A 1,153,433-nucleotide genomic window follows, 5' to 3' on the forward strand; every position below is an offset into this window, starting at 1 on the left:
CATGGAGCAAAGGTGGCAGGACAGTTACATTCTTGAGTTGTTTGCTGTATTTATTTTCATTGTCATAATTTATTTATAATTTAATCATCTTTTAAGGTCACAAACTTGGAGTTATTTTTGCTTATTTCCTCACATCATTTTCAAATTGTGTATATTCTACCTTTTAGTGTCATCAAAATCTATGCCTTCCTTACTTCTCCCCTGATTACCAGACTGATATAAGCCTTAAATTAGAGTATCTCAGAAGCTATTAATCTAAGGCCTATAAACTTATTTTTAAAAAAAAACTTTTGTAACTGTATCTCAATATAATAAATTTATTTTGCCCTATTTTATTTTATGCATGTTAAAGCACTTTTCTGAGAAGATATATAATATACACTAAGCTGCCAGAGGGTTCCATGACACACAAAAGTTAAAGAATGCTACCACTCTCCCTAATTCACTTCATCCTGAAAAAAGGCTGCCACGATACTCTTAAAGCACCATTTTTATCATATTATTTCCCTAATGAAGAAACCAAGAATCCTGCTGTATTAAACCCAGGCTTTTCAACCTAATATGCCCAACTATCCCTTTTATTATCATGATTTAACTAGATGCTTGTCCACTTTGAGCAAGGTATTCTGCTTGCCATTTTGTCCTACAATGATGTGCAAATTTTTGCCTCTTTGCCTTTGTACAGATTATTCTGCCTAATATTCCAATAATATGCTCTGTCCAACTTTTGTTGCAAAAATAAGTTAATTCCTGATTGATCCAACCCAATTCTATTTGCTTTTTAAATGTTCTTTCAATAACTTGTGTATTTGACTTAAATCACTGACAAATTTCTTAAATTTGTCAATCAATTTTATTGTTCCCTCCCCCCCCCCCCTTTCTTGCTCTTTTTAAATGTCTTTTTGAATTAAAAAAAAAAGAACTCTGTTATAAGCACTAGCTCTCTATGAGAAGGGAAAAGAGGGATACACAGAAAAAATCTAGGCAAGGTAAAAACAAAAAATGTAAATAAAAATCTATTTAATTTTTTAAATCACTGTGTAATACTTGCTTTATCATGTTAATTATTCTTATATCCTCTAGATCTTCATGTTTTATCTCCTAAATCTCTCAAACCACATTATGAGTTGCTCAAGGACAATTTCCTCCTCTTTTTTATATCATCCCAAATCACTTGGTTCAGTACTTTCCACTAGATAAGTATTCATTTAATGCTTGTTAACTAATCAACATATTTATTGAATCTTCCAGGGTCCTGTGGTTCTTCCAGGTTCTAGAGAAATTTTGAATGTACAGATGACGTCCAGCAATCTACTTTAAACAGAATTATTCAGGTACATAATTTCATAGCTGACATTTACAAGTGAATTATCTTTTTGTATTATTCACCTTGTTTAGATAGACTTTTTTCCCAAGTGTCTAAAATTTTCTCAGACTGAGTCTAAAATGCCACCACATATTCGAAACACAATGAATACTCAAGTTCTAAGTCTCATAAAGGAAATATATCTTTCCATTTCTAATAACAGCTATTCTGATTACAGCATTTATTATTCTATTGAACTACCAAAAAAGCATAATCCTTCATTCCAATCAATATAGTAAATCACAGATGTTGAAGGCACTTTAGTTTTTAGTGATATATAAAGTTATCTTTAAAATCTTTCTTCAATTTCAAGAAAGTTCTTGATCTATTGTATCATGGATCCTTTTGATATTCTCATGAAATCTATGGCCCTCTTCTGAGAATAATGGTTTCAAATGCATATACACAGGATTACAAAGAAAACCAATTATGTTTAAAAACAGTTCTCAAAATATGATAAAAATAAATCTTTATGGGTTAGACGTTAGAAATCTCTGACAAAAAGAGGAAATCTTTAGTTCACTGAAATATTATATTATGGTAGTTCTTGGGATACTTGTGACAGTTTAAACATTGTCTCTGCCCTTAAAGAGACAGCAACCTTATAGGTGGACATTTTAGATGCCAAATATGTATGTATTTAACAGAAAAAAAAAATCACAAAATTGTCCAATTACAAAATGTCAAATTAGAATAAAATATTATATGATTAAGTTAAAAGATGTGATCTCCAGACTTTTTAGTGAAAACTTTATTTCCAAATTGTATAATTTAAGAATGTCATTTGTTTAATTTTACCAATAAAAAGTTTATTGTACAAAATGAATCCCCCTAATTATGTAAAAAAGCCAACAGAAAATTATGTTTAAAGCTGAATTAATTTTAAAGCCAACAGAAAATTATGTTTAAAGCTGATTGATTGAATTTTTAATTGCTTAAAGCTGAAGACAAATGAGCAAGCATATATACTAAAAACAAACAAACAAACAAACAAAATTTGCTGAAATAGATAAAAATGGAGAAAGGGGAAAAGTCCTGGTCAGGAAGGCACAATCTAAAATAAAAAGATCACTGAGCTAGGAATAGATTGAATGAACTTCTGACTTGAGCTTCAAGTTTTTCAGATAATGTGAACCCTGTATTACACCCAATATATTCTAAGGATCAAATGAAGGATTTGAGAACACTTTGCAAATTATAAATCAAATAAAATCAGAGATTGTTCTGTAGGTCTTCATAATGAATTATCATTTTCACAGAATCTCAAAGTTGGGATTTCAGAAGCCACTTGGGCCTGCTGCTGCTGCTACTACAAACATGAGTCATCCAGGAGCTGCCAAAATTTGTTGAGTCTACCTCCATAATATATCTCACATTTATCCCCTTTTCTCCAATCATACAATCACTTATCTGGTTCAGGCTCTCATTAGCTCTTGCCTGAACTGTTAAAATAACTTTCTAATTGGTCTTTCTGCCTTTCTTTCTATTGAGAGATGCCAAATTGGTATTCCTAAAGCACAGCTCTGACTACATCATTCCCTGCTCAAAGAGCTACAGTGAATTCCTCTTGACTTTAAGATAAATTATAAATTACTCTGCTTGGCTTTAAAAATACTTCACAGTCTGTCTTCAGTCTACATTTCCAGGCTTATTACACATTATACTCCTTCATGCACTGTATATTCCAACCAATTTAGACTACTTGGTCTTTGTCATCCAGGATATATTATCCCCACTTCCTTCCACATCTTTGCATAGGGGAAGAGGGACATTGACAGGAATTGAGAAAATTAGATTATATTCCTACTAGATCCTGTGAGTACTTACATTTATTTGTGTAGGGATGAAGGAAAGAGACTCTACTACTTGATTCTTTCTTGTTATTTACATTGATTTCATGTTTTAATTAAATATTGCAAAATGTACTCAGGCTACATTATCACAAGATTATTGAGCAGGGGAAAAAAAAAGAATACTGAATCTTGTTTTGCTCAGAAATCTATGCTCCCTGTTTTTTGTTTTTTTGGTTTGGGACAACACATTTTTAGAGGGATATTTGACAAAATGGAATATATTCAGAGAAGAGTGATTAGGTGACATTATAGGAAACTTAGCCTAAATTAGAGAATACAGTATTGGGAAGTTTTGGCCAGACAGCAATTCACATGGAAAAAAAAAAAAGTCATTTTAACAGATGGCAAACTTGCTCTGAGTCAATACTATAAACATGGCAGGATTAGAGTTAATGCTCTCTTAGGGTTCATGAAGAGAAACATATTAGAACAAGGTTTCTTATAATCTTGCTTTTCCTCTGACCAAGTCAGGGTTCATTTGTCCAGTTCTGAGTGTTTCACTTTGGGAAGGACACTGATGACCTGAAGTATATTCAGAAAAGGACACTGAGATGATTGGACATCATGGAGACACATGGATCAAAGTGACTGATGATATTTAGCTCTGGAAAGAGAAGTGTTAGAAGTGGGTAAGGGGACAGAAGAACCAGAATAATAAGCTCTGAGTATCTGAATACCTGTAATGTGGAAGAGGAATTAGGCTTGTTTGGTTTGGCACTAGAAGACAGAGTAGAAGCAATGATCCAGAGAGGCAGCTTTGGCTTGGTATTAAATAAAAACTTGTAAACAATTAGAGTTTTTCCAAAAATGAAAGGAAGTGGGGGAGGGGGAGCTTTCTCTACTCAACATTTTTGAGCAAAGTGTGCATGATCACTTAACAATGGTGTAGTTAAAAACAAATCTTATTTAAGTGCAAGTTGCACTAAATGGTCCCAAAAAACCATTCCACTTCTGAGATTCTGTGAAATAAAATACTAGCCAATAGTATATTTCTGGATTTTTTTTTTCCCTTTCCTTATTGTATATCTCTCCTGGATACTTAGTTATTTGGACAGATTCAGATGAATACCCCCTACAACATTTGGAAATAGTTTGGACTTTCTGGAGCTTATATAGATCTCTCTCCTCCCCCCTCCCCCCCCCCCCCCCCCCCCCCACTCCCCTTCTTAGCCAGGAAAGAGATGAAATGTAAATAACTTATTTTAGATAGGGTTAGGCCAGCCAGAAGGAAGTTTTTTTTAACTGTTCTGGAAAAGAGCAAGAGCCATGGCACCTTTTTCACCCTTCCCTTCACCACCCTCCCAACCCCCAAAAGGCTGGGCTCTGTTACTGAACCTTCAGTCCTCTATAAATACTTCACAGGTGGGTGAACTGAATTGTTTTGTCTCAGAATGCCTAAGAAGCTATGGAAAGTTTTGTTTCATTTTGTTTTCCCTCTAACCTTTCCACTTCCTGTGGTTTCTGGTTATTGGGTATCATATGATTTATTCTCTTGTATTTCCTTAATTTGCGTTTTATCCTGATTTGTAGTTTCTCCTTACAGAAAATATGCTCTTGTTCATGAAAGGTGTTTACCATCTGTTTGCTGCTTTTGTCCCCGAATCAGCCTGGACCCAGGCCTGAGGACTCTCCAACTTCTATCTTTGTCCCATGGCTCCTTCTGTGCTGTTATCAGATAAGACTCACTTTAAGTTTCAGCTTCCTATTAAGCACTGGGTTGTACTTTCTCCTTCTTTAAGCTACTGTCTCACCTCTTGTCAAAAAATTGGACATTGCAAAAGGATTCTTATCAGTCCAATTATCTACCTCTCTCAAAGAACTTCTTTTTTAGTCACTGATAATTTGCCTGAACCTTTTGCTCAATCATTAGCATTTTCACTAATGCTATCCCAGCTCATTGATTATGACAATAGGGCAATCTGGGTACTCTACTCTCCATTGCAGCTTTCAGATTTGGGCCAGCATCTCTCAGTAACCTTTCTCTTTTAAGATTCATTCAGTTCACATTTTTCACCAAATCATGATTCTGAGAGCCGTTACCTATTGTTTCCCAAAATATTCTCCTTCATTTCCCAATGAGTTTGATCCTAGTTAATGATATTTCTCTCCTTTCCAGTTCCTGCTTATAATTCCAGCCTAGGTGCTGATATTCCCTCAAACATACTAAATTTCCCAGTTCCTCCTTTCCCATGACTTGCTCCTTCACTCAACCTCAGCTACCCATAGATGTCTTGTAGTGTCACCTCTGAAAGAATTCAGCTTCAGACACAAAAAGTGTTGTTTGCTTCTACACAAGAAAAGTCATTTTAATGAGATTTATGGACTCAGAAGGCAGGCCCAGCTCCCTGATGGAGTCCAAAAACAAGCAAAGCCAGACAAGGATTTTTATAGAATAAATGGTGCTGATTACATCACAAGATAGGTAAGTTCTGAGGTTATAGGAGGAGTGTACTAACATGGGCAGGTCTTAAAGCCTTGATAGAACTGTGCATATAGTTACCTAGAATGCAAACAGAAAAGCCCACTTGAGGGAGGGGGGCAGGGATTAACATATCATTAGTCTGATTTATCCCAAGTTCACCCAAAGAACTTTTATTCTTTGCAAAGAAAGAGAGTGGGCAGGCACTCTATGGGAGAAAGATTAATTAGTTTTTGGTTTAATGTTGTAGCCTATATCCTGTTGGTGTTTCTTTTTTTTATTGGTTGATTTCTATGGCCTGTTTAGATTTGATGGATGATGAAATTATAGACCATGTAGACCTGTACCTGCACTTGTCAGCTAGTGACTGAGAATTTTTGTGGGGTTTGGACAAGAGAGAGAGCAGATCTAAACTGAGAGCAACAATTAGAATTCCCATCAATAGGAATAGCTATATCCTTGATCTAGCCTTCACCCACAAATATACTTTCATGACCATGAATGCTGAAATTCCTTTATCTGACAATTATATTTTATCATTCCATCTCTTTCTGTTTTACCACTTCAAACCCATTCTTTGACCTTACAATCCCTTCACTCCTCAGTTTTTTTTTAACCTGACTTTGACCCTAACACTAGCTATATTGACTTCCCTGTCTCAATAATTTCATGAATTATTTCAACTTTACACTGCCCTCTACTTTCAATCCCCCTGTTTCTTTATCCACTTGCCAATCTTGCTCTGATAAGCCCTTACCTTATTTATAGATTTATAACCTGCAGGAATAAAAAAAAAATAAGGGAAAGGACATTCTTATGCAAAAATACTTATAGCAGTTCATCAAAATGAATAAAAAGAAACAAATAGAGTTCCTATTGGACATTATCTAACTAGATTACATATGAATGTAATGAAATATTTTTGTGCCATAAAATTGATGAAATAGATATTTTCAGTGGGAAATGGAAAGATCTTTATGAACAATGCTGAATGAAGTGAGCAGAACTAGGAGGACAATTTATTTGGACTCCCACAATTTGCTGCCTTTGGTCCTATTTTTGTGGGGCTGAATCGAGAAAAAAATCACAAACATGTCGATTGAGTCCAATACATATTTCTTATTATATAATCTCAATTGGGTCCTCCCTGTAGCAAGGCAATTATTTTATAATTCCCTAATAAACTTGTTATTCTACTCACCACAGCAGCTCTTCCAAATGATTTTCATGCCTTCTCAAAAATCACATGTTTCTCTTTTTCCCAACCTCTCAGCTGAGAAAGAACATTGCTTCATATTTAATGGAAAAAACCTATAAACTCAAAAAACAGTACCACAAAAACCAATATATATCTACACAGTCCAGCAAAACAAATTCCTACATTAGCCATGTCTGAAAAAATATATGTCTCCTTCTGCATTTTAAGTTCATTATTGTCAGATCACTCACATGTTTTATCTTCTTTTGGATTCATGGTTTACCATTGTGTTGTTCAGAATGCTGGTCTTTCAAAGTTATTTTTCTCTTAATGTTGCCTTCATTGTATAAATTGTCCTCCTAGTTCTGCTCACTTCATTCAGCATTGTTCATAAAGATCTTTCCATTTCCCACTGAAAATATCTATTTCATCAATTTTATGGCACAAAAATATTTCATTACATTCATATGTAATCTAGTTAGATAATGTCCAATAGGAACTCTATTTGTTTCTTTTTATTCATTTTGATGAACTGCTATAAGTATTTTTGCATAAGAATGTCCTTTCCCTTATTTTTTTTTTATTCCTGCAGGTTATAAATCTAGTAGTGCTATATCTGGGTGAAAGAATTTGGACAGTTTGGTAACTTTCTTCTCATAGTTCCAAGTTGCTTTCCAGAATGGTTGGACCAATAAATTCATAGCTTAGATGCATTGGTGTGCCTGTTTTTCCACAGTCTATTTATCATTTTCTCTTTTTTGTCATCTTTGCCATTCTGATAGTTATGAAGTGGAATCTTCTAGCTGTTTTCATGTGTATTTCTTTATTAATGATTTAAAAGACCTTTTTTCAGATGACTGTTTAAAGCTTGAATTTTTGCCTTTCAAAATTGCCTGTTCATATTTTTTGACCAGTTATCTATTAGAAAGTGGTTTAGTCTAACATTTTGAATCAATTCTTTTTATCTTTTATATCTTATAAATGAAAACTTTATCAAATATATTTTTGTAAAACTTTTTTTCCAATTGTTTTCCTTCTAATTTTTATTAGATTATTTCACTCCCAGAAACAACTTTTAAATTTTGTATAAATAGAACTTTCCTTTTTATCTTTTGTGATCCTCATTATCACTTATCTTACTATTCCCCTCTTCATAGAAGCAGTTTTATTATATATCTTCTAATAGATTTATAATTTGACTTTTTATATCTAAGTCATATGACTATTTGGAATTTTTCTTGATAATACAGTGTGAGATGTTGTGTATATCTAATTTCTGTCATATTACCATCCAGTATTTCTAATAGTTTTTGTCAAATGGTATGCTTTTATTTAATAACAGGGGTCTTTAGGTGTAATGCCGGAGAAACTGAGGCAGGAGAGAGATTAGAGAGTTTTCAATAGTTTATTAATTGGAGAGTATAATTGACTGGACAAGACTCTCATCTCAAATTATCCAGTCAGATAGAGATAAAGATATACTGGGACCAAGGAAACCATGTTGGTCCCAGGGCTGTCATCTCAAAGAATCCAGCAATTAATAGGAGCTGCCCAATTCCTTAAATACCCTTTAGAAACAAAGAACCAAGAGGATGGGGGTGGGGGAGGGACCATAAATTCTAAAAGCCCAAAGACAGGATGTCTGAATACCCAGAGATAAAGATGTCAGTGAGGTATCTTGCAATATTTTAGAGGGATATTGTAAATTCTTTAGGACAGGGAAGGGTCAGGAGTTCTGCTCTCTTGTTTATCTTGCTATCAATTTATAATCTTAGAGTAAATGGTTCCCAATCTTAATGGACCAGAGTGGGTTTTTACGACTAAGGGGATTTGACAGAACAGTTAAGGAAATTGAGACAAAGGAAACTAGTTCAGGGAAACCAAGTCAGAACAGTTAAAGAGAACTATGGCATAACATAGGTATATCAACTTCTGTGCTATTATTTATTTATTTCTATATGTTAGTTACCTAATCTATTCCACTAATAAGCTTTTCTTTTTAAAAATAAGTACAAAATTATTCTGATTACTATTTTGTAGTACAGTACTGATATTTTGTAGTACAGTATTTGATACTATTTCTTCTTTCCCCCTGTCCTCCCCCATTGTTTCCCTTGAGTTTCTGGAACTTTTGTTCCTTTAAATTAGTTCTATCACCATAAAATATTCTTTTGGAAGTTTGGCACAGCATGGAATAATTTAACCATGTACAATTAATATTTCTACTATTATATAGGTTAACTTATTTCTATAAAGAGCTTTTTATAGCTAGATTCATATATTCTTTGGTAATAGCATAGAAAATATATTCCCAAGCATTTTATGGCTTCTGTAGTTATTTTTGAAGGGAATTTCTTTTTCTACCTATTCTTCCTGAATTTGGGTGATTATATTTAGGAATTTTAATAATTTGTGTGGACCTAGCTTATGTCTTGAAACTGTATTAATATTTTTAATTATTTCAATTAATAATTTAGTTGACACTAGGATTCTGTAACTATTTGTTTAATCATTTTTTTAGTCGTGTTCAACTCTTCATATCATTTGCAAAACTCTGACTTCTAAAGCTCTTCAAAGCTTGACTTTCTACCTTTCCCATCTTCTTATACTTTACACTGGTTATTCTTTCTAGGAGTTATTTTATCTTCTGACTTCATGCATTTTCACTGCCTATGCTCCATGTTTGGAATGTTCTCTCTGTCTCTGTCTCTTTCTCTATGCATCTCACTTTCCTTCCTTCCCTCCCTCTCCCTCTCTTTCTCTTCTTCCGACCCTTCCCCTCCCCCCCCCCCCCCCCCCCCCCCCTCCGCCCCCCGTCCCCCCCCCCCCCCTCCGCTTTTGGCCTTTCCTGGCTAACTAAATCTCAGCTAAAATCCTACCTTTTGTAATATGCCTTCCCTAACTCCTTTTAATGCTAATGCTTTCCCCCAAAATTATTTACCTTCTATATATCTTATATGTGTGCATATATTTGTGTACATGTTGTTTCTCTTACTGGAATGTGAACTCCATAAGGTGTAAACTATTTTTTACTTCTTTTGTATTCACAGATTTTATCATGTACTAAGCATTTAATATATACTTAGCACTTAAATGCTTGTTCCCTGGAGTAGGTTAATGGGAGATTTTAGCAGTTATCTGAAATTCAGATAAATTATAAAATGACATTAAGATTCCAATCTGGTAAGAAATCCCTAAAGTGGGTGTTCAGGACCCATGTAGTTTTATTAAATAATTCAAATAAAACCTCCAAAAGGCAGACTTCAAAGTGGATTTGATATTTCTTTGCTCTTCTCCTCTAAATTAATAAATTTATTGTTGAAATATGATGTTGTAGATTAAATCCTCAATCCCCATTTCAGAAAAGGAAAGGAGGGAAAAGAGAAAATTTGTAATCTGGCTCCTTAGGCAAGAGCTCCACTCTCAGGGGAAAGGAGGGGCTTTACCTGAAGGGAAAGTCATGTCCTTGTGGGCAAAGATAGGAATGATAGGGAAGATTGAGTTCAGTCTCTTTTCCAGAAAGGAGTTAGGGGTAGACACTTAGCCACTTCACTCATCACAGCAACATCTACTGGTTACATTTCAATATCTTACATTTATATAAGATTTTGTGTTTCTAAAACATTTGATACATTATTTCATATAATTCTTATTATAATCCTATATGTTTAGCAGTTTTATTATTCCCACTTTGCAAAAGAAATTAAATAAATTTTCCAGTGTCACATATCTAATGTCAGGACAAGGACTAGAACCCAGGATTTTTTAATCCATATCTATAGAGTGTCCTCATTACATACTTTTAAGTTTAATTTGCATTAGGAATAATTTCTTCCTTATTTTCTTAAGTCTAGGAAAATCAACAAAAGAAAAATATTAAGCTTTGATTTATAACTTTTACAGATTTTCAAGATATAAATATTCACACTTTAAATTAATAATAATTTCTCATGAATCAGTTTGAGCTGGTTGTTAGTATGTCAAATCAAGTCAAATTAAGTCACTAGTCAAGTCAACAAACATTTCTGAAGAATTTTCTAAGTATCAGGCTCTGGGCTTAGCACTGGATAGAAAAAATATAAGTAGAATGAAAGGCAGACAGATCTCTCTTGGCCTAAATTTCCTTATCAGTAATATGAAGAAATTAGACTAAACGGTCTCTGATTTTAGATCCATGATCTTAAGATTCTGAGAATCTATGTTGGAACCCCAGTTCCGATATCAAGTTGCCACCATGCACAAATATACCACCTACAAGTTCAAGGGTTTGGAAGTCCTATTATCTATCCACTGTCTATTGACTTTCCATCTTTCCTTCTATATTTCCTCACCAAAACCTATTCTTTGTTCACAGCAAATGCTCACTCTCTCAATGTTCTTCCAAGCCATCTTCCTTAGTCATTCCTAGCTATTCTCTCCTGTTTTCTCCATTTCTAACTGAATGTCCAGTAGACATCTTAAGCTCAACATATCAAAATTGAGCTCATTATCTTTCCCCTTAGGTTTTCCCTTTCTCTTAACTTCCCTATAACTTTAGAAGGCAACAAAATCCTCTTAATACCTCAGGTTTTCAACCCAGCTTTCATTCTTGACTCTTCACTAACTCTTATCCTCATTACCATACTATTGCCAAGGCTTATAGATTTCCTGTTTTCACATCTCTTGAATATGTCTCCTGCTCTCCACCCTATTATAGGACCTTTAACTTCATATCCAGACTACTACAATAGTATCCTGATGAGTCTGTCTGTTGCTAAAGAGATTTTCCTAAAATGAAAGTCTAATAATGTCATGGGACCTCCCGCTCAATCAACTCCAGTGAATTCCTTATCACCTTCAGGACCACATACAAAAATTCTTTATTGGTCATTCAAAGCATAACTTCCACCTCCCCACTTTTTCCTCTCTTCTTACATCTTACTCCCTACCATGTTCAATCTTTTGAATCCCATGAATAAAACACTTTATTTCTAAATTGTCACCATTTCCCTGTCTAGAGTGCTCTCCCTGTTCATCTCCACTTACTAGTATCCTTAATTTCCCTTAAAGCTCAATCAAAATCCTATCTTTTACAGACAGCCTTTCCCAACCCCTTCTAATTTTAGTGTTTTCCTTCTTTTAATCATTTCCTATCCCCCCCATATAGCTTGTTTGTACATGCATATTTGCTTGTTTCTTTTTTCCATTAGATTGTGAGCTTCTTCTGGGTAGGAACTGTTTTTTGCCTCTTTTTGCATCTCTAGCACTTATCACAGCTCCTGGTACATTGTAGACACAATAAATATTTATTGACTAATGACTGATTGAATATATGGCTTTGGCCAAGAGATAAGATTTCTGGGTTTTTATTTCCTCCTCTAATAAAAGGAATTTGGATTAGAATTTTGAAGTCTATTTTGATTCTAAATTCATAGTCTTCTCCAAACTTTCTCCCTCATTTTATATTCAGTAAACAGGGACTGAAAGGAAAGAAACTAAGCATTTTTCAAGAGGGACAAAGGCCACTCTTCCCATAATGCTATGGCTAAGTTACATGCACAAAGGGGAGCAAAGATGAGCTTTTGTGGAGTAGAGGATCCTCAAGAGGATGGACAAGTGTTTTGTAGTTTATGATAGCTGTCAGGATATGGAACTGTCTAAGCAAAGTGAGCATGTTACTGGTCAAGCAACAAAGAGTTTCTGAGCTAATGCATGAACTATGGAAGTCACAATTTTCTTTTTTTTTTATTATAGCTTTTTATTTACAAGACATATGCATAGGTAATTTTTCAGCATTGACAATTGCAAAACCTTTTGTTCCAACTTTTCCCCTCCTTCCCTCCACCCCTTCCCCAAGATGGCAGGTAGACCAACACATGTTAAATATATTAAAGTATATGTTAAATACAATATATGTATATATGTCCATACAGTTATTTTGCTGTACAAAAAGAATCGAAGTCACAATTTTCTATCAGTATTATATGGAGTGCATAGTTGTAGGATTAGCTGCTGATTGGCTAACCTAATAGTCTAGTTACTTGGTTGCCAAAACCATTAACGAGCATATTCTCCAGAGGAAAAAAGGGAGAAGGTAGATGCAGGCATGGACTTTAATGAGTTCCCAAACTCTTTTCATGCTATTGGGACTTTTTTCTACTGGTGTTATGAGATTATCTTCATGAAGAGAGGGACTGCCCCTTGGGGAAAAAATGGCACTATTCCCTTGGTAATTATGCTTTGTTGTGCTGTATAGACTTTGTAATAAATTTGCACTATGTGTAACTGGGCATTGGGAAGGCACTTATCATTTAAAAGAAGGAACTGCTATCTCCACAACTATTTGGAGACTAAAAATGAACCAAATGTAGATTTTCTGAACCTAAGCATGATATGGAGTCAAAAGCAAAGCTGTTTATACTTTTATTATACAAATTCCAGGGACCTTTTGGGGACCCTCTTTTTCTTTTGATCTTTTCATCAGCTCCCATTAGGAGAAGTGGGTTGTCAAAAACAATTTAATTAAGAAAAGGTTTGGGCAGGAAAATATGTTTTTAAAAAAAGCAATTTAATGAAAATATAAACTCCCTTATAATAATAAAAAAAAGATTTAGAAAATTGGTCAATAAGAAATAATTTAAAAATACTTGTAATCCTTGAAAACCTTAACCAAAAAATATGTCTGGTGTTACAGGAGCCACCTGTTAGTGGCTGCTGGAGATCTCATTCGGACCAGCAGAATAGATCCCTTCATGTGAGAATAATACAAGGAGACTGAGAGGCAGTTGCATTCTCTGACCTCTCTCCTCTTCCCTCTTGCCTCCAATTTCACCTTTTTTTGTTTTCCCTTTTTGTTCTGATTCTTATTTCACAACATGACTAATGTGGAAATATGTCTAACATGATTGAACATGTATAACCTATATGAGATTGCTTGCTGTCTTGGAGAAAAGGGTAGGGAGGGATGGAGGGAGAAAAATTTGGAACTCAAAATTTTATAAAAATGAATATTGAAAACTATCTTTACATGTAATTGAAAAATAAAGGAGGGGGGGGAAGTGGAGGGAGGAAGAAAAATAGTTTCTAGAATTGGAGATCTTTTGTTTATAGTTGAATGGGCCATGTGAAACAAATGCCAGCAGGACAAGATAGTTAGCTCTCATTATACAAAAGGAGCAGAGACATAATAGCATTGTCTAAATCACACAGAATGTCACAGGATCAGAAATGTAGACTGGTTTATTGTTTTAAATCCATTATCCTTTTTAGGTGGGTATGGGAAAAAGTAGCTGAGAGTAAGGTTTAGCTGATGTAGAAGCTTAACATTGATGAAGATGAGTTAAAAAAACAAACCCAATTTTTTCCATGCAAAAAAGCCTATTTTAAATACCTTTTAACTATGATTTTGCAAAACTGAGTCAGCCCACATTCTGATCAGTCTTCAATTCTTGTTGTTTAGAAGTTTTTAAGGCATTTCTGACTCTACCTGACCCCATTTGAGTTTTTTTTTGACAAAGATACTGGAGGTGTTCACCATTTCCTTCTCTAGCTCATTTTCTAGATGAAGAAACTGAGGCAAATAGGGTTAAATGACTTGCTCAGGATCACACAGCTAGAGTCTGAGGCCAGATTTAAACTCAGGAAGATAGATCTTCCTGACTCCAGATCTGGCACTGTATCTACTCTACCACCTAAATGCTCTTAGTCACTTTTCTAAAAAGTATTTTTCATACTCATCAATTCCCTATAATGACAACAATATTGCATCTTGTAGTAGTGAGCCTTAGCATATGAAACCTTGGGATGATGGTATATTTCCCAGTTTAATTAGAAAGTTAACTTGGTACCTGTTTTATTTCATTTATTCTTCAGCCAATCCTAATGATTTTGTTCTAAAATCTGAATTTGGGCTTGTAAAAATGGTATGGCTGGATTAAATTCTAGATCAATAGACTCCAAATTTTATCATTTTAACAGTATACATCTCAACAGTAAAAAAAAAATCCATATTTTTATAACAAAGAATTATTTAATTTTAATTTTTAGTTTTCAACTTTCACTTTTATAAAAATCTGAGTTCCAATTTTGTTCTCCTTTCTTCCCCAAGATAGAAAGCAATCTGATATAGGTTATATATGTACAATCATGTTAAACATATATACACATTAGTCATGTTGTAAGAGAAAAATCAGAACAAGGGAAAAACTAAGTGAAACAAAAAGTGAAATAGCAGAGCTCTTTCTCTGGATATAATTGTCTTAGATCATCATATTGTTGAGAAAAGATAAATCTACCAAAGTTCATAGTTGTTTTAGAGCATTGTATTGTTGAGAAAAACTAAATCTACCAAAGTTAATAATTACCACACTTAAAAGTGAAACATTTCTTTGGAAAGTTCCCCATGACAAAGTGAAATCAGCAGAGCTAGGACAACAGTATGTGCGATGTAAATGGAAAGAATAAGAACTATCTCCCCCAAATAAAAAATTTAATATTGCAGTATTACAAAAGAATGAGTTTGGCTCCAAAGAAGAGATATGAGAAGATACCCTCCACTCTTCTCTTTGCAGAGTTCAAGGATGCATGGGTAAATACCAGTGTATAGAAGTTTTTATTTTTTCCTAATATAATGATCAGTTTTCCTGATTTTCTTCTTTTTGTTTCTTCTTTTTCTTTCTAAAAACACTTTTTGTCCCCAGTTGATAAACGATTAAGGGATATGAACAGGGAACTTTCAGAAAAAAAAACAAAAGCTATCTATAGTCATATGAAAAAAGTGCTCTAAATCACTATTGATTAGAGAAATGCAAATTAAAATAACTCTGAGGTCCTATCTCAGATCTATCAGATTGGCAAAGATGACATAAAAGGAAAATGATAAATGTTGATGAGGATGCAGGAAGATTGGAAAACTGATGCATTGATGGAATTGTGAACTAATCTAACCATTCGGGAGAACATTTTGGAACTTTGCTCAAAGAACTATAAAACTGTGCATATTTTTTGACCCAACAATAAGATCTGCATCTCAAAGAGATCAGGTAAGGGAAAAGGACACACAAATATATAAATGATTATAGCAGCATTTTTTGTGGTGGCAAAAAATTGGAAATTGAAGGAACACCCATTAATTGGGAGAATGGCTAAATAAATTGTGGTACATGGATGTAACGGAATACTATTGTATAAGAAATGATGAGCAAACAAATTTCAGAAAAACCTGGAAAGACTTACATGAACTGATGCTGAGTGAAGTGAACAAAACCAACAGAACATTGTACCTAGAAACTCACTGTGCAATGATGAATTTTGTTAGGCTTAGCTCTTCTCAGCAATACAATGATCTAAGACAATTGCAAAAGGCTCATTTTGGAAAATTTTATCTACATCCAGAGGCACCCTGTTCCTTTAAGGACCGAAGATCAATCTGGCTAGGCTGAGATTTAAAGGCTTCACTTAAGGAGAATGAATCCGAGAGTATTAGTGTGTTTTTATTGCTTTCCAGAGGAAACATCAAGCTGCCTGAGTGTTGGGTGAATGTTGAGATTACTGCCTGAGGCTTTCTCTCCTAAATTTCCTGACCTGATAACTGTGGAGGTGGAAGGGTCTTACTTTATAGTCTTTTTGACTTTGAAGTATATCTTTATTAATGCTTAATTAGTAAAATTGGTTTTAATTGGATTTTATAGTCTAGAAGTACTTATTGTATTTTTAAGCCTACAACATGAATGGTTGGCTAAACTCACAATGTTTTGGTATGATTTTTTTTTTTAACACTAATAAAGTTGGGTAATTGCAAAAAAAAGAAAAAAAATAGGATTAAACACTAATCCAACAAATCCTTAGAGCAATAACTATTGAAATTATCATCTAATGGAGAAATTTAGAATATTTATCACTTACAAAATTTCACAAACTGGTAGAGTTTATAGATGATTTGTTTTTGTCAAGTCTTATGAATAAATCCTAGGTTTTAGATGTGGGAATTGCCCTTTGCCTATCTTCTGTGGAATAAAATGGAAGTTCTACATATTTCATATTTGTTCTCATAAAGATGAACTCACTCTACATCCGGTTCCTTGATTAGAGACTTCAAGGGAAGGGTTTACATTTTTCAGAAAGATAGGTATTGTGGACTAGATTTATGTTCTTTTCCCATGAGCCCACATTGCTTATGACCAATCTATTTTCAGTGTGATTGACTTTTACCTTTGGGTGGAACCCCATCTGAATAATGTCTGGCCTTAGCTATGGATCTTCATCCACTACCAGGGGTCCTCACACTTTTTAAATAGGGGGCCAGTTCACTGTCCCTCAGACTGTTGGAGGGCCAGACTATAGTAAAAACAAAAACTTTGTTTTGTGGGCCTTTAAATAAAGAAACTTCATAGCCCTGGGTGAGGGGGATAATCGTCCTCAGCTGCCACATCTGGCCCAAGGGCCGCAGTTAGAAGACCCCTGCAACTAGACCATAGTATGGGCCTTACCTGGTCAGTTAGTGAAATTTGAGAGAGAGACTGGGGAGGGAGCTGTTCCAGAAAATAGGATTAATAATACTTATAGGTACTTTGTACTTCATGGAAGGAGGCCTGATGCTCACCTTCATGTTAGATGGGTGGAGGATAATGATATTCTCTTCTGTAAGGAACTTTGGTCTTGGCTTTCAAAACTTGGGGCAGAAAAAAAAATTTGATAGCCAATAGGAGTGTTAGTAAAATTGTAATTAAGTTAATTAAGTATCCAGGACCAGGATAATAAGAGTTCCTGCCTGACCAAAATTTAGGACATTCTTAAAAGACTGCTCTTTTGGGCCATTCCTCCATCTCATTTGGTTAGTCCTCCCTTCTCCTTTCACATTTGCTCATTCTGCTGCTCTACCTAGTTGTTTGGAGCCAGGCAAGTTTTTATACAGATCTATGAGGGATATATATATATATATATATATATATATATATATATATATATATACATATATTTATATGTATATATGTGTGTGATATGTATATATGCTTATTTATGCCTACACACACACACACACATACACACACACACGTTTAAAGACTTTAGGTCCCAAAGGCTCAGATTGTCTTAATAATACAAAGGAATATTAGAGCCTAATATATGCTTGAGTTGCTGTGGCTTGCAAAGGGAGAGTTGCAAGGTATATAAGAGATTGCTAGATACTGGCAAGCAGACATTGATTATATCAAGGGACTTTTGATTGCTTCATGGATATCCAGGTGCTATTAGAGATTTTTGGGGATAAATCACAAAAGAAAGGAGTACCTTGCTCAAGTGGAGGAGGGTCAAAGATCTCATTTGGGTTTCTTTCTTTTTTTTTTTTTTAACACTAATAAAGTTAGGTAGTGCAAAAAAGAAAAAAAAAAGAAAATTAAACAGTGATTTGATAAATAATCAAAAGAAGTATATGATAAGTTTTGGTCTACCAGTGTCTACAACAGAGTTTAGGTAGCTTTTGTGCTATTTATCATAGATAGGACTAATTAGAAATCTTTGGAATTTCCTGAGCCATTGCATATAGTTAATATTAAACACCACTGGGTGTTTAATGGGATGGAAGTATGGGATGGAAGTGGTGTCAAGAATATTTCTTCTCTAGTAATAAGGATGAAAAAAGTATAGTACTTCATTAATAAAACTCTCTTTATGTTAACCCTCAGGGGATTGTATCTATCATATGATAGTAGATTATTGGGAGCTGAATAAAGTTATTCTGCCAAACTTGTCCATTCCTCATCTTGTCAGTGTTGGAACCAGAGAGTTCAGGCATCAATGAATAGTATGGGTTATTGCTCTCAATATTTTTTCTTCTCCATTCCAGTAACTAAGACCAGTCAGGAGCATTTTACTTTTTCTTGGAAAGTTTAAGTACTTTCATCCTATTTCCCCAGGCTATTTCAATCAACAAACAAACATTTATTAGGGAATACTGGGTGCCAGGTCTTGTGCTAAATGCTGGGAATACAAGGAAATACAAAAACATAGCCTCTGTCCCTAAGGAACTAATGGGGGAAACACAACACAAAAATTGTATATTGTGAATAGAAGGAGTGTGTGTGTGTGTGTGTGTGTGTGTGTGTGTGTGTGTGTGTGTAAAAGAGGTGAATTTTAAGCTGAATCTTGAAGGGAATTTAGGAGGCACATAGGAGACTACGAATTCTAAGCATTGGGAAAAAATCAGAATCAACAGATGAAGTATCCTGTGGCAGAAACGGCAAGAAAACTAGTATCAGGAGATGTAGGTATTTGGAAGGTGGTAAAATATAAAATGACTTGAAAAGGAAGACAAGGCCAGGTTGTCAAAAACTTTAAAAAGCCAAATAGAGGATTTAAATTTGATTCTAGAACTTAGAGGGAGCTAATTCATGAATGGAATTTACTAAATAGAGAAGTAAACATGGTTAGATTTTAGGAGGATTGCTTTGGTAGCTGAGAGGAAAATGGATTGGAATGGGGAGACTTCAGACCATTTAACGAAAATAACAGATTATTGAAATAGTCCAGATATGAGGGGATAGAGAGTCATACCAAGTTAGTGGTTGTAGTGGAGAAAAGGGGATATAATCAAAAGATGTAAAAGTAGGATTCACAAGACTTAGGCAAAAGATTGGACACGGATTGTGAGAGAGAAAGAGAAAGAGAGAGAGTGAAGGGGAGAGAGAAAGACAGAGATTGAGAAGTCAAGGAGAACACCAAGGAAATCTATAAACCAGTGTGATTGAAAGAATGGTGGTTCCTTCCATGGTAACAGGGAACTTTAGAAAAGGGGAAAGCTTAGGGGAGAGATAATGAACTTAGTTTTGAAATATGAGATATGGGATATTCATTTAGAGATATCAAATTTTTCTTGTTCAGTCGTTTTTCAATTGCATCTTTCTCTTCATGATCTCATTTGGGCTTTTCTTGGAAAACATACTAGAGCTGTTTGCCATTTCCCTCTCTAATTCATTTTACAGATAAGGAAATGGTATCAAGTGATTTGCCCAGGTAGTAGATACTTACTAGATGTGTAAATATCTGAGACCATATTTAACTCAGGAAGATGTCTTCCTGACTCTAGGCCTGGCACTTAATCTACTTTACCTGTTAGCTGCCCCAGAGTATCAGATAAGCAGTTGGAAAACACTAGACTGGAGGTCAGGAGAACGATTATATCTGGGATAAATAGATCTGAGAATTATTAATTAGTATTTATGTAGTACTTTAAGGCTTGCAAAGCATTTAGCAAATATTTTATCCTTACAACAATCTTAGAAAGTGGGTGTGGGGATGATAGATGAGGTAATCTGCTAGAGAAGATAGAATGCAAAGGAATCATTTGTACATGAAGAGGGGTTTACCTTGTTAAGAACAAGGATCAATTGTTAATGTAACCAAGAACGGGGTAAAGGAGGAGAGAGTGGTGAAAGGTTTCTGGGTCATATAAAATGAGGAGGAGAGGAAAAGACAGAACTCTGGATGAAAGGCCTTAATTTTTTAAACCTCACCTGAGAGAGTGGGAAAGGGGGAGCTATGGGAGGTTTGAGAAAGGATAAAAAGTTTGGTAGTAACCATTGTGATTTGGAGATGTGCCTTATTGCAGTGAGGGCCTAGTTGAAATTAAGAAACATGGATTTGTAATGGATTCAGGTAGACCAATGTCATGATTTTCTCCAGCTTCTGCTCAGAAGCATATGAATAAAAGAACATTCAGAAAATGTTTGTAGTAATCCAAGGCTGGGATTTGGCAGGGTAGAAGAAACAATAGAAAAGGGCTACAGATCCAAGAGTAGAGCATAATATAGAGTGCAACTAATTCATAAAAGATTGACAAAGGGGAGGGAGGAGAATATATATCCAATGCAGTGACCATCCTCAAGACCCTTACAGAACATCTCCTTTTTCAATATGCTCTCTTTTACCCCATACTAATGTCTCTGGGGAATAATGAAGAGTAGAGGGATTGGAGATTATTCTGAGAATGAAGAAGTGTTAGGAGATCATAAGGCAGAGAGAAGGATGGAATGACAAAAAGATTATGATAAGATCAAGAAATTTCAGAGTTCATGAACATGTGAGCAGCAGATTTTTAGGTGAAGGCAAAATCCAAAGTTTGATGATCTTTCTGGGTAGTTGAGGTGAAATGTAAAAGTAGGTTAATAGAATTTAATATACTGAAGAACTGGTAAGTGTGGATGTTTGAGAGAGTAGAATATATGATTATAGTCCCCTAAGATGAGGGCAGAATTTTTTTTTGAAGAGAATCTATGAGCCAAGTATTGAATTTAATGAACAAGGAACGAAAATGATTGGGAATCAGTAAGTAATAGCTACTGGAATCTTTATTGGGTGATAAATATAGAGTGAATGAATATGAAAGGAGAAGAGATTACTGAGTCATGATAGAAGGGAAGAGTCCCTAAGTAGCAGTGGAGAGCTAGTAGTTATCAGATCCCTTTATCATGATCAATGAGTCAGTGACCCATTAGTAAAAGTGCAACCAATATTGGTAAGAGTGGCTGGGGGAACTGCACCACAAGTAGGAAGTCAAGTCTCAGAGAGAAGCAGAAGACTGAAGGAGTAGAAAAATAAAAGATTTAAGATGAAAGCAAATTTGTAAAGTAAGGATCAGGCATTCCAGAGGACAAACTGAGAGGGGCAGATAGATTTGGAATGGGACGTTTTGGGATTAGGGTTAAAGGGGATGAAGTCAAAGGAGCAAGTTTTGTGGGGGTATGGGGAGTGGAGAATGGGGTTTGTATGATGAAGCCAGATGTTTAGAGTCACTTAAAGGTGAATTGAACTCTCATTTTCCTCAGTTGCAAAGGATCTTCTGAGGGAGCAGAAATCTTCATGCCTAAACAATCCTGCACAGATGACTGAATAAGAAAATGCTGGAAGGCGTTAACCTGGATTGTATTTAAAAGTGGTTCATCCTCATCAGATAAGTCCTCCTAAAGCACAAAACCAAGACACTACTGGAGTGAAGTGCTTTCACTGTTCCTGAGACATAGCTTTTGGGAGCTAGGATATCTAACCCCAGATAATTAGGAATATAATAACAAAGCTGTTGTTTTTAAAGTCCATTCTAATGCTCTATGTATGATACCAGATGCTCAAGGAGAATGTGGAAGATGGAAAACCCAGTAAAAAAATAGACCCAGCCAGAATAAAATGGATACCTTGAGCAGAAGCATTAGCATGGGGGAATATTTTGAAAAAGGATGTGTTTTATGAGGGCCTTGAGAGTGGCTGTTGCAGTAGTAAACTTAAGTGGAACTGTAATCCTGTATTTTGCATGGATGCCAAATGCATTGAGAGCAAAGCTCTTGTCCTATAATGGAAAAAGAGTGCCAAAATAATAAATAAAGGGCTATTGAGAAACCTGAGGGATCATTTCATACCAATTTTTAAATGGTAAATGTCCACAAGTTTGACACCTATTCTCTCAAAGATGGGAGTCCTTTAGGAGGTCACCCTATAATCTGCATGGCTGGTTAATAAGGGACTTAAAAATCTGGACAGATAAGATTTTTATTTATACTGATTCTTGCACAATGACTTGGATTAATGGTCTGAGGCTTCCAGAGAGTAAAATTGGAAAATTAAGGTCTCTCTACTTTGGGGTCAGACTAATAGAAGGATTTTGCTGATGCCTTTCACTGCCTACTCAGCAAGAAGTATGTGGGCCATATTTGTGTCCCTCAGAGTAATCATAATTCTGCTGAACTGAAAAACCAAGCTTATGCTATCAGTAAAGGGCCAAATAGTTGGGAGTATTCTATTATTGAGGAATGATTCTAGACAAAATATCAGTGTTTAGAGAGAGGTCCATTAGAAAGGCAGATTTTTACATTGTTTGAAGTCTTTCCTCCAGGTCCAACCTTGTGACAAGTAGTGATTTTCCCAGAAGACAGGGACTTTTTAGCAGACAAAAACAAGAGAAAGTATGGTCTGCAATATCTGCCTTGAATTTTTTCCCTCTTTATCTGCATCTCCTGGTTTCCCTGGCTTTCTGCAAGTCCTAGCTAAAACCCTATCTTCTACAAGGTTTTTCCTAATCCCCCTTAATGCTCATGGCCACCTTCTAAGATCATCTCCAATGTATCCTCAATATATCTTGTTTGTATTTAGATGTTTGTATGTTATCCTCTTCATTAGAATATGAGCTCCTTTAGAGCAAGAATTGTTTTTTATCTTTTTTTTTTTTTAATCCCTAGTTTTTAGCACAGTGCCTAGGACATAGTAAGCATTTAAGAAATGCTTGTTGAACTGTGCATACCCTTTGATCCAGCAGTGTTACTACTGGGATTATATCCCAAAGAGATTATAAAGAAGGGAAAGGGACCTGTATGTGCACGAATGTTTGTGGCAGCCCTTTTTTGTAGTGGCTAGAAACTGGAAACTGAATGGATGTCCATCAGTTGGAGAATGGCTGAATAAATTGTGGTATATGAATATTATGGAATATTACTGTTCTGTAAGAAATGACCAACAGGATGATTTCAGAAAGGCCTGGAGGGACTTACACGAACTGATGCTGAGTGAAATGAGCAGGACCAGGAGATCATTATATACTTCAACAACAATACTATATGATGACCAGTTCTGATGGACCAGGCCATCCTCAGCAACGAGATCAACCAAATCATTTCCAATTGGAGCAGTAATGAACTGAACTAGCTATACCCAGAAAAAGAACTCTGGGAGATGACTAAAAACCATTACATTGAATTCCCAATCCCTATATTTATGCACACCTGCATTTTTGATTTCCTTCACAAGCTAATTGTACAATATTTCAGAGTCTGATTCTTTTTGTACAGCAAAATAACGTTTTGGTCATGTATACTTATTGTGTATCTAATTTATATTTTAATGTACTTAACATCTACTGGTCATCCTGCCATCTGGGGGAGGGGGTGAGGGGTAAGAGGTGAAAAAATGGAACAAGAGGTTTGGCAATTGTTAATGCTGTAAAGTTACCCATGCATATATCCTGTAAATAAAAGGCTATTAAATAAATAAATTAATTAAAAAAAAAAAAAAAAAAAAGAAATGCTTGTTGACTAAAGTGGTAATGGTTTCCAAATAGGAGACAGAATTTGGCAAGGATGTGTCTGGAGCCAGATTTATTTCTGGAACATAAGCAAAGGCCCAGAGGTGAAGTCAAAGTCTGAAGGCAGGTGACTTGGCTTATGGTCACAGAACTCCCTGAAAAATCTCATGAGTGAAGAGAAAAAAGTTGGAAAACTTTCTCTGAGATGTCTTCTATTTGAATTCTCCTTTATATTTCAGGTCTCTGTTCCTGAAAGAAGTCACATTTCCTGAAGGCATTTATATTCATTGTTATTTTGACAATGTCCATAAACATTTATTAAGTACTTACTATGTATTAGCCACTATGCTGCGAGAGGATTGAAATAAGCCATAGAGCTCCAAGATATGATGATGGCTGATGTGAGAGACAGAAGTCGGAGATCTATTTTAAGAAAACCCTTGGTTTATTTGATGATTTTTCTATCCCCTGATGGTTTGGGTAGCTCCTTCCTAGATACATTTCTGAGGAACAAGAGATGAAATTATTAATAGGAACCTGATTTTTTAACACTGTGAGGGAAATAGAAATATATTTTTATAATCATGAGGAGTGGGAAGTTGCTTGGAGAAAAGAGGGATCCTTTGGCTAATTTGGTAGTAATTTTGAGTCCTTTGAAAAAAGTGAAGATTAATTTCTTCATATAGCCTCCATGGAAGAAAGAAAAAGCTACCCTGTAGAAATCTCTTGATAAACCAACATCTGAAAGCATCCTCTTGATGGGGCTCCAAGACAGGAAGAAATTTTATTTAGTGAGCTGGGTAATGCTTAATGGGTAGCAGGATGGGGTGAGTTCTAGTGCTGTCTTTGGGCCTGATGGAAGTTGTATGCAAGAGACTGTAAATATTTTAGCTATTTTTAAGTCAGATGATTCAAGCCTATGGTAGAGTTTGGTGATGGTGCTGTAGGTATCATCATTTATTTGTTGGAACAAAATTTTCTGCTTCTGTTCCTAGCCATCATGAATGTTTTATTTAAAAGAGTTATGAATTATTCTTGGTATCACACTTCTACCTTTTAAAAAAGACTGTTTATGTTGTTTCATACCTTTATTTGTATTTAGGTTTTTTCTAATTATCAGGGTGGCTTTAATATTGTTTTAGCAGTATAAGGTCCTTTAGAAATTTTTTGGGATATTGCCACAAAAGATTGGATTGTAGCAGAATTTATATTGATTTTATGTGAACAGTGTGTGGAGGGCACTGGAGAGAAGACAAACCAGGCTAATAGGGCTGCACATTTCTGAGGGCAGGGATGTGTTTGAGCATCCACTGGGTTATAATTGTCAGAACCCCTTCTCCTTCCTTTCCTTTTCATCCTTGACCCCTCACTTCTCTTCTCCTTTTTCCTTAATGGCTCAACCCGTGCTTTATAAATCTGGTAATTGCTATAGCATCATATAGGTTGGCCTGATCTTTCAAGAGGGAGATGGGCAGTCCTGTTAAGATAATACAAAGGTCTGACATAAGGAGATTGGTGATCAGGGAATATTGCTGAATTTTTCTGCTTTTGGAGAATAGTAAGGTGACTGGTTGCCATGGCAACTACTTTCAAGGGAATGGCAAACTGACTGGTTGGCATAGTAACTAATTTTTTTTAAGCTACTTTCAGGGGAATGTCAAACTGAATAGTTGTCATAGCAACTGCTGACCCCTTGGCATCTGCAGGGATGCTTTCTTTGATCTGAGTCTCCTGACCTGGTGATTGTAGAGGTGGAGGGAAGTAATTTTATATTCTTTTAATTTGGAAGAGTATCATTGTGATGCTTAAATAAAGCATTAAGTTGACAAAATAAATATAAAGTTGATTTTAAATGTATTTTACAATCCAAAAATGCCTATTGCTTCTTAAACCTTGAGCCTGAATGCCAAGCAAACCACAATAACCTCACAGGTCTTTGCTTTGCATCTTTCCTCTATAATTTCCCCTACTTTCTTTCCTCATAAAATTCATCCTAATGAGGTGGGAAGACCTCAGATTTGGCATCAGAAGACCTGTGCTGAAATTCTGACTCTGCTATTTTAGTACACTTCTATTTAAGCAAATCAATCCCTCTCTGTATTCTGATTTCCTTTTGTATGTAAGAGAGGATCAGAATAGGTGATCTCCAAAGACTCTCCTAGATTTTTTTTCCCTAATTTTTTCTTGGAGTTTATTAATTATTCAAAGTATTTTCAACTTTACAGTCATTTTTTAAGAGAGAAAATTCTGAATTCCATTCAATATTGGAATAAAAGTTTAAAATCTAACCTCCATTGCATGTACTTTATTCTGCTTTGTAAATTCCAAATGAAAGGATGATGTTTCCTTGACAAGGATGCTAGACTTTGGAACCATAAAAATGTAAGCGAAATATGTGTAATATAACTTACTGAACTTGTGTCTAGTGAGGAAATTATCTGATTTGCATTTTCCCTGAGTTTGGCCATAAAACTAGATTAACTGGCTTTACCTCATCCAATCCATTTCTTTTTTTGCAAGTTGAGTGGCTTCTGGAAGCAAATATTAACTCATTCTGACATGACATATATTGCTCTTTTGAAGCTTTCCCAGGAGAAGGTCCTAGGGGCAATGTTATCAGTGTTTACAATAATGTTTTATGTGACCTCATGCTTTTCTAGAATGAAAATTAGAAAGATGAAATTAAAAAAAAAATATTCTCGTAGTCTAGTAGCTGGTTGTTATGGTTTTCTTTTTCCTACAATTCTGTTTATCTCATGTCATAATTTATTTTTCCCCCCTTTCTTAAGTGCTTGCTCTTTTCATTATTTTTTTTCTCTCTTTTCCCTACTGGCTTTCATATCTCAACTTCAAAGTTCTTATTTCTTGCAGCATTTTGTTTTTTCAGAGTGCTGATCCTTTATGACATTGTGCCAAAATCACTACCTTTGTGGAAGACTCTTGTTAACTTTTGTTGTTGTTGTTATTGTTTAATGTTGATTAAACATAGTTTCTTCTAAAGAAAGGACTGGCAATTAAAAGAAAAAGTTTCTGCATTTAGAAGAGTGGGTTTTTTTTTGGTAGTGGTGGAGACAAGCATTTTGGTTAGGTGATTTGCCCAGAGTAAAACAACTAGTATGTGTCAATTATCTGAGGCAGATTTGAACTCATCTCTGCCTGACTTTTTTTTTTTTTTTTTTTTTAACACAGTAAGTATTCCATCAATACTAGATAAATGAATAAATGTAATTTTAGTAATGATAAGATTTTGTAGTTGTAGAAGTTGCTGGATGTTAATATGATGATGATCAAATGGACCCAGTTTTCTGATTTAACTGCCTACCAGATGGCTGCCTATTAGATCATAAATAAATTTAACAATTGAGAAAATTTTCAATTGGATAGTGGGGAAGCTCTCATGGACACTCTTTTATCTTATTACCTTCTTTCTAAAACCTCTGGAGAAGTTATAGCATAGCAGAATTGATGCGGTTTGAGTGGTCTCAATTCCTGGTGGTCTAGAGGTTAGTGGCAATAAGAGAGTTGTTAAGAATCCCCTTTAAATTGGCTGCAGGTTTTAGGAATGAAAGAATTCACTCATTCCCGAATTATTAGTTGCACAATGAAAGTTTATTGTTAGATAGAAATCAGTTTACCAAGAGACTGACTTCTATAGTGTCAGATCTATTGGAAAATGGAGTTTTGCACTGAGAGAATGCAGTTCTCAATGGCAGAAGGGTCCTGATACCTGAGTGAGCTATCTGGGTCCATCTGCAAAAGACCTTCATTGAAGAAAGCTATTATATTGGGTCTTAGTCGGGGCTGGAACAGCTCAAGCAGGTCAGACCCAGTAGGGGCTGGGACAGCCAAGCAGGTCAGAACCAGTGGGGGCTGGTGGTGGAGTCCCAAGTTGGCTCATCTAACAAAGCTGGGTTTCAGCTTGAGCTGGAATTTGAATAGAATTGAATGAGTTTCTTTAATTCAGTAGTGTTGGAATTCTTTTTCTAAGGACTGAATAGATAACAGAATGAAACTGTCTTGTTTCTCTTTGGCGGGGTCCCTCACTGAGGCAGAGTTAAAGATTTTCTCCTTCAAGGAGTTTTAGAGTTTCGGGGTCCCTTCTTCATTATGACTTTGGGTTTGAAATCAGAAGTCTTACCTCTAGCATTTATTGTATGATCACTGGCAACCTTTCTAAGCCTCAATTTTCTTATTTGTAAATTAGAAACCTTGGATATCCAGGGATTAAAAGGGATTAAATGCTATTTAATAGTAAACAATACTGCTATAAAAGTTCAATTCAATTCCTAAGACCTTAGGACTTTGTAAAGGACTGAAACTCTTAGAAGGTGTGCTTGAATCAGACAACAGAGCACTTAAGGCAAATTACCTATTGGACAATGATTCTATTAGCATATGTTTGGAAAAATGGCCTTTCTCACTGTTCTGTGCTGGTTGGATGTTTGGTGTATACAGATAATTGTAGGAAGGATTAGGGGGTGGAGTGAGAGAGAACTGCACTTGGCCACAGGACAAGGAGGAGAAAAGTGTGGAGATTCTGGACTCTAGAATCAAGGAGGGATCATTGGCAAAACTCCTGGCAGTTTTGTCCATCTCCTTCACTTCTTCCCTTAAAGACCAAGGACTTTTGCTTATCCTGACTCTGGCTGATCCTGAAGTCTCCAGGGAGCTAGCTTGGACTTTATAGGACTTAGAGATGGAAAGTACCTTACAGGTCATGCAGTCCAATTTAAATCTTCTAACTTCAGATTCTAGGGTTTTTCTGTGACACCATACTACTGTTCTGTTACCCTTCCTACAATATTAGCTATATATTTCTTACACTGACAAGAAAGTAGCAAATAAAACTTTGTTATTCAGAACTGTAACATTTGTTTCACAGAATGTGTTCTAACCATATCAACAAAGCATGGTTTTTACAGGTTAACTATAAATCCTTCTTTAAAATTCAGTTCACCTTGAAGAATTTTAGCTAAATAATTGTGTGTAACCTGAAGAACATTAAATTAAAGAAACATCATATTGATGCTTCAATCATAATATTTGACTATTCTGAGTTTTCTTTGAATACAAAAGGGAAATTGTGAAGACATTTTTTCTGCTGCTGTATCTTGTGAACTGCTCTATGGACAATGACAACAGAGGATAAGACTTGATTTAGAAACTTGAAGCAAAACTTTTTTTCTAGAAATACATGGAAGAAAGCATACAATGCTTATGATTTTAGCCTTTCATCATTTATCAGAGGTCTTAGCTGGCTGAAAACATATCAGCCACATGACTTGTGCAACCTCTCCAAGAGGAAGAAGTTGGATAATGTGTAAGGGTAGTGCATTTGGAAGATACTATAGTACTTACATGGACATTGTATAACTAGAAGCAACTCTTCTAATTAACTTTGGAAGCATTAAAAAAGGCCTGTAAGTTTAGCTATTTCCTCTTCTGCTTCATTTATGTCTAAGGTAATAGTGACTTTTGCTCAAACTATCTGGTGAAAAACCATGAGGTAAGGGGGATAAACTTAAGACTTTCTTTCCAACAGTCCTAGAGCCTTAACATTTCTGTTTGTCTTTTTTATGATCTATGTGACTGTATATAATAATTAGGAATGAGTGATCTTTTTGACCTAGGTCAGTAGAAGCTCAGATAAGTATTCAAATAGCACACTATATCTGGACATGAACTTGGTGGGATCAATCTATGTAGGAATTTAGCTAGGTTCTGAGTTTATTCCACTGGATAATAAAGTGGTGTAGGTTAGAGTATTCCCCAGAGATTTTAGGGGAAATGTTTATGTTTGTTTTTGCTGTGTTTGAAGCAAATATCCCTTTATAAAAATTCTAATTGGTGTTAAGTGGTGAAATGGAGGTGATAGTTTCTGGTCTTTAACTGTAGGGTAGGGTGTGGGAAGATAGTTGATGGGGATTTCCTTCTTCAAGGAGGTCTATTATACTGAAAGAGAAATTTATCCAAATGTAGCTTTGAGAGAGTGAACAAAAGCAAAACATCTTAAACTATGGGCTGCAACCCCATAAGGGGTTACATAACTGAATGTGGGGGTCATGAAAAATTAGAAAACAGTAAAAGGTATCAAATATTGTGCCAAGCTTTAATTCTTTATGTAAAAAACCATCTCATTATTATACAAATTTGCTTTCACTTTTAATAAATGATAAAATTGTATGTGTACTAAAGAACTGTTTTAAAATAAATTTCTTTATGATTATCAGTAAATATTTAATTTATATATCAATTTTATATAATTATATACCCTGGGTTATATAAAAATGTCTCAGGTAAAAGGGGGTTGATAATAGAAAAAGTTTAAGAAGCCCTGAACTAAAGCATATAGCAGTTGTACTTGTTTAAATGAATTTTTTGAAGCATGTAAAGAAATAAATTTATAATAATGCTTAGAATATGTTATCTTTTGAGCACCAGTATTTTCATATAGTTATTCTGTTTACTATCAAACTCACAATTTCTCTTGGTGACAACTTTCTTAAAAATTTACATAAAGGGATTGGTTTGATTGGCAGTAATGTTTTTCTTCAAAATGTTTTGCTTTCCAAGAATATTCAGTCTTGTTGGCTTCTGCTTTTGCTCTAATTGGTAACATGGCAGATTCTGTGATGCAGTCTTCAAAACATACTGTTTGAATATTTCTCCCTTGCTTTGTTCACACATATTCAGCATTCATTCCACAGCATAGCCGGGAAAACAGGCAGAATGCAAACTGATCCAGTAGTAAAGATAATTCACTCCAAAGAATGACAACATACAAAAAAAAAAAAAAAAAAAAAAAAAGAAGTTTCACTTACACAGCATGTCCCCTTCCTCTCTTTATCTCTACCCATTTTTGATAATTTTGGAAGCCCAAAGTAGATCTTGATATGATTTACCATTCTTGGTCTTATAATACTTAGAACAAAGGAGAATTGTACTCTAAAACTAAAAGAATAGTAACATGTCCTGCCCACTTCTCTTTTAAAAATGAACTATTGTTTCCACTGAATGAAAACAGCTCCCCCTCTTAGACCATCTCCATAGTTGTTTTATGTTGTTAAAATAGATAAGCATTGAGTGGAAGGGAAAGAGCTAATGATAACATTCACAGAAGGGTATGCAAAGCTTGAGCACACACTGTACATGGCTATGGTGGTTAAATAATTTTTTGGCAGCCCTGAAATAATATCTAATTACATTCCTCATTGACTGTATCTGATTGAGTCAATATATCAAATATTTCAGCAACTTTGCTATAAAACCCATTAGCCTAGCATTTTATTTTTCAAAAAAAAATTATTCAATTATGACAGTTATTTCCACATATAACACATGGAAGCACTGGGTAAGTCAACCAAATTAACTAGTGTACCATGGTTATAATAATTCATCAGAAAGAGAGTGCAATATCTGAGTTTCCTATAGGGTGGGGGTCACCCTTCAGCTACCAGCCTATTATTCATTTCTGTTTCTTATGCAGTATATATAGTACAGTCTTCCTAAAGCCAGCATCCCTATTGGTCAACAAAGGATAATCAATCTGCAAATGAGTAGGATGCTTCCTTTTACTATGCAGTTCAAACCCAAGCTTCCCTGAATTTATAGGTTTCTAGGGCAGTATTCCTAAGGTGCTACTGGTGGTGTGTGTGTGTGTGTCACCCTTCTAGCTTATCTAAATCTAAGGGATGAGTGATTAACCATTTGAAATGTGGGAAGATGGGTTGAATCCCATCTTCCTTATAATATCCAATTGTGGGAACTTATCCTCCTAGACTCCTCCATTTTACCCTCTTTTATAGCTCTGCAAACTTCCAACCTTCTCCTCCCTTCTTTGATGGTTGTTAATCACTCAGGGAAATTATAATCAAATTACTGCCCAGACACATGCAACAGCCACTGCACAGGCCCACTGGGAAAATCCTCAGCATATCCACCACCAAGCCTGTAGATAACCTCTTGTCTACATCAGCTCAGTCACCTCTAGGTGTAAAAAAGGGACAGTGATTACTTACGACTTTGGTTCCACTCCTCATTCCCCCTACCTCTCTTTCCCCTAGCTTTTTCCTCTCTGCTTTTCATTTTCAGTAGAGCAAAGTGAGTTTCTTATTTATTTATTTATTTTCATAGTTTTTTTTTTTTTATTAAAACTTTTTATTTTCAAAATATATGCATGGATAATTTTTCAACATTGACCTGCAAAACCTTGTGTTCCAAATTCCCCCTTCCCCTGACCCCTCCCCTAGATGGCAGACGATATATATTAAACATGTTAAAATAGATATTAAATCATAGATATAGATATAGATAGATAGGTGGATATTTATACAATTATCTTGCTGCACAAGAAAAATCAGATCAAAAAGGAAAATGCAAAAAAAAAAATGCAAACAAACACCAAGAAGAGTGAAAATGCTATGTTGTGATCCACACTCAATTCCTATAGTCCTATCTCTCAGTGTAGATGGTTCTTTTCATCACAAGACTATTGGAACTAGCCTGGATCATCTCATTGTTGAAGAAAGCCACATCCATCAGAACTGATCATTGTATAATCTTGTTGTTGTTGTGAACAATCTCCTGGTTCTACTCATTTCATTAGCTTCAATTCATGTAAGTCTCTCCAGACCTCTCTGAAATCATCCTGCTGATCATTTCTTATAGAACAATAATATTCTGTAACATTCATGTGCCATAACTTATTCAGCCATTCTACAACTGATGGGCATCCACTCAGTTTCCAATTTCTTGCCACTACAAAAAGGATTCCCAAAACATTTTTGTACATGTGGGTCTCTTTCCCTCCTTTATAATCTCTTTAGGATATAAACCCAGTAGAAACACTGCTGGGTCAAAGGGTACACAAATTTTGATAGCCCTTTGGATATAGTTCCAAATTGCTGTCCAAAATAGTTGGATCACTTCACAACTCCACCAACAATATATTAGTGTCTCAGTTTTCTCACATCCCCTCCAACATTTGTCATTATCTTTTCCTGTCATTTTAGCCGATCTCAGAGGTTTGTCATGGTGTCTTAAAGTTGTCTTAATTGAGCAAAGTGAATTTCATAAAGTAAGCCTGCATTAATGTGATTTGAGCTGGAATAAGAATGACTAGCATTCAAATCCAGCCTCAGACATTTACTGGCTCATTTAATCTCATTCTACTTCAGTTTCCTTAACTGTGGAATTGGGATAATAATAGTATCCCTGGTGTTGGAGAATAAGTAAAGTATATAAAGCACTTTGTAAACTTTAAAATGCCATATGAATACTAGCTATTATTATTATTAATTTTCTTCACACATGACACTATATCTCTCATTTCATTGCTTCAGAACAGGCCTGGGATGCTCCCTTCCTTTATTCCATTTCATATAATCTTTTTTTTTTTTTTGTAAAGACTGAGTTCAAGTACCACCTTTTTCATGAAGCCTTTTCTAATCCCCTCAAATTCTAGGACTCCCCTTCAATACCACTTTGTAGTTAGCTACTTTGCATTTAATAGAAATTTGAAGCACAGTATGTTTCATTGATTGTGCTTCTTGTACTTTTTAAGAATGAAAATTATTGCCTATCCCCAGTTATTCCCATGTTTCTTATAAAACTTTGAGAGGGGATCATATAATTGACATTTAGAGTCTATAGGCAATAGAAAAGTTGACTATAGAGCCATATTTTTCCTTACCTGAAGCTATTCATAAGGAGTTAATTTTAGGTAATAATTTAGTTTTTATTTTAAAATATTGAGGTTATTTCCCTCCCCCCCCAATTCTAACCTTGGCATCTATTATTTTTACCAATATTTACCTAAACTTATTTATGTATTAAATCCTAACTTGTCCTTGTTCACACAACCCATTACTTTCCCTAAAACTATCGCTATAATTAGCTCTTGCAATGTCCCTTAAATAATATATGATTTTCATTTTTGTCCTAAATTTTATCATAATTCTGTCACCTTATTTTTTGTCTTTATTAATTACAATCTTATCTTATTCTAAATTAATGTGTATTTAATATATAAAAAACAATAAAATATAGAGGTAGATGTGGCTTAGTTAGGGATGATATCAAGCATTGTAATAAAGAAGTACTAATATTATTAAAATAGTTAAAGTAGAAATGAAGAAATAAAAGAACTTTGAGGTTTATAGAAAGTCAAAACACTTAAAAATTAAGGAGAAAAGATTATTAGTTGGACAATATCCTAAAGAAAATAATCAAAAGGGTGACAATAGAATAAAAATTTTACTTTTATAACAAAAGTTCAAGACAACAGATCTTCACTAAATTCAAAGAATAAGACAGTACTTCAGGTGAAATTAGTAAAGGTGCTCAGCAGAAAAGAAATATAGAGAAGTGAACAAATCACTAACTAAAAGTAAGAGTAAAACTAGAGGAACCAGCTAATCACCAGAATAACCAGATATCACCACCAGGACACTAAATGAAACATTCTCACATACCATGGCCATTGAAATCCTCAACTAAATGTTCTATTACCTGATGGCATGATAAAATCTTAAAGTTATGAAGTCCATCAGGGTGCTGGAAACTTCTGAGGTTCAGGTAAAGAACTTTTTCTAGGAGTAGAAAAGACATTTAGACTGGATTGAGTAATCTTGGACTACAGGAATAGTTCTATTGCTGTCAATGATGTTATTATATCTTTAGGAAATAGATATTTTGTTTTCCAGTTGCCCAGAGTAGGCAAAATTGAAAAATATCAAATAGAATATTGACATCTGGCCTAGGAAGACTAATGAGAAGATAACCATAGTCAGGGCTTTGGGACACTGAAAATCAGCCAGACAACACTGATGGGGCAGGACTAGATTAGAGGGAGCAAAAATCTCTGTTCCCCCTCCCCAACACACACACACACAAGCTATATATGTATTTATGTATATATGTATATACACATACATACCATATGTACATGTAAACATAAAATGCATGAACATATTTCATGTCCGCAGAAATACTTATATATCCTTACATACATATATAAATATGTGCATATTATCTAGATTTGTATCATATGTGTGCATGCATACATATTATGTATGGAGAGAAAGAGACAGATACAGAGAGAGAAAATTAGGATGAATGAATATAAATAAGTGTTATTTTTCCTTTTTTTTTTAAGCAGGACATAAATGATTTTCTCTTCAGAAATAAATGCTAGTTTATTCTATATAAACTGTTCCATAAATTATTTTGTTGTTTTTATATAATATACAGGCATTGTTTATATGTATATATGTACTACTGTTTTATTATTACTATGTATTTTATATATACATATGAAGAAAATTAGGACATAATTATGCAACTATTATGCCTCTAAGATTGTATATTTAAAATATTCAGGAAAAATGCAAGTGATCTTCCCAGACTTTTCTCCTTTTCCTTATTTTTGCTAATTCCTCCATCTTCTCTGCAGTGATGTAGACAGAAGGATGCTTGCATTAAGAAGATGACTATGGAAGGAGGAATTCTACAAAAGAAAGGAACAAGAGCTTCTGGAGGACAGCAAGAATTGTCCTATAGAATGAGACTTCTGAGAAAAAATAGGAGAATCAATGACAGTGGATATGAGGCTATTATATAGTAAGTAGGCTGAAACTGAAAGTTGCGAAGGCAAAAGAGCTTCATATAGTTGATAGGAACTGCAGGAGTTGTGCATCCACAGCTGGACAAGAGGTTCTGTTATCATAGGGGCTGCAAAACAGCAGACACCAGTGGAAACTGTCAGCCCTAAGGGCGTGCCTGACCCCAGAGGAAAAAAAGCAGACCCGTAGATGGGGGAAAAGAGCTTGTTTCTAACTCAAAAGCTATATAATAGTGTACTCCTGCTACTATTTGAATTAACCACTATTGTGGGGCTGGAGAATCATAATAGGGAGATTGGAGATCATTCTCTTTCCCTGTCCCTCTTCCTGCCCCGTTCCTTCCTTCCTCTCCCTTTCTCTCTTTCCCTCCCTGTTTCTCCCTCCCTCCCTTTCTCTCTCCCCCTTTCTCTCCTTCCCTCCTTTCCCCCTCTCTTTCTCGCCTGCCCTTCTCCCCCTCTTTCTTTCCCTCTCTCCCTTCCTCCATCCCTCTTTCTTCTCTCTCCCTCCATCCATCCCTCTCTCCCTCCTTCCCTCCCTCTAACTCTCCCCCTTCCTCTCCTTCTGCCTCCCTCCCTCTTCTTCTCTTTCCCCCCTCTCCCTCCCTCTCCCTCTGCTTCCCTCCTTCTCCCTTTCCCTCCCTCCCTCTCCCTCTGTTTCCCTCCTTCCCTCTCCCTCTCCCTCCTTTTCCTCCTTCTAAGGTCTTCCACTATATCCTGGGTCACTGGTCCTGACTTTTGCCTTGCTACTGTACTTTGAGGACACTGGAAGAAAAAGTAAGGCTGACAACGTAGTGCAATTATATCTCACTTAAGTCAAGACATTAGCTCATGATGTCATTAATCCTTTTTAAAAACTGAAGATGAACATCACATACATACAAACACATATGGTGTATAAAAAGTTGGAAAGACATAATTTCTTGATAATTAATCATTTTATTAATCATGATTAGCAAATAATTAATAAAATGAAGGTCTCTTGTAAACCAAAGGCCTCTTATGGAGGCCTCTTGATGCTTATATACCCTTGGAAAAGTATTTCTTGACAGGCATCAATCAAATCTGATTAATTAACAATTAATGAGAAAATGAATATTATAATAAGAGTGGGTTTATTATAATTTAAGGACTGGGGATATGACTGATCACTTAGACTTGGACAAAGAGACTTATCACTACCTAAGTTATTGCTTCCTAGGTGAGGGGCTCTATCTTGACTTTGACTTGTCTGACCAAATGCAGTGAACTGGAATTCACCTAGATTACAATTTCTTTACCTTTTGATCAGATCTTTTCCAGTTGAATGGGGTCTGAACAAGACTAAGGAGACTTAAACCCAATCTCATTATCAGCTCTGTTCTTTATAAGCTGATTTGACCTAGTAGAGAATGAGGAAATAGGAAGGGAAAAAATCCTGAATCTCCCTAATATTAATAACTGGTTATTTAATAATGATTTCTCTCACACACATGCTCCATTGTAAAAAGAATAGGATTCTAGTTTCCTTTTGGTTTATTATAGTCTTGAATCTTTCTAAAATCAGTTTTAATCAAGGTTGATCTTAGTATGCTTTGGTTGCTTGAAGAAAGAAAATGAACATCTCTGGGGAGAGCTAAAAAGATGAGACATATTCTGTGTTATCTGGGGGGAAACATTAATTGAAGGCAGGGGGCAAAGAGCAAATTCATTGAGAAGTCTCTAAGATTTGATCTTAGAACTATGTGAATCCTTATCAATTTTGTGCTACTGGTTAGACAAATTTATATAAGCTGTGGGAGTCAGTAATAGTTCATTTTGAGTTTAATTTATGTTTTCTGCCTTACTTATTTCCCCCTCTAAGCAGACAAAATATGTAACTACAAGAGATAATTAAATATAGAATTTATTTTTACTTGTACACCCTTTGTCCTGTGTTGTAAAATAATAGCTTTCGGTCTTCAGATCATTGGCAATATAAGTAAACTTTGTCATAATTTCTCATAACTATTTTCTTGAACAAAGATTAGATTGTAATTGTACATTAAAGCCTTTATAAGTAATTTTTCCTAAGAATATAAAATTACCTCTAAAATATCTTTCGACCCAGTCAGTTTCTTATCAGATTCAATAGATTGCTACCATTAAGGTTGTCTTAATCTTTGTGTCAAGAATTTGCTCTCCTTAAATTTTTTAATCAAAAAACTAGGTTGGAGTCTAATTGATTGGGCTTAGCTCCTCATATAGCTATTACCTACTAAAAAAGTAAATTTCTTTTTTTTTTGGTGAGTGTAAAGATTGGATTCTTAGCATACTTCCTCTTCTCATAGGAAATTTGAAAGATTAAGTATAAGCATAATATAGAATGTTTTCATTTTTTAAACTCATATAATAGGGAAAAGTCTTAGAAACATAAGACGGTATTTTAAATAAATAGCCTTTTATTCCAACATCTTTGTTCTTTAAGATAAATGGAACTTATTTTGATGGCATACTTCTGTAATTATATGGTTTCACAACTTAGAGGAAATCTGTCTTTGAAACATTATTATTTTCTGGTGAAGGTCTTCGTGCAAGTAAGTTGTGTAGGACAACTGAGCATTAGATGATTTTGACATCCATTTCTGACAAAGATCTTTATAATAACTGACATTTTTATAGCACTTTAAGCTTTGAAAAGTTCTTTTCTCACAACAATTCTGTGAGATAAGGAGTAAAAATAAGGATTATTATCTTTACAACTGTTCAATGTAATATTCTAAGTCCTATTTTCATCTTAGATATGCCTTTGTAATAACTCTCTTATTTTATTCCTTCTCTCCTTTATTATTATAACCACTCTGCTGCTAAGTCTTTCTGTTTTAGATTTCTTTCCACTCCAATCCATCTTCCATTCTGAAAATCAAATTGATTTTCCTTAAACATAGGTCTGACAATATCTCTACTATTCAATAAACTCTAGTAGGTCATTGTCACCTTTTGCATAAAACATAGCAGTCTCTGTGTAGCATTCAAAGTCTTTCATAATCTGGTTCCTTCCTAACTTTCCAGTTTTTGTACATCTTACTCTCTCTATTCTTATAGTCATCCCTCAGCCATCACAGCTTTTGACTATTTGAGGGTTGGCCATTGATAATTAAATGCAAATTTTTGGAGATTTGTGGCAAACTGCAGAAAATCAAAAATTTTGTGCATGGTAAGAAGAAAAAAATGCATAAATACTGTATATTATTGATCTATTTTTATCATTTATTACTATAAGTATATATATATATATATATCAATTTATTATAAACAGTTAAATTTGGTTAAAAGATTCAGTGAGATAAAGAGCTATCGATTACAGAATCTCTTTGAGAAAGCTTCTCTTTGTCTCTACCAAGCACATTAAGTCGCATGATTTTCTCCTGTATTGATCTTTGTATTTGTGTTTTTTGTAGAAGGAGTTGCTGTAGCTACATCTGCAACCACGAAGACTGCATAGTATATGAGAGACACTAAACTCACATAGAAACTACAACTTTTTTATGGACACAGTGTGTTGTTTTATATGTTTTTTGGGTCAAATAAATATGGTCAGAATTACTAAAATTAATTTTGGAGTGTTTTATGTTTCACATTTGTGGGCTCTTGTTTCCCTAAATCCCTTGCAAACACTGAAGAACCACTACACTCTATAATCCAATGATATTGGTCTTTTTACTGATTCTTGAAACTGACACTCCATTTTCTAACTTCAACTTTGAGAGTTTTCAATGACTTTTCCCTCATTTATGGAATGTTCTTTCTTTCTCATCCCCATCCTCCCACCCCCACTTTATTTCTGATTCTTAGCTCCAATAGATTCCTTCATTCCTTCCTTTTTTTTCCTGTTGGATTCTTAGTACACTGCTTTCTCATAGGAAATTTGAATAATTAAATGCAAACCTATTATAGAATATTTTCTTCTTTCAATTTAATAGTGGGATATTCTGAAAAGATAAGAGTAACCAGAAAAACTGATAAAAACTATCTTTTAAATATGGTTGCCTTTTATTCTGGCATTCTTTGTGCTTTGAGATAATTGGAACATAATTTGTGGAGTCCTATCTTCTGCAAGAAGCTTCTATCTTCCTTAATCTTAACACCTCCTTTTGAGAATACTCCCAATTTATCTTATTTATACAGTTTTTTTTTTCAGGGGAAGGGGGGCGTTGTTTTCTACTCCGAGTTCCTTAAGAGTAGGGACTAGGTTTTTTTGAGGGGGTGGGTGGGTGAGGGGTATTGAATTTTCTTTGTATCCCTAGGACTTGGCATAGTGTCTGGTAAATAGGTGTTTAATAAATTCTAGCTTCTTGACTGACAGATGAAACTGAAAGGAGGAAATTTTTCATGTGATTATAGACTTAGATATATATAATGAGATAAGGAAACTTAGCTCCTACTTGCTTAAACTACTTGCTTAAGGTCATATAGATAGGAAATGACAGAAGCAGAATTTAGATTCAGGTAAAAACTTTTTACTGTCCTTTTCCTAACTTGCAGTCTCATACATTTAAGTGCCCAATACACTTTCATAAGAATGGTTACTTTCCATGTGTTACCAGGTAGATAGAGGAAATATTCCCTTTTGAAATAATTAAATTAGTGAATAAAATTAATACTTCCATTACATACTGGATAGTAAAGGGAAAACTTGACAGAACTTTATCCTGTATAAGATGACGTTATAGCTTTGACTTAACAAAACATGTCAATTTACCATTCTAAGGAAAATTTATGCCCTAAAAGACTGAAACTAAGAATACTTGACTGGGCTTGACAAGACAAGGTGAGAGCAGGAAAAAAAACAAAAAAAAAACCTTTGTATTTGCAGACATTGGAGCGTCATTCAGAAGAGATCAGGAGGACAGCATAGTAACTATCACTAAGAGACTGGTGGAGACTGTGTCCTAAAACCATCAAGACCTTAGCACCATCCAGTAGCAGGGACATTGTCACGACTAATGAACTGCAACCCAATGAGAGCCTCCTGATATCACTGATGAAACAACATTGTGGATTTAAATTGTCCTTCCATATGGACGCCTCTTGTATCACCGCCATATTTGCTTTCCTTGCTGTCGGTGCATATATTTGTGAGAGGAGAATGCCCTTAGTTTATGGAGAATGGGAAATGTTCCGTTTTCTTCTCACAATACTATTTCATTACACATCTTTGTTTTGAAGTAATTCTGTTCTTCGACTGACTTGAAGAAAAATTAAACATAGAGTAATCATTTTGAGTGAATGTGGACATGCAAAGTACCTTGTAACTGAGGTAGCTATTTTGGGTACTGTGAAGGTACCCAAAGGGCGATGCTATGTAATAAAATACTAAAGGAATTTATTTTTCTTGATAGAGTATGGATGATATCTTTTTCAAGATTCTGCAGTCATATTAAATTTAGTTATAATAATGATATGTAATAAGAATGATTGGCACAAGACTTGATGGTAACAAAATACTTTCAGATTCATTATCAGACTTGATACTCATAACAACTTATGAAACCTGTTGTGCATGTCCTGTTATTTTTATTTTTCAAAGGAGGAGATTAAACCTAGTGGAAATCAAATTATTTTCCCATGTTAGTATAGCTAGCTAAATAGTAGGGTCAGGATTTGTATCAAAGTTCTTTGACTTTGAATTCAATGCTCTTTCTATTATGCTACATTATCTCTGAAAAAATCAAAGTCAAAGAGTGTGTTGAATCTAGGCATCACATGAACATTAAAAAAAATAATTTGTTGGGATGTTTTGTCTTTGTGATAGTTTTCATTTAAAGGCATCTCAAATTTCAAACACATTGCAAAATATATTTTACATAATAAATTACCTTATTTCTTATTTTTTGTTATTATTGTATCTTTAATAAGGAAAAAAAAACTATGCAGTGAGTCATATATAAATAAATAAATGTGACTTATATTTTTAATTTTATCATATATGAAGTGGTTAAAAGCAGTGAAATTGGAGCCGGAAAACTTGAATTTGATAATTGATTCTGATGTTAAATTTGTGAAGTTGGGCAAGCAACTTAGTACCTTCAGGCTTCAATTTCCTCATTTATAAAATATATGAGTTGACCTAGGTGATTTTTATAATTTCTTCCAGATCTAAATCCTATGATCTCATATTTTTTCCTACCACTCTCACAGATTATGAAGCAAATACTTTTTTAAAATCACAAATGGGAATTATTATAAGTTATTGATATTGCTTCTTGAAGAGAGGCAATATTGTGCAATAGAAAGAGTACTAATCCAAGACATTATCTGTAGAATAAGAGGGTCCAGAATAAGTTGTGGGAAAATTTAGCCATATGACTTCAGGCAAGTCACTTCTCTCTAGGCCTCTTTCCTTCTTTGTAAAATGGAGATAGTATTATTTGTTTTGCCTATTTAAAGGAATTGCTGTGCTAATGATGATGATGATGATGATGATAGTGATGGTGATAGCCATATTAGCTAACAATTGTATAACAATTCAAGGTTTATAAAACATTTAGCAAATATTATCTAAGTTTATCTTCATAATAATACTGGGAAGTAGGAAATATTATTATCCTTATTTTACAGTTAAGGACACTGAGGCAGACAGATTAAATGAATTTCCCAGGGTCACACAGCAAATAAATATCTCAGGTTGGATTTGAAGTCAAGGCTTTTTAGCTCCAAGCATATTCAATATACAACTTAAATCATCTGGGATAATGTATATAAGAGGATTTATCCTTTTTCCCTTTGTCCAGCTGCTATTGAGGAGTGGGGGAGAAGAGGGTTGTTGTTGCCATTCATACTGGAAGAGGACCATCAGGAAGATGATTCCATGACATACAAATCAAAATGATTTAAGTGAAGGGGGCTGTGCAAAGTCACCAGCTTCACTTTCTCCTCTGGAATCATCTGAATCCAGTGGAAAGAGAAGAAACTAACCTTTCCTTTGAATTTGGATTTTCTTAGAACTTATGGAGGTTTGGGGAAGAAACCATAGACTTTTGCCGAGTGTACTTGCCCTCTTGGAAGAGAAAGTGTTGGCAAAAGAAGAAATGGCATTAACAACAAGGTTTCCTTCCTCTGTATTGATATTAAAAGTACTGATGACTTTTCTTATCAGAGAGAAGTATCCAGAAGTGGGATAGGATGCCTCAGGATATAATGAGTTTCCTGATCATCAGCAGTATTGGAACAAAAGCTACATAGTCACTTTGTAGATTCTGTTGTGGTAAGAATTCTTATTTAGTCAAGAGTTGGATTCTAAGGCTTTTGAGGTCCTTTTCAATTCTGCAGATCTGTGGTCTGGCTTATTTTCCTTCCTTTTTGTAAACCAGTGACATACATGTATAATTCTAGCCTTCTTCCCATCTCTTTTTAAGTCCTTTCGCTGTCTTCCCATACTCAGCAAACTCTTTCACCTTGAAACATCTGAGCAGTCTGTCTGGTCACTTGAGAAACTAGGCTGGTGATATTGTGGGCATACTAATTTTATCTATCATAGATTGTTAAGCGTAATGGTAATGCTGCAAGCCATATAGTGTAGCAATACATTATATTGACTAAGTAAAGCCCTATTATAGAAAATTATTGGGATTAAAAAAAAAATTCTTCAGGTTGGAAGTCTGGGTAAGATGCTGAAGTGAAAATAAAGAAAATCATATGAAGAAAATTGTTGTACTTTTCATGTATCAATTTAGAGTCAGAAGACCTAGATTTGAATCCTGACTCTGCCTTATAAATATTTTTATGATGTTGGTAAAGTCCTATCAGCTGGAGATGGTAGATAGCTTCCTGTTATTGAGAGATTGAGCTGATGGATCTCTTGATTTCAAAAATTATGGGGTACAATGGACTAAACTAATACTGTTTATTTATGCTAAGTTCAACATTAATTTGATGAGCCCCAGAAATGGGGGCAAAGGGAAGCACAGATTGTTGAAGGAGGAGACAAACTAGTTCAGGTAAGCAACAAAGCCTGTCAAACATCCCCATTAATCAGAGTGAGATTAGGTCCTTAAATAGACCCTGAACTTCCAGCTTGAGTGAGATAGTATAACTGAGTCTGACTAAAATGGAAAAAAAAAAAGCCAGTTTGCTTTGTGATTCTCAATTTCTCCTTGTAAAATAAAGGAACAGGGCTGGGTGGTTTTTAAGGTCCAGTGCCTAGCACATAGTAGGTACTCCATGAAATCTAGTTGACAGAGTGACCTTCCAACTCTAAATCTAATGATTTGATGAATACTGGCTATCATTAGGAATACTGGTCCGGAGAGAAAGGATACAATATGGTATAGTATTAAGTCAGCTGGAGAGGAAGTCATAGGATCAGATTTAGAGAGAGAAGAGACTTCAGAAATTTGTTTTAACTTCCTCATTTTACAAAGGAATCCAAGATCTAAAGATCTGGTTTGTTACATCAGTTCTTCTAGTTGTGTGACCTTTCATGACCCATCACCTTTTTTATTTTTTTGTATCCTAATTTCCTTAATAATAAAATGAAATGTTTGAACCAGATGGACTAGCCTTGATATCCTGTAATCTTATCCTTCCTAGAGGGTATGATAGAAATAAATAGAATTTTGCATAGAGAATTTGAGGTTACAAGCTTTTCGAGGGCAGAAGATAATTCAGACTAATTTGGTTTGTACACTGCCTAACCTTGTGCCATATCTATTGTTATTGATTAATCGTATTTGACTGTGGGTTTTTTTTTAAGCAAAGATACTGGATTGGTTTACCATTTCCTTCTCCACTCCATTTTACCAATGAGGAAACTGAGGGAAACAGGATTAAATGAGTTACCCAGAGTCACACAACAAGTGTCTGAAGCTATCTTCCTGACTCCAGACCTGGCATACGATCCCACTTAGCTGTCTTGTACAGAGTTTTAAGAAAATCAGAATCTCACACTGCATACCAACATACACTTCAAATACAGACATACTTGTTTTGCTATACTTTGTTCTATTGCTTTTTGAAGATAACACATTTTTACAAATTGAAAGTTTATGATAATCCTGAATTGAGCAAGTCTATTGGTGTCATTTTTTCAACAGCGTGTGCTCACATAATATCTGTGTCACATTTTGACAATATTTGTAATATTTCAAACTTTTTCATCATTATTAAATCTATCATGGTGATCTGTAATCAGTGATCTTTGATGTTACTACTGAAATTATTTTAGGGCACCGGGATGCACCCATATAAGGTGGTGAACTTAATAAAACATATTTGTATTCTGATTGCTCCACTAATCTAGTGTTCCTGTCTCTCTCCTTTTCCTTGGGCTTCTGTATTCTCCAAGAAACAATATTGAAATTAGATTAATTGATAACCAGACAATCACCTATAAATGTTCAAGTGCAAAGAAGATTCAATTGATCATGCAAACTTTATTATTGTCTTACTTTAAGAAGTTACCATAGCCAACCCAACCTTCAGCAATCACCACCTCGATCAGTCAGTAGAAATTAATATTGAGCAAGGCTGGCCACTAGCAAAAACATTATGACTTGTTAAAGGCCCAAGTGGTAGTTAGCATTTTTTTTTAGCAGTTGAATATTTTTTAATTAAGGCATGTACATTAAAAAAAATAATACTATTGCATACTTAATAGACTACAGTTAAGGGTAAATATAACTTTTACATGCATTAGATAACCAAAAAAGTTGTATGACTTGGTTTATTACAGAATTCACTTTATTGTGGTGGTCTGGAATAGAATCCATAATATGCCCAAGGTATTTCTACACAGATGACTTAAAACATCAAAGGTGATATAAGCAAATTAGAGAAATAAGGAAGAAATTACCTTTCAGAACTATGATAAGGACCAAACAAGATGGGAATTGGGTGGTAGAAAGATCAGAGAAGATAAAATGATCAATTTTATTATAAAAATTTAAAATGCTTGTGCCAACATATCAAATGAAGTTAAAATTAAGAAAGGAAACAAGTAATTGGGAAAAATCTTTCCAACAAGTTTCTTTAAAAAGTCTCTGATGCCTTTGCCTTAGAGTAATTGCCAGAATTGGGAGGAGGACTGTTTATATAAATAAGTTTTTCCTTTCAGAATGCCCGTCTGTTCTTAGCTAGACTGTTCTCTGGCCTGTCTTCTGACAAGGGAAAATAATAACACAAAAAGGACAGAAAAATAAAGGCAGACCCTACCATTGACCTTTTTAATAGGCTTAGTACAAAAAAGTAGCTGAGACAAACAAGAGACAACTAATCAATTCAGCCCTGATAGTTGAGGTATATATCAAATGCTCAAAGGCTTACTATAAGGACTTAAGATTCATCAGGGAATCTCTCTATCAATATTTTACATAAGAATGATACAATCTGTCAATAACAACAACAAAAAGCAAAAATGGGAATAAAACTAAACTCTTATGTGGAGAAATAAAATATCTACCTGTCCTAACTAGGAAAAGTCTCTGAAAACAAACAAAAAACCAGAAGAGTTTTGAGAAGAGGAATGAATGACCTTAAAGTGATGGAACAATAAAAGGGGCACAGGAAAAAAATGAATCCTATATAAAATTAGGGCTTTATTTATAAAATATTATTTATTCATACAAGCATTAATTAATAAATTCATAATTAATACACAATAAATTATAAACATTATATTTACAGTATTTATAATGAATATATTATGATCAAAAGCCTTCTCACATTATAAATAATAAATTTATTAAATTAAATCTGCATAATTTATTGAGTTTATTGTATATTTTATTACATATGTTTTATTTTATTTATTATCATTTGTTTATTAAAAACAAATTGCTTTAATTCAATTGCTCCTTAGGGATGTGAAAACTGGAGAAATGTTTTGAGCTTTATAATAGTTACCAGCTTCTGTACTAAAGTGTCTGGACTATGAATTCTGAAAGAATAAATAATGTGGGGTAAGACGTGTGTAATATGGAAAGAACACTGAACTTAAAGACAGAAATATGGCCAGGATTGCAGTACTAACTTTGTTAATTACTACTTATGATTTTGGGCAAAGCACTAGGTCTCAGAATATGTTGCTCAATAGCTTGAGATATTGATCTTGAAAATTTCTTCTCTAATCTATAGAGCAAAACATGTTTGCTTAAGAAGGTACCACATCCAATGTACTACAACTTCATTTGACTGACTTCCTGAACCAGTTAAAATTCCCCACAGTCTGAGGACACTCATCCTTTGCTCACTGGTCCACCTTGGAATAAAAAGGATCTTGCTCCTTGTGCTAATCTATAAAACCCAACTCTTGTCTCAGGTTGGATTTTTGATTTGGGCACAAGCATTTTTTTTCTTTTCTTTTTTTTTCTTTTTTTCAAACTACTACCCTCCCTCCCTGAATGCTTACCTGGTAAGACTTAGGTGGATGGGGAGAAACACATTTTACCTTCCCATTCTACTCCACCCTTTGCTTCCAAACCCTCAAGTATTTTCAGTGTGTTCTTCCAATCTGAATTCCTACTGAAATTAATTTCCTTTTGTGTGCATTGGGAATAATAAAGTCCTACCAGGCTGCTATGAGAAGCAAAAGTGATAAAATATAGGAAAGAAACTGTAGAGTGTTATAGTTATTATTATTGAAACAATTTTTTTCTAATATTAAATTACATTGTTTGTATAATGACACACAGGTCTTTTGGCCAATCATTATTTGCATTATAAAATGCTATGAAAGCAGCAGTATCTTAAAGTAGTGGTCATTTACTCAATGAGTCAACTTGAATTTTAAGAGGCTACTATGTTAAGCAATTGTCTGAAGATGTGTTTTTCTTGAAATTATGTTTTTTCTTTATGCAGTTTTTACATTTAAATTAAATGTCTTACTAATGTTATTAATGACCTTTTACATTGCAGTCACTTTTCAAAAATACTCTCATATAACCCTCCCTTAAAACAAAAAAAACTTGAAATTCCAATTGTGACAAGTTATACCCATAATTTAAGAGCCCCAAAGTACAGGCTAAACCAAGCAGAAAGCATCATGTGTGAATCCTCTTCACCCAAGCAATAAGAAGAAACATGATTTTTTCATCTAGCTTTTCACTCAGTAATAGAAGGTGCTTGAAGCAGCTGCCAGAAAACACAAGAGACATAGATATTAATTGTAACTTTGCTGTAGACAAAAGGAGTAGGTTTTCTGAATGTGTGAGATTTGACTATTCAAATCCAATTAACATTAGGAGAATCATGTTGCTAATCCCTCATGCACTATGAAAGAAATGTGCCCCCGGATGTCACTATTTCATGGCAGATGTAGAGAAATGATCATCCACTTGTCAGTTAAAAAAAAAAAGAAAGAAAGAAAGAAAGAAAGAAACTAAACAAAGCCAGACTGCAAAGGAAAAGACAATTAATAGATTGCTGCATCAAATGCTTGGTACACATCCAAGGTTCATGCCATTGAAAATTTTCTGCTCTACTAATTTTCTTCATTGTTTTCCTCACTAATGACCAATAACGTTCACGATGGATCTCTGTGCTGAAAATTATTTATGTGGGCATTTTCACTCGAAAGGCAATCTCTCTGTGTTTTGTCATGAAGGCACTTAATGATGAAGCCCCTCATGGCATATTCTTTGCTGTGCAATATCTGAGAAGAAGCAATCACTGAACTGTGTTATGTAATATTGCCCCAGGGATATTATGTGGATTTCAATTTGCTTCAAGGGTTAAGGTGAAACTTAATCCAAGCCCTAGCAAAGAAGTTTTATTAAATTTGATTAAAAGGTTTGGTTGATAATCTGAGTTGTGATTTTATAGTTTAGTACTGTCTACATTTCATATGGAGGGTAAGAAAAACTATAGAAATGTGGGACTCGTGGCAAATAGCACTGTGTGCCAGCCCCACTGGTAATATTTTATATAACCAAATTTAGTGAAAGTGAATTTGAAGGGCAGTCTTGAAGCTGACTAAAAGCCAATATGCAACCCCAGGGACTTATTTAGGAGAAAACTAGGCAGATCACTGTTGCCAGGCAGCCATCTCCAGACCTTCAGGGAGCTTAATGGTACAGCTGGTAAGAATACTAGACTGTAAGTCAGGAAATCTGAGTTCAAATTCTACTTCAGAAATTGACCATGGGACAAGTCACTTAATGTTTCTCAGCCTTAATTTCCTTACTTGTAAAATGGGGATGATAAAAGCATCTCTCTCCTAGAGTTATTATGGATGATGAAATGAGATAACACATGTAAAGTGCTTTGCAGATTGATTTTATTTAACATATGTGTGCATGAATTCTTTGCTCTGAATTCTAGAATTTGTCCTTGTCTAAAAATAGCTCTAAAACGTTTTTTTCTCCCTTTTAACTACAGCTCTCTCACCCCTCTTAACATAAACTATGAGTGGACCTAAAAGGAATCCATTAAATTATTCTTTAGTGATAAACCAATGTTCTAACTAACATGAACTGTGCATAACTTAATTCCAGGATACTAACACAGGAGGGTCATATTTTATTCTCACAGCAACAGGCATATCTGGACAAACTTTTATCAGTTGGTAGCTACATGTGATATTGCTACCTCAAGGCTAAAATTAGTTTTCTCCTTGAATTTCTTCATCCTGGTTATTAGCAGGCCATTTCCTCTTTCATTTTAAAATCCTTAAGAGGAAGATCTGTGTCATTTCTCTTTTTATATCTTTAGTGCCAACCACAGTGTTTGGCTTAGATCCTTGGTGGACTTTTCTGGGGAGAATAAAATGAAATAATGGACAGCTTTTGATATTTCTGCCTTCTCTGACACTCTCTGAAACATTCTTCGTTTGCTATTTAGTCTTCTCACAGAAAGTCCAGTGACCTTTGACTAACATTCTGAGTCACACATAGTTGTATGACTTAGCTTATTGTGTGAATTAATTGAATCAGATCCAGTTTCATCCAAATACTTTTTTTGTTGTTGTTCAATTGTGTCATTTTTGTCCAGGTCTTCATGACCCCATTTGGAGTTTTTTTGGCAAAGATAGTGGTTTGCCATTTCCTTCTCCAGCTCATTTTCCAGATAAGGAAACTGAAGCAAATAGGGTTAAATGTCTAGGGTCATGCAGCTAGTACGTGTTTGAGGCCAGAATTGAACTCATGAAGATGAACCTTCCTGATTCCAAGTCCAATATTCTATGGAATGAGCCACTTAGCTGCCTTATCCAAATACTTAGGTGAGTCTATTTGCTGGGTAGAAATGGATTGAGTATAAGGTCATTTTGGAATATTGATCATTTAGTTAAATAGGGAAGGATAACTGAAGTGCTGCAGTATGAGACTGAGAAAAAAGGAAAGTATGAAGAGCCTTGGAGAAAGGGGAAACAAGAGGATCAGGAAGAGATAGGAAGAGATAAAATTGAGAACACATTGATTTAAGAACAGTGAGGAGATCAAATAGCCTTAATTACACTAGTCTCTTTTGGGAGACTCCCATCATACGACTGCTAAACCATTAATTTCTGTTAACCATAGATTTGCACTGTCTGAGGAACTCAGATTGACAAGATCCAGATTTTTATTTTTTATCTATTTCTCAACATTTACCCCTGCATACCCGTGTTCTAAATTCCCTTCCTTCCCTTTAACCTTCCCCTTCCCCTAGACAACAAGCAATCTAACATAGGTTAAACATGTGCAATTCTTCTAAACATATTTCCATGTTTATCATGCTGCACAAGAATAATCAGATCTAAAAGGAGAAAAAAATAAAAAAGAAAAATCCCAAGTAAAAAACAAATACTATTTTGCCATGCATATTCAGTCCCCACAGTCCTCTCTGTGGGCATAGATGACTCCATCAAATCTATTGGAATTAGCCTGAATTACCTCATTGCTGAAAAAAGCCAAGTCCATCACAGGTGACCATCACATAATCTTGTTGTTGCTGTATACAATGTTCTCTTGATTCTACTCTCTTCACCTAGCATCAATTCATGTAAGTCTCCCCAGGCCTTTCTGAAATCATCCTCCTGATCATTTCTTATAGAAAAATAATATTCCATAACACTCATGTACTATTTGTTCAGCCATTCTCCAACTGATGGGTATCCACTCAGTTTCCAGTTTCTTGCCACTACAAAAAGGGCTGCCACAAACATTTTTGTACATGTGGGTTCCTTTCCCTTTCTTATGGATACAAGCCCAATAAAGCCACTGGTTGGTCAAAGAGAATGCACTGTTTGATAGCCCTTTGGGCATAGTTCCAAATTGCTCTCCAGAATGTTAAGATTCAGATTCTTAGATTTTTTATTGCATGGCCTTCCACAGAGAAATCTTGAAAGCTCTCTATTTCCTCCTATAAGAAGTATTTGTTGAGTTGTTCTACTCTTTGTAAACCTATTTGCATTTTTCTTGGCAGAGATAACTGCTGTTTCCCTTTCCAGTTCATTTTACTGATGAGGAACTCGAGGCAAGCATGGTTAAGCAAATTTCTCAGGATCACATGGCTTGTAAATGTCTGAGACTTGAATGAACTCAGATATTCTTGACTTCAGGCCTGGCACTGTCTTTTCTGAGCCACCTAGTTGCCCAATTTGCTTAAGCTGTTTAAGAAATCTCAGAATCTTAGCAAGTATAATAGAGCTAGAAGTGGAAATAACTTCAGAGGATTTTTAATTATAGTTCCTCCCTCAATCCCCACTTTATAAATAAGAAAACTGAGTGCCAGGAAAATATTTTTCAAGGTCACACAGGTAATAAGCATTAAAAGTGGGATTTGAATCTATATCCCAATGATATGGACAATAAATTTTCCTCTGAGAGGATCCTCAGTGCTCAACTCTTGAATCTTGTTCTCAGGGATACATTTTCAGTATCTCTAGCATCTCAAAATACTCATTCTAGTCTCTGATCTATGCTCAGAAAAGAAAATGGAAGACAGAATTTCTTAATAAAAAAAAAGAAAAAAAAAGAATGTGAGCTACTAGGAGGCAGAGGTTAGCTTTTACCTCTTTCTGTATCTCCACCACTTAGCACAGTGTTTGTCATATTTTTATTATTATTATTGCTTTTTATTTACAAGATATAGGCATGGGTAATTTTTTCAGCATTGACAATTGCAAAACCTTTTGTTCCAATTTTTCCCCTCCTTCCCCCAACCCCTCCCCCAGATGGCAGGTTGAACAATACATGTTAAATATGTTAAAGTATAAGTTAAATACAATATATGTATACATGTCCAAACAGTTATTTTGCTGTACAAAAAGAATCAGATTTTGAAATAGTGTACAATTAACCTGTGAAGGAAATCAAAAATGCAGGTGGACAAAAATAGAGGGATTAGGAATTCTATGTAGTGGTTCATAGTCATCCCCCAGAATTCTTTCGCTGGGAATAGCTGGTTCAGTTCATTACTGCTCTATTGGAACTAATTTGGTTCATCTCATTGTTGAAGAGGACCATGTCCATCAGAATTGATCATCATATAGTATTGTTGTGGAAGTGTATAATAATCTTCTGGTCCTGCTCATTTCACTCAGCATCAGTTCATGTAAGTCTCTCCAGACCTTTCTGAACCCATCCTGCTGGTCATTTCTTATAGAACAATGATATTCCATAATATTCATATACCACAATTTATTCGGCCATTCTCCATTTGCTAGGCGTCCACTCAGTTTTCAGTTTCTGGCCAAATATGTTTTGTCATATAATAGATGTTTAATACGTGTTTATTGACTAATTGATTTTTGGTATTTTCCCCTTCCTGAAATAGCTTTTAAATTATCTCTCAGTGTTTTCTTTCTTTTAAAAAAATTATTTATTTTTAATATGCATTGCTTTATGAATCATGTTGGGAGAGAAAAATCAGAGTAAAGGGAAAAAGCATGGGAGGGAAAAAAACAGAAAAACGTGAACATAGCATGTGTTTGTTCTTTTTCTGGATGCAGATGACATTTTCTGTCCAAAGTCTATTGGGATTGCTTTGGATCACTGAACCACTGAGAAGAACCAAGTTTTTCATAGTTGGTCATCATGCATTCTTTATTTTTTCCCAATGTATTTATTTTTTTTAAAAACATTGTTAGTGTTAGGAGAGAAAAATCAGAGTAAAAGGGAAAAGCCAAGGGAGAAAAAAAAACAATAAAAAAAGGAAGTGAACATAGCATGTGTTGATTTATATTCAATTCTCCATAGTTCTTTTTCTGGATGCAGATGGCATTTTCTGTTCAAAGAATATTGATTGCCTTAGATCACTGAACCATTAGAAGAACCAAGTCTTTCATAGTTGATCATCACACATTCTTGCTATTACTGTATACAATATATTCCTGGTTCTGCTTGTTTCACTCAGTATCAGTTCCTATAAATCTTTCCAGGCCTTTCTAAAATCAGCTTGTTCGTCATTCTTTATATAGCAATGACATTCCTTTATCTTCATGTACCACAACTTATTCAGGCATTCCCTGATGGACACCCATTCATTTTCCAATTCTTTGCTACCACAAAAGAGCTACAATTATTTTTGTACATGTAGATCATTTTCCCTCCTTTATGATTTCCTCTGGATACAGACTTAGTAACGGTATTTCTGGATCAAAAGGTATGCACAATTTTATAGTCCTTTGAGCATAGTTCCAAGTTGCTCTCCAGAATGGTTGGGTCATTTCACAACTCCACCAAACAATTATTAGTGTCCCACTTTTCCAACATCCCCTCCAACATTTAACATGATCTTTTCCTGCCATCTTAGCCAATCTGAGAGGTGTGAAGTGGTACTTCAGAGTTATTTTAACCTCTCAGTGTTTTCAAGATTGTGTTAGCTTGATAATGGATTTTCTCCCTGTGGACTTGATGTGGTTCAGTTATTTTTCTAGTCTACTTTATCATATAAGAGTCATTGAAGATACCAGCTTCTATTCTTGATGATAAAAGCAGGCATGAGAGTAGTACATGGCCCTCAGCCAACATCCAAAGAATCGTGGCAGCTTAAATTCCACACATCAATTCCAACTCTTCCATTTTCATTTCTTTCCATCTCTTCCAGCATGTTCCCAAAGACAGTGATGTCATTTAGCTATACCAGCACTTACAGGTAGTTTATACCTCCAACTATTTCTCCAAAAGTCTTTGCAAGGTGAAATGCAGCAAACCACCAATAATGCAGTTTTGGTTTCACTTCATGAATAGGACACAGGAAGTGCCTGAGGAGAAATTCACAAAATGGTCAACATCATCATCATCATCATCATCAGCAGCAGCAGCAGCAGCAGCAGCAGCAGCCGCCGCCTTTATATAGTACCTACAAGTATTTCAAAATATTTGATCTTGGTAAAGTCACTTAACCCCATTTTGCCTTGGCTTTCTCAACTGTAAAATGGAAATAATACTACCCACCTCTCAGAATTGTTTTGAAGATCAAATGAGATAACCTTTATAAAGTTAGTGAGACCAAAACCATTTTACTATTGGGTTGCTGCCTCAATCTTTTCTCTAGAATTGGGCAACCTTCAAAGTCAAATTTCTTCACAATATTCTTGTAGATTTAATTTTCACTTAGGAAGTCTTAAGAGTATATCCTTTTAAGAGGTTGAAAAGTCATCCAACAATGTTCACTATTATTATTATTTTTTCTTTTTTTTTATTATAGCTTCTTATTGACAGAACATATGCATGGGTAATTTTTCAACATCGTCCCTTGCACTCATTTATGTTCCAACTTTTCCCTTCCCTTCCCTCCTTTCACCTCCTCCCCTAGATGGCAGGCAGTCTCATACATTTTAAACATGTTAAAGTATATCTTAAATACAATATATATGTGTACAGTGGATCACTGTATTTTGAAGAGCAAAATAACTTGGGGTGTTATAAAAAGAAACAGTTTCTTCAAATTTGATCTTAATTATAATTTAAAAAAATGGATATTCAATAAAAGGCCATAAAAAACTAATAATACCAACAATAAATGTAGACACACCCAAAGTCTTAGTTTCTAGAATCTTAAGAGAAAAATTAAATCAATTAGAAGACATAACAGGTAATGAAGTAAGGAAACAGTATTTCCCTTTCAGATTTGTATAAAACAAACAAAAAGATAAACAAAATATAAAATAAAGAATTGAACAAACTTGTAAACACAAGAGTAAAAAGACATATTGTTTAAATGGGACTACTAAATAATATGCATTTTTTCAGTGGCACACAAAGCTTTTACCAAAATGAATGTTCACTATTATTACTGACTTTATTTTACTGTAAACTTTTGCTTAGACTACAAAAATGGTCAAAGCACTCAAATCTGAAACTTATCTTATTTATGGTATTCTTCCAATATCTTGAATAAACTGGAATGAGTTCTAATGAGAGCTGAAATTCCATTTATTCCTGTTGTTCCTGGACACATCAGAGCTATGGCATCCAATGACTTGTTTACATTGGTGATTTCTTCTGGAGATTCCAAAGTCACATGAATATATGAGTAGTTTTATAGATATTTTCACCATAGCTGTAATAGAATGTGGCTTTGACTTTGACTCTGTCCTTGCAGTGATATTTGTGAGTTAGGACAATTTGGACTCCATTTTTTTGTTACATTACCTTTCTAGATAGAATATTTTCCCCCACTGTGGTCCACCTATTATCAGAATTTCTAAGGGCTTCAGCCATGGCAACTGTATCAGCAATGTGATATTTTTTTTTTTTGCCTTGTATTCAAGACATCCATAAATTAAAAGGAGCCCTGGGAGTAGAAGAGCTGTCTTTTCTTGGTGCCTTTGTGTTCACATTTCATCTTGCCTAACAATGTCCATCAAATTTACAAAATATGATGGAGACTCTTTCATGTCAGTGTTAACCAGACACTATTTTAATTCCAGGTTATGTCATTATGCAATCCAGCTTTACCTTCTGCCTCTAGTTTTCTAGCTCCTCTTAGTAGTAATCTCTTTAATCAGTCATTCATATGAATTTCAAATTTAGTGGGTTTTTCTCTTTTGTACTGAATTCACATTTGTACTGTTTTCACAAAAGCATCATGTGCTTACCCAGAGTCCACTGACAAATTTTTTTTTCTTTTTAGTTTTTATAAGCAGGTTTGCTAATTGAGTTGAGGCTGAGTGTCATTCAGACATTATATAAGTTGTAAGCTGATCTTATGAATCATTCCATCAACATACTCATGTTTTCTAACTTACATGTCCACATTGTTTGTCCAAATATCATATGTTTTTTGTCTCAGAGAAACATCGTACTTTCCTAGAAAAAGTCTTCATTTTAGGCTTACTATGCCCTACTTCAATGATAACTACTAATATGTCCCTCTTTTCTAGATATAAATTTCTTTTTTTTTTGGCAGAGGAAATATAAAATCAGTCTTATTTATAGAGGAAATGTGTGATTCAGAAGGAAAGAATCTTGCCTCAGTATTCTTTATGGATTAATTTCCTAGAGCAGACCTAATTTGGCATCTCAACTGATCTGTTGCAAATTTTTACAGAATTTCTCCACTTCAGATGGTGGATTAAAAACCAATTTCCAGGTATTGTTCCCAATTTGCATTTTGTCAGGTATTTTTAGGTGTTCAAATGAGCCTGGTGAGCCACAGAGCACATCTTTAATGTATTCTTCAGTCCTCATTTTATCATAAACTATTTTCCAACCCTGTCCAACATTTTTGAAATAATCTTATTATACTCAGGGTTTATTTCAAGTATTAGAATTCCTCTATGAAATCAATGCCTAGAAAATGAAAATATATTTCATATTCAACATGCATATTTTCATAATATTGTTTCATAATGACAGTACTTGATGTATGACATATGCATTCATTCTCATAGTATAAGCACAGGTATATTGAAGTCAGCTTGAAACATTTTGTGAGGAACAATTGTTGCATTTTCAGAAAGTGATGGGGAAAAATTTAATGATGTAGATTAAATTTAAAAGTATGGCATACATATTTTTTTCTGGTGAGTCAATTGTTATATATACCCCTATCAGGATATTACAAAGCCATGATTAAATAGGTGACACACAGCAAAAACAATAAAACAACCATACGAATTTGTCTCAATGCTAATTAATAATTGCAAATTATTAGCAATTGTTAGAAATATCAGTTATAAGAAAATTATCATTAAGGCAAAATAGCCAATGTAAACAATAATGGATTAAATTTGCATATATATACCAATGAGAAAAAAATCCAAAAAACATTTACAAAATTGGAATTAAAAAAGACAATTCAATTCAATAGTGACGAACTTCCTCAAAAAATAACTGATATTAGACTAGTTTCAATCCTAAGATGAAACTGTACTAACTTAAGATATAAAAAAAAATTCAAAAAAAATTCAATTCTCATAAGGGATAGCAATAACATAAATTCTTTTTCATTGTTTCAGCTTCTATATACTCCTATATGTTTTTTTTAGATAGTGTGGTACAAGTTCCCCCAAATATAAGTTTTTTTGGGGTTGAATTCCAAAAATGGATATTGCAGAATTTAAAAGTTATTTCCTAACCCTAAGTTAGTTATAACGATTTGAAGTCTCAGAATTAGCATCAAACATAGTGAATTAAAAAAAAAAGAGTTTTAGCTTGGGAGTATTTCTCTGGTATTTTCTAGATCTTTCTGATTATTGATATATTTGGTTATTTACAAAATAAGCAACTAGATTGCCCTTGATCTGGGAGACTTGCTAGACAGTATATGTTAGTACAGTGAATTCTTCTAGTCTCTTAGTTACAGAATTGCTTTCTGAAGCCATTTTTGGTATTGGAAGATATCAGAAGGTTTTCATTCTTTACTCACTCTATGCCTGCATACTAAGGTACATGAAACTCTACTTCTCCTGGATGCCTGTGTCTTCCTGGAAATTTCATCATCCTGTTTATCTAAAAACCTTTCCTTTAAAAAAAAAAAAAAAACTTTTCCTTACTCAGCTTCTCAAACTTTCCTTCTACTGTTGGTGATAAGACTGGGTTGAAAGTACTGGGGGCTATTCTGTGAGGAAAAAGGAGGGCACATTAGGAATCCTGACCCTGCCTGCCTTAGGAAGAGGGAAATAATTCCTTAAGTCTTTGATCTTTCAGCTGTCAGTATAGTTCATAATGAGGGTGAGATGGTCCAGATAGGGCATTTAAAGTACATCAATGCAGGGAAAAGAGACAACCCCTTAGATTTTGCTGATGGTCTAAGAACTCTTCTCTCCTTGAAAGCTTTGCTGTCCCAAAGTGCTAGAACTTTCCCAAAGGTGACTGAGCATAGAGCTGAAGTGCACATGGTGGGAATAACAGGTATTTTCTCCCTGTTCAATGGCTTGTCCCAAGTCATGACAACTGAAGCTGTGCAAGAAGGGTTAGTGCTTCAATCCTCAAAGGAGGTCAAATTTCTGGAATCATGACATGTAGGCTATAGTGCCTAAATTTAATCTAAGATCCTTTATAGCTCTAATACATGTGTATTTGTGAAATCTGTACTCCATCTGATGCTTTCTTAGATCAGTCTCAATCTTAACAACATGTTGAATGAACTGTGATCTTGGGCAATCACTTCACCTTCTTTTTCTGTAAGATGAAGGAGTCATACTGGGTTAAAAAAAAAAAAGATTTTCATGAAACTTTTTAGTTTAATTTGCATTCTCTCTATCATTTTCTTGCCTAGAAATAAAAAAAAACAACAAAACCAGCACTAATTTATAGCATCTGCCAATTCCCAAAGTGTAACTTAATTTAATTTAATGTTCAGCTTTTGCTTGATCCACAAGCAAAAACTCCTTCTTTTAATCTCTCTTTTAGTTCGCCACCACAAGTTATTTATTTATTTTTTGGAGCATAATAGTTACCACTACATTCCCACATTCAGTGATCAGGCTTCTTGGATGCAGATATGAAGAAACAACTAATTTTATCACATAGCTAACAAAAATAATTGCTACCAAATAGCCTATGGCCTCTTCTCTTTCTGTCCCTCCCTCCCTCCTTCCTTTCCTCCCTATTTCTCTCTCTCTCTCCCTCCCTCCTCCCTTCTTTCCTCTCTATTTCTCTCTCTCTCCCTCCTTTTTCCCTCTTTCTCTCTCTCCCTTTCTCCCTCTCTCTCCCTCCCTCCATCCCTCTCTTCTCTCACTCTTGCTCTCTCGCTCTCTCTCACTTTGTCTCTATTTCACTCTATCTCTCTGAATTTCTGTCTCTTAGTCTCTGTCTCTCTCTGAATCTCTATTTCTCTCTCTCTGTAACAGCCTCTCTATCTGTGGGCTTATCATATCCCAGGGTCTCTATCTGTCCCTTTCCCTTATCCATCATAGCTGAAGGTAAATTTTATGCTATTTTGCCATAGTGATAGTTACCCCAGTTAAAAAAAAAAGTCTGTTATGGCTATGACTCTTTCTTTCATAGACTAGCTTCCTGTATTCTAGGGACTACTCAGACATTATGTTACTGACTTGGCAAGATTGGTGTCAGTTGCAATTCCCGTTATCTTATGGGATGTTATTAGTTCTGTTCTTTTGCATTTCTTGGCCTTTTAAAATAGTTATTAATAAAATAGATGCACTTAGAAACTAAACCCATTTTATTTCATTAAATCTAAAAATAATGACATATCTATGACTCATCCTTATTCTTGTGTATATGTGTTTTTCCATTTAGTACTTATGGCTAGTTTCTGTGCTCTTGGCCACAGAGGAAGACTTAAGTTGGCTGGAATGTTAAAACACTTTAATTTGGTGCCAGAGACCACTTCTGGTTTGCTTTATGACCTTCTATCATTCCATCAATTTTTCCTTGCCAGAGTCACAAAATAAAAATGTTAAGAAATGTGTTCTCCAAAATGGTTGGATCAGTTGAAAAAAAAAGCAAACCAAAACAATCAAAGCATATTGAAGGCAAAAATTAAAGTTTCAATACATTTTAATAGTATCTTCCCTCATTTGCTATTTGGCCACATTCAAATGCCTAAATTCTTATTACCTTTCCCTTGATTATCACAACATTAATACATTGCTGGTCTCTCTGATTCCTGCTTTTGTCCTGCCTTTCCATTTATAGCAATTATGCTTGCTTTCCAGTCTTCTTCCTAAAACACTTCTTGCAGGATAGCCTGACATAAGTAGGAAGTATAGAATTGCTAATCTGCTAACTAAATGTGTAGAACTCAGTTTCTTCATCTGCAAAGTAAGAGAGTTTGCCTAGTCAAATTATAATCTGGGGATCCCTCAGATTGCCCAAGATCCTTTCAAAAAGGGCTGCAAAGTCAAAACTATTTTTAAAAAATTACAATATTTTAATTTTTATATAATGAATATTGTTAGATATAATCCACATAAAAAAGAAAGATCATGGAAGAGAATCCTCAATAATTTTTAGGAGTGTGAAGGAGTTCTGAAACTAAAAAGTTTGAGAACCCCTAGATTAGAAAATATACAATATACTCTTCAGGTCTAAAATTTTAATTACCTTTCCAATGAAGAGACATATTACTTCTGTTGTATATCTTTATAAGGATCTGCAAAAATCCCCTCTTCCTCCCCTCCCATTTTCTATAAGAGCAAAGACAAATATCTTAATTCAGGGTTGTTCATCTTCTAGTCCCACATTTTATAGAGCTTAATTTATAGAGCTAATAATAGAGCTCCCTAATGTGAATTGTCAGGATAAACTACCTTTTGTTCTCTTCACATGAAAGGCCATTCTTACCTTTATATATATATATATATATATATATATATTCCTCTTTTTATTTCTTGTACATGTAGGTCCATGTCTTTTTATCCCTTTTTCTTTTCCTCTTTCTCTCCAAATCCTACTTAGCCTTCAGGAACATAGACAAGCCCAACTACCATCCTGAAGCTTTCCTAGAGAAAGCTTGCACTGATCAGTATATACTGATTTTCCCTCCTTTCTCTGAACTCCTTTTACATTTCTAGTTTGTATTTCATTTTATTTCCTTGTTCTTTAATGATTTCCTGTTTGCAAGTCTTTACTTCCTACTAAATTATAAACTTTATAATGTCATGGCCTTTTCACTTTATTTCTCCACAGAGCCAAGCACAATGTTTGATGCACAGGAGGTGATCTATAAATTCTTTTTGATTAAGTTAACACCACGAAGACAAACATATTAGAAAAGAATTACTTGGATGACACTAGGCAATGCTTACTTATTTATGAATCTGGATCCATCATTCATCAAAACAATTGTTTGAAGTCAATATGTGCCATCATAAAGGGGATGCTGTTGTGTTTTTTGCCATTTCCTTGCTTTGTTATTGGTTGCTAATGGTTTCATTTTAAATCATGATTTAAATGAAAGACTGGAGATCAAAACTTTGTCCTTTAGATCAAGTTTCTATCCATCTATACCTATAATATAGGACATTAATCACAATAAGTGTGGAGAATTGTTAAAAGTGGCATCTTATTTTAATAGTTACTTTATTTTCTTGTATACTCATATGAGCGTGCACATATCTTTATCTATTTTACATGCATTTTAATATAATATTGTGAAAAACTCATACCATATTGTTTCTAGTTATTGCTATTAATTTGTTGGAGAATTCTCAGTATACCCCAATTAAATAGATGAATCAAAGTTTGTTCATGATCACAATATAATAAAATATATTCAACAAAGACACTTAAATAATTAAAAATTAGAGATGAAATTGTTCAACTCTAAAGAATTAGTGGATCAAAAACAAATTATAAAAACAATAGAAACTAAAACATTAATTGGAATTATAAATTCAATGATTATACTATAGAAAACAAATCATTAGCATTATAATATGTCACTGATAAAATTCAGGAGAAAGAGCTAGAAAGAGAAATTTCATTCAGAATAACTACAGGAGCCATTAAATATTTGGGAATATATCTAATAAGATTTGCCAAGGAATTTTTTGAACTTAACTGCAAAATATTATACAATGTACCAAGATAAATTCTAAATGGATACATGACTTGGATGGGAGAAGGTAATTTTAATATACCTCAGACATTTTGCTTCTTTGGTTTCAGACCACCAAAATAAAGCAACTATCACAATAAAGCAAGTCACATGAATTGTTTGGTTACCCAGTGCATATAAAACTTATGTTTATATTACACGATATTCTGTTGTGTGCAATAGTCTAAAAAATGTACATACTTAATTAAAAATACTTTATTCCTAAAAATTTGGGATTCAATGATTACTATTTTTTGTTGATGAAGGGTCTTATCTGAACTGAATAGTTCATTTTTCCTAGTTATATGTAAAACAATTGTTAGCATTTATTGTTAAAATTCTGAGTTTCAGATTCTTTCCCGTTCTCCTTTTTCTCCCTCTTCTCCCGCCATGTCCCAATGAGAAGGCACACATGAAGTTATACAAAACATTTTCATAAAAATTGAGGAGGGTTTTACCTAGATATTGTCGATTCCTGACTGATCAGGTAGTTGTTACTGAAGGTTGAAGTGACTGCAGCAATTTCTTAAATAACTCAACAATGAAGTTTGCCTCATCAACTGACTCTTTCTTTTACTCAAACACTTAGTGGCCAAAGCAGGATAATTCTTAATTTCAATATTATTGTATCTCAGGGAATAGGGAGACCTGAGGAGAGGTAGAAAGAAGGGAATAGGTTGGTTAGTAGAGCAATCAGAAAACACACAACATTTAGAAATTAGGTTCACCATCTTATTTGAGTGGAGTTTGTGGTACATCAAAGATCACTGATCACAGATCAGTATAACAGACATAATAATGAAAAAGTTTGAAAAATTGTGAAAATAGAGACATTATGTGAGCATATGCTCTTAGAAAAATCAGACCAATAGACTTGCTCTGGGCAGGGCACCAGAAATCTTCAAATTGTAAAAAAAATTCAATACCTGCAAAGTTCAATTAAAAATAACAGATGGCTGTAGATAAATGGTCCAATGGTATGAACTGACAGTTTTCAAAAGAAGAAATCCAAATCATAAGAACTTTATTAAAAATACTTTAAGTTACTAATAGTTTGAGAAATGCAAATTAAAACAACTCTGAGGTTCTATCAACTTTTAAGCAATAGATGTACAAAGATGATTAAAAATAAAATGACCAATGCTGAAAGGCTATGAGGTAACACTAGGGCACTGTTAATGGAACTGTGAAATGGTACATCTATAGTTATCCCTTTCCCCATCATGGTTTTGATATATCACAGGTTGGCATAAGAAATGAAATGGGGGGTTTGTGAAAGTTTCTAGTTATATTCAAAGGCCAGCAGACAACACAACAAAAGTTTAGAAATTCAGAAATGCATAAAATACATATGGAATATTGTGTAATATTAACACATTTTATCTTTTAATACCATAATAATTCAAATTTCTTCTCTGGTATAAAAAGTAAAAATTTTAAAAAAATTTATGTGCATTTTCCAGATTGTGGGGAAGCTACAACAACCCTGTGATGTAAAAGGATAATTATACTCTGCAATTTGAGCTATGCCCCAAAAGTATCACTGCTGTACTTCTAAGCCTGTATCTTACAAGATGTAGAAAAAAAGATGAAAGTTCCCATGTGTAGGAAAATATGTATAGCAGTTCTTTTCATATTTTAGGCCCAACCTAGAAACAAAGGGGATATCCATTAGTTGGAGAATGGCTAAATAAAAGTATATAAATATCATCAGAAATAACAAAATTAACAATTTCACAGGAAATTGGGAAGACCTCTATGAAAAATGAAATTAGACTTACTAGAATAATTTTTTTAGAGAGTATCTTCATCTCAGGTCTTCTTCTTCTTCTTTTGTAAGTATACATGTCCTAACAGTTATTTTGCTGTACAAAAAGAATAGGACTTTGAAATAGTGTTCTATTAGCCTGTGAAGGAAATCAAAAATGCAGGCAGACAAAAATATAGGGATTGGGAATTCTATGTAATGGTTCATAGTCATTTCCCAGAGTTTTTTGCTGGGTGTAACTGGTTCAATTCATTACTGTTCTATTGGAACTGATTTGGTTCATCTCTTTGCTGGAGGTGGCAATGTCCATCAGAATTGATCATCATATAGTATTGTTGTTGAAGTATAAAATGATCTCCTGGTCCTGCTCGTTTCACTCAGCATCAGTTCGTGTAAGTCTCTCCAGGACTTTCTGAAATCATCCTGCTGGTCATTTCTTACCAAACAATAATATTCCATAATATTCATATACCACAATTTATTCAGCCATTCTCCAATTGATGGGCATCCACTCAATTTCCAGTTTCTGGCCCCTACAAAGAGACCTGCCACAAACATTCTTGCACATACAGGTCCCTTTCCCTTCTTTAAGATTTCTTTGGGATATAAGCCCAGTAGTAACACTGCTGGATCAAAGGGCATGGACAGTTTGATAACTTTTTGAGCATAGTTCCAAATTGCTCTCCTGAATGGCTGGATGTATTCACAATTCCACCAACAATGTATTAGTGTCCCTGTTTTCCCATATCCCCTCCAACATTCTGCATTATCTTTCCCTATCATCCTCTTACTAGAATAATTTATAAAATGATAGTAATTTAAAGAAAAGCAACTCTGAAAGACTTCAAAATTTTGATAAATGCAAAAATAAAGCATGAAGTCAGAGGACTGAAGATGAAACATGCTATCTGTCTCTTGCCAAAAGGTAATAGATTTAAAATGCAGAATGACACAATGTTGAAAGTGGCTAAAGTGTGAATTAGTTTTACCAAATTATGCATATTTGTTATGTGGGAATAATATAATTTAATTTAAAAAATGTTTATTTGGAGGAGGGGGAAGTGAAAGGACAGATAATAAATATATGCAAAAATAAATTTCATTTTTAAAACAATAAAAAAAACTTTTAAAGTTTTACTAAAGTTGCATATAAAAGTTATATGTGGGATCATCAGATTACATCTTTGGAAAGAAGACTATATATAACCTGGGAGCACTTTTTTTTTAACTCAAAGGGAGGTCTTTTTGCAGATATTTGGTGCCTTTTTTATTGTATTTTTTGCTACATTCTTTTATATACTCAGTGTCAAATTGTGTAAAAAAAATAAATCAAGTTACCCTACATGATCTTCTGTGAAAAGTTCATTTTCCATTTCTTTTAGTGGTTTTTGCTTATTGTAAATAATAATTATATAAAGATACATTTATCTGTAGCTATAACAAGACTATGAGTTTTTATTTTTATTTTAAGGTACAAATCATTAGTAATTATTTAATATATTACATAGGCTAAATGAGAATATATAAATAAAGTTATCCATTAGGATTGAACTTTCCCCAAAAAACATATATGAATAGTCAGATATTTCTGCATCTGCTTCTTTTAAATAATGCATAGATTGGCGAAAAAGTATTAATTTCATATTTTTCTTTGGAAGATTCTGTTTGAAATGTAATATTAGCATTGAATTCATCTAGCAGAGGACAGCAACAGAAAAGATATGAAATATTTTCATAGCCTTAAAAGATGATCATTTAAGATTTATTGAAGAATTATTCATGCTTATTTAAATTATAGGGGGGAATATCTCTTCCTTACCTTCTTTGCATTAAAGCCCATGTTAGAAGAGGATAAATTGTAGGAGAATTTACAAGCAGCTTGCAATACTGATGAGAATTTTTTGGTTTTAAAGACTAAGTATATTCAGGAGACCACTAGGCTATTTGTCAAAGTGTAAATCATTCAGATGAAATTTTTTGGTTTGTTCAGAGTTAGAATTTTGAAAAAAAAAGTTGTTTTACCTGCACATATAGGGATTGACTTGCAATAGTCAATTTTTTTATTTTTACAACCTGATCAATAAATCAATGAATAGACATTTATTCAGTATTTACTTAATGTTCTGGATGCTGTGTTAGATGCTGAGGTTACAAAGACAAAAAATTAAATAGCTCTTGTTCTCACGGAATTTATGTTTTACTGGAGGTATAAATTATCAACTCTTCCTATATTATATGTGCATGCATATATATATATATATATATATATATATATATATACACACACACACACACACACACACACACACAGTAATCATTAAATATATACTATTGCTATAGCTATATAGCAAATGGACTGTGACATATAATATATGTATATCATAACATATAGGAAACAATATATATCATACTATAAACATATATTAAATATATATAATAATACCAATAGTTAACATTTCTGTAGTATACTATATGCCAGACACTGTGTTAGGCACTTTACAATTGTTATCTTATCTGATCCTCTTAACAACTCTAGGAGGTAGGTACTATTATTATTGCTATTTTACAGATAAACACACCTGAGGCAAGCAGAGGTTAAGTAATTTACTTGGGTTCATACAGCTAAGAGTCTGGAACAAGATTTGATCTCAAATCTTTTTGACTCTAGGTAAGGGACTATGTCCACTATGCCTCTAGTTATCATATACATACATATAAAATGTGATATATCTATAAAGCATATTATTTATATTATATATGCAGATCTAGATATATATGTAAGATATATTATATATGCATATAATATAGAGTATACTAATCATATATAACATATATTAAACATATATGTATTTGAAGTATATAATATATCTAAAGTATATATAAATGAAATGTAAGTTAGTTTCAGAGAATATTGGAATTAAGGAAACTTTTCCAGCTCTGGGCCAGGGATGTATCAGGAAAGATCTAAGTTAGGAACCAATATTTGAGCTGCTTTCTGAAGAAAACTAGGGAATTTTCTGGTTAAATATGTGCATATGGTTAAACATTTTCATATTTGTCAAATTGTGCAAGAAAAATCAGATTAAAGGGAAAAATTCATGTGAAAGAAAACAAACATACGAACCAAAAAGGTGAAAATACTATGCTTTGATCAACATTTAGTCTTCATAGTTCTCTCTCTGGATTTGGATGGCATTCTCTATTGGAATTATTTTGAATCACTACATTGCTGAGAAGAGTCAAGTCCATCACAGTTGATTATCACATAATTTTATTGTTACTATATTCAGTATTCTCTTAGTTCTGGGGAGTTAAGGATGCTAAAAGGCAGAAATGAGGAGGGAGAGTGCATTTTAGATATGAGGGACAGCCAAAGATCTAGGATAAATGATGTCATGAATAAGAAACAACAAGAAGGAAGATTTGACCTTATTCCTAACAAGGTGAGTGTTCTAAATTAAATATGTGCATACAAAATCAATATGTCTATATATCCATCAAATATCATATCAATAGATGCATCAGATGCATCTTGCATCTGACTGTTAGTGCCAAGAAAGGACTCACAAACTATTTGCTTCAAAGCTCTGATTTTATGTGTGAACGCTTACTCTACGAATCCAGAACTGTGACTTACATCATACAATTAATCAACAAATAATTATTAAACACCTATTATGAGACAAGAAGTGTGATGAGTGTTGAGGATAGAAAGATTTCCTTTAAAGCCCTTAAATTCTAGCAAGGAAAACATTATGTACATACATAAATGTAGTAGGGACTGTACTAGGTAAGTTATTTATCCTCTTCTTGCCTCAGTGTCTTCATCTGTAAAATAATAATAATAACGGATTATTATGAAGATCTAATGAGATAATATCTGTAAAGTGCTTAATACAGTGCCTGGCACATAATACACACTCTATGGAGCATGTGTGGGAATAATTCTTTAGGGGCCATTGCAAGGAGCATTCCATAGAGTTTCCTTGAAAACTTCTATGGACTGCAGGGACATCTGCATCTCAATGTTGAAAGGATCTGGTGCTATGAGATGATGATCTTTTGTCCACTAAACATGAAGTCAGTAACTCAGCAGAACTAGAGAAGGGAGTTATCTTGACTTCTTCATGTCTCTCTTGCTTCAAAACAAATTCAAAGATTCTACTCAGCCCTGGCTTTCTCAACAGAAATATTTGGAAGTCCTTTATTTCATTTCCCCTGTAGATTATATAATAGTTTTTCAGGACAAATTAGCCTTTTTTTTGACCTTTTGAGATGTAATTTTCCAAGCTTTCTTTTTCTTTGAAATAGATGCATATTTATCTCATGCAATATAGTTGTAGTTCCTTCGTACTTGATTTCTTTCTTTCTAGCTGCTAGGATTATTTTTTTCCTTCAACCTAGAAAGTCTGGATTTGGCTATGGTATTTTGGCATGTAAACATTTTGCTGTTTCAGAAGACAATTATTTACTTCTTTTTATTTTCTTTACCTTGGATTAAAGCAAGACCAAATAACTGAAGATGGATATGGCATAATGATGAAGATGTTCATGAACATGAACATGGCATAATGCTGTAGAAATAGAGTTAGAGTGTTAAAATTCAAAATAAATTAAGACAGATAAGGAAAGAGAAAGGCCACAAAAGTGTTTTTGTTTGTTTGCTTATAATTCTGAAGTTATATTGGGGGAAAGATCAAAGAGAACATTGCTCTTGGCTAATAATTGATGATTACTGGAAAAAAAGCCAGAGCTGCTCAAATTTTACTTGTTTTTTTGTTTTGTTTTGTTTTGTTTTCTTTCCCAAGAATCACTTTGGAAAATGAAAGACTATGGAATATAAAAAAAAACAAAAATGACTAACAGGAACTTTAGAGAAAAGCAACTAGTGAAGTAGCCAAGACTTAACATTTGTTTCCATAGAGGTAAAAATCACATTACCTTGAAATGGGACATTCCAGATACTAGATCAAGTATCTATAAATCCATTTCACTTGTATGACAGCTGTTTTGTGTAGGTTGGGAGAGTAAATTCTAACTACATTTATATATTTTCTTATTTTCTTTTCCTTTAGTATACAAGATCACTGAGGGTAGGACTTCTGTTTGTCCCTGCCTGGTAAATATTAAATATTTTTTTAAAGAAAGTATGTTCATTGACTTTATCCCTGTTTCTCCAACATGTAACCCTGAGCCTAGGGAATGGCAAAAAAGGGTTTTTTTGATTGATTGATAAAATGAAAGTTTCAGGCTTTGCTAAAAAATGAGTTTTCATTTGATGAAATTTTATAATCATATGTACATGAATTTTGTGATATGTATTTTGACAACAAAGAGATATTTCTACTTACTTCCCAGTCTCAGCTTTATTGTGAATACCTAATTTTGAAAGTGACTAAAAGAATCATCGTATTGTGGATTTCTCCATAAAAGCACAAAGGACAGAACAGGTAGCAAGCAAAGAATATTATGTGAAGTCATTTTCTACTTTGTGTAATTTATATAGGTAAGAGAAGGAATTAATATATAGATATTTTCTTTTGGAGTGCTGACTGATGGTGAAAAGATACTGAGAGGGTGGTCATTAACCTAGAAGCCAGTCTTTCAAAAAATCAAAATCTAATTCAATTGGTTTTAAATCTGGCCCTGAAGACAAGACAAACAAATTTATTACCAACATATGGACTTGCCAATGTATACCAATCATATTTACCAATGTAATAGCAAGGAGAATTTCTGCCATAAAGCACTTGCACATCATGTCATGACAAGCATTTTTTTTTATTTTAAAAATTTTATGTGTCTATTTTCCAATTTATTTTAGACATCCCTTGTATTTACGAATCTGTTTTGATTTACATAGCATCTAATACCACTGAAGACTCTGTGTTGCAACTACTGATTGACATTAGGAAGCTTTTGCCCCTTAATGATGGTAGGAGAGAAGCAAAGTCAGGCCTAATTATTTTGAAATGGTTCAGATTGATTCTTAGGACAATTTCAAATTGATATTAAGATATAGGTGAATGTCTTTAATGATCTATGGTACAATTAATGTGAGAAGTAGTATCTCTATGGACAATGAAAGATGTCACAGTGGAAGAGTTAGTAGAAATTTTTCATTAAGGATTTCAGAAGGGAATGTTCCCCAAGGGAACTTCTAAATTAGATGGGCCTAAAGTAAACAATCATTTGATCTAAATTTTTAAAAAAAGATGATCATAATAATGCATGGGAAATAATGAGAATTCATTGCAAATACAAAGTTTATAATTTCATACTTTCATATGTTTCAAGTTAAATAAAAAGTGTACTTTCCAGTCCAGTCTTTTGTTATTTTCTTTTTTTTAAGGCATAAAAATTTTAAAATGAGGCATGCTGACTTTAGCTAATGACAGAGCTAAAGTAGGCCTTTGCCAGCACTGTTCCTCATGTTTCCAATTTTCCCCCCATAACAGCATTTGGTCTTTCTATGGAGTTAATTTTTTTTCTTTATGAGAGCTCTTTTGATGCTTTCACTCAACAAATGGATAAACCTCAAGCATCCTGACTTCTAATTTCAATTGATTAATAGAGGCTTTTAGGGTTTTGAAAGTCAGTCAAGTACTGTCATGTTGGTGAAGAGTTATATAAGCAGTTATTTTTATTCACTTGGAGACTAAAATATCAGTGTTGGATGATGGTGGCACTAATGGAAATGACATTGTGATGATGGGGAGCTGGTGAAAAGAGAGTGAAAATATCTGTGTGTTTGGATATATGTGCGCTGTGTATATGTGTGTTCTGTGATCATACACAGAATTAAATGGATGATGCAAAGTGATGAAGCTGTTCTGGAAATAGAGTCTTTATATCACTGATGCAATTTCCTTCCCTATTTCACAAAAGTGAAAAAATGGAGATGGTTATAGTCTTTTAAGAGTGTTATAGCAAGGCTACTCACAAAACTTCCATGAGAAGGAAGGTTTGTGAGGGTTTTATTACTTCTCCCTCTTGCACACTTGAAGCCAAACTGCTTTTTTTCTCTTTGTCTATCTTTCTCTGTCTCTTTCATACCCATACCCACCCATATCCACATAACCACCAACCCACACATAACTAACTGCTTTTTATTTTTGCTATGTTGTATATATTTGTGTTAATTAATTTTATGTTGCAATAGATCACTTATATATAAAGATTCACACACATACGCAAACATACACAGGAAAACAACCTTGCTTAGAGAATTTTGATTCCATTATGTAAATGAGGGAACTGAGGCAGACGGTTGTTAAGTGATTTAGCCACTAGTCACACAGCTAGTAAATATCTGTAGGATTTGAAGCCAGGTCCTTCTGACCACAAGACCAGCACTCTTATCTACCACACCATCTAGCTTCCATAAGCGTGTTATCTCCCCTCTTTGTAAGTAGGGATTGTTTCATTCATTACATTTTTATTTAATTGCTTATCACAATGCTTGGTACATACTTGGTATTGATTTATATTTGTTGATTATTGATAAAAATGAGTGAGAAATCTATCAGAAATTCATTGATCAAATCAATAAACAGGCATTTATTAAACACATATTATATGTTTACTGTTGGGTACTATGGAGGACAAGAGAAATAGCTTTTATCCACAAAATACTCATCTTCTTGGTAAGGAGATGACCTATATAACCATGAAATAGTTAATGAAAAAGATAGTATGTTTATATTTGTGTATATGTGTACATATGTATATCTATTTAGCTGTTAATTTTCCTAACCATACATATACACATACCTATATATACTAACATATATATAATGGAGGCATGGCTAATGGAGTTCATCCTTACAGCATTCTCTGCCTACTGCTAGCTCATGTGGAATCTGGGGAGCTTGCTTCTGAAAAGGCATTTTGATAAAATAAAGTCTGGACTTCTTGATTTAGAGCATATGCAGACATTCTGGAATTAACTGTGGTCTTCTAAACCATGTGAAGAATCCAATTGTTGATTGATTACTGAACTGCTGTGTGCAAAAGGTAATCACCCCAAGATTAATCTCTTTTCTGTCTGGTTTCATTTGAGGAGTGAGATAGTATGTAATTCTTTAGTTGGGGAGAGACCTTGAGTCCTTTCCATTTAGGGATAACATATGGCTTATAGATATAGGACTCTTTTCTTCATCTTTTTGTGTTTATTCTTTCCTATTTTAGGTAAAAGAATATTGGAGATGATTAAGACCTTGTCACTTTCAAAAGGACAAACAGGGAGCACCAATAGTTGAAGAGCTGGAATCTATGGGATTGGATGGAAATAAGATGGAAAGAAGCAGTCTTGATTTGGTTTACCTAGTATACAACAAAGGCAACCAAAAGGGAGCTATATCGACTGCATATGATGAGATCCAAAGTGAATTTGTCAGTCTCTAAATTGTACTACATGACAGGTTCATTTTTATTGCTTCAATGTTCCTAATCAATGCAATATGTCTACAATCCATTTCTCCCTTACCCCTTAGGTAAGCCCCAATTTTTATTCTTCATTGACTATGATATTCCATGACTAATAGCATGGTGTCCCATATGAGGAACATTGCTGTAAGGGACTCCATTCATTCAACAAGCATTTGTTAAGTGATTATTACATGCAAAGCACTATCCTAAGTGCATGAGAAATGTGACGACAAACATGAAGCAGTCTCTGATCTTAAGGAGCTTAATCAAAGAGATGTATAACAGCAACAAAAATGAACCTGTCACGTAGTAAAGGTTAGAGATTGACAACATGTATGTTACATAGACTTAACTAGACTCTCACTGTTACTAGGTAATGTTTCTCTACCTCTATTCACTCACTCCTTATAAAGGTTCTTCCAAATCTTTTCAGCCTTCCTTAAGCCTCCCATGACTTCCCCTCTCCCCACCCTCTTAGCCAAGAACCTTGTCTCATATTTCAATAAAAAATTTAAAAACTTCCTCTTTTCCCTTCCTCCTCATCTCACATAATTCAGATATTTTCTGCCACTACTTCCTCCCCTACCTTTCTTTCACACGAAGAAGTAGCTCTTCTCATTGCCAAGGCAAGATCCTCTAACTAAACAAATGATCCCATTCCATTTTGTCTTCTGCACCAGATTGTCCCTTCTATCATCTCTCTCATTTATCTTTAATCTCTTGCTGTTTACTAGCTGAATTACAGTTGCCTATAAACATGTCTATATCTCCTCTACACTCAAAACTCCAATTGATCCTTCCTATTACCTGTTGTCTTTTCTTTTTTGTGGCTAAATGCTGTGAAAAAGTCTCTCACTAGGTGTCTCCACTTCCTATTCTCTTATTTTCTCTACATTCTGGTTTCTTATCTCATCGTTCAACTGAAACTATTCTATTCAAAGTTGCCAATGATCTTTTAAAAAATAATTTATTTTAATTTAAAATATTTATTCTTTTATTTTATTAATTAATTCAAATTTATTTGTTTAAAGTATTTATTTAAAAATGTTAAAATAGTATTTTATTTTCCCAAATACATGCAAACACAGTGATTAATATTTACCCTTGCAAAATCTTGTGTTCTCAATTTTTCTCTTTTTCTCCTCTTACTCCTCCTGTGCAAGAAAGCAAGCAATTTAATATAAGTTAAACATATGCAATTCTTCTAAATGTATTTCCATATTCATCATGTTGTGCAAGAAAAATCAGATCAAAAAGGGAAAAAAAGCACAAGAAAGATAAAAAAAACCAAGCAAGCAAACAACAACAACAAAAAGTGAACATACTATGCCTCAATATACATTCAGTCTCCAAAGCTCGCTCTCTGGATGTGAATGGCATATTTTTCTTAATACTTTCTTGTTAGTTTTTGTGACAATTAATATCTCTTAGTTCTCCTTCTATCTGGTTGTCTCTTCTCAGGTTCCATTGCTGCATCTTCACCCAGATCATGTTTATTAACCATGTGTCTTCTCCTTTTATACTGTTTAACCTGATTATCCCATTTACTCCCTTGAGTTCAATTATCACCTCTATGTTTATGATTTTCAAATTTACTTTCTGCTTTCTATTTTTGCTGACTTCCAGTCTCATATTTCCAACTGCCTTTCAGATATCTTGAATTGCACGCTCCTTAGTCATCTTAAACTCAACATGTCCCAAACTGAACTCATTATTTTTCCTTCACTGCAATTTTTCTTTTTTCAGAATTTCCCTATTACTATCTAGTATACTACCTTTCTTCCAGTTACCTATGCTCACAACCTAACTGTCATCCTCAACATTTTGCTCTCTCTCATCAACCATATGAAGCTATTGCCAAGTTCTGTCAGTGCTGTTGTTACTGTATGAACAGTTCTCCTGATTATGCTCACTTTAATGTGGATCATTTTATACAGAGTATCTAGACAGTGCTATAGTTCATATAGTGCTGGTCCTGTCAACACTGTTGTTATTGTATAAACAGTTCTGATTATGTTCACTTTAATGTATATTGGTTTATACAGGGTATCTAGGTGGTACCATAGTACATATAAGTGCTGGGCCTAGAGTCAGGAAGTCTCTAGTTCAAATCTAGCCTCAGCCACTTATTATCTGAGTGAGCTTGGGCAAGTCACTTAACCCTTTTCCCCTCAGTTTTCTCATCAGTAAGAAGAGCTGGAGAAGGAAAAAGGAAACTACTATAGTATCTTTGCTAAGAAAAGCCCAAATGTGGTTATAAAGTCAGATCTGAAAACGACTGAATAACAAAAGTTTATACAAGTCCTCTGAAGTTTCTAAGTGTGTTATTTTAGTAATTTCTTTCAGGGCAATAATATTCCATTATATGTATAACCACATTTTTTTCAGCCATTGACAATTGGTGCGAAATGATTTCCTAATTCTTCTATTACTATTATTTTACCTAATCAGCCTTACAATGTGTACATATACAACTTACAACTATATAATTTTTCTGACTCCTTTCTTTCTCCGTATTTCTAATATGTTCCTTGGTCACAGATGGGACTTTATTTTACACCTACATTAGTTGGTCTCTTTGGTTCAAGTCTTTCCCCACTCTCTAGACCACTACCCACTCAGAGTCAAATTAATTTTCTTAAAGCTTAAGTCTAAATATGCCTTCCTCCATCCAGTAAGCTTTAGTGGCTCCCTATTACCTCCAGGATGAAATATAAAATTTTATTATTGGTGTTCGAAGCCCTTCATATCCTGGCCCCTTCTTTCCTTTCCTTACCATCCCAGGCTTCTTACATTTTTCTTTTCCCCCATTTCCCATCCCTGCATTGTGTGAAACAGTGACCCTAACATTCTTGCTCTTCTTCTCTAGGGTATTCATCTTTTTACTCTCTGTTTTGTCACTGATTGTCCCTGTGCCTGAAATTCTTTCCCTCCTCATCACTTCCTCTTGGCCTACTTGACTTATTTTAAATAATATTCCAAATCCTACCTTTTGCAATAAATTTATTCCAACTTCCATTGATACTAGTGCCTTCCTCTGAGAGCAGCATATGTTTTATCTGTACATAGTTGTTGGCATGTTCTCTCCTCAGTTAGATAGTTGACTCTTTTGTCTTTGTAACTCTGTGCTCAGCACAGTGCCTGGTACAAAATAGGTACCTAATAAATTCTTGTTGACTGACTGATTGACATATGTAATTCACTGATTTCCACACAAAATTTTAAATAATCTAGAGTAAAGGTTTTTAATCTGAGGACCATGAGCTTGTTTCTTTTTTAAAAAATATTTTGATGATGGTATTTGAATATAATTAGGATCTTTTGTAATCTTACATATTTTGTTTTACACATGTTAAAAACATCATTCTGAAAAGGGGTCCACAGACTACCAGAAAGGTCTGTGATAGAAAAAAAGATTAAAAACTTGATGTAGAGGAAGATTCTTAGTCCAATGAATGGAGGCCATGTGCCTTATTTATGACAGGACATGAAAATGGAATGTGAGCTGCATTATTGGAAGGAATATCCCCATCAATGAGATCAAGGATTCATTAAATTATTAAAGGATATATAATGAATACTGAAAGAATAAAATTCTCATATATATATATATATATATATATATAATATGATGGAAAATATATATATATATATAAATGATAGAATAATATGAAAGAAAAGTGGGAGAAGCTAAGTGGTTCAGAGGATAGAGTACTGACTTTGGAGTCAGGAGGACCTGAGTTCAATCTAGCTCAGACATTCACTATTTGTGTGACCCTGGGTAAATCCTTAACTCTGTTTGTTTTTAAAAAAATAAAGTTAATCATTCATAAAGTGAATATTGAAAGAATTAACTTATTATACAGTAAACAAAAAGAGCTGCCAATAAGAGCTAGAGCAAGAAAGAAATTCTGAAAGTGAATTTTAAAATTTGATATCATAGCAAGAAAATAGAAATGTGACTGCCATTAAGCATATACATTAATTCTGTTATAAATAAATCATACATATATTGTTGTGAATGAAATAAGTATCATGATAAGAAGCATATAAATATAGACCATTTTATCGTGTGCCAGAAGCCATAGTTAGAAATAGCAAACATTAAACTCAACAAACTCTGTTCATGTTAAATCTGGTGAATCATGGGGGCTTAGACAAGGATATTAAGAAAGGACATCATGAACTTGATGTTTCTGCTGCCATTACAGGAGAAGGTAGCACTAATTTATATCTGCAGACATTTCATATACATCATCTCATTTAGTTCTTGAAACCCCTTCATGAGGTAGATAGTACAAGCAGTATTACTATCATTTTGCTGAAAAGGAAAATGAGGTTCAGAGAGATTAAATGACTTGTTTTAGGTCAAATAGCTAGTAAGTGATATAGTTTGAACCTCATGGTTATCCTTAATCTAATGTTCTTTCTATTTGACATACTGTTTAATAATTATATTTCAAAAAAAGATCAGGGAATAGAGGAAAGGAAAAATAGTTGTGATTTCCTTAGTATATGTAATTTCTGAGTGAACATACTCCCTCTACCAATGCAAGTTGGCACTTTTGTTGGATCTTAGAGGATGAGAGAGCTATCTAGATTAGTAAAAGGTTGAATTGCCTGTCCAAGATCACATGACAGTATGTGTCAGAGTAAAGTCTGGGGACCCAAGTTTTCCTGGCTAATATATATTTTTTAAAAAGATTAAGTTGGAAGGATGGAGCTAAGATGGTGAAGAGAAGACACATCTTTATCTAGGCTCTCCTTGATGTCCCTCAGATCAATACCAGATCAAACCTCTGAACTGGTTTTGGAGTGACAGAACCCACAAATATTTGGAGAGTAATAAATTTCTAGCAGAAGATATTTTGGAAGAACTTCAGAAAAAATCTGTATTAATTGGGCATGGAGAAAGGTGATGGAGCACAGGCATAGTGCACAGACCTAGGGCCATGTGGGCCCCATGTGCCAGGGAATATAACAGGAGGAATCTACAGCAGTATTGGATAATCTGTCTTGGTTGTAAGCCAGTAGATAAACAGACAAGTGGCAAGACATTCAACACAAATATAAAAGGCAAATAGTGAGCCCATGAATTCCAGAATGACATGGTACCTGGCCATGCCCACCCAGCACCAGAAGTAATTCAGCACCAACTCAGCTCAGTCACTGTTGCTTGTAGAAGAAGCTTGGACAATCTCCCCTTTGCCCAAAAAGCAGACCTCAATCTTTTAAAAAAAATTAGCAAAAAATGTCAAAATAACGCTGACCATAGATGGTTTTTAATGGAGAAAAAGAATAGATCTCAAACCCCGAGGACACTAAAAGCAGATCATCTCCAGATGAAGCTCCAAAGGATGATATGAGTTGGTCCTCATCTCACAAGCCTCTCTTGGAAGAATTCAAAAAGGATCTTAAAAGAGTTAGAAGAAAAATGGAGAAAGAAAATAAGAACTTTTCAAGAGAGTTTGGAAAAGGAAACACAAATTAACTGAAGAAAACTCCTTAAAAATATATTTACTGCAATAGAAAAAGAAAATAACTCCTTACAATTTAGACTTGATGAAATGGAAAAAAGCATATAACTCCTTATAAAATAGATTTGACAAAATGGAAAAAGAAAACAACTCCTTGAAAATAGAATTTATGAAATGGAAAAAATCCATTGAACAAAGCAACTCATTTAAAAATTCAATTGGCCAAATACAAAAGGAGCTTAAAAAAGTAACTTAAGAAAATAATTAATTAAAAATTAGAATTGAATAAATGAAAATGAATGACTCAATGAGACATCAAGAATCAGTCAAACAAAACCAAAAAAAAAAAAAAAAAAGAAAAGAAAAGAAAAAAGAAAAAATAGAGGAAAATATAAAATACATCATTGGAAAAACAACTGACCTGGAAAATAGAGCTAGAAGAAACAATCTAAGGATTATTGGACTTCCTGAAAACCATGACGAAAAGAGGTTAGACATCATCTTTCAGGAAATCATCAAGGAAAATTGCCCTGATATACTAGAATCAGAAGGTAAAATAGCAATGGAAAGAATTCACTGATCACTTCCTGAAAGAGACCCCAAAATATAGACTCCAAGGAATATCGTGGCTAATTCAGAATTATTGGATCAAGGAAAAAAATGTTGCAAGCAGCCAAAAAAATACAATTCAAAAATATCTAGGAGCCACAATCAGGATTAACCAGGATTTAGCATCTTCCACCTTAAAGGATCAAAGGACTTGGAATCTGATATTCCAAAAGTCAAAGAAACTTGGATTGCAGCCAAGAATCAACTGTCAAGCAAAATTGAGCATTACTCTTCAGGGAAGAAGATGTACATTCAATGATTCAGGTGAATTTCATTTATTTCTGATGAAAAGATCTGAGCTGAACAAAAAAGTTGATCCCCAAATATAGAACTCAGGAGAAGTATAAAAAAGTAAAAAGGAAAGAATTCTTGAGAATTATATCTCTATGATAGTATACTTGGAGAGTGCAGGTATAATTTGATTTTATTGTAATAATATAAAAAAGAAATTAGAGGAGGAAAGAGGAAAGATATTCTGGAAAAAGAGGAATATGAAAGTAAAATGAGGGAAATTACATTTCACGCAGAGGCAAAGAAGACCTATTATAATTGAGGGAAAGAAAGGAGGGGGAATGAACACTGTGTGAATCTTACTCTCAGCAGATTGGCTCAGAGAGAATATTGAACATATTTGGCTTCACAGAGAAAGTTGTCTCACCCTAAAAGGAAGTGAGAAGGGAAAACAAAAGGGAAAGGGGGAGCCTAATAGAAGAGAAAACAGAAGTAGTAGAGGAAAGGTATAAGAAAGGGGGAGGAGTTCTAAAGGGGGAGGGCTACTTGAGGCAAGTGGTGCTCAAAAGTAAAATACTGGGAGGAGGAAAAGGGGAAAAGTAAGAGAAAAGTATAATTTGAAGTAAATAAGATGGCAGGAAAACAGAAATAGTCATTTTAACTGTGAATGTGAATGGGATGAACTCTCCCACAAAATGGAAGCAGATAGCAGACCAATTAAAATCCAAATCCTACAATATATTGTTTATAAGAAACACATTTAAAGAAGAGTGATGTATACAGAATAAAGGTAAATGGCTGGAGCAAAATCTAGTATGCTTCAGGTGAAGTAAAAACAAGGAGGGGTAGAGATCCTGATCTCAGATCAAGCAAAACCAAAAAATAGATCTAATTAAAAGAGATATGGAAGGAAATCATATCTTGCTAAAGGGTACCATAGATAATGAAGTAATATCAATACTAAACATATATGCACCAACTGGTATAGCATCCAAATTCCTAGAGAAGTTAAGATTGCTGCAAGAAGAAATAGACAGCAAAACTATACTAGTGAGGGATCTCAAACTCGCTCTCTCAGAACTGGATAAATTGAACCACAAAATAAATAAGAAGGAAGTTAAGGAGGTAAATAGAATTTTAGAAAAGTTAGGTTTGATACATCTTTGGAGAAAATTGAATGGAGATACAAAAGGTTATCCTTTTTTTCTCAGTGGTTCATGGAACCTATAAAAAAAAAACTAACCATATATTAGGGCATTAAAAACCTCAGAAACAATTGCAGAAAGGCAGAAATAGTAAATGCATCTTTTCCAGATCATGATGCAGTGGGAATCACATGTTATAAAGAGCCAGGGAAAAATAGACCAAAAATTAATTGGAAACTAAATAATTTGATACTAAAGAATGAGCAGGTGAAACAAGAAATCATAGACACAATCAATAATTTCATCCAATAGAATGACAATGAGACAATATACCAAAATTTATGTGATAAAGCCAAAGCAGTTCTGAGGGGAAATTTTATAGCTCTAGATCCTTACTTGCATAAAATAGAGAAAGAAAAGATCAATGAATGGGGCATGCAACTAAAACATCTAGAAAAAAGAACAACCCCCCCACCCCCCAAGTAAATACCAAATTTGAAATTCTGAAAATAAAAAAAATACTATTGAACTAATAAACAAAACTAAGAACTGGTTTTATGAAAAAAAAAACAAAATAGATAAACCTTTAATTAATTTGATGAGAAAAAGCAAAGACAAAAATAAAAATGTAGTATCAAAAGTGAAAAAGATGACCTTTCCACCAATGAAGAGGAAATTGGAGCAATAATTAAGGAACTATTTTGTCCAATTGTATTTTTATTGTCCAATTTTAATAAATATGATAATCTAAGTGAAATGAATGGATATTTACAAAAATATAGATTTCTCAGATTAACAGAGGAGGAAACAAATTACTTAAATAGAACCATTTTAGAAAAAGAAATTGAACAAGCTATTAATCAACTTCCTAAGAAAAAATTTTGAGGGCCAGATGGATTTACATGTGAATTCTACCAGATGTTTAAAGAACAATCAATTACAATAATATGCAAACTTTGTGGAAAAATAGGGAAAGAATGAATCCTACCAAATTCTTTTTATGACACAGACATGGTGCTGATACCTAAACCAAGTAGGGTGAAAACAGAGAAAGAAAATTATAGACAAATTTCCCTAATGAATATTGATGTAAAAATCTTAAATAAAATATTAGCAAAGAGACTACAGCAAGTTATTCCCAGGATAATACCATAAGCAAGTAGGATTTATACTAGGAATGCAGGGTTGGTTCAGTATTAGGAATACCATTAGCACAATTGACTATATCAAAACCCAAACTAACAAAAATCATATGCTTATCTCAATAGATAAAGAAAATGCATTTGACAAAATCCAACACCCATTACTATTAAAAACACTAGAAAGTAAAGGAATAAATGGAGTTTTCCTTAACATGATCAATAGCATCTATTTAAAACCATCAGCAAGCATCAGATATAATGGGGATAAACTAGAAACATTCCCAATAAGATCAGGTTGCCCACTATCACTATTACTATTTAATATTGTATAATAAATGTTAGTGTTGGCAATATGGAAGAAAAAAAATTAAAGGAATTAGAGTAGGTGAGTAGGAAAACAAGTTATCACTCTTTGTAGATGATATGATGGTATACTTAAACAATCCCAGAAAATTGACTAAGAAACTATTAGAAACAATTCACAACTTTAGCAAAGTTGCAGGATACATAACAAGTCCACATAATTCATCAGCTTTTTTTATATTACCAAAAAAGTCTAGCAGTAAGAGAAACAAAGAGAAATTCCATTTAAAATAACTTTAGGTAATATAAAGTATTTGGGAATCTACCTGCCAAGGCAAAGTCAAGAACTATATGAACATAATTACAAAACACTTTCCACACAAATAAAGTCAGAGCTAATATCTTAGAAAAATACCAACTGCTCATGGGTAGGGTGAGCAAATATAATAAAAATGAAAATACTACCTAAATTAATCTACTTATTCAGTGCCATACCAATCTAACTCCCCAAAAATGACTTCACAGAACTAGAAAAAATAATAACAAAATTCATCTGGAAGAACAAAAAGTTAAGAATTTCAAGGGAATTAGTGAAACAAATTGCAAATATAGGTGGCCTGCCTCTACCAGATCTAAAACTATATTATAAAGCAGTTGTCAAAACCATTTGGTACTGGCTAAGAAATACAGTAGACCTTCAGTGGAATAAGTTAGGTTCACTGGACAAAATAGTCAATGACTATGGTTATCTGGTGTTTGACAAACCCAAAGACCTCAGCTTTGGGGATAAGAACTCATTATTTGAAAAAACTCCTGGGAAAATTGGAAACTAGTATGACAGAAACTAGGCACTGACTCACACCTAACACCGTATACCAAAATAAGGTTGAAATGTATTCATAATTTAGACATAGAGTGCTATTAGAAGCAAATTAAAAGAATACAGGACAGTTTTCCTCTCAGATCTGTGGAGAAGGAAGGAATTTGTGACCAAAGAAGTACTGGAGATCATTATTGATCACAAAATAGATAATTTTGATTATATTAAGGTTAAAAAGATTTTGTACAAACAAAACTAATGCAGACAAGGTTAGAAGGGGAGGAATAAACTGGGAAAACATTTTTAAATTCAAAGATTCTGATAAAGGCCTCATTTCTAAAATATATAGAGAATTGATTCAAATTTATAAGAATTCAAACCATTCTCCAAATGATAAATGGTCAAAGGATATGAACAGTTGATTTTCAGATGAAGAAATTGAAACCATTTCTAGTTATATGAAAAGGTGCTCTAAATCATTATTGATCAGTGTGAAGATCGCGTATTTTAAAATCAGCCAGAGTCAGGAATTCAGGTTAGGGGAAAATCGTCAGTCTTTATTCTCAGTGAAGAAAGATCAGAGGTGGAAGGGAATCAGCGATAGCAGTGTGTACAGCTGAGTCAAGAAGCTATCTAGACCAGCAGCCACACGACCAGCAGGTAGGAGTATGGAACCCAGGCCCAATCTCTACTAGCTTCTCTTCCTGTCTCTCTGCCTCCACCCACCAAAATCGTCATTTCCTATACAACACATCAGGACTTGCAGGGAGAGTGGGCAGGACCATTCTTTATCCAATCATGTATATTAATAAAGTATAGCCCAATTACTATTTAGCCTCACATACTTGGGACCTCAGTGCATCAACTCAAACCTCAGCCCATTACAGATCAGAGAAATGCAAATTAAGACACCACTGAGGTAGCATTACACACATCTCAGATCGGCTAAGATGACAGGAAAAGATAATGACAAATATTAGAGGGGTTGTGGGCAAATTGGGACACTAATAGTAGTAGTAGTGGTAGAGTTGTGAACTGACTCAACCATTCTGGAGAGCAATTTCAAACTATGCCTAAAGGGCTATCAGAACTTTCTATACTCTTTGATCCAGAAGTGTTTCTACTGTGCTTATATCCTAAAGAGATAAAAAAGAGAAAGAGACCAACATGTGCAAAAATGTTTGTGGCAGCCCTTTTTGTAGTGGCAAGAAACTGGAAACTGAATGAATGCCCATTAGTCGGAAAATGGCTGAACAAGTTATGGTATTTGAATGTTATGGAATATTATTATTCTATAAGAAATGATCAGCAGGATGATTTCAGACAGGCCTGGAAAGGCTTACATGAACCGATGCTAAGTGAAATGAGCAGAACCAGGCGATGATTATATATGGCAACAGCAAGATTGCACAATGATCAATTCTGATGGACATGACTCTCATCAACAATGAGGTGATTGAGACCAGTCCCAATGGTTTTGTAATAAGAAAGCCATTTGCTCCCTTAGAGAAGACAGTGGGAATTGAATATGGGCCACAACATAGTAATTTCACTCTTTTTGTTGTTTGCTTGCATTTTGTTTTCTTTCTCATTTTTTTCCTTTTTGATCTGATTTTTCTTATACAGCATATCTGTGGAATTATGTATAGAGGAATTGCACATGTTTAACATATATTGGTTCATTGGGGTGGTAGTGGGCAGAAGGGAGAGAAAAATTAGAACACAGTGTTTTTTAAGGGTGAATGTCGAAAATTATCCATGTATATATTTTGAAAACAAAAAGCTTTAATTAAATACAAAAATTAAGTTACTGCTTAAGGGATTCTGACAATCTATGATTCTAGAATCACCTGTATGTCACAGTGTCCTGAACATAGCTTTGAGAGAAATGATCATTAAGTAACTAGTTGTTAATATTGGGAAGAAACAAGATTTATCCCTCTCTGAAATCTTATTCTCTACTACAAAGCTTCTTAAACTGTGGGTCATAACCCCATATGGGGTTGCATAATTGAATATACAATTTTATTATTTATTATCAGTAAATGTTTTATATTTGCACAACTATTTTATATATCTATATATCCATGGTTCTGTAAAAATTTCTCAGGTGAAAAGAGATTGTTAGTGGAAAAAATGTAAGTAGCCCTATTCTACAAGGTCAAACCAACATCTGAAGGATATTGATGATAATAATATTGAATTGGCTTTCTCCTCAATCTTGTTCAGACATCATCTATGTGATAAAGCTCATTGTGTTCTACTTAGGTTTGGGTGTAGTTAAATTCTTTGATTAAATTGCGGAAGCTTGAGGATGATTTAGAAGTAAATGATATGATGAAAGTCATGTTCTCTCAATTCCTCATTAGAATAAGTCTATCTCTCATTATAATATTGATTCTCTCTCATTATTTGTTAACCAGAGTCAATTGCCACTCACAGGAACACCCAGTTTCCAAGGGCTTTCAAAGGCATATAAGCATTGAGTGGGCTCCATGAAGAGTCTTTGGCATTTGACAGTGTCAGTTTTATTAATTTCTGTTAGCATGATAATAACATGATTAATTATAAAATGATTAATTACCCCAAAATTGCCTGTTGAACTTTTTGAATGTCACAGCCAAAAAAAAAAAAAAAAAAAAAAAAAGGAAAAAAGTGAAAAGAGATTCTGAGAACTGTCTCAGAGCCATGGATTGTATGGAAGAATACTTGGTACACCTGTGCCTTAGAACCCCTCCAGAATCTGCATTTAGAGAAATGAAATTTGATCTTTGTAGGAAATGCCCCAAAGGATCATGTATTCTCTATGCTATACTAAATCCACTTGGAGTAATTCTAAGAACATGTGATTTATTTTTGATTTGTGTATGGTTTTCTTCAAATGGAATTCCAATTCACTGCAGATACCATAGGTAACAATGTATCTGAATATTGAAGCCTTTATTTCACCCCAGATAAAATGTTGCAAAAACATATAGGAACCATAAATGAAAATAAATACACACACATGCATATGGCACTGAACATGGCACTGAACTAGTCCATACATTCCCTTTGGAAGGGCACTGAATTAGAGGTTGACATTATGTTCTAATTAATTATGCCCTTCTACAATTCCTCTCAGATTCACTATATTGCTTTGGGGTTTGAATTTCCCTTAGAAAGCTGACACACTCTACGACTTCTCAACAGTGATGTTAAAACAAAGAAAAGAGTTGTAAGCTTACTATAAGACATTTGCTATGAGCAACTTACTATCTTTACTTTCCAAACAGTATGCTGCTGAGGAAGGATCTTTCTCTAAGAGACAATAATGCATAGGAAATCTTCCCCCTCCAGAGTACCAAATCTCTGAACTTTGATACTTGGGGACTCTTGAATTTGGTGTTAACATTGAGGAAATCCCCAGTATTTTTATTTCCCAGAAAAAGTTCCCTTTTCTGACTAGAAATAGAGATTCTGTGATTATGCTGCCCAAAGTAATTCAAAATACTCCTCTTCCACAGAAAAGTTTGTGGTTCATGAACCTTATTCATAAAGTATTCTCTTAGGCCAAGTAAATGTGCATGTCAGATCATGTGCTTTTGCACAGGTCAGTTTCGTAGTCACCACATTTTCTTTATCTAGATATATCCTCTCATGTAATTTCTACTTTCAGACTGTAAGCACATGCAATATCCCAGGTAGTAATTTTTTTAGTTCTGGAGGCAGAGTCTGAATAGACATAGACTTCATTCCTCTCAGAACCAAAGTTCTATCTTCTGACTATGAGAAGGTAAAGAAGTCTAAAAGCGATTATATAGATCTACTAGCTTATTTTTAAAGGAAGTTTTTATATCATAATCCTTAAATATTAATATTTAAAATGTTATCCTAGTAAAAGAAAAGCAATATAAATGCATTAATTCAGAGTCAAATATTGCATCCTCATAAAATTAGATATAAAATGTCAAACTATTTGGTAATTCAGATTTTTTTAGTCAGTAATAAACAACACATACATGATTGTATTGTAGACATTGTCCTTCTAAATTTGTGCCGCTGTTAATGTTAACAGCTTATTCAAGATCAGCTAATCTAAAAAAAGGATCAATGTTGAAATTTCTTTATAAGTTTATTCTAACATGTTCATTACATTAATAAAAGTCTGGTAAAGTAATTAAAAACATTGCACTATTTTAAAAAAATCAGATTGGAAATGATTGCTTCTTCTAAGAGGTGTCAAATAACAAAATATAATTCTGAACATATTTTCTCAGATTCCTTATCTCTGGGCCATTCTTGGTTACATGTTCAGATATTGAAAACTATAATAAAATTGTAGGTATCCAAGACAAATTTCAATGGCATTTAGGGAAGCTAACTGGTTTAGGTGGTTAAAATCTTGGGCAGAATAAAACAATGGGTAGACCATGAGAATAACTGAAGAGAGAGAGGTCTCCAGGGCTAAAGAGCCAAAATATTGCCAACATTTGGAAACCACTTTTCTTTGGAGCCATGATTTGGTTGGTGTAAGTTTTTGCACACAAACCACAGCTCATCTGTGTCATAGCAGATTGCCTCCCAGAGCTTGCCACAGTATAGTAATTATCAGCTTTCAATAGTTAGCCTGATAAACTTTGCTAGACTGGTCCTCAGATGATAAACACAATCTCTTGCCAGGTCCATACTAGAAGCCTAGTTTGACCTGAGTTGGTTATCACTTCACATTTTAAAACTTTTAAAATAAGATTTTATTGATATTTTCTGTTTCTTACCTTACCATAGTATACTTCCCCAGGTCACTCTCTTAAAATCATCCCATATGGCAAACTATTTTTTAGAGAAAAAAAAATTCAGCACAACTGATACATTGAATAAAGTCTGAAAACACTAGTAATATTTAAGCACATGTTCACTAAAGGGTACATTGGGGTGTCTTTGCCTTTTTCTTCATTTGAGTTTCACTTGATTTGATAATTTTGTTTCATTTGCTTTTGACTTAATGTATCATTCTTTTAATTTGAATTATTCTAGTTATTGTGTATATATTTTTTTGTTTTGCTAACTTCATTCTGCATCAATTCATATATGTGTTTTCATGTTTCTTTGGATTCTTTACATATATCATTTCTTACTGCACAGTAATATTTATGTATCAAATTTGTTTATCCATTCTTCACTTGATGAGTATTTACACAATTGTTTTCAATTCTTAGCTACCATAAAGTAAAGAAGTCTCTGGGCCAAAGGCTATGGACATTTTATTCTATCTGCATATTTCTAAATTGCTTTCTAAAATGGTCATACCACTTCACAATTCTACTAACAATGTACTAGTGTTCTTATCTTTCCACAACCCTTCCAACTTTGCCTTTTTGTCATATACATTAATTTTCATGGTATGCAATGAACTGTCAGGATTTTTAAAATTTGCATTTCTCCCATTATTAGTGATTTGGAGCATTTTTTTTATATGGTTATGAATGCTCTTGAGTTCTTTTGTAGACTGTTCATATCCTATGACCACTTATCTATTGAAAAATAGCTATTAATCTTAAATATATATGCATATATATGTATACATATATAAAATTCCAAATCTTAGATACCAAATCCCATCAGAGAAATCTAATATGAAGATTCCCTATCCCCTGTTTGATCACTTCCTCTCTTATCTTAGATGCATTAATGTGTTTGTGTAGTTTTTTTCAGTTTCAAATAACCAAAAGTATCTATTTTATCTTGTGTAATTGCCTCTATCTCTTGTTTAGTTAAAAATATATCTTTTATCCACAGCTATGGGAAATATATGATCTGCTTTTCTTCTAATTTTTAATAATATGACCTTTAATATCAATCTCATGAATCCTTTTATATTGTATTATGAAATATGGTGTAATTTGTTGGGTCTTAGTCTAATTTCTCCCAGACTGTTTTCTAGATTTCCTATCAGCTTTTAATCAAATACAGAGTTTTTTCCCCATGGTAACTTACATTTTCATTTTATAACAATAAATACTAGGTTTTTGAGTTCTATTGTTTCTATCTAGTCTGTTAATAATTTCAACTAGTTTTTTAGTTGATTTTCTAGGATACTCTAAGTATATCATCATATTTAATGCAAAAAGTAATGATTTTGTTTCCTCATTGCCTATTCAAATTCCTTCCATGTCTTTTTCTTGTTTTATTGCTATAGCTAGCATTTCTAGAGCACTATTGAATAATAGTGGTGATTAATGGCATCCTTTTTTTTTTTTTTTTTTTTTAAATCCTGGGTCATTCTAGATTACGGAAACAGTTGAAGTTGCTTTATCTTTGTTGCATAATATCTGTTTTTTGCAAGGTTTGAGAGGATGTGAGGATGGGATAAAATGTCTATTCTGCCACCATATTGCTCATGTCTGTCAGCTCATTTTATAGACCACAACGACAGATGATGCTTTGCCATAAGTCTGTTTTCCTGAGTTCCAGCCAGCTAGTCACTTTGCAGAAAGCCTCAAATAACAAGAATCAACCAGGAGTTCTATGTTTTCTCTGTGAGGTGCAAGTGAATTTGTTCAAATTTTTCATGGGGAGATGACACAGAATCACCCTAACAAAAAAAAAATTATGTTCTATAATCTCATCAGTTTAATTGAGTGACTTATCATATAGATAAGGGATTCCCCTGGCCAACTCTTCTTACATTAATATTTGATATATAATCTATTTTTCTTTATTTAACATGCAAATTCTGAACAGGATTAACATTCTGATCTCCTAGTTAGCAACAAATCTGATACAAAAAAATCTTAAAGAAATATTTATAGAGAGAAACATGACAGCTCAGAAATGATATTTGGTAAGTCTAACACTTAACGAAGAGACAGAAGAACTAAGAATCAGGCATAGAAATGTGCTACATTTAATAATAAACATAATAACTAATAATTTAACACATGTACCAGGCACATTATAACTATTAGCTCATTTAATTCTGACAACAGTTCTGGGAGGAAATTGCTATTATTATCTCTATTTTACAAACGAGGAAAGTGAGGCAGAGCTTAAATGACTTGCACAGGGTCACATAACTGGTAAATGTTTAAGGTAATATTTGAACTGTGTCTTCTTCATTCCAGGTCAAGTGACATAGCCATAACACATATTGATACTGATTATTGTCTCTAAAAGAGGTCAATTTATATTCAAATTTATGATACATTTTGAAAGTTTTCTATAAATATGAACAAAACACGTAATTCTATCATTTGGAAGTACAAATTCAAGTTAAACAGAAACTTACACGAGAACATCATTTCCAAATGATATAAATAATTCATTCATCCATTCATTCATTCAGCAAACTATTTTTAAACCTTACTCTCTTCTAGACTCCAGATTAGACATAGATAAGGCATTAATTATATTTAATGACTGTGGTAAAAAGATAATTTGGTAGACAAAGTATTTTCATTATAATAAAGATTGTTGATTGATTGTCACTCAAAGGGAAAGTGACATAGTCTTCATTGATTTAGGCTTGCTTTATGCAAAGCAGAAACATTGTCGGGGAAGCTTCATGGCAAGGAGCAGTAGAAGACTGAGACTAGGTAAAGGACTCTACAAACTGAGTATTTGTTAGTTCCATAAAGAAGAGTCATGTAGAGAGTAGCATTTAGATAAAAGGATAATCTATTATACTTTAAATAAGTATTTCATTGGATCATTGATGTAGAAGATATAGTAGAATGCTGAACTGCCTAATGACCAAGAAATCTGATCCATTTTATTTTCTTAAAAAAATCTATTATTAAAATTTCATTAATAGTTATATTATTTAAGAAAGAAGCTCTTAGCATATGTAAATAGTGCAGATATTAAATTTGGAAGTCAAATTTGTTTTTAAATTACAATTTGACTAAGTTTTTACAAGGTTGATGAATATATATTAGTTATCTTTGTATTCACCCCAATGTCTAGAATAGTATTTTCTACTTAGTGAGTTAAATAAATATTTATTGAGGGAATAAGTGAATCATGAATTAATGTCTTGGTAAAGATTTTGTTAATCTGAAGGTCAATATTTTATGATTGAATTATAACTAAATGAAAATGTGCTTGTTCCTCTGAATTATTTAAAACACATGTGGTTGTAACACTTTATTATAATTTTTTATTGTGGTGGGGGAAGGCGCTTTAAAATAAAAGTCATAATTCAAGAACATTGGAGAAATCACCAGCTCTCATATTTGAATAAAAAGTTATTTTAAAAAAGTGAAAAAGAAGAGCATGAGAATGGGTCAGAGACAATCACTTACTAATCCATTCATCTATACTTCACTCATAGCTTTGAACTTTAAAATAATAAAAATGTTCATGCCATTCTTTGATTTGTGTAGGAAAGAGATGAGAGAAAAACAAAACAAAACATAACAAAATCCTTCAGTGTTCTGGTCTTAAATAACTATTCCTAAACTACTATTTAATTAAAACTTTTGTAGTTGCTTTTCTCTAATTTGTGAAATGTAGGGGTGGTCTGTTGTTATTCACTTGTTTCAGTCATGTTAGACTCTTTCTGACCCCCTCTTTTTTATCAAAAATATTGCATTTCCTTCTCCAGATCATTTTACAGATGAGGAAATTAAGGTAAATAGGATCAAGTGAAGTGTTTGAGGCCACATTAGAACTCCAGAGTCAGTGCCCTATCCACTGTACCACTTAGCTGCCCAAGGGTGTAATTGAATATAATTCATTGTATTATAAGGATTAAAAAATGAATGCATATTGGAGCACTTTATAATAAATATTGATTATACATTTTATTCATTCTTACATATAACAGGCCAAAATACAATCAATGATTCTTATTGCTGACTTGAGAAAGAAGAGTGTTGCTGTTGTTGTTGTTTTTCCTTTGTTCTCAAAGAGGACCATGACATCAGGGAGTTGATGTCATGATGGACAACTAAATTGTATTTAAGTGAGGAAGGCCTATGCAAGGTCACCTATCTCACTTTCCCCTCCAGAGCCATCTGGATTCAGGGGGAAGATATAAATCAAGATGACTAGAGATGGCCCTGAGTATAATGGGTATAGCTTTTTAAGCTAAGGTCTTTATCATGTCTCACTTTGACTCAGGTAATGCCCATTCAATGATTAAGGCTAGGTAAAAAAGGAGGAAGCCACTGGATAAAGTAGTGACCTCTCAGAGTCAAAAGTGATGAGTTCCAGTCCTTCCTCTGACATTTACCAGCTGGGACTCTCATTATTATGTGTAAGACATACTAAGAGGGCTCTGGCTCTCATGGGGCTTATGGTCTAATACAAGTAATAAGATATACATAAATAATTATGATGCAAAATAGAATGTTTAACAGTGCAACACGAGAGAAACAAAGGGAAACTTTGTCTTTAATTAAAGATGGAGATTGCTTCTGGTCAGGAATGACCAAAGGATCTAGTCCAAACAGATTTTTTTTCCATTACTCTCATCACAATTAATTTATTTTTGGATTGTTGTTACCAGAATGGGTTTTAAATTCTGCCAATTTCACTAATTCTTTGGGGGAAACATGCTTTTGATTCTATTTCAATTTAGCATTATCAGAAGCATTCTAGGAGTTACCTAGATCAGATTGTAAATGCAGTAAAAGCAAAGAAAGAATTGAACTGAGAAAGGAAATAATCATTGATGAACAATGGCTTTTAGAAACACCATGTTGGGGCTTTTTTCATACTGAGCTCAGCTACAAACCATACACATACATCAACTCCAATCTGAAGGGACTTGATTATATCTTAAAACTCTGTAGAAATAAATATCTTGCAATCCAATAAAATCTGATCCAGGAGGTCAGGTTACAAAATAAGCACCATCTGAAATGCTAGCATTGGTCATGTAGCTCATTGATCCAGTACCAATCAAAGACTGAACTGCTGAATAAGGTTCAAAAAGACAGAGTAAAAGCTTGCACTCCAGATCTTGCTTCATAACAACCATAAAGTTAAAAGTGGACGTGAAGAAAATAGGATTGAAAGTTACAGGATAGTAAGGAAAAGTTGAAGTATGTGGACAATGTGAAAGAAAATCAAAGAATGAAGTAATGAGAAAATCTAAAGCTGTGAATCAGACATTAAATCAGGATAACTGGTGGAGGAGACTATGAATCAAAATGGAAGAAAAAGGAGATACAAGTGATTCAGGAAGCAAGAGGCAAAATTCATGTGACAGAAGTGTTAAATTTCAAAAGAAGAGATTCATGCAGAAAAGTGTTTCTAGTTTTTATAGCTATAAAGCAGTAAAATCACCAAATGAGTTATAGAGTAATTACTCTTTCAAAGGAGTCACAAAGAAGAAAGTTACATTTAGAATTCTGCAAGTAGGAGGTATTGGACCTTTGTCCCTAGACCAGAGTACAATTCAACATTGGCAACTTTTTGACTTCAGTCATTCCCAGGGTTAGCCTAGGTTTAGGAAACACTTAGGAAGTATTTCTTAAAATGAATCAAATTGGGAATTTGTGGGCACACTAGACTATTATGGTCTAGAAAACTGAGAGACTTTTTAGGCCTAGTCTTTCACAGTTCAATGACTTGCTTATGCCCTAAACATGACTCCTTCTTCTACATACCACTGTTTTCTCTTCTCTCCTGCTCTGGAATCTTTCATGTATGGAAACTTGCTAGAAATTTTCAGGTGGTAAACTAAAAGATCTACCTAAGAAGGATCTCTCCTTTCTCATAAAACATTTTGATCCTTGAGCTGCCTTTATTTCATATGGAGAAAAGGACCCAGAAGTCTCAGACAGAGCTTGGCAAGTGACAAGTAAAGTTCTGGTAGAAGCTCTCAAAAGAGCACATTGATTGTTTCTCTCTGCTGTCACTTGGAGACCATTGTGCTTAAGGTTCCTTGATGACATTCCTGGTTGTTCTCCTCCCTCCCCCTGCCTCCCGTCTTTGGAGGGTGTCAGCTCTCAGCCCAATATGTGAAAAACAGAAATGCCCTAGTTTGGAGGTGCTAGTATTAGGTCCCATTGGGGCAGTGGAGTTTCCTAGTTTGGAAACCTGATCTCTCACTTTGGAATGTGTATACTTCCTAATAATACATGGACATATCCTTACCTCCTTTGAGTATCTCCAGTTAAGCTATGGGATCTTAACTTAAATGGATTAAGAAAAAGGGATTATTGGTTTTTATCATTGGATTCTTATTTTGTTAAGTGCCTTTAGTTCCATCAACAAGCACATCAGAGAAATCTTGTGGAAGGGCATAGTTATCCTTTCTGAAGATGTGGAAAACATCAAAAAATAGTACAGATGTTTGCAAAACTCTAGCTTCCCTTATTTCTTACAAATCCATTTTTCATCAATTTATCTAAAACTTTCCTAAACATCTTAATATTTTAAATCTGTACCATTGTTTAGGGTAATGAATAAGCTTTCTATCTATATAAAATATGTATATGTCATAAGTATGCATATATATCATATGTGTATTCCATATGTCAACTTTACTGAATTAATTTACTAATCATCTACTACATTACAGGCATTGTACTAAGCATGGGGGATAAAAAGGAAAGCAAAACATGTCTCTGCTCTCAAGGAGATCACAGTCTAATATGTAAACAATTATAAAATCAGATATTTCTAATGCACTTCTCAAACCTTAAAATGCTATGTCTATGCTAATATTATTTTAAAATGTTATATTCGAGATAAACTGGGAGTAATTTCAGAGAGAAGGAGTTAAGATTAAGGAAATTTGGGAATGGCTTCTTGCAGAAAGTAGGACTTTAGCTAAAACTGAAATCACATCTTTCAAGTTTTTAGTGGTCTTCCCTTATTCTGCTATGCTAGGATTTGTGGAGCAAGTCTAAGGTTTGTGTTCATTCTAATCCTGAGTGTAATCGAAAAGTTATTTGTTGGTCAGTATTTGAATAGTCAGGAATGCAGTCGGGCGGGAGGAAGATAAGCCTACCACAACACCCCTTTTCTCCACTCTATCAGCTGAGGAATTCTCATATTTCACTGAAAAAAATTAAGACAGTTTACTGAGATTTCCTTCTTCTCTTCATCTCAAATGTCTCCTTCCCATTATCCCTCTTTTTTTTCTATCTTACACTGAGGCCAATCTTCTCCTTGCAAAGGCAAACTTCTTTACATGTTCCCTTCATTCAAACCCATCCAATCTTCTTCAGCAGATTGCTTTTTCCCCTCATCCTCCCCTTTATTATAATCTAGAAAAACATTTTCATACACAAACATTTCTCATACAAAGAAATCCAAAAAAGAGACTGGTCTATGCAACTTCAAATATTTGACACATACCTTGCTTTTAAAAACTATTAAATCTGATGTGATTGTTTCATAACTGCCCATAAGCTGCCCAGTTTGTCTGTGTTCCATTCTGTTCTTTCCTCTGTGTTATTTAAATTTTTAATTGATGCTCTTTTGTTTGCTTCCCCCCATCAATGCCACTATTGTGCACTTCCCCATCATTCCCCGCCCCCCCCCCCCCCCCCCCCTATTTGTAACAACAAAGAATAGTCGAGGAAAACAAATTTGTGTTATATTGATCCAGGCTGAAAATGAATACCGAATTCTGCATTTATAGGTCATCATTTATCCATCAAGAGTAAAAGTATTTTTTCATTATTAAATATTCCCTGATAGCCAGTCATCTTCTTGTCCCCTCTCCCTATCCCCTCAATTCTGGAATCATGATCAAATCAATTCTGCTATTATTTATATAAGAGGTCTACTGCCCCATGACGTCATGCACCAGTCTGTTAACTTTCCAGGTTAATGTGGCCCTACATAGCCAGTATTTCCCTAAGAGTGTTGTCTCTCTCTAGAACCAGAATAAAAACCATGACCCATACTCAATATCATAAATTTAGAAACCAGTGAATACTGAGTTAGTTAGCCACTAAGGGAGCCCTGTTTGCATCCACAAGAAACAAAAGAACAAAACTTGTATAGGTTTTTATTAAGGCATGAGGTAGATTGGGTATTTTGTACCTTAGGATTTGATATTTTGGGGAATTAGTGGGACAGGAATAGGGAATGTAGTGTTTTGTGACTGGATAGGCTTATTGTTGGCCTAGTAATAGGAAAGCTCTTTTTCAGGTTAGTTATTTCCTGTAACCCTACTGTAATGTATCAGTAAGGAAGGCTGTAGATAGAGTCGGAGTTGCAATTTAAACCAGTCCAGGATCAACAACTTTTCTCTGCTATCACAACATTTATACATGCTTATAGCATATGTTTTCAGAAAGGGCTGAGGAATTGTTGATAATGTGATGGCTGCCTGACAATTACAGGAAAAATGCTAGGAGTAGAACAAGTCTCTTGTACTGACCAAGATCTTTGACACTGTCAGTCATGAGGGCTTGTGGAAAATTGTGGCAAAATTTGGTTGCCCAGAGAAGTTCATCAACATTGCATACCAGTTTCATGATAGTATGCTTGCATGGGTTCTGGATAATCAATCATGTGTGCTTTCCCAGTCACTAGTGCAGTGAAGTAGGGATGTATGCTTGTTCCCATAATGTTTTTAGCATAACATTTTCAAAAATGTTGTCAGACATCTTTAATGAGGAAAAAAAATGGCAGCAAAGTCAGCTACCACACACTAAATTATTTTACTTGCAAAGGCTACAACCCAGAACTAAATGAAGGGAGAACTGGTACATCACTTTTTGTTCCAAGATCATCGTATACACAATGGAACCTCTGAGGTTGGGATGCAACAGAATATGGATCCATTCTTAGCTGCTTGTGTTAATTTTAGCTTGACATTTAGTAACAAGAACACAGAAGTTCCCACCAGCTAGCATTGCACTTTTCAAACATGGAGCCACTGATTATAGCAAATGGCAAGACTTTGAATGTTGTGGATACATGTTCATTTATGAATAATCATTGTAGTTTATGAAGGGTTTCAAATGCACATGTACCTGACTTTATAGAGGATAAAATAATGGTTCTTATTTCATTACAATACCTTTCATATAATTGGAGGCATTTTTGGACTTTTTTTATGCAATATAAATTCCAAAATTGATATGTCATTGGCCCCTTGTTATTTCAGGTTTCATATAAAACCTGGATATAATGATATCCAGGATAAATGAAACACTTCTAGGTCACTGGGATAATTAAAAGGAAGTTTACTTAGCCCTAACACACTATGGAGATACAATATCACTTATTTCAAGTTGAATGAGTTCCCCTCATCACCTTATGAAATATGTCTGGTCAGAGGGCAGGGAAAAGTTTATATGGTCTTTAGGAATCTACCATGCTTGAAGGGCACCAATACTACATAGGTGAAAACTTTTATGACCACAGGTGACTAGGAAGCCACTTCAAACAGCCAGAAGTCACCAGCCCAGCTAACCATTCACTTTAGAAATATTGTTTTGGCAGTTGATTGGAAGATGGACTGGAAAGGAAAAGAGATATGTGTCAGGCAGGCCAACCAGTAGATTATTGCAATAGTCCCAAGGTGAAGTGATAAGGGCCTGCACCAATGTGGTTGCATGGCAGAGTAGAGAAAGGGGCATACACTAGAGTTGTTATGAAAGAGGAAACAATTATACTTAGCATATTGAATATGGGAGGTGAGGGAGAGTGGGAGAATGAAAGAGAGTGAGGTATTGAGAATGACTCCCAGGTTGTGAAGTTTGGAGAACCTGGCATATAGTAGGACCCTTGACAGTAATAGGGAAATTTAAAAATGACATAGGGGTTTTGGAAAAGATAATGAGTTCAGTTTTAGACATGCTGAGTTTAAAATATCTACTAGCTATCTAATTTGAGATTTCTAGTAAGTAGATGGAAATGTGATATTGGAGTTAGACTAGGATGCATAAATAGATTTGAGAATTATCATCATAGAGATGATATTTGAATCCATAAGAGCTGACTAGAACCCCAATCCAGATAATATAAAGAGAGAAAGGAGGGGGCCCTAAGATAGAATCTTGGGAAATATTCACATTTAGGGACCATGGCATACTGGATGAAAATTTAGCTACGGAGACATCAGGTAGATGGAGAACTAAAGAGGAATTATAAGATATTTACAAACCTAAAATAAGGTTGCTGTTTGGTTTAGCAGAATATATTAAAAATCTGAAGAACAATCAGATTGGAACATTATGCCTGGCTTGAGATTGGAGGTATTTTAAACAGAGGTAATGATTATAGCCTTAGTTATGCATAAAGAGGTTTGAGCCTGATCTTACAAGAGCTATGGTAATAATAATATAATTATATTTGGTGTTATTTAACTGTTAGATTTAGAGTCATATGTTGTTGTTTGTTGTTTAATCATTTTAGTCACATTTGACTCTGTCACCCCCATTTGGGGTTTTCTTGGCAAAGATACTGGAGGGGGTTGTTATTTCCTTCTCCATATCATTTTACAGAGGAGAAGACTGAGGCAAATAGGGATAAGTGGTGTTCCTAGGATCACACATCTACTAAGTATCTAAGACTGGATTTGAATTAAAAACCAGTCATCTTCCTGACTCCAAGTCCAACACTTCATCCACTGTATCACTTAGAAAGAGCACCAGAGATAGCAAAGAAGTTAAAGGATCAGGATTCAAATGTTAGTTCTGCTACTTACTACCTTTGTGATCTTTGGTAAGTCACCATGGGACAGAAATTCCAATCTGGAAAAAAAGTCACTGAGACTTTGAGCTTGATCAATCAATTTATTAGTGAATCTGGAGGTCCCTAATTAATTGATTCTAAGATCTTTCTCATGTTCAAGGATGTCCCACTGCTTGAGGGTGGCCAGTATTTTAACAGATTGAGAGCACATTAAAAATAGAATGAGTTTGTCCAATTTCATGATTGGTTAACACCAGAAACAGGGAAAATTATGACTGAGGGGCATGTCCATCTATTATAACCACTTTTTCAACAGGCTTTTCATAGGCTATTACCTCCAATTATCTCAGCTGGAGTGTTCCAAAAATTATAAAATTTTTGGAACAAACTGGCACTTTCACAAATGATAAAACCCTAGTCTTTGTCTAGCTGTTATCTTATAGTGCAAGGAAATTGTGCTTTTAAAGCAAAGATTCTTAGGGAGGGGATGGCTGTGATTCATAGGGATGGGTGTGGGCATTACATCAGCAAATGAACCTTATTACAGAGTGTATAGGTGTGAAGTAATTACACTTTTATTACATTTATAACCAACAATATGAATCTCTGATAAATTTAAGTAATATAATCATCAGTACATGATGGATTAATCATGTCTTATCCTAACAACATTAACATACATAAACTTATTTTATTTTGCTTATTTCACTAATACAATAATTGATACACATTAAGTCACAATGAACTGAGTTAATGATGATTAATTTGAATGGAGGTATCAAAATTATTGTCTCATTTTAAATTGTCTGGGTCACAGCTTTCTCATCTATAAAAGGAAGGGTAATGTTGCTGGACTTTTATATTGCAAATGAGGACTTGAAGGCACAGCAAGGTGATGCAGTGGATAGAGCACCAGTCCTGAAGTCTTGAGGACCTAAGTTCAAATCTAGTATCAGACACTTAACACTTCCTAGCTGTGTGAGCCCGGACAAATCACTTAACCCCAATTGCCTCAGTAAAAAAACAACAAATAAGGACTTGATTTATTGTTTTGATTGTCTGGATAGCAAGACTATCTCCTACTTGTAGCACAGAGGTATCCTTGTATGACTCAAAGGGAAGCAGAATAGATATTTTTAACCTTTCTTTTTTTCTTTCCAGTGACATTATTTTTTTTTAAACCAAGCAATTTATATGTGTAGTCAAACGAAATAAATGCCTTGCACATTTGTTTACAAGGGTTTTGTTGTTCAATTAACAGGCCTTTATTTTCTCTTCTATCTTTCCTACACAATTAAAAGAAAAACTTTTAAATTGTGTTAGTTTGGAGGGGAAGTGGGAGAGAAAATAAATGCTTGATTAAAAAACCCCAAACCCCCAAGCACACGCACACACATGCATCCATACCTCAATCTGAACACTTTCTAGGATTAGAAATTTGAGATAGATGGTGACCACAAGTTTCCCCCATTTCTTGGTGCTTAATCTCACTCTTCCTTTCCCGCTTCTTTTCCCGGTCAGTCCGGGCTCTCTACTTCCCAGGGAGTTGCTTAAGCAACAGCCAATCAGAGGCATTTAGGAACATTGTCTTCATCTTCTCTTACTTCTGGGAGGTAGAGGCTCAGGGTCAACTCCCTGATAACCCCCCCCCCCCAGCGAGCATGCGCAGGAACGTGTGCGCTGACCAGGTCAGTTGCTAAGCGACAGTCCCCACGCTAGACCCCCGCCCCCAGAGGAGACTTTGACACAGGGGACTTCTTTTCTTTTTTCGCTTCCCTCTCCTGTTCTCCAGACCTCGGAGTCTGTCTGCTGTTCCCTCTACTCCTTTGAGTCATGGAGAAAACAGCGCTCTCGTTGCGGTTTTGCCCATCGCAGGTGCTCTTTGCCAATGTGCAGGTCGGGACGACCTATAGCACCGAAATCAAGGTGCAGAATGTCGGCCGCAGCAACAAGAAGATCCGCTTCTTAGGGCCCCAGGACCCGCAGGTGATGAGGGCCCGGCCGGGGGAGGACAGAATGGTTCACCGGGAATGGACCCCGGAGGCTGAAGGCAGCCGCTTCGAAGACATTCTGTCCGCCACTATCCCCCCCTCCACCACCTTTCCTTTCCTTTCCTCTCCCTTCCCTCTTTCCCCCCACCTCCCGAACTGCCTTTGCCCCTCCCCCCCCCCCCCCCCCCCCGGGGGACGGGCTCTGCTGGGGAGGGGTCCAATCCTGAACCTTCCATCTTCTCCAGTCAGTCCATATTTATTACTCTCTTTATTATGTGCCAGATGACGGGATACATTCTCTGCTCTTAGGAGAATACCCTCTCAGTGAGGAGGCAACATATATGAATGAATAAAGTATTTTTGAAGTACTTTCTATGTGCAGAGCACTGCGCTAAGTGTTGGGAATGAAGAATCAAAAACAGGTCTTAGCACTCAATGAACTCACATTTTAATGAGGGGTCAGGGAAGAAACTACTCGTGGAAGCTTTCAGTCTGCAAACGACTATATTCATACAACATAAATAGAAGATAATTTTAGAGGAAAAGGGGCTAACATTAAGGGGAAAGCTTTTTTTTTTTTTTTTTTAATAGAAGATGGGACTTTTAATTGAGTCTTGAAGGAAGCCAGGGAAGCCAGGAAGCAAAGTCGAGGAGGAGGAGAATTTGAGGTCTGAAGATGAAAATGCAGCAGTCAGAAAGGGACTGACCTATGTGAGAAACACCAAGTAGACCTGGAGAGGCAGGAAAGGATTATTTTGTGAAGGGCTTAAAAATCCAAGTAGAGGTTTTTATATTTTGGGAGTCCCTGGATGCGGATGCCAATACTGAGCAGGGGAGTGATGTAGTCAGATTATGGGCTTTAGGAAAATCACATTGGCAGCTGAATGGAAGATGGACTAGAGTGGGCAAAGAACTGTGGCAGGAAGACCAACCAGTGGACTATTGAAATTACCCAGGCCTGTGCTGATGCGGGCCTGCACTGTGTATTCACTGTGTTAACAGAAAGAAGTAGAGGTATAGAAGTTATGAAGGGGCACTCTTTGCCCTCATGCCAACCCTGCAATGATTTTTGTTTGTTTTTGTCAGAAGAGGGAGAAAGATTAGGGGAGATGCTGCTAGAACTTCCCAGAATGCACCTGGCAGGATGCTTTCCCACCATCTTTTATGGAGAGTCAGGGAGAGTCTCCCGAGTTGTTGCCAGAACAATCCTTGTATTGTTAATATTTCATGGGTGTTTGTGTTTGTATATCTCATATTAGACCCTAAGATGCCAGGTACTCCAAAGTTAATAAGAAATTTTCTATACTGTGTCCTGAGATCTGTGTATTTTGTATATTCATTCTATAAGGGAAGTCAAGAAGGGAACAGGCATTTATTTAACTCTAGTGTTAGTCACTCTGCTAATCACTTTACAAATATTATCTTGCAATAATCTAAATATATATTTTAGGTAGCCCATCACAGTAAATAGAATGCTGGACTTGAAGTCAAGATCAGTACCAAATTCCCACATGGGATATTAAGCTGTGAGTCTTTAGGCAAATTACTTATCATATCTGAGCCTTAGGCAACTCTATAAAGACTATTCTGCTAAATTTCTTTGGTAGGTAGGTCCCAGCAGAATATTATTATTATTCAGTAATTTTAATTGGGTATCTGTTTCCAATTTAGAATGGCTGTAAGATTTCATGCATTTATTCTTAATGGGATGTATACACAGAGGGAAGGCAGCAAATAACTTTGTTGACTGTTTTTCTCAACTCACTTATCTTAAATTATCACATCTTGCCATTTTTAATTTTGCACCATCATAATGTTACTTTTTCAGTACTTACACAGCTAATACTATTTCATGTCATCACCACCTCAATCCTAGACTACTGCAGTGGCCTGCTTAATGGTCATCTTGTCTTAATTTTCCTATTAGAATCCTTTTTTTTTTTTTTTTATCATGCAGCAAAGTAATTTTCCTTAAATATAAATGTGGCTGTCAGTCCCCTTCCTAAACTCCCATAGTTTCCCATCATCTTTGGAACAAATATGAACTTCTTTTATTTTAATTTTTATGTTTAAAATCCTTTCAGAGCTTAGTCTCAATTTATCTGGCCAGCCTTATTATGCATTACTCACCTTCCCACATCACATGAACCATCTAAACTGTCCTTGATGTTCCTTAGGGCTGTACTCCATCTCTATATCCTTGCCTTTTCACTGACTTTTGGCCATGCCTGGAATATATTTTCACTTCACCTCCACCTCCATTTTCTACACAAAGCAAATGTCATTCCTTCAATTACCTTTACTTAACCACCTTGTATTTATTTTGCAATTATTCTCTATATAATTATATAAGACCATATTATTTCTCCTGATAGAATAAACTCCTTTATAGCAAGGTCCATTTCTTTCTTTTTCTTTTTGTCTTTATATCTTCAGCACATAGTAGAATTCCTGACATTTTGCTCTTAATAAATATTTTTGTTTGATTGATAATAATTAGTTCCCTGGCTGACTTTTGGTCAAGGAAACAATAGAAACATTGTTGTATTTTTGGGAGATTAGTAAATTAATTTTTTGATATCCTGGTAAGGTTGAAAAGGCTTCTTTTAAATTCATTTCCATATCAGGTGATGGATTTATAAAGCCATGATATTTTTTCAGAGGAATTTATAATCTATTTGGGAAAGGAGAATTATACAGTAACTGATAAAAAAGAAGCATGAGAAAGGTACAAAAAAGAGATGTAAGTTTTATCTATGATAAATATGAGGACGAAGGGATTACTATAATATTAAGGATGAAGAAAGTTTCCTGGAGGGTGTGGCATCTGAACGGACCTTGAATGAAGCATGGGACTTTAACAGATAGAATAGGGACTGTCAGAGCCCATTCCAACTATGGCACTAGCATGAGCAAAGGTATAGAAACATTGGAGGATAGAGTAAGACAGAGTAATCCATTTGGTTAGCATTAGTAGAATGTCTTCAAGGTTATTAATCATTTATTTAACTTAAAAGTTTTTGAAAGAATATTATTTTTATTGATATATTATTTTTGCAATATTATTTCTCAGTATATTTTTGCCCATTCTTCTCTATCCATTGAGTCATTCCTTATAACCAAAGTTAGAAGAAAAAGAGGGGGAAAAAAGCATTTAGGCAAAATCAATCAATACATTAATTCTGTACCACTAGTTCCCAACTTCTGCCAAGAGAGAAGGGAGGTACAATTTTCAATTCTTGTGTGACCAAGCTTAGTTATTACAATTATGTAGTTTTCAGGTTTATTTTTTCTTATTTATATTACACAACCAATGCATTCTTAATTGTCATATCCAATGGCCTTTTCTCAGTTTTCCTTTTTGAATTCTCTATAGCATAAGATTGTTGACAATAAGTCATCCAACAAACACTTATTAAATGCCTATTGTATGCCAGACTCTGTGATAGGCACTAGAGATAGAAAAGATAAAAGAGAGGCAGTCACTGTCCTCAAAGAGCTTATAGTCTATTGGAGGAAAACATCTATCTCTATTTCTATTTCTATCCACCATCTATCTATCTATTTATCAGCATATTCAAAAAGAATACAAAGTACATTTTTCTTTAGAGCAAGCATTACCAGCTGAGGTTGGATGAGGTTGGAAACAGAATATGCATAGACATCATGCAAAATGTGACATCTGAATACAATTTTGAGTGACATAAGAGATTCTGAGAAGTAGAAGTAAGATTGCATAAGGATGGCCAGTGCAAAAGTTGGGATTTAGGTTGTGATAAATAACATGTAAGTCTGTTTGGCTATAAAGTGTGTAAAGGGAGGTGATATATAATGAGTTTGAAATGTAGATTGGGACAAGGTTGTGAAGGGCTTTAAAAGATAAACAGAAGAGTTTACAGTAGATACTAAAGCAACATGGATCCAGTGGTGTTTATTGATGGAGAGGAATGACATGATCCCAACTGCCCTTTAGGAAAATCACTTTGCAGATATTATCTTATCCTCATAATAACTCTGGGAAGTACATTATATTATTGTCCCATTTATACTTATGAAAAAACTGAGCCAGACAATGGTTAAATGAGTTGAACATAAGCTAGTAATAACTTTCTGAGTGTGGCTTTGGACTTAGGTTCCTTGTTCTTGATACAATACTTTATCAACTTCAATATCCAGTTGCCTTGCAGTATATGTGTAGTGAGTTAACTTTCATATTTCAGAGTCAATACTTTTATTCCTTTAATTAAGAAAGCATTTGATTTGTACTTGACTTGTAAAATAGGTGATCAGGATGAGGCTTTAGTCCACAAATGGTAATGGGTCATATGTGTTAGATTACTAACTGGATGAATATGGTTATTTTAGTTCAAGTTTTTATGGTCCTCCTTATTTGAAGAGAAAACAAAAAAGACCATTCAACAGATTTGTTATCTTTGCTTGAGAAACATTTTGGAGAAGACTTCCAAATTTAAGTGTACCAAATGTAAATATCCAAATCTACCATCAGCTCTACAATATATTTTACCAAGTAAAGAACTACAAGCAATGAAACCAACACCAACATGAAATTCAGATGAAGAAGATAAACTTAATGATTCAGTTGCCAAGGATCAGGTCCAGCCTAATGGGAGAGCAGCAAGATGGTGAACCCTCATTTCAATGAACTTTTTTCTTCCTCTGATTCAAGAAGATATTAATATCTTCTTATTTTAAAGTTTTAATTTATCTATTATTTTGCAAGAGGGTGCCCACATTTTCAAAATATGAAGCTTCGCTTGAAAAGCCTTAAATATGAAAAGTTTTCTTAGAATACCTGTGGTAATATCAAAGTGACTGTGCTTTTTCTAGGATTACTACTTGGATATCATATTCCAATATCTTATTTGTAAATGGAATAATAGGAAAGAGAACTCACTTACAAAGGAATAACTCATTTTAATATTGAAAATTGTAGAAACTGGTTCTAAAAAAATGCATACCAATATTGCACATTAAATTTGATTAAATAAAATTTTTGTCAAAGCTATAGATTGAAATGGTATAGTTTTCTTCTGAAAAGACAACTTTCTAAGAATCAGCAAGGTTAAAAGCAAAGAGATAATATTAATGTGTCCTCAAATAAGGAAAGGGGTAAAAGACCAATATTATGAAGGACAATTGAATGAAACTGAAGGAACTCTATGGAAATCATTTTTTAAATTGATCAAAAACTTCTTTTAGGTAACTACAAAGCAAAAAATTACCAAGATCTTTAGAGCCTTAAGTTATGACATATAATATGCCATGCATGATCCAATCCTTGAATTACATTTGGACTTGTTCTTGGAAAGCCTTGGAAATTACTTGCTGTCAGTGATGAGCATGAAGGATGCTTACATCAGTAAATCACCATAATTGATGTTTTTTCACTTGATTTTTTAGTCAATTGCTTGACTTAAAAAATAGTCTGCAGAAGAAAATGATTTACAAAAGTCTGCCTATTCCTTTTTCACATTTTAATCAAGATTATTCTTAATATATGTTGAAGTCATTCTCATAAATATTTTTAGCATTTAGTAAATAATAAAAAAAACAAAAACAAAATGTTTCCACATTGAAAAAATAATACAAGTATACTGACATCTTAACTAGTATTGGATGCTGTGGAGGTATGTTCCATAGCTTAAATAAAATGGAAAATGATCAATAGCTACATTTTAATTGAGTTAATAAGCACTATTTTGCTTTAAATATATGAAATTGTGAATTTTCTGAAAATTTTCTGAATGATAGACAAAATTGGGAGTCATAGTGGAAATGAGGGGGAAAAAAGACTGTAAGATTCACCTACTTTATGGATGTGAAGGGGAAAAAACCCAACCTTTTGTAGTTGTCCAATGTTATTAATATCAAGACTGAAACAAAACAAAAAGATACATTTTTTGCCAACGGTATTTGCTACAGTTATGGAGAGTTTACAACATAGAGGCCAAATGAATGAAAGAGGCAGTCGCTACTGTGATGATTTGCACCAAATTTTGGAGGATTGTAAAACTTATTATAAGACTACCAACCATAAAAAGTCACCCGACTATCTGTGGAGGAAAAAATTCAGTGGTTCAAAAGTGCTTATTGATCATGCTGAGTTTGGATGAACAGTCTGTAGATTGGCCCATCAGTACACTTTTTTTCCCCTTGGAAATCTATTTCAGATGGAAGAGGGCTTGGGTCAATAATTGAATAGGAGGAGGAGAGTAGGTTGGATTGCAGCAAAGGAAATTACACAATACTTTTAAAGATAATAAGCTTCTCCCTGAAACTTTCAAAGGCTCATCCTTTTAACATTAATATTATCTGTGAAGATGATATGGCTGGGAACTATGAACATCACAAAATCACTCAAAGAAAAATGGAAAGACACTTGTTAGGTGTAAAGCCGCAGCATAATTTGAACAATGAATTTCACTTGGTGCAGTGTAAAATCCATCTGCAAAGAGAGGTATATGACTGGAAAGGCAATCCTTTCTACCTTCTTAATTAACTCATTTCACTCACCACAATGCTTCTTTCAAAACTTTTCACTCCTCCTCAAACTTTCCATGGCTGCCTCTCTCTCACCTTCTTAACTAAGAATCTTGTCTATTTTACTGAAGAAATTGAGGCCGTTTGCTGAGAGCTCCATTTTCTCCTCTTCTCTCCACAGTGGGCACAAATGCTTATTATACCCAAATTATGATGAACATAGAAAGACAGGGTCCCTCTTGGCAAGGGACTTCTAGAGAAATTCGTCGATGTTTTCAGTGTGGAAAAGTTGGAGATTTGAGAGCTCATTGTAGATATGGAGATAGAATGAGAAGACAGGGTGAGAGAATAAAAACCAAAACCTCATGCCCAAAATATAACCGAGGCTTTCACTGGGCCTCTGAATGTAGATTGACTCAGGGAAATGAGAGAAGAGGCCCAGCTTTAGGGCCCCAGGTGGGGCAAGATGGCCGCCGAGGTTACACCCAGAGAGTCTTTGATATTTGATAGTGAGATATGATCACTCAGCCAAAAGGCAATTGGATGGAAGAAGGAGATTACACAATCAATCAGTCAAAGGGCAATCAGAGGGGAAAAGGGGATTTCAATTAGGAAAAATAGAGTTGTATGCAGTAGAGACTACTGGTGTCCTTTTTCTTTGCCAAAGCAAATCCCTTCCTTTGAAGAAGTAGTCCCATTCCATCTTGTCCTCTCTAGAAGATCAATTCCTCTGTCACCCTCACTTTCTCACCTTTAATCTCCTCCCATTTACTAGCTCCTTTTCTACTATCTACAAACAAGCCCATGTCTCATCCATCTTCAAAAATCCTTCATTTGACCTCTCTTGAGTCCTTTGGAAAAAGTCATTTGGTGATCCAAATCATCCAGTCCAGCTTCTACCCTAGGCATGTCTTCCATGTTCCCACCAGTACAATTGCTGACCAATTGCTATTAATAAGCAGATAGGTATAGGAGTCCTAAAAATGGCAGCAACCTTCAGACCACTATTCCTGTTTCCCAGCTGTCCTTCATAATCATCGTTCAGAGAATCAACTCCTGTGGAGAGGAGGTAGCCATCTTTATCAACTGCCCATCAATGGCTTGCTAACCACAGGCTTCTAGCTGAAGCAGCAAGGTAACTTGAAGGAGAGACAGTAGGTAGCATGTGTCAGGCAAGTGAAGGTATCAGTAGACCTTGATCATTATCTCTCCTTATACCCTGAGAGATATAACTTAGGACTCTGATCCCTAAAGCCTTGGGAATAGCTTGTGCACTCAGACATGATCCAGGAAAGCAATCTTTATGGAGATGCAGCTTGGAAATTGCTCTTGCAGATGCTACAGCCACAACTACTGAAGATGTAGAGGTGAAATTTTTTGCCACTGAAGTCCTTAGCACCATCAAATAGCTCAACATCAGAAACTGATTTAATTTTCTTAATGGAAATGAAATTAAAGAAAAAAAAAAAGGTTTGCCACTGTACTCTAAGGATGATACTTTCCCCACCTTTTTTACAACTGATTCCATATGTGTTATCTCCTCCATTAAAAGGTGTGCTTCTTAAGACTGGGACTATCATTTTTATTTGTATCTTTAGTGCTTAGCACAATAATTTGTACAGATAAACACTGAAAAGATGCTTTAGTCATTCATTTAAAAAACAGTTCACTGACACTACATCAAGAATTATTGGCAGTCATATAATAGCAAAAAATCAGTATGAAGTCTTTTATTTATAATATTTGTTAAATTTTTGATTTCCCAATTTTCTCCCTCTTCTTCCCTATGCATTGAGAAGGCAAGTGATATGATATCAGTTATACATGGGAGTCATCTAAAACCTAATTCTATATTAGTCATGTTGCAAATTAAAAATACACCAGAGAACATAAAGTGAAAAAACTTATGCTTCCACCTGAATTCAGAATTTGTCAGTTCTCTCTTTGGAGCTGGACAGTATTTTTTTAAATCATGGAATTGTCTTGGATCTTTGTCTTGATTACAGTATCTATGTAAGATGAAATCTTCTAATACTTTGAATGGAGTCCCTATGGAGAATTGGAATAATGTAGCAAGAATCATATAAGATGAAAAGGCATGTGATCTTCACTGTTAGAAGGAGTACTTATAGATAAGATTATGGATACTTCATTTAAGAATTGAAGTTTGGGGCACCTACTCCTTTTTCTAAAGAACCTCAGTTTCCTTATCTTCAAAAATGGCTCCTCTCAACTCTAAGTTTTGTGACTATCTTATCATGTTGCATCTTTGCTCAAAAACATATGTATTCTCTTATTGATAAAGTATCAGAACCAAACTGGACTTTCTGGCTTTTAGATTTGATCTTGTCCTATTCTATATATTTGGCCATATTTCCTATTACACATGCCTTCTCCTCAAGTCAAATAAATCTGTTCCTGGAACATTACTCACTTATTCTAGCTTCCATGTTCTTATTCATCCAGTTCTCCCCATCTAGAATTCTTTTTCCATCACACCCATATCCTATTCTCCTATTTCAATTCTTACCTTAGGTGGCACTAGCTGCAAATAGGTGATACTGTGCTGGAACTAGAGTAGGGAGGACCTGACAGCAAATTCAGGTCCAGCATTCTTTTCACTGTAGCACCATTAATTGCCTTTAACCTCTGTGTCAGTTTATTTTTAAAGTGTGAATAATAATACTTGTAGTATTGATCTTGTAAGATAGTTACTAGGATCAAATATAGTAATGTTTACTAAGCATATCCTTGATGATTATATTGGGAAAGGCCAAGGAAGCTAATAATTATAGGCTACATCTTTATCATTTGACTGAAAGACATAGAGTATACAAGATTCCACTGTGATTATTGTTTGTTGTTATGGTACAGCATTTGATAAAGTAAAAAGCAGGAAAAAGCTCAATTAAAAGATTTTTCCCCCAACAAAATATCTCCAATGCACACATCAAAATCATTTGAGATTCTTTAAAAGACAGACAAATGTCAATAGTATGTAGTATAAATACACAATAGAAATAATTTTATTCAATGCCTCTTTGATCATAAATTCAATTAAACAACCATTTATTGAGCACCTAATATATGCTAGGTACTCTACTAGAGACAAAAAAATCTGAAAATGTCCCTTTCTTCAAGTAACTTCTATTCTACTGCAGGAAAACAAAAATATACATACAGTGATATATTTAAAGTACATATGGAATAAACATGAAGTAAGGAAAAGGGAAGAAGAGTAACAACAGGAGAGCAGGAAAGACTTCATATTGAAGGTGGCTCTTGACTTGATCTTCGAAGGAAATTAGGAATTCTGAGAAAGGCAAGCAGGTGTAGTTTTCCAAGTTTGGGGAAAAAACTGTAAAAGCACAGAGATGTAAGATGATATGTTAAATATGGTGAAGCACAAACAGGTCAGCTTGTCTGGCCTGCAGAGTGTGTGGATAAGTCTGATAAACAGTAGGTAAGGCATCATAAAATAGGGAGATATATGCTTCATTATTGTGCTGGAGGAAATCCAGTAAAGAGCACAAATTGAAGCGAATGGACAGGTCTTCTTCAACATATCATAATCCACAAACAGGAAGAAGAAGAAGAAGCCCCAAATACTTATTGCATGAAAGATATTGGTAATCAATCAAAAACATTTTTTGTCTGATCATTCACATAAGAAAGTTGGCAAAAAATCTCCAATCTCCTGTTATTACATGCATTTGTCTGGACTATCTAAAGATCTTGTATGTCTGGGGAAAAAATAAACAATGAGAAGGCAGCAGAGTTTAACAGGAGAAAGAGTAGGTTAGTTGCTTTCAGTAAGTTGCAAAGTTCTTTTAATAACATCAAGCTTCTCCAATGTATAAAGCCATCTCATTTAAAAAAATATTTATTTTTAATACACATTGCTTTATGAATTATGTTGGGAGAGAAAAATGAGAGAAACAGGGAAAACCATGGGAGAGATAAAAAAAAAAAAAACAAAAAGAAAAACCAAGTTTTTCATAGTTGATCATTTTAAATTCTTTCTGTTATTTGTACAATGTATTCCTGATTCTGCTTCTTTTGCTCAGCATCAATTTGTGTAAATCTTTCCAGGCCTTTTTAAAACCAGCTTGTTCATCATTTCTTAACGAACAATTATAATCCATTATCTTCACATACCACAACTTGTTCGACCATTCCCCAGTTAATGGGCATCTGTTATTTTCCAATTCTTTGCTACCACAAAAGAACCACTACATTTTTTGCACACATAGGTCCTTTTCTCTGTTTTATAATTTCCTTGAGCTACAGATCCAGTAACGACACTGCTGGGTCAAAGGGTTTGCACAGTTTGATAGTTCTTTGAGCATAGTTCCAGATTGCTCTCCAGAATGGTCGGATCATTTCACAATACCACCAACAATGCATCAGTGTCTCAGTTATCCCACATCTCCTCTAACATTTATCATTATCTTTTCCTGTCATCTTAGACGATCTGAGAAGTGTTAGGTAGTAGTTCAGAGTTGTTTTAAGCCATCTCATTTAAATAGCAACTTGTTTGTGGTGTTGCTCTTGGCAATGAGACATGGAAAATTGCAATATCTGAAGAATTCAAAATGAATATTACATAGAGGACAATGGAGAGGTACATGATGGGTGTGAGCAGGCTGAAACATGTGGCAAATGAGATACTTTAAAGATCACTCATCCATGCTTATCCTATGCAACTTATCCATGTCTTCCCAAAGGTATGTCACAGGCATCCATTCAATATATTAGATTACTTCTTTGATTTCTCCTGATGTAGTGTACTTTCTAGAGCCCCCCAAGTTGGGGTGCCAAAATATACCATCCAGAATCTTGGGACCAGACTGAGTTCTTGGTCTTAGTGGAGGAGTGAAGAAGGCAGGAAACCCACAAGGATGGTGGAAATGTGGAGTCCATTTATTCCATGTTCTTTCACCCTAATATACCTTAATACACATATCACCAAAGCAATACTGTGCATGTGCTAACTATATATATATACATGTGGTCATGGTCAGGCAGGACCACATAAACAACTCGCTATTGTATGTAGATTGCCATCTGGTATCACTCTTTGTCACTTGGTATCACTCTGCTTCAGTTATAACACAGGTTGTCACTGCCTCCTGACTTCTCAGGAAAGCCAAGAGCCCTTAGGGGAGATGAGGAGCCAAACCAGACATTGTTAGCAGGTTCCCTCTGGGCTGAAGGGTCTTATTTTTCACCCACAGTTCCCCCACTATCTTAGGCCCTCTACATCCTGAATATCAGTGCAACATTCAGTCTTCCCTTACTGTACCCTCTATACATTTTTGTCTCCATATGGAAGTGTTTCTGGTCAGCATTGGTGTGATTGGAACGACCATCAGCTATTCACTAAATTTTGAAAAATACTGACTCCTCATGTTCCCTAAGATGACTGGAGAGTTGTATCAATGGCTTGTACCTTCCTTCCTTGGACCAATTGAATCTAAGGAACAATTTTTCTGGTGTGTGTGTGTGTGTGTGTGTGTCTGTGTCTGTGTGTCTGTGTCTGTGTGTCTGTGTGGTGTGTATCCTAGCATTCACAAAAGGAACAGTGATAGATACTGGTTTTAGGAGATCTAAAAGTCCTTAAAGTCTTCTACAGCAATGATGTCAAATGCTGGGTGCCTACACACTATATATTGATTTAGGAAACCACAAACATTGCTATTCTAGAAGATGCTCTACCACTGAAATGGCTTATAGAGCTATAATGAGACTACCCTAATATCAGTGATATGAGAAGTCTGAAATAGGCAGCTGTGGAAGAAGAAAAATAAAACTAAAATACAAAAGAAAAAACAATAACTTTCCAACAACAAGAAATATACTGTAATAGTTTCCTGAAGAAGTTATGGAAGAAAGGGAAGACCAGAATCCCAAATTATACTTCTCCTTTTCAAAAACACCAAGTTTTAGATCTTAATGATCTATGATCCCAAATATTTTCATTTCATAATGAGTCTACTCATGTAAAAGATCAGTAAGTGGACATGGTGGACATAGCATCAATGATGACACTTCTGGAATAGTACCTGATTTTCATCTTGGTTCAGGGTTGTTTACAATCAGCTAGCCAAAAGGTCATTATGTTTTACTGAGGCTTGTGCTTTACCCCCATTCCCTCAGTATTCTTTGGCACAGCAGCCACATCTGTTCTCTGGGAGAACCATCAAAGGCACAGACATCCTGTGAGAATGAGGAGTTGGAAGATGGATACCAAATCTCTGTACTTTTAGAGGTCTCCAGTGAGGGACTGCCCCTTTGTTTTATGAGGTGGGATGGACTTTTCCCCCTTCTTCATTTGAAATTTTGGATTACTTCCAAGTCCAATTAAATATATTTACCCTACTTATATAGAAATGAATAAGTTTATTTCTTCCATCTCATTAGAGAGAATATTGTCTATTGGTCCCTCAAGTCCTTTCAAGGAAAATTGTTTCCAATCCTACCATAGCAAAGGACACTTGAATTATTTACCAAAGATATATGCAACTATCTGAGGGGGCAGGAAATCTTGACGCCTGGATAACCGTGCCTTGGATGGAAGGACCAGAGAGTTCTAGGTGGCAAAAATTCATTGGAAATATAGCTTCTTAGAGATGGGGCATAAGACATGGTATTTGAAGGAATGATGATAACAATATTGTTTGCAAGGGTAAACTGCTTTTCTCTGAGATGGAAGAAGCGGGTCAATTTACCAGTTGGAAGAAGGTGTGAGAAACACAAAGGCTAGCTGGGCAATCTGATTTGCATGAGGAGCTTGTCTGGGCAGAAATAGCCTCCTCAATCCTTAGTGACGGGGATAACAAAGTCTCTTACTTTGTAACAATATGGCATTACAATCCCTTATATCCAGATTGGCAAAAGACTCACTCTTTAATCTCTGCGTTCTTGTAACAGTATCTGGTTGTTTATTTCATTATAGAGGCTCATGTGCCCTACAAATAACAAATGACTATATGCAGTGGGACACATTAGTAAAATCCCTCCACTGGTCCTATTCTCCAAAGGGAAGAGTCTTCAGTTGTCTAGTCCTGTTCTCTCCATGCCCCACACCATTTGGCTGAATCCACAGTCACCACTCAGAAGTAATTACAGATAAAAATATTACCTGACTCATATCTCATGCACAATAGCTTGCTATATGGCTGTTAGCTTTTTCCATTGTGAGAGACCTTTTGCCTGAGGATAGCCCTTGTTTATGAAGGGCTTTAACATCTGAGGGAGTGAAATCTTGAATGTAGCATTGTCTTTGTTACATTCCTTAGCTGCTGCCTTTGTCCTCTCCTTTTTGTTAGTAGTAAGCATTTATTAAGTCAGATATTGTGTTAAGTACAGGGGATATAAAAAAAAAAGAGGCAAAAAGACAGTTCATGCCCTAATCTAATGGAGACCAGGTTACCTAGTTACAAAGATAACAAGTGTAATAAACATTTGCTTATCATATACCAGTCACTGTGCTCATTAGTGGCTGGAGAAATGAAGAAAAGCAAAAATAAGTCTTTTCCCCCTCCCTCAAGAGGCTTACATTCTGATAGAGAAGATACTGTAATGCTGGAGAAACTGAGCAAGCTAGAGATTAGAGAACAATTTAATAATTTATTTAATGGGAGATATTTTCTGGGACCAAATGGATCTATGGTTTGGAACCAGGGCTGAATGAGACTATTGTCTCAAAGAATCCAGCCCTGAATGTAGGATACAAGATTCTTTTATAAGGTAACGTTGATACTACTGGGCTTATATCACAAAGAGATTATAAAGAAGGGAAAGGGACCTGTATGTGCACGAATGTTTGTGGCAGCCCTTTTTGTAGTGGCTAGAAACTGGAAACTGAATGGATGTCCATCAGTTGGAGAATGGCTGAATAAATTGTGGTATATGAATATTATGGAATATTACTGTTCTGTAAGAAATGACCAACAGGATGATTTCAGAAAGGCCTGGAGAGACTTACACGAACTGATGCTGAGTGAAATGAGCAGGACCAGGAGATCATTATATACTTCAACAACAATACTATATGATGACCAGTTCTGATGGACCAGGCCATCCTCAGCAACGAGATCAACCAAATCATTTCTAATGGAGCAGTAATGAACTGAACTAGCTATGCCCAGAAAAAGAACTCTGGGAGATGACTAAAAACCATTACATTGAATTCCCAATCCCTATATTTATGCCCACCTGCATTTTTGATTTCCTTCACAAGCTAATTGTACAATATTTCAGAGTCTGATTCTTTTTGTACAGCAAAATAACGTTTTGGTCATGTATACTTATTGTGTATCTAATTTATATTTTAATGTATTTAACATCTACTGGTCATCCTGCCATCTAGGGGAGGGGGGGGGGTAAGAGGTGAAAAATTGGAACAAGAGGTTTGGCAATTATTAATGCTGTAAAGTTACCCATGCATATAACCTGCAAATAAAAGGCTATTAAATAAAAAAAAATAAATAAATAAAATAAAAAAAAATAAGGTAGCATTGAACAATGACATAATAGGGGAGGGATCTGGATGGAGATGGCCTACTGGGGGGAGGCACCTAGGATGACACAATGGGAGGCACTGGAGAGGCGATATTATAATGATGTCTAAAATGTATAAAGACCTTTATCCCATTAAACTTAAGAGGGAATAAGTATAGTCTAGGGTCTAAGATATAAGCCCTTTATCCTTTCAAACATTAAGAGGGAATGGTTATAATCTGAGGCAGAGTATTTGAATAGGACAATTAGGGAAACTAGAGAAATTAAAAGGGAACTGTAGCACAATAATACCATGCAAACAAGTATGAAAGTAAAAGATATATACAAGGTAAATTGGAGAACATCTTAGACTATCATTGAGAGGGGGGGCTGAGAAAAACTTCTTGTAGAGAGTGGGATTTTAGTTGAAATTCAAAAAAGTCAAGAGAGAAATGAGGAAAGATAATATTCTAGGCTAATGGACTGTAGCCAGTGAGAATACACAGAATTGGAAGATAGAATTTCTTGTGAGGAGAGAAAAAAGAAGGGTCAATATAATAAGCTCAGAGTGTGTGAAGTGGAATAAAGTCCCAGTTCTGACACGTGGGCCTATGAAGAACTGGCTTCTGAGGAATGCTGTTTTTCCAGTTTACTTATGGCTTTGCTTTCTATAAAGAGATAATCAAAACTGAACTTCAGAAGCTGTTAATTCAGGAGCCTAGAGATACCCTGAGGCATAGAGAAAGGAAAGAGGAATATATATATGAGGAACAGAGACTAGTTTGGCTGAATCTAAAGGCTTGGAATAATAATGTGCAATGATCTTAGAAAAATTAGGTTTGGGAGTATTGTATAGAACTATAAAAGCTAAATAGAGGCATTTATTTGTTATCCCATAAGAAATGGGAAATATCTTTCATATCTCCTACTACTTGATTTTGTTTGGTATTAACTACAATGGAAAGATAGAATAAAGGTTTTCATTTGGCTCTACCCATAATAGCATAGATATTTCTAAGAGGTAACTGTTTCTAAGAGTTTGTGATGCTCCTTCATTTGGTAGTTTGATCTCCAAAACTCCATATAAAAACTGGAGTGCCTTATAGACACTTAGGGGGTCTTGTAATATGATAGTAGTTTGGTTTTCATTGTCTAGGAGCTCTTTATATCTAAGTACATTGGGGACATGAGGGATATCTTAGGCTATTGTGAAGCTAATAGGTCCTTATTACCCTGGTGCTAGATGTCATGGTATAGTTTTATTGACACTCTGATAGATTATTAATCAATTGTTTCTTATCAACCCTATATTTTAGGAGCCACACTCAAAGCTCCATTCAGGAGAGATCATTTTCATTTTTTTTCCCATCTAGATATTCTATAACTAAGTAACCCTCCTTTTAATAATTGTTAGATTTACTATGAGTACTTCATTATGTTCAGGTTTTGAGTTTAAATTAGCAGGCTCACCTACATCAGGATTAATGTTCAATTCTCAGAGGACTGGGACATGAATTCTGGAGGTCTAGTTTTCAGCAGTCTAAATCTGTAATGGAGGGTATTAATCCAAACAGGGAAATGAAAGATAGCTGTAACAGGCAGATGATTAGATGGCTTGGTTGGAAAATAGTGTAACTGGGTGTGCTTTAGCACATCTGACACTATTTTTTCAGGATGATACCACTATTAAATTTATTTTTTTCCCTTTTACTTGCCCTTGCAAGGGTATATCTTTATATCTGTCTATCTCTCTTTTTATATCTATCTATCTTTAAAATCAAAATTGGCTGATGAGGTTCCTGTGCAATCACATTACTCTTTTCAAATAACTCCTATTTTTCTATACTCACTGGAATTTTTCCCCTTCATGTATTTAAGATTTCATTCTTGTGATTCATCCCTCCCTCCTGGACTGAGTTCCCTTGTGGAATTAATTTTAATCCTTGGGATCCTTTCTATTCTTTCCTTGTACTCTTTGGAATCTTCAATCCCTAAAGCTAGGATGCATGTCAAATTATGCCCAGCTTTCAGCTCCTTTATCACAAATTTAATAAGAGAATGGATATTTACTCCTGCAGAAGTCCTAATCAACCTCTGTTAATATCCACTGAGATAATTAATTCATTGGTGCCCATTATATAATACATTCCATGCCACCAGAAGGGCCTTTACCATAAGGTGTCATGGTGCCATATTTGGCTACCCAACCAATCACTCTATTCTCTGCATATATATTATCCTTCTTTGCTACTTCTATAATGTGCTATAAATATTACCGCCTTATGTTAAAATGTTATGAGCTATGGCTAATTCTGGTTAATTTCATAGTTCAAGTTTGAGCCTGGAAGGAGACACTTATAGACACTGAATAGGTAACAAAAGAAGGTGTACTTAGCCATAAAATAAAACAAATATTCAGTAAGGATACATTATGGTTCAGGTAGGAATGGTTGTTCTTTCCTATAGGATTGATTTTCAACATACATTAATTAAGATGCAGGTGAGACATTCTATAGGTATGAGGGCACACTTTCCTTCAGAATCCATGCTCCCACTTCCTGAGGAACTTAATTCAGGATCTTTGGAAATCTTTCTCTACGGCCCAGCACAATTGAATGGTAACTGAGTGAGGGTAAATTATTTCTTTTGGGCCACTATATCTATAGGCTCTCTCCTATATACTACATTCTACTTCACATTTCATCCAGCTATTCATCTAGACTGTCTTGCTATCTGCCTGCTATCACACATGTACCTTCTTACTTCTGTCCACCCTTTAGGTCAAGTACTGTGTCTGTCTTGATTGATGCATACATTGATCCATACATTTCTTATTTAGCTTAGGAAACTTCAGTCAGTATTGAATCCTGACAGTTTAGAGAGAAAAAAATTTCCTTCTCTTTCTTCATTGCTTTCTTATACTTTGCTAGCTACTTATAACCCCTTCCCTCTGTCTCCACTTTCAACTTTCTATTCACAGATAATGAAGTGCTTAAGTACAAAGCAATTAGGACCTATCATTTTTTTCTATTCTGAAAATTAAAAACTAAGCAAATACTAAAAGTAACCTTAACAAACAGAAAAACTGGATAATTTACTGGAGAAAATGATGATTAAAAAAAGGAAACAAAATTTCACTATTTGCCTAAATTCTGGGGATGGATGGGTGAGTGACCAGAGTTCAGCACCATTAGACTTGTAGCTTGCTTCCTACTTAGACATCCCAGCTAAATGAACACAAGTAGATTCACTTGTGGCTCCCTCAATGTCTATTTTACATGAGCATCTGGATTTACCATTACTTGGTGGCTCTGGGATTTCTGACTCCCAGTCAAATCACTTCTTTGGCCCCTTCCCCCCAATTCTGTGTCCACATGCACACTTCTGTCTTATAATAACCTGGTCTTGCAAAGGGTTATTATTGGAGATTTTCTTGTGCTTACAAATATTTTTCTTTAATGTTTTGATCCATATTTGTGAGCTGAGGCTTACAAGGGAAGTTACCTGTATTCCACAAAAAGGAAAATTTTCAAAGTCATATTGGAGGAAATAGGAGGATACAAAAAAGGATGGAGTTGCTGCCTAGAGAAAATGTTACAATGATTCTTGACAACAGAGTGAAGACAAAGCCAGTCCATTTTTGTTTGATTAACATTTTTTCTACCAAAGAGAAGGGTCTTTACAATTGAAATGATAAGTAAGGAGAACATAAGAGTATACCTAATGGTCCTTGAGAAATTCAAGCCATCTAACCCAGAAGAATGGTGTACTTACTTTGGTAGTGAAAAAACAGAAAGATAACATCTCAAAATTAAGGTAAATGCTATTTGAAAAGAGAGGTACCACAGGAACATGGATAATCAAATATCTTGAGAGAAGAAACTGATTTTGAATTTAATTAGATAAATGCTGAAGTTCTTTCAAACTCTAAATTCTTTAAATCTGTGAAATGCTTTGCTCAACATATATGTTCTGGCCCCACTCTCAGGGCTTTTCCCTCTCTAAATATTCATAGGTATCTTGAAAAGTTTGAGAGTCTCCTTCCCTAGACTCAAATTGGACTTCCCTTTCCCCAGTTGTGTTCTATACATTTTAGGGGATCAGTAACTAGCATCCCAATTTCACTTAATGACTTGGATAAGTGGATTTTTTTTTATTCAATAGTTGTGACAGTCTTAGCATAATTAACATTTGATGATAAGAATGAAAGCCTTGGGGCATCTCTTCTTTAAGGAATGGTGACCAGGAAAGTCACTTTAACATGTAAATGATTTCTTCTAAATTAGACATTTGGGGGGTGGGGAGAGGGGAGATGATACTTGTCCAATATCCCCTGTCTGAGGAAGGAATAGGCTAGTTTTATCATCCAAGAATCTTGCTCTCCTTTAAGTAGGCTTCAAAGCCTATTTTAGAAGGGAATGCTACTGATACTCATGACTCTGAACTCATTCAGTACCTCTCCTTTTTATCTCATACTACTGACACTGAGGCTTCATTAGCAAACCCAAGGACAGAACACAGGTTTACATCAAAACCCATCCTTTGATCCTGTTCTCCCTCTTTCCAGTGCTGTAAAAACTCAACATTTGGCTGAGGAAGTTTCCTTGGGCTCTAATAATTACAACTTGGCCCATAGGAAAAGCCTATAAGGTGTTGGAAGCACCTGGAATCATCAACATTTCAAAACCACAATCTGAAAGCACCAACATTTCAAAAATCTGAACAGATGGAACCAGAAGGCTCTGAACTGCTGGTGCTCTGCCAGAGAACCAAGGAACAGGAGTCCAACATGTCTCTAGGCTGTATGTAGACAGCTGTATAGAACTTGACCAAATCTGAGGGAAGAGCACAATACCCAACTGGTGCCAGTTCTGAATCCTCAAAAATCATTTGGGGCAGAGATCTATTGAACCATGAATTTCTCACTTTGGGAAGATACTGAGATTCTTTGAAATGCAGAGGGAACTTTGGGAACCATAAAAGGGAGGGAATCAGGAAAGGAGTTCCAAGAAAAATAAGAGAGGGAAGAAAGACTGAAAGTACCCAAGATTTTTTGGGAAAAAAATCTCAAAGACCTTGAACACAAACAAATACATCAACAGGAAAAACAGTAACAACAGAAAGAAATATTTCCTTATGTAGTAAATGAATTCAGGCATCTATGAATAAGTATTACAAAATGAAGGAAAATAATCAAATATTTGATGAAATCGAGGATCCTGTAGAATTTGAGAACAGAGAATCATAAGCCATTTTTGAGTAATTTAACAGAGAAATGAGAATTATGAGAGCATAATGATGAGGTCCTGAATGATGTGTTGGACAGAGATTAATTAAAGAATTGATCCTTGAGGCAAACAATGAGAAGGCAGTGACTACATAATTGTGAGATATACTGAGGAACTAGCTTTTCTATGCTCCCCCAACTCTTTTATATTTACCATTCTTAGTGTCTATTATATCCCTTCATTTTGTTGGCAACCTATTCCCCTAAATAAATCTACCTTTTGCCATAGAGAATGGTCGTTGTGAATTCTTCACATGACTGAACTTCATTTTTGTTGCCTTCCATCATCTGGTGTCTACATCATTCACATCAATAATATATGTCTTGCACAGCAAACGTAATGGACAACAGAGAAATTTTGAAGGTAGAATCAATAGGACCTGACAACAGATTAGATACAGAAAATGAAAGTCAGGAGCCAAGGATAATGCCTGGTTTGTAAGCCTGGAGGAATGGGAGGATGGTGATGCCCTTGACAGTAATGGATAAATTTGGGAAGAAGGAGTAAAAGGGGTCTTTGGTACTAAGTTTAGTTTTGTAGATGTTGAGTTTGAAATGTCTATTGGAAATTTAGTTTGAGATGTCTGATTGGCAGTAAGGGATGGGAGAATGGAGATCAACAGAAAGGTTAGGAGTGGATAAGGTGATTTGAAAATCATCACCATGAAGACTGTAAATGAATCCATAGGAACTAATGATATTACTAAGTGAAATAAAATAAGAAAAAAGATAATGAGCCTAGACAGACATCTATGGGACATTCATGGTTAATGGGAATGTCCTAGATGAAGATTTGGTAAAGGAAATTGAGGAGGAGGGATTAGATAGATAGATAGATAGATAGAGGGACCAGGAGAGAATGAAGTCTCGAAAACTTAGACAAAAGAATATCAAGGGGAAGAAAATGATCAATAATATCAAAGGTTGCAGAGAGATCAAGAAAGTTGATAATTGAGAAAAAGCCATTGGATTTAGCAATTAAAGAGATCAATGGTGACTTTGGAGAAAGTGATTTTGGTTGTATGATAAGGTTGGAACCCTGATTCTATAAAAAAGAGAGTAAGAGGAGAGGAAGGGGAGGGGCTTATCTCAGATGGACTTCTCAGTGAGTTTAGTCACAAAAGGTCGAAGAGATATGAGAGTGGGGATGGAAAGATCAAGTGAAGATTTTTGAGCATGAGATAAACATTAGCATATTTATAAGTTGTAGGGAAACAACTTGTAAACAGGGAGAAATTGAAGGTAAGTGAGAATGGGGATGAGAGAAAGGGTAATCTGCTAGAGGAGACAGGATGGGATGGGTGCATTTGACCAGGTAGAGGGGTTTGCTTCATCAAGGAGAAAGGGCTATTTTCTGTATCAAGAAAGGTCAAGGAAGATATAATAACAGCAGACATCTGAGTGATAGGAATTGAGAAGAAAAAAGAGGGGATGAATGGCCTTATTTTTTTCCAGTAAAATATGAATCAAGTTTCTCAGCTGATATAGTGGAGAAGGGTGGGATGATCATGGGAGATTCGAGGAGAGATTAGGAAAAATCCACTGTGGTAACTGGAACAGTGATTTCATTTGGGAGACATGCAGCAGTGAGAGTCCACTTGAGGTTTTGTAATATTAATTTGTAGTGGATCTGATTAGAATGATTGTGTAATTTTTGATAGTAGATGGTGGGAGTGATCCAAGGCTCAGACCTGGAAATGTACAACTTGCAGGGAGTAGGAAGAACTCAAAAGAAGAAGGCAGTGTAGAGTTGAACTGGTTTGCCATGAGTCAAGATGCTCTAGAAACTCTGAAAATTTGCTTTTTCCAAATCTTTGGATTCCATTTCCTCACCCCCTCCATTACTGTTTACTATCTTTTATTTGTTTTTTTCATTATTATAAAGTTTTTCTTTTATATCAATTTTGCATTCTTCACATAAATTCTGCAGTTTAGGCAAAATGCTATCATACTTGTTTATTGGTAGAGTACAGGGAAGATAAATGGAAACACCAATAGCTCTTTACTTTAAGTAGAATTTTATCTGCTGGGGATGTTTCCTTTTCAGACTGGAGGTTAGATGCCACTCTTGTAGTTTGAAAGGCTGTTTTTATTAATAATTCATACATTTGTATAGACCTTCAAAATTTTATAATTTTAAACTAAATTTTCAGCTTTCTTTTTGTTTTTGTCTCTGGACTAAAGTGAATTAGGTAAGTTACCTATGACCTAAGTACCATCTCAGTCCCACTTAAAGAAAAAGCAGGGGTTGGTGGGAGAGACAGTGGTCTGAAAGGATTTATCCACTGTTGCTCTTAGGGTGGTGAATGTATTCCTTAATCCACTGTTTCTGATACTGCCACCTGTTGGCATCATAGAAACAAACTTAAACAATAGAAAACATTTTTAAGATTGAGCAACACTTTAGAGTGTATTTTTCTTCTTTCCTGTGTTAGAGTTTTAAAATGCTTTCGGGTAGAATTGTCAATTTTCTTAAGTATTCAGTGGTTTACCTGTACTCTGTGGGCACTCAAAATACTCAGTTACTGATTGAGTTTGTCAGATTCAATTATGTTTTGTGCATGTCCAAAAACCTAAGATTGGAAAGATGGGGACAGAATCAAGCTGTCTTTAGGCCAGCAGGAAAGGGAATGATACTTGATCCAATAAACCTGCTTAGGCAGAAATATGCACAAAAATTCAAAAGAGCTAAAATTACAGAATATTTTTGTAAATTATTTTAGTAAGGAATTTAGTTATGATTTGTTATAATATAATTTGAATTATCTGTTTTTTTAAATTGCAGTTCAAGTTGAACATGAACACTGACAAAATAGCAATTGCTTCTGGACTTCATGTGACAGCTACTGTGACATATCAGCCTGTTAAAGCGGAAGACAGTTTTGACAAAATATATGTTTTAGTAGGAAAAAAACAAATAGAAATTCCACTGATTGGGTATGTTATTTATATATCTTAATGCTGATATTTTCATAATTCTCCAAAGAAAAATGCAGTCTCTAATTTCTTTTACTTTTTATTTAAAACTTACTTTGACTTCATTTTCACTATAGCTTAACTAAAGGGACACACTTTTAGAACATTTTGTTGATCTTTCTGATTGATGTGTTAGAATATTTTTGCTAATTTAAAAAAAATGGTCTTTTTTGTTTCTATATTAAGTTTCAATAAAATATGTTCTTTTATCTTGCTCAGTGGAGTACTCATTAAAAATAATCTATTATTTAGAATGTATCTTTGTAGTTCAGTTAATATTTTATTTAATTTGAAAAGCAGTATAATGGATCTGCTTAACTGTTTTGTAAATAATGGAGAAGGTACATTGAATTTTAGAAGAGTATTGAATTTTTTGAGGCTACATGAAATGCATGGATACCTAAGTGGAGTGGAGAACTGAGTGACAGTCTTGGAACTATTATTTGATATTTGCCTCTGTAGTTACAATTTCATTTCAAAGAAGAAAATTAGATCTTAAATTTATTATTGAAGCGAGGTTGTCATGCTTTTTGGAGCAACTTTCTTTTTCTTTTTTTTTTCTTTTTCTTTTTCTTTCTTTCTTTCTTTTTTTTTTTAAATAACTTTTTATTGACAGAACCCATGCCAGGGTAATTTTTTACAACATTATCCCTTGCACTCACTTCTGTTCCGATTTTTCCCCTCCCTCCCTCTATCCCCTCCCCCAGATGACAAGCAGTCCTATACATGTTAAAGAGGTTAAGTATATCTTAGATACAATATATGTGTGCAGAACCAAACAGTTCTCTTGTTGCTCAGGGAGAATTGGATTCAGAAGGTATACATAACCTGGGAGGAAAAACAAAAATGCAAGCAGTTTACATTCATTTCCTAGTGTTCTTTCTTTGGGTGTAGCCGTTTTTGTTGGAGCAACCTTCTTATTTTATTAACTAAAAATAACTTTCCAATACCTTATCATGGCATATCCTTGATTCCTGAAGACAATGCAAGTAAAGTCCAAGCTCTGCCAAGTTCCAGTGGGTTTTCCACTAGGTGCTTTATTCTTTGATTGTGATTATTTCAACTCTCAGAACAGAATACGTTGGAAATGCCCATTGATCATCCATGCTTCTACAGTAAGATTGGTGGAGTAAAGAAAAATGAGGTTCCAACAATCAGTTTTTAGACTTTCTATGTATATTTGGTATTCTAAGGATGTGATTCTTACCATTGGTCAACAAAGTGATGATATACTGGAGGAATTGAATCTTACTAACATTTAAATTCATTCTATCAGTGAAACCTGAGACATAAGGAAATTGAAGATAAATGAAAGGATCATTCATAGGTTCTCCTTGGTGGGGGGGGAGGGGGAGGAAACGGAATTGGCTGAGTTGGTTTTATATTTGTGGCCCTCAAGTTCTAATTACAAGTCTCATCACTCTTTGTGTTACCTGAGGCAAGTCATGAGCTGATTTCTAGTGAAATGGATGGAATAGATGGCCTCTGAAGTACTTTACAGCTCTAGATCTTTGATCCTATGGTCTTACGCCTAAAGGTAAAATGAAAGGTAATTTCATAGGAAATTTGATTATCTTACACTAAATAAGTCAAAAAAAGTCCCTAAGATAATTGCAGTTTATCTGCTCCAGTTGATTGCAGAAGATAGCTAAGTGGGGAAATGTTACAAAGAACTTTACAAGCTTCTCTAAAATATGTCAGCATGTATGTTGATTCTTGGTCGACTCAATGTTAAGATGGACAGGGGGGAAGATACTGAAAAGGCATGATAAGATAATATCATATAAAAATTGAGCACTTCTTAGCAGGCTGGAAGTAATTGGTTTTTTGAATGGGAATAGTTTATAAATTATTTGTTAGAATGTAGTCTAATCCCTGACAGAACTAAAGGAAAAATCTATCATCAAGTTAAAAAAAAAGGATAAAATGAGAGGATGCTGAGTGTAATTCTAATATGACTTATTCATATGAGGCATTTTTACCCCCCCCCCCAATGAATAATGGATAAAGGAAAAAATATACTGATTAGTAGTGATTTTGTGTTAGAGTAATCTTATTTGCCAAATGTTATGATGGAGGATTATGAATGATTATGAGTAACATCACTTGGTGAAGTGGTGAATAGTATGGTTTACCAAAAAAAAAAAAAAAAAAAAAAACTTGAATAGAGTGCCAGTGAAAACAGATCACCCTTGGAATATTTGTAAATGAAACTTCAGTAAAGAATTCAGCTTTGTGTGTTTGAATGATTATTATATCACAGTATATATACACAATATAATACCCAATAAGTAGTAAGTATTAAGTACCAATTATATGATAGGAACAATGCTGTGCATTAGGTTTACAAAGACAAAATTAAATAATCTGCTTTGAGGGAAATATCATGAAAATCTATTATGGAAGATAACATGAACACATTAATATATGCACAAAGTACACAAAATAAACTAGTTATTTTTATAATCTATGCAAAGGTATGGAGATGAAGATAAAATACTGGGTGTGAAGAACATCATAAAGGTCATGTTGGCTGGACCATAAATGGCCTGAAAAAGAGTTATCAATCAGAAAATATTTAATAAGGGCCTATCACATGCTTTCATTGTACTAGATGCTATAGAAACAGGCCCAGAGAATCATTCATCTTATAATTTTAAGGAGCTTACATTTTAGTGAATAAATTGAAGTCTAGAAAGGTAAATTGGAGTCATTTTGTGAAGGGTTTGCAGGGCCAAATAGAGAAGAAATTGTTTGATCCTAGAAGTTCATTCCATATGAAGATCGGTTGAAATAAATGGTATTGTGAAATAACAGCAGAAGCATAATTGGTATGTTCTTCTGTTTGAAGGGTGGAAGAGAGGGATTCAACTTGTTCTGACAAATTCCAAAAAGTAGAACTAAACAATGGAAACAAGAGGGAAATTTAAGTTTAATACAACCCCCCCCCCCCTTTCTAATAATCAGCTGTTAATACGTTGTGTTTCCCCTCTGTGGAAGTTTTTGGTTAAAGGTTGGAAATGTTTCCATGGGAAATCCTTTTGGGGAAGAGGTGTACAGTGGTGGTCGCTGCAGTCCCAATTCTCAAATTTCTGTAATACTGTAATGTGATACGAATTCATTGATCAGGGAAGTGATGTCACTAGACTTTTTCATTAGGAATTCACTTTGGCAGTTGTGTGGATAGACTGAAGGGGCAAAGACTTGAGGAAGAGAGACAATGAGGAGCCTATTGTAATAGCGCAGGTGAAAGAAGATGAGGGGCTGATCTAGGTTAATGACCATGTGAGTAGAGAGAAGGAAATGGATGTTAAGAGTTACCTGGAGATGGAACAGGTAATTGGCAATTGATTGGAAATGGGGGTTGAAGGAGAGTGAGTAGTCAGTGATGATACTTAAGGGTCATGAAGCAGAATAGCTGGAAGGGTGATGGTTTTGGTCTTCGAAAGAAATACAGAAACATTTGATTTAGTAAGCAGAAAAGGACTTTTTAAAGCTCTTCTCTGAAAGCATTTCCTTATATTACATGTTAAGTTCACAAAAGATTACTTGAAAGGTGTTAACAAAGAGAAAGCATTGTACAATAGTTTTCTATCATCAATTGAGACATAAATCAACATGCTCACTAATAATGTTTACCATTTTCATAGAAGATGTCAGGTGGAGTCTGAAGTTTCTTTCTTTCTTTCTTTCTCTTACTTTTTTCTTTTCCTCCTCTTTTCTTCTTCATTTTATTTTTCTTGAAGGATTACTGTCTGGTAATTTTGGGGGAAACTACAATGGGAAAATGCCACTTCTTAATGTTCCCTGGTTTCTCTCTGACAAAAACCATCTTATTAATACCAATATTTTCTAAATTTGTATGTATGGCATGATCTCTACAGCTGGACAGTGATTTGCATGCACAGTTGAATAGTTGGAAGAGATTGGACTGGATTGTCTTTGGGAAATAGCAGAGTTCCTTTAATGACCTCGTTTCCCATGGAAACAGTGTTTCTCTTTCAAATATTAATATTCTACCTGTATTCTACATGACAGTGTGAAACAAAGAATATCTGAGAATTATAAAGAAATTTCACACAGAGAACATTGGAGAGGCATAATATAGTAAGTGCTTACAGGCTGCAAACTATAATTTATGAAAAAGTGAAAGAAGAGCAAAATATTGTTGTTGTTCATCTTGCAATCTCAAAGAGAACAATGACACAATGGAGAGATGTCTTGACCTGCATGTGAATTGGATTTAAGTGAGGCAGAACTATGCAGAGACATCATCCTCAATCTGTCCTCCAGAATCATTGGAGTCTAATGGAAGATAAAAGTCAGGATGACTGGCAGTGTCCTAGAACTAAAATATACCAGCAAGGCAATACATGATAGGAAGAAAAGATGGGCAGGGGAGGGTGAGGGATGACAAGTGGACAGCTAGAGTGCTTTACTTTCACTCTTGAAATTTTATGAAACAAAGGTCCCTAGCACATTAGGTGAAGACCATATGGCAAACTTAAGGAAAGACAAAAATTACACAGGATGAATGGATTGCTTTCTGCCTTGTTGGAAGAAACTCCCAAACTGATGAAATTACAGATCCATTTATTTGGATATTTGATTATTCTCCTGGTGTTGCTGTATGAATCCAAATCATGTAACGCTCCAATCGTTCAGGAAGAAAAATACAAGTGACCCAAAAAACAATGGAGAGATTGATGATGAGCATAAATAGGCACATTACTAGTAATGACATATAAAAGAAGCTATATTAAAGGTATTATCTAAGAAATATATGGTTAGGAAAGGAAATGGATTAGCCATATAGCAAAATAAAAGTAAAAATAACTTCCAAGTAGTAAACACTTAGTAAATATTTGTTAAATCAAATATGGATCCAGCCTGGATACACAATGGCATGGAATTTAGTTGCCTTCCTTTTGAAGTCAAAAGAACTACAGTGATATATTTCTTAGAGGAAAATCCTTTTAACATTTTTGGCCCACTCTTCATATAGAGAAGAAATCTGAATTCAGTATTTTCTTTTATAGGATGTTTATAGTATTTATAGTATATACAATGCTATAGTATAGATTATGCATTTCTGAGTTTCTAAACTTTTTGTGTGTCATTTTCTGGTCTTTACATGTCATTTGTGCCTTCCATAAAACTTCCCCCCAAACCTCCATTTAATTTTTTATGCCAACCCATGATATATTGAAACAGTAAGGTGAATCAGAAGCTGAGTCCAGGGATCTTAGATTAGGAACCACAGAATCTGAAAAAAATCTACAAAACTGGAGGATGCAATAATTTGACTATTAGTATTGAACTCTAAGACTGGGTTCACAGAAGCATTCTATGCCCAGAGAGACTGGTGTTTGTGTTCTGGGCACAAATGTTGTCTGGTACAGAGATTCAGAGAGAACAACTAGTCCAGATTCCACTTGAGTTTCCCTTTACACTTGTGTTGAAGATCCAGAGGCACAGAAGTTTGAAACAATAGTCTAAAACATGGATGAAGCTTATTTAATTGAAAACTTCAAGGAAGAGTTGACCTGTTTTGTGTTCATGGACTCGAGTAACCTTGAGCTGTGTCCATAGCTTTTGCCACTTCTGCCTGCTCAGGAGGTGGGGAGAAGGTGAAGTCTCTCTGCAAGAGACCCTTCCACCTGAGAGATGTAGAGCTCAACCATCACCTAGAGAAGCTGGCCAGCATAGGTAGGACCCAGAGACTCCATTTTCTGCAGTCACCAGAGGAAAAAGTCATATGTGAGAAACACCAGGAGGAGAAAAATCTTTTTTGTGAAAAGGGACAAATCCTTCCTCTGTGTATTTTGTTTTCAATCCCAGGAGTACATCAGGTATACAATGCACACTCTTAAAGAAGCTGCAGAAGATTCTCAGGTCAAGCTCCAAAAGACTTTGGATCTTCTTTGGGAAAAAAAAAAAAAGCAGTAATAGCTCAGAACATAATGACAGAAGAGAGAGAAAAAAAGGAGACTTGGAAGGAAAGGATCCAAGTTTGGAGAGAGAATATGGCAGCTGAATATAGAGCATTCCTTGAATTGATGAAGAAAGAGACAAAGCTTCATTTTCACATAATGGATAAGCTGGAAAGTGGCAGCCTGAAGATTGTAAGAGAAAGTGAGACCAGACTGTCCCAACAACTTCACAGCTTGAGAGGGTTGATCATGGATACTGGGCAATATAGCTAAAAGACCAATAGCCAGCTTCTAAAGGTGGCAGGAGCACACTGACCAGATGTGAATCACTCTTGGATCATCGTCCAGATGCTGTCACCACTTCAGGGATAATGTTTTAAAAAACTATAAGGTGAGAAATGCTGAAAAACTTCAAAGTGACCCTGACCCTGGATTTGCCCCCAAACTCTCCATTTCTCACCCTGTCTGATGATCAGAGGACTGTCATACATGGGAGCAAACAGTGGAATATGTGCTTTTCCATCAAGCAATATAAAAGTTATTTCATTTTGAGGGCTCAAGTCTTCACAGTTGGTATTCACTACTGGGAGGTTGAAGTAGGAGATTCCAGGCAATGGGCAGTTGGTGTATGCAAGAAATCAATCAGTAGAAATGAAAGTCACTTTTTTCTATTTTGAGGAGGAGTATTAGAATAGAGAATGAATATGCTATCATGACTACTCCCCTCTCCCCATTTTGAACCTCTAGTTCTTCTCCTTCTCTGTAGGGTTGGAATTTTGCTAGACTATAATCATGCTTTGGAGAAATGTTTCATCATTTCCCTTGTTTCCTCTTCTCTGGACCATTTAATCCTCTTTTTTCTCCTTTTCTTCCAACGGGGAATAGAATGAGATTCTGATGACTATTATTAGATCTTGACATATTTCTAATTTTAAGGCATTGTGATATTTATGTGTGAAGAAGATATAACTCCAAAACAAACATATGTCTGATCAGCTCTCAGTACTATTTATAAAGTATCATCTCAAAGCATTTCTGTTGGGTGATTGGTAGGGAAACTTTAGATTTCTATTATTTGGCACTAATACTGATTTTTTTTTTAAATGTAGCCTTGTCAGAAAGATAGCTATGCTGTCAAATAAACATTCATTAAGTTTATCTAGACCTATCATTTAATAGATTCTTTACTTTTACAAAACTACATATTTCTTTTTAATTTTTTTATTTAAGAAAAAACAAAATAGAAAAACAACATAGAAAAATGAAAAAAAATTATCATGTGCCAAGAAGAACATCAGGAAGGTTTCAAAATATGTAAAATTTCCATTTCAAGTAAGCATATGTAATAACAGAGGACATTATATTCATTTCTTTTTATCTTTTTTGCTTCTTTGTATGTTATTCTTTTGTTTTCTACTGTGTTTTTCCCTTTTCATCCCTCCCACATCTCCTTCCAGCAGACTACAGTTCAACATGGATATATTTATGTACCCATAAATATCTATCTTTCTTTCTTTCTTTCTATATATGCACACTTAGATAAATACCCACATATATACATATAGCTATATCTAAGCACATATACTCAAGACACACACACACACACACACACACACACACACACACATATATATACATACACATTTACCCATATGTAAACATGTATCTGAAACAATATTAATATAGGTTTCTCTCTTGATTGAATTTTAAGTTTGACTTTGAGATCAATGATTATTAGCCTTACTTTTTGCTAGTAAATTCTACTTCTTATCATTGCTACTGTGTTTGTGTATATCTATTATTTTCTATCCCTGCTAACTCTTCTGCTTTAGTTCTACTCCTTAACTTGCTATCTTAACTTACATTGTTATTACTAATCTCCCCCCACCCATGGATCTCTCCCTTATCTCCTCCTATCCTTTCTTTCTTTCTTTATCCCATTCCCATTAATCTACATGTTTTATTCTATTCCCATTAATGTATGCATCCTTCCATACCCCACCTTATACTATTCCTCCCCCCTCTTATTTCTTTATGGATTTTGGAGAGTGTTGTACCCTTGTTGGTATATATAGGTATTGTTCCCTATTTAACCTATTCCTGAAGTGAGTAGGTTTTTAGCTTTCCTCTTCCATCTAATGCCTCTGTATCAGTTCTTCTCCTGCATCTCATTCACATAGTATAATTACTATTTTTACCTTTTCCTAGTCAGATTTGCTTTTAAGAGTCATACCATACTCAGCTTTCTTTTGGACTATCCAAATACTGCTGTCAGTCTTAGACATAATGGTTTTCATTTCTCTATCTAAGACATAAACAGTTTGTCCTAATTGAGTCCCTTGAAATTAGTCTTTGATGTTGGCTCTTTTATGTTAAATTGTTTATTGAGTTCAGGTTTAAGAAAACATTCTGAAAATCTGATTGTTCATTAAAGTCCTTTTTTCATTCAACGTTATATTTAATTTTGCTGGACATATATTTTTATCCACAGGTCTAGTTCTTTTGATTGTTGATATATAATATTCTAAGACATGCCATCTTTTATCATAATTGCTGATAAATCCTGTACAATTCTCATTGTAGATCCAGCATATTTAATTGATTTTTTTTTCTTCTTTGTTTCTTGTAAAGTTTTCTCTTTGAGCTGGGGTTTTTCAAAATTTAGCTATAACATTCCTATGTGTTTTCCTTGTAGTTTCTTTTTGAGGTTGTAATCAATGGATTGTTTTTCTTATATTTCACATTTTCTTCTATTTTAAAATTCTTTATATTTTGTTTTGTTATCTCTTGGTCTCTTCTAGCTTCACTGGCTTCCTGTTGCCTAATTTTAAGTTTCAAAGAATCATTTTCTTCTTTAAGAATCTAGATTTCCTTGATCAACTTTTTAAAACAAACAATCTTGTTTCTCTTGGATTTTTTTTTTTTTTTTAGTTTTTCCTCAATCTTTCTCATTTAATTTTTGAAGTTTTTTTGAGTTTTTTTGGAAACATAGCCATTTTATATTACTTTGGGGTAGGAGAGCTTTTTTTTTTCTTCTTTTTTGTTTCAGTGTCTTCCTCTGAAGAGGAACTGTGGTCTTCCCTATTCCCGTAGTAACTTTCTAAGTTTGGTTCTTTCTCCTTTATATGTATGGTATATATACTCTTTGCTGCTCTTTTTAAAATGAGAACTTATTAGTGTAAGGATCTTTAGTCCTGGGGTGGGAGTGGGATGGTACCTCTGTCTTCACTTCAGCTCTCCCCTCTGACTTGGAACCCAACTTCTCCAGCAATGATCTGGTTACCTTCAACAAAGATGCATGTCCATTACTTTGAATGTCATTAAATATTGAAAGTTTAAGAGTAGAAAAGAAAAGTAATGGGTAAGTTGCAATAGGAAAGAGATAACTGCATATTCTTATAAAGATTTGTGCTTTTTAATTGATCCACATTTCAAAGTTACAAGTAAAAAAAAAAAACTATTCTTTTTTCTGGGTTGGTGAGGGTTAGGAACAAGGTAGAAGAATGCAAACACTGAAAGAGGCTTATTCTGGATAGTAGAAACAGTTAACATATTGCAACCTCCCCTAATCACCCCACTCACTCACCCCCATCCCCACCCCCAGAAAAAGGATCAGAAAAAATGTTCAGCCCTCTTCTCTCTCCATCTTCTCATATACTGAATGAGTTTCCATGAGTTTAATTGTTATCTCTATACACATAACTACTAGATTTATGTATCCATATAATCTAGATTTAGCTCTAGGTTCACATCAATAAGGCTGCAAATTTTGTATTATCCTCAACTTCTTATTCTTACCCCACATATGCAGATAGTTGCTAAATCATGTTTTTTCTGCCTCCACAAGATGTATCACCTCTCTACCCTTCTCTCCTCCTACATAGATACAACTTTATTTCTGGGGCTTATCACATTTCATCTGGACTCTTGCATTCAGTGTATCCTTCTAAGTTATCTCTCTGCTTCAAGTTATCCACTTCAATCTATATTTAGATACATTCTTGTTTATGTGATTTTTTTTTTTAATCAGAGATCTGACCACATTGTCTCCCCACCTTCACCCCCTCCCAATAATTTCTACAACTCATTTTACCACTAGGAATAAATATAAACTCCTCTGTTTATCACTTGAAGCAAAATATCTTCCCAGCTTTATTCCACAGTATTCCCCTTTGACAGGCTTTATGGTCCAATTGAATTTGTCTTCTTACTATTCCTCATAGAGGACACTTCATTAACCATACACATACTTTTGCAGTGGCTTGTTTTTTTAACGTAGAATACATATTCACCTGGTCTCTTCTTGGAATTCTAATTTCTTTCAAAAGTCTATCTGAGTACTCCCTAAACATTAAATCATTCCTAATCTTAATAGCTAGTAGTCATCTCTCATTTCTCCATTACCTTATTATCTATCTTTAACTTGCATCTGCCCATGTAGATATATTCAATAACATATATAGATACACATACACATATACACATGAATATACACATATATTATGTGTATATATATATACACATATGTGTACATGTATTTGTACATATACATATAAAATGTATGTGCATATAAACATGTTAAACATACACAAGAATGAATATACACACTATATATATATGTGTGTATATTCATTCTTGTGTATGTGTATATATATATGTGTGTGTGTGTGTGTGTGTGTGTGTGTATATATATATATATATATATATATATGCACATTCTTGTATCCTTCAATAGAATTTAAGTTCCTTGGGGGCAAGAATGATTTTACTTTTTTTTGTATTCAGTGCCTTTGCATAGTACCTGAAAACAAAGTAAGTACTTAAAAATATTTGTTAATAGATTGATGGCTTATAGATAATAATAATAATAATAGCTAACATTTATATAGCACTTATATGCAAGACATTATGTTAAACACTTTGCAATTATTATTATATTTGATTCTTACAATTCTGAGAAATAGGTATTATCTCCATTTGACAGATGAGAAAACTGAAGCAAACAGACTTGTCCAATGTCACACAATAAGTAAGTGTCTGAAGCTGTGTTTGAACTCCAGTCTTTTTGACACTCTTATTGTTCCACCTGGCTGCTTCAGAATATTTCTTGATTTTTTTCTCATTTGCTTTATGTAATGTGCAGTGTGGTGGTTCTGGTAAATGTTTATCAACTGACTCTGAGAACACAAGACACCCTTTTAAGTTTAATCTGCACTTAACTTTTTATTTATTTTTGGTTTTTTACCATCACTTTATTAACTCTAAAAAATCAATAAACGATCAATCAAACTCTGATCTGTGGTATTTTTCTTACACTGAAGCAATTAGAGGGGGCTTCAGCACAGTCTTGGATGAGACTATATGATAAGTATGATTTAAAAAAATCTACCAGGACTTTTACTGCATTTTCTAATGTTATTTTGGCCAACTTTATATTTATTTCAGTGATGTAAACATTTTTAAAGACCTTTTCAGCATGCTTCTTTTAGAATTGCCTTCAGGATAAGTTTTTGAGTTCCCCAGGGGAGAAAAGCTGATGGACTGCTATATCTTTACATCTCATACTTTATTTAATTCAATAAATATTTGCTAACTACTTGCTACAATCCAGACATTAACTTAATAATCTATATTCTTCATCACATTCAATACCAAATTACTTTTGGTTAATTCTAACCAGTACTGAGGATATCAAAAGATATATACTGTAGGTTTTTAAAATATGACATAAAAATGTAAGAACCTTGTGGAAAAGGCTTGATTTTATTATTGATTTTGAGCCTTCAACATTTAACATAGAATTTACAAAGTAGTAGGTACTTAAATGCTTATTGAGCTGTTATTCTTTTCAAATTTCATTTGACTACATATTTGCATATATAGCCTTCCATGTACAGTATATAGAATATATAATATGGTTATAATCTTCTAAAATATCTAGTTTGAAGGAAAAATACATATTTGTATATGGAACTTTTGTATTTCATAAAACAAAAATATCTAATTTAATTATCATTCCAACTCTTTAATTTGAAATTGCTGTCATTAATGTTCTTGCAAGGAAATGAACATTTTTTTTTCATAATTATAACTTTTTATTGACAGAACCCATGCCTGGGTAATTTTTTACATTATCCCTTGCACTCACTTCTGTTCCAATTTTTCCCTTCCCTCCTTCCACCCCCCTCCTCCAGATGGCAAGCAGTCCTATATATGTTAAATATGTCACAGTATATCCTAGATACAATATATATGTGTAGAATGGAACAGTTCACTTGTTGCACAGGGAGAATTGGATTCAGAAGGTAAAAATAACCCGGGAAGAAAACAAAAAAACAGTTTACATTCATTTCCCAGTGTTCTTTCTTTGGGTGTAGCTGCTTCTGTCCATCCTTGATAATTGAAACTGAGTTATCTTCTCTTTGTGAAAAATCCACTTCCATAGAATACATCTTCTGTATCATTGTTGAAGTGTATAATGATCTCCTATTCTGCCATTTCATTAGATCGTTCATGTAAATCTCTCAAGCCTCTCTTATTCATCCTCCTGGTATTTCTTTAAGAACAATAATATTCTTTTTTTTTTTTTTAAATTAATTTATTTATTTAATAGCCTTTTATTTACAGGTTATATGCATGGGTAACTTTATAGCATTAACAATTGCCAAACCTTTTGTTCCAATTTTTCACCTCTTACCCCCCACCCCCTCCCCCAGATGGCAGGATGACTAGAACAATAATATTCCATAACATTCATATACCACAATTTGCCCAACCCATTCTACAATTGATGGGCATCCATTCATTCAGTTTTAGCCATACAAATTGGCTAAAAATTTTGGCACATGGTCCTTTCCTTTTTAAGATTCTTTGAGATATAAGCCCTTATAACACTGTGGATCAAAGGTACACAATTTATAATTTGACATAGTTCCAAATCGCTCTCCAGAATGACTAGATATATTCACAATTCCACCAACAATGTATCAGTGTCCCAGTTTTTCCACATCACCTCCAATATTCACTATTATCTTTCCGTGTCATTCTAGCCAATCTGACAGGTGTGTAGTGGTATCTCAGAGTTGTCTTAATTTGCATTTCTCTGATTAATAATGACTTGTCATCTTTTCATATGGCTAGAAATAGTTTCAATTTCTTTGAGAATTGTCTGTTCATATCCTTTGAGAAATGAACATAATTTTAAGTAGTAATGGTCTACTTTTTTTTTCCTCCTGTAGGTTGATTCCATCTTGTAATTTGGAAATTGAGTCAAACGTTAATTTTGGCACACTCATTGCTAATAGTAAAGAAATTTGTAAGTCAATTAACATTATTAACCATGGGACAATTCCAGGTAAATATTTGCTGTCATGCAAAATTATTTTAATACTTTGAAAGTGAATGTTATTTGAAATTCCAATATGTGTTAGATTAATAGATTTTCTGATTCATCTTAAAAAAGGTCCTTAGCTTCTCAGATGACACATACTTGAGAGTCATTAAGTACTCGTTCTATAATAGCTTAATGGACCTGTTGCATTAAGACCCAGATTAAAATATATTGTGAGGAAATCTTGTATACAGATATTCTGCTTCCAGAAACTTTAACTTGAAATTTTGTATGGATGAAGCCTCTATAGGTGTTTTTACTACTGGGTTATGGCTAATAATAGCAATAAACTTATTGTAAAAATTTATTACAGCTAGATATAATTTATTTTTTATGGCTGAATTTAATGTAATTTTAATTGCTGATTCATGAATCTCTAGAGAAGAGATGACTGGGGTCTCTTGTAGCAACCTTCAAATATCTATATTATAGTTTTAGACTCTCCATTAAGTTGGAAAACAAAAATAGTACTCCCTTTGCTTTTTTTGCATTTTGTAGGTGGCTCATCAATTGTAAATAATACTGCATTAATGATAGTAATTTCTATTCAGTTATAAAGCATGTTGAGGTTCATAAAGCACTTTCCTCATACTGATCCTGTGAAGTAGATAACATATTTTTGTCTCCGTTTTATAGATGGGAAACTGGGTTTCAGGCAAGTTAAGTGATATACTGTAGGTCAGTGGTATTAAAGTCAGATGAAAACAGACCACTATAGCCTTGCATAAGGATTCCTGAGGGCAGCATATTGACTAAGAAAGCTTCCTATTGACATGAATTATGTGCTAATATATATATATATATATATATATATATATATCACATCCATGAACATAAATGTATATACACACATTGCCACATGTGTGTATGTATATGTATATCTATGTGCATATATGTATGTATATTTTTATTGGAGAAGAAAATGGCAAACCACTTCAGTATCTTTGCTAAGAAAACCCTAAATGGGCTCTTAGAGTTAGATGTGGCAAATGATAACAACAACAAATTATATATATATATATATATATATATATATATATATATATATATATATGTTGTTAGGTATTTCCTGATCAGATTTTAATCTGACTCCAGATGCACTCAGAAATGTTAAGAGATGTGTGTTGGACACAGCTGCTCTAGATCACATGACTAATATCTACAGGCAAATCTTGAACTCTAGTGATGTACATATTTGTATATTAACATTTTAAAAAAATTTAAGCAATGCAAATGTGTCCAAAAGAACACAAATATGAGAGCACCCTCTTTGTCTCTGACTTTCAGTAATGAGCATTAACATAATTTTTTTTAATCATTCATTTTGTTTTGATATTGCAGATGACTTTTCAAAAAACATTTCAACGTGCCGCAATACATTTTATCCCCCAAAAGTAGTTAAGCAAAACTACTTTAATAATGATTTGGAACATACTTTTATTTTGTAATTGTCATTTAAAAAAAAAATTCTAAAAGCAAAAAGCCCAACTCTGATCTAGAGCATAAATATAGAGGCTCTCTCACTGATTGGTATGGAGGCTTTGACCTCTGTACCATTTCTGACCAGGGCCAGTTTGTTCCTCCATAGACTGTTTAGTGCCTCACCTTGATTCTGGAGGCTTGTCAAATTAATTGGCGTAACCCATTGCAGCTCAAAACTCCTGAGTTCAAAAGAGCCACTAGCCTGAGGCCCCTCTGAAGCAGAGATTATAAATGAGTGTATATCATCATTTATTTAAAAGGAAAAAATAGGTTTAACTTTAATAATTGAGTATGAAACTATTATATTTCACTTGAGTTTTGTTGACGGTTACTATTTGTCTTTACATTTATTATTATTGCTTGAATATTGTTTCAGTTGTTTACTATTTCTCTTCAGGTTTTGCCAGGTTTCCCTGAGTGTTTATATATTTATCATTCTTTACAGTATAATAAGTCTCTGAATTCATAAAACATCTAGAATTCTCCAAAGGGCTTCATGAGGTTGATTGAAATAAGGGAGCACAAAGTTCCCCCTTCATCCTTCTATCTTTCAATAAGAACCTTTGCTGGATCTAAGGGACAAGGTTCATTTTTCTGTTATAATTTAGAATTTTACAACCTCTTATCCATATAAAATGGCTCCAAAACCTGAACGCAGACATTTCAGAATAGATGTAGATTTACTTAAAAGTCAGAGAAAAATAAATTCAGGAGAGGCAGCCCCAAACCGAGGATCAGGCTTTTCTCAGGAGGACACAGAATGAATCTGTCATGTATCCACTGAGACATAGCTAGTAAGAGTGGGAAATACGGCTTTACCCCTTCCTCAGGGGGAAGCAGCTCAAATAGCCTCATAAGCCAAAATGGAAGTGACCCAAAGAGAAGAGAAGGAATTATTTTTTTTAAGTCTTTTGGCAACTTGGACTCAGTAGCTGATGAGGGGGTAACTTTTTCATTTTAAAGCACAAAAATTCTTTAACTATGAGTTATATACGTAGTCAGACTCAGGAATGACTATTTTGTACATGCTCTGTTCAACCCTTATTACAGACATATATATTATTCTAATTTACTATTAATATCAATTTTTTTGTTCTATAAATTAAGAAATAAAATCAGGCTCTAGTTTGTTGTTTATATTGTTTTTCCTTTCTTAGTCATGAAAAAGCAGTACATGTAAGCTTCTTATAATACTCACTTTTATGTCTACAGTAATTGGACTACTAACTGTTGTACTTGAAATTCAGAAGAATATGGGAAATTGTAATTTTTGTTTGCTTATGTCTTATTAAATCTTATTTTGTGATTTTAGAAATAATGTTGAAAGAGTAAAGTTTAAGGAGCAACATATGCATGGTTTGCCTTAGCGATTATTCTAAAGATGATAATGCAAACCTTTTTTTACTTTTCCAATATTTTATTCAATAAGGATAAACTCAGGACTTCACCACCCTAAATTAGAAACAATATCCTATGATTCAGCCACCATTAAGTTTAATGATAAAATTATTTTATGATCATAAACAAGATTTCTATTAATGTATCTAAATATTTTTCACTGTTATATTGCTAATGCATATTTATGGCACTGTACTTAGGAAATGAATATATATATATATATATTTCCATTATATATATATTAAGTATATATATATATATATATATATATATATATATATATATATATATATGTTTTTTGCTGAGGCAATTGGGATTAAGTGACTTGCCCAGGGTCACACAGCTAGGAAGTGTTAAGTGTCTGAGATCAGATTTGAACTCAGATTCTCCTGACTTCAGGGCTGGTGCTCTATCCACTATGCCAACTAGCTTCCCCAAGATGAATATCTTTACTGAATTTGATTTTTCACATTCTTTTCCTTATAAAGCACTTTGATTATAATTTTATGTCATAGGTAATAACAAGTATTATTAGCCTCATTTTCCAAATGAGGAAACTTAGACTCAGATCAAGGGACTTTTTTGAAGTTGGTTATTTGAACTGAATTTTCCAAATGAGATCTGGACCTAAAATCTGTTTTTGGTATATTTGCATAATACTTGCATTTATCTATGTGAAAGAATTAGGCAATTATGCAGTTAACTACCTTTATACATATACAAATATACATACATATATGTATGTATATAAGATTGAATGGTATGACTTTGATCTTATTTACTTTACATCCATGCTTCTTCTTATTCTTCTCCTTTAAACTTTTGAGCATGACATAACGTCACTGAATTTCTTTTATTTATTTATGACTATTGAAGACTTTTCAAAATGATTTTATGGAATGAGATTCAACTGAGTTCACATAACTTCTCTTTTCTGGAAACTCATTCTGGAAACTCAAAAATACTTTATTCTTTACAAAAAATAGGTATACATAATTTTACTCTATTTTGTATAGAGTATGTAAATTTATATGCTTACTCTACTTCAGATTTAGAAAAAAAAAGTGAGGAAATACTATTGAGAAAGATTTTATTTCAGTTATTTAGATAGGTGATTGAGTTTTCCAAATTTAGAAAAGTTTGTTTCTAAGTTTATTTCTGGAATTTGTTATTATCTTGTTCCTCTTGGAGCTCCTTTAGAACATGCTTATTGTATATAGCTTTGTTGTATTTTCTAGTATGATTTTAGATTAGTTATTTTAAAATAACTGTAACTTTAAGAGAAATGATAAAATGATATCAAACAATTTAAAATAGGTCCTGGACACTAAAAGAAAACTATTTTATTGCATATGCATTATAGGAATATATATATATACAAACATATGTTTGATGCAGAGATATAATTTCATCAATACAAAGAACTCTCAATATAGAAAAGTTTCTCCATGAATGTAGATTTGAAATAAAAGTTGAATTGACTAACTCAAAAATAGTATGTAACAGATAGTACTTGGACTGGTTCTAAGATTTCACCTTATCAATTAATTAAATAAGTATATACTCATACATATTAAACACAATATGTTTAATAATCTTATATTCTATATGATTTGTTTTCTAAGAAATTGATCTGCAACAAATAAAAGTTAGGATAGTTAGAATTTGAAGAAAATATATAGATTGGGGGAAAATTTATATTAAACATCTAATAAAAGCCTGACATCTAAAATATATAAGTAACTGAAACGAATCTGTAAAATTGTGAGATACTTTCCCCTAGAAAAGTGGTCAAAGGACATGATAGTTTTTGAAAGAAAAAGTTCAAAATGTCAACTGCCATCTAGAAAAAAGCTTAAAACCACTATCAACAGAGAAACGCAAATATCTATTACATTATCAGAGCTGCTAAAAATTGAAAGAAAAATCAGTGGTAAAAGAACTGCAAGAAGACAAACACACTAATTTATCATGGATGGATTGAGAACTGGTCCAACTATTCTAGAAAACAATTTGGAAATATGCAAAAAGAATGACCAAATAAATTCTTTATGTTCCTTGGCACAGATATCTCTTTTTTGAGTTTATTTTCCCATGGAGGTTAATGACAAGAAGAAAAGATCCATATGCACAAAAGTATTTATAGCAGTATTATTTATGATAACAAATAAACTAATCATAAATGATGTATTCATTTGGGAAGTGTTTGAGCAAATTGTGGTATGTGAATGTAATGGAAAATACTGTGCTCTAACGAATGATAAATGTGAAAATTCTGAGGAACATGGGAAAATATGTGAATTGTTGCAGGCAGTTTTATGTTTTTGCAGGCAGTATTTTATGTTTTTCTTTATATCTCCAGTATCTGGTTTATAGTAAAGGCTTAATAAGTGTTTGCTGATTGATTGATTAAAATGGTATAGTTTTGTATTTTTTTCAAAAGAGCCAAAAGAACATATATTCATGAATTATCATAGCAGTATAAATAAGGACACTAGTGCTTGAATAATTTACTTGAATAAAATTCAAGTAAAACATAACGATGTTAGTAATAGTCTATGTGAATTAAAGTACATGTTCTTCTTTTCTCTTACTAATTAGTAGACTACAAAACTGGAAAGAGCTTTTAGTTGTAAATATATTATTAGGTAGTTTTGCCTACATTTTCTTTGGGAATATACTTTATGGTATATCTATTTGGATTTTTTGTTATTAGAATAAAGCTATTGTGCTTCAAACAAAATTCACTAATAAAAACAACAACAAATTGCCCTATAAGCAAATATAGAAAATATTGTAAAGCACAGTAAGCTTGACACAAATTTTCATAAACCAAAGTTAAATTGCTAGGTTGCCTAATATCATTTTATTAATTCAAAGGGAATTTTCTATATCTCAGACATAGCAGAATAAATGCTACTTTAGATTACTGATGATGTTTTTCTGTGAATATCTTTGTAGATTCCAGCAACTACATTTCTGTAACACTACTCCTGGTTGGGCTATAATGATGTTGGATATTTTTGAACTTTTATGCCAGTGATAAGATTGCTAAATGATGGAGAAATTTGATGACAGTAATGATATCATTCTCTGCTTTTTCTACTTGCTATGTTCAACAAATCTATATTAGTGTTTTCAGAAATCAACTTACAGTAACTTTCTATGGTCTGCTGACTTTTCTCTTTCCTGTCTGGCAGCTTCTTCATACTTATCTTTTCTGAATCTTCAATTATATCACACCCACTAAACATGAGGTATCTCTTAAGGCTCTACCCAGAACCCTCTTCTTTTTCTTTTCCTTTTACTTTCTCACTTACTAATCCCATTAGTTCTTATAGGCTTATTTGTCATCTATATTGATTCCAGAATTCTATTACCAGCTTGCTATCTCCTGAACTCTTGTTCTGCTTTAACAATTGCCTTTTGGACATCTGAAACTGGATTTTTCTTAGGCTTCTCAAATTCGATACAATGCAAAAAGATATAATTATCTCTCCTCTTTTGTACATATTGAGAGCACTCTTATTCTCCCAGTGACTTTGCCTTGCAACCTCATTATTATACTCATCTGCTAACTGTCAGCTGCTTCACATATACATTATATTGTCCAGTTTTATAATTTCTATCTCTATGACATCTCTTGCCTCTGTTCCCTTCCCTTCTGAAGCAGCAACTCTAGTATAGGTCACCATCGCTCCCTGCCTAGATAATTACAGTAGCCTCCTAATTGGTTTCCCTATCTGATGTCTCTTCCCATTCCAATCTACCATCCGCCCAAAAGCCAAAATGATGAAACATAAATCGATCATGTCACTCCTCTCTATATTTCAGTAGTATCCTGTAAACTTCAAGATCACAAATAAAATTCCCTGCTTGATATTTAAATTTCTTCATAGCCTGGCTCCTTTCTATCTTTCCAGCCACCTTATATTATTCTTTCCTACATACTCTACTATCTAATCATACTGGCTCATTTGCTCTTCCTTACATGTGACATTCTACTTCCATGCTTCAGTACTGACTGTCCATCATTCTTGAAATGTTCCTTCTATTCACTTATATCTCTTATAGTCGTTGGCGTCCTTCAAGGTTCAGTTTAGCTGCTCTTTTCTGCTAGTCTCTTTACCCTTTCCTTCTGTTAAATATCTTCTCCAAGATCATCTTCTATTTACGCTTTACATCTCTTGTCTATATTTGTTTACATGTTGTTTTTCTCAATTGAACATAAGCTTTTTGAGGGCAATATTCTTTATTCCAGTAATAACAAATAACTAATATTTTAATTTAATAAATTTAATAATAATTAAAATAATTTAATTTAATAATATATCAGTAATAATAAAATAATAAAAATATTCTTTATTCCAGTAATACTTTAGAATTAATGCTTAGAAAAGTGTCAGGATATACCATATGTTTTATTTACTGATGGAAATTTGTTCCCACATTTAAATATCTGGCTTTATGTTTCCCCTCAGGTTCATTTGACATAGATTATCAAGGGAAGTTACCTATCACTATAAAACCAAATAGTGGAATTGTGGAACCTAAATCAACAAAAAATATTAAAATTTATATATGTATAGATGAGCCTGGAACTGTTAATGAGTTTGCAAAGTGAGTATATTGTAATTTCATTAATTATAAAAAAGCCTTGCTATCATGCTTTACTCCATTATCTTAGGCTATATATCTATATTTGCCTCTTTTGGTCATTCTTCTACCCTACCTGGTCTTTTGGAAGCATTCAAGTGCAGTGAGAATTAAGAGATTTTATTCACAGCAGGTTTCCCAAAGTGGCTCAGACTGTTTTTGACTACAGTGGGACTGAAATCTGTAATCCTGAGTTACTGTGGTTCAGTGGGGTAAAGGAAGGGAAAGTATCACCAGATATATAAGGGGCAGGTTGATAGGTGGCTCAAGGTGTAGAGTACTACCTTAGAGTCAAGAAGACCTTAGTTCTCATTCTAGTTGAGACATTTTTTGTGTGACTGGGCAAGCCATTGAACCCCTTTCACCTGTTTTCCCACCTGGAAAATAAGGACTAATAATACCTGGCTGCTAGGTGGCGCCATAGTGCATACTGTGCTAGGTGTGCAATTAAAAAAAAAAAAATACAAATATAACCCCAGATACTTACTAGCTGTGTGACTCAATCTGCCTCAGTTTCCTCATCTGTAAAATGAGCTGAAGAAGGAAATGGCAAACCAGTCCAGTATATTTGCTAAGAAAATGGGGTCGAAAGTCACCCATGATTGAAAATAATTGAACAATAACAATGATAAACTACCTCACAGGGTTGTTATGAGAATTAAATGAAAAAGAACTTATAAAGAGTTTTGTAAACATATAAGTATTCTTATAGTTATGGTTATTACATAAGAGACCTCTCAATGGATTCATTAGGTGCCCCAGTTTCCACTGAGGATTTTCCAGGGAAGACCCCTGAGTTTAGAAGCATGCTTACTCAGGGGAGGTGGATGGAAGATCCCTGTTTGTATCTCAGGCTGAAGTATCTTGCTACTTGATTTTCTCTTATAATTGCTCTCTGTGACTGATAAAGACTGATGTCTGGAAATTTAGAGTAGATTATTGGGAACTAAAAATTTTTATGCTCATTGCAGAGGACTATTCCTAACCTTGTCAATATAGTAGATTAGGGAAACTAGACCCAGGTTATTGATTTTCTCATTGTCATTTCCTTTTTTTTAATGTATCTGAGATTAAGCAGCAAGAGTTTGTTTTAATTGAATAGGAATTCATAAGAATTTCACTGTCATTCCTCAGGATTACTTGAATCCTCCAAATTATCTTTATTTGGTGAGCAGAAGTCTGAAAGAAGCCCACTTTCTGAGGACACTGATATCATTCCACCAGTATATAAATGATGTAATATTGACTAAGTCAGAAAAGACTGTGGTAGCAGAGGCTAGTTTAAAGTAACTAATATAAATGATGGTTCATATTATGGATAAGGGATGGGAAATCAACTGAAAGCAAATTCAGCATTCAGCCATTCAGTTAAGTTTTGGGGAACACACTAGATGGAGAAAACCTAGTTAATTCCAAATGTGGTCTGTAATAATCTACTGAAATCATCCCATATTAAAAAGTACACAATTCTTAATCAATTTTGAATAAAGTATTATTCCACTCCATTTTTATGTTTACCCCAGCAATTGGCAATCCTTACTTATCCTTTCAGACCAATAAGAATGGCTCTAATACCTTTAGAATACCATTTCCCATGCGCTGAAAATTTTGTGCCTCCGAGATCTAGGAAGCCAAAGCAAAAATTCAAGCTCTATATCCAAGTACAACTTCACTGCTCCCTTAAAGTGAAACCAATTTACAGGTGCCACTCCTAAAAATACTTCTTTTATTATACTTTGTACTAAGTGGTAGCAAAATTAGAATCCAGACATAGAAAGTTTGAAACATTTTCTCCTAAGTGATTGAGCATAAGCTTTGTAAGAAGAGTAATGATATTGAATGAAGCCAAATGATGGGAATAAAGTTCAGGGCAGTGAGAAAGGAAAATGAAGAGGTTTGGTTGAGTTTGATGGCACACATGTCAAATTCCTGCTACTAGTAAAAGTGTAAGCTTCTGAATGGCTTGCGCTTGCAAGAGTTCTGAAGTTCAATAGGGTTAAAGTCTTTTGGGAATCGGAATTAATATGGTAAGCCATCAAAACTGGTATGGGTATTGGGACATGGCAACAGCTGCTTAAGGTGGGAACTAACCATCAAAAACAGAACAACACAAACATTTTGTATTGATCAGCACTGGAGTGGGGCTTGGCTTTTGCTTTGGTATAGAATTTTTCCCCCTATGAAGAAATGGATAAAGTTGGAATTCAGTAGTTTATTAAGCAATATTTGTTTCATTACTTTCTAATTAATATCATATGCCTATCATATGCCATATTTTTAGTCTGATATTTGGTAGCCAAATAAAGTGTATTTTGGTGCTTCCACTTATAAAAATTAATAAAATCTGTTTTTTATTTATTTTTACTAGAGTGAGTTTGCAGGGTGGCAAAGAAACAATTTTAACTATTGAAGCGTCTGTTGTTGAACAAATTATTGAACTGTTAGATATAAGTGGAGAAAAAAGCTTGAAATGTATACAATTTGGAACTGTCTTCTTTGGAACATCAAAGATTGAACATGCAATTCTGTATAATAATAGTCCTGAACATATGAGTTGGGTAGCAGTGATGGAACATGAAACAGTTGGAGAAGAATTGGTAAGTTAGCTGAATAGCTAAAATAAGTTTTAATATGGTTTAAAGTATTTATTAGTCTTTAGCAAAATTAGGACAAATCATTTAATTTTTGAAATACTTAAGTTGCTTTTGCTAATTTAGTTTATTTCACTATCATTATCTCCTGGGAGTAATCTTTAGAGAAGCAGTACTTTAAACAAAATAATGATGATATAAATGTAGCTCCCCCACCTCTATTCTTCCTTTTCTTCGTGGACCTTTATTTTGTACTTGCAAGTTGGGATCCCTTGAGGGAAAGACTACCAAGTTCAAGGTACACTAAAGACTAATTTTAGGGTATGTGTACACATAAACAACATGTGATATGTGCAAGAAAGTGAGCAATTGTAGTTCATAAACCATAGCCTTTTGGCAATTCTTGTGGACCAGTTCTCCTAAAACTATTGTTTATAAGTCCCCATTTACTTTCAAAGCAAAGGCTATTCTTGAAATGGCATAATAAAAATCATAACCACAAACTATCCTCTCAATAAAACTTAGGCTCCTCTTCTATAAATATAGCCTTGATCATTATCACATAATTAATAAAAGGGTAAAGATGAAGGGATGACAAGTGGCCAAGGTAGCTCATATCTCCAATACTACTACAATAGTAGTAGTAGTAGTAGTGCATAATAAGGATATTTTCTCTTCTTTGATAACCTTAGTTTGTTCCCCTTGTGAATAGAGTTTCTGATGCTGTGTAACTCTCCTGGGTTCTGTGGACTTATTTCTTTCTACAATTCAGCTACACACTGCAGCAGTATTCGCTTTTTACCTGCCTTCCTCTTTGTACCTGATTTTCCTCATAGAAATTGGCTTGCTTTTTAAAAGCAGATATGAATGGCTATTCACCTTTTAATTATATCAGATTTGTTTAAAGAACTCTTTGCTTTCTAAGGGATTAATAAAGTATAAATACTTCTTCATTATAAAGAATAAATGCTTCTATAAATGCTTGCTTCCTTTAAAACCATGAAATCTTAGTGTTGTTATCTGTCCTGTAATTAAATTAATGTAAATTAATTCAGTAATTTTATCAAGTGAACTGGAGGGAGCTCAACTGATTTAGGATCTCTTACTCAATCTCCACCCCCCCCCCCACTAGAATAATTTGAGAGTATGTACATATATGTATTTGAGAGTATGTATGTATATATATATATATATATATATTTGAGCATATGTATATATATGTGTGTGTATATTTATCTATCTTCTGTACATGTATATGTAATTGCATATATACTGAGGAACAAAAGTTAAACAATTCTAGCTTTTCCTAGACTGCAGATTTTAGCAATTGTTATTCTCATCTATTTTTTTGCAGGAAGATATATTCTTTTAATTTTATAATATGCCTACTTTTTGACCCCAATATTTATAATTTATATTTATCATTTATAACATCATTTATAAATATTTAAAGAAAAGAATCAATCTATTAATTTTCTTATACACTGTAGAGCTATAGTAGTGACTCTGTGATATATCATGGAAACTTTTACATTTTTTTAAACTGTTTTTATATTTCAGGGTACCAATCTTGAGCAAAGAATAGATGGCACTTTACATGATTTACTCTACATAAGTAAAATAAGAAACATAGATGTTACCACTTTTATTGCCTGTATTCCCAACGAAGGAATTTTATTACCTTATGAAAAGGCAGTAATTACATTTTGCTTTAGTCCAGAGTAAGTATGTAAGATACCTTTGTAATAGAAATAATGTTAATTGTATTAGAAAAGTTGTTAGTAATACATTCATCAAATTAATTTTAATATTTTGCCATAACAATACTAGTAAAAAGGCAAAGAAAGAATATCTTTATTGACATTTGTTATGCACTTATAATTTTAAATTTAACATTTCTTAGATTATATTCATTGAAAGTGAAATTCTATTTATAACTATGTCCAAAATTATGTTACATAGATTTAGATTAATTGTTTTGATTTTGTTTCCAGCTGCTATTAAGTCAGAGTAAAAGTTGGTCCCCTATCGGATGATGTTGATGAACTAATAAGTATCCCAGTTAGTAGGATGAAATTGTACATTTGGAATATTGGGTATGGATAAAAGGATCTAGCCCCACATTCTAGATTCTGAGCTGGGTCAGATGATGAGAAGCAAAGTAAACTATCATAATTTTCCCCCCATCCTCAACCTCACCTTTATAGAGCCAACTACTGGATTCTCTTTGACCGAGAACTCTACAGATAAAAGCTACCTGAAAGGTAGATTTATGCATAAAATATACATTCCTTAATTTTATATATAAAAATTTTTCCACAATGTGGCTCCAATTTACCTTTTCAGTGATATTGCCCAATACTTCATAAGTTTTAGCTGGTCTACTGGTCTACTAGCTATTTTCCAGACGACATTCCTTATCTTGCCACTATGCATTTCTACAAACCATTCTTTATATCTGGAATGAATTCTTTCCTTGTCTTTGCCTTTTAAAATTTATATCTTCTTCCAAAGCCCAAATTAGAAGTGTTTTTTTTTTCCTCTTGTGAAATGTTGTCTCATGCTTTAATAGTTAATGCTCTTTTCCTCCTCTACAGAACTTTGTCTGATCTCTCCTTTCCACCTTTACTTCCCACCTTGTTATACATCCCCATATGTGTTGTATTTCCCATCACTGCTATCACCATGAAGCTTTGTTTTTGCCTTTTTATTCCTGTGCCTTATTATAGTGTCTTGAACATTACATGTTTATTTTGGTTATTTCAAGTGAAGTATTTGGTTGGTGCTTTTTCACATGCTGGTTACAGTAAGGGAGAGTTAAAAAAATTTCTTTGTATTAATTTAATTTGTTCATTTAGGAAAGCATGCTAACGTAGACAATGCTATGTTGTCTAATTATAAGTCCCTACCTTAATTTTTTGAAGAGTGACTTGCAAAAGTTTTCTGTTACCTTGAACACTTCTAGAACCTCTGAGCAAAAGTTTTCTTGGTCATATAACCGAAATGCCTTTTTAAAACCTTAGCAGATGTTCTTCAGCAAACAACCTTCTAGTTTCAATGTAATGAAAATCATAATTTTCTTCAAAGAATATTACAAACTTCTATATGTTGTACAATATCATATAATCTTCTAAATTATTACACATTTATAGAATCACCAGGACAAATACTCACAAATGAATGAACTTCTTTATGTTCTTTTCATCACAGTATATTGGCTGAGTTTAAGAATGTATATATGTCAGTATAACTATTCCATGGATAAGCCTACTGAAAGATGTTGCTAAAAATGCTTTTTGATTTTTAAATTTTGTTTAACTTTTCAAAATTTGTCCCAGCATTTTTATTTTTTATTACATTTTGAATTCCAAGCTGTTTTCTTCCCTCCCTCCCAATTCTGTATTAGAGAATGTATTTGACATAGATATTTGTGTCCACGCATATAATAAATGCATCCATATATCATTTCTTTCTTTGGAAGTAGATAGCATTTTCCTTCATAGGTACTTTGTAGATTATTTGAGTATTTATATTATTCAGAATATCTTAGCCATTCACAGTTACTTTGAAGAATATTGTGTTACTATACAAAAGGTTCTCTTGGTTCTGCCTGTTTCACTCTTCATTATTTCATGGAATTATTTCCATGTTTTTCTAAAATCAACCTGTACATCATTTCTTCTTTCCATCATAATCATATACAACAACTTATTCAGCCATTCCCCATTGATGGACATTCCCTCAGTTTCTAATTTTTTTCTACTATAAAGAGAACTATAAATATTTTAGAATCTTTAGATTCTTTTCCTTTTTCTCTGTTCATCTTGAGAAACAGGTTAAAGGTTTTTATAACTCTTAAGGATTAATTCCACTTTGCTTTCCAAAATGGTTAGATTAGCTCATAGTCCCATTAATAGTATGTTAAATAAGTGTCCCCACATTTGTCTTCTAACATAGTGTACTCCAACATTTGTCATTTTCTCCTATCATTTTAGCCAATCTAATAGGTATGAGATGTTATCTTAAGGATGTTTTATTTTCCATTGCTCCGATCAATGATTTAGAATATTTTTTTCATATGGTTATATATATTTGTTACATTATAAATTTATCATATAATTATAACATACTATAAATATAATTATTATATAAATTTTGCATTATATAATGTAGAAACCTATGATATATCCTAATATATAATATAAATATAATAGAGTGCTTTGATTTCTTTTTCCAAAAACTGTTTATGTCCTTTGATCATTTATTATTTGGAATTATAGACTCATATTTTTTATAAATTTAACAAATTTCTCTCTATATTGTGATATGCCTTTAAAAATTGTCTATAATCCCCTTCCCCATTTTCTGCTCTCATTCCAATCTAGATTACATTGGTTTTATTTGTACAGAGTTTTAATGTAATCAATATTATCTAATTTACATCTCACATTGCACTCTCTCTTTTATAGATTCATAAATTATTTCCCTATATATAAATCTGATAGATAATTATGTTTCATGCTCTTATCCCAGAGTTTTAACTAAGAAATACTAAAGTTAGAGTTTGGGATGAAATAACTACAAATTGATATAAATTTTCTCTGTATTGTAATTGAAACATAATTCTATCAATTTTCATAGACTGTATGATAATGGTAAGAAGTATGCTGATTTGTCCCACAGACAAGACTATGCTCTGTTTTTGAGATTTGAGGCAATACAAAGTAAAGATTCTTTTCTGAAAGTCAAAGAAGAAAAAATTACTGAAAGTAAGTGTAAAAGACAAATACCAGGTATATATAATAGTTGAAAAGATAAAAATCTGCAAACATAGAAAAATACAATAAATTTTTAAGTATTCAATACTAAAATATTTACAGAACTGCTCAAAACAAAGTGCATCTTGTATGAAGAAAAAATTAATTTTAGATTATTTTTTATATTCTTTGATGGGGGAAATTTAATTCTTGATGGTAGATTACCAAGTTAATGATATACTACACAAAAATAGTGATTAAGGATTAGGAAACTTGGCTTATAATAATAATAGTATTAACTTACATTTCTATAGTGTTCTAAGGTATATAAAAAGCCTTCTGCACATCAGTTTGGGTAAGTATTTTGGGTATTATCATTCCTATTTTCGAATGAGGAAATTGAGACAAAGAAAGGAAGAGTGATGTGCTCAGAGAATCACAAATTGTAAATTCGTCTTTTAGTAGCTTTAAGTATGAGTGTGAGTGTAAGAGTGTGTGTGTGTGTGTGTGTGTGTGTGTGTGTGAAGTCCGGAATTCTTTCCAGCAAGTCACACAGATTCTTTTTCTGTTCTAGTTTTCCATTATGAATTGCCAATCTATTCTGACATTATTTGATTGTCAAGATAGTCTATATATACACATAGTAAGAGTTGCCAAGACAGAAATAAGAGCAGTTAGAAAAGAGATATGAACAATAAGGCTTTAGTGGGAAAACTCATCCTATAAATTACATTATGGGAGCCTGCACTTAAAGTGTTGTTATGATAGTAAAATGTGAGTAGCAATTGGAGCTAGTTGAAGTGGAAATACAGCCAAGCAAAAAAAGTTTGGAAGATACTGCCAGTCTGGACAAAGAGTAAAGTCTAGGAAGGTCATGGTAAGCAGATAGGTACTATACATCTGGGCCCAGGAGATGGGGATAAGGGAGGAAGGATGTAGATTCTAGAAGGATAAAATCAATGAGACTAGCAAAAGTGAATCCTGACTTGAAGGCAGAGACAGCTATTTTCCATTTTGTCTAGGGCCTCTTGAGTATGGTTGGCTTTGGGTTCACAAATGATTGTAGTAAAAAGAAAGAATGTAGTAGAAAGAAAGAAAGTCATGTCAATCTGGTCTGTCACTGGAAAAAAGACAGAAATACTAGTCTTATCTCATAGTGAGTTTCACTTAGGGGAACAATACCTAATCATACCAGGCCTGGAAGTTTTGTATCTTCTCCAATGGCATCAGCCAAGAAATGGGGAGTCTCTTATAGGTGCCATATGTGTTTCCCTCCACACAAACTTCCAAACTATATGTGTAACCATTCCAGTGATATATTGGTGCTTCACAGAATCTTATGTTAATTTAGTAAATTAGGCTTTGAATGTCATCTGAATTCACAAGATATTTTAAATGCTCAGAAGTTTTATTGTCTTTTACAGGTCAGCACAAAGTGGAGTTAGCAATCACAGGCTCAGGACTACCTGTCTTATTAAGTTTTGATCCAGGAAAAGTTCTTAAATTCGAACCTTGTTTTATGGGTCAACGTTCAGAGATTTTGTGCAGTATACAAAATCATTCCAAGATACTTCCTATAGAATTCAGCTTCCACAAGGCAGCTCATTTTAAAATTACTCCAGAAAGAGGCAAAATACCTGAAGAAAGTAATCAGGTAATGAAATTGACCTTTCCTTTCAAATTGATTTTTAAAACATATATAGGTACGAAAAATTCTGCTCATCATTTAAAAATGTAATTGTTTTCCCTCATTTATTATTTTGCTCTCTCATAATCTTAGATATAAAACTACTTTTTCCATGTTACTCCTCATTCACTGAAATTTTTGCAGCACTACACTCAAGGCACTCTGCTAGTCACAAAAAGAAATACAAAGATGAATAGTATAGTAGATGACTTTCAAGTAGGAGTGTGTTGGAACCAGCTTGAAAACTTGGGACTGAAATGTTCAGTGCGAGCATTTACATCTTAGAAATCATCAGTAAAGGCTAACAATTCAGGCATTGACTTTCTATATTTAAGAAAGTAATGGAGAAAATATCAATAGTTCTTAAAAGTTTATAGAGGGTACATTTGTGGGAAATGAAAGGCATGAGCCAGTTGTTAAATCTTTACCAGTATACCATTGCCTTTAGTTATTTACAATGTAGTTGGTAAGATAACAAATATACAATATTAAAAGAAAACACAATAAAAATGTAAGTATTGGTTCAAGACATTAAAATGGACTAGTGATCATTAGATCTTAGATATAGTGATGGAAGAGGTCCAACCCTTTCATTGTACAACCCAGGGAGTTTTGTGATACACAACTTACTACACAAGTAATAAGCATTAGAAATAGTATTTACCTCGGATTCTTTTAATACAAAGGCAGTATTCTTGCCAGTGAAAATTTTAAGAATTTCCCTTTCTTTGGATGTTGACACACTTTTCAAAAAGTAGAAGGGATTGATATCTGTAAACTATAGGCTGGTATTTTTTATTTTGATTCCTTGCAAGAAATATTGGGAGAGAAATGTAAAGGGAGAATTAAAAAGATCAAGGACAGTGTAAAGATGAGAAACTGTAACAGAGAGGAAATAGTCTGTTTCACTTATAAATTCAAAACTGTCAAACTCCAAATCTCCTACCTCCTTGAGGTAGAGAGAGAAGAGGAAAAAGCATGAGAGGACAGAATAGAAGAAAATGATGCAATTATCAATGAACTATGAATATGAATATGATGAATTCACTCATAAAATATGAGAATGAATTAGAAAACTGAATCCAATAATATCATTTACAAGAAAAACACTTGAAACAAAGATTTATAAGGCATTAAAATGAGTTTTCTGTTTATTAAAATGAGTTTCACACTGGAAACTCAAAGATTCACAACGAATTTATTTGTAAAAATATCATTAACTATTCTAATATTAAATTATTTGTTTTTAGTAATAATCACTCTTCTCATCTTTCTGTGATAGAAATATAGTATCAATATTTAAATAAGAGGGAAACAAAGCAAAAAATATATAAAATAATAGATCAGTATTCCCAATGAAGCAAAAATTTTTACCAAAATATTGACAAGTTAAGCTAAAACTACATTTTAGCAAGATTATATATTATGATCAGGTTGGGTTTATTCCAAGAAATAAAAGTGTTTAATATAAGAAAGGATATAAATATAATAAATCATCTTAATAACATAAATAATAAAAACCATATGATTATATCAATAGATCGTATAAGATTTCTGACAACAACTAACTCATTTCTATCAAAACTCCAGAAATTCTAAAAATAGTGGGATATTTCTTTCTTAGAATAAACACTATCTGAATCTGAGAACAAATTTGTAATAGAGGTCTTTACATTAAGGTCCTAGGTAAATTAGAACGACATCACTAATACTATTTAACATAAAATTAGAATTCTTGCTATAGTAATAAGACAAGAAAATGAAATTGACAAAATAAGCATTGAAGAGGGGAAAACAAACTTTCTAAATTATGTGCTAGGATATTTAAGAGGACCCAGATAATCTGCTAAAAATTAATTGAAATAATAACTTCAGTACAGTTGTAAAATATAAAATATGTCCACCTAAATCATCAGCATTTCTATTTGTAACTAATAAAATTCATCAGGAAGAGTTAGTAAAAGAAATTCCTTTTAAAATAATAACATAAATTATTTAATATTTAGGTGTATATCTACCATTATTCATTCAAGAACTTTATGACCATAAGTATAAAAGGCTATTTGCAGAAAGACCTAAATATTTGGAGAAAAAGTAATTGCTCACAGGTAATGGAGCAAGTAAAATAAAAATGACAATACTTCCTAAATTAATTTGCTTAATCTGCAAATCAAATTCCCAAAAAGGTATTTTATAGATAAAACAAAATTTACATGGAAGACCAACAGATCAGGAATCTTAAAAGGTTAATAATGAAAAAAAGTGGGAAGAAAATCTAGAATCAAATCTTAAAGTATACTACAAAATAGTGATTGTGTAATAATGTACTACAAAACAGTAAATGATTTGGATCTGTTTAAAATTGGATTGGTTGTGCCTCTCTTGTTTTTCCCCACCTTATAAACAACCTAAGTTGTAGTTTTGTGTCTTTATCATGGAACTTTGTAGTGTAAAGTAAGCTTTCCTGGAAATGTTTCCAAATGTACAAAAATTAATTTCAGAGTAAAGGAGATCATGGGATCAAAACATGTCTTTATTCCAAGATTATCAGTACAGCCTTCTATTTTTTTAAAAAAAGGCACAAAATCCTAACCTTTTTTGAAATATGAAGCCAATAAGATAGGTTTTGTTTGTGTATAAAATTAGCATTTAAATTTATCTCTTATATATTTAAATATTCATTTGTCAAGCTTTTAAAACCTTTTCCCCAATTGCTGTGGTTTAAGTTATAATTGTGCTACATGATACTGACTAATATTTAAAAAAAAAAAGAAACACCAGGGATTTTTTTTTTTGAATGTAAAGAATTGGTGCCATTAACTGTCCATGATCAGAAGGGTCTTCCCCCTTGTCTACACACTGTGTATTCTGTTTGAAATTTAAATCCTAAATCCTAATAACATGTTATATTCAGGGCAGCTAGTTGGTGCAGTGCATAGAGCACAGCCCTGAAGTCAAGAGAACCTGAGTTCAAATCTGACCTCAGACACTTTTGTATGAAGAAAACATAATATAATATTCACTTCACTAATTGCTTTAATCAAGACCAAATATTTGTTTGAGAAAAAACAGCTGAATTTTTTTTACTGACATTTATAATGTTGGTGTTAATGTTTTCCAATTAAAATTAATTACATTAAAATGGATTGGTTGATTAGTAGAACAGTTAGATTCACAATATACAGAAAATAACAAAGTAAGGCAGTGTTTGATAAACACAATCTAGTTATTGGTATAAGGACTCAAATCTTGACAAGCACTCTAAAATGGTCCATCGAAAATTAAATTTTGACCAAGAATTCTTACCAAATTAAAGCCCCAAATGGTTATATTACTTACAAATAAAAGATCACATGTAAACATCTTATAGAGTTATGAAGAAATTACATTTCAGGCTTAAAAGTAAAGCAGTAATATAGTTCATATCTATATAAAACAAACCAGGTGAAAAATCTTTGCAATAACTTTCTCTAATAAAAACCTCATTTTCAACAATATAAGGAACTGATTCAAATTTATAGCAAAAAGAGACTTTCCACAATAGATAGTCAAATGATATGAGCAGAAAGTTTTTTAAAGAAGAAGTCATGATATTAGTAATTTTACAAAAAAGTTCTAGATTGCTAATAATTAGGATACAAATTATAGTAATTTTGAAGTTTCACCTCAAAACCTGTCTGACTGGTAACAACAAAAGAGGAAAATGACAAATGTTCGAGGGACTGTAGGAAAACAGGTATATTAATGTATTATTGGTGTAGCTATCAATTTAATTCAGCTATTCTGGAAAGTGATTTGAAACAAAGTTCAAGAAGTTATCAAAAAGTGTATCCTTTAACCTAGTAATATTCCTATTAAGCCTATTTCAAAGAAGTTTAACAAAAGAGGAAAACATTCTATATGTTGTATTTAACATATACTTTAACATATTTAACATGTATGGGACTACTTGCCATCTAGGGGTGGGGATGGAGGGAAGGAGGGGAAAAGTTGGAACAGAAGTTTTTGCAAGGGTCTGTGTTGAAAAATTACCCATGTGTATGTTTTGTATATAAAAAGCTATAATAAAAATATATTAAAAAAGATTCTATGTGTACAAAAATAGCTCTCCTTATGATAGTTAAAAGTAGGGAATTAAAAAAACTGGCTGAACAAATTATGGTCTATGAATGCAATACATTATTATTTATTTTGCTGAGGTATTTGGGGTTGTGATTTGCCTAGGGTCACACAGCCAGGAAGCATTAAATGTCTGAGGTCAGATTTGAACTCAGGTTCTCTTGACTTCAGGGCTGTGCTCTATGCACTGCACCAACTAGCTGCCCTGAATATAACATGTTATTAGGAAATGATGAAATGGACAATTTCATAGGAAGTTGAAGAGATTTATTTGAGCTGATGCAGAATGAAATGAACAGAACTAAGAGAATAATTTATAAAATCATAATAACATTAAAGAGTAAAACAACTCTGAAAGCCCTTCAACCTCTTATAATATCATGATGAACAACTATAAATACAAAAGAATGAAGATGGAATAAAGCAGGTGATAAAATGAAAATGTAGAAAGTGACATACTTTTTGGATATGGTTAATATGAGAATTTGTTTTGCTGGATTAAATAGCTATGTATTGCTGTAATCATTCATTAACTTATTTATTTTAATAGGGAAAGGATAGTGAGAAAGAGAAGCTGATTTTTAGAATAATTTTAAAAAGAATGATATACAAATCTTGTTTTCTTTTAAGGATAGTGAGAAAGAGAAGCTGATTTTTAGAATAATTTTAAAAAGAATGATATACAAATCTTGTTTTCTTTTATGGTAGGGATACTAAGTTGATGAATAGTGTAAATGTACTTTACCTACCTTTTTTTCAAAGCAGTTGATATAATCTTCATGCTATTTTAGTGGGAAAGATTTCATCTAGAAGTTAGCACAGTTAGATGTACTTGGAATTAGTTGAATGATGATTCAAATAGACAAACTGATGGCTTAATGTCAATTTGAGAGAATGTTTTTTAGTGAAATGCCTTAAGAGACACAATGTTGGTAAATATTTCTATTGATAACTTAATATTTAGGCCCAAATGTCATGAAAAAAGAGAGAGAGAGAGAGAGAGAGAGAGAGAGAGAGAGAGAGAGAGAGAGAGAAAGCAGAAAACTAGGAGGGATAATTAATTTACTAGATGATAAGAGTTATGATGCAAAAAGGTCTTGATTGGCTAGAACACTGAGTCAAACCTAGTAATGAAATTCAATAGCGTCAAATGTCTTATACTTGGGTTCAAAAACCTGACTTCACAAGTACCAAGTGGGAAAAGACATAGCTAGATAAAAGTGTGTCTGCAAATGTTTTTGTTGGGGAATGTGAGTCAAAATGTAACATAGTAGCCAAGAATGCTACTGCAATTATAGGATGCATTAAGGGGAACAGTTTCCAGGTGTAGGGAGCTGGTCATGTATGAGAGCATCACTGAAGGAAACATTCATTTTGAAGAGATTTTTGATCCATAGATCCAAATCTACATTAACACTTATATTTGCCAAATTCGAAACAAAAGTTAAATATTTCCGCTGACCTTTTCTGTTCTTGTTGAGGACATCACAGAGATTTGCAATCTTGGATAGAATCACCATCTGTGATTCTTTTTTTCACGCAGTCAGTTCCTAAATCTTGTTGATTACATGATGTCTATAATCACTTTCCCTATCTGTTTCCTATTCTCCATTCACATGTCCAGCATCCTAGTTCAACCTCTTCCTTCTAACCTCTTGTCTGGACTATTGAATAGCTTTCTAATTGGTCTCCCTGCTATCAGCTTTCACTTCTTCTGTCCTTTTTATAAAGCTGCCAATGCTCCACTCTAGCATTGAAATCCTATCACGATTAGGCTATCCTTCCAGACTTTTTCCCTTCATGTATTGTCCATTTCTGACAAGTTAGCCTGTTTACTGAACTTATCATTCCATTATCTATCTCTGTGCTTCCATAAATACTATTCCTTATGTCTGGAATGCATACTTTCCTCACCTCATTCTTTTAGACTCCTTAGCTTGCTTCAACACTGTGCTGAAGTCCTATGTCCTACAGGAAGACTTTGCTACTCTTCCTAATTTGTGGATGATTTTTCTTCCAATTATTGTAGATTCATCTATTTATATATTGCACCCTGACACACAATGAAAACCCTTTGAGGATAGAAATTGTTTTTTTTTTTAATTTTATATTTGTAACCCCAAGATATATCAGAATGCCATATACATTGTAAATGCAAAATGTTTGACTAATCATATTGGGTCTATTATTTCTTGAAGATCATCTATAGAGTTTTTAAAAGTGTCTATAAGGCAAGGAATCAAGAGTATGTGTATTTTTCTGTAAGAAAAGTTACCACATTGCCACATTGAAACAATCTTTCTTCACATTTCACAGGAAAAGCCTCTTTTTTGTTGTCTTTTTATTTTTAAATATATGCTTCACTATCTTTTCTTTCAGAATGTGCTCTTTTCATTTGTGCCCCATCAACTAGGCATATTTAAAGTAAAGCAACTAATGGATATACTTGGTTTCGTGGCAGAAGATGATTTACTATCAGTGAAAGTGAAACCTTTTTACCAAGTAGAGTTAAATTTTACTAGTATCTGCAAACCTACAACTAAGAAAATTGAGATGAAAATCATTCCAGGTATGCTACTGAGAAAGCTTATGAAATATTTTAGCAATAATTTAATAATTTTTAAACATATGTAAATTAAATTCATTTTTTGCATATGCAAATACATTTATAAAACAGATTCAAATAAATAGACATACATAAGAGATTTCTTTTTGGGGGGAGAAACATTTTGGTGCAGATGAACTCCTTTTAATATTGCTATATTTTTTTTAACTATTGATTTTTCCAGTTGTTGGGAAATGTGAAGTAGTTAGGAGTTAGAAGGAGAATTGGGGAAGGGGTCAAGTATTATGTGGCTTAAGTCTTAGGGTTAAGAGTCTAAGAGGTTTCTTTTTTTCTTTGTGACAGAAAATATAGTTAACATTTTCTATGATTCTTAGGGCTGAGACTGAGTTAGCCTTTGTGAATGAGAAGCAATCGTAACTAATAGTTCAGAGAAGGAAGGGAAGATTCAATGTAAATAAGGCATTACTGAGCATTTATAAAACTATAAAAGCATTTTTTTCTTTAAATTCCTTGACAAGTGGGGCCTGTGAACCCATTTTAAGATTTATGAAAGGAAGGTCTTTTAATCATGAAATTAAATCATAAGTGATTTCTAAAATTTTTGAAGGATTTATCTTAAATTTGATTTTAATAAATTAATAAATATCAGTGGAAAACTACAATGGTGCATTTAAAATAGAAAGCTATTGGTCTTAATTTTTTAAATGTCCTTTTAAGGTCTAACACCTCTGATTACTAATGTCACTGGACAGTATGTTGTGGATGAAACAGGAGAGTACAAAAACTTTGCACCAGTAGCAATGCTGAAATCAAACTTAACATCCATCCATGATCAAGGAGTAAGTGAGCACTTGAAGAAAGATGCACTGATTGCCTTTCCTAATGACCGAAGTGCTAGCCTCAGGTCCGGAGATCCTCGAGAGGAATTCAGGTATTATGTTGATGACATTTAAGCATATAAAAAAAATAACAAATTTCAGTCATTTTAATGCAATTTGAATTAAGTACAGTCATAAAGTAGAATTTTCATTTTAAAATAAAATTAAGGGACAGTTAGGTGGCGCAGTGGATAGGGCACCAGCCCTGAAGTCAGAGGGACCTGAGTTCAAATGTGATCTCAGACACTTACCTCGTCCTAACTGAGTGACTCTGGGCATGTCACTTAACCCCAATTGCCTTAGCCAAAAAAAAAAAAATGTTTTTGGATGTGAATTTTAGGAAAACATATCGATTTAGAATATGACATCGTTATACAGACAATTCTTGCTTTACAAAAATTTGCAATACATAGATTTGACTTTTCTAAAGAATTTTGAAACAGATCCACATTCCAATTCCAATTTAAAAATTGTGCAGGATTTCAGATGTACAAGAAGCTGGAGAGGCTGCTAGTACAGATACTGAAGCAGGAAAAAAGTTCCTAGAGTTCCTGCAAAAATAAATAGATGAAGGTCCCTAAATAGTGGAGCAAATATTTAATATCCTATTTTACCAAAAAATGCCATTTTGAACCCAAGAAAAAACTTACTGGTATAAAGCTTTGAAAAATAGAATTATTCTTTTGCTCAAAAGAATGCATCTGGGACTTGCAAAAAAGGAATCAGCAGGAGAACATTACATTACCTGAGCATTATTTCATTACCCTTAAGGTATAGATAACTCTTATCATATTAAAGGAATGGCTTAGCTGCAGCTTCATTCCTAAGAAGTTTTCTAATGATAATTACACTCCTTTCAAAATTGTATTTCTTTTGCATAATAGCAAAAGTTAGCCTTCCAGCTGGATGATTTTAATAAAAATGTAAAAGTAGTCCACCTTCCCATTACCTAAAAATATCTAAAGTTGTAGGGTGTCTTCAGGGAAAACTAGTATCTCTGGGATGAGGGTGCCAGAACCTTTACAGAGCTGCCTTCCACCTTTGGTGTCTACCTAATCCATCTCTCACCTGTGGCTCCAAGAAGCTGTAGTAGTGTCCACACACTGGATAAACTGTTTTGGCAGTTGGGTAATCCAAGGTAAGGGTAATTAAGGGGTTACCTATAGTGATTAAAAGGGGTATCTACCCCAAGTATGTAAAGACTTCCCTGGTGGAATGGACTGATGAAAACAATTTGTTCCAATAGCAATGAAGACAGACAAAGCAAAGTGTTATGGAGCACTTTGAGCTTGGTTTGACAATGCAGATAACAAAGTCATCCATAGCATTTCTTTATTACCATTATCTTACCACTGGACAGTGGTGGCTTTGGAAGAGAGAGCAAAGTTATCAATTTCATGCAACTCTGTCTCACTTAAATCCACTTAATTCATGTATCAAAAGACATCACCATACGATCTTACCATTTGTACCTATCTCAAAGCCCTGTGGCCATAGATGAGTAAGGAAGAATCAGGTGCCGATATACTGAGAGCCATAATCACAATCTGCATATGGGTAGTTCAGGCCATATGGTTGTCTTCTACTCTGAGCAGCAGTGGGATTTAGTAGTCCCTTGAGTATCTGAACCACCTCTTAAGGATAGCATTGCTCACCTCCATGTATAAGGAAGGAACTAAAAAGGTGCCCCCCAAATTGTCTGCTTACCTAATTGGCCTCATGGATACACCTTTGCTGCAAACATTGATATTTAATAGATTATGTGATTATAAGGAGAAGAACAAACAATATGTGAGAGAGACTAAGACAATGTGTGGTCTAGACTGATCATAGACTTAAACATTCCAATCTGAATATTCACATTCAACAAAAGTAGAGGCTCCATTGAAAAAAGACTACTAGAAGAATTAATGTCAACACATTAGAGTCTTTCTCTGAGGGGAAACTTTTGCCAACTTGCAGGGTTAGTTGAGCAGTAATGGAGCAGAAAAGGAGTGGGAAGCTTTCAGAAATTTGGTGTATAGTACTGTACTTGCTCATCCAAATTGGAAAACTTACAAACATTAAGGCTGATTTGATGAAAATGATGGGGAAATTCAGAAGCTGCTAAATGAAAAACGAGAACTCCATAGGGTTTACCAATAGAATAGTTCATCTATTTTGAAGAAGATAACATTTAATCCTATCAAAAGTAAAGTACACTTGAAATTAGAGAGAAGCAGGATTCTTGGCTTAGTAAAAAGGCAGATGAAATTCAGTTTTATGCTGATAGTAACAATCAAAACCATTTTTTATACTGTACTAAAAATTATTTATGGGCCAAAGACCTGTGGTGTTTCTTAGCTACTCAGTGCTGATAGTGCCATACTAATTAGTGATAAGGACATGATCCTAGAGAGATGAGCTGAACACTTCCATAATGTTCTTAACAGACCATCATCAATCAATGCTGAAATTATTGACCTCAGAGTTTAAAGCTATTGACCTCAAAGTTGAAAGCTATTATGCCAAGTTGAAATCAGTCACTCCCTGCCTAATGTTCCAACTAAAGAAAAGATTTAAATGCCATTAGGTTACTTTTGTGTGATAAAGAACCCAAGAAGATCTAAAAAATTGCTTCCATTTGAATTATTTTAGGAAGATTCTGAAGATTACCTGGCAGGATAAGATACCAACACTGAGGTCCTTTTTTGAACTAAGGTGCAAGTATTCCAACTCTACTGCAGAGAGCACAACTCCAGTGGGCTGGCCACAGTGTTCAACTGCCAAATGCATGCTTGCCAAAAAAAAAATTATTTTATGGAGAACTCACACAAAGCCAGCATTAAAAAAAGTGTCAGAAAAAGCAGAACAAAAAACTCTTAAGGACTCTCTTAAGAACTTTAGAATTGAGACATGGGAGACACTGGCACAGGATTGCCAAGCATGTTGTGCCCTCATCAGAGAATGTGTTCTGTTGTATGAGCAAAACAAAACTGAATCAGTTCCTAAGAAATGTGAGATAAGCAAAATTAGAGAAGCCCCCTCAAATGTTCATAGAGGCTATTTGTGTCCGACTCTTGTCAGAGCACTCTGAACTTGTGTTGTCTGATTAGCCAGTCAGATACACTCGAACATAATGATGTCATTCTGGTCATCTTTAAGAACTAAGGATAACAATCTTGAATTAGAGAATGAATGAGAATTTCAAGAGGTATTTTTCACCCACTGTATTTGCCCAGGAAACTTCAGCTTTGGATGCAGATAAAAACTTGAAATGGAGACATTTTTGGAAGTTCCACAAAGTTGATCATGCTTTCCATGATATTGCTAAGTCAAGGGAAGGTATTAAAAATATGTATGAAGAGAGTTTGAGGATGAAGTGGAAAAGCACCCCAAATGGGATCGTGAGAAACATAATCTTGAATCTTTGTAGTTAGAAGTTTATTACTAATTCTTCACGCCCTAATGCAAATGGCATTTTTATACCCCTAGATGTATTGTCCTAAAAAAACCTAAGATCTTGACAACTTGAAAAACATAAAGAAATACTGTCTTATTGTGGTCTGGGAATGACACCCTTAGAGTGATAACCTTTGCCTCTTGTCTAGAATAGAAATTTCTTTTATTATGACATATGTATCAAGAAACATTTTTGATGATTCTCTCTTTTTTCTATAAATATGTGGTCCTGAGACCACTCATTACTGACCCCTCCCATCCTGGTGTTGGGAGATCAGTCCTGGCCAGTAATAAAAGCTCTTAAAATTCATTATTTTGGCTGCCCTGTGTTTTCTCTTGTCTGGGTACTTCAAGGGTTTGCAGAGGATTTTTTCCTGATTTTGTGGATTTGGCAAACATGAAACCATTGAAAAAACAAGTAACAAGACAGTAAAATTAGCACAAGAATGAGAGCTAGAAGTAGACAAGAATCATGTGGAAAAGTTGATTATCATAAAGACGAACTGTCAAATGAGGTTCAGTTTGAGTTGTAGATTGTAGAAGAAAGGGAAGTTTTGGAAGCTGACATTGAACCAAAAAGATTCATAACATATTAATAGTTGGCAGAAGCATTTCATTATTTGAGTGAATTTTTTTCTTACACTGAAAAGATGGATCCAAATACTTAAAGATTTTTAAAAGTTCAAAGACTAGTTGAGGATAATATTAATTCTTACTATCAGATAAAGGAATAAAAGAGAGACACTGTCCAAACATTTCTTGATAAAAAAAATGTTGTACAGCCATCCACCAGTGTGATAAAGACAAGGTATAGTGAGTGTAGAAGGGCAACACATCATATATACTTATTAAATTTATTGTATATACTGTGCTTACTTTATCATCAACTTTGCCTTTCATTTCATTATTCTGTTTATTATCATGGTACAGTATTTAATATGTTTGTATTTTAGTACATTTTATGATATATAAAGGTTTTATTTTGTCTATGCCTTTGTTATATAGGGTAAGTAATGTTGGGTGGATAGGAGTGAATTCACATTATGTAAAAAATTGCTTTAAGGTGAAGTCTATAGAATAGTGTACTTACACAAAGTGAGAACTGCCTCTCCTTACAAAGTGCCAATAATAACTCATAGAGCATATAAAAATTTATAAAACTTTTGCTTAACAATGAACCCTATGAGATGGGTAGGATTTTCCAAAAGTTTTTCTGCAGAGGAGGTTTCTGGCAAGATGGAAGAATAGGTTGGTACTGGAGTAGGAACAGATTTCCCCCCTACAGAAGAGATTTGTGCCTCAGGAGGAACATAGACTAGGGAAAAATCAAGAAGACTTGGGGCAGAAACAGGGATTTTTCAGGTACAACCCAAGAAGATCTAAAAAAAAAGACCCAGGGCCTGGGATTAAACCTTGTGAAGTATAACATCTCTAGCTAGGCTAGTTCCACTGAAGCACCAAGTGGGGAGCTGGGTGTGTTTGGAGCCTCAGCAGGAACTACAGAATCTTTCACCTCTGGGACAGATGGAGTGTAAACTCGGGGTCTGAGTCCTGGAAGATTGATTGAACCTTAGCTGACTAAGAACAGGCCTCCCTGTGCTGCTGAGCCTAGGCCCTGGGTGAGAAGGAATTAGCCCATTGGGTGGGTGTAGAAGCAGTGGGGCAAGGATGCTGCTGATTGCAGGCCACTTGCAGGGGTGAGGAACTCTTGGATTGAGGTTCCAGTTCAGATGGTAGAGTTGAAGTGAAGTTTGAGGCACTATCCCTCCATCCCATGATTGGAGGTACTTACACTAATATTTATTTCTTATTTTTTAAAAAAATGCTTACACGAATACTTCCCATTTAAAAAAAATGAACAGGAAAAGAATAAAGAACCCAATAGATAGAAATTTACTATGGGAATAGGGAAGACTGGAGTTCATCTTCATCTTCATAGGAGGATACTGAACTAAAAAAAGTTTCTATCTCAAAGAGTAACTTGAAATGGCTCCTTGCCTAGAAAGAATTTATAGAACTACTCAAAAAAGAATTTAAAAATCAAATAAAAGGCATTAAGGAAAAACTAAAAAAAATCCAAGAAAAATAAGATTATGAAAAGAAAGTTAGCCAACTATAAAAGGAAAAAACTTTCAAATATGAGACCAAGAAATAACAAAACAGATTATAAAGAATGAAAAAATAGAACAGAACGTGAAACATTTTATAAGAAAAACAACAGATATGAAGAACAGATCAAAAAGAGAAAATATAATAATAATTGTCCTGTTTGAAAGTTGTGAAAGATAAATTATTGACCCAATAATGCAAGAAATAATCTAAGAAAATTGTTTTGGAATGATAGAACATGAGGGAAAAGTAGCAATAGAAAAAAAAATCTACCAATCACCACTTCAACAAGATCCTTTATGAAAAACTCATAGGAATATTATTGCCAAATTTTGGAAGTCCCAGATCAAAGAGAAGATTTTGCAAAAATAAGAAAAAAAATCAACTACACTGGAGCTTCATTAGAATTGTACAGGAGTTAGCAGTAGCCACAATAAAAGACTACAGATCCTGAAATCATATTTACTGACAATTAAAAAACTAGGCTTATAGCCAAAAATATCATATCCAGCAAAATTATAATATTGAATAAGAAAAAAATGTACATTCAATGAACTTGCAGATTTTCAGAATTTCCTATCCATCAAATCTTAACAGTAGAAAATTTAACAATAAGAGGCAGTATCAAAGATCAATTTCAAGGAACTCAACATGAACAAATTGTTTATGTTTTATGTTTTTTTAACATGGGAAATATATACTATATGTTTAAGATTGACATCAACAATAGGATGGCTCAAAAGAAAGATTGGGCCAGAGTAAAGGTAAAAATAGTAATTATGTAATGCAAATGAGGTGCAGAGGAGGAATAGACACAGAGGCATTAGGGAGGAGGGCTCATAGTTCTAAAAACTTACATCAGGAACGGGTTGAATAGGCAACACTATATATATAGTACCCTCCAAAATGTGTAAATAAATAAGGGGGAAGGGATGGGCAAATGGGGAAGCTAAGGGTGAGGGAAGACAACAAAGGAGTGATCCATGGGTGAGGGGAGGTTAAGTGATAACAAGGAAAGTTATGGAACAGAATTAAAGCAAAGAGTCAACAGGGATAAGAAAGATATGTATGTGTGTAGGTGGGAGGGGCGGTATGTGTGTGTATGTTTGTGTGTGTGTGTGTATGTATATATCTTCATATGTACACATAAATATATCCTTTCTTAACTTTAAGCCTGCTTGTGAGGGGTGGTAGGGATGAAAGGTGGAAAAAAAAGTAAAGAGAACAAAAGAACAATCTACAAGGAAATAAAGAAATGATGAACACTCATGAATATAATTTCTTCTACTAATATATATATTTTCCTGAATGATAATTTGTTGTTAACTATTTTGAATCCTTCCTGATGGTCTGTTGAAAACATGACAATGTTCTTTTTTGTATTGTTTTATTTAAACTGTTTTCTGTTTTTTTCTTATTCTATTTTTTAATAAAAAAAGATAAAAAATATAATTTATTTAAAAAAATTTTGGTGTAGTTTTAAGCTATTAGATAAATTATAACCTAACAGACATATAAATAACAAGAACAAAAATATGTATAATCAGTAGATGGAGAAAAAAAGTTTTGACAAAATTAAACACCTATTTCTATTATAAACACCTTAAAATATAGAATTAAATGGACCTTTTAAAAAAATGTTGTAGGTAGAACCTACTTAACGCCAAGAACTAGAATTTTAAATAATGGAGATAAACTAGATTTATGTCTAATAAAATTAAGATGAAAGCAAATGTGTCTTTTACATAATGCTAGAAATGCAAGCTTTATAAAAGGGCAAGAAAGGAAATCTAATAATAAGCATTGTCAAGATAGAAATAAAGTTATTGCTTTTGTAGATAATATAATTTACTTACAGAATGATCAAGCAAATTGAATTCCAAAGTCCATTAGCATGGGACTCATTCCTCACTGGCAGAAATCAATTCCCTGTGTGTGACAATGGAGGTGTCGACAAAAGTGGGAGAGAGAAGAGCCTTTTAGTCTCTTAAGGTCTTTTGTATCTCAGTTCTCTAATCACTTCAGCTGCTTCTTGTTTTCAGTTCTGAGAGAATAGGTACATGTTGTCAATCTTCAAGTTTCTGAAGGAAAACATTTTGGGAAAAAGTCAACATAAGAGGAAGCACCAATCTCCATTATGTCCTTCTTCCTAACTTGCTGCACTAGAATCTTTAGGGAATTTCCCCTTGGGTGGCATCTGAGATTTTCTCAATTAAGCTTTACCTCACTCCCAGTGGGAATGTTTCTTCCCTTTATATTGTCTGGTATATATTTTTCTTTGTATACTTTCTTTGATATCTGTTTGTCTGTGAAATTAGACAGATGTGTTTATTTGCTAACTGATATGTATGTTCGTTGTAGAACTGATATTTGAATGGAAAAGATCAAGCTTTGGATATGAAACCTGATTACTGATGAAACAGTGATCAGAAATTAAGTTGAACCTGAAAATTATACCCCCAGATTATTAATATTTTAGGTAAAAGATAAATGTAATTCTAATCTAGTACTCCTTCTTTCTGAGGACATTAGGATGGTAAAATGTTTTGATCCCAATTTGCTGCTTCCCATCTTGGCAGGAGTTAAAATCTCCTTTAGAGAACAGTAGAGAAAAAGAAGGCTAGAGATATTTATCCTATTTTCCTTTAATTCACAGAATAACACCTCATTTTATATGTAGGAGATAGCCTTCCTTTATACCAGTAAGTTAAGTAAAATTTGTAAAAACAATTCTCATATAACTTGCAAGATATAAAAATATATGTAAACAAATGTATTTCTGATTATTAATAACAACATATGGTAGGCATAGATTGAAAAGAAATAATATTTGAAATAATTACAGAATGTACATAATATTTTAGATCTAGTTACCACAACACGTAGACACTAAACAAATACTACAAGAAAATACTCTTTATAGAAATAGTTATACTCAAAGACTTATTAATTGCTCATGAATAGGCTAAGCCGATATAACTATTAAAATAGTAGTCTTAGTGCTGGAAAAAGATAGATAATAACGAAATTCATATGAGGTGACAAAAGGTCAAGATTTTCAAGGGAAACAATTTTTTAAAAATGAGAAGGAAGCAAGTTTCATAGTAACAACTCAAACTGTTCTGTAATTATCTGAATGATCTGATACTGGCTAAAAAATAGGTCAACCAATAGAACAGAGTAGTTTACACAGTAAACAGACCATGTTAACTTATTTTTGTACTGTCTAATAAACCTAGAGACCTCAGTTACTTTTTTTAAGGGCTCAATGTTTTGTCAAAATCTAGGAAAACTAGAAACTAATCTTAAAGAAATTAGATTTAGACCATCATGTCACATCATATATCCTTTTAAGGTTCAAATATATAACATGATCCTCATCTATTTTCCCTGCCCACAAGAAGCTTACAATCTAATCAGGGAAGAAAATGCATAAAACATACAATATAAAAAATGAAAAAGGGGACTGGAATTCCAGGGGTTACTTAGATTATGGCTCCCTTGATTTGTAGATTTCTTTTTTTTTTTTTTTTTTAATTTAATAGCCTTTTATTTACATTTTTAAAAATGTAATAGCCTTTTATTTACAGGTTATATGCATGGGTAACTTTACAGCATTAACAATTGCCAAACCTCTTGTTCCAATTTTTCACCTCTTACCCCCACCCCTCCCTAGATGGCAGGATGACCAGTAGATGTTAAATACATTAAAATATAAATTAGATACACAATAAGTATACATGACCAAAACGTTATTTTGCTGTATAAAAAGAATCAGACTTTGAAATATTGTACAATTAGCTTGTGAAGGAAATCAAAAATGGAAGTGGGCATAAATATAGGGATTGGGAATTCAATGTAATGGTTTTTAGTAATCTCTCAGAGTTCTTTCTCTGGGTGTAGCTGGTTCAGTTCATTACTGCTCCATTAGAAATGATTTGGTTGATCTCGTTGCTGAGGATGGCCTGGTCCATCAGAACTGGTCATCATATAGTATTGTTGTTGAAGTATATAATGATCTCCTGGTCCTGCTCATTTCACTCAGCATCAGTTCGTGTAAGTCTCTCCAGGCCTTTCTGAAATCATCCTGTTGGTCATTTCTTACAGAACAGTAATATTCCATAATATTCATATACCACAATTTATTCAGCCATTCTCCAACTGATGGACATCCATTCAGTTTCCAGTTTCTAGCCACTACAAAAAGGGCTGCCACAAACATTCATGCACATACAGGTCCCTTTCCCTTCTTTATAATCTCTTTGGGATATAATCCCAGTAGTAACACTGCTGGATCAAAGGGTATGCACAATTTGATAACTTTTTGAGCATAGTTCCAAACTACTCTCCAAAATGGTTGGATTCGTTCACAACTCCACCAACAATGCATCAATGTCCCAGTTTTCCCACATCCCCTCCAACAATCATCATTATTTTTTCCTGTCATCTTAGCCAATCTGACAGGTGTGTAGTGGTATCTCAGAGTTGTCTTAATTTGCATTTCTCTGATTAATAATGACTTGGAGCGTCTTTTCATATGACTAGAAATAGTTTCAATTTCTTCATCTGAGAATTGTATGTTCATATCCTTTGACCATTTTTCGATTTGTAGATTTCATACAGAACAGAGCTATAGATGGAAAGTGCAGTCTTTATACAGTTTTTCATTGTTAAGAACTTCATAAATCTTTGAGAAATTAAAGAAAACACATCTTTCATAAATGTCTAATTGAGTTCATCTCTTGGTTAAGACAATTTTTTAACTTTTGTGAATAAATTAAGATTTAATTAAATTCCCTTTAAATTCCTACCGGCAGGTCTAAATCCAAGTAATTTGATTGCTTTATCATGGTTTTGTGTAGGGAAGATATAATGTAGCAATGTCTCATCATTTTCTCCAGTAAACACTGATATATTTTAGAACTAGTTTCAGATTTCATGACATCGTCTGAGACAAAATTCATTGATGCCATTTTTATATTTTTAGGACCATTTTCACAAAAGTTCCAAGATACAATTATGTGGATCCTGAATATGCATATACTGAAGAGGAACAAATGCAAATACAAGAAAATAAAGACTACTATTATAATTTCACCTTAAAATTGGCAAAGCAGAGAATGCAGAAGAAGTCAGAAAGGTAAAATAATAGAAGAAAAACTGTTACTTAAAGATTCAGAAATTCTTACTTCTTATTTCTTCTCCCTCATTAATTTCAATTCATATTTAAAATATTTAGTATAACAGAAGAATTCTATTACTTCTTTAGTATACATTTTTTAAAATTAGTAATTATTTCCAAATAAATATATTTGAAATTATATTTTCTAATATTTTTGGCATTTATTTTTTAATAGGGCATTTAAACTTGCAGATAATAAGATAGATATTGGCATGAAACCAGGAGGAAAACTGAAATCCCCTCGCCTCTCAATTGCACAATTATTTGAAGAGATGAACCAACCGGTAAAATTGCCTTTAAAGGAAAATTCTCTGCTAACTACTCAAAATTTGACAGCAAAAGAAGCAGAATCCACTGTAAGTTTTAAGGAATGTAAATTTAGTATGAATTTATAAGTATACTTAAATCACTGAAAGCTAATATTAAAAAAAAAAAAACTAATTTTGATGTAAGAAACCATTTGTCATTTCTCATAGGCTCTCACTGTAGTTTGTCACACCCCATCCACGCCGCAAGCAAAAGAAGATTGCAACTTAATCTTGTCACCAAAGCAACTTCATCAAGTAGTAATTGGTAAGATTTGACAAAATAGCATCATGCTTCTGATAGACAATATTGTGATACCCATCATTTAAACATGTAGTATTTAATTTTAATTCTGTTACAATTGCACTTGGATATAAATTTAGCAAGAACTTTGGTTACTGCTAATGATTATGAATCTCATTAAGTTTAAACTCAATTTGCCTTAATTTTTAGCTGAACTAATAAAGCATATCCCAAGAGTCATCTTGGTAGAAAAATTTCAAAATACATCTATTTCAAAAGGCTACTGGACCTTTTAAAATTTTATTGTTATTGATATCTTTTATTTTACATTGGCTTAATTTCTCTCTTTTATTCAACAAACTATCCATTGTGATAGAGTTTAAAAGGAAAGAGAAAAAAGCAATTCAGTAAAACCAACAAAGATATCAATCAAGCCTGATAATATCTACAGTAATTCTCCCTTCTGTAAAAAAGGAAGAGAAATACATCATTGTTTCAACTCCCAGTCATTATAATTATGTACTATTCAATATGTTCTTTCCCTCTTTTAAAAAAGTTATTAATAAAAGTTAATAATTAATAATTAATTATAATAATAATTATGTCATCATTTATTTAGCCATTTCTCAATGAATGGCCATCATTTTTGCTTTCAGTTGTTTGTTACCAAAAATATATTGTTGGCCTTTCTTAATGATGAATATGGCTAAATTAATGAATTATAAAATAATCTTTGTTACTTGAAGAAGTGTAAAACCAATGCTATGAATTTTCAAATGTTAATTAGATTCCTACTGATAATATAGTATCTTTAAGGTGGTGCTTAATCTTATAAGGCCTGCAGCATTCTGGTCCTTTTCATTTTGTGATGTTATAAATGATGTTGAATTGATCAATGGACAGGAATATTTTATCCTTCAATATCCAACTTAATCAACTCTTCAGATGTAATTTCTTCTTTTTTGAAATTCTATGAAATGATATTATTACATTTTCACATTTTACTTTGAACTGTAGCTATTCATATATGCCTTTTATTTCTCCTATTAGATTGTAAACACCATTAATGTGGATCAATGTCTTTGTAGTCTGAGAATACACAGCACAAAAAGTGTTCAACAAATTTTCTTAAGTGAATGAAATTTTCAATACTATGTAAAAATGCGTCATTAATATTGTTATTATAACAATATGGACAAGGTCACTCATTCATTTCCTCATTTATTTGTTCAGAAATATTTATTGGCACTTATGTGTTTATGTATGATAAATTATTCTAGAAGCCATGTGGGTTGTGTCCCTGGCCTCTAGGAGCTGTTGTCCTCTATATTGGAAGAGGACCAAAATGACATCATTATATAAGAGTTGAATTACAGCGTGTCCAACTGTGGCTGATCTGACCAATATGAGCTTGGAATGCTCAGCCACAGGTAAGACACAAATAGTCCCTATAAACATTTGGGGTGGCTTCTCTAATTTTGCACATCTTATATTTCTTTTGGGTTATTCAATTCTGCTTTGCTCATAGAGCACAACATTTTATTTGATAAGGATGTGACATGCTGGGCTGTCCTGTATCAGTGTTTCTCATGTCTCAATTTTAAAGTTCTTAAGAGACCTTGAGAGTGTGCTTCTTTCACTTTTTCTGACACCTTGTGAATACTTGCCTTATGTGAGTTCTCCATAAAATAATTTTTTGGCAAGCTTACATTTGGCATTTGAACAATGTGGCTAGTCCAGTGGAGTTGTGCTCTTTGCAGTAGAGTTGGAATGCTTGGCACTTTAGCTCAAAAAAATGACCTTAGTGGCTAGGATCTTATCTTGCCAGGTGATCTTCAGAACCTTCCTAAAACAATTTAAATGGAAACAATTCAGTTTCCTGGCGTGGTGCTGATAGACTGTCCAGTTTCACAGGCATACAACGATGAGGAAACCACAACAGTTCTGTACACCTTCAGTTTGGAAGACAGTCCAATACCTTTCCTCCCACATTTCCTTTGAAACCTCCCCAAAACTGAGCTAGCTCTAGCAATGTGTGTGTCAATCTCCTTATCAGTGTGGACATCTCTGGAAAGTATACTGCCAAGGTAAGAGAACTTATGTACGCCATTCAAAACTTCACCATTTACTGTAAATGATGGTTCCACATATGTCTGATGTGGTGCTGGCTGATGGAGGATTTGTGTTTTCTTGGGTTTAATTGTTAGACCAAAATTAGCATAAAAAGCAGAGAATTGATCCATACTTTATTGCATCTCAGCTTTGGAGGCTGCAATGAATGCATAATCATGTGCTCCCTCCCTTTAGTTTTGACTTGTAGCTTTTTCAAGTTGAAGAATTTACCATCAATATGGTAGCTGACTTTGATTCTGTTTGTCCTCATATTGTCCTCATAGTAGAAGTTTGACAACATGTCTGAAAACATCATGCTACAAATAAGAAGCATGGGATCAAGTATACAGCTTTGTTTACTTTATTTATAACTGGGAAAGCTTGAGAACATTGTCCATTGTCCAGAATCCGGGCAAGCATGCCCATCATGAAATTGATGTGCCATACTAATGAACTTCTCTGGGCAACTACATTTTGATGTAATTTTCCGTAAGTCCTCACAACTTATAGTATCAAAAGTCTTGGTCAGATCTACAAAGTTATATACAAATGTCTGTTCCTAGAACATCAGATCAACTGTTCTTAGGCCCCTTCTAAAGCCACACAAGCTCTCAGGTAGATGATCTTTTTCTAGGTGTAAGGTCAGCCTAGTAAGAACAACTCTGGCCAGAATTTTGTGAACCATGACTACAAAAGACACACACACACATACACACAAACACACACCATGATTGTTATAGGACAATCTATTTTCTTTACTTTTATAAAGTTGGAAAATAGAGGCATACTTGTACTCCTGGAAAATTTCAGTCAGCTTTTGTATGAGTAATGGACTCCTCACCTTGTAAATCTCAGCTACCACAGAATTAGCACCTGGTGCTTTATCACATGAAATTAGCCTAATGCATTTAAAATTACTCTTCTTCAATTGTTATTTCAGCTAGAGTGACTGATTTCAACTTACGGCAAACACTCAATAACTTCAGTATTGATTGATGAGAGTCTGTTGAGAATACTATGGAAGGGTTCAGCCCATCTGTCTGGGGTCAGGTCCTTATCACTAATCACCATCAGAAATGAGTAGTTGAGAAGTGCCATAGGTCTTTGGTCCATAAATAGTCTTTAGTGTATCATAAAAATGCATTGGATTGTTGCTATCAATATAAAACTGAATTGCATCTGCCTTCTTACTGAGCCAAGAAGCCTCAATCTCTTTAAGTTTCAACTATACTTTTGATGGAATTGAACAGTATCTTCTTAGAGATGGATAATTCATCCATCTCTACCTATAGAATTCTCATTTTTCATTTAGCAGCTTCTCAATTTCCCCATTATTTTTATCAAGCTAGTCCTGATGTTTGTGAGTGTTGTTCTGATCCAGATGAGCAAATGCAATACTGTACACCAAATCTCTGAAAGCTGTCCACTCCTTTTCTGTTCCATTATTGACAACTATGTGTTGGCTTAACTCACCTTCTGAGTTAGCAACAGTTTTCTCTCAGAGAAGCACTCTAATGGGTTGACATTAATTTTTCTAGTAGTCTTTTTGCATTGGGGCCTCTACTTTTGTTGAATGTGAATATTCAGCTTGAAGAGGATAAGTCTATGATCAGTCCAGCACCCTGCACCATACATGGTTTTGGTCACTCATACTGTCTGTCTCTTCTTCTGACAATCATATAGTATATTAAATGCCAGTGTTTGCTGCATGTGTGCATCCACCAAGTTTTATTGCATTTAGATAAATGGAATACAGTATTGGTGGTAAAGTCATGAGATGTACAAGTCAATAATAATTGACCCTTATTGTTACTGTTTCCAATTCCATTCCTCCCAAGGAGTCCCTGCCATGTCTGGTAGTCCGGACCTATTCCTAGCATTAAAGTCACCCAGAATTATAAGTTTACCTTCTTTTGGCATATTCATGTTTAAGGGTCTCCAGGTCTTCATAAAATTTTTCTTTGATGTCATCAGGGTTCTTCCATGGTAAGAGCAAAGACATCTGATAAGGGCAGTATGATGTTTTCCTGCAAATGGCAATCACATTGTCATGAGTCTGTTATTTACATCTTTTGTAAGGCGTATGACCTTGTTTACTAGATTAGTTTTGATTACAAAATCTACATGAGCTTCATGGTACTCCCTTTCACTGTGACCACTCCAGAAAACCATTTCCAACTTCTACTTCATTTGCCAGTCTTTTTTCACTCAGGGCTGCTATTTGGATGTGATACCTGTTGAGTTCTCTTGCAACAAAAGCATTTCTTCTTTAATATCTACAAGATTTTGTGTTGCCTATAAGTGTGTATGTATTTCATCTACCAATCAATGATTAGAGGAATCAGCTTTTCAGAAGCTTTTATACATTTTTTAGTTTTTTGAAATCTCTGTCACCTGTGGTAATCAGGCCAAGGTTGGGTAAACAGACAATTTTTGGGCACCTTCCTCATATATGAAGGTGAGCAGAGCAATCCTTAAAAAGCTGCTGAGACAATCAGGGAGCTGCCAAATCCCACTGCTACTTCCAGTGAACAGATAACCCTATAGCCTGGGCTGCCTGTGTGCAGGGTTGTGACTACTACAGTTGCTAGTATATCTGCACCTGCTGCTTTGTGATTTAAATGCCTGTCATCAAAGGACTTTAAGATAAGTTGAAATGATCAAATGGTATAGTAATGTCTTTTGATTTGTACATAAATTGGATTTAAGTGAGATAAAGTTGCATGAAGTTGTCATTCTCTCTTTTCCAAATCCATCCCTGTCCAGTGTCAAGACAGATGTGATGATTCAAGATGCAGTGGATGACCTTGATATCTTCAATGTCTGCCCAAGCTCTAAGCACTCTACAAAAACTTTATCTGCCTTCATGGCCATTGTAACAAATTGTTCTCATTCATCCATTCCACCAAGATATGTCTTTACATGCCTAGAGTACACACCTTTGTGATTCACCGTAGGATTTACGATTGGGAGGAGACTATTAGGATTCTTAAGGAAAGGTAAACTGACAGGTCAAAAAGAGAGCATATTGAATCTTGTGTGTAGATCAGCAGCAGAGTTGATCCTGTAAATGTGTAATGCCCTTCCAGCCTAAATAAGATTAGAAATCCAGCTCCAAAAAAAGAATGACTATAGTATGTTGGACATAATGAATGTAGAAATTCCATGTTAATCAAATTCTAACTAGACATCTGTATTATGTAAAACTTGGAAATAATTTGTCATTAGACTTCAAATGAAATCACAGAGTGAGAGGATGATAGATTTAGAGTTTAGAGGAAAAGATAAAGAGGTATTTGGGGCATACTATTTAAAATCTGTGGAACATCCACTTCAAAATGTCCAAAAAAGTAGTTGGAGGTATGAGATTAGAGGTCAGCAAAGATTTTAGGATTGGGTAAATTATTCCAAGAATGATGGTCATAGAGATGATTGAATCTATGGGAATGAACCCAATCTTATGGAACAACATAGATTATGCAAGGATATAGTAAAAACTGTATAAAATATCACTCATTTTAATAAAAAAAAAAAAACAAAGAGATTAGCTTTTTAAATAAAATGTTTACTAACTGAATGTTCTTTTCTCTCTGTATACTATTTCACTTGATCTTATCAGCTCTCATAGATTCAATTATCGTCATTATACTGTTGATTTGTACATCTTCTCATTCAGCCAAATCTCTCTGCTGACCTTTAAAATTATAAAAAATCTTAGTATTTCCTGAATACCTATCTTTTCTTTGCTCTTTCTCTCCCTAGTCTTTTGCAAAGGGCAAGCAAGTTTTGGAAGAGAAATGAATGCTTTCACTAACACTCATCAGCAAAGAGAAAAAAAAAAGCTTCCATTCTCCAGCCTCTCCTCTTTTGTCTTTTTCTATACCCAAAACATTTTTTATAACAAATATATAGTTAAGTAAAATAAATTCCCACATTAGCCACATCCAAAATGTGTTACATTTTACATATTGAACCCATTATTTAATAATTGAACTAAATATGTATTCCTAGCATAAATATAACTTTGTCATTGTATATAATCTTATTAATACATTTATATGGCTTCTCTTTTTTAATAATAATAATTTCCTTGATTTGACTTTACCTGGGCTAAGTACAAGATCATGTGTATAACATAGAAAACTTTTTGTAGGATTTTTTACTTAACTGTTTTTCAAACTAATTAATATTTTGGAAACAATTTTTTGAATGTTTTCTCATGTTTTGCTTGTATATTTATGGTCCAACATAGTTATTTTGTTGGAAATTGATTTCTGGTTTCTTTAATTTCTTTTTTTAAATTTGGGTTACTTGGTACTAATTTCTAATTCTGTTAATTGAAGCAATTTATAGTTTTGCTAATATTCTATTTCATTTAAGCTATTAGTTTTATTGGTACATAATCTGGCAAAATGGCTTTTAGTAATTTCATTTATTTCTTCATTTATTAACTAATTTCACTTTTAAATCATTGATACTATTAACTATTTTCTCTTTAAAATCAAATTATTAATTCAATATTTTGCTTTTAATTTTGCTAATCTTGGTTTTTAAATTTTTATTTTGATATTTAAGTTTTTAAATTTGGTGTTTGGGTATTTTAGTTATTTTTAGTTACAAACTAAATTGATTTTTTTCTCTCTTTTATTAGTGAAAGTGTTAATATCCAAAGACTGCTTGGGTTGTATCCCCAAAGTTTAAGTATTTTGTTTAATTATTTTCATAATTTTTAGTAGTAATTTAGTAAGATTATATATTAATCTGATAATTTGCTAATTGATTCACCAATTCTTCTGGATTATTTTTTTGTTATCTCTGTTTAGTCATTTTAGTTGTGTCAAACTCTTTGAGACCCCTTTTGAGGTTTTCTTGGTAAAGATTTTGGGATGTTTTGCTAAATTCTTCTCCCACTCATGTTATAGATGAAAAAATGAGGCAAGATTAAGTGATTTAGCCAAGGTCATACAGTCTCTAATTAATTTAAATTCTTCTGCTAATGACCCTTTAGATTAAACAGATTTTTAAATTATTTTGTTCAAAAGAGATTATGTTTAATTTTTTCCTTCTATTTTTGTAAATTATTTAAATTTATCAATCAATAAACAATTCTTAAGCACCTACTATATTTCAGGTACTGTACAAAGTATTGGAGATAAAATGAGAAGCAGAAGACAGTTTCTTCCCTTACCCAATCTAATGAAGAAGGCAATAGACCCAAAAAATGTACAAAGAAGATATTCACAGGATAAATTGGAGATAGATAACAGAAATAAGACACTAGAATTAAGAGGGATTAGGAGAGGTATCGTGTAGAAGATGAGATTTTAGTTGGTCCTTGAAGGAATTCAGAAAAAGCAAAGCCAAAGAAGTAAAAAATTCCAGGCATATGAAATGGTTGAGTGATGGCGGGAAGGGATATTCAATGAAAATTTCTAGATTTGGGAAATTAAGTTCCTCATTTGAGGGAAGCTAAGTATCCCTATATTACAAAGTTCATGGTAAAAGGGAGTAAACAAAGAAGTTGTGTAATGCTTTAATATCAAAAGATCTTATATTTGATCCTGGAGGTGATAGAGAGCCACAGGGTTTTACTGGTTTTGCATAGTAGTGGTATACGGTCAGAACTTGTCTTTAGGAAGCTCACTTTGACAGTTGAGTGGAGGATGAACAGAAGTTGGCAAAGACTTGGAGAATAAAGATAAACCAGCAAGCTATTGTAATATGTCCAGATAGAAAATGATGATGTCTCAGATCAGGTTTATTGCAGTGTAAGGAGAGAAAGGGATTTATATGAAAGATGCAATTAGGGTAGGATTGGTAGGCCTTAGCAACTGATTGAATATGAAGGGTATGAGGGAGTGATACCTCATTTTTGCTCATGTGCGTCCCTTTCCCTTCTTTAAGATCTCTTTGTAGTATAAACCCAGTAGAAACATGCTGGATCAAAGAATATGCAGATTTTGATAGTTCTAAATTGCTCTCTAGAATGACTGCATCAGTTCACAACTCCAACAACAATGTATTAATGTCCCAGTTTTCCCACATCCCCTCCAACATTGTCATTACCTTTTGCTGTCATCTTACCCACTCTGAGAGGTGTGTAGTGGTACCTCACAGTTGTCTTAATTTACATTTCTCTGATCTGTAGTGATTTAGAGCACCATTTTGCATGACTAGAAATGGTTTCGATTGCTTCATCTGAAAATTGTTTGTTCATATCCTTTGACCATTTATCAATTGGAAAATGGCTTGAATTTTCATAAATTTAAGTCAATTCTCTATATATTTTAGAAATGAAGCCTTTATTAGAACCTTGTTTATTGTTTCTTCTTCTAATCTTGTCTGCATTGGTTTTATTTGTTCAAAACCTTTTTAACTTAATATAACTAAAATTATCTATTTTGTGTTCAATAATGAACTCCAATTCTTCTTTGGCCACAAATTACTTTCTTTGCCACAGGTCTGAGAGGCTAATTATTCTTTGTTTTCCTAATTTATACTTAGAGTATTACTCTATATATCCAAATCATGAACCCATTTCAGTCTTATCTTGGTATAGGGTATTAGGTCTGGATCAATGCCTAGTTTCTGTCATACTAGTTTCCTATTTTCCCAGAAGTTTTTTGTCAGTGAGTTCTTATCCCAAAAGCTGGTATCTTTGGGTTTGTCAAACCACTATATTAGCATAGTTATTGACTATTTTGTCCTGTTAACTTAACCCATTTCAGTGATCAAATACTCTATTTCTTAGGAAGTATCACATGGTTTTGATGACTACTGCTTTATAATATGGTTTTATATAAATTTATATACATATATATATTTATATAATATAGTTTTAGGACCTAACTAGGGCATCGTCATTAACATTTTCTCATTAATTCCCTTGAAATTCTTGACCAAAAAAGAAAATCTTTGCCATGAGGAAGTTTGGGTAAGGCAACCCAAAAAAGGAAATTGAAAAATACAGAGATAGTGTGGAACATAATGAAGAAGTACCAAGGGTTGTAGTTGGGTAGAAACTGAAGAGGGCCAGGATAAAGAGATTTCTGTGGCTATGATCTAGATGAAGTTCCAGCAAAGGAGAATGGGAAAGAGCAGAGATATGTAGGAAAAAATAGGAAAGAGAAGCACCATGAAAATCTAGAGAAGAAGGTTATCAAGGTAAAAAGTGTGATCAACAAAAACTGTAGAGAGGTTTTAAAAAAGATAAGGAGTGGAAAAGATTAGCTCAATAAGGCAACTGAGAGATCATTAGTTATTTTGGAGAGCATATTTTCAGTTGAATGATAAGATCAGAAGTCAGATTGCTGAAAGCAGAGTGACAAGAAAGGAAGATACGTATTATGGAATACTTTCTTAAGGAATTAAGTTACAAAAGGGAAAAGGTTTGTGAGATGATAGTGGGGATGGCTAAACAAGTGAGGGTATTTGTTTTGTTTTGTTTTGTTTTGAGGATGGGGAAATATAGGTATTTTTTTGGGAGGAGTTAATATAGCATATAGCTAACAGAAAAGGAAAGATTGAAAGTGAAAATGGGGTTGATAAAGAGGAGAATGGGCAATCTAATGGAGAAGAAGAGTCACTCATTATAAGAGATGGAGTGGTGAAATGTAACAGAATCATCTGAGCTGAAGAGGAATGGAGAAGAGGAAGATCTTGGCAAATGGTTTAAAATTTTTTTTTTCAGTGAAATATGGGGCAATGTTCTCAGTAAAGAGGATGGCAGGAGGGGAAGCAATGAGAGGTTTGAAGAGGTGTGACAAGGTCTGGAAGAATTACTGGTTTAAGAATATTGGATATAGTGAACTAATTAGGAAAATATAAAAGACTAGTTTTGCTATGGTGAATATTTAGATAATGTAATATAAATTTGTAGTGGACTCAGTCAGTGTGGCATCATGATTTTCTCCATCTTTGTACAATAGCACATGAGTAAAAGTGAAGGTGATATGGATAGTGGGATTGATCTAGGGAAAGATCTGCAATATAATAAGAGGGCAAGGAATGCATCAATAATCAGTTTATTCACATATATGCATGCATACATACACCATGTATACTATTTTCTCTTCCCATTCGGTAGTTATCAGAGATCTAAAATAACTAATTTTCTAAAATTCTATCCAGATCTTTCTTTGTTAAAATGTTTGTCTATTTCTAAAAGAGGTACACTGAAGTTTCCTCATTTTAATTTTACTATATATATTATAATTTACGCTATGATATATTACATACTATTCATGATATAATTTCTTCCAACAAATTGTTTAACTTTTTCCTTAAATATTTAGATGCCATACCAATTAAAACATACAAGTATTGATTCATTATTGTTGGACCTTTTTAGCATAATGTAACTTCCCTTTTTATCTTTTAAAATCAAGTTTATTTTTGTTCTTGCCTTGTCTAAGATCAAGAATGATAATTTTGTTCTTTTGCATTCATTTGTATCCAATATATTTTGCTTCAGTCCCTTATTTTAACTTTGTGTTAATTTATTGTTTAATTTATTTCAATTGCATTTCTTGTGGGGAAAATGAATACGCATTTATATAGTATCTGTTCTGTGTCATGCACTGTGCTAAGCATTTTAAACAACTTATTTGATCCTCACAACAATCTTGATGGGTAGTGAACTGATTCGGCCATCCTGGAAAGTAATTTGGAACTATGGCCAAAAAATTATCAAAATCTGCATACCCTTTGATTCAGCAGTACAACTCCTGGTTCTAAATCCCAAAAAAGTCATAAAAGAGGGAAAACAACCCACATTTTAAAAAATGTTTATACTAGTTCTTTTTGTGTTGGCAAAGAATTGCCCATCAATTAGGAAATGACTGAATAAGTTATGGTATATGACAGCTATGGAATATGATTGTTCTATAAAAATTATTAACAATCTGATTTTAGAAAGGCCTAGGAATATTTTCCTGAATTGATGCAGAGTGAAGCAAGCAAAACCAAGAATACATTGTACATAGCAATAGTAGGATAGTGCAATGATCAACTATGATAGACTTGGTTCTTAGCAGTTCATTGATCTGAGGCAATCCCAATAAATTTTGGATGAAAAAAGTCATCTGCATCCAGAGAGAGAACTATGGAGACTGAATATAGATCAACATATACTATTTTCACTGTTTTTTTTCTTACCGTTTTTCCTTTTGTTCTGATTTTTCTCTCTTAACATGATTCACATGGAAATATATAAAAAAATGAATGTATTTGTATTACAAAAATGTTTTTACATGTAATTGGGGAAATAATAATAATAATATAATAATAATATCTAAAAACAATAATATTGCTTTTTTAAAAAAACAAGTCAGGATTTTTCTGCTGCTCTCCATCTAGGAAAGGGAGAATTTCTGCACATTGTACTTTGTTGAAATTCTTTATTCTTATACAAGGATTATCTGAACTGTTTCCCAATTCATCATTCAATAAGTAGTCTGAAGGCTAGGTGATGAATCTGGTAGTATAGTCTTATCAAAATATTACTTCTTTTCTTTCCTCCCTCAGTTCTTCTCCAAATATTATTTTTTATACTTTTCTGTAGTTTATGGATTTTCTAATAGGCTTCCTAATAAGCAATTCTACTCTTAACATTTAAAAATTTGTCTTTGGAACATAGGATTTCATGGTCAAATTCTTTTTTTAAAAATCTTAAATGAATTCAGATTTACCATGAGTTACTTAACTTATTACCCATAAACTACACATTTGTGAATAAAAATTGGAAACCATAAATTTTTATTACCTCTTTTTGTATACATACTATTTCTTGGGCTTTAACAATTCTTTTCACTTTATTCTTTTTCCTTTGTTGCTGTGATTGATATCTAGCTTGGTGGTAATTTAAAAATTCAATATCTTCCTATAAGTTTACCCATGACTTTGAGGAATCCAACCAACTCATGGGAGGACCTGGAATGGATAGGTGTGGATACATTAGGTTCATTATGGTTAGAGGAAGCAATATTATTTATGAAATTATAGGTTCAATTGAGTAATAATGATTATAACAATATTGGTGGCTTACATTTCTATCTAAATGTTTTAAAATTTGCAAAATGTTTTTACTTAAATTATCTCATTGGATACAACTACCCTGTGGAAGAGTCCTTAAGTAGGTATACTATGTCAAACAATAGGAATATACAGATAAAACAGATATTTTTGTAACTGAGGTATTCGAACATAGTTCTTAACAATCACACTCAATTATCTAATTTCTGTACTGGTTCATTGTGTCTTAGAATGTCACTGGGAGCTCTTTATAGATGATTCATCTATTGTAGGTTGATGTCCCTTTTGGAGTGTCTTACCTAGGTTTTTTTTCCCTAGATTTCAGTTATATTCAAGTCATGATTAGCCACAATGAACAAATATGTTAGAACATAATTAGTGCTTCTTCTTGAAACCCTAAATAAACACTTGCTCTCTCTGAAAACTCTGCAGAAATATGACTTTTAGCCTCCTCTTGCCTCTTCCCCTTTTTTCCTATCATGGTTAATCAGGTTTCACCTACTGTATCTTGTCTTATTCACACCTGTTTCATTATCTCTGCCTAGAGGTTTTTATTAGTTAACATACTGTTTCTAATTTTAGTTATTGCATATACTTGAAATGTATACAACTGAATTTTTTAAAAAAGGTATCCCATAATGAAAACTTTCTGCTAATTCAAAGAGAATTGCCCCTAGCTAATATTAATGTAGTTTAAAAAAACATATGTAAATCATATATAAATGATATAAAAACTACATATAAATAGGGTTGTGCAGTAAGGTAGTAACTAAAAACTTCTAAAATAGATTGAATGTTTTTTATTAAATTCACTAAATTCAACCAACATTTTAGATGTTGATAAAATAAAGCACTTTATTTTTAGAGTGTAAATAAGAGTTAAGTTAATATATATAACTGCTTTAATAAAACTGATCCAAGAATAGAGTTAATAACTCCCTTCTAGGAAACTTGTATTATATAGAAACTTTAGTGCATATGGTATAGTAAAAGCACTTTTTAGAGATCCACTTTTTCAGAGGTAATCTTTCCAGCAGCCAAAAAAGAGGTGTCTATATAATAATGCACAAATATTTTACTTAATGGAGAACCCCTTTGTGACTTTACTCAATAACTGATTTATATGTTACACATAAAGGAAAAATAAATCCTTTGTTATGTGGTTTTCTAATACAAAAAAGATCAAAGGAATAGCTATTGTCAGATATAGACATGCTGACAGTGCCAAGAAATAATAGTCAAAAGTGAAGAATAGAAGAGAAAAATGATTAAAAACATGTAAGAAAACAGGCAAAACTATATTGGGTTACATAGCTCCTGATAAGTAGGAATCACTATATTGTAACACATTTTGTGAAGGTTTTTGATTCTGAAATTTTACTCATTATTGACATTCTGTTTTTTGGACAGAAAATAAAGAAAAAAAAAAGACTCATAAAGCACCTACTCTGACATAAGGACAAAAGGATATAAGATGAATAAGGATATCTTGTTTTCTAGGGAATTATAATCTTCCAACAATTCCAATCAATTGGTCAAGCAACAATAGACATATTATAATATATAGTAATATATATATATATACTATATATGTATATAAGGATACTATATATATGTATATAAGGATCACTATATTTTCAATTGAAAATTTGATGTCCATAATGATACTGTGTACTCATTAAGAACAGATTAATTTTGATTTATTTTACCTCTGTAGACAGGAGAATGTATAATCTATTTTAGAAATAGTGAAAATGAAAATAAAATTTTAGTGCTTAAAGGTGTAGACCGGGTTGTGCTGGAGGTAGTTTTAATGGCTCACATGAGCAGATTGTTACATTTTCAGTACAATTATTTATGCCTCAAAATTTGCTACAAGGGTTTACTTTATCATTCTGTTTAATGTCTAGATTTAAGAAAATGATGGAGAAAATATTATTAATGCAAATTAAACTTACATGTGTCCTCCATTTGTATTGTTTCTCCTGGAGAATCATATTAAACAATTATCAATATTGTATTGGGTATAAGCTATAGTTATCTGGAAAACTGATGTAATCATCCACAAATATTTATTATGGATGTATCATGATGTGCAGTAGAAGGGGCACTGAAATTGGAATAAGAAAACCTGAATTTGAATTCCAGCTCTCATATCCTACCTTAAGCAAGTTGCTTAAATTTTCCAGGCTTCAATTTCCTCATCTGTAAAACAATGGATTTGTATGTGATGGTCTAGAAGGTTAATCGGTTCTATTTGATTAAATGCTTATTAGGGGTGAGATACTATACTAGATACTAGGAATATAAAGATAACAATTAAACAGCCCTCAAGTAGCTTACATGAAATGTGAGATAGAGCATTCCATCAGGGAAATGTATTTGAGAATTTTTCATTGGAAATGCTGAATCAGTGAAATAATAGTAGATAAATGTTATAGAAAATGATTTTTCCTGTAGCATAGGCAATACTTGGTAAATTGACAAGCAATCTGTTTAATACTATAAATTAATAATAGATCAGTGACAGGTGTTTCCTCATTGAGAGCTTCTAAATAGTGATAAACTGACCCAAAAAAGGTGACATTCTAAATATTGATAGTACAAATGGATGTTCATTAAATATATCCCTCCTACAATCTGTATAACTACTCTTTGTTAATACCAAATTGCTTATATTGTTCATATTTAGTTGTTTATATATCTTTCATGAGAACCATCATGGCATTATTGTTTATTCTTCATTCTTGAAGAGGTCCAATGGCATCAGAAGGGATGATGTCTTGACTTGCAAGTGATTTGGATTTAAGTGAGGCAGAGTTATTCAAAATAATTCGCTTCACTCTCTCCTCCAGAGTCATCTGAATCTAGTGGCAAGGCATTTATCAAAGTGACTGATGATGACTATGGATCCAATTGGAAAGTTTGGCTTTTTAAAGTTAAGGTCTCAATTGGAATGCCTAATCAATTAATTTTTGGATAGGAAAGGGTAACTCTGGAGCTAAGATCTAGGTTCAAGTCTCTTTTCTGGCAAATCATTTCACCTTTTAGTGTCCAGAATTACTCTCTAAGCCTATTAAGTTATGATCAGCAGTAGTGGAATTTCTGCAAAGGGAATAATGAATCTAGGAATAATTGCCAGATCTTTACAATTCTTGTTGCATTATTTATTTAATTATTACATATAAACAATTAGTATTTAATTATAAAGTTATTTTAGTTATATTTATAAAAAGATGTTGCATTTAATATTTCTATTATGACAATTATTTTTAGTTTTTTGAAACTAAAGTAATAAAAATATAGACTCAAAATGAAAAACAACAGCCAAATGATAAGATTTTTCTGTATTTACTTTTAAGCAATTAAAAAGAATGACATTTTATCATTTCCCCCATTTTTTCAGGTCCATCTGTCCTTGACTTTGGTGAAATTTGTGTGAATCACATATGTACTAAACAAGTACATATTGTCAATAATCTGCTTCTTCATGTTTTGGTGCGGTTAGAAATTGATCATAAAGAACTAAAGAATACCTATCCATTGTCTTTTGTGATTCCACCTTCATCAAATACAAACATTTTAATAGCATTTGAGAAGACTACCCTGGGGACATTTTGCAAGTAAAAATGCCTTTTGGTTTATTTATTTGGTCAAATACTTTTGATTCTAAAATTAGGAGGTTTTAATTTTATCTGTATTTATCTTTCATCTATCAATATAGCTATCTAGCTATCCTCTTTGTGGATGTCTATATATATATGTTTTCTTGATTCTTTTGTATACTATTTCTTTTTTTTTTTAAAATCTTAACTTTCAATTCCAAATTCTCTTTTTTTTCTTTATCCTTTCCCTATCCATTGAGAAAGAAGGATATATGATAACCATCTTTTTGGTATAGTATTTGCACTTTTAGTGCAAATATTTTTCTTTCATGAGTAACTCTAGGATATTGCCTATTAAATAATTTTTTTGTAGATCTCGGTTTTATATACCTTGATTTGTATACTTGAATCTCAGTAATAAAATAATATATATATATTTGAAAAATGTTTTTTATATATTATAGGTCTTTCAGTTTCACAATTAACAACATCCCTAGCGGAAATATACTTGTGAAAGCAGTAGTGATGCCTGTGGCTCTTGAGTTATCAACTAAAGAGCTGGTTGTAAAACCTACTCAAGGCTTCTTGATAAAAACAGCATATAGAGGGACAATCAGATTGTATAATCGCCGAAACTGTGAAGCTAAATTTAAATGGCTACCATTGATTCAAAATAATGGGATTGCATTTTCGATACGTCCAGCTAAAGGTACAGTGTGTTTTATTTTTATTTGTTTGAAGGCTCATAATATTACAGTATATGACTGTATTGCTAATCATCAGTTTATTCTTTGATTTAGAACTGATGTTATAATGTTTCCATCTCAAAGTTAGGGTCTTTTTTTTCTAGTTTTCATTATGCTTGTTATAAGTGATACTGATTTGGTAGAATTTCCCTGAACAGAATTATGATCATAGTGTGAATTTGTCATTGAATATTAAGAAATATCTCCTTTTCTTAAACCAATTAAATTTAGAGAATTTTATAATCTTTGATACACTGTGTACCTTTCTTATGTACTTAAGTATTTAATGCATATTTAAGTATTTTTCAAAGTGCTTAAGTATTTATTGAGTACTTAAGTACATTTTATTTATTATTTCATACAAAACACCCCAAGAAAGATGAAAAGAAAAATAAATAATTGTATCTGTCCTCAAGTTTAAAATATAGTAGAACTTATAATCTTCCAGTCTTCTCCCTACCTCTAGATTCTCTGATTTCCTATTGGAAGCAGTCTCTGTATTTGATTGCATCTATGGTACAAACTTTGGTAATGAATCTCTGAGAGTGACCAATCATTTGCTAATCTAAGTTTTATAGGAGGAATCTCAATTAGGACAGATAATAGTTAAAATTTGCTTTTTATTCCCTTCCTCAGTGTTCTGCTAATTGGTATTCTTTATATCATCCTTAATGAGCTTGATTTTGATTCCAGGCAAAATTCTAGGACACATTATTAAAGAAGCATTTTGTTAGCACTTAGGAAGGAGAGTAATACTCATTAAAATCAGTATATACATCTCTCACACATAAAAGGTTATACTAGATAAATATCATTTCTTCTCTTGTAAGGATTGCTAAGTTAGTGTAGAAAGGGAGTATCATAGACATTGTATCTAGATATCAGCAAAGCACTTGACAGAGTCTCTTAACAATATCTTTGTGAACAAGGTGGGACATGGTCATATTATAGTTAGGTGTATTTGTAACCTGTTGACTAGAAATAGATGGTAGTAACCCCTCGTGTTAAAATAGAGGGAGATTTCTAGTTGTGCCTTAGTTATCATTCCTTGACCCTGTATTTATTTTTTTCCCTTTTGATTACATCTGTAACTTTATTGGCATGGGTAATTATTGATTGGCTAGTTCTGTCTATTCATTCAGATTGGCCATAATCACTTATTCTTAGAAAGATGCCTAGGGCCACTGAAAAATTAAGGACTTGCCAAGGATCTCAGACTAAGTATGAGTCAGAAATGAGATTTTAGCCTGGCTCTTTCTGAGTCCAAGAGCAACTCTCTACCTACTATAAGATGTTATTTTTTGATAATTAACATTCCCCCACTCCAACATTTTGATAAAAGTATAAGTAGGATGCTATGGAGTATAATATGTGAGGCAAAGACCCTTAACTTCTGCCATGAGAGCTACTGAGCCCTTTTGAGGACTGCTCTCCACCTTTGGTGCCCACCTGCTATCCAACTCTTACTTGTGCCTCCAAGAAACTATAGCATGCTAAGCAATCACACTCCATTAAAACTGTTTGGCTAAACTAAGTTGAAGGTAACCAAAGGACCTCAAATCCATAAATGACTATCCCAAGCATGTGAAGACTTTCTTATCAGAATAAGTGATATAAACAATTTATTCCAGTGAGCCATGAAGGTGGTGGAAACAGTCACTGTGGAAAACTTAGAACCTGGTTAGACATCAACATCACCAAGTTTATCCTCTTCATTTCAAGCCATTGACAGTTATCATGACTTGCCACTGGACTTTGAGGACTCTGGAAAAGAGAACAAGACCAGTGTCTTCACAAAACTCTGCCTCACTTAAATGCAATTTATGTGTGAAGCAAAAGACATCACCCTTACCATTTTTCCATTTTTCCCTTCCTTACCTTGAAGTACTGTGATGAAGGCAAAATGTGTTTAACAACAGGTGTTGTTACATAAAAAGCTAAATTCACAGGCAGCCCTTTGGATATCTCTGCAGTTTCCTTTAAGGATTGCAGAAGGGGATAGGAAAGGGATTTTAAAAATTGTCTGCTTCCTCTAACCGACCCTGACCTGCTTATTACAGTAGCTAGTGAACATACACACACACACATACACACACACACACACACACACACACACACACACACCACACTAACAAAACTTTTGTAAGGATAATTCTACTCACTATTAGTATATAGAATATGTCTATGCTTATGGATAATGCAAAACCCAGTAAACCTGAAAGACAAATAGCTTTCATAGGGAGTGTACTTTCACTACAAAGTATCACATCTAAATAACAGCCCTGAGTAAAACAAAAGTAGTAAATAAGGACCAGCATAACAAAACTGAAGCTGGACATTTTTTTTTTTTTGAAATAACTTCAGTGATGGGGCTATGAAGCTGCTGTAGGTTTTGCAATCAAATCTTATTTATTCAGCAAGTTTATAGTTCTCCTCCCCCAAACAGGCTCATGGTAGAAAAACTTGCAGGAAGTGCCATGCCACTGTCATCATTGAACACATTCCCACCATGATGAACCCTACTGAGGACAAGACAAATTTTATAAAGATCTGGAGACCCTCATCATCAACAAAAGACAAGCTCATAATTCTGGGTGACTTTAATGTCAGAGGAAGCACAGACCAACAGACATGGCAAGGAATAATTAGGAGGAATGGAATCAGAAACAATAGCATCTGAAGTCTTGTACAACTCATGACCTCATCACCAACACTGTCTTCTATTTCCTTAAAAGCAGTAAAGCTTAATGGATGCACTGTCTAGCAAACATTGACATTTCTTTATAAGGAGAAGAGACAGACAAAATTTAAGAGTGATGAAGTCCGTGTGTGGTATAGCTAGATGTACTGATCATAGACATATTCTCTCTGAGCTAAATATTTACATTCCACAAAGTAGCAACTCTGGGGTAAGCTGACTAATAGAAAACTTACTATCAATAGATTATAATGTTATTCCATGCACAAAGAGTTTGTTGATAACTTGGAAAGAAAGCTGACTCAACAAATGATTGCTAACAGTTCAGCCAAAAAAAAAAAAAGTGGTCATCTTTTAGAGATTGGTTGCACAACACTGCAGTCACTTGTCAGCTTAGAACACTTGCAGACATCAGGATGGATTTGTTGAAAATTATTGGGAAATTCAGAAGTTACTAAATGAAAAATAAAAATTCCACAGACTTTACCAGCAGGACAGTTTGTTAGTCTCTAAGGAGGCAGCATTTAACTTCCTCAAAAGTAAAATACAAGTGAAATTTTAAAGACATGAAGTATTCTTGGCTCAGAAAAAAGACAGATGAAATTTAGTTTTCTGCTGGTAGTAACAGTCCAAAATATTTTTAAGATGAAGGGTGTTGATGGGCCAAAGACATATGGTACATCAAAACTACTTATTATTGATTGATGGAGTTGCATTGATTAGTGATTTGATTAGTGATAAGGACATGATCTTGGAGAGACTTCTATAATGTTCTCAACAGAAATTTTAAATGCCATTTAGCTCCTCCCATATGGCAAAGTGCCTGGTGCTGATGATTTTCAGCTGAGATTGACAAGGCAAGGGATCTACTACTCATATAAAAATTGCCTGAAATGTTTCGGGTTATTGGGTAAGAAGGAATTATCCCCCTAAGTTTTCAAGAATGCCTTTGTTGTCCATCTTTATAAAAGAAAAGGAAATAGGTTGTCATGTGACCATCAGAGGGGGTTCTCTCTTTTAGTCAATACTAGCAAGATTCTTGCCAAAGTCCTTCTCAGTTGACCAATCCTTCACTTGGAATATAGTCATCTACCTGAGAGCCATTATAGCTTCAGAAAAGGCCAATGAATGGTAAATATGATGTTTGCTGCTGACAACTCCAAGAGAAATGCCAGGAATACAACAATAGTCTGTACACAATGTTCATTGATCTCACTAAGCCTTTTGATACTTTCAGTTGTGAGGGCTTGTGGAAGATCATAGGAAAATCTGGTTGCCTGGAGTAGTTAAGCAGCAATGAATGCCAGTTTCATGATGGCATGGTTGCATGAGTTCTAGATATTGGACAATGCTCTTCTACTTATCCAATAATAATAGGAATGAAGTAAGGCTGTGTGTTTGCTGCTGTGATTTTTAGTGATGTTGTCAGATGCCTTTAACAAGGACAAAAACAATATATTGATCAACCACTGTCCTGATGGTAAATTATTTAATTTGAAAAGGCTACAAGTCAAGATTAAAATGAAGGGAGAGTTGGTGCATGACTTTTTTGTTCCAGGCAATTGTTAACTTAGTGTAAACTCTGTGACTGAGATGGAGTGAAGTACAGATCAACTCTCTGCTGCTTGTGCTTGTGACAATATCAAGAAAACAGTTTTTCTACCAAGCCAGCATTGCATCATCCATATATGGAACTATTGATTACAGCAAATGGAGAAATTTTGAATGCTGTGGATAAGTTCACTTATCTCAGAAGTATATTTTCTAAGGATTCTAGGTAAGATTGTTGGGCTCATTACAAGAGCTAGCTCAGTGTTTGGGAAGATCCCAAGTAAAGTTTTGGAGATGAGAGGTATTAGACTGCCTATCAAACTGAAGATCTACAGAGGTATTGTGCTGACCTCATTCTTTTATACCAGTGAAACCTGGATAGTCTACCATTGCTATGCTAGGAAACAGAATTGTTTCCATATGAATTGTCTTAGGAAGACCACCTGCAATATAAGGCACTGAAGACTTGAGCTAAAACTGCCTTGCAATCAAATCCTATTGTAGAGAATGCAACACAGATGGACTGGCCACATTTTTTTGAATGGCAAATGTATATTTGTCTGAAAAGACTATTTTATAAAGAATTTACACATGGCAACCACTCACATAGAGGTCAGAATTGATACAAGGACAACTCTCAAGGTCTCTCTGAAGAACTTCGGAATCAATTTAGAGATTTGTAAGACATAGACCACCTAGTATGGTGTGCTCCCTCAAAGAAGTTGGTCTGTTCTATGAGTAAAGCAGAATTGCAGCTGCACAAATGAAACATGAGGTGCACAAATTTAAAGACATCTCCACTGCAAATGTTCATATGGACTGTATGTACCCAACTTGTTGTAGAGCATTCTGAGTTCATGTTGGTCTGATCAGCCACAGTTGGACACACTGTATATTGACCTGACATAGTGATCATTCTGGTCCTCTTTGATTACAAAGGACAACTATAGGCGATATAGTAGATTTTTCCTACTTTGGAAGTCCTGTGAATTGAAAATAATATAAAAAAAACAAAAGTTGTGGCTGATGGCTAATTATTTTTCATACTGTACTTAATACAGGTATTGTAAAAGGATACTCAGCATTGGATTGTGAAGTCACCTGGCAACCAAGTTACAGTTCTCCAGACAGAGGCCAATTTGACCTTCAAGTGTATAATGGAAACACTGTGAGGCTAGATTGTACAGTAAAGGTAATGCCTTTTCATTGATGTATCTATATTTTTATGTAGGTTGTAGTAAGGGCTTGTTATAGTAGATTTGTTACTCATTGATTCACATTCCTATGTTGTCTATACTGTCATTTTCAGCACAATTCAGTCATGTCATATAGTGATTTCCTATTACCTCCAGGAGAAAATAAAAAATGCTGTTTATCATTTAAATTATCCCATCTCATCCTATTTTTCCAGTCTTCTTAAACCTAATTCCCAATTACATACTCTTCAATTTAATAACTCTATAGTAAACCTGGCCATTGTCTCTATCTCTCACACCTGAAATAATCTCCCACCTCCAGGATACCTACTGAATTTCCCAGATTCTTATAAGTCTCAACTAAAATTTTATCCTTTACTGAGAAGTCTTTTTTAAACTTTTAATTCTCATGCCTTCCTTTTGTTAATTATTTCCTATTTATCTTGCATATGGCTTTTGCTTTTCTATATTTGTTTCTGTGTTGCCTCTCTCATTAAATTTTAAGGTCCTCCTTGAGCCCAAGGACTGTTTTTTGCCTTTTTTGTACCCTCAGAACTTAGCACAGTGCCTGCACATAGGAGATACTTAATAAATGTTCAATGATTGATTAATCAATTCACAACTACTTACACCATGCATTGCTTTTTATTTAGTCTTCTTTTGGAGAGGAATTTCATTAAAGGTTCTTGAGAGGAACAAAAGTAGGGAAAGTACCCGGTGGATTTGGTCTCAGAAGAGTGGGACTCCAAATCATCCCCATCCCACTTGGCCTACTTTAAGCTCAAGCTGTATCCAAGTTCCTTTGTTGTGAATTTCTACTCTTTTTCTCTGATGTTGGAGACTTGTAAAATACACCTAAATAATGCTTTGTGGGTGCCTATATTTTTCTAGTAAATACCTCCCAGCTTTAATCACATCTATCCTCTCCTTCTAGATATGTTGTTACATAATTGATTATCCCCCAACTGCAATTAATACCATAGGCCACCTATACAAGTCAGCAATATATTAAACAGACATGTTAATTTTGAGAAATTGGTTTCTTTATAAAAAAGTGTTTAAAACATAAAAACCAGTTGATGAAAAATAAAGTTAAACAACCTCCCCAGAAACCAAACAGATTCTTGAAGAGAAGATTAGGATATAATTCAGTGCTCTCCCAAACAGTGAAGGAATGAACATGTTGGAACATTTGGATACTACTAATTTTATATTTAGCAATAAGTATGTATGGCTATAGTCACATCACTTATCAGCTGTTCCATAGTTAACTCACAATATTTTCATCCAGTCACTCATTTTCTTGCTGCCATGAGTAGCAGGTGGCCTGTCTGAAGTCTCATTAAACACCTCTTTTTCTTTCTCCATGTCCTTAAGAATGGCGAAATGCTAAATAAGTTCTTTTAAATGCAACAGATAAGCACTGAACAGTGGTCTCCAGAATCCTGCTGCATGCATATACACAAGCACACATAATATGGATTGATAATGAAAATATATCTGTCTATACCAAACACTCCAGTGCTTCTTCATGACATATAGGTGATGTCAATGACATACAAGTTCTGGCAGAGTCTATAAAGCTGGAATTATTTTGAATATTAACTCTGTGAGGGAATGTATGTCTGTCAGCTAAGGATTAGCCTAGTCTTGCAGAGAAATAATGTGGAGGGAGCTCTTAATTTAAGTTTTGGAGAACTGGGTACTAATACCATTTCTCCTGCTCTAGTATCTATTTATGCATTGGAAATCTTTAATTCACTTAACTTTTCTTCCAGAAAAAATTTTTCTTATAAATTTGGTAATCTTCAACAGACATTAACATTGTATATATGAAAGATATATACTTTCTGCATGTGCAAACCAAACAGAATTTCTCATGTTCTATTTTTAAAAAGTATATATAAAAATACAGCATGGTAGTACCATACTGGATTCTTCTTGTCTCTTCTCCTTTAGAACTTCCTTCTCTTCTCTTTTGAATATTAAAAAAATTAGTTGATATTTTCTTTTTCTTTTTTCTTTCTGTTCATAACTTTTCTTTCTCTCTATAACTAATCACTGTTCATTTTGCCTTGATGTTTTCCTTCTCTTGGTAAGCTTCCCCCTTGTAATAAATAAGTTAGTCAGTTCCCTCCCCCAATTTGTATTATATTATTCATTTTTGAAAATGAAAAAAATTGGTCTAGAACTATTCCATTATTTCCTTATTTATATTTAAATATATTAATTATATAATATAATTATAATGTATATATTTATATGATATAATATGAATCTAATATAATATGAATTTAATTATCATATCCATGGAAATAATTCTCAGATCTGTTTATTTAGCCCCAACCTCTCCTAGTCTCTAGTCTGACATGTCTGTCTACTGAACTGTATGTCCATAACATATGAAACTCCAACATATAAAAAACTAAATTCATTATCTTTTCTCCAACTCTCCTTTCTTCCTGAGTTTCCTATTATTTTCTGCGACATCATCATCTTTGCAGTTACCCAGACTTGTAACATAGTCATCATTCTTGACTCCCCATTCTCTTCCCCCTGCTTATGTACAATCTATTGCTTAGTTCTGACTCTTCTATCTTCACAACATCTTTCTTGCACTACTCCATTTCTCCCAAGACACAGCCACCACCTATGTCCAGGCTCTCATTAACTCATGCCTAATTACTTCAAAAGTTTTCTGACTGGTCTTCCTGCCTCAAATCTCCCTGTGTTACAGTCTATCCTCTAGTGCGAATTTAATGCATCAGTCTGAATATGTCATACTCTCAATTTTCCCCTCCCTACTTAATAAACTCTAGTGATTCCCTATTGCTTCCAGAATCAAATATAATATTTTTTATTTGTCTTTTAAGGAATTTCATAAGCTTGCGTCTTCTTATTCTAGTCTTCTCATGCCTTATTTTCCTCCTAATATTCAATAATCCCTCCCTTGATTGACTTTCACCTCCCTATGATTCCTTCAATAAGATACTCTGTCTCCAGACTTTATGTTCTTTCATTGACTATTCCTGACATCTGAAAATTTTCCTTCTCATCTCTTCCTGGCTTCTTTGCCTTCCTTCAAGTCTCTGTTAAAATCCCACTTTCTTCAAGACTTTCTTAGGTTTCTTTTTATTTCTCTCACTGAGATTATTTCCAATTTTGATTTAAGAGAAATTTCACCTTTTACTAAAGATCTTCATGTTATATGTGTTAGTCTATCAAAAGCAGGATTATATTATCCACTGAAAACTTTATAAAGTGTCCTGAAATAATGGAACGTAATAATTCAGTATTTGATAAATCTGAAAACATTAATTAGTTCTTAGTTAATTCCCTAGTATTTAAGTGATTAAAGGACAAGAACAAACAGTTCAAATAATTCTCAAAAGAATTACAAACTACTAATGACAGATATGAACAAATACTTCACATCATTGGTAATAAGAAAAATACAAATCCAAACAACCTTGGGGTTTGCCACATATCCAGAAAATTGATAAAAATAACACAAAGATGAGAATAATACATGTTAGAGAGATTGTGAAAAGTTGTTGGTAGAAGTATGAATTAGTACAATGAACTTGGAATTATGTAAATAAAATTGATAAAATGTCTATATCTTTTGACTCAGAATTTCTATTTCAGACATGTATCCCATGGAGGAAATTGGTAAAAAGAAAGTTCCCATATGTACCAATTATAGCAGCACTTTAGTGATAGCAAAGAATTGGAAATAAAGTAGATGTTCATCTTTTGAAGGATGACTTAGTAAACTGTAATATGTGAATATAATAAAATATGACTGCTGTAAAAATGATGAATTTTGTGAATACAGAGAGTTATGGACAGTTATGGATAGAACTGATTCAAAGTGAAGTAAACAGTAGCAAGAAAACTGGGTGCATAGTAGCAATAAAAATGTAAATGGAAAAAAACAACAATAACAAATTTAATGTTTCAGACTTGCAAAGAACACAAAGAAGCCAGGACAAGATATCTTCATCAACTCTTTCTTTCTTGATGTTTTTGTAGAAGTGAGGGATTCACATTCCCTGGCCTGCATAAATATTGTTTTTGCTGATATTTTTCTCTTTTCCCTCTTTTTTAAATTAAAAAATCATTTTATGATATTAAATATAACATTGTAAATATATATACTTAGCTTTTAACCAAAATATAACAAAATTCATTTTATTCCAAAAAAGAATGGTGATTTATTGCCACAATTCTCTCTCCATTCTTCCCCCAAAGTGAAGAATTTGCTCAAGGGGTGCCATCTTGATCTTAAGAGGAGAACATTGATTGCTCCAAGATTAAAATCTTGTTGTGTTGATATGTATTTATAGGGACTTGTAGTGCCACTATATATAATTAATCATGTTACAATTTCTTTCTAATTATATTCTAAACTTTTCTAAACATAAATTCAAATTAAACTGAAGAGGCATTGTAGTACAGTGAAAAGAACTTTGAATATGGAGTTAGGAAAGATCTGGATTCAGATCTTATTGCTTTGCTATACTCAGCTACATTATACTGGAATATTCACTTAAATTCTTCAAACATATTTCTTTTTCTGCACAATAGAGATAAAAACCTACTTCACAGTTAACTTTTTTTTTTTTTTTGGCTGAGATAATTGGGGTTAAGTGACTTGCCCAGGGTCACACAGCTAGAACATGTTAAGTGTCTGAGACCAGATTCGAACTTAGGTCCTCCTGACTTCAGGGCTGGTGCTCTATCCACTGCACCACCTAGCTGCCCCCCCCACAGTAAACTTTTAAGGACCAAATAAAAGTAAAGCATTGTGCAAACATCAAAGTGTCATATAGACCTTAGCTTTGTAGGTAAGTGTTATTAAATAAGATAATTCCACTTAAAAATTAGTGGAAATAAAACATCAGACCCAAGAGGTAGCATCGTATATAAAGAATGCTGGTTGTGGTTAGAGAACCTGGGTTTGAATTCTCTGGTTTTCTCTCTTGCTATCTTCATGATTTTGGGCAAGTCATTTAACATTTCTGGGTCTTAGAATCCTCATCTTAATGTATTTTATGTGAAATAGAATATTTTTAAGTTAGAACATGGAAGGAACTCTAGAAGTCTTCTTGTCTAAACCACTTGTCTTATATATAACACCTTAAGAAGTTAAAGAGCTTTGTTTAAAGTCACATAGTTCATAAATGTTAGAGTCAGGCTTTAAACATGGATCTTTTGATTACAAATGTTGTACAATTTTACTTGTGTCATACTACTCTCCAACATGCTTGGTTTCAATATTTGTTTTCAAAATCATAACTTTGCTTTAATATATATCTATTAATATATAATGATGATTTTGGGGGGAAAGCCTGACTAATATTGATATTGTATTGATTAAGAGTAACTTACATGCTTTCTTCCTCTTCCCTTATATTATTATTAGCTTGGTCCTGCCAAAGTTATGCTATTGGCTCATCATGTACTTTTTGAGAATTGCCCTCAAGGTTTAACAACATCAAAAAAAACAGTTCTTCAAAATATTGGTCATTATCATGCTTACTTTAGGGTAAGTGATCCTACTAAGCTTAATAATCTTGCTTCAAGGTAGAATTATTAGTCTAAATTTTGCTTTAGGTTTAAGGTGTATTAAAGTTAATTTAAAAAGTTTACATGAGTTCTATGAAGTTTATGCCTAGCAAGTTTTAATTTATTCTCACATTTCCAAAGTCCCCTAGTGACCTTCAGAAGCCATGTGGTCCAACTGGTGCCAAAATAAGAATTCTTCTCAATAATTACCTAACGAATTGTAGCCTTCTGTTTTTTGCCTTTATATATTAAGTGAGGGGGAACCAATGATATCCTTGGGTCAAATCATATCAGTACTTGACAGTTGATGGTTAGGTTTTTGTTTACACCTTGGAAATAAGTAAATTCTATGAATTTAATCTTAGTTTATTGTTTTGTTGATTGCCTAGACTTTAAAAAGGGATGGAGAAAGTTTTAATAATGAAGTTTAAACTTAAAAGTGCATTATGTGAACATCTTCTCTCTCTCCCTAGTCCTTTCTAAACATTTAGTAGCATACCGATGGGGAAAAACCATTATCTTCCAAAATAGTCCATCTCAAACTTGGATAACTCTAATTGTTAGGAGGGGTTTTCCTGATAACAAGATTACCTTTATACCTTTATAATTTGGACCCACTTTCTCTTTGTTCCAACAAGTCTCATCATTCTTCCAGGTGACTTGTAAAATACTTGTATCTCCTCCATTCTCATAAGTTTATACTTCTCTAGGCAAATATTCTCAAATTGACATCTCATATGGCATGAACTTAAGACCATCTTTATTCTAGGTACCCTCTTTCTCTCCTCTGGGTGTCACCCAAAACCAAATTTTATATTCTAGATATAGTCTGAACAGAAGTACAGAGAAATAATCAAATTCCAAGTCTTTAGGCACCATGAATTTCTTTCTTTTCTCTCTCCCTTCCTTCCTTCCTTCCTTCCTTCCTTCCTTCCTTCCTTCCTTCCTTCCTTCCTTCCTTCCTTCCTTCCTTCCTTCCTTCCTTCCTTTTTTCCTTCGTTCCTTCCTTCTTTCCTTCCTTTGCTGAGTCAATTGGGGTTAAGTGACTTGCCCAGGGTCACATAATAGGAAGTGTTAAGTGTCTGAGGTCATATTTGAATTCAGGTCCTCCTGACTTTTTGGGCTGGTGCTCTATCCACTGCACTACATGAATTTCTTAATATGGCTCAAAATTACATTAGTTTTCTTGGCTGGCCAGGTAACAACAACTTTTAGTCCACTAAAACTCCCATAGCTTTTTTTCATGACAAATTGCAAGCTAGCCGTATTTCCTATATCTTCTGCTTGTGAAAGTTCTGAAAACAAAGATAAGACTTTCTAGTTATCCATAATTCATATCTTACTTGGTATGGGCCAGTATTCTGACATTTCAAGAACTTTTTGGATCCTGACTCACAAATCTAGTGTATTAGTTATCCACTTAACTTTATGTAATTTGCAAATTTGATAGTCCTGACAGCTAATCAGCAGAGTTCCAAATGAACTTCTTTGGGGCATTCCATAAGAGACCTTTATCCAAGCTGTTCATGAAACTTTTAATGACTATTCTTTGGGTCTAGTCAACCAGTGCTAAATTCATTAAACTTAACTATCATCTAAACCACATCTTTCTCACAGATAGAGAAGAGAGACTGTGCCAAATGATTTGTCAAAATCTAGGACAACTATCTTTGCCATTCTCTTTGTCTATCATATGAATAAGCTTTTTTTTTTTTTTTTTTTTTTTTTTAAGTGTCCTTGCTGAAGCTAAGCAGCAGGCTTTTTATAAATGCCACTGCTTTCACTAGTTTTTTCAACATCTCTCCATTTAATAATTTCATTGAGAAATTTTGCTCATGACCTGATATCTCACAGGCTCCATTTTCTTTATTTAGAAGATCAGAACATTCATCCTTTCCTAGTCCTGCGGCATCTTGCTGGTTCTTCACAATCTTTTGAAAATCAGTGAGAATAAAAAATTCTTTCTGCCATTTTTTTAGTTCCATAGAGCATGAACTGGGATTGATGATTTGAATTTACCAAGAACAAGCTGGTGCTGTCTTGCTATCTTCTTACTTGTCTTGAATCTCAACTTTGAAATAGCCACTTTATTTTGTCTTTTTCTAGTGAAACACCTGAATTGTTATGCAGATGGAGATAAGAGGCACTTCTCCCTGACCACACAAGTGTCACACTCTTCATTAGCAAGCAGGCAATATAAAGGATTGAACTCTGAGCTTGGAATCAGGAACACCTGAATTCAAATTTGACCTTTTTTGTCAGTTGGATGACTTTGAGTCTCTTCTCTTTGCCTCCATTTCTTCAACTGTAAAATGGGGATAATAATAGCACTCAACTCTCAGAGTTGTTGGGAGAATAAAATGAAATTACAAATATAAAGTAGTTAGCACAGGTATTTGACACATGGTAAACAATAAAAGTTAGTTACTGTTATCGTACTCAAAAAAAAAAAAAAAAAGCAAAATAAGAATCCTATAGCACTATCTTTTCTCCAAGATCAGGCATTATCTTCCCCTTTAATCCTAGCCTTAATTTAATTTGGAGTCTTAGCACTCCTGATTGTAATCTTACAAAATGATGCTTTGATATTCACCTTCTGTTAGTTCTGCTTGTTTCCATCTTTTATGCATATCTTAAAAATCTAGGTAGTTTGCTTCTATGGGAAGCTTGTGCATCCATCTACTCTGGTCCCTTTAACTCCTCCCCACCATCATTCCCCTCCACTCATTGGACTTTTCTCTTTGGACATTTAGAATTTTATTTGGGGCTTACCATTTCTTTTGAGATGACTGCCCATAGAATTTATAATATCACAAGATCCTACATACTTATGTTCCTTGGAATCTCCCCACACCCACCCCACTGTCAAATTTAGTGCCTTTTTTTCACATCTAAATAGATATTCCAGGCTCAAGGCACATTTGGGGTCCACTTTTTTCAAAACCTTAGCCCATGAATCCTAGCAGATAGGCTTGTTACTATATCAAAGGAATGTCACACTTGTTCAAAAAGTAAAAGACATTTAACTAAACAGAAGAGCAAATAAGTGACAAGGAATGTGTCTCCTCATACATGGTGTGGTACATTTCTCCCATCAATTCTCTGGTTCCTGATATCAAAGGGAGCACACATAGTAAAAAAAAAAAATGTAGAAGAAATAAGTTTGGCAAGATAACATATGAGGCCAAGAAATGCATAGCCAGAACAAAATTGTGCAAAAGAAAATGTTGCTTGATATTTGCTGAGGTCCTGCCCCAGAATAACTGAGGTCATCAGCTGCTCAGGTAAAGCTGCTATCTACTGTTGTCTCTTCTGGTTCTATAAACAAGTGGCAGCTTTCCCAGAATATAATCTCAAGGGTTATTTTAATCTTTTGAAACACAAATGCATCAGGCTAGATAGTAGAAAATCTCTGATTTAAATTAAATCTGTTTTTGTTTTGTTTTGTTTGTTTGTTTTGAGAACATTTGTTCTCAAATGTTTCCTAAGCTGCCTCTCCTGAAATCAGTAGACTTTTTGACTTAGGGTGCAGCTATGCTTCCAACTGTTTTGTATTCCCATTTGTGGTTCATATAAATAACTGTAAATTCAATTCAGTTCAGCAAATATTTATTAATTGCCTATTTTGTATGATATACTGATCTATACGCAAGATAAAAGGGCAAAAATGAAATAATCTCTATCTTTGAGAAGCTTAAGTTTGGGGCAGGAGGAGGGTTTAACATGTTCATCAGCAAATACAAAATACACACAAAGTAATACAAATTCATTTCATTTGGAAGAGAAATCTGGGAACATAGTGGGGAGATGTCAGGAAAGGTTTCATGTAAATAATGAGGAATACTTTGATAGAGACAAGTGGTTCTCTGAGGTAGAGATAGCAAATTCCAGGTGTGAAAGATCTCTTATGGAAATATCTAGCTTCTCTTGGTAAGTTCAAATCACCATGTTCAGTTCACATTCTATGGAATTAAAGAAATGACAGAAGAATCTTTAATTCTCATTTATCTTCAAAATATTGTGGGGAATTGGAGAGATGCCACAGGACTAGGAAAGGATAAATGTTCTGATCTTCTAAATAAAGAAAGAGAATAGAGTCTGTGAAATGGAGTTAGGTGATAGAATGTTTTAGATGGGGAACTGCAAAGTAGGACAATTTGACCAGAATATAGAATGTATATAGTGAATTTCTAAAAATTGTGAAAAAGTAGGCTGATGCTGTTTTGAATATGACTTTGCTTGGAAAGATTTACATGAATTGATGCTGAATGAAGTGAGCAGAACTAAGATAACTTGTACATAGTAACAAGAAGATTATATGATGGACTTGGCTCTGTTCAACAAGGAAGTGATTCAAGATTCAAGATCCAAAAGACTTGGAATGGAAAATACTATCTACATCTAGAGAGGAAACTATGGAGATTCAAGATGGATAAAATCATAGTATTTTCCCCTTTTTGTTGTTTGTGTGCTTGTTTTTTTCCCTTTTCTAATGTATTTTCCCTTTTGATTTGATTTTTATTGTACAGCATGATGAATATGGAAATGTTTAGAAGAATTGCACATGTTTAAAAATAAACTACTATTTAGAAAAAGAAAATGACTTTAGAAGCAATGATAATGATTTTGTATTTTGTCCTCAAAGCAAAGAGAAACTTTGAAGAGTTCTGAGTTGATCAGATCTGTGATTTTGTAAAATGAGTTCTGCAGCTGGATAGAAGGTAGATTGGATAGGAAAGAGACCTACAGGCAGGGAGACCAATTAAAAGACTATTGCTATAATGCAGTCAGGTGAGGAATGATGAGATTCATCTAGGGTATATGCCAGAAGAACTATTTATATATATAACAGAAGTAGTGAAGGTAGAATTAAGGAAATTTGAGGATAAGATTTAAGGGGGGAAATGGAAGAGGAAAGAGTCAAGGATTTCAGAGTTGTCAATCTTAGTATTGTACTGTCTGTTTTCCACTTCTCTCAAAAAATATTAGAAGGGACCTGAGTGGAAGTCATGATATTTGTCCTACTTTTACATTAACTACATTTTTACTTTTCCCTGATCAGCTATCTCATTCCCCTCAACATATGTTCCAAACATTCTCATCTCTTTTTAAGCTACCTATACTACTATTTCTACTCCTTTCTTTCTGAGTTGAGCATATTAAACTATCACAAGACTTCTTCCCCCAACATGCCAGCCCACCTCCCAATCTGATTCAACAAGGCTTTTTCTTTCTTAATTGTTGTGGTTCCAGAACCCTTCATGTCCCTAAAAATTTACATCCATAATCATCTACCCTTTTTTGAGACATTGAACTCCAAGTTCCTCTTTTCCCTACGTGGGAGAGAAATAAAGGGAGATAAAGAAAGGAATTCTAGGACTGAGTTAGAAAGTCAGACAATTGACTTTCTTCTTATTTCAACCAGTAGGAAACAGCTGAATGCTTGGCTGGTCAAAGTCCCTTCCTTATCTCTATGTTGTTCTCCAGTTGAAAAACTGACTTAGAATAAATATAATTTTAAAAACATATTAAACTAGGGATTGTTGCTTTGATCTTATTCAAAATTATTTTGCTGTAAACTTTATTGATATTCTTTAATCCTTACATAAGCTTTTCTTTACAATCACATTCTTTGGTCAACAAAAGGAAAAAATGCAGAGGGGGAAATGTCATAATAATCTTCTCCTCCATTTGTTACAGTTAGGTGTAGGATAAAATAAATTTGTGAGTAGGGAAAATACATAAAAAATGCACTTAGTATATGCTTGTTGATTGATAATGACTAAAAATGTAGTGTTTTACTGATGCTTTTTATAATAAATGAAAAAAACCTTTCTTTTGTTTTTCCATTAAATGACTGTCAAAATAATTGTAAAGAGATAAGTATATACCTAAAATTTCTGTGTTTGATCAGTGTCTTGTGAATAATATTCAAAATTTAAATCCTCTGTAGAAATTTCTGCCCTCAATTTGAAGAATGACACTTATATATGTCAGTAAGATATTTTAAAAAATTTCTATTCTTCAGTTTCTCTCCCAAGTTTTGTTAATTTCTCCTTAAACTATTCTGCACAAAATGGATTCTTGGAGAGTAAAATAAGTTATTCAAGTTATTTATTTTCAGAAATTCTAATCCAATTTCTTCCTTAAGTCCAGTATTCTTTCCATCAACTTTCTGCAAAAATAAATTTCAAATTGATAATCTCTTCTTGTCATCTGTCATATAATGATAATGTACTAGAGACCTATTCCTTATTATTCTAGTAAAATCTGAATATCCCTTTCCAAATGAATGTATTGTGTTTTCTTTTGAATTAAAAAAGTACAACTGTTGATGTTTCTTGACCAGCGATTCCTTTATCAGAACTGAAATTCAGATTTTGCAGTTTGCCAGTGATGGTTTGTCATGTTAAGTCATCTTGGATTTTCTATTCCAGCAAGTTTGAAATAGTTTGAAAAACTTTCCTAACAGTGATTTGAATGGATGAGTTAACATTTCCACAAATTTATATTTTCAGATTTGTGACCAAGAGCTTCTACCTTTCATTAAGGTCACTCCATCTCATGGCATAATACCTGTAGGGGGTTTAACTTCACTCAATATTGCCTGTACACCATATTTTTCAGAGAGATTTGATACAAAAGCAAAGGTATGGGATTTTTTATTTGTGGCATTTAAATAATATTACATTAATATATATATATTATATATACAGAATTCTGTATATTATATAGAGAGAATAATAGAAGCTATTTTTAATTACTATTTTTCTGAATTATTTGGAGATTTTGATTTCAGTATATGTGGTACTTGTATGCTGAGAGTTTAGAGGAGAGCAGCTTTTAGAAGTGTAACAAGAATAACATTAAATAGTGTTGACTGGTAATCTCTTCAAATTGTGGAATTTAGCCATAGAAACAACAAGTGATGCTCAATGGGCATCATAATTAAGTGTTATTTATCATAGCTCTTTGCTGGCTATGATCAAAGTTGATAGCTTTGTAACCTTGACTTAGAGAAATCAGGGAGGGGGAGAGATTGTCAAGAAGGAAGGGACAAATGGAGAGGGAGTGTTGAAGGTTCCCTAGAGAAGAATAAAGGCTTCCTTCAGCCTGGAAGAATCAGCAGAATTCTGATTCTAGATTTTTAATGTAACCTTTTTTTGAGGTTCTGGTGCAGTTGAGAAATTTCTATTCTATCTGAAAATTTTTCTCATGAAAGAAATCACTACTGGTTCATTTCTTATCAAGAACAAAAACTTTTTTTTTTTTTTTTGGTTTCCCTTGAAATGTTCCAGGATCTTCATCAACTGCTGATGTCTTTTAGTGGTATTATAGAGGTGTCATAGAAAAATTATTTAAATTAATCAGTCAACAAGCACTTATTAAGTGCTTACTATGTTCCAGGAACTGTACTGAGTTTTGAGGTTAGAAAGAAAGACAAAATTTGGATGTAAGAGACCTTTCTTCTGTGAAGTCCCTAATTCTTTTGTGTTAATTCTAAATAGTTTAATGACTGATTAAATTAAAGGCAAAATCTGTATATTAGACATTAATGTCTAATATATTTTATAGCTTACATGAAATATTCTATTACCTTATGTTCTGGAAATTATATAAATGAAATTACCTTGAATTAAAAAAAATCTCAGTGAACATTAAACAGATTAATAAGACATTCTAACATGACAGATTCTGATTTTATTACATAGTGAAATGTTATAGTATATTGCTAACCTTTAACATGTAATCAGCAATAGAATTTCAAAAAGTTAAAGCAGTATATTGATTATCTATAGGAAAAAAAACCCTGACTTAATTATATCCTTTATCTTTCCATAATAATTAATTATGTATATTAAATTAGAAATCATTTGAATCCAAATAATAAAAAATATCAAATAACTAGTATTTTCCTCATATATTGTGTTCTTTCTAAGACACATGACAAACAAGCTGCTAGCAGTTTCATTGGAATAATTCACTTACAATGCATATTACCAGATTAATTCAAAACTTGCTAACTTGATGCTTTTAACAGAATTATGTAATAATAAGTTTTACCCATTGTGTTCTTCACAACAACTTCATGAATCAGGTAGTAAAAGTATAAAAATTCCCATTTTGGAAAGTTAGAATAACTTCCTTGCCCATGGCTATGTAGCTAATGTTTTGTAAAGCTAGTGAACCATGCTCAGACCCAATTCTTAAGACTCTGTCAAAGTTTTTTCTATATGCCATGTTGCCTTTCAGTCTCATCAAACAAAGATTAAATTTACCTTCAGAGTTCAATTGTATTTTAAAAACTGAAAAACTTTATATGGTATTATTGTGTGGTAATTCGTCTGATCAGGTGACATTTAAAAGGCTGAGAGACAAATTCTGAGTAATTTAACCATTTTAAAAAATAAGGCTACTATGTTATTAATAAAAGAGTGGCACACTCAAACACTACAAAACCCTAATGGTAATAGGGTACAGTTTATATTTCCTTGGAAGAATGGGAGTTCCTGAGAAGGGCAATCAATTCTGATTGGTTAACAATTAATGGAAATATTGTAATGAGAGGTGAGTTATATTCCAGTAAGGGTCTTGGAGTATACAACATTAATTGTGCAAATCTTGCTTAAAGAAACTTTATTAATTTTCATATCATCTGACTGACAAAAGGGAGAATCCACATTTTCCCAGACTTATCAGTGTAAACACAATGAACAGAAGTCCACTCATTAGTCTAAACTTAGAATTTCTTTTCCTAGACAAAATTTTTGAGAAAAATTTCCCACACTGGTTGATTTCTTGGTGAGGAATTAGAAAAGGAAAAAAATAATTATTAATATAAGAGAGAAACAATTATTTTCTCTCAACCAGAAGAATATTTAGTCACAGCATCCAACTTTTTAACAATTTTAGATAAACTGGATTTCTTTTTTGCATATAAAATCGATTATGTTGAATGAATGAAGAAACTTTCATATTGGGTCCCTATCCACAGATCTGTATCTGTATTCCTAGCCCCAAACTTTAACTCTTCTGATTGAGAGTATTATTGAAAAAGAGTATTTGATAAAATGATTAGATTAGACTAGATATATTCTGAAGTTGCTTTCAGTTCTAGATCTATGATCTTTTGATAATTCAGGAAATGTTTTTGGTTTAGGAAGGACTGCTTTTACTTTTCTTTACCAGCATTTAGCATACTTCAAAATATTAAATGCTTATTGACTTCTTTAGACTTGACATGAAACACTTTTAAGAAATCATTATTATATTGATTTTTCTTTCAGTGGGAAGAAAACTAATAAATTGAGTATTTTATTTGGTTTAATTTTGAAGAATATGTTGAATAATTTTTAAGGTTAAATTTATTATGGAAGCATAATCTAATGGATAGAGAAGTTCCTTAATTGTAATTTTAAGTCCTTAGATATTTTAATTTTGGATAGTGTCAGTGTGACTATTGGAAAATTACATTCTGATAATATTTCATTTTTCTTTAAAATTAGGTAATGATACGCCAGGGAAAAGAATTGGAGCTTAGGATTGGTGGCTCTATAGATATTGCTGATGTAATCATTAATCTGGTGAGTTATGAACATTGTTGGTGTATTCATTTTCTCAGAGTATTTTTCATTGGTCTTTTTTTAATCATCAATTTCATTTCTTTTACCTCATATTTCAGTTCCATAACAAAATATCAGTGATCATATTAAGATACTGCTGTTGGTTATGTTAATACACTGGGTAAGCGTGACGGAAAAGCACTCTTGCCTAACTTTTGTACCTAAGGCCATCAGAAAACTATATCAGTGACCCAAACCTTAGTCTCCTGAATCATTCAATTCAATCCTAAACACGGTTTCAGTTCCTTAAACTATGCTAGCCTATATGGCAGATATTGATTCTTCTGTATCTCATTCTTTGGTGACTAGGTTTTCAAGGCTTCTAAAAGACTTTTTACCACTTTAGCCTTAGGGACATTACTGTACAGCCCTTAATATTGGAAACATGACTGTGGTATGCACTACAAAAACCAAAAAGCAGAAAGATAGTAAAAAGAAAACTAGCAATATAGCATTCTGAAGGTTGGACAGAAGAACAATGAATGAAGGAGAATGAACAAAATTAGGCTTTGCCTCCCCACTCTAAAAGTATTGAGCCTTAAATTATAATATAATATGGTCCAAGTGGAAGATGATGTTGAATCTTTTTAGTGCATAGATAGTATTCTAGTGTAAAGTATTGAAAATGAATAGGAACAGCACTGGTAATATCATGGCCAACAGCATAGATGATGACGCTTTTGGCACAGACATTACTCCTCTTCATCTTTTTCACTGTTCATGCCAGTGTTCACCCAGTTAAGTTTTATTCCATTTGCAGATATATCCCACATATTCCGTTTTCTCTTCCCCTGCTTGCTTCCTTCTTCATCACTGGGCTCCCTCCCACCCACCATCCCTCTCCTTTGCTGGCATCAATTGTTGATTCTTTATGACAGATCTGTGTCCCTTCTCCCACCATTCTGTGATTTAAAAAAACAAAACAAAACTGCTCCCTTTGTGCCAGAGTCCCAGGACACACACACACACACACACACACACACATATACCCATACACACTCACTCTCTCTCTCTCTCTCTCTCTCTCTCTCTCTCTCTCTCACACACACACACACACACACACTCTCTCTCTCTCTCTCTCCCTCTCTCTCTCTCCATCTCTCTCTCTCTCTCACCCTCTCTCCTCCCTTTCTCCCTCTCTCCTCCCTTTCTCCCTCTCTCCCTCTCTGTCTCTCTCCCTCCCTCCCTCTCTCCCTCTCTCTCTTTCTCCCTCTCTGTCTCTCTCCTCTTTTTGTCTCTTCCTCTCCTTTTTCTCTCTCTTTCTCTCTCCTCTCTCTCCTCTCTCGTGCTGAACATTGTCCCCTTAAGCTGGCTAAAATTATGCCATGAGAATTTCCATTGGTAGAGTCCGAGGGAGATATTTCTGCCAGAATCAAGCACTAACTACTCTATGTTGAATTGAATGCTGCTGTAGCATTGTTACTGCAAGGGTCTGAGTTCTGTCACTTATACCAAGACTGAGTGATGGCACAGCTAGGACCTCAGTGGCTCACCCCTATGTGTGGGCTAAATTTTGCTTCCTCATACTAGATTAAATCCTTTTATGAATACTCTTTTCCCCCTATGCTGGTCTATTCTAGGGGTGAGGGGTAGAAGGCTTCTTACTTCTCATTGGAAGTCACAGAAGAGAATTAGAGATCTCAGGGGTGAGAAGAAATCCTCTCTCTTCTTTTAAACTGATGCTCTCCCTCCTTCACTCTAGTTTGGTGAATTGGCTGAGAGATTTATTTATATCTCAAATTCTAGAAAGGTCTTTGGACTCCTGGAGATCAGAACTACTCATTGTCCTGTCAAGTATCTTGTCTAATGCCTTGATAAAAGAGTCACAGAAAAATCCATATGACCCAGAGTATTTGCTCTTCAATTAGGAAGACCCGAATTCAAATCCAGCCTCAGACACTCACTAGTTAGCTATGTGACTCCAGGAAAGATACTTCTCTGTTTCCTCATATGTAAAATAGAGATAATCGTACCTACTTCTCAGGGTTGTCATGAGGATTAAATGAGATAGTAATTGTAAATGTTTCTCACAGTACCTGGCAAATAGTAAATGTTATAAAACTGTTAGCTATTATTATCATTAAGTGACATATAAAAAGCCTCAAGCAATTCCTTTAGTGTAATTCTTAAGGAATTTCTCAATTCTAGTCTTTAGGGAGATCTTAGCCTAATATAGTGAGTGATCCTGGAAATCACTGTCATCTTCAAGTATAAAAATTATGTAAATTTAGCAAACATTTATCATCTTTAGTATATTATCTTTTATGGATATTAAAGATACTGGACTCATTCACATTTATCCTTAGTTGCTGAGTGCCTCTACAGTTTACATTCTAAGTATTCATGTGATAGGAAGGGAATGCTTTACAGAATGTGATCAGCACCTCAAGAAGCTCAGGGCCCATCTAGGCTCATCTTCCTCTGCATTGTCATTTCTCACTTGAAAGAAATCATTCTGATCCAATATTGCCGGGCATGCCAAATGTTATAGGCAAGACCTGCTATAGGATAATTTGACATATAAGTTTTAGAATTTAATGAGATATCTGAAGATCATCTAATAGTTAACACACACACACACACACACACACACACACACACACACACACGTTTACTTAACTAGATCATAGAAAGGATATTGAGTAAGAATAAACTATTCATTTGAGTGCCATTTTCCTGACTTTATGTTGGTCATGTTGACTAACCACAGCCTGAGGGAGACCCATCCTCCCATGACTTTTGTACTTAGGCCACCAGGAAACTATATGAATGATTCAAGCCTTAGTTTCTTGAGCCAATTAAATGCTAATTTAATTTAGTTTCAGTTCCTAAAACTAAAATTTAATTTAATTTCAATTCCTAAAACTAGTTCATCCTATGTGGCAGATGTGGGATATTGGAGACTACTATTGCTTTGTAGACTTTGATTTATTTGAAGACTGATGAAACCATCAATCATATTTGTTCTACTCCTCTCCCCAAAAACATAAAGCCTTCTTGGTTTGGTTTGCTTTTTTTCAGGGTGGAAGTAGGCAATATTCTATCAAAAAATCAGAAGTGGGTGATAGTTTTCAATTTTGTATTTTTTTATTAAAATCTTTGGTTATGTATATATTTACTTTAATACATGCCATTTCCTAAGGGTTCTTCACAAGGACATCACAAGTCCATAGGACTTTGACCACTCTACAAAGCTGTCCATGATCAGTTAGTTGCATAGTTATTGCGTGTGTGTATAGAATATATATGATATGAATGATATATATATTGTGTGTGTGTATATATTATATATACACACACACTATATATATATCATTCATATTCAGACTGTAATTTATATGTGTTTCTATAATTTTTCATGATTGTCATTACCTGTTGAGTGAAAGAATATCCCAGATGTTTGAACAATCTTTTCTGTCACAGTCTGCTTTGACCCTTAATTCCTCCCCATTTGGCACCATAAATCCAAGGTCTTATCATTTCTTCCAGAGCTTATTGTAGTAGCTTTCTAAGTAGTCTATCTTTCTCCATTCTTTATTCCTACAATATTCTTTGTGAACTGCTGATGGTTTATGTTCCTATTTCTGCTTTCATTATGTTACTCTTTCCTAAATGTACTCATTATCCTAAAATGGATGTAGGGTAGGGTAGTTGTACCTTAGTCATATTCTTTTAAAATTTGCTTTGTAATAAGTTATATTAATGAAAAAATGATGTCATGTTACAATTTGTTTCTTTAAAATGAGTAGATTGGAATTTATAATAATGCACTCTTTCCTTAAGTGTATTCTAACATGAACCCTCTTTTTTGGCACAGTTACACTTTTGAACATATAATATTGAAATGTTTGAAAATATAATTTTAAGTTTGTGTGAGTTGTTAACTTTGCTTCTGTATTTCCTACTTTTGGTTTTAATTTTTTTTTTTTTAAATTACAGAGTCTTTTAAATTTCCATGGTGTTTATGTTGGATCTACAAAGGTTATTACATTTTTACTAAATAACAAAAGTACAACACGTGCCCGAGTGGAATTTGACTTATCAAACTATCAAGAATTTACATTGGATTTTAAAAACCAAGAAGGTATTTCTTTCCACTAGAATGATTATGTAAAAAAAAAAATGGAAACTTTTGAAAAAATTTTACTCATAAATTTAAATATTATTGTAATAACTTTCTTAATGACTTTAGAATAACATTTCTAGTCCCATATTAGTGACTTTTCTTGAATAATAGTTATTTTGACTTTTCAGAATTAATTGACCATTTATTATGTGCAATGCATTATACTACGTACTGTGGGGTTCACAACGTTTAAAAAGACATGGTCCTAAACCCTTTTGATTATGATATACAATCTATGAAATTGTGCATTAGTCTTAAGTATCAAGGCAACTTTATGATATACAATCTATGAAATTGTGCATTAGTCTTAAGTATCAAGGCAACTTTGAAAGTAAATATTTGATTGTTAAATTGCAGGGTACAGATGGCAGAATCAAGATAGAAAAAAATCATAACAGTGATTAAGTTGAATCTGAAAAAGTAATATTCAGAAGGGGAAAATAAAACATTTTAAACTTAGCTTGAACAATAAACCTTGGAAATACAGAATGAAGGAAGTTTAATGAGACCAGTAGTTTGTCTGAACAAGATCTGGGATTTTTAGTGGATTGAAAACTCAATATCTAAGTCAAAAGTGTGATGTGGCAGCCAAGAAAAAGCTAATGGTGGCCTCAGTCTCCTTGGAGATCTTCTAACAGAAGCTGGATGACTATTTCACATTTGTGATATAGTGGGAGATCCTTATGTATATGTATTGGACTAAATGGTCTCTGATATTTTTTCTAACTCTAAAATTATGTGATTCTGTATATCATAGGATTACATGTATTTGTTAAACTTATCTGTTGAAGACAAATTAATTGCAGAGGTCAGTTAGTATATATACTAAGGGAAAAAAATTGCAATGACTCATTATATCACCATTCCTTACAACAATGATCAAGTATGACATGACTCTAACTGAGGTGATTTTGAGAAAATTATATTTTTCCAAAAGCTCATTTAAAAAGGATATATTTTATACCTGGGTATTTTATTCCATCAGATGTATTGAGTGTTAATAAACATCTCTTTGTATTCACTTATATAATGCCTCATATATATAGCCAAGTATAACACCTTTCTCTCTCTTCCTTCCTCCTTCCTTTCCTCCCTCTGTCCCTCCTCTTTCTTTTTTCTTTCTTTCTTTCTTTCTTTCTTTCTTTCTTTCTTTCTTTCTTTCTTTCTTTCTTTCTTTCTTTCTTTCTTCCTTCCTTCCTTCCTTCCTTCCTTCCTTTCTTCCTTTCTTTCTTTCTTTTCCCTCTCTATCTCTATTGTCTCTAACTCCCTTTCTCTTTCTCTGTTTTTTGTCTGTGTCTCCCATCTACTTCTTCCCAGACCTGGGATCTCATTGGTTTAGGAAACTTTTTTTCTGATAGTCAGAGTTTTAGAGAATTTCCAGGAAAAATAAATAAATGATTTGGCCAACATCAGTCAGCCAGTCAGTATACATCAGAAGTGGTTTTTAATTCCAGGTCTCCTCATTCTGAGGTCCACTCTATCTATTACTTTATATTGCCTCATAAAATATGTTGCACATTTATTCTGTGTTTCCTAAATTGAATTGATTTTAATGTTTTATTTCGTTTTTATCTGTTCCTTTCATATATCTTTATATGTTCCTTTCATATATCTTTAATGTGAAAAAGAGAATTAATTATCTGTTCCTTTCAATAATCATGCTTAATTCTCTTTTTCACATTATTTAACCCAATATTATGCAGATAATTGCTTACATTTGGTAGAAACGCAATAAATATTTTCTTTATTACATGATATCAAGGGTTATTGGAAAGGGTTACTGGAATAAAGTGAATTAAAAAGGGAGTAGCTATGGAAGTGTCACGTTTAGGAAGTTTTCAGTTTTGAGATACTATCATTTCCTTTCAGATTCCTGGAGAGAGGCAGTTGGTAGTATAATTCCAGATAACAAAAAATGCTTCAATAGTTACTTTTGAATGTTTTCTTAAAGATTACAGAATTTTACTCTTAGGTGGAAACTTACCAGCCACTGACTCCAGTCCCCATATTCAAAAAGTAATCATTTCTGTACCTGACAAGTGGAATCTACCCTCTGATTGAAAATTTCTGAGATGAACGCTTCTGTTTCTCAAGAAAGCCTGACTTTCATATATATGAAAAAAAAAATATATATATATGAAATATAATTATTAAGAAGATTTCCCTGCATATCAAACTATCTGCATATATCTGCATATCAGACTTAAAGTTGACTCTTTTCAGCTCCACCTGGTGTTCCTGGTTCTGCCCTCAAGGGCTTTTAAAGATAAGATAGACTTATCTCTAATAAGTCTATTCACTTTTCCAGATAACAAGCCTTTCAAAGTCTTGGCTAATTATAATCACCCCCTGAGATTCTTTTCACAAGGTTAACTAACTTTAAATCTTTCAATTAATTCTTCTATGGCATGAATATAAAGACTTCACAGTCCTGATCACTTTCCTCTGGATACTTTCTGGTTAATAAATTTCCTTAGACTATGGGACTCAGAAGTGAATCCAATTTTCTAGAGGTGGACTCACTATGGTGAAACACATAGAAACTAACCTTCTTATTCCTGGAATCTTTGCTTCTTTTGGGGCTGTTAGGCAGCATAGTGGATGGAGTACTAGAAAGATTCATTTTCCTGAGTTCAAATGTAGCATTAGACACTAGCTGGGTGACCCTGGGCAAGTCATTTAACTCTGTTTGCCTCACTTTTCCCATCTTTAAAACGAGCTTGAGATGGAAATATCAAACTCTTGCTCTCCATTGCCTCTTTTATGTTTTTCTCTCTCTATCACTCAGAACCTTTTCCTCCTTTAAGATTCATACTATCTATATCTACCACTCAATCAAAATTCTGGTAGTTGTTATTTGAAGACTTCCTGGGCCCTACTCTTCTTTTTTTCAATAGTTCAATACTTGGCTCACAATTTTTTTCTTCTTTTTAAACTCTGCCCTTGTAGTACGTATTTCAACATATGTATTGACTCTTACTCAAATATCCTAACCATTCAATTTCCCAATCTGCTCATTTCCCATAACTTACTTTTTCACTTCAATTCAGCTGCTAACAAAGATGATCACATTCTGTTTTCATCACCCATGAATGCCTCAAATGTTAAAAAATTCCAAAACTTTCTTATCTGACCAAAATCTATTGTTTTTCCACCTCTTTTTCTGCCTTCTCTAACCAAAACCTACTTTTTGTCCATACTATGATGTTCAATCCTCTAATCTTTCAATTCTCTTTAAAGCCATCACTAGATACTCTCTCCTCTTTTACCCATCTTGATTCTTTGATAAACCAATTCAGTTCTACATGTCCTCTTCTTGTTCATCCCTAGCTCCCTCATAATATGTTCATTTGTGCCTTGAGTTACCTTATATACATGTGCTGCTGAAAGAAAGTGGAGAAAATTGCGCAACTGTTTTGACTTGGTGCACTACAAATTTATGTTATACAATGTTAAGTTGTATTAGAGTTGTTTAAGTTGCATAAGATTCCTTTGTAGCTCCTAAGCCTATATTTCCCTTGTCTTTGTCAATTCATTCTCCAGTTCTTCACAGCAGCATTTCGAATTTTTTTTTTTCATCTCTTCTCAGTCTTTCCATGGTTTCCTTACTCCAAACCTATCGGTTTGAGAACTCTGCCTAAAAACATGGATTGTTTATTATGAGCACCTTTTCTTCTTTCTTCATCACCTCATATCACTCATATGTCTTCTGCTATTATCTCCATCTTTACCCTTATCTCACCAAAAGAGGGACCCTTTATTTTCTTACCAATGCATAGCCCTGTATCTGCAAAAGTTTTCACATTCTCTTGGTTACTTCCAACAAATTGTACCCTCTGTAATCTGCACTCTTATTTATTCTCAGTAATTCCCTAACTGCAGACTCTTTCCTTAGTTTATAAACATGCACATCTCCCTCATCCTCAAAAACCCCTTGCTTGATTTTTCCATCCTGGCTAACTAACTACCATCCTCTATTTCTTCCTCCACTTGTGGCTAAATTCCTTGAACAAGTAATTTACAATAGAAACATCTACTTTCTCATTTTAACTCTCTACTATGAGGCTTCCAACTTCATCATTCTACCAAAAATTCTCCAAAGTTACTAATGATCTTCTAATTTCCAAGACCAATAGTCTTTTTTCAATTTTTATTCTTCTTGTCTTCTCTGCAGCCATTGACACTATCAATCATTATTTCTTCCCTGATACTCTCTTTCTCTAGGTTTTTGGGACGCTATTATTTCTCCTATTTTTTCCTTCTTAGTCTTCTTTGCTGGATCTTCATTCAGATTAAGTCCGTTAAGCACAGGGTATTCCACAGGTTCTTTCCTAGGCCCTCTTTTGCACTCCTTTTATACTACTTCACTTGGTGATCTCATTATAACATGCAAAACTGAACTCATCTTTTCTCCTAATCCTACTCCCAATTTTCCTCTTCTATAACTGAGGGCACCACCATTTTCCAAGTCTCCCAGGCTTGTAATCTAGATTTAATCTTGAACTTCTAACAATTTCTCACCCCTGACATATATTTTAATTTCGAGACCTATTGATTTCACCTTTACAATACCTCTCAAAGACACCCCTTTTTTCTCCTCTGATAGACAGTCATCATTCTAGTGCAGGACCTCATTACCTCATATTTTGCTATTATTATAATAATAGCTTGCTGAATAATCTGCCTGACTCAAATCTTTCTCCACTTCAATCTAGTCTCCATTCAATCATCAAAGTAATTTCCCTAAAGCACAGTTCTCACCATCTCAACCCCTTAAAATCCAGTGGTTCCCTCTAACTTCTATTATCTAATACAAAATCTTCTTTGGTGTTTAAAATTCTTCACAATTTACTTTTTCTATTACTTCCCACAACATATTCTTTGCCTTTTAATACTAACCGCCTTACTGCTCTGTGACAAGATGCTCCATGTCTTGAGTCTGGTCATTTTCTCTGGGTGTCTCCCATTCTTAAAATGCTTTCCCTCTCCATCTTTATCTCTTGGTTTCCCTAGCTCTGTTTAATCACAACTAACACCCATTTCTATGAGAAGTCTTTCTCATTCATTTTTGATTCTAATGCCTTTCCTTTCAATTATTTCTATTGATTCTCTATATAAATTCCATATATTTGTTTGCATATTGTCTCCTCATTGAGATTTTCATCTCATTAAGGGGCTGTCTTTTGCCTTTTTTTTTTTTTTTTTTTTGTATCCCCAGTGCTTAATACAGTGACTAGCAAATAGTGTATACTCTGTATGTGCTTATTAATCAACTTTTGGTATCTCCCCTTCCTTAGATATATTATAAAACAATCTCTTAGTGATTTCAAGATTTTGATCCTTTGATCATAGATTTCTCCTCATGGATTTGTTCTGGTCCAATTGCTCTTCTATTTTATTTTGTGAAATAATATATCAGGATTCAAATATCACTTGTTTGTACATATTTGCTTGCTTATTGTCTCCTCCATTACGTTTGAGCTGACTGAAGATAGGGAGTTTACCCCTCCCCCCCTTTTTTTTTAAATCTTCAGTGATTAACATAGTGCTTAATAAATGCTTGTTGATTAATTTACTGACATTCATCCTTCTCTTGGCTTTCTTGTATAGTTAATTTATAATTTCAATCACTTGTTTTTTAAATTTTTTTTATTTTTTGGGGGAAGATTTTTTTATGACTCCTCTTTTTCTTTATCTGCTAAACAGTACCTTTCATATAACAGATTTTTAAAATCAAAATCACTTTCAAAGAGCTTTCCTCAATTAATTATGGAAAAACAGACAGATTTCCTGGCACCATGCAGTCTGAAATTAGAACTCCTACAGCTGTTACCCAGATCTCTTCCTCAATTATATATTTATTCTTGTGATCTATCCTTTTATGCATTTAATTTCCATGTGTTTACAATTTGTTTATCTAGTGGCTTCTTTTTGTTTGCTTATATTTTATTGACACATTTTATCACATTTGGATGTATTAATGTAATCTTTTATTTTTTAAATTCCTTGAGGTTGCATAATGTATTTGTATGGCACACATGTACAGTAATGTAACATTACAAGATAATTGCTTTTAGTTATGCAATGAGGTTTCTAAAATTGCGGATTTAAGTTACCCCTCCTTTTATCTTTGATAAATGCATTTTTTATAATTCTGAACAGTCTTTAAAGATCCCATGTTTCCTCATTCATATGCTGTGGAATTAGAAGAAAACTCATCGATGGAATGTGGACTAGCATTTTCTCCCAAAGAAGTAAGTTTTTCCTTAATCTAAGTCAATTCTAAATTATTCATAACATATTTGTTTGTGTTCCAAATCAGCTGGTAATCCAAAAACTCATTTGTATTTTGATTATATTTTGTATTTTTATTGAGTATGGGCATGTTCAGCACACTGAGAATTCCCTTAAAGCAAAATAGTAAAATCCTGCTGCAGAAATCTCATCCAGGAATTGTTATGAAGTTTTCCTTTAGTAATCTTACATCCATTATTCAAATATTTCTCATGTTGGATGAAAGCACAATCCGTTTGAAATATTTTTAGTACATCAGTAGACTCACAATTTCACACATGTGTATTTTTTCCCAACAGTACAGATTGCAACTCATTTTATGCCTTTTCATCTTAGGCAATTTTTATCCATGTGTTCTCATGAATTCTTAAAAATATAATTAAACTTTATTATTCTAAATAAAAAGCTTTTTAAAAAATTCTTATCTTCTTTCTCTGCTTTCTACCGTGGGAAGAAAAAACACCACCACACCTATCTAAAAAATAAACATAGTAAAGTTAAACAAATCAGTATATTAACTATTTATTTATAAAAATATGTGATTTATTTTGTATCTTGAGATCATCACTTCTCAATAGGGAAACTTCAATGTTAGTCATCTGGTGCTCTGGTTGTTCATTGCATTGATCAGAGTTTTTAAATCTTTCAAAGTTATTTGTCATTTAACAAATTCACAAGATTGTCATATAAATTGTTTCCTGAGACTGCTCACTTCACTTTGCATTAGTTCATGAACATGTTCCATTGTTTCTCTGGAACTGTTTCATTTATTAATTCTTTTAGCACAATAGTATTCCATTAGATTCTTATGCCATTCCCAATGGACACTTCCTTAATTTCTAGTTGGCAATAAATACTTTTGTTTACTCTTTCTATAATTTCTTTGTCATATAGCCCTAGTAGTGGTATTACTAGATCCAAGGGTATAAAACATAGTTTCAAATTGCTTTACAGATTTTTCATCTCAGCATCCTCTCAAATATTTGAAATTTTTTCTTTCTTTTTTTAAACAACTTTGCTAATCTGATGGACATAAAGTAGAATTTTAGAGTTATTTTAATGTTTTAACTTTTGAGAATAATTTATGAAATAAAGGAATTAATTGTTCTTTAAAAGTTGATAGAATTGTCCTGAGAGGACTAGGACTAGGAGTTCCCCTTCTCCTAATTTATTTATTTATTTTTCTGAGATTGGTTTATTTAATTATCCCTCTATTTAGTTGTCTGCCAATTTAGATAGGTTATATTTTTAGGTGGTATTCATCTGTTTATTTTGTGTTCTAAGTTTTGTTGGTATATACTTATATATAATAAATTCTGATTATTCTTTTTATTTCTTGTGATTTCATCTTGTTTATTTGTTTTTTCCTTTTTTCCTTCTAAACTAAAAGTTTACTAATTTCTTTAGTCTTTTTTTACAAAAAGAATCAGCTTTTAGTTTTTTCTTCATTTCCATTTTTTTTTGTTTTTGGCTTTCCTATTTTTCCTCTAATTTTGAATGACTTCTTTTTTGTACTATCTTAGGTTTGTTTATATGTTGGCTTTCAAATTTTTATATGCATATTCAGTTTATTAATTCTCTCTTTTTTCTATTTTATTACTGTATTTTGGTAGGGATATAATTTCCCCCTACCATGAACAGCTTTAGCTGCATTCTAGAAATTTGAGAATGTTTCATCATTATAATTGCTTTCACTTAATTATTAATTATTTCTGTGATTATCATTTTTTTAATTTTTTTTTATTTAATAGCCTTTTATTTACAGGATATATACATGGGTAACTTTACAGCATTAGCAATTGCCAAACCTCTTGTTCCAATTTTTCACCTCTTACCCCCCCACCCCTTCCCCTAGATGGCAGGATGACCAGTAGATGTTAAATATATTAAAATATAAATTAGATACACAATAAGTATACCTGACCAAAACGTTATTTTGCTGTACAAAAAGAATCAGACTCTGAAATATTGTACAATTAGCTTGTGAAGGAAATGTGATTATCATTTTAAAACTATCATTCTCTCCTTCTGTTTACTTTAGAACCTCATTCTCTTTTTCATGATTCCCCCTCCATAATTATCTAGTCTCTTTTCTTTGCATTTCTCATGGTATTAAAATGTTTAAGATACCCATTCTGGGTTTTTCCCTCTGTGCACTATCTGTAACTGCTTTGCTGAGTTTCTCCTTAAGTTCTCCTTTTCTATTATGTTTCACTCTTAGAAAAAAATTAATAACTACAGAATATAGAAAAGAGCTCATCTATGGCAAAACTATTTCTCCACCATGTCCCTATCATGTAACTCTCTTCTCCAGGCCTTTACAAGCTCCAACATTTTCCCTCTCCTGATAAAAGCAGATAAGACATATGATTTCTTCTAGCATCAGACCCCACAGGCAACACCTCGAACAAGGTCTCCTTCTCTCTTGACAGGACATTTCTTATTATTTTGTTAAGATAAGTCACAGAAACATCAATAAATGTCATCTTCTCCCACTATCAAATTAAAGCTTTACTCTTGTCCTCTCCCTGCTTAAGTATCTTCCTTCACCTCTTCATCTGAAGATTCCCTTTTTCTTGAGACCATTGAAGTGACTTCCTGATTGCTACCCTTTGAGTTGACCAAGACACCTCACACTCTCTTTATCCTTCTTCTCTCCAGCCTCCTATTTTATAATCTAGTTCTATAAAACATTGAGGGGTGCAGTGCCATGAGGCATTTCTTAGAGCCATGAGAATATCAGACCCTTTTCTCTACCTTCTTATCTATATGCTTTTCACCGTCACACCTATTTCTTTGGGAATTTTTTTTTAGAAAGAAGCCCCTTTATGGTCTTTATTGTTGCTATTACTGTCCTTATCTTTTGCATTTTCACCCCTTTATATGGCTGTTTTTATTATTATTATTATTTATTATAGCTTTGTATTTACAAGTATATGCATGGGTAATTTTACAGCATTGACAAATGCCAAATCTTTTGTTCCAATTTTTCCCCTCTTTCCCCCTATCCTCTCCCCCAGATGGCAGGTTGACCAATACATGTTAAATATGTTAAAGTATAAATTAAATACAATATAAGTAACTGTTAGGACATGTTATTTTGCTGTACAAAAAGAATTGGACTTTGAAATAGTGTACTATTAGCCTGTGAAGGAAATCAAAAATGCAGGCAGACAAAGATATAGGAATTGGGAATTCTATGTAATGGTTCATAGTCATCTTCCAGAGGTCTTTTGCTGGGGGTAGCTGGTTCAATTCATTACTGCTCTATTGGAACTGATTTGGTTCATCTCATTGCTGGAGATGGCCATGTTATATGGCTATTTTCAAGAGGCAAAATAATCTCTTCAGGTTTGAGTTTCTTCCTCAGAATGTTTCAATTTCTTCTCTATGATTGAATATTCAGATCTTTTAATTTACGATTAAGCTCATATTTATTAGTAACATTGGACTGTATCTTGAACTTCATTGCTCTTTGCAGCATATTATTCTAGTCCCTTTGTTATTTTCTGGTAAATACGCAATAGTATGATGTTTGAATTTCTTTTCCTTTATATTTGAAGGTCTCTCTCCTTGATGTTTGCATAATTTATTGTTTCCCAATGGAAACTGCTAAATGTAGTCATTATGTCTTTGTGTTTGTAACCTTGGATTTTTTTTTTTCCTGGGGGTAATCTTATGGATTTCCATGATAGACACTTTTTTCCTATGTTCAGAAGTTCCGGGTGACTTTCCCCCCTATTATTCTTGCCTTATGACATTTCTTATTTGATTTATTGTCTTCTTCTGGAAGACTTATAATCTTTAAATTATCTCTACATGTTCTTTGAAATCAATATGTTTTATTTATATGAAAAACATTTTCTTTTACAATTACTGCTTTCTGCTTTTCTTTCAGTTTAATCTTCACTTTTACACATTTACATTTTCAAAAATTTGTTGTTTCATTTGTTTCTTAGGTAAGATTTGCACTTACAGATTCAAGTTTTTCTAGTCTGACAATTATCGCTGCTGTGCATTTCACAAATTCTGCTCTTACAATTTTCACTTCTCTTTTTGGAACAGTATGCTGTGGTTCCACACTGTCCTTAAAACCCAGAGGGAACTCTTCCTCATCTGTTGCTAAATTGCTTTTATTTATTCTGCAGTATTTATTCATTTACTAGATCTGGAGACTATATTTCCATTTCTCTTCCTGTGTGACTTAGATGCTTTATGCTTAAGGTCTGTAGGTTTTCTTCCTCTTAAAATCTTCTCCTCTGTTTTTCCTTATTGTTTGCTTTCTGAATACTTTCCCTCTGATAGTAGTTTTCTTGGATTTCAAAGTGTTGCAGCATCCTCTTATGCTGGGAAATTCACACCTCATCAGTCTTATGTTTCTGCCCTAAATTACTTTCGAAGGAAAGAACTGTTGTAAGCTGTGTGCTGAGCTCTTGTTCCCAGTTGCATCATTAAGCTCAGGCTTAGTGGAATGCCACACAACTCCTCACAAATGATGCCCTGCCCCATCCTCTCTGTTCCACACTCTGGACTAGTGGCACTAGCATGCTGCTGCAACGTGGGTTGAACAAAGCTTTACTGTTTGGAGTTTAGATCTCCATCTTATTAGGATTGGGTGGTGATGTATATGTCAGAATGTAGAATTTATGTCTATTCCAAAACCAGAAACATGCTAAGCCCTTTTTCTACTGTTCTTCTTGTTTCTTTGTGACAAATCATTGCTACTAATAAACTTCAGCCTACTTATATCTCTTATGTATCCATGAAGACATAGCTTCTTGGGCCACAATTCTGATTCTTCATGGACCATGATGTTCCACTATACACAGTAATATGAACTGTTTCTTGGTTCCTGGAGTATATGGGTGTTTTGTGTAAGGAAACAATTTGAGATGATTGAAGGTACTACAAGGTTTCTCAAATCATGGTGTAGTGGAATGATCACTGTTGCTGTTATTTGAGAATCCCGTTTGAATAAACCTAACCTTATCACTTTCTCCTTGTGTAACCAAGGCAAATCACTTAACATTGCTTATTGTCAGTCTCCTCATTTGTAAAATGAGGTTATTGGACTGAATAAAGTCTGAAGTCTAAATTTATGAACCTGTGACCTTTCTACTACAGCAGACATAGCTTGTAGATATTACAGGCTTAGATCCCGACCACCAATTTAAATTAAATATTGCAATAAAGTGAGTTTCATGAATGTTTGGTTTTCCCAATGTATATAAAATTGTTTATATTATGCTATAATCTATAAGTGTACCAATAATATTATGTCTAAAATGTATATACCTTTAATTTAAAAATACTTTTTTTTTTTTTTTTTTTTTGCTAAAAAATGCTAACCATTATGTGAATCTTCAACAAGATATGATCTTTTTTTTCTTTTCTGATCTACTCAAGTCCATCTGATATAGAAGATTTCTCTTTTGGCAATTTTATTTATAACTTGCTCATTGTTTTTTTTTTTTTTTTTTTTTTTTTTTTGAGATTGGGCTATTAGATTTCTCTCATGATTTGTTAGTTCAGATATTTTATGTTTTTGGAGCAATTCATCTAGTTCCTTTGAATGCTCATTTTGTTGGCTCAGAGTTATATACAACTATTTTTGATAATTCTTTTTATTTTATTGCCTGATGATTGTGACTTGACTTTGTTCATTTTTTTAATCAGCCAACTTACTTTTTATTGACTATTTTCTAACTTTTTTCAGTTTTAAAGAATTAGCTTTCAGTTTTATTTGCAATTTCAGTTTTTTATTTTCATGATTCTCTAATTTACCTCAATTTTTAAGAGTTCTTTTGCACTTATTTTACACTTGCCAATTCATTCATTCATTTATTTTCCCAATTTTTTATAATTAATGTACAATTCATTAATTTTTCCCTTTCCAATTTTGTTCATATAAATTTTAGGCAAAAATTTTTCTATAGATTTGTTTAACTATGTTTCTTAAATTTTTGTATGTTTTCTCATTGTTATCATTATTTTAATGTTGTTATTTTCATTATTTATTATTTACCCCACTAATTTTCATTACTCAGTTTTCATTTAGATTTATTTTATTTCCTTTTTTACCTTTTTACATTGTAAACTAGTATTATAGTGTATGCCTTAGCACTTGATCACTTTTATAAAGATACTATTATATGATGGGATGTGTTTGTATTCTTTAATATTCCCATTAAGAAGTTAGCACAGATCAGATAGATCAATATTTTCTTTCTTTTGAATCTTACTGTATTTATATATTTTAAATACTGGATCATTACATTATAGTGTTTTTTGTTTGTTTGTTTGTTTTTGCTATGATATCTTTCCTTCCTTCAACTACTTTTATTTCAAAAAAATTTTCATAATTTTTTTTCACTGTCTAGGTTGCCTTAAACATGTTTGTCTTTATTTATATAATTAATTTTGTATTGTTGCATTATTTGAAATCATCATTTAGTCAAGCCTATATTTGTAATATGATAAATGCACCATTATTATAAAAATTTTGGTAGTATAGGCTGAATTGTTTTCTCTTTCTTTAAATCTTTTTACACATGCTTGCATGGTCAGAGAGCTTTAGCCACATTGTGGTGACTTTGTATGCTTATATTCTGACACAATGACCCATGTGTGGTTGGATTACTTGGTTTGATCAGTGATGTGATTGTTGCAATTTAAATCCAATTATTGTCTTTGCAACATTTTTCAACAGTTGGGCTAAACAAACTTCAAAAACCAGTTTTCCAAAATAGTTTTAGTCACCTATAGTTTCTTATTTGATTCCTGAAGATATGGAAGTGATTAAGTGCAAAGATTTTGAGACCTATAAATAAGTATTGATTTAAATTTATAATCTCTTTCTGAATTACCTCTCAAAAAAAAAATCTTATACCATCTTTAGACACTTTAAATCCAGGTTGATTTTTTTTCTCAGAAACAATTTTTACAAGTCATTCTTTTTCAGAATAAGCTTGTTTCATTCATATTAAAAGTTTATTGAACAAATTAATTATTTTTCAGTTATTTTCTTCAATTTATTTGCTCTATCTTCACAAGCATTGGTCTCTTTTTTAGTAATTTTAACATTCAACACTTAATAATTCAACTAAATTTTTTTTAAAGCGATCAAGCTAACCAATCCCTCCAGTAAAATTTTCTTTACTGTCTACTTCATTTCTAATTTTTTTTTTTACTGACTTAAATTAGAAGCTTTCATTGCATAGTTTCATGTTTTCATTGCTCAGGGGAATACATTTTTTATTTCAGTCTCTGATTCAAATCAACACACCTAACAGATATTCCATTTCTATCACTGTAACACTTCTATTCTTTTTTTATTTTTATTTTTTTAATTTTTTTTAATTTAATAGCCTTTTATTTACAGGTTATATGTATGGGTAACTTAACTTTACAGCATTAACAATTGCCAAACCTCTTGTTCCAATTTTTCACTTCTTACCCCTCCCCCCCTCCCCCAGATGGCAGGATGACCAGTAGATGTTAAATATATTAAAATATAAATTAGATACACAATAAGTATACATGACCAAACCATTATTTTGCTGTACAAAAAGAATCATACTCTGAAATATTGTACAATTAGCTTGTGAAGGAAATCAAAAATGCAGGTGGGCATAAATATAGGGATTGGGAATTCAATGTAATGGTTTTTAGTCATCTCCCAGAGTTCTTTCTCTGGGCGTAGCTGGTTCAGTTCATTACTGCTCCATTGGAAATGATTTGAACACCTCTATTCTTTGTAGTTGTTTGCAAACCACAAATATCTGAAACAAATTTTCCATTTAAAAATTTTGCATTTTTATAATATTTTATAATGTAGATTCAGACATTCTCACTTTTGATCTTACTTTGGAGTTAATATAATCATATTAATGCCATGACTCAGGTTTACTACAAAGAAATAGAATAATTATAAAAAGCAAAATTTATTTTTAAATGATCTAATTTATACCTAAAAATAAACCTTGACTTATATGTTGAAAACATCATTATCATTATATCTAATTATATCCAATTACAGTGAGTCTTGTAATTATATTAGCAGAAATGCTAATGTAAGAAAAAACCTGTTTTGTTTTTTCTGTTGACAGTGTTTACATTAAAAGTATTCTTACTTTTGTCCATTTTGTTAAGACTTTAAAAATAAAGGTATGATAACTGTTGATAATATGAATGAAGGAACATATCACATTTACATGTGATAATAGGTAAGTATACACAGATCATATAGCAGCATGTTCAAACCTGAATTTCGACTTTTATGAAATAGAAATTGATATCATTTTAAAATTCATACTAAATCACATTTCATATTATTGAAATCTACATTAAATGTGACCTAGCTTTAATAACATCTACCTCACATAATTATTGTAAGGATTATATCAAATTAGATGATACTTATATAAACAGTTACACACTGTGTATATATATATATATATATATATATACACACATATAATATATGTATACATATAGCATACATACACGTATAGTTATATATGTGTTGATGAGTGTGAGTATAAACTCAATATTTAATCTGCAGTGCTTTGTGAACCTTAAAGACTACATGAATATGAGCTATCGATATTAGTATTTTGATTATATTAAATTAATCTTTCATCTATCTTTGAATTTTTAAACTTGCTTTCTTTCATTTTCCCTTTTCTGAGAATCTGCTCTTTTGAAGACTAGCTTTTGATCTTAATTCTCTTCTCTTTGATTTGATTTCTTCTTTAAGAACTCTAATTTCTCTAATTTATTTGATACTGAATTCTTTGCTTTTCTGATTTTGGTGACTCTTTTAGATACTCTATTGCATAGTTTATCGTAGCATCACTTATTTTATTTTTGCCTCAATTTGCTTTTGAGCTTGGCATCAAAACTCATTTTATATTGATAAGAAGTGCTTATATCTTTTTAGTTGTTAATTCCTTTCTTCTCAGTCAGCTTTTGTCCATCTTCATCACTTTGCTAATTTCTACCTCTTTGTATTCCTATTATGTAATATCCTACATACAATAAATACTTAACAATTTTTAATAATACAACATAAATTATATGGAAATATTTATTCATTTATGACTCTCAATCCCCTTTCTCCTTATTTGTTTCCTTGAAGAATGAAGTGCTTTGGCCTTCTGGATAATTTTGTAAAGTTGCTTATTGTCACTCTTTATGGTTTTAATTACTTATCTGAAACTAATCAATGTAATTGTTTTTCATTAACATCATTCTTCTCTCAATATCTATTTCCAGGTAAGCTAGCTTGCTTATATTATTTCTACTTTCTCCTTATTCTAAAGTCCTATTTGCAAAATTGCTTTGCCTAGAAAAACAAAAGCTTTTTACAATTATCCCTGGCTCTCATGCTGACCTTTTACCTTGGAATGTCTTGCCCAAAACAACTGTTCTCACAGAAAAACATGGGAGAAGGTGGCTTATTATATTAGTACTTTCTATTAACATTATTATTTCATTAACATTTCATTAACATTAACATTTTTTCTTTTAAATATTTTTTTATTTGATCCTGTTCATATTTTAAATAAGGTATCTTTGATATGTGATTAATGTCTCAATTGTACATGGGGAAAAAATTAAGAGAATATAGCTCAGAGAATTATTTGATATAATTAATAGATATAAACCTGAAACTAAGTTATAAGATCCTAAGAGTAGCTAAGGAGTGTTATATAGTCAGGATCTTGGTTGGCTCTTACTATATATATCTTTTTTTTTTTTCACTTAAAGATTGTAAATTTTATTTTCCTTTTTTTTTTTTTTAAGCAAGATTATTTATTGAGAACATCTTGTCAGGTATGGGAATGGCCAGGTTAGATTCACTGAAGATCATTATAATTAATTTTGTTCTTATTGCAAATTACTCCATATTCTTTCAATGCAACTATCTTTTTTATTTTGTGTTTTTTTTCATATCCTTAATTTTCACCTACTTTCTTCTAAAAATTATCCTTTCTTTGCCATTCCTACTTCATTTTGTTTGATGCCACTCACATAATAATCTTGGTTGGAAGGAACCTAACAGGTTATTTACTCTGATTCAGATCTGCATATATATCATCTGTATGTCCTACTCAGTGAGGATCATCTGGTCTTTGAGACCAGATTCCTTAAGCCTAAGGAATGTGAAACTGATAAAAAGGACAGAACAAACAGAAAGTATAAAAACTAACTACTATCAGTTTCACATTCCTTAGGCTTCCATTTTAATTTATAGTTTATTCTGTAATAATTTAAAAAAATCAAGGTAGACTGAGGCACGAAGTTTGAGCATGATCAATTTATTTGTAAAGTGTGAATTTACCAATAAATAGAACTTCAACTTCGTTAGCAAAACTAGGACTCTGAATGAGAGGAACAGGTCTTTTTTATTGTTTTGGAGAGAATAGAAAATAAGAAGAGTAGCATAGATGGAAGAAAATATGATTAGATAGAAAATGGGAATGAGTGCTAGCAACAACTCCTCTTTCCCTCCTGTGACTAAGAGTTGTTCTTTGTTTGAATCCAGTTGCACCTACAAGAACAGAGACAGGAAATCAGATTTCTTTGGAAAACAAACCCAATATCCCTGAAAGACAGCTTTATTAGTGGAACAATAATAGACTGGATCTCTGTCCACCTGCGTTTTAAAAGAGTAAAAGATTCCCTTGATGCAAGAATAGAACAGTAATTAAGAGAAGAACTGGATCTTTAATTTTAACGTATTACCTACCAATCAGTTAAATTTCTGAATTAAATTCAGAGACAAAGAATCATGATTTTGATAGTCATAAGATAAAATCAATTAATTGTAAATAGGATCAGTTTTAAAAAGACACAAAATCAATCTGATTATTTCAACTTCTGTAGTACTTTGACTTTATCCTAGGAAATAAATTATCATTCCTAATCTTGATCCTTTTAGAATTTCTTAGCACTTGTATTCCTTTTACTTTGTTATTATGTTATAATATGAGTGAAAAAGTACTAATATAGAAAAGGCAAGTGTCCTTCTTTGCTTCTTTCTTAACCCCTCATTGTCATTGCTAATGTGTTTATGTGACTTAGCTGTAACTCAAAAATGAGAAGACCTGACTATCAAACATCAGGGTTGAATCCATTTATAAGATGAAATAATTTTAACATTAAAAAACATTAAGCTATCCATCTTTAACTTAATGCTTTTTAATGTTAAAAATCCATCTTTAATTAAAACCTCTTAATCCCACTTATTTAATTTAAATTAAAGGCCTTTAATTTTTTGGTGGGGAAGGATCTATATTTTATTTATCTGAAACTTTGAGATTACCTGAGGATGGGAAGGTTTCTGATCAGCTACTGCCTGCCTACTTGATACTTTTAAGTCGTGTGGAAAGATTTTGTTTAATTTTTTTGTTTAATAATTTGTTTAATAATTTTTGCTGAAAATATTCCTGCTATGGGAAAGAGGACATGGAGGAGGTAGCATTGATTGGATCCTGGAAACAGCTTGTTGTGGACCTCTGATTTATTTGATTTATTTATGAAAGAAAATGTATTAAAACAATCAAAATCTGTCCATCAAGAAATACTTTAAATAGTATTAGAAAGTTAAAGGTATTCATGCCAGAGATTAATTTGTCACACGCTATATTAATTTAATCACAGATAATATATGTATATATATTTTTGTCCCTTAGGTGGCAGCATATGACTTCAGTCTTCCAATTAGTGTTAATTTTACTGAGGCAACAACACTCTCCTACATTTGTTCTACATCATATTCTTTTGACACTCAACTCTCGGCTTCTTTAATCCCGTTAACAGCCCCTTTGATACCACCATGTAATGTCAAAGCAATTGGTAGGTAAAATGAATCTTTGGAACAAAGATTTTGGATAAAAACAAAATTTCAAATGTATAGAAAGTTTTGGGATGCAATAAATTTGTATTTCAGACTTTGGAAGGAACAGAAGCTAGGTTATATGAGGTTTTTTGTTTTTTTTTTAAATATGGCACAGTCATATATTATAATTCATAGCAATGTCATAGAAATCATTAGTGCAGACAGAACAGAGGGTGCTCAGGTAATCACATCAGGTAAGTGTACTTAATTGCATTATTATTATTATTTTTTTACCTTAACTGCAGTTGCTTGTTTTCATGTTTTAAAATAAACAGTAAAGAGATATTGGTTTTATATATATCGAAAGGTTCTGTCATGCATTAAAATCAGTCAATACAAATTTATCTGCTATGTATAAAGCATTGTGCTAACCACTGGGGATACAAAGAAAGGTAAAACATAGTGCCTGCTCTCAAGCATCTTACAGCTTTATAGGGCAAATGACAAACTGTACAGGATGGAAATAACTTAAGAGGAAGGCACTAGAGTTAAGGGTGATTGGGAAAGGTTTCTTTTTGGAGGTGAGAGTTTAGTTGGAATTTGGAAGGAAACTAAGGATTTGGGCATAGATCACATCTTTTGACCATTTATCAATTGGGGCATTGCTCTTATTTTTTTTTTTTTAATAAATTTCACTCATTTTCCTCTATGTTTGATAAATGAGGGCTTATGAGAAATTTGCTTTAAAATTCTTTTTATAATTACTATTGCTAACTGTATTTCCCCCCATTTATTCTATTTTCTTTCTTCCTTCATCCTGTTGTTCCTCAAAAGAACAACTTTTGTTTTTTGCTTTTGACCACACCCTCCCTCAATATGCCCTCTTGTTTATAATTCTCCCCCTTCTCTTATCCCATTCCCTGCCTATTTTCCTTCAGGGTAAGATAGATTTCTATATCCATATTGAGTGTGTATGTTATTTCCTCTTTGAGCCAATTCTGATGAAAGTAATGTTTATTCATTCACTTTTCCTCCCCATCTTCATCTCCTATAATAGCTTTTTCTTGATTCTTTTTTTTTTTTTTTTTTTTTTTGGCAGATAATTTACACCATTTCACTTCTCCACTTCCTTTTTTCCCAGGACATTCCTCTCTCAACCCTTATTTTCATAATTTTTATTTTAGATGTTATTCCTTCATATTCAACTAATTATCTAGATAAACTCTTTCAAATTGCCACAATAATGAAAAAGTTCTAATGAGTTACTGGTGTTATTTTCCCATGTAGGAATGTAAACAGATAAATCTTAATAAGAACCTTATGATATCCATTTCCTGATTGCCTCCTTATGCTTCTCCAAAGTTCTGTATCTGGTATTTTCATGACTAATGCTTGAAAGTTCTCCATTTCGCTAAATGTCCACTTTTTCTCCTGTAGGTTTATATTCAGTTTTGCTGGGTAGGTCATTCTTGGTTGTAATCCTATCTCCATTGCTCTCCTAAATATCATATTGCAAGCCCTCCAGTCCTTTTATGCTGATAAATCTTGTGCTGTTCTGAGTATGGCTTCACTATACTTGAATTGTTTCTTTCTGGAAATTTTCTTCTTGACCTGAAAATTCCACAGTTTGGCTACAATATTCCTGGGAGTTTTCATTTTGCTCTCTCTTTCAAGAGGTGATTGCTGGGTTCTTTCAATTTCTATTTTACACTCTGGTTCTGGAATATCAGGACAGTTTTCCTTGATAATTTTTTTAAAAGTGATGTTCAGGCTCTTTTTATTGTGACTTCCAGGTAGACCAATAATTTTTAAATTATCACTTCTTAAATTATCACTATTCCCAGGTAAGTTGTTTTTCCAATGAGATATTTTACATTTCTTCCTATATATTTTTTGGTTTTGCTTTATTTTATCTTGATTTATCATAAAGTCTTCCATTTGCTCAATTCTAATTCTTAAAGAATTATTCTCCTCAATGAATTTTTGTGCTTCCTTTCCCCTTTGGCTAACTTTGCTTTTTAAAGCATTCTTTTCATTAGCTTTTTGTATTTCTTTTTGCACCACTCTGAATTCTTTTCCTAATTTTTCCTCTCTCTTATTTGATTTTCAAAATCCCTTTTGAAGTCTTCTATAGCCTGAGAACAATTCTTATTTTTCTTGCAAGCTTTGGATATAGGAATTTTGATTTTTTTATTCTTCTTCTCAGCATGTTTTGATCTTCCTAGTCACCAGAGTAACTTTCTATCTTCTATTTTTGTTGTTGTTGTTGTCAGCATAATTCCCCAGTCTGTTACTCGGCTTTTAACTCTTTGTTAAAGGAAGGTTCTGTCTCCAGGGTGGAAAGTGCATTGTCCCAAGCTTCAGGGGTTTTATGTGGATATTTTCAGAGATTCTTCTTAAGGACCTGATCACAAGCCCTCCTTTCTGTCCTGGAACTGTTAGGGGTGACCCTGCCCCACTCGTAGCTGTAAAATCTAATGTGCTAATACAACAGAGTCCTGTTCTGCTAATGACTGGGCCAGGGATTATGTGCTGGACTCTCACCCTCATTCCACAGATCCTTCCCATTGGGCTTCCAAATCCTCTCTGATGTCTGTAGGCTGGGAGGTCTATAAACTGCCAAAACTGGTGCTGATCCAGAAGTTAGTTCCTAGACCTAATCCTAATTTATTAGTTGCATATGGCCTGCACCAGGACTGCACTTGGGCTCATGACATAGATCTTTTCTTTTGACCTTCTAAGTTGCTTTTGGCTGGAAATGTTCTACTTTTTTTTTTTTTTTTGGGGGAGGGTGTTCTGATGCTCTAAAATTAGAGTCACTATTTAAAAGAATTTGAAGGAGAGGTTGGACGAATTCCTTCCTTTACTCTTTAATTTTAACTCTGCTTTCAGCTATTTCTTCTTCTATGTCTTTTGTATCAGACCACTTTTCTTTACTCATGCAGATCCGTCTTATTTCAAGCCCTTATCTCCTCTTATTTGGACCATTTCAAAAGCATCCTAATTGGTGTCCCTGTCTCAAGTCTCTTTTCTCTGCAATCTATCCTCCATGAGGCTGTTTTCTGATTTTCTGATTATGTCACTCCCCTACTTAATAAACTCCAGTGATTTTCTATTACCTTTAAGATCAAATACAGACAAATCTGTTTAGAATATTAAACTCTTTACTGCCAGACTCTAACTTATTTTCCCAAGTCATCATAACATTATTACCCTTTTTATATTTTCTGCCTAGCTAGCCTCTTTGCTATTTATTCATCACACATCACGCTCCAATTTTGCTTTTACATAGATGTTCTTTATTTGCTTGGAATGCCTGCCATCATCACCTCTGCAATTTCAAATTTCTAGTTTTCCTCAAAGCCAAACTCAAGTGCTTCCTCATACATGTGGCCTTTCTTGTGTCACCATTTGTGAATGCCTTTCTCTGCCTCTAAAATACTGACAAACTATAAGCTCACTGGGGTCAGCAATGGTTCCATTTCTATCTTTGTATCCCCAGCTACAGGAGAATGGATTAGTCCTAAGTCAGGCACCTAGTATAGTGCCTGACACAGGGCAGGCACTTAATACAATCATGTTGATAAATTGATCACTGTTATGGTGATTATTAGTAGTGAGAAGGAAGCCTAGAGAAAACTTAGAGACTATATAGAAGTAAAATATTCTGGCTATATATTAAATATGTTTGTAAATTATGTAAATATGTTATATAACATGTAAATATGTGACATAAATAGGGTATATATTAAATAAGCTTGAATTGCATTTTTTTCAAATTGAATAACACTTTGAAAACAATTATGAATTATAATGATGTTTTTCTTTTTTTAGCACTGCAACCACCATTGCAGTTATCCAAAACAGAATTTTACTTTGAAGTTCCTTTAAATAATAAACCATTGGATTCTAGTGATGAAAACCAAAATAAGCAGGTAGATATATACAATTAACTCATTTTTAATAGTGTTTATGACTTTTAATTTATTGTGTGAGTTTTAAAATAGTAAATTATAAAAGTTATCTCCTTTGAGGAATTTTAACAAGTTTGTAATGTACACATTAAATGGAGAAATATATTAGTGTTACTCTCTATATCTATTTTAATATGTAAAGAAAAAAAAGTGAACATAAAAGTATTCTAAACATTGTACACAGTAACTAGATAATTTGATGATCATCTCTGATGGGCTTGGCTCTTTTCAACAATGAGATGATTCAGGTCAATTCTATTTTTTTATATATTTTTTATTTTTAAATAGCCTTTTATTTACAGGTTATATGTATGGGTAACTTTACAGCATTGACAATTGCCAAACCTCTTGTTCCAAATTTTCCCCTCCTTCCTCCTCCCCCCTCCCCCAAATGGCAGGATGACCAGTAGATGTTAAATATATTAAAATATAAATTAGATACACAATAAGTATACATGACCAAACAGTTATTTTGCCGTACATAAAGAATAGGACTCTGAAATATTGTACAATTAGCCTGTGAAGGAAATCAAAAATGCAGGTGGGCAAAAATATAGGGATTGGGAATTCAATGTAAGGGTTCTTAGTCATTTCCCAGAGTTCTTTTGCGTAGCTGGTTCAGTTCATTACTGCTCCATTGGAAATGATTTGGTTGATCTCATTGCTGAGGATGGCCAGGTCCATCAGAACTGGTCATCATATAGTATTGTTGTTGAAGTATATAATGATCTCTTGGCCCTGCTCGTTTCACTCAGCATCAGTTCATGTAAGTCTCTCCAGGCCTTTCTGAAATCCTCCTGTTGGTCATTTCTTACAGAACAATAATATTCCATAATTTTCATATACCACAATTTATTCAGCCATTCTCCAACTGATGGGCATCCACTCAGTTTCCAGTTTCTGGCCACTACAAAGAGGGCTGCCACAAACATTCTTGCACATACAAGTCTGTTTCCCTTCTTTATGATTTCTTTGGGATATAAGCCCAGTAGAAACACTGCTGGATCAAAGGGTATGTACAGTTTGATAACTTTTTGACCATAGTTCCAAATTGCTCTCCAGAATGGTTGGATGTATTCACAGTTCCACTAACAATGTATTAGTGTCAAGGTCAATTTTAATAGATGTGATGGAAAGAGTCATCTGCATCTAGAGAGAGGACTATGGGGAATGAATGTGGATCACAACATGGTGTTTTTATCTTTTTCATTGTTTGCTTGATCACTTTTTTTTCTTTCTCATTTTTTATTGATGATTTGATTTTTCTTGGACAGCATGATAAATGTGGAAATATGTTTACAAGAATTGCACATTTTTAATCTTTATTGGATTGCTTGCTTGGGGTGAGAGGGTGGGGAAAAAGGAGGGAGAAAAATTTGGAACACAAAGTTTTGCAAGGGTGAATGTTGAAAACTATCTTTGCATATATTTTGAAAATAAAAGGCTATTATTAAAATATTCTAAATACTTAATGAGATATTGGCAGTACTATGAGAACTGGCAGATCAGAGATCTGGAGCCAGAGGAGACCTCAGAGGCCATTAGTTAACCCCCTCATTTTATATTTGAGGAATCTCAATTCTAGGGAACCTAAATGATTTGCTTGAGGTTGCGTGGGCATTAAACATCAGAGACATGATTTGGACGCAGATATTCTCAGTTCAGAGTCAATGTTTTTCCCATGGTATCATTCTAGTATATAATTACACTTATTGACTAGGTTCTGTTGGCTTATTTGTTTTTTGAGAAGCATGGCAAAGGGCTGCTTTGAAGCCAGAAAGGTTTGGATTCATATCCAGTTTCTTGACATACACCAGCTATCTGAGAGAAGTATTTCATTTTGTAGCCCTACTCTATTCAAATCACTATTAATCAATTTTGTAGAATTATATCAAGCTTCTATATATAAAGCCCCAGAGCTGTGAGCTATAGAGCCTAAGTTTACTTGCTTAGCTGTAGGTAGTTAACTAAAGACTCTACACTCTTGTTTGCCTTATGATGCTGACCAAGCTCAGTTTCACAGAGGCAGCAACTAAATGGTCCCTCAAAATGTTTCTGAATACACAAAAAGTGTATTCAATCACTTTTCCAATGGGAACAGATGACCATCTTATGACTTCTTAGATCACTGCCTATGACAGCTTTTATCATTTCCTCCTGCCCAAATTAAGAAGAAACCTGTCCATCTCATATGGAGATATTTCTATTTCTTGCTCCACACAAATTGTAACCCTAGTGACATACTGCTTATTTTAGCTTATGCATCACATGTCAATCAATGGAATTATTCTGTATTTGGAATAGTTGTTCTAGAATGACTGGATATCTAGTCCTATAAGATCCTGGAAGGAGGAGACGTCTCACATCATGAGGAAGATTTGAGGTCTCCTTCATTGGAGGGGACCATGGACTTTTTTGTAAAGTGCATTGATTCAGACCTCTGCCTCTGTCTCTCTTATTGTAGGTGGGATAATTTCAGTCACCACATATCTGATGCTGGATAAGTCACTGTACTTCTCAGGGTTATAGGAAGTTCTAGTAATCTAAATTGCAGAGAAGATCCTGACCTGTACTGTTAGGGGAAATCCCTCACTGGAGGCTCCCTGAACTCATGAAATCACAAGTTTAATTCTTAGCCTGTTTTTGTAAATGTCATAGACATATATTAAAATTATTATGGACAGCTAGGTGGCTCAGTGCAAAGGTTGAAGTCAGCAAAATTCATCTTCTGAATTCAACTCTGGCCTCAAATATTTACTGTTGTGTTATCCTGGGCAAGTCACCTAACCATGTTTGTCTCAGTTTCCTTATCTGTAAAATGAGCTGGAGAAGGAAATGGCAAGCCACTTTAATATCATTTGCCAAGAAAATCCCAAATCAAATTATAAAGAATTGGATAAGACTGAAAAACCACTCAACAAGAACAACAAAAAACATTATTATACACTAGACAATTATGTCAGATTTTAAAAATATCATAGGAAGCATAAAGCAGGTAGTGAGGTCATTTCCTTTGTTAATTTTTTAGAAGAGGTTTTGGGTGAAGTTTAGCAGTTGTGACACCTTTATTCTCTCATCTTGATTTAACTCCTCAGGACATAAATCTTGAATAGACACTTTAGTTTTTGATGAACTTGGATCCTGCATTAAATATTAGGATAGTGGATTGGCTGACTTTGGAGAAATGTTTGATGACTTCTAGGTATTTTTTAAAAAATTTATTAAAAAACATGGTTTGTGATGAGCATTGTTCAAGAGATTAAAACAATTGTGAGATTACATATTCTTTTAAATATCAAAGATAAAGGGTATTTTGGGGTAACACTTGCAATGTTTTTTCTTTCTTAAAACCCAGACAATAAATAAATCTATATACTTCAGGAAAGAATAATATATGGGAGAGAAGAGCTGAGATAATTTAATATAGAGCAAAATATGTTAAACGTTTTAAATTATACAGAACTTCAAAACTGAGATGTCATCTCTACATCTGAACTTGGTCAAATGTATACTCTATTGCTGAATTCAGTATTTGAAAAATACACCTTCACTCTACTTCCAAGTTTAAATTGGTGTCATTGGAAGAAAGTCTTGTTTTAGTTATATTGATGGACCTAATCCATCCAATCCAGAGTAACTAGATCACAAAGATGGAAAATATCCCTTCTTTCCATTTGTGATATATGTTCAATTGTGTTTGTCCAAATGTGTAACCAGTCATTTCAGGTCTTTTTGCAAGGGTAAATTAACATATAATAATTGTAGGAATAAGAACTATGACTCTTTCAATTCAGACTTTCCTCAAGCATGAGTGAGGAGTCTAATTCTGGCATCACTTTAACCATAATATTTTCTTCACAGAAAAAGAGTCAGAGGAATATTTCCAAATTGCTAAATGGTTATATCAATTTACAGTCCTTCCAATAATTTATAATTTGTTTTTCCCCCACAACCACTTTAATACTTGTCATTTTCCTTTTTAAAAATCAGTTTTGAAATTCTGATGGATATAAAACAGAACCTCAGAGAAACTTTAATTTACCTCTCTTTATTGGCAATTTAAACATTTTTTTTTCATTTGGTTGTTGATAGTTTGGGCGTCTTCCTTTGAAAACTATCTATTCATATCCTTTGATTATTTTTCATTTGGAGAAATCATTCATACATTTGTATCAGTTTCTTATAAAATGGCGATGAGACCCTATGAGAGAAACTTGCTTCAAAGAGTTTTCCCATTTAATCTGCTTCCCTTTTGATTTTAGCTGAATTTCTTTTGTTTGTTTAAATCTTTAACTTTATGTCATCAAAAGGGTCCAGTTTACGTTCTGAGATCATTTCTATCCATTGTTTGGCTGTAAACTGTTTTCCTTTAGATTGATCTGAAAGGCAATTTCTTCCTTATTCCTCAAATTTGTTTATGATGTTGCTTTATGGCTTCACTGGCAGGGTACTGATACTTTTTTTCAGCAATGAGCAATTTGCGATCTTTGAGAGCATAGTTAAGTTTCCTAAAGTCAATCAATCCAACCTCTTCTTTCTTCTCAATTTTGAGCTCAACTCAAATTGATGCCTATTCAAAATTTACACATTTTTGGACTAACTTGAGCTGACTATTCAGCTACATAATGCAATATATAATAGTCATTTTTCATCTGCTTTTCTAGTGCAGGTGGTTAGACCAATATGTTTCCCGATGCTATGGAGAGCTCTGGGGAAATTTTGTAGTGTTTCAGGATTTGTTACAATTAATATGGCCTCATCTATAAAAAAAGAGCTTTTGAACAGCCTTATTATCATTAACAAACTTTCTTTTGTTTGAATTCTGTGTAGAACATCTTCCCTGATAACGAAAACATATTAGCTGAGCAGCTGCCTCCCTGCTTGATACCTTACTTAATGTCAATACTTACCAGATTATTGAAGTTAGTTATCTTCATAGTTGCATCTGTTATAGAATTTTGTATAATTTTTATCTTTGCTTGGTATATATCTTCCCTGAGGAGAATTTTTAAGCCAGTATTTTGTTCTATGCAGTCAAATACTCTGTGTGTAGGTGTGTATGTGTGTGTGTGTGTGTGTGTGTATTCATTAAAGTCATATGACTATTTTATTCCCCAGACTTTTAATTTTGTTATGTGATCATAAAGATTTGGTCAAATTTTGAAAATAATCTTGGAAAGCTTGTTAGTTGTCTTATAGTTTCACTAAAATACTCTTGATGAATGCATAGGTATCTTTGTATTTATTTTATATAGATGAAACTTATTTTATTAAATGTTTCTCAATAAAGTTTTAATCTGGTGCTGATATCTGATATACACTTGGAAGTTTTGTAGGGCCCATTAGTGACAGCTCTTTAGCTTAAAGAACCAGCCCCATTTACATAAAACAGAGACTTTTCTTATGACATAAATGTAATTTAGATAGAAAATTGAAGAGCCCAAATTTCTTAAAATTTCCCTATTTACAGAGGTACAGCAAAGGACAATAAATGGGAAAGAGCAGGTTGCAGAAGAATGTCTAGTTTGGCTATCATTAAAATATTAGTTAGAGTACTCTCCCTGCCTAAGAGAAGAATAGCTTGATTTGCCTCGATAATAACTTCATCCTTCAAAAGATGTAAGGAAACACTGAAATAAAGACTATGTATTTCATAAGAATGAATTTTGTAAACTTTATAAACTTTTATTTTTATAATTGTAAACTTACAAATTATAAATCTCTAGGGAGAATAATTTTTCACTTCTTTCTCTTATTCTTCATGTACATGCAACTATATAACTTCCAATCTGGAGGATTAAAAAAAAATATACAGAAAACTGAGAATTACTATAACAATTGTTTATCTTCTTTTTAATATATTTTCTTTAATTATTTATGCTGTTACAGGTTCTTACCCTGACTAGCATCTCAAAACACGAGGTAACCTGGATTTTGGATATTGGTCATTCAGGCAAAAGAGTAAAAGATGGCACTTTTTCATTCAGTGAACTTTCTGGTTCCCTTGTACCAGGTGAAACAGCTAGCATTTTCATTAACTTCTGTTCAAGTAAGTATTTCTTCCTTTGTTGGCATTTCTTTAGCATTGTACAGTATTTTATCTTTCTCAGAGCTTAGATATGCAATGTGGGAAGGAAGAAAGTGGTGAATTTGGATCAGAGAGTCTAGGTTTGAATTTGGTATCTATAACTTACTATTTATCTAACTTTGGTGGAATCATTTAACTGGTGGGGGGCCTTTGGTTATATTAAACTATGTGGTTTCTTTATCTATAAAGGGAAGTCTTTGGATTTGATAACATCTGGGCTCCTTTTCAGCTATATAGCTATGACCCTACTTTTTATAATAAAAGAACCTCCATTTTAAATGAAGTTAATAGAAAAATACATTGTAGATAGTTTTTATTATTATTTATAACATTTATTAGAGGCTGACTATGAGCTAGGAACTGTGCTAAACATTGAAAAGACAAATAAAAGCAAGCAAGATGTTCTCTATCCTCAAGAAGTTTACATTCAAGAGAATATAATATGTAAAAGAGAACAGGAGAATAGTGGGGAAGGAGGGAAAGAAGCAATGGGTGGCAATTATTTAGTGAGTTAAACTAGTTCTATAGTTGAGAATCAGTGAGATGAAGAATTGCTGAAGCCCTTCCTACAACCTTTGGTATAGGGAAGTAGCCACCAATGAGAGGAAGGGCTGAGGACTAAAGTTTCTCAGGGTGGAAGTTAAGAAAAAGGAAGAAAATTCTGAAAAGTAAATTTGAACCAAATAAAGATAATCAACAATAAGGATAATAGTTGATTAATTAATGAATACAGTACAGACTTAACATTGTTTTATTAATTCCCAAATATGTAAAGTTTGTTTTAGAATTTTAGAAGAAATCACCCAAATGGTTTTGGTAATTCTGTTTATTGCATTCAATCTCTATATATTCAAGTGTTTTATTATTTGTGTTACTATGTTTTTCTACATGAATGGACATGAGCCATGGTTGTTATAATACTATATATAATTTACTTTTTTTCAGATTATTTGGAATATCTTCGAAAATGTTTTATTTTTCTAATATATAGTTTCCTGCCTCAGACTAGTCTGCTTGAAAATATCTAGATTTGACTAGCTTATTCACATATAGGACTTAAGAAAGTGGCTATTTAATATCTCATTATCCTCTCAAAACCAGTAATATTCACTTAAGAGAATAGTATTTACCCATTTATTGCATTATTTTCTTTGTGATAACCATATACTTTAGTAATAAAGTTGAAATTCTGATTGCATTCTTTAAAGTTCTTCAGTCTTGAAAAAGTTCACTTACAACAATATTGATTATTCTCATCAATTCAATTGATCACATTTTTATTATAGGTTAGTTCTATGTAAGCTATAGAATTAGATACAAGAAAATATTTCAAATTGTCCTGGGTCTTATCATGGATTTGAATTACTGAATTTCAGGACTGTTTATTAGGGAGATTCTGATACAATAGAATATTTTTTTAATATTCATCCAATCATGTTTTTTGTATCAGTAAACATATTAATAATTGCTGAAGATTTACTTTTGAATTCTCTTTTCAAGGATATTCTTCCCTCTTTTTTTTTTTTTCTTCTGACCAGTCAATTGTTGTTCTACTACAGGATTAATCCACCTACTTAGCCCTCCTTTTCCTCAGTGTCCTAGACAATTTTCTTCTTTAAAATTTAATTTTTCAGAACAATAAAAATTATTTTTTTCTATCATCCTGTCCTCCTTAATAAAAAATGAAGCTCTGTTAGAAATGTTACAAATATGCATAATCAAATGAAACAAATTACTGCATTGATTCTATCCAAAATACTGAGCTATTAAAATTTAAAATAGAACTAAGAATTTCAGATATCCTCTGTTTCAATTTATATTTTAAGACTTTTTTGGGGGCAGCCTGTATATAGCTATGTATATTATATGCTGTGAGACTTGTCAGGAAATATATAGCATTTTTAATTATGAGAATCATTGTTCAGAACTTTTAATTCTTTTCAAAGTTGTTGGCCTCTGCAATGTTTTTATATTATAAATCATTTTCCTGGTTTTGATTAATTTAGTCTGCAACAATTCATAAATATCTTCCATGCTTCTCCCCCCACCCTGAAGTCATTGTCTTAATAATTTTTTACATAAGAATGGTATTCCATATGCCATCTAGGGGAGGGTATGGGGGAAAGTAGTAAAATTGGAACACAAAGTTTTGAAAGGGCTAATGTTAAAGAATTGACCACACATATGTTTTGAAAAAGAAAAAGCTTTAATAAAAAAGAATGGTATTCCATTATATTTCTCTACTGTAATTTGTTTAGCCATTCCACAATATATAGACAACCCCTCAATTTCAAATTCTTTGCTCTTCAAAAAGAGTAATTAAAAATTTTTTTGGTAAATATGGGTCCTTTTTTTTTTTTTGATGGCTTTGGAACATAGTGGTATTTCCAGGTCAACATTTGCACAGTATAATAACTTTTGGGTCACTGTTTCAAAATGCTTTCCAAAATAAATGTTAGACCAATTCACAACTCACCAACAATTTATTAATATGCCTTGGTTTCCCACACAATTTATTGAACATCTCTTATTTTCTTTTTTATTTATTTTTTGACTTACAATCTGATGAATGTGAGGTGGAATCATTGAGTTGCTTTTTTGCATTCCTCTAATTATTATTGAGTTGGAAAGTTTTAAATTTAAATATTGCTCTAGAAAGAATTACTCTTTCTTTGAAAACTGTTTATTCATACACATTTCCATCAGGTACTTATAGGTTTTGGAAATGAAACCTTTTTTCACAAAAATATGTTGCTAAGATTTTCCCCATTTATTTCCCTTCTAATTTTAGCTGCTTTGGTATTATTTGTGCAGAAACCTTTCAAATTTTATGTAAACAAAATAGTCTATTTTGTCTTATATGATTTAGTGTCTCTTTTGGTTAGGACCTGTTCTCTCATTAACAGTTATAAAAGCAATTTTAATACACATTTTATTTGATAATGGGATTGCTCTTTTTGTCTGTTATGTACCCACTTGGAATTTATCTTGGTAAATAGTAGAAGATATTGATGATGGAATAAACATCCCAGAGAGTGTTGAAGGAATAAGTAGTTTTGTAGACATTGAGGGGGATGGGATTATGAAATCATAGTTGGGGGTGTCTAATAGAATTTATATATTGATAAATTGGGGTTCAGAATCATTGAGATGACCATATTATAAAGGGATGGGATTACACTAACCATAGACCCATGAGTCTAGGCAGAATATCTTTTGTTTGAGAGAAGAGAATTGAGGGAGGAAGGTGATTATATTATGTAAGGTCTCCCCTCGAGATTTAGCCTCTTGGCAAATGAGGATGTCATTTCTATGGAGCCCAAGAAACCCGTCTCACTGAAATTAGAGATGGAAATTATTGAGAATGATTTTTGGAGCACTGGAGGCCTTGGAATGAAATTGAAATTCAGACCCTGGATCAATGCTGGACTCTGGCTTCTGAGGAGTTCCTGGAGAGAAGATAAGGGATGCTGGGGTGAGATTATAACCTGCCCCCACCACTCTGCAGGATTTGCAGGCTTCCCTGGCAGTTACTCCTAGGTGAGAACAATCCCTCTATCAAGGCAGGTCATTACCTTCGTTATAATTTGTGTTATCAGAGAATTCTTGAGAAAACTTGCCCAGAGTCAGATAGTTTGTGTCAGAGGCGGACATTAATTTAAGGGGCTCCTAGCTTCAAGTTTAATTGTGTATACTATATTGTTAGGGTCAAAAGACAAAGGTCAAGCCAGTGTAAACAAGAAGTAAACAAGCGAGAAATGCTTGAGATCCCCAGAAGTAATTTCTGTGAGCAGAGACCCCCTAGTGGGTAGGAACTCTGGTCAAATTGAGATAGCTTCATTAATGGGAGTATCTCCTTCTTTGATTGGCTGTGCATGGGACCTCATAGAACCTACTTAATTTAAGCTCCTTGTAGGAGGAAGTCCGTCTGTGGGAGTAGTTGTGAGGTTGGAGGCAGGAGGTGAACCCGGGGTCTCTCAGAGACCTGGTGCCCACATGGAAGTCAACAAGAGGTCTGGGCAGAATGTGAACAAGGAAATAAAACACTTTAAGTTTGCACGCGGCTGCTCTTGAGCACACTACCAGTTTAAAACTACAGTTTGTGAAACTATAGCCAGAGACCTCTGAAGACTTCAGAATGAGGTAATCTGGGTAAAGTTGGTTTCTACACTGCAAAAGTCAGTGGCCAGAGGATTCTCTGAAGCCCTGGGAATTAGGAGAGCCTGGCAATGTAAAGAAATGCAGAATAGTACTAGGGTGTTGGCAAATGAAGTGACTGCCCAGAGTCAAGCATTTTTTTTACACTATATTATACAGTTTATCTGCCTCTACACATATAGAATCAACTATAAAACAATATAATATATAATGAGTACATTAAAAAAATACAAAGTATTGTAAGAGGTCTGGGATAAGGGGAGACTTTGTGTTCAGGGTCACATAGCTTCTTTTCTGACCTTTTGATTTAAGATTGGTATTCACTACTTCCTATAGTATTTATATCCAAGTAACGTTGTTAATAAAATGTATTTTTAGAAGGAATTTTCTTATTTCCTCATTTACATTTGTTAAAATCTTAACCACAATCAAATTATATCTTCTTTAGTGCAAATGATCAATAAGTTTAAAGGGCATCATTTCAGTAACATAACAACAACAAAAAAAGCAAACACACTATTCAAGCAACTTTGCTTTTACTTTTGAAACCCTATTATTTTCTTTTGTTTCTCTCGGGTACTTTAAGATCTCTCAGCTTCAAAAGTTTCACATTCACATGAGGCTGTATTTTTCAACTTCCTATACTGGTCCCAGATAGCCCATTCAATTGACTATTAAGTAACTGTGCATTTGTATTGTTATTAGAGCCCACTGCTGTAAAATTCAATTAATTAATTCTTTCTTGTTTCCTTAGCAGCTTTAAAAACTGTACACTTATTCTAACCATTTAACAACAACAACAACAAAAGAACTCGGTTTCTTCTCTTCTGGGTCCTTGAATGATGTGCTTGTCTTTCCTTACCTCTCTTCTCAGATTTATATTAACATTCTATCTTCACTGTGTATGAGAAGTAGCAGTCCTGAACATATTCCTTGGGCAAATGACTTCATCTTTGCACCTTCCCTCAGGTTCTGTATCTATAAAGAGAAATTAATAGCACTTCATTACCTATGAAGTCCCTAAAAGGTCATTACCTTTTATCAGCTCCTTGGGAAAAAATACCACATGAAGCCAATTACAGATAGAACTTTGGTCATAATCCCAGCACATTCTTCTCATCAATTTGATAGCCTTTTCCTTTTCCAGAGAAGAAAATCTCAATGCTTCTTTTATGCCAGAGTAAAGTTCTGGATAAAAGAAACAGAGAGATTTCTGAAGAGATGAAGTAATAAATCCTGTAATAGAAGAGAAAGATGGACCTCCGAGAAAGTCAGAGTTAAAATCATACCTGGGTGGCAAGATCAGGGTCCATACCCAATAGGTCTACTTGGCTTTGTTGGTAAAATTATGTGCTGGGTCCATAAAGGGTTTTTCCTGGTACCCAGTTTCATTTGTCTTAGATTACTCTTTCCTATCTCTTTCATTCTAAGAGCAGCAAACTTAACTGTGTTTTCCCCACCTCCCTTTTGCCTATTGTTCAGTATCTCATTTTTGTGATACCATATGAAGTTTTCTTGGCAAAGATACCAGCATTGTTTACCATTTCTTTCTTTAGTGGATCAAGGCAAAAAGAGATTTACTCAGTTTCATATAAGTAATGAGTGTCTGATGCTGCATTTAAATGCAAGTCTTTCTGACTCAGGCTTATTCTTCTGTCCACTGAACCACCTAACTGCCTGTATATTATTGCTTTTTTAAAAGGAGAAAAAAAAGAAATTAAATGATATAATTTCCATATTTTTTTATTTATATTCAGTTACATTAATTTAATCCTAGAAATTTATGATCTGGTTAAAGTGTTATTTCAGGTCTAAGCACCCCTTTTTTTAATAAAGGGAGAGAATAACTAGCTGGCTAATACATCATAATAATTACTGACATTTTCTAGTTACTTCAAAACTCACAAAATACAGTACAGTTATTTTATTTACTCTTTTTTTCTGTGGTGTGTGTGTGTGTGTGTGTGTGTGTGTGCAGCAAAGTGATATAGTCTATGGAGATCAACTTTGCTGGCAGAAATTTTTTTGTTCTGTCATGTCTTGACTTTCTGTGACCCCGTTTTGAGACAATGGCATGTTTAGTCTTTTTTTTCCCCCAATTCATTTTATAGATGAGGTAATTGAGAAAAAAAGGGATAAGTGACTTGTCTTTCTGAGGCTAGATTTGAACCCAGGAAAATTGAAACAAAACAAAAGAAAACAAAATATTATCTTGGGCCAGCAGAACATAAGGGAGGATTCAAAATATGTTAACAATAAATTTCTATTTCAAGAAAGTATATATAATATAGAAAAGATTATATATGATTGTTTTTTTGTCTTTGCTTCCTTGTAGGTTATTCTTTTGTTTTCTGCAGTACACTTTTTACTTTATTCTTTTTTTCCTTTCATCCCCTCCACCTCTCCCAAGCAAATTTACAGGTGAGAACAGATATATATATATATATATATATATATATATATATTCATTCACATATATTTATATATATACTCTCATACATATATACAAACATTTACACCCAACCCACACATATATCTAAACACACACATACATACGCCTATTTGCATACACACACACACACACATATATATACATACACACATTCATTTTTACATATATATAGATATCCATCTAAAAAATGGTTGACATGGTTGACATATAATGTAGATTTCTTTCTTGATTGAATTTTTGTTTGACTTTTTCTGAGATCAATGATTACTAATCCTCTTTTTTTTCCCTAATAAAGCCTACTCATGGTGCTTGTTACAGTGTTTGTGTTTATCTCTTACTTCATATCCTTGGTAACCCCTTCTATTTTAATTTTATTCCATAACTTGCCTTTCTATTACTTAATCTCCCTCCCTTACACGTGAATTCCTCTTTTATTTTCTCCCCATATATCCCATTCCCATTATGCTCTATATATTTTATCCCACACCTCTTAATCGAAATACTCTTCTGCATCCCACTTTATTCATTACCCCTTTTTCACTAATCTGTAGAACTTGTCCTACTACCATGAATCAATACATCCGGCTATATTCCACTTTGTCCTAGTCTTTCTGGCTTATTTCTTTATAGATTTTGGAGGGTGCTATACCCTTCATGGTATATATGTATTGTTCCCTATTTAACTCATTCACGAAGTGAGTAGGTTTTTACAACTACCATTCTCCTCTCTCTAATGCCTATGTCAAAATTCTTCCTCTGTACCTCATTTTGTATTATATAATTATTATTTTTACCTTTTCCTAAACAGGCTTTTTAGAGTCAGATCATACTCAGCTCTGCTCCAATCTTTCTTATGAGCTACTCAGTTACTGATGTCAATCAGTATATGTCAATCAATATCAGTATATAATAAGCATATGATATACATTTCTGTGGAAAAAACAATTTGTTTTGTTGAGTCTTTGGAAATTAATCTTTGATGTTTGTTCTCATATGTTAAATTTTCTACTGAGTTCAGATTTGGTTGAGACAAAGTCCTGAAAATCTGCAAGTTAGTTGGAGTCCATTTTTTTCCCATTTAAAATTATGTTTAGTTTTGCTGGATACGATATATTTGATTGCAGGCCTAGTTATTTAAATTTTAGATATATATTATTCTAGGACCTATGATCTATTATAGCTGTTGATAAATCTTGTACAAATGTAATTGTAACTCCAGCATATTTGAATTGTTTCTTATTTGTTTGTTTCTTTTAGGATTTTCTCTTTGATCTGGGGGATTTGAAATTGAGTAATAATATTCCTATGTGTTTTATGTGTAGGATCTTTTTGAGCTTGTGATTGATGGAGTTTTTTTTTTTTTTTTCTATTTATACTTTCCCCTCATGTTCTATCAGTCCAGGACAGTTTTTTGGGGGGACCGTTTCTTGCTTTATTGTGTCAAACTTCTTCTTCTTCTCCTTCTACTACTACTGCTACTGCTACTGCTACTGCTACTGCTACTGTTACTGCTACTGCTTCTGCTTCTGCTTCTGCTTCTATTATTCTGCTTCTGCCTTCTTTATTCTCTTTTTTTTTTTGGTCACAGCTTTTGGGTAGTTTGGATATTATCATATTTTCTCTTCTTGATCTGTTCTCTAGATCTGTTATTTTTCTTTTAAAATGTTTCACATTCTGTTCTATTTTTTTCATTCTCATTTTTTTTTTTTTGTTATTTCTTGGTCTCTTATAGATTCACTGACTTCACCTTGCCCAATTCTAATTTTCAAAGAACTATTTTCTTCTTTAAGATACATATATATGCAAGTTTTTTTTTCTCAATCTATCTCATTTGATTTTTGAAGTCTTTTTTTGAATTTATAAATTGGGGGGGGGCAGGTAGCCATATAACATTACTATTTGGGGTTAGGAGAGGTTTATTCCCACTCCAGTGAACTCCTCTGAAATGAATCCTGGTATTTCCAATTCCCATAGTAAGTTTCTATGTTGGGTTCTTTTCTTTTGTCTGCTCATTTATTTTTTTTATGAGATGTATTAGTGTATGCACCTCTAATCCTGGGTGTTAAGTATAGTGCCTCTGGCTTCACTTCAGCTCTCCCCTCTGACTTGGAATACCAAGCCACTCATTCTATTCTCCTGCAAGTGCCCACAGCCAGCAATGTTCTCTCTCAACTGTTTCTGCAATCACCAGGTGTGCTGGGTCCTTGTTGCCCAGGGCCACATCTCTGTAGCATATCTCTGGTGTTCCTAATCAGCAGATGTTTTCTCATTCTTCCCAGACTCAGACCCTGTCCTGGAGGTGAAAGTTCCTGTGGTTCTGGCTGAGACTCCAGAGGAATCCAGCTCTGGGTTGGCTACCTTTAGGGAGCTAGCCTGGAAATGTTTATACTACAAACTGGTTAAATCTCAATCCTGGGGTTGGTTTTTGAATCTTCTCAGGTTGCTTGAGGGGGGAAAAACATTAATTCAATTTTTCTCAGAAATTCTGGCTCAGTATAGTCCCCAAAAAGCAACTATATCATCCCCTCAGGGTTCTAGAAGTATCACTAAGGTGTTAAGATGATTTTTTTCTAAGGCTATTGGCTCAAGACCTCATTCAATTGCATTCTTCCATATCCATTACCAGTGTGGGTTGATATCTCTTAAATATCAGTAATGCCAGGAATTAGCAGCATTCTATCAATTAACTAGTTTCCCCTTTAATATACCAATTAGCCAATTAACATCAAGTAACAATGGATTACTTTCACAAAGGAATGTATATTGAGAAGTTATAATGGGAATGAATTTTAAAAAAAAAAAATCTCTCCTCAACCAGGTCACAATTTTCCTATCCTTGCCCTCTGAAGAGAGTAGGGGCACTTAAAGTAGTTGCTACTGCTACATTTACCCCACAATTAGTTCTGAGTGCCATATAGCTCATTTACCTAATGGATGGAGTTATTCCCTTGCTTCTACATAAGATTTTATTGTTGGGACGCCCAACTCATGGACTGGGTCAAGCAGATTCTCAGGGCTTTCTCCTTCCCAGGTTTGGCCTTGAGATATCTGGTAGTTTTTCTGACCTGTCACAATCTTAGAAGGTCCTGTAACAAAGGAAAGATGAGATAATAAAATCTTGTCTCAGATATAGCCATGCTCCCACAGGCTTATTGGGCAGGGCTGAGAGGAAGACATCAAACTTCCATCCTCTAACTTTTCTAAATTCAAAATCATCTTTATACCTAATGTCCAGAAAAATAGAAAAGAAAATGAATTTCTGCTTTGGAATCTTATATGCACCCTAGGTTCTGGCAAGGCCACCAACTACAAGACCTTTTCTTCCCCAAGGATAAGAAATAATCATAGAATATATCAAAATACTGTGAAGTAGGGAGCCATGGGATGAAGTCCTTTATTGTGTATCATCACAGATTACCAGAATAAGGTTGACAAATATGTATTCTCCTAGAAGTGGGCTCTTATTTGCCAGTCCCTGTATTACACTTAACTTCTTTGATCCCCATTAGAAAAATTGCTATCCTCAAAATTACTATAGGTGCATTAAAAACATTTTTCTTTCAGTTCTAAATTCTCTTTTCTGCAGACTCTTCCACACTCATTAAGAAGGCAAGAAACATGATACCCTTTGTACATGTCACACAAAATATTTCACATTAGCCATGTTGAGAATAAAAACAAGAAACATGAAGTAATGTATCCTTTGGAATTGTTGTGGATCATTTTGGATCATTTAAGTGATCCGAGTAGCTAAGTCTTTCACAGTAGATCATTGTTACAATATCATTGTTACAATATTGCTGTTACTGTGTACAATGTGCTACTAATTCTGTTCTCTTAATTTTTCATCAGCTTTTTATGAGTACACAGCAATAGTAATCACAATCATATATGACACTATGTTCAGCCAATCCCCCTACTGCTTATTATATCCTCAGGTTCTAATTTTTTCCTGCTACAAAAACAGATAATATAAATATTTTTGTACTTTTACCTCTTTGAGGTACAGATGTAGTTAGCACTATTACTGGGTCAAGCACTATTAGTGGAGAAGAAAATGGCAAAACATTCTATTGTCTTTGCCTGGAAAACCCCAAACCAAGGGTTGAATGTGACTGGAAAACGACTAAACAAACATGTTTTAGACATTGTGCCAGATGTTTGGCATAAAAAGAAAAAAATAAACTTACACTTGACATTAAGGCACTTATATTATATGGAGGGGAGGGAAACAGAATGTTCCAACAGAAAAAGGGCTGGATTTAAAATTAAAGAGCCTTGGTTAGAGTTCTACCTTTGATGTTTGATGACCTTGAGATGTACCTCTCTGGGCTAAATATAAGGTAATGTGATAAGAGGTTGGGAGAGTGACTCTGTGTAAGGGGTGGCACTTTCATTAAATCTTGGATGACAATAAGGATTCCAAGAGGTAGAGGTGAAAACCCAAGAGAAAAAGCTTTTGTAAAGGCACATTGAAGATGAAATGTAGAGTATTAGGACCATCTATTACGCTATTTTAGCTGGAAAATAGAAAGTGTGAAATGGATTAATACATAATGTGTGTAATGTTGCCCCCCCCCCCCATTACACTCTGATGCTGTTCTAGTGGATTACAAGAGAACTTTGAGACCTGGCTTCCAGCCAGGTATGACTTATCCACTCAGAAGCTATTGAGGCAGAATAGCTGATATGAGATGCCACAAATGGTAGAAGAAGAGGCAGTTCACAGTTGTAATGTTGCTACAGGTAAAAATGTACAACTATTCCCTATTCTTAAATAATTGCTGCAGGGGCTATGACTAGCCAGGCATGTACCAAGTCCCCAGACACCTTTTGTGTCTTTTGTGTCTTTTCTTCCTTTAACATCAACCTTATGAACAGTGAAAAGTCTGGAGAGAATATAGGGATGACAGCTGGCATCTTCCCTTTCACTAGTGCATGAGGAGCAAGAGGAAAATAATGCATAAGCAACAGCAGATTCTGAGAGAGGTATCAGAGAGAGAGAGAAAGACCACTGGGGGAAAAAATGATCTTGGCTATTTGCTCACCTTTGTCCATCCAGAGGAAAATATCAAATCCACAATTAATGGTATTATAGAACTATTTACTTTTTGATAAGCTCTAACCGTTAGCCTAGCATTAACTATATTAGAGGTTGTAAGTTAAAAATAATTAATTTTATTCTAATTATTCTCTAATGCAATGATTTCAAGTAGGGATAAATTCATCTGTACTATACCTGATGTAAGTTTATACTTTGAGAACCTTTTACTTTCACCTCTTTTGAGTGAGCTCTAAACTAGAGCCCAAAATAAGAAGAGTAGCTGGAGTCAGGATGTTATGAGACAACAAATGTAAGAGTGAGATGCTTAATTACTGACAAGTCAGTTCTCTTCATAGCTGAATGAGACAAATTAAAATCATTAGGTAAAAGATAGGAAATAACACACCAACCCTGGAATCTTGGCTAAATTGTTTCCACTATAATCCTAAATCCTAGAGAAAAGTGAAATTTTATCCAGATTGTAGAATCATTAAATGCCATGCTGAGAAATTTATAGTTTATCCTAGAAGCATTATGGAACTATTGAACGTTTGTGAGGAGAGATTTGAAATTGGTAGATTTGTGCTTTATTATTGGTTATATGTCAGAAAGGTAGAAGAAGGAAAAGAGACTTAGAGACTGAATGGAGATTATTTAGGAGAGTGGAATAGCCCAGGTAGTTGATTGAGAGCCTGACCTAAAAGATTATCAGAGTTATGAGAAAGAAGGGAAATAGAGAGGAGAAATGTGGAGGTAAAATGGAGAGGACTTGGTAGCTCATGGTATTTGGAGGCTGGGAAAAGAGTGATGTTTCAAATATGAGTAGCTGGAAGAATGATAATGTCTTTGACAGAAAATTAGGGAATTTGGGGATAATTCCTTGATGTGATCCCAGGTCAATTTGCTAAATAAGTATTTTGAATATGTTCTCTTCATTCAGTTTGAGCACTATATAGTCAAATAGTTTATAGCAGAATTTGATTTTCTGAAGCTTCTCAAAAACAGTGATACCCTTTAGGTTTGAGGATGCTCCAAGTATTCAAAGTGTTTGTTTGCTTTTGCAGCATATTTACTTCAGTTGTGAATAGATGTTCTTTACCTTGTTGAGTAATTGCTTATGTGAAATCATTTAGTCCCAAACTATAAAATTTATAACTTTGTGAACATTATTTGTTATCAAAGTGTCAAGAACAAGATTTGGTTGAAAACATTCCAAGTCATTCTTTCTTTTTATTATGCAGCTTGCAACCTCAGCCATAACTTTCTCATGCTGCTGAATCTATATCTGGAGAGTTCTTGCATCCATGAGTGTCAGGCAGTTATATTTTTAGGAGAGAGTTTAATGGAACAATATATTTATGTTTCTTTGTATCTTTGGGGGAGGTAGTTTGCTCAAAGTATTTTAGTGGAAGTGTTGTGTCATGTCTTTTTAGAGAATCTCTTAAATTCATTTGCATCCCCCCAAAATGACTACATTCATACAGAAGCTTGTATGAGTTGATTTTTTATCTGATTGGATTGAGGTTAAGAAGTCCAGGAATCCTTTTTACTTCCTTGATTCCTTTTAGGTTTATCTTTTAGACAGGTATAGTTGGACACCAAACAATTTTTCATTTTGTCTGAATGAATGATTACACTTCTAATTTAGATATTTGCAGTTTAAATAGAATGTATTTGGCTTCTGTAGAGAAATGTAGGAAGGATATGGAATTTCATATCTGTAATTTGTTTTTGTCAGTATGGGTAACTTCCTCCAATCATGCAGATTAATCTATGTGCCTAGTTATAAAACTGATAAATGTGAGAGACAGAAAGCCCTTCATTCTATCCAATATATTACACTATTTCTATTTGGTTTCAATAACTTGGTGAAATTCTCTTAGGGATAAACTCCTCATTGCTTAGATTTTAATAGAAAGGCACACTAAGTGACCAAATGAAATAGCTTGTAGTCAGGGAGTGAAACAGTATGTATCGAAGGGATATTCAGAAACAGATGTCAGCTAGTAGTATTATCAGCAGTGAGTGTAATTTTCTATTAGACTCTGGACTAGCAGTAGAGTACTAAAATTTTGGGAATAGAAGGAGCGAACATGGCAGATGCCTACAAAAAATTGACAATATGTTCTTGCAGTCAGAACCACTAAGAGACACTGAATGAGTTAAAGTTCTTCCTCTCTCTTTTTCACAGAGGTTTTTAGACCATCTGAAGGAGCTGGCTGGGAAATATTGATGTATACAGTTGTTCTTCCTTCTCCTCATCACAGTATTCCTCTTCCTTCTCTCTCCCTCTCCATCCCCATTAAGGACATTTCCCATAGATTTGAGGAATGTAGGCAAATCTATGATCCTGGGCTTGAGAATTTATTATTGCTACAAAATTAAATTCTCCCTAACTAACCTTGTCCGAGGTATTAAGAGGTTGAGATACACTTGAAATCAGGTCAAGCAATATATGAATTTCCTGTCCTTGATAAAAAAGCCAGGAGTAAATTAGTTAATTCCTAATAATCAAAATTCAAAAGAAAAGCAGTACTTAAGTCATATAGTATATTTTTCATTTAGACCTTTTGTAGCAATTCACCAACCAATAATGTTAAGTGCTGTTTTCCCTAAAACCAGTATGATGGCCACATGAAAGTAAGTTTGCAAATTTTGCTATGTTGTTTATATTTGGCATTAAAGAACATATTTTTAAAAATGTTATGGGAAAAGTTGACAGTTATAATCAAAAGAAAAAAGTTAAGATTATTCATCAGTGTGACTTTTCTTTCCACTGATGCAGCTCACAATCTTGTGAAGTTTGTGAATTGCTATGGCCCCCAAAATTCATTACTTGGTAAGAAACCACCTGGTGATGAACTTCTGCATTTGAATAAGGTTGGATGAGAGATTCCATTGGATGACAGATATATGGTCTAAGGCTAGGCCCATACTCAAGATCTTTTTAGCCTGCTAAGACTCGATCAGAGTTTGCACTCAATTGGGAGAACCCTTATGAACCCAAAGTTATTTGCTAGCCATGTTGAGGCATTAGAATAGAACTTTGGTGGAACATTTACAATGATGCACAAATTACTTGGGATAAGCTATAATATAGGTATAATTTCATTTTATGACATCAATGGTCATATATTAGTACTTCTACAGACATAAGAATATCTAATGTCAATCAGATGAAATTAAATTGAAGTGGTTTTTCCTACCTTTAAATTAGCAATCTGTTAGTTTACTGACTGGATCTTGTGCCATATACATATATTTCTTTACTATTTTAAAATGGAATTTAAAATTTTGAGGTTTTAAAGAATAGATATTACTCTGAAGAGAAAAATTTTAGCTTATTGAGTACACTTCAATGACTATTAGAGATGTTATACCAGGTGTTGTTGTAGGGAATTGAAACCAATCTTTTAAAAAAATTATTCATGTACGCAATGTATTTTTACAAATACGCAATCTATTTTTACAAAAGCACCAAGAAAAGTACATTGAAAATGAAAAATAGTGCTAAGAGCTGATTAACAGTTCTGTAAAATACATTAATTATGAGAAAAAAACCTAAGCTCTTCAAAGGGATATAACAGTAGGAGATGCTGTTATTGATTCCTCTACGATGTAGTATAAGCATCATGAATTTAGAAGAACTTAAAAAAAAGATTAAAAAAAAATTGATCTGTGCTATAATCACAACTACGTTTAGGACGTTGAATGGGCATAAAACAATTAATATTCTGTCCTATATGATTGATGTGTTGAGCATTTTTATTGAACTGATTTTTATTCCTTGTAGCTTTCTGGAGTAGGAATGGAAGTAGGAATTTTTAAATTGTGTTAATTTTGATGCATCCTTAATAGTCAATAAATGTCTATCTTAATACTTCTTAATATCATTATTCCAACTTGGGCCTTTTTCAGATATTTGTTGGAGTTTGTGTAGGAGAACTGGGCTCCAACCACCATTCATGTAGCCATCTTAAGCAAAATTGTGAGATGAATTGTACTGTTCACAGTTTTCATCTGGTAGTAGTGTGGGGAAAAGGTCAGAGACTCTGGGGGTGGCTCTTAAATGTTCTTCTGGTTTGGTTGAGGACTGGGTAGATGATAATATGGTGGGAGCAGTAAAAAAATAAAAAGGTTGTGGCTGAGACTTTGGTCAGCCCAAATCTCTTCTCTAGGTTGGATGGGAGCAGGGAAGCAGAACAGCCTTCAAGCCTGCTGTTAGTTCCTCCCAGCTAAAGGAGAGGGAGAAGAGGGCTCACACAGGATAAGGATGGTCAGCCACCCTCCTCCTCCAGTCTAGATGGGAGGCAATAGAAGAAGGTGCTAAGCCATCACTAGCCTGATCATAATGTTCTCTAAGATGAAGACTGGGGAGCAGGAAGATTACCATATATCAGGCATTGTGCTAGGAAATAAAGAATTAAACAACAACAATTAAAAAAAAAAAAAACTTTGCCAAAAAGGAGCTTATATTCTTGTCATGGGGACAATATGTATATGGAAAAGTGTATGTAAAATAAACATGAAATATTGGAAGAGGAAGGAACCAGCAGTTTTGGGGTTGGGGTGGAAAGGGTAGGCATTTCAGCAAAGGTCTCATGGAAAAGAAATTACATTCATGAAGAGGAAGAGGTCAAAAAGTACATTCCAGTCATGGAGATGAGGAACAACTAGGTCAGTCTACTACTACAAGGTGTACAAAGTAATAGTTCTGAAATTGCAAATCTAAGTCATTGAAAGGATACTGGTGACCTTGACTGAAATAAAAAATTTCACAGAAGGTAGATTTTGATAGGGGGATGGGTTAGGACATAATAAACTCTATTTTAGATAGGTTGAGATGCTTGTGCAACATATAATTTGAAACATCTCATTAGTATATGATTTCAAGAGAAAGACCAGGGTTAGTTATATAGATCTTGGAATTATTTGCATGGAGATGACAATTAAACTCAAGGGAGTAGATGAGATAATTGATCAAATATAAAGCAGGAGTCAGGAAATCATAGTTTCATGGGAAGCAAATCTGCCTGCCACCTATTTTTGTACAACAAACAAGCTAAAAATGATTTTTATATTTTAAAATATAATACAATGTATAATTATAATAAATAAAATTGTATTATATTAAAAAATGTAAAAACCATGGCTTAGCTGGGGACTATACAAAGACAAGAAGTAATGAGTTTTGTTTTAGCAGGAAACAGTTTGCCAAACTTTAGTATAGAAAGATAAAAAAGGCCTAGACTTGCAAACTTTTAAAAAGTTTTTAACTTTTAACTAAAGCTTTAAAAAAAGCTTTTAACAGAGCTCCTACAGTTAAAATGCATGAAAAATAATTATGAATCTTTTAACCAATGCATTAGTTTACCCAACTTTGTAACATCTGAAAATTTGATAATCATGCAGAATACATGTCTTGTTTTAGAATTTAATAATCTCTTTTACAAAAATTAAGCTATATTACATTTCATCATTTTGACGTTGATTTAAGAAGAGATTGAATTGATCTAAAGGCAGTATTTACTAAAACTTACAAATTTTTATATTTGGGATATTATATATAAATTTACAAATTTATTTTTTATAGATTATTTTCTCTCCACAATTTTAAGGTGATATATACTGATTTTTTCCAGTTGTTAGGCCTCTTTTTTCAGAATAACATGAACATTTCCCCCCAACTAAAATGAAAAAAAAAAAATTTCAAAAAACAAATCCTAAAATCTAAATATTCTGGCTCCTCTATATACTAAAGATGTTCTCCCAGAGGATTAGGAGGTAGAGAAAAGAAGATCCCGCCCCCCCCCCCCAAAAAAAAAAGGAGAAAGAGAGAGAGAGAGTTAAATAGAATAAACCGGAAGAGAAATAGTACTTAGGTGTATTAAATGTATGAGTTTTAAGAAATAAGGACCATTTGGAAGTGAAAGTTTTGCAAAAGGATCAAAATTGCTCTAAGTAGTTGCTTATGAAGCAATCTTCCACTTCTTATTACTCCACTACTCAAGAAGCTATGGGCAATATGGGTTACAGACTGATCAACCCTTAGTACCTTCTATTTCCTGCCTACCATCCAGATTAGAAGAAAAAGGCATGTTTGTTCAGTTGTGTCAAAATCTTCATGATCCTTTTTGGGATTTTCTTGACAAATTTACTGGAATGGTTTTCCTTTTCCTTCTCCGGCTCATTTTTAAAGTGAAGAGCTGAGACAAACAGGATTAAGTCACTTTCCCACAATCACAGTTAAGTAAGTGTCTGAGACTAAGATCCAGATAGACTTCCTCTTCTCCCCTGCTTTTTTTCATTATTCTTATTACATACACTATCTACCTAGTCCCTGCTAGGTCAAAGGAATAATTAAGAGCCTCCCAGAGTCATTGGCCTTTCTCACCTCCTCACTACACTGTGGAAATAGTGAACAATATTCACCTCACAATTCTGTTGAAGATGGTAGAAGGTGGTAGAACCCATGTCTCCTACAGAAAATTTAATAAATATCTAAAAAAGGCTCAAAATGGAACAATGATGTTACGTAGTAGGATTAAGATGTTCTTATTGATTGATTAGTATGGACAAACTGGAAGAATAGGGTCAAAATTAACATGACAAAATTTCTTTAACTTTTTAAAAAATTATGTATTTTTTTTTGTTTTTACATTGCTTGTCATTTCCCCCCCCCCCCCAAAAAAAATCCCTCCTCCATCCCTACCTTTGAGAATCATAAAGAATAAAAATTGGTACAGTAAAAATGTTTAACATATCAACCACATTAGATGGTATATGCATTGTTCCCTACCTAGCTAGAGTTAACCTCTTCTGCAAAGAAAATACAGAGATGAGATTTTACCTTTCTTTGCTAAGGACAAGCTGAATCATCATAGTTATATAGTTCTTAGTTTCATTTAAAATTTATCATTGTTCTTTCTGTATATATTATTGTATAGATTGCTTTCCAGAGTTCACTACAGTTATTAGCAAAATGAGAGTTCCAGAATGCTTATTGAGACTGTATATTATGGCACAAATCTTCATATGCAGCTTCAGATTATGAAAACATAAATATTCCTTGTTGACTGCAGTTCAGTACCTACAGGGCCTGAGTCTCTGAAGAATTTTAAAGAGAAATCACAAAATTGTCAATGAAGTTAGACCAATTTCATTTTATATTTTTGGGGACTATATTAATATGGAGTACTCCCAGTGAGGAAATTTCTCCTGTCATTGAAGAGGGGCAATTGTCATACAACTTATATACTTAGAGAGTTATCTGGAAATACAGAGAAAATGAAGGGGAGGGTGGGCAGTAGAGAGACAAGTTAACTTGGAAGAGAATGTAAATAAATGAAGAAAAAAGAATCATGAAGTGATTGTACCTGATTTTAACGTGTTGTCTTTAGAATCTTATAGTCCATATCTACATGAATATTTGAGAAATCAATTCTATATTATTTTTCATTTGCAGAGTGCTGATACTGGTTATTCTTTACAGCTTCCGTTTTGAAACAGTATTAGTGTTGTTATCTTTATTTTTCAAGTGAAATGATTTGAGGCACAGGACCCAGAGCCAGATTAAAAAATACAAGTACAGATCAGAACTTAGAATTTATAGACTGTCCAAACTTTCTATATATTCCTTCTATATATATGCAATCTCTAGCATCATAAAATATTATTTAGCTTGATATTGTTCTGTTTTCTTTATGTTGGCATTGAATGAACATATTGACTCCTTGAGAGAAATTATAGACTGCAGACTTATGCTTGATAAATGGATTTCCTCCCTTCCTCTCTTCCTTCCTCCCCTCTTCCCTTCCTTTCTTTTCTCTTTCTTTCCCTCCTACCCTCCTTCCCTTTCTTCTTCCTTCTTTCCTTCCTTCCTTCCTTCTTCCCTTCCTTCCTCCTTCCTTCCTTCCTTCCTTCCTTCCTTCCTTCCTTCCTTCCTTCCTTCCTTTCTTCTTTTCTTCTCTTTCTCCCTCCCTATTATTAGAATATTAGTGAGATGATGGGTTCATCTGGGAAATTACTGGGTTCCTCAGTCATATTGTTTTCCATGTATATGTACATCATATAAAAAACAGCCAATAAGTGTTAGGATTTTAATGTCTGTATGGAAGATTTAAAGTCTCACCAAAGTGTACAAAGTCTAGTTAAGGGCTGAAACAAATGATATAGAGAAAACAAAAGGGTGAGTAGTTACCTGCTCATGCATTCATCGTTCTGTATTTTTAGTACATATAGATTCATGCAAGAATCATAGTATTAGGTCAGACCTTGCTCAGCAATTCAGCATTCAGACTTAGGATTTGAGTACAATAAGGCGCTTGTGAACCATAAAATACAATGAAAATTCCTTATTTAGAATGACGTTAAAAAAATGTAATTCCTAAAGTTGAGGGTGGTGGAGAATGAAACAAATAGCTATGTAAGCGCATGTGAAACACCATTTCCTCCTGCCTCTGTATTCATATCAGTAGTCATTGGGAAGTCTGCCAAATCCCCAGATTCCCTATAATTTATGCTTTTTATATTTCATGTATCAAAGAAGCCAAATGGCCTTCCTGCCCCCTTAAGTGACCTGCACGGCCTTAGTAAAAATGGTCCCATTTTTACTGTATTTGAGTTTGGAGTACCTCCTGACCACCTCTTTTAATGGATAGAGAATGGAACAATAAAGTTATCTAAATTAATCTTTATTCTAGGAGAAGTGGTGAGAGCTAACTACCTCTAAATCAGTACATTAGTTTTCAGTATTAAATGGAATATTTTCTGTTATTGTCTAGTTAATTGTATAATTTAAAATATGCTTTACTCTACAAAAAATTCTAGTGCTTTGTTGCATATCATTTTATGATTTTTCAATAATGTGTCTTTTACGTGTGGCAAAAATTTTATTTTTTTTTTTAGGGATATATATATTTTTTTATTTAATAGCCTTTTATTTACAGGATATATGCATGGGTAACTTTACAGCATTAACAATTGTGGCAAAAATTTTAAACGAATTCTAAAGGAATGTTGTAAAAAAAGCTTAAAGCTCCCATGAATTTTTGCATAAATGTATAGATTAGGAAAAAAAAAAGAAAAGCTGTTAATACTCTCCTGATAATTCTTGTGGTGACAGAGTATTACAAAATGCCACTTTATTCATTTAAATTTAAAGGCAAACAAGTTTATCCACATTTATTGTAACTTTGACTCCTCCAATAATGTCTGCCAACATTTTTATTAAACTTCTTAATGTGATTGAGGTTAAATTAACTACTGGAGGAAAATGTTCTATTAAAATAATTTAGAAATTAATAGTTTGAGATAATGGAAAGACTACTGAACATTGATCAGAATATTGGATTTGATTCCTAGTCCTATCACTTACAACTAATGTGACTTGGAAAAAGTGAATTAACTCTCTGACCCTCAGTTTCTTCATTGGTGAAAACGTGTGAATGACACTTGACTATTGTGAAGATCAAATGAGAGAAAGAAAAGTACTTGTTAAACCATGAAGTATCAAATAAATGTGAGGTATATTGAGCCTCTAGAGCCTACAACTTGTCTAGTTTTAGTATCTCCCTGTGAAGACCGCGTATTTTAAAATCAGTCGGAGTCATCAATTCAGGTTAGGGGAAAATCGTCAGTCTTTATTCTCAGTGAAGAAGGATCGGAGGTGGAAGAAAATCGGCGATAGCAATGTGTGTAGCTGAGTCAAGAAGCTAGCTCGACCAGCAGCCACACGACCAGCAGCTAGGAGTATCGAACCCAGGCCCAATCTCCCCCAGCTTCTCTTCCTGTCTCTCTCTGCTTCCACCCACCAAAATCATCATTTCCTATACAACACATCAGGACTTGCATGGAGAATGGGCGGGGGCCATTCTTTATCCAATCATGTATATTAATAGAGTATAGCCCAATTACTGTTTAGCCTCACGTACTTGGGACCTCAGTGCATCAACTCAAACCTCAGCCCATTACATCTCCCCCAACTCTTTTCAAAAGATAGAATAAGAAAAAGGAACATGAAAGAGACATCCTCTGAATTGAGTCTCTTGAAGACTTTTAATAGGATGAAGTAAGAGAATCAGTGTGATGTAGGTATGAGGGACAGGTCATGAATTCATTAAAGAGTAGAGAATGAAATGTTGACCTCTACCTGGAGTGTGCACCGAGAATAGTATAAAATAAGATGGGAAAATAATCATACTCTAGAGGACCTTATGTGTAAGGCTAAAGAGTATGTTTTTTATTGCATATATATTTAGATCTCTAAATACTTTTTATTAGAAGCTGTACATGATCATATCTCCATGTTAGGAAGGTTATTGTGTGGAATGTGGATTGAAGAAGAAAGACTAGAGATTGTGAGATCAGTTTTCAGATCATTACAATAGTACAGGTGAAGAAAAATTATAATAACAGTTATATAGTTTTCAAAGTGCCGTATATGTATTGGAACTTCCCATAAAGTAACCACAATGTGATTAGAGCTGAAGAGATGAGATACCAGGGAGTTCTTGCTTTACTAGCATCCATCCTAATCCTCCTAATCATCCCCCTACTCCATACTGCTAACCAATGAAGCATGATATTCCTCCCAATCTCCCAAACCCTATTCTGAATCCTCACCGCCAATCTAATCACACTTACCTGAATCTGCAGCCAACCTGTGGAGGAGCCATTCATTATTATCGGCCAATTAGCCTCTATGCTCTACTATCGAGGTAGAGCGTACAACTTTGGAAGAGAAAAGCTAGGTTAGAGTCAAAGCTGACTTGAAGGTTTTAAAATTGGTTGACTGGGAGGATGGTGCTTTCAATAGAAATAGAAGATTTTGTAGGACAGATGAATTTTGCAGGCATAATAATATAGATAACAGACATCAGTTGATTTAGTTCACTAGCATACCAGACACTGCACTAAATGTGGAGGATACGAAGAAGGCAAAACACAGTCCTTGATCTTGGGGATTATGCAGTCCAATGGGGGAGACAGGTTGACAGATTGTTGATGTTACCACCTGAATTTCTGACAGCAGTTTAGAGTTTGAGAGTAGATGCAGGAATAACACTTGTATAGATCATATCAGTTTTATTTCTGTGCCAGATCATAAAAGGAAGGTCCCTCAGGACACAGCACCAATATATGTACTCTTTCTGGATATAATAGAAAGAAGGGGGAACTTTCTAGTTATTTTTTATCAAAACCATATTTTATTGATCTTCTGGGATGCCTTCTTTGTCCTGGTTTTTGGCCTTGATGGCATCATTGCACTCAATCTCAAACATGAAGATCTGAACTGTCTGGGTCTTTTACAAAGATCCACCTCTCTACCATGCCCTGCCTACTACTTGACTGTGTCAGTGATTTAAAAAAAAAAGATATGCCATTCAGTCAATAAATATTTATTAAGAGCCCATTAGGCCAAGTTAAGTGCTAAGCACTTTACAAATATTATTCCATTTGATTTTCACAACAATCATTTGAGGTGAGTGCTATTCTCATCTCTATTTTACAATTGAGGAAACTGAGGCAAACATTGTATAATATGCCCAGGGTCACATAGCTAATAAGTGTATGAGGCAGGATTTGAACTCAAATGTTCCTGATTCTTTAACCTATGTTCTATCCACTGCACTACTGCACCACCTATGTGGAAAGGAAGAAATTGAAGCTCATTTATAGATTTTGGGATCTTTCGAGTAGAAATGATATTTGAAATCTTGGCCAAGAAATTGTAGAGTGAATAAAGAAGAGAGCTAAAGATAGAGTCTTGGGATCCAGTATGGATCCCATAAGTTTTGGGAATTCCTCATTTCCTGAGATTTTCTGTTCTTGTTTTAGGTAATTATGACAGGGAATAGGGACCTGCCATTTCATAGTCACGAAGTTCTTCAGGGTGAGAGAATCCCTGCAATTTTATACTCTGTCTGCTACTCATGGTCTTAGTTTCCCCTTTCTTGTTTCTCTGCCATTTCCTTTAATACTTTCTTCTTGGTAGCCTTTCTGGCAAGAGCTGCTGGCAAACAGCAGGGCCATCCTATCCTCCTTCTGTCAAACTTGCAACAGATTTACTCCAACTCTGGTGCTTTACGCATCAGATCTACTTCTTTATTTCCCTTAGAATTCTCTGAGTTCCTAGTCAATAAGCTGAAGGTTTAACCTTTCCCTTAAATATACTCCTGCCTTATTTACAACTGTCTCACTAGAACTAAAATTTGTGTCATGATCAGTTGTTTTAAGTCTTATACTCTGTGTTTCTTTTCTGCCTCTGCAGTTTCCTTGATAGCTCTGGTATTAGATAGTACCATCTGTGACCTATTGATACATTTGCTCTTCTCCAGTTCTCCTTGTCGGTTGGGGATTTTCCTTTTTTTGAAAACGTAAGACAAACAAACAAGGGTCATAATAACATGTGCCATAATTACATACATACCTACATTATTTTGAAATTAAAAAAAAAAAAAAAGGCTAGGGCTTTCACCTGTAAAATTGCCCTGAGTAACAAAGTCAGTGTGTTTAAGGAGTGGGATGTGAAAAATCAATGGGATTGGTTATTGTGACTTCAAAGCAGACAGGCAGGCTCTGTAGTTTCTTTGCCATGCTGCCTCTCTTGTGTAATCATAGCTATAGAAATATGGCCTGAGTTTCCATTTTATACTAGACAATAGCAAAACAAATAGCAGAACTTTTAATTAGGATATAATCACAAAGTAAATATCTCATTACATGAAAGATTTGTGATTTTTGTCCACATGAGGAAATTCTGGCATGAGATATCTCTCCATCAATACATATCACAATTTATCTATGTTAAATACTAGGGAGCTGCATTTTCTCATAAAGGCTAAGTGATATTTTTATAAAGTAGTATAATCTGTCTGGGTTGCAACTCTGGTTGAAGATGTAATAATATTCATCCTATAACTCATATTTGGTATAGAATCTTTGTAACTCATTACACAGAACTACATGCATCTATAAGACAAAAGAACTTTCCATTTTCCCCCATCTTCCAGGATTGTCAAAACCTTTTTCAACCAGCTCTCTGTGAAGAATCTAGAAATTCCCTAGTATTTGGGTTAGACTGAGCAATTCCTTTTAATTCTAGCAATCAGAGCAAGGCAAATTACTTTGCCGCTTCAATAAGCATTTCATTCTCAATGAAATAACAGATCAAATACCTATCCATAAAGGGAACTGTTATGAATATTTTGTTACAGATGATACCTTTCTTTCTGCCATTGACTTCATTGGGGTATATGCGTGGTAGTGAGACTGCGTTGACAAAATTATGAACTATTTAGAGACTTTTCTGTATAATTCCAAATTGTTTCATAGAATGGTTAGACCAATTCCCAATTCCATCAACAATGTATTAATTATATATTAATGCATTAATTATTTTCTCTTAACCCTCTAATATTTAATATTAGAGGTAGTTAGTAAATAGAACACTTAACCTCAAATCAAGAAGACCTGACAGCAAATCCCACTTCAGATATTTACTAGCAGTGTGACCTTGATCAAGTAAATTAGCATCTATATGCTTCAGTTTCCTCAAGTGTAAATGAAGATAGTAATAGTACCTATATCCCATGGTTTCCATGATCAAATGAAATCATATTTGTAAACCATTTACCACAATACCTGGTGCATTATAGGTATTTAATAATTTTCCCTATATTTATTTTTGATTATTTTTCAATGTCATTCAGGTTATTAAGGATCCAATTATGTGGCAAACAATATACTAGGTACTATGAATAGAAATACAAAGAATGAAAAAGTCTCTCCTCACAAAGAGTTTTGTTTTAACAGGGGAGACAGCAGGGATATATATTTACAAAGAGAGAGATTTTGAGGTGTAGGTGAAGAGAAAATGAAAGTTTTGCCGATAGCCAATACAAAGACAGGAAGGCTGGAGTTGTAGTGTCATGTGTGAGGAACAGAAAAAAAAAAAGACAAATTTGACTGGATAAAAGAGTGAGTCAGGGGAAATAATGTACACTGGGGTTGGAAAAATGAGCTAGACAGAAGAGATTGTAGAGGCAAGAGGAAACCAATAGATTTGACTGAAGAGAGATGAACAGTGTTAAATAAAGAAAATCTCTTTGATGTTAGTGTGTAGAATGTACTGAAGAGAGACTTGATTCAGAGAAATAAATTAGGTCATCATGATTGTTTAAGTGAGAAGTGATGAGATACCTCAAATAACATGTGAGCTATGTGAAAATGGAGAAAGAGTCAGATATGAGATATATGGAAAAGTAAAAATGGCAAAATTTGACAACTTGTTGGATATGCAGTATTAGGGAAAATGAAATATGGTAAGATGAAGGCTCTCCTCTCTGTAATAGGGATTCATTTTTGACTAAAAGGCTACAAATTTGTCTCTGGTACTTGATTGGCCCCTGCCTTGATTGACAAAACTTTCTGATTTAAGGGCATATAGAGTTCCGTTCTTGTGGAGTAAAGTACTCTCTGATTTGGTGGGCATTTGAAGACTTTATCTGTCATAATATCCTCCTCATTGAGTAAACCAATTTCCATATGATTGCAAGGTAGAAAGGAGGTCATATCTCGAGAAATGGGTTATTACTTATTAGATATCCTTTATGTATTAGGGTAAAATTAACTTTAAAAAAAAAAATGTTGGTTTTAACCATTTAGTGACTCATAAGTGCCTCATTTACTCTCAATATCTAATCCAAGCTAACAGAGTGCTGGTATTAGGCTTGCATCTTTAATAAGGAGCCAAAAACAATGCTTAGATAAAGAATCCAGCAGATGGGAGTAATAGTTGAACCTTGAATAGCAATACTGACATTTAAAAGAGGTCTGAATTTGGGGATAAAGATACCAACTTCTAGGGGCAGCTAAGTGGCTCAGTGGATAGAGCATCAGCCCTGAAGTCAAGAGGACCTCATTTCAAATCTGATCTCAGACACTTAACACTTCCTAGCTGTGTGACCCGTGGCCAAGTCACTTAACCCCAATTGCCTCAGGAAAAAAAAATACCAACTTCTGCCTTGGACATGTTTGAAAAGTCTCCTTGACATCTGGTTTGAAATGTCTAAAAGGTAATTTGTGGTGAAGGATGAAAGTTCAGAGGAAATTTGAGCTAGAAGTTATTGAATCCAATATAGAAATTTGTGGAATAGTTACATTTGAGGGAAATGAAATGGATAACAAATCAGCAAAGAAGACAGAAAAGAACTGGTTCAACATACATGTTGCAAATAGTAGGTAGCAAATAGTTCACAAAAACATGGAGAAAAAAACTATGGTCGGTGGAATAGTAAGAGTTTTTAATTATGGAAATGGAACATTTGTCTGTAAGGTCTTTGATTATATTGTTATGTATGGCAAAGAATAGGATATAGGATTTAAGAAGACTGAAGAATTGGAAGTTTAAGGACTTGGAAGGAGCATTTAACATGAATATTGAAGTCCCCTGGCATAAATTGGGAAAGAGAAGATGATGAGACAGCTGCTAAACTCTTTGAGAGAGGAGGGAGAATGCCTTAGGTATGATTTATAATAGCTTTCATAACTTATATTTGGGTGGAAATTTTTGATTCAGTCCATTTCAGAGGAGAAAGATTTGCTGAATGGTGAAGAGATTCTGGATAGTTAGTTGAGAAAACCCTGATAGGGTAGCTGGGAAGGGCATTGATGGGATCACTTTAGTCTTAAATGAGCCTTTTGTTCTTAAGTAGGTCTTTTGTTTAAATGAACTTTCCATTACAGTCTCATCCCAGGTAGACCCACCTTTACTTATCCAATTAGAAAAACAAGTTATAATGTCAGCCTTCAGAGCTGATAGTTCAAGGCTCAACTCCACTAGTAAATTGCATTTGAATAGGTTTTCCTATTTTCCAGGCCAAAAGCTTTATAACTGACTCCATCACCTTAACATAACTATAAAAGATCTGTTCATGGTGTAAATCTTTGCTAACTCCTTTTTAGGACTAGCCCATCATGGAGTGATCCCATCTTATGGTGGCTTTCTTATTGATATAGCTAACTTTTAGGGTGTTAAATCCATTTTTGTATTAACCTGCCAATCAATGGTGTAATCCCCTTTCCCTGCTTACCCCTTTTGGGATTAATCTGATAAACTTCTTTCTGGATTTAGCCCACTATTCAAAGGTGTACTCCTACCTCATGACCTCTTGGTATCTTCCCTTTAATGACTTCTTCCTGGTTAATTGTGAGTTCCACTAAGGAACTTGTCTTTCCCTAGTTAATTGTTAAAATCCCTTTCCTTGTTAACTCCTCTGTGCTATTCACATAATAAAACAGCAAAACCTTTGTAACCTGTGATGGATGACTGACTTGATTTCTTCAGTTCAATTGAACTGTAACTGAACCTTATTATACTATTTTCATGTAATATAATATATTATAATATAACATAACATGATATAATATAATATGATATAATGTAGTATAGTATAATATAATATAGTATAGTATAATAAATATAATATAATATAATACTCTCCCAAAACCATTCCTGGTGCTTATTTTATTTCAGTGGTGTTTAAATTACAGGGTAAAGTCAGACTCTCTCCAACCAGGCCACCTAATAATGGAATGTAACCTTAGTACAAGGTGATACCTTAAAACTATATTAGGAATACAAACTGGTGTTACAAATTGTCTCAAAAGAATTTGTAGGCTTACATATTCTCTAAATCAAGAGGCAAAGATTTTATGACACTATTGATAGTGGCCTAAATCCATAAGGATTTTTAACAAAAAGGTTTTAGGAATTAATAAGGGAAAAAGCAAAAGTTCCCTAACAATAACTAAGAGGAAGATGTCATTAAAGGGAAGATGAGATGGAATTAAGCCATTGACTGGTGAGCTAACTACAAAATAGTGTTAGCATGCCCCCAAAAGTTAGTTATAAAAAGGAGAAAGACACCAGGAGGCCGACATATACCAGTGAGTAGTGGGCTACATTATAAGAGAATTTAGAGACTTTGTGAGGTACAGTTAAGTTCTTTTATAAGGGAAATATAACCTCCAGTATTTGACATCAAAATTTGGTTTTTGATTGGATATAGTTACCAGAAACCTCCACCTGAAGTAGCAGTGTAATAAAGTCCACTTAAACTATTCAAAATTGAAAAGGTCCACTTATAATTCTATCAGTGTTTTCTCTGCCAAACACCATGGCTATCCAGAACCTCATCAATGGTAGTAAAATTGAGTGTACAAAAGGGAAGCAAAAGTATTCTAACTTTTCCTCCAGGATCAATATGTCAGGTACATGGTTGAAACACAGCTGGGATAGCAGGCCCAGGGATGTGACATCTTGGGGATGGAAGTGGGAGCCAGGTATTAGTTAAGATTAGTTTTTTGAAAGAATGTGAGAGAAAAAAAAATTCCTAATGTATTGTGAAGTGAAATCTCAGTGTTATTTTCCATTAAAGTGTTTTTTTTTTTTTTTTAATCTGGTCACGGTACATTTTAATTTATTCTAAAAACTATTCCTCTGTTGACCACTTTGATCTCAATAAATGAAAAGCAAAAGTTATTTGCTGAGAGGGATAGGTTGGGGGTGGAGTGGTTTTAGGGATTTGTGGAGATAAACATTGGGAATGGCTGCTGGGGGATTGGGTTAATTTTGTCTTTCCTATCTCCTCTCATCTTCCAACATATTTCAGTTCAAATTCTTTATTTTTAAATAAAACTAAATTTCTATTGATTCTTCTATGTGCATTTTTTCTAGCTCTTGATTAAAGTGTTTCTATGCAAAAATGTATTTCTGACTTCTTTTCAAAAGCATATCTACTCTTTTCTTTAAATAAGAACTGATAGTTTAAGGCTTAACTCTACAGTAAATTGTATTTGAATAGTGTAATGTCCTAACTAGCTTTCTGGAGGATCTCTGTACCAGCCCAAGTCCTTGATCTTAGAAGAGGAGTGAAAAGGAGGGACTCACCTGGTTGGTCAAACATGAAGTCTGTTTATTCCAAATTCTCTCAGCCTTATATATTCTAATATCCTTATATAACTATAGTACACTACACATGTGCTAACCATATACTGAGCATACAGGACCACATGCACAACTTGCTTTTGTGTGTAAATGTCTCTTTGCCACTTGGTATCACTCTGCTTTAATTATAACACAGGTTGTCATCACCCCCTGACTTCTCAGCAAAGCTGAGAGCCTTTAAGGGGAAATGAGGAGCTAAACTAGACACTGTCAGCAAGGTTCCTTTTACTGGACTAAAGGGTCTTATACCTCATCCAGGGTTCCCCACTATCTATGGCTCTCTACAAAATAGTATTGAGGTTCAAAAGAAGACTCCAAGAGGGTGGGATCACAAACCAATACCTAAAAAGAATTTTCAGGCGTCAACCCATCTCTAAGTTAAGGAGCAAAGTTTATTGTAATAGTAACACCAATTGAAGCAGGCTAAATTCCAAAATTATTTAGTAGAACCAGGAGAAAAAAGATGAATTTATAGGACAAAATTAGAGACCAAAGCTTCATGTTATTTATTTACTAATTTTATGGTTTACAGGTAGGTTTGAGGGATGGTCTATTCACTATTGTCTCAGGAACTTGGTTATCACTGATCAGTCGATTTTCTACAGTCAGCAGTGTTTATAGGACTATCCTAAAGCCAGAAGATTTTGTAATCATTGGCAGATTATTAGAACAATAGCATTCTAAAGTCAGGGGACTTCAGGATTACTGCTATATTTCCTCTAGAAGCTGTATCCTATCAAATAGATTATTTATTTGCCAGGTCAAAATCATTATGATCAACTCCATTGTTACAACTCAACATAACTATATAAATTACATATTCATCTTTATATTTGCCTAACCTGCTTAGCATATTCATTTGTAAGCTCCTTCAAGATTTTTGATTCAAGTGTTTCAGTGCTTCAGGTTGCAAGATAGTTAAGTTTTCTTATCCTTTGTGATAACTGTGTCCTTCTGTAAATCCTACACAGAGAATTAACGATTTTATGACCTTTGATTAGGTATCTTACCATTTTGTGCATGAAACACTCATTCTGAATAGCTGCTACACTCACATTATTTGCCATCTCTTTTTTCTAGATCATATTTTTATTATTCAATATATTTTATTTCTTGCCTTTAAATTTCTGCAGATTACCATATACCATGATCCTCTTCTTTCCCTCCCCTGACCCCCAGTTTTGCTTTTTAGAGATAGTTATATTCAATGATTTATAGGTATGGAGCTTTATTTTAGAAGAAATTATTTGTGTGTGTGTGTGTGTGTGTGTGTGTGTGTGTGTGTGTGTAAGAGCAATTTAATTACACCAATGTGGACTTTCCAAATCCCAACAATATGTGCCATATTATTGTTCAATTATTCAGTTGTCTCAGACTCTTTCTGATCCTATGGATCACAACAATCCAATGCTATTCATGGGGTTCTCTTGGCAAAGGTACTGAAGTGGCATGCCATTTCCTTCTTCTGTATGTGCTGTATTATAGATAACGGCAAATGTCTAATATTATTATTGATCCTAAAGGTGTTTAAAACCACTCTGATACTTCATTTTAGTAAAAATAAGAAGGTAAGAAACGAGATTAAAAAGTAGCAAGGTAGAACAGTGGTTAGAGGACTGGATTTTTTATGAGAAAGACTTGAATTTATATTTTATAATCAGACATTCACTAGCTATATGTCAGTGGTTAAGTCACTTGATTTCTATGTGCCTTGTTATCCTCATCTTGACTTAATATTCTCATCAGTGAAATGGGAGTAATAATATCATATACATCTCAGGGTTGTTGTGAGAGTATATGAAATATCAGAAAATGCTTTCCAGACTTTAAGACATCATATAAATGTTACTATTATTGTGATTATTAGAAATGACTGGGTTTCTTTTAGACTATTGCTATGGAGTGTACACCTTGGCAAGACCCACCAAAGTGATCAAGTTTCAAATATGAGCCTCATAGTGACTAATTTTATCTTATTAGAGAGAGACATCATTTGTTATATTTGATATTTTATTTTCCCACAATTACAATTAAAAATAATTTTTAACATTTTCTTTAAAATTGAATTCAAAATTCTCAGCCTCTCCCCTCATTGACAAGGCAGGTAATTTGATATAGATCATACCTATATAAAGTCATGCAATACATATTTTCATAATAGTCATATTATTTAAAAATAGACCAAAATAAATAAGCTAAGAAAAATAAAGCTAAAGAAGTATGCTTCAATTTGTATTAAGACTCCTTCAATTCTTTCTCTAGGGATAAGAATATCCCTCTCTCATCACCCCTTCAGAGTTATCTTGCATCATTGTTTTGCTAAGAATAGCTAAGTCCTTCACAAATGATTATCTTACAATATTGCTGTTACTGTATACAGTGCTTTCCTGCTTCTTCTCATTTTACTTTGTATCAGTTCACATGCATCTTTTGAGATTTTTCTGAGGACCTCTAGCTCATAATTTCTTATAGCACAATAGTATTGCATCACAGTCATATACCACAATTTATTTAGCCATTCCCCAGTTGATGGGCATCCCTTCAATTTCTAGTTCTTTGCCAGCAGAAGAGAATTGTTATAAATATTTTTGTACATATAGATCAATTTCCTTTTTGTTTTTATTAAATCTCTTTTGGGACAAGATTTAATAGTGACATTGGTAGGTCAAAGGATATGCATAATTTTCTAGACATTTGATCATAGCTCCAAATTGCTTTACATAATGGTTGATTCAGTTCACAATTTCACCAATAATGCATTGTGTCCTAATTTTCCCACTTCTCCTCTAACATTTGTTATTTTCCTTTTCTGTTTTTATTAGTCAATTTAATAAGTGTGAGAGATAGTGCCTAAGAATTGTTTTAATTTACATTTCTCCAATCAAGAGTGATTTAGAGCATTTTAAATATGATTATAGAAAGCTTTGATTACTTCATCTGAAAACTATTTTTTTCATCATTTTTCACTTGGGGAATAGCTCATGTTTACAAATTTGACTCATTTCTCTTTGTCTTTCTGTCTGTCTAACACACACACACACACACACACACACACACACACACACAGCCTTTATCAGAGAAACTTGCTTCAAAATTTTTTTCATTCTTATGCTTCTAATTGCATTTCCCTCCATCCTATTTTTCCCTGTTTATTCTATTTTTTCTCTCTTTTCATCCTTTCCCTCCTCAAAAGTGTTTGCGTCTGACTCCCACCTCCCCCAATCTGTTCTCCCTTCTATGAGCACTCCTTTCTCTCATCCTCTTTTCCTCTTACTTTTCTGTAGGGTAAGAGATTTCTACACCCAATTGAATGTGTATGTTACTATTTTTTTAAGCCAATTCTCAAATTTATTTTAGGGCATTATTTAAAAGTGTTCGGAAGGATTTGGAGGAGAATTCAGCTGAGTTCTTGTATTTTCTTTACCATCTTGGCTCTACTCCAACTAATTTTAGTCAGAGCAAATCATTAAGATAGGTTAAACATGGTGATCTACAATACTCCTGACCACTGCCTGAACTAGATTAAAAAGTAAAAGGGAAATATTTAATAAAACAAATAAAAATACAACAAAACACATATAATATTAACATATGGATTACTACATCAATACATGGCCATCAAGATCCTTATATAAGGTTTAGTTTCCTTCTCCCACTACCTCTTCTTCACACTCTCAGTTTCTTATTTCCACACACGATTGAACTAAGAATTCCAAAGAACTGCCATTTGTTTTAATGAACAGAGTATCCATATGGAATGAATCACAGATATTTGATTCCATTTATTAAATCAAAATACATTTATTAATTGCCTACTACATACCTAGAATTCTATCAACTTCTGAGACTACAAAGATTAATATTTTTAAAACAAATAGCTTGCACTTATTTGTTGTATATCATTTTAAATTTATTTTTCCCCTCCAAATTTTTCATCAGTGTGTTCTGGGACATACACTGCTGAAGTTCCTCTTCATCTGAAGAATGATCCTGTCTGCTACCGAATGTTAACTCTAACAGGAACTGTAAGATCACCTAAGTTAACTTTTGACCCTCCATTTGTGTTTTTGACTCCTGTACCCTTGGGTGTAAAAACTGGGCTAGATATCAACATTATTCCTCAAAACTATTTCAGGTAAATATTTACTTAATATAAGTTTGCTATATAGGCTCCCTTCTAGTTCTGTTCTATTGATATATGTTTTAGAATAGATCATTTCTACAGTAAGGAAGAACAATTAGGAAATTCATTAATTGTGCTTTTGTATGGAAAATACAAATATAAATGAAATTGCCAAAAGTTGGTACACACAATCTAGTATAGTATGTTGAATGGAAATACTAAATATTCTTGAATTTCAAATATAAAATCCAAGCTTTGTTAAATTCAAACATGCATAAAAAACAAATGGCTTTAGATACTAGGTAGTTCTAATCAGTTCTGGGAAAAGTTCAATCAATTTAGTAAACATCTATTAGTTATTGGAGGCACAGATAAGAAAAAGATAACCTCTTTCATTTCAAGAATGTAATTCATAAAAGTTAAAAATTAGTTTTAGTTATATCATTCCAAGTCAGAATAACTAAGCTTCTGGAAAACAAACAGTACGTACAGTACGGTAAGCTATAGTTTTAAGAGTGCAGCTCCATGGAGTACCTTGAACCTCTGGTAGTCATCTCCCAAGCAGCCCAGTGTATGAGTCTGAAGTTGGGGATAGGGTGGGTTGGTGGCCCACAGAGTGCAACAAGGTAACTTAACAGCAAAGTCAGCAAAGATTCACTGTGGTATTAAGAACTATCTGAAACAAAAGTACAAAAAAGCATGGGGAAAAGACGCTCAATATATGATATAAATCTGGTATGAGATAAGTAATTTTTTCTTATACACAAAAGAAATACTAAGCATAAAAGATTCACAAGCATGCATTAACAGAGCAGGGTTCAGCAACTTGACTTTTAATTATGGTTACAGTCTTTTGGAAGGTTAGTAAATTAAACTTAATCAGAACATAAAGCATTGTGAAGGACTGCTAATTAGGGATTTTATATTTGCTTTGTGGTGCCTAAAGCACCCTGGTATATGTTTGCTGATAAAAGTGTCAAAAGTGGGCCAATCCTTTTATCTTTAATCATTTTCCCTGCTGCTTAAGCTTTCCCTAAAGTCATTCTGTCTATTGTTTGAGCAATTGTAACTAGCCACTTCCCTTATTAGACCCAGGACCTCCTGACTACTTACACCTACAAAACCTTCCCCAAACTTGCACCTTGAGAACTATATTCAGGGGGCAACTAGGTAGTACAGTGGATAAAGCACTAGCCCTGAAGTCAGGAGGACCTGAGTTCAAATGCGACCACCCATTTACTTCTTAAACTAGTTCAGGCAGTAGTCAGGAGTATTGTGGATCATCATGTTTAACCGATCTTAATGATTTGCTCTAAAACTGAAGCAGTGGGTAACCTAAGGGAAATAAAGGATTCAGCATATACCAGGCAAGTCAAATCAAAACCATCACCACTATAATTATCATCTCCCTTCAGATACTGAGGAAAATAGTACTCTGAAGGCTTTGAAAGAGCAATGCTTCCACCCCAATTGCTGACATCCATCATCCCAGGAAGTATTCCATGAAATAAAGCTTTGCAACTGCTCCTGCAGGTGCTTCAGTCACATTTGTTGAAGACTGAAAAAAGAAAATTCTTATCAGTAAAGTCCCTGCCACTGTCAAATGGTTCAACATCATAAAGTGATAGGGTTTTCTTAATGGAAATGACATTAAAGAAGAGGATTGCCATCTCTGCTTTGCTGCTGTATCCTAAGGATAATTAGACTTTTCCATCTCACTTGCAGCAGAAACCTTCTATATTGTCTCCTCCAATGGAATGTGACTTGCTTGAGAGCATAAACTTCTTACTTTTTTTTATAACTCCAAAACCTAGCACAATGCTTTGCATTTAGTAAGTGCTTAGTAAATGCTTTATTTATTTGTTATAATACTGTTACATGATTACATGATTTCACAAGGCTATAATCTCTGTATTATATTTCAACAGAACAAAAATATTCTCTTAATGGTGGTAATAAAAAGGTAGAAGCCTTTTCTAAAATAATTAGTGCATGAACTAGATTTTTTTTTACTCATTATGTTGATTTTCAAGTAGAAAAATATTTTTGAAATTTGTTATATCCATGGCTTATATATTTTAAAAATGACTGAGAGTACATAGAGAAGGTAAGTAATCTATAGGAAACCAGGATTTGTGATTTTTAAAAAAATCCTTATTTGCAAGGGCTAGTTAAAAATTTTCTCAAGATTAATTAGCATCAGCATAGAAAATGTTACAAAGTTTCAATGATTAACTTTTTATAAAGAATTAAAAAAAAAAAAAGTTCAGGGCAGGCAAGCTAATCCAGTTTCCTCATTAGGGGAAAAGGAAATAGCTTGGTCAGGAGAGTTAAATCATCATCACTACCTTTTTCCCTGAGATCCATGTTAACTGATTTGAAAAGCCTTGGTTATATCAGTCTTCTGCTCTTCTCTCAAGCCCCTCCTCATAGTAGTGCTTCTAACCAGGGCCCCATAGCCATTCGTAAGAGAGGAAATCACTGTGGAGGAACTTACCTTCCTCATCACCACCACACTACTGACTGTTGACCATCACCAACTGGGAAGTGAGTCCAAAAGCGTTTCCACATTTAGTAAGTTCTGCTTTTATCCAGTCCTCACATACCATCATCCTGGAAAGCAGTTGCATGCTTCTGTGGATTTAGTAGCCTGAATAATCTAGACAAGAAAAGTCATGCTATTAAAGACCAAATTTGGAATTATAAGTTAGTTCAACATCAGAAACTGATACTTATTGGTTTTTATTGCTTAAACAAGCTTTATGCCATATTTCTATTAATTTGGGTTAATCATATGACCTCGTTAGTTGGCTCAAGATTTACCAACTTAAACTTATTATGATTCAGTCAAACTTTTATTCATAGCTTAATATTAGTCAAGTTTTATCAGTGAAAATGATATATAACATGATATATTACTATCTTCTTTAGTAAGAATCATGGAACTGTTACATCTGAATTACTGCTGAATTCTATATGATATTCTTGAGAGAAGGAATTATTTTAATTTTCTGATGGTGTCTGAAGCACTAAGCACAGTGCTTAATAGTCTGTACTTAATAAATATTTCCTCTCTTTCTCCCTCCCTCCCTATTTTCCTTCCTCCCTCCCTCCCTCACCTTCCTTCTTCTCTTCCTCCCTCCTTTCCTGCTTCCCTTCCTCCCTCCCTCACCTTTCTTCCTCCCTCACCTTTCTTCCTCCCTCAACTTTCTACCTCCTTCCCTCACCTCCTTCCTTCCCTCCCTCCCTCCTTCCTTTTCTCCCTTCTTCCTTTCCTCTTTCCCTTCCCTCCTTCCTCCCTTCCTCCTTCCTTTCCTTCCTTCTTCCCTCCCTCCCTCCTTCCCTCTTCCCTCCCTGCCTCTCTGCCTCCCTCCCTCCCTTCCTTTCTTCCTTCCTCCCTTCCTTCCATTTATTCACAGTTATCATACAAGCAATGTAGGTAGCACAAAGTAAGGGTTTTACAAATCAAAGTTTTGTTCATTGTCCCAAATAAAATATTTTTTAAAATTTTGGTTAATTTTATGATTATAATTATGCTAATCTCAAAATTCTTTGTAATAGACAGAGAAGTTTTAGTTAGTCCAAGTAGTTTTAGAATGATGACATTGCTTATTTATAGTAGGTTGTTATAAACTTACTATAATATATAAATAAATAAATTACTTTTTTTGGTAAATATTTTGTTTATAGGCATTGCTGATGCTGATGTGATGGTACAAAAAATATTGGTAAATGTACTGAGAATCTAATATTTAATTCTTTTGAACTAACAGTTATGATTCATTTGAAAACAGGAAATCAGAAGTGTATGCCAGAGTTCCAACAATTAAGCTTTATGATGGTGATATGATAGATGTCCTTTCTGTGGATTTTCCAAATGGCAAAGTAATTGAAAACTCACCAGATGGAACAAACACAAGACTAATTTTTCACATCAGTTTTAAATCAATGAAGCCAGTGTCTTTTTCAGCTGATGTGCTATTTTTGGATGATGAAAATAACTGGTAAGGTGTTTTATAGATTATTTTGGCACTTCTGCATTCTTTAAAGGGATAGAATAATCATTAATTCATGTTTTAAAGTAGTTTAAAAAATTCCTAACAATATAGTATTTAATATTATAAATTAAAGTCTAAAATGTAACTTTGTTTTTAGGATCAATATTTTGTTGTATTTCTTGCTAATTATTTTCAAAATTATTAATAGATTATAAAAGAAATCATGAATCTTTTGTTATAGAAAATTCTATTACAAAAAGAAAACGAAAACCTATTAATTTGTAATTTTTTTACCTTGTATTTTATGTATTTGTTGAATTTCTTCCTTCAATGAATCACTCAATCAATAAGCATTTCTAAAGTATCTGTCACATATCAAACATTTGTTATTTTATCTAATTAGCATTATATGTTAATATTAGTCAACATGTTATGACAGTTTAAAAAGTTGATGTGATATTTTAGACTACCTTAAGTAAAGCCTAGTCAAAGAGTTGGAAGTTCCTAGTTCCATACGTTATTCTGGTCAGATCACATCTGGAGCATTTTGTTCAGTTCTGGGTACCACCCTTTAGGCAGGGTATAAGTTACAAGTTGAGCATCCATGGAAGAACAACCAGGAAGGGGGAGAACTTCAAGTTCATGCCATATGAAGATTAGTTTAAGGAAGCAGGTCTGCTTAGCTTGGAGATAGGCATGATAATTGTCTTCAAGCATTTAAAAAACTGTCATTTAGAAGGATTGAATTTATTTTGCTTTGCCTCAGAGGAAAGGACTAGAAATAGTAGAATTTGCTGAAAGTTAGATTTTCACTAAAACTAAAGAAAAAATATAAAAGTCCATTGTGGTGTTTCTCACTGGTGGTTTTTGGGTGAAGGCTCATTGTAGAGGGGATTGATTCTCAGTTAAGGTATGATTTGGATTAGGATTTCTTCTGAAATTCTTTTCAATTCACATTGAAAAACTTATACTGCTTATAAAGCTTTTTGCTGGGCACTGGGTAGGGATACAAGGATACGTTGAGACTCTAATTGTAAATCTATGTTTCTTCTCTGGTTCATATTTGTTCTGGACAAGGAAGGTATTGAGAAGGTCATTAATATTTTCATTTTAAAATCCTTGCCCTGAATAATGGAAAGTGTGCTCTAGCTCTAGAAAGTCTTCAAATTCTGTTTGGTTACATGTTAAATGAGTCATTTCATAGATCTTGTGAAACCACAAAAAAAGGTTCAAATAGTCTGAAGACTAATCTTTTTGTGATTAGGCATAATTTGATGGTATCTTGATTTTGTAGGAACCATGAATTAAACAGCAGCTAGGCAGTCCTGTTAAATTAATAAACAAACACAAGATGCAAATTTTGAGAGGTCTCACAGAACTGGAAAGTAGGTGACTGGAAATTAATTGGAAAAAGGAACTATGGAACAGGAAAGGGAAGGATATCTATTAAATATCTTCTATATACCTGACACTCTGATAAACGGTTAATAAATAATTTCTCATTTGATTCTCATAATCATGAGTAAAAATTAAAGGAACCAATGTTACTTAATGTGAGAAATATACATTAAGATCAACAGAGTTGGTTTAATTACCTTGTACCTGAATTATTGCAATAGATTTCTGATTGGTCTCCTTTCCTCAACTCTCTCTGATGCCAGTCTATTCTCCACCAAAATGTCAAATTGATGATCTGAATATATCAATTACATCCAGTGGCTCCCTATTATCTCCAGGACCAAAAACAAAATCTATTTTCAAAGCCAGTCATAATGTGGCCTTATCCCACATTTCCAATCATCTTATACCTTATTTCCTACTATGTACTCTTTGATTCATTTACACTGGACAATGATCTTCTTACTGTTCCTTGAAATAGATACTGTATATATCTTTATGTAAGCATATATACATATATATATATATCAGTATGGATACTGATTAGGATATATACACACATATACATATATATATATATATATATATATATATATATCTAAACACACATACATAAATATATCTCTATTTAATTAGAGCCTTGTTGGGGGAGGGAGGAAGTGGGAAAATAAAGTAAAAAGTATTTAGCAGAGAATAAAAGAAGACCTACTATAGGGAAGCAAAGATGTACAGATCTGAACACAATGTCTAGTATTTGTTTTATAGATTTTCTTGAAATGGAAATTTATTGCTTTCTATTTTAAATCTTCTCTAAGTATTCTGCTGTGCACATGGTAAGGTTTTTTTTCCCTTCAATATTGGATTTAGTTTTTAATTAATTTTAATGAATTGATTTTTTGTCTTTTAACTTTCTTTATTTCAATTTAATTAATTGATGGTAGGAGTGAAAAGAAATAGATATTACACCTCTGACTCCTTGCATTTTCGTTAGCTGTCTTTCACGCTCAGAACTGTTAGCCTCCTCAACTCTTCCTCCAAGCTTTCTTAACTTCTTTTCAGTCTCATCAAACCTATCACTAAACACCTATCTGTGTTTTACTAAAAGCTTTTCATACCGTCCATAATGAGTGTGTACTTCTTATTGATTATTTCCAATGAATCCTATATATGCATTATATATATTTCCTATAGATATGTTTCTAAAATATAAATATCCTACACAAATATGAATAAATAAGATATGTGTATATGTGTATGTATGTATATAAATATATATGTGTGTGTATTTGCATGTATACACAAACACAAACCTTGTTCATTGACTTTTTTGCATATTGTCTCTACTATTAGGTGGAGAGCAGGAACTATTTTTTGAGAGGGAGGTGTTTTTTTTTAGTATTCTAGAATTTAGTACAGTATTGGCTCATAGTAAGTGCTTAATAAATGCTTACTGACTGACTATTGAATTGACTCACTTCAGTCTATGTGTTCCATGAATGGAGTAGCAAGGTTCTTGCCCAACCCATGATTACCTATAACATGTCTATCTGCTCTGAAAACAGAAATATCTGTAAACAAGTGAAAATGGGTGATTATTTAAATTTCTTTTTGGTCCTGTTCTTAAAACACCTGGACAAAATGCTGTATATTTTTTAATAGTTACTAGTTTTTAGCATACTAGTGATTGCTTATGATAATAGTTGTATCACAATTTTTTATATAAAAGTTATGTAAAAAAGAATTTTAAATGATCTTTTGGCTATTCAAAAATAATTGAATATTTTAGTAATTTAAAATATAAATAATTAACATATCTTGTACCTCAATAAATATTTAAATACATATTCATGAAATTTTTCTTCCTCAAAAGGATTTTAAAAAATCCATTGGTTCTGATATCTGAATTTCAGATGGTATAATACTACATTTTAATAACTTTTCTATATAATGAAGAAGTTAGGTTATCAAATCTTGTAAGGGAATAAAAATTTTTACTGCTTAATAAACCTTGCTGTGCTTTATCTCATTAAAATAGAGGAGGCATAATTACTTATTAAAATAAGAACTGATGATTTTAAAAATGGTTTGATAAAAATAAATATGCAATAAAGAAACATCAAAGACTGACCTAGACATTAACTCATTATTGTGGATATCTATGTTTACTGACAATGCATTTAAGACTTAGTTGACTAAGTTTGAGTTCTATTTTTGCGTTTGTTAAATATGACTTATTAAAATAAATGGATATTAATGAAAGCACAAGAAACTTTGTATATTCTAGAAAAGACATAAGGGAATAATTCAAATATGTATCTTATGCTATCTGAATTCTTAATGAGAGGCAGAGTCTGGGATAGAGAACTGGCCTTGAAGACAAGAAGACTTGGTCCAAGTCTCAACATCATGGCTATAAACTCTCAGCCATTCATTTTAGAGTTTTAGTTATTGTTGAATGATGCTATATCTTCACTAGTAGAGAATTCCTCATGGAGTATTTCCTATTCTTACAAAATCATGAGTCTGATAAGCTAAGGCAAATAGGGTTAAGAGACTTGCCCAGGGTTACATAGTGTTTGAAGCTGGATTTGATCTCAGGAAAATGAGTCTTCCTACTTCTAAGCCCAGTGCTCCATCTACTGCTCCATCCAGCTGCCCAACTTTCAATATTCTCAGTAAAAATTTTGTGTTTTGGAAATGATGCTATATCTTCACTAGTAGAGAATTCCTCATGGAGTATTTCCTATTCTTACAAAATCATGAGTCTGATAAGCTAAGGCAAATAGGGTTAAGAGACTTGCCCAGGGTTACATAGTGTTTGAAGCTGGATTTGATCTCAGGAAAATGAGTCTTCCTACTTCTAAGCCCAGTGCTCCATCTACTGCTCCATCCAGCTGCCCAACTTTCAATATTCTCAGTAAAAATTTTGTGTTTTGGAAATGATGCTATATCTTCACTAGTAGAGAATTCCTCATGGAGTATTTCCTATTCTTACAAAATCATGAGTCTGATAAAAATAAATGCAATTACTTAATTCCTTTGTATGATTATTTCTTCAACTATAAAAATTATAAATTAAATTAATATATACTTTTTATATGCTTAACTAGAAAGTTAGGATTATTTAGAAATAGGGAAAAATTAGATGTGATTTCATAGATAACTAAAAAGTTTTTAATTTCTTTCAGTGACATAATGCAGCTAGATTGCTATAACAAATTAAGAAGCATTTGTTGTATAATGCTGGAGACACTGAGACAAGACAGAGATTAGAGGGTTTTTAATATTTTAATAATGGAGAGTTTGTACTGGCAATCATATTAGCCAGCCGGCTGGATGGGACTCTTGTCTCAAAGCATCCAACCATGAGCAAGGGATTCCAGAGCCTCTTCTATGGCTCCAGCTATCAGGGAAACAAAGGCAAGGGGAGAGGGAGCAGAATATTTGGTGGATGGAAGTTCCAGCAAAGGACCATAAATTCAGTTTTGACAGGTTGGGAGAAAGGAAGGAAGGATCATAAATTCTGTTAAGTTGGGAGTGAAGAAGCTAGGAGACAGGATGTTTGAGCCAGAAAGATGCCCAAACATTTGAGATAAGCTATCTGGAGTTTTATGACTCTTTGGAATGCTAGAGTGTCCAGAGCAATTATTTCAGTCCTAATGGCCAGGAATGGCCAGGCTTGCTAACAGGGAGACTGAGGCAGAATAATTCAGGGAAACTGAGACATGAAAACTAAGGCATAACAGTGTTCTGTGGATGGTGTAGGAATCCACTGGGTCTTTTTCTTTCTTTGGGAACTTTATCTAGTTATTGCTCCAATTCAACTGTTGAGCACCATGGAATAATGAGTATAGTCACCTTAGAGAAAGAAGTAATTCTTAGAATAAGTTTAGTGTGACCGCTTCATTTTGTAGAATAGGAAACAGAAGCCTAGTAGTGACTTACTGAAGGTGAGACAACTAGCTAAATGACAGAGTAGTGAACAATCCCTGGATCTCTTGATTCTAGTTCAGTGCTTCTGGTACATGATTTGATGGTAGTATTAGAGTAGTATCTTGAAACCTAATAATATTTCATAACTGTGCTGTGAATCTTTGATTCCAAGAAGTGGAAAATCTAGAATTTGTCTCTTTATTACACTCCTATTTCCTAATATGAAGCTCCTTAGAGAGAAAGAAATAACAATTAAGATATAAGTACCATTTCCAGGAGGCCCATTTCTATGTTTCTTAAGCAAGGAATTGTTCTGATTTCTCTTTCCTGGAAAAATAGAAGGTAATGGTAAGTTATATGTATTCTGTAAAGAAAATAATTATTGAGTGTGGCATTTTTCACAAAGTCACAGAATTATAGCATCAATTTGCTGAATTTTTATGTGTCACAAAGGAGGATATGTAATTTAGTATAACTGCAATTAAATAGTAATTTAGAAGACAATCAATAAAGGAAAAACTTGCTCTCTTTTCATTTCTCTCTCTTTTGTCACTCAGTATTAGTGACAATTGTGGTTTTGTGCCCTGAAAATAATCTAATTCGATGTGTTTGCCCTGGAATATTGAATGTTCTTTAGAATTTAACACTGACATTAAGCTTTGGAAAATCTGAAAATCAAAAACTATTAGTTTAGGTGATAAGATCTGTGTATATTTATTGACTCACAATCCAATAGGAAAAGATAGTCAGCTTCATATCAGAAAGGATGATAGATTTGGAAATATGGCATGTGGGATTGAATTTTGTTCCTGCTACTAATTGCCTGTAAGTGTGACCAATTTGCTTTTCACTTTTTGGGCCTCATTTTCCTTATCTATAAAATGAAAGGTTTTTACTAGTTGGTCTTTAATTTGCTTTATCTTTACATCTATTATCACCCATTTTCTAAGGTTCCTTCTACAATATAGCACATTTATTTTTTATATTGGTTAAACTTAAACTCAGAAGTTTAGGTAAAAATCCTTAGAAATCATTGCTTCTAATTGCCTGATTTTATCAATAAGCAAACTTATGTCCCCAGAATTTAAATGAATTGATCTAAGTCATAGCTATTATAAGAGTGAAAACTTGCACTTATATCTTAGGATTCCAAAGTCAGCATTTTATTCCACTATACTAAAACTTTTCTGTTCTATTCAAAACCCGAGGGAGGAAAGAGTGAAGGTCAGCAGAGAGGGAGAACATTGACTTTGGTTGTTTTAGTAGGCTCCTTGTCAGAGTCATTACTAAGAACTTTTCTTACTAGGATAAATACCACAATCCACACCAACAACCCCCAAACTACATGAAGCCCATCTTAAATTGAGGAAAAGGCCCTAGGAAATAATCTGCATTTGGTCATGTAGGCTGGGCTGAAAAGGAGCTTAAGACCAATATCTGAGAGCTTCTTATTATTAACTAGTGACAAAGCATATTTTCTCTCTATACTGGTGAATGATTGTAAATGCTGTCAGCATTCTCTTAAATTCTATGTTCTGAGGCAAAGTTACTATTGCACCACTCTAGTTGCAACTTTGCCATCTGTATGACCATAACCTTGGTTTGGGTATATTAGAAGGTGGAACAGATCAAACATTCTGATATTGAGCTTTGAACTTCAGATTATACACTACAAATTTCCAACTTTAAAATCAGGGAAGTCATATATTTTTAAAATTTTAAACTTTACCATACTTCTATTCATTTGTGGTTTAGTCTTATGAGAAAATTTTATTCAGTTGAGGAAATTGAGAGAAAATCTTGTTGCATTGTTTGAATCTAACTCTATGTGGCTGGGAAGCTGGACTACTTCTACCTGATGCTTAGATACTCTTAATCAAGAATTTAGTTTATGGTGACCAGAAACTCAGTCAGATCCAAAGACTGATGGAAGAAGTTTTCTCACAATTGTACATCTCTATATCATACCTGAAAACTACCTCTATACTGATCAAGGATTCATTATTTCTATGTTCCTTTGTTCATAGACATTTGGGAGAGTTGGACACCTCCTTTTTTGATTTCAGGGAATTGTGTCTTATTCACTCTCCTCCCAGCTTAGAAAGTCTCTAATTTTTACTCCAATTAGAAATTAAATTATCTAATATTATTTTTTCTTTTTAATTAATTAACCTATTTGATTATTTTTAACATATAACAATTTGTGTTTGGGGCCCAGGCCTAAGATGAAGGAATCTGAAACTGGTTTGTTGGACAAATGGCATGCATTTAGTAATAAATCAATATTCTTGAAAGATTACATCCTTGTTTTCTTAAGTCTTTTCATCTTCTATTTGCCACAGTTTAAACTGCTAGTACATTTAATTGGAAATGTTCAAGAAATATTTTGTCATATGGGCCTGAAGCCCGGAAGAGATGGACACTTGATATAGAGATAAGGGAGTTATCTATATACAGCAGTTCTAACTTTATGTAAATGGATCTTTTGGTAGCCCTGTTGATAAGTGAATGAAAGGAGAACAAGTAAACTCCCTATAAAGTCCCCTTCATTTGCTACGCAGTATCTTCTTAATTTGTTTTTGTTATTTTTATTGGTGTATTTAAGTGTTATTTTCTCATACTCATTTATCATAATCAAATATGACTTGGCATTTCTTAAAGAAGACTGAACATTTTAAAAATTATAATTATTCCAATTATGGAAAGGGTCTTATGGTAAAGGAAAATAGTTTACTGATCTTAGAAGGAGAACAAAAAATTGGATAATTGCTGAAAATATTTAACTTTTTACATTTTAACTAAACTTAACATTGAATTTTCTATTCACTAGATTACATTTATTATATTCATTGAACTATTTTATTTACTATCCCTAATTTTATATCTCTTAAATATTTAATGACATTTAGCCCTGCCAAGTTTTATTTGAAGTTTGAACATTTTACTTGTTCCAAAAGAAAATGAGAGAAAAAAGAAAAACATTTCAAAACTTTAGTAAGCTTATTTAAATTATTTTTCTAATAGTAAAATTTTATTTAATAATTGTGTCTTAAAATTATCAGGGATACTTTGAAGTCTTAATTTTTATTACAGAGATTGCATTGACTTCTTATTGGTAGATTTTTAAGAGAGCTGGAGGTTTTTCTCTTTCCTTTTAATAGATATTTAAATAATAATTATTGTATAAAATCAAACATAATGATACATGTGTATATATATATATAGCAGAAATATATTTATGTTTAAAAAATCTAGAGAAATGTGAATAATAGGCATATGCTTCTTACGTGTTTAATTCATATTGTTCAAACTAGGTTTAGAATAAATTGAGATATCTAACAGAAATCATGGTTAGAAGATATCTTGAGATATCAGTGATTCTATCTAAGTTAAAGCATAACCACTTAAAGACCATATAGGAAAAATGGATACCCATGAAATTTTTAAATATACTATGTATAGAAGACTATGTTGCACAATTTTAGTAATTTATCCCATTTTATCACACCTTCCAATGCAATAAATATTTACTGTTTACTACATAAAAGGTACTTTACTTAGCACTGAAGATACAAAGTCAAAATGAAGAATTGACCCTAACCTCAAAGGGCTTACATTTTACTGGGGTAATATAACTTAGAAATAGGTTATAGTCTGAAGGATAAGGAGAGAGTATTCATAGTTGGGAGAATCAGGCAGGCTTGTCACAGGAAATAGCATATGAACTGAGATTTGAAGAAAACTAGAATTCTAAGAAACACAGGTGATTAAGAGGATGCATTTTGGGTTAGGAGATGACTCTTTCCAAAAGTATAAAAGTAAGAGACTGAGTGCTGAAATAAGGGAGCTACTAGTAGTATGTTTGAAGGGAGTTATGTGGATAAACCTGAAGAAGTTTTTCTTTTTTAATTTTTTAAATAAAATAAAATTTTAAAATCTTTGCAAAAAAAAGTTCACAGCAGAGAACAAAAGAATAACTATAAGGAAGCAAAGAAAACATGGACACTAATGAATATGATTTCTTCTACTATTATGTGTTCTTTCTTGAACTGGTAATTTATTTTTATGCATTTTGAATCCTCCCTGATATTCTGCTGGGCATTTGACAATGTTCTGCTTTGTTTTGTTTTCCTTTTTCTGTTGTTCTTTTTATATTCTTTTTTTTAAATAAAATAATTATTTTTTTTTTAAAAAAAAGAAGTAGACAGAAAATTGATCATGAAGAGTTTTTAATGCCAAACAGAGGAGTTTGTATTTTATTCTCAAGGCAACAGGGAGCCACTGAAGCTTCTTAAGTAGGAGAACGATATCATTAGACTTGTTTTGGGAAAAATGTTTTAGTCACCAAGCAGGGGATAGATTGGAAACGAGAAGAGATTACAAGCCAAAGTTTGATGCAGAGGCTGCTGCAATAATCTAGGTGAGAAATGGTAAATGTCTATATTCGGCTGTGTTAGTGAAGAAAAAGGATTGGAAATAAGTGTTGGAAGGTAGAATTAATGAGATTTCACAATTGATATTAGTTATCAGTAAAGGAAAATGAGAAGTCAAATAGAACACCAAGGCAGAAAATGCAGATGCCTAGAACAGCAGTGTTTTTGACAGAAAAGGGAAAGTTCAGAAGAGGGATGGATCTGAAGATAAAAATAATCAGTTCTATTTTGATCATGGTGGATTGGGTAGGGAGATACTTAAGGCAGGGAAATCCACTAGCAGATTTTTGCAATAATCCAAATCTGAGGGGATAAAGGCTAATGTCAAATGGCATCATTGCCAGAGGTGAAAAGGGGGTATATCAAGAGATATTATGAAGTTGGGAATAGATTAGATATAGGGAATGAGAAATAGTGACAAAGGACAACTCCTAGGATGCTAGCATGAAGGATTATAAAGATAACATTGTTCTTTATAGCAATTGGGAAAATAGGAAAGGGAGAGTTTCAGGGGGAAATGAATTATGTTTTAAATATTTTGAGTTTAAAATTCTACTGGATGTCCAGTTTGCTATGTATGAAAGGCAATTAGAGATTTGAGATTGGAGGTTAGTAAAGAGATTGGTATAGGAAAGATAGATTTGAGAATCGTCCACATAGAAATGGCAATTAAATCCATAGAAGCTGATACCACCAAATGAAGTAATATAAAGGGAGAGAAGATGGCAAAATAGGAAAAAAAAAAAAGATCCTGGCTATAAAGTCAAATGTAATACCAAATAGAAGAAACAATTTAATGAAAATGACTTTGCTTTTTAAAAAATGTCTTTATGTCATCACAGTTGGAGTTTTTAAATTTTGGTTATCAGCAGGCTGTGAATGTTGATTCACATAATATATTTAATGGCTATTGCCTCTTTCTAAAGTTCTTGGAAATAAGAATTAAAGACATATGTGTGTAAACAGTCAGAACAGTTAATGGTTCAAATAGCTAACAAATTAATTTTGACTGAATTTTATTAAGTGTTGTTAGTAAGGCTGTTATTGGCTACTCATACCATCTACTGGGATGCTTATCACATTGGCTAGGATCTTACTGAATGCTGTGCCTATCACAAAAACTAACTATGAGTATGTAAGGAATTTTAGTTTTACATGGGGGATAATAGGAGAGGAATAATCCATTTATCAAGGCCAAACAACAAAAATCTATGTTCTAAAAGAAGTTTGGATTTTGCTTGTTTATTGGCACCGAAGAAGTCGCTGAAGTCTCTCAGTAGTTTTGATCAAAAGTGATCAGATCAATGCAAGTAAACAGTAAAGGTGGAAGGATCTATTAGGAAACTGCTACAGTCTTATGGGTAGATAGTAACAAGGGTCTCTATTACTACTATTGTTGTTGCTGCTGCTACTATTCACACTATTACTAGTACTTCTTTTACTATTACTTGACATTTATATGCTTTAAATACATTTTCTTACTGGACTTTTACAACAATTCTGTGAGGTAAAAGCTATTATTATTCTTATTTAAGAATGAAGAAAACAGATGCCTAAAGCATAAAGTGAACATGGAACTGGAAAAATGTCAGTATGAGCATGTTTGCATGCTGATGAGGTGAAATGAATGAGTGGGTAATGTAAATTAAATTGATCAAGAAATTGGGAAGTGGGGGTATTCAATATATGCTGATGTTGCCTATTACGAGGGCAGGAATTGGAGATGAAGGAAAATCTGCGAACCAGATGGTAAGCTCTGAGGAAGGAAGAAGGGTTTCCTGAGTTTGGGTAGATAAAAGAGTTACTAAAATCTTGATTGGATGATAAATTTGGATTGAATGAATCTCAAAGGAAGATAGGTTATTAAATGGTAGTAGAGAGTCTGGAAGTGTCAATGAAGGACAAAGTGTATTCTGACTGCCATTATTACTAGTGAAATAGTCAAACATTCTTTTTCTACTTGTACTTAATTGTGGAATTATTCTAATCTTTGGGGTTTAGTTATTGAGATTCGCTTAATTTGTTTATTGTATGCTGAGTTTTCTTCCATTTATTCCTATCTCTGAATCCAGTTCTTGAATTGGGAGTTTAGGTCAGTGCTAGACCTCTTACAATCTTGAATGGGGCTGTTATGTGTTGTCCCTAATACAGTCTGAACATATTTGATATTGTTTACTTCAATTCTGAATGGGGTAACTGGTTCCTATTTCCATTTCTATTCCCTGTCCTCTTTTGCAAATTCTACTGGGACAAGGGCACTGGACTGGTATCTGGAATTAAGGTTCAAACTTTCCTTCAGTCTCTGACTTTGGTCTCTACCTTCTAGTGTACTAGTTTAGTCAATTGGCCCTTTTTAAAATCTCCATTTGATGTGAAATGAAAAAAAAAATAAATACAGTCTGGACTGGACCTATTTCTAACCTGTTAGATGGTTGGAGCAGAACAAAGCAGGCCAGAGACAGGGAATCAAAAAATCAAATAGCAGTTTAATTTCAGAGTGAAGGACCTGCTTATGAGCAAAGTCTACCTTCCTGAGAAGGAGGGCTTATTTGCTTATGGCAAGAATAGAGTTTTTAAGCATGAAAACCATCAAAAGCTGGACCATGACACAAGCATTCTTAGGTCTTAAATAAACAGTTCCTATGGCAGTCCCATACATGCAAGCACTTTTGGGACAATACAGGCATCTTTCAGTCCTGTCAGAACAGTTTACAAGTTATTGGAAATGTTTGAACCTTGTGACCATTCATCAGAGTTAGCTTGGTGAGAATAGGAGTGTAGCACCTAGCTTGGTTCACTTAGGTAGTGTTAACATGGCAGGAAATATGATTGATCACTTATTTAACGCTATAGCATGTTGTCTGTAGCTCCAGCTTTCAGGTCAGGATCCCCAGGTAAATAGAAGCTCCAGCAAATCTAAATAGTTAATATAATATTTATATGATATGAAAATCATAAATCCCAATTCTGGAATTTTGCTATGGATGAGATCATCCAGAGGGTAATTCCAAGGATTGTTGTTATGCTGCACTCAGGCCACAGCTTGTTTGTTGGGCTTTAGCTTTGGGAAAACAAATCAAAATTTTCACAGTTGGGTGGGGTCTGAACAAAATTGAAGAGAATGTTTAATCTCTTTACCAACCCTGTTCTTTAGATGTTGATTTGATGCATAGAGAATGAGGAAATAGGAAGGGAAAAAATCTTGAATCTCTCCAATAGTAAATGATTATTAATATAAGAGAGAAATAATCACTTCTCTTACCAGATTGTATCTTTACCCCTCTCCCTCCTCCCTCCCCATTATAGCATGGACAAGACAAAGTTGAGATACCATCAACTTTAGATTCTTTTAATGATGATCACACAAATTTTAGGTCATCCTAGGGGGTGTTTGACATCCCTAAGACTTTTGTCTGTTTTTTGGTGGATTACTGATAGATACTGATGGATAGAGGATTTAACTGTTGCTAATCTTTGATTTTGTTTTATTATTTCTACATTTTAAAATCTAATTATAAAGATAAGTAGATTGGGTTAATATCTTTCCCTTTGTTGTCTTTTCCTGTAGTTCTAACTTCATCTCTATTCTCTAATTCCCTTTTCATTTATACATCAAACAATGCATGAATAAGCATTTCTTAAGCACTTATTATAGCTGAGATACTTTGAAAAAAAATTGGTTGCTGAGGGACACAAAGATAAAATGATATTGTCCTTTTTACCAAGGAATTTATCAGGGGAAAAAATGTGCATACAAATAAAAAATTAAAAAAATATTTTAAAGAATATTCCTTTTAAATTCCCCCCTTTTTCAGACTTTCAGTAGCCCCTTTGAGTGGGTATTGACAAAATATAAAGGATGCTATTTAAATGGTTAATTTACAAAAGAAAAGATCAGGAAGTACTTGAAAATTGGTGAAGACAGTAAACAGAAGAAAGTTTGACTTTATGACTTTTTTTCTAGATATTCACAGAGGAATAGACTGAAGGTTAACTTCAATGAGCCAAGAGCCAAAACAGAGAAAGAAAATTACAGACTAATCTCCCTAATGAATATTGATGCAATAATTTTAAATAAAATATTAGCAAAGAGATTACAGCAACTTATCAGCAGGATAAACTATGACCAAATAGGATTTATAACTAGGAATGCAGAGCTAGTTCAATATCAGGAAAACTATTACCATAATCAAGCATATGAATAACAAAACCAAAAGAAATCATAAGATAATCTCAAAAGATGCAGACAAAACTTTTGATAAAATGTAGCACCTGTTCCTATTTAAAAAACATTAGAAAGCAAAGGGATAAAGGGAGCATTCCTTAAAATAAGAAGCAGTATCTATCTAAAACCTACAGCAAGCATTATTTGTAATGGAAAGAAGCTGTATGCATTCTCAAGATCGGGTGAAACAAAGGATACCCATTATCACCACTATTAATCAACATCTTACTAGAAATGGTGGCTTTAGCAATAAGAAAAGAAAAAAAAACTAATTAGAATAGGCACTGAGGAAATCACTCTTTGCAGATGAGATGATGATATATTTAGAGAACCCTAGAAAATCATCCAAAAGCCTTCTGAAAACAATACATAGCTTTAACAAAGTTGCAGGATATAAAATAGACTTACACAAATTATCAACATTTCTCTATATTACTGACAAAATCCATCAGCAAAAGATAGAAAAATTACATTTAAAATTACTGTAGACAAAATAAAATACTTGGAGGGGGGGAGTCTACCTGCCAAGACAAATCCAAAAACTATATTAACACAATTACAGAACATCTCCCACAAAAAAAATCAGATCTAAACAGCTAATATACTGCCTAAATTGATCTACTTTTTCAGCGCCATATCAATCAAACTGCCAAAACATTGTTTTAATAATAAAAAATAATAACAAAATTCATCTGGAAGAGCAAAAGGTCAAGAATATTAAGAGAATTGCTGAAGAAAATATCCAAAGGATAGTGGCTTAGAGTACCAAACTTAAAACTTTATTATAAAGCAGGAATAATCGAAACCATTTGTTACTAGCTAAGAAATAGAGTTGTGGATCAGTGGAATAAATTAGATACACATGACACACTAATCAAAACCTATAGTAATCTAGTGTTTGATAAACCCCCAAACTCCAGGTTCTGGAATAAGAACTCACTATTTGGCAAAAATTGCTAGGAAAACTGGAAAATAATATGTCAGAAATTCAGCATAAACATACATCTCACACCCCATATCAAAATAAAATCAAAATGGTTATACAATTTGGGCATAAAGAATAATACTATAAACAAATTAGGAAAACAAATTTACCTATCAGATCTTTGGAGAGGGGAGGAATTTATGACCAAAGAAAAACTAAAGAACAATATGAAAGGCAAAAAAGACATTAGATTACATTAAATTGAAAGTTTTTGCACAAACCCAACAGAAACAAGATTAAAAGGGAAGATCAAATCTGGAAAAAAATCTTTATGGTCAGTGTTTCTGATAAAGATCTCATTTCTAAAATATATGAAGAACCATGTCAAACTTATAAGAACACAAGTCATTCCCCAATTGATAAATGGTCAAAGGAATGAATAGACAATTTTCAGATGATGAAATTAAAGCCATATATAGTTGTATGGAAAAAAATGCTCTAAATCACTATTGATTAGAAAAATGTAAATTAAGACAACTCTGAGGTATCACCTTACATATCTCAGATTGGCTAAGATGACAGGAAAAGATAATGATAAATGTTGGAAGGGTGTGGGAAAACTATGACACTAATGCATTGCTGGTGGGTGTGTGAAATGATACAACCATACTGGAGAACAATTTGGAACTATGTTCAAAGAGCTATAAAACTTTGTCCCATTAATGCCAATGTTTGCATTTCAAGGAAATTATAAAGGAGGGAAAAGGACCCACATGTGTAAAAATGTAGCAGCTTTTTTTGTGGTTGCAAAGAATTGAAAAATGAGTGGATGTCTATCAATTGGGGTATGGCTTAACAAGTTGTGGTACATGAAGGTAATGGAATATTATTATTCTATTAAAAAAGATGAATAAGCTGATTATAGAAAGGCCTAGAAAGATCTACATGAAGTAAGCAGAACTAGGAATACACTGTACACAATAACAGCAAGAATGTGCAATGATCTACTATGAAAAGCTTGGTTCTTCTCAGTGACTCAGTGATCCAAAATAATCCCAATAGACTTTGGACAGAAAATGCTATCTGCATTCAGAAAAAAACCCAAAAAACTGAGGAGACTGAATATAAATCAACACAGGCTATATTCAGTTCTACTTTTTTCTCTCTCATGGTTTTCTATTTTGTTCTGATTTTTTCTGTCCCAACATGATTCATAAAGCAATGTGTATTAAAAATAAACAATACAATAATTAAAAAAAGAAACACCAATGAGGCAATCTATATGAGAAGGCAGCTGGGGAATTGAGATGAGTCAGTAAAAGCAGTGAAGTTCTACATCATGGACTGGTATACTGTTCAGAATATGACTGGCTTCAGAGTTTCGAACCTTGTTGATCCTAGTGATTGGATGCCAACTTCTTCCTCATCTGAATAGTAATATTCAAGACCAAGAACTTTGTTCAGCTTTTTGTTGGAGATGATGATGACTAGATGCAAGTAGTGGAGCAGAATTCAGTGGAGATGTATCTATTAAGGTCTAGGCGAACAACAGTGAATAGAAACTGTGTGGCTAAGGTTATATAGAGATGTGTGATCACATTAGTGTCCCTGAAGCCGTGCAATATGAGAGGTTTAAGTTGTTCTTCCTTATGCTGCCCACATGTTATTTTTATTTATTTGGCCACTCTTTCCACTGATATTGTTTATTTTTAGAAGTATATGCTTCATATTTAGGAAGAAAACAATGCAGTGATATCTTTTTATATGCCAATTTAGTAAATACCTTTGTTTTGAGTAAATTTTATCATCTGGATAACTGGAGAAAAGGAAAACACTGTAAGGGGCTCATGGGTTATAGTTTTGGTGGTATAGAATCATAAATTTGGGTGTGAAAACCTCTCTAGGTGATCCAATTTATGAGTGTGAGGAGGATACTTAAAGTAGTGCTACATGTGCATTTTGGGGGGACAAGAGGCAATTATAATTAGGGGGATCTGGATGGCCTTCACAACAGAAGTAGCATTTTATGAGCTTTAAATGGAGAGATTCGGTGGCTTAGTGGATAGAGTACTTGTGCTGGTGTTCAGAAGACCTAAATTCAAATCAAATCTCAGGCACTAACTGGCTAGCTATGTGTCCCTGGCCAACTTACTTAATCTCTATTTGCCTTAATCTACTAGTGAAGGAAATGGTAAACCGCTCCTATAACTCTGTCAAGAAAACCTCATGGCCACTATTGGCCAAGATCATGTTATATATCTGTTTGTATATCTATCTAATCTATCTATGTGTGTATGTATATATATATATATAAACATAAATATATATATATATTTTGATATATATATGTGAATATGTGTGTATATGTATGTACATGTATCTAGAGTAGCTATGTGGCACAATAAATAAGAGTACCAGTTTGGGTATGATCACAGGGTCATGAAGAGTCAGACATAACTGAAAGACTAAGTAACAGCAAATATTCTCAGAGAAATGTGGAAGAAATTCATGTCAGATGTGGAAACAACCTGTGTAAACCCAGAGAAGCAGCAAGTGAGATCATGTGGAAGGAAAAGCAAATGGACCAATTTGACTTAACTATATACTTTGTGAAGGAAAGTACCAAATAATATGCCTGACAGAGTAGCTCGGGGTCAGATTGGGGCCAAAGAACTTTTAATATCAATGTTAGAAGTTGTATGTGTTCTTAGAATCGACAAAGAGATATCTTGTTTTTTTAAGTAGGGGAGTAATTTGGTCAGCCCTGGACTTTAGAAATATTTACTATAATCTTGGTAATTGTATATCAAATGGATTGCAATGAATAGAGATTAGACATACACATATATAACATACATGTGTATAGAGAGATATACATATACACACAGAAACATAATTCTGTTTCTAACTTTATAATTGTTTATTATCTGTACCATAATCTGAGTGATTGTGAATTTCTTTTTTTTGGTTTTTTATTAAACCTTTTTATTTTTAAAACATATGGCTAGGTAACTTTCAACATTCACCTTGCAAAACATTGTGTTCCCTATATTTTTCTCTTCTTTCCCCCCATCCCCTTCCCTAAGAAGCAAGTATCTTATCTTAACATGTGCAATTCTTCTATACATTATGAATTTCTTTTAGGAAATTCCGTACTGTTATGAGACTTGATACAAATGATATAATGCCACCCATAAAAAAAGAAACAGTCCAGATGATTAATGTTTCTTCCAACATTAAATCCAACGGTCTCTCTTGCATTCCTTGGAATTATTTTTCAATGGTTAGCTGCAGTCTTATTTGAGCTTTTGAAATAGCTCAGATTATACAATGAAAGAAGAGAAACAAATAAAAAAGAAAAGCAGGAGCTTAGCATAAGGAAAAAAAGAATAGATTTGAACTCAACCAAAGAACTTTTTGGTAGAAATAGACAGAATGAAATAGACTTCTTTGGGAAACAAAAGACCTATTACTGGAAGTATTCAAGCAAAGCATCATTTAGAGATGCTGGAGAAAGCGAGATGAGCTCACTTTGGAATCTCTTCTGAATTTAAATTTCCCATGTCGGGGCAGCTAGGTGGCATGGGGGCAGCTAGATGATGCAGTGGATAAAACACCAGCCCTGAAGTCAGGAGGACTTGAATTCAAATCTATCCTGGCCTTAGACACTTCCTGTCTGTGTGACCCTGAGCAAGTCACTTTGCCTCAGCAGCAAACAAATAAATAAATTTCTCATGTTCTTATGAGTACATGAGATATATGAAATTCATATTTGTGATACATATAAAACATAATTTTTAAAACTAAAATTTAAATCTAATTTCTGTTGTCTTAAATTTTAAGAATAAAAAATTGGATTTTGAATATTTTATGTGGTATTATAATTGCATATATATCTTTTGAAAATTTGGTCATAATTCATGCCTTGATCTCTATAAAATATATTTATATACTGCTGCAAAGAAAAGTAGAAAAATGTTATAAAACTGACTCCAATGGATAAAGTGTTGCAATTTTCTTTTGCATTTAGGTTTGCAGTGCAGGTTACTGCAGTAGCAGAAAATTGCCTTCTTACTGTTTATCCATATTTGGCATATCACTCTGATGATCAAAAAGTTATATTGAAGGAAGGTGAGTATACTAAAGTTATACTTTTTAATCTACTAATATTTAAGAGATATAAATTATGCTAAAAATAAAAGAGAAATTCACATCTTAGCATTTTTCTATTTGAGTCCTCTTGATGGATTTGTGTAATGTAAACAATATATACAAAAAAAAAAGAGAAAATGGAATTATAGCCAAGTCTACTCCTTCCTTTAGAAGTCATCAATAATTGTAATAATCAATGATATTTATATAAAGTCTTAAAATTTACAAAGTACATTACATATATTATCTCATTAGATCGTCACACTTATTGAGGTAAGTATTTTGGGTATTGTTGGCTCTTCCATGATGCATATGATCTTTTTCAGATGCCTCAACCTTTTTAAGTCTCAGTTTCTCTATCTGTAAAATAAAGCTTGGACTAGTTGATTTCTAAAATTTCTTTCCACTCTTAAGTCTATGATTCTTATTGAACAGATGAGGAAACTGCAACAGATTAAATAACTTGCTCATGGTTACATAACTAGTAAGTGTGAGAGAGAAGATTTGAACCACAGGTCTTTCGGTTTAATATTCTATCCACTATCCTATATTACCTCTCAGAGAAGTCTTATTTATTTCAGGGTAGCTATGTCTGTGGTGAATGAAATGAAAAATGAATCTAGCAAATAAAAAATGGAATCTCAGAAAGGTAAAATGACTTGTCCAGGATGATATAATGAGACTTAAGTGTTTAAGGGAGGATTTGAACAAAGATTTTCTTCTTTGAAGTTAAGTGATCTATCCATAATGCCACCTAGCTGCCAGCCCTTGATTAAATCATGGAGTAGGATATTTGTCTGTTTCCTTTCCTATATTCTGTTTCCTTTCTTGTGATATTACCTTTCAATTTAATTCAATTTAGTTCAAGGCAACATAGTGTAGTATAGCTAAAATTGTAATCAGTTGATTTTTCCTCAACTTACTTTCCTAATTTTTATAATTAAGATTTTATCAATTTTTTTTTCCATAAGATTTCTCAGTATGCTGGGTTGGGAGATTTTTATTTAATAAAAAACAAAAACAAAACAACTATGCAAAAAAAGTATGAAAAGAAAATCAGAACCCTATCTTGAAGAAATTTACTTTCTAATAGAAGGGATATGATATACATGCACATAATTAAAATGAAAGATTGAATGTAATCAATGAAAAAGATTTTCAAGCAAAGTGTTATTAGAAATTCGAAGAAGGAGAGATCATTTTTAGCCAAGAAGGGTCATAGAATCAATCAATTGATTAATTTATTTTACTAATTGGCATATAAGTGTGTTCCTGAAAAAAAGGAGGAAATTCAGGTTGAAATGGATACACAATAGACTGAAAAAGAGGAAAACTATGAGAGTTTAGTGTTATGGAAACTGAGAAAAAAGAGAATCAAGAAAAAAAAAGTGATCATTAGTGCCCAGTGTGGTAAAGAAGTGAAGAAATAATAAAATAATATAATAGAAAAAAGACCATTGGATTTGGTGATAAAGAGGACAATATGAAACTTCATGAAAGTCACATCAGTAATAAGTTAGTGTATAACAAGATTCTCCAGTTCTCCAAGAAAATTTATGGATAATTGAGCAATTTTTAAATATCACCTACTTAGTTGGTAGAAAAGTATGTTTAGTGAGTAACTTTTTATATTATAATTTGTCTTAGCTTATAGTAACCCCAAAGAGTTAGTAAGTATTGGATTTTAAACTTATTTTAAGATGATGTTAATTATGTTCATTCTCTTGTTATATTATTGTTATTTCTGTTTTATTTAGTATTTACATTAAATGCCACATCAAATATAATTGAATAAAATTAACAAATATTTTTAAAATATTCATATAATATTGTACTTGATGCCTTAATATTTAAGATAAACTTTAAAATATTTCCCTGAACAGAAAAAATGTGATAAAATATATAAAATAAAACTCAATGTGAGTGCTAAGTAGAGATGAAAGCACTGAAAAGCCATATTTAATTCATATAAGAAATATTTCTTATTTTTATTTATTCAGGACACTAAATAAGAGTTGATGAAAAATCCAGTTTTAAGCTTTTTTTTTTAAAGCATAGTATTAAAAAGTTAAAAGTGATTCAATAACAATAATCATTTTTTCTTGTATAAATAAGTTGTTTTTAGTTATTATGTGAGAGCAGTATATGATCACCAACAGAATAAAATTGATATATATATATATATATATATTAATCCATAAAAGAAAAACAATGAATGATTTATTGTTACATAAGAGTTACATAGACATTCTTAATACTTATTCCAGAACATTTATCTGACTCGATGCTGTGTAATTTATTTTTCATAGAGGAAGAAGGACATTCTCCTTCAAACAAGGGAATGCTGAATCCCACTTCTCTTCCAAGAATACCATCTCCCATCCGTAGCCCCAAAACCTGTACTGATTCTGAATTACACCCTGAAGATTCCCTTTTCAGTATGTTATACAAAATGCTTACTTCTATAACCAAATCTATATAGCACTTAATTTGTAAATTCATTTTTTTTATGGTACAGCTCACAATATACTTTGAAAAAAAATTATAGTCAATTCTCTATTACTCTCAGATGGACTATATGTTCTTTGGATTATCTCTATTGACTAGAGTCAGGCCTGATTATGACTCAATGTGTGCATATTGTGTGTATGTGTGGGCATGTATATATGTAGTTTTATACATATATATAATTTTCAAATAATAAGCATGTTTGAAATATCTAAAATGCATCATTTGCTATTATCTATAATTTCTGCTATTCTTCTTGAGTGTGGTCAATTAAGTATTGACAATAATTCTTTCTTTGAATTGAGCCAAGTGAAATTAAGTTCAGTATGTTTTGTACAGGCAGACATTTTCAAATATAACATTTAATATTTTACCCTATTTGAAATGATTTCTTATAAAACCATTGCCTTATTATTTTAGTTAAAATAGAAGTGTTTGTGTATTTGAAAAGATTCCTGCTAGCATTAATTTCTTTCTTTCTTTTTTTTTTTTTTTATTTAATAGCCTTTTATTTACAGGATATATGCATGGGTAACTTTACAGCATTAACAATTGCCAAACCTCTTATTCCAATTTTTCACCTCTTACCCCCCCACCCCCTCCCCTAGATGGCAGGATGACCAGTAGATGTTAAATATATTAAAATATAAATTAGATACACAATAAGTATACATGACCAAAACGTTATTTTAGCATTAATTTCTAATTAATGTTTTATCCTGATAGGAATTTTATAAAGAATTTAGTTGACTTATATTTTCAAAAAAGTGAGAAATGTTCTTTGGTGAAAATGTTTTCACATCACATATTTCCTAAGGATAAAATGTTGTTTTTTTAGTCACAATTCATGTGCTTCTACATCACTTTTTCTCAAAACTTTAAAAAATATTTTGTTTGTTTTCCAGATTGTGTTAATTGGTTCAAAATTTCTATTGAATGAGCTGAAAATAATTTATAGTTAAATGTGGACAATACAATATTTACTTTTCCATAAATGAGCCAAATTTTGTTAAATAGTGTAATTTAATAGTATTGGCAACAATTAATAATTTCTATTCTTTGAGTATTAAGTAATGCCATTAATAGACAATTTTGTCTATTTGAGAAGACAGGGCTTTGCTAACTTTTGATATGTTTCATAAATATGCTATGTTTGTTGAAGGAAACAAAAAAATCTTTAACAAGAAATTGTGAATTTTTAGGTATTGATATGGTATGTAAAAAATTACCACTCAAAGGAGGTGAAAAACCAGAGACAGAAGAAAAGGAATATGCAGGTGTGAAACAGGGACAACATTTTTATCCTGATGAAGACAAAAAGGAATATGCATTTTTTGAGAAAGTTGTTACTGCAGTTGAGATGTGGTTTAGTCTCTTTGGTTGGTCTCACGGACCCAATCCCATTTCTATTCCAGACAGTATAAGAAGGTGAGAATAATTATGATTATGCAGTTACCAAATTGAACTAACATAATGAACTATATATATTTAAAATACATTTAAAGCAAAAAATTATTTAAATACTATAGAATAATATATAATATATATATTATATATATATAAATTATATATAAATATATAAAAAATAATAATACATACTATAGAATAAGTGAATAAATTATAAGGTAGTTAGGTTAATAAAATTATATATACAAATATACATTTATACTTAGCATGAATTCAACTGTTGGTTAGCATTCATAAACACTTATATTTTCCATGATATTATTCCCTTAACAGCTGTGTGACCTTTTTCCAACTCACTAAACTGCTCTGAATTCCCATTTATTAAAAAATCAATTTCAATTAATGATATTTAAATTATTTTTCGAATCTAACAGCCTGTGATTGAGACCTAGTAAAGGTTAGCTTTATTCACCTCTTTGGTGATATAAGAAACATGAGAAATGGCATGCTTTCCCCAAATATATTTCCTATATATCTGTTCTTGCTGTCTAAAATTCCACCATTACAGATTTACTTCTTTGAGCTGATATTGCTGGTTCTAGAAATCTTTAGATTTAAAGATCTACACTTAAGATGATTTCTTCAGTAACTTGATAATCTTTGAGAATTGCATGGCCAAAAATTTCATTTTCTTTTGGCCAGTGTTGTCAAACTCAAATACAAACAGAAGTTACTAAAGTATACATAAGGATCCCTGTAGGCACATAACAATTTAGAAAACCACATATTATCTACATTTTATTGTGCTTTTCATTTTGTTAAATATTTTCCAATTATATTTTGATCTGGGTTGGGCTTCATGAAGCTTACAACTTCAGGTTGAATATTTTTGCCCTGGCAAAATTGAAAGTGAGTCTTTTTGAACTTATCCCAGACACTAACCATTCAGTCCACCAACAGTTTCACACTCAAATGCTGTCTACCTTGACAGAAAATAATAAGAGTTTATGCTTTTGAAAACCCAGTGTTATCTTCATATCACAGTGAAGCATCAGAGTATTGCCTTTAGTGGAGATTATCTCTACATTTTTTTAAAATGAAAATACTTCCAGGAGATAGCTCACACATAAAAATTATTATTAATCATTAAATTAATTCATCAATTATTTCTCAAGGGAGCCTGCTTCCCTTTTTTTGTTTGTTTTGTTTTGGCAAAAGGTAGGTTTGTTTATGAGAAGAGGTTACAGACAAAATAAAGAAATGCAATAGATACCAGGAATGGTAAATATGAAATAGATTTGGGAAGATCATATAACAATTAACAATGGCAAGAACAAGTCTCCTAGTGGAACTCACATTTAACCAGGAGGAAGTCTTTTTCACTTTTAAGCAGTTCTAATGGAACTCATAATTAACTAGAAGAAAAACTTTTTCAATTTTAAGTAATTCTAATTGTTTGGAAAATTTTTCTTAAGTCATCTTAGCCAAGAGTAGTAGTGAAACTGAGGTGTGAGCTGAGTTAGCACTATGTGTATAATGCTAAAGTGGATTTTACTTTTATCTGACTCTTAGTGACCCTATTTGGGATTTTCTTAGCAAAGATATTAGAGTGATTTGCCATTTCCTTTTTTAGCTCATCGTCCAGATGAACTGAGCCAAATAGGATTAAGTGGCTTGTCCAAGATTACAAAACTAGTTAGTGTCTGAGGTTGGATTTGAATTCAGGAAGCTGACTTCAGGCCTAGCACTCTATTGTGCTAGTGCCACTTGGCTTCTCCACAAAGAAGCTTCAAAGTGAGCTAATTGGATGACATTCAAGGCTGTATTCTGGACTCTTGTGACATGTTTCAGAACTTGAGACTTAGCACTTTGAGGCCCAATCTACTTTTCTCCAGAGCACATAGTTCTGTCTTCTGTTGCCATTTAAAGCAAGTCTATTATCTGTTCCACTTGATAGCCCTTCAAATAATATCCATTATCTTCACTCTTAACTTGTTTCCACTCTAAACATTCCAAGTTCTTTAATTATTTGTTGTGTGTCATAATCTTGAAGTTTTTCATCTTCCTGGTCATGCCTTATTGAAAACTTTATGGATTATCTATGGTTTTCACAAAATGTATCATCTAAAAAGTAACACAATACTCCTAAAAAGGGCTAAGTACATCAGAACTGGTACTTTCTTAGTCCTAGATACAATGCCTTTCTTTCTTTCTTTTTTTTTTTTAATTATAACTTTTTATTGACAGAACCCATGCCAGGGTAATTTTTTACAACATTTTCCCTTGCACTCACTTCTGTTCTGATTTTTCCCCTCTCTCCCTCCACCCCCTCCCCTAGATGGCAAGCAGTCCTATATATGTTAAATATGTCGCAGTATATCCTAGATACAGTATATGTGTGCAGAACCAAACAATTCTCTTGTTGCACAGGGAGAATTGGATTCAGAAGGTAAAAATAATCCGGGAAGAAAAACAAAAAGGCAAACAGTTTACATTCCTTTCCCAGTGTTCTTTCTTTGGGAGTAGCTGCTTCTGTCCATCAATTGAAACTGAATTAGGTCTCTTTGTCAAGGAAATCCACTTCCATCAGAATAGATCTTCATACAGTATCGTTGTTGAAGTATATAATGATCTCCTGGTTCTGCTCATTTCATTTAGCATCAGTTCATGTAAGTCTCTCCAGGCCTTTCTGAAATCATCCTGCTGGTCATTTTTTAGAGAACAATAATATTCCATAACATTCATATACCACAATTTACCCAACCATTCTCCAATTGATGGGCATCCATTCATTTTCCAGTTTCTAGCCGCTACAAACAGGGCTACCACAAACATTTTGGCACATACAGGTTCCTTTCCCTTCTTTAGTATCTCTTTGGGATATAAGCCCAGTAGTAGCACTTCTGAGTCAAAGGGTATGCACAGTTTGATAACTTTTTGGGCATAATTCCAGATTGCTCTCCAGAATGGTTGGATTCGTTCACAACTCCACCAACAATGCATCAATGTCTCAGTTTTCCCGCATCCCCTCCAACATTCATCATTATTTTTTCCTGTCATTTTAGCCAATCTGACAGGTGTGTAGTGGTATCTTAGAGTTGTCTTAATTTGCATTTCTCTGATTAATAATGATTTGGAACACTTTTTCATATGACTAGAAATAGTTTTAATTTCATCATCTGAAAATTGTCTGTTCATATCCTTTGACCATTTATCAATTGAGGAATGGCTTGATTTCTTATAAATTAGAGTCAATTCTCTATATATTTTGGAAATGGACCTTTATCAGAAGCTTTAACTGTGAAGATGTTTTCCCAGTTTGTTGCTTCCCTTCTAATCTTGTTTGCATTAGTTTTATTTGTACAAAGGCTTTTTAATTTGATGTAATCAAAATTTTCTATTTTGTGATCAGTAATGGTCTCTAGTTCATCTTTCACAAATTTCTTCCTCCTCCACAAGTCTGAGAGATAAACTATCCTATGTTCCTCTAATTTATTTATCATCTCGTTCTTTATGCCTAAATCATGGACCCATTTTGATCTTATCTTGGTATACGGTGTTAAGTGTCCAATGCCTTTCTTAATAAAACCAACACTCCTATTAGTCTACTCAATTCATATTTGTCTCAAAGCCCCCTAGAGCCCTGTGGAACCCCTGTGTTTGACTCACGAAGGGAGAACCTTTCATGTTCCCTGTCTAGTGCTTTTATTTCAGTGTCCCTCCTGCCTTATCATTTAATGCTTACTTCTTATTTTTTTTTCCTCCAGCTAACTTACATTTTTTTTTGGTAATTCTTTTGTTTTTGACTAAAATTCACCTTTTGATGGCTTTTTTCTGCACTTGTCTTTGAAGTTATGAACAAGTCAGCTTTTGGAACTTTCCCCAGGTCTAGGTCAACCTGACAGTAATCTTCACAACTTTAACATTTGATAATGGTATATATATATATAATAAAATATTTCAAAGATATAGAAAGATAATTTAATACAAATTATTGCTGATCATAACCAAGCTGTGTTGTTTGATTTTTATGATGTTATATTTCAGTTATATTTGAAAGCATTCATTTGCAAAGAACAGATTTGGTCTCTTGCAAAGACTAGATTTAGTCTATGAGTGAAGAGGACCTGAATTCAAGTCATACCTTTGACACATAATAGTGGTGTGACCCAGAACAATTCACAAGCTCTCAGGGTTGCAGGCATCTTTTATAGATGACAAATGGCAGATTAGTTGCTTCATTGATAGAGTGGTTTCTTTCACAAAGAATTCAGCACAGGCATAAATAAATACACATAGAAATTAATGATTTCATTTGTTAAATTTGCTAAAGTAAATATAGCTAATGGTCAGGATGTTTTTTTAGGACAATATTTAGTTTTTAATTTAAAACTAAAATGCACTGTTTTTCTTAGGGATGTATCTAAAGGAACATTATCCCTATCACCTGCAACAAACAAACCAAACAATTCAAATGGTGACTTTGACAGATATAATAAAACCATATATGACATGTTATTCTACTTGAGTGGACAGATGCTACCTGGAGTTTCAACAACTCAGACATTACCTATTGATGATACTGAGAGAGTTATCCACCTCCATTGGCTACATTCTACGCTTCTCACCTTCCTCAAGTAAGACTCTATAGATGATGCCTTAGAATCAGTAAGTAGATGATGATTAGGAATTTTTGTTTCTTTTAATAAGGGTGTTCTATGGTATTATATTTTCTTCTTATTACCATGTAATTATTTAACAGCCAGTATACACACACACACACACACACACACACATATATATATATACATGTTTAAATATGGTATGGAATAATTTATGGAAATTAAGAAATGCATGTTCTTGGCTCAAGGTACTAAATATCTTTAAGATAGATAAGGCACATTGAACAAAAATGAATTTACTTTCAATCTATGCTCTCTAAATGATATTGCTAATTCAATCTATGTACATGGATTGTGAACAATTATAAAGATTATTAATATTAATACATGAAATGAGAGGACGTTTTATGCACAGATAGAAAACTTAATTTATTACTATATTGCTATGTTGTCTGTTTTCCTGAGATAGGTTAAATAGCAAGTATAGAAAGCTAGGAAAAATGATGACTAAGAAGAGTATAGAATAAAATGTTGAAAATTTAGAGACTTTGAATGCTTTGATAGCTTCCCTTTTTTTTTTCTCTGTTTTAAACATTTTTTTTTACCCCTCAGCTAGAGTGCAAACATAGAAAATAAAGTTTTCTCAATTGAAAAACAAGCCTAAAACTGGTGGTATGTATTGTCTTGGATATCATTCACTGACAAGGGACAGATGTCTTCAGATGGTAACATTGCAAAAATTACAGTATGCAAATGCCCACTGTAGAAATCTCCACAGCATATTTCTGTGATTATTTGAAAGAAAGAAAATCAAAGTGAGATCATCTCTACATCTGCTATGATATTTATCATTAAAAAATGATTTTCTTTTAAAAACAATAATAACTTATTTACAGAAGCCTTTTGGCTTAAAAAACACATTCTTCACATCAACCCCATGATGTTGATTGTCTCAAATATTATCTCTATTTTCAAATGAGGAACGTGAGGTTCAGCAAGATCAAGTTACTTTATCTATAGTCAATTGAGAACTTCTAGCTTTAAGTTCACTTTTTGTCATATGGTGACAACAAAATCAATTATAAGTCACAAGATACCAATTTGATTTACTTTTTTTTCTATGAAAAATGTTCATATGAGCTCTATTGACCTGAATATAGATTGCATTTTCTTGAATTTCCTCTATATCTGATTTGTATAAAAGCTGAGAGTACCTTTCATTGGTTTGATTTTTCAGTGCATTTTTTCATAGTTTTACATTCTAAGGGCATGCATGTCTTACTACATTCATGAATAGACAATATTTGCCCCCAGTATGGGTAACTTAAACAATATAATATGATGATCATTTCTTGGAATAACAATGAAGTTGTTATTATCTATCCTTTATTCATAGGTAAATCATGTTTGTGGGATGAAATTCCTCAAAAGAATTTCTTTGGCTATCTCTTCTACATACAGTTCAAGTTAAGGGTCAATCAAAGCTCTTAGGAAGTATTTTTTATCATGTATTTTTATTCAGATTTAAGCAGTGGTCATGGAGGATTCAATGTCAAAATTTTAAAATTATTAATATCTTTTGCTTTTTATATCATCTTAAATTTCTAGTCGATCCTTCACTTATGCCCTCCTCAGTGAATCGTTCCTGGTTAAAAAAATTAAAGGGAAAATAAAATCAATTCAATAAAACATAAATAGATCAAGTGAATCTGACAATATATACAATATCATATACCCGTAGCCCATCACCTCTGTAAAAAAGAGAATTTACATTTCCACAGTCTTTCTGGAGTGAAATTATATAAAATTTTAATAGAGATGGCATAGCATAATCTGAGATCTATGCTATCTTGGATTGAAGCATAAATATATTATTCTTATACTTTGTAGATAAATATGTAGTTGTAATCACTGAGTCAAAGACTCTAGTAACACATAAATGCTGATTGATTTAAGAATTTAAGCTGAGAAAAGAGCATCATGAAAGTTCTCTGGTCAGTAAAATAAAATCCAAAAGCATATTAATAGAGGTAGGTATAGAGCAAGACTCTTGCAGTCTTCAGTTCATTATCTTCATTTTCTACCTGGCTGCATTACTTTGATCTTCTTCATAAATAACTTCAGTATCCTGAAAAATCATATCAGCACTAGTTCTCACTAGTTCTCAGTAATCTTTTCCTTGGAACTCCTCTGATTAGAAGGCAGAGCACAGAGCTAGGACTATATACGGAGCCAACTATTTGTCTCTTCATTTCTTATCTTTTTGTGCTGCTTTTGGATTTTTTATTATGCTTCCACATAGAAATTTCCTTTCTTCATCAAGACCTCTTTTTCAGTTTCCCTTTGTGTGTTTTTACTGTTGTATTTACTGATTGAATTGTAAGCTTGAGGGTACAAATTTTATTATTTTTTGTATTTATATCCCCAGTATTAAGCATAGTGGTCTGTACATAGTGAGGTACTTTATAAATGTTCATTCACATTTATGACTGAAAGACTAATCATAGCAAAGGATTCTTTACCAGTGTGCAAAGTTTCTTCAATAAATGGTATATCCTGTAAATAAAAGGCTATTAAATAAAAAAAAAAAAAGGAAATTACCAAATGCTACCAAAAAAAAAAAAAAAGAACCAAAAAAAAATAAATGGTATTAATCTTGAATAGTAAGTAGTTGGTATTTTAATGCCTTTTGATATTTTAAGATGAAGAACAGATTTTTCATTGAAGTTAAGATGAAAATCTTACTATACTAATAAAACTAGTAAATAAACATTACTCTCTATATGTTTGAATTATTATTTCCCTGTATCCAGAAGAAGAGACTACATAGGCATTTACCTTTTTTTCAGATTGTAATTGCTCGAGAGTAGGAAGTATTTGTTTTAGAGAGTTATGATCATGGATTTTGGATTTCCCTTTTCCTTCTCCAACTCAGCACCACAACATAAATGCTTATTGGATTAGGTTAGACTGTAGTTTTGGAAAATATCCTTATGTTGGCAAAATCCTTTGTCATACTTTTCTGTTGGTAGATAAAGTCTATGTAGCCACACCTAGTCAGCAAAAGTTAACAGAAACCATTAGGTTTAGAAAAAAAATTTGAAACAAGATATCTCTGATATGCTACTTAGTAAAACTCAAAAGAACTCCGTGGAGCTAGAATGATAAGGTTTATTTTTGACTCCTATAAATATTCCTGGTTTTCATGTAAGTCAACTTGAGGAAGGCCTAGATGTAGAGCAAGTGGTGTTAGAGAGAGCTCAGCTCTAGTTCTTTTGTTCTAAATATGTGCCTTGATTTTCTTTTTTCCCCTGCTGGTAACTTAACTGTTCTATATAACAGGATTAAGTGATAGAAGCATTTAAAAGAGGAGGAATGATTCTGGTGTCCCCTTGTAAATACCTAGTCCTCAGCAAACCTCCTTGGGAACCTGCTGACCATTTTCTTTTGTTGGATTATTTTAATGATATAAATAATGAGTTCTTCCCTCCTGGTAATGATAAAAAGAAATGCCTTTGTGAAGGTTTCATATGAATTTCATTCATAGATTCAATGTCTCTGTTGAAATCTTGTGTGTTGGGGTGAGTATATAAAGATAAATGAGGGATAATCTCTGTGTAAATAAAATTTATAATTTGGGAGAGGAGATAAGATATATATCTCTGTCTTTCTCTGCCTCTCTTTCTGACTCTGTCTTTCTCTTTCTCTGTCTCTGTCTCTTTGCTTTTTCTCATTATGCTCTCCTCCCCCCTTCCTTTTCCTCCTCTTCTTCCTCCTCCTCCTCCTCCTTTCTGTCTCCCTCTCCCCCTCTTCTTTCCTCTCTCTCCCTCTCTCCCTCTTCTTCTCTCCCTCCCTCTTTCCATCCCTTCTCTCTCTCTCTCTCTCTCTCTCTCTCTCTCTCTCTCACACACACACACACACACACACACACACACACATACACCCACCCACCATTGTCCATGGGTTCAACTAATCTCTACATAATTACTGAATGTAAAGAGCCAGGATCAATATTTTTACTGAGTGATAGTCCCACATCACCAACTACGTATTGGACATATCAAACACGATGCTAAAACACAACATATACAAAACAGAACTCATTATATTTTACCTAAAACTATACAACTCAGGTGACATCCTCAACTCTCAACCCAAATATCCAATTAATTCCCAAATCTTGCCATTTCTTTCTCCATAAAATCTTACAAATGTTCTCTCACAGTACTCAGCCACCACCCTATTTCAGGCCCTAATTACCTCTAGTTTGGCCTGTTTAACTTAACATCTTGAAATTGCCAATATGGTTAATAAAATTGGTTCATTAATCCAGGATGTGTTTAATGCTTTATCCCGGAAATTAAAAGCTTAGATTTTAAAAATGACCGTGTTGATTAGTTATTCTCACTGTGAAAATTGACACACTGAAAAGTAAAATGAATCTTTTTTGGTAAAAGCTAAAAAATATAATTGTTTTGAGAAAATTAAAGGAAGATTATTCTGTCTTTTTTGGTATCCAGGACTCAAGACTCTTCCCACCCCATTTCATCTTCCTGCCAGTTGTCACAGTGATTTCCCTAAAGTGTAGATTTTATCTTTATCCCCGATTCTCGCTAAACAGTCTCCAATGGATAACTCTAAGATCTAATATAAGCTGCCATATTTCAACATCAAATTTCTTCACAACTCAAATCTTTTATGCCTTTCTAGTTGTATTATTCACTATTCCTTTTCTTCCACTGTCTGAACACTATTTTTCTATTTGCTGTTCTGCATGCAAGATGGTCTACATCTCTTAGTCTTCATTCTTAGTGTCCCACATCCTTGTAATGTATTACATGTATTAAAATCTCATTTCCTTTAAAACTTGGTTCAAGTCCTTTCAACTGCTATTACAACCTCTATAAATATCTGAATTTGCACTATTTTTTTTTTTTTTTTTTTTGTTCTTCTTAGTATACATATTGTCTTTCTCATTAATACATAAGCTCCTAGAAGGCAGGGACTGTGTTCCCTTCCATAGAACCCAGTGCCTTGAATCTAAAAGGCTCTTAAATATTTGTTGATCAGTTGATTAGCTAATCTTGAAGACTTCATACTGAGTTCAATAACTTTGGGAATAACATTTACAAGAAAACTCTTGGAAAATTATCTTTTCTGATTACTAAAGCAAAATGCCAAGACTTAATTACATCTTGTACTCACAGTCATTTTTGAGTATTGTTGCAAATATTGTGGCAGGCAGAGATAACTTGCTGGTGATTCTTTGAATACAGTGCAACTTTGGGACTTTAGTATTTTGCTAATAAAATGATCAAGATCATATGATACCAAATGACAGAAACTATTAGGACAAGACGGAAACTTCTTTCTTATGGCATTTGGAAGTCAGACTCACTCAAAATAGCTTTATTTTGAATTTGAACTCCATGAAAAAGTTTTGTATGTTGATCAGTAGTTGGCATACCAGAGTGATCTACAAATATTGGGGAACATGAATTTCCTCTGGTCTTTTGACTCTCTGTAAGAGTTATCTTATAGACAGTGTTATTAGAAACTGTTAACTAGAAACTTGTTACAAGAAATTGTTCATTTAATTTCTTTGACATGAAGCAATGTTTTCCAACTGGTCAGTGAATTATTTTCAGATTTTATAAACATAAAAATTAGTTTAACTAAGAGAACCTTAAGTAGCCAGCTGCATCTAAAGAGCAATCTTAAAATATGGTATTAAAATGTCTAATAAAGATTTTTGGAGCTATCACATAAGCCTGCAACGTAACAAGCAATGGCTTTACCAGCCTATTGATCCCTTTTGCAAGTTATACTCAGTGATGCTTAATGGTGCTATAGTGCTTTTGAAGTTTGCTTAATTATTTCAGAGCTTATATGAAGTAGGGGTAACAAAAAATTCTATTATGTTACATATGAGGCCCATAAATAGTTTAGAATATATTTTAATAGTGCCATCTATTTTATTTCAAGACATAAATAAAGTTTAATTCAGATGAGCCACATGCTATTTAATGAATGACATAAAGCTTTTCAATTTACCCCAAAGTAGTCTTTTAAAATACAGAGCTGTTCCTTTTCTATGAAGACAGCGTATTTTAAAATCAGCCGGAGTCAGGAATTCAGGTTAGGGGAAAATCGTCAGTCTTTATTCTCAGTGAAGAAAGATCGGAGGTGGAGGAGAATGGGCAATAGCAATATGTGTAGCTGAGTCAAGAAGCTAGCTAGACCAGCAGCCACACGACCAGCAACTAGGAGTAAACCAGGCCCAATCTCTCCCAGCTTCTCTTCCTGTCTCTCTCTCTCTGCCTCCACCCACCAAAATCGTCATTTCCTATACAACACATCAGGACTTGCACGGAGAGTGGTCAGGGACCATTCTTTATCCAATCATGTATATTAATAGGGTATAGTCCAATTACTATTTAGCCTCACGTACTTGGGACCTCAGTGCATCAACTCAAACCTCAGCCCATTACACTTTTCCAAGGTGAGGGTCATTTGTAATTGTTTACTGTAATCTTTGAGAATGGAGTTTACAGTCTCCAAAGTCATCCAGATTTTTATAGGATTCTATTCCTATACTGCAAGAAAGGGCTTGTGCTTGTTTATAAGTAACAGTTGATGGATAAAGTAGATGTTAAGAAAGAAAATAATATTTTATTACTGCAAGGTCCACTTTAGGCAAACATATCCTTAAAACCACTGCAGCACAAAACTGCTTGTTTTAAGGTCCTTAAAAAAGCACAAAATTCTGACAAGAAGCCACATGGAACTCTCTAGATTGTACCATAATGCCCCTGGGAAAACATCCATAAGAATATATGATTTTCACAGAAGATGCTTCCTTTAGTCATCTCACAAAGTATATTTTGAATAAGGGACTCATTCTATTAGGATTTGTCAACTATTACCAAACTATGAATTCTCTCTTGAATAAAATTGTTATATAATATTAAATAACCAGTGATTTGAAATTTTTATCTGAGTTACTTGCATTATTACAAATCTTTTAGTTATTCTTAGTTTCAAATAGTAAGCAGTCTAGAAATTATTATTTCTAACTAAAAGGATTAAGAAGCTCAAGTCCTACTAGATAAAAGGAAAAGTTGACTTTTTTTTTATGAAACTTTAATTCATTCTCAATAATCTGAAGAATCTTTATTTAGAAAGTAGGAACTTGTGTGCTTTTGATAGTTAATAGGACATCTTAGCTGTGCTGCTTTAGAAATATGCATAGTTAAGTGAACTCTGTGTGTATGTGTGTGTGTGTGTGTGTGTGTGTGTGTGTGCATGCATATGCATGCATGGATATGTGTGTTGTGCAGATGCATGTGCACCAGTGTGAATTGTGAACATATACATGCATATGTGAGAATGCATGTGTGCAAATGCTCCACACATAAAAAAAGGAACAAAGAAAGTAAATTTCAAGATTGCATCATTAATTTGCTTGGTACTTTCCTTTGTTGTGTTACCATTATCACATTATTGTTGGCAGTGATCCCAGTGATTTTGACATTGGTTTGGATGATTTCTGTTCTGATGTTTTATGACTTGAGACTATGGGTATGGAAGAGCAGTTTCTGGAATAAAGGCAGGCTGCCCAGATTTATTTGTTCGTTTTAGCAGCAAATATAGGTCTCTTAGGAAATACTGACTATGATGAAAGTCCTTAACATCTTGAAATTGCCAATATGGTTAATAAAATTGGTTCACTAATCTGGGATATATTCACATTTTGATCCTGGAGATGGAAAATTAGATTATAAAAATGACCATTCTGATTACTTGTTCTTACTGTTAAATTTGAGACACTGGAAAGTAAAATGAATATTTATGTAAAAGAAAAAAAACAACATAATTTTGAAGGGAATAAGAGTTTTCAAATGTGGAATCAGATGCTATCACTATATATATATATAAATAAAATATAAATTTTAAATGACCTTCAGATACATATATATGTATCTGAAGGTCATTTAAAATTTTATTATTTATATAGAACTATTAATGTTTACCTTGATTCTTGTGTATATAAAATTGTGAGAAATTAATTCATATAGAAAAACAAGACTGTAAAATCATAGTAAAATCAATTATGGATGTCAACTGACATTAATTTTATAAGCTATTGATCTGCTATAAAACTAAATATTGCCTTATTTGTCCAGTAAATTCAATTCTGAAAAAACAAATAGCTCAGCCTATAGTATCATAGAATACAGATAGAAAGGATTAATGCAAAAGAATTAAATCACATTAAATAAACTTTTCCCTCATACTGCCTGAATTTTAAAATAATTATGAATATTTTAAATGCACACATACATGACATGATATGTGGCATATACAAGATACATATATATTATGATAATCACATGTAATACATAGCATTTTGTATATTGACATATAGGTACATGTATAGGTATTTTTATACATATATACATATAGATAGTACAAAAATATATATTTGATTGTTATAATGTCTTACATTTTATATGTAATGGTACATATGTATTTCAAAATATTAATATCTCATTTTTATACTGAATAAATTATATAATATAATATAATATTCACATGTAGAGCCAAAGCAAATTTCTCAGACTACATGGGTTTTTTGTAATCTAATGCTTTGAGAGATTATATGCCAGTCTATGAGAGGCAACTTGGGATAATGAATGACTTTGGAGTCAAGACTTGGGTTCAAGTTTCAATTCTGTTACTAGGTATGGGAGCTCCAAGCAAATTATTTAATCTAACCATAAGCAGTTTTCCTAAGCATATGGATTGTAGCATAACTGATGGTTTGAAATAGTTAAAAAAGAATTTCTGATAAAATGACATTTTGACAAAAAAGAAAAGAAATATTGTTAATGTCATCTTAGCCAGTATTTGTTAAGATATTACTGAAAGGTGCTGGAATGTAGGTGACTCTCAGGCTAACTTTAGAATTAGGATGACTAAATTAGGATGAATAAATTCAATTTCTGTCACTGACACATAGTAGCTATGTGGTCATATCTTAAGGCTCCACGTGATAAACAATTGATCTGAATTGGAGAAATGCAGTTTTTCCTACCAGAAATTCCCCATTACAATCATAAAGCATAAAGATGAAATAGAACTGAAAGGAAACTTGGAGACCTTTAGTTTCATTCTCTTATTTTATGGCTAAGGAAACAGAATGACATATTCAAGGTCAAATTGGTATTTATATAGAGCTTTAAGATTGGCAAAGTGCTTCACAAATATTATTATCTCATTTTATCCTCCAGTTTTTCTCTAGCTTGATAACATTTCTCATATTACCCAAAATCTCCCAGAGATGTCTGACAATAGTTTCATCACTCACATTTACAGTTTTTTTTTTTAGTATCCCAGAATATAGTTTGTCATAGTATGGATTGAACTTACTGAGGACATGTAGGTATTTTATTATCTCTCTCTGTGTTTCTCTCTCTCTCTCTCTCTCTCTCTCTCTCTCTCTCTCTCTCTGTTTATGTCTGTCTCTCTGTGTATCTCTCTCTGTCTCTGTCTCTCTTGTGTCTTTCTCTCTCTCTGTGTCTCTTTTTTTTAAACCACATTCATTATTTCCCTTCATGAAGGGACCTTTTGTTGAGCAGTGTCCTCTATTAATATATGTGATACAGTCTTTGCCCCATATGAGTCTAGTGAATTGATTGTGGGGGGGGCATGGAAATATAATGTGAAATTGTGATAGATAATTAATTGAACCCCTATTTAATTCAATCAGTATTAATCGTTTTGATAGGAATCCATTGGGGTGGTGATTATAATTTCTGAGTGGAGACCTCAGAATTATGAATTGCAGATTGTAAGTTCACTAGTTTAATCATAAGAAACTAACTAGAAGATCTCTACCCTTGTTTTTACTTGTGATGGTGACTATGCCCAACATAATAGAAATGACTGTATTTCATGGAAAGTCCCCCAGCTATTTTTGTTGCCCTTTTGTCACCCCTTTATTCCACAGCATGAGGAGATAACCATGAGTTAATGAGTGACTCTGGTTGCTGCCTGCTTTTCAACCAGACCATTTGGCCCCATGTAGATGCTTTGGCATGTGTTTTATTAGCCCAGCTCATAGGTGACTTCATCATCTTCCTGATAGGTCAAGAGAATTCTGTCAAATCTCCTCATTAGCCTGTTTGTCAATCAATAGGATTCTGTATTTTATGTAGAATCTCCTGAAGGGTCAAGGGCAAGAGAATTCTTTTCAAGTTGACTTCAAGATACTTGAATATGGCCATTCAATGAATTATGACTCCATCTGCAATAGTTCACATCTCTCCTATGTTTTTTAATCAATAATTTGGATAAATAAACTTTCTGATAATACAAAAAATGGTGAATGGCAGCAAAATCATATCAAATGAGTCCAGTTGCAAGAATGGAGGTTCAGTGGAAAGAATCTGGATTTGGAGTTTGAAGATCTGACTCTTAAAAATTGGATTATTTTGGCCAAGGTCCAGAATTTTTTTGGGGTTTTAATTTCCTCAATTTATAAAATGAAGAGATTTTACTTGATGGCCTCTTAGGTCCCTTTAAACTATACATTTAATCTCCCTACCTCATTCCGTTCTCTGCTCCACTCTTAAGTTGATCTTCCCAAAGCCCAAGTCTCTCTATTTTAAATTAAATTTAATTATTAATTGTGTTAAATGTTAAATCAAAATTTTAATTAGTTAATTAAAATATTATCTCTAGGGTCTTTATTTTGCCTTTTCTGTTTTCTTACACCTATGTCCCTATATTTGCATTGAGATTTAGTCACTGGCTTCCTTACTTTTCCTTGAATATGACATTCTATTTCCTGCCTCCAATTTTCTTCTCTGGCTGGCCCCATTCCTTGAGCTCTTTTTACCTCATCCAGCTCTCTTTCCCAGGTTCTCTGGCTTCTTTTCAGTTTCTTGGCTAAAATCCCATCTTCTGCAACAGGCCTTGATCAATTATTTTTAATGCTGAGACATTTTCTCTATTGATTATTTTTATTTTTTCCTGAACATATAATACTGTTTTTAAGTAGTAGTTTGCATGTTGTCTCCCCTACTAGACTGTAAGCTTTTGAATGTAGAGGCTTTTTTTTGGCCTTTCTTTGTACCCCAGCACAGGACACACAGTAGGCACTTAATAAATGCTTGTTGACATGACTTTACTTGTGATCTATGATCCTTTGACTTTTATGTGATTTATTTGGAGAAGAAAAGATTTAGAGGGTTACATGATCATCTGTTTTCAAATGCATAAAAGGGTATTATATAGAAGAGGGAATAGATTTGTTTGTCATGATAACAGAGTCAAAGATTAGAAACAGGTTAAAATTGCTAAGAAGCATGTTTGTGGTTCATGAGAAGAAATAAAAATTCTAACATTGTGAAATGCTGTAAAGTAGAATTAATGGAATGAGGTATCCAGTTATATTTTTTAGAGGTCTTTAAGCCAAGCTTAAAGATGTTTTACAGGGGATTCTTCTTCATGTATAGGATAGATTAAGTGATATCTGATGCTCCCTTCTACATCTTAAGAATTTTGGATTCTTTTAGTATATAGTTTTCCTGGACCTGGTAACTTCCCAAGCCTTTCTAGAGCAGTAAATTTTTGTTATGATCTCCCTATTATCTTGGGTTTCAATTCCCTATTACCCATTTCACTCCCTTTTTCCAATCCAAAGATGATTATTCTTGGTAGGGAATACAAAAGTGAACTCTATCATCAGCTTTTTTTCACCAGTTATTATTATCACATTTACCTCAACTGTGGTTCCACCTTTTTCCAAATTTTCTTTTCCCTTGTATAGTCCAAGAGAAAGCAAAACAGAACATTGCCCACAACACTCAACATAAAACAAAAAAGCCAAAACACTTATCAGTCCTCTGAAGCTTGTTTTTATATTCAACTTTTTCCCATCATCCAAATGTATTCAGCTTTCATAACCTAACTCTTTCATTTTCTCAATCTAATTTTGTTCTCCTTGTGCATTTAATCCCCTTTTCTTCCTCTTTAGAATATATTCTTCTATTATCAGAATTAATGGAATACCATTAATCTTTCTCTGATACTTTAGGAATATTCTTTCCCTAAATCTAGGGTGCATGTTAGACTTTCCTGGCATTTTTTCTTCTCAGTTAATCATTTCACTTCAAGGCTTCCCATCAAGTTTCTAACAGTAATCGAGAGAATCAGGTGCAGAATAATAGTTTTTCTTATCGCCTTCTTCACATTTTGAATGATGAAATTGTCATTAAGGGAGGATAGTGATAGGAATTATATCTGTGATTTATTAATATAATGAATTCCCTGTATGAAGAAACTTCCTCTGCTGATTCAGACTAGTTGCCTTTTCTGCAATGCAAGGTGTTAGAGAATTGTCCAAAGCACCAAGAGGGTGTATTTAGAAGCAGGAACAGCATTGTGGGAGGGAGATGCTACCACTCACAGCTCCTTTGCTTATTCCTTATTGGTAGCAGTTGGTCAACACCTATTGCTGGTGGCAATGAAGAAGGTAGACCTCTTTTCCATAGTAATTTCTTCTCTTAATGATGGCTGTAGTGGCTAGGCTAGAATCAGATTGTTGGCCTAAGAGATAACATCATTTTAAAGGTTCTTGGGTTCAGGATCCTAGGCTGTTTACATCACGGCCTGAAAGGAGATGGTGGTCAAGGTAAGTGGTTTGACTCACCTGGTGCATGATGCTACCTGTTTGTCACGTAGAATGCCCCCTTACTACTTGGAAATAACTGGATAATTGAAATCCCACATAATCATTTCATCATATTTCCAAGACCAACATATAATCTGTTTCCTATGTGCCTCAACTATTTCCTCCTTTTGTCCAGGTGATCCATTGAACTTTAACCAATAAACAATATTCTTATATTTTCTCTCTTGATTTTTTTACCCCAATGCTCTCAACTTGTAGTTTCTTAATTTCTGGACATTAATATAGCATAGTGCTCTAACTTTATTTTGTTATTGCTGAATAAAATATATATATAGTCTTTCAGCCCCATATTCCATTCAAAGATCCCATTCTAGCAAAGTAAAACATCTTCTTATGTTAAGATCTCCAATATCTTTGATCTGATTTTATAGTATTTTAACTATTTCTTGCTTTTTTCTCATAGTTAATAATGACAGCAGTTATTAAATATTAGATGAGAAGAGAATAACAATGGGATAATTGATTAATTAAATCCAAAACTGATTAACTAAATTAACTAAACAATTATAAGGATGATGATGGCAGTAGTAAAAACTGTCATTTAAACAGCAGTTTTACATTTAAACATTTCCTATGAAGCAATTCTTGTTTTAGATACTTTAAAAAATATGATCCATACAACAGCTCTGGGTGGTATGTATCAGGTATCTTATTATTCTCATTTACTTATGGCTAAAAACAACCAAATGCCTTCTCTAGAGTGACATGGCTCTTGTAGTAGGATTTGAACTCAGATCTTCCTGATTCCAAAGCTATTTCTTTAGCTATGATGGGATACTACCTTAATAGATACTTATAGATTTATTGATAAAAAATATTTAAATTAAAAAGCTTTGTATAGTTTTTACTTGGAGATGGATTTTTATTATTTTATAATTAATTTGATTAAAATTTATATTAATATATTTAAATGTTAAATATTCTAATGTAATTATTTGTTTTTAATTAAAAAGTTATGTGTTTGACCAAAATGCTGTTACATTTTTGTTTTTTAAGAACTCAAGGAGCATGCCTTCCCTATATACTTCCTGAGTTTCTACTTGAACCAGAAGATTACAAGAAATGGATTAAAATAAAAGTAAGGGGAAAATGGTGTTTGGGAAAAGTTTACAGAACAGTGGGCTATTTTCATTTGTTTGATCTATATCTGGCCACTGGATCTCCAGATGGCTCTGGAAGGGAAAGTGAGGCAGGTGACTGTGAATAGCCTTCCCTCACTTAAATCCGATTCATTTGCATGTCATAGCATCCCCTCCCTCTTGTCATGGTCCTCTACGAGAATGAAGGACAAACCACAATGGCAATAGTTGTTATTCATTTGAAGATTTCATAACCAACTTGCTAGTAATCTTTTAAAAAACATTTACAATGTTCTTTTTTCATTTAATGTGAAATGGAATTGATGATGGCATTCTGTTTCAGCTTTTAACTGAAATGTTTTATATACTATGTCTATGCAGAAATCAATTTGTTTTATGAGTCAGGACCTGTGTGTGTAGATTGTGTATGTGTATATATATACACATATATATATACATATGTATGTGTGCATCTACATGAGCATACACCAGTTAGAGAGGAAAAATTTTATTTTTATATTGATTTGGTTTGTAACTAATTTCAAAGTGTTTGTCCACTTACAATATATCCAGTTTAAGGGATCAAATATCTGGAGGAAAAAAGATATGCAAGTCAAAATGGAATTTCTTAAGTCCTTCTCAGTCTAGCTCAGGCTTCCCTTTATAGACTGTTCACATATTTCCCTTTATGCATTCTGTTCCAGCCAAATAGCATGCTGTTCCTGGTTCATGACATTCCATTTACACATCTCCCCAGACTGTTCCCAGTAGTTAGAATTTACTCCTTCCATATAGAATATCTAGTTCCCTTCAAAGCTCAGCTCAAGTGCTACCTCCTACATGGTAGTCTTCCTGATCTCCTAACAAACTGTCACGGTATCAAGTATTCCCCTTAACATCTATATGACCTTAGGCAAGCCTCTCAATTCTCTGAGGGTTAGAGTCTTTAGTTTTCTCATATGTAAAATGAAGTATTGAAAATGATGACATTCCATTTCTCTATTATGATATATATCTTAAAATTGAAGATATAGATATAACCGTCTACAACACGATTAAGCATATTTTAAAATTTTTATTTTTGCAAGGCAATTGAGGCTAAGTGACTTGCCTAGGATAACACAACTAATAAGGGCTAAGATTTTGAGGCTGGCTTTGAATTCAAGTCCTCCTGACTCCAGGACTGATGTTATTCACTGTATCATCTAGTTGCCCCTTTATTAAACATTTTAAATATTATCTGTAAAATTTTATTTTTCAAAGGCTGTAACTGAAGATGAATTTGACAATACCCCAAAACCTGTGAAATATAATTTGATCATTGAGGACTCTAAGTTTGAAACTTTGAGTAAACGTGTTTGGACAGATGTGTTACTTCAGACATACAAGGTACAATTCATACACTGTTAATTATTATTGTCATTATTATTGTTATTATTATTATTGGTAGAGTCCCTGAAACTTTGCTATTATAATGTCATATTATAGGTTAGACTCTTATTATGAAAAAATCCTTGCAAATGTGTTTTAGAGCAATACCAAACTATACCTGTACATGGTACAATATACCCTCTCCAATCCCTTCTAATTTGTAGTCTGTGTCCTTAGACTTCTGATTGTAAAATTCTTCCTCCAAATATATCTCTCTCCTCCATCTCACTTCAGTAATTTTCCCCAGCCTAATATATATTCCATAATCCAAGTTTGTTTTTTCTCATCTTTCCTTTTACCATCATCTTTACTTTATTTCATATCAGTATAATTCAATTCATCCCAGCTAGATTTTAGAGGTGAACAATATGATTGAAGTCATCCATACTGAAGCTGGTTTAAATTCAAGCTGGTTTAAATGCTGGTTGTTTATACAAGTAAATTTCTGATAAAATTTTAGGCAGAAAAAAGGAAATATTCTTGGGCAGGTAGACTTTTTTTAAACCACAGCAGTATACCCAGTCTACCTAAAAGACTTACTCTGGAAGGAAAAATGATCAAATACAAAGTTGAAGGGATTTTAGAGTATATGTTTTTTTTTTCTTTCTTTCTTATCTCCCAGGCTGGGTCAGCTAGGTTAAGCAGTGGTTAGAATACTGGACTTGGAATCAGGAAGACCTGAGTTCAAATATGACTTTAGATATTATCTGTGGGATATTGGGGAAGTCACTCAACCCTCTTTACCATTTTGTAAATTTTCTCATTTGTAAAATGAAGTGGATAAGAAAAAGGCAAAGTAGAACCTTTGCTAAGAAAGCTTCAAATGGGGTCATGAAGAGTCAGACATGATTTAAGTGACTGAATAAAAACAACAAATCACAATTTAAAAAGTATACAGTTTACTTAAAATATTTCTTTTAAAAAATGAGCATCATTTTTAGGGGGTTGGGTTAAATGACTTGCCCAGAATCACACAACTAGTAAGTGACAAGTATCTGAGGCCATTTACTTTCCCCCAAAATAAACATCTTTTATTCAAGATGAGCTGGATTTGTAGTATTCATAAATTGGTGTTACAGAGGATCACAAAATAGTGAGGTTCTAACAATTTCTGGCATAATATTTACAACTCTTTAGACATGACTTCTGTGAAAATTTTATTTCCTAAATTAACTTAAAACTATAAATGTACTGATAACTCTTTTTATCCACTGTGCTAAAAACAACTGTCATTATGTATTCATCTCTTTTTATTAGATTGTCATATAATAAAGAACCCCAGCAAAAAAAAGTAATCTATTATATTTTTGCTGCTTACATAAGACTTAAAAGATAGAATGAAACTGTAGTTATCCAGAAAATGTAAGAGATGGTCTTTCTGGGTTATTAAATTGTCAATAGATTTGAACTTTTATAATGTTAAATACTATTTTTAAAAAGTAGCTATTTTTAGATTGATATCTTTCTAAAGTATTTTTAAATAAAAATTTGGAGTACTGGATAGAATACTGGTCATGAGTCAAAAAGACCTGAGTTCAAATTTTGCCATAGATACTTAGTAGCTATGTGACCCTGAATAAGTCACTTAATTTGTTTGTCTTAATTTCCTCAACTGTAAAATGGGGACAATCAGAACACCTATTCCTGGAGTTCTTGTGAGAATCAAATGAGATAATGTTTATTATTTTTTTCTTTAAAAGCATTTTATTTTTCTGAATATACATAAAAATAGTTTCCAACAGTCATTTTTGTAGAATTTTGTGTTCAAAATTTTTTCTTCTTCCCTCCTTTACCTTCCCCCTCCCTAAGATAGCAAACAATTTGATATAGGTTAAATATGTATAATCCTTTTAAATATATATACATATTTGTCATATTGTCATATTATATAAGAAATATAAGACCAAAAAGGGAAAAAAACACAAGAAAGAAAATGCAAACAAACAAAAGGTAAAAATACTATTCTTTGATCCATAATTCATAATGTCTCCATAATTCTCTCTCTGGATACAGATGGCACTTTCTATCCCAAGTCTATTGGAATTGTCTCAAATTACCGTACTGCTAAGAAAAACTAAGTCCATCACAGTTGATCTGATGGCGCATAGTTTTGTTATTACTGTGCACATTGTTCTCTGGTTCTGCTTACTTTACTCAGCATTAATTATTGTAAGTCTTCCCACGTTTTTCTGAAATCAGCCTGCTCATGAGATTATGTTTATAAAGCATATAATATGACACTTGATATATAGTAGCCATAAACTAAAAGCTAGTTATTATTGTTATAATTATTGTTATTAATTAAACTTATATTTGATCATAACCATCAGTTTTCCTGTGTCTTAATAAAATTATGTCTATAGGCTGTACCCCATATAAAATTTCATTATTTCTTTATTCCTTATTCCTATTAATTCCTTAACTTTATAAAAGTTGCCATACATATTCAAAATGTCCTTCCTCCTCCTATTCACCTGTTGGAATCCCTAATTTCTTTTTAGGCTGAACTCAAGTGCTGCTTTCTTAAAGAAGCCAATTCTGATTTTTTGAATTGCTAGTGTACCACTCCTGAAATAATTGTATATATTCCATACTCATCTGTTAATATCTTATATCTCCTAGTGTAATATAAGAGCTTGTGTTTTTGTATTTGTATCACTTATACTTAGGATAATTCCTGACACACAATTAATTTCTTGATAAATGATCACTGATTATAACCATTAAATTGTAAATTCCTCATTAGATTTTAAGTTCCTTAAGGTCAGGGACTGTCTTTTTGCTTCCTTTGATATTCCCAGTGCTTAGTACAGTACCTGGAATATAGTAAGCACTTAATAAATGTTTACTAATTGATTGCTAGTATTCAGGTACTGCGGTAAAAGATCTCAAGTCCAAATCATTTCAGATTTTTACATCTGCTTTTTATAGTTTTATTACTGCCTTTCTTAATGGAAGTTTGGTTTTGTTTTCTGATTTCTTTTATAATGCCTGACATTACAGCTAGTAATCCTTTTTTCCTCTTCTAGTTTATTGTTTCTATTTTTGTTATGGCTTAAGAATCAGTCATTTTGAGGGAAAATATGAATAAATAAGTTCTATGTGATAATTTAATCTATGAGTAACATGCATTAATTTTTGCACAGACCTAAGAATATTTGTTTGCTTTTCATGCTCCATACATCCCATATTCCAGACAAGTGAGGATTCCATTTATCTAAGGAATGTCAATATATGCCTATTTATTCTTTATCAAATCCTAGTGGAATAAAATAGCTTCATGTACTATTTATTCCATTTTCTTCAACTCAGTTGAAGTGATTAACAGCAGTGGATTTGGAGTCAGGAAGACCTGAATTCAAATCTTCCCTAGCTATATGACTCTGGATAAATCACTTAACCTCCCTCAGAGTCAATTTTATCATATATAAAATGGAAATAATCATAACACTTAGATTATAGGTAAGAAAACTAACTGTTATTTTGAGGATCAAAGGAGACTGAGAATGATTAGATAGGGAAGGAGAATCACAACATTATAAATGCTCAGTCTTTTCTATTCACACATTACCATATCACCCCTTCTCCTATCTATATTATAATATAGTATCATTCTCAGTCTCCTTTGCTATTTCATCATACATGTGATGACTGTGTATTTTAAAATCAGCTGGAGTCAGGAATTCAGGTAAAGGGAAAATCTTCAATCTTTATTCTCAGTAGAGGTGAAGAAGGATCAGAGTGAAGGGGGATCAGAGTTGAAGGGGGATTAGCAATGTGAGCAGCTGAAACAGGAATAAGAAGCCAGCCAGACCAGAAGCCAGCCAGCAGTCTCTCCCGGACTCTCTTCCTCCCCTCTGCCTCCACCCACCAGAATCGTCATTTCCTGTACAACACATCAGGATTTGCACAAAGATTGGACAGGGGCCATTTATTCTCCAAGCATATATATTAATAGAGTATGGTCCAATTACTATTTAGCCTCACGTGCTTGGGACCTCAGTGCATCAACTCGAGCTTCAGCCTATTACATATACAGATTTTGCTCCCTTCGTAATTATGGGTATTTCCCAAGGCTCTGTTCCATTTTGCCTACTCTTTATCTTTATATTCCCTTAATCAGTGATCTCACCGGCTCACATGGACTTAGTTATCAACTCTGTCAGATGACTTCAATATGTATATGTGGGTGTGTATATACACACACACATGTATATGGCTAGTGAGTGTCTAAGGCAACATTTGAATATATCTTCATGATTCTAATTGCAGTGTTCTACCACTCTTCCACCTAGCTATAAATGTGGGTCAGTATCTTCCCTGACCTTCAATCCTGCTGTGAAGACCGTGTATTTTTAAATCAGCAGGAGTCAGGAATTCAGGTTAGGGGAAAACCGTCAGTCTTTATTCTCAGTGAAGAAGGATCGGAGGTGGAAGAGAATCGGCGATAGCAATGTGTGCAGCTGAGTCAAGAAGCTAGCTAGACCAGCAGCCACACAACCAGCAGCTCGGAGTCTCGAACCCAGGCTCAATCTCTCCCAGCTTCTCTTCTTGTCTCTCTCTCTGCCTCCACCCACCAAAATCGTCATTTCCTCTACAACACATCAGGACTTGCACAGAGAGTGGGCAGGGACCATTCTTTATCCAATCATGTATATTAATAGAGTATAGCCCAATTACTATCTAGCCTCATGTACTTGGGACCTCAGTGCATTAACTCAAACCTCAGCCCATTACATCTCCCGCTTTCTTTATTTTAGAACACAGGTGGTCATGCCATCCCTGACTCCTCAGGGAGGTCAGAGCCCCAAGGAGAGGTGATCACAGCCTTCCTAACTTCTCAGAGAAGGAGGTGAAAGCACCGAAAAGGAGGTGATCACAGCCTCCTGACTTCTCAGAAAAGGCGTGAAAGCACTAAAAGGAGATGATCACGCCCTACCTGACATCTCAGGAAGGGAGATGAAAAGCACCAAAGGGAAATGGGGGTTGCTAGCGGGTTTCTGGGCTGAAGGGTCTTATTATGCACAAACCCATCAGCATGGGAGGTATTACACAAGCACATAGCAATAACGCAGAGGCTATTAGGTATGACTCTCCCCACAGTCAGTGCAGGCTCGATGTAGTGTAACAAACATGAATTGTACACGCAAGTAGCGGAATAGCAAACAATATAAATCAACATGGTGTTGGAAAAGATCACCAGAAGTCCTGGAAGGAGGGTATGTAAACAACAGTCACACATACACCTTATTCAGCAGCCAAAAGATAGTCCAAAACCAATCTATTGTCCATTGCTTCACATGTCAGGGAATCCTGAGTTTTTGAAGTCCTGCAAAAGTCTTTTTATGTGTTAGGGAATCTAATGATTCCAGCAGATTTTGAAGTGTTGTAACAGTCTTATCATTTCTCAGAGAATCCAATGATTCCTGAGAGTATTCGAGTCCTCTGTCTGAGAATCCAATGATTCCTGAGGGTTTTGAAGTCCAACAATCTTTGATGTCTATGAGTCAAATGCCATAACTGCCACGCTCTTTCAATGGTGAGCACAATCAGCAACAGAACCACTCGATATTTCTTGGGTCTTCTCTTTTGTTTCAAGGGTCTGCTCCGTCTCTCTGTGATGGACAAGGCGAATATGGCTCCTTGGCACCCATCTGATTCCTTCTCCACCTGTAGAGATACAAGCAAACCCTCTCCCCAAAGCAGTTAGCCTATCTGGTCCTTTCCATTCACCACTTTCTGGGTCTCTCCACATCACCTGGCGATTATCTAAAGATAGTGGAGCTGCTCGCAATGGACACTGACCTTCCGGTGGGTTATAAAACCTGTCTGCCGGAGCCAGTGCATCTTTGTCAAAAATCAAGAAGTTAATAGTGTAAAGAGCTAGATTTAGAAGTTCTCTAGGGTTACCTGTGGCTCCCCTTTCTTTTGTTTTTGGAGGAGCGTCTTAATATCTCTGTTTCTCCTCTCCACTATTGCCTGTCCTTGAGGATTAAAAGGTATGCCCGTGGTGTGTAAAATCTTATACTGTGCACAAAAGTGTGCAAAATGTTTTGAAGTATAAGCAGGACCATTGTCTGTTTTTATTGCTTGTGGCACACCCATAATGGCAAATGCTTGTGTGAGGAATTCAGTGACCACTTGGGCTGTCTCTTTTGCTGCTGGTATTGCAAAAGTGAATCCCGAAAAGGTGTCTACCGCAACATGGATGAAAGACAGACGACCAAAAGATTTATAATGGGTCACATCCATTTGCCAGATTTCATTGGGTCTCAAACCACGAGGGTTCTTCCCTGGAGGCAGTGTAGGAGCGTGGAAAGGAAGGCAAACTGTACAGGCTTTTACTATGCTCCTAGCTTCCTCTCTTGTTATTCCAAATTGTAAACGTAAAGCTCGAGCAGCCTGATGATATTTAGAATGAGATGCCTGAGCTTCTTGGAACAAAGGGGTATTGACCAACATAGTTAGAAGGCTATCTGCCTTTGAATTGCCATCAAATATGGGACCTTGGAGTCCACTATGAGAATGGACATGTAATATATAGATCTTACCTGGATGCTTTCTCACTTGCTCTTGAAGTTTCTTAAAGAGCTGATATATATTAGAGGCTGCAAATTTTATTTGGGCTGTGGCAATTCTTTGTACCACACCTACTGAATAGGCTGAATCAGATATTATATTTATGTCTCCTGGATAATAAGTAAGGGCTAGAATGATCGCGTACAATTCATTCTGCTGAGTGGACTGAAAAGGAGTTCAGACTACATCCTGCATCACTTTTTGCTTCTTGGATATTTTAAACTGGATGTCCTGAAGATATCTCAAAATGAAATTATCCAAAAGATAACTAATTTTCCCTTTCCCCAAACCTATTCCTCTTTTATTCATTCCTGTTTCTGAGAAATGCACCATTATTTTTCCAGTTTCCCTGGTTTGAAACTGTAATTATCATTAACTGCTGACTCTCACCCCACATACCCAAACAATTGTCAGATCTTGTTATACTTCACACACAAAATCTCTTGCGTTTGTGTCCTTTTTACTCACATGGCTCCCTTCTCAGTTCAACATTTCCTGTCAAAACTAGTCTAACTGCCTCTTAATTGATCTCTCTGCTTCAATTCTTTCCCGATTTCAGTCCAAACTCCATGCTGTTGTTAAAGTGGTTTTCCTTAAACATAGCTATAACCCTTCCACTCTCTTCTTCAATCAATTCCACTGGTTCCTTATTACCTCTAGAATCAAATATAAGCTCCTTGGTTTAGATTTTAAAACCCTTGACAATCTAGTGCCAATTTATCTTTTCAGGTTTATCGTACATTATTTTTCTTCTTACACTCTCTAATCTGAACAAACTGGCTTCCCTTACACATGACATCTTAATTCCTTTCTTTGTAACTTGGCACTGACTATCCCAAGTGCCTGAAATCCATTCTGTCTCATTTCTGTCTCATGTAATCCCTGTCTTCCTCAACGCTCCAAACAAATATTACTTCCACTAAAATCCTTTTCTTATCCCCTCAACTGCAAATACCCTGCCTCTTAAATTACTTTTTATTTGTGTATATTTATAGATGTCCTTGTTTTCTCCCCTTGTATATGAATAGAGAATATTTTATGCTTTGTGCATATGACCCCAATACCCAACTGTGTCTAGAATATAGTGATTGATTGATTGTTTTTTTGATTGAATGCTACTTCCAGGCAGCCTCCTTTTGAAGAAATTGTAGAATACTTTGCATGAATGGGAACCTTTTGAAGAAATTGTAGAATACTTTGCATGAATGGGAAAAGGAAAAAATAAATTTAAAGAACTGGTCATGATGGGACAGAGCCCAAATGGCAGAGAAAAGGAAGAGACTCACGTAAACTACTCCAAATTCCTGTCTAATCAACTCAACATAAATTCTAGAATGGCAAACTCATTAAGGATGAGGCAAACAATTTTTCAGTCTAAGACAGCTTAGAAGGTAGGCGGTAAAGGTGTATCACATTGGGGTAAGAGTAGAGTCCAGCATAATCACAACCACAGTCATAGGAGACCAGCAGTAGATGTTGGGAGACAATTGAATTGGAGCCAGTGGTGACTGCTTCCAGAACTCTTATTCCAAGAGTCCCAGTCCCAGATTGCAGTCCTGAATCACAGTCTCAGGAAGAGAAGTACTAGCATATCAGAGCTTTGAGACACATGGGAGCTAAGACCCTGGCTACAGATTCAGGACAGAAAAAAAGTGCTTTTAGTCAATGAAAGGCTAGAGACAGGCCAGGAGAATAGAAAACATGTCTTTTAGATCTTAGCACTTTTGAAGAACAAAGAATATTGGTCTCCCAAACTAGTTGTGAAATCAATTGCACATGAAACTTGGAATGATACTCTCTCCAACTCAGAAGAAGAATATAATTTAATATAAAGTTAAAAAGCAAAAAAAAAAAAATAGGCTGTGAAAATGAGCAAACACAATAATCCTGATCCTAGAAAGTTACCATGGTAGGAGAAGTTGGGTGGTACAGTGGATAGAGCACCAGCCCTGGAGTAGGGAGAACCTGAGTTCAAATTTGGCTTTACACACTTATTATCTTTGTGACCCTGGGCAAGTCATTTAACTCTGATTGCCTCCATCAAAAAAAAAAAAAAAAAAAAAAAAAAAGAAAGAAAAAAAAAAGAAAAGAAAGAAAAGGAAACAACAAAAAAGTTATTATAGTGATAGGGAGGATCAAAACACAAATTCAGAAAAAGAGAACAGAGTCAAAATTGCTATATTAAAAGTTTCAAAATAAGATGTGAATTAGTCTCAGACCCAAAAATAATTATTGGAAGAACTCAAAAAGAAATTTAAAAATCAAATAAGTTTGGTTGAGGAAAAATTAGAAAAGAAATGAGAATGATATGAGAAAATTGTGAAGCAAAAGGCAACTTGGTAAAGGAGGCAAAAAAAAAATACTGAAGAAAATAACACCTTAAGGAACAGAAAGGGGAACAAAAATCCAGGGAAGAGAAAAATGCCTTACAAAAGCAGAATTGGCCAAATGATTTTTCAAAAGATGGAAAAATTCACTGAAGAAAAGAACTCCTTAAAAATATAATTGACCAAATGAAAAAGAAGGTTCTAAAGCTCAATAAAGAAAACAGTTCTTTAAAAATTAGAATTGGGTAAGTGGAAACTAATGACTCCATGAGATATAAGGAAAAAATAAAACAAAAAGAAAAGAATAAAAAATAGAAAACAATGTGAAATATCTCAATGGAAAAATAACTGACCTGGAAAATAGACCTAGGAGAGATAATTTAAAAATTATTGGACTAACTGAAATGCTTGATAAAAATAGAAATTTGATGTTATGTTTCAAAATTTTATCAAGGAAAACTGCTGTAATATTCTAGAATTAGAGGACAAATAACCTACTAAAGAGATTTCAAAATAAAAATATTAAAGTCCTATTAATCTAGAGCTTCTAGGTCAAGGAAAATATATTGCAAGAAGCCAAAAACAACAACAACAAAAACAATTCAAATATTGTGGAACCATAGTTAAGATAACACAAGATTTAACAGCTTCTGCATTAAAGGATTGGAGGGTAAATATGATATTCTAGAAGATATACCAATAATTGTTCAACAAAATTAAGTATAATCCTTCAGGGGCAAAATGGAAATTCAATGAAATAGAGGACGTTCAAGCATTCCTGATTAAAAAGCTAGAGCTGAATAGAAAATTAATCTTTCAAAAAAATCAAATGAAGGTGGCTTAGCTGTACCAGATCTAAAATTATATTATAGAACAGCAGTTACCAAAACCATTTGGTATTGGCTAAGGAATAGATTAGTTGATCAGTGGAATAGATTAGGTTCAAGGGACAAAACAGTCAACAACTATAGCAACCTAGTCTTTGACAAACCCAAAGACCCCAGCTTTTGGGATAAGAACTTACTGTTTGGTAAAAATTGCTGGGAAAATTGGAAACTAATATAGCAGAAACTAGGCATTGATCCACACTTAACACCGTACACCAAGATAAGGTCAAAATGGGTTCATGACCTAGACATAAAGAATGAAATTATTAATAAATTAGAGGAACACAGGATAGTTTACCTCTCAGACCTGTGGAAGGGGAAGGACTTTATGACCAAAGAAGACCTAGAGATCATTACTGATCACAAAATAGAAAATTTCGACTATACCAAACTGAAAAGTTTTTATACAAACAAAATTAATGCAGAAAAGATTAGAAGGGAAGCAATAAACTGGGAAAATATTTTTACAGTCAAAGGTTCTGATAAAGGCCTCATTTCCAAAATATATAGAGAATTAACTCTAATTTATAAAAAATCAAGCCATTCTCCAATTGAAAAATGGTCAAAGGATTTGAACAGACAATTCTCAGAGGAAGAAATTGAAACTATTTCTAGTCATATGAAAAGATGCTCCAAGTCATTATTAATCAGAGCAATGCAAATTAAGACAACTCTGAGATACCACTATACACCTGTCAGATTGGCTAAGATGACAGGAAAAAATAATGATGAGTGTTGGAGGGGATGCGGGAAAACTGGGACATTGATGCATTGTTGGTGGAGTTGTGAACGAATCCAACCATCATGGAGAGCAATTTGGAACTATGCTCAAAAAGTTATCAAACTGTGCATACCCTTTGATCCAGCAGTGTTACTACTGCGCTTATATCCCAAAGAGATCATAAAGAAGGGAAAGGGATCTGTATGTGCATGAATGTTTGTGGCAGCCCTCTTTGTAGTGGCTGGAAACTGGAAACTGAGTGGATGCCCATCAGTTGGAGAATGGCTGAATAAATTGTGGTATATGAATATTATGGAATATTATTGTTCTATAAGAAATGACCAACAGGATGATTTCAGAAAGACCTGGAGAGACTTACATGAACTGATGCTGAGTGAAATGAGCAGGACCAGGAGATCATTATATACTTCAACAACAATATTATATGATGACCAGTTCTGATGGACCTGGCCATCCTCAGCAACGAGATCAACCAAATCATTTCCAATGGAGCAGTAATGAACTGAACTAGCTACGCCCAGAGAAAGAACTCTGGGTGATGACTAAAAACCATTACATTGAATTCCCAATCCCTATATTTATGCCCACCTGCATTTTTGATTTCCTTCACAAGCTAATTGTACAATATTTCAGAGTCTGATTCTTTTTGTACAGCAAAATAACAGTTTGGTCATGTATACTTATTGTGTATCTAATTTATATTTTAATATATTTAACATCTACTGGTCATCCTGCCATCTGGGAGGGGTGGGGGTAAGAGGTGAAAAATTGGAACAAGAGGTTTGGCAATTGTTAATGCTGTAAAGTTACTCATACATATAACCTGTAAATAAAAGGCTATTAAATAAAAAAAAAAGAAAATTAATCTTTCAAATACCAAACTAGAGTGAAACATAAAAAGTTAACATGAAAAAGAAATCATAAGAAATTCAATATGTTCCTATATGGGAAGAGGACAGTTGTAACACCTAAAAATTTATATATTATTAGGACAGTTAGAGGGACAAAGACAGAACATAGGCCCAAAATGAATATGATGGGATGATATGAAAATAAAATTAAAGAGCAAGAAAGAGGAATGCATTAGGAGAAGGGGAAAGGGAGAGGTAGAATCGGGTAAATTTTCTCATATGAAAAAGAAGTTTGAAACAGCTTTTAGGGTGGAGGAGAAAATGGGGTGATGGGCAAGAGCCATTCTTATTGGAATTGGCTTTAAGAAAGAATAACCTACTCACTCAGGTATGGGAAATCTGTCTTAAACAGCAAACTAGCAGGAGAAAGAAAGGGCAGAATAAGGAAGATAGAAGTCAGATACAAAACACTTGAGAATGGACAGCATAAAAAGAGAAAGAGAAAGTAGGATTAATAGTGGAAAAATAGGATGGAGGGAAATAGCAATTACAAGTATAAAAATATATTGTGGTAAGTTTCTTTTTTCAAGGCCTCATTTTTCAAATATATAGAACAGTGAGTTAGATATTTTAAAAATATGAACCATTCCTCAGTTGATAAATGGTCAAAGAAAATAAACTAGAAGTGTTCAGATTAAAGTAATTAAAGCTATGTACAATTATATGAGAAGTGCACTGAATGACTATTAACTAGAGAAATGCAAATTAAAACACTTTAAGGTACTACCCCCATAGCCACTAGAGTGGCTAATGTAACAGAAAAAAATTACAAATGCTGAAGAGAGTGTGGGAAAATTGAGATACTAATGCACTGATGATGGAATTAGTAATTGATTCAACCATTCTAAAATGCAGTTTGGAACTATGGCCAAAGGTGTATAAACACATACATACCCTTTTACTAAGCAATATCCCTATTATGTCTATATTCCAAAAATATAAAAACCAAAGGGAAAAGTTCCTCTATGCACAAAAATATTTATAGCGGCTATTTTTGTGGTGGAAAAGATTTGGAAATGTAAGACAATGCCTATTATCTGAGGAATGGTTGAAAAAAAGTTGTATGTGATTGTGCTGTAAGGATTGATGAGCAAGATGATCTCAGTCAAACCTGAATGACTTAAATGCACTGATGTAAAATAAAGTGAACAGATCTAGGAGAACAGTATACATGCTAATAGCAATATTATGTGATGTTCAACTATGCTAGATTTAGCTATTCTCAGCAATACAATGATCCAAGACAATTCTGAAGAACTTATAATGAAAATGTTATTCATCTTCAGAGAAAGATGTGGTAGAGGGAGAGAATTTGCCACTAAAATTTAAACAAATTAATGTTAAGATTTCTTATATGTAACTGGGGAAAATATCAAATAAGTAAAAAAAAAAAAAACTGTGGATAGAAAATGTGATGTTTCCAGATAAAATGGTATATTCTATTTCCTTCTTCTTTGCCAGGCTAATATGTAAAGTAAAACTTTCTGTTGCTGTATAATTAAACATATCTGTCTCTGTTATCCTGTAAGCCATAACAGTATATTGGATATGATAGATGGACATTAGGACTGGAACATTTGTTTGTAGGATTTTGGGAAATGTCCTGCTGTAATTTAGGGACAATGCCATTGGCATTTTTCTGTCCTACTATTATAATAATCTTATCAATAAAAGAGTATGAAATTATTTTGGTATAACTTATTCTTGAGGAACCTTTCATAGTACTGATCACTTTTTAATAGAAATGTTCACAATACCATCTCTTTAAAAATTCATTTTAGAATTGTTTTCCCTCTTACCTTCTGACACTATCAATCACCATTCACATTTCACCACATGATTTATCTACTCCTATTCCTAGATGAAGATATACCTAGAGAAATTTATAGAACTAACCCATTTGACGCTCTGCAGATTTATGGTGCACAATCTCAGCTGAGCCCTTGCTACTGCTTAATAATGCTACTCTACTTTTATTGATTCTTTTTCTATAATTGCCCATGGGAACTCTAACAAATCTTTTTTTTCCTTTCCCCAAATTTTACCTCTTTCATACTTAAGATGTTTTACCTTTTTAAAATAAAGATTACTTAAGTGAGCTCCTTAAGTTCTCTTCTTTTCCTCCATATTTTTCTCCATTATTACTCACTTTCTCTTCCTCTATCAGTCAAAAACTGTTTATTCAAAAAAAGGTGTTTATTCGCCTACAGTATGTCAAGCACTGTACTGTGAAGACTTTATATCTTATCAGGGGAGATTACATATGTGAATAAAAATGAAGTGTCTATTCACTCTCTCAGCTGTTGACTTGATAATTTCCTGAGAAAACAGAGGCCACTATGAGAAATGATCTTTCTGAAGTCAGCTGTACACAACTCCCCAACTTAGCCATTGGGAGAAAAAGACAAAGGCATGAAGGGTTGTTTTTATCTGGAACATCAAAATGATGTTAACTAATTCTGCAAAAATAAGTCCTCTGAGAGTTTACCAAACCAATGGAACTCTATTGAAGGAAAAGCTAAAGATTTTCTTATTGTCCGTTATGGTTCCTAAAATTTTAACCTTCATCCCAAGCCTCATACATCCTGCCTCCTCTGTTAGTCTGATGAGATCTGATAGAGGAAGACCTAGCTCTTTAAGAATGATATTTTGCTTGATTTACCAACAACTTCATGCATTATGAGAAGGACATCTGCATCTGGATGTTAGTGGTCATTTATAGTAACAATCATATACATTGTGAATTTTTGGTGGAACTGAGTCCTGGCAAGTGCATGTAGCATGAGCATGAGCAATATATCTGGAATGTGAGAGAGCCTTGGGTGACTGGGTGGATTGTATCTTCATTTATATTTATTTCATGGCTGTGGCCCTGGCTTGGTCAGGTATCTGCAGATAATAAGAATGGATGATCCATCATTCTCCCTTTTTGTGTAAGGATCAAGGAAGGAACTTAAATGATACTAATTTCCACATATGGTTGTAAAATATTTTAATCCCCATCAGAGACATTATGGATCTTCTGCTGAACTGAATAATCAAGCTGATGGCCTAAAATAGAATTTGATAAATTGGGTTATTACTGATATGGACATAGGACCTGTGATACTATGTTGAGGTGAGAAAGGGAACACACGATTCCCCCAATTAAGGAAAAAGAAGCTATTTTGGTCCAATGTTGCTATTTGATAGAACACCCAGCTCTGAAAGAACAGTCTAGAATTATTCCATGTTTTCCTGACCTGCTTTGTAACTGAATGTGGGGATTGTGATTATAATTTATTGATAGTTTATTATTATTATTGATTATTGTTTAAAATAAATGTTTATTTTATATATCTGTATAGCTGGGGTCATAATTCATTGGGTAAAAAGGGATTGTGAGTGGAAAAATTTTAAAAAGCTTTGCTCAAGCTATGCATGATACCCCTACTGAATGCCTTTTTATGTTGTCTTCCCCTAGTACAGTTCTTGGTACATATAGAATGCTGGATCTCTCAATCTCTTTCTCTCTCTCTCCCTCTTTCAATCATCTATCCATAGATAATTGGGATTATTGAATATTGAAATGGCTCTTGAATCAGTCTGTGGCTTATCTCTGTATATGTATAAATATGTATGAATGCAAAAATTTATCTTTATCTTTCTCTCTATATAATATTAATGTAATTCTATATGAAATGTAAGTTCCTTGAGGTTCTATTTTTGTTTTTCAAAACCCAATATCTAGCTTTGTACCTGATCATTTGACCACTAATAAGGGAGTTGGGAGCAATAACAACTATTGGAATCAGTTGAGTCACTTTGTGAAAATTTGGGAGATTAGAATAAAGAAGGCAGAGAGACCCAATAATTGGTCTAGTTAGAGATTCCCTACATCAGTAAAATTTAGGTCTTGTATCCTTTAAAATTGGGTAGAGGCAGAGGACATACAGGATGGTGAAGGACCTTGATATCATTTTATGTGAAGCTTGGTTACTTAGCCTGGAAAAGAAAAGGCTTGTGTAGGTGTGGCATGAAAGCTGACTTTAAATATGTGAATAACCACTAAATAGAAGAATAGTTATAATTAGTCAACATGGCCCTCGGTATTTAAAAGTAAAACCAATAGTTGGGAAGTTGTACCAACAAACATTTAGGCTTGATGAAAGATAAATCTTTTAAAACTAGACATTTCCAAGAATAGAATAGGCTGCCTCAGGAAGTGTTGGGTTCTCCCTCATTACAGATCTTCTACTAAAGAGTAAATGACTACTTGCTAACTATGCTGTGAGAGAAAGTTTGTTTACATTTTATTTGCAGCAGATCCCCCTAATTCTGAGCATCTATAGTGCTGTGACTGTGCTGGTTGCAAGTTTTTGGAACCTGGCCATTATTTTCTGCATTGTACCAGTGGTGACTCACCTGCTTTCATTGTTAGGATTCTAACGCGTGGTGTTCTCTTCTTTTATATAATATATGATGGTTCTCTCTGGGAGCAGGTTTCTTGGGGAAGTTTTCTGGAGGTAGCCTTAGTTTCAGTTCAATGTAATAATCACTTCAAATACAGCCAGCTGATAAAATCCAAACGTTTATTTTCTCCTTCCAAGTCTTTCTTACCTTGGGCCTGGAAAGCTTTCTTAGAGGCCTATCTCTCAGTGGAGAAGTGAAGGAGGAGAACCTGCCACCACGGTGGTGTGAGATGGGATGAATAAATCTGGTTCCGCCTCCACGAGTGGGCTTCTTCTGAACTCACTCACTTCACTAATTCAGCTCCTTTTTATGCTCTTTTAGAGGTGTGAATTCAAAGGTTGACTCCTCCTCTGAGAGAGTGGGATTGTGGGTTTCTGACTTGTGAATCTCATACTGAATACTGACTTGTGAATCTCACAAAAGTGTGAACTCCAATGAGTACTTAAATACATTAGTGAGCTAGAGAATTTGCTAAGTACCAGGCTAAATTAGGCAACTGACTTATCACTTTGTAAGGATTCTAACACCAACCCTTCTCTACTTTGCTATAATATGAGAATCCAGTCATCTATTAACTGTGGATATCTGACTTAAGTTCCTTTTAAGACTAAAGTTGAAATCTTAACATTGCTTTCTAATTCGCCTATTAAGTCCTTAAGAATGAATAAGCAAAATGGAATGGATAATATTTGAAACTCTTGTATTCCATTATTAATAAAGAATAAAGAATAAATGGATTTATAATGATATCCCCCATACATAGATATCTGGAAACCCTCCCCCTTCCTCAAAAGTTTTATGGGAAAAAGGAAAAAAATGAGTAAATGAATGAGAATGAATGGCAATGCATTTATTAACTTCTTTACTGTTGTGCTAAGCACTTGGAAAACAAATACAAAAGTAAAGACAGTCATTATCCTCAAAGAGTTTTGATTCTAATGAGGCTTAGTGCCCTGGGAAAGTAGTGGAAAGAGAGGGACACTTAAGTCTGGAAAGTTATAGGGATGGGAAGTAGGAGGAAAGTAGAGAAAAATGGTTTCTGTACCACTAAAAGAAATTCCATAGCATCTTAAAATTCATGCATTTTATTTGCAAGAAGCTCTCTCATAGAATCTATTTTTATTTTCCAGACATAGTTTTTGGTCCAAACTCAGTCATTGACTTATTATTCCTAAATTTTAAGCCATCAAATTAGGCAATTCCTTGTCTTAATTCTTCCTAGCCCTTAGTTATTGAAATGACATTGCCTCAGATAGAAGCCTAGGAAATACTTTAATTTTGAAAGGCCAAGGTCACCTACTTCATTCTGGACCAACAGCAGTCATCTTGACTTATGTCTTGCTCAGTAGAATTTGGTAATTCTGGAAGAAAAAGTAAAGCTGAAGACTTTGCACAGCTCTGATTCACTTAAATCCAATTCATGTGCAAGTCAAGACATCACCCTTGGCATGCCATTTGTCCTCTGAGAATAAAGAAGGAACAATAGGTATAGCAGATTAAAAGCTTCACTCTAGAAGAGCAGGTATGCTAGAGCAGTAGTGGGGAAAGATACCTTACCATTAAGAGATTTTTAAAAATTAGGCTTGATAGTTTGAACTGTTCAGAAGTGAAATATATCTCAGGAGGTAGTGGATTTCTTCTCATTGGGGTATTTGAATAAAGGCTAAATGATTTTTTGGGGGCACATTATAGAGAATATTTTAATTCTTTTTTTAAGATATATGTTGAACTAGGTATCTATAGTCCTCCAATTCTGCTCCTGAAAGTCAAAGAACTATGGAGTTTTATTTAAAATGTCTATTCTTTATTTAATCTCTTCTAATCTTTAATACTTTTTGTTTAGAGATAAAATAGAAAGTCCCTATCTTTGGTTCTGTCTTTACAATCAACTAATGTTTTTTCTCTTGACATTAGAAACTGACATAATACTCTTATTTATGAAGTCAGAAAATTTTGCCCTAAGTCAACATTATGTAATTTCCTGACTCTACCTTTGATATAAAATGCAATTTCCCTGTAGACTAAAATTATCTTTGGATTTCTGATGTTCTTGTCAAATACAAAATTTATAGTGTGAGTTCTCCTTCCCTGGAGATCACAATATTGAATATATTGTATCATGCTTTAGAAAGGAGATGAACTAGATGGCTCTAAGATCACTTCCAACTATTAGATTATATGACAGTGAGTCCATCAAACCCTTCCACTTGTCTTCAGAAAAGATTCATTTCCTCACCTCATGAATTAATAAACATCATAGTTGCTCAGGTTCTCTTCAGATATTTTTCTTTGCCATCTTGTCACCATGTCCAGATTTTCTGAAAATGATCTTTTTTCTCTTATCATTTCAGGTGCTTATTCTTTCTCGGATAGTACCATTGAGTAGCAGTAGCATTCCTGTCATAAACATTCAGAATTCTGCAAAGAATAACCCAGATTTTTCTTATAGTAATATATACTCTAAACCTGAAAGGACTGTTCTTAGTTGGATGAATACAAATTATGAGAATACTAGACATAAGATATGGAAAACCTGTGATAAAGGTGAGTTGATTTTATATATATACATATATATATGATATATGTATGCATATGCATACATACATGAGTCTATGTATATATATATATACATAAATTTGTATATATATATATTCACATATTTCATTTAACCATTCCATAAAGATTCTTATTTATCTTTATATATTGCTAAACATCATATTCTCTAGATTTTCTTCAAATATTGATTTGTCACCTTATCCTATACATACATACATATATATTTAACCAATTACTTATGTAGCAGAGGGCATCAACTGCATAGAAACTCAGACAACTTCTAACTCTAATCATGTCTGTTCAGGGAAACAGGTAAAATTATTTTTGAGCTGTGACTCTAACAAACTAGCTGTATGATTTTTACAAGTCATCCTCTCATCTTCAGTTTTCTCATCTATTAAATGGAGATCATGACAGTTTGTCTTGATTATCTTACTGGGTAAGTGTGAAAATTGAATGAAATCACATATATGTAAGTCCTTTGCAAATTGATGCTCTTTGTAAATATAAGATAATATTATTTAAAGTTACAATTTATTTTATTTGGGACATCATAAACAGATTCTGCAAGTGCATTTAATTATAAACATTGTTCTTTTCTAAATTTGTATTTTTTATATTCTACAAAGTATACAGAGGCAAATTTAGGAATTAATCAGAAAATAGTATAGTACGTAATACTATACTGTTGTGCCTGTAGTTAGCATTATTTAATTCGAAAGGCTAAAAGCCAATACTAAAATGGAGGGAGAATTGGAGGATGACTTTTTGTTCATAGATGATTGTGTTTTGAATAATGCCACTAAAGCTGAGATACAGCAAGGTATGAATTTCTTTTCATCTGCTTGTGCTAATTTTGGCCTAATATTCAGTACCAAGAAAACAGGCTCTATGTTAGCCAGCACCACAGCATCCATACATGAAATCATAGGTTACAGCAAATGGAGAAATTTTCAGTGCTTTGCACAAGTTCATTTATACTGTAAACAGATAATGGGGTTGATTGACTCAAGCACTGCCAGAACTAGCCCAGTGTTTGAAAGGCTCTGAAGAGAGCGGGGGAGAGAGGAGATATTAGACTGCCTACCAAATTAAAGATCTACAAAACCATTTGTGCTGACCTCATTGTTTTATGCCCATGAAACCTGGACAATCTATCAGCATCATGCAAAGAAATTGAATTGTTTCCATTTTAATTGTCTTAGGAAGATTCTGAAGGTCACCTGGCAGGATAAGGTATTAGCCACTGAAGTCCTTTCTAGAGCTAAACTGCCAAGCTTCAAATTCTCCTGAAGAGAGTGCAACATTTGCCTTAAAAAAACCTATTTTACAGAGAATTCTCACAAGGCAAATTGTTCACACAGAAGTTAGAAGAAATGATTGAAGGACACTCAAATTCTCTAAAGGACTTGGAATTGATTATGTGACATGGGAGACAATGGCAAAGAACTATTCAGCATGATGTACCCATATAAAAAAATGTGTGCTCTGTGAATGAAGCAGAATTTCAGTAACTCAAAAGAAATGTGAATTGCACAAATTTAAACATCTCCACTTCAAATATAAATGTGAATTATTTTTGCCCAACAGTGGTAGAGCCTCCTGAGCTCATTAAAACCAGAGTAAGAAATACTATAACCTTGATTCCAATGTAGTGATGCCATTTTGGTTCTTTTAGAGAATGGAGAATAACAGCCTTTGAGCATAACTCAGTAATATCTGATGAATTTTGGGGTGCTTTTATTAAATACATCATACTGAGGCAAACAATTACTTTGTTTACCACCACAAAGGCCAATTTAATACCTGACTAGTCCTATATACATGTGCCTGCCATGTAAAGACATAATTGAATTCAACAGAATTCAAACTTATTTTGTTCAACAGTTACTTTCCTTATAAATAGTGCTTTGGGCAAAGTTATATTACTTTGGAATTTCATTGGATTTAATAATGTTTCCCCTCTTCTGAACAGAGATAATTAATTAATTAAAATGAATAATTTATTACCTATCTATTATTTTATCATTTTCCCACCTCTTCATTTTTTCTCTTTCCCAAAGATAAAAACGGGTAGATAAAGGAACTATTAATAATGTTGGGGTTAAAGCACTAGGGTCAGTTCTGTTTGTGTGAATAACTTGAGTTTTACTTTCCCTTTTTTACTTTCTCTTTTGGCTTAATTCTTTCTCTGTGAGACTTTTTGGAGTTCTAAATGGAAGATTCAAGGGAGAGTGATGGTGGCAGATATAGGAAATATAATTTCAAAAGCATATATAGCTGATTGATACTGAACACACAAGTAATACAAAGGGTTGCAGAAGTTAAAGGGACAATTTTGATTACATAAAATTGAAAATATTTTGCAAAAACAAAATCAGGATAGTTGAAATGAAAAAGAAAGCAATTGGAGGGAACTCCCCCCCAAAACAAACCCCAATAACTTTGTAGCTAATTTTTCTGATAAAATTCTTATATGCAATGAATTCTTATGAAAAATTAATTAAAATATAGAAGAATGACGGTCCTTCCCTGAAAGAATTATATCAAAGGAGATGAACTGGCAGTTTTCAAAGAAAGAAATCCAAGCTATCAATAAGAATTTTGAAGCATGCTCTAAATCACTAATAATAAGAGAAATTACATATTATACAACTCTAGGGTTGTCCTTCATAAATATCAGATTGTCAAAGAATAACAAAAAAGCAACTGAAGCATTTAAATGAAGTATCTCTAAGGTCTTATCCAGCTCTGAAATTCATGATTCCATTTTGATTTCTTCTATTTCACAATATAAAAAAACTATGTTATATTTTCAGAGACTTAGATAATTTTTTTTCCATTTAAGACAAAGTACTTTATTTCTCTCTCTGCCCCTTACCACCCTCAATCCTTACTAAACTGATTTTCACACTAAGCAAATAAAGCCCTGGTCACCCAAGTTTTCCATGTGACTCTTGGACTCTTCACTAATTCCCAGGTTAAATGTGCTATTTCTGTCACCATCTATTCAAATATAAAATTCTAAGTGCTTATTCTGATAACTTTTGACATTAGATTAAATCAAATAACATTTGAATTTAGAGCAAAAAAGACATGTAATTAAAGCTTAACAGAATGGTAAATGAGATGGAATTAAACTTGATAGCAAACATGTTTTTTAGCACTCATGCCACATGACTGTAAACTGCTTTACTTGTTTTCTTTCTTCTCAGTCTGAATTCCAAAATCCAGGGAATATTATCATTTTCTCTTATTCTTGCAACCTGGGAAGTGCTGTTCACTTCTCGGGCACTCAAATACAAGCTGTATCCCTACCATGTCTCTTCAATTATTTCCCTCAAGCTCCCTGTGATTATTGTCTTCCTACATCTCATATTCCCCAAGAGATTCCCATCCTGTTTTTCAATTTTATTTACTAGAGGTTTGCTTATCCAATCATGCCATGTTATAAAGCTTATGTGTAGTTTTCTGGGAGCTATAAATCTCAGAGAATTTCAATGAGTGAAACTCTCCCAGCTTAAAGCATTGTGAGAACATGCAGTCCACAAACACAATTTATACAAGACTATTGAAGAAAATGCAGAAAACAGAACATATATGTGTAACCATTAGTACCCTAAAGTATGTAAAAAAATCTCAAGAATCTCTTAAAGTACTGACCACCAGTAACCCTAATTTCATTTGGGGACCCCAAATCTAAACCTCATCAACATCAAAATTATCTTATATCCATACCCCCTCTGTATGTGTACCTCTTCTCACTATTCTAATAAAAGAGAGTGTTCTCAAGAGTTAGAAGTATCATCTCTCCCATATAAGTAGTTTAGCTTTTAAATAACATTTTTTTCTCATCTTGTTTTTATCTTTTTTATGGTCCCTTTGGAGTCTTATATTTGAAAATCAAATTTTCTACTCTAATCTTTTCATCAGAAATGATTATGCTCAATTTTGCTGGGTAGTTAAATCTTGATTGTAATCCAAGATCCTTTGCCTTCCAGAATGTTATATTCTATATTTAAATCCTGGGTAATCCTGACTCTGGCTTCTTGATGTTTGGATTTGTTCTTTCTGACAGTTTGCATTACTTTCTCATTGAACTTGTAATTTTGAAATTTAGCTACAATATTTCTTAGAGTTTTCCTTATGCAATCTCTTTCAGGAGGTGATTAATGGATTCTTTCAATGACCATTTTGCCTTCTGATTCTAGGATATCAGGGTGGTTTCATAATTTCTTGAAAGATGCTGTCCAAGTTCTTCTTTCAATCATGGCTTTTGGGTAGTCCAATAATTCTTAAATTATCTCTCCTGGATTTATTTTCCAGATTGGTTAGTTTTCCAATGAGTTTTTTTATATGTTCTTCTATTTTTTTCATTCTGGCTGACTGATTCTCATGTCAGATAGAGTTATTAGATTCCATTTTATGAATTCTAGTTTTTATATGATTTTCCTCAGTTAGCTTTTGTACCTACTTTTCCATTTGGCTCTTGTTTTCTTAGTGAATTTTTTTTCCTGCATTTAGCCAATTATATTGTTTAAGAAATCACTTTTTTTTGTCCTTCCTTTTCCAAACAATTAACTCTTTGTTCTATCTTTCTTACTTGGCTTTTAAAATCTTTTATGATTCAAGAAGGCTCTTTGAGCTTGAGACTATCATATCTCCCTCTGAAGTTTTCCCTAGAGGTATTTTGTTTTCTTCTTAGTTGGTGTTTCCTGTCACAATAGGAGCTTTTTATAGTCAAGATTATTTTTTGTTTTTTGTTCTTTCCTTTTCCTATTCCTTTCCTTTCTTTCTCTTTCCCTTTCCTCGCTCTCTTTTTTTCTTTTTCTATTTCATGGCACTTACATTTGAGCTCTGTTCCTGGGGCACAGGGGCTCTGTCCCAAGTTTTTTGGGCTGTTTGAACTTTAGCTTTGAGAACTGGGGCTTCTTGTGTTTGGAGACTTATTCGCAGCAGGAAGTAGCCTGACCTAATTCCATATATTGTTGCCTAGTTTCCAATGATGGCAATTTCCTTTTTGTACTGGAACTGCAGATTCACCCATTGCTCTGCTGTACTACTATCCTTTTGAGGAAGGATAGAGGGGATTTGATGTGACATGTGTGGTGGCTAAGATCTTCTGCTGGCTTGCCCTCCAGACACTATCTAGAGTGGGTTGAGCTCCCCTTCCACCCAAATGAGACTGACCTTTCCTGAAATCCTTCCAAGCTATATTGAGCTGGAGAATTGTTTCATTCCATCTCTTTGAAGGTTCTGTTATTCCAGAATATGTTTAGAGTCTTGGTTTCATGTTGTTTCTGAGAAAGACTGGGAAGGTTTCAAGCAACTTCCTGGCATCTCTCTATTATCTTGGTCTAGTATTTATTGTTTAAAATTTTTGAGTTCAAATTTTCTCCTTTTCTCTATTCCTCCCCTTTCCTAAAATGGTAATCAATTTGATATGTTATATATGTGAAATCATGTAAAACATTTCCATATTGGTCTTGTTATGAAAAAAAAAACAACAGACAAAAACACAAAAAAGTAAAAATATTGTGCTTCAGTCTGCATTCGTTCTCCATCAGTTCTACTTCTGGATCTGATTAGCATTATGAGTCTTTGGAATTGTCCTAAATCATTATATTGCTAAGGTGAGCTAAGTCATTAAGGAATGATTAACCCACAGTATAGTTGTATACAATATCCTCTGATTCATTTTCCATCAGTTCACATAAGCTTTTTCAGAACTTTCTGAAATCTGCCTGTTCATCATTTCATAACACATTAGTATCCTATTACATTCATGTATCACAACTTGTTCAGTAATGCCCTAGTTAATGGGCATGGCTTTAGTGTCCAATTCTTTGCCACCAAAAAAAGAGCTGGCATAAATATTTTTGTACATGTAAATCCTCTTTGGTGATCTCTTTGTGATAAAGACCTAATAATAGAATTGTTTGGTCAAAGGATATGAATAGTTTTACAGCTCTTTGATCATAGTTCCAAATTGTCCTCCTGAGTGTATGGATAAGTTCACAACTCCATCAGCAGTGAATTATTGTTGCAATTTTCCAACATCCTTTCCACCATTTATCTTTTTTATTATATTAAAGAATCTGATAGGTGTGAGGTGGTATCTCTGAGTTGTTTTAATTTACATTCTTAATACTTGTTTTTCTTTTAAATTTTATTTTTGATTTATGGAATAAAACAAGCATTTTTATAACAGTACAATAAAAATAGATGATTGTATATGAAACTGCATATCTACTATGTACAACTTGTTATTCCTTTCAGATATACAATAAAATTATCATGTAAATTCCTTACCCCCCTTTTTTCTTCTTTCTCCCCACTTGTGCATCCCCTCCCCCAAGAGATGGTTACCATTAGTCACAAATTGGTACACACACACAAAGACATAAATATACATACATATATACATATATATGTATATAATTATTTTAATACATATTTCAATTTATTAATTATTTTCTGGATGCAGATAGTCTTTTCTTCATATGTCTTTTATAGTTAAATTTGGTATTTATAATAAACAAAACAGTACATTATTTAAAATAATTCTTAATATTGCTGTTGTTTACAATGTTGTCTTGGTTCTATTCATTTCACTCTTAATTATTTCTTACAAGTCTTTCCATGATTTTCTAAAATAATTTAGTTCATCATTTTTTATAGCACAGTAATATTTCATCACACTCATGTACCTTAACTTGTACAGCAATTCCCAATTGACATCCTTGCAGTTTCCACTTCTTTGCCATCACAAAGAGAGCTGAAATCAACATTTAGAACATACAGTTCTTTCCTTTTTCTCTAATCATCTTTTGAAATAAATTAAGAGGAAGTATTGGTGGGTCAAAGGACATAGATGTTTTAATAACTTTTTGAGCATAATTACAGATTGCTCTCCAAAATAATTGGATCATTTCACAATTTCATCAACAATAAATTAGTGTTGCATTTTCCCACATCCTCTCCAACATTTGTCACTTTCTCCTTCTATCATTTTAGCCAATCTGGTAGATAACAAGATGATATCTCGAGTTTATTTTAATCTGCATTTCTCCAATAAATAAGGTAGTAGCATTTTTATGTCTACAAATTGTTTTGATTTATTCAATGGAAAACTGTCTCTTCATATCCTTTGACCATTTATCAATTGGAGAATGAATTGCATGTTTATAGATTTGACAAAATTCTTTATATATTTTAGATATTAAGCCTTTATTTGATATACCATCTATAAAATCCCCACCCCCACCTTTTTCGCTTTCCTTATTATCTTGGCTATATCATGGCAAACACTTTTTAATTTAATGTAGTTAAAATTGTCTATTCTACACAAATTTGCTCTGTCTCTTTTTATTCATAAATTGTTCATCTATTTGTAATTCTGAGTAGTTATATGTCCTATGTTGTAATTTTCTTGTAAAATCTCTATATCTAGATCATCTATTTATTTTGACATTATCTTGGTAAATGGTGTGAAATATTGGTCTCTGCCCAGTTTCTGCAATACTGCTTTCCAGTTTTCCTTTTTTTTTTACCTAATGTTATTCTAATATAATTCTGTTTCTTTCAAATGTTATTCTAATATAATTCAACATCATACTGGAAATCCTAGCAGTAGCAATAATAGGGGGGAAAAATGGAAAAACTCAGAGTAGGGAATAAGGCAACAAAATTATCTCTTTTGGAAGATGATATGATATTCTTGGGAAATCTCAAAGACTTAACTGAAAAGTTAGTTAAAATGATATTTTTAGCAAAGTAGCCGGATATAAAGTAAATATAAATACATTGTTAGCATTTTTATATGTCACAAACAAACCTCTGCAAGAAGAGAAAGTAAAAACAAAAGTACTCCATTAAAAATACTTTCTCTAGACAGTATAAACTACTTGGGAGTACATCTGTGAAAACAAACCCCAAACCAGGAACTATATAAATAAAATTAAAATACTATTTTTAATAAATAAATTAAGATTTAAATTATTGGAAGGATAATAATCCTGTTTTCAATTGCCATAACTCCCATGCTCTTTCAGTGGTGGGCACTATCTTCTCCTTCATTTCAAGGGTCTGCTCTGTCTCTCTCCAAGGGACAAGGCGAATACAGCTCGTTAGTACCCATCTGATTCCTTCTCCATCTGCAGAGATACAAGCGAACCCTGTTCCCCAAGCAGTTAACCTATCTGGTTCCTTCCATTCACCACTTTCTGGATCTCTCCATATCACCTGGTTATTATCTAAAGATAGTGGACCTGCTCACACTGGATATTGCCCTTCCAGTGGGTTATAAAACCTGTTTGCTGGAGCCAGTCCATCTTTATCAAAAATCAAGAAGTTAATTGTATAAAGAGCTAAATTTAGAAGTTCTCTAGGGTTACCTGTGGCTTCCCCTTTCTTTTGTTTTTGGAGGAGTGTCTTGATGTCCCTGTTTCTTCTCTCTACTATTGCCTGTCCTTGAGGATTAAAGGGTATGCTAGTGGTATGTAAAATCTGATACTATGCACAAAAATGTGCAAAATGTTTAGAAGTAAATGCGGGTCTATTATCTGTTTTTATTCCTTATAACACACCCATAATTGCAAATGCTTGTATAAGGAATTCAGTGACCACTCAGGCTGTCTCTTTTGCTGCTGGTATTGCAAAAGTAAATCCTGAAAAGGTGTCTACTACAATATGGATAAAAGACAGACAACCAAAAGATTTATAATGGGTCGCATCCATTTGCCAAAGTTCATTGGATCTCAAATCACGAGGGTTCTTCCCTGGAGAGTGTAGAAGCATGAAAAGGAAGGCAAGCTGTACAGCCTTTACTATGCTCCTAGCTTCCTCTTTTGTTATCGCAAATTGCAAACGTAAAGCTCGAGCAGCTTGATGATATTTAGAATGAGATTCTTGGGCTTCTTCAAATAAAGAAGTATTGGCTAACATGGTTAGAAAGCTATCTGCCTTTGAATTTCCATCAAAAATAGGACCTGGAAGTCCACTATGAGAGTGGACATGCAAGATATAAATCTTACTTGGATGCTTTCTCACTTGTTCTTGAAGTTCCTTAAAAAGCTGATATATATTGGAAGTTACAAATTTTATTTGGGCTGTGGGTGTGGGCAGTACCACAGCTACTGAATAGGCTGAATCAAATATTATATTTATATCTCCTGGGTATTAAGTAAGAGCTAGAATGATTGCATACAATTCATTCTGTTGAGTGGACTGAAAAGGAGTTCTTACTACTCTCTTTATAGTTAAGTCACAAGAGTATACAGCACAAATATTATGTTTGGATGCATCTGTAAAGATAGTTGGTCATTTAAGAGGAACTTTAGAAATCTTTTCTTCAAGAATCTATCGCCAATTATGTAATAGTCTGGTTATCTTTAATGGAGACCCGTGTGTAAAATTTGGAGCTGTGGCCAATAAAATTTGCTATTCTGGGATGGTTTCACAACATACATTAATTTGTACATTAGGATAAAAGGTGTATATCTTGTTAGGTCTTATCCCAGATAATTGTATTTCTTGCTTAATGACCTTTAGTAAAATTCTAGCCACAAGCACTGGGTAAGGAGTAAGGCTTTGGTCTGGTTGTGCTGGGAGGTTTACCCACTCAATTGTACTGTCTCCTTGATGAAGGACTGCTGAGGGTGCCTCTTTTGTAGCAAAAACTGATATTTCCAAGGGTTTCTGAGTGACTCTTTCCACCACATTGGGTAAAGCCAGTTCAACTTCTCTCAAAGCCTCTTGAGCTTTTATAAGCTGGCATGGTGAATTTAAAACACTGTCTCCCCTTAAAATGTCATATAATGGTTGCAATTGATAGGTAGTCAAGCCTAACACTGGACACATCCATTGGATATCTCCTATCAATTTATGAAAGTCATTTGAGGTGTTTAACTTCTCTGTTCTTAAGAAAAGTTTTTGTACAGTAAGCATCTTAGGGTATACATCATATCCTAAATATTTAAAAGGAACATGTCTTTGAATTTTTTCTGGAGCTATATGCAATTTGTAGTTCCTTAGTGTTTCTATGGTCTTTTGTAGACATGCTTCTAACATCTGCTCCTCAGGTGCACATCCCAAGATATCATTCATGTAATGTAATAACATTACTTTTGGAAATGCTTTTCTTACTGGAGTAAGAGCAGCAGCAACAAACATTTGACACATAGTAGGGCTATTTTTCCTTCCCTGTGGCAAAACTATCCGTTCATATCTTTTATAAGGCTCAGCTAAGTTAACGCTGGGCACTGAAAAAGGCAACTCTTTTCATATCCCCCTTATCTATAGACATAGAATAGAAACAATCCTTAATGTCTATAACCCAAAGAGGCCTTCTCTAGTCAATTGTGTAGGAGAAGGAAGTCCAGCCTGAAGAGTTCCCATAGATTCCATCTGTTCACTTTTCTTAAATCAGTCAACATTCTCCATTTTCCAGATTTCTTACTTACAACAAATATAGGCAAAATCCAAGGACTTAGAGAAGGTTGTAAATTTCTTGGGTGAAGTTGCTCCTGTACTATTATCTAATAAGGCCTGAATTTCATCATTAGCTATGGGCCACTGTTCTATCCACACTGTTCTTTTCATCAATTTTCCATTGAATAGGAACAGGTAAGACTGTTGGCAGGCCTTCAACAGCAGCCCTGTCTAAAAAGCCGAAGCACTCATTTGTAATCCTAACTGTTGTAAACTGTCTCTTCCCCACAGAGTGATGGGGATTTTTTTTAACAATAAAGGAGTAAAAACTCCTGTTTCACCTTCAGATGTCCATCTCAAAGGGATAGCACTAACTTCAGCTGTCATTGATCCTCCTACACCAGACATGTAGGTATCTCTCTTAATCTTTGGCCAGTGACTGGGCCAGCTTGCATCTCTAATAGTTATATGATCTGTACCTGTGTCTCTAATGATAGGTCATTTATGTAGATAGTGAACTTAGGTCGGTCAGCTATCACAGCTGCTGTCCAGAATATTCCTGGATTCTGCTGCTTGGAGTCAGAATCTGGGCAACTGTCACAATTGTTTATTAGGACTCTGTATCAGTAAATCTGATGCTACAACTTCTCCTAATTGATAAGTCACACATTGTCTACTTGTATTAGTGACTGGGATATTATCTACACATTCCCCAGTTTCCCACATCAGTGTATGGATGAACATTGTTTTTTAAGCACTCTCAGGAGGTGAAATGGTCAAGTCTACTGTGTGTGGGGGCAAGGGATCCATAAAATGAACAGATTTCACCTCTCCAGGAAATATCTCAGTAATCCCAGCTGCATACAACTCTATTCTCCCTAATTGTAATCCCTTTTCCCATCAGGTTGCTTCCTGGCTGATTGGTCATGTCTGAGTACTAAACTTCTAAAGACTCTCTGAGTGTAGCATTTGATGCCATCATGTCCCCAGTGTTTTTTGCCTGGGGCCCTGGAGCTGGGCTCCACATCCCATTTCCCTGAATCAATCCATATTCTGATATCCAATAGAACCCTCTGTTGCATTTTGGAATGAGGCTTTGGGTCTTGTTCTCCCATCCTGTTTTCTCACTCTGTCTTTATACCAACATTGATCTTTCAAATGCCCTACTTTACCACACTGAAAACATTAGAGAAGGTTGTAAATTTCCTTGGCGAAGTTGCTCCTGTACTATATCTAATAAGGCCTAAAAAGAGTCTCTCTAGAAGTCCCTTGCCAAAAGGGACCCTGTCTTCCCATGTTCAGATCTTGGCAAGCCTGCATCATAGCCTGGTTATAAAAGGTATTTGTGCCCACTGTAGCACAATGTCTTATGATCTTCTCTAAAGGAGCATCCTTGTGTAGTCCTAGTAAATTCTTCTACAAACCTCATTAGCATTTTCTCTCGCAAGTGGTCTTATCATAATTTCTGTTTCTGCATTTTCAGCAATAGTTCATATGACAGCTGTTTGAAAACATCCCACAAAATCAGCAAAGGGCTCATTTGGACCTTGCTCTATTTTCGTGAAGGCTTCCCCTCTATCTTGTCTTCCTGAGAGGGTGCCCCATGCTTTGATAGCAGGAGAAGCAATTTTGCTCATATGCTGAAGCATCTGCATAAGTACCTATACTTGTTAGTTGGTCACAGGTGATTGGTATATTAATTCCAGTTTGCCTATTTCATTGGGCTTGTATTCTGCAGTTCACTATATTCAGAAAGCCACACCAAGTTTTGTCCAGGTTCTAAGCATGTCCTTGCTATAGATTTCCAGTCACTAGGGGTTAAAATTCTGTAAGCCAAATTCTCTAATAACATCTTAACATCTTAAGATGATGTGCCATACCCATAAAGAATGCAAGCCTTTTTCAAATCTTTGATAATTTCTAGATTAAAAGGAGTGTATTTTCTCCTTTCTTGACTTGAAGAGTTAAGCTGTTCAGTCACAGGAGAAGTTTCTGTTCTCAAATCAGCTGTATTTCTGCCCTTCCTCTTTGGCTTTAAATAGTACTTTTTGCACTATTTGGATGGGTGGAGGTTTCTGAGGGGGGGTTGATGCTGGTGGTATCACTGCCCTTCCCACTTTTCCTCCTCCCTCCACCGAGGAAGGTAAAATTGATGGGGGAGGGTCAAGAGCCTGCTTGAGTATAGGTGGAAATGAAGCTGGGCTGTGAGAGCGAGAATCACCATGCCCTTTAAGTTTACTCAACTCCCCATGCCTTTCAGCGATTTTTTTCATTACTCTTTCCTTTTCTTCCTCTTTCTCCTTATGCTTCCTTGTCTGGCTGTTCTCCTTAAAACTTTTCTTTTTCTTAGAACTTGTGGGATTCTTTGTATATATATATATATATATATATATAATGTATACAATTGGTGAAAGATTTTGCATTTATTATATATAAACAATGTATCCATATCTGTATTTGTATTTATTTGTTTTATGATATATATATATATATATATATATAATGTTTCCTTAGAAATTGAATCGGCACCATTATCATTGTAATATTTACTTAGTTGCTCTCCTACTTTCAATTATCTGCATCTATTTCTTCTTCCTTGAAGAACCAAGGGGACATGCGTTTTAATGTTTCCAAGAGTCCTCCAATGTGCTCCCAAGTTACAAGCAAACCTTGCCTCTTTTATTAACCTAACTATGCTGTCTATAGAGCTCCCTCAGGGTGGGAGTGGGGGTGGGGGAGGCTATTTTCCTAGTAGATGCCCCATTTCAGCCCTTGACCAAGTTTCCTGCTTGTCTATTTTAATACTCGCCCTATTTCCTGGTAACTGGGACTTCACTGAAATTACAATCAAGCTTTGTGCAGTCTTTAGTCCACGTTGGGATGCCAAATATAATGTCTGGGCTAGCTCCCTGGAGGGCCTCAGGATCAGTCAAAGTCAGGATCAATCAAAGTCCTTGGTCTTTAGGGGGAGAAGTAAAGGAGGCAGACAAGCTGCCACGTGGTTTGCCAAAGACGTATCCTGGATTATGGAGTCCAGAGTCTCCAGCCTCTCTCTTCCTCTTCCTGAAGCCAAGTGACCCTGACCTCTCTCCCTCTACCCTCAAATCCTTGCCTATGATTACCTCACCACTAAACATTCAGCAAGCACCAATCACGAGGAGAGCCATCACATCACCATATCATCTAAATATATGCTTATAGAGCCATTATCTCACATTGAATACATAATTAGCTTTAAGTGCTCTGCTGTCTGATTCAAGTGTACCTTTTTAGAGTTCCGGTTCTCTATACCCCCTCACCTCTTTCTATCTTGATTATTAAATTCTTCCATGGACTGGGTCTAATTCATATTTCATTTTGAGCTTTTTAGATGGAGGAATTTTAACTTTGTTTGTTTTGAGTTTATGTTTTGATTTTCCCTTTCTATAATTAGGATGTTTTTGTGATATTTGTTCACTTTTCACACTATTTCTTGACTTTTTATTCTATACTGAAATGGGTCTCTGTGGTAGGAGTGGGCACTGTCCTAAACTTTAGGTTCTTTTTGAAGTTGTTTTGAAAGATAATTCTGGGATAGTTTTAGCTTCTTTCAAGGTGGTGTAATCTAGGGAGAACTGTGTTTACTACTCTCCTAGCCTGTGCTCTGGTTTGTGATGAACACAAACACTCTTTTCTGCCCTGGAACCGTGAGTAGGGTCCCACCTCTTCTGTGGCCACAAATTTAGGATGCTAATGATCATTCTTGCCCTGAGACACAGAACTGCAAACCAGATTAAAATGTGGGAAATGCACTAGATCTTTCAATCTCCTTTTGAGCAGTTGTCTGACTCCTTTACTATCTGTGAACCAAAAATTCAGGAAACCACTGCTGCCACCATTCAGTTGTTACTAAATCCTACTCCTGCTGGTTTGCTGGCGCATGGCTGCAATGGACACTGTTCCACTCTCACCTGAGTCTTTCCTGCTAAGTTGTCTTGATCTTAAAATTGTTTTACCTTGTCCTTTTGTGAGCTTTGCCACTCAAGAATTTGTTTTGATGTTTATTTAAAGTTGTCTGGAAGGTGTTTGGGGAGAGCTCAGTCAAGTCTCTGCCTTAACTCTACCATCTGAGTTCCACCCCTGCCCCGCATGCCATTTTTTAAACTGTATTAACAATTCTATTCCCATGTTTCACTAGGCTAACTTCAAGAGTTCTGCTTTTTAAAGAACCACCAGAATGTGGCTGAGCCTTAGCTAGCTGCTATTTAGTTTCATCAAGAATTTCTACAAATATTATATATATATATTTTTTAATTTAATAGCCTTTTATTTACAGGTTATATGCATGGGTAACTTTACAGCATTAACAATTGCCAAACCTATTTCTACAAATATTATAAAAGGCTAACAAATCAAAGCTCTATGCTCTTTGTTGAAGATCTCAATACTTTGTCCTCAGCTCCTTACTTTATTTTTGTAATTATATTGGCAGAAGAGATCTATTTAATCATGGATGGGCTTCCCTTCTATCCCCCAACCTTTTCCCCCTCTTCCATATATATAAATATATACAAAGGAATTTCAAAATTGATAGGATACTAACAACTGCAAAGAGGAAGGAAATGGGAAAAGCCTCACATAAGGAGGGTCCATCTAGATGTACTTGGAAGGAAGTGAAGCACCCTCTGAAACAAAGAGAAGAAAATAGTGTTTTGTTTTGTTTTTCCTCGGATGTCTAGATATGTACATATATGTATTATATGCTTATTGTTGTTTCCACATAGTTTTGATATTTAGCTAGATTCTCTCCTGGAGTGCTTTTGTTCTGTTATTTCTGTTTTCTTAAGAAACTGGAACCTCCTTGAGAAGTATATTTTCCCTACTTACTTTTTGTGATCACAGTAGTTTTTTAGTACAGAATATATACTTAATAAAGACTTGATTATATATGAACTTTGTATATTTATTTCTTCAGTCTCCAGTAATATAATGTTTATGCTACTGGATTTTCTTGGGTCTGTTATACTTGACAAGAACTTTAGTAGTTGTCACAAAGACCTTTACATTTATAAAAAAAAAAAAATAAAAGGGCTGGTTTTATTTAACATGAGTTAAACCCATAGGCAATGGGTACCTAATTATCTCTTTCATAATCTCATAAATTTTGTTTGAAAAGATAAAAAGCTAAATTATATCTCTGAAGTGTCTAAAATTCTTTTGAGAGATCTCTAGAGAAAACCTTTTTTAAAAAAGTTGTATTTAACCCCACCCCAGTTCCATGTCAAGACAAGTTTTTATCATTCATTTTCTCAAGATTTGGGATTCTAAATTATTCCCTTTTCTCCCTTTTTCCTAAAATGGTAGGCAGTTTAATGTAGGTTATAGAAACAGATTAAAAGGAAAAAAAATGAAAAAAATTAAGTGAAAAAAAGAATGCTTCAATCTGCATTTAAAGTTGATCAGTTTTTCATGTGGATGTGGATAGCATTTTCCTTCATGAGTCCTTTTTACTTCTTGGATCATTGAGTCATTCATAGTGATTGCCACAATGCTGCTAATACTGTGTATAATGTTTTCGTCCTGCTCATTTCACTTTGCATCACTTTATGCAAGTCTTTCCAGGTTTTTCTGAAATCTGCCTGCTCATCATTTCTTATCGTACCACAGCATTCCATTACATTCATCTATCACAATGTGTTTAGCTGTTCCCCAATTGATGAGCATCTCCTCAACTTCAATATTTTACCACCATGAAAAGGCATGCTATCAATATTTTTGCCCATGTAGGTCCTTTTTTCCCCTTTTATATGATCTCTTTGGGATACGTATAGTAGTGGTAATGCTAGATTACAGGCTATATAGTTCCAACTTGCTTTCCAGAGTTGTTGGATCAGTTCACAACTCCACCAACAGTGCATTAGTGTCCCACTTTTCCCACATCCTAGAGAAAACTAGTAGCATGTGGTCCTGATTATAGCATATCTTTTGATGTGATGTGGCCTTGTTAAGTCAAGAATTGCTGAAATTGAATAAATAAATGGCAAATGAAGAAACTTTAGAAATTTATTTTTTTAAATCAAACTCTTCTAATTGTTATTTGATTTGGGAAGAATATTTGACACTCACAGTAGCAATCTTCTTTTTGTTCATACTTATGGTAGAGAATGTCATCCTATATTTTACATGGTTTACAAAATTTTGTGGGCAAATTAAAGGCCACTCATCTAGAAGTAAAGTTTTAATTTTTGGTAGATTCAAGATGGTTTTACAGTTCAATCACTCAGAATATATTGCATAATAATAGTAAGATATTATATTTGGCTGCCAATGCAGAGTAGTAGTCAATGACTTCAGTGAGTTATTTGACAAAGTCTATTATAATAATCTTTTAGATAGGATGGCAGTCTACTGCTTAATGATCATTATGGTAGTGACAACTGCTATTTTTTTTTGCAGGCTGATATGATCATTTAAGAGGGTAAACAGGCCATTTTGTTTCCTTGCTACTTGAGGGGGAAATCTGGAGTACTTGGCTTTAGAGTGTTCATCTTGCTTGTCATTTTCTGCTTTCTGGGGAATACTTTCTGGCTATGCTGATTATCCAAGAGAAGTTGAGTGTCACTTAAAACCATATATCCTATTAATTGATTCTTTTAATCGTTGATTTAGGAAAGTGGTTTTTAATTGCATTTTTATCTTTGAGAGTTCATTGTATTTTTTAATCCTTTGAGCCTGCATTAGGCCAAACATGAAATAATTTTGTAGTTAAGTGGGTTTATAACTGGTTGAACAAACATACTCAAGCAATGTTGAATAATAAAAAGGTATGAGGATTCTCTCTTTTTGGTGTTGGTCCTATTTAACTGACATTTATGTTAATATCTTGGATGAAGGTACAGAAGGCATATCTATGACTCTGAACATTACACAATAAAGTGATAAGGTCAAAGACAATAAAACAAAACAAGGCAAAATAAAAACATCTACAGTCTAGAATGGTGGGCTGAAACCTATAGAATTGCATTTAGTAGGGACAAATAAGACTGGTGTTTAGATGCAAAAAAATAAATTTCTCAAGTTTTCAATGTTTTAATTGTAATTCATTTGAAAAAAGAGCTAAAAATTTCAGTTAAATACAATTATTTTAAGCTAAAAATATGGTTTATTTCCTAAAACAGTTGTTACAAATTTATGCCATCATGAGAAGTCAAATTCTCATCAAAATAAAAAAATTTTTAGACTATTCATACAATATTGTTTTCAATTTAGAGGTCTATACTTTAAAAGAGACATTGGTAAACTAGAAAGCATCCAGAGGAAAATAACCCAGGATGTTGAAGAGACAAGATACTGTATAATTTAGAAGCAGTTGAAGAAACTGGGGCATATTTAGCCTAGAAAAAAGAAAACTTAGAGGAAATACCAAAGCTATTAACAATTATATGAAGAATTGTCAAATGGTAGACAGCAGTGATGTGGCAGAGTGGATAGAGTGGTAGGCCTTGAGTCAGGAAGACTCATCTTTCTGAATTCAAATCTAGCCTCTAGACACTTATTAGTTGTGTGACTGAGCAAGTCACTTAACTCTATTTGCTTCAGTTTCCACATCTGTAAAATGAACTGGAAAAGGAAATGGCAAGCTGCTCTAATATGTCTGCCATGCAAACCACAAATAAGATCACAAAAGACCTTTAGCTATAACTGAAAAATAACTGAACTACAAATGGTAGAAGAATTAGAATTATTCTTTGTAACAGAGGATAAAACTGGAACCAATGGATATTGTATTTATTTGATAGTATTATTTATCTTCTCATTTCCTTTAACTCATCAATTTGTATTTATAATTGAAGTAATTGATCTTAATAATAATAGCTTTTTATTTTTAAAATACATGTAGATAGTTTTTCACATTCACACTTGCAAAATCTTGTGTTCCAAATTTTTCTCCTGCTCTCCCCACCTCCCTTCTTCCTTAGAATGTAAGTAATCCAATATAGTTTAAACATGTGCAATTCTTCAAAACATATTTCTACATTTATCATGCTGCACAAGAAAAATCAGATCAAATGGGGAGAAAGTGAAAAAAAAAAACAACACAAATGAACAAGCAAACCACAAGAATAAAAAAAGGTGAAAATACTATGCTGTGGTCCACATTCCGTCCCCATAGTCCTCTCTCTGAATGTAGATGACTCATGACTCTCTCCATCATTATTATGGATCATTATCCATAATAATTATTATATGATCTTATTGTTGCTGTATACAATATTCTCTTGGATCTTCTCATTTCACTTAACATCAGTTCATGTAAATTTCTCTAGGCTTTTCTGAAATCATCTTTCTGATAGTTTCTTATATTATTTTAATATATTATATAATTTATGTCTTTGTTGTTGTTCAAGTATAGTATTATACCTTATTCTCTGCTCCTACCTGTTTTATGACCTGAAAGTCTCAAGTCTTATTGGTTAGCTCTCTTGACAGCAGTTATTTCAGGCTTTCAATTACTAGCAAGATTTCTACTTTTTTCTTGCTGTTGTTTGTATTTGTAGTTTTTGTATGGAGAAATTTTGTAATGTTTTAGCTTGACTTTTCAGTCATATTCCAGGGTTCTCAGTGGTCTGATTTTTCTGAATAAATTGTTTAGCTATTAATATTTTCCTTAAACTCCTATAAGGCCTGCATAATAGCATCTTTGACAACCTCCTGCTCTTCTGCAAACATTAGCTTCACTCCAATTCTTAGTATAAATATTGTTCCTCCATTTCCTGAATCGTTTCTATGAGTAAACTAAAATAAGATAGTCCCAATTAGTAAGAATAATGAACTCCTTGAAATAGCCACATATATTCAAATTTGTACTATTTGAAATCATAATTATGTGAAATATGGTATGTGACATAAGATAATTGGCTTTCACCCAATAGAAATACATAATGTGAATTCAAATAATGTGGCCACTTTTAGAGAATCCCTTCTTATTGGCAGTAATTAAGACTCAATTCAAATAGAGTAGAAGAACTCTCTATTTGGAGGGACCTCTCTGCAAAGATCCCAGAAGCCTCTAAATGGTCTCTTGGTTATCAACAAATATAATCTTATCCACAATTTAAAATATAAGACTCCTGCCTTTCTCCCTTTCACTGTTTTATTTTATCAAGTCATATTTAAATCTGGCACTGACTTAAGAGACCATCTATACTCCACCTAGGTGTCAACTTCCTGATATAGTGGATAGAGTATCAAGCATGCTGTCAGGAAGAGTTATCTTCCTGACTTTGAATCCAGTCTCAGATATTTATTTTAGGTGTAATTCTGGGCAAGACATCTAACCATAATTGCCTAAGTTTCCTCATCTGTAAAAAATGAGCTGGAGAAGGAAATGGCAAAACCATTTCAGTTAATAGTTAAACAATATTGATCCGCAAGGCAATATAAGAGAAAATAAAACTAAGGAAATTTTTTTCAGGTCTCTGAAGTGATTTTGGATAGATACAATTGGGCAGAATATTTCTCTCCATTTCTTTCCTCAAGCAAGTTCTTTTCTAATTGGATCGACAAGGAAAGAAAGGAAACAGATGCTCACCTTTGTAGTCAGTTCCTAAGTGTCATCCTCAATTTGCTATTCAAGTTCTTCCATTGGCTGTGTTTCCTCCCCTATGTGGATTCCAGTAACTAGATATTTTCCCCATTCACTCTGAAGTTCCTTCTATCCAATCTCTCTTGGGTTGGGAAAATTGGTCTTTCAAGTATTGAAGTGGAGAAAATTTAAGAAATCTTGGTCTAAACTATGTACCCAAAGAATATTGTGATCCTGTTTGTCTTTTATATAGTTAATATTTATTTTAATTCTCAAACCATTTTTTATACAGAATCCTTATGACATAAACATTCCAAATAGGTATGGCAGACTTTATTCAACATTTACTTACAAGGCATCCATTATGCTATTTTCTGTGTACAGAATTTTTTATAACATTACATATATTTGCCTAGTTACAGGTGAGCATACCATTTTCACCTTGTGTTTTCTTTATACAGATATTCAATTGAATTTTGTACATTTATTATATCAAAACAGGTTTAGAATAAATGAAGATTTAAAAAATCTTGCTGTTTACCTACATCAGATATAACTGGTAGACTTCATATCATTTGGGTCATTAGATTAAACATTAAACTAGATTAAAATTCTATGTCACTGGCCCTGCAATTATTTCAACAATTACAATATACTCTCTAATGCCAATTCTCCAAGTAGCCTTTTAAAGGTGAAAAAGAAAGGAAAAGAAAATGAACATGCTAATTATGTGTTATAAGAAACTGTATAATCCCTTCACAAAAACATTTATTTAGAGGTAAGTAATCCTTTAAACTAGAATAACCAAGGAGACTTGGTTTACCTCAGGCTTCCTCAACAAATAGAGATTATCTAGTTTACAAATCCCTTAGAATGTCTCCAGTTCATTAATTAATTAGCTTCTTCTAAGAAGCTAAGTAAAGGCTCAGGAGGTCAAATATTTCTACTAGAAGAGCAAATCTTTTATTTTTTCCCCCAGAATCCTAATGATTAACAAACCTTTGAAATTGGGTCTGGAATTATCTGAGATGTCCTCAGTTTTCCATTACACTCAATGATGAAGGGACAGTGGATAGAGGACTGACACTGAAACCACTTATCTTCTTGAGTTCAAATCCAGCCTCAGATACTTATTAGCTATGTGACCTGGGCAAGTTACAACCTTGTTTACCTCAGTTTACTGATATGTAAAATGAGATGTAGAAGGAAATGGTAAAATCACTCAATTATCTTTGCCAAGGGAACTCAAGGAGGGGTCATGAAGAGTTACAATTGAAAAATGACTAAACGACAATGTTATATAATGAATGCTATTCCAGGTACAAAAGATTACAAATATAACTGATACCATTTTTTTAACCAATTTTGTGTTCTAATGAGGGGTTACAACATATGGCACAAACTATTAAATTATGAAATAGGCAGGGACAAGTATATAAGAGAAGTACAAAAATCAAAGTAAAATTAAGGAAGGAAAGGATCCATAGAGAATGTCACATTTGATCTGAGTTATGAAGGGTGGAGAGGTAGAATTTAAGCAAGTAAAGAGAGCATTCCAAGTATAAATAGGAGTAGAAATGTAAATAAGGGAGAATCTTGGAGAAGTACAAACCAAGTAATATAGCTCATCAAAAACAAAGAGTGTATTAAAAAAATGATATGCTATGTACCTTATAATACAAGAGCAGTGATAGGTTGTTGAAGGACTTGAATGGAAGGTTAAGAAATTTGGATTTTATTCAGTGGACAGTGCTTGGGTATGGAGGAGGTATAAACTGTGTATAGTATTAGTTAGTGGGTGATTAAAAGAAATAAAGAAGTCCAAATAGAGATTCAAGACTTTCAAAGGTTATGTCCAGAAATTCACAGAAACAAGCAATCTGGTTTACTAGGGATAGAGCATGATCAGAGGAGAAAATAGTTCAAAGGAAAGGCAAGGAGAAAGGGGAAATTATGAACAGAAAAAAAATTGTGAAGAAAATATCATGTCAGGGGGAGCATATGGTAACAGAAAGTGACTTATATAAAGAATCAGCCCATTATGATATCTTTTGGGGTAATATGTAAACTATGGTACTAACCTTAGCTGAAATTGACTCATAGTTGGAATGCCTCTATGCCTGCTTAAATTCTGCCTATCAATCCTTCATGGCTCAGATTAAATGTGACATTTCCTACCTTAAGTCTACCCTGATGTTTGTGTTTCTCTTATACATTTATTCTGGCTTGTTTTGTAACATAATAATTTGTGCATGTATTTTAACTCCATTAGAGGTGTCATAGAAAAACATGGCAAAATTTAAACTATACATGAGAAAAATTAATCAGGCAGCAGAGTAAAGTAAAGAGGAGGACAGAAAATGCAAGCAAGGAAATAAGTGGAGTAGTAAGTGGCCACTTATGATTTGAGTGATGCCCAGGAAAATCATTAGCAAAACCAAAAACAAGCCAACAGCCTTGAAAATTAAAACAAAAATACAAAAATAACCATATTGCATTAGTCAGGCATGGCTTTTATAATTCTATCATTAGAGAAGGAGAAGGGAAGGGGATTTATATTTATATAGCATTTACTCTCTGCCAGTCATTGGGCTAAGAAAGGACTTTCTCATTTGATCCTCAAAACAACCTTGTGTGACATTTAAAATATTTAAAAGGAATGATTTCCGGATAGTTAAGCATTTTGTTAATAAAGATGATATGTTATGAATAGAGGAGATCATTGGTATTTTCAAATGCCAAAGATAATTATGATGAGTAGCTCAAGGTTTATATGTCCTTAGAAAAATGGGTGTTTCACTATGCCCAAAAAGTTATCTAACTGTGCATACCCTTTGATCCAGCAGTGTTTCTACTGGGCTTATATCCCAAAGAAATACTAAAGAAGGGAAAGGGGCCTGTATGTGCCAAAATGTTTGTGGCAGCTCTGTTTGTAGTGGCTAGAAGCTGGAATATGAATGGATGCCCATCAATTGGAGAATGGTTGAGTAAATTGTGGTATATGAATGTTATGGAATATTATTGATCTGTAAGAAATGACCCAGCAGGATGGATACAGAGAGGATTGGCGAGACTTACATGAACTGATGCTAAAGGAAATGAGCAGAACCAGGAGATCATTATATACTTCAACAACAATACTGTATGAGGATGTATTCTGATGGAAGTGGATTTCTTCGACAAAGAGAAGATCTAACTCAGTTTCAAGTGATCAAGGATGGACAGAAGTAGCTACACCCAAAGAAAGAACACTGGGAAATGAATGTAAACTGCTTGCATTTTTGTTTTTCTTCCCAGATTATTTATACCTTCTGAATCCAATTCTCTCTGTGCAACAAGAGAACTGTTCAGTTCTACACACATATATTGTATCTAGGATATACTGTAACCTCTTTAATATGTATAGGACTGCTTGCATCTGGGAGAGGGGGTGGAGGGAGGGAGGGGAAAAGTCGGAACAGAAATGAGTGCAAGGGATAATGTTGTAAAAAATTACCCTGGCATATGTTCTGTCAATAAAAAGTTATTAAACAATAAAAAAAGAAAAAAGAAAAGAAAAATGGGTGTTCCAGAGGGAGTCAATCAATTTTTATTGGTTAACAAGTAGTGAAAGAGAAGAAGGGGTTGGATCTTTTCTAATCTTCATTTATGTCTAAATTGTCCAGCCTTGGACAATCCATTCAAAAAATTTAAACTTCACCCAAACCTGTGTAAAAAAGACTGGGTGAGGTCTGACCACTATAGAGAAGAAAGTTAATTCAACCTTTAGAGCTTTTGAAATGGAGACTTTACAAAAAGTAGGAAGTATGAATCTCCCCAATTCATTGGTTAGTAATAATAATTTCTCTCACTTTCCATGTTGATGTGTTATTAACCTATTTTACATTTGAGGTTCATTCCTTTTAATTTAGTTATCAATTAATTATCAATGGAGAAAACAAGATTGCTTTGTCACTTCCCATTTGGAAATGGGACATAGGGTAAATCAATTACAGAAGGAAAAGAATGGCAGGCATTAGTATAAGGTAGAAAAAAATTATCTCTGAAAAAGAAAATGGTAGAAGAACAAGAAAAATTCATGGTTTTGTTTAAGGCTGCAGCTGAACTACACCATCTGTATTATTTCTTTAAAAGCCAGAAACCCAAACAGTAGATTATAAATCATTCTTCTGGTAATAGCAGATGATGGGGAGGGCAATAGAGTGGTAATAGAGATCCATTCCTGGAAGTAAGTGTAATGGAAATGAGTTTGGCAGTTGGATGTCCAAAGCTCATATCGATGAGGTGTGAGAATGTGGCAAGATCTGAGAAAGCCTAGGGCTACTGGGCCTTGGGACAACCACTGCTGCTCAGTTTGTGATCAGTAAGCTGTAGAACTCAGCGCTATAAGCCCTACCATTCTTCAGCTGTACCTCTAAACCATAATATTAGCTATTAGCATATTAGCCTAATCTTTGTTTCTCTTTCCTATAAATCTTGATTCTGAAAACTCCTTCAAATGACATCACAATTATTTCCCTAATTCTGACTCTTTGCTAAATTCTCTTGGAACTTTAGCTTTCTGTCAAGCAGGATAATTTCTGCTTATTTCTGAATCTTTGCTAAATTCCTTTGAAAATTAGCTCGCTGTTAAGCATCTAATACATTTTTAACTTAACTTGGTGACAGTGTGTGTGAACTTTTTTGCCCAACCCATGACATAGACCAGGGGAACCTAATCTTGTTGGGGTATCTTTCTCCTCAACAATATCATGATCTTTCCCCTCCATCCTCCCTGCTACCTTTCCTATTATTGTAGAGGAAACACCAACCTCCCAGTCTTTCAAGCTCACAATTTAGGAGTCATTCTGGATTTCCTACTTTTGTATCCCATCCTCCATCTAATCTTATTGTCAGGATGTGTCTGACTCTTGCAGCATCTCTCATAACTCCCTCTTTGATATTGTCACCACTCCAGGCAGGCCTTTAGCACCTCATACTTGATTATTGCAATTGCAATTGTTGGTGGGCCTGCCTGTCTCAAGTCTCTGGCCATTCCAGTATAGCCTCTATCCAATCAGTAAAGTGATTTTCCTAAAACACAGGTCCAATCATGCCACAATTTCTCCTTACCCTTGACTTCTTACTCAATAAATTCTGGTGATTTTCCATTGCCTCCAGGAGCAAATGCAAAATGCTCTGTTTGGCGTTCACATCCCTTTAAAACCTAAAGAACTTTTATCTTTCCAGTCTTTATGTCTTACTACCTCCATATGCACTAGTTTCCTGGCTGTTCCACAAACAAGATACTGCATCTCTCAGCTTCAGATATTCATTCTGGCTGTCTCCATGCTTGGGACAGTCTCCCTTCTCCACTCTGACTACTGATTTCACTGGTTTTCTTTAAGTTCCAACTAAAATTCTTCCTATTATAGGAAGTTCTCCCCAACCCTTAGTCCTATAGAGTTTGCATGAGCACAGAAAGATAATTTAAGAAATAAATATGAAGTAAACAATGTTTCATCACTTGGGAGGATCCTAGATCTCAGATTCATCCTTGAGAGATACTAAAATATGAAACCATTCACCAGGATGTTCAGGAGAGAGGGCTTGATAGAGAAAGTTGAGAATTTTTTTGTTATATTAGGCTTCAATTGTTAATAAGATAAGCGCATCAAAATGATTATATACAGTAGATTTTGTAGAAGACACCTAATGGAAATCTTAAGTGCCCAAGAAGATGAAATCATCACCACCCAGAAAGCATTGAAATTATTTTTAAAAAGACATTTAAGAGCTTACCTGAAATTAGAAAGGCTTTCTTAGATGATGAGTATAAAGATGAGACAGAAAGGATGGAAATGCCCTTTGGGTTTGGGCATGAGGATGACCTTGGTAATTTTAACAAAAAGTGATACATTTTTTGAAATCTCAAATTGGCAGGTGTGTTCTGCTCATAGATTTGCTTGTAGTAAAATTCATGACATATTTGTATTTTAACAAAAAGTGATACATTTTTTGAAATCTCAAATTGGCAGATGTGTTCTGCTCATATATTTGCTTGTAGTAAAATTCGTGACATATTTGTAAGGGAAGTAGTAAATCTCAATAAAGAGGAGCTCTGAGCTCTTTTTCATTCTTTTTTATCATCATCTTTATGCTCATCCACAAAATACTTTATAAAACTTATTCTATTTTGTACTGTACTTGTTATAAAATTTATTCTGTTTTGTACTGCGCTAGAAAATGACATTACTAATTCATTCTCTTAAGAATTTTCAGAGAAAATTATGGAAAAGTGAGATTCTTTAGCATCTAGGACAATATGAGATAAAGAACACAGACATAGCCAAAATCCTATCTACTGTACATCTCAATCAATTGTAATAACGAATTAAAATATTATAATACTTTCCATTAATTTTTATGATTTTAAAATTTTGCATGGGTGGAGAAGAGAATAGAATTTGATTATCTATAGCCAGCACATTATGATCGTAATTAGATTTATCTTGCATAGAGTGTTGAATGATGATGTATCTTATTAAAATTAAAAATATTTAAAATATGCTGAACTAATTAATTAAGGTATAAATTCATGTAAAATTGATGATGCAATTCCACCTAAGAATATGCATATGTTAATGTAAGATCTAAGGAGCATATTTTAAAATATTATATATTATCCATTTCATCTATAGAACTGTATATCCAGCTATAAAAAGTGGTTGTTGGTTATTTTAGCTAAATTGCAGGTTCATGTTTAGAAGACATGAAAGGATAAAGAATTTTCTTTTTAATAGACTTTTCAAACAATTTACATCACTTTGGTTTAAAAGTAGATGTTACTATAAACTGAAGACCTTAAAATAGTTTTATTGAAGATACTTTTTTTTTCTTTTAAAATTTTTAAAAATTCATTCGGATTTAATTTGAAAAAAAAAAAAACCCAAAACAAAGAAAGAACATTTCCATGTATATAGAACAGCATAGAGGCATCAATATAAAACAATAAATTTCCCATCTCATACTGTTTCCTTTTTAAAAACTATGTAATAAACACTACACATTGTTTTCAAAGCTACCCTGCTTTTCTGTGCTTCCTTCTAGGTTTCTTTTGTTATTTTTTTTTCTTTTTCTTTCCTCACTCTATCCTAGAAGAGCTTATAATTTTATCTATCCATCTTATCTATCTACACACATATATACACATATACACACATATGTATGTATATATACATAGACAAATATATATTTATATCTATATGAAAAAGTTTACCATATATACTTTTATTTATCAGTTTTTTCTCTGGTGATTAATAGTATCTTCCTTGATAGGTCCTTTGTAGTTGTTTGAATATTTATAATAATAAGATGAATTAGTCTTTAAGATACTTCTTAATATAAAGGTTTGAACATACTGAGTTTTTGAATATTAACTTGATAATCATGTTATTTATCACCTTGTAATTTATGGATTTTGTTCATTTCAATATCTAATCATATTATCTGAAGTACAGAAATACATATTAATGTATATGAAACAATATTTTTAAAAAGCCAAATGATTCATTCATTTCCAAAGTAGAATACAAATAAATAAAAATAATAGTGCTAACTCGACACATAATAACAAACTACAGAGTCATCAGAAGGAAATTAATTTAGTCAAAAAGAGCTTTCTGGAGAAATTAAATTTTAATTCAAATTTTGAACAAAAGAAGACCAAAAAAGAAAGGTTAAGTGGGAGAAAAAACTTGTTTTAAAGATAGCAAGGAAAGATAAAACAAGCAAAGAATTCAAGTCAATAAAAATTGTTATTTGGTGAGATTAGATTTCTAAGCAGAATAGTAAATTCTTATTTTTAAAAATAATAACTTCTTATTTTAAAAATACATGAAAAGATAGTTTTCAACATTCATTTTGCAAAACCTTATGTTCCAAATTTTTCTCCCTTCCCCTACCCTCTGTCCCAGACTGCAAGTAATCTAATGTAGGTTAAGCATGTGTAAGAATGGTAAAATCTTAAGAGAGAGTACTAAGGATACAGATTAGGTAGTATTTAATCCACTTCCCCTAAATATATCTAATAATATGTGACCTAAATGATTTATATCTAAATGATCAATAGTAATTACATAGTATTTGTCTTCTTATGGATGAGTTACATACTTTCTGGTTTTGTAGTATTGTTCATGCTACTATTTCACAAGCATAAATTAATGCTATCATTGGCCAATATCAGGAGCAAAAACAAACCAGATGTTCATTTACCATTTGATTTCAAGCATTTGAGAATGCTACAGATATATAAGTTCTATAATAAGGATGAATTACTTAACAGATATGTCTCCTAATTTTGACATAACAGTAAATAATTGCATTTCATTATAATGAGAAAAATTATTTAGTATTGAGCATCATCATGAATCAGATGAGAACATGTAAATGATTAAATTTTAATTTTAAAATATCTTAGAAATTCAAAGTAAATATAAATTCATGTGGTAATTTTTCTATATGATGATTAACATGAATAACTAGTTAATATAATTTGCCTGGTAATATAGCATACAGCTATACTTATTTTGTAAAAATAACTCACTAAACTTCACCTCCTTTACATTTTAATATTTACAATAATTAGACTTCATGCTTGGAAATTCAAGTTCTAATTAAATTTGTGCTTCTGTTGTTACATGTACTCAATACATGTTAGAAATGTATAATAACCTTATGTGTTGATTGCTATGTAAGGTATAAAAATAATGAAATTAAATAGAAGACTCAGAACTTCACTTAGATGTATTAATGTATATGTATTTGAGTGGACCTCTAATTTCATAAGTTAGGGAGCTGTTAGCATAAACTTTCCCCTATCATTGCAGATTGTTATCATGGAAACTTATGTTAGTTTAATGTATTAGAGTCGAGAATTGAATTTAATTCTTCCTGATTTTGAGGCTGTGTTTCCATTAGGCCAAGCTGCTAAATATATATAACATATCCATCTACCAATACATATATACACATAAGCATCCACAGATATATTTATGAACATGTGAAATATTATGTACATAACCCCAAGTATACATAATTTTATGACTAAATTTGCATAATATATCCCCATATAGAACTTACATGCATATATCTCTAGCTTAATATTTTCATACATTCAGGTGGAAATAGAGTCTGAGTTTATATATTTTGTAGTGTTTTATATACCACTGAATACATAATAGGTGGTCATTATACATTTACAATAGATTATTGTTTCATATATTAAAAAAATCACAATGGAAAATGGCTAGAAAGGCTATTAAAAATCCATTCAGTTCATTTCAAGAAGATAGGAAAGAAGCATCAAATTGTATTCACAAAAGAACAACACATTTAACAAGAACCCTTTAAAGGAAAAACAAGTTGTTTAGTGAGATTAGGTTCCTAAGTAGAGTAGTTTATTGATCATTTACTAAATGCTGAGGAGATCAAAGATAAAATAAGATATGCTTCTTGCTTCCAAAGACTTCATACTCTAATAGAGGGAAGTAAGACATCTATATAAAAATAATCTTGAGTTTAATGCAAAAATCATGAGACACAATGACCTTTGAAAGTTTCCAATTGAATTTCCCTTTTCAATAAAGCCAAACAACTTTGTTGATTTTTTTTTCTTTTTTTTCAACTAGGTCTTCCTCCCCTTGAGAAATGGATAGTAAATTTTGATAAAGATCTTTTGGATGGCCTCGTTTTAGCAGCACAGTTGGCTGCTTACTGTCCATTTTTGGTAAGCCTTGTTTCTTTAAGAACTTGTACAATGTATTTTAAAGCATGGGTGTATTTCATTAATTATGATTTTTATTTGAAGGGGTAGTTCTTAATAAGTTAGAAACAAAATACAATTCAATTTAAGAAGTCGTAACTCTACTATTAAATTTTTATACTTTTTGAGAGCCAGCCTCATGTCTTTTTTCCCCCCACTGAGTATAAGGTTTCACAGACAATAAATACTTAATTACTAACTGTAGAATGAATAAATGTGCCTTAAATTGTAATTTTTAAAATTAATTTTTTTAAATCCAATGGTGAGATTGGCTCAAAATGTTAGAAAAAGAAACTCAAGAGCAGCCCAATTCATTTCAGACTTTATGAAAAATAACAAATAGAAATTCCAGGCAACAAAAATGACTACTTAGATAATATCAAAAATTAAAACTAGATCAGATAAAGAATGAGTGAAGCAGAATGCTAAAGTAATTAAAGAAAACTAGACAAAACACACTGCAGAGCAACTGAATTATCTCAAATACCAGAAACAACAAAAATGGGAAAAAAGCAAAATTAAAAATTGGAATGAGACACTGTTCAGGGAATATCAGAGATTCTCTACTAGCTAAATAATACATTCAAATAAATAGTACTTTGAAATCACAAAAACAAATAAAGAGAAAAAATGGAAAAAAGTAAAAAAAAAAAAAGAGCAATCATATAAGAAAACCAAATGAGATTTTAAAAAGAAATAAAATGAAATAATTAAGAAAATAACCAATATTGAAAAAATGCAATGGAAATCTTAAAAATTCATTGAATCACCCCACATCAGGCTCATTACACTTGGAAACAGAGGTCTTTTTTTTTTTTTAATACACACACACACACACACACACACACACACAGAGTACAACTGGACTAAATAAAAGTGCCTTTGTAGAAAACATTCTGGTCACTGACCCTGGAACCTAGACTGGCTTTTGAGAATTATTAACATATTAACATTTTCTAAAATCACTAAAATAAGTATGTTTAGCCTTGTTGAGCCCACAGAAGGAACGAACACTTGACCAATATACTATTCCTTAAATTCAGGTAACCAAGTTGCTGTTTCAACTAAGTTTTTTTCTAATAAACCCTATGATTAGGCTACTGTCTTAAAAAGACTATTTTTTTAGCAGCCTTACTATTTGTAACTAACTTGGCTTACAGCCAGAATAATGGTATGTAAGCTTTCTTCCCCCAATGCTAATTGTCAATTATTGGCTCATACTATTTGGCCTGCTTGCTTTGAACACATACAACTTTGACTTAAAGAGAATATTGTGTGAGTCTTCTCACTCCAAGTCTAAATCAAATTCTTTCCCACAGCATACTGAATTATTTAAACTTTTGGAAAACAGACAAATTTAGGTGTAAACCTACATAATAAATCTCGATATCATAATCTCAGGATAACTGACAGACAATTTAGGAAAAAACAAAAATATGAATACTATATTTTAGAAAATAATCAAATAAATTTACTAGAAATCTGATAAAAATAACCAAGTAGTGAAATATAAGTAGAAAGAATTCATAGGATCCTAGTAAGTTTTATAGTAAATCTTAATATTAGTACAGAGTTTTCTTTGGAATCAGAATAATAATCTAGTTTCAAGTCTTATTTCTGACCTATTTTAGCTTTGATTAAAGCGATTTTTTTTAGATCATGAAGTATCAAAACAATTGCCTGACTACATTGGTATGTGTAAGTCATTAAGTCCTGGGGTATGAGAACATGTCATGGAGTCAAAAGACAAGTTACCAGTGAGAGTGAGGGATTTCATTTAACACTGGCTGAGACATCTTTCTTTACTTCCTCCTTCATTACTGTCTTGGATGAAGAAATTGTCCTTTTCCTTGCCAAGATCAACCCCTCTGTGCACTAAACATGACATTCTTCCTCATCTTCTCTATTAGATTAAATTCTCTCTAGATTATCAGTGTCATTAAATTAACTCAAAAGGGGCTATCAGAGATTAATTTCATTCAGTAAAGCTTTATGAAGTACTTTTTGTATAGCCATTCTACGAAATGCCAAAAGGATTGATGAACTCTTTGGTAGAAATGTTCTTTTAAAATTTATTTATTTTTAATGAACATTGCTTTATAAATAATTTTGGAAGAGAAAAATCATAACAAAAGGGAAAAACTATGGTAGAGAAAAAAGCAAAAAAAAAAAAAAAAGTGAACATAGCATGTGTTGATTTACATTCAATCTCCATAGTTCTTTTTCTGGAAGCAGATGACATTATCTGTCCAAAGTCTATTGGGATTGTTTTGAATCACTAAACTACTGAGAAGAAGCAAGTCTTTCATAATTGATAATCACACATTTTTTGCTTTTATTGTGTATAATGTATTCCTGGTTCTGCTTGTATTTGCTCAGCATCAGTTTGTGTAAATCTTTTCAGGCTCTTCTAAAATCAGCCTGTTCATAATTTTTTATTGAGTATTAATATTCCATTACTTTCATATACCACATGAATGTTCTTTTAAACAATACAGATACCAGGATATTTATATATGCTCATCCTTAGAGATTTCTGTCTATAAATTCTTCATGAGGAGATCATTCTGTATGCTTCTAGTCTTTTTTTTTCTTCTTGATAATTGCAAAGACGAGGGAGCAAAAACATTGTACATTGGTTATAGCTTCCACTAGATATATTGCCAATACATTTTTTTGTTGTTATCATATGTTCCTTTGATGACTTTTTAAAAATATTATTTTCCTTTCTAATCTGTAGTTTGTAATTATTCCTATTCACTATGTGTTTCATTAGGTTATAAGTAAAAATATCATTCTTTTTATTTTACATATAGCCCCAACATTCAATGTGTTCAATGAGATAATATAGGATATAATATACTAAAAAGTTTTGAGAGTTACAAAATGTTAATCTTAAATATCTATTTAGTAATCAAAATGTGTAAAGGAAAATACCTTACAATAATATTTTTCTTTTTAATACTTATTAATAATTCTAATAATTCATCATCTCCAAATCTATACATGATAATTTCAGGGCTAAACAATATCTTAATAAGTTAGATCTATTAGATATGTCTATATATCTATATATAACTAAATGGTAAAAGCCATTCACTTATAGGTCTGGAACAAAGACAAGTGATCTGTATGCTTGATGGGACTCATTTAAAAGAAAGAAACAATGCAAAGACTTTTTTGATTTTCCTTAATGATAAGTTTATCCTTCAGTAGGTAGCAGAACTAATTATCCATTCTGTATTTGATTGTCACCAACAGGGAGGAACTAGTTATTGAGGTAGAAATGATGAAACTCTTGTAGGGGAAAGGACTACCCTTTTAGAATTTGTTATGGAGGAAGAGAGGTTAGTTAAGAATAATTTGATATGTAACTTCAGATTTTATAAGAGAAAATTTCAAAGTATTCTGAGGAAACATAGGAAAGATTCCATGATCTACACTTCAGAGATCTGGAGAATAAAATTCTAAAAATACAAAGAGAACCAAATCTGACAACATGGCTAGAGGAAACTGTCAAAAGAGACTGACATGAACAAGGAATTCACCCACCAACTTCATATTTAAAAATAAAACAAAACAAACATACAGAATGATGGAAGCAAGGTCAGCTAATTAAGAATGTGTTTAACATTGTTATGCAGTCAGAATAGTGTGATATAGTTCAAAACATGCTGAGATAGATGGGGAAAGCTATGGAGAATCACAAAAGGAAAGGACTTCTGAAGATGAAGATAATAGAGGAGAGAACATATGTAGATACTTTATTATTTTCTTTTTTCTGCAAAGGAGAATAATTTTTGGAATAGAAAGGACAAAACATATAACTAAGAATGACCTAGATAAATAAGATGATTATAAGAGAGCCCTTAGTTTTTCTTAATGTGTTTGAATTAGCAGGTACCATTGAATTATATCTTTGCATCTTGAAAAACTGCCAGCTATGCTTGCTGATCTTGAAAGATCACAGAAAATGAGAGGGATAAGGTCAAATGTTATCATGGTTTTGGAAAAAGAGAAAATAAAATTTCCCAACAATCGATCAATGAACTTATCTTGAGTTCCTGGATAAATTCATAATTTATTATCAGAGAGAAGTTAGACTTGTATATTTGAGAAGAGCTATAGAAATACTTCACTTAGAATTTAATAATATAGTTAATAATCTTTTTAAATTCATCATATTGACAAGTTAGAAATGTTGTCTCAGTTATAGTAAAGTTAGAATGATTTGGAATTGGTTAAATGATTGAACCCAAACGTAATCATTGTTGATGTCATCTCATGTTTTCCTTGAAATGGGTCAAGTACTTCTGCATGGCTCCTGCTTTTATCAAATTTATCAATAATTTTTAGAAGTCAGAGATAGCTTAGTTATGAAATTTGCAGATGGAACAAAGTCAAGAGCAATAGTTAACATGTTGGTCGCCAGTTAGAATCCAAAAAGATTTTGGCAGATTAGAACAATGGGTTTATTCAATGAAAATTAAATTTAATGAGGGCAAGTTCTTAAACATTCACTCATAAATCACTTTCAGAAGTACAAAATAAGTGAGACATACAAATAACAGTAGTCTGAAAAGGATCAGAGTTTTAGTAGACTAAATATGAATTAACAGTATGATTTGGCAATCATAAATACTAGTGTAATCTTAGAGTGTGTTCAGGGAGATTTAAGAAAGGCATAGTATTCAGGATTAAATAGATCATCACTGAAACCTCATTAAACACCACTCTGATTCTTATGAAGATCAAATGAGATAATATTTATAAAACACTTAGCATAGTGCCTGGAATATAGTAGGTACTATGTAAATGTTGGTTATTAATTACTATTATTACTATAACCATAATTGCTATAATACTACTACTCTGCTACTAACTACTGCTGTTGCTTCTGCTGCTGCTACAAGTACTACTGCTACAGTTTCTGAAATATTATTGATCACCACACTTTAGGAAAAGCTGCAAATGGTGCCTCAAATTTTTACCCTTAGATGAAATGTTGAATTGCAGTTTTCTTCTGGAATATTATATTCATGTGTAAACACCCTGGTTTAAGAGACACTAATAAGCTAGAAACTCTTCAAAGGAGATCATAGAGGATGGTGAATGGCCTTGCATCTATGTTATTTAACTTGCAATTAAAGGAACTAGGATTGCTTACTCTGAAGAAGAAAAAACTCAAAGAGGACATGACAACTGTAGTGAAGTATTTTAAGGGATGCCACATAGAAGAAGAATTAGATTTATTCTCTTTGTCCATAAAGGGAAAATCCAGGAATAATGGGTAGAGAATGAAAAAGGATCAATTTAGAATTGATATCAGAAAAAAAAAATAAATGAAAAACCAAACAAATTTCTTAACATATAGGTTCTGAAAGTGGAATGGGATTTCTTGAGAGGCAGTGAGTTTTCCTTCCTTGTTCCACTGTCTTTTTGTGTATTCTGATGCTCTAGAATTTGTTTAGAGTCATTATTAATACCTGGGCACAAGAGATATAAAACCTTTGCCAAGCAATAAACTCCATGAAAATTCATTTTGACTATGTAGAAGGTAATGACTCAATAAGACTTTGAGAAATATTAAAATAAAGTAAAAAAAATTAACAAATATAAGAAAATGTAAAGTATTTCATGGCAAAAATAAATGACCTGGAACACAGACTGATGAGAAAAAAACTTAAGAATCATTGGACTATCATGACCAAAAAAAAAGTCTAGACATCATATTTTAAGAACTCTTAAAAGAAAACTGCCCAGATTTCTTAAAACCAGAGGCAGGTAGAAAGAGAAAGCATGGATTGGCTATCTCCTAAAATAAATCTCCAAATGAAAACTCCTAGGAACATGATAGACACAATCTACAGCTTCTAGGTCAAAGAAAAAAAATACTGCAAACAGTCAGAAATAAAGAATTCAAGACTGAGAAATCACGTTAAATTCACCAGTATAAAGGAAGAGAACATGAAATGTATTCCAAAAGGCAAAGGATGTGTGTTTACAGCCACAAACAACTTACCTGGAAAAATTGGGCATAATATTACAGGGGAAAAAATGAACTTTTAAAGAAATAGACTTTTTATCAGGAATGTTTAGACCTCTAAAGCAATAGAGAAACTTTGGAGTACAGGAGGGAAAAGAAATTTAAAAAGGCAAACAAATAAATAATGATAAAACTAAATAAGGATAACTTGCTTACATTCATATATAAGAGAATGATACATGTGTCTTCTCTGAACTCTTATCATCAACTGGGTGGATGGAAGTTTAGTTACATCAGGCTTGGGAATAGTTCTGTTATATTTTGGTGATATTAAGAAAAGAATGAAAAAAGAGGGGAAGAAGAATATCCTGAGGCAGGTTAAGAAAAAGGAAATTAAGGAAAACATATTTCATATAATAAGTGTGTAAAGTTAACATCTGTATAAACAGGAGTAGGGTTTCAGAGGTAGTGTTTAACACTTGAATCTCACTCTCATTTGAACTGATCAAAATAAGGAAGAAAGAAGGACACACGGACAGAAAATTGGGGGCAGAAATATATTTAACTCAGCAGAGAAACAAGAGGAAAAAGCAGAGAAGAGGAGAGCAAATTAAAGGGATAATTAGTCCAAAGCAAAACAGACTCTAAGGATGAACAAAAATATGTTTGCTTTTTTTGAGGATGCAAAGAATAGGTATTTGAGGGGAATGATTATAAATTGGGGAATGGATGAATACATTATGGTATATAAATGTAATGGAATCCTAGTATGCTAAACTGTTTTCAGTGAAATCACTAATGACAATCCCTGATAATTAATAATGAAAGCTGCTATCTCCTGATAGAGAAATGAAAGACTCATCATACAGAATGAGACAATTTTTTTACACAATCAGTGTGGAAATTTGTTTTGATTGTAAAGGGTTTTCTTTTTCTTATGTCCTTATTATAGGGGCTGGGGAATTTGTGTTAGAGTAGAAAAGTGAGAAGATGGATCTTGACTGATTAAAACAGATTCTTTTTTAAAAAAGAAAAAAAAGATATCAAAAATACAGAAATTACACCTCAAAAAATTTCAAATTTTGATGTGTAATTTCTGTATTTTTGATATCTTATAGATTTTTTGAATATTTATTCAAAGTTTTATATATATAGACAAATCCATAGTTTGAATGAATATATTAATGAGATGTAGAAAGTTATTAAGTGGACTCTGCCTTAAAATTTTAGATAAGGAAAAAAGCAACAGGAAAAAGGGAAACTAAATTAGAAGAAAGATTAATGCAACTGAAAAGAAATAAGAATTGAAGTATAAATTTAAAAGATAGTTTTTTTAAATAAAAGACTCAGTTTTGATACCTAATTATCTAATCCAATTGAAAAAAAAGAAGAGAACAAACTTAAAGTCCCTAAACTAGAAATAAAATAGAGTAAGAGAAAAAGAAAATAAGAAAATAGTGAGATCATTATATTTCACTCTGTCTCAATTGATTTGAGAATCTAAAAGAAATGATGAAAACTATCAAAGTAATGTACATATTGCTAATAAATCACCATTCTGAGAACATAAATAGATTGACCCTAGAAGAAGAAATTACACAGGCTATTAGAGAATTATACTATAAAAATATTCCTGAGTCTGGAAGAATTCACTAGAAAATTTTAAAGAAGAATTCTTAGATGAATTTTTCATCTGTTTAAAAATATAATACCTGTCATGATGGAAACAACATTTTGATTCTTAAATCCACCAAATAAATTGGTACATCATTATAATAAATGATTTTGGGGACCTTACCTGTGATGCCATTGTTACAGGAAATTTCCAAATGAGGAAACTCAGTCTTTCCATACAGAGCATCACCTGCTATTCAATTTATGGCCTAAAAATTTACCTGAGGGTACTAAGAAGTTACCTGGTTTACTCATTATGTACTTACCGTGGTCCTTCAACCTAAAATTTTTAGTCTAAGTCTGAATGTCTGTCAGTTAATGAATCTTGACATAGAAATCCTGTGTTAAAAACTTCCAAGTTAAAAGAAGGAATAAACATACTGCAAATAGTCAGAAATAAAAAAAATTCAAGACTGAGAAATCACATTAAAGTCACCAATATAAAGGAAGAGAACATGAAATTTCATATTCCAAAAGGCAAAGGATATGTGTTTACAACCACAAATAACTTACCTGGCAAAACTGGGCATAATATTACAGGGGGAAAATGAACCTTTAAAGAAATAGATTTCTAAAAAGTCCTGATAAAAAGTCCAAAGCTGTAGAGAAACTTTGGCGTACAGGAGGGAAGAGAAATTTAAAAAGACAAACATAAATAAATAATGATAACAGACTAAATAAGGATAAGCTTGCTTACATTCACATATAAGGAAAGGATATATGTGTCTTCTCTGAACACTTATATCAACTGAGTGAATGGAAGTTTAGTTAGATTAGGCTTGGGAATAGTTCTGTTATATTTTGATGATATTAAGAAAAGAATGAAAAAAACATTGGAAGCATTTATATTTAAAATAGGTATTAGGCAAATGTCCATTATTGTAACTGTAACTTCTATTTAAAACATTTTAGTAATCTTAGTAATAATAATAAAGCATGTAAAACACAAATGAACAAGAAGTTGGCGGTGAAGAATTTAAAATGTGACTGAAAAAGCTCAGTGTAGAAATTTTTTTCAACAAAATATATAATGAAAGTAATAAAGAAACTAAATAAAGAGGTTGAATATACTTGAAAATCACCTAGATGCCTATAGACCATCAACAAAAATCAAGAAACAAATTTACAGCAATAAAATGAATGACATATTTGATCATTAGCTTATCAAGACATGAGATCTATAAAAACAAATTCAAAATTATACAGAAAATAAAAGATGTGAACAAGTCTGCTCATAATTAAGTTGGGCAAACCTAGTCAACATGTCATTATTTCTCAAACTAACTTAAAAGATTTAATGAAATAAGAATTGAGATCAAATGAGACATTTGTAAAGTGCTTGGCACAATATTAAATGCTAATTCTTTTTGCCTCCCTTCTCAATTAAAATATCAATAATATTTCATAACAAAATATCAACAAGCATTCTGAAAAAGGAAACTGGTATGAACATATCTCAAAATGTACTATAAAATATACTTCTAAAGTCTCTCTGGAATAGAGAAAGATCAGTGGGACAAAAGAGATAATCTTTCAATGGAATCCACTGTATATAAACATTTAGTTTTTGATTAACTTTTATCTAAAAATCCTGGAGAATGAATATGTTATTCATTGAAATTTTCTCAGAAAACAGAATGATTGTGTGGGGAGAAATTATTTTTGAGATATACCTTATCCTATGTATATGAAAAACTAACTGGATTTGTGATATAATTTTTTTAACCACCAAAAAAACCAGAAGAGGAAATTGAATCACAATGACAGAATCTTGGTGTTGGAAGGGATTTAAAAGGTCATCTTGTTCAAACTGTATATAAATAAAATTCCTTTATATAGGATAGTGAATAAGTTTTAAAATTGCTTTCAGCTGAAGGTATTCAATGATGGGGAACCTAACATTTTGCTCCTACATTTTGAATGTTTATTTTTTCATTGGTTTTATAAAGTAATATTAAGGTGTTTTGTTATTAAATTCATAACAAATTTCAAAAAGCAAATGTTTTTATTATGTGTCTTCTTTCCTCACTTTAACATTTTGATACAGTACATGACACTTTCATCATTTGCCTTTTTTTCCAGGTGATACTTCACTATATCAACAAGAAAAATGGTAAAGCAATACTTTTCTTCCTCCAGTTTAAGTGTTAGGTCTTTGTCTTTTACAGATACCAACACATTTTGTAGACATGTATACCTGTCCACAAGGTCCTGAACAGCACTTTCACAATTGTTTGATTGTTGTGAATGCTCTACGGGAAGTCGATTTAAATATAGATATACAGGTAAATGATTTTATATTATGTGTGCCATAGACCATTTATGAACTTTTCTGTTGCTTTCCTCCTTTGCAATATTCTTTAGGTCATAATTTTTCAAACATGATTTTCTGCAGCATATTGTTACCATGAAGAAACTGAAATATGACTTCATAGTAGGCTATTGCAATATATTAATATGTAGTTTCATGTACACCCAACTGTGTATAATAAGACACTAATTCTGTTGAGAGACTCATGGATCATATACTACCTGAATAACATTTCAGTGTTTTATTAGCATTAATAAAATGTTATTTTAGAGTTCTAAGAATGCATTAAGGGAGAAGAGTTATATATATATATATATATATGTATATATATAAAATATATAATATATGACTATAATATGTATTTTATTATATTCTTATAATTTGATATACAAATCATAATAATTTTGCAATTATATAATTTATATTTTTATAATGTAAAATATGAATCTCAGATTCCTCATTTTGATACTCAAATAAATAGACATGTAAAGATTGCAATAATGATGCCATATTTTAATTTACTTGGGCTTCCAACTTGGAATTTCATTTGGCCTTTCAATATTGTCTTGAACATCAGTGAACAAAATATTCTGATTCTGCAGTGCTCTCTGTTGTATATAAGCACTTGGTTAGATAATTAGAGAAATGAAAAAGCATAAGACATTCACCTTGTCCTTGAGGACATTTAGCCTACACAACAATAAAGTAATAGAAATTCCCTCTCTATGATCAATGGTAGGTAGTTATCCAGATTTTTCTTTAATTCTTCTAATGACAGGGAATCCACTAGCTTACAAAGCCCAGTTTAATATTAGATAGGCCTAGTGCTTAGAAAGTTCTTTTCTAAAATTAAAATTAAAGGACAGAATTTTTGTGAGAGAATTAGTAAGTGGAATTAGCTTGCTAAGTAGGGGTTCATTATAAAATGTGAAACAAGTATGAAAAATCAGAGAAGTGTAAGACTTACATGAATAGAAGCAAAGCTAGGTAAGCAGAACAATGAAAACAACATATATGATGAATGTAATGACATAAATGCAAACAATAATAACAAATCTGAATATTGCGTAATTATAATTTCTAAAGCTCCCCTCTGTGGCCTAGTAGATAAGAGTCAGGTAGACCTGAATTCAAATCTGGCCTCAGATATTTACTAGCTGTCTCATCTTAATCTTCTTGTTTGCTTTGACATGAAATGAAATGGGGAAGGAAATAGCAAAGCACTTCAGTATCTCTAGTAAGAAAACACTTATTTACTTTCTTTGCAAAAGTGAGGGACTATGGAAGTGAAACATTGCAAATACTATTCTATTCAGTTGATAATTTGATTCGTTTTCCTTAAGTACTTTTTTGTCACTTTTTGATTTTTTTTTTGTTATAATATCTGGCTCTTTGGGAGAGAGATATTGGGAAATAAGGATGATGTTAAAAAAAACACACTTAAAAAAAGATAATATACCCAATGAATGGCATTTTAATATAATCTATTAAAATGTGATTTGGGGTTCAGCCATGCAGCTTACTGCCCTTGTGTCCATAATCAAGTCAATTAATCTCTGTAGGCTTTAATTTTCTTATTAGTTAGATAATAAGGTTGGACTAAACAATCTTGCATGTCCTTTTCAAGTCTACCGTGACTCTTAAATTGTAGCTAGTCAGATATAAACAGAGATAGATGTAGTCACTTTTACTAATATAACTATGTGATATTTATGATCGTGATACAGTTTCAGAATTTAAGAGAAAATTACAGGCTTTTTGGGAGAATATTGGCTAACAGGTATTTAAGGGATAATTATCTTTATGCTACATGTCCCAGGGAATCCTCTTGTGTCAGCTCCAAGTAGAAGCTACTTGGAAACAGAAGTTAGTTTCTATGAATCACAACTAATGTGGGTTAAAAATGGGACTAAAACTTCTTTAAAAAGGGTATGTACCCTCTGATGCTGTCTCCCTAAGATGAGTTTTATTCCTTACACAGAAAGGAAGCTGAGAGAATGGATTCTGTTCCCCCTAAAAGGACTGGTCCTATAAGAAACAAGTTTTTTTTTCCCCATCCTCAGCCTGAATTCTTCAGCAAAATTATTATATTGATAAATATATATGACTAGATGCAAATTCGCTCTTTCTTTCTCTTTCTCTCATAAACAATAAAAATATAGATAAAAATATTTTCTCTTTCTGGACGCAGAGAGATGGACAGATAGATTCTAATCAATAATATATATATTTGTAACCATATTTTTACTAAGAAACTATATATTTGCATATATATACACAGAAAGATACTGAGCAATAAAATAGATATATCTAAATACTAAGATATTATATAGAAAGATACTAACTAATAAAAAAAGAGACATTTACCAATAAAAAGGTTTTCTGAAGAATTCCCTTTTGGGGGTGATAAATTGATAAGAACAAATTCAATGTCATGTAGGATTATTTCTTTAAGAGGATAGGGAATCCTTTTAACTTCCTTCATGCTTAAAGGTTATAAAAACTCACCCTATAGAGAGTTGCCATCAGAGATTTGGTGGAACTCTTATTGCTCTGAACTAGCATTACTAATTGCTATTGAGACTGTGGAAGCAAAGGGAAGTAATGTTTTATGAGTCAGTATATTTTTTAATTATTGGGATTGTATCCTTTTTAGTCAAAGTTAAGTTGTTTTTATTGCATTTTATATTCCTTGAGTATCTCATTGTATTTTAACCACAAGCTTAAATCACTGGACTTGTTCCAGAATGAGGGAAAATAATGGCTTATTGGTTTAGTAAAGAAAATATTGCTGGTAAAATGTGCTTTTTAATAGGACTGAGTCTTCTGAAGCAGAGAAAGAGCTACTGTCACTAAGGCTACAAGTTGACAATGGACTTTGTTCTGTGGCAATCATTTGCTCACTATGAAGCCACTTAAATCTCCTAAGTCTCTCTATAATTTTCCCTGAAGAGCAAATTTTAAGAATATAGATTTTTTTTGTAGGTATTCCATCTTTTCTTTCACTGATGCTTAAGCTTATCATTCCTCACCACATCTGATTTTCACATTCCTTTATTCCAAGATCCATGGGAAGAAAAAAAAATAATGATGTATAACGTTTTTGTAAGCATAGAATAAAAAAACCCGCATTCTATAGTAAATAGGACTTTCCTCAGGGAATATCTGCTCTGTCCCCTTTGTACTAATTGGAAGTGGGATGTAGAAACTGGGAATCATTTTCTCTAGTCTTATTTCCTCACTAATTCAAATCCTAAATATTTACTCTTCCTTGTTTGCACTTTCTAGAATTAAGTATCTAGCACTGAGGCTACCATTGTTGAGGTCACAGTGACAGACTCCCTTTCCTAATCCCTGTGTTTGCTATCATGATTTTCTCTGGGTTCATTGTTATGGGGTAGCCTGTTTCCTCAACAGGAAAACTAAATTAAAGTGCCTCCACTCCCTTACATTCCTGAAGAACCACTATATCCCAAGCTTTGGTCTGAGGAATAATTCCTAGTGGAACAGTGGGAAAGAAGGGAAAATGAAATTATCTAGTGTACAAATATGAATAGTACCTAAAGCAGTTTTATGCCCACTTCTAAAAAGTGATATAATCAATAAAGGTCAGCTTGGAATCAAGAAGACATGAGTTCAAATCTAACCTCCAATCTTAGCTATATGATCCTGGGCAAGTCACATAACCCTGCTTAGCTCAGTTTCTTCATGTGTTAATAGTTAATGAAGGAAATGGCAAAACATTCCAGTATCTTTTCCAAGGAAAATCCAAATAGGGTAACAAAGAGAGTAGATATGATTGAAACAACTGAACAACAATCAATACATAATTATAGAATAATTACAATTAAATTGGAGGCTATCTTGCAAATCTTGCTAGGACATTTGCAAAGTTATTTTACATTTTACTTCGATTTAAAACAACTCCAAATATGTTCTTTTGTGTGTGTGATGGTTTCACTCTCTCCTATGGATGGTTTTCTTTTCTGGGCATTCTGTGACTTTTTCTGCTGTGGCTGCTGTTGCTGCAGCTACTCCAGTAGTTGATCTCTGGTTGTTTGGATGATCAGGAAGGGAGAGAATGCCTTCTGACTGGAGGTGGAGGAGAAAGAGCAATATTTTCTCTTCATAAACCAAAGAATCATCATTACATCAAGAAATGGAAAGGAGAGGTCTGGAGGTGGTGGCTGTCTCTTTACTGTATCCAAGGAATTCTGACTCATCAGGCAATTAAAAGTGTCTGAGGGCAGATAGGAAGCAATCAGAGAATATCCAATCTATTCTGAAGTGAGGGAAAAGAATTCTTCTGTCATGTATCCCCTAGGAGATACTACATACAGATTGTCTAATTTTTAACAGTTCTTCAAATATTTGAAAGTGAATATATGTGTGTGTGTGTGTGTGTGTGTCAATACACACACACATATGTTTAGAGACTTTATGATTTTAGCTCTCATTCTCTAGAACTCTAGTCAGTGCTGCTTTTAAAATGTAGGGCCCCAAGAGAGCCTTATGTCCCAGATGTGTTCCAACTAGTGCCAAGTACAATGGAGCAATTATCTCTTCTGTTTTGGAGGAATGTTTCTGGTAATGCCAGCTCCAGACTGCATAAGAGTTTTATTTTGTTTTTGGCACTGTTGATTCCCTACTGAGCTTGTGTCACTTAAATCTTCTTAAGTCTCCCTATAATCCTCACTAGAAAACAGGAATTTTTAAAAGTGTAGATTTTTATAGGCTATTTCTGCTTCTCTTTCCAAGATACTCACACTGATTTTTACATTCCTTTATTCCCTATCTCTGCTTTTGGGGTAAAGCAGCAAACATTAAAAGTTTAAAAAAAAGGAACATTTTTGTAAGTATCTAATCACTGATTACTGCTGTGCAGGTAGGTGGTACAGTGGATAGAGTGCCAGGCCTCAAGCCTTTATAAGTTCAAAACCAGCCTAACTTGCTAGCTGTGACGAATGTTTGTGGCAGCCCTTTTTGTAGTGGCTAAAAACTGGAAACTGAATGGATGTCCATCAGTTGGAGAATGGCTGAATAAATTGTGGTATATAAATATTACGGAATATTACTGTTCTGTAAGAAATGACCAACAGGATAATTTCAGAAAGGCCTGGAAAGACTTACACGAACTGATGCTGAATGAAATGAGCAGGACCAGGAGATCATTATATACTTCAACAACAATACTATATGATGACCAGTTCTGATGGACCAGGCCATCCTCAGCAACGAGATCAACCAAATCATTTCCAATGGAGCAGTAATGAACTAAACCAGCTATGCCCAGAAAAAGAACTCTGGGAGATGACTAAAAACCATTACATTGAATTCCCAATCCCTATATTTATGCCCACCTGCATTTTTGATTTCCTTCACAAGCTAATTGTACAATATTTCAGAGTCTGATTCTTTTTGTACAGCAAAATAACGTTTTGGTCATGTATACTTATTGTGTATTTAATTTATATTTTAATATATTTAACATCTACTGGTCATCCTGCCATCTAGGGGAGGGGGTAGGGGGGTAAGAGGTGAAAAATTGGAACAAGAGGTTTGGCAATTGTTAATGCTGTAAAGTTACCCATGCATATATCCTGTAAATAAAAGGCTATTAAATAAAAAAAAAAATAAAATTTTGAAACCTCTAAAAAAAAAAAAGAAATGGTAAAAAAAAAAAAAAAAAACTTGCTAGCTGTGTGACTCTGGGCAAGTTACCTAATCCTGTTTGCCTCAGTTTCCTCAGCTGTAAAATTACTGGAGAAAGAAATGGCAAAACAGCCCATTATCTTTGCAAAGAAAACCTCAAATGGTCATGAAGAATTGGGCTTGACCAAAAAGACTGAATAATTGACTGCTTTGTCCAGACTGGTGATTTCACTGGAGTAGGAAATTCTAGGGAAGGAAAGTATGGTTACCAATGATTATACATGGTCATTCTATAATTAATTGTCTAGAGAGTTGCCTGAGACACTAAGGGTTTAATGGCTTCCCAACGTTCCCACAGTCAATAGGTCTCAACAGTATTCCCACTGTTGCATAAAGATTTTCCTCTCTGTGTGAGAGGAAGAGAATATACATTATTATATAACTCAGACATGGGGCTAAGCACTTTCCAAATGTTATCTTTATCTTTATGACAACTTTGTGAGGTAAGCACAGTTATTTTCTCTATTTTATAATTGGAAAAACTTAGAAAATCACAAGTTAAGTGATTTGTTCAGGTTAACAGAGTTAAGGGTCTCAAGTCAAATTTGACATCAGATTTTCTGATTCCAGACCCAAAGTTCTATCTGCTCTAACACCTATACGCCTTTTTAGAGCAGTTCCCTATCCACTGTACCTATCTGCCTAACAATGACTTTACATATTATTATGCACCTTCACCTACCTTAGTATCAGGCTAATTTATACATTTTTTTCCCTTTGAAACTAGGCCACTGACATTTGTGATCCAAATCCAGTCCTGATGCTTATGTTTTGTGTCTATCTGTATGAAAACTTGCCACCATACTTACCTATGAAGATTGTTAAATTTCCCTGTTCTCTGCATGCCTCTGTTGTCAGACAGGTACGTATGGCTCTTGTTAGAAACAAAACCTATTGATCTTTGGATCTAAAGAGTTCCCTGAGGTCTAAAATTGTGTCAAGTATTTAAATGGCAGAGGGATGCTGAAGTTGCATGCCTATTTGCACATGGTGTGTAACTGATATCTTAGATCCAGGTGAAAAGAGGAGGTGTCACATCCCTGCTTAATCTGGAAATGAGCATATCACAAGTTATAGGTATTCATATTATGAAGGTAATTTCTTAAGTTCGTTCACTAATTGGTTGAATTATGGTATTGATGGTATTTGTAAGTGTGGTAGGGGAAAAGAGAATCAAACTTTATTTTTAAAGTAGTTTTGATGTTCATGAAATTCATTTATTTAAAAAAAAATTGATTTACTAAATACAGAGAAAGATCCAAGATTTTCTGAGTCTGCCAGGCAATTTATTCACCAATGAGTTTGTTTTAATACTAGTATAGAAAAGCAAATGTTATAAGAATGATGACTTGCCTGGCTGGTCTTTGTAGGTAGATTATTTTTGGAAAGAATAATCAGAATAAGTTTCTTGGGGGAGGTTGTTTTTGAATAATGCTAAGATTCTAGCACTTGGGTAAACTAGCAGTTTATTATAATGGGAAAAATTGATAGAGAAGGAAAAAATAGATTGTTCCCAGGTATTCAATTATTATCTTTAAGCAGATAATTCTCACATCTCTTTATCTAATACTAAGCTCTCTCCTGAATGCCAATCTTTCATAACCAATTGATGTTTACGCATTTCACATGGGATGTTTCAGACACACATAGGTTGTGTAGTGATTAGAGTGTTAAACCTGGTCAGGAAGATTCATCTTCCTTGATTCACATCTAGCCTCAGACACTTAGCAATTGTGTCACTCTGCGCAAGTCACTTTACCCAGTTTACCTTATCTTTAAAATGAGTGGGAAAAGGAAATGGTAAATCACTCTTATAAAAGAGTGTCTTTGCCAACAAAACCCTAAATGGGGTCATACATGACAGAAAAGGACTGAATAATAACAAACAGTTATCTCAAACTCTCATCATGTCCAAAATCAGAACTTGTTATATTTCTCTTTAAATCCTACCTTCTTCCCACCTTTTTTATTTTGTAAAGAGTACCATGATCCTTTCAGTGACTTAGGCTTCCCACATAATTGTTGCTTTTGACTTTTCATTCAAATTAAACTCATATCCAATTTACTTCCAAATCATGTTGTTTCTTACTTCTCAACATGTCTTATTTATGCCTTCTACTCTTCCCTTATACAGCCAGCATTCTGTTGTTCATGCTTAAAATATTGCAATAACCTGCATGATCTTTCCTTTTCAAGACCCTCCCCGTTCCAGTACATACTCCACCCGGCTGCCAAAGTGATCTTCCTAAAGTCCATATCTAACCTTGCCATCAATATTCAATAAACTCTTTTTTTTCTTCAGTTTTGCTTTTATCTTAATTCATAACCTAGTCCTTTCCTGTCTTTCCAATCTTTTTATACCATACTAACCATTCTCCACTCCAATACATAGTCTGTGATACAGGGACATTTGTCTTTTTGCTGTTCCTTGAACACTTGGGTAAACTAGCAGTTTATTATAATGGGAAAAATTGATAGATATCCTATTTCCCTACCCAATACCTTATCACTAGGTGCTCAGAATACTGGAATGATTTTTCTCCTTAATCTCTACATAACCTCTAGTTTCCTTTCCCAGCTTAAATGATCCTAGTTTAAATGCTCCTTTTATATTTCCCGTTCAGCTTTTGACTTCCCTCTGTGATTTCCCCCCATTTATATTGTATAACTCTTATATATTCATTGTTGTTTTTGTATTATTTATCCTATTAGAATGGAATGTCCTTGAGGCAGGATCATATTTTTGCCTTTCTTTTCCCCAAGTTCATCACACTATTCAAAGTCACATAATAACTTAGAAAATGCTTATTGAATACTTATTCCTATTGAATTACATTTTATTAGATTGAACTCAGTGATATAGCTTGATACTATATTTTGGAACCTCGCTTTATTATCCAGTGCATTTCAAACAGTTTGTGTCATATTCATCTGTGATAATCATGCTATCTTGTGTTTTTATTTAATCCATTGATAATAATATTAAAAACAGCAAGAATAACAACAATAAAACATAGAGCCTGGTACAGAATCCTCAGGCACTTGATTGGAGATCTACAAAGTTGATATTTAACCATTATTGACCATTTTTCCCTTTTTTTTTATTTGATAAAAAATTTAAAAAATAAGAAAAATGGAAAAGGAAAACAAAACAAAACAAAATTGAACAGAACAGAACAGAACATTGTCATGTACCCCAGCAGAACATTAGGGAAAATTCAAAATATATAACAATAAATTACTGGTTCAAGAAAAATATATAATAGTAGAAAAAAGTATATCATGAGTGACCATCTTTTCTTCCTTATATGAAGGTTCTTTTTGAAGTAGTGATCTGTGGATTTTTTTTTTTTTGTATTTCTATTTTCCCCCTCATGGTCTATATAGGACACATTTTTTTGGAGTTATTTCTTGCATTATTTTGTCAAGGTCCTTTTATTTGGTCACAGTTTTCAGGTCGTCCAATTTTTCTTATAGTTTCTCTTCTTGATCGGTTCTCTAGATCTTTATTTTTCTTATAAGATTTTTCACATTCTGTTCTATTTTTTCATTCTTTATATTCTGCTTTGTTATTTCTTGGACTCTTATAGTTTCACTGACTTCCCCCTTGATCAATTCCAATTTTCAAAGTTATTTTCATCTTTAAGACTCTGTATCTCCTTTTCCAATTGGTTAACTTTTTTTTTCATAATCTTGGTTTTTCTTGGGTGGTTTTTATTTGAATTGATTTTTAAAAAATTTTTCCTCAATGTCTCTCATTCTATTTTTAACTTCTTTTTTGAGTTCTTCTATAAATTATTTCTGGGCAGAGAGTCATTCAACATTACTCTTAGGGGTAGAAGAATGTTTTTTACTTCAATGTCCTCTGAAAATGAATCCCGGGTCAGACATTATTAAGTGCATAAAGCTGGATTTCAATCTATAAAAATTTTCCTAATTCCTAAGCTCAATACTCTACTTTCTGCAAGTGACATCAGTGTAATAACTGTTTATTTTCTTGTATATTCACTAATCTTTTCCCAAGAATTGAAATGAAATTAATCATCTTTCTTTCTTTTTGAAAACCAAATCATTTACCATTCTCCAGTCTTTTATATTATCTCTCCATTTCTCTGTGTTTACCTAACCTTAATCACTGAATAAGCATTGTCTCAGTCAAACTGATTTCTTTTAAAGACCTTAGCTTAAAAAGACCAAGGTCTCCCACTGTATTAAAGATCATCTTCAGTCATCTTAATCTGGGTCTGATTACTGGACCCAGATAGTTCTGTGAAGCTGGTGACACTGCATGGCTCTTTCTCACTTAAAGACAATTAAGGCAAATGTTATAATGTTACCTTCTTAATATCAAGGTTATCTTCAAGAATGAAGGACAAACAACAACAAAACTATTTCTCTATCAGCTTTCAAATAGCATTGATAGTAATATAGCAATATTCACCAGTTCTTTCAGCTGTTCAGGATGTTGTTCATTTGATATGACAACTTTATTTTATCAATCAGCCAACAAATATTAAGCACTAAGGCTATAAAACAAGACAAAATACCACTAAGAAGATCATGTTCAAATGAGAGAACATTTCAGCAATCAAGTGTATATGAATATACAATGTAAATGGGAGATAATTTAAAGGGATAGTTTTAAAAGTAGGGAGTGAGTTGGTGTATGAGAGGTAGTACTAAAAAGTTCTCTTGTAGAAAGTAGGATTTAAGTTGAATCTTAAAAATAGCCAAGAGATAGATATGAGGAGGGGAATTCTAGACATGGGGTGGGGGGGGAAATCAAAATTGCAGGGCAGGAAAATGGAGTATCTTTATGAGAAATAAATGTGAAAGAAAAGATATAGAGGATGAAATCTGAATGGTGTAATGAGAAAGAAAAGAAAGGGAAGCTGATGCTAAATAGTTTTACTTTTTTCCATAAAGTCTGAGGTGAATTCCTCAGCTGAGAAAGTAAGAGTTAGTTTGAGGAAAGATGAGTCGATTCTGATAAAGTTAGGTCAGAAACTCTTATCTTCCTAATTCTCTTGGGTATTAACTCCCCACTTAGCCATTTTATTTATATATATTTCTGTCCTATTATTTCCATTCTAACAAGTATTCTCTATTTAGCAATCAATAAATATTCATTAAGTGCTTACTCTTTGTTCTTCACTGTGTTAAGCACCATCTAGACTTATGTCTTGCCACTGGGCTCAGAATACTTTGTGGGAGAGAAGGAAGCTGAAGATTTTGCACAGTTCTGCTTCACTTAAATCCAATTCATTTTCAAGTTGACATCTTTCTGATATCCTTGCTTCTTTTCTAGAACAAAGGAGAACAACAACCAGATTTGCAAAATAGCCTCCTAATTTAATTGTAATCTTTCTACAGTTATGTATTGATTGGAGGCCATGGAGCTGCCACATGACGAGCAGTCTCTATCTTATGAGAAGGCAGCTGCTTTGTTTGTCTTCTGGATTGCCTAAGCTGACAGCTGAGGAATGAGTCCATCCTGTCTGATGGAGAAGAGCAGAAATGATGTAGTCTGAGAACGGAGTAGTGTAGACTAGAAACCAGTGACATTATAAACTTATTAAAGCATAATGGTGATCAGGAATAAGGCAATAGGAGTAAATAAGGCAGTGACCAATAGGCCTTGAGCCTGATGAGGAACATCAGTCTGAAGAAAACTTTTCTCCATTCCCTAACTCTGGCTCTCCAGAAAGAAACCTATTTTCCATTTCAAATCCTCTTCTTTCTCTATCCTTTTCTGATTCAAAGGGGGAATATCTGGGTGGAGGGGAGAAAAGCCAGTTTTATCTCCAGGAGTATCTTACAACTAGTAAGCTGCTATTCTAAAGGAAAATGTTAGAATATGATGCTCTTAAGGGCAAGAGATAAAGGTTTATAATAAAGAAAAACTTATCTGGTAAAAATGAATATAATCCTACAGAGGAAAGAATAGATCTTTTTTTTTTTTTTTTTTTTTTTTTTTTTTTTTTTTTAAAGGGACTTTAAACATTTCCTGATGAAATGTCCAGAAAGGAGTAGACACTTTGGAATGGAAATGTAAGAGACAAGAGAAGTATAGAAAGGTACAGGCTTCTCATAAATTCAAAGGGATTATGTAAGAAATAGCTACTTACATGATTAATAGGGGGAGATGGAATAAGTGTGCTCTCAGGACTTTAATGCCTTCAAAGGTCAAAAGAGAAAATTAGCAAAGAGAATAAAAGTTAATTACCTTAGAACTAGGAGACTATACTCTGGAGGAAATGAGAATGAAACAGAACTCACAATATTACATCATAGGAATACATGAGATAATATACAAATAAGGAAGAAGGGATGGGGGATCAGGTGTTCCATGAAACTCATTTTCATCTGATTTCATCTTATCTTCAGTCCCAGGAAACTTTCCTTTGGGAAATCTCATTATGCTGCAAAGTTGAGTTAAACTTGGTATTCATACCTTATGAGGTCCAGAATTTCCAATTAAGGTGAGGGAAACAAGGAGTATATTTTCCCTATATCCCACCAGCTGCACTGCTTGTGAATTTTTTTGGACTTCTTTATCATACCATCCCTCCCACCCCCACCTTTCCTGTTTGTGCATTGTCTTCTCTTCTTCCATTAGATTGTAAAGTTCTTGAGATCAAGGATTTTTTTTTCCTTTTTCTTTGTATCCCTAGCACCTTGTACATTTATTGGCATATAATCCTATTTAAATAATGTTTATTGACTGATTTGGGGAAAGGAAGATTACAGATATTCATATATAATTCATATGTAGAAGTGATTTAATTTTTAACAGATATTAATAGGGGCCAAAAGATGGAAATGAGTATGGAATAGCATGTTACTTGGTCCCAGGAATTTAAGAGGAAAGGCAGAATAGAGAAAAGAAGAGTCATAAGTAAAATAAACTATAACAATGGAAGAGTTGGGGGAACTTGTGGAAGACATTAAAAGGAAAGAAGAAAAAGGAAAAAAAACTGATCTGGGATTGGTTAAGAGAAAGAGAAGAACAGTAGATGGAAACAGATTGCTTCACTTACTGATCATATGGCATTCAAATTACTTCTCTTTTACTACCTTATTTTTATTTCTAAATGGAGGACAAAGTACAAAGTATGAGAGAACAGATTATAGGAAAAATATAATTAAGACATAACCATGAATATGAATGGGAGAAACTTACCCATAAAATAGAAGAAGATAGCAAAATATGTTTTAGAAAGCAAAATTCAAGAATATGTAATTTATAAGTAACAGACTTGGAACATAAAGTTTTACACAGCATTAAAATGAGGGGCTGGAGTGGAATTTTTTATTCCTAATATGCATGTTAAATCATAATAAAGCAACAGTAAATATAACCAGGATAAAAAAAAGATAAACAGGGAAAGTATATTATGCTTCAAGAAACCACAGCTAAAGATTCAATGCATACATTTAAAATGATAGAATCTAAATATTTAAAGAAACATTAAATGAATTTCAGAGAAAAATAGCAAAACTATCAAAGTAGATGGAATATATCAATGTATCTCATTCAGACAGATAAATCTAGCAAAAACAGATAAACAAGAAAGAATTTAAGGACCTCAATAGAACTTTAGACAAATTAGAGATAAGAAATGCTTGGCAGTTACTAAATGAGAATAGAAATGAGTTTATATATTTCTTATCCTTAGCACCTGTGTAAAAAGCCGACTATGTTAGGGAACAAAAATAACTAAAATATGAAGGAGAAATACATTGTTGATTATAATGCAATAGTTATATGTAGTAAAAGACTTTAGAAGAACTAAAAATCAGACTAAATAACATTGTTAAAAGACTGGTAAGTCAAAGAACAAATTATAAAAATGATGGAAAATTTCATCAAAGAAAATATCAACATTCAGTTGAAACAAATTTTGTTGAAAAAGTTTTTAACATCATCCAAAATTCATTTTTGCTACAAAAGCATAGAGAGAGGTAACTGGACTTTTCCTTAATATAGCAAGTTGTACTTCTCTAAAATCAAAGCAAAAATTATATTAAAAAAGAGGATTATCCAATAAGATTAGATTTAAAACATGGGTGGCAATCATCATTTTTACTATTTAACATAGTGCTAAGAATGCAAGCTATAGTAATGATAATGCAAAATAAATTGAAAAGAGAGGCAAAGAGGAAATAAAACTGTCCCATTTTGCAGATGATATGATTCTTTATTTGGAAAAACACAAAAAATTAGCTGAACCAATTTGTATCAGCAAAATGTAGCACATAAATATATTCGCATAAAACATAAACATTTCTAATTTTAACCAACAAAACCCTTCAGAAAAAGACAAAGACATATTTCATTCAACATAACGAGAGAATGTATAAAGTACCAACTAAGACTAATACCTCACAAGAACTATAAGAATGTTCCTACAAACATTTACAGAAATAAAGACAGAACTAAATAATTGGAGAGCTATTGATGCTTGTGGAGTTTATATTTGTAGTATGGGAGTTCTCATTTGTTCTGTATAAAGGATAGTATGTTTCTGGTCTATAATTTTAACCCCTTGGTTGTGTCTTTCCTAGGTATCTTCTAGGTGCTAACTTTTTGCAGTATTCAATGGTACATACCCACTTTCCACTTTTCACAAAAATGTTTGTGATTTATGGGTGGCATTGACCTAATCTTGAAATGCTATCACAAATCCTTCCTTTTCTATAAGCAAATTTGCATTATTCAGCCATTTTGTTGGATGCATCTTTATTGACATAATTTTGGTTAAAGCTGAGTGAGTGCTATCAATGTATGTAAGGTATTTTGATTACACTGTTATGCTGCAAAGGGATCAATGAGAATACAGACTCTATTTCAGTAGCAGAAGCAACAACAGAGAAAATAAACAGCATTAGTGATGACACCTCATTAGGCATTGGAAGTGACTGTGGATCAAGGAGAAAAAAATGGTGAATTATATATTAGGCACATATGGTTTGAAGAGCAAATTATAACTGACCTCATAATTACCTTTTTGGTCTGATCATCTGGGATCCATCATATCCTGTTTTGTTTTTTGATTTTTTGATAACATAAACTTGCATAATATTGACTCATAGGTGACCTCTTTGCTGAAAAAAATTCAATAAGGGAGAAATAAACAGAAAGAAAAATTTTGCTATGTAGAGTCGAGTTGATTTTTTTTAACTAGACTTAGATGATTAAGGTTATAAGAAAAGAGTTTATGTGAAAAGCAATCAAGGCTAAACATGTTATTCAAGTCCTTGAATGTGACATGCTGGTTAGTGGGATTCTTTATTATAATTTAACAGGCTGAAAGATTTTCTATCACTATTTTATAAAATGGTGATTAATTCCAACCTAATTTTAAATACCCACTCTTGGCTTTCTGAAAGTGTAAAAGTGCACTCATATAAAACATAAATATATTATCTTAAAAAATTCTAGCTTATTAAAATGTTTGAAGTAAGTTGTCATTTTATTACAAAGCAACATAATTTTACAATAGGCAAGAGAGCAACAGACAAAAGTTCATCTAACTCCTTTCTCCTTTCAAAATAATAAAATTTTGTGTTTCATCACTTTAGTCAGCTTAGATTTAATTGGGTTAGAACTCCCTCATCTAAAGCAGATTATAACATATCTATGCCTTCTTGTGCCATGTACTTCTCCAAAGAAAAATGGAAGAAAGTCTCTAGTTCTTTTTAAAATTTTGTGGATGCTAAAACAGGTTGTCCATGTGACTTTATTTTCCTTTTTCTTCCCAATCTCTTGAAAACTGATTTCTAAATCAATTGAAATTGTTCTCTTCAAGGTTATGAATGATTTCTTCACTGTTAAAATTATTATCCTTATTTCAGGATAAGAATAATATTCTTTTTGATGTTTCTTTTTTGAAATCATCAATTATCCTCTCCTAAACTTTCTCATTTCCCTTGGATTCCTTCTAAGTATCACTCTTTCTCAGTCTGACAACTACATGTAGGAGTCCATTAGTGCTGCATCTGGAGGCTTCTGTCTCCATAATGTCTCCCCTGTGATCTTATAACTCTCAAATGTTCTATTTTTTATTTTTTTTCAGATTACCTCAAATTCCATCTAGCCTTGATCACCATCCTGAATCTTAGTCTGGTATTATCAGTAGATAATCAAATTATTTTTAACTCAAATGTACTTTATCTCTCATACTCAACATATCTAAATATAATACTACATGTGATATAATAATAAAATAATTTAGTCAACATATATATGTACACACATGTGTTTCTACATGTGCATATGTGTGCACACACACACATATAGCACTCAGTAAGTGTCAGGCACTATGATGTGTACTTGACAAATTATCTCACAATAATGTTGAAACACTGGTACTTTTATTGGCCTTATTTTATGGTTGAAAAAACTGGAATAAATAGCAATTAAGTAGAAATTAAGTTCACACAGACAGTAAGGTCGTATTTGAACTCAGGTTCTTCTGATTTTAGACTTATCCTCAAAGCACCATGCCATTTAGAGCCTCCTTATCCATGTTCCAAATTTTTATTTTTATTAATGGTACTATAATCTTTTTATTTGTCCAGATGAATTCCAGATAATTACTTCTACCTTTATAATATTTCTTACATCTATGATTCTTTCTCTTCACTCATATAGCCTTTATCTTAGTGTAAGGTACGGAGAATCTTTGTGCTATAATTGGGTTAATTCCTTTTACTGGGAATTCTGGGATTTCTAGTCACATGAAGAAAAAGAAACTACTGCAACACTTAAAGAGGGGCAAGGGGCTTTGGATCTAGGAATTTTGAAACAAGAAATCTATGATGGTACAGAGGTAGGAGAAGCAGTTCTTTGAAAAGAGAGATGATGGACCCCAAAACAGTGTGAAAATCTTTATTCCCTGAGTTCAGTTTAAAAGAATTTATAACTATGACTTAAAAAAAAACCTCTTTTTGTCTTATACCCATTCCATAAAATAGCAAAAAATGTGATTTGCACAGACTAAGAGCCATTTTGCTCTTTGCCTAGAAGGTAAACTCCTTGTTATAACCAGGCTAGGTTATGTTTACTTAGTGTTGATGTTCTACAGTCATTTTTCAGTCATGTTCAACTCTTTGTGACACTTTGGGTTTTCTTGACAAAAATACTGGAGTGGCTTGTCATTCCCTTCTCCAGCCCATTTTACAGATGACAAAAATGAGGCAAAAACAAAAGATTTAATGACTTGCCCAGTATCACATATATGTGATACTGTATGCTTTTGAGGCCAGATTTTAATTCAGGAATATGAGTCTTCCAGACTTCAGAATATGCTATATGCACTATGGCACCATCTAGGTTGGAATCCTCTTGCAAAACTTCATCCTCCAATTTGAAGAGGAAGGAAGAGGTAGAGTTAGGGACCAAAATAAAGGTTATAACTCTGGCCACATAAGGTGAGGAGAAATATTTGGCCTAGGAAGAATTTCAAACAAAAGAGCAAACGTTTCAGCTGACTTTATATTCAATAGCAGCACCTGATGGTGATACTATTCTAAACAAGAAGTGATATAGATTGCAGGGCTTCTTAAATTTTTTTCCATTTGTTACCCATTTTTGCCTGAGAAATTTTTATGTGATCCTGAGTACATAGCTACATAGAATAGGTATACTAATGAAACATTTACTGAAAATAAATCATGAAAACATTTATTTAAAAATTTACTATTTATTAAAGATGAAAGCAAATTTTCATGCTAAGAAGATGGATGCTTGTTTATTTTTACATAACGAATTAAATATTGGTGGAGTATTTGATACTGCAGGAGTTAGAGAATTAGGGAGTCTTTTACTGTTGCCAAATTTTTTGTGACCTCCATAATCAGTTATGTAATCCTATATGAGGTTGTAAAAACAGTTTAAGAAGCCAGGACTTAGACTATAATTTGGTTTTCCTGTTTCCAGTCCCTTTGTTCTTCAATCTGTCTTCCCAAAGGCTGCCACATTGATATTCCTCAAATACCAATTGACCACTTTGGTTTCCCTGCTCAGAAATTCAAGGATTTCCTGTTGCCTTTGGGATAAAAGTATAAATTCTCAGACTGATACTTAAAGTCCTATTCAATCTTCCCACTGACATTTCCAATATTATTTCCTATTACTTTTCTTCACATAGTCTACATCCAGCAATACTAGCATGCAATTATTTTTCCTTTCTGAAGGTATTGCATCTTTTCTGATTCTGTGCTTAGAGGTTTTAATGACCATTTTCTCTTTTAAAACTGAATGCCAGAAAAACCTTAAAAGATGTGAAGGTCTCTTTTTTCTTCTTTTCCTCTCTCACCTGTTCTGACCAGTCCCTGATAATATTAAGTATAATCATCACCAGTGAAGAGAGTCTCATACAACTGGCCCTTTGAGCCAAATACTACACATTTAACCATTTAAAATTAAGTATCTTTTTTTCTAAGAGAAGTCTATTTCAAACACATAGAAAAGCCACAGAACAAACATTTCTCCCCATCTCTTTACCACCTCAAGGTGGTATTCTTTATAGGAGAATAGATTCAAAACTTAGCTTACTTTATATATATATATATATATATGTATGTGTGTGTGTGTGTGTATCTATCTATCTATATATATCTATATATACATTATTGGTCCACCAAATCCAAGCCAAATGAATCCTTATTTGAGAATATGTTAGTCTGGATTAAGGAAGACATTCTTGAGGATCATTCCTTGTTCTACTTGGCATCAAGTACTCCAGAGCACTGGGAAGCAAAATTCCTTACAGATATCTTGAAACAATTGCTAGATTGTTCCATTCAGTCATTAGATTGTGAGATCCTTATTAGGTTGTGAATTCTTGGGAACAAGGACTTTTTGTAATTTTTTACACTCCTTTTTTGTATCCTTAAATTTTAATACAGTAAATGGTGCATGTCAGAACTTAATAAATACATATTGACTGAGTAACTTGCTGACTACAACTAATAAGTTTGAAGAAACTCTGTTCCCTTTATTTAAAATCAAAAAGAACAAATGAAAAGGCTGTATGATGACTTCTCAGAAAGAAGATACTAAAATGTCTTTCCTTATAGCATAATCTTTTATCAGATATTATGAGCAAAAAATTACTAAATGAAGTGAAAAGAGATATATCTGTTATCTGCAATTTTAATGGTCATATGGATAACATAAGCTCAAGCACAGATAATTAGAAAATCGCCACTGAATAACTCTTTCCACATTTCCATGTAGACAACTAATCTAGAATATGGCCACCCACTCAGAATACATCTTATTGTATTTACATTTATTTAATGCCCATATCCCCATCTTCTCAATAATAATAGTATGAGATACTTTAACAAAATCATATCAATAACATTTCCATCATATGTTGTTGTTCAGTTATTTTAGTCATATTCTACTCTGTGCCTCCATTTGGGGTTTTCTTGGTAAAGATAGTGAAGTGGCTTGCCATTTTCTTCTCCAGCTCATTTTAAAAAATGAGGAAACTAAAGCAAAAAGGTTACACAGCTAGTAAGTATAAATATAAATATAAATTAATGAACTCTTTTTCCTTTCTGTTATGATCTCACACATCTCAGGCCAATATCCTGTCCATTCTTCTATTTTTTTCCTCCCAATAAATAGTGTTTATTTATTGTCCTTAGTTTCTTATCTTCTAAAAGAAGCCTTTCCCAAACTCTCTTAAATCTAGTACTTTCCCTCTCTTTACTGTTTATCCAGTATATAGCTTGTTTGTGCTAATTTCTTTCTATATTGTATCCTCCCAACCTCCATGGCACTATAATTTCCTTGAAGGGAGGGAATTTTTTGGTTTATTTGTTTTTATTGTTTCTCCTTAGCACAGTGCCTGGTATGTTCAGTTGTGTCCACTCTACATGACTCTATGGGCTTTTGTCTATTAGATTTTCTTGGCAAAGACACTGGAGTGGTTTGCCATTTCCTTCTCCAGTATGCTTTATATATTTTACAGAGGAGAAACTGAGGCATGTAGGAGTTAAATGATCTGCCCAGGTTCACACAGCTAGTAAGTGTCTGAGGTTAGATTTGACCTCAGTTCTTTCTTATTCCAAACTGGTGTTCTATCCACTGCACCATCTAGCTGCTTGGTACTTAATAAATAAATATTTATTGATTGACTAATTCAATGTCTTGAATTCATATTCTGTAAAGAAGGTAATACCTTTTTATTGTTGCTTTCAGGTCGACAAATAATTGCCTCAGTATTCATGAACAAAAAATTACCAAATTTAATTAATTACCAAAAAAAATTTACTTTTATTTTTCTTCTCTCTTTTAGATCCCTATTGGATTTCTCATTTTCTATGAATTTTTTATATCATTTTTTTGGAGAATGAGAAGTTTTTTCCTCTTCATAGTCCCTGTTTCTCTATTCTTCTGAAAAGGTCTTTGAACTATGTAAAAACTAATTATACAGCTGTCTTTTCCCTTCCCTTTCTTCTCTGGGTTAAAATTTTTACTCTCTATCATTCTGATGAGTCAAGTCTCCTTTTCTTTCTTTCAGATATAATTTTCACTCCATTAAACATTGTAGACTAGATTCAGTAAGCTCTTCATTATTATTGAAGTTTTTATTCTTATTACCTTTTACTTCTTGTGAATAATTATATTTCAAACCTAAACTGCAGGTAAAAATACAATTAATTATTTTGCATTTTAATAATTTGACAACTCATTCAGATTATTTTCTTTGTTTCAACAACTCCACAGCTATCCATCCACCATCAATCCACCTTAGTTATTTAGTTATTGGTATAATCTTTCTATTTATCTTTTATTAATCTTGCCTTGTCTTTCCAAGTTTTACTTATTTCAGGTATACTCTGTAATTTTTCTTGATTTTTCTTTAATTTTTTATATCCTTAATTTTCCTTTTCCTGCTTTTTCAACCCAGAACTAGAAACAAAATTAGCATCCAGGCCTGGAGATTATTTGCTTTTAAATATTCTTCAATATCTCTCAGATTTTCCTCAATCCAAATTTTGCCAAATTTCTCTCCCTGAAGTCAACCTTTGAACTGCATTATTTTTACAAAACTTATCACTGACAAGATTGCCTTGTCCTTATTGAGATAAAGACTTTTCCTTTTTCTTCTCTCCCAGGAGCTTCAACTGTCAAGATAACAGTTGATGACAATTTGGTAATTTAGATTCTTAGTTATTTGGGTGCACTGAGATACTATTACATGGCTTGTTAAAGATCATACCATCAAGTTGTGTTAGAAAAAGCAGGATATGAACCCAGTGCTTTCCTAAGCTTGAGATCAGCTTTACTTACTATGACATTTTTGCATTTTTGTATAGTAGATATTTAAATACTCGTTGAATTTTTGAATTGAGTGACCAGTAGTTCCTTTTTTCAAATTTTTAAACAAACTACAATGGCTTTCTATTGCTTCCAGAAACAAATACACAATTCTCTGCATGGCCTTCAAAGCCCTTCATAGTTTAGCCTCCTCCTGCTTATTCCCTGCTACCTTGTTTCCTTGATCAAGTAAAACTAGCTTACTGCCTGTTTTACAGAACAAAACATTTCATGTCTTGGCTCTGGGCATTTTTCTCTAATTGTTCATCATCTTTACTTATAAGGCTATTCCTCCTTCACTCCAACTATTTATCTTCCTGGCTTCCTTTAAGAAGAAAGAAATGGGAATCTTTGAAAATTCTTAAGAAAGGAAATGATATGGACAAATTTGAGTTTTATTAAAAAAATCAGTTGTTTTGAGTTGATAAGATCACTGTGGGAGAGAATTCATTTTTCACTTGAAGACTACATTTGCTAAATTTCTTTAAAACTTTTAGCTTGAGGGAAAAAAAGTATTCCAGGAGTTCGAAAATATGGATGCTAATTGAGTTTTGTTGTTAGCACTTTGGACAAGTCATTGTTCAGGTTTTTTTTTTTTTTCTACTATAGGTCTAGTTCTATAATTCTTTCATTTTATTTTGGAATTCAGATCAAGAGTCTGAATTGGAGTTCAAAGACATGAGTTTGAATTTCAGCTCTATTATTTACTATTTAATCTCTTTGTATTTCAATTTTCTCATCTACTAAATGAGAGAATGAGACTGATAAGGTTAGTGGCACACAGGTTCTTCATGAAAGAATTTCATGAAATCCCAAATATTAATAGGCAAAAATGAAAGTTTATTATTGGATAGGAAACCAGTTTTGCTAAGAGACTGACTTCTTTAATAGCAAAGTCCTATTAGGGAAATGGAGTCTGACACTGAGAGGAGAATGCCTTCTCAGAGGGCAGGATCATAGAAGCAGAACAACCTGCTTTGGACCTTCTGCAAGGTCTATTTAGGGAAATGGAGGCTGACACTGAGAAGAGAATGTCTTCTCAGTGGGCAGGATCCTAGCAAGCTGCTTTGCACCTTCTGCAAAGACTAAGTTCAGAAACTGCCCTTTAAAAGGAGTCTTGAGGCTTCAGGTTGAAAAGGAAGCCAAGGTTTCTAGGCCTAGATGCTTATCAGTATCCATCCCAGATCTCCGTTTAGAATTAAAACACTTCAAAGGGGTGCTTTTTGACTAGGATTTCTAATTGAATCAAAGGGTCTGGTATCCCTGAAAAATAACTTATCTAGGGAGAGACTCCAAAAGGGATCATAGATCAAAAGGGAACATAATTTCTGAGTAATAATCTTAAAAGGAAGTTTCAGTAAAGGGAACACAGTTTCAGAAAAGGGAAGACAATTTTCCTCCCCCCTTCGACTACATTATCTATCTCTAAAGTTTTCAAATCCATATTTGATGATGTTATTATTTTATGTTCATGACTTACCTGAATATTTTTAATATAGCTTAATAATTGCAATGTATTTTCTTCTTTAATAGATTCTTCTAAAAAATCCAAGTCATGAACAGTTATTATATAATGCTAAAATTATAGGTTGGGATGCAGTGGATTTTTCATTACAGGAAGAATATAGACATCATATAATAACTATTGCTTCAAGGTAAGGGACTTTTTCTTTGGCTTTAATAAAAACTAATACTAGAGTTTTAATATGGAACATATGTATGTATTTAAAATTTGATTTGTTTTTGGAGATACATATTATCATGCTTTAATTTAAACATTAATTTTTCAGAGTACACATATGTAATGTTTTTAAAGGCTAGTTTGCCAAAACAAATATATCTTCCTTTTATGTAATTAATTTTACATATGTATAATCATCATTAATGTTAGGAAACAAGAATTTGTTAAAAAAAAAAAACACAACTATTATGTTCCAGGTATCATGCTAAGCCCTTTACAAATATTATCTCATTTTACTCCCACAATAAATATGGGAAAACTCCCATTTCATAGTTAAGGAAATTGAGACCGACAAAGGTTATATGCATTTTCTAAACTCACATAGCTAGTAAGCATATGAGGCTAGATTTGACCTCAGGTTTTTCTGACAGAAGGTCTAACTATCTATGTATTGTACCTCTATTTGCCTTCATTTGATTTATTTGTTTTTGTCAAATTCTTTGTATTTCATACCTCTGACTATATAGCTTTATCAGTTTTATGTGGTAAAAACACCAATAAGTATACTGCCTCAAGTGGTTAGAAAGGCATTTTTTAAAACTTTGAGAGTCTTAAATGGTATTTCTCTGTGGCCCCATTGAGAACAAAAAATTCTCATTTGATCAGAAATTTGGGAACAATAATATTAAATATACTTACATACCAGCATAATTTTCTAATTTCACAATGTGAATGAATATTTATTCAAGTAAGAAATTCATTGTCAGTCATGGTTTTTTAATACACACTAATACAAATAGTTTTTTCCTTTACAAAGAGAAAATATTTTTGTTCACTTGTTTTAATTTGTGCCTGAATCTTTGTAACCCCATTTGGGGTTTTATTGGTAGAAGAACTAGAATAGTTTTCCATTTCCTTCTCCAAATCATTTTACAGATGAGAAAACTGAAACAAACAGGAATTATGATTTGCTTAGGGTAGGGCAATGCAAATAGAATTTGAGCCCAGATTTGAAAGGAGAAAGATGAGTCTTCTTGACTCCAAGTCTGGCATTCTATTCACTGAACAACTTAGTTGCCCCAAGAACACCTGACAATGATGAATTTTCAAATTTGACCTTATGGTATCTAAAATTGAACCTTCAATTATATTACTCTTGGGATCTCCTTCAGAAGGGGATCATTGGATTTTTTCAATTTCTATTTTACCTTCTGGTTCTAGAATATCAGCACAGTTTTTCTTAATTTCTTGAAAGATTTTTTTTTTTCAAGGTTCTTTTTTTCTATCATAATTTTCAGGTAGACCTGTAATTTTTAAACGATTTCTCCTGGATTTTTTTTCAGGTTAGTTGTTTTTCCAATAGATATTTCACATTGTTTTCTATTTTTTTTTATTTTGTGGTTTTGTTTTATTTGTTTATTGATTTCTCATAAAGTCGTTGGCTCCCATTTGCTCAATTCTAATTTTCAAGGAATTATTTTCTTCAGTGAGCTTTTGTAACTCCTTGCCCATCTGGCTAATTTTGCTTTTTAAGGAATTCTTTTCTTTATTAGCTTTTTCTATTTCCTTTTTTACTATTCCATTCTCTTCCTAATTTTTCCTCTATCTTTTTTACTTGATTTTCAAAATCCCTTCTGAACTCTTCCATGGCTTGAGACAAATTCTTACTTTTCTTGGAGGCTTTAATTATAGGATCTTTGATTTTTATTATCCTTTTCTGAGTGTCTGTTTTGATCTTATCACCAGATTAACTTTCTGTGGTCAGAATCTTTTTCTGTTGTCTCCTCATTTTCTCAGCCATTACTCAGCTTTTAACTCTTTGTTAAACTAGGGTTCTGCTTCCAAGGTGGAAAGTTCATTGTCCCAAGCTTCAGGCGTTTTATGTGGATGTTTTCAGAGATCCTTCTTAAGGACCTGATCACAAGCCTTCCTTTCTGCCCTGTTAGGAGTATCCCCGCTCTTCTATGGCTGTAAGTTCTAGTGTGCTAAAGCAGCAGAGTCCTTCCTCAGGGTTAGTAAAGAGATTTCTTGTGAGCTGAGGCCTCCAGAAGTCTCATTTCCATTCCTGGTTATTCAAGGCCCTCTCTCCTTAGTTGAGACAAATTTTTCCTGCTGACCTTTCAGGTTGCTTTTGGTACCTTTGGTCTGAGAGGTCTGAAAACCCCCAGTGATGCTGGTGATTCAGGGACTGAAGGCCCCTTCCTGCTTTGCTGGTGTGGGGACTGGCTCTGGGGCTGAGGTTAGGGCTGTGCTGGACTCCCATTCTGGTGCCATAGAATTTTTCTGCTAACATTCTAAGATGTATTTGGCTAAACAATGGCTCTACTCTGTTTTTTTTTTTTTTTTTCTGGGTTCCAATGCTTTGTGAAATTTGTTTAGAGTCATTATTAAAAGTAATTTAGATGGGTTTGGTCGAGAGTTGGCCTTTATTCCACTATCTTGGCTCTATCTCCCTTATCTTACTCTATTAATCGAGATTATGTTCTCTATATTTGGAATCAGTTAATTTCATAAATAATATTATAAAAAATTTGTAGGATGAGCCACCCTTTTGTAAAATCACAGCCTGTGAACTACTTTTCTCTTCCTTATTTCCTTTATACCAGAGAAATCAGAGAACCCTTCACTTCAAAGCAATGACATCCAATATAGATAGCAATTAAAATATTTCCATACCTATGTGGGCACACTATTGCTCACCTTACCAACTTCAACTTAACCATGTTACCTAAGGAAGAGAGAACATGTAAGAATGGACATATAAGAAATAGACAGCTAGTGAAAATCACTGACCAAGGCTGGAGGAACAGGATAAACATCACTCATTTATTTTGTCTCTCCCTATTTTCACATAGTGCTGTTATTTTAGAACCTTATCCTAACATTATATGAGCAATTTGTGATGTAGATAATTGTGATACTTCAGTAACTAAATCTTCTTGAATGAATTTCAAGGAGCGATTTCTTTTTAATGATTTTTTTCTCTATAATAGTGAAGTTCTAGTACATTTGATAAGCTATGTTATCTTCAGATAGTGTTGTGTCAGAAAACAAAATGTCAAATGAAGATGGTAGAAAACAATGTATTTTTAGTTGGTGAAAATATATTTAAATGTGAATATCATAACATACAGAAGTGTAAAAGCAGTTAAAGAAAGCATTAGATGTGGAGTTGAAAAATGTGGTTTTTGATTCCTGGCATCAGTACTTGAAAGCTATGTTATCTGGGGAAATTATTCCCCTATCATGAATGAAGGTGCTTAAAAATGCTTGTAATCTATACCTATTTAGTCCTGTTAATTTTAGGTAAATTGGCTCATCTTACATGAGTCAATTCAACTTTCTGGGCTTGAGATCCTTTATATAGGAAATGGGGAGTTGGATGACATTATCTGTAAGGTTCGTGATAATACTCAGTCCTTTGAAAACATTTTTAATATGTTTGAATGAGAACATTCAAATTGTGCTTTCTTAAGAAGCAGAAAATTCGAAATGTTTTCTCTAAAATGTTTTCTCTAAAAGTATAATTCTAGTTTCCATATAATCAGGTAATTACCTTTTAAATATTAAAGATGTAAAAAATCAGCTGTGATTTTATAAGTCTAATGATAATCAATTATTGATTGGGAATAAGAGAACTTTAGTTTTTTCTTTTATTAACTTTATGAAGCATCTGAGAAAATTTCATTCTGAAAATCCCAATGATCTGTAAAAAACGTCTTATGGTTAAAAAAAAAAAGCTTGTGGGAAGATGTGGTTAGATTTATGTGTGATAGTCCAAAACTGTGCAGGCAATAGAAAAGAAGCAAGATTCACATATTTATCCCTATATGTATGTATAAGACATGAAAAATGTCAGAAAAAATATCAATAAGAATTCACAGTTACATAGTGCTTATGCTTTACTACTTGTCTTCTTTGAATTATTTTCTATGAATTTTGCTTTATCTGATTGTACCATATTTATCTCTTATTTGTTACTAAGCTATAAACTTTTATATTATTTAATGACTCAATGTCTCTAGTACTTTGCATAGTGTTATAGTACACATAATTCAATGGTAAAAATATAATCAGTACCAAATAAATATTCATTGATTTTTTTATCCTAAATTTCTTCTTCTTTTTTTTAATCTTGTAAACCAGAGATAAAGTTTATATTAATGTGCTATTTACTAGTCGCTTTTTACATCCTGCTGAAGCTATACTGATGTTAATTTCCAAAACTAAAAATGGCAGCAAAGGTACTACAATTACTTTTGCTCTAAAGGCTGAAGTTACTAATTTTAAAGCTATGGTAAGTAACTTTTGTGCATGTTGTTGATTAAGATTATTTAATGTAAGATTGTATTTATATCTTTATTATCTCTCATAAACATAGAAAGTAAAAATTTGTTTCCTCTTCTGTTATATAGTAAATTATAAATTATATATAATATATATGTGTATATATATATAATATGGATATTATGTACTTATAGCTATGTATAAGATTCCTTCTATTATAATCTCTTATCTTTGTTCTTCTAACTGTTCATTCCTATGCTGTTCTCCCTCCCTATAGGAATGAGTTTCCAAAGATATAATGTGAGACAAGGAAAATAGATCCATTATAGCAACTTTTCCTTTGTGGATAACTTTTAAAAATTTTTATTTATTTATGTATTTGATGTAACACAGAACAATAATATCAATTCTACATATTAAGAAATTATAGTAGAAATAGTTTATTATTGCTATTATCATAGGCATTAATTTTACCCATTTTAACAATAAAATGTCTTGAAAAGAAAATGGGGAAAATATAAGTAAATATTGCACTTTTAAATTATTTCACATATGTTTTGATAGCTTTTTTATGGTTGCCTAGGTCAAATTTTATAATTCAACATATTATTTTTGGTTTTATTTATAACTATGATTTTTATATACACTTTGCTCCAGGAAATTATAACCTGCAAAACACCATGTTATGAATGGAAAAAAATTTTTGTGAAAGTTAAAAATCCTTTTCAAACAGATGGAGAATTCAGGTAAATGATGTTTGTATTTTGGCATTACTAACATCAAAGAGTTCTTGGATCTCAATGCTTTACAAAATTAAACAATTTTATTTGACTATTTAAAATGACTAAACTTGAGGTTAAATATAAAGGTGTTTTCATTTTAAATTTATAAAAAAATTTATATGTAATAATCTGTGAATTATTATAGTAAATAAATATAAATAAACTTTACTTGGAATTCATAGCACTATATTACATCTTTGATCAAATGGAGTTTATAAAACCTTTTTTCCCTTCATTTGATCCAGCATACTCCCAAAAAGAAACAAAGCCATGCTAATTATTTGAGTTTTTCTCCCTAAATCTTCATCTCACTAGTTATATTACAAAATTGAAATATTATGCAAATCATAAAGTAGACTTTTGCCGCAGGCTTACATTACTCTCAATTACTGTATGCCCCACTTTCACTGTATATTTATTTCTCTTGAGACAAGGATAATTTAGGGGAATTAAAGATGAAAGAATAGAATCTAACTGGATTGAATATGACTTTTTAGGACATTTAAAAAAGGAAAAATTATTTCTTTAATATTTTCTCTCTTTAATATTTAAAAAATGGTATCATCTGGGAAAGCAGTGTTAAATATTTGAGAATGAATGAATACTTCACCTTGAATCTAATTTTTTTTTATGTAATCCATATTCCCTTAGATTTAGAAATATTCTTTATAAAAATATATGAAATGAAAACATGCTTGTTATTTTAATATTTGATAGCTTCCCTTTCTATCTTCTCTTATATGCTAATCCTTTGTCAGTTTCAAGACAGTCACATAAGTAAAATTACCAGATATATTAATAATTCCTGATAACTTTAAAAAAATTTATACCTGCAGTAAAAATATTGCCTCAAAATTTTTGCTTCCAATTCTCATGGTGCAGAAGAATTATTATACTGTTCAAGCTATGTAATCAAGTGTAGAAACCAAAGAACACTGAAAAAATGGATGAAATAGGCAGATCTATAAACAGCTAGAGAAAACAAATTATTTCAGACAGCCCAAATGGCTAGCTGTAGTTCTTAGAAAGAAAGAAAACAGAATGAATAATGTAAAGTCTTACTTTCCCTTGTGTGATGTCTCACAGGGAGCCTTTAAGTAAGTTACTGGAGGGAATTACATTTTTGTGCATTTTTAAAATCCTGAGAATGTTTTTATTGTGCTTATGATTCTTGAATAGAAAAATTTTAAAGTTAAGAGAATGTATAGAGATTTAAAAACTGATTAATGGTATTTACATTTAGACTGGTTATAATTTGAATTTAAGGGAAGCTAGGTAACACAATGTATAGAGTGCCAAGCCTGGAGTCAGGAAGACTCATCTTGCTGAGTTCAAATCCAATCTTAGACAATTACTGTGTGATCTTGGACAAGCCACTTAATCCTGTTTGCCTCAGTTTCCTTATCTATAAAATGAGATAGTGAAGGAAATGGCAACTCATTGCAGTATCTTTGCCAAGAAAATCTCAAAGGGGGTCATGAAGAGTCAGACATAACTGAAAAAAAATGTCAAACATAAACGATTTGAAGTTAATATTATAAAATCGGTTAAACTATTTTAAATTTTTTACTTACACATATAAATGGACACGAGTTATTACTACGAACAATACTAGTTTAATTGTACTTTTAAATGTGAAAGAATGGTACTTGTGTAGACCTGAAGAAATCACAGATCTGGATAATAAAACAAAGATAAATCTGAAATATCTATCTCACAATGTTGTTTCAAATTTTAAAGTGCTTTGTAAATGAGTTGTTATTTTTAGAAATATGTAATAGTAATGTTGACAGGGGAATGTCAAAATTCCTTGTACATAGTAGGCATTTAATAACTGTTGATTGATAGGCATTTGATGTGGGGGTGGTTATTAGGGAGCTTGTTTCCTGGCAATGTGTATAAATTAAGTTTGTATAGCATGTTTAGACATGTATAATTTGTTCTGGTTGTTTGATAATCACATGAATGGAAACAACTTCTGTTCTTAGATGCATTTTTGGAATATGAATTGGGATAATCTTCTAAAAGTTTTAGTTAGCTTCAGCCTCTTTTCTCTTGGTGGTTTTTGCTCTTGATTTTATTCCTTCGCTTATAGCATCCAGTTAAGAAATAATATTGAGGTGTTACATTTCCTATCTGGGAGGCAAACTAAGACCTTCTAAAGTTGCTTATTTTGGATATGCAGACTAGAAGCAGTTATGTACTATGTGCCAGGCATTGCTAAGTACAATTCTATTATACTTCTATTATATATTTCTAAAAGTAGTTAACATTTGCATGGAACTTTAAAATTTTCAACAACCTTATGAGATACATGGTTCAGATTTGTCTTTATTTTATTGTCTAGCCCTATATAAGGAACTCTCAGTGTGGAAAAAAAAATACTTGAACAATTGTTTCTTATATTAATTTATTGTATTAGATAGTTGCTATAGTGTTTTGTTCATGGTTATATAGCAGTTGGTGAACAGGATATAGAGTCCTGGACTCCTAACATAGCTTTTTCTAATATGCTTTTCTGAGACAATCTCATATAAAAGGAGATAAGTTATTAACAGACTGAATTCTAGAACTCAGATCTTGTCTACCAAATATATTATTCTTTTCATTAGATGATACTTGTCTAAGTCAGCAAAAAAAAAAATAACAATCAATTTAGGTGTATAATTTTATTATTTTTTTCTTATACAAGTGCTCTTCTTCTTGCTTGTTCCTTTTATATTCTGTGCATTTCATGAAATAATGCATAAATTATAGACTGTTAAAATGTTAAGAATCAGAAAGAATTGTCAAAGTCTCTTAATCTAACTTTTACTGAAAATATCTTGTCTCATATTCACCACATTTCTGAGGTTGTTGATGATATTGAACATTTAGTCTCAGTTTCTTGTTCTAGGAACAGTGCAGTGTTAGGAAATATTTTGGGAAGCAATAAATTTCACTTCAATGAATTCTAATTTGTTTAACAAAAAAGGTTCTTTCTAATATTGAGCTCAAATCTGCCTTCTTATAGCATACACATACATTGTTCCTAGTTCTTTCCTCAGTGAAAAAGCACAAGTCAAAGGACTTTTCATTTCCATATGAATTAGATTTATAGATTTGGAACAGGAAGGAATCAAGTTTATCTCCTACATTTTATCTATTAGATCTTTTCCTGTAGTTCTTTAATGCTTTATTTAATTCTTTTCAGGGTTTTATCATGTTTTTCTCTCCTCTTCTTCCTTCTCTGCCTATTGTCCCTCATGTTCTTTTTATTATTCTTCATCCTGTCATGACCATTAATTAGATCCATAATTATATCTTCTTCTATACTCCTTTGTTGGTTATTTCATCAGCATATGTGGGTTCAATTTAGATAATTCTTGTCTCTATCTAGCCAGCTCTGGTTTCTTTCCTAAGATATAGTCACATATGTCCAACTGCCCCATGGATATTTCAAACTGAATAGCCAGTGACATCTCAAACTAAATATGTTCATAAGACTATTTACTATCATTTCATTCAAACCCTCCTGTCTTCTAAACATCGTTATTTCTATTGAAGGAATCACTATCCTTCCAATAAAAGGCTTGCAACCTCAGTGTCATACTTAATTCTACTTCCTGGCTCATTCTGTATATCTAGACTCTTGTTAAATCTTTTCATTTCTACCTCTATAATATCTTAACATGTCTCTTATAGAGGTTTATTTCTATCTTAAACAGCATGTTTTCTCCAATCATACAAATGAAACTTTAGTTCAAGCTCTTATCAACTCTCCTAAAAGTTGACTTCTTATTGGTTATTTCAAAATTTTCTTCACTTCAGGATCAAATACTTGTTGATTGATTGAGTCATCTCAAGTTTTTAATCCATGATTCTGACCCCTTATGATTTAGTCAATATTTACAAACTGACATGTCATGAATGCTATGAAAAGTATACAGATTTTTTGTCAGCATACCCTAGGGGATCTCTTTTTAAAAATTTTGATAAGTATTTTATTTTTTCCAAATACATGCAAAGATAGTTTTAACATTCACCTTTGCAAACCTTGTGTTCCAATTTTTTCTCCCTCTTTTGCTCTTCCCCCTTTCCAAGATGGCAAACAATCTGATATAGATTAAACATGTGCAATTCTAAACATATTTACATATTTGTCATGCTGCACAAGAAAAATCAGATCTAAAAGGGGAAATGAAAAAGAAAAAACAGTAAGTAAACAAACAACAAAAAGGAAAATACTATCTCTGATTCACATTCTCTCTCCATATTTCTCTCTCTGAATGTGGATGGCATTTTCTACCCCAAATCTATTGGAATTGCCTTGAGTCACCTCATTTCTGAAAAGAGTCAATTCCATCACAATTGATAATCACATAATCTTGTTGCGGTGTTTCTGAAATCGACCTGCTCATAATTTCGCATAAAAAAATAATATTCCATAGCATTCATATATCATAACTTATTCAGTCATTCCCCAATTGATGGGCATACACTCAATTTCCAGTTCCTTGCTACAAAAAGTGCTGTTATATTTTTCCACATGTGGGTCCTTTTCCTTCTTTTATGATCTCTTTGGGATATATACAGACCTAGTGATTGCACTGCTGGATCAAATGGTGTGCACAATTTTATAGCCCTTCCGACATAGTTCCAAATTGCTCTTCAGAATAGCTAGATCATTTCACAACTCTACCAAAAATTTGTTAGTATCCCATTCAATATTTATCATTATCTTTTCCTATCATCTTAGCCAATCTGAGAGGTGTGAAGTTGAAATCAGATCTATTGACTCTGATTCCAACATGCTTTGTCTGGCACACTTATACCTCCTTCTTCTTCCTCTCCCTCTTGTACTGTAATAACCACTACTGGTTGAAATATTTCTCCCCTTTGTATAAATGTCATTGAAAATAAGATAATTGGTTGAGTTCCAATAACAAATAAAGACCAAAATATTATGGTTTTCTCTTTCTTTGAATAAGAAACATAATGAGCAAATTTTCATTTTGCAAGGATAAGTTTCAAGGGGAAACAGAAATACACTTTGATACTGTCTTTTCATTTCACATTGTAAGTAGAAGAACAGAAAGATATTTTTCAAACTTTCTTGAGGAGAAATTATTTTATGATTGTAATTATTTTTGATATATTAACTAAATGAAATATTGTTATTTATCTGTACTTTTGATAATTTCAAATTTCTAAGACATCTTTACATGTAGTATATTTTATTTTAATGTTCTTGCTGCATTTATTTCAGTGTTAATTTGGTGGAATCCTCAACTTTTGTGTATCAGACAGCACGATTAAATGCATTAAAAAAAGCAGAGAAGGATGAACATGCTCGGTAAATATTTTTGTTTTGTAATTTGTATGTTGAATAAAAAAAGGTTATTGTATATGTAATTTAGATTTTAGCAAATTTTTCCCCAATTTTATAAGTTTAATATTTATTTATTTTCTTATTTATCATTATAGCTCACTAACATTCTGCCTCCACAGATTTTGAATTTTCATTGAAGGACTTTTCCTGTTTAATGTTTAATGTATCCCTCTCACTGCCAGCTCACTTTCTGCCCTCCTATTCTTCAAATACTTTTTATCTTTAATATTCATGATTAAAGCAAACCTTTATTTGCTGCTGCTTCTAAATTATGATGTACAGCTCTTTTCTTCATCCTTGTCTATATTTCTACTTCTTCTTTCATGTCTCTTATCCTTTTGTAAATAATCCATTTAATTTCTTTCTTTTAAATTCTTTTTACCTATATTCTCATAAATTGACCCTGATTTTGCACTGATGACCTGATCTTCCTGATAATATTCTCCAAACATGGATGTAATTTTCCCTTATTCCCTCTAACTCATTGGAATGGAAGGAGGAATTAGCATTAGATTGTGAGCTCCTTGAGGTCAGAATTGTCTTTTCTGTTTTTTTGTATCCTTAGTTCTCAGCAAAGTAGCTGATATGTAGTGGGCACTAAAAAATATTTATTGACTAAATGAGACTACTGCTAATATCAAAATGCCATTTAAAAATATTCTAATTCACGGACATGTTATCTCCCTTAATATAATTAATATAAGTGCCTTGAAAGCAGAATTTATTTCATTTTCTTTGTAATGCTAACATTTAACAGAGTGCCTAGTTTATAGAAACTTATCAAAAACTCGTTGATAGGTTGATCTCATGCTTTTTTAACTCAAAAAAAGACATTAATTTAGGAGGAATACTGGCATGACTTTTTGGATTAAAAAAAAACTCTCTTGAGAGGGTTGAAGTATTAAAAATGAAATTTATGCTTTTTTGTTTTTGTTATGGAATCATTTTGGTCATATCTGATTCTATGTGACCCCATTTGAGGTTTTCTTGCCAAAAATACTGGAGTGGAATTTATGCTAAGGCTTTAAAATAAACCTACTTTAGAAGTACAAACTGGAGAGACGTGGCTATTTAGCAGACCATATGAAAAGGATTTATGGATTGTAAGCTCAATATGAATCAACAATGCCATATGACATTAAAAAATACACCAAAATCTATGACTGCTTTAAAATAAGCATAATATACCAAGATCAAGGAGGTGATATTCCTACTGTAATTTGTCCTGGTCTATTATGATGTTCACATGTTAGAAGGACACTGATACTTGAAGGCGTCCAGAAATTAGTCTAGATCTAAAAGGGCTAGATTTCATGTCACCTTCAGAATGATTGATGGTTGTAGCAATGTTTAGCCAAGAGAAGATCTAGGTAAGTAGACCCACTAATATCTTAAAGGGAGATCAGGAAACTTGACACATTTAGATCTTTTTTCCCTTTTTTTCCTAAAAGGTTCGCTTGAAGTCTATTCTCTCAAAGGGTCATGAGTTTGGTGACGAATGAGTCTTTCTATTGCTCAGCTAAACTAGATAACTACCAGTTTATCAGCTCAGAACATATGAGGAAAAGATATTGTGAGGGTGCTTATAGAGAAAAAAAGGTTTATAACAGTTTTTTGGAAGGAGGATAGAGAAAGTAGAATGCATAAAGAATCTATTGTTGAAACTTGTTAATATTCAGAATATTTATTTTTTTTTTACTGTTTATACTTCCTCTTTCTAGATTCGGATATTGTATAGAGTAATTAAATAAGAGATTTAGAACTAGAGTCATTGTCAATCTAGGCAATACTGACTCTGAAATTTTACAACAAAGAATTGGATGATAGAAGTTTTGGGGAGTGATTTTTTAGCTCTTACTAAATTGCTTCAGTTCTAGAATTTTGACTTACTTTATTCTTCAGCAATCAATATGGTCTCTGAACCAATACAGACATTTGCGTTCCTAGATACTATATGAAAATTAAAATCTCCAGACATTTTCTTTTCTCTTAAGACTAATGATATAAAATTAACCTTTTAAAATTGTTTTTTAGATATCAAATATGACAAATATAAAATTTAGGTGAATATTATAACTTTCATTTCTTTATAAATAACTTCAATCTCTCGGAACTGCCCTCTTTTCTTAACACTGTGCTTTCAATAAAGCAAATTACTTTGTCTACCTAATTAGATTGTATCTAAGCAGAGCTATATAATTTTTCTTTTTGGTTGTTAAAAATAATTAATATTTTAAAATTTGGTGGGCATTTATATCTAGACACAATATTTATAAAATATTATATATTTATATATATCTAAGTCTAGAAAAATTAGAAGGATTTATTATTTTTGATAATATAATGATAATTTAAGTGGAAAAAAACCTTATTAAATATGTAGCTTTTGTATGGATCACTTACAATTTTTTTCTCAGATTTGTATGGATTTTAAGTGTATTTTAAAATGCAATACTATATATTTATATACAAGTATATATTTATATTTATTTATAACATATTTATGTTTCTTTTACTTCAAATGTAGGAGGCAGTATTACTTTTGTTGGTTGAGATAATAAAGAATTCAAATTTTCTGTGTATGTTTAATTATCAATTTTCTCTGATAGTGAAGCTTCAGGAAAGAAAACATAACTGAAATACACAGATAATCCTTACACCTCAATTAGTCAATTCTAGGAGTCTCTATCATTTAAAAAGGGGGGAGAGCAGAAGAGAGACTTATATACAACTAAAAGTCCTGCTCTTTTATTACACCAGCATTTTGAATGGGTTTCATTTGTTGTCTTAATATTTGAACCATCTTTATCTTCCCGTATTTAGTATATTCTTCCAGATCACCACCTATTTTCTTACTACTTTTATTCCAAACTATTCTCGACAAAAGGATGTCTCTGCTGCTACATCTCCACTTATTCTCATCCTTATTCATTCATTTCTTCTTTTATTCACCTCCCTGCTGGTTTCATCATATTCTTTCCACAAAGAAATTCTACTACATTCTTTCCCACTAATTTCACTCCTTTTTTCACTAAAATATGTTTTTACTCTGAATTCTCTATACCTCTTGTGAATGTTTATGACCAGCTCCTTAGGACCTTGAATCAATGTAATTTTATTATACTGTCACTACCATTCAATAATGTCTCCTTTGAAAGTTGTGCACTGTGGTTACACAGATCTTTCCAAGTTCTTGTCCCCTGTCATCTACTTATTACGAGTCATTCTCCCAACAAGAAGAAAATCATTCCAGAGGGAAAGTATGATGTAGTAGAAAGAACGGTGAATTTAATATCAGAGGTTCCAAGTTCTTATCCTTATTATGCTATTTACTACTTGGATAATTGGAGAATCTTTGATGTTCCTTCCAGAACTAAATCCTACAAATCATAACTTTGGAGTCTGATTCATAATTTTCTTCTCCATCCTTACCCCAATCATTATCCTCAGAAACTTCAGTATTCACATTTGGCCAATCTTTTCCAAATCTAATGCTAATAATTTATTAAAATCTTCAGGGCTTATGATGTTCACTTTAATGCAGTCATCCTTTAAGTGATCACAGCCTAGACCTCACTATTACTCAAATTTATATCATGATCCAAATCCTAAACTCTAAAATTGAACTTCTCTGGTGGCAATTTCATGTCATTTTCTATCCTTTATTTCATTTTCCAGTCTGTCAACCCTATTCTTATCTGATTTCCTTTTCTAGTCAGACCAGGTTCCATTCAATTACTCAAGCTCCTCCATTCTTGAATCTATTGCCCTGCCCCTTCCCCTTTGATTTTTTGTAATTTTTTATCCTGCTAATTCTCAGATCTTGTTAACTCTTATTGCCTTCCTCTGCCATTCCTAAATCTGTACCACTGCTTTGGAAACCATCAAATAATGCTTAATGGGTCCTCTTAAAATTTACCTTCTTTAAGCAAATCTGGGACATCATTGCTGAACAAAACTCTTTTTATTCATCTTTTTGACTCCTTATCACACCCCTCACAACAACTTTTACAGACCATTTTATTATTCAAGATCCTAAGTACTTTTTTATTCTTGAAATTCACATCATAACTGACATCTCAGTTCTTTTTGTTTTGCAGTTCTTGTGTCTTAAGGATTGTGGCTGCCAATTTATCCCTCCTTGGGGCATTTAGCTTTTATGCAATTTGCTGATATGTACCCCATAGTTTCTCATTAAATACATTCTGTGAAAACTGTTTTCAAAAACTGGAAGTAGTTATTTTCCCCACCTCCTTGCCTCTCACTCTGTCCCTAGCCCTGTCCCTCACTCCCTACACATCTAGTATATTTGGACTTAGATATTTATCATGCTGGAGACTGACAGTTTCAGTATTTCAGCAAGAACCATTATCTTCTAACTCCCTAATTCCTTTTTATCTCCCTTCAGCTTTATGAATATTTCTTTCACAAATTAATATCAACCAAACAAAAGTACATTATTTGGAAGAAGGAGTTAGCTATAAATCAATAACAAGGTGTGTTGCTGTTGCTAAAATGTCTCAATTCTTGACTTCTCCTAATGGCTAGTTGGTGAAGCCTGACTTCATGGATCTGAATGTATTTTCAAGATGTTTCAGTTCATATCTTCAAAGATTTTTGACTACCTTAATAAAGACCTGCCTCTGGGCTTAGTGGGGCACTTGCGATAACACTGTATTTCTTCAAAAATTATCAGTTCTTTGGAAAGCTAGTTTGAAATGCAGATTGATTCAAAATAATAAGTGAATTGAAAAAAAATCAAAAGATTTCTATTCTAAAGATGCCTTTTGTAGTATTTTTCATCCATAAAATGAAGGGCATATTTTAAAGGGATTCTGAGACAGATTCTGAGATAGATGATATATATTGGGTCATTGTTAATTAGAATTTCTAATTGTGTTTCTGTTAGTATATTTGATTTCATAAAATGCCATTTGATGGAAAACTTACTCACTAACCAGTAGTTAAATCAGAAATGAATGTGATTCATTTGAGTTATGTAAGTTCATCTCAATAATGTTACTTAAATCATTCCACAAGTATTAATTAAGTATATGCCAAGAAATGCAATATGCCTGGCTATATAAAGGAGCAGCACAAACATATCAAATGCTATTTCAATTAATTCATTTGCAATAATATATCAATATGAGCATGACAGTTTAAAAAATTTGGTTAGGTGATATAGTTCCTTAGTGAATTTATTTATTTTTCCTACTCAGCTGTGTATCTGACTCAATTTGCACTGAAAATGACCAAGGAAACCTCTTAAATACATGTAAGTACATTTTTTTTTTGGATCTGTGACATACATAGCACTTTCTAAAAATGTTAGTACTCTTGGGAAAAATATGGGAGGAAAAGCTTTGAAAGTTTAGAAAGAATTCATTTTAAATGTCCTTAGGCATCTTAAAATGACAAAACTTTAGAGTTAGTCAGCACCTCTGAAGCCACATAGGAAGGGAATCACACTATACCACTAGTGACAAATGCATTCCACATTATCTCTGAGGGCAGTCTACTATACTTTGGAATGGTTCAGATTGTTAGAAAGTTTTTTTTTCTTGATATGAAGTCTAAATTTTCTTCTTTACAACTTCTATCTATCACTTTTGATTCTGTCCTCTGATTTCAAACAGAACAAATTTAATTCCTTGTGCAGATGCAGGCCTTCAAATATTTGAAGACACTGGTTGAGAAAAATATGATTTTAGGGCTGGTAGTCTATAGACAATACTTAAATTAAAAGAGCAGCAGAATTCAATGTCATAATTAAAATGCACAATATGCCATCATATCTTCTTTTATACTCACCTAAGTTCAATGAATCTCCTGTATTTTGATGTTTTCTCCCATGATACAGCTCACAACCATCTACATCCTCTCCTTTATGACTCTTGCCTACGTCCTCATATGAGTTCACCATAAGGTATTCAACAAATGTGCTAGAGATATTTATTTCTTGATATATCTGGGAATAAATATGAAACATTTGGGCTATTCCCCTGTCATGTGATCAGTCCATTTTCTCTTTTTATCTCACATCTCTCTAGTAACTTCTTTACTTTTTTTCTTTAAAATTCCTTACTAGTCATATATCATAGCTTGCTTATACCTACCATGTGGTTTTCTATTACTCCATATGTGATATTTTCTATTCTTCTATAACCTTATATTCTTTATCTTGCAGCCATACAGAAAAACTGATAGAATATCAATATTAAAAAGAAGGGCCATAGTTTCTGTGAGATACTTGGAGTTATTTGAGGAGCTTCCCAATTTTCTGAAAGTGAGGCAGCTAGTTCTATTCCTAGGATTAATTGTGGTTTTAACTTATTGTGCATTAGAACTGTGTGTCCCAGACATGGGTATTGATTGAGAAGTTCTATTAGTTGTCTGTTGACCTCTGCATTATTATCTGGATGAAAGAAATTCTTCACCCACTTGGTGAAGATAAACTCTTTTGAACGTTTACAGATTGGAAAGACCACTGGCTCCAGAGTCAGAGATCTTTTGTCTCAATTTAACTCTGAGCATACTACTTGCATGACTTTGAGCCAGTCACTTAATTTCTCAAGACTTCAGTTTCCCCATTTTTAAAATATTCTAGGGAGCTTGTTTTTTCATTCAGAAAATGAAGGGCATATTTTAAAGGGATTCTGAGACACTCCTACTTGTATGTCTATGATCCTATGATTCACAAACAGAAATCTTTGGAAGACTTCACTGTCTGGAGAGAATTTTTCATCAACTATTACTCTATATTCCATTTCCTCTATCATGTAGATATACATCTTTGGACATCTGCTTGTTTTTTGCCCTGCCTAAAGTTTGTAATCAAAGAGTCATTAAAATTATTTCTGTTGTTATTTTTTTCAAGAAATTTTGAACAAGTGTATTTGTAGGGAATATCTTGGAAGAAAGATGCTTTACTCCATGAATCAGATGTTTTTCTTTTATGGTTTCTCTGAAATGAGCCCTTTCCTCCATTCCTATGAAACAGTAATTATATTAAGATATAATTAATTCAGTTCTTCCCCAAATGATAGGCAAATGACAGTATATAATGATTTTATTGATAGTACTTTTAATGACCAGACCCAAAGACTTGCCATTAATGGTCTAGTGTCAGTTTGGATAGAGTTCTCTGGTGAAATTTCTTAGTAACTCAACCTTAACTCTCTTGGATACTTTTTTCAGATTTAGGTGATGAAATAGATAGTAAAAGACATCATGCAGCACTTTGAAAAACTTAAAATACTACACAAATGCTAAATACCAGCATTTATTTATCAGATTTATTGTTTTCAGTTCATAAGAAGTAATTTGCAGATTTCAATAAAAACAATAAGTACTATGGTAGATGACAGAATTAGGATCTAAAAAGATCCTGAAGGGCTATAGAAATAGAATCAAATTAATTTAAAAAAATAATGATATAGTCGTTCAGTTGAATTTCTCTTTTTTATATTTACCTGAACAAGTATAGAATGGAAGAGGTATGACTAGATGATAGTTCATGTGAAAAATACTTGAGTTTTAATAAACTCCAAGATCAATACGAGTCAATAGTAGCTACACAAGATATATTATGCTATATATTTTGGGAAATATGGAGCATCCACAAATCCTAGTCTTATTTTGGAGTAAATTAATGGAGAATATTACTTTGGACTAATACATGGAATGAGAGAGGTTTTGCTGTACTACTTCCTAGTCAGAGTATATCTTAAGTGTTATTTTTTGGCTCTACATCTTAGGATGGTAAATGCAAACCAAAGCCTGTCCAAAGAAGGAGCACCAGGATGGTGAAGTGCCTAAAATCTATGTATAAATAATATTCATTTAAGGGACTAGAAATGCTTAGTCTGGAAAAGAGACTTAGTGGTATATGATCATTGTTTTCAAATATTTGAAGGACCATTGAGTGGAGTAGAGATTTGAATTATTCCATTTAGACCCAGAAAGACAAAAATAGGAAAACTAGTTTTGGTTCTTTTTAAAAATGAACTATTTAACACACACGTTTGGTTCCCTGTAAGGGAGAGCTGTCTAATAAATAGCGCTAAATGAGTATCTGGTGGTGAAGTTGATTTTCCTTCTTTCTTTCTTTTTATTTATTTAATTTCTTTCTTTCATTTTATTTACTTTATTTGGACCTAAATTAATTTTTTTTGTTTTAAATGAATGTTTGTCACCATCATTGTGAAAAAATGAATTTTCATACAGAAGTTTTTATTTTAAAGCTAAGTTCAATTGTACTTACATGATCACATATAATGATAAATAATATGGTAGTCTGATACTTTGAATTTTGGAGTATCCAAGAAAACCTTTAATACCAGTTGAGATAAAATACTTATCTATATAATTCTGTATGTATATATATATATATATAGACATATATATACACACACATATATATGTATGTATAAATATATGTGCTTTTATATATGCATGCATATGTAAAATCTCCAGATAGATCTTTGTTTATATATTTTATTTTGATACCTCAGCCAGTTTTTAGCCATACAACTTCTTTTCATAATAGGAGTCATGGGCACAGGAGAAGGGAATAAGAAATTGTATAGTTCTTGTTATGTCCCATGCACTATAATAAGCACTTTACAACTATTATTTTATTTGTACAGTAGCCTTGCAAAGTAGGTTCTGTTATTTGTCCCCTGTTACATTTGAGGAAACTGAGGCAAATAATAATTAAATGATTTTTTTCAATGTCACAGAACTACTAAGTGTCTTTGGCAGTATTTGACCTCAGATTTTTCTAACTCAAGGTCTAACTCTCTATTCAGTACTTTTGTATAGCTAGCAGTACAGCAGAGTTTGGTTCAAATACTACCTTTGATGTACTTTGTTCTTGTAAGGAGTCTTTTTGCCTTAGTTTCCTCTTTTGTAAAAAAAAGGGGTTAACACATTGAGTTTTTGGCTAATGGAGTAATCATTAGAGATAATACTTCTCACTTTCTATTTTTGTATTTGACTATAATTAAAAGAAGGAAGTATGTTTTTTTTTTAACCATTATAATTTGAAGCGATGAAATTACATGAATCCATGTTATTTGATCTGTTTTCTTACTCTCTACTGCTATCTTCATTTTTATTCTTGGAGGCATTCCATTTGTGACAAGTATCAAGTATTAAAAAATTTCGAAATATTATATATAAAAAACCAACAACACTCTTTTAAATCTTGTTTTGGCAGCAATTAGATGCACCTTTATGAAAGAGTTCTTCTGTCAGGTGCAGTCTATCTATTTAGAAGCTAAAGAGAGTTCAAGTCTAAATCTTCATTTTCTTCCATTTGATCTCAGTAAGCGATATTGTGTTATCATATTCAACAATCATAAGGTAAGAACATAATTGACATTTTCATTTTCATTCCCCCACCCCCGACATCTTTTCCTAAACAGCTTATGGACCCAGTTGTGAAAACCAGTAAAAAACTGGATCTTTTCCTGAGTTCCTCATAGTCTTCAATTTTGAACTTCCTTAAATGTATTTTATTATAAAAGTCAGTCAATCAATCAATAAATATTTGTTAAATGCTTACCGTGTGCTAGGCACAATGCTAAGGACCAGGGACTACAAAAAAGAAATATAGCCATGTCTCTCAAGGAGCTTTCATTCTGATGGGAGAGAATACCATACCCAAGGCAGAAAAAAAGGTTAGGAAGGAGGAAGAAAAGACAAAGTGCCATACAAAGAAATGAATTTGGGTTAGTGAGAAATAGAGAGATGGCAGGTAGGTGATGTAGTGCATAGAGTACCAGGAAGTTCCAACTTCAGTTTTACTAAACATTTATTAACTACATGACCCAGGGTAACCCACTTAATCTGTTTACCTCAGTTTCCTTAATTGTAGAATGGGAACAATAATGGCACCTACTTTATAGAGTTGTGAGCATCAAATGAGAAAATAATTGTAAGCAACTTGGTATAGTACTTGTCATGTTATAAATTATGTTATGATGTTGGTAACTCTTTTTAAATGGTGATTTTCTGTTCATTTATCCAATGCTTTTAGAACACAGGAGCCTGAATAAAGTAATTGAGCTAAATCCCTAATATAATGATAGGAAAGTTTGCTTGGTTAAAATAATTTAACCTATTATAGGTCATATATAATTTAGTTTTACTGCAGTAAGAATCATCAGTAAAAAACAGAAAAGAGTAAGAAGTTATTTCTTTTCTCCTATAGTACTCTAATCAGAGGCCAGAGGGTAAGAGGGTTTGGAAGCTACCATGATGAGGTGTAATTCTCAAGTCAGATGCAATCTCATAAGGTAATGAGGTTCCTGATGATGAGACTTCCAGGGTGCATGCTGGAATTTAGTCCAATGCAATTGAAACCATCAGAAATGAAGAAGTTGAGATTGCTTTAACAATTATTAATCATTTCTTGTGCAGTATGATAATTGTGGAAGTGTGTGTGTGGAAGAATTGCACATGTTTGACATATATTGGATTGCTTGCTATCTAAGAGAGGAGGTTGGGAGGAAGGAGGGAGAAAAAAAAAATTGGAACACAAGGTTTGCAGGAGTGAATGATGAAAACTATGCATGTGTTTTGAAAATAAAAAGTTTTATTTTTAAAAAAGAAAATATTATTAATAGATTAATAATAATAACAATAATAAATTAATGCTGTTTGCTGCAGCACAAAACTATCACCTGTATAAGTTGTCTCTCTCCAGTACTGAAATGTATAGGAATCAAAAATTAGAGGCAATCAGCAATACAACAACTCCTTATCTCAATTGCAGTTAAAAAATCTGATGGCAGAGTAACTATTATACATAAGACTTTGTGGTAGGGGATACAATAATGAAAACAAAGCAGCTATTGCACTCAAGGAGCTCCCATTCTTTTGGGAAGAGGTCAAAATGTACCTGGATTAAGCAATATAAAGAGGGAGAAAACAATAACAATTGTGCAGCTAGGAATTACAATGAATAGAGTACCATGTTTGGAGTGAGAAAAACCTGGGTTCAAATATGACCTCAGATGAAGAGTAGCAAGTCATTTGACCTCTACCTCGGTTTCCTTAGCTGTAAAATTGGAACAGTCATAGTATTTGTTAGAAGGATCACAGAGTTGTTAGAAGAATCAAATAAGATAATATTTGAAAAGTGCTTAGCACACAGTTTATGATACATAGTAGGTGCTGTATAAATAATAGCTATTATTATTATTATTTGAGCTTCATGCAAGAGGTACCATCCTCACTCAATCTTGGATGAAGATAACAATTGAGAATAGGAACACAAGTAGTATCTTTGAAATCCAAACAATGGGTTCTTGTTTCCTTGTTCCTAAGAATCCTGTTTGCTCCAACTTCTACTTTCTCCACTATGTCCTACTACTTTATCCATTTTTATTTTTTTTCTTTAACTCTCCTCAATGTCTTATAGTATAGATTCATCTTTACTGAGTTTTTCATTAGTATAATCTCAGTCACTCCTGGAGAATGATCAGAGTTGTGTACATGAGAAGTTATTCATTTAATAAATCCTTAATAGCAAACATCCCTGAATCCTTTTACTTTCTAAGTTCTCAAATTTCATGGGATTCTTTGTGTATTATGCATTCATCCTTTAGCCACTTGTAATACACATTTCAGTTACTGAATACTGAATACACTTCAGTTAACATTTCATAGATCTATGAACTCTTAGGATAGGAAGGCATTAAATTGTCATTACCCCATTTTCCTCATAAAAAACCTACCCATTCCCATATTACTTTCGAATCATTCTTTCTAGAGAAATGTATACATCTTTTTGCTTTTCTGCAGTTTTTTTTCTATAGCATCAAAAAATAAAAATAAGCACTTCCTAATAAGTTGTGATTATTTTTTCCAATTTCTATATAATGTAATTCCCAAAAGATGATAGTTAAGACTTGTATCTTTTTCTTCTCTTAGTATCTTGCTGCTGTTGAAATGCATTGGTTTATATAACTGATTAATCTGTGTGAAGTTATTCTTTTGAATAATATCTCTTCCATCAACATGGTACGTGATTGTCCTACAGAACTTATATTATCCAGAAGATAAATGGCTCAATTCTCAAACTTTTGAAAAAAATTATACATTTATCAGATGCTTTTAGAGCATAGTAGCCTGAATAAAGTAATTGACTGAGGTAAATGCCTAACATATTGATAGGAAAGTTTGCTTCCTTAAAATAATTTAACCCATTGTAAATCATATGCGATTTAGTTTTATTGCAATAAGAATCACCAATGAGAAGCAGAGTGAGAAGTTATTTATGTATAATATGTATACATTATATATGTGTGTATGTGGTTATTTGTACATATAGATTTATATATTTATGGGAAATATTTCTCCAAAATGTTAAACTTAATTTGTTCATTGCTATTTTTTCTCTCCTTCAGGAAAGTCAGTGATTTGACTGTTTTTAATGAATAGTTTGAGTGGTATGAAAAACAGTTCTTAAATAATTGTGTATCAGTTAATGGTTTCATTTAATTTTACCTTTGTTTTTATATACTGTATTTCTTTTTGCATTATTATCTTGGATCAAGTCTAACTCAGACTCAGAATCTGCATGTAATGAGATGTATAAGGATTATAGAATGCAATGAAGATGATTTTGTTGATTTAAAAGAATAAAAAATAGAATTCATAAAGTTAGAAAGATAGTATTTCTTTGGGAAAAAAAAGTTCTGCTTATTTTGATGAGGTCTTCAATGTTTGGTATGGTTAGGAGAAGAACTGATAAAAAATTAATCCCTGAGAAGTTAGGGAGAATTTTAGCTCCATGGTCCCACCTTCTGGGGAGCTCATCCAGTCAGAAATTCAAGTTATGTCAAACTCTTAAAGCCCATCTTCTGTAGAGGGCTTGAGCAGTCTCACCTTGTCATGCCCTGTCAGAAATCCCCGTCATGTCCTTAGGTTAAAATTTCCCTATAAAATCTACTTATGGACCATCCCGCAATTACAGCCTTCCTTGGAGTCAGACCATCATGGCACTCTGCCTTGTGGTTCTTTCTCCTTCCCCTTCCTCCATAACAATTGGTATCTCTCCTAACCTTATTATACTTCTCACCCCCATAACTCTCCTAGGTAATTGTTAGTTCAGCTGAGGAACTTGTCTTTCATATGCTCTCCCACTCTTTTTCATATTTACCATTCCTGGTGTCTATTGTATCCCTTCATTTTTTTCTGTAATCTCTTCCCTGAACAAATCTATCTTTTGCCAAAAAGAATGGCCATTGTGAATTCTTCACGTGTCTAAACCCCAACTTTTGGCACCTGCTATCATCTGGTGTCTACATCACCTGCAAAATTTTGATGTAGAACCCATATAAATCAATTTCACTTTCACATGTTTCAAGGAAACCAGGATCTCTATATCAGAAACGCATTCCTGCAGGATAAGAAAAAATTTACTATATCCTTTGATACCAAGGAAGCCAAAGGATTCTGTCTCCTTAAACGGAAACTATCTCAGCCTGCATAAAACAAGTGCTAATCCTACTACAATTATATGTAAACTTAGAAAACTAAGTAAGCTATATTTTCTTTGATTTTTAAATTAAAAAAAATGATTTGCATTTACACAGAAAATCAATTTTGTATTATGAAACAGAGTAATGAGTTGTCTGAGTATATAATTATATCAACTAATCAAAATTTAATTGCATTTACTTTAATATTTCATATGTATAAACATGATTTTTATTTCATACAGTGTTGTTGTTTGCAAAAACATTAAAAAATCTAATCAACAATTTAAAAAATTACTTATAAATCATATCCCTCTAATAAAAAAAGAATATTGCTAAGAGTAAATTATAATTATGTATATAGGAAATGAATGTATTAATCTAAGCATTAAATTATGTTGCTAACCTTACTGAAAAAATACAATTATATACTCAAGTAAATATCAAGTATGCAAGCCCACTTAGTTTGTCTGAATTTATTGAAATCTGGGCTAGCTGCACTGCTGTTAAGTATTACCTGCTGAGAACAGTAAAATAACTAATCTTCATTTGCTATTTTCCCCTGGGTTTTCAATTAATACTGTTGTCTTAAGTAAGCTTTAAGTTCCATATTTTCTTTCAAAATTAAAATGAAATAAATGCAAAAACTTTGCCAAAAAAGATAAAAGTATTAGTGAAACACTAGACCATATTCAAATCTTGAAATGAATCTGGACTTTCATTGATTGATCTCTAGGCTGCACTCCAGACTTCATCTATCATGCCCCAGAAACTTGTTCATCCTGGAAACTCACTCCAGCCCTGAAAAACCAAAACCCAGAAATTCTGTCAGCTGCTGTGGTCTCCTCTTCTGATTGGATAACTCCTAAAACCTGTTTAAGTTGGGCCCTCTCCAAGCAACTGTCTTCACCTTGTTCTGGTGCCGGCTACCTTTGTCATCTCCTTATCACCTTCTGAAGCCTCATCAACTTTCTTTTATGTATTGTCCTCCTCTGTTAGAATATAAGTTCCTTGCGGGGAGAGAGTGTTTTTCTGCTTGTATGTGTTTTTCCAGAATTTAATACATGGACTCCTACATAGTGAGCACTAAGATGCTTTGTCCACTGACTGGATCTTACCTCCAGTGATGCAGATCATACATATTTGGGCCATTCTCTCCCGTCATTGTGATTCTTCTTCATGTCTTCCATAAGAACATTTTGGGGTTTCTTTCAGAACGTGACCAGTAGTTTCTTCCTATTTTTTCCTTTTGCTTTCTAATTTCATAACCCTCTTGCTCTAAGATTTTTTAAAGTTTTTTTTTTATGATTTCATAAAATGTAATAACTTGGCTTTTTTTGTCATTGTTTGCAGGCAATCAAATGATTCTTTAATTTTTTTCTCCTTACTATGTTTTCCAGGCCATTTGTTTTCCACATGGGATACTTAATATTTTTCTATTTTTTGAATTAGAATATTTGTTATTTTATGAGTTCACTAAATCCTGCCTGGACTATTTTAATTTTCAAAAGACTGCATGTTCAGGGCTCACTCTTGTGTCCCAAGCCAGAATGTTACAGACCTCAGAGCTCTAGAGATGTAGTATCCCAAGTAAAGCACCATTGAGAACTGTGGCAATATGCTGGGTGTTAATGTTACTCACCAGCTGCTATTATTCCCTGAGGCTTCCATAGTTCCTGCTCTGGTCCTTTCTCAGGCAAGTGAGTCCTCTTCTCTTTCTGTCTCTGAACAGAAAAACCTTCAAGTTGCAGATGTCCCATTCACATTGTTCTAGGAGACTTATCTTGTGTTCACATTGCCTTTGCTAGGAGAGGTTTCCTTTGCAATTACCTGGTTGAACTTTTGTGCATTTCTGGAAAGGGAGAAATCACTTGCTGTAGTTTTTCATTGAAATTCGTGATTGCAATTTGGTCTTGTGGGAATTTCAGAGCTTTTTTGGAGTAGTTATCTTGGCAGGAATAAATCTTTAGAGGGAAAGTTTATCTTTATTTCTAAGGGAAATTCAGGCCCACTAAAGCAACTCAAAAGAGATCAGCTTCTTCTATTTTTTTTTTTCAATTCTGGAACTTGCCAATTTTTACTGTCTCCTCTCTTTGTCTCTTTCTCTCTCATGGTCCCACCTTGTCATGCCCTGTCAGAAATCTCCATCATATCCTTAGGTTAAAATTTCTCTATAAAAGCTACTTATGGACCATCCTGCAATTACAGCCTTCCTTGGAGTCAGTCCATCATGGCCCTCCGCCTTATGGTTCTTTCTCCTTCCCCTTCCTCCATAACAATTGGTATCTCTCCTAACCCTATTATACTTCTCACCCCCACTACTCCATATAGCTAACTCTATATGGAGTTATAAATTGATGGACAAATTCTAAAGATTGGCCATTCAAATATATTACATAAGCTAAGAAGGGAATGTGTGTGTATGTATGTGTGTCTGTGTGTGTGTATTCCACCACTTGGGTTTTTCTCATGTGATTTATTAGGCCATCCTTTTCTGAGTTGTTGCAGATCTCGTCTGGAAGCCTACAATATTCTGGGGTTTGATGCAACTAACAAATATCATCATCAAACATGAACATCTGGATCATCAGTGGAAAGGACATTATTCTATTATTAAAGGACCTAAATCCAAACCTGATCTATGATGTTTTATATATGACCTTAGAAAAGTCACCTAACTTACCTGGATGTCTCAGTTGTCTCACCTGTAAAATGCCCTTCATGGTCTCTGATGCCTTTTCCAACTCTATATTTTTGCTTATATGATTTACTTTTTCTAAAGCAAATTGGGCTTTTTGATGCATATTCTTTGCTTACCATAGTGAGCACTGACTTATCAAAACAAAGGATTAAAGACAAGTACCAAAGGTCCCTTAGTATGTGATCCACTTTCTTGTGCAACAATAGTAGAAGAGTGGTAAAAAACAGTTTCCAAAAATCAAAGTTTTTAAAGTGTCCATAGACTTTAATTTAGCTGGTAGAATTCTAACTGTGAGATTCTTGTCTTATAACAAATGATTCTATATAATGCTAGAGGAACTGAATTGAACCTATTTTGGCATTTTCACTACAAATAAAACTCTTAAGAAGGAAATTGCAAGTAAATGAAAGGATGACTCACAGGTTCTCCTAGGAGAGGCAAATAAAGGAATTGGCAGAGATGATTTTATCATGTGCCTAAAGCCAAGAAGAAACAGCATTTCATGGAACATTTAGTCTTCTCATCTTACTATGTTCATGGTAAATATTTGCAAAATAGAACATTAAAATTGTTGCAGCATAAACACCAACACCTGGTACAAAGGATAAAGATAGAGAAAAAGTTTATGAAGAACTTGAAAACATTCCAAATTAAGGCCACACACATTTTGATGAAAATCAATGATTTCAATATAAAAGTAGGAATAAGTGAAAATGGCAAAAAATACATTTGAAAACACAGATCAAGAAAAAGGAATGAGAGGGCCAAGACTCTGACTACATAGAAGCTCACATATCATGAATGCTTTCCAAGAAAAAAGAATCGCTAGAACTTTGTCTAAATAATAGACATGGTGAACATTGAATAACACTACAAAAATGAAATGATAACAGGAAACAACTTTTTACTGATGTAGAAGAAATTTCTGAATCCACTATTTGTGGATATTCAGATATTCACTTGTTGGCATAAAGATAAAAATTAGTACCAACCTGTAAGAAAGTATGAAAATGAGAAAAAATATTTGCTGTTCAATTGAATCAATTCTATGCTGATGTAGTCAAACAACTGATCAAAGTGAAGAAATGGATTATTAATGGAATAAGAATAGTAATTTAATTCAGAATTTCTATAACCAAAAAACCTCTAAAATTGTAAGTTTTTTTTTTCCATAGTTAGTAAGCCTAACTTACTTGTCAAGGAAAGTGAAAGAGAAGGGGAAATGATTCATAATGGAAAATTATCAGAGTATCACCTTATAAAACAAAGAAGCAGTGAATATAGCTAGCTTACAGGATAGTTTCATGATATAATCAACTTAATATTTCAATGTCATGTAAGGATGAAACTTAGAAATGTAATAAAGAAATGAAAAATAGAAAAGATCTGCAAAAATTTTTGTCACACTCTTTTCATCATTGAGGCCAACAACACCTTGGTAAAGATACTGAAGTGGTTCACCAATGAGAGGAATAAGTGACTTGCCCAGGATCATACAGCTAGTAAGTGTGTGAGGCTGAATTTGAACTCAGATCTTCCTAACTTTAAACTTGACATTCTAGCCATTGCTTCACTGACCTGGCCTAGGATAGAAAAAAGATAATACTAAAGGAATAAAGAAAAAAAGAGAAAATTGCTAAACAGAAGCATCAAACAACAATAAATTTTTTAATTCAAAAGTCTAAAAAAAGAGGAAAAAAATTAAATATCTTATTTGAGAACCAAATGACCTGGAAAACAGATTAAGGTGAAAAAGAATCATTGGATTACCTGTTTATTATAAAGCAGCGGTCATCAAAACCCATTTGGTACTGGCTAAGAAATAGAGTAGTTGATTAGTGGAATAGATTAGGTTCATAAGACAAAATAATCAATGACTATAGGAATCTATTGTTTGACAAACCCAAAGACCCTACTTTTGGGGTAACTCATTATTTGATAAAAATTTCTGGGAAAATTGGAGTTTGTGCCATAAACTTGGCATTGACCCATACTTAACACCTTACGAGATAATACCTAACAAGATAAATGAAATGGGTTCATAATTTAGACATAGTGATATTATAAGCAAATTAGAAGAACAAAAGAAAGTTTACCTCTCAAATCTGTGGTGAGGCAAGGCATTTATGGCCAAAGAAGAAGTGAACTTCATTATTGAACACAAAATAAATAATTTTGGTTATATTAAATTAAAAAGTTTTTGTGCAAACAAAACTAATGCAGACAATATTAGAAGGGAAGCAATAAACTAGGAAAATATTTTTACATTCAAAAGTTCTGATAAATGCCTCATTTCTAAAATATAGAGAGAAGTGACTCACATCTATAAGAATTCAAGCCATTCTCCAATCGATAAATGGTCAAAGGATATGAAAAGAACAGACAATTTCAGATGAATAAATTTAAACCATTTCTAGTCATATGAAAAGGTGCTCTAAATCACTATTGATCAGAGAATTGTAAATTAAGACAACTCTGAGGTACTATTACACACCTCTCAGATTAGCTGAGATGACAGGAAAAGATAATGACAAATGTTGGAGGGGATGTGGGACAACTGGGACATATACCTTGTTGGTAGAATTGTGAACTGATCCAACCATTCTGGAGAGCAATTTGGAACTATGCCGGAAGGGCTATCAAAATGTGCATACACTTTGACCCAGCAGTGTTTCTACTGGGCTTATATCCTAAAGAGATCTTAAAGGAGGGAAAGGGACCCACATGTACAAAAATGTTTTTGGCAGTCCTTTTGTAGTAGCAAGAAAATGGAAACTGAGTCGATATGCCCCTCAGTTGGAGAATGGTTGAATAAATTATGGTATATGAATGTTATGGAATATTATTGTTCTACAAGAAATTATCAGCAGGATGATTTCAGAGAGGTTTGGAGTGATTTACATGAACTGATGCTAAGCGAAATGAGCAAAACTAGAAGATCATTGTATAAGTCAACAGCAAGACCATATGATGATCACTTCAGATAGATGTGGCTCTCTTCAACAGTGAGATGATTCAGATTCACAACATAGCATTTTCACTCTTTTTGTTGTTGTTGTTTGCATTTTTCTTTTTTTCCTTTTTTATCTGATTTTTCTTGTGCAGAATGATAATTGTATAAATATGTATGCATATATTGGATTTAACATATATTTTACCATATTTAACATATATTGGATCATTTGCAATCTAAGATAGGGGGTGGGAGGAAGGGGGAAAATTGGAACACAAGGTTTTGCAAAGGTCAGTATTGAAAAATTATCCATGCATATGTTTTGAAAATAAAAAGCTATAATTAAAAAAAAAGCCCTTCAAGGTAGAATTCACAGGTATATCATCTCCATTTTACAGATGAGAAAATCGAAATATAAAAATGTTAAATGAATTGCCCAGGATCACATAGCTAGTAAGCTCCAAAGGCAGGATTTGTTGCCAGTTCTGATGAACTTTGTGATTTTATTCATCCATTTGTCCCTTATTTCTACCTCTTAAAGTATGAGCTTTGTCTTTTTATGCAGTAGGCATCCAGGTCAATTGAATTGAACTGGATAAGAAATAAATGCAATCCTTCCTTAGATTATATAGCAGGCATTAAGTATACCAATCAAGGAATTAAATTGTTAACAAGTTTATTTTATTAGGCTCTAGACATCTCACACAATACCAGTATCTACATTCCATTTGAATTAAGACCAGAAAAAATCCTCAGAAAGGCCTTCTGAAGATAGATGAAGACAATAATACATTAACAAAATATATCACATAGAGAGTATAAATTTTTCCATCCTTAATGAGAAACAACTACAAATAAGCAAAATTAATGCAAAATTTTAAAGCATAAACTAGCTGAAAGTAATTAGGGACAAGTTGTTTATTGGTAAAAGGAATAGGATAATTACAAGAAAGAACTGAGTATTTGTATGGGATGGAGATCAAAATAATAGCATTCATGGCCAGAGATTTTCCTTGGGATATTCCCATCAAATATTGTTATTCATATCATTTGTAAAATGAGGCGTTAGAATAAATGTCCTTAAGATCTTTCCCTAGTGTAACATTGTGTAAGTCTATAAATTTAATTAAAAATATCTTTATAATAAAGAGTTCAGCAAGGAGTAGAGATGAATTGAAGTTATTTTTAAAACTTTTAAATACTACAAGAATATGTGATTTTATTGATGTGTATGCTCTCTTCTTAAGGACATTACACTCTCTCTGGGACTCTGTAGGCAGTCTTCAAGATTTCTGGGGCCAAAAATTTCCCAGGGGCAATTTTTTAAGCCTTGTTTTCAGATAAGAGAGAGTTTTTCTTAGATCATATAAATTTTTGTCAAGTCAAATTTATTTAGATAAGACCTGAGACAACTTGTGTCTTCTTTCAAGAATTTAGACCTATGTTACATCATGTTGAGGCACTGAAAGATAATTTTTTTTACAATTTAAATGAAAAAATCCATGCTCTTCTAAATTCCTACTTTATTGGTTCATTTTGGCATTGACTTTGAGTAAAGAGTAAAGAATTTTGGCATTGACTTTGAGTAAAGAGTAAAGAAAGACTTTGAGTAAAGAGTCCAATATTATTATATTTTTTTATTTAAGAAATAACCCAAGTAGCACCCTTTCTGTATTATGCCCTTAACTTGCACTTGCACTCATAGATTTCATTCCCCAAGGGCAACTCTTTCTTAAGGGTATTGGTATAATTCTTCAGGTACAAACTCCTAAAACTATGCCTCATAAATCCCCACTGTGCATTTTCCATTATAATCAACCAGTAGTCTTAATTAGCACTTATCAAGGACATTTACTCAAATAGCATAGTAAAAAAAAGTTATGAAATATTTTCTACATAAATTTGGTATGTACTTTTTAAATAAATGCAATATCCATGAGAAAAGTTGACATTTATGAGTAGACAAAATCTTAATTTCTCTGTCTATAAGTATAACATTATTATTAGAAACTTTTAAAATTTTAGATTATTTTCCTAGTAAAAGCTAGACTTCCTATACTTTAAAGATTTCTTTTAATTGTAGTTCATGATTTATATTCTATCTAAAGAAAATTTCCAAAGGGTAATGTGGGGCATTTATTAATTCAACAAATACTTATTAAGTGTCTATGAACTAACCACGATGAACTATTCTGAATATTAGGACACAGCCTCATGAATCCTGCCTCTATGAAGTTGATAATCTATTAAGGAAAATATGACACAACATTAATATTACATAATTAAATAATTAAAATAAATATAATTACATAATTAAAATATGCAATATAAAGAACATTAAGGCATGTACAAAGTTCAAAGAAGGTAAAATTGTTTCTGATTAATCCTAATCCAGGATTTAGGAGTGGCATTATATCAGAAATGACACTCGAGCTAGATTTTGAAAAACAATTAGAATTTACATAGGAAGGGGTATTCCAAATATAAAAACAGGGAAATTCTGGGTATAAGGCACAGTCCTGAATATTTTAATTACAATTATTCCTTCCACATTATGGCAGCCCCAGAATCTGCAAAATCCATCTAAAATTTTGATTCTCCCTTTGTAGCTAAGAAAAGTCTAATTTTTAAATTTTTCTTTTAAGGGGTATTTGAGGTACTTTATTGTAAAATTTTGATTAAGCATTTGATCATTAATTATCTGTAGATCAATGTTAAGTAAAAATAATGTATGAAAAAGAATTATTTTTTCTGCTGATCTTTATGTTTCATCTGTGGCTTCCACAAAATTCCCCCTAAATTCCCATTTATTTTTTTAAATTGAACTAAATATAAAATAAGAAGAAACAGAATAGAAAAAGAAAGCAGAAAAGGAAAATAAAACAAAACATTGTTATGTGTCCATCAGAACATTCAGGGAGAATTCAAAATATATAACAATAAATTTCCATTTCAAGAAAGCATATGTAATAATAGAAAAAATTATATTTATGAATGTCCATTTTTCTTTGCTTCCTTGTAGATTATTTTTGTGTTCTTTGCTGTTCACTTTTTACTTTATTCTTTTTTCCTCCCTTTCATCCTCCCTCTTCCTCCAAGTAGGTTAAATACACATATATATTAGAAACATACATACACATATAATTATATATATATTATACATAATTTATATAAATTCACAGCTAGCTACACACCCTCATATCCATATATACATATACACACCTACCTATATTCATACCCACAAATACATATGCATTTACTCATATGTAAACATACATCTAAAACAATATTAATATGACTGACATATAATGTAGATTTCTTTCTTGATTGATAGAATCTTTTAAGTTTGACTTTGTCTAAATCTTTTTTCTATTAAATTCTACTCCTGATCTTTATTGTGTAGTGTTTGTATATATCTCTTATTTGCTTATTGCTAACTCTTCTACTTTAATTATGCTTGTTTTCTTGCTTATTATTAACCTCTCTCCCCCCCACCAATGGATCCCTCCTTTTTCTCCCCCAAACCTTTCCTTCCCTCTTTATCTCATTCCCATTAATTTACACATCTTATCCCAGTCCTGTTAATCTAAACACCCTTCTGGAACCCACCTTATCCTAAGCCATCCTTCCCCCTTTTATCTCTTTCCTATTGTTTGGGACAAAAAGATCTGTCCAATATGACTACTCCAGAGATCACTCATAGAAAGCAGAATTATTTATTAGAGTCTCGAGAAGTGGACCCCATCCTGGTCTGTGAGCCAAATTTCACAGCAGGATAGGGCTAGAACTTTGAAAATGCTTACAGCTTTTATACATTTCAGGCAAAGAACTTCCAAAATCCCACCTTCTATATGTTGTGATTGGTCACATAAGTCTATATTTCCCTATTTGGTCAGTGGAATGTAGTAGACAAGGTGATGTACATCTTCTTTGGATAATGGAATGTAGTCCTGGTCTTATCTAAAGTCATGTGACTCTGGAGAAGCTGAAACTGAGGCTTACAGGCTTGATCTATACTTTAGTTAACAGTCTCTGATCAATATGTGCTTAATCTGTAAATTCTTCACCTTTTCCCAAACAATCCCCACTGTTATTCATATATATATATATATATATATATATTTTTTTTTTTTTTCCCCCCCCTCATGAAGAACTTAAATTGTGGTCAAATTCATTCGATTAACATCTCTACACATTGCTTGTTAATCTCCTCATCTGGATCATCCCCTGTTACTGCCTCCCATCTCTCTGTAAAATCATCATTTTAATAGCATCCCCTGTATGTAAGATTCTTGACAGTGATCTTTGAACTATTCTTCTTACCAATGTAATTATACAGAGTAAGCATAGTGCCAACAGAATAATACCACTGAATACAATAAGTCTATACCATAAGAGCTGTTTCCACCATCTACCATCAAACCAAGACCATCAGCTATTTGTGAAGGGAGATTTCCAAATTTGTACAGGCACATGAACTATCGTGCGAATGCCCTTAGTAATTTCTTTTACTACTTGTCCTTTATCATCAATTCGCATACAAGTGGACAGGTTTTGTTTCTCACAGATCCCTTCTTCCTCTGCTAACAGATAATTTAAAACTAACCCATGTTATAAAACCACATCTCTTGTCTGGGTGGCTTGATAGACTAATAGATTAAGGGCCTGAGCAGTTTGATTAGTTGTTACCTTTAAGACTACTTGCAGTTGAATTAATCTGACCCATCATCACAAACAATATTTAACTTGCTCCATCTGTTTCTGTGCTAATCACAGTCTATAATATCTACCCTTTCTGGTTGATGAGTAAAAGTCCATTTACATTTACTCTCTCCCATCTATGGCCCGGTACCTGTTTGATTTAGGCAATGCCCCAATAAGGTACCCCAGATCAATACCACTATCAAGATTTTACATGCACAGTACATCAGTTCCTTTTCAATGTTTGTCTCAGCTTGTTCTCTGGATTCATTTTGGAAGTCCACACCCTTGGAGCATCCACTGGTCCTTTAATTCTGGTATGCTGAATCCACCCTCTTTCCTGTGTAGCACTGCTATATTTGATGTCAAGAGGATCTGGAACGGTCCTTCCCAGGTTGGGGTCAGCTTGTCCTCCTTCCACGTCTGAACCAAGACCCAGTCTCCAAGCTAGAAAATATGCATCGTGAATCCTAAGGGAGGATTCTGAGCAATAAGCCCTTTTAGTTGTAAAGTTTTCAGATGTTGCAGTAAGGACATGACATGTTTCCTTAAAAAAATCCTTGGTCTCAAATATTAGATCCAAGGAAGAATTTTGAATCCTTTTTGGATAAAGGTGACCATACAATAATTCATAAGGTGATAATCCCACATCCCTTTGGGGTTTTGGTCTAATTCTTAATAAGGCAAGGGGAAGGCACTTGGTCCAGGGCAATTGTGTCTCCAACACCAATTTAGTCAGTTGCTGTTTAATTTCTTTATTCATCCTTTCCACTTTACCTGATGAGGGTGGACACCATGGGTTGTGTAAGTCCCATGATATTTCTAGAGCTTAGGCCACAGATAGGAGGGTTTTAGCTGTGAAATGAATGCCTTGGTCCGAATCTATCTGCTCCACCAACCCATACCCTGGAATGCTATGCTCAAGGAGTACTTTTACAACTGCTAAGGCAGTTGCCCAGGCAAGGAGGAAGGCCTCCACCCATGAGGTCAGATGGTCCACTACAACCAACAGGTATTTGAGATGCTCCACTAATGGCAGTTCGGTAAAGTCCACCTGAATGCTTTGGAAAGGCCTGATACTAGGGATCCTTTCTGGACTTGTCATTGGGCTGCCCTATTCGTCCTCTGACAAACAGGACACCCGCTGACTAGTTACTTGCTATTGTGTACAAGCCGGTGCCACAAACTTAGCATCACATCACACAGGTCTTGGACACTTCAATGACTGCCCTGATGTAAATGTTGGAGTATATATCTCATACCTGCTGTGGTCAGTATCTCTCTGCTGTCAGGGAGGAACCAGTGCCCCTCTTTATCCTCCTGAGCAACAAGGCTTTGGATTTCCTACTTCTCTTCTGGGGTAATGCAAGATGGAGGCATTTGAGGCAGAAATGCAGGAATTAGCACCATCATTTCTTTGATACTTACAGATTCCTCTTCTCCAGCCCATTTTGCCTCCTCATCCACAAAGCAGTTTCCCCTTATCTCAAATGAATCTCCTCTTTGGTGCCCCTGCACATGAATGACTGCAATGTTCTTAGGTAACAAGATTAATCAAAATTTTAGTGACCAATGTCCTGTGTACTAATTCCTTACCTTTACTGTTTCCATTCTTTCGCTCAAGTAATTTACAGGATCTAATTTCTTTTTTCCCTTCACTTATACAATGACTTAAATATTTTACCTCACATTTCACAAATTGCAATTTGTCTTAAGAAATTCTCAGTCCCTGTGCTCCTAAATTAACAAACTGATAGTGACTTGGACAAGGTCACTCTGTTTTTTCCCTGCCACAAGAGCATCATCCACATATTGTAAGACTTTTAATAGTAAGGATAAATTTCTTACTAAATGTTCACATAATTCTTACATACCCAAGTAGATTTTCCATAAATTGAATATAATACCAATCATTTTGCTTTTAAAATATCCAATACACAGAAAAATCCCAAACTACATTTTGTCCATAACAAAAACATTTTCAAAAAGATGAAGGCAAAAACTATTATCCTTGGAGTCCCTTTCAGATAATTGGCATCAATACAACTAATTAAAATTTCCTATTTTCACATATAAGAATCTGAAAAGTTCTTTAAAACATCAATTAAATTTTTTTGAAATAACCCTTTCAAACTATAGATTGCATTTATGATTGCATTCCTTAAACAAGAAAACCGTTATGTTTCAAAGAATCAAATATTCAGTCAATTAACACCTTATAGGAGCAGCCTGTCCCTTTAAAAGATTAGACTGCTTTCTTCAGCAGTTAGGCTGCAGCACGACAAAGACCCCTTTCCACTGCTGCCCTTCCCCCCAACTCAATTTCCTACACAGGAATCCTTCTCAAGATTTAGGCAATCAGTTTATTTCCTTTCTTTTTCCAACTGATTCCTTCTTGAGATCATTCAAGCTCTCAATTTCCTCCTACAAATCAATCCTTCATAAGTCTCCTGCATTCTCTTCTCTAGTTCCCTTCAAAACTTTTCACAATATAGTGAATGGCTAGAAAAACTCCATAAAGCATAACTTACAATATTAACAAATTACCCAATATGTTTCAGAAGGTAGCATACTGAATCAAACTAAATATAGCTGTTTTTAAAAGTTTTTTTTTTCCTTTCTTCTGCCAGATTTCTTCTCACATCAATTAGCATCTTATCTTCAGAGCTTTTTATTGCTCAGGCCAGGCTAAGCTTGAATTTTATTGCTTTTTCCCTCTCCTCTCTAACTAAAGCAGGCTAATTTTTTTTCCATTCTTAAAATAGTTTTTCTTCTTTTTCCTTTTTTGTAATAATGGTATCAATATTCAAAAAATTACACATACACATATCTTTCAGGCTTGCAGTGCTAGCCATCAGGACTCTATTTCGTCTCGGGTCGTTGTCTGAGAGGGAGGGAGGCTGCACACGCAGAGCCAGAGACCATGGAGAACACTGCTCTGTGGGCACTTGCCCCTGTACAGGATGCACAGCCATCTCCTCCAAAGACCCCATCCTGGATGAGCTCCCAACTGTTTGGGACAATTTGGGACCAAATTGACTACTACAGAGGTCACTCATAAAAAGCAGAATTATTTATTAGAATCTTGAGAAGTGGACCCTATCCTGATCTTTGAGCCAAATTTCACAGCAGAATAGGGCCAGAGCCTTGAAAATGCTTACAGCTTTTGTACATTTCAGACAAAAAACCCTCCAAATCCTACCCTCTATATGTTGTGATTGGTCACATAAGTCTGTATTTCCCTATTTGGTCAGTGGAAAGTAGTAGACAAGGTGATGCACAGCTTCTTCAGCTATGTATATATTTTTAATCCCTTCTTTGGACAATGGAATATAGTCCAGGCCTTATCTAAAAGCACATGACTCCAAAGAAGCCGCTATTGAGGTCTATAGGCTTGATCTACTTTAGCTAACAGTCTCATCAATTTTTTTTTTTCTTCTTTTTTTTATTTTATAGCTTTTTATTTACAGGTTATATGCATGGGTAACTTTACAGCATTAACAATTGCCAAGCCTCTTGTTCCAATTTTTCATCTCTTACCCCCCACTCCCTCCCCCAGATGGCAGGATGACCAGTAGATGTTAAATATATTAAAATATAAATTAGATACACAATAAGTATACATGACCAAACCATTATTTTGCTGTACAAAAAGAATCAGACTCTGAATTATTGTACAATTAGCTTGTGAAGGAAATCAAAAATGCAGGTGGGCATAAATATAGGGATTGGGAATTCAATGTAATGGTTTTTAGTCATCTCCCAGAGTTCTTTCTCTGGGCGTAGCTTGTTCAGTTCATTACTGCTCCATTGGAAATGATTTGGTTGATCTCATTGCTGAGGATGGCCAGGTCCATCTCTGATCAATATGTGCTAAATCTGTAAGTTCTTCACTTTTTTCCACACAAATATTAATCTATACAACTTGTGCCACTACTATAACTCTATAAACCCTCTATACCACACCTTATCCTTTATCCCTTGTCTATTAATCTATACATCTTGATACACTGCCATAAATCTACATACCCTTCCAAACCCCATTTTATTTTATTCCCTCTTTCTTTATTTTCTTTATAGATTTTAGAGAGTGCTATATTCTTCATGGTTTAAATGTAGTTTTCCCTGTTTAACCTATTCCTTATGTTAGTAGGTTTTCAGAACTATGAGCCCTCCTCCCAACTCTATTGCCTCTGTGTTGATTCTTCCTCTGTACCTCATTTGTATACTATAATTACTACTTTTACTTTTTTTCCTAGACAATGTTGCTTTTTAGAATCAAATCATTCTCAACTCTGCCCAAATTTTTCTTTTGAGCTACCCAATTAGGATGTCAATCTGAAACATATGGTATATATTTCCAGATAAAAATATAAATATTTTGTCCGTGCTATATTTCTTGAAATTAGTTTTCGATATTGGTTCTCATATGTTCAATTTTCTATTAAGTTTGAGTGTGGTTGAGACAGAGTCCTTAAAATTTGCAAGTTTGTTAAATGTCAATTTTTTTCATTCAATATTGTGGATAATTTTTCTGAATATAATACTTTTGGCCATAGGCCTAGTTCTTTTGATTTCCAATATATGGTATTCTAGTACCTGTGTTCTTTTATTATGGCTGCTAAAAATCCTATATAATTCTAATTGTAACTCCAGCACATTTGATTTTTTTTCCTTGCAAAAATGTCTCTTTGATCTGAGTTGTTTTGAAATTTTGCAATAATATTCCTGTGTGTTTTCCACAAAGGATTTCTTTGAGATGATTATCAGTGGATTTTTTTTCTATTTCTACTTTCCCCTCTTGGTCTATTACTTCAGAACAATTTTTCTTTGATTATTTCTTGCACTATATAGTGTAAACATTCTTTTTTTTTTTTTTTGGTCACAATTTTCAGGTAGGGCAATTCTTATATTTTCTCTTTTTGATCTGTTGTCCAGATCTATTGTTTTTCTTATGTTTCACATTCTGTTCATTTTGTCTTTCATTTTTTATAATTTTTTTTGTTATTTCTTGGTCTCTTATATAGCTTACCCTTGCTCAATTCTAATTTTCAAAAAGTTATTTTCATCTTTAAGACGCTTTATATTCTTTTCTAATTGGTTAATTTTTTTTCATAATCTTGTTCTTTTTTCTTCTTCTACTTCTTTTTTTTTAACTTCTTTCTTCTATTTATTTTTAGTTTTTCATCAATCTCTCTTACTTGATTTAAAAAAAAATTTTAAAGTTCTTCTGTAAATTTTTTCTGGGCAAATGAAAATTTAACGTTACTTTTCAGGGAAGAAGAGACTTTTTTTTTTTTACTACTCTCATCTTCCCTATTCTCATAATAAGTTTTTATGATTGAGTTTCTTCTTTGCCTGCTCATTTTTTAAAAATGAGAACTATTATTAGTGTAAGCACCTTTAATCCTGGGTTGAGGGTGATGATACCTCTAGCTTCATTTCAGCTCTGCCTTTTGAGCTGGAATTCCAATCCAAAAGCTTCACTCTCCTGCAATTACTGCCAGCAGTTTCCCCTGCCTGGATGCTTCTGCAACTCTAGGTATGCTGATTCTTTCTTGCTTAGGGAGGGCTTCCTCAGCAGTACGGCTGGACCTGATTTTTCCTCAGCTTTCTGACCCAAACCCTTAATTCTTTATGCTGTCCAAGAGGTGAAAGTCCCTGCTGAGTCTTGCTGAGGCTCCTGTCAGAACCCAACTCGCCTCAGAGTTCCTGCTTGCTGTTTCTGTGGAGTAAGCCTGGAGGTACTGGCATTTCACACTAGTTTATCTCCATCTTAGAGTCTTTATTCAGGTCTTCTCAAATTGTCCCAGAAGGACCCCTTGTTCTGGACCAAGTCTGCCTTGTTTTTCACCAGTCTTTGTTCATCATGAGGTGCAAATTTGTTCTATTTGTGGGAGAAATCTGGAGAGCTGGCATTTTTTTAATCTACTCTGTCATCTAGAATAGTCCATCTCCCATTTAATTTCTTATACTGGCCCACAATATGTTGAAACCATGATGGAGATAATTGTGATGTGGAAGAGATAACTGTATTTCACTATTATGTATGTATGCTGTTTTTAAGTTACTAACAATAGAATATGTTGAGATGTAACAAGTTAGGTGTGTTTTACAAATTGTAAGGAAATAATTCAATGGGATTTTAATTACTACATTTTCACAGTTATTTATAGAGAAAATGAAAAGTTAGTAATAGGAAGAAAATATTTTGGCAAGTAGTTTTATAGGTACTTTTATACTATATTGATTGGTTTCTTGTATTGTTATGAATTTTCAGAGAATAGAAAATTGACAGTCTTTCCCTGACATTTATATTTTTGTGATAGGGAATTATATGAATTCTCATTTGATGATTATAAAGACTATTATTTATAGAAATCATTTAACTTAAAGTTAAATGAAATTAAAGCATTATTGCTGTCAAATTAAATATAGTTACTGATTTTTATACAGGAAAATGTTAAATCTTTATGGCTCATTAAAACCATTGCTATTTTTTGTAATTATTATTTTAGTTTTATAGCTTATTAACATCTAGATTTTTTTATTATTTTGAATTTATCATAAAATAATTCTTTTTTCATTTGGAAAAGTCTGGGCTGATTAATATAAAATGAATCTTGGTTTGATTTTTTTAATGTAGCAGCTGTTGAATTCTATAACAATATAGATTTGAATAAAGTATTTTCACAGACAATAACACTTCCACATTTAAAATAACTTTTTATTATGAGTTATAAACAAGAGAGCACGAAAATAACAAAAATTGATTGATAGAAAATACACCTTTTGGAAGAAACCAAGCAAATCAAAAAAAAAATTACCCTTAAAATATTTAGACTGGGAGTACTCTGGGAGTAGCAGAAGGTTGAATTTTAGTCTAATTTGTCCAATCTGAAGGATTGTCTAAGCATCCTCTCAAAGTTGGAGAAAGGGTCCTTGTTGGAGCTGAGCATCCTATGAACCTAGGATTCACTGCCAGGGTGTATGAAATGTAATTGTGTCAGTAGTGTATAGTTCTTTTGACTTGTTTTAAACTACCTTTTCTATTGAAACTTAAAAAGTTAACATTCAGATATGCCTGTGTTTCAGATTGGAGAATTTGTGTACATCGTAGAAGGGACAAGCATTGTTCCTTTGCCTTCCAGATTCCTCCCAATAAATAATCCAAGTATTTTGAATTACAACCACTCTACAGATGAAGGTAGGGTAATTACACTAAAATATTTTTACAAGGCTAGTGATTGGGGACAAGATGAATATGCATTGTGTTATCATATACAATATCACTTTAAATCAAGCCTTTATTGTGTGGACTTGTTTTAGGAGGTATAATTTGACCTATAATATACAGAATCCAGATAATAATTATAGTTTTCATAACAAAAATGGAAATTTATAGGATATATTTTAGCTTATAGAGGGTTTTCATTACAAACTCAATTTGTTCTTCACAATCCCAGGAGTTAGGCAAATTATCATCATCATCATCATCATCATCATCATCATCATCAACATAAGCAAAGTGAGAGGAGCAATATTCTCAAGTTCATAGGGCAAGTGAGGAGCAAAACTTAATTTACCCCCTCTTTTCTAGGTCCAAATTCTATTCCCCATAAGCTATAGTTATAATGCAATTGAATTGCATAAATAAAGTACTGCTGAGAGTGAACTTCATAAAAACTTAATAGATTCTATATTCCTAAATTAAAAGTTCATCAAAAATGAAGTTTTTTTGCAGAATAGCATAGAAAAGAAATACTACATGCATTGTACATGAATTAGCTTCAGAACCATTTAAATTTTTTAAAAATAAATTTGAGGCTCTTATTGATAAATTATTTAGAACTTTTATAAGGATTGTTAGTATGGTCTCAATCAGTTTCCTTCAAGCTTTTTTGCACCCCCAACACCCTAATTTTTACCCAGATTGGGATAAAAAGGAAACAGACTCCAGAATATTTGATACTATAATTTTGTATTCCCTGAACACAGAATTGACAGTTATTCCTATAACACAGAATTAGCTAAAATTTCACTTTTTAAAAAAAAAACAATTTTTTCTTTAGTACATATGCAAATCTCTTTTCTTGACTGCTCATCCAGTGGGTAGGTTGGTTCAAAGATCTATTCTGAGACAATTAGAATATTTAGATGATTGCTTATCATTTTTGACTCCTTGGAATATTTCTATTAATAAGATGTTAAAATCAATTACAAAGTAAATTATAATTCATATGTATATTCTTTTTGTATCTTTATCCTGTTTTCTTTTTCTCTGTATATAATGAGTACAGTCTCTAAATTTTGATATTACTGAATATTACATTACAACTAAATGAAAAGGAACATTTTCTTTTTTGTTAATTTTTTTAGTCTTGAAATAATATATAGTAAATATTTTGCATGAATGCTTATTTGAAAAAGAAATCTTAAACTTTACAATGATTTAAATGAAAAATGATAAAGTACAAATTAAGTGATACATTATATGTTCCTATATCTAACTCACAATTAATAAAACCAATAACATTTCAAAAGTAATGACTATTTTATTGTTGTTGTTGTTGTTTATTTTAGATTTAGGCAAAGATGATCCAATTCTACATTTGAAATGTGATCTTGATAATATCCTGGAATTGGAACTTAAGGTGCCACTGGTTAATGAAGCTAGGTCAAAGGCCCTAGATTTTTCAGCCCATCAGCAGATGTCTTCTCTTGAGTATGAACGGAGGCAAATCACAGGAACTCTCCATAGTAGTAGTGTACGAGCTGCAATTGCACTCTTAGGACTAACACGACTTGAGGTAGGAGTTGAAAATTTACTATGACTGTTTTTTTTTTTTGTATGCAGATAGCTTGCTTATTAACCATATTTTTTCAAACTTTTTTTGAAAAAAAAATACTAGATATTGGCAACTGTAAAAAAGAAATGCATTTCTTTTTTTCCCTAGAAAGCAGCCTTATCATTATATTTTAAAAATAAGTTCAGTTAAGCTAATGATAAAATTTGAAAAAAATTAAAAGCATTTGTCATTTAGAGATGATAATAAATTGGTGTTTATAGACTTTAACATTATATTAAAATTTTAATTTAATGACATCTTTTAGCTTTATTATTTGAGGTTTTTTTTTCTTCCACCAATGTCCTCTTTCAATTATAGGCATGGACTATAGATAACTGTCCCATGCTCTATTTTATAATTAGCATTGATTATAACAACTAAACAGGTAATCCTAAACTCTTCAAAAAGTATCCCTATGGAATGTAAGATCTGTATAGGTTTACTAAGTTGGGAAGATATTGAATATGGGCCTAGTGATGGGTTTTATCAGTTGTACTATGACTCACCCAGGTTAGTTTGGAAAGATTCAGCAAAAGAATGAACTATTTTATTACATTAACTTCTTAAATTATTTATGAAAGTAAGTTCTGTTTTGGTAGAGGAAATATCCACAATGATGAAATCACAATTCCTTGAAATATTAAAACATTCTTTTTTTTAATGCAATGAATATTGTTGTCTATGTATTGTTTTACTTGTCAAAATTACAAAATTGATATAAATTAAAAGCATGTCTCCAAAAAAAACAGTGAAGTTTTAGTGACCTGTTTTGTGCCTCTAATTTATCTTCTTCAGTTAGTTTTAGAGTATCTTAAGTTATAAATGAGGAAATCTGAAAAACAGTTTATGTAATAATAATAGAGCTAAGCAGTTTATATTAAGCTTAATGCTATTTGCAGAGTAAATACCAGTATCAAACATTTATATATATATATATATAGAATAGTATAAAAAGCAATTTTATAAAAATTTAAATTTAAAATAAGAATTAGACATAAAATTGATACCAGCAATATCACTAAAAGAAAACTTTAGTTTAAATAAAATAATAAATACCAAATAAATTATAGGCATAAAGAAAGAAGTGGAGAAACTGGGTTTGACTAGTACATGGAGAAAATTGATTGGAAAAAATAGAAAGAGAATCTTATGTCAGAAAGGGACCTGAGAGGTCATTTAGGTACTTGAACAGAAATCTCATCTACAACCTTCCTGACAAGTGATCATCCAGAATTTATTTGAAGAACTATAGTGAAGAGAAATTGCCTGTGAGGCAGCTTCTGGGTAATTCTAATGACTAAGATATTTTTACCTCACCATTTAAATTTGCCTCCTGACAACTTCCTCTCATTGCTCTTATTCCTGTCCTCTGGAGCAAAGCAGAACATTTTTTGTGATTGTAGATGTATACTTGGGATATCTTGAGCAGGAGATATCTACTCCCACAAGATCTGACTTACTTTACTGACATGATTAAGTTCTAATAAAAGAAGATCCCTCTCTAAAATTTCTTTGTATCACCAGTCTTTTTCCTCTTTCCTTGAGGCCTCAGAGAAAGCAATATTCTTGTTAGTGGTTAAGCAGAATAAATTTTTGCCTTGATCTCATACCTCCCAAGCTCTTTGGAACTATGGTCAATGGGAGTAAATCTTCCATGTAAATCTTCAGTTGTTCCCTTTCTGCTTTTTTACTTCCTATAAACAAACTCAGATTTCCTAAAAATGTTTTACTCTTTAACCTTGTTCAGGTACCATCCAATCTATGCCCTCCCTTCTATTCCCAAACCTCTTGAAAAAGTTGCCTTTTACTTAGTGCTTTCACTTTCTTCTTAGTTACTGTGTGCTTCTTAAAAAGTAACAATTGAATTGATAAAAAAAGCTGTGTTTTCAAAAAGACCAATAAATAATTAAAATAGCAAATTTAATTTTCAAAAGGAGAGAGGAAAATCAAATTACCAAATTTAGGAATATATGCAACAACAAATAAAGATAAATACAATGATCAATAACTATTATCTATTAGCTGTGTCATGAAATCTGAACATAAGAAATAATTGAATAATTATAGAAACATAAAATAGCTAGACCAATAAAACAGGAAATAAATAACCTACAGAAAACAATCTCCAAAGTGGAAATTAAACAATTCCCTAATGAAAAAATTCCCAAGATCTGACACATACAGAATATACATGGCTGGTTTACTTGCTTAGATTATATTGAAGGATGACCAGAAAAAAAGTTAGGAGACTTTTGGTCAAAAATCCTTTAGGATCTCTAGCCCTTATTTTCCACCCCCCATCCTTTGAACCTTTAAAAGATATTTCACACAAAGCATGCTACAAATAATTTTTTTGGATTTTTGTCTGGAAACCTTTTCACATCAATAAAAGGTACCTTCCAACTATAAGAATGCCTTTATGAGTTTGTCACATTCCAAACAGCTCTCCCACAACCTGTTATTTCACCAGTTTCCATTGAATGCTGAGATCAGAATCAAGATTACAAAAGACTTAGAAGATAGTGAGAAGAGGAAAATTCAAACATCAACTACAATAAGCTTTGTCAAGAAATTCAAGAAATATTCAAAAATCTATCTTAAGTAATAAAACATTAAAAAGTAATGACAGAACATTATATGTAATGACAACAACCTTAAAAATAAAACAAAAACTATTAAGTTATGAAAAAAATCCAAAAGGTAATATGAAAGGAAACACAATTTTTTTGGTTATTGTTAAAGTTGATAGACATTTTAAAAATTAAGGGATCATGGTTTATGCATAATTTTCATTGTGCTTTAAAATAACTTTGATGGTTGCTAGGTTTAGAAAATATTAAGAATGGAGGGATGTGTGTATAAAGTTCAATGAACCTGTTGTCTTTGATGAGAAAGGAGTAAATTGCTAGATTATGCCAGAGAAGTTGACTTATTTTTCTAAATTGTATGTTATTTAAAATTTTCTCTAACAAAATATTGAAATTGTATTTAAATTGTTAGTGTTAATCACAAAACAAAAAAATAGCCTTGCATTGAAAATTTATACACACACACACACACACACACACATACACATAAATACAGTTTTAAAGATATGTGATCTTAAAGAACAATTTCTTCATTTTATACCTGTGGAAACCTTGACCAAAAGAGTTAAATAAATTTCCTGGGGAAATAGTTGGTAAAAATCAAAATGGGATTTGAATGTATTTCTTCTTGGTTTCATATTTGGCACTTGATCCCCTCTAGCAATGTCAAACTCAAATAGAAGCATATTCCTATGTGCTACATATTGACTTTAGATATCATAAATTAACATTATCTATCTTATATTTGTACTTGGCTTTTATTTATTTTGCTAAACATTTCTCAATTTTTAAAAAATATGGCTTAATTTTTAAGACTGCTTGAAGTCTGGGGTCTGAGTTTAACCTCTTTGTCTTAGATCTTATTGCTGGAATAAATATGAAATCCAACATTTAGGATCTAGCCATCATTTGTACACTACAAGTTGGAGAAGACCTATAATTGATGAGAGAAAGACCTGCTTAGGGGGATGGAAGAGGGGGAGGAAGGAATTGTTATTTGTATAATATTTCAAAATGTTTTTGGTGACTAGTTGATGACATGTTTTTTTCTTAATGTTTATGATTATATGAAATCATATTTTTCTTTGTCAACAATTTTAGATATCACTTAGAACTGTAAGTTATTTCCATAGAAATGATCAAAGAAAATCTCTTAGTGAATAGAAAATTAAAGGTTTTCTTGAAATCTCAGTAATACAAACAAAAATTTTATCCTTTTCATTTTAGAAGCAAATGCAGCAATATTTTTTCTATTTATGTTGTTTAATTATAGACTGATATGTTATTTCATACTACAAAGTTGAAATCTATGATATATACTACAGAATTAAGTCTTCCAGAACATTTTGATATCCCAGAGATTATCTACATTCCTTCTATTCCAGAAAGCAGACTTAAGACAGTCAATATGGAAGATAACGAAACACTACAACAAACAGGTAGGAAAACAGCAAATATTTCTCATGTCCACTTTTTATATATTCTTTATAAGGGTTATAATGATCTGCTGTCTCCAGTACATTACTGAATGCTGCTTGTTATAAAAGAAGGAAGTAAATGACCCATCATTTTCATATCAGTTTTTTATTATTATTATATTTTTCTGAAATATGTAAGATTTCAGTCTCTAAAGAACTGAAAATTTATTACATGGAGTTCAGTGGGCATGATACAGCATACAACCAATGAAAATCTTTGAAGTATAGAAGTAAGTGATATCAGAGAAATGCATTATAAAAAAAAGAAAGATGGGCTGGTCATGTGGCAAAATTGAAGAATAAGTGTTCAGCTTGTGTTCTACTTCTATTTTTGCAATATCTAGAAAAAAATGAGGAAGGCTTCTAGTGCATTGTATTTGTTCCCTGTAGTGAGTTCATAGGAGAACAGGAAAAAAAGTAGAACCAGATAGATAGGCAAGGAAAGTTTTGTAACTTTCCAGATTGGAGAGAATATCTGATTGATGAAGTCATAGAACTAGTTGAACATTTGATATATTCCCCGCCATCCTAGGATCCATCTCCAGTCATCCTTATCTAAAATGTGGCCACTGAACCCAGATGGTTCCAAAGGAGAAAGTGAGGCAGGTGACCTTGCATAGCCCTCTCTCAGTTCAGTCCAAATCACTTGCATATCATGGCATTAGCTCCCTGATGTGATGGTCCTCTATGAGAGTAGAGTATAGTATAATGGTTGCAACTGTATTTTATTCAGTTAAGAGTAAGAAACATGTAGTTGTTTAATGGAGGATTATTCAATTTTAGCTTTTAGATTTATTATAGGAGTTCCTGCATAATAAATAGACCAGAATAACATTGATTTATAGCTTGAAGTATAACCTTGTTTGATATTGTGATCTAAGATACTGAATGTAATAAATGATATTGGTTTAAAAGATTGCTTAACTAATAATACTAAATTAATTAAAATTTCACATTATTTTACTTCAAAATTATGTAATAACTCTGACATAGAAGAAGTTTTGCTGTGGAAATATTTCATGAAATATATAGCTAACTGACTGCAATGTAGAATATGTGAAGAAAAGTAATACAAAATTAGTTTTGAAAGGTCAACAGGAGCTTTTATCAGAAATACTGATTATAAAATTCCTGTCTCTTTCCCCTGCCCCTCCAGTTTTCTGTTTCCTTTCTAATATTGGCTGCACTGGTTTTCTTTCTGCCAAACCTTTTAAAGATAATGTAATCAAAGTTATCCATTTGGCATTGCATAATATTTTCTAGTTCTTCTTTGGCCACAAATTCCTCCTTTCTCCAAAGCTCTGAGAGGGTAATGTATCCCTTATAGCATTACCCTTTATATTTAAATCATGTACCCATTTTGACCTTATCTTGATAAAGGTGTGAGATGTTGTTAGATGCTAAATTTCTGCAATACTATTTTCTAGTTTTCTCAACAATTTTTGTGTAATCGTAAGTTTTTATTTCAGAAGCTCTAGCCTTTCAATTTATCAAACAGTCGATTATTATAGGTATTAACTATTGTGTCTTGAGTACCTTAACCTATTTCACTGGTCCATCATTTTATTTTATTAGTCAATGCTAAATGGTTTTGATGACTGTCACTTTATAATATAGTTTTAGGTCGGGTATGGCTAGGATACCTTCCTTTACATTCCCACCCCCCACCCCATGAATTCCTTGATATTCTTGACTTTTTGTTCTTCCAGGATGTATTTTATTATTATTTTTTCTAGCTCAATAAAACAATGCTTTGGAAGTTTGATTGGTATGGCACTAAATAAGTAGACTAATTTGGGTAGTACTGTCATTTTTATTATATTAGTTCTGCCTACCCCCAAGCAATTGATATTTTTCCATTTTTTAGTTCTGACTTTACTTGTGTGAAGAGTTCTGTAATTGTGTTCATATTGTTCTTGGCTTTGTCTTCACATGTAGACTTCCAAATATTCTGTACTGACCAAGATTATTTTAAATGAAATTTCCCTATCTCTTGCTGCCAGACTTTGTAAATAATATATAGAAGAACTGATGATTTATGTGGGTTTATTTTATATCCTGGTGAAGGATGGTTTTTAGGGGTGACTAAATTCAAAATTAGATTTGTTAGATTTCAGATGTTAATAAAAAATTCAGAAGATGGAGCCAAAGATTGCAGAGTAAAGGCAGGGACTCATCTGAGTGGTCTCCTACACCCCTCCAAACTCCTTTAAATAATAACTCTAAACAAATTTTCCAGCCAAAGAGAACTTAGGAGGTCAATAGGAAAGGTCTGTTGCATGGAGGTGAGGGTGTGGGGAGTGTCCAAAGCAGTCATGGCTCTAGCCCCAGACACCAGCAAAGCAGGAGTAGCCTTAGGGCCTCTGAATCTGCAACAGCATGGATGGTTTCCAGAGCTCTCAGCCCAAGCACATAAAAGACAATTTGGAAGGTTGGCAGAAAAGGTTTGTCTCACCCAGGATGAGAGGGCTTTGGAAAACCATCATCAATGGCAACAGTGGCAATGTCAGCAAAGGTAGAGACAGCAACTGCAGTGGTAGCTTCCAAAGCCCTTAGCTAGTAAGAGGTCAAACTGGTTAGGAAGAAGTCTTTTTACTAGCATCAAGGAAGGACTCTGTTGCTTTAGCATGCTAGGACTTGTAGCCACAATGGAGGGTATAGCTCCTCAGAGTTTCCTATAGTGACCACAAGAGTGCTTGGGGTCACTCAAATACCTATCTCCTTGGAAAATTGAAAACTCACAGTCCCTAGAAGGATCTCCGAAACTACTGCAGAAAGTGCCTGAAACTTGGGGCATTACACCTTCCACATTGGAAACACAGTCCTACTTTAATAAAAAGTTAGAAGCTAAGTGATGGGCTGGGGAAATGAGCAAACAGCAAACAAAACAAAACAAAACAAAAAAAAACTTCTGACCATAAAAAGTTACTTTGATGATGGAAGATCAAAACACATACTCAGAAGAAAACGATCCAAAGCCTCTAAGAAAAATAAGAATTAGTCTCAGATCATAGAGGAGCTCAAAAGGGATTTTGAAAGAGAGGTAGTGGAAAAATGGGAAAAGAAATGAAAGTAATGGAAAAAGAAGTACAAAAATCCAAAGAGGAGAAGAATGTCTTAAAAAGCAAAATCTGTGAAATTAAAAAACGGAATTACAAAAGTTCACTGAGGAAATTTAGAATTAAAAATTAGAATTGAGCAAATGGAAGCTTAATGTATGAGAAATCAATATATGATAAAGCAAAACCAAAAAAAAAAAAAAGAAAGAAAGAAAAGATAGAAAAAGTAAAATAACTGATTGGAAAAAGGACTGATCTTCCTGGATTTGTTCTTCAGTATCATCATAACCCATAGTTTTTCCCTCTCTTCCTGGCTTATAGAAGCCATCACAAATCTTCTGACTTCACTTCCTACCTTTCATGTAATCAACCATTACAATGAAGTGGTTTCCTTTATTTTTAGATTCCACATGAATCCATTGTGGATTTGACTTTCCATTGTTTTTACTCTTTTAATTCAAATTTGGATGATCCCCATTTTTTTATGTTACCTTTGGGCACTACTAGACTGACTTTTTATTCTTTTCAAAAACAAAAGATCAACAACAACAACAACAACATTATAAGGTAGAATTTTGTGAAAAATGGTCCAAATCCTTGAAAATTATAGTTATAAAATGTCTCATGTTTATGTCCTCAGTTTTTGAACAAATATTTTCTAGTAATGGAGTGAGGCCAAGTAAGGTCATTTTCTCTTGTGTGGCTTCCAGGCTATCAATTTGTGAAAAAGTGATGTAAGGAGAGGATTAATACAGTCAATAATTATGATAATCAAATTATAATTATAATTATAAATAATTATAATTATTAAATGTAGCCTTTGATATAATTTTTAAAAGTCATTATTGCAAATAATATCAATTTCCCCTAGCTGAAATAAGGTTGTTTTTTACTTATCTACCAGAAGAAGTACCCAGTATAACACAAATAAACCAGAGTTATGCTGCTGAATGTTTTAAAAACTGACTCTTAGGAAAAAAATATTGGAAACAAACTTTTAAATTTAATTTGCACTATTAACATTTTCTTAGTTATTTACTTTATCTGGAATAGAGCTGTCAACCACACAACATTCTCAAGTGCTATGGGAACCAGATTAAACTGAGAAATATTACTGGGAAATATTAAATAGTTGAGAAATAAATTGAGAAATATTTAACAAAATTTAAAAAAAATATAATAATATATAGATAACATATTTTAAATCTAAATCCTTTTATACAGATTACTGGCTCCCTTTTTCTATTTCAGTTTGATGTCATTAGTTTAGAAAAATCAATAAAACAAAAACTGGTTCCAGTACATGAAATAAACAAAAACCCAACAATATAGGAATGTACTTCTCTCCTTTTTTTTTTTTTTTTTTTTTAAATGTAACTTATCTGTAGAGGCTTTGGTTTGAAGAAGGGGACTATAGATGTTATTGCCACTGTCCATGAAGCCATAGTGCTGCTTTCTGTTTCTAGGATTTTGTTCTTATCCTGCTTTTATTTCTCTAATAAGATCCTCAAAATTCTCATACTATTCAAAGAGAAACCCCACCCTTCAGTCTTGATTATTAATTTCCTTTCCTCCCAAGGTGCAAAGAAATTCAACTCCTAATGACTTTGCAATTATTATATCTCTCCCCAGCTTTAGGAATTTTGTAGTCTCTTGCCTAATCAACCTGTGACCTGTACTTACAAAGCATAGTACCAAATGTTCACTAGTACTAATAGAGCATAAAGATTATTAAGTAATATTCCAAGAGTTCATCACAGAGTACCATGTACAACAAATAGAACAAAAGACATATTTCAAGACAGAACATTTCTTGATTTATTGGGCTTGTTGTTTGATTGATTGTTGTCTTTCATTCTTGAAAAGGAAAACAAAAGTCACCACTATGTTAAAGTCAGGGTATAGTTTGTCTAATTGTGGTTGATCAGACTTATATGAGCTTGGAAGACTCTATCAAAGGTCTGGTTTAAATAGTCCACAGGAACATTTGGAGTGGAGGTGCCCCTAAATTTATTCTATTTCACTTTTCTACTGCAATTTTGTTTTGTTTATAGAGCACAGCGCTTTTATTATTTTGGACATGCCATACTGGATGGGCCTCTGCCAGTGTCCCATGTCTCACAATCATTTCCAGAGTTCTTTAGAGAGACCTTGAGAGTCTTCTTCTTGAACACCTTGAGAGTGTTCTTCTATCACATCTTCTAGCCTACATGTGGACACTTGCTTTGTGTGAGTTTTCTATAAAACAGACTTTTAGGTTAAATGTATTTTTCCATTTAAACAGCATGACCAATCCATTGGAGCTATACTCTTTTCATTAGAGTTTGACTGCTTGGAAGTCCAGCTGAAGAGAGGGCTTCAGTGTCCTGTAACTTATCTTACCAGGTAATCAGAATCTTCCTAAGACAATTCAAATGGAAACAATTCAATTTTTTGTGGGCCTTTGAGTTTCAAAGGCCTACAACAATGAAGTCATCTCAATGTCTCTTTAGAACTTCATTTTGATAGGTACTCTGATACCTCTCTGCTCTCCAACACTTTCCTTCTTCAGTTTCTCAAATACTGACCTAGCTCTGATAATGCATATTTCGGCCTCATGATCTAGGTGTACATCTAGGTGTACTGCCAATATAAGTGGACTTATCAACTACATTCAGAATTTCTCCATTGGCTGTAACTGAAGTTCCACATATGAATGGTATGGTGCTAATGGGTGGAGAATTTCTGATTTCTTGGTGTTAATTGTTAAGCCAAAATTAACCCAAGCAGCAGAGATATAATCTACACTTAGTTGCATCTCAGTTCAGAGTCTGTATTGAGTGCACAATTTTGGAACAAATAGTTACATACCAACTCTCCCTTCATTTTGGTCCTGTCTTGTACCTTTTTAAGTTACATAATTTGTTTTCCATATAAAAGTTGACTTTGGTGCCATTTTTTGTCCTCATTGAAAGTACCCAACTAAAAAGCATGCAAGTAAGCAAACAGTCATGTTCAACACCATTGGTGACTAGGGGAAAGCACAAGAGAATTGCCCATTATCTGGAACCTGAGCAAGAATGCCATTATGAAACTGACATACAACTTGATGAACTTTTATGGGCAACAATAATTTTCCACACATCCTCAGCACAAATAGTAGCCAAGGCCTTGATTAGATTGACAAATGCTATGTAGAAATCTCTATTCTGCTCCTGTCATTTCTCCAGGAGTTATCAAGCAGCAAAAACCATATCAATTGTTCCTCAGCCCTTCTGAAAGCACACTAGTTATTGGATAGATGACCATCCTCTAAGTGATAGATCAGCCTAAGGAGGAATCTGGCAAGAATCTTGACAACAATGGATAAGAGAGACATTTTCACAGGAAAACTTATTTCCCTTTCCTTTGTAAGGATGGACAATGGAAACATCCTTGAATTCCTGGGGAATAACCTCCTCTTGCTATACAATCTGGAAAATTTCAGTTATTTTTTGTATGAAAAGTAGATTCTCTTTCCTATAAATTTCAGCTGGAATAAAATTAGCACCAGCTTTTTCATTTCTCATAAGAAAGAAACACAGTGAAATGAATGTAAACTGCTTGCATTTTTGTTCTTCTTCCCGGGTTATTTATACCTTCTAAATCCAATTCTCCATGAGCAACAAGAGAACTGTTCAGTTCTGCACACATATATTGTATCTAAGATCTACTGTAACCTATTTAACATGTATAGGACTGCTTGCCATCTGGGAGAAGGGATGGAGGGAGGGAAGGGAAAAATCAGAACAGAAGTGAATGCAAGGGATAATGTTGTAAAAAATTACCCTGGCATGGGTTCTGTCAATAAAAAGTTATTAAAAAAAAAAAAGAAAGAAAGAAACCTAGTAGCATTCAAAACTTCCTTCAGTCGGAAATTCAGCTGGAGAGGAATGCAGAGGAATAGGAATGCCTATTGCATTGGGCTTGTATCCTACATAGTTCACTATGCTCTCAAAGCAACAACGAGTTTTGTCCAGATTCTAAACATGTCCTTGCTATAGATTTCCAGTCACTAGGGGTTAAAATTTCATAAGCCAAATTCTCTAATACTATCTTAACAGAAGATGATGTAGCTCCATAAAAAGTGCAACCCTTTTTCAGGTCTTTGATTTTTTCTAGATCAAAAGGAGTATATGTTCTCTTGGCTTGCCCTGAAGAATCAAATTCTTCAATCACAGGGTATGCATTTATCAAATCAGATATATCCTGTCCTTTTTTAGCTTTAACTAGTACCTTTTGTAATCTTGTCATAGCCTGCTTCATAGGTGGTGCTGATTGTGTCACTGCCCTTCCCCCTCCTCCTTCTCCCTCCATCCATGAAGGGTTAATTGAGGAGAGTAGGTCAGGGGTTGGGGTATGCCCTAATGATTCCTGCTGTGAAACACCACACTCCTTAATTTCACCAGAATTGTATTTAACTCCATTCTTGTATAATTCTTCATCTTTTTTACCTAGTTTGTCAGTATCCCCCCCCCCATTTCTTCTTTTTTCTTATTCTAATACTTATATAATTGTATTAAAGTCAATTGTATTAAGTTATATGTTTAAAGTGTTTCTTTAGGAATTGAATCGGTACCATTATCATTGTAATATTCACTTAGTTGCTCTCCTACTAATTTCCATTCATTTGTATCTAATTCTTTTTCCTTAGAGAACTAAAGAGATGTGTATTGTAACAGTTCTAAAAGTTCAAGGATCTGCTCCCAAGTTACAATGAAACCTTGGCTTTTAATGAGTTTAACTATGCTTTTGACACATTTTGGAAAAGGCTCCTTTCTAACTATTTGTCCCATTTCAGCTGAAACACTAGTTTGCCCTTTATAAAGTTTCCTTCTTATCTGTTTTTGTACTTAACCCTAATTTCTGGGTCACAGATATAAGTTCATAGTCCCACATTCAGAAGCTAAAATGTAATGTTCTTTGTTAGTTTTCAGGAGGTCTTAGGGCTGCCTTCTTTTCAGTTGAGTAATCACCACAAGAATAGCCAGATGTTAAAGTCCACATACTTTATTATCTCCTTTACAATCTAGTTTCCTGGCCTGGGGTCCAGTTAACTTTTTTAAAGGACTTCCAGAGTCTTGGTTTCAGTGGAGAAGTACAGGAGGCCAGGCCAGTCAACACAAGGTTGATGAAGATGAAATGAATCTGTCTCTCCTTGGCTCCAAGAGCTTGAGCTCCCACCTCCAGTCGTCTTGTCTTCTTTGGCTCTCACTCTGACTGAGTTTGTCTGAGCTTATATGCTCTCTTATTATTATCATCACCATCATTATTATTATTATTATTATCATTAACATTATCATAGGTGTGAATCTTATAAAACTATATTAAGTACTAAGTACATGTTAGAGCTGAACTAGAGAACTATTAAACACCATGCTAAACTAGATAACCATTGTCTTATCAATTCCACTGTAATAGAAAAGTGAGTACCCAGTATTTGGGGAGAGGAAACCTTAAGGTTTTGCAGAGGAAATTGAATTGGTAATATGATGGCAGAGAAAGAAATTCTCTGAATTTTCCCTTGACATAAGTAGTGTCATTTTAGAATATTCCCTATTCCAGCTGTTTCTAAACCTTATGTTTAACTTCCCTTTCTCCAGTTATTTTACAAAGACAAGCAAGGACCCTATCTTAGAATTCTGAGGCCAAAAATAAACCAGCATATTAGACTATTATTTTTATTAATCAAGAATAAAATCCAAGTTCCATGAACTTTTTTCATATTTAACTTTAACAAGATATGTTTTTGCTAAGTGGTGTTAAAGCATTCCTGAAATTTGTTATCTATTCGAATTGCAAGTCTTGTTTATTACTTCCACAATTAGCTTATTGTTTTAATTAAATGTTGGCTTCATATAATAATTCTGATTCTCTCAGAGATATTATTACTAAAGAGTAATAACAAAACATGACTTTTCTTCCATTTCTAGTAGTAAATCTGAGATTAAATTTATAGATTTTTTAAGTAGTTGTAGGGAAAAGTCTCCTCTAACATTTATTTTTCTTCTAAGTTATGCTCCCTAGCTATATGTTTACCATACACCTTTTTTCTCTGTTAGGTTACAGTTTTTAGATTTTTATAAAGAAAATAATGATTAGAATCTAAAAAGAAACATTTCATATTTGCCATTTGAAACCTTTTCAAAAGCCAGTAATATTGGTTACAAAAATTTATTTTCTATAATTCCTTTGAATTGTTATTATCAATGTTTTTATAGATGAGATATTGAGGAATGAAAGACAGTACACCCCAAGGAAATCTTTATTTGAGGGGACATGGTCTTGAAAACATTGAGAGATTTTTTAAAAATTACTTATTTTATTCTGAACTTTTGTAGACAGTTTCTTAAATAAAGGCCTCATATCTCAAATACGTAAAGAAATGTGATAAATCTCTAAAAATATGAATCATTCCCCAAATGATAAATGGTCCTAGAGATACATATGCATTACATTTTGCTAGACATATGATATATACATCGTATACATTATACATTGTTCCATGAGTTTAATATGTATGTTATGCAATATATTACATTACATATATAATTATATAAATTATATTACATATGTTATACATTAAAACATATTAAATGTGTGTCTGTGTGTATATATATCCCCACACTATATGGGAATCTTGACAAGTGGCCACTTTATTTTAGAATGTTCTACAAAGGAGACAAAATCCAAAAACTGTGTTATGTGCCACATCAATTTTAAGAAGAAAAATTTGGTCCCTAAAGGACCAATACATTAAATTCCTATATGTTATATTGTGATATAGTATTTAATGTTTATATTATATCACATATACATATATATAATATGTACAATATATGTGAACATTATATTGTATGTCACTATATAAAGTATTCTATTAGTATGTAATATTATTACACATTATTATTGTATTATTAGTAATATATGCATATGTACATATACAAACACATTTTCTCCTGAATTGCTTTATAACTTAAATAGATCTCTTTCTTTTTTATTTTGCATAATAATTTCTGCTTGTATCTTTAAAATTTTACTCTAGAAAGCTTCTCATCTCCATTAGGCCAAACTTTTCTATAGAATCTTGAGGCATAGAAATTTCTCATCATTTTTCATATCCTTTGAAATCTTTCTTCTCAAAATTGATGGCATATATAAGCAACTCTGCTTGGGTTTTTTCTCTCTATAACACATTATAAGATAAAGTAGCTACTTCTCAAGATTTCTATAATTTTTGTTTTAGTTTCCAACTCCATCTTGTTTTTCAGAATGAGGGTCAGAGTAGCAACTAACTCTTTGCCAATCTCTCTTCCTTTTAAAGAATAAAGTTCCCTTTATGGAAAAGAATTCATTTATGAACTCGTTTGCTTTCAGCAGAGATCTGGCAAAAGTATAGATTGTTGTTGAAGTCTTTCATCACTCCTATAGCTTGCCTCCAATTCAAATTGTGATTTGTTTCCTGAATTCATGTCATTTCTCCTTTTCTGTAGGTGGTCTACTAAATCATGACTCACTTTCCTTTTATTGACCCCTGGATTTTCTCATGTGATAATATTATATAACATTCATATAGCACTTTGAAGTTTGCAAAGCACACAAGTATATATACAACACATATATACATATATGTGCATATAATTAAATTTAATGACTCTCAGAGATAATGTGCTTCTATTATCATTTTTCTGGAGGAGATAACTGGGGTAGAAAAAGGTTAAATGTCTTATTCACAGTGACAGAAAGTAAGTGTGAAATAGGATTTTGTCTTCATTTGCTGTAGTCCACCACTCTATTCATTATCCTATGCTGTTTTTATCTTTATCTTTTCAATATATGCCTTCTATTTCACCTTCGCTTTTATGTATTCCGTTATTTTTCAATAAAGTATACATTTTAGAACCATATTCCATTTGTAGATTTGTTTCTCCAAATGTAATCCATTTTAATTTGTTATTTGTTATTGAAATTTAAGGTTTTGGATTTTATTTCTAAAAATAAACCACTTCATCTTGGTTGTTGACTTTTGTGAGTTATTGCTCTAAGTTTTTTTAATTAACAAGAATTGTTTTCTTTCTATTCTTCTTTAATCCTCCCTGTTTCTCCCATAATTTTAACAAATAAATAAGCAATAACACATACCACCCCAATCCTTCTAACAAATAAGCAATAAAAAAATTTCAAATTGGTTGCGTCCAAAAATGTATCTTCTTCTGCATCATGATTCTATCACTTTGCTGTTAGGAAATAAATAATATGCTTAATAATTCATCACAGGAACTGGGGTTGATTAGAATATTTGCCTTTTAAAGTTATTTTGTCTCTACAGTGTTGATCTTGTATAGATTTGCCACTTCCAAACTATTGTCTTTATTCATGTCTTCACAAACTACTCTGAAAAAATTCCTTTTATCATTTCTTGGCAGAATAATATCTTCTTACATTGATGTTTCTCAATTTGTTCAGTGATTCCCTAATTGACTCCCTTTCTTTCCACCTTGATAGTTGCTAATAACTTTACACTAATGGTTTTTTTCCTCTTTTTTGATCACTTTTATGTGTGAGACTATTAGCAATATTATTGATCAAAGGGAATACACATAGTTTAATGACTTTAGAGAATAGCTTGAAATTATTTTTTTCCCCACAATGGCTATACCAATTCATAGTTCCATAGTTTATTACTTTTTTTTCAAGCACTGTCTCTTTCTATAGCAGCTACTTTGGTAGATATATGTGAACAGTTTTCTTTCTCCCTCTATGTTTTTAGTTTCACATTTTCTTGTCCAGATTCTCAATATATCTTCTGAATACATGTTCTATGAATTTTTGTAAATATACTGCATCTACAGTCATAAGAGTACTGATAAGGTTAACTTAAAATCTCTTAGTTTCTTGCATCCATTAATAAACATACTTAGTGCTTAGTTTTTTTTTTTTTTAAATACTGCTTTATTAGCTATCATTACAAGCAGAGCCAGCTTTTCTACTAATTCTAAAGTTTTGTGTTTTTTTTTTAAAACTGGGACATTAGAATGTTTGGGGTAGATGGTCTATGGGAAGTTTCCCTCCCATTAAAGGGACCTGTGAACTGAGGAAGTTGATGCTTTATGCATTTTAGCTAGTTAATCAGCAGGAGATGAGTATTTTAGGAATACAGAAAGCATTGTAACACAAGAATTATGTAGAACATCATGCTGTTGTTTTTGCTAAAGCTTTACGCTTACATGAACATTTGAATCCTTAACTGCTAAATACCTTTTAATTCTCTCTATGGTTTTGAGGAAACTAATAATTACTGTTGAGTTCACTATCCTTTCTCTCTATCCTAAATAGTTTTCATTCTATTTTACATTTTAAATCTATTTATGCAAAAAAGAGGTTTTTTTCCCTCCTAGATTCCTAAATGAATTCCCAATTCTGATTAAACAATTACATCCCATGATTGAGTCTAATGAGGCAAACTGCCCCAATTCCTCTCAGAATGAAAGTAATCAATGAACAGATGATGAAGAGTGTCTGAAGACTTTAATGCCAAGAGAAATATTTATTCTAAAATTAGATTCTCACTTGAGTCAGATGGAATAAAAATAACAACCTTCTGATTGCTTGTGGGAGTATAGCTTGGCATCTTTTCAGACATCTAGATAATCTCAGGACTTTGAAAAGAAGCAAGATGGTTCCCAGAAATATTTACAAATCATATTCACATGACTCTGACCAGTTTTCAACAGAACTCTAGTTTCCTTTAGTTGTCTAATGTTCTTCCCTACTGTATCATTTCCCTCCTCCATTTCCTTTCTTTAAGATTACTAATACATAACAAAACTCACTCCTATACCCTCCTTCTTATTTGACTTACAGATAGCATTGCAATTTTTAGAGAATGCTTATATAATCCAACTGTTTGCCCATTGGAAAACAAATTCTTTATACTTATAAAGTCTTTTGTGATTGCTTACTTATATTTACCTTTTTATGTTCCTCTTTATCTTTATATACTTTTCTCAAGAATGCTTGAAAATCTATTTCATTAAAGGTTCATTTTCACATATGTCAGAATATACTCAGTTATTCTTGGTAAAGGGTCTATATCTTTTGTTTTCTGAAATACCATGGTTCATGTTCTCTGTTCCTGTATCATCATAACTGCTAAATCTTAAATGATATTAACTGAAGTTCTTTGCTACTTGAACTCTTTCTGGCAAGTTGAAGCATACCTATAAATACACATACCCACATATCCACATACACACATATACATGTGTGTACAATACATATATACGAGAATTTACACATGTCATATGCATATGCATATGAATGTATACACACGTGTATATATGTATGATATGTATATGCACATACATATGTTGGTGAATCTGTCAATTGGTCCAAAAATTCTGTAGAACAGTTTGGAAGTATATCAAAATATGGTAAAAATTTCCACACTTTTAACCTAGAGATCCCTCTGTTAAAAACACACACACACATGTATGCTCATATGTATATGCGTGTACAAATGGATATAGGGAGAAATAGCAAGGACAGAAAAAATTCCCATATACAGTAAAATAGCACTACATAACACTTCTTTGTTGGCCAAAACTTGGAAAGAAAATAGCCATTGTTTTGGGAAATTTTAAAACAAATTTTGGTACATGCAAATAATGACATTTCTGTGCTGTAAGAAATGATGAATATGAAAAAAAATTAGAGAACAATGAGATAACATATGAAGTGATACAAAGTGTAATAAACAGATCCAGGAAAATAATGTACAAAGTGATGTTTTTAGTCACTTTTCATTTGTGTCCACCTCTTCATGACCTATTTTGGATTTTCTTGACTAAGATATTGAAGTGGTTTATTGTTTTATTTTCTAGCTCATTTTACAGATGAGAAAATTGGGACAGAATTACGTGATTTGACAAGAGTCACACAGCTAGTAAGTGCCTAAGGCTGGACTTGAACTCAGGAAGAAGAGTCTTTTTATCTTTAGGCTGGGCACCCTAACCATTGTGCTACTTAGTTGCCCAATAATTACAACAATGTAAATGGAAAGAAGTACATGCTTCTTATTTATTTCACCTCAAACAAGTCACTTTTTCTTGAGTTTCAGTTACTATTATTTATGAAATCAAAGCCTTTTATTAGATTACTTCTGAAATTCCTTTAATTCTGATCCAAGAATCTGTTATATTAATAATAATAATGAAAACCAACTGAATAATAGAATGACTAACATAATATTAAATGCTGAAAAGACACGAGAAAAGATATTTTTCTTTACAAAGATAAAATAAAAATAAAATAAAATAAAAACTGTGGATTTGGAGTATTATATATATTTTCACATTTCATTCACGTTTCTTTCAAACTTCACTGCTCTTTTCTTTTGTTAGAAGGAAGTGACTTACTGTTTGTGGACTGGAATACATGTAGAAATGAGAATGATATAAGAAATAAAAACTTTAGAAAATTTTGCAAATGACTCAAACTATGGGATTGCAAATAGTATGTTGGATGATAGTTTCTCATTAAAACATCTTGAGAAAATGAAAGAGAATGAGCTTAATATGAAAAAAAATGAATTTTAGGACACATAAAGATAAATGTTATACTCTATTTTAGGAAATACACTTTACAACCACAAAATGATGGGGTAGTAATACATTGCTTCTGAAAATATTTCATGTTTTTGATGGGTTTTGTATCCATTGGTTATATGCATTCTACTGGGAGGTTGAGACTTAAATATGAAATTAACTAAATTTTCATTATGTAACTAAATTTAAAAAAATAACTAAATTTTTCATTGTGACTGAGAAATCAAGTCAATAAGTACTAAGCACAAACTATGTTCTGGGTACTGTGTTAAATGCTGCCAAAAGAAAAGAAGACAAAAGAGAATCCATATTCTTTTTTTTTAAATTTTTATTTAATAGCCTGTTATTTACAGGTTATATGTATGGGTAACTTTACAGCATTGACATTTGCCAAACCTCTTTTTCCAGTTTTTCCCCTCCTTCCCACAGCCCCTCCCCCAGATGGCAGGATGACCAGTAGATGTTAAATATATTAAAATATAAATTAGATACACAATAAGTATACATGACCAAACCTTTATTTTGCTGTACAAAAAGAATTGGATTCTGAAATATTGTACAATTAGCCTGTGAAGGAAATCAAAAATGTAGGTGGGCAAAAATATAAGGATTGGGAATTCAATGTAATGGTTTTTAGTCATCTCCCAGAGTTCTTTCGCTGGGCACAGCTGGTTCAGTTCATTACTGCTCCATTGGAACTGATTTGGTTGATCTCATTACTGAGGATGGCCAGGTCCATCAGAATAGATCATCATATAGTATTGTTGTTGAAGTATATAATGATCTCTTGGCCTTGCTCGTTTTACTCAGCATCAGTTCGTGTAAGTCTCTCCAGGCCTTTCTGAAATCATCCTGTTGGTCATTTCTTACAGAACAATAATATTCCATAATGAGAATACATATTCTTATATGAGAGAAGCAACATGAGGGAAAAAACACTGGATACAGATGGCATAAATGAAAGATAATCTCAGAGGGAAGGCCTTATGTCTAAAAGGGATCCTGGAAAGTTTTCTTGGAAAAAATGGGATTTTAGCTAAGGCTAAGGAAGTCAGGGAATGTAAGAGATGGAAATGAGATGGAAAGAATTTCAGGCTGAAGGGATAGCTAATAAAAATGGAGAATTGGAAAATGGAATATTTTGTGTGAGGACAGCAAGCAATCCAGTGTCATTCTATGCAGAAGGAAGTAGGTAAGTTTTTTAAATGATTTTTTTTAAATGAGAAGTTATTTAAAAGACAATTTGGTTCTCTGCTTCTGGTCAAGTATGTCATATTTCTAATATTTTTAATACGATAAAAATGGTCAAGTTAGAAAAATTCTATTATATAAAAGATTAATTTCCTAGTAGACTATATCTTGTCTTTAATCTCATTTCTCCAATCCCATTCTCTTTTAAATATCTTCTAGTGGAACTCACCTTCATTTTTAAAATGAAAGCTAATGAAATTGGGGATAACTAAGGGCTGCAGTAGTGAGAGAGTACCAGGCTTGGAGTGAGGAAGACTTATCTCCCTGAGTTCAATCTGGCCTCAGATACCTCCTAAGTGTGTTAGCCCAGTTGAGTCACTTAACCCTGTTCACCTCTACTTATCTGTTATGTGAACTGGAGAAGGAAATAGCAAACGACGGTGACTCTGCCAAGAAAACTCCATTAAGTTTTGTACAGAAGTGAAAAATGACTGACAATAACAATGAAAAATTGTATTCAGCATATAATTTTAATTTAAAGCCAACTGTCTTGGAATATAAGAAATTTTCATATCAAGAGATGGTTGTCATTTCATTCATCTATGCTTTAAGACTTTAAGGCATGGAATATTCTATTCTCTTGGATGATGAAAAGACAGTAGGCAATGGAAAGCATGGGGTGTGTGTGAGTAGGCTGTAATACATTACAAATATGGAACTATTAAGTTGAATTGGAATAAAAGATATCATTATGAACTAGGCATGCAATCAAAAAAACAGTATCAGCAATTTGTATTGTGATGGCTTATGATAAATTATGTGCTCCACATTTATCATTGCAATGTCAAAAAAAAATAAACTAAAGTCTTAAATACATCAGTTATACCTCCTATTGTGAAATTACAGGAGAACTTGGAAAGAATAGCATAAAATTGTCAGACACGGGCAAGTTCTAATCTGTACCATTGAAAAGAAAGTCCATGTTGATAGGATAATAAATTAATTTGAGTGAGTATTGAGTATCTGCAAATATCAATAAATATCTATTTTATAAAAATTTCAGCTATTGAACATGGTGTTCTAGATTGATTTTTTCTAAAAAAAAAAATGATTTGTTCTTAAGAAGTGCAAATGATGTTTCACATTTCTCTGGTTTCAAGTGTTAGAACTATTGAATGAAGTTTGTATTTACTTTCTTTCTTTGTGGTACTGTTTAGGAACTACACAAAAAGCTAAATTAGTATCAAAGGAAGTCATGTACTGTATTTTTGGTCACTTTAGTTTTGATGATAATAATGCTGATGTTTATATCACATTTTCATTATTTCACACTGCTTTCCTGGGATCAACTCATTATAGGTGCATACTGTTTTGTATAATTTGTGGAGAAAGTTAGAAATAGATTTGTAGTATTGCCTGTATTTTACTTCCATTTATCTTATTACTTCCTGAGATCAAATTAAGACAAGCAACAAGACCTCCTATCGAAAAGAAATTCATTCATCTTTCCATCTGTCTATTTATCTATCTACCTACCTATTTTCCTTGTGAGATTGTAAATTAATTCATGCAACTCTCTGATAGAATTTTGGGCTCAGGTTTTTAATGGCACAGATATCTCTCTCATAGCAATTTCAAAGGGAGTTCTATTACACTTATCTATTACATTCATTCTATTACACTATTATGAATGTTTTTTTTTCAATTTTTAATCAGCTTTTCCAGGTCATTAGACATACATAATGATATTATTTCTATTTGTCAAGAATTTTCAAAACCCCGCAGCAACAGAATTATAAGGAAGAGGTAAAGTAATTGTCCTTGTCTGCCTAAGCCAAGACACTAAAAGTCTTATGTGAGAACAACCTGAAAAATTAGCATCAGATGAAGTTAATCTGCATCTTCAACTCTCTCATAATCCCTTCCCCAATCCACTTTGTTAGGGTTCCACAAAGGAATCCACAGGCTGATGCCTTAGGACTCAATCAGCCATTTTTTGTTGTTGTAGCCGAAGTATCTGTCAGCAACCCTGTTCCAATATTCACTTCATAATTTTGTAGCAACAAGTAGTAGATCAACTTTATCACTCTTCCTCTTCCCCATTCCCATTCCCATTCTTTAGAAAGTAGAGATCAAAGAAAGAGGCATATTATAACTAGAACATTACATGATATATGCTACAGAAGAGGTCAGGCAAAGAACTAAAAAACCAGGGAAATGGGGGAATGGCTCTAATATACGTTGGGGCTGTGCTAAATGTGGACAAAAGTGGATTGTCATTCAGTTGAAATCAGCTGTTTCCTTCACAAAAGTCATTTAGGATATAAACTAAGGGGATCAAAAAGAAATTCCCCTATGAAAAGAGACTGAGATTACTCTGTGGTCCTGTCTTGGATCCTGCCATGATAGGATAGGATTTAAAAAGTGATCTTTAGGAACATTTTAAGTAAACACTATTATTCATCAAAGCTCTTAGAAGATAAAAAAGTTAAAATGTTGAGCACATGAGTGAAATGAGCAGGACCAGGAGATCATTATATACTTCAACAACAATAGTATATGATGACCAGTTCTCATGGACCAGGCCATCCTCAGCAATGAGATCAACCAAATCATTTCCAATGGAGCAGTAATGAACTGAACCAGCTACGCCCAGAGAAAGAACTCTGGGAGATGACTAAAAACCATTACATTGAATTCCCAATCCCTATATTTATGCACATCTGCATTTTTGATTTCCTTCACAAGCTAATTGTACAATATTTCAGAGTCTGATTCTTTTTGTACAGCAAAATAACGTTTTGGTCATGTATACTTATTGTGTATCTAATTTATATTTTAATGTATTTAACATCTACTGGTCATCCTGATCTAGGGGAGGGGGTGGGGGGGTAAGAGGTGAAAAATTGGAACAAGAGGTTTGGCAATTGTTAATGCTGTAAAGTTACCCATGCATATATCCTGTAAATAAAAGGCTATTAAATAAAATAAAATAAAAAAAATAAAAAAAAATGTTGAGCACATACAGAAACATCAATAGAAAAGATACAAAAGCAGAAGTGGAGATGGTGTCCAGTAAACCTAAATTAGTGTAAACATCTATGAATAAATACTTCATGTCAAGAAAACTGAATCAATATATAAAGAAACAGAGAACCCTATAAGTTTCAAAGAGACCATGAATACAGCAGGAGGTTTCAAATGATTTAAAAGAAAATAAGAATTATGAAAGAACTTATGGCTTGCCCAGAAGAAAAAAAATAGTAGAACAGAAAAACCTAAATTAATGACGGTGAGTATCTCCAAAGAAAAAAAATTAAGAAAAACTTATTTGGAATAAAATTATATAGAAATAAAGAATAATCTAGAAGAAAAGATTCAAAAGCAACAATATTAAAATAACTTATTTCTTGAAAAAGAACAAAACATTGATTTTTTAAAATAAGATATATAGAGACAACTTAAGAATCATGGTTCCCCTCAGAACCCAAGAATCTGGTTCTTCCTCAGAAGAAAATCAAATCAAACAAAATTGCTAAAATAAACAAAAAAATCCCTTAACAGCATGAAGAAAGAAACCTGGCCAGGATATCTGAACACTGAAAACATAGATCTTCAGCAAACACTTTTGCTATTATGCAAGCTCCAAGTCCAAGAATAATTAAATTGATCAATTCCATTGCTAAGAAACTCTTCAAGTGACCAAAAGAAACGTTGAAATTAAAAAAAAAAAAAGCTTTCATAATACATGATTATTTTGTACCACTAGGAAATGTAGAATGGAATACAATAATGGGTTCCAAAGAGCAAAGGAGTTCAATGTGAACACCAGTGACATACTCTTCAAACCTGCACTTAATCATCAATGAAAAGAGATGGACATTTAGTTAAAGAATAAAAACCTAAAGTAAAACCAAAGAGTAAAGACTCAGCAAAAAACTAAAGCATTCCAAATATAACAACAAAATAAAAGTGAGCTGATTATTTAACTTGTAAATAGGTAATAGAAACAAAGGAAAGTAAATATAGCAATAAAGAAAAATAAACAAATAGAGCAACCAAAGAAACACAACTAATAAAATTATTTCAGTAAAAAGGCAAAAAATTGGAGAAAAGAGAATAACATGTAATTAACAAAAACAAGAAAACCACCAACAAGGTAACAGTAGAGGACCTGAGAATGAAGTGGTAAACCACTTCATTATCTTTGCCAATAAACTCTCATAATGATGTTCATGAGTTAATGAAGAGTCAGAAGTAACTCAGTAATTGAACAACAACAACACACAATCAAGGAACCATTAGGAGATTAATTTTTTTCTACAAGTATAAAAAGAAATAAAGATAGAGTTTGATCTGGAAAATGAGTGGATGCCCATAAATTGGAGAATGGCTGAATAAATTGTGGCAAATGAATATCATGAAATATTATTGTTTTGTAAGAAATGATCAGCAGGATGGTTTCAGAAAGGCCTGGAGAAACTTACATGAACTGATACTGAGTGAAAAGAGCAGGACCAAGAGATCATTATATACTTCAACAACAATACTATATGATGATCGATTCTGATGGACGCGGCCATCTTCAGCAATGAGATGAACCAAACCAGTTTCATTTGTTCAATAATGAACAGAACCAGTTACATCCAGTGAAAGAACTCTGGGAATCGAGTGTGAACCACTACATAGTATTTCTAATCCTTCTGTTTTTGTCCGTTTGCATTTTTTATTACATTCACAGATTAATTGTACATTATTTCAAAGCCCAATACTTCTTGTGCAGCAAAATAACTGTATGGACATGTATACATATATTGTATTTAACATATATTTTAATGTATTTAGCATGGATTGGTCTATCTGCCATCTGGGGGAAGGGGGTGGGGGGAAGGTGGGGAAAATTGGAACAAAATATTTTGCAATTTTCAATGCTGAAAAATTACCTATGCATATATCTTGTAAATAAAAAGCTATAATAATGAAAAAGATACGAGTTTGATTACAAGAGATGTAGAAAAATTTCCCCAAATCCTGCTTACAGAAAATCAATGTGTTTTGCAGGACAAATCTACATATTGGGAGAGTTCATTAAAGGGGAAAGAGGAGGAAGAAGGTAGAGGATATTGTATAATGCATTCTAATTATGACAATCAACAACTGGCAAGGGAAATAATTCTTATAGTCTCTAAGGAAGAGGGCCTATAGAGAAATAAACAAGATGGTAAGAGGAGGAAACAAAGACGAAAATCGAAATTTAGTAGTATGAGAATGAACACTCCTATGGGAAGAAATATTGGGAAATGGAAAGTTCACAATGCACACAATCTGCAATAATTTGGTTCTTAGAGAAACCACTACCCCTAAGAATGTGTTGTACCGCCCACCCTGAACAATATTTTGGCTCAAAAAAGGGACTCTCAGAGCTCTTGGGGAAACTGACATTGAAAGGATTAAAGGATATGCATCCAGAAAGATTTTATTGGAAATAGGAAAGGAAATTATCTTGGGGAGGGGAGAGAGTAGAAATAAACTACATAAGCAGGGACACAGGAACATTTTTACCATGGAGAAATATTTCTGTCCTGTATATCTCCTGCCAAAAGTGACATTTCACAGATTAAAGTATAATGGGGAAAAGGGAAAGGAGGCAAGATCTTGAAGACAATTTGTTTAGAAGAAGGATTCAAAATAGGTACTCCAGAAACTTTAATTTTATGGGAAAGTTATAGTCTGAAGGAGTTTAATAAATGAGGATCCATGAATCAAAAAAAAAAAAAAAAAAAAACCAAAGTGTAGAATGGATAGAAATAATAAAATAAATGAAGGGATTCATTTTTTAATTTTTTTAAATAAAAAAAAACTGAAAATGAAGAATACATATATATATGAAAATAAAAAGGGACAAAATTTGTCAAATATTAGTTTTATGCAAAAAAGTGGGAATAATACTATCCAATTTGTTAACTATACTATGAGACAAAGAAAATATTAAAATGCAAAGATAGGGGCCATGAAAGAAATAAGCATTTGTGTAGTCTTAAGTGCCAGACACTATGAGAAGCACTTTCACAAATATTGTCTCATTTAATCTTCGCAATAACCCAGTGAGGTAATTAGTATCTTCAGTTTTTTAGGGTTGAAGAAAGTGAAACAGTTTGAGTAGCTTGCTGTGGTCACATGAATAGTAAGTATCTGATGGTGAATTTAAATTCAGGTCTTACAGTGTAATGTTCAGACTAGTTTTCTGGAGAATCTCTGGACGAGCCTTGGTTTTAGGTGGAGAAATGATAAAGGCAGGAGAGCCACCACAAAGATGGTCAAGGATGGAGTCTGTAGTCTTGGTCTGAGATTAAGCTCGAGCACACACTGTCCTCTCTAGTCCTCTCAGCTCTTAAATAACTTAGTACAATTACATTACTATAGCACATGAGCATGTGCCAACTCTAGAACCATTACATCACCATATTACACTAAGTATATGCTAATTAGAGAACCATTATCTCATCAATCACACTGAGTAAATACCCTGCTGTAAATATCCTTCCTTCAAGTAGAATATAGGCAGTCATACCCTCCTTGACTTCTCAGGAAAAGGTGTAAACACCAAGGGAAATGGGAAGCCAAATTGTTAGTAAGTTTCCTCTAGGATAAAGGGTCTTATACTTTACCCAGAGTTCCCCCACTATCTGTGGCCCACTACAAAACAGAAACAAATAAACAAATCCTATCTTTCAAATATTATAGCATATAAAAGAAAAACTAAATTACAAAAAGATGTGGACAGCCATACAATAACAGTAGAGACTTTACTGGACTCTTAAATTTATATAAAAGAAACATAAATAAGAGGGCAATATAGAATTCAACACTAAAGAACCTAGAGATAAAAAATGGCATCTTCCAAATGTCACTATTAAGGAATATGCATAATTCCAAGCAACACATAAAAGTTTTACAAAAATCATATGTGTATGTATATATGTATGTATGGACTAAACAATTTTCAAGAGAAGAATTGTAAACTGTTAGCCAAATGAAGAGAAATACAAATCAATATAATCCTGAAGTTTCAATGTATACCCTGAAACAATGGCAAAGATAAAGAGTCATGATTAGGGAAAGTATTTTGAGAGGACAGACACACTAGAACATAATGAACTGATGAATCAGTACAACCATTTTGGAAAACAATTGTAATAATGCAAAATGTGAGTAAAATGTATAAATTCTTTGACCTAGAGGTTAAAAGAAGCCTTATACACCAAGGAAACCACTGATAAGGAGAAAGTTGTCATATACATCACAATATTAATAGCAGCATCTTTTTATGAGAGCAAAAAATTGAAAGTAAAGAAGATACCCATCAAATGGGGAATGGTAAAGCAAATTGTGGTACATGAATGTAATGAAATATTGTGTTACAAGCAATTACAAATGTCATGAATACAGAGAAGTATGGATAGATCTACATGAACTGATGTTGAATATATATATATATATATATATATATATATATATACAATGATTAAAACAATGGCTAATACAATAATGACTAAAATAATATACGCAATGACTAAAATAAATGAATAACCAAAAACTAATCCAAAGTGAATGTTGTAAAATGACAAAAACAGGTATAGTGTTGAAGAAGGGGTATGAAAAGATGTGTCAGTTCATTCCTTTTCAGAAGTGTTAGGTCTCCATATGTTAACATATATATATTAACCATTTATATGTATATATGCCAACTAATAAATATTTTTCTAAATATACATGTGTGTATCATTACCACTGTGTGCATGTTCAGGTATTATCATTGTTATATTAGAAACTAGAAACGGTGACATGCAATCAAAAGGGAAGACCAGTTAGCCAATTCAAGATTTTTTTCACTATCATAAAACTAATGATTTGGTTCAAATGGGGATTTTTATATTTATTGTAAATGTTTAGCAAAGTGTTTAAATTTTAAAAGAATATAAAGTTTGAGGACTCCCATTTTGTACCAAATTCATGTGGTACATCATTTTTTTCATGTGCTATATGTCTTGATAAATTATTTTTCTATGTTGCATATTTTTACAATTTGTATATTTTAAAGTATGTTTTGATTTTTATATTTTTATAAATTTGATTTATTCTCTCTCTTTTTTGATAGACCATGCTTTACTTCCTTTAAGATTTGTTCCTATCACTCCCGGACGATATCCTTGTTTTATTTTGCTGAAATCATCACAAGATATTCGATTGTTTTCCATTGAGTGTGTAGTGAATTCTGACAGTCCAGAGGCCAGATTTCAACTTGAAACCCCAGCATTTGAACCACTGACTCAGGACATTCCAATAGTAAGTTTAACTTTGGTCTTAAAGTTAGTATTTATTAATTAGATTATTTTTGTAAATTAAAGGTCATGTTTAAAAAAAAAGCAACTTGAATTTCCTCCTGACATTAGTGTATTTTCAACTACTTATGTGCAAATGCCATTCCCAATTGTCATTTATTCCAAGTTAATACCCCATAATCACAAGGATTCATTTTTGGGCCTAGGACAAATGGCTTCTAATGTGCCTTCAGTTAGCTTCTGTTAAGTAATCACTTTTGCTAACTGCTTAAATTTAGTTGTTTCTATTCTAACTGAAAGTGTTGTTCCTAGTCATGGTATATAATGTATACAATTGTCCCATGGGATTTATGTTCTTATCTTCATCTGGTTTTCTTATAATCTAAAATATTACTGGTTATTTGTTTGGATTAAAGAACTATAGATGTCTAATAGAATATAAACATTATATTATTACCAACATATTATCCACAAATTAATTCACCTGGTTATTTGTCTAGTAATTTAAAAAGTTGTTGAGGGAAGGAGATACAGTCTATTAAATTCTAAATATATGAAACACATGAGGAAACAATGATTAGTATAATTGCCTAGGGTAGAAGGGCATATAGTTTAGAAACCAAAGGTAGCTTGAAGTCACTAAGTAGGAAGGTGAGACCCTAACACAGAAATGGATGAATGTGATCACTAAAAGTGTGACGAAGAGCTGCTAAATAGTAAAAGGAATCGATTTGAAAGGATTTTAAGTAGCTTTAGCAGAGAGAGAAAGAAAAAGAGACAGATAGAAAGACAGAGAAACACACAGAGAGAAACCTTTACAATAAATCTTTGAGCTAATTCTGATGAGTTAGTTTCACTCCTCCTCACCTCCTAACTCTTCCAATCTGTAAAACTGTAATGTAAAATGTAAGATGTAATCTGTAAATGCTCTTTCTTGAATGTTTTATGTGAGACAATTTATACCATTCTATCTCTCCCTTCACAGTACATTTTTCTCTCTCACCACTTATTTTTTTAGATATCTTCCCCCCATAATAAAACTCATACCTGGGCACTCTGTCTACTCCTCCTCCTAATTGCCTAGTAATGAGAAAGTTCTTATGATTTATAAGTATTATCTTCCCATGTAGGAATCTAAAGATCCCTTATAACTGAACCCCTTTTTAAATCCCTTATAATTATCCTTTTCTTTCTACTATTTTATGCTTCTCTTGAGTTTTGTATTTGAAAGTCAACTTTTCTAATCAGCTCTAAGACCTTGCATTGAAAATGCTTAAAAGCTTTCTTTTTCATTGAATATCCATTTTCCTCTTAAAGGATTATACTCAGGTGAGTCTTGATTGCAATCCTACCTTCTTTGCCTTCTGAAATATCATATTTCAAGCCCTCAGTTCTTTGATGTAGAAGCTGCTAAATCTTGGCTATCCTAACTATGGCTCCACAATGCTTTAATTGTTTCTATTTGTCTGCTTCTATTTTTTTTTCTCCTTGATTTGGGATCTCTGGCTATCATATTCCTGGAAGTTTTCATTATGATATCTCTTTTAGGAAGTAATCAGTGTATTCTTTCAATTTCTACTTCACTTTTTGGTTCTAGAATGTCAGGGCAGATTTCTTTGGTAATTTCTTGAAAGATGGTATCTAGGCTCTTCTTGTTTTAATCATGATTTAGGGTAGTTCAATAATTTTAAAATGATTTTTCCTGGTTTTATTTTCAAGTCATTTTTTTTCTATTGAGATATTTCATACTGTCTTCTAATTTTTCATTCTTTTGATTATGTTTTATTTTTACTCAGTTTCTCATAGTCACTAGCTTCCATTTGCTCAATTCTGCTTTTTAAGGAGTTTTTTTCTTCAGTTAATTTTTGCTCCTGTTTTTTTAATTTGTCCAATTTTGTTTTTTAATTCATTCTTCTCATTTGTTTTTGTGCTTCTTTTATCATTTAGCTTCATCTGTTTTTTAAGGTATTATATTCTTTAATTTGTGTGTGTGTGTCTCCTTCACTAAGCTGTTGACTTGTTTTTCAAGATTTTCTTCTCTCTCATTTCTCTTCCCAATTTTTCCTCTATCTCCCTTACTTGATTTTCAAAATCTCCTTTGAATGAGACCAATTCATACTTTTCTTGGAGACTTTGGATGTAGGAACTTTGACTTTGGTATCATCTTCTGAAGTTTGTGTTTTGATCTTCCTAGTTACCATAATAACTTTCTATGGTCAAATTTTGACTTTTGATTCTTTGTTGAACTAGACTCTGCTTCCAAGGTAGAGAGAGCCTGAATTAAACTTCAGGTGGACTGTGCATCTGTTTTCAAAGATTCTTCTAGGAACCTGTGAGTTTTCATTTCTTCCAAAGTAGTATAACCCAAGGAGAAGTTTGTTTACTATTCTCTGGGTCTTTGTTCTGGTCTCTGAGGAATCACAAGTATTCTTTCATGTTCTGAAGCTGTGACCAGGGTCCCTGCAGTTGCAAGTTCCATTGTGCTAGTGCTCCTCATCCTGGTATTGCTATTCAGGAGTGTAACTGGATCTGAGAATGGGCAAAGCAACAAATCCCTGCTCTTAGAGTTTAGCAAAGAGATCCTTGTAATCTCCTTCTTCAATCCTTTTGCAGTCTTTGAGCAGAGAACTCTGGAGGAATGCTGCTGCTGATGATTATTCAGTGGTTCCCAGTTTGTTTTTGGTTTGTTGAGGACTGGTTTGGCCTGTGTTGAACTGCACACCACTCTCACCCAGGTGCAACAGACATTTCCTAGGAAATTATTTCTTTCCACCTTTTTGTGTGTTCTGGTGCTCCAATTGTTTTATGGCATTATTTAAGTTGTTTGGAGGGTTTTAGAGGAAAGCTCAAGCTAGTTGCTACCTTTTCTCTGTCATCTCCACAATTCATAAGATATTTTTTAATAAGGTCTTGAATTACAAGGCTATAATACCTTTGAGTTATAAAAACAAACTGTCTTCAGTTTAGTTAATTCAATACTAGAAAACAATTCTTCATCCTTGGTAGTTTGAACCCCAAATTTTTTCTCTACCACAAATAGAATATAGATACTTTAGAAATATAAATGATCATTTTAAGTAAATTCAGTTTTATTAACTAATTGTAGCTTTCTTGTTTACCTAACAATTTCTTTGGAAATACGAGACATAGTAATATCACTGAATTACTTTTTTGTTCCCAGACATGAAAAGGTAGCCTCAAAACAGGAGTAATTAATTATTTAGTTGTTTTTTTTCTCTGACCAACTTCTCTGCTATTCCCTAAGAAGTATGATGTTGACTTCCAAAAAATAAAAATAAAAAACTCTTTTGATCTTGATTTCTGTGAGTTTTCCTCTGCTTGGCATGAATGTCCTTATTTCTGTCATATACTGCAGGTGTACATTTGTTTTTGGTGGAGGGCAATTTAGACTGTTTCATTTAATAAAATGAGGCACCTAGGATTCTATCTTCTGTATTACCTAGCTATAAATGGAAGGTTATCTTCATTTTCTATTCAACAAGCACCCTAAAATTAGATGCTTTCTCTTTTTGTAATGTTGCTTTGTCTTCAAAGGTGCTTTAATATTCATTTTAGCCTAATTTGACTCCCTATGAAAATTCAAGAGGAGATTCACACTTAAGATTTCTATGAGCTTTATAAGTACCTTGGAGTCTAATGGATGCTAATGGATGCCTGATCAATCATATATTTATTCTTACTTGATATTTTTCTTAAACAGTTTCATAAGCCTTCATTTTTAAATCAAGTGAAAAAATAATTTGAAATGGTTTTTAAAGATCAAAAGCATTTTAAAATGTGTAAGTTAATGAATTATTTGGAACCTAATCTTAATGAGATAGTAGATGCTGTGTTATAATAACTGTTAAATTTTGGGTTAGGGAGTTGGAGGAGGAGAAAAGACTCAAGAAAAATTTGAATCTCAGAATTATAAAGGACCTTTAACGTCATCTAGCTTAACCATCTTCAAGAAGCACAAACTCCCTGTGCATTTTCCTTTCTGACAAGTGTTTGTAAAATATACGCTTGAATTCTTTCAGTGATAGAGAATATTTTGTCTCATGAAGCAGTATACATAATTTTTTCTATAACTCTTATTCTAAGGAAGTTCTTCATGTCCAATACAAATATATTTCTTTGTATCTTCTATCCTTGGGTCCTAGTGCTCCTGTTTCTCAATTCAGTTAGAATTAATCTACACACACACACACATACACACACACACACACACACACAATTTTCATCCAAACCAATGATTTGTACAGCTGCACATGTGTAGCTTCCTAAAAGTAGAATAGAAACTCTTCATTCAACCTCCTTATTTTAAAATAAAGTGGGACTCACAAAATTTAAGTTTCTTGCTTTAGGTTGTAGGGACCAGAAGGAAACTTCCTTCAATAATGCAGGTTATGAACTGTCTGTTCTGCGACTTAATTTTCATATCCCTTTTCTTCTAGAATTTTTATCTTGGTGAATCATCTGGATTATTGAGAAGCTAAGCTGCTTGATAAGGATCATTTAGACCCTATATGTTATGGATGATACTGTAACCTAACTTGTCCTGACTCCCATATACAACTAGACTTACTACCTATCTCTTTAGCTACCCTAATTTTTTCCTATATGCTCAGCATTCTTAGTTTCTTTCATTACCCCTCATATGATACACTTTGCAGAACTTTTACCACCTTGGTCACTCTCTTCTGGAAATTCTCAGATTTTGCAATAACTATTTTTAAATATAGCACACAGAATTAGGAACATAAGAGACAGAAGGAGGGAGTGTGTTCTATTCAGGGGCTATGGTCATTGCAAAAATATAGATGAATGAGATAGAGTGTGTGAATAAGGGGCAATAAGAAGACTACTTAACTAGACAAAAGAATGCATGGAAAGGATTAATGTGTAATAAGGTTGTAAAGATGGGGTAAAAAGAGGTGGAAAAAAAGTTTTAAATCCAAATATAGTGGTTTATATTTAAGTATTAGATAACCACTGGAATTTCTGTGGGATATAGGAAGGGTGATGACTTTTCTCTTTATTTGTGGGAGATGATCTATTCATATCTTCACTTTATGAAAATTAGTTTGGCTGTCAGAAAATTTACTGGAATAGGACAAGACTTGAGGGAGGCAGAAACTTGATATAGACAGAGATTTATCATTGAGACTGAACGACAAGTAAACCTTTACTCATACACCTTTGTTAAGAGACTACTACTCTGTTTTCCTGTTGGTATCTATAATGGAAATCAAATTTAAATCTCACTTCATAGTTTTATTACATATTTAATATTTATATTTTAATAAAACAGTTTTTTTTGTTTTATTGTTTTAGAATAATCAAACAAAGTCTGAATGGAAATGTATAGTGACCATAGAAGGAGACTGGTTTTATGGACCTCCTGTTTTACATGTGAAATCAGGAGAAACTGCTTTATATCCACTTACATTCAAACCTATTCTGGAATGTGAGGTGACGGTAAGAGTCTATGGCATTTTTCTTCTTCATGATTTACATGCAATATTTACACTTTTTAAAAAGCAATGGTAGGGAAATGTTTTTAGCTTCTAAAAAGTTAAGAATTCTATAAATTTTACTATTTTTATATGGCTTCCACAGTTTTTCCTTACCAAATTTTAAATAGATATTTTAGTTTGGGGAATAAATAGTCCCATAGAACATTGTGTCAATGAACTGTCTCCTCAGGATTTTTTAAAATAACAATTGTAGCAAAGAAAGTTCATTTCTTGTTTTTCCTCTTCATTAAGGCGAGTTAGTGACTCAGAAAGCATTTTCTTGGAAGGCATATTTCTTTACTCTGGAGGTAAACAAGCATATAATCAATATGTATGAAGATGCCTGTACTAACTCTATAATTTAGAAAAATTAAAGAGCAAAAAGAAAGATTTCTACCAGAAGTTTATCTTCATTAATTCAGTAGAAACTTTTACACTTGAACTGGGAAAGTCAATTGATAGCACCCCCTTGAAAGCTCATTTCACTAACTGGACTCAAGATTAATAGGATAGATAAGATTTTTGGCAGTCAAGTAAGACTTCTTTAGAACTGAAACTCCACTTCTTTTCTTGTTACAGGGCACACTTAAACTACGGAATGAAACAGATGGTATTGAGCTAGTGTTTGAACTAAAAGGAATTGGAAAAAAACCTCTGCCCCTGGATCATGCTGTGATAGATTGTCGAGTGGGAAAAATGACCAAGAGGCCTATAATTGTACCCAATTATACAAAAGATATGCTGACATATAGGGTAAATGCTTTTGAAAAGTTGAATGAATTTTGTTCAGTTGCAAAAATGTTCACAATGTGAAATACTTAAAAATTTCTGTTTAATTAGTTATATGGACAAATGCAATATAACATTTGCAATATTTTAATTCTACTGCATAGAATTGTTAAGAATAGTGGCTATTTTACAATTAATATCTTTGTTATAAGAATTATTTTCATAAGATTATACTTCTTAATGCTCTAATAATTTACTATTATAATACATATTTGCATTCTTAGTGTTTTTGAGATTCTCTTTACATGATAGTATCTTTCCATCTCACTGTTTACCGTCTCCTTTTCTGTTTTGCCTTCAATCTTTCTCATTAAGGTCTTGTTCAGTGAGTCCTCTTTTCTCATTCTGTGGCCAACTATTTAAGCTTCAGCTAAAGTATTTGACCTTCCAGTGAATTTCCTGAATTAATTTCTTTAAGTATTGGCTGATTTGATCTTTTTTTGCTCTTCAAGGTACTTTCAAAAGTCTTCTCCAGATCTACAATTTGGCAACATCAGTTCTGCAGTGCTCATTACAACTAGAAAAACCATAGTTTTGACTATATGGACATTTATCAGCAAGGTTGCTTCTTTGTTTTCTACTGTGCTATCAAAATATACTTTAACTTTCGTTTAACTTATATGCAGAGTACATCATGTGAAATGCCAAACTGAATCTGGCATTTCACATGATGTACTCTGCATATAAGTTAAGTAAGATTACAATATACAGCTTTGTTATACTCCTTTTCCAGTCTTAAGTCAATCAGTTGTTTCATGTTTCATTCTAATTGTTGTTTATGGAGCAGCTAGTTGGTGCAATGGTCATAGAATCAGAAGTTCAAATTTAGCCTCAGAGACTTGACACTTGCTAGCTGTATGACCCTTACAAGTCACTTAACTCCAATAGCCACATAGATACACATACACACAAATCAATCAACCAATCAATCAATCAAATAAAAGACTCAAACCAACCAAAGAAAAACAATTGTTGCTTCTTGACCTGCATACAGGTTTCTCAGGAAACAAGTATTAGTCTGAGAAAATGATGCATATAAAAGAACTTGATGTGTTGTTCATTTATAACAAATATAATCTCCTTATCCCTGTACTAATTGGAAGCAAAAGGATTTGAGTTTTCTTCTTCACAGCTAAATTTTTTCATTATTTCAATGTGTGCTATTGTTTGATTGTAAAAATTTTATACTGAAATATGAATGAGTGTGCCAAATGTCTTTATACTGTTTGAAGAAATGTATAAGTTTGCTAGACTTTGAGCTAGGAAGAACCTCAAAGTAAATGTTACATGGAAGGAAAATTTATTTTTAATTAAATAGTTTAGCTTCTAAAGGTAGCAGAATTAAAGCATCACAGAGGACATGTAATTCACATTTATCCAGGCAGTAGTCCACTTTACAATATAATCAACAAATATTCATCCGATTTTTACTTGAAGATCTTTAGTAATGAGGGAATCCCATTCCACTTTTGTCAAGCTAGAATTCTTAGGAATTTTTTTTCTTATATCAAAACAAAATCTGTTTCCTTGTGACATTGATCCCTTATGCCTAGTTCGTTTATGTGAAGCTAAGTTGACCAACTCAGAATCCTCTTCTTCAAGACCTCCCTTTAAGTGTTTTAATATATAACTAGTTATTTTTCTTCTGAAATCTTCTCTTCACTAGGCTAAATATGTCCATTTCTTTGAGATGAGCATGATAAGGCATGATATTAAAACCTTCAGTATTCTGGTCACTTGTGTGTGTTCTTCTGCTTATTGTTATCCTCCTTAGGATGAAGTTCCCAACCATGCCCCAAAGGCTAACAAAATGTGCATACCCTTTGACCCAGCAGTATTTCCATTGAGCTTATGTCCCAAAGAGATTTTAAAGAAGGGAAAGGGACCCACATGTGCAAAAAAGTTTGTGGCAGTCCTTTCTGTAGTGGCAAGAAACTGGAAACTGAGTGGATGCTCATCAATTGGAGAATGGCTGAATAAATTATGGCATATGAATGTTATGGAATATTATTATTCTATAACAAAAGCTCAGCAGGATGATTTCAGAGAGATTTAGCGATACTTACAGGAACTAATGCTAAATGAAGTGAGTAGAATGAAGAGAACATTATACACAGCAACAGCAAGGTTATGTGATACTCAATTCTGATGGAAATGGCTCTTTTCAACAGTGGGGTGATTCAGGCCAGTTCCAATGGTCTTGTGTTGGAGAGAGCCATCTGCATCCACAGAGAGGACTGTAGGGACTGAGTCTGGATCACAGCATAGTATTTTCACCTTTTTTGTTGTTTTTTTCTTGCTTTTTGTTTTCTTTCTCATTGTGGAAACGTACAGAAGAAATGCACATGTTTAACATATATTGGATTACTTGCTGTTTATGAGAGGTGGAGGGGGGAAGAGAGTGAGAAAAAAATTTTGAAATACAAGATTTTGTAAGGGTGAATGTTGAAGACTATCTACGCATGTGTTTTGAAAATTAAAAAAAATGATGAAGTTCCAAGAACTTGATACTGTACTATAGATGTGGTCAAAGTAGGATTGAGTATAGTGATGCTAAAAGTTTTAATTTTTTATTATAACAATCTTAATGTAGTTTAAGATCATATTAACTTTTCTAGATCTTATATCAAGCTATCCATTTATACCAAGCTTTATAGTTTATTAACACTTTCAAATATTTTTTTCCAGACAAAATCATCTCTAATTCTTCCTCCCTATTTTGACTTTGCAAAATTTATTTTTAACATTTATATATGACATTTCATATTTATCCCAATTAAATTTCATCTTCATATGTGAGAACCAGCTGTCTATTCTATCAACAATATCTTTTTGGTGTCTGAACTAATTATTCAGCCTATTAGCAGTCACTCCAAAATTCATGCCTTTTCCAAATTTGATAGGCATGATACCTATGCCTTTGTCCAAAACACTGTTAAAAATGTTAAACAAAACAGAGCTAAGCCCTGTCCCTGGGGCATTCCACCAGTGATCTTTTTCTAAAATAACATTGAACCATTAATGACCAGTCTTCAGGTCATCCTATTCATCCAGTGCCATCTCTTTGTAACTGTACTTTTGCCCAACCCATTTCTCATTATTTTGCCTATAAGAATAGCAGGGAAACTTTGTTAAATGCTTCACAAAAACTTAGATTACTCTTATCTACAGCATATTCCTGTTTAATAATTGTCAAAAGACATTTGGTTGTTCTGTCATGGACTTTTGATGAAGTCATGCTAATTCATTTTCATCATATTTCCATTTCAAAATCATCACTAAGGATACCGTTAACAATATACAAATATTTAAAAGGTTTTTATATGCTATTATATATGAATGTATAAATATTATGGGTAACACAGTACAAGATCTCTCTATCTGTACTGACCTGGATAAATACTATCTTTAAGTACGAACTAAGGACTTTCTTCTTTGAGTTACATATAAGCTAAATGATTTGCCCAGGGCTACATGGCTGGTAAATATCAAAGGTAAGACTTGAATCAAAATCTTGCTTATTCAACTGGTACTCTCAACACTAGAATATGCTGTTTTTGTTTTGTTTCATGGCTATGCATTGTAGAACACCACTGGTCTCTAAAAAAATTGAAATTAAGAATCAAAAGGAAATAGAGAAAAATGAAATGATTGTGAGTGGGTAATGTCATATCACAAAGAAGGAATTTTGAAGGAGAAACAGCAAGGATTGTATCAAAAAATGTATGAGCACAAAAGAAAAGAAGATAGAATTGTCATAACATGAGAACAGGAGATAACCAAGATAGAAAACTTTTTTTTCCCTACTTGTATCTTCATTATAAAAATGAAAACTAGGCAATTAGAATTTTGAGTGGAATTTTCTGCAGTTAACTTTTGGAAGAACATAAACAAGTATTAGGCAGTCCAGTGCATAGAGTGCTGGGCCTAAAGTCAGGAAGATCATTTTCCTGAGTTCAAATGTGGCTTGAAACACTTATTATGTGTCTCTGGGCAAATCATTTAACCCCATTTGCCTCAATTTTCTTATCTGTAAAATGACCTGGAGAAGGAAATGGCAAACCACTTCAGTATCTCTGCCAAGAAAACCCTAAATAAGATCACAGAGAATTGAAGAGGACTGAAAATCGTTGAAAAACAACAAACAAGTACGAATACAGAATGGGAAGGGATGATTGGGTTGGGATCTAGTTCAATGAAAGGCATATTTACATCAATGAATTCAGAAACTCATTTGAACATTTACATATATATATATATATATATATATATATATATATATTTCAGTCTCCATTTTTGAGTCATTTTAAATTATATTCCTTATTGATTACATTTATTATTATTTGTAAATGATGTGTCTTTTTGCATTTATTTGTCTTATATAATGAAGGTTTTTCTAGCAAAGGTGCTACACAGTGCTGAAACAGGTGTATATATTGACATTAGCATTCATTATTCCCAAAATTTTATCATTTCTTTACATTTAGTCATGAGGAAAAAGGGGTTTTATGGAAGCTTTTTAACTGGGAGTTTCCCATAGAACTGAAATCACAGGTCCATCCATATTTAATAATATAATTTCCCCATGGTACTTTATAACAATATAATTTTTCTGTATCTCGCCTAACTATATCTATTTTGCTTTTCCTTTGCCTGAGATCATGCTCACCACTCCTGATTTTTAACATGATAGTGTAAGGAACATTTATATAGCACTTTGTCAAATGTCTTATATGTTAATTCATTTTATTTTCATTTTCATATCAACCTTGTGAGGTAGGGGCTATTATTATTCTAATGAGGATAATAGATTGAATTGAGGTATAGAGAGATTAAGTGATTTGACCAGGGTCATACAGCTTTTAAGTGTCTGAGGCAAGATTTGAACTCAGATTTTTCTGTCTTCCAGTTCCATGTTCTGTTCATCGAGTCACAGTTTGGAATAATGCTGAGACATAATGTTTTAGTCTAATCTGTCATTTTAACTCTGCATACATATTTATGCCTTAAATGTATTTATTATGAATAACAGTTTGTTGAATTTAGCTTCCTAATTTATTCTACTATTCTCCCTAGTTTTATCGATGAGATCTTCACAGTCTCATTTACAGTTATTTAAAACTTTTTTATTCTGAATTTAATAGGTATAAATAGAGAATGCTTTCCCAAAGTACAACAGAAAAGGTTATATGTAAAATTGAGTCTTTATTACTTACAGCTTCTTTAAAAAAAGCATATGATATATTCAACATGTTACTTTCAAAGCTTTCCTGTTTATCTATTTCCATCTTAACTTCCTTCTGTTTTCTTTGAATTTTTTTTAAAAAAAGTTTTGTTCATACTTTATTTCTTCTTTATATTGTGATTACAAGTAACATCTTAGGCTTGGTGTGGTCCACTTTGAAAGCTGACCAATGAATATTTTATTAATAGAATTCCTAACCAAGGTAACTGCATTGTTTGTGTCAGTGTATAAATATATAGATGATGCTTGTCAAGATGGGTCATGATAAAAAGATTTGTCCCTTCTGATCATTACAAACAAGTTAACTCGGCATATTCACCACAAGCATCTGCTTAGTAGAATTTTGCTTTCAAGTTGGTTATCTATTCATGTGGTTGAAATATTCATGGTAATTCCAAATTCAAGAAGGATCCATTCATATTGAGTTGTTCTATGAAAGTTATACATATACATATCTTTCTGCCTTATGTTGCCATCCATTCCTCCTATAGAAATAATTTTTTGATTGTTTTGTATGACTGGATAGAATTATGCCTGCTAATTCTTTGGGGGACTGTAGTTTGGGCAGAATCACTGTTGTTGGGAGATCTTGAAAACTCAATCCTGAGTCTCAAACCTTCAAATTCATTGTACTCATTACAAAAGCTATGGAGTTGGTTGAGAGTAGAACTATGCTGTCTTAAAATTTTCTAGTATAAATTCATGAGAATTTATCTTGTGTTAGAATATATTCTTATCTTTTACATTCAGAAATAATCACTTTACACTTCATATATAACCCCTTTCTTTTTAGCTTTGATGTTAAAGAATAATTTTTAAAAGTAACTATTTGGCCATTTTCCTTGGTAAAATCATTTGTAGCATAGAATTTCATAGTTATTTATGTTTTGTTGTTTTGGAGGCATATTTTCAGAAATCTTTTAGAAGTATAGGTGAAAATAAATTTTAATATGGAATTATGCTGATCATTAAGAAAAAATTTTAATACATATCAAAATAAGTTTTTAACTTTTTTATTTAATATTAATTAATCATTATACTTTTATCTCTAAATTAAAGAAAGGCTCACATTTCAGTTCATAGAAAAATGCATTTTTAATGAAAGGTTTCTAAGAGGAATTATATTAATTATATTAATATAATGAAATGCAGGGCAAGTGAAAGTTATTAATGATAAAATGAACCTGGCAAAACACAATAATTGTTAATCATATTCATGCCATTTAAAATTGGATAGTTTTATCTTTCAGGTAAAATTTAGCATAAATTCTCTTTTTACATAAAATATATTAATATAGTAAATTAATGAAATATGACTTCCTTAAAATTTTAACAAAATAGCTTCTATATCCTACATTTTTCTAAGATTCTTTTTGTCTTAGTTGTTCAAACAGATACTTTTAGATAGACAAAAATATATCTAATCTTAGTATTACTTACTCCTGGAGATATAATTATTTGGAAAAGAGCTATTTCATTAAATAGCATATATGTATATGTATTTCATTTTCCAGTTATGATCATAATATATCATCTTATAAACATATTTATCTTAGAGTTTAAATTATAAATCTATGTTTATATATATATATATATATGAAATGTATTGGTAAAATTTCTGAATTACAAAGAGAAAAAACAGGTATGGAGTATCTTTGGAAAATGTTGAGGTTTCCTAGGATCAAATCTCTCCTTACCAAACCAAATTATACATATTAAAAACTCCCAGATGAAAAAAACTAAGCACTAATGAAAAAAGACTAAATCAAAGGAAATAATAATAAAAAAATCACTATCATGTCATTTTCAGATGGGTCCCCCTTTTATCTGTAACAATCTATTAATAGTCAATATGTTTCTAAGTTATTCTCTTTGTCATTCTCCCAGCAGTCATTACTTTCAGGAAAGGTGAAGACCTTATTGGTCTTAGGGTTCTCATTCACAAACTGGGTCACCTAGCTGCCTCTTTTTCTCTGTCTCTGCTTCTGTTCCTTCTCTCTCCCTCCCTCTCCCTTTCTCTCCCTCCCTCTCCCTCTCTCTCCCTCCCTCTCCTTCTCTCTCCTTTTCTCTCTCTCTCTCCTCTCTCTCTCTCTCTCTCTCTCTCTCTCTCTCTCTCTCTCTCTCTCTCTCTCTCTCTTTCTCTCTCTGTCTCTTTCTGTGTCTCTGTCTCTCTTTCTGTGTCTCTGTCTCTCTTTGTCTCTCTGTCTCTCTCTCTGTCTCTTTCGTGTCTCTGTGTCTCTGTCTCTCTCTGTCTCTTTCTGTGTGTCTGTCTGTCTTTCTCTCCTTGTCTGTCTCTGTTTTTCTTTCTCTTTATCTCTTTCTTCATATATGACAACATACACATACATTCAGTTTCAAATGAAACTGAATACTCCAATATTATCAATAATTTCTTAAACTACTAAATTTCATAGCCTTTTCATAGTTCTTACATAGTTTGAATTCCTTCAACTTTATAGATTGTTGATTCCTCACACTAATCTATCAATCTGTTCTATCTACACAAACATATATGTGTGGTATATGTATGTAAATATATATATATAAATATATACATATATACAAATATCTTTGAGAGTCTTTACACACATATTTAATATGAGGTCCATTCTGAAGTTAGCATCAATATGTCTTGACCACAGATTAGACAGTGGGGTATGTGAAAAAGATGGAGGCAAAGATGACCACAAGTTTCTTCAACAGAAAAAAAAGAAACTTTGAAGGAGGTATAGATTTAGGTGTGAAAATAAAGAATTCTGTTTAGATATTTAGAATTTGAAATGTCTCTTAACGTCCAAAATGAGACACTCAGCAGGCAGTGTGAATGTAGCTCAGGAGAAAGATTAGGGCTAGATATATTCATATGGGAGTCATTTGTATAGAAGTGAACACATGGGAATAGATGAGATTTGCAATGGAGAAGGAATGCATAAAGAGAAAAGAGCACAGAATAGATCCCTGAGGGATAGTCATAAAAAGCACAAAAAAGATCAAGAAAGAGCAGTCAAGCAAGCAGGAAGAAAATGAGCAGAGAACAGGTGTGTGTGTGTGTGTGTGTGTGTGTGTGTGTGAACAGTATAAAAATTTGTGAAGACCTCAAGCTCCTTGAGAACTATAAAAAGGCCATGAGATTTAGTAATTAAGAAATTATTGGCAATCTTGGAGGAGTCAATGCCATTTAAATGGTGAAATCAAAAATAATATTGCAAGAAGGTGAGAAGTCAAAAAATAATGAGGAAGTAGAGGCAGTTATTCGAGATTATCATTTCTAGAGAAGAGATTTAGATAGCAAGTGGGATAGCAAATAAAGCAGAAAAAAAGGTTTCTCATTCAATTATGAAGGTCAGGTTGAATGTAGAAAACATAAATTTGTAATGGACCCACTTGGCTTAATATTTTAAATTTCTTTGATAATGTTAAGTACTTTGGAAGTATTAGTCAATAAAGAGGATAATGGCAGTGGAGAAAATATGCAGGGTGTAAAATCAATAGGTGTTAGGGACAATGGAAACCAGGTTGGAGAATATTGTTATTAAAATGGCCAAGTTTGGAATAAAAGAGAAGTAAAGAAGTGAAGAAGGCCAGGACAGAGGCAATGAAATGGACCAGGAGAACAAGAGGGTATTTGAAAATGGAGATTATGACCAGGATGAATAATATAATTAGGAGACATAAAATAGGAAGAGAAATGGATATAGATTAGGATCAGAGAGGAGAATATATGATTTCAAAGTCACGAAGGTGACACAGTTATGAATAATGATCAGTTTTAAAGTATTGCCATATTGATGATTGACTGAAGTAAACCTGATGAATCCAAAGCAACCTCAGGTTGGAGAAACTCTGTATCGCATCTACTTAGCTTGTGAGCATTAAATTAGCTTTTTATTTTTACCACTCAGAGCTTCAACAAAAAACATTTAACCAAATAGTTTAACAAATAAAGTGATGAGAAATTTCCACAATATGTATATGTTACCACAATAGCACTGGGAAGAGGACAAACAGAGAACATTTAACACTAGTGACAATGTTGGGAGGAACATGTAGGCTGATGGGATCTAGTGTCTCTAGCACCTGATACAATGCCCAGAACATAGTTGATTTATTATTTAACTGATAGATAAAGGAATATATACTCGGAAGCTGTGTACCCAGCACACATATTGAAAATGACTGGAACAATTAAAATCTTCACACTACAAGGCTGTTGATATCTTCTAGAAATGTCATTCTCTTTTTTCCTGAATTTGTGGCAACTTAGTTGTCTGCTAGACACACCATTTTTGCTTAATACATCAACTGTGCTGGTCATCTCATTTCTGTTGAGGTTAAATTGTTTCTATTGTATTTCTGCACTAGTCTTTTTATACTATTACCAGTTTCTTGTATATATTTCTAGATTCATCTATTGTTCATTTTCACTCCTGTCTCACTCTGTATTAGGCACTGTGCTGAGGTACAAGGAACTGCCCCAAGGCTAAAATTAAATTGATTATTTAATTATATACTTGATCCTGAATCTGATCTCTGGTTCATTGCTCCAGGTTGCTAGCTAGCTGATGGGTAAAAAAAAATTTTTTTAAACATATTTTGTTTAGTCTCTTGTAGGGTCCCTTTGGCCTCAGTTTAGGAGTTTAGGCTGAGGTTACAAAAATTGCTATGCTCCTACAATAATGCTCTCTGGTTTTATAAACTTACAAAACAACACAAGGGCAAAGCTAAACAAAGCAGGCAAGTTCATCATCCTTCACATTTGTGCCCATTTTCTTGCCTCACAAATATCTCTCAGTAGGATTTTTAAAATTACCAACTGTTGTGCAATGTTCTGAACAAATAACTGCTACCTACCTAAATTTTTTGTTGCTGTTTGAAACAGTTTGAAACAGAAATTTCCTAATTGTTTTAGGACAAGGCTATAACACCAAAGGGCACTAATCCCAAAGGGACAGTGCTTTCTAAGACAATAAAGTTCCAGGAGTTCAAATAGTTACACACTACATAAGATAAATTCAGGGAGATCAGCTAAGGCAGATAAGAGAAGACAGGCTTCATATGTTCAAAAGGAAAGAGGTCAAATTCAGGAAGGTGACAACTAAACAATGTCTAAACTTAGGACAGAAACTATTTGCTTTGACCTATTTTAAAAGGGGTAGATGAACTCTTACAATCTTGGTCATCCAATGCTACAGCCTGGGATACAATGGTTCAATATAATCATGAATTTTTTCTGTAAAGGTAATGGGTTGGGGAGGCAGGGGCAGATAATACAAGTGAAAGGTACCACAGAGAGAGCAGAGTTACCAAGTTTAAGTGAGGCATTTCCTGTAATTCAGTCTAATTTTGGAAGAGTAATTCTTGTTTTTTTTCTACTTCTTATTGAGATCAGTTTTGAGAATCAATCAATTTTTAAAATTTTCACTCATCAATTTAAAAACATATTAATGACCTATACTCTTAACTTTCCTACATATTCTGCATTACCAAATAGGAAAAATAAGTGCTTTAAAAAATTAATCAAATGCCATTGTCAAGACAAGAAACAAAACAAAATAAAAACAAGTTAATTTTAACAATACAGATATAAGAAAACATGTATTAGTGTCAGGAAAGCAAATTCTTCAAATCTTTCTACTCCTTTAAATTATATATATATGCAACAAATCAAAATAATAAAAAGGCAATATGAACTTAGCATTGAGTATTTACTTACTTTTCAATTATTTTTCATTGGCCTCATGTGTCAGAGATGAAAGGAAGTAAAAGATATGTTAATGAGAGTAAAACATGCTTATTTTGATGAAAAAATATTAAAATGTGATAATGGAAAAATAATAAAACTGCAGAATCTTAACTTATAAGTATTTATGCTATTATCTTTTAATGAAATTGAAAGTATTGTAGAGAAGAATCAGTATTTTTCTTACTTTCAATAATAAACAGGTTTGTTTTACATTTTGGAATGAAGAATACATTCAGTGAGTTGATTTGTCATACATTATCTCTAAAGCAAAATTGGACAAGTAGTTGATAGAAAGATGATAAGATTAGTTGAAGGTTCTTCACAAAAGCCAGGGTTTTTTTTTTTTTTCATGATCTTAATAATTGCATCAGTACAATTAACCACTTCTGTAATTGCCATTCTATAAATTCAGCACTTTGTCTAGTTGGTAATGGTAATGATTATCTGTCACAGACTCAGATCTGATGCCTCATTAACTAACTACTCTTCTTTAATACTGTAATAATTATTTCTGATTCACCCCCCCCCCCAAAAAAAAAATCTTCAGTCAAGGAGTTTTCTGGAATGCTGTGTGATCTTTTAAAAATGGCAAGAGAAAATTTAGCTCAAAAATATCTCTGTCCTTTTTGTCTCATGGTTTTCTGTAGTTTAGTTGTGCTAGGAATTGTGATTTATTAAATAATGAATGTAAATGAATAGTGAATAAAATGTATAGCCTTTCTGAAAAAATTTCCCCATTTATTAGGGCAACATTGAAGCACCAATCAGTAAATATCTATCAAGAAAAAAATTAATATAGTTATTAGAAAATGACTAGAGTCATAAAATATTCATTCCACTAGATTGTATTGTATTAGATAATGTCAGTGCCTATGTCGTATTTCTGTTAAAAGAAAACATAATTTAGTCTCAATTGGACAGGTTTTACTAAAATTCAGTGGAAATTAATAATTCCTTTTAAGTTGTATTCTTTTTTCCCCAGGTGGTGATATGTTTGTGAAATAAAAGAAAGCAGTAAACCATATCTTATTGCTCTAATCAGAATCAAATTTGCTTAATACGAAAAAAAAAACCCTACCATATAAGGCATATGCATGTATGTGTATTTGTCTATCAAATGTTTTCTATTTGAGAGAATAAAAAATCAAAATTATAAAAACTACTTCTAATATATCTAGCCTAACTTACACCTATAAAGAATCTCTTCTACTAGATTTTGCATAAATACTCTTCTGCTTTGTGTCTTCCATTCAAGGATATTAGTGCAATTAAACAGAGCAAGTTCAATTTTGCATGACAACTTTTGAAATACTTGAAGACTACTATTTTACCCTACCTGCAATGCCACATTTTCTTCCTACTAAAAGTTCTTGGTTCCTCTGATCTTTATATGGCATGTAATCTGCTCACAAGTGAGGTTTTGGATACTCCTCAACTTATCAATGCCTTTCTTAAAATGTAGGATTCAGAACTGAAATTGATAATACATATACTTGTAATTCTTTTCCTATGCCTTCCCTTTACTCAGTGTTTTGTTGTTTGTGTCCCTCCATAAGGGTCTAGGGGCTTCTCCACTAAGATCCAAGGTCCTGTTCCCTTCTACAGCAAATAAATTGACTTACCATAATTATCTGAATTGGTAATTATGATTCCATTAAGAACATTAAAGAATAGAACTGAAAGGTAGACAACAGACAAAAATTGGAAAATATTTGCAAAGTATTATAAGCATTTTCATTCCCAAGGAAATATACTGCTCTTGAACTATAATATTACAGCCCTAAATGTGATGATTAAAGAATTGGTAAGAGTAGTGAAGAAAATAATGATAAGAAAAGCAGCTATATTTGGCCAACATACATAAAGTTTGTGCAGGAGGTGACATGATTTTAAGGCACTGAGTCATTAATTTTCAAGATATTAAAATGAGAAAGTGATACTAAATATACCTATTTTAATATTTCCCTCCCCCTAAAAGAGAACTAGAAGAACATCAATAACTACATACTAATATACTTACTATCTTATTGTTATAAAAATTTTATGATGATAATAACATATATAAAGGGAATCCTTTATTAGTCCATTAGATAGGAAAAGATAGGCTTTCACAAGTAATTTTCCATAGCTGACCACATCTTTGTCATCATTCAATTGAAAATATCTTTTGGTACTATGTAGATTTCAAGTTTAATATTTTTTCATTTAAATAAAAATAACATGCAACAGTTTAAAATATATTCTTTACAGTTGTCATTCAGTTATTTAATAACAAACATGAACAACTCTGCAACTTATAAAATAATGTTTATTTTTTTATGAATTTGAAATAGTGGGATTATATTTTAACTATAAAAAAGCAAGTGTTCCAATACACCAAAGCAGTATTTCATCCATACTTCAAAATTTTTTAAAAGATTTATTACAAGATATTGTAGCAGAAAGCTTTCTGATCTTTATTATTACAAACTGTATAGAACAATGGCAATATACTCACCCCAATTATTCACAGTTTTCATAGAAAATATCTAGTGTAGAATCAGTTTTTAAAATTATTTCTCATAATACTGACATTTTCCTAAGACTTCTGTTTATGGGTGACATTTTTATTACATCAAGCCTGAAATATCAACAATACTCCTAAATAAGATACACAAAGTCTCAAAAATGTTTTAACTAATTATACAAACAGGAAAAAAGATGGATAAAGAATACCTTTAATATATAATTCATCCATCAGTATAGGCACAGATGCATATAGAGATATTTACATATATATGCACATTTAGAGCACAGCATGTGCATATAAACACACATGTATATGCACATACATGTATTCTATACATTGTGCATATGTCTATAAATTATGCACACATTTGTATGCTGTAGGAATGTACACATACCTCCATGTGTAATATATATACATATATATATATATATATATGCATGCATAGTTAACATATCTCAAAGGATTTTGGGCATTTAGAGCATTTACATAGAGTGTCATAAAAGTCTTTGGTTATTTAAAACAAGATTTTTGGAACACACTGTATAAATTATTTCTCAATCGTAAAGTGCTGCACACACACACCAGGTATTCTTATTATGACATGTTGATGTCTGCTGAAACATTTTGACTTCCTAGTTCTTCATTTTTCTTAACTCCTCTTAGCTTCAAATTCTTTCTAGTTCCATGCTATCAATGGAGATGGTCGAAATATTCAGTATGATATTTTCAGAAGCTAAAATTGCGCTAGTTTCATTATCCTGATCATAACCTCTTATATTTTCATCATTTCTTCTATCACACTCTTTATAAAACCTATTCTTCATCCCTTTTTTGGTTTAACTTCTGATGCATCTATAACTTTCTGTTCCCCATATCCATGGGCATTTGCTTTCCTCCCTCCATACCTTTTGGCTATATGGTTGACTAGTGCTACTATGAACTATCCTTGATATTTCATTTTTTAATACTTTATCACCTTTTATATCTTGACAAATCTCAATCCTAGATTATCTCTAAATGATTTCTCCTCTCCTGTTCATGTGTTCCACAATGTTGCTATAGATGTTATATAATCTTATTTGGCTTAATCTATCTTTATGATATTCTTTTATTTTGTGAATTACTTTCTTTCTCTCACACTTCCTATGGCAATGATTTTAAACATCGTCTCTTTCCTGCCTGCCTCTTCACATTTCCTTTAAACATTCTTTTTCAGGTTCCTGAAAAATCTAATCTCTTCATTTATTGAGAAAGTGATGCAATTTGTTGAGTATTCCTTATTTAACCTTTCTCCCCCACTCCCCCAACCTCATACCCCTTCTATATCTTCCCCTGCCTATTATCCTCTCCTTTTCTCTAATCTTTGAGAGGAATTGATCGTTCCCACCAAGGCCAAGTCATCTACTTATGTCCTTTATCCAGGGTTGTGCTGGTAAATGTTGAACAACTAGTTCTCAAAAAAAAAATTAAGCACAATTTTGAATTTTATTTATATTAGCATTTTCTTCAACATTTTAAAAAATCTGAATAATCAACAAAACAATAAATTTAGCCTGACTTTGTATCATTTTACAATTTCCAAGGTATTAAGGCTCATGATGAAAATTTAATCAATTCTTAAAAACAATATAAACTATCTCTAGCATACACTCACTATTTTCAGTCTATCCCTTCCTATCTTACCCTGGAAATTGTCCTATCAATTGTTGTTTCTAATTTCTCATCTTTCTTGGTTCTATTTACTTGATTATTTCCTATAATCTGCAAACATGCACAGGTGTCTCTTATCACTTGAAAACAAAACAACAAAATGCTTCACTTGATCCTGCCAACTCTTTAAGCTATCAACCTTTCACATTCAAACTTATGGTGGAGGGAGGAGAAGACTGAATTTGTTACTTTTTTTTTTTTTAACCACCTGCTCACTTATCAGAACTATACATCCTAGTTTCTAATACCACCATTCAAATTGGAACTCCTTTCCTCCAAATTATCAATAATCTTCTAATTGGTAAATATCCTTGCTTGTAGTCAAATCCAATATTACTTGTTCTCTATATAGTTTTTGATATTTTTCAATCACTTCTCTTTTGTCTTGGTTCCCACAACACTGCTCACTCGTGGTTCTCCTGATATTAGACGTTTTAGAGAAAACCTTAGGCCTGGAGTCAGAGCCAGGATTTCAAATCCTACCTGATACTTGAAAGTATCCATGTTACTCTGGGCAACTCATTTTAACCTCCATTTGTCTCAGTTTCCTCATGTATAAAATGGGAATAAGAACACCTACTCTCAGGAATGTTATAAGGATCAAATGATAATATTTATGAACCACTTAAAAACAATGCTTGGTATGTAGTAGATATTATATAAATGTTTATTATTATAATTAAAACAAGAATAGTTTAGAGATTGTTCCCATTTATATATGTATATATATATATATATATATATATATATATATATACACACTTGAGAACATTTTATGGAATAATGTAATAGAACATATGAAAGGACTTTCATTCCTTTAATTGAGCAGGAACTTAACTCCTTCATTTCTAGTAAGTTTATAAGTATTTTCTAAACTAAAGAAGTTTAAAAACTATTGGACTGAAGAAGTGGGATTAAATAGGCACATGATGATGGATAAAGATTCTTTAATGATTTCCTGAAACTTGATTCCAGAAACTAATAGTCAAAAAAGACTAGATAATATTACTTATTGGAATAAACTTGAAAAATGGTTTTCATTCAAAACTCTTTAATGATTAGGGAATTTTTCAACTTTGAATACTTTTGAACCTATAATCTTCTTACACTTAAAAAATTTACTTTAAAATGATGAGTGATTCTCATTATGTCATTATTATTTTTTTCCTTTTTTTTAATTTAATAGCCTTTTATTTACAGTTTATATGCATGGGTAACTTTACAGCATTAACAACTGCCAAACATCTTGTTCCAATTTTTTACCTCTTACCCCCCCACCCCCTCCCCCAGATGGCAGGATGACCAGTAGATGTTAAATATATTAAAATATAAATTAGATACACAATAAGTATACATGACCAAACCGTTATTTTGCTGTACAAAAAGAATCAGACTCTGAAATATTGTACATTTAGCTTGTGAAGGAAATCAAAAATGCAGGTAGGCATAAATATAGGGATTGGGAATTCAATGTAATAGTTTTTAGTCATCACCCAGAGTTCTTTCTCTGGGCGTAGCTGGTTCAGTTCATTACTGCTCCATTGGAAATGATTTGGTTGATCTCGTTGCTGAGGATGGCCAGGTCCATCAGAACTGGTCATCATATTGTATTGTTGTTGAAGTATATAATGATCTCCTGGTCCTGCTCATTTCACTCAGTATCAGTTCGTGTAAGTCTCTCCAGGCCTTTCTGAAATCATCCTGCTGGTCATTTCTCACAGAACAATAATGTTCCATAATATTCATATACCACAATTTATTCAGCCATCTCCAACTGATGGGCATCCACTCCGTTTCCAATTTCTGGCCACTACAAAAATGGCTGCCACAAACATTCATGCACATACAGGTCCCTTTCCCTTCTTTATGATCTCTTTGGGATATAAGCCCAGTAGTAATATTGCTGGATCAAAGGGTATGCACAGTTTGATAACTTTTTGAGCATAGTTCCAAACTACTCTCCAGAATGGTTGGATTCGTTCATAACTCTACCAACAGTCATTATGTCATTATGTCTAACCTGAGTTAAGCTAGAGAAGGGAAATTATATTTATCTAGTTGGAGAGCATAGGTTTTTTTTTTTTTTTTAGGGACTTAAAATAATTAGGTAACACATTTTTCACTTTCTTGTAGGCAAAATAGTATTAAATAAGGGGCATTTAAAACTCCTCTGTAAATATTTCATAGCACTTGTATTATTCTAAAGAATTTCCAAGAGAGATTTAACTTTTTAGTTTTACAGTATGGAGTACGTCCCCTATGATTCATGAAAAACCATTCATTTTAGTTGCCAGATTCTTTATAGTCATATGAAATAACATGGCAGTTGATGTAATTATGTCTTATAATGGAGAAGAGAAAGAATTTGGAAAAGCAACAGTGAAGCATTAAGATATTAATATATGTTATACTTGTTGGCCTAGCTATGGCACTTTAAAGTAATTATGGAATATCCGGATTCATAATAGAAATTCAATTAATCCCAGAGTTTTCTAGTCAATATTCCAATTGGATGGAGATAATTATTTGTTTTCTATTAACTAAAGTATCATTCTTCATTGTGGTATATTAAGCTATTTCTGGGGTAATAGAGGAAGATATTTGCCTGCAAACAATATATGAGACAGAAATTCCACATGTCAAGAAAAATTGGAAATACTAGTAAAATCTTGCTTGGATATATACAGTCCCCTACAGGTAAAGTTGAAGAATTATCTTGACTGAGTCCATGGTGCTAACCCTGTCAATCCTTGTGTAAAGTTCTGAAATGCAAAGTAAGGGAAATTAAATGTAGTATTCCGTGGCATGGCATTTTAACAAGTCACAGGGACCACACTGGTAGGTTTAATTGGAAGAAACTCACATGTAAACAGCATCAAAGAATCCAAAATATACCCATATACATTAGCAGAAAACAAGGATATAATTGATATCCCTTTCCTTGGTGCAGACAGATCTTTACCTCAAGGGCTTATCTCCACTGGGTCTAAAGGCCAATTCATGAACTGACTTTCCTTACATTTATGCCTCAATATGTTTATACCTTAAGTCTGAGCCCATTCCAAGGATCTCAGAGGTTAGGATATACTCTAATTTGGAAGATAGTTTGTAATTTCTGTCTTTGCAGTAGGGGAATATTACTTTAAAAAACTAATTAAATCTATCTGGCTAATTGATAACCTATGTATATTATACCAAATGGAGGCTCCTGAGCAATAGTGTTAATCAGTAGCCAACACTTCAATGTGTCCATCATTTGGAGTCTTAGAGGAGTACTTCATGACATATATTTTTCCCTTTGAGGAATCCCTGTGAACATCATTTCAAGGAGTTTCACTTGCAAACAGCCTACTTGAATATGCTTATGAGACCCAATTGCTAAATTTTCAGTGTGAGCATTTACATTTTGAAAATTGGGAAAAGCTAAAAATCAGGGTTCATTTTGTTGTTTCATTAATTGGCTAGACCAAATCTTTTTAAACTGTAGGTTGTAACCCTATGCAGTGCCTCCATAACATCTGGAGGTCGAGAAATTATGATTTATTATCAGGGAGTGTTTGATTTATATATTTATTTTATAAAGCTATTTATCTGGGATCACATAATTTCTTGGGTAAAAAAGAAGAAAAGTTTAAGAGGAAGGCGTGTAAGAAGCTCTCTTCTAGACCTAAGAAAGTGATGATGAAAATGTTAATTGTTTCTCATAAGATTCAGTTTCTATTGTTAAGAACTACAGTGGTCCCTCCTACTAATTCTGATTGCTGAAGGTATCTCTAATTGCTCTTTTGACTTCAAAGATCATGAAGTCATAACCTGGATCTATTTCATCTCTGGCTACCCCTTTTTTTAAGATCAAGAAAGGATAATCACAAAAAAATTAGGAACCACGAACTCAGAGACCCATAGCATCCAAGTGGAGAGATTCTGCTTTTTCTTTCACCCAGCACTTCATAGTTATTTATTCATAAGCCATAAAGAAAGGTACAAGCATAGGATTTATATTAATTATGATATTCTGACTATCCATTGACAGGCAGATTTCAATTTCAGATTTCAGATTCTGACTCTGCAGTCTAAATCCTCAAATGGGTCAAAAATATTTCTAAAAATGAGAACTTTTAATTAAAGCTTAGTTCTCACATAGTTTTCTGTTAGCGAGGGGAAAAAAAAGAAAAGTTATACTCAACTCACTGAAAATATTAAAGACAGAACTAATAAGTTCTCTCTCTCTTTCTCTTTCCCTCCCTTTCTCCCTTATAAATATGTGTTCCTATTCATTCCTAAATTTTTGATTAATATCATTTAAATATTTATTATAGAGCTTCATATATTTCACTCATTACTTTGCTCTTTAATATTATAATGTTTTTCAACATTTTGAAATAACAGATTATGACTTTTAAAAAGGCTCTTCAGATTTTTAAAACAATTATTCATTTTGAAGGAGTTTTCCAACTTTTAGATAAGGATTATATGAGAACTAATTATATATTAAAGGATAATGATAATCAGAATCAATGGCAAATGTAAATAATTATTTAAAATAACCACAAATGAAGTTTGTTATCTACAAATGAAAAACAACAACTAAGTTTTGTGAAAGTCAAATCAAAGAAGTTATTCTTTTTTTTTTTAAACCATTCATTTCCTTTAGATAGGAACTTGTTATTGGTGACAGCTTAACCACTGAATGTTACATGACATCCTTACTTGACAAGAACTTTCATAATTAAAAGAGTGACTGGCTGTCACTGAAAACTATTTTCTTTTCACTTCTATTTTTCTAGTTATTTCTCAAGGATTTTCTGAGCATCAGGGTAATTTTATGACTTGACCTTAGGAACAAAAGAATTGTGGATTTAAGAGGAGGTTCATGGAAGTTGGAAAGGCATATAGAAAGGAGTTTGCTTTTCATCAGCCTCATAAAGAATCAGTGGGATGCACTGTGTGGGGTGCATACTTCTTGCAGCCTGAAGCAAGTTAAAAGATAGATGGAATTCATTTACCCTGATTTCACTAGCAATGAGAGTTAGGCATCATTAGTTTAGAGGGGTGAGCCAGGATATATCCAAAGCTGCATGAAATTCTGTCTCCCTTCTCTCCCCTTTTCTCATTTGTGTGTATGTGTGTGGTGTTGTTACTCAGGTAGTTCTCTGGGTTTCTCTTAATAAAAAAAGGTGAAAAAGTATTAATTAGCCCCAATGCATATTGTTCCTGGTGACCCTTGTTTTGTTTCTTTTTAACAAAGCAATTTTTCTTAAAACAATAGTGAAAATAACACTTTCCAGACAAAGGAGAGTGCTAATGAACACAATCAACATAGATTTCATTCCCCTGGGCCCTGAGTTACAGGATTTTTATTCTCTGAGTTTTTCACATTTGCACAAAATCTGAAAATATAAAGAGGAGGGAATACCCTCAATACTCTAGAATAGATATTCTTTATCCTAGGTCTGTGATTTTTTTCATTATTTTTATAATCATTTTCATATAATTGACTTCCTTTGTAATCCTAGACATTTGATTTTATGTATTTAAAACATTATACTGAGTCAGAACCATAGATTTTACTAGGCTGCTAAAAGGACCCATAATAACAAAAAGATTAAGAGCCTTTACTCTAGGACAAAGCTGGTTGTCATCCTCCAGCCATCCATCCATTCACCACCTCTGCAGTGGTGAGATAGGTCCAACCTAGCTGACATCCAAATGCTTATAGGCTTTCAAACTTGGGACATTACTTTTGTACAACCTGCCTGCAGGTTAACATTATCTCTTCTTTTCCTGTATGTTTTGTCCTAGGCTATGTCTTAAGATGATACCAAAAAGTTCTTACTTTAAATCACTGTAGAGAAGAGTTTTAGCCCGTTACTGTTTAAATATTTTTTGATGTAGATCGATTATTTTTATATTTAAACAATGTAATAGAAATTAACATAATATTGATCATTATAGAGCAGTTGCAGATACCTAAGACAGGAACAATATACTGTGAATATGGGAGAAAGGGACACTTGTGATAACATTGATTGTATTTTGTTAAGTTTTGTTCAAGACTATAGCCTAAACTTGTTCAAATTTTCTTAAACCTGGTTCCTTTAAATTCTGTTTGTTTTTTTTTTTCCTAAGGCAAAATTTAGTTTTAAGAACTTAAATTCATGATATTTCTTCAATCTAACTAAAAGGTACAGTAGTCAATCCTATGGTCAAGCAGATTTTAAAAGTCCTGCCACTAGTATTTTCTACTGTCTCATACTGGAATGAATTCAAGTGTTGATATGCCATTCAGAACCATGATGGAAATTTTACTCTCAGATATGTGAAGCAGTATATAATTCAAATATCAACATAGGATTATAAATAAGAAAGAAACCTTTAGTGGATTGCATCTTATACAGTCAATTCCACTGTTCATAACCATTGTAAGAGATCAAATTATTGATTTTATGACAGCTAGTTGGAGAAATCTAAATGACAAACTTTTAAGTTTAATTTGCATTATTAACATTTTCTCTGTTCTTTTTTTAGTTTGATTTCAAACTCAAATAAAGACAGGACCATGAAATTATACATAAGGCCACACATTGACTTAGAAAATCACACATTAACATTAACATTTTGCTCTATTGTATTTTATTATTTACCAGTTATATTTCTATGATTTTTGTTGCCTGCCTCCTTGAGTTAACTGCCAATGTGCATGTCTGAACTCTAAAGATAATTAACAAATTAAATCAAGCTCTGATTTGTAGCATTTATCAAGAGCCAGTTGAAGCCAGTTCTAGCACATCCTGTGTCCTGGCTATCTCTCTGTAAAAGCTTTAACATTTTCTTTAGAAGAAAGGAGAATTAGATGTTAGTGATATTCAGAGTAGTGGAATTAAAGGTAACAGTCACAACCTAACAGATCAGCATCAGAAATGGAACATTTTTAATCACACACATGCTAGAGAAACAGAGACTTATTTTCAAATTTAGTTGAAATTGTAGCTGAGCAATACAAGGTACCATATAGAAAAGAGAGTATCTCAACAAAATCCATGGAGGCAAAAGAACTAGGAAGCAGTAAGACCCACAGCTATTATGTAGAAGAGTAAATCTGGAAAATGTTGCTCCCTGGTATTTTGAATTAGTTATATTGTGCAGAAGCAATTTGATGGTAATGACCCAATTTGATGGTAGTTGTTTCTCTTCTTGGGGATAAGATAGGGCTCAAACCCACTGTGGCACTACAATAGAGTGGTAATACCATCTCTGAGTGAGATAGGGACCCATGGAATCAAACATTTTAAGTGTCTTTACCATCTGATATAAGTCAGAGCTTCATAAATGGTTATTGATTGATTGTCCTCCTGGTTGTAGGTCATAAAATTTTCTTTTCTTTATAGCTTCAATTGATTGAAAGGGAATAGAAAACAGAAGAGATCAAGAAAAAAGAAAAATGCAAAATTTTTCAGGTCTTGAAGACTGGTTTTAGACCAACACAATCTATAGAGCCAGGTTATTTTTGAGAAAGCTTTGAAATTAAACTCATTTAGTTGAACTATAACTAACATGAACATATTTTCATCCCCACTCAGTTTCAGGGCTATATTATATCCTACTGTTAATCATTCTCTTTGTGCCTTCTTCATAATATTTCATTAATTTTTAATCTTCACATAGCATAGGTACCTCCAGGGCCACTACTCTTAGGATACCATCTTTGTCACCACCCCTCTTCTGAGGCTTTCCCCTACTTCAAACCTTTCAGAGGTACAACTAACACTTCTTAGGTATGGGACATCTCCTACTCTGACAGCATTCATTGTCAGACTGTCCCTGAAGCCCCTACTACTACTGCCCTTTTCTTAAAGGATCACTTTGATGATTCATCAAGAGCTCAATGCTGCAGTAATGAACTATAAGTTACACATGGTTAAAATAAACTAACTTTGATATTGAAAATGAAACGTTAAAACAATATTTTCTGGCTGAAATTACTGATTTGTCGTTGGTTCAAAGACAGTTCATTCCTTATATAACCTTATTACTTTGTAAGTACTATATGTTTTTTCTAATAATTGCTAAGTTTAAGATTAATATTGATTTTTAAATGCTTCAACTATTTTGAAAATCTGTTTAGACAAATCATACACAGTTTGATAAATGTTACCTTTCTTTCAAGCATGACTGATCTTCAAATTCAGAGCAATATTAAAAAAAAAAGTCTTCTGTAAAAAAAAAAAAAGTCTTCCTTTTTATACCATTTTATTTGCTTTTCTTCATTCTGTATGCAATATTTTGTTGGTGGAAAGAACATTGGACTTGGAGTTAGACTGACCTAGTTTTGAGTCCCATTTTTTTATACCAGCTGAGTGACCATAACAAGACACACCCTAGCTGAGATTGTTTCCTTTCCTATAAAATAGAGATTAAGATAACTCTCTGTAGCATCTGCCTCACAGGTCTGTTGTGAAATCAAGGGAATTATTTTATGTAAACTATCTGTAAACTTAAAAGTGACATTTAACAAGAGACTATCTCCAGTTTGAGGAATCATTTAAATTAAATTTGCTTTTAAAGTTTAAGTTTTTAATGACTTGATAATAAAGTTAAATGTTTGTAATTCTTGTTTATGATTTGTTTTTCCCTAGGTAACATCAGATCTTTCAATGGTTTGGGGAAATCCAAGGATTACTATAGAACCTGATAATATGATTTCTTATGTTCTACATATATGTCCATGGAAGCGAGGCACATTTAAAGGTATCAAAACTTTGTTGAAATTAGTGAACTCCAGGGAGAAATTAAGGGTTGAGGTAGAATAATATCTTCTATGTGTAGATCTTCATATTTTTTTATTTGATTCTGGCAACAATTTCATGGTATAGACAAGACAGATGTATAGCTTGATTATGTTTAAGATTGAGTTGATGAGTTTGGTTCTTAGATTCTTTCAACTCTATGGTCCTATAATTTTTTGTCCCACTAGCATGACATTTTTCTATTATATAGGTGAGGAAATTGGAATTAAAAACCCTATTTACAGAGTATAACTCTCAAGTAGTACAGCCAAGTTTCACATGCAAAAAGTATTCTTTAATTCTCATTAAGATGTTTTTTTCATAGTGGAAAAATATTCAAAATGTATGATTCTTCTCAAAATACATTTTCAATCACGAAACTAATCCAACTATTTATTTGGAAGAAATCTGAAGGAAAATTATATTGTCTATGATAATTTAAAGTGAGATAAGGATTTACGGGGGAGGGGGGAATCCCCTTTTTCCTCTAAAATTTTCATGCTGATAGGAAATCACATGCCATCTTTTCTACTTTTTTGTGGCTAAGTTCCTTGGGAAGGCATGGATATCATATTCACTACCTCTTTTGCACTCTCTCCTTTTGACTCTCTACAACCTGGTTTCTGACTTAGTATTCAACTAAAACTGCTATCTCCACATTTATCAGTGATATCTTAATTGTCAAATCTAATGGCCTTTTCCTAATCTTCCTTCTTGAACTCTCTGAAGCCTTATCTGTAACATGCTCTCATAGTGGTTACTATTACCAGTCTCTCCTGATTCCTAGACCCTCAGTGTCAACTAATTCTACCAGTTCGCCTCCTCTGAGGCCTTCAGAAGTCTCTGGCCACGATTTCTTGAATCGTAGTTTAATAACCTATAGCACACTCAAGAACAGCCAGCCACGTGCAAACTTAAAGCCTTTATTATACCTACTCACATAATGCCCTGACTTGTTAACTCCCTAGTGAACACCTGGTCTGGAGACCCACGTGTTCACTATCAACCTCCTTACCGCTCTTGGCTATCCATCCACTTGGCTCAGCTACCCCAGGAGCGACTTGCTGCCCACAGTGGGCTTATAAAGGGTCTGTGAGGTCTCACACACAGCCCATCAGAGAGAGAGCTTTCTCCCATTAAGAAGCTATCTCGATATGGACAGGATCCTACCCAAGGGGCAGTCCTATACCCACAGAGATTACTTCCAGACCACTCAAATCTCCTGTTGCACTGCGGCCACCCATTTAAAGGACCCTTACATATTACCATCAATAAATAACTGTCTTATCCTTGATAATTTCTTCTGCTTTTTTTTTTTTATTTATTTTTTATTTTTTTTTTATTTTTGGGTCTTTTTTTCCTTGGACACTATTCACTTCTGGGTTTTTTTTTTGCTTATCTAATTACTCTTTCTCAATCTTCTTGTGAGTAAACCACAGAACTCTGTCTTGTCCTCTCTTCCCTCTGTACTATTTCCCTGGGTGATTTCATCAATTTCAATGGATTCAAATGCCCTCTCTCCCTCGCTCCCTTCTTCTCTCCTCTCCCTGTCTCTCTGTCTCTCTCTGTCTTTCTCTTCTCTCTCTCTTTTCTTTCTCTCTTAAGGGTATCACCATCTTCCCAGTCTCCCAGGCTCACAACATAGGTATTTTCTTTCACTCTACTAATTTTCAGATGCCCCATATCCAGCCTGTCACCAAGACATGTCCATTGCACTTTTGTAATAGATCTAGAATAGGTCCCCTTCTTGCCTGTGATAGTTCCCATTGTGTCTCCTTTCCTCATTTCTACTCTATGTTAATGGACCAAAGCTTCTTAAATTGTGGGTCACTATCCCTTATGGGATTGTGTAACTGAATGTAGGGGTCAAAAAAAATTTGGCAACAGTAAAAGGTGTCAAATATTTGAACAAAATTTAATTCTCTATATAAAAATAGACAAGCACATCTATTTTATTGGTATGCAAATTTGCTTTCATCTTTAGTAAAGGGTAAAATTATATGTATACCAAAGAATTGTTTAAAAATAAATTTATTTATGACCTATTATTAGTACAAGTTTGATTTATATAACTCTTTTATATACCTATATACTCAGGTGTCATGTAAAAATGTCTCAGGTAAGAAGGGGTTATGAGTTTTAAAAGTTTCAGAAGCCCTACTATAGATAACTAGTTGGTCTGACTGTCAGAAGTCTCTCCCCAGTTCAGTCCATCCTCTCATTGTTTAGCCACCAAAGTAAATTTTTTAAAATGCAGGCCTGATCATGTCACTTCTCTGTTCTATAGCTTTGATTCCTTATTGTTTCCAAGTCAAATACAATATCCTTTTTTTTTGGCATTTAGAGATATTTATAATTTGTCTTTTCCCCTACTGCAAACGTTTTTAGTCTTCTTCCACCTTAAATTCTCCCATATACCCTTTAATCAATGACAATGAATGCTGTCACTTACACAAGATACTACATCTCCTGAATTACAGGCATTTTCACTGACTGTCCCTCAAGCCTGGAATAATTTATCTTTTCATTTCTAGCTCCTGGCTTTCCTGGTTTGTTCAAGGTCAAATCCTATATTTTATAGCAAGTTTTTCCCAATCTCCCTTACATTTAAAGCTTTCTCTCTATTGATTATTTATCTTGTATTTAAACTTTTTGTTTGTGTAGTGTCTCCTCCATCAGACTGTGGGTTCCTCACGGTCAATATTTATCTTTTGCTTCTCTTTTTATCTCCAGAACTTAGCACAGTGTTAGGCACACAGCAGGCACTTAAATGTTTATTTACTGTCCAGTGCTATTTAAAAACATGTAGAATCATGCATATGCATTCTTCAAGATTATATACGTTGGGCTTTTGGGGGGATGATTTGTTTAAGACTTTACCTCTCATTTTAGTCTCAAATCAAATTTTGGCCTAGCAAATTGCAGGCAATTGAAAAATATTGAAACTCTATCAACTTAAAACTTAAAATATAGACCCTGATCTTATAATTGCAATTTTAGTTTAATGTATAAATAATGTATGAGTCTTTCTACTGATATCTCTCAAAGATGGAGCAGAAATAGAGTGTGTTAATAACAGCATACTTTAAAACATGAAGGCTTAACTGCTTTTTTAATAACTTTAAAGTGACCTGTCTAGTTTGGATAAAAATTGAAATGTCAAAGCCTAATTTTACTGTCAAATGTTGTCATATTAGCAATATACTAAACAAATTGTGTAAAATCAGCAAGGTGTATTCTTTATTTTTAACTCACTAGTATTTTGCTTTTTTAATTACATGTAGAGAGAGTTTTCAACATTCATTTTTGTAAGATTTTGAGTTCCATTTTTTTTTCTTTTTTCCTCCCATACCTCTCTCTCATTACCAAGACAGCAAGCAATCTGATATAGGTTATAATGTACAATCATTTTAAACATTTCCATATTAGCAATTTTGTGAAAGAAAAATCAGAATTAGGAAAAACTACGAGAAAGAAAAATCAAACAAAAGAGGTGAAAATATTATGCTTTGACATCTATTTAGTCTCCATAATTGTCTCTCTAAATGCAAATGAGATTTTCCATATTAAGTCTATTGGAATTGTCTTGGATCAACATATTGATGAAAAAAGCCAAGTATATCATAGTTGATCATCATATAATATTGCTGTTATTGTGCACAGTATTCTCCTGGTTCTGCTTACTTCACTCATTCTACTTATCAGTTTACTTATCATTTCTTATAGATGTTCACTCCTTAACATTTTTGAAAAACTTTTTCCTGATGGTTCTAGATAGATGCGACTTATCATTTTATTCCTATGTTCTTCATTGTTTTTAATTAGGAATGAATGTTATATTTTGTGAATGCTTTCCTGTACCTATTCAATAATCGTATGATTTCTATTAGTTGTGTTTTGAAATGCTCAATTATACTAAAAGTTTTCCAGATATTAAAGCAGTCCTTACTTCCTGGAATAAATCCCACTTGATCCTAGTATATTATTCTGATGATAAATTGTTGTAATCTCTTTGCCAATATTTTATTTAAGATTTAGCAAGATGAATTCTTAAAATATCAGTAAATATGTTATGCAATAATCATTTAAATTCTCATTTTCCTTTGTATAATGTTTTATGTTGTTTATAGAATTAATTTTGGGGAGAATTTGGCTACACAGAGCCCAGAAGCTAAGCTCTTCTTTGGTAGCTGTAATTATGGAATTTATTTTAATCTCAATAATTGGCAATACAAAATGTAATTTAATTTTTAAAAAAAGTTTAAAATATGAATATATATTAAATGAATTGCCATTAATATAGCATTAACTTTAGAAATATAGCAGACTAATTAATGTAAGGAGTAAGGTAAATGATATAATTTGCTTAATTGGTACAGTAGTTTGCTAAAGTACAGCCTCCAAAGGTTCATAGCAACTAATCAACTATACTCTATATCCTTTTACATTTTTTATTTATCTATTCATGAATATTTACCTATTCATCCATCTTATTTTTTTTAATAATAGTCAACAAATGTGTCATACTCTTCATTTTTTATTTTCATATTTTCTAAATTTTTGTATAATCTTTGTTTTTATCCATCTAAAATATAGTCAGTATAACATTTTTATTGATATAACACATTTTACTTAGTAACTTTCCAATTATAGGCTTATTTTCAAGATTTTTTAGTTATATTTAATACTGCTGAAATACTTGCAAACAAATAATTTTTTTCTCAATGAATTAAAGTGTATTACAATTCTATAATTATTGGGCCAAAAGTTTGGTAATTTTTGTATTTCCATATTAATCACCAAAAAATTCACTCAATTCACAATTCTACTACCATCTGTTTCTGCACAATCCCTTCATTACTGAATTCTGGAACTTTGATTCATTTTTGACACTTTGATGAATTTTAAATGTTACTTTAACTTTGTTTTCATTTTCAGGCTAAATGTTATCCTTAAATCTACAATCAGTTCCTAACTCCTATCATTTCTACTTTTGTAGTTTTCTCATGTTTTCTTTCTTATCTTCTCAGACACTGCCACCACTCTGGTATAAACCCTTATTATCTATCATCTGGACTTGTATAATAGCCTGTTCACTGGTCTTTTTTACCTCAAGTTATCTTCCTCAAGCATTCTGTTCTTAACTTAGCTATCAAATAGATGTACAATCAAATAGATTCAGAAGATTCTAGCAACTCATTATTACCCACAAGATTAAATACAGAGTACTTCAAAAGTCCACTAATATCTTAGAGAGAACTTGTAAAAGAAGCACAAAACTCTTATAGTTTAAATGTATTAGAGTATAAAACTATACTAAAACTTTTGGGACATCCAGTATAAAATTCTCTGTCTAGCTTTTTAAAACCCTTCATAACTTGAACATTTCCTATATTACTAGTCTTCTTAATACTTTACTATATGTCTTTTCACTGGTTGTTGCTCATGCTTTCCTCTTCTTTTCTATCTTTTCCTGGCTTTCTTCAAGTCTCAATTAAAATTCCACCTTTAACAAGAAATCTTTTCCAAAACACTTTAATTGCTATACCTCCCCTCTGACATTGCCTATAATTTATTCTGTATATGTCTTATTTGTATATAGTTTCTTAGCTGTTGTTGCCTCAATTATGTTTTGAGATTATTGAAAGCAAGGATTGTATTTTGCCTTTGTATCTCCAGGATTTAGCATAACACCTGGTAAGCAATAAATACTAATAAATGCTAGCTAATTAGCTGGCTAATACTGATTTTCAAGTAATTACAATCTGTCCTTAATTAATTATCTAATCTTTTATTCATTTATTCATTCGAATTTGCATTCATTTATTATTTTACTCCAATTCATTCTTTTATTCAGAGTTCTCCTATAAATGTTTTAATTATTTTCTTATAACTTTTAGATAATTTTAAAAAAGGATGTTTTCAACTTCCACCAACAGCAATTATGTGAACAAAATACAAGAAAACAATGTAATTAAAAGAATAACAAAAGCCCAAACATTAGGAAAAAATACAATAAAAAAGATAATTATTTGTACATACTTATTTAGATTGTTAATTTCAATCAGTTATTCAACAAGTACTTATTTTATCTCAGCTTGTGGATATACTGACAAAGTGAAAAGGTTCCTGACCTCGCTGTGCTTACTGTTCACCACACACAGACACAAAACAGAAGGGAAATAAAGAGTGATAGTGGGGAAGTGAGGTGAGAGGGGGAATTGATTGGAACTAAAAGCCTAGAATATCAAAAGAAGTTTAACATAATTGTTGGTATATGGAAGGAACTCAGTAGGCTAAGAGGTGGAAATGAGGAGGAGATACATAATAGGACTGAAAGAAAGCCATTTAAAGAGACAGAGACAAGAGATTAAATGTCTTTTATTGTGCAAGAAGATTCATTTGCAAAAATTTAAGTATATTATATCTATTAATTCTATCTCCCTCATAATTTTTATTATTTATTATAATTAGAATATAAGCTTTAACATAATTCCAAAAAATAAATCACGTAGTATAATTATTTTCATCTGCAATAAGGAAATCAAGAATCCAATAAGATACAAATTGCATGAAAATAGAAATGCTGTAAGGCAAAATCTAAAATCCTTTCAATAATCTCATAAATTTAGTATATCCTTTATTCTCTAATAAACTTTACCAAATTATTATTACTTCCAGATCATCAGGAAGGAAAAAGTCAATAAGGGAATATCTATTCTGTATGCTTTCATGCTGTATAATTTATAATCACAATAAACTGAATTTAAACATATTTATAACAAATTGAAAAATAAAGGTGAGGGTATAGCACTTATTAAATTTTTATAATTAAGTTTTTAAAGTTTTACATTTTGATATGAGAACAAACTGAATTTATCTGTGTAAAGTTCAAGGCAAACTATTAATCACTTGAAATTTTAAAGCTTGCTCTATTTGCTACTAAGTAGCTCATTAATTCTCTGATATTAATGAGATTTTTTTTTCATGAGTTGTACTTTATTTTATGGGATAATGTATTTCATTGATTTATTCCTGTTAAGATACTAGAATTTCAAAGCTTCATAGCATACTTAGTTTAATATCTTTTTTCAAGATAATATGTAATCTATACATTTTGTTTTATTTTAAATAATTTTGAAACTCATCTACAATAGCTATTTTTACTGGAGAATGCAGAGAGTTAAGGAAGAGCAAGAAGGTGATAAAGAAAACTCACCCAAATGAACCCCAAAATATTACAATAAAAAAAGGAAACCCACGCGGCAAATCATTACATTAACTCTTTACAAATTATAAAAGCATACTTTTCTCAATTATAGTAATATATCAGCCACCTTGTTTTTTAAATTATGCTAAAAATGATCAATGACTTCCTTCTCTAGAGAGAGAGGAAATTGCATAAATTTACAGACTCCATTTAACTAACAGATGAGATTTAAAAATCTAAAACTACTTTTCTAAATATTTTAAATGACCAAAAGTTCTATTAAGTATAACATAGTTTTTACCTTTTTTTGTTGGTAGTTTTTTCAACTCTTGAAAGAGAAAATTACCAACAAATATTACTGATAATCAAGATTTTTAAAAAAGTTTAAGACTGATATAAAGAAATGAACTAATGTTTTGGCTAAACTAAAGCACTGAAACTTCTCTTTTACTTGTCATAAAGACACTGGTTCTAATTAATAAAACAGTCTTTCATGTTATTTCACTCACTTTTCAATTCTTTGAAATTTGACACCTTAGTTTATTATTCAAATGAAATTGCTTTCACCAAAATTGGAAATACTCTTTTGAATCTTTTTTATATTATGCATTCAATTTTATGTTATGTATTTATGCTTATGCATATATTTATATGCATTATAGAGACAAATTATTTACATTTATTATCTCTCTATTTTCACTTTTGTAAAAGTTACATATTTTGTTCTAAATCAAAACTTCTTAAACTGTGGGTCATGATCCTGTATGGAGTCATATAACTGAATGTGGGGGTCATGAAATTATGATTTATTAATAGTAATGTTTGATTTATATACCTATTTTATATATCTATATACTTGAGGTTGCATAAAAATTTCTCAGGTGAAAAGGGGTTCCAAGTAGAAAAAATGTAAAAGGGCCTGTTCTAAATTATCCAGTTCCATTTGGTTTGTTTCTTTTGTAGAGGTGATCAGTAGGGGTGAAAAACATTATTCTATGTATTACTTTCATTTTTGACATGTGTTTCTTAGAGCAACAGATTTTGTAGTTTTATATTCTTATCCAAACTTTCACTCTCTTTTATTTTATTGGCATGTTTTTTCTGTCCACATGGATTCATGAATTATGAGTAATAGGATAATCCTATTTTTAGTATTATTTTAGTTTACTGATAAGGATTTTTATAATTCTCTTTTTCTCTTGTAAGGCAATCTCTTTAGCTCCTACTATGTGCCAGGCACTATGCTCTGAAAGTACAAAGAAAGGTAAAATCTATGCTCTCCAGGAGCTTATTTTTTCCTTACAATTATTTTGACTTAATTCATTTTAATAAAAGCTTATTTCTACAGGTTCCTTTCTTCTCCTTTCCTTTCCTTTCCATTTGTCACCTCTTTCCCTAGTTCTGGGTTTTTACATAAATGATTGGTTCCATTTGCTTTTTCCATTTTTCTAAATAAAAATTAAAAATTCTTCTCTCTCCTCCCCTCTAACTTATTTTCTTTATTAGGATTTTTCTTTTCCTCTATATTTTAAAAATTATATATTTTTTCAAGTAACAAGTATAATTTGTTTCTATCCCTTCCTTGGAATATATACTTACATATATATATATATATATATATATATATATATATATAGTCAAACAAAACAAATTCCAATTTTGATCATATTCACATTTATTTATTTCATCACCTCTCACTCGAGAGAGCATTCTTTTCTATCAGTCCTCTGAAATCAAGGTTAATCATTATATTGATTAGAGTTCTGAAGTCTCAAAATTGATTTTGAGATATTGTTGTTATACATTAAATTGTTTTCGTTGTTTTGTCACTTCATTCAATTTCTACAAATATTCCTTGTTTTTTTTCTGAAATTCTTCATTTCTTACCATACAATATCATTGCATTACATTCCTGTACCATATATGTGTTTAATCATTCCCCACCTCCTTAATTTCCAGTTTTTCACCATCACATCACAATAGTTGTACTCTAAATGTTTTTGTGTATGTGGGTCTTTTTCTTCTTTCTTTGATTTCTTTTGGAACATGGGATTAGTGGTGGTATTATTTGGTATAAGGGCATTCCCAATTAAATAATATTTAGGGCATAGTTACTAATTATTTATTACAATTGCCATACAAACTCATAGATCTACCATTGGTTGATTAATGAGCCTGTTTTCCCACAATTTCTATAACATTTAGCATTTCTCTCTCTCTCTTTTTTTAAGTTTTCCAAGTTGATGGTTATAAGATATAATGTCTGAGTTCCTTCACTTTTTAATTATTAGGCAGTAGAAACATTTTTCCATAGCTATTTTATTTTTATTTAAAGTTTTGAGTTCCAAATTCTCTCATTCCTTCTGCTCTTTGTTCCCTTTTCTCTGAGATGATAAGCAATGAGAATATAAGTTATACATGTACAATTATGCAAAACATTTCCCTATTAGATATACAAGAAGACTTTAGAGAAAGAATAAAAAATGAAAGTTTAAAAAATAGCATGCTTCAGTCTGTATTTAGTTGATATCACTTCTTTCTCTGGAGGCAGATAGTATATGTCATTATTAGTCCTTTCAAATCGTCTTGGATCATTGTACCACTGAGAATAGCTGAGAATAATTCTTCATTAAACAATATTGGTATTACTGTGTGCAATATTTTCCTGGTTCAGTTCACCTCACTATGTATCAGTTCATGTAAGTCTTTCCAGGTTTTTCTGAAATCCTCCTGCTTATTTCTTATAGCACAAAAATTACAATTACATTCATTACAATCATATACAAGATCTTGTTTAGTCATTTCCAAATTGTCAGGCATCCCTTTGATTTCCAATTCTTAGCTACCACAAAAACGTTGCTATAAAGATATATGTGTATATATAGAAATATATATTTACAATTAAGTACTTTCCCCTTTTTTGTAATGTCTTTGGAATATAGACCTAACAGTGGTACTGCTGGATCAAAGGGTATGCATAGTTTTATAGTCCTTTGGGTATCGGTCCAAATTGCTCTCCTGAAAAGATTTGATCAGTTCACATCACCACCAACAATATATTAATATTCGAGTTTTTCCACATCTCTTCCAATGTCCAACATTCCCTTTTTCTTTGACCATTTTGATAGGGTAAGATGGTATCCCAGAGTTATTTTAATTTGCACTTCTCTGGTATTTTTCCCAGAAGTTTTTTGTCAAATAAGTTTTTGTTCCAAAAGCTTGCGTCATTTGCTTTATCATATATACTAAATTGTTATGGTAATTTACTATAATGTAATTTGTACTCAATCTATTCTACTGATCCACCACTATGTTAGTTAGTCAGTCAGTACTAGGTTTTTCTAAGAATTATAGCTTTGTAATACCATTTGAGATCTGGTATGCCTAGACTACCTGCTTTTGCATTTTTTTTTCATTGATTCCCTTGATAATTTTGAGCTTTTTTTTTTCCAGATGAATTTTGTAACTATTTTTTTTCTAGCTGTATAACTTTTTTTTTCATAATTTGATTGGTATAATACTGAAGAAATAGATTAATTTAGGTAGAATTCTCATATTAATATGTTGGTCTGGCCTACCCATGAACAATAAATATTTTTCCAATTATTTCAATCTGACTTTATTTGTGTGAAAAGCATTTTGTAATTATGTATTAATAGTTCCTGGGTTTGTCTTTGTAAGTAGTCATGAAAGTATATTATTTATATTATTTATAGTTATTTTAAGTGAAATGCTGCTGGACTTTGCTGGTAATATATAATAATGCTGATGATTTATGTGGGTTTATTTTGGAAATTTTGCTAAATTTGTCAGTAATTAAAGTAATTTTTAATGGGTTCCCTAGGATTTTCTAAGTATAATATCATATCATCTACAAAAAGGATGATTTTATTTCCTCATTGCCTATTGTAATACCTTCAATTTATTTTTCTTCTCTTTTGTTAAAGTTAATATTTGTACAATATTTAATAATAGAAGAGACAATGGACATCTTTGATTCATCCCTGATTGTACTGGGAAGCCTTCCAATTTATCTCTATTACAATATTTGCTTATGATTTTAGATAAATATTACTTACCGTTTTAAGCTAAGTTCCATTTATTCTTTTGTTCTCCAATATTAATAAAATTGGATGCTATATTTTATCAAAAGTTTTTCCTGCATCTATTGAGATAACCATATAATTTCTGTTAGTTTTGTTATAGTCAATTATGCTGATAGTTTTCCTAATATTAAAACAGCCCTGCACTCCAGGTATGATTTCATCATATTGTTACATTTTGATGTTATCTTTTTGCTAGTATTTTATTTAAAATTTTTGTAACATATTCAATGGGGAAATAAGCTTATGATTTTCTTTCTCTGTTATGACTTTTCCTGATTGGATATTAGCATGATATTTGGGTCATAAAGAACTCCTTTTTTATCTAGTTTTTTAAAATAGTATGTATATATACATATATATATATATATATATATATATATATATATATATATATATTATACACACATACATAAAATATTAGGATTAATTGTTCTTTAAATGTTTGGTATAATTTACTTGTGAATCCCTTTGGCCCTGGGGATTTTTTCTTGGAAAATTTACTGATAGTTTGTTCAATTTCTTTTTCTAAGATCAGATAATTTTAAGTATTTTATTTCACAGTTTAACATTATTCAATTTCTTATATTTTCTTTCTTGTTTCTTTTTCTTTCCTTTTCTTTCTTTCTTTCTTTCTTTCCTTTTTTTTCTTTTCTTTCTTTTTTTTTTTTTTGTTTCCCTTGAATTTTGTATTTAGAGGTCATTAGAAAAAAAATTCAGCCCTGGTCTTTTAATTAGAAATTCTTGAAAGTTCTCTGTTTTATTAAATGTCTATATTCCCCCTGACATATTATATTTACTTGTCCTGGATAGGTGATTCTTGATTATAATCCTAATTCTTTTGCCTTCTGGTATATCATATTCCAAATTCTCTGGGTCTTTAATGTGGATGTTGCTAAATCTGTTATATTCCTGAGTGCAGCATCATGGTATTTGAATTGTTTCTTTTTGACTGCCTGCAATACTTTCTCCTTGATTCATGGGCTCTGAAGTTTGACTATGATATTCCTGAGAGTTTTCATTTTGGGATCTCTTTCAGGCAATGAAAAGTGAATTCTTTCCATTTCTATTTTGCTCTCTGATCTAATATGTCAAGGAATTTTCTCTGATTTCTTTAAAGATGTCCAGATTTGTTATTATTATTTTTTATCATAGCTTTCAGGTCTTCAAATAATTCTTGTATTATCTGCCCTGAATCAGTTGTTTTTCCAATGAGAAATTTCACATTATTTCTTGCTTCTGGTCTACTATGGTAACAGAGTCTTTCGGGTGGCTGGCCCTAGAAGAGGGATGCTACTGCTAGTCTTCCCCAGTGGTAGGTATCTGCTTTTGTGTTTCTATGGAAGTAAGATCTCTCTGCTGGCAGGCCTCAGGGATGGGGTCTTGCTGTTTATATGACCACACTCCATAATTTCAACAATAGGAAGAGAACTTTCCTAAATAAATAGCCAAATCAAGTAACAAAGATCTAATTATGCTGCTGAGAGCAAGCTACATTCTAAGAGAAATTAGCAAGGAAAGGGTTTTTAGCAATTAATAAGGGGGAAAAACAAATTCCCTAATGGAACTCACAAGTAACCAGAAGGAAGATGCCATGAAGAATATAATATAGTGGGCTAACCCTAAAAAAGGAGTTTAGCTATTATAAGGAGTACCCCATTGACTGGCAGGATAAATTCATAGAGAAGCTAGTAAAGTTTTATTCCTTATTGAATATGATGCATGAAATAAAATAACTCAACAGGTGGTAGGTCAACCTATTTACAACTCTGCCCAGTCATAGAATAAACATGACACTATAATTACTGTTTCTATGGGTTATTCATGGACATTATTATATTATTCTTTTTACATTAAATCTTAAGAATGTATTATTCTATCTAAATAGATGTAAAGCATGTGCAAGCCTTACAAATAAGAGGCACCTATTTATATAACAGTATGGTGGATACTGTGAAAAGAATGTTGAATTTTTGGGGTCAAATCCTACCTCTGACATTAGCTAAGGGCAAAAGGAAGTAATAAACTCTGAGTGGGAGCACATATTTTATAGTGGAAAAATATAACCTTTTAGGTTTGACACAACTTGGCTTTTTGATTAAATAGACTAAAGGTAGACTTTCCAAAGACCTTCATCTAGGGTGGGTTTATAATCAGAACAAAAGTCCTACTTAAGAACAAAAGGGTCACTTAAAACCAAGATGATCCTATCAATGCTCAAACCTGCTTATTATAATCCTATCAGTGCTTAGGCTTTGCTAAGCCTATCTGAATAAGCAGAACTTCATCACTATTACTTCCTGACTAGTTTTATTGGTAATAGACAGAAATTTGGGTGATTGATATGGATTTATATTATGACTTACAGCTTTGAGAAAGTTTAGTTTCAATTATTTTTATTTGATTCAAAGTATTTCTAAATAAATCATTTTGAAATCTTCAAAAAAGGATAACACTGTGCTTATGACATCAATTTATTTTTTCTTATTGTGCTAACATTTTAAGCAGTGTTTCAAAAATAATATTGGTAATAATTCTCATCTTTGGTTTCTCTCAGATCTTTTTGGAAAGTACTTCAGATTTTCTGCATTACAAATAATTTGGGCTCTTGGTTTTAAATTTTAAAAAAAGGTCCATTTATTTCTAATTTTTGTAGTAATATTAGCAGATTTTGATGTTTCATGTCAAAATATTTTTATATTGATTTTCTTCCTGCTGAAATCTGAGAATTTCCCCAAATCCTGAGAGCTCCCCAAAGCACAAATAAGTGGATTATCTTTTGTCTGGTAAGGGGAAATCCTAAGTGTTAGCTAGGAATTTTCATTATCTACCATTATCTCATAAGACTGTTACTTTGTTGAACTTTTTGCTTTCTTAACTTGGGTAAATGGCTATAATTGTTCAATCTCTGGCATATAATTCATATATGCACACAAATACACATATGCACGCATATATACACGTGTGTATTAGATATATAATATACGTATGTACATATATATGTGTGTGTGTGTGTATATATACATATATATATTTTTTAGATTCAATGGGATTTGAGGAAATATCTGGTCCTCTATCTTTCTGGAAGCTAGGTAGGAATATGTGGAGGGATAGAATTGCTCCTTTTTGTTATTTTGTCCTTTCAATCCTGTCTGGCTATCTGTTCATCTATTTGATACAAAGATACTGGAATAGTTTGCCATTTTCTTCTCCATTTTATTATACAGATGAGGAAATAGAGGCAAACAGTGTTAAGGGATTTACCGAGTGTCACACAGCTAATAAATATTTGAGAAGCAATTTGAACTCGCTTATTCCTGACTCCAGAGACAGCGCTCTATTTAATGTACCACCTAACTTCCCCAAGAAACAGAGTTCCAGACATTAATCTAGCCTCAAGACACTAGTTGTGTAACCCTGAGAAAGTCATTTAAATTTTTTTTTTTACCTCAGTTTTCTTATTTGTTAAATTTGGGTAATAAAAATAGCAGCACATTTCTTCTCCTTCCCAAGAGTTTTGTGAGAATAAAATTAAATAATATTTGTTAAGTGCTTTGCAAAACTTAAAACTCTATATAAATGCTAGCTATCACGTTGGCCATGTATCCTTGAAAACCAATATTCTCTTAATTATAATATTTAATTGACTTTTTTTTTTTTTGTCTTCACCATTCTTAATGTATTATGCATTAGACATTGAAGAGTATCTCCTCTAAGATACTCCATTGTCTCTGAAATTTAGTTGACTTAACTCTTATGTGTTTTTTATCCTACTTGTCTAATTATTCCTTCTTAGTTCTTAGGGCTGATTCATGATCCATATCATGCATCTGGGTATTGTCACAGGATCTATTCAAGGCCCCTTTAATTTCACTTTATTCTCTTCATGATCCCATCAACTCCAGTAGATTAAATGATCATCTTATTAGCTGATAATTCTTATTTCTTTATATTCTCTAATCACTTTCTTTGAACCTAATACCTACATCACAAACTTTTCATACTGGATATCATTGACATTTTTCAAACTGAATGGATTCACCATCATATTTCCCCCTAAACTGACATTCTTTTTCACATTTCTTTATTTTGGACAAAGAACTATCATTTTTCTTGTTTCTCAGGTTTAGACTCTTGATCATATTCTGAATTTATTTCTCTTCCTTCTCCCTCAGTTGCCACAGCTTGCCAATTTCTACCTCCAAAGCTTTTCATATAGCTACCAGCTTTGTGGAGGTCCTCATAACCTGTACTATAAATTATTGAAATGGCCTCGTTTCAGTATATCTTGTACATTGTTGCTGAAATGATTTTCCTTGAGTACAAATGTGGTTGTTGTCAGCTCCTCATTCCCCTACTTATTAAACTACAGTGGCTCCCCATTTCCTCTAGGGTCAAATATAAAGTCCTGTTTTTTAAAAACCTTCAAACTCTTGTCCCATCTTATCCTTCCAGTTCCTCCCTATAACACTCTCTGATTCAGAAACAAACAAACAAACAAAATTGGCCTTTTAATTTTTTACCCACTAAAGTCCATTTGCTGTGTTTGTGCCTTCACTAAGGTTATTGTCATGATAGAAATTAAGCTAAACTAAGGCAATAAAGCTGTGAGCATTTTCTCTTTATTAGCAAGCCTAGTATCACCAATAAATGGGTTAATAGATCCTCAGTAACCAAGGATTCCTTAGGGATGATAGAATCTTTAATAATGATTTAATATGATGTTCCTTTTTCTGATTGGCTAAATAGTTCAATAAGCAGGTGGGTTAAGTATCATCTCAGCAACTGTCCATTACATGATAAGGAGATTTGATCAGTTCTCAGTTGTTGTTTGTCCTTCAAGGTATTGCCATGACTTGTAAGTAAATTGGAGTTAAGTGAGGTGAGCCTGTGCAAAGTCATCAGCCTCCATTTCTCTCTGGAGCCATCTGGGGAAGGGCTTAATCTGGAGGCACAGGGAGTTGCTATAGCAATATAGATTGATGAACAGAGCGTGGGTTATGATGAAGTTAAAAGGAGGGTGGTAGACCTCTTAAGAATAGAATTGTGATCCAAGTGACTGAGGTTACTAGCATATACTGCAGTGGTAAGGGATTTAGACTCAGACAGGGAAGGAAAATCTTAACTCTATGCTGGCTTGATTAAGTCTTAACAAATAGAATTAAAAATCAGTCTTCAATTTCACCCTGTCCCTCATACTGGGATTGTTTTCCTTGCTTTTCCTCATAGAATCCCTTTTCCCTTTCAAGATATAGCTAAACTATAAACTACAGCTACTTGAAGTATTTCCTGGTACCCATAATCCTCAGACTTCTAAGGCTCTCCTTCTCAAACGACTTTATCATTGTCTAGATTATATTTATACTTTATATTTTTTATTCTGTATATATTAGTTTAGATGCTTGTGGTCTTTCCTGTTAGACTATAAATTCCTTTGAGAATAGGGCCTATTTGCTCCAATGAATTTATATTCTTAGTACCTATCACATTAATAAATACATATTTGATTGGCTGGGTAATAAGGAACAAAAAAAATGTCAACAATAGGTATTGTTACAATTTCTTAATATTCATATGGTAACTGGCTTTGTGTCATTTGAAGAGGCTAAAATTATAAGACTAAGTCATTATCTTTTCAAATCTAGAGTTATTTTGCCTTTTGTGATGTGCTTCTAAAATTCTGAATTCTCCTATCCTATTGTTTGAGATAAGAATTGCCTTTTCAAATATTAGCACAAGCTCTGATTATTTTAATATTAATACTGCACACTTTCCATTTCAAAGTTATAGCTTAATCATTTTCATTCATAGCATATAATTATTATAGAATTATGGTTTTAAGTGTTTTTATTTCTTGCATTCAATATTTTTCTATGGAACATATATGATTTTATATTACTATAGGAAAAACTTTTCCATACATTTCTTTCAAATATATTTGACACATCACACTAAATATATTTTCAATATGCATAATATCAAGTATATAATATGTATCTACATACTCACACAAATATATTTTTATTCAGATACATAGAGATAGATATTTCTCTTTCAGGGATAACATGCTTTAACACCAACAGAAAAAAGTTAGGAAATCATTGCCACCAAAATGATTTTTCTGAAGTCCATGTTTATTCACCATTCTCCCCTTTATCTTCACCCTGTTAAAAATCTTAATAATAATCTTCAATCAATTTCAGTGAATCTCTATTGCTTCTAGGATCAGATATAAAACATAGTTTGACTAATAAAGTCCTTAATAGCCTAGTCACAGCGCTTACACTTTGTTCTTCTGTTCTTTTCACAAAGGCATCTCTGAAGGAAAGGAAATTTCTTTTCTTTTTTTTTTTTCATTGTTCTTGAACATTTTCTATACTGACTTCTATCTCCTAATTTCTCTGAATTCCTTCAAATTTCAAGTAATATTCTTTGTTGTTTTGAGTTGATTCATGCCCAACTCTTAGTAACCCCAATTATAGTTTTCTTGGCAAAATATTGGAATGGTTTCTATTTATTTCTTAAGCTCATTTTGCATAGGGGATACTCAGGCAGATAGGATTAAATGACTTACTCAGGATCACACAACTAATAATTCAAATACAGTCTAAGGCTGGATTTGAAAGCCTAAAAATTTACCTGGCTTCAGACCTGGCACTCTATTTACTACACCACCATTTAATATTCTACCTTTTATAAAGAAACCTTTTCCTTATCCACCTTTCCACTTGTGAAGACTGCTTTCTTTCTGACATTGCCTTCTCTGTACCCTCTATCAATTTTATTTGTACATAGTTATTTGCATTTTTTTCGGTCTATTAGAATGGGAGATCTTTCAGTACAGTTATCATTTGTGCCTTTTTTTAAATTTTCAGGGCTTAGCACAAGAACTTGATAGGATTGTTTTTAACCCTTGCCTTATACCCTACACTGTGGGGAACTTTGTCCAGTCATAAAGGCTTTTTAGGGGGGTAGGGGCACAAAAGTGACAGTCCTGCACCTGTTTTTCTCTTTTTTTGTGTTTAACTGACTTTCTAAGAACTAATGCAGCTGGTGATACCTGGCCACCTGGCCCAGAAATTTGTATAAATGAGACCCTTTCTCTAGCTTGCTGCTGATCCCTTAAGGACTAAGCCTGCCTTACAATAAAATTCAATAAAATCTGCCTTGACTGAGAATCGACTTGCTCCCTGAAATTCTTTTCTGGAGAGCCCCACTGATCCTGACTGATTCTTATCAGCCTATCACAAAAGGAAAGCTTAATAAATGCTTTTTTGATTGAGTAGGTAGAGAACTGAAGTGAAGCCAGAGTCACTATCCTCCCACCCCAGGATTAAAGGAGATTATACTAATAGTTCTCATTTAAAAAAAAAAAATGAACAGGCAAAGAAGAAAGAAACCAATCATATTTATTTTGGGAATAGAGAAGATTGGGATTCATCTTTAGAGAGGGACACTGAAATTAAAACAAAACAAACAAAAAAATGTCTATTATGAAGAGTTACATTAAATGGCTCTCTGCCCAGAGAGAATGTATAGAAGAACTCAAAAAAGACTTCAAATCAATTGAGAGAGACTGAGAAGAAACTTTGTTAAAAAAGAGCCATCCAAGAACAAAAAGAAGAATATGAAAAAATAATAAACCAATTTAATTGACTGGTTATCAGACAGAGAACTGAGATTTTCTTTTGCTTCTCTGCTAGAGTCTTGGGGAAAGGATGCTAAAAAAAAGTATTAATTATATTGAGAAAGAAGAAAATGCAAGGCTACCCTTTCTCTACTACCATTGATAGAATATGCAAATATAGATAATTTTGTCTCATTTTTTTTGTTTGGACTATACTAATTTTTTCAACTTTTGTTTTATTGCAATAGCTAGCATTTTGTACTATGTCATATACCTTAACATCTTAATGCTGTAGGCATCTTTACTTTTTACCAATTCAATTGTAAAGACTTTTAGTGTCCCCTTCAGAATTGCTGATGGTTCTTGGTTATAGTATATAAATTGTTTATCACAATCTATAAAGAAGAGGCTCACTTATGATCTATGATTGTTAGTGTTGTTAAGAAACAAGTGTTATAATTTGTCAGGCTTTTTCTGTTATGAAAATTTCTGTTGATGTCTATTGATAGGAAATAAAATAGTAAATCAAGAAGTATGCTCAGGGTCAAGAACTGAATTCAAGTAATTTCCTTTATTATATACTAGCTATGTGACCCTGAATAAATCACTTATATTCTGGTTCTGAAGGTATGGTTGAGACAGTTTCTTATCAGAAATTCTTTACATTAATGAGATCACAAGTCCATTCAAAATCAAAACACAATGGAAACCACAAAAACAAATTTGCTATTCTAATTTTATGATTTTTATTAACAATATAATTTATTTTGTTTGCTTGGTTCACAGTGTTAAATTTCCCCTTCTTTTTTGTATAAATGCTAATAATTTTGATATGGATAATTTGGGTTGATAATTTTGTTGTGGCCTATGTGTTAATATTTGTTTTTTGTCAAAATGTATTAGTGATGTTAAAAAATGCCATCCAATGTAAGTTAAACATGCAATTCTAAGCATATTTATATATCTATCATGTTGTTCAAGAAAAATCAGATCAAAAGGGGGAAAACATGAGTTTATACAGGAGTTTATACACGAAAGTTGCAGCTTTGACATATGTTAGCAATATTCCTTTATTTTTTTAGAGTTTCTATAGTGGTACTTTGTAGGAAAGCAGTATGTTATGTTACTTCCACATCTAGTTCTTTAATTTAACTATGTTTAAGCATTATAATCTGATAAAGGGGAAAACAGGGTAATAGGAGTATTGTACAGAATCTGAGGCTTACTCTTTTATATCTAGGAGTTTGTTTTTTATGAGTTTGATTTACCTTTCCTATTATGACCTGTGTGGATAGAATGGAGTTAGGAAGAATTGTCTTTATGAATTTAAATGCAGCCTGAGATATTTATTAATTGTCTGGTTCTGAGCAAGTAACCTAATTTTGTTCTCCTCAATTTCCTTATCTGTAAAATGAACTGGAGAAAGATATGGAAAACTACTCCATTATCTTTCCCAAGAAAACCCCAATTGGGGTTATGAGGAGTGAGACACTACTAAAAAAAAGAATAAACAATAAATATTCTGCCCCATTCAATAGAAAACAAAATAAATCCTGGAATTTAGCAGAATTATGTGCAATACCTTCCTTCAATTGTTAATTCATTTTAAACCTGGGGAATTTTAATACTCTGAGAGTCAGTGGTTCTCACTTGTGTGGCTTTTGGTTTGTTGTAGATGCAGTTAAGAGTATAATAACAATTGAAGCCAGATTCAAGTTGCTGTAAGCATTTGGATAATAAAGCAACAGATGATATTGTAAAATATATAAATAGAAGTGCACTTGGAAGGAGAGTTAATGAAAGTGCAGAACTTTTTCTTCAAAATTTTTTCATTCCTGAGTGGGGATATCTGATAGCAAAAGTGTCTTTTATTCAAGAGGGCATCTGCCTTTCTTCTATTATCTCCTTTTTTTCTGCCACATCTCTATCCTATCTTCTCCTTTTCATTTTCCTATTTGCTTTTTTGGGCTGTAAATTCTCTATACCCCTTACTCTCCACTTCCAGACCCTTAGAAACTCTGCCTAGTTCTGAAAGAGCTTAATTTTTTTTTTTTGGGGGGGAGGAAAATTCCTCAAGACATGACCAAGTCTGACCAAGTCTGACCAAGCAATTGACTGTGATTATACAATTCCTGTTCATGCTCATTTATGATAAATTTAATCAAGAAGAATTTGGTCCTGCCCTTGATAGAGTACTGTGCTTGGAATCAGGAAGTCCCAAGTTTAAATTTGGTCCCTAACACTTATTAGCTTGTTATGGGCCAGAACTTAAAACAAAGTGCTAAGTCAGTGGAATTGATATATACAATGGTTATTTAGCATGGTGCTTAATAGTTCTGTAGTTTAGTACATGTACTTAGTACTTACTATAGTTCTAAAAGATTCACATCTTTGATAAGAGAGCATATATAAGCTAGGAGCCTCAGCCAGGATTCAGTCAGGGAGATTCAGAAGCCAGAGAAGGCAGGCAGGAGCTCAAGCTTTTGGAACTAAGGCCAGACTGAAAGACTCTCCAGAAAGTTGCCCAGCCCCAGGAAGGAGATAATAAAGGATCTGGACTATAAGAAAGCTAACTGGGCTGCAGGAAAGGAGACAAGACTCTGAAAGAGACAATAAAGGATTTGGACTTTAACCCCTGGCTCCACTTGTGGTGATTACTGAACTGAAAGGAAGGATGCTTCCAGAGACCCCAAGAAAACCCCAACAAGACAATATTACATTTTAGAGAAGCATATTACACTAGCTATGTGACCATGAACTTGTCACTTCACTCTGTTTTCCTCAAATCCTCATCTACAAAATAACCTGGAGAAGAAAATGGAAGTTTATTTGCTAAGAAAACCCCAAGATGAAGTTGAGAATTGGATATAACTGAACAATATTTTTATTTAAATTTTTCTTTTAAGTGGTCTAGGATAGTCAGAGGAGCTCCTTACTTACATAAGTATATGGGAAATAAAATAAAAGGATTATTTTTTGAGGCAATAATCGATAGGTAGTCAGTTTCTGACTCAGGAAAACCTGGGCTCATGTTCAGGCTCTGATATAATGACTTGTGTTATATCAGACAAGCCTCATACCAAAGGTCAAATCTCCCATTTTATATCTAATCTAAGCTATTGCAAACATGCTTTTATTTCCAGTCATTCTGATCTATATCTTGCTGTTGGACCCAGATGATTCCAGAGGGGAAATTGAGGCAGGTGACCTTGCCCAGCCCTTCCTCACCTAAACCCAATTCACCTACATGTCATAGTATTGTCTCCCTGATGTAACAGTCCTCTTCAGAACTCAGGACAAACAATAAGTTTAAGTGGTAGAGGAGAAGTCAACTTGAATTGGTATAGAGGAAACCTTTCAAAAGAACTTCCTCTACTGACAAAATGATACTCTTCATCCCTAATTTATTTGTTATAACATTTTTTATTCAAAGCATTTTTAATATCCTTAAGTTATTAAATATTTAAATAAATTAGTGGGAATTCTGATTCTGTTTCTGGTAAAAATAAGAGTTTCACTCTTGACAGTTGAGAGATATAATATATATGATATTTAGCCCTTCAGTTTGTTTCTTACTTTGGATATGATTGTGAGCAGAAGTAAGAATCCTAATTAACAGAGATAAGTTGTTAGAATTAAAATTTTGTGAGTGAATATGTATACATATATACATGTATATATGTATATATGTGTGTGTGTGTGTGTGTGTGTGTGTGTGTATATCATTGAAGAAGGCCAGGAGATAAGAATACATTCCAGGTCTTAAATCTTAATCGTAACTTAGCTCACCAACATCTCTTTTCTTAATAGCAGAAAATGCTTGATAATACTAAAAATTGGGATTCTAGTGAGTGAAACAAAATGCAAACACTACTCAAAAGACTAAAGATAAACTTTGAACTTAGGACAAGAAAGAATGTCCACAAGGAGACTAAAAGCATTTGGAGAAGGGTACCTGAGATAATGGTATAATAAATTTTACATTGATGTGTATCTCAATTATTTACTTTTCTAAGTAATCAAGATTCAGGGGTTAAGGGGTTTAATCATTTACATCATAGTAGATTTTGTTAGGTTATAAGAGTTTTAATAGAGTGTATTTTGTATCAAACCTATAAGCATTTAAGGTATATATATTTGTGATCCTGATCAATAAAATTGAAGAGTTCTAACTGAATTTTTTCTCCTGGCCTCCTGATTATCACACTCTTCATCTCACTACAGGAGCTGGACTACAACATATCATAATTACAAGGATATGCTTCACCAAAGATATCTTTTTTTTCCTTCCAAAACAAATTAATTTGGAAGTTTTAGTTCTTGTGGAAAACAACTGACTCATTTTCACTGGGTTGTACTGATTTTTTTTTTTCTGATCTTAGTCTGAAAAGGATTTTCTATCCAAATCCTATTTTGTTTTGGTTAGTAGGAATTATTCCTTCAACCCTCCCTTTCAGATTCTTCATATATACTATGATATTTCCTCTGCTCACCTATTCCTAGCTCTTCACTCTTCCCAATGAATATTTTTTTGTTTCACTTTTATTACTGTTTTTGAGATATTTCAATCGTGTGATATAATTGTATATTAAGCTTTCCCCTTTCCCCTTGATAAGCTTCTTGTATCTACTGAATATGTATAAATTCCAATTTGAAAACCCCTGTTTCAAACCAAAATATTTCTCCATCATATTGTGGGTTTTGTCGTGTCTTTCCATCTATTTAATCTCTTCACTAGATTGAGGTTCTTCCATCTTGCTATTTCTTCTAAATTGGTTCTAAAAATACTGGAGTTACTCATTTTCTTATCCCTCAATGCAGTGACCCTTCAGAGAAAGGAAGGGAAATAGCAGCCACATATAGTTCTCATTTATCAGCGTGGATCAGAGGAGGCAGGAATTTTGTATGTTAGTAATTTAAGGGTCCCTTTCTCTTTGGTATAACCAAGATAGTGTGGAAGCTGTCAGTCAACCTAGGACTTTTCCCCAAAGGAAGGACTTAGAATTGGCGATCTAGAAAGGATCTTATTTTGTTTGTTTCCCTCATGGCATTCCCATGCTCTAATTTCTTTTTCATTCTTCTCATATTTCTTGGTATTTTAATTCATTTGGCACGGTTTATTATTATTCTTGAGATTCAGTTTGGAGTCTTTCAAAACTTAACTCAAGTTGAATTATGTTAAAGCTTTTAGGAGGTTCATTTCTCTCTCTCTCTCTTTCACACACTCAGCCATATATACACAAGATCATTCTTTGAGCCATGTGCTTCACATGAATCTCTAAAGATTGTTCTTATAGGTCTTTTGGATGCCCATTGTCATGTGGATAGATTTGAATGGAAGAAGAACTGGAGACAATTTCAAAGATGGTAGCAACTTCTAGTGCTTCCTGAGACATATTTTGAAAAGATTCAAGAAATACTTTATTTTTTTTGTTTCAGTAACTCAGCTTTTCGTACATGTTTGTTTACTTGTTGAAAAGCATTGTTCATTCAGTGAAGCACAGCTATGAATTATAAAAAAAAAGTACATTCTGAAAATTTTGCAATTCAGAAGTTAGTACATTGAGAAGACATATATTATGACACTGACAGTTGGGAAATCTCATCTTAGCTATTGCAAACATGCTTTTATTCAGCTTTACTAAAGTCCTGATATCAGAGAACTGCTTTAATGTCTAAATAAAATGTTTTAATGTGTATACAATAAAATTGTTCTTATGTTACATTATATTGTTCCTATATTAAAACAAGAAAAAAAAATAGGCTTTATACTTAACATTATGCCACTGCCACAAATTATAGAACTTTCTAGTAAGATATGTATTCTGAGTTGCTGTCTTTAGAATGGCAAACGGCCTAAAATTTGATTTCTGATATTATACAGGATGAAAAGTGCTGTTTGTCATATGAAATTTCAGGCACTGAGGAAAATGAGTGTCCTTGTACTTTGCATTTTTATTTGAACTTTTCCCATGTATTTGCAATAGCAAAATTGCATTTCATATGCTTTTCAGCTTGCAATGTTATTGTTATTGTATTGCAAAGGCACAAATTCAAAAATCAAATAATACATTTTTCAATGTTTTCTTAACATATCTCTTTGAGAGCATTTCAGGGACTAAATTTATATAACTTAATTGATTTTTAACATTAAGCTTTATTATAATGCAAGACTCAACAACCATAAATAACACTTTTTTTGGAGGGGTAGGTCAGAACTATTTTGTCACATATAAAGTCACCTAAAATAACCATATTCCATTGTGATTTTTTAATGAAATGACTTCCAAATATTATTTTTCTAAAATATTTCAAAACTCAAATTGATTTTTACAGAGAATATATTCATTTTATAATGATAATTTGATAAAATATATTATGCTCTTAATTGTAAATCTAATCTTTCTACCCATTCATTGAATGAATAGTTAAGTGCCTACTGTGTGTCTTCACCAAAGCTAGTCATTCTACTTATACTTTTGATCCAATCTCTTCCCTTCTCTTCTGAAAAATTATCCACACAATCATCTCTTTCTGTCTCTCTCTGTCTGTCTGTTTCTCTCTCTCTTTCTAGATAGATAGATAGATAGAGTTTCAAAGCTCTTCTTAAAAGAATAAAGAACTTACTAGTGGGAGGAAATTCAGTGCTTAGCACTGGGCTGTGAAAATATAACAAGTTAATTTATAGATTCAGTCTTGTACCTGTCAAAACCAAAAATTAATGTGGAATAATTAAAGATCTAGAATGTAAGGAAAATAATGAGTAAAAATTTGGAATGAATAAAAATTTGAAATACAATTATATTTACTGACCTCAAAGTATTTTGTATAGTAATAATCATCAAAATCATTTGATACTATTTAAAAATAAAATGTATACTAATGGGACAGATTAGACAAATAGAATTCAAAAGGTGAACTCCATAAGCCTGAAAAATATATTATCTAGAAAAAATATTTTATAAAATTATTTCTTGATAACTTCTGGGAAAATTAAGAAAATTTGGAAGAAAATAGATTAAGACTAACATTTTGCACCATATTTCATAATGAATTGAATATGTATATATGTGATCCAAACATTGAACATCGTATCATAAAATTGTAAGAAAGTAGATTATATATATATTTCAAAGTTAGAAGTTAAGAAGAATTCTTAAACAAGGGATAAAGGTAATCACAAAAAACAAAGTGAATGAATTTACATGACCCTGAGAAGCTGAACAAAATATAACTTGGATATGAAAGGAAATTGTAGAGTGGGAGAAAAAATTATTTTTGTTAATGTCAAGAAAGAAAAGTAATGAAACAAAATATATTGAACTAAAAACCATTCCTCACTGAATAACTGACTAAAGGATATGTTTTTTAAATGGTTCTGAAAAAAATGTGAGCTATTAACAATAATGTGAAAGAAGCTCCCAATGTAATAAGATCATTGCAAATCAAAATATCACCTGATAAAACCTTATTTGTTACATAAACAAAATGCATTATTGATGAAGTTGTGAATAGATACAATTTTTCTGGAAAGCAACTTCAAATTAGCTAAAGAAAATCACAACATCCATACCTTTTTGATCAGAGATTCTGCTTCTAGCATATGTTCTAAGGAGATCAGTGACAAAAAAAATGCCTTCATATATACAAAATTATTTATAGCAACTCTTTGTGGTAACAGCATTAGAACCATACCTACCAAATGCAGAGTAGCTAGACAAAGTATAGCAAATTAAAGTAATATAACTTTTTCGAAAGACCTGATAAACATGATTGATACTGAGAATCATGGAAGTACTTCTATATACTGATACAAAGCAGAGTAAACAAATAAGAAAAATGATATGCACAATGACTAAGATTATGTAAAAGGAAACAGCAACAACAAACAATAGAAACTAAGTACTTCTCTGAAGTCAGAGGATTGAAAATCAAAGACTGCTTCATATTGAGGGGCTGCTCATCATCTGGGAATTGACAGAACAAGCTGTGGCATATTCTTATGGTGGAATATTATTATGTTATAAGAAATGACAAGCAGAGTGATTTCAGAAAAACCTGGGGAGAATTACATAAACTGATGCAGGACACCAGGAGAACATTGAACACAGTAACAGCAATATTGTATGATGAAGAACTGTATGTAACTTAGCTGTTCTCAACCATGCAATGGCCCAAGACAATTTCAAAGGATTTATGATAAAACATTTTATCTAACTCCAGAGGAAAAGAAAGCTGATATTTGCTGAATATAGATTGAAATGTGCAATTTCTTTCTCTCTCTCTGTGTCTGTCTCTTTTTCTCTCTGTCTCTCTCTGACTGTCTCTCTGATTGCTTACTGTCTCAGGGAGGGGGGAGGAAAGCAACTCAAACCTCTAAAAACAATGTTAAAAATTGTAATAACATGTAGTTGGGAAAAAACATATTGTTAAAAAAATAAAAGCAGTGAAAAGAAAGCTAAATGAAGAGTAATAAATGTAGCACAGTTTTGCTTAGAAATGGCTCTGGAACCATCTAAAAGCAACTAAAGAAGAAGTAATCAACATAATTTTCTAAAGAGTAAAAGGCACCAGGTCAATTACATTAATTTTGCAATATTTTTATTAACTACCTACAAAGAAGAGAAGTATTAGTAATGTGCAGTATTTTTTTGAAGAAGGCTTGAGACCCCATCTCACTGATAAAAAAGGAAATTAATGACTTAATGGGAATATAGCTAATTTGAAGGTGACATTCAAGATAGTTATCAAAGGTTTACAAGCAACTTGGAATGTCAGAATAAATGGCATCTCATAGAAAATCAATTTTCAGCGACTTTTTGTCTTTTCAATGTCTATGCTGATTACCTTTAATAGAAAGGAGATAAAAAGATGATAATGATGTAAAGAATCACAGAATTTTCAAATTAGAAGCGATTTTAGCAACTACTTAGTTTAACCTTGAAAGTAAGCATCAACATAGTATATACGACAATATGACAATGAGGCCTTCACTTAAAGACCCCCAATGCAGTCAGGGGGATGCTTGGTCTTAAGGCAGTCTGTTGTTTATCTCCAGTCACTTGTATTTTTGTCCAGAGAGAAAGTTAAGATTTACCTCTTTGCAGCTTCTGTTCATTGCTGCCAATTCTGCTCCAGGTTAAATGGAACAAAACTAATCCTTCTTCCACATGACAGAGCTTAAAGATGGTATAAATATATTTTAATTCTTTTTAGACGTGTTTTCTGATGAATTTTGACAGGGTAAAGATCCGAATTAGTCTTTTATAGAATTTTATAGAATGTTTGTGGCAGCACTTTTTGTTGTGGCAAAAAACTGGAAACTGAGTGGATGCCCATCAATTGGAGAATGACTGAATAAGTTATGGTATATGAATGTTATGGAATAGTATTGCTCTATAAAAAACGGTCAGTAGGATGACGTCAGAAATGCCTAGAGACATTTACACAAACTGATGCTAAGTGAAAGAGTAGAAGCAAGAGAAAATTGTACACAGTAACAAGATTATGTGATGATTCAGTGTGATAGATTTGATCCATGATTCAGGCCAATTTCAATAGATTTGTGATGGAGAGAACTATCTGTATCTAGAGAGAAGACTGAATGTGAATCAAAAAATAGTATTTTCACCATTTTTGTTGTTGTTTGCTTACATTTTTTTCTTTCTCATTTTTCCTCTTTTATTTGATTTTTCTTGTGCAGTCTGTTAAATATGGAAATATGTATAGAAGCACTGTACATGTTTAATATTTATTGGATTACTTGCAGTCTAGTGGAGGTGGAAAAGGGAAGGCCCAGAGAAAAAGTTGGAACGCAAGGTTTTGCAAGGGTGAATGTTGAACCTATCTTTACATATATTTAAAAATTATAAAAACTATTATTAAAGAGACATAATTAATTTGTTTCAACCCATTAATTTAATACTTAAGTGTAACTTTCTATTTGAAGTATGTTTCTTTTAAAGAATATATTGTTGAATTATGATTTCTAATTCATTCTGCTACCTGTTTTTGTTTTATGAGTAAGTTCATTCCATTTACATTCACAGTTATGATTACTAATTATTACTAAGCTCTATCCTATTTTCTTTTATTTATCTTTCTCTCTCTTTTTACCCTGCTCCTCCTAAAAAGTTCATTTTGCTCCTGACCACTGCTTTCCTTAATCTGTCTCCCTTTTAAAAAAAATCACCTTTTCCTTTTACTTATATTCTTCCATTTCTACTGTTCTGTTGGGTAAATTAGATATTCTTCATCCTTTGAATTAATTTAGATGAGAGTGAGTGTTGTATTCATGTGGGCTTTGGGCCAGCCTTCACTCCCATGTTACAGATCTCTTTTTTCAATCTCCTTAGTTGTCTTGGTTAAACGAATGTCTTATCTTGAACTTTTGTTGGCTCTGCCACTCCAGATTTCAATTTCAGACATTTTTAAAAAGTTATTTGGTGCGCAATATTGAGAGAGCTTGACCAAGTACTTTTTCTATTCTGGATCTTGGCTCCACTCACAGAAACCCCCAATTCTAATTTTTAATTATTTTCTTCAGTGAACTTTCATGCTTCTTTTCCCATTTGGCCAATTCTGCTTTTTAAGAAGTTCTTTCCTTCAGTGAATTTTCTGTGTCTTTTTTCTCATTACACCAATTCTATTTTAAAGGTTTTGTTTTCTTCAGTAATTTTTTTGGTGCCTCCTTTACTAAACTGCTAAATCTCTTTTTCACAGTTGGTTCATTTGTTTGTTTTTTGCTTATTTCTTTTCCTATTTTTTCCCCTTACCACTCATTTCTTTTTGAAACTCTTCCAGAAATTTTTGTTGGACTTATTCTTAATTACCATTTGTCTTTTATGCTTTACTTGTAGTTATTTTTACATTGTTGTCTTCTGTGTTTGTGTCTTGGTCCTGTCACTGTGGAGTCTTTATATGGTAAAATTATTTTTTTCCTGTTTAATTATTTCCTCACCCTTATTTCTTGACTTTGAACTTTATGTTAAAATTGAGCTCAGCTCACTTGGAGGTGAGGATACACTTTAGCAAGTGTTGGCCTTTTTTGTGTGTGTTGATGTTTTCAGAGTTAGTTCAGATTAGATGTAAAATCTTTGGTAATACCAAAGAGGTATGATGTGGGGAGAGGTATAGTAACTGCTTTCTTGCTCTGTGTTCTGGTCTTTACTAAAAAAGGTTTCCTGCTCCCTGGTAACTGCAAGTGTTAGTTCTGCTCTTAGCCCTGTAACTATGACCAGGTCCCATGCTTTCCTGCAGTTGTAAGTGGGGATACTTTTCTTCACCTTGGAATGTGGACCAGGGTTCCTTCTCCCTTGTATCCACCACAAGTGCTCCTCTCCACCCCGATTATTGTGATCCAGAATTATATATCAGCAATGCAATTGGGTCCTGTTCTTAATGTCACCTCAGGATCCCCTGTAATTTCTTTCTGATCAGTTGTTCAACCCCACTGCTATCTCTAGACTGAGAATTCCTGAAGCTGCTTTTGCTATTACTAGCAGAGCTGCCTCCAAGGTCCACAGCTTGCACTCTTGCTGCTAAGCTCTAGGTCAGTCCTCATTTCTGTGTCAGAGACCACTCCTGCCAAACTCCTAAATTGTCTTGGGCTGGACAGATGTCTTGCTTTGATCTTTGTTGGCCTTGTTACTAAAGAATTCAATTTGAGGAATTATTTTTAAGATGTTGGAGGAAAATGTTAGGAAAATTTGACTGGGATGTTGACTCTACTTCTTCATTCTGGCACCCTTTGCTATTGTCCTTTTTCAAAGAAAATTGATGCCAAAAAATTGCACATCTAACCATTTTACTCCCTGTCTCATTCGATACTAGTGGCTTTCTATTTATTATACAATGAAATATAAACTGCTTCATTTTTAAAGCTTTTTACAATCTGTCCCAACCTTTTTTCCATTATTATTGGATATTAATTGTCTTCAGATCTACTTTGATGGCCATCCAAAATGTTCTTCTCTCTGTTACATACAACATTTCATCTTCCATCTCTATGCTTTTATATTAGACATCCCATGTCATTAGAATGGGCTCCAATCTCATAGAATCCCTCTCTTACTTTCAGATGCAGTAGAAATAATATATTCTGTACAAGTCTTTCTTTATCCTTATAATAATTACTAGCTTCCTTCTTCTCAAACTACTTTGTATTTGGTTACTTTGTAATTATATATTTTATATGACTTCTTAATTTTTATTTATATTTCATATTTTTTTCATAATATTTATGTCCCCTCCCTTTTTTGAATTGCAAGTAGGGATTGTTTATTCATTGAAAATATTGTTTCATTCTTTGTATTTGTATACCTAGTGCTGAGCATGGTACCAGGTACACAGTAGGCACTTAATAAATCTTGATTAATTTATTGATTGATTTGAGATTGAATTGCAGACAAGTGCAGAGAGTTAGAACTGGTTTTTAAAATAAAAGAAATTGCCTTTCTAATGGATAAAGGAAGAATGTCTAGAGTAGCTTTGTGAGACACTTTGGGGTAATTCCATTTTATAAACTCCTCTCCTTTGGACATTAAATTATTTTATGTAAATACTTCAGTAAACATGACAGAACAGTCCATCTATAGTATTTACAGGCAGACCAGACCACTACAAGGTCTTTATTCAAGCAATTGGGCTTGGCTTGGAGACAAGGAATATAAATCATATAAAAAGCAAATGCCAGAATCCTTCAGTGGCTGCCCAGTCTTATTGAAACCACAACTTGTGTGATTAACTCCAGTGAAATCCCAGAAGTATACTGAGAGAATCAAGGGAAACTATATTAGCTAGTTGCTGAAAGACTTCCATGAACACCTCTATTTCCTGAGTCCCTTCACTTTATCTTATCTTGAATTTAATACCATGTGGAAGTGAAAGTGCTTTGTTCACCTTATTATTTCAGTATCCCCAAGTAACCTCAGTCCATAGGATCTAAGTCACTTTCTGCTTTGACTTTATAGATTGCTCCTTTTCTTATTTGATATTTGTTTGCCTATAACTAAACTATTTTTGTTTCCCATACCAGAATTAGGAAATAAAACTGTTGTAACTAGGTTTTAAAAAATAATTCTTATTTGCAATTTGTTCCACTTCTCAGTTCAGTGCTGAAGCCATAACTGGTTGAGAGGCATATTTCAACTATTCTTTTACACCCTCTTACTTTGATACTCCAATGCATAGGGCATTGGTCAGCTGGACCTCTGCAACACACACACATACACACACACACACACATACACACACCACAAAAGATATATGATATAGTATCAAACTATAAAATAATGCCATGATATTTCATGTATATATATATCTATATCTATATATCTATATATCTACATATTATATAGATATATATATACACACACATACAAGTACATATACATAATTATGATGTTACTGTCTCCACAAACACATACACACACACACACACACACACACACACACACATATATATATATATATATATATATATACACACATATACATGCAGCAGGGAAATCCTATGGAATTTGTAAACATGTAAGAGAAATTCTACATGCTGTGTATACTTATTGTGCATCTAATTTATACTTTAATATATTTAACATCTACTGGTCATCCAGCAATCTGGGGGAGGGAGTGGGGGCAAGGAGGAGAAAAATTGGAACAAGAGGTTTGGCAATTGTCAATGCTGTAAAGTTACCCATACATATAACCTGTAAATAAAAGGCTATTTAAAAAAAAAAATTTACATGCTGGCCCACTGAAACTTAAATTTAGGAATGGTTGAAATAATTTGATTAGAGAAATGGGCATGATTTTTTAATTACTGCTAAGACAAGTCTCTGAGCAATAAACTGCTTTTAAGACCTTAAGCCTGATTAATGGAATGAAAGCCAAACACAGACAAATATAGGACTTCTTCCACAGCATATTGTTCTTTATTTTTAAAATTTTGGTTGTATTTTATTTTTTCAACTACATATAAAGATAATTCTCAATATTCATCCCTTTAAGGGGTCTACTATAAGCAAATTAGGAGAACAACAATGGAGTCTTTCTCTCAGATCTGTGGAAAAGGAAGGAATTTATAGCCAAGGAAGAATTAGAAAACATTATAAAATAAAAAAATAAAATACAAAATTTTTATATAAACAAAGCCAATGCATCCAAGATTAGAAGAAAAGCAGAAAACTGGGGGAAAAAATTATACCCAAGGGCTCCAATAAAGGCCTCATTTTAAAAATATATAATTGGCTCAAATTTATATGTATGCAAGCCATAGTCCAATTGAAAATGATCAAAGGCTATGAATAGACAATTTTCAGATGAAGAAATTAAAGCCATTTCTTATTATATGAAAAATGCTCTCAACTCTGATGTACCATTTACACATTTTAGAGCAGTTAAGATGAAAGGAAAAGATAGTGATAAATGTTGAAGGGGATGTGGGAAAACTGAGACACTAATACATTGTTGGTGGAATTGTAAAGTGATCCAAAAATTTTGTAAACTTTTGTAAAATTTTGTAACTATGCCCAAAGGGCTTTCAAAACTGCGCATACCCTTTGATCTAGCAGTGTCTCTATTGGGTCTATTTCTCAAAGAGATCATAAAAAGGGAAAAGGACCCACATGTGGCAATCCTTTTTGTAGTGGCAAGGAACTGAAAACTGAATAGATGCCCATCAGTTGAAGAATGGTTGAATAAGTTATGGTATTTGAATGTAAAGGAATATTATTGTTCTATGAGAAATGTTCAACTTGATGATTTCAGAGACATGCATAAACTGATGCTAAGTGAAGTGAGTAGAACCAAGAGGACATTGTTCACAGCAAAAACAAGATTATGTGATGAACCATTATGATGGACTTTGCTTTTTTTCAACAAGGAGGTAATTCAGGGCACTTCTCATAGACATGATGGAGATAGCCATCTATGTCCAGAAAAAGGGCTATGGGACCAAATGTGGATCAAAACATAGCATTTCCACTTTTTTTCTTTGTCTACTTTTTTTCTCTTTCTTCTTGTTTCCCCTTTTGATCTGATTTTTCTTGTGCACCATGATAAATTTGGAAATATGTTTAATAGAATTGCACATGTTTCACTTATATTTGATTACTTGCTGTCTAGGCATGGGGATGGGGGAAAAAGAGGGAGAAAAATTTGGAACACAAGATTTTGCAAGAATGAATGTTGAAGCCTAATTTTACATGCATTTTGAAATTAAAATCCTATTATTAAATTTTTTAAAAAATTCATCCTTTTAAGATTTTTAGTTTCATTTTTTCCTCCTTTCCTTCCTCCTCAAGGCAGTAGGCAATTTGATATTGATTATACATGTACAGTCACTTCAAATATATTTCAATAATAGTCATGTTGTAAAAAATCAAAACAAAAGAGAAAAACCATGAGAAAAAAAGCAAACAAAAATAATGTGGAAATAGTATGGCTTGATCTGTATTCAGTCTCCATAATTTTCTCTCTGAATGCAGATGGCATTTTTCATCCCAAGTCTATGGAAATTGTCTTAGATTAATGTAATGCTGAGAAGAACTAAGTCTGTCCTAATTATTCATGACATAATTATGCTCTTTCTGTGTACAATGTTCTTCTGATTCTGCTCACTTCATTCAATCAGTTCATTTAAGTCTAGGCTTTACTGAAATCAGCCTACTATTCTTTTTTTTTTTTTTTTTTTTTTTTTTTTTTTTTTTTGCTGAGGCAATTGGGGTTAAGTGACTTGACCAGGGTCACACAGCTAGGAAATGTCTGAGGCCGGAACTCAGGTCCTCCCTACTTCAGAGTTGGTGAACTATCCACTGTGCCAGCTAGCTGCCCATCATTTTTTAAACAGAATAATAATATTCATTACATTCCTATACCATAACTTATTTAACCATTCCCCAACTGAGAGTTATCCTTTCATTTTCCAATTCCTTGCCCACAAAAAGAGCTGCTACAAACACTTTTTCATGTGTCAGTCCTTTCCTTTTATAATCACTTTGGGATACAGACCTAGTAGTGACTTGCTGGATCAAAGGCTTTGCACAATTGTATGGCCCTTTGGCACAGCTCCAAATCACAGCACATTTTTCATCAAGAAATACTATAATCCTGATTACATAGTCTCTTGCAGTCCTGAGCAAATGCGTCTGTTGTTATTAATATATTATTTAGGTACTTTTGATCCCCATCAAAGGACTTGGAGTTTATCAGTAATAACTTTGTAAATTTGTGATTGCTTATGCTCCCCAGATTAGCAGGTGGAGAAAGCAGTTAACATTTTTTTTAACCTATCTGGTACAAATCTTACACTTGTTATATAACAAATTGTTATATAACAACTCTGCTGAATATAAAGCCCTTTGCTATCTCTCCTCCATCAGCCTGCCTGTATGAATGTCTCTTTCCTCTTTTCTTTCACACTCTTTTCTTTGGCATACAAATATCCTATTGAGAAGCCTCCCTCTATCCATCAATATCATTAACAATTTTTGTTCTGCAAATTAAAGGGTTAGAGTTGTAGGGGATTCTGGGTGACTAACTTAGGATCACATAACTAGTATGCATTTAGAGTTGGGATATGAAGCCAGGATTTCTTGGACTCCATGGTCAGCTCTTGTTCCCTTATACCATGCCACTTTTCTATTACTCTTTCTGCTTCAAGAAAGTTTATATTATAGGCATTTATACATGCAAGTGAATTACTACCCTTTATGTAAAGCATTTCCTAATTTTATCAAATATTAGGGATTTTTCTTGCCTCAAGTTATGTTGCATTTATTTATAGTGTTTTGTGTTGCTTGGCCCTAGTAGAATTTCAACTTATTGAGGCTTTTTAGAAGTCTTTTTTATTTATCCCTAGTGCCTGCTTTCCTTCCTTCCTTCCTTCCTTCCTTCCTTCCTTCCTTCCTTCCTTCCTTCCTTCCTTCCTTCCTTCCTTCTTTCCTTCCTCCTTCCCTCCCTCACTTTTCTCCCTTCCTCTCTCTCTTTCTCTTTCTTTGTCTTTGTCTTTCCTTTTTTCTTTCTTTCAAGAATGAAAGAGAATCAACAACAATTGTACATAGAAAGTATGTAATAAATGTTTATTGAGTTAAATTGAATGCTATTCTTATGCTTTGCCCTGACTTTTAATTTCAAAAAGTTGATGTCTCAAAATTCTACTGAAGTTTTGTTCTTTAATATATTCGGTTCATTCATTCCTTTTTTTCTTCCTTTCTCCTTTTCTCTCTCCATGTCTCAAATCCAAATCACTGTGACTTTCATTGATTGGCCAACAATAGGTCCTAAAGAAAATCCTAGAGAAAGCACCAGTTAATCATTTTTGGTCCCTGATTAACTCAAAATAAATGTAAATAGAAGCTTCTGTTTTGATCAGAAACCCTTTAGGGTATTCCCTCTCAGGTTGATTTTTCTTTTTTAAGTAGATAGAAGAGGCCAGTTTTTGTCTAGATTCTTTCCTAGCTTTAATCACTGAATGGGTTTTGCTTCAGCGAAACCAATCTCTTGGAGACCTTCCCTTAGAAAAGCCAAGATGTCTCACTGTATCCAGAGTACACCTCCATTCCAATTGTCCTGTTCTATATTTGGCCACTTGACCAAAGATGGCTCTGGAAGAGTGAGTGAGGTGGGTGACTTTGTACAGCTCTTCTTCACTGAAATCAAATTCATTTGCATGTCATGGTGTCACCTCCCTGATATATGATCCTTTTTAAGAATGAAGGACAATCAACAATTGTGCATAGAAAGTATCTAAGAAATGTTTGTTGAGTTGTATTGAATGCTATTCTTATGCTTTACCCTGACATTTAATGTCAACAAAGTTGATGTCTCAAAGGTCTATTGGAGTTTTTATTCTTTACTATCTTCAATTCATTCAAAACTCATTTGATATTTGCAGTGTTACTAGATTTGTTTCAAATTACATTAGTTAAATTTCATAAATTTTGAATATACCAAATGTTTTTTCCAAAGGTGAGCATGGGTAATTTAGCTTATTTACTTTTTATATTTCATTTGTAACTCACATACTAAAAACTAGTTTTGACAAATTGGTTGTAGTATTATGCCAATAGGTCATGTTCAAAATGTTCACTGGTGCTTCGAGAATATTTAAACTGTTTTCTATACTTTTAGATATAATTCTCCCTTTCCACCTTGTGAATTAATTTCTTTGGTAACTCCAAGCAAGAGTGAAATGAGAGTGGAAAACTTAGAACTCCATGTCCAATATTAGAAAGAAAAGAAAAAAAAAGGGCAATCTTTTTGTCATTCAGTTGTTTTTATTCATGTATGACTCTTTATGACCCCATTTGGGGATTGTTTTGTCAAAGATAGTGGAATGTTTGCCATTTCCTTCTTCAACTATTTTACAAATGAGTAAACTGAAGTAAATAGGACAAACTAACTTGTCCACCTATATAGTAAGTGTCCTAGGACAGGTTTCAACTTGGAAAGATGATGCATCTTTACTCCAGGCTTAAAATTCTATCCATTGCACCATTTTGGTGCCAGCAAACTAACTGACTTGAATTATTTTACATCTAGAAAGCTTTGCCTTTTGGATACTCTGTTCTTACTTTTTAGTGACCTGCCATTTTGAATAGAAAATAAATACTACTTATTTGGTGGAAATTCCATTCAAAATTGAATGTTTTGAGTTTATTTTCATGATTATTTCAAAATTCGAATTAATCACTTTCTTTGAGATAGCTGATCACTGCTAGCAGTCATTTTCTACTGCCCCTTGGTATTCTCAAATAATCTGTGTGACAATATCTGGTGGTGGAGAGTGCTAGATTTGGAAATCAGATACAGCTGGATTTGAATTCTCACTAACACATTTCCTAGCTGTTTACCCTTAGACACATCCCTTTAACTTTTTTGAGCCTCACTTCCCAGAAACCTTCTCCCAAACAGCAACAATAATAAAATTTGCCTCAGAGGGTTGTTGTTGTGAAGGTCAAATGAGACAATATATATGCATCACTCTGCAAGCTTTAAAGTACACTATAAATGTCAGCTAGATATTACTGTTCTTAATATTACTCTCATTTCTCTCATTTTATATTCAGTAGAATACATACAGAAATGATAGGGGAAAGTCACTATTGTAATTTTGTTCTTTTAATGTTTGGTGGTTTAGTGTGAAGGTGGATAAAATGATTGCTCTTTTAGTTTAATAAAAAAGTATGCAAAGTTGAACTCTAAACTCACTGAAAACATCTTCAATTGATTTCCAATCGCAGAAGGATGACAGGAATAATGTACTTTATTCTGTCCCTACATAGTTTAGATTTCTTTTATTATACCCTTTAATTTGAAGAGCTTTATATTCTATAGACATTGGAGGTTATTAGTATTTGGTATTGTTGGCAGATATTTAAAGCATTATTCATAAATCTTTATGAGTGAATGATCTGTCTATGTGATGGAGTTATTATAGTTTTGTCTGTGATAATGTTTCAGTTTGAGTCTAGTTTATTTCTTGAATTCTTAAGAACATTTTGAAGTTTTTATTTGTAGTATGAGGATTTGTTACCTGTTATTTTATGAAAAGTAACAAAATTCTCATATATAATCTATTCAGTTGATTTTATCTTCCTAATAATTTGGTAGATACTAACTTTATGTATGTGTGTATGTGTGTGTGTGTGTGTGTGTGTGTGTGATCTGCAGTTATTATTACACAATCTTTCTCTCTTTGAAAAATGTACATTGGTCAATAATTTCAAGCTTATTAGGGATAGCATTTCTATAATTTATGCTTTAAGTGATGTGGTTTTGATTTACTGTTTTAAATCCTTGCATTTCTGTAAAGAAATCCTCATGACTCACTTGTTATATTGTTAAATTTGTTCTTGTCATGAATAGTTTTTTCCAATATAGACAATAAGTCCTTTAGCATTTATACAGTTATTGAATCCAACATGTCAATAGAAACAAATATGGATAATTTAGAAGAAGATAAGCTGGTCATGTAGCACAGACTTGTGAATGAATACCTATTACTGGGGAAGCTAAAGCCATTGGATGTCTTGAAATCTCAAGTTCTGAATTACAGTGGATTGTGCTGAAAGGTTGCCTGCATTGTTAGAAATTAATATAGTGAACGCTTGATAGTGGAGATGCACCAGATTAGCTGAGGGACAAATCATCCCAGGGCAAACACAAAATATGACACAGGTTCTAGTTGTAGCATCAAATTCATTAGGGGCCATTGAATTTCCAGCCGTGGAGAGGTAGGTAGGGAACTCAGTCTTTGGAAAAAAAAAAAAAGCATTTGGGGGCAGAGTCAAGATAGCAGAGTAAAGGCAGGAACTTGCCCAACCTCTCCCTAAGATTGATCCAAATTCCTTTAAATAATGCCTTTAAACAAAATTTAGACCAAGAGTCCTCAAACTTTTTAAATAGGGGGCTAGTTCACTTTCCCTCAGACTGTTGGAGGGCTGGACTATAATAAAAACAAAAACTTTGTTTTGTGGGCCTTTAAATAAAGAAACTTCATAGCCTTGAGTGAGGGGGATAAACGTCCTCAGCTGCCGTATCTGGCCTGCGGGCCGTAGTTTGAGGACCCCTGAATTTTAGACCATCAGTACACACCCAAAAAAGGAGTAGAACAGCAGGAGGCAATTTAGAAACTCAGCAGAAAAGGTCTGTGAAACTTCAGAGTCCTGGCAGAGTATGTCAGGACAGTCCCACCCCCAGCCTGGTCTGAGCCAGACCTCAGATGCACTGGTAGTACTGGTGGCTTTCAGACCTCTCAGCTCAGAGACACCAATGAGGATTTGGAAGGTCAGCCAAAAAAAAGGTCTGTGGAGCTAGAGTGGATCCCAGTGCATGACCCTAAGGTGCAATCCCAGCTCAGGTGGGCTCCAACCCCAACTCAGACTCCAGCATCAGTGAAGGGGGACTTCTGGATTGGCAGCAGTGCTGGCAGCTTCTGGACTCTCACCCTGGGGACGCCAGGGAGGATTCAGAAGGTCAATGGAGAGGGTCTGTGGCAGAGGTGGGAGTCTGGACTGCAGCCCTGCTCAGTAGACTAGATCTGAGAGTTAACGTAGAGCAAGGACATATCTAACAGCTCCAGGGCAGAAAAAAAAGTGCTTGTGATCAGATTCCTAGAAGAATTTCTGAAAACAAGCTGGAGCTTGGGACAATGTATCCACCCTGGAAACAGAGCCCTACCTTAGCAAACAGTTAATAGCTGAGTAACAGGCTAGGAAAATGAACAGAAAACAAAAAGTTTCTGACCATTAAAAGTTATTATGGTGAAAAGGAGGATCAAAATACATACTCAGAAGATAACAAAATTGAACGTCCTACATCTAAAGCCTCCAAGAAAAATAAGAATTAGTCTCAGACCGTGGAAGAACTCAAAAGGGACTTTGAAAATCAAGTAAGAGAGATAGAGAAAAAATTAGGGAAAGAATTGAGAGAGATGCAAAAGGAAATACAAAAAACTAATGAGAAGAATGCCTTAAAAAAGCAAAATTGGCCAGTAGGGAAAGAAGGTACAAATCCTCACTGAGGACAATAATTCCTTAAAAATAGAATTGAGCAAATGGAAGCTAATGACTTTATGAGCTAATGACCTCTTGAAAGAGATACTGAAATAAAAACTCCCAGGAATATTATAGCCAAATTCCTGAACTCCTAGGTCAAGGAGAAAATACTGCAAGCATCCAGAAACAATTCAAGTATAGTAGAGCCACAGTCAGGATAACACATGATTTAGCAGCTCTTACATTAAAGGACTGGAGGGCTTGGAATATGATACTCCGGAGAGATATGGAACTAGGATTGCAATCAAGAATCACCTATCCATCAAAACTGAATATAATCCTTTAGAGAAAAAATTGGTCATTCAGTGAAATAGAGGATTTGGAAGCAATTTGTGATAAAAAGACCAGAGCTGAATAGAAAATTTGACTTTGAGAAGCTTAAGGAGATAATGAGGAAAGTGATATAAAGGACTTAATAAAGTTTATCTGTTTACATTCCTACATAAGAGGAAGATACTTGTAATTCATTAGAATCTTCTCATTATTATGGCAGTTAAAAGTTTATATAGTCAGAGAGCATGGGTATGAGTCGAATAAAAAGGGGTAATATCTTTTTTAAAAATGATAAAATTAAGGGGTAAGAGGAAAGTACTGAGAGAAAGGAAAAAGGAGAAGTGGAATAGTGCAATTATCTGCCATAAAAAAGAGGCCAGAAAAAGCTTTTTACGATGGAGGGGAAGAAAGGGAGAAGAAGGTGAGTGAGTGAACTTTAATTTCATCAGGATTGGCTCAAATAGGAAATACTATGCATACTTAATAGAGGAATAGAAATATATCTTACCCTGCAGGAAAATAGAAAGGAAATAGGATGTGGGAAGGGAGAGAGGGTGATAAAAGAGAAGGCATATTGAGGTAGGGAGTGATCAGTAGCAAAACACTTTTCAGGAGAGACAGGGTAAAAGGACTGAGAGAATAAATGGAGGAAAATGCACTTAGCAATAGTAATTGTAAAAATAAATTTTTGAAGCAAGTTATTCTGATGGAATATTATACTTCTCTGGAAAATGATGAGGAGGATGCTCTCAGGAAAAAAAAAAAAACCTAGAAAATTCTCTGTGGACAAAGTGAAATATTACTGTATATAATATAGCAATGTTCTGGGATGTCTAGCTGTAAATGTTTTTGTTATTCTCAGTATTACAATCATCCATACCTACTCTGAAGAACTTAATGATGAAATGTTCTATTGATTCTGCTTATTTCACTCAGCATCAGTTTATGTAAATCTTTCTAGGCTTTTCTAAAATCAGTCTGCTCATCATTTCTTATGGAAAAATATTATTCTGTTATATTTATATGCCATAACTCAAGAAGTCATTCATCCATTCAGTTTCCAGTTCCATGCCACTACACAAAATACTGCCACAAAGATTTGGTTTGTGGGTCCTTTTCCCTCTTTTATAATCTTTTTGGGATACAGACCCGGTAGTGTCATTGCATGCCCATTTTTCTTTACAATGTTTTCAGATGTCAATTTTTTTTTCATTCCTTTTTCAATTACCCATTTTATTCTTAAGTAGAATTTCTAGAATTGTTATTAAGTAAAGATTTTAATGACCTCAATCTCTTTGATTCTATTCTTAACAATTAATAAATTCTCAATTTCAATTCTTATTCCATCTGATCTAGTTTTTGAATAGAGATTACTTCTTCAATCTGGTCTTCACTGGTCTGTAGTACTTTTTTGTTTGTTTTGCAACTGAAAGTATCATTAGCAAAAAAACCAATATGAAGCCTTTGCCTCTAACTGACAAGATGAATTTTCAGTTTTGGTATGATAATCCTGGAAAAAAAAGTGAAGTTTTCATACCTTTATTACATTTCATGTACTTTCTGGCCCACTGTAGAACTGAGTGCCATTTACAATTCTGATTGTTCTACTGTATTTTTTTTTTTAGAAAAAATGTTTATTGTCTTTTGTGTCAAGTTGATCATGACAGCTGTTTCTAAGTAGCATCAGACTGAGCTCTATGTCATGCAATATATATATATATATCTTATTCTTAGTAGTAATTGTGCTACACTGATAGGCTTCTGAACCAATCAATAGTTTTTCCAAAGTCAATTTGCCAATGTATCATAGATGATGCTAGACCACAGCTACTATATTATTAGTCTTAGGACACTCATGATATTCATCTATCATTTCCCCATTTTGCTATTGTCCTCACTGTGTCATAGCTTGGATTATTAGTTGGGTTTTGATGAAAGTAACTGGTAAAATGGCATTTTTGACATGAAAAAAGTTAATAATTTGTGGAGCTATATTATTAGGACACTAATATTTCTTCCTAACCTATTCTCATGATATTTTCTCTTTCAGAATTATTTACCTTCTGTGAATGAAATTTTCTACTCCAGTAAAAAGCACCAAACACTCAAAATCCTCCTAATTCAAGACATTCCCATTTTACCTACAATCACATTTTTTTTTAACTCAGCATGTCTTTACTGTCATATAGATTTCCAGAAATAATTTGAAAAACAGTTTCCTTGGATATACAGATTTTTTTTTTCATTCTTATATGCCAGCCCTAAAATTCTCTTCTTGAATTTATCAACTGAAGATACAGAAAAAAAAATTATACAGTCAAATTCCAAAATCAGTCCTGATTGTAGCCTTTCAGTTTGTGTTAATGAAATATTGAGTGTGACCAAAGTCAATTAGAAGTTTTATAGAGCTTATTACAAGATAAGTTAATTTAACAACATGGCTTTAGGCATATAGTCCTTAAAATAGTTTTGTTCAAAGTACTATTTTAGTGCTTAGGATGCTATCAACACAAGTTATGGAGATAGCTTAATTTATCTTTCCCTTCATATGTGCTGGCTGAAAAATAAATGTAGGCGATAGGTTAAAGCACTTTTATTTAAAACATATATACCACAAAAACATTGACTTTTTGTCACTCAATGAATTTTTGTAACTCAATGAATTTTTGTATCATAAGATTTACATAGAGATAATTTTGTATATTTACAAATTGTCAGAGAAAATTCATGACTACAAATATTAACCTGTGGTGGTAAAACAGCATAAGTTTAAAAAAATTAGATTTTTTTTGAAAAATCAATATAAATGCATGAAAAATCACTTTAGGAAAAAAAAAAGATTTATCATACATGGCCAGGCAATCTTTTAAATCCTAATTCATCTGTAGCCTTTATTCTTTTTCCTTAATTATTTCAACTGAATTGTTTAAAAAATATATCTATTTAAATAAGGAATTTGAAGTTATTTTCTTCAATTTATTCCTCCAAAAAACTCTTCAGTTTTGTGATCAGTTTTTAATTGATTGGTTGATACTTGGAATTCAGGTTCTGCTTCAAATTTATTTTGATCTAAGGCAACATTAATAATCTGGCAAGCCCTTTTATAAAACTAGTACCCTATTTAATCTAACATCTGGTACTTATCTGTTTTAGGTGCAGTTTCATTTGTGGCTGAAGACACAAAACCAACTGATCCAGCAGAGCTAAATAAGGAACAGTCCTTTCAGAAGTGGTTATTAGAGGCAGCAGAAAGTCTGGGTATGGCCAATGCTGATATCTTTGTTACTATAGATTATTTTATCATCAGTTTACCTTAAGAATCAGGATTTATTCACATTAAATAGAATACTTATTTTTTTATCTGACAATTTATTTCTCCCTGAATAATGCATATCAAATATTTTCAAAAAGAATTTTGTTTAATTCTCTCAAGATTCATTTTTGTATGGTTTAATTTCTTTTTTTACTTCCATATTGTCATTAAACAATCAATACTTTGTAATAATTCACACTAAAGTTAACCTAATTTCAAGCATATAATAAAACATTAAACATATTTTTCTGTTTTTATTGATATAGTGAATGGTGGAAAATAAAATATTAATCAGTATTATTTATTTAAAGAAAGATGCAGGTATTATTAAAACTTAAAAGATATTATAGACTTTTTTCCCCGTATGCCAACAATGCTAAGTTCAATACTCCATGACTGATTGATTTAGTTGAATGTTGCTAAATTCCTTTCCTATTCTTCCTAGATCTTCCCATTGCTACAAAATTCAGGTTATTTTTTGATTGGCTAATAATGTGATCTCTCTTTCAAAGTATTGAAGTGATCTCCCCTGCTTCCTTTCCTAGAATACATTCCTAGTATTCACAAGAATATGGACTCAAAGCTGAATACACAAACACACATAATATATATGCATATAATCAGTGTATATATACATATATATGTGTGTGTGTGTATGTATATATAGCTCCTTTTCCATTGATAGCTGACTAGAATAATTTAAATTTGATATGGCTTTTTTTTGGGGGGGGGGCAAGAACCTATTTAAAAACACAAAGACAGAAGAATTGTTGTGTATGAAAGATGAATTCTTTTTGAGAAATTGTAATAATCCATTTGGCTGGTCAGTAGTATTCATGAAGGGAAATAATGTTTAATAAGGCAGGAAATGGAGGTTGGGACCAGGATATGAGTGTTTCAAATGCCACATGGAGTGTTTTGTATTTTACCAAAGAGGTAATAATTGTAAACCTTCTTGAATCGTATTTGCAGTGTGGCTCCTTTTTCTGTGTGTGTGTTTCTTTCTTATTTTTTTAATTAAAGCTTTTTATTTTGAAAATATATACATGGATGATTTTTGACATTTACTCCTACAAAACCCTGTGTTCTAATTTTTTCCCTCCCTCCCTTCCACCCCAAGTTGGTAAGTGATACAATACATGTTAAACATGTGTAGTTCCTCTATACATATTTCCACAAATATCATGCTGCACAAGAAAAATTAAATCAAAAAGGAAAAAAATGAGAAAGAAAACAAAATAAAAACAAACCACAACAATAAGAGTAAAAATGCTATGTTGTGATCCACACAGAATTCCCACAGTCCTCACTCTGGATGCAGATGTCTCTCTTCATCAGAATACATTTGGAACTGGTCTGAATCATTTTAGTCTTGATGAGAGCCACATCCTTCAGAATTGATCATCATATAATCTTGCTGTTGCCATGTATAATGATTTCCTGGTTCTGATCATTTCACTTAACATCAGTTCATGTAGGTCTCTCCAGGTCTCTCTGATGCCATCCTGCTGATCATTTCTTATAGAATAATAATAATCTATAACATTCATATACCATAACTTGTTCAGCCATTCTCCAACTGATGGGCATCCACTCAATTTCCAGTTTCTTGTCACTACAAAAAGGGCTGCCACAAACAATTTTGCACATGTGGGTCCCTTTCCTTCCTTTAAGATCTCTTTGGGAAACATGTCCAGTAGAAGCACTACTGGGTCAAAGGGTATGCACATTTTGATAGTACTTTGGGCATAGTTCCAAATAGATCTCCAGAATGGTTGGATCAGTTCACAACTCTATCAACAGTGTATTGTGCCCCAGTTTTCCCACATCTCCTCCAACATTCATCATTAACTTTTTTTGTTTTAGCCAATCTGAGAGGTATGTAGTGGTAACTCAGAGTTGTCTTAATTTGCATTTCTCTGATCAATAATGATTTAGAGCACTTTTTCATATGACTAGATATGTTTTTAATTTCTTCATCTGAAAATTGCTTGTTCAAATCCTTTGACCATTTATCAATTGGAGAATGGCTTAAATTCTTATAAATTTGAGTTGATACTCTATATATTTAGAAATGAGACCTTTATCAAAACCTTTCCTTCTAATTTTGTCTGCACTGGTTTTGTTTTTGCAAAACCATTTAAACTTAATATAATCAAAATTATTCATTTTGCCTTCAATAATATACTTAAATTCTTCTTTGGCCACAAATTCCTTACTTCTCCACAGATCTGAAAGGTGAACTATCTTTTGTTCTTCTATTTCTTATAACGTCACTCTTTATGTCTAAATCATGAATCCATTTCTCTCTTATCTTGGTATAGGGTGTTAGGTGTGGGTCAATACTTAGTTTCTTCCATACTATTTTTCAATTTTCCCAGCAGTTTTTGGTCAAATGGTGAGTTCTTATCCCAAAAGCTAGGGTTTGGGTTTGTCAAACTCTAGATTACTATAGTTATTTACTATTTTGTCCTGTGAACTTAACTTATTCCACTGATCAACAACTCTGTTTCTTAGCTAGTACTAAATGATTTTGACAACCACTGCTTTATAATATAGTTTTAGCTCTGCTACAGCTAGGCCATCTTCATTTGCATTTTTTCTATTAATTCCCTTGTAGTTCTTGACCTTTTGTTCTTCCAGATGAATTTTGTTACTATTTCTTCTAGCTCTGTAAAGTAATTTCTTGGATGGCACTAGTAGATTAATTTAGGTAGTATTGTCATTTTTATTATATTAGCTCAGTCTATTCATGAGTACTTTTCCAAGAGATTAGATCTGACTTTATTTGTGTGGAAAGTGTTTTGTAATTGTGTTCATATAGTTCTTGACTTTGCTTTTGCAGATAGACTCCCAAATATTTTATATCATCGGCAGTTATTTTAAATGGAATTTCTATTTGTATCTCTTGCTGCTGGATTTTGTTGATAATATATAAAAATGCTAATGATTTATGTGGATTTATTCTTTATCTGCAACTTTGTTAAAGTCATGAATTGTTTCTAGTAATTTTTTAATTGATTCTCTAGGGTTCTCTAAGTGTAACATCATATTATTTGCAAAGAGTGATAATTTGGTTTCCTCTTTTGCTATTCTAATTCCTTTAATGTCTTTTTCTTCTCTTATTATGGCTGTTATTTTAAATTTAGCAAGGTCATTGCCAAGTAGGAGCTTGGAGCTTGCCCAGAGGAATAGATTAGAGTTATGAAGGCATTTGAAATTGTAATGTGAGTAATGCTTAAGAAACTAGGAATGTTTAGCCTGGAGAAAATATTTAAGTTTATAATTCTCTACCATCACACACAAAAGATTTAGGTAACTAGGATTAAATCCCTACAGTTTGAATCAATTTCAGGGGTCATCTAATCCAATCCTATTTTTTAAGGGAAAGGGAAAACTTAAGGCTCAGGAACTTGAAAGGTTCCTGTTAACGGTGACACATAGTAAGTGAACATCAGATGTGGGATTTGAACTCAGACTCTAACTCTAGTAGGAGTCCTCTTTCCACTATGCCATATTGTTTACAAAAAGATAATATTAGGGCCAATGAGTGTAAATTTCAAAGGACTCTGATTTTAGTTAAATATAAAGAATACATATTTAAAAGAAGAATTATGTTAAAATTGTGTGTGTGTGTGTGTGTGTGTGTGTGTGTATTTTATTGTAGTTATTTCCTTGCCTCTAAATGTATCAAAATAAGGGAGGATGGCCCCTAATTGATTATGCCACATAAGTGATCTAGTCATCAAACAGAATAGTAGACTTCATATTCTTCAATGTTCCTTCCAGTTCTAGGATCTTATGATTTTTATGAGCCTCTTTTCATATTTCTTTAAGAAATTTCTTTGAAGACTAACTTTTATAGAAAACTTTTCAAGTTCTACTAGTTTAAAGAACTCATTGGCATACAATACATGGTTTTCTTTTGTGTGGCTATACTCATTTTTATAGGAAAACCTTTTTCTTTCAGTGATGTTAGGATTTAAGGGATAAGGTACATAGTAATCATGATATTAGAAAAGGAAGAAAAATGCATCAATGAGTTTAAAAAACAACTAAGAGATGAAAGAACTTCAGTGGGGATCATGTATCTGCCAGATAGCATTGGAATTGTTATGTTAAATTTGATATATTTTTTCTCCACCCTCAAAAAGTAACACACTGAATAATACATAATAATTTGTAAACAGGCTTCTTTTCCTGTTCTTTATACAAGGAAATGTTAAATTTCTCAGGTTCATATTCCTAAAAATAATTTATTTTAAAACATAATTTGAATAAAGGATAAAAGTACATCAATTCCACATGTAAAACTGTTATGTGCTATGTTTTTTGCCCAACAGTCAGTTTCTCTCAGATAAGGCTTCTCATTTTTTTTTCTCCCTTCATTGATCTGAAGAGAGATTGTAATTGTCTATATTATCACTTGAAACTAGGAATCAGAAGAGTCTGATCTCTTTTCTCTCTTGTTAACCACCAACTTTACTCGCCCCTCATGAATGTTAATTACTAAATAGTAATCAATCTTTAACAATAAGGAGAGAGTCCCAGAAAATTTGCTCTTTGAACAAAGAACTGCATTCAGATGACAAAATGATGAAGGTTTTAGTTAAAACATAAAGAAAGATTGAAAAATTGCTAAAGTTTTTAGAATCCAACAAAAGCAATCTAGTAGAGAAAATACAGAATAATTTCTTTGTAGTCATCTTTTATTTGTATGAACTATTTTTTATATTGTGTTTGTGTACATAGCAATACAGTAGGACTATTATAAGATTGGATAAAAGAACTACTTATATATTATTTGATTTTCCCTTTTCTTGATTACAATAATTTTATGAATATAGTAGGTACTCAATAAGTTATTGATAATTAAGGAGGAAAGTAGCATTTTTATGTGTACTTTCTAAGCAAACCATTTTACTGAGTGTTAGATTCAAGAATTGATGAAATATAAATAAAGCTCTCAAGAAACTTGCAGTCTAATGGTAAGAGAAGACATAAACACAAATATTTATAAGATTCTACATGTAAACAAGTATTCTAGGAAAAATGTTATGAGAAATCCACAATGCCAAACAATGCTGAGAATTCAAAGAATCTAAGTAAAGATCTTTAAATTTACCAATTGCAAGGTCACTGGATATCTTAGAAGATATGAATTTCAGTACAGTGGTAGAGGGGAGAAGACAGTTTTCTTGATTTGATAAAATAAATGTCAAGAGGAATTAGAGACAATAGACAACTTTTTTTTGGTAAGAGTATGCATTGTTATGTTGAACACATGCATGACTATCTATCTAATCCACAACTGTAAAAAAAGGACTGCCTTTGGTGTCTACTGTTCAATCTTTTCTTTTAATATATATTTATGCCTTCCAATCCCTTTGTTCTTTACCTATCTAATTAAAACCATTTTTGCTCACTTATTTGCTTTTTCATCCAGTCATCTGTGGATTTCTGCTTTGGGTTCTGTATCTATAGTTTATCTATATCTGGTTTGAATCTGTTCCATGGTTCCTAGTCAAGGAATGTTTCAAGACTAATCAAAACTGAACCCTTATTTTTAGAATCTGTATAGTATTCCATGTCTGTAATTATTATCTTACTTCAGAAAATCACAGTGATAACAGTTGTGATGTTATGTCAATGATACACAAGCACAGCTTCTGCATGGTTGCAAGAGTCTGACATTAGACATTTTGTCAGATTCTACTAAAACTTTTTTCTTATCTGTGATTTAACCTTATACATTCTAGTTAACTAATCCAAAGCTTTGGCTTTAAAGCACTGCAAAAGTCAAGAAAGAGTAAATAGTGTTTTTTCACAGTTCCATCTTTACTACTCTTTGAACCTTACCAGCATAAATCCTTTCATGCAAAGTCAGCTCACTTTTTTGCAACTTCTATGTGACTCACAAAGTTTGATTTAAATAAAATGGACCATCCTAATTATGCTCATTGAAACCTTTAGTTATATGAATTTAGTGATGTCAGCACATTTCTTTCACCATTTCATGAGAGCTTCTCTACATTCTTCTTCAGTTGATAGTGTGAACATCCCTGCTTAATCTATGAGCTTGATAACTTTCAATTTAAATTGTTTTTACTAAAAAAAAGTTCTGGTTCTCATTGTTTTTGAGCTCCAACCATTTCAGCTTAAGCCTTCTTAGAATTTCACCCTTTTGCCTCATCAGTCTGTTACTCAAATAATGTCATTTCCATGATGTTTTAAGTGTCTCCTCTAAACAAAACATTGCATTAGGTGTTAATGATTCAAAAATAGATACAATATAGATGCTTCTTTCAAAGTACTTAAATGTTAATGGCAGGAGAAAATATGAATAGAAATAATTATGAAAAAAGTGCAAAGGAGAGTTCCAGGAAAAGTGTTAAGAGGGAGAGATGACTTTCAGCTAGAAGGATGCAGGGGAAAGGTTTTATAGATAATTTGAGCTTAAAAGAAAGGGAGAATTTTTTTGTTGTTTTCCCCAGTAGAAAGTAACCTTTTTTAGGGTAGGAAATACTTTTTGTTTGGATTCAAATATGGTCTCTCATATTTATTAGCTCTCTTACCTTGGAATTAATCTCTACTTGTCTCAGTTTGTTCAGTTGTAAAATGGGGATAATAATAGCTGCTATCTTTCAGATTGTGAGGGTCAAATAAGATAAGATTTTATAAAGCATTTAGCACACTGCCTGACACATAGTAAGTATGATGTAAGTGTATATTGTTTCATATTCTCTTCCCTTTCTTCTATTCTACAAATGAATATTCTTCATATGACCACAAATAGAGGTGATGATGAAGATTGAGAATGTGGACTGATATTCTGTTATGGGCACTAATCTTTTTCTTATCAATTTTCAGTCATTCCAAGAGAGCCATTTGAGAAAATTAATTTGACTTAGTAAACTCAGTAGATAATGAATAAAATAAAATTGAAAAAGTAAACTAAGTGGTACAGAGTTTCTATATGTGGGATACATGTAATGAGTTTCAAATTCCCCAAGGAGGTTGTTGGGTCATGAAGGACTTTAAAAAAATAAATATATGACCTAAATATATAGATATATAGTAAGGAGCCACTGGTATTTATTGAATGTGGAAAGGGAGTGAAATGTGAAGATCATTGACAAGGAGTATGGATTGCAAACTGAAGAGAGGAAGTAGGAATTCTTTCTATTTTTATCTTTGTATCCCCAGGGCTCCTCACAACATTGGCCACACAATAATCACTTAAATGCTTCTTGGTTTGATTGCTATCGATGGTGTTTACTTCTCAGCAAAATGAGGTACTTTGGGGGAGAAGAGTAGCATAGGTGTTTTTGAGAAAGGAGGTTTAGAATACCTCCCAGGGAGAAGGTAATAGAGTAAATCAAGGAAGAATAAAACTTTTACCCACGTGTTAGGTGAGACCTAGTTTCTATTTTTTTAACAATAGCTTTTTATTTTCCAAAATACATGCAAAGATAGTTTTTAACATTTATTCTTGCAAAACCTTGTGTTCTCATTTTTCTCCCCTCTCTCCTCTTTTCCCTTCCCCTAGACAGCAAGTAATTTAAATTGACTAAACGTGTAATTCTTCTAAACATATCTCCACATTTATCATGCTATACAAGAAAAATCAAATCAAAAAAGAGAAAAAAAAGAATAAAAAAGGTGAAAATACTATGCTGTGATCCACATTCAGTCCACATAGATCACTCTTTGGATGAAAATAGCTTTCTCCATCACAAGTCTGATGAAACTGCCCTGAATCACATCATTGCTACAAAGAGCTAAGACCATCACAGTTGATCATCCCATAATCTTGTGGTTCCTGTGTGCATTGTTGTCTTGGTTCTACTCACTTCACTTGACATCAGTTCATGTAACTCTCTCCAGGCCTCCATGAAATCATCCTGCTGATTGTTTCTTAAAGAATAATACAATATATTCCATTATATTCATATACCATAACTTATTCAGCCGGTTTCCAACCTTTGCACATCCACTTAGCCCCAAAAAGGGCTGCTACAAATATTTTTGCACATGTGGGTCCCTTTCCCTTTTCATTTTCTATTAGATAGAATCAATTATAGAACAAGATGAGATGATTACATGACTTTCTTCAATATCATTCATCAACATGTAGATAGAAAAAGAGAAAGTTTGGTTAAGTCAGAACTGGAATTTTAAGACAAACCTGATAAGAAGACAAAAATCAAAGTATTCAAGGGTATCATATAATGTTTAGTTGAATTGATTAAGTGCAGAATCAAGATTCTGAATGAAAGGAAGTGAAACCAATATAGAATGGAGTTATGAAATATGAGAATAAGAATGAGTGATGGAACTGGAGGTTGTAGGAAAGATAAAAAGTGAATTGAAGTAGCATGAAATAAAGGATAAGGGGAGGAAGATAAGAAGTTGCAATTGCATTAGGGAATTTCTGAGTTCTAGATCAGGTAGATAGAACAGTTTTGTATGATGATTATATGAAGGTTGTGATAATCTCTATGTATGACTGAGACTAGAGATAAGAGGTTGTAGAAATTGATGCAGTAGGATAAAGATGTTTAGTGGAACCATCAACATGCATCCTTAAGTTCCCAATAAAAAGGGTCTTGAATTGCTTGAGAAAAGAGGGAGAATGATCTAAATGCTGGCAAATTCATGCAGCATATATGTGGAATAAATGATAGAGATAAAGGAGTTAACCCCAAAAGAAAAGCTGCTGAGTGATAGTGAAAAAAGTACAATCTAAAAGTAAAAGAGAGGAGAAAGAATATGTGTTCCTGGAGAGGGTGGTAAAAAATGAAATGTCTTTTTTGGGGGGGGAAACCATGTTGCTGTTATCCCAGGGTAGAAGATTATAAAGTGAAGAGATTGAGGATAAAGGGCAATTTACCCAGAGTGAGAATTTGAGAGGAAATGGGAGGGCAGAGGAGGAAAGGCCCTGTAAAAGGTCATGGTTAAAGCAGACAGAAGTTAAATGTGAAGAGGACTTGGGCTGGGAGGAGGGGGAGGGGGAGAGAAGGTTTTCTTCCTGAAAGACACTGACTTCAAATTATAAGAGTCCAAGATGGGAAAATAACAGTTTTGCCCTTTGGTTCCAAGCATAATAGATTTCTCTTCATATGGCAGCACTTCATATAATTCAAGACAGCTATCATGTCCTCTTTTAGTACTGTAGTTCCATCAACTAAGTAAAAAAATGGAATGATTTCAGGATCTCTCCAGATTGGAGGTAGATTTTATATGTCATCCAGCTTGTCAGTGCCCTTTATAAAATATGACAACTAGAAATGAACATAATTATCCATAAATTGTCTAACCAGGGCAGATTGCAGAAGACTAACACTTTTCTATTCTTGACACTATGCTTCTCTTAAAGCATTCTAAGATTGCATGAGCTTTTTTGGCTTCAGTGTCACATAATTAAATGATGCTGAACTTGACCAATAAAAATTTTTAGGAAAAAGGTATACTGGACCAAAGTCAAGATTTCTGGAAGAAAGCTAGCTGATTGTTAAATTTTCAGTGTGATCATTTACACATCAGAGGCTTGGTTTATTGTTTTGTTTATTGTCTAATTTTAAGAAAATTATGGGGAAGATGTTAATAATGTATCTTAAAATGAAAAGTCTGTCGCATATATTTTTCCTGGAGAAACTGCTGTTAAACACTGGCCATCACACCCCCATTTTCAGACCTTTTTATCTCAAACTCTTCTCACCACACCTTGTCAAGTCTCCATCCTGTACTTGTGAAGTTGTTCAGTTGAACCTAAGTATAAAACTTTATATTTATCTCTATTGCATAAATTAGCTTTAATTTGGCTAATTGGCACTTCATATTTTTTTTTTTACAGGTTATATGCATGGATAACTTTACAGCGTTAACAATTGCCAAACCTCTTGTTCCAATTTTTCACCTCTTACCCCCTACCCCCTCCCCTAGATGGCAGGATGACCAGTAGATGTTAAATACATTAAAATATAAATTAGATACACAATAAGTATACATGACCAAAACATTATTTTGTTGTATAAAAAGAATCAGACTCTGAAATATTGTACAATTAGCTTGTGAAGGAAATAAAAAATGCAGGTGGGCATAAATATAGGGATTGGGAATTCAATGTAATGGTTTTTAGTCATCTCCCAAAGCTCTTTCTCTGGGCATAGTTGGTTCAGTTCATTACTGCTCCATTGGAAATGATTTGGTTGATCTCGTTGCTGAGGATGGCCAGGTCCATCAGAACTGGTCATCATATAGTATTGTTGTTGAAGTATATAATGATCTCCTGGTCCTGCTCATTTCACTCAGCATCAGTTCGTGTAAGTCTCTCCAGGCCTTTCTGAAATCATCTTGTTGGTCATTTCTTACAGAACAGTAATATTCCATAATATTCATATACCACAATTTATTCAGCCATTCTCCAACTGATGGACATCCATTCAGTTTCCAGTTTCTAGCCACTACAAAATGGGCTGCCACAAACATTCGGCACTTCATATTGTTAAAAAATCTTTTTGAATATTCCATTGTCTAATACTTCAGCTTTTCATTCTTCTTTGTTTAAATTGTAAATCTGATAGGTATGCCTTTATTAACTTGCTGGAAAATGTTAGCACCAAACTAAGCACAAATCTCTTGGACAAGTTTGTTACAAGTTTGAAAATGTATTCATAAATGCCTACTTAGCATTCAATTTTAAATTTACCTAGAACTCTCATCGAGCATGAATGATTGCCAAATATTTTAGAAATCTGGGCAAATAATATTATACCATTTCACTGATTGTCTACTAGACTAGCAACATTTTTCAAAGAAGAAATGTGGTTTAATTTGAAATTGTATTCTCCTTATAAAGACAAATTAGCCTTTTTTAGTCACTTCTTCCTTTTCTAGATGTATTCCAGTCATTCCTTCAAAAATGCACCCTACTATTTTATTAAGAATTGAATTCACGCTCATTAGCCTATAATTTGTAGTTTTTTATAGCTTTTTTGAAAATTGATACATTTTTCAATTAACATATATACTTCTATTTTTTACAATTTTTCAGCCATCTCTAATGGTGTATCAGCTGTGACATATACCTAATATCTCAACACCTTTGGATGATGTTTGTTTGAACTTGGTAATTTAAAATAATTTTTAAAGTAAAGAGTCACATTATCCAGTTGATAAATGGTCAAAGGATATGAACAGAAAATTTTCAGATGAAGAAATTGAAACTATTTGTAGTCACATGAAAAGGTGTTCCCAATCCCTACTGATCAGAGAAATGCAAATTAAGATAACTCTAAGATACCACTACACACCTATTAGATTGGCTAAGAAGACAGGAAATCATAACGACCAATGTTGGAGGGGATGTGGGAAGACTGGGACACTGATACATTGTTGGTGGAACTGTGAATGGATCCAATCATTCTGAGAAGCAATTTGGAACTATGATCAAAAAGTTATCAAATTGTGCAGCAGTGTTTCTACTGGGATTATATCCCAAAGAGATCTCAAAGGAGGGAAAGAGACTCATGTGTGTAAAAATGTTTGTGGCAGCCCTCTTTATAGTGGCAAGAAACTGGAAAATGAGTGGATGGTATTCAGTTAGAGAATGGCTGAAGAAATTATGGTATATGAATATTAAGGAATACTATTGTTTTGTAAGAAACAACCAGCAGGATGATTTCAGAGAAGCCTAGAGAGACTTACATGAACTGATGCTAAGAGAAATGAGTAGTAGCAGGAGATCATTATGCATGGCAACAACAAGACAAAGATCAATTTTGATGAACATGACTCTCTCCAACAATGAGAAGATTCAAACCAGTTCCATGAAGAGAACCATGGGAACAGACTGTGGAACACAACATAGCATTCTCATTCTCTCTATTGTTATTTGCTTGCATTTTGTTTTCTTTTTCAGTTTTTCTTTTCCTTCCTTCTTGATCTGATTTTTCTTGTGCAGCAGTATAACTGTATAAATATACATATTTTGGATTTAACATGTATTTCAACATATTTAACATGTATTGGACTACTTGCCAGCTAAGGGAGGGGGTGGGGAAAGGAGGGGAAAACTTGGAACAAAAGGATTTGCAAAAGTCAGTATTGAAAAATTACCCATGCATATGCTTTGTATAAAGCTCAATAATCTTGAATCATCATTTTTCTTGTCAGGAGCTTCAAAACTAATGAATCTTTGTTTTCTTTATCCCTGGTGTTCAAAGTTGCCAAATAAAAGAAGCAAATTAGGTTGGGTAGTTCTTCCTTCTCATAGTTGTTTGTTCTCTTCATTCTGGCACCCTGGGTGATGGTACTTATAGTCCTTGCCCTACTTTTATTCTCATCTTTCCGTAGACATAGGCTGATATACTCCTTTTCATTTGCCTTAACATTTATTGCCAGTTTTAACATATCCTGAGCTTTATTGCTTCTGACAGTATTTTTTATATTATGTGTGCCACCTCTGGCCATCTTCCACTATCTGCCCTTGCTTTCATCTTCTATACATCTTAAAAATTATGGTTTCTAATGAGTTCTTCACATATATATGTGTATGTATATCTGTGTGTGTATGAACTTTAAATGTCCACATATCTTCTGAATCTTGCTCACTCAATCTTCTGATTCTTCGGTCAGAAACCTATTTACTTTCTTATGGTTTATATTTGCAAGAATGTATATAAGCAGCAATAAATTGATTGATTTCATAGTTTTATTCTTTAAAGTTTCTTATTATTATCCTTAGGATTTAAAACAGTGGAAATGTTGAAAATGTTCAAATGAGTAAAGGTGGGGAGTTGAGGGAGTTTGTAACAGATAGCCTCAATATTTTAGAAAAAAAAAAAAAAGCATCAGTAGTCTCCCAAGAATGAAGGGGGAGGAGATTAGGTTTGTAGGTTGAGAAGGTAAGAGAAACTATGGATTTTAATAGTTAATAAATAATTGCCACATAATAGTGAAAATTAGTTGAGCTTAGGCAGCATAAGTTTTTCCTAGATAGCTCAGCAGGCTTTCTTTAAAAAATGGTAATATATATTAATGACAATTTCTAAATTTTTGCTTTAGTGATAACTTTAATGTAAATCATACATTTTCATTAATAAAACATTTATTATATATTTCACACTATGGAAAACCTTTGGCTTAGATATATTGTCATCATTTCAAATTCAACAAACCTAAATTGAATTGATAAGCATGCTTCAACTATTTACATCTTGATGTTTGTCAATAAAATAATTTTACTTCCAGTCAATGTGGTATGTAGTGTTTAGACCCTCATTGTTTTATCTTTATATGGTACCAGTCATTAATATTATTAACTTTTCTTTTAAAATTTTTCCTACCTTTTTCTCTAGTCTCCCTGTTCCCACCTTATTCCATGCTTCTATCATATCATGAAAGTGTTCTTGCAGCTGCCTTCCATAACTCTAAGAACTTTTCCCCTTAAATTCAAGTTGTATATTATTATATATTATATATAACATATATATAAATAATATAAATAATTTTTCTGCATACACTCAACACTAGCCAGGTGGTAAAGTGGGCCTGGAGATTGGAAGACCCGAATTCAAATTTGGGCTGTCATATTTCCTGAGTTAAAATTCTGAGCTCAGACACTTATTAGCTGTATGATCCTAGCTTTGTGAACAAGTTACTTAGCCTTGTTTGCTTTAGTTTCCTTATCTATAAAATGACCTGGGAAGGAAATGGCAAATCATTCTACTATCATTACTACAAAACTCTAAATAGAGTTGAACAAAGAGTTGAACGTCATGGAAAGCAATTGAACAACAGCAACACTAATTACCACATGGTCCTAGATAGCTTGCATTTATTCTCTTAAGAATGCTTATTCATATGTTTTGACCATTCATCCGTTAGAATATGTCTCTTCTTATAAATTTAAGACCATGTCTTATATATCTTAAAAGTGAGATTTCTCTCAAAGAAATATGAAGCAAATATTCTGCTTTCAAACACAATTTTCTCTTTTCTACCTAATTTTAGCTGCATTGATTTTGTTTATGCATAAATGTTTTGATTCATATAATCAAAATTGTTTAATTCATCTTCAAAAAAATTTTATATCCCATGTTTAGTCATGAACTATAAGCCAAACCCATAGATCTGATAAGTATTTTTTTCCTTGGGCCTCAAATGTTTATGTGATCTTTTATATCTAGGTCATATATCCATCTGGAGATTTTCTTGCTATGTGTGATGACGTGTTCTTCTAAAACTAATTTTGCTTTCTGCTAATCCCAACAGTTTTTGCCAGAGGACAAAGTCTTTCCCCAGTAGCTGGCTTCTTTGGGTTTATTTGAAAATTATGTTTATTTATTTCTCTATTTGTATCAAATCTGTTCTACTGGCCAACTTCTTTTTTAGCCAGTACTAAATCATTTTGATAGTGCTATATAAATAGTTTGAAATCTAGTACTGGCAGATCCCCTTATTCCTTTCCACTTTTTTTTTTTAAATCATTTCTCTGGAGATTATTGGTTTTTAGTTCCTGATGTAATGATTTTTTGAGACAGCAACTTGGTCATATTTCTGGTAAAATTGGGTGACTTTTCTAGTCTTTTGAAAGATTAGATTAGCAGAGTTTCCAGATGAGAGATCTATGACTTCTTAAAGCTTAATTCCTTCCTTAGTACTTCTAGTTGGAGTTTATCTTTCCAGGTCAGAGGAGAATGGATCTTCCCTTCATTTGAAATCTTTTATCTCCAAATTCTTAAGGCAACAAAAATTTGGGAATTGATAAGGTAATTTTCAAAACAGGGTCTCTGTCTTTGGTTTTTATCCATCTTGTATTTTACAACCTTGCTATTTTTTATCCTTTTTTCCTTTAAATCTTCCCTAGCTATATTCTTACTATGTCCACTGCCCTACTTCATTTTTGATTCATATATGGGAATTAGGATTTAGTGTATATTAGAGTATAATTTGAAACTGAACTTACTATTCTATTACAGATGTGTCTGACTTAAGAAAACCATCTGTATGAACTGAGACTGAGAGATTTTAAGTGAATTGCCCAGTTGTACAATAATAACATTTCTGAGGCAGGATTTGAATTTCCTGAATCATAGGCTAGTGCTCTCTTCCATATTCTATCAACTATGACACTTAGCTGCCTCCGTAATTTTAATCTGATTTTTTCTTTCCATTCTTCTTTCACCATTACTCCTGAAAGTTTTCATCTCATCTTATATCATCTGTAGGATGGGTGTTAAGATCGTGTATTTTAAGATCAGCACGAGACAGGAATTCAGGTTAGGGGAAAATCGTCAGTCTTTATTCTCAGTGAAGAAGGATCGGAGGTGGAAGAGAATCGGCGATAGCAATGTGTGCAGCTGAGTCAAGAAGCTAGCTCGACCAGCAGCCACACAACCAGCAGCTTGGAGTCTCGAACCCAGCCCAATCTCTCCCCACTTGTCTTCCTCCCTCTCTCTCTGCCTCCACCCACCAAAATCGTCATTTCCTATATAACACATCAGGACTTGCAAGGAGAGTGGGCAGGGACCATTCTTAATCCAATCATGTATATTAATAAGAGTATAGCCCAATTACTATCTAGCCTCATGTACTTGGGACCTCAGTGCATCAGCTCAAACCTCAGCCCATTACAGATGGGCATGAAAATTGAATTATTGAAACCGAATCTTTGTAACATGAAAAGGGCCTTTTTATACCTTGGTAACAGCAGCTATCACAGGGTAGCCATCACAAAGTTTTGGAACTACTGCTGAGGCCTGATTGACCCGAGTACTCAGTCAGTGAAAAACAGTATAAATGCACTACATCTAGGTGACCATAGGTCAGTGAAACCAGGTTGTACATCCCATTTAACTGTCTAACCATTTAACTGCATTAATATTGTTTATGGGGTTTCCTTGGTTTAGAGACTGGAGTGGTTTGCTTCTCCATTGGATTAAGACAATAATGTTAAGTGACTTGCCTGGGATCACACAATTAGTAATTATCTGAGGTTGGATTTGAATTCAAGTCTTCCTGACTCTAGGTCTAGCACTCCATCTACTGAGTTATCTACCTGCCTCCATTTTTTGTGTTTGTTTGTCTATATTCCCATATATTCATTGGCATCTTCCATTACTCTATAGGTAGTTACTAGACAGTTATGCAAGAGCAGTCATGTTCAAAGATATTTTTATGTGGAACAAAAACAAAATCAGGAAATAAAACCAGATTAAAAAATTTTAAAGTCATATAAAATTATCTCTTAACAAATTAGCCTACATGTTAGGCATCAAAAAGGCTATTGTCCAGTCTGTTTTGCTTAGTTTTTGGTTTCAGAACACATATGAAAAGATTTCTGCAGGGACATGATAATCTGACTTTCTCCTTCTACTCTCACCCTAAGACGTTATGCTCCTGGCAGCTAGATGGCACGGTGGATAGAATACCAGTCCTGAAACAAGGCCAACCTGAGTTCAAATCTGACCTCAGACCATCGACACTTAATAGCTGTGTGACCTTAGGCAAGTCATTTAACCCCAATTGCCTCTCATACATACATTAAAAAAATTATGCTCTCTGATTTTGTTTCAGTCTCCCTTAGGCAGGCCATTAGCCTCTCAACTCTATCTCAAACTGTTTTAAAACACAGGGAGCTGATGAAAGTCCATCTGTGTTCCCCAGATCAAAGATTATGGTAGTGTCAGTCACAATTGTGCAGATGACAAGGATTCTCAGAGAGATGTCTGCAGAGCAGTCAATTCATACCCTTGTGAATATGCTGTATATTGTTTCATAAGGGACACATATATTAGTTATATGCTGAGTATATATGAAATTATTTTCCTCTTTGTTTTTTCCATCCCTGGCAAATCAGCAGGATTTGATCTACCAAGACTTTCCCTTGGCTAGATGTTGCTTGATATTAACATCTTCCCTTCCCTCTTCCACCTTCTTGTTAAAAACATTCTGGATTCTGTGTCCAGTGCCAGGATTAACCCTAGTGATGATTTCAGCTATTTTCATGTAATTTTCTGTGTTTAACCTATGTAAAATTAATCAACTTTTTTGCATTTAAAATAAGGAATGCATTCTAAAATGTGCTGTTTCTAATATTTTATTACACATACATGTTATGAATATATATCAGTCTACTTATATTTTTATAATTTCTGTAGGATATAGTTTTTAGAATGCACTTTATTTTATGTGGTTATGTAATAGTTAAAGTTCATTTGTAGAAAAATACTGATTTATTAAGTAATAAGTAGAAGTGACCAATTTCTTTGAATGTTCACTGAGTGTTTATTCCTTGCCAATCAAAATCTCATCATTCTATAAAGACAAACCAATGGAAATAAGTTACAATTCATCCTTATTTCTAGTCAGAATGGATATAGAGTGAGCAGTGAGGTTCTATATTCAGTTTTATAAATCCCTTATGAGTTCTGTGAACATTCTATACTATATTTGGGAAAAAAAATGTTACTCTATATCAGTAGTGTCATACTTAAATAAAAATGAATCCCTGTTTGACTTAGAAAACCACAAATTTGCATCATCTCTGTTGTATCTTTATTTTATTATACATGTATATCACAAATTTGATACCTCTGGTTACCAGCCGTTCTCAAGTCTTTTGGTTTCAAGGACTCTTTTATTCACTTAAAAATTACTGAAGACTCATCTGGAAGAAATTTTGTTTTTGGAAGTTATATTTATATTTATTATATTAAAAATAAAATGGCTTATTATTATTTTCCTCTTTTTTTACTGTAGCAATCTTATTTATGAATCATGTTGGGGGAGAAAAATCAGAGCAGAAGGGAAAAATAATGGGAAAGATAAAAGAAAAAAAAAAAGAAAAAAGAAATGAACATAGCATTTGTTGATTTACATTCATTCTCTTTAGATCTTTTTCTGGATGCAGATGGCATTTTCTGTCCAAAGTCTATTGGGATTTCTTTGAAACACTGAATCACTGAGAAGAACCAAATTTTTCATGATTGATTCATCATACATTCTTGCTGTTGTTGTGTATAATGTATTCTTGGTTCTGCTTGTTTCACTTAGCAAGTGTTCATGTAAATATTTCCAGGCCTTTCTATAATCAGCTTGTTTATCGTTTTTATACAACAATAATATTCCATTACCTTCATTTATTACAGCCTGTCCAGCCATTCCCCAATTGATGGGCATCCAATTCTTTCTACCACAAAAAGAGCTACTATAAACATTTTCACACATGTGAGTGTATTTCCCTCCTTTTTGGCTCCCTTGGGAATCAGATCCAATAACAGCACTACTGGTCATTTAATAGCCATTTGGACATAGTTTCAGATTATTCTCCATAATGGTTGGATTATTTCACAACTCCACCAACAATGTATTAATATCCTAGTTTTTTCACAACCTCTCCAACTTTGGTCATTATCTTTTTCTGTCATTTTAACCAATCTGAGAGGTGTGAGGTGGTATCTCATACTTGTTTTAATTTGCATTTCTCTAATCAGTCGTGATTTAGAGCATTTTTTCATTTGACTACAGAAGGCTTTAATTTTGTCATCTGAAAATTGTTTGTTCATATCCTTTGGCCATTTATCAATTGGGGGATGACTTTTAATTAGATCTATTTTTACTTTTGCTTTATCTGAGATCAGAATCACAACCTCTGTGTTTTTTTTTACTTCAGCTGAAGCATAATGATTTCTGTTCCAGCCTCTTACCTTTACTCTGTAAGTGTCTCTCTGTATCAAATGAGTTTTTTGTAAACAACATATTGTAGAATTATGTTTTTTAATCCACTCAGCTATTTGCTTCCATTTGAGGGGAAAGTTCATCCTATTCACATTCACAGTTATGATTACCAGCTCTGGATTTCCCTCCATCCTATTTTTAACCCTATATATATGTTTGCTCTCTCTTTCCACCCTGTCCTTGTTAAAGTGTTTTTTTACTCATTCCACTCACTACTTTATCTCCTATCACCCCTCCCCCTTTTCTTAGTAGTGTTTTTAATCCACTTCACAGGCTACCTTATGTTCTATCAATCCTTCCCTCCTTCTCTTATCTTTTCCCCTAGTGTTTCTGCCCTCCCTTCTATCCATTCTCTCCTTTTTGTTCTTGTTTCTCCTCCTAATTCTTTGTAAGATTAGATAAATTTCTATACCCAACTGAATGATTAAGTTATTCCCTCTTACAGCCAAAACTGATGAGTTCAACCTTCAGACAATGTTCATCCCCCTGCCTTTTTCCCCTTGATTGTAAAAGATCTTTTGACCTTCTTGCTGTGAACTGACTGTCCCATTATACCTCCCCTTTTCTTTTATTTTTTTATAGACCTTTTTCTATCCATTAATGTCTTTTTCTTTGATGTCATCACATCAAAGTCCATTCACAACCACACCCTCAGTCCATGTGATAACTCCCTTTGTCTGCCCTAGTGACAAATACAGTTCTCAAAATTTACAGATATTGTTTTCCTGTATATAGTTTAATCTTTAAATATATTTTCCCACTGTTTACCCTTCTATGATTCTCCTGAGTCCGATGTTTATTGATTTAATTTTCTATTTAGTTCTAGTTTTATCACTAGAAATGATTGAAAATCTATTACTTCATTGAAGCTCCATCTCTTGTCCTGAAAGATAATACTGAATCTCCTTGGGTAGTTAATTCTTCCTTGTAACTCCAGGTCCTTTGCATTCTGGAATATGGTATTCCAGGTCCTCCTTTTCCTTATTGTAGAAGCTGCCAGATACTGGGTAATTCTGACTGCTGCTCCTTGGTATTTGAATTGCTTTTGTCTGGCAGTTTGCAGTATTTTTAATTTGAGATTATAGTTTTGGAATGTCCCTTTTTCCCTTGTAGGATCTCTTTCCAGAGGTGAATGACTCTTTCATGGAGTATTTCTCCTTCTGTTTCTAGAATATTGGGACAGTTTTCCTTAAGAATCTCTTGTAGAATGCTATCTAGGCTCTTTTTTTTCCCATCATGACCTTTAAGCGGGCCAATCCTTTTTAAATTTCTCGTCTTTATCTATTTTCCAGGTCAGCTATTTTGCCAATGAAATATTTCACATTTTCTTCTATATTTTCATTATTTTTAGTTTATTTGACTGATTCTTTCTCTCTCACAAAGTCATTATGCACCATTTACCCTGTTCCAGTTTTTAACGTGTGCTTTTCTTCAGTTATCTTTTGTATCTCTTTTTACATTTGATTTATTCTATTGCTTAAGGAGCAGTTTCTTCCCTTCCTTTTCCAGACTGTTGACTCTCTCTTGCGTACCTCTCATTTTCTTTCTCATCTTTTCTTCTATTTTTTTTTTTCCTATTTCTTCTTCTTCTTTGCTTTTTGAAGTCTCTGGGTTTGAAACCAATTTACCTCACTCCTTGAGATTTCTTCTGTGAACATCCTGTCCTTCTCTGAGTTTGTTTTGGTCTTCCCTGTCCCTATAATAGTTTTCTATAAGTCAAGGTTCTTTTCTGTTTCTACTCATTTTCTTTCTTTTGGTGTTTCCTCTTTTTTTTACTTTTACGGTACAGCTCTGCTACTGGAGTATAGAGAGTGCTGTTGCAAGCGTCCTGTGCAGCTCTGAGCTTTGAGCACAGCATCCCCTTGTGTTTTCAGGGGGTAGTCTTGTCTGTTCAGTTCAGAAAACAGACTGATTTCCCAGAGTTTGCCTTCTAAGCTGGTCCTAGAGGCTTCCTCTCTGATTTGCTTTTCATCTGAGCCAGGACTGAGAATCTTAGGTGCTGATGTGCTGATTAAGTCTCTTTTGCCAGCTTTCCCAGAGTCTGTCTGACATGGGCTGAACAGGCTTTTTTACCCCAGGGAGATTGACCTTTCTTGAGGTTTTTTAGTTATTTTTGAGCTACAGAATAGTTTCATTCCATCAGATTCTGTTCAAAGGCTTGGTTTCATGTGATTTTTGAGGGAACCTGGGAAAGCTTGAGTAGCTTCCTGATTTTATTCTGCCATCTTGGCTCTACCCTCAGAACTCCTGAATGCCTTATTATTATGAAAATAGTTTTTAACTTATGGACTCCCTGAACAGGTCTCAGAAATCTCCATGGGCTCCCCACCACACTTTGAGAACTGCTGCTTTTTTAAGACTTTGTTACCATTAATTAAATTTTTCCTTTATAAATTTTATAAAGTGAAGTAACAGAGAGAATAATGAACTGGTCTTCAAGTTAGGAAGACCTTTTTTCAAATCTTACCTCTAACATAATGGCTATGTGACCAAGACTGTTCTCCTTAGGCAATGCTCTGAAAATGTTTCAGAATGGTTACTGATATACATTATTAGAGGGAGGGTCTTTATTGGGGGAATTCCTTTCACAGGTGAAATCATAATCCAGCCAAAAAAATTGAAAACACTGAAGCTGTAAAAAGTCTCAAAGGACATCAAAGCCAAAGCTTCTTAATTTGTGGGTCATGACCCCATATAGGATACTAAACTAAATATGTGGTTTGTGAAAATTTGGCAACAGCAAAGAATATCAAATATTACACCAAGAATTAATTAATTAATTCTTTATGTAAAAATAAATAAGCACATCCAACTCATTTGTATACAAATTTACTTTCATCTTGAATAAATGGCAAGATTTTGTGCATACCAAAGAATTGTTATAAAATAAATTTCTTTATGATTTATTAATCAGTAAATGCTTGATTTATATATTTATTTTATATGCCTATATACCCAGTGCCACATAAAAAATTTTCAGGTAAAAAGGGGTTGTGAGTGGAAAAAAGTTTAAGAAGTCCTGAATTATAATCTAACTCTCTTATTTTGTAAATCAGAAACTGAGTTTGAAGTAGATTAGAGATCGCCCTGCATTCATGCAGAATATGAAGTACAGATATTTTCCCCAGATCACATTGCCTCCTGATTTTTAAGATGTGTAGAAGGTATGTACATTACTAAGAGCATCAATATGACTAGAAGAGATACAACAAAGTCGCTGGCCTCTTTGGTCAAAGAGAAAAATTATGGGAAAATCATTCTTGTTTTTTTGTCTTCCTTCAAATATCACAGTGAAAGTCTTTATGACAGATGGAATGCTTTCTCTTCATTCTCCATATATTGAAGGGAAAGCATTCTGTCTGATATAGTGAGGTTAAGTGATTGACTAAAGCAATTAGCACAGTGCTTAGGACATAGTAAGCATTTAATAAATGCTTAACTGAGTAAAGAATAGATAGGTTAATAAGAACTAAAATCTAAATGTACTTGTTTTCAGTCAATATTGCATCCTCTAACCTGTAGTTTTGTTGATATCTGAGCTTCCAAAGTGAAAAAAAAAAGAAACATCAAACTTCATCCTTGCCCTAGAAAACATTATTGTGTCAAACTACCAATGAAGAAGTTCTCTTGACATTACAATCTAATTAGTATGACTTGCCCTCTGATAAAGCAATTAGAAGTGCTCCATTGTTTTGATGTTTAGCTTGCATATTAAAAAATTTGTGGCACAGTTTTCTTGTTCTTGACAGGGCAATGACATTGAAGCCTTATTGCTTCCTGCTGCAATGAGATTTGTTATTTCATTAATGCAGTTGAACATCCATTCAGAGAATTAAGGTTTCATCTAAGGAACACAAGAGGAATTATAGATTTGAGTGATGTGTACATTTTAAAGATGATTATAATGTAAATTACAAATAAGATGCATATTTATAATGACATTTTGATAGAATAAAGAAAAAGATAAAGCCTTCCAAGGGACAAAAAGATGCACAGTGTCAGGTAAAAGCTGAATATATCTTGATATATTATATTCCATCTTATTTTTGCTATGTGAAATTATTACAATTAAATCCAACCTCATACTCAGAAGCTAATATGTAGTCATTAAACATTTTATGTTGAACGAGTTATAAGAAATAGTATGATGAAGGTGGCTTAGCTGTACCAGATCTAAAATTATATTATAGAGCAGCAGTTACCAAAACTATTTGGTATTGGCTAAGGAATAGATTAGTTGATCAGTGGAATAGATTAGGTTCAAGGGATAAAACAGTCAACAAATATAGCAACCTAGTCTTTGACAAACCCAAAGATCCCAGCTTTTGGGATAAGAACTTACTGTTTGATAAAAATTGCTGGGAAAATTGGAAACTAATATGGCAGAAACTAGGCATTGATCCATACTTAACGCCGTACACCAAGATAAGGTCAAAATGGGTTCATGACCTAGGCATAAAGAATGAAATTATTAATAAATTAGAGGAACATAGGATAGTTTACCTCTCAGACCTGTGGAAGGGGAAGGTCTTTATGACCAAAGCAGAACTAGAGATCATTACTGATCACAAAATAGAAAATTTCGATTATACCAAACTGAAAAGTTTTTGTACAAACAAAACTAATGCAGACAAGATTAGAAGGGAAGCAATAAACTGGGAAAATATTTTTACAGTCAAAGGTTCTGATAAAGGCCTCATTTCCAAAATATATAGAGAATTAACTCTAATTTATAAAAAATCAAGCCATTCTCCAATTGAAAAATGGTCAAAGGATATGAACAGACAATTCTCAGATGAAGAAATTGAAACTATTTCTAGTCATATGAAAAGATGCTCCAAGTCATTATTAATCAGAGAAATGCAAATTAAGACAACTCTAAGATACCACTACACACCTGTCAGATTGGCTAAGATGACAGGAAAAAATAATGATGATTGTTGGAGGGGATGTGGGAAAACTGGGACATTGATTCATTGTTGGTGGAGTTGTGAACGAATCCAACCATTTTGGAGAGTAGTTTGGAACTATGCTCAAAAAGTTATCAAACTGTGCATACCCTTTGATCCAGCAGTGTTACTACTGGGATTATATCCCAAAGAGATTATAAAGAAGGGAGAGGGACCTGTATGTGCACGAATGTTTGTGGCAGCCCTTTTTGTAGTGGCTAAAAACTGGAAACTGAAAGGATGTCCATCAGTTGTAGAATGGCTGAATAAATTGTGGTATATAAATATTATGGAATATTACTGTTCTGTAAGAAATGACCAACAGGATGATTTCAGAAAGGCCTGGAGAGACTTACACGAACTGATGCTGAGTGAAATGAGCAGGACCAGGAGATCATTATATACTTCAACAACAATACTATATGATGACCAGTTCTGATGGACCAGGCCATCCTCAGCAACGAGATCAACCAAATCATTTCTAATGGAGCAGTAATGAACTGAACCAGCTATGCCCAGAAAAAGAACTCTGGGAGATGACTAAAAACCATTACATTGAATTCCCAATCCCTATATTTATGCCCACCTGCATTTTTGATTTCCTTCACAAGCTAATTCTACAATATTTCAGAGTCTGATTCTTTTTGTACAGCAAAATAACGTTTTGGTCATGTATACTTATTGTGTATCTAATTTATATTTTAATATATTTAACATCTACTGGTCATCCTGCCATCTAGGGGAGGGGGTGGGGGGGATAAGAGGTGAAAAATTGGAACAAGAGGTTTGGCAATTGTTAATGCTGTAAAGTTACCCATGCATATATCCTGTAAATAAAAGGCTATTAAATAAAAAAAAAAGAAAAAAAAAAGAAAAATAGCTACTTCTTGCCAATTCTGCCATTTAAATTTCTCTTAGATATATTCTCTCCTGTTTCTGCTGCCACCACTTTAGTAGTGACTGTTGCTACTTCCTGTCTAGACAAGTATAATAATTTCTTATTTTACTTCTAATATCTTTCTAATTCACATAGTTCCTACTACCTCCATTCTATTTGTCCTTATGCATAGAGCTGATCCCTCATTGAAGTCCTAGTTCAAAGTCAGATCAGTGGGTGGTGTGTGTGTGTGTGTGTGTGTGTGTGTGAGGCAATTGGCAGAGGCTGGTTGAGCCTGGCTTTTTATGTTTATCCTCAAAACTCAAAGTCTAATAAGTTTGATTAAAATGAAAAACATTTGAGCAAAGACTCAGTGAGGAACTATGTCTATATCCCATACCCCACGTAAAGTATTGGATTTTTTGGCTGGAGAAAATATTGAAGATTAATAATTTTTGAAGACCATTGACTAAATAATAGATAAATTGCAAATTGTATTGTTGAATAGAGTCCCTGTATTTATGATATCACAGATTCTTTAAGTGTTGAAATAAAATTCTCCACTTCCTTCCTGTTGTTTACAAAATGCAATTCAAACTTGTTAGCTTGGCATTTAAGACCTTCTACTATTAGCACCTTTTATGTGAGGTTTATGTGAGATTATCAATACCTTTTCCAGGTTGTTTCTTAATTTTTGATGTCCACCTGATTCATCCATCACCTGTGTTTCCAAAATGTAGCATGTACATTGGCCATACCCCAGTAAAATCTTGGCAAAAGAGAATCTTGTACATAGTAACAACAAGATTATGTGATGACCAACTGTAATGTTGTAATTGCAACAATGAGATGATTGAAACCAATTACAATAGCCTTGTGATGGAAAGGACCATACACATCCAGAGAGAGAGTTGTGAAGACTGGATGTAGATCAAAACATAATATTTTCATCTATTTTTTTTTTTTGTTTGCTTGCTCCTTTTTTTTCCTTTCTCGTGTTTTTTCCCCCTTTTGATATGATTTTCTTTTGCTTAGGGTAATGAATATAGAAATATATTTAGATGAATTGCACACATTTAATCTATGTCAGTTTGCTGTTTTGAGGAAGGAACAAGGGGTAGAGAAAAATCTGTAACACAAGGTTTTGCAAAGGTCAGTTTTTTAAAACTATCTTTGCATGTATTTGGAAAAACAAAATACCATCATTAAAAAAAAATATCTTGGCACAAAGGCTAAACCAGGTTGAGAATAACTGACAGGTCTCAAGTGCATCAATGACTGGGAGTGGTGGTGTCTACTCCAAATATTTAAAGACTTTTTCCTGACAGTAGGTCGATGAAAACAATTTGTTCCAACAGACATAAAGACCTGATAAAACCAGTGCTATGGTGTACTTAGGGTTTAGCCAGGTGTTGAAGATATTAAGATCATTCACTGTATCTTGGGTCATCACCAGATATCTTGATTCCTGTCCTGCCATACATTGATGGCTCATGAAGAGATAGTGAAGCTGATGATTTTTTGCAATTCTGTCTCACTGAAATTCAATTCATGTACAAGTTAAGGCATTACCCATGAAGTCATTGGTCCTCTTTGAAAATGAATGACAAATAATCTTTACAGCCTTAATCTTTCTCTTTAATTATTTTATTCTCTAGTAAAATTCATTTTTTCCATAGTCATCTCCCATTTTGTTGCTTTTTTAACCTTTGCTCAAACTATCCTCTATGCCTACTGAAATTTTTGAAGTTCAATTTACTTGCCACCTTCCATCAGGCATTTCCTGCACTTCCCACCTACTCTTTCTCTTTCCTTCTCTACTTTTCCAAAGTAGATAATAATCTCCCTCCTCTCTCTTGGGTGAATTTCACATAGCATTCTGTAACTCTCTTATGCGTATATTGCGTGTTATTTTCATGTAAATGTCTTTAAATTCCTGGAGAACAGGAGGTAATGCTTTACTATGCTTTTTAAATACTCTAGAGACTGGAACAAAACCTTAAGAAGACTTATAATTAGTCAATGTTTTTTGAATTACTCTTGTTCTGTATCATTCTGGGGCTTGGGGACATAAGGAAAATTTCTATTTATATCTGATCATAATTTTGTTTGGATGAAGGATTTTCAACTTACATAGAATTTTGAAATTGATATAATTGACTGGAGAGTGAATATAACAGTATGCTTATATAAGCCTAGTAGTTTATAATTCACAATCTGTTTTCTTTTTGTCAGACGGTGAAAGTATTATTAATATGATCTAAAAGAAGAAAAAACTGAAATATCATGAAGCTAAGTTAATTACTCAGTCAAATATAACACAGAAAATCTAAAATTCTTTCTATTACAAACAGTATACTACAGGAATCAATAATGGGTGTTTCTTCCCACACCTACACCCCTGTTCTCTAATCTATGCAGCTTGTACACAAAAGATTTTACTTCTGTGCATGGGACATGTGTGTGTGTGTGTGTGTGTGTGTGTGTGTGTGTAAGATGGTATTTAATTTGAATTTGAAGAAACCCAGGGAAACTAAATTCTTAGAGATAAAGTGATTGAATATCCCCAAGAATGATGGGCAATTAGTGCAAAAATAGGGAAAATTTGATGTTGAGTTCTTTTCAAAGAACAGTAAAATATATTAGAATGATGGGATCATAGATCATATTGAGGGGGGTAAAGTATAAGAAGCCAGGAAAAGTACTAATAGTACAGGTGATGAAGAGTTTTAAATGGCAAAGAACATTATATTAGATACTAGAGATAATAGGAAATTTTTGGAATTTATTAAATATATTCAGAAACTTTGTTAAATATGTGTTGTGTATGTATGCATATGATACATATATGTAAACACATGCACCCAGTGTAGATATTTGTATATACATATCAAATGTGTATTTATGAGTATATGTATATATATAGAAGGCATATACTTTGCATAAATGTATATATTATAGAGAAACTCATCTTTTATACACAGAAATAAAATCATATGAATGGAAACTGCACATATAAGAGAATAGGAAAAAGAAGCTTACATTATCTTATTATATGTGATTTTCAATTATCTGGTATCAGAGGCTATCTTACAGGACATCTAGTGCAATCTCCTCATCTTACAGATGAGCATACTGAATCCTAGAATGTTTAAATGTCTGACTTACTGTCACAGAGACAATAAGCAAAAAGTATAATTTGAATTCTGATCCTCTAATTTCCAAGCCAGTTCTCTGTACATTTTATTATGCTTTCTTGAACATTTAAAGCCTAGCCATTCATGGATATCTGATTGAAAAATGAACTTATGGAAAGTGAAATTTCCTACTTCTGATTATTCCCAGAATCACTTCATTAGTTTCATGTTAGTGGCATATGTGTTGTATCATACCTTTTTTGATGAATAAGGTCCTACATTTTTGGGAAAAAATTAAAAGAATATTCTTTTCTTTTCTATTAAGGATCTCATAGCTACTTATTTATTTATAAGAATGGGACTTTGATATCTTAGCCAAAGGAGTTCAACTGCTAAGACTCATTCTTTTTGAAAGATATACCATGAAAATTCTTATCAATAAGTTGGTTTTCTACAGTAGTATTCAAGTGATTTTTAATATAACTATAGTTAAATGATCTATGAAATTTTTAATCAGATGAGATAACATGTCCTGGTCCATAAAGCATTTATTTAAGGATATCTTTCTGGCTTGGTGTACTATAGTACATTTGGCATAATGATTGCTTCATTCTTCTTTTTATTGATATATATAAATATATATATGTATCTTTTTTTTCCTCTCTCTCCATATATATGTATGTGTGTGTGCAGATATTTAGAGATACACTTTAATACATTTTTTTCAGAAAGTTTGATGTATAGCTATTGAAAGGATATGATTTCTTTTGAACTGCCAAGCTCTTACAAACTCTGAACGCTTACATGAATGGTTATTCTTTGATTCCTTTTTATAGTGTATTTATTGACATGCATCAGAATTATTTATACTTGCTGCCCTATAACTGAAACTTTATTTACAGTAGATCTTATTTTATCTTCCTGAGATAGGTATTTTCTTTCCTGGCTGCCTGCAAAAATTTTGATGTCAATAGAATACCCCTCTGCTGTTGTCTGACAGATGTCTTAAATTAGAAACCTATTTTGTACTTCTTTCAACCTCTCCTAACCTCACTGTACTAATTATATATTTTTGTCTTAATGTCACTTTCCTCCAATGTCTTCTGTCTTCACTAGCTATTGATTGAGCTTTATTTCTAGCAGACTTTCTGACCTGCCTTTCAGCAAGAATGCAGGACAGGGGAAGTTTAGTAGTATGTGCAAAATGTATTTACCATGTTAGCGTTAGTGCCAATGTCAAATAGTACCATGCATGCACAAACTGAAAGTTTATATCCCAACTACAGAAGGTGGTAAAGGATATTAGAAATAATTACTCAGATGATCATGTAAAATACAAAGTTCCTTTAAAAAGTTAAAGTAGAGCTTCACAGGGAAAAGAAAGAAAAACTTTTTTTTTTTAAATAAGAACTATTGTTTGGTATTTTTAAAATATATGGAAAATAATTTTCAACACTCACCTTTGAAAAACCTTTTGTTCCAAAATTTTTCTCCCTTCTTTCCCCCACCTTTCTCCTAGACAGCAAATAATTTAATATATTTTAAACCTGAAATTCTTCTCTTTATAATTCCACAATTATCATGCTGTACAAGAAAAATCAGATCAAAAAGAAAAAAAATGAGAAAGAAAACAAAAAGCAAGCAAACAACAAAAAAAGGTGAAAATTCTATTCTGTGATCCACATTCAGTCCCCACAGTACTCTTGCTGAATGCAAATAGCTCTATCACAAGTCTATTGGAATTGGCCTAAATTACCTCAAAAAAAGACCTAACTCTATCAGAACTGATCATCAATCACATAATCTTTCTGTTGCTGTGTACAAGGTTCTCTTGGTTCTACTCACTTCATTTAGCATCAGTTTATGCAAGTCTCTTCAGATCTTTCTGAAATCAACCTGTTGATCATTTTTTATAGAACAATAATATTCGATTAAATTTATATACCATAACTTATTCAGCCATTCTCCAACTCATGAATTCACTCAGTTTCCAGTTTCTTGCCACTACAAAAAAGGGCTGCCACAAACATAAAAGCATTTGGTGTAGGATTCCTTCATTCCCCTTTTTTATTTTTGATATTAGCAATTTGATTTTCTTCTTTCCTTTTTGTAATCATATTAACTAAGATTTATGTATTTTGTTGGCTTTTTCATAAAGCCAACTCCTAGTTTTGTTCAATAGTTTTCTTACTTTTAATTTTAGTAATTTCCTCTTTTATTTTCAGAATTTCAAATTTGGTATTTAATTGAGGTTTTTAAAATTATTCTTTTTTAGTTGCAAGCCCAATTCATTGGTCTTCTCTTTTTTATTCAAGTAAACATCTAGAGATATAAAAATTCTCCTAAGAACTGCTTTGGCTGTATCCCATAGATTTTGGTACCTTGTCTCATTATTTTCATTCTCTTGGATGAAATTATCAGTTGTCTCTATGATTTGTTGTTTCACCAGCTCATTCTTTAGGATTAGATTATTTAGTTTCCAAGAAATTTTGCCTTATTTTTCCCTGGCCCCTTATACATGTAATTTTTATTGTATCATGATATGAAAAAAAATTACTATTTCTACCCTTCTGCATTTGATGTTGAGGTTTTAGAAATAAAAACTCTTAAAGATGCAAAGGAGAATTTTTATAAGTGTTAAATAGAAAAATTTGATATAGACAAAGAAAGGTTAAAGAACCAGTAGACTTATGGGTAAAAATATCCATTACATCAATGGTGACTGTAGTTGGAATCTTTGAAGAGTTTACAGACCATTATGGTACTCTAGGGAGACTGATGGGGATCCATAGATGTAATTAGAAAAGGGACAATTCAGTTCTGTTCAGAAGAAGGATAGACAGATAGTGTGGTTGGAAACTCACTGGTAAAAATTATTAGCATAATATGATAACTCAAAATGAACAGGAGAAAGATGACTCCTTGTGGTGTACACCCAAACCATGATAGAAATTCTCTCAAGAGTTTTCAAACAGGGATAATTTCAGAAAGGAAGGAAGGAAGGAAGGAAGGAAGGAAGGAAGGAAGGAAGGAAGGAAGGAAGAAAGAAAGAAAAAAAGAAAGAAAGAAAGAGAAAGAAAGAAAAAAGAAAGAGAAAGAAAGAAAGAAAAAAGAAAGAAAGATAAAAAGAAAGAAAGAAAGATAGAAAGAAAGAAAGAAAGAAAAAGAAATAAGGAAGGAAGGAAAGAAAAGAAAGATAATCAATAAACATTTATGAAGCACCTATCATCTAGCAGGCACTGTGTTAAATACTGGAGATGCAAAAAGAGGCAAAATATTGTTTCTGACTTCAAGGAACTCATAATCTGATAGGGAAGACAATATGCAAATAAAAGTATACAAATAGTCTGAATACAAAATGAATTAACAGAGGGAAAGCCCTAGATTTTTTTTTGCAGAGTAATTTATTAATTTATTATCATGTGTCTAGTTCATAGAAAATTCAAGAGATCAATGTCACTGGGTTAAGAGTATATGATAGGAGGTAATATATATACGATATCTGGAAAGATAGGAGGGATTAAGTTATAAAGGACTTTGAATATCAAACAGAGTATTTTGTATTTGATTCTGAAAGTCCTAGGCAATCACTGGACTATTATTGAAGAGAAATCATGCTACATAATATAACTAAAGAGGACATCTAGAACTAAAATGCATTATCAATTACTTATAGTACAAGCATGAGAGATGGTAAGTAGACAAACAATGCTCTATTGGCATGCTCATGATGTCAGAAAAAAGTTGAGTTGTCCTACACATTACAAATGAGAAAGAATTTGATGACATTCTCTTTACCCTCCTATTTGCAGATGATTTTGGGCTAATGGCATTGACTCAGAAAACACTACAAAAATAGTTCAGTGAAATTGATTTTTATTTGATAAAGCCTAAGTATTCATAATCTATAGAGAAAACATTTGACAGAATTACCAAATATTATTAAAATGAAGCTCATTGATTTAATACATCATTAATAAATCTTTAACAGGGCTTATATTGGGACTAAGATCTGCACTAAAAATTGAATAGAAAGAAAAGAAAGAGATTTAGCTAGGTTATATTTGAGACATTATCCATTGTTTTCAATTAACCTCAACTGCTCCCTAATACAAATACTTCATAATTTTAATTCCATTGTTCTCCCAGGATGCTACCTAACTGCCAACCATGAAATGCCATGATATTGGAAAAATTCAAATTGTAAATGACCTAAGAAGTAGTGGAAGGACAAATGTTAGAGACAAGGGCTAGAGAATATTACCAACAATGACTTAGTTGGGAAAGTGTTATGAAAGTCATTATCTCAAGGACATGTATGATATGAAAAAGAAAATGGTAATCAAGAATTTAGATTAAAGGAGTATTGCATAGGAAGCCCAAATAGTACATAGACAGAGCTGATAGAAAAAAAAATGACAGAAAACATAAGACAAAGCATCTTGAAATAATTTATGATTGAGATTGTTCTTAGTTTTTTAAGCAGCAAGTTATTTTAATTTTTGTCTCAACAGAAAAAATGTTGAGAAATAGCTTTCTTTTTCCTTTTACAAAAGAAAAGGAAACCATTTTTAATGATAACCCCAAGTTTCCTTTAATAAATAGATTACTTGTTGTTATATTTGTGCTTTTGGAATATCATCCTCTGTTTATTTTTGTCATTGATTTTATCCATTCATACCAGATTTATGAAAAACTAAAATGCAATGATCACAACTTACCTTTATGAGTTCTGATTGCCATAGTCAACACATGTAAAATCTCTCAAATTGTTTTCTTAAGCCTATTTTCTTTTGCAGTCACTAAAAAAAAAAAAAAAAAAAAAAAAAAAAAAAAAAAAAAAAAAAAAAAAAAAAAAAAAAAAAAAACAAAACACATAGGATATCCTTTTTAAATGAAGACTTTTGTCTTCAAGTACACTTTTAAAAAATTGCAGGGGTTTGTATTAATTCAATATATTTCAGCTCTTGAAACTAGCTTCATATGATCACAGCATTTTGAACTGGAAGGTCATCAAGTTCAAGCCCCATCATGTAAAAGATGAGAGTTCCAAGGAATAGAGACATTACTTAAGTTCACACAACTAATAAGCAGCAACTCATGAAGAAGTGCCAACCTTGTGATTCTATTTGTCCTGTATTAGTTAGCTGGAATATCAGTGAAATAGGAATCTATGTAAAGGGCCTGAAGATAAATATATCAATGGCATTTTACTAAATTCATTCTACAATTTAGGCAGGTGCATAGGTGTTGCCAATCATGCCATTTTCTTTGGTCTCCTAGTGGTTTTGCTCCTATTTAGTATTCTGTAATAAAGTTTGATGAATTATAATGTACTTGTGTAAATACATTTTAAAAATTATTTAAAACTAAATTACATATGATTGAATTTGTGTCTACTACAATTCACACTAAATTGGAAAACTTAAGCAATAACATAGGGATTCAAAATTTTAGCCATATTATCCTGTAATTTTTATTACTGATTATTATGCACTTTATATGTTGACACTTGTTGCATCTGATATATATCCCTTAAAATGGATTGATCAAATTCATTTTAACTTAACAGCAGAAAAACAGTATTGTAACTGAGCATATTTATATAATTACAATGAGTTTGATAAAGTGGTTTTGCTAACTTTGGAAATATTTGATTATCAACATATCTTTTTTGTAAATGTTTTGATCGTTTTTCCCTTTCTTTTTAAATTTCCTTATAGAGTGAAATGAATATTTATATTACTTGATTCAACAAATGTTTATAATGCTTTGACAGTCAAAATACCACGTGAAAATGCTTAAATCTCATCTCCAAAATTCATACTGATATGAGTTTCTTTATAAGAAATCTTAGAAATTATTATGAAACTAAGAAAATGTGACATTAAGAAGATAACCTAATTCTCTGGATTGAAGGAATGAATTTCTCTCTCTTGTTCAATCAGTCAATCAACACATTTATTCAGCACTTACTATGTGAGAGACACTATACTAGACGGTGAGTGTCTCTTCATGGATTATTCAATTGTGTTTTCTTGGGGTTTGATAGGAAAAAAAACAAAAACAAAACTAGCAGAGAATTAATGGAGAAAAAAGTACTAGATTTGGAGTTGGAAGATTTGAGGTCAGATCACATTTCTTCCAGTTACCATCTACCTGGTTCTAAACAAGATTTTTTCTTCCTTCCTTCCTTCCTTCCTTCCTTCCTTCCTTCCTTCCTTCCTTCCTTCCTTCCTTCCTTCCTTCCTTCCTTCTTTCTTTCAATTCATCAATAGTTATTCTTAATTTCTTCTGAAAAAATGACATCTTCAAGAAGGCAAATGCTCTTAATGCTCTGTTAGTTTTTATCACACAGAGAAACAGTGTTGTCTCACAATTTCAGGTCTATAGCATATTTAACAGAATATTCTCTTACCAGCAATGATCCCAAACAAGATATTGCTATTCTCTCTTAAAATTACTCTTATTATTAAGTTATTAATTAAGTTACTCCTGAAATTTTGAATATTTACATATTACCATATTTCTGCATTACAGGATCAATTGGAGATTTATGGAGAACTGCTTCTTGCAACTCTACTTCCATTTTCCTTTCCTTTTTGATTCTTTTTACTACCAGGTCATTATTCTAAAATAAAGTGTCAAGATGAAAACAATTTAATTAAACAAAAAAAAATAAACATATTCATAGGATCCTATGAAAATCTAGTGCCTACTGCCAAAGTCTTAAAAGACCATAGTTTCCCTCTCCCTCTCAATATCCTTTCCTTACTATCCTACTATTTTTGTGACTAACCTTTCACTGTACTAATGTTATTATTATTATTTAATCATAAAGGGTAGTTCTACTGTGGTAGAGAAGAGCAAGAAACTTTTGTTTTCCAGCTTTAAAAATTTGTCTAACATAGTTATTTGATTTCCTCCTCTGATTAAAAAAATAAAGTAATGCTTTTTACTTTAATGTAACATCAGTTTTCGAATAATATCCCTCCTTGTCTCCTCAACACAGAAATATATCCCTTGTAACAATGATTTTGAAAGAAATAATGGTGGTTATGGGAAGCAAATCAGTCAAAAAAATGTTGATAACATCTCTTCCACATCATAATCCTCATTGCATTTTCAATGTCACGGGTTTGCATAAGAAATTAAATGGGAATATGTGAGAGTTTTGCAGAAGCTGCAGATGATGGGCAAAGGAAATAGACCATACAAAAATTAAGAAACTCTGAAATGCATAAACTATATGCATATTATTGTATAATATCAACACATTTTGTCTTTTAATATCAAAAATATATACAAGTTCTTTTCTCTGGTATAGAAGATGGGCCACAAATTTGACACAGATTTTTTTTCCAGATTGTGGGGGCTGGCTGTTGCATCCCTATCCTAGCTTATGTAGAAGGGTTAATTACATGTGATATTTCACTTCCATAGTTCCTTTCTTCACCTCCTTCAATGGAAAGGGGCATATTCTTTAAACTTATCTACAGATTCAAAAATGGTCATAAGTAAGTAGCAATCAATTTTATTTTATTCTTTCCACTTAAATTGTTTCATTTCATTATGTTATTTCTCTTGTTCTGATTATTCTGCATCAGTTCAGTTTACCTTTTCTATGTGTTTGAATTCTTCGTTAATTTTATTTCTTATAATGCAATGACATTCAATTTCATTTACATATTACAATTTATTTATCTATACTTCAACCAACAGTTCTTTGCCAGGATGAAAAATGAACATTTCATTTTGTTATATATTAAATCATTTACATGAGTTTTTCAAAGAAAGATAAAACTCTGTGTTGGTGTTTTTTGTTTTTTTCTTTTTTTTTTTTTTTGGTCTTTGGGAATGTCCTACTCACTGCATTTCAATTTCTTAAATGTTAACTTTGTCTAAATCATGTGTATCTATCAACTTTAATTTTTTTTTCAATTTTAATTTTTAAAAACATAGGTATACACATTTCAAAGTGCTTTTCACTATGCTACTTGTGGTCTTTTCTGAGAAAGTGTTTCTTATGGATTTATCTTATTTTATTTTATGTCTATTTTTGGATCTTATCACATTATCATTAGAATTTGAAGGTACAAGCCAAGAATTATCTTTGTGGTAAATAAAACTACTTGATACTAAAGGGTTATTCTTTGAAATTAGATAATAAAATAGGTCTCTTTCCCTTCAGTTTTGAAATCTTATTATTATTTGACTCATCATGCTTTGCTTTCAAAATAACTGTTTCTATGAGTATTGTGGATGGCAAACTTTGCTTAGACAGAATATAATAATCAAACAACATCATCTTGTAATATGATGACCTGCATTTTCATTGAGAAAAGTTTCAGTTTTCAGAGTAAGACTTTATTTTAAGATTTATTTCCATGAATAAGAAGCACAGAGAAGAGAATTTTTTTTCTTAGTTTCTTTGTGTCATCATGACTATACATCTCCTTCGCACTTAAGCTCTTTTCTCTCTCTACTTCTCTATTGCTATTGATAATATTAATATCTTCCCAGTCATTGAGACTTGAAACCTGGATGCTGTCTTTGGTTGCATTTCTTCTCCCACAAATAATCAGTTACTAAGTTTAGTTAATTGTATCTTGGCAATATGTTGTTTCTGTATCTTCTTTCCCAGGCATACAGTGGTGGGTAATTTGGTTCAGATCTGGTTCTCTGTCTAGAATGCATTCAAATTGTTCCCTTCCTCTTGAATTTATTTTTCACTTTGATACAAAAATTAACCATACTAATTTATAACTTTAAGTAGATTACTTTTCTGCTTAAAAAAATTCATTAGATCCCCATTGCTCAGAAAGACAAAATTACTAATTCCTAAGCCTGATGTTTGAGGACTGAAAACCTAGCCCCCTTTTCATTGTTAAATTTCATTCACTGTATTTTCCAAGAAATTGGAATTCTAGCTATTCTCAGACTTTGTACTTCTCTTTTCTTCTTCTGTGTATTAGCATAGGTTAATACCTTATACCTGAAACTTATTTCATACTCCACTCCATTTCAGTTTGTTGAAATGCTTCTCTTCTTTTGAGGTTGAATTTAGTTGCCATCTTCTTCATAAAAATGTCCATTTTTCTCTTCTAGATCAAAGTGATATAAATATATATATATATATATATATATATATATATATATATATCTTATTGTCACAGTGTGACAAGAAGTTCACATGTTCTAGGTATGTCAAATCAATCAATAAAACCCATAGAACACATGAGGAAATAAAATTGGGGGTATAATCCTCAAAAACTGTGTTAGTGACTCATACAAAAAGATAGGAATCTAATTGAAAAAAGATAGCACAGTCATATACATTAAATAATTAAGAAATATATAAATACTACAATAAATAGTGGCTACCTTCTGGTTCCTAGCCCTAAACCCCTGGCTACATTAGCAAGTTGAACAGACCTCAACTCCCACTGAAGTTAGATACCATAATAGAAGGAAGTAGGGATATAGGTGGTATGGACTAGCTCTTCCTTGATCACAACTCCTACTAGACTAGAATATACAATAAAATATAAAATTTTACCTTGACAAAGACCCAGTTTGCTTATGAGCCCCTTGTAAGTTATTGTGAAGTGGTTCTGTTTTTGCATTCTTGCTATGTCTCAGAGAAGTCTGGCAGAAATCAACTTGAAATTTGAACTGTTTTCAGAATTTTTTCTAGTTGTGTTTGAACAAATTTACACATTATAGCTGTGCTGATTTTATTTATTATATGCACCTATTACTGTCCCTATTAAATTGTAAACTCCCCCAAAACAAGGACTAGATTATTTTTCTCATGCTACTAAGTGCTTTAGTAAATTTTTAATTTGTTAAATTAGGAAAAGATAATAAAATTAGATGCTTTAAAAACATGAATAATTGAATTCAACAAATATTTGTTAATAATCTCTCTTGGGAAATACATATTCTAAGTATTATGAGCTATAAATAAATGAATAGGGAGAGAAAATACATGCCCTCTAGGATCTCACTATCTAGAAATGAAAACTAAGATATGAACATAATTGATTATGATATAAATTAAAATATGATAAAATTAATTGGAAAAATATAAATAAAGTACAATACAATCAGAGGATAACCCTAGAAATTAGAATTAGGAGGATATGCTTCATGAAAGAAATAACAACTAGGCCTAATATTTCCTGATATAAATTTTTCTAGTAAGGTTATTTATTAAGTATTACTTCCACAGATCCCAACTCTGATACCTCATTGTGTTGAGATGATTATGTGTTATTAAAGATGATGCTCATTGAATATAATTTCTGGCAGATTCTGCCAGGATGAATATAGTCCTAGCAAAAGAATAAGTACATTCTGAGTAATGACTTACATAAGTATGAAAGGATTCTTCACCAATACAGTAGAACTACAAAAATGCTTAATCCCTATCCCTTTTCCTCTTATGATTCTGTAGTGACAATGCGTAAAGATGGAAAATGGTTGCCAATAATTGTATTATTCTTTTTAATGGTATTTTTTCTAATTACATATAAAGAAAATATTTCACATTTGTTTTTATAGGATTTTGAGTTCTCAATTTTTCTCCTTCCCTCCTCCCCTCCCCTGTCCCTCATATAGTAATCAATTTGATATAGATTATATATGTGAATTGTATTGCTCTCAAGCTTTCTAAAAGTTTTAATTTGGCTGTGTATATGCTATAAATTGAGATACTTGTCTATTGACCAATTAATGGAAGTACAAGTGGAGGAATAAGAAAAAATCTACCAAATACCCACACCATAACTTCAACAGACAAAAAAAGGGGTACGAATCTTAACTAGAAAAATAGTCCAAAGGTTCTCCTTGGACTAGCAAATGAAATTGGAAAAATTGGTTTTATTATGTAACCAAAGGAAGCAAGAAACATAATTTCAAGAGCCATTAAGTCATTATGTGCTACATTATATATGATAAATAATAAGAAAAAGATCATCACAAAGATACTTGCAGTTGATTCATCAACATATGTTGCAGAGAATGAAGAGGAATAGAAAAACTACAAAAAATTAAACATGATGCTTATAAAGTATAAGTTCTGGCAGATTCTACCAGAATGAGTACAATCCTAGCAAAAGAATAGTCTACTTTGAAGGTTAACAGCCTATTAAAGTATAGATGGATTCATCATCAATACACTAGAGCTATAAATATACCCTCTAGATTAAAGCATATGTGATGACCGCGTATTTTAAAATCAGTCGGAGTCAGGAATTCAGGTTAGGGGAAAATCGTCAGTCTTTATTCTAAGTGAAGAAAGATCGGAGGTGGAAGAGAATGGGCAATAGCAATGTGTGCAGCTGAGTCAAGAAGCTAGCTAGACCAGAAACCACATGACCAGCAGCTACCAGCACAGAACCCAGGCCCAATCTCTCCCAGCTTCTCTTCCTGTCTGCCTCTACCCACCAAAATCATCATTTCCTATACAACTCATCAGGACTTGCACAGAGAGTGGGCGGGGCCATTCTTTATCCAAGCATGTATATTAATAGAGTATAGTCCAATTACTATTTCGCCTCACGTGCTTGGGACCTCAGTGCACCAACTCAATCCTCAGCCCATTACAAGCATATACTATAATAGTGGTTAATTTCAATTCTGTGCTGAGAACAGGTGAGGATGGTGAGAAAAATGCATGTGAATGGGATTTAAGTGAGATAGACGTACACGAAATTGTCATCCTCACTCTGTCTTCCAGAGTCATTGAAGTACAGTGGCAGGACAAAAAGTGATTGGTGATGGCTCAGGTGATCCTCTGGATCATTTTGGTATCTTTGATGTTTAATTAAGCTCAAAGTTTTCCACAACGTGTTTCATCTGTTTTCATGGCTGTTGGAACAAATTGTTTTCATCTACCCATTCTGCCTTTTACACGCTTGTGTAGATAACCCTTTAATTCATAGATTGTTTTAAGGCCTAGTGGTTCTGTGAAGCTCATTTATCATGTCTGTTGAGATGGTTTTACTGGGGTTAATTACTACTACATATTGTACAAATTCTTGGAGTCACAGGTGAGAGCTGGGTGATAGATGGGGCATTAAAGATAAATGAGCAGCTCAATAAAAAGGTGACAAAAATGAATGAAAGGAACTAATATTTGTAGACTGAATAAAGGTCTACAACCTATATTTTATATATATAGGCTATATAAAAAGGTTTTAGACCTATTTAGATAAAACTTTCTTCAAGAAAAAAGTCAGAAGACCCCAAATAGCAAAGCAAAAAATGAAATCATTTGTATTTTAAAGACAAGAGATTCATCAGTCAAGGTGGGAGCCATGACTGATTAGTTGTCTATATAGTCAGATCATTAAATTTTTAGTGAAAATATACAAATTAATATAATAGCTTTAAAAGAATAACATTGAGAAACAAGCAATTAAATCAACCTGGATGTGAACTTTTAAATTATTGATGAAAAATAGGAAAAGAGAATCATAGATATGGACTACTATAATTTCATACAGTAGTTTAGTCTATGTGAATCAATAGGTGAAACAAGGAAAATGGAAAAACCCCAAAAGCTCTTGAGTCAGCAAACACTTGACTTATTGACAATATCAGTTTAGAGGAAACATTCACTGGCAAAATCTTAACAGAGAAGGATAATGAAAAATTATGAGCCTTAAAGGCTCATAGAACAGCAAAAAAAAAATAGTGGAAGAAAAATTATTTTAAAGAAACTAGATAAGAAACCCAGATGAGCAAAGTCATCCCAAAGGAATTTAAGGCTGAAAGTAGAAGAACAGCAAATGTGGAAAAAAATGCGTAAAAGATTCAACAAATATTTTTTAAACAAACTTGACCATCAAATACAGTAACTCCATTATAATTTTCTCCAGCCATATAAGTGCATATATATATGAAAGGGAATGAAGAGGAGAAACATGGGAAAAGTGACTGAATTTGATGAAGTATGCATGACACTAGTGTGAGGGTATTGAACCCTTATTAAATTAACAAATTATCGGAAGTAGAAGAAGATAGTATTGGGAAAAAACACAAAAATGAAAAAAAAAACTTGTCTACTTACAATTTAATTTTTTAAGTAACAAAGATAACATCAACAACTACAAATCCACATTTTTAACATTTTGGTGAATATTTTATTTTTGGCTTCCTCAAATTATTCCATTTATTATTACCACTTTTGTTTGTTCAATATTTATCATATATATGTATAATTTCATGTAATAACCATTTAGATATGCATAAGGGCATAATTAAAGAAGGCATTAGTGAAACAGACAGGTTTTGCAAAAGCAATTCCACAGCACACCATGTCTTTACTATGACATAGTTGGGTTTAAGAGGGAGACGATGCATTGTACTTATTGTTTGTTGATCTAAAAAGGCTTTTGGTTTGTAACTATTTCATCTTTTCTTATACCATGAAAATGCTGCTTTCAAGGTTCTAGTTTATCTTTCATCTATACTTTAAAAAATTAAGATTCCTTTAAAGATATAGCAATGGAATTAATCCTGTTCAACAATGATCATATAATTAATATAAGAGGAGGTAGAAAACAAACATTAAAAATATCATATGAATGTAATAAATAAAGTATGAAAGACAAAAAGGTAATCATTGCAAATGCTGTCATAAAATGGCTAATTTGCCAATGTCTTCTTTTCGGATTAATTACATTATAATAATAGATATTATCTATGAAATATATTTATCTTCCAAAACACAACTTTGTGAGATAGGTGCTATTATTAATCTCCATTTTATAAAAGAGGAACCAGAGGCAGAAAAAGGTTAAGAGACTTGCCAAGTGCCAAACAGATAGAACATATCTGAGTCAGAATTTGAACTCAGGTCTTCTTGGCTCCACATCTAACATTCTCTATCTATTGCATGAGCCACATAGTAATTCGCCATTATTTTGACAATGTTAAACTCATAAATGGCTTTTAAAATTGATGTCTAGACATTCTTAGTCATTGAACAGAAGAGATTCTAGACAAAATGTGGATTAATTTGCTTTTCAGTAGCTTCCATGCAAGGGTGTGCTGGTAAATGTTTTTAACAATCTGTACTTTGAAAAAAAAAAAAGCATGCAGAACACACTTTTGAGTTTAATATTTTATCAACATTTTATGCATCATTTTCTTAAGTCTAGAGAATAAAAGAAAAAAATCATGTGTAGATTTATAGTTAGCCAATTTCTGTAATTGTTCACACTGAAAATTTAACCTTTGACCTGGTAGATAGGAATTGACTGTAATACACTCCTGTACACTTTTCAATAATACTCCATGTCTCTCCACAAGTTTCTTGTCCTAGACTTGCCATCTACCAAAATACTCTATGAATTAGATATTTCCTTTTTTTGCCACAGTTCCATCAAAACTTATTTATACAATTTGACTTTATCTTGAAAGTAGTTTATGATTGCTAACTAAAAGAATAACACAGAAATATTTTATTGATGGCAATAAGAAGAGAAGAGAGAAAAAAAGAATTTTTATATTAGAGATATTGAGAAGCCATACTAGGGAAATTTATTTAAAAATGTTTTGTTTTTATTTTTCAGATAACAAAGGAAGTGTTTCACATGTAAAAGTTTGGTTTTTCCTAGAAATTAATAGCTTCCCAGCACCACCTGTAGATACTGTTGAAGTAACTTGTGCCACTTTGGTAAGTCCTCTTAAAATATTCCAAAGAATGTTTTGCTGTCTAATATGGTGGGTGAAAGGTGAAATGACTGAGGAAATGAAGATTCAAACTTCAAATCATATCAAATTATTAAGCAATGCATAGGAATTGCCCAACAAATCAGGTCCAGGATTGGGTTTGGCAGTGGACCCCAAATGGAAGGGGACACATATTTTTAAATATTAAAAACAAATAATCAAACAAGACCAGTTGTTACAAGTGCATCTTGCTAGTGGCTGCTGGGGATCTAACTCTGACCTGCAGAATAGATCCCTTCATGTCAGAGGATGATAATGGTACAAGGAGACTGAAAGACAGTTGCATTCTCTGACTTCTCTCCTCTTCCCTCTTGCCTATGATTTATTTCATTCCCAATTCACAAGCAACATCTGCATCAGTAAAGGCTGATTTGCAACTCCTTCATGTGTGTTATGATTCACAGCTGTGGGGGCTTTCCAGAGAATGATCTTCACCTTCACACTTAGGCTTATTCCTTAATAACCAATTAAAAGTAAGCAATCAGAATACAAAACTGAGTAATCTGATTTCTCATTGGAGAAAAGAATAAAATTTTTTCAATTTGGCAAGGGGAGAGTGAACAGGGCAATTCCCTGAAATCACAAAAAAGAAGTATTGCACGCCTTTCAAGTATCTGTTAAGAAAACAGTAACTGATTGTTATTATAACACAGATAAAACAAAGGTTGTTTGAGATGCACAATTATAAGAAAACTCCTTGCACCAATATTTGGATCTTACTAGTTTTCTGGTCAGCATGATTTAAGTCTTCATTTAAGTCTCTAAGCAACAGGTTAGAAATGCTTCCCAGCTCTGCAAGACTTGATTCAAAGGAATAAAATCGATTCACAATTCCCATGATTCAATAAAGTTTTCTCAAAAGTCAGAAATTTATCTAGATACAATTTGAATAGAAAGGGAACCAAGCTGACTTTAGAAATGGGTCACAAGATGACGTCAGCAGCATTCATTTAATTTCTACTACCACTTGCTCTCTTAATTCCTCATGTCCCTCAATAAATAAATGAATTTTTTCTTATATATACTCTATTTGCTACCGTTAGGGAAAAAAATGGACATGCCTAAGTGATCATTTTGGTGAAGCTGTGAAAATCCTCTTTTTAAATCCAGTAACATAAACCTCAATTGCTAATACAAAAACCTATTAGCTATGTAATATCTTGTACTATTTAGCATTCTTTGGGTATGCGTTTTGAATTTAATCTTCTGAAGTGAACATGACCTTAACTTAAATCCTTGTCCTCATATAATTCCTATCAAAAATGAATATATAACAATAAGTTCTTTAGTCACATTTCAATATGAATTCAACCTAGTTCCTAGCTACATTAACCTTAGCAAATTGGAGGAAATTGTATTTGGAACAATCTGCATAAATGTAGGAATGAGTAACTACCATGATTAATAGGATTAAACATACATGGATAATTACAACATTACTAAATCTTTTTCTGGGATTATTGAGTAGAGGAAAAGGTTCATTTTCTCAGTTCTTAAAAGAATTCAAGGAAACATGTTTTACTTGTTTAGAGAATATTTTAATTTTGACTTTCCTCTTTTAATGTACCTACTTTATTTTTAAATCCTCATATAGAAGCATAATATTATATAGAACAGAGCATCTAAAAAAATAATCCTGATGTTACTTGATGTAGGTTTTTTCTGTCTTCCATTTTGTCCTCTTATGGAATTTTGTATATTTTAATAGTTTGATAGTCCTTGTTTTCCTAAAGGATTCAAAATAAATAATATATATTTTGTCAAGAAGTGCTGTCATTTCTATTTGTAAATAAAGTAAAAAATATCTTTCACCTCCATGCCTTTTTACACAACAATCTCCTAAGGCTAGAATGGATTTCTCCATATCTCTATTTTTCTTCATATCTTCTTTAAGGTTCAACTCAGGAACTTTTTCCTCTATAAAACTCTGTCTGATCCCTCATGAGAAATGATCCCTCCCTCTTTGAGTCTCTTGAAACATGCTTTTTTATTTCCTTATAAACTTTGCTTATGTATTTAATTATTCTCTTATAACTTTGTGCACATTTTTCATCCTTCTAATACACTTTCTTTACAATATCATGTAGACAGGTTTTAGATTTTAGAGGTTAGAAAACTGAGGCTCAAAGAAATGTATAATGCTGTAACTAGCGTTATACATATAGTAAAATTGATTTCAAATATTGGAACCATGCTTTGAATCCAGATCACTTGATGTTAATAGCATCACTCTTTGTAAGATAGCACTGCCTTCCTAAATTGTAATTATGCTTAATATACTTTTTTAAATCTTCAAATTCACCATATCATATATTGAGTACATGTTTATTGATGTAACCTGAAAAAAAAGATCCTAGGAATAGTCTCCCTGAAAAAAAAAAAAAAAAAAAAAAAAAAAAGATAGTATAATATTTGAATGAATAAAGATACAATGAATAAAGTGCTAGATTTTGAAGGAGGAAGACTCATCTTCCTGAATTCAAATTTGGCCTTAAACACCTACTAGATTACTCTGGACAAGGTACTTAATCCTCTTTTTCAGTTTCCTCATATATGTAAAATAAGGTGGAAAAAGGAAGTGGAAAACCACTCCAAAATTTCCAGAGAAAACTCTAGAGGATCATGAAAAGATGCATGTAACTCAACAATTCTCTCCAGCAATGGGTATTTTTGAATATTATTTTAAACTGGAATTTGTTTTGTGTTGTTTATTTATGATTGTCTTATTATTATGCACTTTCAACTCTCATTTAGTGAAGATTACTGTTACTGAAATAAAACATAATGAGGTAGAAAGGTTCCTGGATTTGGAATTAGAAGATCTGCCAGTCTTGAAATCTGTCAGTTTTGAAACTGACATTTAGTAGCTATGTGACTTAAATAAATTACTTAATCTTTGTAAGCTCCAATTTCTTCATCATTGGCACAAAAATGCTTGTACTAAATACCTCATAGAGTTGCTGTAAGGAGTTTTATAAATCTTTGAAAGCTATTGAAATGTTATGTTAATGAGGGAAGCCTCATTCTGGTGACCCAGTTAAATATTTGGCTTTATATTTGCTCTGCTTACTTCTTTAGACCAAAAGCTGGGTTGTGTGATGTTTTAAAATTGTTTCTTATATATACTGTGTTGAGCTTTCTTTACTTTCTTTTTTGTTGAAAGTCATACTAACACTTTAGAACAATTGCTACATAGTAGTAGCTTAACACTGCTAGTTGAATGGAATTGAAAAGCAAATATACTACTCAAGATATTGTATGATAAAACATTTTTCAGTAACAATTGCTTTGATAATCTGCTGACTTTTATTACAAAAATCAGATATTTATGATTTATGACAGAATTGCAAATAATCTTTTAGGAGTTCATTTATTGACTCATGGGTTATAATTTTATGAGAAATTTGCTTTTTTCTTCCATATTTGCTATGGTAGTGGGAAAAAGTAAGTTTAGATATCCTAGTAATTTTATGCTCTTGGTTATTCTTTCCATGAAAAATATGCCAGTTGGTGATAATAGAGAGGCTGATGATGGGGTTCTGAGCTTCTAGCTTCCCTGAAAATTTTCCTTATCATGAGAAGATCTGAATTCTACTTTTCCTTCTACCACTAATTAGTTGTTTAAATTATGGCAAGTCATTTAACTTCTTTGCATTTTAATTACTTGCCTGAAATCATGGGGGGAATTCTATATTTTATTCTTTGTATTATTTAATTATTTTTTTTGTATTACACATGTATCTGTTTTGAAGACTACAGTTTGTGTTTTAGAATGGACAGAAAAGAGTACCACACCTACCTATTGCCTCTGATAAATCTACTTAAAAAAATATTTGAATCAGATAGGTGATTAATACCAGAACTTACTTTTTGTCCTGTCTTAAAGTCACCTGCATTAAAAACAAGAGGGAATCTTGGGAAGGGGAACTCTGGGGAGGGGAATTCTTGTTAAGTAGATATTTGGAACTGAGTGTTGTTCTTTTTTTATAGAGGTTTAGATGTTGGAAACAGAAGATATAATCTAAGTCTGTGGGTATTTTGTTTGACTATAAACTCCTGTGGATTTAGGTAGAGTTGCTTTGTCAGAACTGATATTCTCCTCCTAAAATAGAGGTTCTAGTCTTTTACTGACATGTGCAATGTATAACCTGGAATAGACGATGTCCAAAACCGATAGCAGAGAGTGGTCAGCAGAGACAAGGTATTCACTATACTGTGAACCACCATCCACTCTACAAGATCATCTGAGACAAGGGACTTAACACTCCATTTGAGCAATCATGCCCAGCAGAAAGTAGAAGTTAATGTTAGATCTGTAAAGATCAGCAAGGAACAACACATCCAGGAAAGATACTATATCTAATAGGAAGCAAGCCCAAGTGAGAACAGTGTAATTGCATCACCAGATGACCCTGATAGAGACATCAGTGATGGAGTCATTAGTTGCTCTGGCTCCACATATTCCTGATGTACACCTCACTCTCTTTATTGTAACAATTATTACAAGCTATTTCCTTAAAAAAGACTTTAAGCTAGTAAGATCTCCCTCAGCTACTTGTGAGCAACAAATGTTAGCTATCTTTATTTCTTACAGTGGTGCCTTCTAGCAGGAGACACAGTGATTTTTAAAAAAAATTTAATTGAACTGGAAAAATCTTTTCCTTCCTCTTCTTCCTCCCCCTTTTTGTCTTCCTCTTCCTCCTCCTCCTCCTTTTTTTTTCTTTCTTCCCTTCCTCCTCCTCCTCCTTTTTAAAGAAGGGATTAGTTACAGATTAATATCTAGTTTCTGATGGGCAAAATCACCACTCTACCTTGATAAGAGACAAGAAAGAACTGTAAAATTTCTGAATTAAATAAGAAAAAAAGTTCTCTTTTGGTTTCTTGTAGAAGTAAAACTATGAACAATACTCATTCTATTTTAATTTTGACATGTTTTAAATGTACTATGCCATTCAAATGTACTAAAGATGAAATAAATCTTTTTGGCATTTATCATGTATTTGAAAAGTGAGATTAAAGATTTAGGAGGGATGCAGATAATTTTAATAACAATGGGACAAAAACACTGATTTTAGGAATCTTAATTTAAGATTATCTGATTTTTTTTCAACATGATTTAAATTTCAAACTACTATATAAAGGAAAAAAATAAAATAACAAGTAGAAGTATGGTAGAGGAGTCAGAAGGCAAATGAAACAAAAGATTGAAACATAAAATAAAAATCAGGAGTAGAATTTATCATGTTAGAAAAAAAAGCAGGGGTAGTATCATAATCTCAGACATAGTTAAAGCTAAAATAGAATTTGATTAAAAGAGAAAAATAGGAAACTATACCCTATCTGTCTTAGAACTCAAGCTTGATTCTAGATCTTCCAAGCTTTAAAGACATCTTTTTGGCAATATGCTATGCAGCTTTTAGAAAGTGATTAAACTGTGAATTTCCTGTGCCCCAGAGATTCTATTACAACACATAAGCCTTAATAAAGTCAATGAAAAGAGAGAAATAAGCACCAAAAATCTTTGTAGTATCAGTGTTGATGATCACAAAGAAGTTAAACAAAATATATATCCATCAATTGGGAAAGAGCTAAATAAACAATCCATGGTAGATAAATATAATGGAATATAACTACCCCATAAAAAGAATGAATAAGAAAAAGTGAGAGCATGAAGAAAAGTGTTGGAAATGATTCAAAGTGAAATAAGATTAAACAGAAATACAATATCCAGAACAATGTAGATAGAAAGAATAATAACAATGAAAAATAAAACTGAATGATATATGGTTATAATATTCAAGCATGGCAGGGAGGGGGGGAAGGGACGGGAAGAGAGTTCTTTGTAAAACTGGGGGACAATGGCTTTCAAACTTTGCATATAGTATCAGAGTTAGTTAATCTGTTGACAATGTTGAAATGATTTTTTCCCTTTTCCTCTTTATTCTTTGTTAGGATGAGTGACTTCCTAGAAAATGAGGGAAGTAAAAAATATATTTGGAAATAAAGAGCCCAGCTTTTGGGATAAGAATTCACTATTTGACAAAAACTGCTGGGAAAATTGGAAACTAGTATGGCAGAAACTAGGCATTGACTCACACCTAACACCATATACCAAGATAAGGTTGAAATGGGTTCATGATCTAGACATAAAGAATGATATTATAAACAAATTAGAAGAACAGAGGATAGTTTACCTCTCAGATCTGTGGAGGAGGAAGGAATTTGTGACCAAAGAAGAACTAGAGACCATTATTGATCACAAAATAGATAATTTTGATTATATTAAGTTAAAAAGTTTTTGTACAAACAAAACTAATGCAGAAAAGATTAGAAGGGAAGCAATAAACGGGGAAAACATTTTTACATTCAAAGGCTCTGATAAAAACCTCATTTCTAAAATATATAGAGAATTGATTCAAATTTATAGTAGTTCAAGCCATTCTCCAATTGATAAATGGTCAAAAGAAATGAACAGACAATTTTCAGATGAAGAAATTGAAACTATATGTAGTCATATGAAAAGATGCTCCAAATCACTATTGATCAGAGAAATGCAAATAAAGACAACTCTGAGATACCACTATGCATCTCTCAGATTGGCTAAAATGACAGGAAACGATAATGACCAGTGTTGGAGGAAATTGGGACACTGATACATTGTTGGTGGAACTGTGAATGGATCCAACCATTCTGGAGAGCAATTCAGAACTATGCTCAAAAAATTATCAAATTGTGCATACCCTTTGATCCAGCAGTGTTTCTACTGGGCTTATATCCCAAAGAGACCTTAAAGGAGGGAAAGGGACCTGTATGTACACGAATGTTTGTGGCAGCCCTTTTTGTAGTGGCAAGAAATTGGAAACCCAGTGGATGCCCATCAGTTGGAGAATGGCTGAATAAATTATGGTATATGAATGTCATGGGATATTATTATTCTATAAGAAATGACCAGCAGGATGATTTCAGAAAGGCCTGGAGAAACTTACATGAACTGATGCTGAGTAAAACAAGCAGGACCCAGGAGATCATTATATACTTCAACAACAATACTATATGATGATCAATTCTGATGGACGTGGGTCTCTTCCACAATTAGATGATTCAACCAGTACCACTTGTACAGTGATGAAGAGAGCCATCCACACATAGAGAGAAGACCATGGGAACTGAGTGTGGACCACAGCATAGCATTCTTACTTTCTCTGTTGTTGTTTGCTTGCATTTTGTTTTCTTTCTCAGTTTTTTTCTTTCTCCTTGATCTGATTTTTCTTGTGCAGCAAGATAATTATATAAATGTGTATGCATATATTGGATTTAACATATATTTTAACATATCTAACATGTATTGGACTACTTGTCCCTAGGGGAGGGGATGATGGGGAAGGAGGGGAACAAAAGGTTTTGCAAGAGTCAGTGTTGAAAAATTTCCCATGCATATGCTTTGTAAATAAAAAGACTTAATTAAAAAAATAAAGGGGACATAAAAATAAAAAGTATGAATAACAATTATATAAAAATTTCATGGTCATCCAGTTATGGTTATGATAGGTTGATGATTATTTTTTTCTATTTTTCCTATGATGTTTTATATTCTGATTATACCCTTCTTCTAATATTAACATAATTAACATGATCTTTTTCATCTTGGATTTTTTTTCCCTGAGACTGATAACTTGATATCTTCTGGAAGATTTTATATTTTTAGCTACTCTTTCTTATATGGAAATTCCCCTTTCATTTCTCTTTCTGCCCCAAAACACTGCATGTGAAGGAGAAATTGGAAAACCGTCTTCATACTGTTTCTGCCACCATTACTCACCAAAGTTTCTTGTGATTATTCTTTTTCTCAGTAATCCATAAGAGTTGTGCTATTATATCTCTTAAGTGTTTTGTCATACTCCCAGATCTATTCTCTGCCTTCAAAGTCATATATAGAATAATGTCTTCTGAGGTATTTTCATTTTCCATTTCATCAATCTCATTTTATCATGACCAATATTTTTATTCTATCTTGGATAATCCATAAGAATGTTCACATTTTTTATTCACAATCACCTATGACTTTACTATGTCCAGAAACTTTTGGAGTTCCTTTCTCTTATCATGACCTTCTATTCTTCTGTTATATCTTTTATGCTCACTTCTAAACTAACCTCCTTTTCATCTTCACTATGAACGCCACAACCTTCAGCCTTTCTCAACTCAACACATATTTAATAAATGCATTCTGTATCTGAGACACTATGTTAGATGTTTATGATATATTAAGATAAAAATATAATGTGCCTGCTCAAATTCTGCCTACATTCTATTGGATAATAATAGCATATATGCAAGTGAATAAATAAAAAAGTACGTGAAAAGTAATATAAAATTCAATAAAATGCATGCTAATTAACCAAGAGCAATATGGAAGGCCTTGTGTAGAAAGTAGCATTAGAGTAATTTGAGGGAAACTATAATGTAAGATGGGAGTCTGGGAGGAGGAAAGGAATTAGTACAATTCATTCTAGACTTGGAAAACCACTTGTGCAAAAGGCATGCATGTGGGAAACAGTATGTGATTTACAGGGAGCTGTTAGCAGCTCAATTTGACCAGAAGAAAAGCATTTAGGAGATTCATTTGGCATAAGACACTTTGTCTTTTATATTGTGTTTTATCTGAAATGTGAAAGAATTGGTTGACTAATGCATGATGAAATTTTTGTGCACGATAATTTATGCTAAGAACTTAGTATATCTATCTAGTTAATATATTTATTTATCTATATTCTATACACCTACCTCTCTTTATATGTAGATATTATATATAATTTTATTTGAGCCTAGAACTCTGGGTCTTAGTTCTTATAATTGACTTCTGTTTCTGAGCAGACCTACAAGTATAAGTTGGGAAATGAACATAAGGGATAGTCAATAAGAGAGAGAATAACTGAGTTCCTCTCAAGGACGACGAAATCTTTTTGATCAGGAAAATTTAATAAATTGATTATGATTAAGAAAGTCTTGTCTACACTTGCTTTTGATGATGATGACTAAACCAATATGTGTGGATATATAGGAAACTTCTGGTAAATAGTAAAATATAGAGTCATTTCTGTCAGCTAGGGCTTAGCAATATGCCAATCCTCATAACAGGAACAGTCGATTTCTTTTATTCTTTTCACATTAATCTTTTATTCTAGGAGCTTGAAATATTTGCACTTTATAAAGCTATTGTTTGCCCATATAGTATTTGGATCTCTTTTGAAGTAAATAATAAAAAATACTAGATTCTCAAAGTTGAAAATAAATTCTACTTTATAATATTGGGACAATTTTACTCAATAAAAGTGCTTTTCTTTCTATAAATTTCATAATTTTGTCATTGTCTTTAGAGTCAGATGCTTAAGGCATGTCATCTTGTATCAAAGTTATTGATATTCTGGTTACCTTTTAATATTAATCTTAAGAAAATTAATGAAGATCTTAATAGAAAAATAGATTACAACACTTATCTTTGCTTTTTCAACAAATCTAAACAATATTTATGTGATTTCTTTTATTTGATTCATTGGTAGGCAATTGCCTAAAGTGCATTACATGGGAAACAAAAATAAACTTTCATTATTTTGTAAGATTAAAAAAAATTTAATCATATGCATGTTTTTATATGACATTGATGAAATTCTTATCTCATACAATTGTTTGAACATATATATAAATTTAGATAATTTAATCATTTGAAATTTATTGTAATTCAGAGTATAAAATATTTATCTAAGTAAAATTTTGCCAAATTACTTTCCAGTGTGTTTGGCTATTGCCACCAAATAGGGAACTCCTTAGTCAGTAATCTGTGTTTTGGGGTTTATCAGAAACTGGATTACTAGAGATTTATTATGAAATATTGTTTCTAAATTTATTTCTACAAATCTACATTTATATTTTCATCAAATAGCTTGGCAATCATTCCTTTGTAAGTGTAGTTTAAGACATGGTGGCACCAATTCCTAACTTTCTGACTTTTTCTGTTGTATTAATTGATCTTATTCTCCCACATTAAATTTGACATTTTATTTGGTAAAACACTATAAAATATTCCTCTGATAATTTTATAAGTATAATGCTAATCTTCAGAATATTTAGAATAATATGATATTTAAAATTATATTACCATGACCCAGAAATGAATACTGAACATCTAAAGTAAGAATCTTAGCATCATGGATTTACAGTTCTAAAGAAATATAAAAACCTTCCACCTTATCTTTATTTTATAGTTGAGCAAACTGAGGCCAAGTCAGATGAATTAAGTAGTAGGGCTAAGACTTATATCTTAGTCCCCAGCTACAAAATTAGTATTCTTTCCATTGTAACAACAAGATAGAACCTTAGATTGATGAATCTTTTATTTTAATTCTGTAAAAATATATTGCATTTATAGATGGGTTAATATTTTTATAGTTTAATGCACTTGGCTGTTTTAGTAAATGGAATTTCTCTTCTAATCTCTTCTCCTGGCTTTAGATAGTAATGATTAGAAGACCTGATAATTTGTGTGTGGATTTTTTTTAGTATCCTGCTATTTTACTGAAGCTATTGTTTTTTAAATTGAATTTATATATATATATATATATATAATCATATTATCTGAAGTAAAAATAGTGTAACATCCTCTTTGCCTGTGTTTATTTCTTAAATTTCTTTTTTTATTTTTGGTCTTATTGCTAAGAACTAGCATTTCCATCACTGTCTCTTTATTGTTAATAAATAATGCTAGTTCTTGGTTTAAGTTATCTATCCTTTATAGGACCACATAATTCTTTTTGAAGAACCAGATTGTAGAAGGATATTCTTATGGTCCTTTTTATCTTTTTACTTATCAAGTAGAATAATTTACATTTGGTATACTTGTTATAATTGATTTCCTCTGAAGGAAAAACAGATGATATGCAGATTGATGCTCATGCATGTAATAGTGCAACCTTGGATGCTGGAACTGATAGATTTCTTAAAGATTTCTTAGCTATAATAAATTGAACTAATTGGTTGATCCTACAAAGTTTGGCATTACTATGGTGAGTTTAGGAGTTGGGGCAAATAGAAACAGGTTTGAAAGTTTTGAGTTGGTTGAGATCATGAATGGCTTCTATGCTTTGAGTTTGGGTGACATAGAGATAAAGAAAGAAAAGCAAGACAGCAACAAGGTAAAAAGAGGATGAAGGGCGGAAGTAAAAAAGAAAAAAAGAAAAGGAAGTAAGGAAGGTAGGAAGTGAGGAAGGAAGGTAGGAAAGAAGAATGGAATGAAGGAAGGAAAGAAAAAATGAAGGAAGGAAGGAAGAGAAGGAAAGAAGAAAGGAAAGAACGAAAGAAATGAAAGAAAGGAGAAAAGAAGGAAAGAAATCAAAGAGGGAGGGAGGAAGGGAAAATGAAAGGGAAAAAAGGAGAAAATGAACAAGGGAAAAAGGAAAGAAGGGAGGAAGGAAGGGAGGAAGAAAGAAAGGAAGGAATAAAGGAAAGGAAGGAAGGAAAGGAGGGAGGAATGAATATAAATGAGGAATGAAAGAAAACAAGAAGGGAAAATAGAAATATAAACATTGCATATTCCTTTCAATTGATATAGAATTGAATTGTGTATGTTGCTCTCTTCATGTTCGCAACTACTACCTTGTGGTATCCTACCTCCCTGTCCTGTCTATTATGTAGATAAAAGTCTCATTAGGAGTCAATAAATAATTATTTTCTTGTCTTTCCCTACTCTCACTGATTTGAGCAATCAGTAATTAATAGACTTTTTGCAAATGCTCTTGCATATTCAGTACTTTCAGCCAATGGATATTTTTGAGTTTATGGGGAAGAAATTCCCAACTCATTTACTCATTCACCTCCTGTAGGACTCCTGTTTTCTGATTCTAACTTGTTGCTTTTGTCAGGTCATGCATAGATGTTCTCGTAAATAAATGCTAATGATTTTCTATCAAGTCCTCTACAGAATACTATGTTTGTTGCAAACCAAAAGGACAAGTAAATTATCTTGGTTGTTGACTAACAGACAATCAATTGATTATCTGAAATGAGAATTTTTCCTGGTTGTTGTTGTTGTTTATCTATTATTCTCAAAGTGGACCATGACACCAGGGAGATAACAACATGACATGCAAGTGAATTGGATTTGAGGAAGAGTTGTGCAAAGTTATCTGTCTCATTTTCCCCTCCAGAGCCATCTGGGTCCAGTGTCAAGATATAGATCAGGACAAATGGAGATGGACCTGGGTGATTTAGGCTTTCTGATAATATTTATAGGAACCATTTGAATACTGGTTTTATTTTAAGAGAAAAAGGAAACTTTAATTTTAATTATTGCAAAAAAGAAGATATAGTCATGATGCAATTGGTTACTTGTCTTCCTTCCTTAGGAAGAATATTGGCAAATGTAGAATTTCAATATATCTCCCCAATGCCACAAGTCCCATATCCTTTCCTTTTCTACTGTCAGGAAACAATACCTTTTATTTCCTTTTCCTACTACTCAAACATAAATATGTTCTTTATGAATTATATTGACTCATAGGTGGGTCTCATAGTAAGATTGATATTAGTTGGATTGGCAGTGGCAAGGTGCCTGAGGAAAAGAAGAAACAAATTTGTCATATATATATGTGTGTGTGTGTATTCTAATGCTGTTTGTGTATATATAATGTTCACTTTTATTTTTTGTACTACATTATATAGTATAGACAGAAAAAGTGGACACCGAATTGGAAAATTGAAAACATGAAAAGAGAAAAGTGGAATGAACTCTAAATTTATAAAGGACTAATTTTTATAACACATCCTACTAATGTTTTTTATGCTCTATTCCACTATCAGGGAATAAAATAACCTCTAAAAATTAAAGGATAGCATTATAGAATAGTTTTAACTCAAGCCTGTCCAGTGATTTAGAACATAGTATTAAAACACAATGAAGTACTTGTGGGACAGAAAAGATAATAAAAATAAAATTGCTTACAATAAGATTAAAAGAATATAATCAGTTAAAATACAGATAAGATATTTACAGACATCTCTATAAAATAAGTTTTGGTTATTTTATTGGTATGGCACCAAAGAAGTAGATTTAGTAGAATTATCCTTTTTACTATATTAGCTTCGGCTGAGCAATTGATATTTTTCCAATTGTTTAGATATGACTTTATTTGTGTAAAAAAGTGTTTTCTAATTTTCTTTATATAATTCCTGGGTTTCTCTTGGCAGGTAGATTCCCAAATATTTTATATAGTTTACAGTTATTTAAATGGAATTTCTCTTTCTATCTCTTGATGCTGGGCATGGTTGAAAATATATATATATAAATGCCAATGATTTATGTGGATTTATATTACTCTAGACCCTTTTTTATAGTTTTCTAAATGATTTTGGGGAAAGGAGAACTGGGATGTGAAATATTTTTCTACAATGTATAGAACTTTCCAACAAATTAAAAAGTCCTCAAAGTCAAGGAGGCTATATGCAAACAATGAAAATAAGGAAGGGCTAAAGATTATATTTCTTTAAAAATTGTCTTATTACCAAGTAAATATTTTTATGACTATGTATAAGAAAATGCAGAAAATAAGAATTTTTCCCTTTGTAGAGTGATACTCCTTCAACATCAATACGGTTTAAGATGGGATACCCAATGGTAATAATAATGATTATGATGGTAAAGGTACTGTTGTGAATTCATTCCAACAATCGGCAAGACAAGCTACCACTAATGGATGTGGAAAAACCAGCAAATTTTAGGGTAGCATTAGGATAGGATAGGATTCTTGAATCTCTTTATATTAATATGGACTCTCAGAGCAAAACCAGTGGTATAGGGGAGCCCATAGGGAAGAATTCTTCCATAGAGGATATGGATGCCTACGTGATAGAATTCTTCCATAGAAATTCAACAACATTTTCTTTAAGAGTTTTTATAGTGGTTACTCTGATAGTGGATTTAGCTGGTAATGAAATGTCTTGAATAAATTTTACCTATGATAAGGACATAATCTTGCCCTGCATTGGGACAGCAAACCAGAAAAATCAATTTGCCAGTCAGAGGGAAGTTGAGAATCATGTGGGATCATATTACACTGTTTTTTTTAAAGGTAGACTCTGATTGGTACAATTAACATCAATGAACAGAATTAACTGCCTTATCCCTAAAAAAAAGAGAACATATGGTCTATTCTGAACCTACTGAATCATAGTGTCATTGATTCTATGATAAGACTGATGATGGACCAACCCATTCCTCAATATTGTAAGCAAAGAAACCTGATTATTTAGTGCATCAGAATGTGCATTATCATTTTTGATGGACTCTAATAAACCTCAACAATATGTCTTCAATAATGGCATTTGCAAAATTCTTCTATTAGTCTTTATCTCAAAGGAAGAAATTTTAAGAAAAAAATTGATTAACTCTCTTATCTTCAATCTCTCACCTTTTAGCCACAGTCAGATTATCAACTAAGAATAAATACAGATTAAGATGTTATTGGCCTTGTCCTTCTAAGCTCTCTTATATGGCAGTTATATGGCTGTTAGGCCACTGGGAGAATTTACCAAGACCTCCATTACTCAGGCTATCCACCATTATTTGTTTAACATCCATTGGATCTAATTCATATTTCTGTCTCCCACTGGGAAGAGTTCTCAGGACACTAGCATTTCTCAAGAGCCAGATCCTCAAAGGTAGGAGCCATTGGACTAGCAGAGAAAGTGAAACATTGGGATTTTAACTGGAAGTTTCAGACTCTAGCAAAGTCACAACTTGGTCAAAAAGAACTTTGGCAAGCATAATCTTTAATACTACATTTTCTTTAAAAATAGCAGTCCCTTCTCTTTTTTAAAAGTTTTTTTTTTTTATTTTTAAAACATATGCATAGATAATTTTCAACATTCACGCTTATAAAACCTTATGTTCCAATTTTTTTTCCCTCCCTTTTCCCCACTCCCTCCCCTAGATGGCAAGTAATCATTATACATATTCTATACATATTTCCACAATTATCATGCTTCAAAAGAAAAATTGGATCAAAAAGGAAAAAAGATGAGAAAGAAAACAAAATGCAAGTAAACAATAACAAGACAGGGAAAATACAATGTTGTATCTATACTCAGTTCCCAGTCTTCTCTCTAGGTGCTGATGACTCCATAACAAGACCATTGGAACTGGCTTGAATCACCTTGCTATAGAAAAGAGCCATGTCCTTCAGAATTGACGATCATGGAATCTTGTTGTTGCTCTGTTCTTTTGGTTCTACTCACTTTACTTAGTATCACTTCATGTAAGTCTCTCCAAGTCTTTCCAATATCACCCTGCCTATCATTTCTTATAGAACGATAATATCCCATAACATTCATATACCATAACTTATTCAGGAATTCTCCAACTGATGGGCATCCACTCAGTTTCCAGTTCCTTGCCAACACAAAAAGGTCTGCTACAAACATTTTTGCACCTGTGAGTCCCTTTCCCTCCTTTAAGATCTCAGGATATACCCAGTAGAAACATTACTGGATCAAAGAGTATGCAAATTTGATAGCCCTTTGTGTGCATAGTATCATATTGCTCTCTAGAATGGTTGGATCATTTTACAACTCCACCAAAAATGTATCAGTGTCCCAGTTTTCCCATGTCCCCTCCAACATTCATCATTATCTTTTCCAGTCATCTTAGCCAATCTGAGCAACGTGAGGGTCTAACTCAGAGTTGTCTTAATTTGCATTTCTCTGACCAATAGTGTTTTAGAGCATTTTTTCATATGACAAAAATGTTTTTAATTTCTTCATCTGAAAATTGTCTGTCTATATCCTTTGAATAACATTCTCTTCTGATCTATCTATCTTGCTAAAGGGATTATTTTATATCAACATAATAGACAACTTTGAATGAAGATTGATAATATGAATTTGCATTATCAGTTGTATAGCAATTAGTCCTAAAACCAAGTAAAAGGCCACTAACTCCTTTAATGTTTAGTTTAATCTTGTAGTGCCTGATAAAGGTTCCAGTAAATGTTATCTTTATAAAGAACTTGTCAAACATGTAGAATTATAAAGCCATTTCACATCTTCCAAAGTGATACTTATGGTGCCCATCAGAAAGAAGAAAACATGATGGTGAGTTGGCAACAGTATGAATTGGATGGGAGGCAGTGTAGTGCATCAATATACTCAGATGGGGAATGTAGGATTTCTAGAATTCAGTGAATTCAATAAGTATCAGAGATTCGTTTTTAGATTGTAGTGAGTAACTATTCTTAGATTATTACAGGTTACATACCCAATCATCTGGATTCTCTTCTTTTAATCTATGTGTATTAATAAAAACTGAATTGCACAGGCTGTATTCTAAATTTTAGGATTACTCATCTACCCTTTTCATTTCATTAAAAAAAAAATCACCATCCAATCTAAGACTTCTGCCTCATAGCCATCAGATTTTGAAGGAAAGCCATGGGTTATCCAAATCAATCAAGGATTATATTCTAAAATAAATTCCTAATTAAAAATAACCAAGAATATCTTAGCTAAAATTCAAAGCTTTCATACTGAAGAAAAATTCTTCATACAGCCAAACAGAAAGAGTTTAAACAAGAAGCACAGTGTCATACAGTACAATTGCTATAAAGAAGAATAAACCTTAGAATGTGAGATAAAAGCTTACAATCAAGAATAATTTGCCCTGCAAATCTGAATGTAATTGGGAATTTATTTTAGAAGTGACAATTGGGTTCTTTCTTATTTCATTTTGTTCTGTTCATAATAGGGATAAGAAGCTTTATTTTATGATTTCTTGAAATATGGCATCTAGAATTTTCTGTTTAGTCAGTGCTCTCCTGAATTTCAATAATGTTTTAAATTATTTCTCATCAACCTAAATAGGTTATCAATGTTGTTGTCTATGTTAATTGTTATCTATAGTAGATATGCTCTTGGTACATGAACTTTCTCTTGATAATTTGCATTATTTGCTCATTGATCTGGAAATATTGGAGCTTAGAAAACACAATTCAGAGATAGTTCAATTCAAGATAGTCTTCCCTAACAATATCCTGTGAATTCTATTGATTTGAATTTTGCCCTCTTGTTCCCTGGACAATTGTCCAGACAATTGTCTTTTATGATTTCTGAACTATGGTTTTTAGGCTTTCTTCTCTCAATCAATCTCTCTCTCTCTCTCTCTCTCTCTCTCTCCCCCCCCCCCCCCTCTCTCTTTTTTTTTCCTCTCTCTCTCTCTCTCTCTCTCTCTCTCTCTCTCTGTGTCTGTATAAGTGGGTGTATTTTTCTGGAAGATTATTAATATTTCATATTGTGTTTGAACTCCATTTGCTAGTTGTCTTTTTATTATGAAATCATAAGGATCTTTTAACTAGCACTTGAGAGCTGCAAGTGACTGATGGAGCCATCAAGGTAAATTTTTTTTTAAATTTTAAAAATAAACTGAGGCCGATGAAAGTAAAGTGACTTGTCCAAGATCATATATATGTTTATATATACATATATATGTATTAAGACTTTAAGATGTATAGACCTCTCTCTTTAAAAATTTTGCTATAATTTTTGATATATTATTACATTTTTTGTGTTCTGACTTCTTTTCTTTTTTTGTGAGTATCAGCTACTTAAAAAAATAAAGTTTTTTTTCCCTTTTGATTTTAAACCAATATTTTTTCTTTCAGCATTTTCATCAAAACTTTTATTTCAATTGTCCTATGCCTTAAATTTTTCTGTGTTTTCCAGTTATTCCCTCATGTCCTTTCTATTTGTTTTCTAAGCTTCTCATTCTAGTTACTTCAAATTTTTTTCTTTTGGAGATTTTTAGTCAGTTTTTCATATTTCTTTGTTGATTTAGAAATTTTTTTTGCTCTTTTGTGTGATCTCTGTTGCTTTCTCTGGAATTATTTTCTTGTGATTCCTTTTCTTTACTTTTTAAAAGCTTTTGTTTTATTTGGTGCAATTTATACTATTATGAAGTGAGAAAAAAAGATTCTGCTTAGACCCAGACTTGTCAACAATCTTACCAGAATTCCTTAACCTTCTTATTTTTGTATAAACAATTTCTACATAAAGCAAAGCTTGGTTTCTTGTTATAAGAAGAAAACATTGAGATATGACATAACAAATAAATTACATGCTGATTTTTAAGGTATTCATAAATAAAAAAACCCACTCAATTTTGTGAAGAGAATTAAATTTTATCTCCAAAAGCCCAAATTGTTTTTTTCCCTTCTTATTATCAAATTCATTCTCTAGAAGAGTAAAGATATAGAATTTATTAAAGAAAAATATATGACTATTTTTGTACAGGAGCCACTTGACAAGGATTTAGAGAAATCAATTAACTTTTTTGCAGCTAATAATGGTTGAGTGGAGCAATAATGTTTTATATACTACCACTGGGAACTGTATGTTAAACTGGTGGGCAAGAGGAACTCTTCTGAATGATTTTGAAAAACTTTGCAAATATTGCTTTAAACTAATGACAAATTGAAAAGCCTCACTTTCCCACAGTGATAGGAACCTACCTTCCCCCAAAGACTAAGGGTACTTTTTGTACAACAAGGGACATTTTAAAGTGATGGAGTTATACTGAAATAAAGCTACAGGGGTCTTTTGAAAGAATACCTTGCAGCTTGACTTAAGAGATATCATTGAGAATTAGCTTGATTAAAAACTAGTAACTGGAATATGATAATAGATGGCTATATCCTAATCAAAAGAAAAATCAAAGGCAAAAATGAAATAGTATTACATATTAAGATAATATGCTGATATGAGGAAATCTAGGAACCCAAGCATGGTAGCACAAGATAACATTCAATGAAGAAGGAATAGCAGCACAATTGAAAGTACTTTTTAATATTGTAGTATATTCAATAACAGCTAGACAGAAAAAAAAGGCATATGTGAAGAATTTGGGAAGTACCACAAGGCTGGCAAAGAGGAACTATGTAGTACAGATGGGAGACCTCAATTATCTAGAGGGTACATAACTGTACTGTACATAACAGGGCTATCAACAATTTCTTGACTTACTTTATTCATAATTTCTTCTTTCAAAAGATGGAAGAATTCACAAAAATAATTTCTGTTCTGAATCTTATTCTCACAGCAAGTTGGTGGTTGTGTAAGAAATAATTGGAACCTTAGGAAAAAATAATTTTACCTTCCTAAAGTTTGTGATTGAAAAGAGGAAAATTGTCTGACAGGTAGCCTAGAATTTTGAAATTGATATTTCAAAGAGTCTAGAGAGAAGATTCCATTGACTAATATTCTAGAGAGGTAAGTCTTCCCAAGAGAGTTTGGAAACTTATTGGAAATTTATTTCATTGGGTTAACTATAGCAAAAATCTCAAACTAGATTGTTAAAAATGATCCAAAGAAAATGGTCCAGAGATGATGAATGTGTATGTAGCTCAATCATAAAAATAAAAATAATACCAGGAATACTAAAGGTTGTAATGAACTCATATAATTGCAATGATTGTGAGGAATGCAAAAGACAAAATGGGGATTAGGAAAAAATGCTAAGTAAGAGAAGAATTTTAAATTAAAGTTAGGACCACTGCTTGGGATAAAAGAGATGATTACAATTGATCACAAAGGGAAAGTGGTGTTATTCACCTCTAATTTTATTTCTGTTTTCTTTGGCAAGATAACTGAAGAATAAAAGGGATTAATGTTAATCAAGATAAGTGCGGGATGAGAAAAAATCACTTACCTTTTCACAAATTCAAATCACTCAACTTATATGAAATTTATCCTCAGATATAGAAAGCTTTGGGGGATGAAAGTCACGTTGCTCTAGTGGAAAGATCACTTGCTTGGGAGGTTAGGAGGTAGAGAAAATGGGTTCAAATTGTGCCTCTGATGTTTACTACCTACCTATAAGACTCTGGGCAAGTCTTAAACTTGTAGGGCTTTCTCTATAAAAGGAGGATATGAATAGATGATCTTAAAACCCCATTTCCAATTCTAGATATCTGATTTTAATAGATTACTTAGGTGAAGAATTTAAAGAGTTACCTCAGTATTACACCAAGAGACTAGAATCTGACAACCTAAGGTCATTTAGCTTAACTTTGATTAATGAGAAAATTCTTGAAGGGATTATTAATGTAATGATTAGAGAATTTGTAGAAAAGGAAGTAATAAATTCAAAGAGCAATCATATCTTCATCAAGAAGCATATTTTTTAGAATAACCTAATTTCCTTTTTTTGACTAGTTTACTAAGCTGTTATATTAGGGAAATATTGTAGATATTATTTACCTCTATTTTAGTGATAAAGTATGTCACATTCTTCTAATGAAAAAAATGGACAAATGGAGTCTTCAGATTTTTTAAATCACATACTTATCAATAAAAAGTATATGCCATAAATATATGTATATTTATTTATATATTACATGCATGTTTCCCCAGACTAATAATTATAAACATAATAAAATATGTGCAAAAATTAAAAGTTAAAAATGATTAAATTTTAAATGACTTATTAGTAGTACATAAACATTTTTGTTCTTAAATGTGATCATAATTATTATTTACTCAGAACAAGAGGATTGAATATATTTAATTATTTTTGAAAACCTTGATTTAATACAGAGATACAAAAGAATGGTTTTAATTCATTTTATTCTGATAATTCATTTTAATGGCTTCCACAGATGAAAAAGATACATAATAAAGGTATGTGCATCCACAAGGAAAAAGAATCATAATACTTGCTTTTAACACCATCCACCAATGCTCAAATGTGTTTTTTTTAAATTTAAATTCAGTTTATAAAATTGTATCTTTCCTGTTGTCCATCAATTTGTTCTCACAAGAGTATTGTATTTTTTTTTGTTAAAAATCTACTAAAACTCTTGCTTCATAAGTTTTAAAAATATTTTTCTAAATTATTTTTCCAAGTTATTATTTTTTAAATTTGTAGATTGAGTTTTTATATGTAATACATATTTCATTTTTAATAACTTACAATCAAGATAGTGATTATCCAAGAGAGAAGGATGATATAAGATCAAATGTTGCAGAGGTCAAGAAGGAAAAAGATTTGAGTAACTACCATCAAATTAGGAGGTCATTTATGATTCTGAAGAAAGCACTTTCAGTTATGTTAAGAGTCAAGGACATCAAGGAAGATGATAACCTGGAAGACTAGAAAAATGATGATATACTTATTGAAATTTGGAAAGTTTGGAAGAAGGGTTAATGTGGTGGAGAAAGATAATGTAATGAGATCTGTTTATGCATTCTCTTACTTGTTCCCACCACAAAGAAAAGATGGAATTATGATGGGGAGGAAAGTTTACTTTCTTTCTATTACATGACCTATTTGCTGAAGGGTACATGAATAGTTGCTATAAGGTAATTTGGGAGGGATAAAGCATATGGAGAAAACAGAGTGGGAAATTTTGCCTGCCTAGCTGTAGATATCTAGGTCTTAATTAGGTTCTGATTTTCTAGAGAACTTCAATTCAGGGTGTAAACATGTTAAGCCTGATGGGATGAAGAAGGAAGGTTCCCAAGAAATGGAGGGCATGTAAATGGGGTATATTGAACTATAATAGATAAAGGATGTTTGTATCACTTCACCAACTGTCTATTAGATATTTCAAAGTGGGAATCTCAGAGATTTCCCCAAATCAGTGTGTTGAAAGATCCTTACCTTTTCCTCCATGACCCATTCCTCTTCTGACTTTTCTTATTTCTAGCTAAAGCACCACCATTTTTTTGGTCTTCTAGATAAATAACTAGAGCCTTTAACACAGTTGCTTAATTTCCTTCATGCCACATAGAAATTAGTTGCCAAATCTTTTTAGTTTTACTTCTACAACATGTCTTGCATCTGAACCCATTGCTATTCACAGTTACCAGCTTGGTTCAGTTACTCATCTCTCACCTAGATTATTGCATCAACTTCCTAACTGATCTCCCTACTTTATGTATTTATTCACTCTAGTCCATCCTCCAATCTTCTATACTATAGTTGAAATGATTTTCATTTAAAAATATGTATGTGTATGTGTGTGTGTGTATATTTTTCTGATGGTGTAGCACTCTAGAATAAAATGTGAATGCCTCTTTATATTTTAAATGCCTTTATATTTTAAATGCCTAAATTCAACTTATCAATTCAACCACAATGCCCATTGCCCACCCTTTTACATTCAGTAATCCAAACAAACTGCCTTTGAAATTATTATTATTAATAATATTTTATTAGTATTTATTATTATTATATCCTTTACTCCTGGAATTCCACTTTCTATTTCCTTGTCTTATTATGGACTTGCCTCTATCTTGTATATACTCCTTCTTCACTTTTCTTTAACTCAGAAAATTCTTTCAGGATGAATCTTAAACTCCAACTTCTACATGAAGCCTTTCTTGATTCCTCCTAAATACTGTAGCTCTCCTTCACGAACTGCCCAACTACTTTTATTTATTTGCATTTATTATTTTTGTATTTATCTTCTTGTACTTATCTATGTATTTGTTTCCTGTTAGAAATTTGTATTTTTATCCCCAGCTCCTAGCATTTGGAATAAAATAAATAGTTAATAAATACTTGTTGACTTGATTGGTTGATTAGTGTGGCTATGTTGAAGATAATCTCATGATTGGTTATGTGGGTGGGATACAATGCATCTCACCAATTATGTATTGTTGATAAACCTGTGACTCCTAGCCTATAGAGATAATAGTATAATTAGGAAGATTAGAACTAATTGAAACTACATTTATTCAAGTACATTACACTCAAAAAGTAGAGGTTAATGACTTAATGTCAGCTTGATAAAAAAATCTCCTTTGAAATTTCTTGGCACTCTGTGCTCCATGCTATCCTAAATATTATTATTAGAGGCGTAGATAAAGATATAGATAATATGTTCATTAAATTTGTAGATGACACAAAGAAACGAAAGTCAGAATCAATATCAAAAACAAAATCCTAAACAAAGTAGAGGATTCTTCTAAGTAAAGAGCAAGACAGAAACATCATTAGATAGTGGGAAAAAATGTAGAATTCAAATCTGTACTGATAAATTTCCTTCAAAAGTGAACTTAGACTACTGGGTCTGTATCCCAAAGAAATTATAAAGGAGGGAAAAGGACCCACATGTGCAAAAATATTTGTAGCAGCTCTTTTTGTAGTAGCAAAGATTGGAAAATGAGTAGGTTGTCATCAATTAGGGAATGACATTCTGAATAAGTTGGGATGTATTAAGGTAATGGAATATTATTATTTTAGTAAAAAAAAAATAGACAAGGGGACAGCTAGGTGGCTCAGTAGGTAGAACACCAGCCCTGAATTTAGGAAGACCTGAGTTCAAATATGACCTCAGACACTTCTAGCTGTGTGATCCTGAACAAGTCACTTAACCTCAATTGCCTCAGGAAAAAAAAAAGAAAAAAAATAATAATAGACAAGCTGATTTTAGAAAGACCTGGAAAGATTTGCATGAACTGATGCTGAAAAAAAACAAGAAGAACCAGGAAAACGTACACAGGAACAACAAAACAGCAAGATTGTGCAGTGATAAACTATGAAAAACTTGGTCCTTCTCAATGATTCAGTGATGCAAGGCAATCCCAATAAGCTTTGAAAGAAAATGCTATCTCAAACCAGAAAGAGAATTATGGAGATTGAATGTAAATCAACATATGCTATGTTCACCTCTCTTTTTTTTTTTTCTTCTCCTGTGGTTTTTCCCTTTTGTTCTGATTTTTCTCTCACAACATGATTTATAAAAAAAAATGTATATTTAAAAAGTTAACATACATGTATAACCAGAAAGAAAAAAAGTGACCTTTTAAATCTTTTAAAGCTTTATTTATTAAATGAGGGTGGAGAAGTATGACTTGATAACATCTAAGGTCCATTTTAGCTCTAAATTCAAGAATCTTATCAGATGAATCTTACATATGGTCTCAAAAAGTGTAGCATGGGGAAGTTATAGATCGAAGAAACTTTGTGTAAGAAAGATATGGGCTTGATCCAAATAATTGTTAGCAATGTGATATGCCAGTTAGGAAGAAAAAAAAAAACACAAACAAATGACTTTGATCTGAGACTTCATTTAGAAAAGCATAGAAAGTTCCCACTAATAATGTAGTAATACTTCTGGTTCATTTTGTTCAATTCTGGGAGCTTCAACTTAGGAAGAATATATTGAAAGGAGTGTAACTGTAATGTGAAGGCCTTCCCCCAAGGTAATATGTTGTTGTTTTCCAGTTGTGTCTGATTATTCATGGGATTTTTTTTTAGCATTTATTAGCTAAATATTAAGTAGAAAATAAAATAAAATAACCCTTGTCCTCACAGAATTCATAGCAGAAGACATATGCAAGTATTGAAACTGTATCTTGTGATGGTCTCCCCTGAATATCTTCCCTGCTTAGTTAATATAGTAAGTAAAATTTCAAGGAACTAGTATAATGAAGTAATATTAGAAAGTAAGATTGTAAAGGGGAGCCTAGAGGTCTAGTTGCATGACCCAAATTAAGTCACTTAAACCCAATTGCCTCCCTCCTTTCCCCAAATCTCCCAAAACAGTTTATATTACCTTATAATCACATTTTTACATATATTTACATCTATCTCCATCCATCCATCCATCCATCCATCCATCTATCCATCCATCCATTCATCCATTCATCCATCTAGCCATCTAGCCATCTGTCTGTCTGTCTGTATATCATGATGTATTTATGGATACATATCTTTATATCTATATATATATATATATATATATATATATATAGGTTAAGAAGTTCATGGTCATTCTAATAATACAAAATCTATGTGCTTGTGAATAGATTTTAAGTTGAAAAGATACCATATAAATTATTTTGAATTACTTCTGCATGTCAGGAATATAGTATATTTATTACTTTAATATCACTTCAGCTGGTGGCACATTGCTCTTCTCTAATAGAAAGTTTTTGTGTTGGCTTCTTGTAAGTGCCTTTAAAATTTTCTTTTTCCCCTTATTTCTCTCTAGGTCTTATGTAGTAAGTGAAAATAGTATGGTTTGATTTATTTTCAGTCTCCATATTTTTTTCTTTAAATGCCAAGTCTATTGGAATTGTCTTGGATCACTGTTGAAAAGAAATGTCTGTCATAGTAAATCATCACACAGTTTTGGCACTGTGTATAGTGTTTTCTTGGTTCTGCTCACTTCACTCAGCATTCGTTCATTTAAGTCTTTCTAAGCTTAAACATTTTTTTTTAAGAAGTACAGGTTTTATATTACAACTGCATTTTGTATTTTTCTTACTTTCTTCTTATATTACATATATTTGTACAAGTGTATGCTTGTTTATATGTTATGGTATATATGATATGTTATATATTATATGTTTATGGAATGATTAATTTTTGAAATTGTTAATTGTGGTCTTAGCTAATATATGAATTAGTTGTTACTGACTTCTTTGTTCCTTAATTTATGAGATTGTTCACATGTGACTATTATTCTTCCTTAATTTATGGAGCAGTTTAAGTGATTTCTAGGTTTCCATTAGCAAACTTGTTTCCTACTATTGTTACCTTATACTAGTTTTAAACTTGCCATTTTCTTAGCTCATTTTACATATGAAGAAACTTAAGCAAAAGGCTTAAGTGATTTGTCTAGTATCACACACCTAGTAAATGTCTGAGACCAGATTTGGATTCATTAAAATGAGTTTTCCTGAGTTCAGGACCTTTTATGGCTTTAAGTGGCTAGAAAGTTTAGGGAATTAGGGAAACAAGGGTCGATCAGATGCCACTGCAACTTTGTCTCCTTTTAAGGAAAGCCAATGCTTGTTAGAGAAAAGAAAAAGGAGGTATATGGGCCTACCTCAAATAAGTTATGTCAGAGAAATGTTAGTCAAATATTCTTGTCACATAGGACCCCTTAGTAGCTGGGTCCTAAGGTCCTAGAGGACCTCCAACCATTTATATGCTTAGAGGGATTTAGCTTGATTGTCATCTTACTATGAGTAGTATTGAGGGGAAAAGTGAGGAAAGGGAAAAAAAAATATAACTTCTTTTCCCTCCTCAGGAGAATACTGAAGCAAAAACAGAAGGAAAAACGAAAAGAACAATAAAAACCATAGATTCTAAGTTTTTCCTCTCTTATTCAAGAGGACAAAGTATCAATTTTCAATCATCCAATCTATGTATTGGCTTATGTCAAATCTTTGTAGTTCATGATGAGTCTTCTAATATAGTATGCTGAAGAATGAACTGGGAACTAGGAACTAAGAACTAGGAACATCAGAGCCACAGCAGAGATGTGATACTTTCAGTCCAGTAATTGATTTCTAATCCTTTAAAAAAATCAGTAGTTTTATTTTTCCAAATACATGTAAACATAGTTTTCAACATTCATTTTAGTAAGATTTAATGTTTCAAATTTTTTTCCTCTCCTTTCCCTTATCTTCTCCCTCCCCAAGATAGCAAGTTATCTTATATTGGTTAAATATGTGCAATTCTTTTAAATATGTTCCTATATTTACCATGTTGTATAAGAAATATCAGACCAAAATAGAAAAAAAAAACACAAGAACGAAAAAAAGAAACAAACAAAAAGGTGAAAATATTATGCTTCAGTCCACATTCCAGTTTCTCTCTCTGGATGTGTATAGCGTTTTCCATCCCAAGCCTTAAATCACCACATTGTTGAGAAAAATCAAGTCTATCAGAAGCTGATTTACATAATCTTGCTGCTATTGTAAACAATGTTCTCTTGCTTCTACTCATTCCCCTCAAACTCAGTTCATGTCAGTCTTTCCAGGCTTTTCTGAAATCAGCCTGCTCATCATTTTTATAGAATAATAATATTTCATTAGATTCATATTCCATAACTTTTTCATCCATTCCCCAATTGATGGGCATCTAAGTCAATTTCCAGTTCCTTGCCCTTATAAAAAGTGCTGCTACAAACATTTTTGCACATTTTTCCTCTTATGATTTCTTTGGGATACAGACCCAGTGGTGAGATTTTTGGATCAAAGTGCATGAAGTTTTATATGCCTTTAGGCATAGTTCCAAGTTGCTTTACAGAATGCTTAGATCATTTCACAACTCCATCAACAATGCATTAGTGTTTCCAGTTTTCCCAGTCTCCTCCATAATTAACATTATCTTTTCCTCTCATTCTAGCCAGTCTGAGAGATATGAAGTGTTACCTCAGAGTTATCTTAATTTGTATTTTTCAAAATTAATATTTATTTAAAGAATTTTTTCATATGACTATAAATGATTTTAAATTCTTCATCTGAAAATTGGCTGTTCATATTTTTTGATCATTTGTCAATTGGGGAATAACTTTCATTCTTATAAATTTGACTTAGTTCTCTATATATTTTAGAAATGAGGACTTTATTAGAAACACGCTGTAAATTCTGCATACCTCCCTTCCCTCCTCCCCCCCCCCCCCCCACAAGTTTTCTGCTTCCCTTCTAATCTTGGCTGAATTGGTTTTGTTTGTGGAAAATCTTTTTAATTTAATGTAATCAGAATTGTCCAATTTGCATTTCATAATGTTCCCCAGTTCTTCTTTGGTAATAAATTCCTCCCTTCTCCTCAGATCTGAGTGATAGACTATCCCTTGTCTTTCTAATTTGCTCATAGTATCGCACTTTATATTTAAATCATGAACCCATTTTAACTTTATCTTGTTATAAGTGTGAGGTATTGGTCATTGCCTAGTTTCTGCCATACTGTTTTTCAGTTGTCCCAGCAATTTTTGTCAAATAGTGTGTTCTTATTCCAGAAGCTAGAGTTTTTTTGTTTTTCAAACAGTAGATTACTCTAGTCATTGACTATTGTGTCTTGTGAATCTAATATATTCCACTATTTCACTACTCTATTTCTTAGGCAGTACCAGATTATTATTATTTTTTTTATTTAATAGCCTTTTATTTACAGGTTATATGTATGGGTAACTTTACAGCATTAACAATTGCCAAACCTCTTGTTCCAATTTTTCACCTCTTACTCCCCACCCCCTCCCCCAGATGGCAGGATGACCAGTAGATGTTAAATATATTAAAATATAAATTAGATACACAATTAGTATATATGACCAAACTGTTATTTTGCTGTACAAAAAGTATCAGACTCTGAAATATTGTACAATTAGCTTGTGAAGGAAATAAAAAATGCAGGTGGGAATAAATATAGGGATTGGGAATTCAATGTAATGGTTTTTAGTCATCTTCCAGAGTTCTTTCTCTGGCCGTAGCTGGTTCAGTTCATTACTGCTCCATTGGAAATGATTTGGTTGATCTCGTTGCTGAGGATGGCCAGGTCCATCAGAACTGGTCATCATATAGTATTGTTGTTGAAGTATATAATGATCTCCTGGTCCTGCTCATTTCACTCAGCATCAGTTCGTGTAAGTCTCTCCAGGCCTTTCTGAAATCATCCTGTTGGTCATTTCTTATAGAACAATAATATTCCATAATATTCATATATAATAATTTATTCAGCCATTCTCCAACTGATGGGCATCCATTCAGTTTCCAGTTTTTAGCCACTACAAAAAGGGCTGCCACAAACATTCATGCACATACAGGTCCCTTTCCCTTCTTTATGATCTCTTTGGGATATAAGCCCAGTAGTAACACTGCTGGATCAAAGGGTATGCACAGTTTGATAACTTTTTGAGCATAGTTCCAAACTGCTCTCCAGAATGGTTGGATTCGTTCACAATTCCACCAACAATGCATCAATGTCCCAGTTTTCCCGCATCCCTTCCAACAATCATCATGATTTTTTCCTGTCATCTTAGCCAATCTGACAGGTGTGTAGTGGTATTTTAGAGTTGTCTTAATTTGCATTTCTCTGATTAATAATGACTTAGAGCATCTTTTCATATGACTAGAAATAGTTTCAATTTCTTCATCTGAGAATCGTCTGTTCATATGCTTTGACCATTTTTCAATTGGAGAATGGCTTGATTTTTTATAAATTAGAGTGAATTCTCTATATATTTTGGAAATGAGACCTTTATCAGAACCTTTGACTGTAAAAATATTTTCCCAGTTTATTGCTTCCCTTCTAATCTTGTCTGCATTAGTTTTGTTTGTACAAAAACTTTTCAGTTTGGTATAATCGAAATTTTCTATTTTGTGATCAGTAATGATCTCTAGTTCTGCTTTGGTCATAAAGACCTTCCCCTTCCACAGGTCTGAGAGAAACTATCCTGTGTTCCTCTAATTTATTAATAATTTCATTCTTTATGCCTAGGTCATGAACCCATTTTGACCTTATCTTGGTGTATGGTGTTAAGTGTGGATCAATGCCTAGTTTCTGCCATATTAGTTTTCAATTTTCCCAGCAGTTTTTGTCAAACAGCAAGTTCTTATCCCAAAAGCTGGGGTCTCTGGGTTTGTCAAAGACTAGGTTGCTATAGTTGTTGACTGTTTTGTCCCTTGAACCTAACCTATTCCATTGATCAACTAATCTATTCCTTAGCCAATACCAAATGGTTTTGGTAACTGCTGCTCTATAGTATAATTTTGGATCTGGTACAGCTAAGCCACAGTACCAGATTATTTTGATGACTGCCACTTTATAATACAGTTTTAGATCTGATATAGTTAGACTACCTTCATTTGCATTTTTCATCAAATCGTTAGAAATTGTTTGCCTTTTGTTCTTTCAGGTGAATTTTTTTCTAGTTTTTATAAAGTAATTGGTATGGAACTGAATAAGTAAATTAATTTAGAACTGTCATTTTTATTAGTTTGGCCTACCCATGAGCACTGCATATTCTTCCAATTTTTTAGATATAAGTTCATTTGTGTGAAAAATGTTTTATAATTGTGTTCATATAGTTCCTGGGTTTGTCTTGGCAGGTAGATTCCCAAATATCTTATATTATCTATAGTTATTTTGTATGGAATTTCTTTTCCTATCTCTTGATGCTGAGCTTTGTTGATTACATATATAAATGCCAATGTTTTATATTGGTTTATTTTATATCCTGCAACTTTCCTAAGGTTAATTTTTTAAAAATGATTTTAAAGTTAATTCTCTAGGATTCTCCAAATATAGCATATATGATCTGCAAAGAATGATAATTTTGTTTTCTCATTTACTACTATAAGTCCTTCAATTTCTTTTTCTTTTCTTATTGGTTTAGTTAACATTTCTAGTGCACTATTGAATAATAGTGGTGATAATTGGCAACTTTGTTTCACTCCTGATCTTATTGGGAATACTTTTAGATTAACCCCATTACATGTAATTCTTGTTGATGGTTTTAGATAGATGCTATTTATCATTTTAAGGAAAAGTCCATTTATTCCTATGCTTTTCATAGTGTTTTCATCAAGAATGGGTGTTGTATATTGTCAAATACTTTTTCTGCATCTATTGAGATTCTATTGATTTATATTCCTAATGTAAAATTCTGCCACTAAACAGGAGCAACACCAAGAGTATCAAGGTTATAGCCCAAACATTTCTGTTATGGTGATCTTTTCATGTGTCATGGTCAATTGTAGTAAAGATATTTAGTAGCCATAAAATACTGTTATACGGATTATTTTAGATTTTAGGCTGATAATCAGGTTTTCTGTATACTACTACGTAGTTTTTCCTGACCCATATGCCCAAAACTAAACTTCACCCTTAACAATGGGTAATGGAGGATATTTATTTTCTTAGAAACTTCTACGGAAAGGCTATCTTTTTCTTTAAAAGGTATTCTCCTTCATCTCTATCCATTTGCCCAGAATTGCCACAGTGTCAGCAAAGAGGTCTCCTTTTTTACCCCAAGTAAATTAATATCTGCCTTCAATATATAATAACAGTTTTGCTCCTCCATGTAGTCACACAGCTTTATTGACTTTTTGCTTCTCAAGGCTTTTTTGGGAAGAAGTTATACAAAATATCCCCAAAGAAAAGAAGTCTGTCATTTGAGAGGCACATGAACTATTTCCCTATGGCTTATTGAGCCATAGGGATCAATGATCAGCTAAGACACTGAGATCAAGATAACTTTGTACTGAAAAAGGAATAAAGATGATCCAGAAAGGGTCAGATGGAAATTTGTCCAAAAGCAGTATAATTTTTATTAGATAAATCTTCCTGAAGATTGTACTATAGAAGCTAATTATCTGCATAATAATACAGTTGTTGATTAGTAGGGGCATATTTATTGTTCTAAGGGGGGAGACATACTAAAAATAATATATATGTGTATATAAACACATTCATATACACACATGTGTCTATATACGTGTGTTTTTTGTCAAAAGAATGATTGTAATAGCCTTTTAATTTGTCACCCTTCTTCAAGTCTTTCCCCTTTCCAAAAAATCTTTCATAAAACTACCAAAGTGATATTTCCCAGACAAGGCTCTGACAATGTCATGACTAATTAATAAATGATAAATTCCAGTGTCTCCCTATTTGAGATGAAATTAAAAACTCCTCTGCTTTGGCAGTTAAAAATAATTAGAATACCTACCTTTCTAGGCCACTTAAACATCATTACTTGTTACATACTTTGGTCCAGCCAAAGTGGACAATTAACATTCAATTTCCCATCTCTCTGTTTTTGGACGGCTTCCCTCTTTGCAAGAAAGGTACCACATCATCAGAATCCCTACTACTCTTCAATGTTTAGTTCAGATATAATTTCTATAATGAAATTTTTCTTCAACTATACTCCTCCTTTTCCCTTACTCCTACCCCAAACTGCTAATGTCTTTTTTTTCCCTTTCTTCTTTTCTTTTTTCTTTTTTTTTTTTTTTTTTTTACTGAGGTAATTGGGGTTAAAGTGACTTGCCCAGGGTCACCCAGCCAGGAAGTGTTGTGTCTGAGACCAAATTTGAACTCAGGTCCTTTTGACTTCAGGGCTGCTGCTCTATCCACTAAACCAACTAGCTGCCCCCTGCTAATGTCTTCTTCAGAATTTGTTGCTGTCTCTTTGTATCCTCATTTCAGATTTTTTTGGTAGATACTAGAATTGTTTGCCATTTCCTTTTCCATTTGTATCTGCTATGCCACCTAACTGCTCTTCTGTACAATGTATCTTGTATTCATTTTGTTATTTCTCTCTCTCTCTCTCTCTCTCTCTCTCATTTACATGCCATGAATATGTTGGAAAAACCAGTAAATTTATTTCAAAAATAATTTCAAATACATAGCAGTAATTCACTATTTAAACACTATATTGAGTTTTTTGTTCAAAATAACAGACTCATCTCAAAAATTTGTAGAGAGCTGCTTTAATCTGGAACAACCTTTAAAAGTTTTGGTTACTTTTTTTTCCAAAGTAGCTAGGTGAATTGATTCTGAAAAATTGGCTTAGAAATCTCATTAGAAACAAGTTCTCTCACAAGTATTCCAATGCTCCCTGTTTTGGCTCAAGATAAAGGTAATTGAAAAAATAAACTTCTGATGATAATTTGGCTACTTTTCTCCTATTTCCACTTGGAACCTAAAGAACAGACAGAAAGGAAAATGAAAAATAAGAAGAAATGAAAACTTGAGAAAAAACTTCTCAGAATAATTTGACTTTTGTTTCATATGGGGTTTTAGAAGGTATTTCATGTTTAATGGCTTTTCAATTATTGGTCAAATTAATGTTATAATGCATAATTACTGGAGCATTTTGTTATTAACAAAATATTTTCAACTGCATTGGAGAGTACAGTGGTTCATAGATGAAAAGAGACATTGAGGTCATCTCTATGAATTCTCTCATTTTACAGGTAAAAACACTGTTAATCTCAGGTTGGCCAAGTAACTTGGCCAAAGTTGCTGAGTAATAAAAATCACAAGTCAATTTCAATCTGGCTTCTCTGACTCCAAAATCACTGCTTTTTCCAGTGTACCATCATGACATATGATCCATGATAATCCTATGTGATAGGGCAGGTGTTATTTACTTTTTGCAGAGAAGGAAACATACTCATTGAAGTCAAGTAATTTTCTAATCATCACACAGTAAATACCAGAACATGACTGAAATCCATCTTTTATGTTAGTATTATTCATGGATTTTTTTTCTTTTGTCTATCTACCAGATTATAACCAGTGAAGGGGAGAACTATGATTTGTTCAGTTTTGTATTTTGGACCCACTTATGACAGTACCTTGGTAATATGTGGTGATACTTAGTAGTGTCCAATAAATATATTTGAAAAGTGAGTTGAATTATTAATCAAATATGTATATAGGAATCCATGTTACATATAAAGTACTGGAAGGTTACAAATATTCATAAGACTTATATGGCTTTCTAGAATATTGTGGCCAGGTCGTAATATAATGGCCTGAAAAGAAAAAAAAAATTAAAATTTTAATGTGAGCATTTACACTTTGGAAATTGGAAAATGCTGCAAAACAGGATTTGATTTGTCTTACTAGTTGTCTAGATGTAAAATGATGGAGCAAATGTTAATAAAGTGAATTAATATTAAAAGTATGTTTTATATACATAAAGCTAGTTGCAAAACAGCATACTCTTGGAATAAGGAAATTGCTCAGGGTCACAAGGTCCAGGCTAAATTGCTCTGGATTCAGAACTCCTCTTATGTTCTATCCATTGCCCCACCTACCTGTCTATATATCCCTATATCTATGTCTACATTATATGTCAATATCTATCTATCTATCTATATACATATAAATATCTATATCTTTATCTAGGCATTTACATGTACAAGTATATACATATACATAATAAACACACACAGATATATATATATATATATATATATATATATATATATATACATATAAATATGCACATATTAAAAAGTTGATGTGTCACTTTAGAACTAGCCTAAACCATTTCGGAGTGCCTCATTCATTCTTATAAGGCTTGCTTTAGTTTTAGAAACATTTTTAGTGAAAGCAATCCATAAAGGCAAATTATTTTAGTGAAGATATAGCCCACACTGATTAACTTGAAGATCCTTGAAGTAAAAGTATAATTGGGACGGGGATTATACTGTGACAAAAAGAACCATTTGTACAAATAATGGAAAAATAACCAAAACATAGATGATGTGATGCACTTGTGATGAACTTGAGAGTGATGGACGTGGAGTCAGAAACACATGATTTCGCATCCCACCTCTGGCTATGGGACTACAGGAAAATTCTTTATCCTCTTGAGTCTCATGCAACTTTCTAAGACAATAGCTTGGTCATTAAACATCAGGAATTGATGAGAAATTTTAGGGAAAATGTAAAATATAGAAACATAGTATAAAACATAAGAAATTCATTAGCAAAAGTTTCTTAGTATTTTCATGAAGAAAATGTGGTGGTATATTTAACATGTATAAGACTGCTTACCATCTAGGGGTGGGAGTAGAGAGAGAAGAGAAAAATCAGAACAGAAGTGAGTGCAAGGGATAATGTTGTAAAAAATTACCCAGGGATATGTTCTGTCAATAAAAAGTTATAATAATAATAATAAAGAAAATGTGGTGTTAGTGCATTCCAGCATATTTTGTTTTCACTTTTCTTCTATGGACAGAAAGAAATGTCTCCTATTCACTATAGTCAGGAGCTGCACGTGTTCTATTTTTTCTTAACATTTTAAAAATATCAATATATTTTAGGTTTGAAGAATGAGTATTCTATTTACTTTTTTTATCTGCTTAGGCAGATATTTATCACAATGGATAGAACACTGGCTGCAGAGTTTTTGATCAAAATTAATGTTCAAATTTAGCCTTAGATACTAGCTATATGTTTCTCAGCAAATCACTTAATTTTTTTCTGCGTCAAATTTCTCATCTGTAAAATAGCGATAATAATAGCATTTACTCCCTAGGGTTGTTGTGAGGATCAAAAATTATTATTATTATGCCATGTTGCTTATGATTCAGTGATTTTGGAGAAAAGAAGGAGAATGGAAAAGAGAAGGAGGAGAAGAAGAGACAGAGATAGATAGAATTATTTATACATCTATTTTGCATTCTCTGAATACTGTGAATAATCTTTGAAAATTTCTCCAATTTTTATTTTAGATCATGAATTATATAATTTTGATTTGAGAAATCATATTAGTTTCTCTAAGTCCATTCTCTGAAAGTAGAACATAGAAATGTAATCCTGAATACATTCTTCTTTAGATAAGTTAAAGAAAAAGTTGTACAACTTTCAGAGTAATGCAATCAGTCATCTTATCCAAAACAGCTCATGTAAAGATGAAGAGTGGTTTCTGAAATTACTATCTCCAGTCAGCCTTATTTTCCTTGATCTTCAATAAAACATCAGTCACAGCAGTTTTAAACACATTATTGACCTTTCCATACCATTGCAGTAAATCTTTACAAACCATCCTAAAGAGAGAGAGTGTACTTCTAACCTGAGAAACATTGGCCAAATATTTCAGAGAATTCACAGCAATTCCAATGATTATCAACCATCAACTGAGAAAGATTTATTTATCATAAAATGGAATACAGACAATGGAATACCTTTCAAAGAAAGATGATTAATGGTTGTGGCAGATAGATTTTGCCTTGTAAAATGCCTTAGATTAGCATTCACTGAAATAAATTTACTTCAAAAAATGCTATAGATAATTAAGAGAGGAGATTTGGAACTCAGTTATCTATATTAAGTAGTTTGCAACTACCTTACTTATTAAAAATAAGAAACTTCTCAAAGAAAAATGAAATTTTTATATTTGCAATGGTATATGCTCACTGATCTATTGCCCAAAGTAATTTTCTAAAATTAATACAATATGGGGATGTATCTTTAAAGGCATAATCTTAACAATAGATTATAATAAAAGGAAAGATTTTTGTTGTTCCTATATTTTGTTATTTCCATGATATATTTAAGAAATAACCAAATTTAAATAGACTATTTTTCTTGTCCTGGGAGAAAAGCAATGTGAGCTAGTAATCAGAGATTTAACATGCATAGTTATAATAATAGCTTCTAGTAAATTGACTACAGTGTGAAAATCTTAAATGACTTAAATTCAATCATGTAATATTCCATATTTTTTACGTTGTACTAGTGAGATTCAAAATGATATAGTAGATAGAAAAATGGCTTTCAATTATTTTTTTTTTGAGGCAATAGGGATTAAGTGACTTGCCCAGGTTTACATAGCTAAAAAACTGTTAAGTGTCTAAGGGCAGATTTGAACTCAAGTCCTCTTTACTTTAGGGCCAGTACTTTATCCACCTATTTTTTTTAAGAGTAAAGATAAAAGTGGGTTTTGAGTCTTAATTTGATGCATATTGGGTGTGTGATGCTGGGCAAATCACTTAATTTCTCAATGCATCCTAACCTATAATTACAACTATTAAGTTTCAGAAAAATTGCCATCTAGATTGGTAGAATGTTTTCACTCTGAGTCTCTTTCTATACTAATGAAATAATAAGTCTGTCATCCAAAATAAAGAAGTAATGCTAGTAATCTTTTTTGGTAACATATAATGAAGCTTATTAAAAGATTCTTTAGAAACTAATATGTTTATTTTTAATGATTACTGAAAAGTATTTTTCCCCAATTACATGTAAAGAATTCATTATATGCACAGTAGAACTAAGGGTATAAAAGAGAGAGTAAATGAGACTTCTATATGGCAAATTGGTGGGAAGAAGCTTTAGGACAACTGGGCAATTGATCATAAGCTGTTATGAGAATAAGAAAGAAAAAGTTATATTTGTGGAAGCCATATAATAATAGCATATAACAATGTCCTAGTTACCCACAAAATGAATTGGGTTCAATTTGTGTACCAGTCTTTTCTTCTGATACACCACATACATCATATGCCCAATAAAAGTGAGCTAGGTTTTTACATGAAAAGAAATTCAAAATTTTTCAGCATCCCCAAGCTAAGACTACAGGAATGGATGAGGAAGATCGTGGTGAAACTTAGCAGATGGAATTTGCTTTCACTGTCACAATTCTACCAGATTTATTCTCATTTATTTATAACAAATGCACAATATTTGGTGAAGGGTCTGATGAGGGGACAGAAATCAGTCAAACAGTAAATATTTGTTAATTACTTAGTATATGTCAGAAAAATTGCTAAATTTTTGTATTAAACATTGTTGCTACAAAAAGAACAAAAGACAGTCTCAGCCCTCACAGAGCTTACAGCTTAATGTGGGGGACACCAAACAAAAAATATATACAAAGAAGAATAAATTTATGCAGGATAAGTCCTAAATAATTAACTGAAGAAATCACCAGAATTAGGAGTTGAGTAAAGCTTATTGTAGAAAAAGCCAGAGGATCTGTTGAAATTGTAAGATATACTTAACTATTTAATATTGTATTAGAAATGTTATTTTTCTAGGAGAGGAGGAGAAAAAAAGCTTAAAAGAATTAGAGTAGGTAATGAGGAAACCAAATGATCACTGTTTGCAGATGATATGTTGATGATATACTTAGAGAATTCTAGAGAATCAACTAAAAATTACTAGAAACAATTCACAACTTTAGCAAAGCTGCATGATACAAAATAAATCCACAGAAATCATCAGCATTTTTATATATTACTAACAAAGTCCAACAGCAAGAGATACAAAGAGAAATTCCACTTAAAATAATTGTTGATAATATAAAATATTTGGGAGTCTACCTGCCAAGGCAAAGTCAGGAACTATATGAACACAACTACAAAACACTTTCCACACAAATAAAGTCACTTCTAATCAATTGGAAAAATATCAAGTGCTCATGGATAGGCCAAGAAAATGTAATAAAAATTACAATGCTACCTAAATTAATCTACTTATTCAGTGTTATACCAATCAAATTCCCAAGAAATTATTTTATAGATCTAGAAAAAATGATAACGAAGCTCATCTGGAAGAACAAAAGGTCAAGAATTTCAAGGGAATTAATGAAAAAAAAATGCCCATGAAGTGCCCTGGTATGCCAGACCTATGAGTATAGTATAAAGCAGCAATTATTACAACCATCTGTACTGGCTAAGAAATAGAATAGTCAATCAGTAGAATAGGTTAGGTTCACAGGACAAAATGGTCAATAACTATAGCAGCAATCTAGTTCTTTGACAAACCCCCAAATCCCAGCTTTTGAAATAAAAACTCACTATTTGAGAAAACCTGCTGGGAAGATTGGAAAGTAGTACAGCAGAAACTAGGCATTGACTCACACCTTACACCCTATACTAAGAGAGAAATGGGTTCATGATTTAGGCATAAAAAGTGATATTATAAGCAAATTAGAAAAACAAAGGATAGTTTACTTCTCATATCTGTGAAGAAAGGAATTTGTGGCCAAAGAAGAACTGGAGTTCATTATTGAATTTGATTTGATTGAATTGAACTGAATTGAATTGAATTTGATTATATTAAGTTAAAAAGTTTTGTATAAACCAAACTAAAGGCTTCATTTCTAAAACATTTAGAGAATTGACTCAAATCTATAATAATTCAAGCCATTCTCCAATAGATAAATGGTCAAAGGATATGAACAATTTTCAGATGAAGAAATTAAAACCATTTCTAGTCATATGAAAAAGTGCTCTAAATTACTATCAGAGAAATGCAAATTAAGAAAACTGAGATATCATTACACACATCTCAGATTGGCTAAAATGACAGGAAAAGACAATGCTGAATGTTGGAGGGGATGTGGGAAAACTGGGACATTGATACATTGTTGATGGAATTATGAATGGATCCAACCATTCTGGAGAGCAATTTGGAACTATACCCAAAGGGCTATCAAAATGTGCATACCCCAAAGTGTATCCAGCAGTGTTTCTACTGGACTTATATTCCAAAGAGATCTTAAAGGAGGAAAAGGGACCCACATGTGCAAAAATGTTTGTGGCAGTCCTTTTTGTAGTGGCAAGAAACTGAAAACTGAGTGGTTGCTCATCAGCTGGAGAATGGCTGAATAAGTTATGGTATATGAATGTTATGGAATATTATTGTTCTGTAATAAATGACCAACAGAATGATTTCAGACAGGCCTGAAGAGACTTATGTGAACTTATGCTAAATGAAATGAGCAGAGCTAAGGGATCATTGTACATGGCAAAAAGATTATATGATGATCAATTCTGATAGATTTAGCTCTTTTCAATAATGAGATGATCCAGGCCTTGGTGGTCTAGTGATAAAGAAGCTATCCACACTGAGAGAGAGGACTGTGGGAACTGAGTGTGGATCATAATATAGCATTTTCACTCTTTTTGTTATTGTTTGCTTGCATTTTATTTACTTTTTCATTTTTTTTCTTGTGCAGCAAGATAATTTTACAAATATATATGCATATATTGGATTTTACATATATTTTATCATGTTTAACATATGTTGGATTACTAGTCATATAGAGGAGGAGGTGGGGGGGATTGGAACACAAAGTTTTGCAGGGGTTAATGTTGAAAAATAAAAATAGTCCATGCATATGTTTTGAAAATAAAAAGCTTTAATATAGTAAGAACAATATAAAAATAAAAAAATAAGGTATAAGATATAAAACTAAACTCCAGTGAATTTTTTCAAACCGAATTTATATTGCTATTTGATATATTTATGATTGGTACAGTTATAAAGCATGCTGGATGCCCTCAGATATAAAGAAATTCAAATTAGAGGGGATAGTGGGCCACCCATGGACAATCTGTAGTTATGAGCAGACAAATCAAATCCTTCTTGGGACTTATATAATACACACACACACACACACACACACACACACACACACATATGTAGTGATCAAAAGGTTGACTGTGCCACAGAATGTGACCTTGTTAAATCTTTTAAAAAACATAAACAAATTATAGTTATGTATATTTACTGAGTATGAGCTGTGTCTTTGCCACTTGCTCTAAATCATATAATTAAGCCACATAGTTATCTAATTGTAAATCCTGGATGGCAAACTTTTTTCCTTAATATGATATATTATTATGTATGTAATCTACTGTATTTGTCCAATTTACTCTAATTATTAAGCAATTTATCAAAAAAAATACTTCTTAAGATGGACATACAGAATCTATTGTGTGATTTACTGTGTTGTACAAAGTATATAATGACAATATAGAATGTCTTTGCAGTGAATCTCTCACCTCTTCTCTTAGTCATCTATATGTAGTTTGATTTTAGAACTGTGGTAAAGACCCTGAAAAGTAAAAATATTCCCTTTACTTGTCAGTCCTTTGTATCTAAAATTCCTACCATGTTCTTCTCTTTTGGAATTCTTCATCATGTACTCTCATTCAAATTTTAATACATTTCCTTGCTCAGGTGACCTTTCACTAGCCATTAAAATATTTGTTCCCCAAGAATTATTTATTAGTTCTTTGGGAACTGCCGCTTGATAAGCTAATGTGCAGAGCGGAGCAAAGATGTTGATGAGAGGACTAGAAGTCATGTCATGAAAGACCTTTGAAAGAATTATAGACATTGAGCAAAGGAAAGAGAAAATTTAGCTGTTTTCAAGTATTAAAAAGGTTACAAAAAAAAGAGACATTTTAGACTTCATTCTGTTCACAGAAACATGATTTGTGGCAGCTAGAATGCTGGACCTGCCATGCTTTGTTCAAATTCCACCTTTACTACTTACCCATAGGCAGATCTGTATGAACTTGTTTTCTTACATGTAACATGGTTCTGATTGTACATACAATAAATAGCCTATATGATTGCTGTGAAGTTTAAATGAAATGATTGATGTATAGTGCTTTTCAAAATCTATAACATTCTAAGCATGCACAGATACATATAAATATTTCTCTCTTCATATATGTGTGTATACATGTACATAGGTATATATGTATATGTACACATATGTGTGTGTATATTTTGCTTGCTATTATTTCTGGAGTTAAGAATCAGGAGGAAGAAGTGAAAGCTGGGTGTAAGCTGATGACTTCAGTGCTCCCCAAAGAAAATTTCTTGGCAAATAGAAATTTTTGACAGTAAGACTTTGGATGTCATTTTGCTGAACTTCAAGTTTAATCAAATTTACTTGTCAGAGTATTATAGCAAGGATTTCTTTTAAGTGGGACTTGATTAGTTGGATCCCTTCCAAGGCATAGATCCAAAGTGTGTTCCACCCCCAAAAATTCTGATTCTATAATCCACATCTGAAATAAAGGCTTTGAAGGGTGGGAGAAGTCTAAAGTTAGATGCTGAGACACAGAGAACATAGTCTTGGTCAAGATCCGATATTGGGTAACCCTGGCATGAGGATGTAGACAGAAAGTTTGGAAGGGAAATAGGGAGAATTTGATAAAATAAGCTGGGCAGACCCAAAACCATATTATGCTGATTTTACAATTTTCTTTACTCTTTTGGCAATTTGAGGTTTCATGGTTTGGGGCCCTGTTATAAATACAGGAAATGGGTAAAAGCAACAAGACTATTTTGTATATAAAGTTACATAACAGCACAGTAAAAAAAAAACATTTTTACTTAAATGTTTATTTTTTTGTAGGCCTCTGTTACTAAAAAATAAATAATTGTCTTGCCATAGTTGATAAACTATAATAATAAATATGTTGTATAATGTATATATTTGAGAAAAAAATAAGCTCCAGAATACAAGAAGTGCAATCAATGGTTAAATCAAGTTTAAAAAAAAAAAGAACTCTTCTAAAAAGAAAAAAAAAAACACAACTGTGTTGTAGGAGTATTTTTATGATTTGTTTCTCAAAAAGTAATTACCCTTTGTTGATATTGAAAGATGTTTATTTTTTAAAAAACTTTAGGACACAATTGGAATTGAAATATCTCTTACTAATCCTAAAGACAGAGAGCTCCACTTAGATGTGATTTTAACAGATGCTTCCCTCAGTGGACAGTCCACGCTTGTTCTGGAACCAAATGAAAACATAACCTATACTGTCAAATATTCCCCAATGATTGTAGGATGTACAGATCAAAGGTATGTTTTGGAAAAGCTAAGGAATTCCATATATTTGCTGGCTTCTTTGATCCTAGCTATTACTTTGCATGATTTAATCTTTAAGAACATTCTCTTTTATCTTGTAGAATTTTTTTAATTGACAGAATTTCTTAATGTGCCATTTTAATGTTGCATGTGCTTCCTTCAATGCAAAACATTTTATGTCTTAGGTAATTTGTAGTTTTCATATGCATATCCCCATGTCATTAAGTATGTGATCAGAACCTACTTAAGTGAAAAAATGCACTAAGTAAAAAATTATTTCACCCATTGTAGGTGAAAACAAGTTTTGCTTCCATTTATGGAAAACAAATTCACTTTGTTTATTTACTAGAAATTCTGGACAGAGAATCTGTATAGCAGATTATCACTGTATGCAGACAGGCATCTCATCTGTGGTATACAGTATATAGCACAATAACCATTTAATAAAAAGCTTTTTTAATTGTCATTTAGTCTTAAAATTGCCTGGGGTTATGAGAGTTTATGTGACCTGCCAGAGACACACAAAGGGAATGGGTTACAAGTAGGATTTTAATTAAGTATTCATCATTCCAGTCAATGAAAGTACCAACCTTAATTTAAAAAGCAATTTCAAAATTCTTTATATTAATTCTCTAAGACCAAAATCCTCTGCAGTATCATTGTATGCTAGGGCATATTGATACTTTTGCCAAAATTATTATTTTTATTTAATAATAATATTTTAATGCAAAATATGATATTTATAATTAGAAGCATGAAATTAAGGCTATGATTTGCAATGGATATGCAATTATATTAAATATAATTTATTTATACATGTTATATTTTCTAGTTTCTAGTTTTTTTTTCCAATTTGGAAATATAGCAAAAAAATATAAGCCACTTTACCTGTGATATTCCATTTGGATTTATAAAATGGCTAATACTAGTTCTAAAATAGATGGTTACTGATGGTTTTATATATATATGTAAATTAATTGATAATTCTATTTCAAAATTTTAATCTAAACTACTGAAAAGGTTCATTCTTAAGTGTCATTAACATTGAGATTCAATATATTTGAAATTATATTTCAGGTTAAATGTTGATAATTATTTGATTTGTTTTTCTTGCCTAATAGTAATGATCACTGTAATCTTACTGATAAAATTTTAAATATTTTTCTTTCCAGTGTTGTTTTCCAGCCCCAAATAGGTATAGAGTTCTGGTATTTACTGAAATTAACTGCTCAAAGGCCAAGACCAACTACAATGCCAGAAACACGCTGTGATCTTGGAAAGTAAGTTGGGTGACAATAGGCTAATTATTTTCTGCTATTAATAAATATATTGCTATAATGTGTTTATGTATTTTACATGAGGGATAATTATTGTTTCAATTTGCTTTTAGTCGAGTATGTAATTTTTTAGGAACTACTAAAGAAAAAATGGATAATTTATTATTTGCTATATGGAGCCACTGGGGACAGACAATAAACTTTTGGTCATTTCATCCCTCTCAGCATTTTGTAATATTTATGGAGTAATTCATGCTGCTGTTTTACAAAATTTTTCTTATTTATATACTAATCATTCAACTAATGAAGGAAGTGAGAATTATTCCACTGGGGACTTTGATACAGCCTTTAATTTCCACATGCATTTGTTAGTTAACTCATCTAGAATATTCTCTTTTCTCAACTCCCTTGATTTTTATTTTTGTTGGCAATATTGTTCTCCTAAACTTTTGATTATTCTTACCATTTGAACAGAGACAGTGTGTTATAGGAACAAGATCCCTGGATTTGAATTCATGAAGACCTGGATTAAAAGTTCACATCATTTATAGGCTGATATTTAATCTCTTTGAGCCTTAGTTTCTTAAACTGTAAAGTTAGGGAGATGAACTCTTAATTTTTTTAGCTTTTAATCTACAATCCTATGAACTCAAGGTTACCTCTGTGCCATGATGAGACATCAGAGTCATAGTTTAATTTGGTTATGATAATTAGTATAAAGATTGAATTCTGGTGAGACAGGTAATGTTGAAGTGGCAGCAACACTGAAAAAAAAGATTTATTATAAACAATAAAATTAAAGATAAAACAATCTATGTGTTGGTAAATTTAATAACAATTTGTTATCAATTTGGTATCAATTTAATAACATTAAATCTTATATTTAAATATTTATAGAAAAATATTGAATGAAGGCAAATGTTAACCAACTCACAACTCTCTTTTTGAAAAGAAAAAAACACTTTAGTGAAATGCATGATATTTTTTCTATGATAAAAACATAATGCAACTTTGATGTAATATTCCATAAAAACATAAAATAGTTATTATGTTTAGGGTCACATCAGTTCTTCCAATGTTATACATTCATTTGTCTTCAGCTGAGATTCCTCATTACAAAGAATAATTTAGAACCTAAGGTGAAAGACAATTTAGATAACTTATATGTTATACTTATATTCATTTTGCATTTTGTTTGTGGTATCATTTTGATTAATTAAGAAATCTTTATATTATGCTGGCACTTAGATTAGGAAGCGGGTTCAGATGTAGTAGCTTCAGAAACTTACTAGCTATGTGACCTTGGGCAAGTGTCTTAACCTTAATGGATTGCTTCATTTTCCTCATCCGTAAAGTGGGCATAATAATAGCACTGACCTGCCAGAATTTTTGTGAGGATCAAATAAGATAATAAATAAATATATAAAATAAATAAGATAATAAATATAAAGTGCTCAACACAGTGACTGGTACATAGGAGAAATTATATGTATTTATTATTATAATTATTATTTAGATGAATATATTTTTTAAATTTTGAAATTTTTTTTAGTTTTTTTTTTTGTTTAGACTAAACCTTAATATTTTTATTACCAATTTTTTGACGAATTGGCTTATCAAATGTCAAAATGTATTGAAAAAGTTTAAATTCTTTTGGAAAATATGATGTAATTATTTGAAAATGCAGTGATATGTTATTTTGTACAGTTCATCCATGCCATATTGAGGGCCAGTAGAAGATCTAAACGTTATAAGATAGAATACCTCACTTCTCATTCTGTAATTTACAAAGGAGATATAAATTTTTTTCTGATTTTTGATAATTTTAATAATAAATTTTCATAGGTGACTCTGTCTGCAATTCATACCCACCAGGTCTCTTTAACACAAGGGCTTCTGATTTTTAAAGTAACTGTTATTGTTGGGTAGCAGCCTTTAAATCTGAAGGTAGTTGCTCTGTGGCTGGTTGCTACCACTCTGGCATTTACTGCTATTTCTATCTAGTTGGCTTTAATGTACTATTAGTTGTGTCAGGAGGACTTCTGATGCATCTGGTGTATGTACCTTCTGATCTCATACACTTGCCTGAACACTTTCTTCTCAGAATACTGCTGGAAAAAAAAAAATTCACACAAAAGAAAACAGAAAATTCTTGTATTGACAGAGACACAGCAGCCATACAGGAAATAGGTTAGAAACTCATAGCAGTTCTTTGGACACTTTGTTACATTGTTGTTTCTTTCATTTTACCAGTGAAGGCATTGTGAGCTCAATAGCTCCCCTTGGCAGCCAGTTAGAAAACTTTTCTATATCACACAGATACAAACAACCTCTCAGTTACAGATAGATAGAAAATGGGCTTCTAATGAATCACAGACTGAAACGGTATCTGTCAGGAAATATTTGTGCATGTACTGTATAATCCTTTAGGAAGTGAGTTCAGATATGAGCATCTTTTAAGGACTGAGCTCTGAGAGACAATTCTCCCTTTGTACTTCCTTTGAGTAATTGTCAGTAGCTTATGGGTATAATCAAGATTTCTGCAGCTCCGGGTAATTTATTCTTATACTAAAATATTTATTAAGTTTTCAACAATCTCTGAAACCTTGTTGAAAACATTACAATTAAAGGTGTTAGGAACACATTTTTAAGGGAGATATGATTCAGAGATCTATTCTTATTTAAACGAATAATGAATGATAGAGCATTTTATTCTCTGCCAGGCACTATGCTAAGTACTTCTATTGATTTTTAAGTACTTGAACACATTTTACTTTTTGCTTTTTTCTCCCTTTCTGAACTTCAGAAAGCATCCTCAGTTATTGATTAAATAACTACTAAATATAAGGCATCATGCTAAGCAATAAGGGAGAAACCAAGATGAAATCAAACCCAAAAAGTCACAGAGCTTACGGATTAGTAGAGGAATTTGGCAAAGACCTAAGATGAAAAGATAAAGTGGTCTTAGATAATTGTAGGCCTTGCACTTGAGCACTAGTTTTGCTAATTAGTTGGTGGTGAGTAATGAGTGACTCACTGTCTCTTATATCCCCTTTAAGTCTTTGTTTCCTCATGTTAAATGGATATAATAATACTTTTACTATTTATCTCACAGTGATATTGTGACAGATGTGTTTTATAATCCTTCAAGTTCCATGTTATTTTTAGTGGTTTTTCTTACAAAACAACACATGGGAATAACACCACTGCTGATACTGACCTAGCTTTTATAAAATGGACTCTGCAGGCACTTTCCAGCCAGGCAATCCTTGTGGAGTTGGAGATGCCAACTGATGAACAACTGCTACTGATGGACATATAAGCTCTACAGATCTTAGGGCTTAAAATGCAGTCTTTCTGTCCGCAGAGCCTATTCCTTTCTATGGCCTATACCATGTTGTTTAGTCATTCAGTCATGTCTAAATTCTTCTATACTCCACTCTCTCAAATTCTGTCCAACTTCATGTTTGTTATTTCCATAACATTATCTATCCATTTTATCCTCTGACATTCTTCTCTTTATTCACTTTCAATCTTTCCCAACACCAGAGTCTTTTCTAATGAGTCCCATCTTCCCATTATGTGGCCAAAGTATTTAAGCTTCAGCTTCAGTATTTGACTTTCCAGTGAATCGACTGAAATAATATCTTTAAGTATTGAGTGATTTCATCTCCTTGCTATCTAAGGGACTCTCAAAGATACTCTCCAGCCCCACAAATTGAAAACATTGATTCTGCAAGCACTCAGATTTCCTTATAATCCAACTCTCACAGCCAAACATTCAAAAGAGGAAGATAAACCGGAGTGAATGCAGAATTCCAGAGAATAGCAAAGAGAGATAAGGTTTTCTTAAATGAACTAAACTGTGCAGCCTCTCTAAGTTGAAATGTTAATGAATAAATTTCCTGGAAGCAGTAAGTGATTTTAAAGGCAGAACAGGCAAGATCTAAACCAGAGATTCATAAGAAAGATCCAAGAAGGACCTTATGCAAAGTTAGTCCAGATTTTCAATCTGAGAGACATTAATATAAGGAGACAGTTGAGAAGTCATATTAGACAGAAGGCATTAATATTATTTGTTGCCCTTAAGGCATGGCCAGGTGGAGATAGTTTATAAAATAGTTTTATTTTCACAAAACACAAAATACCTGCCATATGTTGGGTTCAAGGGAATTCTTCCTTATGAATTCTCTCATAGATATAGGTTTCTGAATAAAGTCTCTTTTGCGCTGTACCCCAAATTCTGAGATTTGGAATTTTTCCACAACAATCCTCAATGTCTATGGAATTTATGTGAGTGGTAGATAAAATAATACATGTACTTCATTAGTGTAATATAGAGGAAATTTAAACATGCTAATTTATTAATAAGAAAATAATTTTATTTTAATGTAAAATAAGGCAAATGTACAAAATTTCAGAAATTAATTCTTTGGGACTGATCAATTTTAAAACCTCAGATATTTTGTTTTGTCATCTTTCATATATATAAGAATATAGTTGGGAGATTATAGTTGGGAACTTGCCCAGAATTATCTCTACCTTGTTTATCTTATTCCATACTTCCATAAACCTTATTATTTAGCTCAAGATTATATACTTTAATTATGCAGTTGCAGAAATTCTATTAAAGATGTGTATGGGTAGGCATAGATAAAAGGCCAATGGGATTTCTGAATCCTTAAAGAAAACCCATATTGGAAGCAAATTTTGATCTTTATCGGCATTCTTGTATAGTCCTTGTTTATACTGATCAAATATATCAATTGTACAGCTCCTTTTCAATGACATTAATGCTTTATTGGTTTTGATCATTGTTTTACTTTGGACAATATTTGCCTTTGGATTATTTAATAGGTATGTCCTATTGAGCCTAAATCATCCTTGATACTAATTTATTCCCTGTTGACTCTTAGAACAAAATAACTAATGATCATAATTCCCAACAAACATTTACCTATTGTTAATATACCTTGTTGAATGAGCAATAAGTTAACTTTTATATATCTTAAGATATATATACTGATGTAACATAACATATAATAGTCTATGTAATATTATATATGTGCATATCATCATAATGCATATGTGTATATTATATGTGCAATCTCATTCAGTCTCTACAATGAACCTTTGAGATGTGGTGTTATTACCCCCACTTTATAGATAAGAAAACTGAGGTTGAAATACATTTAGTGATTTGCCCAGGGTGACAAAGAAACTAAATGCTTATGATAGTATTTGAATTCAGGTCTACTAAGTCCGACTCAAATATTCACTATGCCATTTATCTTCTCAATGCCCAATAAATCAAGTCTGATCCTGAATGAAGAGAATTTTCAACAGTTCATGTATATTTTATTATATTGTTTTTGCTCATTTTTATTGTCTACACTAGAATTGAATGGGATACATTTAATGTTGCCCTTAGTTAAAAATATTTTTAAGAAAATTTTTGTAATTAGTTGAATAAATTTTTAAAAATCTATTCCTGTGTCTAAATGAAAAAATTATGTTTTCTTCATTAATCACCCTAGGAAGAATTTTATTCTTTATAAAAGTTATGCTTGAAAAGATTTTACAATGCTACTTTAAATAGTCTAGGAGCTATAGTAAATATTTTATTGTCACTGTTTAAAATATCAAGACCAAGATAAAATGATAGCAGTATTTAACAAAAGATCAAAAGATAAAACAATTACCCATAATTAAATTTTAATTTTGTCCATTAAATGGACAAGATATCTTAAAAATAGCAATTATACAATATCTCTGATATAAAATCTCTTAACCTGCACTTCTCTCTTCATTTTGTACTGTGATTTATTATGAAATTGGTACTTAAGGGAAACTTATATTAGACAATGCTTTAAATTTCCTTCCAGTTCCTTGGTTTTTTGGCAGTCATTTAAAGACTACATTTTTCTTTCCCTTTTTTTTTTCCATTTCTGATTTTCCTCTACACTTTACACTTTTCTGCAAAAATGTAAGTTTTAAAAGTTATGAACTTTAATCTTAAAGATACCTTTTTGTTTCTTTAATTCACTTAACTATGAAGCTCTTTAAAATTCTTAGGAAAAATATTTTTTATTTTCATAAGTTGACATTTATGAAGCAGGTCTCATTTCAAAATTACAAAAACCTTCAGAAAAAACCTCTCTCAATTAAAATTTCATATATATAGTTATATAGATAGCCTTTATAAACTATTTCAATATAGAAATCACTTAAACTAGAAAGTAACTCAGATCACTTCATTTTCCATTAAAGAGTCAACCAGAATATCAGATCACTCTATTGATTACATGCACTGCTCTGCAGGAAATAACATACTCCATTTTATAATATGGAGAATCTAATAAGTATATATATTTTATAAATATCTATATGACGATCTCTATAAAGACACATAACTATGGATACAGATATAGATAGAGACATATGTTATTTGTGTATATTTCCTCGAACATCTCTTATATTGGATGTTTCTATCTATTTATCTATGTATCATATCTATCATATCTATCAACTTGTCTGTTTATCTAATAGATATATTAGTCCATATGTCTATATACCCACACATATATTATATATATATGTATGTATATACATATGTATATGTGTGTATGTTAATATATACAGATAGCCATAGATATATTTATATCTATAATTATACAGACAGATATGTGTATGTCTTAAAATGATTTTGCTAACATCATAGGGAAAACATTATAGTTGGCCAATGCATGAAAAGGAATAGATTTAATTGCAGATTTCTTCTTAGTGATAGTATGCTAGTTTCTAATGATCACATTCCTTTATGCTTCTTTAACTGTCCTATTTAATACTGCAGTCTGAAATTTTAATGGCAATGGATTTCAAACTTAAGTCTATATTTTAGATTATTATTTCTCTTTTTTATGTAAATTCAAAGCAAGGTAAAAATCGATACTACTTCCAATTTTGGCTATTACTTTTCCTTTTATGATCCCTCTAAAATTCATAAAATAATTCAATAATTGCATTTGTAAGTTTTTTTTTGACACTTACATTATTTTTTTTTTTCTATTTAATTCCAAAAAAATTTAAATGATTACTATGTGTAAGAAAATATGGAAGGTGATGAATATACAAGGACAAATCTTTCTGTTCTGGAACTGTGAGGAAGTTCCTGGATTACACTGTGGGTGTAAGGTCTAATTTGTTAAAGCAACGAAGTCCTTCCTTGGTGCTATTCCTGTAGTATGAAGCCTCCAGAATCTCTGCAGTCCACCCACACCCCCCAATGCCCACTCCAGATTTGCTGATTTCCCATGGCTCTCTCTAGTTGAGACAAGATTTTCCTGTTGACCTTCCAAATCATCTTTGATGTCTCTGGACTCAGAGGTCTGGAAATCATAGTACTACTGCAGATTCAGAGCTCCCAAGGCCTGTTTCTACTTCATTGGTCCCTGTTTGGACTGGGATTGGAGTGAACTAGGGATCTCCTCTGGGACTGCATCCTAGACTCCCACCTTGTGTCACAGTCCTTTCCTTCTGACCTTCTAAGTTGTATTTGGCTGGAATATTGTTCCACTCTATCTTTATGTGTATTATGACACTACAAGATTTGTTTAAAGTCATATCTAAAGAAATTTCGAGAAATTTGATGGTGAAATCAGAGTCCTTGCCTTTACCCCTCCATCTTGTCTCTGCCTCCCACTCTTATGTTTTTTCTTTGGATAGTCTTCATGTTAAGAATATTCTCTCTTTTTATCTTTGTCTCCTGGCTTCTGACTTCCTTCTGCCTTCTGGTTTCTATTATGATTTAACTCAAATTCTCCCTTCAGCAAGAGAGCTTGTTCAGTCTCTCCCTATTGCCTTTCTCCTGAAATGATGTATTTATACTGTATGTAATTTGTATGCATATAATTGTTTACATGTAATATCCAGTCAAATAAAATGTGAGCTACTTTAGAACAAAATGCTTGTTCTAAAGTACTTTTCTCTGCCTATTTTTGTATCCCCAGTGCATAGCACATTGTTTCACACATATTAAATTCTTAATAAAAATTTGTTAGCTAGCAGAATGAATGCTAGCATAAGAAAAGTACAAATGACATAATTAATATATATTTCAAACTTTAGAATGAGATGGACAGAATAGTGGGAGCATGGTAAATATCAAGTAGACAAATAATAGAGTCTCTGACAAAAGTGATGGAATCATACCAGCTTGAGACTGTAGAGATATATAAAGAATATTTTGCTGATTTTTAAATTTCTTGGAGATCCCCAGAAAACAGAGAAAAATATAAAAATCTGTAAATTTTCTGTGCATAATTGATCTAAAACTTTAGAGTTAGATTGATTCGTGGTGAAAAAGAAACTGGCCAAGCCTTCCTTAGACTGTAGATTCAAATGATTTTACTTATTGTTTCCTTCTACTTTGTTCAAAGGACCCCTTCTATTCTTGAAAGATATTAAGGGAAAGGTATTCCAAAAAGGAAAACTGAGGGGAATATCTGAGAAAAAGTAATTCTGTCTACACAAAGAGAGGGACCATCCAACAGATGGCAGCTAGTTTTTAATTTTTTTTTTCATTTTTAACATATTATTTCAATTCCCCTATACTTTATCACATATTCTGAATGAAACTATAGATGCAAGAAAAGTTAATAAGTATTCAGTTGAGATGGTAGGTTATTTTCTTCAAAAGCAAATATAAACCATAAAAATCTACCACAGTTGCTAATAGAGTTAACACTCCAAAACATGAAGTGATTAACCTGTCTCAATCTGAAATTTAAAACCTGATTATATTAAAAGGGATCTCTCTATTTTGATTTCATGGATGTACATCAAAGTTTTGAGAGTTTAATAAATTTAGTTTGGAAAAATCCTGTTTGATATATATTCTTTCTAAAAAATTTGCATTAATTAGTCAAATACTGAATCTTAACTTCTTTTTCATAAGAAAAACATGACTTCTTTAAAAATTAAATTATTGTTCCATGCTTATCCTTGGACAGATATCCATAGCTTTTACTTATTTATTTCCTTTTAAAATAAAGATATGAGTATCAGATATAGCTCATGTTTAATTTCATTGTAATATAATGTTTTTGGAAAAAAGAAAGCAGCACATCAGTGGCAAGATAAAGTGAAATACTAGGGCTCTATATTGGATGACTAATCAGTTATACTCAAATATTAAACAACTGCAACCCCACAGATTCATTTAAATTGTGGATCAAATTTTGTTTTTAAAATCTGATCATTTTCTTTCATTACAATCTATAGTACTAGAGTTTTGTGTTACCCAGTTTGTCTTATAATTTTTTTTCTGTGATCCTAATACATATTCAAAAGTGAACTAATGACTTCTTATGCCAAATGCACTGAGTAGATTCTCATTTGTAAGACTAATAGAGGAGAGTGATTCTTATGGTAATTGAGTTAATTCATTTTATAGATTTTCATTTAATAATTTTCTTTGAACATTTGAGTAAAATGTAGGCAGCTTTGGTGACATAATTAGGTTGTGATTTATTATCTGTTGCATAACCTATTTTCTAAAAACAGTTTTTTACAATCTTATTTATTTTAATATATAATATTATGAATTCATTTAGTTTTTTTTAATCTAGTTTTCCAGAAAGAGGCATTAAGATTATATTTACAATTTTGTCTGATTAGATGTTCATTTTCCTCATACTGTCAATTTTTCTGTTTGGAAGGTCACAGAATTCTAATTTAAAAATCATAGTATATATATTGCACAGAGTGAATATTTTCTAAGTTCTAATGGATGCTATAATCATCTTGAAATAAAATTTTTTTCTTGTTATATTTTTTTGAGAAAAGGGAGGGATTATGGAGATAAATATGAGTAGAAAAGAGTGCCCACATAAATGGACAGCATTCTTAAGCATTTTCATTTCACTGCTCAAGGTTATAAAATGATAAAGAAGAATTATGACTTGGAAACTATATGTCAAAAAGATTTAGGAGAAGCAATTAATTATAATATCTTGATTATACTTTTTATGGAAAATAAATACATGTGGCATTATTTGTCACTTAATTATCATTCATTTCTGGTCCTATTAATTTTCTAGATGAAAGGTCTTAAAAATTCATGACCTGTATACCTATACATATATAATACAATTCATACACTACTTATATTCTGTAACTTATTATATTTGACTTCATCAATCAGTTAATTAATGAGCATTGATTAAATCTATAATATATGCCATTGGGAATATAAATAAAAAGAATTAAATAATCTGTTTTCTAAATGAATTTACATTCTATCATAGAACATATCATTGAATGTATGTAAGTATTAATAGATACATTGAAAAGGATACAACCTAAGTAGAAAGAACACTAGCAAATGAGGAATCAGGAAACATAGGATTTCATAAAATCAGAATAATCTATTCATTTACCTAATATTATTCTTGCTTTTCAAATTGAGAAAAAAAAATCATAGAACTTACTGAATATTATTTTATCTGGTATAATAGTTTTAAATCCTATTAGTTATGCATTTGCATTTCTTGCAGGAAAGTCCCTCAGATTATCCCTTTAGTTAATTCTACAAGTGAAACTCTGGAATTGACAATTACAAACAGTAATCCTACAAATTTTTTATTGGAGTCAAACAAAAAAACAACTGTAAGTATATTTGAAAAACAATAAAAGCTATCTTTGTTATAGTTTCTAGCAAAATGCATAGGATGCAGAGAATATATTTCTTAATATATTAGGACCAAATTTGTGACACCAAATTTGCTTCAGCTGGGATAAAAGACATCCAGAAAAACAAAACAAATGTTAGTAGAAAATGGAAATGTGGTGGGGAAAATATGATCCTGGGAATCAGAAAATCTTGATTCTTATCCCTTTTTTACTGCTAAATTGCAATTTGAATCTTCACTATCCTAAAGTGAAAAAGAAGTGACTGCAGTAGTCCACAAGGTTACTCCCAATTTTAAAGTAATAAGATTTTAAATAAGATTAATTCTAGATAAAATGATCATAGAGATAGAGCTAGAAGGCACTCTAGAGATTGGCATAAATCCTAACTATACAGATGAGGAAACTGGGGCCAAGGGAGGTTAAATGATTTATTTGTCCTTAGGCACAGAAATAGTGATTGAAGCATAATTTGAACACATTACTTAGATTCCAAACCCAGTGATCTTCTTGCTGTCTTATACTGCTCCTCACAGGGATATTGTGGCAAGGGCAGAATATTTCTTTTAAAAAGTACATTAGGTGAAAATTTAGTTTTCCATTAAGTATCTACTTTGGTTGCAAGTTGCTACTCTATGAGAGGTATACAAAAATGAAAGATACTACAAGTTCCTATCTTTATGATATTAAAAATTTTGTTGGAAGAACAGTGGGGTAAAAAGTCTGAGGAGGGTGGATGTCATTTCTAGATGGGAGAAGTGACAAAGGTCAGGGAAAATTTCATGAAGCACGAAGCATCTGAATTACAGCAAGAGAAAGATTCTAACAAGCAAAGATGTGAGAAAGTAAATTCAATGCAGAGGGCTTAGAAGCAGCATATGTGTAAATCAGACTCATAATTTTTAGAAGTATCACTTCAGTAACTTCTTTAATATTTGTTGTGAAAGCTGAGCAAAACTCTAACACATTATGTTAGTACTTGTGCCTGAGAATTGCTTCTGATGTGAAGAATCTGGCAAAATTTTGAGGACCTTTGAGACATTTATTTTCCTTGAAATATTGATATCAAGGTATTTCCTCATAGGTGACACAGTTCATCTTACAAATACTCAGGTTCAACAATATCAAAATATAGACTAAGTTTATTTACATTTTGTAACTTCTTATAACAAAGAAAGTGCATCTGAAAAAAGTTGCTTTACCTGCAGAGGACAATCTCAATAACTTCCACCCCACCCCTGCCAGTCACCAGTATATTTTATCATGACCTGATTGGAATTTCAACAAAAAGAGTGGAGGTTAAAGTTTATTCTCCAAAATCATTGCCCCTTTCTATAGCCTCTTTATTTGAATGACACTTCTCTTTCCCTAGTAACAATCATAAGCACTCTTCACTGCCCTCCATTTATCTATCTTTTAAGTCAACTCCTGTCACTACTTTGTATCTTTGACTCCTGTAGCTGAGCGGTCAGCACCCTGATTCCTTATAGTTCTACCTCCCCATGTTTTGTTTTCTGGAACTGCTGTATATTCTTTTATAGCTTCCCCGCTTGGACCTTCTTCTAGAGAAATGTCAGACATCATGTTTTCCCAGGAACATTCTACCTTTTTCTGTATTTTCACAGCTGACTGTATCTCTTTACTCCACCACTGAAGTGCCTGTTCACTGTTATCCGTCTGTTCTTCAATGTAGTTAATCCAAGTAGAGAGACTACTCTGGAGCTCAGAAATCAGTGTGTCCCCATAACACTTTCTAACCCTAAAATCTTACAGGGTGCTTTAGTACTATGAGAACACACTTTTCTCCTATGACTTGTGTGATTCTTCCTTTTCTACCTGGTTTAGGAGGTCTGGTCCAATTACCTCTCCCCACTCCTTACTCCCTAGCACCCTGAATGGTATACTTTCTTATGATGATAGCCCCTCTTATTGATTTTTAAAATTAGTAAGGATACCTTTTCCCAGCTCCATTATATCGATTTTCTGGATTTCTCCAAGTTACCTAGACCAGGCTATTCAAACCATACTGGAACTGATTGTAGTACAATCTTCAAAAGGAAGAGGGATAGATATATAACCTGTTGCTTTGAGATTGTAACCTAAAGAAAAAGGAGCTTATTTAGTCCTTAGTCTATTGTGAGAACATATCTTTTATTCTTGGAATTTTGTTTTTCAATTTTGAATTCACTGTGATTACAACATAGAATGATGTTGTGGCAAGGAACAAGATTAAAAGTAATATTCTTTTTATAAAGGTTTAAGTCAGTTTATGACACCTAACTTAGCTTCTTTTTTATACAATCCATAATACCCTGTTGTTATTTTCTGGGAAATAAACATGCTATGACTATCACATTATTTATTGTAGTATGCTTTATCAATCTTAGCAGACTATACATACTGAGAGTGGAAAACAGGAGTAGTTGAAAACATTAATCACATAAACATCAACACCAGCATCAACACTATCAATACATGAAATGTGTTGACTCTCACACACACACATACACACACATACACACACACACACACGCACACACACACAAGCACACAAAAAAGAATGCCTTAAACCAAAATATTGATTTGTTTCTTTTTCTTTTTCTGTATTTTCACAGTTGACTGTAGCTCCTCACTCCACCGTTGAAGTGCCTGTTCAGTTTTATCCCTCTGCCCTTGGAAGAGGTAAACAGCAAGCTTCAATCATCTTCCATTGTACACAGGTATGACCCAATTACCATCATTTCAAAGTAATAATGGAATGTTAATATGTGATAAATGTTTCAGGTCATGGGATTATTTTTATACTGGATTTCAGAGTCTAAAACCAGAGACTCTGAATGCAAACAGATAGATCAGATTGTTGATGGTCATTTTTTTTTTCTATCCTCAATTTTACTGTTTAACTTGTCATCTAAAATTACAATGATAAATTGGTCAACATATCATCATGACTGCTTTAATCCATCATCTGTCCACCATTTCATCAGTATACTATTCTAGTATGTCTGGCATCTGGAGACACTGAAACAATTTTTCTAACCACTGGACAATTGAAATAATATTTTACATTAGCTGAGGTTATCTTTGGTCTTAAATTATTCATGCTTTGGTTTTTTTTTTTTTTTGGGGGGGGGTCTGGTTTAACTTCCCTAAGTTTTGAAAGGGTGAAAAATAGATGGAAATGTATCACCCTTATTTTGATCTACTTGAAATAAATCAATAAAACTATATGATACTATTTATTAAAATCAAATAGCAGAAGTAATATTATGACTTGGGTGAATGCCATAAAATCTTTGCATAGGTAAGTCATGATAGTAATGTTTTATTTTTAGAAATGTCATTTACTTTTTCTTCCTTTTTAATCTTGTCAACATTCATAATGGTCTGCCACTTTTACAATGATAAGAGTAGAATATTAAGAGAATTAAATTAGTTCTCAAAAATAGTATAGGTAAAAATGAGTACATAATTTAGACATAAAGGCTGATACTATAAGTATATTAGAAAAGCAAGGAATAGTTTACCTGGCAGATCTATGAAGAAGAGAAATATTCATGACTAACAGGAAATAGCATAAAATGTAAAATAGGTAATTTTGATTATGTTAAATTAAAAAGCTCTTGCACCAACAAAACCAATTGCAACCATGATCAGAAGGAAAACAGAATGTGGGAAGCAATTATTTACAGCAAGTATTTCTGGTAAAGATCATAGAGAAAGAACTGAGTTAAATTTATAAGAATACAAGCCATTCCTCAATTGATAAATGGTTAAAGGTTATACATTTTCAGATGAAGAAATCATAGCTATCTATAGTATTCTAAATCTCTTTTGATTGGAGAAATACAAATTAAAAGAACTCTGAACTGCCACCTTGTCAGACTGGTTAATATGACAAAAAGGAAAATGATAAAGTGGGAAAATTGAGACATTAATACATTGTTAATGGAGATATAAAGTGTTCCAAACATTCTGTAGAGCTTTGGAACTATGCCCAAAGGGAAACTAAACTGTGAATACCCTTGGATCCAACAATACCACTACTAGGTCTGTATTCTAAAGAAATCATAGAAGAGAAAAAAGAACCCACATGTGCAAAAATATTTCTAGCAGCCTATTTCTCGGTGCAAAATGTAAGAGACTGAGGGGATGCTCATCACTTGTGGCATGGCTAAACGAATTGTGGTATATGATTATAATGAAGTATTATTGAGCAATAAGAAATGATGAACAGTCAGATTTTAGAGAAGTCTGAAAAATAATTTTTATGAATTGATGCAAAGTAAAATGAGCAGAACTGGGCAAATATTGTACATGATGTCAGCAAAACTGTGTGATGATCAACAATGAATGGTTCAGTTCTTCTCAATAGCACAATAATGCAAGACAAGCGCAAAGGACCATGATGGGAAATGCTATCCACATCCAGATAAAGAACTGATGGACTTTGAACATAGATCAAAGTCTACTTCTTTACTTACTTCATTTGTGTGTTTTTTTCTTTTGTTCTATTTCTTCTTTCATAATTATAATTAATAATATGAAAATCTGTTTTACCTAATTTTTCATATGTAATCTATATGAGATTGCCTACCATTTTAGGAAGAGGGAAAGTGAGAGAAGGCAGGAAAAAAATTGGAATTCAAAAATCTTATAAAAATGAATGCTAAAAATTACATTGACTTATAATTGGGAAAAATAAAATACTATAAAACAACAATAATAATAAAGTTATAGGATCACAGATTTAGAGAGTGGAAGGGCCTTTAAGAGGTCATCCATTCCAATCATTTTTTTTTTTTTTTTTTACAAATGGGGTAATTTCAATCTAGAAAATTGAAGAGATCATGCCAGTTGATTACAGCAGAACTGGCAGTGTTGCAAATGGAACACAGGTCTTTTGACTGAGTCCTTTTTTGTGCTCTGTCATCTTTCCAAAGGTTTTAACTATTTTCCAATACCCTGGATTCGTGGCTTTCGTCATGTGACCCTTCTGGAAGAAAATGTATCCACAATTCAGCCTTGCGTGCTCCTCTTTTATGGCATTTATCATATCCTCCTATGTATTAGTCATCTTGAGCTAGGGACATTCTTTAAGTTCTCCTACTGTGGTCTCAATAATCATTCAAAAGCAGAAATTTGTCACATGAATAGGAAAAAAAATAAGCCCAAAGATAAAGTGAGTCTATTTTCTTTTAACACAAAAATGCATTTGAGAAGACCAATTTTTCAAGATATATTTAGAAACATCTTACTTTATCTTTTTATTGAGAATTATATTGCATCTCTGATTAAATTGATCTGTATTCAAGGTTTGTTCAAGAAGACAGCACACCTATTATTTAGCTTATCTTTTTATTGAGAATTATACTTGCATTTCTGATCAAAATGATCTGTATTCAAGGATTGTTCAAGAAGACAATACACCTATTATATACTTTGAACTTAATGCTCACAGAGGATGAGTCTATAAATTAAAAGTTAAATTCCTCATCAAATACAAAAGTAATAAAGCAAGTAAATAATTCTCTTAAACCTTTCATAGACCAAATGATCCCTGAAACTTGATTTCTGTCATCCTGAACCTCTGCTTTCAAATAATGGTGAATCTTCAGGGTTTTGTGTGCAACTCTATTTTGATCAATAACTCATCTTTTCAGTTGTTTTGTTTAGAGGCCCTCAACCTTTTCAGTATATTACTCTAACCTTTGTGATTTTTATTTGCCCTTTTCATTCTTGAATAATTTCACTTTTCCCATTTGATTCAATTCCTTCAATTGCTATCCTCTGCAAACTGATGTCAGGTCACTAAAAGATACTAATTGTGTGACCATTTCAAAATAGTTTCTTTGTTATGAATATATATATATATATATATATATATGTATACATATATATATATATATATAAAACTAAGATGGATTTTTTTAAAGAGATGTTCAGAGTTTGTTCTTGATTTGACTTTTTGAAACAACTTGTAACTTAGCCCCCAAAAAAACCAAAAGCCAAAATACAAAACAAAAGAAAGCAAAACCCCACAAACCTGCATTAATTTTTTCTCTGTATTTCACTAATTAAATGATTCTGAATTATAAACCATCTCATTGCTGGGTAGCTGACTAATCTAAAATCAACTAATAGCAATGATAGTTGCTTAAGCTTTAACTATTCCTGATTCCTCTTTGCTGAATTGAGAAAAATTAGTATGGGTTATTATTTGCTTCATTTGTTTCTGGTTTGTATTTTGGGATAACTCTATACAGTGAATAGCCAACTTTAGGTTATAGTCACTTGACTATAATTTTTGAATCCAAAATTAATTTTGTTGTATCATAACTAAAGTGGCAGTTTAGTTATATGTTCAGGTAGTAAACAGGGTAGAATAGAGGAATTCTTAATGCAATAGAATTTTAATGTAGTGAGATGAGATTAGAAGAAATGCATAATAAAAGGGAAATTTTAGTGATCTTTTCCATTAGAATATATCAACTATCATGTGCTAACTTGGGGTTTTCTGAATATTAAGTTTTTTTTCTTAAGCATGGTCATTCTTTACCTCAATTTCTCTTGATTTGCTTGACTTCCCTCATCAAAAGGTCAGTAGATCAAAAATGAAGGAATATTTAAAATCAGTGAGGTTCTTAAAACCCAGAATGAGTCAGTGATCATTGCAATCTGTGTCTAATCCCAATGGCCCCTATATCTCTGCTCAGTGTGCGAACAAATTTGTTCTCTCTTACCTCTAGCCTATTTCATTTTTTACAAGCATTCTAATTAAAACTTTAAAGATTCCAATGCAGTTCCTGGAGAAGCATTAAGATGAGGCAGAGTAAAGCTTTTTATTTACTTTATACATAAAATAGTTATCTGTATATAAATACTTAGTTTCCTTCTTTAATTTTCTCCTATGTGTTCAAGTTCTTAATGCAATCAAATAAAAGAACATCTGTTTTAGTGGATACTTTTGACACATTTTAATATTTTTAATGTAGTGGTACTTAAGAATTTGTGATAGCTAAAGTTTCATTGAACTTTTCAATTTGATTTAATTTAGAAATGTTGAACTGTCCCATCATGGATTATTTGGTAAAACAGGAAACATACATACAAGTAAATATGAGAAATTAAAGATATTCCTATATTATGTTGGGGTCATCTAATGAACATTTTCTATCCCTGATGACTTTAGAAATGACTATCTCAAAGACTGAAAAATCTACTTTTCCTTGATATTCAGGCTTATCAAAATGTAGGTAGTTTGAAAATTAAAACACAAAACTGAAAATTCAGAAAGATATATTCATGATTGTAAAAATGTCATCTGCTTGTGTTTCTTTGTTGGCTTATATTTTGGGGGATAAATAAAGGGATAAAGATCCCCTTATTGATTAATTGATTGACTTAGTCAATCAGTTATTTAATTATGCATTTTATATGGGGCAGCATTTGGTTCTCTGTGTATTGAGTACAGCATAATACCTAGACTGATTCATGGTTCTTCTTTTTTTTTGTTTTTTTCCTGAGGCAATTGGGATTAAGTGACTTGTCCAGGGTTACACAGCTAGAAAGTGTTAAGTGTTTGAGGATAGATTTGAACTCAGATCCTCCGGATTTCAGAGATTCGTGGTTCTTTAGGAAAGAGTTAGGCCAAAATAATTCACACATCAAAATGAATCAGAATAAACAAAGAGTGTTTTGAAAATCAGTGACACAATTAAAATCTGGATCTTTCCATGTCCACACTGAATCAATCCCAATACCATTAATGTTATGACCATTATAATTATACAAAGAAAATTCATTGCAATGCAATGTGAGAAGTAATTTCACACCTAACTATTGATTATTCCTCTTTTTTATAAGGTAAAAGCATTTATTGTCATCTTATTCTCTGCTAATAAAATCCTCATCCCATTTGGCATCAGGTTCTAAGTTTTGGAAACTACATGCAGAGTTTATGACTCGGTTTGTTACATGAGTTAATTAAAAAAGCCTTGAGCAGAAGTATAAGGTTTTCCATTAGAGTTTCTCTTTTATGTTGCCATAAATAGCCTTATGTGCTTTAAAATGAACTAGACGTTTGAATATTGGTAATTAGCCCCTTTTCCTCCTCAGTGGAAAAATTTGATTTTTTTAGTGAAGTACAGTAATGTCTAGAAAAAAGACAGGGCAATTGAATAGACATATAATGTATACCAAACTATAAAAGCATCTCAATTGCAAAAATAGGAATATTTTGTGAATATATTATGTGAAGAAGTGATTTATTAGTCTAAATATACCAGACTTGTCTTTTTTTTTTTTTTTTTTTTTAATAGCTTGAAGAATGGATATTTCATCTGTCTGGAATAGGTCTCATTCCTCTACCCTTGGCACCAGTGACCATATGTACGTGTATTGGTCGGCATTTGTCTGTAATTATACCTTTCAGGAACCCCACTACTGAACATGTTCTTGTCACTATCCTTTTGAGAGGTGAGTTATTAGATTTCCCCTCCCCATTTTCTTGTCATACCAATAATAATAAAATTAAATTAGTTTATTGTTTTTTGTTTAGTGGCTTAGTTGTGTCTGACTCCTTGTGAAACTATTTGGAATTTTCTTCACAAAGACACTGGAATGGTTTTCCATTTCTTCCTCTAGCTCATTTTACAAATGAGAAAACTGAAGCAAATGGGGTTACTTGCCCAGAATCTGAGGCTGGATTTGAGCTCAGCTCCTCCTAACTCCATGGCCAGCATTCTATTCATTGTGCCACCTACCTGTCTAGTTCATAAATGCTCAAGTAGCTTATGAAAAGTATTTTGGAGATAGAAAGATCTTAGAGGTCATTTATTCTAACTTTCTGATTTTTGGAGATGAGGAACTGAAGCTATGGAAGGTTAATTGAATTGCCCAAGATAATACTAATAGTTAATATTAGAATAAAGATTAGAACTCAGATCTCCCTAGTATCTGTTTGTTTTTTTACTCATCAAGTTGCAATTTTTGATAATATGAATATCTGAATCTCTATTTTCAGAAATCTTTAAATGAACTCTCAAATCTATAGCACAAGTCTCCAGGGCAGAAACTCAGGTTCCAAGCAAAGTATGAAGCCTGGATCTTGCTTCTTCCCTTTGGGGACAAAGAGAGTAAATCTGAATCTTTTCCATTTGACAATTCTTTAAATGCTTTAACAAAGCTATTGTATCTTCTCTTACACTTAAACCTTTAAACAACCTTCATAAGATATAGACTCTAGGTTTTTACCTTTGCTGCCTGTTTTCATCTAGGCACTCTACAGTTTGTTAATGACTTTTTAAAACTATGAAACTTGCAATTGAATACACCAGATGAGATCTGATGAGGACAGAGTATATGTAATAGGACTATCACCTTCTTGTTCCTTAAATTATGTTTTTTTCAACTCAGCCCTATATGTCATTAGGTTTTTTTGGTTACCACACCACTCTGCTAACCCATATTATGATTGTAGATCAATAAAATCACAGTCTTCTTAAGATATACAGTTGCCTTCCTAAACTGTGCTAATGAATTTGCTTTATTTTCTGAAATAAAAATTGAAATTTAACTATATTAAGTTCCATCTCATTAGGTTTTAGGCTTATGCTCAAGTTTTTAAAAATATTTATTTATTTAAAAGTAAATAAAAATAAGAAAAAATAAAGTAGAAAAAGAAAATAAGAAAAGGACAATTAAAAAAAAAAAAGAAAAAAACAAGACAAAATATTGAAATGTGCCCTGCAGTACATCAAGGAGGATTCAAAATATGTAACAATAATTTTCCATTTCAAGAAAGCACATATAATAATAGAAAAGATTATATTCATGACTGTCCATCTTTTAATTTCTTCCCTTGTATGTTATTCTTTTGTTCTTTTGTGTTCATTTTATACTTTATACTTTTTTTTCCCTTTTCATCTCCCACAACTCCCCCAAGCAGGCTACAGTTAAGCACAGGTATGTGTGTGTATGTGTGTGTTTGTGTGTGTGTGTGTAATATGCACATATATATATATATATATACCATAAATGTATATATAAACTATAAATATATACATTATATATAATACAGACACACATATATTTGTACCCACACCACCCATCCACACATGCATATATCTACATGCATACATACCCACATATATTAAGTTTTTACCCATATGTAAACATGCAGCTAAAGCAATTTTAATACAGTATTAATTAATAATATAATAATATAAATAATAATATAATAAAGCAGTAATAATATAATAATAGAGTAATAATAACAATGATATGTAATATAGCTTTCTCTCTTGATTGAATCTGTAAATTTGACTTTGTCTGAGATCAAGTAGTACTAGTCCTATATTTTTTCTAATAAATTCTGTTCCTGATCCTTGTTATAGTGTTTGTTTATATTTCTTATTTCCTATCCCTGATAACTCTTCTACTTTAATTATACTCCTTAAGTTGATTGCTATTACTTAACTTCTCCCCACCATAGATCTCACCCTTATTTTCTCCTCCTCAATCTTTCTTCCTCCCTAATGCTCAAGTTTTCCTGACTCTTCCAACAAGTGTTAGATATTTCTACCAGCTTTCTGTCATCTACAATATAATGAATGTCATCTATTCCTTTAACCACAACTATTGTGAAAAATTCACAAGGCCAAGTGGTCTGTTGGATATCTGCAGCCTCATTAATAGTGACATGTTAATAATTACTATTTGAATATGTTTACTCCACCAGCTCTTATTCTAAATTTATTATTTTTTTACCTCTTCATATTCTCTACAACATCATACCTTTCCATACTCTCTATAAGATAAGCATTTGTCTAATGCTTTACTAAAATCAAGGTAAATTATGTCTATAGATTTCTAAAAGGAAATAAGTGAGTCATGATTTATTCTTGATAAACCTGGGCTAATTATTTGTAATTCTTCTCTTTCTAAAGGTTTACTAGTTATCCCTTTAAATGATATTGTTCTCTAAGCCAGGCATTACTAAGACCAGTACAATCAATGATTTATGTCTGGGCCTTGAATAATATAAGAAACTTGATTATATAATATTTTACCAAAAGAAATTTACTTAACTACAGCATAGAAAGGATGTTCATCAAAGATAAGACATTAGTATGGTTTGTACATATTTCATTTCCTCACCATATTTGGAATATTTTCTAGAGAAGTAGATTAATACTTCATTGGGGAAAAGTCCAAATCTCAGAAGAATCAGTTGCTTATGTGCTGGGACTTTTTGACTTAGGACAATCGTCTTCAAAATGGAGCTCCCAAGCTCCTTGGGTGTTAGAGGAGAGGGCCTTTCATTACTTAATGGAGTTCATAATAAACAAATTGAAATTTAGGAAGGAATGTTTCATGTCATTCTCCTTGTTTTCCTTCTCTTGGCTACCCAATTCAGTGATTTAGACTTTAGATAAAAATGAAATGAAAGTTGTAAAACCTATGCTATTATAAGAGGAAGTTCATATAGCCATCGAAAGGCTTTTTAACAAGGATACAATTCTGGTTCATCTGGACATAACTCCTTTCATTTCAGTTAAAGGATACATCTAGTCAGGTGTGTTGACTTGCATAGCAGCAGGAATTTATCAATGGAGAGAACTGACTACAGTTATGTTGGGATTTTTATGCTTTAGCAAGAAGTAAAACACATCAATACCTGGACCATTAGTCTCTTGGCCCAATTAAATCTGAAAAGTTGTTTCATTGACTTTTTTGGGAAAAAAAAAAAAAAAAAAAAGCAAGCCAGTGAACAAACAAAATATCTCCTGAAAAAACTCTGTCAGAGATTTTTTAGTTTTAATTGATATTGCTAATACCATAAATCACTTAATAGAATTTTTTCCAGAAACCAGAGTAAATTTCTCTTGCTTATTCTTTGCAGTCTCTTCTCTTTCTCTCTCTTTCTCTCTCTGTCTCTCTGTCTCTCAAAATAGGACATTTGCTTGTCTCTCACTTTGTTAATTTGTTAAAATTCCCATTTTCCATGATCATTTAGATATTATTGACAGTGTTTCAACAATCATTTTTGCTAATTATTTCAGTACCCAAGATTTTAGTTATGTATAATCTGATGTATTATCTGATTAATCGAGGGCAACTAGGTACTCTTTTACTATTTGTTTAGAATCAGCTGGAATCAGAATTAGCAAAAGTCCTTGATCTTTATTTTTTGTGGATGTGAGTGGAATGAAGATAAGAAGTGAGAGGAATGACAACAGGAATCTGGCCAGGAGTGACTCTGGCTTTTCTGGCTCCACCCTCTAAATTCTCCACCCAATCTCCTATACAAATGAATCAAACCTGCATAGAGTAGTGGATAGGGCCATTCTTTCTCCAAGCATAGAGTATTGTCCAATTGGTAATTAGCCTTAAGTGCTCGGATTTTAACATCAACTCAGTTTCAGCCCATTACAACTATTCATTAATTATTTTTCGTACTAATTCCCTCTTACTCACTTTGTTTTGTTATTTCCAGTGCAAAAAGTCATTCTCCTAAGCATGTGAAATAGAAACAAATAACAACTGAATATATAGATATACTTCTCACTATTACAATATTCATTTCCATATATCTCCAATAAATGTTCTCTTCCTTCTTTGATCTTCCTTTCTTTTCTAATAAAGCATAAAAATAAGTTCTCCCAAAGCTTATTCTGATGCCTCATCTTGTTTTGAGAATGACCGTAGGTTCTCCAAGGCTTTGTCATTCTGTATGCTCTGTTATATTTTACTATTCTGGAAAGACTTTAAGTATGGTTCTGGTGGCAGATTAAGTCTGTTTTCTGAGGTTAATATAGCTAAATATGGAGAAGTTCATCACTATCAGGCAGGCCACTAGAGGCAAGCATTTTCCCCTCCGCCATTGAAATCTGTGATACATAAAAAATTACTAAAACTTCTCAGTTCCCTTTCACTTTCTCAGTGGCAGTCAGAGAGAAGTGGCAAATTGGGTTGTGGGTGATAGGTATCATAAAATTTTTTAAATCATGAATAGGAAAGCCTAAATAGATTGTGAAGGAAATTCCAAATTAATTATATTTCAAATATATAAGAGTATTTGAAGAGGATAGCTTTAAAAAAATGTTGTCCTTATTTTCCCTTGCTAGTTTTAGATCACTTTGGAGTATATTTTAAGGATCTTTCCATGCTTTTATTTTGTGTTAATTGATCTTGCCTTCTTAGTTGATTTACCTTCTGTTATATTTATTTTAAATTCTGAGTTGTTGAGTTTCCTATGCATCCACATTTATCTTTTTATAGCAGTACATTTTTTACTCCTCATTAGAATTGTTTTTCACAGATTCAGTTCACATCTTGAATATTGTGTTGAGCTCTGGGTGTCACAGTTCAAAATAGACATTGATAATTTAGAGAAAATACTCAGGAGAATAGTTGGGATTATTAGAATGGCTCAATATCATGTATTTTTAGAAACTGAGGTTGCTTAGCCTTGAGAAAATTAGTTGTGTGTGTGTGTGTGTGTGTGTGTGTGTGTGTATGTGAGTGAGTGTATAATAGCAATTGTCTAATAATTAAAAGGCTGGATTGTAGAAGATGAATAATTAATCATAATTGATAGAATTTATCAAGAAGCAGTTTGAGCTTCAATTTAAGAAAAATATTTCTTAGCAATTATAGCTATTCCAAAGTACATTGGGGAGTTTTTAGAGGGAGTGGGGTCTCTTCCCTTTGAGTATTTAAAGATAAAACATGTGTTTTGGAGAGGAGACAGGTCTAGATTGGATTATGGATGGTCCTTTTGATTTTGACCTTTTGTGCAATTAGGAAGAACAGTGATTGTTAATTGTTTGTATGTTATCTCTCTCATAATTCTGTGAGAAATTGTCTTTTGCCTTTCATTGTATTCCCAGTGCTTGTCATAATGTCTTGTACTGTGATAAAAAGCTGCAATAAAGAGAAACTGAGGCATAAGATTTTAGGTATGACTAACTTCTTAGAAAGTTTAGCGGTTGTCATTTAAAAAGTAGAAAAAGCTTAATAGCTTTTCAATAGTCATAGATGAATTTGAGGTTGGGGCAGCTTTTTATGCAGTTGGTTATCGAATATCAATGATGCAAACAGACTGTTTTATAGCAGAAGTGAAGGGTTGAGTTACAGTTTGCAAACTCATTCTGACTTGCAAGAGGAGTTTCTAGACTCTATAGCAATGAAGAAAATGCAGAGTAGAACAAAAACTTCTGGAAAATTCTGTGCCAGTTACCACTTAACATCAGGACCTAGTGATATTTCCTGACCAGATTGCCTCATCTTCTACTCATCTTCCTTTTCTACCTCATGATATGGGGCCAGATTGTAATCCTTGAATTTAGGGAATCTTAAACTCTTACAATCTCTACTATTGGGGTCTATTCAAATAATGTCAAAATACGATCAAATTTAAATCTATCAGTATTGATTCTATTGATTAACTACAATTCTTAATCATTAATCAGTCAATAATCAATAAATATCACAATAGAAAATAAATGCTTGATAAATGTTTCTTGCCAGACTGGTAATACTTTAAAAAGACAACAATGAAGCTTTTTGGTTTCCTGATCATCATACTTTTTACAGCTACAGAGTGTGGTGTTATTGTGATAATTGGTCATCTGAGTAGAGTGTGTCAAAAGCCAGAAATTTATAACCTACTCATCTTTGAAACTATTTTCAAAGTCAAATATTTTTTGGTCTTTAGGGTGTCTAGCATAGTGCCTGATGCATTTTTTTAGGCATCACAAAAAATCCCTTTGAAAATAAGTGCCTACTCTAAAAATCATTTGAATTAGAATCAATAGGATAAGGAAAAGTTTTCTTATCTTTATAACATTCTTTTTTCAAAAGCAAAAAATATAAATGTAGATACTGTAAGCCTATGAAAAATAATGGGTTAGGGTCTTTCAACCACCAAAAACTGTAAATTTTTACTAGAGATTGCAGAAAATGAAGTTTTCTGCATATAATTCATTATAACAAAATAATAATCCCGGCAATATGGATTTTTCTGAACATAGGAACAATGAAATAATCCATAAAATGCAGCATATAAAATAAAATTGATAACATGCAAAACATTTTCTCAGTGGTAATTCTCTATAATTGAACTTTTTGCACTAACATCTCAATTAAAAACAACCATTGATTTCAGACAATATCTACTTTATCATATAACACATGAAATCCATTTTATTATAAATACTGTCTATTTTATTATAAATAAAATTCTTAAAACTAAAACATTTAAAAACTGAATCTTACTCTGCATTCTATCAGATGGCAGTGTGAGGTCATTGCATTAATACTATATTGCTGTAACCTCTGTATTTTGACTGCCCTCTTGGAACCAAGGGAGATGTTGCCAGGACTTCAGTCGCTGCTCTCAGAAAATGTCAAGAATAACTAGGTCTCAACATCACTTCCAATACTCTGTCAGTCAAAATTAGATGGTGTTGGAGATGATAAAGGATACAACAGCTTGAAATAATCTATCAGTGATGTCTGATTCTTGCACCAATTGAGATCCTTAGAAATCTTAGAGCATGGGAGCACAGCAGAGACAAATTGATGTTTAACTCTGAGACTTTGATTATTGATGGAATTGGCAGTTTTGATATTTCGAGCCAGCTGGTTGACTCTCTTCAAGGTGGAACATTGTGAGGAGCACAATTATTTTTTTTTTCCTCTACTAGCCTTAGCATGAAGTATGGCTGTGAACTCAAAAGTGAAAATGAAATCACTAATGAAATCAACTATATGCTGTTTGTTAATCATGGAATCACATAAACAGAACTTTATGACCTTTTAGATATGATAATCTTTGAAAGGAAAGATTTCAGGACTTTGTTACAAAAGAGCTTTCTAAGATCTCTAAGGTATCTTTCAGATATACATTTAATTAATTTCTGGTTTTTAAGTAATTTCTTGGGTCATTAGGGAGCAGAGATTTTGGTAGTGAAAAGGGGCAATGACTATTTGTAAATCTAGGGATATCATGATATAATGAAACTAGGTTTGGCTGTTGAAAAGAAATGAAGGAGATGTGGAATTTGTTGTTTCTCTTCTCCTTGATATCTAATTCTTCTTGATTGTGACTCAGAATTAGATCCTTTGGAAAGGAAAATTTTTGAGTATTGAAGAAGTAGTGTGGAGGTTGTGGAGTGTTCCTGAAAGGAAATAATGGGAAAGAAGAAGCTCATCACTCTTTTTACATTCCTTGCCTGCCTCAATAAAAAGCCTGGTTTCCAGGCTTTAGTCTTTTTTAAGTGCTTGTTAATTGAAAGGTCCAAAGTACTATTCTGCTCCCACTTATAATCATAGCTCAACAAGAAGAATCTAGACTTATACTTTTTTATATCCTTGCATCAGTAGTCATTTACTTATGATAATCTGGTTTTATTTTTTTGAATATTATTTTTCTTTTGTCATTTTTGAGACTCCACCTGGACCTTGGAGCCCTCATAAAAATCAAACTCAGTAAATAACTTTATTTTATTAGACAGTAACAAAGCACTAATTCTTAAGAAAAAAATGAGTTTTTGCTCTCTAAAAATTGCCTTATATCACAAATTAGTTTATTACCTTCAGTATAGCTGTTATTATTTTTATTATGACATCATTTAAGAAGAAACAAAATATAATAATATAGATTACCTTTGGAAGAGTTACTTGGAATTTACTTCACTATTGTGACTTATGCCAAATTAGCCTCAACTGTTCTGAAGATTTATTAAGATTAGCCATTAACAGAGTGACTTAGAAATTTAGTATTCTTATATTTTTTAACATGTTTCATGGCCTAAGATATTTAACAAATGCCTATCTTAAGGACAGATTTTTGCTAACTCAATAAATAAAGGCATAAACCATAATACATACCAGTAGTGCCTGTTTTGTTTTTTTGTTTTTTTTGTCATAATGATGGCAGACATTTAATTTATGGGCTATGAGGCATGAATTTTTGTTTAGCCACCCTAACATATAAATAATTTGGGAGAGGAAGAGGGGACAAAAATAAAATTAAGGCCCAAGGTGACTTGTTATTTAAAAAATGTTCAGATTAATCTGTTGCTAAGCTTTTAACAAAGAAAGAAATAAATCAAGATGAAACTAATGTAGATATGCATATATTCTACTAACATAGGTCAATACCTTTTTTATCTTCGAGTCTAAGAAAGTTGCCTAGAGCACCAAAAAATTAGATGGAACTTTCTCAGATTCATACGTCAGGGGTGGCCAGATCTTTCAAATATCTAGTTATAGCCATGGCTCAAACTCATCCTGTAAAATATTCCCTACACAAAGGGAATTAATTAGGTAAACTCCAAACAACTAAACAACAAAACTAAGACACACAGAGATGAAGTGATTTGTCCAGAGTCCCTTAGCTAGTGTCAAAGGAATGATTTGAATTTTCTGACTCCACATTCAAGATAAGTTAAAGGAGAAAATTTAAATAATAACTTTTTGAAATAACGTTAGGAATTTGCTTCTTATCTCAAACCAAATATGTTTTTGTTGGAACTGGCAACCTCAATACCCACATTCAGGGAAAACTTGTATCTAGTTATAGCTGAGTTTTATTTTGAAGATTTCTTTGGAGTAAAACTACAGATTGGGGACATGATCACAAAGAGACATTTGGTATCAGTACTTGAGATTAGGAGTGGTCTTTCTTTTCACAGAGTGTTAGGGGCAGGTTAAGGAGAGAATGATGTGGGCCATGAGTAATACCTATACATAAATTTCTGAAAAGGCTTTAATGCTAATTCTTCTTCTCTAGTATCTTTCAACTGCAGATTGAAATGCTCCTTGAATATACTGTCTAATTGTCTGCCTGACCTTGAGAAGTAAATAGATAGAATGCACATCATTACCATTTCTCTCTCTTTTATGACATAAATATGATTTAGAAGAAATCACACCGGATTTCAGATCAATCCAATTTAATAAGCATTTATTAAGTAGATAGTCTGCTTTATTCAGAGGAAAATGGAAGCTATAAAATCATCCTAGGGGGAGCATAGATTCTAAAGAGAGATGACATTTATATAAATAACAAGACTTAATGTGTTAAGTGTTTGTAACACCATTATTCCTCCTGTTTCCTTTGATCATAGTCCCAACATTTTTTTTGACTCTTTCCTCTCCCTTGTATCAGATTAAGAGAATAACAACAATAACAACAGAAAGGAAGATAAATAGAATGGGAAAGCATGTGATTTTAAAATTAATCAGAGGAGAGTACTCATGTTGGTGAAATCATAGTTCTGTTTGAATAAATCTAATATGAAAAAAAATTCTCTATAGATATCCTCTAATTTATTCGGTCCATCAGATCCATTAGACCAGAAATAATGAACAGACAATAAAAAAGGTAACCAATATATTCAATACAGTCTTTCAATGCATATTTAAGTCTGTTTTGGCTAACGTATATTCTTCTTTAGGTCACCAGGCTATAATTATTTATGCTATCCCAGTAGCAGAGCCTGATTTTGACAGGTGAGCTTCATTTCTATCATGGAGTTGCTGTTTAATATTTTCTTTGGCTCATTTGCCACTTGCCCCCAACACTCAGATTTGAAAGCTATGGGAAATTCCTTGGTTATCTAGCTTTTAAAATATTCATTTGACTCATTTATTAGCAAACCATGTATCTTAATGGCATTGGAACATTTAATAAAAATATTCATGAGACAAAGGAAAAGGAAAGTCACTTAATGAAATCACAATCATCATTCCTGGTGAGTAGAGTCACATTTTTTTCCCACCATTCTAATATTCATCTCAATTCCCTCCAAACAGTTATAAAATGCATTGAAAAAATGCTTGAAAATTTCTCTTTGAAGGTGAAGAAGGAAGTTGAAAAAAATTAGTAAAGTCAAGCATTAGCATTTTTTCTTGAATCACCAGCCATTTTCATTTGGCAGTTATTTTCATTTGGCACTTGTTCTATTTCTTGCCAATAGGGAAGCTTCATCACCATCCTGATTATCTCCACAAATTTTATCCAACTTCCTGCTCCTCCAGAGATTCCATTCTTCACTTCTTACTTCATTTCCCTTCATCTTCAAATGTTCTTTCTTGGTGCTTATCTGCCATTAATCTTCAGCCCACAATTTCTGAGAAATATAATTTACTACTAGTTCTATGTTCTGTAGTCCATTGGCAAGATCTGCCCTAGTTCTTGTCCCCATAAAGAGCTTGGATAATGACCCTTCCCCTCTACCCCATCAAAAAAAAAAAAAAAAAAAAAAAAAAAAGAAAGAGAGAGAGAGAGAGAAAGAGAAAGAGAGAGAGAGAGAGAGATAAGAAAGTTTTCTGAAGTTTTCTATTATTCTTATATTGTGACTAAAACAAAATCTTTTTTTTTTGGTTTATGTCTCAAATCCTTAGCACAGTGCTTTCCACATATAGTAGTCCAATAGATCATGGGTTCATTGATATAATTAATTCTTCCAAAGATAGAGATCTCAGATCCAACATGGCAGCTTACCTTGTTTGATCCCACAATTCCAAACAGGGGTTTTATCCAACATTCTGTTGGTGGGGATACTCCTCATGTGTGTGTATATGTATATGTTTGTGTGTATGGGTATATACATATACATGTAGGTATAACCATTTCATGAATACTAACAGAACATATAGGCTTCCTATACATTTTCATCACTATTGTCAAATAATGCGTCCATCTTTTTTTTTTAATCATACATTTCTCTTTTGACATCATTTAAATTGTTTCTCCTTTGAAATTCCTAATTTGCATGTTTTCAACCTATTCACATCTACCATGCATCTATCCATTATCCTTTGATCCTGGACTTCATTCTTCAGAAACTTTGGTATTTCATGTCTTGAAGATATACAAAATCACTACTAGAATGTTGCTGTAATTTTTTAAAATTATTCTTTGTTTAAAAAGAAATTTAGAGTCACTAAAGTAATTTCCCCAAAATCATCTGCTTCCTTTTTCTTGCTCAATTCTGAGCCATTTTCCCTGGACATTTGCAGTGAATTTTAATTTTAATTTTCTTATGTCATTGTTGACCATGCCAATGAAAAAAAATACCATACTGTATTTTATTTTTATGAGTCAAAAATAATTTTTATTAATCTAGTATTCAAGCACTTATTTCAGATTTAAAGAGAGAAATTTCCAGACTGGCAGAGTTTAGCACCTCAAGCCTAAAATTCTTCTTCTTGCCATTTCCTCAGGCATATTTCTCTTCCCAAGACTATTTTCTGTAACATTTATAGAACTGTTGAAAAATAAAAAGTCTTTTTGGAAAGAAATTGAATTTGTGGTTAATATTCCAGAAGAGAGGTAACTATCAAGTAATTCATTTCCACTTAACTCTAGATTTTTTTGTTAACTAATACTTTCAAGAAATGAAACCATCTCCCCAGGCATCAATATTATAATACTCTCTAAATGGGAAGAGGGAAACAAAGGAGGAAAAAGGTAAAGGAGGGACTTTCCTGGGTGGGCCCCAGTCCAGTTCCTTTATGGATGAACAAGTCAATAATCTTTATGTGACAAGAAGTATTTATTGTCCTAAATTTTTTTTTCTAAACTTAACCTATTTTACTTAAACTAAAAGCATTCTTTTGTAAATTCACTTGGATTCTAGAAAAAGATGTAAAAAGAATTTTTAACATATAGAAACATTTATTTGTTAATATTTCTAAAGAAGTTCAAATAGAAGTTTTTAATATGTGCCAAAACCAGATTTTAGGAACTTGTAAAGTACTCGGTGTATGTGATATAATTTTTACAGAAATGGACTTTAGCTATAAGTACACCATTGTTTTCAGTCTTCTTTCCAGGAGGAGAAGGGGAAAATCTTGTCAACTCAAAACTGGAATATTTTATCTGGCATGGCACTGTGTATCAATGTTGTTTTTGCCTGTCCTAAAAGAATTATATGGACTAGCAGAAGCTGGTAGAACATTGCCTACATCTCCTGTAGAGAATATCATGCAGGGCACAACTACAGCAGAGTCATTTAAATAAACTATTGCATATTCTTCAATGGAATAGTTTATCAAAGTAGAGGTTTTAGTGAATCTGCTTGTTATATGTATCTGCTTGTTAAATCAAAAACATTCATCTGTAGAATTTTATGTGAGAGAATTTTGCATTGATGGATAAAATTAGAATTCCTTCATATACAAAATTTCATTTATTCCATTAGTTCATGCAGTCATTCGAATTATGTGGACTTCTCTCTTTGTATTAAATATTTATACTAATTGGAAATACTTTGGAAAAACTTCAATTATTTAAATCAATAGTAATATATTATAAATTAATTCCCTCAAAGGGTATATTGGTAGAAAAGTAATCCAAATATTTTAAACATTTTTATGTTTATTGGAAAAGTAAAGAGATCACTGAATGTGCAAAGAATATCTTTTTTAAAAAAAAATAACGAAATGACCTTTTGTGCATATCTATCTAACCCTTGTTTTACAGAACAAATCGTAATGTTTACTGACAGAAACTTATGCATTTAGCCACAGAGACTTTAAAAGTACAAAAAATTCCTCCTGAATCATAACCTTTTTTCCTTTAAACTAATTTTTTTTAATAGCTATTATATGTCACCTTGATTTGGTCAGTTAGATAATTATGTAGAATACTTAACAATGTAAAGCTTCTTAAACCAACAAATAATTCTAGTCTTCTTATATTTTTTTATTCTATATAATTTATATACATATAAAATTCTATGTAATTTTTTTAGCTTCTGCTACAATTCTGTTATTAAATTTTATATAGTACTCATTATAAAAGTTTCTATAAGACCTTTATAGTGTGCAAAGACATATTTTTGTTTTAAAGATGATTAATAAACCATTTTTTTATTTGCATATTGTGGATCCACCCTGCTGATTAGCTTAGGGCCTGAGAAAAATAACCAAGGACTGAATAAGTAAGGTTGCAAACTTTATTTCACATCATATGAATAAAAGAAAAGAAATGAAAGTATATAACACTGGAAATATGCTTAATCAACAAAAATTCACTAACCACTAAATAACTATTATGTGCAAGATGCTGAATTAAGTGTTAAATCATAATAACCTCTCCATTGAAAAATCTTATCCTTCCACATCACTTTCCTTAATTCCACTGAGGGCAGCGATAGTCTCCTAGATTTTCAACCTTATAATTATTCTCATTTCTTCATTCTTATCTCTCCATGTACAATCAACTCAATTAAATTTCATTCAAGATGAATTTATTAAGTGCCTATTATATATGACACTGGGGAATATTAAGGATATAAATATGTCAGAGTGCCTCAAAGCCCCCCAGAGGCTTGGAGCTTCTGTCATCTACATATAATAGTGTAAAGAAAAAAAGAAATCAGTTAGTCAGGTAGAAGAAACTTGTACTTTGCTCTTTGGTATCTTGCTTGTGTCTTTTCACTGCCTATTCGTCAATAGTAGAGAAGACAAAAGTCAGGGTTTTCAAACTAGTATCTTTAGTGCTTAAGAAGCATTTAGTAGCCACTTAAATATTTATTGACTGATTCCCAAGGTTGCTTGTTGGGCAAATGGTCATTAATTGGATTATAGTCTGGCAATTAGAAATTAAATCTCAGAGGTACATGGAATGCTAATCATTCTGTGACAAATTAACCCAAACTCCTGATCCAGGAAGAGAAATTCTGAGAAAGATCTAAAACTGTAGATATTAACTATTTGGGAAGACCCTGCTTTTTGTTCTAAATTCTCAATAACCGGGATTGACAAACTCATGTTTGGAAGATGAGAAGCTTCAACAGGCAAGAGGGAAAAGAGGAACAAGACCTGAGAAGCTGAGGGAAATTCTTTGGTTGTAGAGAAGGATTCTTGCTTTTTTTTTTTTTTTTTAAGACCATGTGTAATTTGAACAGAAAGGGATATGACAACACTCATGCTTTCCTTTAGAAAGAGACAGTCAAAGATTTCAAATGAACCATAAGTGGAAGCCATGTCATCTGAGTAACCAAAAAAAGTCCAGTCAGTGTTTAGAGGCTATATGACTAAGAAAATGACCATTGGCAAAAACAGGTAAGTTTAAAGATACAGGCTTTGAGAGAAAATAATGAGTGAATGTAATGAATTTTAAATGTTAGTAGAAAATCCCTAGAAGAATTCTGAGATGATGGTGGAGTAGGTCAGAAAATTCAAGATCTCCACATTTCCCCATAAAAAACCAAAATTGTACCTTAGGGAAAACATAGACCAGTGAAAAACAAATAAGTCTTGGGGCAGAATAGATGTCCTCTTGAACAGAGATTTAAACAGTTGTAAAGTGTAAACATCTCTAGGCAACCTGCACAGAAATCATAAGGAGTGAGCCCAGGAGCTAGTTGAGTTCAGAGATTGCCTCAGCCTGAACCATGGGTACTTTCATCTCCTAGATGGCACAGGCAATAAGGGGTGTGAGTCTGGGAAAATGAGGGAACCTCTGCTGATATGGAATGCTAGGTCCAGCTGTGCTGCTTAAGACTCAGCCCTGGGTAAGAAGGAATTAGCACACACAGTTGAGTACAGAAGCAGTAGGGCAGGGAAGCTACTGACTCCCAGCATTTGAAGGAAGATGCAGTTCTTGGTTTGGGGTTTCAGGCTAGAGGGGAGAACTAAAATAAATCAAAAGGCCCACCAAAGACTAGCATTAGAAGTGGTTATAGTAATAATTTCTCATTTTAAAAATGAACAAGGAAAGAAGAAAGAACCTAACCCTAGAAACTTACTATGGGAATAGGAAAGAATGGCTTTCATCTTTGGAGGAAGACATTGAAGTAAAAATAAATAAATAAATAAAAACACTCTTCTGTCCCAAAGGGTAACTTTAAATGACTAGTTGCCTAGAAAAAAACTTATGGAAGGACTCAAAAAAGGCTTTAAAAATCAAATGAGAGAGACCGAAGAAAAACTCAAATGAAATGAGAACCATCCAAGAAAAAAAGATTATGAAAAGAAAGTCAACCAACTAGAAAAGGAGATCCACAGTCTTAAAAGAAGAAAATGACTCCTTAAAATTAGAATTAGACAAGAGGAAACCAGTGAAGCAATAAGAGTCCAACAAATAATAAAAAAAAATATATAAAGAATGAAAAAATAGAAAAGAATGTTGTCATAAGAATGACAACAAATCTGGAGAACAGATCAAGAAGAGAAAACATAATAATCTACCAGCCTGAAAGCTGTGACCAAAAAAAGAACCTTGACACAAAAATACTAGAAATAATCCAAGAAAATTTTCCTGAAATGATAGAACAATAGAGTAGAAATATAAAAAAAAATATACCATTTACCATCTCAAAAAGATCCTACAAGGAAAACACCTAGGAACATTATTGCTAAACTCTCACATCAAAGAAAAAAACTGTAGAAACAACAACAACAAAAAAAAACAATTAAAACATGGGGAAGATGAAAAGGGGAAAAAAAAAGAATAAAGTAAAAAGTACACATGAGAGAACAAAAGAAAACCTACAAGGAAGTAAGGATGGACAGAGATGAATATAATGTCTTCTATTATTATATATACTTTCTTGAAGTGGAAATTTATTGTTACATATTTTTGATCTTCCTTGATATTCTGCTGGTTAATGGAAATGTTTTTTTACCCTCTTTCTGTCTTTTTCTATTTTTTTATTATTTTGTATTTAAGTTTTTAGTAACTAAATTTTAAAAAAATAATTTAAAAAATTAGTCAAGATGGTATGCATTTGGAGATGAAGGCCTGGAGTTGAAGGATGAAATTAAGGCTAGAAGGAGCAATTAGAAGCTATAGGGGTGATATTGGAAGGTTTGCACCAGGGTGTGCTCAATATAATTCCTACAATGAAATGCTCAGTGAAAGTCCACTAAGTAGGCTAAGACTATAATAGTGACGGGTGTGTTTGGGAAAGGGGTGGCAAGTCACTGGGGAAGACACAGTTGTATGGCAGACTTAAAAAAACCCACAGTGGCTAGCTTGATCTTTATTTTCAGACTGTTACTTCTTTTGACTCAATTATCTCAGGCCTTTGAGAATAGTCAGGGAATATGATCCATGTTTCATGATATACAGCCTATCTCAACTTCCTACCCAAGATTATTGAAGAATAGGAAGCAGGTATCATTTTACATTCAAAGTATTATTTTAGAACCAAGTATAATGAAACATTTCACTCCTACAATACCTTAAACCTGTGGTATGAGTTGTTATTTTTCTTTTAGGGAATCTCTTTGTTTTTAGTTCAAAGGAGTATTATTCTATACTTGTTTTTTCAAAGAAATTATACATTCCTGAGTATGGATCCTAATAGTTTGTGCCTATTTATGGTTTACATGAAGGAACTATCTTATCAGATTTGTAAGGGCTCAGGCTGATGAGATGTGGGACCAGTTAGGTCTTGTCTGAGAATATAGTTTTGATTTTCCCTATCTCTATAGATAACATTTGATGAAGATTGTAGTAAAGTATGTTTCTGTTATGTAGAGTGGTGAGATGGAAGATTGGGTCATCAAGGAAGAAAGAATATAGATAGAAGAAAATAGGGCTAAAGATAGGATTATGAGATTTGCTCACATTTATGGAACATAAAAAAATCTTGAGATAATGTCACATTTAGGAACATCATATGAATGTCCCTCAGAATTAGAAGGAGAATCAGGAAAAGGTAGTCACTGAATCCAAAGAAGGATAAAGTATGAAGGAGGATCATTAGTGTCAAATGCTTTAGAGATATCAAAGCTAATGCAAATGATAAGAACTTTGAAAAGATCTTTGTGTATGGCAATAATTTATTGCTCATAACTTTGGAGAAATTTCCTTAGAGTTAGAGATGTGAACTTAAACCTGAAGGAGGAGAGAATAAGTGGTGCTGATGTGGAAGAAACAAGTAGACTATGCTTTGTAAAAGTTTTACAGTAAATGAAACTCCTCAGAAAGTGTAATAAAAAGCTGACAAACATTTTGTATCCTGACAGCTTTGGAAATTACCAGTGAAATAGACCTGTTTTTCTTTGTCATTTTCCTTTTTTTCAGAACATTAAGTAACAACTTAGAATTTGAAGACATGCTTCATTCAACTAAGGCAGATGTTTATTATTTCAGAGGAGGAAGGGATAGAGGCGGGAGGATGATGCAGTGAAAATCACTGCTGTAGTATTTTCTGTAGAATCATATTTAACTGTAAGTCTCTGACAGTTTGTGGGTTTGCTTAGTTAAAGGTGGAACGGGAATCATCCATTAAGCTTCAACAAGAAAAGGAAGGGATGCTTAATTCTTGTCATCTCCACCTCAAACCCTGGAAAATGGGTGTTGCCAGAATTCTATATCTTTTCTCCTTTTTTCATAAGTTAAGTTCTAATTGCTACCCCCGGCTCCATTTTCTGTGGAAAATAATGGAGAAGGCAACATGATCAGAATAGTAGTAAGTCCTGTCCAGCATGCCCAAGTACTTTATAAGCCCACAGTTTTAGGCTAGAAGAAAGAAAGAGGACTGGAATCACATGATCTGAACTTCCTCTGCTATTGGAAAAATTATAAAATAATTAACTTTTCTTTCATATACCTAATAAGCCCTAACTAGGGATAGAAGGAGCAAACTGCTTTGACTCTGAAATTCAAACAAAGAAACTCTGTCTTCTCTATTTCTTTCTTTCTCTCTCTACAATTTACCTAGCTTCTTTTATAACTTTGTATTCATAAATAATGAAACATGTCAAAAAAGTCATAATAAATCATATATTTATTATATATTCATCCAAAGTAAACTGGGAAAGGTGCTTCTGGTTAGGGTCTATATAATCTTGTGCTTTGCAGTTTGCACCTATCACTCCTTTACTGAAGGAAGACTCCTTTCCTATTAGGAGTTGCCCTTTTTTAGTGAGATTGTAATAAATCCTTTTTGCTTTTCTACCTTGAGAGTCCCTGATTTTAATTTGAATTGGAGTCATAGCTGTTTCATATAGTTTTGGGAGCTCATCTGGGACATTTCCTGTTCATGGGGTTTTCTCCCATATTAAATCCTGGTGCAGATACTCTCCAGAAAGTTCTCCAATGGTCCCTGGACTTACTATGGGAACTCTCTCTCCAATCAGGTAAATTTCTGAAGAGAGACACTCAGAGAAAGCAAAAATGGAAGTGGGCTAGTGAAAATAGAGGATTAATTCGGCTCAGGAAATAAACCAGCTGAGAAAAATTTGAAATCAGTTAGGTAAATTGTGCATGATACAGGTAGGACAAGAAATTGATGAGGAAAAGAAAGACTCCATACAAGAACTTTTCCTTTGACAAGAAGTGATAAACCACCTGGGTGATTGAGATTAGGTTTGGGAAAATTCTGTAAAAGGCTCCCATTTCCCTTTGATATTGGAAAGCATTAAGTGGTCTGAGTGTGTAAAGGTGCACCCATTTTCCTTTGGTAAGACTGGATGAGTCCTCCATCAAAGAAGATAAGATACTGTGAACCTTGGGAAAGGAATAATATAAGCTAATTGGTTCTAAAAACCTATTGTCCCAGGAAAGATAGCCCTTTAGGAAGAATTGGGATGAAGTATCAAAATGTATAAATTAAATATTATAGTTTTGTTTGGGGAGGTGCTGCCAAGGGCTGGGCGTACATTCAAAGGAGCCATTAATATCCAGCTTCTGAGCTCCTAATGCTTTAGCTCCAGAACTCCCCTCCTTCCTTCCACCCCAAGATGGGGCTGAGAATGAGAGTTTGATTGATTTAGAAAAGCTGTGTGTGTGTGTGTATGTGTGTGTGTCTGTATTTTGTCTTCTGTATTTCAGTTAGCCTAATTTCAAAGGAAAAGATCTGGCTATTAAAACAACTTGTTTTGTATGTAATTGGATTTATGCAAATAGTTTTTAGCTATAGAGAAAGGACTAGTTCTGAGTTAGGGAAAGTTTTAACTGCCATATCAAAAAGAAAAAAAAAACCTGACATATTTCTGTGGACCTAGAACTGGCCAATTTGGATCTCTAGAAATAGTCAAAATTATAAAACTGCAAAAACATGTTAGCACATTCTAGGCTTTTTGAGTTTTAAGATGCTTAGTACTATCTCTTAGATAACTTGAGTTAATCTATTGTATTTTTAAGTAGGCCTAATTTACTGAGGGCCTGAATCTGAGGTTGATAGAAAAACTGCAAAAGGAAAAAAAAGTCCTCTGGGATTTTTCATGCTTCTCTTCCTTGAAGAGGCTTGTGGAATCTGTCCTAGCTAGACTGATGTCCCTCTCTGGCCTAGATTCTTATGATATTTGCGCTGGTGCCCCAACATCTTTGACCTGGTGGGCATGGAGGATGGGCTACTCACTGGCTCACAAATATGCAGCTTGAAACTTGGGTCCTTTCTCTGACTTTCTCCTCCAGGTCCTAAAGTCCACTAATCTCTTAAAGTCTTGTAGATGGACTTGAATTTGGGGTTATGTGTGTTTAAACTGGAATTATGATTCTGAGATTATATGAGGTAATTTCTATTAACTAATTCATGCTAAAATTGTGAACTTGTTTATTCTTCTATATGATTTTAGAAATATGTTGTGATGCCAGAGAAACTGAGCAAGATAGAGATTAGAGAGTATTTAATAATTTATTAAATGGAGAAATATACTGGGATTAAATTGGATCCATGGTTTGGTTCCAGGGCTGAATGAGACTATCATCTCCAAGAATCCAGCAAACAATGTGAATTCTCAATGACATATATACACGTGGCTCAGATGCAGAGGGTAGATTGAGGTAGGGGGCAGAGTCAGAGTGCTGAGAGCAGGAAAGGGACTCTGACAGGACTGGGTGAACCTCTGGAGAGAGGGATGACATAATCAGGGGGAGGTACTCAAAACAAAGTTTTTGTTTTTACTATAGTCCAGCTCTCCAACAGTCTGAGGGACAGTGAACTGATCCCCTATTTAAAAAGTTTGAGGACCCCTGTGACTTACACCTTAGGCTATAATCATTCCCTCATAATGTTTGATGGGATAAAGGTCTTTATCCATTTTAGACATCCTTAGAATATCAAGAGCCTTTCCAGTACCTCCCATTATACCATCCTAGTTGCCTCCCTCCATTAGGTCATCCCCATCCAGGTACATTCCCCATTATGTCATTGTTCTTGTTACCCTATAAAAGAATCTTGTATCTGACATTCATGGCTGGATTCTTTGAGACGATAGTCTCATTCAGCCTGGGACCAAACCATTTGCTCCCAATACATCTCTCCTTTTGTTGTACCATAGTTCCCTTTTGATGTCCTGACCTAGTTTCCCTAGTTGTCCTATTTAGTTAATCAGGTTATAACCTTTCCCTCTTAATATTTGATGAGATAAAGGTCTACCTCAGTTGCTCTGCCCCAAAACTCCAGGATATAATCATTCCTTATTAAATGGTTGATGAGATAAAGGTTTTATATTTTTAGGTTATAATTATTCCTTCTTAATGTTTGACTGGATAAAAGTTTATCCATTTTAGATGTCATTAGAATATCAGAACCTCTCTAGTACCTCCCTCCATTGTGTCATCCTAGGTGCCTCCCCCCCCATTAGGTTATCCCCATCCAGGTACCACCCCCATTATGTTATTCTTGTTATCCTATAAAAGAGTCTCGCTGTCTAATGCTCAAGGCTGGATTCTTTTGAGATGATAATCTTGTCCAGTCCTGGGACCAAGATCCATTTGGTCCCAGTATATCTCTCCATTTAATAAACTGTTAAATTGTTCTCTAATCTCTGTCTTGCTCAGTTTCTCCAGCATTACACATTAAATAAATTATTAAATTGTTCTCTAATCTCTATCTTGCTCAATTTCTCTGGCATTACATTCTGAACCTTAAGGTTTGTTTTGCTTTCTTCCTTTAATAAAAAAGAAACAAGAAAATTTGGTGTATAGGCATATGTGTAATTCAAAACAAATTGTATCTGAAAAATGTGTAATATGTGTAAAGATATTGAGAAGGTTCCCTCCAGAGAGAGGGAACCTGGCTCCAAAATATTCAAGTTAGGTTTTAATGAAATGACACCAGAGGGGAAACTGAGATATAGTGGACCATTTGATAGGATGGGCTCAGTTTTCACCTGAACTCTGCCGCTTTAGGAAGAGTTATTGAAATAACATTGGAACAAACTGTATGTAAGTATGGATTGGTAGAGACTATTGATTCTGATACAGGAACATATTTTACTTCTAAAGTTTTTTAGGAAATAAGGAAGAAGGATTGCAAATTGAATGCTAATCCTATACATTTGGTCATCTGGCCTCATCAGGAAATAAATCACGTTCTTTGGAAACAGATTATCAAATTGATGTTAGAGACTACATTGCCATAGATCAAATGTTTGCCTATTGCTTTGTTAAAAAATTAGAACTGTCCCCAGAAGTGATCTGTGATTTTCCCCATGTGTGGTTCAGAAATGGTGAGGGGTCACCATTTAATAAAAAAAGCTAGAGAGATCTCTAGAAGCAAAGCAAAGTTTATTATACATTCTCCCAAGAAGGGCGTCCCACCCGTCCAAGCAGAGGATCAAAGGGAGGAAGCACCTTCTGGGGCAGGGTTAACACTTTAATCCCTAATGCAAATACCTCCTCCCATCACTGACCCTCATCCTCATTGAGAGTCTCACATTGTAAACAGGGGAACTACCCAAGAAATTGAACTTGACCAATAAGTCATAGTTGCCCATATTTGATTGAAATAGGGAGAAAATGATGTCATGGGAGGATAGTAGGAAAGGGAATTAGGTATGCCCTTGGATCAATGCTCAGTCTTTCAGGCCTACTCAGACTCTGAAGTAGATGAAGCCTTACTCGATTTTTACAACTGTCTTGAAAGATCTCACCTCATCTTCTTCCCCCATATGATATTGCTATATTTTTATTTGGGAGGAGAAAGGGAAAAATTCTTTTTTGAAATAAAGGATAAGTTTTTAAGGAATTATATACTGGCAGTGTCCTCATTCCTTTTAGCTCTTAGGAAGCAAGGATTCCTAGCCCAAAAAAACATCTTTGAAATTTGCCATTCCAGGGGAGTGGGTGCTTACTAAGTCTTGGAAGAAGTAGAGTGGGAAGGACTTTACTTTACAGATGACTGAGACTACAGTCTGGAGGCTGAGAATACCAGGGTTAAAGGACCTGTGGAGGCACCTTAAAATTGGTCTTTTAAGGAAAATTTATAACCTCTAAAATTGCCTTTGCAATTAGGAATGTTTTGGTGGGAGGGTAGATTAACTGTGCTTAGAAGAATTTTAACAATGTTGGCACTGTACTTGCTGTTCATATTTCCAGAAAAGTTTACAGAGACTCTTAGATTAGAGGAAGATAAATTGACATCTTTTAGGATGAAGAATTATTATTGTTAATTCTGATAGGGTTCTTTAATATTAGATTAGGACAGTATATTCTATATTCTATGCCAGTTTTAATTGTTATATTGAGACATTTTAAAACAGTTCCCATTGTTTAGGGAGATTCTGAGAACAATGGTCTATGTCTTTGCCCCTTTTAACATGGTTAATACCTAAACATGTTTCGATATAGATTGGTTATTGAGCATCTTAAAGTAAAATGATTTGTGTAATGTTGAATTTAAAACCCATTTGCTCAGATATGAAGAAAAGCTGTGAATTTTCTAGGATAAATCTTTTACTGTTATCAATGTAAGATTATAGTTAATACTTATTTATGATATGTGATCCTTTAGAACTAAATTCATCTGAAGTTTTAAGTAGTGAAACTTGTTATTTGAGATAAAATCCCTTGAGAGTGTAGCAGATATTATTTGGAGTTTTGAATTCAGATATTATTGTCTGATGGATCATCAAGCCAGTAATCTACCATCTGAAAATAATATGTCACAAGTTACTCAGAGGAATGGGATCCTGAATTATTACAGGTTGACAGTAATATCTGGGCAAGAGTTGGGAGAACAACCTTGACTTCCGCTTAAGGTGAGCTCCTTCTGACTTAGTTTTCCGATGGTGTTCCTTTGAATAAAAACCCACCTGATTATTCCTAAGTCTGGTTATACTTAATGTGTACCATTAGCTAAGAATGCTTTATTACATCATATATGTGCTCTTAGACTGAGGCCTGAAGGACCATTTTTGATGCTATTTTAATCAGGCCCCTGCTTTTTCCTCTTATAGCAAATTTCTTTAATCAGGGCAAGTAGTCAGGAGAAGCCATGAGCACAGTTTCAAGTATAAGATCTTGCAGTTTCCTATCAGAAAATATGTGGTCATTATATCCTAAATAAATAGGTAAGTGAGTATTTAACCTAGTCATCTATTTGTTGCTAGATGCATGTCTGTTTGTTTGTTTGTTTTTTTTTTTTAGCATTTTTGTTGTTGCTGACTTTCCTAATAGGCATCTTTATTTGTGAAGTTATCTATTCTAATTACTGGGGACACAAATGGTTGGAGTGATAGATGTCCCCAGATGGAAGTTGGAGGTACAGTTCCCCAATTTGCATGCTGAGTAGGCTCATTAGACTCCAGGCTATGGTTGAAATAATTCCTAACCAGACACCAAAGGCACTGGATTTGTTAGCAGACCAGACCACTGAGACTAGAGAAGCAGTACTCCAGCACAGATTGGTATTAGACTACTTGTTGGTTGAAGAATGTAGAGTTTGTGGGAAATTAAATTTTTGCTGCATGAAAATTTATGATAATGGACAGGTTGTGAAAGATAAGGTAAAGTAAGAGATATTTAATGGGTAAAGAGTTTGTTATTTATTAGTATTCTTTTGTTTGTGGGATAGATTACACCCCTCTCCCCCCCCAGATAAGGGGAGAATAGTTGGAGTGGGGTTAGGGGATTCTGACTATGGTCTGTATAATCTTGTGTTTTGTACCTTGTACTTTTTACTCCTTTTCTGAAGACACCTTGTCTCTTAGGAGTTGCCCTTATATTGGAGCCTAATAAATTTTGTTTTTCTACTTGAGAATCTCTGATTTTAATTTGGGTTGGGATGATAGCTGTCCCACACACCTTTAAAAGGGCAGGGCTAAAAGTGGAATCCTCTGAACAGGAGGACTGAATCACTAGACAATAATATTCCATAACATTCATATACCATAACTTATTTAGCCATTCTCCAACTGATGGGCATCCACTCAGTTTCCAATTTCTTGCCACTACAAAAAGGGCTGCCACAAACATTTTTGCATATATGGATTCTTTTCCCTCCGTTAAGATCTCTTTGGGATATAATCCCAGTAGTAGCACTGCTGGATCAAAGGGTATGCACAGTTTGATAACTTTTTGAGCATAGTTCCAAACTACTCTCCAGAATGGTTGTTTCCGTTCACAGTTCTATCAACAATGTATCAGTGTCCCAGTTTTCCCACATCCCCTCCAACCTTTGTCATTATCTTTTCCTGTCATCTTAGCCAATCAGTGATGTAGTGGTATTTTAGAGTTGTCTTAATTTTCATTTCTCTGATCAAAAGTAATTTGGAGCATCTTTTCATATGACTACAAATAGTTTCAATTTCTTCATCTGAAAATTGTTCATTTTTTTTTTTTGAACATTTATCAATGGCTTGAACTATTATAAATTTGAGTCAATTCTCTATATATTTTAGAAATGAGGCCTTTATCAGAACCTTTGAATTACATAATATTTTTAATGGTTTTTAAAAGTTTTTAAACAAACCTGCTATTTAATGAGTATAGGAAATCCCAGTGAGGAACTCCTTTTGCTAAAGGTCCTCTACTTTGTAGCTTAAAAAGTTCACTTAAAGAGCTTAAAGGGCAGCAGAGAGGTCAAAATGGCTTGCTCAAGATCAAACTGCCAAAAGATATTAGAGGAAGAACTTGAAACCTGATATCCTTGACTTGGAAGTCAAATCGTCTTAAAAGCATTTCTTCTGACACTACTCATCATACATACTATCTCTCAAGGCATTTAATAAGTTTCTTTGCTGGAAACTCAATAAAATTAGATCTTTGGCAGCAAAAAGTGGCATTAAGGGAGACCCTGAATGACAATAAAGAATCTGGAAGAGCACTGATAGGATTACCTTGGCCCTAAGTGGTCATTTTGATCTCAAGTAAGCCTTGTTGAATACTGTACATTGACAAAATCATTATGATCTCAGTAAACTGTATCCAATTAGAAAGTCAAGTCATCAAGTCAATCTCCCCATCCCACTCCCTCAACCCTCTTCCAAGTTATATTTCCTCTATAGAAGAACCTAACTGAACCTCACTAGTTTTCTAAGTCCTTTTTGGCATTAGTCTGCCTACTAAGTGTCATACTGACTAATATCTATTAACAACCCAACTTCTTTTTAGGAGTTTAGTTTAGCTGCCAGTCAATGGCATAATCTTACACTTGCAAAGCCTTAAGGGTGTCTTTTAGGCTCCTTGTTAATTGCTAAAATCCTTTTCCTTGCTGAAAACCTTCATGGATTTAGCCTGCTCTTAGGAGCATAATAAAATCTTTGTCCCTTGATTTGAGGAAGTTTTAAGTCTACAGATTCTTTTGAGATGTCCATAACATTGGCCAATAATCCCAACATAATTTTAGGGCATCACCCCTGTACCTCAGTACCTTTATCATTAAAGAAAATAGAGGAGTTTGAGCATTCTTTATATGGATGGATATTTAATCTGACCATTTTCTTGGCTGAATTTTATAGCCAATGAGTTCTGTGTAAGGGCTTTTTGTATGTTTATTTGATTTTCCTTTTATAACAGCTAACATATTTAAAAAATAAACTACATTCTTTAATTTTGGTGGAGATTTTTAACTCTACCTAATCATGTCAATTCAGGTGAACAAACATCAAATAATTTTGTCTTTTCCATTAAACAATCATTTACTAATAATGGATAGTGGTATACAAATTACCTAAGTATTACTTGAGCAGAATAATAGAAAACAGTCCCAAATAAACCAGAAAATAGGAAATAGGAAAAGGAAAAATAAACTAGAGGTTTCTCTTCCATTAACCATATCTGCTTAGAATATTTTAAGAAATCATAAAAGGCTTTTTATGTTTATATTTTCTTGAGCCAAAGGGGAAATTTTTTAAAAAAGGGGGTTCTATAAGGTTCCTCAACTGCAAGAAGCCTCAAGTTCATTACACTAGAAATATTATGCCAAACTCCAAGGAAAGTTGGCAAAAATAAGCATAATATAAATGCTTCAAAGGTTATCATATAAGTCAATTCAATATTTAATTTAATTATAACAATTAAGTCAGAGAGGTTTAAAAATTTCTAAGGAGATTTGGTTAGAGGTAAGTAATTGATTAAGCCAGAGGGGTTAAAAGTTTCTAAGGAGATTTTTTTCTTTTCTCAACAAATAAAGATAGGCAGTTCCTCAGATATCTCTGGGCCATTAAACAATTGGTCAGTTTTTTTTTTTTCTTCTTTTCTTTCTAAGCAGTTGAACAAGGGCCAAAAGAGATTACCTCATGTATTTATTCTGAGAAGTCCTCAGTTTCCCCATTTCACTCAGTACCAACATGAAGTTCAGTCAACTAATCAACACATATTTATTAATCACCAGAAATATTCCAGGTGCTATTCTATGCCTTGGTGATACAAAAGTATAAATGGAACAGAATTTGGCCTCAAAGAGCTTACAGTCTTTTAGGAGAAACAACATAGGTATATACAAAATAAACTACAAGGTCTTTGGGGCACTAGTGGGAATTAAGAAAAGCTTCAAAAAGATAATGCTTAAATTAAGTCTTGAAATAACCTAAGTATTCTAAGAGGCAGAGGTGAGAAGGGACACAATGTTAGATCTGTGAGAAAATGCTAAGATACAAAACTGAGGGGGAAAGGGAAGGTAATGAGTTGTTATTAAGGTTCTACTATGTGCTAGGTACCATGCTAAGTGCTTTATAACATCAACTTCATTTGATTTGCACAACAACCCCGTTATTTGACACTATTTGACATTGACATTGATCCCCATTTAACAGATGGTGAATGGATCACACAGCCAGTAAATAAATACCTTGGATTGAGTTTGAATTTAGGATTTCTTGACTCCAGATCCAGTGCTCCATCTACTATGTTATCTTGTTGGGAACTGTAGTGCTTTAGATGAGGAATAGTTTTAAAGTCTTTTTGCACTATAGATTAAATGAAAAGAAATAATATTCAATTATGAAGGAAAGTTAAAATGGGTCAGCTTGTGACCCTTTTTAAATGCCAAAGAATTTTGTTTCTTGAAGTAATTAAAAGACATTGGAGATTATTGAGTAAGATGTGACATAGTTCGTATTCCTGTAACATCTATAGTACTGGCTTGAAATGTATATAGAATACAAATAATGATTAGAAGAAAAAATGTATATTATATTATTTTGTCAACTGAATTAGCTTCTCAGCAATATAAGTTTTGAATTTGTAAAACTTGATCATGGAGAATAGAATTTATTTTCTAACTCGGTTAGTGTAGATGGCTTATAATAAGTCTCACAGTGGGATAATTGAGTTATGCATTCATATCTATTTGAAAAAGAAAAAAGCTTGCTGTGACTTGATTCTCTGTTGAAATTTGAACCACTATTCATATTCTGTTTGATTTGGTTTAAAAATAAAAATGTCATTTTCTTCTAGATTCAATGTTTTGTTTCCAAATGATCTAATAACAGCTACCTTCCAGTTTGATATTAAGTGTGGATGATGAATGATACAATGAATAAATGAAAAAACTCACATTTATTATGTTCTTTCTATGTGTCTGGCCCTGTCCTAGGCACAGTGGATACAAATGCAAAAAATAAGCAGTCCCTGCCCTTATGGAATATATATTCTAATAGAGCAGGGGTCCTCAAACTACAGCCTGTGGGCCAAATGCGGCAGCTGAGGACGATTATTCCCCCTCACCCAGGGCTATGAAGTTTCTGTATTTAAAGGCCCACAAAACAAAGTTTTTGTTTTTACTATAGTCTGGCCTTCCAACAGTCCGAGGGACAGTGAACTGGCCCCCTATTTAAAAAGTTTGAGAACCCCTGAAATAGGGGAAGGCAGCACATAGGTAGACAATAGTAGACAATAAAAGGTTGAAGGCAAGAGAGGGTTTCTGGAGTTTAGACATATTTTATTTAGACATGTTTCATTCTGATGAAGGCATGATATTCTAGTAGCCAAGGATTGTATGTTTGAACACATCTGCATTTTAGTTAAGTGAATTCAAATTAAATATTAGTTCTATTGTTATTGGCTTTGTAGAAGAAAATGATATGTTAATTTAGCTAGGCTTTTTTTTTAATCTTATATATAATAATAAGTCATTATTATACCACTTGTTTTTGAGGAAATGTTTTATGGAAGAATCTAATTAATTACACAAGTTTTTCAGAACATAGAACAAGTAGGATTAGTGTTAAGTCTATATAGATATGACTTATTTTTCTCCTGTCCTCTTGATCCTGGTGATTTGTTCCCATAGCCACTCTTGCCTTGCTCATTACTATATTCAGTCCTTCAGTTCTGAGTATTATTTCAGTTTGATTTTCTATCTTATGATCAAGTGTAGGTTTCTACACTAAGTTCACAGGAGTATTTGATTTCTGAGAGAAATAAGATTTCCAAGAACTCTGTTCTAAAGCAAGACTTTGGAAGGAATGGAACCTTTATGTTAAAACACACACACATACACACACACACACACACACACACATACACATACAAACACACACACATATACACACACACTACAATTCACATAACCTTGATTAAATTGTAAAATTTTAATAATGTGGAAGGTGAATGCTCATAAAGCAATATCTAAATTTATAGATAGTGATCTCTGCTAAATGCATCGTTATGATATGGAAGTGAGATGTAAAGCAAGTAATAATAATATGTCAAGAACCCATAACTTCATTAGTGTGCATATTTTCTCTATTAACATAGAGATTTGTATTAGTGAAAAAATTTATGAATTTCTGTGTCAGAAAAAAAATATCACCACTAGATGGCTAAACTTAACATCATAGATTTGGAAAGAACCACAAGGGACATCTAATCCAACCTATTCATTTTATAGATGAAGTAACTAAGACCCAGGAAGATTAAGGAAATGACCAAAGTCATTTGAAATCAAATATTAAATATGAGATTTGAGTAGAGGCTGACTGACTAGAGTTACTGCTTTGCCCTATAACAGAGATGGAGAAACACTAATCATTTCTAAATGAACTCCAGTTAATATGAGAAGAATCAGAACAATAATACCATAAATACAGTTTTTAATAGCTTGAGGATGGAAATTACCTGGTTGTGTTGCGATATCTTATGTACTTTTTAAATGTCATTTTTCTTTTGTTTGTTTGTTTCACAGTGAAAACAAAGCTATTGGATTTCTTTTCTCTTTCCTCCTCCCTTTATATATGCTTGCTGATCTATATCCATATTAGGAACTCTTAAACTGGGAATTTTCTATATGAACAAAACCAAAGAAAAGTAAATTGGACAGAAGATAATAAACTCATTATAATATTTTCTATATTCAAACTTTTTTTTTGTCAATACATGAGACTCTTCCTATTACTAACAGAGATGATTGTCTCAACCTCCACTTAAGGTATATAAACATTTAATGTATGTTTCAACAAAGGGTTTATAGTATTTTAAAAAATTTCTATATCTGTATATCACTAAACTGACTACTCTAAGCCTAGCATTATTTTTTCTCATTGAAATAGATTTATTAGAAAATTTGTGTAGATCTATTTGTTTTCTGTTGTCAGATAGCACAGTCATTTCTGCCCTTGGGATTAATATATTTCAAGAAAATAAAAGATTTCAGGAACTACTGAAATTGGTGAAATTGGTGGCTATATCTGTTCTCCAGAGACTAATAATAATGAGATCTTTTATTTCACTCATCACTCATCACTCATCACTCACATAATTTTACTACTTGTTATAATTCAGAAAGTAAGTACATCTCTTAATTCTGATTCATAGAATTGGATAACCACACAATTGAATTATAAAATATGTCCCAGACTTTGCTTTTCCCTTTTTCCCTAACCCCAATCTCAGAGTAGTAAAGTTTAGCTTTATTCGCCTTTCATAATTTTTTTTCACTTTTTAAGTTTATATTATTTCTGAATCCATTTTCCCTTTTCCTTTATCAAAATTGTACTCTTTCTATAGTTCCTTTACTCCATACTCCTGTATTCGCCCTTTTTTCCAAGGGTCATAAAAGACAACTCCCAGAATGGAGAATAGAAAGGAAAGAAAGGAGGAAGGAAGGAAAGAAGGAAAAGAGGAAAGTAGGAAAGGAGGAAGGCAAAGAAAGATGACAAGTGAAGAAGAAGACAGAAAGAGAAAGAGAGAGAGGAAAGGATGAGACAGACTGAAAAGAGAAAGAGAGAGAGAGTAAGTTTAGTGATATACAGAAATAAATTTTTAAATACACTGTAAGACTTTTGATGGGACTAAAATTATTGTTTTCCTATATCTCTGGTGTTGAAGCATATATTTAATATTTATACTACTAAGTGGAGGTTGAAACAATCATCTGGGTTAGTAATAGGGAGAGTCTGATGCACTAACAAAAAAAAAAAAGAGCTTGAATTTACAAAATATTATAATGAGTTTATTAGCTTCTGTCTAATTTACTTTTCTTTGTATAGCATCTTTGGTTTTGTTCATGTAGAAAACTCCTAGCTTAGAAGTTCCTTTTGTGGATATAGACCAGCAAGAATATATAAAATTATATAAATATAAAAAGGGATAAATATAAAATTACTAAATTATTTTAAGTAAGATTTTTATTGGATCCAAAAATAAGGTTTGATGTATTCAGAGTATATTATACACATGTAAAGGATATGAATTTTATAAATAGCAATTAAAATATTATCATTTATGAATTATAATGTAGTTTAATGATTACCGTGACTGTAGAAATGTCACATTTTCTTTATTTTAACCCTAAACTAATGTTAGGTCATCATTTAAATTGAAGAAGAAAGAATGTATGGTTTGGATCCAATGCACAAAAAAAAATTATGATATTATACTTTTAGCACTTTATAAAAATGAACAAGCTTTTTAAGAACTGTCATTAAAACTAAAAAAAAAAAAATATTAAATGTCTAAGGCCAGATTTAAGCTCAGGTCTTCCTGACTTCAGGGCTGGTGCTCTAGCTACTGTACCACCTAGCTACCCTGCTGAAGATACTTTCAAGAGAGGTACATTGAATATATTTTTGACTGGACTCATGAAGTTATCCTATTATCCTGGAAACTAATTTGGAATGATTGAAGAAAATAACAACTAAGCTATTTATTTCCTTTGAATGAATGATCTTACCATAAAAATCTATAATATTGCAAAATAACAGTATTTGTAATAGCAGATACCTAGATACAAACTTTCCCATACTTTTGAAAATGACTAAACTCACTGTACTATAATAATGCAATTAAATATTATTATACAGTAAAAAATTTATGATTATCAATCAACTAGCATTTATTATTTACTATATGAAAATCACATTGTTAAACAGTAGAGATACAAAGAAATGTCTTATCTGTACTTTTTAAAACATGAATCCTATTCTTTAATGAGCTCACATTCCAATGGCAAAGACAACATGCAAGTAATTATCTATACATAAGTATGTCCATGTAGATGAATCATATAAAATGTGAAAAATTCAGATAGGCATTATAATACTGAAATTAATTGATATAAGGTACAATTAAGTAGATTAGAAAAAAAGGAAACCAAAAAAATTACATAGTGATTCTGAGAAAGAGATAATGAAACATTTTCTTTATAATGAAGAGGCAAATGTATATACAGATTGAGTTACCGTATAAGTATTTTATTTTGTCTTAACTGCCTTTTTGGGGCAGGTTTTGATTTTTGAGGAAGTGAGAAAGGGATAAATCACTGACAAAAACCCAAAGTCATAACAGTCAAAATTTTATGAAATGAAAAAAAGCAAAAAAGTTGTCATCGTGTAATACTCATTTTGTTATGTTTTTTGTCTTTCAGTGTCTATTTCCTTAAAATTAGGCAGTTGAAAAGATTATTTATCATTGAATACATTTTAAACTTTAAAAAGAACTTAATTCATATTTTTAATGAAGATTGTTTTCTCCTTGTTTTCATTTTTAAAAATTAAACAATCATATAGTAAGTAGGTTTTTTTCCAGTTTTTAATAATGAATATTTCTTGAAATTTTATTTTTGAGAAGATTCTGTTTTTTTGCCTCTATGGAGACAGAGAAAAATTTGTCAGCATCTTAGTTATCTGCTTTATTTTTCTGGTCTGTGAATTAGATCAGGTTAGGGATGGGTTGGGGGAATGAGGTGAGGAGAAAATGCATAGTCCTCTTCAAAGGACTCTAGAATTCCTTATTGCAAGGATAAACTTTATTTACTATGCTTTACTAATTATGTCTACACTTCTATGTGGATCTCCAAACACTATATAAATATGGTAAGGAACTAATTGTTACACATAGGGCAGTACTGCAAAAACAGAACACTTTATAAATCCATGTCTACTTTGTGCCTAGATAGCATGCATTTCCCAGTGCCATGGAAACAATAAAACTTGAAATTCAGTGTAGTGTATAATGGTGAATTTTAAGTCAGAGAGCCTGATTTCAACCCCTTACTTACTGACTGTGATATTTTAGGACAAGAGACTAAGTTTTCCTAGACCTCATTTCCTTCATCTATTAAAAACAAAAACAAAGAAACAAATCAAAAAACTGTACTCATTTCTGTAGCTCCTTCCAGTTCTGAATCTAGGATCTTTGAGTTTACTTTTCAAAGTATTTTTCCATTTCTCAATTTTCCTCCCTCCTGATTGATTTGTCCTTGGAAGTTCTTATACTAGTTGTGTCTATCCTCTCTCCCCAAAAGAAAAGGAATGTGATATTGTAAAATAAACTAATACTAATCTAATAGTCATTTAAAGAACAATTTTTTTTACACCTCAGTTCTTTTAAAGAACTTCACTAAGTGGAATGAAGCAATTGAAAAGTTAATTCTTTTTTATTTATTTATTTATTTTTATTTAATAGCCTTTTATTTACAGGTTATATGTATGGGTAACTTTACAGTATTAACAATTGCCAAACTTCTTGTTCCAGTTTTTCACCTCTTACCCTGCCCCCCACCCCTTCCCCCAGATGGCAGGATGATCAGTAGATGTTAAATATATTAAAATATAAATTAGATACACAATAAGTATACATGACCAAACCGTTATTTTGCTGTACAAAAAGAATCAGACTCTGAAATATTGTACAATTAGCTTGTGAAGGAAATAAAAAATGCAGGTGGGCATAAATATAGGGATTGGGAATTCAATGTAATGGTTTCAAAAGTTAATTCTTTTGGATTCCAAATAACTCGGCAATTAAAGCAAAAGATTAAAATGATTGTGAACACATTAAAAAACCTTTTTTGAGGCTCAAGCAAAATAATGTAGGTGAACATCTGTGTGTGAATGTTTGTGAGTTTGTGTGCATGCTTATGTTGGTGGATTTTAAATAAATTTTAAAGCTCTTTATGTCAGTGATTATGATTACTACTCTTATGGTGAGTCCATTTACTTGTCAGAAATACAGAGACTTAGGTAGGCAGTAAATAGTTCAAGATTGCCTGGTATTTGGCATATCAGCTTTTGTAATTCCTTTGAATTTGGTCTAGATCTCAGCTGTTTTATCTCAAGGAATATAGGAATATAAGCAGAATATAAGTTTTTTGAAAACAAAAACTCTCTTCACCCATTTCTCTCTATGTCCTTAGGCGTGTCACAATACTTAGCACATTGCACATTTCTTTTAACTAGACCTATTATTTCACTGCCTGATTGGCTTCTGCTTTGTACTCCATAGTTTTAAATAATGCATGGGCCACTTAAAAACTAATTTATTTAAGGTCACATATCTAATATACCTCTGATATGGGATAAGAACCAGGTTTAGACTTTAAAGCACTTTCTATATGCTATACTACTGAATTGATTTGAGTTGAGATTGAGAAGTTAGCTCTAGCATAGTTTGAGGAAATTGGATAAAAGATTGAAACTTTCAGAGCCAGCTCAAGATTTCTGAATATTTTAGTTAGCTTTGAGTAGTACAATATTTCAACAAATTTTCTTTTATCATGGCTATGACAATTCCCTTAAGGAGTATGGGTCAAAACCTATCTCACTTTATGTTGTTACTGGTCATGTTCTCATATAAATCATCAACAGTGCATGAGTAGTATTTTCTGTAGGTCTTTTAAGATCCTGTGGGTACCAATGTAGTTCGTGTGTTTAACTCTGGATGTTGTTTATGACTGTCACAAAGTAACTCCTCCAAATTTATATTCAACTCTGACATAGCCTGGAATTATTCTCTTTTCTTTTATTTTTCTCTAAATCCAAATCCAATCAGTTATCTCACCTATGTTCAAACAAACCACTGCCTACAGATGTAGATATTAGTGGCTTTTTTTTAAGTAAAATAAAACACCAGGAATTTCATATAATATTCATATGAATCAGTATGTCAGGATTACAGAGAAAATTTCTCCAACTTTGGAGGGACTTTTAAATGTAAATTATACTGAATTAGATTGATTTGTAAACATCTGGGATATTCATTGCTACAATGTAATTACTAAAACAAAATAAAAATAACAACCCCCAGTTTGGATAAGATTATCAGCATCACTTCTGAGATCCAGAAACAAAGTTTTGTGTTTTTAATTTCCTATGTTGGAATAAATTTGTAATAACCTTATCCATAAAGGTTTTCTGAAAATTTTATAAAATATCTTCAGTGCTGAAGAAATAAATATATTAAGCATACTGTGATCTTTGCAAACTGCCAATCAGGGTAAGAATATTTTAAATAAGAAATTTACATAATCAATCAAGGCCATTATAAAATTGGAGGAACAGTAAGAAGCTTCCTTCAGGCTAAGCAACATCACAAAGCTTTATTGAAGTTAACTTCTTTGATCGCAGTATCTCCACAGATTGGAATTTTCTTGGAGAGATGTTATATTTTTGTTCTTATTCTTTTATTAAAAAAAAGTAGGAAGAGAAAAATTAGATAACCTATGTTGCAACTAGATCGTTCCATTCTGAATTCCACCAAAATATATCTAAACATGGGTTTGTCTTCAAGGATCTGTGATTTTCTAAATCTGGATATTCTTTCCATCAGTGCTATTCCATCTCCTTTACACCTTGTTAGATGATATTCATAATTGCTTAACATTTTCTTTACTCAGTTTGTTACTTGGTGAGCACTATCTTTTAGTGAAGAGCTTTAATCAACTTTAAGTTATTCTTTAGAAGAAAGACTCATTATGCAAAGCTTTTATCAGATTGGTAGGGTGAGCATAGCTTTTTAGATTTTAAAATCATTTCCCTACTGTGATGACAGATTAGAATAGGAACTTCATTTAGTGAATGTGTCATTCTTTGAAGAATATCTTGAATTGAATATGTATGCATGTATACATACATTCACACACACACACACACACACACATATATATAGCATAATATGTACATATTACATAGATATATCAATATACGAAGGTGTGTTTCACAGTGGACAGAACATCAGCTCTGTTGTCAGGAAGACCTGAGTTCAAATTCAGCTTCAGACTCTAGCTTTGTGGCCCTGGGCAAACCACTTAACTCAAGAAAATGGCAAACAATTCTAGGAACTTTGCCAAGAAAACTTAAAATGGGTCATGAAGAATCAGAAATGACTAAAGCAACTGAACAACACCAATATATCTATATTATATATGTTGTTATATTTCAATAGGAATAAATGAAGAATCAGATTGATACCTAACAGATTTAAAATGTCTAAAGTGGCTTGATGTGTTAATACCTATAAAGATTGTGTGCTTTCTGAAACTAGGAATTGAAGATTCTATTTCCTTTGAATCTTCTCTTACCACTTAGTATATTAATTAATTCATAGTAAGCTTCCAGTAAATGTTAATTGCCCAAATGAAATGATAGCTTTTCTTTCCTTCCTCCTTCCTTCCCTCTCTTCTTCCTTCCTTCCCTCCTCCCTCTTTCTTTTCCTCCTTCCTCCCTTGCTCCTTCCTTTCTTCTTTCCTTTCTACCTTCCTTCCTTCTTTTTATGAGAAATATGCTTTATCTCTCCTTTTCTTTTATTTCTCCCTCCTTCCCTCCATTCCCTCTCTCCCTTCCTTCCTCCTTCTGTCCCTTCCTCCCTCCCTCCCTCTCTTCCCTCTCTCTCCTTCTCTCCCTTCCTCCCTCCCTCTCTTTCTCCTTCTTTCCCTTCCTCCCTCCCTCCTTCCTTCTCTTCCCTCCTTCCTTCCTTTCTCTCCTTCCCTTCCTTCTTCTCTCCCTTTATTTCCTCCTTTCCTCCACTTCCTCCCTCCCTCCTTCCCTCCCTTCCTTCCTTCCTTCCTTCCTTCCTTCCTTCCTTCCTTCCTTCCGTGATTTCCTGGATCTGGATATTCTATTCACTAGTGCTAATCCATCTCTTCTACACTTTGTTAGATGATGTTCATAATGGCTTAACATTTTTTCTTAATATTTCTTTCTTTTTCTCTCTCTCTTTCCTTCTTTCTCTCTTTCTGTCTTTTTCTCTCTTCCTTCCTTCCTTTTTCTTTCTTTCTCTTTTTTCTCTCTTCCCTTCCCTTCTTTCATACGTGCCATCTTTCATTTTTCTTACTTTTTTGTGATCTAATAGTCTGAAATACCTGATTTGGGATTTATTAGCATATACTATTGCTTTCTCGTTGCTTTTATACACGAGTACTTTTTTTTATTTTCTTTTGGTTTTAAGTGTAAGGTTATGGCAACATAATTGTTTATTTTTCTCATCTGAAATCTAAGGGGATTGAGACATTTGTTATATCCTACAGAATAACACATCTCTTGTTAAATATATAAGTAATTATGAATGTGGCATCTGGATTGGAGTTAGAATATTGTGGCGTTATCTATCTTTAGATGGGCTTTTAAAAATATTGTAAGCTCTTTAACACGTGAAAATTCTTTGAAAATTGTATTATATTTCATTTCAAAAGATATTATTAAAATAGCATTTATACATTTTCTTCATTGTAAAAGGTTTTTGATCACTTTTAAATCTCCAATAAATTTTTTCTTTTTAATGGTGACATTCAAGTGTGCACTAATTTTTTTTCTTTCTTCTTTACTTCTTTCTTTCTTTTTTTAAATTAGATGAATTCAGCAACCCTAAACTTGTTATCTCTACTATGGATAGCACTGGGGCTAAAAACACTGGTTTTAGTTTTACTCTTAAGCAAACACAAGGTATGTGACTTTCTGTTTATATTCTGATACTATAAAGTCATTTATTTCATAAATTAGGATATACAAAATGTATAAAATAAATTAGGAAATATAAAATGTCTTTGCTAAGTATATGATAAATGCAAAGATTAATGTTGAAAAATTTGACCTATAAAACAAATTTCTCCAAAGGGAAAGAAAAGCACAGAAGTTTTGACTCTTGTTTATTACATTAGTAACACTGCATTTTCTATAGCAATGAAGAGTGACATTTGGGATTTTTGAAATATTAAGTATAGGGATGCTGCCATAGAAGTTTATACATAAGGAAGGCTAAAGTGGGTGGAAAGATTTGGAAAAAAGCAGTTAGCTTCATTCTAAAAAGCAATTTTAATTATTAAGACAGTTATACATTAAATTGTTTTTGTTAGATTCCATATGCAGGAACTGGATATTACCAGATAATAATATCACATTAGAATTAAAATAGAATTTTGAGTCATAAAAGCTATTTAATTTTTAATTAAAAAATTCAAGATTTCATACAATTAGAGTTTATTTAAATCAGCTAATAGCAAATATTTATTAAGAGTGAATTTGCAAGCCAATAAAATTGGGGGAAAAGATATAAATAGATTTGTTTTGACATACACATGTATGTGTGTTCGTGTATACATATATATCCACTGTTTTTTTTTTTTTTTACTTAATACCTTAAATAGTGAGTTAATTCAAAGTTTTTGTTTTCAGTAGACAGAAAGATCATTTAGTGAGTTTTTTTAAACTACATGCATATTTTAATTTACATACATAAACTTATCACTGTTTTAATACCAGAAATTTAAAAATTTTCTTTAAATTCGAGCAAATTTCATTTAAGATAGTTTCTGTACAAATGTCATAGAAGTACTTGAATTTTATTAAAGGAGGTAATATATTTTTTATTGTAATTTTCAAAATTAGATTTTTAATTTAAATAGAAATAATCATATTTTTCATTTATAGGCAAAACCAAATAAGGCTATTTTTGTCATTCAGATTTTAATAGTATTGAAATATACATTTTAAGGCATTATGATAATTATGATTTACATTTTTGCCTTCTTATGTTGCTTATTTATATGTTGCCAAGTTGTGTCCTATTGATTTCTTTAATTTCTACTGTATCTAAGGGATAAAAAAGTTTTCATTTCATCATTTCAGGGGTATTGTGCAGTTTAGCATGCATTGCTGGCAGAAATATTAAAGCTGCAAAGGAGCTATTGTTTCCATTCTTACATTTGTATGGCACTGCAACATGAGAGTTAATATTCTTTCCCAACTTATCTGATGAAATATTGAGGCCTACAATAATGCTCTTACTTCTTTTATGAGACATGCTATGGATAGCATGGATAGATGGATAGAATATTAATCTCAAGTTTAGAAAGACTAAGATTTAAGTCCTGCTTCTGACATATTTTGATCTCAAACTAGTCATTTAAATTCTCATTTCTCTGGGAAACAATCTAAGGTATAAATTTCAGAGGAGATGCTGTAGAATATTGGTAGAAACAATTTCCTGAATTCCTGGAATTCCCTATTCCAAAGAAATTAAATATTCAAGGTCTATCTGAAAAAATAAATGATAGAGAAATTTTGTTCCCCATATTTAAGTTGCTGCTAGATTTGTTGTTCAACATTTATTGGACATTATTAGAATATCCATCAGTAATGTTTCAACTTGAGTCTTACCTATTTTTAACTAAACAAACTTTGTTTTAAGGTTTTTTCTGAGTTAAAGGAAGTGCCCTGACATGCTAAACTAGACTGTTTTGGAAAAGACTCAATATTGGTGCCTTTTAAACATTGCAGAATGGTACAACTGTGTAAAAGTCTATGCAATTGCAGTCAGCAAAAAAGTAATCACAGTAGGTGAGTCTTCTGGATCAAAGGCATGTTGGAGGTTGTTAAATTTTCTTTATGAAAAATACCTCAGAAATCTCTAAACACTATAAAACAGGACTTGATTTATTCTTTCATTGATTGTCTATACTCATGTGGAAAATGTTGATGGTAAAATAAAATATTGTAGTGAATTGTGCTTGTTGTTAAACATTTACCAGCATGCCCCTCCCATATTTGTTTTGAATATAAAAATCATATACGATAGCAGCATTTTTGCTATCAAGATCAGATAAATTAGTCTTTTTTTGGAGTGACACTTGAAGCAAATCTAACTTCTTTGTATCTTCCTAATACTCTAATGTTTCACACTGTAATAAAACAATTATTCACATGAATTGGGAAAAAAAGTTAGCACATATACTGTTCATGACACTAAGTTCTTTCCAAAGCAGCTTGGACAAAACCTAAGCTCAGAGAACCTTGCTTTGAATTCCTGCTTTGCTACTTTGTATGAGACTTTGAGCAACCCAAATAATGTCACTAGGCCTCATCAAATGAAAGATTTGGCCTAAAGAAATTTGAGGATAAAGACTGTTTTTACTTCTGTCTGTAATTTTGGCTTTTAGCACAGTGCTAGACATATTAGGTGCTTAATAAATGCCTACTTACTAAATGATTGATCTTCAAAGTTTTGAATCCTAGAATTTTATAAATTCAGATTTCTTTCCATTTATTTTTTACAACACTATTGAATATGAATAAGAAGAAAACATCCCCTACTTATATACCAGCTGTCAAAATTTGTTGTTTTTGAAAAATTTCCATTTTAAGACACCAATCATTCCTTCCTTTTTTTTTTTTTTTAAGGGAAAAAATACTTCTACTTCCTTTAAAAGTCCTAAAGATTGTTAAATAGTTAATATTGCTTCAAAGTAATTCAATAGATATTTGTTTAGCACTTGCTAGGGTGTTGAAATATTCATGCATCTATTTCATAGATGTTTTGGTATATTGCCTTTTAGATTTTGCATAAATGTCATGACAAATTGTTTTCAACTCACTGGAGAATGTTGTCAGTCAAAATATTGATTAATTGCTTGCTGGTGCACTGGAATAGTGGCTTCAAAGATCAGAGGAATGAAAGGGTTATGTGTAAAAGGTATTACTATGGTAAAATTGACAAGCCTTGGCAAAAAATTTGATATAGGGAGTAAGAGATAAGTGAGGAGTTAAGGATGACACTTAGATTGTGACCTTGAAGCTGAGAAGATGAGCTGCTTTAATCAATAATATGAAAGCTTTAAAATATGGAACAATTTACAAATTTGGGTGCTATCTTTGTTGTTTTCATATCCCTTTGCTAGAAAGGCAAAAAATTTCCTTTAATTCCCCCTAAATTCCCTTAATTCTAGGAAGCATAAAACCTGAGAAGATACCTTTGATTAGTTTTGTTAATTAATAGAAAAAGGCCTGCTTCTGACATCACTTATCAATAAGGACCCACTTTTCAGGGGTTTGCAAAGAATGAATTATGGTTCTCTGCTGCAGTGCATAGTAGAAAGACTTGGTTTTTTTCCCCCTTTTTCCTCATGTCTTAACCTTCAGTTCTTTAGTTTATTCCTTCTGACAAAGTCCTCTTCCATATTGTTCCTTGCATCTTAAAATATCGTTTTTATGGATCAATCTTGTTCCTGGTTAAATATAGGCAGCAATTATATTTGGGATAATGGCCAATTTTCAATATAGCTTATTTAGATTTTTTTTGTCCTAAGTTGTTGGTCCACTATATGTTCTATTGTTTCATTGTGATTCATTTGTTGTTTTCTTGGCAAAGATATTTTAGTAGTCTCCTATCTTGTTCTTCAGTTTATTTATACAGATCAGAAAACTGAGGAAAACAGAGTTAATTACTTGCTTTGTATCTAAGGCTGGATTTGAATTCAGGTCTTTTTGACTCTAGGATTCCTTCTCCATCTTTTGTGAAATCTAGTTAGGCTTGATCAATAAGTGTAGGCTTTGTAAAGATAAACCTTCTGTAATTTCTGGTGTTGATGATCTAGTCCTGAATTGTCATTATAATCATTGCAGTGTTTGTGTGTATGTGTTTGTATTTATGTTTGTGTTTTTGTATATATATTTACATACTTTTACACTTACATATATATATATATATATATATATATATATATATATATGTAAGATACATATCTTTCTATTGCTCTTTCAGGATGATGAGAGTTGTGTTTCTATTATTATTGATTTTTTTTTTTTTTGTTAGAATACTTTCCAAAGCTATTATGGTCCATTCTATAGTTGCAGTGAGCATATTAAAATTAAGATTGTATAAGTAGTAGTTGCTTGAAACAAGTTGCTCTAATTTATCTTTGATTTCAGAATGCCATTGAGTTTGTTACAAAAATTATCTTTAGCATTTCATTTGTACTAAACCTCATGACTACTCTTTTTTTTCTGATTGGAGTGAGAAAATCATGAATTACAAAATTTCCACTTAAGGAGGGGGTTCAGAACAGATATGTCATTTTCCATGTGGCTACACTACTTTGGGACTTTGCTGACTTTTCTACCATGCACATCATATAGCTCCCCCCACCCCTCTTTCAGCTTTCTTAAACTTGTCTTACACTATTGGATTGTAATCTCCTTGAGGGTAGGAACTAAAAATACTAAAGTATTTTTGGATATCATTGTTATCTTTCAATTTAATTTGACCTCCAGATTCAAACTCAAATGTCTCTATTTTCCTTTACCTATAATAAAAGAATTACATTTATTAAGTCCAAATAATATTTTGATATAATTAAAGAAAAATTTCATTAGAATTATCTATATATATGTGTGTGTGTGTGTGTGTGTGTGTGTGTATGTGTGTGTGTAAATAATATGTATTTATGTACATATACAGGGGGTTCCAAAGGCCTTACTGCAATTTTAAAGTCTTAAAGCTAGGATAATATTTATATGCTACTACTCCTATAAATTACTTTTATTTAGGAAATATGATAACTGATTAAGCTGAGCAGAACCATCATATACTTAAACTATCTCAATGGAAAAAAAAGCCACATTGTATATCAATTGTGCTTGGCATTGTCATGTTGACAATAGCTTTTTAAAGAGAGAACAACTTTTTATCTGTACATAAATACTCAAGTATTTTCACTATATGTGAATTATTTTTATATATTTGCAACATGTGAACAAGTCATAAGTATAGGATTGATCTACAGGTTTTTTGATAATCACTAAAGAGGTTTCAGATATTCCAGTGTTTTTGAGAGATTTGCTTAATAATGATCAAATCGCTAATAGTTTACTCTTTTTAAACCTAGAAATTTTGGGTTCAGCATTTTTGTAACTTGAACAATATCTTGATTACTTATAAACATCTATAAATTATTTGTGCATGTATATGTGTGTGTATTACAAGCAAGCTGTGAATAATTTATATAAATACATAAACACTTTATTGTACTCTATTTGGGTAATTACTGAAGATCTTAGATTTTAGTAATATATTGTACTTTCTATTAAGGATGTGATCTGACATAAAAATGAAAGGAAGCTGATAAGTGCCTTGGAGTATCTCTGTGAAGAATTAGAATCAATAATTATGGGATTTCCCTAGTTCTATAATTTTCTAGTTTTTAAATGAAGCTACTAGAAGTAATTTTTTTATTTATCTTGATTAATGCCATTTTTCTGGGAGATTATCCATAAAATATTTATAAGGGGCAAAAAATAAAATTTATGAGAAGTAGATCAACACAACCTTGTAAAAAATTCCCTATTCTTGTGTCTCTTCCTTAATCCTTTCTTCCTCTCCATTTTTACTTTTTCCTTGCCACAAATGTGAATGACATACATAAAAGCTTCATCTGGGCATTCCTGTGCTCTGGAAATATCTGTATTCTCCTAGAGTAGACACATAATGTGTTGTATGATATCCATATTATCTCTGATAACATGAGGGTACCAGTGGAATAACCTGCCTTTTCATGTCAAATAACCTTCCCCACAAAGTAAACTTTAATCTACTTGACCAATAACTATGAGAGATGTCAAAAATTACTAAATTCTTTTTCAACATATTCAGGAATTGAAAATATCTACTATGAAACTATTATATATGAGACTACAACTTTGGAAACTCCAGTTAAAAACAATTATAAAACGTTCAATTTGCCATGATTATACTTTTCGTTAATATTTGCTATACTTAAATTTTTATGGATAGCAGATGTGGATTCAGGAATTAGATTAAAATGAATTTATGGAATGATCTGTGGGTAAGTTATTCTATTTTTTTTCCCTGAGATAATTGGGGTTAAGTGACTTGGCTAGGATCACACAGCTAGGAAGTGTAAGGTGTCTGAGACAGATTTAAACTCAGGTTCTTCTGACTTTAAAGCTGGTGTTCTATCCACTGCACCATCTAGGACTCCCCAAAATTTTTTGTTTGTATAGGTTAAATCAATTGATATGTACTATATTTGAAATCAAAACAAATAAATTTGTTTTTATTTAGTCATTCATTAAAAATAATTAGTAAACCCATTATAAGCTAAGATAAAAATATTTATGAAGTTATTATGTTTAAAAAAACAGAGTAAGTGGAATGATTTTTCCTATTTTTGCAAAGTATTTTTAATTCTGGCTTAATAAAAACAGCTAGTGTTTCCTATCTGCTTCTACTACGTATGTGTTGGGACATGTTGTTTTGATTAAACCATATAAAGAAAGTATAATCTTGTATAAATATTAAATTGGAAAACAGAGAAGCATTTAATATTTAAAGGATGTCAGAGCATTATTATAAAAATAGTTTTTACCTTGTGCTTCCTTTGAAAGAATCTTGAGCAGAACCTATGGATTAGTCAAGCTCTCTTTGTACTTTTGTAGTTACTATGGGTTTACTGTGAAAGACTAGTAGAAAATACTCTTTGCTGAAATCCAGTGTTGCTAAGTGAATTCAAGGGAAAAATAGCAGTTTTGATTTTTTTTCTTTTCAACTCAAAGTTACAGGTAGTTGGTGGCAGAGATAGGATTTGAGTTAAAGTCTCACTCTAACACTAACATTCTATTGTACTTTCTTTTTGCCAAAAAAATAACAAAAACTATTATTTTACATTATTTAAAGGGATAATTCTATATCCTATTGATGCCTTAATGGATAATATTAGGTAGAATATGCCTGCTTTCTTAAACAAAACCAGTTAACTGTCACTCTTGTCTAGGAAGTGTTATCCTATGTGCCAGGCTCTTCCAATTATAAATTATAAGAAGTGATGCTCTAATACCAACACTTCAATAGTTCAAGTTTCATACTGAGATGAAATGAAGCAATTTTGAGTCACTGATCATTTAACATCAAGAGATTTAGTTTGCCCGAATACAGAAACGATATGCAATAATTATATTGTAGCATTTAGCTTTTCTGGATACATCTGTTCCTATTCTTCATATAAAAATGTATCTGGTCAATAAGGCAGAGTAAGGTTATACTCCTCTGTCAAGTTCAAGGGACCCAGAGTCTACTGGATTAGAACTTTTTAATGCTCTCAGATAATTAGGAAGTTTCAAATGGAAAAGTGTGACCAATTAGGTCCTGGTGGTAGCTTTTTTTTCCTCTTAGTTCAAAACTTTCCTAGTTGTGAGTGGAAAAAAAGAAACTGGATCGAGAAAATGTTGATTCTATGATACACATGTTATACAAATTTCTAAAGAAATCTTGTTTATGCTCAAAGCTGCTCTAAAAGACCCCCCCCCCAAAAAAAAAAAATCAATCAGTCAACAAGCATTTATTTTACATGTTCTATTTGAAGGATACAATATAAAACAAAACAACACAAACAAACAAACAAAAAAAAAACATTTCCTGCCTTCAGGAAGTTGATTTTGGTTTGTTTTTTTCTTTTTTTGGAAAACAATCTATACACATAAAAGTATAAGCAAAATATACATTGAGTCAGCTCTCCTCCTTTCATGTTAAGTTTTAGATTTTAGTTTTTTTAACAGTTTTTAGATTCAGTAATTCAGGATTGCTGCTTCCTATTAGAAAACTGGATTTTTAGCCCTCACTAATATCTTGCCAACTAATAATCTTTTCTTGGAGACCCTCATTTTCATTATATTTTATATGCAGAAGAACAAGATAAAGTATCTTTAAAAAGGAATATTATTATCACAGTCCATAATATTATTAATACAACTATAAAGATTGAATTTTCCTTCTCTGAAGAAGCCCTGAGAAGAGCTTTCCTTCCTAGAAGAAGCACTGTTTGGGCTTCCATCTTTTCTCTTTCCTCTTCAATTATAAGGTTACTATTAATTAAGAAGAATCATTTTACAAGAATTATTATACTTTATATTAACAGTACATACTTCTAAAATGCTTAAAGAAAGAAATGACTTTGTTTAAAAAAAGAAGCTACATTACTTCTTTTATAGATTGATAAAGTTATTTATTTCATCATTTTGATCCATCAAAATTAAATTTTTTAGAACAGACAGATTCTCTGTGTTTCTGTTTTTATCTCATAAAGATAAATTGATAGCTAAGATACTCTATTACATGAAGACTTTTGTTTTTAAATCATAGTGTCATGCAAATTTGCAGTTTTTTTCTTTTCTAGATGGCTAGTTCATAGATTAATTATTATTCTTGACATTTTAAATTTTGATTTTCTTTAAAAATTTTTGAAATTTACTTTAATTTTTAAATTTTAAATCCAAATTATTCCTTCTCCTCCATCTATCACCCACAGAAATATACTATCCATAAAACGTATTAAGTTGTGCAAAACACTTCCACATTATATTTGTTATGAAAATGAAAAAAAGAAGCAAGAAAAAGAGAGAAAAAAATGCATTTCAACTTGCACTCACAATCGATTAATTCTTAAACTAGAGGTACATGATATTTTCCATCAAAAGACCATTGGAATTATCATAGATTACATAGATCACATTTGATTGATCTATTACAGCTTGACAAGATACCATATTGATTAGATTGCCAAGTCTTTTAGTTAGATATCATTATCATTAAAACATTGCTGTTACTGTGAAACTTGTTCTGATTCTGCTCATCTCAGTTCATATAAGTCTTGCTAGTTTTTTTTTTCTGAAATCACACTTTTCAATGTTTCTTACAATATAATAGTATTCCATCACAAGCATATACCAAAATTTGTTCAGCCAAAAAGAAGCTGTTTAAATGTTTATATATATATATATATATATATATATATATATATATATGTCCTTTTCACTTTTTCTTTGGTCTCTTTGAGCTATATACTTACTAGCAGGATTTCTGGGTTAAAGGATATGCTCAGTTTTATATCCCTTAAGCAAAGTTTCAAATATGTTCTCCAGAATAGTTGAACCCATTTATAACTCCACCAACAGTGCATTAATTAACTTATTTTCCCACATGCCCTTCAGCATTTGACATTCTTTTTCTGTTTCTTAGCCCATCTACTTGAAAGTTGTTTTCATGTGTATTGCTCTAATTATTAGGTCTAGAGCATTTTTTTTCATATAATAGCTTTCTGTTATCAGATATTCTGAAAACTGACTTCTTTGAGCATTTATCATCTGGAGAATGGCTATTTTTATCAATTTAGATCAGTTATCAATATATGTGAAAAATAAAATCTTTATCAGTGATACATTTTTACCCAGTTTCTGCCTTTCCTTTTAATTTTATCTGTATTTATTATTTTTTTTGCAACTGTGTTTTTATTTCCTTATAATCAAAATTAACCATTTTACCTCCAGTTAACCTCTGTCTTTCATATCATCATGAACTCTTTTCCTGTCCATAGTTCTGACAGATGAATTCTTCAATCATCTCCTAATTTACATATTATATCACTATTTATGCATAAAACATGTACCCATTTTGATTGGTATACAATATGAGATGCTGGCCTATGCCTACTTTCTACTAGATTGTTTTATTATTTTCTCAGCAGTTTTTGTCAAGTGAGAATTCTTGACAGAGTGGTTAGAATATTTGAATATAATACATTTTTATGCCTATTTGCTTCTTTATATTGTGTACCTAACCTAATTCATCAATCAACTATTTTAGTTCTTATCCAGTATCACATTATATTGATGATTGTGACTTCATAGTATAGTTAGGGATCTGATTTTATTAGCTGCCCTTTCTTTATGTTTATTTTACTTTTTTTTTTTTTTGTTCTTGCCAGTGGATATATATTTTTTTATTTTTATAAAATAATTCTTTGTTGATTTGAATGCTATGGATTTTTATTAAATTGGATTGATTTATGCATGAGAAATTAATATTTTTCCATTTGTTTAGATCTATATTTGTTTGAAGAACACTCTTCTATAATTGTGTTCATATAATTCCTGGCTATGGCTCAGAAATGCTGATGATTTGTGTGGGTTTATTGTATATCCTGCAACTTTGCTAAAGTTGTTAATTGTTTTGAATATTTTTAGTTGATTCTCTTAGTATACCATCATATTATCTGCAAAAGGTATTTTGTTTCCTTATTACCTATGTTGATTCCTTTAATAGTTTTCTTCTTTTATTGCTATAGGTAGCATTTCTATTACAATATGGAATAGTGATGGTGATAAAGGAATCCTTGTTTTCATAGCTGAAATTTTGAGCTTGTGTTTTGAACTACTATCACTATAAGACTTTTGATGGTCAGATTCTTTTGGTGGTCATGGTGACAACTATGACTACTATAATTCATTATAGTAAAGGATTAATTAAACTGAGTAACAGATAAAAATGACTATTTTAATTCATTTCTCTTTATATCATTTTATGATATTGTGTAAATAGGATTAATCCTATTTCAAAATGGAAATTTATGGAAATTTTGTAAGTATTTAAACATATCACTTTAAAGAGGAAGCTAATTTGTGGCCTTTAAACAAATATGCAAAATCAGTGAACCTTTAATTTTCTGGATTAATGATAGTTCTTGACAAAACTTAAACTGTCTTGAAGAGAATCCTTATCCAAAGTGCTATTCTTTTTTTTTTTTTTTTTTTTTTTTAATCTCTAGGGTTCCTCTTAGATCGAAAATTATTATTCACTAAGATTTATGATAATGCATAATAGGTTACATAGCTTTTACTAATTGAACTTTGGTTAGAATTATAGGTACTTAAATGGTAATGACTTCATATAATATTAACAGTTATGATTAACAATTAATATTCTACATATGCACTGACAACTAATCAAGAGTTTCTCTTGTTTCCTGTTGCTGACCAAGCCCAGTTCTAAGACTTGCTCCTGAAACACTGACTTTGTGTTTCTTGCTCTTCCTAAACCTTCATTCCCCAATGCAGATGATCTGAGATTTCAGCACATTCTCATTTGAAGTGATATTAAATACCTTCTGACTTTGGGGACAACAGGGAGCTATAAAATGTCAAATGTATTTTGTTATTATTTTTTCTAATGCAGTAAGATTTTCTTTTTTTTTTTAATAACTTTTTATTGACAGAACCCATGCCAGGGTAATTTTTTACAACATTATCCCTTGCACTCCCTTCTGTTCCGATTTTTCTCCTCCCTCCCTCCACCCCCTCTCCCAGATGGCAAGCAGTTCTATACATGTTAAACAGGTCGCAGTATATCCTAGATACAATATATGTGTGCAGAACCAAACAGTTCTCTTGTTGCACAGGGAGAATTGGATTCAGAAGGTATAAATAACCCGGGAAGAAAAACAAAAATGCAAGCAGTTTACATTCATTTCTCAGTATTCCTTCTTTGGGTGTAGCTGCTTCTGTCCATTCTTGATCAATTGAAACTAAATTGGATCTTCTCTTTGTCGAAGAAATCCACTTCCATCAGAATACATCCTCACACAGTATCATTGTTGATGTATATAATGATCTCCTGGTTCTGCTCATTTCACTCAGCATCAGTTCATGTAAGTCTTGCCAATCCTCTCTGTATTCATCCTGCTGGTCATTTCTTAACAGAACAATAATATTCCATAACATTCATATACCACAATTTACTCAACCATTCTCCAATTGATGGGCATCCATTCATTTTCCAGTTTCTAGCCACTACAAACAGGGCTGCCACAAACATTTTGGCACATACAGGTCCCTTTCCCTTCTTTATGATCTCTTTGGGGTATAAACCCAGTAGTAGCACTGCTGGATCAAAGGTTATGCACAGTTTGATAACTTTTTGAGCATAGTTCCAAATCGCTCTCCAGAATGGCTGAATGTATTCATAATTCCACCAACAATGTATCAGTGTCCCTGTTTTCCCACATCCCCTCCAACATTCCGCATTATTTTCCCCTATCATTCTAGCCAATCTGACAGGTGTGTAGTGGTATCTCAGAGTTGTCTCTCATAAGAAATTAAAGGGGAATTTTAAGGGAAGTTTTTTGCTGAAGCCACAGATGACATATGAAGGCAGGCAGATGACCTAGAGGCTATAACCAAATGATTAACCCACCTTTTACAGTAAGATACTATAAAAAACTATAAAAGAAGAAGAAAAATAAATCAGGCTTTTCTGGTACAAAAGGAAGGCCACAAAATGTTATGTGAGTTTTCCAAATCAGGGGAGTGCCATATCCCTAACCTTGATGATGTGGAAGGAATAATTACATATAGATGGGCATAGAGAGCAAAAAGAAGGCAACCCTTCTAAATCTTTCATGCTTTAAACAAATACTCCTAGATTTTTTTTTTAACTTAAAGAACTTCTAGAATCTTTTTCCTGTAAAACAGGAAGATATTTTATGTAATTTTAATAAATTCAGTACAGCTGTGGAGTAGAATATTGCCATAGACAATAATAGCATCATAGGATATTTTAAGATTTACAAACCACTTTTTATCATCATAACCCTATGAAGCAGAATTAAAATGTTTTAGCATTCTCATTTTGCAGATGAAAAAAACAAGGATCTGGGACTAATATAACTAGTCTGAAATTATGCAGTCAGTAAGTCTCTTAAGAAAATACTTGAACCTGATATTTTAGAAGCTATATGAAGGAGGAATTAAAGGGGGGAAAAGATAAAATTAGAAATTTCCCAATAACCCCAAGTGAAGCCCCTAAAATATTTAAAATATAAAATAATGTGAGATAATATAATTTTATTGCAAATTATACAAAATGATCATAAACTTACTTTATACACTTGTTCAAAGAACCTCAGTATATTCTAACATGTTTATATAGCACATATAAATAAATAATATATTTATCATGAAACTATCAAACTAACTACAATAAATATTACTTAAGCAATTGCTTATGATTATTTTGTATGTACCATTCACTACTTATATTAGATGATACTTTATAGGAAAAAAAATGGACAGAACATCACTCATGATGAAAAGGCATGAGGGTGTCCCAACACATCAGTGTGGTCTAGTGGATCCTTGTATAAGAGAGCATACAAGCATTTTCTATTATATTCTACTGTGCTGAAAGGCTTAGGGACTACTTTTCTGTGACTCACAACCAGCAGGCTGGTTGATTAATGAAATATTCTTTGTCCAAGGCAACCAAAATATTACTTTTTCTTGTAAAAACTTTCACAACTCAAAATACACAAATGAACCTGTGCTCTTATTGAAAAAAAATACCCCCAAAAAACAACAACAATAACAACAACAACAACAACAACAAAAAACCCAACAAAGTTTTAAATTATCTAATAGTGCTCTCTTTATGTTACTATTTTCAATAGTCTTTAATAAGTTCTCTACATAGTGTTCACCCAGCATAATGGAGTGTTGTTTTTTTACTTTCTCTTTATATCATGAGCATGCTAGGGGAGTACACTACCACACTATGACTGCTTTTTTTTTTTTTTGCCTATTTATTTCTTTGTGCTATAGTCTATTAATACCCACCAGGGACATGTCTCTTTTTTGGCTGATTTTCAATTGTAATTTTTTTGGGGAGACTTCAGGCCTTTATGACTCATTGTCATAAAACAACACTAAAAATATTAGTATTAAAATATTGGACATTTGTTTTACAAATGAGATTCAGATCATCAAAAACAACACACAGAAAACCAATTGTAATTGTCAAAAAATAATCTAGCCTACCCTATTTTTTTATTTGATTTTGGACCCCACTCATTTTTCCTTTGTAATCTATTGCATAAACTCTATTGGTTCCAACTTCATATCATAATCTGGACACTAGGCATTTTTCACTTGGACAAAGTTAGGTCAAACTATTAAAAGAAATATGATGGACTATTAATGAACAGCATCACCTTATAAAATATAAAAAAAAGAAGGAAAAACTAATGTTAAAAATAAAGAAAAAAGCACTAATCAAGAGAACTTCCTAAGCAAACACACTAAGAACATGTAATTATGAAACTAGAAGAACAACAAAGAGACAAAATATAACAAAAAAGACATGGCTTTTTTTAACGACAAGTCCTTTTCACTAATAAAATAGATTATTATTAATATTTTTAGGTATTAATATTAATTGAGAATATTTTTTAGATGGACCACTCCAAATATTCCTAATCCCTAAATTTCATGAAAAGAAAAGCTTTAAAGAATAGAGGTCCAGCAAGAAAAATGAGTCATATAGGTATAGGATGAGATCCTTGTTATCTCCATCAATGTGTCTATAATCAGAGTTGTTTTGAGGATATTTACAGAGAAAATAAATTTGAAATCCCACAAAAACTACATAAACAGTTATTTTATCTACATATGTAGTAATTTGGAGAATACTAAATATTTAAGATTAGCAGGATGATGTTTCTCCCAGGATTGTCTCTGTCTGAACGCCATTGAGCAAGATTAGAACAAGTCAATGATGATAATAGCAATAACTCTTATAAAACATTTTAAATTATCACAATATCATAGATTTAGAGCTAGAAGTCTTCTTAGAAGTTATCTATCTAGTTCTCATTTTATAGTTGAGTAAACTGAAGCCCAGAGAAGCTGATAATAAATGGCAGAGCTGGTATTTATTCCCAAATCCTCTATTATCAAAAGACTTTCCTTATAAAAAGCTTAAATTGTTTACTTCCAATAATACTATACACGTTTCATAGATGAAAAATGAACTATATGAAAATGCAAGAAACTTGTCCATGCATTCTCCAGTTGACAAATAGTCAAAGGATATGAACAGACAATTTTCAGATGACAAATTTAAAACCATCTATAGTCATATGAAAAAATGCTCCAAATCACGATTGATTAGAGAAATGCAAATTAAAACAACTCTTAGGTACCTCCTCACACCTCTCAGTTTGGCTAAGATGACAGAGAAAAATAATGACAAATGTTGGAGGGGATGTGGGAAAACTGGGACACTGATGGATTGTTGGTGGGGTTGTGAAATGATCCAACCATTCTGATGAGCAATTTGGAACTATGCCCAAAGGGCTATAAAGCTGTGCAAACACTTTCACCAAGCAGTGCCAACTGCTGAGTCTGTACCCAAGGGAATCATAAAGAAGAGAAAAGGACCCACATGTGCAAAAATGTTGTAGCAGCTCTTTTTCTGGTAGCAAAGAATTGAAAAAACGAGTAGATGCCCATCAATTGAGCAATGGCTTAATAATTTGTGGTATATAAAGATAATGGAATACTATTTTTTATAAAAATGAGGAACAACCTGATTTTAAAAAGGCCTGTAATGATTTACATGAACTGATGCTGAGCAAAATAAGGAAAATTGAGAATACATTGTACACAATAATAAGAATGTGGGATGATCAACTGCAAAAGACTTGGTTCTTCTTAGCAGTTAGTGATCCAAGGGTATACCAAAAGACTTAGGATAGAAAATGCCATCTGCATCCAGAAAGAGAACAATGGAGATTGAGTGTAAATCAACACATGCCATGTATACTTCTTTTTTTCTGTTTTTTTTCCTTTCTCATAGTTTTCCCTTTTGCTCTGATTTTTTTCTCCCAGCATGATTCATAAAGCAATGTGTACTAAAAATAAATTAATTTTTTAAAAAAGAAACTTTTCCATGTTACATAGGTACTTAAGGGTTTGTAAACAGATTCAAACCATGGTGTCCTGACTCAAAGTCCAGTACTTTTTAAATTGAATCATACTGCTTGTATTAAAGCTGTACAAATAGTAGGTTGATGTTTTGGAATGAATGAAAATACTATGGAGACTGATTTACATTATAGCTACTACATTCAAACACAGGAGAATTTAATTAAAATTTGCCAGGTCAATACTTTATTTTATAGGCCATAATTCCAAGAGAGAAAAAAAGTTGTCCAACTAAGAAAAGTTTAAAATGAAAATAAAAATATATCTGTCGAATGTAATCTGAACTATAGCTGATATGTCAAAAATTCAATTTCACTTGCAGTGAAATGGCTACATTTTCCTTTCCACCAATATTTCCACATATAGTTATGTCTGAAAGTGAGATCAAATGGATAAAAGTTGTCATAAGCTCCCTGGGTAGGATGTAAGCTCAAAAATAAAATGTTTTTCTATTGCTAGTTCTATGAGCAAGAGTTTCTTTTAATCCTAAGAGAGTGAGTAGGATTTACATTTTCCCCCAGTTATTTCATGAAAGGGAAATGATAAATGTATTTTATGGAAGCCCAGATGACTACATTTTACAGTTTTCTGCCTGGTATAGTCCCTCACTGCCTTTTGGAGATATTTATATTTCTTGGATCTAGATGTCCTATAGCAATAGTTCAAATTCTACTAAAATATTTTCCTGCATTGATAGGAACAGCTAGTGCAGACCGTAATCAAATGGTATTTATCAAGTACTCAAATGTGAATGGGGCTATATTATTCACTAAAATGAATATCTAACCAAGAAAACAATTTGAAAGGAAGAGACTGTAAGCAGAATTTCATCAGTTTCCAAACAATAAGTCAACCAGAATATATTATATAGCAATTATCTGTTTAATCATGAGATAGAAAGATAAGAACAAAACTATCTCTGCCTTAAAGTATAACAACAACAGTAATAGCAGGCAGTAGCAGCAATAATAACAGCTGTCATTTACATAGGACTTACTATGTGCTAAGCACTACCTTGAATGATTTACAAACGTCTTTTTTTGATTCTTACAACCCTATGAAGTAAATTGTGTTATTATTAACATTTTATAGTTGAGGAGACAAACAGGTCTCATAGCAGGTTAGTGCTCAAGCTCAGATTAAAACTCAGATCTTTATGTATGTACTTTTCCAGGTAAAAGACAGATAAGGAATCTAAAAGTTAGAACTGAGGAAGAAGTACAGCTGAAATATAGATAATAGACATGAATAGGCAAAAGAATGGGGATGATTAATTGGAATGTCATGTACAATGACCACCAAGTGTTTCACTGAAATAAAAAAAGGATTGAATTTGGCTGATATATAAAAGAGAACAATGTATAATAAGTTCCGAAAGATAGACTGGAAGTTTGTATTTGATTGTGAAGGAAATAGGGAAATTTAGAGGCAGAAGAATGGCATGCTCAGACTTGTGCTTTAGGAATATTACTTCAGTAGCTCTGTGGAACATGAATTGAAACTTCCAAAAAACTTGTTTTTCCTTCATATTTTGCAACTGATGTACTCCTATGAGGAAATGAGACTCTTATAAGAAGAAAGACTTTTTAGAATTCAGTTCCACCTATAATTCTGGCACTCATGAAATTGTCCAATAATTCCCTGAATCACAAAAGTATAGGTCCTTCTGCATATTTCTACCTATTCCAATACTCTTTGCTTGACCCCTCAGGAAGCATAATGTATTAAAGAGAGTACTAGATTTGAACTTAGGAAAAATCAAGGCATACTTTCAATATGTTAACTCCTCCCTGAATGCAAATTCAAATCCAAATGCAAAAAAAAGCTAGTTTTTACTTAAACAGTATTGAGCCATTCCAGCAGACTTGACTGGCTCATGGGAAAAAGGACTCAAAATATTAAACTCATTTCTTATCCTCTTAATACAAAGTAGAATTGAAGATCTGGAAAGATTCTCATATGATTGGCTAGTGGATAATGATGAGAGCGTCCATCAATTGAATTAATTTAAAGGATTCTCAATCCCTAACCATGTTGAATATTCTTTTTTCCTGAAATGGCTAAATAAATCATCTTTTGTCAAAAATTATCTCTCTTTGTTTTCTGATATCTAATTCAAATAATTAGGGTACTGGTCCAAGCCAGGCCTAGCCACAACAACAGCATTCAAATCTTGTCTTTACATATTAGCTATTTGACTATGTAATGATCTTTTAATCTCTTTTTGTCTAAATTTATTCTCTCATAAAATGTGGATAATGACTACATATGTAAAGTGTTTTGTGAACCTCAAAATGTTATAAAAATCATCAACTATATTTATTTCCTTTGTTAGTTTAAAGACATTTTTAAGGATTTTGCTAGCATTTAATGGAAATAATATAACATGAATATGACACAGAGAATATGATTATTATGTTACACACTACAGGAATCTTTTACTAATATCCCTAATTTAGCAGTTGAAGCTTCCATGAGTTTCAGGAGTTAATGAGTCCTAAGATGATAGATTCATTGTTGTGGTTATATAATCTATCCCCATTATTTTACATATGAGCAAATGGAAGCCTAAAGAGTTTTGATAATTATTCAAGGTCACACAGGGAGTTTTAGAGCTGGATAGTCTCTTGAGTTGTATCTACTACACTTATCTGGTTTACATCAGGATTGATATTTCATCTATCTTGCCTCACTGGAAAATCTCATCATGAAGTTATTTTCAGAATTTTTTTCTTATCCCAAAGTTCCCTATCACTTATTTTTAGAGCCAATACTTCTGCCATCTGTCTTTTTATTTAATCAATGAGGGTTCTACTATTAGCAATAAATTTCATGTTTTTTTTCTTCATTATGACACATTTTTGATCTCTGTCTCTCATGATATCTCCTCCATGATTACTTTCCTAGAAAAAAAAATGAAGCCGTCTAGTTTGAATTCCTTTTCTTTCTCCACGCCTCAAAAACTATCTGCATCCTCCCTTCTTCCTTCCCTCCCTCCCTTCTACTTTCTCTCTCTTCTATCTTCCCTTTTTTTCTCCACCCCTCTTTCCCTTCCTTCTTTCCTCCCTTCCTTTCTTCCTTTTCTTTTCTGTTTGCTTTTTTAACCTCACTTCCTCATGTTTATTTTTAGGATTTTAATTCCATTCAGCATTTTTTTGCTCCTTCTGTCTACCTCTGTCTCCTTTCCCCCCATGTACTAGTTATTTCCATATTACCAATAAACATGTTCAAGTTTCCCTAGTTTAAGAACAAAACAAAACAAAACAAAAACCTTCTTTAAATGTGACTCTGCTATACACTCATACTATTATTCTGAATCTTTCTTTTCTTTCAGTGCAAAATTTGGTGATGTCATTTATCCTGACTGTCCTCCTCCTTCATGACTTCTTCACTTCTTAAATTCTTATAATATTCTGATTCTAACATTGTATTGGAACTACACTCATAAATGTTTAATCTAATGGAATTTTCTCAGACTTCATCTTCCTTGTCCAATTCCCTATTGCTTTTGACTCTACTGACTATCCCCTACTCTTGGTTACTCATTTCTCCCTTGATCTGTATGATTCTACAGTCTTCTAGTTTCTCTCCTATGATTGTGTATTTTCTTCTGAATAGCCTTCAGTGGACCATTCATTACTGCTTTTCTTTAAATTTATGCCCTGCAATGCTGTGCCCTATTTTTTTGTCTTTTCTTTCTTGAATTCATTACTGTTTTAATGTAAATGATTCACACTTAAACACAGACACATAGACACAGAGAGATCTATAGCACATATATCTAATACTAAATTAGTAATGCAAGATAAGGTTTATATGTGTCTAGATACCTTTCTATTCTCTAAACTTGTAACCCAAGTTGACAATCCTTATAAGCAGCTTTATACTCTCAGCAAATCTTCAGTCTCTTTCCTCTCCGATAGTCCTTAATAAATAATTGTTTGCCATTTCCTTTGCTTGCATTTACATCAGAACTCTTCCATCTATCCTATTTTTTCCATTCACATTATCACTGCTCAGATTTAGGCATTTACCTGTCAGTCAATTTGCATTCATTAAGCACATATTATATATATGCCAGTCACTATGTTTTTGAAATAACCTCCCATTTTCATTCTTTGGTTCCCTAATAGCAACAAGAATAATTATACTAAGTTTGATATGATATCTCTATCATTTTTTAAATATTTTTTAAAATTTATTTAAAAATTAAATAAAAATGAGAAAAAAAACCATTACCATTTACACAGCAGAACATGAGAGTATTCAATATAAAACAATATATTTCCATTTCAAGAAAAGCTATATGATAAATACTACACATTTTCAAAGATGCCTAGCTTTTCTTTTCTTCTTGCAGATTTTCTTTTGTTCTCTGTTTTGCATTTTTTACTTTATATTTATTCCTCCTTGCCCTACCTTCATTCCAAAGAAGATTACAATTAAGCAAAAATACACATATATGTATATATGTATCATGCATATATCTATACATGTATTTGTACACATAGAAATCTTTGCATCTATATATGTACAAATACATATATAGCTATAAACATACATATATCATAAATACACTCATATATATTTGTATATTATTATGCTTATCTGGACTTGCCATCTGTTTCTCAGAAAGTGAATAACATCTTTCTTCATAAATCCAAATTTTTCCATGGTTTTTCTAAATCAACCAGATTTAGAAAAATCAACCAGCTGTTACTTATAGCACAACAATACTCCAGATCAATCAGATTTTGTCTATGAAGTATTCCTCCTTACTCCAATATTTTGTTATTCTTCTATTCTTGGATGCATAGATTTTATTTATATAATAAAATTTTAATTTAAAATAATCAAAATTGTCAACATTACATTTCAACAATACTTTCCCTTTATAATATAGTTTAAGGTCTGATACTGTTGAATCTACTTCCTTTACATTTCCCACCCCTGCTTTCTTTGAAGTTCCTACCTTTTGTTCTTCCAATTTAACTGTTATTCATTTTCTAACTCAAATAAGATAATTTTTAGTAACTTAATTGGGATGTCATTGAATAAATAGGTTAATTATATTAAAAATTGTCATTTCTTTATTACATTGTCTGTACCTATCCATGAACAATAAATATTACTTCAATTGGTTAGATTTGACTTTAGTTGTATGAAAAGTGTTTTATACTTATGTTCTTATAGTTCCTGTGTCTGTTTTGGCAGGCATACTCTCAGGTATTTTATATTGTCTAGTTTAAAACAATATTGAATAATACTGTTGACACAAAGTATAGTTTTTCTATTTTTCTCTTTTGTTTAAATCTATTTTAACTGATTATGAGATTTCCAGGAGCCAAATTGTCAGATTAAGCAGTAATTCTCTGTAACTCTCCCATGTTCACCTCTGAGCAAACCTAAAATAATGTTCCAAGGCAGGTTCTGGAACAAGTAGAGTCATCAAGGAAATGAGTTGAGATTATCTTTTGGTCCAGGAAATTTGGAAGAAGCAGGAGTGGTCTGTCTCATCTGGATAAAGTGAGGGGAGGGCACAACCCAGGACAAGAGGCTTCTAAGCAAACTGGCAGCAAGCACGGCCTTATTAAGCTAACTAGAGCCCCAGTATGCTGGAATGGACAAACACCAACACTAGCACTCCCTGAGGGATCTGGAAGACTCTAGTTCTAGGAACCATCAAGGGCTTCAGCATGGGGAAACAGATGCTAACCCTCCAAGTTGGTGCCTGAGCAAAGCCAGCCACCACATGCTTTAATGTAGCCTTGAAGAAATTATAAAACACCATCTGGCAAATGCCAGATCCCACCACTAGGACCCCAGCTCAGCACCAGGTAAGCTGCCAGATCCTACAAACTTCAACAGTGCTGGTCACCCTCTCCAGTCCTTTCCTTCAGTTCAGCACCACACATGAGAGTCTCCCCACCTCCCAGGAGTTCAGAACAACATTAGGGCAGCCCCAGGTAACAACCTGGTGCAAGAAGTCTGAGATAGTGTTCCTTCCACCCTGGGAGCCAAGCTTAAATTTAAAAGAAAGGAAAAAGAGAAAAGAAGAAAGAAAAAAAGATGAGCAAAACAGCAACTTCTGTAAACTTTTCCCCCAATCTAAGCCCTTGCCTCTTATGGGCCAGAACTCTGAATTTGAAACAAAGGATTCTTACAAGGTACTAAGTCAGTGGAATTGATAGAGACAATAGTTATCTAATTTAGTTCAGTATGATTGATTTAATCCTACAAGGAAATATTATGGGCCAGAACTTGAAACAAGGAACTAAGTGGAATTGAGGAGACAATGGTTAAATCTAGCTTAGCATTGATTTAATCATACAACAAATAATGGTTTCCTAGTGATACAATGATTGATTTGTGCTCAGTGTGGAGCTTATAGGGTAGAAGCCTCAGCCAGAGAGATTCAGAGACATTTGGAGAGAAGGCTGAAAATAAAAGGCTGAAAGCTGGAGCACAAACCCTTGGACTCAGATTCATCCCATCTCACACTACCTTGGTGGCAGGTTCTCCTCCTTCGTTTCTCCACTGAAACCAAGACTCCGGAAGGCCTCCAGAAAACTAGTCAAGCCCCAAGTGAAGGAGATAGGACTTTGAAGGAGACAATAAAGGATTTGGACTTTTAACACCTGGCTGCACTTGTAGTAATTACTGAACTGAAACGAAGTCTGCCTCCAGAGACTCCAAGAAAACCTCAAGATAACATTACATTTTTGGTGCCCAACGTGGCGGCCAAATAAATATATTGTTAATTGTTCTTGATATACTACATTCCACTACCCTCTGTCTCTCTTACTTTAGAATGATACCTTACTCATCTTTACCTTCCACAGATATTATTTTCCTTCAAGGTTCACTTCAAGTTCTTACTTCTCTGGGAAAGCTCACCTGATACCTTCAGTTGTTAGTGTTCTCTCCCTAAAATTCAATTTTATTTTACAGGTAAATGTTATAATATTCCTCTAATAGAGGAATATTAGGATATTATAACCTACAGAGGGCTAGGAACCATTTTATTTTCATTGAGTCTCTGGCATGTGGAACATATTATCTCTTAATAAGTATTTGTGTGATAGAATTGCCCCAATTCTAGTAGATTTATACTTAATTTCCATCATTTTATCACACTTTAAGTTTCTACTCCTAAATTCATCACATTTCTTATATACTAGTATACTGTTCTCTATTTATCCTAGTTTCTCAGATATGTTTAGTACATTTGTTTTGACCTTATTAATTTTGAAAATGGCACACAAAGTCCAGTGTTTCTTCCAAATTCTGCCAATGATTGCTTGGCACTTTAAAAAATATGCATTTTTTTCTTAGGAATTCTAGAGAGTAGAGTCCTTATGTAAACTGCAAGTCATTATAAACAGTTTTGTGAATGTCTTTTGAAAGATTCTCATATAATAATTGGAAACACACTATAATGATCCAAATCTGAGTTAAATGAGAAAGTCTCCAGTGGCTGATTTGTTTGTTGTTAGCAATATGCTATATTATTGTTTTTTACTGATAAAAAAGTACAAACAATTTTTTGAATAATTCCACTTAGCAAGGTTATAGTGGCTTCTTTTGTAGAAACTGCTGGTAGAGCCAATAATTATGGATTTAAGGAATAAATTATAATATATGAATTGGAATACTATTTTGCTATAAGAAATAATAAAATAAATGGTTTCAAAAAGATACAGAAATACTTATATGGAATGATTCAGAATGAGTTAGCAGAATCAGAACAATGTATTTTATAACATCAATAAAAAAGTGAACAATATTAACAACTTTTATAAGCTATGAAGAATTAAATGAACAGAATCAGTAGAACAATTTCTATAATAAAAAGTAATTTTGAAAATTATAAATACTATGATAAACACTATGATTCATATGATACATGACTATTCATGGTTGCAAACCCTGATTGTAAAATATGCTATTCTTTACAGAAACATCATACGTTCAGGGTGGAGAGACATACATGTAGATATATTTTTGTAATACATATGTATATGTATATAGGCCATATGTTTGTATGTATGTGTGTACTCTTCCTTTTTTGAACCAATTGTAATAAAAACAAAATTCAAGCAATGGCTGCCACCTCTGCCATTTTCCTGTCCATTATAAAATCTCTTCCCTGTATGTCTCTTTTATGTGAGAAATTTTTTTTCTCATTGAAACTTTCCCTTAGTGCCTTCTCTTAGAATATATCATGCATTCATCCTACCTTCATTTTTAAGAGATTATTTCATCATAATTTACTTGTACTCATGTCTTTTGTAAGAGAACTCCTTTAAACTGCATGACTAATGATAAAATTCTTAGGAATTACATGTATCATCTCATAATGAAATGTAAACAGTTAAAATTTTGAGTCCCTTATGATTACCCTTTCAGTTTACGTTTTTATACATCTCTTGAGGCTTGTATTTATATATCAAATTTTCTGTTGTTGTGGGTCTTGCATTGAAAATCCTCCATTTCATTAAATATTCATTCTTTCCTCTGAAGGATTACATTCAGTTCTATAGGATATCTAATTTTAATTGTAACCCTTTGCCTTCTAGAATGTCATGTTCAAATATGACATCTGTTTCTTTAATGTGGAAGTTTTTAACAGTAATGATTTTTAAATTATTTTTTTCTGGTCAATTGCAATACACACACACATACACACACACACACACATACACACACACACACACACACACACACACACACACATATATATATATAAATAATCTGAGAGCTATGAAATTTGGCTGGGACATTTCTGGGATATTTCATTATGTGATCTTCCCTGTCATAGTAGTACCTTTTAAAAATAAAAATCTTTTAATTTTTTTGATCATTTTCTAGGCTATTTTATATTACAGTTGGGTTCTGCTCATCTGCGACTGGCAACGTACTTTTTTGTGCTTGTTTTCAGAGCTAGTTCGGGAAGATCTACAAGTTTTTAATGCGTCTTAGGTAGTGTGATGCTGGGAGATGTATGGTCACTATTCTGGTCTATTCTCTGCTCCTCACCAATCAAGGATCCCTAATCTCCCTTTTGCCAAAATACAATATTTCCTTTCTGCTTTGATACTGAGATCAGTGCCCCTAATCCCTTGTGAATGACCATCATCAATCCCTTCCACACTGGAACTGTGACTCAGTACAATAGAGTTACTAAGGAGTGTTATTTTACAGTTGTTTGAAGAGCAATCTTGAAGGAATTGTGTGGGTTTCTGCCTCTAATTTGCTGTCTTCTGTGTTTATTTTCATATGAAGTTTTATTTTAACATTTATATATATATATATATATATATATATATATAGTTATTTTGTTGCACAAGAAAAATTAGATCAAGAAGGAAGAAAAAGAAGAACTGAGAAAGAAAGCACAATGCAAGCAAATAACAATAGAGAGAGTGAGAATGCTATGTTGTGTTCTACACTCTGTTCCAGTGGTCCTCTATCTATGTGTGGATGGCTCTCTTCATCACTGAACAAGTGGAACTGGTTTGAATCATCTCAATGTTGAAGAGAGACATGTCCATCAGAACTAATTGTTGCATAATCTTGTTGCCGTGTATAATGAGCTCCTGATTCTGATCATTCCACTTAGCATCATTTCATGTAGATCTCTCCAAGCCTCTCTGAAATCATCTTGTTGGTTGTTTCTTACAGAACAATAATATTCCATAACATTCTTATGCCATAACTTCTTCAGCCATTCTCCAACTGATGGGCATCCACTCAATTCCCAGTTTCTAGCCATTATGAGAAGGGCTGACAAACATTTTTTGCACATGTGGGTCCCTTTCCTACCTTTAAGATCTCTTTGGGATATAAGTCCAGTAGAAACACTGATGGATTGGATGTAAAAATGTTTTCCCAGTTTATTGCTTCCCTTCTAATCTTTTCTGCATTAGCTTTGTTTGTACAAAACCTTTTTAACTTAATATAGTCAAAATCATCTATTTTATGATCAATAGCAATTTTTAGTTCTTCTTTGGTCACAAATTCCTTCCTCCTCCACAGGTCTGAGAAGTAAACTATCCTATGTTCTTCTAATTTGTTTATAGTATCTTTTTTATGTCTATATCATGAACACATTTCGACCTTATCTTGGCATACAGTGTTAGGTGTGGGTCTATGTCTACTTTGTGCCATACTAGTTTCCAATTTTCCCAGGAGTTTTTGTCAAATAGTGAGTTCTTATCCCAAAAGGTGGGGCCTTTGGGTTTGTCAAATACTAGATTGGTATAGTCATTGACTATTTTGTTCTATGAACCTAACCAATTCCACTGATCAACTTCTCTATTTCTTAGCCAATACCAATGGTTTTGATGACTGCTATTTTATAATATAGTTTTAGATCTGGTACAGCTAGGCCACCTTCATTTGTTTTTCTGGAAGAAGCATTCCTAATTGACTAGATTAATTCCTTTATGAAGAATTAGAATGAATATATTTATGTGATCACAGATTTCATTTGGGGGTTACTCAGTGTTTGAAGGTTTGATTCAATCAATAGAAATTTGGTTTTTTATCTGGCCATCTTCAAGTGTAATACCAAAAAATGTTAAGAATGTTCTCATTTTATATCTCATTTGATAGTAATAATGAAATTTTTATTTTTTATTTTTACTATTTCAAGAAATTTTCTGTGATTTTAAATATGTTTGAGATAACTTGTAATAAGAAGGACAATTAAAGGAGATAAAGGAGATAAAGACCTGTTATATTAAATGCCTTTTATAGATAAACAATAAATATGCCAGGATATTATATTCTCATATCTTTCAGTTAATTATATTTCTATATTCACATGGTCTCCTGGAAAATAACTATTTTTGGAAGTTTTATTATTTCTTCTTCATACCTTCATGAAGTGTCCTCAACATATGTGTAGGTTTAATAATGCCTTTATAGAGATGGAAATATAGGCTCAGGGGTTGGTCATTGTTAATTTCTCTTTGTCATTGACAATTTCTTTATCATCATTTTTAGAACTGATTATGATGTCTTATTATCCCCAAATATTTATTTTATTCCCTTTTTAAATATATATTGAATGTTAACGGTTTAATTAAAATTGATGGTACAATACAGATTTTCTTTACTAATTGTTACACTGCAAATTTCTTAGCTTCAGAAAAATTCCAAATAGCTTATATGAGCTTATTATATTGTTGTTCAGTCATTTCATCTGTGTGACTCTGTGACCCCATTTGGGGTTTTCTTGGCAGAGATACTATTTTGCCATTTCTTTTTTGTGATCATTGTGCAGATGACAAAATGAGACATAATTAAGTGACTTGCATAGGATGACATAGCTAGTAAATATCTGAGATTAGATTGGATTCAGATCTTGATTCCAGGTCTAGCACTCTATTTAGTAAGCCACCTGGATGCCCTGAGCTTATTATACTTTCTCTTAATAAATTTTGAGATATATGTGCTCCTTCCCCCACATACTTCAAAGATTTTATGTTCTCATCAGTTTGTGTATTCCTAGTAATGCTGCAGATCCTCTCTGTTTATGTCGGTCCATCTTCTGAAACATTCCATGGTCTTCTTTAAATTCAGTGTCCATTGACTATCTTCCATTTGTGTGTAGTGATCTGTTTGAATTTACTTGTATTTGATGTCCTTATATCACTTATTCTTTGCTATTCCTTCTTTGTAATGTGTGAGATTAATCTAAAAAGTGCTTTGGGCATACTTGAGGAAGGCATTAGAAAGAAAACAGGCAAGCTTTCTGTAAGAGTCCTTCAAGAATATAGTCTGTCTTTGTTCTTACATTATATAGACTAAAATGTACAAAAGATATAAAATCCTATAGCTTGTAGATTTTACTATAAAAACATTTACTTTAACCCATAGTATTTCAAAATGTCTAATAATGCCCTGTTAAAATAAAATTTTACTACATGAAAAGTAAAATTTGAACTAGAAAGAATGGTGTATATATATATATATATATATATATATATATATATATCTTATCAACAAATTGTACCTTAAATGTGTGATACACAAATAAATGTAACTGAAATTGAAGTTAAAATTAAATACTTTCAAAGTTTTGCCTTATTTAAATTCTCAATACAAAATTATTTTCCCAATCTATTAAACTCAGAATAGTAACAGCAATAAATATTTATATAAAGTGCAAGCTGTGTGCAAGCTTGTGCTAAGTGCTTTACAATCATCTTATTATGGATATTTTACAGATAAGGAAACTGAGACAAGCTAGTAACTGTGTCTGAAGCTAGATTGAACTCTGATTTTCTTGACTTTAGGCCTAGCATACTATCCATTATGCCTCAGTAGTAAGACATATTAATGTGACTTGAAGGTTTTTGACTTGGTTCTCAATAGAATTTCTTTACTTTTTATCCTTTGCAACATATTTTTGTGCATAATGAATTCATCAAGATTTGATGACCAAGTGTTTCTTTAGGCTTTTGACAACCAGTGAAACCAATTCTGTCACCTTTTTTTATTCACTTCTTTGTTAGAACCTATATCCTTTCCTTTTAGGAATAATGTTTTATATACTCTGGTTTTGTTTCTGGGAAGAACATCAATCTGAATATAGTTCAATTCCTTCAGTTATATATCTACTTTTTAGTTGATATAATTAAATATTATAATTTTCTTGTACAGTCATTTTCAATTATGACCATCCCTTTGTGACCTCATTTGAAATTTTCTTTTTTTTTTTCATAATGATACTAGAGTGCCATTTCCTTCTCCAGCTCATTTTACACATGAGAAATCGAAGGAAACCAGGATAAAGTGATTTAACTGGTGTTATACAGCTAATATGTATCTGGGACTAGATTTGAACTCATGAAGATAAGTCTTCCTTACTCCAGGTTCAAAACTCTATTCACTGCCCCATTATATATTTAGAGTATCAAAAATTGAATTACTATTTATAGATTCTCAGAGGTATAGGGATTTTAGCACTTCCAATTGTCTGTCTCCTCTTCTGTATTCTGCTGCCATCACCATATCTACTTACTTCCACCCCTTAGAATCCTTAATACCATTCAACTTTCAGGTTAAGTGACATTTTCTATAATAGAACATTTCTGATATTCCCTCATACTTATTTATACACTTTATAGCACTGTATACACACAATTGTTAGCACCTCAATAGTGGAATATTTAATTGGTCTCTTTCCATGCTGTTTTATTCCTCAAAATTAGTAGCTATTTTAGTTTTATTCTCAAAGTTAGTGGTTATTTTAGTTTTTTGTTTGTATTTCTAGTATCTAGCTTTTGTGTTTTTATTTTATTTCTAAAAAAAAATAGAAAAAAAAGAAAAACATGAAAAAAAATAAAACAAAACAAAACAGAACATTGTCATCTTACAAAGACATTAAGGAGGATTCAAATATATATGTAACCATAAATTACCAGTTCAAGAAAAAGATATATAATAGTGGAAGAAATTATATTCTTGTATGTTATCTTGTAAGTTGTTCTTTGGTTCTCTGTTGCACACTTTTTTTTTTTACTTTATTATTTTTTTCTTCTTTCATTCCCACCTCCCCAGCTACCTCCTGTAATTAAACACAGGTATATTTATATATACACACACACACTTACATACATAACACATGTATATGCTCTACACACATACACATATACATTATGCTCACCCACAGGCTCACACACATATGCACATAAGCATATACCACACACACACACACACACACACACACACATATATATATGTATGTGTGTATATATATATATATACACACACACACACACATGCATTTAACCATATCAAAACATGCATCTAAAACAATTTAAGTAAGACTGACATATAATGTGGATTTCTCCATTGAATCTTTAAGTCTGACTTTGTCTAAGATCAATGATTACTGGCCATATTTTTTTCCCCTAATAAACTCTACTCCTGATCCTTGTTATAGTGCTTGGTTTATCTCTTCTTTCCTATCTCTGCTGACACTTCTGCTTTAATTCTGCTCCTTAATTGCCTTGCTATTACTTAATTTTCTCTCACCCATGGTTCCCTCCCTTTGCTTCTCTTTTCACCCTTCCCACCCTCCTTATTTCTTTATAGATTTTGGAGGGTGTTACACCCTTCATGGTATTTAAGTAGTGTTGCCTATTTTAACCCATTCCTGATGTGATCAGGATTTCAGAACTATGAGCCCTCTTCCTCCCTCTAATATTTCTGTCTATTCTTCTTCTGAACCTCATTTGTATAACATAATTACTATTTTTACCTTTTGTTAGGTAGTTTTTTTTTAAGTCCTGACAATCTGCAAGATCCTTTAATGCCCATTTTATATTATGAATAATTTTGCTGGTTGTGATATTTTTGGCCACAGGCATAGTTCTTCTGATTCCTAATATCTATAATTCCAGGACCTGCAGTCTTTTATTATGGCTGCTGATAAGTCCTATACAATGCTAATTGTAACTCCAGCATATTTGAATTGTTTTTTATAGTTTCTTGCAAAATTTTCTCTCTAACATAGGGATTTTAAAATTTGTTAATGATATTCCTATGTGTTTTCTACAATACCTTTTTGAGGTAGTGATTAATAGATTTTTTTGTTTGTTTGTTTCTAGTTTCCTCTCCTGTTCCATCAGTTCAGGACAATCTTCTTGGATTATTTCTTGTATTGTTGTATAAAAGTTCTTTTTTTTTTGTTCACAGCTTCCAAATATTATATTTTCTGTTCTTGATCTGTCATTCAGATTTATTGTCTTTGTTATAAGATGCTGCACATTATGTTCTATTTTTTTCATTCTTTATATTCTGTTTTATTATTTCTTGATCTCTTATAGTTTCACCAGCTTCCCTTTGCCCAATTCTAATTTTCAGAGTTATTTTCATCTTTAAGATAGTATCTCCTTTTCTAGTTGATTAACTTTTTTTCATAGTTTTCTTGTTTATCTTGGATGGTTTTTATTTTTATTTAGTTTTTAGTTTTTATTCATTGTCTCTCATTTGATTTTTAAATTCCCTTTTGAATTCTTCTATAAATACTCTCTGGGGAGGGAGCCATTTGATGCTACTCTTTGGGGTAGAAGAAGCTTTTTTTACTTCATTATCCTCCTCTTAAGATGAGCCTTAGTCTTCCCTATTTCCATTGTGAGTTCCTACTGTTGAGTTCTTTCTTCTTTGACAATTCAGTTTTTAAAATAAGTATTAGTGTAAGCACCTCTAATTGTGGAGTAGGAAGATGGTGCCTCTAGCTTCACTTCAGCTCTCCACTCTAACCAGGAACCCCAAACCAAGAGCTACCCTCAACTGTAAGTACTGGCAGTCAGTATGTCCCTGATTCACTGCCTTTGAATTCACTAGGTGATGGGTCCTTCTCAACCAAGGGCACTTCTGCAGCACATTTGAACCTAATTAGCTAATTAGCTAAGCTTCCTTCAGTCTTCCCAGACTCAGGCCTTGGATTCTGCACACTGTCCCAGAGATCAAAGTTCCTGTAGTTCCTGGTAAGCCTTCAGCCAAACCCAGCTAGTCCCGGGATTCCCACTTGGTGTTTCTGTTCAGTTAACCCTGACATTTGCACTTCACACAGGTTAATCCTCAATCTGGAGTCTTTTTTCCACTTGTTAGGTGTAGTAGGAGGATCCCTGTTCTGCCTCAAGTCTATTTGATTTTTCACCAATTTATGTTTGTTCTGAGACACAAATTTGTTCTGTAGAGGGGAAATCTGGAGAGCTTCAAATTTACTGACCTATTCTGCCATCTTCCCCAAATCTAGTATCTAGCTTTTAAAAAAATCAAATTGAGTTGAATCATAGGGAAAGAACATTTATGAAGGAAAGCAAGCCTCATTAGAATTTTATAGCAATATGTCCTGTCTTGCTAGACAGTCTCATAGGATAAGTTCCTTGTCAATATAATGTTCTACATCTATTAGGTACTTAATATCTATTTATTGAATTTGATAGAAAGAAACAAATAGTATCAATAGGTAGCAATGACATAGCATTTTGCAGTTTACAAAGTCCTTTACTATGTTACATTTGATCCTCACAATAAACTCATGAGCTATGAACTGTTATCCCAATTATAGTGATGAAGAAACTAAAGCTAAGAGACCTTACATGATTTATCTATTTTCACATCTATTGTTCTGAGTCAGGATTTGAATTCAGATATTTTCTGTCTCTAGATCTTAGTACCCTAGCCACTATATAACTTAATTGTCAATAAAAAAGAAAGCAGAAAGAAGAGGAAAAATAAAAGTGTTCTAAGCAAAAAATGCTTATCAAAATTGCTTAAGATAATAAAAATTATGATGAATAATGATGAAAAGACATATGAGAAATGGAAGAGTAAAGAGAAATAGAGTCTTCTGCTATTTAAAGGGGAATTCATTTTGCGAATTCTGATCCATCCAGCAAGTTTGAGTTCTCATTATTATTTTATCTGTTTGAACAAAAATCATAACTGGTTCAAGTAGAATAATTTCATCTGTTAAATAAACAATGACAAATCTTTTGTATAAAAGGAAGTTGAGCTGGAAGTGAGGCCAGTCATTGGACATCTGTATCTGATTATACCTACAGATTGTAAAGTGTAACACATTTAATTATATGAGATAAGGGCATATATTACTACCTTGGGAAAGAACTGGCTCAGAATATCAGAGGATCATAAGATCTTAAGAGTAGAACTGATGCTAGGAAACATGTAGTCTAATTTTTAGATTTTTCAGAAGAGGAAACTATAGTTCTGGCAAGTGAAGTTATTTCATAGAATTTCAGAAAAAGAAGGGTTCGCACAGCTCATCTAACTCAATTTGTACTTGTCCAAGAATCCCAACTTCAGCCTACCTCTCATACCTCAAACCCCACATTGCTCCTAGACTTTTGTTTAAAGATTTCTACTGAGAAAGCACCAACTACTTAACATGGTTATGCCTTCCTCTCATTCGTTCCACTTTTGTGATGTTCTAGCTTTCCACAATTTAAAACTATTAGATTATTGAGCATATTCTCCAGCTTTTCCCCCTTGATTTTTATAGTTCATTGCCACTCTTTTGCCCATATTACATGTCAAGCTCAACTAAACCCAGGACCTTTGAGTCTATCCACTGGATTTTCCTTGATATAAATACTGTCTTCTTTATCCCTTAGAGTTCATTTAACATGTCCTTGCATTCTCTTAGAAAAGCTAGTCTGTGATATAATGAAAACTTAAGCTCAGCATTATACATTTTCAGTTGAGTTCTATTATTAAAATTTTCATTAGTTACTAAAAGAATGAAAGCATGCAAACTTCAATAGAGTGTTAATTTGAATGTCGAATTGGTTGATCGTGTCATGTTCTTGAAGATTGGGTGTTTTAAAAATAGAAACTTTTATTCTTTAGAAAAAATCACTGAAGTGAGAAAATTAACACAGCTTATATTACTACTTTGTTTCCCAGTATCTCTTTGATTGCTAGAATTGGACCATCTCTAATGGCTTTGCTAAATGGCAGAGATTGTGCTGTGTAGAGCAGAAATGTAATACCACTGAAGTGATTAAAAATGAATCTCCCAGGATAAAATACTTCCATTACTAAAATGAAGGTCATGCTCAGTTTATTCTCTTCAGAAGATTTTTTTTCTGGGAAGACAGGAAACTTTGGATCCATTAAAAGATTGAATAATTTCTATATTTTAAATGAAAGATTGGTGGGTAAACATTTGCAACACATTTAATCAAAAGAGTTATCAAAATAGTTGTTGTAAAATGCCCTGGGTAGAATTTGAATGTTAAGTGAAAATTGCTCTATAGCTCTAAAGCTTAAAAATAGGAAAGTAGATAACTTTCTTTTGACCTGAAGTTTTCTTTTAAAGCATGTACATTTGCCATCTCATCAAATAAATGGCTAAATTTCTAGTTCATCAGCCTCAAAGCATACAAATTAGAACATAACTGGAAGAAACTTTGCCCATGACACTATTAAGTAATGTTTTCCCTTTGGCAACCTGGTGGAATTTTGTCTCTCAAGGATGATGTGCATAATCAAGATTATTAAAGTTGCTTATTTCAGGAATTAAATGATTGCCCAAGACAAGTTGATTTAGGAAAATAATGTAGATACTGATCTATTTTTGAAAGTTTGTTATGTGGTTGCCATTTTAAAGAAAAACTTTGAACTCAAAAGATAGCATCTGTTAGATAGATAATTCCAGAACCATCCTGTTGCAATGGGGAGGGGAAATCACATCTTTATTTTATTGTGTACAAATTTTACTTTTTGTTCTATGTTCATTTCCTTTTCCCCTCAACTCATTTCCTTGTTTTATCTGAAGGATGCTCTTTGTTTGAAGATGGTTTCTCCAATCTCCAGGGCTATCCTATATTGAAGTTTTATTTTCCTACTAACAAGCCTATGTCTTCTAAGACAAGGGGTGTGACTTTCTGCTTTCTACTCAATGTGAGTCTTGACATTGAGATATCAGTCACCTCCATTGGTATGGCAAATTAAATGTCATATGATGCTGCAAAATCTCATCTAACACAAAAAGATGATAAAACTGGAGCCCTTCAAATAGAACAAACAGCTCTTGTCTGATTTAATGATGATTTAAACACTTAATTTTATAACATTTTTTATGTATATGCTTTCTTCCATCAAGTCCTACTGGTGACTTATGACATGAACATGACTAGTGATTTATCATGACATAAATATGATCTTTTGAAAGCTGTGCTCCCAAATAAGCCTTGGCACACTAACCTAAAAAATTTTGCTCTAATCAGTTTTTTCTTCTGTGTGTATATTTGATAGTTTTTTAAAATAACTTTTAATTGACAGTACATATGCATGGGTAATTTTTTTTACAACATTATCCCTTGCAACTCACTTCTGTTCCTAATTTTCCCTTCCTTCCCTCCACCCCCTCCCCTAGATAGAAGCAGTCTTATACATGTTAAATATGTTATAGTAAATCCTAGATACAATATATGTGTGCAGAACTGAACAGTTCTCTTGTTGCACAGGAAGAATTGAATTCAGAAGGTAAAAATAACCTGAGAAGAAAAACAAAAATGCAAACAGTTTTAGTTTTCTCCAAAGATCTATCATATCAAACTTTTCTAGTATTCTATTTACCTCTTTGACTTCTTTCTTATTTATTTTGTGGTTTGATTTATCTAACCCTGAGAGTACAAGTTTGAGATCTCCCACTATTATAGTTTTGCTGTCTATTTTTTCTGCAGCTCTCTTAATTTCTCTTTTAAGAATTTAGATGCTGCATCACTTTGTGGATATATGTTTAATATTGATACTGCTTCATTATCTATGCAACCCTTTAGCAAGATATAGGGCCCTTCCTTATCTCTTTTAATTAGATCAGTTTTTACTTTTGCATGATCTGACATCAGGATGGCTACCCCTGCTTTTTTTACTTCACCTGAAGCATAGTAGGTTCTGCTCCAACCTTTTACTTTTACTCTGTATGTATCATTCTTCTTCAAATTAACCTGAATCATGTATCACAGTTGATCATCACATGATCTTGTTGTTGCTATGTAAGTCCTCTTGGTTTTACTTACTTCACTTAGCATCAGTTCATGTAAATCTTTCCAGGCTTTTATGAAATCATTCTGCTGATCACTTCTTATAGAACAATAATATTCCATAAAATTCATATACCATAATTTGTTCAGCCATTTTCCAACTGATGGTCTTCACTCAGTTTCCAATTTCTTCACTACAAAAAGGGCTGCCACAAACATTTTTGCACATATGGATCCTTTTCCCTTTTTAATGATCTCTTTGGGATACAGACCCAGTAGAGATACTGCTGAATCAAAGGGTAAAAACAGTTTTATATTCTTTGGGGTATAGTTCCAAGTTGCTCTCCAGAATGGTTGGATCAATTTACAACTCCACCAACAATGTATTAGTGTTTGAGTACATAATCAGTGACCCACAATGTGTTTGTTGTCTGAGGACTGACTGATCTACCATTTAGAGAAAGGTTCATTAACAGACAGTGAACTACTAGGTAATAAATTTTTAAGTCACAGCAACTCATGCTGTTTACTAACTTATAAATAGGAGTGCCAATTTGGATAAAATCACAGACATTTTTGAATTATGTCATAAGAGCCTTCACAATTGCAATCATGCTTCATTTATTTTTAAGGTAAGGGTATAAGAATTTATTAAATGCCTTCTATGTATGTTCCTGGCTCTGTGATAAGCACTTTATAAACATGTCATTTGATCATTAAGATCAGTGTGGTAAATGGGTATTATTATAATCCCCATTTTATTATTGAAAGAACTGAACCAGACAGAGGTTAAATGACTTTGGTCTTCAAGTTTGTACAGTCCTTGAAAATCAGTGGCCAGATTTGAAAAATCAAATCTTTCTGATTCTAAGCCTAGCTACCTCTTTAACTCAGTGTATGCTATATAAGTGCTTCGCAAATGTGTGTCTGGATGATTTTATGCTTACTCCCTTTCAAATTTTCCTACCCAGTATCTAACAATAAATTATAAGTGCTTTCCAAATGCTTAATCCATATTGAATTGATCAACAGAATCACTACTTGTATACTCCTCCTTTCTCTCATCTGAAATGACTTCTGAATCTGGTATATGTTTTTCCTCTACATTTCAATTCTTTGTAATTTACCGTATAATACCCATTAAATTAGTTTCAATGTTAAAATCTCTTGATCATTCTGTAATCCCAGGCTTCTTAAATTCTGTTTTATGATCCCTATGTAGTCTTCTAACTAAATGTGGGGGGTGTAAAATTTTGACTTGTCAGAAATGTTTGATTTGTATACTTCTTTTATATATCTATATGCCCATCACAGACTTTCTCTGTTAGTGCTTTCAGCATATTGAGTGTTGCTAAAGCCATCAGATGTTAATTGTTTAGCTACTACAAATTTATATTATTTTATTTCAATTGGGTTCATATTGCTATTTGTCAATGCTTTTCATCAATTTCTTTTCAGTTAGTTTTCTAGATCACTAACTACATGTCTATTCCAAATTTTCATTTCTTAAGACCTCAATATTTTTGGAATAGACATGTAGTTAGTGACATATATAATACATGTTATATAGTGATATAATATTATATGTATATATAAGCACACATGTTTACACCATACATACATTGTATATATAATATGCATGTATGTGTGACTTTACATGCATGTATATATTATATATAACAAACACACACACACACACACATATATGTGATGGGGGTATTCTAGTGGGTTTGGATGATAGGTTAGGAAGATGACAGTGTCGTGTTAATGAAGATCGTGCTAAGTTTGACCATAAAATTCAAGTATGACAGTAGCCAAGTGAATCTTGATGGTAATATTTATAATATCCAGTCATTGGAAGAAGTGGATTATAGCAGGGCTACTTTAACTTTTTCCTTTTGTGACCTCTTTTTAGCTAAGAAATTTTTATGTGACTCTGGGCATATAGGGTGTGTGTATGTATGTGTATATATATATATATATATATATATATATATATATATATATAATTAAATGCACGGTTAGTAAGTGAGTTGCAGAAACACAAAGAACAAAATTACACTAAGGGGAGACCTCAACTGTTTTCTCTTAGCATTTGATAAAGCTAAGCAAAAAGAAACAAGAAGAAACTAAGGAGGTAAAAGAATATCAAACAGTTCATTATGATTGACCTTTGGAGAAAAACAATGGGAACAACAAAATCTTTTTCTCATCTACACAATAGTAGACCCTGTAATATGGCATAAAAATCTCTCAAAATCAAATGGCAGAAATATCAAATTCTTTTGGATTACAATGCAATAAAAATTACATTCAGCAAATAATCCTAAAAAAAAAGAGGATTAAAGAACAAGTCATAAAGCAATCAATAATTTCATTAAAGAAAATAATAACAATGAGATGATATATCAAACTTTATGGAATGCAACCAAAGCATTTAGGGAAAAATTCATTTCTCTAAATTCTTACATCAACAAAATGGAGGAGGGAAAAAGATGGACAGATCAATAAATTAGGCAAACAGCTGAAAAAAAAAAGTTGAAAAATAAAAATAAAATAAAACTCCAACTGAGCATCAGATTGGAAATCCTGGAAGTCAAAGATAAGATTAATAACACTGGAAAAAAAGATGAGCTCATATATCTAGGAGATGTTTTTTTATGAAAAAAATTAGATAATTAAGCCATTGTTAATTTCATTAAATTAAGAAAGAAGAAAACCAAATATTCAGCATCAGAAATGAAAAGAGTGAAATGACCACCAATGAAGAAGAAACTAAACTAATTATCACAAAATATTTTGTTCAGTTATATGCCAATAAGTGTTACAATCTGAGCAAAATCAATGAATATTTATTTAAAAAATAAATTATCTAGATTAAAAATTCAGGAAAGAGAAAGCCTAAATAAACCAGGCTTACAAAAAAGAAATAAAAAAAAGTGGGTCCTTAATAAGTTCCCTTGGGAAAAAAAATTCAGGACAGAATGGGTCTATGAATGACTTCTTCCAGATATTTAAAGGATAATTACTTCTAATAGTATATAAAGTATTTGGAAAAAATAGATGAAAAAGGAATCCTACAAAACTCCTTCTATGAAACAAATTGTGGTGCTGACACCTAAAACAGAAAAGGAAAATTATAGATAAATTTCCCTAATGAATATTAATGTGAAAATTATGAACAAAATCCTAATAAGGTGGTCACAGCAATATATTACAAGGATTATACAGTCATCAGATGGGATTTATACCAGGAATGCAAGGTTGGTTGAATATTAGGAAAACTATCAACATGATTGACCATATAAAGAATAAAACCAGCATAAATCATAAGATTAGCTCAACAGATGCAGGGAAAAAACCCCACATCTAACTTTTGACCAAATACAGCACCCATTCCTATTAAAAACACTAGAAAACAGAAATAAAGGGAATAATCCTTAAAATGATAAGCAGTATCTTATCTAAAAACTATCAACAAGCATTACCTATGATGGAGATAAACTAGAAACTTTCCCAATAAGATCAGGATGAAGCAAGGATGCTTATTATTGTCACCAGTATTTAATATAGTACTATAAAAGTTAGGTTATAGCAACAGGAGAAGAAATGGAAATTGAAGGAAGTCAGAGAATAAGGAAACAAAACTATTACTCTTTGTAGATGAGAACCTTGGAGCATCTAAAACTGGAGTAATTAAAAAGTACTTGAAATAATAACTTTAGCAAAGTTGTAGGATATCACATGAACCCATATAAATCATCAACATTTATTTATATGATCAACAAAGCTCAGCAGTAAGAGATAAAAAGAGAAATTCAATTTAAAATAATGGTAAACAAATATTGAATAATATTGCAAGATGGAGCTAAGATGGTAAAGTTAGGAAGCTATTCCAGCTCTCCTAAGTTCCCTAGAAAACTACATGAAACCAAGCCTCTGAACACAAGCTGATGGAAGGAAACTACTCTACAGCTCAACATAGACTGGAAAAACTTCAAGAAAGGTCAGTCTCACTGAAATGAAAAGGGTATACAGCCCAACTCATATACACTCTGGGAAAACCCATGAGAAGGTCTTAATGACATCAAATCAACAACTAAGACCCTCAGTCCTGGCTCAGTAGAGGAGCAAATCAGTGGGGCAGCTTCCAGTACCAGTTCAGAAGGCAAACTCTGGGAAACCAGGCTGTTTCCTGAACAGAGCAGATGAAGCTAACCCCTATAAACCTACAGGGCCCCTGTGCTCAAAACCAAGGTTCAGAGCTGCATAGGAACAATGCCACCTTTACCCCAGGAGCAGAGCTCAATCATAAGAGTAAAAAGAAAGAGGACATACTCCAAGAAAAGGAAAGAACCTTGAACATAGAAAGCTACTATATTGACAGAACAAACCAAAACACAGTTTCAAAAACTGAGATAAATTGGTTTCAAGCCCAAAGAAGCTTCTCAGAATTGCATATAAAAGACTTCAAAAGGTAAAAAAGAGAGGTAGAAAAAAAATGAGAAAGGAAATGAGAGGTATGCATGAGAGAGTCAACTGTCTGGAAAAGGAAGAAAAACTTGTCTGAAGCAAACACCTACTTAAACAGTAGAAGAAATGAAATGGAAAAAGAGATACAAAATATAACTGAAGAAAACTCACACATTAGGAGTAGCTAGGTAGCACAGTGGATAGAGCACCAGACTTGAAGTCAGGAGGATCTGAGTTCAAATCTCGCTTCAGACACTTAATACTTCCTAGCTGTGTGACTCTGGGCAAGTCACTTAACCCCAATTACTTCAGCAAAGCAAAAAAAAAAAAAAAAGAAAAAGAAAATTCACACATTAAAAACTAGAATAGGAAAAATGGAAGCCAATGACTTTGTGAGACAACAAGAATCAGTCAAATAAACTAAAAAAATGAAAAAATGGAAGAAAATATGAAATATCTCATTGGCAAAACAGCAAACCTGAAAATGGATCTAGAAGAGACAGTTTAATAATTATTGACCTACCTGAAGGCCATGACCAAAAAAAAAAAAAAAAGAACCTGGATAGCATTCTATAAGAAATTATTAAGGAAAACTGTCCTAACATTCTAGAAACAGAGGAGGAAATACTCATTGAAAGAATCCAATCAACACAAGGTTTTGCAAGGGTTAATGATGAAAAATTATCTATGCATATGTTTTGAAAAATAAAAGAGTTTTAATTAAAAAAAAAAAGAAAGAATCCAATAGATCACATCTGGAAAGAGATGCCATAAGGAAAACTCCAAGGAACATTGTTGTGAAATTACAAAACTATAATCTCAAGGAAAAAATATTACAAGGTGCCAGTCAAAAACAACTCAAATATGAAATAGTAACTGTCAGTATTATCTAGGATCTGGCAGCTTCTGCCATAAAGAATTGGAGGGCCTGGAACAACATATTTCAGAAGGCAAATGACTTAGGGTTACAAGTAAGAATTAACTATTTATTAAGATTCAGCATCATCTTCCAGGAGAGGTGATGAAGCTTCAATTCAGTAAGAAACTTTTAATTATTTCTGTTGAAAAAATCAGAACTAAACTTTAATCTACAAATACAAGACTGAAGAGAACGATCAAAAAGTAAACACGGGAAAATGTATATATTTAAAGCTTAAACTCTTTACATCCCTAGATGGAAAAACAGTAGATGTAACTCTTGAGAACTGTATCTGTCACTGAGGCAGACAAAGGCGGGCATCATATAAATTGAGGATGTGGTTGTGAATGGACTCTGCTGTGATGACATCAGAGAAAAATATCTTAAACCGTGGAAAAAGGTCTGTATTGGAAAAAAAGGAAAGGGAAGATATAATGGGACAATTATTCAAAAGAAGAGGTGAAAAATACCTATTACAATCAAGGGAAAGAAGAGAAGGGATGAGCATTGTCTGAAACTTGATCTCATCAATTTTGGTTCTTTTTAAAAGAGAATAATTGATCATTCAGTTGGGTATAGAAATTTATCTAATTTTATAAAAAAAAGTAGGAAAAGAAGGAAGGAAAGAAAAGAGAGGGACAGGATAGAAGGGAGAACAGAAACACTAGGGAAAAAGTAAGAGAAAGAGGAAAGGGTTGATAGAAGATAAGGTAATGGATGGTGTTGTTTAAAATGAACATATTAAGAAAAAGGGGAAGAGTGATAGGAAAAAAGGTAGTGGATAGGGTGGGTAAAAAATAAGCAAATGAGGACAGGATGGAAAGAAAGAACAAAAATATATAAAGGGATGAAAATAGCATGGAGGGAAATACCGAGCTAGTTATCATAACCATTCATGTGAATTGGATGAATTCTTCCACAAAACAGAAGCGAATAGTAGAGTGGAATAAAAAAAAAAAGCAGAATCCTACAATATGTTTATAAGAAATGCATATGACACAGAGAAACACATATAGAGTAATGGTAAAAAGCTGCAACAGAATTTTTTATGCTTCAGCTGAAGTAAAAAATGGCGGGGTTAGTAATTCTGATCTCAGATAAAGCAAAAGTAAAAATATATCTTATTAAAAGAGATGAGGAAAATACATCTTGATAAAGGGGTACAGTAAATATTGAAGTAATAACAATATTAATTGTGTATATATCAAGTGGTTGAGTAGGCAAATTTGTAGAGAAGATTTTAAGCCAGTTACAGGAAGGAATAGACAGCAAAGCTATTCTAGTGAGGGACCTCAACCTTCCCCTCTCAGAATTAAACAAAACTAAGTACAGAATAATCTAGAAACTAGGGAGGTTAATATAATCCTAGAAAACTTAGATATGATAGACCTCTAGAGAAAATTGAGAAGAAAGCAATATGCCTTTTTGTCAGCAGTACATGACATCTACACAAAAGTTGACCATATATTAGGTAATATAAACCTTACAATTAAATGCAAAAAAGCAGAAACAGTAAATGCTTCCTTTTCACACTGCAATGCAATAAAAATTATATTCAATAAAGGGCAAGAGAAGGATACTTTAAAACCAATTGGTAATGAAATAAGCTAATTCTAAAGAATAAGTGGGTCAAACAGCAAATCACAGAAACAATTCACAGTTTCAGTCAACTAGAGAAAAAAATGAGGCACCATACCAAAATCAGTTCTTAGGGGAAATTTCATATCTTAAAATAGAAACATAAATAAAATAAAGAGGAGATCAATGAATTAGGCATGCAATTTAAAAAAGCTAGAATAAGAACAAATTAAAACCTTCCAATTAAATAATAAATTAGAAATTTTGAAGCTCAAAGGAGAAATTAATAAAATAGAGACTAATAAAAGTATTGAACTAACAAACAAAACTAAATTGAATTTATTAAAAAAACCTTAACAAAATAGACATAAATCTTTGGTAAATTTGATCAGAAAAGGAAAAAGTGAAATTTTAAACTTAATATTATCAAAATTATCTATTTTGTGATCAATAGCAATCTCTAGTTCTTCTTTGGTCACAAATTCCTTCCTCCTCCACAGAGAGATAAGTTTACCTCTTAGATAGTTATCTTTTGTTCTTCTAATTTGTTTATAATATCATTCTTTATGTCTAGATCATAAATCCATTTCAACTTTATCTTGGTATACTGTGTTATGTGTGGGTCAATGCCTAGTCTCTGCCATAATAATCCCATTTCAGAAAACGAAATTGAAAAGGCAAAATCTCCCTAATCAATATTGATGTAAAAATATCAAATAAAATATTAGCAAAGCGATTATAGCAATTTATCAGCAGGATAATATACTATGACCAAGTAGGAGTTTATGCTAGAAATGCAGGGCTGGTTTTATATCAGGAAAACTATCATTGTAATTGACTATATCAATAGCAAAACCCAAAGAAATCATATGATAATCTCAATAGAGATAGAAAAAGCTTTTGACAAAATATAGTATCCATTCCTATCAAAAATATTACAGAGCATAGGGACAACAGGAATTATTTCCTTAAAATAATCAAAACCTACAGCAAGCATTATTTGTAATGGAGAGAAGCTGGATACATTTCTAATTAGATCAGGGGTGGAACAAGGATGCCCATTATCCTTGGGCATTGTACTATTCAACATTGTACTAGAAATGTTGACTTTAGCAATAGGAAAAGGAAAAAAAGAAATTAAAGGAATTAGAATAGGCAATGAGGAAATAAAACTATCATTCTTTGCAGATGAGATGATGATATACTTAGAGAATCCTAGAAAATCATCAAAAACATATTGGAAACAATTCACAGCTTTAGCAATGTTGCTGGAAAGAAAATAAACCCACACAAATTATCAGCATTACATCATATTACTGACAAAGCTCATCAGCTAGAGATAGAAAGAGAAATTCTATTTAAAATTACTGTAGACATAATAAACAAAATACTTAGGGATCTACTTGCCAAGACAAACCCAAGAACAGCATGAACACGATTACAAAACAATTATCACACAAATAAAATCAGACTTAAACAATGTGAAAAATATCAATTGTCCATGAGTAGGCCAAACTAATATAATATAACTGACAATTCTGTGTAAATTGATCTACTTGTTCAGTGCCATATAAATCAAATTGACAAAACAGTATTTCATAGAATTAGAAAAATATAATAACAAAATTCATCTGGAAAAACAAAAGGTCAAGATTATCAAGGGAATTAATGAAAAAAAATACAAAGGATGTTGGTTTAGTAGTACCAAATCTAAAACTATATTATAAAGCAGGATTGAGGAAATTTCAAAGTCTATGGGCAGTCATCAACACCATTTGGGTACTGGTTAAGAAAAAGGTGGTTTATCACTGGAATAGATTAGATGCAACATAATAATCAAGGCCTATAGAAAACTCCCAAATTCTAACTTCTGGGATAGGAACTCATTATTTGACAAATATTGCAGGAAAAACTGAAAAATAATATGTCAGAAAGTTGGCACAGACCTACATCTCACACCCTATACCAAAATAAGGTTAAAATTGTTACATGATTTGGGCATAAAGGATATAGGCACAAACAATTAATTTTTTTTATTTTTATTTTTATTTTTTTTTAATTTAATAGCCTTTTATTTACAGGTTATATGCATGGGTAACTTTACAGCATTAACAATTGCCAAACCTCTTGTTCCAATTTTTCACCTCTTACCCCCCACCCCCTCCCCTAGATGGCAGGATGACCAGTAGATGTTAAATACATTAAAATATAAATTAGATACACAATAAGTATACATGACCAAAACATTATTTTGCTGTACAAAAAGAATCAGACTCTGAAATATTGTAGAATTAGCTTGTGAAGGAAATCAAAAATGCAGGTGGGCATAAATATAGGGATTGTAGCCACAAACAATTTAGTGGAACAAGGGATGATTTACCTATCAGACTTTCCCTTCTCCAGAAGGGAAGAATTTATGACCAAAGGTAAACTAGAAAACATTATGAAAGATACAATAGACAAGTTTGATTACATTAAATTAAAACGTTTTTGCACAAATCCAACAGAAACAAGATTAAAAAGTGAGTACAAAGCTGGAAAAAAATCTTTAAAGCCCGTATTTCTGATAAAGGTCTCATACCTAAAATATATAAATAACTGTGTCAAATTTATAAGAATACAACTCATTTCCCAATTGATAAATGGTCAAAGGATATTATATGAAAATTTGCTTTAAATCATTATTGATTAGATAAAAGCAAATTAAAACAACCCTAAGCTACCATCCCATACTTATTGGTTAATATGACCAAAAAATAAAGTGATAAATGTTGGAGATCACGTGGAAAAATTGAGACATTAATGTAGGACTGATGCAGTTATGAAATGATTCAATCATTCTGGAGAGACATCTGGAATTATTCCCAAAGTACAGCCAGCCTGTTGATATCCTTTGATCCAGCAATACCACTACTAGGTTTGTATCCCAGCTTGACTAAAAAAAAGGAAAACATCTATATGTGCAAAAATATTTATGGCAGTCCTTTTTCTTGGTGACAAAATATTGGATTCTGAGACAATGCCTAGCCTCTGGTAAATGGTATATGAATGTAATGGAATACTATTGTACAATAAGACATAATGAACAGTCAAATTTCAGGTTAAAAAAACCTGGAAAAACTGATGTGAACTAATGCTGAGTGAAGTGAGCAGAACCAGGAAAACATACACAGTATGAATATCTTTGTGTGATAATCATCTAAGAATGACTCAGCTCTTCTCAATAACATTATTATATTATTATTATGATGATGATGTTATCTTAGACAAATATAATGGATTCACAAGGGAAAATGTTACCAATATCCAGATAAACAATGGACTCTGAATGTGAATTGAAGCATTTTTTCATGTTTTTTACCTTTTTGATCTGTTTCTTCTTTTTTTACAACTGTGACATATGTGAAAATATATTTTATATGAAAATATTTGTTAACCATTCTTTCTATTTTTAAATTAAAAAATTCTTATTTTGCAGGAATACCATTACTTCCAAAAGGAAAATTAGATATTCCTGTATTGTTTGTTCCTCATATCATGAAATTATATGAAGCAATGGTGATTGTTGAGATGATGAGGGCAAATGGTGAATATTGGCCACATGATAGCCCAGATGAATTGGGCCCAGGTTTGAAAAGGTAACTTAAATAAGGAATATATGGTTCCCAACTAACACTATTCCTTTCTTTTTTATATGTAATATTCTATGTCTTGAAAAAAATCAGAAACAAAACCACCCCCAATCCTAGAAGGGGATAGATACATTTTAATGTTGTATTAGAAAAGCTCTCAAAGGCAGAAAAGAAAGATAAGTCATACTCATGTGATATTTGACTACGTTAAATTGTGAGACAGTTTTAAATATGTTAACTCATATAGAATTAGCAAGTTACCTGACTCAGATACAAAAGATGGTTGAATATAAACTGAATGTTAGACCAAGAAAGTGGTAATTCATAATTCATGAAGACAGAAGCTAATGCTTAGGAATCAACTTGAAATAATATAGGATTATATAAGTCAAGGCATTTGGTAGCAATGGAGCAGATGTAAAGCCATACCACTATACAATGTGTACAGAACCCAGATATATCATGGCTGAAGAGTGTTTCTTCTAGAAGGTACTTTACATTTGTCTCTTTAAATCCACTCATCTTCCCAAATATGTGATTCTATCTCTAAGACAACATTTTCCTCAAATGTGTGATTAAAATGTTTATAATTTTTTTTTTGTTCCTATTGTCAATATTTTTGGAAGAGGCATGAGAGAACTTTAATAAAAAGAAATGTTTTCTTTCTTCTGCTGCTCTTTTCTGTCTAATCTTTCTAATTCCCTTGTGCTTCCATCCCATACACACCTATTCAGTGTCTCCCTACTACTGAAATGGGTTTTTTGTGCTTTACACTCTTGCCAGAAATCACTCTCATTTGTTTCCCTTAGAAGACTAGACTCCTGGTGGATTAGGTACTTCTAGACAAAAAATATTCAATAAATAATCACATAATTATTTTATGCAAAGTGCTATGCTAGGTTCTCTGTAAAAAGGCCAAGTTCAGATTAGAGCCATTCCTTATACTAATTGAATATTTTAATTTTTTTTGAAAGACCATTTATGCTTCCTTTCAAAGAATTTTCCCATTATAATTCTTATTTTCTAAGGGAGTTTCATCCTTTTTATTTTGTGTTTTACTTGCCTAACTTAGATAATAAATCTTTTATCCTATACTTCTACAAGCATCTGGTGTATTATGTGCCTTGATTTAAAACAGTCAGTAAAAGAAATGCAAGATCTGTGCCTTCAAAGGACTCATAATATGAAAAAAAAAATCCAAGAAATTGAGTTGGTTAGACACATCGATTGAGATAATAGATGAGAAATTATATTGAGGGTTTTTATTTGTATAGAAGGACCATCTACCTGAGATAGTAATAAGATTAGTATGAGTAAAGGTAAATTAAGTTTTGAAAAAGATAAGTGGATAAGAGCATTTGGAATATATTGAGCAAATAGTAATTATGTCAGAAGAGTATATTACAGAAAAAAGCCCTAAAATTCTGTTATATCTTTGTGATTTCGTAGAACTCTGAAATTTCCCTCCACAGATTCTGGGCTAGAGCTGATGAAAATATGAACACCAGGATCTAGAATCACAGGGCAGAATCAGCAGGAGGCTTTAGCTTTGAAATAAGCTAGTAGAAAAAGACAATGATGAAGGATTCTGCTTTCTGGATAATAAAATAAACATGAACTTAACTAACTATAAGTGATCACAGAAGCATGAAAGATTAATGAAACATGGCTATTTATTGTAGAAATGGTAGTATTTATGATAACAATTGTGGATCAGGTTCATTATTAGCAGAAACTTTAGAGGATTCTCCTTAAGGATTTCAAACTTCTAAGTCAATATAGATTATGCAAGGAAATGGTAGTAATTTTGTGACACACCACCAAAGGTTGTAAAAATATAGCTATCAAAAAAAATAACTACCAAGATCCAAACATGGTGGTTGGAATTGTGAATTAGAATTAGAAGTTTGCTCTCTTTTATGAATTGAAAAGGAATCTTGGTATTATAAATACAGGCTTCAAAATATCCTGGAAAATCTAATGAAGAAATGACAGGAAACAAAATTATAATAGACAAAATCCACAAAAAATCCCTCAATATTAATGTTTTTAATAGTTTGCTATCCCAAATACTAGTCTCCAAACCATGTGAAACAAAAAAAAATTCTGAAATATAAACACTTTGCAGAAAAAATCAAATATGTCTTTCGTCCTCTTTGCTACAGGAGTTGTTTTAATGATCCATTCAGTTAATTGAGCCTATGGAAAAATGATCTACAATTCTTTATTCAGTTATAAATAGAAAACATTTTATCCATCTTTGAAATGGTCAGTAGAATGTTAAATATAAAATAATAGCAAGATAGCCAATTTTCATCTGAATTACATAGAAAATATGACAGAAATGATAATCTTCCATTGTGGCTACAGGTGATCTTTCAATTGCCCAGTACTTTAGTTGCTCAAAGCATTTATTTTAGTCACTTGAACAATAGTTCATAGAACATTAATCTTAGGGGTAACACTTTGTAAACAATAATTTCTTATACTTAAAATATTACTGGGATATGTTGTTAATCATCTATTTGGGCTTCTTTTCTCCCACTGCAACCCCAAACATAAGATCCATTAGAATATGAGTGCTAATATGCTGAAGTCTGATTACAACTACCATCTATATTAATTCCGTAATAATTTACCTTACTTTGCAAAGTTTCACATTTCAATATTTTGCAAAAGCAAAAATTTTCCAAAAAAAACAATGTCAAATTTGCATTTCTTTATTTCTAAAAATGTTTCTTTTAAAAATTAAAATGTCATTTAGTTTAAAAATTAGAAAGTTGACTGACACTAGCAGAAGTCTTCATTTCCTAGCATTTTAACTTTTGAAATTTGCATATCTAAATAGCACAATAAGAACACAAAATGGAGACATCTGCAGCATACGTTGGAAGTACCCCTTACAAGGAATCCCAGAAGCACCACCTCCTAAAACACACCAACGTATGTATGTTATGTGATGAAAGAATTATAGGCCTAGAATAAGACTTAGAGTATAGATCCAGCCTTTAACTAATGTAGGTAAATTAAAGGTCAAGTGGGGCACATGGTAAAGTGATCCTGAAATGACAGTGCTAACTTTCCAGAGCTAGAACTGAAATCCAGCTTTTGAGACCTCCTTTAATTCTTTTTCTATTGTATCACACTGTCTCTTTTTCATAAGTTTGAAGAAGAAAATGCTAAAGATTCTATTTGGAAACATATATCTGACACTTTCTCTGTGTGATATAATTTTAATTAAAATTGTGTTTGATTAGAAATCCATTTGACAAATATCTATGTCATTTGATTTACTTGTAGCACTTTTTAATACTATATTGGAGAATACCTTTTTTTTTTTTAATGATGAGTACAAATCTTTCAAGCAGAAAGGCACAACATTTCCATCAGTAGTCTTTCAAAATGAGTTAGAATTTTTCCTTTTTTTCTTCAGAAAAAGATAATTGACTCCTTATTCTTTCTAGAGATGAACATCAATTTAGAATTTACAATCTGTGGTCATCAGATTAAAATTATGTTATAGGTGTAATAAAACATAAGCAATTTCCCCTGTCTTTTGACAGCTTTGGTGTTCATATCTCCTGTAAATATAGACTTTTGTTTTCCTAGATGAAAGAAAATTCATGAAAAATTGATTAAACTAAAACAGACTAACGATGCTTTAAAGTACATATTATTTTTTCATCTTTAGCAAAGGAAAGTTAGTGTGCATATAACAGAGATTGCTACTGTCATTTACCTTCTATTTACTTTGCTTTAGTTAGCCTATGAAAAGTGAAAAAAAAATTCATCTCATGGAAGAGTTGAGGAAACTCTTAAGTATACAATATTATGTCAGATACAAAGTAATTGATATATTAATTTTGCTAATTGTCTCATTCTCCTCCTCCTCTTCATTTTCCTGCTTCTGAAACAACATCTCCTCTTCCTCTTCCTATTTGTAGTAAATAAATAAGCACAACTCTGGTAATATCCATTTATTTCAACACTTTAGTAGATTAAAAACCTGTGATTCATTTAATCAGTCAAATAGATAATACTCATTTATAAAACTCCTTTGTGCCAGTCTGGTTAAATGGTGGAATTACAAAAAAAGGTAAAAGCCTTATTGTCAAATGAGGGAGACAAGATACAAAAAAGCTATATAAAACAAGCTACAAAAAAGCTATATAAAACAAACTATATGTAATTTAAACTGGAAGTAATAAAGAGAAAGAAGGCATCAGAATTCAGGGGGATGAAAAGCTTCCAAAGATAAAATTTTGGCTAGGACTGGAAGGAAGTCAGGAAAGCCATAAGGCAGAGATATAAGAGTTTGTACATTGTAAGCATAGAGAGGAGCTGGAGAAAATATCCAGAAACTGGAGATGGATTGTCAAGGAAGCCAGTTTCATTTAATTTCAGATTACATGGGAAGGGGTTGTAAGAAGGGGTTCCTTTTTTTTTTTTAAAAGGAAAGATGAGTTTTAAAGAATTTTGAACATAAAACAGGATTTTATATTTGATCCTGGAGATGATTTTGAACATTATATGTTTCCCTATTCACCATTTTGTCACTGTCATAATACCATTGGTTAAGTGGAAAGAGTCTTCTCAGGACTGAGCATCACTTTATACATGCTTGTGCATAGAGATGCATACATAGAGATGCACACACATGTATATATATATATTGGCATAAGGAGTTCCATATCTAATCAGTTTCCAAGTCTTTTAGATGTCATATCCACACTATCTCTTGAAATTGAACTTCTACTCTAATCACCTCTTTATCCCCAAGCCTTCAACACCTATCACTTGAATGCTTAAAATTGCTTTCTAATTAATCCCCTTTCCCTAAGTCCTTCCCATTTCTACTGACACCTATTTAGCTGCCAAAGTGACAGATGTGAACATGTTACTTCTCTGCTCAATAAACTCCATTATTGCCTATTATTCCCTCAAGGATGAAATAAAAACTTCCCTTTTTAGCATTTAAAGTCCTTCACAATTTGGCTTCAGCCTACCTTTCTGGATTTATTACATATTACTTCCCTCATGCAGACTAGCCATACTGTCCTTGTTGTAGTCCCCTATAAGCAATAGTCTATCATTTCCTGTCTCCACAACTTTTTAAAGTGACTCCTCTCTGTTTAATTTCTAAATTCTCTCAAAGCTCATATCAAATACCCCTAAAGCATTGTATCAGCTGGTAGCATGTCACCCATCAGATTATTTAATATTTACTTATGATATATCCTTCTGATATAATGTAAACTCCTGGAATGCAAGAATAATTATGTCTTTCTTTCTTTCTTTCTTTTGTTATATTTTTAGCAAACTGTAGAGTATTGAAATCTAATAATTGCTTGTTGATTTATTGATTAGAACTACGGAGAGAATACTTATAATATGTCCATTGGAGTGTTGAAAAATTATAATGAAGCATAGCTACTTTTTTCTTTCAAAACCTCAAAAGCCAAAAGCAAGAACAAGTAGAAGAAAATTCTTTATAGTAAAAAAATATATAGCTATAATTATGTATTTCATAGTTATAGAATAAATTTCTCTATAGTTAAAACTATTCCAAGGCTATGCAGCTCCCTATGTAGGAGCTTCTCCATCATTGGAGATCCTTAAGCAGAGGGTCAATGACCATTTGTCAACACATTGTAATGAGAATTCTTTTCCTGACAAGCACTGAACTGACTGATTGATGAGGTCTCTTCTAACTCTGGTTACCTGATATTTTAAATATTTTGATTTTAGCTAGTATAATTTCTTGAAATAACTACTCATTTGAAGATGAATAACATAATTGAAACATGTACTAATTGGAAATGAATGATATCTATATTTTTATTACTCAGAATTCCTAAGAATTTAGAAGATAAGGCCAGTGGCATAATACTAATTATAACTTTCAGTGTATTCATTTCCATTTTAATGACTTTAAACAGGGAAATTAATTATAGCTAGAAAACTTTCTTGTTCCCTAGCTATTTTTACCTTCCCAATAAAATGCACCAAAGTTTATTCATCATTTAAATTTTAATTCAGGAAACACTTACTAAATACCTATTCTATGCAGAGTTCAAAACTAGGCTCTAGTGATAAAAAGTTTTAAAAATGACATAATCTAATCCCTACTTCAAAGGAGTTTTTAGTCTTTTTATTCCTTTATAGTAATGTGATATAACAACTGATATAATATTATAATTTAGAAAATGATTATGTGAGTAATAGCAGGTAAAAAGGGTGACCTGAATGATTCAAGAAATGAATTGTGATCACTTTGATCTGTGAGGATAAAGAAAATAATTTAGAAAAGTTGGTCCCTGAACTGTTATTTTTTTTAAAGAGAGGAAAGACTTAATAGGAACAAGTAAAAATGGCATGTCAGTGAGTAACGACTCCAGGAATAAGTAGATGAGTACAAAAACATGGAGGCAATGAGAAAAGTCAGGGCAAGTATATACAGTGATGTATACTGTTAAGTTATTGCATACAGTAAGAAGAGTACTATGAAATATAGCTAGAAATTTGGATTGGAGCCAGACCATGAAGTCTCTAAATGAAAAAAAAATAATGAAAATATTTTTTCTTATTAAGAAGGTAACATGATTCTGAGGATAAATATGAGATAATATTTATAAAGTGTTTTTTTTTATTTTAAGAATTATATGAATACTAGTTATTGTGGTGGTTGTGGAAGCAGTTGTTATCTATTTCTATTAGAAATACTGTTACTCTATTTCTATAGAGAACTTGACTATCTTTGTCACCATTGTTTACAATCTTGGAAACATACTAATTTTTTTTTCATTTTTTAATCTATACATTTAAAAGTTGCACAATTAGTTACATTACCTCCAATTTTATACTTATCATCTAAAGGCCAGACCTCACCTAATCATGGGACTCCCCTAATCAATAAACTTCATTGGCTACCTATTACTTCTAGAATCAAATAGAAACTCCTTTGTTAGGCATCTAAAAGACTTCGAATTTAGTTCAGCTGCTAGTGATGCCCCATTCCAATTAGTTTCTATCCATTTATCAATTTTTTGGTAGATAATTGTGTGTAATGTTTTCTTCAATAGAAAGAAGCTCAATGTGACCAAAGAAAACTTATTTTATGTTTGTATTCTCTTAAGTCAATATCTACCTTAATATGTGAAACACACTTAATATGTGTGTTTTAAAATGTTTACTGAATTAGTGATTGATTGGTTAGTAATGTTAAGGATCAATTATGCTCATAGAAATATAAAATATCAAATCTGGAAGAATTAGTTTTCCATCTACTCATTTATCCATCTATTCATTCTAGTACATTAAGTCCAGTGCCTTTTCAGTAAAGACAATAAGTATTTGGAAAGAGGTAAGAAGTCCTGTCCCCCCACCTTTTGTGTGTGGGGACCAAATCAGCAGAAAAGACATGAATCAAAATAACAGAATGCATCCTTGTTGTTTCTAGCTAGCATAAGCTGTAGAGCCAGCAATCGAGTGGAAGAGACCGTACAAGTGCTTCTAAGTGGCGTAGTTTTTGAAACACCAGAAGAAAGAAAATTGGAGGTGATTCCCAAAAAAACACTTTTGGAACATAATCAGAAGCAAAACCCAACAAATTATAGTAAGATTGTATTTTAGATAATACTTTCATAAATGTAAGAATTAATTTCTCTAGACTTCTCAGTTGTTCAAAGCTTTGCACCTTTCCTGTCTCCATTCATTTCATGGAAGAATTATATGACTCACAATCAAAGAATGTCTCACCTGAATACCTGAAAGTGTTTATACTTTTTATTTTAATAGATTTCTTAAGTGATGGCATATAAAATGTCATTAATGACATTTTATTAGTAGAACTAGTATTATTTATTAATGACATCTTAAAAGTACTTCATAGCTGCAGGGAAAGGAAAGGTAAAAATTGTGACAGCTATAATTTCTTCTTCTATTTATATTCCATCTCTCATTTCAACTCTCTACATTTCCTTGTGCCATATTTATTTGAAGACTAAGATTGTCACTTTGTGTAGTGTCCTTAATTTTAAACTGATAATAGTTCATGACAGCATCTTAATAATTTCAAAAATTAACATGTGAGTTGATAAGACATCTTCATTCCCATCCCACTGTGAGGATTATTATATAATAAAATAGATACTGTTTTAGGGTAAGGTAAATAATTTTGAACTTATCTATGTGCCATTTGTAAATACGAACAATTTAATGTTATATGTTGTTTTATGTTTTGTCCAGTATGATGTCATTTGAGTTGAAATGAAACACTTTAATTATTTTGAATGGCGCAACATTTTATTTAGTAATGATAATTCTTTTTTTCAACCTTTACTTTTATATGGATTATGACACTTTGATTTGGCATAGCTCATCTTTTGCGACATGGCATATAGTAATAGAATGCTTAAATACCAAAGGTACTAGAATCATTCATGTTTCTAACAATTTCAAGTTAGCAATGATATGTCATTACTTCTAGATAAATTGTATGCCAGTTAGGAAATCAAATTACTTGATATTTTTGCATTATTTGTGATAACAAAAGAAACATAAAATATGAAATACTAAGAAAATAACCAGGCAAGCTACTTTTTCGCCCTTTCTTCCCTGTTCTAAAGTCTAATTTATTGACTTTGTTTAGAGTGTTCAGTAACATGTTTTTTAAAAAGTAGTTAAAGATATATGTTAACAATTACTTTAATGAATTAAGTTTAAAACTATGAGTTTTATTTAAAAAACTTAACCATTAATATAATAGATCCTCAAAATATGTGTTTATAAGCAAAATCACTTATGGAATGTAATTTTAAGATATTAACAATATTTTTAGAGGAAGGAATGAATATATGATTACTTTTTCTTTTGCTGAGGCAATTGGGGTTAAGTGACTAGGAAATGTTAAGTGTCTGAGACCAGATTTGAGGATTGGTGCTCTAACCACTCCACCACCTAGCTGCCCCTGTGTAATTACTTTTAATCAAATTTAGCTGGAATATTTTATTTGCTTTTCTTTTTCTTTCTGATCATTTACATCTGTATATTTATACATATATATGTAGTTAGGTTTTGTTATAGTTTTATTTCAATTATTGATATAAATATTGTTCATTGTTGTTTGAGTAAAGAATGTTTCTATTGGAGTTTCTAAAAGTTGTTAGTTTTTTATGGTAAAGCTAAATCCCAAAGATGGTAAGTTCTACTTTTTTAGATTATCTTTTATAATAAAAACAATACCCAGAAAACATTAATGGCCATAATAGTTAATATGACATCTTACTAAATAAAGATCATAAGTATATTTTCTGATAGTAGCTTAAAGTTTAATGGACCAAGGGAAATGGAGAGGAAATATAAATGATTATCAATGGGAGAGACCATAAGAAATTGAAAACAAACACTTTTGAAAACAAAAGGTTGAGATAAAATATTCTAAGACATTTGAACTAGAAAGCATAACTTTTAATGGGAGAGTTAATGGAAGATCTACTGGGAGAGACAACACCAGATTTGGGGCATAAAATGATATAATTTGAGCCAATTGTGACAGGGGAAGAAAATTCTAAGTACTGGGAAGGGTGAGAGCCAATATAGAAATGGAAAAAATCAAGAGAATAAGGAAGTAAGAAGGTCTAACTTGGATTGAAAATAAATTTATGTGAAAAAACAAGTTGTATGGGACTCCATTGGAAGAGGATAAGAAAAGAAGAATTAGTAGTTTATCTTTTATTTTGACAATGAAGAGTCAGTGAATTTTAAGATAATGCTATCACTGGTTTCTTAATCAGTTTTGTTAATGAAATCATAGGATGACAAATCTAGAGCTAAATCAAATTTAGAGATATATTCCAAACATCTTATTTTATAGATGTCTTCCTGTTTCAACTTTTCAATCTATCACCCATATAGCTATCAAAATCAGACCATTTTGCCATTTTGCTCAAAAAGCTTCAATAGCTTCCTTTTTCCTCTAAGAGAAAATAGAAACTATTCCATTGAGCACTTAAATACTCTTTCAATAGAGATACAAAATATTTTTCAAGGCTGATAACATTACTTATCTTCAAGCACTTTTTGTTCTAGTTAAACTGAGGAAAATGCTGTTTTTTGCACACATTAAATCCCTTGTTTCCTCGTCTTTGTATAGACTGTTGCCTACATTTGACATATTGTCTTTCTTCTTCACTTTTATGGGTAAGTTCATTCAATTCATTTTCAAGGACATAACTATTAAGTATGCACTTTATTGCATCCTATCCTCTTGGAATTTTTTTCTCTTTTTACACTTAACTTTCCTTTTATAAACAGAAGCCAAAAAGAAGAAATCTATCTGATATGTGATCAATTAATAAATTGGCAAATTTTGTCTTTAGTGGCTCATGTCTTCCTTTGCTCTACTTTTTTTCAAATTTTATTCTTTCTTCCTCTCTTAAAATATTTTTGATTTTTGTTAAACTTATTTAAAACTAAATACAAAATAAGAAAACAAAACAAAACAAAAAAGGAAAAGAAAATATCTTTTGTTTAGAGGAAAAATTCAAAATACATAAAAGTAAATTTCCATTTTAAGAAAGTATATTGAATAATAGAAGACATTATATTGATGACTGTCCATCTTTTCTTTGCTTCCTTGTAGTTATTCTTTTGTTTTCTGCTGTCCACTTTTTACTTCATTCTTTTTCTCCCTTTCATCCCTTCCCCATTTCCCCAAGCATGCTACATTTAACCATGAAAATCTATTTATCTGTCTATCTATTATCTCTCATTGATCTGTTCACACAAACACATCTAATTCCCATAGTATGAATTATGTTAATTTTTTCTAACTCTATAAAATAATCTTTGGTAGTTGGATTGATATGGAAATGAATATGTGTAAATTGATAGGTAAAATAATCATTTTTCATATATTTGTTCAGCCTATCCATGAGCAATTAATATTTTTCCAATATTTGGATTTAACTTTTTTTTTGTATAAAAAGTGTTTTGTAATTTGTATTTGTGTAGTTTCTAGGCTAATCTTGTCTGACTGACTCCCAATATTTTATATTGTCTACACTTATTTTAAGTAGATTTTTTTCCTATCACTTTTTCATTGAATTTTGTGGATAGTAATGTTGATGATTTATCTAAGTTTATTTTATATCATGCAATTTGTAAAATTTATTAAATATTTTAACAAGTTTTTTTAGTTAATTCTCTAGTGTTCCCAGTATAAATAATTTGTAATAAGTGTACTTTTTGTTTCTTCATTGTTCATTCTAATTTTTTCAATTTCTCTTTTTTTCTTATTTCTATGGCTATCATTACTAGTACAATTCTTAAAAATCATGGTGATAGTAGGCATCTTTGCTTCACAAGTAATCATGTTGTGATAGCTTCTATCCTATTTCTGTTACAGATAATGCTTGCAGTTGGTTTTAGAGAGATGCTTCTTAATATTTTAAGGAAAGAAATATTTCTATGCTTTCTATTGGTTTTATTTTTTTTAAAAGTGTATTGTATTTTGTCAAAAGCTTTTCCTGACTCTAGTGAGATTATGATTTTTGTTTCTGTTTTTGACACGATCAATTATCCTAATAGCTTTCCTGGTATAAATCTTTCCTGCTCATAGTGAATATTCTTTGTGTTTTATTACTCTAATTTCCATGCTAGCATTTTATTTAAATCTTCTGTATCAGCATTAATTAGGGAAATTGGTCTATAATTAATGTTATCTCTTTTAACTTTTCCTGGTCTCTAAGTATCAGCATTTTTGTGTTAAACAAGGAATTTGGCACATCTTCGTTGCCTATTTTTCCAAATAGTTTACATAGTATTGAAATTATTATTATTTTTTACTTTTTTATGAAATTTACTTGTACAGCCATCTGCTCCTGGGGATTTTTTTTTCCCTATAGGCTTGTTCAATTTCTATTTCTATGATAGGGTTATTTCAGTATTCTGTTTCCTCTTCCATTAATAAGGGCAAATTATATATTTGTAAAAATTCATTCATTTCACTTAAATTACTAAATTTATTGGCAAAATAGCTCCTAATAATTGTTTTAATCTCATCTTTATTGGTGGGGATTTTACCCTTTTCATTTTTGATGCTGGTAATTTGATTTCTTTCTTTTTATCCTCTGTCTTTTCTTTTTTTCTTTTTTCTTTCTTCTTTTTTTCCCTTATAAATATTTATTTATTCTTTCTATAAAATCAATTCCTGGTTTTACTTATTAGTTCAATGGTTTTCTTACTTTAATGCTTTAAAGTTATGTCTTTTCTATGATTTTCAGGATGTCCAATTTGGTGTTCAAAGGGGGATTTTAAATTTGTTATTCTAGGGTTTTTTTTTTTTTTTTAAGTTGCATGTTCAGTTTATTGATCTGTTCTTTCCCTATTTTATTGCTGTAAGTTAACTCACATTCATGTCTTCTATCTTTGTATATACTTCTTTTAATTGCCCTAATACTGATAAAGTTTTTAGGAGTTACAAATATTATTTTCCTATGTAGAAATATAAACAGTTTAACCTTATTGAAATCCTTAGATCTCTTTTTTCCTATTTACATTTTTAATGACTCTCTTGAGTCTTTTACTTAAAAGATAAATTTTCTATTCAGTTCTGGTTTTTTCATCAGAGACCTGCAGACACTCTCTATTTTATTACCTATCCTTTTTTCCCCCCTTTCTGCAGTATTTCCTTCGGTTTTCCTAGTTGGGTGATTCTTGATGAAGAAGCTGCTAAATCTTCTGTAATTCTGACTGTGTCTGTACAGTCTTTAATGGTTTCTTTTTAGCTGATTGCAGTATTTTCTCTTGACCTAGGAACTCTGGAATTTGATTGTAATATCCCTGGGCATTTTCATTTTGAATTCTTTTTCAGGAGGTGATTGGTAGATTCTTTTAGTTTCTATTTTGCCTCTTTATTCTAGGGTAATAGTATATATTTTTAATTTCTTGAAAAATGACTTCTAAGCTTGATTCTTTGATCATGGCCTTCATGTATCTAATAGTTCTCTTTTTTTGACCTATAATGTAAGACAATTGCTTTTACAATGAGACATCTTCCATTTTTTTTATTCTTTTCTTCTATCTATCTATCTGTGAATCATTAGTTTCTTATCCAATTCTAATCTTTAAGGAATTGTTTTCTTCAGGGAGCTCCTCTAACTCTTTGGTCCATTACATTTCTTAAGGTGTTCTTATCTTTAGTAGACTTTTGTACCTCTTTTACCATTAGACCACTTCTGTTTTAATTTTTAAGACATTATTTTTCTTAGGTTTTTTGTGTATATGAGTGCATTTCCTTTACCAAACTGTTGACTGTCTTTTAATCATTTCCTTGTATTTCTTTAATAGTTCCCCCAATTTTTTTATATATAATTCTCTTATATACTTTATTTTAAATTGGATATCCCAGATTTCTTTTTATGATTTTGGACATTTCATTTTTCTCTTTGAGACTTTATACAATGTTTTTTTGATTTTGTTGTTATCTTCTGAGTTTATACCCTGACCCTTCCCTATCACTGGAATAACATTCTACAGTCAGTTTATTTATTTATTCTCGTGGTTTACTCCTTTTCCAGCCCATTTCTTGACTTTTAATTTTATGTTAAATTGGGCTCTGTGTCTGGGGTGGAGAGCGAGCACTCTCCCAACTTTTAGATATTTCATGTTGTTACTTTCAGAACAAGTTCAGTGATTCTATAATTTTTCAGTTCTTACAAAATGGAAGGAGAAACATGACCACTGTTCTTGTTGCCTGTGACCTGTCTTTTGAGCAACCACATATACTTTAAGCCACATTGGAACTGTGCCCAGGGTTCCCCTGCCCTTTGGCTGTAAGCATTACTGTGAAAATTCTCCTTGCATTGGAAATGTAACCCAGTATTGTGTAAGGGTATAGCAAAAGTTTTCTTCTTCCAATATCAACAATGGGTATTCTGTAATTTTTTTCTGATTAGTTGTCTGATTGCTGTATTATTTGAGAGCTCTGGGAATTGCAATCAAAGGCCTGCTTGCTAGCATTGCACTGTGTCCTATTTCACTCTGTAAGACAAATAATTTCTGCTGTCCTTTTATGCCATTTTGGGCTAGAAAATTATTTCACTGACCTTTTGTTGGTTCTGCTACCCCAGAATTTATTTTGAGGCATTAGTCTAAAGTTGTTTAGAAAGGAATTAAGAAAAATGCTAATGAATCCCTGTTATTCAACCATTTAGCCTTTCTCTCTTTCTTTTTTCCCTTTTTAAAAAAAATAAATTTTAAAATTTATTTAAAATTTATTATTTAATTTATTTTTAATACTCATTGCTTTATGAATCATGTTGAGAGAGAAAAATCAGAACAAAAGGGGAAAAACATGGCATCGAGAGAGAGAGAGAGAGAGAGAGAAAGAGAGAAGTGAACATAGAATGTGTTGATTTATATTCACTCTCCATTATTCTTTTTCTGGATGCAGATGGAACTTTCTCTTCAAAGTTTATTGGGATTGCTTTGGATCACTGAACCACTAGGAAAAACCAAATTTTTCATAATAGATCATCGCACATTCTTGGCTGTTACTGTGTACAATGTATTTCTGGTTCTGCTTGTTTCATTCAGCACCAATTAGTGTAAATCTTTCCAGGTTTTTTAAAAATCAGTTCATTCATCATTTTTTATAAAACAAAAATATTCCATGACCTTCTTATACACAATCCTCCAATTGATGGGCATTTATGCATTTTCCCATTCTTTGCTACCACCAAAAAAAAAAAAAAAAGCTGCTACAAATATTTTTGCTCACTTGGACCTTTTTCCCTCCTTTATGATTTCCTTGGGATACAGAACCAGTAGCGGCACTACTAGATAAAAGGGTATATAGTTTGAGAGTCCAAGGTGTATAGTTCCAGATTGCTCTCCAGAATAATTGGATCATTTCACATCCATCAACAACACATTATTGTCCTAATTTCCCTTCATTCTCTCCAATTTTTATCATTATTTTTCCTGTTTCCTGTTAGACAATCTGAGAAGTATGAAGTGATAACTCAGTTATTTTAATATGCATTTCTCTAATCAATAATAATTTAGAGCACTTTTTATATGACTATAAATGGCTTTATTTTTGTCATCTGAAAATCATCTGTTCATGTTCTTTGATCATTTATCAGTTGGGGAATAACTTGTATTTTTATAAATTTAACATAATGCTTTACATATTTTAGAAATGAGACCTTTATAAGAAATATTGACTGTAAAGACTTTTTCCTAGTTTTGTACTTCCCTTTTAAGCTTGTTTCTGTTGGTTTTGTTTGTGTAAAACATTTTTAATTTAATGTAATCAAAGTTGTCCATTTTGCTTTCCATAATGTCATCTAATTCTTCTTTGATCATAAATTCCTCCCTTCTACAAAGATTTGATAGATATATTATGCCTTGTTTTCCCAATTTGTTTATAATATCATCCTTAAAGCCCAAATCATGTATCATTTTGACCTTATTTTGGTATGGGGTTTGAGATCTAGGTTGATGTTGCATTTCTGACTTATTATTTTCTAGTTTTCCCAGCAATATTTGTCAGGTTGTGAGTTATTATTCCAGAAGCAAGAGTTTGGGGGTTTATCTAATACTAGATTACTATAGGCCTCAATTATTGTGTCATGTATATCTAATCTACTGCACTGATCCATGATTCTTATTTCTTAGCCAGTACCAAATGGTTTTGATGACCACTGCTTTATGTTATAGTTTTAGATTTGGTATTGCTAAGACATCATCATCCTTCATATTTTTTTTCATTAATTCCCTTGATATTGTTGACCTTTATTTCTTGTAGATGAATTTTGTTATGTTGTTTTTATAGTTCTACAAAATAACTTTTTGGCAATTTGATATGGTACTGAACAAGTAGATCAATTTAGGCACAATTGTCATTTTTATTATATTAGCTTAGCCTACTCATGAGCAATTGATATTTGCATTTGTTTAGATCTGACTTTATTTGTGTGAGAAGCATTTTGTAATTGTGTTCATATAGTTCTTGGGTTTGTCTTGCAGATAGACACCCAAATATTTTATTTTGTCTAAAGTTATTTTAAATGGAATTTAAATTAAAATTTTCTATTTTAATGGGTTTTCTCAGTAATATATGGAAATGCTGATTATTTGTGTGGGTTTATTTTTTATCCTGCAACTTTGCTAAAGCTGTGAATTGTTTTCTGTACATTTTTGCATGATTTTCTAGGATTCTTTAAGTATATTATTATAACATCTTCAAAGAGTTATAGCTTTATCTCCTTATTGCCTATTCTAATTCCTTTAATTTCTTTTTCTTTTCTTGCTAAAGCCACCATTTGTACTATAGTGTTGAATAATAGTGTTGATAATGGGTATCTTTGTTTCATCCCTGATCTTATTGGGAATGTGTTTATCTTCTCTCCATTAAAAGTAATGATTGCTATTAGTTTTAGATAGGTACAGGTTATTATTTTAAGGAAAGCTCCCTTTTGTCCCTACACACTATCATTTTTTTTTAAAGGAATGGGTGCTGTATTTTGTCAAAAGACATTTCTGTAGCCATTGAGATTATCATATGATTTCTGTTGGTTTTATTATGTATATGGTCGATTTGGTAATAGTTTTTCTAATACTGAAGCAACCCTGCATTCCTGCTAAAAATCCCTCTTGATTGTAATGTATTATCCTGCTGATAAGTTGCTATAATATCTTTGTTAATATTTTATTTATATTTTTTGCATGAATATTCATTTGGGAGATTGGTCTATAATTTTCTTTCTTGGTTTTGGCTCCTCATGGTTTACTTGTCAGTACCATATTTGTGTCATAGAAGATATTTGGCAGTATTCTTTCTTTACCTATTTTTCTAAATAGTTTATATATTATTGGAATTAATTATTCTTTGAATGTTTGGCATAATTCATTAGTGAATCCATCTGGTTTTGGAGATTTGTTCTTAGGTTGTTCATTAATAGCTTGTTCAATTTTTTTTCTAAAATGGGGCTATTAAGTAATTTATTTCCTCTTTTAATTCTGGGCAATTTATATTTTTGTAAATATTGATTCATCACAATTAGATTTGCAGACTTGCTCCCACATATTTGGGCAAAATAGCTCCTAATTGCTGCTTTCATTTCTTTTTTATTGGTTGTAATTTCACCCCTTTTTTTGATATTAGCAATTTGATTTTCTTCTTTCCTTTTTTTTTTTCTAATCAGATTAACCAAAGATTTATCTCTTTTCTTTGTTTTTTCATAAAACTAACTTTTAGTTTTATTTATTAGTTCAACATTCTTGGGTTTGTCTTGGCAATAGACATCCAAATATTTTATTTTGTCTTAGTTTGTTGTTTAAGTTGTCTGAATTTCAAATTTATTAATCTCTCCTTTGAGTTTCAGAATTTCTCATTTGGTATTTAATTGGGGATTTTTAATTTGTTCTTTTTTTAGTTTTTTTTTTTTTTTTTTGATGCATGCCCTTAATTGATCTGTGCTTTCTTAGTTTTTCTTGGTTTTATTTAAAAAATACTAACCAGTTTTTTTGTTTTGTTTTGTTTTTGTTTTTATTTTTGCTCATGGCCTTCAAATTATTGGTAGACCAATAATTTTTAAATTGTCTCTTCTTCCAGATATGCTATTTTTCCATAAAAGTATTTCCCATTTTCTTACATTTCTTCATACTTTTTAGTCTTTTTTTGATTGATTCTTCATGTCCCATAGACTCATTAGCTTCCATTTGCCCCATTCTAGTTTTAATGTGTGATTTTTTTCAGTTAGCTTTTGTATCTCTTTTTTCTATTTGGTTAATTTTACTTTTGAAGGTGGTGTTTTCTTGATTGCATTCTTTTCTTTTGCATTTGACCAATTGTATTTTTTAAGGAGTTGCCTTCCCCTTCCAAGCTGTTAACTCTCTCTTGCATATTTCTCATTTCTTTTCTCATTTTTTTTTTTTTTTTTTTTTTTTTGCGGTGATCTTATTTACCTTTTGAAATCTTTAATGGGCACTTTCAAGAAAGTTCTTTGGACTTGAGACCAATTCATGTCACTCTGAGATTTCCTTTGTGAACATTTTGTCCTTGTCTAAATTGGGGTTTTAGTTTTTCCTATAACCATAGTTGCTTTCTGTGGTCAAGGTTCTTTTTGGTTACTTGCTCATTTTCTTTCTTTTTCTTTTGGTATTTCTCCTTTTTATTTTTTTACTTTTATGTTTGAGTTCTGTTCCTGGAGTTAAGGGAGTGCTGTCCCAAGCTTCCTGTGTAGCTCTCAGCCTAGGCCCTAGGCTTTAAGCATAGGTTTTCCTTGTGTTTACAGGGAGTAGCTGTGCTAGCTCTTTGCAGGAAGCAGCCTTATTTCTCAGTTTGCCTTCTGAGCTGGGTCTGGAAGCTGCACCACTGATCTGCTCTTTGCACAATCATGACAGAGTGACTCAGATACTGATTTGCTATGATAATGACTCAAGAATTTGTCTGAGTCAGAGTGAATACCTTTTCACCCCAGTGAGACTGACCATCTTTGAAGTGTTTCCAATTTATCTTGAGTTGGAGAGTGATTTCATTTTGTCAGACTCTATTCAGAGGCTTAGTTGCATGTTTTTTGAGGGAAACTGGGAGAGCTCAAGCAGCTTCCGGACTTCACTGCCATTTTGCCAAAGTTTTTTCTTCCTTCACTTTTAATACTCTTCACATTCATTTCTCCAACATCAGGGTTTCTTTTACTTATAACTATTCCCTTACCAAATTATATCCCTCCTATATAACTTCCTTTTATCTGTCTCCTCCCTTTTTCCTTTTGGAATGAATGCCTTTTTTTTTAATGAAATTTCTGAAATTTTATTCCATGTTTTGGTAGAGGGGGTTTATAATTTTCAAAGTGTCAATATTTCTAAGATTATCTCTCAAACTATTTTCTAGGTAATTTCTCTTTGACAAATTATTTATAATTTTTAGGCTTTTGATTTTGTTTTACATTTCATATTATCTTATTGAGCCATTTGTCATGTGAAAAGGACCATTTTCATTTTGGGGACATTTAGTGCTGGTAAAGTTCTTCATCATCTATTCTAAAATGTCATTTTCTTCTTGCTTTTATTTCTTCCCTGGAAATTCCCTTTTCCATTTCTTATTTCATTCCCCTCTCCTCCTCATTTCCCTCTGTAGGTACTATTAATCCTCCCTTATGCTCTCTGGACATCTCTCAAACTAAGCCTAATTATTTCCCAGTGGTATTCAGAGATTTCCTTGGTTTATCTGAGCAGTTTTAGTCTTTAGACTGAGGGACCTGGTCAATTACACAACTGAATGGAATGGGCAGGATCTATCAGATCCTGATTAGGCTCCTCCTTCAAGGCACTTTCTGACTATTTCAGCACTAGGTATTGACTGGGTTTTTCTTTTGCATTGAATTCCAGGATCAGCACATTTTGCTCTGCTTGTTTTGTGATTCAAGTGCTACTTCCATGGGTGCCTACCATCTAGATTTTTTGTTGTAGTTGTTGTTGCTGAGGCAATTATGTTAAGTGACTTGCCCAGGGTCATACAGCTAGGAAGTGTTAAGTGTCTGAGGTCCCATTTGAATTAGGTTTTTCTGATTTCAGGGCTGGTGCTTTATTCACTGTGCCACCTAACTGTCCCTCACAGACTGTCTTTTAACAAATATGCATGAAGATTCACAATATGATATTCAAGATGTGAGTTATAAAAGAATAAGAATGTCTAAAAGAGAAACTAAAGAAGAAATGGTGAAATTGTCTTTCCTTTTGAAGTTTTTTTTTTAAAGAAAAAATCTTCTCAGTGCCTCCAACTACTAAAAACCTCTAAATTGTTACTGACCTAATTATATTGTGCCAAAACTCTGCACCTGCAAGTTAATGGTAGAGCCTCAGTGGGGGAGTGAACCCTCTGGCAATTTTGATTCAGGAGAGATGATTTTAACTGAGTCTGAAACATGTATACCAACCAGCTGGAATGAGTGTATCAGTAGAGAAAAATCCAAGCCTACACCTGGTACTCAATTAAATCTTGAGAAACCCACTAAGATGAATGATACTCAATTCATTATAAAATAAAACCAGAATTCTGTCAGTATTCAAATTCCTGTGCATACAAGCAAAAAAAAAAGGAACTTGGTTGAAGTGATATGTTGATCACTTAAATTCTGAGAACAGATAAATCAAAGAAAGAATTCTCAGTATTTAAAAGCTAAGAAATATAAAAAGAAGGATATTAAAGAATTAATTTAACTTAGTCCATTTATAGTTTAGAGTTTCTGTGAAGGATTTAGCAGTTTTCTGTAGAACTTGATGGCATCCTTATTGCCAACTAAAGAAGATATTAAAGATTTTTTATCTTGCAGAATTTTACAATATGTAAAAGAGAAAAATATCTGATTTTCAACAGAAGAAATCCTTTGAGAAAAATTCTGTAATAAGCATAAAACCAATCAAGATGAACCAGAATTGAATTTTGTGATGCTTCCTGATCTCTTCCTTGTGTATTTCCCAAGATATGAATCTTATCTTGTTATCCAGCACTATCACAGAATTATACTACTTCTGATTTTCCTTTTCTTTTGCAAATTTGTATTCATTTTAAACTTCTTTAAACATAAAATAAGAAATGTTTCTATCTATACAGCAGAGTATAAGAAAGGATTCAATATAAATCACTACATTTCCATTTCAAGAAAACCCATATAATAAATACTAAACATTGTTTGCAAAACTTTCCCTGATTCATTTTCAACCTGCTACTCTCTTCTAAAGAAAACTTGGGTTACTCTCTTCTAAAGAAAACTTGAGTTTAGCAACCAAATTCTGTCACTATTTGCAACTTGCAGGGTTTCATTTCAATGTGATATTTTGTATTACTTGAGCAAAGCTTTGAGAAAGGTTTCCAATAGCTGATAGCATTGCAATGGCAGGCAACATTCTCTTCTCCCACTGGACATATCTAGCAGAATAGATTTTCAGTGCTCATCATCATATTCTTACTCTCCTTTGAAACTGCCTAGAACTCATAGGTGACATGATTATGAATATGATGAAACTATACCTGATAGAGCACACAAATCTGAACCATTCAATTAAACAGCTATTTATTAAGTAAGTACTTATCATACACAAGACATAGTGCTAGCAATATGGGATATAAAGAGAAAGAAAAGAGCCTGCCCTGATGAGGTTTATGTTCAATGAAGGTGTGAAGAGAAGGTACCACATGTAAATAGCTAAGTTTAAACATGCTAATATGAGGATCTGGAGAATAGTAACAAAAAATATAGGAGAATTTTTCCTGAAGTACATGAAGTGTGAGTTAAAGGAAGCAAGGGATTTTGAGATGGGGAATTATTTTGTATTCTTGGAATACGAGAGATCTTTTTTGTAAAAGAATGGGGCCAGGAAATGGAATGTGAGTGGTACGAACTAGAATTTGTAATACTTTCATGAAGTAAAAAAAAAGCAAGCTGAAGCCAAATCACAAATTGCAAATAAGTCAATGAATTTGAATTTTATCCTAGAAGCAACAGGAAGCACTGAAGATTATTGAAAAGGTGGGTAATATGATCAGATTTTCATGTAATGTTCTCTTCTCTAAAATATAATCATTTTCTGGGAACAGGTTTCTTGGGGGACTTCGGGAGGCAGCTTTCCTTTCAGTTCTGTATAATAATCACCTCAAATGCAGCCAGGAGTTAAAATCTAGTCCTTTATTGTCTCTTCCAAAATAGCCCAGTTTGCTTTCTTTGGTTCCAAGAGCTCTTGTTGTTAGTCCTTTGCCTCTGCCAGCTTTAGCCTCCAGCTCCCTCTGAATCTAAAACCTCCAGCCAGCACAATGGTGGAATATTGAATGGATCTGATTCCTCCTCCAAGAGAGTGGGCTTGTGGGAGCTATAAATTGTGAATCTCCTCTACAGAATCCTGACTTGTGAATCTCCCAAAGTCCCTAGTTGGCTTGTGGGAGTTCCTTATATATGATCTCTTAAAGGTGAGAAATCTAAAGGTGTGAGAGGTGTGAACTCTAATGTGTGAGCTAATGTGTGAACTCTCCCAAAGGTGTGAACTCCAAAGGTGTGAACCAAGTACATAAGCATTGTTTCTGTCAACTCCAGTAACTTAGCACCTTGTTTCAAGTTCTGGCCCATAACATTTTTACATTGAAAAAAATTGGAAAAATTAGAAGGGTGTGAATGTGGGTGTGAATGAACTAACAATTGAGGTGAAGGCAAAGATTGTCAACCTTAAGTTGGCTTCTCACAGAAGAAAGTGTGTAATAGACATGGGGATACCCTTTCCAAAGTCAGGAGATGAATGTTGTCTGTAAGGGATAGCAAGTTGTCTATAAATTGTGAAGAAACCTAAATCTTTTTTGACTTTAAGTCTTATACTCCATCTACTATGGAATCAGAGAAAGAATTTTCAATAAATTAAGATGTGTACTATGTGTATTATATAAGATAAAGAATAGAAGTATTAGGATTTTAAAATTTAAAATGTAAAAAAATTGTATTAGCAGTGTATAAGAATAAATCTGATTAGTGATGTTTTGAAAGTAGTATTTTTAAAGTTATATTGTCTAAATTGAGAAATACATCTGATTTATATTTAAATACAGAAAGAAAATAGACAACTAGATTTTGATTAACTGATTTTTACTTAGAGGGCTTTTAGTAGCTGACTTCATTTTAAACAATAATTTTTTGTTTTCAGATTTCTTTTTCTTCATATTTGAAAACCATGCCACTCCTGAAGCAATTTTCCTAGCCTCATTTCTTATTATCACATAATATGAGAACCCTATATTTTCTCATCTCCATCTACATAATTATATAGTGATATCATTTCTCCACTCATTATTCCCTCCACCCCAAACTTTCCTTTAAATCTCTCCAATAAACATTGTCTGTAGCCCTAAATTTCAATTTATTTTGACTTCTAATTTATTTAATTCCTAATTTTCTTTTGTAACATTATACCACCTTTGGCCAAAATGGAAAGAATTTTAAAAATTTAGGATGTGATCCTCTGAATATCATAGAGACTTATTTAATATGTGGTAAATGACTGTTGTCTTTTGTGCTGGAATAGTCCAAATATCTATCTAAATTTTCCCATATCACATTTCTTTTGAACTACTTAAATTCTGTTTTGCTTGTAGAGCACAATACCTTCTTTCATGAGGATATATTATATTAAATGGTCCTGTGCACAGGACACAATCAAATTCTTTTCTTTTTTTTTTTTAATAGCCTTTTATTTGCAGGTTATATGTATGGGTAACTTTACAGCATTGACAATTGCCAAACCTCTTGTTCCAATTTTTCCCCTCCTTCCCCCCATCCCCTCCCTCAGATGGCAGGATGACCAGTAGATGTTAAATATATTTAAATATAAATTAGACACACAATAAGTATACATGACCAAACTGTTATTTTGCTGTACAAAAAGAATTGGACTCTGAAATAATGTACAATTAGCCTGTGAAGGAAATCCAAAATGCAGGTGGGCAAAAATATAGGGATTGGGAATTCAATGTAATGGTTCTTAGTCATCTCTCAGAGTTCTTTTGCTGGGCGTAGCTGGTTCAGTTCATTACTGCTCCATTGAAACTGATTTGGTTCATCTCATTGCTGAGGATGGCCAGGTCCATCAGAATTGGTCATCATATAGTATTGTTGTTGAAGTATATACTCAGCATCAGTTTGTGTAAGTCTCTCCAGGCCTTTCTGAAATCATCCAGCTGGTCATTTCTTACAGAACAATAATATTCCATAATATTCATATACCACAATTTACCCAGCCATTCTCCAGTTGATGGGCAACTGGAAAAATGAAGGAGGGGAACTTGAAACAAGGTACTAAGTACAACTGATAGACAATAATGCTTGTGTTACCACCTCCCTTGAAGTTCTTAGGGCCAGAGAGCACTCTGGGAGATAACTCAGAATCCCTCTCTCTCCAGAAGGAGGAGTTAACCTTTGGGAGATCATATATATACAGGAAGCTCTTAGAGCTTGAAAAAATTTCTCCGGAACATTGACTGGGGTCGGAGAGGAGCACTCTGGGAGGAAGCCTACAAGCCCTATCTTCGAGGCAAGAGATTCATTGCATCTTCTAACTTGGTGCTGGCTAGAGGTTGAAGAAAGCAGAGGCAGAAGCCAAGGACAAAGCTGCAAGATCTCTTGGAACCAAGCAGAGAGATAGGCCTGAGCTAACCGGGTTATATTGTAGGACACAATAAAAGATCTGAACTTTTATCAGCTGGCTGCAATTTTGGAGTAATTATTTACTTGTAACTGAAACTAAAGTTGCCTCCAGAAAACCTCCCCGAGAAACCTGCTTTCTCCAAGAGAGAACCATCTATCTTACTATTTTAAAGAAGAAAAACATTCAACAAGCATCCACTCAGTTTCCAGTTTCTGGCTACTACAAAGAGGGCTGCCATAAACATTCGTGCACATACAGGTTCCTTTCCCTTCTTTATGATCTCTTTGGGATATAAGCCCAGTAGTAACACTGCTGGATCAAAGGGTATGCACAGTTTGATAACTTTTTGAGCATAGTTCCAAACTGCTCTCAAGAATGGCTGGATGTATTCACAATTCCACCAACAATGTATTAGTGTCCCTGTTTTCCCACATCCCCTTCAACATTCCACATTATCTTTCCGTGTCATTCTAGCCAGTCTGACAAGTGTGTAGTGGTATCTCAGAATTGTCTTAATTTGCATTTCTCTGATTAATATTGACTTGGAGCATCTTTTCATATGGCTAGAAATAGTTTCAATTTCTTCATCTGAGAATCGTCTGTTCATATCCTTTGACCATTTATCAATTGAAGAATGGCTTGATTTCTTATAAATTAGCATCAATTCTCTATATATTTTGGAAATGAGGCCTTTATCAGAACCTTTGACTGTAAAAATAGTTTCCCAGTTTATTGCTTCCCTTCTAATCTTGTCTGCATTAGTTTTGTTTGTACAAAAACTTTTCAGTTTGGTATAGTCAAAATTTTCTATTTTGTGATCAGTAATGATCTCTAGTTCTTCTTTGGTCATAAAGTCCTTCCTCTTCCACAGGTCTGAGAGGTAAACTATCCTGTGTTCCTCTAATTTATTTATAATCTCATTCTTTATGCCTAGGTCATGAACCCATTTTGACCTTATCTTGGTGTATGGTGGTAAGTGTGGATTAATGCCTAGTTTCTGCCATACACAATCAATTTCAAAATTCTTTGGAGAGTGTCCTTATATTGCTTCTTCTGTCCTCTATGTACGCATTTGTCTTGTGTACGTTCTACATAAAGACTGTGAGGTAGGGAGATCAACCAGAAGGCTCTTGCAGTATTCCAGGCATGAAGTGATGAGCTCCTATATCAAGTTGTTGGTAGTGTCAAAGGAGAGAAAGGTGTGTTTAGGATAGAAATGACAGGTCTTGGAAACTGTTCAGCTGCGGGAGGTGAGACAGGGTGAAAAGTTTAGGGTAACATCTAAACTTGATGGCTTGTGATGATAATCCTAATACAATAGTAATAGGAGAGTTTGAGAAAAGGAGAATTTTTGGGGAAAGATTTTGTGTTCAATTTTTGCGAGCTTGAGTTTAAGATGTCTGTATATCATCCAAATCAAGCTGTTTAATAGGCTTTTTAGCTGTTATAGTTGGAGGTATGAGATTAGAGGTGAGTAGAGAAGTTAAGGTTACATAAGTAATTGATTTGAGAATCATTAGCATAGAGATGATAATTGAATCCCTAAAATTTGATGAGAACAAGTGAAAAAATTAGAGAGGGGAAAAGGGAAAAGGTTTCAGGATAGAGCCCTGTCTCATACTCATGGTTAGTGGGCATGATTCAGATGAAGATTTAGCAAGAGACAGAGTGAGAGTTTTTTGAATATAGGGAAGACATTGGTATGGTTTTTTTTTTTTAGGCTATAAGATTTGATAATAGGAGAGGCAATGGGAAATTCCTTGAGGAGATGAGATAGAATGGAATCATTTGTGCATGTAGTGGGGCTGGACTTTGTAAGAAGAAGGTCTACTTCATCAGAAAAGACAGGGGTGAAGGAAGAGATAGAGAAAGAAAGCATTTGGACATATGGAAAGTATTAAAGTTATTTATAAAAAAAGAACTACTTAACTATCTCAAAGGGTTAATTAGGAGTGGCAAGGGATAATCATAGTTATATTTTTGTTGAGAGGAGTAGCCTAAACTAATTTATCTTTCATGTAATTTTTCTTTGATTTTCTTATAGTTTGATGTTAAGTGTCTCATTTTTCCTCAATGATTTAATTCATTCTTTTTCATCATAATCATCAAACGATGGTTATAATAAACTTTCAGCTGCACTTATATGCTTTCTGTTATTTTAAAAGGGAACTACATTAGGATAGCCATGAAAATAAATTGGATGACAATGTTCATTGTCTTTTGCTGTTTATTTTCATTTTATTGATGATTTCAGGATGTTTTACCACAGAAAGTATTTCTCTAGTAAAAGATTTGTGGTGAATTGTATGTAGCTTCAAAGCTTGTCTTTTAAAATTATGTTCATATGCTATAATGTACATTAATCAAACATTTCTGCCTTTAAGAAAATAATCATCTCTTTTACTCTCTTTTCAAAACTTTCATGCTATTGTGGAGCAAAGTACAATGAGCATTTGACATAGTTCCATAGCAGGACAAAGAGATTATCATAATAATGGTTACTAGTGCTACTGATAAGCAGAGATCAATTACATATGTAACACATGGATTTTAAGTGCAGATAATATAAAATTTAAAGATTATATTTCTACATGTTGTTACAATTACAACCAGAGCTACACCTCTATCTGCTATTGCTATATAGAGCATCTCAAAAAGTCTTAATGAAAACTTAAAACTGTATTGAGAATTTTGAGATAATCTTTATTAACTATAAGCATACTCTATATTTTCCTGGTTATTGGGATGACCAAGTGAAATAATACAATTACGACTCTGTCAACAAATAAACAAAAAATAAGGACACCAAATTTAAATTGGGATAGTGGTCAATGTAGCTTTATCTTCAGTTTATTGGAAGTGGGGATTGGGAAAGAATAGTCCAAATTAATTTATCATTCATCCAATTTTTCTTTAATTTTCTCATAGTTTGATTTTCAACTTTCTCATTTTCCTCATTGATTTCATTTATTTTTCTTCTTCATCATCATCATCATTAAATAGTGGTGATAATATGCTTTCAGACATGCATTATGTTCTGTAGGATTTCTGCCCACATGGAAGAGACTGAGAGAATGTTTCAGAAAAGGTATGATATGTGAAATAAGGGTTATGCTTCCCCTTGCATGCACAGACATCTTAATACTTTCCTTTGTAATAATCTTTAGCATTATAACCACTTTTAACATTAGTCAAACTCCTGAACTACTATACAATTTATTGTTATATATTAATTGCCATTGATTATTGGTATTGATAAACATTTTTTCCATTTCTCTATCTTTATTTTAATACCAATGTCACAATGAAGACTTTTCCTAGTTAAGCATAAACACAAGTGGTTCTTAAGTAGTTTGAGAACTTACTTTCCTAATTATAAATTAGGGCATCTAGGTGGTGCATTAGAAAGAGTGCTGGGCCTAGGCTCAGAAGTAGCTTTGTGATCCTGCTCAAGTTACTTCACCCAATTTTCCTCAGTTTCCTAATCTGTAAAATGAGCTGGAGAAGAACATTGTAAAGCATACAAGTACCTTTGCCATGAAAAACCAAAATTATATTACACAGTCAGACATGACTGAAAAATGGCCAAACCCTCAAAAATAAATAAATTAATTAATATATGCCACCAGAATATAAAGGTAGGCAATACAGATTTCTTAGGAAGGCCAAGGAGGAAGCAGTCATGAGAGTCAGAAAATATGGACTCTTATTCTAACATTCTTACTCCTACCTCTGTGATCTTGGTTAGTCCTTTAATTTTTTCTTGAGATTGAGTTTCTCATTTGTAAAATAATGTTGTAGGATCAAATTGCCTGCAAGATTTTTTTACATCTTCAAATGATGGAGCAGAATATAAACTCTGTAAGGGTAAGGAGTCACCCCCTTCTATTTGTTTTTCATTCATGTGCAACTCTATGAACCCATTTGCAATTTTCTTGGCAAAGATTTAGAGAAGTTTCCCATTTCCTTCTCCAGGTCATTTTACAGATAAGGAAACTCAAGCAAACAGAGTTACTTCACTTGCCCAGGATCATACAACTATAGTAAATATCTGAAGCCAGACTTGCTCTCAGGGAGATGAATCTTCCTGACTCCAGGCCCAGTGCTCCGTGCACTATGGGGCTACCTAGCTGCCCACAACAATGTCAAGTAAATTGCTACCATGGCCAAGCTTATCTCTATTTACAACCATTTTCATAACATTTCCCTTTGAAGTGAGGAGAAAACATGCGACACAAGGAACATACATTTACATAATCATATTACCAGAAATAGGATTATGAAAATGTAGAACTAATTTTCAGCTTTCATAAAATAGGAAAAGATACTTTGAGATTACAATTCATGTCTTTTCCTAATGTTTTATGTATTGATTTATTTTTCTTAATCAAAACTTGAAAGTTTTCAAATGGAGAGAGCTGTGAGCATTCAAGTTAGTCATGCAACTTTCACAGTCTTATGGTGAGGATCACAGAACCTTTTTTGCCTCTAGCAGCTGTCATTTTGTTTAGGTGGCTGGTATGTCAAGGAATTGTCTAGAAACAAATATTAACATATTCACAAAGGGTTTCCATAATATGATAATGTGGTAGTCTTTAGGGTTTGCAGCTCTGATGAAAATCTAATTACATTTTGCTGTTTTCAACAGTTTTAAATTAGATTTACAGTGCAGATTCACAACCAGCTAAGGGACCAACAAAGCAATACTTTCAACTGTTTTTGTTTGGTACTTAGACACACAGTGTTTTTCCTCAGGTGCTGTAAATATTAAAATAGTTTAACTGAAGAGTTATCCCAAAGCATAAAAATTAATATTTATCCCTACAGTCCCAAAGAAAAACATTATATCTAAGTTATAAATTGTGGCAAGGAAAACAGATGATTTTTCCTAAAAACTAGAAGCAAAGTCAAAGACAAATTGCATACCTAACATCTTTTGTCTCAGAAAATGAATGACTTGTTCTTTACAATTATTCAATGTATTACTTATTTTTACCACTGTAATAGACATTGTAGTTATCATAGCAATACCAAAATAATGCCATAACTTTTAGACCCTGTATGTTGGTATTTATGACATTTCAATATCTGTTCAGCAAATAATAAGAAAATCTTAATTTGAGTATACAGTTTTTGAGAAACTATTAAACGATGCATGTGATAAAATCAAGCAAACACAAGAAACATTGTATGGATGAAATCATATAAAAATAAGACTTTCACAATTTTCAGAAATAGAATGATTTAAGACAATACCAAGGGACTTATGATGAAAAATGCAATCTACCTCCAGAGAAAGGACTGATGGAGTCTGAATGCAGATGAAAATATGCTATTTTTTACTTTCTTTATTTTTTTCAGTTCTTTCTCCATTTTCTTTCACAATCTGACTAATATGAAAATATGTTTTGCATGATTGCACATGGATAAACTCTATCAAAAGAATGTTTAAAGTGTTTTCACGTGTACTTATGGAAAATTAATATTAAAAAAATAAGAGTTTTTATGCAGGAAAAGTTGAATTTTTTTTAGTTGTTGGAAACAAATATAATTAATATTTGAAATGGCTATCTATAGAGCAAATTATAATGGTTACTTTCATTTATTCATGACAAAATTTAATATGACATATCCTTTCCTGATACTGCAATATATGTGAGATTTGTACTGACTAAAGATACTTATCAATATCAAATCTATTCAAATTAACAGAGCTTGGGGCTAAAAAAACAAACACATATTTCTTAGTAACTCAGGCATTGCAAAACCCATAGTCACTACTTGTTAGAGAAAACAAACAATAAGAGAAGATAATAAATAAGATCTTCCAATTTTGTCACTCTTCATTTTTTATCATGTACAATCTATAACAAAGTAAGAATCTTTCTCTTGAATCTTATTCTAGCTAATCCCCTGGTCAAATAAGATAAAAAAGGAAGCTCAAAGAGTTTCTTCTCCATGAAATCTTTTCCCTCCTCCCATTAGTGTGTGGCTTCTTGAGAGTAAGCACATTTTCTTTAAATTTGCTTTTCTTCTATATTCATTTTTTTTAAACAAAGTACCTGGAACATATTAGATGCTTAATGCATTCTAATTAATTCACTGATCCCTCCCTCCATGAGTGATCATACTACCTTGCCCTCCCAATTTTTTATTTTATTTTAATATTTTGTTTTGTTTTCACTGAAACTAGAATTTCATTGATATATGGAACTTTTAGTGAGAAACTCTTACAAATACCTTTTACATACATAAAGCCTTAGAGAGAAGTTTGGGGTATTCACTAAGTTAAGTGACTTGCACTTATCCAGTTTGAGCTAATACTTGAATCTAAGTCTTAAAAATGAAGTCAGTTTTCTACATCATTTCATATTTAATTTTGTTCACTCTACACACTCATCATATATAACTTCTTCTTGTGTTGAATTGTATATGTATCTTATCTCATGTGATAATGAGCTCCATGAGAGCAAAAATGTTGCCTAATGTGTAACTTTCTCATGCCTAGGACCTAGCATAATTTACAAGTTGGAGAAAAATGATAAATGTTTGCCAATATTAATGTGAAAAAACCTTGATATTGAAAAGCAAATGTATTATGTATGTGTGTGTTTGTGTGCACATATATACATATATACTTAAATTCATTCTATAAATATTTCTATTTATTAGTTATTTCTCTGGAAGCAGATAGCGTCTTCCTTCATGGGTTCTTTGTAAATTTGGGTAGGTAGCTATCTCTGGTAGGAGAGAAAAAAATAAAGTTACATGATAACTTTATTATACATTTAATACATAATGAACTTGCAGTTTTTTGTGCAATTATCTTTTTATTCTACTATTTTAAGAAAATTCTTATGTTATTTCGTAAATTAAAGATAAAAAGCAAATAATGCCTATTTTCAGGTGTTGGCTAGTGGAGAACATAAGGAAAGTTTTCTTCAAAAGAAGTTTTGATGCTGGCAGCTACATTTCTGCAAATGGACTTATCTGTCCTAAAATGCAGATTATTTCTAGAAAGATTTATTAGTTTAGCAAAACTTCTGATCAAACCCTACCCTATAACCACTTCAGCAAAAAAGTAAAGACTCAAAGGACCAAATACTAACAAATTGTAAAAGGGGAAAAAAAATCATGCTAATGTAGCCAAAATACTGAGAAAAACAAGACAGCAGAAAGGACTGGAAAGTCTCACTCTACTCTTATTTTGCTTCTGTTTAAAATTTTGCTAAAATATATTTTCCCCATTTTATAAGATTTTTAAAATAAACATATATGGTCAATCATAATCTTATGTTGCTAGCTGGCTCTTTGTTTGAGGCATGAAAGTAAAATGCGAGTCCCACAAGCTGGTTTGGGATCCCAACGTCTAGCCCAACATAAAAGTTTTGCTCTGCAGCTAGGATTGTAAGCCCATACCATATCATTACTTTTCTTTTTTTTCTTATAATTTTTTTTATATTTCCAAATATGTGCAAAAATATTTTTCAACATTTGCTTTTACAAAACCCCATGTTCCAAAATTTTCTCCCTTTCCTTATCCCTGCCCTCTCCCTAAGACAGCAAACAATCTGCATATCCTGCATATCATTACTTTTTTTTAGATTCAATTTAGTACATTGCTTTATGAATCATCTTAGGAGAGAAAAATCAGAGCAAAAGGGAAAAACCATAGAAAAGAGAAAAAATAGAAAAAAAGAACTGAACATAGAATGTGTTGATTTGCATTCAATTCCCTTAGTTTTTTTCTGGATGTAGATGGCATTTTCTGTCCCAAGTCTATTGGGATTGCTTTAGCTCACTGAACCACTGAGAAGAATCAAGTCTTTCATGGTGGATCATTGCACATTCTTGCTGATATTGTGTACAATGAATTCTTGATTCTGCTTGTTTTTCTCAGTATCAGTTCATATAAACCTTTCCAGGCCTTTCTAAAATCAGTTTGTTCATCATTTTTATAGAACAATAATATTCCACTACCTTCATGCACCACGATTTGTTCAGCCATTCTTCAGTTGATGGGTAGTTACTCATTTTCTAGTTCTTTGCTATCACAAAAAGAGCTGCAACAAACATTTTTGCACAAATGGGTCCTTTTCTCTCCTTGCTGAATTTCTTGAGATACAGATTCATAATGGCAATGCTGGGTCAAAGGGTATGCAGTTTTATAGCACTTTTGGCATAGTTCCCAATTGCTCTTAATTGGATCATTTCATAACTCCACCAACAATGCAGTTGTTGTTTGTTTGGACACAAAACAGTGTCCCAGTTTTCCCACAACCCCTCCAACATTTATCATTATCTTTTCCTGTTGTCTTAGTCAATCTGACAGGTGTGAGGTAGTACCTCAGAAGTGTTTTAATTTGCATATATCATTACTTTCCTAATATGCCTCAGAGATATAAATCAATCTTACATGTGCTCCTTAGAAACTCTAGCTTCCATCAAGGTTCAACTTCTTTTTCTAGTCTTATGAGGAGACTTTCTTCATCTCTGTTATTGTTCATTTTCTCTCCCTGCTCACGTTATTATCTTTAGGTATCTTCCATTAGTGGAATTGTAAGTTTCTCAAGAGCGGAAATTTTCCTTTATTTCTTTGTTTCCTTTATTTCATTGCTTACACAGTGTTCTACTATGTAATCAGTGGGAAGCAATCAGGCTGATCCCTGAGAAGCAAGGGATTCTAAGAGGCCGAAATGAAGAAGACCATTGCTGGCATTAGAGACAGTCTCTGCAAAGATATCAAAACAAAAGATAGAATGTCTAGAATGTAGAGTGTATGAGGGGAAGCCATATGGTATGTCTAGAAAGACAAAAAGTGACTGAAAAATGTTACTGATAACTTTGCTGTTGGCATGAATATTTTTTTTACAATAGGTCTAAATGGAAATGCCACTCAAGTATTTACCCTCTAGATATTGTATCTCATGATCTTAATTAAAATGTCAGGCCCCTAACCCTATGGTTCCTATGAAAAATGTCACATTAGGAATGAGTGAAAATAATGCAGTAACTAAGATACATATTTTATTTTGCTTTTTATGTCATCAGATAAATCTAAATAGAGATTGTTGAGACAAATCTTAAGAACTGTAGGTATGACTAATTCATATTGTTGGGCATAGAGTAACATGAAAATTTTAGGAAGCCTTGTTCAATGCATTCCTCCCACAGGTAATTCTTAATATGAATCACTCTTGTCTTTTGATCAGTCCCTTGAAAATCATGAATTATGTTTCTGACATTTAAGATTTCACATGTAGGAGGAATCCCTTGGTGTTTCAAGAACATGCTCATTATTTTGCTGCTTTTCTTATTGTCACTATTCAATATATTGGATTGACAACTTCAATGTTATTTTTTTTCTTTCCTATCCAATTTAGTTGTCCTATCCAATTAGTTGAATAATTCTATTGATTTTATATTAAAATGTTCTTTTTATGTATTCCATTTTTCTTCTCCCATGCTATCTACTCTCATGAACATACCATGCTAAAATAAATGAAGTGTTGAAGTTGGAATTGAGAACTGAATTCAAATTAGTTCAAATAAGACATTTGATAGATTTGAGAGCAACACACTTACTTTCCTTCAGGTTCAGCTTCACCATCTATAAAACAGTGTTTATAATGATGTCTACTTCTCAGGACCAATGGAGTAACATTAAAAAACACTTTGCAAACCTTAGAATATTATATAAATACTAATCATAATTACTTTAATAGTTTCCTAATATGTTTTTGAATATTTTATCTCTTCATACCTGTCAAAATCTTATCTTCCTTATGCATAAATATAACATTAATTCCCTAATTAAACCCTGACCCCCTGATTGAACATAAGCAAAATAGCTTAGTCTATATCTTGCACTAAAAAATTAAAAATAAAAGTCATAATATGTTGTCTTCATGAATTAAGCATAATTGATTAGATTAATTTATAAAATCATGCATAATGAGTTGGATATCCATGCCCATAATGTTACCTAAAAGAGAGGGAAACGGGTCCACATAAAGATTTAAATGAGAAGTTAGAATAAAAATTATTATGCTTAATCTGAATCTAAAAAAAGTAGGCACTGCAATTATTTCAGATGAATGATTATAATAATTAGCATCAAGAGACAAACTGGGAAATTCCTTTTGCATTCTTTGCTGACCTCTCAACTGCTAATTTCCTTCCTCCATAATTGCATTACATTTATTTTTTATGTATTTATTATGTGTATATGCACACATACATGCACATTTTCTTGTGTGGTTGAATATAAGCTCCTTAGTAGTAGTTTTGCTGTTGTTATTGTAATTGTTTTTACATTGCATTCAGAGCCCCTAGCCTGAAAAGCAGCAAGTACTTAATAAAAGCTTGGTGATTTTATTTAGAAAAGACTTAAAGGCCAATAATCTGTGAAACATAGTTATAGAAAAATTTAATGTATTTGTAGCAAAAACATTAATAATACAAATTAGGGGAAAATGGACAGGAAAAGAAATTGCAATTAAAATGCAGAATGATTAAGTTTCTCTGAATTAACTTACTTTAAGATGCACAAATGTAACTGATTAGTTTTTATAGACAGTGAAATATATAAATTTTAAAAAAGATATTCAATATTCACTGTTAGACTGGTAATATTTAATGCATATAATGGTTCTTTTATTAACCTAGAGCTTTAATGCCTACTTATCAAAATATTAAAGTAATATTTTATAGTAATAAGTAAAATATTCAAATTGGAATGGAAGAATATAGTGATAAAATCATCAAGGAAAAATCATAAGGAAAAAAGAGAGAAAGAAAGAAGAATGGAACTGCTAAATCAAAATACTGAAGTAATCATTTTCAAAGGCCTCTAAATTATTTAGAAGAGATTATGAAAAAAACAATAAAAGTCATACATATGTCTATCAGTTGAAATCTATAGTGATGAAAATAATAGATGGTGAGAACATCAATGAGATCTCACACATCCATTAAAATATTAAACCATCTGGTACCAGATATATGGATATTTAGCGTGGATCAGTGATCCCATTGATTTGGATATTCCCTTCAGGGATGAAGATTAATACATTTCCATTCCTGCTCACACTAGATTAAAAAAAAAAAAAAAGAAACAAAATATATCAGTGGAATAGATTAAATAAGGAAGCTTTAGAAACAAACCTACTTAACAGGCATGTTCTACAAACCCCAAATGCAAAATTACTCTTAAGGGAAGTCATTTGTCAACAAAAAAACTGCTTAGAAAATTGAATAGAAATTTGGTGTGAAATTTGTGTTATGTGAGTGTCTTATACCACACACACAATAAATTCCTAATGAATAAATAACATAAAAAAGAAAAAAAAATCACAACACAAAAGAATATTTGAGGAGAATGGAAGTTTGGATCTATTACACTTAGAGGTGAGGAAGACATTTTTAATAAACCATAATATAGTAGAAATTTATGAATTTTATGATCAGCGATGTGAATGACTTTAATAACTTTAAGAGGTAGAGACAAATGAGGTATGAAAGTAATATTTTCTATTTTAATATTCAAAATGATATTTCATTTTATTTCTCCTACAATAATTCAAAACCTGGCTAGTAGGAGTTAAAAGAGACATTTCTAAGCCAATAGAGCAAAAGCTGAATAGAAATGTTTGTGGGGTGGGGGAACTGATTAAACATTTTTTTCCCCACTTCTGAGTGACTTTTAATGGTTGGATACAATACCACAGTATCTTTAAAAGAGGCTATTCCACTCAAATGTAAGAGTAACTGATAAAATGGAATAATTTATAATACACGGGTGGCAAACTCATTTATTGCTCTCTGAGGTAATTTAAGCTCCTTGACTAGATAATTAATACAGTGTCACTTTCTATTGAGAAGAGAGGCAGTCCCAAACCAATGTCACCAGAAAACATAAAAAGATTGCAAAAGAACTGAATTCAAAGAAAATATTGGTACTATACTGGTTAAAATGGGAAAAAAAAAAAACACTTCCTTTCTTTCAAAAAAGGTAAAAAAATAACCAATATTTTTTGCTTGGATATTTATTTGCAATTTTTCTTTTGTGCTGTTTGATTTAACTTTTTGGGGATTATTTCTATTTTGCTAATTCATGTTTATTTTATTTAAAACTTTTGCAAAATGTTTCACTTGTAGACTGATGGCATATCTAAGATTGCCCCAAAATTCACTGTTTATGGACAGATAATATATAGATTATTAATGAATGTTTTAAATTTCTCTCCTATATCCAATCTATGATAAGTGCTAATCTGGGATCTTGGTGTCAATAATTGTGAGATTTGACCAATCTGAAATTTTTGATAAAACAAGTCTTAATTTGTTGTTGTTGTTGTTGTTGTTGCTGTTATTGTTGTTTATTGTTGATAAAAACAACATAATCTAGTATCTACACTAGCAAATGATTTCTGGCTTTGCTGTTTGGTATTATTATTGGTTTCTTTTGGACAAGAACATAGCCACAATCTTTGAGCAAAGACTGACTGCATACCTGATAACATAATAAAATGCTTATTATTAGAAAATAACACTGCAAATTTGGGGAGTAAAATTACTTATAAAGGTCCAGTCATAAAAGCTATTTTGAGAGGTTCTATTGTCTATAATAGGAGCAAAGCATTCTTTATTAATTTTTCTGTGATTGACACTGTTCTCTGGAAGTAATTAATTGGTGCTTCAGTTGACATCTGGCACTCTTTGGCTAAGCAAAACTTTAGTGACTGACTCATGATTGTTGCAGAACTGACAATGATGGCAGAGATTCTTTCAGGTTTGTTACCACTAGTCTTATTTACTGTCTCCATTACATTCAGACAGGTCAAGGAAATGTTCTTATACCATTTTCCCATATGAAAAAAAACCCAAAAAACTAGAACTCACCAAGTAAAATAACTGCTCTAAGGTCACATGAATCTACCATGAGCTATTATTCTTCTACACATCATATATATATATATATATATATATATATATATATATATATATATATATATACTTTTTTTTTTTACAAAATTTTCTAAGGCATCCCACCTTTTGAAAACAATGTCATTATGATAAGATCAGAATTATCTGATATCATTTGATGTGAGTTTTTATAACACTTCCTGAGCTGTCTTTTGGTGCATCTTGAATGGCTTTATTTTTCTACCTGAACTCTCTTTGCTGAATCTGCATTTTGTAATTTAGAGGTAGATCATTGATTTAACTCTTAACAATCTAAGAAAGGGTGGTTATGTCTGAACTGCTTTGCAGATATGAAATATTCATAACTAAAGTTTTGGAGAATTAACTTTCTTTTTTTTTTAAAATTTAATAGCCTTTTATTTACAGGATATATACATGGGTAACTTTACAGCATTAACAATTGCCAAACCTCTTGTTCCAGTTTTTCACCTCTTACCCCCCCACCCCCTCCCCTAGATGGCAGGATGACCAGTAGATGTTAAATATATTAAAATATAAATTAGATACACAATAAGTATACATGACCAAAACGTTATTTTGCTGTACAAAAAGAATCAGACTCTGAAATATTGTACAATTAGCTTGTGAAGGAAATCAAAAATGCAGGTGTGCATAAATATAGGGATTGGGAATTCAATGTAATGGTTTTTAGTCATCTCCCAGAGTTCTTTTTCTGGGAATAGCTAGTTCAGTTCATTACTGCTCCATTAGAAATGATTTGGTTGATCTCGTTGCTGAGGATGGCCTGATCCATCAGAACTGGTCATCATCTAGTATTGTTGTTGAAGTATATAATGATCTCCTGGTCCTGCTCATTTCACTCAGCATCAGTTCGTGTAAGTCTCTCCAGGCCTTTCTGAAATTATCCTGTTGGTCATTTCTTACAGAACAGTAATAGAGAATTAACTTTAAAGAGCTCTTTGTTTCATGAAATAGATAACATTTATATTAGGAGTTGTTCCTTCAAATTTTCAGTTTCACAAATAAAGTCCAGCTCTATTCTACTCTATTCTCGGCCATACTGATTGCATGATATATATTTTGATAACTTTTTGGTGTGGTTTTGGCTTCATAATGGTCTCATTTATTGCTTCTTAAATTATGGATCACAACCCCATATAAGTGAATGCAGATGTTGTGAAATTATGATTTATTTTCAATAAATCTTTAATTTGCATACCTATTTTATATGACTATTGCATACCTATTTTATATGACCAGGGATTTTTTCTTGAGTGCAAAGGGATTGTGAGGGAGAAAATTTTAAATAGTCTTGTTCTAGAGCATTGAAGAACACATGAACTTGTACATGTCATTGTTTTAGATCTAATGTTTTGTAAAAAATCAATAGATTATTATTATTTCATTTTCACAAAATGTCTGTTAATGAATGGTAGCATGTTCAGGAGAACTCTATATTTGGAATCATGTGCTTTTTTGATATTGGACAAGTCACATCTCTACTTAACCCAATTTCTTTATCTTTAAAATTGGTGCTTTAGAGTAGACCATCAAACTTTGATACTTGACTTAAATTATGATCCTAAATGTATGTAATAGAATATTCTACATGTATCAACACAGTACTCCTGTACATTCAGGTTCTCGCAAGTTTTGGGTTATCAGCTAAATAGCTTGATGCTTTTGGTCACTATTTTTCACTTTGAGTTTTCACTGAAAAGATTAAACATTTCTAATTCAATAATTTAAAATAAAAATCAAAGATTAATATCAGGAAAAGACATGAATAGGAAACAATTTCAATTTCCATTGCCCAGAGCAATAAACCTTGTAGTATTCAAATGATTACAACTTTAAAACTACTCTCTTCAACATCCATTTAATAACACAGGATTTTATCCGGAGAAGTAGAAAAAATGTTTGGAAATATCTTCACTACCTTTACCATCTTAAACATGACAAGAGAAGTATTACCTTCTCTCATGTACAGACATGAAAACTTATTTCCCTGTCACTGGAGCTGTTACTTTGACATGATCGATTGAGTTTCATATCACAGGAAGAGAAAACTTCCCTCTTCCTTCTCTTCCTTCCTCCAGTTGTGATCATTTCCTTTCTTTATTTCCTCTTTTATCTGATGTTATTTTCAGAATCTGCCATATGGTCATTCCTTTGCCTCCTGTCCAGATCTAGGAACAGGATCTTCGAGAGCTTCTTTCCCAATGAGTGAGTCTTTTCCTGCCAAAATATAGTGGGTACCTGGCAGTCTTCCAGAGAGAGGTTCAGTATTTCCTGCTCGTGATTGTGATATACACAAGGGAGATAACTTGTCTGAGAATAAGCTTAAAGACTTTAATTTGCTCTACAAAGTCAAATGTTTTCCTAAAAATCAATGAGCCATAAATAGAGAAGGAGCTTATATTCTCTCTGCTATTCAGTCAGTTGTTAGACTATAAATTTATAGTCTAATGTATAAAACCATCAATAAAAAGTGCTCTATATTCTCATTCTCTCTCTTTGTCCCCCTCCTCTCTCCCTCTCCCTTCTCTTCCTCCCCATTCTTTCCCTTCCTCCTTTTTTTCCCTCTCTGTCTCCCTCTCCCTTCTCTCCCTCTCCCCTCTCTGTCTCTCTCCAGTCCTCTCTCTCTCTTCTTTTCCCACTCTCCCCTGTGCCCTCTCTCTCCTTCCTTCTTGCCCTCCCTTTCCCTCCCCCTCCCCTGCCCCCCCCCCCGTCTTTATCTCTATGTCTCTGTCTCTGTTTCTCTCTGTGCCTTTGTCTCTGTATATCTCTCTCTGTCTGTCTCTCTCTGTAAGATTGATCTAGGTTTAGAATTTCCATCTAAACAGGAATGATCTTAAAGAGGGTGGGTACAAGTTTATTACTGCTCAGAACCTTGATTTAAATAAGGGAAGAGGAAACTTATAGGATAAAAGTAATATACTTAACAAACACAGTGGCCACTGTAACAAAAAACAACAACCACCAAAACAAAAACATCTAACATATATCACCACCAATATGAGGAAGCACCAACATCTGAATTCTTTTGTTGGAAGAATCCTCAGTCACAGGTATTCAAAGTCTCTAGTGGAAGGCATTGCTAGACAAGTTGTATAATGCTGCCCAGTTCAAATTCTCAAAGTCCCTTTACACTAAGGGATTTTTATAGGCTGAAAACAAAGAAGGCACTATGCTAAGTAATCTCATTTGACACATGACTTGAGATGCTTCTCAAGATTCAGCCTCCCAGATACAGGATGTTTCATCACAAGAGGCCTACCAAACAGAATATTTGTTAATTTTTTTAGGGAGATTATCTTTACTCCAGGTTTCTAGGATAAATATAGGCCTGCCATAAAGGGTACTCATTAGTTAAGGGACCAGAAAGGTGGCTGACCATTCTTGTACTTCCTGAAATTCTATCAGATAACTGTGACCATGTTCCAAAATTCTCAGCAAGCAAATTTACACAAAGACATACCCAAGACTCACTGGGATTTCTCACTAGGATTCCTTATACTTTGTCTCTCCCTGTCTCTCTTTTTCTTTCTCAGTCAGTCTTTGTCTCTCTCAATTAATTAATAATATCTTCCTTTTATGTTCTAGGCACTATGCTGAGTACTGGGGATAAAAAAGAGGCAAAAGGTGGTCCCCACTCCCAAATTACTTATAATCTAATAGGAGAGGAAAAAATACACAAATGTAAAAATAAACTATATATAGTATAAATGGAAAATAATTACAAGTGGAAAGGCACTGGGATTAAAAGGGTTTGGGGAAAATATCCTATAGAATATGGAATTTTATTTGGAACTTAAAGAAAACAGGAAGGTAAGTAGTTGAAGCAGAAGAGAGAATTACAGGCCTGGGGAATAGGTAGAGAAAATGGAAACAAGAATTGGAGTATCTTGTACATGAAACAGCCAAGCCAATGTAACTGGATTAGAGCATACACATTAGAGAAAAAGGTATTAAGAAGCCTGGAAAGGAGAGAATGCATCCAATATAACAGATTAGGAACTACCTGGATGAACTCTTCCAATTTCAAGCAATTTAAAAATATTGTTTCAATCAAACTTTCAAGTGGTAGAGCTAACAAGATCAGAGTGAGGCTTTTTTTTTTTTGTGGACTGAGGAAACTTTAGAGATTAGTGGGAGAAGTCTGTTACTTCAGTAACAGTGACAACAAATAGTGACAACAGCGATCAAAGCAGCAAATTCTGAAGCTCTCAGTCTAGAGATAGTAAGGGGGTTAGATTCTTTGCTGTAAATGGGAAAAGTGGTGCTGTGTATTGCTTATAAACAGTTTTGGGTATAAATTCTAAGGAGAAGAGGAATACTGATGGTCCCCTGGTTGTGATTCCAAATCAAAGAGAGTTCAGGACCAGGGGCTCTTCTTTGGTAAAGACTAGAATGTAAATGAGAACAGTTACCATAGCCCTCCCAGCATTATACTACCTTGGAAACACCAAAAATTTGAATAGACCCAGAAGTAACTGAAAACAGCAACATGAAAAATGTCTGAAGATTAGGATAGTGTTTCCCAACTCCGAGGTCAGCAGAGTTAAATTTTTTTAAAAAGTTCAAAGTTCAGAAATAAGTTGGAAATTGAGCAAAAAAAAAAATCAATCCTAAAATTCACTATGTTGGAAGTGAAGACCCATAATCCCAGAAGACAATAATGAAAAGCAGAAGAGAATAGAATCATAGTAGAGACAGAAGGGTCAAATAAGAACTGTGGATGGAAGATAACAAGTTTACTTTTGAATATGCTGAGTTTAGGATATTCATTCAAGATGTCTACTAGTTGAAGACAAACAATTACATATGAAGAGAGGTTTTAAGGGCTAGCTAAATAAATTTTGAAGTGATAAGTACAGAAATGATAATTGAATCCATGGAAACTGATGAGAACATAATAATATAGAAAGAAATGAGATGTAGCTCAGAATAGAGCCTTGGGGAAACCATGGTGATCTATTTCTTTGCCGCACACTTTCCCAAAACATATGATTCACTATTTGATCCCATTTTCTCTAATGACTTTATTGACTTATCCAAGGGGAGTATGTGCCTCTGGATTAAGGAAATGCTTTATTGTATTGTTACAACTATTCTTGTTAACCTCTCTCAGGTAAATTTGTTATTTAAAAACCAATGAAATCCATCTGATTTGCTTGAAAATAGGAAGTTGTTGTTGCTTATCTTTTGTTCTCAAAGAGGAATATGACAGCAGGAAGATGATACCATGACATGCAAGAGAATTGGATTTAAGTGAGAAAGGGCTGTGCCAAGTCACCTGCTTCACTTTCCCCTCAGAGCCATCTAGATCCAGTGACAAGATACAAAGCAAGATGACTGGAGATGGCCCTGGATGAAATGGGAGACCATGGCTTTTTAAGCTAAGGTCTTCAACAGGTTTCAGTTTGACTGAGGCCTCATCTATTCTGAGATTAAGGCTAGGTGGCAATTGAGGCAAAGAATCTCCTAATACATCTGGGAAGGGGAAGAAATGAATTGTTATTTACATTGAATCTGAGTCAAACAGGATCCGGACAATGACCAAATGGAGCTTGGCATAGGGCCTTTTGGTGGCCAAGGAGAATTAGATTAGTTTTAATTTAAGGCATGGTTTTTAGGAAACAAATCTAGAAGAGGCTCCTGCATAATGACATTTAAAATTCTAGCTCTCAGACTTATCCCTAAAACTGAAAAGAACAGGAATCATTCTAAAAGAATCTTATCCTTGAGTATAGAATGTGGTAGTCCCTCTGGAAAGGGGCATCAGCTGGATCAGAACTAACCTATAACAAGGACATGTAGAGACTCAGGAATCAAAGTAAAATTAATTTCAAAGTGAGGATAATTGGTTTGCAAACCATAGTGCTTGCTTTCCCTCCTCCTAATTAGGAGGACTTTGCTAGAGCAGGGGTAGACTGTCCAAAAATCTGAAAACCACAAAAAGGAAGAACCCAACACAGTCTGTTATTAAATCTTGAGTAAAAAGTTCCCATGGTTGACATATTGATTATTTTTCCGGGCTTTCTCTTTTTCATTAAAAAATTTCTTATTATAAAAGAGTACCTTTCTGGGAATAAGAAAGAGAAGGAATATAGGGGAAATCTAGATTAAGTGGCGTCCAACTCAAATACAAAGAGATCAGTAAACCATACATAAGAACACTGTTGGCTGCATATAACTTAGAAGATGAGATATCAACATTATCTTTGTTCCATTATATTTTTATTTATTTTTGTTAGCTATTTCCCAATTAAAGTCCAGGGCAATGTGTTTAGTATCTTTGATTTATGTAAGAAAGAACAAACGGTTTAAACAAAACACCTTAAATTGCTATCTTTTGTAATTTTTCCCCAGAGTTTTATCTTAAAGCTTGACACATAGTGAGTGAATAAATGCTTTTTTTCAATTTTACAAAAAGAAATATTTTATATTCAATAAAATATCTTTGCTAGAACTTTTATAGGAAGTGACCTAGATATTTTATTTGGCTATAAAAATGAGTAGGTCATTTTAAAGACCTCATTAGAAGTTTTTCTATTTGAAAGTGTTGAACTTTTAATGGAAAGACTTAAAAAAAGAATAGGAAGAATACTGTACTGAACAATGGAAAACCATATTCGATTCTTGGCTTTGCAATCAACTAGGAGTATCATTTTGAGCAAATAACTCTGCTTATCTGGAATATTATTTTGTTATAAAATTATGAAACTGGAGATTCAAAGGAAACTGGGAAGAACTCTATGAACTAGTGCTCATCTTAATGATAGTTTACCTAGACTGCTACATAATACAGTAAATAAATGTGTTCAAATTTTGACTGCAGATACTTAATAGCTATGTGACCCCAACATGCTATATTTAAGTTTCCTCAACTATAAAACAGGGATAAATAATAGTTCTTATATCATATCACATTCCCTATAAGATGATTGCAAGGATAAAATGAGATATTTGTAAAGCTCTTAGGAAAGTACCTGGGAGAGATGGAGGCCAGATGGTGGAGTAAAAGCAGGAACTCATACAACTTCTCCTACAAACTGTTACAAATTCCCTTAATTAATAACTCTGAACAAATTGGAGAATGTCAAAACATCCCAAAAGACACAGTAGAACATTTTTCAGCTGATGCCAACTTAGAAGGTCAGCAAACAATGTCTGTGACACTAGGATGAGAGTCCAGAATGTAGTCCAGGTGCAGGTCACACCAGGGCAGACCCAGTACCCAGCCCTGGTCCAAGCACTACACCTCCATTTAATCAAGACTCTGTTGCTTTAGCATACTAGATCTTATATTTAAAGAGGAGTGGAGACACTCCTCATAATTCCAGGGCAGAAAGCAGGGCTTGCAGTCAGGTCCCTAAAAGGAGCTCTGAAAATAGCTGCACAAAATCCTTGAAGCTTGGAATAGTGTATCTTCCATCCTGGAAACAGGGTTTTACTTTAACAAAAATTAAATGGGAATGCAGAGTAATAGGCTAGGAAAATGAGCAAACAGAAAAAAAACTCTGACCATAGAAAGTTATTACAATGACAAGGAAGATTAAAACACTCTCAGAAGACAACAATGTCAAAGGTCTCACATCTAAAGCTCCAAAAAAATTGGGCTCAGGCCATGGAAGGATTTTGAAAAAGGATTTTGAAAATGATGTAAAGAGATAGAGGAAAAATTAGGGAAAGAAATGAGAGTGGTGCAAAAGGAAATACAAAAACTAATAAGGAGAAGAATACCTTAAAAAGCAGAATTGGCCAATAGGGAAAGGATGTACAAAAGTTCATTGAGAAAAAAAATAATTTTTTAAAAATTAGAATTGAGCAAATGGAAGCTAATTATTTTATGAGAAATCAAGATATAGTAAGACAAAACCTAAAAAAAATAGGAAAAAAAAGTGAAATATCTCATTAGAAAAACAACTGATCTGGAAAATAGATCCAGGAGAGATAATTTAAAAATTATTGGTTTACCTGAAAACCATGATCAAAATAGGCTAGAAATAATCTTTCAAGAAATTATCAAAGAACACTGTGCTGGTATTCTAACACCAAATGGCAAAATAGAAATTGAAAGAATCCACCTATCATGTCCCAAAATGAAAACTTCCAGGAATATTATAGCTAAATTTTGGAATTCCCAGATCAAGGAGAAAGAAGCATTTTAAGGATAGTGGAGTCATAATGAGGATAACATAAGTTTTATCAGCTTCTACATTAAAGGATCAGAAGGCTTGGAGTATGATATTCCAAAGGGCAATAGAGCTAATATCACAACCAAGAATTTATCTACCCACAAAAATTGAATGTAATCTTTTAGAGCTAAAGGTGGCTATGCAGTGAAATAGAGACTTGTAAGCGTTTGTGATGAAAAAAACCCAGCTAAATAGGAAATTTGATTTTCAAATACAGGACTGAGAAACAAAAGGAACTAATCAGGAAAGTGATATAAGGGACTTATTGAGGTTTACCTAGTTACATTCCTGCATGGAACGATGATACTTGTAACTCATAAGAACTTTGCCATTATTATGACAGAAGGGGTATATGCAAGCCCTGCTTTCTGCCCTGGAATTATGAGGAGTAGACAGAGGGCACAGGTCTGAGTTGGATAGGAAGGTTTAATATTTTAAAAAAATAAATTTAAGTAGTGAGAAAGCAATGTGTTGGGGGAATGGGAAGAAGAGTTGGAATGGTATAAGTGATTTGCCATAAAAGATGGAAGAAAAAGCTTTTATAGTTGAGGGTGATGGGAAGGGGAGTGAGTGTACCTTACTCTCTTCAGAATTGGCTCAAGAATGAAATAACATACACATGGGTATGGAAATATGGGTATAGAAATCTTTCTTACAGAAATCTTTTCCTACAGAAAAGTAGGAGGGGAAAGGGATACTAAATGGGAGGGGGTGATAGAAGAGAGGGCATGTTGGGAGAGGGGCTAGTCACTGGCAAAATATTTTTGAGGAAGGTAAGGATGAAAAAGTGAGAAAAGAATAAACTGCGGGAAATACAATTAGCATTGATTGGTTGTCGTCCTTTGTTCTCAAAATGAATCACAATGATAATCACTATATTAAGGTCAAGTTATAGTGTATTCAATTGTGATTGATCAGACCAATACCAGTTTGTAATGCTCTGCTACAGGTCAAACACAAATAATCCTTGTGAATATTGGGGTGGTTTCTCTAACTTCATGCATCTGATGTTTCTTCTGAGCTAAAATTCTGTTTTGCTCATAGAGCACAGTACCTTCTCTGATTAGGGCATACCATGCTAGGTGGTCCTGTGCCAGTCTCTCTCATGTCATACAGTCAATTCAAGTTCTTAATAGAGCACTTGCGAGTGTCCTTATGTTGCTTTTTCTAACCACCTTGTGTGTGAAGACTGTGTATTTTTAAAATCAGCAGGAGTCCGGAGTTCAGGTTAGGGGAAAATCGTCAGTCTTTATTCTCAGTGAAGAAGGATCGGAGGTGGAAGAGAATTGGCAATAGCAATGTGTGCAGCTGAGTCAAGAAGCTAGCTAGATCATCAGCCACACGACCAGCAGCCAGGAGAATGGAACCCAGGCCCAATCTCTCCCAGCTTCTCTTCCTGTTCCTCTCTCTGCCTCCACTCACCAAAATCGTCATTTCCTGTACAACACATCAGGACTTGCACAGAGAGTGGGCAGGGACCATTCTTTATCCAATCATGTATGGAGTATAGCCCAATTACTATTTAGCCTCACGTACTTGGGACCTAAGTGCATCAACTCAAACTTCAGCCCATTACACTTGTGAGTTAACAATAGTAATGGAGAAAAGAATTTTGAGGCAAGTTTTTCTGATAAAGGCCTCAAATATATAGGGAAATGAGTGAAATTTATAAGGAAAAATAAGAACAAATCTCCAATTTATAAAGGATCAAAGGATCTGAACTATGCCCAAAAGATTATGAAAATTATTCATATACTTTGACCTAATATTACCACTATTTTTTAAAAAAGAAAAAAAGATTCACATTTATAGCTCCTCTTTTTTCAAAGCAAAGAATTGAAAATTGAGAGGATTTCAAAATTCAAGCAAACAACAAAGAGTGAAAATGCTGTATTGTGATCCACACTCAGTTTCCACAGTCCTCTCTGGGTGTAGATAACTTTGTTCATCACAAGATCATTGGAACTGGCCTGGACCATGTCATTGTTTAAAAGAGCCACATCCATCATAATTGATCATCATATAATCTTGTCATTACCATGTACAGTGATCTCCTGGTTCTGCTCACTTCACTTAGCATTAGTTCTTGTCTCTCCAGGCCGCTCTGAAATCATCCTGTTGTTCATTTCTTACAGAACAATAATATTCAATAACAGTCATATACCACACTTTATTCAACCATTCTCCAATTGATGGTCATCCACTCAGTTTCTAATTTCTTGCCACTACAAAGATGGCTGCCACAAACATTTTTACACATGTGAGTTCCTTTCTCTCTTTTAAGATCTCTTTGGGATATAATCCCAGTAGAAACACTACTGGATCAAAGAGCATGCACAGTTTGAAAGCCCTTTGGGCAAAATTCAAAATTGCTTTCCAGGATGGTTGAATTTGTTCACAGTTCCACAATAATGCACCAGTGTCCCAGTTTTCCCACATCTTCACCAATATTCGTCATTATCTTTTCCTGTCATCTTAGCCAATCTGACAGGTATGTAGTGGTATCTGAGAGTTATCTGAGAAATTTGCATTTCTCTGATCAATAGTGATTTGGAACCCCTTTTCATGTGACTACAAATAGTTTCAATTTCTTCATCTGAAAATTGTCTGTTCATATCCTTTGACCATCAATTGAGGAATGGCTTGAATTCTTGTAAATTTGAATCAATTCTCTACATATTTTAGAAATGAGACTTTTATCAGAATCTTTGAATGTGAAAATGCTTTCTCAGTTTATTGCTTCCCTTCTAATGTTGTCTGCATTAGTTTTGTCTGTACAAAAGCTTATTTTGTGATCAAAAGCAAACTCTAACTCTTCTTTGGTCACAAATTCCTTCCTCTTCCACAGATCTGAGAGGTAAACCATCCTATGTTCTTCTAATTTGTTTATAATATCATTCTTCATGCCTAGATCATGAACCCATTTTGACCTTATCCTGGGAAATCGTATTAGGTGTGGGTCAATGCCCTAGTTTCTGTCATACTAGTTTCCAATTTTTTCCAGCAGTTTTTTTTTTAAAATAGTGAGTTCTTATCCCAAAAGCTAAGACCTTTGTGTTTGTCAAACACTAGATTACTATAGTCATTAATTATTTTGTCCTGTGAACCTAACCTATTCCACTGATTGACTACTCTATTTCTTAGTCAGTATCAAATGGTTTTGATGACTGCTGCATTATAATATAATTTTTGATCTGGTACAGCTACTCCACCTTCATTTATATATTTTTTAATTAATTCCCTTGAAATTCTTGACTTTTTGTTCTTTCAGATGAATTTTGTTATTATTTTTCCTAGGTCAGTAAAATAATTTCTTGGGAGTTTGAAGGGTATAGCACTAAATTAAAAAAAAAAATAGTTTAAGTAGTTCAATCATTGATTTCATGAAAAGTTTATTTTTTTTCAAAAACATGTCTGTGGAATAATTTTCACATTTGTAACTTTTATCCCCAAACTCAGTTTTATATTAAACTTTTTATTTGTTATTCCAAGAAAAATGTATTATCTAAATGTTGATGTAATTCTATTTGGCCACTTTTGAGTTATATAACAAGATTAAAATTTTTGTTTATTTTTGGATTTTGATTCAAAGTATTTATTTACAAATTTAAAATATTCAAATTAGAATCATTTATTTTAAATCTAATACAAAAAATGATTTTCCCTTTAGAATGAAAGAAGCAACAAAAATCTTATCTATTTACTATATTTAACAGACCATGTGCCTTGTAATACAATATTTGTTTTTATTTCAGCCACAAGATTGTAACAAGGAAGACTCCTTTTAAGCAGAAAGCATCCAAAAAATATTAGTTACTGTCATGGTAGTTTTTCTTTACTTTAGTAAAAACTATTGAGCACTGTATTCTATTAAATTAATGAGGAAACTGCAAGATCAATTTCTTCTTTTCCCTTTTTTTTTGTGATCAAGTAATATGGATGGCAAGATTACCAAATATCAAAGAATGATCAAATATTCATTTTAGGTTAATCCATCTATTGATTTCATGGGTGTGGGGAATTCTTTTTTTCAAAGAATGTATATGTTTGTTAGATTTATTTTTAGATATGGAAACTCATAGAGGTTTATTTTTTAACTTACATTTTTAAAATTTTGATTTCCAAATTCTTTCCCTCCTACCAGTCTTATTGCCTATCCATTTAGAAGATAAACAACATAATATATGCATAATACATATGAAGTCATTTTTTCATATTACTAATGTTGAAAAATGCAAGAAAAATATTGTAAAATAATGTTTCCAAATAAATTCATCATTTAACTCATTTTAAATGGACAAATGGTTAGCATTTTTCATCATGATTCTTTGGAATTATCATAGATTACTGTATTGATCAGTGTAGTTATTATGTACAGTGTTCTCTTGTTTTCACTTTGCATCAGTTGATATGGCTTCCACACTTTTCTGAAACTATCCTGCTTGTAATTTTGTATAGCACAACAGTTTTTCATTAAAAGCACTTTCCTCATTTTGTTTAGCTTCTACAACTAATGTACATCCCTTGAATTTTTAATTCTCGGCCACTGAGAAAAGATATGCTATAAATGTTTTTTACATGGAAGGTTTTTTTTTTCCATTTTTCTTTGATCTCATTGAATACAAACCAAGAATTGGTATATTTTTTGAACAAAAAATATGCACAGTTTTACAATCTCTTTGAATGTACTATGGTAGAACTATTATTTCACATTTCCTCCAGCAATTGTCAGTTTTCTTTTCTGTCATGTGAATCTGATAATTGTGAAGTAGTACAGTAAGAATTCTTTCAATTCACATTTTTAAATTACTATGTACAATATTTTTCATATAATTACTGATAGCATTGATCTCTTCTTTTGAAAACTGCTTTTTAAAGTATTTGACCATTTATCAATTAAGAAAATGATCTTATTTTTATAAATTTGACTCAATTGTTTATATGTAGTTGAAAAAACAAGGCTTTTATTAGTGAAATGCTATAAATTTTTCCCAGTTTCCTGTTTCCTTTTTAATTTTGACTGGATTTTTTCTTTTTGCTTGTGAAAAAGCAAAAGCTTTTAAACTTAATTTCATCAAAATTATACATCTTACATCTTGTGATTTTGTATATTTCTTGTTTGGTCACAAAAAAAATCTTTTCAGATTTATGGATCTGACAAGCATTTTTCCCATATTCCATGATATTTGTCATTTGTTGCTTATCATTCATTTTAGTTATTTTCAATTATTCATGACTCAAGTTCGGATTTTCTTGGTAAAGATACTAAGGTGATTTACTATTTCCTTTTCCACATCATTTAATGGATGAGAAAATTGAGGCAGTTGAGTGACTTTCCTCCTTTTCTTTATTCTCTTTCTTGTTGTTGTTGTTGTTGTTATTCTTTTTCTTCAACAATAACAACAATAATAACTGTCCTAGTTTCCTCACATGCAAATGAGCATGAGAAGGAAATGGCAAACCAGTTTAGTATATTTGTGAATAAAACTTCACATGAGGTCATGAAGATTCAGCTGCAACTCAAAACACTGAATGACAGCAAATGGTAAAATTATGTGCATATATAATATATATTTGTTTAAATCTTTTCTACTGCAGTTAGGTTGCTTAGATCAGCTTTTTCTTCTTGTTTTTTATGCTCTCTCTTCTTTTTACTTCTATAGCATATTGTTGAAAACATAGTAGCCTCTGAAAGAGTTATTTAGAGAACAGAACTGAAATAATGTGGTTTGGTTCATCTTATTTTTTCTAGATTTTCCTGAAATACATGAATTTCAGTATGAAATTCAATTTGAATCTGATCTTATGAAATCTAACTTGGAATCTTGTGTTGCACTATATTTGATCAGTAAAGAAAAAAATGTAGGAAATGGGGATATAGCACTAGTCTTCAACATTATCTTTGCACCAAAGAAACCAATAAGGTAAGTCTATTTTCCACTTTAAATAATAAAAGTTATCAATACTTTAAAATTCCTGTTCATGTGAATTAACTCTATGGATAGGACAAATTGTTTTATGTACTTAAAGTGAGTTTTAATTACAAAATCTCTCTCCTCAGTGTGTACATTATAGTGCCATGGAGAAATAGTAAGGTTTATGGGATTTTTCCAACTCATTTATATTGCGCCTTCAATCTGCTACTTAATTTGTTGCTATATTTATTTAATTTTATCTTATTCTCCAAATTAATACTGGAGTACACATATATTTTCTCATTAATTACTAAGCTTTTTTTTTTTTTTTTAACAAATTTCTCAGTGAACTAAATTCAGAACTCTCACAATCCAATATCAGTTATTTAATAAACAGGAGAAACTTCAACTCTCTCTGTATATTAATCTCCTAGAATAACATAACTATTATCTTTAAACTCTTAGAATTAAATAATATTGAAGTCATTAAATATTGACTTTATTCATATCAAAATCAATAATAGAGACCTAGATTAATAGTATTTGGATGTGAAAACCAATTGTTACCAGTCACTTAAAATTCTCACCATAATAATAGCTGATTTGATGCCTAAGAAAATAGTTCCATACCATTTAGTTCAACAAAGTCCCTTCACAAGAATTCTCAATTATTTTCACAAATAATAGTCAAAATAATTCCATCATATTATTTCTGTGACTCCCCCCTTGAATTTTCTTCTATGGTAAAGAAAATGCTATGTTTAGTTTCTCTCATACCTGTTTCTGAACAGTCACTCAAGTAGCTAACCAGTATCTAGGATCAGATAGTGCAAAATTGAAAAATATCTTTAGTGATCTCTTAGTCTAAAAACGTCATTTTATAAATGAGGAATAATGAGATGCAGAAAAGAAAGCCAACAAACTTATATCATGCTTATTATGTAAAGAATGAATAAATAAATAAATAAAAGTAGCTGGGTAGGTCAGTGGGAAGACCTGAATTCAAATTTGATCTCAAAACACTAGCTTTCTTACTTAGGACAAAGCATTTAATTTCAACTTGTATCAGTTTTCTCAATTGTTAAATAGGAATAATAATTGCACTTACCTCACAGAATTGTTGTGAAGAAAAAATGAGATCATATTTATAAAATTCCTAGCACAGTGCCTGGCACATAATGGACATTATGCAAAAATTATTATTAGTTATTATTGTTATTATTATTAGGAAGCTGATTTTAGATTGTGTTTGCATGAACTTTTGTTGTTTGGTAGCTTAATATCATCCATTTTCATCCAAAAAACAATATTTGCTTTTTCTTTTACTTAAGATCTTTATATCTGTCTCCCACCAACACAAATGAGAGCCAACAGCCTCAATAATAACTATTGATCCTATTTTTCTATTGAAGTTCTCTAAAAAGTTTAGAAATGGAAGGATGCATTAATAATAACCTGCCAGCTTTCTTTGTAGCTTATATACCACATGAATTTTATAGAACTTCAGCAATAATAATTGTGATGTCAATAAGCTTAAATACAATTCCATATTCAGAAAAGGATTTATATACTTTATCTTATCTTCACAGCATTTCCATGAGATAGATAAGCAATTTATTTTATAGGTGAAGAAAATAAGAGTTAGGTTAAATGCAGAAGAACCATAATTCATGGTCAAATCTTTCAATCTAAGTTCTGGACTCTGAGAGGATCAATTAAAAAAAAAGTAGTGTTTTAAACAGCATTACATATACCCTTAATGTGTTGGGTTTAAAATATTAATTTTTGAGGAGTTAATGTTATAATATTACACTTTTAACAACAAATTTCCTCCTAAGGTAATTTAAAGGTGATAATTTTTTGAATATCCAATTTTTCTATGTGATAATATATTTCCAGAGAATACTGAAAAATAATGTACTATTATTACTATTACTACTGACATTTTTACTATATTATAATACTACTATTTCTACAATACCATCTTTACTACTTCTACTGCAATACCATCACTACTACTTCTACTACCTCAATTTTTAAAATGATCTTTAATAATCTTTATTATTATTTGTTACTATTATTATATTGTTATTGGTTAACAAAGATCTTTAATAATTTTCTTAAGTAATACAGCTGGAATTCAAAATAATTTATTTTTTGGAAGAGAATAGAATTCTCTTTCTATTCTTTTAGGCCCATTCCTAAGCTTCTCAAACTTTTATTGAGGCTTTTTATATTATATCATATCCAGTCTATTATTTGGCTTTTACATGACTCTACTAGGGTCAGATATTAGAAAGATAAATAGTTTGAAAAAGTTTGAAACTGAAATCCTCGTCTGAAAATGATTTATATATACTACTCAATGTATCCCTAGCATGTTAGTTCACTGAGTTTCTGGATCAGACACAAGACAACTCATGTAATTTAATAGATTTAAAAATTCTATTATAGTCATTTTTATCACTGAATAATTTGCCTGTTTTATTCATTGATATTGGTGTATATATTTTTTTAAAGATCTGTAATCACTTTGGTGATACAATGCAGCACAGATGGGATATGGAAGTTTCCAATAACTCTGATTGCCACTGAGCCAGAAGTGGATGATGTTATCAATATTGAAGGGATTGGCTTGTTCAAAGAAACTTCTGTTGCCTTTAGGCTAACAAGTCAGACACGGTAATATATCAACACAAAAGCATATATCTAGATTTTGTAGAAGTGATTTATATTTAATGGTGAATCAATAGGGATAAATGGAAAATCTTAGTATGTGAATCCCCCCCTACACACATACTTTTCCATACTATTGATATATATTCTGGAGCATATCTTTCAAAATTTTGTCCATTTCGACTCTAAATAGTCTGTTATTTTAATATTGGGGCAAAGGAAAGAGGAAAAATTATGTGTGTCTGTGTGTTTGTATATGGCTTATATGTAAATATTATATTTAAAATGAATACTAATTTTAATTAACAAATAATGTAGCAATATAACTAATATAATGGTATTATGTAGTAAAGACTATTTCAATAAATGTTATAAATAACTAAACAAATCTAAATAAATAAATGTATATAGTAATACATATATATGTGTTTTTAAATGCAGCATTTAGCCCCTTTTAAATATAAACAAAGAGAATCTACTAAGTCCCCTTGAAGTAGATTTTACCTGTGACAAAGGGCCAAGTCTACAAGACTTCCTTACCCTGTAGTATTCATAGAAATCCATTCACCATGAATTTACTGATTTTTTTCCTTTTAACTGAATTCAATTTTCATTCTGACCAAGCAGATTCCACAATTAAAGTTGAATTATTCTCAGTCATATGAAATGAGACCTAACAAATTTCATTACTATTTAGTACTATTATCCCATTGCACTATTTTCTTTCAGTATCTCAAAGCATAATTTTGCTTTTGTTTAGCTACATATTATTCTCTATAGCAGATTACAAAATTCCAGAGTTGAAAGGGGGCCTTGGAATTTGTTTGCTTTCATTTACCCTTGATCACCATATATAATATCCTATAAATATCTTCAATATCCAATTTCCATGTGAAAACCTGTGGTAAAGGAAAACCAGGCGTTCTCCAAAACAACTCATTTTGTTTGGGAATAGTTTTTACATTTAGAAAAATTGGCCCGAATCATCTCATTGTTAAAGAGTCAAATCTGTCAAAATAGATCATCACGTAATCTTGTTGTTCTCTTGGTTCTATTCACTTCACTTTGCATCAGTTTATTATGTAAGTCTCTTCAGGCCTTTCTGAAATCATCTTGCTGATCATTTCTTATAGAACAATAATATTCCATAACATTCATAAACTAAAACTTATTCAGCCATTATCCAATCAATGGACATCCCCTCTGTTTACAGTTCCTTGCTACTACAGTAATGAGCTGCTACACAAATTTTTGCACATGAGGGTTCTTTTTCCTTTTTTATGATTGTTTTGAGATTCAGGCCCAATAAAAACACTGCTAGATCAAAGGATATAAACAGTTTTATAGATATTTGGGCATAGTTCTAATTGTTCTATAGAATGGTTGAATCAATTCACAATTCTAACACCAATATATTAGTGGTCCAGTTTCCCCACAAGTCCTCCAAAATTTATCATTATCTTTGTGTCATTTTAACCAATCTTAAAGTTATGTAGTGGCACCTCAGAGTTTTCTTGATTTGCATTTCTCTATTAATTTTGAACATTTTTTTCATGTGACTAGAAATGGTTTTAATTTCTTCATCTGAAAATTGTCTATTCACCCTTTGACCATTTAACAATTGAAAAATGGCTTGCATTTTTATAAATTTGAATCAATTCTCTACATATTTTAGAAATTAGACTTTTTTTCAGAACCCTTGGATGCAAAATTTTCCCTCAGTTTTCTGCTTCTCTACTGCTCTTGTCTGCTTTGGTTTTGTTTGTATAAAAACTGTTTAATTTAATGTAATTAAAATTATCCATTTTACATTTCATAATTTATTTTAGTTCTTCTTTGGCAATAAATTCCTTCTCTCTCCACAGATCTGAGAGGTAGATTATCCTTTGTTCTTCTAATTTGCTTATAGTATCACTCTTTATGTTTAAATCATGAACATGATTTATTTTGTATCTTGCAAATTTGCCAAAATTGTAAATTATTTTCAGTGGTTTTTCAGTTGATTCTCTAAGTATACCATCATAACATCTGCAAAGAGTGATACTTTTTTCCTCATTAACTACTCTAATTTCTTTAATTTCTTTTTCTTCGCCTGTTGTTAAAGCTAACATTTTTAACACAATACTGAGTAGTAATGATGATAGTGGGCAACCATGTTTCACCCTTGGTTTTATTGGAAATGCTTTTAGTTTATCTGCATTACATATGATGCTTGCTGATTGTTTTAGATAGATGCTTCTGATCATCTTAAGGAAAACTTCATTTATTCCTAATGCTCTCTAGTATTTTTAATATGAATGGGTGTTGGAGTTTATCAAATGCTTCTTCTGCATCTATTGATATAATTATATGATTTCGTTAGTTTGGTTATTGATATAATTAATTATGCTAATAGTTTTCCCAGTATTGAACTAGCCCTGGATTTCTGGTTTAAATCCTACTTGGTCATGGTGTATTATCCCGATGATGACTTTAATCTCTTTGTGAACATTTTATTTAAGATTTTTGAATCAATATTCATTAGTGAAATTAGTCTACAATTTTTTCCCCTGGTTTGATCCTACCAAATTCAGCATCAGTACCATACTTGTGTCTTAAAAGCAGTTTGTTAGGATTTCCTCTTTCCCTATTTTTCAAAATACTTTTGCATAGTACTTGCAAAGTACTATAAAGAACAAAAGTTCTTTAATATCTGGCTTAAAAGAAAACAACTTATACAGTCTTTGACACATGCCAGGCACTATGCTAATCACTTTATGATTATTAGCCCATTTGATCCTCATGGCAACACTGGCAGGTAGATAGTATTGTTATCTCCAGTTTATAACAAGGAAATTGAAGCAAACAAATGCTAGTTGTCTAGGATCACACAGCTATTAAGTGTTTAAGGATAGTTTTGTACTCAGTTCTTCCTGAGTCCAAGCTTAATACTCTATTCATCATGACAATTATGTGCCATCTAAGTCTCATTTCTTTGTTTTCAAACTGTTGCAGTATCTTGTATTGCTTGAAGTTTATGATATATTCTGACCTCACACAGCTGTGTGGTTGGAAAAGTAAGAAATATCTTGATGGGCAAATAATATCTTACTATTATTATGAAATTAGTTTTGACTTCATGGAAATGATGGCAAGAACCCATAAAGATCAACAATTTTGAGAACTTTGAGAACAGCCACTCTTCATTAGAGAGAACAAACCCAGTCTCTATGCCATAAGATAACACTGCTCATCACCAAGGGAAGGATATTAAAAATATATTTTCAACCTTCCTTTTCCTTTTTCTAACCCCTAAAAACAATGTATTTACATGAATCTATTATGCCCTGTGTGGAGCAAATTGGCTATTATATGTGATTTTCTTCCCTTAGATAGTATTGGAATGCATATTTTTAAAAAATATTTTGTTGTCATTGCTATTTTGATAACTTAAAATTAAATTAAATTAATCATTTGTTAATTATTTGTTTGAAATATTTTAATAATATATTGAAATTCATCCTCAGTACCTTATGTTCTAACCATTCTGGGGACTCAATTAATATAGAGTTCATTATAATGTTTATTTATTACCCTTATTTTATTTAAAAACAATTTGTCTATTGTTCATACCTAATAGTAATAATTAGCATTTGTAAACTATGTGCTAAATACACATACATATACAGAAGTTATTCTATTAACTCATTAATATCTCTCTTGATAGGTAAAGGCATTTTGAAGGATTATAAATTAAATACTCTCCATTTCTCCAGACATGTAGCTTAAAGTAATACATCTGGGAATGTCCAGATTCCTAACATATTGATTTCTTTTGGGGCCTTTATTACCCAACATATTATCATCTTCCTTACCTTTGTATCATTGCAATTTTAATTACATGCTTTCTTTGTTTTCAACCAATTAATTGATTAAAGCAATACAAACAACATAGGGACAAGCTCTTAATGTTGAAAAGGCTAGCTATTCTACTTAACTCTGCCAAGTCCACTTCATTTTTTTTTACCATATTGACCATATTTTTTAAAAAAATTGCTATTGTTTATATAGCTCAAATAAAGATATTCCCCTTAACCATCTCTTGTAGTTTACTAAATTCCATTTGGAGTTTCATAATATAACTAGACTTTCCTGAAGAAGTGATTTAAAATTCATCTTAACTCACTATATCTAGGCTTAGATAACGTTTTATAGTTTATGTAACCATTTCTAAAAACACAAGACATAAGAACACCCTGCCTAGACCAGGCCTCTTGATATCTGTCCTGCTGTTTTGTATTATACCTCTCTGTCTTCCTCATTTTCCTCCCTCAAGCTTTCTCTGGGAGCCATATTTAAAAGTATATTGTAATGTACTTAGAAAGGAAATGACAAACTACTCTACTATAGTTCTACTTATATATAATTCTTATAACTTCTTAAATCAAAACTCATTTCTCTTTTTACCACTACACTATATCCATTGTATCTACCTATTAGGACGTTAGCTCCTGTAATATCGGCCATCAAATGACATATTAGTTCTTTACTCCAAGCCTCCTAATCCTTCTTCCAAAGGAATTATATATCGAATATAGCATTTTTATAGATAAATCCTCAGAAGATGGAATCAATGGCAAGGTAAAATCCTATCGTTAACACCAGAGAAATATTTTTGATTTAATTAAATAATTATTGTTTAGTACACATTATTTTATGAATCATGTTGGGAGAGAAAAATCAGAACAAAAGGGAAAAACCATGGGAGAGGAAAACAAAACAAAACAAAAAACAAACAAAAGAAGTGAACCTAGCATGTGTTAATTTACATTCAATCTCCACAGTTCTTTTTCTGGATGCATATGATATTTTCTATCCAAAGTCTATTAAGATTGCCTTAGATCACTGAATCACTGAAAAGAACCAAGTCTTTTATACATTATACATTCTTGCTGATATCTTTACATTGTATTCCTGGTTTTGCTTGTTTCACTCAGCATCAATTTATGTAAATCTTTCCAGGTCTTTCTAAAATCAGCTTGTTCATCATTTTTTATAGAACAATAATATTCCATTACCGTCATATACCACAAATTATTCAGCCATTCCCCAATTTATGGGCATCTACTCATTTTCCAGTTCTTTGCTACCACAAACAGAGCTGCTACAAAATTTTTTTTTGCACAAATGAGTCCTTTTACCTTCTTTATAATTTCTTTGGGATACAGGCCCAGTACTCACCATAGAAATCAAATACATAGTGTGCATACTGAATACAATTCTCCTACCAGCTTCTACAGACCAAGGAAAGAAGTCCAAGTAGTATCAGAATTCTGCAGATACAAAGTACAGACCCTGATTCTAGTGTTGTAATTGACCCCAGTTGCAATGGCTACACAAGCATCTTGTTAAGTCCAATCTTGCAAGACTCAGTGGATGTGGATTCTTGCCAGTTATGTGAAAAAAAAAAGGGCAGAGGAGGATAAGACAGATTAAAAATATGCTGCTTCCAGAGTAAAGGCCAACTCTAGACAAACTCTATTGTAATCTTCTTTCCTGCCCCCTGCCATACACACAGAAAACTGTAGTGACTGAGAAAAAAATAGCCTTCACCCCACTATTTATTCTTCCTATAAAAAAGACGGAATATAGTTCTGTTTAGCTATGTGAAGGAAAGTAAGAGTAGAGGAAAAAATTGAATAATAGCATGCTACTTTAGGTAACTATATAATGTTTGAAAAAAATGGAATTGGAATTGGATGGTGTTTAGGGTATCAGTCATTCTGAATGGATTATGTTTATCTTTACCATTAAAGTTTTTTCCAAACCTTCTCTTTTCTATATTCAAACTTCCCATATCTTCCTCTTCCTACCTCTCTATTCTCCCTCTATCTTATTTGAGGAAACTGGCTTTTGCTTTATAAGAAAACTGAACTACTCCAAAAAGAGTTCCCTTGTCTCCCATTCTTCTCAAAATCTCTTGACATTATCCCCCTACTCTCTTCTCCTTCCTTCTACCTCCTGACAATGAGTTGACATTTCTTATCAAAACTGAACCCTTTGATACCTTCCTCTCCCTTTTTCTGCAGTACGTTGTAGCTTTAGTTGTTATTCCTTTTGTCTGCAAAAATCATTCTTTTAGTAAATATTGGATCTTTCTTTACTACATTTAAACATGCCCAAGTCTTTCCCATCTTTATAAAAAATTCATTTAGACCTATCATTTCTTCAAGCTATCATCCTCTGTCTGTCTTCTCTTTCTCAGCCAAACTCCTTGAAAAACCTGCCTAGACAAGGTGAGAACACTTTTCTTTATACTCACTCAAAAACCCTTTGGAATATGGCTTTTGACTTTATCACTCAATGGAAACTACACTCTCTAATTGCTAATGAGCTTTTCTTTCCCAAATCCTATGTCTTTTCTCCATTTTCCCACCCTACTCTAAATTCTCACATCTAAGTTTTCATTACATGATACTCTCCTGTTGCTCTTATCTTTTTAACTGTTCCTTGTCAGTATCTTTACTGGTTCATTGTCTGTCTATATCATTCCCTATTACTGACTTTTCCCAAAATTCTATGTTGAATCTTCTCAATTTTTTTCTATATTCTCTCTAAATAATATGATAAGCATCCATAGTATTCATTTTAAATTCTATGGAAATGATTCTGAAAATATATGTATATACATAAATATGTGCATATGAGTTAGATATAAACTTACATATATATAGATGAGATTATGCATATATGTAAATGCAATATATATTCATTTACAAACTCATTTAGATTAGGGATATATCTGTACCCATATCTATATCTATCTATCCCAATGAATTAATTGTGAATAATGAATTTTGAGTTTTTGCACATAGATTAGTTTTATACATTTCAAAATCAGTTACATCCAAAAAATCCAAAATAAAATCCATCTCTTTTTTCAACCCGCCCCTCTTTCATACTTCATTAATACTTTCAAAAGCATAACTATTTTTATAGTCTAAGATTTACAAATCAGTGATTCTCTGGATTCCTCATTCTTCCTTACAGTTACTAAATCTTATCCTTTTTCATCTCTGAAATGTTTCTTGCCTTCGGTCCCTTTTCTCTATTCACACAGGCAGCATCTTAATCAGGACTTTCCTCACTTTTTACATAAATTATTGCAACAGTCCCAACTGGGGTCCCTGTTTCAGATCTCTCCCCATCCTTGTAGATTCTTTACCATAATGGGAAAATGATTTTCCCTCAATGCATATATAATTATGTCATATCCCTATTTATTCAATGCTAGTGACTCTTTTAACTGCCTCTAGGATAAAATATGAAATTTTCTGTATGGATTTTAAATTCCTTTGTTATCTATCTCCAATTTCTGTTTCTTTCTTTTCTGCCTTTTGTGATAATTGGCTTTCTATCTGTTCTTCCCATATAACACTTTGTCTCTCATCTCCATGTCTTTGCACTTGCCATCCACCATAATTATAATGTACTCTTTCAACCTGTTTCCTTTTATACATTCCTTATATACATGGCTTTAGCACCAATTTTACATGACGTCTTTTAATGATATACCCTACTCCCAGCTATAAATGCCACACCTTCCAGACTACATTGTATTTAAATACATAATATTTATTTTTATTTATTCCATTTATATATTTTTTGTATATAACAAAACTTTACTTGATGTCTCCAAGATGAGAATATAAGCTTCTAGGCCAGTGGTTCTCAAACTTTTGTTTTCAGTATCTTTATCCTATTAAAAATTATTGAGGATTTCTCCAAAGAGTTTTTGTTTATCTGGATTATATTTATGGACATTTACCATATTGGAAATAAAAACTATTTTTGAATTTGTAGGCCCTCTAAAAGGGTTTCAGAGATCCCCAGGATTCTCTAGACAATACTTTGAGAACCACTGTTCTAGGCAGTAGGAATTGTTTTATTTTATTTTTTTTACATTTTACATTTACATTTACATTTTACACATATGAAAGATTTACTGAAAGATTAAAAAGTTCTTAACATTATTGATTTATTGATTATATGACCTCATACCAGTTACTGAAATTTAGTGATACTCTGTTAAGCAAAAGCCACAAAATATCTTCACAAATCATATGCTCTAATGGAGATAACATGTGAGCAAGTAGGTACCTGCAACATATCTTCAGTTTGTTATAAGACAATCTGAAAGACAGAAACCATAATAGTTGCAGAGAACTGGAAATGCCTTCTATAAGAAGTGAAACTGAACTATATCTTACAGGGCAAAAGGAAACTAAAAGGCTATGTTACAGGGGCAGATAGTTGCAAGCACAGGGTACAGGTAGCACAAAGCACAGTGAAAGAAAATAAAACAGTATCTTGTTGGAGGAACTGTAAGTGGGCAAGTGAAATTGGATTATAAAGTTCATAGATAATCAAGCATAAAAAGACTAGAAAGATAGGAAGAATTATGAAGAAATCTAGCTACTTACTCAGGAGACTTTGTATTTGTAGCTGGTGAAAATAAGGGAACTATTGAAGTTCATTTATCAAGGGAATGACATGTTGAGACCTAGACTACAAGGGGTGGTGTAATATCTAAATGTAAGAATGTAGTGTTAAGAGACTTGAAGAAAGGAGGCTAGTTAGAAGAATATCAAAGCAGTCCAAATAAGAAGTGATAAAGAATTCTTAGACCTTCTAGTTCTGTAACTATGTGACTGGAGAGAATGGACTAATGTGATGGTAGAAAAGGCAAGATTTTTGTTGTAAAAGTAGAAACAAGAAGATTTTGCAATGAATTGGCTATATAAAAGGAGTAAGTGTAAGAAATCAAAGATAATAAAGAGATTAAACCCTCTATAGTAATAGAAAAATTAGAGGTAAAATATGGCATGAATCTTGCAGCAATTTGGAAGAGTTTTTTTTAACATATGTTTTTTTTTTTCCTCTTTGGTTTATGCTTGCTCTACATAGAAGGGATAATGATATTAGCATATTTACTTTGTATTGCTATTACTTTGTTGAAACAGAATTCTTATAATTAACTCTTCTGTAACTTCTGAGATATTCTAAATATATAAATAAATGTTACTTGCCAATTGAGATTATTATGGTTTTTTCCATAAATATAATTTTGTTCTTTATCCTTCAAATTATAGATAGCATTTCTAGTAGTGTGTCAAATGATACTGTATAGAGGTGGTACTGGGAATATTTCTAGTATTTCTTCATCATAAACAATGCTATCTTAGTGAATATGTGATTTTATTAATATTAAAGAAGGGTCCTTCCATGTTTATGTTTTTTTAGCATTGAGGAAAATTTTTTATAATTTTCTCAAAGTTTTTTTCTGTATATATTTGCAATGGTTTTGTGATGTTTTTCTTTCTTAGCCTTTTGGTTTATTTGATTATGCAATTTTTCCCCTACTGAGGACTGTTCTTATATCAGTGAATTAATTATTTCAATAATCAGTTTGGAAGATTTTAAAAAATTGTATCAACAGGCCTTACTGAGAGATTTATTTTTGTATTTTATATCAAGTATTTTGGATATCAAAAAAGACACTATGATAGAATAACATCTATCTCTATTTCTCAGAATAAATTGGCACATTTATTAAGTGCTCTCTAAATATTTGACGTAATCCTCTTGTAAGTTCATCTAAAACTGGAAATTTTATTAAATATTGGCAGTTATTTTAGGCTTTCCTGATTTCTGAGATCAATTGTTAAAAATTTCTTTGTTTATTTTGTCATTATAATTTATGTTATTGTAGCTATCATCAATATCCATTGAATTCACAATTTTCTGGCAAATATGTATTTTGATTTCTGATAAATCTTTTCATATTCCTTTTTGGTGAATTCATTACTTGAGAGGGTAAGATTTAATTTTCTTCTTTTCAGGTAATATCAAATATTTTATTCATTTTAGTTGATGTTTAAGATAGATTGGTTTATTTTATACAGCATTTTTTTTTGTTTCTAAATTTTTCCATTTTTTTTTAATGTTTACAAGTTCATTCATACTCTGTTTATTTTGACATATATATCTTACTTTCTTTTTTAAAATTATATTCATATATTTTCAGAAGTTTTCTATTCTATTCATTTTGAGAACTTCTTTGGTTGTACCTTATATATTTTCATATATTTTTCTTTATTGTCATTTTATTGAACAATATGACTTATGGCCCATGTAATTTGATTTTTAACCCAATCATTCTGGATTTCATTCCTTACTCTCCAATTGGGTAAGTGTCTTACATTTATTTGTTATACTTCAAATGAATGTAACCAATTAGGTATCAGTTTCAGGGTTCTTTTTATAACTGAATGAAGAATTCATAATATCATTGAGATGAAAGTTGACAAATTCTGTTTAGTCATTCCTATTTTAATGCTTAAGAGCATTATGTCTAGTGTTATGGATTTTCCTCATAATATAATAAAATCACCCCCACATTGTAATCCACAAACATTACAGTTTAACATAGGTCAAATGGTTATTTATTTTTTAAAATCAACCCTTTTGATGGGGGTGGAACCAATATGGCAGAGAGGAAACACAATTTTATCTGAGCTTTCCCTAATATTTCTCAAATCAACATGAAGACAAGCCTCTTAACTGGTTTTAGAGTGATAGAACCCAAAAATATTTTGAGTATAACAAATTTCCAGTAGAAGATATTTTGGAAGAACTTCAGAAAAAGTCTGTTTCAATGGAGCATGGAGGGAGGGGCCAAGCTCAGGGACATAGGACTGTGTGGCATCCCACAAGCCATGGAATATAACCAGAGGAATCTACAGCAGTATTGGCTACTCTGTCCTGGTGGCAAGCTAATAGATCAGCAGATTAGCTGCAAGACATCCAATACAAATGCAAAAGGCAAATAATGAGCCCCTAAACCCTAAAATAATGTGGGAACTGGCCACACCCATCCAGCACTGGAAATTAGTAAGCACCAACCCAGCACAGCCATTGTCACCTGTAGAGGAAGACTGGACAATTTCCCCTTTGCTGTAGCACACCTCAACCTTTTAAAAAATGAGCAAAAAAGCAAAAAAGAACTCTGACCATAGATAATTTTTATGGGGAAAGAGAAGAACAGATTTCAAACCCTGAAGACACTAAAAGCAGATCATCTCTAAATGAAGCCCAAAAGAGTGATATGAATTGATCCCCATCTCACCAGACTTTCTTGGAAGAATTCAAAAAGGATCTTTAAAGAGAATTAGAAGAAAAACGGGGAAAGGAAATGAAAACTTTGCAAGAAGGTTTGAAAAGGGAAATAGATATTATCTGAAGAAAACTCCTTAGTGAAATGGTAAAAGCAAATAACACTTTACAAAATAGACTTGACAAAATGAGAAAAAGCATATAACTTCTTAAAAATAGAAAAAAAAACTCCTGGAAAACAGAATTTGTGAAATGGGAAAAAAATACATTAAACAAAACAACTCATTTACCAAATACAAAAAGAGCTAAAAAAAGATAACTGCACTAAAAAGGTGATTCACTAAAAATTAGAACTGAACAAATAGCAATGAATAAATCAATGAGACATCAAAAATCAGACTAACAAAATGAAAAAAATGAAAAAAAAAATAGAAGAAAATGTAAAATACCTCATTGGAAAAACAACAGACCTAGAAAATAGATGTAGGAGAGACAATCTAAGGATTATTAGGCTTCTTGAAAACCATGATGGAAAAAAAAAGAGCCTAGACATTATCTTTCAGGAATTCTTAAGGAAAAGTGTCCTGATGTCCTAGAACCAAAAGGTAAAATAGCTATTGAAAAAATTCACTGATCACCTCCAGAACGAGACCCCAAAATGAAAACTCCAAGGACTATGGTATTTAAATTTTAGAATTATTGGACAAGAAGAAAACATATATCAAAGAGCCACAGTCAGGATTACTCAGGACCTAGCAGCTCCCACCTTAAAGGATTGAAAGACCTAGAATCTAATATTCTGAAAGGCAAAGAAACTTGGATTGCAGCCAACAATCAACTATCCATTAAATTGATCATTGTCTCTCAGAGAAGATGGACATTCAATGATAAGGTGAATTTCACTTATTTCTGATGAAAAAGCCAAAGCTGACAAAAAATTTGAATTCCAAATATAGAATTCAAGAGAAGCATAAAAGGTAAAAAGGAAAGAACTTTTGAGAACTGTATCTCTATTATGGAAATATTTAGTGAGTGCAGGTATAATTTGATTTCATTGTGATACTATAAAAAAGAAACTAGAGATGGAAAGAGAATTGTACTTGAAAAAAAGGAAAATATAGCTAAAATGAGGAAAATTACATCTCATGGAAAGGCAAAGAAGACCTAATATAACTGAGGGAAAGTAGGGAGGGGATGAACATTGTGTGAATTTTACTGTCATCAGATTTGGCTCAAAGAGAGAATATCAGATATATTTGGCTTCACAGAAAAACTTGTCTCACCCTATAGGGAAGTAGGAGAAAAAAGGGAAAAGAAAATGGGGAGGCTAATAGAAGGGAAAACCAAAATAGTAGGGGAAAATTGTAAGAAAGGGGGAGGGGTTATAAAGGGAGAGGCTGTTTGAGAGAGGTGGTGGTCAGAAGCAAAACACTGAGGAGGAAACAAAGGGGGAAAGGAAAGAGGAAAGCATAACTATGGGTAAATAAAATGGCAGGAAATACAGAATTGGTCATTTGAACTGTGAATGTGAATGGAATGAATTCTCTCATAAAATGGAAGCAGATAGCAGACTGGATTAAAAATCAGAATTCTACAATATGTTGTTTATAAGAAACATTTAAAGCACAGTGATGCATACAGATGAATGGTAAAAGCCTGGAGCAGAATCTATTATGGTTCAGGTGAGTTAAAGAAAGCAGGAGTAGTGATCCTGATCTCAGTTCAAGCAAAAGCAAAAATAGATTTAATTAAAAGAGATAAAGAAGGAATCTATATCTTGCTAATGGGTATCATAAATAATGAAGCAAAAGTCAGTACTAAACATATATCCATCAAGTGGCATAGCATCCAAATTCCTAGAGAAATTAAGAGAGTTGCAAGAAGAAATTATGCTAATGGAAAACCATTAGCATAATTGAATATATCAATAACTGAATTAATAAAAATCAATAGATGAAGAAAAAAACATTTGACAAAATCCAACACCCATTCCTATTAAAGACACTAGAGAGTATAGGAATAAATGGACTTTTCCTTAAAATGATCAATATCATCTATTTAAAGCCATCAACAAATATCAGATGTAATGTGGATAAAGCAGAACCACCATCTGACAAAATCAGATGTGAAACAAGGTTGATCATTGTGTAATCATGCTGTTGTTATATATAATGATCTCTGGTTCTACTCATTTAACTTAACATCAGTTCATGTAAGTCTTTCCAGACTTCTCTGAAATCATTCTGCTGATCTTATAGAATAATATCCAAAATATTCATATATCATAACTTGTTTAGCCATTCTCCAATTGATAGCCATCCACTAAGTTTCTTGCCACAATAAAAAGAGCTACCACATACATTTTTGCATATGTGGATCCCTTTCTTTCTCTCCTTTCTCTCCTTTCTAATTTCTTTAGCACACAAGCCCAGCTTCTTAGGCCTTTGGGCATAATTCCAAATTGCTTTCCAGAATGGTTGAAATCAGTTTACAACTCCACCAGCAATATATTAGTGCTAGTTTTCCCACATTCCCTCCAATATTTATCATTATCTTTTTCTGTCACCTTGGACAATCTGAGAAATATGTAGTAGTACCTCAGATTTGTCTTAATTTCCATTTCTCTGATCAATAATGACTTAGAGAATCTTTTCATATGACTAGAAATGCTTTTAATTTCTTCATCTGAAAATTGCCTTTCATATACTTTGACCATTTACTAACTAGAGAATGGCTTGAATCCTTATAAATTTGAGTTTTACATTTAAAGGTTTTAATAAAGGTCTCATTCCTAAACTATATAGAGAATTGACTCAAATTTATAAGAATTCAAGCCATTCTCTAGTTATGGAAATAACAATGTGGAAATATGTATAGAGGAAATGTACATGTTTAACATATATTGGATCAGTTGCTGACTGGGAGAGGGGAAAAAGGAAGGGAAAAATTACAAAACAGGATTTGTTAGTCATGAATGTCAAAAATTATCCATATATGTATTTTGAGAACAAAAAATTATAATTAGAAAATAATAAAATATTTTTAAATGATTGCATTTGGAAAAAATAAAAGTGCACTTTTCATTAGTTATATGATTACTACTGTTAATATAAAATTTTTTCTCCTTTATTTTTAAATATTATTTTGTGTAAGAGCTATATTCCAGATTAGACTTCCAAAGTCATAAAAAGAAAAGTTTCTGTCATCTCATTTTACTAAAAAAGGGGAAAATGAGATCAAGAAAAAATAAAATGCTTTGAGTTAAATTACCAATTACTTCCATAACATTACTGATTTGTATAGGTAATGCCCTTGCATTTTTCTTTACTTTTTATATTTTCATTTCCTATCCAAAGTCACATATTAATATAAATATATGTATCTTTAATTTCATCCTTGCTTTATTTAACAGAAGGTTTGTTGTTCTATTGTATAGTCATTGCTGCAGAACAGATGATTTATGCTTCTATTTTTTTTGTTGTCTTGGAAATGAAAAGATGATTTCCAGAGAAATATAGCTGAGAAACAACAAGATATGATTGCTTTCTCTCTGGTTTCAGTGACAAAATAAAGCTAACAATACAAAATGAGACATTAAAAATAGCTTTTCTGACTGAGTTATGGTAAAAAGAGGGAAATGATAATGACATCAATTTTGAGGTTGTGTTTTACTTTTATTGAGATTTAAAAGATTACATGTGGTACAAAAATTAGAGTAATCACCAAACATAATTTCATATTAATGCTAAAATTTGAATGTACCACATGAACTACTATGAAAGCATTTAAAATAATTAAAATACATAATCAAACACAGGAAAAATTTCATTGTTGTTTCAGAATCATTTTGCATAAATTCCTTTTTCCTCTTGTATTTTATACTAACTCCCAGACTACTATGTAGAAGACTTTGCTTTCATTTCATTTCAGTTTCATTTAATGAGTGTTAGAAGGCACACCAGAGGTCAGTTCACCCAACACCTTAATTTTACAGATAAAAGCCCTGTGGAAGAAAGTAATTCATTCATGTTTATATATGTAGTAATTGGAAGAGATTTAATTTTAACAAAGCCCTCGAATCCAGTGCTCTTTTTATAAAATTTTATAACATTATTCTACATTGCTTCTATTGTTAGTTCTGTCACTCCAGAATCCATTTTGGAGGCATTGTTTTAAAGCTGTTGAGAAGGGAATTTGAGAGATCATTCCCTTCACTCAGCTATTTTGGCTGTGACTCCCATTATTCATTTTCTGGTCTCTTTTTTATCCTAACCCCAATAGAATCTGTCCTTTCTCTACATGGTTCAAGGATTTCCACAATTTATTATATACAGTGATATTTCTCCTAATAAAATAGTTACAATAAGTAATTTTATTGCCTTATTCAATCAATCAAGTATTTATACAGCATGGCACAGTGGAATGAACAGGAGTTAAAGGAACAGAATTCTACTTTGTTATCAGTACTTTATACAATGGTTTATAGACAATGGAAAACAAAAATGTTGATTTTTACTACATTTTTTATTATTTTATGTTAGACTCACTGGGTTCTGCCTTTATTATGATGCATTTGATTGTTTTCTTTTTTTGTGTCACAATTTTTGTCTTCTATAGTTTCTATATTTGGAGTATATTTAAGATGCTTGGCAGTCTTTTACTGCGGGACTTATAGCTTCTTTTCAAATCCTTAAATATTTAATTCTGATATACCTTACAGAATATTTGAAATAAGAAATTTCTTTTTAAATTTTAAAATAATTATTACTTATAATTACATGTAGATGTTTTGTGCTCTGTACATTTTCCATTGGTATAGAAAAGGTTAAGTTGTTTCAATTGAGGTTATTTATTAAAATATAAAAATTATTTTCACTGGCAAATTATAAACCTAAAAGGTTTTGATTAATAATAAAATTTCTGAATAAACCCAAAGAAACATATGGTTCTCTTTCTATAATAAAAACTGGATGCCTTCAAAACAAGGTTAAAGATTCTTTAAGACAAAAGGACACCACAGGTTTCTCTTTCCTATAATTGAAATGATTGTCTTGATTATACCCATTTTTAAAGAATATTAAGTCTTTTTAGTTATATCAGACACCTACCAAAACATTATAATATCATAGGAACTACTTGATTTTTGTTCTCCCAATATTCCCTTTTCCTAAACTGATGGTGTATTTTTTATGGTATAAGGATTTATAATAGCTAAAGTAATATCTAGTGAAAATTGACTATATAAAGCTTAAATTTCCATCTTACATCTACACCTTTTGAAAATAAGCTCTTTTGTGTAAGACAAATAAACATAAACCAAAAGAGATAACACTCTACTCCATTTTGGACTCATATCTTAACTCAGTGAGAAGACATGACATTCTTTCTATACCTTCTAAAAATAAATCTTCTGTGGAGAAAAGAGAAGACTTAGTTTTGGTCTTTGTTAAATTTCCTTCTCCTTCCTCCTACCTTGACTGGAGGAGGACCATGTAGGTTAAGAAGAGTCTGACCTTTCTATCTTTCTATTAGTACTTTAACTGTATTCCCAGATCATCTTGTAGTATAGTCTTCATAAGGAACTAAGGACACATTGAAACAGATTCACCAAAGTTAAGAAGAAATTTTGGACCACTTCACATATTGAACAAAAAACACTTTCAGAAAGCAAAAGCTCTGACCTAGCATTATAACCCAGCGACAGTAATTCCCATATTCTCATCAGTATCTTAGCAATATCCCTGGATCAGGTAAACAAATTTTGTCTTTATTTTAAAGGACAAGAGCAAAATGGACTTCCAACTCCCCAAAGTGCCTGTTAAGGAGACTATACCATGCCATTCTTGAACATCCCATGAATGAGAAAAAAATAATTTTAGCACTACCTTAGTAATGCCCCTTTCTAAAATATGGTTAAGGAAAGCTAATTAGATGATCCTCAATTGATAATCTTAGAGGAAAGTCACAGATATGGGCTCAAATTGATGTCATTGGACAACCATATTTGACCTTTCAGAAGTAACCCTAGAGCATAATTACAAGGGAGAAATTTAACTTGTTTAAGTTTTTGGACATAATTCATTAGGAGTGGTGGAAATTATATTAAGAATACCTCAAACTGTGTATGATACAGACACACATTTGCATACAAAATACACAAATATGTGCATGTGTGTTTGTATATGTAAATGGCCAGATCTGTGCCACTGCAAAATTATTTAGCCAAAAATGTAACATTTTAATTGGTAAAGGATGAGAATTAAAGCTGAGACCAGTTAAAAAACAATCACAGTATTCCACACAAGATATGATGAGGAATTAAACAGTAATGGTAACTATGTATGAGACTTTTTTTAAAAAGGGAAATGATCCTTTACATTTTTAATGGTTTAGAATGGTATAAAAACTGATTATACAAGTTATTAATTGTGAATAATCCCAATGAAAAAGAAAAGGCTAGAATGGGCTGGAATACAATATAAGTATTTCTGTGGGTATGTTTTTCTGTGCAGATGAAGCTCAAATTTTATATATTCAGGTCCAGTCTCCTAAAATCTAGTTTTACATCAATGGAACCTCCTCAGAAGGAGATTCCTATAAGTGTACCACATGACTCTGCTTTGTCTCTATACTCTTCATAGTTTCTCATCAAAAATTTAATTGAAACATCAAATTAAATTTGTTTCAGCAAACATTTATTAAACATCAATCATGAGCAGAGAACTATGCTAGAGAAGATACAAAAATTATATAATACTCTCCAGTCTCATGAAACTTAAGGAAAGTTAAGTGTGTTAAGGAAATAAGACAAATAAAATATATCTGCATAACAAAATAGAACAGAGTAATGGTTAAGAAGGGGCAGTTAAGTGGTTCAGTGGATAAAGTGCTAGGCTTATAGTCAGGAAGACACATAAAGATATGTTCCATTCTGGCTTCATACACTAGGTGTATGACTATGGGAAAGTCACAACCTCATTTGCCTCAATTTCCTCTTTTGTAATAGGAACTGTGGAAGGAAATACTTTAATGTCTTTACAAATATATGTAAATTTATAGTATTAGTATTATTAGTATTAGCATTTTATAGTATTAGCAAAAAGCTTGGAAACTATCTTCTTTCCACCACACCATAATGATCTGTGACACCGCTGCTCAAAATTCTTTAATGGCTCCCTACATGCTACAGATTAAAGTTAGCATGGAATTCAAGGCCTTCAACAAGGCTTTCAACAAGATAACACATGGTTCCATCAGGATAAATTAATGTAACAGATGACAAAATTAAGATGAAAAATATTTTAATTTTTTAAATTTTGATAACTTTTTATTTTACAAATACATGCAAAGATAATTTCCAACATGCAGAACCTTTTGTTCCAAATTTTCTCTTTCCCTTCCCCTCACCTCCCTCCTTTAGACAACAAGTAATCCAATATAGTTTAAACATGAGCAATTCTTCTAAACATATTTCCAACTTTATAATGGTGAGCAAGAAAAAAAACAGATCAAAAGGGGAAAAATGAGAAAGAAAAAAAATCAACAACAAGGAAACAGCAGCAAAAAAAGGTCAAAATGCTATGTTGTGATGCACCTTCAGTCCCCGTAGGCCTCTTTCTAGATACACATGGGTCTCTCCATCACAAGTCTTTTGCAACTGGCCTGAATCATGACACTCTTAAAAGAGCTCCATCCAACAGAATTGATAATCACATAATTTTGCTGTTGCTGTGTACAATGTTCTCTTGGTTCTACTCACTTCATTTAGCATCAGTTCATGTAAGTTTTCATGAGAACTTCATGAAAGGCCTAGAGAGAGGCCTTTCTGAAATCATACTGCTGATTTTTTCTTATAGAACAATAATATTCCATTCCATTCATATACTATAACTTATTCAGCCATTCCCCAAATGATGGGCAAGATAAAAAAGTACTAAAACAACCTAGAACCCCGTTCTACCAGTCCACGGCTATTGAAAAAAGAGTGACTGCAAACTTCCTTTATATAAGTCAATATTAAGGTCCAGATTATAGGAAATGTTGTATTTAGGTATTCTGAATTATCTAGACTACATTTGATACGTTTTTACTTTGGAATTATATATTTTTGATTAGATATTAACTTGAACTATAACTAGAAGAGAATAACCATAGTATGATAGGTCTGAAAAAATATGATATATAAAAGAATCCTGAAGAAATGTAGGATTCTTAATTTGTGAAGTATGATGCTTGTATTATAGTGTAATACTAAAGGCTCCAACCATGTACCTCATATAAGCAAGTCACATGAAATAAAACTAGAATGCTTCTGATCCATGAATGTAAAAAACAGTTGTGTCAGCTAAGTTGCTGAATATTATTAGTATGCTATATTTATCTGCAATCTAACCCAGTTTTCCTGTATTTATAAGAAAGAAGCGTAGCCATCTGGTGCATTCAGGGAGCAAGTCACCATCAATAGCAAAATCCCAGACAGAACCTGCCATAGACACCCTTATGTATGGCATCTCAATTTTACTGAAAATAAAGCCCATCCCAAGGCCCAAATTAATTAATAGCTTTTTCAATCTAGCTTTGATTGAACATCTGAATCTGCTGCAGATCATACATAAAATAGGTAATAATGGGGGCACCATATATTGGTTTAATAGATGCTTGTAAAGAAGTTTATTTGCCTTAAAATGGGCTAAAATCCAAGGACTTGTGGATTTAATGGGATTCTATAGATAATTCAGTGCTTGAGGCAAGTCAAAAAGATCTTGAAAATTGAAGAATATATTCATATTTCCTTTTATACTTAGGAAATTCGCAAACTTTTTTAGCAAAATAATTTAAATAAGAGACCTGTGGCTTTTCATAGTATTTTCATTCCAATTCTCACATCTCAGATCAGACCATTACATACCAAATTTGGTGTGTTTTAAAATGAAATTGTTCATTGTAATCAACAGGACCATTTTTCTAAACTAATTAGCTGAGAAGAAATACAATTCTGTGCATGAATGAGGGCTCTGTTTCTCCACTAATTGATTAAATGTTCCTTCCTGATTGCTCTGAGTATATTTCCAAGTTTGGTCAGGTTTCAAAAAATTCCCTTTACAACCGTAACTGCAAAAATAAATTTTAGCTTGTTTAGTAGGCAGCAGATTTTTAATATCAAACTTGTTTACTCTAAGAAAATTATCTCTTGGGGAGGAGATTTATTGTCCATTTCCATTTCTCTTCATAATATCTTGTCTGCAAACCAATTCCATTTTCAATGTTCTTTGGATAAATTCAAATTCAGCAAACATTTCTTAATGTCCTAATATACAGATTCTGCTAAGGTACAGGGGGAATACAAAATTTAGATAAACTATAATCCCTGCTTCTATATTTGTTTATCAGACTCACTCATTCAAAAATAACACATACTGAGCTGAATTCATAAAATGCCTAGATCTTTAATGGATAGGATTATCTTTGTTAATATTTTGGAAAAAGCAAACATTTTACAACGAAGAATTCATTGTAATTGAATCATTACACTGTCTCCTTATAAATTAATGTAACTTTCATCTTGTATTAAATTTGAGCAAATCAAAGTAACTAAACCTTTATATTAAAAATAACACATTTTAGCCTTCATTTTATCACTTTCTTTTGACAGGTTGATTAAATAATTCAATCACTAATTATAGGAATTTCTAATCAATAGAAAAGTCTTAAATTCTGAATGAAATTTACAGAACAAAACTCTCAAGAAAAACTTTTAATTAACTAATTTAATAATCCTATATTATTTTTCCCACTATTTTACCTCCTGTGAACAACAAGGAGCTCTGTTTTGTTAGTCATGTTTAGCTTTACTTTTTGAAGACAAGTGATGTTTAGGTTAACATTCAGAATTTATTATTAAAAAAAAAAAGACACAGGATTGCCTATGTCACTTACACCACACAATCTGTAGCCTAAAAAGTTTCAATGCCTTCCTATTGTTTTTAAGAAATGCAAACTCCTATAATAGGTAAAAGTCTTTGCAACTGGGTGTTATCTGATCCATCAGGTATTTTTTTTTACATTATTCTCCTTGCACTTTACATATGTGAACCAACAACCTTGTTGTTCCCAAATCATGATATTCCATCTCATTACTGTCTCTGGGTCTCTTTACAGGCTCTTTGACTAGTTCTGACAATGCAATCCTGCCAGATATTTGCATGTTGGAAACCCCAACCTCTTTCAAGGTTCAATCTTAAGTGCCATGTCATAATAAAGCTTTTCAGAATTTAAAAAAATGTATATACTTCAACCCAACCTAATATTACTTTGTATTCATCATATGCGTAAGCACACACACACACACACACACACCCCCATATATATATATATAATATATATTATTTGAATGGAGAAAAGCTTTACTTTTTTTTTTCTACAACTGTATCTGTACTGAAAAGTAATCATTTCTTTATTATTATTTTTTCTGGTTATACACATACATTCATTTTTAAACATATTTTCTTATGAATCATGCTGGGAGAGAAAAATCAGAACAAAAGGGAAAACCATGAAAGAGAAATAAACAGAAGGAAAAGGAAACAAAAGTGAATATAGCGTATGTTGATTTACATTCAGTTTCTGTATTTCTCTCTGTATGCAGGTGGCATTTTCCATTCAAAGTTTATCGAAATTGCCTGGGATTACTGAAATGTTGAGAAGAACCAGGTCTTTTATAGTTAATCATTGCACAATCTTGCTGTTACTATGTATGATGTATTCCTAGTTCTGCTTGTTGCACTCAGCATCAGTTCATATTAATCCTGCTAAGCCTTTTAAAAATCAGCTCGTTGATTATTTTTATAGAACAATAATATTTCATTACTTTCATATTCCAAAACATATACAGCCATTTTCCAACTGATGATCATCTACTCATTTTCCAATTCTTTGTCACAACAAAAAGAGCTTTTTAAAACACATTTGTGGTCTCTCTCTCTCCCCCTCCCCCTTTATGATTTCCTTGGGATACAGATCCAGTAGTGGTACTTCTAGATCAAAGGGTATGCACAGTTTTATAGTTCTGTCGGCATAAATCCAGACTGCCCTCCAGAATAATTGGATTACTTCACAATTTCATGAACAATGCATTAATGTCCTAGTTTTTCCATATCTCCTCCAATATTTATCATTGTCTTTTCCTATCTTCTTAGCCAAATTGAGAAGTGTGAGGTGGTACCTCAGAGTTATCTTAAATTGCATTTCTCTAATCAATAGTGATTTAGAGCATTTTTGTATGTTAATTTTTATACTTTTATAAAATAGAACATGCTCCTATTTTCATTAATTCAGAACTTCTACTATGATATAGTTTTATAGTTTTGAATGTCTCTAGCATTCATAATATAAAATACAGTTTTCAGCTATTCTGATTTCTTATAGCCTTTTTATTTTAGGTACATTGTGAATAGATCTAGAAGAACCAGATATTTCAGGAAAGAAAATAGAATTTTATGTTATTCTTCATGATGGAAGTAAAAAACATATACATTGCCTTAACTTCTTTTGGTCTTGTGTTTCTAATATATGTTTTATAAATGCCAATAATTAATAATTTTAATTAAAAAACAATTATTTTTAATAGACTTTATTCCTTATATAGGACTTGGTTCAATTGACCTTTTCACAGTTTTCTTTGACAGGAAGTTTAAAATCAATCTATCCTTGAAACAAGAAGTAATTCTCATGACTTTTAATATATAATTTAACTTACCAAATATGATGGTAGTGAAAATAAATTCTTCTCTATTGAGAATATGATACAGTTGCTCTATCTGCTTCCAATTGTATGTTGTCTTTTTCTTTATGAAGAGGAATAAAAGATTTTTTTGCATAAATATCCCCCCAAAAAGCATTTATAATAGTCTTTCTCTAGGCAATACAGTCTCTATTCTGAATTATTTCTTCCTTTTTTCTGAACCAAAAGTTTCTGCTAGGAAGCTATAAATTAGAAGGATTATTTTGGATGAAGAAAGATTATGCACATTTTCAGGGGCAGGGAATATGCTAAAGGGATACCACTTTCACTCCATTCCCCATTCCATGCCCTGAAATTTCAGTGCATAGTGTTTTGTCTTCTAGAAGAAATATATATGGAAATCTAGAAATGGGTGCATCTGTAGATAAAACATGCTAAAATTGAATAAAATGGCTTTCAAGGAAAATGCTAAAGAGTTTATATCATGAAATATTTTTGGCCTGCTTTTTGAGGTAAAGAACAGTGTTCATAAAACTTACTTTCTAGTATTTTAGAACAAAACTTCAGAAGAATTTAGAAAGAATATGGCATCCACTATTTAAGTGCTTATTGAAACTGGTAAATTCCTTGAAAATTAGCTTCATTATACACACATATTTCATAAAAATATATTTATATTTTAAAAATATATGTTAAAGCATAAGGTTAAGATTCAAGTTCTTAATTGTCTCATGATGAAAAATAAAACTCAATTGAGTCTTCAATGAAATCATGGACAACAAGAGGTGAGAAGGGGGAGAATTCCAGATACACACCACAGATGGTAACAGGCATGAAAATGAAAGATAGAAGAAAATGCACAGGAAACAGCACATCATAGAATTCATGCAGATGAGGGTGGGGTTTGGCCTGGAGCACAAATGGCAGCACCACCTGCAATGGGTATTGGAGGCAGCTGTGACAGTGGAAGTAGCAGTTTCAGTAGTTCTTAGCTCAGAGGGAGTTAGAGAATTAGACAACTGTTCAGAAACAGTTTATGGAGTACCTTGACCTGAAATGGAAAACAGAGCTTTTTGGCAATTCCACTGCCCATATGAAATTCTGGGTAGCAGTTGCAGGATAGAGAGGAGTGCTTTTGTTCTACAACAAGAGAATAGGGGCCCTTGTTACATTTCTACAGCTGAGAAAACCAACTACAGCTTGTAGCTAAAGGGGAAGCGAGTGTCTTCCTGGCCAAAGAACAGAGTGCAGATTAGGAGTGCAGTGACCACATTTCTACCCAGATGACAGTATCTTGGAACAGTAAAAGCTTGCAGACCACCAGAATTACATCAGAAAATAGCAACACGAAAAAGCCTGAAGCTTGGGACAATGCCCACATCCCTCAAAATGATCCGAGTCCAATTTTAAAATAAAGGTCAAAATCAAGAAATCGACTGGAAAAAATCAAAGAGTAATACAAAGAAGATGGCTATAAAAGTTACTATGGTGCCAGGTCAGATCAAGACACAACTCAGAAAGAGACCACAGTGTGAAAACAGTGACAAGCAAAGTTTCAAAACAACAAAAACAAAAAATACAAATTGGTCATAAATCTAGCAAAATTCCTTGATATGTTAAATATAGATATGAATGGTAGAATAAAAATTGAACGATAAAATAAGAACAATTTTAGAAATTATAAAAATAGAACTAACATCTTTATTTTTAAAAGAAATATCAAATACTGGAGAATATAATAACTTAAAACCACAATTAGCCAAATGGAAAAAGTACTAAAGATCAATGAAGAAAATGATTCTAAAAATTTAAAGTTTTAGAAATCAAGCTAATAATTCCATGAGAAATCAAGAAAAATATAAGAAAGTCAAAAGATTGAAAAATTGTAAGAAAATATGAACTATTTCATTAAAAAGATCTGAAGAATTATCGGATTAGTTGAGAATCATAAACAAAAGAAAAAAAGAGTCTGGTCATTTCATTTTAAGAAATTATCAAAGAAAATTGCCCCAATATCTTAGATGCAAAGAGTAAAGTAGAATTGAACCAGCCAATCACCTTCTGAAAGAAATGTCAAAATTAAAACTCAAATAATATTGTAGCCAAATTCCAGAGCTCCAAGATCATGGTGAAAAAGCAACCCATTACAAGCAGCTAGAAAAGGAAGCACTTCAAATATTGTGGAGCCATAGGCAGGATTACAGAGATATAGTTATTTTTCCTCTGAAGGATTATTCTCAGTTTTCCTGGGTAGGTTATTTTTCAGCTATATTCCTAGCTCCATTGCCTTCCAGAATATCATATCTAACTTAGTCTTTTGCTTTTTGAATATTGTACAGGTGTCACTCATATCTGGAGTATTCTCCTTTTTTATCATCAACTCTTCATATGTTAGATTCTATCAAAGTTAGCACAGTTGTTATCTCCTATATGAAACTTTCCTTATTATTAGTCATTAATGCTCTCCACTCTTCTCCATCACTTTGTTTTTATTTCTATATATTTTATATCTACTTACTCCACTCCTCCTCCCCAAAAAACTTATTGATTGAAAAAGCCTTGATTTTTGTCTTCATATTCCTAAGCCTAAGCATTGTGTCAGATACATACTATTACTGCATGCTTTAAATTTGAATTTAGTTGGAATTTTTCAATAAGATACATATTTTTAAAGTCACATACAGAATATGAGTACCATCTCATAAAGGTTCAGTGATATGTGAGGCCACATTAAATATCATGTATTAAAATCTATAGGTCTGCCTGTTCATTATTTTTACCAAATTGTAGAAGAATGTAGATTTTTGACATCATAGGATTTGTTGCTAGCTTTCTTCTTGAATATTGCTAACTATGAATTACTTATTGGTTCATTTTTCTACTACTTTTCTTCCTGCGTTGTATTGCTACTTATTTATGGTATGAGACTTGGCAGAATGTACGTGAGCAATTATTTCTTTCCAGCATCCTTTTCAATTTAAAATCTTTTTCATTAAATTCAGAAGACTCCAGGGAAATATATTTTACTGGCCCTTGTTAAAAGTATTTTATCCCTGGCCAAGTATTCAACATTTGTCTATTTTTAAGTAATGGCCTTGAAATTTAAATAACATTTTCCAACATCATCTCCTTAACCAGTTGTTTACTTCCCAAATCTGCCTTTCTCTACTGAATATCATTACATTGCATTTATATTCATGATAAAAACATTACCTACATAAGATCTTTGTTAATATTTATGTATGTTTAGAATATCATACCTATAATCATTATGTTTAGATATCTTATAATATGAGGTCTATACATAAGTCACTAGAAATGGATAGCAGCTATCAGATTTGACAAATCTCAGGAGGCCCAAAATCATATATGAACTAGATATATATCCCAGGGAAAAAAAAAAAAGATTCTCTAATCCTCCTAGTTAATATCAGTTCAACAAAACCAATGCCCTTCAATCACAAAGTTGCTCATCAACACTGTGAAATTCTTTCTCTGGTCATTTCTGGATGACTTTTCACTTCATGGCACTTATGGAAATGTACCATCATAATTTACATAGAAGATTCTGCTTCCCTCACAGCTTTCTAATCTTAAAAGAATTTCATTTATGACTTTCTTTATATATATGGTGGTATTTTTCTTCTATTCTATGTGATTTATCCTTCTAAGCTTTAGCTTTTTGATATTAGTTATAATTCTACTTTGGTTCTTCTCATTATTTTCTCTTCTATTTCCTTTCTGAAGCCTCTCTTATATACTTTGAAATAATACTTTATTCTGTCTGGTAACCTTGAAAATAAAGTTATGTCCCCTTACCTTTGTCATCTTCCTCTCTCCTACAATTCCCATTTCTTTCTAGGAGAGAGACTAACTTTTAGCCTTTTGTAAAAAGTAATACTTGATACTGTATAACATATATATATATATATATATATATATATATATATATAGCTCAGTTTCTGTAGAATGGTGTAAAAATCTCTTTGCAATCTATACTTGAAATTGAGATGAATGAAAATTACTAAATTTTTACCAAATTTGAGTAGAAAATGTAATAATTTAGGCTGTCTAAAAGTAAAATGGCCTGTCTCAAAAGAATGTAGGGTTTTTTTTTATGGTAATTTTTCAAAAAAATTCCAATGAAAATTTCAGTTTGTTTCAAGGAATTCTTTAAATCATGACTACTTGGGGGTTTTCCTTAAAGGTACTTTTTTCAATTGTACGTTAGGCACAATGCCAATGTGGTCCTTGAAATTCTATTATTGTATGATTGTTAATTTTGTCTGTGTCTATCTCTCTATCTCTGTCTCTGCTTTTGTCTATCTATCCATCTGTCTCTTCCTTCCTCTGAAAGGCCCTTTGTCTAAATCTTGCATTTCACTGATCATGGTTAGGACAAATTTTCAAGCAATGAGATAATCAATTGGAAATTGGAAATTTTGTGAATATGTATATTGTACAAGCACAGTAATTAAAAACTATTCAAATACAATAAAACTTAGAAATTTTACATTTAAAATGTTTTCACATGTTATGCTTTTCCTTCTATGGCTTATTTTTAAATGCCTTGGCATCAAGTTTACAAGTAATTTTTAGTATATTTTTAATTTCTTTTCATGGAAACTTCTATTACTTATCAGCTTTATTTTAAAAAAAAAATTGCATATTTTAAAAGTCTAACTTATTGGTTTTCAGTGAGATTTAAGTTTGATTAAATGTCACTTTATTGATATATTACATACATTTATTAATCTTTTCATTATATGCCATGAGCAAAGTTTGCATTTCAGTAATTAATCTCTATTTTAAAAAATCTCTATATTCTATATTCTGATACAGATATATATATTGCATATTCCTTTGGATTTCTAACAAACAAGATTGTTTTTAATCCTTAAAGAAAAAGCAAATTTCAAATTTTCAATCCTATAGTCTATTGTTTTTCTCATGACAAAAAGAAGAAAAATATATTCATAGCAATAGTTATTGGCTTTTGAAAAAAACTGATCTCTCTGTTCTTCCAATCTTACATGCCTGTGACTTCATATTAAACTTTATTTAATATACTTTTTTAATGAAAAGATTCTATTTTTTCCTTACCTTTTAGAAACAAAACAAAGAATAACCATTGAACAAAGAGAAACAAGCAAAATGAATTCTCATATTGAACATTTAATGCATATTTTTTTCTCCTAGAAAATTTGTGACATTCTTCATTATAATTTTTTTCTGGAATAATGCTTGATTATTTTATTGATTAGATTCCTTAATTTTCAGGTTTGAAAGTTTTCACTTGGGTAAGGTGATTGTTAAAGTATTATTTTTCTGATTTTGTTCACTTCATTCTCTATCAGTAATTTTCAATTACTGCCAGATTTCCCTAAAATATTCTTTTCTTTTTGGATAATAACATTCCATTAAATTCACATATCTTAAATTTCAACTCTTCCCTGAATTATAGATATCCCCTTGGTTTCAAATTTTATTTCTACCTTACCATTTTTTTCCCTCTTTAATCTTTTTCAGATCAAATGGCTTGATCAATTCAGCTTTATCAGTCTAATGGATTTAAGAATTATTCTACTTTGAATCCATCTAGTTTTTATTGATTAGGAACTTTTTTCTCCCATGACTATATATAACACTGTTATTTTTGTCCCTTGAGCATTTCCTCTTCATATACTTTGACTATTCATTTGAAAATTGTTTTCTTCTTATAAAATTGTATCTTTCTGTATTTGTTAGAAATAAGATTTTTTTGAAAGAAATTTGATGAAAATATGTTTTATTCTCTCCCAGCTAAATCTTTTCCTCTTAATACGAAATGGAGATATGTTTGATTTATTTGTTGAAAACCGTTTAAAATCCTATCTAATCAGAACACTCAGTGTTTTTTGGTCATCTATAGATTAAAAAGATAATTTCTTCCTCTTAATTTATTTATATGTTTTCAAGTTTGTTGGTAATAAGTATCTGTTTTTTTATTTTTCCCCAGTTTTCTGCTTCCTTTCTAATCTTGGCTGCATTGGTTTTATTTGTATAAAAACTTTTTAATTAGGTATAATTAAAATAATTCATTTTTCATTTCATTATGTTGTTTATTGTTTTTGGCCATCAGTTCATTCCTTTTCCACAGATCTCAGAGATGACAAGGGATGGTCTATCTACATCTGGGAAAATAAATAAAAAATTGAAAATGGAATGTGTCTAAAACATTAAATTCAATATTCAAGTGTCAGTAAATTAACTTAAGTGAAGAAATCAGATCAATGCTATTTCATCTGATGAAGGTCAGGTAGTCTAAAGACTGGTGTTGATAGAATCATATACCTCTAACTGTTGCTGATAAGGAAAAAAAAAACATATCATATTTATTGCCTGCCATTACAGTCCTATAGTAAATTCCTGATAAATTCTAATACAAATAGGAGCTAATAGAAATTGTTCTGTAAGCAGAAACCATATTATGTAATTATATCAACCTTGTTACTAACATCTTGATATTATTATCTTTCTTGTACTTAAATAGCCACTTACAGCTTTAAGTTAAATAAATTATTTCCTTAGCCAGATTTTAAGTCCTCTTCATCACTGAGTAAATAACTCCAATATATCTTATTTTACATTTTACAAGTCATTTTCATTTAATTCAGTTAACATAATGGAAAGTGAATTTCATATTAAATGTTTTAAAGAACTCTGTAAATGATGTTGTTGTTGTCATTTCCCTCTTTCACTCTCCTTTCATAGATATGAACTCCCATCATAACTGTACATCCAGAATGGCATGAGAACACAGATGAAAAGTTATATAGTGGCCAGTATGATTTCAATTTTAATTTGACACATTTAAGAAGGATTATTTAACCCAAGTGTTTGGAGCTAGAAGACATACTTTACATGAAACATTATTTTACATGAGTAATTATGGCACATGATTAAAATTTCATTTTGAGTTGCTTTGTGCAGTCCTAGAAAAGAATATCATTTTTATTATTATCATTTTCAAGCCCCTTTCATTATTATTCTCTAAGCATTCCATGAAATAACAAGTATCAGGGCTCACAGCTGTATAGCATCATTAATGTTTAATTGTAAGCCTACTGCAGCAGGATATCAGCTATATTCATCAAGTTTTCTTCACATGGATTGGTATAATGATCTGCTTTAATAGGATGATTTTCATACATTTTTCTAGGTACCCAGAGTCATTCACTGCATATTTCCTACCAGGAAGTGATGAAGAGTTTTTTGTAAAACCTCAGATGGGAGAACTTCTTCCACTTCACACTGCTGGAACACTTATCAATGTTGGATTCACGCCAAAAATGTATAGCAGGAAGCATCAGGCAACATTGGTAATACAGGTGAGTTCTTGAAAAATCAAATAGTCAAGTATTTTTATGTGTTTATGAAAAATCTAAAAACATTCTTTCAAATAACTTAAAGGTGTTTGTACATGTGTATGTGCACATTTGTTTCTTCCACATCTTCACCATTGATCATGAGAGTTAAATTAACAAAATATATTTCAAAGTTTTCACTTAAGGACTTTCACATAAATCTTGGCCTTGGTCTCAGAAAAGTAATTTTAGCATAACTGTGATGTAGAGTTTAAAGTACCAATGGTAAAGAGAGCAAGTGCCTGGTCCTGGAGGTGGATAAAATGGATCAGCTAGTCCCAGTGGCAGGAAGGTTTCAGAAAGGTGAGATCAAAATCAAGGGGAGCTGGAGGATCCCAGATCTGTTTTGTACAAACACTGTTGAAGCAAGAAACAAAACAGTGATAAGTGATGTGACTAGCTTGCATTTTCTTCTATTTTTCATTCTTTTGATGTTGTTTTATTGTTTTTTTATTATAATAAGTTTATTTTTAATAAAAACCAGAGCAAAAGGGAAAAACTATGGGAGAGGGGAGAAAAACAGAAAAAAGAAGCAGACATAACATGTGTTGATTATATTCAGTTTCCTTAGTTCTTTTTTGGATACAGATGGCATTTCTGTCCAAAATGTATTGGGAATGCTTTGGATCAGAGAACCACTGGGAAGAACAAAGTCTTTCATAATTGATCATTATGTTATTGTTCACAATGTATTCCTGGTTCTGCTCATTTCTTTCAGCATCAGTTCACATAAATCTTTCTAGGCCTTTTTAAAAATCAGTATTTTTATGCAACAATAATATTTCATTACCTTCATATATGACAACTTATTCAGCCATTCCCCAATTGATGGGTATCCATTCCTTTCCCAGTTCTTTGCTACCAGAAAAAGAGGTGCTACAAACATTTTTGCACATGTGGTTTCTTTTTCCTCCTTTTTGATTTCCTTGGGATACAGATCAATAATGGTATTTCCGGGTCAAAGAGAATACAGTTTGTTAATTCTTTGGGCATAATTGCAGATTGCTCTCCAGAATGGTTGGATCATTTTACATCCACCAACTGCAATAATGTCCCACTTTTCCCACATCTCCTTTAATATATAACATTATCATTTCCTGTCATCTTACCCATTCTGAAAAGTGTGAGGTGGTACCTCAGAGTTATTTTACTTTGAATTTCTCTAATCAATAATGATTTAGAGCATTTTTTCATATAACTATAAATGACTAATTTAACCATCTCAAAATTGTCTGTTCATATCTTTTGACCATTTTTAAACTGGAAACAAATTGTATTCTTAAAAATTTGTCTCAGTTCTTCATATATTTTAGAAATGATACTTTTATCAGAAAAACTGGCTGCAAGGATTTTTTCCCTAGTTTTGTACCTTCCTTTTAATCTTGTTTCTGATGGATTTATTTGTATAAAAAATTAATTTAATGTAACAAAAATTGTCTGTTTTGCATTTTATAATGTTCTCTAGTTCTTTGGTCACAAATTCTTCCTTTCTCCAAATATCTGAAAGATAAATTATCTCTTGTCCTCCTAATTTGTTTATGGTGTCATCCATTATGCCTGATCATGTATCCATTTTGAACTTATTTTGGTATGGGGTGTGAAGGTCTATATTGATTTTCTTACATTATTTTCCAGTTTTTCCAGCAATTTTTGTCAAATAGTGAGTTATTATTCCAGAAGATGGAGTTTGGGAGTTTATCAAATACTAGATTACTATAGGCTTTTATTATTGTGCCATGAGTCTCTAATCTATTCCACTGATCCACCTCTCTATTTCTTAGCTAGTATTAAATGGTTTTGATTATTGCTGCTTTATAATATGGTTTTAGATTTGGTACTGCTAAAACACCATCCTTAGTTTTCTTTATTGATTCCCTTGATATTCTTAACCTTTTGTTTTTCTAGTTGAATTTTGTTATTATTTTTTCTAACTCTATAAAATAATGTTTTTCAATTTGATTGGTTTGGCATTGAACAAGTAGACCAATTTAGGCAAAATTGTCATTTTTATTCCATTAGCTCGGCCTCGCCATCAAAAATTGATAATTTTCCAATTGTTTAGATCTGATTTTATTTGTGTGAGAAATGTTTTGTAATTGTGCTTGGATTTTTCTTGGCAGATAGACCCCCAAGTATTTTATTTTGTCCACGGTAATTTTAAATGGAATTTTTCTTTCTATCTGTTACTGATGGGTTTTGTCAGTAATGTAAAGAAATGCTGATGAGTTATATGGATTTATTTTATATCCTGCAACTTAGCTAAAGCTGTGAATTCTTTCCAGTAGTTTTTTCTTTTTTTTTTGGATGATTTTCTAGGATTCTCCAAGTATATCATCATATTATCTGCAAAGTGATAGTTTTATTTCCTCATTGCCTATTGTAATTCCTTTAATTTCTTTTTGTTTTTTTTTATTGCAAAAGCCAACATTTCTAATACTATGTTGAATAATAGTGGTGATAATAGACATCCTTTTTTTCAACCCTGATCTCATTAGGAATGCATCCAACTACTTTTCATTACCAATAATGCTTGCTGTAGTTTTTAGATAGATACTATTTATTATTTTAAAGAAAGCTTCCTCTATCCCCATGATTAGTAGTGTTTTTAATAAGAATGAATGCTGTACTTTGTCAAAAGCTTTTTTCTTCATCTATTGAAATTATCATATGATTTCTTTTGGGTTTATTATTGATACTGTCAATTATGGTAATACTTTTCCTGACATTAAACCAGCCCTGTATTCCTGGCATAAATACCACTTAGTCATAGGAGATTATCCTACTGATAAAATGCTGTATCTCTTTGCTAATATTTTATTTAAAATTTTTACATCAATATTCATTAGTGAGATTGGTCTGTAATTTTCTTTCTCTGTTTTGACCCTCCCTTGTATAGGGATTGGTGCCATTATGTCATAGAAAGAATTTGTCAGGACTCCTTTACCTTTACCTGTCTTTTCCAGAAGTTTACTTAATATTGGAATTAATTGTTCTTTAAATGTTTAGTAGAATTCACTTGTGAATCCATCTGGCTCTGGAGATTTTTTTCTTAGGGAGTTCATTAATGACTTGTTCAGTTTCTTCAGTGGATTTTTGTGCCTCTTTTATCATTTACCTTATTCTCTTTTTAATGTGTTTTCTTCACTATTGTTATCATCATTATTCTTAAATTTCTTTCTTTACTGTAGAGAGCTAAAACTCTGAATCAGACAAGAGAGCCCTTAAGGCTACCTACTTAATGTGAGACAATGGCTCTATTAGCATATATTTGGATAATGGCTCTCTTCACCATTGGTGCTTGCTGAATGCTTGGTAGTAAGATAATTGTAGGCAAGGATTGGAGCTCAGGGGAGAGAAGTGAGAGGTACTTGGTGGCAGAATGAAGAGGAGAGAGGTTGGAGACTTCAGATCCCAGAATCCAGGATACATCTTTGGCAAACCGCATGGCAGCTTGCCTGCCTCCTTCACTTCTCCCCCTAAAGACCAAGGACTTTGATTTATCCTGACTCTGGCTGACTCTGAAGCCCTCCAGGGAGCTAGCCTGTACTTTACACTTGACCAAGATGTTGACTATTTTCATCATTTTCTTGCATCACATTGATTTTCCCTATTTTTCTCAGCCTCTTTGATTTTTCATGTCCTTTTTTGAATTCTTCCAGGAATTCTCTTGGGCCTGACACCAATTCATATTTTCATTTGAAGCTTTGGAGGTATCAAATTTTATTTTGTTGTCTTTTGATTTTGTATTTTTATCTTCTCTGTCAGCATGATCAGATTTTGTTATTTTGCTAATCAGTCCTTTTCTTGCTTTTAATTTTATGTTTAAGGTTAACTCTCCTTTCTGGGGGCAAAGGGGTACTGTTCTAAGTTTCAGATTTTTTGTATATCTGTTTTCAGAGCAAGTTCTTATGGTCTTTAAATGTTCATTTCTTCCAAGATAGTATAATATAAGGAGAGACATGTTTATTACTCCCCTTGCTTGTGCACAAGTGATGTTTTCCACTCTGGAACTGTGATCAGGGTTCCCATTCTCCTGACATCACAGGCTCAGGTGTCCCTGACCTAGTACTGAAATCCAGGAATGCAACTTGGATCCATAAATAGACAATTGCAACAGGGTCCTGACATCAAGTGTCAACAAAGTAATTCCTATAATCTCCTTCTGACCAGTTGTCTTACCCCCTTACAATGGGCTGAGAGCTCTGCAACTGCTGATTTAGTTGTCCCCAAGGCCTTCTGCTGTTTGCCATGGTCCTACACTTTACCCACATTCCACTGCATCATCTCTATTCTGCCAAATTTCTGACTTCTTTTGACCTGGAAAAATATTTCACCCCAGACTTTTGATTTATTTTAAGGTGTTATTTCAAATTATTTGAAGGGGAATTTGGGAAAATTAGGTGATAGATAAGTTTCTTCTACAAATTGTTGTTAATGAGAGTTTTGCCAACATCATTCCATTTGAATGTTCTTTATTATAGAAAATTGGTATGGATTTTCTACTTTCTTAGTAGCAGGTCACTTTAATGTGAAATTTCTATGATATACCCCTGGATTTCAGCATATTTTCTCTTCTTTTTTTTTAGACATCAGAAAAAATATCTACAACTCCAAAAAAAATCTTTTGCTTAGCTGAGATGGGTATAGATTAATCTTTGACTATGATGAACAGTTGCACTCATTTCACATCATATTTCACACCAGATTTACAGGAAAATCTAATGTCTGTTCCTATCATATCTTTTCATTCTAATTTTTTCTTTTCAACTCCCAAATAAAATACTCTGGAAAAACATAATCAGAACACATTTAAGCTGTCATGAAAAAAAGTGAAATCTGTTTTTCTCATCAAATTCTCATAATGCAATGTAATATTATCATTTGATAGCATTATGTGAAACACATAATGTTATAGTAAAATCATTTTGAAGTACTTAGACAAAACAATTACAATATTTTAATCAAAAGACAGATGGAATCCTGAGCTCTCAGAATGTCCAGTAAATTTGATGTTTTAAAATAATATCTTGAAATACTCTTGATAAATATTGGTAGTCAGTCAAGGAATATTTTCCCCTTTGTTTTAATTCTTCAAACTAAATGCATAATCACAGAATTTAGCTGATATGATTCCACGGTTTTAAAAATTCTTCATTGTATTTCTGAGTTCAAATATAGCTTCATATGTTTACTAACAATTTGATCCTGGGCAAGACACTTAACTCTGTTTGCCTCAGTTCCTCATCTGTAAAATGAGCTGAAAATGGAAAAGGCAAACAATGGTCGTATCTTTGCCAAGAAAATCTCAAATGGAGTCATGAAGAATTGCATATCACTGAAAAAATTACTAAAGAGCAACAAGATTAATGATACTAAGATTTATGAATGTATTAATGCTGATTTAAAATATTAAGATTATTCATTTATTCATTCATTAATTTATTCATTAACTTTTCTCCTACCTATTAGATATCTTACAGTAGATGTCCTGTAGATATTCAATATAAACAAACTTGAATTCATTCTCTTCTCCTCAAACCCTGCCCTATTATTCTTAAGAACACCCTCATTTTCCTACTCACACAATGCATCTTCAACATTTTACTCTCCTAATGTCAGGAGCTGTTTTTGCCTTTTGTATTATACCTATCATTGAGCACAGTACCTGACATATATTAGTCATGTAATAAATTTGTGTTGGTGAGCACCTAGATGGTACAGTGGATAGAGGACCAGCCCTGAAGTCAGGAGGACCTGAGTTCAAATCTGGTCTTAGACATGTAGCACTGTGTGACCCTGGGCAACTCACTTAACCCCAATTGCCTCAGCAAAAAAAAAAAAAAGAAAATGGAAAGAAAAATTGTGTTGGTTTGTCATCATCATCATCATCATCATTGCAGAAAGGGAACATGATGTATTGGGGGAAAAAAAAACAGCACTAGAAGCTAAAGACCTAGTCAAAATACTGAATCAGGCACTTACTGGCTATGTCACTTTGTAAAAATTACTTCCCTTTTCTGTGCATATTTCTTCATTGATTATATGGGGATAATAATACTTTTATTTTTGTACTGATAGGAAAATTTGAGACACTATATAATATGAGTACTTAGAGAACGAGCCGAGCCTTTCATTAATACCTTTGAGTTTGTTCATACCTAGACAATCATTAGATTTTAATAAGAAAGAGCTGGTCTTTTATAGATCTAATCAGAGAAAAGGTGGTAGATAACAAGCTATTCAAATATCTGTAGATACTTAGGCATTCTAGTTTATCTCTGTATTAAGTATGACTTAATCCCTTGAGTGAATCAAAAGGAAAACAGTGCCATAGGATGAAGATATATAATCCAAGTGCTCAAGTGATATTTTAAAAATTGATTCAGTGAGTCAAGAAGAAAAATTTGAAGATTAAAATTATGATGAATCCTATAGAAGGTAGATCATATTGAAGAAAAAGCAGGTCCTATAAAGTCTTGTGTTTCTAGAAAAGTGGTAGTATATGAAGAGTCAACCATTAAAAAAAGATGACAGGACTTTGGGAGTGAAAGTATTGGGGAAGGAGTCAAGATAGCAGAGAGAGTAGACACATTTTTGAGCTCTTCCTGGTTTCCCTCAGAATCAAAACCAGATCAAATATGAACTTCAAATATTTGATGTATAACAAATTTCTAACTGAAGATATTTTGGAAGAACTTTAGGAAAGGTCTGTCTCAATCAGATGGGTGTAGGAGGAGGAGATAATTCAGGACAGGTACAGAGCAAAGAAGCCCATGGAGGAGAGGCCTCCACACACCAAGAAAATCTATTAGAAGGCTCTTAGCCAAAATACAGCAGTGTTGGCTACTTGTCCTGATTCAGAAGCCAGTGAGTCAGCAAATTAAATGTGAGATCTCTAATGCAACTACAGAAGGCAAATAATAAGCCCCTGAACAAGCCAGAATTTGCCACACTCACCCAACATGGGAAAAAAGCAGCAACACTGGCCCCAGGGCAGCTTGAAGCTTAGAGAGGAAACTTAGGACAATCTCCCCTTTACCCTAAGAGCAGACCTCAACCTTTAAAAATGAGTCAAAAAGGAAAAAAGAGTTCTGACTATAGATAGCTTTTATGGAGACAAGGGAGAACAGATTTCAAAACTTAAGGACACTAAAGACGAATGTCTCCAGATGAAACCTCAAAAGGTGATATGAGTTGCTCTCCAACTCAAAATCTCTCTTGGAAGAATTCAAACAGGATATTAAAAGAGAGAAGAAAAATGAGGAAAGGAATTGAGAGCTTTGGAAAAGGAAACACAGAAATTGTCTGAAGAAAATCACTCCTTCAACAATAGTTTTAGTGAAATAGAAAAAGAAAACAACTCCTTGGAAGTGGAAACTAAGTGGATGCCCATCAGTTGGAGAATGAACGAATAGGTTATGGTATCTGAATTTTATGTAATATTATTGTTCTATAATAAACAATCAGTAGGATGATTTTAGAAAGGCTTGGAAAAACACACAGGCACTGATGCAAAGTAAAGTTAGTAAAAACAAAAGAACATTGTACAGAACAACAACAAGATTATACAATAATCAATTCTGATGGACATGGTTCTTTTCAATAGTGAGGTGATTGAAACCAGTTTCTTGACTTACCAAGAGAGTCATCTATACTCAGAGAGAGCACTGTGGCAAGTAAATGTTGATCACAACATAGTAATTTCACTTTAATTGTTATTTGTTTACTTTTTGTTTTCTTTCTCTTTTGTTTTTTCCTTCTTGATCTGGTTTTTCTTGTGCAGCATAATTGTGAAAATATGCATAGAAGAATTGCACATGTTTAATTGGTGAAATATGAAAAAAATCCAATGAACAAAACAACTCATTTAAAAGTTCAATTAGCCAAATGCGAAAGGAAGTAAAAAAAGCTAACTGAGAAAATAATTTACTGAAAATTAGAATTGAATAAATACAAGTAAATGACTCAATGAGACATCAAGAATAAGTCAAACAAAAATCAAAAGAATGAAAATATAGACAAAAATGTAAAATACTTCATAGGAAAAACAATTTACCTGTTAAATAGATCCAGAAGAGATAATTTAAGAATTATTGGAGTACCTGAAAACAATGATGAAAAAAAGACCCTAACCAACATCTTTCAAGAAATCATCAACTGCCCTGATGTCTTAGAAACAGAAGGTAAAGTTAATGATTGAACAAACCCACCCATCACCACCTGAAAGAGACTCCCATATAAAAACCCCAAGATATATTGTAGCTAAATTTCAAAATGATAAAATCAAAGAGAAAATACCAGAAACATCCAGAAAGAAACAATTCAAATATTGAGGAGCCACCATCAGGACTACTTGGAACCTAGCAGTTTCCACTTTAAGGGATTAAAGGGCCTGAAATATGATATTCGAGAAGGTAAAGGAACTTGAATTTCAGCCAAGTATCAACTATCCAAAAAAAAAAAAAATGAAGCATTATCTTTCAGGGGAAAAGATGAGTATTTGATGAAATAGAGGATTTACACTTACGTTTGATGAAAAGACCAGACCTGAACAGAATATTTGATCTTCAAATACAGAACACAAGAGAAGCATAAGAGGGTGAAAAGGGAAGGAAAAACAAAAAAATTTTTTAAGGTTAAAAAGTTTACATCCCTATAGGAAATGATATGTTTAACTTATGAGAACAGCATTTTTATTAAGCATATACTTAGTGTAGGTATAATTTGACTTTATTGTGATGATATAAAAAAGAAACTGGGGTGGAAAAGGGATTGTACTGGAAGAAGAAGGAGAATTAAAATGTAAATTATATTTTATGAAAAGTAAAAAAAAAGACCTATTAGAATTGAGGGAAAGAAAAGAGGGAGGATGAACATTGTGTGAACATTAATCTCATTGGATTTGGCTCTAAGAGAAAATATCAATCATATTTAGTTTAATAGAGGAACTTGTCTCACCCTGTAGGGAAGTAGTTGGGGACAGTGATAAGAAAGGATGGTAAAAAGGAAGGACAGATTGAGAGTGGTGGAAGTCAGAAGCAAAACATTGAGAAGGAGGGAAAGGAGGAAAGGAAATAGAAATGTATAACTTCAAAAAAATAAGATGGTGGGAAATTCAAAATTAGTAGTTTTAACTGTGAATGTGAATAGAATGAACGCTCCCATAAAATGGAAGCAGATACCAGACTAGATTAAAAGCCAGAATTCTACAATACATTCTTTATAAAAAGCACATTTAAAGTAGATTTAAAGTAGAGTGATACATACAGAGTAAAGGTAAAAGGTTGGAGCTAAATTTATGCTTCATCTGAAGTAAAAAAAAAAAAAAAAGCAGAGATAACAGTCTTGATTTCAAATCAAGCAAAAGCAGAAATAGATCTCATTAAAAGAGATGAGGAAAGAAACAACATTTTGCTTAAGGGTACCATAGATACTGAAGTAATATCAATACTAAACACATATTCAAGTAGTATGTCATTTGGGTATAGCATCTAGATTCCTAGTGGAGAAGTTAAGGGAGCTAGCTGAAAGAAGAAATAGACAGCAAATCTATACTGGGGGAATCTCAACCTTACTTTAATAAAACGAAATAAATCAAACTAAATAAATAAAAAAGATAAGAAAGAAGTCAAGGATGTAAAAAAAAGTTAGATATGATAGATCTTTGGAGAAAATTAAATGGAAAGAGAATGGATTGCACGTTTTCTCAGTGGTACAGGGAACCTACACAAAAATTAACCATGTATTAGGAGATAAAAACCTCAAAATCAAATTCAGAAAGGCAGAAATAGTAAATCCATCCATTTTAAATCAAGATGCAATAAAAATTACATGTAATAAAAAGCCAAGGAAAAATATACCAAAAATTAATTGGAAATCAAACATTCTAATCTTTAAGAATGAGTGAAATAACAGACATAATTGACAGGTTCATCCAAGAGAATGACAACGGTGAGACAATATGCCAAACTTTATGGAATGCAGCCAAAGCAGTTCTTAGGAGAAATTTTATATCTCTAGATGCTTACTTGCATAAATAAAGAGATCAATGAATTGAGCATGAAATCAAAAAAGCTAGAAAAAGAACAAAGTAAAAACCCCCAGTTAAAGAGCATATTTGAAATTCTGAAAATGAAAGGAGAGATTAATAAAATTGAAAGTAAGAAAACTTTTGAAATAATAAACAAAAGTGAGTTAATTTTATGAAAAAACATCAAAATAGACAAACCTTTAGTTAATTTGATTAGAAAAAGGAAAGAAGAAAATCAAATTACTCATATAAAAAATAAAAATAATTTAGAGCATTAATTAGTGGTGTTTTGTTCAACTGTTTGCTAATAAATTTGATAATCTCAATGAAATGAATGAAAACTTACAAAAATATAGATTGCCAAGACTAATAGAGGAGGAAGTAAATTACTTAAATAATACCATTTTAGAAAAAGTAATTGATGAATGGACAAGTGAAATCTACCAAACATTTGAAGAACCATTAATTCCAGTACTATGAAAACTATTTGGAAAATTGGGAAAGAAAGAGTTCTACCAAATGCATTTTATGATATATATATAGTGCTGATACCTAAACCAGATAGAGTCAAAATAGAGAAAGAAAATTATAGACCAATTTTCCTAAGAATATTGATGCAAAAATCTTAAATAAAATATCAGCAAAGAGATTATAGCAAGTTATCACAAGGATAATACATCATTAACAAATATTTTCTATACTAGGAATTTAGGGCTGGTTCATTATGAGGAAAACTATTGGCATAATTGACTTTATTAATAACCAAACCAATAGAAATCATTTCATTATCTTAATAGATGCAGAAAAAGCATTTGACAAAATGCAATATCCATAAATTGAAAAGAGTAGAGAGTTTAGGAATAAATGGAGTTTTCTTTAAAATGATCAGTAACATCTTTTTAAAACCATCAGTGCGAAGATCGTGTATTTTTAAATCAGCAGGAGTCTGGAATTCAGGTTAGGGGAAAACTGTCAGTCTTTATTCTCAGTGAAGAAGGATCGGAGGTGGAAGAGAATCAGTGATAGCAATGTGTGCAGCTGAGTCAAGAAGCTAGCTGGACCAGCAGCCACACAACCAGCAGCTCGGAGTCTCGAACCCAGGCCCAATCTCCCCCAGCTTCTCTTCCTGTCTCTCTCTGCCTCCACCCACCAAAATCGTCATTTCCTATACAACACATCAGGACTTGCACGGAGAGTGGGCAGGGACCATTCTTTATCCAATCATGTATATTAATAGAGTATAGCCCAATTGCTATTTAGCCCCACGCACTTGGGACCTCAGTGCATCAACTCAAACCTCAGCCCATTACATCTCCCGCTTTCTTTTATTTTAGAACACAGGTGGTCATGCCATCCCTGACTCCTGGAGGTCAGACAAGGGGGAGGTGATCACAGCCTTCCTAACTTCCAGAGAGGAGGGAAAGCACCGAAAGGAGGTGACACAACCTCCTGACTTCTCAGAAAAGGCGGTGAAAGCAAAAAGGAATGATCAGCCCTATGACATCTCAGGAAGGGAATGAAAAACCCAAAAGGAAATGGGGGTTGTGGGTTTTGGGCGAAAGGTCTTTTATCACAAACCCATCAGGACGGGATATTACACAAGCACATAGCAATAACGCAGGGCTATTAGGGATGACCCTCCCCCAGTCAGTGCAGGCTCGATGGGTTAACAAACATGAATTGTACACCAAAAAGCGGAATAGCAAACAATATAAATCAACATGGTGTTGGAAAAGAACCCAGAAGTCCTAAAGGAGGGTATGTAAACAAAGTCCCAACATCACCTTCTTGCAACCAAGAGATTCAAAACCAATCTTTCCATTGTTTCCTTGTCAGGAATCAATGATTCCCCTGAGTTTAAGTCCTGCAAAAGTCTTTTTTATGTGTTAGGGAATCCAATGTTCCAGCAGATTTTGAAATGTTGTAACAGTCTTATCATTTCTCAAAATACTGAGGTTTTTTCCTATGTCCGAGAATCCAAGATTCCTGAGGATTTTCAATCCTATGTCTCAAGTCAATGATTCCAGGGTTTTATCCCTATGGCTCAGAGAATCCAGTGATTCCGAGGGTTTGAAGTCCAACAATCTTTTGTGTCCATGAGTCAAATGCCCTTCCAGCTCTTTCAATGGTGAGCACAATCAAAAGAACCCCTTATTTCTTGGGTCTTTCCTTTGTTTCAAGGGTCTGCTCTGTCTCTCTGTGATGCACAAGGGAATATGGCTCGTTGGCACCCATCATTCCCTTCTCCACCTGTAGAGATACAAGCAAACCCCTCTCCCAAAGCAGTTAGACTATCTGGTCCTTTCCCATTCACCACTTTCTGGGTCTCCCACATCATGGGATTATCTAAAGATAGGGAGTCCATTTGACACTGACCTTCTGGGGGTTATAAAAACCCTTCTGCCGGACGTGATCTTTGTCAAAAATCAAAAGTTAATAGTATAAAGAGTAATTTGAAGTTCTCTAGGGTTTGTCCCCTTTCTTTTATTTTTGGAGGAGGTCTTAATATCTCTGTTTTCCTTCCACTATTGCCTGTCCTTGAGGATTAAAAGGGAAGCCGGGTTTGTAAAATCTATACAGTGCACAAAAGTGTGCAAAATGTTTTAAGTATAAGCAGGACCATTGTCTGTTTTTTGCTTGTGGCACACCCATAATGGAAAACTTGTGAGGTTAAGGACCACTGGCTGTCTCTTTTTGCTGCTGGATTCAAAAGGAACCTGGAAAGGTGTCTACCAAACGTAGATGAAAGACAGACACCAAAAGATTTATAATGGGTCACATCCATTTGCCAGTTTCATTGGGTCTCAAACCCGAGGGTTCTTCCCTGGAGGCAGTGTAGGAGAATGGAAAGGGGCAAGCCTCATTTTACTATGCTCCTACTTCTCTCTTTGTTATTCCAAGTAAAGCTCGAGCAGCCGATGATATTTAGAATGAGATGCCTGAACTTTTGGAACAAATATTGACAATATAGTTAGAAGGTATCTGCCTTTGAATTGCCATCAAATTGGGACCTGGAAGTCCACTAGAAATGGACATTAATATAAGATCTTATGGATGCTTTCACTTGCTCCCTTGAAGTTTCTTAAAGAACTGATATATATTAGATCAAATTTTATTTGGGCTGTGGAATTTTTACCACACCTACTAATAGGCCAATGATATTTATTTAGCCCTGGATAATGAAGAGTAAATGACGATACAATTCCTTGAGGGACTGAAAGGAGTTCTGACTACTTTTATGTCAGATCTGAATACACAAAAATTTATTTTGATGCATCCGGAAGATAGTTGGTCCTTTGAAGAGGAACTTTAGAAACTTTTTTCTTCAAGATCCATGCCAATTATTAATAGTCTAGTTATCTTTAATGGAGACCCCCATGTTAAAATTTTTGGGAGGCCCCCTTTTTTGGAGGTTAAAAGGGATATCTTGTCAGGTCTTGTCCCAGATAATTGTATGCCCTTTGGTGCCTTTAATAAAATTCTAACAAATGGTAGGGAGTAAGGCTTTGTTCTGGTTAAAGGAGGTTCCCTATTACACACTGTGTCCTTGATGAAGGATCTTGGTGCCTTTTTGTGGCAAAAACTGATATTCCAAGGGTTTTTGGTGACCTTTCAAACATTGATAAACCTTCCTTCTCTCAAAGCCTTTGAGCTTCTTTTGTAAGTGGCAGGGGAATTTAAAACACTGTCCCCCTTAAAATGTCATATAACGGTTGAATTGTAGGTAGTCAAACCTAACACTGGTCTCATCCATTGGATATCTCCAACAATTTCTGAAAATCATTCAATTGTTTAGCTTTTCTGTTCTTAAGGAGAGTTTTGAACTGTAAGCACCTTTAGGGTATACTTCATATCCTAAATATTGAAAAGGGCTGTCTTTGAGTTTTTCTGTGCTATGTATAATTTGTAATTCCTTAGTGTTTCATGTTTTTTGTAGAACCTCTAACATTTGTTCCCAGGTCACATCCCAAAATGTCATCCAAATGTAATAGCATAACTTTTGGGAATGCTTTTCTTTAGGCAAGAGCAGCAGCAAATACATTTGAAATAGTAGGGCTGTTTTTCATTCACTGTGGCAAAACTGTCCATTCATATCTTTTATAAGGCTCATGTTAACGCCACTGAAAACAAATCTTTTCATATCCTTTCTTATCCAGAGGGATAAAAGAACAATCTTATCTATGACCCAAAGAGGCCATTTCTAGGCAACTAGTGGGAGATGGAAGTCCAGGCTGAAGAGTTCCCATAGTTTCCATCTGTTCATTCATTTTCAAATCCGTTAACATCCTCCATTTTCCAGATTTCTTTTTCAAACAAACACTGGGAATTCAAGGACTTAGAGAAGGTTTTAAGTGTCCTTGGTCAAGCGTCCTGTACTATATCTAAAAGGCCTGAATTTTATCTTTTACTTAAGGGCCACTGCTCTATCCACACTAGTGTATCAGTTTTCCATTGGATAGGAACAGGTGAAAGTGTTGGCAGGCCTTCAACAGCAGCCCTGCTTAAAAAACTGAAGTACTCATTTTTAACCCCAACTGCTGTAAAACGTCTCTTCCCCACAGATTGATGGGGATTTTTTTCAACTATAAAAGGAGTAAAACTCCTGTTTTGCCTTCAAAAGTCCATCTCATAGGGGCAGCACTAACTTCAGCTGCTATTGATCCTCCTACACCAGACATGTAGGTGTCTGCTTTTAATCTTTGGCCAGTGACTGGGCCAGCTGGCACCTCTAATGACTGTCCGATCTGCACTCAGTGTCTCACCAATCCTTCCAATGGAAGGCCATTTATATAGATTGTGAGCATAGGTTTGGTCAGTTGTTACAGCTGCTGTCCAGTAAATTGCTGGATTTTGTGATCTGGAATCAGAATCTGGGTGACTACTCACCAGGCCGCTTATTAGGATTCTGTATGAGTAAACCTGATGCTACTATTTCTCCTGGGTGATAAGTCACACATTGTCTGCCTGTATTGGTGACTGGATATTATCTACACATTCCCCAGTTTCCTACATCAGTATGTGGATGGACACTGTTTTGTACGTACCTCAGGAGGTAAAATGGTCAGCTACTGTGCCTGGAGGCAAGGGATCCATAGGCTGGAAAGGAACAGATTTCACCTCTCCAGGGGTATCTCAGTTGTCTCAGCTGCATACAACTCATTCTCCTAATTGTAATCCCTTTCTTCCATCAGGTTGCTTCCTGGCTGATTGATTGTGTAATCCCTTTCTGCCATCATATGGCTTCCTGGCTGATTGGTCATATTGGGGTATTGGCCGTCTAGGCACTCTCTGGGTGCACTATTGAGCTGCCATCATGCCCTAAGTGTTTTTGCCTGGGGCCCTGGGGCTGGGCCCTCATCCTGTTTCCCTGAACTCTGTCTACATTCTGAGGCCCAATGGAAGCCTCTGTGTGCATTTTGGACATGGGGTACTGGGTCTTGTTCTCCCACCCTGTTTTCTCTACTCTGCCTCTATACTCAACATTGAGCTTTCAGATGCCCTACTTTACACACACTGAAAGCATTGACGTGTCTCTCTAGAAGTCCCTTGCTGGAAGGGACCCTGTCTACCCATGTTGGGATCTTGGGAAGTCTGCATCATAGTCTGCTATAGAAGGCATTTGTGCCACTGTGGCACAGGTCTTATGAACTCTCTAAAGGAGCATCTTGTGCAGTCCTAGTATAATCCTTCTGCACACCTCATTAGCATTTTCCTTAGCAAGTTGCCTTATTAAAACATCTGTTGATGGATTTTCCCCATTAGTTCTTGTGATAGCAGTCTGCAAACGTCCCATTGTAAGTCAGCAAAGGGCTCATCTGGCCTTTGCATTATTTTGTGAAGGCCTCACCTTTGTCATTTTATTGTGAATCGAAGCCTACACTTTGATAGCATTAACAGCAATTTGCTCATATGTGCTACTGAATAATTAATCTGTGCTGTGAGTGTCTGATATGGACCTATACCTTGTAGTAGGTCATAGGTGATCCATGCATGAAAGCATTTTGACTATTTTGTTGGGCTTGTATCCTAAGAGCTCACTATATTCAGAAAGCACATGTAATTTTGTCAGGTTCTAGGATACCCTAGCTATAGATTTCAGTATCAGAGTCAAGATTTCAAAAGCCAAATTCTGTAACAGCACCTTAACATAAGCTGATGTAGCCCCATAAATTAGTGCAAGCCTTTTAAGATCTTTAATGATTTCTATGTTAAAAGGGGCGTATCTTTGACTTTGTTGACCTGAGGCATTAGACTGGGAAATTACAGGACAGATAAGTGGCTGAAGCTCCTGGATGTCCACACCCTTTTCTTTGGCCTTCATTAAGCCCTCTTGCAGCCTACTCAAAATTGGATACTGGGGATGCTGGGGAGGTGCTGGTGTTCACTGCCCCCCACTGCCCTCCTCCCTCCATCCCGGAGGGTGGAGTTGGTGGAGGAGAGTCAATCACTTGCTCCTGGGGTGGGGCTGAAGCTGCCTCCTGAGGGGAAGGTCACCACACCTTGCTCACTTAAGTCTCCATGCCCTGTGGGGATATGGTCATTAATCCCTTCATTGTCTTCCTCCTTAATATCATGGCTAATTTGAGAAGTAGAAGGAGCCACGGGTTTTTTCTTTCTTCTAGGGATAGGGTTTCTTAGTGCTAACTGAAATACATTGTATAAATAAAATGCCTCTATGGAAATTGAATGAGGACTACATTCTCTGAAATGCATGGACATCTCTTGTCCAACCCAGGACCAGTTATCTAGAGAGATCTGCTCCTCCTCTACACACCAAGGGGAGATGCAGTTTAATATACCCACAAATCTCACTATCTGTTCCCAAGTTATAAGTAACCCATGTATTTCTATTAGCTTAAGCATGCTTTCTATAGCACCACTCTTGGGTGGGGTTGGGGGCGGGGATGGAGAGTCTTTAGCTAGCATTTGTCCCATATTAGCCAAAAAAAGAAAAAAAAGATTACTGGTTTAGTTTTTAAGAAAATAAATTCCTTATTTGTCTATTAACAATACTCACCCAAGTTCCTGGTCACCAGAGACTTCTTCAATCCTTGGTTCCCACCATTGGGCGCCAAATGAGAAGATCGTGTATTTTTAAATCAGCAGGAGTCAGGAATTCAGGTTAGGGGAAAACCGTCAGTCTTTATTCTCAGTGAAGAAGGATCGGAGGTGGAAGAGAATCGGCGATAGCAATGTGTGCAGCTGTGTCAAGAAGCTAGCTCGACCAGCAGCCACACAACCAGCAGCTTGGAGTCTCGAACCCAGGCCCAATCTCCCCCAGCTTCTCTTCCTGTCTCTCTCTCTGCCTCCACCCACCAAAATCGTCATTTCCTATACAACATATCAGGACTTGCATGGAGGGTGGGCAGGGACCGGTCATTCTTTATCCAATCATGTATATTAATAGAGTATAGCCCAATTACTATTTAGCCCCACATACTTGGGACCTCAGTGCATCAACTCAAACCTCAGCCCATTACACATCAGCAAGCATCATATGTAATGGAGATAAGCTAGAAGCATTCCCAGTAAGAGTAGAGGTGAAACAAGTTTGTTCGCTATCACCAACATTTTTCAGTATTATATTAGAAATGTTAGCTTTTGCAATGAAAGAAAAAGAGATTAAAGAAATTAGAATAGCTAAGGAGGAAATCAAATTATCACTCTTTGCAGATGATACGATGGTATAATTAGAAAAGCCTAGAGAATCATTCAAAAAACTGCTAGAAACAATTCACAACTTTAGCAAAGTTGCAGGATACAAAATAAATCCACATAAATCATTAGCATTTTTATATATTATCAAAAAAGTCCAGCAGCAAGAGATACAAAAAGAAATTTCATTTAAAATAACTGTAGATAATATAAAATCATTGGGAGTCTACCTGCCAAAGCAAAGTCAAGAACTATACGAACACAATTACAAAACACTTTCCACACAAATAAAGTTAAATCTAAACAATTGAAGGAATATCAATGGATAGGCCTCATGGGTTGGCTGAACTAATATAGTACAAATGACAATTCTACCTAAATTAATCTACTTATTCAGTGCCATACCAATAAAATTGCCAAGAAATTACTTTACAGACCTAGAAAATATAACAAAATTCATCTGGAAAAACAAAAAGTCATGAATTTCAAGGGAATTAATGAAAAAAAAAAAAGCAAATGACAGTGGCCTAGATTTACCAAACAGAAAGCTCTATTATAAAGCAGTGGTCATTAAAAACATTTGGTAACTAAGAAATAAGTAGTCAATCAGTGGAATAAATTGATTAGATTCACAATAGTCAATGACTATAGTAATCTAGTGTTTGATAAAATCAAAGACCTTAGCTTCTTGAATAAGTACTTGCTATTTGAGAAAAATTGCTTGGAAAAATTGGAAAATAAGATGTAACTAGGCTTTGAAGAACACCTAACACCCTATCCCAAGATAAAGTCTAAATTGAATCATGATTGAGAAAAAAAGAACAGAAGAACAAAGAATCTATCTTTCAGATCTGTGGAGAAAGAAGGAATTTATGGCCAAAGAAGAACTAGAATGCATTATGAAATTCTAGACAGATACTTTTGATTGTGTTAAGTTAAAAGTTTTTGTACAAACAAAAACTATGCAGACAAGATTAGAAGGGAAGCAGAAAACTGGAAATTTTATTTCTAATCTCCAAGCCATCTGTAATAGCTTTCATTTCTAAAATAGAGAACTGACTGAAATTTATAAAAATACAAGCCTCCTCAAATTGATAGTCAAAATATATGAACATACAGTTTTCAAACGGTTTTAAAGAAAGCAAAACCATTTCTAATCATATGAAAACATGCTCTAAATTGCCATTGATCAGAGAAATGCACATTAAAACAACTCTGAGGTACTATTACACATCCCTCAGATTGCCCAAGATGACAGGAAAAGATAATGATAAATGTTGATAAATGTGGGGAAACTGGGACACCAATACTTTGTTGGTAGAGTTATGAACTTAACCAGCCCATCTGGAAAGTAATATGGAATTATGCCCTAAGGGCTATCAAACTGCACATACCCTTTGATCCAGCAGTGTCTCTACTGGGCTTGTATCTCAAAGAAATCATAAAAAAGGGAAAAGGAACCACATGTGCAAAAATATTTGTAGCAGCCCTAGTGGCAAGAAACTGGAAACTAAGTGGATTTCCATCAGTTGGGGGAATGGCTGAATAAGTTATGGTATATGAATGTTATGGAATATTATTGTTCCACAAGAAATAATCAGCAGGATGATTTCAGAAAGAACTGGAAAGACTTACAAAAACTGATGCTAAGTGAAGTGAGTAGAACAAGGAGAACATTGTACCCAGCAACAAGAAGATTATGTGATGATTAATTCTGATGGATATGGCCATTTTCAACAATGAGGTGATTCAGGTCAATTCCAACAGACATGATGGAGAGAGTTATCTGTATGCATAAAGAGGAAAATGAGATTTGAATGTGGGTCACAACATATTTTGACCTTTTTTGTTGTTTATTTGTTTTTTGCTTTCTTTCTCATTTTGCCCCTTTTTGATCTGATTTTTCTTGTACAGCATGATAATTTGGAAATATGTATAGAAACACATTTAACATATATTGGATTACTTGATGTCAGGAGAAGAGGTGAGGGGAAGAGAGGAAGAAAAAGTTTGGAACACAACGTTTTACAATCATAAACGTTCAAACTATCTTTGCATATATTTTGAAAATAAAAAGCTATTATTTAAATAAAAAAGATAGGAATCCACCAAAGAAAGAAAGATCATATTTGGGTAATTTAAACCAATGAGTATTGGAACAGAAGGAATATTACTTGAAGCCCTTTCCCACATAAATTCAAAGTCAATAAATAACCTTGCATGTCCTTTCTCTTCTTGAGATCCCTAATGGAAGGCTAAAGTCTGTTCTTATGGGCACAAAACAACTTTTTTACTTTTATTTATTTTAAATGACTCCTTTGTCTTTAAAAACAAAACAAAGCACAAGGAAACACTGCTAATGCAATGCTAACTAACAATGACAAGCCATTTGTTATTCCTTAATGGAATTAAGAAAGAAGGATCTGAAAGGATTTGATCTAACCCTGAAGGGTTTTGTCTCTTGCTTGATGAATCTGAACTACCAAAGAGAGATTGAAAGAGAGAGAGACAGAGAGAGAGAGACAGAGAGACAGAGGCAGAGAGAGAGAGAGAGAGAGAGAGAGAGAGAGAGAAAGAGAGAGAAAAACAGAGAGAGACAGAGAGAGAGAGAGACAGAGAGAGACAGAGAGAGACAGAGACAGAGAGAGACAGAGAGATACACATTCTGCCCCATTACACAACTTCCCAGAACAGAGAGATATAGATCAAACTCAGAAAACCCATTCAGGCAAAGATTTAGTAGTAGAATTGCCACACAAAAATATTTGCACAAACTAGTCCATTATATTACTAAACAATAGTCTTTTTAGCATTTATACTAAATTCCATCAAAAATAATATTAAAAAAAGACACGAATGCTATCGGGAATACTAAAAGGAAATATCAATATTGTCATCTCAAATTTAATAATAATATTAGTTAGCATCTCTTTATTTCTGTAAGCTTTGCAAAGCATTTTAAAAATTTATATTTATATATTTATATTCTCATTATCTGCCTTGGGAAGTAGATGCTATTATTACCCCATTTTATAGAACAGGAAATTGAAACAGATGTCAGATGAATTATTTCTCCAGGAAATAAGAGTCTGAGGCAACATTTGAATTCTTATCTTCCTGACCATCCTTATTTCTCTGTCCTTTTAGAATTTGGTACCACATTTAAAATAATGTAGCTCAAAGGAAAAATTTCAACTTAAAAATAATTAACAAAAAAATACTACCATCAATGAGGCTCTCTGCCTCTTCTTTTTTAAACTACATCCCTTATATTAATAAGTAAATACTTATTAATCATCCTGAAATTCATTTTTGAGTACCACCTTTACAATTGCCTCAATACTCTCATCTGAAAAATGAGTTGGAGAAGGAAATGTTAAAACTCCAGCATCTTTGCCCAGAAAATTCCCTAAAGGAGTCATCAAGAGTTTGGATCCAACTGAAACACTTAAGCCCAACAAATTTCTTCCTTGGTTCCATTTTTAGTCCAGAACTCCTTATTTTGAATTTTATCATTAGAGATGTAATGATTTTTCTTGTTTTCAGAGTTCTTTTTGTTCAGAGTGATTTTGTTTGGAAAATATGATGTTTTATAAAGTAAAATTAAAAATGGACTAAAAATTTACTTTTAGTACAAAGCAACAATAGAAGTAGTGTTTTTAAAGCAAAAAAAATCTCTAAAAATTAGATTTTGATCTACCTAATGAAAAAAAGGTAAAATCAAAAATAATTTTGCTTTAATTTAGGATGTCAGAGAGCAGTTATATACAAAGTGTATAGAGCACTAGATCTGTAGTCAAGAAAACTCACAAACTAGGAAAGCCACTTAACTCTTCCTCCTTTTCATTATCTATAGATGGACCTGGAAAAGGAAAAGGAAATCTACTCCTTTTCTTTTCTAAGAAAACCTCAAATGAGGTCACAAGGAGTTGACTTGACTAAAAAATGACTGAAAAATACAGAAATATGTCCATTCTCAAATGGAATGTACAAGTTGAAAAGTTTATACCATTATCATATATGATTTATTCCAAGAGTGTTAGTGCAATTTTAATCTATTACATTTTATAATTGCACTAACACTTTTGGGAAAACTTATATACAGTGTCAAGAGCATGATCTCTGGTTTTAAGAGGTGTGTTATCAGTAGTAAATTTGGAGATTGTGGAACTAGTGCCAGAAGCAATTTCAAAAGTCAGCTAACCCAATTCTCTCATATTATAAAAGAAAAAAAAAATAAAGCTCAGTAAAATCAAATGATTTGCCCATGCTAACACAGCTAATAATGTCAAAGGTAGAATTGAAATCTAGGACTTCCTTTCTCCAATTCCAGTAATATTCATTGTACAATAGACTAGGAATCCAAAGAAATAGAACACAAAAGAGACTTCATAAAAACACTACTTTTCTATGGCACCATGGTGTGGAATTAGTAGCCCCTATTTTCTTTTTTTAAAAGAAATTTGTTTTTGACATTCATTTAAAAATGAGTTCTGAATTCTTTCCTTTTCTCTCCTTCCTTTCCCTATTCATTGAGAAGGCAAAGATGTAATAGAAATTATATGTGAAAACATGCAATGCATATTTACCTATTAGATATGTTGCAAAATAAAGAAAAGTAGAGAAAGTGAAAAATTATTCTCCAACCCAGAGTCAGATTTCATAAGTTCTCTCTCTGGAAGTAGATAACATCTTTCATCATAAAAACTATCTTGGATAATTTTATTGATAATAATAATAAGTCAATCATAATTGATCATTATAATATTGCTATTATGTGATATTTTCTTGGTTCTGCTCACTTCACTTTGTATCAGTATACAAATACTGTATACATCTTTCCAGGTTTTTCTGAAACCATCTTGCCCCTCATTTGTTATAGCACAATAATATTTCATCATAATCATATAATAACTTATTTAGCTATTCACAAATTGATGGACATTCCCTCCATCTCCAATTCTTTTCTGCCACAAAAAAATATTTTCAAACATTTAGGTAGTTTTACTTTTCCTTTAAACTTTTTAGAATATAGATCTAGTAGTGGTATTACTGGATTCAAGGATATGCATTATTTTATATCTTTTCCATAATGATAGTCTTACTTTTTGGAATGTTGTACCAATGGAGTACAAGCACTGTCAGTTACGATAGAACAGGAAAGATTTAGGGATATAGTGCAAGTTAGTCATGCCAAAATCAGTCTGCTTAAGTCTGAAGAAGTACATTGGGACTATGGCAAGATTTTTTAGGGATTTCAAACTACATAAGTGGAAGGAGTACTTCTATGGAGGAAATCACAGCCCTTAAAGTATTAAAAATAATTCAACAAGGCAATTTAGTGCTTAAGAAATGTAGAAACATATATACACGTTATAATTTTTCAGATAGGTGAAAGAACATTTTTACCACAGTGATCAGGAAAACAACAGCTATTCTGCACAAACATGAAAAAAATTGCAAACTACATTTAGAGTTATATTAGTTTGCAAAATAGAATTAATACAATTATACTCTGCATTTGTTTCTTAAGGGAAATTTATGGATTAAAAACAAGTTATATAAAGCATGCATAGTGTGGTTGTTACCTTCAAGTATTGTATCTTGCTAGTAAGTGGTAGCTAATGTATATTTGCCTAAAATAGGATGAAGCTTGAACTACAAAAGTATTAGGTTTCAAATTAGTCTGAATGCGGTAGCTATTGGAATAATGGGAATTCACTTCCTAATTCTATTGAGATTTCTCTTTTGTGTGCAGAGTTGAATATAGTTTAAGAATAAAACATGAAAGCTGCAATAAATGATCCTTGGAGTGACTCCCTATTATATGGGCTTGCACTCATTTTATATTTATTCTCATTCACATTTCTGCTGATACTTTAATAACAATTTTTTAAAGTGCCTTTAAATCTCTCCTAAAATGATTATCAGTGTTTCTGAAATTATATTTTATACAATACATACACACAAATATATGTATATCTTGGTTTTATGCATTTGTATGTGTGATGCACACACACATACTTATACATCTTGGCTTTGTGAATCTAAAATGCCATGAACTATAGCAATAGTAAAACTTTTAATTATTAGATATCAGTTTCATTTTGTTTCTTATGAGTACTTGATCCATATTATTGATGAATGTATAGTGCATAATAATGAATCTTGAGAACTCACTTCCTAACTTCCCCCTTATTCTGTTTCCACCCCCCCAAAAGATTAACACACAATCATTGTTATAAACTATTTTATATTTTTATTGTTGCTCTGGACTTTCAGAATTTTAATGACTTTTCCTAGAGTCACATAGTTATGTCACAGAGAAAACTTGAAATCAGATTTTCTTTACTCTATGGTTTACTTTCTATCCATTATGCCACATTTACTAGTTTAGTTTTGTAAGCTATTTAGTAAGTAACAATATATCATAGAATTTCAAATTGGGAATGACTTTTCAAGGCCAATAATAGATTTTTGCAATATCTTTAAAAAGATGGTATTCCAAATTCAAATGGAATATTTGTAATAAGTGAGAAGTTTTCACATTAAAAAGAATCCCATCCTATTTTCAGCTGCTTTAATTATTAAGCTTTTTTATTTATTTAAAATCTGAATCTGTCTCCCTATGAAATCTATAAACAAATGTCCTCTAAAGCAAAATAGAACAAGTCAAATGGGTCTTTCTCACAATAACCCCTCCAATCTTTGCAGATTAATATTTTATTCTTCCTTAGTCTTCTATCATCTAGAATAAATATCACTAGTTCTTTCAAATGAACCTTATATATCATAATCTTAATATCCTCATATCATCCAACATATCAATATCTTTACTAAAATACAGATGTAGAATTGGATACCATATTCCAGATATGAATTGACCAACTAAGAATACAGTGGATCATTGCACATCTCTCAGATTGGCTAAGATGACAGGAAAAGATAATGACTAATGTTGGAGGGGATGTGGGAAAACTGGGACACTAATACATTGTTGGTGGAGTGGATCCACCCAGTCTGGAGAGCAATTTGGAACTCTGGCCAAAGAGTTATCAAACTGTTCATACTCTTTTATCTAGCAGTGTTTCTACTGGACTTATATCCTAAAGAGATCTTAAAGGAGGGAAAGAGACCCACATGTGCAAAAACGTTAGCAGCCCTTTTTGTAGTAGCAAGAAACTGGAAATCGAATGGGTGTCCATCAGTTGGAAAATGGCTGAATAAATTATTGTATATGAATGTTATGGAATATTATTGTTCTGCAAGAAATGACCAACAGGATGATTTCAGAAAGGCCTGGAGAGACTTACATGAACTGATGCTAAGTGAAATGAGCAGAACCAGAAGATCATTGTACATGGCACCAACAAGATTATATGATGATCAATTCTGATGGACCTGACTCTCTTCAACAATGAGATGAATCAGATCAGTTCCAATAATCTTGTGATGAAGAAAGCCATTCACACCCAGAGAGAAGATTATGGGAATTGAGTGTGGTTCACAACATAGCATTTTCACTCTTTTTGTTGTTGTTTGCTTGCATTTTATTTCTTTCTCACTTTTTTTACCTGATTTGATTTGATGTTTCTTATGCAGCAAAATAATTATATAAATACATATGCATTAAAAAAAAAAAGAATACAGTGCATCTAGCAAGTCATCCTGTTGGATCTTATGGTAGTCAAAGCTGTTTAGGATAACATGAACTTTTTTGGCTACCATGTCACAATGCTATTAAACTTATGAATTCAGGTCTTTTTCACACACCAAAAAGATAGTCATGGAGTATTTTTTTAAACAGACGAAGACTATATACATTTATTGCTGTTAAAAAACAATGACATTTCCTTTCCTATTTATGTTTAGTATATTTTTAAATCTTGATTCTGTCACATGACATAACTTATCCTTTCCTTCTTTGTTTCTACCTTCTACACCTATCTAAATTGTTTTTGACAATATTGATCAGATATTACAGATCAGATTCCTGGGAAATTCTACTAAAGAATAACACTTCTCAGACTAATGTTTTGGTCTATAGGAGAAATGTATACTGCCATCAAGAAAAAAAGGGAAAGTATTATCCCTTAGTCACTTAGTATATTTGCAAATGAAATATTTATTGACAAAATAGGATCAGCTATCCTGAAGAAAGTTTCATAAAGTTAGTTAAAACTTCTATCAGAACCACATGACACTGTACAAAATAGAAGAAATATATTTCATTTGAAAAAAGCTGAATATAGATGAATAAGCAGGAGTAATTCTCATACTAATTCATTTTTTTCCAAGAAATGATATAGATTTGTGATTTTTGATATGTTGAACTAGTAAGAAAACTCTTAATTCCAATAATTTTGACCCCTATTTTGCAACTTTTTAGTTATATGCCCAAAGTATTTCAGCTTCAATTTCAGTGTTTGACCTTTCAGTGAATAGCCTGAATTAATTTAAGTATTGACTATTTTGATCTCATTGCTGTCCAATAAACTTCTCAAAAGTCTTCTATAGCACCATAATTTGAAAGCATTAATTCTGTGGTACTAGGCTTTCCTTAAAAGTCAGATTTGAACACATAAAATGAATCTACCCCACTCGAGATCCTGCACTCTATCCACTGCCTGAACATAATATGTTCTTAATCAAACCTTGCTGACTTTGCAATGAGATTAAGTGGCTTGCCTTGGGATTCATACCCACTGTATGTCAGAACTCAGACTTGAATTTAGATCTTCTACATCTGAGGCCAGTTTTTTATCTTTTATGTCATGCTGCCTCTCTAATTTCCCATATCTATTAAAATTATAAATTTTCTGAACAATCAAATTGCTTCTCTGACCTTCAATTTTTCAACAAAACACACACTCAGTGAGTGTGACCTCAGGGTTATACTTTTGTCCAAGTAAATTGTTCATCTGACAAGAGTGAAGGAAGATAAACTATTTCACTTTATATGAAAATCAATGAGGCAAGTAGATAACTCTTAAGGACCATTTATTTTTTTTTAATGACTGTTATCTTTGAATATAAGTTGCTAATGCTGGTTCATGTCAGCACCTTTTTATCTGAGAGCATTTATTTTCCCTTAATATGAAATCTATTAAAAGAGAATATTATATAATTCTTAGGATAAGATTACCTAAATTTTCTCCTATTGCATTTTAAATTTAGATTTCTATTTCTAAACTGGGGTGAAGGAAAATTTTCCACAAAAACAACTTAAAAAAAAACAACTTTTATTCAACTCCCTTCAAAACAAAATTTTTCCATATTCTTATGTAGTTTTAAGTGGTCAATGTCTTCTAAAATAAAGCAAAAGAAAGGCTAAAATGATCACAATTCTTATTAGACTTTGTTTTATTTAGGAGCAAAATATTATAAATTGAATTTATTATGTAAATCTTTCATGGATGTCTGAATCTTAGTCAAAATGGATCTCTGGCAACATCTAATCCAGGATTTTACCTGGCATTGCTAATACTTGGCCAGCTTAAATGATATGAAAATCTTTCCAAAGCAGTCCATTCCATTTTGAGGTACCTCTAATTTTTAGCATTGCTTTCTTATGTTAAAACAATATCTAAATCTCTGACTTCTATTAGTTTTTCTAGGTCTAGCCCTGGAGACAATCTGTATAAATCTGTTTCCTCCAACACCAGACAATCCCTAGAATATTTGAAAACTACTATTATGCCTTCTCTAAATGTTTACTTTTTCTGGTGAAATATCTCTAGTATCTTTAATCAAACACTGTCTAGTATATCAGTCATTATTATTAGCGTTTAAAAACATAAGTTTGAAAAGTAAGTATTTACAATTAGTAAATCATTTCAACTACTGGATTTATCATTGGAAACACCTGAATTTTAATCTTGCTTCTGACGATTACTAGGTATGTGATTATAGATTTCATTTATTCAGTTCTGAACCTGTTTTTCTTATCTGTAAAGTGGGAATTAAAAATATCCATGATGCTTACCTCAGAGTGTTTTTGGAAAACTCAAGAGAATGTATGTAAAATGTTCTATATATCTCAAGGTTTTGTAATCAAGTACTACATGACTGACACATTATAGATATTTAATGAATGACTATTGGTTTTTCATTGTAATCATAATCATTTGTTCTAGAGACGTATTCTTATTGGTGAGTGCTTCCTATAAATCCCTTAGCTAAGGTCAGAACAACTCTTGCTATGCCTTACTTATATTCTCCTCCCCCTTTCCTCTTTCCCAATTAACAATTCCTGAATTATAAAAGTAAAACAATAAAAATTGACAGTATTTCTGAAAAAGATTCATTAATCTACAAGAATGAGATTTTCTATGTAAGTGTCAAAAGTCAGCAGAGGACTAGAGAAAAAAGAGATTCCTCAATTATGGTCTAATGTGGGTATGCAAAACAAGTGTAAAATAAAGATATTAGTAGAAAGAGAACCAGGTGTATAGGTCTAGTTTTCTTTGGGGGTATAGGAGTAGAAAGAAGGTATCTAACCTTTGAAGATAGAAATAGAATCATATTGCATAAAAGTTATGTAGTACCTGGTACCTTCTACTGTTTTGTTGTTTTTGTTTTCTTAATATAAAATAACAAGACATATAAATGAGGATATTATGATAGCATCAGGAAAGGTAAAACCACCAGAGAAGAGCATTTTGGTAAGTTGATGCTGAGAAAAGTGACTTGGGCCAGACAAGGGAATAGCAACATTCATGCCATTTACCTTTTGGTCACTGTAGGACTAATTGGCATAACTAGGACTAGAAGGTCAGAGAATCATTATAAGAAGGAAATTTCTTATCATTTGGTACCTCAGGAAAAAATGCTAATAGCTAAACATTATAGAGTAGAAGCTTTCTGAACTCTTTATATGAGATTTTTGTTTGTCCCAGACTATATTTCATAACTTTTTTCTTTCATTTGCTGTAAAGCAAATTCAAATTACTAGTTTCAAAACACATATAGACCTTGCCTATATAATCTTTAATCACTCTACAAGTATTTATTATGAGCTCACTGTATTGCTGGAACTCTACAATTCTGTTAAAACAATTCTTTTAAAACAAAGTTAAACCAGGAAGAGTAAAAAGTAAAAAAAAGAAAAAATAGCAATAAATGTAAAGAAAAAATAACAGAAATCAATTAATACTTTAAAAAAGTAAGGGGATATATACAGGGTATCATGATAATGTATCATTAAACCTCCCAATACCATGAAGGAATTAGGTAGGGATATATTTTTATATTTCTTCTTTTGGTTAGTCTTTATTCTTTATAATCTTGGAGCATTCGCTTTTTATTATTTCATGTTTCTTTCTGTTTTAACTGCTACATTCATTGTGTATATTATTCTCTTGGCCAGTTTGCTTCATTCTGCATTATATGTGATAAATTTTTTCTTGCTACTCTATATTCATTATATACACTATTTCTTAGAGCATTATAATATTCCATTTCACTTATGTACCATTAATTGTTTTGCCATTCTGAAATAGATGGGCATCTACTTTGTTTCATACCTTTCCTATCACACACACACATACAAACAGACAAAAGCATTGATATAAATATTTTGGTGTGTATGGCTTTTAATATTAAGGTCATTTATCCATGTACTATGGAATATAGTGTAGGATACTGGTCTAAGCCTAATACCTTCCTGACTACTTTTTACTTTATACAAGTTTTTTTTCTTTTTTTCTAAAATAAGCAAATTTTTGCTACATGATTTATATTTTACATTTTATGAAATATGAAGTTATGGTCATTATTTCTGACTCTCCCTTCTCTTCTTTGTTTCATTGATCTACTCTTTTTTTTAATCCAGTATTAGAACAATTTTGATTGCTCCTGGTCTATAATATAATTTGAGTATAGAAGGGCTGTTCTCCATTCAAACTTGCTTCTTTTCATTCTTAGCCATGATATTCTGAATCATATTTTTCCAAATGATTTTATTTTATCAAGTTTTTGATAATTTTATTGGTATAGTATTAAAAGCATAATTAATGTTCTTTAGCTACCCTATTTCTCATAATCTATTACCTGAAAGTCAGATGGGTTATATTTCTCCCTAGTCTCCCCTTGCCCCTTGTATTCTCCTATACTTAGAGGTTCTTATGTGGCTCTCTGCTAATGTCTTAAGCCTCAATGATGATATTCTCTTAAATTTAAAAGGTGGTCCCTTATAACTTATTTCCACTAGTCACTACCAATCAGATTAGATTTTAGATAAAATTTTTACTTCAGAAGATATAATCATGACCATACAAATTTACTTCCCTAACTTGTGGGAAGCATAATCCTCCCACCCCTTTTGCACACTTTAGCCTCTGAGAAAGAAAAGGAGATTAAATACATAGGCAAGTTTGCTTCCTAGAGAGAACAGTCCTAGTTCCAAGTCTCTACCTCTTATAAGCTTGAGGCTAAGGTATATTGGCTCCTCAGGGCTACCATGCTGGATTTTGTGCATTTATGTATTTTATATATAGCTCTAACACTCTAATTGAAATCTCAGCTAGAAAGTTGACTTGTTAGAGAAAGACAAACAATACGGAACAAAAATAAACAATTTCAAGCCCATTTCTTGGCTCCTGTGAAAAAGATATGGAACAAAGACCCCATACCAGTTCTGGTAAACAGTTATTTACCTTCTGTATATAGCCGATAAAATAGCTTTAGAAAGAGAATGAACAGTTCAGTCTCATCAGTTTTAAAGACTGAGACAATCAGTGAGAACTTCTGATGCTCACTAGCAGGGCATGTAGCAGGCTCCAGGTTACTGAGCATCAGCTCATGGCCAAACCATCCTGAGTAATACTAATTTAGGGAGAATTGAGTTTTTTTATTATAATGGAAGTCCTGAAATAAGTACTGAGTATTCCTGTAGCTATTTTAGCTGTTATTTCTCTGAGGAATACTTCATAATTGAATAATATATATATATTATATACATAATATATAGAGAGCTTTGGAAGGTTAATCTCCAGATATTTTGTGCATTTGGAAATGAACACATACTTTCAATTTGCTCCTTTTGAAATTTTAGGAATGTGTCAGATAATGCAATGGATAAAGCTCCAGGCTTAGAGTCTGGGACACCAGAGTTCAAATCTTGATGCAAACATATTGTTGTATGACTCTAGTCATATCAATTAATCCTTTTTGCCTCAGTTTCCTTATTTGTAAAGTGATATGGCAAACAACTCCAGAATCTTTTTGAAGAAAATTGCAAATGAGATCATGAAAAGTCAGACATGACTGAAACAACTGAACAGCAAAATGATGAATTCTAAGATGAAGTGGTCACTTTTCCCAAGCTTAACATAATTTCTATTTCTATAATTATTTTTTTCTTGTTTATGAGATTAAATTTTATTCTCAATTTCTCTATAGCTTACTTAATTTTTTAAGGAATGAATTCATTATTAAGGCAAGCCAATAATTTGTAAGCTTCTTTGCTTTAGGTAAAAGTTTGTTGTTATTTCTCTACCTGTTTGTGTTAGGCCTAGAGAGTTCCAGCAGATGTCAAGATAATTGAGTATTCTCAGTATTTTAGCATGGATTTCATGCCAGAGTTTTACTATATTTTACTTTTCTCTAGGTGGCTAGTAGTATTCCCATTATAACATTGCTTTTGTTTTTACCCTTCACTGATTAATTTGCAACTAAATTCTTCTTGACATGTCTTTCCAATTTGGTTATTGAATTTCTTCACATAAACATTACTCCTTAACAATAAAGGATTAACATGTGAAAATTATGACATGGGCGTAACAACTAACATAATTAATAAAACAAGATACTGTTATAGAAAACTTTGGTGTAAATGGATGATTAGACATTACAACCATTAAAAACTTATAAAATTCTTTAGTATAAATCAATAGACTGTGGAAGATAAGAAGATTCTAAAAGATACCTTAGAGAGCAAATATGTGAGTTACAAAGCTAAAGCATCCAAAGGCAGCTTCACTTTTTAATTTAAACTTGTTTTCAAAAGTTCATAGGGAAATAGGATAGAAGATTATGTACCTTATTTCCTCATAAAGCAGAGAAAAACAGTGGAAAAACTACTTTAAGGAAAGTTTGGCTATAGACCTAAAGCTAAGCAGTCATCCCAAGAACATTTATGGATCAAATGAGTAGTAGAACATATTCTTTTTTTTTAAATGGAGATCAAAAATGCATCCTTCAATCTATATGCTTTTTGTCTAATTATATTGATTTATTTAAACAATCTAAACATATGACAAGGGTATTCTTAATCTATTAGAGGGAAAGAAGTAGGGTTTTTATGTGATATTTCATAATAGACCACTAACCCTGACATCTCCTCCTCTGATTGATGAGTTCTTTCTGCATTCTGTATTACAAGGAAATGCCCAGACAATGGCATCCTAACTTCATTCTTTGTCCAGCTCTGCTTCTGGCTTTCAATACTCCTTTACCATAGGTTCACTTTTTTTCCTTCCCTCCTCCCCAAATTTTAAACTCATTTTTAAAAATTTTGTCTTCCACAAGTTAACAGTAATTTTCTTGAGGGCAGGAAATATTATTATTTTTGCTTGACTTAATCTTTTTCATCATATTGATGAAAGATTTAGGGAATAAATGACATTCTGATGATTAAGATCAGGTAAAGTATCACCATAAAAATTTGTCTGCCAAAAATTTTACCATCTTCACAGAAAAAAATCTAATGAAAAGATCAAGTTGACAAAGGAATTACTTATGATGCTTGAGGTTCTCCAAAATATTTTGTTTGTGGCAACATTATTTTGGCTGCATTAAGCCCAGACCATCTTAGAGTCTCCTGGATAAGATCCATAACCATTCAAAAATTACTTATACAGCAAAAATAAAAAAACAAGTGGATAAATGATGCCTGCTTACTTTGTGTTTATGTATGTACATATATATATATATATATATATATATATATATATGTATATATAATGAGGTAAGTATTAAAAGATAGACCTTTGTTTCATGTAGAATTTTTATCCATTATATGATGATTTGGGGCCAGAATTGTATGGAATGAATATGATATATTGCCTTTAAGAAATTACAAATTATTTAAATTGCAAATAAATAGATTTAGAATTGAAGAGTATATAAAATATATAAATGAAAAGATGTGGTAAGATCAAGGAACAATGAGGAACATCCCATTTGCTCTGTTGGTATCCTCACAATGCCAACAGAAATTGAAGGAAGCCCTGGAAAGTTAAATGGAGATTCTTGTGAATTTACTGGAGAACTTGGATAAGAGTCACTGAGAATGGGCAGTCACATGCATTAGTCATGATCTCTATCACCAGGAGTTATTATATATATACATATATATATATATAGATACTTATTTGTGTATATACATAATGTGTGTGTATATATATATGTGTGTTGTATGTGTGGGTGTGTATATATATATATAATATATATATATTATACATATATATAAACACATAACTATACACATACACATAGATATACATATACACACACATACACATACACACACACATACACACCCTTTCCTAGAATGGGTATCAATCAAATATTTCAGTTTTCTCTGAAGAAGTCAGTAGAGACACTTAACTTGCCTTAGAGCAGAAACTGCATTCCTAGCTTTGTCCCTAGTAACCTTAGTTATAAGATCCTGAAAGGAGTTTGGGAACTTAAAACTCCTTCCTCTAAGTAAGATGGCAGCTTGAGTCAGTTTGGTTGAAAGATTGGAGAGATAATATTAAGTCTGGAGTCTGAAAGACCAGAGTTTAAACCCAGCCTCAGACTTACTATCTGTGTGACCCTGGACAAATTATTTAAGCTCATTTTATCTCAGTTTCCTCATTTGTAAAACAGACAATAACAGCATCTACCTTTTTAAGTTATTGTGAGAATGAAATGAGATAAAAATTCTAAATTGTAAAGCATTTAGCTCAGTGTCTATCGTATAGGACTCTTATTAAGTTAGAGTAACTTACTGAGGACAGAATAGAGTGTCTTACTGAAAAAGATGAGGAAAAATATGTTAAACTGAAGGAGAAAGACTTTTCTCCACTCTTGCCTGAAAGTGAGAAAGTGACAAGCAGAGAATGAGGGAGCCAAAAGGAAAATCATTCTGCTGATCTTAAGCTGAGTTTTGCCCCAGCTGAAAAAGAACACAAGAGTCACCCCATTAAGCCAGTAACTAAAAGAACAAGTCAGAGGCATTCAAGACAATTGCTCCTGCTATAATGCCCAGAATCTGGTCCAGTCTGGCAGCTATAGCCAGTCCATTTTAGCAAAGTTCAGCTACAATCTATGAAAAATTAATCTCCCTGAGCTGTGGAGCAAGCTCGTCCATCATGGATGTGATCAATTCCATCCCTACCCCCCCAACTTTGTGAGAAAACTCCCGAGAGAAAGGGCATTAAAAGCCTCTACAATCCCACAAATATGACTTTCTTTGGCCTCTTGTGTTCCCTATAAATGTGCCCCAGGACCACTGTATTTTCAATTCATGATTACTCATCTGCCCTTCTTTCCAAGGATGCTTTATATATTTTTGGAAGATTGTACCCTTGGTATTGGGAGAAATGCTTTGTGACTATTTTTCTGGTTATCCTACTTGAGAAAAAATGCTTTTCTTAAAGTCCCGAATCTACCATTTATTTTTTTAAGGGGAAAAACATTGGGAAGGTTTTATAATTTAGTAGAGCCATATAAAAAGTTATGCTTCTAGGGTGCCAGTGCTTAGTGGAGTGAAGCTTCATGTAACAGATACATATACATGTATCATGTATATATCCCTGCCTATATGCCTGTATATATTCATGCTATATGGCAGCTAAATATGGATTTGTATGCAATATTCCATGTGCATAATATTTGACTTTTGCAAAGATGGAAGGGAGGCATATTTCCCAAGTTTTCTCCAAGATGAGTCTTCTTTATCATTATTATTAGACAGTGTTTATTTATTTGCTTCTTGTTCTTTTCATTGAAAATACAAGGTGCAAGGAGCTTCCAACACCACTACTTGTCTTTTCTTCCTCCAACTCATTCTGGAAGAACTATCTTTCTTGATGTCCCTCTGTTGCTTCATGTATACATGCCATAATTCCAGAGAAAAACAATTCACTTATTCCTCCTCACATGGTTTACACCCTCCATTTAGCTTCAAGAGCTAAATATTAATCACTAAATTCCAAATGCTCAAAAGAAAATATGGATGTATACCCTTAGTTCAATCATTTTCTATCAGAGAAACTAACATATGCATTAAATATATATAGAAGATACCTTATGTAAATATGTTAGTTTGTTGAAGATGGCTTAGGAATTAAGAATACTTGGTGGGACTTGAACTAAGAATTGGGGAAAAAAAAAGGAAATCCTTAAGTTGGAGTTGATTATACATTTTTTATTTTAGTGTAAAACCATATTAATGGGAGGAGTGCCATGGGAAAAGAACCAACAAGTAACCTCAAGTGCAAAAAGAAAGAATAGATGTCATAAAAAATGAAGGCAACTTTTTATAGTGGCAAGGAACTGGAAACTGAGTGTTTGCCCATCAGTTGGGGAAATGATTGAATAAGTTATGATATATGAATGTAATAGAAAATATTGTTCATAAGGAATGATTAGCAGAATGATTTCAGAAAGGTCTGGAGAGACTTACATGAACTAATGCTAAGCAAAGTAAGTAGAACCAAGAGAGTGTTGTATACAACAACAACAAGATTATGTGATGAACAACTCTGATGGATGTGACTCTTCAAAAATGAGGTGATTCAGGCCAATTCTAATGAATTTGTGATGGAGAGCCACCTACATCCAGAAAAAAAGTATTGTAAGGAATGAATGTAGCCCACAGCATAATATTTTCAACTTTTGTTGTTGTTGCTTGCTTGCTTTTTTTGTTTCTCATTTTTCCCCTTTTTGATCTGATTTTTCTTTTTCAGCACTAAGTGTGGAAATATGTATAGAAGAATTTCACATTTAATCTATGTTGGATTATTTGCTATCTAGGGAAGGAGGGAAGGGAGAAAAATTGAAATACAAAGTTTTGCAAGGGTAGATGCTGAAAATAATCTTTGCATATATTTTGAAAATAAAAAAAAAAAACTATTATTTAAAAAGAATGAAGGCAGGAACATTGTGGCTTTAGCATACATAAAAATGCATAGTAAGCTAGAAAATAGTTACCTTTTCCAATACTAATACCTTTGTGTATTCATAGAAATAATGAAGCATTGCAAAACCAGTTCCTATATAAATTCTTCTTACCAAGATAATCCCTGCTCTCAGTCCAATCCAATCTATTGAGTACTTATTTAGCAACTACTATGTGCCAGGAAACAATTAATAGGAAAAAAAGAGGGACAATAGATGGCAAAGTGGATAGAGCATTAGTTCTGAAGTCAGGAGGACCTGAGTTCAAATTTGACCCCAGACACTTAACACTACCAGTGTGACCCCAGGCAAGTCACTTAGCCGCAATTGTTTTACAAAAACAAAGAAAGATAGTTTTCTTCTCAAAAAGCCTACAGTCTAATAGGGAAAGGCAACATGCAAAAGGAAATCAACTGGGAAAGGAGGAGACTAGGGGAGACCAGGGGGTTCCTGGTAAGGTGACATCTTGTTCAACACAGTTGAAAACAAGCATATTATTACTTCTCCAAAGGAAGACATTGGAAGAATTTTGTTACTCCATCATGCAGCTCTCCAATCAGAGAGCAGAAAACTAAGAGGGAGATAGGATCATTCAAGGCTAGAGATTGCCATGAGGATGAGACTGGAGGAGACTAACTTAACCTTGAGGAACAAACACCTTGTTTCCTTGAACTGAAATCAGATAGAGTAGCCGATGTAGAGTGAAGTGAATCTAGGATCCTATCCATCAATTAAGGATTAATTGAAATGCAGCAATGAAATTGTTTTGTAACTCAATACTACAACCAGTTCTTTTAATTAATCATAGTTTATGCTTGAAAATAATTCAATCACAAACCATATAGACACCCTCCTTCTGTTTTTATTCTCATTTTCCTCTTTCCTTCTCCTTGTACCTCAACTTACCCACCACAACCCCTATAGAATGCTCATTGAAAAAAAAAATGTGACCATTTACAGGAGAGGCTGGTGACTGTGTGTATTTATAGTTAGAGCCATTTCATTAAAAAATGAAGCAACTTCCATTTCCTGTTGTGCAAGTTAATAGTTTTTCCCTATGGGTAAGAATCTATTTCTGTGGCCTTCATGTACCCAGCATAGAGAAAAACAAATGACTTTCTAATTTGCACATTACTTTAAGCATTTTGTGTTTCAAATACTTTCCCTATTAGACCATGGATACTTCACATAAAATCTTTTTCCCATTTTTGTTTCCAGACAGAAAATATCTACTGGATGTATCAGGTCAATGGGCTGCCACCAAACACAGTACCACCAACAAACGTACCAGCTAGAATTGATTGCATTAATAAGAATCTGAGAACCATACCAGTTCATCAGCGCAACTTCCTCCATGAAAATGCTAAATTAATCACCACAGGGGTATCTTCAACTATCAAAGGTGCTCCTTTGGTTTCAAGAAAAAAATAAACTATTTTTAAAAATGTATCATTTATTCTCAAAAGCAATTACCATCATTTTCTTTGAATTTTCATTTTTAATATCTCTAGGGAATAATAAAAACAATATAGTATAGTTAAAAAAAAAAACCTTTTATACTTTTGCTTGCATGTTAAATGATGAAAATGATAATAAAAGCACCATTCCTCTAATATATGTTTCACAGGTAGGTTGGTATGTGACTATTTTGAAATTGACTTCAAATATCTAAATATAAGCATCTGCTAACTTTTAAAATACAGGAATACATTTATAGTCAAAATGAAAATGAGTTTCAGTGAAAAAGCTGTTTCTCATACTGATGTTGCTTTAAAACCTCAATTTCTCATATTGATGTAGCTTATGAACCTTTAAACTTTAAACATAAAATTAACTTATTACTAAGGAATAGATTGCTAAGCAATGTGAAAGATTTTTCATTTTTCTTTTTTATGTTTTGCATATGTTGCATTAGTTTACAAAAAGCAATTTAAAAATTAGTGCATCTAAAATGTGTATATGTATATATGACTACATAAATTTATTTTAAATATACCCAAGCTCATTCACAAATGGGACTGAGACAAAGTGATATATGGTAGGGATAAACACTAAAAGTCTTGGAGGAATAGAAAATGCTGCCATATTTGTTTCTCACCATCCATTGATTGGACAAAAAGGCAATACAAAAGATACCCCTGGCACAATCATTAAGTAACATTTTATAATAGTATTTCACATAATGGTGACACATTTGGAAACCTGTACTAACTAGTAGTGCCACAACTTACCATTGTGTTAACATTGTAACACACAATTAAATCTGTGGAAATATGATTAATCTATATAATAAATATTATATATGACCTAGCAGTTAAAACTATAGACTATTTAAATTCTATGAAATGGCAAAACCAAAAACAAACAAAGGAGTAAAAAACACTTGGTGTTTACTGTTTGCATTCCTATTTGTTCTGTCCCTCCCCCAAGACAGTTAGTATGAGTGTACTGTATAGATTTGTTTAATACTTTTTCTTCCTCCTGTTCTTCAGTAGAATCATGACAACATTCATGAGAAAATCTTCATTTCAGGTCTGAGATCACTTAAGAAAGCTCAATTGCTTCTGCTCAGCATATTCTTAGAGTCCTAATTGCTTTTAGATTTGGGATATTACAATAGTAATTCCCAATATTTAAATGGTGCTAAATGTCTTTATATTATACCAGCTGAGAAGCATGATTGCTCTCCAATCTGCAACATTTGAGTGCTTTAGATTAGCATGCACAGAATAGAGGCAATAAACCCTGTATTTCTGGGGGGTTGTAGATAGGAATGCGAGGAACTGAGCTTTCTTTCATCAGCTCATTTAAGTTAAACTGTTCTGAAGCTGCCGATATGATAAGACAATCAAAAATGAACATGTTGAATCGTTATCTAGAACATGGGACATCTCTCTAGTTTTACTTTTCTCTTATATTTTCTTTTTGTCTCCATAAGTTAGCTACTAGTTCTTCCATATTATATGTGATATGGTATGTTCTCACACAGGAAGAAGCATAGGCTTATTTTCTGTGTAGACAACATTCATTCTCCCCAGATCTTACTGGAAGAGAAGGAAAGAAAAATTTTTTAGCAACTACTACAACTAAATTACATGTAAATTTTGCCTAAAAATTATGCAGGGTGGTGATAATGAGATCATTACTGATTAGGAGATGAAAAAGTTTCCTGGAGAATGTGGCATTTGAGATAGGTTTTCTAAAATTCCCATAGACTACTAGGATTCAATGTTGGAATGACATGAATAAAAAACATTTTAAGATTTTAAATCACATCCCAGATGCATTTGGAGCCTCTAAAACAATTTGAATTTATTTTGTATCTTCATAAGTAGACCATCCAAGGGAAAGGCATTCTATTGAAAACATTTCATCGAATTAAAAAAAAAAAAAAAGAAGCAATAGTAAAGGAATGAAGAATAGTCTCTTGTACAATGATTTCCTGGTTTTGCTCACTTTATTCAGCCTCAGAACATGTAAGTCTCTCCAGCTTCTCTGAAATCATCCTGATGATTGTTTCTTATAGAACATTCATATATCATAACTAAAGTTATGATATATAAATAGGTAACATTATGATACTAGATAAGTTAGAGCACTTTTTCATATAAATAGAAATGGTTTCAATTTCTTCCTCTGAAAATTGTTTGTTTACTTTGACTATTTATCAATTGGAGAATGGCTTAAATTTTTATAAATTTGAGTCCATTCCCTATATATTTTGGAAATGAAAGCTTTAGCAGGACCCTTAAATGTAAAAAATCCTTCCCAGTTTATTGCTTCCCTTCTAATATTGTATGCATTGAGTTTATTTATACAAAACTTTTTAATTTACAAAATCAAAATTAGCTATTTTGTATTCAATAATGTATTCCAGTTCTTCTTTGGCCACATATTTCTTCCTTCTCCACAGATCTGACAGGTAAACTATTTTTTGTTCTTCTAATTTGCTTATATTTCTCTTTATATCTAAATCATATACCTATTTTGACCTTATTTTGATATATGGTGTTGGATATTGATCAGTGCTTAGTTTCTGCCATGCTAATTTCCTATTTTCCTAGCAGTTTTTGTCAATTAGCAAATTCTTATATCAAAAAGTCGGGTGTTTGGACTTATCAACTACTACACTATTATAGTCATTGACTATTTTGTCCTATAAAGTTAAACTATTCTACCGATCAACTACTCTGTTTCTTAACCAGTACCAAAATTTTTTGATGACTGCTGCTTTATTATATACTTTTAGGTCTGGTAAAGCTAGGTCACCTTCTTCTTCATTTTTTCATTAATTCCCTTGAAAACCTTTTGTTCTCCTAGATGAACTTTGTTATTATTTATTCTAGCTCTGCAAAATAATTTTTTGGGAATTTGATTAGAGTTGCACTGAATAAGTAGATTAAATAGTATTGTCATTTTTATTATATTAGTTCAGCCTAGTCATGAACACTTCATATTTTTCTGATCGATTAGATCTGACTTTATTTGGGTGGAAAGTGTTTTGTTATTGTGTTCACATAATTCTTGACTTTTCCTTGGCCAGTAGACTCCCAAATATTTAATATTATCTATAGTTATTTTAAATGGAATTTCTCTTTGTATCTCTTGTTGCTAGACTTCGTTGGTAATATATAAAAATGCTGATGATTTTGCTAAAGTTGAGAATTGTTTCTAGTAGTTTTTAGTTGATTTTCTAGGGTTCTCCAAGTATATCATCATATCATCTGTAAATATGATCATTTGGTTTCCTAATTATCTACTCTAATTCCTTTAATATCTTTTTCTTTTATTGCCATAGTTAATCTTCTAATACAATATTGAATAGTATTGGTGATAAAGGGCCACTTTGTTTCACCCCTGATCTTATTAGGGATGGTTCTAGTTTATCATCATTACATATGATGCTTGCTGATGGTTTTAAATAGTTGCTACTGATCATTTTAAGGAAAACTCCATTTATTCCTATACTCTTTAGTTTTTTTAATCAAAATGTGTGTTGGATTTTGTCAAATGGTTTTTCTGCTGATGCCATCTGTCTTTTTTATTTTATATTATTATAGCTTTTTATTTACAAGTTATATGCATGGGTAATTTTTCAGCATTGACAATTGCAAAACCTTTTGTTCCAATTTTTCTTCCCTTCCCCCCATTTTCTCCTCCAGATGGCAGGTAGACCAATACATGTTAAATATGTTAAAATATATGTTAAATACAATATATGTATACATGTCCATGCAGTTATTTTGCTGTACAAAAAGAATCGGACTTTGAAATAGTGTACAATTAACTTGTGAAGGAAATCAATAATGCAGGCAGACAAAAATAGAGGGATTGGGAATTCTATGTAATGGTTCATAGTCATTTCCCAGAGTTCTTTTGCTGGGTATAGCTGGTTCAATTCATTACTGCTCTATTGGAACGGATTTGATTTATCTCATTGTTGAAGATGGCCACATCCATCAGAATTGATCATCATATAGTATTGTTGTTGAAGTATATAATGATCTCCTGGTCCTGCTCATTTCACTCAGCATCAGTTCAGTTCATGTAAGACTCTCCAGGCCTTTCTGAAATCATCCTGTAGGTCATTTCTTACAGAACTATAATATTCCATAATATTTATATACCACAATTTATTCAGCCATTCTCCAATTGATGGGCATCCACTCAGTTTCCAGTTTCTGGCCTCTACAAAGAGGACTGCCACAAACATTCTTGTACATACAGGTCCCTTTCCCTTCTTTAAAATCTCTTTGGGATATAAGCCCAGTAGTAACACTGCTGGATCAAAGGGTATGCACAGTTTGATAACTTTTTGAGCATAGTTCCAAATTGCTCTCCAGAATGGCTGGATGTATTTACAATTCCACCAACAATGTATTAGTGTCCCGGTTTTCCCACATCCCCTCCAACATTCCACATTATCTTTCCCTGTCATTCTAGCCAGTCTGACAAGTGTATCTCAGAGTTGTCTTAATTTGCATTTCTCTGATTAATAATCACTTGGAGCATCTTTTCATACGAATGCCATCTGTCTTAAGAGTAGAAATATATAGTTTACATAGGCAGAAATAACTAGAGTTATTTCTAGTTCTATAATTTCTATAATGAGTTCATTATTTGAAGGCCCTCTTTGACACCAAGGACATTCCACCAACAGTGCTTCATTCACTTCTCAAGTACAGATTCTTTCAGTCCATATTTATGACCCTATCATAATTCTGATGACTTTTGTCTACCAAGCTCCAGAATATTCTCTTTCCTTCCTTAATGAGATCAGTGACTGATTTATAGCTTTTGCTTCAAAATTCATATTGACCTGTATCAGATCTAAAATTATATTATAAAGCTGCAGTTACCAAAACCATTTGGTATTGGCTAAGAAATAACTAGTTGAGTTGATCAGTGGAATAGGTTAGGTTCAAAGGATAAAACAGTCAATAACTTTAATAATTTAGTGTTTGACAAACCCAAAGATAAGATACTTACTGTTTGACAAAAATTACTGGGAAAATTGGAAATTAGTATGGCAGAAACTAGGCACTGACCCCACACTTAACACCATACAGCAAGATAAGGTCAAAATAAGTTCATGACCTAGGCATGAGAATGAGATTTTAAATAAATTAGAATAACATAGGATAGTTTACATCTCAGATCTGTGGAGAAGGAAGGAATATGTGGCCAAAGAAGAACTGGAATACATTATTGAATACAAAATAGCTAATTTTGACTATGTAAATTAAAAAGTTTTGTATAAACAAACCCAATGCAGACAAAATTAGAAGGGAAGCAATAAACTGGGAAAACAATTTTACGGTCAAAGGTTCTGATAAAGGCTTCATTTCCAAAATATATAGAGAATTGATGCTAATTTATAAGAAATCAAGCCATTCTCCAATTGATAAATGGTCAAAGGATATAAACAGACATTTCTCAGATGAAGATTGAAACTATTTCTAGCCATATGAAAAGATGGTCCAAGTCATTATTAATCAGAGAAATGCAAATTAAGACAACTTTGAGATATCACTACACACCTGTCATATTGGCTAGAATGACAGGGAAAGAATGAGGAATGTTAGAAGGGATGTGGGAAAACTGGGACACTGATACATTGTTTATGGAATTGTGAATATATCCAGCCATTCTAAAGAGCGATTTGGAACTTTGCTCAAAAAGTTATCAAAACTATGCATACCTGTAGAGGGCTGAAACTCTTGAGTTCATGCACTGAGGTCCAGACAACCGAGCACTTAAAGGATAATTACCGATTGGACAATACTCTATAAGCATATGGAAAATGGCCCTTTCCATTATCCTGTGCTGGCTCGATAATTGGTGTATATAGAGAATTGTAGGATGGACTAGGGGGTGGAGTAAGACTAGCCAGGGTCACTTTTTGGGCCGGAGACAAAGAAGGAAGGTCGTGGAGATTCTGCTTCCATCCAATTCAATCCTACCTCTAAAGACCAAGAATAAAGACCAAGGACTTCTGCTTATCCTGACTCCAGCTGATTCTAAGGTATCCAGGATGCTAACATGGTCATCACACATACCCTCTGATCCAACACTGTTACTACTGGGCTTATATCCCAAAGAGATTTTAAAGAAGGGAAAGGGACCTATATGTGCAAGAATGTTGGTGGCAGCCCTCTGGAAAATGAATGGATGCCCATCAATTGGAGAATGGTTGGGTAAATTGTGGTATATGAATATTATGGAATATTATTGTTCTGTAAGAAATGACCAACAGGATGATTTCAGAAAGGCCTGGAGAGACATACATGAACTGATGCTGAGTGAAATGACAGGACCAGAAGATCATTATATGCTTCAACAACAATACTATATGATGATCAATTCTTATGGCCATAGCCCTCTTCAAAAATGAGATGAACCAAATCAGTTCCAATAGAGCAGTAATGAATTAAGCCAGCTACACCCAGGGAAAGAACTCTGGGAGATGACTATGAACCATTACAGAGAATTCCCAATCCCTCTATTTTTATCTGTTTGCACTTTTGATTTCCTTCACAGGCTAATTATACACTATTTCAAAGTCGGATTCTTTTTGTACAGCAAAATTACTGTTTGCACATGTATACATATATTGTATTTAATTTATACTTTAACATATTTAACATGTATTGCTCAACCTGCCATCTCAGGGAAGGGGTGGGGGAGGGGAAAAGTTGGAACAAAAGATCTTGCAATTGTCAATGCTGAAAAATTACCCATGCATATGTTTTGTAAATAAAAAGCTATAATAAAAAAATACATATTGATATTCCCTTAAACAAAATAATCTCCTAGTTCCTTGTTACTCAATTAAATTATCTAATTTACATAAATTGCTGTAAAGCTTTCTCAAGTGGGTCTTTAACAAAGATAATCTTATTATATCTCCCTAATTGACTGACTATTCCTCTCTCCACAACAGGTTTTTTTCTTCAAAACTTTTGATTCTTCTCAAACCTTATTAGCTTCTTCTTCGCCTTCCATTTTAACTAAGAACCTTGCTTTAAACTTTATTGGAAGACTACAGATCATTGATCTCTCTTATTTCCTAATTCTTTCCTTTACCACAAAGCAACTGATCTCTAGGTGAGAGAGAACAATGTATTTATTGGGAAATATAAGTGATATAACATTAAAACAAATAAGTAAAATTTATGTTTAAAACACCATTTTTTTTCAATTTTTAAAAAAATAACTTTTTATTGACAGAACCCATTCCAGGGTAATTTTTTTTACAACATTATCTCTTGCACTTACTTCTGTTCCGATTTTTCCCCTCCCTCCCTTCACCCCCTCCCCCAGATGGCAAGCAGTCCTATACATGTTAAATGTGTCACAGTATATCCTAGATACAATATATGTGTGTAGAAACAAACAGTTCTCTTGTTGCACAGGGAAAATTGGATTCAGAAGGTAAAAACAGTCTGGGAAGAAAAACAAAAATGCAAACAGTTTATGTTCATTTCCCAGTGTTCTTTCTTTGGGTGTAGCTGCTTCTGTCCATCATTGATTAACTGAAACTGTTAGATCTTTTCTTTGTTGAAGAAATCCACTTCCATCAGAATACATCCTCATACAGTATTGTTGTTGAGGTATATAATGATCTCCTGGTTCTGCTCATTTTGCTCAGCATCAGTTCATGTAAGTGTCTCCAGGCCTCTCTGTATTCATCCTTCTGATCATTTTTTACAGAACAATAATATTCCATAACATTCATATACCACAATTTACCCAACCATTCTCCAATTGATGGGCATCCATTCATTTTCCAGCTTCTAGCCACTACAAACAGGGCTGCCACAAACATTTTGACACATACAGGTCCCTTTCCCTTTTTTAGTATCTCTTTGGGGTATAAGCCCAGTAGTAGCACTGCTGGGTCAAAGGGTATGCACAGTTTGATAACTTTTGGGACATAATTCCAGATTGCTGTCCAGAATGGTTGGATTTGTTCACAACTCCATCAACAATGCATCAGTGACCCAGTTTTCCTGCATCCCCTCCAACATTCATCATTATTTTTTCCTGTCATTTTAGCCAATCTGACAGGTGTGTAGTGGTATCTCAGAATTGTCTTAATTTGCATTTCTCTGATCAATAGTGATTTGGAACCCTTATTTCATATGAGTGGAAATAGTTTCAATTTCATCATCTGAAAATTGTCTGTTCATATCCTTTGACCATTCATCAATTGAGGAATGACTTGTATTCTTATAAATTTGACACAGTTCTTTATATACTTTAGAAATGAGATCTTTATCAGAAATACTGGCTGTAAAGATTTTTTCCCCCAGCTTTGTATTTCCCTTTTAGTCTTGTTCCTGTTGGTTATGTTTCTGCAAAAACTTTTTAATTTAATATAATACATTTTGACTTTCATAATCTTCTCTAATTCTTCTTTGATTATAAATTGCCCCTTTCTCTAAATATCTGATAGGTAAATTATCCCTTATTTTCCTAATTTGTTTATGATATCATCCTTTATGACCAATTCACGTACCTATCTTGACCTTATTTTGGTATGGGCTATGAGATCTAGGTCTATGCTGAATTTCTGACATAATATTTTTCATTTTCCCAGCAATTTTTGTGAAATAATTCTTATTCCAGCAGCTGGCTTTTGGAGATTTATAAAATACTAGATTGTTATAGGCCTTGATTATTATGTCATATTTATCTAATCTCCACTCATCTGTCTTATTCACATTCTATAGTACAGCCAAAATTGGTTTGCTAGTAGTTCCTCACTTAGTAGTTCCTCACTTATATCCATTCTCCACCTCAATATCTATACTCAGGTTATCTTTTCTCCCTTGCCTTTTGAAATTTCAGGGTTTCTTCAAAACTTATTTCAACCATGATTTCCTACATAATGCCTTTATCACTTTCTCCCCTCCCACACAGTTGCTAGTTCCAACTTCAACCCCAAATTGCCTCATATTTTGAATATCTTTTTAAGTTTCCAATATGTGTACATGTTATTTCTCTTCCAGGGTCAAGGACTGTTTTGTTTTTATTTTTGTATTCCTAGAACCTATCACAGTGCTTGACACATCATTATGTATGTAATACATACTTGATGGCTGATTGACCGATAAGAATTATTTCTCATTCAAATATCTAGAAGCTTTTCAATTTTAATGATAAATTTACTTCTAAGATAACAAGTCCTTGTGAATATCAGTTCTTGATCAGCTTTTTGAAGAGATATTCCTCTAAGTGGTTTGTTCTTTGTATTACAAAACTTGAGATTTCTTGCTGTAGATAAATGAACATAACTAACATGTAATTAAATTGTGGTTTTAAATTTTAAAAATTGCTTGATATTTCCCATGAAATGGAGACATCTTGTTTTTTTTGTTTAAAATTAATCAACTCATTATTATTATTTGTATTTCTTGTGGATGTTGGATTACAGAATCATGAAAACAGCAGCAACAATAAATATATTGTGGAAATTATGTAGTTTTTTTATCCTTATTTCATTTATGTTTATTTTCTTCTTGCACATTGTAGACTCCAAGTTGTCATATACCTTATCTAATTATATTTTATGCACTGTCTAATGAATTACCAACACTCAGAAAATGCCTGTTTATGTAATATGGACTTGTTTACTGCTCAGACTCAGGAAAACATATTGAAGAGTCATGACCTTAAAATGTCTCATTTCCTACCATTGGATGATTGCTAAGAAGATATAGGGATGTGTTGTAGTTTATTTCTCCTACAGATGTCTTTACCTTGGCTTTCTCTAATGATGGATGCTATTAAAATTCTTCAGACAAGCCAGTTCTATCCCCTGCTCTCACCTTGGAAAAAATAAAAATATAGTAGTTTGGCAAGCATAATATTTGAAGATAAACAGAAAGACTTTCAGTAAGTATGTGGTTGTAACATGTTTCCTGCTTTTCCCCCCTTTTAGTGACCTAGGATTTAATTTAAAGATTAATTTGTTCCATTTATTGAGGCCTTTGCCATTTCAAGGTAAAAAGAAAAGAATGACCTGCTGAATTCTTTCAAGGATTACTCTGAAAAAAATATTTTAAAGAAAATTCTAGAGTCCTGAAATAACTTGACTAGTCTTAATGATACCTAGCTATTTTTCCCCTGACATTTTATAAACCAGAGTGAAGAAGTGAATATGAATTTCCCCCCAATAAAGAGTTGATTTAAAAATACACAAACTACTACATAATGTGGAGTATTTGTGGGAAAAGTTCTTGTTCTTTCATTCCTTTGGCTCTTTTGATTATATGTTGTTCTACTTAAATCTATCCTCTAACGCTTCCTCTGCTGACTGCAAACAAGTATCCCATTCATCAGAACTTTTCACTTGTCATAAACTTTGTCCAGTAGCTCTTCTCCCTTTCAGTGACAAAGTCCTACATAAAGTTTTCTCTCCTGTGGCTTCCACTCGCTCAACTCTCACTTTGTCAGGTAGGTGGTACAGTGGATACAGCACTGGGTTTGGATTCAGGAGAACTCATTTACCTGAATTCTTACTACTTGCATGACCTCTGGACAAGTCACGTAATATCGTTTCCCTCAATTTCCCCATATGTGATATGAGCTTGAGAAGGAAAGGTCAAACAAGTCTAGTATCTTGGAGAGGAAAAGGAAAAAGAAGTATCACAAAGAGTAGGACTGAAATGACTGGAGAGATTGGAATCTCTTACTTCATATAGAACCTTTGAAGCTACACAGAGTGTCTATCTGTCTATCTGTCTATCTATCTATCTGTCTCTCTGTCTATCTATCTATCTATCTATATCTGTCTCTCTGTCTATCTATCTATCTATCTGTCTGTCTATCTATCTATCTGTCTGTCTCTCTGTCTGTCTGCCTATCTATCTATCTACCTTTCTGTCTATCTATCTATCTATCTGTCTGTCTGTCTCTCTGTCTGTCTGTCTGTCTGTCTACCTATCTGTCTATCTTATATTTTATAACATATGTGAATGAGAGGCAGTATGACACAGCAGGCAGAGAGACTGCAAGTGTTAAAAGTTCCAGAGGCAAGTAGTTTAACAGAGACTCTCTAATGCCATAAACTGCAAAAGAAACAAAATTGTTAATCCATATAAATGGAGTGAACTTCCAAGCTTGGAAATTCTTCACATCAAGGAATTTGCAGGTACAACACTAAGTACTTTCTTGCTCTCCAACCCTAACACCCACCAAAATGTGCTTAGTACTTCTAGAAAAGTTTAATAACCCAGGACAATAAGGACAAACACAGCACACAATCAATGAAGTAGCTAACATATTTACTAGCACAAGGAAAGCGCCAAGCCATGGCTACTTCTTTATTTTTTACCTAGTAAAAAGCAAGAACAACCATGACAAAGATAACAGAGAAAACCAGCTGGACTACGTGGATAATAGTAATAATATCAGTAATAATAGTAACAAACTGCTTTTATGGATATCATCCTCTTAGACATTTCCACCAATCCCATGATGCCAAGGGCTGTTTATATTACCAAAAGTGAAATCTTTCCAGAATAAATTACAAGTGTCTTTTCATGAACAATGTTCCCTAAGACGGTGAAAATAATGGCTTTGAAATTCACCTTGTAGATTATTTTTATATATGTCACAGAGGTACATATTAGTCATTTCCACTTTCATTTCAAAAACAAAAGTCCTGAAAAATGTTTATTTTTTTTCATATTTCATTTCTATTTCTATATCTCTGCCTCAGGACAGATGTGAAAATACCAGATTCGCACTTTATAAAAATGCCCATAGAATTGCTTGGGTTGAGAAGATGCCCCAGATGCATCTGGAAATGGATGATAAATCATTTTAGAAGGCCTAGTTTCCCTATTTCCTTTAAAGGCATGATAAATAACCCCTTTCCATAAAATATGATACATCACATTTCAGATTGCATTCTGTATTCCTCTAGACACTTTCATTAGTTTTCCAACAATCCTATGAAACAAATCTTAAATGACAGAAGGGAGATTTAAGTGTTTGAAAGTGTTTTGGGTCTTAGAAACATAAGCATTTTTCCCAATCTAGATTAACTTTCGCGGAGTTTTATGCTCATATTGCACACAAATAGCTAACTATGAATTCTAATTTGTCAGGATCGGCAGTTTTATTGAATGATGAAAATTCCCCTGTTTTGTTTATTTTGGTTGGGAAGGAAGAACTTTTTATTTATAAATCTTATAATTTAAATGGTCATAATAAGTATTTTTCATCTGTTTCAGAAGTTATTCCACAAGATAAGACAAACTAAAGATTTTTTTGAATTCAGCAAATGTTTTTAAGATAAATTAAGGTCAAAACTTTCTAAAAATTGTCTGAGATTTAGAGAATGTAACTGATTTTTCTTTGATCTCATAGTTATTGTCACCTGGAGTATTTAAATGAATGCCTTCCTTATTCTAAATCTAGCAATCTATTTGACAAATCATGATGCCTCTTTTAGTTAAAGATAAGGGGAAGTTTTTATTTTTTTTTTTAAGTTAAGAAAAACAGCAACAGCTTGGTATTCAAAGCTCTTCATGTTCTGTCTTCAATCTAAGATGTGTCCTTCCCACTTTATATTCATAGAATATCTTTGATTTTTCTGTCTCAGTTACTTAAAATACTTTAATTCCTTTGAGACTACAATTTATAATTTCATTGTTAATATTATTCAAATGAACCATTATAGCTTATCTAATTTTTAAATTTTTAAAAACAATTTTTTGCATTTAATAGTATTTTTTCCTGATTACATATAAAGATAGTTTTTACCATTCAAGCAGTAAGATTTTAAGTTCCAAATTTTTCACCCTACTCAACTCTCCACCATCACCAAGACAATAAGCAATCTGATATTTCCACATTAGTCATGTTGTGAAAGAAGAATCAGAACAATAAGGGAAAAACATGAGAATGGAAAAACAAAAGAAAAAAATGAAAATGGCCTGCTTTCATCTGCATTCAGACTTTATAGTTCTTTCTCTGGATATAAATAGCATTTTTCATCATGAGTCTTTTAGAATTTTCTTAGATTATTGTATTGCTGAAAAAAAAGCAAAATCTATCATAGTTGATCATCACATAATATATTTTAAAATAAATTAGCTTTCAAAGATTTTGCAATTTAGAAAAGAAGAATAAGTCACATTTACATTAAGAATTGGAATTCCTTTCCATCATTTTGCCTATAAAGATAATTCTCAGTTTTATTTTTTTAGCCCAAAACTCTTTCCTAATTTCTGGTGTCTCATCTCCAACTGGCTAATTAGTTAATTTGAGCGATATATTTGATAGATATTTTTTAAATCCAACATGTCCAAACCAGAATTAAGTATCTTCCCCAACTCCTTCCACTTTCCAAATTTTGCTATTATTGTTGAGAGATTGTCATCCTCCTGGTTATCCTGAGTTGCCACCTTGATTGTCTTTCAAACCTCCATGTTTAATAAATTGCTAAGTCCTGTTGCTTTTACCATTGTAACAGGTTTGACAGGTGGTCCCTTCTTTTCTCTGACACTACCACCACGCTGATAAGGGCCTTTATCACCTCATGACTGGACTTTTTAAATGGTCTATTGTTTGGCCTTTTTGCCATAAGTCTTTTACCATTCCACTACACCTTCTACTTATCTGCCAAAATAAATTTTACTTTAAATGTAAAACCTCATTCATTCAATTCTGGTGGCTTCTTGTCACTACTAGGATCAAATATAAAATTCTCTGTTTGACTTTTAAAATCTTTCATAACCTAGACTTCTGTTGCTTTCCCAGATTTTTAAAAAATATTTTTACTATTTATTACTATTAAATATTTACTATTTAGCAATATTAATGCTATTACTATTTACTAATATTTACTAATACTCAATCCTCATCTTCTGGGTTCCAGTGATACTGTCCTCCTTCTTCTTTGAACATTTGCCAGTTCTGGGCATTTTCACTGGCTCCTCTATGGCGAGAACTATCTTTTCTTCTCTGCCTCCTAATTTCCTTAGTTTCCTCCAAGTTTCAGCTTGTCTCATCTTCTGCATGATATCTTTTTTGATTTCTCTTAAGCCTAGTGTCTTTCCTCTACTACCTCTAATTTTTTTGCTGTTTTTTTTCTGATTATACATGTATATTAACTTTTTAAATACACATTTTTTTATGAATAATATTGGGAGAGATATCAGAATAAAAGGGAAAAATCATGAGAGAAAATTAAAAAAAGACTATAGCATGTGTTGATTTGCCTTAAATTTCCATAGTTCTATTTCTGGACATATTTCCATAATAGCAATATTTTATAAAAAGCAAAAAGAAAAGAAAAGAAAAAATATATATACTTCAATTTGTATTCTTGTTCTCTCCCTGGTGATAGATAACATTTTTTTTTTAAATCAAGAGCCTTTTGGAATAATCTTGGATAATTACATAGAAGAGAGAAGCTAAATTAATGATACTGTGCATAATAATTTCCCAATTCTTCCTATTTCTCTTCACAACAGTTTATAACATTTTTTTTTAAAATCAAGAGCCTTTTGGAATAGTCTTGGATAATTACATAAAAGAGAGAAGCTAAATTAATGACCGTGCATAATAATTTCCCAATTCTTCTCATTTCTCTTCACAACAGTTTATATATATACATATATATATATATAATTTTTCCTATTTAAATACTTTGTCCTCCAATAATTTTCATAACATAGTAGTATTCTATCACAATCATATGCTACAACTTATTCAGTTATTCCCAAATTGATGAGTATCACTTCAGTTTTCAAATCTTTGCCATGATAAAAAAAAAAGGAACAATAGAAAAATTTGCATATATAGATCCATTTCCTCTTTCTTTGATCTTCTTGGACTAAAGACTGAATGATGGTATTGCTGGGTAAAATGATATATAGTACTTTGGGTATAATTCCAAAATTTTCTCCAGAAAAGTTGGATTAGTTCACTATTCCACCAGCAATTCATTAGTATACCTATTTTCTTCACATCTCCTTTCTGATAGTTATGAGGTGGTATCTAAGAATTATTTTAATTTATGTTTCTCTAATTAGTAGTGATTTAGGGTATTTTTCATGTGATTATTAACAGCTTTGATTTCTTCTTCTGAAAACTACCCTTTTTTGATCAATTATCAACCGGGAAATCAGCATATTTTTATAAAGTTCACTTATTTCTCAATATTTTGACAAATAACTTCTAAAAATTTCCACCAATTTTTTACGTCCTTTCTAATCTTAACAGTATTTAGTTTTGTTTGAGAGAAAAAAAAAAAAAAACCTCTTAAACTTAATGCAATCAAAATCATCCATTTTACATCCTGTAATGCTCTCTACCTCTTGTTTGGTAATAATTTTTTCCTTCATCCATGGATCTGACAGATAATATATTCCATGTTCCCTTAATTTATTTTTGCTATCACCTTTTATGTCTAAACTATGTACCCATCATGCTAAAAAGCATAGGAACAAGCTCATAACCTTGATTTACTCCATTGGTAACAAAGAAAGTGTGAGTGCAACATCCACTATCCAGAATCTATGCAAACATGCAATTATGGGACTGGTATTTAATAGTAATGAACTTCTTCAGAAAAGCAAATTTTGCTATGATTTTCCACAAACCTCAACGACTAAAAGTATCAAAAACCTTAGTGAAATCAACAAAAGTATCATACAGATTTCTTTCCTGCTTCTAGAATTCCTCTTGCATTTTTTTGGGGAACAAACATCAGATCAATTGTTCTCAAGTGTTTCTGAAGCAACTCTGACTTTTGGGTAAGTAACCTTCTTCCAGCTGATCAATCAATTGAGGAAGACTTTGGCAAAAGTCTAGGAACACTTCCTCCATGATTGTCATAGGACCATATATTTCTCTTTCATTTACAGAGATGGACAATGGAAGCATCCTTGAGTTATTTGGGGATAACTTCTTCTTGTCATATAACAAATTTTCTGTCAGCTTTTTTTTTTTAATGAATGAAAACTCATTTATTCAGCATTCACTTATTAAGTAATATTGGACAATGATTTATTCCAGGATTATTTCTATCTAAATTTGAACATAAGATAAAAAGAATGAAAAAATAATAATATTTTGTCTCCTATTTTCTCCTCCTATAAATTCAAGGGAAGTGATAGTGTCTTATCTAAATTGTGTATTTCTCTAAGTCTGAACCCTGTATTCTGAGTAGACTATGCTCTTAATATTTTTAATATGAATTCCCTTTTTTACATTCATAAAGCACTTTACTTAGAAAATGCTTTGTGGTATTATCTTATTTGATCTTCACAATAAGACTGTGAAGTGGATATTACAGTATTCCTTTTTACAGAAATATTGAGAAAGACCAAAAGGATAGAATAACTAGTTGAAAGTCTGAAAAAAGTGAGATGGTACAGTGAGTAGAGCATGGATTTTGGAGTCAGGAAGATCTGATTTCAAATCCAGTTTCAGTTACTTATTAATGTGTGACCATGGTCAATTCAATTAACCCTGTTTGCCTCAGTTTTCTCATTTGTAAAATGAGCTGGAGAAGGAAATAGCAAACTGCTCCAGTATCTTTGCTAAGAGAACCCCAAATGGGGTGATGAAGAGTTGGATGTGACTGAAATGCTTGAACAAATAATAATAAACAAGATCAAGGCAAAATTAATAATAATGATAATAAATGATGATGATGATAGTCAACTTTTGTGTAGTGTCTACTATGTGTCAGGCTCAATGCTAATTATTTTACAAACTTTTTTTTTTTTTATCCTCACAACAAACATGGGAAGTAGGTGCTATTGTTACCTTCATTTTTACAGTTAAGGAAACTGAGGCAAACAGAGGTTAATTTGCCCAAGATTAAGTAGATAGTAAGTGCATGAGTCACATTTAAACTCTGTTCTTCTAGACTCCATGTCGACATCTCTATTCATGGTACTAGCTGGCCACCCACTAAGTGGTAGAATTTAGAATCATCAAGTTTTACTTCTTGTCCATAGGTAATGTCTGTCAGCTTTTTTTTATGAGCTCTCAACCCCTACTTGTAAATCTCCATTGAGATAAAATCACAGTTGCTTTGTCAAGAGCAGCCTAATAACAATGAAAACCTCTTCTTCAGTTTGAAACTTGACTAGAGAGGGATTGACTTCAACATGAAGTAAACAGTGATTAGCTTCAGCACTGATTGATTATGATCTGGTGAGAACACTATGAATGTGTGTTAACCATCTCTTCAAGATTATATCTTTATTACTAATCAATGTGGCTTCATTAACACTGACTAGTTGAGATGTACCATAGGTTTTTGGCCCCAAAGAGCCTTTAGGGCACCATAAAAGCATTTTGGATTGTCACTATAAGCATATAACTGATTTTTATCTTTCTTCCTATTGAGCTAATAACCTTGACTCTAAGCTTTCCTTGCATTTTACTTTTTTGTTTTTAGTTTTTTAAATTTTATTTTTTATAATAATAGCTTTTTAATTTTCAAAATACATGCACAGATAATTTTCAACATTTACCTTTGCAAAACCTTGTTTTCCAAATTTTTCATCCTTTCTCCCCTTTTCATCCTTCCCTAGATGACAGTAATTCAATATAGAATAAACGTGTGCAATACTTCTAAATATATTTCCACATTTATCATTCTGCACAATAAAAATCAGATCAAAAAGGGAAAAGATGAAAAAGAAACAAAACAAGCAAGCAAAGAACAACAAAAGGTGAAGATACTATGTTGTAATCCACATTAAGTTCCCCAAATCCTCTCTCTGTTTGCAGATGGCTCTCTCCATCACAAGTCTCTTGAAATTGATGTGAATCATCTCATTGTTGAGTAATTTTCTTGTCACTGTGTACATTGTTCTCTTGCTTCTACTCACAACACTTAACATCAGTTCATGCAAGTCTCTCCAGGACTTTCTGAAATCATTCTGCTGATCATTTCTTATAGAACAATATTTTTCCATTACATTCATATATCATTACTTATTCAGTCCATTTCCAACTTATGGGCATCCACCCAGTTTCCAGTTTCTTGCCAGTACAAAAAGGGCTGCTACAAACATTTTTGCACATATGGGTCCTTTTTCATTTTTTTATGATACTGCTGGATCAAAAGGTAGGCACACTTTGATAGCCCTTTGGGCATAGTTTGAAATTGTTGTCCAGAATAGTTGGATCAATTCACAACTTCACCAACAATGTATTAAAGTCTCAGTTTCCCACATCCGCTCCAACATTTATCATTATCTTTTCCTGTCACCTTAGCCAGCATAAGAAGTATGCAATGGTACCTCAGAGTTATCTTAATTTTTTAGGCTTTTTCTAAATAACAACTTTTTATTTTTAAAATGTATGCAAAGATCACCACTCACCCTTGCAAAACCTTGTGTTCCATTCTTTTACTTCCTCCATTCCTCCTCCCCCTTCTCTATATAACAAGTAATCCAATTGTATGATAAACATGCAATTCTTCTATACATATTTCAACAATTATCATGCTATGCAAGAAAAATCATATCAAAAAGGAAAAAAATAAGAAAGAAAACAAAAAGCAAGCAAACAACAACAAAAATAGGTGAAAATACTATATTGTGATCCACGTTCAGTCCTGATAGTCCTCTTTCTGGATGCAGATGGCTCTCTCCATCAAAAGTCTATTGGAATTCGCCTGAATCAACTCATTGTGAAAAAGAGCCACAATCTTCATTGCATAATTTTGTTGTTGCTGTTGCATATTATGTTTCATGGAGTTAAATGTTGCTGTTTTGGAGACAAATGAACTATCCTGCTGGCAAGCTTTGTGGAATTCTCATATTTTTTGTTTACTAGCGTCTCAAGTTTTCCACTATATTTGATGTTTGCAAATGATCTGGCCCAAATGAGTAGACACAGTACTATTTACCAAATCTTTCAAAGTTGTCCATTCTTCTGCTCCACTATTGCCAAGCATTTGTTAGTTGAGCTTTCCTTACAAGTTATTAACAACTATTAACCTATATCAGATAATCTGTTAATATTAAGTCTTCTGGTAGTTACCTTGTCTTAGGATTTCCATTTTTGTTGAATGCAAATGTTTACTTTGGAGAGGATAATTGTGCCCCACTCACCTTTGCTAGCCACTTATATTATCCTTCTCTTCTCACAATGAGAGTCTATTAAATGCATTTGTTTTCTGTGAGAGGACATCCATGATGTGTATTATTAGGTTAGGCAGATGGAAATCAATATTGGTGATGAGAAGGTTTTGAGATGTAGAATGTCTTTAGTAACAAGGGAACATTGCTGTTTCTATTTCCAACTCCAGTCCTCCCAAGGATTCCCTTCCATGTTTGATAGTCTGTACCTACTCTGAACTTACTCAGAATTATAAGCTTGTGCTCTTTTGACATACTGAGATCTTCCTTCAAGTAGTTTTTCATTCTAGGTGTTCCTGGAATTTTTTCTTTTGACCTCATCAGAATTATTATGGTAGGAGCATATTCACTAATGATTATGATATTGCACTTTTTTTGCTAGTGCTAATCACAGTGTCATGAGTCTGTTGTTCACTCCTTTTGTTAGTTAACTAGATTAGTTTGATTCCAAAGCATATGCCAGCTTTACAGCAGTCTTCTTAACTGCAGTCACTCCAGATAAAACATGTATTTGGCTCTGACTTTATTTGCTGGCCATACTTTGCTCAAGGCTGCTCTTTGGGTGTGATACCTGCTGAATTTTCTCACAACAAGAACCATTCATTTTTCAGGTCTATTGGATTTTTAGATGTCCGAAGGCATGTATTTATTTCATGTGCCAATGGTGAGTGAAATAATCTTTGCAAAAGTTTTTGTACTTTTTTCTTTAAATTATTGTTTTGAACACATGATGAGATTTCTGCTTGGTATAGTAGGCAGACCAAAGTTACATTAGATGAAGCAGACATTTTTAACCCTTTCCTCACATTAGGAGGTGAACAGTGTGGTCTTTAAAAAAAAGCTGCTCAGCAAGACAAATATGGAAATTAGAATTGCATGTTTAACCTACATCAGATTGCATGCTGTCCTGGGAAGGGAGAGAAGGGAGTAGAGGAATTAAATTTATTTGAACACCTCTAGTATCTCAAATAGTAGCAGTATTTCTGGGTCAAAGATTTATGAAGCATTCTATAGATCTTTGGGTCTAGTTCCAAATCATTTTGAATAATATTTGCATAGGTTCACAATTTCACCAGCAAACCATTTGTGTACCTATTTCTGCCCATCATTCCCTCATTTCTGATAGTTGTACCTTAGAGTTGCTTTAATTTTTATTTCCCTAACCAATACTGATGTATTTTTTTTTGTAGGCAACTGTGGTTCAGTGACTTGCCACGATTTACATAGCTAATAAAAGCCTAAGGTAAGATTTGAATTCAGGTCCTCCTGTCTGTAGGGCCAATTCTTTATCTACTGCACTATCCACCTTCTTCTAAACATTTTAAATTCTATTGACTATAGGTAGCTTTGATTTCATCTTCTGAAACTTCCTGTTTATATCCTTTGAGTATTTTTTAATTGGGAAATGAATTTCACACTCAGTATCTGAGTATCTGTAGTATTTATATTATATTATATATTATATATACAGTATTTGAGCAATGAGGCCTTTTAAAGAGAAATTTGCTCTAAATTTTTGGTATTACTTAATTGTTTATGTTTTATTTTAGTGGAATATGTTTTCTCTGATGATCTTTGCCAAGTAGGTATAATTTTGCTTTTCCTTTGTATGATACCATGATTGCTACGTCTGCCCTGTTTACTTCAGTTGGAGCACAAAAGATTATTGCTTCAAAATTTTATTTTAATTCTATGTGTGTCTTTTTGTTTCAAGAGTACTTTGTACGAGGGGAAGAGAGAGGGCAAGATGGTGGAGAATAGCTCTATCTAAGCTCCTCCTAGTATCCCTAAGATCAACACTGGATCAAGCTTCTGAACTAGTTTTGGAGTGACAAAACCCACAAATATTTAGAGTATAACAAATTTCCAGAAAAAAAAAAAAAAAAAAACTTTGATAGAACTTGAGAAACGATCTATTTCAACTGGGCAAGGAAAGAGGCTGCCCAAACCTATTACCCTATTATACAAAGATAAGATTAAAATAGGTTCATGATTTAGACATAAAGAGTCATATTATAAGCAAATTAGAAGAACAAAGGATAGTTTACCTCTCAGATTTGTGGAGAAAGAAGGAATTTGTGGCAAAAGAATAACTCAAGTATATTGTTGAATGAAAAAAATGTATAATTTTGATTATATTAAGTTAAAAAGTTTTTGTACAAACAAAACCAAAGCATAAAAGATTAGATGGGAAACAATCTTGGAGATTGGGAGATGGGAAACAAAATTGGAGAAATTTTTACTTTCAAAAGTTCTGATAAAGGTCTCATTTCTAAAATATATGGAGAATAGACTCAAATTTATAAGAATTAAAGCCATTATCCAATTGATAAATGATCATAGGTTATGAACAAACAATTTTCAGATGAAATTAAAAATATTTTTAGTCATATTAAAAAGGAGCTGTAAATCACTATTGATCAAAGAAACTCAAATTAAGACAACTGTGGGGTACCACCACGCACCTGTCAGATTGACTAAGCTGATAGGAAAAGAAAATGACAAATGTTGGAGGGGATGTGGGAAAATTGGGACACTAATACATTGTTGGTGGAGTTGTGAACAGAACCAACCATTCTGGAGAGCAATTTGGAACTATGCCCAAATGTGCATATGCTTTGTTCCAGTAGTGTCTCTACTGGGTTTATATCTCTTAAGAGATCATAAAAGAAAAAAAGGGTCCCACATGTGCAAAAATGTTTGTGGCAGCCATTTTTCTAGTATCAAGAAACTGCAAACTAAGTGGATGCTCATCAATTGGAGAATGGCTGAATACATTATGGTATATGAATGTTATGGAATAGTATTGTTCTATAAGAAATGATCAGTAGAATTATTTCAGAGAGGTCTGGAGAGATTTGCATGAACTGACGCTAAGTGAAATGAGCAGAACCAGATGTTCATTGTACACAGCAACAACATGACTGTATGAAGATCAATTCTGATGGACATGGCTCTTTCCAACAGTGAGATGATTTAGACCAGTTCCAATGATCTTGTAATGAAGAGTCCTCTACACTCAGAGAGAGGACTGTGGGAAATGAGGATGGATCAAAATATAGCATTGTCATTCTTTTTGTTCTTTGCTTGCACTTTGCCTTCTTTCTCATTTTTTTTTTCCTTTTTGTTCTGTGCAGCATGATAATTGTATGAATTTTTATACATATATTGGATTCAACATATATTTAATATGTTTAACATATATTAGATTACTTGCCATCTAGGGGAGGGAGTGGAGAGAAAGGAGGGAAAATTTTGTAACATAAGGTTTTGCAAGGATCAATGTTGAAAAATTATCCATGCATATGTTTTGAAAATAAAAAAGGTGTAAAAAATTTAAGAAAAAGTAAAAAAAAAAAAAAAGAATATTTCTTGTAAACAACTTAGTCTTGGATTCTGGTTTCTAAGCCATTCACCCATTTGCTTCTAGTTTATGGTGTAGCTTATCCCATTCCCATTCATAGTTATTATTATATATTTCCTCCATACCATTTTCTCCTCTTTCTCTTTCTATCTTTTTTTGTTTTATTGATCTATTTAATATTTTCCTCAATTATATTCAAACAAAAAATTACACTTGTTTCTAAAATTTTTGAGTTCTAGTTCTTTCTGCCTCTGTCTGTCTGTCTCTGTCTTCCTCCCTTTCTCCCTCCCTCCCTCCCTCTCTCTCTTTCTTTTCTGCCCCTCCTCAAAGGTTTATTTTGCTTCTAATCATTCTCTGCCTTAATCTGCTGTCCCTTGTATCATGCTTATCCCCACTTTCCCTTATTCCCTTCTTCTATTTTTTTATGTTTGTGTGATTACATGTATACAAATATATGTCTATGCCTATATACACAGGTGTATACATTCCCTGTTTGAAATAATTCTCTTAAGAGTGAGGCTCAAGAACTGTCTACTCTGTCATGCCATTTTCCCTCTAATTCTAAAATTCTAGAATTCTAAAATTCTTCCTTTTTTGGCACTTTTATGTGAAAAAAATTTTCCCATTCTACTTCTTTCTAACTCTCCACAGTGAATTCCTCTTTCTAATGTCTTTTTCCAATTGTCCAGTTCTCCTTTAAAGGAGTGCCTATTTTCAGTGAACTTTTTGTGCTTCTTTACTGAAAGGTTAATTTTGTTAATTAAGGTTTTCACTATATTCTTTTTTTTATATTTTTTTAGCAAAAACTATGAATTTATAGTTTTTAAAAGTTTTTATTTATTTTAATTTGAGAGTAATAAAAACATCCTCTGGATTTCTATTTTTTTATTTTTAGAATTTTTTTATTAAAGCTTTTTATTTTTAAAATATATGCATGGATAATTTTTCAAGACTGAACCTTATAAAACTTTGTGTTCCATTTCCCACTCTTCCCCTCACTCTCTTCCCCAGATAACAAGCAATCCAATATATGTTAAACATGGTAAAAATATGTTAAATCCAATATATACATACATTTTTATACAATTATCTTGCTGGAAAGATCAAAAAGGAAAAAAAATGATTAAAAAAATAAAATGCAAGCAAACAATAACAAAAACAGTTAAAATGCTATGTTTTGAACCATACTCAGTTCCCACAGGCCTCTCTCTGGTGGCTCTCTTCATCCCAAGATCATTGTAACTGGCCTGAATTGTCTCATTGTTGAGAAGTGCCATGTCCATCAGAACTGATCATTGTGTAATCCTGCTGTTGCCATGTACCATGATCTCCTGGTCCTGCTCATTTCACTCAGCATCAGTTCATGTAAGTCTCTCCAGGCCTTTCTGAAATCAGATTGTGGGTCATTTTTTATAGAACAATAATATTTCTATACCATAATTTATTCATCCATTCTCCAACTGATGGGCATCCATTCAGTTTCTAGTTTCCATCCACTACATAAAGGGCTACCACAAACATTTTTTGCACATGTGGGTCCCTTTCCCTCATTTATGATTTCTTTGGGATATAAGCCCAGTACAAACACTGCTGGATCAAAGAGTATGCGCAGTTTGATAACTTTTTGAGCATAGTTCCAAATTGCTCTCCAGAATGGCTGGATCAGTTCACAACTCCACCAACCATGTATTAGTGTTCCAGTTTCCCCACATCCTCTCCAATATTCATCATTATTTTTTCCTGTCATCTTAGCCAATCTGAGAGGTGTGTAGTGGTATCTCAGAGTTGTCTTAATCTGCATTTCTCTAATAAATACTGATTTATAGCATCTTTTCATACGACTAGTAATGGTTTCAATTTCTTCATCTGAAAATTGTCTGTTCATATCCTTTGACCAAATTTATCAATTGGAGAATGGCTTGAATTCTTGTAAATTTGAGTCAGTTTTCTATATATTTTAAAAATGAAATGTTTATCAGAACCCTTGAAAATAAAAGTTTTCCCAGTTTATTTCTTACCTTCTAATCTTGTCTGCATTAGTTTTGTTTGCACAAAAACTTTTAAACTTCATATAATCAAAATTATCTATTTTGTGTTCAATAATGAACTCCAGTTCTTCTTTGGCCATAAATTCCTTCTTTCTCCAATGAACCGAAAGGTAAGCTATCCTTTGTTCTTCTAATTTGTTTATAATACTACTATGTCTAAATCATGAATCTAATTATACATTATTAGTGGTAGGTGTGGTTCAATGCCTAGTTTCTACCATACTAGTTTCCAAATTTCCTAGCAGATTTTTTTTTAAATAATGAGTTGTTATCCCAAAAGCTGAGACCTTTGTGTTTGTCAAACACTAGATTACTATAGTCATTGACTATTTGCACTGTGAACATAGTCTTTTCCACTGATCAACTACTCTATTTATTAGTCAGTACCAAATAATTTTGCTGATCCCTTCTTTGTAAAATAGATTTAGGTCTGGCCCACTAGACCACCTTCATTTGCATTTTTTCCATTAATGCCCTTGAAATTCTTGACTTTTTGTTCTTCTAGTTTAACTTTGGTATTTATTTTTTCTACATGTGTAAAATAATTTCTTGGGAGTTTGATATGACTCTGAATAAGTAGATTTAATTTAGGTAATATTGTCATTTTTATCATATTCACTCAGTGTACCCATGAGTACTTCATACTTTCCAATTGATTAGATCTGATTTTATTTGTGTGGAAAGTGCTTTATAATAGTTACAAATATTGTTTCATTTGATTCTCAGGATAGCACTAAAAGAGTGATGCTCTTATTATCCTCATTTAAACAAACTTAAACAAACTTAAATATACAGAGATTAAATGATTTGCCCAGTCATGTAGTTCTAAGTGTCTAAGGCTAGAATTGAACTGTTTTTCTTGATTGTGAGAGAATTGTTCCATCCTTATGTAACTAGAACTAGCTGCCTTCTTCTATGCTTCTGGTTGTTCAGAATTTGATTGTTCAGAAATCCCTGAGACCTTTGTTAGAAGGCAAAATTGTCATAGACAGGTTCCAGGGCACAATTTGCTCTCCATATAGGTAAAGTGTTGCTTTCCAAACCAGTCTAGGTCCTTATTCTATCACTCTCTCTTTGATATTTTTGATTATGACCTGATTTGTTAACCTCTTGTTACCAGCTTTATTTCCCATCTGTGCTATCTGTTTTACTAATTCACACTTGTTCCTCATTTTTCTTACTTTGATCCTAATTCAGATTTCTCTGTCATGGTACAAATTTCAGATCACAGGACCAATCAATTAATTAGTCAATTGTCATTTGTTGTTCCCCCTTTATCTTACTTCCAAACTATTTAGAAAGGTATAACAGCTGCACCCTTAAGTCCAGTTTTCACACATTTTCTGCTACCTGAGATGCACTCAGATAAGAATATGAACAGCTGGACACATGGCAAGCAAATTTTTTTTCCAAGCCAAAAATATCCCTGAAAAAATATCAATTTATATATCCAGTACAATGGTGGCCAAGGGGTTAATGGACTAAAGGCTTTGGTGAAAAAGATCTCTGAAAAATCTGGCTCAGGTGCAATAATGTAAAATGGAAGGCCCTGCAATTTCCAATAACCTTGAGGGTTTGTTTTAAGAATATACTGTTGCAAGCATATTATGTCAAGGATGTTGAGGAGATAGGCAGGAAAAAATTAAATTTACCTGAAGAAAGAAGAGACAACAATCAAGACTCCAAAATGAGCAGCCAGAGGAGACCAGACTCAATCAGTCAGCTATCATTTGTTAATCATCTGGTACTATGTATCAGATATTGCTACATGGTGAATATCAATGCCAAAAAAAAAGGAGGAAAAAAAGTCTTTGTTCTTGAGGAATTTAAGAGAGAATTCAACAGAAGTTTGGTTTAGTGGATAGAGTACTGGAAAAAGTTATGGAAGGTTCAAATCCTGTTTCAAAGACTTTTGTTATAGAAATCTATTGAAGACCCTAGCTTAAAAAGGCTTATTTCTCCCATGGCTTTCCTAACCATCTCTAGTCATCCTGATCTATATCTTGTCACTGGATCCAGATGGCTCTTGAGGAGAAAGTGAGGAAGGTGACCTTGCCCAGTCCTCCCTCACTGAAATCCAATTCACTTGAATGTAATGCATCACCTCCCTGATGTCATAGTTTTCTTCTAGAATGAAAGACAAGCAACAACTTAGTCTTTTCTTCCTTAAATTTGGAATAATGATACTTTAATATTTACCTCAAATGTTTTTGTGAGGATCAAATCAGACAATATGTGTAAAACATTTTGCCAAATTGTATTGCTATGTGAATTTCAATTATCATTAGAATAACCAGAGATTTTAGTGGAATAAAATTATTATCAAAAAAAAAAAAAAATGATGTTCTTCCCCAACCTCCTGGCACACCAAAATGTAAAAAGTTATGTTAAGAAGATCAACTCTTTGGCCCCTTAGTTTCCTTCTCTGTAAAATAAGGTGATTGGATTCCATGATATTCTTGATTTCTTCTATATCTATCATTGGATAAACTAAATTTAAAATATTTAGGATGATAGGGGAAATTTTAAAAATCTAATCCTGACTTAAAAGAGAGCTCCTAAACTCACTATCTTAATGAAGTTCAACCTGTAGCTTGACTTACACACTAGTGCTTCTTTGAGATTGTAAACAATCACTTTGGGGATCTTCCATATATGTACCCCTTGGACACCATTGTACTGGATATATAAATTGATATTTTTTCAGGGATATTTTTGGCTTGGAAAAAAATTTGCTTGCCATATATATATATATATGTAATATTAGCAGCATATATTCTGAAATCTCATTGACTAAGAATAGGTATAGGCCCATAAAAGAGGAAGTATATACTTTAGGAAACTGAAACTAAAGAAGAAAGAAGCAGGGGATGGGGTGGGCAGGGGATTTTTTACCTAGAGATTTTTTGGCTTGTCACTCAATTATTCTTTTTTTTCATTTATTGATTCATTCTATAATAATTTATAATGTGCTTTATAGGTACAAGGCATAGCCAATTTCTAGGTCAATTGGGGGTTTTTGCAATAAAAAGAGTCCTGTAATCTATTAATCTTTTAACAATCTATTTAGGCTATAGCCTCTATTACTGATCCCTTTATTCTTTGAATAAAGTCATGAACTTTCTAGAAAATGTAAGCTTTTGGAAAGTTTAAAAAATTATCTTTCACTGGTCATGAACTAGGGGTGACTGACCACAGTAAAATGACTGAAGACTTTGATGGAGTGAAGCTAAGCAGAGGACATAATGTTTATAATTCCAGAAGAAAAATGATCTAGTTTTGCCTCTATATTTATTTGCCTCCTAGATATTTAATAATTGTATTTCTCCCAGTAGTGACTTCTTGCACTAAAATAAATGATTGTACAGTCTCTTACTGCTGACACAGATCACAGTTTGTTGCTAATGGAATGTTAACTGCTTTTTAAATAACTCTGAATATATCTGTTGGTCCATAAAAGATTCATCTAAAAGGAATCCAATTCATCTCCTGGCTCTGCTGCTTCCACTGACATGAATCAGATTTTGCCATGTTTTACTTTGTGTCAGTTGTACTGTGGACAGGGACACCTCGCTGCTAATGGGGATGGTTAATTGGGACATAAAGGCTTAGTACTAGTGTGTCAAGGTCATAATGTAAAGGGCAAGTACTCTGTAAAAGAAAATTGTCTTTCAAGCACAATCCTCCTGCAGTGAAATCAGAACTTGCTCTCTTCTAGAGACCAGAAAAGCAGGGCTGAGAAGTAAGCTGACTGAACTTTCCAAATGAAAACCAAAAGCCTGTTTTTAGCTTTTTGCCTCTGAAGTGATATCTGGCCACTAGTAGAACCAGCACTGTCACTGGAGAGAGTGGAACTTAAATCAAAGTGGTATCCACTTGAGCAGATGATCATTTTATAACCTGTATTGCTTTATCTTTGAGAGAGAGGAAAAAAAGCTTCTTCTTGAATTTCTTATTTCAAAAAGCCTAGAATAAATGGAAAACTGTGACATTTGGAAACTGAAGTGAAGTTACCACCAAAGTCTTTTCTGGTTATACCTGGAATGTTCTTTAATTCATTTTTTACTTGAGTGTATGGGAGGGGGGGTCAGGGAATGAATGAATATCAATTATTAAATCACAACTAAAATCTCATCTTTTATGGGGAGTCTTCCTTATCCCTTCTTAACTCTAGGACTTTCTATTCTTTGTTAATTATTTCCTTTACATAGTTTGCTTTTATATATATTTTTGTTTTCTTCCCCATTAGAGAATAAGTTCCTTGGGGGCAGGGGTGTTTTTTCCTCCTTTATTATTTTCAGTGAATAACATAGTGCCTAGCATATACACAATCCTTTTGTTGTTGTTCTTCAGCCATTTCCATCATGACCCTATTTAAGGTTTTCTTGACATAAATACTGGAGTGATTTATCATTTCCTTCTTTGGCTCATTTTGCAGATGAGGAAGCTAAGGCATACAGGATTAAGTGACTTGCCCACAATCATGCTAAGAGCAGATTTGAACTCAAAAAGATGAGTCTTTCTGACTGCAGACCTGGCACTCTATGCACTATGGTGCCCCCTTGCTATTAATGCCTGATAAATGTCTTTGACCTAGTGATAGTAAATTCACATCTATTTGGACTTTTTATGTTTACAGAGCTCTCTTCTAGCAATGATATATGATAAGGTGTTTGAATGTTATTGTCCTTATTTTATAGATAAGGAAACTGAAAACAATAAAATGCATAGGGGCATTAGACATTCAGAAAAAGAAAAAAACCTCAGAAATGATCTTGGAAGAAGCACTATTATACATTATATATATATCTATATCTATATTACATATATATTATTGTATATATACTTAAATATACATGTATGCATTTATACATACACACTATATATATATATATATTTACACACATATATAATTACACATACTCACATACATATATGACTTCAGAGGCATAGGATCTGAATTCAAATCCTCCCTCTACCACATACTTATATATATAATTTTAAACTAAGTTATTTAGCCATGCTATATGTGGTTTCCCCATTTGTAGAATGATTCAGTTGGTCTAGACTTTAGACCAATGGTATCAAATTCCAATAGAAAAAGATCCTTGAAGGTAAACATATTGACTTAGAAAATCACAAATTTGCATTATTTATGTTGTATTATATATTGTTATTTAGTTGGTTAATCATTTCCCTATTTATATTTTAATGTGATTGGTTCCCACTGGGGAGCAGGTCCCAAGTTTGCTACTTCTAATCAAGTTTAACCCAGTGAACAGAGTTCTGGGCTTAAGTCAAGAAGACTTGAATTCAAATCCAGCCTAAGATACTTACTAGCTGTATGAACCTAGATAAGTCACACAACTTTTTTATGCTTTAGTTTCTCCCAGTGTAAAATGGGAATAACAATAGCATCTGCTAAATGAGATAATGTAAAAAAAAATGTTTAGAACAATGACTGGCAGAGAGTAAATGATACATAAATATTTTTTCTCTTCTTTTCCACTTCTAAGTCCCATGATATAGTCCAATTTTATCTTTTCCTATAAGAAGAAACTGAAGCCCCCAGGTAGTGGGGTAAAGTAACTTACCCCAAGTGACATGGGTAGCAAACAGCAAATTAGGTATTTGAAAGCTGTAATCTCAGATACTTGTAGGAAAAAAATGATTATATTATCTGGGGGAAAAATGTGATTAAAGGTTATCTATATCCAGAATGACTCTGATAACTGTCCAGGCATAGTGGAGAGGGTTACATGGAATTTTGCATTCTCCCAAATCCTGAATCCACCCAACACATAATTGTATTATGTCCCCATATCTAGGATTTGTTTTTTGTTCACTTGAGCGTGTATTTTGAGTTCCCTGGTGTTTTGACTTCACCTAAATTTTACTGAATATCAATATTGAGAAGTTCACAAGAGTTTTACATTTTCAAACTTTTTTGATGTCATGATCAGTTATTTTGACTTTTATTCTTTTGTTTTTGACCTAAAAATACTAGTTGCTATATGTTTTTCTGGGAGGGGGAAAGAAAAGCATACAGGAGAAAACTATGGTAATGTAGAAAACAAAATACATAAGTAAACGATGTAATGCATATCAAAATATGTTCTCTACATTTCAAAAAAAGGAGTATCCTATTTTATCCACTAAAATTTACTATACCTAAAAATTACTTTAACATTTGGTTTGGAGAGATGATTGGTCATACTTTAATGAAAATTAGGTCTCCCAACTCCATGTCAATGTAGCGCCTTACTTTTGATAGAAACTAGAGAATGATGGTACATATGATACATGTGAATTATTGTTTTTCAAAACTTTAATTCATGTCCTTAAAATCATTGTATTTGTTGGTTTAGGCAACTAATTATTTAAACTCAATATATAAGAAAAAAAGTTTAAACACATTGCTGCTATTTCTTCTTTTGGAATTTTATGAATGTAGATAATACTAAAGCAATACCTGTATCTTGTTTGTTTAGCACCAAATCTTGCTTTTTTTTTTTTTTTTTAATACTTGTAATTGACCTCATCATGAACCCAACAGAAAACACATACAAACACGGTCATCTCTTCATTTATATGTAACAGGGAAGTTAAATTAAATTAATGATTCCATAATCTAGTCATAGATTTAAAAAGATTCCAGAACTAAATTTTCATGTTATTTATGAGAGCACCACCATTCTCCCATTCACCCAAGCTCACAATCTCACTAACAGTCAATCTATGTGCAAATCTCACTATTTCTATCTTTAAAACACCTCATATTCATGTATTTCATTCCCTTCATATAGGTAACATTCTGTAGGCCCTAATTATGTCAGGCCTAAACTACTATAATAGCCTGTTGGTTGGTCTGACTGTCTTAAGTCTTTCCTCATTCCAGTCCATTGCTCACTCAATTTCAAAAGACATTTTTTAAAGCCTAGGTCTAATCATATAATCTTTCTACTCAAAAAAACTGCACTGGGTTCCTGCTAGCTCCAAGATCAAATCTAAATCATTCCTTTTGGCATTTATAGCTCTTTATATTCTGACTCCTTTCTATCTTTGCAATTTTCTTATATTTCCCTCGCTTTTAAGTATTCTAAAATCCAACAATTCTGGCTTCCTTGATCTTTTTTTACATATGATATTCCATTTCCTGACTCTATAACTTATTTCTCACCATCTCCTATTTTTGAAATGTTCTTTATTCCTCCTCTCCAGCTTTCCCTGACCTTCTTCAGGGTTCACCACAAATAAAAGGCAAAAGGTTTTTTCTGATACCTTATCACTACTATACCTTTTATTTGAAATTATCTTCTAATTACACTGAAAAAATTATGTGTATACATCAAAATTATTTACATACTGTCTTCCCTCTTCGAATGTTAACTCATCAAAGGCAAGCACTATATTTTTATATTTCTTTGAGTGTTTGGTGTTTATCACAGTGCTTGGCACATTGTAAGTGCTTAGTAAATGCTTGGAGATGGAATGTTTAGAGTATTTATATTGATGAGAATGTGTATAAGTACATATGAGTAAGGGAAAGAGAGACAGAAACAGAGAGAGAAATAGAGGGGGAGAGAGACAAAGAGAAAGACTGACTGACAGACACAGAGATAGAGAAATAGAGGGGGGAAAGAGACAGAGAGAGACAGACAGACAGAGACACAGAGAGAAATAGAGGGGGAGAGAGATAGGGAGACAGACAAAGATAGAGAGAAATAGAGGGGGAGAAACACACACACACAGACAGAGACAGAAAAGAGAGACAGAGAGAGAAATAGAGGAGAGAGACAAAGAGAGACAAACAGAGAGACAGGTAGAGACAGAGACAGAGAGAGAAAAGAGGGGGAGAGAGAGAGAGAGAGAGAGAGAGAGAGAGAAAGAGAGAGAAAGAGAGACAGAGATAGACAGGGAGAAATGAGAGACAGAGACAGAGAGAGGTAAAAAGAGAGGAGGAGAGAGAAGTACAAAAGAAGTGAAGTAATTCACAAAATCTCCTAAGAACAGACATTCTGATCCAAAACAATGAATATAGTTATAAAGTATTTGGGAAAGTCCATTGTCAAATAGCAGGTCCATGGTGAGAAAAGAATACTTTCCAGTACTGATAATGTATACACATAAACATACCTTTCTTGTCATTAACTAGTTCTTATTCAAAAAATATCCAAAGTAAAATAAGAGTAACATGGTACAGTGCAGAAATGATTCAGTTTTGAGTTAGAATAACTGCCTTTAAATTCTATCTATGCTACTTTGCATTCTTTGACAATTCACTTATATCTCTTCCTAGGGGCAGCTACGTGGTACAGTGGATAGAGCACCAGCCCTGAAGTCAGGAGGACCTGAGTTCAAATGTGATCTCAGACACTAAATGCTTCCTGCCTGTGTGACCCTGGACAAGTCACTGAACCCCAATTGCTTCAGGGGGAAAAAAGAATCCTTAAACATATCTTATCTTCAGATTCCTCATTTATAAAATGTGGAAATTAAGCTAAATGACATCCAAGATCTCTTCCAGCTTCAAATATCTTACATTTTGATAAAGAAAAATAAAAATTCTTTATAGCCTCCCCAAGCTAACATAGATATATATACTGTGACTCATGGTAGAATAAGGGATGCTTCCTAATGGCTGATGGAAGAGTCACAATATTCTAAACCCATGAGCATATCTGACCTTAGCTCTAAAAGGCATCATACTCTACTTAATAGATCCATAGTCATTTTAAGAGATGCAGCTATGGTGTCCTTAATAGCAACACTAGACTATCAAAGGCAGATCATAATACAAATAATTTTAACAAAGTTTCATAACCCAAACTCATTTTCTTTTGTGACGGAGCCACTTCAATCGAATTATGAGGTTGGAAAACAGATTGTAAAGAGAATAGAAGAGAATAAAGAAAGTGGAAGAATCTATTTTTTTCCCCATGTGTTTATCAGGAAGCTTAAGAATGCTATATGATGTTAAGTGATGTGTGGTAGCATTGTGCTCTTTTAAGGGTGAAAAAGACATGGCTATGTTTGTAGACAACAGAAAAAGAGTTACTAGATAGGGTGAGATTGAATATTAGACTAACAGTAGATGATAAAAGGAGGTACCTACTGGAGAAGTTGAGTGGAGATAGGATCAAGAATATTTGCTACTGCATTCATGTTGATAAAAGGAAAAGCTACATCATCATGTGAGGCAGGAATAAAGGAGAATAGTGGGGTAGGATATCTGAGAGATATCAGATCATGAAGAGAAAAAAGGGAACTCTTGGAAAATTACTTCAATTTTTTTCAGTGAAATATGAAGCAAAATATCTTGAATAGTCAGGGGCAAAAAGGATCCTGGGAAAACTTTAGGAAAAATAGATTTATTTTGAATCAGTGTTATAAGTTAGTGGAAGAGGGAAGTTATAGTAATGAAAATAATTTCATTCTTGCAGTGAGGTCCCTATGAATATTATGTAACATTGATTAATACTGTACCCAGTCAACATGGTTTAGTTATAATATATAGAAATATAGAAAGCAAATGTAAGAATAACCCAAGATCAAAGTGTAGCAAAGTATGATTGAAAATAAGATGAGACAATTTATTAGGGAAAAAAAAAAGTAGTGGTAGTAATCATTGATTTCAGACAAACTCAAACTTTAAAAAATTCAGACAAAAGAAAAAAATATATATTATATACCATATTAATATTGTTTTAGATTTATGTGTATGAATATATATGTTTATATATGTGTGTGTGAATATAGGCATGTTTGTGGGTGTGTATGCAGGTATGTGTGTGTGTGTGTGTGTGTGTGTGTGTGTGTGTATCCATGTTTAACTGATGCCTGCTTGAGAGAAGTGGGGTGTAAGAAAGAGGAATAAAAGGATAAATTAAAAAGTGAACAGTAAAGAACAAAAGAAAATCTACAAGGAAGCAAAGAAAACGATGGACAGTTAAGATGGTAAAGTAAAGACAGGAACTTGCCCAATCTCTCCCCAAACTGTCCCAAATTCCTTTAAATAATAACTCTAAACAAATTTTAAAGCATCAGAACACCCCCAAAAATAGAGTAGAACATTGTCTAGCTGAAGGCAACTTAAAAGGAAAATATGGCCAGTTATAAATGGTCTTCTATTATCTTATATGATTTCTTAAAATAGCAATTCATTATTATATATTTTGAATATTCTCTGATGTTCTTCTGGGCACATGACAATGTTTTCTTTTTTTACCTTATTCTTTTCTCATTTTGCATTTAAGGTTTTTTTTTGTGCTTCTTCCTTTTTTTTTTTTTTTTAATAGTAACTTTTTATTTACAGAAGCCATGCCAGGGTAATTTTTTTTACATTATCCCTTGCACTCACTTCTGTTCCGATTTTTCCCTCCCACCTTCTACCCCCTCCCCTAGATGGCAAGCAGTCCTCTATATATGCTGAATATGTCCTAGTATATCCTAGATACAATGTATGTGTGCAGATCCAAACAGTTTTCTTGTTGCACAGGGAGAATTGGATTCAGAAAATAAAAATAACCCGGGAAGAAAAACAAAAATGCAAACAGTTTACATTCATTTCCCAGTGTTTTTTCTTTGGGTATAGCTGCTTCTGTCCATCATTGATCAATTGAAACTGAATTAGGTCTCTTTGTCAAAGAAATCTACTTCCATCAGATTACATCTTCATACAGTATCGTTGTTGACGTATAATGATCTCTTGTTCTGCTCTATTTCACTTAGCATCAGTTCATGTAATTCTTCCAAGTCTCTCTGTATTCATCCTGCTGGTCATTTCTCACAGAACAATAATATTCCATAACATTCATATACCACAATTTACCCAACCATTCTCCAATTGATGGGCATCCATTCATTTTCCAGTTTCTAGCCACTACAAACAGGGCTGCCACAAACATTTTGGCACATACTGGTAGCTTTCCCTTCTTTAGTATCTCCTTGGGTATAAGCCCAGTAGAAACACTGCTGGATCAAAGGGTATGCACAGTTTGATAACTTTTGGGGCATAATTCCAGATTGCTCTCCAGAATGGTTGGATTCGTTCACAACTCCATCAAGAATGGATCAGTGTCCCAGTTTTCCCGCATCCCCTCCAACAATCATCATTATTTTTTCCTGTCATCTTAGCCAATCTGATAGGCGTGTAGTGGTATCTCAGAGTTGTCTTAATTTGCATTTCTCTGATTAATAATGATTTGGAACACTTTCATATGAGTGGTAATAATTTCAATTTCATCATCTGAAAATTGTCTGTTCATATCCTTTGACCATTTGTCAATTGGAGAATGGCTCGGTTTCTTATAAATTAGAGTCAGTTCTCTATATATTTTGGAAATAAGGCCTTCATCAGAACCTTTAACTGTGAAGATGTTTTCCCAGTTTGTTGCTTCCCTTCTAATCTTGTTTGCATTAGTTTTGTTTGTATAGAAGCTTTAAATTTGATGTAATCAAAATTTTCTATTTTGTGATCAATAATGGTCTCTAGTTTGTCTTCAATCACAAATTTCTTCCTCCTCCACAAGTCTGAGAGTTAAACTATCCAATGTCCCTCCAATTTGTTTATAATCTCATTCTTTATGTCTAAATCATGGACCCATTTTGATCTTATCTTGGTATACGGTGTTAAGTGTGGGTCCATGTGCATTTAACTTTTAAATAAGTAAATCCATTAAAAAAAAAAGAATATAAGAAGAGGGAACAAAGGAATTGAATGTAAAATTCAATTGATTTACCAAGGAATCAACATAAGAGATTACACTGTAGCTGAAATAGCAGCATCAGCATATTGGAAGAACTGAGAAATGGAGGAACTGAAAGTTTTGGTGAAGATGAAAAAGAATTAGAAATCATATGGAATAAGAAAAGATGTTTAATATCCTCACTAAAGTTAGAGTGAGAAGATCTGGATTAGAATTTATCTCTGTGTACCCAAGATTAACTTGGACAAACATGCCTTAATTTCCTTATTTGTAATTTGAAGGTGGATGGAAATGTTTTAAGAAGATAACTAAATTCACTTCTAATTATATCACTAACAAGTAACTCAGAATATTTTTCTAATGTATGGACTTATTTCTGAGAATCTGACACTGGGGAAAGGTACAGAGGAAGAGAAAGTTACAGAGGAAGAGAAAGTATCCTATAGTCACTCTTCTTGATGCACTAAACATTAAAGTTGGTGTCTTGCTAATTAGCAGAGAAATATAATTTAGAACTCTAGGCATCATTGAAATGAGATTTCACTTTCATTTCCAGATAGGTCTATAAAATAAATATTAATATTTAGTAAGTTGAAAAAAGTTCAAGTCAAGACTCACTCAATATGCATTGATGTATAGTCTTGCTATTAAATATTAAATACTTTTGCTGTTTTCAATCTGGGTGCCTTCCCATCACCTTATTGGATTGATTTACCTGCCTTTTTGGAACACTGTATTCCCTGTGATGGAAAATGATGAATTGTCTTTTTTTTCCACCATAGCAAATTTAGAGAATTTAAGCTTGTGTTATCTTCTAGATATGAATGCTTATTCCTGCAGGTTTGATGTAAGTTCCATCCTCAACAATCTGTATTAAACTTGACCTCTTGTTTGAAAGGTAAATTAAATATGCGCTTATATTTGCATTATAATTTCTTGTTCTTTTTATCTCTTTGTCTCTTTCTTACTCCTAGACCCCTCAACAAGTTTTCCTCAATATTTGCTCAAATTGATAATTTACAATGAAATAGTGGACTAAGACTGAGTAACTAGTGAAAAGAGAGAGATTGGATTCTTAGAAATAAAAGCTTTGCAGGTGTTGAAAGCACTCTGGAATTATAAAGGAAGGAGAAAAATCCAAGAAGATTTTCCCTGGGGTCCCTCTTTGCAGTGCTACAAAAGCACTTTCACTTAACAGTATCTACCAAGAGAAAATTCTCTCTGGCTTGTGAAGATTATGTTCTTGCCCTCCCCCATTCTAGTCCAGATAAAAAGATATTTCAAAAATGCATGTGGTAAGGGAACTGTCATTCCGGAGTTATCTACAGAGAGCATCATAGTGACTGGGAGATGAAGGAATAATTTTTATAGGGCATGGCGATGGATCTCCATACTTTTGATGGCCTGTGAATTTGAAAGTGCTAGCAGTATAATGAAGAAAATAAACCATACTGAAAAGGAAAAAGTCCATGACAAAAGTCACAAGAGGCCAAATTGAAAAACAGGAGAAATCCTGATCTTTTTCACTCATATAGAAAGTTGAATTCCATGGTAGTTCACTAATGCTGCATGGGGGTGATGACAACATACATAGTACAAAATGAATAGTCATGGTTGCCTTCCACTAATTTAGAAGATGGCATTAGAAGGCATGATTTGCTCCTTTCAATCTTCATTTACAAAACTCTTGACCTTGATTTAGTGAAAAAGGAGGGCTGCCAGCTTGCATCACTACTTTGAAACAGATCTTCCCAGGACCAAAAAAACTGACAATGCCATAGATCCCCAGCAAGAGAAATTTTCTTAATTTTCATATTTGTCTATTGTTTTTACATTTAGAATATCTTAGAGAGAAAGGGGAAAAGTGGCTTTAAAGAAAATTATTATTTTCTCACCAGGCAAATGTTAATAGCAGTAGACTATAATTATACTGTTAGTCACGTTGGCTATAAGTGCTTAAAAAGACAGCCCTGTCAAGGATTTATTTATTTTTGGCTCAGAATGAGTGTTTTTAATGCAGTTAATTCCTCTTGGATGTAGGATTAAGAGGGAACCTTTTCAACTTAGAATTATTCCTCATTCTTCAGGAACATATGAATACATGTATGCATATATGCATATATAATGCATATTAGATATAGTAGGGGGTTATAAATTATAATTATTTTCTAATATTATCTTCAAGATATTTGGAAAAGATAGTATAATGTTCTGTTGTCTCCTCTACCTTCCCCTCCCCCCAAACCTCACTTCTTTTAGGAAAAGTCAGCAAAGACTGTGCTAGTGAGTCTAGGAAACCAGATCTTGAAAAAGGGAATATTTTGGGTTATATGATCAGACTATTGAAAATGTTGTAATAGGATTCATTGGTCCCCTGGATCTGTAGGGGAACCTGGGTCAGGAAATCTTGAATCTTCTGGCTTTGGAATTTGTCTCAGAATACTCACCTGATTCTAACCACTCCTTAGTTTCTAGCCTCTAAACACCTAGGATAATCACCACCCTTAATTCACCTAGAGATTATTCCTTCACCCACCACCACCCACTCTTATCATCTGGGGATTATTCTCTAGCCTGGTGTCATAGAATTAACACGTACTCCTTTGCCTTAGGTGATACAGATAAAGACTGCTCTGTCTCTCAGTGCTTTCCTATTTTCTAATCAGGAACCTAGCTCAATGAGAATTCTCAGTGTCAAAATAAAATCTTTTTTTGTCAACTTGGAGACTAAGACTGTGAATGTTTTTGCAATACCTGCAACACCGACCTGGAGACCCCCAAACTCTGTAAGGGTATTTCATCCCTCAACAAAATGGCTTCTGGTTGACAGATTCAATTCATGACTCATACTTGATTTTATATTTTTAAAGGGATCAGTACCACTCTAGTCCAAAATGATTGTGTCATCAGCCCCAGTTATTGAAATGCAAATGGTGTGATTTTTATCCCCTGTTCCTGGAGGCAACTGATGAACAAGCTTTATAGAAAATCCAGGTATAGGAAAGATAATTAAATACAAATGACCCAACTAGCATTGGGAGAAGTAGAGGAGACATTCAGGAGCATTCCTCTCTTTTCCTCTTAGTACAAGTCAAAGCAACAGGCAATTAACCATTATCTTTTGTTCTGCAGTCTGGTAAGAGCTCTAGCAGATAAAATACCTTCTTTCCACCTTGTCACGTTCTCATTAAAAGTTAGAAATGGAAGGAATTCTAGAGTGTGGAGGGGTTATTTAGTAACTATCATTAATGTTTCTGATACTGTTTTCTCAACAGTTTTATAATTCTTAGATGTTGGTGTATATTACTTACATTTTCAGTATGCCATATAAGCATTTCTATAAATGAAAGGTTTTTTTTTTTTTTTACTGTGAAATTGGTAAGTTAATTAAATGCCAGAGATGAGTTCTCTAATTAAAAAGAGCATATCTAAATCAATCAATAAGCTTGTATGAAAAGCCTGCTAGGTATACTTTGTTAGAGACATAGGATTCAAAGACCAGAAATAAGCAACTCCTCTCCTGGAGGACCTCACATTTCATTGGAGGAAATGATATGTACACTTTAATAATATATAAAAGTAGGTAAAAAGTAAATCTAAAATAACTGGGGGAGATTAGTTTTTAAGAAGATGAGAAATGTCGTAGGAGTAAAACTTGAGCTGAACTTAAAGGGTAGGTTTGTGTTTTGTCAGTTTTTAGTTATGTCTGACTCTGTGACATTTGACATTTTATTTGACATTTTCTTGGTAAAGATACTTGAGTGGCTTGGCATTTCTTTTTCCAGGTTATTCTGCAGATAAGGAAACTGTGGTAAACTGCCTTAAGTTACTTGTCCAGGGTCCCATAGCTAGTAGATGCTTGAGGATGAATTTAAAATCAGGAAGAAGAGCCTTCTTGACTTCAGGCTGAGAACTCTATCCCTAGTGTCAACTACCCTAAGGGTAGGTAGAAATGATAAAATCTTTGTTTTTGTTTTTTTGGGGGAGGTAGAGATACTAAAAACAGAGTGAGGAAGAAATTCATTTCAATCAGTCAAGATTTATTAAGTATCTGTAATGTGCCAGTTATCTTACTAAGTCCTGAGAATACAAAGAAAGACATCAGAACAACTCTGTTCTCAAGAGGTCATGATGTCATGGGAGAGACAACATTGAAACAACTGTGTACAAACTAAATATATGCAATATAGCTTGGAGATAATCAATAAAGAGAAGCTGTGAAATGGATTAGAAAATACTTCCTCTGGAAGGTAGGACTTTAGCTGGGATTTAAAGGAAATTTAAAAAGCCAGGTGGTAGAAGAAAAAGAGAATTGTATGTAGGAGAGCCAGTCACTAAAATTGGCAAGAGTAATTTTTGATATTCGAAGATGTACTGTTTATTCAAGGAACATTAAGAAAAGAGTCAGGAAATTGAAAAAAATTAAAGACAGGACAGGCTTTGAAGGCATTTGAATATGAAATAGGATTTTACAAACAAAATAGGGGGTCATAGAAAGGCACTGGAATTTATGAATAGGGGAGTGACATGGACAGAGCTATACTTTAGGAAAATGAATTTGATAGCTAAATGAAGAATGGATGAAAGTGGAAAGAAAGTGGATCAGAAAGATTGAACATCTAGCTATTGCAGTAGGCCACATGAGTGATGATAAAGTGCTGGCATGTGGTTGGTGGCAAACTCAGAGGAAAGAAATAGGGTATTTGAGGGATATTATGAGAATAAATTAGTAGTATTTGACAAAATTTAGATATAATAGTTAAAAATGAGGAATCTTGGCAAGAAACTGGAAACTGAGTGGATGTCCATCAATTGGAGAATGGCTGAATAAATTATGATATATGAATGTTATAGAATATTGTACTGTAAGAAATGACCAACAGGATGATTTCAGAAAGGCCTGGAGAGATTTACATGAACTGCTGCTAAGTGAAACAAGCAGAACCAGGAGATCATTGTACATGGCAACAACAAGACTATTATATAATGATCAATTCAGCAATGAATTGATTCAGACCAGTTCCAATTATTCAATAATGAAGAAAGCCATCTACACCTGAGAGGACCTTGGGAACTGAGTGTGGACCACAGCATAGCATTTTCACTCTTTCTGTTGTTGTTTGCTTGTATTTTTGTTTTCCTTCTCAGGTTTGTTTTTGTTTTTGTTCTTTTCTTTCTTTCTAGATCCGATTTTTCTTGTTCAGCAAAATAACTGTATGGATATGTATATGTATATTGGATGTAACATATATTTTAACATATATTGGAGAGGGTGGAGAAAGGAGGGGAAAACTTGGAACTGAAGGTTTTGCAAGGGTCAATATTGAAAAATTACCCATAATAAAAAAAATAAATGAATTAAACATACACACACACAACTGAGGAATCTAGGATGACATTCAGTTTAAGATGTCTAATACTAAGTTGAAGATTTGCATCTGATACCCTGGAAAAAAATTTTATATCCAATGGTTCTGATAAAGGCCTTATTTCTAAAATATATAGAGAAATGACTCAAATTTATAATAATACAAGTCATTCCCCAGTTGACAAATGGATAACAGATATGCTGTAGAATGTTGGAGGGGATGTGGGAAAACTGGTACATTAATACATTGTTGGTAGAGTTGTGAATTAATTCAACCATTCTGCAGAGCAATCTGGAATTATGCCCAAAGGGCTATCAAATTGTGAATTATTAGATTGTTTGCCATCTGAGGAGAGGGTTGGGGGATTTTTGCAAGTGTGAATATTGAGAACTATCTATGCATGTGCTTGGAAAATAAAAAAAGCTTTATAAAAATTAAAAAACCCCACAAGATTTGAGTCTGGAGGTCAAGAGAGAGGTTAGGGTTGAGAAAGTAGTTTTGAGAATAATCTGCACAGAAATGATAACAGAAACCTTGGGAGATGATAACAACATAAAATAAGAAGGAGAAGAGAAAGAAGAATCTAGAATTCTAGATAAAACTTACAATAAGTAAGTAAGGCCTGGGTGAAGATTTGGCAAAGGATACTGTAAAGGAGTAGTCAGTTATGTAGACTAGAAAGAGGATAAAAAGAGATTAAGAAACATGAAGAAAGATAGGGATGGAATAAAGGTCATCAAATTTAAGATTTAAGAAATTATTTAAAATTATAAAGGTAATGATTTTACTTGAAGAATTAAGGCCAGAAACCAGATTGTAGAGTGATACCTTCTATAGAGAGAAAAAGAGACAAAGTAGAAACATGGATTTCAGATATTCTTCAAAGAGATGAGCCAAAAGGAGTATAAAATCATGGAGCCATGAAATACAATATTATATATAAGGTATAACCAATAGGTGAATTTTTCTCTAATGTAGCATTTGTTCCAAGTATTTGGATTGTAAAATACGTAACTATCAAAAAATTTGGAAACTTTATTTATGTTCTCTCACTTGTGATAGTCTACTAACTGACTGGATACTCAAATTTTGTCATGTGCTATTTGCATTATCTGTCACTGAGAAAGAGCAAAAAGGTCATTCAACAACTGACCTTTTAAATAAAAGATTTCGCTAAATTTTTGTATAAATCTCATAAAACTTAAAACTGCAATAAAATCTGTGGGACATTCTATATATAAAACCTTATTTCTTTTGAGTCTAAACATACTATACAATATACAAATATATCATCCACTTTAAGACCAGATTTCTATAAAAAGAAACTACCTTCCTGAAGCCACTTTTTGCCTTCCCATGAAAATTTAATTGTTGATTCAAATTATAATGATATGACTTAGCATTATAGGGTAGCAGACCAACCAATGTATTCCTATTAAATCATGAAACTTATCTTAACAAACATTAAATATAGAGCCCATGAAGAGTAATATGAAAGCAATTGCTTTTTTTTTCTGGGATTACAATTTGAATATATCAAATACTGATGCTTTATTTGTAAATGGAAGAAAATCTATTAATATGAAATCAGCATTCTTAAAAGAAGTTATTCCAGCACAGAAAGATGTAGTAAGGCAACCCCTGATCATTCATGATCTTCCCAACATTTTACATTATATTTATTTAACTTTAAAAAACTGTTAAAGAGATAGATCAAAGATTCTTTATCTTAAAAGAATTGATAAGACCAAAATAAAGGAGCAAATCTTTCAGAGTTTTTGAATTCAAGGAAGACCAATACTAGAAAGAAAAGTTGAATGAAACTAGCAACCCCAATAGACTTTGGATAGAAGAACTAAGGAGACTGAATATAAATCTGTACATGCTATGTTCACTTCTTTTTTCTGTTTTATTTTTTCTCCCATTGTTTCTCACTTTTGCTTGATTTTTCTCTCTCAATGTGATTCATAGAGTAATATGTATTAAAATAAATTTAATAGAAAAAAATACAAAGTTTATTGGGTTTATTTTGGATCACTGAACCACTGAGAAGAACTAAGCCTTTCATGGTTGATCTTCACACATTCTTATTATATACAGTATATTCCTGTTTCTGCTTGTTTCACATCAGTTTATGTAAATCTTTCCAAGTTTTTCTAAAATTTGCTTGTTCATTATTTTTTTAGAACAATAATATTCCATTTCCTTCATTTAGCACAATTTGTTTAGTAATTCCCTAATTGATGGACATCTACTCATTGTTCAATTCTTTGCTACCACAAAAAGAACCACTGCAAACATTTTTGCAAATGTGGTGTTTTACCCTCCTTTATGATTTTCTTGAGATATAAACCCAATAGTGGCACTGCTAGGTCAAAATGTATACACAGTTTTATAGCCCTATGTGCATAGTTCCAGATTGCTCTTCAGGATGGTTGGATCATTTCACAACTCCACCAACAATTCATTAGTGTACCAGTTTTCCCACATTTCCCCCCCCCCCCCAAGACATTTATCGTTATCTTTTCCTATCATCTTAGCCAATCTGAAAGGTGTGAAATGGTATCTTAGAGTTGTATTAATTTGCATTTCTCTTATCAATGGTGATTTAGAGCACTTTTCATATAACTATAAATGGTTTTAATTTAATCATCTGAAAATTATGTTTATATCATTTGACAATTTATTAATTGGGGAATGACTTGTATTCTTATAAATTTGACACAATTCTTTATATATCTTAGAAGTGAGACTTTTATCAGAAATACTGGCTGTAAAGATTTCCCCCAAATTTTTGCTTTCCTTTTAATCTTGTTTCTGTTGATTTTGGTGTGCAAAAGTTTTTTTTTTTTTTTTTTTTAATTTAATGTAATCAAAGCTGTGTATTTTGCCTTTGTAATGTTCTCTAGTTCTTCTTTAGTCAAAAATTCCTCCCTTCTCCAAAGATCTGATATGCAAATTATCCCTTTTTCTCCTAATTTGTTTATGATATCATCTTTTATGCCCAAGTTATGTATGCATTTTTACTTTATTTTGGTATGAGATGTGAGACATAGGTGTATGCTGAGTTTCTGACATATTATTTTCTAGTTTCCCAGCAATTTTTGTCAAATGATGAGTTCTTATTCCAGAAGCTGGAGTTTGGGGGTTTATGAAATATTAGATTGCTATAGATTTTAATTATTGTGTCATGTGTATCTAATCTATTCCACTGACCCACCATTCTATTTCTTAGAGAATACCAAATGGTTTTGATGACTGCTGCTTTATAAAATAATTTTAGGTTTGGTATTGCTAAGACATCATCCTTCATATTTTTTTTCCCATTAAGTCCCTTGATATTCTTGACTTTTTGTTCTTTGAGATGAATTTTGCTATTTTTCTAGTTCTGTAAGATAGTGTTTTAGATACTTTGTTGGTATGGCGCTGAAGAAGTAGGTCAATTTAGGCAGAAGTTTCATTTTTTATCATATTTGCTTGGCCTATCCATGAGCAATTGATATTTTCCCAATTGTTTAGATCTGATTTTACTCATGTGAGAAGTGTTTTGTAATTGTATTCCTATAGTTCTTGAGTTTTTTTTTTTTTTCATTAATTCCCTTGATATTCTTGACCTTTTGTTCTTCAAGTTGAATTTTGTTATTATTTTTTCAAGTTCCATTAAAATAATGTTTTTTGGCAGTTTGAATGGTATGGCACTGAATAAGTAGACCAAGTAGACCAATTTAAGCAGAATTGTCATTTTTATTTTACTAGCTCAGTCTACCTATGAGCTATTGATATTTTTTGAATTCTTTAGATCTGACTTTATTTGTGTGAGAAGTGTTTTGTAATTGTGTTCACATAGTTCTTGGATTTGTCTTAACTGGTAGACCCCCAAGTATTTTATTTTCTCTACAGTAATTTAAAATAGAATTTCTCTTTCTATCTCTTGCTGATGAGCTTTGTCAGTAATATATAGAAATGCATCTGATGATTTGTGTGGGTTTATTTTATATAATTGTTTTAAGTAGGTTTTTGGATGATTTTCTAGGATTCTCTAAGTATTATTATTTCATCTGCAAAGAGTAACAGTTTTATTTCCTCATTGCCTATTCTAATTCTTTTATTTTCTTTTTCTTTTCTTGTTGCTAAAGCCAACATTTCTAGTACAATATTGAATAACAGTGGTGATAATGGGCATCCTTTTTTCACCACTGACCAATCAGTATTCTTGAAGATTATACCAGAGTATACCAGAGTAATATTCCATCTGAAAGTTTCTCCCAAAAATAAAGGTTTTTGAATGTGACAACCACAATAATGGAGAGCTTTTTTTTAGGATAATGGGAGGGGGTTTGAGTGGGAAAAAAACTTTTCCTTTATTATCCCAAACAGTAAGTTATTAACTTTTTGGCTGTTGAAAGCCATGAAAAAAAGCTTTTTAAAATATGTATATAGCCTTATTTCACCCATTTAATGAGAATCTGAAGGATGATTGAATAAGGTACAAGGGATTTGAAGAACCATGCAAATTATAAATTATATATGAAAATTAATTTAAATATTCTCCTAAGTGTAGTATTTTTAGTTGATGACAAGCAAGATGATACACAGTTCAAGGAAGCATACTTTTGAGGGTTAAAATAGATGACTATGTCCTTTCAATTCTAAAGTTTTGTACTTCACAGGATACTTAGTCAACTCCTTTAGCAACAATCATGGGGAGAATGAAAAAGTGATACATCTTTAAGAAATTTACATGGGTTCTTTCAAATTAAGCAGAAAATAGATAATTTATCTCCCTGTCCATCTGGTTGAATAATTCTTCTCATGTTTGTTGAGGTCTAGATTTGGGGTACCTAAATGAAATTAGGGTTTAGTGGAGGTCTAGTGGCAGGTTTGGGGTACAGGGAGTCAAACAGAGCTACCCTGCAAACCCCTTGAATTATGGCGGTAAATGAGGTCTAGTAGTGGTACGAGTCCCCAATAAAGGCATTTATTGGCCCAAAAGCTAGATTGATAAAAAAGGTTTATTATTGGGTTTGGAAGTAAGGAGATAGGTGAAGGTAGAGATAAGGAGGGTACTGGACAGAGGGTCTAGTGGACAGAGGATCCTCACATGGCTAACATGTTTGGGACCTCTGCAAAGAGGAGGTCCCAGCATGTCCCTTTTATAATGGGAGATTTAGCTTGAGGGGCTTTTGGGTGTAGCCCCAAAGTTGGCTCAGATCTGGATGGGGCTTAGACAGGTCTGGATCTTCTATTGGAATGCAAAAGGACCAGAATTTGTGAGTTAAAGGGTAATTACATAACTAGGAGGGGGTGGGAATCTAGAAAGGAATCTTTCCCACATCAGTGTTCTCATATGACTTTATGAGGTATATATTCATGACTTCAAGAGAGAGAACAAGACTAATTCAAGATTCACTGAGCAGGGAATTGAGTCATAAAACTTTACCTTTTTAGAACAAGTTAAATTATTTAATCTCAAGCAAAAAACATCTTACTGGAATATTAAGAGAATAACTTAAAAAAAAAAGGAGAATAACTTGCACAAAATAGAAGTTTTGTTATAAGTTATGATCTTGAAGCAAGATTTTACTTAGAATTATAGTGCCAAAGGGTGGATGTGTAGTAGATTTCAGACCCATTATGAGAAAGTATTTTTCAAGAGGGCATCTAGGTAGGATAGAGGTCAACTTGGTGGTGCAGTGGATAGAATGTGGACCTGGAGGAAGGAAGACTCATCTTCAAGAGTTCAAATCTAGCCTCAGATACTTACTCAGATACACAGAGCTGTGTGACAACTACACAAGTCACATAACAGTGTTTACCTAATTTCCTCATCTATAAAATGAATTGGAGAAGGTAAACCATTACAATATCTTTGTGGGAAAAAAATACAAATGGGGTTGTGAAAAGTCACACATTATTGAAATGATTGGATAATGATACTTTTCTAACCATCACAGGTTGAAAAAAAAAAAAAGGAACAGATTCCCTTATAAGTCAATAAGTTTACCATCACCAGATGTATTCAAGTAGGGACTTGATGACTGAGGAATTTGTAGGAGATGGTAAAATCAATGAGAAAGTTAAGACTCACAATATAAGTAGGTAATAAACCCTATAAATTGAGCCTTTTCATTGCCCATCAAAGCTTTAATTTTTTCCTTGATCTGAGATGTTTTTTCCTGACATTGCCCAAATCCACAATGGCTCCCCTCCAAGCCCAGAATTTAGCAACTGCAATTTATTTTTTCTCCTCTGCATAGCTAACAGTTCACTAAAAATGTATTACTTGAAGAGACAATCTCTTGGCCAAAGGATTAGTACTTACTTATTTAATAGGAAAAGTATTTCTGAGAGAATACTGAAATTCCTTCACCTTCTTTCATTTGCATTGAAAGTCTTATATACATCTCAAAAATTACTTAGGTTAAAAATACAGAGCTTTTCCAAGATAAAGATCCTTACATAATATTTTGACAATTTAAATCACACATAATAAAAGAAATCATTGTAGCTACTCTGCATTCAAGGTAGAATTCAGATGAAATAATATACAGAACTACTTGCAGAATAATTGCAGTCATTCTATTAAGACTTACAGAGAAGCAACAGGCTTCTGCTCTGAAGGAAAATTTGGTCTATTTGGAAAGACATGGGAGATCTGAGATTATTTCTTTTTCATCTTCATGTCTCCAGTATCTTGCAGAAAAACTTGCACATAGTAAGTTGTTGACAAATGAATTGAATTAGAATCTATCAATATCAAGACTGACAATAAAGTCCAAAATATGTGCTACAAACATGGGAAGTCAGGAATAAAAAGGCTTTCTCTACAGATCTATAAATATTTTCTGAGTACTCACTATGTATTCAGCATAATAGTAAGCCCTGTAAAATTTACACAAAAAAGAATAAGGCATGGCCTCTGTTCCTAAAAAAAACTGTAATTAAATAATGGAAACAAATAATCTGATATTAAACAGAGGATAAATAAACTGTATATTGGATCATGATGACTAAAAAGATGATAGGAGTTGAGAAAAAGAGGGTAACATAAGTTGGATGGATAAAAGAAGAAGTTGTGATGATCATGGCACTTGGTTTTTGCCTCATAAAGAAGGCATTACAATTGGAAAGAATAGCATGAACAAAGACAAATCAGAGAAGTGAATTTGAAGGATAAATAAAAGAAGGGAGTAACTAGAGAGAGTTCATGTTGGACAAATAAAAAAAAGAAGACAATATTAAAGAGATCAAGAATATCTTTATTAGAGGGTGACAAATATTAGGACAAAGACCTTGGATGTGGTATAATGTGCAGTAAGGAGCATGAATTCTAAGAGTTTACTTTGGCAGCAACATAGAGAGAGAGTGAGAGAGAGAGAGAGAGAGAATGAAGAAAGAAAAGAAAAGAAAAGAAAGAAGAGAAGACAAGAAAAGAAAGAAGAGAAGAAAATAAAGAAAAGAAACAAAGAGAAAGAAAGAAGAATGGAAGAAAAAGAAAGAGCTGAGGAGGCTCATTAAATACAAATAAGTGTGCTATATAAGTAGGTTTTGTACTTAGGTGAATATTTCTTTCATTCAGGAAATATATTCTTGATGCTTGCCAAAGGCTAGAGAAGCCAATATCATTTCAATTAATATTATTGCTCATGTGAAAATGAAATACTTTAAATATTTTAATATATGTAGTTACCTAAATACATGAAAACTTTTTTCTCAGTATATCATTGTTGTAGGCTGCTCAGAGTAAAGATTGTTTTATATTTCCTTAGAATCTTTCAAAGTGCCTTATACAGTACTATGCATATAGTAGGCAAGTAATCAATACAAGAATGATTGAGATGATGGCCTAGAAAGCTCTGGGATCTTTGTAAAGAAATAGATTTTAAAGACTTTGCTTAATGTGCCTGGATGTCAATGATCTTTTTACCTTCAAGAGTCAACAAACATTTGTCTTCTTTCCTTTGACTGGTGTAAGGTGAATTCTAAAGTTGTGAAGGACAGGGAGATTAAAGTATAGAATGCCCATGTAAGACTAAAATAATAATGACAGTTGAAAAGGAAAGAAGGAATTCTCAGTCTGAGAGAGGAAATAATGGACCCAATGTCTTGGGGATTTGAGGATCTGATTAATTGAAAAGATGCAGCAAGACAGGCAAGATATAGATTGAAAGGACAGATTAGGGTCTTGATATTACAAATAAGGAAAGTTAAATTTGTCCTTAAATTATGGCCATAAATTCCGTTTGTTATTTCATTTTTTAACTTCCTATTTCGCTGGCCTTGCTTTCAAGGAATGATAAAAGCAAATCACTGTGTACATGTACACCTCAGAAAAGGTAAATTGTTCACACAGCAAAAATGAAGTTCAACATATGGTATGCTAAATTTTTCTACCATTCTCTCGTTATTCAAAGAACTAGAGGAGGGTCTCTGTGATGGATTAAGGGGATCAAACAATTGGTCAGCAGGAAATGATATGGTTTCTGCTAATACCAAGGAGAGACCCTGTTGCTTTGCTGTATTTTCAGATCTGGGTCACATATTCAAATCATGCAGTCTTATGGCAGGAGGAGCACTACTAAAACAGAGCTTGAAACAATAGTGGAGCAGCTTTTCTTCTAAAACTCTTCTCTGTTCATTAAATAGAGGTTGCATTTTTTTTTATATCATCTTCACTTTTCTAAAGAGATTTATGGTGATCAATTTTCAGGCACCGTTTCCAAGAGGTAACATATTTTTGAATAATCAATATGTATGGTAATTCACCAAACACACACACACACATGGTTATTTATAACTTACTGATTTAAATGCATTATTAAGGTGGCAGTCGATAAAGAGAACTGGCCCAAGAGCCTTCAGGCAACCCGAGTTTAAATTTGACCTCAGAAACTTATTTGCTTTATGACTGTGGATGAGTCACTTAATTTTTGCCTCAGTTTCCTCAACTATACAGACAACAAAATAAATTTCTGACCCTTAAAAGTTATTATGATGACAAGAAGGATCAAAACATACAGAAGATTATAACAAAATCAAAGCTCCTATATCCAAAGCCTCCAAGAAAAATAAGTATTGGTCTCAGGCCATGGAAGAGCTTAAAATAGACTTTGAAAATCAAATAAGAAAGATAGAAGAAAATTAGGGAAACAACTGAGAGAGGTGCAAAAGGAATTACAAAAACCTAAGAAGAAGAAGAATGCCTTAAAAAACAAAATTGACTAATTGGGAAAGGAGATACAAAAACTCACTGAAGAAAATAATGCCCTAAAAAATAGAATTGAGCAAATGAAAGCTAATGACTTTATAAGAAATAAGGATACAATAAAACAAAACCAAAAAATATTTTAAAAAATAAAGTGAAATATCTCATTGGAAAAACAACTCACCTGGAAATTAGATCCAGGAGCGATAATTTTAAAATTATTGGTCTGTCTGAAAGTCATGATTAAAAAGAGCCTATGCATCAACTTTCAAGTAACTGTTCTGATATTCTAGCAACAGAGGGTAAAATATAAAAGGAATGAATCCACTAATTACCTCCTGAATAAGATCCCAAAATAAAAACTCTGAGAAATGTTGTAGCCAATTTCCAGAACTCCTAGGTAAAAGAGAACATTTTGCAAGCATTCAGAAAGAAGCAATTCAATGTAGTGGACTTATAGTCAAGGTAACACAAAATTTAGTAGCTTCTACATTAAAGGACCAGAAAGCTTGGAATATGACATCCCAGACTGCAGTGGAGCTAGGATTACAACCAAGAATCACTTACCCAAAATATAATCAGAGGAAAAGATGTTCATTCAATGGAATAAAGGATTTTCAAACATTTTTGATGAATAGACCAAAGCTGAATGGAAAATTTGATTATAGGAGAATTCTGGAGAAGCATAAGGAGATAATCAGGAAAATGATATCATAAGGGACTTAATAAGGTATATCTGTTTACATTCCTACATGGAAGTATGGAAGGATGATACTTGTAACTCATTAGAAAGTTATTATTATTATTATGGGAATTAGAGGGAAATATATAAACAGAGGGCATGGGCATGAGTTGAATATGAAGGGATAATATTTTTTTAAAAAATGATGAAATTAAGGGTTGAGACCGAAATGTACTAGGAGAAAGGGAAAGGGAGAAGTGGAATAATGTAAATTATCCACCATAAATAAGGAGTCAAGAAAAAGCTTTTACAGTGGAGGGAAAAAAGGAAAGGAGAAGGAGGATGAACTTTACTCCCATCAGAATTGACTCAAATAGGAAATAACATACATACTCAATAGGGGTATAGAAATCTATGTTACTTTGAAGGAAAATAGGAGAGGAATGGGATATGGGAAATGGGAGGAAGGTGGTAAAAGAAAAGGCATATTGAAGATGGAAGTGGTTACTAGCAAAACACTTTCAAGGAGGGACAGTATGAAAGGAGAAAGAAAATAATTAGGGGGGAATACAATTAGCAATAGTAATTGTGAAAAAGTTTTTGAAGCAAGTTTCTCTGATGGAATATTATTGCGCACTGGTACCTAAGTATATGAAAACTTCTTTTGGTTAAGTTTTAATCTCAACTATCTAGCCTTCTCATCACTGGGACAAGGATACAGAAAATGCTTACTGGCAGCAAATGAAATCACTAAGAAAAAAAAGAAGAAAATGTTCTTCTGTCAGAAAAAAATGTTATCTATCTAGAGAGGGGGGGTGGAGAGAGAAAGAATGTTTATTCCCTATCTAAATATCATAGAATAGAAACAAGGCAAAACAGGAGAGTAATAGGAGGAGAAATTATTTTCCTCAAATCACTAGCCTAACAGGAGTCATAATAATTGGCAGACACAGAGTTCTATATATCTTCTTGCAGTTCCTAATTTGCACCTCAGCTCTTAGATAAGAAACTATTTTAGCTATGGTGAGCCCTCACTCACCCTGTTCTCTATATCAGCAACAGAAGCTCTCCTGTCTTTTCTACTGTTCAATTTGCTTTTCTAGCACTGAAGTGCCAGCTGAACTGTCCAGAGCACTACCACTCTTTCTCTAAGAAGTTAAAATATCCAAGGTGATGGAAGAAAAACAAGAAGGATATTGTGTTATAGATAAAACTCTTTAATTCTATTATATGAACTTTTTGCTCAAGAATATATATATATGGTTCTTCTCAGTCCTAGAAAAATACATGGGCATTCTCATTTTTGTTGTTATGTGTCAAAAATTCCACCTTTTGTGTCAATGTTGTTAGATGTTTATGAAAGACCTATTTTTTTTTTTTTTACCAGATGCTATACTAGGTGGGGACTTTTCTATTTTTCTATTCCTTTTAATTCACTTTATTGCTTCTTGATGTTTTATGGAATCATTAGCTTCCACTTGCCCCATTCTAATTTTAAGGAATTATTTTCTTCAGTCAGCTTCTGTGCCTCTTTTTTTCCATTGGATCAATTTTGCTTTTAAAGGCACTTTCCTCCTCATTGTAGTTTTGTCCCTCATTGTATTTGAGTCTATTCTACTTTTTAAGGTATCTTTTTCTTTAGTATTTTTGCTGACTCTTTTTTCATGAGTTATTTGCATCACTCTCATTTCTCTTCTTAATTTTTCCTGAACCTCTCTCATACTTGGCTTGTAAAATCTTTTTGGACCTCTTCCATGGCCTGACATGTTGGATTTTGAAACGTTGGATGTAGAAATGTCTTGACTTTATTGTTTTCTTCTGAGTGTATATTTTGATCTTCCTTGTCATCATAGTAACTTTCTATAGTTAGAATTATTTTCTCTTTTTTGTTTACTTTTCATTCTATTTTGGACTTCTACCTCTATACTAAAATATGATTCTGCTTCCAAGATGGAAAGGTCACTTTCCCAATCTTTAGGCTTCTATGCAATCATTTTCAGAACTAGTTATGGTGGTCTGTAAGTTCTTCCAAGATAGTATGATCTAAGAAAAAAGTGTTTAGTACTCTCCTTGCCTGTTGTCTGATCTGCAGAATGACCATAGCACTTTTTTTTTGTCCTGACTGGATCTCTGTTACCCTATAGCCACCAGTTCTGTTATACTAGTGTAGCTCTTTGTCTCAGAACTGCCACTTAAAATTGTGACCCAGATATGAGTATGGGCAATGCAACAAAATGTCAGAAAAAGAGCCCTTTCAATCTCTTTCTGATCCCCTTGCCATCTATGAACTGAGATCTCTGAAAGCATTCATTGCTGCTGCTTATTCAGTCTGTTCAACGTCCTGCTACTGGTTTGCTGGGACCTGGTCTATGCTGTTGTGATCTGCACTGTATCGTGCTTCACTCTCATCCTATGCAACAGACCTTTCCTGTTGGCCTTTTATGTTGTCTTGGGCTAGAATATTGACACACACTATTCTTTTGTGGACACAGAATTTGTTTTGAGACATTATCTTGAAGGTATTTGGAAAGGAATTGGGAATTGGGAGAACTTAAGCAAATCTCTGCCTTTTCTCTGACATCTGGGCTCTGCCCTTTCAGGATTTATGTCTACAAACATGAAAAAGGCAATATAGTGGAACTGACTAGAGAGGTTTAGAGATGGCAGTTTTCCTTTTTAGGGGAACCACAAAATCATTGCAGCAACTTATGTAATTGACTTCCATAACAGGGAAAGGGACATTATTATCCACTTAGTTGTGGGCTGCAGCTCTTATTCCTGATGTGTTCCAGCTATGACTTTGATAATTACTTTGTTAATTTGACCAAACAAAATTGTTCTCCTACACCCAGAGATAACATTTTCTTCTGTCAGGTTAGAGTAGGTGGTTAATTACTAGTCAGAAAGTTACCAGCCTGTGTATTAAAATTGAGATGTATCAACTCAATTCCACAGTTAATATAACAATCATACTTATTGTTTCCATAATCACATCTTTTTTTCTTAATGATTTCATTTCCTGCTAGTAAGCATTTTCTGTATCCTTGTCCCAGTGATGAGAAGGCTAGGTAATTGAGATTAGAACTTAATGTGTGGGGTGCTGCAATTTGTGCCATTAAATTCAACATTTTTACTTTTACTTCATTAAAGACTCTATTTAGTTAATTAATTGGAATGTGATGACTATTTGTGTCTTTATATAATGAGCACAATATTATGAGAAAATCAGATTATTTATAGGATGTCACTATATAATGTCTTCCATTACAATATTGAGTAGAAGTCTTGTCCTGAAGTCAGGAACACTTGAATTCAAATTTAACCTTAGACATATAATATCTGTGTGATCCTGAAAAAGTCACTTATTCTTTGTATTAGCTTGCTTATTTGTAAAATAGAAACTCTAATAGCATTGTTGTAAGGATAGAATCAGATAATAATTTTAAAGTTATATACAACACTTGGTATATAGCAAATACTATATACAAGTTAGTTATTCATCATTCTTATTATCTTGACTTGCATATGAGTTGAACTTAGGTGAGGTGGATTTGTACAAAGTTATCAGCTTTGTTCTATCTTCCAGAGTAACAAGACAAAAGTCAGAACATCTGTCTCTGGCCCTGTATGTGATGGATGATCTTGGGATCTTTGGTGTGTGAACAAGCTCTAAGTACTCTATGGTGTCCACTTCAGTCTCCTTGGACATTGGCAATTTATTTTTCTCATTTACCCATGCACTCAGGAAAGTTTTCTTGGAGCATACATCTCCCTAAGTCACTAATAGATTTGAGATTTTTAAGTTATCCTTGATCCGATTTAGCCCATCTGTCAAAACAATTTTACTGGAGTGTGAATGCTTCACATGCTATAGCTTCTTGGATTCACAGCTGAGAGTTGGGTAATAGGTGGATAACAAAAGAGGATAAGTAGAACAATATCTTGATATTTTTTCAATAACATTTTTTTTTACCAATAAAGTTACATCATTGCTATTTTCCCCTCACTTTGATACTTTGGAAATGAGTCTCTCTATAGCCTTGTGATTACATTGAATACAGCACAGATTTTCTTTTTCTATATTTTATTAAATATAATTGCTTTTTCTGTTTTTATTCTCTTCAGTGTCATTCCAACTTCCCTAGTGAGCACTTAAAGATTATAATTTTGAGATTCAAGAATTGTGGTTTCACTATTCTGGGTGAAGAAGAGCTAACTAATATTTTTGCAAATTTGTGACATTTTTCTTTTGTTTGTAATCTTTCCAAATACTAGAGTTGCTTTGCTTAGTTGAGTATATTGTCAAGATTTCCTCAGACTGGAACTTGTCTTCATAGAGATGATCATTGGACTTATAAAACCTGATAAGTTAATTGAGAGAGTTTATAGAGATATGAGAGAAAAAAGTTCATAAAAATACTTCAAGGTAAAATGATGCTTAATAGATAACCTTAAAGCAAAAGTGACTCAGGAGAAGTCAGAAAAGTAGGAAGACTACCAATAAATAACAATATGACCAAAACCTAGAGGGAAGATGTTATCTTTTTGAGGAAGGGGAAATGATTTACAGTGTCAAATGCTATAGAATCGTCAAAAAGGAGAATTGAGAAAAGCACATAAGATACTGAGAACACGGAACTTCAAAAATACAAAATTCTGGATTATTAGTAATTTTATAGAGATCAAGCTTCATTTGAATGATAAGGTAGGAATTCAGGCTGCAAAAATTTAGAAGAGAATGAGAAAATAGAAACTAGAATCCCTTAGTAAAGATATTTCAAAACATTTAGTTTAGATAAGAAGGATTTAAAATAATATCTGGGGGCAGCTAGGTGGTGCAGTGGACAGAGCACCAGCCCTGAAGTAAGGAGGACCTGAGTTCAAATCTGACCTCAAAACCTGGAGACACTAGACACTTCCTAGCTGTGCAACTCTGGGCAAGTCACTTAACCCCAATTGCCTCAGCAAAAAAACAAAAAAACAAAGATATCTAATATGAATGGTATAATATAATAAAATATGTATGGTTGAATATGTAAAGAAGGCCATTTGACCCTTTTGGACTGGAAAAGCTGGACATTTTATAGGTTTCAAGTAAGGAACCATTAAAAGAGATAGTTTGAAGATTAAAAATGGGGTTAAAGGGATGATGACAAAAGAATAGAAAGGAAAAGAGGAAGCTTATGATGAGCAACCTCAATTTGAGGAATAAAATATAAGATAAACTGAGAGAGTGAAGAAACAATATTATGTGAGACTGAAGGGAAGAAGAGAAGGTTTCTTTTCTTTTTTTTCTTTTTTTTTTTTTTTTTGGTCAAGCACTGCTGTGAGTATAATTAAAAATTAAATAGGTAAAGTAAGATTGTTTTATTGCAATATGGGCTCTGTTTAGATTAGATAACATAAATGTGTAGTGAAACCAGCCAATTTATTGTAACTTTATCCAACTCTGTTTAGCTTCATGTGAATAGCAGAGAAAAAAGGAGATGGATGAGCAAGGTATTATTGTGAAGTTATAGTAGAATCATAGAATTTGAGATTTGGAAGAGACTTCAGCAGCCACTTAGTTTATTTCAGACATAGGAATTTTTACTATAATATATACCAAAAAATACCCATCCCAGTTTCTGCTTTAAAACTTGGTAGGCAAGTGAGCAGTTCCATTTTCTTATATATCCAACTGTAAACTCTACCAGACATCAAGCCCAGGTTGGACTCTAAATATAGATTAATGAGTTTCATCTTGTTCATGGTTCTGACTTTACTGACCAAATAGAATAAAATATATCTCATATCCTGCAAATACTTTAACACAGCTCACTTGTTTTTCCTCTAGACTAAACATGTCCAGTTCCTACAAGCCATCCTCTTATGTATTATAGATCAAGATCCTTCACTATCTTATTTGCCCTACTCTGGATGCTCTCTAACTTAACATAACCATCCTTAACTCAACACAATACTGCAGACAAGATCTGACAAGGAAAGAATAAAGTGGTCCTATGACCTTCCTATTCCTGAAAGCTATGCTTTCACCCCTAATGAGATATGACAGTGAATTAATTTTATTGGCAGTTAACTTTCTGCTATTCACTACTGAGATTTTTATTTTATTATAATCTCCAGAATCTTTACAATTTACTTGTTGTCTATCTATATAACAAAAGAATAGATTACTGAAGTAAAGATAGTGTAGAGGTAAATTAATTGACTAAGATGTCTGGAATAGGAAGAGAAATAAGTGTAACCAGAGCAGAGGATGTCTAAGGGAGTACTGAAAGATAGAGGAACTGAAGATCTGAAGAATGGTTTTGGAATGGTAAGAGAAAAGTGAACCTATAAATGATTATGAATAGATTTAGAAATTTCTGAATTCTCGATCATGTACAATGAAAAAGTAAAGTATATGACCATACCTGTATATAGCTGAACTAGCGTTTAACAAAATATATGCTTTTTATTTAACATAATTAATAGTCAACTTGTCAATTTTAAAGCAATTTTAACATTGCTTTCTTCTTATGCTTACATATAACATTCATCCTAGGTATGGTATACACACTCCTCCCTCCCTCACTACTCCAAATATATGCCTCAAGATAGATGGAACTAATCTGACTTTGACAATGATAATTATAATAAGTGTAACCTAACTGTAGTATTCATGACAAAACTTGAAGAGCATGTTTTTATTAATTGACATCAATTAGAGAATACTTGAAGCTTTTCTTATTATTGACATACTTTATAGTATTCTGCTTGGAATTAAATGATTTTGGGTCAGTGTTTGCAATGTAATTAAAGTTACTAGAGATTGTGAAACATTCAAGGACCTCCTTCAATCACCTATTTTGGACAGAAAGACATCAGCTATATCAAAGACAGAAAATAATCTAAACTGAAGTATAAAACTGGTGAGGGTTGTACATTATCATGAACTCCAGTATTGCGTCTGATCCCCATCTAACTTAACAACATCCCATCTCTTTCAGGAAGTCTCTCAACTGAAGTTTATATCTTGCAACATGTTTCTCTGATAAATGTCTAATTTCCAAGATATATAAGAAATTGTATTAAATTTATGAGTATAAACTTAATTCTCCAAATGATAAATGTTCTAAGGATATGATCAGGCAATTCTTAAGGGAAGGATCCCAGGCTAGCTATAACCATATGGAAAAAAATGCTTCAAATCCCTAATAAAGAAATGTAAATTACAATAATTCAGAGGTTCTCCCCACCTTTCATATTGGAAATATAACAAAAGATAGATAAGAGGAAAAAAAGAAATTGAAAGGAAAAGAAAAAAGGAACAGACTTTAAAAAGACATGTAAGGACTTCTAGAAAACAGATAGCTTGGTAGAAGATATGAATGAGTCTAGCCATTCAACAAAGAAATTTGGAATAATGCCAAAACATAAAAAAGCAATTAAGTAGTTAATGTCCTTTGAACTGCTATACTACTGCTAGATTTATACCTCAAAAATATCAAAGAAAGGACAAAAAGTCCTTTATGCACTTATTTCTATTGAGTATTCTAATCAATAAAATTTCTTTAATCAACTTAGTGGCAAGTATGGATTATTTTTTTCCCCTCAAAACTGAATTTTGAATAAAAGTCCTAGTGGAATGAAATGTGTGATATATAAATTTATTTGCTTAAAAAGTAAGCTGTTTGGGCCCAAGGATGCTACTACCTATATTGAAGATTAATGGTTTTCAGACTGGGCCAAATCAGTAAGATTTAGGACCTAGTGACCAGGCAGACATTCTGCTATGGAGGGAAATATTCCTGGAAAGGGCTAATAGTTGGCACTAAAAGGCATTCTAAGAATTTTCATGTTCCCTCAGAAGAGTGTGGCTTAATTGAAAGTTGGACTTAACTTGTATAGTCACCAGCTATAATGTCAGCAGTTCTAAACAGGGCTTTTGTTTCTGGGAAGAATCACGCCATGTATAGGACCTAATTATTGAAACTAGAGGAAAAAGTGGAAAAACATGGTCACAAGGGAAAAAGAACCACATGTAGAATATAAATGCCTTGTTAGTAGGAATTATTTCCATTATTATATTAGTAATATCCAATGATGAGCAAAGTGCTTGATAGTAGATAGTAAATACTTAATAAAGCTTGCTGTTTTAACATGTGTTGTAAACATTATTAAAGTCTAGGTACATTGAAGATACAAACTAATTGTTATTATTATTTAAATCTGTATTTATCAAAGAACAACAGAATAGAGTGTTGAAGCAGAAATTGAGATATATCTTGTGATTTAATTGATATAAGGAACTCTCATGTGAAGAAATTCTCTCTAAAAAGCAAAACAAAATAAAACAAACAACAACAACAAAATATGTTGGTGTATCATTAGCAATTTGGAGAACTGCTTTGAAGCTTTAGATGCTAAGTATCCAAGATCATGAAATGGTATGTGTCAGAGGTAGGTCTTGTAGATCATTAGACAGGCTTTCTATACACTATCCTTTGCTTCTTCTCTTCTGATAGACACTAAATAATTGTTTGTTTTTTTTTTAATGTTATGTGAATTAGGGTTACAGGGGTACAAATAATGAGGATGACTCATTGCTTAATCTCTTTTGCTATGGATTTTCATGTTTCAATTAAGTAAGGGTTGGATTTGTTCCAGTGCCTTTTGTGGTATTAACTGGCAATAGTGAAATGATCACATCTAGAGAGATATAGTGGCAGAAATCAGGCCAAAAATGATAGCTTTTGTTAAGAAAGAATTTATGGGTCTGGAAGTCATTACCTACAGAAGCAAGAAGGAAGTGAAGAATGAAGCATAAGATAAACTGTGTAGACAGCCTGGAACCAGGAACCAGAAACTTGTAGCCAAATGCAAAGCTCAAGTTTGAAACTAAACAGTCTTGAACTTGGGTCATTCCAAAAATTGGAGTTGGATAGGATGAAGTCCTGGCAACCAATCACAAAAACAGAAACAACATCATAGATCCAAGAGCACTTTGATACAGAAGTCATACTTGCTCTGTATATGTAGGCATTTTCATTTTTCCATGCATATTGGCAGGCTGGAGTATGTATATCAGGAAATATATGGTGCATTCTGGAGGGTCCCATGTTGATGTATCAATGTGGTTTCTCTTTTTGCTCATTTTCAAATTGATATGTTCACAGGACCCCTAGGTTCTAAATATTCAGATTCAATTCACTAAAAATTTCTTAAGATGATGGCCATCTTCACAGTCCTTTAAGGCTTGCAAATTTTTTCCTAAGACATTTTCTCTTTTTAAGAAACTCTATCCTCTTCTCCTCATCTTGACTTCTTGGTAAAATAACATACTTGTTATAGTTACTTCAACTGTTCTCTCTTAAACCCTAACTTACTGACTACTTCTCACCGAGATTCAGCCTGATATAATTCCCACCATTAATTGTTTTTATTCCTATATATATGACAGAATGAAGGTGAAGAAAATCATGCCATCATTTTGACTGGTTATATTACATTTTTTTTTTATATAATCTCAACTGGTCTTTCACTACTATTAGGGAAATCTACTATACTTCCCTTATTAACTATTTCATAGTTAATTTATTTTATTAAATTCTTTAAAAATTCTTTTATTAAATATAACTTTTTATTTTTGAAAACACATGTAGAGATAACTATTTCTATTAACATTTACCTTTGCAAAATCTTGTGTTCCAAGCATTTATCCCTCTCTTCTCTCCTTTCTCTCCCCTAGACAACAAGTAAAACACATGCAATTTTTCTAAATATATTTCCACATTTATCATACTGTGCAAGGAAAATCAGAACAAAAGGGAAAATACTGAGAAAAAAACTCAGCAAACAAACAACTAAAACAACAAAAATGTTGAAAATACTATGCTGTGAGCAATATTCAATCTCCATAGTTCTCTCTCTGGATGTGGTTGGCACTTTCTATCACAATTCTATTGAAATAATACCTTGAATTACTTCATTGTTGAAAAGAGCCAACTCCATCAGAGCTGATCATCACATAATCTTCTTGTTACTGTATTTTCTCTTAGTACTACTCACTTCATGTAGCATCAGCTCATGTAAATCTCTCCATGTTATTATAAAATCATCCAACTCATCATTTCTTATAGAACAATAATATTCCATTCCATTCATATAGCATAATTTATTTAGCCATATTCCACTCAGTTTCCAGTTTCTTGTCACTACAAAAAGGGCTGCTACAAACATTTTTGCACATGTGGATCTTTTTCCCTTTTTATGATCTCTTTGAGATAAAGATCCACTAGAAATACTGCTGGAGCAAAAGTTATGCACAGTTTGTTAGCCCTTTGGGTAGTGCTCTTCAAAATGGTTGGATCAGTTCACAACTTCACCAACAATGTACTAGTGACCCAGTTTTCCCACATCTCCTCCAACATTTATCATTACCTTTTCCTGTCATCTTAGCCAATCTGAGAGGTATAAAGTGGTATTTTAGAGTTGTTTTAATTTGTATTTCTTTAATCAATCATGTTTTGGAGCATTTTTCCATACGACTAGAAATGGCCTTAATTTCTTTGTCTGAAAATTGTCTGTTCATATCCTTTGACCATTTATCAATAGGGAATGGCTTATGCTCATAAAATTTGAGTCAATTCTATTATATTTTAGAAATGAGGCCTTTATCAAAAACATCGAATGTAAAAATTTCCCCCAGTTTTTTGCTTTCCTTGTAATCTTGGTTGCATTGGTTTTGTTTGTACAAAACCTTTTAAATTTAATATAATCAAAATTATACACTTGGCATTTCGTAATGTATAGCGGGCTGGAACTCTGAAAAGGTGTACTTGAATCTAAGACAGTAAGTGTTGCAGTAAGATAATCGTAGGCAAGATTTGGAGGGCTAAGAGAAAGGGTCAGAGACTCTCTGACTTCAGGCTTGACTCCAGAGTCCTGATTCAATCTTTTATGAACCATATGGCAGCTTGCCTGCCTCCTTCACTTCTCCTCCTAAAGACCAAGGACTTTGACTGATCCTGACTCTAACTGATCCTAAGGCCCTCCAGAGAGCCAGCCCAGACATTATAATAATGTTCTCTAGTTCTTCTTTGGCTATAAATTAATATTTTCTCCACAGACCTGAGAGGTAGACTATCCCTTGTTCTCCTAATTTGCTTATAGTATCATCCTTTCTGTGTAAATCATGAAGACATTTCAAAGTTATCTTGCTTTTCAGTCTCCTCAAACCTCTACTAACTCTTTTCCTTCCTCCTTTAGAACTGGAAGAATCTTTTAAGATACTCTAGTCTACTTGTGTCAAAATGAAATAGAAATGGATCTCTGACTGCATGTCAACTAAGAAAACAAATTGATATTATATAGCTAGTATGTGCCAAATCAGGGATATAAACTTAGGAGCTCTAACTCTAAATCTAGTATATTTTCTGTCTATACTTGACAATGACCAGTAATAGTCAGGCTTACATAAACTATTAGTTATAATGGCAATACAGTGAATAGAGTTCCAGGAATGAAGACATGGAGACTCACCTTCCAGAGTTCAAATTTGGCCTCAGACATTTACTATGTGACCCTGTGCAAGTCACTTAATACTTTTTACCTTAGTTCTTCAATTCTAAAATGTGCTCTACAAAGAAATGGCAAAGCAATATTTGCCAAAAAAAAGTACAAAAGCATTAATAAAAAGTCAGGCATGCCTAAAACGATTGAACAAAACAAATAACCAAGAGTATTCAACCCCAAAGAAGCAAAATGCAGAATTGAATCAGTCATTAATGAGTTCTTTTAACATAATAGTTGAGTCTAATAAGGTGAAGGTGATCAGGTAAGGTGGAGGTCAGTAAGGAGTTTGTAATCAATTTGAACTACATATTTAATTGATATAACAAGCAATAGGAAGAATTCCAGAAGTGGGAGATGTATACTAATTCAGTCAGGATATATGGCACTTGCTTTGAGATATTGCTAGAGTAAGCAGATCTGCTCTAGTTGTCAAAGAACTCAATCAAGTATAGGTATCAATATCAAGAAAACCTAAATTCCAATCTGACATCATTCACTTCCTGACTGCATGACTAACTCAGAGAAAGTTTATTTGGGGTCTTCCTTCCCTTCCTTCTCTTCCATGTGTACTGGCTTCTCCCTTGTAAATTTAATTAAAACAATAATAATTATGGTGATAATACCACAGTTAGAGACAACTCTAATTCCTCTTAGTTTACATTAGATGTTAGGAGAAAATGATGTGCTTAAAAGTCATTGAACAAAGCAAGGATATACAATTAAAAATAGTGGGATTTTGCTTTTCTTTATATATTGTAGCTTATATACCTCTGCCTTCAAGGTCAGCTAGTTATTGGGTCTGCAGTGAGGAATACTTGCATTCAAATCCAGATTCAAGACACTAATTGTATGACACAGGGCAAATCACATAACCACTTTGCCTCTAGGAAAGGAAATGGCAAACTAATCAATTTACAGCATTGGTATAATATGATTTACTGGGTCACAGAGATCCACAAGGTCCAAAACTGTACAACAATAACTTTATCTTCATATAAAAATCATCTATACATCAGTTTAGAGTATAGTGAAAGACATAATAACTTAAGTGGTCTTTAGAAATCTATTTTAAATGGGGGAGCTATGAACTCCCTGATGATTGAGTTTTTCAATGTCCCTGAAAGACCAGGAAGTGTTGTCAGTGAAGTCCATATCAACCATGTCCTTGGACAACTTTTATTACCCTAGCATTTAGCAAAATTCCTGGAATAGAAGAGATAATTAATAAATGTTTATTAACCATTGATTTTTGTGCATGGGACCAAAAAAGGTATGTTAGAAAATTCTGGTACTATTCATAAGAACCAACAGCAATAGTTATTAATAATTTCTCCAATAAAGTACAATTCTAAAGTACCATTATAACCAAAAAGAACGTAAGGATCTAGCATTTGCTAGAAACTATGCTAAAATCTGGAAATACAAGTACAGACATGAAAATAGTACCTGCCCTCAAAGAACCTACATTCTAAAAAGAACAACATAAAAAAAGAAGATAAAAGTGGGGAAAAGAATAGGGGGAAAGGGGATTTTGGAGATGATTGTAGCCTAGTAGGAAATGAAGAGATAAGTATTTTTGAGTCCCTTTTTTAAGTGAAGGTTCTGTGAGAAAGGGAGGGCTTCAGGAGCAGAATATACTTCTAAAATGTGAGTTTGTGAGTTCCAGGGCTGAAATAATTTTCTAGGATCAAGAGATTTCTATAGCATGAGAGAGCAATTCAAAGGAGTACAGTCTAGTGGGAAATAAAGAGATTAAGGATAAATTTGGGATAATCTCAGAGGAAAGACACTAGTATTAAGAAGACCTGAGGAAAGCTTCTTAGAGATGGTGATAGTTTAAATGAGACTTGAAAGAATCCAGAGAAGAAAGAAGTCAGGAAGAAGGAAAAAAATCTAGGAATAAAAGGGCTAGCTATTTAAAAATTTACTCATATACACATATATATGTTTATATAGATATATTATATATGTATAAATCCACACATATATCATATGTATCAATCCACACATAATACACACACATACACACACACACACACACATATATATGTATACACACATAGATATATTTGGGATAAGGAATATCATGCACAAAGAAGAGCAAATACAACAGTGTTTTTGGATCAGGCTACATAGAGGAGCATTCACATGTCCCTCAGTAAATGCTTCAGCCATTATCAGAGGTGGAAAGGTGGAGCAACTTAGAAATACTTCTAAGTACATGTATCAAATATTATTATATCAGAAATGGATTAACAGAATATTTGGATACATACAGTAAGACACCAGAAAATTTCAACAATATCTAGTTAGTACTCTCAAGAACTTCATATTACCCACTTAAAGTGATGACCAAAAAATGCATGCAGAATGTAATCCACAAAATAAAAGTATACCAGAAATTCTTGATATCATTCATTATGAAGTGAATGAAAGGCAAAAGACTAAGATGATACAAAGAGTCAAAGAAGTGCAACAAAACAAAATATTTCATCATGCATTAAAAACAGTTCTAGACATCTTGAGAAACAGATTTTTAGAACAACAACAACAACAAAAAAAAGATTCCATAGAGATGGAGGATGTAGATATGTTTGATTGTCCATATGGTTGAAAGTGGTCAAGGCAAACAAATTCTATCAAATCTGATACAAAAAGCTTGCATATTGTTAACATAATAAATGACTATTTCAAGAGAAGTGACTAGAAGTCTATCTTACTTGCAAAACTGTAAAGTGACAGTTCTGGATAAGCTCCATAATTTTGATTTAAATATTTCACAATTGTACATGAATTATAAACAAATTAATTCAATAGGTTGTTTTCTGATAAGGGCTGGATTTCATCTTTCTTAACATATATTCATTACCCAAAGTTAATAGCACCAGTGAATTCTCCAAATATAAATCAATTATGTGTTTATGTACCTTATCCAAAACATTCACAGCTTGTGTTACTCAAAACAATCTACAACACTTACAAAAATACATATATTGGCTAAGGAGCAAAAAATGTATGCCAAAAAATGGATGTATAAAGAGAAACTCATGATGGACTCATTGATTATTGAACAAGCAATTCCCAAATGCTGTAACATTTATACTATTTTTGTTGGATCACCAGAAAGTTTTGAGTCAGCTCTGTACTTAAGGTAAGTCATATGCTGTACACTTTTCTACTTGTACAAGACATATAGATATATAGATATTTATATATTTCTATATCTATATCTCTATCTGTTGTACTATATATGTGTGTGTGTGTGTGTGTGCACGCGTGTATTTGCTGTACAAGTAGAAAAGGATTTTGACTTTGCCCTGTATACTTTTCTACTTGTATAACAGTGAAATATTTAATTCAAAATTATGGAGCTTATCCAGAACTGTCACTTTACAGAATGGTTGATCAAGAACACTGGGACCATAACTAGGTGGCACAATGGATAGAGCACTGGCCATAAAGTCAACAGGTTCTGAGTTAAAATCTGGCTGTAGACACGACATTACTAGCTGTGTGGCCCTGGGCAATTTACTTAACTTCAATTTCCTTGCAAAAGAAGATAGATAGATAGATAGATAATACATAGAAAAAATAAGAACACCTGGATATAAAATGGTTTCATGAAAATAGGAACAAAAGTTTTGAATAGATAAAACCACATTATATAACAAACTGCGGAGAATGCAAAGGTTATACAATATTGAATAAGAGAAATGAGTACCAAAGAAGAACACAGATCTAGGTATTTGTCATTTCTGTAATCATTTCTGATACTGGTATTATCCTGAAGATGCATTAGTGAATATACAGAAGTGAACTTACAAGCTAATACTATTATTCAATTGCAGAAAGTTGCCATTTTAGCTGTCTTTACAATAAATTGTTGTTGTTCAGTTGTTCATTTGTGTTTCATTCTTTGTGATCCCATGATCATCCTGTCCATGAAGTTTTCTTGGCAAGAAAACTAGAATGGTATCCTATTTCTTTCTCCAATATATTATCACAAGCAAAGGTTAAATGATTGTTCAGGATTATACAGTTACTATGTGTCTGAAATTGAATTTGAACTTAGATCTTCCTGACTCCAGGTCCAGTAGTCACCATTGAGATACCTAACTGCCTCCTCTTATAATTTACAGACTAAAAATACAAAAATAATTATAATAATAGCATCTTAAAGTTTATAAAATACATACAGATACCTTTCTCCTTCTTATACAATAAGGATACTGGTCTTTGGATTGTAATTTCATTAAACCTTTTCATTGATGGTGATGGTGGTGATGATGATGATAATGAAAATGACTTGAATTTTGTTTGGAAGATTCTTTAAGTCAATTACATATTAAATTAATTTTTTCCAGAATAAGTAGAATATAATCTTAACTTATTTCTGTCTCTTTGGATCTGTTTTCTTATATCTGTCTCCTTTTCTCTCTCTCTCTCTCACTCTGTCTCTTTTCCCCGTTTCCCAAATAAATGTGCATATATATTCACACATATAGGTATACATGTATGTACATATATACACATAAGCATGTGCCTTGCATAAAAAAGACAGATAAAGAGAAATTGTATCTTTTTATATTGTGTATGTTTTTTTTGTTTCCAGGCATAGCAAGTTTATAAAGTGCTGAACACATTTTAGTGTTATAATAGCATTAATGATGATGATTGATTATCCACTTTAGTTAGAAACACCACATTTAAAAAGATCGCTCATTTTTGTAGTTAATATGATTTCCAAGACCTCATTTTTGACAGGCACCACCTTCTACTCTTTTAGAATCCTGAGCTGAACTCCCTCATGGCTCAATGTTGCCTTTTCATTGACATCCTACACAGTCAATCTGACAGCCTGCTGCTGTTTTTTTCCTGAAGCTTCCCAGTCCAGATGTTTAAAGTCAGTTCGGTTTTTCCTCTTTTTCTGGCAACATCTCCAGCCAACTCATCTTGAATAATATTTCTGGGAGTCTCCTTGTAGTGTCCTAGATGAGGATCCCTATTTACATGTGATAGATTGAATCCATTGCCAAGCCATGCCCCTATCTTGCAGTGATCATTACCAAAAATTCATTGAGGATGAACAATAAAACATGGAAGTAGACATGACTTTCCCCGGAGGGTCCATCATAAAAATTCAATAGGCAGACATGACATGAATATGAAGAGATTAGAACTGCAATCCAGAGACCTCACTGATTCAGAAACTGTCAGGTTCAAGTGTTCATTCCTATCCTATCAGAAGTCAATATAGCAGAGCAAATAGCCATTTCCCAGGGTGCTGGCTCAGTTCCTTAAAGAACAAAGAAGGAAATAAGAAAAACAAAACAAAACCCTGCCAGTCACCTTGGTAACAGGTGGTGGGATATGAGATAAATTGTGTTTTCTTTGTTCACACAGCAAACTCCTTAGGCTCATCTTTAAACAATTTTGTTTAATATAAGTGGTGAATTTTAGTATTAGGCTGAAAACATTGCATGGGCAAGCATTCCTTGATGTGTGAAGCTTTAAAATTCTGTACTTCTGCCTGTGGGTGAATACCTAGCTTTTCTTCCCCTCCATCTCTTCCTTGTCAAAATTATTATCAGATAAACATGACTGCTGGCATTCCTCTGGTCAAGTGGGAGAAAAATATATTTGTTCCAAATGCACTGTAGTACTCTTAGTTCATAAACAATCCTTGTTAAGATCAGGAATGATATTCGGTTTCTTGAACCTTGAATCGCACTCAGTGTTGCTCATCTCATGCATTCAGGTTCCAAAGTGCAGTGTAAATCATATGGCATTATATAAATGAATTATTATTGCTATTATTATAACCCTTGTTACCTCTCTGTCAAGGAGAATTACAATTGAGGATCAAGCCTTCGGGTGGGATTGGGATTTATTGGTTTATTTCATGAACAAAAGAAGAGTTGTGTTTTAAAGGGGAAGATTACTTTTCTGGGAGAGATGAAGAAATATACTTGTGGGTGTGTGAGCACTGACACAGAGAAGATGTTAGAACAGCAAATTAGAAAAGGAAGCAGCAGCGGCAGCAACATGACAGATGGGGGTAGTGAATTGAGAAACAGAGAAACAGACACAGAGACAGGGAAAGATAGCAAGAGAGATGCTCCTAGAGGATCTTTGAAAGGAGACCTAGACTAAAGTAGGAAGATACATTAGTACTTTCTCAGTTGATTGCCTGTCTGTTCAAATCATAAAATGGGTGAAGCTGAAACCCACCAGGGAAGGCTTAATTCTTCACTTCCCTATTTCTACTTCATATTGCAAGCATTTATGACAAGACTTTTGTATTTCTTAAATTTTTTCCTTTGTGTGTGTGCATGTGTGTGTGTGTGTGTGTGTGTGTGGTGATGGTGGTACTGTCTTAAAAGCTAGAAAACTATTTTAAGATATTTTATCTTTGATGTAAATTTATGTCTGTTCATAGCTATTACATGATTTGAATCTGGTTAATTTGTGAACAGATGGACTGTGACAGAGTGGACTGGTAGAGAGGAAGGCAGAAGTCTTACTTCTTTATCTAAAATATCTAAAAGTAGCTATAGTTATATCCTAGCTTAGGGATTTGAGCTATGACAGGGAAATATGTGGTTTTGATTATTATTTCATTAGTAAAGTTCCCCCAAACAGAATTTACATTAATCCCAGAGTTTGTTTTCTATGAACCAGGTAGCCATGTTTTTTTGGCAAGTGGATTTTGTATGTATGAATCATATTGTCTTATCATCATGGTTTTCTCCTCAGACATGGCCAGTGGAGTGATGACAACGACTGAAGAATATTTCAACTCAGTGGGAGAAAAGAAATATTTTAGGAAGGATGATGTTGTCTCAAAGTTATAAAGGTAGAATCCAGAGAAGGAGAACTCTCTATCATTTTCAATGTTAACCTTGAATTTTCAAATGGATAACTTCACTGTTTGTTTATATATCATCACCATCATCAGAAAGCTAGGTGGAATAAGGAAGGGATAACATCTGAATATGGAGCCATAGAGAATTGAGTTCATAACTTCTCTTAGGCATTAGAGGCATTACTTCACTTAAATCTCTCTCATCTTAGTTTTTTTTTCAGAGAGATGACACTTTGCAGGGCTATTGTGGGAAGCAAAGGAGATAATATATGCAACATGTTTTGAAAAATTTAAAGTAGTATACAAGTTAACCATTGTTATTACTATTGCTATCATCAGAGCTATTTTTGAATCTTATTTCCCCTAATTATAGTTTCCAAATACTTGAGAGCTGGAAGCCTGTCTTTTTGAACTTTATATTTCTCACAGTGTCCAGAACATTGTCTTGATCTTGATTAACACTCATTAAAAGACTTTATTTTTTAAAACTTTATTTATTTTAATACACAGAAAAGTCAGAAAAAAGGGAAAAACTATGGTAGATTAAAAAAAAAAACATAAAAAAGAAGTGAACATAACATGTGTTGATTTATAGTCTCCTTAGTTCTTTTTTTGGATGCAGATGGCATTTTCTGTCCAAAGTCTATTGGGACTGCTTTGGATCACTGAACCACTGAGAAGAACCAAGTCTTTCATAATTCATCATTGCACATTCTTGCTGTTGTTCCATCCAATGTATTCCTGGTTTTGCTTGTTTTGTTCAGCATCAGTCCATATAAATCCTTCCAGGCTTTTCTAAAATCACCTTGTTTATATTTTTTGTAGAACAATAATATTTCATTACCTTCATGTACCACAACTTATTCAGCCATTCCCCAATTGATGGGCATCTACTCATTTTCCAGTTCTTTGTTACCACAAAAAGAGTTGCTACAAACATTTTTGAACATTTTGAAAATCCTTTCTGATTTCCTTGGGATACAGACCCAGTAGTGGAGTGGCACTGATGGGTCAAAGGGTATGCACAGTTTCATAGCCCTTTGGGTATAATCCAAATTGCTCTTCAGAATGGTTGGATCATTTCACAACTCCACCAACAATGTATTAGTGTGCCAGTTTTCCCACATTTCCTCTGACATTTATCATTATTTTTTCCTGTAATTTTAGCCAATCCAAGAGTTGTAAAGTGGTACGTCAGAGTTGTTTTCATTTGTATTTCTCTAGTCAATTGTAGTTTCAAGCATTTTTTCACGTGATTATAGATGACTTGAATTTTGTCACCTGAAAATTGTCTGTTCATAGCCTTTGACCATTTATCAGTTGGGGATACTTGTACTCTTATAAATTTAGATTTTCTAAAATTTTAAATTCATGATATTATCCTTGATATTTTTTGGTTTTGTTTTTAGTATAGAATTTATTTAAAGGCACCTGTGGAAATGAGGAAAAATGTAGGTTTTTTTTCATTCAGTAAGTCAATTAATGAAGCCAGAGAGCCTTCTTTGCAGAACATCAAATTTTTTTCTCAGGAGAAAGTGCTCTCATGAAATTTTGGGCCATATCATTTAGAATAGGTGAGACCTTTTCAGCAGTTCTGCGACCTTTCAGAGAAGATGAAGCTAATTAAACTCTTTCCCAAGATAATTTAGGAGAATGCTTTGGGTAGAATTTTCAAAGCTATAAATGCCACTCACTCCTATTTTTAAAACATTTTGTTTCTACTACAGAGTTAGATGCCTGAAGCAAGGACTATTGCAAGATCTAGGGCTCAAATAAAATTGATTGGTCATCATTGTGATTTATTATTTCTAAGCCTTGTCTTAAATAAATTTTACTTTCTTTAGTTCTGGGAAATCAGGCTACCCTTATAGTTATGCTTATATTTTTATATGTGTGTTCTTTGGGAAATATTGACCTATAAGCAGGGATGTTGGAAGGTTCAAATGAGATAATAACAAAATATGTTGCAAACTTAAAAATCCATGTTAAATGCCAGTTATCAATATAATTAATATTATTAGCCTTCATTTTGGAGATGATTCTAATTCCTGAGTCTTCTACTGAGCTCCTGAGGAGCTTAGCAAATGTTAGCGAGCAACACACTGATGTGATTATTAATTGATCTCTCTCTATGGGTAAAAAGACAACAAAAATTTATGCCCACACACTTCAAAGTTTAACCTGAATTATTATAATTTTATTAAGTCTAGAAATCAAAAGAAACATTAATCAAGTCTTGATTTGAAGTATTGGCCAATTTCTAAGGTGCAAATGTACAAATAGAAAATGTAACATTTAACTCTAGGTTACAGTTGGCTCCATTTAAGCCCCATAGATATGCAGAGGCAGATCTTTCTGATTTCCAAAGTAGAACCAGTAAAGGAAATACAATTTGAGATTTAGGATTTTCTATAGCATTTTGATCCCTATTCTCTGGTACTCAGTAACTCTTAATCTATTGTCAGACATTCTGGAGAATGAAGTCAAGTGGGCCTTAGGAATCATTGCTAACAATGAGGTTAGCAGAGGTGACAGCATTCCAGCTGAGCCATTTAAAATCCTGAAAGATGAGGCTGTTAAGGTACTGTACTTGATATGCAGGCAATTTGGAAAACTCAACAGCGGCCACTAGATTGAAAAAGATCACTTTATGTTCCAGGCCTAAAAAAAGGGCAATGTCAAAAAATGCTCAAATTACTGAACAAAATCACTCATTTCAGATATCAGAAAAGTTATGCTAAAGATTCTGTAAAGTAGGGCTTTTTAATATGTGAATTGAGAGTTAACAGAGGTACAGGCTGGCTTTAAAGAAATAGAGAAACTAAAAATGAAATCAGGGGAGATCCAGAAAAAAATATTTCTGATTTATTGATTTTGCTAAAGCTTTTGACTAAATGGATCACAATAAAATGTGGCAAATCCTCAAAAGAGATTTGAATATCAGATCATCTTACTTGTCTCCTGAAGAATGTGTATGTGAGTCAAGAAGAAAGCGTTAGAATGAAACAACAACAGTTTGGGATTTGGAAAAGTGTATGACAAGGCTGTATATTGTCACCTTTTTATTTACTTTATGAGGAAAATACATCATGTAAAATTACAAACCAGATACAATCAAAAGCTGGATTTAAGGCTGCCAAAAGAAATATGAACAAAAGTTATATATGCTACTCTGATAGAAGAAAGTAAAGGCAAATTAAGAAGCACATTGAAGAGAGTGAAAGAAAGTGTGTAAAATCTAGCCTGAAGACAAACTTAAAAAAATAAGATAATGACCTTTCTGAAAATAGAGGAAGAAGAAATAAAAGTGGTATGAGAATTTGAAATATTGGGCTCAAAGATCACTGAAGATCCAGTGACTGCATCCATGAAATTATAAGACACTTGCTCTTTGGAAGGAAAGCTATGGAAAACCTGGAATTTTAAAAAGCAGAGACAGCACTTTGATAACAAAGGTCTTTGTAGTCAAAGTTATGGTTTTTCTAGTAGTAATGTATAGCAGTGAAAGTTCAGCATAAGGAAAGATGAGTGGCCTGAGAATTAGTATTTTTGAATTGTGGTGTGGGAGAACACTTTTGATAGTCCTTTGGACAGAAATAAGATTAAATCAGTCAATAATTAAAGAAATTAATTCAGATTATTCATTGAAAGGACAAAAACTAAAGCTGAAACTTAAATATTTTGGCCACAAGATAAAAAGATAAGACTGATTCAAAAAGACATTTATGCTGGAAAAGATTGAAGGCAAAAGGAAGACAGAGGATGAAATGAACAGATAGTATCATGAAAGCTATGGGCATACATTTGGATAGACATTGGAAAATAGTGGCATATAGAAGACCCTGATATGTCATTATCTATGGAATTATGAAGATTTGGACATGGCTAAATCCCTGAACAACAACAGTAACCAACCGTTCACATTTCTAAATGGAATTCTACAGGATAGGTTACCTCAAGGTATTCTTTTCATGCTAAGAAGATGGTTATCAGGTGTTTTTAAAAAGTGGGGTGTCTTTGACAACTAATTGAGACTTTTTTCTGAATAATATAAAGAACATTGAAGAGTTATGTCTGCTAAGGAGAAAATGGTTACCTCTCAGATATTCATCCATTCAGAGGCATATCAAAAAAGTTATTCCTAGGAGGGAGAATATCCTTGAATTTGTGACTTTTTCACTTAGCAATTTGGCTATCCATTCAATCAAATTCAACAAACATCAGTGAAATATATATTTGGAATTCAACTGGGTTCAAGAGATATAGTTACTTCTCAAATTCAGAAATAAATACACAGACTTATAAGTTCTTAGAAAATCTAGTCTTTTTTTACAATTCCTTTTTTAATTCCAAGTTTTCCATTTGTCTGATTTGTATCAGATTTGTGTACTGTTGGACATATTCTATAGGTTGTCCTCGCAACGTCATGTAGTAAGCTGGGCAAAAGACATTATTCATCCAGATTCTTTTATTTGCAGATGATATCTTACTGATTTTGTTATTCCCAAGACATTCACTAGGAAATGAGTTTGGCATTATCAGATGAATATGAACAACCAAATGAATGAAGAATGTATCATACCAATATTAATAAATGAAGTCTGAGGCTCTGGGGACACATAGATAAAAGAAAAACAAAACAAATAAAAATCTGCCTTGTCTTTAAACTTACATCATATAAACAACTATTATATGGATGGTTGAAATGGTAAATATGAAAAAAAGATTTCTTGCTGACTACAAACCTTCCAGGTGAAATGAGATAGTGATTTTTACTATAATACTGGATGTATTTCAGAGTATTGTAGAATCTAAAAATTAGAATGGATGTCAGAAGTCATCTAACACAGTTGTTAACCAAATCATTGGTATCTAACTCAAATAGAAATAAATGTCACTAAACCATACAAAAGAAACATTGGGGGCAGAATATGAATTTTGACTTTTTTTTTTTACTGTACTTTTATTAATGTTTTCTGATTATATTTCAACCTGGTTTGGACTATGCTTCTATGTGTTGTTGAATTCATGAGCCCTGTGGATAGTGGACTTGATTTTTTTTCTTCTAAATCATTAACTGCCCTGCCCCAGCACCCCTAAAAATGGTCATCAAGTCTCTACTACAGTTAATTAATGATGTATTCCATTTTTAGTCTCTATTTTTTGGGAAATATATTTTCATGTAGAATCAAAGTCTAGTACCCATAACTTCTTTGGTCTTGGTTCTTTCATCCAGAAAAAAAGTAAAACAAGCCTCATTTAAAATATAAATGGTTTTGATAAAGATAGATATGTTTCTTCCATGTGGACAACTCAATTTCATATTTTAATTCCCTTGTAGATTTGTTTAAGCTCTCTGTATTTGTCATAAACTAATATTAAGAGTTAACTACTTAGATTACTCACCCTGAGTCAGAGGTTCTTTTTATTTTTTAACATTTCCATATTAATCATTTTATTAAGAAAACTTGAATAAAAAAAAAAAAACCAAGAATGAAAAAAAGAGAAAAATAGAATGGTTCAGTATGAATCCTTTGGAATTATTTTGAATTATTGAATTGATGAGAATAGCAAAGTCGTTCACATTTTTCATTAGGCATTATTACTGTTATTGTGAACAACATTTTCTTGGTTTTGCTCATTTTACTTTGCATCAGTTTATGTAAGTCTTTCCAGGCTTTTCTATGCATCATTTCTTATAGCACACATATTCCATTATTACTTTTTTCCTAATGGATGCACATCCTCTTGATTTCCAATTCTTAGCCACCACAAAAAAGAGGTGATATAAATATTTTTATACAAATAGATTCTTTCCCTAGATCCTTTTTTATGTCTTTGGGATATAGATTCAGCAGTGATATTGCTATCTCAAAGAGTATGCAGTGTATAGTTCCAAATTTTTCTCTATAATAGTTGCAACAATCAATATTTCTAACAAGAGTATATTTGTTTTCCAGTTTTCCTGAGTCCATTCCAGCATTTTTTATCATTTTCCTTTTTGATCATTTTAATCATGCTAGAAGTTCTAAATTCGGAGGTCCAGGAACTTAAAACATATAATATATATATATATATATATATATATATATATATAGTCCATTGGGATTAAGTGACTTGCCCAGGGTCACATAACTAGGAAGTGTTATGAGTTTGAGGCTAGATTTGAACTCAGGTCCTCCTGATGCTCTATCCACTGAGCCACCCAGCTGCCCCCTAGGAACTTAATTTTTAATAACTATTTAAATATAATGGACTTATTTATAATGCTATATATGTTATTTTATACACTTAAGTACATTATTCTGAGAAGTGGTCCATAATCTTCACCATTCTGCCAAAAAGGCCCATCACAAACATACATGCAAACATGCATGAATGAACATGGGTGCCTTTGTAATAAACCTTTCAATAGACTTCATAAATGAATAAAAATATACTCAAAAAAGGAAAAGGAACCTTTCTCTATGACCAAATAAATGCCTATTTACTTCGTAGTTTGCAATGAACAGTTGATTACCAGTAGCATTGTAAATTCCTACCACGTAGAAAAATGGAAGAAGGCATGTTATTCTGTTTCTATCATGCAAGTACTATTTATCAAATTTTGAGGTGGATTGTAGCCAGAAGAAAACTGGCTAACAGGTGATTATATATTTTGGTCAAGAAAATTCAGGAATACAATCAACTAAGAAGTGGATTATGTTTCCATACCATGAAAATTCAACCCAATTTAGCAAGTGCTGATTTAATGTTGGTAATATAAAAAAGTATATTTAAAACAGTGTGATATAGTAGAAGCAGTTGGTAGCACAAGGGATAGAGAGCTAATTCTGGAGTCAAGTAGACAGACCTGAGTTCAAATTATGCTTCATTCACTAATTGTATGATCTAGGTACTTCTGTTTCCTGCAATTTTCTCCACAATATTTTTCCAGGAATAATAATAGAATCTACCTCCCAGGTTTTTGTAAAGATAAAATGAGAACATTTAAAAAAAATGTTTAGTATATCAGGACCAAATAAATGCTTATTTGCTTCCTCTTTTCTGGACTGAGCAGAGGAGAGTTAGGGACAGCAAAGATCTGGGTTCAAGTCTCTCTTCTGATAATACTTTAGATTCTACATTTCAAGAGAAGAACCCAGTTTACATTGCTAAAGGCAACTTTCTTACCAGAGACTTTCTACCACCAGTGAAATGACAAGTCCAGTATTTACATTACACAAAAGACAATATATTTAGCATTTGGTTTATAAAGACACAAATGAAAAGAAAGTTCTGAATCCTTAGGAAATTTGCTGGAAATGATTAATCTTTTAAGTTTGAATGACAAATTAACAATCAGCAAGGTAGAGCATAATATATCCATTGTCTATGAAAACAGGCTAACATGGGCTTGAAAATAATTTGGCTACATCCAAATATCTATATGCTGAATTTTTCCCTCCCCCAATCCATTTTTACTGTTACTCCTCCTCTTCCTTGCTTCTCCCCACCAGGAAGCAAATAGGTGGCTTTGCTTAAAAAACATCCAGGTATTTTCCCCATAAATGTTCATTTCCCATGAAAATCCAATAAAGAATGAATAAATATGGACAAAATCTACTCGAGTCCTATTCTGTGACTACTTCTCATCCCAGGTTAATTTTCTTGGACCCTGGTACTAGATTGCATTATTAGACATGTAGAGTTATATGTAGCATTGTATTAGAAAAAAAGGGAATTTGCATTATCTAAGTGTTTTCTCTTTGTCCAAGGTTTCTTCCTGATCTTCAAAATACTCAGCAGGAATGAGCATAATAGTCCTTTGATTAGTTGAAAAAAAAAAGACTGGAGAAAGGCCAGAAGGGTGTCTTTAGATGGGACAAAGAAAAACTTAAGAAACCTTTGAATTTTGTTCTGAAGAAGAAAAGTTATTTCCTAAAGACAAAATTATATTGGTTTAAGAAAAAATAGCTTCCTCTTTAGAGGGCAAAGCTGAAAGCTTGTACATTGAATTCAATTTCTTTACAGATAACCTCATTTAACACAATATAGCTCTTGTAGGGATCCTGGTCACCTAATTACACAAACGGGGAGGTAAAGAGGTGAGAGGTTGTTTACAGAAATTACATACAATAAAACCTAATTTGTTATTAATTTTTAAGTATTTTTATATTTTTCAAACAGTTTCATGAGATTAAATGCAACAAGATTATGGGTAACATAATCCAACAGAAATCCATTGCCGATAGTTCTTTAATTGCTGTTGTGAAATAGATTCATAAATAAAATCAAAAGAAAGTGCCAGAGCTGTTTCATTTACTGGGCATTCATTATTAATGTGAATGTGACAATTTCTGACATCCAGTCAGAAAGCTCTGTTCGTGCTCAGCACTCTATGGGCATCTCCTAATTATGAAAAATAATTTGATTAATCACATATTTGAAACAAATAAATTATCCAGCAGAAGACATAATCAGTTGTGGCCAAGGGCCTTTTAGGAATCAACAGGGATGGCTTTCCTTCCAGCCTCTGCATTTGCTGCAGAATAGATATGGTTAGCAATTTTTTTGCCAAGCAGAAATGACTGCTTTCTTGCCATTGAGATGCACAGCGCAGAATGCCTGTGGAATGAATTAGAATCATTTGAAACGATTGATTTTGTTCTAGTTTCAGTCTTTTTGCCTAGCCAGTCTACACTTCCAATGAGCCACCAGGGGATGCTATAACCTGATACAGTCAGATACTTCCCACCTTCCCTACCCTATTTGTTCAAACTGGTAATCACTATTAGTTCTCTTGGATTCCTGACATCTTCTTAAGCATTAGCTTTTCTGAGGCACTTTATTCCATAGGGCAGTAGGTAAAATGACTGCTTGGGTGACTGGGATATATTTAGATGTACTGATCTTTCTTACAATAATAAAATGATCTTCATAGCATTGACATTTTATAAGATGTAATTAAATTTGTGCAGATTGTGGGAGGTGTCTCTGCCTTCACATACTGTTCCCCACTCTCACCCCTAATCAGCAATCATTTCTTCCTTAGAAAGCTTTTAAAAAAACCTTTTGTTTTAAATATACTTTATCCTCTCCCTTTGTATTGAATCTCATGTTAAATTGCTATCATTTTTTCTATGCTGGAACAAAAGGTTATGTTACTAGTAAAGTCATTGGAGTTCTGTCATACCTGACAATGAATTTAGCATCAAAGTTTGTTTTTATTATTGCAAATTTCAGCATATTCGGCTGAATGATTCTTTTTCAAAATCATTGACTCCCATTGGAAGGTATGTCACCTAAAAAAAATCACAACAACAATACCTGTCAGTTAAAAACATCAAGTTGTGGTGAGAGTCTTGAGCTTATCACAGTAGGATGCCCAACACTGGATAACTTCTCTCTAGGGAAAGGGGAATTTAGGATAGGTACAGAGAATAAGGATCCAGGATGCATTTACAGTATGTCATTTCCATCTTTTTCTTTCATGTATTCAGGTTATGGATCACAGAATATAACATGACTCCATTTTAGAGCCATAAGGCAACACACTCGGGAGAAGACAAATCATATCAATACTTGAGTTTTTCCCAGAGGAAATCAAAAGTCCAGTCTATACAGAACATGTACTGAGAGGAAAAAAAAGGAACCTCAGCTGATCATAGATCATAGCCAAGCTATTGCAGGCTTCCTGATTCTTCAGAATCACAAGATGACTATCTAGTTCACATGCAAGAATCTTGTCTACAATATCTCTGGTGGAGAGGCTGCTGTCTAATAGAAGGAAAAGTTTCTTAACAATTAGAACTGTCCAAATGTGGACAGTACAGAATGAGTTACTTTGGGAGATGGTGGTTTCTCACTTACTGAGAATGGATATTTTTAGAGATGTTGGAGAAAAACTCCTGCTTAGGTAAATATTAGCTTATGTAAAGCACCACTGAGACTGCTTATGCAATTTGCAGTTTGGTTAGCTACTACCTGCTCCCCTGGAATCCACACATGACTTTAATTTCATGTTAGGGACCAATAAGAACAAGTGTAATGTTAGGGACTTACAGTAAAATTCAATGCTTGTACTGTTTGATAATTCTTAAAATACTCAAAAAGCTTTTCTCTCTTTCTCTGACACCTTCCATCATTATTCTATGTTTTCTCTTATTTAGGCTATAGTGTAATCTAATACTTCTCTATCAATTGAATTTTCTTACTATTTCTGCTCTTTTTTCCTGCATAAAAATAGTTATTGAGTATTGAAACACAGAAGGCATGTTTTCTTGATGGTGCTATGAAGTGCAAAGAAATTTAAAATATTGTATGATCAATATACGATCCCCTAAATTCCTGAAGACCATCTTCTATACAATATACAGGGAACCTTATTCAGCAGTACCAAAAGCTGTATCAAAAAGAAACAAAAGTGAGACATATATCATGGGACAATCTATTCTATTCCTCATGCCCTATCAAGTTTTCCACTTTCATGGATGTCCACTGACATGCTGACTACTAGCTCTCATTTGATTGTGATATTTGACTGTGAGTTCCTTGAGAATAGAGACTTTTATCTTTCTTTTTATTTCTGGTGCTTAATCTAGTATCTAGCACACAGTAGGTATTTGATGTTTATTGGCTGATTAAGTTAGATCCTTCATTGTGTTTTAATTCTATGTTTTAATAGGTCAGTTTGTTTTATTTTAAATTGTCTTCTGAATGATTTCCATTCTTTACTTCGGTAATCTCCAGTTTACAACTAGATCTCATCCTGGAAATGTATCATACTAATTCTATCTCTTAAAAATTTTCAAGGATAGCCTTAGAACCCAGACTTTCCACTCCTAACTCCAAGGGCTTTTAGCTGTCAGGCCCTTAATGCTTGGATGTGAAAATCAAATAATGTCACATACTTTAGATCGAGTAGATTAAAGGATGTAGCTATACAGAGAGATATAGCCAGATTTGTGGGGGTAGATATAGATAATGATATAGCAAACATCTCAAAATAGTGCATGTTTCTGTTTCAGTTTGACATTTCTACATAGAAGCTATTGTATTTTTTGAACTCTGTATCTTTCAGCACCATCCAGATTTATCTGAAGAAGATGAAAATACAAACCATGCTTAGATTTTCTGCTCTCTTCTGACTCGTTTGATAGACAGGTTCCAGTGCATTTACTTCTAGTTTATGCTCATCTCCCTCCTAGGAGAGAAAAGGTAGGCAGTATCAGAATACTCAAAGATTTTGTAATGGAACAATTGCACAAGCTAAGGGGCACGAAAAACATGTCTGGGTTCTCAGGTTTTCTATCCTTTAATAAAATAATGTCACAATAGAAGTTGCGAGTTGTGAGTTTGCTTGCTAAAAGTATTGATAATATTTGACTTTTAAGTTTTTTTTTACATTTTCTCATATGATGATTGGAGGATGAGTCCTTATGGTATCTAACATACTATTTAATATTCTACAATTTCATGTTTATATGCCATTTAGGTTGTAAAATTCTGGAGATAGAACTTGTGTCTTACATTGCATTTTTATAACCTATACTACATTAGACAGTGTTTTGGACACAGTAGGTCCTCAATAAATGATTAGTGGATAGGTATATAGATATGTAGATTGATAGAATGTGAATTGTTTATTTAGAACAAGTATAAAATTTAGTATGAGGTAATTCAAATAAAAACACTTTAATTATAAGGAAATCTCTGTTTTTAATATAATATTCAGTTAAGAACTGAAAAAGACAAGATTTTGAAGCTACATATATTTTTTAAAGTTTTGTCCATGATTCCTGATTTTATTTTCTAAAATTTAATTGATTTTTTGAAAGAATGAAAACGTATTTTCCTTCCCTCCAGTCTCTCTCCCATTGTAAAAAGTAAAGAAAAACCTTTGTTAACAAATCTATGTCAAGTAAACTAAAAAAAAAAAAACCTCTTCATTGTTCATGTATACATTTCTTATCTAAAGAGAGGGAGAAGGAAGGAAAGAGAATTAGAGATATGTACCATTCTCTCTCTGTTGTTGGTTTGCTTGCATTTTGTTTTCTTTCTCAGTTTTTTTTTCTTCTTTCTTGATCTGATTTTTCTTGGGCAGCAAGATAACTGTGTAAATATGTGTGTATATACATATATATATATGTGTATATTCACACACACATATATAGTATTTAACTTATATTTTAACATATGTAAAATGTATTGGACTACCTGCCAGTTAGGGAAGGAGGTGGGGGGAAGGACAGGAAAATTTGTAACAAAAGATTTCCCAAGGGTCAATGTTGAAAAATCACCCATGCATATGTTTTGTAAATTAAAAAAAAAAAAAAACTTTAATAAAAAAGAGAGAGAATTAGAGAGATGGAGATGTGTTTTATTATGTCATTAAATACTCTGCTCCACCCCACCCCTACCATACACATGCATATACTCCCATACACACACTTTTGTTTCTAAGGATCTTAAGGGTAACTTAACATATCCCTCATTTAATTAATGCACAAAACTAGACTGTAGGTGTGCCCACATGCCTGGGGATATGTATGGGTGGTCTGCAAGTTTTAAATTTGTAATGCATTGTAGCACAGATTTTTAAAACAAAACTCCATGAAAGACAGAGGTGGCATGTGTAATATGTATAAATATTTGAATAAGTTCAGGGTCTACTTAGTTCCACCCTTATTTTGAGAAACAAAAATTACAGACAATATGATCAAAAAGCCATTAAATTCTAAAAACCAGTGGGATGTAATTGAAGACATCCTAAAGTCTGTGACTATGCCATGTAGAGAGATGAGAGCCTACCCAGCTTATGTCCTGCTGCCTTGTCTCTGCAGGCAGATAAATACAATTCTGCATGGGCTGCCTTTCTATTACCCAGGGAGAAGCTGCCCTTGGACATTTCTGTCAGTTGGCAAAGTAATGATCCCATTTCCTGTTGAAACAAGCTATCCATTTGCTGCAAAAATAATGTTTGTTCAAGGAGAAAAAAAAAGGCAACAGACCAAGAAGGCCTACTTACTTCAGCTTAAAGAAAAGTGTATTTGTATCCAGTACACTGGAGGCATTGTCTCAGAACAGATCATCTTTATGCTGTGGTTGTCCTGTAAGGTTGCCAGGGGCAGTGTGAGAACATTGGTCTCCTGGGTTAAAGCAGAGCAGGGTCCCTTTTCATTTGTACATTCCATTTTCTTCCCCCAAACATATTTTCTACATCTTGTAGTTTGCTACTTTGTTTTTGCTTTTGTTTTTACAGCTGCTACAAGGTGTTAGATTTCTTTTTGATCATGGCTGAAGGAGATCTTGCACCTCACCCAGTGGCTCCAATCCTTACTGTGCCACTCAATATTTGGGACATAGCTCCTTGAGGTTTATATCCTAGATCACACATTATGTCATAGTACAAAAGTGGACTGGAATAGCCAGGAGTTCGATTTGGAAGCAGAAAAACCTGAGTGCAGCTTTACCTTGTCACTTTTTGCCGGGCTCCTTATAGACAAATCATTGAAATTCAATCCATTTGGCAATTCACTAGTGATTATCACCTGCCTGACTTGCCACACCAAAGATCCTTAAAGTTTTAATACTATATCATCTAGAACAAAATGTGACTTCCTGCATATCTAGACCAGAAGCTTCTACATTTGTAACTCTTTCCTAGTAGAGATGCTCATGAAATATGAAATTGAATTCTTTTTAAATTAATTAATTAATTTCGATACACATTGCTTTATAATTCATGTTAGGAGAGAAAAAATCAGAATACAAGGGAAAAAGAATAAGAGACAAAAAATACAGAAAAAATGAACATAGCATGTGTTGATTTACATTCAATTTCGACAGTTCTTTTTCTGGATACATACAGTGTTTTCTATCCAAAGTTTGTTGAGATTGCCTTGGGTCACAGAATCACTGAGGAGAACCAAGTCTTTCAAAGTTGATCAGATATTCTTGCTGTTACTTTGTACAATGTATTCCTCATTTTGTGTGTTTTGCTCGGCATCAGTTTATGTAAATTTTTCTAGATTTTTCTAAAATCAGCTTGTTCACCAATTTTTATAGATTAATATTCCATTACCTTCATATGCTACAATTTTTGTCATTCCCAAATTGATAGGCATCTACTCATTTTCTTTGCTGCCACAAAAAGAGCTGTGTCTTGCATGTGTGTTCCTTTCTCTCTTTTATGATTTCCTTGGGATATAGACCTAGTAGTGACACTACTAGGCCAAAGGGTATGCACAGTTTAATAGCATCTAAATTGTTCTCCAAATGATTGGATAATGAAATTGAATTATAATAATCAAAATGATTCTTTTCTACTCTATGATTTTCTGATTTTTTATTATTTTTCCCATTTAAAAATTATTCAAAATTTTGAGTTCCAAATTATATTTCTCCCTCTCTCCCTTCCTCTCCTCTGCCTGTGATAGTAAGCAATCAAATATAGCTTATACAGGGCAACTATGTATAACATTGCCATATTAGTCATTTTGTACAAGAAAAGCTGAATAAAAATGAAAAAAGTGAAAGATATTCAATGTCATTCTGTATTTAATCAATATCAGTTCTTTTTCTGGAGGCAGTTACTTTGCTTCATCATTAGTCTGTTGAATCTTTGTATTGTGAAGAATAACTAAGTCATTCATACTTCTTAAGGGAACAATAGTGCTGTTACTTATTGAACAAAATAAACTGTCTTCCCCCTATCTAAAATTCCATTGCAACCATCATTCACTTCTCATTATATGGGCAATGATCTTTATTATTAAAGAATCTTTCCAAAAACACAGTTCAAAAAACATTCATTTTTACTCATCTTGTAAAACTATTATCTATTTCCTATAAATCATTTATTAGAGGTAGCTACAAACTACTAGAAGCTTTTCTATAGATCTCCTGATGTGTTGAATACATAGTTCATCTACTGGTTTTCACTATAATACTTCTTGCCTTGCTTTTCCTTTTTTAACTCATAAACCTCTCTGATGAAATCATTTTCTCTTCTTCTCCCATGCAATTCTACTTTATCAAAGTAGTCACCTGCTAATGTCTGCCCATATACCTCCTAAGTGTCCTTTGTACAGCCTGCATTTTGATTGTTCCATTGACCATTGTAAATCTAAAAGTGTTCTTCAATTTATTATCACATAGTGTTCTCTGGGGCACTGAGAGCTAAAGTCACTTGCCTTGGAGCATGCAATTAGTTTGAATCAGGGGCAGGACTTGAATCTTATGAGTTCTAAGGGGAATGCTTTATCTATTAATTTACACTGATGCTCAGAAAAGTATGGGGAGGAAGAGGAGAAAGAGAAAGAAGAAGAAGGAGGAGGGGGAGGAGAAAAAAAATGATGGAAAGGCAGGAAGGCAAATTAGGATATAGCAATGGAGAGAAAAAGAAAGGAAGAAAGAAGGAAAGAAAGAGAGAGAAAGAAAGAAAGAAAGAGAGAAAGAAAGAAAGAGAGAGAGAGAAAGAAAAAAGAAGAAAGGAAAAAAGGAGGGAGACAGATGGAGGGAGGAAGGGAAGGAAGGAAGATAAACAGACTTCCCTTTCAAGTCTGAAATTCTGAAATTCATCTGCATATATTTTTGCCTCAGGATAAGATTTTATATATTTACTAAGGTTTTCTCTGACAGAAATATCCAGAAATTTTGAAACAAAAATAAAAACAACTCAACATACAGAAACACACACATACACATAAGTCTATACAGATGGATTCTATTTCCAAATAAAGAACAGTGCATTTTCCATCAACTCAACTTTAGTGACTGATGACTTAAAACATACACTTTATAGAGGTTTGGCTACTGTGTAGGAGTTATAACTGTCCAATTTTAGAAGAATAGTCTCTAAGCCCAATACTCCAGAAAATGTGTGCAATATAATTTTGTCTGAGGTCAAATCCTCTTTTAACAAAATCATGAATCTCAGTATAATACTAGCCTAAATGCGTAGTACAACCTTGGCTATGATTCTGTAGTAGATTCTTCTCAAGAATGATGAGTGCAAGAACTGCTACTCTCTGAAGGGATTTATGTCACAGTTTTCACCATAATTTTAAGTAATAATGTATTTTATTTTCCATGTCCTTGGTTAAGTGCAAAGCCTTCATGGAAAAACAAAACAGAGTGTTTCAGACAGATTGTTTTTAACCTGTTAATTAGATATGAGTAGATGGAGAAAATGAACAAGATAATTACAATAGGAGCCTAAATACATTAATTTTTCAAAATCCATTCTTAAACAGTCTATCATGTTCAAGATACTCTACAGAGAATTGTGAATACAGGGTGGAGGCAAGATGGTGGAGAGGACACATGTTTCTTTCTGATTTTCTCCCATGACCCTCATACTAATTAGTAATTCCCACCTCTGAATTAGCTCTGGACTGGCAGAATACAAAAATATTGGAAGTGTAACAAATTACCAGCAGAAGATAATTTTGCAGATTGCCAGAAGAGGTCTGTTTCAATCAGGCACCAAGGAAGGTGGGCCAAGCATAAGCAAGCCAAACACTGACACCAGTGCATCAGTGCAGACCTGGGATGGAGGGAGCTCCACATAATGGAGAATCTACATGAAGAAATATACAGCAGTGTTGGCTATTCTGCCCTGGCTGTTAGCCAATATATCAGCAGAGAAGTTATAAAACATCCAACACAAACACAAAAGGCAAAGAGTGAACCCCAAAATGCCAGACATCAGGGGACCTGGCCACACCTACCCAGCAACAAAAGTGAGTCAGCTCAGACTCAGGGCAGCCGCTGCTGTTTGTAGAGGAAGCTTGGGCAACCCCCCTTTCCCTAAAAGCACATTTCAACTTAAAAAAAACCCAAAAAAAACTCAGACCATAAATAGTGTCTATGGTGAAAGAGAAGAACAGATTTCAAACCCTGAGGAGACTAAAAGTAGATCATCTCCAGATGAAGCCCCAAAGATGGTCCCTATCACACAAGCCTCTTCTAGAAGAATTATAAAAGATCTTAAAAGAGAGCTGTAAGAAAAATGGGGAAAGGAAATGAGAACTTTACAAGAGGATTTGGAAAAAGAAAACAAAGAAATTATCTGAAGAAAATTCACTACAAAATAGACAGTGAAATGGAAGTATGTAACTCCTTAAAAATAGAGTTGACAAAATGGAAAAAGAAAACAACTCCCTGAAAAACAGTATTTGTGAAATGAAAAAGGGAAATAACTCCTTTAAAAACAGAATTTGTGAAATAGAAAAAAAATCCATATTAAAAAACAACTCATTTAAAAATTCACTTGGACAAATACAAAAAGAAGTAAAAAAAAGTAAATGAAGAAAATAATTCACTAAAAATCAGAACTGAACAAATGGAAAGGAATGACCCAATGAGACATCAAGAATAATAAAAAAATGAAAAAAAAATAAATAAAATACCTACTTGGGAAAGCAACTGACCTGGAAAATAGATCTAGGAGAGACAATCTAAGGATTATTGGACTTCCTGAAAACCATGATGAACAAAAGAGCCTAGACAGAATTTTTCAGGAACTGCCTGGATGTCATAGAATCAGAAGGTAAAAGATTGAAAGATTACCAAACACTGACTGAAAAAGACCCCAAAATTAAAACTCCAAGGAATATTATGGCTAAATTTCAGATCTATCAGACCAAGGAAAAAATATTTCAGGCAGCCAGAAAAAAACAATTCAAGTACAAGGAGCTATAATCAATAAGGATTACCCAAGACTTAGTAGCTTTCACCTTAAAAGATCAAAGGGGCCTGGAATCTAATATTAAGAAAAGCAAAAGAACTTGAAATGCAGCTAAGAATAAACTATCCTGCTAAAATGAGCATTTTCTTCCAGGGAAGAAGATAAGTATTCAATGAAACAGGTGAATTTCATTTATTTCTTATGAAAAGAACAGAGCTAAACAAAAAATTTGACCTCCAAATATAAAACTCAAGAGAAGCATAAAAATATAAAAAGAAAAGAACTCTTGAGAATTGTATTTCTGTTATGGTTATACATAGAGAGTTCATGAATAACTTGATTTTGCTGTTATAAAATAATAAAAGAAACTAGAGGTGGAAAAGGAATTATACCAGAAAAAGGGCAGAGTGGAGGTAAAATGAGGGAAATTACATCTCACAAAGATGCAAAGGAGACCAATTATAATAAATTGAAGGAAAGAAGGGAAGGGGATGAACATTGTGTGAATCTTACTCTCATCAGATTTGGTTCCAAGAGAAAATATTAGACATATTTGGTATAACACAGAAACTTCTCTCACATTAGGAAAAGTGGGAGGGGAAAGGGGAAAAGGGAAGTTGTAGGCTAAATAGAAGGGGAAATAGAAATAGTAGAGGAAAGGTATAAGAAAGGGGGGAGACTCTAAATGGGGAGGGCTGCTTGAGGCAAATGGTGCTCATAAGAAAAATACTGGGGAGGAGGGAAAGGAAAGAGAAAATTATAATTTGTGGATAACAAGATGACAGGATATACAGGATTAATAGTCTTAACCCATACATGGGAATGGGGTGAATTCTCCTATAAAGCAGAAGCTGAGAGCAGACTAGATTAAAAGCCAGAATCCTACAACATATTGTTTACAAGAAACAATTTTAAAGCAGAATGATACATACAGAGTAAAGGCAAAAGGCTGAAGCAGAATCTATTATGTATCAGGTGAAGTAAAAAAAAAGCAGATGTAGCCATCCTGATTTCAGATCAAGCAAAAGCAAACATTGATAAAATTAAAAAAGATAGGGAAGGAAGCTATATCTTGATAAAGGGTACCATAGAAAATGAACCATATCAATAAACATATATACACCAAGTGGCATAGTACTCCTAAAGGAGTAGGGAGATCTGCAAGAAGAAATAGACAGTAAAATTATGATAGTGGGACATCTCAACCTTACCATAAATCAAACCATAAAATAAATAAGAAAGAAATTGAAGAGGTAATTAGAATACTAGAAAAGTTAGATATGATAGATCTTTGGAGAAAATTGAATGGAGACAGAAAGGAGTACACTTTCTTCTCAGCAGTTCTTGTAACCTATACAAAAACTGACCATATATTAGGACATAAAGACCTCAAAATAAGATGCATAAAGGCAGAAATAGTAAATGCATTTTTTTTCAAATCATGATGCAATAAAAATTGCATCTAATAAAAAAGCCAGGTTCCCCTGGCCAAAAAGTAATTGGAAACTAAGTAACTTAATTCTGAAGAATGAATGGGTGAAACATCAAATCATAGACACAATTAATAATATCATCCAAGAAAATGACAATAATGAGACAACATATCAAAATTTGTGGGATGCAGCCAAAGTGGTAATAAGGAGAAATTTTATATCTCTAGGTGCTTACTTACATAAAATAGAGAAAGAGAAGATCAGTGAATTGTGCTTGCAACTAAAAAAGCTAAATTAAATACCTGCTAATCAAATGCCAAACTTGAAATTCTAAAAATAAAAGCAGAGATTAATAAAATTGAAAGTAAAAAAAACTATTGAATTAATAAATAAACCTGAGTTGTTTTTTCCCCGTAAAACCAACTCTTATGTTTATTTATTAATTCAAACCAACAAAATAGATAAACCTTTAGTTAATTTTATTAGAAAAAGAAAAGAAAAAAATCAAATTGTTAGTCTCAAAAATGAAAAGAGAGAACTCTCCAATGAAGAGGAAATTAGAGCAATAATTAGGAGTTACTTTGCCCAACTTTATGCCAATAAATTTGATAACCTAAGTGAAATGGAAGAAAACATGCAAAAAATATAAATTGCCCAGATTAACAGAAGAGGAAAAAAGTTACTTAAATAGTCCCATTTTAGAAAAAAAATAGAACAAGCTATTAATCAATTCCCTAAGAAAAAAATCTCCAGGACCAGATGGGTTTACATGTGAATTCTACCAAATATTTAAAGAAGAATTACTCTAATACTATATAAACCACTTGAAAAAATAGGGAAAGAAGGACTCCTACCAAATTATGATACAGACATTGTACTGATACATCACTACACCAGGTAGGATGAAAACAGAAAAAGAAAATTATAAACCAATATCCCTAATGAATATTGATGCAAAAATCTTAAATAAAATATTAGCAAAGAGATTACAGAAAGTCCATTATGACCAAGTAAAATTTATATTAGGGCTAATTCAATATTAGAAAAACTACTAGCATAATTGACTAAATCAATAACCAAATTAACAAAAAATGATTATCTCAATAGATGCAGAGAAAGCATCCGTGTTTAACATATATTGAACTACTTGTCATTTAGCGGAGGGCATGGGGGAAGGGAGGGAAAATTGGAACCCATGGTCTGGCAAGGGTTAATGTTAAATAATTGTCCATGCATATGTTTTGAAAAATAAAAAGCTTTAATAAAAAAATCATGAATCCACCCCTTTATCACTTCCCGCCCATATTATTGCAATAAATAGTTTCCTTTTGGTCTCCCCACCTTATTCTTCTCTCTTTCTCCACATTTTCCACATATCTACCAAAATAATTTTCCTAAAGCCCAGGTCCAATCATGTCACTCCTCCTGCTTAACTATTTCTGTGTTACAGTGTAAGCCCCTGATAATAGGGACTTTTTTGGTATGGTCAACTTGCTATTTCTGAAAATTGGCATCCAGTTATTTGCTACAATAAAAACATTCTGCTGTCATTATTTTCGGAAAAAAAAAAAGAGAATTGTGAGTACAATCTTGCAATCTAATACAAAGAATGTGGCACATGTAAAAATAAACCCCATTTATGATTAAAGGTAGGAAAAACAGGGATGATGGAGGGATGCAAATAACTTAAGAGGAAAATGAGAATTGTCAACAACAAAATGAAAAGTTTTTTTTCCCAGGAACTGGCACATGAGTTGGAGTTTACAAAAGAGGACATCTATAGGCATATGTTTGAAAACAGGATATTTTAGGTAATTTTTATGGCTTGTGGGAATGATAAAGTATGAGAATACAGAATAAAATCAAGAAATAGAAATATGCTTTGGTTTAAGTGATGAGAACCTAAAGAGGAATAGTACCAATAAAATATTAATCAACCAAAGGGTGAAGTGCTTAAATGCTACAATCATTTTCTCTCCTCTCCACCCCTCTTCTTTCTCCCTCCCCTTCCCCCTTTCTCCCTCCCCTTTCCTTCCCCCTTCTCCTTCCCTTTCTCCCTTCCCCTTTCTCCTCCCCTTCTCCCTCCTCATCCTTCCCCTTCCTTCTTCCTCTCCCTCTTCCTCCTCCCCCTTCCCCCTTCCCATTCCTTTTTCCCCTTCCCCTTCCTCCTCCCCCCTCACTTTCTCCCTTTCTCCTTTCCCTTTCCCTTTCTCTTCCCCCCTTCCCCTCCCCAAACTTGTGTTCTACTTGAAACAAAGATACTTGCAGTAAAGAGGCATTTACATGATAACAGCAAGGGGCTTATAGTTAGCATATGCCTGTGCTGTGATGATGTAATGGTACTATAGTTAGCACATGCTCAGTGTGCTATGGTAATGCAATTGTACTAAGGTATTTAAGGCTGAAAGAACTTGAAATAAATAGACTCCATATTTGACCATTCATCTGGGTCTTTGCTTCATCACTCCTTTTCTAAGACCAAGGACTCGAGCTAATATGGAGATCCTCCAGAGAGCTAGTCTGGATGGTACAAATAGGCAAGGAATGAAAGATTAGAAACTGAGGCAAGATACAGTTCTTTTCATATGTGTAAGATTTTATTTTTCTTCTAACATCAAATGGCATTGCATCAGAGAAATTAAAATTTTATTATAATATCCCAGGTATGAGTGATTAGAATTATAATAAGGGTGGGTACAGTGTAAATAAAAAGAAGGGAATAAATGTAAAAGATATTTTAAAGGTAGAAATGACATGACATAGTGTCTGATTGAGTTATGGGGACTATATTAAAGGAGGCAAGGATGAGCAGGGCCAAGAGATCATTATATACTTCAACAACAATACTATATGATGACCAGTTCTGATGGACTTGGCCATCCTCAGCAATGAGATCAACCAAATCATTTCCAATGGAGCAGTAATGAACTGAACCAGCTACACCCAGCGAAAGAACTCTGGGAGATGACTAAAAACCATTACATTGAATTCCCAATCCCTATATTTTTGCCCACCTGCATTTTTGATTTCCTTCACAGGCTAATTGTACAATATTTCAGAGTCTGATTCTTTGTACAGCAAAATAACAGTTTGATCATGTATACTTATTGTGTATCTAATTTATATTTTAATATATTTAACATCTACTGGTCATCCTGACATCTGGGGGAGGGGGTGGGGGGAAAGAGGGGAAAAATTGGAACAAGAGGTTTGGCAATTGTCAATGCTGTTAAGTTACCCATACATATAACCTGTAAATAAAAGACTATTAAATAATATTTAAAAAAGGAGGCAAGGATGAATCCAACATTTTGATGCTGGATAAGAGGAAAACTAGTATAATCAATTTAAATGAAATCTTGATAAATGGAAGGTTTGGGTAAAATGATTAAGTATGTTTTGGATATTTTGGTTTTGAGCTACAGATTGAGTTTCCAGATAAACACATCTAGCAGGGAGTTTTAGATGAGGGAATGAAGGTCTGGAAGAGCCTATTCCTAGATATAAAGATGTAGGAATGATAATTGAAGGTGTGAGGACAAAGTTCAATTATTAGCATATACTGTGTTTTAATGTGTTTCCCCTTCGACTCAGTTGAATATAAAGATCTCAAGAAAGGCCATATTTGACATTATGTTAAGATGAATGCTTAACAGATATATAGTTGAATTTTCTGATTATAGTGATACACCTATTAAATTTCAAGTCATCTGAAATAAAACCTAATACTGAAACTATGAACAAATTGTCAGTCTTATCACTAGTAAAGGGGAGAACTTGAAATAATTATATGCTGAGGATTTTCAACTAAGATTTGATGTAAAAGATCATAGAAGATCCCATTTGTAACATGCACATTCTAGCAACGATCTATAAAGGTCATAAAATATAATAATAACCTAGAGATAAAAGGAAGATAATATTTCAATCCTTCTCCAAGTCCATATTATACAAAAAGACAGAACTCAGGAAAGTGGGCATGCTAGGAAATCCAATACAAGCTCAATTCATCATGTCAAAAGCTTGAGAGTGTTCTGGCCAGGGGCACATAAAGTTTGTTTGTGTTTATGTACCAGGGGCACATAAAACCTGAATCACCCCGTTTTGGGGGTATTACACAGGGAAGAGATATAGAAAAAGAGTGATGTGAGAAGGAAGCTCCAAGGAGCTTTACAAATATATCTGACCATGGATGAAGGAATAGGGGCAATATTTCTCTAACCAGAATACCCCATAGGAGTCAGAAATTTTATAGAATTTTGACAAGAGATACTCTAGAGTACACTAAGGACCACGGCACTCTTATAGAAGTCACAAAAATTTTCTATCACTATGAATAGACAGATACAGAGAGGGGATGTAGCTAACTTTATAAGCCTTGGTAATTAAGCTAAAAACAAAATAGATCCGAAGACAAAGTCTGACTCAGGCACAGAATTTCATATTAAGAAGTGAAGCTGGACAAATTAATTAAATAAAAGAATACATTAAACTTTATGAAGAAATTGTCTGAATGTAAAGATGTTGAAGACACAAATCCAGAAGAAAGTAACTCCATAACAAGTACAAAAAGGGCATCAGTGGGGAAAAAAAATCTCCATCCAAAGTCTCCATCCAGAGATTTGCCTCCTAGTGTGGACCTTAATTGTCTAATTTTAGAAGAATTGTTTTCTTGGTTCCATGCTCCACATGCCATACTCCATCCAAAGATGTGCACTATATGATTCTTTGTTTTAATGGTATGTGACATTAGGCTATCTAATGAATTTTCATGTGCAACTAATAATCAGAGCCAGAAATACAGAGAATATTAGAAAAGGACATACAGCATCTTAAAAATAAAATAATTCTTTGGAAATTAGAATTGGGTAAGGAGAAACCAGTGAAGCTACAAATGACCAAGAACTAACAAAACAAAATATAAAGAATGAAAAAGCTGAACAGAATATGAAACATAAGAGAAATTCATATAAAAAATAAAATATAAAATAATTGAACTACCAAAAGCTATGACCAAAAAGTGAACTTTGGCACAATAATGCAAAAAATAGCCCAAGAAAATTGTCTTAGACTGATAGGTGCAGGGCAAGAATAGACACAGAAGCATTAGTGGGGAGAAGGACTCCTAGTTCTAAAAATCTATTCACATTGGGAATGGGTCAAATAAACATATATACCATGAATTTTATAACACTCTTCAAAATTTACAAAGCAATAATGGAGGAGGAAATAGGATAAGAGAGGGTAAAAGAGTGTTTAGTTTAACAGGAATAGAATATTGTGTGTAGATTAATGGAATGGAATGAAGATGGAAGTATCAGGTTGGAAGAGGAAATAATGAGGAATTCATGGGTGAGGGAGATAAATAAAATAGCAAGTTAAGGAGCAGAATTAAAGTAGAAAAGTTAGCAGAGATAGGACTTAAGAGATATATGTCTACACTACCACAAGGGATATTAGAGAAAAAAAATAGGACTAGTAATCATATTTCTTAGGCAAATTGAAGATTCAATGAAGAGAGAAATCTATATTATATGTCAGCTGTATTAATAATTTTATGTGCATGTTTACATATGGGTAAATGTATATTTCTGAGTATGTGTGAGTATGTATGTATGTATGTATGTATATAGTGATATATATGTATATATCTAAAGATATATATGTGTGGGTGTATGTGAATATATATATTTGTATACATAAATATAAATATGCATATATATATGTGTGTGTGTACTTAACTATAGTCTGGTTGAGGAATGTGAGAGGATGAAAGGGAAATAAAAGAATAAAATAAAAAGTGCACAGCACAGAACAAAAGAATAACATACAAGGAAGCAAAGGAAATATGGACACTAATGAATAGAATCTCTTCTGTTATTATATATGCTTTCTTTAGATGGAAATTTACTATTGAATTCTCCTTGCTGTTCTGCCAACCATATGACAATGTTTTGTTTTACTTTTTAAAAATTTTCCTTTTCAGTCTTTCTTTTCTATACTGTTTTTTCCTTATTTTATATTCAGTTGAATAAACAAACACATTTAAAATTAAAAATAGAAACAGATATGGTAGAAAGAGAAAACAGGGTGTAGTTTAAAAGGAAGATAAACTTGTGGGGCTTAAGGTACATCATAAAAAGGTTACAAGGAAAGAAAGAATGTGTAAGAATCAGTGATTAGAGCCTAAGCAAGGGGAAAAAATGGCAGAGTGGTGAATTGGAAAAAGAAGAATACAAATATTAATCATTTTCTTATTTTTCACTACCTTTTTTCTTTGTAAAAAAAGAAAACAACTTTTGAAAAAGAGTGCAGAAAGCACAAAAAATACTTGATGGAACTAAATGGAAAAACATGAACTGGAAAGAAAAATCTAGCCATATGTTGTTCAGAAGCAACATAAAATTATGAATGTTATTTTGCAGGCAAACATAAAAATCTAGGTTTTTGTGGCAGCTAGCTGCCACAGTAGATAAAGTAGTACCCTTGGTGTCAGAGGAACCTGAGATCAAATCTGATGTCAGACTCTTAATACTTACTAGCTGTGAGACCCTGGCAATGTCACCTAACTCTAACTGCTTTGCAAAAACAAACAAACAAACAAAGTCTAGGTCATGCAGTGGATAGAATGTTTAGAATGTTAGACTGGAGTCAGGAAGACCCAAATTCAAATTTGGCTTTAGACAGTTACTAGCTATGTCACTTAAATTGATTGTTTCACTTTTTCTTATTTGTATAATGGAAATAATAACAGCACTTACTTCTCAGGGTTATTATCAGGACCAAATTAGGTAAATGATTGTAAGCACTTGGTTCAGTGCTTATCACATAGTAAATCTTTATAAATGTTTACTATGGTTATTGTTTTTGTTGTTGTTACAGTTGTTGTGTTGTTATCTCAAAGTAACCTTAAAAGCAATTGTAGCAAAAAACAGATGGACAGAGGGAAAAAGACATCACAAATAATTGAACAAGATAAATAATAATATAAATGCAAAATATCATGTTGAATAAATTATTTAAAGCATTATTAAAAGAAGCCTTAATCAAATTACAGTTGGATTTAGATTACTAAAGTAGAATAGTTCAGAACCTTAATATAACCATTTCAGCTGTTGAGAAATTTAACAAAAATATAAAGAATAAATATGTAAAGAAACTATATCGAATTTTATAAAATCTAGATGTGATAAAATCTCTAATGACTGCCAAAAGGGAATCATTAGAAAGATAGTATATACATAACTATGCATACAATCATTATAAAATTTAATATCTAATAGCTATTAAAAACCTCAAACAAATATAGAAAATCAGAACTATATAAGAAGTATCTTTAGCTTATCACAATGAAAAAAATATTTCTCAACCTGATTTCCATGTGTTCATGGACACATGGCTTTCAAAGTATATTGCCTGTGGGACCATTCCTGGGTATGGACTTGGCTATATAGTTTTGATTTTGTTTTCCTTTTCATTATCTTTTTCATTATCTTAGGCAAATAGTTATTATGAGATGTACACATCCAGGTTTAGCTGCATCCTTATGAGTTTGAGGGGTAGCAGATCTTATTAGGTCAGAGTAAAAGGGCAGCAGAGGAAGTATAAGGGATAAATCAAGGCTTTATTTTATGAAACCCTCTGACACCAAATTCAATTTCTTTCTCCTATCCTATCATATTACCTCACTTGGTTAAAATAATTTCTGAAATTTTATCATAGTTGAACCACATATTAAATTATTATTATACATTGATATAAATGACATTAATTCAGGATGCTACACCATTTAAATGGGCAAAATATTAAGACAACAACATTCCCTATTTCCTACAGATCAAAGTGCAGTAGAACTGTCACTGATGTTATTATTAAGCCTTCTAAGTTGAATTAACTAATGAATGTACATTTATATATTAAAGCATTATTAGGTCAACCTTGACAGAGACCTGGATCAAATTAGATAGAAATAGAACATAATTTACCCTATATCTCACATAGATTAGGCCCTGATAGTCTTTCTATGCTTCTACCAAAATGGCTTTGCTAGAAGATTCTAAAGTTTTGGACATATGGGAATTTCTTTTATAAAAGTCAGATCTCTTATAAACAGATGATATTAAAACCCAAGAGGAAAGTTAGAAGGTCAGGCTATTTGTAGTTTTTTCCCTTCTGTCTAATACAACCTATTTTTGTACAACAAGTATATATAGGGCTTCTTTCCAGCCCACCTAGGCAAGGAGACAACCTCAGTCCTGATTCAATATTAAGTCAGATGAATATACTGCATAATTATATTTATCTCTTTTGAGTTGACAATAGAAAATGATATTAAGTAAAGGGCGGAATTAATGAAAAGATTTTGGAGAAAATATATTGAAGGGCAATAGAGTTGTAATTTATATTCAATGAGTTTCTTTAGGTCAACCTTCACAGATATATCAAGGTTTCAAGTTTATTAGCTATTCAGGAGAGCTGAAAGAAAAAAAAAATTGAAAGGAAAATGTTTTTGGTGAAAATGTTATCAAATAATTGGTGAAATAATATGAACTAGAGTTTAGGTCTAAGCCTTATATAGTAAAATCACTCTCATACCCTAAGTAGAAGCAATGCCCAAGTCACTTTAAAAGCAGTTCAGAAGATAAAAAGACATACACGCTACCAGCAAAGATCTAAAAAAAAAAAAAAAAAAAAAAAAAAAAAAAAAAAAAAAAAAAAATCAGTTAGCAAGGAGTTTCTGTGGATCTCCATAGTTCCTACCAAAGGTTCAAAAACTTTCATATTAATCTTGCCCAAAGGGCTACTACCTGGGTTAAGAGCAGTAAATCTAGGGGCAATACCAACTTAAACTACCAGAGGCCTGCACTACATTTCACAACAGTTTCTGATGGTATAGCAGTGTGTGAGTGATTTCACACCTCCTTCATTTCCAAGTCCTCAACACTTAGCAATGTTCATTGTTATAGATATAAAGGTAAAAGTATGAGAAAACTTTTTCAACTGTCTCATTAGGGCTCAAGAAATTCTATTATAGAAATCTTGAAATTCACATAAAGAGTGTATTGAAGGTTCTAAATTTTTAAGGAGCTTTGGAATTCTAATCAGATTTTAATTCTCAAAAAAAATTTAGTGCTCTGTTTTAGAAACTAGGATTACTTTTCAAAAGAGAAGCTTACCTTCTAATGTAAGGATCGCAAAGGAAGAGACAAGATTCTTGTGACAGAAAAATAGGAACCAGAGTCCAGATGGCATAGTTTGGAAACTGCTGACATGTGGTAAACTAAGCCCCTCTATTAAGACTTAAGTCAAACCTGAAGACACATCTATTCCCAATCAAATGTTGGTATTTGTGTCTATCTTTAAATATCTGAGAATTAAATTTGGCTTTGATATCATGTAAATGGACAAACTTCTCTATGAATATCCTTAGAAAACCTAACTAGTTATTTATGATTTCTTATTGTTCTTAGAGTCTAGGGATAGAATTGTTCTGGAAGAGAAATATTGTTATTGTCTATTGCTGGAAGTATTGGGCAGCAAACAAGAATCAAACAGTGTTCAACACAAGAACAGTGTTGAAAACAATAAGATCTTTCATTTAACATGTTTAAGGAAAGGCTTCAAAGGTACCACATAACTTAATCATAGACACATCAAGAAACATGGAGTTGTTAGCAAGGAAGTTAAGGGTACCTTGACAGCCCATCAAGATTTTCCCATAGAGGCTGCAAATAAATCCCTGATGCATGATTCAGAAGGTAAAGAAGAGATACCACTAGGAATGTTATCAAGGATATGAAGAAATAGCTCACCAAGATATTACTCCCACCTCCAAGAATCTATAAAGAAATAATGACAGACAAGGGTAACAAAGAGTGAGAGAAAAAGACAAAAAAGGAATCTATAGATGGGGGAAGTAATAGCAGGACAGGTTAGGAGCAGAAAAAAGCAAAAAGTGTGTGTGCATATGTATGAGGATGTATGTGTGTGTGTATGTATGCACATATGTATTCATTCCTTTTCTTTTTTCTTATTCTGTTTTTTTTTTAATAAAATACAGTTTAAAACATTTTTAAAAATGGGTTCTCCCAGGACTTAATGTAAGATTATACTAAGCCATTGTTTAACTATTAGTATCACGCTTCAGGGCAGTTTTAACTTCAAGGAAGTAAAAGGATTATGGCAGCTCAGGTGGGTCTGATTTTTTTTATTTTTGTCTACTTTTAAAAGCATAGGCATAATAGATAAGTATCAACTAGGAAAACAAAAGTTTCTATTTTGGAATAAATTCCAGATGTGAAAATAGATGGTTTGCTAGAGATGGGATAAGACAAAAGTGAAAGCACTCCATGTAGAAAGAGAAGTAATTACTAGCTCATAGCTTATTGAGCTTCAACTTGAAAAACCAGTGAGATCTTCCCCATCCCAACTCCAGACATCAAAATTCTATTCTAAGTAAGAATACTGAATAAAGCACATAGAATTATAAAAGGAAGTTACCACAATAAAATAAAGATGTATTTTTACCTTTAAAGTGAATGGACTCCTTGAAATCTGTTTGAGAACACTTGAATGTTTCATGGACCCCAGATAAAGAATATCTGTTTTAGAACATAATATATACCTCACTTAATGTCCATTTTGATACTATGTTGATGATAATCCTTGATAACTATTGTCATCAAGAAAGCAGATTGTTTTGTTTACTTTTCAAGTTTCTTTTCTATCAGAACTCCAGAAAAATTTTGAAAGGAATTATTAATCATCTATTATCCAAAACTGATTCCTCTTGGCATCTTTTTATGCCCTTCCATTTACTATTTTAGTGTTCTGCTATATTTAGAGTTTACTGAATATGCTACATATTTCTTACAAATTTAAGCTTCAATATTTGAAGTAGTTTAAAAACTAAATTAGGATAATCTGGGGGAAGGGGTGGGGAGAAGGGGAAAAATGGAACTCAAGATTTTGCAAAGGGCTAATGTTGAAAAATTATTCATGCATATATTTTGAAAATAAAAAAGCTTTAATAAAAAATAAATTAGGTCAAATGGAATGACTGTTCTGTTGGTCCAAATAATTTGAATGAGAAAAAAATAAAAGTAAAAGTTTCATAGAAATATTTTGAACCACGATAATTTTGTGCATTTTTTCCAGTATTCTTTTCAAAAATGTCTTAAATGGGGGTGGTGGTTCTACAATTAGAGATAACTTCTATTCAGAAAATATGATACAGATGATTCAGGAGATATGACAAAATCCTAATTATGAAGTACAGAAAGAGAAAGATTATGAAGAGTTGGGGAAATCATAATAAAATTCCAGCCCCTTTTACTAGCTGTGTGAACTTGGGAAATTTCCTATATTTATTTGCCTCATCTATAAAAGGAAGGAGTTGAATTTGATAACCTCAAGGGATTATTTTTTTTCTAAATCTTATAAGTATTAAAATCTTGCAAAGTAAAGCTGGTAGAACAGAACTCAGGGATAAAATACAAAAGGCTGGCTTTCATCTTTTGAAATACACCTCTGTTTACTAGTATTTATTCTTTCAAATTCAATTAAAATAGTTTGAAACTAAAGACAAAATGTATGAGTAAATTGTTAATGTTTTAGGAGGTACTTTACAAAATACAGCCTAAAAATCTTTGATGTGAAAAAATCAAAAATTTAAACTGATGACATTAGTCTCAAAGTGCCAATTAGACCCAGCAGTAGCAAAATATTTGAGAGAAAACAATGTTTACAATGCCAAGGGGTTCTCAGTTGAGCAGAAGAGTCAAAATGGTCTTTCCATAAGGTTGGAATTGAATCACCATGAGGCCTTTTGACAATCAGCCACTAAAGATCATGCTGGTCCCTTTTGCCTCCAGGCTAGCAAAGTGTTCTACTACTTCTTTTGCACTAAAACAGCTGGGCAGGCTCTTTGAATACCAATATAATTAGCATAAAGGACTGTGCCTCAGTGGAGAAATCAGAGCCAACTCACCACCTGCAATCCCTTCACACAGAAAGACATGAAACTTAACATTTTCATATTGCAGTCAAACTTGCCAATGATAGAAAATATTATAGTTTTGAAAGAAAATGGGGTAACTTCAGTTGCTAAAGAAAAAAAAAAGCCCAAGAATACTATTAGATACAAGGAATGGATCTAAGATTGCATAAAAAATAATGTCCACATATAGAAACCTCTTATCAAAGCATCTTGACACCTTTTTTTTTTTCAACCTATAGTTTCAGAGAGTTGCCTAGGACACTATGTTTTACTAACTTACCAATGGTCAAACAGTCATATGTCAGAGGCATAACTCCTTAATGTCATAGTCCTCTTTAAGAATGAAGAACAGGGGCAGCCCTCTTTGTAGTGGCCAGAAACTGGAAATTGAATGGATGCCCATCAATTGGAGAATGACTGAATAAATTGCGGTATGTGAATGTTGTGGAATATTATTGTTCGGTAAGAAATGACCAACAGGATGATTTCAGAAAGGCCTGGAGAGACTTACACGAACTGATGCTGAGTGAAATGAGCAGGACCAGGAGATCATTATATACTTCAACAACAATACTATATGATGATCAATGCTGATGAACCTGGCCATCCTCAGCAATGAGATGAACCAAATTAGTTCCAATGGAGCAGTAATGAACTGAACCAGCTACACCCAGTGAAAGAACTCTGGGAGATGACTAAGAACTATTACATAGAATTTCCAATCCCTCTATTTTTGTCTGCCTGCATTTTTCATTTCCTTCACAGGCTAATTGTACACTATTTTAGAGTCTGATTCTTTTTGTACAACAAAATAACGATTTGGACATGTATACTTATTTTGTATTTAATTTATGCTTTAACATATTTAACATGTATTGGTTAACCTGCCATTAGGCGAGGGGGTGGGGGGAAGGAGGGGAAAAATTGGAACAAAAAGTTTGGCAATTGTCAATGCTATAAAATTAGCCATGCATATAACTTCTAAGTAAAAAGCTATAAAAAAAAAGAATGAAGGACAAGAAGGGCAGTTAGGTGGCACAGTAGATAAAACTCCAGTCCTGAAGTCAGGAGGCCCTGAGTTTAAATCTGATCTCAGACACTTTAACACTGCCTAGCTGTGTGACCCTGGACAAGTCACTTAATCGCAACTGCAAAAAAAAAAAAAAAAAAAAAATGAAGGACAAAAGCACAAACAGCAACAGAGTCAAGATATGAACTTGTTAGCCCCAAGGCAAATACACATCCACACACATGCATGTTTATAAGTATATGTATAGTAGAAATTTAGAACACTGCTGCTGCTTCATTATATTACACCACTCAGAAAACTGATGCTTGAGATGAATCTTAAAGGGTCTAAGCCAGTAAAATGGTCCCTGTGCTCCAAGAGTTTTAAGTGTTATAGGAGATGACTTATACAGATAAATTTTGTTTACAGATAATAAGAAGCATTTAAAAATTCTATCCAGAACACTAAATTAGAAGTTTGATTGTTGTTTGCAGAGTGACCTATGGAGATATTTTAAATTAATTAATCTATTTATTTAATATTTCCCCTCATTTACATTTAAAACACTTTAATTCTTTTTACATTTTTTGAGGTGTAAGAAACAAAAACTTCTGAGTACCAGATTCTCTAGTTTATCCTTACCTCTATTCCTCATTAAGAAACCACATTTGAAGCCCTCTTTGTAGTGGCTAGAAACTGGAAACTGAGTGGATGCCCATCAGTTTGAGAATGGCTGAATAAATTGTGGTATATGAATATTATGGAATATTATTGTTCTGTAAGAAATGACCAACAGGATGATTTCAGAAAGGCCTGGAGAGACTTACACGAACTGATGCTGAGTGAAATGAGCAGGACCAGGAGATCATTATATACTTCAACAACAATACTATATGATGACCAGTTCTGATGGACCAGGCCATCCTCAGCAACGAGATCAACCAAATCATTTCTAATGGAGCAGTAATGAACTGAACTAGCTATACCCAGAAAAAGAACTCTGGGAGATGACTAAAAACCATTACATTGAATTCCCAATCCCTATATTTATGCCCACCTGCATTTTTGATTTCCTTCACAAGCTAATTGTACAATATTTCAGAGTCTGATTCTTTTTGTACAGCAAAATAACGGTTTGGTCATGTATACTTATTGTGTATCTAAATTATATTTTAATATATTTAACATCTACTGGTCATCCTGCCATCTGGGGGAGGGAGTAGGGGAGTAAGAGGTGAAAAATTGGAACAAGAAGTTTGGCAATTGTTAATGCTGTAAAGTTACCCATACATATAACCTGTAAATAAAAGGCTATTAAAAAAAAAGAAACCACATTTGAAATTATACAAAACATTTCCATAAAAGTCAGTTGTGAAAGAAAATATAGATCTGTCATGCTAAAAAAAATCCTCAAGAAAAATTAAGTTAAAAAAAGAGGATGGGAGGGAGAGAGAGAGAGAGAGAGAAAGAGAGAGAGAGAGAGAGAGAGAGAGAGAGAGAGAGAGAGAGAGGGAGGAAGGGAGGGAGGAGCGTTTCAATCTGTATTCTCATACAATCACTTCCTTTCTTCTCTGGATGTGAATAGTATTTTTCATTATAAGTCCTTCAGAGTAGTCATGGATCATTACACTGCTGAGAATAGCAAAATCATTTACATCTGATCATCCTAGAATATTGCTATTACTTTGTATATAGTACATTTCACTTTGTTTGGGTTCATGGAGGCCTTTTTAGTTTTAATGAGAGTATCCCATTCATTATTTCCCACAGAACTGTAATAGTCTATCATAATCACATATAATGATTCATTTGGCCATTCCCCAATTGATGGACATCACCTTAATTTCTAATTTTTTAAAAATTTTTTACCCTTAAGAAACAGCTGGTATAATTTTTTTTTATACATATAAGGCCTTTTCCCTAAAAAAAAAGTCTCTCTTAGGATTCATGCAAAGCAATGGTTTTGTTAGGTCAGAGGACATGCATGAATTTATAGCCTTTGGACAAAGACCATATCTTTCCATACTTTATCAAGTGGGGCATGGCTCTAATTTTTGATTCAGTTCCTTCTGTGTTTGAGAAAGGAGTTGTTATCAGATAAAGTAGATTCAGACTTCTTTTTAAAATTTCTATTGCTAACTGTATTTCCCCCATTTATTCTATTCTCTCTCTTCCTTCACTTTATCCTCAAAAGTGTGTTGCTAATGACCATTTCCCCTCTTCCCCCACCCCCATATGCCTTCTCTTCTATCATCCTCTTTCCTTCCCATTTCCCATTCTCCTCCTATTTTTCCTGCAGGATAAGATAGTTTTCTAAACCCATATTGGATATTTTTGCTATTTACTATTTAAGCTAATTCTGATGAGAGAATTTTCTCCTCCATTGTAAAAGCTTTTTCTTGTCTCTTTTTATGGCAAATAATTTACACTTTTCCACTTTCCCCTTTCTCTCAGTACATTCTTCTCTAATCCCTCAATTTCATTTTTTAAAATAATAGCTCTATATATTCAACTCATACCTGTGCCCTCTCTTTCTATATCTCTGTATAATTGCCATGATGATGAAATTCTAATGTCCCAAATATCATCCTCCCATGAAGAAATATAAACAGATAAACCTTATTAAGTTCCTTAAAATATATTTTTCATGATTACCTCTTTATGCTTCTCCTGAATTCTATTCAGCCATTCCCCAATTGATGGGCATCTAACTCATTTTCCAATTTTTTGCTGCTACAAAAAGAGCTGCACATTTTTGCACATGTGGGTTCTTTCCCCTTCTTTATGTTTTCCTTGGAATATAGACCCAAGAGTGGCCCTGTTGGGTCAGGCTCATTTTTCAATCATGACTTTCAGGTATATCAATAATTTAAAAATTATTTCTCCTGGATCTATTTTTCTGGTTAGTTCTTTTTTTTTTTTAAATTAGATTTTTTTTTCTATTTTTTTCATTAAAAAAAATTTCCCTATTGTGTCTTGATCTCTCATAAAGTCATTAACTTCCATTACCTTAATTCTAATTTTTGAAGAATTATTTTTCTCAGTGAGCTTTGGTACCTTCTTTTTAATTTAGCCAGTTTTGATTGATATGGCATTCTTCTCATCAGTTTTTTGTATGTCCTTTTGCACCACTCTATTCTTTTCCTAATTTTCATTCTATTTCTCTTGATTTTCAAAATCACCTTTGAGCTTTTTTAGATTCTGAGACCATGTCTTATTTTTTTTGGAGGCTTTGGTTGTAGGAGCTCTGACTTTGTTATCTTCTTCTGAATAAGTGTTTGTAAAGACACCCTAGTAACTTTCTATGATCAGAAATTTTTCTGTTGTCTACTCATTTTCCTAGCTTATTATTTGGCTTTTAATTCTTTGTTAAAGTAGGGCTCTGTTTTTAGGATGGAGTACAATGACCCATGCTTCAAAAGTTTTGTGCAACTGTTTTAAGAGATCCTTGTAGGAACCTGACCACAAGCATTCTTTTCTGCCCTGTTATTATTTGGAGTGTTCCTGTTCCTGATCCACTGTGTTGTAAGTTCTAGTGCACTGAAGCAACAAATTCCTTTTTGAAGTGCTAGTAAAAAGACATCCTGTGATTTGAGGTCCAGAAGCTGACACCAGTACTACTGTCCATGCACACTCTTGGTTTGCTGGTTTCCCAAGGTCCTTTCACCCTACTGACAAATCTTTTCTGCTGACCTTCCAAGTCATCTTTTGTGTCTCTCATCTGGTAGGTCTAGAAATTACCCGTGCTGCTATTAATTCAGAGGTCCTGCTTTGCTGGTGCTGGTGCTGGTGCTGTGCTGATGACTGTGCTGGTATTATGTTCTGGGTTCCCTCCCTGTTGCCACAGAACTTTTTTGCTGATCTTCTATGTTGCTTTGGATTGGAAAATGTTCTACTTCATTTTTTTGGGGGTGGTGGTGTTCTGACACTCTGAAATTAGAGTCATTATTTAAAAGAATTTGAAGAAGTTTTGGAGAGAGGTTGGGCAAGTTCCTGTCTTTACTCTGCCATCTTAGCTCTGCTACCATGTTTGGTTCATAAAAGGAATTTGATGGGATTCCACTTATTTTTCCAAATAGCTATGTAGTATTAGAATTAATTGTTCTTTAAATGTTTGGTAGAATTCACTTATAAAGACAACTGACCCTGGAGAATTTTTAGGAAGTACAATGATGGCTCATTCAATTACTTTTTCTAAACAATTTATTTAAGAATTTCATTTCCTCTTCTTTAAATCTGGGCAATTTATATTTTTGTAAATATTTATCTATTTCATTTAAATTGTCAAATTTATTGTCATACAGTTGGGCAAAACAACTCTGAATTATTGCTTTAATTTCTTCTTTATTTGTGGTGAATTTTTCATTTTTGATAATAGCAACTTGGTTTTTTCCTTTTTTAAAAAAAATCAAATTAACAAGTTTTATCTATTTTATTATTTTTTTCAGAAAACTCTTAGTTTTGTTTATTATTAATTCAATGGTTTTCTTACCTTTTTTTGATTATCAGAATTTCTAATTCATTGCTTAAGTTCTTGATTTGCTCTTTTTTTCTAGATTTTTTAATTGAATATTTAATTCATTTATCTGCTTCCTGCCATTTTATTCATGTAAGCATTTAGAGATATAAAATGCCCCCTAAGTATTTCTTTGCTTGCAGCCCATAAATTTTTTTATGTTGACTTATTGCCATTATCTTGAATGTAATTATTTGTTGTTTCTGATTTGTTTTTTGAGCCACTTATTCTTAAGGATCAGATTATTTAGTTTCCAATAATTTTTTAATCTCTCTTTCTGTTGCCATCTATTATGTGCAGTTTTTACTATATCTTGACCTGAAAAGGATGCATTTGATATTTCAGATTTTCTGCATTATAAAGTGAAGTTTTTATGCCACAAAATGTTTGATTTTTGCATAGTTATAGTGCTAAGAAAAAATATATTCCCTTATATACCCATTCAGTTTTCTCCACAGGTTTATCATATCTTATTTCCCTAAAATTCTATTTAACTCATTATTTTTTTCTTTATTTTGTGATTAGATTTATGTAGTTCTGAGAAGAGAAGGAGGTCCCCTATTAGTATTATTTTGGCATCTATTTCTTCCTGTAACTCACTTGTTTTCTCCTCTAAGAATCTAGATAGTACACTACTTGCTACTTCCTCCAATTTCAGTTGTCCATAAGGTTCTCAAGAGCAGGAATAAAATAGGATAGTAAAATTTTCTTTTGTAATATTTCCCCCCTTGTTTGGTTTCCCAGTGGATTGAGTAAACTTTAGTGTACATATTTTGTCTATCCCGGATTAGTTTTGGACATAAAGTTGGAAGGGACCTTTGCATTTATTTAGTCTAAGCCCAAAATCTAAAGCCCAGAGAGCAAAGAGCTTATCGAAGATTACTAAAATAGAATATAGCAGACCACAAAACAGTTAAATTCCTTTAATTGATCATGTCAATTAAAAAAATAACTTAAAAAAATTGTCGTCATTTAAACAAATGTTAATCCCTAAACATACTTGGTTGTTAAATTGTTATCTAGTATCTGGTCAGTGTTTAACAACAAATGGAAGCTTTTCAAATCAATTTAGTTCAGCAACTTTCAAATCAATTTTTGATCATTGGACTTATTGTGGAAAGGGAGATTTTTCTTTACATAATATAGTTAACTATTCTCAATGTAGAACATAATAATTAAATAAAAAGACTGTTTATGATAGTTAAAAATGTATAGACATATCTGTGATTTCAAAAAACAAGATAGGAATCATCAGGGAAAATAAGTAGATAAATTTTGTCTACACTTATAACATATAAGAAGAGAGTCTTAATCTAGTGTATATACTTACCATAGTCACTGTGATTGTCACTCATTACATAAGAAGCATTCTGTCTTAAAGAATTGCTCTGTTCCCCCCCAAGATTTAGAGCTTGGATGACATCAATGAATAAAAACTATAATGAAATAGGAAGAAAGAAGAAGTCTTGTTCTCTACTGAATAGCTCAGTAGGAGGGAAAATAATCCTCTTTCCTTTTGGCAGATTTTGGTGATCAATGGACCATAATACAGAGCTATATTGGTCAGCTATGCACTAAATATATATTTCACAAAATGCTGTGCATTAGAAATTCCTATTAATCCAGTGGGATATCAATGGTGGTTTTGATGAACAACAAATTCCTAAAATGGGTGCATGTCTATTTGGATGGGTAGATACCACAGGGAAGCTGCCTTTTCCAAAGATTTTCAAAGTCTAGGGAAAATCTCAATAGAAATATAGTATGGATTATTTTAAAACTGAATATTATTTATAGATATTCTAGAATATAGATGATGAAAGCAATTTTTCTCTACTAAATGCAGAAATGATTTTTATGACTTTATCCAATCCCCCATGCTCAGAATTCCTTTATCATCTTCAGCTCTTAGACTACATAGCTTCTTACAAAGCTGAGTTCAGGGACAACTACTTACATGAAGCTTTTTCTTATTCACACATATGAAGTGTATCCAAAGATACTCATGACCATTAAAACTAAGTCCTAGAATACATGTTTAGTTTGGCTAACCCAAAATTCAACCTGGATTTTGGGGGATGGGATTATGGGATATGATGGGATGGGATAAGAGTAGATAGTCAAAACATAATTTAAGCAGTTTCATTCCATTCACATAATGTTGTTTCCTTGTATAAATAAAAAGTTTGATATTCAGGAAGGAGAAGTTACACAAGAAAAGATAAAACAAATCCAGATTTCTTCAAGTAAGAAATGGGAGAAGGATGAATCAGATAGTCCATTAAATTCAGTAATTATAGTTTTCTTTTGAATCAGATATGTCTAGTCTTTTCCTCTATGACACCTCTCCTCAGTAATCTTAATAATTAATGGATACAGGACTGTTTCTGAGAGACTAAACTTTCCTAATAGACTTGTAGTGTACAATATCTGCTCCAGGTAACCACAAATCTGAATTTATTCAGCAATTCTGAACCTGGGGTGTTTCCAACAATTTTCTTGCATCATGAGAAGACAGTTTGACATTTTTGCCTCGTTAATGATGGAATTTAGATGCCAATCAACTTTGGAATTAATAAACCATTGAACCAGGGTCACCCTCAGGGAAATTGCCAAGGAGGCAGTTTGTCTTTAGATAGCTTCTGGTTATCATTTTTGAGAGTTTTTTCTTTCTTTCTTTTTGACATTTGACCTCCCCTTTTCTTCTGCAACTTTGATCTTGAAAAAAAGCTTCACTTTGCTTAGCTCCTGAAGGGTCTCATGCTATAACACCTCTCCTTCCCTGTACTCCTTTTCTATAGTTGAGTTACTTCTATGGCTTCCATTTTGTGACATTCCTCAAACTGTCATGTCTCTGGATTTTGAAACCATGTCTCAATTACTTTGTAAGCCTGCAATATCTCTGCTTCCTTTTGATTCTCTTCTCCTATTTTGATGGATTTCTCCTTTAAACTCTATTTTGAAGAAGAGTCCAGGCTGATCTTACTTGATTCTCCTTCCATCTTTACTTCTGACTTTTTGGATTATATCATAATGCAATATCCTGCAGTTTACTTTCCCCAATCTACTTTTTATTTTCCTTATATATTATTTGCTTTGCTCATTAGAATATAAGCTCCAGGAAGGTGGGAACTGTTTTTCAACCTGAAATATCTCTGCTTCATTTTGGCTCTCTTCTCCTATTTTGATGGATTTCTTTGTTATACTCTGTTTTGAAGAAGAGTCCAGGCTGATCATATTTATTTCCCTTTCAATCTTTATTTCTGACTCTTTAGATTATATCACAATGCCCCTGCAGGTTACTTTCCTCAATTCACTTTTCATTTTCCTTATATATGTATTTGTTTCAATCATTAGAATATAAGCTCCAGAAACGTAGGAACTGTTTTTCTTAATGCTTGTATTTATAACTTCCAGAGCTTAGCACATAGCAATTGCTTAATAAATAATTGTAGCTTTACCTTTTATCAGTTATTTATGCTCTGGTATGAATTTCATTCATAATTTTATAATCTCTAAGGGATATTTTGCTTCCTATTACTCCCAATAGTATTTGCTTTCAATTTCTCAGGCTGGAATAGAAATCTTTGACCCCTTAGGAAAGAAATTCCAGGTATTCACAAGAACCACAAGAAAAATACATTGAGAGAGGTTATGGACTTTTATAATAGTTTTGTAAGTAAAGGAGCAACTCTCAAGATAGATCTTAAACTAATCCAGATAGTCATTTCTTTAACCTTAAAGCTGTAGAGAACTGCATTAAAAACAAAGCAAACAAAAATTCTTCATAGTTCCTCAAACTAGTTTATATCAGAAGTAACATTTAAATATTATTTCTGATTCCAAGAATTGTCTTCTATCTACTACTGAATAATGCCTCACAAAAAATTCTCCCAATCACTCTTTGAAATAGGTATTGCAAATATTATTTGTATGTGGCTGATGCATTTTGGAAAACAGGAGAAATATCTTGATGTAGGTGGTCTAGAAATAGCTTGATGCAGGTGCTCCATAAGCTATAGCCAGAGGGACAAATATAGTCTGCCCCCTGTTTTTGAATAGGTAAAGTAGGAATGCTTATTATATTTTAAAATATAATAAAGTTATTCAACTTGCTGGTCTCACCTAAACAGGTGGAGATTTGGCCAGAGGGCTGTAGTTTGCTTATCCCTGTCTTAATCTATTATAGTCTGATTCATATTACAAATGCTTCTTTCCCTTTTACCTCTTAAAAAATAACCTTTTTTTTTTTTTTTTTTTTTTTTTTTTTGCTGTCAAGATACATGGCTTTTCCTAGAGCCATTGTCTACAGACTTAGTGGTAGAACTGTCAGACAATTCCATCTGTAATTTTCATTTATACATATCAGTTATTTTCTGTCTACACAATTGACACTCTTCATTGACTGGGCCACCATTGTTGATGAACCACAACTGAATGGTCTGACTGAAGGTAACTGGAATACTTCAAATATGATTCTGAAATTTTCTATGTGAATGAATCAGGGAAAATTCTAAAATTTATTACAGAATATGAAAATGGAAGGGGAATAATTCTCCAAGTAATCATTGAAACTGATCTGGAGTCATTCTAAAAAGTTTACAGAATAAGAAAATGGTTCTGTAATGACTATGAAAGTCATTGTAGGAGATAATCTAGAAACTGGTGTTCAGTGATTTCCCTAGCATCATAGAGCTAGGAGATGTCAACTCAGTTCCTCTTGATTTTAGGGCCACTGTGCTATCTAGCTACCCTCCCCCCTTTCTAGACAATAGATTCCACATCTAATAAAATGAGGGGGCCCAGAAGAGATGACTCCTAAAATCCTTTCCAGTTCTCAATCTCTGATCTTCTATTTCCAGGATCATGAGAATATTCTTGGAATATTTTTGAAAGTATTTTAGGGAATGAACTTAAGATCATTCTTCTCTCCTAACTTACACTTCTTTGGAAATTATTAACTCACAAACATACTACTCATATATACTTTGAGATAAGGAAGGTAGGTAACAGAGTACTTTTTTAATCTTATAGCATTATACAAATGGAAGTAATTATTTGCTGTTCCTTTTCCTGCCAGAAAAATAAACTTAAAATTCAGAGAGCCATACATTTTGTAGCATGGCCAATATGTGAATTTGTTTTGCTCTAATATGTCTATGAAGATGAGCATTTTCCCCCTCTGTTTTTGTTTTGTAAAATGGGGAATCATGAGAGACATGGATTATAAATGCAAGTAAAAATAAAAATTAAAAAATTACTGAGGTTCAATAGATTTATTGACTATGTTATTTTATATGAGAAGGAAAAAGGGAGGATTAAATATTTATATAACACCTACTATGTTCTAGGCACTGTGCTATGCTATGAAAACATTATCTAACTGATACACTTAATAATCTTGTGAGGAAAGTCTTATTCTTATTTTACAAGTAAGGAAATTGAGTTAAGTGACTTGTGGAGGGTCACAGATCAAGTAAATGTCTGTCCCAGGGTTTGAATTCAAGTATCCTTGATTCCAAGATCAGTGCTCTAGCTTCAGTACCTTTAAGCTGAGAGATTTAGTCTGTTTTTTCTTTAGTAAGGTGAGAGCTAAATACTGGACCCTTGATTTCATTAGTATAGGTAAATCTTGGATTAAAACAATATTCACAGTTAATGCATGTTATCTTCTTTACAACTTATAATTTTAGGAAGTTACAGAAAAGTTGCCATTCAGAGATTGTCACTTGCCCTGGGACTTGAACCCAGAACTTGAATTTGTGGCCCTTTGTAATGCTGCCTTTCATCTGATTTCAATACTACAAATGTTACAAGATTGTTCTTTTTCTCTTCAGTTTGGAGATGGATGACAGGAAGGTTTGTGCTTTCTTGGTGATATATCTTGCCCTTCACCCCCAAGAAATATTTGATATGATTCTGATTATACATGATTCCAAAGTAAAGCCTACCAAAAAAACATATAAAACCTGTCTTGTAGGAGCTTATAATTCCAAAATGTAAGAGATGATAAATAGGAAGAAGTGATGAAGCAAAAGACAGGGTTCCTTTCTCAGAAACTGTAGACTGTATTGCTGCCCTGAACTGAGGTAGCAGAGTATAGATAATTACTCAGAACAGGTAAGATATGGAATACAGATCATCTTTATTTGATTCTAAGCTCAGATAATGTATTGCTGTTTAAATATGTGTGTTTCTTTTAGTAGTTCTCTAGATTGGTGCATTCTTAATAATTAATAAGGAGATCATAATTAAAAACAAATGAGGCAATATGTCAACATCTTGTCCATGATCCCCACCTGCTCATCAAAACAGACTAAAAATAAATTTCTGTGCATTTGTATTCATTAATAATTTTGTCCTTTAACATCATTTCATGGTTATGGGAGAATTAGGTTTCTAATTTAAAAAGACTTTTTAGATAAAATACATGTCAAAAAAATCTCCACTGCATTCCTGAGGATTTTACCATATATTTTGTTGAATACCCATAATAGGGTTTGTTTTTCCTAGAAGGGATGATATTTCTGTAAAAGAAAATATTCCTATTTTAAAATAATTCCATGGAGAAAGGTGATTATTTCAGTGGAGTCAGTAGAAAAGTAAATTATTTCAGTCCTAAAAAATCTTCTTTTAGATTCAGATATAAGTTCCATGATAAAAGTTACTGCTTTGGTTTATCTCTTCATATCACAAGTGCTAGTGGAGCCAAGATAACAAAATAAAGTTAGGAGCTGCACAAGCTCTCCCACTTTCCCTCAAAAATACCATGAAACCAAACCTCTGAACAGAAGCTGACAGAATGATATTACTCACCAGCTCAAGATGGACTGAAAAACCTTCAAGAAAGGTCAGTCTCACTGGGGTGAAAAGGGTATTCAGCCCAGGTCAGATAGACTCTGGGAAAGCTGGTAAAAGTTTCTTAATCACAGAAAATCAGCAACTAAGATTCTCAGTCCTGGCTCAGTACAGGAGTAAATCAGTGGGGCAGCTTCTAGGCCCAGCTCAGAAGGCAAAATCTGGAAAAGCAGGCTTTTCTGTAAACAGGAAAACCTACCCCTACAAATACAAGGGGACCCTGTGCTCAAAGCCAAAGCTCTGAGCTGAATAGGAAGCTTGGGACAGTGCCAACTTAACCCCATGCTATTAAAGTAGAAAAAAGAAATGACAAAAGGAAAGAAAATGAGCAAGAAACAGAAAAGAACTTTGGCCATAGAAAGCTACTATGGTGACAGAGCAGATCAAAACACAAACTGAAATAAGGACAGAGTGTCCACGGAAGAAATCTCAAAGAGTGAGATAAATTGGTCTTAAACCCAAAGAGACTTTTTGGAAATGTTCATTAAAGACTTCAAAAGACAAATAAGAAAAGAAAAAATGAGAAAAGAAATGAGAGATATAATGATAGAATCAACAGTTTGGAAAAGTAATGAAAAAATTGTCTGAATAAAACGATTTTTAAAAATAGAATAAACTAAATGGAAAAAAAGAGATATAAAAGATAACAGAAGAAAATCATATATTGAAAACTAGAACAGGGTAATGGAAGCTAATGACATTGTGAGAGAGCAAAAATCAGTAAAACAAAGAAGAATGAAAAAAAAATGAAAGAAAACATGAAATAGGTCATTGGCAAAGGAGACAAGTTAGAAGATAGATCCAGAACAGATGATTTAAAAATTATTGGCCTACCTGAAGGCCGCCCCCCAAAAAAAAAAAAAAAAAAAAAAAAAACAAAAAAACAAATTTTAAAAAAATTTTTCTCCCAACAAGGCCCCCCCCCAAAAAAAAAAAAAAAAAAAAAAGAACCTGTATAGCATTCTTTAAGAAGTCACTATTGAAAACCTTCCCAATATTCTAGAAACAAAGGGAGAAATACTCATTGAAAGAATCCATCCATCACCTCTGGAAAGAGATCCCACAAGGAAAACTCCAAGAAACATTGTTGCAAAACTCCAAAACTATAATCTCAAAGAAAAAAATACTGTAAATTGCCTGACAAAAGCAATTCAAATATCAAGGAGCAACAGTAAGGATTACCCAGCATATGGTAACTTTTACAATAAAGGATCAGAGGATACCGTATTCTGGAAGACAAAGAACCTGGGGATACAAGCAAGAATTAACTACCTGGTGAGATTCAGCATCAACTTTTGGAGGAGAAGATGTAGCCTCAATGAAGTAATAGACTTTCAATCATTTTTATTTAAAAAAATAAAACTAAAATATTTAATCTAGAAACACAAAACTGAAGAAAACCATAAGCAGGAATACACACACACACACACACACACACACACACATATATATATATATGTAGAGGTTGAACTGTTTACAGTCCTGGATAGGACAACAATATCTGACTCTTGCAAAATATGTGTCACTGGGGTGGAAGGGTGAGGGTACTCATATGGGTTGAGAGTGCAATTGTTAATGATCCCTCTTATAATGATATCAAAGAAAAATACAATAAGGGGTAGAAGAAGGTCTGTACTACAAAAGGAGGAAAGGAAAGATATAATTGGATAATTACTATACACCAAAAGAATCAAAAGAACTATTAAAATCCAGTAAAAAGGGGGAAGGGATGAGCATTGTCTGAAGATTGATGTCATCAATTTTGGTTTTAAGAAGGAGTAATTTAACTATTCAATTGGGCATAGAAATTTATCTAATACTATAAAGAAGTAGGAGGAGAAAGAGAAAGAAAAGGGAGGGACAGGATAGAAGAGAGGACAGAAACAACAGGAAAATTGTAAGAGAAGGGGGAAAGGGTTGATAGAAGATAAGACAATGGGTGGAATGGGTTAAAATACTATTAAGAGAAGGGGAAGGGGTGATAGGAGATAAGGTAGTGGGTGGTGTTGGTAAAAATAAAAAATAAAATATGATAAAGGACAGTGTAGAGAGAACAAAAGTATACACAGGGGAGAAAATAGGATGAAGGGAAATACAGAGCTGGTATGAGCTGAACTTTCCCATAAAGACAAACCAAATAGCAAAGTGGATTAAAAAACAGAATACTACAATATGTTATTTATACAAAACACACTTAAGACTGAGATAAACATACAGTGTAAAGGTAAAAGGCTGGATCAAATTTTATTATGACCCAGATGAAGTTAAAGAAAAAAAAGCAGGGGTAACAATTTTGATCTCAGATAAAACAAAAGTAAAAATAGATCTTATTAAAATAGATAAGGAAAGAAAGTACACCTTGATAAAGGATATGGTAAATAATGAATTAGTAACAGTAGTAAATGTTCAAGTTGGGGAACTTCAACCTTCCCCTCTCAGAATCAGACAAATTTAACCACAAAATAAACAAAGTAACTGTTGGAATCTTTACAAACTGGTTCAATATGATTGATTTGATCATTTTGGGCCAGAACTTGAAACAAGGTACTAAGTACAACTGATAGAAATGATGCTTGTCTTCACACCTTTAGAGAGCTCATAGAAGCAAAAAATATTTAAGTACTCATTGGAGTTCACATTTGGGAGATTTCAGGGTTTAGAAAGAGATATCTGAATTCACACCTCCCTTAATCCCTGCCTCCAGAAGGTGGAGTCAGCCTTTTACACTCAGCATAAATACAATTACAGTGATCCACTCAAAGAAATTACTTGGGAACATTCCCATCGGTTGGAGAGGAGTACTCTGGGAGGAAGCCTACAAGCCTTCTCTCCGAGACAAGAGAGATTCATTGCATCTTCCATCTTGGTGCTGGCTGGAGGCTGAAGAAAGAAGAGGCAGAAGCCAAGGACAAAGCTGCAAGAGCTCTTAGAACCAAGCAGAGAGATAGGCCTCAACTAACTGGGCTATTTTGGAAGGAGAAAATAAACGTTTGCATTTTTTACCATCTGGTTGCATTTTCAAAGAGAACTTTCAAATTATATTTTAAAGAACAAGATCACCACAAGAAACTAGGGAGGTTAATAGGATCCTAGAAAAACCTAGATATGATAGATCAATGGAGAAAACTGAACAGGGACAGAAAGGAATACACCTTTTTCTCAGCAGTACATTGCACCTACACCAAAACTGACCATTTTATTAGGGCATAAAATCCTTACAATCAAATGCAGAAAGAAAAAAAAATAGTAAATCCTTTCTTTTTAGACCATAATGCAATAAAACTTATATGAAATAAGGGGCTAGGGAAAGATAGATTCAAAAGCAATTAGAAATTAAATAATTTAATTCTAAAGAATGAATGGCTCAAACAACAAATCACAGAAACAATCCATAATTTCATCCAAGAAAATAACAATAATGAGACTACATACCAAGACCTATGGGATGCAGCCAAAGGAGTTCTTAATGGAAATTTTATATTTCTAAATAGCTACATAAATAAAATAGAGAAAAAGGGGATCAATGAGTTGGGCATGCAACTAAAAAAAATTAGAAAAAGAACAAATTAAAATTAAATACCAAATCAGAAATTCTAAAACTCAAAGGAGAAATTAATAAAAATGAAAATAAAAAATATTGAACTAATTAATAAAATTAAGAGTTGATTTTATGAAAAAAAAACTACAAAATAGATAAACCTTTGGTTAATTTGGTTAATTTTGGTTAATTTGGTTAACCTCAGAAAAAGGAAAGAAAAAAACCAAATCACCAGCTTCAAAAATGAAAGGGGTGAACTTACCACTAATGAAAAAGAAGTTAATGTTATAATTAGGAGCAATTTTGCTCAACTCTATGGCAGCAAGTCTGACAATCTAAATGAAATGGATGAATATTTACAAAAATATAAATAGCCTGGGTTAGGAGAAGGGGAAATAAGTTACTTAAATTTTCCCATTTTAGAAAAAGAAAATGAATGTCAGAAATGAACTCCCTAAGAAAAAATCTCCAGGGCCAGATGGATTCACAAGTGAATTCTGCTAAACATTTAAAGAACAATTAAATTGAATACTATGAAAACTATTTGGAAAAATAGATAATGAAGGAGTATTTCCAAATTCCTTCTATGATACAAGTATTTCATTTAAAACAGGAAGGGCCAAAACAGAGAAAGAAAATCACTGACCAATCTTCCAAGTGAATATTGATGCAAAAAATTTAAATAAAATAATAGCAAAGAAATTACAGCAACTTATCAGCAGAATAAAACACTATGACCATTTGTGACTTATACCAGGAATACAGGGTTAGTTCAATATCATGAAAACTATTACTATAATTGACTATATCAATAACAAACCCAACAGAAATCATATGATAATTTCAAAAGATGAAGAAAAAGCTTTTGGCAAAATACAGTACCCATTCATATTAAAAACACAAGAGAGGATATGGGTAAAAGGAGCTTTCCTTAAAGTAGTAAGCAGTATCTATCTAAAACCTACAGATCAAAAACCTACAGGAAGGGATGCTCTATTTTGTCAAAAGCTTCTTCTGCATCTATTGAGATTATTATATGCTTTCTATTGATTCTATTATTGATATGATCTATTGTTACACAGTTTTCCTTATTTTGAACTAGCCCTGAAAAATCACACTTGGTCACAGTGTCTTATCCTACCAATAAGTTGCTATAATCTCTTTGCACATACTTTATCTAATTTTTTTGTATTATTCATTATTCATGTATTTTGTATTATTCATTAAGAAGATTGGTCTGTAATTTTCTTTCTATTTTTGGGCTTTTACTGGTTTAGGCATCAGTACCATGTTGGTGTCATAAAAGGAAATTGTCAGGATTGCTTCTTTATTTTCCCATACACTTTACATAGTATTGGAATTGATTGTTCTTTGAATGTTTGGTAGGATTCATTTGTGAATCTATCTGGCCCTGGAGATTTTTTTCTTAGGGAGTTCATTAATGACTTGCTCTATTTCTCTAAAATGGGACAATTTAAATAATTTATTTCCTCTGCTGTTTATCTGGTAAATTTATATTTTTGTAAATATTTACCCATTTCAGCTAAGGTTGATTTATGGCCATACAATTGTGTAAAATAGCAACAAGTTATTACTTTAATTTCTTTTTCATTAGTGGCAAATTCACCCTTTTCATTTTTGGTGCTGGTGATTCTTTCCTTTTCCTAATAAAAGTAATGAAAGGTTTATTTATTTTGTTTTTTTCCCCCATAAAACCAACTCTTAATTTTATTAATTAGTTCAATTTTTAAATTTTCACTTTTATTAATCTCTCCTTTGAGTTTCTGAATTCCTAATTTGGTAATTAATTTTAATTTGTTCTTTTTTTAATTTTTAAGTCGCATGGACAATTCATTGATCTCTTCTATCTCTATTTTATTTATTTAGATATTTATATATAAAATTTCCCCTAAGAACATCTTTGGCTACATCCCATAGGGTTTGGTATGTTGTCTCATTATTGTCATTCTCTTGTATGAAATTATGAATTGTCTGTGATTTTTGTGTTTGACCCACTCATTTTTTTAGAATTAGATTATTTAATTTCCAATTGATTTTTAGTCTATCTTTCCCTATCCCTTTATTTCATATAATTTTACTGCATTGTGGTCTGAAAAGGAAGCATTTACCATTTCTGCCTTTCTGCATTTGATTTGAGGTTTTTGTGTCCTAATACATGATCAGTTTTTGAATAGGTGCTATGTACTACTGAAAAAACAAAGGTGTATTCATTTCTGTCTCTATTCAGTTTTCTCCAAAGATCTATTATATTTAGGTTTTCTTGAATTTTATTAAACTCCTTAGTTTCTTTCTAGTTTCTTTTGTTAGTTGGATTTGTCTGATTCTGAGAGGAGAAGTTTAAAATTCTCTACCAATATAATTTTGCAGTCTATTACTTCCTGTAACTGGCTTAATATATTCTTTAGGAATCTATTGGTATGCTCTACCACTTTGTGTATATACATTTAGTAGTGTTAATGTTTTATAGTTTAGATTACTCTTTATCAAAATGTACATTTTTACAAAAAGCTTAAAAAAAGAAATTAAGGACTGCCTAGTTTTGTCCCTTGTCTTACTATCACTAGCATTACCAGAGTACCAAGTATTGCTAGTGTTGACAAGGTAAAATGCTCACTTTATTCATAAAGTTATTCTCCTTAACTTCAATTTTTTCTCCCTAAGCTTAAACTCACAATATATATTTTCGAATAATGTTTCAAAACATTGATTCCATTGCTATTCATTCAAAGTAAAAATTATAAGGAGAAGCAATTTGGTATCTAACAGTAATAAATTTGAGGTCCCTGACAGATCTGCCTTTGAATATATGGGAGACCTGAAATGATTACTTAAATAAAGATCAGTGGTCCTATTTATAATTGACAATCAATATCTATGACAAAAAACTTCTCCAAAATTTTAAAAAAATCATTATTTATATTTACTGAATGCCTAGTATCCATAAGGCCCTAGAGAATGCATATTTACTATTGTTCAGCTATTTCAGTTCGATCTGACTCTCCATGAACCCATGTAGGGTTTTCTTAGCAAATATATTGGAGTGGGTTGCCATTTACTTCTCTAGTTCATTTTACAAATGAAATAAAACTAAGGCAAATAAGGTTAAGTGACCTGTCCACAGCTTGTTAGTATCAGAGTATAGATTTGAATACAGGATGATGAATCTTCCTGACTTCAGGCCTGACAATCTGTGCAATGTGCCACCTAGCTTGCATAAAATGTTAAAGGAAAACTTAAAATTATAAAGACATGATTCTTGCTATCAAAGATCTCATGATATAGATGGGGATGCTATAAATGATCTATGTGTTTGTTATCATCATATGGCATGTTATTTATTGACTCTGAGATTAAAGACTGGACCCGTCATTTCATTATTAAAATGAAATCTACATGAAGAGCTTCCTTCCACTGATGCAAGTCGTCACTTATTTTGGCAACCTAAAGTCTTGCCAAAAGTCCTAATAGGTTAAGTGACATAAGCAGAATCATACAAGTGATTTCATGTGCCAGAGATGGGAAGAAAATTCAAGTTTTCTGGAATTCAAGGTCAATTCTGTTGTTTGCTCAATGGACAAAGTGCTGGATCTTGAGTCAAGAAAAGCTGAGCACAAGTCTTGCCTCAATCATTTATTAGCTTTGTGACTTTAAGAACATCACTTAACTTCTTTCTGCCTTAGTTTCTTCATTTTAAAATAGGGATGATAATAATACATCTTCCAGTATTGCTATGAAGATAAAATGAGGTAATACTTGTAAAGTACTCTGCAAGCTGTAGGGTTCTATGTGTGCTATTATTATTGTTTCTTTGTAACAACAACAACAAAAAAAAACAACAAATTAACACATTTAAATTACTTGTTAATTTTGTTAAAAATACATTTTTAAGTGGTTTTGTTCAGATTGCAATTACTGGTAATGAATACATAAAATTGTTTTTGATTTTCTATGTCTTAAGTTCAATGAAACTCAGATAAATTCAAGCAATATATTCAAATGGATAATTAGGCATACTTGTCTAAATTATTGCTTAATAAAAATCATATTCATTCTTTAAAAAGATGTACTTTTCTTCCTTATCTCTTTAATTAGATCTTGTTTTTTTTTCCATATGCTTTATCTGAGATCAGAATTGCTATCCTTGCTTTTTTTTACTTTAACTGAAGCATCATAAATTCTGTTCCACATTTTACCTTTACTCTGTATATGTCTCTCTTTGTCAAATGTTTTTCTTATAAACAACATATTGTACAATTATGTTTTTAAATCTGCTTTGCTACTATCATTTTATGGGGGAGTTCATCTCATTACTATTCACGGTATATTTCCCCCCATCCTATTTACTTCCCTGTATATACTTTTGTTGTCTCTTCCCACCTTATCCTTAGTAGTGGATATCCACTACTATCCACTTTTTCTATCCACCCCACCCACTACTCTATAGCCTATTACCCCTCCCCCCTACTCTTTGTAGTTTCTTTTTAAACCACCTAATTGACTACATTATCTTCTATTACTCCTCACCTGTCTCTTACCTTTTGTTTTACTAGTGTTTCTGACCTGCCTTATATCTATCCTGTCCCTTTTCTTTCTTCTTTTTCTCCTACTTTTTATAGAGTTATATAAATTTCTATACCCTACTAAATGATTAAATTATTCCTTTTTAGTGCCCAAACTGATGAGATCCAACTTTAGGCAATGCTCATTCCTCTCCTTAATTTCCCTCTATTTTAATAGGTCCTTTGTGCCTCTTTCTGCTATCTAATTTGTCTTATTAAACCTCCCCTTCCCTCTACATCCAGCACAGACTTTTCCCCATCCTTTAATGGCTTTTCCTTTGATATTATCATATCAGAGTCCATTCACAACCACTCCCTCCACACATGCATTGACCCAGTCTGCTTGCCCCAGTAACAGATACACTTCTCCAGAGTTATAGATATCATTTTTCCCATCTAAGAATGTTTACAATTTAACCTTTATATAATAGATATTTTCCCCTGTTTACCCGTTTATGCTTCTCTTGAGGCCTGTGTCTATAGGTTCTGTTTTTTTTTTTTTTAAAGAAATGATTAAAAGTCTCTTCATTAAAGATCCACTACTTTCCCTGAAAGATAATGCTCTGTCTTGATAAGTCATTCATTCTTGGTTGTAAACCCAGGTCCTTTGACTTCTGGACTTTGTCATTCCAGATTCTCCAGTTTTTTATTGTAGAAGCTGCCATATTCTTGGTAATCTTTACTGTTGCTTCCTGAAGTTTGAATTGTTTTTGTCTGACAGCTTGCAATATTTTTTTTCCTTGAGATTGTAGTTTTCTAGTTTTCCAATAATGTTCCTTGGGTTTTCCTTGTGGGGTCTCTTTCCACAAGTGATTTGTGGATTCTTTCAATGAATATTTCTTCCTCTGTTTTAGAATATTGTTACAGTTTTCCTTTATGGTCTCTTGAAGAATGCTATCCAGGCTCTTTTTTTTTATTTTATTTTATTTTTTTTATGGGCTTCAGTTAGACCAATAATTTTCAAATTATCTCTCCTGGAACTATTTTCTAGGTCAGCTGTTTTTCCAAAGAGGTATTTCATGTTTTCTTCCATTTTTAATTGTTTTCTGTTTGTTTGATGATTCTTCATATCTCATAGAGGTATTTGGTTCCATTTGCCTTGTTCTAGTTTTTACTGTGTGATTTTCTTCAGTTAACTTTTGTATCTCTTTTATATTTGGTTAATTCTACTTTTGAAGGTGTTGTTTTTTTCAGCATTTTAAAAATTTCTTTTTTTTTACATTTGGCCAATTTTATTTTTTAAGGAATTGATTTGCCTTTTCCAAGTTGTTGACACTCATTTGCATACCTCTAATTTCTTTTCTTATTTTTTCTTCTACCTCTTTTATTTGCCTTTTAAAGTCTTTTGTGAGCACTAAGCCTTTTAAGGTTTAAATCAATCCATATCCTTCTTTAGGTTTCCTCTGTGGACATTTTGTTTTTGTATGAGCTGGTGTTTTGGTCTTCCCTGTCACCATAATAGTTTTCTATGATCCAGGTTCTTTTCCATTTCTTTTTCTTTCCTTTTTTCCTTTTATGGTAGAGCTCTACTCCTGGGTAAAGTGGGTTTTTCTAATCTTCCTGTGCAGTTCTGAGCTTTGAGCACAAGTGCCTTATGCCTGCAGGGGTAGCTTTGCCTGCTCTTTTTAGGAAACAATTTGCTTTCCCTGAGTTTGTTGTCTGAGCTGGAACTGGAAGCTGCCCCACTGAACTGCTTCTCTTCTGATCCAGGACTGAGGGTCTTAGTTGTTGATTTGCTGTAATTGAGACCCTCTCACTGGCTTTCTCAAAAGCCAGTCAGCCAGACTTTAGTCTGTCTGACTTGGCTGAGTACCCTTTTCACCCCAGTGAGATTAACTTTTCTTGAAGTTTTTTTCCAAACTATCTTGAGCTGGAGAGTGGTTTCATTTTGTCAGACTGTTCAGAGAGAAGGTTTCATGTGATATTCTAGGGAAACTGGGAGAATTTGAGCAGCTTCCTGGCTTCACTCCACCATCTTGTTTACACAATTGGAAATCCACCTTCCACTTCTTACAATAAAGTGATTTCTACTCTTATTCTGGTCTTGTCTATACTGTGCTTAACAGTTTGTATTCATCTTAGACTAGGAGAGAAATGTGTAATTTTCACTACCTAGCTACCTGTCAGATAAGGTACCAACTATATAACAAGATTTGATTACCTATCAGTTGTAACTTGATTATCTTCCCCTAAAATGACTTTCCTGCAGAGATTTTTAAGAAACTAATTTCATTCATTACATTACAATGCATTAATTTCATGAACATGTATTTATTTTTAAATATTTTGTCAAATTTGCCAGGATTTTTATGCTTGGATTTTCTCTGGTGACAATACCAAAATCATGTAGCTGAGCCCAGTTATTGAAAATATATTCACTATTCTGTTGGTTAATAAGGCATAAAATGTAAAAATGAACAAAACAAAAATTTCCCCTGAAAATCATAAAACAAAGTCTGTAATGTATTTTTACTGTTAAATGTTACAAACTTGGGATGTGATTTATTTGGTCTTAATTTTATTAGCTCTGGTACATTATTGAAGTTTTAGCCTTAGGGATATCAACCAAATGTAACTCAAATAGCTTAAAACAGAATTTCATTCTGTAAAATATCCCTGAATGATACTACCGTAGAGTTTTTCCCAGGAGACGAACTTTTGTGAGCAGTACAGTACCCATTTTGTAAAGCAATTAACCTTCCCTCCATGTCCTGCATACACATTTCTGAAATAAAATAGAGTGTATATAACCTACATTAACATAAACTTTAGGAATTTTGATTTCTAACCCTGTTAAAATTCAGCCCAATGGTGCATATGTGTTGAATGAGAATAAAAACCCTAAGAAAACAAATAGATATGTTTATAAGACAGAGGATTATTTATCTACTTCCAATATTTTTAGATTAAATTCAGTTTTAGTGGCTAACTAGAAAAAAATGACTGTTTTTAACACCATAAAGCCTGAGATGGAGGTCTCATTCTGAGATATAGAAGCACTATAACTCTTAGATTGCCACTTCATGGCCATTGCCTATGATTCCTTACTTATGGGAACTTGGGCAGTATAATTAAACTCTTTGAACCTTAGTGTCTTGATCCAGATATTAGAACTGGAGCCCAAAGATTTCAGATTTTCCTTATGACTCTAAATACATGACCCTTTGAATTGTAAAGTAGGGATAATAGTACTTGAATGACTAAACACAGAGAATCAAATTAATTATTTTAAAAATATAAAGACCTGTCTAAATGTCACTTATTTATAATTTTCTAAATGTTTCAAAATAAGACATGTATATTCTGTAGGTGATTTCTTAACAAAAATATAAGAGAATTAAAAATAAAATATATAAATATAATATATCCAGGATCTTTAATGACTGATCAAAAAAAGATTGCATCTAAACATATATTAACTTGCATCTTTTCATAAAAATTAATTACTATATAGTAGGACTCAATTTTTATTTAAATAATTTTGAGCTAGCATAATTGCCAAAAATCCATAGGCATTGATTCATAAAGTTAGAAATTATATTAGATATGTCATTCCAAATTTCTAATTTTATGTATTTAAATAGAGTCTGAGACCTGAGCAGTTGATTGTTTAAAGTCCACAACTATTTGGTAACTAAGATCTTAGTAGAATATAGTCTCCTCTTTCTTAGTTCATTGCATGTCCCATTCACATAATAAGGTCTTTTTATGATTATGAAGAATGGCTTACAGTTAAAGCATATTGAGAATACTCAAAGGGTTTCTCCAGAAGCCTGACCTAGAATACCATATGTTTAAAAAGGTCTTTAAAAATAATGGTAAGTCTATAGTGTACTGAGGATGGAGAGATGATAGAGAATAGCAAATTGATGTGGTGTTCTCCTAATTTCTCTACATATACTCACAGCTGAACTTATCATGATCCTTTCTTTATTGTTGGTATTTTGCTTTATGGAAACACTATCCTCAGAATTGCCTAGAATCATCATCTCAACATCTTCATCTTTTATGTCTCCATTCATATTCTGTCAGTTATTTTATTTCATCAATTCTACCTCTAAAATTTTCTTGAATATACCCATTCCTTTCTATTCTTATTGTCACTTTTCAGTTCAGGACTTTATTGCTTCTTCCTTACTTGGAATAATATAACAACTTATGTACTTTTATTTCTGCTCCAAAGTCTTTATATTTTAATCTTTATCTCCTGTTACTATTGGCATAATATTTTAATGAATTATTATGTAATATCCTGGTAAAAGAAACCATAGTCATTTTAAATAAAGTAGAAGATGTTTACTGACACTGAGGGCTTTGCCAACCATTTAGGTACATATGCAATCTGAATCGAATTTATATTTGCAACATTGCTCATGGAATTCCTCTTTATTTATCTTATATTCCATTCAATCCCTACAATGGATAAGACTATTTTCCTCTGAAGGCATTATATTTCTAAGTATCTTTATAATGGAAGCTGTTAATTTTCCCTTTCTTTCAACTCACAAACACAGAAGAAAGAGTGGAATACTCCTTTTACAGCATAACAATCCAATGAACATTCATTAAATGTCTACTGTGTGTCAGGAACTGTACTAAGTGTTGTACACTTAGTAAACATACTAAATAGAGTTAATAAAAAGAAACACAGTCCTTCAACTTAAATAGTTAACAATCTACTAGGAGGAAATACCCCACAAAAGAAGGTAAGAAATGGGAGTGTGACAGGGATACCTAGGTAATGCCAACATAGGGGCATTTTGTTACATGGAGTTAAACAAGGCAGGTCACCAGATGCAAATTGGAGATAACCACCATAACCACTTCTAGTAGTTGTTTTCTATCACCAACTGAAATAAAACATTCTTTTAATGTTTATATAATCTGTTTTTACTACTTTCCCCCTATTACTGTTGATATTATTTATTGACAACCAGTTTATTCTTCCAACTTTCTAAAAGATTTATGTATCATACTAATGAATATTCATTCCAATTTATAATTATAATTTTCCTTTAGTATTTCAATATTCATGTTTATAGGATCATATATTCAGAGATATAAGGAAATTAAAGACCATTTTATTTAGCCTCCTCATTTTGCAAATGAGAAAACAAATGTACAGGGTATTTAAGTGACTTGCTCAAGGTGATACTGATATTAATTATTAGGTAGGATGCACTCATCATTAAAAACTTTATCATACAATTTTTTCAAATTTCTCAATTTCATATTATTTCAGGAACACATTAATTTGGTTATATCACAAATCTCACCATTACTCAGCTCCAGGGTGAAAATGCACTCCTGTGATTGTTCAAGTAAAAGGCAAGTAAAACCGTGACCTATCTCTCCTTAGATCATGCCATTGAGAAAGAAGTGAAAACTTACAAACCCTTAGAATTAATGATGAAAAGAGTAACATATATATATGTATATGTATATGTATATATATGTATATGTATATATATATTGATATCCCATTGAGTATAGTTCCAAATTGTTCTCCACCAAAAATGCATTAGTGTTCCAATATTTTCTCATATTCCATCCAATATTTATCATTATCTTTTCCTGTCATCTTATCCAGTCTTATATATGTGAGGTAGTACTTCAGAGTTGTTTTGATTTGTATATCTCTGATCAATGGTGATTTAGAGAACATTGTTATATATAGATGGCTTTTATTTCTTCATCTGAAAATCACTTTTTCATTTCCTTTGACTATCTGTCAATTGGGAAATGACTTGTATTCTTATTAATTTGACTCAGTTCTTTATATATTTTAGGAATAAGGACTTTATCAGAAGCAGTAGCTGTAAAATTTCCCCCCATCTTTCTGCTTGCCTTCTATCTTGGCAATATTGGTTTTGTTTGTACAACAACTTTTTATTTAATATAATCAAAATTATCCATTTTGGATTTTATAATGTTCTCTTTTTTAATTTGATCATAATTTCCTTTATTCTTCAAAGATCTGACAGGGAAACTATCCTTTATTCTTTTAATTTGCTTATAGTATCACCTGTCATATCTGAATCTTGGATCCATTTCAAACGTGTCTTGATATAGGATGTGAAATATTTGTCTATGCTTAATTTCTGCCATACTGTTTTCCAGTTTCCCTAGCAATTTTTGCCAATTAGTGAGTTCTTATCTGAAAAGTTGGAAATTTTGGATTTGTCAAACAGTAGATTAATCATTGACTACTATGTTTTGTGTACCTAAGCTATTTCACTTATCCACCACTTTATTTCTATTTCTTAACCAGTATCAAATGGTTTTGATGACTGTTATTTTATAATACAGTTTTTGACCTGGTATTATCAGGCCACATTTCTTTGAATTTTTAAATATCAGTTCACTTAATATTCATTCACTATCTTTTTCATGAAAGAAAGGAGATGAAATAAGAGAAGACTGATAACAGAGAGGGCAAGCTGGTAATGGTCAAAAGTAAAACAATTTTCAAGAGTTACATAGTAAAAGGGAAAGAAAAACAGAAGCAGGGGAGAAAATATAGGGAATTACACAGAAGTCATAACTGAATTTGAATGGGATAAACAACATAAAATTTAAGTATATAGCAGAGTTTATTAAAAACTAGAATTCTACAATATTAGAAGCTACAAATTTTATTTGGGCTGTGGCAATTCTTTGTACCACACCTACTGAATAGGCTGAATCAGATATTATGTTTATATCTCTTGGATAATAAGTAAGAGCTAGAATGACTGCATACAATTCATTCTGCTGAGTGGACTGAAAAAGGAGTTCTGACTACTCTCTTTATAGTTAAGTCATGAGAGTAGACAGTACAAATATTATGTTTGGATGCATCTATAAAGATAGTTAGTTCTTTAAGAGGAACTTTAGAAATCTTTTCTTCAAGAATCCATTGCCAATTATGTAATAGCCAGGCTATCTTTAATGGAGACTCGTGTGTAACATTTGGAGCTGTGGCCAATAAAATTTGCCACTCTTGGATGGTTTCACAACATACATTAATTTGTGCATTGGATAAATATATATATTGTCAGGTCTTAATGGCCTTTAATGAAATTCTAGCCACAAGCACTGGGTAAGGACTAAGGCTTTGTTCTGGTTGTGCTGGGAGCTTCACCCACTTTATTACACTGTGTTCTTGATGAAGGACTGTTGTGGATGCCTCTTTTGCGGCAAAAACTGATATTTTCAAGGGTTTTTGGGATATTATGTACACATTCCACAGTTTCCCACTTCAGTGTATGGATGAACATTGTTTTGTAAGCACTCTCAGGAGGTGAAATGGTCAAGCCTAATATGCGTGGAGGCAATAGATCCATAGACTGGACAAGGACAGATTTCTCCTTTCCAGAAGATATCTCAGTAGCCCCAGCTGCATACAACTCTATTCTCCCCAACTGTAATCCCTTTCTCCCATCAGGTTGCTGATTGATCATGTCTGAATACTGAACTTCTAAAAACTCTCTGGGTATAACATCAGCTGCCATCATGTCCCAAGTATCTTTTGCTTTGGGCATCCCATTTCCCTGAATTGGTCTACATTCTGATGCCCAATGGAAGCCTCTCTTGCATTTTAGACATGTGGTTTTGGGTCTTGTTCTCCCACCCTGTTTTTTCACTCTATCTTTATGCCAACATTGAACTTTCAGATGCCCTACTTTACCATAGCGAAAGCATTGACGAGTCTCTCTGGAAGTTCCTTGCCAAAAGACACCCTGTCTTCCCATGTTCGGATTTTGTGAAGTCTGTATCATATCCTGGCTATAAAAGGTGTTTGTGCCCACTGTGGCGCAGTGTCTTATGATCTCTAAAGGAGCATCCTTGTGTAGTCCTAGTATAATTCTTCTACAAACCTTGTTAGCATTTTCTCTAGCAAGTTGTTTTTATCATTATTCCTGTTGCTGCATTTTTACCAATAGTTCATATGACAGCTGTCTGCAGATGTTCCACAAAATCAGCAAAGGGTTCATTTGGCCCCTACACTATTTTCATGAAGGCTTTCCCTCTCTCTCGTCTTCCGGGAAGGGTGTTCCATGCTTTGATAGCAGAAGCAGCAGTGATTTGCTCATATCCAATTAATCTGTGCTAAAGTGTCTGTATAAGGACCTACACCTGCTAGTTGGTCAAAGATAATTGGTGTATTAACTCCAGTTTGCCTATTTCATTGGGCTTGTGTTCTACAGAGTTCTTATACTCTGAAAGCCACAAGTTTTGTCCAGGTTCTAAACATATCCTTGCTATAGATTTCCAATCATTAGGGGTTAAAACTTCAAGATCCAAATTCTCTAATGATATCTTAACATAAGATGATGTAGACTCATAAAGAGGACAAGTCTTTTTCAGATCTTTGATAATTTCCAAATTAAACAGAATACATTTTCTTTTTTCTTGACCTGAAGAGTCAAACTCTTCATTCACAGGGTACAGTTCTATTTTTAAATCAGTTATAACCTGTCCTTCATTTTTAGCTTTAATTAGTGCCCTTTTTAATCATGTCATGGGGGTGGGCAAAGCTCCTGTATGGGTGGTGCTAATGGTGTCACTGCTCTTCCCCTCCTCCTCCTCCCCCCATTCATGAGGGTGAAATTGAGGGAAGATGGTCAAGAGATGGAGAATGCCCTAAGGGTGTCTGTTCTGGTATAACTGAGCTGTGAAAGTGAGAAGCCCCACCTTTAGTTCATCAGCACTGTTCTAGTCCAATTCTCTATGCTTTTTAGATGCTTTGTTAGAACTTGTGGGATTCTTTAAAGCCAATTGTATTATTTTGTACATAAGGAATGTTTCTTCAGGAGTTGAAACCTCCTGTGAAAGAGCTGATGGAATATGAATGAGATCAAAACATGCTTTTAAAAACATTTTTTTGTTTTATTTTTACTTTGGACTCTCTTTTTTCCCAACAGAATGACTATTGTGAATATATATTTTACAAGATTACACATGTATAAGCTGTATCAAATTGCTTTCCTTAAGCAGAAGGAGAGGGAGAGAAAGAGAGAATGTATAACTCAAAATTTAAAAATAGATATTGAAATTGTTTTACACATGTGAAAAAATATTATTTTTTAAAAAAGAAATCCACCTGCTTGTAATTTTCGACAATTTATGTATTTTTATGTATTTTAGTCTTATATATGTGAGTCAGTACTTCAATAATATCAGAGATGTTTATCAGATATCTGTTACAAAGATTTTTCAGCATTACTCATTTCCCTTTAAAACAATAAAATTTTTAATCTTAACTTATGTGATCATCTCTTTCACCTATTTTTCATGAACTCTTTTCCTGTCTATACATAAAGGTGATTTCTTTCTTTTTTTCAAATTTGTGTTACGGCTTTTTATATTTAAGGAATGTATCCATTTGGACTTTATCTTGATATATATTGGAATTTTTAATTCAAATCTGTTTTCTGTCCATCTTCTGTATAGTTTTCCTAGAATATTTTGTCAAATATTGAGTCCTTCCCCAAGTACTAGAACAGTTTTTGCTTCTGTTAGTTGTTATCTAACCTGCTCCATTGATGAACTACTTTTTAACCAGCAAGAAATTATCTTACCATAATTGCATTTTAGTGCAGTTTAAGATTTGTTGATACCTTTCTTTCCTATTTGTAGGATATTTTCCCTTTATTTCCTATTTGTTTCATTGCTACTCTTGAGATTCTTGACTTTTTGGTTTATCATACTTGTTAATTTTTTCAAACTTTCTGTAATCATCTATTGAAAGTTTGATTTGTGGGGCACTAAAAGTAAGTTATTCTAAATAACATTGCCTGTTTTTATTTTACTGATTCAACCTACTCATAAATATTAATTTTTCTCTAATAAGTATTTCTTATATTGTAATTTTCTTGAGAGCAGAACCTGTTTTTGATTTTGTATCATCAGTGCTTAGCAGAGTGCCTAGCATAAGTGAAGCATTCATAATTTTATTTCTATAGAAATCTTAGATTTTCTATATCTCTCAGTCAAAAAATTGACATGATGTATATCATTATTTACAAAAGTTCCCTGTTTTATCATATTTTGCCTTAATTAATGTATATTCATTCTCATTAAGATTTTAAATATGGAAAATGAAATATATTTAGTTAGTAAAATAGTTTTTTTTCAAATAGTGATTAACACATTTTTTACAAATACTTTATATCTTTCCCTTTTTTCTATATCTTGACAAATGATTCTTCAGTGCTCTTAAAATTACATTACTTCCAACATGTTTCCATTATGTATTTAATTCAGCTACTCATCAATTGCTTATCTTCAGAATGGTCTTTTCAATTTATCACATAAATTTTGAGAATGAGATGTATTTATGATAGTTTTTCTATAACACTATATTCGTTTTTCCATCAGCTCCTTTTCCTTTTCCCATTTTTTCTTTGCATAGCCTTTGAATAATTTAGTATAATTAAGTCTCAAAAATGTTTTTGTTTGTTTTTGTTCTACCTAATTTTTGTCTTTATTCCTTTTCACTGTTTTCAGTTATTACTCTACCATCCTTAGATGTAAAATTTTAGAATGAATTTGCATTCCAAATGGATAAAACTTTTGATTTCCATGTCTTACTTCATAATAAAATGATTAAGATTTGTTTAGTTGAGAGATTTTCTGGACTTTTAGGGGTCTCCTTGTTAAGGTTGGCTAAAATTTTATAGAAAATGAGAATAGACCTTAGAAATATGTTTTACTTATTTATTTTCCATGTCAATAGCTTTTTGGAATAGATTTTTGCTAGCTTAATTGTAGCATCTCTATTTTTTATTCTTATTACCACCATTATTGCTTTTTTTAAACTCACTGCTTCTATATTTGTACAAAATAGTGAGTAATCACAGCCTGGATGAGAAAAGAGGGTCAATACTTAAAAATAAGTCCTTCTGTTTGAAGCATCTACTTGGAAGGTTAGGGACTGTAAGGTTTAGACCTATGAATTTTGTATTTGAAAGCCTTAGGCTCAGTGAACTCGGCAGGTTTGAGAATAGTGGGCTTAGCAGCCATGGAATCACTGAATTTCATGACCTAGTTATATTGCCTTTATATTGCTATATTTATATTGCTGCCCTTGGGATCAGATTTTTTGAACATGGCTTTGGTCTTGGTTGCCTTGGAATCAGATGGTAACTTTGGGGCCATCAGCTTCAATACATTTAGGGTCATTGGTTTGAGGATTAGTACTTTTGGCAACATTTGCATCAATTTTAGTGCTCTTGAGATGTAGAGCTTGGATTTTTGGTGACAACATTAGAGTTGATACAACTACTATTTGCTTTAGGGGCTGTGTGCTTGATAAATTTTGGCTTGACAAGATTTGATTTAAAGACATTTTATTGAGGATCTTGATGACTTCTATTCATACTTCTACAGTTTGGCCATTGGTAGCTCCTACTGTCTACAATCTTGTATTTCATGGCAAAGTCTTATATTTCTGTGACTGAAGTTTCTGGTGCTATTTCTGTGAAATGTTTGTAATTGGGTGGTTTGGTTCTTACACTTAACCATCTTCTTTACAATGATACCCAACTAACATGGACTGGAAGGATAGAGAAACGAGGTGAAGGAAGGGAAGAGTGTAGAAAAATCCTTATTCTAATTTAGTCTTATCTTTGATTTAAAGAATTGTAGTAAAATATTCTTGGTTTTAATTTAAATATTCTAATTCTTTATTTTGTTTATAGTAAATGGAGAGAGAATTATACACTTTGTGCCAGGTATTTTGTATTTCATTATTCATATTTGCCAAATATATTGGAAATACCTAGTATCTGTTCTGAGTACTCTATAAAATATTCACAAGATTGCTAAATAACACTGAAGTATCCATACCATATGTCCACATGGAGAAGATAGAAATGGGTGTTACAAAAGTCTCTCAGGTCTTTAGTGTAAAATTTAGAAATATAATTTAGTGAATCATCTATTCAATCTTATTCTTTGGCTCTTCACAAACTGAACAATGTTTAATTCCAATAAATTTCTACATTATTGCCTATATGTTGCCCAATATAATGTCTTGTATTCATTTGGAAGTAAAATAAAAATGATAGTTTCTTATAAGGATATTTTTAAACTCTGCAGCACATTTGTGTGTGTGTGTGTGATTCATTCCCTTTGACTGTATTTAGAGGAGATGTAGCATTGTAAATAGAATGTTCGTCATGGAGTGATGATAACTTGAAGCCAAATCTTATTTCTCTCTCATATTTGCTGAGGCAATTGGGGTTCAGTGACTTGCTCAGGGTCACACGGCTAGGAAGTGTTAAGGGTTTGAGGTCAGATTTGAATAAACTCAGGTCCTCCTGACTTTAGGGCTGGTGCTCTATGCTCTCACATATTTTATTTGTGTGAATATGAGAAAATCACTTACCATTTTGAGACTAAGTTTTCTTAGGTATAAAATGAAGAAGATAATACTATAGTAGTTAACTCACAAGATTGTGAGGCTCATATGAAACAAGATTGGTAAAACTGCAAACTTTATATGACTTTCAGATATTATTATTGTTAAGCTATGAGAAAATGTGACACATCTCTACTTTTTACTCATAATTATATGTATTACAAAACTCACCAAAATAAACATTTGTGCAAATGAGCTAAAATTGAAAGATTTCATACAAATGTTGAGGAGATTGAAAGTTAGTGTATAGAATAGTAACACTATTAGACTTGCAAGTTAGAAAAATCATATTGGTAGTTGGATAGAAGATGGATTAGATAGGGGAAGACTGCACTTAGACTAGTTATGAAACTATTATAATACCCCAGATGAAATGTGATAAAAAAAACACCTGGATCTAAAGGGGTTTATTAGAGTAGAAGAGAAAGGGACAGATATGATAGAAGAGGAGATAAACTAATATCATCTACTTCAATTGTCTAATTTTACAGACATTGAAATTGCATTTCACAGAAATAATAAATTATCCAACATTTAGGTCATATAGGTAGAATATTAAACTCAGGTTTTTTAAAATCAAATCAATACATATTCCCTTCACCACACTGATTCACTACTTCTTTAATAATATTATCATCAAGCAATTAACCAGTCTAGTTGAAAAATTCAAATAAGAAGAGAATCAATACCTTTTAAAACATTCTATTCTACTTGGATAATAATGGTGGCAATGGACATCCTTCCTTCATCCCTGATCTTACCATGAAGATTTCTAGTTTATCCCATCACAGGTAATGCTTGATTTTAGATATATGCAATTTATCACTTTAAGAAAAGATACATTTATTCTTATGTTTTCTGTAGTGTTTTTCTATTTTCTATGTTCATCTGTTTTATTTGTATAGTAAGTTTTATTGTCATACAGTTGTGTAAGCACCATCTTTGTAAGTTGTTAACCCTTTTTATATGTTAATTAGCTTTATCTCCTTAAAAATTAAAAAGCCACTATTTTATAATTTTTATTTTGTTTTCATAAAACCAGATACTAGTTTTATTTATTAGTTCTCTTTGTAATTTCAAATTTATTGATATGCCATTTGATTTTGAACTTTTTCTGTTGTTTAATTGGGAATTTTTAATTTGTTGTTTTATAGGTTTATTTAAGTTATATGCACAATTAATTTATCTAATTTTATTCTTTTCTTTAATTAATATAAATTTTCCCTTAAGTATCACTCTGTCTACATCTCAAAGATACTAGCATCTTATATCATGTTTGTCATAATTACATTTTTCTTTCAACAATGTGAATGCTATTCCTTTTGGTGAATATATTTTCAATGTTGATATTGTCTATGGTACCTTTTGACAAAATGTAGTTTTCCTCATCATGAAATCACTTTTAGTCAGGAATGGTTTTTAGTTAGATCTATATTTGCTTTTATTCATTTGAGATTGTGTTTACTATTCCTGACTTTTTTTGTACTTCACTGAAACAAAACAGACTCTGCTCCAATCCATTAATTTAAGTCTGAATTTATATTTCAAATGTGTCTCTTTTAAACAACCTGTTTTTGCATTCTCATTTCTAATCCATTGTGCTATCCTTTCCTCTGTAATGAATGAGTTTATCTCCTTCACATTCACAGTTATAGTTAAGTATGCATTTCCCACCATTCTATTTTCTTATATTTAATCTTTTCATTTTTATCCTGTCCACTCATGAAGAATCTGTTTTCTTCTCACTATACCCTCTTTATCCCCTCTCTCTTTCTCTTAATCACTTTCCTACGTCTCTGTTGAGAAATATGAATTTTTGTATCTAGCTATGTTCCATGAACCAATCCAGATAAAAATGAGTTTCAAGCATTGCCTACTTCTTCCAATTCCCATTCATTGTGTAAACTCTTTTTGTAATCTCTCATTCATGTGAAATAATTTACCTTACTCTTTTCTTTCCTTTCTTCTTTTCACAGGGCATTTTTTCCACACCCTTCTATTATTTTTTTGAAATAATTACAACATTCATTCACATCCATTTCCTTTGTCTAAGTACCCCATTTCTAACTTCCATAGCAATGATCACTATTTAAGGCTTATATGTATCATCTTTCTAAATGCAATAATGTAAACCATTTAATCTTGTTTAGTCCCTTATTTCTCACTTATGTTTACATTTTTATGTTTCTCTTGAGTCTTGTGTTATTGTTCTGTTTTTCAGAATATTGTACTCTAAAGTCTCTCTTTTATAGTAATAGCTTTCTAAATCACATGCAATCTCATGTGTGATCCCACAGTATTTGAGTTATTTCTGACTGCTTTCAGTATTTTTTCTTTGATGTGGGAACTCTGAATTTTGGCTATAATATTTCTGGAAGTTTTTATTTTAGTATTTCTTTCACAAAGTGACTAATAGATTGTTTCTTTGACTTCTGCTTCTAAGATATATAGGCAGTTTTTTAAAAAAGGTTCTTGAAACAGGATTGACTAGGTTTTTTTGTTGTTCATGACTTTCAAGTAATTCAGTAATCTTAAATTATTTTTCACCAATTTATTTTTGAGGTAATTTGTTTTTCTTATGAAATATTTCACATTTTCTTCTCTTTTCTCAGTCATTTGATTTTTAAAATTATTTCTTTATTCTCACAAGATAATTCTAATTGAAAAATGATAATTTTAAGGAGTTATTTTTTCCAATGAAGTTTTATGTTTTTTTTTTTTTTCTTTTTTTTTTTTTTTTGCCATTTGGCCAATTCTGATTTTTTTTTTTAGTATTTTAGTATTTTTATTTTACAAAGCTTTTAATTGCTTTTTATTATTTTCTTGTATGGTTCATCTCTTCTGCAAATTTGTTTCATACTCATATCTATTTTTCAAATCTTTGTTTTTGTTCTTTTCAATCTCTTTATTTACCTTTTCTAGGAATTATTGTTTGCCTTATTTCCAAATCTTCGTTTATCTTTGAGACTTTGATTATAGATGTTTTCAAGTCATATTCTTCTGAGTTTTTGTTTTGAACTTCTCTTTAACTATAGTAGGTTCTTTTTTAGTGCTTATTTATTTGACATACTATTTAACTTTGAACTTTAGCCAAAATGTGAAAATAAATATCTATATCTTTGCTTTATTATTGTTGTCACATAATAATTAAATACATATGAACAGCTAATGTTGATGAAGGCAATTTTTCTAGCTTATTAAATAGATAAAATAATGAACTTGATGGGGTTAAGGCAAAGTTAAGCAGAAAAATTTCAATATTATTAATAAAATTATTCACAAAATTCTAACATCAATCTAGAGTTCAGTATGATAAGATTAAATAAGAACAAGTGACATTCTGAGAGGTAACATATCTACCTATAATCAAAGGGATTATTTCATTATGAGTATTTGAATACATATTTCAACTATGGCCTGTTGTCACTGTTCTCTGTTTAGCTTCCACCATCTGACAAGTTCTTTTAAGGACAAGAATGAAAATTATCAGTATCTACTGGTTTACATTTAAAAGGAATGCGTGCTGACATATGAATATCAGGATTGTTATTTATCAGGCTTTCATTTCCTTGTGATTTTCATATCTCAAATTTAATTTTTTGACTTTTTTTTACTGAGTTGTTTATGACTTTGTCAATTTTCCAGAGCCATTTATCCCAGAGTTCATGTATCCTAAAAAAAGGCACATTTGAGAAAATAGAGAAGGAAGTGTTATCAAGTAGTGTCTGTTTGAGGTTTTGATAGAGAGACATCATTGCCTAGCCATTTGGTGAAATGTTTACTTTATATTTCACATAGCTGCCACCTAGTTTAATCCGTAAGATTTTCTCAGTGATATATAACACATGGGGAAACTAAAAAGTAACCAGATTCTTCAGAACAATTCTACCTTGATACAAAGATATTTCACTTGGCTCTTAGTTTTACTGTTTATAACTCAATCAATTTTCCTAGCTACTATAGGGACTACTTTAGAAAACCTCATTAAAAAGACTAGGTTTTCACTGTTTTAAAATACTGTTTAGGGATGTAAAGAAGAAGGGAAAGAGTAATGGCCTTGTTTAAGTTATTGGCAGCACTTACTGCTTCTTGCTTCCACAGATGGAGTCTGCTACTTTGGTAATAGTAATAGATCTTTTGCCTCCACTTGGCCCCAATCTCGACTGCTCAATCTTCCCTTTTGAACTGACTCATTTCCCCAAACATATCTATTCTGAATGTTCTTCTAGTTTGGCGTCTTCCACAAGAATTCCTGGTTTCAACTTTAATACTATGGATTTTGTTTGCTCTCTCAGTTCTGGCATTCTTATTTCTTCCCACATATTGAGAGCAGCTGCCTACTTTGGAGCATAGTCAAAGCCAACCTTTTCCCTGGCCTGACAGCCGCTGTTAGTTGTTAGACTTTCCATAACCATCTCGTGGAATGTGGCATTGTAATTCTATGGCCCATGTTCTTTATTTTGACTTTCTCTTTTCCTTGCTAATATGCTTTTATTGAATGGGAAAAAAAAAAAAACTAAATTTCAACATCATCAGTCATCATTACTATCATTTTTCAGTTGATGTAATTGCTCAAAGCATTGCCCTGCATTCAGGGAAGTAAAAAAAAAAATCACTGAAAACATTGTTTATTCAAAATAAATTGATTATAGTTAATTTGATATTGATCTTTACACATAAGATTTTAAATTTTGAAAATGGTTAACATTTTAAGTACTTCAAGAAATGAGCTTACCTTAAATGAAAAAAAAATTGGGGTATGTTAAATTTACATGTGAAGAAGAGAAGAAGGAATTCCTTGTTTCTTGAGCAAGCAAAATTGTGCTCTTCATTTCTGCCAATTTAAGGGATGTGTGTGGTCATTATGGGGTTTAAGTGAGATAGGTCAAGGATACATATCTGATATCTGATCTGAACTTTGCATTTCATCTTCTCACAGACTTAATGGAGAAGTTAGTCTCTTTTCTTGTATCTCCTTAATTAAGCCTTTATAGAGCAAAAAAGGATAACCATATTTCTATTTCTGATTCATATTAAGAATGTCAAATATATACCTATCTCTTACACAAGGTATTTCAAAAATCTTGATGCAAAGTTTAAGCTAAGACATTTGGAGCACTTTATCCCCCAGAAATCTTAGTCCTCTTAGAACTGGTCAAAACATTTGATCTAAAAATCCCTGAAGATATTATTTGTTTTTGAACACATCTCAAATATCAATGTATATAGCAGGGTTTTTTCCATTTTCTACTAGAGGAAATTAAATAACTCACAGGATTGATAAAAAAAGATATGTCACAATCAGAAACATTAGAGAATCACCCAAAAAGAAAACTGTTTTTGTGAAAATAAATTGAAAACTTATACTTTTTATTGGTCATTTCCAACTCCCCAATAAGTGAAAGAATATTTTAAGCATTTACTATGTTCAAAGCATTATGTTCAGTACTTAAAAAGAAAAGTAAGACAGCTCTTGTTCTCAATGAGCTCATGTTATAATGGATCAGACTACTCATATGGAATAGTTTCAGCTACAAGGAAATATGGAAAGGTCTCATGGTCCTTACAGTAAAATAGTAAAGCACATGGTAATATCTCTTTTTTAATGACATGTACACTGAAAAAAATCGCATCACTTTCCCATTTTGAACCAGTTAATAGTGCTGAAGAGTTTGGAGGCAAGAACTTTTCTTTTTAGGGTCTTTACTTGTTGTGGTGAGATCTATTAAGACAGTAATTGCTAGGCAGTATGTCCACAAGGGTTGCTTCACACGATGGTGACTGAAGGTACTTAACTGGGAGCAATTCCACTATAGGTTCTTGGGTTCAAGAGTACAACTGGGGAAAAAAAGCCCTTAATTTTTTTTTCCTTTTCTCGCTACTATGTCTTTTATATGTCCCTTTTTATAAGTTTTTCACTGTACTCTAAAATGTGAAAAGTATTTTTTGAAATAGTATTAGGATCAAAGAATGGGCAATTCCATATTTAAGAATTCTTAATGTTTATTGATGATTTCTGAGTCAACTGTTACTTTTCTATCAAACTTGTCTACTGACACTTTGGTCTGCATAGTATAAACATTATGAATAAAAGATAGCTAGTCTAAATTGATTTTTTTGAGGGGCCTGATGATCTGTTATTTACAGAAACAGAATTTTTAGACTTAGTGAACCAATCATATGGTCTTCCATTCCTTGGTACATGAAATCTAAAATAACATTTTAAAAAATCATGTTCCTAGCATCGAATCACTATTTGAGGATCTCTTTTCAACAACAGTTTTTTCAAGTCTATTGAATCAGGAATTTTATAGCATGGCTGTAGAAATGCTGCAGAAGAGTTCCAGTGAAAATACCAGTGAGTATGAGGTCATTGGGAAATCAGAAATCACACTTGAGTCTGGTGGAGTAAATTTACAAGTAGTCTTTGTAAGACACAGAAGCCTGAAGGGAGAAAAAGCAGAACTTTTCCCCTCCCTTTAACAGGATTTTCTTTAGGATCAACTGTCTTTTAACAATTGTTCTTTGTATATGAAATTCCTACACTAGTTTTTTTGAATAAATAAATGGTTGGACTGAAAATTTTATTTAAAACAATTTTTAACAATTCGTAACTTGAAACATAAGCCCCATAAGAAATTTGTAAGACTCTTGGAAACTCAAAACATTTCACCTCACTTCACAAACAAACAAATAAATGACAACAACAACAACAAAAATAATACCCAAAGTACAAATGGAAAATGATTTTCCAAAAAAGTCATCAAAATTTGTTTACTATTAATAAAATTGAAATTAAATATTTTATATTTGAATAGGTATTAAGACTGTAGAACAGTAGAAACTAAATAATATAGAAAATAAAAGTAGAAAATATTTCTAAATTTGGATTATTGGTTTAATTGGGGTGTGTGTGTGCACATGCATGTGTGCATATGTGTGTGAATATTTTAAGAGACTTTTTGAATTAAAAAGATTTATTTCAAAAGTTCATATTCTTTAATATTTGAGAAAAATTTTAATGGAAAATTAGAGATCTAAGCACAAAACAACTAACCTAGGGAACTTAAACTGTTCCAAAAGGAAAGATGTATACTTTAACTATAAAAATGTTTTGAATTTTATTAATGATTTATACATTTACAGAACATATGTTTCTGAATATGGTTCTATTCCTCTCCTACTCATCAAATTTTTTCTTGTAAAGATAGGTACTAGCTAAAGTAATTTCTACATTTAATTTGTCAAGTGTCATTCTAAATATAAAATTCCCAATTGCATTTTATTGTTTTTTTTTTCAGTTTATATTGGTTTAGTATTCATTTATACAACCCCACTTGCAATAACTTGAGTTTGATTTAAATGTTTTTCCTATCCCAGTTTAAAAATATTGGATATTCATTATGTCAAATGCAGTTTCAAAATATTTTCAATTGCTGTTGGTACTCCAGATTAGCCATTTCATCAGTATAGGAAACTCTTCATCAGGAAACTTGCTCTACCAAGATAAATGTGCAACAATTCTTCAACTTAATGACTTAGAATTTTGTTTGGAGTACTATGAATGATTAGTTATTTGAACTTAATACATATGTATAGACAATAGATTATGCAAATTGATATAATTATTATGGAAATCAATTACGAATTATACAAATCAAATAACTAAAATGTCCATACCCCTAGATCTTTCAGTGACTCTACAATTAGGCTTATGACCTAACAGATCTAAAAGTAAAGATTCAGCAGATACAGTAAAATATTTATAAAAACATATCTTTGATAGCAAAGCCAGGAAAGAAAGTAGAAGTTCATTGTTTGTGAAATAAGTAACTAAATTGAGGTATATCGATATAAGGGAAAATTACTATTCTGTAAGAAATAATAAGCATTATGAAAGAAGAGAAGAATTCAAAAGCATATATATGAATTGATGCAAAATGAAATAAGCAGGATATGTAAAACAAGATATACAATGTCTTCAACAAAATAAGTGGACATAATAGCAAACACAAAATGAGAGATTATTTCCAGAAGGAATTGGGAAATATAACTAAGATTCCTTATGAAGAAAATTCTGAGATTGGTGGAACCCAAGGTGACTGAAAGAATACAGGAAGTTGCCTGAGCTCTCCCCAGTTTCTCTCTGAAACAACATTAAATCAAGCTTCTAGAGAGATTCTGGAGTAAAAGAACCTATAAAAAGAGAGAGGTAATAATTTCCAGCTTAAGATAATTTCATAAAACATCTGATTCCCTTGAGTAAAAAAGGATTGCAGCCCAGCATAGAGAGTATCTGAGTAACAGGAGTTTCTTAGTCATAGCATCAATCGGCAACCAAAAGCCTCCCCATCTTTTTTGTTTGTTTGTTTGTTTGTTTTTTAATTAAAGGTTTTTATTTACAAAACATATGCATGGGTAATTTTTCCAACATTGACCCTTGAAAAACCTTTTGTTCCAAATTTTCCCCTCTTTCCTCTTACCCCTTCTTCTATATGGAAGGTAGTCTACTACATGTTAAATATGTTAAAATACATGTTAAATCCAATATATGTATACATATTTATACAGTTATCTTGCTGCACAAGAAAAATCAGATCAAGAAGGAAGAAAAAGAAAAACTGAGAAAGAAAACAAAATGCAAACAAATAACAGAGGGAATGAGAATGTTATGTTGTGTTCCACACTGTTCCCACAGTTTTCTCTCTAGGTGTAGATGGCTCTCTTCATTAATGAACAAGTGGAACTGATTTAAATTATCTCATTGGTGAAGAAAGCCACATCTATCAGAATTGATCATCATATAGTATTGTTGTTGCCATGTACAATGATCTCCTGGCCCTGCTCATTTCACTTAGCATCAATTCATGTAAGTCTCTCCAGGCTTTTCTGAAATTATCCTGTTGGTCATTTCTTACAGAACAATAATATTTCATAATATTCATATACCACAATTTATTCAGCCATTCTCCACCTGATGGGCATCCACTCAGTTTCCAGTTTCTAGCCACTACAAAAAGGGCTGCCACAAACATTCGTGCACATACAGGTCCCTTTCCCTCCTTTAAGATCTCTTTGGGATATAGGTGTAATAGAAACACTGCTGGGTCAAAGGGTATGCACATTTTGATGGCTCTTTGGACATAGTTCCAAATCGCTCTCCAGAATGGCTGCATCTCTTCATAACTCCACTAACAACGCATCAGTGTCCCAGTTTTCCTGCACCCCCTCCAACATTGGTCATGATTGTTTCCTATCATCTTAGCCAATCTGACAGGTGTGTAATAGTATCAGAGTTGTCTTAATTTGAATTTCTCTGATCAATAGTCATTTGGACCACCCTTTCATATGACTGGAAATAGTTTCAGTTTCTTCATCTGAAAATTGTCTGTTCATATCCTTTACCATTTATCAATTGGAGAATGGCTTGAACTATTATAAATTTGAGTGAATTCTCTATATATTTTAGAAATGAGGCCAAATCCCACCCCCATTTTGACTCAATATTCCAGTGGCACAGCAGGTCAGTGGCAGAACTGTTAGCCCCAGTACAGAAGGCAAATTGACAGTCATGGAAACCATGCAACAACAGACACAAGTAGGTCAGGTTACCTCAACACAGTGAGCAAACTGGCAAGTACCTGAGAACCCACAGCTTAAAAAGAATGACTCTTCCCATAGCCACTGGAACAAGAAGCTTGAGATAGTTCCCCAGAAGAAGAGCTCAACTTTCAAAGACATAGGATAGGCAAAAAAAGAGAAAGCAACAAAAAAGTTATTTTGATCATAGAAAACTATGGTAGTGATAGGGGTAATCAAAACACCAACTCAGAAGAGGACAAAATACGTAAAGGTAAAAGAGAGGCAGAAGAAAAATTGGGGGAAAATGAGAGATATGCAAAAGAGAATCAGTAGTTTGGGTAAAGGACACAGATTGACTGAATAAAAAAAAATATTTAAAAATACAATTGGGCAAATGCAAAAAAAAAAATCCACTGAAGAAAGCAACTCCTTAAAAAATAAAATGAGCCAAATGGGAAAGGAGGTGCAAAAGCTAATTGAAGAAAATAAATTTTAAAATATAACTGGAAAAATGGACCCTAATGACTCTATGAGAATTTGTTGGAATCTTTACAAATTGTTAAGCCATTGGAGTTTATTTGATCTTAGAAAGAGATATTTTGGGCCAGAACTTGAAACAAGGTACTAAGTACAACTGATAGAAACAATGCTTGTGTTCACACCTTTAGAGAGCTCATAAGTATCTAAGTATTCAATGGAGTTCACACGTTTGGGAGAGTTCAGGGTTTAGAAAGAAACACTGAATTCACACCTTCCTTAGGACCAGAGAGCACTCTGGGAGATAACCCAGAATCCCTCTCCCTCCAGAAGGCGGAGTTAACCTTTGGGAGATCACATATATAGAGGGAGCTCTTGGAGCTTGGGGACTTGAGTTAGTTACTTGAGAGTTTTCTTGAGAGAGTTTTTACTTGGGAGCATTCCCAAGAGTCAGAGAGGAGCACTCTGCAGGAAAGCCTACAAGCCCTATCTTCAAGGCAAGAGAGATTCATCATATCTTCTACCTTGGTGCTGGCTGGAGGCTGAAGAAAGCAGAGGCAGAAGCCAAAGACAAAGCTGCAAGAGCTCTTGGAAGAGATAGGCCTCTGGGCTAATAGGGCTATATTGAAGGACACAATAAAAGTTCAGATCTTTTATCAGCTGGCTGCGATTTTGGAGTAATTATTTATTTCAACTGAGACTAAGGCTGCCTCCAGAAAAACTTCACAAGAATTCATGTATCAGTCAAAGAAAATATGGAAGCATCTTTAAAAGTATTGCATATGTTTAACCTGTATCAGATTGCTTACTTTTTAATGAAAAGGGAAGGGAAGGGAAGGAGGGAGAAAAAATTTGAAACACGAAATCTTAAAAAAATAAATATGCCCAAAGGCTATATAAAACTGATACTCTTTTATTCAAGAGTGCCACTACTGAGTCTATAGCTGAAATAGATAATAAAAGAGGGAAAAGGACCTATACATTAAAAAATATTTGTAGCAGCCCTTTCTGTAGTGGCAAGAAATTGGAAATTGATGGATGCCCATCAATTAGAGATAAGCTGAATAAGTTATGGAATATGAATGTAATGGAATATAATTGTCCTATGAGAAATGATGAACAGAAGATTTCAGAATAACAAAGAAAGAATTACATGAACTGAGCCTGAGTGAAGTGAGTAGAACCAAGAGAATATTGTACACAGTAACAACAAGGTTGTATGATAATCAACTGTGATGATGATAATCAACTGTGTTGAACTTGGTTATTCTCAACAATGTGGTCATTAAAGGCAATTGCATTAGACTTGGAATGAAAAATACTACCTACATTCAGAGAGAGAAATATGGAGACTGAATATAGATTAAATCATACAATTATCACTTTTTTGTTTGTTCTCACTTTTTTCCCATTTTGGTCTGATTTTTCTTGCACAACATGACAAATATAGAAATATGTTTTAAAAAATGAACATATTTATTTAACTATATCAGATAACTTGTGGAGAAGAAAAGTAAGGAAGGAAGGAAGAAAAATTTAAAACACAAGTCTTACAAAATGAAGGTTATAATTTATCTTTACATATATTTGGAAAAATAAAATGTTATTGAAAATTTTAAAAAATAGTATCAAACAAAATCAAAAGAATGAAAAATATAAAAAAAATATAAAATACCTCATTGGGAAAAAAAAACACCAATCTGAATAATAGATCCAGGAGAGATAATTTAAGTTATTAAACTACTGGAAAGCTATGATTAAAAATAAGAATCTATATAACATCTTTCAGGAAGTTATCAAGAAAAGTTCTGTGATGTCCCAGATTCAGAGCATAAAAGTCATTGCAAAAATTCAATAATAGTTTTTTGAAAAAAATCTCAAAATGAAAATATGAAGGAGTAATGTAGACTTATTTGAGATTTATATGTTTGAGAAAATACTGCAACCAGCCAAAAGGAAAAAAAATATTAAGAAGTAGCAATCATGATAACATAAGATTCAACACCTTCTACATTAAAAAGTTGAAGTTCATGAAATATGATATTCCTGAAGGTAAAGGAACTTGGATTACAATTAAAAATCAATTAAGCATAATCTTTCAGGGAAAAGATGGACATTCAATGAAAGAGTGTACTTTCAATCTTTCTAATCAAAAGAAAATTTAATCTTAAAATACAAGATTCAAGAGAAGCATACAAATGGTAGACTGGAAGGAAAACAAACAAATCTTAAACTGTTTACATTCTTAAATGGGAGGATGATACTTGTAACTCTTGAGAATGGTATCTTTATCATATGGAAAATCAAAAGGTCAAGAATTTCAAGGGAATTAATAAAAAAAAAATCAAATGAAGGTGGCTTAGCTGTACCAGATCTAAAATTATATTATAGATCAGCAGTTACCAAAACCATTTGGTATTGGCTAAGGAATAGATTAGCTGATCAGTGGAATAGGTTAGGTTCAAAGGACAAAACAGTCAATAACTATAGCAACCTAATGTTTGACAAACACAAAGACCCCAGCTTTTGGGATAAGAACTTACTGTCTGACAAAAATTGCTGGGAAAATTGGAAACTAATATGGCAGAAACTAGGCATCGACCCACATTTAACACCATACACCAAGATAAGGTCAAAATGGGTTCATGACCTAGGCATAAAGAATGAGATTATAAATAAATTAGAGGAGCACAGGATAGTTTACCTCTCAGACCTGTGGAAGGGGAAGGACTTTATGACCAAAGCAGAACTAGAGATCATTACTGATCACAAAACAGAAAATTTAGATTATACCAAACTGAAAAGTTTTTGTACAAACAAAACTAATGCAGACAAGATTAGAAGGGAAGCAATAAACTGGGAAAATATTTTAACAGTCAAAGGTTCTGATAAAGGCCTCATTTCCAAAATATATAGAGAATAACTCTAATTTATAAAAAATCAAGCCATTCTCCAACTGATAAATGGTCTAAGGATATAAACAGACAATTCTCAGATGAAGAAATTGAAACTATTTCTAGCCATATGAAAATATTGTCCAAGTCATTATTAATCAGAGAAATGCAAATTAAGACAACTCTGAGATACCACTACATACCTGTCAGACTGTCTAGAATTACAGGGAAAGATAATATGGAATGTTGGAGGGGATGTGGGAAAACAGGGACACTGATACATTGTTGGTGGAATTGTGAATACATCCACCATTCTGGAGAGTAGTTTGGAACTATGCTCAAAAAGTTATCAAACTGTGCATACCCTTTGATCCAACAGTGTTACTACTCAGCTTATATCCCAAAGAGATCATAAAGAAGAGAAAGGGACCTGTATGTGCACAAATGTTTGTGGCAGCCCTCTTTGTAGTGGCTAGAAACTGGAAACTGAGTGGCCCACCAATTGGAGAATGGCTGAATAAATTGTGGTATATGAATATTATGGAATATTATTGTTCGGTAAGAAATGACCAACAGGATGATTTCAGAAAGGCCTGGAGAGACACTAACTGATGCTGAGTGAAATGAGCAGGGCCAGGAGATCATTATATACTTCAATAACAATACTATATGGTGACCAATTCTGATGGACCTGGCCATCCTCAGCAATGAGATCAACCAAATCAGTTCCAATGGAGCAGTAATAAACTGAACCAGCTACGCCCAGCGAAAGAACTCTGGGAGACGACTAAGAACCATTACATTGAATTCCCAATCCCTATATTTTTGCCCGCCTGCATTTTTGATTTCCTTCACAGGCTAATTGTACACTATGTTTCAGAGTCTGATTCTTTTTGTACAGCAAAATAACGGTTTGGTCATGTATACATTTTGTGTATCTAATTTATACTTTAGTATATTTAACATCTACTGGTCATCCTGCCATCTGGGGGAGGGGGTGGGGGGGAAATAGGGGAAAAATTGGAACAAGAGATTTGGCAATTATCAATGCTGTAAAGTGACCCATACATATAACCTGTAAATAAAAGGCTATTAAAATTAAAAAAAGAGAGAGAATGGTATTTTTATTAGGGCAATTAGAAAGGAGAATCATTAGACAGAGGATACTGGTGTAAGTTGACTTTGATGTGAAGATATAAAATGGTCATTAAGAGTTAGAAAAAAGATTTTACTAGGAGAAGAAGAAAGGGGTTATCAAAGAGGTGGATTACATAGCATGGAGACACAAAATATCTATTATAATAAAGGGAATAAAGGGAGGTGACTGAACAATATTTGAACCTTTGTCTCATCATATTGGCACAAAGAGGAAGTAACATACACATTCAATGAGGTATAGAAATTTATCTTACCCTATAACAAAATAGGAGGAGAAAGGGGAAAGAAAATGTAGGGGCTAGATAGAAAGGAGGGCAGAAACATTAGAAGAAAGAGGTAAGAGAAGAGAGAAGGAGGGGAAAAGTATAGGGATGTAATCAATAAAGTCATATCTTAAGGGACTTAATAATGTCCATCTGTTTATATTCCTACCTGTGAGAATGATACTTTTAATTTATTAGAACTTTCTCATTGTTATGGTAGTTTGAAGGAATAGATAAATAGATTCTCTCTCTCTCTCTCTCTCTCTCTCTCTCTCTCTCTCTATATATATATATATATATATATATATAAACAGAGGAGTAATTGGATGGAAGGAACTACATAATTAGCAATTATAACTGTGAATGTGAATGGGATCAACTCTTCCATAAAATAGAAGCACATATTAGAGTGAATGGAAAACCAGAATCCTACAATATGTTGTTTACAAGAAACACATTTAAGAGGCAGCTAGATGGCTCGGTGGATAGAGAACTGGCCCTGAAGTCAGGTCCAGGAGGACTTGAGTTCAAATGCAGCCTCAGACACTTAATAGTTACTAGCTGTGTGACCCTGGGCAAGTCATTTAACCCCCTCAGCAAAAAAAGAAAAAGAAGCATATATGAAACAGAGAGATACACACAGAGCAAAGATAAAGACTGGAGCAAAAATAAAAGTAGGAATAGCAATTTTGATCTCAGATGAAAATAGATCTAATTAAAAGAGAATAGAAAGGAAGCTACATCTTGTTAAAAGGTTCCCCAGACAATGAAATAATATCAAGACTAAATATAGATGCACTAAATTGTGCAGTATGTGAAATTAAATGAGTTACAGGAAGAAATAGAGAGCAAAACTCTACTAGTGGGATACTTCACCACCACCCTCTCAGAATTAGATTAATCTTACGACAAAATAAACAAGAAAGAAGCTAGGGAGAATAACAGAATCTTTAAAAATTAGATATGATAGACCTCAGGGGAAAACTGAATGGAGATAGAAAGATATATACCCTTTTCTCAGTGATACATAGTACCTACACCAAAATGGACAATGTAAGGGACATATGTAAGGGTATATAAAAACCTCACAATAAAATGTAAAAAGGTATAAATATTAAATGCATCCTTTTAATGTAATAAATGACCATAGAAAAATGGGATAAAAACCAATTAGAATCTAAACAATCCAAATCTAAAGAATGAGTGGGCCCAACAACAAATCATAGAGACAATGAATAATTTCATTTAAGAGAAAGACAAATAGCAAGAAAACATACCAAAACAGGAGATGCATTGAAAGCAGTTAGTGGAAATTTTTTGCATAAATAAAATAAAGAAAAAAAGAGATCAATGTACTAGACATGCAACTAATAAACTTAGAAAAAAGAGCAAATTTAAAATCCCCACTCAAATACCAAATTAGAAATTTTTAAAATTAAAGGAGAAATTAGTAAAATTGAATTTAATAAGTTTATTGAACTAAAAAATAAAACTACGCACTAGTTTAATGAAAAAAAAAAACAATAAAATCCATAGCTTTTCAAAGTTTAATTTTGAAAAAAGAAAAGGAAATTACTAGTATCAAAAATGAAAAGGGTAATTCATCCCCAATAAAGAAAAAATTACTACTTAGGAGCTATTTTGTCTACTTTATGCCAAAAAAAAAAATCTGACAATCTAAGTGAAGTTGATGAATGTTTATAAAATATAATTTGCTGAGATTAATAGATTAAGAAAAAATACTTAACCATATTTTTAAAAAAAATTAAAGCCATCAGTGAATTTCCTAAGAAAAACTCTCCAGATTTAAATGGACTTACAATTAAATTCCATAAAACATTTAGAGGATAATTAATTTTAATGCTATATAAACTATTTGAAATGAGGCAGTGTCCTATCAAATATTTTTTATAAGAGAATTATGGTGCTGATAACTAAAAAAGGATGAGCAAAAACAGAGAAAAAAATTACAAGCCAATCTCTAATAAATATTGATGAAAATATTTTAAATAAATTATTAGCAGAGATTACAGCAATCTATCACCAGAATAATGCATGTTATCATTTATACTTTTGGACCATGAGCAGCAGTATAAAAGAAAATGATGATTGTGGAGCCAGGAAGACTTAGGTTGCTTTATCCTATTCAAGTCACTTAACTTATTAGCATTCCAGAAGTTCTCCAAGTCTATAAGTTGGAAAGAAGGTCCTGACCTTCACAGGTAGAGGGTGGTGCCATGCAGTATTTCTTTTAAGTCTAGTCCCTATCTCTGTTTTACACATAAATCTTTTACACATAAGTGGTTATATGTTTAAAAATCTACTTAAATTCATTCTGCATTTTTCTATTTACTTTTGGATCACTTGAAATTTTTATTCAATCATACAACATCAGTAGATTAAATTCTCTATTATTTGATTTTTTTTATATCAAGTAAATCTTTATAATTCCTAATCTAGTTCAAACTCATTATCAAATTGCGATATTTGTTCAAGTTAGTGTCACTGATGTGCTATCTCAATTAGCATCTCATCTAGGGACATTTTATAACCAGCAATCAATATTCTTTATTGACTTGGATATTGTTGTACAACTTATTAAGTCTTTCTCTTTTGGGAACCATTCATATACTTCATTGAGGAAGGTAAATCCTCTCTGGGGATTGATGCAATTAGCTCAAATTCGCCTGAAAACAAAAACATATAGCAAACTTCATCATCTACAGAGAGTTCTTATTCTATTTCTGCTCTAATCAGAGATTTCTTCATAAAGACAATTCAAGACTGTATGTTTCTGTTTTATCCCTTGTCCTATAGTGGTATTAAGGAGATTGTTGGAGGAAACTAATTCTGTAGAAGTATTCTTCAAGGATCTTTATGGTGTAATAAGGAAGGTACCTTGTTGGAAGAGAGACCTAAAACTTACTGTAGGAACTCCTAAACCTACTTTTTAGAGGGTAAGGGCCCAGTTTGTTAAGGGGGATTGATAAGCTTTGAAAACACTCATCCTTTTGCCCCCCTCCCTTTTGGATACTTCTATCATCAAAATTTTCCATTCTAGGGACAGCTAGTTAGTGTAGTGGATAGAGAACCAGCCCTAAAGTCAGGGGGACCTAAAATTTTTCCATTCTAGGGACAGCTAGTTAGTGTAGTGGATAGAGAACCAGCCCTAAAGTCAGGGGGACCTGAGTTCAAATCTGGCCTCAGACACTTAACACTTCCTAGCTGTGTGACCCTGGGCAAGTCACTTAACTCCAATTACCTCAGGGGGAAAAATAGTACCCCCAAGGTACTAACCTTGTATGTGCATGAAAATTTAATTATTGCTTGCTTTATGCCTATATCACAGATGTAAAACCAATTATATATCTGAGTGGGAACTCATCCCTTCCTATAAAATACATGCTTTTGTTTTGTAGATAGTCCAGAAGGTAGGCTCTTTTAAGTTTACTTTGAATGAGAGCTGTATTAGAATGTATATGGAGACACTGTCAATTAGAATCCAAATCTTAGAGGTACAGATTACTGGGACTGATACTGTCCTATTGGCATGGTAAAGGAGATAGGACCCTATCTCTCACTCTGATCTAGATAACACTAAGAAACAATTTATCTGAAGAACAAATGTTGAACTCCCTTCAATCTCTTGCTATGGATCAGAGACATTGCACTCAAAATTTGGTTCATTGTTCTGGTTTTATCCTGTCTTTATTGCGCCCTACTTCTGATTCTGTCTTACCTTTAAAAATGTACCAGATAAAAGCCTTGATATACCATGACCCTTTTTTATGTGTGTGCTAATTCCTCTGAATCCCACACACTGTCTTACAGGTCTGTTGCAGTCGTATTTTGTCCCACAAAATTCAATATTTTTTTCTAAAAACACACAATAATCACAGGGGGATCACATAGGTTCTATATCTTTCATTTAACTATATTCATTTAACTGTGAATATAGTTATGTAGTTATTATTCAGTGCCCAGGGCAGCAGGTCCGGGACTCTTCTAAAGCCACTGGCAACTGAGCCACAGACATTGAGGTCCCCCGTACAGCCATCCTCCCCTGCATGGCTCCACTCTTCCCTAATCCTTCACCCCAGCCTTTGCCTCAGTGTCCTGTCTACTCTCTCTTCCATGATTTCATCACCAAAACAAAGGCCGGGGGTGGGCTGGGGGGAGGAATACGGGGCCAGGATAGTTGTTAGATTTTCCTGGAGAAGAGGATCCTCATCTCAAAAGCACTTGGGAGAGAGTGGTTAAAACACCTTCACCAGACAACTCACCTAGGGATGAAGAAAATGGCCCTACTCCTTAGGGACCAGTACCTAATTCCTCAGCTGGATAACCTCTTTCTAAGCACTGTTGAAAGGTGTGCAACATCTACTCAAGTAAATACAAAGCAGGGAAAAACAGCCCCCATAGGGATTAGATTGAGGGGACAGCAACTGAGTGAGAAGTGGGAGGTGGACTTCACAGAAGTTAAAGCTCTGGCAGCAGATTACAGGTATCTCCTGGGTTTTGTTGACACTTTTTCCAGGTGGGTGGAAGCCTTCTCTACTAAACATGAAACAGCTTTAATGGTGACCTAAAAAGTCTGAAATGATCTTCTTCCTAGGTTCGGCCTCCCAGTTGGGCTCAGCTCACACAATAAGTCAGCAATCATACAACAGTGTCTCAGGGATTGGCCAAAGCCATTGGATGCAAATGGAAGCTACACTGTGCATACAGGCCTCAGAGCTCAGATCAAGCAGAAAGAACCAACCAGACCCTAAATAAGTTACTTACTAATTCGTTCTTAGAAACAAAAGAAAATTGGGTTTCACTCCTCCTTCTTGCTCTGCTGCCTGTTAGCTGCACCTTCATTAGTACTGGACTCTCCTCTTTTGAAGTCATAGATAGATGGCCTCCTCCCATTCACAGGTGGATCTCCACCTTGACTACCTAGAACACATTTCCCAGCTGGAGAGGCAGGTCAACTCCCTGCAGAGATGGTTCTCCAGAATCACAGGGACCTGGACCTACTGTTCTTCAACGGGGCAGCCTTTACTGGGAGAAGCTTGCTGTTTCTATGCTAACAATTCTGGTATAGTGCAAGAGAGTCTCTCCCTCGTTAGAAAGAACTTAGATGCTAGGCGAAAGGAGAGGGAAAATGGGAGAACTAGTAGTAGACCCTCTTCCAAACATCCCCCTGGCTGACTTCCCAGCTTCTTTCAAATACAAACAAAGCATTTTATATTTATATACAAGTAATTATTCTTTATTCCATATGGAAATATATGTATTAATCAGGGTTATATTTGGTGAAAGACATGGTCACAGATGTAGTTTTAAAAACACACAGAATCTGAGAGGCCCAAACTGTGTTCATCTAACACTTTCTCTCTCTCTCTCTCTCTCTCTCTCTCTCTCTCTCTCTCTCTCTCTCTCTCTCTTTTTCTCTTTCTCTTTTTTTCTTTTTTTGCTGAGGTAATTGGGGTTGTGACTTGCCCAGGGTCACACAGCTAGGAAGTGTTAAGTGTCTGAGGTCACATTTGAACTCAGGTCCTCCTGACTTCAGGGCTGGTGCTCTATCCACTGCATCACCTAGCTGCACTGGCTAACACTTTTCTTATGCCTTTATTTGGTCAATCTTGTATTTTGGGATCAATCAGGCCTGGGGGCAGCTTTGTCTCCTTTTGAAGTTAAGCTTCTTTGAGGGAAGAAGGTGGAGCTTGTGCCTACAAATTATGGTGTGGGGAAAAGAAGCTATTTCATGGAAACAATGGTCAGTATTAGTTCTATAACAGGAATTGACAGTCTTTTTATTTCTTTCTCTAGGATATTTTGGAAATTGACTTCGTAATTCTTCCAAAATTGTGTTGTTTTTGGCATGGATACCATAGTTGTGGTACACCTACTTTTCTTACTTTCACTATATTAATAGTCATTTCAATTTCATCATAATCTAACAAGGAATTAGAATCTAAACATGATGGTTTCACTATCATTAGTAATAAGAGTACATGACAGCAAAAATTCTAGTAAATCTTTTCAGTTTTGCATTTTTTTATTATACTTCAAGTTTTACCTATCAGTACTTTTAGAATAATAGTTTAGTTGGATTTTCCACATGAGTTTATGTAGGCTATTTTTCTCTAGCCACTAAATTTCTCTGTTGATGCTTCTCTAAGGTTTTTGTCACCCTTTTCCATGATATTCTGCAAACAGATTTATATTTCTTTTTATAACTTTGACGAACAACCAAATTTCCTTTCTGTTCTTTCTTAGAGAGTCTTACAATATAAAATGATTTTCAAAAGAAAATAAAAATGATTAAAATTGATTAATAGATTGAAAAATAAATTGAAAATATATGCAATATTCTGTAACTGTGGACCTTACCCTCCTCTAAAGGTTTATGGGGAAGTGTTTACTCTCCCTTCCTTGAGATCATGACCTCTCTGTGTATGATTTAACAACATTCATTTTCAACTGCTTTATTTTTGTTATTTTCCTTTTTGTACTCTTTTATATTATGTTCTTTTCTTTGTTTATGTCATATTGCATTCCTACTTGTAGATCTACACATCCTTCCTCATCATTTTCATAATTTCCTACAGCAAAATATTATTCAATTTTATTCATGTACCACCAAGTGGCTAAGTAACTTTCCAACATTTGGGCATTGACTGTTTGCAATTATTTACCACAAAAATGATGCTACAAATTGGTGTACATGGAGCATTACTTTTTTTTTTTTTATCAATGAGATCCCTATAATAAATGGTTAGTGAAATTTCTGACTAAAAGGGCCTGATTATTTTAGTCATTTTATTTGTTTAATTGTTTTAATAAATGTCGTATACATTCACAGCTCTGCTAAATATAAATTAGCATGTTTAACTTTTTACAGTTTTTCCATAATTTATTATTCTCATCTTGTGTCATATTTGTTGATTTGCTGGATTTCAGGCAATACCTAAGGGTAATATTGATTTTTATTTCTCTTATTGTTAATGATTTGGAGATTTTATTCATATAGCAATTCATAGTTTGCAATTCCTTTGAGAATTGTTTGTTTATATACTTTGACTTTGTAGGTCTTGTATGTATGTATTACCATTTATATATTTGGATAACAAATCATTATCTGAGAATTTCCATGCAAAGATCTCCCACTTAACTACTTTAATTCTTTTCCTAGATATATTAATTTTGTTTTGGGACCAGAAGCATTATAGGAAACAGAACTGCTGAGATAAGTCATTGATTAAGATAAGTAGCAAGATTCCTTTGAAATTAATTCCTAGGCAAATGTACTAGAAAATGTAAGTGAAAGGTTTGGATTTTGATAAATAAAAGGAATGAACAGCTCAAATGATTTCTTAGCTAAAAGAATGGCAATATGAAAACAATCCAGAAAGGAAGAGGGGGAAAGGAAATGTATTATAGATAGATTTTTTCAGCCATTTCTCAGATGATGGTCATTCCCCTCAAATTGAAATTTTTTGCCACCACAAAGACATCTGCTATAAACATTTTGGCCTATGTGCATCTTTTCCCCTTTTCTATGATCTTTTTGGGATACAGCCTTAGTAGTAGTATTGCTGGATCAAAAGATCTGCACATTTTATAACTATTTGGCCAGAGTTTCAAATTGCTCTCCAGAATGGTTGGATCAGTTCATAGCTCCACTAATAAATAGCAATTTAGAGCATTTTTTTTTCATATAACTATAGATGACTTTAATTTCTTCATCTGAAAAGTGCCCATTCATATCTTTTAGCTATTTATCAAGTGGTGAATGACTTGTATTCTTAAAAAAATTGACTCTGGTCTCTATACATTTTAGAAATGAGGTTTTTTTCAGAAATACCAGCTGTAAAAATTGCTTCCTGTTTTCCTTCTAATTTTGGTTGTATTGATTTTGTTTGTACAAAACAGTTTTAATTTAATGTAATAATTATCCATGTTTCATCTAATAATGGTCTCTATCTCCTGTTTGGTAGTAAATTCTTCCCTTCTCCATAGATCTGATAAATTAATTATTCCTTGCTCTCCACATTTGCTTATGTCTAAATCATGTGCCCATTTTGACTTTATCTTGCTCTACTGTTGATATATGCTGATGTTGATGTTGATATATGCCTAAATTCTACCTTACTGTTTTCCCAGCAGTTTTTTGCCAAATACTGAGTTGATTTCCCAGAGCTGTAGTAGATCAAATAGCAAACTATTATGATCATTGACTGTGTCTTCTGTACTTAACCTATTCCACTAATCCTCTGCTCTATTTCTTAATTTTGATGATTGCCACTTTATAACACAGTTTTAGATCTGGTTTAGCTAGGTCAACTTCTTTTTCATTAAAAAATACGATGATATTCTTGAGCTTTTGTTCTTCCAGATGAACTTCATTATTTTTTCCTATCTAAAGTTGGTATTTTATCTCCTTATTGATTTTCTCTTTGATGAAATTGTTCATTGTTTCTATGATTTGTTATTTGATTCATTCTTTGGGATTAGATTGTTTAGTTTCCCATTAATTTTTAATCTATCTTTCCATAGTCCTTTATTACATGTAATTTTTATTGCATCATGATCCCAAGAGGATGCATTTGATATTTCCATTTTTCTACATTTGATTGTGGGGTTTTTATGTATTAATACATGTGTAATTTATACAAAGGAGACATATGTGCTGAGAAAAAAAGGTCTTCTTTCTATCCCCTTTCAGTTTTCTCTAAAATTCTATAATAACTCACTTTTCTAAAATGCAATTCACATCCTTAATTTCTTTTTTATTTTGTAGTTAGATTTTTCTAGTTATAAGAGGGGGATATTAAGGTTACCCATTAGTATAGTTTTACTTTCTATTTCTTCATATAACTCTAGCTTTTCCTCTGAGTTTGGATGCTATACCAATTGGTGCACATATATTTAATTTGACATTATTTCATTGTATATTATACCTTTCAACAAGAAGATGTTTTCTTTCTTTCCTCTTTTAATTAGATCTATTTTTAATTTTCTTTTTAGGTTAGTATTGTTATCACTGCTTTTTTTTTAAATATCAGCTGAAGGATAATATTTTTTTTAGTCTGTGTGTTATCTGTCTGCTTCAAATGGGTTCCTTGTAAACAGCATACTAGAGGATTCAGTTTTTTAATTGATTCTGTTCTCTGTTTATGTTTATGGAATATTTCATCCCATTCATATTCCCATTACCATCTGTTTATTTCCCTTTATGGTATTTTTTCCCACTGTTCTTATTTTCTCTCTCTTTTCATCCTATGCCTCCTGAACTTAACAGTTACTCCTTGATATTTGAATTTTTTTCTTTTTCTGGCTGCTTAAAATATTTTCATGGCCTGATAAATCTCAAATTTGTCTACAATATTCTTTTATATTTTCATTTTGTATCACTTTCAGGAGGTGATAAGTTGATTTCTTTTCATTGACTATTGTGCCTCTTGTTGCTGGAATATCAGAGCAGTTTTCATAGATGATTTCCTGAATGATGTTATTCAGGCTTGTTTTTTAAATCACCATTTTCAAATAGTCCAATACATCTTAAATTATCTCTCCTGAAGGGCAGCTAGTTGCTGTAGTGGATAGAGCACCAGCCCCAAAGTCAGGAGGATCTGAATTCAAATCTGTCTCAGACACTTAATATTTCCTCGCTGTGTGACCTGGGCAAGTCACTTAACCCCAATTGCCCCAGGAGAAAAAAAGTTCTCTCTCCTAGATTCATTTTCATTTTCTAGAGTGGTTATTTTCCCCTGTGAAGTATTTAATATTTTCTTCTATTTTTTCAATCATTTGATTTTGTTTATTTATGTCTCATAAAGTCATTAGATTCCATTTGCACAGTTCTAGCTTTTAATGCATTATTTTCTTCATTTAGCTTTTGTACTCCCTTTTCCATTTGGACATTCTACTTTTTAAGGAATTGTTTTTTTCAATGGATTTTATTTTTGCATTTGGAAAATTGTATTTTTTTTCCAACCTTCTGCTTAACTTTTACAAAATTTGACTGTCTAAATTGTGGTTGGTCATTGATTTGAGTTTTTAAATGGTTGTCATTTATTTCTATTAATCTATATTTATTTATTACTTAGGTATATAGGTAAACTTAAGGACAGATCTTAATAAATCAATTGATTTATAAATCAACTATATCTATCTACCTATCATCTATCTTAGTTCATAAAAGTTTTCTTAAATTTCTCTGACATTGTACTTCTTGTAACTTCTTAAGACACAATACTACTTAATTACATTTTATATCATATTTTGGTGTATTTTTCCCTGCTTTTTTGATCTCTTTGAAGCATAGCCCTAACAATGGTATCACTGTGTCAAAAGATGGTTTTGTTACTATTCAGCCATAGTACCAAATTTCTTTGTAAAAAATATTACATAATTAGTTCAAAGAGAGGCATATAGGGAGAAAATCGTATTAAGAGTCACAAAACTGAAAAATTCAAATAATTTTGTTTCTGAGAAGGACCCTAGTGGCCAGTTCCTGAATCCTATGGCAGAAACATATTTTTGATTTAATTGATCTGAACAACCTTTGTCACTGGAGAATTCACTACCTTCACAATATAGCACATACTAATTTTAGAAAGCATTAACTTTTAGGAAAGTTTTTCCTGACATAAAACCAAGATCTACCTCTTTCCAACTTAACAGCAGTTATTCCTGAAATTTTTTCCTGAAATGAAATTAAACAAATTCACTCCTCATCCACTTAAAATCTTTCAAGTATTTAAACATAAATCATGTTTATCATGTCCTTGTGGTCTTTCTGCTTCTTTCTTTCTTATTTAGGCTAAGCTTCTTCAGTTCCTTCAAATAAATTTTCTTTGACATGGATTTTTTTTTTAACCATTCCAATTGCACTTCTCTATCTTATGGATTCTTTCCCTAAAATAAGACGTCTAGGAAGTGAAGATAGATGTAATTGGGTTAGGGATAAATATGTTAAAATTATTCCTAAAATTTATACATTCAATATAGACCAAAATATCTCATTAGCTTTTTAGGCCACTGTATCTACTGATGACTAATACCAGATTTACAATTAATTCAGTCTCTGAGGTGTTTTTAAAGTCAACATGCTATGTAACTGAGCCTCCCTTATCTGGCACTTAAAAAAAAAAAACAAGTTTAAGTTGCTGTTATTTATTTATTAACTCATTCATTCATTGATTTATTTGCTAAGGCAATTGGGGTTAAGTGACACAGGGTCACATAGCTAGGAAGTATTAAGTGTCTGTTCAGATTTGAACTCATGTCCTCTTGATTTCAGGGCTGGTGCTCTATCCACTGCCCCACCTAATTGTCACTTATCTGGCACTTTTGAAGTAAATTGTTTTAGTATAACAATTCCATAGCTATATCTTCCTTTCCTTTCCCCCCATCACTAGTTTTGCTAATTCAACTTAATTTATCAATTTACTTCTTTTTTTTCATCTTTATTTTGACTTTCTAACTAAAGTCTTATATTCCTTCTTTATTTCTTTTTTATTTTATGCTGCTGTGACAACAATGGTTTTTGTTTGTTTGCTTGTTTTTTTTTTTAGTATCATCATCATGCTGTTCTTTCTGGATCAGATATTCTTTTTGCATGGTATAACATATAGTCTTGCAAAACAGCTCTGTTGGTCTTGAGGTTTCTGCTAGATATTCCTCTGCTGGTCTTGTAGTCACTGATCCTATATTTATGGTTGCTGAACTTCGCTCTCCTTTTAGCTTCTGGACTTCAGCAAGGATGACATTTCTTCATAAAATAAAGAACAATCTTGAAGATCTCAAAGCCTTTAATTTTTGCATTTTAAACTCACTCATTAGGTTAGGGAATAACCCTCATGTGTTGTCTCTCCATGTAGAAATGAATCTATCCGTCAACCAGTTTTTATCAAGGGCATTGCTTTTCTGTCAAAGAAAGTCTTGATCCTAGAGACCAGGATTTTGTTGGAAAATAGAACAGTTACCAAGGCATTTAATCTTTTAAAAAGAACTCTCTTTCTGCTTATCAAGGGTTATTCAACAAATATTTTTATTTTGACTCTATATCTGACTTATTGTTAGAAAATCTTTAACTTCCACCAAATCCTGAATGCCAATAGGTATCCCTTAGTGGTTTCAATTCATTAATAAACCAAAGATTGTCTAGATCTAAGGCAACAGACTTTTCCTCACTTTTCTTCTCAAAGATCTTTACTATCCCTTATACAAATGAGAATGAGGATTACGAAAGGTATAAAAAAAATTCTAGACATAATCAAACTGAAGCATTGCAACTTTAATTTTTTGCTCTTGTTCCCACTTTCTTACATATATGTGGCCATCAACAAACATCTCTGGTTTTGAAACATACTATAGAAGGAAAGAAACATCAAAGTGAGAAAGTTTGCTGTAGGAATAAATACTTCAATAAATTAAATAGATGTTATTTAGGCTGTGTGGGCACTTGTTCTTTCTATGCAGATAGCACCAATCTTAATGTTTTACTAGACAGTTTCATGAGTTGCTGTAGCCAAAATCATCACATGCTTGTCAACTTTCTGATGATGAGCCTCTCTGTAATTAGCTAAACTGTTCCTCAGACAGACATGTAATATAGTTCACTGCCAGCTCTGTTTCCTGCTTTAAGGATTCTGTTGGAGCTTGCTGTCTGCTTTTCATGAATCCAGGGTCTTTGTAATATCAGAATGAAGAATCAGAGAAAGATGTTAGTGAAAAGAGTATGTATCTGTACATATAATCTAGGACTCCTTATGGAAAAGCCTATAGGTAATGCTCAGAGGGATATTCAAGTGACATGAAGTATCATGTATAGGAAAATTTTCTTGGTATTTCTTGTTAGTTCTCTCTCCCTCCTTAAATAATCTTGTTTCTATTTGTCTGTATAACTGCTATCTTTCCCCAAGATAATATACATTTTTAAGGACTTGTGGTTTTGTTTGCTTATTTTCTTTTTGTATTTTCAGACTTGCACAAAGTAATTCTCTAATAAATACTTACTGAACTGAAGTATGTTGAATATCCCTTCCAAAACTCCATGCATTAGGTCTTTAATAAAATTATGCCATAGACTACATGCCCTCCACCATGCATCTTTCCATTGACTTTTGATAATTTGCAATTTAGACTCTTTTAAAGTTGTGATAGTTGAGGATTGAATATAGATCACAATAGTAATTTCACCTTATTTCTTGTTGTTTGCCTTTTATTCTTTCTCATTTATTTTCCTTTTTGAACTGAATATTCTTGTGCAGCATGACAAATGAGGAAATATGTATAGAATATTTCCACATCTTTAATACATATTGGATTACTTGCTATCTAGGGAAGGGAATGGGGGAATGAAGGAAGAAAAATTTGGAACACAAGGTTTTGCAAGGGTGACTGCTGAAAACTATATTTGTATATATTTTGAAAATAAAAAGCTATTTTATACACACACATATACACACATGCACACGCATATATATATGGGGGGCAGGGGTACAATCTAAATAGAGAAAGCAATAGGAGCTATAGCTTAAGGGGAACTTGGTAAACTAATGATTCTATTAAGTTCAGCAGAGAGGACATTCTAGAGATGTAGAAGCAAGCAATGAAATGTTGGTCACATGAAGTGCAAATAGATTGATTTTACTGGAAAAGAAAGTGCATATGAAAACCAAAATTGAAGATCAATCTGAAAAAAAGAAAACTTTTGGACACTGATAATGAAAGTTCTTAAATGAAACACATAGTAAATTGTGTTTTAACACTAGAAGCAATAAAAAGTCAATGAAGCTTCTTGAGTAGAGGAATGTCAAGATTAACTATTTTAGGAATGTAAATTTATTTGTGGAGAGGAGGATGGGTATAGAATAGTTTGGGGGTTTCTTGGATTATATTTTGTTTCTTTTAAACATGAAAGTACATAAACACAGACTTTGAATGCATAAAGACTGTTGGGAATTCAATAAGGAAACAATTATTGGCAAACAATTGTCAGAGCATTAGTAAAAGTAAATGTAAATGGGATTTATTGGTCAGATAATTTATTTGTTTGAGGAGTCCCATCAAGGTTGGGAGAAACAGAGCAGCCATCAGTTGATCCTCATTCTATGTCACATAAAGGCAAATAAATTTTGTAATTTTCTGCCTATTTTTCCTGCCCTTTTTTTTTTTTTTTTTTTGATTTGGCTACTCTCAGTTCTTCTAGTTCTTATCCTGAGCCATTCAACTCCATTTCATCTGGATTGGATGTTAGATCAGTTTCATGGATCTAGCCGATCAATTCCTTTGGACAATTCTATACTTGTCTATAGGCTTCCTAAGCTCTGGATATGGGAGTCCCAGGTTTTCAACTATAATCTTTTCCTTTCATTTCTTTCATTCCCAGTCAAATAAATAAATTTAGATCTTTTAGTCTTAAAAAAATATTGTAACCTCTCATATTACTCTCATTTTATTGCTGTTTGTTCGTTCTTAGGGGGGGACCATGATATCAGGAATTTAAAAAAGGGAGGGAAAAAATGAAGGAAGGAGGGAAGGAAGGAAAGAAGGAAGAAGAAAGGAAGGAAGGAAGGGAGGGAGGGAGGAAAGAAAGAAGGAAGCAAGGAAGGGAGGGAGGGAGAGAGAAAGAAAGAAAGGAACGAAGGAAGAAAGGAACGAAGGAAGGAAGGGAGGGAGAAAGGGAGATAGAAGGAAGGAGGAAGAAAAGAAATATTAGTAGCTGGCTCAGTGAGGACTCCACTAGCCAGTTACATTTGGACAATGCAGACTCATTCTTTAGAAAGAGAGCCCTTCCAAAAATGTTTGTGGTAGCCCTTTTTGTAATGTCAAGAAATTGTAAACTGAGTGGATGCCCATCAGTTGAAGAATGGTTGAATAAATTATGGTGTATGAATGTTATGGAATATTATTGTTCTGTAAGAAATGATTAGCAGGATGATTTTAGAGAGGCCTATGTAGACTTACATAAACTGATACTAAGTGAAATGAGCAGAATCAGGAGATCATCATACACGGTAACAGCAAGATTATATGATGATCAATTCTGATAGACAGACTCTTTCCAACAATGAGATGATTCAGACTAGTTCCAATGATCTTGTGATGAAGAGAGCCACCTGCACCCAGAGAGAAAACTGTGGGAACTTAGTATGAATCACAACATAGCATTTTCACTCTTTTTTTGTTGTTTGCTTGCATTTTGTTTTCTTACTCCTTTTTTTCCTTTTTGATCTGATTTTTCTTGTGCAGCAAGATAATTGTATAAATGTTTACATATATTGGATTTAACATATATTTTAACATGTATAACATATATTAGATTACTTTCCATCTAGAGGAGGGGATGGGGGGGAAGAAGAGGAAAATTTGGAATACAAGGTTTTGCAAAGACCTATGTTAAAAATTATTCATGGAGATGTTTTGAATATAAAAAGCTTTAATTAAAAAGGAGCCCTGTGTAGATACTCCCCTGAATGAAAAAACATGCCTTTTTCAGGTCTACATGCTATACTGACCTTGATAGTTGTCTATTCTCTTTTCTGGAGATAAAACAGCAAACAAAAGTAACGGAAATTGCAGCAGCAATAATAGCAATATTATCGAGTACTTATATAACACTTTAAGATTTGCAGACCATTTTACATATATCATGCCATTTGATCTTCACAATAACTCTGTGAAGTAGGTACCATTATTATTTCTATTTACAGATGAGGAAATTTAGACAAATAGAGTTTAAATGACTTGTCCAGAGACAGAGCACTTAATGTCTGAGGTAATATTTGAACTCAGATATATCTGACTCAAAATCCATCAACACTCAATCTACTGTGCTTCTTAGTTGGCTATCAATTATTTCAGATTTGGAAAGTTTTTTACTTGCCTCTCTGTTATTCATTCACTTTACGCTATTGGTTTACCTGAAATAAATTATTTGATAGGAATAGCCCTGCCCTTCTTGATGAAGTTGGCTTCCCTATTTTTTGAGACTTCATCTCTGGAGGTCACTTAACTTGGCATAGACTGTTATGATATCCTTCTTTGAATTTCAAGCTTCTTTGAGACTGGATTTCCATTGAGACTGAACTGCTTCTTCCTGTTGAAACCCATTCTCTTTGGTAGAATTCCCACAATATCCTACTTCCAGCGCTCCTTACCTTGAGGTAATTTAGAAGAGTTGTGTCATAGGCATATCAAGCAAGGAACATACATTCCTTATTTCTTTGTTTTGCTCTATCCACTTCCCTAGGTTTGTCTTACTTGATTATAAAATCATAATTCTAAAGCCAGAAAGGACAATAGAAATCACCTCATCAAACCCTTTCATTTTTCTATATAGAGAAACTGAAGCACAAAGAAGTTATGTGGCTTGCTTAAAGTTACACAGGTAATAAGAGTAAATGTAAGATTTAAAAAAAGCTCTTGTAACTCCAGAGTCTGTTAAGGCATCTAAAATGTCTTATTATTTTATGAAATTCCTATTTCATCTTTTATAGGAACAGAGGCAATTTTCTTCCCCCATTTCTACTTCTTGAAATAGATAGCCACAATATATAATGAAAATGATTCCTCTCATCACTGGAGTCAGGGGTTAAGGTCAATATATTGAAATCTTACTAAGTGGCCATTTACTCTCTCTGAAGCAGATGTATTTTTTTTAGACTGAGTCACAATTGACTGATCTCTCAAGTTTCCTTTGGCCCAATACTTTTCTGGACTCTGAAGGAATTTCCTGAGAATAACCTAAACATTAGCATACTGAAAGATTTTGACTTGTCTCCTTCTACTTCTAGTGATGAGGGACTTGATACAGAATTGAAATGTTTTCCCATATGTGGAGGAGTGGTAGATGGGACAAAAATGTAGAAATTAATTAGCATCTGTGAATTTATCAAAAAAAGAATTTGGAGTTATAAAATAATCATTCTGTTGACTTCAATTTGATTAAAATAAAAAAAAACTTTTAGTTTTGGCCTTTGCTGATTTTAATTGGTTAATTTTTTAAAATTGTAAGCCATAATCTGGGCAATATGAATTCTTCCTCTGCTTGATTTTCTTTGGTGGATTGATAGGTCAAAAATTTTTGAGTGATTTTCGATCTTATTCAAGAAACTGAAATATTAGAGAGTTTGATGAAAGCAGTATTGTGTATATCATATGGTATGATGTGATATTCTATATGATATTTGTATGTATACTGATTAATTGGCAAGATAATTAATTGGTGTACAATGTTTGCCTGAAAACAGGGAATAAAGTTACAGTTTAAGTGCAAACCATGGAAGTATTTATTGGGTGAATGTAGCAAGATCAGGAAGAACTGCCAGAACCTATTTTACTGTTCTAAAAATTGAAGGTTTAGAGAATAGTTTACATAGTTTTTACATAAAGTGAACAAGGGGAATGGAAGGGAAAAAAAAGTGTACAGAACCAGGATGTTTGTGCAGGTTCTATCCATTAGGGAAGCTAAGAATCAGTCTGCACTGCCCTGGGATTGTTGGCATAGCAGAAGTGTTCTGTTTTCACTCAGAGTGCTGCAAAAGATCAATGATATGTTAAACTCAAGCAACCCTCATTCTGCCTCCTGATTGGCTGATTTTTGATTTCTAGGTTATTTCATCTTCTCCTAGATAATAAGGGAGCTCAAGTAAATCAAAATGATTAGTAAACTCCTTATACATTCCATTTCTATAATACTTATTGACATAATATATCATATGTAATCAGAAGTATCCCTAGTTCCCTATCTTCTATAGAAAATTCTTTTCCAAGTTGAATTCTGTGATGAATCTCCTCTATCATACTGGTGAACATGATTGGTGAATCATGTGGCTCCCTGTTTTATGCTTAATCTGATGTTAATGATCAGATTGAATGATATTGTGTTTATTTTTGCAACTTTTAGAGACTCTTGAATTATTATGATGTTTGCACAGGATGCTTCCTCCCCACCACATTCCTTGTAAAAACTCTTTGCAATATTGTTTTGTTCTATCTAATCAAATGCTTTTTTAAAGTTAAAAAAAGCCACATCATTTTCTTTATCTTCTAGTCAATCATGTGACAATGAAGAAATACTCTACTGTGAAATGTCATTGTGGAAACCTGCCAATTATCTTCTTCTTCCCCCCCCCCCCACCGCCAGAGGCAATTGGGGTTAAGTGACTTGCCCAGGATCACACAGCTAGGAAGTGTTACGTGTCTGCGACCAGATTTGAACTCAGGTCCTCCTGACTGGAGGACTGGTGCTCTATCCATTGTGCCACCTAGCTGCCCCTTGTTGAGTTTATACAGCTCAGGTAGTATATATATATATATATATATATATATATATATATATATATATATAGTCAGCAATTATTAATATTCTCTTGATTACCTTTTTTTGAGTAGTAATAAGAAATGATAGCTTTCTATGGCTTTGCTACCACTTTTTCTTTCAGATACCTAATGGTTTTGTCCCTCAGTGTCTTCCCAAAGTATCATTGTTTTAAACCAAGATTTTACTGGATTGTAAAAGATGACTGGACCTCATGGTACAATATTATTTCTAAATAATTAGCAATAAATATTACTTAGAGGTATCTTAGGAAATTTATGGTGAGTGTAAGCAAGTTACAGTATATAACAAAGTACAAAGAACTAGAATAAAGAGTTATCAAAGCAATGTATAAACTATTGTTAGTTGATAAGATCACTTAGTGTATGTATATGTGAATACTGGTAGGTCCTGATTAATGATAACATTGAATCCCATGAAGTTATCACGTGTATTTAAATTCTCACTATTCAAAATAATGATAATATAAAATATAATTACCTGACAAACTTTAACAATGTTGGCCCACACTCACTACTGCCTAGCACATAATAGGCAAGTGAAGAAACAGCTCAAGCTATAATCTAAGATTCTGGTCCAAGATCTTTTTCTTCCCTGGTGATAGAGATCAATTTTCATCTACTACACCAACAATGCTACTCTTTTCCAGAATCAGGTAGTAACAGTCTATTGTCCCCATAATCTTTCTCTGGGTTATAACACTCCCTGTTCCGATTTCATATCACATTGCTTCTCCTTTCAAACATCTGAATTCCATTTGGGAGGTATTGAAGATCCTGGAGGATCTGATTCTCTATACTTTTGAAGATTGTTTTTTTTTTTTATTCCAAAGTCTTTTATAGGCCAAATATGAACTTTGCAGTCTGCTTTTCAAAATGTTAAGTGCATTTTGGGGAGATGGGACAAAATGAAATTACAGAAAGGGGAACTAAATTAATGAAACCTTTATATTTCTGCTCCTTTGTTTCAGAAATAATAGATGATCACTGAAGTACACTTTGCAGAAAGAGAACTATTATCTAATCAGTCAATCTGTACAGGCTGTCCTAATAAAGTCAGACTGGAGTCCAAATCAATGTAGTAGCACGCAGCTTTTGGAATAAGGTTTTGGATATTTTTTATTAGAAGTAGAAAGATTAGCCTTAATATGATTTATGAGTTTTTTGAGTACTTGCTTTTGGTTGCTATGTTACTCCAAAGGTCCAGACTTATCACACACTAGGCAGAGAAATTCCAGTGTCTCTCCTCTTTTTTTTTTTTTTTTTTTTTTTGATAAAATACAAAATTCTCTGTGTGACTTTTAAAGTTCTTCAAAATCTGGCCTCAATTTATATACTTTGTATTCATTTACTACTCTCATGTTGTTTTGTCTCAGTAGATTGTAAGCTCTTTGAAAGAAGTCTAAATTTTCTTTTGTCTTTGTATATACACAGTATAACATGTTGCCTAGCACTTAGAAGAAGCATTAAGGACTCATTGAATTAAAGGATGAGAAAATAATTGTAAATATACAATGTTTTGACGAGATTTAGATTTTCCTCTTTTTCTTTTATCCTCATTCTGAGACTTCAGTCTCTGAAGGTTGATGTCACCTTCTTCTCTTTCCAGACTCTGCTCAGATGGGAAAGCCATTGTTCTTTTTCATGTTTTGGATGGGGAAAATTCTTTGAATAGATTTACCAAAGTTGGGGGTAACTTAGAAGTAAATGATACAAAGTTCAGACCCAGCCCCTCAATATAATATTCATTCTATTATTAATTATTAATCAAAATCAGAGTTGATTGTTACCCACAGGAACACCCTTCTTCCAATGGGCAAATAAACTGTCTGCTATGATGACTGTATTTTGTTTGAGAGATGGCCAAATGACCATACTTATATTAAAATGCTGGCATTATTAATAAAATGATTACATTACTCAGAAAGTATATCTCTGGAACCTATTTAAATGCCACAAATACAATGACATAACTTATTCTGTTATCTCTCAGAATATAGCATTGCACATTCTAGGTACTTTGTATATGTTTATTGAATGAAAGAATGAATACTGGATGATACATGAAATTCAGGGAAAGGGGAAAAACATTATTAAGGTAAAACAATGAAGCTTCCTTTTCTAATGTACAGTAGAGATGAATTCATGTAGCATTTTTGGAAATCTTAATGAGTGCCAATCATGCAAAGTGAGAGACATTGCCAGTAGGTTTTTAATCCTCAAGATATTTATTTGAGGAAGCATGCTGATAGCAGTCAATTATCTGTCTTAAAAACTGCTAAATTGGATAGAAATAGTGGTTAGAATTTCAGTAACTCCAAGAATTAAAGGTATCAAATCACACTATTCTCAAAATATTCTGGCCCTCTTAGAAAATATACACTTTTCCCCAAGAAAATAACTTTAAATAAAAGGAAGAATTGTCATCTCTGTAAACCCCAACCTGAATAGAATAAATTAATTTTAAGAAATAATAAAATTATTTTCTAATTGATGATAAAGGGTCAACTACCATTTCAGTTTAGTATGGTGGGAACTCACAATTTATTTTTTCAATTTCTTTCTTAATTGTTTCTTAATTCCTTACATTCCTTACAAACTATAAGAATTCCTTACAAATCCTTACAATTCCTTACAAATACTTTTATTTGGAATTCCTTACAATTCCTTACAAAAATCAACATTCTGATATACAAAGAACAAGAAAGAAGATTCATAAAAGAAATCTTCTGATGCTGTCAATTGCTTCAGCTTTCATACTTGATGTTTCTTGATTGATTGATTTCTTATCTCTGTTAATTTTCTGACACTTTAGCTACCCCCACAGAGTTTAAAATAACATTAAATTGGGCCAACTAGGAGGTGCAGTGGATAGAGCACCAGCCCTGAAGTCAGGAGAACCTGAGTGACACTGGGCAAGTCACTTAACCCTAATTGCCTCAGCAAAAAAAGCAAAAAAAACCCCAAAAAACTAACAAACAACAACAACAACAACAACAAAAACAAAGCAAAACATTAGATTGATGAACATATATGTGTAGGTTTAAATAAACCTATCAAACTATTTTCCTTCAATCAAATCTCTTAATTACTTTTTCCTCTTTTTCATTCTGGTTGGCTTTTGATTATCTATTAAATGTTCAGTGAACTCAGAATTTGAAAAAAGGACTGCAGAGATTGTCCCCTTTTCATTGTTCTTTCACTAAGAATTTCAAAGATCTTTTTTTCAGTGGATTAAACAGTGAGGTAATGGTGATAAAAGTTCAGATACTTGGAACTATACAACTCTAGCCAACTCATTGAATTTCTTTTCTCTACAATTTCCTCATCTGTAAAATGGAAGTGATAATACAATAACACCTGTCTTAGAGAGTTGTTGAGAGGATTAAAAAAAAGTATATACAAACCTTAAAATTTAATATAAATGCTAACTATTAATATTATTAGGTTGACAGTATCAAAATTTCACAACACAGTAAAATTTCCCATCTTTTGCTCATTCCAAACTCTTTAAATAATTTAATATAAATCTTTCTAAGGCAAAAAGAAGATTCTCTGCAATTGCTTCTACCCCTCTCCTCTTCCCTTCCGCCTTTTAATGTAAGGTAGGAGAGTTGAAAGCCTATTTATTGCACAGAATAGGAGTCAAGAGACTTAGAAAAAGCATGAACTTTTTTTTTTTTAACTTATTTGAAAGGCTGCCATATGGGGAAAATGTATTAGAGTTTTCCCTACAGGGCACAACTAAAAACAATGATATTGTAGAAAAGATATTAGTTTGATGTAAGGAAAAATTGCCTACTCCATTAGAGTTATGTCAAAGCAGACAGGATGGCTTCCAGAGGTATTAGGTTTTCCATTCCATTGTATCTAAGGATATAGAATCACTTGTCAGTGATGATGTAGAGAGAACTTTTGGCCAGTGCATATTGAACTAATTGGTCTCTAAGGTAAATTCCAATAGAGAGATTTGATTTTGTAATGGATGCTTCATAATTTATTGTGTGTTTTTGGGAAAATAATTTTCTTTTCATTCACTTACATGAAAAAAAGAGTGAATTAGATCTCTTATATGTCATAAAATTTGTCCCAATTCAAAAATCCTATCCTAATTTCATTTTTATGTCCTGACCAAAAATGAAATCCGGTCAGGATTTATGTTGTCTGTGTAGGTCAGGTCAGCTCCAAATTATCTTAAATTATAACCAATTTTGGGATTCAAGGATTTGGGATTTCACTCATATGAAGAATTTCCCCCAGATCACAGACGTTTTGAAACTTAATAAACAGACTTCATGAATTGCTGTGCATAAGACAACAACAACAATAATAATAACAATCCTGATGAATAATTGGCATCCACTCAATGTAGAACACTGACCATGTGACACTGAGCTATTTGCTTAACCTCTGAGAAACCCAGTTTTCTCATTTTTAAAATGAGAACAATGATAGTTGCTTTGACAATTTAATACAGTGATTGGGAGATTTATTTAAATGACAGGACCACCTGTGAATTTCCAAATTGCAATTCCTGATATAAAAACAAGCCCTTATTATAACTAGGATTCTGAGGATTGTATTTATTTTACCATTGACAATACATAATCAACAATTTATTCAAATTATTATCAGAGATTTAGGACTAAAAGTAAATGGTCATGTTCTTCATTTGACGTGATCTCTATTTCGTCTTTAAAAATAATTTCTCAGAAAAAATGCTGCTCTGTGGATTTTCTGAAACTGATACACTTTCAGGCCTCTAACATTTCCTGAATAAGAGACCACTGTCAATTTACTTAACCTTTCCACTTTTCTCCTTTGAAAATATATTAACAGTACTAATGTCATATTATTGTATGCAACATACGCAATGTATGCAAAGCTCTTTGCAAAGTTAAAAATGTATAAATGTGAGCTATTTTAATTTTTATTTTATTCCACTTCCTCCTTCAGCTCCTGATTTCCTAGCTAGAAAACTCTGCTCCATATCTTGTTAATATTTCACCAGCAAAGGCACCTTTACTGAGCATACTTTTAGTGAACATGTCCCTCCCCCAAATCCACCTCTTTATATTGCACCCAAATGCTAATTACTTGAATCCCTGTTTCTGCCCTGCTTTTCAGTCTGCCTTTTTTATTTGGAGAGACAGGAGATAACTGAAGTGTTCCACACCACTAATTTGTTTCTCTTTTCAGTGAGCCTGGCACCTCTGTGTATGCTGCCTTGACCTTTTCATTTACAGAATAAATATTGCCTGCAGAATTTTTCCCTTGCTTAATGTCAGTTTTCCTTGACTTTGATTCTTGATGAATTCTTTTCTCAGTATCATACATTTCTTTAATTAACCCATGTTAAAATGCTTTTGTTGGACTGAATTATATGTCCTTTCTTGAATAATTCAGTTATCTAATCTAGAGGAATAAATACTGGTGCTAGATGGAGAACCAAGTGGTAAAAGTCTAAAAGGTAAAAAAGAAAGCAGGGAGACAAAGCCTTCGGGGAGAACTTCGGAGGTGGAACTAAGCAGGAAAGCATTTACAAAAGACAACAAGGCCTGCTGAAAATGGATGATAATTTTGGAACAGCACAATACAAATGGGTTGTCATCTGCATCATTGAATTGAAATATGAAAAATGAGAAGACCACAGGTTCACTGGAGTATTAGAATATCACATAGCACAGTGGATCACATAGGTAAAGTTTGTTGTTGTTGTTGTTGACTTAATCAAACTTGACTTGATTCATCTTAAATTGAACTAAATTATATTTGGAAGCAAAATATTTTTTAAATTGGATTTTACACCAAAGGGTAAATATCCTACCTACTTTCATGGGGAAATAACATAATTTTGTTTAAAAAATGTAAGAGTAGGGAGAAATGATACAACAGAATAAGGTAGCATCATCTTATAAGGATATTCCATTCATCATTGTATATCCCCATATGTGTCCTGTCCCTTGGATTCACTGTTTCAAACATTTCAAACATTCAAACATTCAATCATTTGTGTCTTTAACGCAAAGGACCTAAGTACAATTTGTATGGATTTCAAAAAGATCTATCTCACTTGCCCAGATAATCCGATTATTAATATCTATAATTTTTCTCACAATCCTGTTATTAGCTCATCAGTTTTCCAGATTAGGCTCATTTAACCTCACCCAAATAGAATTTGGAAACATCAGTGTATGATACTTTGCTTAATTGCAACATACTGAAGCCTTGGAGAAAAAGAATGGAATAACTATTAGAGAGTAGAGATAATATTTATAAAGGGTACATCTTGGTCACAGTAGGCAAGAGTGAGAGTTTGGTGAATTCATAATTCCCCAGTGAGAGGAGTGTTAGATACCAGAGCTCCTGGATTTCACCAGAGAAAGAGAGAAAAAGCCAGACTGCTGATACCCACTGCCTCCTAAGTATACCCTGCATTTTTGTATCAGGACATTTTGTTTCATTTATGTCCAACAAGATGAAAGTTAGAAAAATCACCAGAGGACTTCCCATCAAAGAAGGCCATTAGCTCCCTTTGTGAATACCTAGGTTTAAAAGTCATCAGATGTAGAAAAAGCTTTATTTAAGCAGGAAGGGAAGGGAAATATGCTTGGCTAAGAAACACCTCTTTCCAGGGGGCCTTTATCTCCCCTCAAGGGCCTATACATTTTAATGCCTGCAACTGATTTAACTTTTATCCTTACGTATTTTTTGAGAATAAATCTATTTCTTCCTCTCAACCCTTCTGTTCAGTTGGATCATTACTTCTAATTGGTACAATTTGGGGAACTTATAGCATCATTTTGATTGGAACCTCCCATCCCCACAATAAATATCTGAGGAGTCACTACTGCACATTATTGCTCCATGCCTAATAGTATGGTCATCCATTTCTTCCTGCTCAATGCTTCCTCATTCACCTGCTGCATTTGTTCATTTTTGTTATGTTCTGGTCTCTTTGTTTACTTGTTTTCATGTAAGGCACTCCAGGGAGTTTGCTACTCCTTGTGTGACTTTTGTCCCTGTCCCATGGCCTTCCATAAATTTTCTCCATGAAGGGTATTCAATGTGCTTGGAATATTCCTAAGTACTCCTGACACTGGCAGGATAATAATTAGTTATCCCTTGTTTTTCCCATAGGACCCATATTTTTGGTTCTCCCATTTTTAAGACTTCTTTTGCATAATATTTCCATAATCATTTTTTCTTTTTCTTTTTTTTTCTGGGGGGGTGGGATGTAATATTTTACATCCTTCATTCCTCTTTAGGCTGAACTGGACTTTATTTACATAACATCCTGAAAGTTCACTCCACCTTACATTACATTACACTTATATTAGAAATAACTTGCACCGAATGTTTGTGGCAGCCCTCTTTGTAGTGGCTAGAAACTGGAAACTGAGTGGATGGCCATCAGTTGGAGAATGGCTGAATAAATTGTGGTATATGAATATTATGGAATATTATTGTTCTGTAAGAAATGACCAACAGGATGATTTCAGAAAGGCCTGGAGAGACTTACACAAAATGATGCTGAGTGAAATGAGCAGGACCAGGAGATCATTATATACTTCAACAACTATACTATATGATGACCAGTTCTGATGGACCTGGCCATCCTCAGCAAGGAGATCAACCAAATCATTTCCAATGGAGCAGTAATGAACTGAACCAGCTATGCCAGAGAAATAACTCTGGGAGATGACTAAAAACCATTACATTGAATTCCCAATCCCTATATTTATGTCCACCTGCATTTTTGATTTCCTTCACAAGCTTATTGTACAATATTTCAGAGTCTAATTCTTTTTGTACAGCAAAATAACAGTTTGCTCATGTATACTTATTATGTATCTAATTTACATTTTAATATATTTAACATCTACTGGTCATCCTGCTATCTAGGGGAGGGGGTGGGGGGTAAGAGGCAAAAAATTGGAACAAGAGGTTTGGCAATTGTTAATGCTGTAAAGTTACCCATACATATAACCTGTAAATAAAAGGCTATTAAATTAAAAAAAAAAAGAAATAACTTGCACGCTGATGACTTTTCCTCAGATTAGTTGGTTTCCCCTTTCCCCATACCTCGAACTTCCTTTTTAATGAAAACAAAACAAAACAAAAATGTATGACAGTAATGCCTTCATTCCTTTCCAAGTTGACTATGAAATTTCTCCATGATATTCCCATCTTTCTTGTTTCTAGAGTCCCTTAATTACTGTGTTTCCCCCATAGGATATAAGCTCCTCAAAGGTAAGTTTTTATGTATTTAAAGTTTTAACACTTAATAAAAGGTGATCGAATTTTGGATTGTTGTACAACTTACTCATGTCTGTCATGAACTTCACTGTTGCATTTTGATAATCTTAAATTTCAGTTCTTCAGATATTGTAATATTCCTTAATGGTGATACAGAAATGAAAAAGAAGACCATTGCCTCCCTTTAAGCAACTTAGAATCCATTAGAGAATGGAACACACAACAGAGATAAGCATAATTTGCATTAATATGTGGTAAGAACAATAGAGTCTAGAAAACTATTTTAAAAGAAATATGGAGAAAAAATCGAGAAACATGTAATTCTAGGGGAAAAATAGCAGTTCCCCATTCCACATTATACACCAGGGGAATAAATAATGATGTTATTTGTTGGTTCTTTTATTTTGGAAAAATGAACATCCACAGCTCCTCTATTATTCAATTTTTCTCTTCCCTACTACTCTTTCCCCTGAAATTTCTTTACAAATATTGCCTCATTTGATCCTTACAACACTCTGGAGGGTAGCTATTCTTCTTATCCCTTTGTTTTTAACAGATGAAGAAACTGAGGCAGGCAGAGGTAAGTATTTTGTCCAGCATCCCGCAACGAGTAAGTATGAAGAAATTTGATTTTGGTTTATATAGATATATTTATTTGAAGATAATAAAAGAAAGACTATAGGTGTGAATCAGTTAATACTCTAAAGTTGAAGTAAAAATACTTAAAGACATTCATTTTCTGTTTATTCTTTTTTCCTGTTTATTGATCTATCTTAAATGTGCATCTTATTTCTTATAACCAATCCTATTGCTGATCTTTGTTATTGTTTTCATATTTTAAAGGGAATACTTATCAATAGAATACTTCACAGTATCCTATTTACTAAGTATTTGGAAAGCAGTAATCTTGATTTTGGGGGGTAAAATAGATATTACATGCACATAGCATCAGAGATATCTTTTCTACAGTGTACTGGACTTCTGATCTCAGATTGGCTACTTTTCAGGTATGAACCTGATTTAGCTTTGACCTCTTCAGCGCTTGGCATTTTGACTTTTATTACAAATACATGAAGGTCTTTATCTTAACATTGATAATGAGCTCAAGATTGTGAATACTTTTCATTAAGAGAGCAGGATGTCAGACAGTTCATGACAGAGATTGAATGCAATTACATCAGTGAGTACCTGAAAGCCTAATTTCAACTGCCATTTCCCTCAAGAAAAAAAAAAAATGAAGAGGAAAAAAGAAAAAAGAATAGAATTAATCCAAACATTATTTAACCATTTTGACTACAAATGCTTAATGTTGAGGTATTAGATATGTCGTGGTGTCGCCTCTGAAATAATTCAGACTCATACAGTCTCTAATCCAAAAAAATGCCATTTCAATGAGATTTACACACTCAGTAGGCAGGCTAAATTCCCTGAAGGAGTCAGCAGCCCAGCAAAGCAAGGCAAGGGTGTTCATAGAGTAAATGATGCTAATTATATCACAAGATATGTAAATTTTGGGGTTATAAGAGAAGTTTGCTAAAATGGGGTGCCTAAAACCTTGGTGGAACTGTGTACACAGATACTCAAAATGCATACAGTTTTCTGTATTTCCCAGTCGAGGGAATATCAATGTAGATAATGATATTGTAACTAGCACTGGTTCACACAAAGACAGCAAAGAAAGGGAAAAGCACAAGTGATGTATGGGGGAAAGATTTATTGAGGTTTGCAGTCGAGTATCTTGTTCTGCATCCTGTTGGTGCAACTTTTTTATTGGCTGATTACTGTGTTATGTTTTATGGGAATCATCATGAAGTAACCTGGTGATGTTGTTACAGAATATGCTGGCCTATACAGTATTCTAGTGAGACTCAGGATTACTTATTTCTGTGAGGCTCTAGGCTGGGAACAGGTTTAGGCTGGGGTGGGCTAGGGCCAATTATCAGAATACCATTTCTGTGCACATATTTACCATCTATCTTAATTTTTTTTCTAAAATACACACATTTATTAATTCTAATGTCTACTACTCTAGAATATTAAAAAATATTGGTACTTTTAAGAAATTTTGAATTAAAAGAATCCATTTTTAAACAGTGTAACATTTTAAAATATCTGCATAGCTGTAGACCAAGTTTTAACATTTTTTTTGTTTAATGATGGAAAATGACTTTGGCTGCCTGCTCAAATTTGTTCTCATCAACTTTGATGGAGAAAAGAAAAAAAAGGCACTTTCACTTGGATAGATTAAGATTAAGTGATTATGATGGATGCTTCATGTGGGAAGTATGAAGAACAAGGCAACTTCTGAATTTTATCTTAGAAATTTCTCTAAGGCTTTTGATTTCTTTCATGTAAATCTAGTTATTCAGAAGCAATAGTAATATGTTCATCTTTTAAAGTTATGTTTGAAAGAAAACTCACTTATTTCAAAGACTAAATTTTAGCTAATCTGTTACAAGTGAATTGATTACACTGGACTAATAAAGGAATATGTGACATGGGTAAAACTTCACTTCAGTTTGCTTAATTGGAAATGTAGCTAATATTGTTTGTATTTTCCATCTCATTGTAGGATGATAAAGACAGTATTTTGTAAACATTAAAGCCAATGTAAATGTAAGCTACTCTTTTATTATCATTCCAATCTTCATTTTTCCCCAATGGATTTTTAATAGAAGTAGTTTCAGAAGAAGTAGTTATACTGTTATTATTCTTTTACATTTAGAAGTAGATAAGTAGCTCAGTAAAATAGATTATTGGGCCTAGACTGAAAAAGATCAGAATTCAAATTTGGCCTCACACACTGGGCAAATCATTTAACAGCTATTTGTCTCAGTTTTTTTTTTTTTCAACTGTAAAATGAAGATAATAGTAATGTCTGCCTTGTGTATTGTTTTGAGAATCAAATGATATAACATTTTAAAAAGTGTTTAGCAAAGCATACAGTGTAAAGTAGACCCTATATAAATGCATATTCCATTTCCCTCTCTTATACTTGAGTCTGTAAATTGTTGTGCAGGTAGATAAAATTGAAATTTAAAAATAATTAAATTGAAAAATAATTGAAAAAAGCATTGGGACATAAGGATTCACTGTAAGCATATTTAGTATAACTCCAGTAGCAGACAGCATGATAAAAAGGATGTGTACCTCATCCTGTCTTCATGTGGTTTGATTTTCTCTGCTAGGTTTAACATTTTAAAAATTTTCTGCGAATAGAAGACTTTTCAGGATCTATCTGGAAGTAAACCACTTTCTGTATTTATATTTGATATTTTTGAAAGCCTTTTTATCTTGTAATCCAAGAATATTCATCAAACAACTTCTACGTTCTTGACAAGTAAGTGTTCCACATCAACAGTTGCCTTGGGGGAATGAAATCTTATAACTATATCTATATACATGCATATATATATATATATATACATATATACATATATTTAGGATATTTTAAATTTTTGTCATCATCATCAGCATCATCAAAATTTCTCATTCTCATCATGAAGTTCATATAGATTCTCTGGGACAAGTCACTATCTGTGTATTGTCTTTTTTATTTATAATATTTGTATCTTGTATAATTGAATCTAGTCTTATGAATGCTTAGATCACTCAACACTGAAGATACCAGTTTGGAAGAACTGAAAACATACAAAGCCCCAGAATTAACTACATGAAAATCTGATATTTGTGACAGTGTTTTCCTCCAATTTAGAAGCAGAGTCCAATTTTAACATAAATTAAAAGTAAAGAAATAGGTTGGGAAAATGAACAACCAATTGCAACACATGGAAAAGTCATTATGTTGACAAGGAGAGTCAAAAGGCAAGGTCAGAAGATGACAACAATGTCAAAACATATATCCAAAGTTGTAAAGAAAACTGCAAATTATTATCAGTCTCCAAAAATAACTCTTGGAAGAGTTCAATTTTTTTTTTTTATTTTTTAAAACTAAGTAAAAGAGATAGAGGAAAAATTGGGAAAAGAAATGAAAGTGATACAAGAAAATCATGAAAAATGTTCTACAAGTTGGTAAAGATGGTACAAAAATGTTGAAGAAAATAACATCTTTAAAAAAAACAGAATAGGCCAAATGGCCTATTTATTTAACATATTTACCAAATGGTAAAAGAGGCACAGAAATTGAATCAACAGAAGAAAAGAACTCTTTAACAATCAGAATTGGCCAAATGAGGAAAATGTATAAAAGTTTATTGAACTTTTAAGTACAACTTAAAAATTGGAATTGGTCAATTGGAAAAGCAATGGAAGAAAGTAATTATCTAAAATTATAATTGGACAAGTGGGACCAAATTACACAATGAGATATCAAGAAACAATAATTATTTAAAGAAAAATAAAATATAAACTATCTCATTAAAAAACTGACCTGGAAAATAGTTTGAGGAGAGAAAATTTAGGAATTATTAGACTGAGAAGAAAAATAGTCTAGACATCATATTTCCAGAAATTATCCAGGAAAACTACCCTGATATTCTAGAACTCAGAGGGTAAAATAAAAATTGAAAAAATGTGCTACTTACCTCCTAAAAGAAATACCAAAATGAAAACTTCCAGGAATATTCTAGCCAAATCCCTGAGTTCTCAGGTTAAGAAGAAAACATTACAAACAGTTGGAAAGAAACAATTGAAATATCATAGAGCCCTAGTAAGAACAATATAATACTTAACTGCATCTACATTAAAGAATCAGAGGGGTTAAAATACAATAATCTATAGGGAAAAGAATTTAGGATTACAACCAAAAATCATTAATCCATCAAAACTGAGTGGGAAAATAGTTATTTAATGAAATAGAGAATTTAAAAAGATCAAGGCAGAAAAGAAACCTTAACTTTCAAATATAAAACCCAAGTAGAAGGACGAAAAGTTGAACAGGAAAGAGAAATCATAAAGGATTCAATAAGACATATTTACATTTCTGCATGGGAAAACTCCTAAGAAATTTATCATTATTGGTGTAATTAAAATGAAAATGCATACACAGAGGGCATGAGTATAAATTGGCAATGATAGGATGGTATCCAAGAAATAAAATTGAAGTTTTAAAAAAGATTCCTTGGGAGAGGAGGAAAAGGAGAGGTAGAATGGAGTAAATTATTTCCCAAAATGGAGGTGATGGAAGGGTTGTGACATTGTAGCAGAAGATGGGGAGGGAACCTAGTGAGCAATGCTTGAATCTTATTTTCATCAGCATTGACTCAAAGAAATCATACCGTATAGTCTCATTTGGGAATAAACATCTATTTTACTCTACAGGGAAGTTTGGAAGATAGAAAGGTAAGAGAAGGGAATAGATGATAGAAGAGAGGGATTACTTGGGGAGGTGGTGGGAAGAAGCAACACCATTTTGAGCAGGAACAGGATGAGAAGAGAGAAAAATGGATAAATAGGATAAATAGGATGTAGGTAAATACATAGTATTCAAAATGTGAAAAAAATTGCAATAAATTTCTCTGATAAAGGCCTAATTTCTCAACTATATGGAGAACTGAGTCAATTGTATTAGAAGAGAACTCACCCACTAATTGATATATAATTAAAGGATATGAATATGCAGTTTCAGAAAAAGAAATCAAAGCTATCAATAGTCATAAAATGTCTAAATACTATTGATTAGAGAAATGAAACTGAAAGCAACACTGAGATCACCTTATACCTATCAGATGGGCTAATATATATATAACAGAAAAGGAAAATGATAAATGTGGGAGAAGATACAGGAAAATTGGGACACATTCACTGTTGGTACAATTGTGAACTGATCTGACGACTCTGGAATGATGTCCAAAAGGCAATCAAATTGTGCATACCTTTAACTCAGCAATATCAATATTGAGTCTATATCCTAATCATAAAAAAGGGAAAAGGAACTGCATTTGCAAAAAATCTGATAGCAGCATTTTTTGTGCTAACAGAAATTTATTTTTGAGGGTATGTCCATAAATCGGGGAATGGCTGAGTAAGTTTTTATTGTAAATTATTGTAATTTCATATTATTTTAATTATTCTATATATAGTAAAATATATATAGTAAAATCATACTAGTTTGCTATAAGTAGTTTGCCTGGCTTATAAGGGCTTGGAAATTTGTTTTGTTTTTGATCAAAGAAAGTAATATTTAAAAAAGAAAAGAAAAGAAATGATGATCAGGATGCTTTCAGAAAAACAACAAAAAAAAAGATAAACCTGGGAAGTCTTATAAGAACTAATGCAAAGTGACATGACAAGAATCAGGAGAACAGTGAACATTAGAAGTAGATTATAGTATTTTGTTTTCACAGTTGAAAAGTTTCAGAGTCTCCTAGTTTCCCTCTCCAATGCCATGGTTAAAAAGAATGTGATGTAAGTTTTAGGGACATTACAACCTGGCTGAAGAGAATTAAAGAATGTTTTAAGTCAATAGTCATAACTTCAGATGTTATCTGAGTGCAAATGACTTGGATTTATGCCCCAGGCAAGAAAATTATTAATTAGGCATCCTTAATCAGCCTCTTGGATATAAGTGGACATACTTCCCATAAAATTGGAGCCTCATTAACTGGAAATGGGATGTGTGACCAGTGATGGGGGAAGGAGGCATGTTACGAAGTAACATAAAGGGTGGATAAGAAAGATGAGAACCCAAGAGGGAATTGACCTATCTGACTGAACCAGATTAAATGAATATTTATTCATTTAATAATGAATTATTATATGCTTACTGCTCCCTCTTCCTAAAAAAAGGGTAGAGCCTGCTTCTGGCCAGAAATATGCAATCCTCTGTATTTTACTTGATACCTAACCTTTAGTATCAAGCAAGTTTCTAACAGAGTCAGTAAACTTTGTGAAACACTTTCTATGTGCCAAGAATTGTGTTTAACATGAATAAGGATAAAACTAATGTACTATTAGACATAATATATTGAGATAAGGATGTGCTATATAGTTCTATTGTACTTATTGGGAGGTGATAGTGGATTGTGTTTAATTCCAGAGGCTATCTTTCAAGAAAGATACTAATAAGTTGGAAGCATTACAAAAAAAGGCAACCAGACTAACAAAAGGGCTTTAAGCCTTGCATTAGGAATTGTGATTGAAGAAACTAGGGATGTTTAGCCTGGTAAAAAGATGAGGAGGAGGATGAATAAAATCAATTTTTATTATTTGTTGATGAGGTCCTTTCTGGTTATATACCTGTGATTCATTAATCTTATACTGAATAGGGATTTGACTTATTCTGTTTTTTTACCAAAGCGAATACCTATGCATTGACTGCATTAAAATTTGCAAAGAAGCAAATTTAAATGATATCGATGAAAAAAATTCCTAAAAACTAACTTTATCCAAAAGTAGAATAGATTGCTGAACTGATAATTCATGATATAAAGTAAATTCCTTAGGAGCAAGGACTGTTCTGTAACTTTATTTGTATCCCTATCCATAGAGACCCACATAATGCCTTGTACTTTATAAAGGCTCATTGATTGATTGATTCTATAATGCAAGACAGTGAGTGAAGGAGGAAGGAAGCAAAGTGCTCTTGGGATATATGAAAATGGAGACACCCTTAATAACTGGCAGGATCAGAAAAGACTATACAGACATACCTTACTATGATGCCTGAACTGAACAATATGCAATCCTAAAGATGAAGATTAGGGCCAAGTATGTTTAGTGATATTTTGGATTTTACATCTGCTGGATTAAAAAATTTTTAAGTGTGAACCTTTACACTTTGGACATTGTAAAATCCTTATGTTTTATTGACTATCTATCCTGAAGAAAATTATGGAGAATATTAATATTGTATATTAAATATAAAAAGCAGAGCAATTTTTCCCAAGAGAGACATTAAAAAATTATCAGTTAAACTTTCCATTAAATATATCCTAGGAATGGAAACACATGGCTTATGTGAATTAGTGGAGGCAGGAAGTGACATGAAATTCAGGAAGCAGTTAATATTCCAATTTGTCTGAAACAAAGCTGATAAATGTGAAATAAGACTGGACATCTTAGTTGATATCTGATAGAAGATAGTCATAATCTAGGTACTTGCTTTTTGGTTTAATTATTACTTTTGTTTCTGTTCCTTTGTATTCATCTAATTTATTATGTCTGTTTTAGTTCATTATCCTTTCTATCCAGTATGAATACAAAGTCTAACATTTTGAAAATACCTTTCTACCTTTGACATTTTGTCTTTCATACTTTGGTAACTCCATACCCTTCCCATTCTGAAGCTTCTAAATAGGGCTTCATTACATTTTTGTTATTTAGCTAAAGATGGACCCTCACTACCACAGGGCAATTATTTTGCTTTTTCCATAATGGCTGTTGAACTTCCAAATGACTTTTCCAAATTTTCTCTTTTCTAATAAAGATCCCATGTTGCTCTTTCTCTTTCCCTATCTCTTTCCAGATGGCCATACTTTCTACTTTACTGATAAGATTAAGGAAATTTGATGTGAACTCCCTCTTTTTAAGTATTATCATCTATTTTTCCCTTCCTTCATATTTCAAAGGAAGATATGGCCCACTCCTTTAGAAAATTAACATTACCTCCTTTTATGCCCTCTTTCCTATCTCTTCCTGTCTTCTCTATAACTTTGAATTCTATCAATCATTCCCATGAATCTTTAATGTTTCTCTCTCCTGACATCTCCCCCTTTGTTTGTAAACCTGAGCTCAGATTTCCACATTAAAAAAACCCACATAAACAACAAATACAACCTTTTACTATTCACCATCCCTTTCATTTAAGTGAAACCTATTCATCCTATTAGTCCATTATAGTAACTCTTTTAAGGGTCATTAATTATCTTCTTATTGATAAGTTCAGTAGTCTTTTTCTCTCTCCTTAACTCTCTTCATCTCTATGTAGCATTTGATATCAAATATCTTCCCATCCTCAGTTTATATGGTTCCTTCCCACCCACCCATGGCCTAATTCCTGCCCCCCTCCAAGATTGTATGACACTCTAAACTTTAAATTGATTTTCAAGATTATATTAGACCGCTACCACTTGGGTATAGTAGAACTCCCTTAGGTACTAAAATATATCATTGACAAGGTTATCTATTTGTCTTTCTAATTCTTGTCTATCATCTTTGCTGATTTTTCTATTCTTATCTATTGCTTGAAAAAGTTTCCATTAAGACTAACTCTCTCTCTCATTCTCTCTCTCTCTCTCTCTCTCTCTCTCTCTCTCTCTCTCTCTTTCTCTCTCTCTCTCTCTCTCTCTCTCTCTCTCTCTCTCTCTTTCCTTTCCATCTCTCACATGTCTCATCTCCTTCATGACTACAGTTATTATCTATATGAATATGACTTCTACTTTTCTATCTTTACCTCCAGCTTTTTCTCAAACTTCTATTCCTACATTTCCTAATTGGCAAGCTCATCTGAATATCATGCTGGCATCTCAATATCAGCATGATTAAAACAAACAATGTCCCCCCCCTTACTTTTCTCCCACTAATTCTCTATTTATGTTAATGGAATCATTAGCCTTCCAGCCACTCAAAGTTATGACACTGATATTTTCTTGGACTCTTCCCTCTCTTTGTCACTTCTTCTTTCACTATAGCTCCTATATCCAGATTGATTTTTTTATATTTTTCTATTCCCACTGAGTTCAATTTTGTTCAGGCCCTCATCTCTTCACTCTTAAGATTATGGTAATAGCCTTCCAATCAGTCTTCCTGACTCATCTCTATCCTTTTTCCAATATATCTTTCCCTCTGTGGCCCGAGTAATTTCCCTAATGTACTGTTATTATCATGTCACTCCATTTCTCCAAAAAGTTCAGTGAGCCCCCATTGGGTACTAAATAGAGTCAAGACTCATTTCAACCTCTGTCTGACTACAATCTACCTGTCAGACATCTCTTATTACTCCTTTTCACATATTTGAAATTGCAGTAAAACTAGACTATTTACTGCCCCCTGTTCTCCTATAGCATTTTGCTGTTTCTCTGGCTTTGATCTCACTGTCCTCTTTATTTGAAATAGATATTTTTCCCTCAAAGGCATATTTTTAGATCTCATCTACTCAATGAAATGATCCATATTTCCCCCATATCTTTACCAACATTAAAGTGATTTCTGTTGTCTGATTTCTTATACTACTTTACCATGCTCTGCTTTGCTCTATCACAATCTACCTTGTATTATACTTCTTTGCATATAGATTATATTTGCCTCTTTTTACTATTGTTGTAAGAGTTCTTGAAGGACAAAGACTGTGTCATTTCCCATCATTTAGGGAATGGACCAGAGAAAACAATTTAAGAGAAGATAGGAAGTTGGAGAGGGAAAGTGAGAAAGCATTGGTGATAAAGCACTTACATATCAATCCTGGCTGTCTCATTTCTGTCAGATTTTTTTTTAATATTCTTCAGGATAGCTTTGCTAGAGAAGCTAAAAATAAGTTCTACTATTGGGAAAAACAAAACAAAAACATTAATATTCCAATTGATTGAAGATAGTTTTGTTTATCAGGATCATTAGTAAACTCCAAAAAGTAAGATGTTTATATGGTTCCTTCCCACCCACCCATGGTCTATTCCTAACCCCCTCCAAGATTGTATGACACTCAAAAACTTTAAACTGATTTTCAAGATTATATTAGACTACTACCACTTGGGTATAGTAGAAATGAATGTGGGGTGAGGAGATCAGGGTTCCAATTCTGGCCCAATGTTAAATCTTTACACAAATTCACTTTACCCCTATAGGTCTGTTAATTTGTGCAATAAGAGGGTTGGATCAAGATCAAAAATTTAGAGCTGGAAAGGATTTCAGTGGCCATCTCCTCCAACCCCCTCATTTTATTTACACAAGGTAGAAGGTGATTCCACCTCCAATTGTTGTTATTTGTCCTTTGTTTTCAAAGAGCACCATGACATCAGGGAGTACTACCATAACATGTCTGTGAATTGAATTGAAATGAGGGAGGGCTGTGCAAGGTCACTTGCCTCAATTCCCCTTCAGAGCATTTGGGTCCAGTTGCCAGATGTAGACCAAGAAGACTGGAGATGATCCTATATACAGTGGGAAATCCTGGCCTTTTTAAGCTAAGGCCTTCAACAGGTCTCAGTTTGATTGAAGTCACACCCATTCAGTGATTTAGGGTAGGTAGTACCCCTTATGGAGATCTTTTTTAATCCCACCTTACTGTATCCAATCCGAGAGACAAATTATGTCAAACTTCTGATATTAAATTTTCCCTATAAATCTGTCCAAGGCCTATGCCATATTTTTTGAATCCCTTTTGGGTTAATCCACCAAGGAGTTCTGTCTCACGGTATTTTTCTTCTCACCCTCATACCCACCAGTGACTCATGGTGTCTTTCTCCTTATCCCATCCCTCCTCCATGTTTCCTGCTGTAGTTAACTAACTCTTTTAGGGTACTAAACTCCTCTGTGGATTTAGCCTACCCATTGATGTTATATTCGCATCTGATGAAGTGTTTCCTTTCTTCTGGTTAATTGTGACTTCCACTAGGGAACTTGTCTTTCCTATCTTTAATTGTTAAATGCTGTACTAAATCTATTTTATATTTACCACTCCTGAATTCTATTTTTTCTTCATTTTGTCCATAATTTCTTCTCATAAATAAACCTATCAAGCCAAACCCTAACATTTGGTACTTAACTCCAACATTTGGGGGGCTCTCCTAAGTGTCATCATTTAGTGTGAAGCTCAAACATACCAGAGGAACTTAGAAGACCTGGATGCCAGTCCTGACTTTACTTTTAATTAATTGAATGATATTAAGAAAATTGCTTCCTACCTCTGGTAGGAAGTTGTAAAAAATTAGATTTTGTAAAATTAGCTGATCTCTAAGTGAGTTTCTAATTTTCAATATAATATGGTGGTATAATAATGATAATAAACAACACAATAAATAATGTTTTTCTCCTTTCTGTTTTTTCTCTTCTTTTTTCCTTACTCTCACCTTCCTTTCCATGAATTCGATCTTCTTCCCACAATCCCTAACTGTCAATCACCTTTCAATGCAGAGTGAGGCAAGCTCGTTTTTCTGAAGTCATCTGCTTCAGATAGAAAGAACCAAGAGATGGCACATGACAGGAAGGAAAAGCCATTGTCACTACCTCCTCTATGACCTATCAATCAGACTCTACTGTATTTATCTCAAGATCCTGATTCCTATTCTTGCCCATATCAATGCCTTTGTTTCCAAGCCAGGATTCACAGTTATTAAGAAAGAGAACTACTCTTGTGGAGGAGGGCCCCATTGCTTTGGAAAGGCAGAAAAACTCAAGGGTACTGGAAATAGCAAAGTGTACTCTCTTCTCCCTTTGATTGCTCTTATACCTCTTGTTTTCAACCTTACCCCTGAAATCATTAAATCAGAAAATAATCTTAGTGGAGATGGCAATTACTTCTGCAGATGTAGCCTCAGGGCCTCAGCAGTCAATTATTAAAAACTCAGAAAAGCAAGTTCTTATTATTAAAGTCCTTGGCTCTATCAACTGGTTCAACCTTAGAAGTGAATTTTTAAAATGTCATTAAAGTGTCATAAAGTGTCATTATTTTAACTGGGTTGTAGAAAGCAACTTAGACAAAATTATTTAAGTGCTAAGCAATAGTCTTGGGAAATTTTAATTTAAAAAACCCTTCAAAGAGTCAATCAACTATGCATGAAATTTACTTTTGTTCAGTTCAATTTAATCCAGTAAGTAAATATTAATTATTATCTATTTGTGGTCCAAAACTAGTTCTGGGGGATATTCAAACATTAGAGGTATACAATACCTGTTTCCTACCTCATGCAGCTTATATTCTAGCAGGATAAATTAAACATTTTGTTTCATTGCTTGAGAATGCCCCTTTGTACAAATTTCCTCCATTGCCTTGTAGACTCTGGTATCTTTTGTGTAGCATTCAAAATTTAGATACTATCTTAATCACTTACAGTGTTAGTTTTCTTGGAGCATAGTTCTCAGTGCCAAAACTCATAAAAAAAAGATTTGTATTGTACAATTTAATGATATCTGGTGGGAATACTTCACAATAGACATAAGTTTTCCCTGAGGGTTTTATCACTGTTAAATCTTTTTTTCCTTGCTGATGCATTACTCATTTTACAGCATGTGGTATTTTAGGATTTCCTCCTACTTTCTTCTAGCATGCTGGTGGCCTTGATATTCCAAGTCTGTATAGAAATTTTTAAACAAGTGCCTATGCTGATTTTCAAGAGGTTGGGGGAAGTAAGAGCATACTCAGTTATCCAATCACATAGGGAACACAGTGGCTATTGAATGAATGAAAAATGAAAGCATGTAAAGACATTTTTTAAAACATGTAGTAATTTTAAGCACTGGTCTATGACCAGGAAAAACATACAGAAACAAAGATTGTTACTTCACTCAAAGAATCTTTACTTTTCTAATGAGGGACAAAACATAGTAGAGAGAGGTAGACAGACAGTTAGTAGGGCAATAGTAGGGTAGATTGACACTTCAAGTAATAGTATCAGTCAAAATTTGATCATGGTTACCAAAATGGAGATGAAAAGACTATATGTTTATGCAGTAACACAGTTTGGCAAGATTGAGAGATGCCTGAGGAATTAGGATCAAAGTGAATCATTGTTGGGTCTCCCCTGAAATAGCAGGTGAAGTGAGCCTGTCACCAATCAGAACAGTAGGGCAATAAAATAGAAGTTCCCGAGAGAGAAATGTTCAAGACTTCAGGGCCTCTTTAGTCTGGTTGGCAAGACCTTTGTGGCATAGGGATTATGCCCATTGTCTACCAATTCCTCAACAGGCAGCCTGAGAGTCTATGGCAACTACTACAATATTGTTTCATATTCTAGGGAACTGATTTTTAGCATTCTTCTGACATTCCCCAAACAGAAGAATCAATGCCAAAGCAAGAATACTAAAGACCCTGTAAGTTACAAAAACAGATGTGTAATGTCTCTCTTCTGAAGTTCAAGCCACTAAATCAGATTTAGTTAAACCCCAAGGCTCAGGTTACCCTAGCATTTGTAAACAGAGGAACCACACTTTCCTTGCCATCAGTTTCTGGCCGGGCTAATAAATTACCAGGATGGATAGGTAATTCTGAAAAATGGTTCACATTATGTGCTTTCAAATAGACCTCTTTTTTGTATGTCTAGACACATCAACACTCTGACAATGATCCCATTCTTTGAAAGTGTCAGTCCCATCCATTATGTTGTGGATGCAGCTGTAGGCCTTATTCAGTTAGGTTTTCCATTCTCTTATCAGGTGGTGGTGGTGGTAGAAAGATAAAATGTAGCTATATAAAAAGAAAGAACTTTCAATGCACAAAAAGATGGCTCTGATTCTCTTAGAAGTCTAATGAACAGAAACAGGAAAAAAATATGTACAATGAATCTAACAATTCAAATGCAAAGGACAACAACCAAAAAAACCCCAACCCCCAAAACAACTAAATGCTTCAAAATTGTAAAGAACAAGTTTGTTTTCAAGAGAAAAAATGACATGTGCATCTATTTCTTTATAGAGATTGAGGTCACTCTGGATGTGGAATAGAGTTTGATGCCAGTTGAATCAAGAAAGGAATGATAAGTTTGAAAAAAATATCTTTGGCAGTTTTTAATATGCAACTCCTGAAGCAGCTGAAGCAGTTGATATTTGGAGCAATTGTGGATTGGGAGGGGGAAAAGTGAATTTCTCCTTTTTCCTCTTCATAAGTTATGACATCTAGTAGCAGAGAAAAATAGAAAAGAAAATTCACATTCAGCAATTTAAGTTTACAAGTTGGAGACAATACAACCCAAAATTTGGCTATGGAAGAGACCTCTTCAAGAAAGGCAGTATGAGAAAATTTTCCTTCCCTTCTTTAGCTACAGAAACAATAAGAGATAAAGCATCAGGCAAGGAATAGAGAAGATGAAAGGGAGGCAACATAATACACAGACTGGCAGTCTGCTTAAGTCAAAGACAGATGGCATAGAGATGATATAGTAAAGATAATTCTCTTGGGGCTTCAGAGACATATACTTTAGACAGAAATGGGTACATTTGAAGATCAAAGCAGCTTCAATTTTCAGCACCTCTAACAATCAACAGACAAACTGGGGAGATGAACAGTCCTTGCAGAAACAATTGAGCAAACCATTCAGAAGGAACACCTTTCCCAAGAATAACTCAGTGATAAATCAATAAAGAAAAAAAAAAAAAAAACAACCTTCCAGGTCGTTTTGGAATAACAAAAGCTTTGAGTTGCCTTTGCCACATGTTTCCTGAACATCTGCCTCATCCTCATTCTGCTTCTGCACTACTTTTCCCAAGAGCTCTGTGTATACTGGTGGGATACTGAGTCCCAGATTTATATGTGTTATGTCCCAAATTCTCTCTTTCTCTTTTTTCCATCCTACCTTATTGAGAAGGCAAGCAATTTGAAATAAAATAGACATTTTCAGTTATGCAAAAATTATCTCTGTATTTACCACATGGTGAAAGAAAACACCTAAAAAAACCATAAGAAAAATAAAGAGAAAAATTGTGTTTCAATGTACTCTCAAACTTCAAATATTTTTTTGAAGATGGATAGCATTTTTCATGACAAGTTCTTAGGAATTGTATTTAATCATTGTATTACTGAGAAGAGCTAAGGCATGCAACTGATCACAATCCAATATTGCTACTATGTACACTGTTCTCCTGATTCTGCATATTTTATTTTGCATCAGTTCACATAAGTCTTTCCAGGTTTTTCTAAGAGCATTTGTTCATCATATGTTACATCATAATAGTATTCCATCACAATCTATCACAATTTGGTGGGCATCACTTTAATTCTTTGTATGTGTGTATGTATGTATATATATATATATGCATATATATATATATATTTATATATATATATATCAACTAGTAGTATTGATGGAACACAGGGTATGTATGGTTTTATATTATCCTGGACAAATTTTCAAATTGCTCTTTTGACTGGTTGAATCAGTTCAACACTGCACTATTAGAATGCATTAATGTTTCAATTTCTCTACATCCCCTCCAGTGTTTGTCATTTCTATGTCTTTTTGGCCAATTTGATAGATGTGGCTATGAGAGTTGTTTAAATTTATATTGCATGCCACATATGCATACATTTTCCCACTGAAAGATTATACTCAGTTTAACTGAATGGGATTTTCTTTATTGTAGTCCTAACTCATTTATGCTCTAAAATATTATATTCCAAGCCTTCCCATCATTTAATTTACAAAGTCTTAAAATCTTGTATTATTTTCCTGGGAGTTTTCATTTTGGGATTTCTTTGAGGTGGTGATAGGTCAGTTTCTAATTTATCTTCTTCTAGAATATTAGGGTAGTTTTCCTTCACAATTTCTTGAAAGATGATGTCTAAAAATTCTTTGTTTTATCCTGGCTTTTAGGTAGTCTAATTATTCTTAAATTATCTCTCTTGGATCTATATTCCAGGTCAGATCTTTATTTTTTTTAAATAATGAGATAGTTCACATTTTCATCTATCTAAATTTTTTTATTTTGTTTTACCACTTATTTGCTTCAACTTGTCTAATTGTAATTTTTTTTCTTTTCTTTGTTTTTCTGAGGCAATTGGGATTAAGTGACTTGCCCAGGGTCACACGGCTAGGAAGTATTAAGTATCTGAGGCTGGATTTGAACTCCGGTCTTCCTGACTTCAGGGCCTGTGCTCTATCCACTGTACCATTTAGCTGCGGTATTTTTTGTTTTGTTTTGTTTTGTTTTGTTTTGTTTTTTTGTTTTTTTTTTTAATTTTCTTCAGTAAGCTTTTTTTACTTCCTTTTCCCATTTACCAATTCTACTTTTTAAGGAGCTTTTCTATTCAGTGAATTCTTATAAATCTTCCCTTCCTCACCCTCTCTCCCATTTGGCCAGTTCTCCTTGTTATAAAGTTCTCCTAAATGAACTTTTTTTTACCTCTTTTACCACTTAGCTAAGGCTGTCTTTTTTTAAGGTGCTATTTTCTTCAGTATTTTTATCCCTTCTTTACCAAACTGTTAACCCTTTGTCCCTCCATGATTTTCTTGCATCACTGTCATTTCTTTCCACAATTTTTCCTCTAATTCTCATTTGTCATTTGATTTGCAAAATCATTTTTGAGTTCTTCTAGGATATCAGACCAATTCACATTTTTCTTTGAAGCTTTAGATGTTTTGATTTTGTTGCCATCTTCCAATCCTGTATTTTGATTTTCTCTGTCACCATAATAACTTTCCATGCTCAGGATATTTTTATTCTTTGCTTTTGTTCTTGCTTGCTCAATTTCCCAGTTTATTTCTTGACCTTTAGCTTTATATTAAAGATGGGCTCTGCCCCCAAATGGAAAGGGCACTATATCAAGCTTCAGGTTTTTTTGTGCAGCTGCTCTCAGACCTAGTTCAGGAGAGCTATAAGATTTTAGTTCTTCCATGGTTATATATAGTATGATCTATAGAGAAATACATTTACTAGTCTTCTGGTCTGTGTTCTGTTCTGTGAGAAATCACAAATACTCTTTTCCATTCTGGTACTGTGAACAGGGCATTGACTCTCCTGAAGCTGTAAGTTCTGGGGTGCTAACATTCTCATCTTGGGACTGCTACCTACATACAAGTATAGGTAATGCAAGAGTCCACACTCATAGTGTACAAAGGAAGCCCTGTAATCTCCTGCTCATCAGTGATAGAAGTTTCTTGCCAACCTTCTAAGGTGTCTTGTGCTGGAAAATTGTTTCAATGTGTCCTTTTGTAGGTTCTACCTTTCCAATATTCATTTTCAAGCAAAATTTTAAGTTTTTTGGAGGGGAATTTGGGAGAACTAAGAGAAGTCTTTTATTTGTAATCTATCCTCTGCCATCTTTGTAATTTATAATTAATTGGTTATTGTTTTCATAATTCTATATTGTTTTTTGTTAGAAAACCAAGTATTTTGGTCTTATTTATTTAAATTAATTATATTAACCATTTTTACATCACCTAAATTTCCACTTAAATCATTCCTTTATGTCAGAGAAGCTATTCTTTATAATAAAGAATTTTAAAATAAAAATATTAAAAAGAAGAGAAAAACAATAATATATGCTATTCCATACCCACAGACCTCAATCACTGCAAAGGAATAGTTAGGTATATCTGTTCATATTTCTCTGAGCACAAACTTATTTTTTTAATTTTTATAGAATTCAGTTTTGATTTTTTTTTTGTGGTTGTTGCTCTTTCCATTAAAATCGTACTAATCATTGTATCTATTGTTTTCCTGGCTCTTCTCACTTTACTCTGTATTAAATTATATACTTTCATATTTGTCTGTAGTCATCATATTTGTTACCCTTATAGCAGTGATATCTCATTACAATGATGTACTCATTTTTAAAAATAAATTGTCCAAACAACCTTGATTCAATTTGTTTTTCTACCCACAAGAAAATGCTATTTAAATATTAGAGTGAAGAGTGGTTGCCCATCAGTTGGAGAATGGCTGAATAAGTTATGGCCTATGAATGTTATGGAATACTATACATGGAACGATCAGCAGGATAATTTCAGAAATGTCTGAAGAGACATACTTGAACTTATGCTAAATGAAATGAGGCTAAGTGGAGTGAGTAGAACCAGGAGTAGAACCATATTGTATACGCAACAGCAAGATTATACAATCTTACAGATCAATTCTTACAGATATGGTTCTGTTCAATAACGAGGTGATTCAGGCCAGTTCCAATGGTCTTATGATGAAGAGACTAATCAACACTCAGAGAGAGGTACTATGAGGACTGAATGTAGAGCACAACATAATATTTTCACCTTTTTATTGTTGTTTACATTTAGTTTTCTTTCTCAATTTTTCCCTTTTTAATCTGATTTTTCTTATGAACCATGATACTTGTAGAAATGTGCATAGAATAATGGCACATGTTTAACATATTAGATTATTTGCCATATAAGGAAGGGGATGAAGGGAAGGGAAGAAAAAAAATTGAACACAAGATTTTGCAAAGGTGAATGTTAAAAATTATTTATGTATATGTTTTGAAAAATAAAAGATTTTATTATAAAAATAAATAAATGTTAGAATGTCTATGAATCCTTTAGTATTAGTGACTTTCTAAGATTATATACTTAGAAATTGAATCTGTTGATCAAAGGATATCAAAAATTTAATCACTTTAATCACTATGTTTCCTTTTCTATTAAGATTTATAGATATGCTAATGTAAAATTTATCAAAATAGGGACTGCATTGTCAAAATGCAATGCTATTTTTCAATTCTTGAATTTATTAGACAGTGCACAATAAATACAAAATGTATAAATGACTTAAATATTAGAGATCATTGATAAAAAATTAGGAGAGAGATAATTGATAAATCTTTTATAGCTATGAGGGGGAAGGAAGAGATTAATCACATAATTCCAAATTGCTTCTTATAATAATTGTAACAATTCAAAAATTCAACATTAATGTGATGAATTGACTATCATTGTGTTAGTGTTCATGTCTTTCCATAATCCCTGAATATTCTTGTATTTTATCATCATCAGCTCTCTCTTGTATATAGTTTCAACATTATCATCTATAAAGTTCTCTAACAAATAGAGAAAAAGAGACAGAGAAACAGAAAAGTATTGAGGAACTGAAAATGATAAATCGGTTATGTGACTATGTGTTTGTTGCAAAAGTAATCTCTTCTTCCTGAAAGGAACCTATTCTGTTTCACATTATTATGAATTGATGGAATAGATGATTTTTATAAAAATCCAGAATTGCTCCAATTCAATGTAGCATCTTCCTCGGTCAGTCCAAACAATTTTTTTTACAGGATTATTCTTCTGTGGGAAGAAATCTTTATAAATCCCTAATCCTACCACACAACTTCTATTAAAGGAGTAAGGCAAGAAGTCTTTAATGACATTTGTAGGACACACATGCACACACACACAAATATAAAATATACATGCATACATATTTACCATAGCTTAACCGTTGGCAAACAACAGGGATAGCAGCTTTCATCACACTTATTTTGGAATGTTCAAAACATATCCTTCAGTTTCTAGGTAAGATAGTTTGGATTAAGTTTAGTTTAGATTGAGTTCTTTTTCTATTGTCAAGAGTGGACATGTGTTATGTTTTTTTCTCTTTGTGTATGCGCTCTTGTATCCTTCTCTAATGATCAAGGCATTTGAGAGAAAGGGAGAAGCTGTTTATGTCAAGCAATTGGCCTGAATTTTGACCTCTTCAGTTCTGCATGGCACTAGATGTTTGTTTGATGAATAAATATGAATTCACTAGCTTGGGAGGGATGAGGCTGTTAACTTTCAAAATCTTTCTCTCAGCAGACAAGTTCAATCAGTATAGGAAGTACAATGAGGCATGAAATAGTTACTTTGCATTAAGAAGCAATATAATTTATTCCTTGAAATGGCTAAAAAATGAACAAATGCATTTTAGAGAAACAAGAACATGTATTCTGTACTGTAGGCTAAGATTAATTCAGCATAACCAATGGAGTCACAAAATCATTTTTAAAGCTATGCCTGTTCAGAGTGTTTTGGTATAAAATGTATGACTTTATGAGAACTTGGAGGGGAACATTCAGGAGCCAGAAAAAAAAAAGGAGAGAAGGCAAAAAGGAAAAAAAAAAGAGAGAACTGAACTTATAAGAGAGGGTTAAGATAAGAGTAGAAATCTTGGGCAAGACGTGTATCTTTTCTATAAGGAAATCAAATTACATTTACTATTTTAGTGATAAATAAAAGCTTACTGACCTATTTCTACTCATCTCAGATTTCATGGAATACTTCCTGAAATGTGTTTTTAAAAATGGTAGTTTTAGGGGTAAGGATCCATAATTTGACATATTTGGAAAAAAGAAATCAGTTTTGTTTTAAACTTCAGCTTGGAAAATCTTTTTTGCACCCTCTCTCAATAACAACAATGATAATAATAAAAATACTACATAATGAAATAATTTTGTAATGTTTCTTTATTTGGGTCTTCTCAATAATACATTTCATGAATTTGAATCACTCCCCATCATGGCTTTTTCTCAACTGTAATTTGCTTTGTGAAATGGTGTTTTGAATTTTCTTTCTTTTTTTTATTTTTGAGGGGGGCAGAGGGCTTAATTGTAATATGAAAATTAGTGTATGTTTTATCAATCTATTTAGGAAAAAAGTAATCAAAATATTTTCTACCTGAAAAAGTATATTTTGCTAATGCTTTTTTTTTTGCCCTTAAATTAAAATCATTTTTGGAAATTCTGTCAATCTTCTCCAAAATTAGATCTTGTTTTGTAACAAAAAAAGGAAAGTGTTTATGAGTCTCTTACTATGTGCCGATCACTGCGTTAACAACAACAATAGTAACAACAATAATAAGAAGGCAAAACAAAAAACAAACAAACAAATAAAACTTGGTGCAATGAATACATATAGCAATGTATCTAAATTCTGTCCCAAAAGTTCTTCACCTCTTGGCCTACAGGAGTTAGTATTATGCTTTATTCTCTCTTCTTTAGGATATTTATTCAGTGTTCACTTTCCTTTTTATTATTTTTTCTTTACATTGTTCAAGTCATTGTATTTCTAAATAGCATAATTCTCCCTATTTAGGCTGTATCTGTTCATACAAATCTTCAAAGTCCTTACATATGTTGTCTTTTCAATGTAAAATTCTATTCTGATTTATTTTGGGGGTTTTGCTATTACAAAATTGACATATTCAAAAGTTCTGATAAAAGCCTCATTTCCAAAATATATAGAGAATTGACACTAATTTATGAAAAATGAAGCCATTCTCCAATTGATAACTGGTCAAAGGATATGAACAGACAATTCTCAGATGAAGAAATTGAAACTATTTCTAACCATATGAAAAGATGCTCCAAGTCATTATTAATTAGAGAATCAAATTAAGACAACTCTGAGATACCATTAACCTGTCGATTGCAGAATGACAGGGAAAAATAGTGGAGAATGTTGATGGGATGTGGAAAACAGGGACACTAACACATTATTTGGAATTGAATAAATCCAACCATTCTGAGAGCATTGGAACTATGCTCAAAAGTTATCAAACTGTGCATACCTTGATCCAGCAGTGATACTACTGGGCTTATATCCCAAAGAGATCATACAGAGGAAAGGACCTGTATGTGCACGAATGTTTGTGGCAGCCCTTTTGTAGTGGCTAGAAACCGAAACTGAGTGATGTCCATCAGGTGAGAATGGCTGAATAAATTGTGGATATGAATATTATGAGTATTATTGTTCTGTAAGAAATGACCAACAGGATGATTTCAGAAAGGCCTGGAGAGACTTACACGAACTGATGCTGAGTGAAATGAGCAGGACCAGGAGATCATTATATACTTCAACAACAATACTATATGATGACCAGTTCTGATGGACCTGGCTATCCTTAGCAACGAGATCAACCAAAACATTTCCAATGGAGCAATAATGAACTGAACCAGCTATGCCTAGTGAAAGAATTCTGGGAGATGACTAAAAACCATTACAATGAAATCCCAATCCCTTTTTTTTTTCCTCAAAGTGTACTTTTATTTCTTTTTTTTTTTAATTTAATTTAATTTTTTTTATTTAATAGTCTTTTATTTACAGGATATATGCATGGTAACTTTACAGCATTAACAATTGCAAACCTCTTAGTTCCAATTTTCACCTCTTACCCCCACCCTCCCTAGATGGCAGGATGACCAGTAGATGTTAAATAATTAAAATATAAATTAGATACACAATAAGTATACATGACAAAACGTTATTTTGCTGTACAAAAAGAATCAGACTCTGAAATATTGTACAATTAGCTTGTGAAGGAAATCAAAATGCAGGTGTGCATAAATATAGGGATTGGGAATTCAATGTAATGGTTTTAGTCATCTCCCAGAGTTCTTTTCTGGCATAGCTGGTTCAGTTCATTACTGCTCCATTGGAAATGATTTAGTTGATCTCGTTGCTGAGGATGGCCTGGTCCATCAGAACAGGTCATCATATAGTAATGTTGTTGAAGTATATAATGATCTCCTGGTCCTGCTCATTTCGCTCAGCATCAGTTCGTGTAAGTCTCTCCAGGCCTTCTGAAATTATCCTGTTGGTCATTTCTTACAGAACAGTAATATTCCATAATATTCATATACCACAATTATTCAGCCATTCTCCAACTGATGGACATCCATTCAGTTTCCAGTTTTAGCCACTACGAAAAGGGCTGCCACAAACATTCGTGCACAAACAGGTCCTGTTCCTTCTTTATAATCTCTTGGGATATAATCCCAGTAGTAACACTGTTGGATCAAAGGGTATGAAGTTTGATAACTTTTGAGCATACTCAAATACTCTCAAAATGGTTGGATTCATTCACAACTCCACCAACAATGCATCAATGTCCCAGTTTTCCGCATCCCTCCAACAATCATCATTATTTTTTCCTGTCATCTTAGCCAATCTGACAGGTGTGTAGTGGTATCTTAGAGTTGTCTAATTTGCATTTCTCTGATTAATAATGACTTGGAGCATCTTTTCATATGACTAGAAATAGTTTCAATTTCTTCATCTGAGAATTGTCTGTTCTATCCTTTGACCATTTTTAATTGGAGAATGCTTGATTTTTATAAATTAGAGTTAATTCTCTTATATTTTGGAAATGAGGCCTTTATCAGAACCTTTGACTGTAAAAATATTTTCCCAGTTTATTGCTTCCTTCTAATCTTGTCTGCATTAGTTTTGTTTGTACAAAAACTTTTCAGTTTGGAATAATCGAAATTTTCTATTTTGTGATCAGTAATGATCTCTACTTCTGCTTTGGTCATAAAGACCTTCCCCTTCCACAGGTCTGAGAGGTAAACTATCCTGTGTTCTCTAATTTATTAATACTTCATTCTTTATGCCTAGGTCATGAACCCATTTTGACCTTATCTTGGTGTACAGTGTTAAGTATGGATCAATGCCTAGTTTCTGCCATATTAGTTTCCAATTTTCCCAGCAATTTTTATCAAACAGTAAGTTCTTATCCCAAAAGCTGGGATCTTTGGGTTTGTCAAAGACTAGGTTGCTATATTTGTTGACTGTTTTATCCCTTGAACCTAATCTATTCCACTGATCAACTCATCTATTCCTTAGCCAATACCAAATAGTTTTGGTAACTGCTGCTCTGTAATATAATTTTAGATCTGGTACAGCTACCTTCATTTGATTTTTTTCATTAATTCCTTGAAATTCTTGACCTTTTGTTTTCCATATGAACTTTGTTGTTATTTTTCTAGGTCATTAAAATAGTTTTTGGGACTGATTGTAAGCACTAAATAAATAGATTAATTTAGTAATATTGTCATCTTTATTATTTGCTCGCCCTATCCAAGAGCATTTAATATTTTCCAATTGGTTAGATCAGACTTAATATGTGTGAAAAGTGGTCTGTAATTTTGCTCATAAAGTTTCTGATTATCCCTTGGCAGATAGATTCCTAAATATTTTATATTATCAGTAGTTACTTTAAATGGAATTTCTCTTTGTAACTCTGACTGTTGGATTTTGTTAGTGATATATAAGAATGCTGATCACTTATGTGGGTTTATTTTATAACCAATAACTTTGCTAAAGTTGTGGATTATTTCTAATAACTTTTAGTAGAATCTCTGGGGTTCTCTAAGTATACCACCATGTCATCGGCAAAGAGTGGTAATTTGGTTTCCTCATTGCCTATTCTTATTCCTTTAATCTCTTTCTCAGCTCTTATTGCTAAAGCTAGCGTTTCTAATATAATATTAAATAGTAACGGTGATAGTGGGCAACCTTGTTTCACTCCAGATCTTATTGGGAATGGTTGCAGTTTGTCTCCATCACATATGATGCTTACTGATGATTTTAAATAGATGCTGCTGATTATTTTAAGGAAAAGTCTATTTATTCCTATACTCTCAAGTGTTTTTAATGGAATGGATGTTGGATTTTATCAAATGCTTTTCTGCATCTATTGAGATGATCATATGTTTTTGTTAATTTGGTTATTAACATGGCCAATTATATTCATAGTTTTCCTAATATTGAACCAGCCCTGCATTCCTGGTATAAATCCTACTTGATCATAGTGTATTATCTTGGAGATGATTTTCTGTAGGCTTTTTGCTAATATCTTATTTAAGATTTTAGCATCAATATTCATTAGGAGATTGGTCTATAATTTTCTTTCTCTGTTTTCAGCCTACCTGGTTTAGGTATCAGTACCATGTCTGTGTCATAGAAGGAATTTGGTAGACTCTTCATTCCTATTTTATCAAATAATTTATATAGCATTGGGGCCAATTGTTCTTTAAATGTTTGGTAAAATTCACATGTAAATCCATCTGGTCCTGGGGATTTTTCTTAGGGAGTTGTTTAATTGCCTGTTCTATTTCTTTTTCTGAAATGGACTATTCAAGCCAATTTACTTCCTCCTCTGTTATTCTGGAAGTCTATATTTTGGAGGTAGTTATCCATTTCACTTAGGTTATCAAATTTATTGGCATAAAGTTGAGCAAAATAACTCCTTATTATTTCTCTAATTTCCTTCATTGGTGGAAAGTTCTCCTTTCATTTTTAAGACTACTAATTTCATTTTCCTCCCTCCTTTTCTAATCAGATTTACCAAAGGTTATCTATTTTATTGGCTTTTCATAGAACCAACTCTTAGTTTTATTAATTAGTTCAATAGTTTTTTACTTTCAATATTTTAATTTCTCCTTTTTAATTTTAGAATTTCCAATTTAGATTGGGGTTTTAATTTGGTCTTTTTTAGTTTTTTAGTTGTGCCCAATTCATTAATCTTTCTTTCTCTGTTTTATTAAAGTAAGCCTCTAAGGATATAAAATTTCTTATTACCGCTTTGGCTGCATCCCACAAATTTTGGTATGATGTCTCATCATTGTTCATTATCTTGAGTGAAATTATTAATTGTATTTATAATTTGCTGCTTCAATCATTCTTTAAGATGAGATTGTTTAGTTTCCAATTACTTTTTGGTCTATTTCCCCTAACTTTTTGTTGAATGTAGTTTTATTGCATCATGATCTGAAAAGAAAGCATTTACTATTTCTGCTTTCTTGCATTTAATTTTGAGGTTTTTATGTCCTAATATATGGTCAATTTTTGAATAGATTCCATGAACTGCTGAGAAGAAAGTATATTCCTTTCTATATCCATTCAATTTTCTCCAAAGATCCAACATAACTAATTTTTCTAATATTCTATTTACTTCTTTAATTTCTTTCTTATTTGTTTTGTGGTTTGATTTGTCTAATTCTGAAGTGCAGGTTGAGATCTCCTACTATTACAGTTTTGTTGTCATTTCTTCTGCAATCTCTTAACTCTCCTTTAGGAAGCTGAGTGCCATACCACTTGGCATATATGCTTAATATTGATATTGCTTCGTTGTTTATAGTACCCTTTAGCAGGATGTAGTTACCTTCCTTATTCTTTTAATCAGATCAATTTTTGTTTTTGCTTGATCTGAGATAAGGATGGCTACCCTGCTTTTTGACTTCACCTGAAGCATAATAGATTTTGCTTCAGCCTTTACCTTTACTCTGTATGTATCTCCCTGCTTTAAATGTGTTTCTTGTAAACAACATATTGTAGGGTTCTGACTTTTGATCCAGTCTGCTATCTGCTTCCTCTTTATGGGGGAGTTCATCCCATTCAAGTTTATGGTTAGAATTACTAAATCTGTATTTCCTGCCATCCTAATAACCTCAGATTATGTTTTACTTATTCTTGCCTCCCCAACCCACTTTCCCCCTTTTAAACTTATGTAACCCTCTTGTATCACGATGCTTACCCTCTTTATAATCCCTCCCTCCCCTTTGAGTCTTTTTCCCCTTCTTTCCTTATTACTCTTTTCTTTCCTTTCCTTGCCCCTGTTTTTTAATGAGGCGAGAGAGAATTTTCTAAAACAAATGTCAATTATTTTTCTTTGAGCTAACAATGATGAGGTAAGATTCACACAATGTTCCTCCCCTCTCTAAATTCCCTCAGATATGATAAGTTTCCTTTGCCTCTTGTGGGATGTGGTTTCTTCTTTTATCCCTCCTTCCCACCTTATTCTGCCATCATCCCTTTTCCATATCTACTTCCTTTTTATGTTATATCAGTACAATCAAATTATACATGTATTATTTTGTATATCCACAACAGAAATACAATTCTCAAGAGTTATTTTTACTTTTCTGCATCTCTTGAGTTCTATGGTTGAGATCAAATTTTTTGTTTAGTTCTGGTTTTTCTCAGAAACAAATGGAATTCATTTGTTTCATTAAATGTCCATCTTCTTCCTGGAAGAAAATGCTCAGCTTAGCTGGGTAGTTTATTCTTGGCTGCATCCAAGTTCTTGTGCCTTTCGAATATCATATTCCGCCTTCGTTCCTTTAATGTAGAGGCAGCAGATCTTGGGTGATCCTTATTGTGGCACCTCGTATTTAAATAGTTTTTTTTTTTGGCTGCTTGTAAAATTTTTTCCTTAATCTGATAGTTCTGAAATTTGTCCACAATATTCCTTGGGGTTTTTATTTTAGGGTTTCTTTCAGAAGGTTTTCGATGAATTCTTTCAATTCCTATTTTACCTTCTGATTCTATTACATCTGGGCACTTCTCTTTGATGATTTCTTGAAAAATAGTATCTAGGTTCTTTTTTCATCATAGTTTTCGGAAAGTCCAATAATCCTCAGATTATCTCTCCTAGATCTATTTTCCAAGTCTGTCGTTTTTGCAAGTAGATAATTCATGGTTTTTTCAGTTTGTCATTTTTTTTTTGTTTTGCTTGACTGATTCTTGCTGTCTCAATGAATCATTAGTTTCTATTTGTTCAGTTCTAATTTTTAAAGAATTATTTCTTCATTAGCTTTTTTTACTTCTTTCTGTATATGTCCAATTGAGTTTTTAAATGTATTCTTTTGGTCTGTGAAATTTTTTCCATTTCACTAATTTTTGTTTTAGTGAATTGTTTCTTTCCAATTCACAGATCCTACTTTCTTCGAGTTCTTTTGTCTTTTCCAATTGCTAAATCCTACTTTCTAGTGAATTCTTTATTTTTTCAATTCACTAATTTTGTTTCCCTGCACTTCCTGGGAATTTTTTAACTTTTCCAATTCGTATTTCAGGAAGTTGTTGCTCTCTTGTAAGGCTTCTCTTTCCTTTCCCCATGTGTCTTCTAACTCTCTCTTGAGACTTTTAATGGTCTCTTCTATGAGAGCACCATGTAAAGGAGGACAGTCTGATGCATTTTGCTGTTTGAGGTCTCTTCAGGTTTGCTGACCTGCTCTTTTCTGCATAGAAGCTGTCAATTGTTCTTTTCATCTTTTTATTCATGTTTTAAAGCCTTTAGGGTATGTCTCCTAGGCAGGGGGTTACCAACTTCCTCTGCAGAACAGGAGAGATGTAAACCGATTTCCGGCTCGGAGGTATGGGAATGCTCTGAGTGAGAGTTTTCCCTTCCCCCAACAGGAAGTGGATTCAGCACTGGCCTATAGAAGTGCCCAGTATGGCTGTGTGGGTTAGCGATTGCCCTTGGCTAGAGATTAAGGGGTGAAAATGTCACTGCCCCAGGCTGGAGCCTCTTGTGGGACTGTGAGTATTAGCAGCTGACCACAGACCAGGCCTGAACTCTGCCCCAGTGTCTGTGCCTGATGCAAATCAGGCCCTGGAAAAGCTCTATGGCCCCAAGCCAGCCCTCCACTGCTCAGATTGAGGCTAACCCAGGCTGTGTCCTCCTGCCGTGCAGGATCACAACTAAGGGAAAAGCCCTGTACTGCGGGTTGGGGCTGCTAGCTAGTGCTGAGATCTGTGCTTTCACTTTCGTTTTGAGGCCTCCTTGGAACCTAATTTCTCTCCCAGTCGTCTGATCTCCCACTGGCCCTGAACCAACCTTTTTGGCGAGACTGCAGATTTTCTTCGGCCTGTGATTTGTTGTACTTCTTATCTTTACGAATTGTAGCAGTCAAGACTATTTTTGAGGCTCGATATAATATTGATAAAGAGGGTAAGAGAAGAGCTTAGAAAGTCGCGTGTGTCTTCTCCGCCATCATATTTTTGCCCACCTGCATTTTTGATTTACTTCACAAGCTAATTGTACAATATTTCAGAGTCTGATTCTTTTTGTACAGCAAAATAACGGTTTGGTCATGAATACTTATTGTGTATCTAATTTATTATATTTTAATATATTTAACATCTACTGGTCATCCTGCCATCTGGGGGAGGGGGTGGGGGCTAAGAGGTGAAAAATTGGAACAAGAGGTTTGGCAATTGTTAATGCTATAAACTTACCCATACATATAACCTGTAAATAAAAGGCTATTAAAAAAAAATTGACATATTGAGATTCCCCCAATAGAAGAGATGTGTAGTGGTACCTCAGAGTTGTCTTAATTTGTATTTCTCTGACCAATAGTGATTTAGAGCATTTTTTCATATGACTAGAAATGGTTTTAATTTTTAAATCTGAAAGCTGTCCATATCCTTTGACCATTTATCAATTGGAGAATTCCATGTCAATTTTTTCCACAGTCCCTCCAACATTGTCCACTAAGGTGATGTCTTGGAAATGTATAAAATATAAAGAGAAACTGAAAGAAGTATGGGTTTCCAAAACAAAGTGATTCCAACTTTGGAATATGGATATGACCAGTCTTTTTGAGCCATTCCCCTTTCTCTCAGATAGAGGAGTAAGAAAGAAGGGACATAAAAACTCAATAACTAATTTTAGTTCTCTACTAAGGAAAATTCAAGAAACACTGGTTTGCTCAAACATAATTGTTGTTTGGATGCTTTCATGGCAGATGTTGAACATTATATAACTAAGCCTACACTTCAACAGCCCTGTCCATATTCATAGACAACAAAATCTCTTTCAACTTCAGGGAATATAATATCCAAGCATATCCCTGTAACACCCATCTCCCACATTTTTAGGAAAAGTAATTGGAATATTGTCTTTTTAGTAAGTGAATCAAAACCAGTTTAAAATTTTTTGCACTAAATATCAGGTTTTATTATTGTTGTTCCAAATAATGTTGTAGAGGGAGTGCTAATACTCTATCAGAATTACTATGAGAGATGGGGAGGATTTGTGACAGGAAATACAAGGTTTGCACTGTATGACATGCTGATTTCAGTATCAGCTGGATAGAAGATAATTAGAGCCAGGTGCAACAAGTTGATAAGCTCAATACAGAATGAGCAAATATATAGACAATGATCAGAAATAGCTGCATGCTTGGACATGACAGTAGGATATAAGTTTTCTTTCCAATTAGCCCTTTAAATAAAGCATACTTAAATAAATCCATTTGAACCTGTCTTTGATCTCAAAAAGCTATAGTGGTTTCTTTTGCAACACATACCAAAATAAATTCTGCTATGTTTAAAAAAGAAAAGGAAAAGGTAAAAAGCAGAATCGATATTGAATACAGTTATTACATGTGCTAGTCTATTTCTGGAAAGCTGGAAAGTTCTAAAACTCTTATTTAATATCAAGAACCTAACAGTAAACATGTTTAATATAAGTGGTTTTTGAACTCACAAAAGATCTTTTCAACATTTTTCTTGGAAGTAAATTGTAGCTGTCTACACTAATCAGAGACTTATACAATTGTGTAAAGGATTCCTTGTTTTCCATAGTTAAAGATTTCAAAATTAAGTTCTTTTATTTGTTATTTTGAATTTTGGTTAATTCTCACAGTTGAATTAGATTAGCATTAGATCAAATGTCTTTAATTAATTTCACTATTCTGGGAATTTAAATAATTCTGTAAACTATGTTCCTTTATTACCTACCATTTTTCAGGGTAATTAAAAAAGGCTAGACCATTTTAGTGGAATGTTTATTTTTATTTATCTTCCTTAAAATCAACACCAATATATTGACAACTTTTCTCCTCCATTATGACCATTTCTGGTTGCAACTCCCATTCAATACCTCCCCAAAATACATCTTCCCTTTTAACAAATATCCATTAAAACATAAATCATTTTGGCCTATAATTTTTACCATCCTAAGCAAAGTGAGGAATTAATTTTCTTCATCTTTTTTAGGGTTAAATTGAGGTAGACACAATTTCTAATTTAAGAGTGCAAAGTATTTGGTTTCATGTTAGTGCTCTTTTCATTTTGCATTATTAGAATCATTGTATTGTTTTCCTGATTTGACTTATTGCAATCTTTACCGGTTACACAATTTTTAAATTTTTTATTTTTTTTAATGTATTAATATTCTTTATATTTATATAATACAATTTGTTCAATTATTCCCATTTGAACAGAAATCATTGTGATTCTACTTTACTGTTAACAAAACATGCTGTTAGAAATATCATTCTTTATGTTTTTTTTTTTTTTTTTTTTTTACCACAATTTGATGTATGACTATCAAGTAGACACCAAGCCAAAGGGTATGAACAATTCCAAATTGCTTTCTGCAATGGTTGGAATTATTCATACCTCTACTTTAAACAATATACTAGTGTTCACACTTTTTTCAAATCTAAGATTTAGAAAGTTAGAGTGTGCTAAAATATCTACAAATATTCAATAACTTTTGGTCTTCCTGTTATAAAATGCTATTTGCTAAAACAATGAAAAAAAGCTACAAATTAATAGGTACATATATATATATATATATATATATATATATATATATATATATATAGATCCATGTTTTAAGCCACATATTATTGACTTGTGCTTTTCTCTCTAGCCATCAACCAACTGGCCAACATTTCTAAAAAAAAATCTGATCTTATCATTTTTATAAGACATTGAATTATTACTTTGCATATCTTCATGAATCTTGTGGATTTGGAAACTTCTGATTATCATAGTAGTGAATTTTGACAGATTTTATCCAATAAAGCCCATATACATAGAATATATATATATATATATATATATATATATATATAAAGGGAAGAAGAATTTTATATATATATATATATATATATATGATTTCTCTTCTAGTAAAATTAATATTTTTCCTCAGTTTGAGACTCAGTGAGTTCAAGTTTAATTAAAAAACAGTTGGAAACGTAGATTTTCCAATCACACAAAGAAAAACAAACAATGATTTAAGGGATGAAGGACTCACAGGGGAAAAAAAAAACACCTAGAAGGAAAGAAGAAAGATGAGTTGCTAGTTGAATGCTAGCCTTCAAAATTAATAATGTGCTATGTGATAATAATCCAAGGAGAGAAAGAATACAAGGGAACTGTTTTGTTATACCAGAGAAATATGGTACTTTAGACACTTGTATTACTTGTGTGCCTCACTGTTGTTATAATTAAATTTATACTTCATTTTCTCACATATATTGTGCATATTTGTGAAAGTATATGCCATATGTGGAGAACTATTTATAAATATAGTTCTTATTATGCCATTTTATTAAATGTTTGCCTGTAAGTTAATTTTGTCTACTGCTTGACTCTTAATGGTAAGCAGACCAATGAGAGTTCATGGAATATAGCAGTTGGATCTTAAATCCACCTATATCCTTAGATCCTGGGAGCAGTACTCATCCTCTAATTTGTGAATGGAAAGTTGAAAGGGGTAATAAAGAAGAAGTGTTATATGAAACATACTATTAGATTAATTCCAAAAATTAGTCACAACAAAGTGTTATTTCTCAGACTATTTCAATGCTGACATCAAATGCAATAAAATTCTCCTCTATTTTTATGCCATTGAGGTAATGTTTCTAAGTGAAAATATATCAAAAATTATGATATATCATCTGAATATCTTGTATCTCCATTTTTATTGATATATAGAAAAAGACAGATATAAAAATAAATGAATTAATTAATTGACTTGTTGAAATGTATTAACACTAAAAGATTGGATTTTATTACCTTCATACAATTGAGAATGTTCAAAAAGAAAGCATCCCTTGAACTTCTACTCCAGGCTGGGACAGAGGTATTCCATGGTTCACATGAAAAAAGAAATAAAAATTTCTGGCTACTAAGGAGAGAATGGAATTAGCAGTAGCAATGTTATGTTATTTAATATCTAATTTTGAAATTCATGAAAAATTATATATATATGTATATATATACATTATATACATACATTAATATATGAGAAAAGTGAAACCTATGGAAACTAAACAACTTGTTCATTGTTCCAGAAATATTAAATATTGTGTAAATAAACATCTTCAACATGATACTAAAGGAGTAGAAGGAAATCAACCATTACTTTCATACTTAACATTATATTAAAGTCTAAACATCCAACGGCTTGGATAGATTGGACCTTGAGTGAAGAGTTCTAATAAAGAGACAGTCATTTGAAAAATAATTGTGATATAGATAATTGCTCTCAGTTTGGTCAAGTCTTGATTTTCCACATTAGCTATGTAAATAAAGTTTTGTTATTTGTGATTCTAATATGAAATTCTGTAATATCCTGATGTCATGAAGCATGAAATGGATGTCACAAATGATATTCTTATAGCATTCATGTGGCAACAATGTCACACAGGGTTGCTTCCTTATTGCAAGTAGATAAGGATTCCAAGAGAAAAGGAGAATGTATCAGGATAAAGAAAATTAAAATAAAGAATATAAAAAGGAACGATCACAAATAGTAAGTTAAAGAGGTTTCTGAAACAAGATACTTCTGAAAGTATCAAAGTAATTATAGTTTTATTATGGACCACTGGCTGTAAAACTTGACCAGTCATGGAGGGGGAGATTACTGGATTTGGAAATGGATTGTAGATATTCAATCCTGTCATTCATTATTGGTCCCACTTTGATTAATTCACTTAATTAGTTTTGAATCTTATTTACATGTCTAATATGGGTTTAGAGTAGATGACCTTAACATTCCTTCCGGATGCAAATCCATGATTTTACTTTTTTAAACTATTTTTGATGTCAACAAGGTGATGTTCTCAGTCTTTCAGGGGAAGATGTATTTTTCCTTTCCCTAAGAAGCTCCAGAGGCAAGAAGAAATGAAAGGGTATTAAAAGTAGAAGACTGGAGAAGAAGAAAGGATGTTTGCTAACTTGCCATTATGCCAATAGTGCTTGAATCCCCATCAGAAATACCTTCAAGGGCTATGGTGGTGTTGACAGGTCATGTTATTCTTGAAGTTTAGCAAACTAATCCCTCTTTTTTATTATTAAAGTTTTTATATTTACAAAACACATGCAGAGGTAATTTTTCAACATTGACCCTTGCAAAACCTTGTGTTCCAAATTTTCTCTGTCTTCCTCCAGCCACTCCCCTAGATGTCAGGTAATTCAATACATGTTAAATATGTTAAAATATATGTTAAATCCAATATATGTATACATATTTATACAATTATCTTGCTGCACAAGAAAATCAGATCAAGAAGGAAAAAAATTGAGAAAGAAAAAAAATGCAAGCAAAAATCAACAGAAAGAGTGAAAATGCTGTGTTGTGTTCCACACTCAGTTCCCACAGCCCTCTCTCTGAGTGTAGATGGCTCTCTTCATCACAAGATTATTGGAATTTATCTGAATCCTCTCATTGTTGGAAAAAGCCATGTTCATCAGAATTGATCATTGTATAGTCTTGCTGCTGTGTATAGTGATCTCCTGGTTCTACTCATTTCACTTAGCATCAGTTCATGTAAGTTACCCCAGACCTCTCTAAAATCAACCTAATGATAATTTCTTATAGAAAAATAATAATATATAAGTTATATCATATATGATATGGTATACCATAACTTATTCAGTCATTCTCCAACTGATGGGTTTTCACTCAGTATCCAGTTCTTTGCCACTACAAAAACGAATGCCACAAACATTCTTGCACATGTAGGTCCCTTTCCCTAGCAAGCTAATCTCAATGGATCCTATTACAAATTTCTATAATAAATCTAAGCCCTAACAAATGGAGGTAATCATGTTTTAGAAAATTTCCTTAGGACAAAAGTCATGATGCTCTGGAAAATCTTTCTGACCAAATTGATTGGTAGCTTAGAAGATAATATCATTGTTCTATTGCTTAGAAAAATAATTCTGAATAAATAACATGAATCTCTAACAATAATGTTTAGCACTTGTTCCAGAATTCATACTTGTTCCTCCAGACACACTGAGACATCTGACCAATACTTGTCATAAAAGACAGAAAAGCACAATATAAACTAAACAAAACTGAAGTCAGCTGAAGAAAGAGAATAACCAATTATGTAACCTTTCTTTTTGATGTCATCAGTTTTAATTAAGGTTTTTTAGAGACTTCTGGTATCAGAGTGTTTTTAATATTGTAAAATGAGTTAATGGTTTAATTCTCCTGATTATTGGAGAAAATTCAAAGTTTTAGAAATGCACACAGATTAAAAGTCCATGTCAGTATAAAGAATACAGAACTGATCTGAGATTGGATTCAGAATTAAATTCTTGATTTTACTTGCTGGCAATTTCATCTTTTTGTAAGTTTACAACAAAGAGAACCACTGTTCTAGATTTAATTTTGCTCAACAAAGGACTAAGTGGGAGAATAGAAATGACAGAAACCTTAGGAGAAAGTGACATGTCATGTTTGAGTTCATAATAACAAAGGGAAAAAGTGTTGGACATACTGAGATGTGAACCCTTTAGGAAAGTAGATTTCATCAAGTTCAGAAAGGAAACAATAGTTTCAGAGGCTCAAAAGAAATACGGTTCAAAGGGGTCTGGAAGCTCTCAGAAAGAGAACTTTTGAGAAATTTTCCATTCTCAAATTATTATTCTGAAGAAGAAAAAGAAGTTCTCTCTTAAAAAAATCAATATTTCTTTTGAGCTCAAATTTTAAAATGATATATATATATATATATATATACATATATATAAAAGAAAAGAGCATTTCATAAGCAAAGAGGAATGAAAAGCAGAAAATGAAATTGTAGGAATAATATTTGAAAATTGGTAAATATGTTATGCATAATATAAAAGTTTTTTTAAATTTATCTTTTGATCATGAATGTGAACAAAAAATGTACAGATAAAAGTGGTGTAATTTTAACATGACAGAAAGATAGCACAGTATTTTCTATCCAGGAGGAGAAAAGATTTTAAAACTGGAAGAGATAGTATAAACACTATTAAGAGATAATTGAATCCCAAGATATAAAGAAAGGTAGTAAGGGAATACCTCAGTACTTTAAATTGTTCATATGTCTAAGTCTGGATAAATTACATCTAAAGATACTAAAAGAATGCAGATGTGATCATAGGAATATTATTCATAATTTAGATTAAGGAAAATGAAACAATCATCAGAACACTGAAAAGAAATGAGGTATGTCTATTTTGTTATTATTTTTAAAGAGAAAAATGTTGGAGTCCAGAGAAACTACCTTAATAAGCTTGAAGTTTGATCCCTGGCACAATTTGTCAATGTATTATTTATTAACTAATGATTTCTGAGCACTTAGAAAACAAAGAGGTGCTTATCAAAAGCCTGCATAACTTCATAAACTATTTATAATAAACTAACTTTGTTTCCTTTGAGATAGGCTTACTCTTTTATTAATCGATAAGGAAAGTAGTGTAGATAAAATATATGTTTATTTCTGCAAGATAAGTGATAATACATGCATCATATTCAAGACCCTCCAAAATTCAACTATTTTTTCAGCTTTCTTTCAGCCTAAATCTGTCATGGGTGATATGCTGTAACCAAATTGGACCACTTTTGTTCATGTTGTTCTATCAAATTGGAATGTCCCTCTTATCAAAAAATTCCATCTAACTTTTAACTTTCAATTTAATGCTAACTCAAATGGTATCATTGAGACAGGTTCCTTAACTTTTTCTTGTTCAGAAGTTGTTGGAATCTTTTACAAAGTGTTAAGACATTTCTTTACAAAGTGTGAAGACATTGGAGTTGATTTGATCTGATTTTGGGCCAGAACTTGAAATAAGGTATTAGGTGGAACTGATTGAACAATGCTTGTGTTCACACCTTTAGAGAACTCAAGTGTCTAAGTACTCAATGGAGTTCACAGGAGAATTCAGGGCTGGCTTAGTCTGAATTGACACCTCTCTCAGGACCAAAGAGTACTTTGGGAGATAACCCAGAATCCCTCTCCCTCCAGAAGGTGGAGTTAACCTTTGGGAGATCACATAAATATAGGGAGCTTTTGAAGTTTGAAGTTCTTCTTCAGGTGGGACAGACTGAAGATTGAGAAGCCAGGAGTCGGAGCTGGCTGAAGGCTGAAGAAAGCAGAAGCAGAAGTCAAGGACAAAACTTCAAGATCTCTTGGAGCCAGGCAGAGAGTTAGGCTTCAACTAACCGGGCTAATTTTGGAAGGAAGACCTCCACAAGAAGTGATATCTTTATCATCTGAGCTATTAAAGAGAAATCGCATGTAAAAGACTATGTATAGACATTCTTAAATGCAAGTTAGTCTTGCTCACCCTTACAAATATTATTTGTTACCTTATATGAGACATCTGAAGCTTTTTTCTAAAGGGCTACCTCAATACTATTAAAAAATTTTAAACTTCTTTATACGTTGTAAAATGTAATCTGTAACTCTTTCTATCACTTTTGCTTGGACATGGTACTATTGTCTCACTTAGATGCCAAATACTATCAGCTGTATGGTGTGTATTCCCTGAAAACACTCCACTTTTTTTTTTTTTTTTGAATGATTCCTCTTTTCTCTATCATTCTCTCTCCTGTGAAATGGTTTCTTTTATCTATCCTAAATTGCCACAGAATACTACTGATTGACTACCTTCTCTAAGTGCATCCTAGAGGTTATAAAACCCAATCTATATCATAAGGGGAAGCTGCCACAAGGCAAAACAGTCTTCCTTATCATGGTAATAAATCTCCTTTTTAAGTTTATCTATAGAATGTAATGGGCTAGAACCCTGAAAACAGGATTCTTACAAGGTGTTAACTCAGTGGAATTGATAAGACAATGGTTATCTAGTTTAACATGGTGCTTGATAGTTCTTTAGTTCAGTATGACTGATGTAATCTTACAACAAACAAGGATTCCCTAGTGATATAATGATTGGTTTATACTCAGTTTACTGCATATGAACGGGGACAAACTTAGCCAGAGACAGACTTGAAGGCAGAAGACTGGAGGGTGGAGCACAAGCTCTGGGAATGAGACAGACTTCAAGACAGAGACTACCGAGGTGGTGGTCCTCCTCTTTCCTCCACATAAACCAAGACACATTCTGGAGGACCTCAAGAAAGCCAGCCCGGGCCCCAGGCAAGAAAACTAGACTGTGAAGGAGATAATAAAAAAATTTGGACTTTATCCCTGGCTATTCTCCTGGTGATTACTCAAGGCTGGTCCAGAGACCTCCAGAAAACCAACCAGAACATTACAATAGATATTTTTTGACAAGCCAGCAGATCAATGTGATCTAATGGGTATAATTCTCTTTGAGCTCTCTATGATGTCGGGATGAGAAAATCCCCAACATCTTCCATAGTACTTTGTACATTGCTTTTGAGGTTCTTATATTATATTTTTTATTGTAGTTGGGTGCTTGTCTTTTAGTTCCTTCTTAGGTTATAGACATATAAAAGCAGAGATCCTCTCTGCCTGCTTTTAACACTCTCACCTTACAGTGTGTTGCCATCTCTTTAACACAACTGCAAATAAATTGTAATCTGTGCTGTCAGCAATCTTAGTAGGTAGCTAAGTGATGTGATAGGTAGTATACTGGGCTTGGAATCAGGAGTATCTTAGTACATATCAGGTCTCTGATGTCAGTTGTGTGACTTTACAAAAGTTACTTAAATGCCTGCCTTTTCTCAAGTATAAATGAAAAAAATATTAATATCATTCTTGCATAGTTGTTATGAATATCCAACAAGAAAATATTTATAAGGTGCCTAACATGGTGCTTGGCAAATAGTGTTATATAAATGCTTATTTTCTTCACCATTTCTTTACAGAAGGACTTTTCAATTTTAAAGTTCCTTAGACCAGTGAAATACTAGGTTGAAAAAACTACAATTATTTATTTATTTTTTCTTTTGAAATCTTGTGGTTAAGTGACTTATGCAGGATCATATAGCTAGTAAGTATTAAGTGCTTGAGGCTGATTTGAACTCCAGTCCTTCTAATTTCAAGGCCTGTGATCTATCCACAAGTTTCCAAGGTAAATTCATAACATGGAGGAAATAAAAATGACTTTAAAATCATACTTTATCATAAAGATGATAATTCAAAGGACATTGACAAGTATCTACAAGAATATATAAAAAGTTAACAAGATTTCTTTAAAAAGTCAATTTAAAATAATTAAAGAAGCCAGAAATGAATTATCAGCATTAAAAATTATGCATGCTTGGCAAAAAAACTTTACAAATGATTTTATTGCATATTTAAAGAATAATTAATGCCTACATGAATGAATATGTGATATACACACTTATATGTATATATATGCACACATAATAGTATTGTTTTTCCTGTACATACACATTTACATACATACATTAAAATATCCATGGTGTGTGTGTGTGTTTGTGTGGATTCTTAAACATAGTGATGAGTTTGCCTAGTAAACTTCTCTGAGATAAATATACTCCTGATAACCAAAACAAATCAAGAAGAGACAAAGAAGAAAAAGAATCTAATACACAACTGATAAGTACCTGTGGTCACATTTGAACTCAAGTCCTCCTGATTCTAGGGCCATTACTCTATCCACTGAACCACTTAGCTACTCTATCTATCCTATTAACACACACACACACACACTTTAATAGATAGAGCATGCATTTATTAAGCAGTTCCTATATTGGAGGTATTGTGTTAAACACTAGGAATTCAAGTCTAAGAAAGCAAAATTTTCCTGTCCTTAAGGAACTTATATTCTAATAAGAATCTGAATAAGAACTGGAAAGAGGGGATGGGCTGGAGAAATGTGAGCATGAACATGAAGCAAAAATGAAAAGAATGTACTATTGACGACTTAATCCAGGCAATTAATGTCAAAACTGGTTTACCAAAGACAAGAATAGTTCTGTAGGCAGAGTCCTATTTTCTCATAGAGATAGTAAAAAGGAGAGTCTGAATACAAAAGCATAAGAGTAAAAATGACTAGAAAGTGTTCTAGCAGGTGATGTTCAAGAAAAGCAATGCTAAAATGGGTCTCTGAAGGTCCATTGTAATCTCAGGGGTAAAGCCCATTGTTCCTACTGTAGAAGAAATGGAAATAGTAACCTCAGTGAGGTAAATCAAGACAATATGACTTGAGATAACTTGGAAGTATGCAATCACAATTTATTTTTGTTCATTTATTAAATTCTTATTTCTTAACATCTTAACACTTTAATACCTAAAGGCCTCACTTAAGAATTGGTTACTACTAGCCTCCAATACACGTCATAGCAAGAATAAGCCTGAATAAGTGACCTATCTTGCTTATTTCTGTATCCTTGTCCTTAAGGTCTGGACTCTGCTGCTACAATAATTCTACTCAAAGAACCTGAAGTCCTCCATTCACAACAAAACAAAACAAAACAAGCAAACAAACAAAAAATCCATCAAAAACATCAGATACCAGTTTCACTCAGTAAGGTAAAATAAATGAGGAGAGAAAAAAATACTTGAACACATTTCTAGCATAAGAAGTTATTCCATGCCTGGAGGATAATAGACTAGAACCCATGATTCCCTCAGAGGAGAGACTCAAGCCGGGGATGTATTAGAATCCAGATTAAGTAGAAAGTCAATTGTTAAGGTTTCAGTGCAAAACTTTTTTACACCTTAGAAATGATAGTTTGATTTACTCTATTATGGTACATCTAGACTTAAGGAAGTAATAAAGAGAATGTTAATAAACCAGATTACTCATAAGCGTGTGTTGGGTTTATATTTATTTTTTAGAGAGTTTGTTGTTAAATATTTACCAACACATTATTGTGCCCAAATATCAAACTGTTCAGAACTCTAGAATATAAATAAGAAAGCATTGCTCAGGAGAATATGGAGATTATTGACAGAAAGAAACAATAGAAAAAATTAAAAATTCTTATATGAGCAAAGAAAGAGAGGGGAAAAACATTTCTATTTGTAGATGGCATAGTGGTATGTGGTACTTAGGAAACCACAGAAAACTAATGAAAAAGTTAATTAAGAAGATATACTAATGAAAATATCAAAGAGATAACTTTATGCAATAGTCAAAAGAATACCTAAATTCATTTGAAAGAACAAAAACTCTAGAATAGCAAGGGAAAGATTAAAAAAAAATGAAGGAGACATAGCATTGATAGACTTTCAATTACCTTTGAAAACTATGGTCTTAAAAGCTATTTTTACTACTTAAAAAAAAAGAAAGTAGACTAGATTAGCAAGAAACAAAAATAATTAAAAATAATGTCAATATTTGATAAACCAAAGAACATAAATTACCCGTCTCTCTTTTTGACAAGAACTGCTTGAAAAAGGAGAATCAGGTTGATAGAAATTAAGCCTAGACCAATATTTTACATTTGCCACAACACACTCAAAATAGATATGTGATCTAAATATAGAAGGTCATAATAGCATAAAAATAAAAAAAAGAAAATAAGAGCAGACATTTTTTAAAAACTGTGGCAAGGTTAGAACTTTTGATCAAATAAAAGAGGAGATCACAAAAGACAAAAGAGCCAATTTTAGTATATAACATTTAAAATTTTTGTGTTGATAAAATTAATAACTATAAAATTAGAAGGCAAAATGTACTGTGAAAATATTTTTCATTACTATCAATTTAAAAAGCCAGATTTGTGTGTGCGCGTGTGTGTGTGAAACATTATATAATGTGATTTGACAGTAGGCCGACTCTGAAGGTCAGGTCTGTTAGATTTATTACCTCCCCACCCCCATTACCATACCTTGATGAGAGTAGAAAATCTCTATTTTTCTGCTATACTTTGAGCCTCCACAGATTATGTCAACCCATTTTTGAGGTCCTGTTGGTTAGTTTTGATCAAATAAAAGAGGAGATCACAAAAGACAAAATAGCCAATTTTAGTATATAACATTTAAAAATTTTTTGTGTTGATAAAATTAATAATATAAAATTAGAAGACAAAATGTACTGTGAAAAATATTTTTCATTACTATCAATTTTAAAAGCCAGATTTGTGTGTGTGTGTGTGTGTGTGTGTGTGTGTGTGTGAAACATTATATAATGTGATTTGACAGTAGGCTGACTCTGAAGGTCAGTTTAACTAATCCAGTTTAATCAATGAGCATCAGCTGAATTTTTACAAAGTGATATTTACTTAAAACCACAGCAAAAATAAACATTTTTCTTATTTATTGGTGGTATTATCCTTTCCCCTGCCCATTTGTCTCATAGTTTAGTTTAGTTCCCAATTAGTATTAGTTTAACAAAGTTCAAGCTCAAAGTCCAAGTGGGTTAGTATCCCTGGATCCTTGTTTCCCAATACTTTACTGCTAAATTGACTATAAAATCTGATCTGGATTCTTTAACTGGATCTTCATGGCTTGAGTTCCAGTGTAGAAAACTACTCCCTCTGTACCTAGAATTGAAAAAAAATAGGATGATGGGGGAAAAAAAGGACCAAACCCCCAAATCCTGTGATTTATCAGCTCTTTATCATTACCATATTTTGTTATCTGCTCTGAGAGTCCTTCACTCTCAGATGTGAATGCAAGATAAACATCCCAATCTTTTTCAAGCAGTTTTAAAAATGAAAACAGTTTTAGCTAATGGAAAAAAGCTGAGCTCTGAATTTTACAGTAGGAGCAGGTATTTATTCTTTAATATCCCAGAAATAGCATCTCCCATACTGGTCACTTCATTCTAAATGATTTAAATATGGACCAAACCATCAATTCATAAGAAATTGACTGAACTGTATCATACCAAGAATCTTTTGCCTAATGAAAAATGGTCAAAGATATACATAGCATATGGTTCCATTTTCAAAGGATAATAAAACAACTCTTACTTTTTGTCAGGCCATGGAAATTAACACAGATAAACAAACCAATAATGATAAATTAGTGAAGGTACCAGAGTATAATAAAATATAATCTACTTCTAATGTCAGGGAGATGGGGAACTACTAAAGCAGAATATTGTAAATATGATGAGGAAATAAGTGAGTTTCAGATTTTATGCATAATTATAGTTCTTTGTCACAAAAGTAAGTTTACACCTTCAGAAAATCCATTTCTTCCTCCTAGAAATGATTCTGGTGTAAAGACAAATGCATCAATAAAGTATATTTAAAAATAAAATAAAAGTAGTTGCATTTTTAAAAAAGAGCTGATTGTGAGTTTTCTTTCCTTGAAAGTGATCAAGCCAAATCTAAATAAACAATTTTGTGGATGCTGTTTAGTACATGCCTTAGGGGTTTCTAAAATCTCAGAATTTCTTTTGACTTTTAAGATGATACATTTTCAGTGATTTCCTACCTATTTGCCTGTAGACTACAGATGGTGAAGTGTATACAGGATATGATGAAATTTAAGCATTGAGAGATACTTGGATAGCTATTGGATGAATGCCGCACTAGCAATGTTAATGGGCACTTCCCTTCTTTTGCACTGTATGTTATGGACTGGAATAGACTTCCTCCTTTTCTAGAATTCCTGTCTTGCTTTAAATAGTTAGCTCCTGCAACTTATTTAACAGTAAACCTTTTCTGAATTCCTTTGGTTATTTGTTTTCTCCTCCTTATCCTTAGTTAACATGTATGTACTTACCTGATTGCATGTTATGTTCCTCTTAGAATAATGCAAGATTTCTAAGGACAAGGGCTGCTTTTCCTTTTGTCTTCAAATGTCCAACCACTTAGTAGTATGTTGGATGTATTAGCTTCCTTATAAATGCTTGCTAGGCTATTAGATTAAAGGTATGTTTGTTACTTCCAGAAACTAACATTGACTGGTTGGCTGCTTATGTGGATCATGGCCTAATTGGCTGTGATCTTGGATTCCTTAGATCATCTTACTTAGAGAACACTACACTTTAAAGTCAAGAAAAGGTTCTCTTATTTCAACTTGAGCAGATAATTGTATGAAAATGAAGTGCATGAATTAAGGGGGGGTGGTGATATAGGAATACTAACAATAGAAGAGCCATCAAGTGCATAGAGAGTTAGACTTGTAATTGGAATGTCCTAACTTTTAAAACCTCAAACAACTTTTTAGGATGACAAATCAATTGTAGATCAGGTACCAATCATCATTGGTTGAGGGGTTTCCTCCTCCTCCTCTTCTTCTTTCTTTCTTTCTTCTTTCTTCTTCTTTCTTCTTCTTTCTTCCTCCTCCTCCTCCTCCTCCTCCTCCTCCTCCTCCTTCTTCTTCTTCTTCTACATTTTATGACCCCATTTAGGACTTTCTTGACAAAGATACTTCCGTAGTTTGCCATTTCCTCTCCAGCTTGTTTTACAGATGAAGAAACTGACCTCAGTAGGAGCAAATGATTTGCCTATTGTCACATGAGTAGTAAGAGACAGGTCAGAGTTGAACTCAAGAAGAAGAGTATTCCTGATTCCAGGCCTGACACACTTTTCACTGTCCTACTTAGGTGCTTCCAGAATTCACTCATAAATCTTACAATTATTTAGTTATTATAGAGATTATTCAAAAGCATATCTATTACAGTTCTTATTGATTTAGCTATATGGTAATTTCTTTTTCCATTAAGAAGGGAAAATTATTAAAATTATCATATATTAGTTCATATGAAATGATAGAGAATGGTGGGTGGGGTAAAGCTGAGAATTGGAATGAAATTGGAATAATTTCAACATTGGAATAAAAACACCATTGGGATTATTATCACATTACCCTCAAGTAGTGGAAATACCATTTACTCTAGAACCTTGACCATAGGCTTTGGACTTAGAACACCTAGGTTTGAATCTTGATTGCCACTCATTCTGTGAATTTGGCCAGGTGTCGTCACCCTCTGAATCTCAGTGTCTTCATTTATAAAATGAGAGATTTGAGCAAAATGTTCTCTGAGAGCTCCTCCAGCTCTAAATTTATGATCCTCTGAAACATGAAAAGGCAAATCTTTCATGTCAGCCTTTTATATCTCCCACAAGATGAGGAAAAGGCATATCCAATCAAATAACAGGCAAGTCAAAAGGTATAAAGGACAGGTCAAAGAAATCCTGTTCCTCCCGTGGCAAAACCAAGAGAGAAATAAAGAATTTCTTAATGGAGCCCCCAAATGATTAAACAGTGATTAAAATCTTGGCAAATGGACAAGATTCAAATGACTTGACATTGATATACTCATGAAATACATGACCTCAGAGAAAGAAGACAGGGTCTAGTTTTCTAGTAAGTAGGAGGAAGATTTTTTTTTTTTTTTTTTTTTGGACACTGTGAAAGTCAAACTTAGTCATAAACATTCTATTTTACCAGAAGCATGGCAGAGTTCCCAGCCATAAATGAGCAAATGAATATCATAAAGATAGACACGTATTTGCTAGGAAATTCATTCCAAAGCTAGAAAGATTTTTTTAATGTTTTGATTTAAAAAATATTTTACTAATTCTAATAACTTTTGAAATATCTAAATAGGCCACTGAGTTCAAGAGCAATTTTTTTAGTTTGGGACATCCTGGCTTACTTCCTCATGTTGCATAGAGAACTGAGGGTATATTTTCAATTTACTGGAAAATTGCTATGCCTCTTTTTCTCTTTGGATTACAGAATGTGATAGAAGAGAAAAAAGTCTTACAAAAAATTACCACATAAAGGAAACATATCTCAGTACTCTAATGCTTCCAGCCTATCTCCTGTAAAAAGACATCCACTTTTAAAACTGTGATTATCACAGAATGCATTACTCTGTCCTGGATGTCATCTACTATCACATTCACGTGCAAATCATATTGCTATTAGGGCCTCTCCACCTGGAAATTTTGCTATTACAATGAAGAAGGAACTATTTGTCTTCCTTTGCAGATTAGCTCCCCTAATTCCTCAAATTTTCCACCCCAACCTTCAGACACTTTAATTTTTCACTACAACTGACTTGATCAATTCATTCTTCAAACGTAGATGCATTTTGGATTACTCCTAATTTTTTTTAATCTTTTACTACTTAATAAATCATATTACCCTGTTATTGACTTTAGAACTATTCCTTTTCTTTCTTTTTTCTTAGCCTTCATTCAGAGCTGGTCCAATATTGCCTATATTTCTTCAATGAGATTGCAAAACAATGTGTCAAGGTTGAGAGTGCAGAGGGAGAAGAAAAATTATTTCTATTAGCATTTTGGGGATTAGACCATCAATGTGACCAAGTGATGGCAGTTAAAATAGAGATAAAACACATGAGTTACCAAAAAATACTCCACAATTATTCCTTGAAAACATCTCTGCCATTGGACTGAAGAGGCTACTGGGATTCAGGAGTTGTATCTCCACATGAAAAGAAAAGTGGAAAATAGATTTTTAAAAAATTTCCTAAATAATTGAAGTCAAATGTGCATGTACATATACACACTATAGAATCCATTTTCTAGGTATTTCAAATATAACATTTCTTTGGGCCTGACATTTAAATAAAGACCCTTTCTGTTTAGCCATGTCTGGACAAGTCTAAGTATTAGATTTACCAGCTTTTATGTAAACTTAGCTATCAGCTTGCCAAACAATGCTGTCTCTCTTTTTTGTGGTGGTTGTTATTGATTTTTTTGGTTGTCATTAAATGTGAATGTACCAGAACTGGACATAAATAGCTCTATTTAAGTAGTTTTCAAACCACAATAGACCAAAAGACAAATGACTGGATAAATTGAAAGACTGGAATATTTTAGCTTTTTCAAATTGAATGAGGTTCCCTGAACTTTTTAACATAGTACTTACACTAATATCTTTTAGATAAAAAAAAAAAAGCAACCTGTTCAAGATTTAAATCTTTATGATCACTGCATCAGGGTAATCTTTGATAGAGAAAAGAAAATTTACTGAAATAATTTTAATTAGGAAAAATATACACTTTTAGTTTTTACTCCGTTTTCATTTGCTTCTTCAGTCACTGAAATTCCCTAGAGTTGTCTGTCATTTATTGAAAATAGAGCTCAGTAATGACCTAGAACTTAAATTCCATTCCCCATTTCTAACCTTTAACTAGTGTTACTCTAGCCAAACAGACACAGCAAGCAGGTTTGGGGCATATGCTGTTTCTTAAAAAGATTTTGAAGCTGTATATAAATTTCTTTTGGTAGACAAAGTGATAGTAATTATACCTGTATGAAATGACCCAAGAATTCTTTTCATGCTATTTAAATATAATTCTATTATCTAAGAGATTTTATATTACTCTTTGAAAGCACAAAACTATACCTTTTATTTAATTCATTCTTTAATTCTAGTTTAAAATGCGGGTTCATTGTCTAGTGGGGACATTTTGTATTTGGGAATTTTGTTGCTGGCAATGGTTGTGAAGGTAAGAGAAAGAAATAGTCTAAAATATAATGTCATCCATTGAGGTTATTCCTGTTATTGAAGATTCTTTTACTGTTAGCTACCAACAATTTTTAGGTATCTTACAATCTTAGAGATTTGTTTGGACAACTGATATATTAAATGACTTACCCATAGGCACACAGTTATTATGAGCCAAATTCAAATCTGATACAACTCTTCTTGACTCCCAGGTGAATTCTCTTTTTATTACAGCACACTGAGTCTCTTAAGATGCATGTACTTTTTTTGAAAATTGAAATATTTAATAATATGACTTTGTTATTGAACTGCAGAGTTAGGTGAAAGAAACAGAGCTATCAGGCTATGAACTTTTCAATGGCTTTTAAGCATGGCTCCTTAATAGAATAAAGAAACTCTCTTCACTATGACTTGACAGGTAGAGATTTATTTTCTAATCTTTTGGGATGTCTATAGTGGTTATGAGATAGGCTTACTGAGCCTTGGTGTGACAGCCCTGAAAATTGAATGTTTCAAAGGCCAGCTTGAGGACTTGGAAGCACTTCATTTGAGAATACAGAGTTCAAATGGCCATCTTAGAACACTGGATTTTAAATTGCATTTCCTTTTGTAACCCTTTTAAGGGGTAAAAGATATGTTAAAGGGATATATTCTATCTTCTAATGGGTGCCTTTGGTGAGATGACTATGGGATGAGTCATACTAGTTAGGGAAATTCTAATGAGAAATTATGGTATTCTTGATTCTTCCCCCCCTTCGTGTAAGGGTTGGGAAATAAGGAGACTAGGACTATGAGTATAAGGAGAAAAACAATTTGGTTGGGAGGAAATTGTGAATAGGTACCAACTCTACCATTTTCAGAAGAGGACCCTTGAAATAAGTCATTTAGGATTACATAACCTGTTTAGTTTTCTTTATTCCCTTAAAGTCAAGGAAACACTAGTCCTCTAAAAAAAGAAAACCTTCTGTCTTCTTTGATTAAAATGATAGAAACCTTTGATTGTTTTCTGACTGAAGCTTTGTTCCATCTAAGCAAAAGGCTCTTGGACTTACTCTCAGAAAATATGAAAAGCAGCACCCCGCTGTGTTAAAGATAAAGAAAAAAAATACCTCCTGTCCAGTTCTGAAACTGGGCCTAATGTTGTCAGTATAAGGCTAGAGAGAAAACTTAAGGGAAAAGGAAACTGAGTCTGTGTGAATAGGAACACTTGCATTGGGAATTTAGGAAATGGTTTGGAATGGTGACATTTTGAGAAACCAAAGTTATTGTTGCTGTTTATTGTAATAGTTTTTAGTCATCTCCCAGAGTTCTTTTTCTGGGCATAGCTGGTTCAGTTCATTACTGCTCCATTGGAAATGATTTGGTTGATCTTGTTGCTGAGGATGGCCTGGGTCTATCAGAACTGGTCATCATATAGTATTGTTGTTGAAGTATATAATGATCTCCTGGTCCTGCTCATTTCACTCAGCATCAGTTCGTGTAAGTCTCTCCAGGCCTTTCTGAAATTATCCTGTTGGTCATTTCTTACAGAACAGTAATATTCCATAATATTCATATACCACAATTTATTCAGCCATTCTCCAACTGATGGACATCCATTCAGTTTCCAGTTTTTAGCCACTACAAAAAGGGCTGCCATAAACATTCGTGCACATACAGGTCCCTTTCCCTTCTTTATAATCTCTTTGGGATATAATCCCAGTAGTAACACTGCTGGATCAAAGGGTATGCATAGTTTGATAACATTGAATTCCCAATCCCTATATTTATGCCCACCTGCATTTTTGATTTCCTTCACAAGCTAATTGTACAATATTTCAGAGTCTGATTCTTTTTGTACAGCAAAATAACGTTTTGGTCATGTATACTTATTGTGTATCTAATTTATATTTTAATATATTTAACATCTTGGTCATCCTCATCTAGGGGAGGGGGGGGGGGGGTAAGAGGTGAAAAATTGGAACAAGAGGTTTAGCAATTGTTAATGCTGTAAAGTTACCCATGCATATATCCTGTAAATAAAAGGCTATTAAAAAATATTGTTGCTGTTTATTGTTTTTTTAAAATAAACCAGGTGTTGGCTAATTTAATCAATGCAGAGAGAAAAAATCCAAAGCAATATATATCCAACTTTCTGCCAAATATATTTAATATTCTTTCCAAATACAAGACATTTCTCCACCTTGAACAAATTTAGAATCTAGTTCGACAAACAAGACAAATTAACCTAATAGAAACTTTATATAATTAAGTCTAAATTATGTGAGGTAGACTTTAAGAAGTATAGAAACTGAGAGGGGGAGATAAATGAGTACTTAAGTAGCCAAAGGAATCCTTAGAAAGGAGGTAGATTAATGCTAAATAAATTAATAAAATAGGAGGCCAGATCTGGAAAGAACCTTAGAACTTAGCTAGTCCAAATTACCTTTCGACAGAAAAAAAAAAAAAAAAAAAAAAAACATAAGGTAGGACATAAGAATTCTAGTCTAAGAATATTTAACATGAAGTATGCTAATTCATATTATATGTATATATGTGTGTTTTAAATATTATTACTGTATTTAGCAAAATTCATTTTCTTTGTAATCCTATCTATTTTATGTTATGCTTTTAAATGCATAAATTTGAGGAGGAGCTAACTTTCCACTTTTAATAAATAGTTTTGTTTGGTTTGAACATGATCCCACATTGGGTGTCCCTTTGGGTCCTCCTACATCTTTTCAACTTCCTTTTATTTTTATCTTTCTCCATTAAATTGCAAGTTCCTTGAGGTCAGGGACCATTTTTCTTTTTACTTTTTAAAATGTTTAAATTGTTTTATTCTCAGAACTTAGCAAGTGCCTATAGGGAACATGGTAAACTTAATAAAAGTGCATTAAATTTAATTGAGGAAAGGTCCATAGGCTTCATCAGGCTACCAAAGTAGTAGGTAGGTAGGTAGGAAGGAAGGAAGGAAGGAAGGAAGGAAGGAAGGAAGGAAGGAAGGAAGGAAAAAATAAAGCATTTATTAAGTGTCTACTATGGGCCAGATTCTCTGCTAAATATTTTATAAATATTTTTCTTATCTTAATGAAATAAGATAATATTCTCAAAAAAGGACTATATAGCTGATACTATTACATCATGTTAAAATTTTGGAATCTGAGGCAGTTTTAATTGCTGGTCCAGAGTCACGAGTGAATTTCTAAGGCAGGATTTGAATGTAGATTTTCCTAATTTAAGATCTAGTATACTACTTACTATACCATCTACTACTACATAGTTCAACAAAATAATAAAAGTAAAATAAAACACTTATTTTTCGCTCTAAATCCTCCTCATGAATATAAATGACTTGTTCAAACATACATTGAAGAAAAAGAAAATAATAAAGCAGATATTCGAACCTGGCTCTTCTGACTCTAGAGTGAGCTTTGGTTTATCTTTTAGGGTCTCTAAATCCTATGTCTTGTATTAAACTACATTTTTTTCCTTAGATGGAAAATAAGAGCAGGTCCTTTCCCTTTCTCTAAAGTTAAACTTTTGCTTGCTATTTGCAAGAAATGAAAAGATGGAGCCATCCTAGACAGTCAATGAGGATTGCTAGGGGCTTCTTTTACTAAAGGGACTGCTGTGAAGAGAGTTTGAAGTGATTAAGAAACTGAATAATGAAGGTGAAGGATTTTCTTTTATTAGCTCTCCAATCATACATAATTCATCCTTTCACTACCACCAAGACAAATCAATGGCAATGTAATAGGATCTCACTCTTTGACATAGAATATTATCACCTGGAAGAAATGAGGAGTTTTCACTGGCTAAGGAGGTTACTCTTAGAAAAGGTAGAATTGCAAATCAAAAAAAAAAAATGTGGATTCTCTCTTTGAATTTTCAGACTATGCATCTGTCCTTAGAGGTTGTAGCCAGAATGTTCAAGTCAGTATATCACCTTGCTATTGTGTCTTTGTGACATAGTTCAGATATCCATCATCTCTAGCTGGCTTTTCTTTAGACTTTCCATAGGAAAGAGTGGGATTAGATAGTGTTTTGTGTTGTAGGCAGTGCACAGTATGCTGGAGTTGAATATCATTCTTTTTAATCAAACAACTCAAGGTGCTATTTTTGGAATTATTTTATTCACCTGTAGTATATTTTTACTCATCATTTAACCTTCTCATTTGGGATAAAAAAAATCAAAGCATTTTGATTTCTCATTAGAAAAATTTTTCATTTGCTGTGTTTAAAATCTTTTTATGGAGTGAAACAACTCACTTTTTACTTCAGGACTAAAATAAAGTTACCTAAGTTTAATGTTAAGAATATTTATGTGACCTGAGGAGCTGAGGCAATATGTTTACTAGGAATGAGAAAGGGGCTGGGAAATTAATTTGTTTTGGTGCTGGACATGGGATATTGTTCACTAATATAAAGGAATTATACTTACTTTTCCTCAAAACTTCAGTTCACTATATGTGTATTCTGTTACCCAGGTTTAGAATACATGTGCAATATCAAGATATAGGAGAGATAAATAAAATACATTAATACATTTATAAGCAAAAATATGACCAAAAAGTCAAAATATTCAATAACTTAATATACAACTACTTTTAGAGTATGGAAGGATGCTAGTACAGTCAGTTCTCAACATATTGAACTTTCACAGCTTCAAGAATTCTCATGATTTTATTAGTAACCTCATTTTTACTTTCATGTTGGCAACTGAGCATAAAAAGCGCTATGTGCATTATAGAAAAAAATTATGAACTGGCTGATATCCTACTACGTGCTTCACTAGTCTTGTTCATCCTACTGTTGTAAAGATCTCTCTGTGTAATTTGCTGCATGTTTTCATTTTTGTCTTTAAAACTCAGGTTCTGGATTATAATTATGACTTCAAAGCATAGTGCAAATCATTAGAGCTCCAGGGCTAAGGGTACAAAATCAGTGATAGAGTTTACTGAGAAAATAAAATGCTGATAAATTTCATGCCAGAATATGAATAGCCATTGTTGACTATGAGTTGGATAATACTTTTTTAGGAAAAGTGCACAATAGAATTAGGAATTTTTATTTTATTATTTTTTTAAATTATAACTTTTTATTTTCAAAATATATACATAGGTAATTTTTGACATTCATTTCTACAAAAAAAATGTGTTCTAATTTTTCCCTCCTTTCTCCCCTTCCCCTAGTCAGCAAATGATCCAATATATGTTAAACGTGCAATTCTTTATAAAATATTTCTACAAATATCATGCTGCACAAGAAAAATCGCATCAAAAAGAAAAAAATGAGAAAGAAAACAAAATTCAAGAAACAATAACAAAAAGAGTGAAAATACTATGTTATGGTCTACAGTTCACTGTAGACCTCTCTCTGGGTGCAGATGGCTTTCTTCATCATAAGACCACTGGAAATGGTCTGAATAAGAACCAGATCCATCAGATTTGAACATCATATAATCTTGCTATTGCTGTATACAATGATCTCCTGGTTCCGCTCATTTAACTTAACATCAGTTCATGTAACTCTCTCCAAGCCTCTCTAAAACCATTCTGCTGATCATTACTTATAGAACAATAATATTCCATAATGATTATATACCATAACTTCTTCAGTCATTCTCCAATTGATGGACATTCACTCAGTTTCCAGTTTCTTGACACTACAAAAACGGCTGCCACAAACATTTTTGCAAATGTGGGTCCCATTCCCTTCTTTATGATCTCTTTAGGATATAAGCCCAGTAGAAACAATGCTGAATCAAAGGGTATGCACAGTCTGACAGCCCTTTGGTCATAGCTCCAATTTATTCTTCAGAATGATTCAGTTCAAAACTTCATCAACAATGTATTTAGTGTTTCAGTTTTCTCACATCCCCCTCCAAAATTTGTCATTATCTTTTCCTCTCATTTTAGTCAATCTGAGAAGTGGATAGTAATACTTGAGTTGTCTTAATTTGCATTTCTCTGATCAATAATGATTTACAGCATATTTTCATATGACTAGAAATGGTTTTAATTTCTTCATTTGAAAACTGCCTGTTTATATCCTTTGACCATTTATCAATTGGAGAATTTCTTGAATTCTTATAAATTTGAGCCAATTCTCTGTATATTTTAGAAACAGGCCTTTATCAGAACACTTGAATGTAAAATTTCCTCCCATTTTATCGTTTCTATTCTAATTTTGTCTGCATTAGCTTTGTACAAAACCTTTTTAATTTAATATAATCACAATTATTCATTTTGCATTCAATAATGTACTCAAGTTTTTCTTTGGCTACAACTTTCTTACTTCTCCACAGATCTTAAGAGGCAAACTATCCTTCATACTTCTAAATTTGCTTATATCATTCCATATATCTAAATCATGAACCCCTTTCAAACTTTTCTTGGTATAAGGTGTTAGATATGGGACGATATCTATATTCTGCCATACTAAGTTCCAAATTTCCCAGAAGTTTTTGTCAAAAGTCCTGTGAAACTAACTTATTCCTCTGATTGACTACTCTATTTCTTAGCCAGTACCAAATGGTTTTGACAACTCTTTCTTTGTAATATAGTTTTAGGTCTTATACAGCTAGGCTACCCTCATTTGCATTTTTTTTTCATTAATTCCTTTGAAGTTCTTGACTTGTTTTCATTCCAGATGAATTTTGTTATTATTTTTTTCTAGCTCTGTGAAGAAATTTCTTGGGAGTTTGACTGGTATGGCACTAAATAAGTAAATTAAGTAAAGTAATTTATTATATTAACTCAGCCTATCCATGACTACTTGATATCTGTCCAAGAGATTAGATCTGACTTTATTTGTATGGAAAGTGTTTTGTGATTGTGTTCATATATTCCTGACTGCTTTGGTAGGTAGATTCCTTTTTTTTTTTTTTTAATAGCTTTTTATTTACAGGATATATGCATGGGTAACTTTACAGCATTAACAATTGCAAACCTCTTGTTCCAATTTTTCACCTCTTACCCCCCACCCCCTCCTCTAGATGACAGAATGACCAGTAGATGTTAAATATATTAAAATATAAATTAGATACACAATAAGTATACATGACCGAAACGTTATTTTGCTGTACAAAAAGAATAAGACTCTGAAATATTGTACAATTAGCTTGTGAAGGAAATAAAAAATGCAGGTGTGCATAAATAAAGGGGTTGGGAATTCAATGTAATGGTTTTTAGTCATCTAGGCTTTTTGGGTTGGTTCAGTTTTTTCCTTTGGAAATGTTTGGTTGTCGTTGTGAGGATGGCCTTATCAGAACGGTTCAAATATATTGTTGTTGAAGTATAAATTCCTTTCTCATTTCACTCCATCAGTTGTTAAGTTTAGCCTTTCTGAAATTATCCTGTTGGTAATTTCTTTTAAAACAAAAATTCCATAATATTCAATACCATAATTTATTCAGCCATTCTCAATGGTGGACATCCATTCAGTTTTCCAGTTTTAACCACTACAAAAGGGCCCACAAACATTCGTACACACAGGCCCCTTCTTATTCTTTTGGGATATAATCCCAGTAGAACACTTGGATCAAAGGGGTATGCCCAGTTTGAAACTTTTGACATAGTTCAAACTTCTCTCCCAAAATGGTTGGCCTTCACCTCCACCCAATCTAATGTCCCAGTTTTTCGGCATCCTCAACAATCATCATTATTTTTTCCTGTCATCTTAGCCTCTGACAGGTGTTTGTATCTTAGAGTTTCTAATATGCATTTCTCTGATTAATAATGACTTGGAATTTATATTAGAAATAGCAATTTCTTCATCTGAAATTGTCTTTCATATCCTTTGACCATTTTTCAATTGGAGAATGGCGATTTTTATAAATTGGTTAATTCTCTATATTTTTGGAAATAGGCCTTTATCAGAACCTTTGACTGTAAAATATTTTCCCAGTTTATTGTTCCCTTCTAATCTTGTTCATTAGTTTTGTTTTTCAAAACTTTTCAGTTTTTAATCAAATTTTCTTTTGTGATCATTGATCTCTACTTCTCTTTTCAAAAGACCTTTTCCACAGTTAGAGGTAAACTTCCTGTGTTCCTCTAATTTATTTAATTTCATTCTTTATGCCTGGGTCGAACCTTTTGTTATCTTTGTCGCGTTAAGTATGGATCAATCTAGTTTCTTATATTGTTTCCAATTTTCCCGAATTTTTATCAAACGGTAAGTTCTTATCCCAAAAGCTGGGATCTTTGGGTTTTGTCAAAGACTAGGTTCTATATTTGTTGACTTTTATCCTTAACCTAATCTATTCCATGTCAACTCCATTCCTTTCAATACCAAATGTTTGGTAACTGCTGCTCTATAATATAATTTTAATCTGGTCAGCTAAACCTTCATTTCATTTTTTTCTTTTTCCTTGGGAATTCTTGACCTTTTGTTTTTCCAATGAACTTTGTTGATATTTTTTTCTGGTCATTAAAATTTTTTGGGACTCTGTTGGTATAGGCTAAATAAATAGATTACTTTAGGTAATTTTCATCTTTATTATATTTGCTTGCCCTTCAAAAGAATTTAATATTTTCAATTGGTTAGATCAGACTTAATTTGTGTGGCGGTCTGTAATTTTCTCATAAAGTTTCGTTTTCCTTGGAATAGTTCTAAATATTTTATATTATCATAGTTACTTTAAATGGAATTTCTCTTTGTAACTCTGACTGTTGGTTTTTTAGTGATATATAAGAATGCTGATGACTTATGTGGGTTTTTTTAACAGCAACTTTACTAAAGTTGTGGTTTTTCTAATAACTTTAGAATCTCTGGGGTTCTCTAAGTATACCATCATGTCATCGGGAGTGATAATTCGGTTTTATTGCCTATTCTTATTCCTTTAATCTCTTTCTCGCTCTTTTCTAAAAAGGCTTTTTTTTTGTAAGGTGATTGGGCAACCTTGTTTCCTCGATCTTTTGGGAATGGTTGCGTTTGTCTCCATTAATGATGCTTACTGATGGTTTTAAATAGATGCTGCTGATTATTTTAAAAACCCTTTTTCCTATACTCTCAAAGTGTTTTTAATAGGAATGGGTTGGTTTTTATCAAATGCTTTTCTGCATCTTTGGGGTAATCATATGGCTTTTGTTAATTTGGTTATTAACAGGCCAATTTATTGATAGTTTTTCCTAATATTGAACCAGCCCTGCATTCCTGGTATAAATCCTCTTGTCTGTGTATTATCTTGGAGATGATTTTCTTAGTCTTTTTCTAATATCTTTTTAAGATTTTGCTCCAAATATTAGGAGATTGGTTATAATTTTTCTTTCCCTTTTCATCCTGGTTTGTTATCTACCATGTCTGTGTCATAAAGGAATTTGGTAGGACTCCTTCATTCCCTATTTTATCAAGTAATTTTTATAGCATTGTTGTTCTTTAAATGTTTTAAAAATTCCATATAAATCCATCTGGTCCTGGGGATTTTTTCTTAGGGGTTGTTTAATTGCCTGTTCTTTTCCTGAAATGGGACTATTCAAACAATTTACTTCCTCCTCGTTATCTGGGAATCTATTTTTTGGAGTTCCATTTCATAGGTTATCAAATTTATTCATAAATTGACAAAGTAACTCCTTATTTTTCTTTTTTTTTTTAATTTAATATTTTTTTCAGGATATATAGTCTACAGCATTAAAATTCCAAACCTTTTTCCAATTTTCCTCTTCCCCCACCCCCTCCCTAAATGGCGGGATGACCAGTAGATGTTAAATATATTAAAAATATAACAGATACATAATAAGTATACATAAAAACATTTTTTTGCTGACAAAAGATAGACTCGAATTATTGTACAATTGCTTGTGAAGGAAATCAAAATGGGTGTGCAAAATATAGGGTTAATTCAATGTAATTGTTTTTAGTCATCTCCCAGAGTTCTTTTTCGGGTATAGCTGGTTCAGTTCATTCTGCTCCAAAAAATGATTTGGTTGATCTTGTTTGCTGAGGATGGCCTGATCCTGAACTGGTCATCATCTAAATTGTTGTTGGGTCTCCTGGCCCTCACCTCAGCATCAGTTCGTTAAGTCTCTGGCCTTTCTGAAATCATCCTGTTGGTCATTTCACAGAACAGTAATATTCCTAATTTTCATATACACAATTTATTCAGCCATTCTCCCTGATGGACATCCATTCGTTTCAGTTCTAACCACTACAAAGGGGGAAACATTCTCCAAGGTCCCTTTCCCTTCTTTATAATCTCTTTGGGTTATCCCAAGTAAACTCTGGATCAAAGGGTATACGTTTGTAACTTTTTGACATAGTTCCTTCCTCCAAAATGGTTGGATTCCAACTCCACCAACAAGAATCAATTCATTTTTCCCATCCCCTAACAATCATCATTATTTTCCTGTCATTTAGCCAATCTGACAGGTGTGTGATGGTATCTTAGGTTGTCTTAATTTGCATTTCTCGATTAATAATGACTTGGAGCATCTTTTCATATGACTAGAAATAGTTTTCAATTTCTTCATCTAGGTTGTCTTTCTATCCCAAACGACCATTTTTAATTGGAGAATGCGATTTTTATAAATTAGAGTTAATTCTCTATATTTGGAAATGGGCCTTTATCAGAACCTTTGTTAAAATATTTTCCCAGTTTTTGCTTCCCTTCTAATCTTTCCTTGTTTGTTTGGCAAAAACTTTTCAGTTTTATAATCAAATTTTCTATTTTGTGATCATAATGATCTCTGTTCTGCTTTGGTCATAAGCCTTCCCTTCCACAGGTCTGAGATGAACTATCCTATGTTCCTCTTTTTTTGGTTTATTCTTTATGCCTGGGTTTGAACCCATTTTGACCTTATCTTGGTGTCGGCGTTAAGTAGGATCAATGCCTATTTCCCAATTGGTTTCAATTTTCCCGCATTTTATCAAAGTAGTTCTTTCCCAAAAGCTGGGATCTTTGGATTTTCAAAGACAGTTGCTATATTTGTTGGCTGTTTTCCCTTGAACCTCTCTATTCCTGATCCAACTAATCTTTCCTTGCCAATCCAAATGTTTTGGTAACTGCTGCTCTATAATATAATTTTAGATCTTTTAATAAGCCAATATTTGATTTTTTCATTAATTCCCGAAATTCTTGACCTTTTGTTTTCCATATGAACTTTGTTGTTTTTTTTTAGGTTTAAAATGTTTTTGGGGGTCATTGGTATGGGCTAAATAAATAGATTAGTTTATAATATTGTCATCTTTATTATATTTCTGCCCTATCAAGAGCATTTATTTTCCAATTGGTTAGTCAGTTTTTGTGAAAAGTGGTCTGTAATTTTCTCATAAGTTTCTGTTTTCCCTTGGAATGTTTTAAATATTTTTATTTATCAGTAGTTCTTTAAATGGAATTTCTCTTTGAACTCATGTTGGTTTTTATGAATATACGAATCTGTGCTTATGTGGGTTTTTTTCCAACAACTTTTAAAGTTGTGGATTATTTCTAACAACTTTTTAGCAGAATCTCGGGGTTTCTAAGTATCCATCATGTCATCGCAAGGGAATAATTTGGCTTCCCTTTCCTGTTCTTATTCCTTTAATCTCTTTCCAGCTCTTATTCAAAGCTAGCGTTTTAATATAATATTAAAGTAACGGTGATGTAACCTTTTTCCTGATCTTATTGGGAATGGTTTGCAGTTTGTCTCCCATTACATAGTGCTTAATTGGTTTTTTAAATGGTCGCTGATTATTTTAAGAAAATATTTTTCCTATCTCTCAAGTGTTTTTAATAGGAATGGATGTTGGTTTTATCTGCTTTCTGCATCATTGAAGGGATGATCATTGGTTTTGTTAATTTGGTTTTCATGGCCAATTTTTGATAGTTTTCTAATATTGAACCAACCCCATTCCGGAAAATCCTCGTCATAGTTATTTCTTGGAGATGATTTTCTTAGTCTTTTTTGCTAATATCTTATTTAAGATTTTAGCATCAATATTCATAGGGAATTGGTTATAATTTTCTTTCTCTGTTTCAGCCTACCTGGTTTGGTATCATACCATGTCTGTGTCATAGAAGGAATTTGGTGGACTCCTTCATTCCCTATTTTATCAAATAATTTTATAGCATTGGGGCCAATTGTTCTTTAAATGTTTGGAAATTCCATTAATCCATCTTCCTGGGGATTTTTCTTAGGGTTGTTTATTGCCTGTTCTTTTTTTTCTGAAATGGGACTATTCAACCAATTACTTCCTCCTCTTTGTTGGGAATCTATTTTTTGGGGTGTCATCCATTTCCGGTTATCAAATTTAGGCATAAAGTTGAGCAAAATAACTCCTTATTATTTCTCTAATTTCCTCTTCCTTGGTGGAAAGTTCTCCTTTTCATTTTAAGATACTAATTTCATTTTTCCTCCCTCCTTTTTCTATTCAGTTTCCAAAGGCTTATCTTTTTATTGGCTTTCATAGAACCAACTCTTGTTTTATTAATTGTTAATAGATTTTTACTTTCAAATTTTAATTTCTCCTTTTAATTTTAAATTTCCAATTTGTATTTGATTGGGGTTTTAATTTTCTTTTTTAGTTTTTTTAGTTACCAAGCCAATTTTAATCTTTTCTTTTTTTTTTTTCGTAAACTCTAAGGTTAAAATTCCCTCTTAATACCGCTTTGGCCATCCCCAAAATTTTGGTATATTCTCATTGTCATTATCTTAGTGAAATTATTAATTGTATCTATAATTTGCCTTCACCCAACACTTTAAAGATGAGATTGTTTTAGTTTCCAATTCTTTTTGGTCTACCCTAATTTTTTGTTGAATTGGGTTTTTTGCATCTGATCTGAAGAAAGCATTTATATTTCTGCTTTCTTGCTTTTAATTTTGATGTCTTTATGTCCTAATAGGTCAATTTGAATAGGTTCCATGAACTCTGAAGAAAAGTATATTCCTTTATCTTTCAATTTTTCTCCAAAGTCAACATACCTAATTTTCTAATATTCTGTTTACTTCTTTAATTTCTTTCTTATTTGTTTTGTGGTTTTTTGTCTAATTCTGGGAAAGGTTGAGATCTCCCTCTATTACAGTTTTGTTGCATTTTTTGCAACCTCTTAACTTCCCTTTGGAAGCTAGTGCCATACCACTTGGTCATATATGTTTAATATTGAATTGCTTCATTGTTTATGCTCCCTTGGGATGTTTTCCTTCCTTATCTCTTTTAATTAGATCAATTTTACTTTTGCGATCTGAAAAGGGATCTCCCCTACTTTTCTCCCTCATATTAATTTTGCTCCACCTTTTATTCCTATTATGTATCCCCCTCTTTTTTTTTTCCATTTTTTCTACTTTGATCTCCACTTCCTCCCTTTTTTTTTTTCCTTTTGGTTAAATTAAAATCTTATTTCCTCCATTTTAAAATTTCTTTTTATTTTGCTCAACCCTCTTCCTTTTTAACATTACCCCTCTTTTTTGAAACCTTTTATAACCCTCCCTTTTAGTTCCCCTTTTTTTTATTTTTTTTTTTTTTCCCTTCCCCCCTTTTAATTTAATTTTTAATTTCCTTTAGGGGGAAATTTCCCTTTTTTTTAAGACTACAATTTCTTTTCTTCTCCTTTTTACAATCAGATTTTCCAAAACATCTATTTTATTGGGTTTAAACCAATCTTGGTTTTTTTAATGTTTTTTTCTTTCAAATTTAATTTCTTTTTAATTTTAAATTTCCAATTTATTTTGATTATTTTAATTTTTTTTTTTTTTTTTAGTTAAAAGCCCAATTCTTAATTTTCTTTCTTGTTTTATTATGCCTAAATATAAATTTTTTATTCCTTTGGCTGCTAAAATTTTTATATTCTCATCACTGTCATTTCTTATATTTATTAATTTTCTTTTTTTTACCCTATTTTTAAAAGAAAATTTTTAGTTTCCCAATTACTTTTTTGTCTATTTCCCCTCTTTTTTTGAATTTTTTTTTGCATCATGATCTGAAAAATTTATTTCTGTTTTCTTTTAATTTTAGTCTTTATGTTAATTAGGTCAATTTTAATTTCCTAATCTGAGAAAATTTTCCCTACTTTTTAATTTCCAGACCCAAAAAATTTTTCTTACTTTTACCTTTAATTTCTTTCTTATTTGTTTTGTTTTGGTTGCAATTCATTAAGTTGAGTCTCCATATTACGTTTTGTTTCTTTTTTCTTGCAATCCTTAACCCCTTTAAGTTTCCATTCTTGGTGCTTTTTTTTATTTGTCCCCTTGTTTGCTACCCTTTAGCGGGTGTGGTTTTTCCTTTCCTTTTAATTAGACAATTTTTACTTTTGTTTACTGGATAAGGATGGCTCCCCCTTTTTTATTTCCCTGGATTGGTTTTCTTACCTTTACCTTTACTCTATTTATTCCCTTTTAAATGTTTTCTTTAAAAAAATTGTATTCTTTTGTCACGATCTCCTCCTTTTTTGGGGAGTTCATATTATTTACGTTAAAATTTTTCTTTTTCCTGCCATCCTAATAAACCCCAATTTTTTTTTATTTTTCCTTTAACCTTCTTTCCCCTTTTAAATTTTGTATTTGTTCAGATGCTTATCCTCTATCCCTCCTTTTGGTTTTTTCCTTTTATTCTTTTTTCTTTTCCTTTCCTCTCCCCCCTTTTTAATTTGGGAAGAAAAATTTTTCTCTAAAACAAATGTCAATTTTTTCTTTGGGCCCTTGTATAAAGATTCTTTTCCCTTTAAAATTTCCAATATGATAAGTTTTTAATTGGGTTGGTTTTTTTTTCCCCTTTATTTTCTGCCATCTTTTTCCATATATTTTTTTTTTATATCAGTACAATCAAATTAACAGTTTTCTTTGTATATCACCAATAAACTTTAAAGGTTATTTTTGTGGTAATTCTAAATATTTTTATATTACTTAGTTATTTTAAATTTTCTCTTTTATCTCTTGTGGGATTCTTTCTAATTTAAATTTATATTTTGGGGAAATTTTTTTAAATCCCTTAACTCTTAAAATTTGTATTGTTTTTGAGTGTTTTAGTTTTTCAATTTTCTAACTTTTAATTGAAAATGTAATTTGGTTTATTTTTAAATATTCAATTCTTTTATCCTTTTTTCTCTTCAAAATAAATTCTAATCAATGTGGAAAATAATATAATATAAAATCTTTTTCCTCCCTATCTTATAAAGATTTCTAATTTTTTTCCAACTAGTCTTGTTGTTTTAAAAGTGTTTTGTTTTTTACTTTCGGTTTTTAATATCCCCTTTTATTTTCAGAATTTCAAATTTTGTATTTACTTGGGGTTTTTTAATTTGTTCTTTTTCTAGCTTTTTAGTTATAGCCAATTCATTGATCTTCTTTTTCTCTGTTTTATGCAAGTAAGCATCTAGAGATATAAAAGTTCCCCTAAGAACTGCTTTGGCTGCATCCCATACATTTTCGTATGTTGTCTCATTAGTGTGATTCTTTTGGATGAGATTATAAGTTGTGTCTATGATTTGTTGTTTTCCCACTCATTTTTTAGGACCACATTATTTAATTTCCAAAGATATATTTTTTCCTGGTTCTTTCTTACATGTGACTCTTATTGCATTATGATCTGAAAAAATGCATTTACTAATATCTGTTTTTCTGCATTTGATTTTGAGGTTTTTGTGCCTTAATATACATTCAAATTTTGCATAGGTTCCATTAACTGCCAGGAAAGTAAACTCCTTTCTATCTTCATTCAATTTTTCTCCAAAGATCTATCATACCTAACTATTCTAAAATTGTATTTACCTCCTTAACTTCTTTCTTATTTATTTTATGATCTGATTTATCTAGTTCTGAGAGAGCAAGTTTGAGATGCCCCACTAGTATAGTTTTGCTGTCTATTTCTTCTTGCAGATCTCTTAAATTCTCCTCTAAGAATTTGGATGCTATGCCACTTGGTGCATATATATTTAGTATTGCTATTACTTCATTATCTATGGCACCCTTTAGCAAGATGTAGTTTCCTTCCTTATCTCTTTTAATTAGATCTTTTAATTAGTAAATTAGATAATTTACTTTTGCTTGATCTGAGATCTGCATCTCTACCCCTGCTTTTTTTTACTTCATCTGAAGCATAATAGATTCTGCTCCAACCTTTATTCTGTATGTATCATTTTGCTTTCTTGTAAACAATATGTAAACAACAAATTGTAGGATTCTGGCATTTGATTTAGGCTGCTATGCACTTGCATGTTATGGGAGAGTTCATTCTATTAAAATTCATAGGTAAAATAACCCATTTATCTTATTAGCCCCAAGTTATGATTTTATCTTTCCTTTCCCCCTTTCCCTCCTCCCCAGTATTTTGCTTTTGACCACCATTCCCTCAAACTGCCCTCCCTCTATATAGCCCCTTCCTCTTTCTTATACCTTTCCTCTACTACTTCAGTTTTTCCTTCTATTGGTCTTTCCCTTTCCTTTCCTCTTTCCCCACCCTCTTCCCAATAGGGTGAGACAGTTTCTCTATGAAGCCAAATATGTCTTACATTCTCTTTCTCTTTTAATCCAATATGTATAAACATATTTATATAATTTTTTGTTGCACAAGAAAAATCAGATCAAAAAGAAAAGAAAATGAATAAAACAAAATGCAAGTGAACAACATCAACAAGAGTGAGAATGTTATGTTGTGATCCATGTTCAATTCCCACAGTTTTCTTTATGGATGTTGATGGCTCTCTTCATCACAAGATCATTGGAATTGGCATCTATCATCTCATTGTTGGAAAGAGTCATGTTTATTAGAATTGATCGTCATATGATAATGATGTTGCCATGTACAGTGATCTCCTGGTTCTGCTCATTTCACTTAGCATCAATTCATGTAAGTCTCTCCAGGCCTCTCATATTCCTGATCATTTCTTATAGAACAATAATATTCCATAATATTCATATACCATAACTTATTTAGCCATTCTCCAATTGAAGGGCATTCGCTTAGGTTCCAATTTCTTGCCAGTATGAAAAGGCCTGCCACAAACATTTTTGCATAAGTGGGTCCCTTTCTATCTTTTAAGATCTTTTTGGGATACAAGTCCAATAGAAACACTGCTGGATCAAAGGGTATGGACAGTTTGATATCTTTTTGAGCATAGTTCCAAATTGCTCTACAGAATGGCTGGATCTGTTTACAGTTCCACCAACAATGTATTAGTGTTCCTGTTTTCCCACATGTAAAGGGCTGAACTTTGAGATGATGCACTAAGGTCAGACAATTGAGCATTTAAGGCTAACTACCGATTGGACAATACTCTATTAGCATATGCTTGGAAAATGGCCCTTCCCACTATTTTGTGCTGGTTCAATATTTTGGTGTACACATAGAATTGTGGGAAGTATTGGGGGGGGGGTAAGACAAGTCACGGTCACTTTGGCAGTAGAGGAAGAGAACAAAGGTCCTGTGTCCAACCTATTTACTTCTACCCCTAAAGACCAAGAATAAAGACCAAGGACTTTTGCTTATCCTGAACCTGGCTGATTCTAAGATATCCAGAGTACTAACTTGGTCTTCACACCCACATCTCCAACATTCAGTGTTGGAATCTTTACAAATTGTTAAGTCAGTAGAGTTGAGAGAGACAATAATTATTTAATTTAGCATGGTTCAGTATGATTGATCTGATCTTACAAGGAGATGTTATGGGCCAGAAGAAACAAGGTACTAAGTAGAACTGATAGACAATAATTCTTGTGTTCACACCTTTAGAGAGCTCATATAAGCAGGAAGCATTTAAGTACTCATTGGAGTTCACAAGCATGGAAGATTCACAAAGTTAACTTTGTAACTTTGTGAATTCACACCTCCCTTAATCCCTGCCTCCAGAAGGAGGAGTCAACCTTTGGGAGATCATATATAAAGAGGCTCTTAGCTTCGGGTTGGTTACTTCGGATATTGCCAAGAGTCAGAGAGGAGCACTCTGGGAGACTGAGAGCCAAGAACACTCTGGGAGGAAGCCCACAAGCCCACTCTCAGAAGTGGAGTCAGATTCATTTCAACTTTTACCTTGGTGCTGGCTGGAGGCTAAAGAAAGCAGAGGCAGAAGCAAAGGACAAAGCTGCAAGAGCTCTTAGAACCAAGGAGAGAGAGAGAGGCCTCTAAGAAAACTAACCGGACTATATTAAAGGACACAATAAAAGATTTGAACTTTTAGCACCTGGCTGCATTTGGGTAATTATTATTTTCAACTGAAACTAAGACTGCCTCCAGAAAACCTCCCCAAGAAACCTATTCCCAGAGAGAACCATCATATATTAAAGAAGAAAAACACCACATTTTGGTGCCCTGAACGTGGGACTGATTCCAGTGGAAAAGCCTCTGATCCTGATCCAGTGGAAAAGTCTCATGTTGGGTGCCAAAATGTGGTGTTTTTCTTTTTTAATATAATATGATGGTTCTCTCTGAGAGCAGGTTTCTTTGGGGGGTTTTCTGGAGGCAGCCTTAGTTTCAGTTAAAAGTAATAATCGCTCCAAACGCAGCCAGCTGATAAAAGTTTGGATCTTTTATTGCTTCCTCCATAATAGCCCTATTAGTTTTTCTTAGAGGCCTATCTTTCTGCTTGGTTCCAAGAGCTCCCTCTGAATGTCTCCAAATCCAAAGGTTTGTCCTTCAGCCACCAGCCAGCACAAAGGCAGAAAATGGAATGGATCTGACTCTTCTAGCTCAATTCTGAATGTCTCCAGCCAGCACCAATTTGAAAGTTGGAATGAATCTCACTCCACTTCCAAGAGTTTCCTCCCAGTCCTCTCTGGCCCTAAGAGCTTCTTGCTTATATGAGCTCTCTAACGGTGTGAACACAAGCATCGTTTCTATCAGTTGTACTTAGTACCTTGTTTCTTCTGGCCAATAACATCTCCTTGTAAGATCAGATCAATCATACTGAACCATGCTAAATTAAATAATTATTGTTTCTATCAACTCTAATGACTTAACAGTTTGTAAAGATTCCAACAATTCATCATTATCTTTTCCTGTCACCTTAGCCAATCTGAGAGATATATAGTGGTATCACAGAGTTGTCTTGATTTTCATTTTTCTGATCAATAGTGATTTAAAGCATCTTTTCATAGAATTAGAAATAGTTTTAATTCCTTCATCTGAAAATTGTCTGTTCATGATATTCTTCTCTCTTTAAGCCAAATCTGATGAGAACAAAATTTACGCAATGTGAATCCCTCTCTCTTCTTTCCCTAATTTATAATAGGACTTCTTTGCTTATTCATGAGATGTAATTTTCCTCATTTTACCTCTATTTTTCTCTTTTTCCAGAACAATCCCCTTTCCACTTTAGTTTCTTTTTAATATCATCACAATAAAATCAAATTATATCTTCACTCTCAAAGTATATCCATAACAGAGATGTAGTTCTCAAGAGTTCTTTCCTTTTTACAATTTTTATGCTTCTCTTGAGTTCTGTTTTTGGAGATCATTTTTTTTTTCATCAGAAATATATGAAATTGATTTTTCCACTGAAAGATAATACTCAATTTAGCTGAATAGTTGATTGTTGCCTGCAATCCAAGTCCCTTTGCCTTTTGGAATATCAGATTCCAGGGCCTTCAGTCCTTTAAGGTAGAAGCTGCTAGGTCCTGGGTAATTCTGATTATGGCTCCTTAATAATTGAATTGTTTCTTTCTGTTTGGCAATATTTTTTCTTTCTTCTGATAATTCCAAAATTTAGCTCTGATACTCCTTGGAGTTTTCAGTTTTGGGTCTCTTTAATTAAATGATCAGCAAAATCTTTAAATAGCTACTTTACCTTCTGGTTTTAGGGCATCAGGGCAGTTTTCCTTGATGATGTTCTGAAAGAGAATGTCTAGGCTCCTTTTTTCATCCTGGTTTTCAAGAAGTACAATAATCCATAGATTTCCTCTCCTAGGTCTATTTTTACAGGTCAGTTGTTTTTCCAATCAGGTATTTTACATTTTCTTCTATTTTTTTTTCTTTTTTTTTTTTTTTTTTGGTTTTGTTTGACTGATTCTTGATGTCTCATTGAGTCATTCATTTCCATTTGTTCAATTCTAAATTTTAGTGAATTATTTTCTTTAGTTATCTTTTTTAGCTCCTTTTGTATTTGACCAATTGAATTTTTAAATGAGTCATTTTGTTTTTTTTTCCATTTCACAAATTCTATTTTTCAAAGAGTTTGTTTTCTTTTTCCATTTTGTCAATTGTATTTTGTAAGGAGTTATTTGCTTTTTCCATTTCACTATTTTTAATGAGTTTTCTTCAGATAATTCCTGTTTTTTTCCAAACCCTCTTTCAAAGTTCTCATTTCCTTTTCCCATTTTTTTCTAACTCTCTTTTAAGTTACTTTTGAATTCTTCCAAAATAGTCTTGTGAGATGGGGACCAATTTGTATTACCTTTTGGGTCTTCCTGGAGATGATCTGCTTTTTAGTGTGCTCCGGGTTTGAAATCTATTCTTCTCTTTCTCCATGAAAGCTATCTATGGTCAGAGTTATTTTTTTTACTTTTTGCTCATTAAAAAAAAAAAAAAAAAAGTTGAGGCCTACTATTAGAGCAAAGGGGAGATTGTCCAAGCTTTTTCTGCAGACAACAGTAACTCTGCTGGGTTGTTGTTGACTAATTTGTGAGGCTGGGTGTACGTGACCAGCTCCTACATTATTTTGAGGGTTAGGGGCTCACTATTTGCCTTTTGTATTTGTGTTTGATATCTTGCAGCTAATCTGCTGACCTATTCCCTTGCAACTAGGACAGAGTAGCCGACACTGCTGTGGATTCCTCCAGTTATATTCCCTGTCTCTTAGGATGCCACACTGCCTTAGGTCCCTACACTTGTCTGCACTCCTCTGCTCCTTCCATACCCAAATAAAAAATTTATTTTCTTAAGTTCTTCCAAAATATCTTCTGCTGCTAATTCATTACACTATAAATATTTATGGGTTTTGTCACTTCAAAAGCAGTTTAGAAGCTTGTTTGGTGCTGATTTGAGGGATATCAGGGAGAGCTCAGATAAAGACATGTCTCCTCTCCACCATCATGCCTCTGCCTCCTCCCCAATGTGTTTCTAAATAGAGAAATATATTTAGAAAACTATCTCTTGCAATATTTTGCAAAATATTAGTTTTTGGTGGTTGTGAGAACCTAACTCCTATTTCTCATATCAGCATTTATACTGCAGACTTTTGCAGTATTTTTAGGAGCATTATCCACTGCAAAAGCTAAAGACTGATTTTACTTAAACCTCAACAGAATATAAAACAGTTTATGAACTCTCCATTGTCCAAAAAACTACATGTTTGCTGATAAAACATTAAGGTTTGGTGCAGTCCTCTTCACCGGCAATCTTTGAAATTATCTTCTGCTGATAATTTGTTGCACACTCAATATTTGTGAGTTCTGCCGGTCCAGAGCTAATTCAGGGGCTGGATTTTGTAATTATTATGAGGGTTGTAGAGAAGGTCAGAGAGAAACATGTGTTGTGTTCACCATCTTGGCTCCTTCCCCAGAAGTCAAAAAATGATCTCTCATATCTCTTTCAACTCTCAGTCTATAATACCATAAGCTTATCAAGCCATGAACTCTGTGGCCTATTCCAGCCTGAAATACGATAATAATGTGATAACATAGAAAAGAGAATCAGAGAAAAACTCCAACTTCTTCACACTAATTTTTACCCAAGGATTTATACTTTGAAGAGGTTTGAAAAAAAATCTAATGAAGTCATAAAATAACAAGTAGGATATTAAATTTAGGAAACAATGCTTTTTAAGATTCTTGACTGTGCCCCCCCATCCTCCTTCTTCTCTTTTTGCTTCCATCTTCAATAAATTCTCTAAATTATAATCTTCATTATAGCACTGTAAGAATCTCAAGTTAAAACTGTATTTTTTAAAAATAAAAACTATGAGAAAATATTTTGAGATATTTATTCTATGCATACCCTTCTGTTTTGTACAGTTTCACTTAGTTCTATAAGGAGAAAAAAAAGTCCTACTATAATATCTAAATTCTAATACAGTAAAATACTTATCATTAATATTCTAGTCATAAGGTGCAGTTCGGTCTTTTGAACTGAAATGAGAAAAACATCTTCTTTCCCATGGAGGATATGCAGAGCAGAAATATAATGCCCTCTGCCCTCATCAGCAAGACTGTCTTCCCTAAGGTGCTGAGAATTCCTAGGCCTTCTGCATTAACTATAGTCTGTGTTACTGAACAAGCTCTGACTGTACAAAGGAGCAGGTTATTTTGCTTGGGCTCAGAAATAAACTATGTTATTTCCTGTTTAGTATTTGCAAATGTTAAAATAAATGGAGGATCATAGAGAATAGTAATGCTTCACTTTTCTTCATTTTTTGGGCCAATATCATCCCCGTTTGGATCATTTACAGATATGATGATGATTTTTAGTTCAATTCTAAATACTATTCTTGTATAGAATACCCAAACCCAAGCAACTGCAACAACTATAAAACAATTCTGGCAAAATCTCATTTTCTTAATCCACCTCAATATCATTTAGTATACTCCACCCTCACCAAAATAAAAAAAAAGCCAAAAAGCACAAAATTATTATCTATTCTCTGATTTAGGCTTGTTATACATAATGGCTTTTTCTAAATATGTTGCTGATATGGACGAGGTCAAAAACTACAATCATCCTAATTTAGAAAGAGCTATTGCCAGACACTATAATGACAACATGGAAATTAAACAAACAAACAAAAAAACAAACCCTTTTATTCTTTTGGGGACTACCTTAAAATATAGAAAATCTAAGGGATTAAAACTATTTGTCTAATTTCACATACATTTTTAAAGTTGCAAGTGATCTCTGAATTAGTTCTTTGATTTCAGGCACAAATGATAAGTCCAAAGAAAATACATGACACACATCTAGGAATGAGACAGTAAGTGAATGATGTAGAACAGGCTATATAACCCAAGTATCCTGCATTAATTTTATTGCTTGTATAGAAACATGGTGTAGAAACAGTCTATTTAATTTACAATATTAATTTTAGTGAAATTTTGTATTTGAAATGTAATCATTCACTCTCAGGAAAGATGAGAAATTGGGCTGTGCAAGGGAAGGCCAGAGTTACTTTCTATATTTCCATTATTCTGTCTGCATTGATATGTTTTCACAAGATATAAAAAAGGAGACTAAAAAGGTGAAAAAGAGATAGAAGAGGCCAAAAGTAAAATGAAAAAGTAAATTGAAAGAGCAAACATGCAGTAGGAAACTACTTTCAGGCTATTCTCATATCAACTTTAGAATAAGTATTGGGTCACTTTGAGGAGAAAGTGTGTGTGTGTGTGTGTGTGTGTGTTGGTAGATGTGGAGTACTTACTCACAAGTATGTAAAAGGAATAATAGGTTACACTCTACATTTACTAGTGATCTTAAAAATTTCAAGGTTGACAATATCTCTCTTTTTGGACATACACCATTGTGTGTATCCAGCAGCGCTGAAGAATGTTGTGTTTAGGTTGCGGTCTGTTAAAAGCATTGTAATACTGGCTGCTAAGACTGGGAGAGATAGGAGTAGAAGAACTGCTGTAATTATCATGGATCAAACAAATAATGGCTTTTGAAACTGGAATATTGTGGGGAGTTTTATATTGATTATTGTTGTAATAAAGTTAATTATCTCAGCATTAATCAATTTCTTCTGTTTGAAAAGTCTATTTTCTATTGGAAGAATCTATTCATCTCCTTCTGAAAGAGATCTCACAAGGTAAAAGACATTGTTGCAAAACTCTAGAACTGCAATCTCAAGGAAAAATACTCCAAGCTGCCAAAACCCCAAACAATTCAAATATCAATGAACAACAGTCAGGATTACCCAGGATCTGGCAGCATCTACAATAAAGGATCTCAGGGACATATTCTGATGAAGGACCTAGGGTTACAACCAAGAATTAACTACCCTGGAAGACTCAGCATCATCATTCAGGAAAGGAAATACATCTTCAGTGAAGAAATTTTCAATCATTTCTGTTGAAAAAAATTAGAACTAAACAGAAAATTTGGTCTTCAAACACAGGCATCAAGAGAGGCATAGAAAGATAAACAGGTGGATATACATGTGTGTGTGTGTGTGTGATTTAAAAGATAAACTGTTGACATCCCTAGATAGGAAAATGATATCTGTAACTCTTGAGAACTGTATATACATCACATCAACAGAGGTGGTAGTTGTGAATGAAAAAAAGTACATGCCCATCAATTGGAGAATAGCTGAACAGGTTGTAGTATATGAAGGTAATGGAATATTATTATTCTATAAAAAATGATGCACAAGCTGATTTTAGAAAGGCCTAAAAAGGTTTACAAAATTGAAATTGAATAAAACAAGTAGAACCAGAAATACATTGTATACAATAACAGCAAGAATATGTTGATGATCAGTTATAAAAATTTGGTTCTTCTCAATGTTTCTGTGATCCATGGTAATTCCAATAGACTTTGGATAAAAAATGCCATCTGTATCAAGAAAAAGAACTATGGAAACTGGATGTATACCAAAACATGATATGTTCACTTTTTTCTGTTTTTTTTTCATCTCCATTGTTTTTTACCTTTTGCTCTGATTTTTCTCTACCAATATAATTCATAAAACAATGTGTATTGCAAATAATTAAATAGTTAAAAATGCTTCAATATGTATTCGGACACCATTACTTTTTCCTTTGGAGCAAAAAGCACATTTCATCATGTCTTTTATCATAGAAAATAGTTAATTCAGCCACAGCTAATCATTTTACAGTATTGCTGTCAATTTTTACATTGTATATTTCAATTTGCATCATCTCATATCAGTCTTTCAAGGTTTTTATGAGAGCATCCTGTTCATCATTTCTTTTAGCACAATAGTATTTCATTACAATGATAAACTACAATTTATTCAGTCATTTTCTAAGTGATGAGCCTCCATTCAATTTCCAATCTTTTCCAAACAAGAAAACACTGTATAAATTTCTTTTTAGATGTAGACCTAGTACTATGTCAAAGAATATTCATGCCTTTAATAGCCTTCTGGGCAGTTACAAATTGCTCTGTGGAATGGTTGAATCAGTTCACAGTTCCACCAATAGTGCATTAATGTCTCATTTTCCCACATTCCCTCCAACATTTGTCATTTTCTTTCTTTCTCATTAGCCAGTCTAGTAAGTATGAATTAAGACCTCAAAATTATTTTAATTTTCATTTTTTACTCAATAGTGATTTGAAGCATTTTTTCATATGGATATAGAGAGCTTTGATCTCTCCATCCAAAAACTGTTCATATCTTTTGATTACTTCCCATTTGAGAAATGATTCTTATTCTAACAATTGTGACTCAGTTCTTTTTATGTTTGAGAAATGAACACTCTATCAGAAAAAAAAATCTTCTTTCAATTTTTTTTCCGAGTTACTATTACTAGCTATATTTCCCTTCATCCTATCCCCCACCCATTTATTGTATACTCTCAGTCCTTTCACCTTGCCCCTTCCCAAAACTGTTTTGCTTCTGATGGTGATCTCTCCCAATCTGTCCTCTCTTCTACTTCTCCTCCTTTTTTGCTTATCTCCTTACCTTCTTGCTTTTGAGGAGGGCAAGATAGATTTCTATACCTGATTGAGTATATATGTTATATATAATGTATATATTTTGAGCAAATTCTGATAAAAGTATGATTCAATCAATTCCCCCTCACATCTTTCCCATCTTTCCCTATACTGTAAAAATCCATTCTGCAGGTCTGGGTTGCATCTCCAGCAGCCACTGTCAGGTGGCTCCCTGTTTTTCCACAGGTACTGTTAAGAAAAAGGTATATTCCTTTCTGTCCCTGTTGAATTTTCTCCAGAGCTCTATTATATTTAGGTTTTCTAGAATTTTGTTAACCTTCCTAGTTTCTTGTTTATTTTTAGTTAGATTTGTCTGGTTCAGAGAGGAGAAGATTAAGGAGCCCCATGAGAACAGTTTTCCTGTTTATTTCTTTCTGTAATTGACTTAAAATCTCCTCTGGAATTTGGCTGCTCTACCACCTGGTACATATACATTTAGTATCTTTTATCTGAGCTCCAAATTGCTACTCATGCCTTTTTTTTTTTTTTTTTTTTTTTTTGCTTCAGCTGAAGCATAATAAATTCTGTTCCAGCCTTTTACCTTTATTCTATATGTCTTTCTGTGTCACATGTGTCTCATGTAAACAACATATTGTAGGATTCCGATTTTTTAATCCATCTACTATTTGCTTCCTTTTCATGGGAGAGATCATTCCATTTACATTCACAGTTATGATTACCAGCTCCATATTTTCTATTTTCTCCCCTGTATATACGTTTGTTTTCTCTTTCCACCATCTTAGTTGTGCTTTTTATTAGCCACCTCACCCACTACCTTATCCTATCACCCATTCCCTCTTCTTTCAGTAGTGTTTTTTTATCCCACTCCACCCAATATCTTACCTTCTATCACCCCTTCCTTCCTTCTCTTATCTTTTTCCCTAGTCTTTCTTCCCTCCCTTCTATCCTGTACCTTCCTTTTCTTTTCTCTTTCCCCTGCTACTTCTTTTTAGGTTTAGATAAATTTCTATATCCAACTGAATAATCATTCCCTCATGCAGCCAAAACTGCTGAGTTCAAGCTTCAGACAATGCTCATCCCCCGCCTTTCTTTCCCTGCATTGTAATAGGTCTTTTGTGCTTCTTCATGTGATCTAATTGCCCCATTATACCTCCCCTTTCTTCTTTTTTCCAGTGCAGACCTTTTCCCCCACGCCTTAATGTCTTTTTCAGGACTCAAGAGAAGCTTGGAAAGGTAAATAGGGAAATATATATATATATATATATATATATATATATATATATATATATAATTTAAAGGTTAAACTCTTTAAATCCCTAGATGGGAAAATGATATCTGAAACTCTTGAGAACAGTATTTGTCATTGGGCCAACCAGAGTAGACTGAGGATATGGACTGAGGGTATGGTTGTAAATGGACTCTGATGTGATGATAACAAAGAAAATAGCTTCTTACAAAATAGATTTAGTGAAATAGAAAAAAAAAGAGAGAGAGAGAGAAAGAGAGAACAACTCCTTGTAAAACAATTGGTGAAATAGAAAAAGAGAACTATTCCTTAAAATTCCATTTGCTGACTATCTTGAATTTAAATATGGCTGACATAAATCTTATCCAAAAACAGGCATTCAAGGAAGTTAGGAGAGTGTTTTTGTTTTATAACCAGAAAATGGGAACCTTAGGCTAAACTCTAAGACTGTAAGCTGTAAGAGTATAAATAAGTTATTTAAATTTTCTTTACTTATTTCCTTATCATGGAAATAAGATTCTTAAACTAGCTGATCTCTAAATTCTCTTCCTGCTCTCCTACTCTTGATTCTTTGCAAATATCTTCTCTTATTTCATTGGCAACAAAGACCATTAATCTCATCTCCTTGCATTTTGGCCTCTTGACTATTATCTTCTAACTTCATAAGAGAAGCTCAGAAGAAAAGAAACGTTCCCTCAAATTGAACCTAATTCATATATATATATATATATATATATATATATATATATATATATATGTTGTTTTACATAGAAACTAATTAAAATATGAACAAGTTTTCTGGGATTTTGAAGCTTTTGAAACCAAACTTCCTTGCTATTTGTGTTACCCAAAAGCTATGCTGAGGCAGGCTGTGGTTGATAGACCTTCCCTTTCATTGCTCTCCACGAGGGTATTCTCAATGAGAAATATTTGGCACATTTAACCTGTTGGCCAAGTAAACATAGTTCATCTTGCAGATTTGTAAAACATGCTGTGTTTCTAGGAATATGTATGGGTTATTTAAAAAATTATTCATTTCAATAATGCCGAGAGTCCCAGAACATAAACACAGAATACCTCCCTCTCTTTGGCACAGAGGTTTTCAGAGCCCAGAAGCAAACATCAGGGCTGTTTGTTGTCACCAAAGGAAGAATGGTTAGAATAGCTATAGACAAACTTTTCTCTTTGGCCCAAAAGTCTGCTCCTTCTAAGTCACAAAACTATCTAAGTGGCATCTGTTATGTAATAAATGTTAGTTTAATAAATTTTTATCATATTTTATTTAACACATTTCATTTTGCAGCTTTTATTCTTCTAGTTTTAATTTCATAAAATAAGATTCCTGTCACAGGATGAATGAAATCACATTTAATCTCATCATTGTGTTGTTCACTCAACTTTGACTGACTCTATCTTTCTCAGCCATCTCTTCTGACTGATTGGAGGTCTGGAGGATGGAGTACAAAACTCCCTAATGTCTTACTATGCAAAAGACAGAAACTGAACTCTCAGCTCCCTTGATTTCAAATCTGCTGCTCTGCTGGGTTCAAACTCTGAGAAACAAAATGATCTCACTGACAACCCAAGATACCCCACCCTGGTATTCTATCACTACCTCCTCATCTTCCCCTTCCCTCCCCTTGTCTGCCTCCTTTTGGCTGTTATCTCCTTCCATTAGATTCTAACCTCCTCGAGTGCATGAACAATTGTTTTCTTATGAATTTTTTCTCCAGTGCTTAGCAAAAAACATCACACTTAGGCATTTAGTAAACATTCATGGGATTAGATTGTTTCTTTTATACTGTCATTATTATCCACATTATGTAGATGAATAAATTCAGGGTTAGGAAGCTCAAGTTAGTGATTTGAGAAGGATCACACAGCATCAGAGAGAAAATGTTAACCTACATCTTCTTTATACAAAATGTAGCAATATATTTACTATATTATTGTATTGCTGGACTTTGAACTGGGAACCAAAATATTAGTAAGTGAATGTTTATATCCAAGGAATCCAAAACTGGAAGGCATTATCAAGTTCCTGAATCCATCTATATATTTCCCTTAGAGATATTAAAGTATTCATCTGGTAAACAATACAGTATCTGTATTTGTCAATTAAGGAAACAGTCCTGAAAAACATCCTAGTCAGAGTATGACATGAAAAAGGCAAGGATTCTGGGACTATTTGCACAGTTATGTCTTTAGTAGTGTACATGTATAACTGAGTTGGTAGTAGTGGTAAGAAAAGGAAGGCTTAGAAGGGCTACTGTGAGGAACAAATGTTCAAACCATCAGACAGAAAAGTAATAGTAATGATTCTAAAGGGATCCATCAATCTGTCACCTGGGAATAATTGGTGTATTGTACTGAACTGAATTATATGTCAAGAAATATTGAAATACAGACAATTGTTATAATAGTCCAGTTTTTAAAATAATTTCTTTTATTTAAAAACAACAGAATAGGAAAAAAAGAAAACCAGAAAAGGAATATAAGACAAAATGAAACAAAAGACAACTTTGTTATGTATCCAGCAGAACATTAGGGGGGATTCAAAATATGTAATAGCAAATTGCCAGATCAACAAAGTATAAATATTAGTAGAAGAAATTATATTCATGAGTGTCCATCATTTCCTTGTTTCCTTGTAAATTGTTCTTTTGTTCTCTGCTGTCATCTTTTTTACTTTATTCTTTTCCCCCTTTCATCCCCCCAAGCAGTATAATAAAGAAAGGATATATTAATGTTTACATAAATAAATTTATACATACACACACATAGACATACACACCTCATCTTCACACACACACACACACACACACACACACCAATACACACATACACACACACACACACACACTAGCCCAGTTTCTTAATCAGCAATAGTTTTCCATTCTCTCACATTTATAGCTACTCTATTATGCTAGCTAAGAAGCAGACACTATTCACAAAGGATGAATTCCTGGCTTTGGTGGTGTCTCATTTTGAATGGAAATGGCTTTTCTGGGCGTGGTTCACAGATTCAGGTAGTCATTGGCAAAAGGAAAAGTAATTCAGCTAAATTTAATGGAGAATGATCTGTCATTTGGAATAAAGAATAAAGTAAAGTCAAATCTTTCTTCTTAGAGGTTTGAAGGGCACAGCACACAGACATTCTCATTTGTCCTGCTAATACTTTTGGGAGGTAGAGAGTAAAATCTAGTCTCCATTGTATAAATCAAAATGCGGACAGAAAATATATCCTGCTCATTTCCTTCTCATATCCCTTTTTCTTCTTTTTTTGAGGCCTGAGCTTGCCCATCTTAATTCTGTGGCATCTCTAACACCTTTAATTTTTACTCTTTCTCTCTGCTTTTCCATTCTTTTTAGGAAAAAGTCACAGATTTCCAGCTCTTTTACCTAGCCTGAGCTTTCTGGAATAAGCACATCCCCTTCTCTTGAGATTTTTATAAGTTATGTCACTAAAAATAGAGAATAACATGGGGCTAAATCAAAATAAGTTTTAAAACTAGATTCTTAAACTCTTAAAATATTTTGATAACTCTATTTTAATATAAATTTGCTTTTTGTATAATAAGATATTTATAATTTATGCATTTCAAAACACTCTTAGAAGGGATTAATACTCTTGCCCAGGATGCCAAAGTGATCCCTGAGACAAAAACAGTTAAGAATGAAGTTTAATTAAATATCTTAAAATCTAATGTAATTCTTCAATGAAATGTAAATTGAGCTAGAATTTGTATATTTCAAGCTCTTATATTTCCTTAAAGTTCAATACTTTTCTCAAAATTCCTATACAGCATCTGCTGCTGGTTGTCCAATCAACCCTAAAATTCAACATGTTCTCCAAATTGAACTGTTCTCCAAAATCTGATTCCTACTTTAGATTACCTTATTTTTGCTATGACATTATTTTTTATTTATTTATATAAGTTTCAAACCTTTGGGTTATCTTTGATTTTCAAATCAAAATACCTCAGGAAAATTATTTTGGGTGATATAGAAGGTTTGAATCACACTATTTAGGACAATATATTATATTATTACATTACATTATATTCTATTTATTATATTATATCATATTTTATTATATATAAAGATATAATATGTCCTTGGCAATAGATGGTGAAGGTTTGAATACCACCATGGTAGTATGTATGGAATAAAGGCAATAAATAAATGAGATACTGTAGAGACAGTAAATGAAAAATTTAATGGATATGAGAGGATGAATCAGTCAAGAAACTTTGATTATATGCATACATAGTATCAGTATTGTGAATAAATGCTGGAGATACAAAAATAATTAATCTAATATGGGACACAATATATAAACAAATATACACAAAGCAATTCATGTAAAGGATCAAGGAAACAATTAAAAGTGGAAAAATACAGGAATTAAGAGAGGTTAGGGAAGGTTTCCTATAGAAAACAGAATTTTAGTTGAGGTATAAAGGAAATCAGGGAAGTCAATAATTAGGGAAAAGAAGGGAAAACTCAGACTTTTAGGAATATCCTTGGACAATATCCAGAGCTGAGAGATTTTAGTGTCTTGTCCCTGGAACAGCCAAGAGACTCTGGTCACTGCATTGAAGGATATAGGTCAGAGAGTAAGGTATAAACTGGAAATTTAGGTGAGAGCTAGGTTATAAAGAGCTTACAATGCTAAATAGAACACTTTGCATTTGTTCCTATTTTTGTTGTTTGTCCTTCATTTTCAAAGTAGACTAGATGTCTTGACTTGAACCTTCATTGCGTGTAAGTGAAGCAGATTTGCATAAACACCTCAGCCTGACTCTCTTCCAGTTATCAAAGCCCAGGGCCAAGACAAATGTCAAAACAACTGGCGATGATCCATAATATAGTGGATGACCTTTGCATATTGAATGTCTAACCAAGTTCAAAGGACTCCATGATGTCTTCTTCAGCCACCTTCATGACCACTGCAACAAATTGTCCTAAGATCAATAGGAAATTATGGCAATTTATTGAGCATGAGGGTGACATGTTCAGACCTGACCATTAATAGAATAAATTTTAGTGGCTGAATGGAGGATGAAGTAAGACCAAGGGTGACTCAAACCTGAATATTGGAAGAATTATAATGTCTTCAAAATAAATGCAAAAATTTCCATTATCTGCAGTTTAAGAGGAAATATAACATCTACTTTAAGTATGTTGAAATTGAGATGAATGTTTCATGGTAGACATGTATAGGAGGTAGATGGTGATGTGGAACTACATTCTGGGACATAGTGTAAGCTTGAATACGTAGATTCAGTAGATTTCTGTGTAGAAAAGGTAAACGAACCAGAGGATTGATGAGATCATGAAGGGCTATAATTGAGAGAGTTAAAGAAAAGAGTTACTAGGACATAGCATTGGAGAGTCCAATGCTTAGAATGAAGTATATGGGTTTTATTTCAACATAGGACTGAGAATATAGAATCCAGATAGGAAAGCAGTCTAGAACAGAGAAAGATCATAGAGGCAATGGAAGAGAAATTATATGATGATGGGCCGAATTTTGTCAAAAGGTAAAGTGACATAAGTGGACAATTTGAGAATTGACCACTGCCTATAAAAATTTAACGTTTCTCTGGTGACCAAGGAGAGAGCAAGTTTAGCAAACAGTGGAATATAGGAGGCAAGGATATGAGTATTTGGTAAAGAAATATAGGCAGTGTGAGTAGATAAGTCTTTAGGACTTTGGTCTGATGGAGAGTATATATTTTTTTTTCCAGATACATCAAACATAGTTTTCAACATTTCCAAAGCCTTCTGTTCCAAATTTTTCTCCCTCTCTTACCTCTCCTCACTCCCTTAGACAGCAAGCAATATGATATAGTTTTTTAAACATAATTCTATATTTGTGCTATTGGGCAAGAAAAATCACATCAAAAAAGGAAAAAAAAAAACATGAGAAAAAACCAAGCACACAATAAACAAAAACAACAGCAAGGTGAAAATACTATGCTTTGATTTGCATTCAGTTTCCATAGCGTGCTCTCTCTCTCTCTCTCTCTCTCTCTCTCTCTCTCTCTCTTTCTCTCTCTCTCTGCATGCAGATGGCTTTTTCCATTACAAATCTCTTGGAATTGTATTGAATCACCTCATTGTTGAAAAGAGCCAAGTCTGTGATGTGGAATTATTGATCAAAAATAGGGAGTATGATTGTAATCAGAAGAAAATAATCAAAATATATGCATAGATTGAAGATAAATAAATGCATGCTATAGCAAACTAGCAAAAGTGAGGAGAGATAATGAAATAATAGTCATAATAAAAATGTTGCTCAGGGAGAAAAAATACTTCCTTAAAATTAAAGGAAATAAGGAAAATACGGTTGATTATATAAATGACTTAGAATTTTAGATTAGTGTAAATAAGAGGGCTCAATATTTGTACCTTCTATTATTCTAGTAAAATAGGAATTTCATAGATATAGATATGTAGGAATAATAAGAGTGAAGAAAGAATAGGGATTTGAAGGATGGACAAGAAGCTTTGAAATGGTCTCTTAAACAATTGTGAAAAACATTGTGAAAGGAATCAAGGATTGCTCTGAAAGATGTAGACTCAATGAGCTTAGAGACTTGAAACTGACTAAGTTAATAATGCTGTATGGAAAAGAGAAGTGGTTGGAGTGATTCTCAGTCTAAGGCCAGTTTCTCAGTAGGACAAAGGAGATAGACCAGGTATGGGTAAAACTGATATCTAATCATGATCTAATGCATAGCTGAGGTAGATAGCAGATGTAGGTCATAGGAAATGAGAAAGATGGTAAATAAATGTGAGATACAGCTCATAAAGAATCCAATTTGATATAAGTATGGATCATTATATTTGTTGTTATTGTAATTGTTATTGAATATGAAGCTAATTTTCTTGGTCTTTGACTATCATTTATTTTCTCCACCTGGACCCATTTTCATTGCCTTCTCTTACATTTTGGCAAGATTCAAAAAGGACTCAATGGAGTTCTATGTAGAAACACTAGAATAGTATCCGAATATCAAAAATATTCCCTATTTATGTATGGAAGTCACTTTTGACAATATTGTCTGACTCAATCTTATTCTACCTAAGGGCACCTTGTTATAAAGACACCTAACATTTGTAAAATAAGACTACTTCTCTTTTTTCATCTCGAGGAAGCCTTTTTGTGCCCTTATCCCAGTTCTGTAGCTTGGGTATCAGAGTGAAAGTTGGACTTTTTTAGCTCTGACTACAATAGGAATTATCATGTGAGTTTGAAGAAATCAGAAAGCTTCTTGAGCATTAGTTTCTTCTTGTGAAGACATATTGGAAATTATAATATGCTCATAAAACAATTCCTTTTTGAACATGAGTCAATATGTCAAGGCTAAATAACAAATAAGGGATATAACTTTGAGGACAGTCAACTCTTTTAGCTATTTATTTGCTACTCCATTGGTATTCAAACTTTGAAAATTATGCAATTCATCAGTAAATTATTTTTCTTAGCAAACAACTAGATGAATTAATGGATAGAATGCTAGATTTGGGGACAGAGAGACCTAAGTTCAAATTCTGTCACAGATACTTGACTTTGGGCAAGCCACTTAATCTATCTCAGACTTAATTTCCTTAAGTATAAAATGGGGGTAATAAAAGCACTTACTTTTCAAGGTTGTCCTAAAAAATAAATTGAAATGTTTTAAAACTTTAAAATGCTGCATACATGATATTTTATTATTTGTGCATAGTTATTTATAAGTTATACTTATATGCTATACTAATTATTTTATGAAATCATAAAAAAATTAAATTAAATAGAATGAGATAAGCAGTAACTAGGGTTTTTCCAGTTGAGACAAGACATGATTGTTTAGGAAAATGTGATGCTATTTAGGTAAATCATTTTGGCAGTTGCATGGATGATTGGAGTTAGGATAGACTTGATCTTGGGAGTTCAATTAGGAGATTATTTCAATTGTACAAGTCAGAAGTGATGAAGGACCATGATATACTTATAGCTGTGTGAGTGGAGAGAAGGGGACTGCAGAAGAGATGTTGTGGAGATATAAATAAGGTGTGGTAACAGATTAAAAATATTATATCAGGGAAAACTAAGCCTTGAGGATAGTTTCAAGGTAGAAAACTAAAATGAATGGAAGAACAGTAGTGACTTCGAAACAAAAAAGGAAGTTTAATAGAAGGATGGATTTGTGGGGAAAGATAAAATAGTCACAACTCATTCTTGCCTCTCATCTTGTTCTATTCCTTTTCACTGAAAAATTAAAAAGTATGTGTGTATAAACAAACACATATATTGCATTATTGGTTCTTGCTCTGAAGAACAAACTTTGAAGCTGAGAGGTATGGTCTTTTAATTTTTTTTAATTATACCTTTTTATTTACAAAACATATACATGGTTAATTTTTCAACACTGACCATTGCAAAATCATTTCCAAATTTTCTCCTCCTTCCCCCCATTCCCTCCCCTAAATGACAGGTATTTCAATATATTTTAAATTCAATATATTGATACATATCCATACATTTATCTTGCTGCACAAGAAAAATCGTATCTAAAAAGAAAAAAAAATTAACCTGAGAAGGAAAACAAAAATGCAAGCAAAGAACAACAAAAAGAGTAAAAATGCTATGTTGTGGTCCACATTCAGTTCCCACAGTGCTCCCCCTGGGTGTAGATGGCTCTTTTCATTATTGAACAATTGGAAATGATCTGAATCAATTCATTGTTGAAGAGAGCCATGTCCATCAGAATTGATCTTGTTTTAGTCTTGTTGTTGTCATGTATAATGATCTCATGGTTCTGCTTGTTTCACTTAGTGTCAGTTTATGTAAGTCTCTCCAGACCACTCTGAAATCATCCTGTTGGTCATTTCTTACAGAACACTAATGTTCCATAACATTCATATGCCATAATTTATTCAGCCATTCTCCAACTGATGAGCATCCACTCAGTTTTCAATTTCTTGCCACTATGAAAATGACTCCACAAATATTTTTGCACATGTGGGTCTCTTTCTCTCCTTTAAGATCTCTTTGGGATATAAGCCCAGTAGTAACACTGCTGGATCAAAGGGTATGCGCAGTTGGATAACTTTTTGAGCATAGTTCCAAATTGTTCTCCAGAATGGTTGGATCTGTTCACAATTCTACCAACAAAGTATCAGTTTCCCAGTTTTCCCCCTTCACCTTCAACATTCATCATTATCTTTTCCTGTCATTTTAGCCAATCTGAAAGGTGTGTAGTGGTATCTCAGAGTTGTCTTAATTTGCATTTCTCTGTTCAATAGTGATTTGGAGCACTTTTTCATATTAGTAGAAATAGTTTCAATTTCTTCATCTGAAAATTGTCTGTTCATATCCTTTGACCACTTATCAAATGGAGCATGGTTTAATTTCTTATAAATTTGAGTCAATTATCTATATACTTTGGAAATAATGCCTTTATCAGAATCTTTGAATGTAAAAATGTTTTCCCAGTTTATTGCTTTCCTACTAATCTTGTCTGCATTAATTTTGTTTGTGCAAAAACTTTTTTACTTAATATAATCAAAAATATCTATTCTGTGATCAATCATGATCTCTAGTTCTTCTTTGATCATAAATTCCTTCCTTCCCCACAAGTCTGATAGGTAAACTATCCTATATCTTCTAATTTATTTATAATATCATTCTTTATGCCTAGTTCATGAATCCATTTTGACCTTATCTTGATATATGGTGTTAAATGTGGGTCAATGCCTCTTTTCTGCCATACTAGTTTTCAATTTTCCCAGAAGTTTTTGTCAAATAGTGAATTCTAATCCCAAAAGCTGAGGTCTTTGGATTTGTCAAACACTAGATTGCTATAGTTATTGATTAGTTTTACCTGTGAACCTAACCTATTACACTGATCAACTAGTCTATTTCTTAGTTTTGATGACTGCTGCTTTATAATATAGCTTTAGATTTGGTACAGCTAGGCCATCTTTATTTGATTTTTTTTTCATTAGTTCCCTTGAAATTTTTGACCTTTGTTCTTCCAGATGAATTTTGTTGTTATTTTTTCTAGATCAGTAGTTTCTTGGAAGTTTGATTGGTATAGCCCTAAATAAATATATTAGTTTAGGTAGTATTATCATCTTCATTATATTCACTTAACCTATCCAAGTCACATCATAATCCTAATCTTTCTATGTCTAGTCAATCAAGGATTTGCCTGTATAGTAATTATGTGATATCCTCACATAATTTCTCATTCTGTTTCCTCTGGAAGCACTTGAGACAGAGACTACCCAATGTCTTTATCACCTATTCCCTCTTCAGTTTGTGACTGAAGACTATAACTCTCGGGGGCAAAACCAAGATGGCAGAGAGGATACACACCTCCTTCTGATCTTTTCCCTGGACCCTCAAATAATTACCAAATTGAGCCTCTGAATTAATTCTAGATTGACAGAATTCATGAATATTAGAAGTGCAGCAAATTACCAGCTGAAGATAATTTTGAAGATTGCCAGAAAAGGTCTGTTTCAGTCAGGAGCAGGAGGTGGCCAGGCACAGGGAGGCAAAGTACTGAGGCCAGCCCAAGCTATGCAGACCTAGGGAACAGTGTGTTCTCTGCAGGGCAGTGCAGACTCCATACTGTAGAGAATCTATGGGGAGGATTCTACAGCAGTGTTGGCCAATCTGCCCTGGCTACATGCCAGTAGTTCAGCAGAGAAGTTTTAAACCATCCAAAACAAATACAAAAGGTAAAGAGTGAATCCCAAAATCACAGAATCTCATTGGACCTGGCCACGCCCATCCAACACCTGGAGTGAATCAGCACTGTCCCTGTGCAGCTGTGGCCTTTTGCTGAGGTTTATACAGGAAGCTTGGAAAACCTCCCTTACACTAAAAGCAGGTCACAACATTTTTTAAAAAAATAAGTAAAAAGGCAAAGTGAACTCTAACTATAGATAGTTTCTATGATGAAAGAGAAGAACAGATTTCAAACCCTGAGGAGATTAAAAGCAGATTGCCTCCAGATGAAGCCTTAAAGGGTGATATAATCTGGTCCCCATCACATAGGGCTATCCTGGAAACCCTTGAGAAGGATGTCAAACCACATTCTACTAGAATTATTCCAAGCCCCCCACTTTAGAGATTTCTATTCTAGGCAATGTCACAATTTTTTTTAATCCTACTCTTCGAGACATTTGATAGTGAAATGGATAAAGCACTGGGTCTTGAATCAAGAACTGGATTCAAATCTGGTCTCAACCACTTACTAGCTATGGCATTCTCCAAATTGTTAAGCTCTTTTTGTCTCACTTTCCTCAGCTGTAAAATGAGGACATAAAAGTATCTGCCTTGAGGGGAAAATAATATTACCACAATATGTCTTTGTCTCCATATATGTGTGTGTGTGTATGTGTGTGTATTTGTGGGGGGAAGAAGGGATGGGCACATGAGTGTGCATATGTGTGTACAAGCCATGATGGCTAATCAGAAGATCAATATATCTTGGGGTTCAGTTTGACAGCTTTGTATAAAAGGAAAATGAAAAAGAACTAGTCTTTACTATGCTGCATATAGGATATATACAGAAGAAAGAAGACCTGAGAGCATGTCTTAAATATAATAATGATATCAAAAGGGATGTGGATATGATATAGATTAAAAAAAAAGTTTATTCCTATGGAAGACTGCCCTAGGTTTTTAACAGGGATTAGGAAGGCTAATTACAAAACAATGAAATCCTGACTCCTAGCACTATCAGGAGCCATAAATTGCCCCCATTGCCCATACACATAATTTCCTGAAGCTTAGCTAAGCAGAATGCTCAGGCTTCCTTTCCTCAGTTATCCCATTATTCCTGTTCCTCTGACAGGGAACATTTGTCCAGTGGGATTCCATCTCTCATTACTGGTCACAAGAAAGAGCAGCTCTGTTTGATTCAGGCCTCAGAGTGGCAACAGAAACTATAACCTTTTGCTCTTAGCACTTTCTGGGCTGAGCGTCAGCTCTTTATTTCAGTCTTAGGGACAGAGGACATTAATCTGGGAACCCAATTTTTCCTATTTCGCGTATTGGCTTGTGGTGAAATGCAAATTATTCTCTTTATTCCTTTAGGTTCCTGATTTCCCTGAAATCTTGAATCTCTGTTATTAAACCAGGATTAATTTTAAGAGAGCTAAATTATTAGTTATACTGAAATACCACCCTTTTCCATGTTAAGGCTTTGTGTGTAGTAGACTTTTAAATTATTGTCTGCTTAAAGAGATATCTTCTAAATCTATTCTCTAACTCTAGATAGGTTGCAATTAGAGAACAGTTATAGAGGATAAGCTAGTTGATAAATGTTTATGATGATCTGTAAACAAACTCTTTAATTGCATATTAATATAATACATATTAATACAGCACTAGAGAATGAGAAAAAATGTCAATTTTGTGGTTATTCAGTCCAGTTCTTTCTGCCTTCATTTGGGGTTTTCTTGGCAAAGATACTGGAGTGGTTTTGACATTTTCTTCTTGATCTCATTTTATAAGATGAAGAAACTGAAGTAAAATGGTTAATTGATTTTCTCAAGGTCCTATAGCTAGTAAGTGTCTAAGACTAGATTTGAACTCAAGAAATGCATCTTCCTGATTCTGGGATCAGCACTTTAATCACCATACCACATGGCTGGTTCATTCTGCTTTCTGCTCTCAAAGATAATTTCTAGACTTTTGCTGAGTCTGTGGTAGAAATGTTTCTTTCAGTTTGCTGGAGGGCAGAAGAGACTCTGGGATGATGGAAGGAAAGAATTCAGGGGCAGGTGAAACATAGAGAGTTAGGCTATCAGAGCATGCCTAAGGGGACCAAGTTATCCTTGGCTTGATGCTATAGTAAGAGGAGAGGTTAGAATGATCTTGCCAGGACATCTTGATTCCTTTCTAGTCAGGCAGTTGAATTGTTCTCACTAGCTTTCTTAAATAGTATAGCAATATACCACATGGCGTATTGCCTGATAGCAATCACTTTGACCTCTGCCTGAATTTCTGAAATGAAGACTATGACATTATAGGATAGACCTAAAAAAATCTTATTTTTAGTTGATCATATTCAGGGGTTTTGATATTATAGTTCACAGATTGAGAGCTACAAAGCAAAATACCTATTTTATTTGTACACACTTATTGCTATACTATATATTTTTTATTCTTGGAAAAAAAAAACACTTGAATACTTTCTACTCCAACTCATTCAATTTATAGGTGAAGAATTTAAGCCCCCCAAAATTAAATCATTCCTCTAAAGCCATAGAGCTAGTTAAGTGATTGAGACCCCCTTTCTTTTCTGTAACCAGCTACTGTAGTTTGTGGAAGAGACTCCATACTAAGAACTCTGTCTTTGGTGAGGAAAGGCTTTTTTCCTGATACTTATTGACTGTTCTGAGAATCTCCACTTTGGTGCCAAGCAGATTTAAAAATTATGGCTTGAAAATCTAGGATTGTCCTCCAAAAGGATAAATAACAAGGGTGTTCAATATACTCTATAAATTGGGTATGGCATAGGTTATTTATTCCTATAAAATATACTCTAAAATAAAGAATCATAGCTCACATTAACAGAACTAAGAGGATAAAATAAAATAACCAGGGTTATAATAATCTGAGAGGCTGAAATTTAATATTTAGAAGAATATAAAACAGTTTTAGAAGTTTACTAATTAAGTTTTTTTTTATATAAAATACTTTAACACTTCACTCTTGGCTGGACTTGAGCCAATATCCTTATCAGTGGCCATCATCTCCCATAGAGAAACATTCTTTAACATAAGATACGGTGCTCCGAGGGATACAGAAGCCAATCTTCTTTCAGGACTCTCAAGAACATCATATTCCTTAATAAAGTTATCATCAGTTCTGGGCATGACCATCATGGAATACCCTTCCCAACATCAGGAAAATGTAAACATGAGAGAAACAGGCATTGCTATATGATCACAACTTCTGGAGGTAAGCTAGCACAAAAAGCTAGCACTTAACAAGAAGTACTCTAGATACACTCACTCATGTTTTCTTGCTATAAATGGAGAAGGCAAAAAACAGAGAGCAAGATTTTCTACTAACAATGCTACAGACTTTTTAAACTAAGTAGTCACTTTGGGAACTAGGTAGTCATCTTCTTGAATTAATGAAATCATACATTTAGAAGCAGTTTCTCTTCCTTCCAATATTTTTGGTGGGGAAGAAGATGTAAGGGAGAGAAAAGGAAAGTGCCTGCTCTCCAATCTGTCGATATTTTGCTTTTCCAAACTAGTCTCTCATTGCTCTCAATATTACTATTTATCTGCTTCCTAGCCAAATGACACTACTAATCATTATCTGGTAAACATAATCATATGTTCCTTCCTCCTTTTTTGCCTTGTTCCTTATGATGCCTTCTTGAAGGGCAGATTAAGTGGAACCTTTTCAAGAACTGGGTACAAATCTTCACTTCTGTCATTTAAGACCATTGTGATATTGAGCAAGTAACAACATCTTTCGCAATAAATTCCCCCTTCTATAAAGTGAAGGAATTACATTTGATTAACTCTCAGGATCTTTCTAAATCTAAATCTATAAGCTTATGATCCTGTAAAGATTTAACAAGGCTCCAGAAAATTCAGCACTGAAGATGCTATCAACATCATTTTTTGAGAAAATAGTAACAGTGGAGGATATCACTATCAATAGATGTTGGTCTCCTATTTAAATTCTGCCTAGGATATTGAGATAGAAAACTGGCTGTATAGGATGTAAGTTCACATTCTGCTTTTGACACTATTCAGTTTATTATCTTTGTGACTTTGGGCAAGTAAGTCCTCCATGAACTCATCTTTTTTTTTTTTTTTTTTTTTTTTTTTTTACCTGTATAATGAGGAAATTGGACAAAATGCCCTCCCATAATATTGATCCTATTATCTTCAGGGAACATGAATCTTTTAATTTTATATCTTGTTTGTAATCAATATTATAATTATTGAGCAAATATAATTCTTCCAAAGAATTATGGTATTTTGTGAGTATTCTCTAAATAAATTTAAAAACTCAATGATGTCAGTGTAAAAGTGGTCATAAGGATAATTGCTAAACATATATTGATTAAATATTTGCATCAGGAATAAGAAATGAGGCCAAAGATTTTTAAATAAAATGTAATTTGAACCTCTATGTATTTTTAGTGATCTTCCCCCCAAAAGCAAACCAAGAGTCAGTAAACATAATGAGAATGAAATCATGGAAAGAAAGAAACAAAAGAAAAAGATAATAGAAACAAATTACATTTTGACATTAACATTTTCTAAGGATATTTAATAAATAAATAAATCACCATAATAAAGGCAAAAATGTTTAGGAACTCCTTCAACCAATAAGCATAACATGAAAACTGGAAAGGATCTTTAAAGAGATTGCAACCAAACTCTTAGCATCACAGTCTTCAATTTGCTCTTTGAAGAAGTAAAATTAGCATTAAAGAAAGGAAGGATTGGAAAAATAATTTTATAAAAGCAAGCGTATTTGTAGGAGAAACATGCTGGAAATCATGTAATGCTGAATTTATTAAGGGGTTGATTCTAAAAGTATCTGAAAGAGGAGAGGATGACATAAAACAATTTGAAAAAAAATTAAACTTATTTTTACTGCCCCCCAAATGACTGAAAATATCAATAGTTACAAATTCATGTTTAATCTCCTGGATATATAAAACTTTTATGAAAATAACCTATACATACAACATAGGCTTTTTCATGAAGATCATGAGTAGGAAATAGACCAGCATTTGCAAAAGATACTCTTAGGTTTATAGTTACAAAGGACCACTTACCCCATGCTGTAAAGGGAGGTAGGGTCATAATAAGGAGAATTATTTTTGTAAAATACATACATACATATATACATCTATACATCTGTACATAGGTGTGTGCTCAAGCTTGTTCAAAGTGAAAGGGAATATGATGTGTACTGTAGCATGAAATACCTATTTTATTTGTACACACTTATTGCTATACTATATATTTTTTACTCTTGGAAAAAAACCACTTGAAAATATAATAGTTCATGAACTATATCAACTATCAACTCGATGGAGTTCCAAGTTAGAAAATACAAAACTGTAAAGAATCTTGCATTTGGTGTTTAGATACTTGGAATTTACTTCTAACTTTGTAGATACTTAACAGTTATATGATATTGCATAAATCATCTCCCCTCTGTAGAAGGCCACACCCTCTGTGGGCCAGTTTCCTTAGATATAAGGTGATACTGCATTTTAATTAGACGACCTCCAAAGTTCTTTCTCCCTTTAACATTGTCATTCTATCATTTTATTTCTTTGTAACATATAAAAACACTATATAATTATATTTATTTAAATAATATATAGATATAAAATACATGTAATCCAGAACATAAAATATAAATGCATAAATGTATCTCATTCTGAAAAAAATTAGCATGTGGTATGAATATACAGACTATAGATCTTTTTCTTTAAGAGAAAATAGGTATCATCATTTATTATTTTTATAATGATTTCATAATGAAAGAAGAGTTTCCTTATATATGTGAATAGATGCTTGAAATCATTTTCTGCATAAACCAACTGATTATTTCAGAAGGGCAAAAGTAATTTCTGATATATGTATTTTTACACATTATCTCATTCATTCAAGTTAGTTTAACAAATAAACATTAATTGCCTGAAAAGTGCAATGAATTATGATACATATTGGTAATTCATGAAAATGAAAAATAACCTTGTCTCTGCCTTCAGGAAATGACAGTCTAATAGGAACAAGTACAACACACACACACACAAAGATCCACACAAGATAAAATGTGATATGAGTAAATTTAAAAAATATTGCTTGAATATTTTAGAAATGAAAGATACAATTTTCAGCTAAAGAGTGTAAAAAACACTTGCATCTTTTGGATGAGGTACCACCAAAAATGGACTTTGGCAGAGAGGGAGAAGAGTCCAACATGTAGAATGATTCTTTAAATAGAAGTTAGTGCATGATAGGTATGGAGGATAGTCTGAACAAATGCAGAGAAGGAGGAATTGACAGAATAAGATCTGGGAATAGATATTAATTTGATTTGGTTGAAATGGATAGTACATAAAGAAAAGCAGCTTTAAATGAGCCTAAAATCTGGTGAATTGCAACCAAATATTGGAGAGCCTTAAATACTACTCTAAGCTCTTTATAATTTATTCTCTAGGAAATTAAAATGCAATTAAGGATTTGGGGTAGGAGATAGTCGTGGAGATTAGTAAGAAGATTACTTTGGCAAGTAGTGAATTAGAGATTCACTCTGTAATGTGATTGACTTTGGCCCCAAACTCTCAAGGCCTGATTTAAGCCCTCCAGATCTTTCAATAACCATAAATTTTTGAGGAACTTTTCTTGAGCTTTCATTTTATATCCCAAAACCTCATTTTATAGGATCAGTGACTTAATACTCTATTTCTATTTAACTGTTTAATATCAAATTAGTTTTTTCAAAGGAATATTTATTTATTTCTAATATATAGCAAGAATAAACATCCAAATGTCTTCCCTATCACCTTGAGTACATAATTCCTTCAACACTTTAAAAGGTGGGGATGGAGAATAGATCCAAAATTTAATTCAGCTGATAAATATTATTAACCCTGTCAAGTTCACATCCAAACCTAGTATTGCAGATGATTTCTTCTAAGCTCCAGTCTAGTATTTTTGTTCTTCAGACCATTGATGCTGAGCTGGCTTCATTATTTGACCTGAATTCTTTTATTCCCAAATCCTGTGGATCATTCCATAGGAGCATATGCGATTATCAGGGGAAGAGAAAGAAAAGGGGAATTGAATGAGAATTCAAAAAGAAACAACCATACTGAAAGAAAGAAAACTGAGAAAACATGGAAATTATAAGAGAAAGGGAGAGAGCATCTAGAGGGAGGGAATGCTCAATGGCTGCAAAATGGTCAAGAAAAATATAATTTAAGAAAAATCATTATAAATGACTGTTAGGTTACTGGTGACATTAGAGAAAGATAGGTCTGTTAGTAATATTACTGGAAGTAATGCTAGAGAAGTGGTAAATAAGTAGAGGCAGTGGGTGTGGATTGCTCTGATGGTGGAACAAGCCTTTGACTGTGCAATAAAGGGGGGAAAAGATTTGTTTTGACAGTTATGGGAGGGTTCTTTAACAAAAAAAACTTGAGAATTTTTCTTTTCTGTAGTGGGTATTATAAGTGGTCTTATTTTAATCAGTGGCTAATCTAAGTACAGCATCCCATCTCATAATAATACTGAAATATTAAGTTCTATTAATAAAAATAAATGATGATCCAAATTCTGGGGTTTAAACTAGATTCATTAATTGTTTATCTTTTATTGAAACTACTACTGTGACTCCTATCTTGAGAGATTCTCTCTAAAGAAAAGTCAGTCAGTTAAACATTCATTAAGTATTTGTCATGTGCCAACTATCATTCTAAGTATTAGGGTACAAAGAAAGGCAATAGCAGGGTTCCTGCCCCAAAGGGGCAGTGTAGTGTAAATGGAAGGAAATGATTCCATTAAATATTGTTATGTTTTTCTGTCATGATGAGTTAAAAGTTATCTTTGAAATATAACCTCTTATAATCTCTTCACTTGATTGTCAAAGTTTTGATATGATTCTTCCTTTGATAGCTCTTATGAAAAAAATTACTGTAAAAACTCTGTCAGTCAGGAAATAAGTATTAATTAATCATTAATTATGGGTTAGGCACTGTGCTAAGCACTGGAGAAAACAAATAAAGGCAAAGATAATTCTGCTTCTCAAATAATTCATAATTCCTTTTCCTTTGCTTGATCATCCCCTTTAAGATAACAATAGCTTCTTTAAAGATATATTATGACTTGTCATGAAAAACCTGTCACTCTTCCTGAGAAAACAGTCCTCTACAAAGGTTTCTGATGTCAACCCTGCTAGAAAAAAAATATCAAGAGTTGAGAAAAACTGTATGATTTCTGTCACTTGTATCATGTTAAATCAGCACTGCTTTCCCAAAATAAACAAACAAAAGAACCCTTCATATGCAGACAGTCAGATTTTCCTCTATAAAAACAGAACAAGCCAGCCTCAAACCAAAGCATGCTCTACCCTACAATAACTTACGAGTTCATTCTTTGTGTGTAAATTTATAAACTCTTCACCAACAGGAGAAGAATCATATTCTTTCTTCATCTAGAATCTTTCTCTATTCTTTTTGGGCCAGCTATGCAATGCCATTTAGTGAACACTGCTTGGATATAAAATATATGTATTGGGCTTTGCTTTCACATTTAAATGACTCAGTTATAGTACCACATGGTCATCATTTAAAAAGCATTTGCTACTAAATTTGGGGGGATGAATGAGAGATCAATTCTTCAGTCCTTGAAACTGTCTTTGAATAAAGGCTTTAGGATCTCTTTTAAGGATGTTTTAAAGAAAATTGTGTTGAGGTAAAAGTTGGACTAAATGAAAGTTTGTCACAGTGAGTAATTTAGTCCTCTATGTTACATTACAGTTTTGAGATTAAGTGATTCCATGACATCCACATTTTCAGGTAAAATGAATGATTTAAATCTGTGGGCATGATTAGCCTATTCTTCTGGTATAAACTTTGAGATTTACCAGTTACAATACTTCATAATGTTGAAGTTCAAAAAAAAACCCCAAAAGATTGGAGTGGTAGACTAGTGTCACAAGATATGTCAAAAGAATTTGCAGGCTTGAACCTATTTCCAAGTCAAGAGACAAAGTTTATTGTAATTGTAATGCCAATTGAAGCCAGCTAAGTTCCAAAACGATTTAGTAAAGAACCAGGAGAAAGAAGATACATTTATAGGACAAAATTAGAGAGACCAGAGCTTCATGTTACTTATTAGCTAATTAGCTAAACCTAATTTACAGGTAGGTTTGAGGTGTGGTCTCTTTACTTCATATCAGGAACTTGATTGACCAGCAAATTATCTATCTGATAGTCAACAATGTTTATAGAACTATTCTAAGACAAGATGCCTTTAGAACCATTGATAGATTATGAGAATAGCACTCTAATGTTAGGGAACCCCAGGATCACTGCTACATTTCTTTGAGAAGCTGTAATCCATTAACAATGCATAGAATTTTTGAATTTACAAGTCATTTTCCTTATAACAACTCTATGAGATAGATTAGTGCTTATGTACAAAGACAGCTAGGTGGTATAGTGGATACAGTTTAAGGCCTGCAGTCAGGAAAATTCATCTTTTTGAGCTGAAATCTGTTCTTAGACACTTACAATGCAACCTTAAGCAAGTCATTTAACTATTTGCCTTAGTTACTCACAAATAAAATGTACTGGGGAAAGAAATGGCAAACTCCTCTAGTATCATTGCCAAGAAAACTTCAAATAGGGTAATGAAGAGTCAGATATGACTGAAGTAATTGAACAACAAAAAGGATTATTTCTTCCCTCTTACCTATGAAGAACACAAGGTGCAAAGAAACTGAGTGACTTGCACAGTCACATGCCTTGAAAACAACAAAACTTGTATAGTAGTCTGATTCTCAATAAATCTAGTCATTTAGTACTCTAGTAATAATAATTGAAAGAAATTTTTAAAAAATCATTCAACATTAACAAAAGCTTAACTTAATCATAGCATAAAAGGAATATTTCATAAGGAAAAATTCATAGCAATCAATTTAAATAGAAATGGGTTCTCCTTGGCCTCCATAAGCTAACCCATCTTGATAATAAGATTGCAACCTAGGTTTTTTGTAAGCTTGTTTGTTTGTTTTTTCTTTCAGAGTATTGTGGCCATACTAGGAGATTTCAAAGGCTCAGAAGAATATCAGGCTATTAACATCACTTTTGATCAGCTGAGCATAAGCAAATCATTAGGAGCTCCAAGAGTTCTTTCCAATGCTTGGCTGATAGAAAACAATGGGTAACTCAGAAAAGGCACCTTTATTTAGTTGAATTAACTGGAGAAGTTCTTAATACCTATTCTTGTTGAATATCCTTTCAGGTCTATATGTGAACAGATTTCTTTTTGTTATTATTGAATGAACTTCAATTGTCTCATTTTGTTCCAATCTTGAATATAAATGGCCTAGGTAGTTTGTCAAATAGTCTGAACTATGTAAAATTTTGACTATAGGTTTCTAAGGGGAAAAAGACCCCAATAGCTCTGCTTTGACCTTTTTTTTTTTTCTTTTGCTTCTAGCTGTGGAGAAAGCAGAGGTCTAAAATCTCTAACAGACTAAAGTCAGAACAAAAATCCAACATTTCAAAGAGACATGAACCCATGTAAGTGAGTTTTTATTTTCTCAGGTGAATAGGAAACCACTTAGATATGGCTTGAGGCATCAGAAGCTGTGTCAAGAATTAGGCAAATCAAGATTTAGTCTCCTTGGCCCATCCAGTTGAAGGGAGAGGTTCCTTGGTTTTTAAGAAAAGGATTAGTTTAATCTTCAGGGGTAGAGTGGGGAAGCAGGCTTCTCATAGCTGGTATTCAAATTAAAAAAATAAAAAATGAAACGCTGACTTAAAAGTTCAATCAAAGATTTTTTTAGCTGAGAATTGTAACAAGCTGGATGTAACAACAATGCACTAATAGCAATGTAAAAGGAAGATAATATAGGGTTCTGACTTTTGATCCAGTCTGCTATCTGCCTCCTCTTTATGGGGGAGTTCATCCCATTCACATTTACGGTTAGAATTACTAAATCTGTATTTCCTGCCATCTTAATAACCCCAGATTGTGCTTTACTTATTCTTGCCTCCCCCAACCCTCTTTCCCCCTTTTAAACTTATGTACCCCTCTTGTATCATGATACTTATCCTCTTTATAATCCCTCCCCCCCCCTTTGAGTCTTTCCCCTTCCTTCCCTTATTACTCTTTTTCTTTTCCTTTTCCTCTCCCCGTTTTTAATGAGGCGAGAGAGAATTTTCTCTAAAACAAATGTCAATTATTTTTCTTTGAGCCAACTCTGATGAGAGTAAGATTCACACAATGTTCCTCCCCTCTCTAAATTCCTCAGATATGATAAGTTTCCTTTGCCTCTTTGTGGGATGTGGTTTCCCTCTTTTTATCCCTCCTTCCTACCTTATTCTGCCATCATCCCTTTTCCATATCTACTTCCCTTTTTATGTTATATCAGTACAATCAAATTTTACATGTATTCTTTTTGTATATCCACAACAGAAATACAATTCTCAAGAGTTATTTTTACCTTTTCTGCATCTCTTGAGTTCTATTCTTGGAGATCAAATTTTTTGTTTAATTCTGGTTTTTTCTTCAGAAACAAATGGAATTCATTTGTTTCATTAAATGTCCATCTTCTTCCCTGGAAGAAAATGCTCAGCTTAGCTGGGTAGTTTATTCTTGGCTGCATCTCAAGTTCTTGTGCCTTTCGGAATATCATATTCCAGGCCTTCTTTCCTTTAATGTAGAGGCAGCCAGATCTTGGGTGATCCTTATTGTGGCACCTCGGTATTTAAATGGTTTTTTTTTGGCTGCTTGTAAAATTTTTTCCTTAATCTGATAGTTCTGAAATTTTGCCACAATATTCCTTGGGGTTTTTATTTTAGGGTTTCTTTCAGAAGGTGTTTGATGAATTCTTTCAATGCCTATTTTACCTTCTGATTCTATTACATCTGGGCAGTTCTCTTTGATGATTTCTTGTAAAATAGTATCTAGGCTCTTTTTTTTCATCATAGTTTTCGGAAAGTCCAATAATCCTCAGATTATCTCTCCTAGATCTATTTTTCCAAGTCTGTCGTTTTTGAAGTAGATAATTCATGGTTTTTTCCAGTTTGTCATTTTTTTGTTTTTGCTTGACTGATTCTTGCTGTCTCAATGAATCATTAGTTTCTATTTGTTCAGTTCTAATTTTTAAAGAATTATTTTCTTCATTAGCTTTTTTTACTTCTTTCTGTATATGTCCAATTGAGTTTTTGAATGTATTGTTTTGGTCTGTGAAATTTTTTTCCATTTCACTAATTTTTGTTTTTAGTGAATTGTTTTCTTTTTCCAATTCACAGATCCTACTTTCTTGCGAGTTCTTTGTCTTTTCCAATTGGCAAATCCTACTTTCTAGTGAATTCTTTATTTTTTCCAATTCACCAATTTTGTTTCCCTGCACTTCCTGGGAATTTTTTAACTTTTCCAATTCGTATTTCAGGAAGTTGTTGCTCTCTTGTAAGGCTTCTCTTTCCTTTCCCCATTTATCTTCTAACCTCTTTTGAGACTTTTAATGGTCTCTTTTAGAGAGCATCATGTAAAGGAGGACAGTCTGATGCATTTTTGCTGTTTGAGGTCTCTTCAGGTTTGCTTGACCTGCTCTTTTTCTGCATAGAAGCTGTTGATGGTTCTTTTCATCTTTTTATTCATGTTTTAAAGCTCTTTAGGGTGGTCTCCTAGGCAAGGGGTTACCAGCTTCCTCTGCAGAACAGGGAGAGATGTAAACCGATTTCGGCTCGAGGTATGGGAGTGCTCTGGTGAGAGTCTTCCCTTCCCCCAACAGGAAGTGGATTCAGCACTGGCCGAGCTATCGAAGTGCCCAGTTGGGCTGTGTGGGTTAGCGAATGCCCTCGGCTAGAGACTAAGGGGTGAAAGTGTCACTGCCCTAAGCCGGAGCCTCTTGTGGGACTGTGAGTATTAGCAGCTGACCGCAGACCACAGACCGCAGACTGCAGCAAACTCTGCCCAGCGTCTCTGCCTGATGCAAATCGGCCCTGGAAAAGCTCTATGGCCCCAAGCTGAGCCCCCCACTGCGCAGATTGGAGGCTAACCAGGCTGCGTCCTCCTGCTGTGCAGGATCACAACTGCCCAAGGAAAAGCCCGTACTGCGGGTTGGGGCTGCGGCTTGTGCTGAGATCTGTCCTTCACCCTCGAGTTTGAAACTCTCCTCGGAACTTAATTTCTCTCCCCGTCTGCGCCAATCTCCCCTGGCCCCGGAACCAACCTTTTGGCAGACTGCAGATTTTCTTTGGCCGGTGAGTTGTTCTACTTCTTATCTTTACGAATTGTAGCAGTCAAGACTATTTTTGAGGCTCGATATAATATTGATAAAGAGGGTAAGAGAAGAGCTTAGAAAGTCGCGTATGTCTTCTCCGCCATCTTGGCTCCGCCCCCAAAAGGAAGATAATATAGTAGATGAAGGGTTGATCTTGCAAATCCTGGTATAATTTCCTTCATCTGATACATATTAATTGTGTAATCAAAACAGGACAAGTCACAACTATTCAGTGAGTCTGTCACCTCTCTAAGATAACTAAGAATAGTTGCTATTTGTCTCAGTAGAAGCTGTTCTAAGATTATAGTTCTCTACCTGTACAGAAAATATGAAACACTACTATCAAACTTGGAAAGTGAGAGATTACTCCCCACTTCTATGTGCTGTTGAGACTACTATATCACTCAGTCTTTTAGGGTGCCAGAATCCTGAGCATCTTTTGGTCTTGTTTTTAGTACAACGATAAAGTTCTATCTAGAAATTAATTACTTATGTTTATTCTATAATCTTTTTTTATATGCCATAAATCCCTTTTGTAGTTTGGCAAAATATATTGACTTTTTGTATAGTATATTTAAATATAGAAAATAAATATGTCTAGAAAATTAAAAAGAAAACAAATGATATTGAAATAGAGCATAATAAGAGATATGTGCTTGTGTGTATATACTTTAAGAAGCCCTGCTCTAGAAGGAAATGTTTAATGGGGACTATGAAAATATGTATTATAGGTCATCAGAGGAATTAGTGAAACACACAATGGGCATAATAAACAATAATGAATTATATGTCAATAAATCTTAGAAATGTGACATATGAATTCTCATAAATAACATTCCTCTCCTACTTTATTTAATGGAACTGTGAAGTAGCATAGAGGATAAAATGCTAGGCCTGGAGTAAAGAAGTCTCATCTTCAATTTAAATCTGTTTTCAGACATTTATTAATTTTATGACCCTAAGCAAGTCACTTAACCTCATTTGTCTCAGTTTCCTCATCTGTAAAATGAACTGGTGAAGACAATGGTAAACTACTCCAATATCTTTGCAAATAATACTTTAAATAGATTCACAAGTTAGACATAACTGAAAACAATGAAATAAGAACAAAGCTTATTTAGACATTTCTGATTTACATCTACATAGATGTTCTTAGAAGACAGAGAAAGATAAAGACAGAAAGCTATTATCTATCCTATGTAGCACAGCTCCATGTCAAAACAGATCCAGGAAAATAAGCAAGAGTAATAGAGATCCAAAGTTCTTCTTACCCAGTGGACAGAGAAAGAAGAAAAGGAGACCTTATAGGCCTCTGATTTCTCCACAGTTAGAAGGAAAAAGAAAAAAAAAAGGTCAAAGCAGAGCTATTGGGGTCTTTCCCCCTCAGAAACCTAGAGTCAAAACAGATCCATAGGAATTCAAATCAAAGACCAAGGACCAAGAAAGCCTTGCCTCCTTCTTTCAATTAACTCCATTATATTCCCTCTTATTTCTGCTTCCTTATAGGTAATATAATACCTGTGCACACCGACAGCTGTCAACAAAAGTCAGTTGGAAGGGAGTCTATTCCCAATGAAGTAATGTCCCTCCTGAAGGCAGCAATACTAACTCCATTTGATTCTGCACTATATCTATGGTAGGTAGTTGACCCTTCTATCTGTGGACCATTAGAGAACATTCTTTTCTTGTTGAATTCAAGATAGGGATAGGACAGTTCCTTCTCTTATTCTTCTCCCTATTTAGACAATACAGAAGGTGACAGCTTTTTACAAGAAAATTATGCACCATGTTCTGAGGGATACTTTGAATAGTGAAAGGAGATAAAAAAGAAAGTGATTTTAAACTATCTATGAATTTGGTAAAAGGAGAAAGTTTAATTGTGCTATATAACTATGAAATATTCCAAATTTGATATAAAAAGAGATGAATGTCATTTGAAAGTAACAAATGTCAAAAGCAGAAACAGGATCATCAATTCTTTTTTTCTGCATTGTTGGTCTTTTGTGTTTCCCTGACACATTCATTTTCCCTCATACTGTTTTGTAATCTGTGCTGAGTCTGGTTGCTTTCTTTCACCCCACAAAAGATTCCTAGTTTCATCATGTCCTAGACATACGGTGACAAGGGAAATATTCCATTCCATCAGCATTCCATCTGTGCTGAGTTGTACTTTTCCAACAGTGCTGTTATTGAGAACTTTGGAAAGCAGCTCTCCAGTTTTTTTTCCTATATCACAGATGCCCTTAACAGTCATTTTTGCCTGCTGACATATGCCAATACTGATTGTCAATATTAACATGCTTTAAATACCCGTCTGACTTTTTTTTTCCACTGAAAGTTTTCAATATAGATTGAATTGTTGCTTTTGTAAAGCAAATCCCAATGATTCTGGCTTACATACAGCACTGGCTCATGCTGCCAAATCACTGCTGACATTAACAGAGACGAAAGTCAATGCTGGCTTTTGCTGGACTTAATTTAATAATAGGTGATAGTAAGCATTCAGTAACAACAATAGCAGGGGAAAGTAACTGTATATTATAGGAATAAAGGCACTATTCTAGGCCAGAAAATTAGTTACTACCTCCATCACCACTCCTTACTTACTTCCTTTCTATCCAGAGAATAACAACTGTATTCCTGTAGAATAAATGTATTATTGGAGCAACTTTTTTTATAAATGTTTTTTAAAGTCCATGCCAGCATTTGGATTGGGCTTCTAGAGTTTCAGCACATAGTTCAAAATAGTCTCAAACTGCCTATTCTACCCTAAATTCTGCTGACCTCCAATCTTGCATATCCAAACTGTCTTCCAAATATTTTCAACTGAATTGTCCAGTAATGTCCATGTCTATCTTAAATTCAAAATGTTCAAAATGGAACTTTTCCCTCCTAAAATCCCCCACCCCAAATCTTTCCAATTACTTCCAATTACTATTACTTTCCAATTGCCCAAATGGGCAACACCATCCTCCCAATCTGTCAGGCTCACAACCTAGGAGTCATCCTTTTCTCTTCACTACTTCTCATCCCATATATGTAATATTTTGTCCAAGTCTGTCCATTTAACTTCTCAGCATTTTTATATCTATTCTTCTCTGTACAGGTATCCATCTGCACCCTATGTACTGATACAACTGTAATGCAGACCCTCATCACCTCATACCTGTATTATTATATTAGCCTTCTGGGTCCACCTGCCTCAAATTTCTACCCTCTCCAAACCATCCTCCATTCAGCAGTTAAATAATTTCCTAATACATAACTCTTATCATGATATCTTTTGGAGATACATAGCAGATAGGCTAGGAAACTAAATCTGTGTTCCACTTAGTGAACCTTAAAAGGGAATGATTTCATTCTCTCTCTTTTTTACTTATCAAGTGGCTCTTATTCAATAATCTTCCATTGTGGATATAGGCAAGGAGCAGAATATTTCCCTCATCTCATAGTCATAATTGTTAGCACATCACCATTATCATAGTGAGGTTTAGCTAAGTGAACAGAGCTTATTCATCGGGGTCCCTGACTTGTTTTATCTTGAATATAGGTGAGAAAATAGCAATCCTGAAATGGATGCATCTAGCCTTGGAGGAAATCTTATGAATTTGAAAAGATGGGAGATTCTGCCTTTTTCAGACAGGGTTGACTATAAGCAGGAGTTTTTGCATGAGATAATGACTTATTAACTGAAAAATGAGCCTAGCCCAACCTGAAAACATGTTAGTTATTAGTTCATTGCAGAGAAAAGATAAATTGTACATTGCATATGCAGTAGTCCTCCTAACTATATCATGGCTGAATATTTTAAGTATTAACTTCTCAAGAAAGAATGACAACAATAATAGTAATATTATTATTTATATATTACTGCCACTTTAAGTTTTTTTCTGTCAATTTACACTTAGCAGTCTTTTGGCTTTAACATTTCTTTTGTGTAGAGAAAATAAATAACTGCCCCATACCTGATATATGTGGGAAATGGAGTACCTTTCTATTTCATTTTTAGGGAAAGCTCTAGACACCGACAAACTTAACCTTTAAGTAATTTTGGGAGGCATTTTGAATAAGAGTCTAAAAAAATCAAAGAGACAATGAAAGGATTCTGATCTTTCTCTAGGGGTCAGGTTCCCTCAAAATTGAACCCAATCTAGTGCTATCCTTATATTCATAGATGGTTGACATCTCTTTGTAGCAAGGGAAAGAGAAATGGTTTAATGCCCTAGTTCTCTAGGACCAGGACTGAACCACTGAAACAGACAGGAAAAAATTCACCATTTTCCTATGTGATATTGATTTCCTTTGCCAGGTTTCTCTAAAAGGTTTTCCTTCCATGTAATATGAAGATTGTAAGAATTTAGGTTAGTGATATCTGTTAAAATGTTTTAAAAATATTTTCTTGTGAACTAATGTTTTATGTTGAAATGGTTATTGGCAATGATTCAGGTCATGATAGTGATCTGGTGAGATTATAATTTATCTGGTGAATTCTCCAGCATAATTTCTGATTTGTATTCCCAGAAGAGGGATTTGTTGGATGTCAGTCTATGAAAAGTAATGAGTTTCTATTGTATAATATTAGCCACCAGGCCATGTCTTGCTAAGAATTCAGTAGGTGATAAGTTTTTACAATTTTAAGGGATATGTTGCAATGCCCTACCATTTCTTTGAATAATAGATACTAATTTCCAAGTTCAGGCTCCTTAAGGATAAATGTTCTCTAGTTTCTATTGACAAGGATCTGGACATCAATTACCATGATGAATCCTTCCATTTCCACAAACAAATCTTCCTGATAGCTATTTAGCAATTATTTATCAACATATTATTGGTTACTTTGCATGAATATGGATTAAGGCAGGCTTTTTGTTTTCAATCTTGAATACTAATCATTTATTAGGCTTCATACAGATCTAATTCATTTTTCAGTTAAGTTATCCGGTCTGATTTTGTGTATCTGATATTAGAATTTTCTGTTGTAGCACATCTCTGAATGTGCTCTTTACTTTCTAAACCTCTCTCAAAGTGGTGGTATAGTAGATTCTCAGAGAGACACTTTTACCATGCTACTAGATTATAAATCTCAAGCTTTTAGTATTGTTTTCTTCCTTCATGATTATTGGCACGTGTGTATTTGTATGTATGTGTGTATGAATATGTACATAAAATATGTTATAGTATTAGAGTGAATAGTGGATGTATCAGAGGTTTTTTTTTTTTTCCATTTTTTCTTTAATTGGTATAATTTGTTTTACATTATTACCTTGTCTAACATCGCAGTATTTTGATGGTATCCTAACTTCTCCATTCCTAATTTTGTCATGAAGAGTAAATTGGGCTTTATGGATATTATTATTATTATTACTAGTAATGATAAAAGTGTAGTAGTAGTAGTAGTAGTAGCAGCAGCAGCAGCAACAGCAGCCTTTGTAAAGTCCTTATTCTGACTCCTACTCCTTCCTCTTAGTCAAGTTTCTGAAGATTAATTCTCTCTCTCTCTCTCTCTCTCTCTCTCTCTCTCTCTCTCTCTCTCTCTTTCTCTCTCTTTCTCTCTCTGTTCTAATAGTACCCCTAAGGGATTAGGAGTTATCTCTAATTCTATCAGCTCCAACTCCAGTTCCACCTCCAACTGCTATGCTTCCCATCAAGTTTATTTGTTGAAAAAGAATTGGTTACCTAATTTAATCTTTTAAAAGAAGGTCTTTATTAAAATAGTACAATGAGTTGCTTATATAAAACCCTCAAATATCTAGGAAACATGCTCCTTCATACATATAAAATATAAAGAATCAAAAGAAAAAATGACCTCAGTTTGAGAGATTACATTGTGGAAAACACAGATGAGTAATTCACACCTCCTTCCTTCTGGAAGTACTTTTGTCTGAATTGGTGGGGGACTCAAGAATTTCCATTTATGCATGGTGAATCTGCATACATTTTTTAATTCATCACATAAACGCTGAAGTAATTGATCTGGTGATAACAGAAAAATACTTAGAAGAAAATGAGAAATTCAAATATTTCTAGGAATTTAGAAGGTTCCAAGATCCTCCATGTGTCAAATGGGGAGGGGAGCAAAACCTCGTGAAGGTTGAATGAAGCCCACAATTCCTTTTTTCCCCCTTTCCCAAATCCAAATTTTTTTTTTCTGGAAAGATTTACCCAGAACCAGCTAAAATATGAAAACATTTGCTCTAATTTCTGTAATTTTATCTTTTTTAATACAATTCATATTTCATAGGTAATCCCTGCTGATGACCATGTATTTTATCTTATTTGAACATCTAAAAACAATTCTTGAATAATTTATTTTAGTTCTAAAGTCCTTTAGCACTTACTTTAAAATCTATATGTGGCGAAGACATATTCTCATTTAGTTAAAATATCAAGACTAAAAACGAAACTTGGAGGCATAGTGGATAGAGTGTCAGACTTGAAGTCAGGAAGAGTCATCTTCCTCAATTCAAATGTAACCTCAAACATTTACTTACTTTGGGGGCATCAGTTAATCTTTGCTTCAGTTTTCTTCTCTATAAAACAGACTGGAAAAGGAAATGCCAACTTTTCCAATATTTTTACGAAGAAAACCCCAATGGGGTCATGAAAGATTAGAATTTACTGAAATGCTAGAACAATAGCAACTAAAAGTCATAATTACAAATAGGGTTAGGCAGTCTTGAGTCCACCTTTATAATTATTCTTCTTGTAATTGTTAAGGTGATAATTGATTGTTGAAAAGGAAATAAAACCAAAGTTTAGTCTTGTAGAGAAATCAAGATTCTGAAAGAAATGGAAAATTAAGTAGTATTTGAATGGTACAATGTATAGATTGGTAGACTTGGAGCCAAGAAGACCTGAATTTGACTCTTGTTTTAGATACTGCCTCGCTATATGATCCTATCAAGTCATTTAATTTCTTTGTGTCTTAGTTTCTTCATTATATATGAGATTCAGTGGCCTTTAAGATCTTTTCCAGATCAAAATCTACGATCCTATTATTGAATTCCAGGCATGGATTTGCTTTTGATGATGTTGAAGAATGTTCAGAAACTGAAAATAGAATCTGAAGTTCATAAAATAACTAGCAGTTTAGTTTGGCTGGAATGCATTACTGACAGATGGGTATTTTGAATGTTATTTCATGTATGTCTCATAAACAATCTCCTTTTAACCTTCAATATGCAGATGCATGAGTGTGAAAACATGTGAATGGAATTGCAAGCACCAGAGAGCCAAGCAGAAGTACAGAAAAAAAATATAAAAAATTAGTTTTAAACATTCCAACATTTATCTCATTTTCTAGAATTTCTCATCCATCAAGACTGACATGAAATTGTTAAATCATTACTCCATTCTTAGTTTTTAAAACCTATAGCTACATTAGTAAAGTGATACTGGGACAGTAGTGTGTAGGTGGATGTTTAATAATTGAATCTTTAGAAAATATCCACACACATACATATGTTGCTGCTTTCAGTCATTCTATTGTGCTGGCTTTTCATGACCCCATTTGGGGTTTTCTTAGCAAAGATATTGGAGCAGTTTATCATTTCCTTCTCCAGCTTATTTTGCAGATAAGGAAACTTGATACAAACAGGGTTAAGTAAACTGCTGAGGGCCACACTACTAGGAAGTATCTAAGATCAGTTTTGAACTCAAGAAGAAAAGTTTTTCTTCCGACAACAGGACTTATTCTTTATACTTTGCCAGCTAGCTAACTAGATAGATACACATTTATACACATGTATACATGCATTTTAAAGTTAAATTTACATCATTAACATTTTCCTATTATTTTCTTAAATTTGGACAAGCAACAAAACAATTAATCATGCTCTGATTTATAGCATATGCCAATTTCTGAGGTATAAAAGCTAATAATAAATTAAACAAAAAAAAGAAAACACTTTCTTTAAGTCAGTTTGAACAGGCTCTAATAACACCCTGATTTGGAAAGAAAAACAAAATGGAACCTGAAAGAGTAAATCGTAGTAGTCTAGGCAGAGTTATAAAGAATAGATTTATTCATGGTTGTAAAAACTTGTTCAGAGTTTTGACCACAGCTGCCCATTGCACAATCTGGTGCTTTACCATTGCTCCTGTTCATTTTTCTTTAGGTTGCTTACACTTTAATCTTGTCTGAGAGTAGATGATTCTTTAGTTTAACAGTGACTATTGTATAGAAGGGAAAACCATATAAAGAAAAAATAGAAAATATTTATATGGTTCAGGAAAAGCAGAATTTTTATGTAAGCCATATATCTTTTTTAAAGTATACTTAGGAGGATTCTTTTATTTGGATAAACATAATAAATATTGGTAGGAACAGTTGCTTAGAGACTTCCCTTAGCCCCAAATCTCTTTGTCTTTTTCTGCGGCTTCTTTTTTTTTTTTTTTTTTTTTTTTTGTTTTGTTTGCTTTGTTGGTCTTTTTTCACATGGAATGAAGATATTGATATTTCAGTTCAGATAGGAAGAGGTTTCCCAACTACTATAGGGAGCACAATTTAAGTCATTCTAGTGAGGAAGGAAGAAAAAGCTTATTTATATCTCTTATTTATGGATTTTTTACACATTAAAAGAAACATAAATTACTGAAAAAAATACTTCCCAGCAGAGACTCTGATGGAGAATAAAATACATTTTTAAAAATGAAAATTCCCTCTTGTTTTCAAAGCCTGGGGCATTGCACCCATTCCTTCTACAATGTAGTATCCATATTAAGAAGACATCTCTCTTCTAGACTCATATACACAGTGACTAAACCAGGTTTAGAGCTAAGATAATATATACACCCTAATGAAAAAAAATATTCCTTGTATTTTTTGTATGTCATTCTTTGGCTAATTATACACTTACTTAAATCCTGAGGCAGAGTCATAATTGAAACTTACATTTAGTTCATGTCTAGGGTCTCCCAAAATAAAATGTTCAAAGACAGTCAAAATATAATATAAATGAGGTAAGGGAAAGCTATTTATGTCCTAGTAATACCAAAACAACATGTTCATATTGACAATAATATTTATGCCATATTCTACTAGAGGTTGAGGCTTAAAATAATGGACAAAAATACTTTTGACAGTACTGTGGAGAACAAAGGTTTGCATTTTACATTAGCCACATACTATCCAAACAATTCCCTTCATTCCAAGAGAGCACTAAGGTGTTTCCCACAAGGAAGACTGCATGAGTGTAGGAAAATAGCTTAGAAGCCTATCTATGCTACAATCAGAAAAGAGCTAGTGGGATCTGAAGCTTGCAGAGTTCTAGCCAAGATTTTTTTTTAAATTTTTTTGGAAGTGAAAGGAAAAGTTCACAGTGTATTGAAAAGAATACTCTTGGGAGACCCAAAAACTGAAGAGACGTGCTCAAAAATGATTCAGGGAATGTTGTAGGCTGTGATACTTTGAACTGGAACAATCCAGGTATAAATCAGAGCTTTCTAATTATGAAAAATGCAGATTCCTACAACCTGCTCTGAACTTAGACACTTCATGGAGAGAGATCAAAAAATTAAGGTAATGAAAAAAAAAAGTTACTGACCACTCCAGGGTGGAGGGAAATGTGATGACTGCGCTAGCACCTGGGATACCTTAGAATCAGCCGGAGTCAGGATAAGCAAAAGTCCTTAGTCTTTATTCTTTGACTTTAGGGGTAGAAGTGAAGGGGATGGAAGTAGGATCTCTGCAACCACCTTCTTCCTTGTCCATGGCCAAAGTGTCTCTGGCTAGTCTTATTCCAACCCTTAGTCTCTATAATTCTCTGTATACACCAATCATTGAGACAGCACAGGATAGTGGGAAGGGCCATTTTCTAAGCATATGGCCATAGAGTATTGTCCAATGAGTAGTTAGCCTCAAGTGCTCGGCTGTCCTGACCTCAGTGCATCAACTCAAGAGTTTCAGCCTTCTACACGGAAAGAGTCTTGTTTTTACACAAAGTTTCCAAACAAGAAATGAGAATAGAGATATGGATAAAAAGAAAATATCGAACATAATAAACACTATCAATCAAGAGAAGAGGCAGACCTGGGGGGAAGGGGAGGAACGGGAAAGGAGTATCTTCATAATAAGCATATTGAAAGCCTCAGGGGAAATAAAATAACTTGGTTATGAGTATAGCAAGAATGGATGGAAAAAGTGAAGCAAGTTATCAGAAAGATAATACAAATAAAATGAGAGTTCTCAAGGAACAGATTGGAAGTATAATGAATAGCTTTTGATAAAAAGTCAACATCCTTATCTAAGTAGTAGGATTCCATAAAATGATGATGGAGCTCAATACTTCAGGAAATATTACCAAAATAAACCCAAAGTAATCAGTTATATTAAAATTATCAAAAATGCAAAAATGGAGATAAAAAAACTGGAAAGGTACTTTGAATTTTTGAAAGATGTTAATAAGGGACGAAATGTTCACTATTTAAATAGAAGTAGAAGGAAGAATGGCATCTTAGTTTTACAGAGTACAGGAGATAATGAGCAGGACCTACAGCCAAGAAAACTCATCTTTGTAAGTTCAAATCTATCCTCAAATCCATCCCGGACTAAAGACTTTTTTTGCCTTAGTTTCCTTATTTGTAAAATGAATTTAAGAAGGAAATGAAATCTTTACAGGGAAGACTCCAAATAGTGTTACAAAGGATTGGGCCTCAACAACAACAAAAGAACAAAGAAGTTTCTGTTCATTATCCTGATGTCTTTTAGGGTTAAAAAGAGAATAAAGACAAACTTGGGGATTTCATATGACTTTGTTTTGTCTTAATCGTCTTCAGAGGGGAAACAATAAAATTAAGTAAAAATATGTTGTTTTGTCCAGTAGTTGTACTTGATTTTTTGTGACCATATTTGAAGTTTCCTTGGCAAAAATATTGGAGTGGCTTGTCATTTTCTTTTCCAGCTCATTTTATAGATGACAAAACTGAGGCAAATAGGATTAAAGGACTTGCTCTGGATCACATAATTAGCAAGTGTCTGAAGCCCAGTTTGAACTTAGGTCTTCTTGACTTCAGGTCTGACACTCAGGTCACTGCACTACCTAGCAGGCTCAAAAAGTATGTTAGTGGAGAAATGAAGGAAGTTATCGTGTATTTTGTATATAAAGTTTGCTTGGAACCAAGAAAGTTTATAAAAGCACAAACCAAATAAAATCAAATAAATGCAAAAGAGATTTTCTGAAAATAAAGAAGAGATAAAATAAAAATGAAGATTTCCATTAAATTGTTTAATTAAAGTGAATTTAAATAAATAAATATATAATCCATTAGGTAATTTGATTTTTAAATATGAAAATGAATTGTTAATATAATTTTTTAAATCATAAAAATTAATTTAAAATAATTATTTTATTTAGTGGGCCAATAAAACTCTTAATTTTTGTGAAATGGATAACTACATATAAAATTATAAAATAAAAAATATTAAAACAAAAATCTTCACTAATTGGCAATGTTCACAGATATATCTTTTTCCCATTTCATCTATTTAATACTTCTCTGCAAGATGTAGAAAACATGAATCATTATTAGCCTTCTAGAAGCACATCTATTATTAAATCTTTCAAGTATACTTAAAATATCATTGTGTATAAATTGTTTTTCCTGATCTCCTTTCTTCATTCATCCATTACCTTCCACATCATTTTATACAGGTCATTCAAGATTTATCTCAATCCATTCCTTTCATCATTTTTTTTAACTGCTCAGTAACATTCTATTCTTTTCATATACCAAAATTTATTGAACAATTCCCCTACTAGTGAATACTAACTTATTATCTAGCTCTTTGCTACAATAAAAAGTAATGACACAAATATTTTTACACAAATCCCTTATCTCCTTCCTTTGTCTCTTAGAAGTATGTACCTAGTAATGAGATAAAAGTTATTCATGCTTTGGTGACTTTGGGTATATAGTTCAAAATTATTTTCAAGAATAGCTAGGCTATATTACAAATTCGCTAGTGTTTGTCTCCCCATACCCTCCTTCAATTTGGAATTTCCTTCTTTTGTCGCCAGTGTCAATTTGATAGGTGTGAAATAAAATCTCAATTTTTTTTGTGTGTTTTTTAATATGTGCCTCTAGACTTGGAGCATATTTTCATACTGGCGTCAGTGGCTTGCATTTCTTCTTTTGAGAATTGTCTCTTCATATATTTGTACCATATTTTTTTCTAATGGGGAATTGTTCTTTATTGAATTCTCGACACTTAGGATATTAGATGATTCTAAGAGAAATTTGCTGCAAATATTTTTACCCCTGCTAAGAGTTTCTCTCCTAATTTTAGTGGCATTGATTTTATTTGAACAAAATATTTCAATTTTATATTATTATAATTGTATATAATTGTACAATATGCATCTATTGTGATTTCCTTGGTTGGTCAGGAACTTCTTTATGGAATGGTATTTGCTTCAGTATTTGGAGTCCTTGGGTTCACCAAACTTTACACTGTGGGGAACTTATGTTGCTATTCTGTTCCACTGATTATACAGTTTGGATAGTTGTTGTTGTTGTTTGTTTGTTTGTTTGTTTGTTAGTTTTCTATCAAGATGGCATATTATGTTCAGAACTTGCATTGGATTCTAGAATTTTCACTCTTCATCTCTATCTTCCAGATTCCCTGATTCCATTCAAGTCTCATCCATTTTCTGCAAGAAAGTTTTCTTGGTCCTGCTTAATGTTAGAGCATTTCCTATAAGATTGCATCCAAGTTTTCCTCTAAATTTCTTGTTCATGCATAGTCATTTGCATCCTTTTCACCAATTAGACTGTTTCTCAACAAGGGAAAATATTCTTTGTCCTTTTTATATCTCTAATATTGGCATTATACCTGGTATATATCAGGTACTTAATAAATTTTTATTGACGATTGTAATTGAATATTTCTTGCACTCCTGGTAATATTTAAATAAAAAAAATTAATGTGTTGCTTTAGCCTCTTCAATAATAATTTTTTTGCATTTAAAATTATTAATGATACTGATTTATACTATTTTTTATTTCTTTTATTTGTCTCTTATTTATACATTAGGATCTTAATTTATGTAATATTGGCATAAATTATCCTTTCAATATTTAATAAAATTAACTGATAAATTCATCTGGTTCTGTCTAACACATTTTGAGAGTTGATTTATGGCTTTTTAATTTTAAAGACAAAGTGACAGTGGATAGAACACTGTTAAATCAAATGCTATTAGATATACCTATCCTAGGCAAATGATCAGCCTCCTAAACTCAATTTTCTCACTTATAAAATGAAAATATTTTACTCAAGGGTCTTTAAGATCCCTTAGATGCAATATTCATATAATTATTTTCTCACAGATTGTACATTCTCTGTTCCATTTTTTTAATAACAGGATCACAATTTGGCACCTCTAGCAGCCACAAGGCAGGCATCTGTTATGCTCCACAGGGAAGTGGGGAAAGGGGTTGGTTCCTACTACAGCACTCTTCACTGGAGAAGTTAGGATACTTGTGTCATTATCAACAGCTGAAAGAGATAAGGGTGACATTTTCCATTTTAGAAAGCCATTTAATTATTGGTTCTCCCTACTAAGTGGCCAGAAAAAAGAATTGTTGCTCATTTGTAAATTGCAATCTCTTTCTGTTAAATCATACATGGTCAGCCTGAAGCAACAAGAAGTTACTCACACAGCAAGTATCTAATTGATGAATTAGCACATCTGGTCAGCTGGAAGCAGTAAGTGCCTTCTTGCACAATCAATTCAGTCTAACACTTGCTCCCTTCCCCTCAACTTCTCTTATTGCCATCATCTAAACTCATTTCTACACCTGAACCTTATGGTTGATGATGAGACATTGGGGGATTAATATAGGTTTTACTGGTAAACATGGATGGTAAATTTATTTGAATTAATTCTACTTTGATAGTTATTGGCATCTGAATCAACTGCCCTTTACAGAAAAAAAAGTCCTTTATACCAAAAAAGAAAAAGAAGTACAATCTAAGCAATTCCCAAATCATTTCAAATCTTGAAAATTGTGGAGGCATATTTTGATTCATCTGGTTTTGTCCAGCTGCTTGATAATAATTAACCACCTATAGTACTCTGCAAAGAAGATATAAAAAGTTTTATTCTTTGGTTTGAAGTAGCTATGGATTCATTCCCATCTGGAAATTCCTTCTGCCAGTGGATCTCATGTGTCATTAAATGATTGCTAGTATGTGTGTGAGGCAGGACAGGAACCCAATCTTCCATAAACTATACTATTTACTATCCTTGTTAAAGTTTTTGTTAGTCTTTTATCTTCCTTTCTTTCCTCCTTCCTTCCTTTTTTGCTTCCTTCCTTCATCCCTCTCTCCCTCCTTCCCTTTCTCTCTCCCCCTCTTCCTTCCTTCCTTCCTTTCTTTCCTATCTATCTCTTTCTATTATTATTGTTTAGGATTATTAACCACATTATTACACCATATTATTACAAACCACATTATTAACCACAAAGGCTGTCATTGCAGTGGCTTTGTTTCATAATTTTTTAAGGAAAGAACAAAGAAGCACATATTTATTTTCTATTGCTAGAGCCTGCAAAAGGTCTCTGTGGAATCAAGAAGAAACAGTCTTTTAACATTCTATGCCTCTCAACTTTCTTCTCTATCTAATTCCAGGAAATCTCTCCCAACACTCTCTCTAAATAATAACAGAAGTCTTCATATACTGTACTACCAGAAATATTTTTTCCTAAAGCATTAATTTCTGATGGCTATTCATCACAAAACAGGACTCCAGAAAAACAGTGGTTGGATGGCTTCTATTCACTTGAACTCACTATCCCTTACCCTTGCCATACTTTGAACGAATGAATCAAATTATTCTTTGGTTTTCTTTCTCTTCCTATTCTCTCTCTCTGTCTCTATCTCTTTCCTCTTCCTCCCCCCTTAGAGTGCATGTGTGCGCTTGTGTGTGTGTCCATATGTGTGTGTGTGTGTGTGTGTGTTTGTGTGTGTAGTAACTGCAACCCTATGTGCACTCTGCAGGGCTGCAAAAAAGAAGCTTGGGACAGTCCTCTCTCTGTGTTCTTTTTATAGGTTAGTCCTATGTGCTCTCTCTAGGTAGCATTCTATTTTTCAGGGTGAGCAATTTGCTTTCAGGGCTGGGATTGGATGCTATTCTGCTATGCTACTGAGCCAGAAGGAATTATAAAGATGACAACTATATTAAAATAGCTATCAAAGTATCATTTTAAAAAAATCATGGACACCCTAGTTTAAGGTACAGTTCTGATGTTCTATTAGGGTCACTAAAAGGTACATCAAGTCTCAATTTTGGATCAGGATAAAATCGAAGTGTGAGGACAATCAAAAAGTGAGAAATGAAATGGGGGACTGGCTTGTAATTCATTAGAAACTATTCATCTAAGTCAATGAATTGATCAAGTAGGTACAGTCTTCCAAAATTTAGGAGACCTAAGACAGTGGAGTTCAAATTCCACTGAAGGGAAAGGAAAAATCTTCACCATCTGGTCTGTAATATCGTCTTAACATTTATTCATTCTGTTCCTCTGATTACTTTATAACTACATTGATTTCCATTGTGAGAACCTTTCACAATCTACAGCCATTTTTTAATGAGTTTTTTTTGTTTCAGAAAATGAAAATGTAGTGGATCTTCAGAGTTTTCAAATATTACTCTGCCCCATAGATTTTAATTATTTTGTTTTCCATTAATTTTAATTACTAGGCATCCATTCATTAAATGACCAACAAATGATTCAATAAAAGAGCTAAGCAGAAAAAAAATGAGTGAAATTTTTTTTCATCCTCATACCTAAGAAAGAATGACTGCATGAAACTATAGTATATAGATGGCATTGGTTTTGTCCTGTGCTAGTATCAGAAGGAAAAAGAAGAATATGGAGGGTTAAAGTACATGTACTATAAATCAATATAATCTGAATTTCTCCATCAGGAACCTATGTATTATCTGTACTGAATTTGTTAATTAGCTATAGTATTTGAGTGTCATGACAAAATCAAAGTTTTTCTTTGTGCAGACAGATTGAATAAATGAAACAAGCTCATAATATTAATTTGATATGTTATTCACTAATTCACAACTGTTTTAATGAAGTTGACCAGACCAATTTTCTATTTTTCTTTCTTTGTCTGTCTATATCTCTGTTGGTCTGTGTAACTGTCTTTCTTCCTGTTTTTCTCTCTTCTCTGTCTTTCTTCTTCATCTCTGTCTGCCTATTGGTTTTCTTCTCCTCCCATGCATTTTCTTTATCCCCTACCATAGTATTGGGGAAACAACTACAACAAAATTTGAGAAATTTTCAAGTACTTAGTTGCTACTTCACAAAACTGCCAGGTGTTGTACAATACAGACTATTCAAATAGGAATTTTTTAGTGAAATTTTTTATATGTAATATGGCTTGCTATAGAATTCTCTAAACAACATCCAGTCTTCTTATAGTATTTCACCATTACTGAGTATTAGCACTTAAAAGATCCTAGAGAATTCCCCTATTTTACAATAGAGAAGAGGAATAAACAACCTTTACATAACAAGCGAATTTTATGTAGCATTGTAAGTTTTACAAACTGCCTCATAGATATTACTTTACTTGGTGTTTTCATCATTTTCCTAATAAGAAAATTTGAACTTGAGAGAGGTTAAACAATTTTTAATGTTTTCATTTTATGAATGGAATAAATGGAGTGAAGATCTCTCATAAGAATATGCCCTCCACCTAATTATAACTTGAAACTTTGCAGTAAGAAGTTTTGTCATAGCCAAAAGTTGCAAGTGTTTGCTTATCTTAGATAAATAGCATTAAGTTACTAATATGGTAAAGAGTAGGTCATTGGCTAGAATTCTTTGTCTCTGGGTAAAATTTCAGTTAGTCTCTAGGTAGATTTCTGTGTTATAGAGTTAAGCCTTAGTCAATGGGAGAAAAGGTCAGAAGGGAGTGGGGGCTTCTGCATTAGGATCTATATAATCCTGCGTTTGGCAGCTTGTGCTTTGCACTCCTGAAATCATAGACACTGCTTTCTCCTGAGATCATGATAAATCTTTTATGCTTTCTTACCTTTAGAGTCTCTGATTTTAATTTGGATAAGTGTTGCTGTCCCAAACATGTCTTTTGCTTTTTATATCATCATAATTTTTTTCAGTATTCTTTTAATTCCCCTTGCACAGAGATATCCAATAAAATAAAGGATATCTGCAAACAGAAAAAAAGAAAAAGAAGTGGAAAAACATCAGCAAAATCAATTAATATGTTGAAAAATCCCCAATATCTATGGACTTCCCATCTACATAAAGGAGTTAGTTAGGAGTGTTCTTTCATAGTTCTTCCTTCAAGTCATGCTTGATCTTAATAAGTTTTCATCATTCAGGTTTTGGTTTTATCATGTGAGTTAAACTATATTGTTGTTGCTGTTGTTGTTGTTACTATACAGTCTCATAACAAATATCTAAAGCGAGATGTAAACTGACTTTTTTGACTCTAAATCCAATTCTCTTATCTTCTACATCTTTGAGGGCTCCACAGAGAGAAGAAGAGTGGCCCAAACTAGGAAGTGGCCAATCTAGGACTTAAAACCCATGTGTTTTATTAACAGAAGCAATGTATTATCTCCTAAGCCCCTCCTGCCTTCTTTCTGAAAATGCTTTGTAATTAACATTTTGTTCTGAGACTTTGCAATACAAGCAAATGGCTTCTCTTGGAGATGAAGGCTATTAATGGGAGATATTCTACAATTGCTAGCTGTTATATGTTAAGAATTTCTTCTAAAGTGAGTAGAACCAGGAGAACCTTGTACATTAAAAACAGCAAGATGATTAATTATGATAGATGTGGCTCTTTTCAGCAATTAGTTCCAGGACAGTTCCAGGGTCTTGTGAAAAGGAGAACTAACTACACCTAGAGAAAGGACTGTGAGAACTGAGTGTGAATCACAACATAATATTTTCACTTTTTTGTTATTGTTTGCTTGCATTTTTTTTCTCTATCATTTTCTTTCTTTTTGTTCTGATTTTTCTTGTGCAGCATGATAAATGTGGAACTAGGTATAGAAGAATTACATATGTTTAACACATTGGATTACTTGCCATCTATGGGAGACAGTTGGGGGAAAGGAGACAGAAAAAAATTGGAACACAAGGTTTTTCAAGGATGTGTTGAAATTATGCATATGTTTTGAAAATAAAAAAAAAACTTTTAAAAAAGGAGATTTTCTTCTAAGTTGTTTCTTATGTAAGGGCTAGTAGATGAGAACATTGAAACTCATTGCTTTCATGGAAGCAAAAGCTTTTCTTACCTGTCTCATTTAAAATTGGAAATGAACTTCAGACTATCTTAGATGACTTCATTGTGTTGTTATGCACTATGATCACATTTTCAAAATTTAAAGACCTTTGGGATAAAGTCCAGAATAAATGCCATGTTATCTTTAGATATGAAATAGAAATGAACAAAAATAATAGTTTCCTGAAAAATCATAGTTTACTTCTTTCCCCACCTAAAAACTGTTTTTTCAATTTTGTCCACTGACTGTGTTGTGATATAGCATGCTGAGCAATGTCTTTCTCATCACATTATATTATGTCACTCAGCAGGAATTCTGCATTGCTGGATTGTACTTCCTATTGTATATGTCAGACACTGAATTTGATTTCTTTTTTGTCAGTTACAACTACATACAAAAATGGGCCTAGGTTCATCACATACTTGTAAAATATAAGTTAATAAAGTCTGTTTTGTGGATGTAAGAGTTTTATTGAAGCTGAATAAACTTTTCATTGCTTCCAAGTTCTGGGATTAAACAAAATACCTAGAAAAATTCCAGATTTTACAACTTTATTGCAATACAGATTTCTTGTGGCTCTGTGAGCAGTTCAAATAAACTTGTGTTACTTTTCTTAAGCATATAAAAATTTAATGTGTCACTGAATTAATTCTCCAACAAGAGAGTTTAGCTTCTGAGTTGTCAATCATATGGTGCTCTGTTTGAGCAAGGAGTTCAGGCACCTTTTCAGAGTTCCTCTGATTTATGCCTGTAATGCACTTCTTAAAAAGATTCAGTGTTAATCAAATTGACAATGTCTAGATATCTCCTCCTTCCTGATTAAGAATGGTAGTTTTAACTAATAGTTCTGGTCAAATTCATAATTTAATTCAGAAGATGAAATCAACTATGACTCAAATTGCAAACTATTAAATATGACATCTATATAAAACTATAGAATGTGAATCTAGATTTTTCTGAAAGCATCCTGATCATCATTTCTTATAGAATAATAATATTCCAGTATGATCATCTGCTACAATTTGGTCAGCCAATCTTTAATTGAAGGCCCTTGCTAGCACTAAAAGAGAGCTGTTATACATTTTTGTACATATAGTTGCTTTTCATTTTATTTCAAAAATATCTTTGGCATAGACACTTAGTAGTAATATTGATGGATCAAAGGGTATACATGTTTTTATAGCCCTTTGAAGATAGTTCCAAATTGCTTTCCAGAATTGTTGAATACATTCACAACTCAAGCAACAGTACAAGAGTATCTCAGTTTTTCTATATTCCTTCTAGCATTTGTTGTTTTCATTTTCTGTCATATGATCCAATCTAACAGGTTTGGAGTTATACCTCAGCATTGCTTTAATTTGTATTTCTCTAAAAAATAATGATTTAGAAAAATGTTATATGACTCTGTATATAGAAAAATTAGAAAATTTTTATGTCTCTAAGTAGCTTTGAGGACTTTCTCTAGAAACTATTCATCTGTTTTGATCATTCATCATCTGGGAAAATGTAATGTCCTGGCTAGCTTTCTAGAGGATCTCTGGATGGGCCTTGGTATTTAAGTGGAGAAGTGATGAAGGCAGGAGAGCCACTATGAGGCTGGTCAAAGATGGAGTCTGGAGTCTGAATCTTCTCTGTGTCTGTGCCTGAGAGTCTTCTGTGTCCTTTGCTGAGACACATTCCTACTTCTCCCAGCCCTTAAATACTTCAGTGTGATTACATCACTACAGCAACTGAGCATGTGCAACCATTACATCACCATATCACATTAAGTATATGTTTAGAGAAGCATTATCTCACACTGAGTAGGTGCTCAACTATAAGCACCCTGCTGTCCTTGATTCAAGTATACCTTTTCAGAGTTCCTGCCATCTATATGGAAATGCTCTTCTATTTATAAATGTGAGTCAGTTCTCTACATATTTGAAAAAATGTAAATTTTATCAGAGATACTTGCTGTAAATTTTTTCATAATTATGAAAATGAAGTATTTTCTTCAATCTCAATTTCCCCTTGTTGATCCTATTCTCTGTCTCTATCTCTCTTTCTCTCTTTCCATCTCTCTCCCCTCTCTCCTTTCAACCTGTCAGTCCTCAAATGTGTTTTGCTTCTAACTACTATTTCCCCCAATTTTCCCTTCCTTCTATCAACTTCTTTCTTTGCAGATCACTTTCCTTGCCTGCTTTCCTATAGATTCAGTTATATTTCTATACCCAACTGAGTTTATATGTTATTCCCTTTTTGAGCCAAGACTGATGAGAATAAGGGTCAAGTCCTCCCATCTATTTTCCCCTTTGCCTCTGTTGTAAAAACTCTTTGTGCCTCATTTATGTGAAATAACTTAATCTCATTCTACCTTTCCCTTTCTTCTTTTTCCAATGTATGCTGCTTTCTCTCTTCTTAATTTTATTTTTTAAATATCATTTCATCATATTCAACTCATACCTGTGCCCTCTCTTTATGTTTATTCCTAATTGCACTAATTGTTGGAATGTGCTCTGATCTTCCCATACTGTAAAAGACCTTTGTTATTGACCTTCAAAGGTGTCTTAGGGTAGATGGATATTTTACACCATCTTTTTGAGTGTTCTGCTGCTCTAGAATTTGTTTTGAAATGCTATTTAAAATTTTTGGAAGTTAATTTGGGAGAACTTAGGTTAAGCCCTGATTTTTTCAGCCATCATGGCTCCATCTTTTGATCAGATAATATATTAAAAAACATAGAAAGAACAGAAGTTACCTCTTTCTACATGGACACATCTGAATACATCTAGCACATATACTTTTTATCACCACTCCTCATAAAATATTCATGGAATAATAGAAAGAAATTCTTGAACAATATATCCTCATAACTCCTGGAAAAGAATAAGAAAAAGATGTGAGAAGAGGGAATAGAAAACCATTTTTGAATATTGCACAATAGAAAGAGAAAACCAGACTAGGGTAGGGAGTAGAGAATATTGTAAGTAATTCTTCCCTTTTTAACTTACTTTCCCATTGTATTTCCAAAAGGTAGAAATTTTAGACATCATTATCCTCTCTTACTTTCATCTCCCAACTCCATCCCTTCTCCAGCCAGGGATAGAGTCTTATTCCAAGTCTGGGGCTGCAACAATTTCAGTCATTGTCTAATAGAGTTACACAGTCTATAATGATAGCAGCAGTCCTGGTATACAAATTACTTTGCCTATTTATTTCATTGTGACTTTTTTACTTTGAGGCAAATGCATAACAAAATAGATAAGTGACTGGTTTCTGGAATGTACAAGTCCAAATGAAGACTTACTAAGCACATAACCTCCAACCAAGTCACATAGGCTACTTCAGTTTCCCCATCTAGAAAATTGGGTTAAAATTGCATCTAGATTTTGGAAAGGCCTGAATAAACGTGCATGAACTGATGTTAAGTAAAAACAGTAGAACCAGGAGAACATTGTATACAGCATCAACAAGATTATGTGATGATCAATTATGATGGACGTGGCTCTTTTCAAAGATGAGGTGTTTCAGTCTGATTCAGACTACTTTAGAGTTATGATGGAGAGAGCAATCTACATCAAGAAAGAAAACTGTGGGAATTAAATCACATTGGATCACAACATAATATTTTTTAGCTGTTTTGTTGTTTGCTTGTATTTTGTTTTCTTTCTTATTTTTTCCTTTTTTATCTGATTTTTCTTGTACATGATAATTGTGGAAATATGTACAGTAAAATTGTATGGTTATTTCCCTCTATTAAATTTATTTACTTTTAATATACATTGTTGGGAGAGAAAATGAGAGCAAAAGGAAAAATCACAGGAGAGATTAAAAAAAAAAAAACCAGAAGAAAGAAGTGAACATAGTACATGTTGATTTACAGTCTTCTTAGTTCTTTTTCTGGATGCATATGGTATTTTCTGTCCAAAGATTATTGATATTGCTTTGGATCATTAAACCACTGAGAAAAACTAAGTCTTTCATAGTTGATCATTATACATTCTTACTGTT

The 1,153,433-nt window shown here is 32.8% G+C and overlaps 1 protein-coding gene across 1 annotated transcript; it reads left to right on the forward strand.

Annotated features, from left to right (window-relative positions):
- The first annotated feature begins 98,631 nt into the window (after positions 1-98,631).
- Positions 98,632-858,093, forward strand: CFAP47 (cilia and flagella associated protein 47). The gene is made up of 64 exons (XM_031959439.1): positions 98,632-98,880; positions 121,964-122,115; positions 135,326-135,441; positions 142,839-142,977; positions 145,382-145,610; positions 147,165-147,325; positions 150,246-150,373; positions 151,786-152,015; positions 158,547-158,736; positions 159,451-159,664; positions 170,149-170,301; positions 170,519-170,699; positions 170,820-170,916; positions 186,443-186,659; positions 187,106-187,350; positions 192,698-192,828; positions 198,261-198,383; positions 204,922-205,053; positions 207,910-207,987; positions 211,966-212,110; positions 218,315-218,406; positions 230,146-230,308; positions 234,126-234,226; positions 240,155-240,314; positions 273,957-274,152; positions 277,935-278,144; positions 297,083-297,183; positions 299,514-299,642; positions 300,915-301,140; positions 305,535-305,756; positions 319,498-319,579; positions 320,844-320,969; positions 339,261-339,453; positions 369,130-369,227; positions 379,092-379,208; positions 385,674-385,808; positions 401,823-401,944; positions 406,117-406,267; positions 406,915-407,003; positions 412,288-412,374; positions 417,633-417,688; positions 421,634-421,779; positions 443,354-443,465; positions 444,842-445,068; positions 448,969-449,134; positions 473,206-473,393; positions 478,727-478,870; positions 479,488-479,661; positions 503,541-503,652; positions 547,614-547,718; positions 590,066-590,169; positions 631,959-632,134; positions 633,313-633,420; positions 643,974-644,085; positions 646,722-646,826; positions 652,428-652,584; positions 690,319-690,411; positions 736,331-736,490; positions 739,333-739,427; positions 743,944-744,099; positions 787,584-787,755; positions 790,267-790,428; positions 820,518-820,686; positions 857,795-858,093. Exons 1-64 carry the CDS (start codon positions 98,728-98,730, stop codon positions 858,005-858,007), a joined length of 9,426 nt encoding a protein of 3,141 aa, XP_031815299.1. The 5' UTR covers positions 98,632-98,727; the 3' UTR covers positions 858,008-858,093.
- Positions 858,094-1,153,433: the final 295,340 nt, after the last annotated feature.

This window comes from Sarcophilus harrisii, chromosome 3, assembly GCF_902635505.1.
Source record: "Sarcophilus harrisii chromosome 3, mSarHar1.11, whole genome shotgun sequence".
In the NCBI taxonomy this organism is placed as follows: domain Eukaryota; kingdom Metazoa; phylum Chordata; class Mammalia; order Dasyuromorphia; family Dasyuridae; genus Sarcophilus; species Sarcophilus harrisii.

Bases quoted from the DNA above. Each gene is read 5' to 3' on its own strand.
- CFAP47 (XM_031959439.1), top strand. From the start codon at position 98,728: ATGGAGAAAACAGCGCTCTCGTTGCGGTTTTGCCCATCGCAGGTGCTC. The intron at 278,145-297,082 runs GTAAGGTGTTTT...TTTTGCATTTAG, and splicing joins TTGGATGATGAAAATAACTG to GTTTGCAGTGCAGGTTACTG. The intron at 407,004-412,287 runs GTAAATGATGTT...CATTTATTTCAG, and splicing joins CAAACAGATGGAGAATTCAG to TGTTAATTTGGTGGAATCCT.